This window comes from Schistocerca serialis, chromosome 2, assembly GCF_023864345.2.
Source record: "Schistocerca serialis cubense isolate TAMUIC-IGC-003099 chromosome 2, iqSchSeri2.2, whole genome shotgun sequence".
Taxonomy (NCBI): domain Eukaryota; kingdom Metazoa; phylum Arthropoda; class Insecta; order Orthoptera; family Acrididae; genus Schistocerca; species Schistocerca serialis.
In genome coordinates this window covers 608,341,621-609,495,053 of record NC_064639.1, presented here as the reverse complement: position 1 = coordinate 609,495,053, position 1,153,433 = coordinate 608,341,621, and the positions used below count along the sequence as shown (strand labels likewise).

Genomic DNA, 1,153,433 nt, shown 5'->3' with positions numbered 1-1,153,433 from the left:
AATGCAGCTACTCACAGAGGTGCGGTGTGGACTGTAATTATCGTGCGTAACCGATTTCCGCTGAAAAAAAAAGTTCCAATTGTGGACGACAGGTGCAAATCTGGAGCCGTGAATGCAAGAAAAACGTACAAAAATGTTTGCTTATGTAATATATAAGGAAGGGGACATGAGAAGGAAGGTCAAGCAAGTGACAAAGGCTTAATGTTGATTTTATTATTAACCTTTATGACTGGCCAAATAATAGCCTGGATATCATACCGTCAAACAGCGTACAGCGCCAGATTTTCACTTTGAGGCCAAAACTGGATTTAATTTTTTTTTCGGCCACCGTTGCAAATAACCATCCTCATGGTGCTTTTGCTAACAAACACCCTTATGAATCCTGCTTGCAAAAGTGGCCGAAACGTCACAGAATTTTATTCATTTACAATACGGTCACGTACCCAGGAAAATTTTATGGACTGTGTGCAATATGTAATTTTGAAGTTAGCATCCAAGAAAATGTAGAAAAAACTGTGCATGCATTAGCCCCTCGATTAACACACTTCCTGACACTACCATGATAGATCAAAAGTAATTTGGTTATATTCGTAACACACACTGCTGGTGCCAAAAGCTTGAAACTGGTGGCAAATTGTAGCCGCATCTGATTTGACAAAAGAGCGCTGAAACGTGTCATTCCACGCCACACGGCAAGAAAGCGCCGCGAGGCACGGGAATAATTACACGGGCGAGAGCCGGCCGAGACGCGATCAAGTCCCCGAGCTAGAGGCGTCACAGCGGTAGGTAACACCACGACAGTGGCAGCTACTCGGCATGACAAATAACTCAAGCAGTGGGATATTGGAGTTCAATCTAGTCAGCAGTCAGATAAAACGCCGTCAGAACACGCCGTGAAGGCCCAACTGTACTGCGCAGCCGCCGTCAGATAGAAAGGTCGAATATTTTTCGATTTTAGATTACAGGCTCGTTATTGGTGTAAACACTCAATACACTGCCGGCCGGAGTGGCCGTGCGGTTCTAGGCACTACAGTCTGGAGCCGAGCGACCGCTACGGTCGCAGGTTCGAATCCTGCCTCGGGCATGGATGTGTGTGATGTCCTTAGGTTAGTTAGGTTTAATTAGTTCTAAGTTCTAGGCGACTGATGACCTCAGAAGTTAAGTCGCATAGTGCTCGGAGACATTTGAACTCAATACACTGAGGTGCCGAAAGTCGTTGGACAGCGATATGTGCATATAAACATGGCGGTAGTATCGTGTACAGAAGGTGTAAAACGGCTATATTAGCGGCGCTGCCATTTGTACTCTATACACGTGAAAAAATTTCCGACGTGGTTATAACCGCCCGACGGGAATTAACAGACTTCCAAAGCGGAATGATAGTTGGAGCTAGACGCTTGGTACATTCCATTTCGCAAATCATTTGGGAATTCCAATACCAAGTTTCAGACATTACGTCTCACCACGGACAACGCAATAGCCAACGACCCTCAATTAACGACCGAGAGCAGCGGCGTTTGCGTAAAGTTGTCAGTACTAGCGGGCAAGCAACACTGCTTACTATAACCACAGAAATCAATGTGAGATGTACGAGTAACATACCTGTCAGGGCAGTGCGGCGAAACTTGGTGTTAACGGGCTATGGCAGCAGACAACCGACACGACTGCCTTTACTAACAGCACTCCATCGCCTGCAAGCCTCTCCCGGGCTCATTACGTGTCGGTTGGACCCTAGATGACCTGCTCAGATGAGTCCCGATTTCAGTTAATAGGTTCGAGTATGGCGCAGACCCAACGAAGCCATGGACCGAAGTTGTCAACAAGGCACTGTGCAAGCTGCTGGCGGCTCCGTAATGGTGTAGGCTGTGTTATATGGATGATTGATTGTAAATCTTTATGTTAGGATACCTGGAGACCATTTGCAGCCATTCATGGACTTAATGTCTCCAAACGACGCTGCAATTTTTATGTATGACAATTCGCCATGTCACTGGGCCACAATCCGCCCGACATGAATCCGACCGAGCATTTATGGGACATAATCGAGAGATCAGTTCGCGCAATATGCTGCACCTCCCATTCTTGCACCAGTGCCTGTCGAAGCTCCTGAAGTGTCCTAGGGGTTTGAAGACATGCAGCGATACGTAGACCGAGAGCATCCCAGACCTGCTCGATGGGGTTTAGGTCTGGAGAACAGGCAGGCCACTCCATTCGACTGACATCTTCTGTTTCAAGGTTCTCCTCCAAGATGGCATCTCGGTGAGGCCGTGCGTTATCATCCATCAGGAGGAAGGTGGGACCCACTGCACCCCTGAAAACTCGGACATACTGGTGAAAAATGACGTCCCGGTACATCTGACCTGTTACAGTTCCTCTGTCGAAGACATGCAGGAGTGTACGTGCACCAATCATAATCCTACCCACGCCATCAAACCACAACCTTCATACAGGCCCTTTCCAAGTACATTAAGCGTTTGGTATCTGGTTCCTGGTTCACACCAGATGAAAACCCGGCGAGAATCACTGTTCGGACTATACCTGGACTCGTCCGTGAACATTACCTGGGACCACTGTTCCAATGACCATTTACTGTGTTCTTGATGCCAGGCTTTAAGGGCTCTCCTGTGACCAGGGGTGAGTGAGGTCTCCAGGCGAATAAACCATGTCCGTAGACTGTGTGTCTGGAGACAACTGTTCCAGTGGCTGCGGTAAGATCCCGAGCAAGGCTACCTGCAGTACTCCGTGGCCGTCTGCGGGCAATGATGGTGAGATATCGGTCTTCTTGTGGTATTGTACACTGTGGACATCCCGTACTGTATCGCTTGGACAAGTTTCCTGTATCCTGGATTCGTTGCCATAATCTTGAGATCACACTTAATGGGACACGGAGGGCCCGTGCTACGACCTGCTGTGTTTGAAAGGCCTCCAGCCGCCCTAGTATTCTACCCCTCATAACGTCATCAATATGTATTCTGTGAGCAATTTTCAACAAACAGTCACCATTAGCACGTCTGAAAACGTCTGCACACTTACTCGCTGCACCGTACTCCGACATGCAGCAACACACCTGTGCGTTTGTGGACTGCTGCCAGCACCACCGTGCGACGACCGCAGGTCAAATGCATCGCATGGTCTTACACCGAGGTGATTTAAACCCGCAAACCGCCCCCCAGAGCTTTGTTTCACCATGTATCAGCATTATCCTTAATTTATGAGAATGAGTGTAGCTGGAGCCACATCCGGAAGATTGTTAAATATGCTGAAGTCAACTTGCTCTGGGTGTTTCCGTTTAAAGAACTGGCAGAAGTAACTTCTGCGGAAGTTCGCTTCTAGTGGACACACGCCATAATGTTGAGATCGTTTATCATTCAGAATTAATATTTCACTGCAGATTAAAACATCATACTCGACCAGGAATGGAACTTCCAACATCGTCTTTAGAAACAAAACCCTTACCGATTAATATACCTTCTAATTTTTTTCCACATGTTTTGTGATGGATTCCACAAATAACAAGCAACGGGAGGGTTCCCTACATACGACTCACGACCAGCCCTCACAGGTTTACTCCTGTCAGTGCCAAACTCACAGTGGATTTTGAACGGTAGGTGGGAGATACTGGCAGGGCGAAGACAGTGAGTACGGGTCGTGAGTCGTGTGTGGATAGCAATGGCTGCGACAGTCAAAGACAGACACACACACACACACACACACACACACACACACACACACACACACTCACTTTTAAATCACTTGCACTGTCATTTGGCCCGTTGCTCTCAATTCTCATTCCGCAATATCACCCAGACTCCATCATGTAGTACATAAAGTAATTGTCCTAACGGTAAGTGGTGGCGAGTCAAATGTCTCATGACTCTGCCTGTCTGAATTCAGCAAATGGCTAGTGCACCCTTGTTAGCGTGCGGTTCTGGTCTTTCTACAGAGCGCAGCGCATGGACTATTTTCTCGTAGCGGAGTAAATTGTGGGACATAAATTTTACTGCAGTTTAAGAGTGAAATACGCCGCCCGCCGTCACACGCTCGGGAGTGGCGCCGTATTTCAGTATTTGGCGCGCGACGGGTCTTTACTCAGATCTACTGACTAATTGTAGCGGATGTGGAGCTCGCCACAAGTTATGATCCGCACTATTTATCGCAGCTCCCACTCCAGGATCGCGAGCTTTGCTCCAGTGGGTCGGGCGTGGCCTGTGAAACCCCGCAGCAGTGACGTGTCACGAGAAAGTTATTCCTTCAACATTGTAAGAACACCTTTAACTAAGATGAATAGAGCATAATTAAAATTCAGATACCGGCAGCATAATGCAGCCAGCCGTTTCTTAAGCACCTTCGTTCACGTAATATTATTAACTTCTTCGACATTTATACGTAGAAACAAATTCATTCCGTTTTAGAAAGAAGGATCAAACCGTGGACAAACACATCACCTGATAAAAAAATGCAAGATATGTATTCCAATATAGATCAACTAGGCCAACTGTTTTCATTCTCCGGATTAAGGCTCAGATTGCGTTTAGGTAAGTACACGCGTGTTTACCACACATCGTATGTAATGCACGACAAGACGAAAGCACTTAACAACAGACGAAATTCTCATGCTGGAAACAAATCTCACGAAGGCTGCTTTGTTTAAAGAACCACATATATATTCAGAAATGGTACGTATGGCAATAGAAATAATATGAACATAATATGAACAGGCATCATTCAAATGCACGTGAGTGGGAACGGTTATCAGACGAAATAAAATCGAAACAGACTCAAACGTCTACAAGTTCCCTTCTCCGAAGTCACAGAATATGCTGAGTTCAACTCTCTCTTGTCATACTGGCACACAGTTAGCATGATACCTTTGACCATCACAACGGCCAGAATTTGCGCGTGAAACGAAAGCTCTTTACCAGAAACGAAAAACCCTTTTCGTGTTGCTGAACTAACTGAACATGGTGTACAGCTATAAAAACAATCATGACTATAAATAAAAATTATAAAAATCTCAGGTTACAGGTTTTAATTGAGTCATTCTTTCACTGTAGGAATGTATGAGTACATAACAAAGTTTGGTCGCCGTTTTTAATGTTATGCTATACTCACTGACTGGTTTGGTGTGGCAACGGCGTTGATGAGATTGGAACCTCTGGCTGCTTGGAAATTGGAATATGAAGAACAAGTTTCTATCATCAGGCTCTTTATACTGTGAAGAATATATCATACATCATTTCGGTTTTCCAGATCTAAGTAAAACTAATAACCCACTATGCGACATTTAAAAATATCAAACAGGAAATAAGATTTAATTCGCACATAAAATAAAATGTGAATTAAAATCATTTGTCACATTTTGCGTAAGCACCTGAATTCTGTTTGGGTTTGAGACCCGTAGTTTGAGACCGTGCCAGGATATACCATTACCGCCTGTAGACGAGGTTATCGTGTGCTAATTGGTGGCAGCAATAGCTGTCACCAGGTAGTTCTTTATGGTGACAGGTTTCCGTGAACGTAGTGCCATGAAGGTATTGTTGATGGACCATGGGCCGGCCGGAGTGGCCGTGCGGTTCTAGGCGCTACAGTCTGGAACCGAGCGACCGCTACGGTCGCAGGTTCGAATCCTGCCTCGGGCATGGATGTGTGTGATGTCCTTAGGTTAGTTAGGTTTAAGTAGTTCTAAGTTCTAGGCAACTGATGACCTCAGAAGTTAAGTCGCATAGTGCTCAGAGCCATTTGAACCATTTGATGGACCATGTAACAGCCACCTGCCGTGAGAGCATAGGCCATACGCTTCCATTGTTGCTATTTACGTCAAAACATTTAACTTCGAGACATCCTCGAATAATTCTCTAAAGAAACTGTGTATCCGAGTAGTAAGTTTCCATAAGAGAATGGCGAACAGAACGTTACAACCAAGTCTATAACATACGTGGCTTTCCTTCGTTTAAACGGACGTACAGCAGTCATCTCCTTTGTGCCTATCTCACGCAGAGATTGTGGTAAGGTGCCGCTGCAGCAGGAGACGTCTATACCAAAACTGCAGGAATACAACATTCGCAGTTGCCTTACTGCGTCAATCAGTGAAATTCCAGTTAAAATAATATGTTGCACTCCTCAGAGCAAGAGCTTATCTCCTTATTTCTCTTGGTTACAAAAACTTTTAAAACTTCCGCTTTGCTAACAGTACCCCATTTTCCTCCCTGGACTTTCCCCTGATTCGCTGATAATCACTATGCTTTCACCTGCCAGTAAAAGCAAGCATCGTCATCTGTATTCTGACAATCAGTATGAACTGTGCGATGTGGTATCGCACTCGCTTTCGCTTTTCTAGATAAAGAAATTGGGTGCCTTACAGGTTTGCTGTTCATTCACTCCAAACTTCCTTTAGTACAGACGTTACATAAGAAAGTTTACTGCAAGAGATACTGCGTTCGCACAACGATTAAAATATGTAAAACATATTATTTACGCTGTTGGTTCCAATAAGTATGTAGAGACAAAAGAATGGTTCAGATGGCTCTAAGCACTATGGGACTTAACACCTGAGGTCATCAGTCCCCTAGACTTAGTACTACCTAAGCCTAACTAACCTAAGGACATCACACACATCCATGCCCGAGGCAGGATTCGAACCTGCGACCGTAGCAGCAGCGCGGTTCCGGGCTGAAGCCACAGCGGCCAGCATGTAGAGATAAAAGATGAGCCTAATGCAGGAGGAGCTGTAAAATCGAATCAGTCTAGTCAAACGGTTGAAGACGATTAAATAAACTATTACGAACCCTAGTTCCAAGACTTTACATAACAGGCATCATCACATAGTACGTTCAAATAAAAGGGATGTCGTGACATCAGTCCTAGGCAATATTGATCCATCTTTATAGAATTTAGCGATCTAGATTTTCTAATTTGTTGCTTGGACACAAGTCAGTCAGATCAAATAATCTTAACCATAACTTAAGAAATTTCTTTAAATAAAACTATTAAGTATTGTCGCCTAAATTCATTAACAGCTTTAAAAACAACTCTTATGTGCATTCTAACAGTCTTCTCAAAGATCATATTACGTCAGATGGCAGTTAAAGAAGAATGAAATAAAACAGAAATCTCTGCAACAGATCTTTAGTAAATCAAGAAACATATCAGAACAAATACTCATGAAAATGATGTATATTATCGTTTTATTAGAATATACAGCTTTTAAATTCAAATCTTATATTTAGAAAAATTTTTAGTATTACTAAATGGTTATAAATGTCAGAGTACCTTAAACTGTGTGTAACATACTGGATAATGAGAAACTGCCTGAGAAGCTTGCCATGGTGTTGCAGTGTAGGTTGCGTTGAACAATAGTTAGGGACAAAATTCGATAAGTTGCGCCGTTTCTGAATTAATTAGCACTGAAATTATCCACTCCAGCCCTTGCGCACGCAGACGCAAGCGGCTGACCAGATACAATTAGTGACAGTTCCCATAGCGAAGATGGTAGCGCATGAGACTGTTCCGCGTTGGGCTCGGGTTCGATTCTTACTACCGTCCCGTTTCCCACGTTTATACCGTTCTCTTGTTCGGTTTTAGGAAACTAGAACACGTTTGGCAACATCGTCTCTGGCGGGCCGCTTGAATTCGCGCGCAACGGTCTGACTGGCTAACTTCAGTGCTAATTAACTCGGAAACGGCACAACGCAAAGTACTTTTTTCTCAATAATTATTTCTCAGTACAGCCTACCAATCAACACCCTTACAAGATGTCAGACAGCTTTCAACCACCCTGAATAACATTAGTATTTGCTTTTTTTCATTACTACATGCTGAGAAAATAATTGCTACAAATCTCGTACGAGAAAACACAGTATATGCAAAACGAACCTGTAGATAATCTCCCCATTACTACTCAATACGGGAAAGTGGCATAAGTTGCCCACTTCAGATATCTGGGAGAGCGAATCCAACCATCAGGACTGAACTCAATAGGCAATAAAGATAGAATCTCCAGATTACAAAAAGCATATAAGCTCACTTGGAATCATTACAATAAGAAATCTATTTCTGTCAATGCGGAACCGAGACATCACAACACAGTAGTCCTACCAGAAGCACTTTATGCTGCACAAACTACAGTGATTCATGGTCATACGAAGATCAGAGAGATAGAAAAAGCAGGAGAGAAAAATTCTGAGGAAAATATATGGAGCAGCGTTTCGGGAAGGAATTTGGATGAAGAGGCCAACTAGAGAGATTTAGAAAGACATAGAAACAATAACAGACACCATTAGAAAGAGTAGGATGAAATTTTATGGATATATCAGCAGAATGAATAAAATCAGGTTCACAAGGCAAATCTTTGAGATAGTAAACAAGAGCAAAAGCAAGACAAAGTGGATCACTGAAACAGAAGAAGACATTAAAGAACTGGGGATCACACAAGACAACATAAACAATAGAGAACCGTTTAGAAACATCATACAGAAACACACACTTCAACAAGAACACACGAAGAACATAACGGGAAAATGATGGTTGGAAGAACGCAAGAGAGAACACAGTGAACGTATGAAGAGAATTTGGGAAGAACGAAGAAAGAAGAAGAAGTCATGACTACTCAAGTTCAATCGCTCTCTTAAAAGGGAATAATCGAAAATAGGTTTTACTGTGGGGAATTGAGCACTCCTTCAGGTTTACTAATGAAAAGCGAGAGCTTTCTCTTGTCAAATGTTTGAAAATAACGGAAACAAGACTTGTATTACGTAGTGGGGTTAAGTTACACAGTGGGGTTTTGTCCGAATTTTCGCAGCCAAACGAAGAATGGGGAATGGACAAAATGGGGTATCAAATTCAACATAATGATGTCTAGTTACGCAAAAATGTTTAATTGCTTGAAAATAGTAAAGATAATGAAGAGAAACTTCATTACTGATTAGAGTCAAAACATGTATTTCACGAACAGATGCTACAGCTATGCAAACGAAGTGTTCAAAAGTTCATCTCAAATCCTAGCTAGAATCCGCATAAAATGTTACAGAGGTATGATATGTAGCTGACAAAATGGTTTCCTTCGGATCAGGCACTAAATCAGAACACTTTGAGAACAGATACGCTAGACAGTAGATGAGGTGTAAATACATCGCCGTTTTCTGAACAAAACTTGTAGTTAAAAAAGTGAATGAGATGCCAAATGTTTTGTGAAATGATTTGCCTAAAAGTAAAAAATAAAATTGATTGGGGAAACCATTCAGGCACCTTTCAGTTATGCTCAAAATCATGTACAGCAAATCAGGTTGGTCAAGTGTTTCCGTAATCTATTTTATTTCTTACTTTTAGAGGAATCATTACACAAAATATTTGATCAATATTTTTTAATTTTTTTCTCACTCTGTAGTACGAATGTGATATATTCAATTTTTTCGATATTTAAAATCAATGAAAATTCGTTGCCATGGTGCTCTACATCTCGTCGACAACCGGAAGGAAACTGTTTCCGGAGTTTGGTTGCAATCGTGATGAACATGAACGAAATTAATTTAATGGGATATTTCACTACATAGTAGCTTTACGTTAGTCTACAAATCAAAGACAAATAACCAAATTAAGTTTAAAGACCAAATAAGCAGAACATAAAGTTTTACAAAAACTACAAGTGTCAACAATTACAAAATTACTTCCTGGAGATAAAGCAAAAAATTAGAGGTGTGTACCTTCGTTACGTTAATTTATTAAACGCAAGTTGATGAATAGTGCTCCAAATCTTAAGAGAGAAAATTACTAATTTTGAACTGTTGCTTCCTCATACTGTATATCTTTTACTTATCGGTTACATCGAATTTCATTGACCAGATCAACACACTGAACAATGGGAAAAAGTTTACTTTAACAGTTTGTATTATAACTTAATTGAAAAACCTTCGCAGTTAACTTCAATTAACTGATCATGACTAGAGCAATGAATAATGAGCGCTCATTCCACAGCCTGTTGATGACTAAGGTGTGTATTTAAGTATTTGTTGCAGGCTACCTGCCGAGTATCTATAGGAGAATTTCATGTTGCTGAAGTACTTTCTGCTAGCAGAAGTTAAGACTAATTTGAATTGACATGTTAACAACAGAACACGTCGCTGTATTGCTGTTTTACGATACAAATATATGCTTAGAAACATTTTGAAAATAAAACGTTTACAAAGAATGGGTGTCACCACGTTATTTATTTCGAGTCAGATTTTGGACGTGCTGGCTATCCCTCATCACGTTTGACTGATTACTGAAATAATGATTTGCGTGAACCGAAGAAAAATAATAGCACTAACGATATCTGTGCCCGTATGAGACAACTATTGTCAGTTCATTCTAATCAGATTACCAATTTTTAGTTTTATCTCATTAATGACTTTTGTAGAATAAAGTTAAGAAAGCGACATTACTTTTATATCTAGCTTAAAGAGAAATGCTGTTTTATTTAGGTAAATATCGAGGATTTTAATGAAAGAGTTTTTCTTTGCAAATGGTGTTGACGATTTCTAGTTCTCGGTGAGTGTAAACGCAAACATTTTTTTCGCGTTGACTGGACGACAGGGCAGTCTTTTCCAGTAAATACTCCGTAGCGTATTTCTTTCTGGGGTTTTTCAGTCACTTATTTTGCAGTTAATAAGGCTAACTAACATCTATTGGTGCCAACCGGTTTTTGCAGTCCCTATATCTAGGTACAGTCGTCCACACTTTGTACAGAACATCATAGTAGCGTAGGTATTACCGTGGGACGGTTATGACAGACATCAGTCAGTACATGGAGCTCACCCGGGGAATGATCCGCCCGTCTGTGGTGTCCATCAATGGATGACGAGCGCCTGAATAGCGGCGTACGCACCCTTTGACTGTGCGAGGGTATGTATCAGTCTGCCGTAACTACAGATGTCTCGCCACGACGATAGGAGGCCCAAATCTATTCACTACAGTACATTCAAACTGTAAAGCAGCGGCTGTCATTAATTTACTTGCATGATTAATGTACAGTTTTGATCTCCCATCGACAACTGATAAGCTGTAATTCAGTTATACTTTCTAATCCTTAAAAGGAAAATGATTTAGGAGTAAACTTGACTATAATCTAAACGTTAAATATGTAAACGAAACGGGGTCAGCAACAGGCTATTTCGTAGAGGTTCTTAGTAATTACAATTTGACTAGAAAAAATGAAATTGAGTCGCCTGCTTAGCGAAGTGGTGACGTGTTTGCCTAACATGCAGCGGGCCCGAGTTCGATTCCGGACCGAGTTGGAGATTTTCTCCGCACGTGGGCTTGGTTTGTGTTGTCCTCGTCACCGAAGCGCAATTCGCCAAATGTGACGTCACCTAAAAGAAGACTTGCAACCCGGCGGCCGAACTTCCTCGGATGTGGCCTCCCGGCCATCAATGCCACACGACCAATTCATTTCATTCTTGTGATATTTTGCCTTCACACGTTTGAAAACATATTTATCAACTAGCTGAAGTAAATAAACAGTTAATAATTAAGACAGTCTTTATAAATAAAAAGCTATATCCCAGCTGACTGACTGACTCACTGTCCCATCATCGCCCAGCCCAAATCGCTAAGAATAGAAAGCAGAGATTTGGAGAGGGTGTTGATCTTATACTGTAGGTGTTGTTTAAGAAAAGATTTTTCGAAATTCCACTCCTAAAGGGATGAAACGGGGATGAAAGATTTTTTGAAAGTACGTCGCTATTAAGGCAATTTTGCAGATAGACCCACGAAAATTGGTATTCGGTTTCTCGGTCTGAAATAAAGAAATACGTGTTTCAGCATTTTTGTAAATTTATCCTTATGGGAGTCAAATAGTCGATAAACTTTTTTATTGGAAATAAATCACTATGAAAGGACTACTAAAATGTTTTTAAAGCACTATCTGTGAAAACTGGTATTTGACTCCTCAGTTACAAATTTAAAAAAATCGTAGTTCATTGTTTGAGAAAATTCAATCCCTAAGGGGGTAAAAAAGGGGACGAAACATTGTATGAAAATATTTCATTATAAACACAGTTTTAAAGCTAAATCTGTGAAAATTTAAATTTGGCTTCTCGGTTTGAATTACGAAATACGTGATTCAACCTTCTAAAAAATTCGACCTGTTTGGGGGTGAAATAGGACACGAAACTTTTATGGAAATAGTTCATTATGCAGCATTTTTAAAGCTAAATTCTGAAAAATTTGTATTTGTATTTGTCTTCTCTGTCGGAAATTTTAAAAACAATACACATTTCATTCTTTTCTAAATGCAACCTATAAGAGGGTGAAATATTTTACGAAAATATTCCATTGTGAAAGCAAGATAAATCTTTGAAAATTGGTGTTTGAATTCTCCGTTGGAAATGAAAAAAAAAGTGCTTCACTGTTCTTGAAAATTCAATCCCTAAGGGGTGGAATAGGGAATGAAAATTGTTAAGAAAATATTTCGTTTCCGGTATATTAAGAACTTTTTAAAGCTAAATCAATGAAAACTGGAACTTTACTTCTCGGTTAGATATAAAAAAATATGTGTTACAGAGCAAAGTTGTTAAGGAAATATCACAAAAAGAACGCAAAATCTCGGATTCCAGCTACCAGAATCGCTTTTCGGTCATAAGTCCATTCAGAAAATACCATGTTTCTATGGCCTAAATTAGCTTGAAAAGTTTAGAAAATGCTGCATCTGTGAATATAAAAATTCCGTTGAAGAAAAAGGAAAAAAATGTGTGCAGACCATACGCGAACGAGGCAGCGGGCACTAAGCTAGTATCGCATAAATCGACAGCAAACTTCTGGAATCTGACAGACACCATGATACCAGTTACATTACAAAATCGTACGGTACCAGTTAAGGGTTAGATTAAGCATTGCCTCGTCGAAACTACACCGCCGCCGAAGTGGCATGAAGTGTGTACTACATATTTGGATATGGCAATTGATTTGACATTTGAGTGAAGCAGTACAAACTAATTCGGCGTCTACATCATGTATGCAAGGAAATACAACGCAACAGTTTTCTCATTGAAAAACTGCATTTGAATGTGGCCGGCCCCAGATCGAATCCACGCGGTGGATTAACGACCAGGGTTTTGTGTTCCGGGCAGTCTGCATGTGGTTTTTAGGCGGTTTCGCGCGTCCCATTAGGTGAATGTGAGACTGGTTCCCTTCTTCCGCCTCAAATTCACGCTACGAACACATTTAGAACACTTTCTCAAACTTGCCCACAGAGTTTGTTCTATATACAAGACAGATTGGGTACACTGCTTCTGTCCTGAGGGCCAAATAGGAGGGTGATGAAGCGTCTTGCAGAGGTACAGGTGCCCGCTCTGTAGTACTTTTACCTAAATGATTCCGACTGAACAGAGATGTGATGTTCTTGGTGATCTGAAAAAATTCCTCAGAGTTGATTTATTCCAAGTGCGTGTCATTCGTACAGGCGATGCCGTATTATTTTTATCTCCCTATGGTCGGTTTTAAATGGTTAAAATAAAGTGATACATGTGGCAAAGTTCAAGAATCAGTCAATTCAAAATAAGTCTTCCTGTTTTCTAAAGTTATTTTGTTTGATGGAGACTCTGCCACTGGACATGGCAAAAGATCTTTCTTCTTTTGTGCTGTATGGCTCTTTCTAGTTCAGACAAACACTTCTGAGTTACGTCAGTACGATGCGTTTTCTACGCCACTCGCGAACATAATTGGTCAATGACTCATAGAAATTCAGACATAACCGTCCAGAAATAGATGATCAATAATTTTGCAACAAATATAAAGAGTCGTCTCAGAAAATGTGTAAAAAAATTTCTGCTCCAGAAAACTCTTGCTTTGTATTGCTCCACCTTGGGACAGGACAATTAAATCACTTACCGTATCGTGTACCGAAAAATGTAGTCATTGTCTTTACTTTTGAAGTATTAATGACGCACAAAAATTATTTTCAGGTCGCAGTTTTTTACTGAACTCACAACTAACCGTAAAATTTCACGTTTGTAAATACTATATGAGTGGCTCTCAACAGATCTTAAAATTATTAATTACGTATCATGAAACCCTGTTTTTCTCACCTCTGTCATATAGTGCGATCAAAAATTACATGATCTGTGTTACCAACTCTGGTGTGAGTGATTGCAGAACTTTGCAGCGGGTCTTCACGCAGGTATCAGTGGCTTTGGGCACATATACAAGCCAACAGAACGGGGAATCCCATTTACAGAATCCGGTAATCTAGTCTCGTGAAGCAGCAGTGTGTAAAAACATATACATAGCGAAGCCGCAGTGTGTAAAAACGTATATATACATTTTCACTCAACTCTACAAACACAGTTCATGAATCAACAGTTTCGTACATACTAACTTACATTCAGTCAGCTTGCTTGTTCACACTCTACAGATGCATACTTGTATTACACAAATAGTTTTGTGTGTCACAGTCTCATGGCGTTACTAATTTCAAATAATCCGCAGTTTGCTCTATTTAATGGTACTACTTCTTGTTATTTAACCTGCACTTAATTGGTGTGAGCGGCTCGACCCCATATTCACCGCTTATTATTCGGGATGTAACACATTCCATCTAGTCGGAAACTGCCGTCAGTGCCGTTGTGTCCAGTCCTTACGTTGGTTTCACTACATTTACTGGCTGAGACCACTCGTACCATGGAGTTCAGCGATTAGTATCCGTTAGATCTGCTTTTGCGGCCATTGGTTCATTCTTATTCCTTGAGTGATTCATTTCATTACAAAATTTATAAAATCAATCACCACTTCAGTATGTTTAAATTAAATATCCTCATTTTCCTCTTACATCCAAATTCCCAGAATTCATCACTCTAACGGTAGGTCAATGAAGTCAGCTTTGAAACACCCTTCACCTGCTTTGGTTAATCAGTCACGTTATGTCTTCTCCAGAAGCCTAATAAATTTGATACAATCTTTCCCAGGTGTTTGCGAGACAAGGAACGCTTTTAAGAGGAGGGAGACAGAGAGCTTTCTATCTCTGCATCTGAAAATCCGGTGCAGCACCATCCATTCTGCTTATATCTACGTAGTGTCAATGTCCGACATATTCCCAACGCGTGCAGACAGTGACAAATCAGCCGGCCCTGCATGCCAGGGAGACATTAGATGGTTTGTTGATAATGGCCATACAGAATACCGATAGTACCAGTCTTGCGAATTTTGATTGACGTTAACATTTATTTTCCAACGGTACTTCCGGATGCACTCACCTAACATAGGACACATTGACAAAGCTAATCCGATTCAACGAAAAGAGACCTTATTGAGTCGAATTTCTTGAGAAAGTTTAGGTGCATGATGGTCACTTTCTTCTTTTTCTGAAAACTGTTGAATTATACATGCATGTCAAAAGGTATCGAAATGGAGCAATTCCTATATCTTTAATCATACCTTATGGGTACTCCGTACTCTCAGAAGATAAACTACTTGAATGGCTGAGTTCTGTGAACTTAATTAGCTGAATTTTATTTCGGCATAAGTTCTCGGCATTCGACACGCCAAAACGTTTTGTATATGTCGGCTAAATGTTTTTAGCGGGTATTGTAACGCAATTTCTGGATCTTCCTATTATTTCTTTATAGTATTGACTTGGGGTGGGGCCAAATTTTGTAAATAAAACATTATCTGTAAGAGGCTAATAATTGTGCTGTCGGCCGATTTAGACGTTTATGTCATTTTCAAGCACATTTTCGAGCAGACGTGGGTAAAGATCACATGATGCATCATATTAGACAAGGCACGTAATTCAAATGACAATGTTTATTCACATGTGCTTGAAAATGACGAACGTCGTAATCGGCCGACCGCAAAATTATTAAGAATATTACAGCCTATTACGGGCCATGTTTTTATTTACAAAAAAAATGTTGTTTCTTTAAGGACAACCCATGTAGTATAAATTCACTTTATAGGGAACCTGGTAAAATCCTATAGCAGAACTGTCATTTTGTTGTTTGCATTAACTAACGTGCTCTCACATACGAACGGATAGTATCAAAATACTCTATAGGACCGGGCTGTTGTTGGTAGAGTGTAATTTAAATTTTTTGATTTTATTTTTAAAAAAACGTAGACAGGTTTTACACTGTGACTGGTAAATCAAATGTTCAAATGTGTGTGAATTCCTAAGGGACCAAACTCCTGAGGTCATCGGTCCCTAGACTTACACACTACTTAAACTAACGTATGCTAAGAACAACACACACACTCATGCCCGAGGGAGGACTCGAACCTCCTGCGGGAGGGACGTGACTGGTAACTACGAAAACGTAAGTCTCTGGTAATATCATGTTACTAATATCATGCCCTTAGTCTGTATGAATAAGCAAACATTTACTTCGCATTTAGCTTTCATAATTTTTCTCCGCATATAAACGATTTCTTCAGTGAATGAACAATCAAGTAGGATGCTCGTGGACAAAACCCCAGCAGCAGGACCGCAAAAGTGAAGTGGAGATAATCTGAAGAATGACGTGGAGTAAGGAGTCCAAAAATTTTCTGATTATAGTTTTATTTTACTATATTATTGTAAGATTTATTGTTTTCTGCCGGTCTTGGGAGCACACATTGCGGACATAAACATGTTAATTTGAATATTTTTGCAGTGCTACATCACTGCTGATGGTTGAAGTGCCCCACTATCCTAGTTAGAACTGACTGTGAAAAAGAAAACAGACCGCACATCTTCACTGCAGAGTGCAGCATAATATTCAGTTTTAACAGAAAAACAGTGGTTCTTCTTTAAAACAATACATAGTCTACGTACATCTGAATGTTTATTAGAGTCTCGTGTAAAAGTTTGAAGTCAAAGTATCAAGAACTTGGCTATTATATATTATATACACATACATATATTAAAATATATAGCCATTGTCCGTCCAAACGTTTACTAGCGCAATGAGTAAAAATTTGAAGTTAACCAATCAAGACCTTTTCGAGATAATCGGTAATAACGTTTCCCTATTACGGGTTATGTTATACAAAATGTTTCTCCAGAGAGTAGTCAGGCGCATTTTCTCTGGTGTTTCGGCAGATATTAGCAATTGACTTTTAGCAGTGTGTAGCTGAAGTCAGCCCAAACAAATACTGCGCACCACACCTCCCGTGTGACGCCCAGCGTCGATGGAAACCGTCGGTTTGTCCCCCGTCACAAACTTAATAATTTATAAAGTACAGTATTACGTGACCTTTCGGTAGTGCGGTCCCAAATTAGCCTAGGGCATTATTCGTTTTATGGATATGTATTCACAGGAACAGTAAAAAAGGAAGAATAATCACTTCTCCAGCAGAGACAGAGCAGCGCTTCTGCACGGCAGTAGCGGTCAACGTGGGTCAGGTCGGTACTGTCTCTGCTGGAGAAGTGATTATTCTTCCTTTTTTACTGTTCCTGTGAATACGTATCCATAAAACGAATAATGCCCTAGGCTAATTTTGGACCGCACTACCGAAGGGTCACGTAATACTGCACTTTACAAATGATTAAGTTTGTGACGGGGGACAAACCGACGCTTTCCATCGACGCTGAGCGTCACACGGAAGACGTGATGAGCAATATTTGTTTGCGATGACTCCGGCTGCACGATGCAAAAAAGAAATTGCAAATGTCAGCCGAATACGATCAACGACCCATAGAAGAGACACCCGGTATATGTTTGAAAAAACATGTATCTCACGTTCATCCTAATGCTATTAGTGTAACATACAAATGTTTTAAGTAAATCTGTCAGAAGGTGTTCGAAATTTTTGGTAACAACATTACCGCTTATCTGTTATATAAAAGATATAGCCTATGTTCATTAGAGTATCGTGTAAAAATGTGAAGTTAATCGGTCACGATCTCTTCGAGATTTTTGGCAACAACGTTAAACAATGACTTGTCTTTATATATAGTATTATAGAAATATAGATTAAACTATGAATCAGCCATAATTTTATAAATATTTATTATCTCGTGCATAAAAAAGCGGCTTGACTAACATTTAGATGAATGAAACTTAAAAAAGAACGAAATGTACTAGTAATGCCGTTGTCTACTTCCAGTGTGGAGCTGTGTCTAACACAAGAAAATAGTACAAACTTTCCAACGACATGGTTTGTGGTTTCTCCGGTAGCGTCTCTCGATCATTTTTATGTTGGTAATAACAGTTTCGCCCTCTCCGACACGAGGGAAAATTGCTCCGCTCTTATTTTTATTTTTGTGCTGTCAATTGCAGACGGTGAGGAGTTTTTTTAATTCGAAAATGCGACCATTTTACAGTGTCTGCGTTCGTAGGATGTTACAGTCGAGCGAAGAGAGGAAAAGTTTCAGTGAAAGGCAGTTACGGGTATGAAGTGGACTCACGAGAAAGTTGGTCCTAAATTATGCAAGGGCTTATCACTTTTTCCTGAAGCTCCTATTTTCGTATGGCACAGGCAGCTATTATTTTTTTCATCATTTATAAAGTAATAGATTACTGCAAGAGGCAGAGAGATAACCGTGAGAAAACCGTAAAACGGAAGAAAATCCATCTTGCATGAAAATGTGTGTTTTCGCCAGTTTTGCTCCCCCAAAATTTTAGCCAGTTTTCTTCAGACGCGTTGATATTGCACGCCACGTTTTTATGAAAGGAACATACAGAGTAAGGCAGCTAGGATAGTTCACCCCAAATACAGAACTACTGCCGGCCAGGGTGGCCGAGCGGTTCTAGGCGCCACAGTCTGGAACCGCGCGACCGCTACGGTCGCAGGTTCGAATCCTGCCTCGGGAATGGAAGTGTGTGATGTCCTTAGGTTAGTTAGGTTTAAGTAGTTTTAAGTTCTAGGGGACTGATGACCTTAGATGTTAAGTCTCATAGTGATCAGAGCCATTTGAACCATTTGAACAGAACTACTATAAATGATACTTCCGTTTTCAAAGCTTCATATTTTCCAAAGTATTACATGTCGAGATATGACTGATGCATGAATTGCACCGTAAACTCAGAAAGTTTATATTTTGCACTCTGCAGATGTTTTATAAGTGCTCCTCTGGTCATAAGACACGTGCTCAATCGGTAGTCCAGTTCGTTCCATTCCTTATGCAGCAACGCCCTGACAATGGCGGTACTAGAACACGGTCCTTAATGTACCCCAAAAGACAAGGTTCAAGACGTTAGGCCATGATACGTAGGGGGACCAAGGGAATATGACCACATCATCTTCATCACTACGTCCAATCCAGCGATGTGGAAGTTGCTCGTTTAGCTAAAGACAAACATCGATACTCTAATTAGGGGGTGGCCTGTCTAGTTGAAAATGAAAATTTCGGAGTCAGTTGTCAGTTGTGGTAACACGAGGTGTATACGGCCCGGGACATCCGGGAGATCCGGGAAAAACCCGGGAATTTTTTCGTCCGGGACAAATCCGGGAAAAACCTGGGAATTTTTTAGGATTCCTGGACTTTTCATTGTTTTTGATTTTAGTTAAAGTTTTGTAGGTTTGACGTGTAAGATTAGATACGCTGAAAAAGAACTTTAGTCCACTACTGCTCAATAATACTGCGTAAATCAGAGAATAACACCAAAATAAAAGTTTAGTTGCATAGAAAATGGGTAATTTACACAATGCACAGACCAGAGTGCCGACACCGAAAAGTGTAAAAGGCTTTAGGTCGAAGATTATGCAGTAAGTCCGTAACAACTAACGTGCATTCGATGTGCGTGACGTCACAATTGTTTACATTTCTAACAGATCACCAGAAAATATTACGAATAGTGGATTGAGATGCGTTACTTTCAAATTAAATTTCCACGCAACATGATTTATGTTACGTGTGAGAAGGTGCAGTGAATTTCTTAAATCACAGGGCGTTATAACTCTCATTCAAAACGTAACACTTTGAGGATCAGCCATCTGAAAAATGTCCGTCCCAGAAGATAAGTCATTTATCCCACTATTTAAAATTTTACCGGCACATTTGTATTTGATTTGACTTAACGTGTAACACACGCTAAAAAAAGACCGAGCTTCAAGTTAGTTTTCATATTTAATGTTGTTCTTTCATAGATAAAAAATTATGCAATCGATGGCAAAAAGTGTAATTGACCTTCAAAAAAATGTGCATAATGTGTTACTGAGCAATGTCACAAATCTTTTCATGCCAGAAAACTTTGACTTCTCTACGCGACTGAATCATTTTGGCACGATTTTTATTGCCAAATTAGAGCCTGATAGTAGGCCTACGGACTTCCTATCATTGTAGGACTAATGACAGTGGATGCCAATAGACGATGCATTTCTCGTTCGTACATACACTTCTACTTACGAGTTAACCGGTGTAGAAACGCACTTTGCTGAGTTGAGCGAGCTCGGCCTATCTTCGTAACGTACGCGCCGCGGCCTGTCTTTCTCGCAGGCCTCGTGCTCTGAATAACTGCCATCATTCGCTAGCGAGATCACGTGACATGAGCTATGACTGGCTGACAAAAGTACATCGCTCAACGTAATCTCTATTTTACAGTGTCGGAAGCTACCGTGCTGTAATTTGTGGAATTTGTGTATATACTTTCGCAATACGAAAATAAACTCTGTGCATATTGTCTCGCATCAAACAACTTTCCAAACGCATTGTTTTTCCTGGGTTTCGTTTCCTGAAGTGCTGGGACGTCCTCCGCCGGTGTAAGACCTTTCCGATTCAAAGGATTGATAGGTTTTACAGCTCCGAGGAAAAGTATACTGTTACTTAACACGGATGTATTTTCACCCGCTTTATACTTAATTTCATCCGGGAGAAATTGTGTTTTTAGCCGTGAAATCCGGGAAAAATCCGGGACTTTTTTTTCTTGTCCACGTAGACACCCTGTAACAACTGCGACATACTAAGGTATGAGGTATCCGTCACAGTTTTCTCCGAGAAGAAAACCGGTCCGTACAGTTTCGCCTGCGAAATTTCGGAGAATCTCGTTCATGCGCCACTATCTGTGGAAGATTTTTAGTGTCCCACACTATCACCTTATGGCGGCCAACCTTACCAGATAAGTGGAAGGTAGCTTCGTCGCTGAATACCAGTTTGGCAGCGAAATGTTCACCTTCGTGTGCTTCCTGCTTTGTGATGCAAAATTAATGGCGCCGGCAATAATCTTTGGGTTTTAATAATTGCATGAGCTGCAGATGGTACCGTTTGAAATGTAATTTTCCACATATTTTGCTGTAGTACTCCGATTTCGTGGTTTCACCCTCTCCACAGTTGCATCTGGCAAACTCGGTCACCCAACCAGTGTTTACTAGGCGATTCTTTTCCACAGCTCTTGCTGAATACAAGCTGCACTGTTGTAACATATAAACATCTAGTGTATTCCAACAAACACAAACTATTTTATTCTTTGTCTCTATTTTGTCAATGCACTGACTCGTAACGCCAACTGGTGGGCACAATGCACACGCGGTGAGTTTACGGTACTGTTCATGCGTCAGTAATATTTGTACCTCTAATATTTTAGAAAATATAGCACTCTGAAAACGAATGACGCTTTTATAGTAACCATGTATATCAATAACGAGTAAATGTATCAAAATGCTGTACTTGCTAAGTCAGAGCGGACATTGCGATGAGTCTTCAGATACTCGTAAATCATTTTTAACGTTTATTAATGTTGAATTGCGACAGCTTCTTCGATGCTTTTCTTAATTATTTAATGGATTTGTATTTCTTACATATCATTGGAAAAAGCCTTCCAAGGCGACTTCAGCGATGTAACATGTTTGTAACTTGATCAAATAGTAACATGACAACCGCGCTGCAAATCAACGCCCCCACTACCCACCTCCGCCTGCCCTACTGTACTAAATGTCCACACAAATGTATACACAACAGTCGAAAAAGTAAAGATAGTCTGTCATGGTGGGTGTTGCCAAATTGTTAGAGAATCTGTAATAAATTACCCTGTTCGTACAGTATGTCACGATCTGTCGTTTCAAACATTACATTTGTGATGAATAAAATATGGCAGTGAAAATAACGGTTTCAGGACGGGTGAGTTAGACGCTCGGTCGGTTATGTGTAGATGCTGTTTTCATACATAAGTGACAAACAGAAAAAAGTATTGAAAGAGGGTGAACAGTGTATGTATTCGCAGACGCAAAAAAAGCGTGCAGGACACAGTACCATTTAACAAGTTATGGGTGAACATGAGGGATAATGATTTCTTAATACCCTCCATTAATTCATTTAGAGCTCCGTATTGTGAATTCATGAGAGCAGTGACGCTGGATGACATATTAGAGGATTAACAAATTAGCGATAGGGCTCGACAGAGTTGTCCAGTGACGCCTCTCTTCTTTTTTAATTTATTTGTATGAAGTATTGAAGACGTGGAGAAAATGAAGCCCGATTGGAATGACAGTGGGATATAATAACTTCCACTCTGTGTTATGAGCTATTGACCAGGTGATAACTGCCTAAGAAAGTGACAACCCTAGTGATACATTGAGGAAGCTGAGGACTATAACAAGTGGGTTTCAAATGTAATACGAAGAAAAGTGAATACGTGATAGTGGGTGGCTACGAGAATGATTTAGATGCCAGGAATTTTCGTATTAAATGTTGTTCTTTTAAATTCCTACGTGTAACTATACAAGCAAATGGAAGGTGTGAAGATTTTAAAAATAAGACTGGGCTGCGGAAACGTGTTAATCGACAATTTAGTCAATCCTTTGTAGTAGTAAGATCACAAATAAAATAACAGTAGAAATCTTACAATAAGGTGACAAAAGTCATGGGATAGGGATATGCACATTTACATATGGCAGTAATATCGCGAACACCAGGTGTAGAAGGGCAGTGCACTGTCGAAGCCGTCATTTTTACTCAAGTGATTCATGTGAAAAAATTTCCAATGTGGTTATGGCCGCACAACAGGAATTAAGAGACTTTGAACGCGGAATGGTACTTGGAGCTAGACGCATGGGACATTCCACTTGGGAAATCGTTAGGGAATTCAAAATTCCGAGAACCACTGTATCGGGAGCAGGCCCAGAATATCAAGTTTCAGGCTTTACGTCTCACCACGGACAACGGCCGACTGCCTTCACTTAACGACCTAGAGTAGAAGCGTTTGAGTAGAGTTTTCAGTGCTAACAGTTAAGCAACACTGTGTGAAATACACGCAGAAAATGCGGGACATGCGACAAACGTATCCCTTAGAACAGTGCGGCGAAATTTGGCCTTAATGGGCTATGGCAGCAGACGACTGACGCGATGCCTTTGCTAACAGCACTACATCGCCTGCAGCGCCTCTCCTGAGTTGGTGATCATATCGGTTGGGTCCTAGACGTGACTTCGTCAGGTGAGTCCCAATTTCAGGTGGTAATAGCTGATGGTGGGGTTCGAGTACGTCGCAGGCCCCACGACGCAAGTTCTCAACAAGGCACTGTGCAAGCTGGTGGTCTCTCCATAATGGTGTGTGGGCTGTGTGCAGCTGGAATGGAACCGATAATTGACTGGAAATGGTTCTGTTCGGTTACTTGGAGACCGTTTGCAGCCCGTCGTGGTTCTTTTGTTCCCAAACCACGATGAAACCTTTGTGGACGACAATGCACCCTGTCACTGGGTCATAATTGTTCACGATTAGTTTGAAGAACATGCTGGATAATTCGAGCGAAAGATTTGGCCTGCCATAACGCCCGACACGAATGCTATCGAACATTTATGGGACATAATCGAGAGATCAGTTCGTGCAAAACATACTGCACCGTAAACACTTTCGCAATTATGGACGGTTTTATAGTCAGCATGGCTCAGTATTTCTGCAATGGGCTTCCAACGACTTGTTGAGTCCATTCCACGTCGAGTTGCTGTATTGCGCTGGGCAGAAGGGTCTTGTTTGGAGAAAGACGTCAACCCATCTGCAGCATCTCGGACAGTCAGCATGGAGATCGTTGTTGTGAGTTCCCTTAGGACGTCAGAAAGAAGCGCGGAGACAGCGGTGCGACTAATGACAACATTGGACACAGGAGAAGCACCACGTCTTCATCTCAGACGATCCTCTGTGTACAACATCGCGATGACCGTGTCCGTGTGTAGAGGCTCCACAGGGAACGAAAGCTGCCAGATTGCAGTCTTCAATGTTAAATGGGCGCAACGCCTAGAGTAATGATATGGGGTCTCACCTGGTAGTCAAGAAGATCACCTACCTTTCGGATAGCCGCTAATGTGGACAGAAAACGCTACATTTCTAACCCTTTAGGGCTTGTGGTTGTACCGATCTTCGATGTCTGCACGTGTGACGTGAGCCCGGCCGCTGGCAGCACGGAGCTTCATGACAGCGAGTCAGTCATAAATATGAGGTGTGTGAGGGAAGTAATGAAACTGACGACACTGTGAGCGATGCAGCAACTTTGGGCTGTTCTGCGTGTACAGACCAATGTGTCCGTCCCTTTCAGATGTCCAGTCCGAGTTTCAGCTCCGAAGAGCCATCACGTAATGTTTGAGAGCGCCGTCAGAGAAGTTGTGTTTTTGTTGTTTGTTACGAAAATGAAACAGTGTAGTTTAGAGCAACATTATGCCCTCATGTTTTGTGTTAAACTTGGAGAATCCACGAGCGTAACCTGTGAAAAGTCGAAGCAGGCTTATGGCAACAATTATTAAAGAGCACAAGGTTTTCGCCGGCAAAAATCATTTTTGGAAAGCCGAGAACACGTTGAACACGAATCTCGCTCAGGGAGACCTTCAGCTTCGAAAATCAACGAAAACGTCGAAAGTGTTGATGCTCTTGTGAGATCAGACCGGTATTTAACAATACGGATAATGGGTGACCTGTTAAGCTTAAACAATTTCACAGTACATAAAATTTTGGCCGAAGTTTTGCACATGCGAAAGGTTTGCGCCGAAATGGTGCCAAAAAAACCTCACAACGGAGCGGAAAAACAATCGAAGAATCGTGTGCTTCGATCTTCTTGAGAGGTCTGCCAAAGACAACCAATTGTTCAGCCCTGTGATGACGGGTGATGAATCCTGGATTTCTGCTTACGATTCTGAGACAAAGCGGCAAAGTGAGGCGTGGCACCCTGGGACTTCTCCTCCACCGAAAAAAGCTCTAATGAACAAATTAAAGACCAAAACAATGCTGATTTGCTTTTCTGACAGGGGTATCGTGCATAAAGAATTTGTTCCTCCAGGACAAATTGTCATCCAAGAGTTTTACGAACATGTCCTTGAAAAGCTGAGAAAATGTTGAATCGAGCAGGCCGGACATTGCAGACAAGTGGATACTGCATTATAACAACGTCCCACATCACGCGCCCACTTCCATCACGGAATTTTTGACCTAAAATGGCATTCCCGTCGCTCCAAAGCCCCCCCCCCCCCCCCCCCTGTTTAACTGATCCGAGATCTAGTGCCCCTTTCCTTTTCCTGAAATTGAAAAATGTCTTAAAAGGACGTCATTTTGGGACTCTTAAAAACATTGAAAAGTATTTGAGTGACATGTGTAAGACCCTACCAGTTGAAGCCTTTCAGCGCTGGTACCAAGGATGGGAACGACTGCCGACCGGTGTGGCCGTGCGGTTCTAGGCACTACAGTCTGCAACCGCGTGACCGCTACGGTCGTAGGTTCAAATCCTGCCTCGGGCATGGATGTGTGTGATGTCCTTAGATTAGTTAGGTTTAAGTAGTTCTAAGTTCTAGGGGACTGATGACCACAGATGTTAAGTCCCATAGTGCTCAGAGCCATTTGAACCATTTGGGAACAACTCAGCCAGTGTGCATCTGCCAAAGGAAATTACTTTGAAGGGAACAATATTGTTGTTTGAAAAAATAAAAAAAATAATCTCACTATTTTTCTCACACACCTCGAAGTACGCTGCATGAGTTCTTACAAAGCTCCGCTTGGTGTTGATATATACCGACTTGGTTGCGGACTTTTGATTTTCTGGTTACTGCTATTGGCATTCCTTCTGTGTTCATCGCACAATGAATTTGGCTTTGCCTATGGATCACGCGATCTTACCGGTGCGGACGTAAAAATCTGTGTTACGTTGATCCGAAGGGTTTGCGTTACGCTACATGCAAATAATTTTGTCTCGCGCGAGAAGGAATTTGTACTTTGCATAACAGTATTTGCGCAAATATTATGGTGATCAACTCGTACGTGCGACAGCAGATCTCTACAAAGAGTCTGTTACAACACTGGCTGAACTGCGTTGCTCGTGCGAGACGACCCATCAACCACATGTCAGTAATGGCGACATCGATATTCAGATAACACGCCTTTGCGGTATGTTAAATGAATATCATGAACAAATCCATGAAATCCTTGTATCCCCTCACTTCCGAGACTGCCTGACTGCGATGGTAGCAGCAATCTGTCAGTTCGGCAGCCTGTGTTCAGTGGAACGTGTGCAGACCGGCAGCGGCTTTGGTGTACATCGGACAGAGAGAAGTGTAAGTCACAATCGTGCGGGCCGCGCACGACCGACCGCCAGCGCCTCGCCTCCCCCCCCCCTCCCCTCCCCCCCCCCCTCCACGGCCACTCCACCCTCGTTAGGGGAGGGTATTTATTTTGCGGCGAAAATGCACAGCCGGAGAGGCGTGTCGCCGACAGTGAATGTTTGATGTCCGCAATAAATACTTGATGACGCCAATATCGAGCGGAATGCGGCGGCGCGTAAAGCGCAGCCAGGAAGTGCGTGTAATTGCGTGCGGAAGTCTGCGGGCTTGGCCGTTGCCCAGCGGTGGTCGGAGCTGCGATGCGATCCCCAGCCCGCCGCCGTCCGAATAAGGGACGGCCCGCAGGCCACCGTCCGCAGCCCTCTGATTCGAACGCGTCTGTGCGGCTTCTGCCGCCTCTGCCCACGTCACAGCAAGTCGGGGATGGGGGTGGGGGTGGGGGTCTGTTTCCGCTGCTTGCAGTTTCAGCGATATAGCTATCAAGATTCTTTCCACATTGGCAAATATCGGACGACAGTTCCACATTTTCGACAGAATAAAAGAAAGTGGAAGCAGTACAATCATTCAGGCTTAAAAATGCCGTATACACTGCTCTAAAAAGTTTTGCACCACGTGAACACCAGCGAGTATGTGTGGGTTTAGGTTAAAGGGGAGTCAAGAATGAAGAACGAGCTTTACAAAACTAAAATAAGTTACCGTGAAATAAATTAAAACAATGACCAAAATAAAGAGAGTCGTTTCGAAAGAGCACATCTTCGCACTACTGCAAAAATCTGATTGATGCTTGGTAATGTTCGGTAAAAAGTTGCTCCACACAGTGCATTGTTACCTTTTTGGAGCCTCGTTGGCAAGCTGCAGACAAGGTGGTCGAAATGTAGCTACTTATTTTTCGATAACGGCCCTCCTGAGTTAATCACCCTCTGGTTGTACTATGACGCTCTGAAAGTTTCAACTCGTGCCAAGCCTACATAGTCGAGGTCATGTCAATATGTACCGACGGCCATTCCATTTGATGGATTCTTGCCCTCTGTAGGATGGCATTAGGCGTTTATCAGATGAGTGCCGTGTGCTCATGGACTTTCGTCTTCAAACAGCGAACCCCTTGCAGAAATCCTGGCAGTAGGAGTCATCTGGTGAACGTACATTATGACAGTCAGGTACATAATTGACCCACCTGCCAGCCGCAGTGGGCGAGAGGTTCTAGTCGCTTCAGTCCGGAACCGCGCGAATGCTACGGTCGAAGGTTCGAATCCTGCCTCGGGCATGGATGTGTGTGGTGTCCTTAGGTTACTTAGGTTTAAGTAGTTCTAAGTTCTAGGGTACTGATGACCTCAGATGTTAAATCCCATAGCGCTCAGAGCCATTTGAACCATTTTGAACTGACCCACATCTCTACCGAGTCCGTGAAACTGCAAGCCTGAGGCGTGCCTCCACTCTCTCCTACGACAGTCATCAGGCATCACACAAACGTGTCAATGAAGAGAACCTAGTGTCACTGAGTCTGATTCCATTGCAGATTTCCCCTAAAGGAGATTCCAGAACCACTGATTCAGGTTCCAATCCATATGTTCCCTCAAAAACAACTAATGCCACTGAGCTTGGTTCCTTTCCAGATTTCCTTCAAAGAGAACTCAACGCCATTGATTCAGGTTCCATTCCAGACGTTCCTTGAGGGAAAAAAGCCCAACGCCACTGGCCCTGGTGCCATTCCAGATGTCCCTTCAAACAGAACCCAACGCCACTGACCGAGGTTCCATTCCAGACGTTCCCTCAAAGAGAACCCAACACCAGAGAGTCATGTTCCATTCCAGATGTTCGCTCACCCTCTTGTAAAGCACGACCTAATACTGGGGGTTGGGATTGGTGCTATCTTTGTAATGTAAGCCTAAACGCAAAACTGACTCTTGACTACTTGAAAATAGCCCTCCCAACTGGATCTAAAAAGGTACAGCACAGCTTTGCTGCAATCTCCTCGGGATACTTACGAGCAGTAATTTGTAGGCAGCGGTCATCAACTGGTGTTACTGACAGGGACAGACCTCTCCGATACAGATCTTCAGTATTCCGTGTCTTATAATAACGGTTAAATGTAGGAGTTGCTTCAGTGTGGTGCACACCTATTACGTGAGCAGCTCGCTGTGCTGACAAATCTCCTTGCTGTGGAATGACCCTTCGAAGCACGCTGATCCACTAAACGGGGCCCGAACTGCACTGAGAGTGCAGGTTTAGCTCCTTTACGGCTTTCCTGTGCGTAGCGTTTGCTTGTGCCCAAAAGAGTATTTAGAAAGATCTATGTCATAGAGGAAGCTACGCAAACCATGAGGGTGAGTATATCACACACTTACTTGTGTAAACTTGTGTCACTTACTTGTGACACCTGTGCGACACAGCTTTGTCTGATGATGATACCTGGTATGGAAATCGAGAGTAATTTAAGGTCATGAGTGTGATGCATTTTTTTGCTCCTCAGGTCTCGTCACCAAGATGATGCCCCCACGTTATTGACGAAAATTTTTAGTTTCCGGAAATCTAAATGAGAAGACCAAAGATTGAAAAGTTACAATAACGATAGAAAAGTAACAATACTGTTCATTAACACCATATATGTTGAAGCTGCTGTTGAATTTATTCTTTATTGTGGACCAATGTCAGTCTAAGACCATTATCCAGCACAGATTTTTTAACAGCAACATTACACACTTACATAACAAGACAATGATAAAAATATAATATTTATAAATAATGTTGCGTCATGCATGTACCCCTGCATGAGTAGGCCTTTTTTAGATATTATATTTTTGATACTGTGTTTTTTATATACAGTGCATCACAAAAATATTCGACCACCCTCATTCTTCTTGAAATGTGAAGTTCTCTTCGAACATTTGAAGGCCCGCGAGAAGCAATTGCTGGTCCATTCTGTAATGTGAACATTGTCTGACAATGTATCAAAAGCAGGTCGCTGTATAATATAATTAACTACGTGCAATGTATATTTGCATTATAAGCCACCACAACATGCAGTCATTTTATTATTCTAGCACACGTCGTATAGGCGGCGGTGGTGCTAGCTGTAAACCGAGCGGGCTCATTCTGTACTGCGTTTCCGTGTTGTTAACACGCATGGTGCACACAGTACGATGGGGCGGAAAAGAGAAAATACATTTGAAAAGAGACAATTTGTTATTTTCCATTACGCTAAAGAACATTCCGAAAGACAAATTGCCGCATTATTACAAATAAGTAAGAGTACTGTAGGTGACATTATGCGAAGATTCAAAAGATAAGATTGAATTGAAGATAAACTAAAAACACGGCGACCAAAGAAGCTGAGTAGAAGAGAGGAAACCGGAGTAATACGAAAAACTGAAACAAGCCCAAGATTGTCGACAACCAAAATTGCTGCCGCGATGCTGCGGGAATATGAGAAGGACGTGCACCCTGAAACAGTCCGACGATTTATCAGACGAGAGGGGTATAATGGTCGAGTAGCAGGAAGAAGCGTATGATAAATGAGAGGAATAGAAAGAAACCACTGGACTTTGCGAAGCAGCACGTAAATAAAAGTGTCGATTGGTGGGACGAAGTAATTTTTGTCGATGAATGTCAAGCACAGATGTTCTCCTCAATCAGAAGACCTATGACTTGGAGAAAACCACGTGAAGAATTTCAGTCGAAGTATCTGCAACCCACTGCTAAATATTGTGGTGGATGTGTCATGATTTGGAGTTCCATGTCGTCATATGGGGTAGATGAATTAGCATTCATTGAAGGTACAATGGACAAGCATAAGTATCTGAACATCCTAAAAGGGAATTTACCGCAATCTTCGGGCTTTCGAGATCGTTGAGATTGTAACAAGACAATGATCCGAAGCATAAAGCGGATATCGTGAGACTATGGACGCTGTGTAATTGCACTAAGGTTTTGGATACCCCTCCTCAGAGTCCAGACTTGAACCCAATAGAGAATCTTTGGAGTGAACTGAAGCGAGAAGGTCGACAAACTCCAGTGACATCAGAAAAAGCTTTAAAGCAACGAATACTGAAAGAATGGCAACAAATAAGTCCTGATTATACGCGAAAGCTCGTTCACAGCGTGCCTAAGCGTTTGAACAAATGATTATGCAAAAAGGACTGCATACAAGGTATTAAAATGTACAAGTTTGTGATTGTTATACTTGCCACCCGAAAACTTTTGTGGCTATACTATCACAGTCATAAACAAACGAAACTCTGTTAACAAAACTCTGTGTTAACAAAACTCTGTGCTTCATATCATTTCCATAATGTAGAAAACCTCATTTGCTCTGCTGGTTAACAGTCGGAAACGTATAAATCATATATTAATAAAAGCTACACCCCTGAAACAAATTTTAATTTAGAATGAAGATCATCAACATCATAGTCATGCAGGTTTGCAAAGGATACCCGACAGCAAAATGGGCAATAATGGAATTCGCCGTATATACCCAGAGACTTCAGAAAGTAAGTTGCATATGCGCGACAAGAATGGCGGTTTGTCAGGAGAGAGTACGTGGTGCCGGTTTGCTGCAGAAACTCTACGGATAACAGCTGCATCACAGTATGGGAATGAAATGGCACAGGAACTGGAAACGTACTCCAAAGGTGGAGTAGATGACATACTACGATTCTTGCGGGCAGAACGTCTAAATTACGCACAAAATTCACCATGAAATTCTGGTGCTGTGTGGACAAATGCAACATCGCATCCAGCCGTCTGAAATCGTACCAACAGTTTGACCAAGGACGCACAGACGTGGAAAGGAAGGCCATCGACATCGATAGCAGACGGCAACGTCCAGGCAATCGGCAAGCTGACTAAAAGTTTGGAGGGAAAGATATTTTCCAAATAGGAGGACGTTCACACAAACGTTCTCGAATGGCTCCATATGAGTGTTTATACTCTTGCTTGTCAATTACTTTTTTTACTAATATGTCTCTTTTTCGGAACGAGACTATACAGCCATCTCAAGAAAGGAAACGTTATATTGCAATCTGTTTTGACAATTCATGGCAGACGTTATTTTAAGTCGTTCCCTGATACAATGTTACATGGGATGAACAAAGGACTGATTCGGCATCAGAATATGCTAATACAAGTAAACAAAACGAAAATGAAACACAGGAGACACCGTAGTAGTATACTACAAAAACCCTACTGGTAGCACGATGAAAAACGATAAATCGCCCTTGGTTCACATTTGGAATGATAAATTAGAATACTTCCAATTAAGGGGACCACACCCTGCCTGTCTAACCCATGTTAATTTAGGCAAGTATTTGACCCATTTCTGAAAAAATTATTTAATTCAGGGATGTTAATAGAGTCAACTGTACTAGAATCTACTTTATCTATTATGTAGTTTTTAAGAAATACTTTTTTAAATTTATTAACAAAAAATATTAAGTTTTTTCTGCAGAAAATATTTTTTTGTGAACTTCCTAATGGGGGAATATAATGAATGTAGACCCAGAGGTGGTTTTTATGTTATGCAGAGTCTCTGAAAATTTCATTCATTTATCTATGATAGTTTCTGATATAATGGGGCATGTGTAATGAAAATTTTAATTTGCGGGAAATTGACTTTAAAGAAAAAATTTTGAAATTTTTTACTTACAGTTAATTTAAACTGTCCTGCTGCATATCATGTCCCTTCTTTGGCCTCTAGCAGGTCTTCCAGCTTCTTTGTCACCTTCTACATCTACATCAACATCCATACTCCGCAAGCGACCTGACGGTGTGTGGCGGAGGATACCTTGAGTACCTCTATCGGTTCTCCCTTCTATTCCAGTCTCGTATTGTTCGTAGAAAGAAGGATTGTCGGTATGCCTCTGTGTGGGCTCTAATCTCCCTGTTTTTATACTCATGATCTCTTCGAGAGATATACGTAGGAGGGAGCAATATACTGCTTGACTCCTCGGTGAAGGTATCTTCTCGAAACTCCAACAAAAGCCCGTACCGAGCTACTGAGCGTCTTTCCTGGATGTTTGTCTTTCTTTCTTGGACATATTAGATGCAAATCTGTCTGCATCGGCTATCCTTATTTTATCGCAATGTTGCAGCCCAGTGATCATATTTTCACCAGGGTTAATTCCCAGATTTTTCAGTACCCAGCACTTTCCAATATTACCACAATTGAATGTAATAACAGCATCATGAACCCCTAGTTTCATTGTATGCATGCCTACAAATACAGTTTTAGGAAGGCGGTTCCAAATTATGCTGTTGAAACATTCATTTGGTTTCTGTGTCTGCACGTGCAGACATTTCCTTAGAAGGTCAGGATGAGCAAAGTCTCTGAAAATAGGTTTAATTGCTGTAATAACAACAGCAGGAAGAGAATGCTGGTAAGAATAAGATTCTCCAGTTGCCTGGGCCCTATTCTATTTGCACCACAATTTTCACCTGATGGACACAGTCCATAACATAGCTTATCATCAGTAGAGAACTTATGGAAGAATATGGCCCAAACGTCTCTCTTCATTGATCCAGATTTTCTTTATTTCTCCTAATTGCCTGCCCATGATATACCTGCAAGTTTTCTATTTCAGTTTTAGTTAACCGACCCTGTCCGGTCAACAATTTACCATCTTCTAATTTTTTTCCTCTCATATCAACAGTTAGTTTTCTCAGCCTCGTTCCCAAACGTTTTTGAACATGGCCTACACATTATATTTTGCTAATAATGGTATCTGCATATGGCTTAGAGTTCACCACTTTGTTGTATGCCTTACTGTCACCATCGTCCAAATATTTGGTGCACCGTGCGCCTCTTGTTTCAACGGAGCGATGAAATATTTGTTGTACTCCATGTACTTCCATACCACCTCTTGTTCCTCTAAAATTAGCCACACAGTTATGTTCTTTATGTTCATTGACTTTACAACGTTTGCAATATTTATGCATTATCTCCACATCTAACACTTTACCGGTGTCTACACTAGTGGCAGTCACTACTCCATTCAAGAAGTATGTGCTCTTTTCTGCCAACTTCCATCAAGTGCAACTGCAATATCCGAACATCCATCATTTTCTTCAATTGCTACCCTAGCATCCAGTTTCATTCTTTCCTCACTGATCACACATACAGCTTTCTCTAATATTGCAATCAGTTTTTCAAATTTATTTCGTGGTTGATGTAAGTTCATCGCTGAACAAAATGTTCTCCCTGCAGTCATGCCCTTTCCAATGGATCGTAAGGCACAAACTAATCTAGTATTGATTTCATAAGGGCCACTTGCATCTGGTTTTGAAGAACTCATAAATGAATTCACAGCTGAGCATTTAGTGCAAATTAAGTCCAAAGCAACTCTAGGCCTTTTCTCCCACTGGCACTCTCAAAAGTTTTCACACTCTGTGACTCACTACACTGTCTACATTGTACAAATTCAGAAATTACATCTCATAGTGTTCTCATATTTATAATAATGTTAACGCACCCCTTGTCACTTACAGTAAATTGGTTGTAACTCTCTTGAAATGGTGAGAGCTTTTTTGATGATGCACTTGTTGAAGAATTACAATTAGAAACATCGTTACCAGACGACATAACCTCTTGGACAGAAAGCTTTCTAGACTTGTTCCCTCTAAATTGCCATTTCTTGAAAATGAATTTACGTTTCGTCATCTTCAATAAACACAACAAATCACACGTAAACAAGCACTGCAAACGTACGTATAACAACTACTTGCAATCACACTTGAACAAAATTAACCGCATGTTTGAAAGCAGAAACAAAAGAATACCGACCGTTGCATTCTAAGGATAGCCAACACACTCGGGAGTAAAACAAAAACCCTAACGTGCAATGTAGGGGATATAAAGATGTAGAATATGTGCAAGAAAGTTGGTGACAGAAATGTGGGCGTGGAACATAAATAAACACACGTGGTAGGAAAATGCTCTTTAAATGCTCGAAAAAAAATTTTCAGCAAAATCCTTTTCAGAGTACTTAAATAAAACCTTAATCTATCAAAATATGATGAACACCGATTTTTTTTTCGACCTGAACCACGGTGTGGTCCCCTTAAGTCTACACAAATGACTGTCTACATAAATTAACAGTAAAATGTTCTTTGTGTCTCCTGTGAGAATTGTTTCAAAAGCTGGTGATGGAGAATTCAGGATTTATGCGCGTCTGTAAATAGCATCTAGACACGGCAGGAGAACAGTTTGCAAGAGCCAGAGTTGTGTATTAGCGCCACACATATAGATACATCAGTACTCAGAACATACATATAGGAGGTACGTTAAGAGACTGAGCGTTCCATATTTTACAGAGTAGCACTTGGGGACATGGTCAGTTAACAGAACTTTCAGTCTTGCCCTGGCATTCTAAGTACCAAGAGCATTGGATCAGCAGAGCATGGAGCTATAACTTGATATTGGCACTGCTGACGAATTCGTACAGTAGCTTACATGTTACTATATCGTTGGGTGCTAACGAGATTTGGAGGCTGCATGGGAACAGATAACCAAAAGCCCGAATATTACTTAGGAGGATGTTTATGTGAGACGTGTTCCGAAAACATTGTAGTTGGTTTGGATCTTCCAGCTCTCTGCAAACACATAGAGGTGTGGCGCTTACGTTGAGTCGATAGAGGTGTTTGGTGAATTTCCAGTAATTAGATTTAAGCCATGCCGTAACTGTCGTGACACTCCTTGATATTTATGCTTTAATATACCATGGCGCTCTTGGAATCGTGGGATAAACTAGTGCGTAGTGATTGCCTTTGAAACCAGGCGTCCGCGACCATTCCTCTTGCCAGTTCGAGGGCAACCGCTTTCTGAGCATGATTATCATATTTTTCAGAGGGAGTTTATCATATTTAATAGCTCCATGCAGAAATACATGCTTTACTAGGACATCTACTTGCTCATTTCCAGGTATTCCAAAGTGGACTTCCATCCATACCATCAAGATGTTGCAGCAGTTCCTCTGCACCCGAAACACAAGAAGACAATTGGTGTAACTGTGATAATGGTGCAACTATTTTCATGGTTCCTAATCAGTTTTAGGGCTGACACACTATTAGTGATGATGGCTATTGTGTCTCCTGTAGTCCTTTGTGTGGAGTAATAGGGCTTTCAAAACGGCAATTAACTCGTCTGTCATAATAGTGCAATGTGGACCCAGCTTGTACAGGCGTTTTTGTTTGGCTCGGGGTACCCAATAAGCGCTACCCAGCGCCTTCACCGGACTTAGACCCATCTGTATACTCACGCATCGTGATAGTGCGACAGGAACACCATTGATGTTGCGTTAGCTGGGTCCTGGGTTTGAAACTTTAAACTGATCCTAGTATCAATCTGCAGGGTCAACGTTTCACATAGCCTGTTGTACTGCGATAGCAAAAGGACTTTTCCACATCTGGTGCATACATGCCTCCATCTCCACACATTCAACGGTCTAGGGTGGAAGTTTTATTTATTCATTATCTGCCGCACATACAATAGGATGTTAATTACTGGATTATTTCGTCGAGAGACTCATATTCGTCTAAGCAGAACAACAGGTTGAATTTGCTGCGGAGGAATATTCGTCGCAGATTTAACAATGGTTCACTCGTTTCAACCATTAATGCTTTGGGTGGGATTTCCACGAACGCCCCAGTAACTATACACAAGATTTTCTATTGCATAGTCTTGAGTCTTAGGAACATGCTGTCTGACGCTGATCCGTTGCACTGGTATTCAGAATCGGAGTATATCCTTGGTAGGGACCGGTGTAAAGACATCACTGGGCCTTGATCACAGCGCAACGATACTCCAGTCACAGCTGTGATGAGATTGCAAGCTTTCAACCATCCGGTAATGATATGCCGGACATGAGGACCCCATCTTAGTTTATCATCGATAATCATCAAGGGATATTCTGTTGTTTTCACGACTGGTAAAATATGCTGGCCCAATTGTATTGGAAAGAACTTTAGCGCTTAGTTCCACTGCACTTAGATGAATGTGCAGTTACGATACCGGACCTCACCGTACCTGAGAAAAGCACGACCACAGCGCAAATTTGTTTACGAAGCGAAACAAATGAAGAAGCACAATCTGATTGTCTGTCTGCATCTCACTCGTGATTGGCCGTTTTCGTTTCCCGTGATTCATAGCACCGTTGCCAACACCCATACATCACATAAAAGCTGCCGGCAGGGTAAGGTCACTTTTACCCATTCAAGTAATAAGTGATACGTTGAGTGTTGCGGCTGGGAAGTTGCTCCGACGTCGACAGCGAAACGGTAATATAAACATGGACCAGTAAATTAGACGGCGGCAGCAGTGAAACAATTGGAGCTTGCTGCCTGTGCAAAGTCAGGAACTCCAGTGTAAGGGGCCGCGCGTATGCAGATGAGCCGATTTGCAATCGCGGTGCCGGAAAGGATAGCCTGCAACAGGAATCTCGGCGAGTTCCGGCGCCAACGCCGCGCGATTGCGAAAGTTGGCGGCACGCGGTTCGGCACAGACAATTGCCTCAGCTCTACAGACTGGCTGAATAATTCATACGCGGGGGGCCCGTTTACGCCGGCACCGAGACTAATAATCGAGTACGGCAGCCTAGTCGTCTGTAGCGGGCGACTTAAAATTTATGTACAGCTTCCGATGGAGCGGCGTCTGTTCCTCGTGAGTAGCGACGCGTAATTGTACCCTGGCAGAACGCACCCGTGGCGAACAGTAGTAGTCACCAGAGAAGCAAATTAGGTGCTGGTAGGCTCTGCTACATTTTTTGGGTAGTCCTCTCTGTGATCATTTAGCATGTGAAATTGTGTTATTCAAGAGGTTTAACGGTGTGCATCCTGTAAACAGAGAGGATATTGCCGATAAGTGGACTACTTGAATTTATTCTAAAAACTGAAAGTGCCTTTTATTTGGGTCGGTGTTATTAGTAACCTGGCTTGTTCCTGATACAGCCCACCAGGAGATCCCCACCAGGAGATCCCCTCCTGTGCCAACATCTCATCTGAGAGTGGCACTAAGATCGACGTCCTCAGTTATGTTGTGAATATAATCTCATCTGTGTCTTCCCCTTCAGTTTTTGCCCTCTATAGCTCCCCTAATAGAGTGGCTACCAACCATTCTGAGCGCATTACCACAGGTGCAGTCAGATGTTTACTATTAACCGTCCCCCCCCCCCCCCCCCAACAGTCAACAACATGAGCACCTAAATAAACATTAGAATGAAAAAGAATTTGCTTTCAACTCTTTGATTAAATGAAAGATAAATAATACTTAGTTTAAACCACGATATAGTGAGTCTTTAAGATAAGTGGTATTACCTTCTCCTAGCAACCTTTATATATACATAGACTGACGAAGCGCTTCTAGTGCATGAGTGCTACTTATGACTCCGCCTCAAGGAGAGCTAACTACCCACGTTGAGGGTAGACACTTGTTACAAAACACGCTTCCACTGCACCACTCCTCTCGCTAGCAACATTTTCTTCACCGACAGCCGGGACTCCCACTTACACTGAATCCAATTAAAACCTGTGCACTATGCTTAGGCCCACTGTTTCAAATTTCTTCATTGGTGGACTTCTTACTTCTGAACTGGCGGGAACTGGAACACTTCAGGCTGCCAATGCTTAGTGTGTGAGCACTTCTAATAATAATAATTTGTAGGCCGTACAGCTAGCCGGCCGGTGTGGCCGTGCGGTTCTAGGCGCTTCAGTCTGGAACCGCGTGACCGCTACCGTCGCAGGTTCTAATCCTGCCTCAGGCATGGATGTGTGTGATGTCCTTAGGTTAGTTAGGTTTAATTAGTTCTAAGTTCTAGGCGACTGATGACCTCAGAAGTTAAGTCGCATAGTGCTCAGAGCCATTTAGCCGTACAGCTGCATAATAACTATTACATGGTTGCTATTGTGGTGCGCTGCACATTAGGTCTTCTATTATTGACAGATGAAGAATGAGAAATTTCTGATCTCTTGCGGGAATTACCTAAAACTTGGATAAGGCATTTTCAGGAGATGATTAGGCGTATGCGATGTATGTCTCGCAGTTGTACTACCACTACTGTGTGGTACAAAGTATGTGTGTAGTGGACACACCATGTGGGAAATATCTTGTTCATACATCCATATCAAATGCTGTAACCACCACATTGAGTCGTGCATTAAAGCTAGTGTTTGAAAAACCTAATTACTGGTAACTTATATAATAAGTAGTTAGTTAGTTAGTTATTACAATCTTATGAAATAGTGATAATGCTTATTATGTTTTAAAAAAAATTAATTTCAGGACCGAATCACAACTGAATCCCTTTGTTACAATGCTTCAGAAAATTAGATTTTATCCTTCAGGAGGTAATTACCCTTAAATTGAGAACCGCTGCTCCAATACCTTTGAAGTTATTCCTTAACGTCTCGTTAGTTAAAAAAATAAACACGACAAATAAAGTAAATTTTGGAAAAGGTAAACAAATTTTACTATGTTCTTAAGGAAAAAAAATAGACGATACGAAAGATTTACATAGTAAAAGAGGTCCATTTACCCGGTTGTTTCAAGTGGAAGGGCTTTGGTAAACTTTTGGACCCTATCTCACCTAAATTAGTATATTCTGTTCTATTACGGTTACTACTATATGTATGTCATGAGATCAGCTTTACGTGGTTTGTCTATCATATATGACAGTATATGTGTTACTACCAATACCTTCTCTATTTGACTAATGGTGGCCTCGAGCCTCGTCTCCCCGAAAGGCACTTCCTATCTATGTTGGGCGTTAGTGTTTGTGTAGTTGAGGTTTATTATACTGCATGCGTATTTTTATGTAAAGTAATATAATGTTTGCATGTTTTACTTTTGCATCTTATATAGTTTACGTATTACACTTCCACACGGTTGAAAACATTGTTAGCCTGCCAGTGTCGCCGAGCGGTTCTAGGCGTTTCAGTCTGGAACCGCGCGACCGCTACGGCCGCAGGTTCGAATCCTGCCTCGGGCATGGATGTGTGTGATGTCCTTAGGTTAGCTAGGTTTAAGTAGTTCTAAGTTCTAGGGGACTGATGACCTCAGATGTTAAGTCCCATAGTGCTCAGAGCCATTTGAGCCAAAACATTGATCCAAAGAAAAAAAGAATTACTTGTTTTGCTTTGTACGAACAAGAAAATTGGCTGTTTTGTTGCATATTACTAAGTTATTTCTAAATTCCATTTATATATTATATTACCTGCAATGTTGTTGCAGTCGTGTGATCTGCTGTTATGGCGTATGCGTATCTGTGTCTTGTTATACTGGTGTGTTGATGTCATCATCAGTGTCTGTACATTCATCTGTTTGCATATTAGTGATTGATCAGTGATTGATCTGTGTTGTCTCAGGATCGTCCTGTAGCATAGGGTTTGTTTCTGGTCGGATCATATATACGGTCGTTGATGTTCAAAGTTTTTATGTAGCGCTCTTGATATTTCATCACTGATGTGGTTAAGAAAGCTCCGTTTGTCTGCGCCCATTAAAGCTTTCCGTGTGTTTTCGATGTCTGTCAGTCATCTGTCTTACGTGTGAATGAGTGTGTGCGTGTGTGCGTGTGTGTGTGTGTGTGTGTGTGTGTGTGTGTGTGTGTGTGTGCGTGCGTGTCGTGGAGACACAAGAGTACATTTGTACTAAAGCGCAGTTGTCAGAGCAAGCTATCTTGGGTTTCGACAAGCTCCTCAAGCTTCCCGGGAGCCGTTCAGCCTGCTGCAGCTAACAGCAGGTTGCGCTGTCAATCCACTGTGGCTACGGAATTGCCAAGTGTATGCGTAGATAGGTTCACTCCAGCTCAGTTGTCGTATCGGTCGGAGCAGCAAAATTAACAAACTAAACTTAAAGTAGATTGAGTGCAAATTAAGAATTGGGGAGTTTACACCACTCACGAAACAGAAGGCAAGTTGTAGTGTGTTAATGTAGCAGCTTCAAAAAATTAGTATCTGTCTTACAATGCAACTGTTGTAAATAGTGAAAAAAAAAAAGGACAAGCCTTAGTGGCTAACACGTTTGTGGAAATGTGTGCTAAGAACTTGAGGTAATTTAGCAGTATGTAGGCTTTCTAAATCTAGGGCAAACACTGACTGAAGCAGGAAAAATGTGACTCAGTGGATATAAAAAAAAAGACATTCTAGTTCTATGCAACTTAGTGCTAAGAAAGCTTTGTATAAAGGAAAAACTGCTTCTTTCAGACCTGTACTTTTCAGATTAACATAACAGGAAAAATTAAGTTCTTGATTGCTAAAACGCCTTTGGGAAATTGAGAATTAACTATTTTGGCCACTTAGAATGAACTCAGCGAACTCGCGTCCTGGAAAAATAATTAAAATTGGTCTAAGTAGGGTGATATTTGACTGAAACACGCTGAAGTTACAAAAACTATACTTGCTTAGTTTAACTGACGTTGCAATATAATAGATATCTTCAGGTTCTTAGATGCAAAAGATCTCGACTTTCAGAAACGGTTCTCATTACTAAAGAAAACATGTGTTAGAAGCGACAATATGATGGTTCAAATGGCTCTGAGCACTATGGGACTTAACAGCGGAGGTCATCAGTCCCCTAGAACTTAGAACTACTTAAACCTAACTAACCTAAGGACATCACACGCATCCATGCCCGAGGCAGGATTCGAACCTGCGACTGTAGCGGTCGCGCGGTTCCAGACTGAAACGCCTAGAACCGCTCGGCCACTCTGGCTGGCGACATGATGATGGTTCGCAGTGAGAATAGCCAGTACTAATCGAAAGAGGGTGAAGTCGCGAATAAATAAATAAGCCCGAAATACGCCGAAATAGAAAAAAAAGGACAAATGAAATCGACCATTTTCCGGCCTGCAATCACCCAAAGTGAATATTTATTTAATCGAGCGCTGTCTTGTGATATTCAGATATTTCCGAACTCTACGCAGTCAGTACAGCGACAGCGTACATGATAAACCGCTACGCAGCTTAGCGCAGCGGGAAGACGGGCAGGCAAACTAGACTCATATAGCCTGCTTGGACTGAGCACTGGCTTGGATGGGAGTGGAACACATGCGGCAGGTTGTCTGCCTGGCTGACAGGCGAGCATGGGCAGGTTAAAAGCGGACACCTCTGGTCCGCACCGCGCTCTTCCGGCTCTCGTCGGCTTTATAGACCTTGGAGGCATTACTTCCGTATCAAGTAGCTCCTCAGTTGGCATTACGATGCTGCGTGAACCCTGTTCCAGTCCTCACACCAAGGAAAACCTGTCGGAAATACCGGGAATCTAACCCGGGTCCCCTGTATAGCAGTCAGACGCACTGACCACTGAGCTATGTAGGCGTATCTAATGTAAAATAGGTACCTGATTATTGGAAATTGAAACCAGCAGCTGTATCGTAATTCAAACACCGTTTATTCGAAATACGCCATCAGTTTCGACGCGAAAAAGCGTCATTTTTAGACCATCAGTATAATCTGCCGTCAACGTACGAACCACAGTGACAAATCGCAACTGTTGTTTGACCATCGGTGGGCTTGATACTGGAAATTACGGAATCCAGTTGATTTGGCGCTCACTGCACTCAACTTTGTTGGTTGTACATGCTGGCGTAACATGCTAAGTAAGTCGTAGCGTTTCCATTTGAACACTCCATCGCTGTTTGTCATTGTGGTTCGTACGTTGTCGGCAGATTACGCTTGGAGCCTGAATGTGACCCTTTTTCGCGTTGGAACTGGTAGCATGTTTGAATTATAATATAGCTATTAGCTTCAATTTTCATTATACAAGTACTTCATGTCTGGCAGCTGACCCACTGTCCTCGATGGATTACCAGAGGCTTAATGTAAAAAAGGCAGTCAAAATTAAAGACAACCTTATGTGATATGTAAACGTCAGGTTTCTGTCGTTCCCCACGAATAGTTGGCCTTAGCAGTACATAGGAGACGTGTATAGATGTGAGTTTACAACGGGGTAATTAAGGCTGTCCTACTGCAGTCATCATAGCTGTAGCGGAATTACGGTTTCCGCTGGTAATTTTCTTGCCCGATAGATCATTTAACTTCCATGAAACTTTGCAGTTTACAGGAACACAACGTGGGCGTTACGAAACTCTGAAAATAACGAACGTACACAAGACAGAAGCGACACTACGGCCTTTGGCACTGCCCTAAGGCGAACCGCTTTAAAGCCTCCTTTACACAGAAGCAAACACAATCGAACGAGTAACAAGAGAAAGAGAGTTTACTCGTGTGGTTCACATTCATTTGTGCTCGCCCGTGCTCCTCTGATAGTTTAGCGAACCATCAAGGGAAGTTCACATCCTCTACGTTTTGGCGCCAGCAGCACAGAAAACTTTCGTCCGCTATATTGCCTGACTATATTGTCTGCTTTTGTTGCTTTTAACATGAAATAACAAGGATGGTGTTACGCATACAGTGCCACTAAAGCAGAGTTACTAAACACAGATTTCCGAAATTTCTCCACAAAGAAGGAGATGGAGTAAATATCCAGAATTCCAATCAAAAATAACTGCTAACATGGGTAATTTAGAAGTAGATATCCTCGGTGTAGCGAAGCAGCTTAAATCACTTAATAAAGGCTAAGCCTCCGATACGGAATGTACACTAGTCAGGTTCCTTTCAGAGAAAGCCGGCCAGAGTGGCCGTGCGGTTCTGGGCGCTACAGTCTGGAACCGAGCGACCGCTACGGTCGCAGGTTCGGATCCTGCCTCGGGCATGGATGTGTGTGATGTACTTAGGTTAGTTAGGTTTAATTAGTCCTAAGTTCTAGGCGACTGTTGACCTTAGACGTTAAGTCGCATAGTGCTCAGAGCCATTTGAACCTTTCAGAGAATATTGATACAATACCACCATATATATCAATCACATACAACCATTCGCTCGTCGGAAGATTCGTACCTAAAGTCTGGAAAGTTGCGCAAGTCATACCAGTACCCAAGAAAGCAAATATGAGTAATCTGCGGAATAAAAGACCCGTATCGCTAACGTCCATTTGCTGTAGGATTTTGGAACATATACTGTGTTCGAACATCATGGGTTACCTCAAAGAAAACGATTTATTGACAAACAACCGACATGGGTTCGGTAAATATCGTCCTCGCGAAACTCAAATATTTCTATTCTCCAGAAGTAATGAGTGCTATCGACGGGGGATGTCAAACTGAGTCCATATTTCAATATATCCAGAAGACTTTTCTCAGTGTTCGTCTCAAGCGACTTCTAATTAAATTGCTTGCCTATAGAGTACCGTCTCAGTTGTGCGACTGGATTCGTGATTTCCTGTCAGAAGTAATATCTGGCGTTCCCCATCGAGATATTATAGTCTCTCTACTGTTCCTGATAAACACGTACGATTCAGTAGACAATCTGAGCACCCCTCTTACACTGTTAAATGGGGATGCTATAATTTACGACTGCTACGGTCGCAGGTTCGAATCCTGCCTCGGGCATGGATGTGTGTGATGTCCTTAGATTAGTTAGGTTTAAGTAGTTCTAAGTTCTAGGGGACTGATGACCACAGATGTTAAGTCCCATAGTGCTCAGAGCCATTTTTTTAACCTATCATTTCTGAGAACGCATGCTGTTAAAGCGTGATTACCTGTAAATACCACATTAATGCAGTAAATGCTCAAAATGATGTCCGTCAACCTCTATGCATTTGGCAATACGTGTAACGACGTTCCTCTCAACAGCGAGTAGTTCACCTTCCGTAACGTTCGCACATGCATTGACAATGCGCTGACGCACGTTATACCTGTCACATCCCGAATGCAAAATATACTTCTGCTGTCTTGGTATTCAGAGCTGTCTGTAGCAGCTATAATAAATACACTGACGAAAAAAATATCGCAACACAAAAAATAAATAATATTGAATAATGAAATTTTGGGAACACCTTTGTCTTGGTAACATATTTAAGTGATAAATATTGCAAGTAAGCGCTAGATAAGCCATTGCATATGTGAAATACTGGTGCATTAATAACCGGTGTAGCCGCCAGAATGTTGAATGTAAACATGCAAACGTGCATGCATTGCGTATTACAGGTGCCGCCAAATGTCAGTTTGTGGTATGATGCTCCATACCTGTGGCATTTGGTTAGTCAATACAGGGATCGTTAATGCTGTTTGTGGATGATGCTGGAGTTGTCGTCCAGTGATGTCCCATATGTGCTCGATTGGAGATAGATCTGGTGATCAAGCAAGACAAATCAACAAGTCGACACTCAGTAGAGCATATTCTGTTACAACTGCGGTATGTGGGCGAGCGTTATCTTGTTGGAAAACACCCCCAGGAATGCAGTTGATGAACGGCGACACAACAGGTCGAATCACCACACTGACATACTAATTTACAGTCAGGGTGCGTGAGATACTCACGAGAGTGTTTCCACTGTCATACGAAGTCACACTCCAGACCATAATTCCAGGTGTAAGTCCAGGATCCAGTGAGTCTAGCATGCAGACAGTTTGGATGCAGTCCCTCAACTCGTCTCCTTTTATCCAACACACGACCATCACTGGCTCCGATCCAGAACCATCTTTCATCAGAAAACACAACAGACCTCCAATGAGCTCACGCTTGATACCACTGAAGTTACAAATTGCAGAGGTTTGGGGGCAGCGGAATGCACGCTACAAGGTATTGGTTCGAAGCTGTGCTTGAAGTAAGCGATTTATAACAGTTCGTTGTGTCACTGTGGTGCCAACTGCTGCTAAAATTGCTGCCGGAGATGCAGTACGATGCGCCAGAGCCATACGGCGAAGACGATGGTCTCGCATCTCGGTAGTGTCACGTAGCCGTCCGGAGCCCGGTCTACTTGCGACCGTACATTCATGTGACCACTGCTGCCAGTAATCATGTACAGTGTCGATATTCCTGCCAAGTACTTCCGCAATATCGCAGAAGGAACATCCAGCTTCTCGTAGCCTCATTACAAGACCTCATTCAAACTCACTGAACTGTTAATAATGACATCTCTGTCGCCTTCAAGGCATTCTTGGGTAAATACACTACTGGCCATTAAAATTGCTACACCAAGAAGAAATGCAGATGATAAACGGGTATTCATTGGACAAATACACTCCTGGAAATGGAAAAAAGAACACATTGACACCGGTGTGTCAGACCCACCATACTTGCTCCGGACACTGCGAGAGGGCTGTACAAGCAATGATCACACGCACAGCACAGCGGACACACCAGGAACCGCGGTGTTGGCCGTCGAATGGCGCTAGCTGCGCAGCATTTGTGCACCGCCGCCGTCAGTGTCAGCCAGTTTGCCGTGGCATACGGAGCTCCATCGCAGTCTTTAACACTGGTAGCATGCCGCGACAGCGTGGACGTGAGCCGTATGTGCAGTTGACGGACTTTGAGCGAGGGCGTATAGTGGGCATGCGGGAGGCCGGGTGGACGTACCGCCGAATTGCTCAACACGTGGGGCGTGAGGTCTCCACAGTACATCGATGTTGTCGCCAGTGGTCGGCGGAAGGTGCACGTGCCCGTCGACCTGGGACCGGACCGCAGCGACGCACGGATGCACGCCAAGACCTTAGGATCCTACGCAGTGCCGTAGGGGACCGCACCGCCACTTCCCAGCAAATTAGGGACACTGTTGCTCCTGGGGTATCGGCGAGGACCATTCGCAACCGTCTCCATGAAGATGGGCTACGGTCCCGCAGACCGTTAGGCCGTCTTCCGCTCACGCCCCAACATCATGCAGCCCGCCTCCAGTGGTGTCGCGACAGGCGTGAATGGAGGGACGAATGGAGACATGTCGTCTTCAGCGATGAGAGTCGCTTCTGCCTTGGTGCCAATGATGGTCGTATGCGTATTTGGCGCCGTGCAGGTGAGCGCCACAATCAGGACTGCATACGACCGAGGCACACAGGGCCAACACCCGGCATCATGGTGTGGGGAGCGATCTCCTACACTGGCCGTACACCACTGGTGATCGTCGAGGGGACACTGAATAGTGCACGGTACATCCAAACCGTCATCGAACCCATCGTTCTACCATTCCTAGACCGGCAAGGGAACTTGCTGTTCCAACAGGACAATGCACGTCCGCATGTATCCCGTACCACCCAACGTGCTCTAGAAGGTGTAAGTCAACTACCCTGGCCAGCAAGATCTCCGGATCTGTCCCCCATTGAGCATGTTTGGGACTGGATGAAGCGTCGTCTCACGCGGTCTGCACGTCCAGCACGAACGCTGGTCCAACTGAGGCGCCAGGTGGAAATGGCATGGCAAGCCGTTCCACAGGACTACATCCAGCATCTCTACGATCGTCTCCATGAGAGAATAGCAGCCTGCATTGCTGCGAAAGGTGGATATACACTGTACTAGTGCCGACATTGTGCATGCTCTGTTGCCTGTGTCTATATGCCTGTGGTTCTGTCAGTGTGATCATGTGATGTATCTGACCCCAGGAATGTGTCAATAAAGTTTCCCCTTCCTGGGACAATGAATTCACGGTGTTCTTATTTCAATTTCCAGGAGTGTATATTATACCAGAACTGACATGTGATTACATTTTCACGCAATTTGGGTGCATAGATCCTCAGAAATCAGTACCCAGCACCACCACCTCTGGCCGTAATAACGGATTTGATACGCCTGGCCATTGAGTCAAACGGAGCTTGGATGACGTGTACAGGTTCAGCTGCCCATGCAGCTTCAACACGATACCACAGTTCATCAAGAGTAGTGACTGGCGTATGTGACGAGCCAGTTGCTCCGCCACCATTGACCAGACGTTTTCAGTTGGTGAGAGATCTGGAGAATGTGCTGGCCAGGGCAGCAGTCGAACATTTTCTGTATCCAGAAAGGCCCGTACAGGACCTGCAGCATGCGGTCGTGCATTACCCTGCTGAAATGTAGGGTTTCGCAGGGATCGGATGAAGGATAGAGCCGCGGGTCGTAACACATCTGAAATGTAACGTCCACTGTTCAAAGTGCCGTCAATGCGAACAAGAGGTGACCGAGACGTGTAACCAATGGCACTCCATACCATCACGCCGGGTCATACGCTAGTATGGTGATGAAGAATGCACGCTTCCAATGTGCGTTCACCGCGATGTCGCCAAACACGGATGCGACCATCATTATGCTGTAAACAGAACCTGGATTCCTCCGAAAAAATGACGTTTTGCCATTCGTGCACCCAGGTTCATCGTTGAGTTCATCATCGCAGGCGCTCCTGTCTGTGATGCAGCGTCAATGGTAACCGCAGTCATAGTCTCCGAGCTGATAGCCCATGCTTCTGCAAACGTTGTCGAACTCTTCGTGTAGATGGTTGCTGTCTTGCAAACGTCCCCATCTGTTGACTGAGGGATCAAGACGTGGCTGCACGATCCGTTACAGCCATGCGGATAAGATGCTTGTCACCTCGACTGCTAGTGATACGAGGCCGTTGGGATCCAGCACGGCGTTCCGTATTATCCTCCTGAACCCACCGATTCCATATTCTGCTAACAGTCATTGGATCTCGACCAACGCGAGCAGTAATGTCGCGATACGAGAAACCGCAATCGCGATAGGCTACAATCCGGTCTTTATCAAAATCAGAAACGTGATGGTACGCATTTCTCCTCCTTACACGAGGCATCACAACAACGTTTCACCAGGCAACGGCGGTCAACTGTTGTTTGTGTATGAGAAATAGGCTAGAAACTTTCTTCATGTCAGCACGTTGTAGGTGTCACCACCGGCGCCAATCTTGTGTGAATGCTCTGAAAAGGTAATCATTTGCATATCTCAGCTTCTTCTTCCTGTCGGTTAAATTTCGCGTCTGTAGCACGTCATCTTCGTGGTGTAGCAATTTTAATGGCCAGTAGTGTAACATTCACGGCCGTTATTGTGTGTCTTAAACAAACCTGATTTGGATCCTCATAGCGACTCTGCCAGCGCCACTCTTATGCAACTGATCCGAAATTGGAATAGCCATCATCTTTCAGATGTAGAAGCACGCCTGACAACTTCCGTTCATATCGCACAACTCCTTTTTGGTGTTGCGATTTTTATTTTCGACTGTGTAGCATACTTACGTGTAAAAAGAAGAAAGGAAAGAATTCAAAGACGACATCACAACTTCAGCGAGATATTTGTGGATGAAAGTAAGCAAGAAGCAACAGTTTTGCTCAGGGCACTGACCTACAAACATTTTATAGATTTATTTGTTTTACTGTGTCCATGCTCTTTGCCTAATGACGTCCTTGATGTTTGATCATTAAGCACGTGCAAGGAACAACACCTACGCATGGCGTACTGCCGCGACAGGAAACGCCACTCCAGGTGCCATGCAGGGCCGTGGAATGGACGGTCGATGTGGCGTTATTAACGGCGCAGTAGGGCGGCGGCGCCAGTTCAGTGCCACTGTCCCCCACCACCGGCTGGCTCGGCTCACTCCAGAAGCTTGGTGTTTTCATATGACGTAGTCACCGGCAGTGGCAGCCACAGTTCCAGGGACCAGTGTCACGTCTGATGAGATGCTAAAATTCACCCAGGCCTCCACGTTCCTGATGCCACTCCGATGCTATCAAGCTTCTGACTCATTTGTGGCTTTGTATTACAACCTTTTCATACAACCATAAAAGTTACTCGAAGCGGTAATTAGCTTACTTTGCTCATTTTCATCCCATTCATTATGTAATATGTTATCGTATTTTGAGGCAACTCCGTACATTACCAAAAGTATATTTATATCTCTGAAAACTGTAATCAGAACGATATTCGATATTAGTACGTTAATTTCGTTCAGGCTGCTATTTGCAACGAAAGAGGATCGCTCCTAATTAATCTACCTATCAGTAATGACCGTATTGATGTAAAATTCTAAAGAAAAAAAAGATGTGATCTCTTGAATAAAGGAAGAACGTGGCAAATCACAAAGAAAAATGAAGAAACCTGGTTCTTCATCGATGAAGCGACACAAAATTTGTAGTAGGTCATTTTGCAATAACTAAGAAAATTGTAAAAGTCGACTGCTCCCACCGAGCGAGGTGGCGCAGTGGTTAGACACTGGACTCGCATTCGGGAGGACGACGGTTCAATCCCGCGTCCGGCCATCCTGATTTAGGTTTTCCGTGATTTCCCTAAATCGCTCCAGGCAAATGCCGGGATGGTTCCTTTCAAAGGGCACGGCCGACTTCCTTCCCTGTCCTTCCCTAATCCGATGAGACCGATGACCTCGCTGTCTGGTCTCCTTCCCCAACACAACCAACCAACCGACTGCTCCCATAGTTTACAGAATATAATTTTCACTTGTTCCAGAACGATAATTAACATTCAGCAACACAAGGAGGCAACTTCTACAATTTCTCTGGAATACTGCAACATGACAAGCTTCTATATGTAAACAAACTTCATGCAGTATGCTACTACAAAAGCTAAATTCCCGCTGTATAAAATTTCTAGCAACGAAAATCCACCTACTTTGTTCTGATGGATGGGAGCTAAGTAGCTCAATGCTGAACATTTTTTGTCATGCCTATTTTACTAGCAGCTCGAATTAAATTTCGGATTATCCAGTCCATAATATCGTCAAACTTATAAAACAAGAGTAACTTTCACAAATGCTGATAATACTGACTTATAAACAGAGCATAATGGGTAAAAGTGAATATATTATTACATATTTACTAAATCAGGCGCAAGACATTTAAAGCCCGGTTAAAGTACAATGGTAAATTATGACACTCACAGCGGTAGAAATTAAATTGACTATACAACACTACTTGTAACGTTCATGGTATAGTTATCCAAAGATGTTTACATTTACAGATAACGAAATTACCTAGGTTTTTCCAGTTCTTTGAAGAAGTGGTGTAGATAAACAATCAAAATATAATCGCCTCCGTATTATTCTAACAGAAATATTTTTAAAAACATTAAATTTTAATCGATATGTAAGATATGAGTTGTCTATACACATGCACATAAAAGAGGCGATTAAAACGTAAATTTCGTCTTCAGTAGGTGCAGATTATCTTTGGGTACGGTATACCATGGACAAATACTGTTTTACAGCCAGTTTAATCTTTGGTGCTCTCAATTTCATTATTTACTACTGTACTTACAACGTAAGTTTAAGTACTATAGTACAGTCAGTTTCATCTTTTGTGCTGTCAGCATACAGGAAACAGAATTTGTAACTTCAGTGGAAGTTTTCCATATTATCTCAATTTGTTTTTTTTTCACAGTGTATATTCTGATGAAGCTCTTGTTTATTTCAGAAGTCAACTGGTAAATAAAAACTGCTGATTGAGACATGTGGCTGTTTTCAAAAACTTAGTCTCAACAGTCATTCCCCCTGCAGACAATGCCTCCTCTTGCTATTATTTTTATATACGGTATTATTTTATTTATTATTAATTTTTATTTATTTATTGCCAAATTATAGACCTGTTACCTGATGTTTAAAACAGGTCGTACATCTTACAATTTTCGTTTTTCATCTTTTTACAGTTTTCTTTCCTTTTGTTTTATCTACAAAATTTACAAAGAATGATTCAAAATAACGATAATTTGAGGTTGAAATATAAACAAAATTTTGTTGCTTTTAAGAAGAATATAAAAAGAAGATAGGATAGATGAGAGATTTGTTAGTACCATCACCGAGTGTGACTGACGGTGAATACCTCGGAATGGTTTCATCGAGCCGTTGACTGCCAGTCACACACACACACACACACACACACACACACACACACACACACACACACACACACACACACAAATGGTTATTAGTAGAGAAATGTTTATTATCCTATTTGTTACTAATCCTATGTATTAACTACATTAGGTGCGCATCCATGTACAGCATTTGGTGTTTTCTTGGCTAGATTGCCAGCAATTTGCTTATTTACTGTCACATCTCAGCTTCCTCCTCCTGTTCCTCCTCATTGTCACTATTTCCGCTGTCACTGTGGGTGTCGCTGTCCATTCTCTGGAGATTTCTGTTACGCTGCACATAGGCATGTCTGTGACGTCGTGTCCGCATATACTCTTCATGTGTTGTTTTTGAAATACTGTTTGTCAGTGCGTTTAATTGTGCACATTGTTCTTCGTCTCTTATTGCTGTGTATATATCTATGTTTGTATCTGTGTAATCTAAGTGTAGTGTATGTCTATTGTTCGCGTATTGCCCGCAGAAAAAGACAGTGTGTTCTGGGGAACCTTCTTCCCCGCATGTGCATGTAGGTGTCTGCCTCAGACTCACGCGGTTTAAGTGCGTGGGATAAGGTCCGTGCCCGGTTAAGAAATGTACCATACCGCGGCTGGGATCGATATGTCTCATTCTCAACCGCTCCCTTATGTCAGGGAGGAAGTTGTGCAGTCTACGTCCCTTATCACTTACATCCCACTCACCTTGCCATGTATCCAAACGCCAACTTTTAAGTTGACGTATCGTCTCTAAGGGCACACCGGTTATTGTGTGTACCTTATCTAGTCTCCCCACCTTTAACCAGTACCTTGCAGCTCTGTATTTGATCGTGATATCTATGGGGCATATTCCGAGAACCACACACAGTGCATCTGCTGAGGTGGTACCGAAGGCTCCAGATAGCCTAAGTAGGACACTTCTCTGCCCTCGTCTGACGGATGCTTTGTTGGTGACCACGTTCAGTCTATGTGCCCACGTGCTAGCTGCAAAGCTGAGTACTGATTCGAAGAGCGCACAGTGGTATGTACGTATGACTGGTAGAGGTAGTCTGTACTGTTTTGAATTTAGCCTCACCAGTTTGTGGAGTATTTTTTCTGCTTTGTCTGTTGTTAGCCTTATGTGTTCGTGGAAATTCAAAATTTATATACGGTACCGAAATACGTTCACACGTCACGGTGTTGGTTGTTTTTTCCCTGCGTCAAACAGTCCTCCCACAAAAGCGTGGCCGGCCGGCGTGACCGAGCGGTTCTAGGCGCTACGGTTAGGAACCTCGCGACCGCTACGTTCGCAGGTTCGAATCCTGCCTCGGGCATGGATGTGTGTGATGTCCTTAGGTTAGTTAGGTTTAAGTAGTTCTAAGTTCTAGGGGACTTATGACCTCAGAAGTTGAGTCCCATAGTGCTCAGAGCCATTTGAACAAAAGCGTCACATAATTTACTACCCGATATTATCCGTACAGTCGTAACTGCACCACTAAGTGAACCCGTTTTGCGTCCACCTGTCCACACTTCAACATCTGACATGCTGCCCAGGGAAAAATAAGCATTATTGACTTCCCTTGCCACATTATGTACATAGAGTTAGTACCTAAACTAAAAACACACGACTTGTAGTAGCTATAATTTTTAGTCAAATGGCTCTGAGCACTATGGGACTTAACATCTGAGGTCATCAGTCCCCTAGAACTTAGAACTACTTAAACCTAACTAACCTAAGCCCGAGTCAGGATTCGAACCTGCGACCGTAGCGGTCTCGCGGTTCCAGACTGACGCGCCTAGAACCGCTCGACCACACCGGCCGGCCTATAATTATTAGTCTGCAAATGAATTAGCTACTGATGTAATGTCATTCAGTACACTGTCCTCCGTCACCAACAGAAATATCTGCGATTATACAATTACATCCTGTATAATAAGGCAAAGCAAAAAATGAAATGAAATATAATGTTTTACTGCAGGAGGCCAAAAGTGCGATGCATGCAAGTAGAAACGAGTTTAACACAGACAGGTATCACTGACATTAATATTTTAATATAGACACATTACACACTGGATTCAGTTTTAGAGCAGTCTTTGCAGTTACTAGAAGAATTTTTGAAACGATTTTCTTCATGTGTTACATGAAGTAGATAACTAATGACAAACTACGCGAGTGAATTAAGCAAATCGAAGATGGTCGTATCATACAAGTCACTTCACACAGCATTGTCGAGAGCGAAGAGTTCCCTAACACTTATAATGTTCGGCGAAAGGAATTTAGCTGTGAGAAACGTGACTCGTTAAGATACACTGGCGGCCATCATACTCCAGCAAGTGTGATCCTCTTGAAAGTGATACTTAGTATTAAGATGCGGTAAAAATGCGTACAGTCTCCTTGCGATTGAAGATTTGATGGTCGAGGAAATAGAAAAAATGGAATCAGTACCAAGGCGCACTAGAAAGACAGGCCTTGACGTGTACGTCACGGCATTTGACACTGCAGGTCTTACCAGTACCAGCAGCCGTCCCCGGCGGGCAGAGAGTAACTATTCCAGTCGAGATTAATACTTCTTGAGTGCGTGTTTAAAGACTTTCAACTTCTCTATAGCACACGAAAAAAGACATTTAGTGGGTACTTTTCCAATAAATACTGATTTCCCGTCCGCCCAGCATGGAGCCGAGTGCTCCCGAAGTGAAGTGGCGCACAAGCCTGCTAATGTGACGTCACAAGCTCGCTGCAGGGTCCGTATATCTCGTTGGCCCCGACCTGTACTGAATGGCCTAGTGTTTAACAACTTCACTGGATGAAGTAAGCACTTACAAACACCATTAGAACGTTGTAGTTTTTGTGTATGGTACACACTTCTGAGTATGCGCTCAATATTGAAATCATTTCACGCTCTTTATTGCCGCTGCTTTCATATTCCGCCAGAATATAGTAGTTCGTGAGAAAATGCACATCGACATATTGGAATTTTAGCATGGCAGTCCACGTTGTGCCGTTAAAACACGTGCGTCTGCACCATTCCAATGTCGCAGCCTTTATAATATTCCGGGAAAACTAATACAGGACGAGTAACATTTAAATGAACTTTGCATGTTTACACTCCGCGAATTTCCTTCTCTGTCTTTGTTAACGAGCACTCACCTCAACTGCCACGAAGGCACAGCATAATCGGTGTCGAACCGAAGTCTTAATTTCAGAACATATCTCGATAGTTTCTGCGAACGTTAACAAATTTCAAAATATTGTTTCTCTATTAGATAAATTTAAAATACTGAACACCGTCCTCCTTAAAATAACATAGCTGCTTCAGTATCATAATATTATCAGCTGGCGTAAAATTTGGTTGCATTTGAACGAGGCAGGATGCGTAGCGCACCACGTTATACAGTGCCCCAAAGTAACCACCTATTCTGTGGCAGCACCTTGTCCTATGACGTCAGACTAATTGATGGTTGGGATCTATGTCTTGGCAGGACGACAAGAACGGAGAGGAGGGAGCAGTTAGTTGATGGACGTATATTATTTCGTAAAATAATGTCACCGAATGAAATCAAATCGTCGACACAGCTCCGTCAGCATGGTCTCCGGTTAGACGTGGCGGCACGTAGTGTAACTTCGTTGCACTGCTGACAGCAGTTTGATGTTTTGTCAACGCCGGCTTGTCGTGCTGTCCGATGCTTAAGTGACGCCCGTGCTCTGCTTAGCATGCATTAATAGGTCCCCTTGTCCCACCGACGCACACTAACATGTACCGGATTCTGACATAGACTCGTGACGTTTACCGATATCCGATATACTCCCTCGCAAACCCATCCGTATCTTTGATTTCTTACTTGCGTGGTATCCTGTCATCGAAGAACTATGAACAGCCGATTACTTCGTAATTGTTCATTCTGAGACGTGGTGCGCTTGTATCCACCAGTTCTGGTGAATTTCATGTCCCAAATGTACTGTCTGACCTCATGTAGACTTACAAGACTAGGAAAGGCAGACATCAGTCATTTTTCCATAATCTGGATCTTTAGTTATTCGTTGATGTGAAGATGGAATTTGCGATGTTTATCTTCCACGCCAGAAAGCATTATCTACACAGCGGAGCCATCATTTCGTACATAATGCTGAATAACGAAGTTTCGATTGTTCTAATGTTTCCAGTAAACTTTATTTAGAAACTAGTCTGCTATACACAAAAAGTAGATGAAGAGAGGCATTCGAATTCTTAAGTGACGACCAAGTGGATTAGAAGTCCTTTAGTAATGTGAAGAACCACATCCACAAAGATGACGGCTGCAAAACGTCGTTTAATCAACTCTACGAGGCAGCCCTCTCATCTACTGTATCCTTAATGAGCTCAACAGGGCTGGAGTCGGGAAATCTTGAAAGAAGCGAAGGTAGTCTCACGTGGAAGCGCTTTGACAGCTGGGAAGTCGTAAGGAGGTCTACTGTCTTACTGGAAGAATATGTTTAGTCGGATGCTTAAGGAGAAGAAATATGGTGTGACGGCAACTAATTATATCACACGTCCGAAATGGATGTTAGCAACGGTGGTTGGGACATTTAGTATGAAGGATATTATTGGTCACTTAGTGTCACTCGGCTAGTTGTCCTGTCCCGATATATTCGTCAGTCCAACCATTCTTTTCCGTCTTTGAAAACCTCATACTGGCTTTTGTGCCGTGTAATACTGTCACGCTAAGTGATAAACTCATTTATAACCCAATGTTGTAGGCGGTATGAATTTTCACCTATAATTACTGTAAGACGGAGAATTCACTAGTCATTTCCTTTGACATGCCCCTAAATTAATTGTAAAATTCGAGACTTTCTACATTTTTCATGCCAACCACGCATTGCCGACGAAGGCAGTTGTTCTTTATACCGTTAGCTATGCCAGATTGGAGGCATACATGGTGGACTCCTGACACTGCTAGGCATAAAACTCTTTGGAAAGACGACACGCCAATAGTCTGCTAGATGCAATCAACTACACCGAAGTCCCACGTCTTGCTCATCAACAGCGTTCAGTATCATGCATGATAGCATCAGGTGCTACGTCAAAGTATTTTATTCTTCTAGACAATAACAACAGCGCAGCTATCTCATATTAGTTTACCCAGTAAGATACTAGTGACCTTATCTGATTTCTTAAGCGCGCTTTCGCACTAGAACCCGATATTGGTGATGGAAAAAAATAGTTATAGCCAATGTTTAGCCGACAGGGAAGAAGAAGTAGCGGTGAGTTACGCATCTGACATGTCGAAGACGATAGCCTTCGAATAGGCCATACACGTCAAAGTCACAATAAAAGTAAACATCAATAAATTTGTATGCAATATATTTGCTCTACATAATATATAATCACGTATCTTACGAAGTAATAACCTCAAATTTCTTATTGGATGTTCTCACACAAGCAAGCATTGCGAAGATGCTGTCTTCTGGTCATCACGTCTCGCAGTATGGATACCACACAAATATCATAAAGGTGGCACATACAGCTTGTAGAAAGAAATCTCACACAGTTCACGTGGGGGCGTTGATGGCTTCGGAATCACAGGCACAAATTCTGTCATCGAGCACCTGCCAAGTGAGAAGTACAGGCATGCTGAATTATGTCCTAGTCACCCACTGTATTGTTAAGCAAAGTTGTTTGTCTGTTGTGCAAACGAAGGGTTAGCTATTCCACAAAATACTGTGATAGAGTTGTCCAGCAACCATTTAAGTTCCGAAAAGAAAAGAAAAAGTGCAGAAACTTGTTGACTGAAAAATGCGTAGAAAAAATTCTTTTTAAGAGAGATTTGTTTTTTTCCAGTAATAGGGATATGATGGGAATAAAAGAATCCTCTCATCTTTCCTGGACGGTTGTTCCCCTTCATTGTGTATTCTCTGCCATTCGTTTCCTGTACCAGCTGATAAAATTCCCGCGCGTCCTGACACAACATTAATAACTTTACCAGTCATTTGTTGACTCCGAGTACTCCACTTGCCTTGAGAACCATGGGCTGCTGCTGCGCCTCTATTCCCACGTTCCACCTCTGTCACAGACCCGTGCCCGCACGTCTCTGCGTATCGGTATCAGAGAGACTTGCCATAGTGTCCCGAGAGTTTTATCATCTGTGTCTGAGGAGCAAGTGCGGCAGTGTTGGCTGTTGCAGTCTCTCTGTCTGGAGTAGGTCTGTGAACGACGAAGAGAGCGTGTCTACTCGCGTGCTTTGGGTAGCAACCAGCTTGTTTACTGGAGTTGTGGCCGCGAACGAGAGCGGCGAGAACAGCGCTCAGTCGTGTCCGCAGAGTGCAGGCTGTTCGTTTGTCTGACACTTCTCGGTAGCGTGCACGCAGCACGGCTCCCGGAATTGAATACAGGCTGTCCGCCTGTCATTACTTTGGTGCCGTCCACCAAATACGTTGCCCAGGTGGACGCTGTGGACTCGGCGGTAATGGATGTAAGCTGTCAGCTTCCCACTTTCTCGATGTTGTGTGTGGGGTAAGGCGCCCGGTCACAAGCTAAACCAGGCACGGCCCTGTTGACGTGATGTTAAAGTGACGGCATCAGATTAACGTAGTGTTGGCTGCAGCTACAAGAGGCCAATGATGTGTGTGAGCGGTGGTTTCTACTCGCCCGCTGCCTTACTTGTGGCGCTGTGTTTTTTACTGTCTTTGACGTCATGTTTGTCTAGTTACTATCGTCTGCTGCTCCTGAGCTCTTGCTCAACCATGTACCTCAGTGCATGTGGGCTCTGGTACAAGCGGGTGGTCTGTTTTCGAATGTAAAACGTCCTTCTTACTTGCCCCTTTTAACTGAATTGAGTGTTTAGCTTGGCATGTCGTTTGTCCATCGGTTGCCTACCCATGTGTGTGACATGCTGAAAAGGACAGTCATGTTTATGAAGCTTCCCGCTATTCCAATAGTGTTAAATACTTATTGGGCTGTTAGGGCTGACGTCGTCTGTTAGGTGGTTCCAAATATGTGAAGCTACTAATTCAGATTGCTACCGTTCAGTTTTTAAGGTTTAGTGCACCAGGGCTATGTGAAAATTTCGATGTGTGTCAAGCTACTTGTGTACATGTAATGTATGTTCTTTTGGCAGAGCTTTGTGATCGATATATATTTTTAATGGCCGGCCGTGTGGCCGAGCGGTTCTAGGCGCTTCAGTCTGGAACCGCGCGACCGCTACGGTCGCAGGTTCGAATCCTGCCTCGGGCATGGATGTGTGTGATGTCCTTAGGTTTGTTAGGTTTAAGTAGTTCTAAGTTCTAGGGGACTGATGACCTCAGATGTTTCAAAAAATGGTTCAAATGGCTCTGAGCACTATGGGACTTAACAGCTGAGGTCATCAGTCCCCTAGAACTTAGAACTACTTAAACGTAACTAACCTAACGAAATCACACACATCCATGCCCGAGGGAGGATTCGAACCTGCGACCGTAGCGGTCGCGCGGCTCCAGACTGTAGCGCCTGGAACCGCTCGGCCACTCCGGCCGGCTGACCTCAGATGTTAAGTCCCATAGTGCTCAGAGCCATTTGTACCATTTTTTTAAATAATTTCTTGTCTGCCTGTAAACCTGTCACCCTTTAATTCTGTAAAGTTTAGTGCGCCAGTTGCGCTGAGGTTAATCTAACTGATGTACATGAGTTATGTATGCTTTTATTCTGTAGTTTCGTTTAAATATTTATTTTAAAGAATTTAGTGATTCCTTGAAAATGCCTTTCACGAATTTTAAGCAGGAAGCATCATCATTGGTTGTAGTAACTGTACATTTAAATATTTATCATGACAGTCTTTGTTTTTATATTGATCATTCGTATTCAGTTTTTTCATAATCTTTGGTGAATCATTGTGAGTTAATAGCATGCATGTCTGAGTTTTCCTGTGTATTGAATATAGTGTGCATTAACAGGGAAGTCACACATATTTTGCTACCAGTTGTAAGGGCACATATTCATCTTATTACGGTTAAATGTCATTAAGTGTATTTCGGCTTAAAGCTGTACTGTTAACATTTCTTGTCTTGCGCCGAAATGTTAGTAAGTGTACTTTGAGATCAAACTGCTGTGATCAGCTAGATAAAGTTATTCTTATAATTATGTGTGGTGTTTAAATTTGGCCTTTTATTATAAACGATGAACTGAAATTTGTCTAGTAAAACCACCAGTACCATCCACTCCACCACTGCCACTCTTCCTGGAGTTTCAGTTGCATCTTCACAAGCTCTATATCAATTCCCTTTTCATCATATCTACTTTTTCATCTCAAAGTAAGACTTGCACCCACCCTCCTCAATTATTTCTTGGATATATTTCAATCTCTGTCTACGCCTACGGTTTTTATCCTCTACAGCTTCCTTGGGTACCATGAAAGTTGTTTCTTATCAAATGATCCATCATCTTGCCCCTTGTTCCTGTCATTTTTCTGCAGAGACCGTTGTCATATGTAATTTTAATAGCCTAAACGCAACCTGTCTGTGTGATTTATGACACTGGCTAAATTATGTGTGCTTTCTATATCACAGTGAGACATCGTTGTGTTTGGTACGGTAATGATTCTTGTATGAATGATATAGATTTCTGGTCCACCTGGTGTGCTACTTTTTTCCAGTGACGATGGTTGTCGGTACCAAAACTGATAAATAATAATGTTGATTGTGTGCAACTGAGAGGTATAAAAATGATTTTCTTCAAATGTTTGACTGCTGTAGCAAGTTACCTATACAAAATAATAATTTCTTTTACCAGTCCACTTAATTTTCAGCGTTCGTCAGAAACACGTCGATTCTCATGTGTTCCGCTTCTCCTGCAGACCCTGATTCACTTTCATCGAATACACTGCTCCAGACGCACATTTTCACAAATTTGTTCCTCAAATTAAGGTCGATTTTTGAAACTAGTAGACTTCTTTTGGCCATGCGTTCCCTCTTTTTTTTGCGATAGTCTGCACCTTTTAGCTTCGTCTGTCATGCTTTATCTACTTCGTGGTTCCCAATTTCGATGTTAAGTTTATCGCTAATCTTTCCGCTACCCCTCATTACCTTCGTCTTTCTTCGGTTTACTCTCAGTCCATAATACTCATTCTGTTCATTCTGTTCAGTATCACCTGTAGATTTTACTGTTCACAGCTGAGGATAGCAATATCATCAACGAATCTTATCAATGACATCGTTTCACCCTGAATTCTAATGTTACTCTTGAACCTTGAACCATTTTGACGGGACGTTAAACACTAATCTCTTCCTTGAACCTTTCCATCATTTTCGACAATTCTTCGTCGTTGAAAAGGTCGAACAGTAGCTTCCCTGTCTTTCTACGTCTACATACATACTCGACAAGCTACCGTATGGTGCATGGCAGAGGGTACCTTGTACCACTAACAGTCCTTTCCTATTGACTGCCTATATGAATCCGTACGAATCCTAATTTTTTTTATCTTCGTGGATCGTGCACAACATGTACATTGGCCACAGTGGAATCGTTCTGCAGCCAGTTTAAAATGCTGGTTGTCTAAATTCTCTCAATAGTGTTTCGCGAAACTAGCGTCGTCTCCCTCCAGGCATTCCCATTTGATTTCACGAAGCATCTACATAATTTTAAAAAGAGCATAAACAGTCTCGACCGCAAAAAAACATGTATTCTTTTATAACCGGTTTCGGTCAGTTTTTGACCGTTTTCAGATCTTGTACCATAACGGTAGGCGGTGGTGCCGAATAGAGGATCTGTCATAGCTCCACAAATGTCATCTGCTAAAAAAACATTCTCAAAAATTACATCTCCATAATACTTGTGTAATGCATATAACTTTGCAATGCGGGCAGCCACAGCGTTAAACTTCATATTAAATGGAACTAAAATGAACCGCAAGACAGCTGTCTTGATGGAAATATGTTTCTGGTTGTCTACGGAACCCTGATTGTACCGGGGCGTGCACCACTTAGTCGGGAGCAAATCGACGGTCACGAATGTCTTCCTTCAGTGCTCCAGAAATATGGAAATCGCATGACGAGAATTCGGGACTTAATGGAGGACGTGTATGGGCTTCCCAGAAAAACTTTCGCAGTGTAATCGAAACAACCGTGGCAACATATTGGCGCCCCTTATGCTGCAACATATGAGAGCTGTTCAATAAAGAATGCTCATATTTTTTATGAACATAATTTCTCACGCTAACATTTAATCTTACGCTATTCTCGTAGCTTAATGTGCAACACACACGCCTTAGTAGTTTCATTGTTGGGACTCCCGGTTCCCGTCTGTGAGAGGCAGTCAAGATCAAAGACGTTCAGTATCACCTACCGCTGCACTGGAGGTAACACAAAAGGAATAACATGCGGCTTTGAAATTCTGCTTCCGCCTCAACAAATCTTCAGCTGAGGCCTATACATTGTTACAGGAGGCCTATGGAGAGTCTGTTATTCCCTACAGCACAGTACGAAGGTGGTTTAAAATGTTTAAAGAGGGGAGACAATCAATTTCAAAAGAAGGTGGACCCGGTGCTCCAGTTACTGCTCTTACGGTATAAAACGTCAACACTGCTGCTGTCATTGTGAGAGAGGATCAAGGAATTACGTTAAAATCACTTTCTGAAATACTGAACATTTCATTGGATGCTACCCACACGTTGGTGACAGAAAAATTACACATGACACGTGTTTGTGCGCGATAGATTCCAAGCCTGCTGATTCCCAAACAAAAGGACATTCGCGTGCAGGTCTGCATGCAGTTAAAGTTGATGTTAGGGGAAGATCCCGAGTTCATTTCAAATGTAATCTCTGCTGATGAAACTTGCCTACATCAATTTGATACTGAGAGCAAACAGCAAAGCTCATTGTGGATATCGCTTTCATCACATACCTCCAAGAAAGCAAAAGTTGTTGCTTCTGCTGGGAAAATTATGGTCATCTCATTCTTTGATATCCATGGAATGATTTATCAGCGTGTTGTACCTGAACACACACACACACATACACACACACACACACACACACACACACACACACACACACATATCAGTAACTGGACAGTACTACAGGAATTTCCTGAAAACATTGCAAGTCTTTATCAGGCGCAAAAGACTACATTTCTGTGAAGCAGGCTGGATGTTGCACTACGATAATGCGCGGCCGCTTATTGCCAATGTTGTTGCTGAATATCTTGCAAAAATCAACGTGAGTGCATCCCTCACCCTCCCTATAGTCCGGATTTAGCCCCATGTGACTTTTTTCAGTTCCCTAACAAGAAGAAACGCCTTCGTGGGAGACATTATCAATCCTCAGAAGCAGTGGTGGAGGCTGCAGAGACGATTTTGAAAGACCTCTCAAAAATTGGTTTCCAGCATGTATTTGAAGACTGGTAGAAACGCTGGGGACCATCAAAATTATGAGGATGAGTAACGGTATGTTATCAAAAAAAATTATGATCATTCTATATTGAACAGCCCTCGTACTAATGCCATCCGTTAAAATTCCAGGGCGTCTGGACGTGATGGCGCGCTTCAATCTTTGCGAATTGCCCATGTAGCGCTGTGCGTTAATTTTGACGGCGAGTTCCAGAAAGTCAATGAACAACAGGCTCTTGCAATCAAAGAAAAAGGTCATCATGACATTCGTGGAGCTGGCATGCCTGTTTTGTAGACTATGCTGCAGAAGTTTCGTTGAGAAGCCCTTATATGTGCTCCATATTGCCCTGATTTCTCCCCTTCGATTTCTGTTTTCTTGGAACCACGAAGAAAGACATTCGTGGCTGTTGATTTGGTTCGCACAAGGAGGTGCTCGCCTGAGTACAATCATGGTTCCGTATACTACCGAGAACATTTTTCCAAGAAGACACTGACCGTTTTGTCTCACACTGGGATAAATGTATTAACAGTTATGGCGATTATAGTGAGGAAGTGAATAGTGGACCTTAGGGAAAAGAAGAGAATGTAAGCGTTTGGGATGTGGTGCTATAGGAGGATGTTGAAAATTAGGTGAACTGATAAGGAAATTTTGGAAATTTGTGGTAAGATCCAAAACGCTGAGGTCATCAGTCCCTAAGCTTACACACTACTGAATCTAACTTAAACTAACTTACGATAAGGACAAAACACACACACACACACACACACACACACACACACACACACACACACACACACACACACACACACCTATGCCCGAGGGAGGACCCGAACTTCCTACGGGGGTAGCCGCGCGAACCGTGACAGGACGCCAAGACCGCGCGGTGAACTGATGAGAAATGAGGGGTTCTCTGCAGACTCGGCGAAAATAGAAATACACTGACGGAAGAAAACCCAACACCAAGAAGGAGTTACGTTACGCAAACGAAAGTTCGTAGGCACGTTTCTATGTCTGAAAGATTGTGGTTATTCAAATTTCGCGAAAGTCGCACAAGAGTGGCGCTAGTAGCGCGACTATGTGGATGCAAATCAATTTTGCTTTAAATATACGCTGTAACGGTCGTGACCGATAGTTACCTTTGAGATTTGACGTGGTCAGTTGATGTTAGTCAAGACACAATTATCACCGTCTCATTGAGTTCGGACAAGGTCGTGTAATAGGACTACAAGAAGCTGGATGTTCCTTGTTCAATGTTGTAAAAGACTTGGCAGGAATGTAGCCACCGTACATGATAGCTAGCAACAGTGATCACGAGAATGTACCGTCGTAAACAGACCGGGCTCCGGATGGCCACATAACACTACCAGAGGGAAGACCATCATGTTCGGCGTATGGCTCTGGCGCATCTTACTGCATTTCCAGCAGCAATTTTAGCAGCAGTTGGCACCACAGCGACAACGAACTGTTATAAATCGCTTACTTCGAAGACAGTTCCGAGCCAGAGGCGCTGTAGCGTGCATTCCACTGCCCCCAAACCAGCGTCCTTCATTGTGTGAAGCGAGAGCTCATGGAGGGCGAGTTGGACATCCGTTGTGTTTTCTGATGAAAGATGGTTCTGCCTCAGTGCCAGTGATGGCCATGTGTTGGTTAGGAGAAGGCCAGTTGAGGCCCTGCAACCAACCTGTGCTAGAAACACTGACCTACACTTGGAGTTGTGGTCTCGGGTGCGGTTTTTTATAACAGTAGGTGCACTGCAGTGGTTATCCCGCGCATGCTGACTGCAAATTGGTACGTTACTCTGACGATTCGACCTGTTGTGCTGCGATTCACGAACAGCATTCCAAGGGTGGTTTTCCAACAGGATAACGTTCGTCCACATACCGCTTGTGCAACCCGTCCTGCTCTACAGAGTGTCGACATGTTGCCTTGGCCTACTCGATCATCAGATCTGTCACCAGTCGAGTTCATATGGGACACCACCGTACGACAACTCTAGCATCACCCATAAACAGCTTAACTGTCCCTGCATTGACCGACTAAGTGCAACAGGCATGGAACTCCAGCCCACAGATTGACGTCCGGCATCTGTACAACTAATGCGTGCATGCATTCAACATTCTTGTGGTTATACCGGTTATTAATGTACCAGTATTTCACATTTTCACTATCTCGAGCTTATAATAACCTGTGATCTTGCAACGTTAATCACTTGAATATGTTACGTAGCCAAATGTATTCCCGTAATTTCATTACATTAATTACTTTTCCTCGTCAGTGTATATAAAGACATCGGTGAGTAACTTTCATGGTACTAACGGGAGTTGTAGAGGGTAAAAGCTGTTAGGGAATACAGAGACTGTAATATACGCAGCAAATAATTTAGGAAGTCGGGTGCAAGTATCAGTCTGAGATGAAAAGGTTGGCACAGGAGAGGAATTCGTGGCGGATCCCATAAAACCAGCCGCAGGTCTGATGACTAAAAAAGATGACGGTGGTTTGCTGAGATTAGGAGCCGCCTGGCCGCCTGGAATGGACGCGAAGCAGGTAGTTAGAGGGGCGGCGTGTGTTGTAAGGGCGACAGGGAGAGGACAGGACATGGCGTGGAAGGCTCGCTACGCCACGGAATACGAGACCACGCCACGCCCCACGGCTATCGACCAGAGCGACACAGCGTAGCCAACAATCAGTAACCAGTAACCAGCAGCCAGCAGGCCGCGTCACGCGGAGTTGGGTCACACGCTGCCACGCGTGGCTGCACGCTCGCGCTCGACGTTCACTCGTTACATTACCACCTGCTACAGATGACGTCTGCGGCAGGTAGATCATCACTCCTTCAGCGATGTACACTCCCGAAAGTACTCCGGGTGGCCTGCCATTGGCGTAGCGGCCTGGTACGTAGATACAGGTTGCGGTGGCAAAGGCGGCTCACCAAAGCGAACGAGCCATTTCGCTTGTACCACATGAGACCCCTGTAATCTGTTACTTGACTCAGTCTAGGGAGAAAGAGAGTCCACCAACTGCTTCAGGTACATCATATCCAGCTGAGACCACTCACTGATGCGTGGATGTTGGTCGCTACGTTTCACCTACTGTCCCAAATTGCCCGAGACATTTTCTGTAGCATTAAAATCAGACATTTTTGTGACATTAAAATCATGTAATTTAGCTGTTGAAGTGCCATCTTTCGTATTATTTGTTTGCGTTTCCCGTTCATGTGTATCATAAGGTCTCAAACAAAAGAATGTGTTTCAGAGGCGGCAGAGGCGATAGAAAAGGGGTAGTGCAATTATTGTCATTTTCAACTCATATTGTTGTAAATACAAATTACTAAATTCTTTCAAAAGAGTGAATTTCATTGGCTTTACTAGCTTAATTTTAATTTCAGGTCAAAATGGTCATTGTTACTTGACAACGCGCTTTGTAACCGATGTTCTTGTTCGCAGTTAATGTTCGTACAAACGGGATTATTTTGTAAAACGTTAATCACAATTCGACTTAATATGCAGATTAGACTTCCCAATAATTCAATAACTAACGACAGGTCGCTTATGGCGCTCGATCGTTGCATTATCAAGCAAAGTCACTTCTAACTTAATTTAAACGAACAGAAATTACTTGCATTGTACTCGTACACGGTGTTTAACAATTCTTGGCTCTGAGTACTATGGGTCTTAACATCTGAGGTCATCAGTCCCCTAGAACTTAGAACTACTTATACCTAACTAACCTAAGGACATCACACACATTCATGCCCGAGGCAGGATTCGAACCTGCGACCGTAGTGGTCGCGCGGTTCCAAACTGTAGCGCCTAGAACCGCTCGGCCACCCCGGCCGGCTACAATTCTTGTTACGCACTTCTAGAGGTTGCAGAGAGGACTTCAAATTTTACATAGTAACCCATGTGAACTTGAGCTCTAAAAGGCATACCTTAAGACATGTAAGTACTTTATACTTATATGGATTTGGATATGACCTGCAGCCGTGTAGAACGAAGTTAGTATTACATTAATACCTTGAGCCGCTATTGATATATATCAATGGGGACAGGTGAAAATGTGTGCCCCGACCGGACGTACTGCTTACATGTCAGATGCTCTATCTATCTGAGCCACCGAGAGCACAGAGGATAGCGCGACTGCAGGGATTATCTCGCGCACACCTCCCGCGAGCACTAGCAACACACACATTACTCGGGTAAGACGATCTGACCGAGTCCCGTAAGAGTTTGGGCAATGAGTGCTGTTGGTAATTTTCTGTTTGAGCTCTAATTCATCGGATTTCATTACGGTGTTCATTTCGATGATGTATGTGGAAGGAACTAATATGTTTCCCGACTCTTTTGCGAATGTACGCTCTTGGAATTTCAACAGTAAGCCTAATGATACGCGACACCACTCTTGTAGCGACTGCCATTGGAGTTTGTTTAGCGCCTCCGTAACCGTCTCGAACATACTAAACAATCCCGTAACGAGACATGGCACTCTCTGTTTGATCTCTTTCTCTTCCAACAGTGCACCATAGAAAGAGCCCTAGGATAACGAGCAATACTCTGGTATCTGTCGAAGAAATCTTTTGTAAGTCATTGGATTTCCTTAAGATTCTTCGAATAAATCTCAGAGAGACGTGTGAGTTTCCTACTTAGTTTTATGTGGTCATTCCACTTTAGGTTACTCCATATGGCGACTGCTAGGTACTTTACTCTACTTTCTGTTTCCAGTTGAACTACTCGGATCTATCCGCCTGCTTATACACAGTGATTTATATTTGTGTTCAGCATCAACCGCCGGTGTCTGCATCTATCAGAGATCACCCACCAGTCTTTCCGCATTTCTCTGCAGTCTTCTGGCGAGGAAGATGTAACTTGTAAGTAGAATTGTATATACAGGGTGTTTCAAAAATGACCGGTATATTTGAAACGGCAATAAAAACTAAACGAGCAGCGATAGAAATACACCGTTTGTTGCAATATGCTTGGGACAACAGTACATTTTCAGGCAGACAAACTTTCGAAATTACAGTAGTTACAATTGTCAACAACAGATGGCGCTGCGGTCTGGGAAACTCTACAGTACGATATTTTCCACATATCCACCATGCGTAGCAATAATATGGCGTAGTCTCTGAATGAAATTACCCGAAACCTTTAACAACGTGTCTGGCGGAATGGCTTCACATGCAGATGAGATGTACTGCTTCAGCTGTTCAATTGTTTCTGGATTCTGGCGGTACACCTGGTCTTTCAAGTGTCCCCACAGAAAGAAGTCACAGGGGTTCATGTATGGCGAATAGGGAGGCCAATCCACGCCGCCTCCTGTATGTTTCGGATAGCCCAAAGCAATCACACGATCATCGAAATATTCATTCAGGAAATTAAAGACGTCGGCCGTGCGATGTGGCCGGGCACAATCTTGCATAAACCACGAGGTGTTCGCAGTGTCGTCTAAGGCAGTTTGTACCGCCACAAATTCACGAAGAATGTCCAGATAACGTGATGCAGTAATCGTTTCGGATCTGAAAAATGGGCCAATGATTCCTTTGGAAGAAATGGCGGCCCAGACCAGTACTTTTTCAGGATGCAGGGACGAATTGACTGCAACATGGGGCTTTTCGGTTCCCCATATGCGCCAGTTCTGTTTATTGACGAAGCTGTCCAATTAAAAATAAGCTTCGTCAGTAAACCAAATGCTGCCCACATGCATATCGCCGTCATCAATCCTGTGCACTATATCGTTAGCGAATGTCTCTCGTGCAACAATGGTAGCGGCGCTGAGGGGTTGCCGCGTTTGAATTTTGTATGGATAGAGGTGTAAACTCTGGCGCATGAGACGATACGTGGACGTTGGCGTCATTTGGACCGCAGCTGCAACACGGCGAACGGAAACCCGAGGCCGCTGTTGGATCACCTGCTGCACTAGCTGTGCGTTGCCCTCTGTGGTTGCCGTACGCGGTCGCCCTACCTTTCCGGCACGTTCATCCGTCACATTCCCAGTCCGTTGAAATTTTTCAGACAGATCCTTTATTGTATCGCTTTTCGGTCCTTTGGTTACATTAAACCTCCGTTGAAAGCTTCGTCTTGTTGCAACAACACTGTGTTCTAGGCGGTGGAATTCCAACACCAGAAATATCCTTTGTTCTAAGGAATAGACCATGTTGTCTACAGCACACTTGCGCGTTGTGAACAGCACACGCTTACAGCAGAAAGACAACGTACAGAATGGCGCACCCACAGACTGCGTTGTCTTCTATATCTTTCACATCACTTGCAGCGCCATCTGTTGTTGAATATTGTAACTACTGTAATTTCGAAAGTTTGTCCGCCTGAAAATGTACTGTTGTCCCAAGCATATTGCAACAAACGGTGTATTTCTATCGCTGCTCGTTTAGTTTTTATTGCCGTTTCAAATATACCGGTCATTTTTGAAACACCCTGTAATTGCTTAGGCATAGAATTGTATGATTAGTCGTGGGATTCTTTAGTCAGCCTAAGATACTCAAAGAATTACTGCAGTGGAATTCGCTACAATAAGTACGCATGCATCGTAAAGAGCTTTACATACGAAATTACAGAAGCCCACGTTCCATAGTGAGTTAAGAAACACATTGTTTTTTCCAATACATTTGTCGATTAAAGCTCATGAAGCTAAAATTAAACAACGGTCTCATACAGAACAATGCGAACTTCCTGTCCGTATCTTCTGTGGATGAGAGTGATAAACGATGTATCCTCCGTCACACCCATAAGGCGGCCTGCAGAGTGTACAGGTAGCTGTTGTATTACCAGGAACACGCATCGTTTAGTCGGACTGAAAGAATACACTGGGAACGTCTGAGTCCACACTGAAGACCATAACGCTAAGGCGTAGAGCTGACAGCTAGTAGGCGCTGTTGCTGTAACAGTCGCGCGAATGTAAGACGTCTACCAAACGGACTCGTCCTTTTCCCTCTCGGTCTTCTGGATGAGAGAAGTGGGGCGTGTTAAAAACGGGACCGGCAGCGCTCAGGTGGCGAGTTTCGGCAGCAGCGCGGCCCGCCATCCTCAGGACGGAAACAATATGCGGGCTGTTGCGGGCGCCGCGTAATTACGGCGACCACTTCCGCGGAATTAACCTCTCCGCCGGCAGCTGCCGGAATTAGCCGCGGGCGCCGCCGTTTTCCGCTGCCGGCTGTGGGCCGCTGGAAGCCTCTCTCCGCGGCCAGACGCAGCTCCCTCGCTCATCCGCTGCCCGTTTGCACTGAACGTCGCCGCCGGCGGGAAGCGCCGCCTCTCAAATTAACATCAGACCAGCTCTCCGCCGCTCTGCCGTTGCTCCCTTTAATACAAAGTCAAGAGCGAATGCCCGACGTCGCTGTTCGCACGAGGTACGTCCGAAATTCGGCGAACAGATCGATATACACTGAAGAGCCAAAGAAACTGGTACAACCAGCCAAATATCGTGTAGGGACGCATGCAGAAGTGCCGCAACACTGCGTGGCATGAATTCGATTAATGTCTGAAGTAGTGCTGGAGGGAACTGACACCAGGAATCATTCAGGGCTCTCTATAAATCCGTAAGAGTACGACGGGGAGAAGATTCTTCTGAACCGCACGTTGCAAGGCATCCCAGATATGCTCAATAATGTTCACGTCTGGAGAGTTTGGTGGCCATAGGCAGTGTTTAAACTCAGAAGAGTGTTCCTGGAGCCACTCTGCAGTAATTCAGGACGTGTCGGGTGTCGCATTGTCCTGCAGGAATTGCCCAAGTCCGTCGAATGCAGAATGGACATGAATGCTCTGGAAACGGAGATCAGACAGTAGGCTCACGTACGTGTCACCTGTCAAAGTCGTATCAGGGATCCCATATCACTCGAACTATACACATCCCACACCATTACAGATTCTCCACGAGCTTGAAAAATCCCCTGCTGACATGCAGGGTCCGTGGATATGACATTGTCTCCATACCCGTACACGTCCATCCGCTCGATACAATTTGAAACGAAACTCGTCCGACCAGGCAACATGTTTCCAGTCATCAATAGTCCAATATCAGTGTTGACGGGGCCAGGCGAGGCATTAAGCTTTGTGTCGTGCAATCATCAAGGGTACACGCGTGGGTCTTCGAATCCGAAAACCCATATCGATGATGTCTCGTTGAATCGTTCGCATACTGACACTGATGGCCCAGGACTAAAATCTGCAGCAATTTGCGGAAAGGTTGCATTTCTGTCAGGTTGAACGACTCTCTTTAGTCGTTGTTGGTTCCGTTCTTGCAGGATCTTTTCGTGGCCGCAACAGTGTCGGAGATTTGATGTTTTACCGGATTCCTGATACTCTCGCTACACTCGTGATAGGGTCGTACGGGAAAATACCCACTTCACTTCACCGATTTGATACGTATTGCCGGCCGCTGTGACCGAGCGGTTCTAGGCGCTTCCGTTTGGAACCGCCCGACCGCTGCGGTCGCAGGTTCGAATCCTGCCTCGGGAATGGATGTGTATGTGATGTCCTTACGTTAGTTAGGTTTAAGTAGTTCTAAGTTCTAGGGGACTGATTACCTCAGATGTTAAATCCCATAGTGTTCAGAGCCATTTGAACCATTTTTGATACATATTGACAGCGTGTGTAGGGCACTGCTAGGATTTCAAAATTTATAAACAGGAAGGCACAACTCGCAATCGTTTTCGAGCCGACCGAAATTGAAAATTTTAGACGCGGCTATACTCAGAGTGTTTCAAAATTAATATACGGGTTTTAAGGCTTTGTAGCATTTATTACATTCAGCTTACAATCATAAATAGTACATGAAATGAAAGAGCAACTCAAACAGTTTTGTTTGCACACATTTGCGCAAAGGGAAGAGTATGGAATAGTCAAGAGTGACTGAAGAATGTGTTGAACGAGTGAGAGTCTATCACGCGTAGCCCCAAGAAACCGGTTCGGAAGGCTAGTCATCAATTAGCAATTCCAGTGACGTTTGTGTGGAAACTTTTAACGAGACGCTTACAACTACGTCCTTATCGTTTTCAGTTCTTACAAATTCTGAAGCCTGCAGACTATAGTTCATGTGCCAACTTTGCAAACGAACTGTTGCCGCATAATGATGAATATTTTCTGGGTCGTGTTGTCTTCGGCGATGAACCGACACTTCGCATAAGTGGAGCTGAGCAAACGCACCCAATGGGCGCAACTGGGGATCAGAAAATCCCAACGAGGTGGTACAGTTGCAACGAGACCCCCTGAAATTGATTTTTTTTTTTTTTTTGTGCGTTATCACGGCGGAAAGTTTATGGGTCTTTCTTTGCTTTCATTTCCTAGATATCTGGACTCAAATTTATCGTAAACTACCGATATGTGTAGTTCTTTTGGGAAAATTAGTGTTTATATTTTGCACCAAATGAGAAATTTGTGTTGAAGAACGTGTTTCGCTCAAGTGCGATCCAGTCCCCAAACATATTAATATGGAAACACAGGAATAACTGGAAGTACAATTACTGCTGCTCGATTGTGCTGTAATTTCTGAATTCTGGGAAGTATCTGTAAACCGGTTCAACGTGAGCACGTGTTATATTGTATGCAGCATAACTGAAGCATAGGTTACCAACGCACTGAAGCTTGATTATTTTGCAAGCTACATATTTAAGTTAATTCTACAAAAGTCACACAGTGGTGAATAAAAGAATTTTTGGTTGCCGTTCGCTCTTGAACTTCATTTTTCCTATTTCTGAATATTGGATGTACTTGAAATTAATTATAATAGGACAAATTGAGTCAAAAGCCGATTTTATCAACGGTCGTTCACTTTACACAGTTCATGATATACTGAGGTTCGAGTAGTTATTTGCAAACGATACGAATAGAATTATCTCGAGAAAAGGGGCTAACTACTGGTTGAAATTATTCTTAATTTACGCCTAGTAAATTAGGTACCGGTAACCAAACAAATGCTCTCCGTCTTCAGACCACAAGTGGCCCATTGGGACCATCCGACCGCCGTGTCATCCTCAGATGATGCGGATAGTAGGGGCGTGTGGTCAGCACACCGCTCTCCCGGTCGTTACGATGGTTTTCTGTGACCGGAGCCGCTACTATTCGGTCGAGTAGCTCCTCAATTGGCATCACGAGGCTGAGTGCACCCCGAACCAAACAAATATTGATTAAATATTACTGAGTAAGTTGGACGGTGAAATTTCTGTTAGTTGCTTTTGTCATTTATCCATAACCTTCTACAAAAATGTTAGTACCTAGTGTCATATTTTGGACAAAAATATGGAAACACCACGAGTAGTGCATGCTTGAACGCAACTGCAGATGCTAACCAAGCCTGCATTCTGCGCTGTTGTATTTGACCACCAACGACACGTTTGTAATGTCCTCAACTCTCTGCAGGTGTCAGCAATGGTCGCCAGAAAAGTGTTCTATGTAGTTTTGAGTCGGAGCTCAGTGCATTCGAACGTGGACAAATCGTTGGTGCTCGTGTGGTAGCTGCTTCCGTAACCAAGGTAGCCGAACTGTTTGGTGTTTCAGGACGCACCATATCGAAGATTTATACTGCATACAGGGAAAGCGGCAAAACATGAACCACTAAGTCACAACACGGGCGACAGTGTTTGTTCAGTGATCGCGCCGGACCGTCATTGAAGAGGTTTGTGACGAAATATACGGGGACCACAGCTGTAAAAGTCACTGCAGAACTGAATATCGCACTCGCGAACTCTGTTAACACCAAAGAAACACGAAGGAAGCTCCAGAAGCAGGGAATTTCAGTGCGAACTGAAGTTCCCAAATCACTAATCAGTGATGCAAATGTCAGTAGCTTTTGGCGTTGAAGCCGTGAAGGACTCTGGAGCAATGGAAGAATCTAATTTCGTCGGATCAGTCTTGCTTCACACAGTTTCCAATTCCTGGAGGAGTATACATCCCTGGAGTGAAACATGAAGGCGATTAGCTGTTGATTTGGGCAGCTACATCCAGGTATTCCATGGGTCCCGTGGTTATTCTGCAAGGCTGCATTAATGCCAAGGATTATGTGACCATTTGGATGATTACATCCATCTGATGGTACAATGTTTGTTCCCCAATGGTAGTGTTGTGTTTCAAAACGACAGGGCACCTGTTCACACAGATCGCATCGTCCAGCATTGGCTTTGTGAGTACCAGGATGAACTGTCGCACCTCCTCTGGGTACCACAGTCGACAGATGTCAATGTTAATGAACCTTTGTGGTCTTCTTTGAGAGAAGGGTACGTGATCGCTATCCATCTCTATCATCATTATCTGAATTCGCCACCATTTTGCAGGAAGAATGGTATAAGATTGTCTTGAAAACCATACAAAACCTGTATTGAAATATTCCGACGCGACTGGTAGCCGCTTTATACGGCAACGATTTTACTTCACCGTATTTTTTGTCCATCCTCTGCAAACTTACCTTAAGGACTTCTTAAGTAATAGAACCCAGTACGTTGTCCTCGATGGTGAGTGTTCATCGGAGGTGAGGGTATCATCTGGAGTGCCCCACGGAAGTGTGGTAGGTCCGCTGTTGTTTTCTATCTACATAAATGATCTTTTGGACGGGGTGGATAACAATGTGGGACTGTTTGCTGATGATGCTGTGGTGTACGGGAAGGTGTCGTCGTTGAGTGACTGTAGGAAGATACAAGATGACTTGCACAGGATTTGTGATTGGTGTAAAGAATGGCAGCTAACTCTAACTATAGATAAATGTAAATTGATGCAGATGAATAGAAAAAAGAATCCCGTAATGTTTGAATACTTCATTAGTAGTGTAGCGCTTGACACAGTCACATCGATTAAATATTTGGGCGTAACATTGCAGAGCGATATGAAGTGGGACAAGCATCTAATGGCAGTTGTGGGGAAGGCAGATAGTCGTCTTCGGTTCATTGGTAGAATTTTGCGAAGATGTGATTCATCTGTAAAGGAGACCGCTTATAAAACACTAATACGACCTATTCTTGAGTACTGCTCGAGCGTTTGGCATCCCTATCACGTCGGATTGAGGGAGGACATAGAAGCAATTCAGAGGCGGGCTGCTAGATTTGTTACTGGTAGGTTTGATCATCACGCGAGTGTTACGGAAATGCTTCAGGAACTCAGGTGGGAGTCTCTAAAGGAAAGGAGGCGTTCTTTTCGTGAATCGCTACTGGGGAAATTTAGAGAACCAGCATTTGAGGCTGACTGCAGTACAGTTTTACTGCCGCCAACTTACATTTCGCGGAAAGACCACAAAGATAAGATAAGAGAGATTAGGGCTCGTACAGAGGCATATAGACAGTCATTTTTCCCTCGTTCTGTTTGGGAGTGGAACAGGGAAAGAAGATGCTAGTTGTGGTACGAGGTACCCTCCGCCACGCACCGTATGGTGGATTGCGGAGTATGTATGTAGATGTAGATAAGGAATTTCGTCGTCCCATCATATCCATCCTCAATTTTTGGTCTCTCTTTCTCTCCGCCCCTCTCTACATCTCCTTTCCTCTCTCCTCTTGTCCATTACATTCTCCGTCAACTTCCATGCTGTAGCGCAGGGCTTCACAACATACGTGCTCGCGGAGCAAGCTGTGAGCAGCAAGGCGCGAGCACGGAGCAACGCGAGCACGCTACCCCCACTACCGGACCAGAGCGGAGAGTGTGGTGAGTCACGTGGGGCACTAAACAGCTGCCGCCAGTCAATGTAAATCCGCGGCCACCTGCAGGGATACCACTCACGAGTTATTACTGCCACAAATGAAACAAATAAAGGAGATTGTACACGTGCCACATAATTTTATTAGCTTAGTGTATGCCTCTACATTCGTATTAATTTGTGAACTGTTACACAATAAAAAGTGATACTGAAGTGTGGGATTCTCGGTTATCTTGTACTTTTTGCCCTTTACAACTGCGTCTATGTTTGGAGTAATTGTTCTTGTGCATTGTAAGCGCAGCGTGCAGTTTAAATTTGGATCAGACAATGCGTTTCTCAGGCGCGTCTTGTTACATTTCATTGCAGAGAACAGTTGTTCACAAACATACGTGGAACCGAACATTGATATTATTGTAGCCGCCAGTTTGTGCAAATGAGGAAATCTATCCTGAGGGAAGTGTCTGTACAATTCCAAAATGTTTTTCTAGTTCTGAAATTTGTCTCTGTATTCTCTGTCACACTGCAGGTCAATAATTTCTAGTTGCAGCTCAGGACGAATCTCTTCAATATTCGCTGAATATGGAGAGGAGAACAGATCAAAATCACTGTCTAGTGCTGTTAGATCTTGAAAGCGTTGATCAAATTCTTCCTTAAGGGCAACTAAACCATGTGAATAACGTTCACAGTCTTTGTGAACATCTTGCATGGACGATAATTTAGGAAAATGAGCTAGATTTCCTGTTTCCAGCATACTCACCCAAAGTGTCAATTTCATTTTAAAAGCTCGTGTTCGGTCTATGAAATGAATAATTAGCAGATCTTTAGCTTCTAGTGAAATGTTCAAAGCATTCAGATGGCTAGTTAAATCTGCTAAGAACGCGAGATCACATTTCCATGAAGGCTCTTTCAGTTCAGGAACACACATGTTATTTATTTCCATGAACATATTTATCTCATCTAATAGGCAAAAAAATCGATTTAATAATTCGCCACAACTAAGCCAACGGACCTCGCTGTAATAAGGCAGGCTACCATACTGGCTTTCTACATCCTCAAGAAAGCTTTTAAATTGTCTGTGTTCTAGCCCATGCTTCCTTATATAATTGGTTGTACGAACAACAACACTCATCACATTTTCTAGAGTGATATTCTTTGCACATAAGTTTTCCTGGTGGATCACACAGTGAACACCCCTTATTTCATTCGGCACGGTCAGTTTTTGCATTTTCTCCTTCAACAGCGCAACGAAACCTGATTTTTTCCCTGCCATCGCTGGTGCACCGTCTGTAGACACTGAAACTAAAGAATTCCACGACAATCCTATATTTTCAACACTTTCTTCAACACGACGTAAAATATCACCTCGGGTTGTAGTGTGCTTCATGGCTACTACATCGAGGAGCTCCTCCCTCACCTGAAGATCTCTATTAACATCTCTAATAAATATGGCAAGCAGCGCTGTTCCAGTGATATCAACACTTTCGTCCAGAGCTAGAGAATACGCCATAAAATCTTTACAGATATTTGCAAGCTGGCTCTGGACGTCGTCTGCCATGTCCTGTACGCGACGCATAATGGCCATGTTAGATAATGGCACGATTCGAAACTGTTCAACTTGAGATGGACACAAATGTTCCGCTGCAACTACCAAACATTCTTTTATTAAATCGCCATCAGTGAAGGGGCGCAGGGATTTTGCTAAAAGCAAAGTAATTTTGTAACTCACTCTGAGAGCTGCCTCAGTTGATTTTTCTTCGTCGTCCAGATCTTCTTCGGATGCTTCCTTTTAAGTTTAATAACTTCCTGTGCACGATCTGGTCCATCATATTTTCCACTTCCGTAGTCTTCCGCGTGGTACGACATATAATGTCGCTGCAAATTAAATTTCCTAAAAGAATTCAGTGTTTTGTGACATACTAAAATTTTCAACACCATCTTTTTCTGTAAACAGATACATTTCCTCCCAATGGGGGTTGAACTGCGAAAGCATGGTTGGGGTTAGACAACGGCGACTTGACATGATTCTTAACCAGCGAAGTGACTGTTAGAGCTGATCTTAGTACTTTAAACGTTACATAGTCGGCGCGAATTCAGTAGACACGCTGCGGCCCTATTCAAACGTGCGCGCGCATTTCCCCTCCCTCCCCTCCCTCCCTACTCCGAGACCTTGCACCTGCTCACGAGCACTCGCCTGAGCAGACGCGAGTACTCGCGCTCAAAACCGGCCAGTTGTTAAGCCCTGCTGTGTAGCGTGTGACAATGTTCGTGTAACTGCAGAGTCGAAATAACAAGGGCTCTTTAACTTCCAGTCGACACCAAGGTTTATCGGGACTCCTTTGGAGCTGCAAAGCACGCCGAATGCAGGATATGTATGTCGTTTGTCGTCTTGCTCTAAATCTCCTGGAGACTGCTTCAAGAGAAGCGCACAAATTTTACTTTAAGAGCATTTATTTCACTACAGTTCCATGGCATTTGGCACCCACAAAACAGAAAATGTCTTAGTACTTTAAGGGACACAAGACGTTCGTCACTTGAAACTATTATAAATACGGGGCGTTTGTAGCACTGTCGCCTGCTCAATAAAATTTATCTTCATAACAGTTTTTTTCTGTGGTTTAGGGACCTACGTATGCACGTTACCTCTTTGTGGTGAGAGGGAGTTTTCGTCTTTTTCTCGCGGCTGCACTATGACAGCTAGTGCTCTCAAGCTTTTAGAAAACAGTTACGCTCTGACGTAATAATAGCGAAGAAAATAAACGATAAGTGTTTCATATCGACAAAGCCAATCAGCTGGCACAGATTCACATTTTTCATTCAATTTTTAACTGAAAAGAATTCGCTTCGCTTGATCTTTTTTCATTTGTTTTCCGAATTGTAAAAAGTGCAGTGAATCCTCTAATTTTTTTAGCATATAACTTATTCAAAGCATGTTTTTATAAATTATATTTGGTAGTTTGCTTTGTGGTGCAAAGACGAATAAATTTTATGGTTGTCCAACATGCAACCACGCTACGAGCGAGAAACACGGTTCTTTTTATTTCTTTCAGCAACATAGGAATGTTTGCCCTTCTGGTTTATTGGTAGCCGTATTATAATCTTACTGGGAACTGGAGCCTTTTAAAGCTGAATGGTGAGTCAGTTAAAATGAATGAAATACGTATTATGAAGAGTGATTGCATTTTTATTTTCTGATTAATATTTCGGCTTCTGTGGTATCGTTTAGATGCTTTATCGCAAGGATATATCGGGAACATTGATCGAATTTAGGAATTCGGTCGGGAATTTTATCCTTTTATCTTGATTCATCATTGTGCCAGTGCATTTAAATATTTCTTCCTATCCTGGAATCATATTCTGTATTCGCTGATTTATTTATTGAACAACGTGATTTCTTGTTGCTAAAATTGTGCGCAGTAGTTCCCTCATTACGTGGATATATTTCTTAGCTGACTTTTTCCCCTGTCTTTACTACGTTGCACCACTAATCGGTTAAGATGATTTTATCGAACTGCGAGTCACTGCGAATACGCCCAAAACAACTTGAACATATCCTACTTAACTGGAAAACATCCGTTACCACCCGAGAATATTCGCAAAAACTCGAGAGCGTTATCACGACTGCAGAAAAAAAGGTTGGTGAAGTCAGAAGGATTTTTTGTAGTCATCTATAGGTTTTCGACACGCTCTAATGAAATAAGCGCTCAATATTTTTGAGTGATGTTGCTTCATAGGATATTTCAACACTAGAGTGCAATTTATTTGCCCTCTTGAAAGCTCTTATGAGACAGATGCAAGCAGCTTCCCACATATTCTCAATTACGAACGTCGTTCAGTAAGTAATGCAATATTTTCTCCCTTGACAGTTTCGGTTGAAAAATTGCGGAATTTGTTGTTGGATATGACGGAATATTCCCACGTCTGCCCCTATAGTTCAAATGGCTCCGAGCACTATGGGACTTAACAGCTGTGGTCATCAATCCTGCCCCTATAGTTTCATACTGAAGTTCCGATAGGTGACGGCGCTATACGTAGTCCTCAAAATGGCGTCTGCAACAGAGGTGCGTTCAAGCAGTGAGCTGTCAATGATTTTCGTTTGGCGGAAAACCATAGCATCACAGATATACACCTCGAGATTACTGGGCGCGTGTGTTGTCCTCATAATTTCATCATCATTCATGAAAGTGGCGAGTTTGGACTGAGCAAAAGTTGGGAATTTGTACGGGCGCTGATAACCGCGCAGTTGAGCGCCCCACAAACCAAACATCATCATCATCCCAGATATCCACAGGCGCTTGAAAAATGACTACAGAAACCTGGCGGTGAACAAAAGCACGATGAGTCGTCGGGCGAAGCGTCTGTCATCATCGCAACAAGGTAATGCAACAAGTTCGATCTCTCGCGTGCCGACCAGCAGCACACAGCTGTGACTCCTGCAATTTTGGAATTGAAGAAAAGACTACAGCGTGTTCGTAGCCACAAAGATACAAAATAATTTATTCTCCATGACAACGCTCGGTGTCACACAAGTCTGCACCCGGAAGGAGCTCACAAAACTTCAATGGACTGTTCTTCCTCATCCAACCTACAGCCCAGATCTCGCACCTTCTGACTTGCTTCTGTTTGGCTTAGTAACGGATATACTGCGCAGGATGCGGTACGTGGATGATGGGGAGGTTATTGATGTAGCAAGACATTTGCTTCGACGTCGACCAGTAGAGTGGTACCGTGCGAGCATACAGGCCCTCCCAGTAAGGTGGCGTAAGACCGTCGCATTGACCGGTGATTATGTTAAAAAATAGGGTTTTGTAGCCAAAAGAACAGGGAATAATATGGTATATTGGAATTGTGAATAAAATTGACCTGCTTTCAGGGAAAAAGGTGTTGCGTTACTAATTGAACGCCGCTGGTACTATCAGGTCAAATAAAACTATACACCCTGGAATAAGTAGGGTGCCCTGTGTTTTACCAACGAGTCTGAATGACTATTATCTGCCCGTAGTAAGGGGTTGGGTTGTTTTGGGGAAGGAGACCAGACAGCGAAGTCATCGGTCTCATCGGATTAGGAAAGGAAGTCGGCCGTGCCCTTTCGAAGGAACCATTCCGGCATTTGCCTGGAGAGATTTAGGGAAATCACAGAAAACCTAAATCAGGATGGCCGGACACGGGATTGAACCGTTGTCCTCCCGAATGAGAGTCCAGTGTGCTAGCCACTGCGCCACCTCACTCGGCCCATAGTAAGGCACTACGTTGTTGAATCTCGTAACTGAAGTGTGAAATCTGGTCTACCATGTCGAGATCACCAACGTATGGCAGGGCTGTGGCTGTGGTAGCGGAACTAGCAGATTCTAACACTGGTGGTGACAGTAGAGGCGTTAAAGCGCAGCTTACATGGCTACACTCATGTCTCCCGGAACTCAACTCTAATTCTGTTTATAGCGTTTTATGGATTGGGGACAGGCGACACTCTTCATTACGCACTGCCTACTTCTGTCCGTATGGGATCATCCGTGAGCATTAGGCTATGTGACACCTCATACTTTCACTTTTCCCTGCTTTTGATTATATACTAAAATACAACAATAAAAACTCATTATTTACTCGCACGACCTATGGATTTACTTATATTTTTTGGAATTCATAGCAACGTGTCACAAAGTTCGGTATCGAAGTATTGTCTAGGCATTGTCTTTAACGTTGTGAATGAGAGGTAGGGCTGTTGGTTCCTTCATGTCCGAGAATTTCCCTTGTTAAAGTAAGCGCCATCCGATCAACCCACATCTCCCTACATTTGGGATAATTCGGGAGACATCTGCACCGAAGTGACTAAGGTAATGGGATACCTCGTAATATCGCGTAGGTGCGGCGTGGTGCGGCAATTCAACGTGGCATAGAGTCAACAAGCCGTTGGAAGGCCCTGCAGAAATACCGAGCCATGCAGCTTCAATAGCCGGCCATAACTGCGGAAGAGTTGCCAGTGCAGGGTTTTGTGCATGAACTTATCTCTCAATTATGTCCAATAAGTGTTCGATGGGCTTCATGTCGAGCCATCTGGGTGTCCAGATATTCGCTCGAGTTATCCACAATGTTCTTCAAACTAACCGCGAACAATTGGGGCCCGGCGACATTGCGCACTGTCGCCCACAAAACTTCCATCGTGGTTTCGGAACATGAAGTCCAGGAGTGGATGCAAATGGTCTCCAAGTTGCCGAACATAACCATTTCCAGCCAATGGTCGGTTCCATTCCATCTTCGGACAACCCACACACCATTATGGAGACACCACAAGCTTGCACAGTGCCTTGTTGATAACTTGAGTCCACGGCTTCGTGGGGTCTGCGACGTGGTCGAACCCCAACATCAGCTATTATCAACTGTAATCGAGACTCACCTGACGAGGCCGCGATTTTCCAGTCATCTGGGATCCAACCAACATGGTCAAGAGCCCTGGGAGAGGCGCTGCAGGCGATGTAGTGCTGTTAGCAAAGGCATCGCGTCGGTCGTCTGCTGCCATAGCCCATTAAAAGCCAAATTTCGCCGCACTGTCCTAACGGATACGTTCTTCGTACGACTCACATTGATTACTGCGGTTACTTCGCGCAGTGTTGCTTGTATGTTAGCACTGACAACTCTACGCAAACCTTTCCCGAAATGGAATATCCCATACGTCTAGCTCCAACTACAATTCCACGTTCGTAATCTTAGTTCCCGTCGTGCGTCCACAACAACATAGGAAACCTTTTCACATGAGTCATCTGAGTACAAATGACAACTCCACTAATGCACAGCCCTTTTATATAGTGAGTACGCAATACTACCGTCATCTGTATATGTGCATATCGCTAACCCACGACTTTTATCACCTCAGTGTATACTGTGGCAGTCCAAATCGGAATAGCCAAAGTCATCGATGCACTGTCATGGCGAATGACATGGGGCTCGACACTAGTCACCGTAGTGCTAGGGCAGGGCGCCCACACAACAAGTCATCTGTGTGGCTGTGCAGAAGGGCGACGGGACGTGGTTGCTGCCATCATGCCGTGCGCTCCTCTGCGACCTGACGCCGCGGTCTCTGCGTCGGACGTCACATTAATGATGGCGCACGGCCTCGTGGGCTCTTACGCCTTTATGAATACTGCATGGTTCTTCGATCGCATGACGTCAATCGTATTCCAGACAGACTGAGCTGATGCTGCACAGTACTCTGTACGGTAATTTCTTCACACTCGCCTCGAATGCCCACAGTGGGCGCAATACTCGCGTACAACTCATTCTTGGGCACCTTTCTTCGTGTGCTTTGTCTCTCTGTGTACTTAAGTGTCTTCAGTTTCTGTAGTCATTACTCTCCCATACGGAGCATGAGATGGAAAGCAAAGAAAAAATACCGACGGCTTTGCTTCTGATTTTGATGTAATTCCGCGTATAAAAAGCAATATAGAGACGGAACATCATTTGCGTGTTCATACGTGTATTGAGCAAGCAGTAAAGGAAACAAAAGAAAAATTCGGAGTAGGAATTAAAATCCATGAAGAAGAAATAAAGCTTTGAGGTTCACCAATGATATTGTAATTCTCTCAGAGAGAGCAAAGGACTTGGAAGAGCAATTGAACGGAATGGACAGTGTCTTGAAAGGAGGGTATAAGATGAACATCAACAAAAGCAAAACGAGGATAATGGAATGTAGTCGAGTTAACTCGGGTGATGCTGAGGGGATTAGATTAGGAAATGAGACGCCTAAAGTAGTAAATGAGTTTTGCTATTTGGGGAGCACAATAACTGATGATGGTCGAAGTAGAGAGGATATAAAATGTAGACTGGCAATGGCAAAGAAAGCGTTTCTGAAGAAGAGAAATTTGTTAACATCGAGTATAGATTTAAGTGTCAGGAAGTCGTTTCTGAAAGTATTTGTATGGGGTGTAGCCATGTATGGAGGTGAAACATGGACTATAACTAGTTTGGACAAGAAGAGAATAGAAGCTTTCGAAATGTGGTGCTACAGAAGAATGCTGAAGATTAGATGGGTAGATCACATAACTAATGAGGAAGTATTGAATAGAATTGGGGAGAAGAGGAGTTTGTGGCACAACTTGACTAGAAGAAGGGATCGGTTGGGAGGACATGTTCTGAGGCATCAAGAGATCACCAATTTAGTATTGGAGGGCAGCGTGTAGGGTAAAAATCGTAGAAGGAGACCAAGAGATGAATACAGTAAGCAGATTCAGAAGGATATAGGCTGCAGTACGTACTGGGAGATGAAGCAACTTGCACAGGATAGAGTAGCACGGAGAGCTGCATCAAACCAGTCTCAGGTATGAAGACCACAACAACAACACGTATATGTAAATCTTATCTTTCAAATAATTGTTGTGGCAGTCAAACGTCTATTCCATAAGCTCTCATAATTCTTCAAAAATGTTCATTTTCCACGTAGTCCTGTCGGCACTGTGTAATTGTTGTCGCTGTTATTTGTACTCGTAAATCGGTGCTTTCTCAGATTGTTCTTTCGTTAGATGTAAATGTCTTGTGATTAGGGCATCCCGTCGGGTAGACCATTCGCCGGGTGCAAGTCTTTCGATTTGACGCCACTTCGGCGACTTGCGCGTCGATGGGGATGAAATGATGATGATAAGGACAACACCCAGTCCCTGAGCGGAGAAAATCTCCGACCCAGCCGGGAAACGAACCCGGGCTCTTAGTATTGACATTCTGTCGCGGTGACCACTCGGCTACCGGGGGCGGACTTTCGTTGGATGAAATGTAGAAAATGAAATGGGACGTACTCTGCATTACACAGACAACGTTATAGATAGGGCAACCACATATCTTGGTAATCACCTTAGGTATTTATAAACCACCTGAGCTATATTTAGTCCTTTATTGTTAGATCATTACCAGTTTCATGGCACTAAAACCCACATTGTCGGATGAACATCTGTGTAGCAATAAATCCAGAAAAACAGCCCTGAGGCAACCAGCATAACTTACTGGCATTACCAACGAAAATATATGTCAAGTGTCAGTGCTATAGTTACGGATTGTTTTCCAAATATTCCTTGTTCTCGTTCACCACTCATGAGTCGCACAAAAGATAGCCGATCATTCGGTTAAACCCGCGCATCAAAAATGGTTCAAATGCCTCTGAGCACTATGGGACTTAACATCTGAGGTCATCAGTTCCCTATAACTTAGAACTACTTAAACCTAACTAACCAAAGCACATCACACACATCCATGCCCGAGGCAGGATTCGAACCTGCGACCGTAGCAGTCACGCGGTTCCGGACTGACGCGCCTAGAACCGCACGGCCACCGCGGCCGACTAAACCTGCGCATCATCAGCCCATACGGGAGCCGTCTACAGTATAGTTGTTTACTTTTTTTTGCCGTCAGTAAGACACGGCACGCGGCCGTGCCACCTGCTCGCGATTGCGTATAGGCCGGAGAAGCGGTAAGTGTGGTTTTCAGGCTCTGCTTTTCCATCAGTAGGTGTGTATTTGACGGGTTTGGTCCAGGTGGAACATATCTCCATTTTTTTTACAATCACTTCTTGGTTTTTCATGCTGGCTGCAGATCAGGTCCTAATAGTTTTTCATTTGTTTTCACCTTACCAATGAATCACTATGCTTAGAGTATAATTTGTTTAGGATCCATCCACCATACTGGATCGGAATCTAGCTGCTTTATTGAGTGACATGGTGGTGTTTTGTTCTGACGGACAACTAATGTTGGGTACAAAGTTCCGAGCTTTCTAGGTCTAATGTTTTAGTTATGCGAGTACAAATATTTTGATTTCCTGATGTAAAAGTTTTTAACGTTTTTTTAAGATTTAAAAATCTTAACATAATTTTAGAAAATTATCATATCAATGGATTTTAGTGCCATGAAAGCTGTAGCTATAAAAGAATAAAGGACTAAATACAGCTGAAGGTGTTTATTAAAACCCACGATCTTTCATAAGCCTCTGGCTTACTTTTTTATAGGATATTTTCATTTCCTTGTAATCAAATTATGACTTTAATTACTGTCTCCATCTAGATGTTATCTTTATACTAAACAGACATTTTTTGTATTCAGTGTCAATGGTCATCAAACATTCTTGCTCAGGAGCCAATGCTGATAATGTGGAGCGATACCTTAGGCTGCCTATATACCAATCGCATTAGTAACTGGCAACGTACGTAAATTAGTATGAGACCACAATGGGCAGGCTATAGTAAACGTGCGGTAAATTGGCCACTCGCCCTCGAGTACTGATCGTTGAAAGTCTTCACCAAAGGCGATTTTCGTTGCAACGGGATCTTCTCACGAAATTTCAGTCACCAGTTTTCTTCTCCGGTTACGAAAACATTCTATTGGCACCCACCTACATAGGGAGAAATGATCATCACGATAAAATAAGAAAAATCAGGGCTCGTACAGAAAAATTTAAGTGCTCGTTTTTCACCTTTGTTGTCCGGCAGTATATATTAATGCTAAATATTTACATTTTCCCTTTGGCGTATTTTGTCTTCGGTGCTTGCCTTTGAGCCGCTTACCCGAGGTGGTTTTTAGCTCTTGTTCAGTGACCTATAATATTTTTATCCAACGAGGAACTCATCAAACTATGGTATTTTAAGTGTAACGATCTACATTATAATGTGAAGCTGTGGCACATGACATTAATAAACGCATGCTCGATGGAAAAAACAAATTCATTCTGACAAAAAGGAGTTGTGGAGAAGGATGGAGGAAAATAGAAATAAATATTCGGGTGGTGCGTAAGTTCGTAGCATCTTTGCATAAATTTAATAAACGCAACAGATACTCATAACAGAGACTGTAGTCATCGCTAATACAGGGGGGGGGGGGGGGGGGGATAAAAGTGGCCCGTACGAGCGGATACGACTGGACGTGAATTCGTGGCAACCTTAACGGAGGAAAAGACCTACAGTTACCTCCAACAGGATAGAGCAACTGCCCATACGGCCGGCTGAACCTTGAAGCACATTTATGTAATCTTCACACCTGAGAGAGTTGTTAACAGAGGTGAGGCTGGTCGCGGCCCTAGCTGACCTACCAGGTCACCTGATCTGTCAGTGTGCGATTGCTTTGTATGGGGAGCCCTAAAGTCTAAGGTGTATCGCAACAACTGACATAGTCTTCAAGAACTGCAGTAAAACATTTCGGATGAGACCGCAGCAATTACAGCAGATCCGCCTTCAGCATCTTGCTGAGAAGGACCTAAAAGTGCCAAAAGATGAATGGTGGTCACTTTCAACATCTGCTACAGCTGGGTTATTGTTGTATTTCTCTTTCTCTGCTGTGTTTCTTTGTAGCCGGCCGAAGTGGCCGTGCGGTTAAGGGCGCTGCAGTCTGGAACCGCAAGACCGCTACGGTCGCAGGTTCGAATCCTGCCTCGGGCATGGATGTTTGTGATGTCCTTAGGTTAGTTAGGTTTAACTAGTTCTAAGTTCTAGGGGACTAATGACCTCAGCAGTTGAGTCCCATAGTGCTCAGAGCCATTTTTGAACCTACGGACATCACACACATCAAAGCCCGAGGTAGGATTCGAACCTGCGACAGTAGCTGTAACGCGGTTCCAGAGTGTAGCGCCTAGAACCGCTTTTTTTATCTCATTTTGTTCGTTATGGTTCGTTGCAATTGTTCATGGCGGACGTCCCCTGACGCCCATTGAAGTTCGTTATTGATCCATTTACTCAGTTTTTTTTTTTATTACAGAGGGCAGCTAACCCTCTGACCGAACACGCTGAGCTACCGTGCCGGCGTAGGTTTCCAACACGGGGTAACCTTATGATTATACGACTGTACACATCACGTGATTTGGAGGCGAATAACTCGTTGAGTCATGTTCGGAACGCATTTTCATCCGAAAAGGAAGTTCCTTGAAAGTTATTCAACAGAGAGCGGAAAACGTGAAAACCTGAGGGCGCAAGATCAGGTGAACAAAATGGGTGCGGAATGTCTTCCCAACCCAACTCCTGTATACTGTTTTTTTATCAGTCTAGTGGTATGCGAGCGGCCGTTATCGTGGAGTAGAATCACTTCACGCAGTCTTTGTGCTCGTTGTTCTTGGACAGCGAATGCAAAACGTTCCAGTTGCTGACAATTAATGTCAGCAGTGACGGTTACACTTCGTGGAAGCAATTCGTAGCTCACCACACCGTCGCTGTTCCACCAGGTGCACAACTTATCTTTTGTGGATGCCCGCAGGTCTTTGTATGGGGAGTTGCTGCTTTGTTTGGGCTCAACCATTCTCTTCTTTTTCTTATATTAACGTAAGGACACCATTTCTCATCACAGTAACTATACAGGATAGGAATGGTCGGCGTCGTTCAAGAGGCAAATGACAACGAGCAAGCAGAGAAGCACATATTGTCATCTGCAATGTTTTTTTATTATTTTGCCTTAGAGCAAGGGGTACCCATACTTTCCATTTTTTGAACCTTCCCCATTGCATGAAAATGTCGAACGATGGTGGAATATCACAGTTTATCACATTTGACAGTTCTCGAGTACACTAACGTGGATTAGTGTGGATTAATGCATTTAAACCGGAAGATCTTCCTGAATGTGGAGTGTCACCAATGTCAAAACGATCCTCCTCAAAAGGAGAAAACTACTTTCTTGCCGTGCTCTCTCCAGTGGCATTATTCCGATACACGGCGCATATGTTTCTGGCTGCCTCCGCTGCTGTACTCCCTCTATTGAATTCAAACAGAAGAATATGTCGAAAATGTTCCCATTTCTGCAATTGGCACTCCATTTTCTAATTACAACAGCTCCATTCTATCTCCAGTTACAAAATGAAAATATGTAAACTCAAAGTGCAACAGTGAACTGCAAATAAATGACTACAGTAGATAAATAAACCCACAGCAACCTGAATACCAACATGCAAAACGAAAACGCTACGAAATTATGCAACAACCTAATACTCATCTGACTTATTCCTTAGTTGGTATGAAACAAAAAAAGTGTGTAACAAGAAAAAGAAAAATAGAAAACATACCCCGAGACAGTATGCAACTGATGTTAAGGTCAGAAGTTCGAAGGAGGACAAGTTGAACTTTAGCAACATGTAACATGATAACATATCATACGTTCTGCAAATGCTGGCGTATAAATTTGCGACCTCGTACAGATCCTCGTGAAGTAATCTATTGCTGCGTTGTTGCTTCTGTGTCTGCTGGATGGGATATGAGGGACAGTCTGGACTGTAGGATGCTGATCCCATCCCATCCCATCCCCGGTAGACAGAGTTTTGAAATATCAGCCACCGCAAGAAGTGCGAAATGTCACTGCGGGCAACGAGTGTCATCTGTTCCTGATCCAATAACCAGAGACGGCGCTAAGGAGCGATCCCCTGCCTTTTCCTTCGGCTCGGCTCTCTCTTTCGGCGGCGTAACGTCATATTCGCATCCCGCTATCGCGTAAATTGATATTGGGGGTGAGGCTGGTGGAGGCCGGACGTGGGGGTAGCGGTTTGCTGTCGGCTGTGGCGACCTACATGCGCGGGCGCGGGCGCGGGCGCGCGCCGGCGTGCCACGGCGCAGCGATCGATAGTCGCGCGACGGCGACACGCCTGGTGCGGGCGGCCGCCGCCAGGGGCGCTGCTGGCGCGCTCGCGACCACGTGCTCGCGACCCACGACCAAGCGTCCGGGGTTTACAAATCGTCATGTATGTCAGATTTGGAGGGAGTGTACGATGACATCAGTTGCGTCTGAAAAACTACAAGACCGTACTGAATCGAGTGAAACTCTCCTGAGTTTTCAAGACTACGAGGCGTGGTTATAAAATAACGGGACTATTGCCGTGAAACTTTTTATTTCGAAAACATACATATTTAGTTATTGTTACCCGCAATGTACTTCCGTCCTCTACCCCTACAACGCTCCATGAGAATTTTTCATTGATGGAAGTCTTCTTCTGTGTGCTCCTTGATGAAGCATGCCGCTTTTCCTTTCACTGTTGTAACGGACTGAAATGTTGTTCCTTTTAATGCAGATTTGACCTTGGGGAATGGATAAGTCACATGGTGCTAGGTTAGGCGAATAAGCTAGCTAACACTGGAAAGCTGTACTTCGCTGGAAAATTCTTAACAGACAGTGCGGTATGAGCCAGCGCGTTGTCTCGATGAAGAAACCATGACACGTTCTTCCACAATTCGGGTCGTTTTTTTTTTATTTTCTGACAGAACTGGGCAATATCCTGAAGGTTGTAATGGTGATAAATAGTTTGACCTTCAGGAACCAAGTGAAGATACTCAGTTCCAAGGATATCAAAAAAATGTTGTTCGTCACTCTGAATCTTCGTTTCCTCATTCGAGCTTTTTTCGCTCTCGGTGAAATTGGACTCTTCCAGTGCATGGACTGGCGCTTAATTTCTGGATCATAAGTGAAAAGCCGAGATTCGGCACATGCTATCACTCTTTCGAAAAAAAATTATGATCATTTTCAGTGGTATTCAAAGTGTCAGTACAAACTTTTTCACAAGCTTCTTGTTGTTCGATATTGAGAATTTTCGGCACCACTTTCGCACATACGTTTCTGACGTTAAATTGGTTGCGTATGTGTCTTAAGCATTATTTGTCAATTCTTAAAGTTTCAGATATCGATCAAATACTCAACCGACGGTCATATTGAATGAGATATTTTAATCCGATATTTTCATCCGTTTTTGATGTTGAAGGGCTTACCGGGCGAAAGTCATCTTCATCATCTTCTTGGCCATCTTGGAGACGCTTGAACCACTCGAAAATTCGTATGCATGATAAAGTCTTCGCCATACACTTAATGACAGATAGGTTTCAGCAGCAGTTTTCGCAAGTTTTATAGGACACTCCACGACGATTCATTGTTCTATTACAACACTTATTTCTCCGGCAAAGCAAATAAGCAGCTCTTACGCAAACGAAGGCCACGGCCACACTGATCTGTGTACGGGCACCAGGATGCCAAAGCACTGAGAAGGCTTTACGCCCTCACAGCTATTGGTCGTTCATCTTAAGCACATGCTAACTCACTCTTGATAGCACCCTACTCGTTATTTTATAGCTACACATCGCACAACAGCTGATGTCCTGTCCGTGAATCTTGGAGCATTCGCTGCTGGTATAACTAAAATATAAGCCTCCTTCGTACTAGCTAAAGGCGTGAAAACAAACAGCTTTCAGGCAGCCTAAAACTCTAGAAGATAAATGAACTGCAACTTGATTGGGACAAACTTTAAAAAGCTAAAATAGTTTAGGGAATATTTCCTAATATCAGGAAAACACTACATTTAAAATACTTTACCTTAACTCAAGAAATGATGTGTCTTATTAGCGGTCGTAGTCCCTACCTGTAATACTTGTTCAAAATTGGCAAACGAGACTCAGAAATTTTCGACTGTGCACAGGTCAGGACTTTGCGGCGCATAGAATTAGTCCGTTCAGTTAACGCAGATATTAGGGGTCAAGTTTCTTTCTGCAGAGATGTATAAACTCCTAAAAGATACAGTACTACATTAATCAGTGAACATAACTGTAGACTGTGTTTCAAAGATGAGCTCTGTAACTTCCGTGCTTGACCTCCTTCCAAAGATCTATGTTAGTTTCTATTTAAATGTTACGAATACGTAATCGATTGTTTTGTACAGTGTTGTGAGTAGAATGTAATAAAGGAACGCAGACATCGGTGACCCGCACGGACTTAACGAAGACTCGAGCAGCGCCAAGACTCTCGACAAGTGGATAATACCGAGAACATAAGGTATAGACAGCGTGGTCACATAGGTTAGGATGTATGACAAACGACTGACAAGACACGAAGTCTTTCTGAGACAGCCATGGAACCTTCACCGTGCGTAGAATATAAAGAAAATAGTAATACACAGATGAGGGTTTGGATTATTTTCCTTTTGTGTCGGTGATGTGTTTATATCAGTTTCATTTAGTTTACTCGTTGTGCTAAGTTAACCATTCAGTTCTGCTAAAAATAACTTTATGGTTGTAATCTCGACAATAATGTCTTAATATACAGGATGATTCAAAAAGAAAGAACAGATTTCAGTTGTTCATTACAGACTAACCATAAAAGATAGAAACACGTTGCGCGTGCCACTGGGTAGAGGAAGGTTCTAAGTTTTGACACAGCTGCACTGTTATCAGTTAGTAGCAACATGGAGATTTCACCATAAGAGAAGCCATTTTGAGTGCTGCAGTTTGCGCGAAGTCAATTCATTATACCGCTGTCGATTCCGCAAGAAGCGGCCTCTGCACAATTACATTTATGACTAGCATACAAAATTCCTGGAAGTTGGTTGCATATGCACAGGGAAGAGTACCGATCGGCAACGTATGTCTCATGAAAATGTCGAGCGAATCCGAGATGCGTTCACACGGAGCCCTCGGAAGTCCACAAGACGACCAGGCAAGGAATTTTAACGTCAAGAAACTACGATTTGGCGTGTTCTGAAACGATGACTACATATGAAAACTTACAAGTTGCAGTTACTGCACCAACTGCGTCCGGCGACCTACGAATTTTGCGTTTCAGTTCTCCAGGATATGGCAGATGACAATTTTTTCGAACGACTTATCTTTTCCGACGAATCGACATTTCATCGATCCAGTTAAGTAAACCGCCATGATCTAACAATTTTGGGGTAACAAAATCCTGGCGTCGTCGTTAAACGAGAAAGAGACTCCGAAATTGAATGTGTTTTATGCCATTTCTGTTCAATAAGTTTATGGACCTTTCTTTTATGCGGAGGAAACTGTGTCAGGAATGTCATACTGACATTCTGCAAAACTGGTTGTTTCCTCAACTGCAAGAATATTCCTGTTGAGGCCAATACTGCCAAAATTACAGCATTAAAAAAGTCTGTGTCTGAGTACGAGAAAGTTGGAAGTAAAACTATCTGCCGCAACAGACGAGCTAGAACAGTACCAAAGGACAAATGGTCTACTACTGTTTGGCGTAGCAGAAAATAAGGAAGAAGACACAGACAAGCTGCTTATACAGGTTGCACGTGAAAAATTACGGTTGAAGTGAGTAAGGCAGGCATTGACAGAAGCCATAGGGTGGGACATAACTACCAGGTGCTACCAAACCTCGTCCAATAATAAATTTGTCTCATACCGGAAAGGGGCAGAGATCTTTACCCAGAAGAAGAGATTAGCAAGAACAGGGCTTACAATAAGAAAATATCTGGCACGCGAACGGCAAAAGATTTTAAACAGTGCCATATCCCATTTCGGTCTTCAGAATGTGTGGACTCTGGATGACAGAGTAATCATCAAGATAGCAGCTGATAAGAAGACAGTCACAAACATGACAGAACTGAATAGTATTCAAATGGTTCAAATGGCTCTGAGCACTATGGGACTCAACTGCTGAGGTCATTAGTCCCCTAGAACTTAGAACTAGTTAAACCTAACTAACCTAAGGACATCACAAACATCCATGCCCGAGGCAGGATTCGAACCTGCGACCGTAGCGGTCTTGCGGTTCCAGACTGCAGCGCCTTTAACCGCACGGCCACTTTGGCCGGCTTCTGAATAGTATTAAGTGAAGCTACTCGAGCCAGAAGTGCAAACATAACACCATTTGCAAATTGTAACATTCGCTACACTCAGATATACTGTCTTGTAATTGTATTAACTTTTTAATTATCCTCATATTTGTACCTTCAACTAATTGTTTTGTAATTGCATTAACTTTGTATTATTTTTTGTACCTGTACTTCTAACGTTTACTTAATTTTAGTTATTGCTAATACTATTTTTGTTTGCTCAGTTTATTCTCTTCCCTTCTGTAATAGTACCAATGCAATTATTAATCTCTCCTTTAGTTCAATAATCACCCATCTCTTCCGTTTAAATTGTTCATAACAAAAATCACTATCAGTGTCACTTTAGAAAATTTCAGTTTAATTGTTGCTTCCTACGATAATCTATTAGTTATTAAGCTTACTTCTCTCTGCTGGCAGCATCGGCCTTTTAAATCACTCCTCTTTTTTCTTTCCATCCTAAGCTGTTTCAGATACAATAATTACTTTCATCTTTTACGACAGAGGATACACAGTGACATACAGTCGTCACTGTTTTGGTCATATTCTCCTTGCACCGAATACTGCTACACCTTTTTCTATACCGCTGCAAGCTCAGGAAATCTCTTGCGATCGCCTTTCTTTCTGCACTCGCTGAGTCGCAAACAGGGCGCGCAAAATCTCGGACACCCCTGTGGGATGTCACTTGGCGGAAGCACCGGCCAGTGCCCCTCGCGGCAGGTAGTGCCTAACAAAGGGACAAACCAGTCTGCCACCCTACTCCAGGCTGCTCAGCAGAACGCATCAGAGCTTTTAGCAGCGCACTGCAACATCCAGTCTTTATCTGCACATTACGAAGAACTTTGCCTCCTCTTCAACCAAATAAAGTAGCACGTAACACTTTTATCCGAATCGTGGTTAAAACCACACATATCCTCTGCATCTATTCATTTCCCAGGGTACACATTTCTTAGGGCAGACAGATCAAAAAAGCGAGGTGGCGGGGTCGGCGCGTATATACGAACAGATCTCAAAGCGAAAGTCTTATGTACGTCAAACCCTGCTGAAGAAAAAGAGGCTGAATTCAAGTTCACTGAAATAAATATACAAAGTTGGAAGTGCTTGACTGGTGTCGTGTACAAGCCGCCAAAAATAAGCTGAGTGAGTTCCTATCAGTCGGAATTACATTCACTTCAGTGTCAACACGTACATGACATCGTAACGGGAGACATGAACACAGACCTGCTAAGAGACACTCCTTCCGCAATAAAACTAAGAAGATTGTTTAATTTTAATAGCATGAACATTCTTCCATTACAGCCTACACACCATATGGCGCACAGTCATACTCTTGTAATCGCCACGAAAAAGACTGACAAAGTAAGAGATGTTGGTCAAACCTCGGCCCCAGGCCTCTCAGCACATGATGTAATATTGCTGACCTAATCTCTGCAGTCCCCAAAGATCAAATCGCATTACATAACCTGTAGGAGTATGAAACGTATTGGTCGTGACGCTCTAACAGCCGATTGCTCAGAAATCTCATGGCATCAAATAATCAGAGAACCTATAATCGATGGCAAAATTAATGAACTTGGTGATAAACTCACTGCCCTCTATGACAAACACGCACCTGTGCGCACAATCCGTGTAAGAAAATCTCCTGCTCCATGGCTGACAGCTGAATTACGTCAAATGATGAATAACAGGGATTCTGCCCACTGTCGTTTCAAGGCAGATCCGAAGCCCGAGCGTTTAGAAGAATATAGAAAGTTACGGAACAGATTTTAACAATGCATTCGCAATGCCAAAATCAGGCACGCCCGCTCCTTTGTACGCAGCGATCTGACGCCCACGACTCTGTGGAAGGAACTCCGTAAATTGAGGGTCGGAAAGCCAAAATCGGAAAGTGCTTTTCATGTCTCAGCTAACGAATTAAATGAATTCTTCTCTGTACCTCTGAATACCCATACGGCTGATAATTACCTTCCACAAGAATACCCTAACTGGATAACTAACCACGATACCTCCTATCTAAAACACGTAACAAAAAATACGGCAAGAAAAGCAATAATGAGAATCTTTTCTGATGCGTGAGGCAATGACAGTATCAGTAAACCACGATTAAGAATGTTGACGATATCTTAGTACCTGCCTTAACTAATTTTCCCACACTGCATGAAAAGAAGCATAATTCGACCCATTCCTAAGATCGAAAAGATTACCGACCAAATAGCATACTGCCTGCTGTTTCCAAAGCACTTGAATATATTGTTCATGATCAAATCACTGAACACCTGCATGAATTCAACCTATATGACAAATTTCAATCCGGTTACCGTAAACACCACAGCACAAACACTGCTCTAATTAAAGTAACTGATGACCTGAAATATGCCATAGACAGCCGAAAGGCAACAATATTGACGATACTAGACTTCAGCAAAGCTTTTGACACTGTTAACTTTGACATATTACTCAGAAAAATGCGACAGCTTCATTTCTCAGATAGTGCATTGGGATGGTTGGAAAGCTACTTAAAAGACAGACAACAATGTGTTGTCTGTGTAAATAAAAAATCTTCCTGGAAACATGTCTCCTCAGGAGTGTCACAAGGATCAGTCTTAGGACCACTTTTGTTTTCTTTATGTGTCAATGATATTTCGTCGGTTCTGTCCTCCTCTAAATATCATTCCTATGCCGCCGACCTCCAGTTGTACCTAAGCGCCAGACCTGAAGATATAAACACTACAATCAGTCAGATGAATGATGATCCGTCATCATTGGTGACATGGGCGAAAAACCTGGGGCTTAAACTAAATGCAAGAAAGACAAAAGTAATCTTAATAGCCCATCAGAAATTAATGTTCAGATTTCCGCAACGGGTGCCTCCTATTCTGCTCGACGGTTTTCCAGTACCATGCCAGAAAAGAGTTAAGAACTTGGGTGTAACTTTGGATGAGCATCTCAACTGGGCATAGAATACAGTCGCAGTGTCCCGGAAGACGTCCGCTGGTCTCCAGGCTCTCAAAAAGTTTCGGAGCGTATTTCCACAGGACGTGAAACGCCAGCTCGTGCAAGCACTATTGTGATGTAATTCAACAAGGCATGAGTAGTGAAAACAAAAGACGGTTAGAACTAACCACTAATGCCTGTGTGCGTTACACCCGCAACATTCGCCGATATTATCATGTTAGTGCTTCATATTCCCAGCTAGGTGTGGCTGCGGCATGACAAATTGCGTGACTACCACACTCGGTCTATTTCACCGGTTCCCCGTCGCGCGAGCACCACAGTACCTTGCGTTAGAGATTAAACACCTCTCATGCCATCATAATCGAGACACGAGGTCACTGTTATTTGGTATCCTAACTGTGCCTACTCAGAAAACAAAAACTTTTGCAAACTCCTTCTCAGTTGCCGCTGTCCGCCTCTGGAATAAACTGCCCCTTATCTTGCGCAAAATGCAATCCCCTGTTGCCTTTAAGAAGAAGTCGAAGCACTTCCAACTATCATCCTCATAAGGTTCTCCACAAAATTAGTGTACAAGACCAATCCTCCCCTCTGTCAAACAGGAAAGCTAGTGTCTCCTATCTTGCTCCTTTATCTCCTTCCTCTTCATCTATCTCAATTAGCTATGCAATCTTCTTTTCCTTTATATTTCCTTAATTATGTTTCATCCTGTCCGTACTCTCCTCCCTTCACCATCAGTCTCCCTCATACCCCCTGCTGCTAGCACTCCTACCTAAAATCAGTCTCTATCATAATGTCTAATTATAGCAGTAGTTATCACCTACGAAAATAAACTGTATATGTATGTATTTTTCCAAGTGTGCCATTGTAATTGTTTATTTCACTTTTTGTACTAGATGTAGTTTAACATGCCTACTAAAACATTTGAAAGCAAAATAAGTAGAATGCCTGGTTAGATGTAAGAGAGGGTCTGGTGGCCCTAATCTTGCCATCTTAATTAAATCAGTAAATGAATAAATAAAATAAAAATAAATATGCCAGTGATTTCATTTTTATGTGTGACGGCGTCGCATGTCACTTTCATCTTGAGGTGCGGCGTTATCTTAACAACACCATTCCACAACGTTCGATTGGAAGAGGCGGACAACAAGATCTTGTTTATTGCTTTTTGACTTCCCAGATCACCAGATCTCACGCCTTGCTATTCTTTTTCTGTGAGAATATGTAAAAGACAGTATTTGTCCCACCTTTGGCAGCTACTCTTCAAGAGCTGAGAAATCGAATTGTCGATTCAATAAACAGGGACTTGTTGATTCGTATGCGGAAAAAAAATGGACTACCGTTTCGATGTTTTTCGAGTAACGCATGGTGCTCATGTTGAGTGTATGGTATAGTGTCAGTGCGAATATAAAACTTTGAAACTTCCAATATCCAGTGACATGCGCATTGCGTTTCTTTGTTTCATAGTCTCTCTGGAAGAAACAACTGAAATTTGTTGTTTCATTTTGAATCATCATGTATTGCCACGTGTGTCAGACGATGTGCAATAGAAATACAGGACACTAGGTCTTGGGGAAATGAAACATTAAATAAAATAAAAATCGCCGTTTTATGCACAGACTAGTGAACATGGAACCTCAGTTTTCCCCTGATGACCCACTCACATCGAAGGCCACCTGTTGAAATTCTAACGAACGTCACGTCTTCAAAGAAGCTCTAACACAAATTATGAGAAAAGAAAGGTTAATAGATTTAATGTCACGTCGACGTCGAACTTTTTATAGAGGGAGATCCAGCCTGGACAGAACAATGACAGGGCAGAAATTTCTCTATGTCCTTTTCAAAGGAAACACCCTCTCATTCGCCTTAATAAATGTAAGGGCCATGTTACTCTGTTTGATAACAATTACTTGAGAAACTGGATGATAATTTTCTGTAAGGTAACTGAATAAATGCTGAACACAAACTAGTACATAACAATTCCCTATTTATTGTGTGACTGTTGTGGAGACGCTTGATGGGATGGAATAAAGCACATTATTTTTCTGCCTAGTGATGTTCGAAGTCCACTTTCTGACTGCGCTCAGACCTCTTCCTAACTGTCCAACTATCAAATCTTTACACTAGGATTGAAAAACTAGTGTCTACAAAAAAGTTGTAACCCTCTTCTCGGTAATATTTCATCTTTTTTGAAAACGACTCTATCCACATTTATGACGACGAAGTTCTTTAAATTGTATGTAACTGTTTAAAAGTTTTAATAACACCGAAGTTGCCTCGCAAGAATAGTCTGTCATAGCTCGCAAACGTCACAGCTTCCGTAATGCGGAAAAATAGTCTGGAAAGGTCACGCGAAAATTGCTCCGCTTGTCAAGCGGTATTTAAAATGGTCGGGAAAGCGCGAAACATTCAATATTAAGTTTAAACTCTACTGCTACGCCGGCCGCGATAGCCGAGCGGTTCTAGGCACTTCAGTCCGGAACCGCGCGACTGCTACGGTCGCAGGTTTGAATCCTGCCTCGGGCATGGATGTGCGTTATGTCCTTAGGTCAGTTAGATTTAAGTAGTTCTAAGTTCTAGGTGACTGATGATCTCGGATGTTAAGTCCCACAGTGCTCAGAGCCATTTGAACAATTTTTCTACTGCTACAACACTATTCAGAAATGAAAGTTGCGTAGTCTTCACGACGACACTCCACCACATGCGAGGCAGAACGAGCAGCGGTGTCGACCAATGGAAATGGCTCCTCCTCTTGCTGTCCACGAGGGCAGACTTCGTAGTCAGGGCAGTCAGCCTAGGAACCTGTTGCTCCTGACAGTCCGCCCCGGTAGCTACGCGGTCAACGTGGCGGGCTGCTAATTGGAAGGGGCGCGGGTTCAGTTCCGTGGCGTACCAGATATTTTCTAAGCTCGTGCACTGGATTTCGTGTTGGTTCTTGTCGCTATAGACGACATTCTACTGATGAGAAGACAGTATGGGCACTTCCCGAAAGCCAATGAATTAAAAAAAATTCTGTCTCTGATTATTAAACTTATTATTGCCCTTCCATATGAGATTATGTATTGACGTAATAATTTTCACATTAAAAGCGATCTTTTGCTGGGTGAAATAAAAAGTGTCACCTCATCCTACGAAATAAAATGGAGAACAAGATTTTAAAGACATGACACGAACACCTGCTTGCTCTTCAAATACGGACTGCGGTTAAAATATCGTTGATACAATAGAAATTGGCTTTTAGATTCTACCAGAAATTAAAATTTCAAAAGTAAAAATCGAGAGGTAGATAGTTTGCAAAGATCTAACAAATATTGCACAGAAATAGATTATACCAAAATCATCCATTAATTATTGAAAACAGAGAAACATCAATCTAAATAAAACATATTTTGTGTTAAATTAAACTCTTCTGCCAAATTTAGACTTAATATTATTATTTCCGGCTGTTCGTAAAATCTAATGAAAAATTTTTAAAAACTGCAAAATTAGTTACTTCATCTTCCTGAAATTTTTCCAAATGCTACCTGTTAGGATTTATCGCAACGTAATTACAAGTAACAATTAAAGCAATTAATGTAGCTGTCGAATAACTGCGGAATGAACATCACGTCATCCGTCTGCGCTCGACGCGAACAGTGTGAGATGGGGAATATTCTCTTGTAGTCAAAGCCATACTGCGGCGCGGATCTAATACAAAGAGCTTTAATAACACGAGAGAGTGAGGCAGCGAAAGCTGTGTTTGTGTTCCCACTCTGTTTTCGAAAAGTATCCTTTATCCAAAGATTCATAAATTTAATTCACCTTGTGTCATAGTACTATGAAAGACCTTTCCTGGCGAAAAAAATTCATAACTTTAATGACTGTAACTCTATGGTTTTTATAAATAAGCTTATCGTTTGTGCGAGACAGAACTTTGATTCATGAAGGTAAGGCAATAGCAACCCACCCGTTCTGTTGTAGCGCATACGGTACAGCTGGTATTGTTTGAAATGCGCCGTTAGTGCTTGACTGACTATTTAATTCCACTCCCTGCCCTACATTAAGACATTTCAAACATTTTATTTACGCGAAATAAAGTAAAATAATCTCGCGACCCTAGTTTGATAGCAATAGCAGTGGGGTCCTAGAACCCACCTCCTTCCGTATGCAAGTGTTGGTGTCTTAACCATTTAACCAATTTTCTCGATCATAATACACAGCGTCTTTCTAAATTCTCCTTAAACGTTTAAAGTGCGCATTGAAAGGAAGCTGCTATATTGAACTAAACCATTTTTATGTTGGAGGAACACGTGAATTGCGCTAGCCCTAGTCAGGTGAGACGATGGAATTACAGGGTGTAATGTTGTTGCTTTAATTTTCTATTAAAGCGGTGCTGATAGACAATAAAAGCGGTTTAAAAGCTGTGAGCTGTCTGGGGAAGTTAACCTTGCATTACTGAGCAACTGTTTCACCAGGTATCCAGTCTAGCCTACCAAATTCCCAACCAGACTAACATTAATTATAATCTTTTAATCGTCATTCGACAACCGGTGATTTATATATATATATATATATATATATATATATATATATATATATATATATATATAAGAGCATTTAAATGAAAAGAAATAAATCAGTTTATATTTGGAAATTTATTTTAACATTGATCATTGAAATTTCAGCATATTAAACTTGAGTCATAACTAAGCTGGTGCCTTATTTAGGACTGTAAAAATGTGAGTTTGTAATCTTACGGAACACATCAAATAGGGAGCCAAGATTGGGAGACTACATACAACACTGCATTCATAAAATAACACACAAAGAACGTTGAAAATAGCAAACGTGCCACAGCAATTAAAAAAAACATGAAAATAACATCAGTATTATAAAGCTGAACATTACAATGCACAATCAGCAAAAGCAAAAAAAAAAAAAAAAAAGATAGGAGAAAAAAAACATGTTTTACAAAGTGGTTATCACAAAAAATTCTATATCTTATAAAACTAATAATTTGTAGAATTAAAATAAGTATGTGGCACTAATTTAATCACTCTACTATATTTCAGTTAGTTAGCAAACAATGAGCACTGTGTCATTATACAGAAACTACAATAATTATGTGATTGTTACCCTTATGGGGTTTTCACTATAAATATGCCCCATGCAAAGGCTAATCGATCACAGTACAATGAGAATGAATAGCTATCTGACTGATAAACGAAGCAATGCCACAGGAATGAATTTACGAAACAAAATATCACAAATCTAATACATCACACAAGAACAAACATTGATCAATAAAACAGCTCTGAAAGTACAATTGTCAACATCTAAAAAAACACCAATAAACAAAACACCTGCAAAATACAAGAGTCAAAGTCTAAAAAAAACAATAATAGAACACCTGCAAAATACAAGAGTCAGTCTAATAAACGCCAATAAATCGAACCCCTGCAAAACACACGAGTCAAAGTTTCTGTGACAGAAACACACGTATATGCATTGAACTAAGAACCGGATAATCACTGTTGCTGACACACTCAGTAGTTCCACTGTTCCGAGGCACAATACAAGGGGGGGCGGGGGGTTCGTCGCTGCAGCTGTCAGTAGGGATTTTTGTCCATGTGTTGCGTGCAATCCCGCCGTCTCTGCCCTCTCATGAAGTTTCTCTTGGTGGCCTGTGTGATGTACATCTCGATTTGGTTCCATGTTTGTGTTGTCAAATTCGTGCGGTATCCTCGTTTGACACGCCAGGTTGATATTCCTGGGCAAGGATGACACTTAATGGCTCTTCTTTGTGCCACCCTTAGCAACCAGAGAACATCGAACTATGATTTACTGTCGCTTGACAGTGGGCATCCGTCAGGAAATGTTGATAGGCGTCGTTGACGTCTGCAAGTTTCTCTGGACAGTATGTGTCAAAAGGCTCCACGCCCCTTGTGTTTTGTTAAATTCTTGAGTTATCCTCAATTCGCTCGCCGGTTTGATATTCCTGGGCAAGGATGACACTTAGTGGCTCTTCTTTGTGCCACCCTTAGCAACCAGAGAACATCGAACTATGATTTACTGTCGCTTGACAGTGGGCATCCGCCAGGAAATGTTGATAGTCGTCGTTGACGCCTGCAAGTTTCTCTGGACAGTACCTGTCAAAAGGTTCCACGACCCTTTATCCCCTGTCTTCTGTCGTTTCACCGCGGCCGTCTCGTCACGGTCGCGTGCGTGTGGTGCGTTGCCAACAGATGGATTTCCGCGCGGTGGACCGCTCGGCCATCTCAGGTCATCGCCTCCACGAAGGATCGCACTGGTGCGGCCGGCCATTAGCTCCGGGTTCAAGGGAAAGTGTTTTGCGCGTACCCTTCTTTTGTGGTCGACCGCGCTCCCGAAGTGACCCGGTTGACAGTGTGTCCTGCTGGGAAACCCGCCTGTTAACACCTAGTCCTCCTCCTCGCTGCTCCCGCTGTCTCGTAAGAGTTTAGCCGGTTCGCTTTCACGTTCTCAACTGCATTCACGGAAATTGTTCATCATAGTTATGTGATTACAAAATGTCATACATAATACCACTTAGTACTGTCTTTCACAATTTTTAAGAATAAAAGTGAGACTTAATTTCTTTTAATAAAAAAGTTAGATGAATCGACAATATAAAAATAAAAGTTAAATGACTGGACAATATAAAAATAAAAGTGAAATGACTTGACAGTATAAAAATAAAAATTAAATGAACTGACAATATTATACCTAAATCCACATCACTAATGTGGTTCACTTGCGTTTAAAAAAATGAAATGCTACTTATTAGTTCACTAAAATGAATAGGATTATGCCTTGTGGAAGTATAGGTCAGGACAGCATAGGGTTCCCATGTTATTTACACACACACACGCATGCACACCTGTTGTCTATACTACAAACTAACTACCCATAAACATGTATTACTCAAAAATGTTACTTCAATCCACTACTAGTTAATCCAACAAGCTACTTCAATGCTACTTCAACACAGTGTTTATACCACTACAACATTGCTCTAATTCGTCCTCTTACTGACGCTCACGGCATATGTCTTGTCACATGATAAATATGGAGAAACTTTCCTTAAACATACACAGTAAAAAGAACAATGGTTATTTACACGCCAAAACATTTATACCAGTTGACACACCTGATAAGATACTCGCAATTATACATTTATCATATATGTTTATACATAAACACAGTAAGACAATTTCATCTAAAATTACTTTATTACAAGAATTAATCACGCAGATGATTCTGAGAAGAGTAAGAATTTTTTTATTATACAGGTTATACTACATTGTCTTACTAATTTCGTTCCTTCTTTCAAGTTACCTTTCGCTTCCAAATCAGTTATTTCGCCTTTGGTTGTCATTCTGGATTCATTTCTCATGAATGGCAAAATTTTGGTCACCTCTATTCTGTAAAACAGTTTCATCTTAACATATTGAACTTACAACAGACACAAAAGATCCGAATCCTCCTGTAGTTTAAATGACAAATGTTTTGCTTCATCCTTATTACCTTAAACCAAGCTTTCCTTCGGTCCCATAATCAAAATTATTTAATCTTCCTCTACCTTCAAGAGGGAAATTTCCTCAGTACAAATCAATAGGTTGCAGTGCATCCCGCACCAGCGAAAACAGTAAGCTGTAATGCTCACAGCATCAGCAAAACACATAAACGTCGCTTTTCTAGGACAAGTATTAACGCGGAATAATTTTTCAGTCTTTGGCTCAACATCAACCAAGACTACAGAAAGGATCCATATTTCTGTTCCATTCTCCATTTGCTGAAAAACTGCTCGTATTTGACTACCACAATAATATTTCAGGGCCACGTAAATTACACAAACCACAATTCTTCTTTCACCTTGAAGGGAATCAATATACTGGCGAAATTCACATGCAGGCGGACAGAAAGGCTTGTCGAAACTCCCGAGTGGAGTTGCAGTGACGCGCTGCCGACCTCATGCGAATCGCCGGTTCGCCTTCCAAATAGCCACACATACATTCTATCTTATGTGAACTTGCCCAGTCAGGGGGAAGACAGAGCTCAAATTGCTCGAGCCATGCTTGTGGATGTATTCCTTTTTGCGAATTTCGAAATATCTCAAACTTTCTCACCATAAGGAAATGTTTGAAATCAAATCTCCGCATTTCTTCCCGGCGAGGTCCTTGAATGTTTCTATTTTTCTCATGTCTGCCCCTCAAAATACATTCTTCCCTGTCGTCAAAATCTCCCTCGTGGCTGGAGTCCCTCTCTGCACTGTTCGTACAGCTATTTTTAGTGCTATTGGCGAGTTCGGAATCACACCCAATGCGGCTTTCCAGATGCGCCACGCATCCTTGTAATTCGCCTGTTACAGCTTTGTGCCGCCTGTTCACTTCTAACTGTCCCTTCTGAAATCTAAGAGGCGAACGCACTTCCTCGGTCTCTGCGGCCGCTACCGGTGTAGTATTGTTCTCGCTTTCCGTCATCTTCATCGTGCCTACGACGTCCGCTAATGCCGCAATCTTATCATGTATTTGTCTGTTGTCCTCCGCCCCAGTCTGCTTCAATTGTTCTACTTGCTGTTCGAGTGCGTGAATCGCTTGACCGTTGTCCGCTACTGTGTTGCTAACGGACGTGGGACAATGCGTTTCCGCCTCTTGGACCCTCGAGAGTACCTGCTGGTGTTCTCTTTGGCATTCTTCTCTCAGCGCTTGGAAATTCCTAAGTAGCTGTTCTTCCCTCTCTTTAGATTCCGCATCGCGACTCCGCTTGCCCTGTTCTAAGGCTTGCAGATGGTCATTGATTTGTTCAAATGTACGGCCTAATTCTTTCATAATATCACCTTTTATTTCACTTGCCAGATTGTTTATTCTTTGTGAGATATCATCGGACACTCTCTGCATCGACTTGTCGACTTTATTTGTCTGCTGGATTAGTTTTTCGTCTATTTGTTGGCCTAGCTCGCAGATCGATTTTTCAGATTTCTGCGTCATTTGTTCGCCCAGCTCTTGGATCGATTTTACAGATTTCTCTGCGTTTTTTTGTTTTGTTGCAATAAGGCTTTCATGAGTTCTGCCAAATCAATTTGGTTAGTTGGAGGCAAATTAATTTCTGGCTCTGATGTGAGCCCGTTCGTCATGTTTTGCATTTCATCTGAAGTACTCCCCAATGCATTTTCGGAACCGTCCGACGCGTTAATATTCGAAATCAAATTACCCCCTTGGTCCATCTTGCTTAAGTTGTTGGACCGACTACTTTTAGCTTGGTTACATGTCTGCATTAGTTCAATTTATACCCGGTACGCAACACACTAATCAGAATAAACGCATCCCCCAAAAATTACGACAGTCACACGAAAGGTACCCAACCTAGTACGCACTTTTTCACACGCAAAACAAATTTATATCTTTGATCGAAGTCAGTGCAATTTACAAGCGAGAAAAAAAACACATACATATAAAACAAACAAATATAGAAAACAAAACAAGACAAACAACACAACACTGCTCAACAACGCCGTGAATCTTTCGGAAGTCTACTCAGAAACAACGCAGAAGTTGTTTGAGAGCTGTAGGGAAAAAAAATTAAGATTATACAACGCTCGCAATCTAACGTTTCAGAGATTCCAGAGTCTAGCGGAATCAGAACAGGGTCGCCATGTGTAATGTCGTTGCTTTAATTTTCTATGAAAGCGGTGCTGATAGACAATAAAAGCGGTTTAAAAGCTGTGAGCTGTCTGGGGAAGTTAACCTTGCATTACTGAGCAACTGTTTCACCAGGTATCCAGTCTAGCCTACCAAATTCCCAAACTTGAGTCATAACTAAGCTGATGCCTTATTTAGGACTGTAAAAATGTGAGTTTGTAATCTTACGGAACACATCAAATAGGGAGCCAAGATTGGGAGACTACATACAACACTGCATTCATAAAATAACACACAAAGAACGTTGAAACATATGCAAGAGGAAATTAACCACAACCAACCGATTCAATTTTCACCCAAAGAAGTTACGTTCGTAGCGCAATCCTGTCCGTCATGTAATTACCACACACTGGTATACTAAATTCATACTAACTCTCTGTGAAATCTTCCCGAAAAGAATAGCTGAGGGTTACTTTGATGCTTTCACCACATGCTTCACGTGGTCAACTTGGTTTACACAAAGAGTGTAACTGCACAATAATTTTGATAACTAAAATAAATTACATCGAAACGCAATTTACTAAAGAAAAACCTCGAACTGCTTACTATCGTCTTACTGTTAACCTGATGGGTCAAACAGTTGTATAAGCACGTGGTACTGGTCTCATAAAGTACACCCCACGTGGGTTGAAAATAAAGAAATGTTGCTATATTAAAAAAATATTGTCAAGACGAGACGTTATAATCACACGAGCATTCGCATTTAAGATTGATGATCTTAGTTAGAGTTACTGATCAACACGTGGTTCCACTTTACTCACAAAGTAGTGACAAAGCAACTACCGGAAGATATTCTGAACTTCACACGCAAATTGCACTGTGTTGCAATTTAAGATAACATTAGATATTTTAGAGCTAAACCTGAAATAAAGGTGATTAAATTTTCAGTTAGGCTGAACTTAAGAAATCCATTGTCCTACCGACTTAGCAGACACGCGCTTAGCCGGAGATCTTACCACTTCAGACGCTCGCCGCGGACAGACTGATCTGGTCCTTTCCTGAGGGGTGCCTCACAAATACAAACGGAAGTGACCAGAGAGGCAGCTTCCTATACCAACATGACAAGGGACAGACAGGACCATACTAAGGATAGAAACCTCTTTGCTTTTAGAAAGTGTAGCTACCTGTTCCGACGTTGGTCCTACTGTTCTGTAGCAGACAGGCTTGTCTGCTACCATCCAGCAGGCAACTAGAAATACATTTGCTCATTCATCCTCTCACACAGAAGGGAAGGGGGATGACAGTATCTTATCATATACAGCATACAAAAGAAAGCGGATGTAGGTTCCGTATGAGACTGTGTGACATGAATTACATATAAACTGTGTTTTAAAGTGTAGTAGTGTGACAGATAGTTCTTGTTTATGTGTAAATGTAACACGTTCCACTACTCAGTCTCCTCCCAGATATTCAGAAACGCCACAGTAAATTTAGAAGAGGAATTTATGCCGTAAATGACAACAGATTTAAGAAATTAACATGAAAGGAATCCAACAGAGACCTTTCAAGGGTGATCAAAAAGTCAGTATAAAGTTGAAAACTTAATAAACCACGGAATAGTGTAGATAGAGAGGTAAAAATTGACAAACATGCTTGGAATGACATGGGGTTTAATTAGAACAAAAAAAAAACAAAGTTCACAAAATGTCCGACAGATGGCGCTGGACAGCGAAACTGCTACCGTGACAGGTGAGAGGTACGCCGATGTTACAGAATGGCATCATTCCCAGCATGGCTGATAAACACCTGCTGGAATGTACGATGTTTATGCAGGATGGCGCTCCACCCCATATTGCTAGACGCGTGAAAGATCTCTTGCGCGCATCGTTTGGTGTCGATCGTGTGCTCAGCCGCCACTTTCGTCATGCTTGGCCTCCCATGTCCCCAGACCTCAGTCCGTGCTATTATTGGCTTTGGGGTTACCTGAAGTCGCAAGTGTATCGTGATCGACCGACATCTCTAGGGATGCTGAAAGACAGCATCCGACGTCAATGCCTCACCATAACTCCGGACATGCTTTACAGTGCTGTTCACAACATTATTCCTCGACTACAGCTATTGTTGAGGAATGATTGTGGACATATTGAGCATTTCCTGCAAAGAACATCATCTTTGCTTTGTCTTACTTTGTTATGCTAATTATTGCTATTCTGATCAGATAAAGCGCCATCTGTCGGACATTTTTTGAACGTTTGTATTTTTTTGGTTCTAATAAAAGCCCATGTTATTCCAAACATGTGTGTCAACTTGAGCCTCTCTATCTACATTATTCCGTGATTTAATCAGTTTTCAAATTTATACTGACTTTTTGATCACCCGTTATATACACTTGTAACGAACCAACTAGTGTAGCAACAACGTTCAAAGTTAACGCAGGAACGGAACTTACAGCATTCACCGGTCACACTACACACTCATGTCTCTTTCTCCACGCTGTGCAACTGCAAAAGCGATAAACCACATTAGGTCGCTGGGTATTACGTGAGTCGCTGCAGAACAGTTCAGTGTAGGGGGTACAGTTCGTCAACATCGTCTCTTAGCTGCATGCCTTTCTGATACACCGGCTGGTGAACACATACAACAATTTGTGGCGATATACAAAAGTATCCGGACGCGTTCTAGGGAGCATTAATATGGGGTGTGTCCACCCTTCGCTTTTATAACGCCTTGAACTCTGCTTGGTACACTTTTAATGAGGTGCCTGAATGTTTGTGGAGAAATGCCGGCCCGTTGTTCCTCAAGATCCAAAACAAGACAAGGAAAAAATGATTCAAATGGCTCTGAGCCCTATGGGACTTAACATCTGAGGTCATCAGTCCCCTAGAACTCAGAACTACTTAAACCTAACCAACCTAAGGACATCACACACATCCATGCCCGAGGCAGGATTCGAACCTGCGACCGTATCGGTCTCGCGGTTCCAGACTGTAGTGCCTAGAACCGCTCGGCCACTCTGGTCGGCAAAGTCAAGGAAGAGATGGACGCTGCGGGCTTGAGCGAACTTGACGTTCTAACTCACACCAAAAGTATTCCATTGGGTTCAGGTCGGGACTATGGGCTGGGCTGTCCATATCAGGAATGCTATTGTCCACAAATCATTGTCTCACAGTTGCTGTTCTATGACCCGGTGAAATGTAACGCTGATACAATCAATCATCGCCTGAGAAGTGTTCCTCGACCGTACGCTTTACAGAATGCTGTAAAATGTGTTCATATTCTTCCACATTTAGCGTTTTGTTGAGCGCAATAAGGTCACCGTACCCTAACCAGAGCAGAACTGAATGTTGAACTCCAGAATCCAGCGAGCACCAAAACAACACGAAGGGGGCGCCATAAGTAGGGAACTGCAGGGCGAGCTGGAATTCCAAAACAACTCATCATTGATCCAAATTCCCGTAACAGGAAAACGTGCTGCCGAAGCCATAAAACCTAGACGGCAACACCATCTCCTCCGCACTTCACCGTTGGCACCACACATTATGGCAGACAACGTTCTCCAAATATTCGTCAAACCCAAACACTTCCATAGTATTCCCACAGGATATAACGACATCCCACTTCACAATCACATCACCAGCACTTCAGTCTTGATTATGACAGGTCCTTCTTTTATTGTGAACATGAACTATATACACGGAGGGAATAAAAACATGAAAACGCAAAAAAAGTGTCTAAATTCCTAAGAGACCAAACTGCTGAGGTCATCGGTCCCTAGGCCGCGCGTGATTAGCCGAGTCATGGACTGTGCGGCTGGTCCCGGCGGAGGTTCGAGTCCTCCCTCGGGCATGGATGTGTGTGTTTGCCCTAGGATAATTTAGGTTAAATAGTGTGTAAGCTTAGGGACTGATGACCTTCGCAGTTAAGTCCCTTAAGATTTCACACACATCTGAACATTTTTGAATATCGGTCCCTAGACTTACACACCAGTTAAAGTAATTCGAACTAACTTTTGCTAAGAGCAATAAGCACACCCATGCCCGAGGGAGGACTCGAACCTCCTGCGGGAGGGGCCACGTAATCCGTGACATGGCGCCTCCAACCGCGCGACCACTCCTCGCGGCGGAAAAAACATTACCATTACATTTATAAGGCGTAGGAAAACCGTTGCCATACGAAACAGCTTCCAGCCGTCTGGGAATGCGTTAATACGGATCCTGAGTCGTTTTCAAGAGAACGTTATACTATTCTCCTTCCAAAATAGTGGCAAATTCAGCTAACGACGTTGGAGATGCATAACAATCACACAATCTTTTTTTAAGAAATAGATCATAAAGGCTCAATAACGACGAGTTCTGGTCACTGTGCTGGCCAGTGAAGCCGGCCGCTGTGGCCGAGCGGTTCTATGCGCTTCAGTCCGGAACCGCGCTGCTTCTACGGTCGCAGGTTCGAATCCTGCCTTGGGCATGGATGTGTGTGATGTCCTTAGGTTATTTGAGTTTAAGTAGTTCTAAGTCTAGGGGACCGATAACCTTGGTTGTTAAGTCCCATAGTGCTCAGAGCCATTTGAATTGGCCAGTGAAGGCGCGACAATTCACCGTCATGCTCGGAATACGAGTGCTGGACGATGCGAGCTATGAGAACAAGGGCCGTGTCGTCTTGGAACACAGCATCACCGTTTGGGGAACAAACACTGTCCCATGGGATGGATATGATCAACGAAAATGTTGGCAATACCCTTGGCAGCAGTGCGAACTCGCAGAGTAGCCATGGGGCCCAGGGAATACCACGGTATGGCTTTCCAAATCATCACCAGCCCCGCCGTGTTTCATTCCTGCGGCGTACACGGAGGCCAGAAGTTGGAAACAGCGTGGAACGATACTCATCCGACCAAAACACTTTCTTCCATTGCTCTATAGCCCAGGCTTATGCCTTCGGCACCGCGTCTTACGGGCATTTTCGTCACTCATCAGTGGTTTCAGAATTGCAGCTCGCCCTGCAATTCCCTACTTATGCAGCTCCTTTCGTGTCGTTTTAGTGGTGACAGTGTTCCCGAGTGCGACCTGCAGTGACTTTTGCCGTTCTCCTCCTGTCATTTTACATCACTATCCTCTTCAGTGACCGTCTATAAAGATCACTCAACATACATATTCGTCCACTTTATGACTTAGCGGATGATGGTTTCCCACTTTCCCTGTATGCGTTATAAATCTACGACACTTTGCCTCCTGAAACACCAAACATTTTGGCACCCTTGATTACTGACGCACCCGCTATGCGAGCACCAATAATTTACTAACGTTCGAATTCACTCACTGTCGACATAATGCACTCACGACTAGACAGAATACTGTTCTGACGATGACAGACACTTGAAACGTACTGAAGAGATTGCACAGGAGCCGTTCGTGGTCAGTTGCGACAGCGCAACCTACAGGTTTGGCTAGCAACTGCGTTCATCTCGCAGCTCGCCTTTCTCGCGGTGCTTCCGTATTTTTGTCCAACGTGTGTATGTAATTCACTTTTACTTAGGTATTTGATCACTGGTCATAGATGGAAACGACCACTGACCCGAAGAGTGTGTTACTTGCTCTTCATTAGTCCTCCTTGCTGATTCCTTTAATAGGGGGCGAGCAAATAGGAGGTGATTCACTTCAGCAAGTGCTTCCGTTCTGTACTCGCCACATGGCGCCTTGGAAAGACCGTGGCGGTACAAATGGCTTGGAAAATTTCCATGGTTTAGCCTCACCCTAGCAAATAACTGAGGATTTAAGCTGCAAGTGCTGCTCTGAGATAAAGATGATGTTGGCGCAGGAGAGGAATTCGAGGCAGGCAGCATCAAGTCAGTCAGACTGATGACAAAAAAGAAAGTCTCACCCTTAGTAAACTGGAAACGCTTATTCTGCTTGTAATGGTTCTTTATTTACGTGACCATTACGGCACTGCAACCTCAGTTCTCGATACCAGTAATATCGTACTATTTTTGTGCGAAGTAACAGACATATTTTTGTGACAATATTCACATTTGGTTTTATTAATGAATAGGTACTAAGATGTATCGATATATTACAGTGATATGATTCTTGTGTGTATGCATTTCTGTGAGACTGTCATAACCTTTGACTTACTTGTAACCGTTTTGGCGCGAGTGCGCACAGAGCAGTCTTTGTTGCACTTTGCAGAAGTTAAGTTGTTATTTCGCTTTCTAAAAGAACAGTCAAGTCTTGTGTTTGGTTAAAGTGGAAATTAAATATATGAAGATTGATACAAAACTGTTTTCTTGACGATGTGACAGTTAAGAAGAAGTATATGTGAATTTACAAGAAGTTTAATAAAAATGTGGATCGTGAACACCAAGTCAAAAATTATTTCTACCATACCATTGTTCTTATCTGCGATTGTTTGATCATTAAGAATTTCCTGAAAAACGCATTTGTTAGCTCTTCAAATATTGCTAAAATACAAATCTGCACCTTCTAGCAGTCAAAGTGGAATCACCCTAGAATCAACGAGATGAGCCATAACAACTTCGACAAAATCTACGCGGGAATCCATTCAAGATAAGTGCCAAAATTAATGACGTTTTTACAGTTACTTCATTAATCCATTCTGACGATACCATCGACAGTCAATAACTTTGTTGTTGCCCGATAAAGCGAACATATGCTGCGTGAACAACATTATTAATCTGATTTCTAACCTACTTTGCAAGTGGTAGTACTGTTAGGTGCTATAGTTGGTTTTGTTGACCGAAGGTTCCGATTGGATGTTGTCCTCAACTGCTGTATAGAGACTGCCTTTGATTGACTTGGTCAGTTCTGGTCATCTTTGCAAAGGAAATTAACGGCATATTTGACAATGTTATAACATTCCGCTTGTGCTAATTCCACATTTATTATATCCCAGTCGTTATTGCTACCTTTGTAAGTTGAATCGACTTTTTTCATTGTACCTGACTCCGGAATATGCTTTCACCCAACTCATTTCTATGAGGTTCGCTGTTCTGTTGCAGTGAAAGCACTGTTCTGTTGTATTGATGGTATAATTATTCAAAGATGCTCTCCACTTTCTTGTTATCACTGAACTGAAAACACAAAATCAGTGCCTCGCGGTATTAGCCGAGCGGTCTGCCGGCACGGTAGCTCAGCGTGTTCGATGAAAGGGTTTAGCTACCCTCAGTAATAAAAAAACTGGGTGAACGGATTAATGAACACATGAACGAGTGTCATCGGACGTCCGCCACGAACAAATTCAACGAACAGTATAGAACAAAATGAGATTAAAAAAAAAAGGCGATCTAAGGCGCGGCAGATTGGACTGTGCGGCTGGTCCTGGCGGAGGTTCGAGTCCTCCCTCGGGCATGGGTGTGTGTGTCTGTCCTTAGGATACTTTAGGTTAAGGAGTGTGTAAGCTTAGGGACTGATGACCTTAGCAGTTAAGTCCCATAAGATTTCACACACATTTGAACATTTTTGAACAAAATCAGTGAGTATCAGAATTTTGTTTGCAACTATGTACATAGTTGTTCTAGCGAAAATGCTGCACAGAAATGCAAATTATTTCATAATTAACATTAAACAACTTCAGCTGTGAGGCCTAAACATATCCATCAGTACAATGTATTGTGTTATCAGTGCTCGAGTCCGCTGCTAAATAAACAGAGTACTACGTGGGTTTCGTGTGTACACAAATGGTACCAATTTATTCATACGGGGCGTTCACTCTGGCGTCAACCCTCCCTCCCTCATCTGCAGGCAAGCGCGCACCTCCCCTGTACCTTGCCGGCGCCCCACACGGCCGCCGCCATATAGCCGGTACGCGGGACGCTGCTGCTGTCGCGTCGCATCGCAAGGCGGCGCTGCTGTCGGTCAGTCGTAAACCCTGGAACTCATTAGGGTCAGCGCCGCTCTCCGCATAGCAAACGGCCGGCGCTAAATTTGATAGTTATGCAGACTAACCTGCTGCCGGACGAAAATGGTAATCAGGCTTTTTCATTCCACTCAACTGACACGTCCTCGCAGCCTCGTAACTTGTCGGCGGGGGGCGTCCGGAATCTCTAACACTCATCTCGCATGATTTATTCATACACGGCGGCGGTCGCGGTAGCTGGTCGGGGCCGCCGTCGCTTGCTGTCTCGGCGAAAGGGCGTTTCTCCGACGTCATTACACGACATGTTCAGCGTCCGGTAAGTACTGTCGTGATGTGTCTTAGCGTTGTGCTGTTAATGGGTGAGAAAGGTGGTCTACCTGACTACGATATTACGGCACTTCGCCTCGCGTGGCCGTTATCGGAAACACGCGGCGACATCACAGTAAACAATTACAGTGGTGACTGACGAAAACGCCTGGCAATGAGAAAGATTTCAGGACCGTTGAGCATTTACTATCGAATATTTCAGCTTGTCCTCGTGAAGCATCGCGATAAAAATTCACGGTAAGCCTACCGAAGCACCCTCACTCTCAAGTGCAATAACATTGTGGTCGACTAATAATCCTTTCCAATAGCACCAAGCCTAAGGTGAAACTCCAATAGAAGTTGGTGGGCATTAACATGAGGGCGCGTCCATCCTTCGCCTTTTTAACTCCTTGAACTCTGCTGGGTACATCATTAATGAGGTGTCTGAATGTCTGTTGAAGAATGGCCACCGGCCACTGTGGCCGAGCGGTTCTAGGCGCTTTAGTCTGGAACCGCGCGACCGCTACGGTCGCAGGTTTGAATCCTGCGTCGGGCATGGATGTGTGTGATGTCCTTAGGTTAGTTACTTTTTAGTAGTTCTAAGCTCTAGGGAATTGATGACCTCAGATGTCAAGTCCCATAGTGGTTCAAATGGCTCTGAGCACTATGGGACTTAACTTCTGAGGTCATCAGTCCCCTAGAACTTAGAACTACTTAAACCTAACTAACCTAAGGAGCGCCCAGAACCGCTCTGCCGTCCCATAGTGCTCAGAGCCATTTTGAAGAATGGCCGCCCACTCTTACATGAACTCAGACAACGTGTTGATGTTAGATGCTGCGGTCTGAAGCGATGTTGGTGTTCTGAGGCATCCTGCAAATGTTGAACAGGATTCAGGTCGCTACTCCGGACAAGGCAGCACATTTCAGGGATGTTACTGTCGACAGACCATTGCCTGACCAATACTGCTTTATGACAGGGTACATTGTCATTCTGATAAATCATCGTCTCAGAACTGTTCCTCTACTGTACGCAATAAACAATGCTTCAAAATGCGTCCACATCATTCCCCATTTAGGGATTTCTTAAGCGAAATAAAATGACCAAGAAGTAAGCATGAAAAAACCTCCACACTGTAACACGACCCTCTCCGTACTTAACCGTTCACCTGAAGGCGGGTAACGTTCTCCAGGCGTTCGCCAAACGAAGGCCTTCCATTGGATTCCCACGGGGTGTAGTGCGATTTGTCACTCCAAATCACTCGTTTCCAGCCATCTACTGTACGCTGGCGCCGCTCCAGTTGCCTCACTCTTTACGCCACCTCAAGCGTCGCTTAGCAGTGACTGCAGAAATTCGTGGACTGCGGGAACCTGCTCGACCACTGTACCCCATCCCCTGTACGAGGGTAATCCCTAAAGTTAGGTCTTCTATTTTTTTATGAGTACATAGACCTATTTCTACAACGGTTTACATCAGTTTACAGCTCGAACACTTAGCTGTTTTTCGACATAATCACCATTTCTGTCGATGCATTTTTGTAGACGCTGTGGTAGTTTTTGTATGCCCAACCATGCTGTTCAGAAAGTTGTGAACCTCTTCTTTCACCTAGACGTCGGAGATGAATCGCTTTCCGGCCAAATGTTCTTTTAACCTACGGAACAGGTGATAGTTACTGGCCACCAAGTCAGGACTACAGGGTGGGTGGGTAATTGTGTTCCACTGAAACTGTTGCAGGAGATCAACGGTTTGCCGAGCGATGTGTGGGCGAACGTTGTTATGGAGAATGTGTACGCCCTTGCTCAACGTTCTTCTTCTTCGGTTCTGAATTGCCCATTTGAGTTTTTTCAGAGTCTCACAGTACCTGTCAATGTTAATTGTGGTCCCAGTGGGCATAAAGTTGACCAGCAATACCCCTTTCCGATCCCAAAAACGGTTGTCATGACTTTACAAGCAGACTGTGTTTGTTTGAATTTCCGCGGCTTTGGCGAAGAAGGATGCCGCCACTGGCGTGATGGTTGCTTGGTCTCAGGTGTAAAGTGGTATGCCCAGGTTTCGTCACCCGAGACAGTTGAGTCCAGAAAGTTGTCCTGTTCGGCTGCACGGCGGTGAAGAAATGCGCGGGAGCACCAACTCGTTGCCGCATGTGGCCCTCAGTCAGCATGTGTGCCACCCATCTAGCGCACACCTTCCGGTAGTTCAATGTTTCCTTTAAAGTTCTGTGAGCGGTGCTTCGGGAAATCTCAGGAACCAAACTGCAGAGATCATCCAGGGTGATCCGCCGATCTTCATGTATGCTTTGCGCAACCTGCAACACTGTCTCCTCAGGAATTGAAGGTATCCCGTGCCTTTGTTCGACGTGAATTTCGGTCCGACCAGCTGCAACCTCTCTACACCATTTACGAACTTTTTTGACATCCATGCACGATTCACCACACACTTCCGTCAATTGGCGACCCTTTGCATTCAAAAACCGAATAACTACGCGCAATTCGCACTTGGCGGTAACATCAAACGGGCGCTCCATTCTCAACGGCTGCCATGCCAAGACTGAGCGCCTCAGCGCGGCGTGCGCATGTTTACACACAGCGCATGAGCACTCTTGTGACCAACTGCCACACATACTTGTGAAAAAATGGGAGACCTTACTTTTGGGATTACCCTCGTAATTACCTACGCCCATTCATAGTGCCAGCTGCAACCTCTCTACACCATTTACGAACATTTTTGACATCCATGCACGATTCACCACACACTTCCGTCAATTGGCGATGGATTTCAATCGGCGCAGTACCCTTTGCATTCAAAAACCGAATAACTACGCGCAATTCGCACTTGGCGGTAACATCAAACGGACTACTGGTAGCACTTTGGGACTGATGAGTGACTACTTGTGTTGATTTTACGTGATCTTTGGCAACCCCCTTCCACAATGCACTACGGTCCCTGCTCCTCAGTCCATGGCCTTGGTTTAGCTGTGGTTGTGCCTTCGTGTTCCCACTTGACAGTCGCGCCATCAACAGTCGACTTGTTGAGCTGTAGAAGCTTTGAAATGTCTCTGATGTGTTCGTTACTCAAGTCACATCCAATGACTAGTCGACGTTCGAAGTTACTGAGCTCTACTGAGCGATCCTTTCTATTGTTACTGCTTCTCTATTAAGAACACGATATTCCCTATCTCCTATTATACTGACAGGTCAGCCACTCGTGACATCTAGTGGTCAATTCTGCATTGCACAGGAGTGTCCGGATACTTTTGATCAGACAGTGTAGATATTTCACAAGCCATTATACAGCACATGGCACGGGGTACGTTGCCACATCGCTACTAATTGCCTTTCATGGTCTACTCATAAATGGAGCGAGCGAAAAATGACAGTCTATACTAGCCCTTATCTCTGTTAATCAGTGTTTACGCTCGTTACTCGACATAATAGTTGTAGGCAGCGTGGTGGTCTGTCACAAAGGTCGCTACTCTGCATCAGCATCTGCATCCATAAGCCGCAAGCTACCTGACGGTGTGTGGCGGGGGGTACCTTGAGTACCTCTATCGGTTCTCCCTTCTATTCCAGTCTCGTATTGTTCGTGGAAAGAAAGATTGTCGGTATGCCACTGTGTTGGCTCTAATCTCTCTGATTTTATCCTCATGGTCTGTTCGCCAGATATACGTAGGAGGGAGCAATATACATCTTGACTCCTCGGTGAAAGTATGTTCTCGAAACTTCAACAAAAGCCCGTACCGAGCTACTTGAGCGTCTCTCTTGCAGAGTCTTCCACTGGAGTTTATCTATCATCTCCGCAACGCTTTCGCGATTACTAAATGATACTGTAACGAAGCGCGCTGCTCTCCGTTGGATCTCCTCTATCTCTTCTATCAACCCTATCTGGTACGGATACCACACCGGTGAGCAGTATTCAAGCAGTGGACGAACAAGTGTACTGTAACCTACTTCCTTTGATTTCGGACTGCATTTCCTTAGGATTCTTCCAGTTAATCTCAGTCTTGCATCTGCTTTACCAACGATTAATTTTATACGGTCATTCCATTTTAAATCGCTCCTAATGCCTACTCCCAGATAATTTATGGAATTAACGGCTTCCAGTTGCTGACCTGCTATATTGTAGCTAAATGATAAGGGATATTTATTTCTATGTATTCGTAGCACATTACAGTTTTCTACATTGAAATTCAGTTGTCATTCCCTGCATCATGCCTCAATTCGTTGCAGATCCTCCTGCATTTCTGTTTTTCCCCCGTGGCGTTTAGCGAAACGATTGGCTTCTTCCCTCTAAGTATTCCCAATTAAGCTCATGAGGAATTTCCGTAACTGTTGCGTAAGTAGTACTCAGGAATGGGTCACACAAATGTTCTGTACGATATCTGCTTAACGGTTGCGCTCCAATTGCTTCTACCAACAAACTGCGTCTCGTGATCAGCAACTTCACGTATATTACTGAGACCTCTGATTGTGTAGGTGCACTCTCACAGAAGATATGATATTGAGCCTTGCATTTTAGTTCCAATTATATGTACGTGCATCTGTACGTATTCTGATACTACAGATTTTCTAGGCTCGGAATATATATTGAATACAAATGACATATTTCTTTGATAAGGCTTTGAGAATCAAATGCGTGTAATAAAAACATGGAATATTTAGTACTAACGTCAGCTCTACTTTTCTCTATTGTTCCTGAACATATGGTGATTTCTATCCTTGTCAGTATTCTCTAAGTTCTTGAATTTGTAATTTTAATTTCAACATTGATTCTGTTAACAATTATATTTACATATTTGTTTCCGTTCATGTTATAAAATCACGATACAGATAACTGCATAGGTTTGTTCGCGGAAAGTGTCCTCCCATATGCATATTACTCAGTTGTGTTAGTGCACGACGACATAGAGCTAGCCATTGCTAAAAATCTATGTGCAGATGTAACGACGTTTATTTCGACGTACGGAAACTTATCTCCTGTAGGCCCATGCACACTTTGTATTCCACCGCCTCTTCATCCGTCGATGAGCATACACTTCTATCCGATGACTATATTGTGACATGATGTATACGTGGAAAACATGAGAGTAACGCTATAATCTGGATGTCACTTTTTAATTTTTTTTTAGTATCTCCTAATTTTAACTAAAATGGAAGAACACCAGATAAAAATATTTGAATATAGTAAAACCTCTGGTCCGCATTATGATAAGGAATCACAAAGTTGGAAGAGAAGACGCAATAGAGAAATTGACGAGCTATCGCAACACGCAACAATAATGGGCATATTAAATTTCGGAAGACTTCAATAGGCGGGCCATCTGATGAGAATGAAGGATGATTCCGATCACTCAAAATTTATGTAAGGAATTTGCACTCTTTCCCCGCTAACCAGTTATTATTTGGGAATTTTATGATACTATCAGTCTCACACGATCTTAGTCAGCTGCATAGCCGATCAGAGAGGGTGTAACATTAAAAGGGGGCCCATCATATTCCACCGTAACAAATAGGCAATGCTTAACATGTTAATTAGCAATTACAAAGGCTGAGGTGCATTACTTTTCTATCGCGGAAGTAGAATAGATTAAGAAGGAAAGGTGAAAGAAACAGCTATTAACGTTCAGAAATATAAACCCTCAGACAAAATAATTTCACAGCATATGTTTTTGGAGCACAATTCTTTAGGGTGCGAAGTATAAACACTGAGAGGACAGAAAATGATGAGAAGTATTTGAAATGAGGTGTAGCATGAGTCTGCTGGAGATGATGATGATGATGATGATGATGATGATGATGATGATGATGATGATGTTGGTTTGTGCGGCCCTCAACATAGTGGTTATCAGCGCCCATAGAAGTTCCAAATCTTTCCATTTCCAGTCTCTGCACTTCCCGAATGATGATGAGGACAACACAAACCCCAGTCCCTTGGCTTCGAAAATCACCGACCAGATTGAGAATCGGAACCGAGACCCCAAGATCTGGAGGCAGCAATGCTAGCCACTAGACCACTAACTGTGGACTGCTGGAGATGAGGTGGACTGGCTGGATAAGAAATGAACGAATCGATGGGGAAAATACCACATGAAGAACATGTAGTGGCACTTCTGCCACCAAATGTATCAGGATGACTAAATGTAGCGGGAGGAGGTAGAAGGCACCATATTAAGACTCGTCTGAGCTTAAGTGATTTATTGTTTCCAACTACAGTGCCCCCGTTCCTCTGGATCTGTGTCACTGGGTCCTGAAATGCTCAGTTCGCCACTTCACTGTCTGCAAAACGGCTTGGCGCGGAATAGCTGCCCCAACGACCTGTGCATGCACTGTGTGTGTCAGCCTTGTAAGCCAGCGTAGTTGCGGCTTCATCAGATTGCTGGCAGTTGACTCAGTGGTCCCTGCCGACTCTGTGCCGCTCAGTGTGAGCTGCAGGCGGTCATCTGCATGCTTTTTGCCAGCGTGGCTGAGATCGCAGCAACAACAAGCACCCGTGATCCTGCATCCGAATCTGCAGTCCTCGCCCCGGGATGCCAGGACACCTGCCCACAGTAAAGAGCCGTGGAGTGGCCCGTCGCTGGCTGGTTACGGGCCTCGCGTCGGCCTCAGAGGATCGAACCAGCAACCCGCCATGGACTGGAGCGCTGGCGCCCCATCTGCTGCTGCGTGTAGCTGGTGGTGTGACACGCCCCGCCATCCAGGAGAGCTGCCACACTTGAATGAATCTCATTAGAAAACGGCACCTATTTATACTCGGCTGTGCACCCCTCCTTTACAAAACGCGCCACTTCGCGTCACGTACTCATAACACTTAAGTTGGCCAGTGGGCCCCTTCTGCCTGTGACTTGCGACATCTGAAACCACTACGTATACTCTCTCAGCAATATGACGGCCCTGTGGACTCTATTATACTTCGCAACTATTGGTATGCGTAACTTACTGCAATCCGGCCTGCACCTGGCTGTAACTTGTGCTCAGAATATTCCACAAAACTAACTTTCCCTATCCTAAACGGTGGTGTCGCTACAAACATAATAAATCTAAGAGCGATATTTGCTGGGCACATATTACGACATGCATTGTTGTTGCGTACTATACATGAAGAGATGGTGAAGGGAATGAATCACAGGGGCAGGCCTTATATGGCTATGCAAGGCAGAACGTTGATAGTGTGGGACACAGCAGTTACACTTGAAACTTACCTCAGAGTTGTTGACAGAGATAACGACCGTCACACGAAATACTAAAAGCCATATAGGTAAAGACGTAGATTTGACGTTCCTAGAGATTCTAAGTACTACTGATGTACTCACGCCCCGACTTGGTTTGCGATTAGAATGATCATAGAACAAGCGCTTCTTCACAGGCAAAACGAAGCGCTGCCCCATAAGAACAAAGGGTAATGGTATGCCTCATTTTATGTCAATGACACAGTGGGTAGTATTAGTTGTTTCCTCATAGGTTTTGTAGATTATGCGCTTATCTATATAAAAGTTTTATCTAATATAATTTTACAAATATCGCGTCAGAGTATCAGCCTAGTACACTTAATGTAACATTGTTCGTCACAAAACGCGAGGATGTAGTAGCCTTGCATAATACGATAGTTGAATGGCATCTGGTACTGGTAATGGCTTAAAATAACTGGGAATAACAAAGCATTTGTGGAGGTTCGAAATGTAACTGCGAAATATAGGTACTAAATTACAGACTACTCTACATTCATGGCATACAGGGAGACGGTAGTTCATCTACAAAAGCGGATACTTGTAACGCGATTATACGGTCTATTACGGACAACTTTTTCAGTGCCTCGGATTTGAAGGAGATTGAAGTGAGAAGTGGCACTGAACTTATAATAAAGGACGCTAGCGTTAAAGGTCAGAGCTTTGCTTAACTGGCGGTAGTCTGTGGTAACACTGCTGCAGAAACCGATCTGATTGACATTTGGGTAACGGTACCAAATAAAATGGAAAATTCCACGAACCTCTTTTCGGGGAGGTTCTATCAGTATTCGTATTCTAGCGATGTAGTTCCACTAGAGACGGTGATTGAATAGAGCTCCCACTGAAGAAGTCATTCGTCCCACGCTCCATCTGTGAATATAAAGAACCGACTGCCGCTCAGTTAACAATGGTTTACAAAGTACAGAAAGAGATGGAGAGAAAGGGCTTTGTATCGATAGACGGGTCGAATAAAAAACGTCAGTTGATTCCTCATAAAACGTGTCTGAACAATTGATATAAGGAAACCATGTTCCCAGACGGCTAGTTGTTGTACTTCTATATTGCTCACAGAAAGTTCCTTTAGTATGTTCTTTTGTGTTTGTCATAAGAGGTGGCACAAACCGCCAATGAGTGCATATGCTTTCCATATTGTCAACAGACTTCGGGTTCAATATGGTCAGTCTTATGTCTGACATACTTATTGCCGGTCACCAGACTACTCAGACTGACGCTGATGGATTTACCTCTCACGTATTGGAAAGAGCACGGTTTACGATGTTCTCCTATGTGCCTGGTTACCTCGACTTTAGCAACTGCTGACTGGCGTCAGTCATTTGCATTCTTTAGTCGACATTTAGAATAATTATTGTAGTGAACGATTACTATTCGATCAATAACTGAGAAACCAGTAGAAGCTTTATTCTAGCATAGTTTCTTAACCCAAGTAATTTATTGCTATCTGTACCAAGCGCGTTTGTAACAACTTTCTTATAAGCAAATATTTTGCCTGCCATGACTGTGTAATTTGTTTAAAATATACTTTAGTCTCATTCCTTTTCCACTTTTATTAGAAACTACCTTCAATTCAAGGATACTGACACTAGTAAACAGCATTTACAAGCATGTACAAGAAAAGCAGAATTTCAAACTCACTTAACTTTAGTAGACATTTACACTTATGAACAGTTGCCTCTCCCCAGATGCCACAAACTAGTACCCTGCCAATCTTCTTGCGACAGACCTCTCCTTTCCATGCCTTTGGCTGTAGTTCCCCTCCACGTTGCCATCTGCCTCCCTCGGCTCCTTCACCATGGCGGAGACCAGTTGAGCAAACACCGAGGCCATCGTTGTTCTTCCATTCGTCGGATACGTCCACACCATCTGAGTGCTCCAGCTTGAATCTTATATGTGACTGTTTCCACCGCACACATTTCCATTCTTACGTAATCATTCCACAGTATATCCAAGCGGGTCGCTTTCGTGCTAAACAGTAACCCGTCCATTTCGACTACCGCAATCGCCCACCTCTGTCTCTCGTTCAATAACCAACTCTCTGAAACATACGTCAGACAGCAGCAGGTATAAAAAAAAATAAAAAAAAAACACTCCGTCTTCAGGAAACTAGTAGCGTACCAGGACCATCCGACCGCCGTGTCATCCTCAGTGGAGGATGCGGATAGGAGGGGCGTGGGGTCAGCACACCGCTCTCCCGGTCGTTATGATTGTATTCTTGACCGAAGTCGCTACTATTCGGTCGAATAGCTCAATTGGCATCACGAGGCTGAGTGCACCCCGAAAAATGGCAACGGCGCATGGCGGCCTGGATGGTCACCCATCCAAGTGCCGACCACGCCTGACAGCGCTTAACTGCGGTGATCTCACGGGAACCGGTGTATCCAGCACTACTTTTTTGTTCGTCTAGATAAGTGCCGACTCGAAAAGATACCATTTAATTATCTAATAGCTACTTCGCTTGACTTATCTCGTCTGGTTTGTTCACGTCACACTGTCCATTTTATCGATTAGTGAACCCAGATACTTTAACACTTCATCAGCTTACCTTCCATTAGGAACGTGAGTGCACTCAACGACTGTTTTACGACATTCCAATCACAGCAAGAGTGTTGAAAGAACTCTGAAGGAAGCCCGAACAACAGGAGACTGATATACTAAAACATGCGTTGATACTACGAAATGGTGCATCGAAATCTAGATTTGCCTAATAAAACCTGCAAGAAAAGGACGACTGACTGCTGTGCTCCATCATTTGAAAACTTTAACAATTCCACATTTCTTACCCTGCCGAATCCAAAATCCAAATCGTCACCTTGCCTACTTCCAACAACAAGATATTCTGTTTTTTTTTTCATATTGACTGTTACTCCCCATTGTTAATAAGTACCCATTAACTTTCTCATTTGATACTTGGTATCATCTTTATTCAGAGCCATAAGTACTTGACCATCGGCAAACAGTAATGAACGTAAACTTTGATGCTATACTGTCAGACACAAACGTATGCATTATCTATTCCAGTAATCAAGAGCAACTTCCAAATACATTGTAAACAAGGTTGTTGACACAGAATATCCTTGTCTCAATCCTTCATTTATTTTAAAGTTTTTCCATATCTTACAACCAGCCTTCACCTTTCACAACCACCTCCGGTGGTACATCCGTTTCACGAACTTTGTTAATGTACCATAGACTCCTGCATTTTCCAGTGCTATCCATAATAATTTCATAACAGATCCTTCATAACAGTAACTATATACTGAGAATCTGCAGGAAATTATAACCTGTTCATAAATCATCTAAAACCTCTATTGGGCCTATTTAACAGTTAAAAAATAAATTGTGGGTCCTGCTAATTGAATATAAATTTTCTTAGAGGCTTTTCCGGGAAACATGTATCACAGTCAGGAACATCGCCATTCAGTCTCATTCCTAGAGTAAACTTTCCAACTAAAGTAGCTAAATGCTCTAAACCAGCCGTCGATAGTACCTGAAAGACAAATCAAAGGATAAAATCATGTTACAAAACCAGTAAGCAATAGCCTATCAGAACATGACAGGCAGCTTCTTGTTCTAGGAGTAACTACTAAGTAAGTTTAAAAGTCAAGAGTATTAGATCACCTACCAAAAATTGAGTATTTTAGGAAAATTGTTCTAAGATATGAACTCGGAAGATATCTGCAATGTTCTTGACATGAATTAAATGCACAACACATTCGTTAATGATGTCATTACCGCATTTGAACAGAATTTTCCTCCAAAGGGAAATCAGATCAAATAGCAATCTACAAAAAAAGTATGGATGATGCAACAAATAAAGGTATCTTGTTGGACAAAACAGGAAACTATCTTAAGCTGGGAACAGCACTAATATTGACGATTTAGCTCATTATGAGTAATACTTCTGAATGTTAATGAAAATAATTCAGTCATCTCAGCAATTGCTCTATGAGAAGCAGATAGCAACATCAGGCAACAAAATAAAAACAAAATGCAACAGCGTGAAAGAGGAGACTGGTATAACTAGCAAGGAACAGGAGCAGATAGTTTTAAGAGTAGTTGATACGTTGCTAATAGACGGGTCTAGTGCGGGAACCCTTTTTAACAAGTGCTTTACATCTGTTACTGATAGCCTCGGACTGTCAGTGTCAGTAAATAGTGCCCTAGAATACCTGAAACTAAACATTAAAAATAACTTCAGTTACGTGACTACGGCGCTCACTTCACCAAAAGAAATTACGTCTACAATACAGTCTTTGAAATCAAAGCTTACAAGAGGTTATGAAGAACTTGTCGAGAAAGTTAATTAGGAGAGTACTTGTGAGTTTAGTAAAACCTTAATATATGCAACCAGCCTTTTCACTGCAACATGGCTTGGTTGGCTGAAATATGCTGAAATTAAACCTCTGTTCAAGAAAGGGGATGAATAACTGCCATCAAACTACAGACCAGTTTCTTTCTTGCCAGCATTCTCTAAAATTTTATGAAATGTCATGTACAGGTGGCTCTTTAACCATCTCACCACGAATAACATAATGTCCAAAATACAGTTTGGATTTCGGACAGGGCCCAATACTGAGAAGGCTATTTATACAAATAGTCAGAATGCACTTAGTTCATTGCTTAATAAATTACAAGCCGCTAGTATTCCCTGTGATTTATCAAAGGCGTTTGACTGTGTGAAGTACATCCTTTTAAGCAAGTTTGAATACCGTGATGACACTGGCAGTGCTGCAAGATGGTTCAAATCATATCTTGCAAATAGTAAACATTGAATTAAGCTTCCAGTGCTCATCAGTTTGTGAAGTAATTACCTATGATGATGTGCCAGAAGCGTCCACCGCAGGGCCACTGCTTTTTCCTGGGCACGTTAATGATTCTCATCAGTTACGTTGGCAGGAGCAGAGTGTGTTTTCTTTGCAGGTGATACAGATAATGCAATAAATAGCAAGTCGAGCATGATTCTGACAAGGGCTACTAATAAAGTTTTCATGGCCATTAATAAATCTTTTACAGGCAACTGACTGTGATTAAACTTTGAAAAGCGCCACGCAGTTCAGAATATGGTAAGAGTTTTCCACCCAGCATCTGCATAAAGTATGAAGAAGCGCAAATAGAGCAGCTGGATGGTGTTAAATTCCTGGGATTATAGCTTGATAATAAATTCAGTTGAGAGGAGCATACCACAGAACTGCTGAAACATCCAAACAGAGCCTTATTTGCAATGCTAATATAAGATACACTTGACGTAAAAATTAAAAAAATATCTGCTATACTTTGCTTGCTTTTATTCCATAAGATCCTATAGCACCATATTTTATGGTAACTATTAAAATCAAACAAATGTTTTCAGAGTCCAGAAGCGTGTAATACACATTATTCGTGACGTGAACTCAAAACTATCATATAGGAGCCTGTCTACAGCTTCTCAGTGTATTTATTTCTTGATTTCTTTTTCCAGCAAATAGTTCAGTTCACAAAATCAGTACTATTAAAAAGAACAATCTACACAAAGACTTCAAGTCATTGATTTTAGACTAAAGAGGGGTCCAGATTCATAAACACACATTTTCTATAACTTTCCAACAATCAAAAAATGTTTAGTTATAAATAAAGCTCAGTTTAAGAAGAGCCCGAAAGACTTACTTGTGTCCAACTCCGTCCTTTCCGCTGACGAGTATCTAAGCAGAACCAGTAGATGAACTGGATGTATTATTACTATCATTATTACCATATTTCTTATTAATATCACATAATGTAAGAAGGATCTCCTGTGATCCGCATACACGAGGATCTCCTCAATAAGGATACACGGAACGAAAAGTTCATATAATCTAGGCTAATTGTTGGGACTGTTACCGAAGTTTAACATTTAACCATGCAACTTATCCATTGGCTGCACACACCGTTACCTAATGTTTCGTACTGTTTATGTGCCTGTTATATCTATCAGATACTGTACGTTCCATATCATTAACTACCCTAATCTGTTCCTGTTCACTTTGTGGGACCACTGCTACGCTGTCAGCAAACCAAACTGTACCGATTTTCTGCTCATCACATCCAACTTCTAGAACTAGATACCTCTTCACTTTCCTCCTTGCTTTTCCAGTATGCAAATCAAATATCAGTGGTGAAACAGAGCAGCACTGCATTACGCCCTTCTTGAGTTTTTGCTTTTTGTACCATTCCGAGCGTGCTGACTACTAAAGTCGCCTCACTTGCAGAGAACGGATTACTTTTCTAGCCCTGTAGTTGGTACCGTACAGTCTCAACATGGAAAAACATTTAATCTACACTGCTAATCTACACTGCCCAGATCTATGTTATTTCCTAAATCTGCCCTACAGTATTAGCTGTAGAGCTTAAATTTCTGAGGTTAATTTTCAGTTTCATTCGCATAAATACACACATTAGGAAACAGAACATACTGTATGTGTGGTGTGGAGCATGCAGTAACTTAACCTCCTCGGAGATGACTTGGGCAGCAAGTAGTTCAGGCAGTGGCCGCCAGAGGGTTATCGGTCGCCGCCCGCCTGCCACCCACCCCGCAGTCAAACAATATTGCCGATATGGATGGCGCGCGCAGGATTTCAGCAATTCGATATACAGCAGGGACTCTGCATACCATTATGAGGCGTCTCTCCCCTGTGCACTCACCCCCCCCCCCCCCCCAATCGTCTCTCATTGCTTCATTGCTTTACTGCACGTCGTCGTACATCTAATACCCTAATCATGCCTTACCACAGCCTACTTTATATGCGGTCTTTGTCGAGGATATCATTCCGAATGCCGACCACTTTAGTAACTGTAGAATAGCATAGCTCATAGCCAGAAGATAGTTCACGGCCCACCCATTTGTTTAACAGTTTCTGACTTCAGATACTTGCCTTAAATATGCAAACAGCGTTTTACAGATCCTCGTGCGCAAATTTTGTCATCACAAAGTGAAATACCCAACGTCGTTTATTAATTATTCTATGTATTACAATCTCTATATTCTCCTGATGTTTTCGTCTTTTAGGGCTGCCTCTAGTACTACGGAAGCTTTCTCTGATCTCTTAAGATATTTCTTATCACTCTGTCCTACCACACATTCCTTTCATCGTAGATTCTTCGAAAAGCACCATTTCTTATCACTCTACTTAATCTGCTGCTTAATCCTGTAACGCCCATCTCAAATGCTTCTTCTCTTCTATTCTCGTTGTCACACGATCCACAATTCGCTTCCAAATAATATTCTACACCAGACGTAAATAACCAGATATTTCTTCATAAGATTATGGCATATGCTTCATATTAACAGATAGATAAATAGATATCTTTTGGCGAAGAATGCTCTCATTTCCTATACTAATCTGTTTTATCTCCTTTTTGCTCCGTTTGTCACGTATTATTGTGCTTCCAAGATAGAATAACTTTTTCACGTCTTCTACTACATGGTCCTGAATTCTGACTTTACTTTTGTCCTTAATCTCATTTCTGCTGCTTCTTAGGATAACAATGTTAATAGCGAATCTTTTCATTCATATCTTTTCACACTCAGTTTCAATCCCACTTACGGAACCATTTTTTCTGCTTTATTTACAATGATCCTTTATAAAATAGTTACAATTTCTGCACAATGTTTATTATGTGGAGTCATACTTATAACCTCAGTCATTAGCAAATACAGACATCATAACTCCTCCAACTGACATTATTAATCAACATAATGTCACGAACTCAAAAGTGTACTAAAGTACTGAGATAAATTTCCTGACAAATTAACATATGGAAGAATAGGAGGAATGATGTAAGGAAAAAAAAAAAAAGCCCTGACCACTGAAGATGCTTTAGAATAAAACGAAACGAGTTTCGTATTAATAAGACTTTCATTACATTTGCAATAAGCGGTATTTAACCTATGCAACTTGTACAGTACTTTGCCGTTACTGTTTTACCATGTTGTAACCAGTTAATAAGTAGGATTGCACCTTAACGCCAAAAGTTGAATGTAAACAACTTGTCTACTGATCTCATTGGTTTGACATTCTTTGGAAGTGGAGATCATTGAGTCTCCATTTTTAGGACTGGTTTTGGTCTCTGGATCATAAGTGTATATCAACAATGGTGATGAAATGATCCAAAAATCTTGCAGAATCACGGTGAAACTGGACCAACACGGACCGTGGAGCAACCAGTCGTTCATGCTTTTGGTTTGCATTGAGACATTTGGGAACTTATTTGGCTGAGAGCTTTCTCATGTCCAAAATCTCACGAATAATGGGACCCATACGTTCTCGGGTTAGTAGTTATCCTCCGAACAACAGGATCGTAGAATAAACGGCATCCGCGGTTTCCGGAACTGTGACTGGAGCTGGTGTTCCAGGACGTTCTTCATTTTCAAAGTTGAAATGCCCTGTTTAAAACGCAGCGACACAGTTCTTGATAATGGAGTTGGAATGGCAGTTATCGCCCAGTGCACTAGACGTATCATCCATTTGTTTAGGCACACTCCCCTGAATATATATAATCAGGCACGATTCTCCTTCTCTATCTTCTGGCGTCATGTTCACTTCAAATATACACAGAAAAATAAAAACCAACGCACTGCTACATAATTACTATCACATGAAATGTAAAGAACAACGTTTAATGCCAAAACAACGGAACTAATCTACACCAGTTCTAACTAGGAAAATTCAAGGCTTCACCTGCATCCCCTCGTATGTTCCAGAGGTAACAGTGAACAAAATTGTTTCTTCACTAAGGCAGACAGGTTTTTGCCTTTAGATATTTACGTCATTCAGCGTCTCAATTTGATTGAAGTTTCATACCCAGCTAATTACTTTCCAGATGATACAGAACTATGTAGCGGAGTCAGACGCATTAGCCGGCCAGTGTGGCCGATCGGTTCTAGGCGCTTCAGTCTGGAATCTCGCAACCGCTACGGTCGGAGGTTCGAACACTACCTTGGGCATGGATGTGTGTAATGTCCTTAGGTTAGTTACGTTTAAGTAGTTCTAAGTTCTAGGGGACTGATGACCTCAGATGTGAAGTCCCAAAGTGTTCAGAGCCATTTGAACCCTTTTTTTCCAGACGCATTAGAAAATATGTAGCAAAGTGCAGATCTTTTAAAATCCTACGGCTAGGTCTTCAATTTTCCATGATATTGCAGATGATCTTGGCGTATTTACATTAGTATCACAGTAATCGAAGTTCCTGACTTTTTGTTAATTTCTGAAACATTGTTACATACAAAACAATATTGGCAAATAGGAAGTTTGTTACTGAGCTTCAGCGAACAAAATTTTCCAGTAAGCAAAAGACAGAACATTGAGCTACTGTATATTGCTATTTGCCAGTTCGATATGCATTAACTTGTTTCGCAAGCAAGCGTTCGTACGTCCTCTTCTCATGACGGCTGGACAGTGGTGCGCGGCTGAGTTACCTCTTCAGTATTTGATAAAGTTCCACACATGTTATGTCGTTGATGCCCACCTCGGAGGCTCTTTCAAGCGCCATAGAAAAAATTATAAGGGTCCAGTAAATAACAGAGGTTATAAGTCGGCAACTATAAACGAAACTTACCCATAAGTTAGCCTTTCACTGCGCTGCTTTGCAGATGAGTTTCAACTCACTTTTCATCATTATCCCTGAAGTTTTTAACATTGTAGAATACCTTTCTGATGGGCAGTGATGCTTCGTGTAAGTATTTGAAGTGAATCTGCTACTAGAATGCTGTAATAGCTCATGACGCAACAATGTTTGTTGCTCTGCGTAGCATTGTCAGTCAGACACACGTTGCTCTGTTTTTTGTGATTGTTGGTCGTTGTACGAAATAACACGAGGTCATAAAACATTTGTAGTACTTATATATCCTTTGAAGTGTATACTGTTCAGTTCGTATCCCTGCTAATAAATACGTCAATACTGCATCAGTCAATTTTGTTTGCATATGTGCCTTACTGCGTCGTAATGCTCCTACCCACACTCGAACGTTAACAAATGAGTATTTCCTTTGTTGCGTTTTCTTCTAGTTTCTCGTGACTGTTCGAGTGTTTTTATGGATTCATTCTCGCATTTTGAAAATGGACGACGTAAAGTAATGGCTTATAAAGAATTTATGAGCCTAAAATACTTGTCTGACAGCGAAGTGGCTAGATTTTGACGATTCCGATGAAGATCCTTACTATAACTGTAAATGATCTGGAATCTGCAGATGATGATAGCGAGCCTCAGGCCATTAGAGGGACCACACATAAATCAAATAATTTTTTGGAGGATGATAATGGTGAACTTGTTGCTGAAGTTCCAGTACTACTAGCTTCTGAAAAACCCACAAACATACAGGAAAAAAACGAATAATTTCGAAAAGACAAAGTTTATCATCTGTAAATGACGTTATTAGATTCAAAAGAAATACCGCACTGCCCAAACTATGATACACCTGTCTACGCCGTGTCAGTTTGTTAAATTTCTTATTGACAAATTAAAGGCATAAACAGTAGATGAAACTAATCTTTACAGCCCTCAGGAAAATCTAAACAAAACATTTAATTGCAATATTCAAGACACGCATAAATTTATAGCCATATGCGTTATTTGCTCTCTGGCTCTTCCTACTGCAATTCGGGATCTCTGGAATGATGATACTGGTGATGAACAAGTAAAACAGACGAAATAGACAATTTCTCAGAGATACTTTGAGGGTATGATGGGCAGTTTGAATTTCAATGACAGTATGAAGCGACCAGATCATGAAAGTCAAGATTATGACAAATTGTACAGAATTAGGCCTACAATCGATTACTTGAATAAAAAATGCCGTTTAGTTGCAGTAAGTGAGCGTTTGTCTATTGATCAACAAATTTTTGCATCCAAAACAGGGCACCACATAAAGATTTATATGAAAGACAAACCACATAAAATGTTGGGGGTATATGCTTTTCGTTTTGGTGGAGAAATGGTATTTGCACGCAACATTGAAATCTACAGCGGGCTAGATAATGATCCAAAATTCAGATTAGATAATGACACAGATATTGGAGCATCTGGAAACGTTGTGACTCGCCTCGTAAGGGCAATTCCAAGGGACCAGAACTGCAAGATCTATTTTCACAGATATTATACCTCAGTAGATCTAATTGGTACCTATTCTAGCTAATGATTTATTGTGTAGAAACGATGTAAAGGAGTAGAATCCAAAACGGTAAATTTCAATTTGAAAAGGAGCTGAAAAAAGTTCGTGGGTTACCAGAAGAATACATTACTACCGTTAAGAAAGTGGTCCTTTCCTCCATTTTGTACAAAAACAATAGTTTTGGCGGTTTACTGTCTACCCCTGTCGGCGAGATGCCAAAATCTGAACAGAAAAGATTTGCCAGAACGAAGAGAGAACATTGAACGGTACCATGTTCTGCTCTTGTTTCTGTTTACAACTCGCAATTGGGAAATGCAGATTTGTTAGCTAGCAAATCTGACACATGGCATGTCAAGATTAGACCCAAACGATGGTAAGTACGTTTGTTTTTCCATCTAGCTGATATAATTGTAATGAATTCGTGGATTCTCTGCTAAAGGGCACTCGCCGAAGAAAGATCAGTTTAGAATTCAGCTTGCTCAAACTGTCTGCCAGATTGGTCCTGGCGCATGCCACCTAGCACAGATCCAACACAGATCAATAGGCTTAAATAAAGGGATCATCTTTATCTTCAAAGTATATAACATTAGATCCCTTTAATCACTAGCCCGCGTGGAATGAGAACAAGGTGCTAACGCCGTAACTGCACCATCTATACCTTTGTCATATGTGAGAAGTGCAAAGTAAACTTATGTTAAATAAAGAATAAAACTACTTTCTAGAATTTATTAGTATCTAAAGATACGTGCGAGGCATCCATTTTCGAAAGCACCATTAAATCTATCGTAACCTGTTACTTTGTTTTTATAACTATGTTTTTATACTTAACAAATGATGTAAATTTCACGCGATTTTCATCATGTATGAGTGGATATGATAACCTTCACGCAGTTATGCATAAACGTGAGGTGAAAACAAATATATCCTTTCCAGAAGTAAGAATGTATTTCGTTTTTTCCTGGCATGCTTGAACGTTTTAAAATACAAAAAAAAGTTGGTGTTCTGAAAAAGTTGGGAATGAAGGGCTAGGGGATTCGTCACATTGTCCGCTATAGCTTAGCGTAAACCGCACCACCTTATATTTACTCATTGTAAACATATTTATAGTGGCCTGTCCCAGCTGTCTCATCTTGCACACATACTTGTAGACTGACATACGGCTGCACTGCATCTCCACAGCTTCTCCCTTAATCTTTACCCGATTTCCTTGAACTAAGGTTTTTGTAACACCACAGTGTTTTTATACAGAAGGTAATTCGCTCGATACCGTAGTTCTCCATTACTACCCTCTACTTACTTTTAATAATGCGGAGAAAGATACAAAGACTGTTTGCAGTTGATTTTTAATTCCTTCTTTCAATACTAGATGTAATTAGAATTGTTTCTCGTATTACGAATTCGTACTTGAAGATAAGTTACTCTTGTTCTAGTATCTCTTCAATTCTTGCTTTGTGTACTGTTTAAATCAACGATTTCAGCAGTGTAGGGATAACGCATTTTTTCACTGCAACTTGCGAATGAGTTTCTCTGTAGATATAGAACAAGAGAATCAGATGATACTGTTGGTGATGTTTTATGAAGAGAAAAAATTTCACAATAGTGTTTCTTATTCGCTGAAAGAGAGACTGTTAATTAATTCTCATTATTTGCAAAGTGGCGTTTCAGAGTATTTCCGGAGATTCACGGTAGTAGTGGTCGTAGCAGTATTGCCAGTCAGCAACTGGGAGGAACGTCCAACACGCTAGGCGAGCCCAAAGCGGCTGCTAAGGAACGCAGGGAAGCTTGCTTTATTGCCTGCTGTGCCCATCGTACTCTGACACTGCGTATTAAATTTACTGGCGTAATGTGTATTCAGCCAGTACTGCGTCCACAGTATTGAGTTACTGGCTGCTGACGAGGCAAAGTTGTAGGCAAGCTCCGCACAGTCTGTAATCGAATATTGTTTTGAACTTAGCTTGTTCTGCTTTCTCAGTTGACAATAATACTACACTTGTAAGTTCAGAGTATCTATGTGTGCAAATGAATAAATATAGATTACACGTGACGTGTTCTCTCTCTCTCTCTCTCTCTCTCACACACACACACACACACACACACACACACACACACACACACACACACACACACACACACACACACACACACACACAATCATATATCTATAGAAAAATTTTGCTAGATGTCTTTCGCTCGCGCGCACGCTCTTATATACAGGGTGATTCAAAAAGAATACCACAACTTTAGGAATTTAAAACTCTGCAACGACAAAATGCAGAGCTAAGCACTATCTGTCGGCGAATTAAGGGAGCTATAAAGTTTCATTTACTTGTACATTTGTTCGCTTGAGGCGTTGTTGACTAGGCGTCAACGTCAGTTGATGCTAAGATGGCGACCGCTCAACAGAAAGCTTTTTGTGTTATTTAGTACGGCAGAAGTGAATCGACGACAGTTGTTCAGCGTGCATTTCGAACGAAGTATGGTGTTAAACCTCCTGATAGGTGGTGTATTAAACGTTGGTATAAACAGTTTACAGAGAATGGGTGTTTGTGCAAAGGGAAAAGTTCTGGACGGCCGAGAACGAGTGATGAAAATGTAGCACGCATCCAGCAAGCATTTGTTCGCAGCCCAGGAAAATCGATTCGCAGAGCTAGCAGAGAGCTGCAAATTCCACAATCAACTGTATGGAGAGTCCTACGAAAAAGGTTAGTTATGAAACCTGAACGTCAACTACCCGAGGCGATGGATCGGCCGCCAGGCAGCCCGTGACAGAGCACTTCATCACTGTCCTCCAAGAAGCCCTGATCTTACCCCCTGCGATTTTTTCTTATGGGGGTATGTTAAGGATATGGTGTTTCGGCCACCTCTCCCAGCCACCATTGATGATTGGAAACGAGAAATAACAGCAGATATCCAAACTGTCACGCCTGATATGCTACAGAGAGTGTGGAACGAGTTGGAGTATCGGATTGATATTGCTCGAGTGTCTGGAGGGGGCCATATTGAACATCTCTGAACTTGTTTTTGAGTGAAAAAAAACCTTTTTAAATACTCTTTGTAATGATGTATAACAGAAGGTTATATTATGTTTCTTTCATTAAATACACATTTTTAAAGTTGTGGTATTCTTTTTGAATCACCCTGTATCTAGAACTAGCAAAATTTTTCTCGATGGCGGAAATTGTGGGGGGCTTCTACAATGATGGCGTCCTATGATAAGAAAAACCTGACTACGGAAACCTCTCTTATATGCACAGTTTCCTGTACAGTGAGTTTGGTCTACTTGCAAAATTTGCGACCTCATCGAGTCACCATTAAATATGTCGAGTAATCTTGTTATCAATTGCTTTGTTGGATATCGCAATGTGATAATCTCTTCTACACAATCGCATACGATGTGACGCAGAGGACAATGATAATACAGTTGTGCAGAAATATTTTCCTAATAGGGTATCTTCATTCTACTTTCTTACAGCTTGTGTTACGTGTGCCATGTATCATTGGGAACTTCGTCGTATAAAAAACGGTTAACGATTGACTGTTGCTTCCAGATTAAGGCTGTTTATTCAGTTTTGAGAATATACACAGTTGAACCCGGATAAGGTCCCTCCTCAAAGTAAGTGGCTCCAGCACAATGTATACGATTATTGATTCTGAAAGAAACGAAGATTACCATCTATCGTATATATGACCAACTGACTACCGGGAGCTAATCCTACATTCTAGGATATAATCATTTTAGTTTGGTCAACGATAAACAAAGTTTCTGCCGTTTCTGTTACTCACTGCTTATTACCCAAGACGTAGATGCTTACAAAAATGAATTTTTAGAATGATTGCTTAAGCTCCTGAATATACACAAGCAGTTGCAGCGTGTTGAGAACTTCATCTCCAAACGTCACACAACACCTTGCTAAATTAAATTCTAAAAACCTGTCGCACTCTACGGCCAAAGAGCACAATGCAAGAACGCGATTTAACATTCTGTTTACTGCGACGCCGTAAGAGACGGAACGAAACGTCAAAGTGGACAAGAATGGAAAATTTTAAAAGCAGGCTTTTTTTTTTCAATGTATCTAATGTGACGTTTACTTAAGCAATCTAAAACACAGTAAATTTACTGTGAACTGGAAGAAGTCAGTCTCCGTAAGGAGACAGTGTCTTTGTAACGAGATTCAGTCCAAATGTGTCTCAAGACAGGAATCAACTGACATCTTTCTAAGTTTTCCTATCCATACGTTTGATCGATTTGCTTGTTACCGTCCTGTACATTTCCTTTAGTTGTGTGCATTCATTCTACAGCCTTAATGTCTACAATTTGTCCTGAACTCCTTAGAATACCAAGGTTACGGGTCGACCGCTCCTATCCAGTCACGCTGACCGGTCTGGTGTGGCAATAGGTCACAGCAAATTCAAAGCTGAAGTTTTAATTTCGCGATTAAAAAGTCGTTCATGCAGGAGGATATTACAGACGTACGGTCGTTTGACCACCACTAAGACTCCTATATTGAGGACATAGTAATAGGCATCCCTGACGAAGAGAAGCAAGTGAGAGAGTTTGAAAGTAATAGTTCGCCAGGTAAATTTTATGTAAATTGATGCAGATTACGCTATTTCATTTTATTCATTCCTACTTTATGTATTTCTGTTTTATTTAGATCACTTTATTAATCATAGCTTGTACTTGCATCTTGAGCTATTCAAGCGTCTATACAGTTAGATAAAACTATCAGAAGTGCTTATTCGAGCGTAGAACATAAGATAATCGAATTTACTTTTCATGCCCCTGGCATGAAGGTGTATTGCGTAGTAAAATACGGAGACTGGCCTTTTACCCGCGACTTTGCCGGCGTTCGAGTGCGGCACTTATATTACACACACCACCTGCTACTTTCTCTCTATATATACTGTATCCCCTTCCCCTATCTGTCTGTCCGTGTCTTCCTACCCCATAGCTCTGTCCATCACGGGATCGTTTAGTCAGCGCGAGGGCGTTACAGTGGTGCTCAGCAAAATCCACTGCCAAACAAGACAAGCGTTGTTGACCACGGAGAGGTTTAGCATTGGAATTCCGAGAGATTACTTTCTGGGAAGAACTGGACAAGATATTACTTCCTCCTGCATAAATCTCGCTAAATGAGCACGCCGAGAAAACTGGAGAAATTAGAGCTAATACGGAGACTTACCAACAATCATTCTTCCCACCCTGCATATACAAGTGGAGCAGGGACAGAAGTACCCTCTGCCACACACCAGTATGTGGCTTGCGGAGTATGATGTAAATGTAGATCTCCTCTTGCCCCCCTCTTTCTCTCTGTCGATCACCCGATTTCCCCTCACTATATCCGTCGCCTCCTCTCATCTCTTTCTCTTCATCTCCTTCTCTCCCCTCTCTTTATGCATCTCCTCCTCCCCATGTGCCTGCCTATGTCCTCCTCCTCCCTCTCTCTCCATCTAATAGTTCCCCCTCTGTCCATCTCCTCCTCGCCCCTCTTCCCTTTCTACCTGCCCATTACCTCTCTCAGACTTCCACCTGCCATACACGACTACCGCTCTTCCTTCCTCTCTGTCCATATCCTACCCTTCTCTCTCTGACAATCTCCTCTGCCGTCATTGTGACCATCACCTACTCCCCTCTCTCTGTACATCTCCTCCTCCCCTTTCTGTCCATTCCCTCCTCCCTCCATCCCTCAGATCTTTTTCTGCTCTACCTTCCTCTCTCTTTGACCATCTCCTCCTCCCCCTCCCTATGACCATCTGCTCCTACCCCCTCTCTTTGTCTCTCTCTTCTTTCCAGTCTCATTCCATCTCATACTCTTCCTATCTGTTTCTCTATCTCCTGCTCCCACTTCCTAACTGCCCATCTCATTCTTCCACCTCTCTCATCTCCTCCTCCCACACTCTGTGTCCCTCTTCTCTTCCTGTTATCCACCCATTTACTACTCTCATCTCTATTTGTCCACCTCCTCCTCTCCCCTTTCTCTATCTTATCCTGCATCCTCACTCTATTCAACTCTTCCTTCCCCTCTCTCTGTTCTGCCATGCTCATTCTCACGTACCCCTGGAATGCATTCTGATACCACCCTACAACGTGCCAGTCATGCAGAGCAGCCTACGTGTGAGGCATTATCAAACTTACTTTCACCTGCACCACCATTCATTTGGGAAGTATGTGGTACTTACCCTACAGCACTTCTTTGCAGACAGTAAGTAGTTCGTTTACCAAATTTGTCTGAAATCGATCCCTAATTTTAGGAGGAAATGTGGAATATGCTTACACACATACATACATACATCCATTTTTAAACATATAGATTGATCTAATCGATCTTAGCAAGTCTAACGGACTTTTTTACGATGCTACTACGTCAGCTGAGTTACGTCCCTGCGAGGATGTGGGTATAACGCAGTTATTTCGTATATTAATTTCTGCTGCATCTCTTGTAATATATCTGAGGCATCAGAAAGAGTAGGAGATGCGGCCAAATGCGCCTCACGCGTCGCCGGCCCGACCGCCCTGAGGTCAAGTCAAGTGCGGGCAGATTAAAAATTACCGGCGCGGCCGGCGTCAGTTATTAACGGCAGCAGCAGCAGAGCAGGCGGGCAGTGTCCGCGCCAGCCCTGCCGTGGCGGCTAATAAATTACACGGGGGCTCTCCGCTCGATGCGCGCCGCTCGCTCATCAATTTCTCTGGGAGGGCAGCCGCGCCGCCCAGCCCAGCCGTGTATCGTCCGCAGACACTTAGCGGCCGGCCGCCGCGCGCTCGCGAGGGCAACCCTCTCACCGGCGGGGTCACCGGGCGGTGCAGTGCAGGCGTCGACGCAGCGGACTGGCAGTCGTCGGCATCGGGCGTCAAATGCTCGACCACGCAGCCACTTTCGGGTTTCCTGTGGATTTTGTAAACCACTTTAGCCGAATGTCGGAATTGTTGTGGTGCAAAGCCCATCGCCAGTCCCCTGGTACATGCTAGGCCACACCGATACTGCGCTTTGTCTTTAATGATCTCCTCGCCTACGGTTCGATAACCTTTCTTGATTCTTCGCGAGAGAAACAATCTCTTTCAGAGCAGATACTAAGCTCATCGGAGAACCACCCCCTTGAAAGGGCAAACTCGTCGTTTTGGAGTGCTGCTGATGGTGTGGAACTGATATCAGGCAGACATATGATGAATCTCTTATTTTACCCAGTTGTAGCAATAAATGTGTTACACTAATACACGTTCTGATGAAAGATTTCATCATCAAAAGGTGTTCTGCATTGCGAGAGCAAATGACTTACGTTTACTTGTGACAGAGTGGTACTGAGCTTGGTTGGAGAAGATTTCTTGACAATGTTTCTTGGCCGGCCGGTGTGGCCGAGCGGCTCTAGGCGCTTCAGTATGGAACCGTGCGACCGCTACCATCGCAGGTTCGAATCCTCATCGGGCATGGATATGTGCGATGTCCTTAGGTTTAAGTAGTTCTAAGTCTAGGGGATTGATGACCTCATATGTTGAGTCCCATAGTGCTCAGAGCCATTTGAACCATTTGCCATTGTTTTTTATTCCATTGCAAGGTGTGCAACATCGTCCGTTGGACTTAATCTACGAATTTAAATAAGGAATGTTGCCTTTCATTGTAGTGAAGAGAAAACAGTAACTTTTCGCGTCACAGCTCCAACAAAAATTAAACAGAGTTTTATGGCAGGCTTTTTATAGCCTGAGCATTGGGGTCCGTAGCTATTACGTTGATTACAGAGTTACTGTCTCAGCGGTAAGCTGACGTGGCTCATGATAGTGAAGTAAGTGGTCTGTGTATGTGTGTGTGTGTGTGTGTGTGTGTGTGTGTGTGTGTGTGTGTGTGTGTGTGTGTGTGTGTGTGTGTGCCATAGGTTGCATAGAATAGGCGCAGGGATGGCTTGAGGACGTGTCAGAATGGCAGAAAGGAGCTATCGTATTCGGACGTGCCTTTTACCATTATGTGAATGAAGTTGCCTAATTTTTTGGGTGTTATAGAGTACACTCTAAAGTGTATAGAAGAAATTATGTTCCATGTAACAAGGCGAAAGAACAGCGCTCGTGAAAAACGTCCCAACTGACTGTGAACGGAGACGATTGTGAACGTCTTACGGTTATTTTAAAACTATGCAAGGCGTTGATTGGAACGGCGGCCTAATCAAATGTTTAATCTACAGTGTGTGAAGAGTGCTGTTCAGAAGGGAGATGGTTCTGTGATGTTTTTCTGAATGCTTCCCGATCTATTGTTTCCGTGAACATAAACCGGGGTGTTTATTTCCGTATTCTCAGTCACCAGCTGTTGCCATTTCTTATACATTTTCATGAGGAATATGCTACCGAGACTCCCGTCGTTCAAGGTGACAACAGCACAGAGGTGCAGGCAAACGTCCTCGTTTCACGTATACTCCGGCTCACTATCACACCCCAACTGGTCCGGTAGGTCACCCGATCTTAATCCTATAGAAAATATCTGAGTACTTTGGAAATAGCAGGTGCAATGCTGCAAACAGCTCCCTGCTAGTTTGGTAACTTTGTTCTGACCATAAATACATTGCTTCAGGTGGTTATGAGGAAACTTGTGGGCTGTCTTCCTCACCGAACTGAGACCGTTATCAAGGCCGGAGATGGTGATATATAGTATTTGGTTTATGTTTCTTGAGGTGATCAGTTCGTTGTCCAGTGCGAGTATTTAGGGGCTACCACACGCGAAAGAAAACTGAGGTCCGTACAGGACACAAGATGAAATTGAACATAAGTAAAAACTAAATGTATCAGCCAAAGGAAGGACGTCTCGTAAGAGGCAGGCGTTTCTCAATGCTGTACATCGCGGTGGACAACTGGCGGCACGCAGGCCGGATCCGGGTCGCGACTGGTTTCAATCCGTGGCGCGGAAGAAATTCGTTGGAGAGCGATCTAGTTAAGGACACCTCAGACTTGCAATACTATTAACCATACGTCAACAGTATGACCATCTGAGAGCTGGTATTGCCATATCGTCAGTACTAGAAATACTGACCAACAGTATTGATATCGACTTAAATGTTCTCAGTATTATGAATACACATTCAGCGTGTGAGGGCAAGTATTATCGGACTGAAGATTCTTCATTCTGTTATTCGCATTTTTTCAGGTTTTGCTTCTGTATAATACAGCCGATATACGTCAAGTTTAAGCGACAGAGACTTTTAAACTTTTCAAAGTGAAGAAAGACATGATGGCTTAATTTATTTTACGTTATAGAAACAACGCATGCCTATGCTATCAGTCATCAAAAATATTTTTGGGCAAATATTTAAAAATGCTTGCTAATAGTGTTTGCGGATATTAACACGCTAGTGTGACCTGCCAGCGGCCAAAAATCGACATTGCTTGTCCACTGGGCCTGCCGCTTATCTCATTGCCGTATTTTGTTTTTATATTATTTTTCGCCTTAACATTAATAAATAGTTCTTGAATGTTGTGGATGTATTGGAACACTGAAGCTATTAAAATTGACGATATTTGATAATGAATTAGCAACAACCAATTTCATTTAAAGGCGTATATTTTTTCCGTGATGACATGTCAAGATGCCTGGCATCTCTTTTTCAGATGTTTATATTTATTTTGCGAAACGTGAACATTGTTCCTTTATTAACGACACTGCAGAATTTTACAGCGGAAGTTTCTGAAACATCTTTTGCAAGATATCTTAAATAAAGGAACAAAGTTTACTACGCGAAAATAATTGGAAACATCTGAAGATGGGGTGAACATAAAATGAATGCACTTTCAAAGACGAGTGTTCTGAGATGCAGTTTGTTGGGTTAACTTATCGGAAATGGGATCCATTGGTACCGTTACAGTTTTACTCGCTAGGGGCGCCGCCGTCGTGGACGAGGCGGCCTGCGAGCTTATGTACGTGAATCAGGCCCAAAGGTCGCCACAAAGTTGCCCATCCCTGCTCTACGCGGTCTGCTAAGATGGGTTCGGGTTGTTTTGGGGGAGGAGACCAGACAGCGAGGTCATCGGTCTCATCGGATTAGGGAAGGACGGGGAAGGAAGTCGGCCGTGCCCTTTCAAAGGAATCATCCCGGCATTTGCCTCGAGCGATTTAGGGAAATCACGGAAACCTAAATCAGAATGGCCGGACGCGGGATTTAACCATCGTCCTCCCGAATGCGAGTTCAGTGTGCTAGTCACTGCGGTCTGCTAGGAAACTGATCCTGAATGCCAATTACGTCATCCCAGTAACACTAAGCGGCACGCAGAATGGTTGGAAGAATGGAAGACGATGGATAGCTGTCCATAATGTGAAAGAGGCTGTGTCGATGTGAGCAGAAGTAAAACGAAAATATTTTTTTGTTCCATTTACAGATTAGATTCATTTGAGATCATATGGACTCATCTCAGAACAGAATATTGTAGGATTATTGACAGTGGATCGGAGGGTTTAATGTGGAGCTGATATCTAAACTAAAAGGTGGAAGTGCTATGAAACATGTTGTGAACTACGTCATGAAATTTAGCAGTCATCGGCCTATATTTAGAAAAACAAATTCGAAAGAATCACTTAAATCGCTGAGATAGTCGAGCTCTACAACAATCCTGTAATAAGTGCGAGTAATAGCTTTCGCAGCCAATGCTCAGGCTGTAAAACATCTGTTTACTTTTTGTTGGCTTTGTCCCTCGTGAAGTCTTCACTGCCATGAAAGGTAGCGATTCCTGCCTTATATAAGTTTGATAAGTACAACTGACGATGTTGAACGCCTTCAGCCCATGAATTACACATCTGAAATTCTTTTTGCAATTTAGAGACCTCGGTAATCAGAATTCAGTGATGGATTTACTCTTAATAAACACAATTAGAAAATCTTCAAACGAGCTCATTAGCACTGTCTCACAAGTAAATGTAAATAATTTTCTCTCGTATTGCACGATTTCTTCTGGTTAACAAATTTTTCATGAGAGTGGCTATTAGTATAATTATTCATTGCTCCGACTGGGTAAAATAAGAGATTACACTTTTGCTTTCATAATTTTATGACGATTACATTACCAGAGTTGACTTTCTTAGAAGAATTGGCGGTAGATGATGTCTTGTTCGTGCTTTATCACTGAAAGGTTTGACTGGAGAGTATTTCTTACTCACAAATTAACAGTCCCTCCCAAAGTGGCAATACTGTAAAGGGACTAGTCGAAAACAGTTGTAGTGCTGTAAGCTTTGTAATAGTAGCACAAGGCTTCGAGATGTGTCACTAACGGTATTGGGGAAGTAGAGAGTTTATCATCGCCAATTGCCATGGGCATAACTAAAAGTTCACCGGCACCGTCTGGCCTCCTTCAGGTTTTCTCTTTGCTGTTCAACATTCTGCAAACTGAAAAACCTCGCTCGTATAAATTAAACACTTCTTTTCCTTTGTTCAAGTTTGACAGCGAACAATGCATTGCTCCAAAACTTCCTTTGAAAGCGCAGTAAATTACTAGCGAACCAAGTAATGCATCTGAGAGAAGTGAACATCAAAGGTTGCTACAGAACAGAGTTACACAGCTTGAAAGGATTCCCAGAGGCACTCACATTCTTCACACGTGAAATTGGGACCAGCGAATTAAACTCCAAGCGAAATCGACTGTCCCTCATTGCGCAAACACTAAACTTCAGATTGGATGTGTTTGACGGAATGACTCCGCTAAAATGAACCCCATGCAAAAACAGTGCAGAATTTTGTGAGCGCATGTCCTCCACAAACAGTAGAATACAGTCGCAGTAATTTTACTTCATAAAAGCGTATTTTACTTTTTAAGGAAAGGAAGAAATATAGGGACGTTAATACGTTTATGTCTCTAATTGAATGCCTCGTCGATGAATGCACAGACAGGTGTCTACGTCTTTTGCGCAACACTCAGTGCTGACGCAAAGCGTCGGTTAGTTTCCCAGTTTTTTATGCGGAATTTTACGTGCCCTGTCGATAGAGGAGTCTCAAATAAATTTGTTGCTATATCTGTTTTATCGGTAATCGTTAATAGGAACGGTGAAAGACGAATAATTCCCAGTAGTCCAGCAGCTTCAGCACTGCCCCGGGCTCGCGCTGACCGATACCGCCATGCAGAAGAGCTACTCAGTCGCTGCCAGAGTACTGGCTATCCTTCGTGTTCTACTGCCCTTGTTAATATAGGGTATTTCAAAAAGAATGACCTGATTTGGAAACGTCATACATATTCATGATAACGTATTACAAACATGAGAGTAATTACAAAGTACTCACAATGTCTTAAAGTTTTAGCTGTTATATTACAAATGCTCTGTGTGTCCACCAGTAACAGCACGAACACCGTCTAGACGGTAGCTAAATTTTTCGTAAACTTTAGACAAAGTATCTACTTCTACAGAAGTTGGGCGGCTGTTATTCTCTCTTCACTTCTTCTGTCTCACAAAAAAATTGGTCAAATGGCTCTGAGCACTATGGGACTTAATATTTGAGGTCATCAGTCCCCTAAAACTTAGAACTACTTAAACCTAACTAACCTAAGGACATCACACACATCCATGTCCGAGCCAGGATTCGAATCTGCGACCGTAGCGGTCGCGCGGTTCCAGACTGTAGCGCCTAGAACCTCACGTCACCCCGGCCGGCCCCAGTGTTGTCATTCAACAGATATAGTTTAATTTTAGTTTTAGTTATGTCATGTTCCGTAGATCATTTTCCCGATTATTTTATCGATATGATGCGGAACAAGTCAAATTACAAGATATATATACACACACACATGAATAGTGCTAATATTAATATTACTGAAATTTTCAGTTCTACACATGCAACTACATTTAGAGGTAAAATATACATTTTTTGCCATTACTGAAAGAGAAATTCGTCCATGGGGTAGAAGGAGTTGCCCAAAAGAAATGATTTTAAGCTAGGTTTAAAACTTGATCTGCTACCTGCCAGACACTTTATGTTGTTGGGCAAATGATCAAAGATTTTTGTTGCTGAATAATGTACTCCTTTTTGAACAACTGACAGCTTCAATAACGGATAGAAAAGGTCATTTTCCCTCTAGTGTTGTACGTATGAACAATGGTTGGAGTTTGATATGTGGCACAGGGACAGATACACAGGCGACACGGCAAAGTGTTTTCCACCACTCTCTCTCTCTCTCTCTCTCTCTCTCTCTCTCTCTCTCTCTCTCCACAGAATGCAGAATGAAGCCTTCTTATTTGCACACTATTATAACGACGTTACCAAGTTGGTCCGAAATTCAGAGACTTGTAGACAACCTGCTGAAAGAAAAACACTGTGTCAACAAAGGTGTTTGGACACCAATCATTGGACATTAATGTGGGATGTGCCCACCCCTCGCCTTTATGACGGCTTGTACTCTGCTGGGAACACTTTCAGTGAGGTTTCTGGGGAGCCGAAACCAGAGAAGGTAGTGATACTGCACGCTAAGGTTTGGAACTATGTTTTATGAGTAGGGGAAGGGAGTCATGACTCCCATCATAGCCGTCCTCCCCCTCCCCCTATCTCCTTGATCCCCACTTGAAGTATGTCGAACGTCGTTAGCCACTGTATTGTTCATTATAGGTGCCATAAAGTAGACACTGCAAGTATCACATTAAGAAGTGACAGTGACAGTGACAGTATTCCGAGCACATACATACGGGAGAGCCAGAAACAGAAACAGTGTCCCAATGCGGCGCTCACCCCAGTGTTGTCAAAATGGCTCTGAGCACTATGGGACTTAACTTCTGAGGTCATCAGCCCCCTAAAACTTAGAACTACTTAAACCTAACTAACCTAATGACATCACACACATCCATGCCCGAGGCAGGATTCGAACCTGCGACCGTAGCGATCGCGCGGTTCCAGACTGAAGCGCCTAGAACCGCTCGGCCACACCGGCCGGCTGTGTCACAAGGTCAAGGGGAGATGAACAATATTTGCTTCATATATCCTCTAAAGAAAATATCGCACAGGGTCATAACTGGCGATCTTGGACGCCAAGAAAGCAGGCCATTGTCTAGGGGTCCCGCGCGCCCAGTCCAGCGTTGAGGTACCGTAGTGTGTCATTGAGAAACTGACGTACATTATTACGTCAGTGTGGAGCTCCACCGTGTTGGCAAATGAAGTCATAGGAGTCCTCCTGAAGTTATGGAGAAAGCCAGTTCTGGAGATTTTGAAGAGAGCTCATTCCAGTCACTGGGTTTCTTCAAAAACGAAGGGACCGTGTACTTTTTCATGAGAAATGACACAAAAAACCACTTTAGGCAAGTCTCTTTCGTGGTCAGTAAAGTCATGAGGGTTATGGAGTCCCCATATACGCACGTTATGTCACCGCCATAATTTGTGTAGAAGCAGATACAGATATAGAAGATCATGACGAATTTAGCTATCGTCTAGAAGTTATTCGTGCTGCTGCTGGTGAACATAGAGCATTTGTAACAGCATAGCTAAAACTATAAGGTTTTGTGAATATTTTTCAATCTTTCCCCCGTTTATAGTATGTTTTTATCAATAACTATGGAGTTTTGAAATCAGCCCATTCTTTTTGAAACATCTTGCACATACTGATAAAACAAACAATTTGAGTAATTTGGAACCGCTCTATCGACTGAGCACGTAAAATTCTGCTTTAAAAATTCCGTTGTTCGTAACGGAAAACAAACCGACGCTTTCCGTTGACAATGGGTATCGCATGAAAGGCTTTAGGAGCAATATTCTTTTGGGCCGACTTCAGCAACAAACTGCAGAAACAAAACTGAAAATACCTGCTGAAACACCAGAGGAACAGCGCCTAACGACTCTTGCGAGAGACAGCCTGCACAAGTAACAGGATGGAGGAAGACATACCTTCCAAATCAGTCAAGAAGCTTAACTGAAAGTGGAGAATAAAAATGAAACGTCTGTCTTCAAGGGATGTAAGCTGAAAGCTCGTGTGATGTGAGTTGAGGATGACATAGGCGATATTCAAAAAACTAAAATACCGCATCCAATGGTCATGTTACGCGTACCTGAGCAAATAAATAAGCACGATTTGCATTGCATCTACAATGAGCATTTAATAAATTGTGATAATCGCCTTGATGTCCTACGCGCGACGAGTGGTGCGTACACAAATTCTTGCATAACAGAAAAAAAACTTTGACGGGTCCTAAACACCTTACAACAAACTATGATGCTCCATCTCTAATTGTTTGCAGGTTGTGATTTTTTTAATGATATCGGGATTTTATGGACACCCTGTATCACAGATCGGAAGCCTTTAACTCTCCACAGGTTGCACTGTCAAAACTGGAGTATCTAGTGTGTCGCACATGTTTCCAACATACAAATACTGAATTGAGAGTAAGCTGAAAATCAACTACTTCTTGTTGCTAGCAACATAGTTAGTAAATAAAATATGAAATTTACTGAAAGAGATTAAAGTGAAAAAAGGTAAGGCAACACAAAGTGGTGGAGACAAAATTCCATAGTAGAAGGATTTGTCATGGCATAATTCTGAAAATATTTCTCCTATATGGTATTATCTCACCACTATGCAGCCAAGAATCTGCGTGAAAACACAGAAGGAAATCAGTACAAATCCAAAACTGTTTGAAAATATGTGAACACCGTTCCATCTGACAAAAGCGAGTTGTGAGGTATTTAACATAACGCTCTGTCATTACATGAGACACAAAATTCGTTGCAAATTGAATGTATGCAAATGGCAACACCACCATCCGTAAAATATAGGCTTTTAATGGGTCCTACGCGTGGAACAGGGTGTGCGCCGAACATAGGGCCGGGTTAGCTTTTGTAGCTGTGTCGCCGTGCAGGCCACGAGTGAAACTGATGTTCTGTGACCCACATGACTGCCTCTTTAACGTCAGTGATGTCGTAGGAACCATCAACTCCCCTCTCTGACTAGTTCTTCAAAAGAAATATTATTTGATCGAAAATAGCCTAAAATCGGTAACACTTTTGTTCCGGTTATCGCGACGAAAACGATAATTAAGCAAGCTTCACACCGGCCGTGGGCCGTGGTTTGCCTACCACTGTGGTATATTTTTGTCATTAGAGGAACATCCACTTATTTACAAATCGTCATGAGATATCGTCTGCCTTGCGTTGTAAAGCGGTTTGGCGAACATGTTCGTGGGAGTATAGTAGAGCTTTGTTCTCAGATGACTCTTCGCGTTGGTTGACGCCTTATACCGGTCTGCTCTGCCACCCGCCAAACAATAAAGTCTTGCGTTTTGCATCTTTGCTATGTGTAAGGGGACGAATAGGATCCAGCCTAGCTGCAGCGTTTGCCCAGCGGCTGTTTTCATAGTTAGTTGTTTGCTTTACTTGCGGTGGTAGGTGTGGGATCCTGTCCACTCGTCTAGTACAGAGTGCCTAGGAAGCTGTTTTCTGGGATAGCTAGACAACATTCAAACAAATCTTATTAATGGAGTTTATTACCGTAAATTAAATTGACAATACTTAAGTTTGCCTTTATGCAAAGAGGTGTCGCAAGCAATTGGCGTCATGCAAATAATCAATGTTTTTCGATGTATACAATTTCCATGCAAGCAGTTAATACTTATCACAAGTCATTGCTAAATCGTTTGGATCGCGGCTTGTTGTGGTACTCGTCTTCTAGTGCAGCTCTTGTAGTGCGACAAGGCTAGCTGGAGCGGCGCTTTTATTCTCTTCGTATAGATGCCGCTCCTGTCGTGGTGTCGTCCTAGTCAGCGTTCTATTGGCTGACGTCGTCTCACAGCCTTCTTTTTCTGTATCGTTCCAGGCCGACGTGCCGGCGCTTGATGTTACACCGGAACAGTGGACTCGGGAACTGTGCTCTCTTCAACATCTGACGTCAGTGACAGAGATCTGTTGTGGTTATTGGCAAGAAGAGAGAAGGGGAGGTATAGAGTGCACCTTCAAAAACAGAGCATCCACACTAGAGATGTTTTCAACTTTTCTATTAACAGTAAAAAAGTATCCAGATCACTTTTTCAGGTAGCTGCGAATGTCACAACCAGCTACCAGTATTTTAAGTATGGTTGAATTAGAAACAGTATACAGACGTAGTTTCGTTACAACATTGTTAATGCAATTTATGTGGAAGCTCAATTCGTGCCCCCTTTGCGGTATCATTTCTTCAGTTCCCATCTACTTAATGCACTACAACTGTCAAATGTAGATTTTGGTCCTCACATTTTAGCGAATAAAAATGATAACTTAGGTGAAGCAAAGTTACTAATTTAAAAAAAAAATCTCACCTAATATTATTCAGTGTGAAGCAATTTTGACGGTGTATATGCTTTCCGTGCAAAAACGACCGAAATAATTTGCTGCTCTCATTCCTGAATTTATTTCGGACGGTAAGAAGAGACACTAACGTCTACGTGTAGTGATAGAGAAACCAAGTAACGGGAAGCAATCCACTCAACAGCGGCAGGGATAGTGAGACCTTGGAATAGTAAATCACAGCTCAAGTTTCGGGACGCCCCGCAATGTTCGCTGCACCAAACAGAAACCACTTTGATATCCTCGCCTGGCGCGGATCGCTACGAGCGGCGACGCTGTAAGCTTAATGCACTGGTAAGATTCAGTGTGCTTGTTTCATCTCGCTGGGCCAGTGTAGAAATTACGGATAGTGAGCCTAAATATAGCCTAAGGTGGTATTATCGCTTTTCTGCGATCCATACACCGTCATCTGAACAATAAAAAAGTATGAGGTCGTCCATAGATGTATAAAAAAGCCATTAAATTTCGATTACACGATAAAACACACAGATTTAAAGGATGCCAATACAGCTAAATACCTAACGATAACAATTACGAACAACTGGTGTTAGAACTATCACACAGAAAACGTTGTGCAGAAGACGAACTGAAGACTGGCTACGTTTGTCCATCCTCTTCTGGAGCGTTGCTGCGCGTTATGGAATATGTACCATGTAGGATTTACAGAGAACGTCAAATAAGTTCATAGAAGGGCAGCTAGTTTTGTATTATCGCGGAAAATGGGCCAGAGTGTCACGGATATGATAGGAGAATTTAGGTGGCAATTTCTACAACAAACAAATTTTTCGAAGTGACGAGATCTTTTCACGAAATGTCGATCACCATCTGCTTCCGCTGAATGCGAAAATATTTTATTGAGTTCCAGTTACATAGGGAAAAATGCCCATCGCAGAAAAAAGAGAAATCAGAGCTCCTACGAAAAGGTTTAGATATTCATTTTGCCCAGGTATTATTCGAGAGTGGAAAGGTAGAGAAACAGTTTGAAAGGGGTTGTATAATCCCTCTGCGAAGTACTTACGTGTGAATTGCAGATTAGAGGCGTAGATACCGTGTTGCTGTATATACATTACATCGGATGTGACGCATGCGAGTCGCCACAAGATGGAAGACTAGTCATACTCCGGCGGCCATCTCCCACTGCCACTGCCACTAACTGAAATGTAAACAGTCGAAAGAGTAGTTGAAGAAATGCTGAATACTCAGCAGCTTCTTCCCACAAAGGAGGTACTGTTGCTCGATAGATCAAAAACTTGGATATGAATTAGTTGACGTTGCCTTAAGTTGGCTGCAGACACATCTACTTATTTATTTACGTTGACCCTTCATACCTTGTAGATTGGCACTAAAAAATTCACCCACAGTGAAATAAAAACTCTTGTTTTTTCGCATCTGTCCCCTTTAGATCATTCACACTTCTACGTTTACTGCGCAAAAGGAACCTCATCATTCGGACTGATGCACACCTGTGAGAAAGAAACCTTAAGCGAAAGCTGTCAGTTTTCAACTGATATTTAAAACTGCTGGTCGTCTGAAATTTTTATTTTTATTTCGTGAACGTCATTATTACTGAAAACCTGTGACATCCGTGCCGAAAGTTAACGACAGCCAGAATTAATTATGGCTCACACTGAAATGGCCAATTAAAAAAAATCTCATCGGACGCGCTCCCAATTTTTGTACGGTGGAAGCAGAACAGGTCTCTTGACATGATAACGAACTCTTTCTGTTGAAGCGTAAAAAACGATGAATGGTTTTAATTTAGAAAAAGCTTCACTGTAATGTCTGTAAAGAACTGTATTAGATGTTACTTTATCGTGAGGTAGGTTCGTTTCAAACTTGCGCCTCCAGCCTGCTCCGACGGCATTCGATCAACTGCTGATTCCTGTGAATGAAATAGATTTAAAATTTTAGAAAATGTAATTTTCTTACTAGAGAAGTGTTATTTGCGCTTGTCGCAATAAATACATATATAGACAATTATTTTCTGCAATTTAAATTCCCATCTTCAGATCATCTACATACATCAACGACTGTGCGACTCAATGTAATGTACTGTCATCTAAACATATACAGAATTCGGAGCAACTCGTTGAAGAAGACGCAACATTGTAACGTCATATATCATATAATAAAACTATACTTTTAATGTACACTCACAGATGTTTCTGATAAAATACATTTCGGTCACAGGGTATTGATTGCTTGGTCTATATGTGTTAACAGCTGACGGTACACTGCCTGGCAATAGCTAGAGGCTGTTTGACCATAGCCTGGCAATAACGATACATGTATTTATTACGGTATGGGCAAATACACTACTGGCCATTAAAATTGCTACACCATCAAGATATGAAGATGATAAATGGGTATTCATTGGACAAATATATTATACTAGTATTGACATGTGATTACATTTTCACGCAATTTGGGTGCGTAGATCATGAGAAATCAGTACCCAGAACAACCACCTCTGGCCGTAATAATGGCCTTGATACGCCTGGGAATTGAGTCAATCAGAGCTTGGATGGCGTGCACATGTACAGCTGCCCATGCAGCTTCAACACGATACCACAGTTCATCAACAGTAGTGACTGGCGTATTGTGACGAGCCAGTTGCTCGGACACCATTGACCAGACATTTTCAATTGGTGAGAGATCTGGAGAATGTGCTGGCCAGGGCAGCAGTCGAACATTTTATGTATTCAGAAAGGCCCGTACAGGACCTGCAACATGCGGTCGTGCATTATCCTGCTGAAATGTAGGTTTTCACAGGAACCGAATGAAGAGTAGAGCCATGGGTCGCAACACATCTGATATGTAACGTCCAGTGTTCAAAGTGCCGTCAATGCGAACAAGAGGTGACCGATACGTGTAACCAAAGGCACCCCATACCATCACGCCGGGTGATACGCCAGTATGGCGATGACGAATACACGCTTCCAATGTACATTCACCGCGATGTCGCCAAACACGGATGCGACCATCATGATGCTGTAAACAGAACCTGGATTCGTCCGAAAAAATTACGTTTTGCCATTCGTGCAAACAGGGTCCTCGTTGAGTACACCATCGCAGGTGCTCCTGTCTGTGATGCAGCGTCAAAGGTAACCGCAGCCATGGTCTCCGAGCTGATAGTCCATGCTGCTGCAAATGTCGTCGAACTGTTCGTGCAGGTGGTTGTTGTCTTGCAAACGCCCCCATCTGTTGACTCAGGGATCGAGACGTGGCTGCACGATCCGTTACAGCCATGCGGATAAGATGCCTGTAATCTCGACTGCTAGTGATACAAGGTCGTTGTGATCCAGCACGGCATTTCGTATTACCCTCCTGAACCCACTGATTCCATATTCTGCTAACAGTCATTGGATCTCGACCAACGCGAGAAGCAATGTCGCGATACGATAAACCGCAATCGCGATAGGCTACAATCCGACCTTTATCAAAGTCGGAAACGTGATGGTACGCATTTCTCCTCCTTACACGAGGCATCACAACAACGTTTCACCAGGCAACGCCGGTCAACTGCTGTTTGTGTATGAGAAATCGGTTGGAAACTTTCCTCATGTCAGCACGTTGTAGGTGTCGCCACCGGTGCCAACCTTGTGTGAATGCCCTGGAAAGCTAATCATTTACATATCACAGCATCTTCTTCCTGTCGGTTAAATTTCGCGTCTGTAGTACGTCATCTTCGTGGTGTAGCAATTTTAATGGCCAGTAGTGTAAAACTTCTCTAGTAAGGAGGTTATATTTCTGAAATTCAGAGGTCGCTTTTCTGCTGTCAATGTCAGGTAACCTTAAGACCTGACATTCTATACACACTGTCCTTCATATGCTTGCGACGTTATAAGCTAAACGAAAAAGGAAGTGAAATGAGTTTGACTGCGAATCTCCTCCAAACTAATCTTATTATCTGTCGTTTGTGTTAATCATGACATTCGAGCACAATTTCTCATCCTCAGATTGCTGTAATCATGTTTCTGCGTGTCGTCAGCGATATATTGGAAGCCTCTATCAAACAGTCTGATTGTCTTCTTGTAATCACTGTAATGTGTATGAAACATCAGTCTCTTGTATCCAGAGATTCGGCTGTCGACATGTGCGATCGGTTTCCAGTGGTTCCAGCACGAGCGGCGAGCAAATCACCGCGACGCTACAAGCAACGAACGCGCGCTCCAGCGCCGCGTATAATAACGTGGTGCCAGGCAGCTTTTTCCGACTTAGAATAAAGTCGCCAGCACGCCTACGGCGGACCGCTTGCGTGTTATTCTAGTTCAATGCACAAACCCTACGATCTGGATTTTACTTCGACGACGATCACCTGACGTACTAACATTGCTTGGTTTACTATGTCGGCAGGATTTTTTCTTACAGTTCATAATCGACTACACCTACGCTTCATTTTGAGTATTGTACTTACATTCTGTGTAACCAGTGTGCTGTACTTAATAAACGATAATGTACTACTACTAAACACCAACTGGTAATTTGTTCAAACATTCAAGATTTGTAGTTATCGGAAAGAGTAAGACACATGTTAACCTTGATATTAATTCTTAAGATCCCATCAGACTAAATACACTGGCAAAGAACTTTTCTGAACAGAGATGTTTTCATAATTTTGATTACTGTAATCTTCAGCATGCTGATATCATACAATCTTTTTGATACTCCATTTTAGGGGAAAATGTATTGCTGGAAGAGATCATCCCTCATTGGACTAAAGTGGTTTAGAAACAATATGAATCAGTCTACTGACTAATACAAGGTTAACAATACAGCCTCTGCGCTATATCTGGCGTTTCTCTGGCTTTTCAGCACACCAGGTGGTGGTCCACTGTTTCTAGACCGTAATAACCTCGATCATGAGATCGCACATGTCATGTCTGTACTCCAGTTTTCACTAGGCAGGTAGAGTAGAAAACTTGCCTAATTTACCCAGCTTTCTGTTGCATACTCGGCGATTACCTGCGTGTGTGGGCCTCTGGTGACACCCACTGTGAGAACAATCCTTGGCAAATATTAAATATTGGAAAAATTGTTTTAAAAAACTTCGCCAGTCGTTATATGCAAGATGTAACAAGATTGTTGTTGTTACACGTTTGCATCGCATTAATATGCTCTGTAGGAACAAAAAGCCTTAGCTTTTCATGATTGTGACTTTGTCACAGGCTCACTGAATACAGTGGAAGTGCGAGGAACAGACGTTATACTGAGCAGGCCCAACACTAATGGCAACCACATAACAGCAATTTTGCGACTCTTCATCAGTCAAAAATTTCGTACTGTGGTATGTCAATGTACAACTAAAATTACTGGAGAACAAACGCGGCAGAGAACGGAGCAGTAGTAAGGGCTTGTTTGAGTGTGAAAAGTAAAGTGGACATTACTGTTGCCAACGGCAAGCACAGTGAATGAATGGAACGTGCTTGTTTCTGCATACGACATAGAGTGCGTACCGTCGACATCCGCACAGTTGATAGTAAAGAGCGACTGGAGAAAACTGGTCGCTAGTACCAAAATAGTTGAAAAAATCGATGAAGAAACTTCAAAAATTCATGCAGGAGTTTTGGATGGCCCTCTGCAATCCGATAGATAGAGTGCAACCATTCCTTCCAGAAACTCAATATGTCTTTGAAGTTCAGAGTTCGATCATTGATAATGATACCGAACTTACATGCCAAATTTGAACAGTTTTGTTTGGTTCTTTCGCGTGATTTTATTTTTATGACGTTGCCTTTTGTATCTGTAGATTACTTGTCTCAGCGTCATCTAAGCCGCTTCGCGGATTTTTAAACGTTAATAATAATCACCCTATATATATGTGATAGAAGTATCCAGAAAGGCTGTCGTATTGAGGATTTACGAGACAGCATGCTCCGTAACATATTATGGACTGTCGATGGTTTTATGATCACACTGTAAACTCAGTTGGCTGTTAAACGAGCACAACTAACGCCATCCACTCCCCGTTTTAGCTATGTCTGTGGCTCGTAGGCACCACACAGCTGAGAACGGGTGGCGCAGCTTCCCAGCTGGAGGGCAGCCGCTGCACGAGGCGTCTGCTTTAAAGCAGAGTCCATCAGGCATCAGGCAGGAGGCAGGAGGATGCGGCGCGGGCGCCGTCATTAGTGGCTCACTAATGGTCTCGTCGCTGCCGAACTTCTCGCGCCGCCATTTTTGCACGAAGAATGGCCGCAGATGCACGAGGACCGCGAAAATAACTCCGGCAAGCCAACAAGATGGCTGCTTTTCTGCGCGCATAAAATTCCCCCCCGCAACCTGAATAGCCCACCAGCGTCTTCTAAACGAATTAGAAACTCGTATTTATTCAAATGACGTATCTTTGCGTGAAATCTCCACCGCTTCGAGCCGCTACATGCCTGAAGATTTCCCTCAGTATAGCATCTCTGAGGGAATGAAGTCGAGCTCATGCATTTCTTTCACGTACTGGAAAATGGAAAGTTGAACTCGGTTGTGCTGATTGATTTGTCCGTTTGCATGCAATTACCGAAGACTAGGAAAAGACACTTCAGCTGATCAACAGTGTCACTTTCCTGGAAGTCCTCGCCAATCAGCAACGCTATTTTCCGTATCCGTTTTTTAATTTTTAATTATGATTTCCAAAAACTTAGTTTCCGTAATAGCTACTGTTTTTTTTCTTTTCTTTTTTGGCCCTACCCGTTTCTCGTCCCGTCCCTACACACTGAAGTACCCGCAGCCCAATAATAAGGGCAGCATCGTGCAGTAAATACACTGTCGGAAAAAATTAATACACCATTTTAGATGTTTCCAGTTCACTGAAGATGCGTTGTTGCAACAGTGCATATGGAGTAAATGAAATCATTTCATTTACAAATCAACAGTGCAAATGGTTCCTTGGTACCAGGTATCGACACATGATGGAAAACCATATTAGGACATGGTCTAGCCTCCACGGGCAGAATTGCAGGCGAAGACTCTGGCACGCAGTTGACGATATAGATGATGAATAATGTCCTTGAATACGTTGTGTCATGCCCACTCGACCTGTTCACGTAGCTCTGCAAGAGTTGTTGGCTGACAAGTCGCACGAGTCACTCCTCGACCCGTCATACCCCACACATGCTCGATTGGGCCATGGAAGTTGTTGCACGTTTTTCAGGTCACGTTGAGTTTCACAGGCGGGTATTATCCTTACTGTTGCAAGAAAGGTAAAAGAACGGGTCTAACAACATTCTGCAGATACCGAGCGCTGGTTAGCTTCCTCTCCAGTGAGAGTCGTAGCTTACACCCGAGACCATAAAGCATGGGAAGGGGCCAATGTGACTTGGACGAATGCACTTTACGAGACAACGCCCACCAAAGCTACGTCGTACACGCAAACGTCCATCACTTGCTTCCAGGCAGAATTCTCTTTTATCGCTGAAGACCACGGTGCGCCGTCATATACAACCGTTCGCTCGACGAAAGACCCGTACCCAAAGACTGGAAAGTTGCACAGGTCACACCAACATTCAAGAAAGGTAGTAGGAGTAATCCACTAAATTACAGGCCCATATAGTTAACGTCGATATGCAGCAGGATTTTGGAACGTATATTGTGTTTGAACATCATGAATTACCTCGAAGAAAACAGTCTACTGACACACAGCCAACATGGGTTTAGAAAATATTTTTCCTGTGAAACACAACTAGCTCTTTATTCACATGAAGTGTTGAGTGCTATTGACAAGGGATTTCAGATCGATTCCGTATTTCTGGATTTCCGGAAGGCTTTTGACACTACCACACAAGCGGCTCGCAGTGAAATTGCGTGCTTATGGAATATCGTCTCAGTTATGTGACAGGATTTGCGATTTCCTGCCAGAGAGGTCACAGTTCGTAGTAACTGACGGAAAGTCATCGAGTAAAACAGAAGTGATTTCTGGCGTTCTCCAAGGTAGTGCTATAGTCACTTTGCTGTTCCTTATCTATATAAACGATTTGGGAGACAATCTGAGCAGCCGTCTTCGGTTGTTTGCAGATGACGCTGTCGTTTATCGACTAATAAAGTCTTCAGAGAATCAAAAGAAACTGCAAAACGATTTAGAAAAGATATCTGAATGGTGCGAAAAGTGGCAATTGACCCTAAATAACGAAAAGTGTGAGGTGATCCACATGCGTGTTAAAAGGAACTCGTTAAACTTCGGCTACACGATAAATCAGTCTGATCTAAACGCCGTAAATTCAACTAAACACCTAGGTATTACAATTACGAACAACTTAAATTGAGAGGAACACACAGAAAAAGGTGTGGGGAAGGCTAACCAAAAACTGTGATTTATTGGCAGGAAACTTAGAAAATGTAACAGACCTACTAAGGAGACTGCCTACACTATGCTTGTCCGTCCTCTTTTAGAATACTGCTGCGTGATGTGGGATCCTTATCAGATAGGACTGACGAGGTACATTGAAAAAGTTCAGCAGCACGTTTTGTATTATCGCGAAATATGGGAGAGAGATACAGGATTTGGGCTGGACATCATTAAAAGAAAGGCGTTTTTCATTGCGACGGAATCTTCTTACGAAATTCCAATCACTAACTTTCTCCTCCGAATGGAAAATATTTTGTTGACACCGACATACATAGGGAGGAACGATCACCACGATAAAATAAGGGAAATCAGAGCTCGTACGGAAATATATAGGTGTTCATTCTTTCCGCGCGCTATACGGGATTGGAATAATAGGGAATTGTGAAGGTGGTTCGATGAACCGTCTGCCAGGCACTTAAATGTGATTTGCAGAGTATCCATGCAGATGTAGGTTTTCCTACTGATTCTCTGACGGCACCAGTCGACTCTTGCACGTCGATGCTGTGGAGTGAATGCTAATAGCCGGTTCGCAACAGTTTTTGTTGACAAGTCTCGGCTCACAAGTCCTCTTAACTGTGCTTTGGTAGCTGTACAATCCGCCACTGCCGCTCTTAATATGACGATCCTGGCGGGCGCCTGCGCTGTGTGGACGTCAAGAACCGCGTCTATGGGCGCGAGAATATTCACGTGACCACTGATGCCACAACTGACACAGCGCGTCCAACGTGTGTGGCAGTTCTCCGAAAGGACCATTCGGCCACTCGAATAGCCACAATTTGACCCTTGGCAAACTCCATCACTTGGTTGTAGGGCGCACGAGTGCGTCTCCGTGGCGGGGTTTCCTGCTTGCTTCACACGTTTGCTGCATACCGAGTCTTCTCGCTGTGAGCGTTCCACGTTGATTGGTAGACACATATGGAGGCCTGGTAGCTATGCCGCTACGCTATCTGTTGGCGGACGACATTGAAATCATTGTCAGTACATCTACTATCCTCCAGGTGGCGTATTCAGTTATGGATCATAATCGACGTTGTCTTTCCGGCGTACTAATTTGTACTAATTTTTTTCCGGCAGTGTAGTTTCCTGCATTTGAAGAGGAACAACTTTGCAACAATTCATGCTGAACTGGCGGAAGTCTACGGCAACAACGCACAAGCTTATGAAACGGCGATTAGGCACCACAGAAACTTCCATTCCGGTGAAAGACGTCTCATTAACGAAGAACTAAGTGATATACCGTCCGCCTGTGAAGTACCGGTTGTCGCTAGAGAAGCAGGCACCCTGGTTCTTGAAGACCGCCGTATCAAAATAGAGACGATGCTGTAAAAAATGAAAACTCAGTCATGGACCGATTTTCAACATCTTGCACGCCATTCTGAACATGACAAAGGAGATCGCCCGATGGAGTCTACGACTGGTCACTCGCACTCGCAAACCCCGTCTAACTGTGTCAACAGCAGGAATGTGTCAGTTCTATCAGGGCGATCGAAATTTTGTAACCATCTAATCACCATAGACGAGTTCTGGGTGAATCGTAATGACCCCGAGATAAAGGAGCAAGGCAATCTGTGAAACTACATTGATTCGTAACAGTCAGAAAGCAGAAAACGAACAATTATCGAATATGGTGATCCTGAGTGTTTTTAGGAATGATCATGCTGTGTGGTACGGCACACTGTTAGAGAGAAGGATTATTATTCAAGAAGTTCGACCCCGGTAGCTGAGTGGTCAGTGTGACAGGATGTCAATCCTAAGGGCCCGGGTTCGATTCCCGGCTGGGTCGGAGATTTTCTCCGCTCGGGGACTGGGTGTTGTGTTGTTCTAATCATCATCATTTCATCCCCATCGACGCGTGGGTCGCCGAAGTGGCGTCAAATCGAAAGGCCTGCACCAGGCGAACGGTCTACCCGACGGGAGGCCCTAGCAACACGACATTTCATTTATTCAAGAAATACATAGTACAATGAAAATTACTTATCTTCAGTAGTTTGTAGAACTGCAGCTGCGGCTATGAACAAAATCTCGAAACATGGAATACCATGAACTAGTACACCATATTCTCAGGGACTAAGCCTGATGGGCCCTCCTCAGAGAATCAATGCAAACAGAACTGGCTGAGGGCCGATTATGAAAGTGCGTCTGCCTAGGTTGAAATCCAGCTAAGAAGTGAACGAGGCACACTCCAGTTCCGTCGAGCTGCACAGCCCGCTAGAGTGCGCTGTGCTCGGCAGACGACGGGCTGCCAACCTTGTGTTGGCACGGCGTTGTAGTAGTATCTGTGGCAATGATACTACAGGATGCTCTGTTGGACAGATGGCCTTTTGGTCCGTATAGCCCAGCAACAATCGCCAGAAGGGTCCAGGTCGGAGGATGAAGCTCTATGGTCTGTGAAATGATATCGTGGCATTCCCTGAGTGATATCGTCATTCTGTATGTCACAGTGGATCAACACAAGTATGCACCTATCCTTATGCATGTCCATCCCTATGTGTAGTTTGCTTTTTCTCCGCACGATGACATCTAACAGCTGGACAGTGCAAAGTATCACAAAGCTCGTAGTGTACGTGCGTGTTTCGAAGAGCACCAGGATGAGTTCGCCGTGCTCCCACATTTCGCCAAGCCCAGCGTATTTAAACTCATGCAAGAATCAGTGGGATCACCTCGGTCGAGATCTTCGCGCCGTGGAACCTCAAACGTGAAACCTAGCACAGCTAGCCACTGATTCGGAGTCACTTTCCACAACCTCACTGACTCTCTTTATACAGGTTCGCGATATAAAAGGTGGTTATTCAGGCTTTTGACAGGTGGTCACATAAACGTCACTAGACAGACCGTGTAGGTTATGGGTATTGTCCCATCTAGCATGAGAAGGTGACAAAAGAGTTTTTGAGTCCTATACGTAAAAAAACCAGAAAGAAGAGGACTTATGTTTGAGACTGCAGGTGACTCATTAGCCATAAATAACCAAAATTTTGGTAAGACTTAAAACACAAAAGCAAACTTTTTTTAAAGAAAAGATATTGCCTAAAACAGGCAACGAAAACCTAAATTCGTAATGGAAGTGTACAGACGACGACGATTGTTACCTCCGGTGAAAGCATACAGAATTGCTAAGATAGTGCCACAATTGTAATCTTGAAACATAGATATACCGACACAAATTGTGGTACTCGTGAACATGCGCACGCTACATAAGACTGGCAGGCAGAAAGCTTTCGACGCAGTGAATGGAAGTTCACATGTTTGGAAGTGCAATAAATAAGAATAAAGTAAAACATATAGTAGTAAGTAAAGGCATTGAAAATGAAAAATAGTTCTAAAATGGGTGATGGAAATGCGACAGATACATTTTAGGTATTTTATTCCTTCCTTGATTGCTCTCTTTTACTTCCATCTATTTTACTTCCGACACCTATTTTGGATCTATTTTCATTTTCACTGCCTTTATTTACAACTGTATGTTTTTCTATATTCTTCTGTATTGTTATTCCAAACACGTAAATGCCGCCTAACGGTACTTCTGTCTGCTGCTTTCTGCCTGCCAGACTTACGCATATGTTGTTATGTACTTACGACTACTACGATTTGTGCTGAAATATGCATGTTCCGAAATTATAATTTGCTTCATAGTTCCGCCAAAGGTAAGAATCGACGTCGTCTTTGCGTATCCGCTACAAATTTGGCTTTTCTTGCCAGTTCTGTGCAACATTCTTTTTAATTTTAATTTTTTTTTTTTACTTTTTCATTCTAGGTGCATACCAAAACTTTGGCTATTTATGGCTAAAGCGCTAACCGCATTTCCCAAACTTATATCTCCCTTCTTTCTGTTTCTTTTTTATGTAGTCTCTAAAAATATCACCTTCTCATCCTAGCCAGGACCATGACCCTTACCTATTTCTACTTATTTTTTCCCATGTATAAATTCTAAAGATGCCTCAAAACAGAGAAACGCGTGAATAGAACTACTGCTGCCTTTTGCAACCTAGACTGCTTTTATCACGGAAAATACATCACTAAGGTTGCTGCACCATAGCCATGAAGTGGTAGGATTTATAGGTATAATTTTGCTGTACGACAACAACTCAAATTATCCTCGACACACCCGCACCAAATACTTCACATGGCGCCGAATGGTCGCATCCGCTGCTTAGCATGCATTTCCGGACTGACGATGAGATGATTTTTCGAGCTGAAATATTTCCTGAGTAGCCTAAAAGCATCATTGTACGACCGACGTGTCCGCCAAGTCACCCGTCATTAGTACCCCTCGTACGCATAAAATTCAGGAGGTGGCATCTCATGGAATACATTTCTAGTTTTACCATTGATCTTTTGGATGATGTCCGAAAGAACAGCCACCAAACATTCATATAATCGGCAATGGATCCACCACATTCAGTGCGCATGCGCAATTACGTCCGACTTCCTGCGGGAACCTCTAAGTAGCGAGCATGGAAGACATGCATAGGGACCGCGGATAGGTGGCGTTCGGTGGAAATGTGGGTCGGACGCGAGGCGTGCCGAGATAGTCCACGCAGTTGTGATAAACGCTGTGTCCTGGGTGGCGTAGTGGCTGACGCAGCTGCCTAGTAAGCAAGAGACCCCGGGTTCGAATCCTGGTCCTGCACACTTTTTCACTCCTCACCGCTGATCTCGCACAATGTCGTGATGCAGGTGATATCAATAATCTCTTCCTTTTTCTTTCCTTTTTCCCTCTCCTCCTTCAATTTATATATGTTTCACATTCCGGGTGGTGTCTGTTCTTTCGGACTCATATACTAAACCTATTACCGAAAACTAGACCTAAATCCCTACTAGTGCCTGAGAGTTTTGGCCGATGGTGGATGCACTGTGACTTAGTAGTGGTGAAAAAATATTTCTGTGTGATATAATTAGAATTTAAATACTTGCGAATTTTTGCTCGTAAAAGCTGGAAGAATCAGCACTGATCAACGGCATGAGGATGAGAAGACAATGGAAACTACTGCATTAAAGACACTCGATGTGTATCCACCGAACATGTTGCCAGTAAGTGAGGAAGTATCACGGTGATCTCTCAATTGGCAAAAAATTCCGGACTGGTCCCCCATGTGGATCTCCGGAACGGTATAGCCAAGGACGAGGTAAACATGAAAAAAAAGTTGAGTGACCGCCGAAAGGTTAACATTCTACGAGACAAAGTGCAAAATGTCTCTAGTCTCAATGTGGGAAGAAAGCTATAAAATCTGAAAAGGGAAATGCAAAGGCTTTATCCGGACATAGTGGAGATCAGTGAAATAATATGGAATGAAAATAAGGATTCCTGGTCAGACGAATATACGGTAATATCAACATTAACACAAAATGATATAAGGATAGATTCAGCATAAAGAAAAGTCAGGACAGCCTTCGGGGACGTTAAGATCACTTAAACATTAAAAGTGCAGAAGTAATTCCGCTGTTAATCGTAGAGGAGAGAGTCGGTAGGTGGATAGAATACATTGAAGGGGTCTACGAGGGGGAGAAAGCATCTTCCGTCATGATAGAAGAAGAAATGGAAGTCAATTTGAAAAACTGAGGGGATCCAGTATTAAACCAGAGTTTGACAAAGCTTTGAAAGACACATGATTAAATAATTTAGAAATCACATATAACATTCCTTCAGAATTTCTAAAATCTTTGGGGGAAACGGCAACCAAACGACTATCTGTTGGAGTGTAGAATCGGTGAAACTGGAGGCATACCACCGGACCTTTGGAAAAAATATCAACCACATCACTTAGAAGGTAGCAATGGCCGATATGGGTGAGAATTATTGCGTAATCAGCTCAACACACCATGCATTCGAGTTGCTGGCAAAAATATTATACTGAAGAATGGATGAAAAATTGAGGATCTGTTAGATGACGATTAGTTTGGTTTCGGGAAAGGTCACAGCACCAGAGAGGCTGTTCTGGCATTGTGCTTCATAATGGAAGCAAAGGAAAAATAAAGGCACGTTCATAGGATTCATCAATCTAGAAAAAGCTGTCGACAATACAAATTGTACAAAATGTTTGAAATTTTCAAAAAAGTAAGTGTGAGCTGTTGGAAAATACAAGTCAGGTTCAGGAGTGGAACTAAAATCCATGGTGCAGGAATATCAACGATAAGACTATATCATGATATCTTCAATGAAGGCGAAGAAGAATTACAAGAATGAAATGGAAGACCAACTGAGCATATAACATGCCTTGAGAGTGAACCAAAGAAAGACGAGAGTAATGTGGAGTAGCAGAAATGAGATTAATGATAAACTTCACCAAATTTGGGCGGAAGTACTTGAAACGAAGGAATTCTTCCACCGTGAAAACAAAATCGTATGACAGAAGGAAGGAGGTCATAAAAAGCACACTAGCCCTTGAGAAAAAAGCATTGCTGATCAATAGAAATCTACTGGTATCAAATTTCGTTTTTAACTTGAGGAACACGTTTCTGAGAATATGTGTCTGGAGCTTTGTATGGAAGAGAATCGTGTGGGAAAACCGTAAAAGAAGCGAATCAAAGGGTTCGATATGTTGTGGGATAGAAGGATGTTCAAAAATTAGGTGGTCTGATAAGACAAGAAATGAAAACGTGCTCGGCAGAGATGGCGATAAGAGGAACATCTTGAAAACAATGACAAGGAGTAGGGACGAGATGACAGGACATGTGTTAAGACATCGAGAAATAATAGAAAGAGCTGTACAGGGTAAAAACTTAAAGGAAAGACAGAGATTGGAATATTTCCAACAAAAACTTGAGAATGATGAGTGTGAGTGCTGTTCTGAGATGGAAGATGGCACAGGAGAAATCGTGTTGGTCCGGATCAAACCAGTCAGAGGGTTCATGGCCCATAAAAATGCGAGAATCGTCGTTTGGCTACATCCGTAACACTGCCAGTTTTGCTCCATTTCGTCGCACAAGTAACGAGTTCATTGTAGTGCAGTTCAAAAAGTGAAACGTGTAATTAACATCGTTCGAGTCAGAGCTGTCCCTTCACTGTTCCTTCTGCCCCAAAGACATGTATTTGACCTTTCTGCATTCGCTTTAGAGTTTTGTCAATCAAACAACTCATTCCCTTCCAGATTTGTTTTCAGAAGAGTACCCCGACTTCAAAATTCGATAATTGCAAACCAATCTCCACCGACTGTTTGTTCACAGAAATAAAGTACTAGGAAATGAAACGTTAGAGTTTTTTTGCAGGTCATACCAGCGTATAAAGAACTGTGAGTATATGCCGCAGCTAACAAACCTTTCTAAATCCGTCGCCAGTACAAGCGACTCGGGGAATGAAGGGCGGAAACGAATTTGTGCAGAACGTTTGGCGCAATTAATGGTATTTACCTGACAGGCGCCGGCAATTCATTTATAGGATCAAAGCCTGGCCCCGCCCAGCACTGCGTAGGATTAATCTCCCTTTCGGAAGTAATACATCTGCATCACAACTACAGGCACTGCCGGGTTTTAAAACCCCCTTTCCCGCGTCTATACTACAGGGCACGGCAGTTTATATGGCTGGGGAGGCTTTCCATTCTGCAAGTGCTACGAAACGTTCTTCCCATGTTGTACACCGGTAGCTCGAAAGAACTACTAGTTCACATAGACTCGCAAAAGTATCATATTCTGCATATTTTGAGGCACTGTCTGTAAGTGATTACGGCTGAAGGCGGTTATAGAAAGTGAGAACTGATGCTCGCGATTCATAGTAAAAGGAGGTTCAGTTGATGATTACTTATATGACTCTAACGTCACGTATTTCACTATGAGGTTATCAGTCGCAATGTAGAAGTTACACAACAATCGTGATTGTGAATGAATGAATTAAAAAAAGTGGTATAGTAGTTCGCGTCTCTACCCCTGCATCGCGGGGTCATGGGTTCGATTCCCAGTTGGGTCGAAGATTTCTTTGCTCAGGGACGAGGTGTCTGTGTTATCCTAATTACTTCATCTCATCTTCAACAACGCGCGTCATATAAAAAACCTTGCACAAGGCGGCCCAACAATCGTGTCCTCCAGACCAATAGTGCTATACGATAATCTAATTTCAGTGAAACACCGTATTTGCTTTCAGGTAAAGTATGTTTCCTTTCTGGATCTGCTTACAAGTACTTTTTATACTTCTGTACTGTCTCAGTACTGTACAGTAATGTCGTCTCGCACAGAAATATTAAAAGTTTTAAAAGTTATGTTGTTTCGCACTATCAAAGCAGATTTCTTACTTTTAAGGTTCCATATCTCAGTGGTAAAAACGGACCCACTTGTAAGACCACTTTGTTGTCCTCCCGCCTGTCTGTCGACTGTTAAAAAATCCCTTTTCTTAGGAACATAGGCGTAACAATCTGAAATTTGTCACATGCTAAGGTCTACAGTCCCTTGGCGACGTAATATAAAGGGCGTTCGAAAAGAAACGAGACAGAGGCATATTTACAGTAACCAGTTCCTGTATGTTAAAAGTACTGACCCTGGCTGCTGAGACACGTGTCCCACTGTGACACATGGCGGTGAATGGCTGTGTCATAAAATTCCACGGCCTGTGATGTTAACCAGTTCCGCACGTACAGCTGGTCGTCGTCGTCCACTCGCGTGCAGGAAAGGTTATGCTGACGTTCTTCTTTGACCAAGATGGCCCCTTCTCATTCACTTCCTGCACCACGGGACAACAGTGAATGCCCAGCGTTACTCGCAAACCTTGATCACCCTTCGCCAAGCGATCAAATCAAAACGACCAGGTAATCTCACTCTCTGCTCCACGACAATGCAAAGCCTCATACGGCCAACACAGTCGCGGCACTCCTGCAGAAATTCAAATGCGAGGTTCTCGGCCACCCTAAATACACTCAGGAACTCTCTCTTCCTAATTACGCCATTTTCGGTCCCCTTAAAAAGGGTCTGAGAGGCAAACGATTCATCTCGGACGACGACGTCCAGCTGTACGTGCGGAACTGGTTCTCATCGCAGCCCTGGAAATTTTATGAGACAGCCATTCACCGCCTAGTCTCACAGTGGGACAAGTATCTCAACAGCCAGGGTCAATACTTCTAGCATACAGGCACTGGTTTCCGTAATTATGCCTCCGGATCGTTTCTTTTTGAACGCCATCTGTAAATGTAAGCTTCCAAGTCAGTGTAGTCAAAAGATGCTGCCATTTAAGTCATATTTTGAATCTCATAAAAACAGAGGGTTGACCTATAATCATGAAATCTGGCAAGAAACAAGATTTAAAGAGTACACTTAAAGGAAAAAATCCGATAATTGTTAATTTGTAATTATATCACAACGAAAAAAAATCTGTGACATTTGTTATTTGTATGTCTGTCCATCCTTCCGTCTGTTAAGAGCTTTTTTTCTCCTTACTTTTTAAGGTAGGATATGAGGAGTTAATAGAAAAGTTTTTATTTCATATACATTTCTACTAACTAGGATAATATTTCATACTGATATCAGTGGCAGATCGTAACAAAACATTCGCAATTATCTGGTAAACGGATTGTTTTCTTTTATCTCTGCTATCTATACACTCGCCCCCTACGGTTTTCGCTGCTAACTATCTGCATCTGCACTCTGGAAGCTACTTTTTCGTGTATGGCGAAGAGTACTTCGTGTACCACGGTTACTTCTCCAGTTCTTGTTCAAGTCGCGAATGGTTCACAGGGAGAATGAGTGTTAGTAAGCCGATATGCAACCCCAAATCTCTCTAAGTTTACCTTCTTGGTCTGATCGCGACATGTGCGTAGGGTTATTAAACTAAGCTGTGAGGAAATGCGTTACTCTTCTTTGGATCTTCTTTATTTCCTCTAGCTGTCATTTTTGGTATGGGCCTCAGACTGACAAGCAATATTCAGTACACCCTGTATATCCACACAACTTCCTATCTCTACGTTATCATACAGAGCGAGAACAATGACATGGAAACACTAAAAACACAATACATTACCGCCGGCCGGGGTGGCCGAGCGGTTCTAGGCGCTACAGTCTGGAACCGCGTGACCGCTACGGTCGCAGGTTCGAATCCTGCCTCGGGCATGGATGTGAGTGATGTCCTTAGGTTAGTTAGGTTTAAGTAGTTCTAAGTTCTAGGGGACTGATGACCTTAGAAGTTAAGTCCCATAGTGCTCAGAGCCATTTGACATTTTTGAACAATACATTACCATGCCTAGTGAGTCATAGCAATCCCGTTTGCATTCAAATGGTTCAAATGGCTCTGAGCACTATGGGACTCAACATCTTAGGTCATAAGTCCCCTAGAACTTAGAACTACTTAAACCTAACTAACCTAAGGACATCACACACACCCATGCCCGAGGCAGGATTCGAACCTGCGACCGTAGCAGTCCTGCGGTTCCGGACTGCAGCGCCAGAACCGCTAGACCACTGCGGCCGGCGTCCGTTGGCATTAAAAATAACTTCCAGTAATCTCAGAATGGATAAATACAGGTGTTGTATGGTTTTGAAGAATATCCTATACCATTCTTCTTCCAAAATAGCGGCAAGTTCAAGTAACGAGGATAGAGGTGGATAGCGATCACCCACCTTTCTCTCTATATTAGACCACAAACACTCAATATGGTTGAGAGCCGGTGTGGCCGGGGAAGATGCGAAAATTCATCCTCGTGTTCACAAAGCCAGTCCTGGACGATGCGAGCTATGTGAACGGCTGCCTTGTCGTCTCGTAACACAGAATCACCATTGGCGAGCAAACACTGACCCATGTGATGGACATGATCCGCCAAAATGGTCACATTACGTTTGTCAGTAATGCGACCTTGCAGAAAAACCACGGAAAACATGATACGCCACGATATGGCTGTCCACATTATCACAGAACCCCCGCCAAGTTTCGCTGTTGGTAGTAAACGGTCAGCATTGTACGCTTGAGACATCGCACGCCACAGATACTTGGCCAAAAGTTGGAAACAGTGTGAAACAAGAATCATTCGAGCAAACGACATTCTTCCATTTCTCCATAATCCCGATTTTACGGCTTTAGGGCCACGTTTTCTTGTTTTGGGATTGCTTCATTGATAAGTGGCTTTGGAATTGCCCCTCGCTGTGTGGTCCCCTGCTCATGGAGGTTCTTTTGTGTAGTTGTGGCGCTAAGAAGGTTCACGAGTGCAACATTCAGTTCTGCAGTGACTTTTGTAGCTGTTGTCCTTTCTTTTTCGTCTGGCACTTGCAACGTATTGAGTAAATTGTGCAAATGCCGTTCGTGGTCAGATACAACAGCGGAATCTGTAGGCGTGGCTAGCATCTGCATTATATTCAAGCATTCATTTCTCACGGTGTTTTCATATTTTTGTCCAACCCTTGTACATATTCTGCAGGGTACCATACGGTGAATGGTGGAGGGCACCTTGTACCACTACTAAACATTTCTTTTCCTGTTACACCCGCAAATGCAGCGAGGGAAAAATGACTATGTATACATGTCCGCACAAGCCCTAATTTTTCGTATCTCGTCTTCACGGTCCTTATACGAAGTGTACATTGACGGCACTGAAATCGTTCTGCAGTCAGCCCCAAGTGCAAGTTCTCTAACTTTTCTCAGCAATGGTTCGCGAAAATGTTTCCCTCCAGCTATATCCATTTCGGTTCATGAAGCATCTGCGTAATACTCGCAAATTGATCGAGCCGACCTGCAACAAATTTAACAGCATCTCTGAATTGTTTCGCTGTTTTCCTTTAATCTGACCTAGCGGAGATTTTTAACAAATAAAAATATAAAAAAATAAATAATAATAATAATAATAATAATAATTGTTGTTTGGATAAGTAATTGAGACATTAAAGTTTGTTTCGCCTTTAAGATTGGAATTGAATTTCTTAATGTTTCATAAAATCTTATGTAGCATTGTTCATTGAGGTCACACAATAAAGTAAATGCAATTTACGCCGTGAATTTATCGAGCTTCGCTCGTCCGAAGATGAACGGAACGTAGCCTGGGCTCATTATATATTTTTTGTAGACAAAGTCTGATATCTGACCTCAGGTTCAATAATGAACGGCCGGTTCTAGGCGCTACAGTCCGGAACCGCGTGGCTGCTGCGGTCGCAGGTTCGAATCCTGCCTCGGGCATGGGTGTGTGTGATGTCCTTAGGTTAGTTACATTTAAGTAGTTCTAAGTTCTAGGGGACTTATGACCTAAGATGTCGAGTCCCATAGTGCTCAGAGCCATTTGAACCATTTTTTTAAGTAGTTCTAAGTTCTAGGGGACTGATGACCACAGCAGTTAAGTCCCATAGTGCTCAGAGCCATCTGAACCATTTTTTTGATGAGCGAACCACAGTCGTCCCTCGCACAAAGACACCTGCGGGAAGAAAATGCGAGCGGGCCCTGCGGCGCCAGTACCGGAGGCCGTCTGGTCGGACGTGTGGGCTGGGCTGGCGGTCGCAGGGCCTGTTGCGAGGGCGGCGCGACGCAGCAGGTGCTCGCTGGTGCTTGTTGCGTGGCGGCCCTCTGGGGAAATGTGCGCCTGCGCGGCGCCAGATGGACGTCCTGCCTGCCGGCCGGCCGGCCGTCCAGAGGCCGCTCAGAGTTTCAGCACCGCCACACCTGCTCGGCCGCTCGCTTACTCGCGCTTATGTCTCCCGCAAAGGCTGCAAAATACGGTCGCACGCTTCCGAATAGACAACGAATTTAGATGACAATCCAGACGCATTGCTGGGCGAAAAATTCTGCAACACTGGCACTGGGGCGTAAAACGTACGCCACACACCGCAAATTGTTATGCAAATAAATATACAGTGTTTCTGGCCAGTAGAAACATGTTGCTCGCAAGAGAACATGTTCTTCGTAACTACCCTTGTTAGCTACTCTCATATTGTATGTGTCATGCATCACTATAGAATTGGATGCCCACGTCGTCGCTACTGGTTTGATCAGAATGCCATTTTACGAAATTTTTTATTGTCGTGATCACCAGTCCGAAGACTGGCTTGACGTAGGTCTCCAAGGTACTCTATTCTGTGAGACTCTCTTCATTTCTCCATAACTACTGCAAGCGACTTCGTTTTGATTCTGCTTACTGTAGTCAAGCCTTGATCTCCCTCTACAATTTTCAATCCCTCCCCCTGTTCTCTCAATTACCAGACTAATTATTCCTTTACGCCTCGTGACGTGTCCTATCAACCGACCCTTTTCTTTACTCAAATTTCTCCATAAATTCCCCCCTCCCCCCCCCCCCCCACCCTCCCCTGCTCTAGTCACCATCTTACTACTTATCCGCTCCACCCACATTCAGCGTTCTCTTAAGCACCACATCTCAAAATCCGCTATCCTTATTGTGTGAACTATTTATGATCCACGTTACACTTCCGTCAAGGCTACACTCCAGACAGACACTTTCAGAAAACACTTCGCTTACATTTCAATTTATACTCGATGTTAGGTCCATAAATCGGGCAGGTGGGTTTAAAAGTTAAAAAGGAAAATGGATATGCTGGAGGCAGAGATAGAGGGAATTAATGAAGCGGTGTGGCAGAAAGAACAAGCTTTCTGCTCAAGTCAGCATAGCGTTATCAGCATAAGCTCGAATGGGGCTAATGAAAGAGTAGCCTAATAATGACTAAGAAAACAGCAGTATGAGTAAGCTGCCGTGAACAACTTAGTGAAGGGATTAGAGTAGCCAAGACAGGCTTTGAGCCAATACTAACCACAGCAGTACAAGTTTATACGACAGCTAACTCTGACGACATTGAAAGGATGTATGATGAGATAAAGAAAATTATTCAGATAGATAAGGGAGACGAAAATTTAATTGCGATCGGTAACTGGAATTTGGTAGTACGAAGGGGAAGAGAAAGCAGAATAGTAGAAGGAAATGGGTTGGGAGGAAAGGAATGAAAAACGAAGCGGTTTGATGGAATTCTGCACAGGGCAAAGTTTAATCATCGATAACATTTGGTTTAAGAAACATAAAAGAAGGTTCCATAAGTCATGAAAGAAAGTTTCATAAGTCTTGGGTAAATTGGAAGGTTTAGGATTGATTATACGATAGTAAGACAGAAATTTTCTAAACCAGATATTAAACTTGAAGACATTTCAGGGTAGATATGGATGTAGATATTGATTGGTTATGAAATCCAGATCAGAACTGAAGGAAATGTAAAATGGTCGTCAATTTAGGAGACAGGATCTGGAGAAATTGAAAGAACAAGAGGTTAATGAGAGCTTCAGAGGCAGCTTTAGGCAACGATTAACTGCAACAGGGGAAAGGATTACACTAAAAATCAAATCAGTGAATCTGAGAGATGAATTTGGGAAAGCAGCAGATGGTCTCATAGTTAAGAAGATAAGGCCTAGTAGGAAACCCTGGATTTCACGGGAGATATTGCATTTAATTGACGAAAGGAAAAAATGTAAAAATACCGAAAATGAAGAAAGCGAAAGGCAATGTAGATGTCTAAAAATGAGAGTGACTCATAGTACGAAATAGCGAAGTAGGAATATGTAGAAGACAAAAGCAAGAATATAAAAGCGTGTAAATCTAGGGGAAATATAAGACGCCGCCTGTAGAAAAATTGAAGAAAGGAGAGGCATCTCTATGAATATCAAGAGATAAGATGACAGGCCAGTATTAAGTTAGGAAGCGAAGGCTGAAAGATGGAAAGAGTGTCTATAAAAGGGAAGCAAACTGGAGGACAATGGTATAGAAAGAGGAAGTAAGTGAATATGAGATGGGAGATACAATGCTGCGAAAGGAATGTCTCAGAGCACTGAAACTCATAAGTGGAAACAAGGCCTTTGCAATAGATGACATTACGGAGATCCTTGGGGAAGCGAACCAGAACAAAATAACCCCACCTTGTGTGAAAGATATACGAAGGTGAAGTACTCTCAGACTTCATTAAGAATGCAATAATTTCGAGAAAGGCAGATGCTGATAGGTGGGAATACTACACTCCTGGAAATTGAAATAAGAACACCGTGAATTCATTGTCCCAGGAAGGGGAAACTTTATTGACACATTCCTGGGGTCAGATACATCACATGATCACACTGACAGAACCACAGGCACATAGACACAGGCAACAGAGCATGCACAATGTCGGCACTAGTACAGTGTATATCCACCTTTCGCAGCAATGCAGGCTGCTATTCTCCCATGGAGACGATCGTAGAGATGCTGGATGTAGTCCTGTGGAACGGCTTGCCATGCCATTTCCACCTGGCACCTCAGTTGGACCAGCGTTCGTGCTGGACGTGCAGACCGCGTGAGACAACGCTTCATCCAGTCCCAAACATGCTCAATGGGGGACAGATCCGGAGATCTTGCTGGCCAGGGTAGTTGACTTACACCTTCTAGAGCACGTTGGGTGGCACGGGATACATGCGGACGTGCATTGTCCTGTTGGAACAGCAAGTTCCCTTGCCGGTCTAGGAATGGTAGAACGATGGGTTCGATGACGGTTTGGATGTACCGTGCACTATTCAGTGTCCCCTCGACGATCACCAGTGGTGTACGGCCAGTGTAGGAGATCGCTCCCCACACCATGATGCCGGGTGTTGGCCCTGTGTGCCTCGGTCGTATGCAGTCCTGATTGTGGCGCTCACCTGCACGGCGCCAAACACGCATACGACCATCATTGGCACCAAGGCAGAAGCGACTCTCATCGCTGAAGACGACACGTCTCCATTCGTCCCTCCATTCACACCTGTCGCGACACCACTGGAGGCGGGCTGCACGATGTTGGGGCGTGAGCGGAAGACGGCCTAACGGTGTGCGGGACCGTAGCCCAGCTTCATGGAGACGGTTGCGAATGGTCCTCGCCGATACCCCAGGAGCAACAGTGTCCCTAATTTGCTGGGAAGTGGCGGTGCGGTCCCCTACGGCACTGCGTAGGATCCTACGGTCTTGGCGTGCATCCGTGCGTCGCTGCGGTCCGGTCCCAGGTCGACGGGCACGTGCACCTTCCGCCGACCACTGGCGACAACATCGATGTACTGTGGAGACCTCACGCCCCACGTGTTGAGCAATTCGGCGGTACGTCCACCCGGCCTCCCGCATGCCCACTATACGCCCTCGCTCAAAGTCCGTCAACTGCGCATACGGTTCACGTCCACGCTGTCGCGGCATGCTACCAGTGTTAAAGACTGCGATGGAGCTCCGTATGCCACGGCAAACTGGCTGACACTGACGGCGGCGGTGCACAAATGCTGCGCAGCTAGCGCCATTCGACGGCCAACACCGCGGTTCCTGGTGTGTCCGCTGTGCCGTGCGTGTGATCATTGCTTGTACAGCCCTCTCGCAGTGTCCGGAGCAAGTATGGTGGGTCTGACACACCGGTGTCAATGTGTTCTTTTTTCCATTTCCAGGAGTGTATATAACCATCAGCTTAATAAGTCATGTTTGAAAAATATTGACACGAATCATTTACAGAAGAATGAAAAAACCAGTAGAAACAGATCGCGGGGAAGATCAGTTTGGAGTCCAGAGAAATAGAGATACACGCAAGACAGCATTGATCCTGTCTTATACTAGAGGACAGGTTGAAGAAAGGCATATCAGCATTTGTACACTTTTAGGTTTGGATAAAGCTTATGACAGTGATGATTGGACTACAGCCTTTGAAATTTTAAATGTGATTTAAAATTTGGACGGAAAGAAGACTGCAGTTATGAGAGTCTAAGGACGTAAAGGGAAGGCCGCAGTTGATAAAGTATTGAGACAGAGTTGTAGCGTATCCCTGACGTTGTTCAGTCTGTATGAGCTATGAAGGAAACCAAGGAGAAACATGGAAAGGGGATTATAGTTCGGCAAGGATAAATAAAAACATCGAGGATCTCCGATAACATTGGAATCCTGTCAGAGACAGCAAAGGATTTGGAAGAGCAGTTGAGCGGAATGAATGAGATCACAAGATGAATGTCAACAGAAGTGAAAAAAAGGCTGATGGATTATAGCCGAATGAAATCAGGCGATATTGAGGGAAATAGATTAGGAGATGCGACGCTAAAAGCAGTAAATGAGTTCTGCTACTTGAGCAGCCAAATAGTTGATGATGGCCGAAGGCGAGAAGATATAAAATGCAAACCGGCACTGGTAAGAAAAGCACTTCTGGAAAAAGAGGGGTTTTTAACACCTAATATACGAGTAAATTTAAATGTTAGAAAGTCTATTCTGAAGTATTTCTCTGGAGAGTAGCCTTATGGCAGTGCAACGTGGACGATACGTAATTCAGTCTAAAACAGAATAGATGCTTTTGGAATGTGATGCTACAGAACAGCAGCCGTCAAACTTTTTTGCTCAGGAGACAATACTGACATTTTGGGAGTGCCCCTCGGAGCACATATGTACCAAACTTTTATTAATTGGTAACTTAAATAAATTAGTATGTTATGAGCTGCCAATAGATTATCTATACTATGGGCGCGATTAGTACTGAAGTCGTTGTCATTGGGTGCACTTCGTGTCGACTGTTCTTTGTTTCAGATTAATGCCAAACTCAGCGAGTTAACAGCTGTGACACAATAATTGTGTGGTGAAGTGTTGTTAGTTGTATCATGTGTGCGAATGAATTTGATTAGTAGTAGTATTTGTGCTAAGGATTAGACAAAAGTATGGAATCATCAAAAACAGAGCACATTGTCATGCTTTTAATACGGTTTTCACGGGAATCGTATAACATTCTTACTGCAAAATAGTGGCAAAGTCAGGTAACGACGATGGAGGTGAGTAGCGATCGTGCATCCTTCTCTGCAAAGTGAACCACAAAGGCTCAATAATACAACGATCTGGCCACTGTGGTGGCCAGCGGAGAAGCGACAATTCATCGAGCTCGCAAAAATAGTCCTAGGCGATTCGAGCTGCGTGAGTAGGGATTCTCGCGCCTTGGAACACAGCATCGCCATTAGGGAATAAATTTTGTGCAATGGGGTGAACCTAATCAGCCGAAATGGTCACATAATCGCTGACAGTAATGCGACGTTCCAGTGTAACCAAGAGGCCCATGGACTACGACAATCTCGCTGCCCAAGCTATCACCGAATCCCCGCCATGATTCATTCTTCGGACGTAAATTTGACCATATTTTGAAAACCGTGTGAACGAAGAATCATCCGATCAAATTACATTCTCCCAATGCTCCATAGTCCAGGTTTTATGGCTTTAGCACAACCTTTTCTTCATACGGGCGTTTGCATTACTGATGACTGGTCTTGAAATTTCAGCTCGCCTGTTCTTACCGAGCGCCCTTCGTGTTTTTTTGGTGCGAGAACGACATTCAGTTTTCCAGTGACATTTGTAGTTTTCGGCTCTATATTTTTCGTCGCAATCCTCCTCTATAACGATCACTCAACATATACTTTCGCCCGCGTTGTTATTTAGCGGATGGTGTTTTTCTGCTTTCTACACAAAATTTATACTGAAGTGCATGGCAGAAGGCGCTTCCCATTGTATCACTTATTATAGAACGGAAACTCTGAGCATATGGAGACCAGAACAAGATTACTTAAATGCCTCTTTGCCCGGTGTAATAAATCTAATCTTTCCTCTGCGGACCGTATGTGATACTTCTAAATCTACATATATACTCCGCTAGCCACCAAGGGGTGTGTGGCGGAGGGCACTATTCGCGCCAAAGTCATATTCCCACCCCTGTTCCAATCGCTGATCGCGCGGGGGAAAAACGACTGTCTGAACGCCTCAGTACGAGCTCCAATTTTCCTTATCTTTGAATGGTGACCATTGAGCGATTTGAAAGTTGGTGGTAATAATATATGCTCTACATCCTCAGCGAATATTGGATTTTGGAATTTAGTGAGCAGCCCCTTCCGTTTAGCGCGTCGTCTATGTGCAAGTGTGTCCCACTTCAAACTTTCTATGAGATTTGTAACGCTCTCGCGGTAGCTAAATGTACCGGTCACGAATCTTGCGGCTCTTCTTTGGACCTTCTCAATCTCTTAAATCAGACCCAACTGGTAAAGGTCCCATACAGACGAACAATACAGTACGAACTAAAGTATTGTAAGCAATTTCCTTTGTTGAAGGACTGCTTCGCTTCAGGATTCTACCAATAAACCACAACCTCGAGTTCGCCTTACCCGTTACTTCTTCAGTCTGATCGTTCCATTTGAGATCATTTCGAATAGTCACACCCATACACTTGACGGGTGTTACCGCTTCCAAAAACAGGGCATTTATTTTGCACTCGCACATTAATGGGGATTTTCACTTTGTTATACGCTGTAGGTAATACGTATTGATATTGAGAGATAACTGCCAGTCATTACACCATGCATTTATTTTCTGCAAATACTCATTGATTTGTTCACAACTTTCACGTGATACTACTTTCCTGTAGACTACAGCATCATCGGTAAACAGTCTAATGCCGCTGCCAATACCATCAACCAGATCGTTTATGTAAATCGTAAAATGCAGCGGACCTATTACGCTGCCCTGAGGATCACCTGATGTGACTCTTGTTTCTGTTGAAGTCTCCCCTTTCAGAACGACATACTGCTCCCTGTTTGTTACAAAACTTTGTATGCAACCGCATATATCATCGCATAGACCGTAAGCGCGCACTTTTTGAAGCAAGCGACAGTGCGGAACTGAGTCGAACGCCTTTCGAAAGTCGAGGAACATGGCATCAACCTGGGAGCAGCTATCTAGAGCCTGTTGTATATCATGCACAAAGAGGACCAGCTGTGTCTCGCATGATCGCTGTTTCCTAAAACAGTGCTGGTTTACCGGCCGCCCTGGCCGAGCGGTTCTAGGCTCTTCAGTTTGGAACCGCGCGACCGCTACGGTCGTATGTTCAAGTCCTGCTTTGGGCATGGATGTGTGTGATGTCCTTAGGTTAGTTAGGTTTAAGTAGTTCTAAGTTCTAGGGGTCTGATGACCTCAGATGTTAAGTCCCATAGTGCTCAGAGCCATTTTAACCATTTGATGAACCGTGCTGGTTTCTACAGATGACCTTCTCAGGGTCTAGAAAGGTCATTATGCCTGGACAAAAAATATGTGCCATGATTCTACAACAAACCTATGTCAGTGAAATTGGCCAGTAATTATATGCACCCGATTTTCTACCCTTTTTATAGATTGCTATGACCTGGGCTTCTTTCCAGTCCCGTGGAACTTTCCGCTGTTCCAGTGATCTCTGATAGATGATGGATAAGAACGGTGCTGTATTTGTAGCATAGTCAACATAAAATCTTACGGAGACACCGTCTGGGCCAGATGCCTTCCTGGCGTCTAAGGATCTTAGCTGTTTTACAATGCCAGATACACTAAACACTATGTCAGCCATCCTTGCGTTTGTTCGATAACTGAAAGGGGGAATGGTGCTGTAGTCCTATACCGTAAACGAGTTTTTGAAAGCTATGTTTAGAATTTCGGCCTTCTGTTTATCATCATCCGTTACATTACCCGTACTGTCAGCAAGAGAAGGTATTGAATTATTAGTGGCGTTCATAGATTTTACATGCGACCAAAAATTTTTGGGCTTATTTTTAGAATCTGCAGATAAAATATTGCTTTCAAATTCGTTAAAAGAATCCCTCATTGAGCTTTTTACGGCTGCTTTCATTTCGCTACTTATGGGTTTGTAGTATATTTCTTGATTCCTCATTTAATATTGCTTCATGAGAATTTAGAAGTGACCTTACCATACATATGGCGTGGCCTTATCGACGTTTAAATCCAGAATTATCATACTAAAGTTTTAGTGATGAAGGCATGTGGTATATCATTACAAAGCGGATGTCAAGCCAAGCGTCAGCGGAAGGGCAGTATTACCTCCAAGTCGTGTGACGCTTGAAATGTGTCTACGACAACTACAGATTTCTCCAGGAAGCAGCGTAATGAATTATTATGTCAAGTATCACGACGACAAACAAAGTAACAAATAATAATGTTTTTAAAATCAGCAGAAAGGATCATTTGCAGGATATCGTATTGTTCTCATGTACACATAAAAACACCCACACATTATATGGTGTGTATCGTAATTAACGGCGTAAACGTATATAGTTGAAAATACATGACACTAGAAACAGAAAAGTCCCAGTAAATACGAGCTCTAAACTGCATAGCTTAAGAGTTTCGAGCACTTCATCTTCGACACTGCGAAGCAAATCGCTTCTACTGAAAGCTGTCTGCTTCCCATATTGTGAGAGATTGTAATATGGACAAGAACAAGAAAAAATGTTCAGTAAAGGCGGACTCTAAAGGGCATACCTCAAGAGCTGTGAGCATTTCTTCATCTTCGCTACTGTGAAACGGATTTCTTCTAGTGGACAAGTGCTCATAGCTGTGAAAGTATGCACTTAACCTAGATTGACTGTAACATGTGCTACGCAACGACATCACCCATTTTTTATTCCTCCAGTTGTGTGTGCAGTTCTAAAATGTAGTAAGTCATCAAATCATTGTAACCTAGATTGGGAGATTTCCAACAATACAACCTCCAGCTTATTATAGCGGCGTTAACGTGGAAACAGTATGTGAGGAAAATTCAGAAGCTACAACAAGCAAGCCGTTTGCAATGTTGCAATTGACGAGCAACAATTACAATAATAATTAGTCGCCATTTTGTCATCGACCACCACGACTGTTAGGAAGCTCAGACATCGCCTGTACGGTAGCTGCTTCTTCAGGAAAATTGTAGGGGCCGCGCTCAGACGAGTCTTCTAGCAGCACTAGGTTTATATAGGATTATGTGTAACCATACTGAACGTCCTTTATTGGCGATCCTGTTTTCTACTCTTCTGTCACATGTTGCGATACCCTTATTGTCTCCATATTCCGTACCTGGAAATCAGACAAACGCTTTCTCTGACATTTAACGTAATGGTGGTTAAAATGCCTTGCACAAGACTCCGAAAATCATCTTCCCATATCCATCGTCAAAAAGTTCGCTTCTTTTTGTGTAAGTACACCAAGCTGTCGCTACTTTTTCGATGTTAAAGTCCGAATTATAGCTATGAGGGCAGAGTGAGTGGTAATGTTGAGCTCGAGAGGTGTGCGTACAACGTTCCGCAAGTGACCAATTTTTGTTAAACAACACAAAAACTCATGCATTAAACTGAATATCTAATCATGAGGTGAGTCACAAAATTAAAATTGTACAGTGAGTGTATACAACAAGACCCAAAATGTACAAACATTTAAAACTATTCAAAATAGCCTCCTTTAGGAATTTCATAATAAACATTTATAACGACCCCCAAAATGTACAATTATTTAAACAAGACAATTAGCATTACGCAGGAAGTTGCACAACCCTTTTGAAATTTACTAAATTATCTCTAGGCAAGAACCAAACAAGACGAAATAATGTGACGTTCATACTCCTTTGAACTAGTAACAGAACGCAACACTCTCACACAGTTTAAATATCTGGTTAACAGTTCACAGACAATGTCAGATGGCAACAAGTTAGCACTCCCTCTTCAGGCCATCTGGACCATCCGACCGCCGTGTCATCCTCAGCTGAGGATGCGGATAGGAGGGGCGAGTGGTCAGCATGCCGCTCTCCCGGTCGTTATGATGGTTTTCTTTGACCGGAGCCGCTACTATTAGGTCGAGTGGCTCCTCAATTAGCATCACGAGGCCTAGTGCACCCCGAAAAATGGCAACAGTGCATGGCGGCTCGGATGGTCACCCATCCAAGTGCCGGCCACGCCCGCTTAGCTTCGGTGATCTGACGGGAACCGGTGTAGCCACTGCGGCAAAGATAGGTTGACTTATTATTGAACTATATGAAATGAAATTGTCGAAACTTCTGAACGGTTTGCTTTAGGACGTTCAAACTGCACGGATGGCCACGGGGCATGATGGGAATTACTACGTTCATGCATGGTTTGGATTAGCGTCAATAAGCAAAATTGACATATTTGGGGGACTGAGAACGCTCATTTCGCGATTGAAAACTCTCTTCATCCTCAATGGGTGAATATGTGTTGTGCAATGTCCTGTTACGGAATGATCGATTCGATATTCCTTGATGGCACAGTGACTGCCGAACGGTACGTGAAGGTTTTGGAAGATTATTCCGTCCTTTCTTCCCCATTATCCGAAGTTACCCTGATTTCGACAAGATGTGGTTCATGCAAGACGGAGCGCGACCGGATCGATCCAGAAGAGTGTTTGATGTCCTGGAAGAACACTTTGGGGACCGAATCCTCGCTCTGGGGTACATATAGATCGCTGTCCACCGAATCTGACTTCTTTTTGCGGGGCTATATTAAAGACAGGTGTACACAAAACCCACAATACCATTGCTGAGCTGAAAACAGCCATTCAGGAGGTCATTGACGGCATCGATGTTCCGACACTTCAGCGGGTCATACAGAATTTCGCTATTCGCCCGCGCCACATCATCGTCAATGATGGCAGGCATATCGAACACGTCATAACCTAAATCCGGATATCTGATGTGACGTTTACACGTTGAATAAACTGTGCATACGCCGTAGTTTGTAACTAATTTAGTTTTTTTTCATATAGTTCAATAATTGTCACCCTTTAGATGTGACAGAACCTCAGTTTAAATAAAGGAGCAAGGAAAATCTACAGAAATCGAAGTGAATCTTAGAAGTAACTGATATTGTTGAATGTTCTTGAATCAATGCACAGTGACGGCCATCCAACAGGCCGCACAAGGTAACATGAATCTCCTTAATGACAACTAAAGATAAATAGCCACAGTGTGTGGTGTAGACCTTCAACTTGTATAATTAGCCGCGCGGTTTAAGGCGCCATGCACGGATTGCCCGGCCCCTCCCGCCCGAGGTTCGAGTCCTTCCTCGGGCATGGGTGTGTCTTTGTTTTCCTTAGCATGAGTTAGTTTAAGTAGTATGCAAGTCTAGGGACCGATGACCTCATCAGTTTGGTCCGTTAGGAATTCACACACACATTGTGCAATTAAAAAGTAGTGTCAGCAAACCAGCGCTGATCACCCTGCACTACCTTCCAGCAAGCTAAATATTGCATATAGATAAGAGAGTCCGTTAATGATTCCCACCTTGCGTCAGGTCGGCATATCCCGGGGCCAACGATATATACGGGTCCTGCAACGAACGAGGCCCTCGAGAAAGACAGGCCGCAGCGAGTACGCCGCGAAGGTAGTCCTGAACTCGCTCGCTCGTTCAGCTCAGCCTACAAAATGCGTTTCTAAACCTGTTAACTCGCAGTTGGGCGTGTACTTAGTAAAGAGAATTGCATTTTCCGCTGGAATCTGCTGTTATGAAGTCTTGCTGATTAACAGTACTACAGCAAAATTTAATTTAACATCAATACTCGATATAAATGGTATAACGGCTTGTTTATAGCATTTAGTCTCTTCTGCTTAACAGTACTCATTACATGCGGGAAGTGGTGCCGTATGCAACTGATAATCATTTCAGTATGATTTTATTTTATTGTACGCTAGTACAGCCGTAACAAATTGTAAGTAGGCCCATGGATGCCCCATCATTATAGGACTAATAACAGTAAGATTCCACAATAGCGGATTCCAATAGAAGATTCAGTTTTCTTTTGTACGGACACGCCCAGTTACGAGTTAACAAATGTAGAAACGTAGTTTGTCTGCTGATTTGAACGAGCGAGCGAGCGGGTGCAGAACTACCTTAGTGACGTTCGCGCCGCGGCCTGTCTTTCTCGTAGGCCTGGGGCAGTGACGTCATACCAGTCGGCCTGTCCTCCACGCTTCGTGAACGCACGGCTCCGTGCGGGACCCACGGGAAATCAATACCTAATTGAAAAGATACCCACTAAAAGTCTTAAATTTCTCGAGTGCTGTCGAGAGTTTACATACATTTAAACAATCAGTCAAGAATTATGAAACTCGTCTGTAACAGTTAAACGCTCCCCACCGGAGACGGCTACTGGGGCTCTTAAGGCCTGCAGTGTTACGTGCTGTGAGGTACACACCAAGGCCTGTCTTCCTCGTGGGCCTCGGGCACACCCAGCAGCACGTGCCCATGCAGTAAAAGTTGTCTCTGTGGTGTTCGCTTGTTGGCAGCCACACGGGAACTAAAGCCACACCGGAAGGCAGCAGCGCCGAAGCGGCCTAGGAGCGCCCTCAAGTGGTCATGTCCTCTGGCAGCACGCACTGACCGCAACAGGGCGGTTGGGCGGACATTGAATCGTGGCAATAACCTCGGAAAAAATAAACTTTGATAATTAAACTTTGATCGTGAAACTTGGTGATTGCGTTCGTCCCCCTCTTCATATTAATTCTTCATTGGGACACTTTTTTTCACGACGGCGGCGACTTTGCTTTTAGAAGTCTTCATATTAGCTGTTCAGGAAACGTAACATATGAAAAATCACCTCATTGCCACTGTGGAAGTACCTCCCACGCAATTCGAGAGAAGACGCAGGTACCACTGTTGCCGTGTTAGGAGGTTACGGTGGGAAGGGCAAAATTTGATTGGTCAAAGAAACAGTATGTGTATAGTTACACATGTAGATTGAGATGGGAGCAAAAACAGTCACCCATAAAATGCTTCTGAGAGGATTTGCTACATACAAATGTACTTTTTTAGCGCCACGCACTATTGCCCCCCCCTCCCCCCCCCCAAAAAAAAATTCACCACCCAGCATCTCCTGGTCTGATGATGGTCGGGCCGTCGAATTTTCCGTCAGTGCTGAATCCTCATGCTTCCACTGCTTGCTTTTCTTCTTTATCTCGGGGTCGTACTGATACTCCTAGCACTCGTCCATCGTGATTAGGCGGCTAAAGAAGACAGCTGGATTGGCCTGAGACAGCTGCAACACTTCCGCTGCTGCCTCAGTTGGGCAGACATTTTTAGAATTTGTGAGCAGTCGCTGAACGCAGCTGGCGGTGACCTTCGACATGACGGATTTTCACTTTTTCCACTATCGTCTACGCTGTGATTCGCTGGTCTGCGAGCACCAGAGCCTCGACTTCTCATGTGATTTCCGGTTCTTCACAAAGGGATTGTCTGCTACTTCGTTGTTCGTTTGACCACAGTGGAAGCGTTCCACCACCTAATCAGTATTGGACCCTCCCGCTTGCGTTGTTCAGTATGGCGCGGACGTAAAAATTGCGCTTTGCTACCGGTCAGTTTGTTACCACAACCAGATTTTCTGCCTTCACGTTCGTTAGCTTCTTCAATTCACAACCACATATGACACACGGTGTCATATCAAGGTGTTTTTTTTATGCACTCATCCACCAGTTCAGCACAGATCGTTGTTCCGTTGTTCCCCTCCGTAGTAAACGAATTGCTGTTCTATGTAATGCGGCTACGTGGCTCAGTGGTAAAGTGCCATACTAAAAATCCAAAGGTCTCGGGCTTGAACAGCTGTTAATTTTAGGATTTTTAACTGTCATGTATCACTTCTTTCACCTCTGGCAATGTTTGTAGATGTGAAAAATGCCAGCTACGCCGTGGTATGAATCCACATTAGACTGTAGTTTCCCGTATAACTGGTTGTGTGAGTCAGTTCAAAGGTCGGAGCAGACAACGACATACCAACACCAAAAGGATTGTGCCTAGTAAAGCACTATGGCGTTCAAAGCAATTTTCGGATTTATGGTTATCTGACATGATGGGTAGGTGCAGGAGGCGAATCATAAATTTGTTCTGTGGTCTTGTTATAAAAATATTTTATTTATTTGCCAAGATCGCTATTTTAATCCATCAGGTGATTACTAGTTTCAGCAATATAAATTGCCGAATGCAGATCAACAAAACAAGGAAAATATGCCAAGGTTACAGGCTTAACAGAATACAAAAGCACAATAGAGCATTCATAAAAACTGAATGACAATTTACGTGCCTGTAAAACCTAGCTGGCCTAGCTAGGCGCTTCAGTCCGGAACCGTGCAACTGCTACGGTCGCAGGTTCGAATCCTGCCTCGGGCATCGATGTGTGTGATGTTAGGTTAGTTAGGTTAAAGTAGTTCTAAGTCTAGGGGACTAATGACCTCAGATATTAAGTCCCATAGTGCTTAGAGCCATTTGAACCATTTGTAAAACTTAAATTAGAAAGTTGCATCAGACAACGATTTACACCACTCTGTGACAAGAAGAAATTACAGTATGCTGTAAGATAACAACTCTCATCAAATATTTTTCATATCGGCGGATATAATCCAAGACTATAATAATGAACACAGCTTCTAAAATTAAATAAAAACGTACCACGAGAAATTAGAGGCATTACAATAACACTTCAGATGTGCAACGATACTGTATGTACAACTTGGAATTTGTGTGACATAAACACAACAGATACAAGCCGCATAATGTCGTTCATGGTTTAATGCGAAGGTGGATTCGACGGAGTAACTGACTAGTTCTGGAGTACAACGGAAATACGAAATACTGAGAGGTCCCACCAGATGACGGTCTGCAATGCATGACGTCGATTAGAAATAACTTAATAGGATCCCACGTTTGCATAACATTAAAATTAACGAAGATCATTTAACAAAATATAAATCTTCGTATTGATGGCTGCTTTGCTTTACATCACTTTATGCAAGGGCAACGCCATTTTGTTTGGTTCCCCTAGAGGCATCCAACAGTATTATGTACCAGGACTGCAGACATGTAGCTGCAAAGAAACAAACACATTGAGATGGCAAGCATTGCCAGTACGGAGGGCTCGAATTACAGATGACGATTTATCGCTTCGAAAAAATAACAATGTGTAGTTAATTTTTTCACACTACGCTATTGTTAAGAGGCAGTTATCGATATTGTAAGCACCACTTATAATAGTAATAATGTAGTAGGAACAATATCCAGCATAACTTTATTAAATCTCTACCCACGCAAAAAGGCTCCCTTGTAATGTCTCAGTAGCTCGTGAATTTACTATTTCTTTCTTTGACAACCCTGCACACAAGTGGTGCTTAGAAGCTCCTGGTACCTGCTGTGCATTCTGGGTTATCATTCCAATGAGAATCGCAATAAAACGAAGAAGAAGGAGGAGGAGGAAATTTTAGAAATGTGGGTAGCTGGAGAAAGGCTTTATAAAAATAACTAGGGAGCATTTCCTTTGACTGGAGGGAGGCGCAGCTCCGTCGCGTTCCTTAATTAAAAGGCACCTGCATTCCCCTGCAGCCGCAGTCTTCTTTGCAGCCCCGCCGGTTTACGGCTGCTGACCCACTTTGTGCGAACGCAGCTCTGCCGTTGCCTCAATGAGGACACACGGGTTCCACAGAACTTATTAAAAGAAGTCGAGAACGTAACGCTTTCGATTAAATCCCTAGCAGCTCATATTCTGTCTTGAGAGCTTAAACCGACCTTACTCTCAATCCCTCATGTCCCCAAAGTCTCGATTGCCCATGAAAGGAGCGCATGTTGGAGTTTAATAACCCGTCTACGATGAGATCTTTAGAAATAGCAGACCGTCAGATTGGACAATAGTGCGAAAGGAACGATACCACCAATTAGCTTAACTATTTTATGGAAGCTGCAGGAAACTTTGATCTTAGTGACCGTAGTGGATGAACCGCCGCTCTTGTGTCACTGAACCATTTCGCTTGGAATACGCGCATAGTCTTTTAAACCTACCAATCACAGTCATGAGGTATACAATATGAAATCGGAAGCCAGTTTACATAATGCGGTGGTTAACTTAGGTGGACCTTAATCAGAATGTGACTCGGAACCAATCATTCATTGGTTAAAGGCCATTTGGGGGGAGGGGGACAACTACGGCGTTAGTCGCAATTCAGCCGCACGGAGAACGACGTTTGCATGACTAATATTTTCTGGTGAAAGAGGTATGTGTTGTGCATCGACCTTGGTGAAACTGAATATAGGTTTAGCCTATGTGTATTGTGTATTGAACCGGGGACGTAGAAACGACGGAGAGGCTTCGTTACGCCGTAGCCCTCAGTGGTTCACAACCCTACAACAGGCCACAGCAGTCCACCCACCCCACCGCCGCCCCACACCGAACGCAGGGTTATTGTGCGCTTCGGCCCCCAGTGGCCCTCCCCCGGAAACGTCTCATACCAGACGAGTCTAACCCCAAATTTTTGCGTGGTAGATTAATTACGATGTACGCGTACGTGGGGACACTGTTTGCGCAGCGATCGCCGACATAGTGTAACTGAGGGGGAATAAGGGGAACAAGCCCGCATTCGGCGAGGCAGATGGAAAACCGCCTTAAAAACCATCCACAGGCTGGCCGGCCCACCGGACCTCGACACTAATCCGACAGGTGGATTCGAGCCGGGGGCAGGCACGCTTTTCCGCTCAGGAAGCAGCGCATTAGACCGCGCGGCTAGCCGGGTGGGCTTAGCCTACGTACTCAAGTAGAAGAAACTAGGAAATGCCAGAAACAACAGAACCTGTCCACGCTTATGTCTGAAACGAAGCCTACACGATGCCATAGTAGTTATGGAAGCGGCTCCGAAATGTGCAGTTAAGAACCTACATACATCTGGCGTTCAAATGTAGCCTCGTAAAGTAATGCTCACCTTTTTTTTATAGCAATATTTGTAGTTTTGGCGACGTCAGCTGTATAGTAAATTCACCTGCTTCAAAAGCTAAACCTAATAGAGAAATAAGTGTGAAATTCTACGAAACTGTGTTCTTTTTAGATTTTTTGGATCGCTGATTAGGGATCAGATGCGAGAACTACCAAATTCAAACGCCAGATCCAATTTGGCGGATCAACTCGTAAGAACTCGTAAGAATCTAGGGATCTGGTCTGCTCTACCGAACTGGCCATGAGGTCTTTCGGCCACTAATTTGATTCCTAGGACGAGATTGGCCAGTGTTACTGTGTTTGTCTCTTGGACGCAATAAATCGCATTTGTGTGTACAACAAAGGTCATGTGGTGGTTCCGTTTTAAACGTTGATAAAACTTCTACGTTTGCAGAAACGATTGTAATCCTTGGCTTTTTTAAGAGTCCTTCACGATTGCTGAAGAATATCTTGCTCTTCTTATATGAGATGCTTTGATTAAATTTTCGTGCTATAACGAGTACACCATTTATTTTTCCTTTTTTGTACCTTACCTGCATCATTTGTTAAATTCTCCTTCCTATATTTTGTGCCTCGCCTTGGATAAAAAAAAGACCACTTGCGACAGCCGCGTTTACGTTATTAAAAAAGGGAACAACTAAAAATACTGCGCAACTTCAGTTGTTAGCTTCCTCACTTACTTGCGTACCAACGTGTATTTAACGATTCATTAATGTTTATAGAAGCCATTAACTGAGGACTATGAAAGTGCTGTTCAACTTCTGTATTTCGTGAGCTATTACTTAAAACTATCTTCAGTTAGCTCGCCCGGTTAGCTGTGCGGTCTAACACACAGTTTTCCGGATTGGGAAGGAGCGCCTGGTCCCCAACATGAATCCACCCGGCGGACTTGTGTCGAGGTCTGATGAGCTGGCCAGCTGTGGATGGTTTTTAGGCGGTTTTCCATCTGCCTCGGCGAATACGGGCTGGATCCCCCTATTCCGCCTCAGCTACACCATGTCGCGCTTGCTGCGCAAACACGTTCTCCACGTACGCCTGCACCACCATTACTCTACCACACAAACAAAGGGGTTATACTCGTCTGGTGTGAGACGTTCCCTGGCAGGGGGAGGGGGAGGGGGGGGGGGTCCACACCGGGGTCCGAACCGCACAATAACCCTGAAAGAGTGGTTCGGTGTGGGACGGCGGTAGGGTGAAGCTGACTGCAGTAGTCGTCATGGGTTTGTGGACCACTGCAGCTGCAGCGTGGATGAAGCCTCTCCGTCGTTTCTAGGCCCCCGTTTAACATACGATACAATACAATCTTCAGTTAAATAATATTCACTTCGTATTTGGAACTGCACATACGGAATCAGACGATCATTAATTGTTTGCCTACTATTGGCTGTAGTCACGCACTTTGAAAGTGACTGATTTACATCATGTCAATCCGATTCTGCTACAGTTACAAATTTAGTTGAAAGTATTAAAACATTTCACAAAAATTGTTTCTTTCAAAACGATCAGCGTTTTCGTTGCCCTGTAGCATTAATTTATTCCAACATGAAGAGCCTGACTCCTGGCACCCAGGCTACATCTCGTTTATTCTGAGGCAGACCCGCCTCCCATGTCGATCCGAATGTGCACATACTGTAGTTTCTTCAGTTCTTTGTAGATCGTCAGCCAGGCCACGAAAGCTGCACATCGACCTATTAAAACTGTACATGAGCCGTGCACAGCTCGTGTTCAGGCTATTTATTGTGTCTCATCTTCAATTACGGTACTGCCGCCTCGTTTTCTTATTCCATTTACTGGCGTCACTGACTTCCTGCCTTACTTGCCCGTGAGAGGCAACAGCAGTGCATACCGATAAGTGCACTGTCCTACCACCTCTGGAGCGACCGATAGTATTTCCGGGTCGTCGTGTGTCTGACTAATCAGTTCGGGACGGACCAGCAGTGCAGTCAGGACGCAGCAGCAGTGAAGTCGGGGACGGAGCGCAGATGAGGCGCCGACAGCCAGTGCTCGCCGACAGCTGGCGGCACACATGAAATGTCCGATGGAGCGAGATTGGAGTGGGACGACAGTTGGTCGGTCGTTCGGTTTGTCGTCTCATCGCCCGACGTATATTTGGGTGCTTTCACCGTTTCCAGGCCTGGGCAGTTGGTCGGTTGGCGTGGAGCAGCAAGGAAATCTCAGCGGTGCATAGTTAGGCCGGGCCCGCTGGCGGCCTCTATGCGGTGTTGGGGTGTGTTGTGCTGTTCCCATTCCTACGAGGTTCGTGACTCACCGATCCTGGACATGAAAGTTGAGTTTTGACTTAATCTTCCAGCAAGTCACGATTTTTCACATTGGTTCTTTTGGAGTTCGTTGTCGGCTGTTGGGATATTTCCGCGAGCAATAACTTGTGTTTTCAAGTTGGCAAATTTTAGCCACCCACCGGTGGAGTTTAACAAAAAATGGTTCAAATGGCTCTGAGCACTATGGGACTTAACATCTATGGTCATCAGTCCCCTAGAACTTAGAACTACTTAAACCTAACTAACCTAAGGACATCACACACGTCCATGCCCGAGGCAGGATTCGAACCTGCGACCGTAGCAGTCGCGCGGCTCCGGACTGAGCGCCTAGAACCGCTAGACCACCGCGGCCGGCGGAGTTTAACAGTACTTGATTATTTTAATTGAAGTGCACCAGCGGAATCTTCTACCTTGTAGCCATTAACATTCGGGTTACCTGCCCTGGCCGTTCTCATAAATTCAGGCAGTGTATTTTCCTCATCGTGTTGTCGCTGTCCAGCACGGTGTGTAGTTTGACAGCTCAATGTACAATTGGTTGTGGACGCCAATACCTTCTACGTTGTTCCACTGAATTCCCTGTTGTGGGCTGGTCAGGTGAAGCGGAGGTTATCTTATCGGTGGGTCTGTTGACTGTCTGTCGGTTGGGTTGTCATCGGATCGACAATGGTTGGGCCGACTGCCTGTCTCACCTAAGCGAGCGTCAGTGTTCGAATTCCAGGCCGACCCTCGGAATTTCTGAGCACCCTTGGGTGTACTGCCTTTTCTTGTTTGTTCGTGTTGTTTGTACTTTTATGGCTTATAGCCGATTTTTAGATTAGGGTTGTTTTGTCCTTATGGCGTCAGATGATTGGGGCTTTCAGCCTAATCTAAGAACTGTTTTCTGTAAAGCCTTTAGCATTTTTAAAATTAATATTATTGAGTTAAGTGTTGGGCCTTCAGCCGATTTTGAATTTAATCAGCCTAATTTAAGAACTGTTTTACATAAAGCCTTTGGCACTTTTAAAATTAATGTTATTGAGTTAAGTGTTGGGCCTTCAGTCGATTTTGAATTTTAGTTATTTGCTCTTAAAGTGTCAAATTCTTTGGGCCTTCAGCCTCATTAAGAAACTGTTTTAAGATAAGACTTTGACTTTTAAATTGCTGATTTCGGTTGAGCTTTAAGTTAATGGCTTTCAGCCGTTTTCTAAATGAAAGTTGTCTTGCCCTTAGGGCATGAGATTGTACGGTGCATTAAGCCGCTAATTAAGTTCCAAAACTAAAGCCGTGTTTCTGTTTAAAAAAAAATTCTTGGCTCTTGTAATGTCTGATCAAATAAAAGGTTGTATGCTCGAGTGGTAAATGACAGCCTCTTGTTTTGACCCCTTTCCACAACTTAAACTACCTGTCCTGCCCTGCGCGTTTAGCAGGGCGACTCAATACATTTTTTAAACATATTAAAATACAAGAAAGCAAGTTATAACATTGCTCAATTAAAGATTTGGGCCATCACACACTCTGCGTCTACCTTCCATTGTTAGTTTCGATTTCAGATAGAGAGTAGACATCTTCCTCGGTCCAGTCTTGTGGATATCACTATTCACAAGATTATGTTCCCTCGTCGGTAGCCGAATTCTGTCCTCCCAGTGCGGCCGATGGGCAACGGATGCGAATAAACCGTAGTCGCTGAATGCGTTGGCGCCGTGCGCCTTCAGCGAGTGAAACTGCGAGGTCGCAGGCGCACTAATTAATTTTGTAATACGCTCGCTTACGAATTGTGGCCAGTGAGAGGACTTGCTGAGCCGGAAGCCATTATCCCGGGTGATTAGTCTGTGTGCCCAGCGGCGCTGCCCTGATCGTTTTATGATGGAATCCCACAAACTGGAGAACAGACCTACGGCTTAAACTTGCTAGTCAGAGTTGACACGAACGATGGAAGTACGTTAGTCGGGGGTATTACAAAATGTAGACCTCACAACGTTTCCTACGACTCGTAACAACTTAAAAAGCTATGCTGCAGGTTAGATAACTCATACGTCGTAGGGAATATTGTGAGCTGTCACGTCTTATACATTTCAGTGCAATACGACAATTTTTGTTCTTGCTCCCTGTTTACAGCTTATATCGTAACTGAATCCGTGACTCTATACTGCCAGTGACACGCAACTATCTACTACGTAATTTTATCAAAAGAATCTAACATAAATTTTTGCTTTTCTTGCTATGTTTACTGATATTGATGGAAACAGAAATCTGAGTTTAACTACTCGAATTTAAAATTGTAAAAAAAAAATCTTCGATTGATACTAATATCCGTTACCCCTAGATCAGAATTTATTCACGTTCTACAAATTCTGATTAGAGAACGATGTGAAATAAGCTGAATAAATGTATATTATGGAATCTACTGTCAATTCATAAGTGAGATGAAACAACATAGAAAATTATTGTTCAGGGACACATCATATCAGTGCCTTTCTGTGTTCATTAACACCGTGAATATATATTTATATACCTGCAGAAACAAGGCTTTTTGTGTTCGAAAGATATTATAACCATAAATAAATTCCCAAACATAAATTTAAAAAAGGTTCTCACTCTATTTCCGTATACGTATCTCTTACAAACACAGAAACTTGTGTGATAGTGTGTCCCTTCAGTACTCTGAACCAAACATAAGACCTGCCTTGAAATGATGTCTGTCACTTTTATAGGAAATAAAATTTGCTAGACGCTTAAAGACTAGCGTATGTCAAAAAGTATCTGTTCGTTTTTCTAATTTATTACAACAAAAGTACAACATTTACAACGCCATCATTTTTCAACATAATCACTCTGCTATTCAGTGCATCGTTATCGATTTTTATTTACTTATTTTTGTAATTTATTTTCTTATGCTGTTCCGCACCTCATTAGGTAAAAACGGATATCTTACAAGATCGCTTTCAGGACCGAGTGGTCGTATAAAGTTGAAACTGTTATCACATATTAAGGTCGATGGTCCCATGGCGGTGCAAAAATTGAACCTCGTAAGTCAAAGCAATATAAAGATACGGCCATTCCTGATTCCCGGGATGGATGACCTATCTATACTGAAGAGCCAAAGAAACTGGTACGCCTGACTACGCTTAGGGCTTCCGCGAACACCCAAAAGTGCCGCAACACGACGTGGCATGGACTCGACTAATGTCGGAAGTAGTGATGGAAACAACTGACATCCTGAATCCATAACAGCACGAGGGGGTGGAGATCTCTGCTGAACAGCATGTTGCAATGCATTCCAGATATGCTCAGTAATGTTCATGTCTGGGAAGTTTGGTGGCCAGCGGAAGCATTAAAACTCAGAAGAGTGTTCCTGCAGCCACTCTGCAGCAATCTGGGCGTGTGGGGTGTCGCATTGTCCTGTTGGAATTGCCCAAGTTCGTCGGGATGCAGGTAATCAGACAGAATGCTTAAGTACGTGTCACGTGTCAGAGTGCTATCTAGGCGTATGAGGGGTCCCATATTACTCCAACTGCACACACGCCCCACACCATTACAGAGCCCCCACTAGCTTGAGCAGTCCCCTGCTGACATGCAGGGTCCGTGGATTCGTGAGGTTGTCTCCATTCCATTACACGTCCATCCGCTCGATATAATTTGAAACGAGACTCTTCCGAGCAGGCAACATGTTTCCAATCATCAACAGTCCAATATCGGTGTTGGCGGGCCCAGGCTCCGAAAGTCCCTATCGATGATGTTTCGTTGATTTTTTCGCACGCTGACGCTTGTTGATGGCCCAGCACTGAATCTGCAGCAATTTGCGGAATGGTTTCACTTCTGTCACGTCTAACGATTCTCTTCAGTCGTAACTGATCCTGTTCTTGCAGGATGTTTTTCCGACCTCAGTGATTCCTGATACTCACGGTAGACTCGTGAAATGGTCGTACGGGAAAATCCCCACTTCGTCGCTATCTCGGAGAGGCCGCGTCCCATCGCTCGTGCACCGACTATAACACCACGTTCAAACTCACTTAAATCTTGATAACCTGCCATTGTAACAGCAGTAACCGATCTAACAACTGCACCAGACACTTGTTGTCTTATCCAGGATGAGTCAGGAGGGAAGGTACGTGTTTTGACGGATGATAGCATTACTGATTCTGAGCAAAAAATTTGACTTGGACATGTGCCCTATTCCGTATGGTTTCCGAGATAGAGCTCTTTTAACGTAAATCTCTATTTCTTTTCTGAATTATTCATTGTCAATGTTTAGAACATACCACATTAATATAGAGGAAGTTGAGACGTTCATTTTGATACAGGACGCTTGGGATCCATCAAGTCGTAAAACTACCTCAAACTGGCCTACAAGAAGTACTTAAGCAACAGCGCACGTGCGTCGCGCAAGAATTTCAATATTCCCGCGATCTCTCCGCGCAAACTGTTAGTACTAGTCAAAAAATAAATAGGACTTTTTTTGAAGCAAATTTAATTTAGTTTAATTGTGCACTGAGACACGTTTTCGTTGGAGTGTGCGGTTTTCGAGTTAGTATAGAAAAACGTACAAAAGTGATATTAAACGTGTTCAATCTCGGAAACCATTCGCAATAGGGTATACGTCCATATGAAGGTTTTTGTTCAGAATCACTAATACTATCGCGTCTCAGAGCATGCACCTTTCCTCCTGATTCACCCTGTATAGGCGTTGCCGATCGCAACGCCGTATTCTGCCTGTTTACGTATCTCTGTATTTGAATATCCATACCTATGCCAGTTTCTTTGACGCTTCAGTGTATGTACATAATTAAGTTTGTACTAAATCCTCGGTGCCCGAATCCTACTCGCAATTATCGGGACTTTGTCTTGAGCAGCAGCGCTTCTTTCAGCTCTTCATTGAAAGTGAACCGACGACCTGGTAAACCATCTCTGAGTGGACCAAACAATGGAATTCCGCAGGAGCACTATCAGGGCTGTACGAAGGATGCTCCGGAAGCATGAACACACATTCTGAAGAGCTAGAACACTGTGGGTAGCAATACGTGAAAGTGCGTTATCAGGCAGAAAGGGAACGCCGTTTGGCAATAGATCTCGGCGTTTGTTTACAGTTGACTGATAACCGTTCCTAGGTAATGTTCCAGAATTGGCCTTACTGTGTCTCTAGAAACTGTGAGCATTACTTTTCCTGCATAGCAAACTCTTGAGTTTCTTTTTACCTCAAGACCCGCGGTATCTCCACGCCAACGCTCTGGCGTTAGTTCCCTTGTCCAAACTGATGAACCCATGTTTCGTCTCCAGAGACGATTTGTTTCAAGACCTCTTCATCTTCATTAGCATGACAGACGAGTAACTACTGACGGACCCTCACACGATTGGACTCATACTCTTCACTTATTTGTCTTATAGTACATACTTCATGAGAAATAAGTCCATTAAGGGTGAGTCATATATAGAACTACGATTACTGTGCATTTGGTTTTGTCATTTCATCAACACTCACGTGTGGGGTATTCAAAATCAAAGCACAGACTTGTTCAGTATAGCTGACCGATTACCTAAGTCGGCGGACCCATTTTGTTCCTGATTGACGAGTAATGTCAACAAGAAATAAAACAGAAACAAAAAATCTCACTGTTTCAGAATTTTCATGGTCCAAAACTGTAATAAACATTTTTCATCTCTTTTACACACCTGTAAAGTGCACATCATCTGGCGCAATTCTCGGGACATGCGCTTGTATGCGGAACAACACAGGAGAGGGTGTAACGGCTTTTCTACGTAATTTTCTACAATAGCTCTTTATTAGATTACTAGCTGTCAAACGCTTCACAGTATGAACGCTGCGTACATTTTGTTTTTACGCTCTCCTAATTATAGTATAAGTACGTACATGTAGCGTATACTATCTACACTGTTTTAACATGTACCGCAGCTAGTGATTATGAATTGACAACAGTTTAGGCACATTAAAACTGGCACAGCGTTTATTAGATGAGTGTAATATACCACTTTACGTGTTGTTTCTCCGGTCATGAAATTAACGCGCTACGTTACTTTCGGTAACGTTTAAGTCCCCGTACAATTAATAAAGCACAAATTTACATGGTTACATTAATGTATTCACTTTACACAACTTGAATATTACTGCATTTCTGTGTGAGATAACTGTGGCCTATAAATTCTACTTCATTCAAAAAGAAAGGCTGTCGCAACGCGAATATTTTGAACACACTGCCGTTTAACGCAGACTTCACTGGTTTCGTAACTGCTTAAATGCAATGAATTTTCCACTGCACTTTACTCGGTTTATTTACAGTCCGACGCAGACATTCTGGGGCACACCCTAGAACACTTACCTTTACGCATTCCACTTGAAAACTGGAAATTTAAAATCTACACTGCCCTTAAAAAAGTACTTCGTGTTGTCTGAAACGCCCGTGTTATTTATATTAGAGTAAGCAATAAGATCATCACACATGTACTACGATATGAGTACAGCTATTCATTACACAGAACGAAATACTTTTTCTCTTAAGTGTTTGCAAGTATATGGAACAAAATACAAGAGAAAGCTTTGTAGAAAGCTTTAATAAAGTTATACTGATTCAGTTATGGTTGCATTAGCTAGTTACATACTGCTAATTAAATTTTACACCTGTGAAGCAGCAAATACTGACTCTGGCTGCAACTGTCGTGACAAATAAACGAAACATCTCAACTGATTTCACATCAGTTAAGTAAAACATTAATAGTACCATGGAATTTATTCCCTGATGTCTTAACAGATGTCCTTAACAGGTCCCTTTTTCTTGTCAGTTTTTCCACATTTTCCTTTCCTCTCAGATTCTACGGAGAAACTCTTCATTACTTAGGATACCAGTCCACAAATTTTCAAGTTCGTCTCTAGCACCACATCTCAAATCCTTCGACTATCTTCTCTTCCTGTTTTCCCACACTACATGTTTCACTCCCATACAATGCTGTGCTCCAAACGCACATTATCACAAATTCTTTCCTCAAATTAAGGCCTATGTTTGATACTAGTAGACTTCTTTCGGCCAGGAATGCCCTTTTTGGCAGTGCTAGTCTACTTGCTCCGTCCGCCATCGGTTCTTTTACTGCCAAAGTAGCAGAATTCCATAACTTCATCTACTTCGTGATCGTCAATCCTATGTTAAGTTTCTCGCTTTTCTCGTTCCTGGTACTTGTCATTAGTTTCGTCTTTCTTCGATTCACTCTCAGTCCATATTCTATACTCAGTAGAATGTTCATTCCATTCAACATATCTTGTAATTCTTGTTCACGTCCACTGAAGACAGCAATGTCATGAGCAAATCTTGTCATTTTATAATGAATTTTAATTCCTTTCTTGAACCTTTATTTTATTTCCATTATTCCTTCTTCGACGTATAGACTGAAGGCGCAAGATTACACCCATGTCCTACACCCTTTTTAATCCGAGCGCTTCGATCTTGATCTTCCACTCTTATTATTCCCTCTTGGCTTTGTACATGTTGTACATCTCTCTCTCTCTCTCTCTCTCTCTCTCTCTCTCTCTCTCTCTCTAGCTTGCCCCTATTTGCCCCAGAATTTCGAACATCTTGCACTATTTTTCATTGTCAAACGCTTCTTCCAGATCGACAAATACTATGAACGTCTCTTTATTTTTCTTTAGCCGTACTTCAGTTATCAACCGTAACGTCAGAAATGCCTCTCTGGTGCCTTTAACTTTCTAAAGCCAAATTTATGATCTAACAGATCCCCAATTTTCTTTTCCGTTCATCTGTATATTATTCTTGTCAGTAACTTGGATGGATGACCTGTTAAGCTGATTGTGCGATAATTCTCGCACTTGTCGGTTCTTGCAGTCTTTAGGTTGACATTTTTTCAAAAGTAGGATGGTATTCCGCCAGACTCATACATTCGGTATAAAAGCCGAAATGGGACGAGGAGAAACACACAAAACTTTTTAGCAATGGGAGCGGTTATTCGTCATTTCAATACACAGATGTGGAGCAGCACGTTTGGAACTTAGACAAAGCGATAACTCATTGGAGTGGTGGTCTTGCTTTGCAGGCGCGCCGTGGTGCCGGCGGGCAGCCTGCAGGGGTCACCGCAGCCGCCGCCGCCGCAGCAGCAGCAGCCGCAGCCCTCGGGGGCGGCCCAGCCGCCGCCCCCCGCTGCTGCCGCCGCCGCTGCCGCCTCCGCCGCCCCCAACACGCCGCTCGCCGCCGCGCCCGTCGCCTCCTCCATCAGTACGCCGCAGCCTCCGGGTGAGTACTGCTGGCCGCAATGAGTTCCACCTCGTTATACGGCCACAGACGCACCCCGGCTCCAGATGCGGCCGACGTCTCGACCAGCGCGCGCTTCCACTGATTGCTCGCGCCCCCCGATCTTTCTACGCCCCTGAAAACGACCAGCCTATGGCCTTTCCGTATCCGAGTTCCGCAACTAGGCTTACATCTACTTCTACACAGAGTGAGACGTTTAAAAATGTTTTTGGAAACATACGGAAAACTACAATCGTCTCGTACGGGAACATCCAATGCCACCAAACTCGAACCCCCTATCTCACCCCCAGAGGGCAGGACAGAGTGAACTTTGAAATCATTAAAAGGAACACCAATTTTTTTAATTGTGGATTCCGATCCTCTGGGAAAAATACGTAACTTCCGTATTTAAGAAGTTCTTCCAATCCATATGTATGTGGCATACAGCAAACCAGTGCTTAACAGTATTAGTTAAAAACAGTGTTGGTTGCAATTTTATTTTTTTATTTTTCAACTACGCGTTTCGCCTTATTTAGGCATCTTCAGATTATCTTTTCTAGATGGACGCGACAGGTACCTAGATCTGCATAACGCGTACCCGTTCCCGGTCACAGGAGCGAGTAACAGAGTAAGATGGGGGCTCAGGTAGTAAGCATAATGCACCAAAGCGTCACTGTGGTGCATTATGCTTACTACCTGAGCCCCCATCTTACTCTGTTACTCGCTCCTGTGAACGGGAATGCGTTATGCAGATCTTGGTGCCTCTCGCGTCCATCTAGAAAAGATAATCTGAAGATGCCTAAATAAGGCGAAACGCGTCGTTGAAAAATAAAAAAATAAAATTGCAACCAATACTGTTTTTAACTAATTCCGTATTTAATATTGCTCTCGTTGCCTGGTAGATGGCTCTGTAATCGACAAAAATAAAAATGGGTTAAAATCGTTGAAAAATGATAATATCTCAAGAAATATACACCATTTTAGGACCGAGGAGCTGAGAAACACAGTTATTCTAAAATCATGAATGACAAACCGATTTTTATAGGAAAAAAACCTTTATTTTCTAGAACATAATACGTTCCCCTGTCCACATTGTTAGAATAACTTCTTCCACAGATGTCGCTGAAATGGAATGCTGTTGGAACAGTTTCTTGGCTTTTTATTAATTAACTAAAAATTACTTTTAGATTTACGGTCACAGTCGCGCTCCAACAGTGGAACTACTTTCTTGAAGCTGTAAGTGTTACTCCTAAAGCGAGAGTCTGGCGACGGACTGCAACGCATGATCGCAGTCCATGCTTCATAGACGGTAATTTGGAATCGTAAAAAGACGTATAGTAGAAAATAGTAACCATCTCGAACATTTGTTTATCATTTTTGAGTGGTTTTTGACCCCTTTTGATCTTTGTCGATTACAGTGTCATCTGTCACGCTACGAAAACAATGTTAAACACAAAAATTTCGTAGGAGTCTATTTTTTCCCGGAGAATCCGAATCCTCAATAAACAATGGAGGGCTGGGGGGGGGGGGGGGGGGGGGTGCCTCCGCGGATGAGGTCGCTATTGCACTCTTGTGCGGTGACGCTTGACCCGGTGGTAAGCCTGGTGATGGAAAAAACTTTCACTACCAGTATTTGGCTGGCAAGGGAAGGAGAGGTGGCAGCGGTAAGTTCCCGATCACTTCGCGCCAATGTCCTAGTTTAAATACCAAACCTCTCCGCAGTGTCTCATGACGTGAGGGCTTGCGTCACTGTTGATGGAGATCCATCCGTCGAATGGGAACATAAAGCTTGGCGACCCTCTTGTTCCTATTCGCAAGGAGTACGCTATGTGCCGGCACTAGATTTCATCCTCTGCCTTCTCTTATCGTCACCATCTTACAACAAAAACATTGCACTACACTCCACCCTCATCCCCCCCCCCCCCCCACACACACACACTCACATACATACAATACATACATGTAGTATTACAAATATTGTAATGGAGCATGTTGTAAATAAATGAACAAAAAAGCAACAGTGGAAGTTCCTACTAATATTTCAAAGTTGACCGCCCTCCCTCATCCTGGAGGAGAAGCAGAGCGATCGAGTTTGGTGTCACTGGACGTCCCTCTTCGAGACAATTTTTATTAAAAAACATTTTTGAAATCAGATTTATAGTTTTCCAGATACTTTCGAAAACAGTTTTAAATGTCTCACGTAGTACACATGTCTACTTTGCATTTCACACGTAAGTGTTTGACAGAGGGTTCATATAACCACTGCACCATCGTTACTCGACCGTTCTACCCTCAAACAGCGCGTGGGAAATAACAAAATATTTTGGCATTCGAAGGACAAAGTTGATTATAGAAAAAGACAGTGAAAAAATCTCGCCGTAACGAAAAATGCTTTTATTTTAATGACTGACAGCCTAACTCCCGTATCATATTCATGACACTTATTTCGCGATAATAGTAAACGAGCTGGCCTTATTTAAAATTTTTTCGGTGTCCTCATTCAATACTATGTGGTAAGGATTCCATATCGCATAGCAGTACTCCGCTAGAGGACGGACAAGCGTAGTGTAGCCACTCTCTTCAGTATATTTTTTGAAGCTTCTAAGTACTCTGATAAAAAAAGGAAAGTATTTCGTTCGCCTTTCGGGCAACGTTTTCTTGATGATAGTTCCAATTTAGGATGTTCATAATTTTAATCCCTAGGTATTCTGTTGAATCAATAGCCTCTGAACTCTTATAACCAAAACGAAGTGGATTTTTAGTGTTGTCTGGACTATCCGTTGAATATTAAGTTATCTGACGACATCCTAGGAAGCTCAAGGTCGGTTCATGACAAACTATTAAATAAATATTGTTGTGGAACGTTAATAATGTGTATTAAAGTTTTTATTATGTCTATGTTCCTCCAAGCACCGACGGAATATTCCATAAATATTATGAAATGGATTTTATTACTAACCACGTGGAGGATCTCATATTTTCAATTGTTTATGGTCAACTGCAACTTTTCGCACCATACAGACATCTTCTCTCAATTATTTTGAAATTGTTTTGATCTTCTCATGACGTTATTGGACGGTAAATGACAGCACCACGTGCAACTAATCTGCGAGGTTTGCTCAGTTAGTCTCCTAATCGTTTATACAGATAACGAAAAGCGTAAGGTGTATAAAAATTCCTCGAGGAACCCAGGATATTACTTCTGTTTCTCTAGATGGCTTTCAGTCAGTTGTAATGAACTATGGCCTTTTGACAGGAAATCACCAATTCAGTCGCACAACTGAGAAGGTCCTCTATAAGCACACAATTGGACTATCAGCTGCGTGGGAGCAACGGTGTCAAAGGTCTTCTGGAAATCTAGAAACAGGAAATCAGTTTGAGTTCCCCTATCGACAGTACTCATTACTTCATATGAGTAAAGAGCCAGTTAAAATCGTTGTCAATGTAATGGGCCTATGGTCCAAATGGCTCTGAGCACTATGGGACATCTGAGGTCATCAGTCCCCTAGACTTAGAACTACTTAAACCTAACTAACCTAGGGACATCACACACATCCATGCCCGAGGCAGGATTCGAACCTGCGACCGTAGCAGCAGCGCGATTCCGGATTGAAGCGCCTAGAACTGCTCGGCCACAGAGCCCTGCTTATGGGCCTATAATTCATCGTATAACTTCTATTTCTTTCCTGTGTAATGATGTAACCGGTGCAGTTTTCAAGTTTTAAGTGGCGGACCTCTTATCGAGGGAGCCGTTGTATATAGTTGTTAAAAATAGAATTTTCCATTGGTGTACTACGAAACTATTTTGTTATACAAATGAAAGGCTGTTTTACACTTAGCTATGTTTATTGTTTTGATTAATATGCTGTCAGTTTCGAAGTAAATCTGGCTTCATAGTCGGACACATTAGAAATCTGATGAGGTGATATACCACGCTGAAGTCCCTGAATATGAAGCCATAATTGATCCGAGATCGACAGAAAATGAATTAAAATAGATGAGTGGAAGCTAGATTTGTTAACTTTAAGTAGTTCTGACTATGAGAACACTTCCAAACTGGATAAAAGGAAAGAAAGTTACAGTGAAGGATATTTCGAGATAGAATAGCGTCACGCGAGACCAGCAAAGACGTTTATGGAGGCCGTTCAACAGCGGTTTCTTTCGGATTTTATTTCTCGTTCAGCTACAGGCAAAGCATGATACACTTACAAACATCAACATAAAAATTTAAATTAACATTAACAATGATTTACAATAAAATTTTCAGGGTTTCCAGCCACAAAAGTGCTTGGTCACTTATCACATGTATGTCCATCAGATTTCCTCCCTTAAGTCCGTGTACGTCGCACTCAACTATATGCTGCATGGTTGGACTCTCTCCGCACTCACAATTGGGGTCCTGGGAGAAACCCCACTTTTCCAGCAAATATCCGCACCGACCAACACCTGTCCGCAGACGATTTAGGGTTACCCACACTCTACGTTGGAGTTGGAAGCCTGGAACTCGTTGAGATGGGTCCTCAATAAGGAAACTGTTATTCACTTTGCTTTCCTGCCATTGCTGTTTCCACAGGTTATCGATATCAATCTGTTGTTTGAGTTCTTTCCAGAAGGGATTTCTTGACATCAATCTGTCAGGGGAAGGAGGTAGGTCCCTGAACTTTTCTTTGTACCTCTGGATAGCTCTTTCACGTCTAATCGAGGGTGGTTCGATATTGGCAAGGACGGGCAGCCAAGGTTTCGGGGTGGGTCTTACTGTTCCTGTTATGAGCCTCATTGTCTCGTTAAGTTGCACATCAATATATCTGACATGCCTACTGCGGGCCCAGACGGGTGCGCAATATTCCGCTACACTATACAGAAGTGCCAGTGCTGATGTGCGTAGAGTTTCAGTGGAACATCCTCGGGTTGTTCCTGCCAGTTTCATTATGATGTTGTTTCTTGTTTTCATTTTTTGGGCGACTTCGTACAGGTGGCTCTTATATGTGAGAGTGCGATCTAACTTAACACCCAGATATTTTGGCGTTCTATCGTTTTTCAACAATTTACCTTTTATTTGCACTTTTAGCTCACGATTTGCATCTTTGTTACACAAGTGCATTATTGATGCCACGGATTTAGTCGGATTTACTTTGAGGTGCCAGTTGTCATAATATTGTTGTAGTCGTTCCAGATCCCTGTTTAAAATTTCTTCCAGTTCTTCGAAAGTGTTGGCGTGAGCCGCGATAGCGATGTCATCTGCATACATAAAAGAACGAGATTCCAGGTTTGGGATGTCCGCTATGTATAAATTGAAAAGGCATGGAGCCAGCACAGACCCTTGGGGGAGACCATTTTGCAGTGTCCTGTAGCTGCTTGTTTTCCCATTCAGAGATACCTGAATCTCCTGTTTATCAACATATTTCTGACTAGATCTATGATCTTCTTGCATTTCACGACTTTTGACAGTTTATACAGTATCCCTTTTGTCCATACGGTGTCGTATGCTGAGGTGAGATCTAATAATACCATGCCCGTTTTCTTTTTGTTTTGGAAACCTCTTTCAATGAAAGTGGTTAGGGCGAGAACTTGGTCGCAACAATCTCTTCCTTTTCGAAAACCGCCTTGCTCTGGGGGAAGAGCAGCTTCTATTTTACTTTCTATTCTGCCTAGGATAACTCGTTCAAACAGCTTGTAAGTGGTGCACAATAAAGATATCGGTCTATAATCTTTAGCATTCTCTCCTGTTTTCCCTGGTTTCTGGATGGCTATGACTTGTGCGTTTTTCCATTGCTTTGGTAACCGGCTGGTATCTATGATATTAGAGAAAAGAGAAGACAGCCATGCTCTTCCCTTTGGCCCGAGGTTCTTCAAGAATTCTGGAAGAAGGCCGTCACAGCCAGCTGCTTTATCAGGTGACATTTTCTTTAGTGCTATATTTATCTCTTCTTGTGTTACCCAGTTCGCTAAACCTGCTTCCTCCTCGCTTGCATCTAGCTCTTCGTTCATCAGTTGGTGCAGTTCTTTTTTCTTCGAGGCGGAGGCATGGATTCTGGATGTTTGTAGTATAGAAGAGCATATCTTGTTAGGGGTCATTTTATTATTGATGTTCCGTCCCTTGAATTGTGCTCCGCCAAGTTTCCTCAGTAGACTCCAGCTCTTCTGTGAGGAGTGCGTAAAGTCCATTTGTTCCATCCGCTTTTGCCATCTCTGTTTGCGTTCCTCGTCCATAGCTCTTATGAGCTGTTCTCCTAGTTCTGGATTCTCTGTTTTGTTATATTCATCGAGTAGTTGTTCGCACTCCTTTGTCCAGCATGGGATGTATTCTTTCCGCGCTCCTCTTGGTATTGAGTTATGTGCCGCTTTAATAATTAACTTCGTAAATCTGTCGTAATTTTCTGGAATTGGGGGAATTCTGTTTACATTATTTTTAATGGTATCTTTAAACTTAACCCAGTTAGCCTTCCTGAGGTTCCAGCGGGCTATAGGGGGGCTCTTTATTACTGGTATTTGGATCCCAAGGTCTATAATAACTGGTCTGTGTTGGCTCCGAGGAATACGGCTCAGTACAGTTCTCTTGGACGGAAGTGCTATTCCAGTTTCTCCAGATGAGACAAAACAAAGATCGGGCGTTGATGTTGTGCCCCACGCTCCTGAACAGAAGGTGGGGGTATCTTTTGCATCGTATATTAATGTATAATTATTTATATCTGCCCAGTCTGCCAGCATGAGTCCTTCTTTGTCGCAAGACTGATAGCCCCATCTGGGGTGGTGGGAGTTAAAATCGCCAATTATGACTGCAGAGTGTTGTGGGTTAGGTAAAACAGGTTGTTCCCATTTTTCTGAAGGTGGCTTGTACACGTTATACACAGTCATATCGTTTAGTTTGATTCCCACGGCAAATTCGTGGTGCATAGTTTCCTCAATATTATCAACCAGTTCTTTCTTGATCAGTGTTGCAATACCGTGTTTATTATGGGCTTTATAGCCCACAATTTCATAGCCTGGTATTAGAAGTCTCGAGATATTTTCTTCTGATAGATGTGTTTCCTGCAAGGTCAGCACATCAATTTTTTCTTCTGTTAGTAGCTTTGTGAGGATGTCTCCTTTTGTCCTCGTGTATCCTTCTATGTTAACTTGGCATATACGTATTCGTCCACGCACTTGGCTCCGGGGGGGAAACTGAGGCATTTGTCTCGCTCTCTTGCGTAACTTCGCCTGTGAGGGCCGGGAGGTATTACTACGTCCGGCCGCCGTTTGGTGGTGACATTTGCTTCTCGTGTCGCAGCTCGTTCTGAGCATTTCGATTTTCTTCTCGCAATGCGATCGTTGCGCGGCACGATACTGGGGGGGGGTAGGCCACGTCGAGGCTGTCACCATCTACTCTTCGGAGCAAGAGTAAGATGCGCGCAGCTGAATTTTATGTTCTAATACATATAAGTTCGCGTGAATATCACTTCACTAGAAAACAAAATTTGTATATCTCTGCTACAATTCGTATACTAACAACATGCACATAAGCGGACATTCTTTGAGTGTAGCTTTCTTACTTCAGATCAAGCCAACATTGGCATGTACACGTGGTTGCAGTGAAACATTATATCTTTACAATTACCACCCACTAATAGCTGTTCTAGTCCGTCACCGTAGCTGAGTGGATAGAAAGGCTGGTTGACATGCGAGGAACACGGGTTCGATTCCAGCTACTCCTAGGTAATTTCCCCCGGGGGGAGGACTGGTACAGGGCACACTCACCCCCGAGAGAAAAACTAAGGAGCAACTCGATCTATTAGAAGCACTTCTAAGGTCAAGAAATCCGATAGCGGCCGGGAGAGCGATGTGCTCGCCACATGTCCCTCCTTAACACTTCCGATGATGCCATTGGCCGAGGATGACACGACAGTCGGTCGGGCCCGACTGGCACATCAAGGGCCAGAACGCTGAACTTCACTTTTGTTAATAATCACTCTGTATGTCGTCAACTTACATGCGAGTATATTCGTAGAATGTGCTGAAAATACATTCTTGTTCCTAATAAATATTAAAAGATAGTCGTAGGTTACGGAATGTTATTTATTGGTTTCTTGTTTCTGTTCGTCAGATAATGTACTGGTATGATCTTTCAAAGACTTCCGGACGGGTGTCTAATGATATTTCAGACTCCCGTGAAATGGTGACGAGTTTCCATATGTGAAACATCCATTGCACAAACTAATTATACGAGGGCTATCCACAAAGTACATTACGTTTTGGAATTAATAATAAATAAAGTATTGGAAATTTTTTTATTATATACAGATGAAAGCCACACTTAAATACTACTTTTCTACATAGTTGCCATTTAAATTAAGGCACTTATCGTAGCGATGGACGAGCTTGGAAATTCCTTCGTCGTTAAATTCGGCCGCCTGCGCCTTCAACCACGTGGTTACCTCTTTTGGGACCGAAAAGGTGTGATTTTTGTGGATTTCCTGGAAAGAGGCACTACAATAAACTCTCAAAGGTATTGCCAAACTCTGCACAACCTCAGAAGAGCAATACAAAACAAGCGCAGGGGAAAGTTGGGCTCAAAGATCTTGCTGATTCACGACAACGCCCGGGTCCACACGGCAAATGCCACTCGTGAAGTTCTCGAATCTTTTAAGTGGGAGTTGTTTCCTCATCCGCCGTACAGTCCCGACCTGGCACCGAGCGACTTCCACTTATTCCCAGCAATGAAGAAGTGGTTGGCTATGCAACGTTTTGATGACGACGCACAGCTTCAAGAAGAGGTAACCACGTGGTTGAAGGCGCAGGCGGCCGAATTTTACGACGAAGGAATTTCCAAGCTCGTCCATCGCTACGATAAGTGCCTAATTTAAATGGCAACTATGTAGAAAAGTAGTATTTAAGTGTGGCTTTCATCTGTATATAATTAAAAAATTTTCCAATACTTGATTTATTTTTAATTTCAAAAGGTAATGTACTTTGTGGATAGTCCTCGTATCAGGTAGACAAAAAAAGGCTAGCTTTAGAAAAATCGACCATTCGGGTATACTAAAGATGTTACGGTTATTCAAATACTTGTTTTGAAAACAGTTTATTCTCCACCACTGTCACACAATTTTGAAGCCAAATTACCGATTTCGGCAGTCACCATATGACTGGAGCAGGAGTTCGCTCTAGCCGTTTGATGTTGACAGTGTGGTTCTCTCAATGGTTTGACGTAAGTACTGGGTCCGTCTCATGATCTGAAGAGGCCGGTGACGAGTGAGTCTGGTAATTTGTTATTCAAATTGTGTGACTGTGGCGAAAAAAAAAAGAAGCGCCTGGGGTCAAGCTACACGTACAGGTCACGGATTTGTTACTCCATGGGCAAACTACGAGGATAAGTCAATTATTATCCGCAATTTAGTTATATTTTTGTTTATTTTGGTAGTACTGTCGTTTAACGTTGACGACGCATGATTTGTTTATTTGTTGTTATATCTTTGCAATTTTCAAGCTGCTAAGTTAGTTTCGTTATCGCTGCGGCGCTGTTAATCATGGCTGCTCCACTGTCTATTTGCAACAAAGAAGAGCAACGTTCAATGATCCGTTTTTTGTGGTCGGAAGGCGTATTAGGGGTCGAAATTCATCGAAGACTTTCGCTACAGTACGGGAACAGTGTTTTGTCACAACGGAATGTCTACGAATGGATTGAAAAATTCCGAAATGGTCGCACATGTGTTACGCACGATGAAGGAGGCGGACGACCGTTTACAGCCACAAATGAGGAAACCATTGAGCGTTCACGTGAAATGATTCGCTTGGACAGAATATTAACTATTGACGAAGTGGCACATCGTCTGCAAATTATTCACGATTCTGCCTACGAAATCATTCACAACAGACTTGGGTTTCATAAAGTTCGTGCAAGATGGGTCCCAAAACAACTCACACAGTTGCATAAACAAACGTGCTTGGACATTTGCAAAAACATTTGGATCGCTATGGTAACGAAGGGGACAACGTCTTAGACAGGATCATTACTGGTGACGAAAGATGGATCCATCATTACGAGCCGGAGAGTAAACGGTAGAGTATGGAGTGGAAACATCCAAATTCGCCGTGCAAGAAAAAGTTAAAGATCCAACAGTCGGCAGGAAAACTGATGCTTACTGTTTTTTTTGGGACGCACATGGTCCAGTATTGGAACATTATGGGGAAAGGGGCACAAAAATAAACAGTGTACGTTTCAGTGAGGTGCTTACTGCCAGACTAAAGCCTGCAATTCGAAGCAAGCGCCGAGGATTTCTGTCAAAAGGTGTTGTGTTGTTGCACTACAGTGCCCGTCCGCAAACCGCTGCCCACACTGCTGAAACGTTCCAGAAACTCAAATATAATGTACTGGATCATCCTCCATAATAGTCCCGATCTTGCCCCTTCTGACTATCACTTGTTTGGTCCACTCAAACAGGCAATAAGGGGCCGTCGATTTGCTCCGGACGAAGCAGTGCAAGAAGCGGTGCATTCCTGGCTCGCAGCTCAACCGAGAACCTTCTTTTATGAGGGCATCAGGAAGCTTGTACAACGATGGACCAAGTGCTTTGAAACGCAAGGAGACTATGTCGAAAAATGATGTTCTTGTAAATTTCCTATTTGATTACAATAAAATTTTATAACTACTTGGCGGATAATAATTGGCTTACCCTGGTACATGTTTTTTTTCTTATTTTCTGGGACACATTCTGAACAAAGATTTTGAGCCCAGTAAATTCCTTGTACATGTTACTTAAACGTGCTAGCAGAACCTGCCAATAACTGACTTTTGCTAAATATTTTGTGTGTCGTGTGCTGCGGTATAAAATTTCTCAGCCTTATATTACGGGGTAAAATTTTGGTAAAAAGCTTTTTTGAAGGCAAAACTATGGGTAATGCGTGCTCCTCTATCCATGTTAGTTTTGAAAGAATACTGTCCTCAGTTCGCGCGTGGGAGGGGAGTGAATCAACTGTTCTGTTCCATATGGACATGAAGCGAGGGGTAAATGATAGCCTGCACCATTCTGCAGGCGCCCTAATTTCTCTTTTCCTGATGAGAACTATGCGAAATGTACGATGGAGGCTGTAAAACTGTTTCATAGTCTGCATCAAGTACCTGTTTTCTAAATTTACGCAAAAGGGTTTCACAATAGCAATTTTTCTTCCAAACATTTTCTTTTCAGTTCTCTGAACATAAGTGTTTCGCTTTCCTATGTGCTGCATCGATCCTAGTAGCTCGCTTAGCATGTTGTCAGTCCAGTTCGGTAGGTACTTCAAACACTGAAATAATACCCAAGAACTGATCGCCCAAGAATTCTGTACGCTTGGCCTATGGAAAACAGCTGCCCATTCTCGGTATCTTCTCACGAATTCTGCTTCTATCAGACTTCCCATGCTGCATTCTCATGTTTAGCTTTGAAGTGTTACCCCTAGAACTTTAAGCCCTCAAGTGTCAAAATGGTCTCGCCAACATAACAGTGAAATACCTATCAATATGCACTCTTTGAGAAAATTAAACAGTAAAACTGCCCAATATGTTACTTATTTCCAAGTCCATAATGACATATGAGACGGTAAATATTCGTACTAATGAATCAGGAGTATAAAACCATGCATGAAAGTTTCACTGATAGGTCTGAAAAATCTGCAGAAAATTGTAAGTATCAATTTATAATAGTAAACATATGTCCTCAGGAGCAAGACATATCCCAAAGAACTGTGCTTCATAATCAGTTTTAGACCTTGTATGTAATTTCACGTTTGCAGCAACTTCAGCACCAGAAAGTAGAGAGGATGTCTGTCTGAACTTGCTTAATTTGCAGAGTAATAATTACAGCTATTACGAGTGCTTTAAGTTGGTTAGTACCTTCAAGTTCATTAAATGCTTCTTCAAGCACTGCCAAACACTCTACGCTAGATGCCGAACCTATGCCAGACGTTTCACATACGGGGCCACTCGACACTGTATTACACAGAGTGCCATCAGTCGCTATAGTAGTGTTTCAAACGGTAGAAGTAGTAGCTACATCATCTGCATCAGAGTGTCTTCCAAACTCTGAATATTCCGCGTGCTTTTCTGTAGTCTCTACTCAACAGTCCATTACAAAATCAACCAGAACTACTACTGCCACAGACCTATGCTACCTCCCTCACGTCATTTTTATACATCTAAATGAAATATTCGCGAATGTTAGTATCATCCCTCTAACCGTAAAAACCACTCAATAATTAGTACATAACATGACTTATATTTGCGTATGTGCATAAACTGTTTTTGTCATGTTGTATATTTTCAATAATCGTCCTACGTTTGCACTGTCAGCGGAAATCTCATCGGCGACTATTTTCGAGCTAATTTGTGAAACAATATTATCTGCAATGTTCATTCCTCAGTTGAAGCAGTATCTCACGCCATAAAATCACTAAAATTGGATGTAAGAAGGAACTGAATTCACGACAATCTATTTGCTTCTGTGTACGGTGCTGAAGATAACTAGCTGTAAATAGGCTTACACACCATTCGCGAATGGATTTTATATTTTATAACGAGGGAAATATTACTGTGAATTACAAATACCGTCGTTTATATTACAAGATGTCAGGACAGTACACCACTATGCAACAGGTGCTAACTAAACAAGAAACTAGCTCTGAAAACGAGTGCGTCAAACACAATTGACAAATGGTCGCTGAAACCTCAATCCTATCAACTTCGAAACATACACTGGAATCAAAAATTAAAGCAACAAACCTCTATTTCCCCATCCTGTGTCTAATTCACAGACTGTCAACTGATGTCCATAAGACCGCGTTCTGCACGGGAGATGGCATTCCGGTCAACGGACAACCACGCCAACAATGACATGAGGGTACCTATCTAACAGGGTAGTGTTTGCAGGAAGTCCCAACGACCACAGTCTCTGTGTGCACAGTCACAGACGGTGCAGTATGGCACAGAGAAGATGCCTGCTAGACACTCTGCAGTGGAAGGCAATAGGAAGAATGTAAGTAGAACAATCGCAAACTGATGTAACCCGATGGCTTAATGTGCATCGTTCTGTTGTTTCTCGGATGCTGCGACAGTTTATAGAGACCGAAACTGTATCTTGAAGACCAGATTCAAATGGCTCTGAGCACTATGGGACTCAACTGCTGAGGTCATTAGTCCCCTAGAACTCAGAACTAGTTAAACCTAACTAACCTAAGGACATCACAAACATCCATGCCCGAGGCAAGATTCGAACCTGCGACCGTAGCGGTCTTGCGGTTCCAGACTGCAGCGCCTTTAACCGCACGGCCACTTCGGCCGGCTTGAAGACCAGGACAGGGCCGAAAAACTGTGACATCAGAAAGAGAGGACCGTTATTTGCCTTAAAGGGCACGATGGTATCGCCTAATTACTGCACGGCAACTGGCATCTGACCTCGAAGTATCCCCTGGATATGTTGTATCGAGGCAAAAGGTGTACGGAAGGCTTCAGCAGAGGGCCTTTACTGTCTCACACCTGCTGTATGTCTTCACAGACGGGAACGTCTAGAGTGGAATCGTCAACATGCCACCGCGACAGTCGAACAGAGGGCCAATGTTCTTTTCACAGATGAGTCACTATTTGGTCTGAAAAGTGATTCGCGACGGATTCTCATCTGGAGAGCACGTGGAACACGATTTCGGGGCCCAAACATTGTGGAAGGAGAGCGATGTAGAGAAGGATCCCTAATGGTGTGGGCAGGAATTTTGTTGACCACTCTAACACCACTTTACGAAATTGTACGGGACAATCGGCGAAACTTAACTGCTGTCAGGTATCTTGACGAGATGTTTGGACCTCTTGACGGTAGTTGCGAGCTGTCGTGGGCTCAGACTTCGTCGATCTCATAGAGCAAGGGTGGTTGATGTTTTCTTGGAAACGGAAGATATTGGACGCCGGACGTGGCCTGGTCGCTCTGCCGATTTGAATCCCATAGAGCATGCCTGGGATGCACTAGGGAGGGGTTGCATCACGTCAGCATCCACCAACCACTCTGCAAGAGTTGCGAGTAGCTCAGCTGGGCCTTGTTGCCTCAACATGAGATTGACGACATCATTCACAGCCTGCCACGTCTTTGTCAGGCCTATATTGCTGCCAGACATGGTCACACACCATACTAAGCACATTAACCAATTATGGAAATGTGTGTATGTAAACCCGTTAAGTTGGAAAAAACGAAGAATATTTTTGTCTACCTTCATGCTTGTTGCAGTTGTTTACGTTCTGTATTCTTTACATTATTCCTACTTTACTATCACCTGTTTATAGTATTTTGTGGCAAAATAAATGCAATCTTGAAAACTTCCGTTTGTTGCTTCAATTTTTGACATCAGTGTACAAACGGCATTCATACTTATGACAGAAACTATAGTGAATATATTAACACCAGTAAAATCGATTGTTTATAGTAAATAAAATAATAAACAACATTTAAGACCAGTGATGTATGTAGAAGCCAGCGGCCTTACTGCGTGGTAACACCGGTTCCCTTCAGATCACCGAAGTTACACGCTGTCGGGTTGGGATAGCACTTGGATGGGTGACAATCCGGTCTGCCGAGCGCTGTTGGCAAACGGGGTGCTACTTGATTGAGAAGTAGCGGCTCCAGTTCTCGTAAACTGACATATGGCCGGGAGTGCGGTTTGCTGACCACATGCCCCTCCATAACCACATCTAGTGACGCCTGTGGCCTAAGGCTGTCACGGCGTGCGGTCGGTACCGTTCGGCCTTCCGAGGTCTGTTCGGACAGAGTTTAGTTTAGTTTAGATGTATGTACAAGGTCTAACGAATACAAGTGCAGATTTTTAAGTGGTACCTAAATATGTCTTTTCCTGTGTCGAACAGTCTTCGGACAAACATGCCAAGTCATTAACTACCTGATTTTTTCTGCGTGGTCGTGACTGCGCCGTCAAGTGCATTATGCCTGTCAGTAAAGATTAACCGTTATTCGCCCACGCATCCACATTTCAATACCTCATCTGCTGCCTAGAGGAAACTAAGAGTGAATGGCTTGCTCTTGGCACATGTACTTGGAGGTACTAACCAACGTAAAGCACTCTTAATAGCTATAATTATTACTCTGCAAATGAAGTAAGTTCAGACAGACATTCTCTGCACTTCTATCAAATCCAGTAATCAGAATCGAGTACGGTAATCAGAGTTAAATAAAGTGATGAGAAACATGTGTCCCACATATCGCGAGTCATGACTAGGATCAGATAGCGTTGGCTTATTAAAGGCAGAAGGCAAGCTAGACGACTTGCAACATTTCACAGTGGGAGCCAACGTGTAACATCTACATGAAGCCAGCACCAGGGAAGCTATGGGCAGAGCAGCAGGAGAGACTTTTTGTGGGACGCTGGGCCACGCATGCCACGCCAGTTGGTCTTGGTTATGTGCCTGCAGGACGAGCTATGTGAGTCGCCAGCGACAGCGGACCGATGTAGCAGGAGGATTGGGTGACGCCTGTCGTCGACTGTGGGAGCTGCAGCAGAGAAGAGTATCAAGATGGTCAGCTAGAAGGCAGCGCAGCTAGCAGTTCGCGAACAGAGCAGATGGCTGGACATGGTGATGCAGGAAGTCTTGGAGCAAGGCAGCGGGGTAGCAGGGTGGACCTGCAGTCGGGACTGGCGGTGGCTCGCCATCAACATGAGGTGTCGTTCCGGTCTGGAGCCGCGGACGGTGCTTGATTTCGTGGATCCAAGAAACGCGTCATGGTCAGGAGTTTAGTGTTGTTAGCAGCAGTGTGTTTCTGGATAGAACAGTTAAAATAAATTGTGCTCGTTGTTATGAGTGTAGTCTTTTAGATCAGACGAGTGTGTCTGGGTTGGCCAAATGAAGTTACCAAATTCTGGTACCGTGCGCCGCGGAATTTGAATCCCCGCCAGACGTCATGGACGTCGAAGACCCCTAGAGGTCTCTGTACCATCGCGCCATAAGCTGTGGCAGCGCGCCTCCTGGCCCACTTTTAGTGTGAGGACGCCACAGTGAAACACGTGGTTCCAGCGGCCAATAGCGGCGCCCCCGATAGCCTACTTAAGCGCCTGCCTCTGGCTCGGCCAGTCCCCCCTTACCCTCCATCTCTACACCCTTCATCTCCTTTCCCAAGGTGGCTTCGATCAACTCCCCCTCCCGGATAATGCCCTCTCTCCCTCCATTTATCCCTCCTAACAACTCTGATCCTCACCCCCCCCCTCCTTTCCTCCATCCTTTCCCTGGGCCTCTTCCCCCCTTCCATCCTGTGTTTCTCCCTGCCTAACCTCTCCCTACCTCCCTTCTCCCCCCCCCCAAGTCCTTTTGTATTCCCCTCCTCTGCCTTCCCCACTCCCTGTCGCGTCTGCCCAGCACCCCCCACCCCTCTTATGGGTTCTCATCCTCCATTGGCTCCTTTCCCCCTCCCCCCATTCACTTTTCCTCACCTTCCCCCTTTTTTTATCTTCCCCTCATCTGTCTAGTTTCCCCCCACGTGCTCTAGGCTGTGGTATGTCATATTTTAGCGCAGTGTTCCAGTGAATGTTCAGTGTTGTTTCATCTTTTCCTGTGCTGCGAACAGAAACCATGATGTCGCTGGGTGTGAATTTTATGTCCTTTGCGAACAGAAACCAGACTGTCGCCGTGTTTTTTTAATTGTCTATTATTTTACCTGTCAGCTTCGTATGTATTTTTATTAGCATCATCATCCCTTTGTTCTATGTTTTAAGTTCCACGATTTTTTCGCCATGTTACCCTTTAAGTCTTCGATTTTATCGCCTGTTATTTTATTATATATTATCTTCACCTTTTTAAAACAAAGTCTGTAGGCTGAAGAGCGGCATACTAAGCTGCTGCTACCAACCCGCCCCCTTCGGGGGGAATCGAAATTCAATAAAGAAAGAAAAAAAAAAAGCTCGGCCAGTCAGTCTAATCTCGCGTACGTCTGTGGCACATCGCCTTGCGTTAATCAGCTTACTTACTTTCTTGTTCTGTGTACGAGTGGACGTGGTTTTTAGGTTTCCTTGTGACTCCGTTGTTCGATCGTGCTGTTGTTCGTTCTGTCCTTCGCTGGTCGTGTCCATCCTCTCCCGTTGTGTTGTTGCTCGCGGGCTTCTCCGCGGGTCCCGCCGCGCTTTCCGTCATTTCAACTCCGCGACTGTCCCGGTCGCAGTTACAACACAAATAACAACAGTTTTCCACTACGGCGAGGCCGTTGTAGGATCTAGTGTAGCGATGTCAGAAAATTTTGTTTTATTGTTGTTGTGTTCAGTATAATTTTAATCTCTCCTTGTTGCTGTCCTTGTTCTCACTTATCGTGCCCAGTAGAGGGTAACTTCGACCGGTTTATTCTATTGCTGATTTTCGCTCATTTATTAATTATTTGTTTAGTGTTAGGTAGGGTGACAGCTTTTGATAGGATATATTTTAGGCGTTTTTATTCTGGGATAAGACATTATTTTGTGTCTTCTTGTTCTCCCATTACTCTTGCTTTATTACTTTTGGTTTAATATTTCTTGACACCTTTATTCCAATACTGGTGAAATCAAAAAGGGAAAATTACTGTATCATGTGTTCTATCATGTTGGAAAGTAAGGTGTGCTTTTTGGTAAATTAGTCGCTGAATACTTTTGTTACCTTGCGTCTGCACTCGGAGCTGTTGAAATTCAGTAATCAATAAACAAACCTGGTGGCAGAACATCCGAAACTGAGCATTATAGCAGAGGTTGAAAATACCGCTTCAGTTGAAAATTACTTTATTTTCACACGACCGGTTTCGGAATGTTATAAGCCCATCCTCAGATATCATACTGGAAATAGCAAAAGACGGGAGATAATTTTCACACGCCGCAACACACACAACAAAAACAAATTTTTTAAAAACTTTTAAAAAGCATTTCGAAAGCGCCGGCCGGGGTAGGTGTTACGAAACCTATGTCAATGCGCAAGTAGCACCAGACAGTACTACGAACGACTGCCTGGGAAGGGAATATATTTTGCTATTTCCAGTACGACACCTGAGGATGGGCTTATAACAGTCCGAAACCGGTCGTGTGAAAATAAAGTAATTTACAAATGAAGCGGTATTTTCAACCTCTGAGTAATCAATACATTGTAATGTTGTTAAGAATTTACACAGAAACAACCCCTCCCCACACCACATTCCTCTCCCACCATTTCCTGCGCAACAACAGAATGCACGATGGTCGCGGGATCTAACCTCTATGCTCGGCCAGTTGCTAGTTTTAACGAATTGTGAGCTTTCTTTTGGCAGGGATCCTCAAAGATACAGACATTTGTAATATTTTTCGATGATGTGTAAAGGCAAGCGGGAGTTTGATGTCGGTTATTGAAGCCTTCTTGCTTGAAAATTTCATCAACAAATGAAGTTGCAGTATTAGTTTACAAAGTAGCTGGGGGTTCTTTAGCCGCCACTAAGGTTTTACCAGCCTCAGGGACTGCGCTTTACGTCGAGCGCTATCCTAGAGCGGTAGCAGAGAGCTCTGTTACGCCGCACTTTCAGCTGATGTTCCCTGTACCGAGCCAGAGCAGGCAGCTCTGCGCTGTTGTGAGCCGGGCCCGGCAGCAATTAGGATCAAGTTGCAGTTCGTTGCATGCAGCCGCTGTGTCTGAGGCAACTAATGAGACGGCGCGCTCGCTATGCTTTACTCAAACTGTGTTTCTAATTGGACAGTTGCGTGCAGTACAGCAACAGCAATACGCCATGTATGGAATCGATGTAATAATTTCAACTGCACTTTCGTTGTGTCTTGGTTCTTATTACTTACAAAAACATTTCCGTTCAAAAATGAAGGAAAACTAAATACGCTTTTGAATAGAACCGAGGATTTATCAGGCACAGAACTTCAGATAATGATGATGCAATCCAAATACGAAAGAGCCGATCAGTAAAAGTAACGAAGAACAGCAATTTTATGAACATGAAAACCGATCAAGAAGACGTGTAAGACTGGAAGAAAACAAGTCGACTACTTAACCCTAGGACACTAAAGGGGGAAGGGGGGAGGGAATTTTACATTGTTAGTAAACCATCGTAGAGTTTACTACTCCACAAGTCATAATTTATAAATTATGCATCAGTTAATTGCCATTATTAGATCTCCAAGGGTATATTACATACCAAATTAAACACCAAATGTCCTGTTTTATACCCCAATGTAATGGCAAATTTTTCGGGAGTTTAGTAATCTAGGGTTAAGAAGGAATATTGGTCATAACGGCCGAAGTAAGAAAAACTTTGGAGTGTAATTGGCGCACAATTGAAGGAAAACTAGAAACTGGAGAAGATGGAAGCGTCTAAGATGTAGTGCTTCAATGACTGCTAAAAAAATACGCTTACAAAAATGTAAAGAATGAAGATATGTTGCAAAGAACATGCGAGGAAAGAAGTCACTGAAAAATCTTAGGAGTATACGTGACACTCTAGTTAACTTCGCGCCTGAACGAGCAACAGAAATGATTTCCATTAACTGATGATGATCGAAGTTAGAGAAGATATAAAATGTAGACTGGCAATGGCAAGGAAAGCGTTTCTGAAGAAGACATATTCGTTAACATCGAGTATAGATTTAAGTGTCAGGAAGTCGTTTCTGTAAGTATTTGTATGGAGTGTGGCCATGTATGGAAGTGAAATGTTGAAGATAAATAGTTTGGACAAGAAGAGAATAGAAGCTGAAGATTAGATGGGTAGATCACATAACTAATGAGTAGGTACTGAATAGAATTAGGGAGAAGAGAAATTTGTGGCAAAACTTGACTAGAAGTAGTAATCGGTTGGTAGGACATTTTCTGAGGCATCAAGGGATCACCAATTTAGTACTGGAGGGCAACGTGGAAGGTAAAATTCGTAGACAGAGACCAAGAGATGAATACACTAAGCAGATTCAGAAGGATGTTGGTTGCAGTAGGTACTGGGAGATGATGAAGCTTGCACAGGACAGAGTAGCATGAAGAGCTGCATCAAACCAGTCTCTAGACTGAAGACCACCACCACGACAACAACAAGACAAGGAATAGCATATGTATAATTTGTTACAGAGGATCTTGGAGGTAGTGAACAAAAAGATCTGAAAAGATTACCACAAAATAACAATGGCTGTAGGACAGTATCAAGCAGTTGGAAGACTGTTGATTCAAAAACAATCATCATTTGATCTAGTCGTTTCCTCGTATATAGCTCTTCCGGGCAAATACAGCAGTTAGGGTAATAATGAACGTTACCTATGGCTTTTGTCAGTTCTTAACAACTGGAACATATTCTTCACTTAGTGCCTTATATAAAATTACTGCGTTTACAAAACAATCCACGGGTGAACTGTCGGCTGCTTTTGTCTAAAAGGTACAATATTTCAGCCATTGCCCCTGTCGATATCATCAGGATCGATCGCCGTAATGTAGTGCACTTTAGACAATAACAACAATCAGTCTTCTCGTCGATTATTTTACTATAAAATACGGCGGGAAAAATTGCAGAATCACTATGTTAGCCTCTCAAATATGTCGGTCTCCACTTTTCAACTTTGCCTTCACTCATTTGGTTCCATTTCAGTAAGTCACTGCATATACGCTCGTATGCTACATTTTGAAACCAGACGAATTGTAGCAAGAGAGCTGTCATAGCTTCCCCTGCCTCTTGTTCTTGCAATTACAAAGTCGCTTATTCATATACCAGTTGGTTATACAGATAATTAAACTGACGGTATTCTGAGTCCTGCAGTGCAGGCTTTATACACCGCAGGGCGTTGAAACATCGTAGGTATGTTGATTAATCGGCGCACTCGAGAAGTATGCTGAAAAAAAATAGTTAAAGTGACGTACGCTTCCAGTCGACGAATTATTGTTGCGTCATCGGTATGATTAAAGTGTACATGGAAAATTATTAACTTCATTTCATAATGATTCTTCAGTTTCGTATGTTTATTCAATTTGATTTTGAGTAGTATTGTTACAATAACACTGAACGTATTTGTGCTTGACGCTGCCATGGTATGTACTCATGTTACTTATTATTTTTTGCGCAGAATAACGTGCGAACAAGATTTCAAAACACATTGGGCATACGTGTCCCCTTCCCCTTTCTCTTCCCACACCTTCAACATCCCGCTAACAAGAGGACTCTTGGATGTCACTCTATTGTACAGTACTGGGCGCTCGGAAATTATGCGGCTGCAGTGGGGCAGGACGAGTGACGAACAACTAGTGCGCGCAAAAGTTTAACAGTTGTACTTTAAAAAGGTCATAGCTGCGTACTTTCAAAATTATGTCCCAAATTTTCGCACAGTTCGTTTCCTGGGGCTTGATATCTCGCAAGAGTGCCTTTTCCTCATTGAGATATGAGGTCAAGTTGGTGATGTTTCCTTGTCAGTGGTACACGTGCGAGGCCTGGACGGGTCGCTAGTTACTGTACTGTAATATCGACTACCTTATACGAATTTATTTTTAATATCTTCTCTCTCTTTCTGCCTTTCGCAATCCCTCTGCAAATCCTACGATGGATATTAATTTTATTTACGACATTGTTCTGACCTTAAGTCCAACCTTAGGTACCGTAAAGTAGTACTTGCTGCATTGTTGTTAGTGACTTATAATTGGTCGTACTGAATTATTTCCTAAAAGATAAAAAAAATGATAATTTCGTGTGGCTGCATGACCGGGTGCAAATCTTTCTATTGGACCCACTTCGGTGACTTGCTTGTCGCTAACCTACCCCAGTTATCCAACCGGGAAAAGGGGACCTGCAGTTTAACGTGGAATCCGAACAACATTTCGTTTGTGGCGACTTATCGCTTCGTTGAGAAGTGAAGGCCAGGTTAAAATGCAGACTGAAAAATCCAAGGTCCCACAGGGGTTCAAGCCCGCGACCTCTTGGTTTCCAGTCAAGAGCAATGCTTTTTATGCGCATGTACTGACAATCAATAATATTGAAATGAAAAAAATTCTTCCTTTATCAGGAAGTAATTAAATTCCTTTTATAAAGATAAATGGTGAATCAAATTTACTCTTGGCTTAATAAAATGTGTTTCTTCACACTTGACAAGAGAAGAAACCTTCGTTGTGGACATTATGGAGGGAAGAATTAACTATACCTACAGGAAAAAAGAAATTTTTCTTGTAATTAAATAAAACCAATCTTCTGTTGCTGAAAATTCATCTTCCAAATGATTGAAAGACAATCTCTCTTTTCTTTTTGAGGAAATTTGTATTTATCCATGTACTTATTTTTCCTTTGTTGCCGATTTCTATTGCAATTCATACACCAGTAACACTTACATGAAACAGCTATAACAGCGTATGAGACTCTTCTCTAGTTTCTGCTTTCACATAGTGTCGATTTTCTATTAACTGGCGTAGTGGAGAGAACTTGCAAGGATTTCCTGATTGTGATATGAAGCATATTGTCAAATGTTTTCGAATGATTGTCATCCCGCGCAATCCAAAAATATTCCCCCTCTTCAATGTGAGACGAATATTCGGAGAATGTATAACCTCGTACCTCAGTAATGGAGGTGGCTGTATGTTTCATCATCCATAGTGTTGGAATTTGTTTAGTAATGTTTGCACGCGGTCAGGCCTCATTACTTTACGAACGTTCAGATAGCATGCGTTCGTCCTACCAGTGATTGCTAGTTTGTTGCTTAGAAAATTCTATATGTTCTGCACTGCTCCGCAAACAAACTTGTGTGCGAGCGAGTCAACGTTTCCGCATTTGTGGCAGGCAGAATTCTCCCACCAACTCCTCCCACTTCAGAACCGCCTTCTGCATCTGCTCGTCGGTTGAAAATTTAATTCCTCTCGTGTGCCTTCAGGGAGATGATAATCTGAAGTTTTACGTCAGGGGCATACGGGGGTAGCTCAAAACATCCCAAATAAGTGAATCAAAGGGCAACGGGGGTTAAGGCTGTGTGAAGAGGGGCATTGTCGTGCAAGAAGCACACCCCTCTTCTCGGCATTCTCCACTTTTTGTTTTGAATGCTCTTTTTGAGTTTTTTTTAGGGTTTCTGAATATCGTTTTATTGTGGATGGTCTCCTCCTGAGGCGAAAATTCGACCAAAATACTGATGCCACAATTTTTTTTGCCCGAAATTGTTGTTTTTAATTTTTTTGTAGATGGAGAATTGGTGTGACGGCACTGTAACGATCGTCTTTTTGTCTCAGACACGTGATGGGCTGCCTACGTTTCATCTCCAGTCACAACAGCGCCCAGAAAATCCTCGTCTTCCAATTCAAGTCGCTCAAGAAACTCGTGAGTGATATTGACCCGATTTTTCTTGTGCTGCTAAGTCATCTGGTTTGGGCCCATCTTGTGCACCGTTTCCGTGAGTGTTTCGTATAAGAGAGCTCCGGAGAGTTGTGAAAATATCGTAGAAATTCCACCCACTGTCAATCGGCGGTCTTCACCAAAAGTTTCCTCGATTTCTTGAACCAGCTCATCAGTCATAATGAAAGACCATCCACTCCTCTATTCGTCACGAACATTTGTTGCGCCTCCACTTAACTCCCTACTCCACATAAACACACTCGTTCTGTTCGTTACACCTTCGCCGTAAACCGTTTTGATTCGCGAAAAAATTTCGGCAAGTGTTATTCCTTCCGCGAGTAGAAAGCTGATCACAGCACAAGGCGTGCCCCTGCCGGGCTTTCACACCGACATCTTTCACGCAACAGAACACTACAGAGTGTGTTTACGTACTACCGTGTTCCTGCAAATGCTCGCCGTCGTTAGGGAGATCCCATTGTACCACTGAGTGTCGCCAAAACTCAACAGAAAGAAAGAACACATCCCGTTATGGTCACAGTACTCTTAATTTCTGAGAACATGCCTCGTATTCACAAATTTACCCCAGTATGTCGCAGACTGCTATCAAAAGGCTCAAAAAAACCTCCGTATACAGCTTTGGCTAAAACGTTCTCAAGCTATTGCGTCTTGGCGTCTTCTCGGATTTTTCAGAACAGTGAGTGTGCACCTGTTCCAAATTGAACTTTCACCACGTCTCACAGAATTTCTTTAACAAAAGTCATTTATGGCGTGCATGTGTAAACGACGATCTGTGACAACGATGGATTGATGAGAAGGACGAGTGAGGGATAACTATGACAATTTACGAAATTTTGTAGCCACAAATTTCGCACAAACGTCGGCGAATTTTGTCTTGCTGTCACTAATAAGCCACGTATCGAGATTCAGAGCGAAATGACGGACGCTCTAACGGTGACATTGAAATTGATTACAACCTGTGGTTTACCGCTACACAGTCGCGGAGTATTAGCCGTTAGCCAGTGCAACGACATTTCCGGCCGTGACACCGCCGGGTATGGGGGATTTTCTGTCAGTGCGATATGCCTGTCAGAGCCATGGCTCATTACTCACTTGTGAACCGTAACATCAAATTTACGTTCGTGCTTCAGTAGGGCAAAGTGCTTATCTTCGCATCACAAACATTCTCATGGCGCCTCTCATAAAATCATGTTTACGATTTACGCGTCAGAAAATCTTACAGCATTTTCATTTTCTCCTGTTATCAACGGCCGGCCGCGGTGACCGTGCGGTTCTAGGCACTTCAGTCCGGAACCGCGGGACTGTTACGGTCGCAGGTTCGAATCCTGCCTCGGGCATGGATGTATGTGATGTCCTTAGGTTAGTTCGGTTTAAGTAGTTCTAAGTTCTAGGGGACTGATGACCTAAGATGTTAAGTCCCATAGTGCTCAGAGCCATTTGAACCATTTTTTTGTTATCAACGTTTTTCACAAACACAGTGAGGATGTTTTATGTACCTACAATCTATTTTAGTTTGTGTTTACGGCCGTCGCATATTCTAACTAAAGAAAGAGAGTTTGTGAAGCATCCGTTGCGTTTGAATGGAGCCTGGAATTCTTTATTCGGGCAGAGTTACAGTCGCTCCGGAGCTTCACTCACGCGGGTAATTGCAAGGATATTTTTCCAGACACAGCAGGTCGATAGAACAGGGTCAATCACATCTTGCTATCCTCTCTATTTCCGTGATGCAGCAGCTCTACTCTGTCTCAGAGTTCTTTCTCTCTCTCTCTCTCTCTCTCTCTCTCTCTCTCTCTCTCTCTCTCACTCTCTCTGCATTATATATACACAGTCCGTTTCCACATTAATATGACCACTAAGGAAAATTATGAAGATAATGGATTATTCTTTAAATAATATTTTACTGATTTTTTTTTTTTGTTTCAAACATGCCAGGGCTAAGACAAACACATGTGTCAGAATAAAACTAATCACGCAACGAAAGGATTTACCCCACCTTTATGGTTAGTTAAATATGCCCTTTGAATCAAATTTATTTTATTTGTGACTTGGCCTTTAACGACTTCTTTTTTACCAATTTCCAAAAGTTACCTTTCGAATTCAGACCAGGAGAACTGCCTGATCAGTCCACTAGAAGTACGTTTTTACTCTTCAGCATTTTTTTACAGACTTTGCTGTGTGACAATGTGCACTATCTTCCATGAATATTGCTTTTTCTTGTTTGTCAACCAATCTCGCAGTTATAATTCCGGTGTACTGCTACTATCTCACTGTTCGTTGAATGACGTAAGAGTTTTTCCAATTCTTTACCACTAAGTACGGACCATGACATGACTGAGGTTGGATGCCAGGTAGTCTTTACGACCAGTCATCACTGTACTTTTCTGAAGGCTTTCTTCTAGTTGACTGTGTAGTGTTCACCAAAATCTGAATAGTTCTTTCGTCACTGAAGCACACCCGTACAATAAATTTTTATCATGTAAAATGAAAATGGAATACTTTTTATAAGACGATGAGGAAATATTAAACAAGAAACACTCTGATTTCCAGTCCTCCACTGCGAAGAGCCTGTACTTCGTAGCCCAGTTCATCAAGATGGTGTTCAGTCTGGGATTACGAACAGATCTGCCACTTTCGTAGCCCAAGTCAGTCAGTCTTCTACGAACTGTTCTGATAGGTATGGAAGCCCCTCCAGCTCCAAGATTCTTTCTGATTGTGATATTTGTTGCCGCCCTGTCTTCCAATTCTATGCGGAACAGCCAGTTGAAAACGAGGCAGATGGAAAAAAAGTAAGTAAACTGTTTGTTTTTACGAAAGTAATCGCCATAACTGATTATACATTTATCTCACTGTGAGACAAAACGGTCGATGCCTTCGAAGAAAAATGTTTGCGTTTGCCTGAGGAATCATGACTGTACCCAGGCGTGCAACTCATCTTCTGAAGCAAATCGACGAACACCAATGTCTTTCTTCAAGGCCCTAAAAATGCGAAGTTGCATGAGATAAGATCAAGACTGTATGAAGGATTTGTAATGGGTTCCCGACAATCTTGGCAACATGTGGGCGGGCGTTGGGCATTTTGTTGCCATGTTTTTTCGACTACGCTGCAGAAGTTTCATTGGCAAGCCCGTACGCATCCTCCAACAGTCCCGATCTCAAGCGATTTCCATATTTTTGGAGCCCTGAAGGAAGACATTCGTGCTCGTCGATCTGCTTCGGACGATGAGGTGCACTCCTGAGTACAATCACCGTTTCCTAGGCAACAGCAAACATTTGTCTGTGGAGACATCGACCGTCTTGTCTTACAGGGGATAAATGTATCAACTGTTTTGGCGATTACTTTGAAATAAGAAACAGTTTCCTTACTTTTTTCCCATCTGTCTCGTTTTCATATGATAGCCACTCGTACATCTCTTTAAAATAGCGCATCGCGCGAGGAGATAGCTGCTTCTTCTATTACACGCACCCTTTCGCTTGGTTTTCAAGGATTCACTGCTACGCAACTTGTTATTAATATTAGCCACTGAAATTTCAAAATTCCACTTTTTTTTGCTATTTCTCATCGTGAGAGATTGGTTTCAGTCATGAGTCCCTTTTTTCTCTTGGTGGAAGGTCTTTAGTTGATCGCATGTCTGAAAATATTCAGAAATTAGGTTAGGTTTCCTAAATTATTAATTTGCCAAGAATATCAGTAGTCCTTCTCAAAACAATTATTTAGAACCAATTTACTATTTAACTTTCAAACAGTGTAGGCGGAAATAGGAAACTGGCCTTACGCCTTTTCATCTAGAAACATGAATGACATGAAAATTTCAACAATGGCAAAAACAACCAATTGCTTTAATGAAACTTCCCTCTCTAAGAATAAAGTTGTATTGTATTGTATGTTAATCGGGAACCTAGAAACGACGGAGAGGCTATTGTGCGGTTCGGCCCCCGGTTGACCCCCCACCCCTAGGGAACTTCCCACACCAGACGAGTGTAACTCCTCTGTTTGCGTAGTATCGTGTTCGCTTACGTGGAGAACTTGTTTAGGGCAGCAATCGCCGACATAGTGTAGCTAAGGCGGAATAAGGGGAACCAGCCCGCATTCGCCGAGACAGATGGAAGACCGCCTAAAAACCATCCACAGACTGGCCTGCTCACTGGACTTCGACACAAGTCTGCCGGCCGGATTCGTGCCGAGGACCAGGCGCTCCTTTCCACTCCGGATAGCCGTGCGTTAGACCGCTCGGCTAACCGGGCTGGCAAGAATGAAGTTAGAATGAGATTTTCACTCTGCAGCGGAGTGTGCGCTGATATGAAACTTCCTGGGAGATTAAAAGTGTGTGCCGGGCCGAGACTCGAACTCGGGACCTTGCCTTTCACAGCCAAGTGCTCTACCAACTGAGCTATCCGAGCACGACTCACGACCCGTCTTCACAGCTTCAATTCTGCCAGTACCTCGTCCCCTACCTTCCAAAGGTAGGTCCCGAGTTCGAGTCTCGGTCCGGCACACAGTTTTAATCCGCCAGGAAGTTTCAAGAATGAAGTTAGTCAAAAAAATCCTCCTCTCTCCCTAAAAACTTTTTCCTATTGAACTTGCGTAATTTTATATCATTTTATAACTTTTTTAAATGTACAAATTAATTTGGTCAGGTATTATATATACGCCGTGTATCCCTTCTAAGAGTATTCAGACGTCTTTTCTCTGATGTTCCGGCAGATATTTGCAATTTCGTTTTTGCGATGTGTAGCTGGAGTCACCCCAAACAAATAGGGCTCATCACTTCTATCACGCGACACCCAGTGTCGATGGAAAGCGTCGGTTTGATTCCCGTTACGAATAAAATTATTTTTAAGCGGAATTGTACGTGCCCGTTCGTTAGAGTGGTCCCAAATTAGTCTGACATTCATTGTATCGGTATCTATGAACAGAGACCGTAAAACATGAAGAATTCTCAGTACTCCAACGGCGATAGCATTGCCATGGTCCGTTTTGACTGCTACCGCAGCAGCGCTGCTCGATCGCTGCTGGAGTACCTGTTATATTTCGTGTTTTACTGTCCCTTTTGATACATATCGATAAAACGAATATCGCGCTATACTAATTTGAGACCGCTCTATCGAATGGGTACATAAATTTCCGCTTTAAAACTCATTTTGTTCACAAGTGGAAACAACCGACGCTTTCCCTCGACATTGGGCGTCACTTGAAAGACGTGATGAGCAGTAAGTGTTTCGTCTGGCATCAGCAGCACCTCGCAAAAACTAAACTGCAAGTATCTGCCGAAATATCAGTAAAACTGCGACCTGAAGACTCTTAGGAGGGACAACCTAGATATACATTATTTATTAGGTGCGAGTTCACGCAAAACTATTAGATTTCAGTCTTTGGACTTACCAGGCAGCTCTTATATTTTTCTCATAGGATTATTTTTTTTCTTCAGTGCTCTTTGTCCCTGATCTGATGGTGACTTTATTCTTCGACAGTACTTCCCATTTGCTAATTTTTTTATCTGTATGAGTTTCTGTTAAAAATGTGTTATAGACTTATATGGGCCTTTCTTGGTCCTTTTTGAGTTTTTCTACGTAGTACGTCGCAGTTTTGTGAGTGAGGTTTGTTGTTGGGAGTCTGTGCATGTGTCCACAAAATTTCTGTCGTCCAGGAGAACACCGATTCCGATCAGAAATTGTTCTGACACACCACCTGTGAATTTTTCTCTGCAGGGTGTGTTGGCAACTGTTTGGTTGACGCAGTTAAGGATTTTCGGGTCAAGTCCCTGTTTTTCGAGGATGATAAAAAAAGGACTGGTGATCAACAGAATCATAGGCCTCCTTGAAGTCCACGAAGGAACGAGCGGGCTTTTCCTGAGCGCTTTGTGTTTTAATATTGTTTTTAATTTGAATATTTGTGCTGTACAACTTCGATCAGTGTGGAAACTGGCTTAGTATTCGGCAATTTCGTGATCAGGTTGCTTTGGAGGAGGTGTGCTGACAGAATTTTGTATGTAACTTGCAGAAAGGAGATTACTCGATAGTTATTTAAATCCGTTTTTACGTCATTTTTGTGCAGTGAGTGAATTAAAGCATATTTCCAATACTCTGGAAGTTTTTCTATTGCCAATTTTCCATTATGATTTTTGTGAATTCTTTGAGAGAATTCGGTCCAAGATTCTGCCGTAGTTGTGTGATGGTACAATGTTCTCTTGAAGCTATGCTATTTTTGAGTTTGAAAATATGCCCGTGTATCTCTTCTGGTGGTGATTGTAGGGATTCGGTGCTGGTGCAAGTCACGATTTGCTTAGGGTATGTTGATGGGTGCCAACGGCCTTGCCGCAGTGGTAACACCGGTTCCCGTCAGATCACCGAAGTTAAACGCTGTCTGGCTGGGCTAGTACTTGGATGGGTAACCATCCAGTCTGCCGAGCGCTGTTGGCAAGCGGGTTGTACTCAGCCCTTGTGAGGCAAACTGAGGAACTACTTGATTGAGAAGTAGCGGCTCCGGTCTCGGAAAGTGACATACAGCTGGGAGAGCGGTGTGCTGCCCACATGTCCCTCCATATTCGCATCCTGTGACGTCTGTGGGCTGAGGATGACACGGCGGCCGGTCGGTACCGTTGGCCCTTCATGGCCTGTTCTGGAGGAGTTTAGTTTTAGTTTTTAGTTTTGAGGAGTTGATAAAAATATCTTGCCAGTTCCCGACAGTCTTTCTGATTGGCCCAAGGCGAGTTTTTCGTCTGATTTTCTGAGACATCAGTGTTAAGGTGTATAGCCTTGGAATATTTGTGCAAAAATCGTATAGGAATTTCGCGTGTCACAGAAGCGCGAATTTTTCTTCGGTGGAGTCCAGTCGTTCACCCATACATTTCCTCTTGGTTTGCCTAATGTTTGTCACTTGTTTTCTGATTTCAGAGAAGGTATGTTTATTTTCTCGTGTTTTCTTACCGTTATACTTACAGAAATCTTCGTTACGTCTTTCTAGAGCTTTTTTACATTACTTCTGAACCCCATCAGTAGCGTCTGGAGTTCATTTTCATTCTTCGGCCTTTTTTGTGATACTTGTAAATGCAACGCACTGTTATGTGCATTTCTGTCAGTACTTCGTACCTATTTTAAAGGTTTTCTGTTATGTTTCATTAGCGTGTTGTGGATTTCCATTTTAGTGCCCAAGGAATCAGTCGTTACACGTTCATTACTTTTGAATACATTATGGGAGAGGCAGTGATCAATGTCTTACAAATATTTACTATTAAAAACAGTCTTGATCACGATTTATTTATCAAGGTGACCGGTTTCGACCACTACTGTGGTCTTCAGACCATTGAGTAGGAACCTCTTTCTGTTGGAGAATCACTGTTACATGTTCAGTTGGCTCATACCGACCTCTCACGAAACTAACAGCATATCCCTAGATTCGTTTCATTTCTGTTGTTACACCTATTTGATAAGAACTCCAAACGCTGGAACTACTGGTCGCTCCAGCATTTTCTGTGACAGTTTTTTATAGACGCACTATACTTTCCCAGAATCTTTTCAACAGTACAAAGTCTTCATTTACATTGCTTGATACTGATATTACCTGTTCACAAAGTTTCATATCATGTCTTAGTATCACATGATTAATGAGCAAAACAAATCTCAGACGCAATTAGGCATTGAATTAAATTCATTTGCCTCAAGTGAAAATTGTACTGGACTGGGAGTCGAACCCAGATTTCCCGCTCTACTCGAGTGGTCGCTTAATCACTTCACCTATCCGGACACGTATCCCTCACAACCCAAATTCTCACATTGTCGCACACTACACATCCAGTGTTCTGTCCAACGTGCCTTGACGGTAATGATAAATGGGTCCACACTATGTTCAAAATCTTGCCGAATCAGGAAGTTGCGAGCGATCAGGGTAATGGCCGGTGGACGCTACATGTTTAGTGCACGACAAGCAGAGAATTAAGGTTGGAAGGGAAGTGTGTCCAGATAGCCGAAGTGATTAAGGTGATCACTCACGTAAAGCGGGAAAGCCGGTTTCGAGTCCCGGTCCGCCACAAATTTCGACATTTCGCCACCTAATTTATTTCACTGCCCAATTGAGGTCCGTACTTCTCCAAAACTCACATACAAATACATGGTCACTGTATCAAAAAATAGTGTCCGTTCTGTCGAACATGTCCGACAGAACGGACACTACACATATAATAATTCTTAATATTACTTATTAAACAATGTGATGTGATCAAGGTGATCACACGAACTATCATCGCTTTTGGAGCCTTTATTGGATTTTTATGACAAATTTCAGGAGAAATGTATCAATCTGAACGTAATATAGCTGAAAAGCTTTACAAAACTGGAAACTTACAGATCATAAATATTTTTATAAATATGTTATGAAAACACATCATGTTTGTGGCCTATGGTACAGGAAAATTTCCTAAGAAAAGACATGTGAGTCAACATTGTTTCCCTTAAAACATGTTAACGGACCATTTCAATTATACAAGGGCTATTCGGAAAGTAAGGTCCAATCGGGCGCGAAATGGAAAACACTATGAAAATCAAACGAAGCTTTGCACAGGCGTTATGGGCTGTGTCTCTGGTATGCCTGTCGATCGCATCAAGAGGCTCTTTTCAATTGTGAGCGCACTGTGAGCGAGTAAAGATGCCTAGAAGAACAGTGTCTCCCGCCAAGTATGAGGGCCCGCTGTGAGGTTTCGCCTCAAGGTGAGCAGCCCACATAACACAACTGCCACGCACTTCTTTGTGGAAATTCTCAGCCGCACTGTGCAGGGGTAATGAAGACGCTCGTGCAGTCATTTCGATGGGAAGTTTTCGATCACACACAAAACAGCCCTAATTCTAAGGTGCTATCATCTCTGTTCACACGAAACGCTGGACATGAAGACAACACTCGGGAACAGACAACGCGCTATAGACCAGTGTAGAGAATTATCAGAAAGCACAGGTGGATGCCTTCTATGACGAGGGAGTCGGGAAGTTTGTATAACGCTGCGACAAATGTCTAAGTCGGAGCGGCGACTATGTAGAGAAATAGCTGTAAGCTGTAGCTAATTCTGGCAACTAAAACATTTTTATTTTATTTTTGTACTGGTTTCTGTATCGTCAGTGATCAGACCTTACTTTCCGAACAGCCCTCGTATGTTACTATCTAAAAGGTAAACTGCACTGTTATATAAGCTTGTAACAGGAAACGAAGAGCACCCTGCATGCTGTCCAACAGGCGCTGATAAAAAAATATTCTACCGCGTTTTTAGTTACCAACGCCGTATCATGACTAGACCATTATGGGCCCCAAGAGAAATCATCAACTTAATGTACACAACACAGTGGGAATCAGTATCATGGGCGAATGCGGGATAAAAAGAAAAACTGCATTTGCAGCAGTAACGTGTAAAACTTCCTGGCAGATTAAAACTGCGTGCCGGACCGAGACTCGAACTCAGGACCTTTGCCTTTCTCGGACAAGTGCTCTACCAACTGAGCTACCCAAGCACGACTCACGCCCCGTCCTCACAGTGGCAGAGTACTTGCCCGCGAAAGGCAAAGGTGCCGAGTTCGAGTCTCGGTCCGGCAGAAGGTCATTACTCACGAGCGCACATTAATCTAAAGATCTTCAATAGTCCAAACAACAAAATAAACTGGATTCGTTTGTTATGGTATGTCGAGTGGCGATTTTCGCCTCTTTTTTTAGGTGAAGGAAGGCTTCGTGTGTACCAGGAGCCCAATGAGGCATTTAACCCGCTTTGTTGGGCTGGTGTATTTGGGGCAAGAGGTGGTTCTGTGATGTTTTTTGGTGTATTTCGTACCTTGTTTTGGGTCCGTTCATTCAGATTACCACGAACTTCAACATGGCTGTATATTTCAACATCCCTGATGGCAAAGTGTAGCTTTTTCTTTCATATCTTCATGATGAGTATGCCGAGTATGCTGTGGAGACCCCCATCTTCCAAGACGCCAATAGCCACTTTCACAGTGCTACACGCCTACATTCTTAATTTGACTAAAACTCGTGCACCCTTAACACCTCGACTGTGGCTCTTCGGAACAGAAGGTGAAATATAGCAATCAACGTTCTGGATACTTGGTAGCTCTACGGGATCTGATCATCACTCGGTGGTTTCAGCTGTATACATTGAGGTAACAGAAGTCATGGGATACTTCCTGATATCCTGTCAGAGGCGGCCATTGTGGCCGAGCGGTTCTAGGTGCTTCAGTACGGAACCGCGTTGCCGCCACGGTCGCAGGTTCGAATCCTGCACTGGGCATGGATGTGTGTGATGTCCTTAGATCAGTTAGGTTTAAGTAGTTCTAAGTCTATGGGACTGATGACCTCAGATGTTAAGTCCCACAGCGCTCAGAGCCATTTGAACCCTTTTGAACCATATCCTGTGAGACCTCGTTTGCCCAGAATACTGCAGCAACTCGACTTGGCGTGGACTCAAGTCGTTGGAAGTGCACTGCAGAAATATTAAGCCATGCTGCCTCCATAGCCGCCCATAATTGCGAAAGAGTTGCCGGTACAGGATATTGTGCACGAACTGACTTCTCGATTATGTCCCACAAATGTTAGATGAGATTCATGTTGGGCGATATGGGTGGCCGAATCATTCGCTCGAACTGTCCAGAATGTTCTTTATACAAGTTGCAAAAAATTGCGGCCTGGCGACTTGGGAACATGACGTCCACGAATGGCTGCAAATGGTTTCCAAGCAGCCAAACGTAAGTATTTCCGGTCAATGATCGTTTCAGTGGGAGTAGAGGACCAATTCCATGTCATTTGAACACAGTCCACACAATTATGGAGCCACCAGCAGGTTGCGCAGTGGCTTGTTGACAGCTTGGGTCCATGGCTTCGTGGGAACAGCGCCACAGTCGAACCCTACCATCTGCTCTTACCAACAGAAATCAGGTTTCATCTGACTAGGCTACGGTTTTCCAGTCGGCTAGGGTGCAATCGATATGGTCACCGGCCCAACAGAGGCGCCGAAGGTGATGCTGTGCTGTTACCAAACGTACTCGCGTCGGTAGTCTGCTGTCATAGACCATTAACGACAGATTTCGTCGCACATTCTACCGGATATGTTCGCTGTACATTTATTTCACGTAATATTGCTTGTCTGTTAGCTCTGGAAACCCTACGCAAATGCAGCTGCTCTAGGTCCTTAAGCGAAGGCCGTCGGCCACTGCATTGTCCATAATGAGAGGTAATGTCTGAAATTTAATATTCTTGGCACACTCTTGACATTGAGGATCTCAAAATATAGAATTCCCTAACGATTTATCACATGGAATATCCTAAGCGTCTACCTCCAACTACCATTTTCGCGTTCAAAGCCAGTTAATTCCCATCGTGCCGCCATGAACACGTCGGAAATCTTTCGACATAGGGAACATCAAATTAAACACCTTTCAGGTGTATAATTTCGAAACTTACTACGCCATCTTCAGGCCCCCTGACCGACTTATAGGAAGATTCCAGACTCAGTTCAGGTCAAAACAGGGGCCACATTCAAAGACTGGTATCTGTAGATTTCTGCTTGATAAAGCGATCACTTCAACCATCATCTACCGACTATTTTCACATGAGTCGTCTGACGAGGGGAATCTCCATACTGTAAATCACTGATTTTGATGCGCTTCAAATATGTTGTAGAGGCACTTACGCTGAGTACCTGGCTATCCTGTATTTTAGCGTCGGGCCTTGGTTTTTGAGAAAATCGATTTTGAAGTTCTTTGCGCGCTTTCTATATCCGTAACATTACATATATTCCGAGCAAATCAGCATAGCGCTCCGCAAAAGTTGACGGTTACCGCGCTGGAGATACCGTGTTCGAATTCTGCTCGCGTTGTATTTTCTTTTCAATATCGACCGAATTTTTCAATTTTATTTCAAAGAATATCAACAAACAGTCTAAGGTGTGCGAAATTATAAAGATATATTAAGTTATTAATTTTTTCAAATATTCATTCCGTTTGTGGTTCGCATCATATTCTCCCAATTCATCTTCTTCGTTGAAATCTATCAGTTCATCATCAATAATGGTCTGTCTTTCGGCCAAGAAATCCTGTATTGCGATACATATCCATCGGCAATTGCAACGGAATTGGCAGAGATCACTCTAGGCGGTATATTCGTTACGAGATTCAAATCGCGGAGTAGATTTTCGGCGTATTTAATGGCATTTGTGATTTAGACTTTTGATTCTTGGTTCAACTCCTCTACTTGTGGATGTTCTTCTGGCTGCACTACTGCAGAAACACATGGTTCTTCCATTTCACAGAATTTTCTAACACACGGAACTAGAGACCCTTGCGAGCAACTGACGCTGTAGTTAGGTGAGAAAGTAAAGGAATGCAACTCGCATCCTCATTGGCTGCAACTACGAGCTGGGGTTCCCGTCACAGCTGAGGCCCGTCTCACACGGAGCAAAATTCGCTGTAAGTTTCCTTGCTGGCTCGCGCAACGGCTACCTTGCGGGCTCCGTCGTCTGCTAGCGGGCTACCTTGCTGCTAACCTTGTAAGATTTCCAGGGTAGGTCAAGTGCTATTTTTCTTGTAAGGTTCCCTGCGTGCTACCTGCGTTGGCCAATCATGAGACGTTTCGTTTGTGACGTCAAACGCGGAAAGCTTGGGCGGGATGCCTTTGTTGATAGTCGCTTTTCTGCTGTTGTGAGGTGCGGTAGCAAGTTCGTATAATTATTAAATAATGGCACCGCAGTGGTCCAAGAAAGTTATTGAAGCATTGATATGTACTTATAGGGAAGAACAGTGTCTGTACGTCGTGAAAAGCGCAAACTATTATAATAAACACTTGCGTCCAGAAGCACTCGAAGGAGTTGCAAGTGCCGTGTGTCTTGTTCGACCATATACGACGAGCAAGGAGTGATATAGCAAAATGCACAATTTACGTACTTAATTCTTCTGAATCAGAGGCGAAACTATACAAAGCAGTTCTTCAAATACCAATACATCCATTCGTATAAAATTTGCAAAGGATGTACGATACTCTATCCTCTAAAATAAAGTCGTATATAACAGTGATTATTGGTATATTTTTATAGAGTGGAACAGTAATGAAATGGCGATACTTTTCAAACAAAAGTAGGTGTTATGCGAACTAACCTCAAGTCTTTATGAAGCATGGAGAGCATACCTTTTCCAGCGTTTCTCCTCTTAATCAAGTTTTTCGTCCATTCTTTCCTTTTTCTTCTCTCATTAGCATCCATTTCTGCATCGTTTAGCACCAAAACAGCTAATAACGCCGGTTTGCTCTGAACATCTGTACCTGAAACAGCCATCTTCGTTCGATACAACATGCAGCCGATCACAACACAACTAGCTGCCGATCTTGCACCGTGGGAGAGTTTAGGCATGGAAGATTGCTGGCTCCTTTCCCAGCAAGCCGGCCGGCATGCACTCCATCTCGCAAACTTGCGGCGAACCTTGCTGCGTGTGAGACGGGCTTATCGGTATTCACGGGAGAGGGGATGATAACGGGCGGAGATCGATTTCAGGTAATACAAGAAGCGACCGTTGTACGAACATTTGGAACTCCAACTGCGAACCACAAACGGAATGAATAAATGGCACTGAGCACTATGGGACTTAACTTCTGAGGTCATCAGTCCCCTAGAACTTAGAACTACTTAAACCTAACTAACCTAAGGACATCACACACATCCATGCCCGAGGCAGGATTCGAACCTGCGACCGTAGCGGTCGCGCGGTTCCAGACTGTAGCGCCTAGAACCGCTCGGCCACTCCGGCCGGCACGGAATGAATATTTGAACAAATTTATAACTCAATATATCTTTACAATTTCGCACATCTTACATTGTTTGTTGATATTCTTTGAAATAAAATTGAAAAATTCTGTCGATTTAAAAAAAAAGTATACGAGCAGGATTCGAACACGGTACCTCCAGCGCGGAAGCCGTAAAGCTTTACCGCTGCGCTACGCATACTTGCTCGTTGTGCATGTAATGTTACAGTTATACAAAGCGCGCAATGAACTTCAAAATCAATTTTCTCAAAAACTAAGGCCCGTCGCTAAAAAAAACCCGGATAGCCAGGTAAGAGCCTCTACAACATATTTGACTCGTATCAAAATCCGTGATTTACAGTATGGAGGTTCCCCTTGTGAGTACAAATGACAGCTCCATCAATGCACTGCGCTTTTGTACCTTGTGTACGCGATACAAACGCCAACTGTAAATGTGGATATCGCTATATGAACAAACTTGTGGACTCTCGTCATCCACGCATTGAGGGCACTGCGAGGACTTGAGGCGATATTACATTGTAGTGATGTGTGCCGGGATGACAATATTTTATTTCGTATGCTTACCATCCTGTCACTTATTATGTCGATATATATCGGCACAAACTGGAATCTTTGAAGTATCGCGTTCTCTGCACCAAGCGGGCACGAGACACGGGGGCGACAGAAGTTCGCGATCCGCGACGCCGTGGGTGGAGGGGCGACCGCGACGGCGTGCCTGCTGCAAATGGGGCCACTAGGCGGCAGTTAGCGGCCGGCCGACCTGGTCACGCGCCGCCACAACTTCGCCCACTACTGCAGCTTGGCGACACCGAGCGTGAGGGAGGGCGCGCCGCCAACGCAGCTGTCCCACGTCTGCATTGCTAAGCGACTGTTCCGGAACCAGGTACCGGTTGCCTACCTAACGGCTACCAGAGGCAACAAAAGTTTCATTTTCAATACTTCGCGTAATTATAGTCCGAATTTCAGAATTTAAATTGCTGCCATAGTCTTCTCATTGAAAGGTACAGTCTTACGTTAAAACTGATGACACAATAAGACAAGTATCACAGGTAGAAACTGTGTGTTCGTCTCGAGGTAGCGTAACAGACTTCCCACAAATACGCGGACTTCATTCATATACTATTTAAAAATGAGAACACTTACAAGGGAACCTCCCCATCGCACCCCCCTCAGATTTAGTTATAAGTTGGCACAATGGATAGGCCTTGAAAAACTGAACACAGATCAATCGAGAAAACAGGAAGAAGTTGTGTGGAACTATGAAAAAAATTAATGAAATATACAAACTGAATAGTCCATGGGCAAGATAGGCAACATCAAGGATAATGTGAGCTCTGGAGCGCCGTGGTCCCGTGGTTAGCGTGAATAGCTGCTCAACTAGAGGTAGTAGGTTCAAGTCTTCCCTCGACTGAAAATTTTACTTTCTTTATTTTCGCAAAGTTATGATCTGTCCGTTCGCTCATTGACGTCTCTGTTCACTGTAATAAGTTTAGTGTCTGTGTTTTGCGACCGCACCGCAAAACCGTGCGATTAGTAGACGAAAGGACGTGCCTCTCCAAGGCGAACCGAAAACATTTGATCGCGAGGTCAACCGATTCCTCCACAGGAAAACACGTCTGATATATTCTATACGACAATGGTGACGGCATGTGCGTCACATGCCAGGAATATGTTGTCGGCCCACCTAAATTGTACACTTAGCGAATGGGTAAAATGATTCTTCTACCTTGCCCGATTTAGGTTTTCTTGTGGATGTGATAATCACTCCCAAAAAAGTGATGAAAACATAAGAGTTTGTCACATAAATTGAAAATAAAAAAATAAAATTTTCACTCGAGGGAAGACTTGAACCTACGACCGCTCGTTCCGTAGCTGCTCTCGCTAACCACGAGACCACGGCGGTCCGTGAGTCCCATTGTCCTTGATGTTGCTTATCTTCACATGGACTACTCAGTTTGTATATTTTACTAATTTTTTTCATAGTTCCACACAACTTCTTCCTGTTTTCTCGATTGAACTGTGTTCAGCTTTTCAAGGCCTATCCACTGTGCCAACTTATAACTAAATCTGAGGGGGGTGCGATGGGGAGGTTCAAAAAAATGGTTCAAATGGCTCTGAGCACTATGGGACTTAACTTCTGTGGTCATCAGTCCCCTAGAACTTAGAACTACTTAAACCTAACTAACCTAAGGACATCACACACATCCATGCCCGAGGCAGGACTCGAACCTGCGACCGTAGCAGTCCCGCGATGGGGAGGTTCCCTTGTTAGTAGCCACCCCCGTTAGCTGAGTGCTCAGCGCGGTGGAATGCCACGCAAAGGGGCCCGGATTCCATTCCCGGTTGGGGCAGAAGATTCTCTCCGCTCAAGGAGTGGGTGTTGTGTTGTTCTCATCATCATTTCATCGCCATCTCCGACTCGCAAGTCGCTCAATGTGGCGTCGAATGCAATAAGTACACTACTGGCCATTAAAATTGCTACACCAAGAAGAAATGCAGATGATAAACGGGTATTCATTGGACAAATATATTATACTAGAACTGACGTGTGATTACATTTTCACGCAATTTGGCTGCATAGATCCTGAGAAATCAGAACCCAGAACAACCAACTCTGGCCGTAATAACGGCTTGGATGGGGTGTACAGGTACAGCTGCCCATGCAGCTTCAACATGATACCACAGTTCATCAAGAGTAGTGAGAGTAGTGACTGGCGTGTTGTGACGAGCCAGTTGCTCGTCCATTGACCAGAAGTTTTCAATTGGTGAGAGATCTGGAGAATGTGCTGGCCAGGGCAGCAGTGGAACATTTTCTGTATCCAGAAAGGCCCGTTCAGGACCTGCAACATGCGGTCGTGCATTATCCTGCTGAAATGTAGGGTTTGTATTTTAACTACATAAAATATTTTTTCTTCCAAAATTTGAGTGATTATCTGCATTTTTGTAACGATATTCTGTATATCAAGACTGTTTCATATTAGCCTCCAAATGAAACTTCTTTAAATTTATGAGAAAAAGTAGCACCACAGCTGTGTCTTGAAAATCGCTTTTTTGTCTCACACGACTAGTTTAGCCGGCCGCGGTGATCTAGCGGTTCTGGCGTTGCAGTCCGGAACCACGGGACTGCTACGGTCGCAGGTTCGAATCCTGCCTCGGGCATGGGTGTGTGTGATGTCCTTAGGTTAGTTAGGTTTAAGTAGTTCTAAGTTCTAGGGGACTTATGACCTAAGATGTTTAGTCCCATAGTGCTCAGAGCCATTTGAACCATTCGACTAGTTTCAGTGTCATGTTATCGCCATCCTCAGGCTCCACCATGCCTAAACAGTATTAGATTTCCTTGCCGCATTTATTGCGGAGTGCTTGTTACTAGTACATGTGGGGTAGCTATTCTGAGGAAGTGAAATGGCTCTGAACATTATGGGACTTAACATCTGAGGTCATCAGTCCCCTAGAACTTAGAACTACTTAAACCTAACTAACCTAAGGACATCGCACACATCCATGCCCGAGGCAGGATTCGAACCTGCGACCGTAGCGACAGCGCAGTTCCGGACTGCAGCGCCTAGAACCGCTCGGCCACACTGGTCGGCCCTGAGGAAGTCCCTCGTCCATACAATAGGATGAACATCCATAAATAATTTTTAATTTTTTTTTGTGGTAAGTTTCTTAAATTTTATGAAAAGAAATACAAACACGTATTGTCAGATAGTTGGGTTGTATGAGAAAGTGCGTTTTAGAGCTAGAAATAAGTTTGAAAAAATGTGCGTGAAATCTTATGGGACTTAACTGCTAAGGCCATCAGTCCCTAAGTTTACACTCTCCTTAACCTAAATTATCCTAAGGACAAACACACACACCCATGCCCGAGGGAGGACTCGAACCTCCGCCAGGACCAGCCGCACAGTCCATGACTGCAGCGCCTAGACCACTCGGCTAGTCCCGCGCGGCTAAATAAGTTTAGATTGGAGATAAAAACTAAAAGGTAAATGGTATTCCATTGTAGTGCAACTTCGTCTATATGTAGATGTAGAAAGTAGGTGCTTTTCCGGATAAAGTTACCATCCGTTGGAAAACCCCGAGCACACACGAATTCCCTTCGAATTGTCTGTGGACCGGTCCGCTACTTGACTGCTGTGAGTCGATGAATCCCCGGGGACTGCACGTCAAGCGAACTTGGCCCGGAAGGAAAGGGCGAGTAACCGTGAGAGTTTGCAGCCTCGCCGGCGTCGCACGGCACGCGCATTATTTACGCGCTGTTTGCCGAGTCGATACACCGTCTTTCAAAGGGCATCCTTAAACTTGCCGGCGCGCGCCCTTTGTTCTATTTTTATTGTGTGTAAACCGTGTTTAACGTCTGCTGCACCCGCCGCTACACAGCGCGACTCCGCGTTCTGCGCGGAAATTAATGTCCCGGGACACAACTCTCAGACTCCGACGGCTTTATGGCGCTTACAAAAATTTTAGGGCCGAACTCGTAATTCGTAACACTGCAACGTTAATTTTCGCGTAATGCTTTGCAAAACGGCGCTACAGATCCACTGAAGAAGGTTGTATAAATGGATGCCAAGACCATACTTGCCGGCGCCCGTTTGAGAAGTCACACTCGGGACTGTGCCTCGTAATATTCGCAGAACCTATTGTCTCTCGGAAAATCTAGTATTCATCTTACATAATATATACAGTTACGGAGAATTTAACAGAGTGGTGATGTATTTTATGCTACACCACAAAACGTGGTTGCTACATTTAGTATTTTAAAAAGTCGTACTCGATTCAGTGTCATTGCAAGCTGCTGTACGTAAATCCTCACTAGGAGCAAATTGTTGTGTATGGGACAGTCGCTAGAGGCAGAAGATATACGGGGGGGGGGGGGGGGTGGGGGGGGGGGGGGGGGGGGGCTCTTCAGACGTACTTGCTTTGTAACTTTTAGTAATGCAATAGGATGCGACGCCCTAATGTGAGGTGCTACTAATAATTCCCTTTGGTGGGAAGTCGGAGCCCTGAAACGGACTACGAAATGAAATATAATGATCGTGGGCCATTGATGGTCGAGAATCCCCACCTGGGAAGTACTGCTGCCGAGTTTCAATTCTTTTCAGTTAAGGCCACACAATGGGGTCGTACGTGTCGATGGCGATGAAATGATGATGAGGACAACACAACACCCAGCGAAAAAAATCTCCGACCCGGTCGGAAATCGAACCTGCTGCATTGCAGTCAGAACCGTTGATCGCTCAGCTAAGGATTAGGACTGAAACGACTGTGATATTTGGTTTAAGGGAAAACGCAATTACACATTCTTTTTATTACCAAAATTAGATTTCGCATTGGTGCAGAATAAAAAAAGACCTACTCTACTACATACTCCGCACCAAGTTTCATACGTTCGGGAATCGTCTGTTTTTATAGAGGATATTTAAAAAATTGTGCCGCGCGGAATTAGCCGAGCGGTCTCAGGCGCTCCAGTCATGGATTGTGCGGCTGGTCCCGGCGGAGGTTCGAGTCCTCCCTCGGGCATGAGTATGTGTGTTTGTCCTTAGGATAATTTAGGTTAAGTAGTGTGTAAGCTTAGGGACTGATGACCTTAGCAGTTAAGTCCCATAAATTTTCACATACATTTGAACATTTTCTTTCGCTTTGTCGTAGCTTTACTGGAGGTGGTTCGGGTCCAAAAGAGAAAAAAAGCTTTCATTCATATCATAAGACAAGTGCTTTGCCTGCAAAGAATTTAAAGTACCCAGAATCGGAGAAGGGTCAAAACGAAACTTCACTAGTTGAGGGGGTGTGTGATATTATTTCAGTAATAATAAAATCAAGTCGGCCTTATAAATATTACGTTGCACCCCGTCGGCCTCGATACAAGCCCTGAATCGATTGGGAACGGTGTCATAAAGTCGTTGTATCCTCTCCTGAGGCAACCTGGCCCACAACCCTTCGAAATGATCCTTGACATCCAGGACAAGGCACTGCAGTGGAATTGCCGTGATCTGGTCCACACATGCTTCTATCGGTGACACTATGGAGATCCAGCTGAACATGGGAGGATCATAACATAACGCAAACAGTTCATAGAGACCCGTGACATGTGTGGACGAGCATTGTCCTCTTGAAATATGGCACCTCGATACTGTCAACATTAGATGTAATTACAATGGCGTTGATATAAGTCAACGGGGACAGTTGAAAATGTGTGCTCCGTCCGGGACTCGAACCCGGGATCTCCTGCTTACATGGCAGACGCTCTATCCATCTGAGCCACCGAGGACGCAGAGGATAGTGCGACTGCAGGGACTTATCTCTGGCACGCCTCCCGTGAGACCCACATTCGCAACTTATCGTCCCACACTATATTCATAGTGCCCCTGCCCATCACATTACTCGCGGCTTTATCGCCGATTCCCGTAAGAGTTCGGGCACTATTTGTGCATCCGCACAGAAGAAGATACATAACATTAGATGTGACACATGAAGCCATATTAGATGGCTCCCCACACCATGAACCATGAAGACAGCAGTGTGTTACTGCTGTGCCTCTCCAGTACACTGAAAGAATGGAACCTCGGACGCATGTGATCACAAGCAAGATGAGCAAAGCGAACTGCGTCCCTATCGGGTTAGAACCACACACATAAAAACAAATCAAGCGGGATGTATTCCAACATCATAGAGAGTTCGTACGTCGGAAACACTGGGTTCAGCGCTGTGGCTCCGAAGAAGATACGGACCTGTCGACAAATCATTGACTGTTCTCGCCCACAGATTCACCAGAAATCTGTGGTGATGGCTCTTCAAAACTGTAACATGCGGATTATTCTACAACGTGTTTACCTTCGCAGCTATCGACGCAGTTGTTTCCGGGGCAGGACTTATCTCAAAGCGAAACATTTGCCATTCTCATTTCTATTACCCACACGCGAACTCTATGTACACCGACTTATATGTATCGATTTACGTAGTCTGCATAAACTGCTACCTGTCTCGTTTGCAACTGATGTACAGGGTGCTCATTTTAGCTAAAGACATTGAAATATCTTGAAAACTACATATCAGATCAAAGAAAAGTTATAATTTAAATTTGTTTGTTTCGGCGGGGGACGTACAATGATACCACGCTCGCCCCCCCCCCCCCCCCCGCACCATATGCGTGGGTGGGGGGGCAATTTTGAAATCTTCAATAGGAACCCCCGTTTTTTATTGCAGATTACGACTCTATCGCAAAATCTACGTAAGTTTTGTCTGAAGCATTTTCTTCGTTTCGTCACATACGACGCTGTGATCGGAGGAATATAAATGGGCACATAATCTTAATGCTGCTCAATGGCCCTTGAATATCCAGTGGCGCATGGGATCCGACCGCTATGCTGCGAGAGTAGGATAGGCGAACGCTACTCTACGTTTCTAATTATCGTAAGTATTCAAACATAGTACCGCCAATTCCAATACATTTAGCAATCCACCTTTCAAATGACCGTACACAGGACAGAAGTATATCTGCGGGAATGTCAGCATAGGCGTTTCTGATGCGGTGGACCATGTCTTCACGGCCTGTTGGCACTTGCTGGCAGCCTTATCTTATAGATATCCCCACAGAAAGAAACCCAGCGACATCAAATCCGGCGACATAGCGGGCCAGTTAATAGAGCCACCTCTGCCGATCCACCAACGGTTCTAAACACCGTCTAATGCCTCCCGTGCTTCAGTTGTGTAACTCGCTGGGAAACCGTCATTCCAATCACATACGTTGTCAAACATCCAGGGCAACATACTGCAATAATATCGGTAGTTCCTGTTCCAAAAAAGTTTGATATTTTCGTCCCTTCAACGTGCCGACAATTAAATACGGACGAATCAGTTTGTTCCCCATGATGCTACCTCATACGGCCAAGGACGTGGATGGTCAACTTGCCGTAACCAGTGGAGATTGTCTACACCACAGTAATGCATGTTATGCCGGTTAACGCTAACACTGTTCGTGAATGTCGACTCATCGGAAAAGAGCACCTCGACAAAGAACCTGGGTGTCATTTGCATTTGTTGACATGCCCATTCACAAACACTACCCGATTATGGAAATCGGCGCCGTGAAGTTCTTGATGCAGTGAAACGTGATATGGATAACATTTATGACGATGCAGTATTGTGACAATACTGCTTGTGGGCATACTGGAATCGGGGTGTAATTGTCGGGCGCTTACCTGTGAGTTGCGGTGCACTGCCGCAAGTACAGGTACTTTATTAGCTTCTCCTGTAACACGTTTGCTTAGTTTCCGTGTTCCGATCTGTACGCTGCCATCAGACACAAAGGCTTTCACAACCTTGTAAAAGAACGAACGAGAGTGAGACTTTTCTGGAAAACGCTCAGCATACATGGCAACAACCAGCTCTACATGCCTCCTACATTCTCCGTAAATCAGAATCATTTCAATTTTTTTCTTCTGCGTTTGCAACATTCATCGTCCACTTGCACGTCTGTCCTCCAAATAATAGGTAGGTGCGCAGGCAATAAACACTGCGGAAGTATTGTAATCTTTAGAGCCGCTATCTGTTCTACGTCTGCATGATACGTGAGCTCCGGTCGCAGTGTAGTGGCTGTTATGACACGTCGTAGTTCGCTATACGGCCACGGTGGCGCATCAAGTAGTCCCTTTTTCGAAATGTCGGAGGAATTCGACGTTGCGAATTCGGTTTCCAGTTGGAAGTTATGAAGTATTGGCATGACCTACCCTCGCTGCATAGAGGTGGCGTCCCACTTGCCAATGGATATTCGAGGGCCATTGAGCAGCATGTCGTAAATTACGATTGTGTATCCATTTCTGTTCTCCAGATTACAGCACCATCTGTGGCGAAACGAAGAAAATGCTGCAGACAAAACGTACGTAGATTTTGCCGTAGAATCGTAATCTGCAATAAAAGAGGGGGCTTACTTTGAAGATTTCAAAGCAGCCCTCCGCCAATCACGCACAGGATGGGGTGGGGGAGGGGTGGGGGCGGGGGTCTCATGGACAAGCAGACTGGAATTACAACTTTTTTGGTCCGACGTGTTGTTGTTCTTGTTGTTGTTGTCTTCAGTCCTGAGACTGGTTTGATGCAGCTCTCCATGCTACTCTATCCTGTGCAAGCTTCTTCATCTCCCAGTACTTACTGCAACCTACATCCTTCTGAATTTGCTTAGTGTATTCGTCTCTCGGTCTCCCTCTACGATTTTTACCCTCCACGCTGCCCTCCAATGCTAAATTTGTGATCCCCTCATGCCTCAGAACATTTCCTACCAACCGGTCCCTTCTTCTTGTCAAGATGTGCCACAAACCCCTCTTCTCCCCAATTCTATTCAATACCTCCTAATTAGTTATGTGATCTACCCATCTAATCTTCAGCATTCTTCTGTAGCACCACATTTCGAATGCTTCTATTCTCTTCTTGTCCAAACTATTTATCGTCCATGTTTCACTTCCATGCATGGCTACACTCCATACAAATACTTTCAGAAACGACTTCCTGACACTTAAATCTGTACTCTATGTTAACAAATTTCTCTTCTTCAGAAACACTTTCCTTGCCATTGCTAGTCTACATTTTATATCCTCTCTACTTCGACCATCATCAGTTAGTTTGCTCCCCAAATAGCAAAACTCCTTTACTACTTTAAGTGTCTCATTTCCTAATCTAATTCCCTCAGCATCACCCGACTTAATTCGACTACATTCCATTATCCTCGTTTTGCTTCTGTTGATGTTCATCTTATATCTTCCTTTCAAGACACTGTCCATTCCATTCAACTGCTCTTCCAAGTCCTTTGCTGTCCCTGACAGAATTACAATGTCATCGGCGAACCTCAACATTTTTATTTCTTCTCCATAGATTTTAATCCGACGTGTAGCTTTCAAGAAATTTCAATGTCTTCAGTTAAAATAAACAGCCTGTATAATATTTTCAAAAGTAACTAGTGGCTGCTCTTTAAAAACACCTAATTAAGGCTAAAATCAGAACGCAGATTATGTAATCTTTTTTTAATGTTGGATCCATTACTTTAAAAATCAGTATTTTGGATCCAGAATGTGCGAACCTCCTTTCCTTTATATTGTAATGGAGCTTCGTACTCAATACATCTGCATTAACTGCGGTCAAATATCCATCACGTCTCGCCTGCTGCCTGGCGTTGCTGACTGCTGTACGTCACACGGTTATGCAGAAATTGTGTGTGTTACATCTGCAGTTCCATGCCTGTTAGTCTGGTCTCAGCGTTCTAGTACAACAGTATGGTGCATTTTCCGATAAAACATCATTATTTCCAACATTTACATATTTGTGGTTTTTCGTTGCAAATTGGATACGTAATTAAAGCGAGCATGCCTCGGCCGTAACCCAAAAAGTATGAGCTGCAATATTCATGCGCGCCGTCGAAAGTTAAATAAATACCTGAGGCTTAACTATCTCTCTTAATTTTATGCAGATCATATGCATAGCCCTAACGACACTACGGGGGAATGCTTTCCGTCGGGTAGATCATATCTGCAACCTGCTGGAATTGAAATTTCTCACTGTAAGTTAAGTTTTACTTTTAGTCACTCAGATTATGCAATTAATAAATTCACTTTAATGTGTTTCGTACATGAAGTTTGCGTCTAGGTGAAAATTACACCCACTGCAACAGCAAGCACTCCAACAGACACATGTTTTTAAAGCAACCAACACTGCGGAAAGTAGTCAAAGACGAATTCTCATTTCTTCATATTCAGAAACCTTTACCCACAAGCTAAATGGAACATGACTAATTTTGAAAGACTAACAGGACGAACTATGTGTCGTCTACTTACTGCTACTTTATTTTGCGAGTACTCCTTATTTATGTGGAATTCTTTACATAATTACTTGATAATGTTGAAGAAGTATCGACTTGAGATTTTATTGGGCTGTCAGATGCAGAGAAAACATCTTCTTGGTTCCATAGCAAAGCCAATAGCAACAGCAAAGCGTTAAGCTTGTATATCCTAGCATATTTACAAGAAGGGTCAATAGATTCTCTCAGCTCTTCTTCCCTCCCTTGCCCGCTTCCTTCAGTTCTGTTAGAATTTAAGCTGTAACACGCTTTTCCCCATCTCGATCAGTTCGCTGTAATTATTGCCAGTACATAGACGGTGTTTTCAGAGAATTCACTTTACTTGCCCAGTAGAGTTATAAGCTTTTTATGCTAATACAAATAGTGACTTGGTTGCTATGACATACAGTAGACTTTTAACACACAATATGAAAAGCACACTGCCGGCCGGTGTGGCCGTGCGGTTCTAGGCACTTCAGTCTGGAACCGCGTGACCGCTACGGTCGCAGGTTCGAATCCTGCCTCGGGCATGGATGTGTGTGATGTCCTTAGGTTAGTTAGGTTTAAGTAGTTCTAAGTTCTAGGGGACTGATGACCACAGATGTTAAGTCCAATAGTGCTCAGAACCATTTGAACCATTTTTTTTAAAAGCACACTTAAGTCGTTTTCAGGGAAAGAGCGTTCATGTTCGTAAGGAGTATTCAGAATACCTAGTAATCTCAAATACTTCTAATCTAATTTAATGGGCTGAAAGTGGTTCTCTGCCAATAATTTGGTAGATGTGATCAAATACATTCTTAGGCAGGAAATATGAAGAGACCCTTGTCACGCCAATACGATGTTCATTACTTTTCGCTTACGAAACAAATGCCGAGATGATGCCATCAGTATCCATATCTATTGTGAACTGCTCATTTGGCTATAGATAGATACATGGTTTCGAACTGCAGACTTCGCTTTAATTGTAAAAGCAGAATCAATTTACAAAATGTCTCTGAGAACTATGCGACTTAACTTCTGAGGTCATCATTCGTATAGAACTTAGAACTAATTGAACCTAACTAACCTAAGGACATCACACACATCCATGCCCGAGGCAGGATTCGAACCTGCGACCGTAGCGGTCGCTCGGCTCCAGACTGTAGCGTCTAGAACCGCACGGCCACTCCGGCCGGCAATCACTTTACAGACATCTTTATTTATATATTTCTCCTTTCGATGTAATCCTCGCAGTCATTCTCACTTACACACACGAATGTATAGATAGTCACAAAATTGTAACATATTCAGAAGGCAACCAAAGTGCAGTTACTGAAACCACAACATCATTCTAAAGTTATTACTCATCTCCCAATTCATTCTGAAGTCAAATACAGGAATGGTGCAAGGAGACATTTTTTGAAAATAACTAAGTCTGTGAAGCGATGGGCGGTTGATAAAAGTGAATTTAATCGAAGTACACCGCTGGTGACGGAAGGAAATTCTTAAAAAAGACTCAGTATCATTGGACAATACATCTGACGCTGAGTATAGCATTCCTTGTTGAGCTCCATCATTCATAAGTTGTAAGGGGCAAAACATTACACCACTTGACAAAAGACAGTTTATTGCAATCAACGAGAAAAGTATCGACCCATGCACAAATTAGTAAGGATTTCTAGTGACACTAGAGACCCACCCCGGCTTTGCACGAGTAGCAGTAAGAATGTATGGCCGGACATCTTGTCCCATATAGCGGTTATTTTGTTTACGGATCACTGAGTTGAGCTATGATTAAAATTCAGAGAAAAACTTTATGTAACTGAATATTATCGTTTTCATATAACGTAAAACAGCTTAAGCAGCACACGCCAGAGGAGTTCTGAGGATGCCTGAATGGTTCAAATGGCTCTGAGCACTATGGGACTCAACTGCTGAGGTCATTAGTCCCCTAGAACTTAGAACTAGTTAAACCTAACTAACCTAAGGACATCACAAACATCCATGCCCGAGGCAGGATTCGAACCTGCGACCGTAGCGGTCTTGCGGTTCAAGACTGCAGCGCCTTTAACCGCACGGCCACTTCGGCCGGCGATGCCTGAATGATACGTGTTGCATGTTTACCTGGTGTCTGGAGTGACATCCGCTGGCAGTGGAGGGGTTGCCCAATTGCAGCACCAGTTTAGCGTTAGCTGTGGCCAGTTGCCGACTACCTCATTCCAGCGCCAGTCAGAAAGTGGCTACGTTCTCTCTGTGACGTTTTCCCGCATTTCCCAATGTAACAGCAGTACGAAGCTATCTCTGCCCACAACATTCGCACGCCTCACAACACTGATACAGAGCAGCCTCTACTACGAAACCATATAAAATTTGTAAGAAGCACCGTCCACCATGTAGCATTGGCATAAAGCACCCTTCACCACGCAACACTGGTGCGACGCATCGTTTCTTATACAACTTCTGTAGGCTGCAAGGCAAGAATAGTATGAAGCATGTCTCTGCCACACAAGACAAGTAAGATGCAATGTCTCCCACACAACATCAGTACAAAGCACTTTCTACCACTCAACATTGGTATGGAGCACCCTCTGTCATGTAACTTTGACACGAAGCACACTCTGTCAAGTATCATTGTATTGGTACAGAGCACCCTCTGCCACGTAACAGTGGTACGCAGCACCCTCTGCCATGTAACTTCGGTACAGAGAACCATCTGCTCGTAACATTGGTATCGGCCAACCACTGCCATATAACTTCAGTACAGACCAGTCTGTGTTGTGTAACATTGATATGGATTAGTCACTGCCCAGTAACATTGGTATGGAGCACCCTCTGCCCTGTAACATCGATATAAAGCACCCTCTGCTACACAACATCGTTATAAAGCACCCTCTGGCACATTAAAACGGCACAAAGCACCCTCTACCGTGAAATATCGGTAAAATGCACCCCCTACCACACAACATTGGTAAGGAGCATTCTCTGCCATGTAATATTGGTACAGAGCTCCTCCTGCTACGTAACATTGGTATGAAGCAAACCTCTGCCACGTAACGTTAGTACAGAGCACCCTCTGCCACACAACTTTGCTACACGGCACCCCTCTGCCACACAACATAGGAAGGAAGTACACTCTGCAACGCAGTATCTGTATGGAGCATCCTCTGCCGTGTAACATCGCTACCCGAGCACCGTCTGCCATGGAACATTGGTACCGAACACCTCTGCAGTGTAAGATTAGTACAGAGCACCGTTTGACACGTAAAGCTGGTATGGAGCACCATCAGTCATATTACAGTGGTACTGAGCGCCCTCTGCCACGCAATAGTGCGCTGCCTTTCGTGAACGGAAGTATGCCCACACAGGAGGCTGGGAAGGCCGCGCGAGCCACTGCTATTCCGAGGAGTTGTGCCGTTTACCGCTAGATGGCAATAGCACCGTTTTCACAGTGGCGGGCGACTGTATTATTAGTTCAGCCATTTGCACGAAATCCGTATCTTCCTTGTAAGGTAGTCTAGCTACTGGTGAAAACCTTATCAAAGTCCCTTGAGTCCGAATACATATACAGAAATCACAATGGGCAACTTTAATTTGCAGTATGTATGGATAGATATTTAGATATAGATACAAGAAAATATAGGCAAATACCTAAATATCTCTAAGAATGATACTAGAAACCACATGAAAAACACATATAAACGCTACACAGCGTGATACTGAGCAATCTTAAGCCTATGCTATAAGCCCTATGTTATGACAGAAAATGCGAGTTGAATCAGTGCAATGCCGTTGTTTGCCATCACTTTTTTGTAGTACTGTATCGGTATTAGAATGTAAAATTGTTCCAATGACTTAAATATTCTTAATTTGCACAGTGGGTCACGTAAATATCTCGGAATTAATTAGTTGCAAAAGAAAGGAAGTGTATATCAGTACTGCTACCGTTATTTTCATTATAATACACTCCTGGAAATTGAAATAAGAACACCGTGAATTCATTGTCCCAGGAAGGGGAAACTTTATTGACACATTCCTGGGGTCAGATACATCACATGATCACACTGACAGAACCACAGGCACATAGACACAGGCAACAGAGCATGCACAATGTCGGCACTAGTACAGTGTATATCCACCTTTCGCAGCAATGCAGGCTGCTATTCTCCCATGGAGACGATCGTAGAGATACTGGATGTAGTCCTGTGGAACGGCTTGCCATGCCATTTCCACCTGGCGCCTCAGTTGGACCAGCGTTCGTGCTGGAAGTGCAGACCGCGTGAGACGACGCTTCATCCAGTCCCAAACATGCTCAATGGGGGACAGATCCGGAGATCTTGCTGGCCAGGGTAGTTGACTTACACCTTCTAGAGCACGTTGGGTGGCACGGGATACATGCGGACGTGCATTGTCCTGTTGGAACAGCAAGTTCCCTTGCCGGTCTAGGAATGGTAGAACGATGGGTTCGATGACGGTTTGGATGTACCGTGCACTATTCAGTGTCCCCTCGACGATCACCAGTGGTGTACGGCCAGTGTAGGAGATCGCTCCCCACACCATGATGCCGGGTGTTGGCCCTGTGTGCCTCGGTCGTATGCAGTCCTGATTGTGGCGCTCACCTGCACGGCGCCAAACACGCATACGACCATCATTGGCACCAAGGCAGAAGCGACTCTCATCGCTGAAGACGACACGTCTCCATTCGTCCCTCCATTCACGCCTGTCGCGACACCACTGGAGGCGGGCTGCACGATGTTGGGGCGTGAGCGGAAGACGGCCTAACGGTGTGCGGGACCGTAGCCCAGCTTCATGGAGACGGTTGCGAATGGTCCTCGCCGATACCCCAGCAGCAACAGTGTCCCTAATTTGCTGGGAAGTGGCGGTGCGGTCCCCTACGGCACTGCGTAGGATCCTACGGTCTTGGCGTGCATCCGTGCGTCGCTGCGGTCCGGTCCCAGGTCGACGGGCACGTGCACCTTCTGCCGACCACTGGCGACAACGTCGATGTACTGTGGAGACCTCACGCCCCACGTGTTCAGCAATTCGGCGGTACGTCCACCCGGCCTCCCGCATGCCCACTAAACGCCCTCGCTCAAAGTCCGTCAACTTCACATACGGTTCACGTTCACGCTGTCGCGGCATGCTACCAGTGTTAAAGACTGCGATGGAGCTCCGTATGCCACGGCAAACTGGCTGACACTGACGGCGGCGGTGCACAAATGCTGCGCAGCTAGCGCCATTCGACGGCCAACACCGCGGTTCCTGGTGTGTCCACTGTGCCGTACGTGTGATCATTGCTTGTACAGCCCTCTCGCAGTGTCCGGAGCAAGTATGGTGGGTCTGACACACCGGTGTCAATGTGTTCTTTTTTTCCATTTCCAGGAGTGTATATTGTTCTTTTTAACAGAACGAATAATTCGTCAAAGCTTCAAGAGATATAACAACTAAAAGTTTTGGATACACTCTGATAAAAGCGTCCGATTTCCTGCAGCACAATACTCTACAGAGCACCCTTTAACTTCCTAATAAAAATATTCCGTTTAATGTATTGCCAGCTTTTGTAGAAAATGCAAGACTCATATTAAACATTCCTCGCAAGAAACGACTGGAGTTATGGTAAAACAAATTTTATCTGTTTTGTAAAATATTTGTTTCCCTGGTTGCGTTAGAAAATAAATACAGGATGGGTATTAAATTATCGTTCGTCTGTTTACATTTCCTCGTAATCACTCTATTATATCTTCTTAACTGCAAAATTAAATACATTTGAAGCAGTCGCCAGAATCCTGATTTGAGATCTGGATGTTCCGTTCTTTGAAATGATTTCATCTCGTTTTTTAGTGTAATGCAACAGTGTGGACAAGGTAACAGTTCACTTATTTCTAGATTGAATATAGAATACTATCAGATGTAGGATTTTACATACTCTTGTGATAAATTTAGCTAATATATTTTTGGACTTATATGTTATTTACATGAGGACCCTCGGTTCTGAGGCAGCCTATTGGATGCCAGTTGGTGGAAGAAACTCTTATTACCAATATTTGGCCAATGAGCGGAGGTGAGGTAATGGCGAGTAGTTCCCGATCACCAGACGGTTATCAGTTGTCTTGATCTAAATTCCAACTCTCCGTAGCGTGTCGTCCAGTGAAGGCATTCAGCACTGTTGATGATGGCGATTTGTCCTTCGGATAGTGACATTGAAGGTCAGAGGCTCATTTCACGACATTCAAGAGGAAGTGATCATAACTGCATTTAACTTTTTCTCTCTTCTCTTTTTGTCGTCAACAGCAGCATCACGTCACTACACGCGCTAATTACACTCATTTTCATCAAAATAGTTACCTGGAAGACGCATGACAGGTAAGTTACCAAAACGTCCAGTATGCGAGCCTATAGTTCAAATGGCTCTGAGCACTATGGGACTTAACTTCTAAGGTCATCAGTCCCCTAGAACTTAGAACTACTTAAACCTAACTAACCTAAGGACATCACAAACATCCATGCCCGAGGCAGGATTCGAACCTGCGACCGTAGCGGCCACGCGGTTCCAGACTGTAGCGCCTTTAACCGCTTGGCCACACCGGCCGGCGCCTATAGTTCAACGTGATACTAAATAATAAATTTCAGCAATTGTGACTATAGAAAGTCTTTTTCAGTGATATATCCACTTTTGGCCGGGAAACTGGAAATGAGAATATTTCCTTGCGGTGTGTTTTATGATTTCAGAATAGTTTTACTTGACAATCTATACCCTGAGCATTCGCAATTGGCTATAGTCTGCAATTCGCCTTTTGTTGATCAATGAGACTCGCTTTTATCGTGGAGATGTTAATTCCTCTGGGTGCTCACAAAGACCCGCTAAAAAACAAAACTTACGCTGCCACTATTGTGATTGGTGTGGCTGTCTAAGTGTACGCAACATCTTCATGGCAGGAATGTTTGTAGTTAATAGATATCATATCATCTAGCCATGAAAATAGGAATCCATATTCTTTAGAGTTCTCTTGGCAAAAATTGTTAATGTCTGTGATCCGAAACGTCAAAACAGCTAACTTTGTAATTAGTGTGGAAATTTCGGTGTCTCAGTTTGACCCAAGGGCTAAGCAGCAATCAAGGTCCTATACTTTCCAAAACAGTGCCAGTTCACCGTCGGTAAAGAAACTCAGGCTTCTGAATAAAATAAGTGGACTATATTTAACGCGAACGAACACATCTGCGCAATCCTAACTGAAAACTTTATTCGATGACAGCAGCATGCATGCTCGTAACATAAGACATGAAATTTGTTAATTAACTGCTTCCTAGGAAATTTGATATCAAAAATCAATGGTTCAGCATTGACGATGTGGGTGGGATCTTAAGATGTAACGAGTTCAGTTCCAATAAACAGTATTGGCACCATAAAACTTTCTCAAAAAATATTTCGTACACCAAAGATAGGCAACCCACTTTTTGTAGTCTACCCTGGGTACAGGTGATTAAGGTGGGTGACGTGTCTTCAGATGCATGAAATATTTTCTGAAACATCTTTGTAGATGACCCAAATCTCCATAGAATCCACGCGTAGGGTTTATGTCACGTGGTCTGGTACACCGACCTGCCTGACCGATGTTTTTAACACTTTTCCAATTGGTATTTGCAAATTCGGGTCTAGTTCCCCGATCCCTCCGCCTCCCCAAAAAACAAAAATAAAAAAAGCAACTCACTACGAGATAAAATATAAATTCACGCAGAATCATAGAAATTTCCAAATCATTTTCAATCTGTTTAGCACTGTCATAGGAGACAGATTGCAGAACACTATCACCTTGCACACTATTACATTCGATATATCTAAAACGCCGCTGGTCTTCGATACAACTGACCATATAACGCGGTACAGCGGTCTCACTGAAAGTCAAAAAATGGTTCAAATGGCTCTGAGCACTATGGGACTTAACATCTATGGTCATCAGTCCCCTAGAACTTAGAACTACTTAAACCTAACTAACCTACGGACATCACACAACACCCAGCCATCACGAGGCAGAGAAAATCCCTGACCCCGCCGGGAATCGAACCCGGGAACCCGGGCGTGGGAAGCGAGAACGCTACCGCACGACCACGAGCTGCGGGCCGAAAGTCATTCTGCTTCACCTTTGTATAGCCAATTACACGACAGTACGTCGCATTGTATGCTGCATTATTAGCTACTGTCACAATCCCAAATGATCATTGTTAGCAAGTCGGAAACATTCTGTATTTTGTAACATAGCCGTTTCCATTTTTTTTTAACTAGGTGCATTTAGTAGCCAGCAATAGTGCATAGTAATTCCTTTACCTGTCAATGAGAGTTTAAACAGTCGAAACGATGTATGGTTCCATACCCAATATAGACATTCCTAATAAAATGAAAACAGCTCGATTTATCGTAGCAAGGTTCTGATACATCGATTTACATTCTTTTACTTACACGCTGTGATGATCATACGGTACAAGTTAAAACTACGTCTCAAGTCGGCCCTGAAACCTAGATACCAGCTGTTCGCAAACAGTGCGCTACTGGCAATGGTTGCGCTCAAAGGGGCATTCTGTTAGGACATCGACAGTCGCATCTTCTTATCCTTGATAATGCAGCAACTGTTGTTTTTCTAATTTCGGACGATGTACGGAACTTTGTTTAACGACATACGAGGGCTACTTAAATGTGCTTACAATGAAATAAACACCCTTAGCTGCTTACAGGCATTGACATACGTCAACTGGGACAGATGAAAATGTGTGCCCCGATCGGGACTCGAACCCGGGATCTCCTGCTTAAATGGCAGACTCTCTATCCATCTGAGCCACCGAGGACACAGAGGATAGCGCGACTGCAGGGATTTATCCCTGGCACGCCTCCCGCGAAACCCACATTCTCAACGTATTGTCCCGCACTACATTCGTAGTGCCCCCACCCATTATACTCATTAGTAGCCCGTAAGAGTTCGGGCACTGTTTGTGCATTCGCACAGAAGAAGATGGTCAAGTGGCCGGTGAGCCTCAATTATATATATATATATACACTGAGATGGTATCTGTTCTTTCGGACATGTCCGAAAAGAACAGATACCATCTTAGTGTATATATTATATGTGTTTGTTACGAGTTGTACTAAAATTTCTAGATCTACAGCTACATCTATACTTAGCGAACCACTGTGAAGTGCAAGGCAGTGGGTACGTCCCACTTACTAGGTATTAGGTCTTTTTTCCATTTCATTCACGCATGGAACGCTGGAAAATGATTGTGTAAACGCTTCTGTGCGGGCTGTAATTAATCTAACCTTCAGAATGAAATTTTCACTCTGCAGCAGAGTGTGCGCTGATATGAGACTTCCTGGCAGATTAAAACTGTGTGCCAGACCGAGACTCGAACTCGGGACCTTCGCCTTTTGCGGGCAAGTGCTCTACGGATTGAGTTCCCTATGCACGAGTCAGGACCCGTCCTCACACCTTTAATTCCACCAGTACCTCGTCTCCTGCTAAAGCTGTGGGGACGGGTGGTGAGTCGTGCCTGGGTAGCTCAGTCGGTAAAGCACTTGACCGCGAAAGGCAAAGGTCCCGAGTTCGAGTCTCGGTTCGGCAAACAGTTTTAATCTGCCAGGAAGTAATCTAATCTTATCCTCACGATCCCTGTAGGAGTGATATGTAGGGGATTGTAGTATATTCCTAGAGTCATCATTTAAGGCCGGTTCCTGAAACTTTCTCGGTAGAGTTTCCGTCTATCTTCAAAAGTCTGCCAGTGCAGTTTTTTTCAACATCTCTGTCATAGTCTCCCTCGGGTCAAACGAGCCTGTGATCATCCGTGTCGCCTTTCTCTGTGTACGTTCTAAATCCCCTGCTAGTCCTACTTGGTATGGGTCCCACACACTTGAGCAGTATTCTAGGACAGGTCGCACGAGCGATTTGTAAGCAATCTCCTTTGTAGGCTGACTGCATTTCCCTAGTATTCTACCGATAAATCGAAGTGTGCTAGATGCTTTACTCACGACTGAGCTTTGTGATCTTCCGACTTCACGCCCCTACTAAGTGTTACACCCAAGTATTCATAAGAGTTTACAGATTCCAGCTGTGACTCACTAATATTATATTCATAGGATACTATTTTTTCATTTTTTGAAATGCACACTTTTATATTTTTGAACATTTAAAAGCAAGCTGCCACTCATTCTACCACTTCGAAATCTTATCACGGTCTAACTGAATATCTGTTCAACTTCGTTCAGAACGTACTTCGTTGCAGATAATTGCACCATCTGCGAAAAGTCTCACGTTACCATTAAGGTAGTGCGCAAGATCATAAATATGCAACATGAATAGCAAGGGACGCAACATACTTCCCTGCTGTGTACCCGAAGTTATTTCTACATCTGTCTATGACACTCTATCGAAGATAAGACGCTGCGTCTTCCCTACCAAGGACTCCGCAGTCTAGTCATACATTTCGTCTGACACCTCATATGATTTATTTATTTATTGTTCCGTGCGACCACATTAAGGAGAAGTCTCCATGGTCATGGAACGAGTCAATACATGAAATTATAACACGATTGTAGAAACAGATAAAATGAAATATAAGAAACATATTCAGCTGACACGTCGTTAATTTAAATAAAGAAAATCAAGAATGTAGCACTGGAATTTGCTTAATTTCTTAGCTCTTCCAGGAGCTCCTCGACAGAATAGAAGGAGTGAGGCATGAGGAAACTCTTCAGTTTAGACTTAAAAGCGTTTGGGCAACTGCTAAGATATTTGAGTTCTTGTGGTAGCTTATTGAAAATGGATGCAGCAGAATACTGCACTCCTTTCTGCACAAGAGTCAAGGAAGTGCATTCCACATGCAGATTTAATTTCTGCCTAGTATTAACTGAGTGAAAGCTGCTAACTCTTGAGAATAAGCTAATATTGCTAACAACAAACGACATTAAAGAAAATATATACTGTGAGGGCAATGTCAAAATTCCCAGGCTATTGAATAGGGGTCGACAAGAGGTTTTCGAACTTACACCACACATAGCTCGAACAGCCCGTTTTTTAGCCAAAAATACCCTTTTTGAATCAGAAGAATTACCCCAAAAAATAATACCATATGACATAAGCGTATGAAAATAGGCGAACTAGACTACTTTTCGTGTTGAAATGTCACATATTTCAGATACTGTTCTAATGGTAAATAAAGCGGCATTTAGTTTCTGAACAAGATCCTGAACATGGGCTTTCCACAACAGCTTACTATCTATCCGAATGCCTAGGAACTTGAACTGTTCCGTCTCGCTTATAACATGTCCATTCTGTCTGATTAAAATATCAGTTCTTGTTGAATTGTGAGTTAGAAACTGTAAAAACTGAGTCTTACTGTGATTTAGCATCAAATTATTTTCCACAAGCCACGAACTTATTTCATGAACTATATTATTTGATAATGTTTCAATATTACACACAAGATCCTTCACTACCAAGCTGGTGTCATCAGCAAACTAATATTTTTGAATCACCTGTAATACTAGAAGGCATATCATTTATATAAATAAGAAACAGCAGTGGCCCCAACACCGATCCTTGGGGAACGCCCCATTTAACAGTGCCCCATTGGGACTGAACATCATTACCACTCTCAATATTGCGGAGAATTACCTTCTGCTTTCTGTTCTTAAAGTAAGAGGCGAACCAGTTGTAAGCTACTCCCCTTACTCCATAATGTTCCAACTTCTGCAGTAATATTTTGTGGTCAACACAGTCAAAAGCCTTCGTTAAATCAAAGAAAACACCTAACGTTCGCAACCTTTTATTTAATCTGTCCAAAACCTCACAGAGAAAAGAGACTATAGCATTTTCAGTTGTTAAGCCATTTCTAAAACCAAACTGTACATTTGACAGCAAATTATGTGAATTTAAATGCTGCAGTAACCTAGTATATACAACCCTCTCGATAACTTTAGCAAACACCGATGGCATAGAAATAGGTCTATAATTATCAACATTATCCCTGTCTCCCTTTTTATAAAGTGGCTTCACTACCGAGTACTTTAATCGGTCAGGAAACCGACCACTCCTAAAGGAAAAGTTACAGATATGGCTGAGAACTGGGCTAACATACATAGAACAATACTTCAGTATTCTGCTAGATACCCCGTCATATCCATGAGAGTTCTTGGTCTTTAGTGATTTAATTATTAACTCAATCTCCCTCTTGTCAGTATCATGGAGGAGCATTTCAGGTAACAGCCTCTGAACACTTTTTTCTAAGAGCGCTATGTGATTCCCTGTTGGGACTAGGTTTCTATTTAGTTCACCTGCTATATTCAGAAAGTGATTATTAAATACTGTACATATATGCGACTTATCAGTAACACGGACATTCCCACTACGCACTGATTCTATATTCTCGACCTGTCTCTGCAGACCAGCCACTTCCTTTACGACTGACCATATGGTTTTAATTTTATCCTGAGACTTAGCTATTCTATCTGCATACCACATACTTTTTGCCTTCCTAATAACTTTTTTAAGCACCTTACAATACTGTTTGTAATGGACTACTGCATTTAGATTGTGACTGTTTCTAACGTTTTGATATAATTGCCACTTTGTTCTACAAGATATTCTTATACCTTTAGTCAGCCACCCAGGCTGCCTGTTTGTGCTAGTACCCTGTTTTGAACGTTCTAACGGAAAGCAACTTTCAAAGAGCACGAGAAAAGTCTTGAGGAAAGCATTATATTTATCGTCTACTGTATCAGCACTATAAACATCTTGCCACTCTTGTTCCTTGATAAGGTTTACAAAAGTCTCTACAGCAACTGGATCAGCTTTCCTAAAAAGTTGGTAACTATATTTAACATGTGTTGCAGCACAAAAATCTTTTAGACTTAAAATTTGTGCATCATGATCTGAAAGGCCATTCACCATTTTGCTAACAGAATGCCCTTCTAGTAATGACGAATGAACAAAAATATTGTCTATGGTTGTTCTACTGTTCCCTTGCACTCTCGTTGGAAAGAATACGGTTTGCGTAAGATTATATGAATTAAGGTGGTCTACCAGCATCCTTTTCCTTGCACAATCACTTATAAAATTTATATTGAAGTCACCATATATAACTAACTTTTTGTATTTCCTATAAAGTGAACCAAGAACCTCCTCTAGCTTTAGCAAAAATGTTGTGAAATCGGAGTCTGGGGATCTATAAATAACAACAGTAAGAAGTTTAGCTCCACTAAATTTAACCACACCTGCACAACATTCAAACACCTTTTCAGTGCAGTACTTTGAAACATCAATTGACTCAAATGGGATACCGTTTTTCACATACATGACTACTCCCCACACCGCAAAGAGCTCCTAGAAAAGCTGCCAGCCAACCTGTATCCTGGTAAAGGAAGCCTCTGAATTATCTCCTTATTTAAGAAGTGTTCAGATATACCAATAATTTCAGAGTCAACATCTATAAGCAGTTCACTAACTTTATCTATAATGCCTTGTATGTTTTGATGAAATATACTAATTCCCTCATTAATCGGATACCTAAGCTTTGTCGAAAGTGGTTTCTTTGTTAGAGAGACTTCCCTTAAGCAGGAATACCTGTCAGCTGACTTCAATCTAAAAAAGGTACAGCTCTAACACCCACAACTACCGGAATTTTCCCATGAGTGATCCCACCACCCCCACCTATGCTGTCACCTATAAGCTTTGCCAACCTCCCCTTTCCATACCTGTTGAGGTGCAGGCCATGTCTAGTGAAACCCGTCCTGCTGATAGACTCCACCGACACCACTGAAATGTGACTCATGCCTTCTGTCATCAGCGCACCCCCAAGTCTCATGTTATTACGCCTGACGGCTGTATTAAGATGAGGCCGATCGTGACGCTGAAACAGTTCCACGAAATGCACATTCGTGTTGCCAGTCTGAGTGGCTATCTTTTCCAGGTCACCATCTATGTCATACTCCCCATCCCTATCAATACTATTACCAGCCCCACCCACAATCACTACCTGATCCTCTTTTGTAAAATCCCTACATAACCCCCCCCCCCCTATGTTAAAAGTCACCTGAGCCAATCCTGCATTAGGCTTCACAATGCTGGTGACCTGGTACTCAGTCCCCAAAACTTCCTACAACTGCTGGCCTACACCTCTACCATGAGAACTACCTAACAGCAGAACCTTCTTCTTTCTCTTAGACTTTGCAACTGTCCTAGCCACCGTAACTGCTGAGGTCTGCTGCATACTTCCTACATCTACAGCTACTAGAAATTCCTCTCCACTAGACTCTGACAGCTGGTCATATCTATTACAAACACCAATAGTAAAACTATCTGAAAATCTCCTCCTAGCAGATCTCTTGCCAACAGCCAGCTCCCATTCCCCAACCCCCGTCTCCCTCCTCATCCTATCTAGCTCCTCCTGTGCTTTTTTCAGCTTCACCTTAAGGGCACAGATCTTACGCTCCTGCTCCTCTATCAACTTACTCTTGCTACATAACCTGCAGTTCCAGGAGAGGATCTCACCAGAATGCCCACTGGCTTCCCCACTGCATTCCCCCCAGTGAAAATACTTCGAACAAGTCTCACACCGCAATCCACTACTCACGAACCTACGGCAAAGCCCACACTTCTCACTCATGGTAAAATTTTACAGTTATTGAAACAAGAAAACAACTTTATCTAAAACTTCCTGGCAGATTAAAACTGTGTGCCCGACCGAGACTCGAACTCGGGACCTTTGCCTTTCGCGGGCAAGTGCTCTACCAACTGAGCTACCGAAGCACGACTCACGCCCGGTACTCACAGCTTTACTTCTGCCAGTATCTCGCCTCCTACCTTCCAAACTTTACAGAAGCTCTCCTGCGAACCTTGCAGAACTAGCACTCCTGAAAGAAAGGATATAGCGGAGACATGGCTTAGCCACAGCCTGGGGGATGTTTCCAGAATGAGATTTTCACTCTGCAGCGGAGTGTGCGCTGATATGAAACTTCCTGGCAGATTAAGTTTGGAAGGTAGGAGACGAGGTACTGGCAGAAGTAAAGCTGTGAGTACCGGGCGTGAGTCGTGCTTCGGTAGCTCAGTTGGTAGAGCACTTGCCCGCGAAAGGCAAAGGTCCCGAGTTCGAGTCTCGGTCGGGCACACAGTTTTAATCTGCCAGGAAGTTTCATATCAGCGCACACTCCGCTGCAGAGTGAAAATCTCATTCTGGGAACTTTATCTAAGTTCCTCTACTACAATAAGATGATGTTAAAAACTGACTACAATAATCACAAACTTGCTCTACAAGGAAAGTAACTACTATTATTGACAGTATTAATCAACAACAAATGAGAATATAACAAAATACTAACACAGAAAGAAAATCAAACGTCTAATGACAGTAACGAACTGAAAGCAGTTAGCAAAAATTTCTTCTGAAGTTATTTCACCGGAAAACACCAAGAACACCTGTTGAAGACTACTAAAGTTCCTAAATAAACTACTATACAGAAACAATTAATTAGTACTTAGCTTTCGATTCGCCGCTACAGCTGCAACTGGTCAGCGCGGAATGTAAACACGTGTAAGAGGTTACGTTGCTCGATACGAAACACAAATATCAGGTCACAACACAAGGAAGGCAGAGGTGAATGAAGAAACCACTAATAAGTCACTTATATATTAAATATTATCACAAAAACCGTTAAAATATATATCTGCAACCTAAAAATAGATGAAAACTTAGAGAGCGATCTCACACGCCGTCACGCGCTTATGACGTCACACCAAATCGTACTTTTGATAATAGGCGTAGGTGTGGTATTGTGTCAAATGCTTTTCATAAATAGAGAAATACTGCTTCTGCCTGACTGCCATTATCAGTGGCTTTCAGAATGTTATAAGAGAAAATCGCGAGCTGGGTTTCACTGATCTTTATTTTCGAAATCCGTGCTGCTTGGTGTGGAGATGGTCCTTCTCTTCGAGACACCTCATTATGTTTGAGCTGAGAATCTATCATAAGATTCGACAACAAATGCATGTCAAGGACACTGGGCGGTAGTTTTGTGGATTACTTCTGCTACCCTTCCTATAAGCAAATGTGACCTGTGCTTTGTTCCAAATACTGGGCACAGTTTTTTTGTTCGAAGGATCTGCAACAGATTATAGTTAACACAGGCTAACTCAGCTGTGAACTGAGTATAGGAATGGACAGCTATTCCATCGGTCCCTGCGGCTTTGTTCAAATTAAAATATTTCGGTTGTTAAGCATTTCTGCTTTTGCTTTGCTGCTCTCAACTTCAGTTGTAGTCGCGTCCATGAGTGACTGGATTCTAACATTGGTGCCACAAACAGCCTTTACATATAATCAGAATTATTTGGATTCTGTGAAACACCATTTGACAATACTCTATGGTACTCATTGAAGGGAAGGCTTCAGATATTGCTCTCCTGACTGCCAAACGCATTTAATTCTATAGTCCTATGCTTTGTTTTATACCTATTACGTAACAGTCTGTTTCTTTAAAATATTGTGAAAGTACGCGAAGTAAACAACACTTCGCGTCTCAACGTCAGAGGCGCTGGTGATAATTGTTATAGTCAAGATAGCAGCAATCAGCTTCTGCGAATCTTGAACATAATACTTCCAAGAAAGTCTTCCGCCTACTGTCAGTCCAAAGATTTTGAAGTGGTCGACTTCATTAACTTTTTGACCACCTTGGTACCGCAAAATTCCATTTTTACGAGAAGGTGTGTACATTGCGTATTGTTCCAATTTATTGTTCCAGTTAAGTGTTAATCTCTTCTCTGAAAGCCACATACTGGTGGTTGTGTTGGCAGAAGAGGCAACACCGTGTTACTAGTTGAGGCCGAAATGCACGCGTTTTAGCTCACGCAGGCTGGCGTGAGGAGGGAAGAACTATACTGACGTGAGGTCTGGAACATGACAAGGTGTTAGAATTCAGAAAGCGGACATAATTAGTTTGGAACTTAACTTTAATCCATTAATGAGGAACGTCGCTCTTGACGGTACATGATTCACAATATTATCTGTTCAGAACTATAGTAAGTGAATATGGCGCCTTGCTAGGTCGTAGCAAATGACGTAGCTGAAGGCTACGCTAAACTGTCGTTTCTGCAAATGAGAGCGTATGTAGACAGTGAACCATCGCTAGCAAAGTCGGCTGTACAACTGGGGCGAGTGCTAGGGAGTCTCTCTAGACTAGACCTGCCGTGTGGCGGCGCTCGGTCTGCTATCACTGATAGTGGCAACACGCGGGTCCGACGTATACTAACGGACCGCGGCCGATTCAAAGGCTACCACCTAGCAAGTGTGGTGTCTGGCGGTGACACCACACTGGTATTACTGACTACCCTGTCAGCTACATGATTTACATTCCACGTCTTACATAATAATACAGTGAAGTGACAAAAGTCATGAGATAGTGACAAACACATATGCAGATGGTGCTAGTACTGCCTACACAAAGTACAACAGGGCAGTGCATTGGCAGTGCTGTCATTTGTGCTCAGGTGATTCGTGTCAAAAGGTTTCCGACGTGATTATGGCCGCACAACAGGAATTAACTGACTCTGAACGCAGAATGGTAGTTGGAGCTAGATGCATGGGACATTCCATTTCGTAAACCGTTAGGGAATTCAATACTCCGCGATCCAGTGTCAAGAATGTGCCGAGAAAACCAAATTTCAGGCATTTCCTTTCGCCACAGACATCGCAGTGGCCGACGAACTTTGCTTAACGTCCGAGAACAAAGGCGTTTGTGTAGAGTTGTCATTGTTAACAGACAAGGACTACTGAGTGAAATAACCGCATAAATCAATGTGGCACATACGGCGAACGTATCCGTTAGGACAGTGCGGGGAAATTTGGCGTTAATGGGAATGGTAGCAGACGCGAGTGCCGTTGCTAACAGCACATCGCCTGCAGCTCCTCTCCTGGGCTCATGCTCAACTCGAATGGACCTAGAAAACCGTGGCCTAGTCAGATGAGTCCCAATTTCAGTTCGTAAGGGCTGATGCTAGGGTTCGAGTGTGGTGCAGACCCCACGAAGCCATGGGCCCAAGCTGTCAACGAGGCACTGTGCAAGCTGATGGTGGCTCCATTATGGTGTGAGCTGCGTTTACATAGAATGGACAGTGTCCTCTGGTCCAAATGAACTGATCGCTGATTGTAAATGGTTATGTTCTGCTACTTGTAGACCATCTGCAGCCATTGATGGATTTCATACTTCCAACAAAGACTGAATTTTTTATGGATGACAATGCGCCGTATTAGGGATTGCGACTGGTTTGAAGAACATTCTGGACAATTCGAGCGAATGATTTGGCCATCTATATCGCACGACGTGAATCCCAGCGAAAGTTTATGGTACATAATCGAGAGGTCAGTTCGTGCACAGAATCATGCACCGGCAACACTTTCGCAATTATGAAAGACTATAGAGGCAGCGTAGCTCAGTATTTATGCAGGGTAAGGAGAATTCCAACTGCTTTTTGAGTTCATGCCACGTCGAGTTGCTGCGCTGTGCCGCGCAAAAGGAGGTCCGACACGTTATTTTGTGGTATCCCATGGCTTTTCTCACCTGAGTGTACCAACAGAAAAATGTTTGAGTCATCTGCATTATTCGTTAACTTTCTCTCTCCTTCAGTTAAATTTAACATTTCACTATAGACAGTAAAATGGCGTCAGTGTACTACTGGTATACACAGAAAAATGGCGTAAATGTACGACTAGAAATTAGAAAATGGTCTATTGATACACATTCAACATGGGTTTATAAAACATCGTTCCTGTGAAACACAACTAGCTCTTTACTCACATGAAGTGTTGAGTGCTATTGACAAGGGATTTCCGTAAGGCTTTTGACACTGTACCACACAAGCGGCTCGTAGTGAAATTGCTTGCTTATGGAGTATCGTCTCAGTTATGTGACTGGATTTGTGATTTCCTGTCAGAGAGGTCACAGTTTGTAGTAATTGACGGAAAGTGATCCAGTAAAACTGAAGTGATTTCTGGCGTTCCCCATGGTAGTGTTATTGGCTCTTTCCTGTTCTTTATCTATATAAACGATTTGGAAGACAATCTGAGCAGCCGTCTTCGGTTGTTTGCAGATGACTCTGTCGTTTATCGACTAATGAAGTCATCAGAAGATCAAAACAAACTGCAAAACGATATTGAAGAAATATCGGAATGGTGCGAAAAGCGGCAGTTGACCATAAATAATGAAAAGTGTGATGTCATCCACACGAGTCCTGAAAGGAACTCGTTAAACTTCGGTTACACGATAAATCAGTCTAATCTAAAAGCCGTAAATTCAATTAAATATCTAGTTACTACAATTACGAACAACTTAAATTGAAAGGAACACATAGAAAATGTTGTGGGGAAGGCTAGCCAAAGACTGCGTTTTATTCACAAAATGGTTCAAATGCCTCTGAGCACTATTGGACTCAACTTCTGAGGTCATCAGTCCCCTAGAACTTAGAACTACTTTAACCTCACTAACCTAAGGACATCACACACATCCATGCCCGAGGCAGGATTCGAACCTGCGACCGTAGCGGTCGCGCGGTTCCAGACTGTGGCGCCTAGAACCACTCGGCCACCACGGCCGCCTGCGTTTTATTGGCAGGACACTTAGAAAATGTAACAGACCTACTAAGGAGACTGCCGACACCACGCTCGCCCATCCTCTTTTAGAATAGTGCTGCGCTGTGTGAGATCCTTACCAGATAGGACTGACGGAGTACATTGAAAAAGTTCAAAGAACGGCAGCACGTTTTGTATTATCGCGAAATATGAGAGAGAATGTCACGGAAATGGTACAGGATTTGGGCTGGACATCATTAATAGAAAGGCGTTTTTCGTTGCGATGGAATCTTCTTACGAAATTCCAATTACCAACTTTCTCCTCCGAATGCGAAAATATTTTGTTGACACCGACCTACATAGGGAGGAACGATCACCACGATAAAATAAGGGAAATCAGAGCTCGCACGGAAAGGTATGGGTATTTATTCTTTCCGCGCGTCAACGAGATTGGAATAATAGCGTATTGTGAAGGTGGTTCGATGAACCCTCTGCCAGGCACTTAAATGTGATTTGCAGAGCGTCCATGTAGATGTAGATGTAGATGACTAGCTACGGAAGTAACTTTTTCAATATCTTTTACACAATGAATAAAGAATCACTTTGTGTTCATTATATCGCTGCCATTCCACTGTATTGCAATTCAGCAGCTGCTTTACCGGCAATGCGTGGGTGGCGCAGCACGCACCTACGGTGGTTACGTTGGTCAGACCTGCGCCATTTGGCTGGAGCGGAACAGTCGGAGTTCCGTGTGAGCGATCGGGTAAACACGACACATGTCACGCGGACCGCTGTGCATTAACTCGCCGCAGCGAATCGAAACAGCGCTTTGTACACGTTACGGCTAACTAAGCATTTATGCTAATCATCGCGCACAATGAGCTGAGGTGACATTTGATCGATACATTTAGGACGCATTCAGAAACGCTCCCACATATATTGTTGACACTAAATCGACGCGTGACAGCTTTCTGCCTGCCTTCCCCCCCCCCCCCCCCCCTTCCTCTCCGCAGCCGTAAATCATTTTTGTGACTTTATCGTCCTGCGTCGCTATCTCCAATCTGTCAAGCGCGAAATGACATTCGTGCTTCACCTACCGGATTAAACGTGCCAAAAACGAAAGAAAAAAAAATTGCTGCGAGTGCAAGCTACCTGCAGTAGAGCCTTGATTTTTTTCTCTTCATTTACAAAAGCATAAAACACTCTTCAAATTTCCGCAACAAATGTATCATGCGAAAATATTCATTTATATCTTTCCATGGAATTTCAACATCAACAGATTGTTTCTGGGTGACATATCGTTTCTAGAACTCACGCCATGAGATTAACGCATTTTTCTCCGAACAGTTCATATTAGTATGCATAAGACTGTGGTCTACGTCTTTTTTTTTTTTTTTTTTTTTGGTAGACTCTAAATGTGGCCGAGTAAGTAAATATTATCTCTATCTCTCTCTTTGTCTCCCTTCCCCCCCCCCCCCCCTCTCTCTCTCTCTCTCTCTGATCTGCCAAGCCAATATCTGATGCCCTCTGTAATTACCAAGCCAGCTGCCTTTCTCTCTTTTCCAAGTTTGTGAAATGCTGAAGTTGCACAATAATGCGTTTAACACGCTGGTGACATTTGTCTGTTCACTACATGCGTGTACACTAATGGGTAGAAAAATCATAGCAGCGCGGAGAAATCATCGAAAAGTCGTCCTTGTATTGTTTTGCAGATGACTTTTTTTTCTTTTAGTTGCGGGGAATCGACTTGAAAATGAATCAGTACTCATGGAATTCACGTGGATCAAGGTGAAATAAGACGTTAGTTCTTCTTACCACTAATCAGGCAGCAGCAACGACCTGTTGGAATCTTTTTATTATTGTCACATCTGTGTACAGCACGTTTTCCGTGTTATATAATACACACGTGTTTATATAGAGAATAATTCAGCTGCCCCTACCGAAGTCGTTTTATGGAACCCGCAACGTTACATCTGGCCTTCGAACACCACACGCGTGGTTTTCATATTCTCTCACAAACTGTTAGTCTTTAGAAAAAAAAATTAATGCGTTTAAATTTTGCACTGGGATACGTTTTCGTAGTTCCAGAGTTATTAAAAAGAAGAAAAAACGTGACCTTGAAGCGCACCTCCACTCCAACATTCAGCCCCCCCCCCCCCCGACCCCCAACCGGTCATGACTTCTATTATGTTGTTCATGGCACGTTCTTCTTCCATGGTACAAAAATATGCGACTGCACGTATTATTTCCCACATTCGACCTTTCTTGGTCTTCATTGACTCGCCTTGTTACGCCACCGGCTTAGTCAAGCACTTAAAAATTGTAAAATCTACGTTTTTGTACACTTCTAACAATTTTGTGAATTTCGACAACATGACGTAAACAATTAGATCATTATATTCGTCAGGCCTCCTGAATACGAAACTACTGTGTTTGTTGGGGTTAAAACTGGATCGAATTTTCAACGTAATTAGTTTTAGCGTAACGTTTAGCAAAGTCGTTTTTCTTTCATTAGCCTCACTGGAACGTTTAAATTAATAATGTTAACGAAATAGTTGACTATGCTGCTGGCGTAATAGCACCATCAACAGAGTCCAGAAAAGGTGGAATTCCTGGAATAGTTCCTGCAGTCGGAAACTTTTGTAGAATGGTAGGAGGGAGTGCCATTAACAACATACTAGAAATCCTGACCGGTGAGGGATAAGTGTAGAGTCCTAGGTGCGTTTGAAGATCACCTTTGCACGTTTTTCTTGGATAATTCGAGAACTACTGCCTCTGACGGAAAATTATACGAGTTCAGAATTTAACAACATTAAATTTCCTACAAAAAAGTCCTGTTTATTTTTTATGTAAGACTAATAGTTTGCAAGCAGCAAGCGAGAGAATATGAAAATCTCGCCTGTGTTTTTTAAGCCCGGATATAACATTGCGGGTTGCATAAAAGAACATCGGTAGGAGCATCTGAGTCACCCTGTACACACAAATTAGGATATGCAGGCTTTTAACAAAGTGTCACGTATTGCTATGGATATAGCATTGGTGAAAGCTAGAAGAAACGTTGCTATAATGATATGTCCAGGAACCAACATATATTGAGGTATGGGCCAGGCTGCCCTTTCACTGTCATCTGTCTGTAACGCACAAAACGCGGAACTAATCGTACATGTTGCTCCAACGCATCCTGACATATCCTTCAGACCTTCTTCGCAGTAAATCACCCACTCTTTCAAATACACCTGTCCGCATTTGGATAGCGTCGCATACCTTGGTCACATGCTTCTGTAATGTCTGCTCATTGTCGACGTATTGGCCGCATACCACTGCCTTTAGATGTCCCCATAGCCAGAAATCCAACGATTTCAGCTTCAGTAAACGAGGAGGCCATGGCACCGGACCTCCTAGACCAATCCAACGCCTATGAAACGTTGCGCACAATCCGTACAAAATGACAACATGGAATGGCGCCCCAGCGTTCATAAATCACAGTCGTCGTCTTTTTGCAAGAGTAACTGTCTCCTATAGCGCTGGTAACTCATCGCGCGGAAATCAGTGATACACAGCATCTGTTAACCTGCTTGGTGAGTTGTGTGATCTTGTGAGTCTGTGCATGTGCAGCACAAAGTCAGCTGAGTGACGTAGCAGATGTCTGTACTGCTATGACTTGTGTCACCGCCACCCCCCGTATCTTGCAAATTACCATTCAGACATGCGCAGTGAACAATAAGACGACCTCTACTGCGAATCCTACAAATCACTAGTCACGTCTAAAACAGCTCATGTCTCAAGAGGTGCTGGTTTCCGGACATACAGTTACAGCAACTTTCTCTCTAGTTTTGACCAATACTACTTTCAGCAGGAGTATGTGATACTCTTTTGAAACACCTTGTATGTACAAATTAGTAATTTCGTTTTCGTCCACAACCAAGGCGTTAGTTGGCGTTGATGAAGATGTTTGGTTTGCAGGGCGCTCAACTGCGCGGTCATTAGTGCCCGTACAAAGTCCCAATTTTTTCACAGTCCTATTTTTATATAACCTAATCTAGCCACTGTCACGAATGATGATGATGATGATGATGATGATGATGATGATGACAAAGAGAACACCCAGTCCCCGTGCTTAGTTGCCGATGTCGACACTGCCCCCAAGCTTGTTCTCACTGTTCTGTATTATAGCTTGCACAATATGTTAATACTCATTTTTGGAGTATTCCCAAAACATATGCAGTTGTAGTCAAGCAGAGAAAGCATTAACAACCTGTACAGGAGCAGACATCTATGGTTCAACTCCTCACCATGTGATGGATCAAAATGGTTCAAATGACTCTGAGCACTATGGGACTTAACTGCTGTGGTCATCAGTCCCCTAGAACTTAGAACTACTTAAACCTAACTAACCTAAGGACATCACAAACATCCATGCCCGAGGCAGGATTCGAACCTGCGACCGTAGCGCTCACGCGGTTCCAGACCGTAGCGCCTAGAACCGCACGGCCACTCCGGCCGGCTGTGATGGATCGAGGGATATTTAGCGCTCGGTTACTTTTTAATGTGACACGTTCGATACCAATTCAGTCGGATGTCAATATTGATAATGCCAGTAATTGGAAGGTTTATTAGCAAATGCGGGCTGGTTAATTCGTATAGTAATTGTTGTAAAATTCTTCGGCTGCACCACACTTCAAATGATGCTTCCCGGGATTTCCAATGGCCCACGTTTCACTTTCGTAGAATGCTGCGCTTAAGACGTAAACTTCTCCAAATTTTCCTCATTTTAATATCAAGATCTGATACCAACAGAGTTCTTTTATTGAAGAAAGCTTTCTTCCTTTGTGCAGTAGACTTCTGTTTTCTTCCTTACTTCGGCCTTCCTCTGTAATTTTACTTCCTAGATAGGTGAACTCTGTGACTGTAACCCTTACTGTATCATTTAGAGTATCGATGGTAAGCTAGCCGGTATTCTCCTCTCTACTACGCTTCATATTTTAAGTATGCTATCCATTCCTATCAATAAGTCATCCTTAGATCCAGTCGTCGACTGCGAAGCTTAGCACTGAAATCTGATACCTTGCAAATATGTTCCTCTGCCGCAATATTCTGTCACTTCCTTCATTGCTTCTTCGATGTAAAATTAGTAGCTACAGTGGTAAGCTGCAACAATACCTTACACTCTTATTAAAATGTCTTCATAATCCGTCATAGCGGATGGTAGAACGCAGCTGCGTATAGTATTAACAAAAAATAACGTAGTCTCAGGGTGCAGTTATGGTGTTACAAGTTTTATTGCATAACCGGTTTAGAGACTTCACGTGTCATCCTCGGATGTACATTTGTACACACCTAATAACATCTTCTTAACATGGTCTTTTTTGATTCGCCACTCTCCCTGTCCTGATGTTCTCTTATAGAACAAGTAAATTATTAGCTTATCTGTCGTCTCCCTGAAACACTCTGCATGCATGAAATCAAAACTTTTGTCAGAATAACTGCGTCAGTAAAATAACCCTGTACTGTCAAGATTGTTTCTGCGTCGTATAGTTAAGTACACGATTTATAGCAAACCTGAATTAACTTTCAGACATACAGAGTAAGTCATTTCATTCGACAACACGTCAGCTGAGCTGAAAGGCGTGATCTATAAATGGATTGAGGAAATCACACTTTTATTGAGGTTAATGTGCTATGTACTACAGTACCGCTGAAAATCCTTTTCCTAATATAAAATAAAGCGCTACAGTTTTTCATTAAGGCTACTGTTATCCCTGCTAAATTTCTCTCTCTCTCTCTGTCTCGGTAGAACAGGAAATGAGATTAGTGAGTTCAGTCCGGATACTGGAAAGCTCTCCATGCACATCCGTTACCTGAGGTAATTTCGCAACTAAAAGCAGAATGGCGCCCAGGGAGAGCAATTTTAATTCGGATCCGCCTGCGTTTCGCAGTCGTCACAGAGAGAGTAGCATCGCATCGCGTCTGCTTTCGGTAGTCAGCAGATTCATTCGCTCATTAGCTGCTTCCAACAAGTTTAGGGAGTGACTTTTCGGTGGGAACACCTGGAATTCCAACTTCCCTCCCGCGAGAATGCTCCATAATCCTAAAAGTTTTGTCAGTGGTCCTCTTACTTCATGGAGTCTCTTATTTGTGACGAACTTTTTATGAAGCATTTCATTAAGCACCATAAACAAGAGTCGTTATTTTTAGGTTTGTTGCTCAATGATGGTGTCTGCCTTTTGCAGTTCCTCAGATAATCATGTTCTCCGTTATTCCTGTGTGTACCGGAATCAGTCAACCCACTCCACTCGCAGACTTTACGCTGGAGAAGTGATTGTCGGTATTCCTACGTTTACACTTTCCTTTCGCTACGTTTCCTGCTGTGTCCATTAAGCAATATGTTCATAGTGAGTCACGGAAATATGGACAAATTTAAATTTTCCTCCATATTATTCTATCGCCAGAGATCATTTTTGGCGCTCTGCAGTGCCAACCGTTTTTAGTATACTGCCGTAATATCAACATGGACAAGATGTTCAAACAATATGCACAATATGATAAGAGGGCATTTACGAAGGGCTCTCAGCAACAGATATAATTCGCATCTTTAAATGAAGCATTTGCTTGGGAAAGGTATTAAGTCAGTACAAATCATTTTTCAGATTTTTTTATCGAAAAGGTAGTAAGGCATGTCGCCAGTGGCGTAGCAGAATGTTAGAGATGTGAACGGTTGCATTCTTACAAACTACGCAAGATGGCACTTGTAGTAATGTCACGTGAGCTGGCATGGATATGGGAGTAAGTCAACAAAGCACCGACTTACCTGCTTTTACTCTGTGACCATTGCTGTATTGCTGATTCGGTAGTAACGGTGCTAAGAGCTGTTAGTACGACATTACATCTCCTAAACGTGTTCCATAAAATTTGATAAGTTTTATTTTCCGTCTGCAATGAAATTTGCTTGATCACATTCAGTGGTAACACCTAGTTTTGTGTTTTATTATAACCTAACCGATTTGTAAACTTCCTCTGTGGAGGCTACTTATAAATACGAATATAACTGCCGTAGTTTCTAAGAGAATAACGTACAGAAGCTGCACTCAGAGCATTCGTACATACCTTGTGACCGAGATTTTGGTCATAATAGAAGAGAAAGACGGTTTCACAACCAATGACTCCTGACGGAATAGCTGATATGATTAAAGGAGTAAAGAAATTACAACTGTTCCATGTGGTAAAGATGATGGAGGAAAATTTCTGTGATTGTGCCTTGATATGTGATACATCATTGTACACAGCACCAGTGAGTATCAATTCTGCTTCTTGTATTACAGCTGTGAGGGATAAGCTGCCACCATAGAGAAAAAATGGGCTCAATGAAATGGAACAGTGGAGGGAGCACAACATTTTTCAACCGGGTAAATCTGTCAAGAACATCGCTGCAGTTCGTTCTCTACCACCCGTTGGACTAAGGCCTATCAGAAGTAATGCTAAAAAACAAAGACCTCCTGGCGATGTTAGACTACATTGACATCAAATATCATGCATTTTACCGCAGTCTTTGTACACCATAATTATATTTCTTATAGAGATATGACAGCTTGCTGTAAATATAATTGTAAAGTTAATTTAGAGTTCCTTTAACCATTTTATAAATATAACTACGCATTTCGTGGTCTCAAAATCATTTTTGCTTCTCCAGTCAAATTTTCTTTTCATGTCACTCCCTTCACCATGTCAATGCCTCAAATAAACGAGATCCACAGCTTACCATGTTGCGAAGTAATATTCGGCTTCAGAATCGTCAGACGAGGATTCCAGTACACCGACGATAAAGTATCACTCGAAAGACCGCATCGTGACGGCATCTGAATTCGTCGAACGAGCTCAGGCAGTCATTCAGATAATTGGCGAAGATTATCTGCGTAAGCGAACCAACAACGAATGAGTAGAATTACCGAGGAGGATTTTCCTTACGAACCCGATACATTGAAAGTAATACTAGTAGGATTAAGGAAGTTGGTCGCTGAAGTTTGCTGCTATGTCCATTAAAAAGCGATGGCACTAGGTGAACCAAATACCTTTCTGGCGAAGATTTCTACAGTAGTCGCCAAAACAAATTCATAACTGCTGTCTCCAATACGACCCAAACGACTTCCCCCTTGTTGCAGGAATGAAATTTCCCGCCCGTCTGCAGGTGCAGGTGTATAGTGTTATATCCAGCAAGGATCATACCATGCCCCCAGGTAAAAAAAAAAGGGTCTCAAATTCGCGTATTTCGAGTGTTATGAAGCTTTGGATTGAAACAGTTGCTCAGGGAACTCCATATGGTTTTCAGCAAGACGATGCACCGACTTACGTGGGACATTTGGCACAAATCTAGGTGTCAGGCAATTTTGATATGTTTTGGTCCACCGAATCTTAATCCTCCAACAGTCCTGATATAAATCCTATGGATTACAACGTATGGGACATAGCTGACAGGCTCTCCAACAAATCTCGACATCCCGATGTGACATTATTAAGGACCATCATTGAGACAGCTTTCTCCGACATTACATGGTGTATGCGTGCATTCCAGACCGAGATTGGAGACCATTATTCAAATTAAAGGGGGACACAACGTTTGATTTTGGTCCACGGAGGTCGCCCATGTACCATCTAAAAGGTTTTTTTTTTTTGTAATATTCGGGGGAAAAATTATATTCAAAAATTATTAAGTTTGTCAGAATTTTGATAATGCACTCTATATGATAGGCAAATTAAACGTTTCTTGATTCTTAGTAGAACGAGGGCTCTCCGCGATGTGCAACGCCTCTGTTGTAGTGTAACTTACGGGAGTTTGCTTAGCATTTCTGCATGTCTCGATTGTCCACAAACCGAGCTCAGGATAATCGCACAGCTCTTCCTTAAATATTTTCTGTATTTTCCTTTAACTTCTTTATAATCTATCAGGCTCAAGAACAATAATAAATAATTAGTTGGACAGACTAACTGGAGAGGTAGATTTCCTGAAGAGCGTTCAGTTAAACTGCAGCAATACACCTAAACTTCCTCGTGACAGGTTTTACATGGCCATTCCATATTTAGTTGGCAGACATTTCTAGATAGTTGATAACTGTGGTAAATACTGATGATTGATCACTGGTCAAGTGATACTGAGTCTTTTCGTCATTATATTAAATTTATTAATGGTGACCGTCAATTACCGATCTAAAAAAGTAGTCATCGTTTGCAAATGTACCTCTGTATCATGGTAATTCTCTGCCTTTCCCTCCCCCTTCCGACCCTCCCCTTGCATACAACTTATAACTACGTCATTTCCGGACAGCTGCAGAGAGATAAAAAAGTTATCTTCCTGGTCTTTCATGTTTATCTCGTACAGTGTCTTTCCAGTCTTCTTGGAGGTACGCTGGGCGCTAAGACCAACGTATTGCGTCTACTCTGCTAGGAAGCCTGTCACTCGGATACCTGATCCAACATTCTGTAACTACATTCGGAACTGTCTCGATAGCTTTTAACAAGTCGAAAAACATACCATCAAGTTGCGCTCAGTTGTGTGCAGCCTTCTCGATCTCGAGAACGAGCAGGGCAAGCTCAGTTTCACGCGATTGGTGCTTGTTCATGCTTATAGGTTCGTAGTAATAAACTGAACATCACACTAAAAACAGCTGAAGTCAGCCTGCGTTCGCAGCCACGGACTCTCAAACGCGTGAGCAGCAGGAGACCGAGGAGTAATAACCAAGAAGTCCATATGCCAGATGATCTACAGCAATCAGGTTATCCTAAGTGTAGCTCAGACAACATAGCGGTGCATACACATGAAGAGACGCTTTTCACAGCTATACAGGTCACGGAGTCTTTGGACGTGACGTCTCCCTTTGTAGCACTGGCTATAACGATGTGCAGAGTATATTTATTTAATTTATTTATTAGGTTCTGTCGGATCATGGAAGCCAAGCTATTTTGTCATGGAACGAATCATAACGAAGTTTACACAATGCTGATTAAAAATTTTGCAAACGAAAGAAGTTAAAGAATTTTAAAAAAAACGCCAATAATTGTAAGAGAGTACATGAATGAATAACAGATAACCGGGAAAAGTTCTCAACCACTGCAAAGAACTCCTGTATAGAATAGAAGCAGTATACCTCATGGCAACTTAGATTTGAAGACTTAGGGATAACCACTCATTTCTTTAAGTTCTGCTTGAAGCCTGTGGAAAGTGCAACCCTCTGAACAGCTCCCATTTTTCCGTACAATGCGTAAAGAAAAATGAGCAAACCATTTTCCATCTAGATATAGTGATGGCGTCGTCATTTCATCGGAACTCATCATTGTCTCAATTACACTTATATGTCAAGGAGACAATACGGTGGTTTAACTTTACTTTGTATTTGCTATGTATCCAGAGAAACAAGAACTACTACGATCAATAAGCACAGGGGTCTCTAACAAGGAAGTTTGGTATCACGTTGAGGCAAGGAAAGAGAGGAAAGGTTACCTCACTTAAAAAAACGTGTTAGAAAGAGATGAAGTAACTTATGGAATGACAATCGGAAGTACACAATACCAAATAAGAAGTGTGACAGAGAAGAGAAAGAGGCAAATGACTCAGTGCCTCGTATATGTGCAGGTCTGACCAAACATTTGACAAGTAGAGGCACAAACAGACATACAGCAGATTAGGAAAGTCAGAGTGAGTATTGGCTTGCTGACATTGGCATCTACAAACATCGCTGTTACTTAGTTTTCTCGCATACTGTTTTATTTTAAAAACGGGGAAAACTGCTGTAATAATAGTTGACGGTGCTCTGAAATAGCGATTCATACGAGTCAGAGAATTGATAATTTTTTTTTATATCGTAGGCTATATAATGATACTATTGTAGCGAACTGTTAAAGTGTTCGTTCTTCGTTCAAAGGCTCACAATGAACTATGTGGCCTGCTGTCAAACCTGACGGTACTTCTAACATGTCCACCGCAGATCCTTTTCGCAGTCGATGTCCTGTATGATTGTCACTGAACTAGTGTTCCCTCTGTCTAAGATTTTAGTATCAATTCGATGTTAAACCCTCTCCTCAAGACAAATGGTTATTGGTTACGCACTAAGAAATCATCGGAAAAGAAGGAATCATCGGACCTCAACACCAGGTATACTACACACCTCGAAACACTTGGATTGTCCTCTAAATATCTACACTATGCTGGGCGAGGTGGCGCGCTAGTTAGTACACTGGACTCACATTCGGTGGGACAACGATTCAAATCCCCCCCCCCCCCAGGCAAACCAGATTTAGGTTTTCCGTGTTTTCCCTAAATCGCTACAGGTAAATGCCAGGGCGGCTGTGCTGAAAAGCACACAGCCGATTTCTTTCCCATTTCTTTCCTAATTCGAGCTTATGCTCCAACTCTAATGGCCGCCCTTTCGGCTGAACGTTAGTCCCTGATCGTCCTCCTTCCTTCCTCTTTTTAAATAATGTTGAACTAAATACTTTGAGGCTAGGCTGTGAAGAATTTGGTATAAGCGATCCATGGCCGCCGGTGGACTGCCATCGCGTGAGGTGTTATTACGATTTATTGTTTTTTATCCCAACTGTCTTTTGTTTCTGCGAGAATACCTTCACAACAGTAAAACCAGCCTGTAATAAGCGATCTTTTTAAAAAGGAAGGATACAGTTTCGCATAGGCGCTCTTGTACGCTGAAGTACTGTCTTGTGATTGTTATCACTGCGGGAAGAAGTCATTAAGCAGAATTGTGCCGCTCTTCCATTGCATTCAATGATTCAAATACGAAGTTCATATCGGCCAACTCTTCATCAGGAAATCCATTCATAATGCTTTGCACCTGTTAACGTAAAACTAACACACCCAGAGAAATAAACCCGAGAAAGAATCCTGCAATGCTGAATGCAGTCTCGAGGAGTTAGATCAAGTGGAGTAAAATAGTTTCCAAACTACACACTAAGAGCGTGCCGTCGACATTTGTACCATTGTGCAGAAATTTTAAATACGACACGGATACAAAAATAAACTGGGGAAAGAAATCAAAAGAAATGCAATATTCTGAAATGAACCACCGGGGACCGCGGATTCCTTATAGCAAAATATTTAGATAATATCCCTTAACTGTCTCCGAAATTTTGTGGGTCAAGTTCGACTTTATTACATATACACTTGCGGATCAGAATTTACCATACTATTGTTACTCAGTCTCGCAATCTGTCTTCCTCTACTTTTTTTAGCCTCTGCAGTTCCCTCTAGTACCATGGAAGTAATTCCTTTATGTCTTAACGTATGTTCTTCTATTTTGTTCCTTCTTCTTGTCAGTGTTTTCCACATACTCCTTTCCCTCTGATTCTCCGGAGAATCTCCATATTCCCTACCTTATCAGTCCACCTAATTTTCAACATTCTTCCATAGCACCACATCTCAAACGCTTCGATTCTCTTCTTTTCCGGTTTTCCCACAGTCCGTGTTATAGACCGAACAGATCATTTACATACATTTTTTATGGATTATATTCTTGAGGAAAATTATGAACTGAGCGATAGACAACTTCCTGGCGGTTTAAACCTGTGTGGCGGACCGAGATTCATTCGAGACCTTAGAGCTCGAGTTCGGGTCTCGATCCGATACATAGTTTTAGCCTGCCAGGAAGTTTCTTGTCAGCGTACACTCCGCTGCAGAGTAAAAATTTCATTCCGACGCTGTATAACTTTGTAAATGTCCTTCAGATCTTCGTGTGAAAATCACCCTTTATGTTAGGAGGAAAATTATCAGTTAAAAGGATTTCTCTTAACTGCTAATTCTCCTGCTTCCTTCAAAATTTACAAGGGACCACTAGCTGAAACAGTAAGAAACGCTTGTAATGAATCAGTGTATGGTTTGTACGTGGTTTCTACTCCGTTCACAGCACGGCGCTTTCAGGCACTGTCCCATTCCTGTACGACATTACATTCAGCGCCATACAGACAAAACATCGCCTAACAATCTCGGAAATTTTGTCTCTAGAGGCTTGGTTCACCCTGCATGTCCGAGACTACGCCATCTGTCAGTAATTCGTCTAACGCCCACGCTATGAATTTCTGTATTTACCAGGATTGTGTGTCTCAAATCCAGCAGATAATTACAAATGTTTCAAATTGCGCAATAGTCGTTGTATCAGTCGGTAATTCGTTGGTTAGATTTGGTTTCGTAACCGTCTCTGAATTTTCATGGTGTCTCGCAGACTGCTCCTACGGGTATGTACTTGATGTGAAACAAGCTGGCGTAAAAATTCCGATGGAAGTGCACCTTACTGCCAGTTATAATGCGCTAATACATCGCATACGTATGTTTTCCACACGAGAGCAAGGCGCATTTTACGAAAGGCACCCGAAAACTGCAGAACAAATGCATCTTTTCTACTGGAAAGTAAACGGAAAGAAGAAACACGTCTGGGACGGCACGGGCATGCGCGTTCGTCATTCCTTCGCTGCCTGCGATTTTCCTTGACGCTTCCGTAAATTTACGCTCGCTGCGATATACGAACAGGCCATACGCGGAGTTATTGACGCGTCATGAATTATAGCGCCAAACAGGCCATAATTCTTTTACTGGTTAAAATGGGGGATAGAAACATAAACACAAGAGGGTTTTGTATGCGACGCGAAAGGGCAGCGGGGTCGTAAATTCGGCGTCTATCTGACGCCGGCGCCGCTTTTACTTTTAGCCATTCTAAACGCGTTAAAATAAAGTGATATACTGCCTAGTTCTGTCGGCGACTTCCCAGAACTGCAGTAGATCTGCGCGACCGATGGCCAACTTTTTCATTTTGCTTCTATCACAAATTTAAAAGGCAGTTTCAATGAAATAGCATGACTCTATCGTTAACTTTTATCCCCCTCGAATAAAATTCCTCGGTGGGAACAGTGTATGTTATACGTATTCTTCCGTGCCACACTTCGCGTCGTTTAGAAGTGCTGTATAAGAGACAACTCAAGACTGTTGATACAACATTACCTCAGCACACCTGAAGCACTATAGACAATGTGGTCAAGTGGTGTGGCCTTCAGTCGGAAGACTGGTTTGATGCTGTTGTCTATGGTAATCTATCCTGTGCAAGCCTCTTCATTTGCTAGTAGCTACTGCAGCCCACATCCATAGGAAGTTGCCTACTATATGCAAGCCTTGGTCGCCTTCTACGATTTTTATCCTCCACATTGGCTCCCACGGCCAACCTAACAGTTCTTTGATGCCCCGAGATGTTTTCTATCTACCGATGCTTACTTTTACTCAATTTGTGCCACAAATTTATTTTTCCCCCTTTCGCTTCAGTACGTCCTGGCTAATTATTCGAAGTACCCACCCCTCTTAAGCATTCTTCTGTTGCACCGCATTTCAAAAGCTTTTCTTTTCTTGTCTGGATTGTCTATCGTCCACGTTCCACTTCCGTACAAACCTGACTCCACACAAATATGTTCACAAATGTCTTCCTAACACTTAGATTCACATTCTGCCTTAAGAAATTTCTCTTTTAAGAAGTGCTTTTCTTGCTTTTTGTCGTTTTACATTTTATGTCTCCTCTACTTCGGCCATCTTCAGTTACTTTACGGCGCAAATACCAATACTCATCTACTATTTTTAGTATTTCATTTCCAAAATTAATTTCCTTAACATCGCCTGATTTTATTTGACTACATTCCGTTTTCCTTATTATACTTGTATTAATATTCATGTTACAATCTCTTTTCAAGACGTTTGCCATTCCGTTCATGTGCTCTTCTAAGTCCGTCGCCGTCTCTGATACAATAACAATGCAACCGGCAACTTCAAACATTTTGAAAGTGACACTTTGTATGTAGATCATCCACAGTCGAAATATCCCGTCTTGAATGTAAAGGGCCTCTGCGATTGTTAACAATCTTTATTCAAAAACACGACTAGTTTCGCGAACTATATTTGCATTATTATCTGTTTATCTGTATACAAATGTATACCACAAATTATCAGAATTTTGGCAATCGCAGGTAATGTAAAATAAAAGTGATTAGGTTTTGTCTACTTACGGTTAATCCATAGAAGCGAACTGTTTAAAAGCCGGAGAAAGCGCATTCCCCAACATTCTCATCAAGGTATTTAAAATTTCTAACTCGCAAATGTGTAAATGTCCATAAACAGAAAAAGGGGGCTAAGGCCATCCTAAAACCTAAAAAAAATGGCTCGTTAAAAACTTGAAAAACGGGAGCGTAGTGGATATTAAATTCATAATTTATAAAGATGTTCTGCAAAAGAACCGCGTTTGAAACGATGAAGGAGAAACAACTGTTAGAATAATGTCACATTTTACCACCAATATAGACAGACTAGGGATTATTAATCTGAAATCCACTACGTTCCTACTTTTCAAATTTTTACCAGGTCCATTTTTAGGTTTAGGGATGGCCTTAGTTCCCTTTTTTCTGTTTATGGACGATCGCATATTTGCGTATAGTTTGCGAAACCAGTCGTGTTTGAATAAAGATTTTTGACACTCCCAGCTGTCCTTCATATTCAACAATCAAAGATTATATTTGTTTTCTTCTAACTTTAATCCCTTTCCAAATGTCTCCACGGTTTCCCCCATTGTCTGCTCAATATACAGACTGAAAAACATCGAGAAGAGGTTACAATCCTGTCTGGCACCATTCTCAACAAGGTCATCCCTTTCATGTACTTAGACTTTTATCATTACTGTTTGATCTCTGTACTATTTTTAGATATTGCCCCCTGTATTTTATCCCTACAACATTCAGAATTTGAAAGAGTGCAATCGAATCAACTTTACCAAAGGCTTGGCGACAAGTGACGCACATTTAAATTGAGAACACTCGCACGTTTGTCAGTTGGTACTTGAGTATTTACAAACTACTTCATCATTTATACATTTATTTTGCAGTATTAGCAATTTTGCAAAACCAGTATCTTGAAAATCAGCTATTTGGCATTCGCAGTTGTAGAAAGATCTGCTCTGCACGTCTCCAAGCGTTACAGTTTTACCTCATTGCACCTGGATGAATTATAAAGCCATGTACGCACCACGTCATCCATTTTGTCATCGACTATCTTTTCTTATCTTTTGGAAACAAACGAAGAATCTCATTGTTACATCTGCCACCCATTTTTTTAATACATGTTCCACCAACCTTTATTTCAATTTTAATATCTAGAGTGTGCAAAAACGTCGGGGACGGCAAATTGGTCACTTTTCAATAAGGTATCCCTACCTGACATTACGATATCCAGCGTCGAAGTTCGATAACGGTAGTGTTAATATGTCTTTGGTAGCCTGATTAGATATTCAACCTGCAACCATCACCATATCCGAATCATTCTCTAACTTTGACACCAGACAGCGCCCAATTGTCTCCGGACGTAAGATTTTTGTTGAAAAATTATGACTTTTTCTTTATGTTCAATATTCTAAGTGTTGCACGTGGGCAGACCGTGCGTCCACTTTACTCCAATGGCTGAGGGGTTGCATGACGGACTAGGGTACCAAACGCAGGTGAAGTGATCTCTAAGAAGGGCTCCGTATGCAGACCATTCAGAGAGATTTCAACACGGTTTAAGGGTCTTAGAGAATACTATGAAACCAGACATCTGTTATCGCTGCCTTGTATCTCTCAGCAATGATCACAGTATTGGTTCTCCGACGTTTCGCTCCTTTTCATGAGGGTTACCTTTCGTTAGGAGCACAATCAAGTATTTTTCGTGGACGCTCCGCAGTTCATTTAAGCGCAGATACCATCATTCCACTTTGGAACTCCATACGTAACAATACAAACTGACTATTGTTGTAGGCATGAGTCTGGTCGCCTGATGATGCGATGTTCCTGTACAGCATGCCATTTAGCTTTCATGGAACGTCAGTAGCAAACGTTCACGATACATTTACAACACAGACATTTGTAGATCAGTAACATTATTGTTTTATGAATGTTACCATCTGTTGGCGCGAAAGCCGATATCATTCCTTTTTGCAACTCATATAAATTACTTTCTGTAGGTATGGCTGCAGTGAGCACCATTCCCATACACAGGTGGTCAGATTTCTTGCATGCTTATCTCTCCAAAGCACATCACACGATGTGATGGTCCCAACACTGACGCGTTTCGTAGGATATACTACAGTAGCAATTGCTAGCGGATGTGTGTTCCTTCGTTGCACAGCTTTCACTAGGTTACAGTCAGGCCGTAGCGAAATGTTGTAGCTAATTGTGTATCATTGTATGAAAAAACATGAGGAGAAACTTCACAGTTCTCAAGAGTTTTTAGACTACCTCGATTCAGTTACACTTTAGATAAAGCAAAAAACTGGAAACAAAATCAGTTACTGCATTTAAAGAGGATTAGTTCCACCCAGAATGATTTTCATTGTTAATCGTAAACTTTATGTAGAGATAAAGGAGACAGTTGTGAATCAAGAACAAAAGAGAGACATCAACAGCACGAAGAGAACGAACAGAATTTATACTGTCCTAAATCTCAGACACGGCAACAAGAAACGACTTCTCCAGTCACCACTGTGAGGAAAACACACGCATATCTACAAATATGTAGCGAGTGAAAGAAAGAGAACAGAAAATCAAAAACTGAAGGAATCAACTGCTGCTGTACGCGCTGTACTCTTCGAACCTTGAATTTCTTTCGATTTCTTCTCTATCTGTTTGGACTTTTGTCAAGAAATAAGTTTGATACCTTTCATGTTTGCTGTACAAGAGTCGAGCCACACGACCTAGGGCTGAATAAAATTCTCTCAAGTTTACAACTGCGTCCAGCAGTTTAAAGTCCACGAGAAGATATACGGCCTGACACCAGGCGAGAAAAACTCGACTGAAAGTTCGTAGAGCTTAAACCACCTGACGCAGCTGGAAGAAAGTTTCGTTCCCCCATTACTCTCTGACCTGACTCGCATTCACTACACCGTCTTCTCGTTTGGAGCTTTTACCGGAGACATATTTGTGACCGGTGTGCACGATACGAAATATAAATAAAAAGGTGAGATCTAAAGGAAAAATCGAAAAGAAATGAAGGAAGTTGCATCGCCGTACATGACTAGACAAAATATATTTAATGTGAAAGGAACATGAATTATCTATTTCAGAATATGTGCTTTGAACTAGACTATCTTATATCTAGGAATTTACAGGATAATTGATACGAAAATGGTATGTTAACATGACAGTTTGAACTAAACGATATCAGTGTGTCATCCTTCTGGTCCTCGGTACATCTTGTAGGGTGAAGTCACCACTTGCTTCCATTACTTGCCATCCACCCCGTTTAGGCAGCCTAGAAGTCACATTATGTCTCCAGTTTTTGAGGTTGTTCTTCGTTTTTCCAACATGTGAATGTACTCTTTTAGACTTCTTCCATGTCGCCTGTGGCTTCAACGATACAGGCACCTGTACCACACATGTCCCCACATGGAGGAGTTGTCCGTGGTGAGAGCAGACTAACGCACGGTTCCAGAAGAGTTTAGCCAACATGGCCTCCGTATTCTTTTACGGTGAACGGCTAAAAACAAGGGAAACTATAGCCGTTATATTTCTAGAGCACAAGCAGCTCAACTGAATGCTTGAATGATGATGATAGGCTCGTGGATATAATGTTTCAGAAGTAAAATAATCCCCAACTCCAATCTCTGGGGGGAGACTAGACAGGAGGATCTTGTCATCAGAAAAAACAGATTTGGCTATCTACGGGTCGGTGCTTTAAATGTTAGATCCATTAATCACTTAGGTAGATTAGAGAAGTGCTTAGACTGACTTAGATAAAGTGGGAAATTAATAAAATTCGGTGGCGGGAAGACGAGGATTTTTGTTCAGACGACTAAAAAGTTGTCAACACTAAATCACATAGCGGTAATGTAGTAGAAGGTATAATAACGTACTGGAAAATTGGAATGCGAGTAAACTACTATGAAAAGCATAGTGAGTGGATCATACAAAGCCACAAACCATCAGAGTGGTGCAAATAAAGATATCGAATACCCTGTCGTCGTCGTCGTCGCCGTCGTCCTTGTGTTTGTAGTTTTTGTGGTCTTTAGTCCGAAGGCTAGTTTGATGCAACTCTCTGAGCTTGTCGAAGAGGTGCACTACTTTTCATTCTGTTCATCTACTGCAATCTACATCCACCTGAACTTGGTTCTGTAGTGAAGCCTTAGTCTCCATCTGCAACCCCCTAGTTTCCGTCATTACTTAACTGACGATGCCTTTATGCCTCAGTATGTTTCTTGTCAACGGATCTCTTCGTTTAGTCAGGTTCTTCCATAAATTTATTTTCTCCCCTATTAGATTCAGTACCTCCTCATGAGTTGACGATAGGATCGGTATTGCCTCTCATGATCCTTCATTTCTCCGAATCCCAAGCTGATCTTCCCGGAGATCGGATCTACTAGTCTTCCCTTTGCTTTTTAAATTATCTGAGTCAGTATTTTGCATTCATGACTCACTAAATTGATGGTTCTGCAGTATTCTCACCGGTCAGCAGCTACTTCTTTGGAATTGAAATTATTAAAGTCTGAGAATATTTATCCTTTCTTGCACACGAGACATAACAACTTTGTCGTTGCATGTCCTCCAAAAGATCTGAATAACTCCGATGTCGTTTACTCCGGCTCCCTTGTTTCGACGTAGGTCTTTCAGGGCTCTGTCAAATTTTTCTCGCAGTATCATATCTCCCGTTTCACGTTCATTTACTTCCTCTTTCCTCTCAATAATATCGTTAGGCTCTTCTTATATATATCTTCCAGTTTTTTAGCCTTCGCCGGCCGCGGTGGCCAAGCGGTTCTAGGCGCTTCAGTTCGGAACCGCGCCACTGCTACGGTCGCAGGTTCGAATCCTGCCTCGGGCATGGATGTGTGTGATGTCCTTAGGTTAGTTAGGTTTAAGTAGTTCTAAGTTCTAGGGGACTGATGACCTCAGTTGTTAAGTCCCATAGTGCTCAGAGCCAGTTGAACCATTTTAGCCTTCCCTTCTTCCCTTACAAGTAGTCACTGTCCCGCATACCTGGTGCATTCAAATTTTTTGAACAAATGTGTATGTTCTAAGAGTATTTCCACAAAGTGTAAAATACACGAAGACAAATTGTAATTTTTACGAAAGATGCACGTCTTCTTATTCCTGATAACATATAAGTTCTTAATTACTGATCTGTTATAAACAATCATCAATCAAGGATTTTTAATTTAAAAGCCGTACAAATTTATTTTTTCGCCAATATATATTTTACACTTCACAGAAATGATCGTAAAAGGCACGCTTCTTTAAGACTTTGAATCTGTCGGGAATCGAACCCAGGGCTCCTCAAAGACTAGACGAGCACTCTATCACAGAGCCTCGCTGTTTATCGAGTAAACGAGCTAACTTTAGCTTATCGAAGATGGTATGAAAACTTCAAAGTCGATTTTCTCTGTAATTTATGAGAGCTGGGTCGAACTGCTTTGTTGAGTTATGAACTTTACGTAGCATAATATAAAAATACAGAAATCCTATTGCTGTGGGGTCTCCTTGTTAGTACTGGCTTGTCCTCTGAGTACTTAATATTTAAACAGGTGATTTTCTGTTCTTTAATTCCCCTGTAGATTCTCTCATAGGATTGGTCGATTTAGAAAAGTGTTTGACGGCATCAAATGGTGCAAGATGTTTGACAGTCTCCGGAAAACTGGTATAAATTGTAGTGGTAGTACAGCGTGTCGTGCCCCACGTGAAAAAAATGTGTAGTGCTGCAAATCAACATGACATTAGGCAAAACAAATCATTTCCGAACTGTGGATTACCTCGAAAAACATTCTCCCGAAAACTAGTACTACAGTGTGTGTCATGTCTCACAACAAAAAATGTGTAGTACTGCAAATCAACATGACATTAGGCAAAGCATATCATTTCCGAACTGTGGGTTACCTCGAAAATGTCCAAGTGAAAGACACTTCCTGATGTGAACAAAAATGAACATAAAATACCGGCACTGACGATTCTTTTACACCAATAAAACGAAACACTTAAGGTCATATAAATACGCATTTCCTAGAGGTGGACAGACAGGTTTCCATAGTCCAATAACACTTCAGATTGGCTCCACGCCATCTATATAACTGAAAGAAACGTGAAACGCCATGGTGTTCAGTCAGAGAAAAGGTAACACAGATCGAATCGTAGAAATACGAAAAATTAATCAGAACAGTAATTTTATATATTTTGCATAATAATTCTAAGTGAATACTACTTCATACTGGAGTAAAAAGTGGGTTCTGACACAAGCTCATACATACAGGAATCAGTTATGTTAGAAAAATTGCAAAGCTGAATCAGTCTGTACTGGTATTACGGTACATAACTGCTGTACCATTCATTATTATTACTTTGCAAAGTGATATTTAAACACAACCTATTAGATATTTTTGCAGACTGAATTAGATAAAACGTGGTAAAATGTCGCTTGCATTGCATACTCATTAAATGTGCCACCAGGACGACTTTCAATAACGCAGATTTGCAGTTAGAATCAAAAGACCCCTAGGAATAAGCAGACACCTTTAGACAATGCACTTTGTAGAAATTCACCTTTTCTGTTAATATCGTTGAACGACGCCATGTAACCCCAAAACATATTACCACTTGTAAATTCTGATACCAGGAATACCTAAGTCACTAACCAGTTGAAGGTTAGTTGTAAAACAATAGTGCTTTCCTAGCCGTGGGCGAATAGTAAGTGCGCCCTTCCTTGTCTCGCTACGCGGAGCGGACTAACCTATGTACTCATGGAGGAACCTATAGCTCAACCTTAAACGCGAACAGCAGTATGACACGACGTATATTTAAAAATGCGGAAATTTTCGCAGGGGTCAAATGATGTATGAAATCCTCAGGCCAATCTGGAATCAAAACCGAAACCTTTGGATGCTCAGTCTGACAACTACACAGCCACAAAGCTGTAGTTATCACAAGTATGTATTTATTACAGTCTTATAACTTTTGTGCATGATTGCTGAAGTTGATGTCTTAATGAATTTTACTGAACCTCGACAAAAATCCCAGTTCAAATAAAATTCTAAACTTTTACATACGAATGATGCGGATGCAAGGATCGGTTATATAACGATTTGTGGATAGTCGAGAGCTCACATGATACGAGCTGTAGCTGTAACTGCACGTTGCTGTCACATGTGCTGTCAGGGAGGAACATAACTATCGGGACAGTTAATTTCTTCGTTGCTCAACACCGCCGATCTCTTCCCGTACATTTCTGTGAGACCCACAAGCGGCTCCTGCGATACACATCAAATTACTGATTTTCCTCTTTTCATTATATTTTGGGACTAACCAGTTCTTCTGAAAATTGCCGTGGAATTACTGAATCTACATCTTGCACATCTGTACTGGCCTTTCTTTACATCGTTGTTCCGTCTTTACATTGCGCGTGTTAATTTTTTCCCTCAACTCCGAGGGCGCCTATCAAAATCAGTTATTGTTTCTCATAACGTTATCATATAAAGAACAGTTAGAAATTAATTATGTTGGGTTCTGCAGATTTTGAAGTTTTGCTCTGAAAATCTAAAGTGTTCTCATTTATGTCTCATTATTTAAAACAACTGTTTTCTAATTGTTGACAACTTTTGTGTGAATATCCCCACTAATTGTTTATTTCAGGCGTTCCCATTCACGTTTCAATCTCTAATATGTAACTATTTAGTGAAATTTTACGGTTTCAGGAAAGTCTTTAAAGTTCAGCAGCGAACTTTTTCATATGCTGAATAGTGTTTGTTATTTATTTATAAACTTGTTCAAAACGTCTGATGCTTGCGTTTAAGATCTGTTTCAGTCTATTTTTTTAAAAAATCAGAAAAAAGAATTAGAATCAACTTACATAAAACTTTGTGTGTCGTTTGCTGTGACCACTGTAAGGGGAATCAACATGGATCTTTTGAAGGTAGTTGGCTCTGTTCGTCCTTAAGACCCAGGACGCAGCCACTGAAGTCCGGATCGATCGATCGGAGTTTACTAGATAATTCCTGGTAACTCTTTCTTACAGGGCACATGAGGTCAGAAATCACAGAAGGGAAGGCGTGCCGGTATGCACATTGTGACGAAGTTTCACAACCTACATAGCTGCATGAAAACAAAGATGGAGCGTACTCCTGAAATTCATATAACATGGTACACACACAAAATCCTAACAATATGGTTCCTTATAAACAAACGTAACAGCGTAAAGATTATCATTATTCAGCAAGAGCTTGGTTATCTAACGAACACAACATGGACGGGTAACGCCTCACGCACGAAGATAATGTTTATTTACGTAATGTTTTTATTTGCTTATAAATTTGTTCCAAGCGTCTGAGACTTGTGGTTAAGATACCTAAAATTATCACATGTTTCATTCGTAGAGTCCCCGAAAGCAAAGTTGACCATTTTTCAGTAATGACTGAATCGTCAAACCCGACTTGTGCGTCGCACCAAAGAGAATCATGGAAGTTAACTGGGCACACAGTGAGTGAAGTGAATCATGGCTGATCAAAGAAGTTGTTCGGTTCCACCTGAATCTAAATAAAACGGTAGCAGAAATATCACTCGTGAGAATCTCGCACTGCTAGTAGCGAATGAGGTCGATCGTTCTAGAGAACTCAAAAGTGAACTAACTCCCATCCAAAATCACAACTCAAGTATGTACAGAAACAGCACGTCACACTTAACGTGGCCATGGAATGCCGACCGCTCTGCTGCCCCGTCTCGTCTACACACCGGTAACCTCTGTTTCAAGTCTGTATTGCTTCCCGTCTACGTACAGAGATAGAACAAACTTGGAGGGGGCGGACTGACTGATCACCAAGATGAATTTGGCAGTGCTAGCAGGCGACTCCTCTAGTCATAAAACAGGAAGAGCAATGCTTGGGTCCTCCACATCAAAATTTTCCACACGATTCAACGTCCAAAGTTGCAACCCGTTGTCCTTAGCACATGGGTCCACAGAAACCAGTCGCCGGCACGGGACGGCTTCGTAGATTACATTCCACCATCTTCCCAGGCTGCTAATACAAGGTTAAACCAAGAACTCCCACCTGAAGTCACCCAGTCGCATGCGCTGTAGTTACATTCGCATTTATCCAATCCAGCCGTCATCTATGTTTAGGACAGGAGGTTATAGGCACACAGCGTGCTAAATATAAAATGAAAATAAAACACACTCAATTTTGGTTACCAGCGTTATTTTCCTTCCTGAAATGTAAAAAAAAATGAGAAAATGCTGACAGGGAGCAGAGGCATTGTCGGCTTGATCAAACCAAGAAATTATGAGGCCACAAAATTAAAAGGGGCGTTCGAGAAGTTTCCGTTCGAAGGCCACACAGCACAGAATCGTCATGCCAGTCAGACAAAATCACTGTGGGCACTGAGGCAATCATGCCACTGACGCACTAGGTTGAAAATGCCCGTTTGGTAAAACACTGTGTCCTGCTGCGTGAAGAAGCGCGTAACTGCCTGCTCCACATACTCTTCCTACAGAAAACGTCGACCCTGCAAGGCCTTTTATAAAGGACTGAAGACGTGATAACGGCACTGTCAGGATTACGAGGACTATGTGGCAGGTGCTCCAGTGTCTGCCACTTGAGTTGGCGTAGCTTCTGCGTTACGACATTTGTAATATGGGGATGTGCGTTATCATGACTCAGCAGTACCACTTTTCGCACGGAATTTGGCACACAGTTGCACAACGGTGGTTTTCGATAGGCATGCTGCCCCATGCACATTCTTCATTCTCCTATGGATTTTGAGCATCCAAGAAAAGAATGTCAAAATTTTGGTCCTTTTGGGCTCATTTTGTAATAAAGTCGCCATAGTTTACGTTTCCACATTAGTGCACGTGTGTCAGAAAGGATCAAATGCAACAGTAGTCCCTTGCCTACATGTCGGTCGTTATATACCAGCATCTAAGTCGCGCTACGTTCCACATAGACTGCAGCAACGCCCTCAAATAGAAACGTTTTGATTGTCCCTTTCCTCCTGGCCCACCTTGCATTATAATATATTTTGAAATAAGTATTAATTATATCGCTAGCAATTATGAAAACCCTACATATTTTATTCATACTTTCATGCTCTCACAGTACTCGCCAGGTCCATCAACATAACTGAGATGTTCTTTCCATAATTCGTATTACTGCTTGTAAAATGCATGTCTAACTCCACATTTTGCCTACAGTCAAGCTACGAATTGAATCAGCTGCGCACTTCTGTTTGTAACAAGCTGTATTTTTCCACTTTTCACCACAACAGTGAAGCAGAGAGAGAGGACGGAAGGAAGCAAGCAACCGATCTTCGCCGCAGCCATAAATGTGTAGTTTAAAGTGGGCACCGGGGCCGAAGTTGCGTCCACCCATGTTGTTTCCCCAGTTCTGGTCTGGCCTTATTAAAACGACACGGGGTAACGTATCGGACGGCTAGCAAATGTTCATGCGAAGACGTGATGGCTACAATCTTCTATGGGAACTGAAACGAAATGTGTCTCGGCTGGTTTGGAACGTGCCTAGAAAAGCGGTTAGCTTCTACCCCTGTTGTCCCCGCCGTATTACCGTCATTGGAATAAGGCTTGGAGCTTTTCCAAAACTGGGTTGGTTGGTTGGTTCTTTGGGGGAAGAGACCAAACAGCGAGGTTATCGGTCTCATAGGATTAGGGAAGGATGGTGAAGGAATTCGGCCGTGCCCTTTCAAAGGAACCATCCCGGCATTTGCCTGGAGTGATTTAGGGAAATCACGGAAAACCTAAATCAGGATGGCCGGACGCGGGATTGAACCGTCGCCCTTCCGAGTGCGAGTCCAGTGTGCTAAACACTGCGCCACCTCGCTCGGTCTCCAAAACTGGGGAGAAGTTAAAAGTTTGGTAGAGAGACACCAAGAACGACGGTCTTGCTGCAGCCTCGTACGCCACGCCCGTGAAGATGGGCGTCGAGCGCTGTTAACTGCCGTACATGGCCGGCACACACGCATGCACGAGTACTAGAAGTTATTTGGTACCATTTGGTCAGCAATGCTTTTGCGTCGTATAATTCAGGAGAAGCAGTATTTGTTAACTTTCCTGAGTTTGTTGTTGCGGTAACTGATGACTGCAGTTAGTTGTTTGATTTGCAAGATGCACATTGCGACTTTGAACGGTCTTTGCTCTTCGAAGTTCACTTTTCAACAGCACTTTCTGATACGCTTTTTGCTTGATCATTGGCAATACTCATTACGCGATCCCAAAATTGATACCAAGAATGGAGTTAAACATAGTTGTTTCTTGAACTCTGCATTCATTCTCATATTATTGAAGGTTTTCCCACTTGAATGTAGATCAAGAGAAATAAGTAGCATATCTTATACACTGAAGAGCCAAATAAACTGGTACACATGCCTAATATCGGGTAGGGTCCCGCGAGCACACAGAAATGCCGCAACACGACGTAGCATGGACTCGATTAGTGTTTCAAGTACTGCTGGAGGGAACTGACACCGTGAATCCTGCAGGGCTGTCCATAAATGCGTAAGAGTACGAGGGGGTGGAGATTTCTTCTGAATAGCATGTTGCAAGGCAACCCAGATATGCTCATCTCTGGGCAGTTTGGTGACTAGCGGCACTCAGAAGATTGTTCCTGGATCCACTCTGTATCAATTCTGGACGTGTGGGGTGTGGCATTGTCCTGCTGGAATTGCCCAAGTCTGTCGGATTCCACAATTGATGTGAATGGATGCAGGTGATCAGACAGGATGCTTACGTGCGTGTCACCTACCAGAGTCATATCTTGACGTGTCAGGAGTTCCATATCACTCCAACTGCACACGCCTCACACCAGTACAGTGCCTCCACCAGCTTCAACAGTCTCCTGCTGACATGAATAGTCCATGGATTCATGAGGTTGTTTCCATACCCGTACACATCCAGCCGCTCGATTCAATTGCAAACGTCACTCGTCCAACCAGCAACATGTTTCCAGTCATCAAAAATCCAACGTTGGTGTTGATGGGCCCACGCGAGGCGTAAAGCTTTGTGTCGTGCAGTCATCAAGGGTACAAGAGTGGGCCTTCGGCTCCGAAAGCCCAAACCGATGATGTTTCGTTGAATGATTCGCACGCTGACAATTGTTGATAGCCGAGCATTGAAATTTGCGGCAATTTTTGGAAGGGTTGTGTGGTGGTTGACCGGTGTATTTTATGCATGACTATTAACGTTTGAAGATGGGCTACCTCCGTTAAATTCAGATTTAATAAGACGTTATCCATTGCGTACTTGTTCCATGGAGGCTCACTCTGCTTTCGATCAGAGGGACTTTAATTTTTGCACCTCAGGAGTATAGACTACTACAACCACAACCACCACCTCACACTGGTACAATGTATGTCGAAACTCACCCCTACCTTTCGTGTATGGCTATGTAACGGTACGAGCACAACTTCGCCGATAACTTGTTGAAGCTGTTGTAAACAGTTGAGCATTCTCGTTTTGTAAATGGGCTTCTCTGACGACCCGCAGTGCAGCTAGCGGAGCCTTCCGACCTCTGACTGTGAGTGTGGCGCGGTGTTGCAGGCTGTGACCCGCAGCCGGCGCCGCGCCGGTCCGCGACGCCCGCCTCCTCGTGCGCCTCCACCTCCGCCTCCGCGCCCGCCTCCAGCGCCGCCTCGGCCCCTGGGCCCGCCCCCAGCTGCGGCGGCGCGCCCGCGGCCACGCCGGCGGCCACCATGACCGTGTCCTCTGCCTGCGGGTCTGGCGCCTCGGCCACCGGCGAACCGCCTGCCGCCTCCGCCGCCGTCGCCGCCGCCGCCGCCGGCCGCCTCGAGCCGCCGCTTTCGCGCACCGAAATCGTCAAGCAGTGAGTACTCTCTTCTGGCAGTTGCAGCTGAGGCTCTCCCAGACTACACCAACCCCACACCGACCGTAAGCCACTCGGGTTCAATATTACACAGATGGCTTACTATAATGTACTGTAGCACACTATACTATACTGTAGTATACAGAGAAGTTGCAGCATTAGAAAAAATTGGAGCGAAATGCAGGAAGATCTGCAGCGGATAGGCACTTGGTGCAGGGAGTGGCAACTGACTCTTAACATAGACAAATGTAATGTATTGCGAATACAAAGAAAGAAAGATCCTTTATTGTATGACTATATGATAGCGGAACAAACACTGGTAGCAGTTACTTCTGTAAAATATCTGGGAGTATGCGTACGGAACGATGTGAAGTGGAATGATCATATAAAATTAATTGTTGGTAAGGCGGGTGCCAGGTTGAGATTCATTGGGAGAGTCCTTAGAAAATGTAGTCCATCAACAAAGGAGTTGGCTTACAAAACACTCGTTCGACCTATACTTGAGTATCGCTCATCAGTGTAGTATCCGTACCAGGTCGGGTTGACGGAGGAGATAGAAAAGATCCAAAGAAGAGCGGCGCTTTTCGTCACAGGGTTATTTGGTAAGCGTGATAGCGTTACGGAGATGTTTAACAAACTCAAGTGGCAGACTCTGCAAGAGAGGCGCTCTGCATCGCGGTGTAGCTTGCTGTCCAGGTTTCGAGAGGGTGCGTTTCTGGATGAGGTATCGAATATATTGCTTCCGCCTACTTATACCTCTCGAGGAGATCACGAATGTAAAATTAGAGAGATTCGAGCGCGCACGGAGGCTTTCCGGCAGTCGTTCTTCCCGCGAACCATTCGCGACTGGAACAGGAAAAGGATAATGACAGTGGCACGTAAAGTGTCCTCCGCCATACACCGTTGGGTGGCTTTCGAAGTATAAATGTATATGTAGATGTACTTTGTTGATAATTATTTTAGGACTCAATCTCCGGTAGGCGCACAAGGAGGCTCGGAACGAAATTACCACATGTTGCACGGGACAAGCGTGTAGTCTTTCGTTTCATTCAACTCGCTAAAAGTAGCAAACTATTCATTGTGCAAATATGGAACTGACGTCAGCGTGTTCTGCAAGTCTAGCCCTATCTTTTCATTGTAGCTTTATTTAGAACAGCAAATTTTTAAGATGATTCACAAAAGGTTTACCAGATGCTTTTCCTGCCGACGTCAGTGAAATTTCGATAAGTGAGAAACTTACTTGTATTATTGGAAATAGGTGTGCACAGTATGTGAATGATTTCCAAAGAATAAATCATATTTTCATCCGGTCCAAACCGGAATCCTGTCGGATATTTCTAACACGAGATATCTTGAGATAAATGTGATACATAGCTCTGTACTCGCGCGCCAAGAGCATAGCGTTCGCGTTGGACTTTGTACGGGAAACAGACTACTAGATTTGTAATTAATCTGTTATTATATTTTATGATCTGCATCGTGGATATATCATCTCTCTCTGACGACAGTGTATGGCCAAAGAAACGTTCATTGTGAGAGTTCAGGTTGTGCAGAACCACAAACAACGTGGTACTGCCTTGAAAAATACCTGCTCCCTTAAAGGTGATCATATGTCAAGTATCAAACGTTGTTTCCTGCGATATAAAACAGAAACATGAGATATCGCAACGTAATGAATTTTAATGGTGACACAAAAGTCCGTTAACATTTGAAAATGCACTGATCCAGTGAAGAACGTACATAGAGAGGTAAAACTTGACACGCATGCCTGAAATGACTTGAGGTTTTCTTGAAACCGAAAACAAGTGCAAAAACCGGCCAACAGATGGCACTGGACATCAATACGTCAGTGACGCCGCATGAGAACACTCACTACTGCAGAATCTGTGCAACCGAAAATCCTGGAACTTCGTGGAAATCCCGTTCCATTACGAGACAGTCACGATGTTGTGTGGATTTACCACATCAGTCGTGATCGGATCCGTCGTCTTCGAGGAAATGCGATGTGCTACTTTACAAACTGTCTGCGTGACGGCTGCGAGGTATGCATCATTCCCAAGCTGGTTGATAAACACTTGCTGGAAGGTACGACTTCTATGCAGGATAGCTCTCGATCCCATAATGCTACACCTTTTAAAGATTTCTTGCGCATATTGTTTGTTGAGGTTCGCGTATTGAGCAGCTACTTACGTCAAGCTTGGCCTCTCAAGTCCGCTGACCGCATCCCTGTGATTATTGATTGTGGGGTTACCTGAAATCACAAGTTTACCGTGATCTTCCGACCCCATTAGAGATGTTACAAGACAACATCGGATGTCATAGCTCCTGATATGCCGTGCAGTGCTGTCCGCAACATTGTCCCTCGATTATAGGTATTGTTGATGAATGACGGTCGACATGCTGAACATTTGTTATAAAGAACATCGCCTTTGTTAAAAATCAATTGTTATGCTAGTTATTGCTTATATGAATCGCCGTCTGTTGGTCATCTTGTTCACTTTTTTGTTTAAATAAAACCCCATATCATTTTATCTATGTCTGTCAATTTTTAGCTCTCTACCTACGTTGTACCGTGAAGCATTGAATTTTCAAATGTTAACGGACACTTGGGTCCTTCGTATTTCGATAATCCATTTATGTACACAATGTTTTTCACAAGGGTTCCCACATTCAATGAAGCTCTAGGTCCCTATTCATTCTCGTACGTTTCCTTGTCAGTTTTCTCAACAATGTTCTCCTGTATATTCAAATCTGCATCGGTTCTGTCGCTTGCCTTTTTAACGGAAATAAGTGACCTTCCATTGCCTTTTTTGTGCTATTTTTCTCAAGTTAGACACGTGACGCGTGAGTTTCCTCTCGACCGACCTTTTACATCAATCCCCAACCAAGAGAACGACGCCGAACGTTTGTACTCATAACATTTGACAGATCTACATCTACATCCACATCCATACTCCGCAAGCCACCTGACGGTGTGTGGCGGAGGGTACTTTGAGTACCTCTATCGGTTCTCCCTTCTATTCCAGTCTCGTATTGTTCGTGGAAAGAAGGATTGTCGGTATGCCTCTGTGTGGGCTCTAATCTCTCCGATTTTATCCTCATGGTCTCTTCGCGAGATGTACGTAGGAGGGAGCAATATACTGCTTGACTCCTCGGCGAAACTTCAACAAAAGCCCGTACCGAGCTACTGAGCGTCTCTCCTGCAGAGTCTTCCACTGGAGTTATACAACGAACAACAGTAAATCAAAAAAGTGGTAACTACCGCAACCGTAAGAGATGAAAAACAAATTACAGCGCGGACAGAACGATCGCACTGGATATCTGGGTAAATGAATACAAAGCCTAATGCAAACGGGAAATATAGTGGTAACGGTGGAGCTTTCGGAACCGCGTCTGGTTAACAAGTCTCGTGGAATTGGCTGAGAGCGTGCCGCGCCACCCACGAGAGCAGTGCCCCACTACTTCCTACATTGCTGTGAATCCTAAAGTAATTCCAAACAGAGTATATGTGCTTTGAGACAAGGGAATATGGTCAGAAACAATCAGTTTCTACAACAATGCTATGCACTAGAAATTTCTTTCACTCTTTATCGCAATCCCGTTAGCACATTCACTATCTGCTTATAACGTCAAAGGTGTGACGCAGAATTCACGAATTGACGATAACCTGTGCGCGGTCAGGCTACACCATGATCATGGCCTACACGTCAGAATCGTCAAGGTTTATGGCTAGACATTCACCTGTAACACAGATGCAAACGTTGCTGCCTTATCACGCCAAAGAACTCCCTATCCACGGAAAGGACCTAGAGGGTGATGAGAAGAACGAAACATAAACTCTGGCAGCAAAACACGGAAGCACAGTTAAGTGCCAAATTGAACGTAGTTTAATAAGTAATCAATTCTTTTTCAATGCTGCTGTCTTAGCGATCACGCTGACGACAATAAGACAGTAATATCTAATTAAGTCGAGAAGAAACATCCACAGGGCAGGTTTCAGACCCATTAGTTTACTAGAGTGACCAAAATCTTTTGTTTTCTTACGAATGGTATAGCGACCAGCAAGTCAGCGTGTGGAAGAGACGCAGCAAGCTGCACCCCTAGCATTCATTAGTATCACAGACATTCCAGCATCAGAAACTATAACTACTTATTAAATGAACTTAGACTTAGTGAAAGGTTGTGACCTGCAAATATAATTGCTTCTCTTCTCCAGCCAAGAACTTTTCTACCATCCCATCCACAGTTTGACAATAGCACTGTGTCAGTGTATTGATAAAGTTTTACTTTGTGGACACCGCATTGTAACCAGAGGACTGCGTATCATTTTCGCTCCGTAACATAATAATTTGTTCGTGCTATATCGTCTTCTATTTTACGTCATTAGTCTCTTGTCTGGTTTAAAGCTGTGCGCCTCCGTTTCCTATCCCGTCCTAACTTTTTTGCTAATATTTTCATCTCTACATAACCACCATTTGCAACGTCCTCTGTAATCTCATTCGAATATTCTAGCCTTTTCCCCTTCTAAAGTTTCTTCATGCGCCAGTATTCCTGAATTGCGTACCACAAATCCCACCAAACCTAAATCTTACATAGATTTGCGTCTTCACCTATTCGTTACACAACTTATTCAGTTCTGCTTTATATGACTACTTAATTTTTAACATCTTCGATAGCACTTCACTTCCAATAATACGAATGATAATTGACATGATGTGTTGTAACGATCTATTTCTAGTTCATCCCAGTCGGGTCCCATTACGTTCAGATCGGTACTTTGGACAGGCCTGTCCACTTTAGGAATGCTTTTGTCCTCAAATCGTTGCCACACAAATGCTGGTTTATGATAAGGTGGACTGTCATGCTGATACAAGGATAGTTCCCGAACTGATTCTCTACTGTAAGTAGCACAAACACTGTAAAATGTGTTCATATCCTTCCGTATTTAGCGTTATTTAAGCACATTAAGGGGACCACACCCTGCCTATCTAACCCATGTTAATTTAGGCAAGTATTTGACCCATTTATGAAAAAATGATTTGTTGCACGACCTTAATATTTTTACTGTATGTTACATGATGATAATAGAGTCAACCGCACTAAAATCTACTTTATCCATTTTATAGTTTTTAAGAAATACCTTTTTAAAATTATTAACAAAAATATTAAGTTTTTTCTGGCTGTTTATGTTATACAGAGACTCTGAAAATTTCATTCATTTATGTATGATAGTTTCTGATATAATGGGTCATATGTATTGAAAATTTTAGTTTCTGAGAAATTGACTTTAAAGAAAAAACTTCTGAAATTTGTTACTTACAGTTACTTAAAACTGTCCTGCTGCATATGCATATAGTGCAAATTAAATGCAAAGCAACTCTAGGCCTTTTCTCCCACTGGCACTCTCACAAGTTTTCACACTCTGTGACTCACCACACTGTCTACATTGTACAAATTTAGAAATTACATCTGATAATATCTCAAATTTATAGTAATGTTACTGCACCCCTTGTCACTTACAGTAAATTCGCTGTAACTCTCTTGAAATGGTGAGAGCTTCTTTGATGATCCACTTGTTCAAGAATTACAATTAAAAACATCGTTGCCAGGCAACATAACCTCTTGTACAGAAAGCTTTCTAAGCTTGTTTCCTCTAAATTGTCGTTTCTTGAAAATGCCGTTACGTTTCGTCACCTTCAATAAACACAAAAAACACACGTAAACAAGCACTGTAAAAGTAAGTGTAACAACTACTCGCAATCACACTTGGACAAAACTAACCGCGTGTTTGAAAACGTGTTGTTTACAAACAGCAGAAACAAGAGAATACCGAACGTTGCATTCCAAGGATAGCCAAGACACTTAGGAGTAAAAAAAAAATCGCTAACGTGCAATCTAAAATATATGCAGAAAAGTGGGTGAAGAAAAGTGGGTGTGGCACATAAACACACGTAGTAGGAAAATGCTCTTTAAATGCTCGAAAAAAATGTTTTTCAGCAAAATCCATTTCAGAGTACTTAAATAAAACCATAATCTATCGAAATATCAAGAAAATCGGAAATCGATTTTTTTCGACCTTAACCACGATGTGTTCCCCTTAAGAGGATTACACCCTAACCACGAAAAACACCCCACTACCGTGACACCACCTCCTCCATACTTCACTTTTGGCACTGCACACGATGACAGGTAACGTTCTCCATGCACTCGACAAACACAAACCCTTCCGTCGGGTTGCCACAGTGTATAGCGTAATACATCACTCTATCCACTGTCCACAGTGTCACTCTCTTCACCACCTCAAGCGTCGCTTAGCGTTCACTGCAGAAATATGTGACTTGTGAGGTGCCGCTCGACCATTTAAGTTCCCTGCGCAAAGTTATTGCGCTAGCTGGATCGCCGGTAGCATTTTGCAACATATGAGTTGCTCCTTTCGCTGTCTTCGTGCACTTTTTTAACACCACCCTCCGCAATGTTTGACGGTCCCTGTTCGTCAGTGGATGAGGTCTTCCACGTCTCGGTTTAGCTGGGATTATTCCTACGCGTTTCCACTTCTCAATCACATCACCGATAATCGACTTGAGAAGCCTCAGAAGAGTAACACCTGGTGGTCAGTTTCGCATGACGTAGTCGTGTCCAGATACTTTTGATCATGTGGTGTCTGTGATGAAATATGTCGTTGCATAAATAAGACTTGGCATCACAGTTTATACAGGAAATTCTTGTCGGTTAAGCAATGAGGACGCGATCGCCACGTGCCCGACGCCCTCGAACTGATCTGAAAGCCAGCAGACGCCTGGGCCCCGGCCGCAGTCGCGTGCTCGCAGACTTCTCGCCGCATGTAAATTCTCCCGGGCGGCCCAGCGCGACAGCTCTAGATTAAAATTTGCGTGGCAGGTTTCCACATGCATAATGCATCTAGCGGGCACCGTTCGCCGCAGAATGTCCTCCACCGCCGCCGGGCCATCTCGCAGACCGAGTCGCCTATCGCAAAAGCGTGCCCTTCCGGACCCAGCTATCTGGCTCCCCACTGACGAGATATTTTACAAAGCGCTTCTGCTGGAGTCGAAATTTTAATCTATTTTTCAACTGTCCCCCTTACATGAGAATGAACAAATAAATGAATCACAGATTTCCTGTTCCATTAAAATGCATCAAGTTCGTCGCTCTACTTTAACCTTAAGAAGAAAAAGACCAATATCTGACAAAGACATCACTTATTGCGTACAAGTATATAACGCACATCTGCAAAGCATAGACCTGATATTCAACTGAAATACACTCCTGGAAATGGAAAAAAGAACACATTGACACCGGTGTGTCAGACCCACCATACTTGCTCCGGACACTGCGAGAGGGCTGTACAAGCAATGATCACACGCACGGCACAGCGGACACACCAGGAACTGCGGTGTTGGCCGTCGAATGGCGCTAGCTGCGCAGCATTTGTGCACCGCCGCCGTCAGTGTCAGCCAGTTTGCCGTGGCATACGGAGCTCCATCGCAGTCTTTAACACTGGTAGCATGCCGCGACAGCGTGGACGTGAATCGTATGTGCAGTTGGACTTTGAGCGAGGGCGTATAGTGGGCATGCGGGAGGCCGGGTGGACGTACCGCCGAATTGCTCAACACGTGGGGCGTGAGGTCTCCACAGTACATCGATGTTGTCGCCAGTGGTCGGCGGAAGGTGCACGTGCCCGTCGACCTGGGACCGGACCGCAGCGACGCACGGATGCACGCCAAGACCGTAGGATCCTACGCAGTGCCGTAGGGGACCGCACTGCCACTTCCCAGCAAATTAGGGACACTGTTGCTCCTGGGGTATCGGCGAGGACCATTCGCAACCGTCTCCATGAAGCTGGGCTACGGTCCCGCACACCGTTAGGCCGTCTTCCGCTCACGCCCCAACATCGTGCAGCCCGCCTCCAGTGGCGTCGCGACAGGCGTGAATGGAGGGACGAATGGAGACGTGTCGTCTTCAGCGATGAGAGTCGCTTCTGCCTTGGTGCCAATGATGGTCGAATGCGTGTTTGGCGCCGTGCAGGTGAGCGCCACAATCAGGACTGCATACGACCGAGGCACACAGGGCCAACACCCGGCATCATGGTGTGGGGAGCGATCTCCTACACTGGCCGTACACCACTGGTGATCGTCGAGGGGACACTGAATAGTGCACGGTACATCCAAACCGTCATCGAACCCATCGTTCTACCATTCCTAGACCGGCAAGGGAACTTGCTGTTCCAACAGGACAATGCACGTCCGCATGTATCCCGTGCCACCCAACGTGCTCTAGAAGGTGTAAGTCAACTACCCTGGCCAGCAAGATCTCCGGATCTGTCCCCCATTGAGCATGTTTGGGACTGGATGAAGCGTCGTCTCACGCGGTCTGCACGTCCAGCACGAACGCTGGTCCAACTGAGGCGCCAGGTGGAAATGGCATGGCAAGCCGTTCCACAGGACTACATCCAGCATCTCTACGATCGTCTCCATGGGAGAATAGCAGCCTGCATTGCTGCGAAAGGTGGATATGCACTGTACTAGTGCCGACATTGTGCATGCTCTGTTGCCTGTGTCTATGTGCCTGTGGTTCTGTCAGTGTGATCATGTGATGTATCTGACCCCAGGAATGTGTCAATAAAGTTTCCCCTTCCTGGGACAATGAATTCACGGTGTTCTTATTTCAATTTCCAGGAGTGTATAATTAACTCCACTACGAAAATTAATTTATGTTAAAAATGAAGTAATTCCTCCAGCTGTATTTAAGGTGTCGATTTTATTTTGGCAACTAGTTTCAAGGTTGTTCAGGCCCATACACTTGTTGACGTCAACTGCGTGCGGCTGATACTAGAAGTCAGTGGTGAGATGTCGACGTGCTCCGTGTGGAAGGTGGTTAGTAACATATTTGTTTGTTTGTTTTCACTCAGCTTCAGGTCGACGTCATTATGGAAGATTTTCCAAGATGGCTCGCGCTATCCTAACTCCGTGGCACTGTATTGGTGCCACAGAGCCGACATACTCAGGGTGCCTTGATGTCGGACGTAATGCTCCACCCTTGTTAAGGACTTTCACAGTCGATATCTCAATCTGTTCTCTGAGGAGCGGGATGTCAAGTTCACGGTGGAGGTCCTGGAACCGGGCCCAAGAGGTGCACGGAGCATGGTCCGAGAGCACCGATTCTGGATTACCTGGAGGATGCGTGGGGATGAGGGGCAGACTGTGCCCCATGTCTACCAGCAGTAAAGAAGTGCCGGGAGGATTGTTGCAGAATAAAGGTGGCGCTTGGTCCTGGCCCCCAGTTCCGTGCTGGCCAATACCAGGTAGATCTGGTGGAGAAGGCGTAGCAGCTTGATTCGCTTCCCTCGTACATGTGTGTCAAAAAGGCGTTTCTTGTCTAGGATAATAGCAAGATATTTAACTCTTTGCGTCCAGTTGAGTGTTCGATTGTGCAGAACCAGGTAGGTAATCATGGAGATCGGGGCGTCGTCGTTACTAACCACCTTGTGCACTGAGTTTAACACAGTCTTACGCCGCCCATTGTTCAGTTAATGTCAGCTGTCGCTGGAGACAGCAGTGACTCGTCGGCTACTCGTCAAAAAAGGCTTATTATCAGGAAATTGGGCAAGCACCACTCGCGGCAGAACTGGAGGGTTGTTAACATAGATGACAAAGATAATTAGTGACAAAACCCATCCCTGTGGAGTGCCTTCCGGCAGGTGTTTGAAACTGGAACGTTGCTCTTGTATATTCTTGTCCTGAAGAAAGCAGATGATCGACTTGGTACAGTATTCAGGAAGGACGTGAAGGTCATACAGTTTGGTGAACAGTTCGTCGCGCCAGACTCGATCGTGCGCCTTCTCTATATCCAAATAAATGGCGGCGGTGTGATTAGACACATTTATGTTATAGGCGATATATTCTGAGACCTACGTTTACATCCACATCTACACTCCTGGAAATGGAAAAAAGAACACACTGACACCGGTGTGTCAGACCCACCATACTTGCTCCGGACACTGCGAGAGGGCTGTACAAGCAATGATCACACGCACGGCACAGCGGACACACCAGGAACCGCGGTGTTGGCCGTCGAATGGCGCTAGCTGCGCAGCATTTGTGCACCGCCGCCGTCAGTGTCAGCCAGTTTGCCGTGGCATACGGAGCTCCATCGCAGTCTTTAACACTGGTAGCATGCCGCGACAGCGTGGACGTGAACCGTATGTGCAGTTGACGGACTTTGAGCGAGGGCGTATAGTGGGCACGCGGGAGGCCGGGTGGACGTACCGCCGAATTGCTCAACACGTGGGGCGTGAGGTCTCCACAGTACATCGATGTTGTCGCCAGTGGTCGGCGGAAGGTGCACGTGCCCGTCGACCTGGGACCGGACCGCAGCGACGCACGGATGCACGCCAAGACCGTAGGATCCTACACAGTGCCGTAGGGGACCGCACCGCCACTTCCCAGCAAATTAGGGACACTGTTGCTCCTGGGGTATCGGCGAGGACCATTCGCAACCGTCTCCATGAAGCTGGGCTACGGTCCCGCACACCGTTAGGCCGTCTTCCGCTCACGCCCCAACATCGTGCAGCCCGCCTCCAGTGGTGTCGCGACAGGCGTGAATGGAGGGACGAATGGAGACGTGTCGTCTTCAGCGATGAGAGTCGCTTCTGCCTTGGTGCCAATGATGGTCGTATGCGTGTTTGGCGCCGTGCAGGTGAGCGCCACAATCAGGACTGCATACGACCGAGGCACACAGGGAGAGCGATCTGCTACACTGGCCGTACACCACTGGTGATCGTCGAGGGGACACTGAATAGTGCACGGTACATCCAAACCGTCATCGAACCCATCGTTCTACCATTCCTAGACCGGCAAGGGAACTTGCTGTTCCAACAGGACAATGCACGTCCGCATGTATCCCGTGCCACCCAACGTGCTCTAGAAGGTGTAAGTCAACTACCCTGGCCAGCAAGATCTCCGGATCTGTCCCCCATTGAGCATGTTTGGGACTGGATGAAGCGTCGTCTCACGCGGTCTGCACGTCCAGCACGAACGCTGGTCCAACTGAGGCGCCAGGTGGAAATGGCATGGCAAGCCGTTCCACAGGACTACATCCAGCATCTCTACGATCGTCTCCATGGGAGAATAGCAGCCTGCATTGCTGCGAAAGGTGGATATACACTGTACTAGTGCCGACATTGTGCATGCTCTGTTGCCTGTGTCTATGTGCCTGTGGTTCTGTCAGTGTGATCATGTGATGTATCTGACCCCAGGAATGTGTCAATAAAGTTTCCCCTTCTTGGGACAATGAATTCACGGTGTTCTTATTTCAATTTGCAGGAGTGTATATACGTATTCCGCAATCCACCGTACGATTTGTGACAGAGGGTACCCTTTACCACAACTAACCGTTCCATTTCCTGTTCCACTCGCAGATAGAGGGAGGAAAAAACAGCTGCCTATATGGCGCCGTATAAGCCCTAATTTCTCGATTCTTATCTTCGTGGCCCCTAAGCGAAATGTACGTTGGCGGCAGTAGAACAGTTATGCAGTAATTGTGAAATGCCGGTTCTCTAAACTTTCTCAGTAGTGTTCTTCTCTCCAGGGATTCCTATTTCAGCTACCGAAGCATATGCGTAACTCTTGCATGCTGATCGGACCTACCGGTAAGAAATCTAGCAGCTCGCCTCTGCATTGCTTCGATGTCTTCTTTCAATCCGACCTGGCGGAGATCCCAGGCACTCGAGCAGTACTCAGGAATGGGTCGTTCTCGTGGTCTACGTGCCGTTTCCTTTATAGATTAGCTACACTTTCCCAAAATGATCCCAATAAACCGAAGTAGACCATTCGCCTTCTCTACCACAATCGTTGCATGCTCGTTCCATTTCATATCGCTTCGCAACGTTATGCCCAAATATTTAAACGACTTGACCGCATCAAGCAGGACACTACTAATGCTGTAACCGAACATGAAGGGTTTGTTTTTCCAACTTATTCGCATTAACTTACATCTTTCTACATTTAGAGCCAGCTGCAATTCATCGCGCGAACTAGAAATTTTAAATCGTTGAAATGGCTCTGAGCATTATGGGACTTAACTTCTGAGCTCATCAGTTCCCTACAACTTAGAACAACTTACACCTAACGAACCTAACTGTAGCGCCTAGAACCGCTCGGCCACTCAGGCCGGCTAGAAATTTTATCTAGGTCATCTTGTATCAACCTACTTATCTTGGACGCCGTCTTGTACACGAAAGCATCATTAGCGAATAGCCGCAGATTACCGCCCACTCTATCTGCCAGATGATTTATGTATATAGAAAATAGCAACGGTCCTATCACGCTTCACTGGGGCACTCCTGTTGTTACTCCTGTCTCCGATGAACACTCGCCGTTGAGGACAACATACTAGGTTTTATTACTTAAGAAGTCTTCGACCCAGTCACATAACTGCGAGCCCATTCCACATGCACATACAGGGTGTTTCAAAAATGACCAGTATATTTGAAACGGCAATAAAAACTAAACGAGCAGCGATAGAAATACACCGTTTGTTGCAATATGCTTGGGACAACAGTACATTTTCAGGCAGACAAACTTTCGAAATTACAGTACTTACAATTTTCAACAACAGATGGCGACCGATCACAACCGAAACCACATTCTACTGTTAGCGAACTGCGGCCAGCATCTCCTGCGTGCGCACACATCAGCCACACATCCTACCGATCCTAGCAAGACAAATTGAAGAGTAAGCAGTTGAAGCTGGCAGAAACCTGAGTAAGCAATTGTTACCCTTCTGACACGTAACCAAGGCATGCTGATATCTCTCTGAACTATGTAGCTGGCTGTTCGGAAAAAATGACAACTGACCTGCAGACTGCCTGAATTTACACCTACAGATAGCAAAAAAAAAGCGAGACTAAATTTCCTAAATATCAAAAAGCACAAGCAATTAAACAAATATATACTATTAAGAAAACACAGAAAGAGGTAAATACATAACTTGATGCCCCGAAGATATGCCCACAGGCGACAGCTGGTACCGAACTGAACGGCTATCTACGCTGATTACAGCCGTCACTAGTCTCAAAACAAACAACTGAGCAACTACTGCACTCACGACTCATTGAACATACACTTACAAAACGCGAGATTAAACTCTGAGAATCTCAGGCTGGAGGTCTACTGAATATTTTCTATTCGCAAGGGTCGTGAAATCAAGTAAATAAAGCGGCACTAGCTCCTTCCGCGGCGGAAAACTACACTAGAAAGTCAACTCACTCAAGACAAAAAATCGAAAAACACTCAAATCCTTGCAACAAAAATATACAGCACTACTAAAAAACACTAAATAATCAGCTACTGTTCACTTCTGCACAGAAGCAAGCTAGAATAACACTAAAGTAAACGATGTAAACAAACTGTTTACAACCGATAATCTGCTGCTGCTGCTGCTGATCTCCGCTCTGCTCTTAAGCGAGAGATCTGTAGAAGTTGTAATTCAGCAGGAAGGCCGGCCGAGGTGGCCGAGCGATTCTAGGCGCTACAGTCTGGAACCGCGCGAGCGCTATGGTCGCAGGTTCGAATCCTGCCTCGGGAATGGATGTGTGTGATGTCCTTAGGTTAGTTAGGTTTAAGTAATTCTAAGTTCTAGGGGACTAATGACCTCAAAAGTTAAGTCCCATAGTGCTCAGAGCCTTGTCACATCGTGGTCGAGGATTATAGGTCTTATCCTGTAGAGTAGCAACCGTTCAGGAATTTTGTACATTGTCACCAAGAGATAACTGAATGGCTGACTTAGATCTTTTCCAGGCTTCGGATTAGGCACTACCTCAGCAGTCTTCCAGGGTTGTAGGAAGCACCCCAACGACATGGAATTGTTATAGATTCGTGTGAGCAAAGCAGGTACCTTCCGGGGGATGTGCTTAAGTTGCTCATGAATGACGTCATCTGGCACTGGAGCAGGGTGAACACCAAGGCTGCGAATTATTCGTCGGATTTCCGCCCAAGTTGTGAAGAGTGGTTCTGCTTGCTGGACAGTCTACCTGATGATTTGTGCTCCCTTCCTTATCCCATCTGCGTCACCATCACCCTGTGGGGTGTTGACATTGGTCTGAGCTTCGTAAGTCGAAGCGAGGCGAGTGGGTCTTACACATGTCCTTTGGGACTCTGGAGTGGTGGGTTCAGGATTTGAGCAGAAAGATGACTTTTTGTCCTCCCACAACTCTGTTCGATGTACTAAGACACGTAGGTGAAGTTCGCGTGAGATGCGTGTCATCTCCGTCCTATCTTCTGGGTTATGATAGCAATTCTAGCGCCGCCTGGCTCTATTCTTGCGAGTTTTCGAATCTTGTATGGATCGGGAGAGGTACTCTTGGTAGCGCATGAAGTACATGGTGGTGAGTGATGCCTGTTCGTATGCTCTTCGAATTTGCCCAGTTAGTGTGTCAATGGCTTCATCAATATGGACTGCAGACGAAACGTCTGCACTGGGTCGGGCATTCTTTTGCAGCCGCCGCTCAAACTGGTCCCAACTTGTGGACGTTCGTGATGAATGTCGCATCGTGTGCAAAGCCTCCATGATCACAATGAAGACGGGTTGGTCGTTGGAGGTCAAGTCATTGATCGTCTGCAGGTGCAAATCCAGCCTCAGATTCATCAGCATAGCCACGTCCAAAACATCTGGTCTGTGATGAGGATTCGACGGTATATATGTTCAATACTCAGACACGAACGTGATAGCATCTTTCTTCAAAAGCGTAGAGTTTCTCATCCCTCGGGTTGTTGTTGTTGTAGGAGGATACAAGATGATTTGGACAGGATTTGTGATTGGTGTAAAGAATGGCAGCTAACTCTAAATATAGATAAATGTAAATTAATGCAGATGAATAGGAAAAAGAATCGCGTAATGTTTGAATACTCCATTAGCATTGTAGCGCTTGACACAGTCACGTCGATTAAATATTTGTGCGTAACATTGCAGAGCGATATGAATTGGGACAAGCATGTAATGGCAGTTGTGGGGAAGGCGTATAGTCGTCTTCGGTTCATTGGTAGAATTTTGGGAAGATGTGGTTCATCTGTAAAGGAGACCGCTTATAAAACACTAATACGACCTATTCTTGAGTACTGCTCGAGCGTTTGGGATCCCTATCAGGTCGGATTGAGGGAGGACATAGAAGCAGTTCAGAGGCGGGCTGCTATATATGTTACTGGTAGGTTTGATCATCACGCGAGTGTTACGGAAATGCTTCAGGAACTCGGGTGGGAGTCTCTAGGGGAAAGGAGGCGTTCTTTTCGTGGATCGCTACTGAGGAAATTTAGAGAAACAACATTAGAGGCTGACAGCAGTACAATTTTACTGCCGCCAACTTATATTTCACGGAAATACCACAAAGATAAGATAAGAGAGATTAGGGCTCGTTCAGAGGCACATAGGCAGTCATTTTTCCCTCGTTCTGTTTGGGAGTGGAACTGGGAGAGAAGATGCTAGTTTTGGTACGAGGTACCCTCCGCCAAGCACCGTACGGTGGATTGTGGAGTATGTATGTAGACGTAGATGTAGAAGCATCGAGAGTGCGTCGAATACTAAGGAACGCCTAGCGTAGCTAAGAAACGTCAGCGAACGTCTCCAACAGAAGTTGTTCCACGTGACGTGATCTATCACCCCTAGGCGTCTGCTGTAAAACCTTTGAAACACCCTGTATAAATAGGAGACTACAACACCTACAAGGAACACGACGGCTTTATAAGGAAATGAAATGGGAACAGCTACGAGTTGAGAGTTATATGGTGATGTGGTGGCAAACAGTGGAAAGAGAGGAAGAGCGAAGCAGGTAGCAGGTAACAGGTAGGGACGAGGGGTTTTCTGCACGAGTGACCGATGCGCAGGGCGCCTCCATTTAACGGCGTCGCACGCGCTTCATAATGAAATAACGCGCATTAATAACTGCGGTGGAGAATGCGCTAGGCTACGTGCTCGGCTCACTAATTAAAAGAGCCCGCCATGCAAATGGCCGGACGGCGCAGCCGCCGTAATCACGGCCATAATTAAAGCGCCACCTAGCAACGTAGCCGCCGCCGCCGCCGTCCCAGAAATTACACGCGGACAAGCAACTCGGCGTCGGCTAATACCGTGTTATGAGGCCGGAGCGACACCCGCTGCCTACCGCCGGCGCTGGATGCCCGCCGCCCGCAGCTTCGGCAGCCGGGACAACTACCGCGATTTACACGCTCGGCAGAGCGTGGTCGTCGCGTGGCACAGTCGACTGGGAGGTGGCGCTACCGCCATGTGGCAGCGGTCAGCTCTTGGTTGTCGCTGCGCTGCTGGCGGAGATGTTACTGGACACAACTACGGCGTGTTCCAAGCTGGCTCTGTGTCACGAAAGAGGCGCCAACCGGAAGGGAGCAAGGAAGATTAGAGAGAACCTAATAATCAAGTCCGTTTAGTGTCTACATCCATATTTGCGCTCCGCAAGCCACACAGAGTATGGCAGTGGGTATCTCTTCCATCACCAATTTTTTTTCTCCCTTCTCTGTTCCATTCATTAATGGTGTCTCCCAAAACCAACTGTCTACAACCTCCCGTATGAATAATTTCGGTGAATTTCTTGGTAGTGGTCATTTCTCGAGATGTATTTGATAGCAAATAATATAAGCGAGCTGTCAAACAGGAACGAGAAAAAAGTAAGTAAACTTCTCATTATTTCAAACACAATTGCAATAACAGTTAATACATTTATACCACTGTAGACAAGGCATTGCCTTAATGAGAAAATCCTTGCGATCGCCTACGGATCCACGATCCCAGGTGTTCACCTCTTAGTGCGAAGCAAACAACGATCACGAATCTACTTTTTCGGGGCTCCAGAAATATGTACACTACTGGCCATTAAAATTGCTGCACCACGAAGATGACGTGCTTCAGACCCGAAATATAACCGACAGGAAGAAGATGCTGTGACATGCAAATGATTAGCTTTTCAGAGCATTCACACAAGGTTGGCGCCGGTGGCGACACCTACAACGTGCTGACATGAGGAAAGTTTCCGACCGATTTCTCATACACAAACAGCAGTTGACCGACGTTGCCTGGTGAAACGTTGTTGTGATGCCTCGTGTAAGGAAGAGAAATGCGTACCATCACGTTTCCGACTTTGATAAAAGTCGGATTGTAGCCTATCGCGATTACGGCTTATCGTACCGCGATATTGCTGTTCGGGTTGCTCGAGATCCAATGACTGTTAGCAGAATATGGAATCGATGGGTGCAGGAGGGTAATACGGAACGCGCGCTCGTATCAGTAGCAGTCGAGATGACAGGCATCTTATCCGCATGAACGTAATGGATCGTGCAGTCACGTCCGATCCCTGAGTCAACAGATGAGGACGTTTGCAAGACAACAACCATCTGCACGAACAGTTCGACGAAGTTTGCAGCAGCATGGACTATCAGCTCGGAGACCATGGCTGCAGTTACCCTTGACGCTGCATCACAGACAGGAGGGCCTGCGATACTCTACTCAACGACCAACCTGGCTGCACGAATGGTAAAACGTCATTTTTCCGGATGAATCCAGGTTCTGTTTACAGCATCATGATGGTCGCATCCGTCTTTGGCGACATCGCGGTGAACGCACATTGGAAGCGTGTATTCGTCATCGCCATACTGGTGTATCACCCGGCGTGATGGTATGGGGTGCCATTGGTTACACGTCTCTGTCACCTCTTGTTCGCATTGACGGCACTTTGAACAGTGGACGTTACATTTCAGATGTGTTACGACCCGTGGCTCTACCCATCATTCGATCCCTGCAAAACCCTACATTTCAGCAGGATAATGCACCACCGCATGTTGCAGGTCCTGTACGGGCCTTTCTGGATACAGAAAATGTTCGACTGCTGCTTTTCCAGCACATTCTCCAGATCTCTCCCCAACCGAAAATTGCTTGTCAATGGTGTCCGAGCAACTGGCTCGTCACAATACGGCAGTCACTACTCTTGATGAACTGTGGTATCGTGTTGAAGCTGCATGGGCAGGTGTACCTGTATACGCTATCCCAGGCGTATCAAGGCCGTTATTACGGCCAGAGGTGGTTGTTCTGGGTACTGATTTCTCAGGATCTATGCACCCAAGTTGCGTGAAAATGTAATCACATGTCAGTTCTAGTATAATATATTTGTCCACGGAATACCCGTTTATCATCTGCATTTCTTCTTTGTGTACCTATTTTAATGGCCAGTAGTGTAAATCGTGTGGTGTGAGATCGGGATCGTATGAAGGAAAGCATAAGGGCTTCCCAGCGAAACTTCTGCAGCGTAGTTTAAACAATCTTGCAACATGCAAAGCGCGCATTATCCCGCAACAGAATGCTGTCCGCCTACATTTCTGATCGGCGATTGGACTTGATAAACTGCTCCAGTTTTTGCAAAGTCTTTACATACCACTGGGCGCTAGTTATGGCACCGTGTTCCAGTCCGTGAGCAGCGAATCCTGGCAGTCAAAGAAAAAGGTCATTATGACTTTCCCGGAGCTGGCATGCAGGGCTTAGGATCCATGCATTCTTCATCGTGATACCGGTCAAGGTGCTGCAGTGATATCGACGTCCCGTCCTGGTTCTCCGTCTGGCTGTGAGCAGCCCACTGCGTACAGATTTTCCAGAACTTCAGCTGCTCTGTCATGATTCATAATGGCGTGAGCGGTACCGTGGCTGACACCCAACATGAGGCGAATGTCTTCGACCGCCCGCTGTCGGTCTTTTCTGACGGCAGCATCCACTGCAGAAATGACACGATGAGCCTCCCCTGGCCGACTGGTGTCTTTCAATGACACCCGACCGTCTCGAAATAGTTATTCCACGCAATCACACGTCCAAGTGACAACCTGCGTTCGTCATACACAGGAGATATTCCGCCACCAATTTCACTTCCCGACAGGCCTTCCGCAGTCAGAAATCGCACTACACCTCGCTGCTCCTCTTTCTGGTCTTTATACAGACTCATGACTCGCTTACCTCCCGTCGAGCACATCTATCAGACAAACACCATGGCGGCCAGCGTTCGCGCTATTCCTTCCTGATAACCAACAGAGGGCACTTCCGTACAGACATGTAGCTGTCAGTCAGCGGTCCTGTTAGAGTATGCGATGCACAAGTGAGGAGATCGGAGCGTGCGCTCGGCCGAGGCAGCCGTCTGGTGGTGTTTGTAACTCCAGCGGTCCCATCGACCACCCCGGCTACCATTGCCATAAAGGATGGAAATTCGGCGACGCTACTAAGGCTGCAGACACGTCAACTTCGGGAATGGGGCGAACGGACAACTGTGTAAAACCTCCGGTATGAATCATTTCTGCTAATTTCTTGGTAGTGGTCATTTCTCGAGATGTATCTGAGAGCAAATAATGTGAGTGGGCTGTCAAATAGGAACGAGAAAAAAGTACATAAACTTTTCATTATTGCAAAAATACTCTACTGGCCATTAAAATTGCTACACCACGAAGATGACGTGCTACAGCCGCGAAATTTAACCGACAGGAAGAAGATGCTGTGATATGCAAATGATTAGCTTTTCAGAGCAGTTACACAAGGTTGGCGCCGATGGCGACACCTACAACGTGCTGACATGAGGAAAGTTTCCAACCGATTCCTCATACACAAACAGCAGTTGACCGGCGTTGCCTGATGAAACGTTTTGATGCCTCGTGTAAGGAGGAGAAATGCGTGCCATCACGTTTCCGACTTTGATAAAAGTCGGATTGTAGCCTATTGCGGTTGCGCTTTATCGTATCGCGACATCGCTGCTCGCGTTGGTCAAGATCCAATGAGTGTTAGCAGAGGAATCGTTGGGTTCAGGAGGGTTATACGGAACGCCGTGCTGAATCCCAACGGCCTCGTATCACTAGCAGTCGAGATGACAGGCATCTTATCCGCATGGCTCTAACTGATAGTGCAGCCACGTCTCGATACCTGAGTCAACAGGTGGGGACGTTTGCAAGACAACAACCACCTGCACGAACAGTTCGACGACGTTCGCAGCAGCATGGACTGTCAGCTCGAAGACCATGGCTGCGGTTACCCTTGACGCTGCATCACAGACATGAGCGCCTGCGGTGGTGTACTCAACGACGAACCTGGGTGCACGAATGGCAAAACGTCATTTTTTCGGATGAATTCAGGTTCTGTTTACAGCATCATGATGGTCGCATCCGTGCTTGGCGACATCGCGGTGAACGCACATTGGAAGCGTGTATTCGTCATCGCCATACTGGCGAATCACCCAGCGTGATGGTATGGGGTGCCATTGGTTACACGTCTCGGTCAGCTCTTGTTCGCACTGACGGCACTTTGAACAGTGGACGATACATTTCAGATGTGTTACGACCCGTGGCTCTACCCTTCATTCTATCCCTGCAAAACCCTACATTTCAGCAGGATAAATCACGACCGCATGTTGCAGGTCCTGTACGGGCCTTTCTGGATACAGAAAGTGTTCGACTGCTGCCCTGGCCAGCACATTCTCCAAATCTTTCACCAATTGAAAACGTCTGGTCCATGGTGGCCGAGCAACTGGCTCGTCACAATACGCCCGTCACTACTCTTGATGAACTGTGGTATCGTGTTGAAGCTACATGGGAAGGTGTACCTGTACACGCCATCCAAGCTCTGTTTGACTCAATGCTCAGGCGTATCAAGGCCGTTATTACGGCCAGAGGTGGTTGTTCTGGAGGGTCTGGGCCCCGGCTGCGGCCGGTAAGCCCGTTTCGTCCACATCAATGATCGAGGTCTGGAACCCGCCAAAGCTCCACGGGAAGAACGTTCACACTAGGAACACACACCCCACCACCTATCAGCGTTCTACCGGCTGAAGACCACAGAAGACAGTGAATAACAAATGACGATCGAAGAAACGAGACCAACTGGTGCGTGATATGGCCACCAGACGCGATGAATGCCTGGCACCGAGTCTGATTGGGAACTTCGCTATCCATCGGGGAACGAAGGGTTTCAATTTGTCCGAAACAAACGCTCCGGACGTAAGAGGAAGAATTGTCAAGACATTGCTGGTGCCACTATGCGACAAATTCCACCACCAACCTCCAACCGATTCACCCCCTTGCAAGTGGAGGGCGCATAACTGGAAGTGACGCCTCAACCAAGAACGGAAGACACACAACCATCTTCCGCCTCTGGCGCAAGACACCCGCCTAAATTTCCACCGACAAAAATGCCTCCAATAACCATACAGTACACGGACACATATGTTTCTCTAAACACCAAACTGAAGAGACATGCGGCTGAACAAATCAAGGCCAACTATAAAGGGTATCGATCAAGTTCCACTTCGAAACGACAGCGGGACAACGGACAGCATTCCAGTTCTTCCAAAACGCACAAATTCCGTTCTATACACACCAACATTCAAGTGAGAATATGCTCAAGGTCATCATTAAGTGTATCCCAGCCGAAATTCCGGCGAAGCAAGTTGAGACTCAGTTACGTGCTATTGGTTTTACGCAGTATAAGACGAGCGATACTAATACGAATACATTAATAGCTCAGTCATTCAACTGTGTGTCACTCCCTGCTGCCCCAACGAGTGACTCGATTTACAAGATACTTCATATCATGGACACAAAAGTGTAGGTGGAAACTTGCAAATCTAAGGAGGGTTCTCCACAGTTCAAACGCTGAAAGCGCTATTTCCATACTGCAGATTACTAGTACTGTTCACTTCCTGCCAGATGCGTCAGATGTTGACGCCGCCCCCCCGCCCCCCCCCCCCACCCCCCGCGCGATTCTGAACTGCACGGAATCTCCAGCTCAAAAACCATCTTGTGGAAACTACGGCGAAGACCACCCAGCCACGTGGAGATGTTGCAGTACGTTTCAGCAAGTTCTGCGCGCCTACATAGCACAAGTCCTAGCCGCAAGTTTACGAGAACAGCAAGTGGCGAAGGCAACACCACCACCGGCTCTAAACAGTACAAAGGGCTTCCCAGGGCTTCTGAACCGGCAGGTTCCATCGACCTCCTCGACGAGACAGTCGGTATGGCAACGAAGACGATGACCACCAACGACAGCTCCACAAGAACAGTCCTCCTCCGACTACACAGAAATTCTGTACACTTTCTCAAGCATTTATGACTTTCTTACTAAGTTACAACAATGAAACATCATTGACATAATTAAGACTACTTCGAAGAATTTTTAACGAAGAACAAACCATCAGCTCCAAATTGACGGCCCTCTTCGACGGTGCTATGGCACTATTTGCACCTAGCTATGGCCCATAGACCCACCATGTTAAGGATCCTCTCACTCTGTATATTTAATGTCACTTGAGTTTTGAATAAAAAGATTGAATTGGAAGAATTCACTTTTTCGTCATCGTGTGGACGTTCCTCAGCCTCAACAGGCAATTTGTTGAAGAGGAAATTGTATTGTATTGCATTATATGGAACTGGGGAGCCAGAAACGACGGAGGGGGTTCGTCCCTGCCGTAGCCCTCAGTGGTTCACAACCCCACAACAGGCTGCAGCAGTCCACTCACCCCACCGCCGCCCCACACGGTACCCAGGGTTATTATGTGGTTCGGTCCCCAGTGGACCCACCCGTAACGTCTCACACCAGACGAGTGTAACCCTAAACGTTTGCAGGGTAGAGTAATTACGGTGTACGCGTACGTGGAGACAGTATTTGCGCAAAAATCACCGACATAGTGTAAATGAGGCGGAATAAGGGTAACCAGCCCGCATTCGCGGAGGCAGATGGAAAACCGCCTTAAAAACCATCCACAGACTGGCCGGCACACCAGACCTCGACACTAATCCGCCAGGCGTATTCGTGCTGAGGACCGGCACGCCTTCCCGTCCGGAAAGTAGTGCGTTAGACCGCACGGCTCACCGGGCGGACCTTCTACAATATTACTTTAAAAGTCTTCAGGCCACTCAAATATCTGGGAACCTATTCCATATGCTTGTACCTTCGTTAACATCATGTAGCCGGGTACGTGTCAATCGTTTTCTGGAAATCTAGAAATATGGAATTTACGTATTGCCTTTCATCCGTACTTCGCAGTACATTATTTAAGAAAAGCTGGGTTTCGCACGAGTGATGTTTTCTAAAAGCATGCTGATTTATGGACATAAGCTCCTCGGTCTCAAGAAAACTTACTGTATTCGAACTGGGAATACATTCAACGATTCTACAGAAAACTGATGTTAGGGATATGGGTCTGTAATTCTGCGGAGTCGTTCTTTTACTCTTCTTACATGCAGGAGTCACCTGAGCTTTTTTTTCCAATCGCTTGGGACTTTGCGCTGGGCGAGAGATACGCAATAAATGTAAGCTAAATAAGGGGTCAATGCCGTAGAATACTGTTTGTAAAACCGAATTTGGATTCCCTACGACAGGCACAGCACTGCAGCCAGCTGTCTGTCGGTATGATGTTCCCAGTTATTCGACCCCTCTCACAGTCCGAAAGACGTATGTTAGCTTCACGTGCACGTTCTCTGGACATGCGATATCCAACTGAAAAGTTACAGTAACTTTAGACACATCCATTACGCATACGTACTCACGTCATTCTTCATCTGTAGAAATGACTTTTTCTGTACTGGAAATACTGATAATTAGCTCACATAAGTATGAAATTTTAATCAAGATATATTCCAAAAGCATGGAAATACTAGGGCACTCTTTGGTAGTAATCTGTCACTGTATTCGGTAAACACACACATTTTCCACTGAGGCGGTCGATTTTGATGTAATTACTGACAACATTAAGGCACAGATAAAGGTCGGGAAACAGACGCGCACTAATACGCCGAGATAAACAGTGCCTTCGCAATGCGTGCTGCTTCCTTTTCGGGAACAAAGTACAGCGAATTTACGACCCCTGAAACTGAGACCATGAATCTTCTTGTGACACTTTAATCGATTTCATGTGACTGTGAGCCTGTGGTTCAGCTACCTAACGAGTCTAACTGGGTGTTCTTTTTAAGAACTTTTGCCACAAAGGTGCATTTCTGTCGAGTTCAATTCATTATCTGAGATTTTTTAGGACGTAACTCATGACTTCAGTCTGTAATTGAAAAGTGACGCAACCTTATTTTTGTTGTTTTGAAAGTTATACATGCCACAGACTTCGTTATAAGCTGTTTTATTTTATATTAATTGATGTATTTAGAAAACGACGTAAATCTCTGTAAAAACAGCGTGAGGAAATGGTAATTATTCTCAAGGTGACGCATCTCCTAGTTGTTTTTATTCCCAAGCAGTAGTATTTCCAAAAGGCCAATAGGAAAGCTATCTTTTGGCGTGTGACTATCCAGCAGTACGGGCCGCTGCGTTTCGTTGAGGTTAGGTTATTTCGTGTTATTTCTTCAAACATGTCGGAATTTCTCGATAATGTTCAACAAGTATCGTGTCGGCAGGCAACATGAACCACCGGAGTGGCAAAAAAATAAAGACAACGTGCGGAGATTTCCGAGTGACGGTCGCAAAGAGATTTCGCGTAAATATAATGCTGGGTGCTACAAAGTGCTACCTTACAAATTTCTGATAATTAAAAGTTCCATTCGTTGTTTTATGGGTTGAAATTTGAGGTAGATCAAGATCATTTCATTTCTAATGCCATAATCGTCAAGACATGTAAAAGGCGTAGAGGATAAGACCAAGAACGACGAAAGTTTTCCATGGAGTATTTTATCTGTACTGGTGAGCCGGCCGCGGTGGCATAGCGGTTCTAGGCGCTTCAGTTCGGAACCGCGTGACTGCTATGGTCGCAGGTTCGAATCTTGCCTCGGGCATGGATGTGTGTGATATCCTTAGGTTAGTTAGGTTTAAGTAGTTCTAAGTCTAGGTGACTGATGACCTCAGATGTTAAGTCCCATAGTGCTCGGAGCCATTTGAACCATTTTTTTGTACCGGTGAAAAAGTGAAAATGTGTTGTTCTGTACTCAATGGAACCCCTGATACGTCTAGATACGACTCTGACAGGTGACAGGTATGTAAGCATCCTGTCTGATCACCTGCATACATTCATGTTCATCGTGCATTCCGTCAGACTTGGTAAATTCCAGTGGGACAATGTGACACCCCACACGTCCAGAATTGCTCCAGAATGGCCCCAGAAACACTTTGCAGCTTTTAGTTTCCTCGTTATCAACATCGGCCTCACGGAACATTCTCGACATTGTTGTAATTCATATCTCCTATGGAAGATACTTCATATGTGGAGTCTGAAAATATAACAAAATAACGAAACAATAACACAAAATTAGCTTTTTTTTACATATAGAACTTCGTTCGTACTGTTGAGGTTAATTTATACGCAATATACACCGAAGCACCAAACAGACTGGTGTAGACATGCGTATTCAAATACAGCGATATCTAAACAGGCAGAATACAGCGTTGCTGTCGGTGTCTCCTGTATAAAACAAGTGTCTGGCGTAGTCATTAGATCGGTTACTGATGCTACAATGGCAGGCTTCAAGATTAAAGTGAGTTGGAACGTGGTTTTACGGACGACGCTCGCGCGATGGGATACAATATCTCCGAGGTAGCGACGAAGTGTTGATTTTCCCATGCGACCATTTCACGAGTGTCCCGTGATATCAGGAATCCGCAAAAACATCAAATCTCTGACATCGCTGCGGCCAGAAAAAGATCCTGCAAGAACGGGACCAACGACGAGTGAAGAGAATCGTTCAGTGTGACAGAAGTGCATCCCTTCCGCAAATTGCTCCAGGTTTAAGTGGTGAGCCATCAACAAATGTTAGCGTGAGAAACATCATCGGTATGGGCTTTCGGAACCGAAGGCCCACTCGTGTACCCCACTCGTGTACCATTGATGACTGCACGGCTCAAAGCTTTACGCCTCGCCTGGGCCCGTCAACACCTACACTGGACTGTCGATGACAGGAAACATGCTGCCTGCTCGAACGAGTCTCGTTTCAAATTGTGTCGAGCAGATGGACGTCTACGGGTTTTGTAGAAATAATCCACATATTCGTCAAATTAACTTATTTTGTGATGGCTGTAGCGCCCAAAATAAGAACTACGTTTTGTTATCGGTTCTTAGAAAGCTTTCAGGCTTGTATCATGTTACCTTACAGATTTCTTATCCATTTCGTGGACACAGGTATTTGCCAGTTGATATGGTATTTGGAAAAGCGGAGAAGAAAGGCCGAACTGCTTCTTTTTCCTAAGGATTACAACATTATTTTTAATATTGGTGGTAATGTTCATATTCTTGGCAACGACTGGCAAATTTTAGATTGGAAAAATGCAGTCGACTTGTGTATTAAATCAAAATTAGATTTCAAAATAACTGAAATGAAGGTCATAAGTGCTACCTCAAAAGCCATCACTTTTCCACTGTATTATTCCGGCCTACTTGCTGGGTGGGAACATGGACCTTTAAATGTGACAGTAAATGGCCCTGTCTTGTTCCTAAGCTAGCTAGACGCAAAGCGTCTTCTTGAAAAGCTTCCAGTACACGATGGCCACCCTGCAATGATATTTTAGTCCAAAGTGTTACAATGTAATAGGAAATTGTGGAAATTTTTGGTGAGGACTATGGGAATAAACTGCTGAGGTCACCGGTCCCTAGGCTTACGCACTACTTAATCCAAATTAAACTAACTTACGCTAAGGACAACACACACACCCAATGCCCGAGGGAGAACTCGAACGTCCGACGGGTTGAGCTGCACGAACCGCGACAAGACGCCCCAGACCGCCCTGCTACCCCGCGCGGCACAATGTAATAATGAATAATGTTATTTCCATATTGTTGTTCCATGCATTAATAAAGTGATAGTAATAAAGGCTATTGTCAGGAATGGGATTAAATGTTAGTCTGGTATTTCAATACTTTTTTGTTTCGCTATACCAGTATTCGCTAAAATATGTATGTATTAAAATGTTCGTTCTTACCCAGCATCTTACTATGCTGACATTCAGAGAGTTATTTACTTTCTTTTAATCAAGACCTTTGTTCCAAAGTGACTTAACTCCAGGCTAGTTGTGTATTTTCTCGGAATGTTTACAGCCTGGAATTTTTTATTTTTGCACGTTTATTTACAATTAAACAGTGGAGCTACATACAAAATATTATATAGTTCCAATCACTCTTATGGTCGCTATTATACTTTGCCGTTTCTCCAAATTTCGAATTTCATGGAGATACGTCACTCTGGAAATACACTCTTGCATTATTGATGACGAAACCTATTAGAGGGTGGTAGCGAATGTAAAATGTGCAAAAAAGCCTGTAATCAGTTTATTCACGGTGAAAGGGACCGCAATTTAATAGTGAACATAATGGCTTTTAAAAGCCGACTGCGATCGGTTTCATATTTAATGGTAGACATTAGTGCACCGGTCGCTGTCATATCATAGCATTAGCCCGAAATTTCATTACGAAAGCATCACTCTCAATGTTCTCTTCTTTTGTCTGGTTAAGTAAAATCGCTAAAAAGTAATTGTTTACTGGTGGGACGATGCTGTAAGACGTACGTTTCTGCAAACAGTTGCAAATCAACAAGCGTTTATTTGGTACACGTACATTATGTCCACTTCGCCTGTGGCAGTTGCACGTGTTAAACAAATGCTTCTCTAAAATGTCGTTTAGTACTATTGGCAGGGCTTCTCATGGTGTAGACTGACCCGCCTAATTGGATAGGTTTTTTCCCGTCTGACATATGGCTCCTTCTCAATGTGTGAAAAAATGTGCCGTAAATATGAGGAGTGTTCAGTAAATAATGCCACACATGTTTTTTTTCTGAAAGCAGGATGGTTTTATCTGGGATTCCAATACACCATATTATTTCCCACTCTATTTTTCAGCATAATCTCCATTCAGTGCGACCATCTTACGCCACCTTATTGGGAGGGCCTGTACGCCCGCATGGTACCACTCTATAGGTCGACGTCGGAGCCAACGTCTTCCTGCATCAATAACTTCCCCATCTTCCACGTACTGCTTCCCGCGGAGAACATCCTTCATAGCGTCAGACAGATGGAAGTCGGAAGGTGCGAGATCCGAGCTCTAGGGTGGATGAGGAAGTACAGTCCAATAAGGTTGTGTAAGCTCCTCCCGTGTGTGTACACTTGTTTGTGGCTTTGTGTTGTCATGGGGAACGAGTAGATCGTGTACATTTTTGTGGCAACGAACAGGCTGAAGTTGTTTCTTCTGTTTCCGTTGCACCATGAGGGAGGACGTCAAACAGAAAACCCCTTTAAGAGTCCCAGAAGACCGTCGCCATGATTTTACCGGCTGAAGGTACGGCTTTGTGTTTTTTCTTCGGAGGAGAGGTGGTCTGGCTTCGCACCGTGGTTTGTCGTTTTGTTTCCGGTTCGAAGTGATGAATCCATGTTTCAGCACCTGTGACGATGTTCGACAAAAAATTGTCACGATTAGCTTCGTAGCATGCAAGCAATTCCTCACAGATGGTCCATCTTGTTCTTTATGGTCTTCTGTTAGGCGGTGAGGAACAGAGCGGGCACACACCTTTGAAGTCCAGTTGTGCACCGACGCATTTGATTGTGATCACCTCGAATAAGTCTGCCAGCAAGTTTCAACATTGCAGCAGTCACAGCGGTATACAGGCGGCCAGCACAAGGGAGCTCGGACAAGTTTGCGCGACCTTGTTGTTATGATAACAGGCGTCTCGCCCAACGGCTCGCCGTGCTTTTGTTCATCGACAGGTCTCCGTGGACATTCTGCAAGCATCCTTGAATATCTGCGATGCTGTGGTTTTCCGCCAAAAGAAACTTACGACAGCTCTGTGCTTGGAATTCACCTCTGTTACAGACGCCATTATGAAGGCTACATGTAGAGCCGCCACCTATTGGAACTTCATGAACCTACAGGGGCTGAAGCGGGAATGTTCCACGATGTACCACAACAACTTCAGCATTTTTTCAACGAAAATTGGGCGAGAAAAACGTGCGTTTCATTACTTATTGAACTCCGCTCGCATATTAATTGCCTGTAACCTTTACATTGCCAGTGAGTGTTGTATTGTGTTGCTGAGGTCTATTAGGTAATACAGGAAGCAGATAAAATGCGATGAAGGCAGACAGTCTAATGTCATGGAGAGGTTGCAGATTACACCCAGGGCGTTGGTTTACTGTCTGATAATCACCACAGAACACCTCCAACTCCCTTTCCTTTCCCGGTTTAGCGCCGGTGGTGAACACTGATCCTTCTTCTGTCAACACTCTCTTTCGTGTCGTGCTCCGATGTAACAGAAATGCGGCTACGGAGGTGGGCCTGTTTTCATTGATATGGTCATTACTTCACAGACGTTATCGATGCATCTATGACATACTTAAAACAACTGTGGCAATAAACAGCAACGTTTCATCTTTGGCAAGATTTAGAATATCTATTTTACCTGAACACTATCTGATGAGAAGTATCTGGACACTCCTATGTAGCCGGCCGGAGTGGCCGAGCGGTTCTAGGCGCTACAGTCTGGAACCGCGCGACCGCTACGGTCGCAGGTTCCAATCCTGCCTCGGGCATGGATGTGTGTGATGTCCTTAGGTTAGTTAGGTTTAAGTAGTTCTAAGTTCTAGGGCACTGATGACCTCAGAAGTTAAGTCCCATAGTGCTGAGAGCCATTTGAACCATTTTTGAATTCCTATGTAATGAAGTATTGCCCACTAGATACCAAGAGAAGCAGACCCGTCAGTATAAAAGGAGGCGACGATACCAGAAGGATGAGTCGTTCAGGAGAAATCAGTGGTCGAGAAGCTTCTCACAAGCGACACATTTCTGCAGTCAACGCTAAGCGTAGCTAAAAATGTGCGCCACCGGCCAGTGGATGAGTGAAAACAATCAATTTGATGTGATGAACCGCGCTATACCCTATGGCAATCCGGTGGAAGGGTTTGGGCTTAGCGAATGCATGTAGAACGTTGCCTGCTATCATGTGTAATACCAACAGTGAAGTTATGAGTAGGTGCTGTTACAGTATTGGGGTATTCTCGTGGTTGGGTCTCCTTAATCCCCTTAATAAAACGCTAAATTTGGAAGGACATGAACATATTTTACACCACTGTATACTGCTTACAATAGAGGAATGGTTTGCAGACGATTACTACATCAGCATGACAATGCACTCTGTTATAAAGCAGCATCTGTGAGACAATGGTCTGTGGACAATAACATTCCTGAAGTGGACTGACCTCCTCAGAGTCCCCACCTGAACCCAATTAAACTCCTTTGGTGTGAATTAGAATGTCGACTTCATTCCAGATCCCGGCGCCCAATGTCATTACCTTTTCTAGTTTCGGCTCTTGAGGATAAGCAGGCTACCATTGCTTCACAGACGTTCAGAGACCTCACTAAAGGTGTCCCCAGCAGAGTCCAAGCCGTCATGAAAGCGAAAGTTGGACACACCCCAAATAAACGTCCACTAATAGATGTCCAGATTGATCCAATAGTACAAAGTGAATGCAGCTCCCTGTTGTCCCGCCACTGAATACAGCGTTAAAATTGTGTTGTTTATGTACAATTTTGTTAAACAGAACCTCAACAGAGTTTTCATCTGAAAGGAGTGAATGTCCTATCTCTTTGTGCACTTTCCACGTGTTAGTAAGACAATATCGTGCTTATTTATTGCTGCATCATGATTGTTTCCCTTCAGTATTCTGAGTCATGGCACGGTACTCCTATGTTTGAATTGTAGCCTTACGACGGCGGTACATTGTCGATCGTCAGATATTATCAAGCAGTCTTATTTTCAGCCCCAGTGGCAAATTTCATCAAGAGATAGTCACTCGTATTCTGGCTACCGATCCACCTGCGTACGTTGTCTTCACTCTGAAGTAGAACATGATGTTGCTGGTCCACTTCAAAAGTTGGCCAGCAGCGATATGACGTTCTACGGATGATTAGTGAAGTAGACATCCCAAGAAGGAACAGGAGTCAAAACGCGACTGGCTGTCTCATAATGATGTGAACATAGAAACCAGTCATATGTGTAAAAGTTATGAATTTGGACTAGAAACGAAATTATACTATTTGCACTGCTCGTAAGTATCTTAAAAGAGTCTTCTTGCAAAACTGTCAAGATATATTGTTGAATGGATGTTACTACCGGTTCCAATCATATGTCCATCTTCAGGTTCACAAAATTATATACAAAAACCTATATGGCAACGTTCGTACTACGGCGTAAAATAAAATAAATACTATTACGCGTCACTAACGTCACTAGGAAAACGTGTTGTACACATTGCACCCGAACTCTAAGAACGTGTGACAGAAGTCATGGGATAGTGATATGCACGTATGCAGATGGTGGTAGCATAGCGTACACATGGTATAAAAGGCTAGTGCATTGGTAGAGTTTCGTTTGTACTCAGGTGATTCATGCGAAAAGGTTTCCGATGTGATAATGGCCGCGCTACACGCACGGGACATTCCATTTCGAAAATCGTTAGCGAATTCAGTATTCCGATATCTACAGTGTCAAGAGCGTGTCGAGAATACCACATTTCAGACATTTCCTCCCGTCACGGATAATTAAGTGGACGACGGTCTCCATTTGACAGTTGTGTAGAGCTGTCAGCGCTAACGAACAAGCAACACTGCGCGAAGTAACCGCAGAAATCAATGTGGGACGAACGACGAACGTATCCGTTAGGACAGCGCAGCGAAACTTGGCGTTAATGGACTACGGCAGCAGACAACCGACGCGAGTGCCTTTGCTAACAGCTCGACATCGCTTTCAGCACCTCTCTTGGCCTGTGACCATATCGGTTGGATCCCCAGACGACTTGAAATCCATGGCCTGGGCAGATGACTTCCGATTACAGTTGGTAAGAGCTGATGGTAGGGTTCGAGGGCCGCAAGCCCACGAAGCCATGGACCCAAGTTGTCTACAACGCACTGTGAAAGCTGATGGTGGCTCCTTAATGGTGTGGGCTGTGTTTACATGGAATGGTTCAAATTCAAATGGCTCTAACCACCATGGGACTTAACATCTGAGTTCATCAGTCCCCTAGACTTAGAACTACTTAAACCTAACTAACCTAAGGCCATAACACACATCCATGCCCGAGGCAGGATTCGAACCTGCGACCGTAGCAGCAGCGAGCAGCGTGGATCCGGACAGGAGCGCCTAGAACCGCTCGGCCACAGCGGCCGGCTACATGGTATGGACTGGGTCCTCTGGTTCAACTGAACAGATACCTGACTGGAAATAGCTATGTTCGGCCACTTGGAGTCCTTTTGCAGCCATTCGTTGACTTCATGTTCCCAAACATGTGACCATGCCAGGATTGGTCGTGATTTGTTTTAAGAACATCCTCGACAATTCCGGCGAATGATTTTGGCCACCAAGATCATCGAACATTTATGGGACATAATCGAGAGGTTAGTTCGTGCTCAAGATCCTGCACTGGCAATAGTTTCGTAATTATGGACGGCTATAGAGGCAGCATGGTTAAGCATTTCTGCAGGGAACTTCCAACGACTTGTTGATTCCATGCGCCGGCCGGGGTGGCCGAGCGATTCTAGGCGCTTCAGTCTTGAACCACGCGACCGCTACGGTCGCAGGTTCGAATCCTGCCTCGGGCATGGATGTGTGTGACGTCCTTAGGTTAGTTAGGTTTAAGTAGTTGTAAGTTCTAGGGGAGTGATGACCTCAGATGTTAAGTCCCATAGTGCTCAGAGCCATGCCCCATCGAGCAGCTGCACTAGAAAGGGCAAAACGAGGTTCGATACGATATTAGAAGGGATCCCTTGACTTCTGTCACCTCAGTGTATATGATCTGAAGCATTCAGAATGTTCCAAAAAGTGGTTTTAGATCCAAATTGTTTCAACTTTTTTGAAGGTGATTTGCCGTCTAGACCGCCTTGTGATCTATACCATATCTATTGAGTCGTCGTACCCAACCCTAAATAATTTAGGGTTGCTGGTGACACCCGTGCTTAAAGGCGACATCTGACGCCTGTTGCTCTGCAGCTGAGCTAGCTCCAGCAACAGCCAGCAAAGAGCTTCTTGCTAAGAGCGGCGACTTCGGTGCCGGCAGGTTCATCAAGCGCGAGACGGCGGTGTTCTTCGGCGTGGAGCAGAGCGTGGAGGAGGAGCAGCGGCTGCGCTGGTTGGAGCGCCGCAAGCGGCTGGCGGCGCGCAAGTGGGGGCAGCTGCGGCCCGAGTTCGCCGCCGCCGCTGCTTACAGCTCAAGTGCCTATGCATCGCAACAGGTGAGTGCATCCCATTCGCACCTTACTTCCTCCGGCAGAGTGCTCGCAACGCTTCTCTTAGGCCTCCTGCACAGCACTTCAGGGTTCTCACAAATAACGCCACTCTGTATGGCAACAGATGATTAAATATGTATTCTTAACTAACATTTTATGCTGCTTTCATAACTGTCCTCAGTTTTCTTTTTATGTGTACAGTTTTCTTCGTAGTGGAATAAATTTTTCGTGAGTCAACAGTCTTCTTACTGGTTTGATGCGGCCCGCCACGAATTCCTCTTCATCTCAGAGCAGCCGTTGCATCCTACGAGCTCAGTTATTTTCTTTGGATGTACTCCAATTTCTGTCTTCCTCCCAAGTTTTTACCCTCTACAGTTCCCTTTAGTACCATGGAGTTTGTCGTGTACTACTTCATACGCAACGGAAAGGAGAGGTGGGCTATAGAGTGGTGCGCGACCTGTCATTGTGGGGAAGCTGAACAGGAGCAGAAATGATGATCGAACACGTGAATATAGTAAGAAGAAGTTTTACTTAACTTCTAGCTTTCTCCAAGCGTTGAGAAGAAAAGAACAAACAGCAATGAAGTCCAGCTGTTACAAGAAGCAAACTGAAGAGCGTCGTGCAAAGTGAGGCTCCCTGCTATTAATGCAGGAGCGAACTGTCGAAGTCTGACTAAGGCTGAAGACTGTCTGCAACTGAAAACACCTACTCAGCTTACAAAAAAATCTACTACATTCAGAAAATCGTAACAGAAAAGAAACAGCTCAAATGATCAGACCAACCCGGCAGACCACAAACATAATATGGAATATATATACATATGACCAGGCCCCATTCACCACTACTATCTCCTAACTAGTCCCCTATACATCTCTGCTGAACGTATGAGATCTTCACTGATTTGGGGCTGATGACCATCGATGTTAAGTCCCATAGTGCTCAGAGCCAGCCATCTTCACTGATTTGCACCAGTTCACATGTACCTACCCACCCATCCTCCCCCCTACCCACACAAAACACACACACACACACACACACACACACACACAGATATATATATATATATATATATATATATATATATATATATATATATATATATATATATATATCCACAGGTTGGCAAACGCCCACAGCGTACATGTAAAACAAATGAACAACCATAAACACTAACACTTTGCCGAGTGCGAACACATTATATATATATATATATCCACAGGTTGGCAAACGCCCACAGCGTACATGTAAAACAAATGAACAAAAATAAACACTAACACTTTGCCGAGTGCGAACACATAATGTAACTGCAGTTGTATTTCCAAAAGTGAGGTGAAGTGCAAATAACGCCAAGGCAGCGTAAGAGAAAGTGCAAAGAGACAAATAACTGCCAAGTGTATATGTACAGCAGAGTTTGTTTCGACATCAATCGCCACTAAAATAGAATTAGAAAAGCAGTGGTTTGCAGAATATGTGAACAGGTGGCAGACACACGATAAGTAAACTGCATGCCAACTTCACAAAGAAATACTGTTTTTAATCTTTAACAACGAAACTATACAAACATACAGATATATGTAATTCATATTTCCAGAATGACCACAGAAGATGCTTTGCAAATAAATGCGAAACACGTCTGATATAAAATTCTCTTTAACTGACTGCACGAAACTTAAGACGGAGAAACCAATAATAACTGAAGTACGTGAGTTATTAAATGGCTTTAAATGTGCACCTACGAATAAGCCCACATATTGGATCTATCAAACCTCCTGCAAAATAACATGGGACCGACGCAGAAATGCATTCTCGTCGGGGTGTTGGAGCGCTTGCATACAGTTGTTCCAAACGGATGGTCACCTAAGTTGACTGTCACCTGCCGACCTGCACACTTCGAGCGTTCTCGCTGCTATCTCGTTACTACATAGTATTTGTTACACAATATGGCACCGCAGCCTGCCGCACTATAGGTGCAGGAAAGTACAGTCGGTGGCAATTCGCGAGTCCTCTCGCCTTATAGTTATGCTTTAGTGTCACTTACACAGCATAACATACAAGCAGACGAAGTCCTACCAACATATTATCTGGAGGCATGAAGTCGAAATTCAACCATCCGAGCACTGAAAGGCTGCCCTAGATAATGTGAGAGACAATATTGCCACTGATTAATTTATCTCTTACATTTATTTGTCGGGTTCCATAAACTAACAAAAAGTTAGTTTAGTGCGAACTGTACTAACACTAATGAATTACATCTCTTCATAATAATGTTACGAAAAAAGTCTCTTTTGATGAAACAAAGTATCCCAAATTGTTACACCTGAGCAGGATAAATCGAAAGGGTCTGTATTACGGGAAGTCCACAGTCTTTCTTAAGTACCATTACAGGATGGGCTACTACAAAAAATGCAAATTTAGCAGTAGAGGTAGCTACTTAACGAAATTCAGCTAATAAATCATTCTGTGCGACAAATAAGTTAAATCCGTTGACAGAATCAGAAAAAGCAGGTATTAACAAGTGTGCAATTCATGAACTTTTTCACCTTTAAATCTATAGGGTACAAAATCAAGGTGGCGACTAAACTTATGGGGGAGAAGTTGTCTTACAATTTCTATACTGACTGTCAACCTGCTGCTAGTGGCTCCTTCACAGAAGAAGTAAAAATCTTGTCTGTAGTGAGATTAGAACAGAAAACTAACATGTCTTCTCTTTGAAGGGTGAACACATTACCGCTAAGCTAGCATACAACTTCGTCAAACAGTGCTCCCTTTTTGTTCTAATGATGCATAAGACAGCGGATTCGCAAGGTTAATGGCGAAGTAAGCTGCAGTTTCTGCTGGAACGAGCTTCCAGGATTGGAATGAGCTTCCTGGACTCAAAACCATAAATTTGTTACCGCTGTGTCATCCCTTAAGTGAGAATAACTCAGTTTATTTAAGTTGAATGACAAAAAATATCCAGTGAATTTAGCAAGATAATTCTGAACCAGACCAGGAAGTAACTCAAGGGTTATATAGTTGCCAAACGTGTTCTACAGTGATACCAGTTCTCCATTAGACTAGCGACGAGTAGAATACGTTTGCTCAGACGATGTGAATCTTGAGGTGGCTGCCACTGGGGAAGTTGCCCGTTGAAGACGCGGTGTCGTCTGCAGCCACTGCACTGACTGGGAGCAGGGGAAATTACTTGGGTGGCTCTCCTCTTTCAGTAGCTGTCGTGCCTATTTTGTTTTCCTGCCTTAAACAAACTGCAAACCCAAAAACTCAGTCACCGGAAGCGATTAGTTTTTTTAGCATCACCAGACCCTACTAACCTTATGAGTAAATAACATTCTTTTTAATATTATATGCTTGAAAACAGTTTCCCTTATGTATGCTTTCATTGGCACCGTCTTTAGCGCATGATATCACAAATGAAACGACAATATAATGCTGATTTCCACAGGTGAAGCCGGCCTTAGTGGCCGTGCGGTTCTAGGCGCTATAGTCTGGAACCGAGCGACCGCTACGGTCGCAGGTTCGAATCCTGCCTCGGGCATGGATGTGTGTGATGTCCTTAGGTTAGTTAGGTTTAATTAGTTCTCAGTTCTAGGCGACTGATGACCTCAGAAGTTAAGTCGCATAGTGCTCAGAGCCATTTGAACCATTTGAACACGTGAACATCCACAAAGAAATTTCATAAGCTGCAAATAACGTAGTTTCTAATCATAAAAGCAAACTGTGCAAGGAAACCTTTCGCCATGAGAGAAAAATGTGACTCAAAATCCACGAAGAAAATTTAACCAGTGACTGACTGCAGTGAAAGTTCGATTCCTGCGTCTGATATCATGAAGGCAGAACCAGTTGTGATGAGAACGCGAAACAAGGAATAAAAACCGGCGACAGTAATGTCTCGAATATATTGTTCTTAACCAAATTGTCATTAATTCTATAAAAACCAAATGGACGAAAAGTATTGTTTACTCTTAATGATTACAATATAACTGCTAGCAATGTTTTCTCAATAAAAGCAAAAGGCGCTTGATGAATGACCTTTTCAATTTTCAAGCAACTTAAGACAGAGAGGAAGCAAAGTAACAAGAAGAGTTTACCCTAGCAGAGTGTGGGACGTAATTTCTACGCACGGCCGCGTAATAGCCGTATTTTTCTTGCAGTTTATTTCCCGGTTGCTTCACACTAACTACACCTCTTATGTTAAATATTACTAAAATTGCAGCAGCATCTGGCTCAGTAGATGACGCTAATTATAATTTCATTTCCTCTTGGTGAATACTCGAAAGGCTTAATAACGCTATTAAGTGGAGTGTCTGTCACCCGATATTACTGTAATCGCAGTCGCGTCTCGAAGCGGCATGTGGTCTCACTAGGTGACGCAATTATACCATTATCCAAAAAATTTGTAGTCGAGCCCAGATCTACTGCATTCGTGTTCTTACTAACGAAATAGTTCAAATAAAGTTAACCAGTCCTGACTCAACCAGCGAGGCGACGATGAACAAATCATCAGTTCTGTACCAACGTCATCTCTGTAGCAGTCGGATCACCTTCACAAAGGTTCCAAATTCGTATTAGTCAGCCGGAAAATGCACCGCATCCAGTCTCCAAATAACGCCCAACTAGCACCTGATGGTTTCATTGGAGTGCTAACCAAGTGAACCCTTCATAGTGCACTGTCTGACATAGTTGAAACTTCGCTCGATGAAAGAAGGGTGAAAATAAAGGAATACTATTTTGTCTTAGGTGCCAATACTCGACAACTTCCGAGAGAACTACAACGTTTTCTAGCAACTTCAGCAATTAGCGTGTGAGACATTAAACGAAACGAGTCGGTAGCGAGTGGCTAAGAGCACAGTTTCTAAATTTTGCATTCCGTGGTCTAATCGACCTGAACATGCAAGCGAGGATTTGGGTGAGTGGAAGGTACAAGGCCTCCAAAAAAACTAATTTAAAACAAATATGGCTAAACTTTATTTCAAATTTTATTTTAAGAACTTCACAAGTATTACAAAAATAATTGAACCTTTAATCATATACTCAAACTGAGGTAGCTTGACTCAGCTATCTCGAAATCGAAAAGCATAGGAGGAAAGACGTTAATTTAAAATCTTGCATAATATTAGTTTTAACAATTTTCCCGGGTTCGATTCCTGGCGGGGTCAGAGATTTTCTCTGCCTCGTGATGACTGGGTGTTGTGTGACGTCCTTAGGTTAGTTAGGTTTAAGTATTTCTACGTTCTAGGGGACTGATGACCATAGATGTTAAGTCCTATAGTGCTCAGAGCCATTTGAACCAATTTTTTTAACAGTTTTATCATAGCAGTTTCGAAGCCTCTTCAGTGTTCGCCTCCGTTCAAGGACAGAACTTTTAGGTAATAGAACTAAACTAGAGAAACGATTACGCTGTAAAAGAGTCATAAGATACAACATATTAAAGCAAACGGACATGTATGGAAAGAACCCTGACACTAAACTGATCGGCTGAAACAGTAATTACCCTAGCATAAAAGTAATTTTACATAAGGTAGTTCCTCTAATCAGAATGTGACTGACGATCAAAAAAATTGTTCAAATGGCTCTAAGCACTCTGGAACTTAACATCTGAGGTCATCAGTCCCCTAGACTTAGAACTACTAAAACCTAACTAACCTAAGGACATCACACACATCCATGCCCGCGGCAGGATTCGAACCTACGACCGTAGACTGACGATCAGAAAAATAGCTTAAACATTAGGGTATTCAAACCACTCTAGTTCAGTAGCAGGAAAATTAAAAGCATTTACAATCAAACCAATAAACTAACCGGTATCCGAGCTCACCGATCTGTTTGATGAAGAACAACAATAAACGTAAAAGCTAGTAACTCTACAATAGTTTTGTAACAGAAATGTTAAAAACATTTACAATAAATTAGTAAAACTGATAGCCGATCACAAGAAACTGTTTTATAAAACACAAGTACCGTAAATCTGGTGACTGGACAGCTGTAATCCCTTCTAACGACTTGCAAATAAAACTCCTTATAATATGACTGATCGTTTAAAACGAAAACAGCACAACCTTTTAAAAAATTTGAAACGAATGTATCTAGCGTAATCTGGCTCGGCTAAGTCATTAACCCTTAAATACACTGCCGGCCGCGGTGGTCTCGCGGTTCTAGGCGCGCAGTCCGGAACCGTGCGACTGCTACGGTCGCAGGTTCGAATCCTGCCTCGGGCATGGATGTGTGTGATGTCCTTAGGTTAGTTAGGTTTAAGTAGTTCTAAGTTCTAGGGGACTGATAACCACAGCAGTTGAGTCCCATAGTGCTCAGAGCCATTTGAACCTTAAATACACTATTACATGGCAATAGATCGAACAAATGCGCTGCTCAACCATTTGAGTATAGCAGAGTGACTTCTCAAACAGGCTTAGATTAGCTCGTAAAACCTGTGGCCATCTTCAACGGCCAATATGCTGCAGATTGTAAATGGTGTCAAATCGCTGCACACACGATCTGGTTCGCCCTGCGACGACCGGAACTTCATTCGCTCCAATAGACCACATTGGTATCTCCTAAGGCTGTCCGCCCCCGGTACCTGAGTGGCCAGCGCGACAGAATGTCAATCCTACGGGCCCGGGTTCGACTCCCGGCTGGGTCGGAGATTTTTCTCCGCTCAGGGACTGGGTGTCGTGTTGTCCTAATCATTATCATTTCATCCCCATCGACGCGCAAGTGGTCGAAGTGGCGTCAAATCGAACGACTTGCACCTGGCGAACTGTCTGCCAGACGGGAGGCCCTAGCCACACGACAGTTACATTTATCTCACGAGGTATCTAATAATGGCGGAGATACGGACATATACAGTAGTTACAAACGATTAGCCATCTGGAGATAGTAGTCAGCAGAACTTTTCTTCGCATCTGACATATTTGGGGCAACTCCAATCAAAATCCTCACCACTCAACTTTTAGACATGTGATGTCACTATGGCACCACTAAACACACATTCACCCATATAATAGCTGTCCTAAGTGACTGGGGCATAGGCATCTGTCTCACTGGCCTCCAAGACTGCAAGATACCCCCTTACGTCGATGAGAAGGGAACATAATAGCTTCAATAGCGCCACTGCCACGCCATCTATTGGACGCTGCAATGCAGGTTGGCCGGCGATAATGTAGAGATGATCACAATCGATCAATCGCACTCGCGCAAGTGTGAAATATCAATGGCATCAATCCTTTTTTGACAACAAGAAATGCCTTGGGATTCTTGACGAAAGAAATAAGCAGCTGAAATCCCGTTAAAATAGATTTTATCACCACAACTCTCACCTACAGTAACGTCCTACACACCTAATGAACAGCAATTCAAAATGAAAATATTAAATTCAAGTATTTCACTTTTAGCTCTTTCTTTATTTCAAAGAATGAATGTATTTTCCAGGATGACATACGTCATAAAAATATTCAAAGCATAAAAATTCAAAGTACCACGAGCGACGTGTGAATACATATATGCCAGTCACATTTCTTAGCGTGGATATCATTAGGAAAAGCATCCTCATTAACGATATTAAATACCTCGCGGTCTGGCGATAGTTTCGCCATTAAACCAAGCATATCAAACATCTCCTCGAAAGGTGCAGCCTGCAGTTGATTACGGAATGAAGACTGTATTTTATTAATCCTATCGCTGCTAATTGTGATTTCAGTTTACTGTCCGATGAGAATAGGGCACTTTTGTAACAGGTGAATGTAATTCTACAGATGTAAGTTAAAGGATATGTCAAAGGATATGTCGTAGGATTGACAGAATGGCATATACTTTGGCGGAATTATTTTTAATGAACACGTCGAAATTCCAGTTACATCGAACACCAGGCCATCGCATCAGGTGGGATAGCTTTGCTTCTCCCATGAGTCAATAATAAATATTATTATAATAGATTATTATAATAAATGTCTCAAAGTTGGCGTACCTGTCTGACGACGACCTGGTTTTCGTTAACTCTGAAATTATTAATTAATGAAATTTGTACTTTCCTCACGAATACTAACTCAAGTTAAAGCCGAATTTGAGCAATATGTCTTGAGATTTTTTTGACCGACGATCGCCCTTTTTCACTTTCCCAGGTTATTAACATGTCTCTCTCTCTCTCTTTCTCTCTCTCTCTCTTTCACTCACACTTGTTCCTATTCCTGACTACCACACACTTACAGCGATCGTGCTCTCTTCCCCGTACCACTAATGCAGTCGAGACGGTAAGTCAGAGAATTCACATCATTTTCAAACGTGGTGCAACTACCAATTTTGTAACACGGCTACTTTTAGATATCCTTTGACAGTTCTATTGGGGAAGAAAAGTGGACCGGAACACACGTCTTAAAAAAAAGTACAATAGACGTTTCTCGTGGCTCCCACGGTCCATTTCAGTGACAATGCAGTGTTTCTCGAATTCCTCTTTAATAATTTCCTTAGTGTCTCTTTTACTGTCGATGTTTTATTTATTTACAATACATGGTGGGCAAAATATAAACGGATCCAGGCTGTCGTGGAATTTAGCCTTGTTAACGAACGTCATAGAAGATGCTGTAAAAAGTCAAACTTGCCCTAGTCCGCAGCTCGTGGTCTAGCGATGCCGGCACGGTAGCTCCGCGTGTTTGGGGTCAGAGGTCAGCTACCTCTGTAATAAAAAAAAACTGAGTGAACGGTTCAACGAACAACCTGAACCGGTGTCATGGTACATCCGCTCCGAGCAAATACAACGAACAATAGAGAACAAAATGACATCAACAAAGAACAAAAATTTTAAAAAAAAAGTGGCTAGCGTTGCTGCCTCTAGATCACATTCGTGACAGTGGCTAGATTGGACTGTGTAAAAATTGGGACTTGTGCGGGCGCTGATGACCGCGCAATTGAGCGCTCCATAAGTCAAACATCACCCTCGCCATCGATGCGGCGTTGTGCTAGATTTACGGGACTACTGCGTAGCAACTCTGCCTGAGGGATAGAAGCAATAGACTTTTCAATGTAGTTTTGGTACAGTACATAAATGACGTAAAACTTGAGGGATTATGGGTTGTATTGGTAGCACTGGTTGGGCAAGAAACGTAAATGAATATGTAAGAGATAAAGTGGGAGCTAATGAAACTGCACATCATTCAGTGTTAGTTCATTGTGGATTTTATATCCTTACAGAATATAAATTGCATTTTATAAGGAATAACAATTAGTTGACCCCGTAACTTCTGCGCTTTTATGTAACCAAAGCATTTACTTTGATGCAAGTGCCAGTTAATGTACAAACATAAAAACTATGTATATAATTATTGTTATTTTTTGCTCAACAGAACATTCTTCATCATGATCAAAGACAAGATTTTTCTGTTATTACTGATAAATGCGAACGTTGTTTATGAATAACAGAAACATGCTTTATATAAGTTCGCTGAAGTATTGAAGCGATGTTTGTTATATTTTTGTTCTGCACTTCTTTTTTACCTTTTTATTGAGGAAATTGCGTTTTCTAGCACTGTACGACAAATTTGTATTGTTTTCTTCATAATTACAACAACATTGTTTCACGTTACAAAAAAATGGTTGAAATGGCTCTGAGCACTATGGGGCTTAGCTTCTGAGGTCATCAGTCCCCTAGAACTTAAAACTAGTTAAACCTAACTAACCTAAGGACATCACACACATCCATGCCCGAGGCAGGATTCGAACCCTTGACCGTAGCTGTCGCGCGGTTCCAGACTGCAGCGCCTAAACCGCTCGGCCACTCACGTTACAAATCGGACAACTATTGAATAAAACCTGAATTAAACACTGACAGTTTCAATTTTGTTCAGTTTTTAGCAGAATCTGATATGACACTGCTCACATACGTAAAGAAAGCAATAGCTGTGTGGTAACTCTCGATAGGTATGCAACACACCTAATGTACAGGTAACATGGGTACGACGTAAATTAACAAAAGCTACTAGTAAAACTACCGTAGTCTACGTTTACTTACGATAATTTTCAATGGTCTACAGTAGTTTTACAATTCTACATCTCACTCTTTAAGTTGCCCCACAGATAACAATCACAGAGAAAGAGATTATTTCTTATACTACTGTAATATAACTTCTGTTACAAAATATTATCGCACAGGCAAACAACTTGTACGGTAGTGTGACAGAGGGTTTCTGACTTTCAAATATGTGTGAGAGTGTTGACAGCGATTGACTTAGAAACAAGGAAAACTTCTCGGAAACCTCGGTCGACGTCCGGGGATTGAGGCTATTTTCAATTTGATTCAGGGGTAACATCCACTGTCAGAGACAGAAATTCGAAATGTGTGTGTCCGTGTGTGAGTTGTCGTGTGCGTGTGCACCTCTGTGTGTAACGATGTTCTTTTCAGACAAATATCCGGTAATTTCCAAGAAACGGTGCACATCGAAATCGCGGCCTCATTGGGAATGATGTATATCGAACGCTCGGGAACACGGATACTGTTTTTTTTTGTGACAACTGAACGTCGCTAGAGCAAAACGTCGCGCGAGAGTAAATGTTTTAGTTTTTATATTTTCACAACTTACGACTATCTGTTAAGTCTTTCTGCTGTGAGACACTCCCAAATTTCCTAAGAGATGTGCCAAAAGTCTATGCTGGGCACTGGGAAAAAGGAATGGTGTTTACACCAGACACAATATTGTGCACGACGGCGATCTGCTTGATGAGTGAAATAAGTGATATTATTCAGTTCCTTGACAAGTTCCTGTGAGTGAAAAAAGTGCTGTTACTCTCTCTCTTTTTTAATGACTTTCTGTTTTCAATGTGTTCTTCTTTTGTAATCTCTATTGTTACAATCTCGAGAGTAGAGCGTTCGATACGTATCGACCGTAGAGAAGCCGTGATTTCGATGTACACCGTTTCTCAGAAATTACCAAATATCCCAGTAGGCTGGGAGTGGAGCAAAGATGTTCTTGATCAGAACTATAAGAAGAGTGGCACAAACAGCCGCAAGTTTGCTCGACCCATGAGAGAGCGTCACATTTGTGCTGAGCAACCTGAAGTGGCAGACGCTTCAGCACGGACGCAAACCACGCCGTGTTAGCCTACTTGCAAAACTCCAAGATGCTGGTTTAAATGATTAGTCTCGGAATATATTACAACACTCTCCGTGTCAGTCCATTAGGGATTTGAAGATAAGTTTAGACTAATTTAACAGATCGCAGAGGCCTTTAAGCAATCATTTTTCCTGTGTTCCATACGCAAATGAAAGCGTTAATAAGTGGTACAGTTGGAAGTACTCTCTTCCTTGGACTTCGCAATGGTTTCCAGAGTATGGACGTACAGCACATGTAGATTTGGCAGAGGATTTCACTTCCGGCATTCGCCTGATAACCAGGATAACCTCCAAAAAATTTGGTCAAAACCGGGAACTAGTTTAATTTTTTCTGAGACAATGATGTCCATCGTCCCAAACATAAATTAAAATGTTGTGTATGTTTGTCTATCTATGTACGAGCATTGTGTATTTGCGTGTATCAGTGTATTTGGATTAGCAGTGCTGGTGAAATTGTTAGTGTTTATGTGCTTGTAATATGTGTTATCGTTGTTCCACATAAATATGCACACAATCATAGCTGTGGAAATTGCGATTACATTGGATGAAATAGTGGCTGAATACGTCAGTTAGTTTAAATTGTCTCCATATGATTTTCTACAGCAGATAAGTCTCATAATTCACGTTAATATTAAGTTGGTGCATAAGTTCGTAGAGCTTTTCTTTTGCGTGTTAGTGTTGCGGATGCTGTGGGTATATTGATCGATTGTCATTTTTTATTTGGAGTTCACTGTTGTTATTTGAATTTTAATATTGTCATTTTGTCATTTGGAGGTAGTGAGTGGAGCTGTGGACGCCAGAAAATCGAGTGCCAAGTGGAGAAATGAGAACATTTCCGACGTATTGTTCTGTCTGAGTTAAGCGGAGGCAGCCACAAACATTTGCAACGTGTATGAAGATAATGCCATTGGACAGAAAATGGATTTTTCGTTTTAAGGAGGATCGTTTTGACATTAGTGATTCTCTCCGTTCAGGAAGACTTCGGGATTTGATAAAGATCGTTAAACGCATTAATTCACAATGATCCAGGTCACTGTACTCGAGAACTGGCAAACGCGATGAGCTGTGATTGTTACACCATCGTGCAACGTTTGCACGCAATGGTAAAGGTTCAAAAATCGGGTGTTTGTGTGCAGCATACTCTAAGCCTAATCAAAAATAAGCGGGTGGTCATATGCATCTGATGGAACAGTGACGGTGACGGTGTAGTGTACTGCGAATTGCTTCCCCAGGGTGTGACCGTCGCTGCTAACATTTACTGTCGCCAACTGAGATGTCTTGCAGACGCAGTCCAAGAACAACGACCAGGATGTCTGAGTGAAGTGATGCTACTCCAAGATCACGTCCACCCACATTCCTTTAGACTGACAAAAAACACTATACAGTAGTTAGGTTGGGAAATCATCCCGCACACACCTTGTTGACGTAATCTTGAGCCCTCAGTTTTCATTTTTTCTGCTCTCTGTCGAACAGCCTTCAAGGAACTTCCTTTCCGGAGGAAGATGCGACCGAACATGGCTCGACGAATTCTTCGTCTCAAAACAACATGCCGCGGAATCGAAAAGTGACCACTCCGTTGGTAGGTTGTTCTAAATAGCAAAGGAGAATTTGTTATTGATGACTATTGTCTCCGTTATGTGTATGTGTTGTGTTGTGTTTATTAAACTTACGAAAAAACTCTACAAAATCATGCATCTACCCAATAGCTATTGCAAACTTTCACTAAGTTTTTGGATCATTACTAACTGTTTTGCACTTCTATGCTTGTGTTCGTTATTTTGATGTTTTATTTAGGCAATGACAAGATACACAATCTTGCCTCTTTAGTTGAACGCCTTCCCCCGTGCCGCACTATTTGCTCATAATCTTTGACCGTAGAAGCGTTGTCCCAGTAGGTGAAAAATACCAGCTGCTATTTCATTGTATGTGCTGTCCACAAACCCGCGTCCAACAATTAATTCCGGTGTTCTGAAAAATGAAATAAACTATCTGACAGAATCACAGTTCTGGATGTGTGCAGGAACTTTGTTGTATACAACAGAGAGACTCACGTACTGAACATTCCGCTACGTGCACAGATACTGAAATTTTATAACTTTTATCTGCACATTTATTTCACAAAAAAGTAGAAATTACAAAACCAAGCCCTTACAATAGTTCTTCACTAACTGATACTCACGGCACTTTCTCTCGTAGCCGAAAATAATTACGTTTCATTTGTTTTATACGAAGCTGCACGAAACTAGCATTTGTAACGCAGCACTGAATTCCACGACGCGCTATATCGTACTTCTCGTATCGCTTAAACCTACACATCTTCCAGTCTGATGTGTTATGCTATTATGAATTCTACTAAAATACGCACGACACCAGTAAGTCCACTGTTTTCTTTTAACATACGTTCTCTCTCAAGGACCTCTTTGACTTCAAGTGTCTCTCTTCCAGATTGTTCTCTGATATTAGATGTAATAAATTAATTTCCTTGAGTGTGGACCATTAATGTATTGATGGGGAAATTTTACAGTTTGCGCAAAATAGAAACTTACAAATATAATGCATGTAAGTACTCGCACATAGCACCATCACGAATTCCGGAGATAGAGGTAGGGATGACGAAAGCCAGGAGAATGTTGGTAATGTGCCAGAGAGAGTAATTCACTTTTGGACAGGAGGAACACAGCTGAGATATTAAAAAAGCTTTAGTCTACTTCTGAATGAAAAGTGGTTTTGGATCGGACATAGATCACTACGTAGCTTCTCACGCAGACGTATGGCAGAAATAGAGAAAGATTTAGAGTTCTACTCTGGTACAGCCAAAAAGATGGACGCATCAGATCGTGTTTTGCAGTTGTGAAATAAAGATAGATGTTTGATATGCGATGTGAGATGCTACAGAGCCCAGTGATTCCGAAACCAATGACTAACAAAAAACATGTGGAAATCATAGCTTGCCTGGCCAGCTCCACTATTTGGTTTTCCGCTCTGATCTCTGTGGACTACGTAAGAAGCATTAATTTACAACTGTAACTGAAGGTAGATAGTGCCTTCCAGCATACCCCTTCCCCTGGTGACATCGGATTGGAATTGCAGGTAGATGTGCACTCACAGCTAAAACGTAGACGTTTCCTGTTAGATGGCATATCTGATGAAATACCGAAACAGGAATCAGAAAATTCACTCCTTACGATAGCGGTAGGATATATATTTATGTATGCAGAAGTTGATAAAATAATAAGCCAACTGTGATTATTTTCTGAAAGTTTCTTCTCTATGTAAGTCATAGCCAGTTTCGGATACTTAAGCTTATATTCAGACATCTGTTTCACATTGCTAATGTATAATGGTCAGTGACTGAAGCACTCAACAGAATTTTTCAATTGTTGTTTCTCTATCAATTTCATTTAATATCGTGTGCTCCTTACGTTGCTTCTGCGGAAACGGCAGAGACGTTTTTCGGGATAATGTAGTAGCTGCAGCGGTTTTTTCTGTTTGTGAGCTTGAAAAACACATAGACGCAGATGTTTTGCTGATAGTTTGTCACCAGGTTATCAAATGGTTCAAATGGCTCTGAGCATTATGGGACTTAACATCTGTGGTCATCAGTCCCCTAGAACGTATAACTACTTAAATCTAACCAACCTAAGGACATCACACACATCCATGCCCGAGGCAGGATTCGAACCTGCGTCCGGAGCGGTCACGCGGTTCCAGACTGAAGCGCCTAGAACCGCACGGCCACACCAGCCGGCAGCATGTTATCCAGGTTGTCTTCCGTCTATAAATCTCCTCCTGGTTTCATTTTGCTAACACAGTCCTAGAATTTCCTATAGTTGTTTCCAATGTCACTTTGCCAGGAAGAAATAAAATGTTTGTTGAAAGTACCATTAATTACCATAACGTATCTTTCATTGAGCATTCATTGCGTTATTCATTGCTTCAAGCCCACAGGTACGGAAAAACACGCACTTAGCTGGCTGATATGTAACGCGACTTTCGTAAGTAACGAGCATCGAACTGTTTACAGTGTGCGAACCACAGTGCCTCAGTAAATATTATCTTTCGTTCTCGCATCGAAAGTGTTAACTACAGAGAACGTTTGCGGCAAAGTCGTTAACAATCTTAGAGACGTTTCTCTGAAAGTATGTTTTGTTTATATCATTTGATATTTGTTCTCTGTGCTTCTCTCATGTCACGTCATTTTTCAATCCGTGGGTTATCAAAAACTACGGAGTGTGTTGTCTGACAGAACGTACTAATCTTCTATACTCTGACTCAGTACTGCAATTTGAAACAATTCACACTCGCGCACACTGTGTCCAGTGTGTCACAAAATATGATTCTTGTATTTACAAGAATCACACAAAAAACAGAAAATATTTTAAACTGAAGTTATGGTTTATCTTTAAATTAAAAGCAGTAGGGATATGACTGTTCCTAATCTAAGTATCGCTGTTTATAGGATAGTTATTCCCTTAACCCATTTTGCTGATAGGCTCATAAGGAGATGCGATGTCCAGAAGAAGACTTAACGGTGTGGTGGAGAATAAATAGCGGCTTTCGTGCAGGCGCCCCGGAGTCCAGTTACGAAATGTAAGGGAGCGCCGTTTATTTGCCCAGATGATGGCTATCTCGCACCCACGAGGCGGAAAGCTGCTGTAACTCTTTGAGATCCTACAATTTTAGGCTTTCAGCAGGGCGTACGGGAGAATAGGTGAGAATTCTGCTCAGGTTTTACGGCGCACAAAGTAGCCATTACAGGCATAATTCCCCAGTTAGCACTGCACGCTAAGGTAACACCGACCAATGCATGCAAAAGCCACGTTGAATACCACTCCGTTCGAAGAAGCAAACTTATCTCATAGAGACTTGGATTTCTCATCTTCTCGGAACTTTGAAAATTTTTTACATCAACAGACTGAACAGCGTGACACTCGGGAGAAATAAAATATAAGGGCATTTTTGTTACTTGAATCGTTCGATGATAGGAAAGCCAGACTTTTTCTTACCAGCTGTCATTGAGGTTACTGGAGGTTAAATACGAACTCTGGCTGGTCGAGAGTGTCCGGCTAAGTACGAAATCCAGTGTTTATTGCACGAGACAGCTGAAAACCTAACGCGGAAAGGGTACACAGAAGTTTGCTCTGACGAGGTTCTCGTCCAGGCCGTGAACACACAAGGGATATCCACCGGACGCTAGTAACGGTGCCTAATGGTGTCATGCGGATGCAGAGAGCTTTCCCTACGCTTCTTCAGAATAAGATTCTATTGCTCCGGAAGGACCTTTGAAAAATATTTGACTTGTGTTCTTAAGAGCGCTGTTAAATGTAAACTGTCACGCTCTTCTGTCAAATGGTCCGACGTGGGGCCGGTTGACGCTGGTATTTACAGGCCATCCTGGCCTAATGAAGTGCAGGCTAAGCATTAGGCTCTTATTCCTGCTAATCCTCGTAGGTTGGTTTGCTTGTAGCAGTTCTTGATGAATAGGTACCTGTTGAAATGAAATAAATAACACGTATTATTTGCTGCCAGCCCTTTGGCTGGCGAATGGTTGTTATGGTGATGGTGGTGGTGGTGGTGATGATTGAGTGATGTGACAGATGTCATGACAGGGTGATTTAGCACCCGACCTATATCCTCCGAAAGTATGACAGTAACTGAAAAGTTTGTGGGACAAATGTTGCATGGGACAACGGGGGCCATAATATGACGTTGATTTTTTGTTGCTACGTGGGGTCGCGTCTGAGATATGAAGGTCAACTTTTTTTTTTTTAATGAGATAGTGTAGTTTGGTACTTATTTTCTGATAGCGGCCATCGAGACTAATCCAATGATGTGTAACAGTAAGGTCCTTGAAGGCCAACGAAGGTCAAAAAGGTGGCATGAACGTCCACTTACAAAAGGAGTTCAAAGTGATGATCATTGCTATCAGTGCAGTGCTGCAATCTTCTTATCATGGCTCGAATGGCTCTGAGCACTATGGGACTTAACACCTGAGGTCATCAGTCCCCTAGAACATAGAATTACTTAAACCTAACTAACCTAAGGACATCACACACATCCATGCCCGAGGCAGGATTCGAACCTGTGACCGTAGCGGTCGCACGGTTCCAGACTGAAGCGCCTAGAACCACTCGGCCACACCGGCCGGCTTCTTGTCATGGATTGAGTGGTATTCCTTATCACTTCGGCACTTATCGAAGCACATGCTCTGACAATTCTCTCGCGCGTATCTCCAGGTGTTGTTGGAACGTTTTTGTAAACAATGTCTTTTACGAATCCCCACAAGAAAAATCCAGAGACGCCAAGTCTGGCGAACGAGCCGGCCACGACACATCTCCTCCGCTTCCAATCCAACGATTTAGGAATTGTCTCTGCAACTCATTTCTAGCCATCAGCCATGGCTACAATACCGTTGGTTCTTAGGACAAGGAATCATCGTAAAGTAAATGAATCAGACTCTGTGTCCGTATGGGTTCAAGGTGCACTGAATTGTGCTAAGATTAAAGTTGCCTTCCAGCATACCCCTGTCAGGGGTGAAAAGATAGGGGTAATGAAGAAAGGAAGGTCGTGGTTGATCGTGAGGCGTGAACGGGTAAGGACTGAGTGAATGGGGATCGGTACCATCCTGGAGAAACGTGGCGATCATCTTCAGCGTCGTCGCCCCACACTCCCCTGCGGAGAGTCATAATGCTACGCTTAAAACAATGGACTCGCATGTGGAAATAAAAGCCATACCGCTTCAACTTGAGCTTCCTTTTTAATGACTCCCACGCCGATTGTACTTCAATATTTCAGCCACAAAAACCACAAGTCTGAGTTCTCGTGCGTTCTCACATATTTAAGACTTCAGTCCGAAAAATATAGTTCGGGGGAGTAATAGTGTTTGCGGTGTCTTTCTGTCAATGTAGCAATTTTTCTCACGTACCCGATGACGTGGGGAATAATTTTATTTACACATGGTCTTACTAAAGGAACAGCTCCACAATCCAGATTAAACGTTGTCAAGGGTTAAAAGCTTAGATCAGAAAATCAGAAAGGATGATGAACTAAAATGATGCATTGGTGTTTTACTGCCGTTTTAGCTTCCAATTCCAGCGTGAACAAATAAAACCGGCCCGGAAAGTATTTATAAGACTGATGTGTAACCGATCTTTGGCAATCAACAGGTGAACTGCCCCTCACGCAAAATACTGAAAATCGTGATTTGGATGCACCAGTCGGTTGCTGTCGTATGTCTGCGCATGCGCATCTCTCGCACGCTCTGTCCCGAGTACTTCGCTGTCTCATAACGTATGAGTGAGCGAGATGAGCAGACGTGTTTAGTGATCAGGCGAATGAACACAAATTGGCGCCTACGATAAGACAATGATTCTTCATTTCGAATGATATGCGAAGCACAGTTCGTGGACAAAGTGTGCGAAACTATTTACCCTCAGTTTAAGACCGAAAGTGTTTTGGTAAAATCTCCAGCAAAGTGTGCAGTGAGAAATGTAATGTTGAAATGGCGCCAGACGGGTTCAGTGGCGACTAAAAATCGGAAGTCTTCGAGAAGAGTTAGAACACCAGAAAAAATTGCCCGAGCAAAGGAAAGCGTGGAAGAAAGTCTGACGAAAGTGGGAATTAAGAATTCGTCGTGGCGAATCGTTATCAAAAAAGACGTGCGTGTGTATCCTTACAAATTTATTGTTGTGCATGAATGAAAGCGTCCAGACGAATCTCCGCCTTTGAATTTTCCCGCTGGTTTCCGACTGAAGTAGAATCCGAATATTTCGATCCTCAGTTTTCCATTTCTTCAGATGAGGTCTGGTTCAGCATGTCAGAGCATCTGAACTCACCGAACATGCGCCATTACGCGTTAGAAAATCTCCATCAGTACTGTCAAGAGCCGTAGCATAATCTCATGGTTGGTGTTTGGTGAACAATGTCTGGTGTCCGCATCGTAACACTGTTCTTTCACCAAACTGTTAATGCTAATCGGTATGTCCAGAAATTGCTTAACTCATATGTGGATCAACAAGATGAACAAAAGTATGGGTATTTTCAGCAAGTCGGAGCAGCAGCAAAAACAGCTTTGACAGCCTTGTCACGGGTGCATGAGGTGGTCAGTGAGGAGGGGGCAATCGACAGAGGCAGTGCAGTCTGCTGGCAACCTGGATTGCAAAAAAAATGGTTCAAATGGCTCTAAGCACTGTGGGTCATCAGTCCCCTAGACTTAAAACTACTTAAACTGAACTAAGCTAAGGACAACACACACATCCATGCCCGAGGCAGGATTCGAGCCTGCGACCGTGGCAGCAGCGCGGTTCCGGATTGCAGCGCCTAGAACCGCTCGTCCACAGCATCCGGCACCTGGATTGCCTGTGATTTTTATCTGTGGGGGAAAAATTGAAGGCACAGGTGTACTCAAATGATCCTCACATATTGGAAGAGCAACAGCAAAACACTGAAAGCTCTATTACTACTGTCCCTCATGCAGAGCTGCTATACGTTCTCACTATTTGATAAATCGAGCACAGAGCCGCATCGATATAAAACGGTGACCGTTTCCAGCATCTACTGTGATATTCATTAACAAAGGTCAATCACAAATCAGTCTTATTGTAAAAAATTTTACGGAACAGTTTTATTTTGCCTATTCTGTGTAATTAGAATCACTTCAGTTTTGGAGACATTATTTCGTTGTCTGGCGCTTTATACAGAAGTTCAGGAAATAATCCAGCAGGAGAAGTTGTTATACAAACGGCAGCGAGCGGGTTGGGAAGTAGTTTTGAGCTGAACCCGGTGAAAATTACAAAAAAAAACCAGTCAAATAATAATATTTTAACAATTTTTCAGATCCAATGTGCCACACGGATACAGTTAGAAAACATAGAATAAAAAGAAACGAAAAAACTCAGTCTTTAATAACTGTAGTCCTCAGTCATTAAAAAATACGATCATTACATTTGCTATAAACTCGTTAAGAAATATTGGCAGTTAAATACATTTACTTTAGAATTTGAATGACTAATGAGGTTTGTTCCAGAATAGCTTTAAATTTATGTTACTTGTATTCTTCAGAGTATTTCAAACGGTTCAAATGGCTCTGAGCACTATGGGACTTAACATCTATGGTCATCAGTCCCCTAGAACTTAGAACTACTTAAACCTAACTAACCTAAGGACGTCACACAACACCCAGTCATCACGAGGCAGAGAAAATCCCTGACCCCGCCGGGAATCGAACCCGGGAACCCGGGCGCGTGAAGCGAGAACGCTACCGCACGACCACGAGCTGAGGAATTCAAAGTAGTACAACAAATGTTTCCATACTACAGGTAGCCTCGAAAATTTCTTAATAAAAAGACTCTATATTTTGGATGAAGTCCCTTTCGACATAGCAAATATACAGTCTTGAAGACTTTCACCAAGACAATAAACATAGACTGAAAGCCTTCCAAAACAACCTTAAGACTAGAGAACAGAACAGGCAATAAAAAAAACAAATCTCAAAAAATTATTCCAGTAACTGAAATTAATACACAACTACAATTCTCATTGAAAGAAAGCTACAGTTTTGGTCTGTCGGAAAACAGCAAAGGCTCAAATTATTAATGTAACAACTGTTTTAAAATTCGCTATACTTCGGTGAACCGTCTTTTGGACAGAAGAACTTCTAATCACGGTCCACCGGCCAAGTTGGTACACAAACACACATGACATTAAATAATTATAGCTTACTCAGAACCATTGAAGATGCACCCGTATATGCTAAGGCAGCTTTACTGATACACAAGACAATATCTGTGATCAGTTGGCCAATGTGAGACTTGGAGCAGTTCTGAAATTATTTGACAAGTAGAACTTTAAATTTGTGATCTGGCCAGAAGTTTTTATACAACAAACAGTTCTAGTGACTTGGTAGTTTTATTAGTATGCACAAATATTATCATTATTATATTTTTACACTAACGTAAGCTTATTAAATTTCCTTAAATATGACATAGAGGCTTATCTCACTAGGGGTAAGATAGATACTGCCTAGAGGAAAATAAAAGATACATTTGGAGAAAAGAGAACCACTTGCTTGAATATCAAGAGCTCAGATGGAAACCCAGTTCTAAGCAAAGAAGGGAAAGCAGAAAAGTGGAAGGAGTATATAGAGAGTCTATACAAGGGCGAGGTACTTGAGGACAATATTATGGAAATGGAAGAGGATGTAGATGAAAATGATATGGGAGATTCGATATTGCGTGAAGAGTTTGACAAAGCACTGAAAGACCTGAGTCGAAACAAGGCTCCGGGAGTAGACAACATTCCATTAGAACTACTGACAGCCTTGGGAGAGCCAGCCCTGACAAAACTCTACCATCTGGTGAGAAAGATGTATGAGACAGGCGAAATACTCTCAGACTTCAATCCCAAAGAAAGCATGTGTTGACAGATGGGAAAATTACCGAACTATCAGTTTAATAAGTCGCAGCTGCAAAATACTAAGGCGAAATCTCTACAGACGAATGGAAAAGCTGATAGAAGCCGACCACGGGGAAGATCAGTTTGGATTCCGTAGAAATATTGGAACACATGAGGCAATACTGACCTTACGACTCATCTTAGAAGCTGGATTAAGAAAAGGCAAACCTACGTTTCTAGCATTTGTAGACTTAGAGAAAGCTTTTGACAATGTTGACTGGAATACTCTCTTCCAAATTCTGAAGGTGGAAGGGGTAAAATACAGGGAGCGAAAGGCTATTTACCATTTGTACAGAAACCAGATGGCAGTTATTAGAGTCGAGGGACATGAAAGGGAAGCAGTGGTTGGGAAGGGAGTGAGACAGAGTTGTAGCCTCTCCCCAATGTTATTCAATCTGTATATTGAGGAAGCAGTAAAGGAAACAAAAGAAAAATTCGGAGTAGGATTAAAATCCATGGAGAAGAAATAAGAACTTTGAGGTTCGCCGATGACTGTAATTCTGTCACAGACAGCAAAGGACGTGGAAGAGCAGCTGAACGGAATGGACATTGTCTTGAAAGGAGGATATAAGATGAACATCAACAAAAGCAAAACGAGGATAATGGAATGTAGTCGAATTAAGTCGGGTGATGCTGAGGGAATTAGATTAGGAAATGAGGCACTTAAAGTAGTAAAGGAGATTTGCTATTTGTGGAGTAAAATAACTGATGATGATCGAAGTAGAGAGGATATAAGATGTAGACTGGCAATGGCAAGGAAAGCGTTTCTGAAGAAGAGAAATTTGTTAACATCGAGTATAGATTTAAGTGTCAGGAAGTCATTTCTGAAAGTATTTGTATGGGGTGTAACCATGTATGTAACTGAAACATGGACGATAAATAGTTTGGACAAGAAGAGAATAGAAGCTTTCGAAGTGTGGTGCTACAGAAGAATGCTGAAGATTAGATGGGTAGATCACATAACTAATGAGGAGGTATTGAATAGAATTGGGGAGAAGAGGAGCTTGTGGCACAACTTGACTAGAAGAATGGATCTGTTGGTAAGACATGTTCTGAAACATCGAGGGATCACCAATTTAGTATTGGAGGGCAGCGTGGAGAGTAAAAACCGTAGAGGGAGACCAGGAGATGAATACAGTAAGCAGATTAAGAAGGATGTAGGTTGCAGTAAGTACGGGGAGATGAAGAAGCTTGCACAGGATAGAGTAGCATGGAAAACTGCATCAAACCAGTCTCTGGACTGAAGACCACAACAACAAGAATAACAAATATGGCATACGACTGCAGTGCCAAGACCCACGAAAAAACATACAACAATTTTACCATACCTTCTAAGCATGGGTCAGTTGTGTTCTAATAAGAGCCATATTTGTTGAACTTAGTACATTAGGCTAATTTGTCGCCAACGACTCAGTAGATTCCATTACACGACATATAACACAATTACAAAACCAGCTGGATCTGAAACGCAGACTCTTATAGTAATTTGCACAGCATACGACAAATAATTTTAAAAAAAGACAATTCTTTCAACAAAGGAGAGGCGAGCCAAAATACAAATAAGCTAACCGCCCTTGCAGGGCTGCAAATGAATACCGGCGAGACTGATTACTCTTGCAGGTATTTCACCAATAATAATATTAATAATAATAATAATAATAAACCATATAATATCGGTGTTTATCGCCAGTACAGAACGTGGGTGGAATGAGACAAAACGGGTGTCCAGCACTTATCTCCTAACGGACATAGGCCACAATACTTAAAGCCCACACAAGCAGAATAGCGCAGTTGAACCAAGAAATTGCTCACCATTACAGTGCTTTACTCTTCAGTGAAGTCATTCCAGTATCGAGTTTCTTATGAAGCTCTGCCTAGCACCATTTTACAGAACAGAGAGCACAGGACAGGTCTGGCGGCTGACAACACACACTGCCCCTTCCGTCAAGGCCACAGGCCCCTCTTCCGATATCAACAAGCCACGGAAAGCCAAGGTCCCCAAACCGCAGTAGTGCTTCCGCGTCCAGGCGTCTGAGCCCTATCTATAACACTCCGTCTAAAGGCCACAAGTAGCCCATCGGGACCAGCCGACCGCCGTGTCATCCTCAGATGAGGATGGGGATAGGAGGGCCATGTGGTCAGCACACCGGTCTCCCGGTCTTACGATGGTTTTCATTGACCGGAGCCGCTACTATTCAGTCAAGTAGCTCCTCAGTTGGCATCACGAGGCTGAATGCACCCCGAAAAATGGCAACAGCGCATGGCCTCCCGGATGGGCACCCATCCAAGTGCCGGCCACGCCCGACAGCGCTTAACTTCGGGATTCTGACGGGAACCGGTGTATCCACTGCGGCAAGGCCGTTGCCCATTCAGCCCTATCTATGCCATACCTTAAATACCCGTTCCTCAGCGGGCACCGCTCGCTAGGAACGCGGAATTACGTTCCGACAGAAACGGCCAATGAAGACGGATCGATACAAGAGAACAAGTGACAACGATTACTGGTGCACGGCACATTATCTTACTTTTGTACCAAGACAGCTGGGTGTATTCTAAGTGGCTCCTGAAATGTAAAGACAAAACTTTAACTCTCTCGTCAAATTTCAAACAATGTAAGTCTAGCGATTGCAAATCGGTTGTTAGACCTGAGTTAGCTCACAAAATAGGAAGCTTTCCCGTCATCTGTGCAGCCGTTCTGGGCGAATTAGAAACAGTGTGCCACTTTTCTGAGTCGAAGGCTGCAGAGATGTAATTGGCAACATGATGAATTTCGGTAGTACACAGTATTAGTAGGCAATGTACCGGAAGATGCAACGTACTCGTGTGATACAGCTTTAGCAACACCTGACAGGCTTTGAAAGTGGCGTCATTGTGGGTCTCCATTCTGTAGGTTGATGGAATTGCGCAATAACCAGATCTGTGAGTTATTCGAATGTGACAGTGGTCCGATGTTGGACTCCATGGGAACGTGAGGGCAGGCATTCTCGTCGTCAAGGTTCTGGTCGACCATATGTGACCACCACAAAGGGGGATCGTTGTACTATGTACCAAGCAAATCGTAGATAATCTGTTTACATCTGTGGTTCCCATCCCAGATCAAGCAACATTCTGTGTCATCCGACACCATTGGTCGGAGGCTATAAGCAGCTGCACTAGGGAACTACCGTTCCATACGTAGGCCGACGTCAGCACAACACAAATAGCTGCGTCTGGAGTTGTCCTGTGACCGGCAAGCTTGGAGTGCCGTTGAATGGCATCGCATCGGGTTCAGCGATGAATCTCGGTTCAACACTACCCCGACTGAGCATGGCAGTGACCGGGGGAGAGGTCTAATCCTTCCCATGTTTTGGAAAGGCAAAGCGATGTTTCTCCTGGCCTCGTGAAATGATAAGCCATCAGCTATGACTTTAGCTTATGGCTGGTAGTGATCAAGGGAGCTCTAGCGGCACAGTGCTACGTCACTGACATCCTCGGTCCTCCTGTGTTACCCCTCATGCGACAGTATCTTGGAGCCAGTGTTCAGCAGGACAATGCTCGTCCATTCCTGTCTCTATAAACTGTCTGCGCTATACAGGGTGTTTCACTAAATGTGTTTGCCTCTGTAAGTTACGAAGTAATAGGCGACGGTATTATTTATTGCGGCAGGTCACCATAAGAAACGTTACACTGTCTGCGGAGCTATGAACATAGTTTATTGTGTTATTATCCAAAGAGTTACAGCAAAAAGATATAATTTTTTAAAATGGAACAAAGTTGTTTATACCATGCAATGGAATAAGTAACACCACCTGTGTATACATCAATTTAAATTGCATCCCTATCAGTTTTAGTTTGGGATCTACAACCCTTCAAAGTTTGAGAGGCAGATACCACACGCTGTATATAAGACAGGTCTGTGTGTTGGGTGATAGACGTTCTGGCGGTGGGTGGTATCTGCCCCTGACACTTTGAAGGGTTGTAGCTCCCAAACTAAAACTGATAGGAATGTGACCTAGTAGATAGTGTCGGAAGTTCCATGCGGCTTTTCGCGGATGATGCTGTAGTATACAGAGAAGTTGCAGCATTAGAAAATTGTAGCGAAATGCAGGAAGATCTGCAGCGGATAGGCACTTGGTGCAGGGAGTGGCAACTGTCCCTTAACATAGACAAATGTAATGTATTGCGAATACATAGAAAGAAGGATCCTTTATTGTATGATTATATGATAGCGGAACAAACACTGGTAGCAGTTACTTCTGTAAAATATCTGGGAGTATGCGTGCGGAGCGATTTGAAGTGGAATGATCATATAAAATTAATTGTTGGTAAGGAGGGTATCAGGTTGAGGTTCATTGGGAGCGTGCTTGGAAAATGTGGTCCATCAACAAAGGAGGTGGCTTACAAAACACTCGTTCGACCTATACTTGAGTATTGCTCATCAGTGTGGGATTCGTACCAGATCGGTTTGACGGAGGAGATAGAGAAGATCCAAAGAAGAGCGGCGCGTTTCGTCACATGGTTATTTGGTAGCCGTGATAGCGTTACGGAGATGTTTAACAAACTCAAGTGGCAGACTCTGCAAGAGAGGCGCTCTGCATCGCGGTGTAGATTGCTCGCCAGGTTTCGAGAGGGTGCGTTTCTGGATGAGGTATCGAATATATTGCTTCCCCCTACTTATACCTTCCGAGGAGATCACGAATGTAAAATCAGAGAGATTAGAGCGCGCACGGAGGCTTTCAGACAGTCGTTCTTCCCGCGAACCATACGCGACTGGAACAGGAAAGGGAGGTAATGACAGTGGCACGTAAAGTGCCCTCCGCCACACACCGTTGGGTGGCTTGCGGAGTATAAATGTAGATGTAGATGAAGTTGATTTAAACGAGATATTCAAATGTTTCTCCATTTCCTGAATGCTCAATGCAATGCGCCTTCTAAAGGATCTGCGAACGAGATGTAACATCGTCGGTGCCACGTAGCAACATGCGTCCTCGATGTGTCGTGTACCATACGTCACACATATGTGAGACTTACACCAGCGACTGCAACAACGGCTCGTAAGCTGACAGGAGCGTCGTGGTGACTTCTGCTAGAACAAACATCTCCGTCTCCTTACTTCTTGCAGTTCTTCGTCTGTTTCTGCGGCGCATTACCAAGTTACCTGTTTCCCAAAGTCGTTGTTCGGCACGTAAGAACGTAATAGCTACCAGAGCTCTTCGCCTACGATATCTCACGGCGTACGCTATGGCTGCTTCAGTGGCATCGTGTCGGCACTCGCCGAGCATCAGCAACATGTCAACGTACTCGTTGATCGTGTATGCCATCTTCATCCGATGTAATTGTGATATATTGAGCCCCGTTTGTCTGTGTGGCTCGAACTGTCTGGTATACGGCCGTGTGCGGCGACAGTCGGCAGTCTAACAGCGCATGGGGGAAGCTTCTCGCTCCGTGACACCGGCGACGTTACAACTCGGCCGCGCCACATTTAGAAGGCGCATTGCGTTATGCGCAGCGTGCGTGGTATCTGCCCCTGACGCTTTGAAGGGTTGTAGCTCCCAAACTAAAACTGATAGGAATGTGATTTAAACTGATGTATACACAGCTGGTGTTACTGATTCTAGTGCATGATAGAAAAACTATTGTTCCATTCAAAAAATTGTATCTTTTTGCTGTAACTCTTTGGATAATAACACAATAAACTGTGATCATAGCTCCGCAGACAGTGTAACGTTTCTTATGGTGACCTACTGCAATAAATATTTCCGTCGCCTATTACTTCGTAACTTACAGAGGCAAACACATTTAGTGAAACACCTTGTATAGAGAAATTCCTGTGGCCACCAACACGCGCGGAGCTATCATCGCTAAAACGTGTTGGACCAAATCGTATTTCAGCTCCGTTCCATTGGCAGTATTCAGGATGTCAAGTTACAACAGTTGTGGGCCGTATTGCCTCACGAGAGAATACAAAGGTTTCTATGACCCTCCGAACCGAATCAGTGAAGACATCCATGCCACAGAGGTTGCAGCGTCTTACTGATAAGTGGGCTCATACTGCCAAGTTCGGTTTAAATTTGACTCAGTTTTGCAATCACTGCAATAAAATCACACATCATCTCAACCCGTAAAGTCTTATTTCGTTTCTTCCTCCCCTTGTGGATGCTTCACTTTTTTTGTCAGGCACAGCGCACTGAGCAATTTTTACATTAAATTTTCTTAACACCATCTTCAGCAAAAGTAAACTTTATTGTGTTTCTTTTCTTTACACGGACTTGTATCAATAATTATATGCACATGGGCATCGAAAGATGACAGTACAGTCAAAAGGGAAAAATCTGATTTGTGGTTTTAACAACACAATCATTAAAATCACTGAATTATTTGGCGAATAAGGGTAAATAAGACTATTATTTTACATTTCATATGCCCGAAAATTCTCTAGCCGAGAGTGTTCTTCTCAAAGTAATAGTTTCGTCAATCTGGTAAAGTCAGTACAGTAAGGGCTGTAAGGCTTTCTTTTTACTTCAAAAACTTTTTTTGTATGCTGGGTACATTACGTGGCGTTCGTTAATGTTTTACCTTGTGAATTTAATGTCAAGGTATTCGTGCATCTCTGCACTATAGAATAATATGAGCTTCATAATAGATCCTTTCAGCTGACGTGCAAGCACACATCCGCTTATTTCTGAAAGTTCGTATAATTCTACTTCTTTGGTTGAGACCGAGTATTGATAGCAAACGTTAAGACGCCTCATTCAAGTTCTAATAATTTCCACATACTTCTTCTTGTTACTTTTCCTTTCCCGGAAAAAATAGTTGAATCTATGTTCGAAACACTTTCGCAGGTCTTAAATTTTAACGTGTGGCTTTTCTAAGAGTTTTCTAACGAAAACTTTGTTCGGCCATTCGCAGTGTCAACGATATAATTGTACCTAAAATCCACCGTAACGTTTCTATAGGAACTGTTCGTTTCGGATTTCTATGGTCTCTGTAAGGCACAGAGCCCAAATTTCTACTGGGAATGAAACTGATAGGGCAGAAAAGTTAAAAAACGCTCCATTCAGAACCTCTAGGAAAGTTGTATAAGTAAACCGCTTGTACAAAGTTTTTCGAAAGAAACAATTGTCAACTCCCGTAACTCGTATGTAGTTCCTCGGAACAGATTCTGAGCTTTCTCATGTACATGCAGATCTACAATAGTTGCAGAACCAGTCCTGCTTTCTCTGACTGCATAGACAAATCTTCACTGCTATTAATTATTGTAGGTTTGGTGTTGTGTACCGTATAGTTGTGTCTTACTAAAACGTAACACAATTGTTTGGCAGAACCCACGTAACAGATGATTATACCTTGAAATTAAGCGAAAAGATTTTGACAGAATTAAAATCTTACTGCGGCTTCAATTGGGCCATACATATTATATCATTCGAATAACACAATTACTTTCTACGGTGTCATTGTTTTCTTCCCCTCGCAGTCATTCATTCATAAACGGCTAGAGCCCTGAACAACGTCCATGACAACTAAAGCATCCGTTCACCCAATAACAGTATCATGTTTGTATGCAGTCCACGTCAGATATACTGTGAGATTCTGCAGCAATTCCTCTGTGCTTCCGCTGCAACCAAATCGAAGCTTCCATTAGAGTCATTTGCATCCATATGACTGGATCCCTTTCCATCAGATTCTCTCAGCATCGGATTATATATTCAGCTTAGTCTTTACGAGTGGATGACAGATTTGTCAATCTCCCAATTGTAGACTATACGTAAATCACGCATATTGCTTGTTCCACGAAGCAGTTGCATGAAGTGAAGCTGTTTGGTGTAGCAGCAGGTTAGTAGCACTGTCTGCATCAGATCAGGGTGTCCACGTGTTTGAACATACTTTCTCTTTACTTAGTTCACCGCACATTATTACACAATACTACTTTATTTAGCAGAGATTGGCAAAGTTTTACAGAAGCTCGAAATTTAGCACGAATTTCAATGTGAGATGTCTTTAACAATTTCCAGAATGAGACTCTCTCTCGAAATTTGGCAGAAGACCCAGAGAGAGTTTGGTCATATGCAAGGTACACTAATGACAAGACGCAATCATAATACATTCACTGCGCTACAACAATGGTTATGTTATTGATGAGAGTGCCACTGAAGTTGAGTTACTAAATACGGTTTTCAGAAATTCGTTTACAAAAGAAGACGCAATAAATATTCCAGAATTCGAATCAAGAACAATTGCCAACATGAGTAACTTAGAAGTAGATATCTTCGGAGTAGAGAAGTAACTTAAGAGTTAATAAAGGCAAGGCCCGCGGTCCAGACTGAATACCAGTCAGAATACTTTCAGAGTATGATGACACAATAGCTCCACATTTAGCAATGATGTCCGACCTCTCGCTAGTAGAAAGATTCGTACCCAGTGATTGGAAAGTTGCACAAGTCACACCAACACCCAAGAAAGGAAACAGGAGTGATCTTCTGAATTACAGGCCTATATCACTAATGTCCATTTGCAGTAGGGTTTTGCAACATGAACTATGCTCTAACATTATGAATTATCGCGAAGAAAACGATTTATTTCAAATATCCAACGCGGGTTTAGGAAACATCCTTATCAAACACAACTAGTTCATTTTTCTCAAGATGTAGTTTATTTATTTAATCCAGTCGTCTGGGATCCAACCGGCATGGTCACCAGAGCAGGAGATGCGCTGCAGGCCACGCCGTACTGTTGGCATACGCACTCGTGCCGGTCGTCTGCTGCCATAGCCAGATTTCGCCTCACTGTCCGAACGGATACCTTCGTCGTCCCCGCATTCATTTCTACGGTTATTTCACGCGTTGTTACTTATTTCTTAGCACTGACAACTCTGCACATACGTCGCTGCTCTCGGTCGCTAAGCGAAGGCCCTTGGCCACTGCGTTGTCCGTGGTGAGTGGTAATGTCTGAAATGTGGCACTCTCGGCACACGCTTGACACTGTGGATCACCGAATATTGAATTCCATAACGATTTCCGGAGTAGAATGTCCCGCGCCGCTAGCTACAATACCGCCTTCAAACTCAGTTAATTCCCGTCGCGTGGCCATTATTAAGTCGGAAACCCTTTCGTATAAAGTATCTGTGTACAAGTGACAGCTCAGCCAGTGCACAGCCCTTCATATCTGGTGTACGCGGTACTACCGCCATCTTTATTTGTGCATGTCGCTATCCCATGATTTTTGTCACCTCAGTGTATATTATTCGATATACTGCTTCACGTCTTAGATACAAATTAAAAATGCATTGTCGATATAGCGAAAGGTGTCAGTTTTGAAGACAAATTTTTTGGTGTTTCCCGTGAAACAATTTGCTAAACCTGGTGGTAGTAAAAGACTAGTAGTCGTTTCGGTAGCCATATCGTAATAACTATATTCCTCTATACAAAAAAAAATAAGCGGTCCTCAACGTCTGCTGCGACACACTTTTAATTTTAGAAGTGTCGTGGTCATGTAGCAGGCTCAGTGCGTCTTCTACTGACTGGTTCGTAAAAAAAGAGGTAGTTTCATAACATCGCCCACTGAATTCACTCTCATTTAAATACACTACTGTGCATTATAATTGCTACACCACGAAGATCACGTGCTACAGACGCGAAATTTAACAGACAGGAGTAAGATGCTGTGATATGCAGAAACAGCAGTTGACCGGCGTTGCCTGGTGAACCGTTCTTGTGATGCCTCGTGTAAGGAGGAGAGATGCGTACCATCACGTTTCCGACTTTGATAAAGGTCGGATTGTAGCCTATCGCGATTGCAGTTTATCGTATCGCGACAATGTTGCTCGCGTTGGTCGAGATCCAATGACCGTTAGCAGAATATGGAATCGGTGGGTTCAGGAGCGTAATACGGAACGCTGTTCTCAATCCCAACGGCCTCGTATCACTAGCAGTCGAGATGACAGGCATCTTATCCGCATGGCTGTAACGGATCGTGCAGCCACGTCTCGATCCCTGAGTCAACAGATGAGGAAGTTTGCAAGACAACAACCATCTGCACGAACAGTTCGACGGCCTTTGCAGCAGCATGTACTATCAGCTCAGAGATCATGGCTGCTGTTACCCTTGACGCAGCATCACAGACAGGAGCGCCTGCGATGGTGTACTCAACGACGAACCTGGGTGCACGAATGGCTAAACGTCACTTTCTTGGATGAATCCAGGTTCTGTTTACAGCATCATGATGGTCGCATCCGTCTTTGGCGACATCGAGGTGAACGCACATTGGAAGCGTGTATTCGTCATCGCCATACTGGCGTATCACTCGGCGTGATGGTATGGGGTGCCATTGGTTACACGTCTCGGTCACCTGTTGTTCGCATTCACGGAACTTTGAAGAGTGGTCGTTATATTTCAGATGTGTTACGACCCGTGGCTCTACCCTTCATTCGATTCCTGCGAAACCCTACATTTCAGCAGGATAATGCACGATCGCATGTTGTTTCTGGATACAGAAAATGTTCGACTGCTGCCCTGGCCAGCACATTCTCCAGATCTCTCACCAATTGAAAACGTCTGGTCAATGGTGGTCGAGTAACTGGCTCGTCACAATACGCCAGTCACTACTCTTGATGAACTGTGGTACCGTGTTGAAGCTGCATGGGCAGCTGTACCTGTACACGCCATCCAAGCTCTGGTTGACTCAATGCCTAGGCGTATCAAGGCCGTTATTACGGCCAGAGCTGGTTGCTCTAGGTACTGATTTCTCAGGATCTATGCACCCAAATTGCGTGAAAATGTAATCACATGTCAATTCTAGTATAATATATTTGTCTAATGAATACCCGTTTATCATCAGCGTTTCTTCCTGGTGTAGCAGTTTTAATGGCCAGTAGTGTATATTCCGCTATACAAGAAATAAGCGCTCCTCAACGTCTATTGGGACACTCTTTTGGTTTTAGAAGTGCCGTGGTCATGTAACAGGCTCAGTGCGTCTTCTACGGACTGGTTCGTAAAAAAAAAAAAAAAAGAGTAATTTTGATAACATCGCCCGCTGAATTTACTCTCATTTGAGTAGGAATATTGAAAAAGATAAAAATGTTACTCAGCACAATCATTTAGTATTTCTATGGTTTTCTCACTACTCTAAAATGTTCTGTTCCAACCAAACAATTTCAGAAACGCACCGCACTTGCCCACCAATGTCTGATACGGTTAAAAAAACTTTTCGCGTCTTCGGCAAGCTGTTTCTTATGTACATCTTTCTCCGTTAGTTTTGTATAATTCTGCTTTGTAGAAATATCTTGCGTTTTTCTGGTACATCTGCGTCAATTCTGATATAGGACGCAGATGAGAATTTAACGAACTAAACTCATACTAAATTTGGTCATATGCACAAGGAACCGTACCACGGCTGTAGACTTCTATACCATGACACTAAATAGACGTCGTGTCGTCAAAAAGTATGTTGTGGGCACACCATTAACCGCTTCCCCAACCAATTTTTTCCCCGAGAAGCTCCTCAATTATCTTGACAAGATTGAAGGCTTCCCGCTTTTGCCCCCCCTCCAAGGCAAAACCTTCGGAAGCAACAGGAGTCGACACAGCTTCTTCCAGTGCCAGACAGACACGGTAAACAATTTATCTTCGAGAATAGACATAAGAGAAATTGCGAAATGTTAATTAAGTGAAGAAAATATTGTATCTATCATCAGGTATTCCTTGATTACAAATTCGCCCAGTCTTATACATTACCTAAACTCATATTTATGACAACAATGGCATCTTCGTACAATACTGACTCTGCATAGTTGGAAATAGAGCTGCATCACATATATGAAGTGTGCGACAAATGCAATGAGACTGACAACATGACCGGCGATTTGACAACGCTGTGTTGTTCTGCACGTATATACCGGTGTGTTCACGCCTTCCGGATGTTCATTCCGCTCCCTACAGCCATCACGTGAAATCTGAGAACGCCATGAGTGAAGACATATGTTTGTTATGTATTACGAAAATGGAATAGCGGAATTCAGAGCAACATTATGCCATCAAGTGTTGTGCTAGACTTGGGGAATCCAAGAGTGTGTCCTTGGAAAGGTTGAAGCAGGTGTGGCACAAATCGGTTTTGGAAGTCCAAGAACACGATGAAGATGAACCTCGTTCAGGGAGACCATAGCCCGATGAAAACGCCGAACGTGTGCTTGCTCTTGTGAAATTGTTCCTCCAGCAAACTGTCAACCAAGTGTTTTACAAAGATGCCCAAAGGCTAAGGAAGAGGGTAAATCGAGTGAGACCGGACAATGTAGACAAGTGGATGCTGCAATCATAACAACGTCCCATGTCACATGGCCACTTCCATCACGGAATTTTTGACCTCTACGACGGTAATGGGCACTACATATTGAACTTTGAATACCTCGAGCCCCAAGTGCTATGGCACCAAAGTATATACACTTGTTACACCCAGCTTTATTAAGTGGCCCAGAGATGTGGCTGGTCTCAATGTTTAGCTACGTTTTTCGTCACAGGGTGCCATCTCACACCTGTCGTAAACTCAATATTTAAGCTGTAATAAAATATATTAAAACAATGCACGTTGATTTATAATTTGAACAAGTGGTCTATTTTTGTTCAATATATTCACTAAACATTTGAAATACAGTCTGAGAGGCTCTTCCGTAAGGGCGGCCGTTAATGACTGATGCTACAACACTTCACTATAAAATTCACATGTCGCAATCACGGCACTCGACAGTCTGTTCACAATTCACAAAATACAGTCTTGTTTGCTGTCCTAAACCACTATACTGCGATCCACTTAATCGATTGCGAACGCCGCTACATACATACTTGTCCCCGATAGTGGCTACCAACCCACTACTTCCCCCAGATGCGCACTACGTCCAGCTCTTAGCGTCACTCAAAACCAACTGTCCTCAAAGATGGCCGCCCTACGTACCCTCGAAACGACTACCTAACTCAAAACAATGTTTGACAAAAAGAAATACGAGTATTATAAAACCAAACACAAAAACACATATGATGCATTGAAAAACATGGAAAATTTCCAGGTAATAACAATTTAAGGTCCAATTTGCTGTATCTGTCACCGTTTTTTCACAAATAATGTTCATCTACCAGTTTAAACTTTAGAACGCTGCCGTTAGTTTTGTCTCTTTAAGTTTATTTACAGTTTCTCTCAGTCGAATCCCATATTCCGACCACTCATTACAATTGGTGCAGATTCTGCTAAATCGGCTGTGACTGCTCGATGCGCCGGCCGCAGTGGCCGCGCAGTTCTGGCGCTGCAGTCTGGAACCGCGAGACCGCTACGGTCGCAGGTTCGAATCCTGCCTCGGGCATGGATGTGTGTGATGTCCTTAGGTTAGTTAGGTTTAACTAGTTCTAAGTTCTAGGGGACTTATGACCACAGCAGTTGAGTCCCATAGTGCTCAGAGCCATTTGAACCATTTGAACTGCTCGATGCAACTCTACTAGCCGCATCCATAGACACTGTTTACATTAATCGGCCAAAGCATTGCCGAGATATATATTTAAGACATCAATAACTTTCAAACTATTATATATTTTTGTGGCGCGTCTAGATAATTTAGTTTTACATATTTTTCTGTCCATGAGTGCCAACTCGCACCTCTGCGCCTCTCTTAGTTTTGTTTTTTTCCAAAGCCGCGTAAACGCTAGCCGCTATCCACGGCCCCGTAGCAACCGCCAGCCACGTACTCTGCAGCGGGAAACTGCCGCTCTTATCTACCGCCACAACTTGTATGCTCACACCTTCCTGTTGTTCCACAGCCCCCTATTCACCTGATCAGAATCCTTGTCAATTTTTTCTTTTCCCGAAATTGATAAATGTCTTAAAAAAAGTCGTTTTGGGACTCTGGAGATCATTTAAAAGGATGTGAATGACGTGTTAAAGACCCTACGAGTTGAAGCACTTCAGCGCCGCTTTCAAGTCTGAGAACAAAGACTCCACCGATGTATAGCTACTGAAGGGAACCACTTTGAAGGGGACGATATTGTCGCCGGCGAACGTGAAAGAGACTTACCGAAACTGAATGTGTCTTTTGCTGTTTCTGCTCACAAAGTTTCAGGATATTTCTTTTTTGTGGAGGAAACTGTGACAAGAATATCATATCTGAGCCGGCCGGAGTGGCCAAGCGGTTCTAGGCGCTACAGTCTGGAACCGCGCGACAGCTACGGTCGCAGGTTCGATTCCTGCCTCGGGCATGGTTGTGTGTGATGTCCTTAGGTTAGTTACGTTTAAGTAGTTCTAAGTTCTAGGGGACTAATGACCTCAGATGTTAAGTCCCATAGTGCTCAGAGCCATTTGAACCATTTGGTTCTCATGTTGAGTCTATAGTGCAGTGTGTGGGAGAACATGAAACTTTGAATCTTTCTCTTTCCAGTGAAATGCACAGTGTGTTTCTGTCTTTCATATCTTGTAATAAACATATGAAATCTCTTCTTTCTTTTTGGGTCACCCTGTATATCATATTTCGTTAGAGTAATGTGTTCTGTCATGCTACTATGATTGCCCTTCATGGACAAAATGAATCTTCAAACTTACACAAGATCACGACAAACAAAAGGGGCAGAAGATTAAAACGTTTTTACAGCTTGGCGCATTCCTTGCCGCCGAGCATTCTGTGGGAGTGCTAGTAAAGGAGGTTGCAATATCGTCTTTCACCCGTTCTGCATTTCAAAGAGCGCAATGCCTCTCGCTTGTTAATCACTATTCAGAACGCTGCCTTATCATCTGCACCGGCTTCATTAAATTTAAGCACCAATTTCTCAGCGCCAATGGTTTGCATATTCATGCAACTCGGCAAATGGAAATCATATTCGAAACAATCATAGCGTGGCTAAACATGAAACGTTGTAAATACTTCTTTAAAAGTGACCGTATGCCCCATAATTTCCTAAGTAATTCTGTTTAATACAGAGATACGAAATTGCAGTTTCTGTTCTCTCAGTAAAATATGCCACTTTTCCGACAATGAAAGCAGCATCTCCTTGTTTATTACATACTTTATCTACAATCATATGATTATTCAGTCTTGTTTCGCATACCATAAACTGGCGACTGGTACCCATGATGGCTCCTTCCAAAGTCATTTCTGACATGTTAGTGTGATCCCTCTGTTGCTGAACACCACCATACACACCAACTTCCGGTCAGAAGTCAGGGGAATGATAAAGCAGTGCTGTTCGTTATTGTATTACCGGTACATCGCCATCAACATACCCGTCCCTGATTAAAGATTGCGCAAGACTGCCTATTCCGACGTCTGCCGTTTTCGGGACCAGTCTATACCTCTTCGGTAGCTAGGCTGATACTTCATAATGGCTACCGACGTCCTTGCGTTTAATATGAGGAAACTCCAACTGTCTGTATTCATTAAAATATTTACTTAATGGTGATACATGCAGCGGCGCGTTTCGTTACAGGGTTATTTGGAAACCGTGATAGCGTTACGGAGATGTTTAATAAACTCAAGTGGCAGACTCTGCAAGAGAGGCGCTCTGCATCGCGGTGTAGATTGCTCGCCAGGTTTCGAGAGGGTGCGTTTCTGGATGAGGTATCGAATATATTGCTTCCCCCTACTTATACCTCCCGAGGAGATCACGAATGTAAAATTAGAGAGATTAGAGCGCGCACGGAGGCTTTCAGACAGTCGTTCTTCCCGCGAACCATACGCGACTGGAACAGGAAAGGGAGGTAATGACAGTGGCACGTAAAGTGCCCTCCGCCACACACCGTTGGGTGGCTTGCGGAGTATAAATGTAGATGTAGATGTACTTTCCTATATGATCCGCCTCATGACTATATGTGAGCTCTCTCTAATTTTTTATCGTCTTTCCCTCAGATATCGTATTACTTTAGTATAACACGTATAATACTTGATGTCAGAACTGTCTGCCTCTCTGACGGTTGTAAAACGTGGATGATCTGGAGGAAAGATGAAGGCAATTCACAGACAGCTCAAGTGCAGTTAAAACGGCAACCATCCGCTGTTAATAATGCTATTTATTCATGCAAATTGTACTATTATTAATAAATATCATGATTATTAATGGTTGCCTCTTGTTTTATTTCTTCTCCTTCGCAATGTTCGATCACTTAAAATCAGTATTAGAGAGGACGGACAGAAGACTTAGATTTGTTGAAAGCATATTGCATCTCCAAAGGAAATAGCAATTAAGACGCTCTTGTGACTAATTCTGGACTAGTGTATCAGCTTTAAAAGTCCTTGTCAAAATGGCACAACAACAGGCGACGAACGCATTCGGAAACGAGCTGCTAGAATAGTAATTGGTGCTAATTACTCATTCTGTTAACACCCAAGAAACTGTTATCGCTTTCTTCTAAAGTCAGTTCCTGTTCATTAGTGTTCAGTGGTACCGTATACTTGCAAACATCTAGTGTGCATACAATGCAAGGGTAAAGGCAATATCTTTGTTGCAGTGCGACGCAGTTTTACCTCAGGTCCTCTTGCACCTTGTTTTAATGGTGCTGCGTCTCCATGATAATATGACCACTGCCTTTTCACCTTCAATTTCTCTAAGACATTCTTTAGTATACTCACACAGCTCTCAAGCTTTCTTCTAGTGACTTCAGAACCATTTAGAATTCAACCGGTTTCTTCCTCAGTTTCTAGACAGGGTCGGCGCCAGTAACTAAGCATCTTACATATATTTACATTTGGGCACAGCATTCTATGAGCTTCTGCAAAATACTGCATAAGGTGTTCCACTTTCATGTAACTACTTTTGAAATCACCTTTCCATCAATTCCTCACGTTCTCTTCAAGTAACAGAGCCGTACAGTCCGAGAAATGTTTGCTGGCTCTTATGTCTAGGCTCTTCTGTTGTTATTTTTGGGATTTTGAGTGAGACGACATATTAACGCTGGAGAACAGCAGTATGGGGAATGTGACAAGGTCTGCCATTCTCCAGCAGCGCTGACACCATACATCTGCATGTTTCGCAGTCTGCAAATCACTGTGGAGTGCATGACAGTGTGCATTTCAAATCGAACCGCTTGTTAGTGTTTCGTCCCATTCCATTTGGGTATGGAGCGCGAAAGAATATCTACTTGATGGCCTCTGCAAGTGCTATAATCAGTTTAATCTTGTGTACAATATGTAAATGATACATACGCGACTGTAGATTCTTCGATTAATACTGGTAGTTGAAACATTCTAAGCATGCTATCTTGTGATAATTGGTGTCTGTCTTCAAACAATTGCCATTTCAAATTTTTAAGAATTTCCGCGATGTCATAACGTGACACAAACCGACCTACTGCCATTTTCTGTACACATTCGGCATCCCATTTAGTATGGGTCACATACACTTTCATGCCAGATCATCACTTGCAATCTACGTCCTCAATGATTTGTTCTATGTATTCTACTATATTCCCCTACAGTTTTTACCCTCTACGGCTGTCTTTAGTATCATGCTTCAATTGGCTCTGAGCACTATGGGGCTTAACATCTGAGGTCATCAGTCCCCTAGAACTTAGAACTACTTGAAGCTAGCTGGCCGAAGTGGCCGAGCGGTCCTAGGCGCTTCAGTCTGGAACCACGCGACCGCAACGGTCGCAGGTTCGAATCCTGCCTCGGGCATGGATGTGTGTGATGTCCTTACGTTAGTTAGGTTTAAGTAGTTCTAAGGTCTAGGAGACTCATGACCTCAAATGTTAAGTCCCATAGTGCTCAGAGCCATTTGAACCAAGCCATTTAAAGCTAACTAACCTAAGGACATCACACACATCCATGGCCGAAGCAGGATTCGAACCTGCGACCGTAGCAGTCGCACGGTTCCGAACTGAAGCGCCTAGAATCGCTCGGCCACCGGGGCCGGCTAGCTGTCTTTAGTATCATGGAAGTTATTCTCTGATGTCTTCATATATGTCCTATCATCCTGTTCCTTCTTATTATCAATTTTTTTCCATACCTTCCTTTTCTCGCCCATTCTGCGGAGAACCTCCTCATTCCTTACCTTATCAGTTCATCTAATAGTTCACCATTCTTCTTTAGCACCACATCTCAAATGGTTCGATACTTTTCTATTTTCCCACAATCTATGATTCAATACCTTATGATGCTGTTCTCCAAACGTACGTCCTCAGAAATTTCTTTCTCAAATGAAGGCCTATGTTTGATACTAATAGACTTCTTTCGCCAGGAATGTCCCTTTTGTCTGTGCTAATTTCCTTTTTATGTCCTCCTTGCTTCGTCTGTCATGGGTTATTTTGCATTCATGGTAGTAAAATTCTTATCTTTGTCTACTTCGTGGTCATTAGATACGATGTTAAGTTTAACTCATTGTCATTTCTGCTACTTCTCATTCTTTCGTCTATCTTCGATTTTCTTTCAGTGCATATTCTGAACTCAGACGGTTCATTCGACAAGATCCTATAATTCTTCTTCGCCTTCACTGCGGATAATAATGTCGTCAGCGAATCTTATCAATGATACCCTTTCACCCTGAATTTTTAAAAAATGGTTCAAATGGCTCTGAGCACTATGGGACTCAACTGCTGAGGTCATTAGTCCCCTAGAACTTAGAACTAGTTAAACCTAACTAACCTAAGGACATCACAAACATCCATGCCCGAGGCAGGATTCGAACCTGCGACCGTAGAGGTCTTGCGGTTCCAGACTGCAGCGCCTTTAACCCTGAATTTTAATCCGACTCTTGAACCTTTCTTTTATTTCCGTCATTGCTTCTTCGAAGTATAGACTGAACACTAGGAGCAAAAGACTACATCCCTGTCTTACACCATTTTTAATCCGAGCACTTCGTTCTTGGTCTTCCATTCTTATTAATCCCTCTTCGTTCTTGTACACATCGTATATTACCCGTCTTTCCCTAAAGATTTTTCTCATGTTTCACAGCATATCGAACATCTTTCAGCATTTTACATAGTGTTATGCTTTTCCCAGGTCAACAAATCCTATGAACGTGTCTTAAATTTTCTTCAGTCTTGCGTCCATTATCCAGAACGACGTCAGGACCGCCTCTTTGCTGCCTTTACCTTTCTTAAAGCCAGACTGATCGTTATCTGGCAGTTTCTTTTGTATATTGCTCTCGTCAGCAACTTGGATGCTTGAGCTGTTAAGCTGATTCTGTGGTAGTTCTCGCACTTATCAGCTCTTGCCATCTTCGGAATTGTGAGGATGTTGTTTTCCCGTAAGTCTGAAGGTACGACACCAGCCTCACAGATTCTAAACACGAACTTGAACAGCCGTTTGGTTACCGGTACCTCTTTCCCTAATGAATTTAGAAATTATGATGGAATGGTATCTGTCCCTTCAGCCTCATTTGATCTTAAATCTTCCAAAGCTCTTTTTAAATTCGAACTCTAATACTCGATCCCCCTGTCTCTTCCGTACCGATTCCAGCTCCATCTGTCACGACACCACACAATTCCTTCCCCTTGTAAAGTGTACTCTCTCCAACTGTCCGCTCTCTTCTCTGCGTTTAACAAAAAATGGTTCAAATGGCTCTGAGCACTATGGGACTTAACTTCTGAGGTCATCAGTCCCCTAGAACTTAGAACTACCTAAACCTGACTAACCTAAGGACATAACACACATCCATGCCCGACGCAGGATTCGAACCTGCGACCGTAGCGGTCGCGCGATTCCTGACTGTAGTGCCTAGAACCGCTCGGCCACCCCGGACGGCTGCGTTTAACAGCGGAATTCCCATTGCACTCTTAATTTTGACGCCCTTGCTTTTAATTTCACCGAAAGCTGTTTTGACTTTTCTGTATGCTGAGTTTCTCCTTCCAGCCAACAAATCTTTTTCTATTTATTCGCATTTTTCTGCAGCCAATTTCCCTTGTATTCCCTACACTTCCTATTTATTTCATGTGTAAGTTACTTATATTGCTATATATTCGTGTCTTTCTCTGAACGTTTTGGTTTTTCCGTCCTTCTTCTATCAATATACACTCCTGGAAATTGAAATAAGAACACCGTGAATTCATTGTCCCAGGAAGGGGAAACTTTATTGACACATTCCTGGGGTCAGATACATCACATGATCACACTGACAGAACCACAGGCACATAGACACAGGCAACAGAGCATGCACAATGTCGGCACTAGTACAGTGTATATCCACCTTTCGCAGCAATGCAGGCTACTATTCTCCCATGGAGACGATCGTAGAGATGCTGGATGTAGTCCTGTGGAACGGCTTGCATGCCATTTCCACCTGGCGCCTCAGTTGGACCAGCGTTCGTGCTGGACGTGCAGACCGCGTGAGACGACGCTTCATCCAGTCCCAAACATGCTCAGTGGGGACAGATCCGGAGATCTTGCTGGCCAGGGTAGTTGACTTACACCTTCTAGAGCGCGTTCGGTGGCACGGGATACATGCGGACGTGCATTGTCCTGTTGGAACAGCACGTTCCCTTGCCGGTCTAGGAATGGTAGAACGATGGGTTCGATGACGGTTTGGATGTACCGTGTACTATTCAGTGTCCCCTCGACGATCACCAGTGGTGTACGGCCAGTGTAGGAGATCGCTCCCCACACCATGATGCTGGGTGTTGGCCCTGTGTGCCTCGGTTGTATGCAGTCCTGATTGTGGTGCTCACCTGCACGGCGCCAAACACGCATACGACCATCATTGGCACCAAGGCAGAAGCGACTCTCATCGCTGAAGACGACACGTCTCCATTCGTCCCTCCATTCACGCCTGTCGCGACACCACTGGAGGCGGGCTGCACGATGTTGGGGCGTGAGCGGAAGACGACCTAACGGTGTGCGGGACCGTAGCCCAGCTTCATGGAGACGGTTGCGAATGGTCCTCGCCGATACCCCAGGAGCAACAGTGTCCCTAATTTGCTGGGAAGTGGCGGTGCGGTCACCTACGGCACTGCGTAGGATCCTACGGTCTTGGCGTGCATCCGTGTGTCGCTGCGGTCCGGTCCCAGGTCGACGGGCACGTGCGCCTTCCGCCGACCACTGGCGACAACATCGATGTACTGTGGAGACCTCACGCATGCCCACTATACGCCCTCGCTCAAAGTCCGTCAACTGCACATACGGTTCACGTCCACGCTGTCGCGGCATGCTACCAGTGTTAAAGACTGCGATGGAGCTCCGTATGCCACGGCAAACTGGCTGACACTGACGGCGGCGGTGCACAAATGCTGCGCAGCTAGCGCCATTCGACGGCCAACACCGCGGTTCCTGGTGTGTCCTCTGTGCCGTGCGTGTGATCATTGCTTGTACAGCCCTCTCGCAGTGTCCGGAGCAAGTATGGTGGGTCTGACACACCGGTGTCAATGTGTTCTTTTTTCCATTTCCAGGAGTGTATATACAAGGAGCGTTCAGTAAGTAATGCAACATACTTTTTCTGAAAGCACGTTTGTTTGATACGGAAATCCAATACACCATACTGTGTTCCACTCTTTCGGCTGAAAAGCTCTATTTTTCTCCGTTCAATACGACGGCCTTACGCCACCTTACTTGGAAGGCCTGTATGCTCGTACGGTACCACTCTATTGGTCCACGTCGCAGCCAATGTCTTGCGACATCAATAATTTCCTCATCATCCACGTATTGCTTCCCGGGAAGTGAACCCCTTTATTGGGCCAAACAGATGGAAGTCGCAAGGTGTGAGATCCGTGCTGCAGGGTGGAAGACAGAAAACAGTCCAGTGAAGTTTTATGAGCTCGTCTAAGGTGCGTAAACTTATGTGAGGCCTTGCGTTGTCATGGAAAAGGAGAAGTTTCGATAAACACGCTGAAGTCGTTTCTTCAATATCCTGAGGGTAGCACACCTGTGTAGGGCCGGCCGGCACGCGGGAGATAGAACAGGATTGCGCGACCTTGTTGCGGTGATGGCAGACGCTTCGCCCAACGACTCACCATGTTTTTGTTCAGTGCCAAACTCCGCTGACATTCTGCAAGCGCCTGTCAATATTTGCGGTGCTCTAGTTTTCCGACAAAAGAAATTCAATGACAGCTCTGTGCTTGGAACGCAACCTCAGTTACACAGGCTACGCTATTTTCAAGGTTCAAATGGTTCAAATGGCTCTGAGCACTATGGGACTTTACACCTGAGGTCATCAGTCCCCTAGACTTAGAACTACTTAAACCTAACTAACGTTAGGACATCACACACGTCCATGCCCGAGGCAGGATTCGAACCTGCGACCGTAGCAGCAGTGCAGTTCCGGACTGAAGCGCCTAGAACCGCTCGGCCATATTTTCAAGGTTGCGTAAAGTGCCACCACCTGTCGGAACTTCATGAAGCTGTAGGGGATGAAGTGCGAATATCCCACGATGTCCCACAACAAATTCTGCATTTTTTCAACCGAAACTGGCCGAGAAAAAAAAATGTGTTGCTTTACTTATTGAACGCTCCTCGAACAGAGCAGTCTTCGTTCTCGTCATACACTGTGGTTGTGGTAACTACTAACATATTGCTAATGATAACAGACTGTTTACAATGTTAAAGAGATTTTGAAGCTACAGCTCTAAAATTACAATTAAATGGCCAGTATAATAGCATTTCGGATCTTTTTCTTATTTGCTTGTAAGTAATACACAACATATAAGCCAAATAGTATTCTTTCATCATGAGACTACACAAACCGAAATACAAAGACCCTTGCAGTACACATTTCCGTCGTTAAAAAGCGAGTAAGATGACCGTACTCATAAAGTCGAGCCGTTTCGAAGAACGGAGGGACTCTACAAACATGAAACGGAGAGCAGCAGGCGGAAAAGTTAGGCCTCGTCGAGCCGGAAAGCGAGCAAGGTAAATATTGCGTCGAGCAGTCGTTGGTTTGCGTTCCCAATTGAGAGCCGCGAGCCTGCGATGCCCTGACGCCAGGCACGCGCCTATTAATTCCCCGGCTCGGCGTTCAATATTACATTCAAGCGCGCACGTGCGTTCCGCGAGGGATAAACGTGTTATTCGAGCACCATTGAATACACGACTACACAATTAGCAGAGGGCGCCGTGCGCGCCCATACGTTACACTGTCCCATCCACACTCTTACCGCACTCTCCATCCCAGGCAGTCAAAGCCCCCACCACCGGCCAACAGCAGGGGCGCTCAAGAGAGAGAGAGAGAGAGAGAGAGAGAGAGAGAGAGAGAGTGAGAGAGAGTGATAGCAGCGGGAACAGCAACCAGCCCCCGCCTCGTTGGCATTCAGTTTTTCTCGTTTGGCATTCACTGGTGAATTATTCAGCCAATCTCAGAGTACATTAATGTAACTTCCCAGGCTCCTGTTGTTCTAGCACTCGCTCTCACGTTCGCTTTTTCTCTTCTTTTCCCTTACACACACAGAGAAAGAGTGAGGACAAGTTTTTAACGTACATTCATATCTGAAGAGCAACTGCAATTTTCAGTTTATTTCCTCTTCGAATGCTGAACGTGAAGCCAAACGTACAAAGTATGTGTAAATAGTTTTGTTAGTCTTGTCATAAAACGTTGAAAACGAAAGATGCCTTTACTCTCCATCGCACTGTCAGTAAAATCCCGTGGTTGTGATACACTTGGTGGCAGTGTACATAAAGTTGTTGAAAACAGCTTCATTTTGTAATTGTAGCATATCTGGAAGTTGGTTGGAATCTATTTTGGTAGTTGTGCGTTGCGGCAGTAGGAGTTCTGTATACTACTATACCTCACCCTCCCCCCATGATCTACTCTAAGAAATCCATGCATATTATAGAAATCTGTGTGTGTGTGTGTGTGTGTGTGTGTGTGTGTGAGAGAGAGAGAGAGAGAGAGAGAGAGAGAGGTGTTCCACATCTCCTCCTAAACCACTGGCTTCCAAACTTGCTATACACATCCCTTTCTGTCTGGCAACATTCGATGTCGGAATAAGAAGTATCTGCTTATCACAGCTCAGGAGATATGACGTCATAAAGAATGAGATACGTGGAAAACTGCAGCACCGTGTACGATGTTCAAATTTATTGCTTCTGTGCTATACCCTCTATTCGCAATAAATTTTGCAGATAGAACCCACATGTGAAGATAAATGCACCTACAAAATTATATGAAAAATGGTTCAAATGGCTCTGAGCACTATGAGACTTAACATCTGAGGTCATCAGTCCCCTAGAAGTTAGAACTACTTAAACTTAACTAGCCTAAGGACATCACACACATCCATACCCGAGGCAGGATTCGAACCTGCGACCGCAGCGGTCGCGCGGTTCCAGACTGTAGCGCCTAGAACCGCTCGGCCACTCCGGCCGGTCAAAATTACATCACTGTACCTCATATAGTTCACGAGATACGACGTCATAAACACTTTGATGCCTGAAAAATGCCATATCATGCGTGAAGTTTTAATATATGTATTCTTTACTGCTAAGACATTCCTCCAATTTAAGGAAGTTTCTGACGCCTGACAGCGTTTTTGACAGTTTCCACCAGCGATGCGCAAACGGCTGCAGGCGAAAACGATCATCATCATCTATAGACCTATGAAGGGTCGTTGCCACAGAGACTTCTACAAAATCGCGTTGTAGAGACGCGAAGCAGCCGTGCCCAGCGTACAGAAACTGTCGGTGATATCACGCTGGAAAAATAGCTCATTCCTTTGTTTCAGTTCGTAGCAGAAAATTGAAAAAATGAGTAACCGGGCAATGTCGGACTTGTCAGCTATTAAATAAATAAATAAACCTCGATCAAAGATTCAAATGAAATCTCCAACAATGTTCATCTCTGTTCGCTTCTGCTTGGCAGGGGAAACTCCGACAAAATCAATGGCATCCTCAAATCTTCGTGTATGCTGTCATTAATAGCGGCCTTCCTACTTCCAGTGCCTCTTATATCATCTTCAGAGGCAGTCGCCGATTTTGTATCAGCTTCTGCCTCCATTGCTCGGTGTTGTCGGTCGATATCCCTGTTGACAGTCGACTCGAATAAGGCGAATCGTCAACAGGGTCCTTTCCGTCCCAACACAATATCTGTACACTTACACCAATATCCCAAACAACTCTGTTGCCTTTCTCGCAATTAGATTTTTGCATACGATCCACTCACATTAAAGTGACCACGCCTTTGTTCGATGTCAACGTTCAATAACGCAGACGGCATGTGGCAGCACTAGTGGTGGAGGGTATATAAAGTGTGTCGGGGGAGGGGGGGGGGACGTGGGAAACAATGCAGTCGTTGTCGTAATGCGATTGATCTGACGTCCAGAAGGACTTGATCATTGGCTTTCAGGCCAAGAGTGGAAGCATTTCCGATGTGACTAAGTTTGTAAACTGTTCGCGTGCCGCCGTTGTTAAGTTATACCATACATGGCAAACTGGTGTTATACAAAACCAGCACGGAGGCAACTGTGGTACACCACGGGCTATGGATGACAGGGTGAACGGCAGCTGTGGGGATATGTACGGGCGAATAAATGTGCGCCTGTTTAGCAACCGACCGCCCAGACGAACCAAGGGACTACCGACAGTATCTCCTCCACGACCGTTGAGCGAAAGTTCCCGCGTATGGGTCTCCACAGCATGCGCCTTGTTCATGCACCCATGCTGACTGCTGTTTATTGGAGGCGAAGGTTGGAATTTGCACACTAGTGCCTCAAGCAGACGTCCACTCAGTGGCCACAGCTGTCCTACTGGCCGGTGTGACCGTGCGGTTCTGGGCGCTTCAGTCCGGAACGGCGCTGCTGCTACAGTCGCAGGTTCGAATCCTCCCTCGGGCATGGATGCGTGTGATGTCCTTAGGTTAGTTAGGTTTAAGAAGTTCTAAGTATAGGGGACTGATGACCTCAGATGTTAAGTCCCATAGTACTTAGAGCCATTTAGAGCCACAGGTGGCCTATTCATAAGAATTATGTCGTATGCTCCATCAGACAGATGGCCTTTGGCGTGTACAGCGTTAAACGTCAGAAAGCGAACAAGGAGAGAGTGTTATGTTCTGGGTAATGTTTCCATGGCATTCCCTGGATAATCTCGTCATTCTGGAAGGCACAGTGGACCAACACAAGTATCCATCTATCCTTGGGACCATTTCCAACCCCACAAGCAATTTGTTTTTCTCGGCGCGATGGCATCTACCAGCTGGACAATACAACTTGTCACACAGCTTGCAGTGAACTTGCTTTGTTCGAGGAGCACCAGAATGAATTTACCGAAGGCTCCTGGCCACCAAGTTCCCCCAATTTAAACCCAATGGAGACTCCGTGATCGGGCTGTTCGCGCCTCAACTGAGAAACGTAAGACAACTGACCACGGCACTGTAGTCTGCATGGATCCACATCACTGTCGCTATCTTCCTTAAAAAATGGTTCAAATGGCTCTGAGCACTATGGGACTTAACATCTGTGGTCATCAGTCCCCTAGAACTTAGAACTACTTAAACCTAACTAACCTAAGGACATCACACACATCCATGCCTGAGGCAGGATTCGACCTGCGACCGTAGAGGTGGCGCGGTTCCGGACTGAGCGCCTAGAACCGCTAGACCACCGCGGCCGGCTATCTTCCTTAACCTCGTTGACTCTCCTCCTGCACGTTTTATAGCGATCTGCACTGCTAATGGTGGTTATTCAGACTGAAACGTCCCCTTTGAACAATTTATACACGACTGTGCTTAACCTGATACACAATATTTTTAGCGCAACGCAATCTGACTATCAAAGATCCCTGCAAAAGAATGTCCCTGAGTAACATTAAACTATACCTTTCAGAAATCACTTACCTCACAAAAATCTTCATTACTCGAACTACTGCAATACCGTGAGCGCCACTACTGCCAGCTAAATAAAAGATTCAAACTACGGAAGGCACTAACTACTGATAGGGATAGTTAGCAAATGAAAGATATTAATAGAGAACAAACAATGTATTTACCTTAATATCATCATATATCTAGCAGTTCATGACAAATTACAAAACTCCGCCATCTCTCTCCCCACATCCACCACTGCTGGCGGCTCACCTCCAACTGCGCAACGCTACGCGCTGTTCACATCCAGCTGCCGCTGCCCAACACTACAATGGCAGACAACAATGCAAACTACCCACAGACTGCACACAGCACAGCCAGTGATTTTTCATATAGAGGTGGCGTTACCAATAAAAAAACCTAAACAGCCTACTTACATAGCCCCCATGCTCCCCACAAAAAATTTTACAAATTGTTTTGGGCAGTGGCCAATAATGATTTGATAAAATTTTTCATAATTACAATAACAAAGATACCAAATGCACACACTTATTGATACAATGTTGGTCAAAAGCTAAAATTTTCTCACAGTCCATAAAGACAGTCCTGATCATTCATCACAGTAACATTGCAGTGTTTTTCTCAAAGTCTGAGCAGTAAAAGAAAATGCATGCGGAAGTAGTGGATTTCCATGCAGTCTTGAAGAAGTAGTGTTGACCTTCCAACGGAAAGACAGTGCTGACTCTCGACAGCCGGCCGAAGTGGCCGCGCGGTTCTGGCGCTGCAGTCTGGAACCGCGAGACTGCTACGGTCGCAGGTTCGAATCCTGCCTCGGGCATGGATGTGTGTGATGTCCTTAGGTTAGTTAGGTTTAACTAGTTCTAAGTTCTAGGGGACTAATGACCTCAGCAGTTGAGTCCCATAGTGCTCAGAGTCATTTGAACCATTTGACTCTCGACATGCAGGCAGGTAATGCGCCACAACAGAGCAAACCCACAGCAGAGTCAGTCGAAGTTTTGAAGAATATTGGTAGGTCATCACAGAGCAGACCCACTGTAGTCCTGGTAGAGATTGCGGTATTGCTGGGCCACCAGAGGCGCAGACCCACTGCAGTCCTTGTAGAAATAATGGTACTGGTGAGGCAGATGGTCACATTAAGGTGATTAGACAGTATATAATGTTCCCTTTGCACTATGAAACGCGTCTTCACACCCTCTACGTTCGACTTAAGATTTGGGGAACGACTTTTCATTTCCCCACCCAGGCTCATTACCGAATACAAGATTGCTTAATAAAGGAAGTTAAGGTGAAGAATAAGCTACTGTGTTCTAGGCTGAAAAATATGAGTAGAAAGTTTCCAAGTAATTAATGCTATCCGCTTATAAATCGAACTTACGGTTTACTTCTATACAATTCTGAAGTTATTAGGGTAGCAGTTTCCAAGGAAGTGCGAGGTAATCAGGTTTGCCATTGTTATAGAAGGCGAGAAGAGAAACGGCGCGGACTCTGTGTTGCCATTGGGAGAAGCTAAAGTGGCTTCTAGAACCTTCTAGAAATGTGGGGTACAGATAAACGTCCGGCGAAACCGATAAGTAAGACGCAATTTGAGTGGAGCCACACCACTTGGTCTCAAAGGAATGGACTCGTTCCTGTCCCTGAAGTAGGAGAGAGAAAAACAGCGTATCAGTAAAGATTCTTCTTGGATAATAAACGCACACGGTATCCCGCCTAACTCTGGCACCTCATACATTTCCGAAACGAAACACAGTGTGAAAAATGCAATTGGCAAGGACGTAATTATGTCATAGGTTCACACAATGGGCAGGAATCCGCCATCCATAAATGTAAACTAATATTATTTTCAACACAAAGTTACTTTTTTTAACGGCACGCGTACATTTTTCTATGGAAATGAAAACTAGAGCTACAATTAGTGACGGCAGTCTTATTTTCACCGTTATAAACATCATACTTTCTGCAATGTGTATACTTTATAGGATGGCAACAGCGGCATAGTTTCTGCCATAATGCGCAGAGCGAGGCTGGATTACGGCGTTACAGCATTGCGGCAGAAACTGTGGCAGTGTTTCCATTATTTAAAGTCTAAGTATTCCGGAAGGTATAAGAGTTAGAATAGTGAAGCCAAGTGTGTCATCATTAATTGTATATCTAGTTTTCATTTCAATAGAAAAAACATACATGTGTTTTAAGCCGCGTCAATTTGAATAAAATCCTCGAGCTTTCGATGACCATCTCCGCCATCGCCGTCAGGAGTTCACTGACTGCCAGCCCCGCTACGGTTTCTGACATCATCAGCAGCCAATGAGACAGACCCAATGTGGCGCGCGCGCGTAAGTCGACCCGGGCAGCTAGCAGAGCTATTGCCCGTGGCAGCACTGGTGACGTCAGGTGGCGCCAGGGGCAGGCGCCACGTTTGAAACTGCCGATCCCGCGTCGCGCATCTGTCTTTGCTTTCTTTCGATGTCCAACGCCCGCCTCCATGCCCTACTGAGTGTGTACCCCTGGTCTCTGTTGAAATTTTTGTTGTTTAAACGAATATCGGCCGCTTCCTTTATAACGGAGTCACAATATGTAGATGCATGAGCCAACAGTTTTTTATTTTCGAACGGTATTTTATTTTCGGTTTCTAGGCAATGCTCCCCTATGGCCAACTTGTCAAGCTCCCTTTGTTTTATATGGCGCTTGTGCTCAGTTCAACTCTCCGCAACCGTGCGAAGTTAGGACGTCTGCTGCAGAAACATGGGCTAAGACCAGTGTTCCGGCCCGCCCCCAAGATACGAGGTATGTTGCGCCCTGTTAAAGACGACATCGCTCTTCGAGCGTCCGGCGTGCATGGTGTACCCTGCGAATGTGGCAGCATGCATATCGAATTCGTTTTATTCATGTATGTCGTCGCGAAGACTCCGAAAATACATGTGTTTTTTTTTTTAAATCCGTAACTTTGTGTTGAAAGTGACGATTGTTTACATTTACGGAGTGTGCATTCCCGCCCATTGTGTGAGCTCCTGAGATAGGTGCACACTTGGTCAATTGTATTTTTCAGATTTTGCTTCATTTCGGAGGTATGTGAGTGGGAAAGTTAAGTGGGAGACCCTGTATAAAATTCGTGTAATAGCTGATCACAGTGGGTATAAACGTTTGTTACAGTTGGCGCTAGCAAAATTAGTTTAACTGCATGTGCTCTGGAAATTGATACATCTCATCCACAGGCAGAGAAAAGTTCACAAACAAAGCAATACATTGTCTCAACTGAATTATGACGAGGGCTGGCCGAGCGCAGATCATGTCGCTGGTGGCGATCGAATCTCAGGGGAGCAATAGGCTGAATTAATAGTTCGTTTCAAGTGCAATATGTCAGATAGTGTAGGAAGTGACTTTGATATGTGAACAAAATATTTATTTCAGTAGTGATATAATTGCAGACATAGACGTTGATTGCTCAAATGATCAAAGCTTATACCACTCCACTGCGTCATTCCTATCCACTGTAGTGATAAGTAGGGCTGGGCTAAATGTCCTCCTTTACATATTCTCATTGTTGTTTAGATAATCCCGAGTGATCTTGTGGTTGTTACTGAGTGGGTAAATGTGATAGGATTGGAGAATACTTTGGTGATCGTTACCAGGCAGTATTTTAATATCCTTGCTCTTAGTGCATTAAGTCCCAGATGGCAAAATGTTTTGCGGAGTCGTGATTGAATTTGTGTGAATAACGCTCGTCTGGATCTTTCATCTTCCACAGGTGTCGTAAGTTCATACAGAGTATGATGGGGAAGAGATTATTTTGAATTAATGGCTCCCGTGAAAACTCCCTGAATTCTGGTGTAATGCATGTATTGCTTTCATTATGAATATAACGCATATGTGTACCATCTTAATTCGAGGACACAGGGCCTGAGCAATATAGTCTGCTTTTACCAGACGAGTTTGATATTCATTTGCTGGTCAATGATTTCATGCAAAGTCTCTGCAACGAAAATGGAGGAAAAATAAATGATGACACGAACACCCAAGTCGCGACTACGTGACGAGTACTGCAACGTACAAAAGTACTATTTGAAGCTGGTGTAAATGTTTAGATGTGACCCGATGTTACTCTGTACTTCCCAGATGAAGACATAATAATTTCTACATAAAAGTTTAGATAGTCCAACGCCTGTTTCAAAAAGTGACGAAGGAGAAATCGTTATCCTCGACTGAGGTTATTCCAAATTGTGGTGGAATGCGCTGGCTCTCAACTGCCTTCTTCACTGTAAAATGAAAAAAAATACGCCATGCAGTCGCCAGATTTGCTTTTAATTGTATTTAGATTTCAGTGCAATATAGCTTCATTTTCAATGTAGCTAAAAATGAGAGAAATGAATAGTGTAAGTTATTCCGTCCAAACAGAAGAAAGTTAAACAATTATGTAAATCCAGAGGCTAACACGTTTGAACAATTTCAATAATTCATTTCATTCAGTTATTTGGAGCTATGTAAGTGGTCTACTAACGCTCTGTAAGAGAATTGTCCCACTGGTAATAAAAAGCTGTAACATGTGCCCTGTCTTTTTTTTGTATGGCGATGAGTTGTTTGTTTCGCCAGTACTAGCGTCTTACAGGCGAAGGAATACCGTCCACAATTCGTAGAGCTACTGTATGTTATTTACCTGTATTCAGCTGGTCTGCTGTGCCTTCAACAAATAATCATGTATCTTGCCATTATATGTCAATGCATTTCTATAAGAAGTATCTAAATTACCTAAAGAATTAATAATAAGACGAATTGGAAATAAAAATAAAAGTAATCATTAGGCACAAATATTTTATTTTACGAAGTTTAGCAATAGGTAAAGAACAGAGAAGGTGTCAACACTGCTCTGTCTACAGGAACTACAATGACATTCTTCTTGAATTGTTTGGGAATTCTAAGGAAACCCTAATCAGAATGGTAGGACTAGGTACGGAAGTCTCCATCGTTTTTACGTGATCAACTCCTTTCCTGTTTCTAGCATCATTACAGAAAGCGAGGAAATCGAAGTGGTTTGAAGGCAGAAAAGCGTTCAGGAAGCATTTAAAGGCCTACAGTGTTTTGGCTAACTAGTTGTACAAGTCTGTTCAAAATGCGTTATTAAGTGCAGTACAAGTCTTGAACGACTGGAATTCATTTCTCCGACCCATGTTTACTGCTGCTCCGTATGTGCAAGTTCAAATTGTCAGTCACACATCATTTAAGCTGGTAAAAATGGCATGAAATACTGCCGCAGAATTTGTTAAGCACGTAATTACGGTGCCTCCAAGCAGGCGAGATACGTGAGAAGTGGTGGATTGTTGTAGCGCAACACCTTCAAAATACGCTGCGCATAAACAAAAAAGAGAAAAAAAGAAGTATCACTTTTTCGAAACGACGTAATGGTCACACACTGCGACGCATAAGTTTGAAATTTCACTCAAAGGTGTCTACATCCATCCTCTCCAATGGTGAAAATCGTGACGTCCTTCGACACACCTTAGGTGCGGTTGCCTGCCCCCAGGCCGTAGAAAAGCCACGAGGTAACGCATAGCTACACTATGCGATCAAAAGTGTCCGGACACCCTCAAAAACATACATTTTTCATGTTAGGTGCATTGTGCTGCCACCTACTGCCAGGTACTCCATATCAGCGATCTCAGTAGTCATTAGACATCGTGAGAGAGCAGAATGGGGCACTCCGCAGAACTCAAGAACTTCGAACGTAGTCAGGTGGTTGGGTGTCACTTGTGTCATAGATCTGTACGCGAGATCTCCACTTTCCTAAACATCCCTAGGTACACTTTTTGCGATATGATAGTGAAGTGGAAACGTGAAGGGTCATGTACAGCACAAAAGCGTACAGGCCGACCTCGTCTGTTAACTGACAGAGACCGCCGACAATTAAAGAGGGTCTAATGTGTAATACGCAGACATCTATCCAGACCATCACACAGTAATCCCAAACTACATCAGGATCCACTGAAAGTACTATGATAGTTAGGCGGGAGGTGAGAAAAATTGGATTTCATGAGTTGCTGCTCATAAGCTACACATCACGCTGGGAAATGCCAAACGACGCCTCGCTTGGTGTAAGGAACGTAAACATAGGACGATTGAACAGTGGAGAAACGTTGTGCGGAGTGACGAATCACTGTACACAATATGGCGATCTAAGCATCTTCTTGCTTCCCCCTGTGGAAAAGCAATTCGGGGATGGTGATTTCGTCTTTCAACACGATCGACCACCTGTTCATAATGCATGGTCTATGGCGGAGTGGTTACACGACAATAACATCCGTGTAATGGACTGGCCTGCACAGAGTCCTGACCTGAATCCTATAGAACACGTTTGGGATGTTTTAGAACGCCGAATTTGTGCCAGGCCTCGCCGACCGACATCAATACCTCTCCTCAGTGCAGCACTCGCTGAAGAATGGGCTGCCATTCCCCAAGAAACCTTCCAGCATCTGATTGTACGTATGCCTGCGAGAGTGGAAGCTGTCATCAAGGCTAAGGGTGGGCCAACACCATACTGAATTCCAGCATTACCGATGGAGGTCGAAACGAACTTGTAAGTCATTTTCAGCCAGGTGTCCGGATACTTTTGATCAAATATGTACAGTATTTAACAATCATTTTCTGAGCATTGCTGGTGAGTTAAATAAAAATTTATTTTCTACAGGGAATCATATAACTTTCTTGGCAAATGCCTTTACTAGACTGATGTTTGAAATACTCCTCTGTGATACAGACAAAAGGGAGATTTAGTCAATAACTAAATCACTGAAGACTAAGAACTCTCATGGATATGATGGAGTCCCTAACAGAATATTGCACTTTCTTGACTTTTGTGCAGAAAGGAGTGCACTATTCTGCTGCATCCATTTTCAATAAGCTACCACAAGAACTCAAAAATCTTAGCAGTAGCCCAAACACTTTTAAGTTTAAACTGAAGAGTTTCCTCATGGCTCACTCCTTCTGTTCTGTCGAGGAGCTCCTGGAAGAGCTGAAAAATTAAGCAAATTCCAGTGTTACATTGTTGATTTTCTTTACTCAGGAATTGTCGCCTGAATACGTTTCTTATACTTCATTTTATCTGTTTCTACTATCGCGTTATAATTTCATGTATTGACTCGTTCCATGACCATGGAGACTTCTCCTTAATTTGGTCCCACGGAACAATAAATAAATAAATAATAAATAAAGTACTGTGCTGCAGATGTTAGCCCTGTATTTAGCCATATTTGTAATTTTTCCTTTAGTAATGGTCATTTCCTGAACGATTAAAGTACTCAGTAGTAACAGCCGCTTAATAAAAACGGAGAAAGGAATAATGTAGACAATTTTAGACCTGTTTCTATGCCATCAGTGTTTGCTGTAGTTATTGAAAAAGCTGTATGTGTAAGGATAATTGATCATTTTATATCGCACGATTTGCTATCAAATCTACAGTTCGGCTTTAGAAGTCGTTTAACAACTGAAAATGCTATATTCTGTTTTCTTTGTGAGGTACTGGATGGGTTAAACAAAAGGTTTTGAACGCTAAGCGTATTTTTTTATTTAACTAAGGCGTTTGATTGTGATGATCACAAAATATTGCTTCAGAAGTTGGAGCATTACTGACTACGGGGAGTAGCCCACAATTGGTTCACGTCTTACTTTAGCAACAGACAGTAAAAGGTCATTATGCACAATGTTGCGAATGGCTGTGATGTGGGGTCTGAGTGGAGTACGGTCAAGTGGGGGGTGCCCCAGCGTAAGAGTGGGTGTGATGATGATGATGATGATGGGTAGAACTGTGGTGAAATTTGATGCCAATGTGACATTATTAACCCGCCTTTAAACTCACATGAATTTCTGAGCTGTGACCATCTTTTCGCAAATGTCGACACCTTGCTGTTTGAAGGGTCGCCGAGCCCGAGGGTGACATCGCAGAACGCCACATGCAACACCCTTGCACAGGAAGGATTTGGTCATCTTCGAGCGAAATTTCAAACTTACTCGTCGCAGCGGGAGACAATTACGGTTCTAAGGCGCTGCAGTCATGAACTGTGCGGTTGATCCCGGCGGAGGTTCGAGTCCTCCCTCGGGCATGGGTGTGTGCGTTTGTCCTTAGGATAATTTAGCTTAAGTAGTGTGTAAGCTTAGGGACTGATGACCTTAGCAGTTAAGTCCCATAATATTTCACACACATTGGAATATTTTTGAACAATGACGGTGTTTCGAATTAGTCATCCGGTTTTTCTCTGCGCAGTGTAGTGAGACTTGTATTTCAGTGTAAAACGTTCATGTACCCGTTGACGATTGCTGCGTTGTGGCGTGTATTGCTTGCCGTCCTCACGAAGCGGAGCTCGTCAAGGAACACAATGCTACGACACTTTTGTAGCCGTTGGCAACATCCCATGGACAAAGCTTGATGTGCCACACAATGTTTGGGGGGGGGGGGCGAGGGGTTAGATAAACAAAGCAGAGGGCTTTTGTAAGTGGCAGGCAAACTCCCGTGAACGTGCAGGCTGTTGTGGACGCACACCAGTGTAGCCCGCCAGGCGAGGCTTACAGGACCGCTTTGTAAGGTGCAGCAGCATCCATGGGTGCACCACGAATGATGTAACGACGTATTCCTGGCATGCAACATAGCTGTAGCTACGCTTCCACACAAAGTGGCTACGTGGCTCCTATGCAGCCTGTTCGAAGAGGCGAACACAATGCTTTGTGGATTCCAGCAATCTTTATTAACATGTTCACGTGCATATAACTACTGGTAAACAACGTGGGCGCGAAGCCCTGACATACTGCTAGCTGATGAGCATTTTAGCACCACTCTCCCCATGTACGCTCATATTATATACTATGCTCAACTAAACACCGTCTTCAGTATTTTGGCCGGCCGGTGTGGCCGTGCGGTTCTAGACGCTTCAGTCTGAAACCGCGTGTCCGCTACGGTCGCAGGTTCGAATCCTGCCTCGGATGTGTGTGATGTCCTTAGGTTAGGTTTAATTAGTTCTAAGTTCTAGGCGACTGATGACCTCAGAAGATAAGTCGCATAGTGCTCAGAGCCATTTTTTTTTCTTCAGTATTTGGGTGGTACATTTGAGCATTTGTGCAATTTGTGGGTAGCTATTGTTACAGTGGATATTTCCCTGTGCTTGTAGATATATACATTATCTATCTTCCTGCTTATGTTTTAATGACTGAGTACTTGATTGTATAGCATCTGACGTGCGACACTCTGTAACGATATTTTATTATCTGACGTTGACTGCTAGCAGAATCGAAACCGGCCATATCATTAAATAAAGACGCGATGCAAACAAACATTTCGATCAGATACCTTTGAGATGTCAGGGTGATATGAAACCCCCCATCCAGTATTTTTTTTTTTTTCTTTTTGAGTCATCAGTCTACTGACTGGTTTGATGCGGCCCGCCACTAGTTCCTCTCCCGTGCGAAGCTCTTCAACTAAGAGTAACAGTTGCAACCTATGACCTCAATTATTTGCTGGATACATTCCAGTCTCTGTCTTCCTCTACAGTTTTTCCCCTCTACAGCTCCCTCTAGTACCATAGAAATCATTCCCTGATGTATTAATAGATGCCCTACCATCCTGTCCATTCTCCTTGTCAGTTGTTTTCCACATATTCCTTTCCTCTCCGATTCTGTGCAGAACCTGCTCATTCCTTATCTTATAAATCCACCTAATTTTCAACATTCGATGTAGCACAACATCTCAAATGCTTCGATTATCTTCTGTTGTGGTATTCCCACAGTCCATGTTTCACTACCATACCGTGCTATGCTCCAACAATTAGTGCCTGTAAACATTGCAGCATTAATTCAAATAAGTCTTGGATATTACATCTACTTGATTACTCAGCAGTTCGCATTTATGTTTGACAGTGAGATCGTAGAATCACTTCGGGACTATTCCCTGTCCGTTACACTCTCAAGTAGCACAGGGGGAAAATGAGCATTTCAATCTCTCCGAGCGAGCTCTGATTTCTCTTATTTTATTAGATGTTACGTTCTTCCTATATAGGTGTGCGCCAACAAGAATTTTCTCGCTTTCAGAGGAGGAAGCTGAGGACTAAAATTTAGTGGAAAGATATCGCCGCAATGAAAAACTCCTTTGTTTTAATGATTGCCGCTCGAACTCGCATATTATATCCGTGACATTCTCTCCCTTCTTTCGCGATACTATAAAACGAGCTGCCCTTCTTTGAACTTTTTCACTGTCCTCTGTCAAACCTATCTGGTAAGGATTCCATGCCCTACAGCAATACTTCAGCACAGGATGGACGTGCGTAGTGCAAGCAGTCTCGTTTGTGGATTTGTGTTCTGCCAGTTAAACGCAGCCTTTGGTTCGGCTTCCCCACAACATTGTCTATGAAATCGTTTCAATTTAAGCTGTTCCTAATTGTTATTGATAGGTATTTAGTTGAATCGACAGCCTTTAAATTTGTGAGATTTTTCGCGTAATCGAAATTTAACGTGTTTCTTTTAGTACTCATATGGATGACCTCACACTGTGCATTATTTAGAACATTTGCCACTTTTCGTACCATAAAAGTATCTTGTCTAAATCATTTGCAACTGCTGATGTTCTGCTGTCTTTACTAGACGGTAAACTACAGCATCATCTGCAAACATCCTACGAGAGCTGCTCAGAATGTATCTTAAATCGCTCATATAGATTAAGAACAGCAGAGAGCCTATAAAAAGTACTTGGGAAACCCTAGATATTATCTCTATTTTCCTAAGATGACTTCCTGTCATTTACGTCGTCTGACCATTGGAGGACTTGTTACTGGAAGTTACGAAATCCAGTTGATTTTGGCCCCGCTTCACTCGACTTTATTGGTAGCACATACCGGTGTAACATGCTTAATAAGTTGTACTGTTTCATTTGAAGGCTCTGTTGCTGTTTATCGTTACGAGTAGTAAGTTGAGGGCAGTTTACGTTTGGGGCCTGAACATGGCGCTTTTTCGCTTCGAACTGGCAGCATGTTTTGAATAAACAACGTTTAAATTGCATAGAGTTTTTGGTTTTATGATACATCCCTTAAAAAAATTATCACATAACAGTGCTGGTAAACCTCTGATTTTCAAACAGCTGAGTAAAACTGAACGTACTCAGACATTTCTCTCTGTACTTATTCTGATCAACAGTAAACTGACACACAATATTTTTTTAGCGCAACGGAATCTGACTTTCAATAATCCCTACAAAAGAATGGCCCTGACTAACAATAACCTATACCTTACATGAATCACTTACCTCACAAAAATCTTTGTTACTCGATCTACTGCAATACAGCGAGCGTGAATACTGCCAGCTAAATAAAGGATTCTAACTACTGAAGGCACTAACTACTGATAGGCGTAGTTGGCAAATGAAAGATTTTGATAGAGAACAATCAATGTATTTACCTTAATAGTGTTCAAAAGTCATTATATACCAGTTCATGACATCCAGTCTTACAAATTTACTCTTTCTGATGGACACACGTCCAGATCGTCCGCTCTCAAAATTCTGGCATCTCCATTCCCACATCCACCACTGCTGTCTCTCTCCCCACATCCACCACTGCTGGCGGTTCACCTACAACTGCACAACGCTACGTGCTGTTCACATCCAACTGCCCAACACTGCAATAGCAAATATTCCAACAATGCAAATCAGCCACAGACTGCACACAGCACAGTCAGTGATTTTCATACAGAGTGCTACGTGGTGCTAAACAGCCTACTTACACTTTCCATTATTCAAGCACTTCACGTCCGGCTGCTGTTCCGCTGTCCTCGATGGATTATTAGAGACAATGTGATCTTCCCGCAGATCGGCTTCTATCGGCCGCACCATTATTTTACGAATAATTCGTGTTAGAATTTTACGACCAAGAATTACTAATCGGACGATATAGTAACGTTTATATGTGTCAGCAAATGCGTTCTCTGGTACTGGGAAATACGTACAAGGTGGGACAGTTTTGTCATGCTAGACCCTCCCAAGGACCTCAATAATTATGAGGGAATGTCGTTTCTACACATGCGCTCTTCCGACATAGTAACTGATTCAAAATTTTTGGTAACTTTTTGGCAAACCGCGATCTTGTAAGCCGTATACAATCACTGCAAAAACAATCCAGATCGCGATGGTTGTTTCGTTGAAATGACCGGTTTCGACTTAGTCTTAGGCTATCTTCAAACAGCGCCATCAGCTGAAGCTGACGATATCTAGAATAATCAGTAGACCTCAATCAGTTCCAGCGGCTGAGGGTTACTGATTGTTCCAGACATCGTCAACTTCAATTATTCAAAAACAGTCTTAATCGCATTTATTATTATTATACCGCCAACCGGTTTCAACCCGACGTAGGGGTTATCTCCTGGGCGTTTACACCATTGGTCGACTGCTGGTGGTGTCACTCCTGTCTACATAACGGCAGCAAACTATGTCCACATACTAATCGCTGCTACATCTCCACAACCATGTTGTCCAAAAATCGTCAACTTCAGCTGATGGTACTGTTCTGAATGTGGTGTCACCGTCAGACACTCCACTTGCTAGGTGGTAGCCTTGAAATCGGCCTCGGTCCGTTAGTATACGTCGGACCCGCGTGTCGCCACTGTCAGTGATTGCAGACCGAGCGCCGCCACACGGCAGGTCTAGAGAGAGACTTTCTAGCACTCGCCCCAGTTGTACAGCCGACTTTGCTAGCGATGGTTCACTGACAAATTACGCTCTAATTTGCCGAGACGATAGTTAGCGTAGCCTTCAGCTACGTCATTTGCTACGACCTAACAAGGCGCCATTATCATTTGCTGTTTATCTTGTGATGCATGTACCGTCAGACCGATGTTCACCAATTATGGATTAAAGTTAAGTATTTCAGAAGCTACGTACCTTTTTTGGCTAGTCTCTATTCCTTTAACTGTTCCAGACCTCACGCCAGCCTGCGTGAGCTTAAAAGCGTGCCTTTCGGCTTCCTCAGAGCGGCTTGGTTGTCTTGCCAAGTCACAACACTGAAGATGGTCTAGGGGTAGGCCGAAATCGGTCGTTTTAATAAAATAGCCATCGCAATCCAGACTGTTTTTTCACTGACTGATGATACTTTCAGATGTTTCCGAAACATCAGGAAGCAAATTTGTTTTTACCTTCTCGGAGCGTTTGCTCTGTCTCAGAGAGGAGACGGAATTTGAATACCTTATTCCGCCCGGTGCTCGGGAAGGCTTGCAGAATGCTGTTATGCCGATGCGGTGAAGGCTGTGCGGAGGTGAGGTGAGGTGAGCCGGGCCGGCGCGGCAGCCGCTCTCGAGACGCGCCGAGGGCGAAATCCGCCGCGGGCAGAGGGCGCGGGCCGCAGCGCGCCGGAGAGGTTTGCATTCCACTCGAGCGCGCCCTGCCCTGCCCTGCCCTGCCCTGCTGTGCGCGGCTCAGCCGGTCCGCGCGCCCCACGGCGCTGCCTCAGGAGGCCCCAGGCTGGCTGCCACACACACACACACACACACACACACACACACAGGCCAGCTGCAGCCAGCCAAGTGGCGGCGCTGGCGGCCGGGAGCGAAAGCGAACTGATAACCTGCGCAAAGAAACGTACCAAATGCCAGGCCGTGTTGCCAAGTAATGGTCCCGAATTGTTTATGTGAAAACTCAAAGCTTTTCTATATAAAACAAGCGTTGAGTGTCTCCCGGCGTATTTGATAATCAAAATATCCACGGGTGTCCTGCCTGTCTACAGTGTCCAACGGGCACAATATTTCGGCGATCATACATGTCGCCATCATCAGGTGGACTGACGGACTGAGCTCCTGTGAACGTGCCGGCACGGAGATCCGTACGCTATGGCTGCTCAGAGGGCGCCGCCGCGACCGATCCCAGTTACATCATATGGCTTACTGTTCTGTACTGTAATGAAAGTCTTGTCGTCTCCATCACCTATCTAATTCACATATCTGACACTTCTCTCCTTCTGCGAACGCTGGAAAATGTTAACTGCTCCTTCTACCCCCATTCCTCCACTTTTGCCATCATAATTTTTTATACACTGCTACTTATGAAGCAATCTGTTCTTCTTGTTCACTGTACAACCTTAGCAGTACCCTACTGAGGACTTCAAAATCCAAAATTTTTCCAGTGTCAGTACTTGTTGCAGATGTAGAACTAAACCCAAGCTTTTGCCAGAATCCATACACAGCAATACTGATGTCTGTGTCACCCTCATTTTGTTCAACAGCTTCTGATGTAGCAGCAACCATTGACTCTTCAGTCACAGCATTTAAAGAGCCTCCAATTGCTGTTACATATTTCGTATACCTAGAAGGTGGTTTTGGCAAATTCAACACAGTGTAGAGAAAATTACCAGCCCTTGCACCTTTACGAATGCATCTAAGGCCAAAGAACAGACCGACATTAGTTTCATACATTTCATCTGAACACTTTGATGAAGTACGATATGCTTTTTCGTTTTTGCACTTCTGACATTTAATACTTAATTTAAACACAACACCTATTCTAGCTCCAATATCCTCACAAAGCTTAACTTCACCACCACAGAGACAGCAAGAGACAGTTCCAGAATGAGCTTGTGCGAGTATTTACAGATCAATAATGACGTTGTCATAGTATCATTACTTTTACCACTGTCCCTCGTTTCTAAAGTTACTTTCCTTTTCGATGCACCAGGGGGCATGGTCACTTCAGAAACATTATCGTGGTTTCCTTCAGTGCTAGCACATGTGTTTTCAAGTACTTCAGAATAAAATGCAGGTCTCATATATCTGTTACCAGCAAATTTGCGTTTCTTGAAGTTACTTTTACACTTAGTCATTTTATTTACGTATAAAAAGCAATAGAAGTTAGCTTACTACAAAAATAGCCGATAATCACACTACTTTTAACGGAAATTGGTATCAGAAACAAAGGACTGCTTTGCTTATTCGTAATAACAACTTCTGAGGCGTAGCAGTAGGCACAAAACAAAGCAATTCACAGCTTCTAGACTGTGTAGTTCCCAAGATGTGACTGCTCAACTGTGGCAGTATATACGTAGCCGCGAAATTTTACAGTCGCACGTCAACATTCAAAATAGTATTTGAAGGTCTCACAATTGTTTGATTTTAATGTATTATACACCAAAATGTTCAGGAAAGTCCAAAGTACATTATGGAGTAGAAAACAGAAAATCTTAAATTTCAACGAATTTCACGTACAGTGTCCCCTTAAATGTAACAATTTACGAAAGAAACTGGTGGCAGAATTCAAAAGAATAATCACTGCAATAAGTAAAGCAGCAACTGCCCGCCAGTTTCATCATTATAACTTCCAGAAAGCAACTGGTGGCAGAATTTAAAGAATTAATCAATGCAATAAGCAAAACAGCAACTGCCACCAGATCTGTTACCACTAATCGAGAATAAATGGCAGCAGATTTAATAAAATGCTCCAATGAATTTAAAAACACTGTCAATCTGAGAACCATAAAAACTGGCGTAGATATAATTCAGTACAGCACAGACTACTAAATTTAAATTTATATCTTATTCAGAGCGGGAAGTCCACAAAAATACCGGAGCAAATATGTTCACTAGCACCGGGTCAGCAAGCCCACTTTTTTAATAGTGAAAAACAAACAGTTCACATAAATGAGAAAAAGTACCACCACAGCTGTATGTTGAGAACGTCTTTGCTGTCTCACACGACAAGTTTCAGCGGCACATTACCGCCATCTTCACGCCCCACCACTGCCAAAAGTGTGTTAGAATTCCTTGTCGCATTTATTGTGGAGTCCTTGAAACTAGTACTTGTGGGATAGCTTTCCTCAGGAGTCTCTCCTCGACACCGTGTTGTCTCCAATGCAATATGGTGTAGAGGAAAGACTCCTGAGGATAGCTGGCCCATGTGTACTAGTAACAAGGACTCCACAATAAGTGCGCCAAGGAATTCTAACACTCTTTCGGCAGTGATGTGGCCTGAGGATAGCGGTAATGTGCCGTCGAAACTAGTTGCATGTGCGAATTCTCGAGATACAGCTGTGGTGGTACTTATTCTCGTGTATATCATCAGCTGAAATCCATGGTCCATGCAGTAGAACGGACATCCATAAACAGTCCCCACTTTCAACAGGACAATACGAAATTCCGTCTGTAAGATGGGAGTGTCAGGTAGTAACGGAATCAAAGCCAAAACAGAAATTTGACTAAACGGCTGGCCAGCCTAAGTAGCGTAGCTTATGAATAACGTAAAGTTTTTAGTAGCAAGTGATCCACCTTTCCAGTACAGGCGTTACTAGATATATGCTGGCCCTAGTTCTGGGGTCCGTGAATACACAAAATTTTGTAGTTGTGGTCCTCAGTCCGAAGACTGGTTTGATGCAGCTCTCCATGCTACCCTATCCTGTCCGAGCCTCTTCCTTTCCAAATAACTACTCCAACCTACATCTTTCTGAATCTGCTTACTGTATTCATCTCTTGGTCTCCCTCTATGATTTTTACCTCCCACACTTCCCTCCTGTGCTAAATTGGTGACTCCTTGATGTCTCAGAATGTGTCCAATTAACCGATCCCTTCTTTTGGTCAAGTTGTGCCTCAAATTTCTTGACTCCCCAATTCTGTTCAGTACTTCCTCATTAGTTACGTGATCGTCCCATCTAATCTTCAGCGTTCTTCGGCAGCACCATTCTCTTTTTCTCTAAACTGTTTAACGTCCATGTTACTTCCATGCATGGCTACACTCCAGACAAATACCTTCAGAAAAGTCTTCCTAATACTTAAATGTATATTAAAATTAACTAATTTCTCTTCTTTAGAAATGCTTTTCTTGCCATTGACAGCCTAAATTTTATATCTTTTCTAATTCGCCCATGAATTATTTTGCTGCCCAAATAACAAAACTCATCTATTACTTAGAGACCCTCGTTTCCTAGTCTGATTCCCTCAGTATCACTTGATTTCATCCAATGACATTCTATTATTCTTGTCTTGCTTTTGTCGATGTTCATCTTATATCTCCCTTTCAAGACACAGTCCATTCCGTTCAACTGCTCTTCAAAGTCCTTTGCTGTCTCTGACAGAATTACTACGTCATCGACAAATTTCAAAGTTTTCATTTCTTCTGCCTGACCTTTAATTCCTACTCGAAATTTTTTTGTGGTTTCTTTTAGTGCTTGATCAGTATTCAGATTGAATAGCATCGGGGATAGGCTAAAACTCGGTTTCACTCCCTTCTAAACAGCTTCCCTTTCATGCCCCCTCGACTCATAACTGTCGTCTAGTTCCTGTACCAGTTGAAAAACCTTTCGCTCTCTGTATTTTACCTCTGCTACCTGCAGAATTTCAAAGACAGTGTTCCAGTGGTTTTCAGAAGCTTTCTCTAAGTCTACAAATGCTATAAATCTAGATTTATCTTTCCTTAACCTATCTTCTAAGGTAAGTCGTAGAGTCAGTACTGCCTCGCATGTTCCTACATTTCTCTGCAATCCAAACTGATGTTCCCAAGGTCGGCTTCTACCAGTCTTTCCATTCTTCTCTAATGAATTCGTGTTATTATTGTGCAACCATTACTTATCAAACGGATTGTTCAGTAATTTTCACATCTGTCAGAAAATTCTTTGTTTAGAATTGGAATTACTATATTCTTCTTAAAGTCTGAGGATTTTTCGCCTGTCTCATACATCTTGCACATCAGATGGAAGAGTTGTGTCATGGCTGGCTCTCCCACGGCTATCAGTAGTTCAGATGGAATATCGTCTACCCCCGGGGCCTTGTTTCGTCTTATATATTTCAGAACCCTGTCAAATTCTTATCAAAATGAATAGACATAATTACAAGGTCCCCTTCCTGTAACACATGAGAAATAGATGAACAATCAAAATAGATGTACAACTATAAATATACAGAACAGACCACCTTGAGATAAGGCACCATCCGTCCATAGGAGGTACAGTGAAGAGCAGTAAATAATGCTCTAACTACAACTTCACAGTGGTGATTTACATTACATGCGGCTTTGCCATTTTCAAAAGGACCCATGCTTATCACGACGCAATTTTGCCTAGAGGCTCCACGGATGCCGTAAGATTAATAATAAATAACTGGTAGGAAATCAGTTGAAACGTCCCCTTAGAAAAATTCATGAATTACTGTGCTGATAAGCCTCTTACGTCATTTGATTTTCAAACAGCTGAGCAAAACTGAACTTACTCAGACATTTCTCTCTTTACTTATTCTGATCAATACTAAACTGACACACAATATTTTTAGCGGAACGCAATCTGACTTTCAATAATCCCTATAAATGAGTGGCCCTGACTAACAATAACCTATACCTTTCATGAATCACTTACCTCACAAAAATCTTCGTTACTCGAACTACTGCAATACAGCGAGCGCGAATACTGCCAGCTAAATAAAGGATTCTAACTACTGAAGGCACTAACTACTGATAGGTGTAGTTGGCAAATGAAAGATTTTGATAGAGAACAATCAATGTATTTACCTTAATAGTGTTCAAAAGTCATTATATATCAGTTCATGACATCCAGTCTTACAAATTTACCCTATCTGATGGACACACGTCCAGATCGTCCGCTCTCAAAATTCTGCCATCTCCATTCCCACATCTACCACCGCCGGCGGCTCACCTTCAACTGCGCAACCCTATGCGCTGTTCACATCCAACTGCCCAACACTACAATAGCAAATATTCCAACAATGCAAACCAGCCACAGACTTCACACAGCACAGTCAGTGATTTTCATATAGAACGCTACGTGGCGTTACCAACATAAAAACCTAAACAGCCTACTTACACAATTAATTTCCAACATGACTTAACTAGTTCACTGATTCTGCTGTGCTTCTGACAAGTTTTTGTTTAACCAAAAGGGAGAGCACACGAAATGGCAGATCACAGAACGTCATAACAGTCGTAAAACAAAATGCTAACGGTATTTTCTGAGGATCGATGTGGGAATCAACAGTAACCCCAGACTTCTAGAAAGCTTCCGCCGTACAGCTATCGTTCAAGAACCAACAGGCCGTAATCCACAGGCCCCCCTGACGATCAATGATCGTAACTGTGTGACATGTAGCAAACCCACCACAGTTCACACATGATTGCTTCTGATATTAAAAATTCTCAGCAGAAGCTAAGGTTCAACCATCACGTTGGAACGAGTTTCCCACCAGACGACATTCACTATTCAAACAGCCCCAACCTGCACATCGGAACAAAGCGGACTAGTGTCTGAAGCTAGCTGCTGCTCAAGCCTACCACCGGCCCCGAACGCACACTTCTCGCTCGCGAGTGTTTGCCCATAACTGACTGAGGCCGCTGACTTTTGTATGGCTGTGACGAGGCGCTACCAACCTATTGGTTGGACTCTTCATTTACTGATGGTCGAAGTGTACCTTCATCTTTTTTGCAGCCTTCATACTGGCACTGCGCTTTGTGTCTTTTCGCCCTTATAGTGTGTAGATGAAAGCTGAGGTGGATGATTACTGTGGGACTTAGAGAATCGCCCGAAGCACCCAGGCCTGGCGCCAACGCTCAGGAGCTACTGATCCAACACATTCTAGGTGACGTAACGTTGGTCGTAGGGATTCTATTTTGCCCATAAGCTTGCATGTGTATTGGATGATGGTCTTCTGGATGGTTGGTTGACTAAGCACTTCATGTAGGTCACGAGTCTTGCCCATCTGGGCGCTCCAAGAATGAGTCGAAGACATCGATTTTGCAAAGTCTGGATTGTTTTCAAATTAGAGGTGCTGGTTGTCCCCTAAGTGGAACAACCATATCAGACGGCTGGGAGGACTGTTGTTCTGTAAAGGAGAAGTGTCGTATTGATGTTAATCTGCGAGCTGGCCTGTAGGGGTGTAGTTGGCGGATGAGTTGTAAAATCTTGATCCTCTTATCCAGTACATGCAGTTTGAAAAGCAACTTACTGTCGACTGTGACCCCAAGGTACTTTAACTGATTGATCCATGGGACTTCCTGATGGTGAAGAATCAGCCTATCTCTCAAATGTAAGCGGCGATGGGTAAACATCACCGCTGTCGCCTTGTCTGCGTTTGAGGCCCAATCTTTTACCATCGTGAGCTGATGCTGTAGGCGAGCGATGACCGCGTTGACCCTCCGCCTACTGGTCAGCAAGGCAGTGTCGTCCGCGAATTGGGCGAGCAGCAACTGACGCAATAGCTGAATATCAATGACACAGATGTAAAGAGTAGAGACAACACAGAACCTCGAGGAATGCCATCTGTGAGGAATCTCGGGATAGAGCGCTGTCCCTCGATCTTCACTGGTATACGCTAATTGTGCAAAAAGCTGTCGATGAGCTTGACGTCGTAATCCCGGAGCAGTCGCAAATTCACCAGTTTGACTAGTAATTTGTCCCGCCAGACTCGATCGTACGCCTATTCAACATCCAAAAACAAAAAAAAGTTGGATACATTAAAGTTGTATGCAATAAATTCGGAGACCCAAATGAGTTCTAATTCTGCGGACAATGAAGGCTGAAAGGCAACTGGACGTATAATATCGTTGTCGAGGGTGGGCTGCCGAATTCTTTCGAGGATCTTGGAGAGGGCCGAAAGTAAATTTGTTGGACGGTAGTTTTCAGGCTTGTTAAGTCCTTCCCTTGCTTTGGTATTGGGACCACATGCGAAATCTTCCATGCAGATAGGATAAGTCCTTACAGCGTCCAGTTGTTATAAATGTGCGTTAAGAGCACAGTTGGGTCCTCGGAAGATGTTTAAGTTGTTGAATGGTAATTCCATCTGGGCCTGGGACTGAGTGGTGGGCAATGATTTGTCGTACTTCTGACGGGGCAGTAGGCCGCTGACCAGAGTGGCTGTCAAACCGAAGAACATGCGACCTCCTTTCTGGCTGCCGATCCGCCGCACATTCCGCTGCCACAACCAGCGGTACTGCCATCCTGAGGCACTAATCTATAGAGTGCAAAAAGAGAAGAGACCCTGCACGACACAGATATGAAGAATAAAGTTGTGTATACGTGTGGTTGATTGATGAAAGGAGGAAGTACAAACATGTTCCGGGAAAATCAGGAATACAGAAATACAAGTCGCTGAGGAATGAAATAAATAGGAAGTGCAGGGAAGCTAAGACGAAATGGCTGCAGGAAAAATGTGAAGACATCGAAAAAGATATGATTGTCGGAAGGACAGACTCAGCATACAGGAAAGACAAAACAACCTTTGGTGACATTAAAAGCAACGGTGGTAACATTAAGAGTGCAACGGGAATTCCACTGTTAAATGCAGAGGAGAGAGCAGATAGGTGGAAAGAATACATTGAAAGCCTCTATGAGGATGAAGATTTGTCTGATGTGATAGAAGAAGAAACAGGAGTCGATTTAGAAGAGATAGGGGATCGAGTATTAGAATCGGAATTTAAAAGAGCTTTGGCCGGCCGAAGTGGCCGTGCGGTTAAAGGCGCTGCAGTCTGGAACCGCAAGACCGCTACGGTCGCTGGTTCGAATCCTGCCTCGGGCATGGATGTTTGTGATGTCCTTAGGTTAGTTAGGTTTAACTAGTTCTAAGTTCTAGGGGACTAATGACCTCAGCAGTTGAGTCCCATAGTGCTCAGAGCCATTTTTTTAAAAGAGCTTTGGAGGACTTACGGTCAAGTGAGGCAGAAGGGATAGATAACATTCCATCAGAATTTCTAAAATCATTGGGGGAAGTGGCAACAAAACGACTATTCAAGTTGGTGTGTAGAATATATGAGTCTGGCGATATACCATCTGACTTCCGGAAAAGCATCATCCACACAATTCCGAAGACGGCAAGAGCTGACAAGTGCGAGAATTATCGCACAATCAGCTTAACAGCTCATGCATCGAAGTTGCTTACAAGAATAATATACAGAAGAATGGAAAAGAAAATTGAGAATGCGCTAGGTGACGATCAGTTTGGCTCTAGGAAAAGTAAAGGGACGAGAGAGGCAATTCTGACGCTACGGCTAATAATGGAAGCAAGGCTAAAGAAAAATCAAGACACTTTCATAGAATCTGTCGACCTGGAAAAAGCGTTCGACAATATAAAATGGTGCAAGCTGTTCGAGATTCTGAAAAAAGTAGGGGTAAGCTATAGGGAGAGACGGGTCATATACAATATGTACAACAACCAAGAGGGAATAATAAAAGTGGACGATCAAGAACGAAGTGCTCGTATTAAGAAGGGTGTAAGACAAGGCTGTAGCCTTTCGCCTCTACTCTTCAATCTGTACATCGAGGAAGCAATGATGGAAATAAAAGAAAGGTTCAGGAGTGGAATTAAAATACAAGGTGAAAGGATATCAATGATACGATTCGCTGATGACATTGCTATCCTGAGTGAAAGTGAAGAAGAATTAAATGATCTGCTGAACGGAATGAACAGTCTAATGAGTATACAGTATGGTTTGAGAGTAAATCGGAGAAGTAGTAGAAATGAGAAAAGCGAGAAACTTAACATCAGGATTGATGGTCACGAAGTCAATGAAGTTAAAGAATTCTGCTACCTAGGCAGTAAAATAACCAATGACGGACGGAGCAAGGAGGACATCAAAAGCAGACTCGCTATGGAAAAAAAGGCATTTCTGGCCAAGAGAAGTCTACTAACATCAAATATCGGCCTTAATTTGAGGAAGAAATTTCTGAGGATGTACGTCTGGAGTAGAGCATTGTATGGTAATGAAACATGGACTGTGGGAAAACCGGAACAGAAGAGAATCGAAGCATTTGAGATGTGGTGCTATAGACGAATGTTGAAAATTAGGTGGACTGATAAGATAAGGAATGAGGAGGTTCTACGCAGAATCGGAGAGGAAAGGAATATGTGGAAAACACTGATAAGGAGAAGGGACAGGATGATAGGACATCTGCTAAGACATGAGGGAATGACTTCCATGGTACTAGAGGGAGCTGTAGAGGGCTAAAACTGTAGAGGAAGACAGAGATTGGAATACGTCAAGCAAATAATTGAGGACGTAGGTTGCAAGTGCTACTCTGAGATGAAGAGATTAGCACAGGAGAGGAATTCGTGGCGGTCCGCATCAAACCAGTCAGTAGACTGATGAAAAAAAAAAAAAAAAAAAAAAAATACGTGTGGTGTCTGCTCTTTCCCTATGTATTTATTAAGACGAGAAGACCAGTGATCTCTTCAGTGTGGACGCACACAAGGCTCGAACTCCTACGCGAATCCTCATCAGCGAAGTGTCGCTAGTAATGAAGATAGGGGCACTACATTAGTAGTATGTGGATAAGTTGAAAATTTGGGTCTGACTAGAGGTGTGCTGGGGTAGTCGGTGCAGTTGCGATGACCACTGTGTCCAGCTGGCTTAGTGGTCAGTCGTCTTTGGCAGTGGTTAGGCGAGCACGCGTTGTTTGCGTCTCGCCTGTTGTACTGCTGGCAAGCGAGCGCGCGTTTCCTTCCTTCTGCTTAGGGAACGTCATCGACCATCATGGCGTTTTCTTACCGCCAAGCCACATTTAAGTTAACTTCTCCGTTCATGCACGACTGAAGGCGTATGAAGTAGAACGGTTCATATGCAGACGAAATGCGGCTGCCACCACAAGATGTTTTTAGAATTCATTTTTCAATCCTCAGTACCACGCACATAAGGCTGGCGAATGACGAGCTCTGCGCCGACGTTGTGCGGCGCCGTGCTAATGATCTAAAGTTGTGATAATCTGAGGGACATACAGGAAATGTGGTGAGTGATCTCTCTGTTTTTGACCTCCGAACGTGAAGCGTTTTCCGTTTGAGGTACCGTCGGACGTTGTGGTAGCCGCCTTTAACCTTACGGCAAAGTCGTCAGTCACGTTGTAGAACCGTGGAAGACGTTCGAAACCTGCCGTGTCTACATCTACATTTATACTCCGCAAGCCACCCAACGGTGTGTGGAGGAGGGCACTTTACATGCCACTGTCATTACCTCCCTTTCCTGTTCCAGTCGCATATGGTTCGCGGGAAGAACGACTGCCGGAAAGCCTCCGTGCGAGCTCGAATCTCTCTAATTTTACATTCGTGTCCTTAATAATGTCCGTCAGATAAAAATTGAAGTACGAAAACACGTGCCTTCCTACTTGTTTATTGCCAGCTGCAGGGCTGTCGTCATTTACGATGGCCAACCGCGCATTCGTTCAGGATGTGGCCAGGAAGACCATGTCCGTTCTGAATGTCTCCGACGTAGACTGTTTCAGACGCTGCTCGAAGACGTCGCTCGTCCTGTGGCGCCGCTTTGTTGCCCCTATCTTACGCGTCCGCGACGGGACTCCCTGCTGCGCCCACTCTGAACGTGCGTCGATTCCTTTCGCCGATACGACGTACATTTTGCCTATCTGTCCTACACTATGGCCGGAAACAATACAAACGAACTATAATAGTCAACAGGCGCAAGCTGTCTGTCCCGTCCCCATGGGCCGGCCGTAGTGGCCGTGCGGTTCTAGGCGCTACAGTCTGGAGCCGAGCGATTGCTACGGTCGCAGGTTCGAATCCTACCTCGGGCATGGATGTGTGTGATGTCCTTAGGTTAGTTAGGTTTAAGAAGTTCTAGGGGACTGATGACCTCCGCTGTTAAGTCCCAAAGTGCTCAGAGCCATTTGAACCGTCCCCATGGTTGTTGATCATGGAGCTGCACCGACCTCCGATTTTCTGCTGTCTGGCCACAAGTCAGATGTCAGCCACCCAACATCCAATACGTAACAGCATGTTAGGAGCAATGATCGCCGAGGAAACGGAAGAGACGCTGTACCCCATCTGATGACTGCCTCCATGGGATGTGTGCACAGGGTGACGATCCTGCTACTTATAATGCGCTGTCCTCTGAGGCCCTGGCAGCTGAAGAAGCGATGTCTTTCCCCGCCTCCATCTCCAGTGAACTTCCACCTCCGGACACCGACCTCTCCCCGCCTGCATCTGATGCGGTTGTCTCCCATTCTGTGTCTGACGCTGCCTGTGGGCGCACCTCTGATAGTGTTCCACTAAACCGGTGCAGTGAGACGTCTGAGCGGACGACTTCGATGCTGAGGTCAGACGTTCTGGAGGTTTACAAAGCGATGGACATCCCTCCCCCTTCCCCCCCCCCCCCCCTGTTGGTGAGGTCGGCTTCCTCCCTGTCACACTGCACTGATGTGTCCTTCCATGGCGACCTAACAGGGAGATCCCTGTACTGCCCTCGTGTTTGAATCGCTCGTCCTCCTAGGGATGGCAGCTTTCCAGACATCGCATGGCCATGGTCAATGCCAACACCATTTTCGTACACCACAAACTGGCTTTACTCCATGATATGCTGTATGTTGCCGATGTTGGCGTTGTCCTGATTAAGGAGGTGCACGTTGCAACTGTCTGTGCTCAAAAATGGTTCAAATGCCTCTGAGCACTATGGGACTCAACTGCTGAGGTCATAAGTCCCCTAGAACTTAGAACTACACTCCTGGAAATGGAAAAAAGAACACATTGACACCGGTGTGTCAGACCCACCATACTTGCTCCGGACACTGCGAGAGGGCTGTACAAGCAATGATCACACGCACGGCACAGCGGACACACCAGGAACCGCGGTGTTGGCCGTCGAATGGCGCTAGCTGCGCAGCATTTGTGCACCGCTGCCGTCAGTGTCAGCCAGTTTGCCGTGGCATACGGAGCTCCATCGCAGTCTTTAACACTGGTAGCATGCCGCGACAGCGTGGACGTGAACCGTATGTGCAGTTGACGGACTTTGAGCGAGGGCGTATAGTGGGCATGCGGGAGGCCGGGTGGACGTACCGCCGAATTGCTCAACACGTGGGGCGTGAGGTCTCCACAGTACATCGATGTTGTCGCCAGTGGTCGGCGGAAGGTGCACGTGCCCGTCGACCTGGGATCGGACCGCAGCGACGCACGGATGCACGCCAACACCGTAGGATCCTACGCAGTGCCTTAGGGGACCGCACCGCCACTTCCCAGCAAATTAGGGACACTGTTGCTCCTGGGGTATCGGCGAGGACCATTCGCAACCGTCTCCATGAAGCTGGGCTACGGTCCCGCACACCGTTAGGCCGTCTTCCGCTCACGCCCCAACATCGTGCAGCCCGCCTCCAGTGGTGTCGCGACAGGCGTGAATGGAGGGACGAATGGAGACGTGTCGTCTTCAGCGATGAGTGTCTCTTCTGCCTTGGTGCCAGTGATGGTCGTATGCGTGTTTGGCGCCGTGCAGGTGAGCGCCACAATCAGGACTGCATACGACCGAGGCACACAGGGCCAACACCCGGCATCATGGTGTGGGGAGCGATCTCCTACACTGGCCGTACACCACTGGTGATCGTCGAGGGGACACTGAATAGTGCACGGTACATCCAAACCGTCATCGAACCCATCGTTCTACCATTCCTAGACCGGCTAGGGAACTTGCTGTTCCAACAGGACAATGCACGTCCGCATGTATCCCGTGCCACCCAACGTGCTCTAGAAGGTGTAAGTCAACTACCCTGGCCAGCAAGATCTCCGGATCTGTCCCCCATTGAGCATGTTTGTGACTGGATGAAGCGTCGTCTCACGCGGTCTGCACGTCCAGCACGAACGCTGGTCCAACTGAGGCCCCAGGTGGAAATGGCATGGCAAGCCGTTCCACAGGACTACATCCAGCATCTCTACGATCGTCTCCATGGGAGAATAGCAGCCTGCATTGCTGCGAAAGGTGGATATACACTGTACTAGTGCCGACATTGTGCATGCTCTGTTGCCTGTGTCTATGTGCCTGTGGTTCTGTCAGTGTGATCATGTGATGTATCTGACCCCAGGAATGTGTCAATAAAGTTTCCCCTTCCTGGGACAATGAATTCACGGTGTTCTTATTTCAATTTCCAGGAGTGTACTTAAACGTAATTAACCTAAGGACATCACACACATCCATGCCTGAGGCAGGATTCGAATCTGCGACCGTAGTGGTCGCACGGTTCCATACTGTAGCGCCTAGAACCGCTCGGCCACTCCGGCCGGCCTTTCTGTGCTCCACATGGATTTACTGCACATGTCTCCCATGCTTCCCTTACTAGTAGGGATGTGGCGATCCTCCGTGATAGTATCCTCGCGAATGCAGTTGTCTATCTCCCTGGTGACAAAAGCATAGCTCTCACGTTTAGTGGCGTTAGGATCGTGAACGTCTACGTGCCATGTGGTTGGGACCGCCGCCGAGAAAGTTCCACCTTCTTCTCCGAGACAGTCGCGCCCCTTTCGTCGGCAGTAGGGTTTATTGATCATGGGAGGACATTTCAACTGCACCCAGGCAGCCAAAGACCAACTACCACGTCTCTCTCCGTGCTCGGCGCTAGCGACAATTCTCCAGCACCTCATCCTTGTGGATTCTTGGGAGCAAGTTCATGGTGATCGTCTGGGGTTTACGCATTTCACTAGCCGTTCTTCCAGCCGCCTCGATAGTGTTGAAAGGGTACAGTACCCCCGACATTGAAAATAGGTACAACATACTTCATTATTCTTGTCAGAACAACATATTTTTTCTAATAATAACTCAATTTCAATTAATACAGCGAAGCCAGATACCAGTGTGGGAAAGAATGACAATTTATTTATTTAATTGATCACATGTGCACTCCCACAAAATAAATCCCTACATCCAGTTTGGTGAGATCTGTGAAATGAATGAATGTATGGTCGTCTGCTAACCGCAGATAGTGAATTTGAATATATGATCATCTTTGAGACGATCCTTTGGCCACCTTTGGTGGAACCAAAGAGATGAAACTTACCGGAGCTTTGAGCGCCTGAAATGTGGCTGACCAATACGGTAGCATGGTCTTCCCCCACTTCGGCAGAGGTGCGAGAGGACCTGAAAATCGGCCATGTTTCAGCACTCTGCCGCTGGATCTAGTGTTGGTAAGACCTGTCTTAGGCGTGCTCCATAAGGACAAATGAATGGAGACATGGTATGCATGTGAAATACTTAAGAGTAGTTTAGAATAATAATTTCTCTCCTTCAGGAACTTTTGTGGGGAGAATTAAATGTCAGGCAGGTAATATTAATGGGATCGTAGTAATCTTCGGAAGTGACCAACGGTCACAATGAAACCACATGTAGCAATAGGTTGAAATACTTCCGAGTGCTTAAGTTAAGCTGAATTACTAGCGTGTGTACTATAAGTTGGAAATATTTAAGAAATGGCGTGTGCAGGACTTGAAATTAGAGACGAGTACTTCCACGTGGTGAGTACTGTGTGAGTCTCAATCTGTGTATGAGACAAAGGATAAAGAGAAGTACTCGTCCATGGTATCAGTTGAGGACTCGCGTGTGTGATGAATATGTTCTTAATATTACTTTGCGTGTTGTGTTTCCGTGTGACGTTTGATTCAAACTATAATACTCTGAGAGAGAAGCAAGGTGAGTCAGCCGTCTATCCAGCAACGCCACTTGGCTTGCATTGCACAGGAAGACGTGCATATAACGTCCAGAGTTCGTAGTAGGAAAGAAAAGTTACGAAGTGGAGCAGTGTCGTGTGGAACTGGGATGAATACTAATTGAAGTGGGAAAGCTGAAAGTGATGTGATTATAATGTTGTGACTATTCCTTATGTCGTATTCCATGTTGCAGTGTGGTGTATGTCATGTAATTTAAGTATGTGTGGTTTGCATGGGAGAGTAGCAAGGTAGTTTCAGAGGTAGTGGGTTATGCATGTTCCTTTTGTACCGCTCGGTCTGGAGGAAAGCTTCGTGATGATGGTTGTGAGAGTCGAAGTGTGAGATATAGAAAAAGATCCACCATCCTATCCAGAAAGTGCACTGTAGCATTAAATAATTACGAGACCATAAGATAGAGAATCACCAATGTAAAGCCATGCCCACTGGGGGGGAATTTCTCATGTGTTATTGTTGTAGGTTATAGAATTTGTGTGTTTAGGTTATAGAATTTATCGGAATAAATAAGATAGTGAAAAGAAAAAGATTGGTGGCCTTTTCCTTCGAATTGTATGTTGTCATGATATCCAGAATTTATAATGTGTGCGCCATTCATATTCAGTGTGATGGCCACGTGTTGATAAAAGCCGTTAAATAAGAAAGAAAACGTGGTATTGCCAGTGCGTAGTGAACAGTCAGTGTTGCGTAAATTACTAATAGTCAGATGTGCGTTTCCGTTGCGTAATATCCAAGCAGGAGGATAACTTTTATCTTCATTGTGAGTACTAGAGTTCATGTTACTTGATAAATAAAAAATGAACCCACTCGCTTGGCAGACCACTCGTCTTGCAGGCCTGACTGCTTGATGCCACAGTATGAGCAAGGCATGTGGGTGCCTCTCAGTGTTTACATCTCCCACCATAATGTCAATGGGGTGCAGGCTGCTGGAGTCTGGCCCGTTGCATTCTCTCACCATGACACATATCTGTGTGCCATCAATCTCTACCGCCAAAGGGTGTGGCACGGCCGTGGACCATGGAAACAGCACGATCCACGTTACTTCACCCGACTGCTGGCAGCTCATCAAGACCACGTGGACAGCTTGTCGTCGACGCCGTGATGCATATCAGTCTGCCCAGTCGCGGTGGGTGCTCTGTGCAAAGCCTGCTTTCCACAAGTCCTTTATTGGATATGGAAGCGAGATCTCGGCGTGGTGACGACGAACTCAGGAATTCTATGCCGTGTTCCCCAGAGCGCCAGGCGCTCCTTACCTTGACACTGTTGTCCAGTCTGCACAGTACCTTACTGCCAATGGGAAGCAAGTATGCCGAGCACGCCTTCATGGGATTCACCTTGCAGACACTTCATGTGTGTCGCCTATGATATTCTGGACACGAACGAGCATCGCCTAGCGTGAAGAACGGCAAGAGGTGTTTGGTTCTTGGTACGACAGTTGCTGGCCCTAATTAGCCGTTCTACTCCTCATCAGGTACCTACTCAACTGGTCCTCTTTCCGGACGCGGGATGTTTCAGGTTAACGAAGACGAACTCTATGAAGTAGACACACAGCTCATTTCTTGTTTGCTGATGGCGAGAAAAATACCCTTGATTTTTGGCACTTCCTTAATGAACGCCGTTGTGCAGTTGTCCGCAATCCCAAATGCAGGCAATATTTCTCCAGTTTCCTTTGTAGTGTCTTCCTTAAAACACCCCAGAGCTGGGGTGTTCCTGCCATGAGGAGTTGATCCCCGTCTCTTCCACATTTAAAACCGGTATATTCTCTGGTCATCGGAATGTTCTTCTCCGTAAATCTACATAATGTTAATTTAGAGAAAGAAAAATACATAAATAAACCAATCATGTTGATTGTATTGTATCTCTATTCCACGTTGCCTACGCTTTCCTCGGTTCCTGGGGGTGGGAACGGGACACGGTGGCCAGGCCTCGGATTGCGACCCTGCCCACTTTGCCCCCACGCCTCTCTTTGGACGCCAGAAAGATTCCTTTAAAAAAAGTAACGTATTTGTTTCTGAAAAAAAAGGTGGTCAGAGCATATACCTGGTAAGCGGGAGACTCGGGTACGAATCACGGTCCGGCACAAATTTTGAACTTTTCCCATTGATTTAAATCAATGCCACAAGCGACACGTAATGTTCTGCCAAGAGCGCACTAATGCCTTGAAGTTGACGGCAGGATATTCGAGCATTTATTGGGAACTAAGGTGAATGTGTCTGTAATTCCTTAGTGTCTTAATAAAGTTGTAGAAAGCTAATAACGTCTATTTTATTTAAAAAGCTTTATGAGCCTTCCCATAAAACATTCAGAAATATCACTTTTCGGCACGTCTTCGTAGTTTTATCTCGAAACATGGGTGCAACGGTTGATGTGTACAGTGCGCAGAAATAACTTGTACCTTACCTATGCAGACGGCTCGGCTCCGTAGGGCAGCGGACTGCAGTAGTCGTGGGGAATCGGTTCTGAACGCCCAGCGCCCGGTGGAGGAGGTGCAGTTCAACAGCTGAAGCCTAAGCACAAACCTGTATGAGTTCAATAGTCTCTCACTAGAATACTGAAAAAAAGAAGTAGTCGCATAAACAAAGGATCAACCAAAGCAAAGTAACTCTGACGTTGCCCTATCAGAAAGAAATCCCATAAACCCAAAAAGTGATAAAAAGTGTAGCGTAGCTGACAACATCGCTTTGCACGATACTCATGTAAAATAAAGAACATGTGTCACGTGGAAATTATGTGCCAGTCCACAGACATGTTCGGCAACATTAGCTAAAATTTTTCTTCTCCTTCTCAGAGTCATACCGAAGTAGTGAAGCCCTGGGAAGTACTTGTTACCCCTGTTTACTGGGATTCAGTCGCCCAACGCTCAGTATGGCAATGATTTCTTTGCAGGCGCCATGTTATTTTCCGCGATGTCTAAACAGGTGCCTTAGCAATGACATTAGTAATATAAGTCAACTACTATTGTTCTTGAAGTTCTCGGCCTAAAGGGTTGTCTCACTTACGAAGAGACGGATGGCGTGTCGATGGGAAGCTAGTTAAGCGTGGATGTAGCAAAGCAAAATTCTAAGAACAAGCACTACAAACTGACCCAAAAACCGAACATCTGGTTCTGGACGTGGGTGACACCTTTGTGTTGCGAATACATGGCAGAGTCGATCTAGGTTGAAACAATATAGCATCTCAAGGACAAGCAAGTAGCACATAAAAAGCAGAATAACACAGGGAAAGGGAGTATTACTCCCTAAAACAAGTCTACTCCTACCAAACATAGGCCTTAGCTAGAGCAACAAATTTCTCATACTGTTAGTGTCGATAACAGCATCCTGTTGTTGTTGTTGTTGTTGTTGTTGTCTTCGGTCTGGAGAATGGTATGATGCAGCTCTTCATGCTACTCTATCCACAGCATCCTACTCAAGGGAAAAAGGAAGAAAATCGAAGTATTTGAGGCATTATGTCATGGAATAATGCTGTCAGTTAAGTAGACTGATAGAAAAAATCGCCGAGGAATGTAATGTGTAGGAAATGCTAATTATACGAAGGGAGAATGTGCTAAGGCATCACAGAATAATCTCCATGATATTTAACGAGTTGTAAAAGGCGAATATTGTAGAAAAGAACAGAGTTCGGCATATATCCAACAAATAATTCAAGATATTGGTGTGTTACTCTGAGATGAAGATGTCGGTACAACAGAGGAAATCGTAATGGACCACATCGAACCAATTAGAAGACTTATAGCCTAAAACACCGGACAAGTGCGAGTTGGACTCGACTTTGAGGGCTCTATACAAACTTAATTATGTACGAGGTGTGATCAAAAGGTGCGATGAATAATTTTAAAAGAAGTAAGATAATCAGCTTACATGGAATATGATTTGATTTCCTTCAAAGCACTATCACTGTTTAGCAGTGTACTTACCATCAATTTCAACGTTGAATCCATGACTGTAAGCGTTCCCGGAAGGCTTCTTTTGGAGGCGCATTCAGCTGCTACGTCATGACCCTCTCAGTGTCAGGAATGGTGTCAAAGCGTTTTCCTTTAAGCCAGGATTTAACTTTTTGGAAGAGCCTGAAGTCACAAAGCTATAAACCTGATGACTAAGGCGGATATGGGTAGACAGAAACACTTTTTTTGGCCCATAACCCGCGAATCAAAAGCGAGCTGTGGCACGGTGCACTGTCGTGATGGAGAAGGAAGCCACTGGTCCATTTTCTGGTCTCTGTTGTTCGTACATCGTTTCGCAAAAGTTGCAGTATGCCCTTGTAAAACTCAGTTTTTACAGTTGTTCCGCTTAGAACGCACTATTATCATTCTATGCCTTCAGTATCGAAAAAATTACAATGAGCATGACTTGAATATTCGATTTTGACAGACGTGCTTTTTTAGGGCGAGGAGATTCATCGGTTTTCCTTTGGGAACTCCCGAGTTTTCATCTCAGGGTATCATCCATAGATCCAAGTTTCATCTCCAGTTACAATTTTGACATGGCGTCCGGAATTGAATGAAGATCCTTCAACTCCGTGCACACTGACACGCGATATTCCTTCTGTTCATCACTCAAAAATCTCCAAATAAATTTTATATTCACTCGTCTCATTTGCAAATTATTCTTGAAATGCCAGAATGAGATTTTCACTCTGCAGCGGAGTGTGCGCTGATATAAACTCTCCTGGCAGATTAAAACTGTGTGCCAGACCGAGACTCCAACTTGGGCCCTTTGCCTTTGGCGGGCAAGTGCTCTACCAATGAGCAACCCAAGCACGACTCTCGCCTCGTCCTCACAGCTTTACTTCCGCGAGTACCTCGTCTCCTACTTTCCAAACTACACAGAAGCTCTTCTGCGAATCTAGCATAACTAGCACTCCTGGAAGAAAGGATATTGCGGAGACATGGCTTAAGCCAGAGCCTGGGGGATGTTTCCAGAACGAGATTTTCACTCTGCAGCGGATTGTGCGCTGATATGAAACTTTCCTGGCAGATTAAAACTGCGTGCCGGACCAAGAGCTTCTGTGAAGTTTGGAAAGTAGGAGACGAGGTACTGGCGGAACTAAATCTATGAGGACGGGGCGTGAGTTGTGCTTGGGTAGCTCAGTGGTAGAGCACTTGCCCGCAAAAAGTAAAGGTTCCGAGTTCGAGTCTCGGTCCGGCAAACAGTTTTAATCTGTCATGGAAGTTTTTATTCTTGAAATGCTTTGCACAGACCCGTACGAGATGCCAAGTTCTGCGCCACCATATGTGTCACTATAACAACCATACGCTACAGGAGTCGAAATGTCACTGAATGGCAAACACATTTACCAAAGTCGAAACATCTTGTCCTGGTTGAGTTCACTCGCCTGTTGAAATTACGCCCTTTGAGGTTAGAGGGACCCCCCCTTGGGCGAAACGATAAAATACCTGACGGCTTACCAGAGAGGACATTATCATCGTTGATAAAGAACGTCCGTCCTCAGAGACCAAAAACAGGAAAAGTTAACGTAATATTGGTAAACTGCAGGAGTATCCAGGGCAAGGTTCCTGAATTAGTATCTCTTATTGAAGGAAATAGTGCGCATATAATATTAGGAACGGAAAGTTGGTTAAAACCGGAAGTGAACAGTAACGAAATCCTAGACACAGAATGGAATATATACCGCAAGGATAGGATAAACGCCAATGGTGGAGGAGTATTTATAGCAGTAAAGAATTCAATAATATCCAGTGAAGTTATTAGCGAATGCGAATGTGAAATAATCTGGGTTAAGTTAAGTATCAAAGGTGGGTCAGATATGATAGTCGGATGCTTCTATAGACCACCTGCATCAGCAACCGTAGTAGTTGAGCGCCTCAGAGAGAACCTGCAGAACGTCGTGAAGAAGTTTCGTGATCATACTATTGTAATAGGGGGAGACTTCAATCTACCAGGTATAGAATGGGATAGTCACACAATCAGAACTGGAGCCAGGGACAGAGACTCTTGTGACATTATCCTGACTGCCTTGTCCGAGAATTACTTCGAGCAGATAGAGAACCAACTCGTGAAGCTAACGTTTTAGACCTCATAGCAACAAATAGACCGGAACTTTTCGACTCCGTGAATGTAGAAGAGGGTATCAGTGATCATAAGTCAGTGGTTGCATCAATGACTACAAGTGTAATAAGAAATGCCAAGAAAGGAAGGAAAATATATTTGCTTAACAAGAGTGATAGGGCACAAATCGCAGAATATCTGAGTGACCACCATCAAACGTTCATTTCTGAGGAAGAGGATGTGGAACAAAAATGGAAAAAATTCAGAAACATCGTCCAGTACGCCTTAGATAAGTTCGTACCGACTAAGGTCCAAAACGAGGGGAAAGATCCACCGTGGTATAACAATAATGTACGAAAGGTACTACGGAAACAAAGAAAGCTTCATCATAGGTTTAAGAGTAGTCGAATCATAGCTGATAAGGAAAAGCTGAACGAAGTGAAAAAGAGCGTAAAGAGAGCAATGAGAGAAGCATTCAACGAATTCGAACATAAAACATTGGCAAACAATCTAAACAAGAACCCTAAAAAGTTTTGGTCATATGTAAAATCGGTAAGCGGATCTAAATCCCCTATTCAGTCACTCGTTGACCACGATGGCACCGAAACAGAGGACGACCGAAGAAAGGCAGAAATACTGAATTCAGTGTTCCGAAACTGTTTCACTGCGGAAAATCGTAACACGGTCCCTGACTTCAGCCGTCGCACGGACGCCAAAATGGAAAATATTGAAATAAACGATATCGGAATTGAAAAACAACTGCTATCACTTAGTAGCGGAAAAGCATCCGGACCAGACGAGATACCCTTAAGATTCTACAGTGATTATGCTAAAGAACTTGCCCCCTTTCTATCAGCAATTTATCGTAGATCGCTGGAAGAACGTAAAGTACCTAGCGACTGGAAGAAAGCGCAGGTCGTTCCCATTTTCAAGAAGGGTCATAAATCAGATGCGAATAATTATAGGCCTATTTCGCTTACGTCAATCTGTTGTAGAATAATGGAACATGTTTTGTGTTCTCGTATTATGACGTTCTTAGATAATACAAATCTCCTTCATCATAACCAACATGGATTCCGCAAACAGAGATCATGTGAAACTCAGCTCGCCCTATTTGCCCAAGAAATTCACAGTGCCGTAGACACTGGCGAGCAGATTGATGCCGTATTCCTGGACTTCAGGAAGGCATTTGATACGGTTCCGCACTTACGTTTAGTGAAAAAAATACGAGCTTACGGAATATCGGACCAGGTTTGTGATTGGATTCAGGATTTCCTAGAAGAAAGAACACAACATGTCATTCTTAACGGTTCAAAATCTGCAGATGTAGAGGTAATTTCGGGAGTACCGCAGGTAAGCGTGATAGGACCTTTATTGTTTACAATAAACATAAATGACTTAGTTGACAACATCGGTAGCTCCGTGAGGCTATTTGCAGATGACACGGTTGTCTACAAGAAAGTAGCAACATCAGAAGACTCGTACGTACTCCAGGAGGACCTGCAGAGGATTAATGCATGGTGCGACAGCTGGCAGCTTTCCCTAAACGTAGATAAATGTAATATAATGCGCATACATAGGGGCAGAAATCCATTCCAGTACGATTATGCCATAGGTGGTAAATCATTGGAAGCGGTAACGACCGTAAAATACTTAGGAGTTACTATCCGGAGCGATCTGAAGTGGAATGATCACATAAAACAAATAGTGGGAAAAGCAGGCGCCAGGTTGAGATTCATAGGAAGAATTCTAAGAAAATGTGACTCATCGACGAAAGAAGTAGCTTACAAAACGCTTGTTCGTCCGATTCTTGAGTATTGCTCATCAGTATGGGACCCTTACCAGGTTGGATTAATAGAAGAGATAGACATGATCCAGCGAAAAGCAGCGCGATTCGTCATGGGGACATTTAGTCAGCGCGAGAGCGTTACGGAGATGCTGAACAAGCTCCAGTGGCGGACACTTCAAGAAAGGCGTTACGCAATACGGAGAGGTTTATTATCGAAATTACGAGAGAGCACATTCCGGGAAGAGATGGGCAACATATTACTACCGCCCACATATATCTCGCGTAATGATCACAACGAAAAGATCCGAGAAATTAGAGCAAATACGGAGACTTACAAGCAGTCGTTCTTCCCACGCACAATTCGTGAATGGAACAGGGAAGGGGGGATCAGATAGTGGTACAATAAGTACCCTCCGCCACACACCGTAAGGTGGCTCGCGGAGTATAGATGTAGATGTAGATGTAGATGAGATCGAAGACGCCTGCTGCCCCTTCTTCTACAATTGTCCTCTTCCTAGCTGGGTGAGCTTGTTCTAACACTGGCATTTCTGGTCACACAAGGAGCCTGCTGTTGGGCCTATCTATGTGCTACGTCTCTGCAGTTGACGTCACTTACTGCTTGCACATTGCACACATCATCTGTGTTGAACCGAACTAACACAAGTTTACTATTCAGTACTGTAGAAGCCTTGGAAGAATTAACACAGACAGTGATAATCCCAGAGAAACAAAGTCTTCATAGACTAAAGAGAAGGTGGGTTGCAGACGCGGAGAATTGTGCATAGCTGCTCTAAATGTCTTATCCGAAAATTACCTTGAACAGATAACAGAGAACTGACTCGTGAGGAAAACATCTTACAGCTTCTGGTTACAAACAGGACGAATCCTGTTGACTCAGTTGCTGTGGAGCAAGGAATCAGTGATTGTAAGGCCGTTATAGTGTTATTGACTACGGATGTCAGTAGGAATGTAAAGAAAGGTAGGAAGATATTTCTCCAAAGCAAGTGCTTCAAGATTTCAGATTATCTGAGCATTCATCATCCAACACTCATCTTTGAGATTGAATATGTTGAGTATAAATGGACAAAATTCATGAGTATTGTACAATGGCCTTAGACAGGCATGGGCCTATCAAAATTGAGAGAGATGATAGCGACCAGCCGTGTTTCAGAAACAAAGAGAACTTTACTCTAGATATAAATGTTCGCAAAGCTTCGTAGATAAACAAAAACCGAACGAAGGCAAAATTAGCACAAGGAAATCCATCCGTAAAGCGTTCAACAAATTTAGAAGCAAAAATCTACTGGTCTCACAGAACATCGGTAAAGGTATTAGTCTCATATTAAATTTGTTTTCAGAATGTACCAGGAGGAATGGTCAATATTCAGAGATGTAACAGGAACGGTCATTTGAAGCAAAAAACTTCATATGGACATATTCTGTATTCCGAATAGTTTCCGAGATTGTACATTGTTGTTCATTCTCTATGTTATTCCAGCACAATGTCAGTTTGACACATGTACCTCAGTTAGTACACATTATAACACGCGTTTTACAAAGTTTCAATTGAAAAATTCGTATTTGTAACACATTCACGTAAGTGCCCAATAAATGCTCGAATATCCTGCCGTCAGCTTCAATGCATTAGTGAGCTCTTGGCAGAACATTACGTGTCGCTTGTCTGAGTGCCTCTGTGCGTTCCCAAATGAAGGCAGCAGCGTCCATGAGGCGACCAAGTAGTTCATCTCACGTATTTACCTTTCTTTTGTACATCGCAGACTTCATCCAACCCATAACCAAAAATCTAATGGCGTAAGATATGACGATTTTCGTGGCGAGTTAATTGTACTACTGCAACCAATCCAGCGATCTGGGTAAGTGCGGTTGAAGTTTTCTCTCGCAGATCTGATGAAATGTGGACGGTATCCGTCGTACTGGAAGTACATTGCAGTCAGTGTGGCCAGAGGAACGTCCTCAAGGTGTTCAACAAACGCATTTTTCAAAACAAAAAAGTGTAAGAAATTCTGTCCTGTCATTGGCTCATCTAAAATGTCTTGGACCAATCAACACATTACCGATCATGCCACACCAAACACTGGTCGGAAAACGAACTTGGAAATTGTTTTTCACTGTAGTGTGTGGATTTTCTGCTATCATCGACGATTATCACGTGTTTAGTTGATTGTCGCTAATGTGGAGATTTTGGACACGGTTTAATGTCCGCCATATACGTGTTTGTGGGAGCCTGGTACGCTCAGGAAGTCGCCATGTGCTGACAGTGAGATTACGCTGCACCATTTTTAATGTGTTGCTGTTTCCTCACAGGTAGTTGAACTATAGGTTCCGAAGGAAAACAGTAACTTGGAAGAATACCTACTTCTTGTAGTGTGCTGAAAACTCTTGCAAACACTCTACGATCAGGAATTGGACGGTCGGAAAGCGTCTATCGTAATCTTCGACAGCAGCAAGAGTACTGCCATCGAAATAGCCGTAAATATACACCATGTCTGCGTATTCTTCGTTAGTGTAGATATGTGGAACTTTAGCCAAAGCTTGTACCAACACAGTCAAGCGATGCTGCTCTTTGCTTCAGTCCGTCGCACTACTACACACACAACACGCCACGGACAAGTGCGCGTCAAGAGGCTAGTTTAATACACACCCCGAACAAAGTGGCTGAAAGCAACGAGGTTTGATGGGTTATAATAAAACGTCCAAACAGCTTGGGTGTGTAAGACACATACGTATGCGCCTCTAACCCAAAAACAAATGAACATTAAATATATCGTATCTCGGAAATCATTTGGGAGGTCATATACCATATGACGTTTTTTTTTTCTTTTTTCGTTTTTTTGCTTCAAATGGGCGTTCCTGTCCTTTCCCTGAATATTGACTGTTCCCTTTGAGACACCCTATAAAGATGAAAACCATTTACCTGGACACTCGGTGAACATGACGGCATCGAAATGAAGGAAGAAATACTAATTTCTTTCTCACAAAATTGTTTTACAGAGGAAGATCATACTGCGGTTCGTTCTTTCAATTGAACTGACGTCCACAGCTATAGCCTATTACCGCTGACGTCAGTCTGTCGTAGAATTATGGAACAAGTTTTATGTTCGCGTATTGTGACCTTACTGGAGACCGAATATCTCCTCTGCAGGAATAAATATATATTCCGCATACAACGATCGTCTGATACGCAGCTCGCTGCGTTCGTCCAAGAGACACTGAAGACAGTAGATACCGGCGTCCATGTTGATACTGTGTTCCTTGACTTTCGGCAGGCGTTTGACAAAGTTGCTCACTGCGCCTTGCGCCTAATGAACAAAATGTACAGAACATCACTGCTACTTTTTGACTGTACTGAAGAGTTACTACAGAACAGGAGACAAAATGTCAGTCTTGATGTTCATACATAAAAGTATCTTTGGACGTAATCCTTGCGAGTGGTATAGAACCATTACTGTTTACAAGATACATAAATGATCTAGTCAATACTCGCGGATGACGCTGTTGTATACAGAGAAGTTGCAACGCTAGAAAATTGTAACGAAACGCAGGAAGACTGCAGAGGATCGACGCTGATGCAGAGATTGGTAGTTAACATTCGACACAAACGAAAGTAACGTACTGCGCACAAACAAGCGAATAGGCCCGTTGTTGTATGATTTACTGCCAAACATGTAATGGAAGCACTGACATTCATGAAATATGTCGGAGTGTGCGTACAGATGGATTTAAGGTGCTACGACAAGCTAAAGTTCATCGTAGGAAAGGCTGATGCCAGACCGAAACTCATTGGAAGAATTCTCGTTCTACCGACACTTCTGTATTATTCGTCAGTATGGGATCAGTACTAGATAGGACTGATAGAGAAGCTCCAAAGAAGAGCAGCGCGTTTCGTTCAGGTTCGTATAGCCAGCGCGAAATCGTTACAGAGATCTTACCCAGCTGCAGTGGCCGCAGGGAGAGGGGTTCTCGGCCGTTTTATTCATGCATGTGTCAACGTTGCACCCGCTGCCCAACCTCTCCCCCCTGTGATCACAACAAAGGAGGGCGTGAATCAGGAGTGCTGCTTTGGATCAGGTTCAAATTTTAATGAATGATTTTCAACGGTCGCTACTGGTTCCAACCTGTACAACGAGAGCAAAAATTGCGGTCACACTGCACTGCAAAACGATGCAGTCACTTTCAGTAGTGATGTAGCGTTCAAAAAATGATTCAAATGGCTCTGAGCATTATGGGACTTAACATCTGAGGTCATCAGTCCCCTAGAACTTAGAACTACTTAGACCTAACTAACCTAAGGACATCACACACATCCATACCCGAGGCAGGATTCGAACCTGCGACCGTAGCAGTCGCGTCGATGTAGCGTCACAGTGTCCCCAGAGAATTGATTGAAACGTCCGGGGGTGTTAGCAGTATCAAGGGTTGTCGAGAACGTCTTGCTGTTGCTCATCGCAATTCGAACTGTCGTTTTCGGCTGCGAAATGTGTGGGAGTCAACTCCAAAGAAAGGGGTGATTTCAATGACGCCCTTTATGTCACCCGTTGGGGCCTTTTCGTGTCGCGTATGAGCGAGGATATATCAGAAATATTATCCTCGGCCACGCATAAGAAACCCGCATGATTCCAACACCGGGCGTCGCGGTTCTGACCTCCATCGCAGAGGCGTTAAAAGAAGTGGTGAATTATGGGTAAGAGGGAGTGTGACGACCTACTCATCGTGTGACAGGTCCGTTGCGGCACGGGGCAGACTTGAGGTGAAATTTGGTGCCAATGTGACATCACATAACATTCTGAGCTCTGGCATTTTTTTTTTTCTTTTTTTTTTTATCATATGTGTCGAGGCCTTGGCCTTGTTGTTTGAAGCGTCGCAGAGACCGAGGGTGGTGACGTGGCGCGCCACGCTTTTGCACCATTACAGAGGATGATTCTAGGCACCTTTGAGAGAAATTTCAAACTTATGCCTCGGAATGGGAGACTATTACGAGGTTTCGAAAAAGTTAGCCCTTAATTGTGTTGAGCATAGTAGATTTTCGCATTGGGAACATCCACTGAGGCGAGCGAATAGTTACGAGCTCCACATCATTGCCTCCGGGTGATACTAAAATCTACCTTTTCTTTGACTCGAATCATTCCGTTGGCCGTTACAGTTTTCTCACACTTCGCTGTACGTGCAGCGCACTTCTGTGTGACACATCCGGGAAGCACAGAACAGAGCAGCACCGCTGCGCTGCGAGGCGGCCGCCGCTGCTCGCTGTAGCGAGCGCGCCCTGCCGGGCGCCGGCCAGGCGGCGCACAAAGGGCCGCTTCTTGTCCCACTCCCGGTGCGGCCCAGGGCTGTGTCAACAGGGCGCCATTAGCCGCGCCCTGCAAACACCCCACACCCGAGCCGCCCACGGACCCAGCAACAACACGCGCGCACACAGACTCGCAGCTGGACACCGCCTTCCGGGCGCTGACGACGCAGCCGGAAACGTCGTCGTCATCCTCTGAACCGTCCACAAGAGGCGCCTTCATCTGAAAGACGTCAAAGCGGCTGTGAAGGAGCTATCTCGTCGCTTTTGAACGGCACAGGAAATAATCGCGTATAGTCGCAACCACATTGTTATCCGTCAGCGGGAAGAAGTGATGCAGTGGTCCTTGCTTTCCTGCGCCAGCTTCGTGGCATTCTCCGAGTCGTACATCTCCTGTCAGACGTGTATCATCGGCTTCGAGATGGCGCTCTGTATGTCAGGCGACCCGCCTGATGCGCCCATATCACACAAACTCATCCCCGCGAGCCAGCGACCAGTGTCTCGCCCAGAATAAGCGACATCAGTAAGAGAGTGCTGATGAGTGTCTGTTCATGAATGAGACATAACTTAGCCTGGACAGTCACAATATTATGAAAAGGTTAGATTGCTACTCATCATATAGCGGATATGCTGAGTCGCAGACAGGCACAACAAAAAGACTGTCAAACAAGTATACTTTTGGCCAAAAGGCCTTCTCCCGGGTTAGACCTCATACAGACACACACTCACGCAAACACAACTCACATTCACATGACCACTGTCTCTGGCTGCCTCAACAGAGTGTCAAACGAGTATGCTTTCGGCCAAAACGCCTTCTTACGAATTAGACCACATACAAACTCATATTCACGCAAACCCGTCACACTCTCATGACCTCTGTCTCCCTGCTGTAAGGTGGCTATAATTTCGCACCTTACAAGCACTCATCCACATACTTTGCCATGATCTACAACCACATTAGGTATTATTTGATAGGTAGTACATCGTTTATATGAATATTGAAAGGAGACTGACATTGTCACGTACGACTTGTAAGTAATTGTTAGCGCTTATTACATGAAAGGTGACGGAGTGTCTTTATTACCATACTAGTAGAGGTTGGAACGACAGTGGAAATGAAACAGCAGGTGGAACTCAAGCCCTGGGTAGAAGGCCCCCACAGGTGTGTTGGTCCTGCTTAAACACAGGAAATAGCAAGACAGACATCGTAGCACCTAAGCGCTGGAGCACAATAGAGTCGCCACCGGCTGGTCTTGTAGCCGGACGGGAAGGATTATGCTTTGGAAACTACGAAAATCTTGGATGCAGCTGAGAGGAACGAGGAAGCGTCACCTCGAAAACCACGCAGGCTGGGTTATTTCCATGGATTTTTACCCAGAAGCGTACCATTGTACGAGTATAGATTTTTCCTGGCAAACTTTCCGTGCTGGACGACAAAAGACTAAAATATTGTTGGTCAGCGTTTGGAAGAATCTGTAGAGAGGGAGAATATTCCTTCGTTTCGGGAATATCATTCGTTTTCGGAATTACGATGGTGGGTAGCCAAGCATTGGTCGGAAGCCAGCGCTGGAGAAACATGGTCTTACATTGTGAGCGCCTGTGTGTGACAGTCACTTGATATCAGCTTTGCTGATACAGACGGACTTGCTGTCTTTGCTCTGAGGAGAGTTTATAGTTAGAACAGTTAGGCACTGTACTGTTGCGAACCTATACGATTCTGGACTTCACCTCCGGTTTGGAAATCGTCGTTGAGTACGCTGCGTTCAGTAATTGAGAGCACTTCCTCTGCCTATACTTACGTTGAGACGTTGTCTGAACTCCGTCCTTGTGGTTGGAAGTTCGCGTTTCTCGTCTGTAAAACAAAGAGGGGAGAAGACAATATTTAGACTATATTAGTCAGAGGACCGCCTTCTGCCGTCCGAGTAAAGGAGATCGCTTATAAAACACTAATACGACCTATTCTTGAGTACTGCTTGAGCGTTTGGGATCCCTATCAGGCCGGATTGAGGGAGGACATAAAAGCGGAAAGGCGGACTGTTAGATTTGTTACTGGTAGGTTTGATCATCACGCGAGTGTTACGGAAATCCTTCAGGAACTCGGGTGGGAGTCTCTAGAGGAAAGGAGGCGTTCTTTTCGTGAATCGCTAGTGTGGAAATTTAGAGAACCAGCATTTGAGGCTGACTGCAGTAAAATTTTACTGCCGCCAACTCATATTTCGCGGAAAGACCACAAAGATAAGATAAGAGAGATTAGGGCTCGTACAGAGGCATATAGTCAGTCATTTTTCCCTCGTTCTGTTTGGGAGTGGAACAGGGAGAGAAGATGCTAGTTGTGGTACGAAGTACCCTCCGCCACGCACCGTATAGTGGACTGCGGAGTATGTATATAGACGTAGATGTAGAGTATTTGAAAGAGGTTTTTTGTGGCTGGCGTTCTTCCATCGAGGCAGACGTGTACGAGGACCAGCACGCCGACGCACCAGATGCAGTACATACGGTGATATCGCAAATTGTTTCGGCTTACTAGGGCTATAAAAGCTATAAACAGCTGTGATCACGTTTGTTTATTTCCACTGAGGTTCCACACCACCGTAGATCACCTTTGAAAGCATTGTCTTCTAGTGTTTGGTACGTAGATGATGTCAGGCATTTCGCGTTATTGATATTAGACGGCACAGTCATAATAAGGGGCAGAGTTGGGCAATTGATTAGTAATCTTACTTAAGAAATGTAATCTTTGTAATATAACGGTTTTTTTTAATCTACAATAAATATGCAAGCAGGGACAACGTTTATCATTTAGTAGGCCTTCATCATTCATTTATGTTTAGATTGTAATTTATAGAATTAAGAGATCCTAAGATCTGCTTCAGGCGGTAGTCAGACAGGGCTAAATCTTCATTTTAGCGTTTTTATTCTCCGTTGCGCATATTCAATGTGCACCCGCCTCGAGTAGCATCTTGGACAGCCAGATACAGTGGTCATGTGTGTGTGTGAGTTGCATTTGCGTGTGTGTGTGTGTGTGTGTGTGTGTGTGTGTGTATGTGTGTGTGTGTGTGTGTGTGTGTGTGTGTAGTCTGATTCGGAAGAATGCCTTTTGGCTGAAACTTACGTGTCTGACAGTTTTTTTGGTGAGCCTATCTGCGACTCAGCATCTCCGCTTTATGGTGAGTAGCAATCTAGCCTTTTCGCAATATTGTAATTATTCCATCCTGGACTTTCCATTGTTTGATTTAGACTGGATAGTGAGTTTCTCGTTTTCAACTCGAGCGCCTTCAGAAATGCTACAAACCTGTCAGTGTAGAGGAAAAGTCTCACCACTGTTCTCGTCCGGTGCGACATTATGTTATATAGGAACATGAATACCTCCACATCCATCTCTTACAAGTTCTTACCGCAACTTACCTCACTATGAAATATTGTCCTAGTTAACAGAAATTCATTTGATATATATGTGGTATATGCTCTTTCGTACGCGTCCGAAAGAAGAGGCACCACATTTATAATTAAGGCGAACGGCCAACGATCTCTTCAGTGCGGAGCACAAGAAGCTGGAACTGTTACGGGAATCGGCGAATTGCCGCAAGTAATGAGGATAATGGGCAAGGGAAACTACATTAGTATTGTGTGGATAAGTTGCAAATTTGTATCTGACGGCAGGTGTGCTAGGGGTGTCCGTGCAGTTGCGATGACCACTGTGTCTGGATGGCGTAGCGGCCAGAACATCCACCAAATAAGCAAGCGACCCGTGTTCGAATCCTTGTTCGGCAAATATTTTCAGCTTTCCCCACTAATTTAAATCTATGCCCACTCGCAGCGAATGTCTACAATTCCTTTGTATCTTGATTCATTTGAATTGAAAACTTTTCGAGTCCCATCAAATAGGGCGCAAACTTCACCGAAGGCCGTACTGAATAAGAAATATCACGGTCCTCTCCCCGCCCTCTCCCCCCTCTTAAAAGCACGTTTCAGTAGAAGTGTATATATTTGTTGGTACAATTTCAAATTTTCATAGCGAACTTTAGGAGAATAAAATAGCATGAAACTAAGACTCTCAAAAATGGTAAGGAATTCTATAACGAAAGTCACACTTAACACCGGACACTTTTCAGTTTCTTGTGTGAGGGCCTACCTTTCAGATGGGTTTACGACTTCCCCGGTACTATTCTAGCCAGGTAAAGTTGCACATACCCAGTTTGACCGTGCATGCCGTCAACAACAAATTTGACACATAACACCGCAGGCAGAACCGACAAAAACCTCAGAAAACTGATTTAGGGAAGAGAGAAGTGGGAAGACCTTCCACTGTGAGAAAGACTGACTTCCCCAGAGTATGCGGAAACGATTGAGAAACCGAATTTTTCTACTTACACGCTTACATGGCACTAAGACTGGAAACTCAGGTCTACAGAGTATATGTAAGTGAAATACTGACAATGTTCAGCGCACACGTTGGTTTATTACTGTGTAAATTAAGACTTAGTCAAAGTTTGAGAGTTTGTTACTGTCACGTCCCGGCACAGGTTCACTACACCAGCTGGACTCGATGTGACCTGCGTGGCGCAATCAGGACGTTAACAACGAAGTTGGTCTAGTTTGATGTTTCCTTTTGCCACCTTTATAGCGGAGATGATGGGGAGTAAATCTCCTTGGTTGTATAGTATCAGATTATAGAAGGTTGGTAAATCTCGTGGAGCTGGCAGAAGTGGTTTGCTGAAATAGCAAGTTATTACGCTTTCGTTAATTAGTTCAATGTTTTAACAAACACGTTTGTTTTCTCAGCTGTCGGACCAAAAACCCTTATCAAAAAGTCGGATGCTCTTAATAATTACGAGAAAAGATCTCCGTCACAGACGAGAGTTTGCACCGTCACTCGGTCTGCTGACTACTGGCCACTTGGCCTAACATATCGGGCTGAAATAATTATTACGAAGAGAGGGAGATACTGAAGGAGCCTAAAAAAGAGAACGAATATTAGTCATAAAATTTTAGGTCCACATTATATCGACGAAAGAACATACAGATCTTGGGCATATCAAGAAATGGAAATTTACACCAACTGCCATGAATAAACGCAGCTTAAAATTCAATTTGCATGTTAAAAGAATAGAACCAACCAGATCAGCTACAAAGGTTTTGAAATTCAACGAAGCTAGCAGCTAAAATTTAAACAAAAAAGAGGGTTGGTGCAGTAAAAGAAGGCCTGAAAGAAGCAGGATTAGCACAGCTTGATGTAATAGACATAAAATTTAAGGCGGAAAATTCAAGGCTAGACAGTTGGACTGGCAGGAAACACCAACAAGACCGGAACAGCTTGGTCTGACAAGTGGGAAAGAGCCCATTGTAAGCAAATTAAAGTAATATCGACACAAAGAGAACCTAAAACAAGACTCTGAAAATTCCTATTGTTGTACATTACGTTTTCCAGCAGCGCTCAAACTTTAATAACAATAACAAAAAATTCTACCCATTTTGTTGTTACTATTATTGGAATCGTAGAAGTCTGTGGCATGTTAAAACTGTGGATGATAACAAGTAAAATGTTTGGCCAGAAAGTGAGCAGTAAGAAGTTGTTATCCCCCACCCCCTCACACCCCCCGCAGCCGAACCCTAGATCCTTTCCTGTCTGTATATATGGGCTAATTAGAACTCCACACTAGCTCTATAAACATCATCACATCATCTACCGTATTTTGTGTACATCCAGTAAAACATAAAGATGTTTACAACGTATAAAGTCAGTGGCAGCCCATAACCAGAATTTCGCAGTTATCTCGCAAATGGCTCGTTTGATGAATCTATGTTTACTGTAAGGTTCCTGCTTCTACTTCCGTATACATTCATCAGTGTCAGTTTCTTCTATTAATAATGACACTTCTGCAAAATGTAGTTCTGCAGTACCAAAATACGCCCACAGGCACAACGGTGGGCTCTTTGATTTGCTTCGGGAGGAGATTAGAGCGGAACTATAACATATAAAATATTACTTCACTTTGTGACATATAGATATGAAGGTTTACTTAACTTTGTATAATCGATTTCAACAGGAATGTTCTGAATGTTTACAACTTTTTCTGAATATTACGTAAAGTATGACTTGATACAGATAATTCTACAAACCTCTTCACTTGAGGAAAAACTAACATACTGTCCACATTAAGTTCTGCCTAAGACATTTAATACACTAGGGGCCATACTGTCGTCTTGATGGTTGACTAAAAACGGGGGCGAGCGTTCCTCTGGTCAGCTGGAAGTAGACGAGCCGTTGTGTTGGCGTGGAGAAGCTCAACGAGGTGTAGCTACGCCGGCGTTGCTCATTCGTCGGTGCGGCATGCAGCGACTGTACTCTTCTGTGGTTTCGTTGCGAGGTGCCAATTTTGCATTGGCAGCCGCCCTTCGGACGACACCACAGCAGTGAAAAAAATGGAACCAAACGAAAATCAATGACTCGATGGGAATGTTCGGAGTGAGCGCCTGCAGCATATGCAGTAAGCCGGTCGGTGGCGTCTGCCCAACTCCGTACTGCTTTTTACTATAGCATAACGCAGGTAGAGTGCGCACCACGTAACTTAGCCCATAAGTGCACAGATGGCGTGGAACGGCAAGGGACAACGGTGGTGGTGGAGACTCCGTGACAGCTGAAACTACTCACAAAAGTGTATCTCGCACAACTTGTAACCTACAGCTAGCGAGTCTACAAACGATCGTATTAACGTGATATTTCAGTACGATACACAATTCAACAAATATAGACGTTCAGAGTCAATAGTTTCCCTATAGAGTACCGAAAAAGAAGTTGTTGAATAAACAAGGATCAGCTAAAGCAAAACAAGATCAATTTTTCGTTTCCACAAAGAGACCCCCTGAAAAAAAAATAAGGAGAAAAAAGTGTAACGTAGAAAACGTCACTTACCGCGATTCTGACAATGCAAAATAAGGAGCGTGTTCATTGTCCATAGATCTTCTTACAGTTATATTGGATGTGTCATGGCAATATAATAAAAACAGATATATATATATATATATATATATATATATATATATATATATATATAGCTGTGTGTGTGTGTGTGTGTGTGTGTGTGTGTGTGTGTGTGTGTGTGTGTGTGTAAGAATGCAGTATCAAGATAGGTCAGGCACACGGCTTCGTGAGGATACATTAGCCCTGGATGAAGGAGCTATCCTGACATTTGCCCGACATAATTTAGGTAAACCACCGAAAATCTCAATGAGGATATCCGGAGAGAGCAAACTCCATCCCCTCGAATATGACATCAGTGTCTTAACAACTTCACAACCTCATTACATTGTTCTCTATTGTACAATATTCTTTGATATAAACACAGCTTTACTCTTCATCGCTGCACATATAGAGGACAGACACCCTCTGTTGACTCTGGAACCGTGAACTGGCTACATTGCCCCCTGCACAAACTCCAGTCTGTTCAGAAAACTAAAATTATGTGTCAGTGCACTGACATCTTTTTCAGCAATATTAACTTAAATATAAATTTTCTTCTCCTTTTTCAGCGTCTTTCCAAAGTAGTGTAGCCAGAGGAAGTACTTCCACGAGGGCGTGCCGAAATTAATGCCTTCCTTTCTCTTTCATTCACCGTACAATTACGAAGGACGGCTGAAAATTAATATCTCCGATTTTTTATCTGAAAACTCTTAATGCTTTTTAAATAAAGCAAACGTTATTAACATTCTACATCTTTATTATTCATGTCTACACTTTTGCAGCCCTCTGCCCCTAGAGGGCTCCGAGCTGTAGCGTGTCATGTGTGTGTGTGTGTGTGTGCAACGTAACTATGTCGGTGCGGTAGGAACAGAGTGTTATAATCGAGTTCCGAATTTGAAGAGTTCGTCCACACGTGGAGCAACCTCTCCTTCTTCAAGGCAATACCAGACCATACACGAGCACTGCGACATTTGTATCAATCCGATGCCTTAGGCTCATTGCCATCGATCACCCTCCATACAGTCCTTACTTCGCCCCATCTCATTTTCATCTGTTTGCAAAACTTAAAGAACACCATCGAGGACTTCGCTTTCACGGTGATGAAACCGTCCAAGCAGAGGTGAGTTGTGACTCTGACAATAAGGTCAGACATTTTAAAGTGATGTCATCAACAAAGCGGTCTCTCGTTCGGAGAAATGTGTTCGTCGTCAGGGTGACTGAGTTGAGGAATAAATATGTAGACATGAAAAATAAAGATGTAGAATGTTAATAACTTTTGTGTTATTTAAAAAACTTTAAGAGTGTTTACATAGAACATTTGAAGACTTTACTTTTCAGCACGCTATGGCAGCTCTGTTTCACACTCCTTCTTTATTCTCGTTATTGACGATTGGAATAGCTAGCGGTTCTTGCAGCCCCGTCAGTCACAGTTTTTAATGAGATACACTCCTGGAAATTGAAATAAGAACACCGTGAATTCATTGTCCCAGGAAGGGGAAACTTTATTGACACATTCCTGGGGTCAGATACATCACATGATCACACTGACAGAACCACAGGCACATAGACATAGGCAACAGAGCATGCACAATGTCGGCACTAGTACAGTGTATATCCACCTTTCGCAGCAATGCAGGCTGCTATTCTCCCATGGAGACGATTGTAGAGATGCTGGATGTAGTCCTGTGGAACGGCTTGCCATGCCATTTCCACCTGGCGCTTCAGTTGGACCAGCGTTCGTGCTGGACGTGCAGACCGCGTGAGACGACGCTTCATCCAGTCCCAAACATACTCAATGGGGGACAGATCCGGAGATCTTGCTGGCCAGGGTAGTTGACTTACACCTTCTAGAGCACGTTGGGTGGCACGGGATACATGCGGACGTGCATTGTCCTGTTGGAACAGCAAGTTCCCTTGCCGGTCTAGGAATGGTAGAACGATGGGTTCGATGACGGTTTGGATGTACCGTGCACTATTCAGTGTCCCCTCGACGATCACCAGTGGTGTACGGCCAGTGTAGATGATCGCTCCCCACACCATGATGCAGGGTGTAGGCCCTGTGTGCCTCGGTCGTATGCAGCCCTGATTGTGGCGCTCACCTGCACGGCGCCAAACACGCATACGACCATCATTGGCACCAGGGCAGAAGCGACTCTCATCGCTGAAGACGACACGTCTCCATTCGTCCCTCCATTCACGCCTGTCGTGACACCACTGGAGGCGGTCTGCACGATGTTGGGGCGTGAGCGGAAGACGGCCTAACGGTGTGCGGGACCGTAGCCAAGCTTCATGGAGACGGTTGCGAATGGTCCTCGCCGATACCCCAGGAGCAACAGTGTCCCTAATTTGCTGGGAAGTGGCGGTGCGGTCCCCTACGGCACTGCGTAGGATCCTACGGTCTTGGCGTGCATCCGTGCGTCGCTGCGGTCCGGTCCCAGGTCGACGGGCACGTGCACCTTCCGCCGACCACTGGCGACAACATCGATGTACTGTGGAGACCTCACGCCCCACGTGTTGAGCAATTCGGTGGTACGTCCACCCGGCCTTCCGCATGCCCACTATACGCCCTCGCTCAAAGTCCGTCAACTGCACATACGGTTCACGTCCACGCTGTCGCGGCATGCTACCAGTGTTAAAGACTGCGATGGAGCTCCGTATGCCACGGCAAACTGGCTGACACTGACGGCGGCGGTGCACAAATGCTGCGCAGCTAGCGCCATTCGACGGCCAACACCGCGGTTCCTGGTGTGTCCGCTGTGCCGTGCGTGTGATCATTGCTTGTACAGCCCTCTCGCAGTGTCCGGAGCAAGTATGGTGGGTCTGACACACCGGTGTCAATGTGTTCTTTTTTCCATTTCCAGGAGTGTATTTGCCTCCTCGTTTGCCTGTTACGAAAAAATTTAATGGCACAGCATATACTCAAACGTACTCGATTATAAAGAACTTACTTGGCATCTGTGGTACGCGAAAAGTGCGGTGCTGTGTTGTATACTGCATAGATAGCAACGAGAACGTTCCCAGTGCTCAGCTGTGCAGGCGACATCTAAGCTGGCCGCTCTTCAGAACGCAGAGATGAAATCGCCCATCGCTCGGCAGTATACGTTAACGGCAGAATTACACTACTTCTGTTTATGGCCAGAGACTATTAAACATTACTGGTGTACTACTCGTATCTTTGAGTAGATGCAATAGACACCGCTGATTTTGACTTACACTGCTATTCTGTATTATGACTTGTAGTATGCCGTTTCGTGGCGACGGATCATTGGAGAAGATTTATCACAAACACATCTCTCTTGTCATTCAATGTCAGTTAATGACGCATCAACGATTTAAATCTTCGAGAGAAAGAATGAGAATCGAGGCAACAGCAGAAAATATCGCAACACAGGACTAGCGCAATGGACAAGGTGGTGGATTGCGCAGTGAAGAGATGTAGGTTCGTGTCCTGCTCGATGGTAATACTTTTTTTCCATCTTAGCGGTATTAACGCACTCTAGGACTTTCTTGTGCATGTAATACTAGTACGTTCCTCAGTATTCGATGCTATTTATATTTCCGTATGATTACAAAACGAAGGATGAAATAAATATGTGTCTGTTTATTTCCAAATATGTGATGTTTTCCAAGTGTGTGGCTAAGCGGGAACCTAAGAGGACAGCTTAAATTGCTGCGAGTGAATAGAGGATCAATAACATTTACATACTTCCTTGTCGCTAATATTTCGCTCTTTATTTTCGGATATGTAGCGATTTCCGAAAGTGTGGTTGGGCAGGAATCCAAGCGAACAGCATTGCTGCAGGTGAAATAAGCAGCAATAAATTTCATCTTGTTCCATGTCACAAATGTTTCGCTGTTTACAAAGAAGTATATACTCTGATAAGCCAAAACATTATGACCACCTGCTTGATAGCTTGTCTGTTCGTCTCTGGAACGAAATGCATCACTGATTCTGTGTATGAGGGATCCGACAGTTTCTTGGTAGGTTTGTGGAGCTATAAAGGGGCCGCTGATTTGCGTTCGCGGTGATGGCGCCCGATAGGGACCCCGCATGAGTTTCATAGAATTTACATTAGGCGAATTTGGTCGCCGAGAGTTCACTACAATGCTCATCAAACCACTGTAGCACGGTTCTGGCTCCGAGACTCAGACAATTACAACACTGAAAGCTGGCATGGCTGTTGCGATAAAGCATGAAGGGATGCATGTGGTTCGCAGCTGTCAGCATGTCTTCAATTACTGCCACAGGTCCCATGCAAGAGTAGGAAAATATCTCTCACAACATAATGCTGCTCTCACCAGCCTGCGTCCGTGGCGCTCTGCACGATTCGAGCCTTCGTTCACCTCGATGACGGCTATTGTGGAGACGACTATCGACCTAGTGTAGCAAAAATGTGATTCACCCGAGGAGCCGACACGTTTCCATTGATCAGCGGTCGATTGACGATGGTTCTGTGCGTACTGCAATCGTAATTGACGATATCGTTGGGTCAGCATGAGAACACGTAGGAGTGGTCTGGTGGTTTGCTGCGGAGCTCCATGTTGAACAATGTACGATGGATTGTGTACTCCGAAATGCTTGTGCATGCACCAGCGTTGTGCTCTTTCGGCAGAGATCCCACAAATCACCACCTGTCCCACTTTACATAGCAGACAAGCCTCCGAACCTGACGTTCTTGAAGGGTCGTGGATGTCCAATCATTCAGCGCCTAGGGGCATTTGACTGTCCTGCCTCTTCCTGTAGATGCTCACGACGGTAGCACATGAACATTCGACCAGTTTCGCCGTTTTCGAGATACTCGTTCATGGGATCTGCATAATAATAATCTCCCCTTTGTCAGAGTCACTTTTCTCAATGGATTTCCCACTTTGCAGCCCGTACCTCCGATATGGTGATCCCCCGTCCGTGTCTGCTTCGCTTACATACTTTTGATATCGTGTCACGTGCCTGCAACGCCCCAACGTCGCGGCGGGCAGTAGTCATAGTGTTTTGGCTTATCAGTGCAATCAGTATCGATGGCTGCTTGTTTATTTCCTAGTGTATGCAAAGATCATGAAGAGACAGGTACTTCACATGTTACAACCAGTGGCACTTCCGGCTAGCATATTTTTGCTGCTAACGTCATGTGCGTTTGGCAAGAGAATGCGCTTGTCCGCCTGTGCGGGCGCTGCAGCAGTGGTGAGTGGTGTGTTGCCTATGTCCGCAGGGGTCGGCGCCCGGTGCGCCAGACGTGCTGCCCGCCGGCCGGCCGGACGGAGGCGTAGTGCCGCGCTGGGCCGAGCCGCCGGGACGCCGGAAACAGTCGGTCGCCACCATGACCTACAGCGGACTCGCCTACGTCATCTCGGTGAGTACACCGGCGCAGCTCTAGGCAGCGCCCGCCGAGGAGCTGCTTTCGCTACCGATACCTTTTCCATTCGTTTATTTGACAGTCCTGATACTGATAATAACAATGTCTGCATGCACATACTTTGTTATCACCCGCCAGGGTAGCTGAGCGCGCTAACACGCTGCTTCCTGGACTCAGGGAGGCGCGCCGGCCCCGGATCGAATCCGCCCGGCGGATTAACGACGAGGTCCGGCGTGCCGGCCAGCCTGTATGTGGTTTTTAGGTGGTTCTCCAAATCCCGCTAGGTGAATACCGGGCTGGTCCCTACGTTCCGCCTCAGTTACAAGCGTCGCAGACATTTGAAACACGTCCGCACTATTTCACGATTTACACTAGACGCAGACAGTTGGGGTACACTGATTCCATCCTTGGGGATACGGGGTGGCGGCAGGAAGGGCATCCGGCCATCCCTAACACTAACACTACCAAACCCGTTGTAACCACGCCGACCCTACGATCGCTGCGGGACTATGGCGTAAGCGAAAGAAAGAAAGAAAGCAGATACTTTCTTATCTAAGAAACAGAAAGTAGAAAGCTACCATAGGCTATTCGAGTAATACAAAGAGAGAAAACACATAATTTGGGTGCGGATAAATTACAGTGGGTTTGCACAGACTTCGGTTATGAACCCACTATCGTTCTTGCTTTATGTTAATGATCTATCATTTAATTTGATCCATGCGCAGAATTAGTCATGTTTGGAGATGATACGAACATTGTCCTGAAGACGAGCAACGAAACATCAGCCGAGAAAAGAGTAAGTAATGTTTTTGAAAAAAGATACTTGGCTGGTTTTCCACAAATGGACTAGCTTTAACCTTCGAAAAAACACAGCTCATACAGCTTTAGGCCAGCCGCGGTTGTCGTGCTGTTCTAGGCTCTCCAGTCCGGAGCCGCGCTGCTGTTACGGTCGCAGGTTCGAATCCTGCCTCGGGCATGGATGTGTGTGATGTCCTTAGGTTAGTTAGGTTTAATTAGTTCTAAGTTCTAGGGGACTGATGACCACAGCAGTTGAGTCCCATAGTGCTCAGAGCCATTTGAACCATTTCATACAGCTTTACGTTGTCAAAAATATGCAGCCCCCACTAACCAAGTGTACCAATAAGTAGAACTAATTCTTAGGTGTGCATATTGATGCACACTTAAACTAGAGAACCTATATTGTAGACCTGTTAACATGCTTAGGTTCGGCTACTTTTGCTACAAAAAGAAGTGTCAACTTTGAGGGCATAAAACTCAGCAAGTTAACGTATTCAGCTCATTGTCATCCGCTGATGTCTTATGAGATAATAATCTGCAGTGTGAGACCTTAACTTTTCCTGGCGAATTGAATGTTCAAATAACTTACGGGTTTGCTGCCGGGTGACGTCGTCGAGCACCGCCGATATTTCGACAGGAGCACACCCTGCCATTCTCAAGGCACAACTGCAAGGAGGAAGCAATTTGCAAGGAAATTTAATACCTCGGCTCACAGAGGAGAAACAAGGAAGATACCAAACACAGAACAAGTAACCGCAGAGTCAATATACAACCAAAGATAACCAGCATCATAAATATCGATAGTGACTTTTAATCAACAAGTGGGTAGCACTAATTCTGTCCCTCTGTTTTTTGATGAAGGACAGTCCAGAAGGAAGACTGATGGGACATTCTGTTTATAGGAAGCCTACTCACACTGACATGTATCTGCGAGCTGATAGTTGTCACTATCCAGCTCAGCGTGAAGGAGCATTTCTTACCTTGGTTCACAGGGCCCACGTTGTCTCAGACCCTGAAACTTTGACAGCTGAGCTAGCACATCTCGAAGTCACCTCTCGTCGGAATGGTTATAGTGAGAGGCAGATCAAGGGTGCGTTGCAATATCAGCCTTCTGTGCAGCGGGTGCGTGACGATAGCAACGAAGTGGCACCTAAGTCTACGGCCTTTTTGCCTTACGCAGGAAGTATTTCCAACAGGATTGGCCGTATTTTGCGGAAATATGATGTGAAATGTGTTTTTAGACCACCTTCTAAAATTAAGGCCCTTTTGGCGTCCGTAAAAGATGATCTTGGTTTGCGTATGCCTGGTGTTTATCGTTTTCCTTACAGTTGTGGCATGTCATATATTCGTCAGACAATCAGGACTGTGGAAGATCGGTGTATTGAACATAAGCGTCACACACGCTTACAACAGCCGACCAAATCCGCTATTGCAGAACATTGCCTTGTCACCGGTCATCCTATGGAATACAACAACGCGGAGATTTTGGCTTGCACGTCCAGCTATTGGGATAGTGTTATTAAGGAAGCTGTTGTAATCAAGCTATCAAGCAACTTTATAAACAGAGATGGTGGATTTTGTTTAAATGCTACTTGGAATCCGGCTCTGTCTCTCATAAAAGAACAGAGCGATAGAATTAGTGCTACCTCACTTGTTGATTAATAGTCACTATCGATATTTCTAATGTTGGTTATCTTTGGTTGTGTGTTGACTCTGCGGTTACTTGTTCTGTGTTTGGTATCTTCCTTGTTCCTCCTCTGTGAACTGAGGTAATAAATTCCCTTGCACACTGCATCCTCCTTGAAGTTGTGCCTTGAGAATGGCACGGTGTGCTCCTGTCGAAATATCGGTGGTAGTCGACGACGTCACCCGGCAACAAACCCGTAAGTTATTTGAATAATCTGCAGTAATTACTCACTTAGTCAAAAAGTATATATTCCACAAAAGAAAGTCAGTAGAATTATGTGTGCAATCCACACATGCACGCATCTCTTTAAGTAGCCGGGAATATTAACCAAATCCGTAAGTCCATTTATTCACTTATGAAATTTGTTATCAATAATTCATCTGAGTTTGATAGTAAAACGTAAACACCACTGGCCAATCAGGCCTTCGGCTTCTTACAACAGCCGCGTTCAAGACAGTATGAAGAGCGATCAATGATCGTGAGACATGTGATCAGCATGTTGTCGATCCTTCCAGCCCTTATTAGCCAGAAGATGAATCCTGAAAATAGCGCTGGTGTTTACTCGACAAGCTCCTCATTTGGTCTCTCAATGCCTGAATGTATCCTGTATTAGACCTCCTACCTCAGAAAAAAAATCCGAAGAGATTCTAGGAATATATGAGAGGCAGTCAAATGAAAAGCGAACACCCGCCACAACGATACCATGGAATGGTTCCATTAGGATAATTCCGTCCGACATTTCTGGTCCTTTTGATTTTATGGCACATTGCAGTTTCTGCAAAGTGTCTTCATAGCACCTCGTATTGATTGTGGTTCTACGCTCGAGGAATTCGATAGGCATAGGAGGCATCAAATAATCGAAAATAACAGAAATAAACTTTTTTTTTAATGTGTTAGTAAATTTAGAAGGTTTATAGGCAGACACTGGAACACCAAGAACAGAAGAAAGGAAAAAACAACAAGGGCCGAAGATGAAGCAGTACTGAATAATATGAAGAAACCAAGAAAGAACATTAATTGAAGTTGTTACATGATTCTAGCAAGTCAACGCGAAGATTTAAAAAATCTGCATACTATAACTAAGGCATTTCCGATAACAACACAAGATCAGGTTATCGTGACGATAAAGTGCCGGAAGAAGCAGGCAATAGATCAAAGCTGTAGGAAGTGTGGAGATCAGAGTAGACGATATAGTATATTGCTTCTGAGAGTAAAATCTGCCCACACGGAATATTTGTAAAGAAATGGGGAGGTCAACGGGATAATCCAACAAAGTTGGAACAGATCTATCAGTTAAAGAAATACTACATATATGTTCCTCTCATTTTTGTAGAGAAGAAAAAATGCAAAACGTACTGGAATCACAGTATAATAATCGACAAAACAATCCATTGTAATGACCTTGTATAACAGTGATCAATAAGGCTGAGCAAGTCAAGTTCCTCATACACATCGCTGTACCTAACACACGCAAGTTTCACACCTGCGATAAGAAGACGACCCGACCAAATCAGGAACTTGCAGATGAGAGAAATTCCGTGCGGAAACGGAATATTATACATATCATCTCTGCGGTAATATCGGACACTGGCATCGCCCGGCGTTGGGTTTCTTAGCGAACGTAGTTAACTCTGTGATAACTTGTTATTTAAATCGTTATAATCATATCTTTACCAAATAAAACTATGCGAGCCAATAAAGCATTGCAAGCACAGTTTCTCGCGAAGATTGAAGACAAAACAGATAGACAAAAGACCTGGCCTTTGCTGACCAACGGAACTCTGAAGAAGGAAACTGAAGGACTGCTTTTTACTGCATAGGAACAAGCCATCAGAACTAACGCCATGGGGCGTTCCGTGAGTTTGGTATAGGTGAGAACCACTGGCGTTGAGATGCGAGTACATAGGTGAGATGCAGCAGCCAGGGCCAAGGAACTTTTGGGACCACAAGCCAGAAAAATTTGTCGGAAATGATCATGAAAAATTACTGTTGAACTTTTGACTTCAAAATGATCGAATACTAGGACACAGTAGTCTACGCCAGGTGTCACAAATGTGGAGAAATAGGAAGTGTATATCATCGATAGTGTCAGCCCACGTGGCAGCAGAACTGACGAGAAGCAAACTGAAAAATTTGTGGGATGCGTGAACTTGAAAATCGAACTACAGGACTATGGTGTAAACCACTGAAAGTGCTCCCGGAAGTTCTCAGCACACTGGGAATGGTGCAAAGAGAACCACTTGAGAACCACTGGCGTTGATATAATATGCTTAGCTACTTTACTGAGACCTATACCAATTCTCCGTCGACATAACACGGAGTCCGAGACGCTTGGGAAGTGCCCGCCTAATGATACAATACGAAATTTAGCGTAGTGAACTCATTTTCTGTGTTTACTGTTATGATAATAATAACAGCTGTAACAATAACGCAGAAATCAAGACTTCCTAAAGACAGAGAGAGGCGTCACGAAAGATCTAAGAATTCTCCGCGCTCAGGGTGTTTTCACATGAAAACCCTGTTCTATGAAGCAATATTACAGCGGACTGAAACTTAAAACGTGCGCAGCAGTAAACGTACCTTCTACGCTTAGGATAGGTGCAGACTGTTAAATCGCTGGCTACATCCTCAATATATACTCATGTAGCGAAGTGTTTAATAGAGTTCGCGATCCTGCAACTCATCCCAACGGTACCTAGATTATAAGTGCTGTTAACGTGTGGTGACAGAATAATACGCAAATTTCGAAGGCCTGAAAAACGTGTCTGTGCAGAAATGCTTATTCTCACACTACGAAATTTTTCAGAAGAAAATTTGCAAAACTTTCACTGCTTTTAAAACCTAATTTTTAACTTTATTACCGCCCAAATATCTTCTTTGTGCGTCACCTGTTGCAGAAGTTTAACAACTGATCTTAAAAGCCTGCAGTAATGCGACCACTTATTAGCTCAAAGGCGCATAATTTCATAATTTCACTTTTAATAGTGCAGCGGCAGTTTTCGTCATCGTTTGAATTAAACTTTCTCAGCTAAGCTCAGGACGTGGTTTAGCTGCCACTTCCAGCAATACTTATGCACTAAATTCTTTAAATGTGTTACCTACACCGCGTTTCAGTCAACGATCAATATTTAGAACAAAGAATGCATTTCCTGAACTGTAAAGTCCAACATAGTCAACTGTAATCAAATCACAATCACTCTACACATCAGACACTTGTTCTGCAACAAAAAAACGTTAAATCATCAACTAGAAATGAAAGCTGAAATTCTATTCATGGGCCACGTAAAAACTATGGATCCACATAGCCTAATACATCATATTCACGCGTTCTTGAAGAATATGATTGCTAGGCGCAACTGGCACAAATAAACAGAAAAGACCTTTCGAATTAAGATCGTCAAATTTACATGACTGCGATTCAATCAGCGAAGTCACAAGTACATGGGGTTTTAAGGAAGAAGAGGAGAAGAACCAATCAACAGATGAAATAATTGTTGATTTTGCGTTGTCCCAAGCGTCCCATTATTGGAAAAGGGAGTGGTATACTGGAACGTACCTTCATTGTATTCGGTAGTAATAATAGCTATAGCCGCGAAACGTAGCTGACACTGAAGTATAACTTTCATGGCGATAACTGATACTGCAAAATTATTGTATATCCAATATTTATCTCACAATTGTACTCTCCCTCTTCGCTGCTTCATGCTGATAAATTCATAGTCCCAAGCGTAAAAAAATAATTTATAGGAACACCAACAGATTCCCGTAAATAGGCCTCTAGAGTGACATTAAAAATGATCTACTACTGGGATATTTATTATTTATCACTTAGTTAACTGGCTTATTTTATAAAATATTTACCTATTGTGCAACTGAGTAGCGTAAAATGTTGTAAGCAATAACAGCAACCATGTCCTATTATAAGTATTGCAGTTTTTCCCTTGTGATTAGCCCTACTAAAAGTGTTTTAAATTTTTGTAATTGCACTCTGGTTGCACCAATACATTCAATTGAAGTAACAGGTTGCCTTCCCACTGAAGGCATCAATCTATCTTTTCCACATACCAATGATTAATTTAGAACACAAAATTCAGTGTTGTTAACGAAAACATTCTAAAGTACTTAAACCAAAATGACATCTAGCGCACACACACACACACACACACACACACACACACACACACACACACACAAACTCTGCTACACGTAGTTCGGTGGAGTGCGTTCAAACTCTTGACGTGGTAATTAAAAATGTTCGTTGGGCACTGATCGCAGCGTTGCTCAGTGTTGAACTCTGAGACAAAAAAAAAAATAAAATAAAATAAAAAATAAAAAATGTGGGCGGAAATCGATAGATGTCATGTACATGTACAGACAAACAAATGTTTACAATTTCAGAAAAATTAGATGATCTATTCAAGAGAGAGAGCTTCACACATTGAACACGTCAATAACGCCTTGGTCCACTTCACACATTGAACACGTCAATAACGCCTTGGTCCACCTCTGGCCCTTATGCAAGCAGCTATTCGGCTTCGCATTAATTGATAGAGTTCTTGGATGTCCTCCAGGGGAATACTTGTATCGTGCGAAATTTTGTCAAATTGGCCCGTTAGATCGTCAAAATTTCGAGTTCGTTGGAGGGCCCTGCCCATAATGCTCCAAATGTTCTCAATTGGGGAGAGATCCGGGGACTCTGCTGGCCAAGGCAGGGTAGGCAAGCACGGAGACAGGCAGTGGACATAATACATTACTGAAACGTAAGCTCAGGATGACTTGTCATGAAGGACAACAAAACGAGGCGTAGATCATCGTCGATGTACTGTTGTGCTGTAAGGCTGCCCCAGATGACAACCAAAGGCGTGCTGTTATGAACATAAATGACACCCTAGACCATCCATCAATCCTGGTTTCCGCGCCGTATGGGGATAGTCAGGTTGGTATTCCCCCGCTGTCCACTGCGTCTCCAGGCACGCCATCGTTGGTCATCGGGGATCACATTCAGTTCGAAGCGGAACTCATCACTAAAGGCAATTCTAGTCCAGTCAACGAGTTTCCACGACGAAGACGTGTGCGGAGACGACCGTGACGGCAGCAGGGTAATAACCTGACTGTCGCACGCTATACGATCCGACAACCAGCGGTGATGGTCTGGTGTGCCATTTCGTTTCATAGCAGGGTCCTATGACGATCTGATGCCCCAGTTGGACATAATTTGGCACAATCTCCCTCAGGAGGACGTCCAACAACACTGTCAACAACCTCAAGCCCGAATAACTGCCTGCATGAGGGCCAGAGATGGACCAACGCGTTATTGACTTGATCAGTTTCTCAAACACTCTCTCTCTCTCTTCAATAAATCATCCAATTTTTCTGAAATTGAAATTATTTGTTTGTCTGTACATGTACATCGAATCTATCTACACTCCTGGAAATGGAAAAAAGAACACATTGACACCGGTGTGTCAGACCCACCATACTTGCTCCGGACACTACGAGAGGGCTGTACAAGCAATGATCACACGCACGGCACAGCGGACACACCAGGAACCGCGGTGTTGGCCGTCGAATGGCGCTAGCTGCGCAGCATTTGTGCACCGCCGCCGTCAGTGTCAGCTAGTTTGCCGTGGCATACAGAGCTCCATCGCAGTCTTTAACACTGGTAGCATGCCGCGACAGCGTGGACGTGAACCGTATGTGCAGTTGACGGACTTTGAGCGAGGGCGTATAGTGGGCATGCGGGAGGCCGGGTGGACGTACCGCCGAATTACTCAACACCTGGGGCGTGAGGTCTCCACAGTACATCGATGTTGTCGCCAGTGGTCGGCGGAAGGTGCACGTGCCCGTCGACCTGGGACCGGACCGCAGCGACGCACGGATGCACGCCAAGACCGTAGGATCCTACGCAGCGCCGTAGGGGACCGCACCGCCACTTCCCAGCAAATTAGGGACACTGTTGCTCCTGGGGTATCGGCGAGGACCATTCGCAACCGTCTCCATGAAGCTTGGCCACGGTCCCGCACACCGTTAGGCCGTCTTCCGCTCACGCCCCAACATCGTGCAGCCCGCCTCCAGTGGTGTCGCGACAGGCGTGAATGGAGGGACGAATGGAGACGTGTCGTCTTCAGCGATGAGAGTCGCTTCTGTCTTGGTGCCAATGATGGTCGTATGCGTGTTTGGCGCCGTGCAGGTGAGCGCCACAATCAGGACTGCATTCGACCGAGGCACACAGGGCCAACACCCGGCATCATGGTGTGGGGAGCGATCTCCTACACTGGCCGTACACCACTGGTGATCGTCGAGGGGACACTGCATACTGCACGGTACATCCAAACCGTCATCGAACCCATCGTTCTACCATTCCTAGACCGGCAAGGGAACTTGCTATTCCAACAGGACAATGCACGTCCGCATGTATCCCGTGCCACCCAACGTGCTCTAGAAGGTGTAAGTCAACTACCCTGGCCAGCAAGATCTCCGGATCTGTCCCCCATTGAGCATGTTTGGGACTGGATGAAGCGTCATCTCACGCGGTCTGCACGTCCAGCACGAACGCTGGTCCAACTGAGGCGCCAGGTGGAAATGGCATGGCAAGCCGTTCCACAGGACTACATCCAGCATCTCTACGATCGTCTCCATTGGAGAATAGCAGCCTGCATTGCTGCGAAAGGTGGATATACACTGTACTAGTGCCGACATTGTGCATGCTCTGTTGCCTGTGTCTATGTGCCTGTGGTTCTGTCAGTGTGATCATGTGATGTATCTGACCCCAGGAATGTGTCAATAAAGTTTCCCCTTCCTGGGACAATGAATTCACGGTGTTCTGATTTCAATTTCCAGGAGTGTATTTCCGTCCCATTCGGATAATTGCTTCTTGGCGCATCGTTTTTTACAGAGTATGAACGAACGCTAACTGGCTTCCTTCAGTTCAGGCAACTTCTTTTGTTATGGTAGCTTGTGACGTCATTCTTATGTAGTCAAGCAAACCGTACTTAAGAATTACGTTAGTTTGCGTGGCTGTCTGGCTTTCTGTTGGGCCGAGCTGGCCGAGGTAGCAGCGAGTTATGCGTTCCGTGAGCTACACCATAACGGGATGCGAGTACATAAGTGAGATGCAGCAGCTGAAGGGCTGGCAATTGCCTGGAAGGATCCTGCTGACCCAACTGGCGATGAGCCCGTGGCCAAGATGTCTCTTTCCACTGATGAAGTATTATTTGCAAATACTGCGCAGAAAAATACTAAAACTTAATCCAATGGCCCAACACAGTACACTAGTGTGCAAAAGTTAAGGATATAGCTGCATGAAACTTGGACCATGCATAGAAAAAACTGCTACAGTATTGTACAGAAGGTAAATGAAATACACAAAAGACGAACAGTAATGAAACTTGTATTCAGTGACAATAATTACACTTAAGTCTCCGCCGTTTTTGACGGTCCACTTGACATTACGAAAGACGGCATACGATTCTCAGTCGACTGTGTGATCACCACTGACAGCACTGCATGCTAGCAACAAGGTTGGTAACGAGATCTTGTGGTGGGGCTTTCCATTCCTCCACTTGCACAGTTGACAACTGCTGGAGGGTCGCTGGTGAATGTTGAGGTACTGAAATACGTCTCCAAACCGCATTCTACAAGTGCGCTACGGGATTTAAGCCGGGGCAAAGGACAGGCCAGTCCATTCACCGAATATCCTCTCGTTGCATGAGCTTCCCCTTCTGCGCTGTTCGGCAATTTTCCAGGTGTGTTCGCACCTCTCGACACATGGCGGTACAGTTCGTACCTCTCTACACATGACGGTACGTCCATAATCGCTATTCAGACTGAATCTTCTTTCATCAGAGAAGAGGATACGACTCTACTCCTCTTGGTCCAGTCCCTATCCTCATGGCACCAATGCAAACGGGGCCGCCGAAGTTCTAGGGGACTGATGACCTCAGAAGTTAAGTCCCATAGTGCTCAGAACCATTTGAACCAATTTGAGATCATTGTCTCTACAGCTTGCAAATACATAATGCATATTGAAACAAATTATTACTTACGAACTTTAAAATGATGCTGAAGGACCATTTTGAGCAATAAATGAACCAAAATAGTATCTGTGCACCCTCACTGATTTCTACTTGACTTTACATGCAAATCATGTTTATAATAAACTGATTAAATATTTTAGTCCTTTTATCGTCGGGCCAAACAGATTCAAACACGAAACCCACTCGAAAAATGGAAAAATATAAATTAAACAGAATGGGTTTAATATGTACATCAAAAGATTGCATTTTATAAGTTGATTACAAATTTGTTCAACGTACAGTATTTCTCAGATTATTTACCTATTATATCGAACTTTTGATTAATTAATGTTAATTATTAACATTAATTAAAACACCATCTTTTACATGGAATAAGTTACCTGTACTGAAGTATTTTGTTCTCCTACTTCGATTGATGTACGTTACTTTTTAAAGAAAGAATAAAAAATACGTTGAAGAGTGCTCTCGAAGCAGATTTTGTAGCATTGGTTTATGAAAGCTATTTCCCAGAAAAACTGTTATATCGCTATGAGTAGAGTTATTTGTGGCATTCAGTAAATGTTACTAATGTTGGGGATAAGTTCTAAAAAAAAAAAAAAACCGAAGGCTAAAACTTGAACGACAAGTTGAGAGCTGCTAAAGTAAGTAAAAACGTTGATTTGCGGGTAATTTGAAGCAGTTTTACGTAGTAGTTGAAAATGGCCTTTATGTTACATTTGATCCAACTTTCATTATGTGAAAATTTCGGTTATGTTGATTACAGTGTGTTCCGTCTGAAACAGTCGATTGCAAACTGACAAAAAGAGTGGATTACTCAACATAGTATCAGAACGTGCTACAAGCTTCAAGCTAGTTGTCTCTAGATAGTCTTTACGTATCACCAGAACAACTCAGCAAAGCGAGAAGCCAGGCGAAGAAACCCACGCAGAAATCATTCCAGGGAGCAGTGAGTACGAAGAGATGGAAAAGTGCGAAGAGATGCCACTGTTAGGACAGCTTAGTAATTCGATAACAATAAAGCTTTTCCGGAAATGTGACCGCTTCTTGTTGTTTTGCACACTAACGGTTCTACCACTGTTGCAAGAGGCCAAAACATCGGTCTACAGAATAATATGACGATGCCAGCTACTTTGAAGATAACAATACTTCGCGCATTTCCATTAACAGTTAACAGCGACGGAAGCTTCCGACCACCAGTGGTATTCATAGAACATTGTTCCTTAGCATCAGCTAGAGCTAAAAGTACTTCACTATTTAACTCTTTTATTCCAAGTTTCAACTTCCGTATCAGTGATCGATACTACATTTACTACAGGGCACGGAAACGAGACAGATCAACCAAATAAAAGATTGCCACGGGCGGTTCGAGGACATGTTTCCCCATAAGCGACACATCATTTGCCGACCATCAGCCCTCCCCCACCACCATCAAATTAAGTTCTTGAGTCGTCTTTCCTTGGATTATGCAAATATACCAAAATTTAGCGAGCGATGGAGAGGTTTGTTACCTCTTTTTGAGTCAATCGACTCGAGTGCCGTTGCCAGCAGCGGTTGAGCATCTAGGGCTCGAACAGCGCGACTGAGATGGTCCCACAGATTCTCGATTGGGTCAAAACCGGGGAGTTTGGTGATCAGGGGAGTAAAGTAAACTCTTGCTGATACTCTTCTAACGACGAAAGTACACTGCGAGCTGTGTGATGCGTTGCATTGTCGTGCCGAGGAAAAACAAACTGCGTGTAGGGATGGACATGGTCCCCAAGAATAGATGCACACTTCCGTTGATCCATTGCGCCTTCCACAATGACGAGATCACTCAGACAATGCCACTAAAATATTCCCCACATTAAAACGCTCCCTCCCCCGGCCTGCAGCCTTTGCCCTTACACTTTTCACGCTGTACACACCAACGGCTATCTGTCCAATGGAGCATTAAACGTGATTCATCTCAAAAGGCCACCTGTCGCCACTGAGTGGACATCCAGTTGCGGTGCAGGCATGCAGATTCCAGCCTTCATCCCTGATGAACAGCAGTCAGCATAAGTATATGAACCGGGCGCCGGCTGCGTAGGCCCATACGTAACAACGTTCGCCGAACGGTCGTTTAGGAGACACTGTTGGCAAATCCTTTGTTCATCTGAACGATCAGTTGCTCAACAGTTGAACGTCTATCAGCCCGTACACACCTCCGCAGCCGTCGTTCACCCCTATCATCTACGATCCGTGGTACACCACCATTGCCTCGGGTCAGTTTTGGTTAGCACCATTTTGCCATGCACGGTATACTTTAACCACAGCAGTACACGAACTGTTTACAGTCTAAGCCGTTTTGGAAATACTTCCACCCTTAGCGCGGAAGCCAGTGATCATACCCTTTTGGATGTCAGATAAATCGCTCCGTTTCCGAATTATGACGACGACTGCACTGTGTACCGAGTCTCCCTTACACGCTGTATATGCTCTCCACTGCTAGTACTGCCACCTGCCATCTGTAAGTCATTATTGCACGTTGCTGTCGAAAATCGATAGTGGTCGCATTAATGTGAGTGAACAGTATATTATCGCATATTTTCGCCCACCTCAGCTTTCGCTGCTAATTATGATAAAACATATTTACGAATTTTGCGCTCCTACCAGCTCGGCACCTTGTTTCGCTTGGACCTACAGGCTAGGTCGGACGGACCACGGTGTGGCGGTGCGGAATGTGGTCTCGAACCACGACGGCTAGGTCGCATCGCTTAAATGAGATTTCAGCCGCTTCTACAGTATAACAACTGACGCAGCAACAGCAGTCGCTGCAGCAAACGTTAACGCCTGCGCAGCTCGCCTTACCCAGCTACACTCACTCTTCGCCCTACTGGTACCTTCGCAGCTAAACGCCATACTGGCTTCGTTGTATTTCGCTCATTTTATATTACATTTTGTAGTATTCGATTTCAACGCAAGGGCATTTTGAAAATTTGTCACATACAGGTAACCCAACGTATGATTTCATATAATTAAAGATCAGCTAATAACGCGTCGCCAGTAAAAGTCTTCCGGAGATGCTATGCAAAGGAACCAAAATGGTTCAAATGGCTCTAAACACTATGGGACTCAACATCTGAGGTCGTCAGTCCCCTAGACTTAGAACTACTTAAACCTAACTAAACTAAGGACATCACACACATCCATGCCCGAGGCAGGATTCGAACCTGCGACCGTAGCATGGTTCCGGCCTGAAGCGCCTAGAACCGCTCGGCCCCAGCGGCCGGCTTTCAAAGGAACCATTCCGGCATTTATCTGGAGCGATTTTAGGGAAATCACAGAAAACCTAAATCAGGATGGCCGGACGCGGGATTGAACCGTCGTCCTGCCGAATGCAAATCCAGTGTGCTAGCCACTGCGCCGCCTCGCTCGGTAGAAGTTTCTGTTTGAGGGCATTGCTGCAGCGTTTATCTAACACATGCTACTCCGATGCAGGTATTTAAGCACCAACATGTAGACAAGGGCTGGCCGGGTTGACCGAGCGGTTCTAGGCGCTACAGTCTGGAACCGCGCGACCGCTACGGTCGCAGGTTCGAATCCTGCCTCGGGCATGGATGTGTGTGATGTCCTTAGGTTAGTTAGGTTTAAGTAGTTCTAAGTTCTAGGGGACTGATAACCTTAGAAGTTAAGTCCCATAGTGCTCAGAGCCCTTTTTTATAGACAAGGGATTAGTGTGGTGCTCTCGTCTTTCCGACGTACGTGAGGAAAATGTGGAAATGTGAACTACAGTGAAGTTATTACCAAATGCATCCAAACAGTATCAACGTACTGTTAATCATTTCTTGCCTGCCGAAGGACAAAAAACAATAGATGTCCATTAGAGAATGAAGAATGTATATGTGGCAGCTTGTCTGTTAGAAACCACAGTTTCGGAATGGTGCTACGAGGGGTGCTGCTGTTTCATGTCTCCATATCGATAATGTCGTAACGCAAAAGTTACGCCACCTCAAGTGAGACACACTGGAGCTCATGCCCTGTAGTCCTGATCTCTTCCCATGCGGTTATCACTCCTTTAGTCACGTAAAAAAAGTCTTGAAGGGTAGGCCTTCGAACTGGGACTTCCTGATCGTCCCTTGTATATGTAAGAGCACGCTCTGTTAGGAATGAGTTTCTTCGATTTTGTGTCTTCTGATTAGAAAACGAAGGATGAAACTGCTGTGAGTGAAACGACTGGGAATAAAACTTGTATTCTTGTTTGTCGCAAATATTTGACCATTTTTCCGGAATAATTCGCGATTTCCAAGGGCGTGGCTAGGCAGGAACGTACAAGGACAACTTAAATTGCTGTGTATGAAAATTTAGCTGTGATTTCTGCGATTTCATAGGGTCGACTTGCCCATGGACGAAGTTAGTGTTAGTGCCGTGCTCGGCTTACTCGAAATAAGCCGTACTACCAAGCCGTACCACAGGGCCACGTTCTGCTGATCAAACCTTTATCGCCTCCACCACATGCAACAATTTCGCCGGCCGATGTGGCCGAGCGGTTCTAGGCGCTTCAGTCTGGAACCGCGTGACCGCTACGGTCGCAGGTTCGAATCCTGCCTCGGGCATGGATGTGTGTGACGTCCTTAGGTTAGTTAGGTTTAAGTAGTTCTAAGTCTAGGGGACTGGTGGCCTCAGAAGTTAAGTACCATAGTGCTCAGAGCCATTTGAACCATTTTTGCAACAATTTCTCTTCAGGTGCATGCGTCAATACAGTGTCAGACGTCAAAGAAAAAAATGATCAACAAACATAGGCACAGAGGCAAGTGACACACTGATATTTACCAACATTTTCTGCAACTGCTCCTCCTCCCAGTATAGGACACCGGATGCTAGTTTGTAAGAAGAGGCCGGAAAATGAGTTTGAATGGTAATGAAACAGGCGGCTTTGCACGTGCGCCGGTGGGTAGCGGCAGTGTGAATGTTTCAGCAGGCGGGAGTAGCGGCGCCCGGTTTGTTTGGCCGCGCGGCGCTGGCGGCGAACAATTCAGCCGCGCGATGTGGGCGGAAGTCCTGAATAATCCACCGGCGCCGTCGCCCGGCTGGGGCTGCTCGCCTCCTGCAAGCAGCAGGAGGGGGAGGGGGTTGGGGTAGGGGGGAGGGGGGGTTGAAGTCTCGTGAGGCCCTGCAGGGACACGAATCAACCGCTCCCGCCGTGAGGCTCCCACCAGCAAAGAGTGGCGCCACCAGCTAGCGGCAAGTTCCATGCAGAAACACAACAGCTGTTCTAGAAACACGTTCACACTAGCGTTTGGCATCCGTGTGGTGGGCATTACATCCAGTGAAAATGCCTCCTGTCGTTTTGCTCCGCAAACGCCGTTTAATTATTATTTATTTGTTTTATTAATTTATCAGGTACTGTGGAACTATGCAAGCCAAAGCCACTTAGTCATGGAACGACACAAGTACATAGTTACAGAATGTTGGTTAGAAAATTTTGAGACAAAATGAATAAATCGTTAATGAAACAAAAAAATGGCCCTATTTGAATAAATAACACGTTTTCAACTACTGCGAGAAAATCCTGTATAGAAAAGGAGTAGTATGCCACAAGTAAACTTTCAAACTTTGATGTCAATAGTAGTTTGTTCCCCAATATTTTCCGTTAGTGCTGGAATTCTACTGAAAATGAAACCTGTAAAGCAACGTACACCTTTCTGCACAGTGCTTAGGAAAGTATTATCCGAGCGCACACCGTTTTTCTGTCTAGCATTCACTGAATTAAAGTTGCAGTTTCTTCTAAATGGGTCAAAACTGTCAGCAAAAACTCTCTTGATGGAATATACGCACAGGAACGGCAGGCTTAGATTTCCGAGACACTTGACGAAGAGCCTAGGTGAAATTTGCGAACTGTCACTGCAGGTCGGCCTGACCGCCCTTTTCTGGGCTAAGAATATTCTCAGTGAGTGCAGAGTTACCCCAAAATATAACACTACACGAGATAATGGAGTGAAAGTCGCAAAGTAAACAAGTCTTCGTGTTTCATGTAACAGAAAATGAAGACCATTCCCATAGCGAAGATAGCAGCATCCGGTTCCGTACACGATCTTCAACGTGATACATCCATGAAATTTGACCATCTTAAGAGAACAAAATGTGGCTTTTACAATACTTGCGTGTCAGAAACTGTAAGAAATGTGTGTCGCTGCAGTTACGCGTTAATTTATTCTCTCAAAGTCACGTGTTGATGTTACTGTCTACTGCCTTTGTACTACATTCCGCGATTTTCACAATAGCGCTTGTGCATCTACAAAACAAATGAATTCTGAGTCATCTGTCATGATTAGTACCAGATCACTCATATATCAAAAACTTTACTGACCTCTTTCAGTTTCAAATCTCTTCCCTGTTTGTTGACACCCGAAGGCAGCCTTCTACTTCCTACTTTGCAGATACGAAGTGAACCATCCTTGAGATTTTTCCCTAAACCCATAATGTTCCAACTTGTGTAAAAGAACTGCGAAGTCCACACAGTCAAATGCTTATCAACTTATCAGTAGTCAAGTGCCATCAATTCCACACGATCATTTCATTTCATTTCACTTCAGCATAATTATTATTACAGCCAGTGTTATTTCCCCATGAATTGTTGCAGGATTTACAGCTAGTGTAAATGAAAATGCAATCTAACATTGAGAAATTAGCGAACACTCTCTCGTAACAACCTGACCGCAACTTGTGTGTGTGTGTGTGTGTGTGTGTGTGTGTGTGTTTGTGTGGGTGAATTGCCAAGGAACCAGACTGCAGAGGTTTTCGGTCCATAGATTTACACACTACTTAAACTAACTTACGCTAAGGACAACACACACGTCCATTCCCGAGGAAGGACTCGAACATCCGGCGGGAGGGGCCGCGCTACCAGTGCAGGGCGCCTCTAACCGCACGGCCTCTCCGCGCGGTGAGGTTCCGTCAACAAAGACATGTATTGTTGGTGAACGAACATAAACGTAACGAAGTTCAGGAATGCTCTTTGCCTACCTCGGCGGTGACGATATGGCTAACTGTATTAATTCAGTTTTTGCTAATAACACATTTTCATTGGATTTATTTTATTTTTATCTGATAGTCCAAACGTCCACTTTTTATTGTGAACCTGTGTTTGTAGAGTTACAACAAATCCCATGAAATTCTACATTTTATCTGTTACAATGACAGTGCTGCATGTTCCCTCATCTTCTGGTATATTAGTGCCTGTTTCTTACTTACGTGTACCACGCAACAGGTATCCGTTTAGGAATGTTCAGCAAGATCGCAACTACCTGCAAATACTATTAAGGCGTCGCACTTCCAGCAATCTTAACACTGGAACCCGTACTAAAAATGATGCGTTTTGGAGAGGTCTTTAACTCGGAGCACTGCATATTTTTGTAACGTGCGAGTATAAAGACGAAAACCACAAAATACGGCACTGTCGTATCCTAACAGAAGATGGAGGGAAGACAGGGGGATTTGAGGTCAGTCTGCACAAATTACCAGTGAAGGCAAGCTGACAACTTGGATCAGCGCCAAACACTGTCACAGACCACCTAAAAGAGGCGTGGATTTTGGGACTCGACAGGATGCTCGCAGCAGGACACTCATGGAATTAACACTATTTATCAGCGATCACACTAACTGCTACACTGAAGGCTAATTCTAAATATTAGAAAAAGTAAAGCAGGCAACTGGTAGCACAACAGAAGTCAGCGTCTGAACCCACGGGGGCGTGTGCTAGCAGACGTAGTGAACACTAGCAGCACGTAAAGTACAAGCCAGAGAGCAACACTCCAAGTGAGAAAAACAGACATGTCCGAGCTTACCGAGGCTGGCCACGGGCGACTTGGAGACAGCGCCCCAACGATCTAACTAGGAACCCCCTCTGATGACAACTACATAGGCTTTTAAAGAATCGTGGCGGTGCACTATTTCTCCTTTCCTTTAGTTGACCCTCCAGTCCACCGACACTTAACAAGCTGCGGCCAATCTCACGAGTCGCTCTGCACCTCCAGGGCTCCCATGACCAACCACTTTCTTAGATTCTTCCCCTTCTCCTACTCGATAGGTAAGGACATTTCTGGAAACTACCAAACTCCAAGTTTGGTAACAACAGCGCTCAGCTGAAAGCTAAAAATCACTGCCACTTCTATTGTGGCCAGGAACAACAGTGTTTTACGTCATTTCGTGAATGGGGACTGCTGTGGCAGCACTCTGACCTGTGTAAACTCGCTGACGATGCAGTTCACAGGAGCAAGTATCAAGCTTGCTGCCTCTGCTAAAAAGTGCCTTTTCGTGGCCATCTGCTACTGTGACGCTAGACGGTGGATGGAGTTACCAACCAATTCTCTGAAATGAAAATTCTCACCTGAGACAGATGCACAGAGCGTCTGCAGTTTGCAAGGCTCTAGTGATACTGTTAGCTCCGGTAACATAAACGCTACCACTTTTGTCTACTCTGCATTGTGTCTCTGATTTCCTATGTTGGAGTGCCCTTGACGGCTCCGAACAGCCTTAAGCGTAACAACGTACAAGTCATTACGTCGTCAATATATGACAGCATGTTAGCTTCGGAACACTGAAAGCAAGGTGGCAGCTGCTCGAGTTGCTTCTGTCAGCCAACCACAGCACAGAACACATCATCTTGCGCAGCCAATCACAGCACAGCATCAGAGCACGGGACACGTGATTTAGTCGGCCAATCGCAATATCACTTTTTCGTCGCGCGAATGCACAAACACTACGAAAGCAAGAACGCAGCACACATGGTTAAAGTCTCAAATTAATATACGAACAGTATAATAACAATCAAAGCTATGCCTCCTCACATAATCTTGGTTGTCACAAATATTTGCTTGATTTTTGTCGAATATACCGTGAACTCCGAGGGTGTGTTGAGGTTGGGGTCTAATGGCACAGTTTAAATTGCTGTGAGTCATCGACTGTGTATTAAACGAAGTATAACTATTGATAGTTCCTGTCTATAATAATATATCATTGAAAATTATATCTGTACATAACGTCGTGGAACAATGAAAGAAACAAAGACTGTGCTGTGACCATATTGTTTACTGTACAAAATGGAATGCAGTTGATGTTTGCTTTATACAAAATGAATAAGGCAATCTTATGGTCATGGATGGTGGCGCACGATGTCTCACCACACAACATGGATTGCGTGAAATGCCACGCCCAGGCAACATTCATGTCGAATGAGGAAAAATTCCGTTGCTGGCGCAAACGGGAAGTGCAGAGGGGTATTTGCGTAGTCAGTGTACAACGAGCATTCATGCGGAGTGCGTAAGACGGTACCTGATTCGGTAACTCACAAACGACGGTCAGAAAAATATGACATCTGTGCCGTATGGATGTCCACGTGTTATCCAAAGACGCAGAGACTTACCACAATTATCGCCTTGTCTAAGCGTACGGTGTCTAGTCTTCCTTCTGTCAATTAGCATGTATCGAGTGAACGATTAACAGTTCACAAGAGTTAGGGGGAGGAAAGAGAAAAGTCTTCCCTGTGCCAGTAGAAGCACGGACTATTCACGGGTCCCGGGTTCGATTCCCGTCCGAATTGGGGATTTTCTCTGACCAGGGACTGGGTGTTTGTGTTGTCCTCATCATTTAATCATAATCATCATCATCATCATCATCATCTTCATCATTCGTGACAGTGGCTAGACTCGATTGTGTAAAAATTGGGACTTTGTACGGGCGCTGATGACCGTACAGTTCAGCGCCCCACAAACCAAACATCATCATCATCAGGGACTATTCAGATCTTAATGAGATTAATCATGGCAAAGATCCTCCATGCGACGGGATCGTGAGCTGACTGCTGGAAATCATACGACACCCCAGTTACTGAAGGTTCTCAGCATCTATGAGTGAACCATAGTGGGAACTCAGTGGCTACAACAGATCGTTCCCTTCACACAGAAAACGCAAAGCCAATATGTCGAGACATCAGAGGCACCACCCCACGATATGGCAAAAACACTAAGCATTTTATGGGTTACAGACCGGCAAATTTACAGGCCAATATTCTTAATGTCGATTTTCTGCAGAATTCTTGGGCATTTTCTGAGTTCGAAAATAATAAATTCCCTTAAGACAGGAAAGCTTCCATTTACAAATCAGTACCGCTTTAGAATGTGAAGCTCAACTAACCTTTTTTTCGCGCGATGTCATGTGAATCATCGAAGAGGGGAAAAGACTGATTCCATATTCCTAGATATCCGCAGACCGTTCGGTACAGTGCCCCCTTGCAGACTGTTAACGAAGGTCCGAGCGCACGGAAGACACTCCCAGATATGCCAGTGGCTCCAAGATTCTTGAGAACTCAATACATTGTCGTGAGTGTCACGTGTATACGAGACAATGGTATCGTCATCAGTTACACAGGGAAGTGCGACAAGACCTCTCTAGCCCTCTAAACACATAAATGATATGGCAGATAGGGTGAGAAGCAATCTAGGACTACTTATGCCACTTTAGCGTACAGGAAAGTGTTGTCGTTGAGCGATTGTACGAGGATACAGTCTGAATTAGACGGAATATCTATTAGGTAGTAAAGGAGTTTTGCTATTTGGGGAGCAAAATAACTGATGATGGTCGAAGTAGAGAAGATATAAAATGTAGACTGTCAATGGCAAGGAAAGCGTTTCTGAAGAAGAGAAATTTGTTAACATCGAGTATAGATTTAAGTGTCAGGAAGTCGTTTCTGAAAGTATTTGTATGGAGTGTAGCCATGTATGGAGGTGAAACATGGACTATAACTAGTTTGGACAAGAAGAGAATAGAAGCTTTCGAAATGTGGTGCTACAGAAGAATGCTGAAGATTAGATGGGTAGATCACATAACTAATGATGAAGTATTGAATAGAATTGGGGAGAAGAGGACTTTGCGGCACAACTTGACAAAAAGAAGGGGCCGGTTAGTAGGACATGTTCTGAGGCATCAAGGGATCACAAATTTAGCATTGGAGGGCAGCGTGGAGGGTAAAAATCGTAGAGGGAGACCAAGAGATGAATACACTAAGCAGATTCAGAAGGATGTAGGTTACAGTAAGTACTGGGAGATGAAGAAGCTTGCACAGGGTAGGGTAGCATGGAGAGGTGCATCAAACCAGTCTCAGGACTGAAGACCGTAACAACAACAACATCTATTAGGTGTGATAAATGTCAGCGTGCTCTAAATGTAGAAAAACAATCGTGTAGTGTTCGAATACAGTATTGGTGGCATGCTATTCGACTCCGTCACATCGGTTAAGTGTCTAGGCGTAAGGCTGTAGAGCGATATGAGATGGAACAAGTAATCACGTAGATGTAGACGTAGATGTAGTGACTTCTGTTGGTAGTACCACAAAGAAGGAATATTTTTATTAACGTTTTTAATGCACTATGTGTTCTAATAATAAAAATAACTGTGAAACACGGACTAGAATATCTTCTTGGGTAAGGGTCATCGTATCAATGGGTACTAATAAATAAATAAAATATTGCAGTCATGATTCTCTCCAGTTCTCGAGGTTTCGTTGGTCCCGCGATCTAGTGACGTCTTATGGTATTATCTCCGAGACGGGTCATGCCACCTTAATTCACTCTCGCGATAAGAATTACAGTCACTATATTACATTCTATTTCGTTTTTTTGGTATTTAATTCTTGATTGTTTCATATGAATGTTGCCGTCTTGTTTTCATACTGATTAAAATCTGGTAACAGTTTTACATGTTACCCTAATATGTGAACCTACTTGGTAATTCATTACAGTCTCTCAGAAACAAATAAAAAATTATACTGGGTTAAGTCAAGTAATTTTCCTCACCTACCTTGGCCTCACCATTGACCGTCATCTCACCTAGATCCCTCATCTCCGCTCTATCCAATCCAAAGCCCACAGCCGCCTCAGACTCCTCAAACTCCTCTCTGGCTGGACATGGGGGTTGAACCCCTCTACCATCCTCCACAACTACAAATCCTTAATCCATCCCATCCTCTGTTATGCCAGTCCTGCTTGGATATCCACCCCCCCCCCCCCCCAAATTCTATAAGTCCCTCCAGATCCTCGAGCACCATGCGCTCCATTTCGCCTTCCGTATACACCTCCTATCCACCACAGGGATCCTCTATGACCTGATTCCTTTCCCCCATCTGCTCCTATTCCTCGAACGTATCCATATACTCTACACGTCCCACCCCCTTGATCCCCCTTATCCCCTGGTTGCTCCTCTCCTCTCCAGCCCCCCGCTCTCTGCCACACCTTCACTGTTGTGTCCCCCCTACCTTCCATCTCTACACACTTCATCTCCTTTCCCAAGGTGGCTTCCGTCAACTGCCCCTCCCAGATGATGCCCTTTCTACCTCCATTTATCCCTCTTATCAACTCTGATCCTCACCTCCCCCTCCTTTCCTCTGTCCTTTTCCCAGGCTCCCTCTTCCCCCCCTTCCATCCTGTTTTTTCCCCGCCTACCCTCTTTCTGCCTCCCTTCTCTCCTCCCCCCCCCCCCCCCGAGTTTATTCCATTCCCCTCCTCTGCCTTTCCCCACTCCCTCTCGCGCCTGCCCAGCCCCCCCCCCCTTATGCGTCCTCGTACTCCGTCGGCTCCTTGCCCCTCTCCCCCCTCTTCGTTTTTCTTCTCCTTCCCCCTTTTCTTTCCCATTGTCTGTCCAGGTTTCCCCCATCTGCCCTCGGCTGTTGTGTGTCATATTTGTGCCAACTTTTTAGTGCAGTGTTCAAGTGAGTGCTCAGTGTTGTGCGTCTTTTCCAAAGTGTTACGAACGGAAATCATACTGTCGCTGGGTGTGATTTTTATATCGATTGCGAACAGAAACCAGACTGTCACCGTGTTTTTTAATTGTTTGTCTATTATTTTACCTGTCTGCTTCCTGTGTATTTTTTTAGCATCGCCAATCCTTTATTTTATGTTTTAAGTTCCACAATTTTCCGCCATTTCACTATTTAAGTCACTGATTTTATCGCCCACTTCTATTATTTATTATCTTCATTTTTTGAACAAAAATTCTGTAGAGAACTCAGTTAAGGAAAAAAAAGTACTTTTCGTTGGAGGACATTTACATAAAAATCAGAGTAATGTAAATATATCCATAGATACCGATACTGTATGAGAAGCCGTAAATTTGTTACAGGAAAGAGTTTGTGCAGTGTTGGATTTAATGCTATTTCCTCCAGGATTTCACGAAATTATCAAATTTTAAGCAGAGTCATAGCTTATTATAATAGGTAGTTCGTAGATTCTTGCTTGTCTCTTACACTCGTGCCATGCGAGTCAAATGTCACGGACTGTTCGAACAAGCTCAATGCTCTATGGAACGCTGAGGGGTATCGAGAAATCTCGAGGCCATTCAAAGACGAGTACTATTTGCCCGGCCCTAGCCTGCAAGCTGTCAAGGAAATTCTTTCGCTGACTCTACGATAGTTGAAACTTTCTGGCAAATTAAAACTGTGTGCCGGACCGAGACTCCAACTCGGGACCTTTGCTTTTCACGGGCAAAGGTCCCGAGTTCGAGTCTCGGTCTGGCACACAGTTTTGATCTGCAAGGAAGTTTCATACCAGCGCACACTCCGCTGCAGAGTGAAAATCTCATTCTGGAAACATCCCCCAGGCTGTGGCTAAGCCATGTCTCCGCAATATCCTTTCTTTCAGGAGTGCTAGTTCTGCAAGGTTCGCAGGAGAGTTTCTGTAAAGTTCTGGCAGAAGTAAAGCTGTGAGGACTGGGCGTGAGTCGTGCTTGGGTAGCTCAGTTGGTAGATCACTTGCCCGCGAAAGGCAAAGGTCCCGAGTTCGAGTCTCAGTCCGGCACACAGTTTTAATCTGCCAGGAAGTTTCATATCAGCGCACACTCCGCTGCAGAGTGAAAATCTCTTTCTCTGCCATAGTTGTTATCCTCCACCAAGTCTTTCATAGCGATCTGTTTATCAGAGAAACTAAAGCCCTCCACGTTCCTACCAATAATTCGAAGTAAAGGTTCAAGCTGTATGATCATTCGACTTTATATCACCAGCTATTGTTCCTCTTGATTAGTTTACAGATATTAATGCTTCCAGTTGTGATTCGTTGGTCGCATAATGAAATGTTACTACGATCTTACATGTCAAGCAGAACACAAATTTATGCTTCCTTACGTTCACAACAGTAGGTTGCTATTTTTCCACATCATATTTTGCTGACGCCTCCCAAATATTCCCGCGCGGAAAGTACGACATGACGTTTCACTGACATTATATTTTGGACACTATTTAGTTGCAAAAGAAAAAAATTAATTTTCACCTTTAGTCACTTGCGTTTCTTCCTATCCTTTCCACATTTAAAATGCTAACCGTTTATCTGTCAGATCAAAAATAGATATTTACAAAGGTGTATTACACTAATAGATTTTCAAATGGTTCAAATGGCTCTGAGAACTATGGGACTTAACATCTGAGGTCATCAGTCCCCTAGAATTTAGAACTACATAAACCTAACTAATCTAAGGACATCACACACATCCAAGCCCGAGGCAGGATTCGAACCTGCGACAGTAGCAGTCGCGCGGTTCCGGACTGCAGCGCCTAGAAGCGCTCGGCCACCATGGCCGATTTTCGTGACAGTGTGAATTACTCAAATGCCATCCTTACAACACTTTACATTTCTCTTTACAGCATGTCTGTCATGTGACCTATAAAGTGTTTGTCATTATTGAATGAATATGGTGACTCAGATACTATGAATCGGACCAAGGCAAACTATATCCACAACAGCAATTTAGGTGCAACATGTCGTGTAATTACCCAGCGATTTTAAGTAGCGGTCTTACACTGCTGCCTGAGATCGAAAAATTTGCACGGAATTCCTATACTTACAAAAAAAATACAAGTGCATTACCCTGCTTGCCACGTTTGCTTACTATTTTGCTACTTCCCCTTGCTATTCAATTGTTGCCTACACGGTGTGCAGTAAACACCTGCCGCCAACCTAAGCCGCTGTACTAGTAGCAGGCGCACGTACAAGTACTCGTGTAGCTGTTGGGCAGCTGTGACTAGCAAATAGGCCACGCACATTAATCTTGCGACGTAACACGTCTGCTTCCAGCAAGTTTGATAGCCCGTGGACGCAACTTTCACGAGTTGGGCATAAATTCCGCTAGGATCGTAAGTTCGAGGAAAGTGGTGGGATTAGTAGCAAGTGACGTAGGCGGCAGTTTCTTGCCCAGAATTTCCATCGTGACTGCATCGCAAACAAGGATCTGGCAATACGGCTGGGTAGCAATACTTGCTTGCTGCCGCACGGCTTTACTCCTTACTTCACTCCTTGCAGGAGATCGTAAGATTTAATTCTTTTCTTTGTCGTAAACGATTTTTGTTCTGCCTCGGATTGAAACCTTAATCAGCTGGATCTCTTGTATGTTAAACTGGAAACTTAATTTCATTGGTACTAATGTCTCACAGCTTTCAACAAGAATCTTAAAATCGCACGTTCTGCGATTTGCCGAAATTTTCCAGCGAGCAAATTTTCAAATTTTCATTTCACCCGGAAATAACGCCACAGTTCTTTTTTTTTTTTACAACTTTATGGCGAGAGCACTTTGAGACGATGTGCACTGCTAGGATTTAAAATAGTAACAGCAGTAATTTTACTCGTTGTGCTTATACGGTTAGTGGAAGAAAACATGATTAAATTTGTGCGGGATTTGGGGGCTTAGGATGAGCGAACCTTAATACTCAAAGGTACCTTCTCTGACATCAACTCTTGTTCTAATCCGGCAGGGTATCGAGTCGAACTAAGCTCGGATGACAGATGAGAGTACATCACTCCATGTTGCTCAGAGCCAGCGAGATATACGGGCCGGCCGGTGCGGCCGTGCGGTTAAAGGCGCTTCAGTCTGGAACCGCGTGACCGCTACGGTCGCAGGTTCGAATCCTGCCTCGGGCATGGATGTGTGTGATGTCCTTAGGTTAGTTAGTTCTAAGTTCTAGGCGACTGATGACCTCAGAAGTTAAGTCGCATAGTGCTCAGAGCCATTTTTTTGAGATATACGGACCCCAGTGCGTAGGTCGCAGCACGTGACATTACAGATCTTACCAGATGCAGGGACTGCTTTCTAAAGCCGGCCGGGGTTGTTCAAATGGTTCAAATGGCTCTGAGCACTATGGGACTTAACATCTGAGGTCATCAGTCCCCTACAACATAGAACTACTTAAACCTAACTAACCTAAGGACATCACACACATATGTGCCCGAGGCAGGATTCGAACCTGCGACTGTAGCGGTAGCGCGGTTCCAGACTGTAACGCCTAGAACCACTCGGCCACCCCGGCCCGCCGGCCGCAGTGGCCGAGCGCTTCTAGGCGCTTCAGTTCGGAACCGCACGACTACTACGGTCGCAGGTTCGAATCCTGCCTCGGGCATGGATGTGTGTGATGTCCTTAGGTTAGTTAGGTTTAAGTAGTTCTAAGTTCCAGGGGACTGATGACCTCAGAAGTTAAGCCCCATAGTGCTCAGAGCCATTTGAACCAAAGCCTCCTAAAGTGAGCGAGATATTATATGAGACTACTTCAGGACTTCGTAACTGCGTGTTTAAATAGACTCATTCTCCCAGTAACATATGACAGAGTTTAGGAGTTTATTGGGCTCCTATCCATAGACAAACTGATTTCCCACCTGGCCCCGGACGTAGCCAAGCGTTCGCGATGTATGTCACGCAAGGCAACTAGTGTGACGTCCCAAGTTCGTTGCGGAGTCCGTATTTCTCGTGGACCTCGATGTTGCTTCAAGTCTATGCCAGAGTTCATCAATCGTGGTGGCGGCGTGCTTGTCTCCCGGCAGTCCATAAAAAAATGTTTTCACTGGGTGAAGATATGGAAAATGTGCTATCCATGGCAACAGTTGAATACCCTCTATAAGTACGTAGTCAGGACAGCACTGACAACGTGCAGTCTTGCGTTATCTTGTTGAAAGCCGTATGGCGATGAGAAATGCAATCGGGTAGCGTTCGTTCTCATCGGTGTGTGCACACAGGGATACGTCTACCGCTACGTCGTACGCAGAGCGGGAATATATCTGAAAGCTAACGTGTTACCACCCTTGTGTCCAGTGTCGTCATTGTGTGCGCTATTGTCGCACTGCCGCGTCACCGCTTCAAGGGAAGCCGTGACACAGGTCGTCATATTGATAATCGTTAGCGCTCCAGACTTCGTCGTACAGTACGCTTAGATACCTGTCATGCTCCAAACAAGCCCATTTCGTGACTCAAGGCACGTATCGTAGCTGTACGATCTTGCACGGCCTACCGAACAATACGTCTGTCCTCTCGGCCGCTAGTCGCGTGGGACCGTTCAGGTCCTGCATGACACTGAACATAAATATTCTGTCGCTGTCGAATTCTGACAAGTGCTGGTAAACGTTTCCTATTATTTCAAGAGCCACAGCACGATGTTTTCACAAACAAACAACATCCAAATTCACATTTCTTAATGATAAACCTGCGCAGCAATCTTTCCTTACATGCGCAATGTACATGTTGTTACTTCTACCTACTTTGTGCAGCTGTGCTGAAATGACAGTTATTTGTATTGTTCCTTCCTCTCTCAAGGTGGAAACTAGTTGTAGGGAAGCTACTATACAGAAAATGATAACAAAAACTTAAAGCGCTAACACTAATGTTCGATTTTCGAGTCGGGAGAATTAGTACGAAGAAAAAAAAAATCACGTAATGTATTTTTTCCTTTATATGCCTAAATGTTTAGAATTCTATAAGTATCGTTACTTAAATGAAGTGTGGAAATGTCAAACGTTCTAAGTAGCATAGCACACATTTGTCAGGAGATTCAAAAAACTAAGGTATTTCTTTTTGTACATAGGCCCTACCTTATTTGTATAAAAAAAAATTAGAAGGTATTCCGATACCATACAATTATCCCTCTTACCTCATCACTGCCAAAAAATAGCGCGAAACATTAGAAAATGTTAATTTATTAAGATCGTTCTAGGTGTCATACCAGTGAACGTAACTGGTTCTGTCAATAAGAAAGTTATTGTTTAAAGTGCCGTTAATACTGGGGCACAATGTTTTTTATGATAATAGAAGTACGGAGATAGAGCAGTAACGTTTGAACTTGTGGAACTGTAGTGAACAAAAACCGTTTCTCATGCCTTTTAAATTCACAAGAAAGTAAAGAAAAAATCTTTCATTATTACCTTCTGTTTCTCGCACAACTTCATTCTTAAGATCAGATACACAAAGTTTACTGTAGAGCTCCCTGTATTGTTGAGAAAGAAATGGCTTTTCATAAATTTTTTCCAGACCGACATTCTCCTTACATTACATAGAAATTTTATTGAGACAAACAAAACTTTACATGCACTCTGCTGACGCATTGCGCTTGGAACTACAGAATGAAGTATGTATTGCTTGGCTCTAAGATGATGATGGTATTTGGGGCGCTCAGCTGCTCGGTTATCATTAATGATGATGAAATGATGAGAACAACACAAACACCCAGTCATCTGAGGCATTTGAAAATCCCAAACCCCGCTGGGAATCGAACCCGTGATCCCGTGCTTGGGAAACGAGAACGCGACCGCGAGACCACGAACTGCGGACTTGGCACTAAGACAAAGGGACTTTCTGCATAATTTGGCATTTGGGACATGTAGTAGAGTTCCGAAAAGACAATGACACTGAAAACACGTTTTTGTGAAAAATGGCACACAGAAGTTTTCACATGTCCTCTCTTCAAATATACGCGCACTAAAAGTTATTGTTAAGCATATGTCGGAGAATTAACTGCTAAAGGCAGTTACATTCTCGCATAAAAGGTTATGGATGGAATTTGGACTGAATTCCAAGAACCGATAGTTGCTTTTGAATGTTGCTCTTCCTTATCTATTTTTCCTCCTCCAGTTTCGATTAGGAAGTGGGGTGCGACGGAGTACAGTTGAAATGCACAAGTCGCAATAACAACTGTTTATTAAAGATTTGAGAAACAGAACTAAATACAGTTTAGACGAATGTCCACATTACTTTGTTACAAACAGAAAAGTCAGTGCTTGAAGTTGCGTGGAATGTACCTACAACGACATAGTCCGTGATTCGTAGCAGGCGCAGAGTAGAAAGGTGCCACGGATGAACAACGACAGTATTAAGCTGGCGAGATGTGCCCTCGAAGACAACTTTTACTTCCGGGACGTGGGGCGTCGGCAGCCAATGAGAGTGCGTCTCATATCTGAAGTTTAGTGACGTTCTAAGCTTTTCTGGGGTACTGGCTAACATCAAACCTCGTTCAAGAGTAATAGTCTGAGAAAACTTGGATACCACTTCTACGTTGCTTGCAAGGTCAAGGTCCCGGGTTCGAATACCTATCCAGTAGACAGTCTTAAACTGCCAGGAAGTTTCAGAATACTGCACACTCCGCTGAAGATAAATTCATTCTTGAAGCAATTGATTTGGCTATTGCTGAGACACTGCTCCACTGCGGAAAATCGTAACACGGTCCCTGACTTCAGCCGTCGCACGGACGCCAAAATGGAAAATATTGAAATAAACGATATCGGAATTGAAAAACAACTGCTATCACTTAGTAGCGGAAAAGCATCCGGACCAGACGAGATACCCTTAAGATTCTACAGTGATTATGCTAAAGAACTTGCCCCCTTTCTATCAGCAATTTATCGTAGATCGCTGGAAGAACGTAAAGTACCTAGCGACTGGAAGAAAGCGCAGGTCGTTCCCATTTTCAAGAAGGGTCATAAATCAGATGCGAATAATTATAGGCCTATTTCGCTTACGTCAATCTGTTGTAGAATAATGGAACATGTTTTGTGTTCTCGTATTATGACGTTCTTAGATAATACAAATCTCCTTCATCATAACCAACATGGATTCCGCAAACAGAGATCATGTGAAACTCAGCTCGCCCTATTTGCCCAAGAAATTCACAGTGCCGTAGACACTGGCGAGCAGATTGATGCCGTATTCCTGGACTTCAGGAAGGCATTTGATACGGTTCCGCACTTACGTTTAGTGAAAAAAATACGAGCTTACGGAATATCGGACCAGGTTTGTGATTGGATTCAGGATTTCCTAGAAGAAAGAACACAACATGTCATTCTTAACGGTTCAAAATCTGCAGATGTAGAGGTAATTTCGGGAGTACCGCAGGGAAGCGTGATAGGACCTTTATTGTTTACAATATACATAAATGACTTAGTTGACAACATCGGTAGCTCCGTGAGGCTATTTGCAGATGACACGGTTGTCTACAAGAAAGTAGCAACATCAGAAGACTCGTACGTACTCCAGGAGGACCTGCAGAGGATTAATGCATGGTGCGACAGCTGGCAGCTTTCCCTAAACGTAGATAAATGTAATATAATGCGCATACATAGGGGCAGAAATCCATTCCAGTACGATTATGCCATAGGTGGTAAATCATTGGAAGCGGTAACGACCGTAAAATACTTAGGAGTTACTATCCGGAGCGATCTGAAGTGGAATGATCACATAAAACAAATAGTGGGAAAAGCAGGCGCCAGGTTGAGATTCATAGGAAGAATTCTAAGAAAATGTGACTCATCGACGAAAGAAGTAGCTTACAAAACGCTTGTTCGTCCGATTCTTGAGTATTGCTCATCAGTATGGGACCCTTACCATGTTGGATTAACAAAAGATATAGACATGATCCAGCGAAAAGCAGCGCGATTCGTCATGGGGACATTTAGTCAGCGCGAGAGCGTTACGGAGATGCTGAACAAGCTCCAGTGGCGGACACTTCAAGAAAGGCGTTACGCAATACGGAGAGGTTTATTATCGAAATTACGAGAGAGCACATTCCGGGAAGAGATGGGCAACATATTACTACCGCCCACATATATCTCGCGTAATGATCACAACGAAAAGATCCGAGAAATTAGAGCAAATACGGAGACTTACAAGCAGTCGTTCTTTCCACGCACAATTCGTGAATGGAACAGGGAAGGGGGGATCAGATAGTGGTACAATAAGTACCCTCCGCCACACACCGTAAGGTGGCTCGCGGAGTATAGATGTAGATGTAGATATTTTTTCTTCCAGCGGCGCATGCCCGGTAAGGTATGCTTGAGAGCTTGTGAGACGTCTGGAAAGTATGACAGAAGTACTGGCGGAATAGAAGCTGTGAAGACGGTTCGTGAGTCGGTACTGATTAATTTCTTGCGAATACATGGAATCACGCCCTTACCAAGACCTGACTTTCAACTAAACTTGTAAAACTGGAACAGTCCAGTAGTTCAAGAAAGAAGTACTTCCTCTTCGGGACCGAAATCATTTCTTCGTGTCGAATTATTTGTTTATACTGGGAACTATGGAAGTGCCACGTACATTTTAAGGCGTTGCAAGCAATTGACCAAACAGTTCACTCAAAAAATAGACCTAAGATCCTTAAAAAACATTCTACTGAAGACTGAAGTGCAAGTACTTAACAGTTTACACAATTTATGAAGTAGGATTATTGCTGTTACTCTGATGTGATTTATTTAAGAAAACACAACAGGGAGCATCGCCCATGCATGGCAAGGTTGCAGGTACGAATCCCAATCCGGCACAATGTTTTAATTCGTCAGAAAGTTTCGAAATGGCAGCAGAGTGGAAGATTCGGAGTGGAGACTTTCCTATGTATCTGCATGTTCAGTAAATATGATTATTATTGGTACTTTATGCCCTTTTTTAATGAGTCGGAACTCGCATATTGAGTCATATAATCAAACTCATGTGCGCTGCATGCTATTCCGCCTCCCAGCTTTTAAGCTGTGTATATAACGATCTCTGTGTTCAATTTTAATCTTCTTTTCAGTCCTACGTAACATCTGAACAAACAGTTAACTCTCCGCTATGGTTTTTACCGAACTCATACTATCATGGCGTCATTGTAACATTTCTAAATGTTCGAGAAACAATTATTATGAAGTTTTAATTTAGTTTCTCTATTATAACATGTTGTAACCTTCCCGTATAAATAAAAAAAATAATGATGTGTAACCTTCCTGAACAGAAAATAAAAATAAAAATAATTAAATTTGGATAATTAAATTCTGATGTATGAAAACTGATAAATCTTAACTCATGAAAAACTGGTAAATTTTGACGTAAGCAGCGCTACGCCCAGGCTCTGTGAAATCAGTCTGAATCTGTGTGTGAGAAATAAACCGAAAAATTCTTACCTCGTGATGGTGTCGCCGGATAACGCTGTTATATATCTGCTGGTAAATGGCGCAGCTTAGTGCAATGCTGGCCTATGTACTAATACTGGATAACATTTGTCTGGGATCTGAATTACTAGAAAAACTGACTTTATTTAATGACACAGATGCACAGCTGGTCGTCTGATTTCTAAAAAGCACTTGACTATGATCTGACAAAAATTCTGGAATATTTTAATTTAGATAAATGACTGGATCTGGGCTGGCAATGACTTAAGGGGAAATTATATTTTTATAGTTGACTGGTAAAAACAACTATATTCTGAAAATTTTTTTTGCGGTATTGATAAATATCTACAATCCATTACACGGGAAAATTGAATATATTAGAAATCTGGGTTAACTGGTGCTGACGAATCACAAAAGAAGAGATTGAAATAAATTCATATTAACATCTCAGACAAGTGACTTAACTGCGCGCATGCCAATAAAAATAATAAAATTTACCTTACAATAAATGGTTGACTTAATTACATTGTTTTTCTGAGATTAACAATTATTCATTTGTTCATCAGCATTTCATTCCATGGTATCATTTAGCTCTGCGGCTGATCACAATTATTATTCAGTTCCGTATAATAAAATTTTACAATTTGTTCTGCACTGTGACTTTAACAACCACTAACTGTAAACTCCGCTGTACCAGCGACAGACTACATCTACACTGTAGCAGCGAGCGACTGCAACTGCGGCAGAGACTGCTCTGACCTGCGACTCTATTGCAGCTCTCTTTTAACAGGGACAAGGATATTTTATGTCTCAGGCAGCCCCTGTGAATTGTCGTCCTGAATTGTCGTTCTAGCAAGTGAGTAATACATGTTGTTGTTGTTGTTGTTGTGGACTTCAGTCCTGAGACTGGTTTGATGCAGCTCTCCATGCTACTCTATCCTGTGCAAGCTTTTTCATCTCCCAGTACCTACTGCAACCTACATCCTTCTGAATCTGCTTAGTGTATTCATCTCTTGGTCTCCCTCTACGATTTTTACCCTCCACGCTGCCCTCCAATACTAAATTGGTGATCCCTTGATGCCTCAGAACATGTCCTACCAACCAATCCCTTCTTCTGGTCAAGTTGTGCCACAAACTTCTCTTCTCCCCAATCCTATTCAATACTTCCTCATTAGTTATGTGATCTACCCATCTAATCTTCAGCATTCTTCTGTAGCACCACATTTCGAAAGCTTCTATTCTCTTCTTGTCCAAACTATTTATCGTCCATGTTTCTCTTCCATACATGGCTACACTCCATACGAATACTTTCAGAAATGACTTCCTGACACTTAAATCAATACTGGATGTTAACAAATTTCTCTTCTTCAGAAACGCTTTCCTTGCCATAGCCAGCCTACATTTTATATCCTCTCTACTTCGACCAACATCAGTTATTTTGCTCCCCAAATAGCAAAACTCCTTTACTACTTTAAGTGTCTCACTTCCTAATCTAATTCCCTCAGCATCACCCGACTTAATTAGACTACATTCCATTATCCGCGTTTTGCTTTTGTTGATGTTCATTTTATATCCTCCTTTCAAGACACTGTCCATTCCATTCAACTGCTCTTCCAAGTCCTTTGCTGTCTCTGACAGAATTACAATGTCATCGGCGAACCTCAAAGTTTTTATTTCTTCTCCATGAATTTTAATACCTACTCCTAATTTTTCTTTTGTTTCCTTTACTGCTTGCTCAATATACAGATTGAACAACATCGGGGAGAGGCTACAACCCTGTCTTACTCCCTTCCCAACCACTGCTTCCCTTTCATGTCCCTCGACTCTTATAACTGCCATCTGGTTTCTGTACAAATTGTAAATAGCCTTTCGCTCCCTGTATTTTACCCCTGCCACCTTTAGAATTTGAAAGAGAGTATTCCAGTCAACATTGTCAAAAGCTTTCTCTAAGTCTACAAATGCTAGAAACGTAGGTTTGCCTTTCCTTAATCTTTCTTCTAAGATAAGTCGTAAGGTCAGTATTGCCTCACGTGTTCCAGTGTTTCTACGGAATCCAAACTGATCTTCCCCGAGGTTGGCTTCTACTAGTTTTTCCATTCGTCTGTAAAGAATTCGTGTTAGTATTTTGCAGTTGTGACTTATTAAGCTGATAGTTCGGTAATTTTCACATCTGTCAACACCTGCTTTCTTTGGGATTGGAATTATTATATTCTTCTTGAAGTCTGAGGGTATTTCGCCTGTTTCATACATCTTGCTCACCAGATGGTAGAGTTTTGTCATGACTGGCTCTCCCACGGCCGTCAGTAGTTCCAATGGAATATTGTCTACTCCGGGGGCCTTGTTTCGACTCAGGTGTTTCAGTGCTCTGTCAAACTCTTCACGCAGTATCATATCTCCCATTTCATCTTCATCTACATCCCCTTCCATTTCCATAATATTGTCCTCAAGTACATCGCCCTTGTATAGACCCTCTATATATTCCTTCCATCTTTCTGCTTTCCCTTCTTTGCTTAGAACTGGGTTTCCATCTGAGCTCTTGATATTCATGCAAGTCGTTCTCTTATCTCCAAAGGTCTCTTTAATTTTCCTGTAGGCGGTATCTATCTTACCCCTAGTGAGATAGGCCTCTACATCCTTACATTTGTCCTCTAGCCATCCCTGCTTAGCCATTTTGCACTTCCTGTCGATCTCATTTTTGAGACGTTTGTATTCCTTTTTGCCTGTTTCACTTACTGCATTTTTATATTTTCTCCTTTCATCAATTAAATTCAGTATTTCTCCTGTTACCCAAGGATTTCTACTAGTCCTCGTCTTTTTACCTACTTGATCCTCTGCTGCCTTCACTACTTCATCCCTCAAAGCTACCCATTCTTCTTCTACTGTATTTATATCCCCCATTCCTGTCAATTGCTCCCTTATGCTCTCCCTGAATCTCTGTACAACCTCTGGTTCTTTTAGTTTATCCAGGTCCCATCTCCTTAAATTCCCACCTTTTTGCAGTTTCTTCAGTTTTAATCTACAGGTCATAACCAATAGATTGTGGTCAGAGTCCACATCTGCCCCTGGAAATGTCTTACAATTTAAAACCTGGTTCCTAAATCTCTGTCTTACCATTATATAATCTATCTGATACCTTTTAGTATCTCCAGGGTTCTTCCATGTATACAACCTTCTTTCATGATTCTTAAACCAAGTGTTAGTTATGATTATGTTGTGCTCTGTGCAAAATTCTACAAGGCGGCTTCCTCTTTCATTTCTGTCCCCCAATCCATATTCACCTACTATGTTTCCTTCTCTCCCTTTTCCTACACTCGAATTCCAGTCACCCATGACTATTAAATTTTCGTCTCCCTTCACAATCTGAATAATTTCTTTTATTTCATCATATATTTCTTCAATTTCTTCGTCATCTGCAGAGCTAGTTGGCATATAAACTTGTACTACTGTAGTAGGTGTGGGCTTCGTATCTATCTTGGCCACAATAATGCGTTCACTATGCTGTTTGTAGTAGCTTACCCGCATTCCTATTTTCCTATTCATTATTAAACCTACTGCTGCATTACCCCTATTTGATTTTGTGTTTATAACCCTGTAGTCACCTGATCAGAAGTCTTGTTCCTCCTGCCACCGAACTTCACTAATTCCCACCATATCTAACTTCAACCTATCCATTTCCCTTTTTAAATTTTCTAACCTACCTGCCCGATTAAGGGATCTGACATTCCACGCTCCGATCCGTAGAACGCCAGTTTTCTTTCTCCTGATAACGACATCCTCTTGAGTAGTCCCCGCCCGGAGATCCGAATGGGGGACTATTTTACCTCCGGAATATTTTACCCAAGAGGACGCCATCATCATGTAATCATACAGTAAAGCTGCATGCCCTCGGGAAAAATTACGGCTGTAGTTTCCCCTTGCTTTCAGCCGTTCGCAGTACCAGCACAGCAAGGCCGTTTTGGTTATTGTTACAAGGCCAGATCAGTCAATCATCCAGACTGTTGCCCTTGCAACTACTGAAAAGGCTGCTGCCCCTCTTCAGGAACCACACGTTTGTCTGGCCTCTCAACAGATACCCCTCCGTTGTGGTTGCACCTACGGTACGGCTATCTGTATCGCTGAGGCACGCAAGCCTCATACATAGTGATTACATTTGCTCCAGCCGGGTGGTGAATCCCTTACAACGTCACATAAATTACCGAATATCTTAATTTTCAGTTCCACTGTGCAGTTAAAAATATTATTATTAATTTTAAAATAATACACTCCTGGAAATGGAAAAAAGAACACATTGACACCGGTGTGTCAGACCCACCATACTTGCTCCGGACACTGCGAGAGGGCTGTACAAGCAATGATCACACGCACGGCACAGCGGACACACCAGGAACCGCGGTGTTGGCCGTCGAATGGCGCTAGCTGCGCAGCATTTGTGCACCGCCGCCGTCAGTGTCAGCCAGTTTGCCGTGGCATACGGAGCTCCATCGCAGTCTTTAACACTGGTAGCATGCCGCGACAGCGTGGACGTGAACCGTATGTGCAGTTGACGGACTTTGAGCGAGGGCGTATAGTGGGCATGCGGGAGGCCGGGTGGACGTACCGCCGAATTGCTCAACACGTGGGGCGTGGGGTCTCCACAGAACATCGATGTTGTCGCCAGTGGTCGGCGGAAGGTGCACGTGCCCGTCGACCTGGGACCGGACCGCAGCGACGCACGGATGCACGCCAAGACCGTAGGATCCTACGCAGTGCCGTAGGGGACCGCACCGCCACTTCCCAGCAAATTAGGGACACTGTTGCTCCTGGGGTATCGGCGAGGACCATTCGCAACCGTCTCCATGAAGCTGGGCTACGGTCCCGCACACCGTTAGGCTGTCTTCCGCTCACGCCCCAACATCGTGCAGCCCGCCTCCAGTGGTGTCGCGACAGGCGTGAATGGAGGGACGAATGGAGACGTGTCGTCTTCAGCGATGAGAGTCGCTTCTGCCTTGGTGCCAATGATGGTCGTATGCGTGTTTGGCGCCGTGCAGGTGAGCGCCACAATCAGGACTGCATACGACCGAGGCACACAGGGCCAACACCCGGCATCATGGTGTGGGGAGCGATCTCCTACACTGGCCGTACACCACTGGTGATCGTCGAGGGGACACTGAATAGTGCACGGTACATCCAAACCGTCATCGAACCCATCGTTCTACCATTCCTAGACCGGCAAGGGAACTTGCTGTTCCAACAGGACAATGCACGTCCGCATGTATCCCGTGCCACCCAACGTGCTCTAGAAGGTGTAAGTCAACTACCCTGGCCAGCAAGATCTCCGGATCTGTCCCCCATTGAGCATGTTTCGGACTGGATGAAGCGTCGTTTCACGCGGTCTGCACGTCCAGCACGAACGCTGGTCCAACTGAGGCGCCAGGTGGAAATGGCATGGCAAGCCGTTCCACAGGACTACATCCAGCATCTCTACGATCGTCTCCATGGGAGAATAGCAGCCTGCATTGCTGCGAAAGGTGGATATACACTGTACTAGTGCCGACATTGTGCATGCTCTGTTGCCTGTGTCTATGTGCCTGTGGTTCTGTCAGTGTGATCATGTGATGTATCTGACCCCAGGAATGTGTCAATAAAGTTTCCCCTTCCTGGGACAATGAATTCACGGTGTTCTTATTTCAATTTCCAGGAGTGTATAAATGTAGGCCAGATTGCCGTCTATTTATGCAGCTTCATATATGTGATGCTTCATGCATTATTTTGTGCCGTTCAGAAGTACTGCTCTTAAAGACCAGAGCATGACAACAAAAAGTCATTTCTCTACGCAAACACCAGGTCTGATCGTTCAGCAGGACCACCGCTAAATTCCTGGTCATTTCTCTCCAGCTAAGCAAGCGAACGATCTCTACATCTGAACCTTTGTTTCCCATAAACGTTTTGTGTCTCAGAATTGGTTCAGAGGCGTTACTGTTTTTCCGAACACTCGTGTATTAGGAAGGTACTGTGAGGCCAACTGGGGAAAATGCGAGGTCATCCACATGGGTACTAAAAGAAATCCGATAAATTTTGGGTATACGGTAAATCCCACAAATGTAAGGGCTGTCAATTCGACTAAATACTTAGGAATTACAATTAAGAGCAACTTAAATTGGAAAGACCACATAGATAATATTGTGGGGAAGGAGAAACAAAGACTGCACTTTGTTGGCAGAACACTTAGAAGATGCGACAAACCCACTAAAGAGACAGCCTACATTACAATTGTCCGTCCTCTGCTAGAATATTGCTGCGCGATATGAGATCCTTACCAGGTAGGCTTGACGGAGGTCATAGAAAAACTGCGAAGAAGGGCAGCTCGTTTCGTGTTATCGCGCAATAGGGGTGAGAGTGCCACTTATATGATACGCGAGTTGGGGTGGCGGTCACTGAAACAAAGGCGGTTTTCTTTGCGGCGAAATCTATTTACGAAATTTCAATCACCAACTTTCTCTTCCGAATGCGAAAATATTTTGTTGACACTCACCTACGTAGGGAGAAATGATCATCATAATAAAATAAGAGAAATCAGAGCTCGAACTGAAAGATTTAGGTGTTCCTTTTTCCCACGCGCCATTCGACAGTGAAATGGTAGAGAAGTAGTGTGAAAATGGTTCGATGAACCCTCTGCCAGGACTTAAGTGTGAATCGCAGAGTAACGATGTAGATGTAGATGTAGACTCGTAACTGTACACTGCATTCGGTACAAGCGTCATTTCACGTCCGAAGGGCAAGAGGCCGGTTCGAGTGGTGGTGCTGCATGCAACCAAGCAGCAGCTTCCGCAATCCACCCCCCAGTGACAACGTGAAGGTAGTGCGCCGCGGTTTCCGCTACGTCTCACGAAACAAAGGCAGCATCTGCACAGTCGGTCCTACTCTCAGCTCGTAGCGAGTAACACAGCCTGCACCACGCACATTGTGTGAGCCGGCGGGTATCAGTTGGCGAAACCTACCCACTGTCGAGTGTAGGTCCCCATAAATTTCAGAAAAATTGGATGATTTATTCAAGAGAAAGAGCTTCATAAATTGAGCTCGTCAGTAACCGTCTACCTCTGGTCGTTATGCAAGTAGTTATTCGGCTTGGCATTGAGAGAGAGAGAGAGTTGTTGGATAACCTCCTGAGGGATATCGTTCTAAATTCTGTCCAATTGGCGCTTTAGATAGTCAAAATCCCAATGTGGTTGGAGGATCCTGGCCAAAATACTCCTAACGTTCTCAATTGGGGAGAAAACCGGCGACCATGCTGGCCAACGTAGGGTTCGGCAAGCGCGACGACGAGCAGTGGAGACCCCGCCGTGTGCGGGAGGGCTCGCCATGAGGGGCGACTAAACGGGGCACAGAATATCGTCGATGTACCGCTGTGCTGTAAGAGTGCCGCAGATGACAAGGAGAGGGGTCCTGCTGTGAAATGATGTGGCACTTCAGACAACCACTTCTGGCTGTCGTGCCGTATAACGGCAATCAGCTTGGTCTCCCACCGCTGCCTCCGGCGTCTCCAGACATGCCTTCGCTGGTCATCGGCGCCTGGAATCTCACTGACTGGAGTATAACTGCCTTCTATGATGACCCCCGTTTCGAACTGGGCTCCGATGGGAAATTATGGTGATTACTTAATATAGTTCCGGTTTCGGCTCTGATCTGGTCTGTCAAAGTAGATACGAACATTCACAGATGTGTTCAATCTTATTTTGTCGCTTCCTCATTCAGCTCTCACCGAGCTGCAGAAGGGAGTCGACATAACACCAAGGGGCACGTATTCGGTCGCCGATGCCCAAGACATAAACATGGCTGCTGTACACGTGCCTGTCATCTGTCACCAATTCCCACGGGGACCCGCTCACTCATTCATGTACAACAGAATCATAACAATTTTTATGGCTGCCCGGGAGAGGCAACCATAATTTGGATATGGAGTAGGACGTGACCAGGTCGTGACTAAAATCTGGTGGCAGGAAAACGATTAGTGAAAAATAAGCGCCAGCTAGTATAAAACAGTTACTTAGCTTTATTGACAGCGAAGAATGTACCGTAGATACAGTTCCAATTAGTGTCCAAAGAATATTCCTGATTCGTGGCCTAAGTCGTTATACAATACTGAATCACACAGCGAGCTAGCTAACCAGACAACGAACGACAGCACTGACGACTGCAACGAGCTGTCTGCAAGACTCCCTGACTCGGGGCCAGCGCTCCTGTTATATCGTGTAGCCAGAGGGCGCTGTAAGCCCCAGCTCAGCAATGGCGCGACGTCTTCGGTCGGCGGCAACGCCATGCGCCGCCGGCGGTCGCGACGGGAAACTGTGGCAAGCGAGGCGACGGCAGGGCGCGCGCGCTATTCGGTTGGGTCCGCGGACACAACGATAATTTAACATTTGTCTGTGGAAAAAGAAAACCCATGACGACTTGATAATTCTGCGTTCAGTTTTTACACAACGTACTAACTGTAGTACACTCGGAAGAATACAGGTACCGTATGTTGTAGGTATGTACATCTATAATCAATCAAAAACACATCAGCAGAAAAACCAAAATACCATTTTCTGCACTATAAAAAATGGAAAAAAGTTGACATTTCAATGTCGCTAAATGTTCTCTCCAGATTGGGAACTTTCGCAACGTCTATCATTGCAGTACACTACCACATGCAGTCACACAGCTACGACTTCTGCGTTCCGGTTAGCATGCAGCACAATAATGTGACAAATTAAGAGAGACGAGGATTACCTCGCTGCAATCCTAGGCTGCTAACAGTTGATTTTATCGGTCAATTTGAGGTTTGTTCGAGGAGGTTTCTCACATTCATCTAGTCATATAATGGTCCTGGGCTACACTTTGGGCGACAGACGCAAAAAAGTATCTTTCGAAACACATTTTCTTCGACTTTACTATTGCCAGTAATGCAATAAATCAGTTAACTTAAAGTATCTGATTTTCTGTAAACAAATATTTCCAGATAACAACAAAGTTGAATAAGCTTTTTTTAAAATTTTATTCCCTGTTTTTTTTATTTTGAGGGATATTAAGGATATCCAGCTCATTTTTTCAAATATTCTGACTTTTTGTCCTCCTCCATATTTTTTGCAATTGATTACCCTGAGTTTAAACGTATGAGAATGTGCAAGGGCTGTTCGAAAAGGAAGGCCCAATAGGTCGCTTAATGGTAACGACAGTAAAAATCCGATGAAGCTTTGCACAAATGTTGTGGGCAGAGTCTGTAGTACACCAGTCGATCGCGTCACTTCGCTCTTTTCAGTTATGAGCACATCAAGATGCCTAGATCAATAGTGCCTCCCGCCAAGTATGGGTGCACACTGCGAGGTTTCACCTGATTCCTTGCAACCCCACATAAGGTACCTGTCATACATTTCCTTCTTCATGACAACTATCGGCCCCACATTGCAGGGGCAACGAGGACGCCCCTGCAGCGTTTTCCGCGGGAATTGTTTGGTCACCCGCCATACAGCCTGGATTTGGCTCCCACTGACGCTCCACGAACCGCTGTCAGTGATGACAACATTTTGGCACAGACAACGAACTGCAGACCAGCGTAGAGAAGTGGCGGAAAGCGGAGGTAGCTACCATCTTTGACGAGGGCGTTGGCAAATTGGTACAGCGCTACGACAGATGTCTTAAGTCGGAACGGAGTCTATTTAGAGAAATAGCTGGAAGGTGTAGCAAACTGTTGCAAATAATAGCAAACTGTTGCAAATAAAAAAGCTTTGGTTTTCACTGTGGTTTCCATTTCGCGACCTTACTTTCCGCATAGTCCTCGTAATTTCATATCGTTGAATCAAAGAGGTGGCATCCGTTTTCGCATTAACAACATAAAAGACGTACTTTGCCTATACTATTGCAATATGCTTACTGCTTGAGTACAAAAGTAATCTACCATTAAAATACCAAGTAGATAACTACCAAATTATTGAGAGACAGTAAATTTTGCGTTATTCTTGTCAAATTTAGTTGGCGGAAGCCTACAGTGAGGTACACTACGTATATGACATAGTAAATGGTAGGATTACTGGTAGTATTGGTAGCACTGGTAGGGAGAGGAACATAAATGAATGTGTAAGAGTGTCTGGGAGCTAACGACATTTTATTTTGTTTGTTTGGTTGTTTGCTTTGTACATAATTAGAACCACACATCGTACAGTCTTAGTCCATTGTGCATTTTACTATATACTTACTAAACATAAAATGTCTTTTATAAGTAATAAAAATTAGTTGAGCGCATAACTTCTGCGCATTTATGTATCCAAAGCTATTACTTTTGGTACAAGTACAGTTTACATACACAGATGTAAAAAAATCTGTGTAATAATTGTTGTTATTGTGTACTGAATAGAACGTTCATCATCATGATGAAAGAGAAGAGTTTCCCATTATTATTGATAAGTGCGAAAATTGTTTATGAATATCAGAAACATGTTCTATCTAAGATCGACGAAGTATTGGAGCGATGTTTGATTGGATTTTGTTTCGCAGTTCTTTATTTTATCCTTTACGAGGAAATTACGTCGCCTAGCGTCGCCAATGTGATGAATCTGTATTTTTTTTTAATTTTTACAACATTCTTTGTTTCACGTTATAAATCAACAATTTTCGAACAAAACCTGAACTAAACATTGACAATTTTAGTTTTACTATAGATACAGTTTATTTTTAAGTAACGGACAGGAGGATAATTATGTAGAACAAAAATGATTCGAGGATTACGCAGCCCTTTACATACCCGCATTCAGTTTCTCGACCAGTGGTCGTCAAATTTTTTTGATGGAGACGGGGTTGGTATGGGGTGGTGGGAATTGGAGAAAAATTCAGTTTTCACCAAACCATCGTTATGGACAGAAGCATACCACGTTCAAATTTTGAAATTACAAGTTATAAGATGTCATTCCAAATATTTTGAAGTTAAAAAAATAACGTATTGGAACTACATACGTTTTTCTGAAGAACCAATTTTTAGTACCTATGGGGGTACTGTGGTCTGTGCCATCGCAACAGGATCCCATGTTTTTTGTTCTGATTTCCGGCCACATTTTCTAGTCATTTTCACACCCTAGTGTCTGAAGCAATGCCAAGCGGCTGCTGCAGACCGTTTTCAATCGGACTTTTGTATTGGGCCAAATAGAACAGATACGGTTGAAAAAAGATAATTAATTCAAAATTTTTAAAAGGGATACAATGCTGGACATAAAAGTATATTAACCGGACGCCATGTGGGCGTTAGTGCTCCACAGGAGAAACTATCAAAATGAAATAAATAACAAGCAGCTACATTTGTAGGCTTTTGGACTTTGTTGAAACACTGATACTGTAGAAAACTACTACTCTCTATGAGTGTGAGGTAATAAGGATAATATAAAAGACTTACCTTATACCAGACGCATCAAAATCAAAACATTTACTAAAAAACTGACAGAACAAACTTCCGCCATCAGTCTTAATGACAACAATGGCCCTGTGTATTAGGATTATTGCGACCAGTTCTCGACAGGCAGTAACACTGTTAGAGACATAAAACATGCAATGGCCACTTTTCCAAACCTGGCCACTAGACCACACTTTCCCCTACCGATATTTCTATTACTTGGTAACCTACATAATCATAATTTAGTATTTATATAAATTGATAACGGTAACTGCAAATAACAGACACGACCACAAAAGTTTACTAAAACTTTTTAATGTAATGTATCTTTTATTCATTACATTGTATTATAATACACTTGACTTGATTTCGTACTGCTTGGACAAACACGTACCATATTTGAAGACGGCCATCTCTATACTGCGCATTGACGAATCAACGCTACTTCCGTCTGACCTTTTACATCACAGTAGCTGGCCGGTGCTGGTTGCGCACGAATGTGGGTTGTCAGCTCTGGAAGACAAACAACAAAATATTCCCCCTCTCACTTCTACTAACCCCGCAGTGGCCCCGCTATATACCGCTCTACCACTGTCGCAAACAATGAACTTAGCTCAATGCCGAATTCACCAACTTCAGTTAAAATTAAGCACATCTTAAAATATTACTACCCCTGTAAGTACTTTTTGTTCGTTACTGAGCAAGAAATTATTAACGTTAGTTCAAGTTTCTGGATTCAGATGTTAGCTACTGAAAGCATATTACTATAATATACGGCTGAGTAGCCCGGGCCGTAGTAACACTTGTTTCGGGCCGTATGCGGCCCTGGGGCCGCAGTTTGACGACCATTGTTCTAGACTTTTCACCGCTTCCGGTTTCTAGGGAAACCTAAGAGTACACCGATAGCATACGCAAACAAAGCGATCGAAAGGAGGTAACGCCCGGTAGGTATACAACATACCTAACATATAGGTAATGCGGTTGCGATCTTAACTTGCCAAATTTACACTACTCGCCATTAAAATTGCTACACCAAGAAGAAATGCAGATGATAAACGGGTATACATTGGACAAATATATTATTTTAGAACTGACATGTGATTGCATTTTCACGCAATTTGGGTGCATAGATTCTGAGAAATCAGTACCCAGAACAACTACCTCTGGCCGTAATAACGGCCTTGATACGCCTGGGCATTGAGTCAACCAGAGCTTGGATGGCGTGTACAGGTACAGCTGCCCATGCAGCTTCGACACGATTCCACAGTTCATCAAGAGTAGTGACTGGCGTATTGTGACGAGCCAGTTGCTCGGCCACCATTGACCAGACGTTTTCAATTGGTGAGAGATCTGGAGAATGTGCTGGCCAGGGCAGCAGTCGAACATTTTCTGTATCCAGAAAGGCCCGTACAGGACTTGCAACATGTGGTCATGCATTATACTGCTGATATGTAGGGTTTCGCAGGGATCGAATGAAGAGTAGAGCCACAGGTCGTAACACATCTGAAATGTAACGTCCACTGTTCAAAGTGCCGTCAATGCGAACAAGAGGTGGCCGAGACGTGTAACCAATGGGACCCCATACCACCACGCCGGGTGATACGCCAGTATGGCGATGATGAATACACGCTTCCAATGGGCGTTCACCGCGATGTCGCGAAACACGGATGCGACCATCATGATGCTGTAAACAGAACCTGGATTCATCCGAAAAAAAATGACGTTTTGCCATTCGTGCACCCAGGTTCGTCGTTGAGTACGCCATCGCAGGCGCTCCTGTCTGTGATGCAGCGTCAAGGGTAACCACAGCCATGGTCTCCGAGCTGATAGTCCATGCTGCTGCAAATGTCGTCGAACTGTTCCTGCAGATGGTTGTTGTCTTGCAAACGTCCCCATCAGTTGACTCAGGGATCGAGACGTGACTGCACGATCCGTTACAGCCATGTGGATAAGATGCCTGTCATGCGAGGCCGTTGGGATCCAGCACGGCGTTAAGTATTACCCTACTGAACCCACCGATTCCATATTCTGCTAACAGTCATTGGATCTCGACCAACGCGAGCAGCAATGTCGCGACACGATAAATCGCAATTGCGATAAGCTACAATCCGACCTTTATCAATGTCGGAAACGTGATGGTACGCATTTCTCCTCCTTACACGAGGCGTCACAACAACGTTTCACCAGGCAACGCCGGTCAACTGCTGTTTGTGTATGAGAAATCGGTTGGAAACGTTCCTCATGTCAGCACGTTGTAGGTGTCGCCACCGGCGCCAACCTTGTGTGTATGCTCTGAAAGCTAATCATTTGCACATCACAGCATCTTCTTCTTGTCGGTTAAAATTCGCGTCTGTAGCAAGTCATCTTCGTGGTGTAGCAATTTTAATGGCCAGTAGTGTACTAGGAAAACTACCGTAGTCTACGCCTGCTTATGATAGTCTATGGTAGCCTACGGTGGTTTTACAACCCTAGGTAACAGCTTTCCTGGAGCTTCAGTGTCTGGAGCCGTTTATTCGGGTGTTAAGAGACGCCTTTACTCCCGGCTGTCTTTCGACTCCCCCGGCTGGTGTGTTGCAGACGTTGACGAAGCACCGGCGGCGGCCGCCGTCGCGCAGCCGGCAGCACATGCGGAGTTACTCGCTGCCCGCCGTCGCTAACGCAGTCGTCGACACCCGCTCGCCGCCCCTGTTCGCCGACGAGGTAAGTACCTGGCCGCACAGCATCGCACAGCCCCGCCCACAAGCAAGGTGCTTCCGGGTGACGTAACGTTAGCGACAGCCCCGGACGGTGCACAAGTCCCGCCCAATCACCCCCCTCCACACCAATCCATATCCTAAGCTCCGCCCATGGTTTGCCGCATGTTCCAACATCAAAGTTGTTCGTATCACAGATATGCCAGTCATAATAAGGGAGAAAATCAGTAGTTAGTACGAAATACAGTTTTTCCGGAACCATTGTGAAAAGAATTAGAAATATGTTCATTGAATATGCGAGTTGAAAAATCATCAATAAGAAAGAAAAATGAAAATGGTATCCACACTGTCTTTTTTATTTCATGAGCTTTCATCTGCACTATATCAAAAAATCTGATATTTGTTAACTGCAATGAGCGCAAATTTCCGTCACCTCGCGTAGTATAGGAAATTCTGTTGGGAAATATTAACTGGTAGTAACGCCAAGGATGCTGTCCATTATCTCGATTGTCTAAAGTCAATGTTGTGCATAAACAAGGCAAAATCGATGTCTTGGTTTGTTTCTGATTACCTCATTAAGACTAAAGAATATAAGAGTGGGATAATGTAGAAATGCGTAATGCAAGCAGTCAGATATTAATACAGTGACATTCTTCATTAATATTTGCCTGTGTAACGGGTGAATTTTTACTTGTGAACTCTTATGATTGCTTGCTTATAGCAGACACGAGATTTCTTTGCGTTCTTCTTCAGTGTTTGAGAGCTTTAGAGCTGCCTATTGTTAAACATATGTACATAATTTCGTCAGTGTCATGTTATCGTAATTTAATGTCTGTTAGATATCAGTTTTGACAGCAGTTGGCCACAACAGTCAAGATTAGGTACCTTGTGTATGATAACTTTATTGAGAGTGCATATCTATGGTTCATTTTGACGGTATTACACAAACTGCTAAGAAGTACTAACAGCACAACACCGATAGTATGAACAACCGCGGTAAAACAAAAAAAAACACGAAAGAAAGCACGACAGCGACGAGGACAACCAAAGACCATATTGATGCGCTCTTGGTTGGTGTGGCGGACAAAAAACGACGATCAAAAACACGACAGCGACGAGTACTACCAAAGATCATGTTGATGCGCTCTTGGTTGTTGTGGTGGGGGGTAGGTGTGGAGGGGGGTAAATGGGCGGGGCTTGTGCGAATGTTCGCGGCTGTCGCTAACGTTTCCTTTCCAGGTGCAGCTATACGATTTACATCCAACTAGTCCTGATGAACTACGACATGCGCAGAACATTGCTTGCAAGGAGGCACAAATTAGTACAATACTGTATCGCATGAATATCAAAGACAGTCAGCAGATTTGAAAAGAATATACACTGAGGTAACGAAAATCATGGGACAGCGATATGCACATATAGAGATGGCGGTTTATCGCTTACACACTACTCAGGTGATTCATGTGAAAAGGCCGCACGACAGGAATTAACAGAATTTGAACGCGGAATGGTAGTTGGAGCTAGACGCATGGAACATTCTACAGAGGGGTCCAAAAAAATTTATCCACTGTTTAAAAAATCCGTAACTGGCAAACTAATTGATGGAGTTGTCTCATCTTTGGTAGTGTAATAGTTTGTAGTTCCGGCAATCGCCACACAACCGTTGTATTGCGTTGTTTTGTTTTGTCAGATGACAGTCGCCAGATAGTCAGTGTTTTGTTCTTAGTTGCACCTATAGTTCAATTCTTTTATCTTGGCGGTTCGCGCATGCCCGCCCAGACGCAGGAGATTGCTGCGTTGCCAGTTGTACGCGCCAAGAGAAGCAGCGCCATAGTATAGTTCGCAAACTTACGTTTAGGGGGCGGGGGGGGGGGGGGGGGGGAGGGGGGAGCGCGCAGTTTATGAAGTAAAGCCACCACGGCCGCATTAACCCTTTCGCTGCTACAGAGACGTGCTCCCCACATTCCGCGATGTGCGCGATTTTGTCATGATTGCACTGCTCGCCTGTGCAGACACATGGTGTTTTACTGCTTTGACACACTTTATCATTCGATTTCACAAAAACTATTTCGCCCAAAAATTTGATTTTTACACATCTTCTTGACTGATACCTTCCCCCCATAAATGACTTAATTTTGTTTCGATGATCAACGCAGTTATAGATGTAGTAAACCATTGCACGAAATTTTGAAGATTCTGCAGAGGTAAAAGTCCATAGCGTATGGTCGATTTTAGTTGCCACTAGAAATTTCAAAAAATTACATTCAAACGAATAAAATTCATGAAGTAAGACACTTCGATATTGTTTTTAAATAAAGAAAATATTAAGCATCGAACAAGGTTTGAACTCAGAACCTTTCGCTTAGCAGCCATACACTGTAACCATCACGCTAACGCAGCTCGTCCTTCAATATATCTACCGAAGGACTTTAAATATCACTCAAAATACCGACAAACACTGTTGGTATAATTATGAATTACTCACGTTTCGTCGAAGTACAATAGGAAATAAACAATTAAACCAATTACCGCTGTTCTTTATTGCGAAAAAACGGTTAGTGAGAATGATACAAACACCTTTCCTTGCTATCGCCTGAATTAGGAGTCTTATTGCTTGTTTGGTTTAATTAATTAATAGAATATGAAGCAATTGGTATAAATAAAGCTTTTTCCAAACTTTCTATAAAAGAAAGTCTGCTATCAAGACATTGCTTTTGTTCAATTACTTTATGACTGAACGTTACTAAAACTGAAGACATTCGTCCGTTCTCTGCACTGCAGTCGAGCTCTGGCAACGTTGTTCTCTGTTCATTGGCTGACTGTGTTTTGTGACGTCAGATGTGCAGAACAAACCTAAACTCGGCCGCCGTCATAAATGACGCGCACTTTAGTTACTCGAGTAAACATGGCTGGCGCAAGGCTTACATTCGATGAAAGGAAGTCAATGGTACAGTAAATCGCCACAATTGCATCTACTGGGCCGCCGAAAATCCGAACGTCCATGTAGACAAAGCCGTGAATTTGCCAGGAGTAAATGTGTGGTGTGGGTTGTCTTACCGGGGCTTGATTGGGCCATTCTTCTTTGACGGCACTGTTACCAGTGAGGTGTACCTTCAGAAGCTTCAGACATCCATTTTACCTGCCATCCGAGACTTGTATGGAGACGGAAGACTTTACTTTCAACAAGATGGTGCCCCAGCCCACTACCAAAATCGTGTTAGGGCGTATCTCGACGAAAATCTACCAGGAAGATGGATAGGCCATAGAGGTGCTATGGAGTATCCACCACGTTCCCCAGACCTAACTCCTCTGGACTTTTACCTGTGGGGAACACTGAAGGACGTCGTTTATCGACAAAAGCGACACACATTGTATGAATGTCGAGAATCCATCGTACATTCATGTACAAATATCCAACCGAACACGTTGCAATCAGTAGTTCGTGCTGCAGTTCGGCGGCATCGTTTGTGCGTGGATGTTAATGGTGACCATTTCGAACACCTACAGTGATATCTTTAAATTGGACTTTAAGCTACACTTTCACCAAAAATGAGACAACTCCGTCAATTAGTTTGCAAATTATGGACTTTTAAACAGTGGATACGTTTTTTTGGACCCCTCTGTATTTCGGGAATCGTTAGGGAATTCAATATTCACAGGACAGCAGTGCCAAGAGTGTGACGAGAATACCAAACTTCAGACATTACCTCTCACCAAGGACAACGCAGCGACCGACGGCCGTCACTTAACGAGCGAGAGCAGCAGCTTTGGCATAGAGTTGTCAGTGCTAACAAACAAGCAACACTTAGTGAAATAATCACTGAAATTCATACAGGATGTACGACGAACTTATCCGTTGTGACAGTGCTGCCAAATTTGCGGTAACGGGCAGTGGCACCAGACGACGGATACAAGTGCCTTTGCCAATAGCACATTGCCTGCAGAGCCTCTCCTGTGACTATGTCGATTCAACCCCAGACGACTGAAAACCAGTGGCCTGGTCAGATGAGTCCCAATATCATTTGGTAGGAGCTTACGGTCGGGTTCAAGTGTGACGCAAATCGAAGTCATGGATCCAAGTTGTCAACAAGCTCTGTGCAAGCTGGTGGTGGCTCCATAATGGTGTGGGCTGTGTTTACATGTTGTGGACTCGATCCTCTGGTCCAACTGAACCGATACGTGACTGCAAATGGTCTTGTTCGGCTACTTGGAGACCATTTGCAGCCGTTCATGGATTTCATGTTCCCAAACAGCAATGGAATTTTTATGGATGACAATGAACCATGTCGCCGGGCCACAATTGTAGAACGTTCTGGATAACACAAGCGAATGGTCTGGACACCCAGTTCGCTCGACATGAATCCCGTCCAACATTACGGGGCATAATTGACAGGTCAGTTCGTGCACAATATCGTGCACCGGCAACACTTTCGCAATTATGGACGGCTATCGAGGCAGCATGCCTCAGTATTTCTGCAGGGAATTTCCAGCGACTTGTCGAGTCCATGACACGTCTAGCTGCTCCACTACGCGGTGCAAAAGAAGATACGGCACGACATTAGGAGCTGTCACACGTCTTGTGTCAAATCAGTGTGCTAGTCTCCTAAAATTGAACATAAGCGAAAAATGAAAGCACATTTTCTGTGCATGATGGCAGAGCTAAGCGAAACGTGTTTACTAGACCTAAAAGATAAAGCTGACAGCAACCGAAGGTTTTCTTGAACATCACAGTTCTGTGATAGAACGGTCCGGTTGGACCTGTGAACTGATTTTATTTCCATCAGTCTTCTGACCGGTCTGATGTCTACCACTAATTCCTCTCCTGCGCCAACCTTATCATCAGTCTTGCACTTTCACCCGACGTCCTCAGTTAACTGTTTGATACATTCCTCTGTCTTCTCCTACTGTTTTTACCGTCTACAACTCTCTCTACTACCATGGAAGTTATTCCCCGATACCTTAATACATGTTCTATCATACAGTCCGTTCTTACTGGAGATGTTTTCTACCTGTTTCTCTCCTCGCCATTTCTGCGGAGAACCCTCTTACTTCTTATCCTATCAGTCAACCTAATTTTTAACATCGATCTACTGCACCAAGTCTTAAATGCTTCTGTTCTCTTCTCTCGCAGTTTCCTCATAGTTCATGATTCATTTCCAACCAATGCTGTACTCCAAAACTACATTCTCAGAAATTGTTTCCTCAAATTAAGACCAGTTTGAAGTCAGTAGACTTCTTTTGGCCAGAAACGTCTTCTTTAACTGTACTAGTCTGTTTTTATGTCCTCCTAGCTCCCTCCGTCATGTCTCATTGCGTTTCCAAGGCAGTAGAATCTCTTGGCCTCGTCTGCCTCCAAAACTCTTGCAGCCACTTACAGTAATACCTACAATTTCATATGGACTCCAAACCTCGGTGCAGCCCAGCGCATTTTTCACATTAACAAACATTACCCCGGAACTGAAAGAAGTGATAAGTGACAGATAAAAATTCTAAAGGTCCCCGTACACGATCAAACTTGTTTGCGAAATTTGCTCTTTTCCATCCACGGACTTGTCAAAAGCCCCATGCACGTACAAGCAAAGTTTGTCAATTTAAACTCACTTCTGAAGCAGACGCTGTTCGACTAGCGAAGTGCTTTGACACTAGTAGGAATGGCTACCAATACAGGCAAAGCATTTCTTGCATTGCCTTTAGCGCTGTTCATAAAAAAGAAAAAGTAAAAAAGACGAGGGTGATCCATGATTGAAATTGGCAGAGAAATATACCCATGAAAATCTGCTAAAGGAAATAATGTATCAGATGATTATATTAAGTTTCTGCAAACGCACAGTAAAACTTTTAGTAACTCGTTGCAGTTATTTCGCTCTCACATTGACAAAGAAGTCACAAGTATAAGAAACATTTGTTCTCTTCTACTTGGTCTTCTTATGACAGTCCATTAAAATATCACAACGCGGGAAATAAACAACATCCACGAAAGCACCAGAGAGTTTCGTTTATTTTATTTTATTTTATTTTATTGCACACCCGCTTGTACTTTGTGTGTAGAATACTTATTTCCTTCTTCAACTCTTCCTGGGAAAGACGCAACACCTCTACCATTTTGGTAATCTCCAGCGCTGTTATGTTTTTACCATTTATCGTAGTTAACTTACGACAGAGCGTGATAAATTGTTTTAAAACTGTTTTACGCAAAACGTGGCAAAACATCAACACAAACAACGTCCACCATATTGTCAAGTCTGCTGTTGATCAAAATTTCTCTCAAACGCGTCACCACGTTCTATGTTTGACAAAAACGTCAAACAGTGCCGTACACAGTCTAATATTTGACAAATCTAGCGAAGGTTGACAAATTCTTTCGTCGGGTTGCGAGGCCTTAGATTTCATCGGGATTTTTGTTTCACGATGGGTGAGGAACTCTACCCCAGACCTTTGCGTCCGTAATCCAGCATTCACCTACCGAGCCACCTGTAGAGTCGTGGACGGTGCTGGTTTCAGCCTACCCATCCCGTGTCTCGCGCCCTGCGCTGGACGACATACGGGCCAGCCCGCCCGTGTCCGCTCCAGGCATTTTAGGGCGGTCAGAAACGCTTGAGCGAAATGACATACTTTGTGCTGCCATCTAGACTTAACATTAATTTGTAAATACATTGTATACATGAAGGGGTTGGACAAAAATACGGGAACATCGCAATAAATGCAGACGCTAGCCATGCCTGCACGTTGCGCTGCTTTACTTGAGAACGAACCTGTGCAATGTCTCTAACACGTTGCAAGCGTCAGTCATGGTCGGAACAGTGTTCTGTGTGGTTGTGAGTGCGTTATGTCGGATCTAAGTGAATTAGAATGTGGGCGAATTGTTGGTGCTCATATGGTGGGTACATCTGTAACCAAGGTAGCCTAAGTGCTTGGTGATCCAAGAGGCCCCGTATCGCATGTTGTTGTTGTGGTCTTCAGTCCTGAGACTGGTTTGATGCAGCTCTCCATGCTACTCTATCCTGTGCAAGCACACCGTATCGCATACAAAGTGGAAAAACATCATCCGCCGAGTCACGACACAGACGAAGGTATGTATTGGGTGGTTGTGACAGACGGTCGTTGAAGAGGATTGTGGCGAGAAATAAGAGGACGACAGCTGCAAAGGTCACTGCAGAACTGAATGGAGCACTCGCGAACCCTGTAAGTACCATAACAACACGACACGAAACTCAAGAAGCTGAACATTACGTCTGAGATGGAGTTCCACAGCCACCCGTGAGTGATGCAAATGCCCGTAACAGGAAAACGCGGTGCCGAAGCCATAAATCCTGGACTGAGGAGCAATGGAAGAAAGTCATTTGGTCGGATGAGTCTTGTTTCACACTGTTTCCAACGTCTAGCCGCGTTTACGTTCCAAGAACGAAACATGCTGGAGGGTGGTGATTTGGGCAGCCATATCACAGTACACATTAACTCTTTACAGACGAATGGAAAAACTGGTAGAAGCCGACCTCGGGGAAGATCAATTTGGATTCCGTAGAAATGTTGGAAAACGTGACGCAATACTGACCCTACGACTTATCTTAGAAAGTAGGTTAAGGAAAGGCAAACCTACATTTCTATCATTTGTAGACTTAGAGAAAGCTTTTGACAATGTTGACTGGAATACTCTCTTTCAAATTTTCAAGGTGGCAGAGGTAAAATACAAGGAGCGAAAGGCTATTTACAATTTGTACAGAAACCAGATGGCAGTTACAAGAGTCGAGACACATGAAAGGGAAGCAGTGGTTGGGAAGGGAGTGAGACAGGGTTGTAGCCTCTCCCCGATGTTATTCAATCTGTATATTGAGCAAGCAGTAAAGGAAACAAAAGAAAAATTCGGAGTAGGAATTAAAATCTATGGAGAAGAAATAAAAACTTTGAGGTTCGCCAATGACATTGTAATTCTGTCAGAGACTACAAAGGACCTAGAAGAGCAGCTGAACGGAATGGACAGTGTCTTGAAAGAAGGATATAAGATGAACATCAACAAAAGCAAAACGAGAATAATGGGATGTAGTCGAATTAAATTGGGTGATGCTGAGGGTATCAGATTAGGAAATGAGACGCTTAAAGTAGTAAATGAGTTTTGCTATTTGGGGAGGAAAATAGCTGATGATGGTCAAAGGAGTGAGGATATAAAATGTAGACTGGCAATGACAAGGAAAGCGTTTCTGAAGAAGAGAAATTTGTTAACATCGAGTATGGATTTAAGTTTCAGGAAGTCGTTTCTGAAAGTATTTGTATGGAGCGTGGCCATGTGTGGAAGTAAAACGTGGACGATAAATAATTTGGACAAGGAGAGAGTAGAAGCTGTTGAAATGTGGTGCTGTAGAAGAATGCTGAAGATTAGATCGATAGATCACATAACTAATGAGGAGGTATTGAATAGAATTGGGGAGAAGAGAAATTTGTGGCACAACTTGACTAGAAGAAGGGATCGCTTGGTAGGACATATTCTGAGGCATCAAGGGATCACCAATTTAGTACTGAAGGGCAACGCGGAGGGTAAAAATCGTAGAGGGAGACCAAGAGATTAATACAGTAAGCAGATTCAGAAGGATGTAGGTTGCAGTAGGTACTGGGAGATGAAGAAGCTTGTACAGGATAGAGTAGCATGGAGAGCTGCATCAAACCAGTCTCTGGACTGAAACCACAACAACAACAACAACAACTACTTAGTACAGATTTAAGTGTCAGGAAGTCTTTTCTGGAAGTATTTGTGTATGTATGGAGTGTAACCATGTATGGAAGTGAAACATGGACATTAAATAGTTAAGACAAGAAGAGAATATAAGATTTCGAAATGTGGCAGCGCAGAAGAATGCTGAAGATTAGATTGGTAGATCTCTCACCTAATGAGGAGGTAAATGATAACTAACTGAAAACCTCAGCTACCGACAGGTGTTGTTGATATACCTCGATGTGGACAGCTGAAAATGTATGCCCCGACCGGGACTCGAACCCGGGACCTCCTGCTTACATGGCAGACGCTCTATCCATCTGAGCCACCGAGGACGCTTCCCGTGAGACTCACATTCCCAATTGTCCACAATTCTACATATGTATTGTACCTTATAGACGGGAAGCGTGCAACGGATAAGTCCCTGCAGTCGCGCTATTCGTCTACGTCCTCGGTGGCTCAGATGGATAGAGCGTCTGCCATGTAAGCAGGAGGTCCCGGGTTCGAGTCCCGGTCGGGGCACACATTTTCAGCTGTCCACATCGAGGTATTTCAACAACACCTGTCGGCAGCTGAGGTTTTCAGTTAGTTATCATTTATTCCAGGGAAAAGCTGCACGGTCATCAACAGTAACTGTTGTTTCGATAACAAGTTACTGTCTTCGGATAAAATGAGGAGGTACTGAATAGAATTGAGGAGAAGAGGAATTTATGGTACAACTTCACTAGAAGAAGGGATCAACTTGGTAGGACACGTTCTGGGACATCAGTGGATCATTAAGTTAGTATTGGAAGGAAGCGCGGAGGGTAAAAATCGTAGAGGGACACCAAGGCATGAATACACTAAACAGATTGAGAAGGATGTAGGTTGCAGTAGTACTCGGAGTTGAAAAAGCTTGCACAGGACAGAGTAGCATGGAGAGCTGTATCAAACCACTCTCTGGGCTGAAGGCCACAACATCGTACTATTCCATTGCCCCCATGGTTTTTCTGCAAGGTCGCATTACCGCCAAGGATCATGTAACTATTTTGGCTGAATAGGTCAGTCCCAGGGTACGATGTTTATTCCGCAATGGTTATCGTGTTCCAAGACGACAGCGCTCCTGTTCACACAGTTCGCATTGCCCAAGATTGGCTTTGTAAGCACGAGGATGAATGTCGCATCTTCCCTGGCCACTACACTCACCAGATCTCAATATTATTGAACCTTTCTGTTGTACTTTGGAGAGAAGACTGCGTGATCGCTATCCACCTCCATCATAATTACCTGTAATTTCCACCATTCGGCAGAAAGAATTGTATGAGATTCCCTTGAAAACCTTACGAAGCCTGTAATTATCCATTCTGAGAAGAGTGGAAGCTGTTTTAAATCTTAACGGTTTTCCTACACCGTATTAGGCATGGTAATGTGTTGTGTTTTTGATGTTTCTAATTTTTTATCCACCCTCTGTAATACCATACAATACAAATAACAATAATAATAGTGCCGTAGAGCGTGGCGATGTTGGTGGAAAATGTGGTCAACGCATCACTCTGTGGCCGAGCGGAGGTTCGATTTGGGTTGTTTGGGGGAAGAGACCAAACAGTGAGATCATCAGTCACATCGGATTAGGGAAGGATGGGGAAGGAAGTCGGCCGTGCCCTTTAAAAGGAACCACCCCAGCATTTGCCTGGAGCGATGTAGGGAAATCACGGAAAACCTAAATCAGGATGTCCGGACGCGGCATTGAACCGTCGTCCTCCCAAATGCGAGTCCAGTGTGCTACCACTTAGCCACCTCGCTCGGTCCGCAGGTTCGAATCCTGCCTCGGACATGGATGTGTGTGATGTCCTTAAGTTAGTTAGGTAAGTAGTTCTAAGTTCTAGGGGACTGATAACCTCAGAAGTTAAGTCCCATAGTGCTCAGAGCCATTTGAACCATTTGAACATCACTCTGACGACCGTCAACTTCTATTCTGAGAACCAGAGCCCTTCTTGAAGCAACCTCTCAGTTGTCACCAATCTGGGTGGGCCCTATTCTATGCCAGAGTCGCGAATCTAGGTCTGTTGAGTGACTGTCAGACCTTCTGGCAATTCAACTGCGAGACATTAATATGGATTGTGTCAGACATACACCTTCACGTCGCCAACAGTACTGTTTGTCTTAGAATCAGTGCATTCTTTTTGACCACTTCATTTTGTTCAGGGATCGTTTGTAGCGACAGTCAACACGTGAGAAGTGGGAGAAACTTTGCTCAGGAGAGCTGGTCCTAAGAATTAGAACTGACCAACTGATCTTTTCGTAAGCAAATGAACTTGGGTTGGTTGCTGAAATAATGGGCCAAGAATACTGCCTTTCTAACACTACCCGTGAATTCTCTGTATGTTACCCTTAAGGCCGCATGGATAAGAAACTGTTACACTCTGGATATGGAGGAGGATATTGGTGTTTAACGTCCCGTCGACAATGAGGTCATTAGAGACGGAGCACAAGCTCGGATTAGGGAAGGATGGGGAAGGAAGTCGGCCGTGCCCTTTCAAAGGAACCATCCCGGCATTTGCCTGGAGTGATCTAGGGAAATCACAGAAAACCTAAATCAGGATGGCCGGCCGCGGGATTGAACCGTCGTCCTCCCGAGTCCAGTGTGCTAACCTCTGCGCCACCTCGCTCGGTGTTACACTCTGGAAAGATCTGAACATGATTTTATGTAGAGTGATGACGACATTAGTGTATCATCTACCATTTGACAACCATTGCTGGATAACAATCTCATCTATATTTGCATTTGCCGGCTGCGGTGGTCTAGTGGTTCTAGGCGCGCAGTCCGGAACCGCGGGACTGCTACGGTCGCAGGTTCGAATCCTGCCTCGGGCATGGATGTGTGTGATGTCCTTAGGTTAGTTAGGTTTAAGTAGGTCTAAGTTCTAGGGGACTGATGACCACAGAAGTTAAGTCCCATAGTGCTCAGAGCCATTTGAACCATTCTTTTATATTTGCATTTAATGATGAGATGACCAACATGTTATTAAAATCGGAACAACAAACTTTTCACGAAGACGAATTTCCACCCGTCAGCAGTGCGAGCTACTTGTAGCTTACCGTTACAATTCTGTTGTATCATAGCTTGCTGCCACTCTTTAGCCACAAGTAACGCATGGTGCATGCCTTAAACATTCCTAAAATGTATGTTTCAACAACTACGTTTTGAACAAGACATTGGGGCTAAACCTTAGTGCAAGAACGAGTAAGTCTGTTGGTCCTGGCAAGTTTAATTCAGTCGTAATGCATAAAGTTGTGTGTACGTAAAGGTTGTTTTCTAAAGGCTGACGTCCAATGCGATGTTCCGTCATTTTGGGTGATTGGCGTTTATATTGAAGTAAAACTTCTTGGCACACTGAAAATGGGCTCCATTTCAGAACTAACTCTAAAATTTTCTGTTCCAGAGGACAATGACCTTCCACGTGTTAAACTGAACTCACAAGCCGCAAATGCATGCTTTGGCAGTAAATAACTATTACACTTTTGCGAAAAATAAACTTGTCACATCTCGACAGCGTAGTAACACAATACACAATCGCTTTTCTTCCTGACGGCAACCCATTTTCAGTCAGGCACTTTTTCTTGTTTGTTTTCGGAGTGGGATACACAAGGAGATAAGAGTAGGTCCAGCCAGATCCACAGTGTTGCAAGTACTGGTGGGATGAGGCAGGGTCGTTTGTTACGCCGCGCTCTTACTCTGTCTGATCTACAGTAGCCGGACACCTATTAGTGAACATTAATATGGGGTGTGTCCACGCTACACCTTTACGACGGCCTGAACTCTGCTGGGGACACTTTCAGCGAGGTCTGAATGTCTGTGGAGGAATGGTAGCCCCTCAAGAGCCGAAACAAGAGAAGGTAGTGACGTTGGAATCTGAGGTCTGCAGACGTCGATGTTCCAGCGCTTCCCAGAGGTGTTCCATTGGGTTCAGGTCGGGACTCTGGGCAGGGCAGGCCAGTCCATTTCAAGAATGTTATTACACAGCTCATTCCCTCGTAGATGCTGCTTTATGACAGCGTGCATCGACATGCTGTTACAATAATCATCTCCGAACTGTTTCTCTACTACAGCAGTACACAATATCTTCCACATTTAGCATTATATTTAAGGTGTAATAAGGAGACCACACCCTCCATACCATACCACCAGCTCCTCCGTACTTCACTTTTGGCACTATAGCTGGTGGCAGGAATTTGCCAAGCAGGGATTTGCCCCCCATCTCTTCCAATGGATTGTGACAGGGTGTCGCTGATTCATCAGTCCAAACCATCCGTTTTATTCATCCACAGTCCAGACGCGTCATTCCCTAATCCAACTCAAGCGTCGCTTATCACTGGCTACAGAATCGCGTGGCTTATGAGGAGCGCTTGAGAATCGTACCCTAATTCTTTTAACTCCCTACACACAGTCATTGTGCTAGCTGGGCTGTTGGTACTAACTGATTTCATGTGATTTTTTTTTTTTACCCCTAACCTCCGTAATGCTCGACTGTCCCTCTCCGTCACACATGGCGTCTGCCCAGTCTCAGTCTAACTGTGGTTGTTCCTTCTCCTTTCCATGGTTGTGGGTTGTTTGGGCTTACTGTCACCCAAATGGCAATGTGGAGAACGTTGGGGACAGTTCCAACATTCGTCTTACAACCAAGGAAAACCTCCTAAAACTGTGGTCAGGACTGCTGGTGTTTTCACTTTATTTTACCACGCGTTATCGCAGTCTCGACACGTCGGCGCTGACTGCCACCGCTTTGCACCGCCAGTGTTAACAACGGTTACTCTCAAATAGTGGCTAGATGGCATCTTAAAAAGGCGTTATTGTAGCAAAAAAGGCTGGATGTAATTGACGTCTCTAAAACTGCTCAAATTTAATTGCAGAATTTAAGATATAATAAATATCGCAAGATAAATATAGTCTGATATTGAAATCTTGCAGAATGAAAATGATTTTGACAGGATTTGGTTTTGTGTAGTTCTTCACTTTTTAAAAAGCTCGCTGATTTTATTGACGCTAGTTTTTTTCTCTTTCGCTATCAGAAACGGTAGAAGCACACTGATGTTACAGCACTACCCAATAATGAAATAAATACGTTGCCGTGTGGCTAGGGCCTCCGTCGGGTAGACCATAAATCCGTTCAATAAATGTAACTGCGCATTATCTGTGGGGCTCTGTGGAGTTTTATCCGCAAAAACCATCCTCGCTACCCCACTGAGTTATACATGGTGGCCAAAAACAGCCTGGAAACCTTGTAAGGGTGTTGCAGGGAGGACTGTGCTGAGGAATAATTGTTAAGAAAAAAATTAGATACGTCGCACCGTTTCCGAGTCAACTAGAATTGAAGTTAGCCATACGGCAATTGCGAGAAAATGCAAGCGGTCCGCCACGTGCAGTTAGTGTCAGTTGTTCTCATACTGTAGACTGTAGACGATAGCACACGACACTGCACAGCCTTTGGCTCGAGTTCGATCCTTACTACCGTCCCATGTCCAATTTTTGTATCGCTCTCTTGTTCGGTTTTAGGAAACCAAACAAAAATAACGTTAGCGACACCTCTCTGGCGGGATGCTCGAATTTGGTCGCGTAAACTGCCTTGTTGGCTAACTTCAATGCTAATTAATTCGGAAACGGCGCAACGTATCGAATTTTCTTCTTAACAGTTGCTTCTCAGCAAAACCTGCCCTGCAAAACCCTTACGAGGTTTTCAGACTGTTCCCGAGCATCCCGTATAATATAAAATTGTAATCGTAACTGCAATGCTGTACATCAACATGATGCAACAAAGGTAGCCGATATTTAAGTATGAAATAGGTACTATACAGAAATTCTTTACGTAAAGTATGTAAATACTCACCAAAGTTTCTGTGTATGAAAAATAATAGTATTCGGGCATGTACTCCAAGAAGTCGATTGTACCAGTAGAACTAGAAGGTTCAGGGATGAATGCTGGACCTGTAGCGTAAGCCTCCTTTGTACTGACTTTTTTTGCAGCACCTCTTCTGGAAGTTTGTAGATTCACAGCACCTTTTGTTCCTTTGCAAATCTTATTACTAAAGTAGGGCCTACCACAAAAAAACTGAGAGATCCCTCACTAGCGGCCGCCGTATTGACGTTCCAAGCCGCAGAAGAAGCTAGGGAGCGAGGTGTTGAGAGCGACTGTAAGGCACTGATGTGTTTTTCCTACCACCACGCTGAGTCTTGTCATACCTTTTAGCTCTGAATATCACACTTGCACCATGCTTTTGAAGTATCCGAAGGAACTTCCAAAATCCAATCTTTGAATTCATTGTCCGAAAGCCACTGTTTTCGAAACTGTAGTTGGTACTGAGGTCCCATGTTACTGATTAAAACTTTGCTAGTTTCTAAATGTCTCCAAACAGAGGAAAAGACGCCACTACCGGCACATTCAATTATTATACTATGTTCACAAAATGTATCCACTGAAGTAAGGAGCATTCTTGCTTCTGGGTTCGCGTATACACACATGCATTCACAACGTAGCTATAAAGTATATGGTATAGGTGGGCAATGCGGCTGAAGGAAGAAATTCGTGTGAGGGAGAGCAAGATCTTTGCAATAACTGATAGCTCTCAAATGTTATTAGTATACGACAATGACACGGAAATTACGGACTACTCATGAAATGTGCCGATTTCAACAACTGCAGCTGGGTGCCATTCAAACTGGTACGTTACCTCATGAACATTAACGTAACGCTATAATTTTGTCTTCATTCTCCTGAAGGTCTGATGTTGCATTACGTCACGAGGCGCTCAGCGAGCTTAAGTAAGTAAAACTTGCTCAAATCGGCACGTATAGGCCTATAATTCGGAAATCTGCCAAAACCGTACAAGTATTTCGGTCCCGACGCATTCAGTGCACTTTTATATGCTGATTTTTTTTGTATAAAGCGGAACGTCCCTAACGCGGAAACGGAAAGCAAATCTTAGAACATGCTTTGTAAATCATTGTATAATGCGGAAAAGAGCCTGTACAGTACTACTGTATTACAGTTCATTAGTTATTCACAACTCTATATGGACGTTATTTTTAACGCCTCTGTTAGGCGGCGCACAACCAAGAAAAGAAGTCCAGCGCAGCGCGGCGCTGCTGGTGTGGACAACGAGTAAGTTACGCTCACTTGTCAGTGTCGGTACAGTACATCAAACGAAACATTTCGTTCGTCAGCGCTCTATTTGCCGACTTTCTCTTTTTCCTCATTATTGACGCACGCCGGCGCATACAGGAACATTGTTGCGCTTCTACCAACACACTGATGCAATGCGCGCATTGAAAGAGGTGAGTATTGTTCCGTTAACAATGGTTTTACCCGGTAAGGTCATTATTTTCTGCCAGTTTCAGTTTACGAGTAGCACTTTAATAATACTGATTATGTCAGGGCTTGAATGGAGTTCGTGAACCTCTTCATTGTGCAGTTTTAGCCACTCTCCGCTAATGTCATCCCTTTTTGCTCCGAAAATTTTCCTCAAAATTTTGTTTTCATATACTCGAAACGGCTTTTCATTTTGCACAATGAGAAGTCAAGTCTCACACCCATACAGCATAACTGGTAGAATAATAGTTTTGTATATTCTAATCTTTAAATTCCTAGACAATATCCGTGATGAAAGTAATCTATTCAGTGAGAAGTAGCACGCATTTCCCGCCCGTAATTTCGTCTTCACTTCGGATTCAATCTCATTTCTCGAAGTGATGTCCACGCCTACATACTTAAATGTGTTCACATTTTCAAACTGCATGTCACCAACTCTTAACATTTCCTGATCTACTGCTGTTGGCATTCTAGTAGTAACCAGGTATTTAGTTTTGTCTTCACTAGTCCTTAGACCTACATCTTCGCTAGCCTTGATTAACGTATTCGCATTTGCTGTTACAGATTCTTTCCTATCGTTAATGATGTTTAGATCATCTGCATACCCTAATATCTTAATATTTCCATTTAACTCCACACCCTCTGAATTATCTGCTGCCATTCGTACAATATATTCTAGGACTAAATTAAAAAGTAGCGGATACAGGGCATCTCCTTGCTCGAGTTCGTTCTTTAATACAAAGTCTTCTGACTCCAATTTCCCCACGCGTATTCTGCCTTTTGTGTTTTTCAAACTCGCTTCTGTAAGTCTAACATACTTCTTTGGTATTCCATCTATACAATTTTTATTGCAATACTGAATCATATGCTTTTGTAAAATCTATGAAAAGATTATGAACTGGTTTATTGTATTCCAATTTCTTTTCCAAAATTTGACGCAGGGTGAATATTTGGTCTATAGTTGATCTGTTCCTCCGAAAGCCAGCTTGGTAACCCCCACAATTTCATGTGCATATGGTGTAAGTCTGCTTAGCAGAATATTCGAGAGAATTTTGGAACATACTGGTAATAGCGATATCCCTCTATAATTACTACATTTTGTCGCCCTTCTTAAAAATTGGGATCAGAATCGACTCCTACCACTCTTCAGGTATCACCTCTGAGTTCCATACTTTAGTTATCACTTTGTGAACTACTCCCACCAATTTCTGTCCCCCATTTTTAACTAATTCTGCAGTTATGCAGTCTGATCCTGGTGCTTTATGGTTTTTCAATTTGTTGATTGCATCTATTATTTTCTTTAAAGTTGCCTCAGGTATCTGGGGTTCTGCTGTACGTATTTTGTATGCCTGCTCATTTCCTGCTTCCTGGTGTACATTTAGTAGATGCTCAAAATACGCCCTCTGTTTACTTAATATAGCACTGGGGTCTGTCAGTATTCCTCTGGCATCCCCTCGAAATGCATTTGTCCTAGCCTTGAACCCCTTCCTATACCCATTTAAGTCTAGGTAAGGTTCCCTAATGTTTTTTGGTTTACTGTTTGTTTCCATTTTTTAAATTTGAGTGTTCAAATAATCCCTTTTCTTTGCCTGTAGCCTATGACCAACTTCCCTTCTCATGTTCAAGAACTCCTCTCGTTTTCTGTCTCCCATTCTATCCCAATCAAATTGCACTTTTCTCCTTTCGTCTACCAATTTCTTGCATTCCTCATCAAACTACGGTTTCCTCCTGTTCTTCTTAATTGTACCTATTGTGACCTTTGATGCCTCTTTGATATTACTCCTCACAGTGATCCACTGTTCATTTACATCCTCGTCTTGATCTTCGTGTGTCCTGAGAGCATCAAACCTATTTGAAATTTCTATCATGTACCTTCTTCTAAAGTTTTCATCATTTAGCTTGTCAGTGTCGAACCTAACAAGTTCTGCATTATGACACCTTGATGTTGCTGTTGGTGAACTTTGGCAACTACAAGAAAATGATCAGAATCACAGTCTGCTCCCCTGAAAGTCCTAACATTTTCTATACTAGTGTGCCATCTCCGATCTACAAGAACATGATCAATTTGGTTTCGGGTGTGTCCATCCGGAGAGGCCCAAGTTGCTTTATGAATGTCCTTCCTTTTGAAATATGTGCTCTCAACAATCATGTCTTTTGAAACAGCAAAATTAACCACCCTTGTACCATTATCATTCAAAATGTTATGCAAACTTTCTTTCCCAATTGTAGGCTGGAATGCTTCCTCCTTCCCTATCTTTGCATTAAAATCACCTATGATTAATTTTGTATCGTATGAGGAGAACTCATCCCACAGTTGACCTAGTTCATCATAAAAGCTGTCTTTAACAACCTCTTTAGTGTACTCAGTTGGTGCGTGTATATTAATTCTACTAGTCTATTTCACCTGCGGGACAACACTATAACTGATAGTCGGTCACTAATGAACCTTATATCTCTGATTGTGTGAAGCCCTTTTCTCTGTACTGTGAAACCTGTTCCAAAACTGTGAGCTTCCGCACCTCTATAGAAAAATGTATAGTTACCCCTCCTTACGCTACCCTCCCCCTGCCATCGAGTTTCTTGAATAGCTGTAATGTCTACATCTATCTATCTAATTCGTCTAATAATGTCTGGAATGTTCCTGGTCTGTTTAAACTTTCAACATTTCATGTTCCCAACCTGGAAACAAACAAACACAAACATAAACATGAAATTATATATATAAATTTTTAGCAAATGTAATATTAGCCTATTTGATAAAATTAAAGCACCATTAATAGTGACCACTTTCCTGTTTTTGACTCATTATTCAGTGATGCTCACTGCCTGAAATAAAAACTGCTTTTATGTAATATATTCCTCATTTCTTAAGGAAGACATGTTTAAACACTTGCTGTAATTTTTTTGCAGGTGTTCTTTGATAAGCCTCAACCAGCAGGAAGTACAGTATCTCAACCACCAAATGCACCTGACTATGCAGATGCTGGCATAGTCAGCTCATCAGAACCTCTAGGAGAGGGTGGCTTTGTTTCAAGCAGTAGGGACCAACTGGATCATCGTCAGCCACATCTTCATGAGCATTACACAACGAGAGAAAGGTGAGTTTCTACATGGTACACAGTCACAACCAATTTGTTATCATGTTAATTCTCAAATTTGTAATATCCAATTAACTGTTAATTTGTCAGTATGCATTAAGGCTGTTATTTTAATCAGTACCAAGCTTCTGTCAAAAACAGAAATAAATTTTTATTAGTTACTAAAGGATATGGACTACACACTGATATAACTTGAATGGTAAGGCTTTCCTACAATGTGTTGGTGCAAGATTTGTGTTCAAATGTTACTATTTCAGTATCTCTTAACATAAAAATATGTCGTAATAATAGTAATAACAACAACAATAATAATACTTTTGTGGCCTCTGTGTGAAGTAGAAACTGTACAAAATAACTGTTGCCTGAATGAAGTTGTGAATTGGTGTCTGTAGAATATTTCAGTGGAAAACCAGTCTTTGGTTTTAAGATGCTACTTAGTGGGATCACTAACAGTTGGTCATAAATACTACTGTCCAAGCAAATTTTGTTAATGAAAACTGAAATACACAGTATTGTTAAATTATGTAGGGTATCGTACCCTTGGAAAAAAGCTGTGCAGTGAAGTGCTTGCTTGTAATCATAAAGATAAAAAATAATGGCCTCCATAGTAGGCACTGCATACAGAAATAATTAAGACCACAAGGATAAAAATATGTAAAAAGATTTAATGGTTAATAATGACAGAAAATACTGTAGCAAGTAATTAGAAAACTGGGTAACTGACAAAAGTACATTGTCAACAGTAGTAACAAGATTTTTGTATAGTAATTACATTATTGTACAATACAGAGACAGGTGACTACATCTAAGACTCGGTGTTTTGACTGCAACATAGTAACCAATATCTAAATCAGGTAAAAGTTAAAATTTAAAATAGAATACACAACTTTTGTGTATTAACCGTGATGGGGTTCATTCTCATACAATGAAAAATCCAGGTTGGAATAATGACAGTATTACAAAAGGGATAGATTGCTACTTCATGATACAGCAGAGATATTGACTCACAGACAGGCACAACAGGAAGACTACTAAATGCATACACTTTTGTCCAGAAGGCCTTCTTCTGGAATAGACAACATACACAGACACGTTCCATGCAAACACAGCTCGCACACACATGAGCACTGTCCTTGGTTGTCTGGGTCAGTCTGACACAGGCAGCCTGAGACAGTGGTCATGTTGTGTCAGCAGCATTTGCATGAATGTGTCTGTGTATGATGTCTATTTCAGAAGAAAGCCTTCTGACAAAAAGCTTATATGTTTAGCAATCTTTTTGCTGTGCCTGTTCGCAATTCAACATCTCCACTGGGGATTCATTCACATTCTCTGAGTTGTTAATTTTGTTGCTTTTTAATTGAGGATTATAGCAAATAGTTTGCTTGGAGGTGAGCACTGAAGTGGTGACTAGTATAGCCTACTACAGTTGTTACATTCTTTTTCTTCACTTTACAAAAATATGAGATCTATATAGTCAACATTTCATACAAATTGAATTTGTTACTTGTGAGAAATTGTTATTTTCAGGTTCAATGATGTTTTAAGGATCGTGATGTAGCACTTTTACGTGATTATTCCCTTATAAACCTTCCAAATTGTCAATACAAATTTTGCCATGTCTGCTAACAACATTCATTAACAGGATATTAAAATTTTCTGTCTCAGTTTTTCACAGACTCTAATATTTGCAGGGCACCAAGTTGGAGGCGTACACCTGAAAGACTGGAGTGCATAACTGAATCAGGCCCTGAAGTGGGTTGTTCAAGAATCTGGAGCAGAGTCTTGGATCGGGTATTCGATAATTCTGACAGGCGGCAATATGGCATGAGTGTCCTGGGAAGACTTTTTGGGTTTGTTTCATAATTTTTTTAACTTGGACATTATATTAAATTGAAATGAACTTACTGAGTACTAAACCTAACAATCACTTCAAGATGAAGCTTGATTATTGCCAATTTCTTTACACTTACTACCAATATATCAGTAGGGATGTTTTTCTTTTAAGCAGTTACTCAACTGTAATCTTTGACTCACTGTGCTCTATACTCATGTAATGTAGATATAGAAATGTAAATGTTAAAACATTTTGAAGGATTCAGAGGTGTTAATACTACCACTTTACCTGTATAAACCAGCATTAAATAATTCTGGTTGCTTTCAGATTTAGGTGAGTTGTATATTGTATCTTTGATATTTGCAAATCTTATATTACTTAGCAACAAGATCATTAGAAATGAGTTGCAAATCACTTGGCAACTGATAGAGAAAGGGATCATCCATAGTTTCACTGATGGAAAATGATTGACGTTTGCCTCAGATAACTTATTATAATACAGTAGGAGACATAAATCTGTTGGACTGCATAGACATACAACTTGGCCCCTCTTAAACATGAGTCTAGTTACTGAACAATCCACAGTTGTACTACTGGTTCATAGTGTCCAGGGGGGACAAAATTTCAGCAATCAGACATGTCACCATCACCAGGTGTGCTGACATACTGATCTCCAGGGGGTGCATAACCAACTTATATCCCCCACTGTGAGCTATTCTCTATGTGATCTGTGCCCAAGGGCAAGCATTGTAACAGGTGCAAGGGTGATTGTGACAGTGTTTGTGACCGGTGATGTGTGGCATAGTGTCCCAGTTACTGTACCATGGGTGTAGTTTCTCCATCCACCCCAATCGATTAGTCGCCCTAGCCACTGTGCATGCTGGCACCTACACAATTGCTTCCACAGCCACATCAATGCCGCCCTTGGGCGTGGACTGCATAAAAAGTGGTTCGCAGTGGGACAGTTATAAGTCAGCCATGTGTGCTCAGGGGTAGAGTATGTCAGCACAGCTGATGACAGCAACATGTCCAACTGTTGAAATATTGTGCCCCTTGGACATTATGAACTGGCAGTACAGCCATGGATTGTTTGAACAACAAATACACTGGGTAGACAGAAGAATCACGTGAGTTTAGTATCTCATAACCTGAAGAATACAGACCCGCCAGATTAGCCGAGAGCACTAATGCGCTGCTTCCTGGACTCGGGTAGGCGCGCCGGATCCACCTGCCAGATTAACGACAAGGGCCAGTGTGCCGGCCAGCCTGGATGTGGTTTTTAGGTGGTTTTCCACATCCCCCTAGGTGAATACCGAGCTGGTCCCCACATCCCGCCTCAGGTACACGACTGACAAACATTTGACATACATCTACACTTTTCCATGATTTACACTAGATGCAGATGGGGTACTCTGATTCCGTCCCGGGGTGTAGGGGGTGGCGGCAGGAAGGGCATTTGGCCACCCCTTCAAATTAACATGCCAAATCTGATTTAACCACGCCAGCTCCGCGCACAATATGGGACAAAGGCGCAAGCAATAGAATAGAATAAATCCTGAAGAAGATAAATTCAGATTTTGGTCCAGCAGTCCTGATTAAATTTAACTGATTTTCATTAACATCAGTACTGAACGTTGGCATAGTTTCTGTGGTTGGATCTGGACTATTCTGTTTTGCCTATTTATCAGTTTTAATTGGTAACTTTTTCTTTGATTTTCACTCTGCCAACATAGAAAAAAGTAAAAATTAGACAGAAACAATATACATTTTATTATAAATAATTAATATAAAATATAACAATGCAAAATCCAGCATTATATTATATTATGAGAAGGATAGATTGCTACCCACCATATAGAGGAGATACTGAGTCACAGACAGACACATGTGAGCATTCAGCCAAAAGGCCTTCTTCTGAAGTAGCCAACACATCAACATGCATGCAAGCACAACTCACAGACCCATGACCACAGTCTTCGGCCACTGGGGCCAGACTGCAAGCAACTGTGCTTGATGGGAGAAACAGTCTGGGTGGTGGGGGTGAGGAGAAGGGAAATAGTAAAGTGCTGCCTTTGAGTGCATTCAGGGACATGGTGGGATCAGGATAGGGCAGCTAAGTGCAGTCAGAGGTTTAGAAGGAGGGGAGGGGGATTGGAAAAGGAGAGATGTTGAGGAAGGAAGAGAATACTGTGGGTGCATTGGTGGAACAGAAAGCTATGCAGTGTTGGAATGGGAGCAGGGAAAGGGATAGGTGGGTGAAGGACAGGGACTAACAAAGATTGAGGCTAGAGGGGTTACAGGTATGTAGATATATTGCAGGGAGAGTTCCCATCTACACAGTTCAGAAAAGCTGGTGTTGGTAGGAAGGATCCAAATGGTACAGGCTGTGAAGCAGCTACTGAAGTGAAGAATGTTATGTTGGGCAGTATGGTTGGCAACTGGGTTGTCCAGCTGTCTCTTAGCCACAGTTTATTGGTGGCTATACATGTGGACAGATAGCTTGTTGCTTGTTGTATCAACATAGAATGCAGCTCAGTGATTGCAGCACATGACAGCTTTCACAGGTAGCCCTGCCTTTGATTGGCTAGGTGATGCTTGTGACCGGACTGGAGGAGGTAGTGGTGGGAGGATGTGTGGGACAGAGCTTGCATCTAAGTTTGTTACAGGGATATGAGCCATGAGACAAGGGTTTGGGAACATGAGTAGAGTAAGGATGGAAAAGGATATTCGTAGATTCAGTGGGTGGTTGAGTACCAATGTGAGAGGCATGGGAAGGATAGGCACAATGACAGGTAGTCGAAACCCTGGCTGAGAATGTGATTCAGTTGCTTCAGTCATGGGTGTTTCTGAGACGAAAGGGGGTGCTCCATTGTGGCCAGATGATGAGAATGTCAGAGGTGGTAGGTGACTGGAGAGACAAGCCATGGGAAATTTGTTTCTGCACAAGGTTAGAAGAGGAAATCAGCCAGCTTCTTTGAAGTGCACATATGGAAGCTCTCCTTTTGATGTATCCATCATTTCCATGACCCCCTGGCCTCAACCTTTGCCATTCCATGTCCTTCTCCCACCTATCCACTTCCCTGCTCACACTGCAGCACTGCACAGCCTTCTATTCCACCAACACACCCACCAGTCTCTCTCTCTCTCTCTCTCTCTCTGTCTGTCTTCCGCCTTTTCCCCTCTCCTTTGCTTCTCTCCTTTGCTCTCCCCTGCTTCCCCCCTCCCTCAAACCTCCCGACTGCACCTAGCAGCTCTACCATGTCCGCACTACATCCCTACATGCTCCCACAAGCAACACTACTCCCTCCCCCACCCCTACCTTGCTGTCCCTTCTTGTCTCTGCCCCACCCTCCTCTTTACCCCCACACAAGGGCACCCATGTGATGGTCTGTGGTGGTGGGGGGCTAGAACTGGAGGTATGGAATACTTTTAGAAGATTAATGGCAACCTGTGAAGAGCCATAAAAAATGTTCCAGTTCGGACCCTGTTAAAAACCTGCATAATACCAATTTTCTAATCATTTTATTGAAAGAAAAACATCATAAGGTTTTTATTTTTTTCTGTTCCCTGAGAACCAGAGGGGCCGCAGTCCATCCTTCCCCTGAGTATGGGCTCCCTTGCCCCCATGATTGAGACTGACTCTCCCCCATTAGGTGCAGTTGCTCACAGTCTGGCTTCAGTGGCCAGAGACGGTGATAACGTGTGTGAGTTTTGCTTGCATGAATGTGTGTGTGTGTGTTTTCTATGTTAGAAGAAGGCCTTTTGGCTGAAAGTTCACATATAACAGTCTTTTTGTTGTGCCTTTGCTCATTTAGTTGTGCTTTTACATGACTCAACATATCCTCTATATTGTGAGTAGCAGTCTATCCTTTTCATAATATTGTCGTTAATGTAAAACTATGAGACAGGAATTCTGGCTAGTAAAAGGTTCAGGAGGTGATAGATTTTTTACCACTCTCTATTGATTTAGCCTCTTGAAGCTAAGTATTGGCCATCAGTTTCATAACTTTTATATTTTTCTCAAGTGAATTTTCTTTTTGACATTGATATAAGATATTTGAGACAGTGTGATGTCTGTGAAAACAAAAATAGTTTTGTAGCAGTAATGTTTTAAAACCAAATGATTCTTAGCTGTTTTAAATGCACTTCCATATAAAATACCTGTAATATATCTTCTAAAAGAATATACCAAGTCTTAATCAGTAAAACTACTTCATTTATTCCTCTTTCTCCCAAGCCTGTGCAGCTGTATTAACTCCTATGTTTCCCCTGTCACATGATGCTAAACACATTGCATTTTCAAAGAAGATTCTTGTAATATGTTTCACTTGGATTTAGGTGGCATCGTATACTGGTATGAAACTGGTTTGTGCAGTTTAAATGGAAACAATATTTTCTTGGCACTGTTAAGTGGAGGATGAGTTCCTGTAACGTTTTCATGTGAAATTTACAAGAAAAACTGCAGCTAATCTGAAAGTCAAAAAGAAAAAATACTATAAATTACAATTTAAATAATACACGAGAGCAATTCAAAGGCCTGACTGACAATTTTAGTGAAATTGTGATGCTAAAAGAGGATGAGGAGGAGGCAAAGGATGAGGAGGGGAAGAAGAAAAAGAATAATAATAAGAAGAAGAAAGGATAGGGTTTAACATGTCATCAATACTAGAATCATTTGTCCTACACTTATAAAAAATAGGACGTGGCATTTCGTAGGACCTCTGCCGTCATACTTCCAATGTTTTTCTTGGAAATTGCTTTTAGGATTTAAATTGTTACCTACAATGTTCATCTAGAAGTTAAAAGAAATTAATGTTACCAATTCTATCCTGACACTCCTATTGGTTGGGCTAGTTGTTGGGGATTGTTAACTTCCTGGTAGACCAAAACCAGTTTCCTCCAAGCACCAGAGAGTCAGGACATGTCCCAACATGAACCTTTGTTGATGGTTCAGTTCAAGCCACAATGCAGCATCTACTTGAACAGCAGGACACAATCAGTTCTGTGTGAAACACAGAAAATCAGCTGCCAAAATGTTTTCACTGACTCAAAAGGTACTTGAGAATGAATGCCTGTCAAATTGACAGTTGTTTCTTTTGGACCAGACATTTTCATAAGGCTGGGATGAGGCTGATGACAAAACTCACTCTGGATGCTCTTCAACATGAAAAGCTGAAGACAGTGTGACTCGTGTGTGAACTTCTGAATACAGATTGTAGAATGAGTGTTCATCTGATAGGTCAGACTGTGGATATACCCAAAATCTTTGTTCACAATATTGCAACCAAATAATTGCAGAAAATATGTGCAAAACTGGTTCCAAAAATTTTGACTGATTTCTGCTTGTTTGTGAAGAACTCCTAGTATTGTGTAGAAATGAGACTACTTTTTGGTAATTTTTTAATATGAGATGAAACATGGGTTATTGAATGCAATACTAAGACAAAGAGACAGAGCTCCCATTGGCATATGATACAGTCGCCATGCCCCAAGAAGGCACACATGAGAAGATCCAAAGTGAAGGCAGTGTCCCTTGTCTTTTTTTGTTGTTAGTAGTATAGCCTGGCATGAGTTCATACCTGCCAGACAGACTGCAAACGCTGTCATTTAAGTGGAAATGCTCAATAAACTGAAAATAGTGTTGTGCACCTCAGACCATACATCACCAGTTCCTGAAAGGCCCTCGAAGACAATGTGCTCAGCCACGTCACCTTCTTGGTGAGGGATTAACTGGTCTAAAACAATAAAGCAATGCTGCCCCTGTCCCAACTATGCTCTAGCAGTTCCCTCTCCCTCCCCCACCTCCACCTCTCCCCCAGCTCGAGACATTCACAAATGGGTCATGTTTTGAGGCCGTAGACAATGGGAAAGTTGTTACCAGTGCCCTGAAGGACACTCCAAGCCCGGCCTCCCAGGGTATCAACACTACTTAGAAATCTTACTGGCAAACATGTATTGATGCAGGAGGGTGCTACTTTTAAGAATTTTGATGCATTGTACCAGTTTTTTTTTTACCTTGTACACCCCTGTCTTTATTTAAAGCATGAGCTATGTGTTAGTTGTGTTTGGTACAGCTGTTTTGTAATTACATGTCATGTCCACAGATCCTATCCAACAATTAGTAAAAATTTAAATATAACTAGAAGGATATGTCAAGAGTTTATGGTGGACAGTATAAGAAGACTGTATAATTTTGAAAATTCACTAAGTCAGAATAATAGTTACAGTAGTCACATAAATACAGTACTTGAGAATGTTCACCTAAAATATTTTTGTCATAAAAGCTCACTGCATGCCACCAGTCAGATATTCCTTCAACCTATAGTGCTAACCTGACTGAACAAAAATCAGATGGAAAGGTAACATAGAAATATGACAGTCTGGAAGGTTTACATTAATTAGGTGTTCTTCAGAGATTTTCTTTTTTTTGTGGATAGTGAAATTCATATTAAATTAAAAGAATGAAGGCCATTGGTGCTAAAAATAGTATTTGAGGATCATGTTTATATTCATATGGTGCTCTGTGTACTGTAAAGCAAGTTTCTTTGTGAATTCTGCTGAAAAATATATGTCATGCTCCATTGTTTGTAGTTCAGTAGGTTCTTATTTGGGGAAAATCCTTTAAGGGGAGCCAGAACGATCCATCTCCTCCATGTTAATTTTAGCAACTAGAAGGAACATTTTTTCTAAAACCATTAAACATATTGCTCTGAAATTTGGACTACATGTTCAGTGAAATTTCTCTACAAACTTATAATGTCATGTTAAGAAATATTTATTGGTTTTTGTTTTACAATTTTTTTAAACAGATGCTTATTTTTTTCTCTAAAATTTTGCACATTTTCTTCTATAACTCTTGAATTATAAAATATTTTTTTACAATTTGTTATAAAAAGGAAGGAAAAGAAGTAAACAATGTTGTGTATAAATTTTATTGATATACTGTTAGCAGTTTTTGAGAAAATATTCCTCAAAGATGAAAATTTTATAAAGTTACAGGAAATGGCTTCCAAAGTTTTTTAATACATTCCTACCCCATATGATGGATTATCAGCATCCTCTTCTCTTTCCAGTGTTAGTTTCCATTTCACTGGTCTTTTCGTCCCTTTTGCTGCATGTTGTAGGCTTTTCTACCTTCTTCCTGCACCTCTTAGTCTTTCTTCATCAATTAGTCGCATTGTGGAAATGGTGTTGTGTCCTGGTTGGAAACCTAAATGTTTCTGCACATCACATTTGATAATGTTTCCTTCATTGTATGTTGCCACTGCATCATACACTCCAAAATGCAATGTTTTTATCTGTATAAACACTCTCTTGGGAATCCTAATCCAAATTAAATTATTTACACTTTCATTGGGATTTTGTGTTTTCCCATGTATACACTTTTCCAATAAACTTGGCTGTGATAAATCTCTGAATATGGGCTTAATTACATCAATTACAGCATTTGGCAAACTGTTTTTATGGGCATTTTCTTTTCGTGATTGGTACTTAAACCATGAGTCATCACCTGTGGGGCACAGTGCATGTTGTGGGTACTCGTTTGTAGATGCAGAATGAAAAAATTATGCCCATACTGCTCTCCTCATATGCTTCTCATATTTTGCCAAATTGCACACCCATAATACCTCTGCAATCTATTAATTGCTTCGTCTGTCACTCTTCCTCTTCCTCCAAGGGTCTTACCATCACTAAGCTTATGCGATCCTAATGTCTGCTTTAGTTTGCACAAGCAAGCCCCCATGCGCTTCTGCACATGTCCAACGCACTCCTGTTTTTTAATGTGAATTTCATTGCCATAAGGTTTGAGTTCCTCTACAGCTTTATGTCCCTTAGAATCACCATCTCCAAGATAGATAGTGTATCGTACATTATACCACTCCTGTGTTCTGGAAAAAATTGCTTTCACTCCCTCTACTTCCATCGCTACACTCGTGCCATGAAAATTTGCTTCACAACTTTTACTAAGTTCATCCTTGGTATTTCCCTTACATCTACAATGTTTTGAGAGAAGAGCAACATCAGTTACTTTGCAACTGTCTCCACTGGTAGCTGTCACAACTCCATTTAGAGATTTATGACCTCTACATTGCCATGATCCATCTAAAGCAGCAGTTAAATCTCTACAATTCCCATTATCTGTCACAGCCTATTCAATTGCTTTCTTCATTGTTGCTTGGGCAATATCTTCAGCAGAAGGTCCCACCAATTCATTATAAAATCCGAACTTGGTTGGTGATTTTGGCAAGTTCATAATTCCATATAACATTATCCCAGCAGCACTGCCCTTGCCAATGCAATGCAAGCCATACATTAGCCTAACATTTATATCATACACCTTCTTTCCACTATTACCACTATGAGGAATACTGTTAGAATTAGAAAACAAAACTTCTACAACACATTTGTTACACTTCAATAACATTTTACATGCCAAACCAATGTGTGAAGTTATTTTCAGTTCCAGTCCTGTTTCTTTGCAAACTTGGCATAATACATTATGTTTCAAAATATTAGAGAGCAAGGAAATGTTAATTATTTCATTCACATCATTACTGTCACTTTCATAGTTTTCAAATTTTTCTTTGCTGTCACATTTTCTTGTTGGAAGAAGTTCTATCATATTCATTTGGAGTAGTCGGTGAAGCAGTCTGAGCAGTATCTCCCTTCAAAGCAACAAAAGATTTCTTCTTCCAATCATTGTGCCTTTTCTTAAACACTTGATTGCTGAAGCAGGGCATATTGATATCCACAAACCAAATATGTAAAACAGGTACAAGCAAAACAACACAAAGCAGACTCCACAAGTCAACACATACGGTATAGTGCTTATGTTTACCAATATGAACAGTCACTTGTCACAGAGGTAAAGCCATGCAATACTGGAAAACAAAACACTGTCTAATTCCGCAAAGATACCCTGCTTGCAGCCGGTGAGCTGCGCCGTCAGAGGTGACACACCCAGTCGCTACAACCGTTTACGCGGCGCATCAACTTTGCAGCGATAAAAACACACATTTGGAATTCGGTTAGAAGGGTGAAACTTGATTTGTTTTATTCAGAAAACTTCTAATAATTTTATGATGAAAAACAAACAAAACAAAAAACGTTAATTTTGTCATTTTCATCGTTCCGGCTTGCCTTAATAATAAGCTCTCATCATTTAAGTAAGGGAATGTTACCAGTGTGCTACTTTTGAAAAACTGATCCCCAGGACAACAAAAAACAATAGCAAAAAAGAAAATTTTGTGAAAAAAAAATAGATAGAAAAATGCCATTGGATTATTTAAAAGATTCATATCAAGAAATTCTCCATACTATACTCATCCAGTTCAGAAAATTAGTGCCAAAATTATCATCATTTCTCTTAGCTTATTTATTGCAAGCTATAGAAAGCTTATCAAATAAATACACAGTCAGTTAATTTGGAGGGCTTCATACTTTCAGCAAATTTTTCCTCATAAAATAAATAAATAAATATATATTAAAAAATAAAACCACAACTGAAAGACCTTCATTTTGAGAACAAATAACTTGCCCAATACAGAACATGAAAGAAGACACTCGTAATTACTTTTAAAAATGAAGGTTTCCTAGTTAAGTGCAACGAGTTACCTTTTATTATTCTGGTTGCAGTTATTTCTGGAAACCTTTATTCACTACAGTCGTAGTGTTGCACATCTATGATGGATAAAATTCTTACTTTTAAAAATGTTTTCCATGATCTGAATTAGTAATTGTGTGTATTGATTTTCCAGTTTTCATTTTGTTATTTAAAGTCTAATTTTATAAGCAAACTTCAAATTACTGATACTTAGAAAACACACAGTTTTCTCCTTTTTACTATACTAATATTTAGCAGTCATCATCCAGTTTTTATTAACATTACTAGATCTTTTCTTCTATCGTAGATGTACCAAACTAATTTTAGGCTTATAAACACATATCTTTGTTTCAGACAATCCATGAGACAAGCGTATTCTAAAAGAATAGACTTCAAGGAACACCTGGATGACACAGAGGACCACCGTCCCTTTTTTACATACTGGGTAACAACAGTTCAGGTTCTCATTCTCATCATATCAATAGCCTGCTATGGACTGGGACCTGTTGGTATAGATCTGAATCACAGGTCAGGCCAGGTATGGTTGCAAAATCAAGTTTAAATCTGTATGCATTCAACATCCTAGATTCAAAATCTAAATTAGTTACTGCTGATTTGGAATTAAGTACTATAATTTCATCATAAATTTGTCAACAGTGGTAATTACTGTCTCTGGTAAATTAAAGAAAGACAGTAGAAATGTAGTCAGACATTGTTAAAATTTACTGCCATGCCTTCAAGACCACCATGAAACAAGTGCACCTTTGAAAAGCTATTTATGGTTCAGATACATATGTTAGGTTTGAGGGAGAGGTCTGGAAACAGAACTTCATAATTTGGCCCAAGCCTTCTCAAAGAGAAAAGCATACACAGTTAATTAATAGTGCATCCATCAATAGAAACACTGGTATGTGGTATGAAATAACAATAAGAAAAGGATGAAGTGTTACCACATAGAGGCAGCATTGCGTGGTAGACATGTTCATTGGAAAATGATTTCTAGATATTATCAGCTATTTTTATAAGTGCTTTATCGGACACAAACAAAACAAACCACACACAGTTTCACTGGTGCATAACTCTCACACACAGCCACTGTCATCTCTGGCCACTAAGGCCCAACTACAACTGAAGCCTTTGATGGGATAAATAGTACAGAAGAGCTGTGAATTGGAGAGGAACAGGGATACAGGGGTAGGGGTTGGGGAAGATTCAAGTGTTGGTGGGGGGGGGGGGGGGGAGGGGAGGGGGACAAAGGACAAAGGGATTAGGAGAGAAGTAGAGAAGGGGAAAAGACTATGCAGATGCACTGGCCACATAGAAATCCATTGTAAAGTAGAAGTGGGAGAAGGGAGGGGAATAGGCAGTTGGAGGACAGGGAGTAGTGAAGGTTGAGGCAAGGGGGTTTGGGTAATGAAGGATATATTGCAGTGATAATTCCCACCTGCATTATCCAGAAAAACTCGTGTTGGTAGGAAGAATCCAAATGGCACAGGCTGAGAAGCAGTCTTAAGGTCAAGGATATCATGTTGGATGGCAGGCTCAACAACTAGATGGTCCAGGTGTCTCTTACCACAGTTTGGCATTATCATGGACAGACAGCTTGTTGGTGGTCATGCCCAGGTAGAATGCAGCACAATGATTATTGCTAAGTTGGTAGGTCACATGGCTACTTTCAAATATGGCCCTGCCTTTGATGCAGTAGGAGATGGCTGTGACAGGACTGGAGTAGGTAGTAGTGGGAGGATGTATGGGACTGGTCTTGCACTTAGGCCTGCTGCTGGACTGTGAGCCATGGGGCAAGGGGGTGGGAGCAGAGATTAAATAGGGACAGACAAGGATATGCATAGGTTGGGGTTCACGGATTCTTTCCACCAATAGCATAACTACATAGGTGAGAACTCTTCCTCCGATACATATTTTTTTCCTGTTCTCCACTGGCCTACCCCTTCCCTACTCTTGCTCCAGCCTTACATATGCCTTCTATCCTGCAAGCACATCTGCATAGTGCTTTCCCCTTCTCTGCTTCTCTCCTCTCCCCTTTGCTCCTCCCCCCACCCCCACCATCCAAATTTAGCCTCACAATGCTGCACCTAGCAGCCTTTCTTGCCCCCACAATGTTCCTGCATGCTTCCACAGCTAGCACAGCATCTTCACCCACCCCTTCCCTTGTAGCCCTCCCCCTCACATCTCACAACTCTTCTGTACTCCCACTACCAAGAATGTAGGGTACCAAGCAGTTGGAAAAAGACACAAGTCATTCCCATTTTCAAGAAAGGTCAGTAAAACAATGCACATAATTATGGGCCTTTATCAATGATTTCGATCTGTTGAATTTTGGAACATATTCTGTGCTTATACATTGTGCCATTTCTGAAGAATAAAAAAACTGCTCTACAAAACCAACTTGGGTTCTGTAAACAGGGATCTTGCAAAAACAGCTCACTCTGTTTCTCCATAAAATTCAGAGAACTATACACAGAGGCACTTAAGTTCACACCTTGTTCCTTGACATCTGGAAAGCATTTAATATATTTCTGTACTTTTGTTTAGAGAACAAAATACGAGCTTACAGTGCACCAGGCCAGATTTGTAACTTGATTCGGAGCTTTCTAAGAGATAGGACTCAGTACGTTATTCTTAATGGGATGAAATTATGGAGGTAGAAGTAGTTTCTACATTACATCAAGAGGGCTGTTTACAATATATGTAAATGATCTACCCTTTTCTTCCAGTGATCATCCAGCTGCAGTTGTCCACAGACTTCTTTTAATACTTTCCACCACTTTTTCACTTTTTGCATCGTGTGAGATTTGATAATGTCATTTTCGTTACCTTGTATGCAAGTGCATGTGTTCAAGTTAATCCGGACTTTCTTTACAGTTTTATCCGCAGTTCTTATTTTAGTCATTTTATGATATTTCTCTACACTCATCTCATTACTTTTTATTATGAGCTTTAAAGCTCTTGCTATCATCCATCTTTATCATCATCATCATCATCATCATCATTATCACCATCACCAGTCTATGTTGGCAGCTGTGTCAAACCACTCAGAGGTATAAGGGTGTGGGAATGCAGGAGATATCCTACAACAGTAATCTCACTGACAATACGAACATTATATACAAAACCTTTTCCCAGTATTATCCTCCTTGACTCTGTACTTAGCCTTAACAATATGCTACTCATCTTTGTCATCCTACTTCTCCCATACTTCACATTACGCACTATCCTAATGACCTATTGTGCCTCATCACCATATTGTGAGAAATAATTACACAAGTTCGTAAAGACGAACGTAGCACGCACTATTTACTAAAGGAAGAATTCATTATAAAGACACATTTCTTATAATAATGTCCAGAGAACAATCGCTTGACCCTAAACTTCACCTCTCATGCCTGAGAGATCTGTTCAGTGTATTGTGTTTCATGTGCTCTGTGGTACCACTGATATATTTAGTTAAACTCAGGTGCTTTACCAGCTACAACCTATGTCCCTTAAACAATTGTTTCAATAATATGAAAAGGAAAGTTGCTACTCACCATGTAGTGGAGATGCTGAGTCACAGATAGACATGACAAAAATGACTGTCACAAATAAAGCTTTCAGCCAGTAAGGCCTTCATCAAAACTAGATGACAGACACCCCCCTCCACACACACACACACACACACACACACACACACACACACAGGCTAGTGCAACTCACCTCCCCCCTCCCCTCCCACCCCCCCCCCCTCCGGACACACACACACACACACACACACACACACACACACACACACACAGAGGCTAGTGCAACTCACACACACGACTGCAGTCTCAGGCAACTGAAATCACACGGCAGAGTGAGTGAGTGAGTGAGTGAGTGTGTATGTGTGTGTGTGTGTGTGTGTGAGTAGCAACTTTCCTTTTCATAATATTCTTACATTCCATCCTGGATTTTCCATTTTTTGGTTAAACAATTATATGTAATTCATAATACTTGCTTTGTTGTAATTTCCTAATACTTGATACATTCTCCGATTATTCCATACACTGTTTCAGGAAGCTATATTAGGTAGATTTTCTGCTATTATACCCACTGATCTCCACCTTGCATGTTTTTTGAGCCTTTTTGCCATATGATGGAAAAACATGTAACGTATGTTACTACTGTGGCATTGATCTACACTCCTGGAAATGGAAAAAAGAACACATTGACACCGGTGTGTCAGACCCACCATACTTGCTCCGGACACTGCGAGAGGGCTGTACAAGCAATGATCACACGCACGGCACAGCGGACACACCAGGAACCGCGGTGTTGGCCGTCGAATGGCGCTAGCTGCGCAGCATTTGTGCACCGCCGCCGTCAGTGTCAGCCAGTTTGCCGTGGCATACGGAGCTCCATCGCAGTCTTTAACACTGGTAGCATGCCGCGACAGCGTGGACGTGAACCGTATGTGCAGTTGACGGACTTTGAGCGAGGGCGTATAGTGGGCATGCGGGAGGCCGGGTGGACGTACCGCCGAATTGCTCAACACGTGGGGCGTGAGATCTCCACAGTACATCGATGTTGTCGCCAGTGGTCGACGGAAGGTGCACGTGCCCGTCGACCTGGGACCGGACCGCAGCGACGCACGGATGCACGCCAAGACCGTAGGATCGTACGCAGTGCTGTAGGGGACCGCACCGCCACTTCCCAGCAAATTAGGGACACTGTTGCTCCTGGGGTATCGGCGAGGACCATTTGCAACCGTCTCCATGACGGTGGGCTACGGTCCCGCACACCGTTAGGCCGTCTTCCGCTCACGCCCCAACATCGTGCAGCCCGCTTCCAGTGGTGTCGCGACAGGCGTGAATGGAGGGACGAATGGAGACGTGTCGTCTTCAGTGATGAGAGTCGCTTCTGCCTTGGTGCCAATGATGGTCGTATGCGTGTTTGGCGCCGTGCAGGTGAGCGCCACAATCAGGACTGCATACGGCCGAGGCACACAGGGCCAACACCTGGCATCATGGTGTGGGGAGCGATCTCCTACACTGGCCATACACCACTGGTGATCGTCGAGGGGACACTGAATAGTGCACAGTACATCCAAACCGTCATCGAACCCATCGTTCTGCCATTCCTAGACCGGCAAGGGAACGTGCTGTTCCAACAGGACAATGCACGTCCGCATGTATCCCGTGCCACCCAACGTGCTCTAGAAGGTGTAAGTCAACTACCCTGGCCAGCAAGATCTCCGGATCTGTCCCCCATTGAGCATGTTTGGGACTGGATGAAGCGTCGTCTCACGCGGTCTGCACGTCCAGCACGAACGCTGGTCCAACTGAGGCGCCAGGTGGAAATGGCATGGCAAGCCGTTCCACAGGACTACATCCAGCATCTCTACGATCGTCTCCATGGGAGAATAGCAGCCTGCATTGCTGCGAAAGGTGGATATACACTGTACTAGTGCCGAAATTGTGCATGCTCTGTTGCCTGTGTCTATGTGCCTGTGGTTCTGTCAGTGTGATCATGTGATGTATCTGACCCCAGGAATGTGTCAATAAAGTTTCCCCTTCCTGGGGCAATGAATTCACGGTGTTCTTATTTCAATTTCCAGGAGTGTATTTTTACTTTGTTAATGGTGTACCAGTGTCTATATAACAACTTACTAGAGAATATAATAAGCAGAAAACTATGGTTCAGAAGTTGAAAAGAAGGAAAAAACTCCACAGGCAACTCAAACACTCTGTGAACATAAAACTCTGTATCTGCGTGCATAGATTCCTGGAAGACTTAAACCCATTATTCGTATAACAACATATTTACAACAAACTCTGTCTTCAGCTACCTGCCATCTATTTTTGCCTAAATTTCCCTGGTACCCATGGGCTGCAGCATCTTAACCAAACATTCTCCCTACACTGCCTAGCGTAATGCCCTCTTTTACAGCCTACCCAGCATATCACATTGTGTGATTCAGTGCACAGGAACACAGACATTTTTGGTATCTGAAGGGATCATTTTCGTATAATCATAACTATTTTGTCATAATGTCATAACTATTTTGTCATAATACTATATCTATCATAAATGAAGTGATTTTTGTTTGAGCTGTTAAAACTTCTACTTCTGTATCTTATTTGTTTCAGGTACTGGTAACAAGTCTGTCTCTTCAACAAGTGGATTACCAGGAACCAGCTAACTTCTGGATAGGGCCAAGAGCAGTAAGTTACAAAAGGATGGTAGAGCTAAGTCAGTTTCAGAATATGTTGCCTAAAATATTCAGGATATTGTTAACTCATTATAAAAATATAGGCACTAATGGCAAATGAAATTTGGTAAAGTTGTTAATGTTCATAGCCCACACTGTTTATTTGCTTGCATTGGTGCAATTTTGAATCACTGATATGCCACAACTTTGCTATGAAATCCAGAGTTCCTGCTGCTGTGTCATGTAGAATGCAACTAAACAAATTGCAAGTACAGTACTTTACTTCACTAAATGAATATGTGCTTAGCCACACTACTACTATTTCAAAATAATAATTAATTACTGTTTGAATAACTTCAATGAAACAAATCTAGGGAATTTAGGAGTGTAATATTGGCACCGAGCCCATTTTTCAAAGATATGGCTCACAAAGCTTTCTTATGACCATGGTTTCTTTTTTTTTTACAGTTTTGTATTTTTAAGATGGCTTAATTCATTACTTCCTATAAATATTTGTAAATTAGAGGTAATCACATATTTCCTGTATAATGTTAAATACATGAGCTGACAATATGTTGAGCAATATTGGCATATGTTCTGAAACCAAATTAATTCAGGACTCGTAGTAAAATGAATATATAATGACCACTTACATTTCATGAAGATGACATGCAGCGAAAGTATCTGAGACAAATAATTCATTATACACATGATCTTGTCCATAATCCACCTATGAACACAGTGCAGTTATGTTAGTTGAAATGTAGTTACCACAGCTGCAGTTTAATATTTACAGATGGGCTAATCTGGTATCTTATAAAATTAAACAGAAATGTATATCAAAACAAAACATGCATTTATGTTCAATAACTTCATTAGTAGTGGAAACTAAATATTGATAAGACCAAATAATTTAACAAAACAGAGAACCCTTTCAACAAATATAACTGAAAGCAGTGGCTGTGTTGTGGGATTAAATGAGTCAACAAAGTTGAGGCAGCAAGATACCTTACCTGAGCTCCCCATTCACTGTGATGTGGAATTTCATTTAGCAAGAACTGAGATAAATAAAAGTTTTGTTGCGAAGAAGAGATCAATAAATCTGCTGAGTAATTATGTTGGTTTTATAAAATGTTATCACATCTGTAGGTATGTGAAAGTCAACAGAATTGTGCATTATTTATAACAAATCATGAGATTCATTAAATCTTAGAGGTCAAATTGTATGTGCATTATCACAATAAAGTCATGACTCTAGTATTCTATAGGGTAGAAAAGTCTTTCATGAAAACTAAATATAAAATTTACAAAACTGAAACATGATGAGCGAAAGAAATGTAAGCAACTGAAGGAAACCCATAATGTATAGGGGGCATTCAAACGAAACACGGTCACTAGCGTAAAGTAACAGTAATGATTTTATTAACTCAAAAATGGAGTTATACATAGTACACATACTCAAAAATAGTAGCCAAACCTGTTGGCACATTCAGTCTTTTGTGACACCAACTGGTCGATTCCATCCTTGGAGAAGCTAGTAGGCTGCTGTCAGATCCAGGCCTGGACCCACCACACACTTCGTTGTCCTTTGTGAATTAATATCCACGAGTAGCTTGTTTTAGAGGTCCAAACACCAATGGATATTGTCCGCAGTGATCCTGCAGTTGTCCAAGACTAAAGCATTCACTTCTGCAACCATTTCCAGTGTGATGACATGATGAGTCTGTCCAGGACGAGCATCATCCTCCAGTGACTCGCGCCCCACAAGGAATCGTTTGCTCCATTCCACAAAACTGGAATGACTCATACTGTACTCGCCATACACAGCCTTCATATGTTGACACATTTCACAGTCTCCAACTTCCTCTGCGGCCAAAACTCGAATCACTCCTCATTGTTCCTACTTACTCACCTGCTTGTTCGGTAGTGGACGATAACTTGTGTGACCACGTTCTCTTCGGCGTGAAACCACACTGGCACTACGCAACATTAAATGGTGTGCACACATCAGTCTCTCTGCCAATACTTGGCGCCACCATACATGCAGTTATGTGGTGCCACTTTACGTGTAAGGCAAAGGCAAACACTCTGACCAGGCTTCATTTGAATGAACATCATAATAAGAGAAACAAAATAAATGTTCTAATTCTATTACTATCCACTCCATTATGTTTCTATTTCAAGCCATCAATGACTTACATTCCTTCTTTTCTCTTTTCTGTGAATGTTCCTTTCAGTGGTTCCCTCTTCAGTTCACGAAGAAGGAAACTTCTATAGTGAAAAATCAAAGTTCATTATCATGCAAATACTCCAGGAGTAAAAGAGATCACTCACAAAAAGCAGAAGCTGTGAGTTATCAACAGGTGAGGTGTGGGTTGTGTCATGTGGGGTGGATAGAGGGAATAGGCAGGAATAGAGGTTCAGGGTGTGAAGCTACCAGCTCAGAGAAAGGCAGCCAGGTTGCACTCCAACACCTATCCATCACATGCCTGGCCCATGCACCTGCCACCCCTCCCTCTTGCATTCCCAGCCAGTAATCTGGCTGCCTTTGTCTTAGCCTCTAGCTACCCACCACCAGCCCCTCTTCATGCCTCCTGGTTCTCTCTCCCTATACCGTGTGTGTGTGTGTGTGTGTGTGTGTGTGTGTGTGTGTGTGTGTGTGTGTGTAATTTTCCTGTAACTCAAGAAAGGATTTATTCGAGAAGCTAGCAAGTTTTCTCTCTTTTTTTGTGTAACTCAATTCTTCTGCTTTTCGGTGAGTGGTCCCCTTTACTCCTAAAGTATTTACCGATACATGCTACCAGAGCTTTCCTACTATAATTAAAAGGTTCATTATAAGATTTTTATATCATATTCACACTCTAGTTGGAATGTAAAGTCTTCATACATTTTTCCTGCACTTTTTTCAGAAAGTGTGAATAAAAATGTAAACAAGTAGAGATCTTTGGTTTTCTAAAAATAGAACTATGAACTATAAAGTAGAATACTCAGGACCCTGAACAAAGAAAGATCAACATATCAACATTATAGTGCACCACAAGGATCATATTCATTGAGTAACTGGTGTGTGGAAAAATGTAGATATGTAAATTATATTTAAAGCTGTGCAGCAGAATGACTTAAGCATTGTAAAATATTGCAATATAAAGAATTAATGCATGTTGTATTAAACCCAGAAGAGGTATTCTGAGACCATGTGATGCTACTCTTCAATGTGTGAGTGCCCTGTGTACTCTTTGAAATCTTTTCCATGCCTTATGAATCAACAGCGAGGCTTTTAATACACAGGAACACAAGTAATACCCTAGCACTTTCTCATCATATACTCCCCTGCAAATGTTTCAGGCTGCAAAATAGTCTAAAATTTTCTGCACTACTTAAAAAAATACTTCATGCCTCCACTCATAATGTCACACTCAAAGAAATTGTCATTCAGTTATATTCTGCTTTACATTTGTTACAGTTTCAAATGGAATTAAGTTGTACAAAATGTCACATTATTTTATTCTCATGTACCTAAAAAACTAACATTGAGATTTAAACTCAGTTATTTTTAAAACTTGATCAGTCTAACAAAATGGTTCAAATGACTCTGAGCACTATGGGACTTAACTTCTGAGGTCATCAGTCCCCTAGAACTTAGAACTGCTTAAACCTAACTAACCTAAGGACATCACACACATCCATGCTCGAGGCAGGATTCATACTTGCGACCGTAGCGGTTGCGCGGTTCCAGACTGTAGCACCTAGAACCGCTCGGCCACTCTGACAGGCTTCAGTCTAACAACTTTACTTCTTGATGTGTTGATGCTTATCATAAGATCTTCAGTTGGCGGTTTTTCAATGGTGTTTCTGATATTTTACTAGTGTGAGTTGCCTGTATTATCAAAGATTTGCACTCCATTGCTGCTTTCAGACTAAGAAGTGGGTGAATCTTTGATAATGCTAGTCATTTATACTGCTGAAACACCAGAAAAACCACTAAATGACTATCAATCAAAGATCGTGTGATGAACTGCGACAGGTAACATGTCGAGAAGTGGCAACAGAAAGCTCAACAAGTTTATAACATAATTCTCTTCTGCAAACTCTTTGATGGAAATCATTGTATACCCTTCTCCTCTACATCCATGAATAAATGTGCCTGCAGCCAGATGCTCCTTGACATCTGGATGATGTTATTCAGATATTGCTTGTCTGTGGAAAAGAAGATATCCACAACGATTCTAAGACAGAAAGGCACTTCATAAAAAAGGATTACTATCGGCAGCACAGTTCCTATCATTGTGATGAATATTTCATTCACAAAATAATACCACTCATCGTTATTTAAATGCTTTAACACACATGAACAAAATTATCGTTTACGAGATTCTCACTCCTCTGTAAATGAAGTAATCAACAGAAAGTTCTTTTATTCCTTTGTAAATGTCACTGTATTACCCAACAGACATTTTATAAACTCTGGCAAGTTCTTGAATGCATGTTTACTCTTGACACCTTTTTGTAACAAAGGAACACTTTGTAGAAAATGCATCCTGTTATTATAAGCAGTAAAATAGCCGTCAGACCCTCATCTCTTTAGATAGATTTATACAATATGTTCTAGGCCTAGCACCATAAATGATTCCTATAATTCCCTTCTGTGTTTTGAAATGTTATCTCTATAAGTCAAATTTCCCTAAAAATAATTTTCTGTAAATGATTAGTGAAGGGACTCATTCATTTTTTAATCACTTATAGCAACCTACTACAATTGTGTCTCCATTACATCCATGGTTTGCTGTTAACAGTTTACTCATTCATTGTGTTCTATGAATCCCATTACAAAAGAGAACTTGTGGGGATAAGGATGAATCAAAGTATGCTTTAAAAATCAGAGGCGACTGATGGAAACTAGTTTTGAACAACACGAAACTTCAGCTTCTCCTAATGTATCGAATGTTCAAATAACTTACAGGACTGCAGCCAGATAACATCCCCAACAACCGGTTGCCAAGGATTTATCTACTGCATTCTAATAAGTTAGTTGAATAATTTTAAACACTGAATTCATAATAAACTATCATTAACCTCTTACTGTCTATTATTTATGATTAGACAGACTAAATTTAACATAGGAATGGTGTGACTTTGGAAAAAAATAAGATTTTCAACATCCTTAGTTATACTAATTAGCTATTATTCATATCCTACTGCTACCTTAACATCTATATGACCATATTAAAGTTGTGTCCTGCTTGCAGCTCCACAACCAGACACTATCTTCTTAGTGGATTTCATTGTTTAAATAAATTGTAGTTAGTTTGTTATAGATTGCAATAGTTTACGGTCTGCAGGAAGCACTGAACTAAACTTTCTGTACATGGTCGTATCAAAATTTTACAACAGTCCATTTGCTTCAACCACCTGTCAATATTTTCAAATATTTCAGTAACAGCAAGAGGTCTAAGGAACTAAATTTTATTTTAATACCTGTATTACCTACTATAATGGCAACATTTGCATCTCACTACATTGTAAGTGAATGATCATTAATGTATGTTAGGAACAACAAGGAGCTTGTTGCTGAATAGAATTTACCCCAAGACTTATTTATAAATATAATTTTGGATTGGTATTTTGTAAGTATGTTAAAATTTTACAGGCCGATTTAATCCATCTTGGAGCAAAATTCGCACCTTGCATGAGGAAAGATGCCAAGATTATCAAGGAAATTGAGAAGGGGAGGGAAAAGGAGAGAGAAACAGCCTGTTGCATTCGGAATGATGATTCTGGTTGTGTTCAGTCATCACAAGCAGACTGTTCAGTAAGTTCTCAAGAACAATGTACAGTTAAAACAATAAATCATTTTGTTGTCTGCATTTGCCCAAAGAAAAATGTATAATGCTTGAATGTGGAGTTATCTAAGATTTATTTACCTAAAATAGTCAAAATGATTCATTCACCCAGAATGTATGCTTTTGGAGACAAATGAAATCTGAAAAGTTTTCAAGGAACTCCTTTAAGATCTCCAGACAAGAAGAAACAAAGTGAAATATTACCTAAAAATAAGTTCAATAATGATTTAACTCTCAAACACATTTAATAATGCATGCAAAATAAACCATATTTCCAAGCTTGACTATGTGCCTTTTATGAGTGAAAGCTTGAAAACTCCATCTGATGGCCCTGTTGGACCATTCAGTACAGACTGGCTGCCAAAGGCATCATTTGGATGTGGTGTGGAGGGGGCTCGTGGGGTCAGCACACTGCTCTCCTGGCCATTGCTGACTTTCCAAAGCTGAGGGCCGCTACTTCTCACTCAAGCAGCTCTTCAGTTGGTGTTCTGAAGCTGAGTGCACCTCATTCCAGGCCTTCTTACCAAGGCAAAATCCCTGGCAGTACAGGAGCTGAACTTGGATCCTCCACACAGCAGTCAACCACACTACCACTTAGCTACAAAGATGGACTTTTATGACCGGCACATCAAAATCTCCACCGAGTTCATACATGGGCAGTGCAGGCACATATTTTTTAGAATACAGTTATATATTTTATTTTATTAATATTCTTTTCTAGTTTAAATCATTTGTAATTTTCTCTTGCATATGGAGCATAGGGCTCACTTGTGTACAGTATTTAAAAGAATAATGTCTGTTGATTAATGCTGTCTGCATGAAAACATGGATATTTACCTGCCAACACAGCTCCAGACAGATTTATTTATTCCCCAAGCAATTTACCTTCTTGTCTATCATTTTATAGCTTAATGTGAAAATATGAGGAAAAAATGCACCTCCACAGAGGGTAGACAATTTGTAAGAAGTAACATAAAAGATCATGGGAACATCAGATAAGTAGAGATGCATACTGCAGTGCAAATTAACAAAAACTGTGTCTGTGTGTGCACATGCTGTTAATACAATATGTGACAATGTTGTCCAAGTACACAGCCACAACAATTGGCCTCTGAGTTGCAGGTATGAATGTTCATGAATGTGTAAAGGGCACTAGGATACTCTGCTGACAGGGTTGTACAATTTCAGAAATGGTTTGTGGTGCTGCTGTCTTGTCCACTATTGCTATTGACCAACAGCATCTCATTATGTCGAATGGAAGTAAGATCCAGTGTGTGTTTAGTTCATTATTGTGTATAATGATCTCTCTCTCTCTCTCTCTCTCTCTCTCTCTCTCTCTGATGACTCAGAAAACAGATGAGTGTGGGTTGGTTATACATTATCATTTGTTTATGAAAACTCCAGACCACAATTCGTGCGTGAAGAATTATGTCCTAATAAATGCTACACCTTTAAGAGTTCCACATTCCACATTGTAAGAGTTTCTTTTTGCATATACCAATCTATATTATTGGGAACAACCATCAAATGACCTTGTTAGTGTGAAATTAGGATGTTATAAGATTAGTTCTCAGCATACAGATGGACTTGGTCAATAAAATATTGTGGGATTCATGAATGAAAATTGTAAATGCTTACTGGTTTTCTCAGATATAACATTTTCTCAGCACCATGTGAAGTACATGATTTACACTTCTGATTCAGTGGATATCAAAGCCCTGTCATCCTTAGATACAAGAAGCCTTGATTGAATCCTCTGCTAACAGTTTCAGAACTACCATAACAAACTGTGAAATCAAATGATCATTTCCAAGCTAGAAATGAATTTGCTGATTTATAGCAGCAATTGCATGATGATAATTTCCAACTGTGAATTTTGTCCTCAGCCAGTCTCCTCTGTATCATCTAGCAAAGAGTTGAGTATTTTGAAAACAGTACCATTGCCTGGACACAACACCTTGATATATACTGAATTCACTTGCCACGTCCAGTTAGGCCCACCAGTTTTCTTTTCATTCATTGAGTTGGCCACAGTTATCACCACTCTAATGCTCTTTGTAATTTATTTCCAGATGTCTGCACTGGATATCCTTAACATAACCAACATTACACTGCTTCCTGTCTCAGACAAAAGTACAGTGCCAGTTTTCTCACACCCCATGTTCTAAAAATTTGATTACATGGAACTGAAGCTATTCCTTAGAGGGCACTGCCACTGTCCATTGTTGCTGCACCTGTACGTCTGACTCAAATATGAAATGGAACCCATTTTCTTTTTTTTCACAAGTAACTGTATGTCTAACACCACATACAGTTTTAGGCCCTGATTCCCAGAAAAATACACTGTCCATTCCGCTGCAGTCCACATATTCTAAACTTTGGGTGGTATGTAACAATACACCACAATAGCTCCCAAGTTTCGTTTTTATTTTGAAAGAGCTGATCACATCATATTTACAACAAAAATTTATAATATAATTGTCAATTCTTACTACTGAACACCCAACCTATGCAAAACAACAACATACAGTTTCCTCTTTCTCAACAAGTGTAACATGCATCATATCAAATGTGCAAAATGCACTCTGTTTGAGAGCATTGGGTAGTAGGTATGAAGGCATCTGCATCACAAGTCTTTTGTCTCATAATACTGTACATTTGTCAAACTCAGAAAACATTGGGTGGAAAATGAGTGGGCAGTGACGAACAACTGCAAGCAATTATCACATAACAACTCCTTCACCAAGGACAAAATTTTTGCCATGAGCAAACTGGAATCACTGTGAAACATTCAGAGATGTGTTTGGAGAGATTGTGACACTATGCTAATAGTAGTATGGTTTAATTTCACCATATTGAAACCCATGGCCAAATTTGATTTATTTCCCGGAGATACTCAGTAACATGATCCTATTCTTTTTAGATAGCATGCAATGAACTTAATTAGTTCCAATTTTCACTGAATAATTTCATCACACTTAGTCAAACTGTGACTTGTAAGTACTAGTAAATACCAGAAGAAACCATTTTTCATTGTCCTGATTTTTTACTGCTAAATGTTGCCAATTACGTGATGATCATTTGTTGTTGATAGTATTGTGTTGGGCATCTAAGTCACAGTTCACCAGTAACCATATCACTAGTGTTCACATATTCAGATAACAGATTCAGCAAACTGAATAAAAATTTAATGAAGAAAATACTTTATCCTGTGTTGTTGATACAAGTGGATTAGTTATCTTTTCTAATACTAAGATGTGGCAACAAAACAGCTGATTCACCTTGGTGCTTTGTAAGAATGAAAGCCATGAGGAAGAACAGCCGATGATGCTGATAACTTGTCCATGATGCTGATAACTTGTCTTTGCAGTGAGTTTTATAACACAGAGCCATTAATCATTAGTATCAGAGTCAAAAACATTGCACACACATGTAATTATCTATAAGAGAACTTCTGTTATGGTGTATGTTCCACTTATTAAAACACCTACTGGGTTGTCTTTGTATTAAGATTGGATCAGTATTGTTGAATGTTAGTGAGGGACGTGTTGCCGTAAGCAAATTGGAGTCCCTGTGAAACATCAGAGGTGCATTTGCAGAGATTGTGACATTTGTAGCAGAACCTGCAGTTTAAGATGAACTCCAAGCCATGGTGCAACTTTGATTTTTTCCACTAATAAATCATTGCTAGAAATGATAAGTGACAGAAAAAAATCCTATGATTGACTGAAGATTGAATGTTGGCTGTTTGGTTTGTAATCTGCCATTTAACCAGTGAACCACCAAGCCACATTTTCAGATTCTTACTAGTATAAAACTGAGTGTCATATCTAAAGCAAGTCTCATAATAAAACATTCACACTTTTATTGTACTGGGCAACAGGGTAGAAAATTGTATATTCAATTTCAGCAAAAAATGTTCAAATGTTCAAATGTGTGTGAAATCTTATGGGACTTAACTGCTAAGGTCATCAGTCCCTAAGCTTACACACTGCTTAACCTAAATTATCCTAGGGACAAACACACACACCCGTGCCCGAGTGAGGACTCAAACCTCCGCCGGGACCAGCCGCACAGTCCATGGCTGCAGCACCTTAAACCGCTCGGCTAATCCTGCGTGGCCAATTTCAGCAATCAGATGTATGTTGTATGTAAAGTTGCTATATGTGTAAGAGAGAAAGTGTTGAATTTACATGTAGCAGTTCCAGATCTCTTATAATTGATCGCTATATTCGGTCCTTTGCCAGTTTAAAATATAATTGTACCTCCCAGGTTGTGAATTACTGAAATATCAGTGAAGAATGAGCACTTTACTTCCCACAAAAGTATTACATACAGAAAGAGATAAGTGAGTGAATGGTAAATAAACTGGTATCTTTTGTCAGGATTGTAGGAGTATTATGAGTTCTTAGTGTTTTAGTGTGATGGAGGTGTGGTGGCAGTGATACATTCTGCAGAAATATTTAAGTAATTATGCACTTCAGATACTTTCAAGAACTCACCACACAAAACCATAATTTATAACTGTATAGTTATACCATTTTAAGGGCCTTCAGTATACATTATAAAATCTCAACTAAACTGCATGTGAATTACTTCCTCATGCAATGTTAGTGGATATTGCATTTTATTATCCATGACTAACAAATAAAATACTTGAGACCCATTTACTAAATGTTATAAATGTGCACAGTTCATCAGTGCTTTCCAATACAGTTGGCCATCTGAATTCCTGAGAATTATGTGAGTAATAGTACGGTAATAATGTCTAGCACATGTTACTTAGCTTTAGTAGCGAGTTTCACATTTCAGAGAGAGTTGAAAGAACTTATTGCTGTAAACAATAAGAAAGGGCTCTTAAGTTTTCTTATTCAAGTTACTTAAACAATTAACATACAAACCTCCTGCAAAAACAGTTACAGTAATTTTAAGTGATGGTCTTTTTGTATCTCAGTCATGTATAATTATAAGAAAGTCAATTAATTCAATTAAAATTACTTAAAAGCTAATATCATCTCAGTTTAATAGTCTGTGGTTGTTTGTTGTACTTAAACTCATGATACAAAATCTTACAATGTTGTTACATTCATTCCAGTTAAATCTCGTAATTCCACTTATTTTGTTTACTTAATTTCAATGGAGAACATTTAAACTAAGAAGTAAATTTGAAATAATATATTAATATAAATTTGATTTTATGCTAAGGATTGTGATGATACTTTCTTCTGTGATTGTTTGTTCATGGTTTTGTTACTTCTTCAAATCTAATAAGGTACACTATTTTTCTTTTTCCAACCAACTGGTGCGGGGACTGAGACCTACGGTAAGTTAAGAAGCCATTAATTGGTCATCGATCTGTCATGTGCATGAGCTGTATGTATGCTTTTCACTTGTATATCACACTTACTGCTTTAGAAAATTTAGTGCAAGTAGTTTTGATTGTTAATTTTTTATGTATGTAATTTAATACTGTCCATGTAACACACAAAATGATGAGAGAAAAGACGATTTGGCAATATTTTGTTTCATCCCTCCTGAACTACACACACTACAGTGATCACAGCTCTGTAACCAAGTTCATTCATGCCCGCCAGTGGATAGATTCTTTAAACCAGAGGTAACAAGTTTAGATTTATGTACTAAATGGAACAAGTTTTTTGAATAATGTCAAACACAAACATTATCCATTGTCAGAAAGACTTGTACTTCATTGAAACCAAAAAAGCAATTCTTTTGTATTTACTTTTGATATATTATTTCTTAATTAATGCTTCTAATGCCAACCATCTTACTGTCAAATGCATTATTCTCTACTATCAGTCACTTGATATGGTTGCTGCTAAAATATGCACTGCACTGTTGTAACTCATTAATTCATTGAAAAGATCTAAGTGAAAAGGGTATGTTTACTGATTGCCATTATCAAAATGTTTTATATCAACATCATGTTTTGTAGTTGTTGTTTTATATAATTTTAAACAATGGGTTTGATGACACAGAAAGTGCCTTGTAACTAGGAAGAAAGTGAGACTTTAAATAAAGCTATAGTCACAAAAAGTTACAAGTGTAAAGTGGCTATAGAAGCAAAATGGCAGAGGTAAAATATATAGAAGTGTGGGTAGTAATAAAATATTTGTTGGAAAGAAGGAACATGCCATCTGTGAAATAGCAGTACATGTTATTTGCCAATGATGTAATTTGCATGGGAAGAAATTTATGATGTGAAAAACAAGTCGTATTGATCTTGTAAAAGTATATCCTTTTAAATTTAATTTATGAACTTCACAGCCCATGCTATATGCTTTTTTTTTTTTTTTTTAATGTTCAACCATTTATTTACCCGTCAGATTAACAACAACTTTGCAAAATGCCACTCTATAATATATAAGCATTTATAGTGCGAGGAACACTAATGCACACACAACAATACATTCAAAGTATTTTCTATTGCATGATGTTAATATAGTTAATTCACTGATCTTAATACATAAACAAGTAAGAATTCACAATTCCCTTTTTATGCATGAAGTTTGCTTCTTTTTTTTATTGTTCTTCCTTTTTCTTTGGAACAAGAAATAAACTGCTATTCACTCCTCCGTTTGAAAAGGTTAACTTCAGCTTCCTTAATAAACTCCTGCTGTGGTGTTGACTTGCATCACAATGATTTTAAACTTTCTTGTTTACATACCCTATCTGAATTCTGTTGGTGTACTCCTTTTGTAAAAAGTGATAGGGCTAGTATAACAAACTCCTTAGAATGGATCACATTTTTAGAAGTATAATTATCTCTCAGTGCTGATACATTACAGATTGCTTGAACAGTGATAAACTTGAAGCTCACACCAAATAAATTGAATAAATATATTCAGCACATATTTATCTGATGACGTGTTCTGCATTTGGGCTGCAAAATGTATCTGTGCTAAGAGCTTGTGGGTTCTCTTGCTATAGCGACTGACCACACACAGAAAACTCCAACCTATTACAATCAGGCACTTTTATAAGGTTTGTTTAATTACACAAAACACAAGAAAAATACTACAGAAAATCACAACATGCACATCGTAACCCAAGTCCACAAAACTGAACCAAAGAACAAAGAGTCCCCAAAGACCATTTACTCCTCCACACTTCGTAGGTGGCAGTTACTGGCGGTCGATGGTTGCCACAGAGTCCCCCCCCCCCATCCCCCCTCCTCCCCTTCCCGGGAGTGTGGAGCACTGGGGGAAGGATGTGGGTGTCTTACTGTGTAGTGGTGTTGTGGGATGCTTGCTGGTTGATAGAGGCGTGTGCGAAGAGTCCATGCTGTCGGTGCTGGGTGGACTAGCGCTGGTGTAGTCTGCCATCCAGTGGGGGGAGAGGGGGGGGGGCGACAGACTGGTCGACCTGCATGCGTGAACTGGACTGGCATGGAAGATGTCGGTGTTACAATACAGGCGGAGAGAGGGATGCAAATCTTGAGCATCCCATCGGTGCTGAACGTTGCAGCTATGCCAGCCATATCCACCCCTTTCTGGATGGGGACTGTGCGCAGGATGGTGATATGTGACGTCGGAGTAGACTCGTGCAAAGTGCCTCCTATGCGGAGGGTGAAGATGGATCCCTCGTGGAGCTGCAAGGAAAGCTCGTCACGTGGGCACTTAGAGGTGTTGATTGAGATACAAATTTTGTTGACAGTGGACATAGGGGCACTATGGGGGGTGGTGGGGAAAAATAATGTAGTTCAGTAGAAACATAGGAACACACTGTGGGGGCACTGGGTGCAATGGGGTAATGTCACATGCAACATGTGGTTGGGCCTGAGGTTGTGGATTGTCACACACAGTGCCTAAGTGAAACGAGGGTAGAGTATCATCACACGCAACAATTGAGCTGCCCACAGGTGTAGGCTCAGTGCACATATGATCATGGAAGGGCGCAGGGGAGTGGGCAGTCTTTGTGAGATCAGAGTCATCACCTGATGGAGGAACACTCAACTCGAGAGGGTGTGGTACAGATCCCTCAATCATCCAGGCTGGTTTCATGTGTTGTAGGGAAACTGTCTACTGACGGCCACTGACAAGAAAGTCCATAGTATTGTCCGTGTGAGCTACTACTCGATGTGGGCCAGATTGAGGTGGCTGTAAAGTCAGTTTGACTGTGTCATCCCATAACATAACGAACTCGCAAGAGTCCAGTGTTGAATGCAGAAAGACCCAAGGACGGGTGTGTGCTTGCGGAGGGGGCATGCGGATTGCAGCCATGTGTGTCCGGACATGCTCAGCTGGAGCGGGGAGGTCGTACAGGTCGACGAGTGCTTCATCATTGACAAACTCTGCTGGGAGAGCTAGGGTCTCGCATACAGGAGCTACACAAGTGAAGCCTGGAGATTTGTCTGTTCCTAACATAACCCAGGGAAGGGCATCGGACCACTCACCGCCGTGGCACGTGAGGGCCGCTTTCAGAGTCCTGTGCCACTGCTTGACCAGTCCATTGCTCTGTGGCTCATAAACCATTTTGTGGAATCTATCCACCCCACAGAGTACACAGAGTTTGTTAAACAGCAGAGATTCAAACTGCCTTCCCTGGTCGGTGGTGATGGATGTAGGACAGCCGAATCGAGCTATCCAGGAGGATACGAATGCACATGCTACAGAACCTGCTGTGATGTCCTGCAGGGGTATTGCCTCTACCCAATGTGTAATGCAGTCGATGACAGACAGGATATACTTGAAACCATCAGACATGGGTAACTGTCCGACGAGGTCCAGATGCACATGTCAGAAGCAGACTTTCGGAATGTTGAATTAACCTAGACAGGGTTGTGTGTGCCTGCCAACTTTGCTGCACTGGCACTGTAAACAAGCATGAGCCCAAATACGACAATCCTCTTCACACCCAGCCACACAAAGTGTTCTTTATGTAACAAAGCGCGTAGTAGCCTTAGCACCAGGATGTAAAGGGTTATGTAATGTAATGAATACTTGGTGACACAGTGCAGGAGGAACAATAGGCTGGGCAGTGACCCTGGATGTAACACACCACAGTGGCCTGACTGAGCGCAGTAGGTTGCAGGAGACGATCTGGAGAGGAGTATCTGAGTCCTGTCGGAGGTTGTGCAATTTGATGTCGTTGTCCTGTAAGCTGGCCAATTCGTCAAAATTAATGGGGAATGAAATGGCAGTGATACATTATAGGTAGTTGGCCACCACATTTTCTGAACCTTGGATGTAACAGATGTCTGTTGTGTGTTGGCAAATTAAGTCCATCTGCCAAAACCTACCTGGGGGATGGTCAACAGCGGGGTTACGGATAGCCTCTGAGAGGGTTCAATGCTCTGTGAAAATTGTTATGTTCCTTCCTTTGATGTCTGTGCAGAAATATTTTACAGCTTCATAAACTGCAAGCAAGTCTCTGTCAAATGCTGACCATTTACATTGAGTCGTAGATAGTTTTTTTTTGTGTGTGGGGGGGGGGGGGGGGGGCACGTAGTGGTAGTGTCATGTCACTGACACACCATTGGAGGACTGCAGTGATTGCAAAATCACTTGTATCTGCTGTAATAGAGATGCAGTCATCTGGCAAAGGGTAGGCGATAGTGACACCATGTGCTAACGCTGACTTAAGGTCTTCGAAAGCTCTCACCATGTTGTCAGACCACTGTACTCGGTGATTGCCCGAGGTTTGTTTCCCAGCCAATGCATCAGTCAAAGGGGCTTAAATTGCTGCCACCATCAGCAGGTTACAATGGTAGAAATTTATAGTTCCTAAAGCCCGGTGTAATTCATGGAATGACACTGGGAGAGATAGATCGCAATTGCAGTCAACCCGCTCCTGAAGGGGCATATACCTTCTGAGGAGATGGTGTACCCCAAGAAAGTGACAGCGGTGCAGCAGAGTTATGACATGTCATTATTGATCTCGACTCCATTACATGTCAATAAGACCTGTATCATGGCCAGGTGGAGTTCATGTTCTCTGTCAGAGGAGGAAAAAATGGGTATGTCGTCGAGGTGTGCGTAACAATATGTGCATTTAAACAGAAGTTAGTCTATAAAAAGTTGGGGCACATTTTTGAGACTCTAAGGCATGTAACAAAATTCATAGAGGCTGAAAGGTGTGATTGGCGCTGTCTTTGGTTGTGATTGGTGCTGTCTTTGGTATGTCACTCTGTTCCATGGGTATCTGTAAATATGCATTGCAGCAGTCCAAGACACTGAAGATACATGCTCCGCTAAGTACTTGCACGAAGTCTTGTATATGCAGTATTGGATAATTGTCTAATACGGTCCGTGCGTTGAGGCAGCGATAGTCACCACAGAATTGCACTGTGCTATCCTTTTTGGGAACTAAATGTATGGGTGAAGACCAGTTACTATCCGATGGACTAACATTACCTGCTCGCAGAAGTTCCTCCACTGTGGCCTTAGCAAGGCGTGGTTTATGTGGCAGTAGTCAGCGTGCTTTATGACGCACTGGTGGCCCATCTGTTGTGACAATTTTGAGCGTCATAGCGTTCAGCTGGGCTTACGAACTCACTTGGAGACCCTCGTGAGCGAGAATCAGTAGCATGTGAGAGTCACTAAACTAATGGGCCGGGGAAGCTGACCATGTCAGCAGTGACAAGTTTAAGGAGGTGCGTCTCCAGTGTCGGGGGGCAGCTGCGTGAAAGTCCCATGCATTGTGTCACCGGTGTCAGAGGATGGCGACATTGACAGGCATTGTACGAGGCATCGTTCCTCGGCAAGGGCTTGCGTAGCCAATGATACGGCACAGTTCAGTTCAGCGTTGCGAGTGCAGAGATCCTCGACTGCAGAGCATTTGGACTGAAGCTGGGTGATGGAAATTGTGAGGCTGTTCACCAGTGAAGAGCACTCAGTGAGAGCCATGTCTAGGGTGACCAGATGCAATTGTTTAAAAAGGAGGACAAACAGATTCAAAAAGGAGGGCAAAGGAAGAAAAAAGAGGACACATCAAATGGGTCAACTGCAGATGAGGATACCACCCGTCAGCTTTGGACAAGTCACATGACTGCTGGGAATTTCTGGTAAAACTAGTAGTTTGTTACTGATGGTCAGTTGGTGGTTAACTGAGCAATATAAAATAAAATTAAAAACATTGAAACATTGATTGTGGTGACAGTGTGGCATCAATTGTTTTGTTATGTCAATAACACAGAATTGTTTACAAAGCGAAAAATGTAAGACCATTCACCTCCCTTCATTCATCGCACCGCTACCAACAGCTACAACTCAAGCAGCAGCTGATGAGATGTAAACTGCAGTTTAACCTTGTGAATACAAGTGAACTGAATGACTATAAAACAATGAAATAAAACCATGACAGTTAATCTGCCGAGTAATTTCTTATCTTTATTGGCCACTGAGACGTACGTTCCAGCTCCACGTATCTTACATTCCGCTTCAAATTCATTTCTCCCTTTCTTGAAAGCCGGATATTTGCAGGAAATGACATCAGAAAATGTACACTTTTGTTTAGGCATAGCCAAATATTTTACGTAACTCACTCGGTCAAAAATTACACTCACAAATCACTCGTGCACTACAGGAAGCCAAGACAATACAAAGCAAAAATATGAAATGAAAATTTTAAATAATCGATATTTGCATTCACTTTTAGGTCGATCAACGATAACATCGATGATCCTGGTGCCACCTACTAACACCACCTTCGTGCATGTTTATCACAAAGGCTGTGCCAGTAGTTAAAGTATTTAAGAAAAGAATGATGAATGGGATGAATTGTAAGTTTAACTGTATTACGCTCAACTTTGCGAAAAAGCCGGACACGGTAAAAATCTGCCCGGACCCTGGAGCAAGAGCTAAAAAGGAGGACATGTCGAGATTAATCCAGATGTCTGGTCACCCTAGCCATGTCAACATCATCAGGAAACTGAGGAGGAGGGGGGCCAAGGAGGCGACTGAACATGAGATGAATGGACAAGGCGTGGTGCAATATTGTGGCCAATTGGAGGTCTGGAGACAGTCCAAAATGAAAAAGGATGTGTATGCCTAATATTGGGTCTTCTACATCAGCCATGTAGAAGGACCAAGTGAACTGTTTGCTAGGTATGAGTTCAATAGGTAACTCAACCAAACCATTGACACAAAGTGGCGATTTATTTGCTGCTCGAAGAAACAGTTTGGCTGGTATCGTGTCCTTTACGGTAAATGTGGGAGGAATGACACTCGCGTCTGCTCTGGTATTGATGAGAAAATACCGGCTCAAACCTAAATCCAAGATGTAGAGACATACTCGTGAGCCATGGCACCTACTGTGGCCTGCGTGTGGCATTTGGGAATGCGCATGCTGGGCAGCAGTTGCAAGTCGCATCCCTGTAGGTGGAGTGGAACTAGCATATGTGTGAGTCAACTGTACTCACCCTGCCAGCCGAAGCGTCAGGCGAGGGGAAGGTAGGGCGGGCAGACGCTAGCCCATTTGGGGTGGGGAGAGGCTGGTGCCGGCCTGCTCACGATTCCCGGTCTCAGCCACTAGATGGCTGCTGTTCCATGTGCTGTCCGCAATACCCATGCGCCCAGCCTCTACCACCCAACAGTGAAAGTATATTCACAGGATTATCAACCTCAGAGGTATTAGGCACTGTGCTGCGCGAGAGGTGGCGGTGCCGAATAATGGCATATGCCTGGTCTGCCAGCCGTAGTTATCCTCGAGTGACGCTACGGTACGTGGAAGCAAATGTAATTGTAGTTCTTGCGGCAGCTTCACCAACCACAATGCGCAGAGCACTAAGTTTGGCAAAATCTCGATACTGACCAGCGCACGCAAGTGTTGCCACAGCTGTGAGGGGTTCTGTTGCCTAAAGTCTCGTCATAACCAATGTTGTGAATCGTATCGGCTGGTGGACGAGAAAGGAGTTCGATGAGTAATGCACGGGCAGAGGCATATTTGTTGCACTAAAGTGGGTCCAGCAACAAGTCACTGATGAGATCAGGGTGGTCATGCAGGTGGTTCACTAAACACACAAAACGAGTGCTGTCATCTGCATTATCGTGTATGTCCAACATGTTTTCCACCAAAGTAAACCATGTCTTTGGATTGTCCTGTTGTAATGGTGGCAGCTTCAGAAGATGACTGGGGACCAGTGCTTGGAGGGGTGTAGTACAGGCACGAATCGTACAGGGATTCTGCATGGTGTTCACCGATGCGAACTGTGCCTCAGTGGCGGGCAATGTGTTGCATTGAACATCCATTAGATGTGCAGGCAAGACTTGATATCCAGTCCTTGTAGGCAGGAAATCTATACCTGCCACACGACGAGCACAGTGCGGCAATGCGGAAGGATCAACGTTGGATGCAAACAAAATCTAGAGTAGAGGCGCAAAATCGCGATTGAGCACCAAGTGACAGGGCGGAACCACAGCAGGTGTGCCACCCGAGGTGTGTGTGGAGCAGCAGGATGGGTAGCCGTATACATGGCCCGGTGCAATTGACGAGAGTGTCCCTTCGACCGGCACGGAGGGGGACACATTAAACGGCGGACCACTCTGAGGAGGGGGCAGTCATGCCTGTGGAGCCCAAAACTGGACAGCTGCATGGTCCATGAGCATTCTGCTGAGCATAGAATCTACATCTACATCTACATCCATACTCCGCAAGCCACCTGACGGTGTGTGGTGGAGGGTACCTTGAGTACCTCTGTCAGTTCTCCATACTATTCCAGTCTCGTATTGTTCGTGGAAAGAAGGATTGTCGGTATGCCTCTGTGTGGGCTCTAATCTCTCTGATTTTATCCTCATGGTCTCTTTGCGAGATATACATAGGAGGGAGCAATATACTGCTTGACTCCTCTGTGAAGGTATGTTCTCGAAACTTCAACAAAGCCCGTACTGAGCTACTGAGCGTCTCTCCTGCAGTCTTCCACTGGAGTTTATCTATCATCTCCGTAACGCATTCGCGATTACTAAATGATCCTGTAACGAAGCACGCTGCTCTCCGTTGGATCTTCTCTATCTCTTCTATCAACCCTATCTGGCACAGATCCCACACTCCTGAGCAGTATCCAAGCAGTGGGCGAACAAGCGTACTGTAACCTACTTCCTTTGTTTTCGGATTGCATTTCCTTAGGATTTTTCCAATGAATCTCAGTCTGGCATCTGCTTTACCGACAATCAACTTTATATGATCATTACATTTTAAATCACTCCTAATGCGTACTCCCAGATAATTTATGGAATTAACTACTTCCAGTTGCTGACCTATATTGTAGCTAAATGATATGGGATCTTTCTTTCTATGTATCCGCAGCACATTACACTTGTCTACATTGAGATTCAATTGCCATTCCCTGCACCATATGTCAATTCGCTGCAGATGCCGTAGAAGGTGTCTACACTGATGTGTACAGTGCCCGTTGTGGTATGCCGGTGGAGGTTAGGGTCGTCTGGCTGGTCGAAGCAAACACCAGAGATACAAACATTCCCACTGTATTAGTAGCATGTGGGGTAAAGCACAGGACTTCACAGTCGATTGTCCATTCTGCGGTCGTGGTGTCCTGCACTGCCGGAAAAATGGGAGGTTGTGACATTTTCTATTGGTGTGAAACCGGTGATACACAGCGAATGAATGCAACGTATTTTCGCGACTTGGGGTCACCAATTTGGGTTTTCTGGCTATAGCGACTGACCACGCACAGAAAACTCCAACCTATTATGATCAGGCACTTTTATTAAGGCTCGTGTAATTACAGAAAAAACAAGAAAAACACTTCCGAAAATCACGACACACACATCGTAACCCAAGTCCACAAGACCAACCCAAAGAACAACAAGTCCCCAAAGACTGTTTACTCCGCTCGTCGTAGGTGGCAGCTACTGGCGGTTGATGGTCGCCACAAGTGGATGGGGAAGTCTTAAGATGCCATTCCAGATGATTTATATTCAAAATCTAAGGAGTGACTGGAATGAAACCTGACATTCAGGACCTTATGATTGGTAATCAATGATTCTAACCATAGACCATGGTAACCTTTGCAGAGATCGTAAGATATGGAATGAGACATACTTGACTGTAAAACGTTCATCCAGGAGGAAACAAATAGAAAATTGACTTCGAAAGTACTGAATGGAACTGAAAATTAAATTCACTGTATTTTATTAAGCAGTAAATAAATTGTACTGCATTTGATCATCCTAAACCATTTTTTGTACAAGATGTGATGGTCTCTAGAATTTTAAGGACTCAAGATTAGAAAGATGCAGAGTTAGAAGAAATGAAACTTGTTAGATTATAAATCAGAAAGGTAGATGTGTTTATTTAAAATTAGGGAGATTTAGCAAATCACACAAATTTAGCAGCTTTGAAAATGAAGCTTATAGGCCTACATACATAGACTGAAAGCAATATTCATTGACAGCTGCTGAAGCAAGCAGAAAAATAAATTTCTATTGGAAATCAAACAATCCAGCTATTATGTAGGGTATGAGAATTCTGCAAAAACCATTAAGAAAACACAACAAAAATTCATAACTGAACAAAACCATTAGGAATTGTCTTTGAGAGTATGATAAGATATTATAATGAAAATTTTATAAAAGACACATCTGAAGACAGTAAGTGTGTGAATAAGACAATACAGATACTTATTGCTAGATGATAATTACATTTCATTAGTTGTGATGGCAAGTGGCTGCATAACTAATTAGCAACAAAAACCACTATACAAGTATTCAAAAATTTCTGTAAGTATTTATTAAGTTTAAGAGATGACTTAGCAACACAGTTAGTAATGAAAATAACATTCTGGAAGGAATATCAGGTGGGATGTGTAATCTAATTGTGGTATGAGGAAAGGAAAGATGCCTGAAGATAATCATGTTTCAGTAGAAATGATTAAAGCTGGAGAAATAACAAGGAACTTGAAGAATGATTGTAGTATATCTGCAAAGTAAAGCAGCCCTACAAATCTTGAACAACGCTGTAATGGTCCTGCTTCACTAAAAAGGATACAGAAAATCCATAAAAAACTATAGATCTATCAAATTCCTTTTCATTATATGCAAGCTACTCAGTAAAACAGTTACTAACTGTATGCAAAATCATTTGATTATTAACAATTCACAGGAACACACTGACTTTAAAAGTAGGTATAAATTTGCACAATGGACCACTTGCAAGTCATCAGTGAAATTGTGTCGGCTGAGACAATGATGACAACCACTCAAAATATATCCATAATGAGTCAAGATATCAAGGTGTGATTTCTTTTAAGTCATTGCTGACAATGAGGGGAATTTTCTGACACATTCTTGTTATTTTTAGTGTTTATAGCTGCAAAATTATAACACCATTTTTATTGGAATTATACTTTTTTATGGCATAGGAAAGAGCCTTTGAAGAGGACTGTGGTGAGTGTGAAACTTGATCAAATAGAAACAATATAACAGAGCTTCACATCACTGTCGCATCACCAAGAGAAAATGCCCCACAAATGTCTAGCCTGCTGTATCAAACGTAAGCAAATGTATAACTCATTTACACTTTATGACTTTTTTTATTATGTCTGGCATATCAAGTGCTCAATGTTGAAATTGAGCAGTGACACATGCCTTAATGATTACAAATGGCCAATACTGCACATTCAGTTTCATTGGAATTGTTGCATGTGACGTCTGCCAGCTATGCAAAACTCCGTGCCCGACCGAGACTCGAACTCGGGACCTTTGCCTTTCGCGGGCAAGTGCTCTACCAACTGAGCTACCGAAGCACGACTCACGCCCGGTACTCACAGCTTTACTTCTGCCAGTACCTCGTCTCCTACCTTCCAAACTTTACAGAAGCTCTTCTGCGAACCTTGCAGAACTAGCACTCCTGAAAGAAAGGATACTGCAGAGACATGGCTTAGCCACAGCCTGGGGGATGTTTCCAGAATGAGATTTTCACTCTGCAGCGGAGTGTGCGCTGATGTGAAACTTCCTGGCAGATTAAAACTGTGTGCCCGACCGAGACTCGAACTCGGGACCTTTGCCTTTCGCGGGCAAGTGCTCTACCAACTGAGCTACCGAAGCACGACTCACGCCCGGTACTCACAGCTTTACTTCTGCCAGTACCTCGTCTCCTACCTTCCAAACTTTACAGAAGCTCTTCTGCGAACCTTGCAGAACTAGCACTCCTGAAAGAAAGGATACTGCGGAGACATGGCTTAGCCACAGCCTGGGGGATGTTTCCAGAATGAGATTTTCACTCTGCAGCGGAGTGTGCGCTGATGTGAAACTTCCTGGCAGATTAAAACTGTGTGCCCGACCGAGACTCGAACTCGGGACCTTTGCCTTTCGCGGGCAAGTGCTCTACCAACTGAGCTACCGAAGCACGACTCACGCCCGGTACTCACAGCTTTACTTCTGCCAGTACCTCGTCTCCTACCTTCCAAACTTTACAGAAGCTCTTCTGCGAACCTTGCAATACTAGCACTCCTGAAAGAAAGGATACTGCGGAGACATGGCTTAGCCACAGCCTGGGGGATGTTTCCAGAATGAGATTTTCACTCTGCAGCGGAGTGTGCGCTGATGTGAAACTTCCTGGCAGATTAAAACTGTGTGCCCGACCGAGACTCGAACTCGGGACCTTTGCCTTTCGCGGGCAAGTGCTCTACCAACTGAGCTACCGAAGCACGACTCACGCCCGGTACTCACAGCTTTACTTCTGCCAGTACCTCGTCTCCTACCTTCCAAACTTTACAGAAGCTCTTCTGCGAACCTTGCAGAACTAGCACTCCTGAAAGAAAGGATACTGCGGAGACATGGCTTAGCCACAGCCTGGGGGATGTTTCCAGAATGAGATTTTCACTCTGCAGCGGAGTGTGCGCTGATGTGGAAATTCCTGGCAGATTAAAACTGTGTGCCCGACCGAGACTCGAACTCGGGACCTTTGCCTTTCGCGGGCAAAATGGTGTTTTGCATAACTGGCAGACCTCACATCCTAGAATTTTAACTAAAAACACAGCCAACACAAGGAGCTGCAGATCAAACTGATGAAATTTCATTGGAACTTAAAGCAGTACAGCCCCATGTTATATGTAATTTCATATCTTGAGGAGTTATGTAGGAGTCTTGGTTTCATTTTTCACACTATTAGAAAAAGCCATTTTGCTTTTCCTGCATAACTAATCATTCATTTTTTTAACTTTTCTGGTAAGTTCTAAAATTATGTATGCAACATTAGTGGGACATCCTTCACATTGATATATGGGCTGTGTCATGTCCAATAACTGTGGCAGCATATAATTGGGAACTGTAGATATATGTGGCCATTTAGAGTCCTATCAGTAAAACAGGAACAAATTATGTGACTACTGAAAAGCCCATACCACACACTGACAGACCAGGGTTGTTGTTTATCCTCGGCCAGAATCGATATTTAGCTGACCAGTAGCGCATATTGTGAAGATTGATTTACCATGGTCTGTTAACAATACTCCATCCATATATAAAGTCTTGCATCTATTCACTGTTTGTAGACTACATATAGAGAACAGTAACCACTTTTGAAACTCTGGCATGAAGCTGTTGATGCAGCAAAATGTGGAAAGGATGAAATGTGTTTGGATTCTTATACTCTCAGAATACTCTTTAGGCTGGTCCCACGTGCATATTCAAATTGCCTCGTAGTGACATGTGGCTCATGTTTTATCGCTCCTGAACATTAGTTACATTTTTCTCGTCACTTGCTGTTCTTTTCATTCAAATATTTTGTTCTTCACACTTCCGGTTTCTTCAAATTTTGTTGTCATGATAGTAAATACAGATTATTTATTTATTTAGCATCCTTATTATAAAATAGTGATATTGGACTTGTCATGAGCACTGGATGTGATGAGGATACCATCCATCACATGACACTGCTGCTCCAACAGTTTGGAGACATTTGTCATAACTGAAAGTTACACCTGCATTTTTGACTGCCATATAAATTGTTAACTGCTGAATACCTGCACAAACAGGTTGTTTAACCACTACAACTGTATAGCACAGACTGATGGGCTTCAAGTACACAGATAAATTGAGTTATTTGTTTGCTTCTGTTTGGTACAGCAGAGCAGACATTGTGGCATTCTTTCTCTTGGAGGTAGGACAGTTGTTTGTGGTGCTGTTGTCTTGTTACTATTTGATCAGGCTCCACATTTGTTATGAAGCTGAAGTTGTCTTCAAAGGCTCTTTCCATGCCACAGCAAATTGTCTTTACTTCCTTTAAAGAAAATCAGTGACATTATTCACCAACTATAAAATTACTCGCATATGTGAGAAATTGCACCACATAGCCAGCTGTAACTTATCAAAAGTTATACCGCAATATATTTATTTGTTCTGTATATATTTTTGTAATGGTCTTTCTTAGCTGCCTCCCCCTGCAGTATGGAGCAATGAGTATGAATTACTACTTTGTCAGGGGTTCATAGATTTTTGTGAAAGCTATGGATTCTGCTTCAAAAAAATCTATACCAACAGTCCTTGAGAACCAAGCTATGATCTGTATTATATTAATGCCCTTAAGAGTATACATGTGAATGCTACAGCTTGTGATACAGTTCATCAGGATAATAAGATTTGCAGAATTTAAAAAAAAGTCGAGTGTGGGGATTAAATATCACCAAAACCATTATTACCTGATCTAGAGGAAGTTTTAACATCTTTAAACTGGGAAAAGAAGAAGGAATGCATGTTAATAGAATATATTTGAACCACCTTTGTTTTGCTAATGACAATGTATAGTTGTCCTTCAGTGTAGATAAACTTTAAAGAAAGACAGAAGAACTTGATAGAGCAAGTTTGACATTAAGCCTGAAAATAAATTATAGCAAGGCTACAGTCATGTACACACTGCAAAGAGAATAGTATGAAGTAACAATGACATCACAGAGCCAGTTGAAGGGTTTTTGTATTTGGGGTGGTCGAAGACAACAACTGAATGGACTAGAAAAGAAATTAAGAGAAAAGTTACCTGACTTGCTTTTGGTAAACTAAACAGAATTTCAAAACTAAGCTTCCAATCTGCCAGACAAGGAAAGTTCATAGTATATTTTACCAGTATTCACTTATGGGAGTGAAACATGGACTATTAATGTGAAAACCATTCAAAGCTTTAGGGCTTCTTCAATTTAATATTGAGAGATTCACAGTGATAATTACCAAGAGACAAAATAAAACAAAAATGAACCATAGAACAAAATTAAGTTTCATCTTCTTCTTCCTGAAACATTTCTGCTTATGCAAGTCGCTTACAGCACGTCTTTGAAGCTTCTCTTTTCCCCCACATTCTGTCATCCTGCATTTCCTCCCACTGAAGTCCTCTGTAGTTCACATCATCCTTCACCTTGTCTGTCAGTCTTGTTTATGGTCCTCCAACTGGACTTTGTCCAGATTCTGTCCACTACTAAGCTCTTTTTGGAGTCTTTCTTGTCAAATCATTTAAGTGTATTTCTCTCAATACAAAAGTTAGGGGATTGATCTGAAGGGTATTTCATTATGTTTAATTCCTTATCGTGTCCCTTCTCATCTTACCCAGGATCCTTTATAGAAAGTGAATCTCTGTTGTTTGTATTTTGCTCAGATGTTCGTTTATGCGAGTCCAACATTCTGATCCATAGGTCAAAATTGTCAGATAATATAAGTTGTGTATCATAATCTTTGCTTTTGCAGGTATTTTTCAATATCTAATTAATAAAATTTTGAAGAAATGTCCATCTTCTCTGAAGTTACATGCTTTCATAATTTTTCCATCACAACTTCTATCCTTCTTTTTTTTTTTTAATTTTTCCTGTTGATTTTCATCGCCTCATTTTTTGCTGGTATAGTTTCTTCAATTACTCTCCGTGCCAGATATTTATTTGTTCTTCCAATTTCTGCTCATTTTCTTCCCAAATCATCTCATTATCTGCATATGCGACAATTTTCATATCATCTGCTGTTGACCCTTGGCTAATTTTGTGTATGATGATGTCAGTGAATATATTACAGAGCACTTGTGTGAGCACACTTCCTTGTTGAGCCCCTCTGTCATTTCTAAACAATTCTGATTTTTTACCATCTTTTATAGCACAATTGAGGCATTTATTGTAAGAGTTTCTGACTCTGAGTTGCATTCCTTTTGACAACTACAGTCTCTTCAGACCTTTCCATGTCTCTTCCATTCTAACAGAGTGAAACATCTTTTTTATATCTATGAATGCAACTACAATGTCTCATGAATTCCCATTTCTTTCCTCCAGCCTGTCTGGCTGTAAATACGACATCTAGAGTTGATCTTCTGGGTCAAAACCTTTGTTGTTCTTCTCTTTATTGTGGTTCTATGTTGTAGGTATATACCTGCAACAAATTGCTTGTTCTTGGCGCCACCTATTATCACTTCAATTAACTGAGCAGCTGGCGTGCTAGTTGATTTACATTTTAAGAGTTCATTTTGATTTTCAGATATTAGGTTGTGCATCTGGAGAAAGTGTATAATTCTGCTGTATCTGATTTTTTCAACTATTTTGGAAAGGACAGGAAGTATTGAGTTTGATTTGTAGTTTTTAATTTGGTGTTTGTCTCCTTTTTTAAAGATCAGTGTTACCGGACCTATTTTTAGTCTGTCTGGGAAAGTCCCTTATTCTATTATATTATTTACTGCTACAGACAGAGGTACAGAGACATTTTGTCTGCACACTTTTAATACATTAATATTGAGACCATCATGCCATGCAGAAATGGAAGATTTTAGAGAGCTAATGATGTTAATTATTTCTTTGCAGTTTGTGTGGGCTAGATGTATCCCATGCTCAGATGGATTGCCTTTAAAATTATACAGCAGGTTATTATGTTTGTCACTGATAGCTTCCCCTGCTGAAGAAAAATATTCATTGAATATATTAGCAATTTCAAGTTGATCTTTTACTACCATCGTATTGTGGTCAATATCAAAGTCCATACAGCATTTCTCTGTGCCTGTTCTAAAACTGTTCATCACTCCCCGGACACCAGTAGTAACACTGTGTGAAGCCTGAAGCTTGTTTGCAATGTAGTTGCTCCTGTTCTGTATTAATAAATCTTTATAGCATTCTTGACACATTTTGAAGGCCTCCTGTAGCTGGAGATTTTGTCTATTATTCAACATTGCCTTGTGGAATAATTTCAATTTTTCTCATGCTTCAATGACATCATTATTTATCCAGATACTTTTGTTTATATTTTTATTTTGATTAACTTTTGTGGCTCTCTCCCTCCCCCCCCCCCCTCTCCCTCCCCCTCCCCCTCTCTCTCCCGATCCAAACAGGCTTCAAAAGGCCCAATGGTACCAACCAGCCACTGTGTCATCCTCAGATATTTGGTATCACTGAATGTGGATATGGAGGAGCATGTGATCAGAACAGTGGTCTCCCAACTGTTGCAAGTTCTTGTGACTGGAGCTGCTGCTTCTCAGTCAAGTAGTTCCTTGAGTGGCCTCATAAGGGGATACTGCATGCCAACAGTGCTTGGCAGACCTGGACGGTTACCCATCCAAGTGTTAGCCAAGCATGAAAGCACGTAACTTTGGTGATCTGACAGAAACCAGTTTTACCACTGCAGCAAGGCCATTTGGATGACATCAAGAATATTTCCTTCTGTCACTATCTAAACTTTACCTATTCTGTCACCTACATTTTCTGCATTACCGTAAGTATTTTGTTTGCCAACTATTTAGCAACTATTATTGCAACATGCTTTCTTCTTTTGTTTGTTCCTGACTACCACATTGTATTTCCTTTTCCCTGCACCTTACTACCGTTCCCTTTCTTATCACACTTTGTCCTATTCCTCTCTCTTATTACTTGGTGATTTACTAAATTCTTGCTTCCTTTTCTAGGGATACAACATAAGTACCAATTTTTATATATTTCTTTGGACAAATCTGTCTTTAATTGGGATCACGTTGACCATAATACCTGGCAGATCTGCTCAAATTTTTTGTCACTTTCAGTATTGGTTTCGATCTGAAGCTCATTTGATAGCTGAAAGCAAAGAGGTTGTCCACTACTGACTTGTTAGCCCTATCATGTCTTCACTAGAGCCTTGTTGGCCATCATTTTTCAGGATTCCCGTATGACCTTCACAGCTACCCTAATGTTCTTGGGGTGCACACAGTGACCATTGTACTCTGCCCCCACAAGCATTCCTCTAGTTCATACTGTTACCAGTCTTTCATGACATGGACAAGGGGTTGGACTTGTTGGTGACAGAACAAAATTACGTAAAAGGTGTAATTGTGACTATAATGAAAAAGAATTGGTGTGCACATGTAGTCAGTCAAATGTATGTTAGATGGATCAGGTAAGGTTCAAAAATACTTAAGTTACAGCTTAATAAATTATTACAAGTGACATCATTCAGGAGCAACATGGACTTTGATGTACTGTCATGTCTAGCATGTCTGGAGGAGGACTTATCCAGGAATGGATGTCAAATGACTATTGAGAGATGATGTTCAGCATTTGTTGATTATCCTTCTTGATGCAAACACAACTCAACTGAGGTTTTTAGTGCAGTAAATAATACATAATTACTTAGATTTCCTAACTGCATAGATTTTCTCCGTTTTTCATTGCATATGTTTTTTTCCAGTCCAGCATCTTTACCGTGCTGTATTATATGTCAGCGAATCTTATTTTTTGCATGTTTAAATTATTATTGTAGTTAGGTAGGCAACAGCATCAGAATTTAGTAGTAGTAGTAGTAGTAGTAGTAGTAGTAGCTTTATTCATCTGTAGATCTCTTTTTACAAGGACATAGGACATGTAGATGGAAAGAAACTTCATTGTACCAACCTATCTCGAAAACAAAGCACTGTAAGAAAAGAATGGCATATAAATACAGTATATTAAACAACCACAAGAAAGAAAAAATGTATGTTTTATTTCAAAGACATAATACTGGTGTTCAGCCATATCTTAATGTGAAAATGAAAGTTCGTAATCAGTCTCTTAATGTGCATAATGTCACTTTAGTATCATTGTATTTTTATCATTTTTCCCTATACCTTAATTTAATAATAATTTGAATTAGTTCATATTTGCTAATGAATCAGATTTGGTTTAGCATACAGAATTTTAATATGGGATTTAAGCAAGATCAAAACAATATAAATGATATTATTACTAGTAGCGTTAGCACACTTCTAAAAGTAATTCCAAAGCTAGGCTTTTGTTAATGTTGACATCCCTGTCTGCCAATAGACCACATCCACATGGAAGAAGTGGTCTGCTGGAGATGCTGGCCCAGGAGGAAGAATTTCTGGATCCGTTTGTGGGTTAGATCCAAAGTAAGTGTTACTTTCTACTATATAATTAAAAAAACTACGATTAATGTTACAATTTTCATTTGACCATATGATTCACCAACTGCTAATATCTAAAAATTTGAAATCAATCTCCAAATAAGAAATATGTAACTCATAACAGTACCAGTAATCACAGAACCAGCTCAAAATGAAATATTAGTTATTACATTCCAAAAATTATACTCATTGGAGACTTGGACAGATCAGTGTGCCTAATGCAATATGGGAAAGGGTTAGAAACAAACAGTAAAGGCAGCAATTATTGTGAAATTTGCAAGATTATATTGGATATTAGGATATAATCATTGTCAAGTAATTGAAAAATTCCATCTGGCTCCAGCTGCCAGAGACTGTGGTCATGTGGGGGTGGGGGGACAGGGGATGGGGGGGGGGGGGCATGCTCATTTTGTCTATTTGCAACAAAGGTCTTGTTGGCTGGAGGCTCACTTTCTGACAATCTTTTTGTTGTGCCTATCTGTGACTCGCCATCTTTGCTATATGGTCAGTAGCAACTATCTTTCTCAAAATATTATTAAAATACACTACAGGTGCTCAAAACAATAAACAGGTTCACAAATGTGCCAGATGCCAAGGTGGTGAGCATAATTTCTTAGAAAGTACACTACATCAGTTATACTCTGACACTGTGTAACATCAACATGTAAATCCCACAGTTTATGATGATGCATCACTTGCAAGATTCTGACACTGATCACTCAACTATCTAAATCCATTAGCACCATTCTGGAAAGAACTAAAGATCCAATATAATCATCAACTAAAATAATACTATTTCCTCCATTTTTTTTGGCCCATCATTTGACTTCCTTCCCTTTTTCTATTTTTCAGAATCCAGCAACATTCTAATTTTTTAAATCTCGAATTATAAATAATTTTACATATTTTTTTACAATATTTTACAATGTCTACAATCTTAATCTCACAATAAACACTTTTTCGTTCAGTAAAACTTCTCCTTGTTGGTCAGTTACTTTTCTAATTGTAAGAATAGTGAAGTGCTTAGTATACACTTATCCCTAATACAGCCTCATGTAGCATAGAAACTCTCTCCTCCTGCCCCCAGTCCTATCCCTGCCTGTACCAATGTACGTCTTCTTTGATGCAAACAAACACTTATCTATGTAATTACCCTTAATTTAACATCGACGCTTCCATTTCTTTTTTTGTTTTTTTTTGTTTTTTCACTTTCAACTTTCGTTTATCACATCAGAGATTTTTAATATTTAGTGTAACTACCCTTCCTGTCAGGCACTTCATTATGTCACATTGAGAATCAGCCTGTTATAACTCAACAAAACCTTGTTTTAAACATATGCAACCTCTTCCACACTGATTTAGATACAGGCACAGATTCAAGAAAGAAGAGGGTGGGAATCATGGGAGTCAACTTACAGGCTCTGTTTCACACAAGGTTTTTTTTAACCCGCGTGCCACTTAACTGTTAATATTCTAGCGATGTAACCACTCACAGGCTGACTGTGTCTGCTGTCAACAGCAAACCCGATGTGGTTCATGAGCCCACAGTAGAACCACCAACCCACAGGAGGCTGAGAAAGAAAAGACATAAGGGGGAAGACCCTAAACTAAAAAAGAAAATAAGAAGAAAAAGACTGTCTTCCCAAATGCAAAAAGAAACTACTAAAAGAAACAACATTCCCATCTTTTTCCACTCATGTAGCCATAGTTATGGAATGGTGTTCACATTCATAGTTCCTAATGAAAACACTGTAATTGTGAATATTCACTTTGATTTTATATCACGTAAATTAAGAAGTTATCAAGACTGTAAGAGTTTGTTGCCATTATAGTTTTTAAGCTGATTGCATGGAACAGGTACTCCTCAACTTCCTGGGCTATACTTTTTTGATTTTCAATTTTTTGGGTGCTATTCTAAGGCAATATACAATTCATACACATTTGTGGCACATTAAAAGTAGGAATCACAGCAAGTTATATTAGGGGAGGGGGGGTCAGAGACAGTAACAAACCGTATAAAATTCCTTCAAGTATTTTGCTCAAAATTCTGATCAAATCAGAGAGCCCAGAGTTTTTGCAATTCTCTCATAATTATCCTCTTTCCCATTTACATGGGTATTACCAAATCTAGCTTCTTTTTGAAGAGATACTTTAAGGCAAAGATGTATATCTTAAGTAAGCTACTATGCTGCATAATATATTTTATTTGTTTCCTTTCCATACATGTGTTGCCATTACTGATATGTAGTTTGTGTTAATAACACAGATGACATTCTCATCCAGCTACTTCTTAGATTCTGCCACCTGTTTTTTATGATATGAGGGAACTGTTCTTTTCTTTCATTCTGCTTAGGATCACTTACGTTCTCTGTACTCCTGATTCACATTCATATCGCAACACTTTTCGTGAACCACTTGCTCATATTAAAGGTGACTGTCACAAATGTTAAAATAACTAAGAGTGGATCCCTTACATACCAGGAACTCCACCTTTACTTACTAGTGCAGTTTTGGCATGATGATTTCTTCACAAATTTCTGTGCTTTTGCTAATCTTACCAGCTGCATTAGATCGATCAGTCTGTTAATAACATTTTTATCCCTTAGTCCACTACCTGTCCTGTATACACAGTCTTGTGCCCTTTCACCCTATTATTAATGCTAAAACAAACTCTTCAAATCTAATTTTAAATGTCAATGAAAATCTGATGACATGTGAATGATACATGTATAAACGTATGAACTATGGTTCATGTACGAATATGAAAATCCCATTCTCCCTCTGTCTACTCCACATATACCTCCATGGAAAGGTTTTCCTATCTCAGATACCTACTTTCAGTCGAGACTTAACACTCATTCAAAATCAAGTTCTTTTACCACAGTTAGTGTAATTTATTTATTTATTTATTTACATGTCAAGTTCCATAGGACTAAACTCAGGAGGTCATGGAATGTGTCAGTACATGAAATTACAACATAAAAGTAATAACAGATAAAAATAAATGTTTATGAACCCAAAAAAGTCAATAAGTTTAAGTAAACGCATTCAACGATATAACAATAATCAGCTTAATTTTTCAAGGAACTCCTCAACAGACTGGAAGGAGTGACCCGTGAGGAAACTCTTCAGTTTTGATTTGAAAGCGCGTGGATTACTGCTAAGATTTTCGAATTCGAATGGTAGCTTATTGAAAATAGGTGCATCAGTATGCTGCACACTTTTCTGCACAAGAGTTAAGGAAGTCCGATCCAAATGCAGGTTTGATTTCTGCCGAGTATTAACTGAGGGAAAGCTGCTTGTTCTTGGGAATAACCTAATACTGTTAACAAGAAATGACATTAAGGAATATATATATATATATATATATATATATATATATATATATATATATATATATATATATATAAAATGGAAGGAAACATGTCTGCTTGTGTCTGTATGTGTGGATGGATATGTGCGTGTGTGCGAGTGTATACCTGTCCTTTTTTCCCCCTAAGGTAAGTCTTTCCGCTCCCGGGATTGGAATGACTCCTTACCCTCTCCCTTAAAACCCACTTCCTTTCGTCTTCCCCTCTCCTTCCCTCTTTCCTGATGAGGCAACAGTTTGTTGCGAAAGCTTAATTTTGTGTGTATGTTTGTGTTTGTTTGTGTGTCTATCGACCTGCCAGCGCTTTTGTTCGGTAAGTCACCTCTATATATATATATATATATATATATATATATATATATATATATATATATATATATAGGGGCCAGTGTCAAAATACCCAGACACATGAACAGGGGTTGACAAGAGGTTCGTGAATTTACACCACATATTGCCTGAACTGTCCATTTCTGAGACAAAAATATCCTTTTATAATGGGAAGAGTTATCCCAAAATATAATACCATATGACATAAGCGAATGAAAATAAGCAAAGTAGACTAATTTTTGTTTCGAATGATGACTCACTTCAGAGATATTCAGATTTCATATATTTTCTAGTTAAAGTCTTTCAGTTTATCAGAAAACGCTTCATGTGGATAAAACATACTTTTTAATTTGCCATGTCAAATTCAGATAAAATCTCAAGCTTGCATTGACAGCCTCTATAAATGTTCTTATAGGTCAAGTATGACTGTTATAAAACTAAAATGCACTTAGTAATGCAAGAGAGTGGGTGCTTGACAGAAAAAGGTTGCAGAGGAATACATGTATATGAAAAAAACAAAAAGGAGACGGAGCTACGTTTTTTCTCTAAGTCAGTGGTTGGCAACCTCTTAGTAGGAAAGAGCCATACTGTGGCAAAATGATATAAAGGGGGCTGCATTTGTTACTAATAATTTTGTGTATGTATGACTACACCTATGGTATTAAAAATTCATAAATACAGATATTTACTTTTACATTTCAATCGTCATCTTTTATTGATAAATGGGGAAAAAAACAGATAACTTAGTTGAGAACTTCAAAATAATAATACATGTGCATCAAATAAACATTTAATATGATTTTTGAGGCTTTATTTGATTGACTATTTGTGGAATGTTTGCTTTCATGTCTGTCAGAAGTTCACAGAATGGCATTCAAGTGCTCATCTGTGATATGATAACATTATTTATTTTTTCATAATTGAGAATTTGAAAAGTTTGATCACATAAATAAGTGCTGCAAAAAATTGTAATTAATTGGCGAGCAAACCTTTTTATTTCTTCAAAATTAGATGACAAACTGCCATAAAATTTAACAACCTCATTGATCTCATATAAAGAGTCATTAGACTGAAGCTCAGTCACATTCATTTGTAAATTACTCAGTACCACAAGAATAATGGTTTGCAAAAATATTCAGTTTACCAGGAACCTTCTAGAAGTTACAATCTCCCATTGAAATGATTCTGTAGCTGCATTAAAATGAATTTCATATTATCGCTTTTGCCAATGAAAGTTTATTCCAACTTTCTTGATAGCTTTTTTACAATTTTGGAGTCCGCCCTCGGTAGCTGAGTGGTCAGCGTGACAGACTGTCAATCCTAAGGGCCCAGGTTCGATTCCTGCCTGGGTCGGAGATTTTCTCTGCTCAGGGACTGGGTGTTGTGTTGTCCTAATCATCATCATTTCATCCCCATCGACGCGCTGGTCGCCGAAGTGGCGTCAAATCGAAAGACCTGCACCAGGCGAACGGTCTACCCGACGGGAGGCCGTAGCCACACGACATTTCATTTTACAATTTTGGAAATAATGTAGCTTTCTCTCTTCATTTTTTTTGTAAAATGCTTGTTTTTCCTTTGAAATGCCTTCACACATGTGTGAGTATCAGGTATTACTTTTTTTTTTCTTGAAGCCCCATATTCGACACATTCATCTCATTAATTGTAAAAAATCCAAGATCTCTTAACTGTTGAAGATCTGTAAGTTCTGAAACACAATTGCCTTTTTCTATCATAATTGTTTTATTTCTTTTCTTAGGTCAAAATATCTTTTCATTACTGCACCTGCATTTAAGTATCTCACTTCAGAATAATATAGGACATCTCACTGACCTCCTTCCATATCTGACAGAAACTGTTGAAGTTGGCAAAGTATCAATCTATTTTTTCAGACAAAGTTTACTGTGGATATTACGATATCCATTACTTCTTTCCATGTGCAAGAACTTGGCAGCATAACACTTCTTGAAGGACAGTAGGGGAGAAAAATAATGAGATATCACAATTGATCTCTGCAAGTTTGGTTTTAATTCTACTCACCAGATTCTTGTTCCAGTCATGTTTGTGCCTCCATCAGTTGCAAACCTTAGCAATTTTAGCCATGGTAATTACATTGTGTGTTTTAAGTGGTGAAATAAATCTTCCCTTGTAGTCACACCTTTGAGACTCCTCGAAAACACTGAAGTTGTGGTTAGTTTCGTCAACAAATATTAGTAGCTGCCCAGTATCTGAAACTTCATCACTTTCTTCGATAGCTAAAGAGAACCATTCAGATAATAGCACCTTTTCCTGAAGTTTGGTCATTGCTGTTATTCAGATTTCAACTTTGATGTGAAATTAAAATAATTCTGAATAATAAGACCTTTATTTATAAAACAGTCTCTGGCTGCAAGGAGAAGGCATGCAGCCTGTGGATAGCCGACAGCTGCTATAAGCCATAACTTAAAACTAACCGTAACAATCATCTGAAGATGGTGTGGTGTACAAAGTAATCTCACAGTGTTATATTGAATACCCTTAACGTCGTTGTAATGGACTGATTGAATGTGTAGGTATAAACACTGGTGAGGGCACATCCCAACGTGTCTTCTGAAATACTTAAATGGGATCACATATTTATGGGAACGGCATCCTACAACCTCCTGTTGACACCATTGGCAGCTCTGTCCCCATTTTGTAGATGATGGTACTTGGCACTACAGACTTTAGATGTAAATGTTATACTGTAACGTAAATGGTATTACTACAGTACTGTGACCAAATTCATTGCATTTAAGTCTACTTACAGGAAAACTTCCTTGGCTGGGTGTGTGGATAAAACAGAACTCAAAGCTTAAAGTGAACCAAATTCAGAACTTAAGACAAGTGATTATGATTCTTCTAGGTTCAGCTGATCTATCCCCTTGTGAAATTCATGAAATCCTACATGTTTTTCTTGGCAGCAATTTTTGCTTGCTGCTGAACTGGTCAGGACATCCAATTACTTCACTTTTAATATCCAGTTATGAGATGATGACTCATCCATGCAGATGAGAGAAGTAATATGTGATGATACTTGTTTTTTGAAGAGGGGAGCGAGTACATTAACTATAGTCTTTCTGTGATCACTTGTAGCCCATTTCTGAATTATACCATTGCTCCAAATTTCTCTTCTGTCTTATGCTGTCTTGGCAAGAATAACAAAGCACATTCATGAGTATATTTGAATACATTATAATCCAGCTGAAATTATACCATTCCATTTATATCAGAGTAAAATAGATGGTTATATTTACATTAAAGTGTATTACATGCAACTTGTTTAACCAGCACCCATAAATTGTTCAAGAAACATTGTTGTATAATAATGCTGCTGTTGGTATGGAAACTGTAGCAGGTACCAGACTAGAAGTAATAGCTTTATTGATCATTGTAATATTTGGTGAAGACACCCTGGTGGTGTGTCCTATGTAAATAGGAAGGCTCCACTGAAAAATTATGTAGATTTAAGAAAAAATTTGTGCAAAATTGATGTATGTAATGTATGTCTTGTATTAGACTGATGGTGTTCAATGCTTTGCCACTCTATGCAAAAGATTATAAAAATTTTCCACTGTAGAAAATATTTATATAATTTTGTGAACAGAGCAGTTTTACCATACTCTTAAACTAAATGTAGATGTATGTTATTATTTAATACACTAGCTTATCAAAATTATTCAGACACATATTGATGGACATTGATGTGGAGTGTGCCCATCCTTCCACTTTTATGATGGCTTCAGTTCCATTGGGAACACTTTCAGTTAGGTGTCTGAATGTCTGTTGAGAAATGGTAGGCCACTCACCTCCAAGAGCTGAAACTAGAGAAGGATGCTGGGGTCTAGAGTGGAGTCGACATTGTAACTCACCCCAAAGGTGTTCCATTGAGTTCAGGTTGGAACTCTGAGCAGGCCAGTCTATTTCAGGAATGTTTTTGTCCACAGACCATTATCTCATTTGTGCTGCTTTATGATATGGTGCACTGTATTTTTTATACTAAAAATCATTTCTCTGAACCTTTTCTGTACTGCACACAGTACATAGTGCTACAAAAATTCTCGTATGCTTCTTCATTTAGCAGTGTTCAAATGCAGTAAGTGGAACATATCATTACTTTGAAAACACACTCCCCTATTGCAAAACAATCTCCTCCATACTTCGCTGTTGCTTCTACACATTATGACAAGTAAGGTCCTCTTTTATTCACCAAATCCAAACTCTCCCACTGGATAGCTGCAGGGTATAGTGTGATTCATCATTCGAAAACACATGCTTCCAGTCAGCCACTGTCCAATGGTTTCACTCTTTATACCACTTGATGTATTGCTTAGAATTTACTACAGAAATGTGTGGCTTACGAGGAGCTTGACCAGTGTATCATATTCTTTTTAACAACCTATGCACAGTCATTGTACTAAATGAACTGTTGATAGCGCTTTGGAACTAACAAATGATTTCATGTGATTTTTCTACATCACCCTCTGCAGCACTCAATGGTTCCTGTCTGTCAGTACGTGAAGTGTGCCATGTCTTGGTTTAGCTGTGGTTCTTCCTTAGCATTTGCACTTCACCATCACATCACCAAAAGTCAACTATGATAGCTTTAGAAGGTCAAAATATCACTAATGGAGTTGATACTGAGGTGGCATGTAGTGATTAGTCCATATTCAAAATCACTGAGGTCTCCTGACCACACATTCTGCTGTTACTGCTTCTCTATTGATAACAAAAACTCTCTGTCTCCTTTTATACTGGCAGGTCTCTCTCTCTCATGAAATCTGGTGGTCAATTTTACACTGTGTAGTGCTTTCAGAATGTTTTCATCGGTGTATTCTAAGCACACATCTTCTGTGTCATAGAAGTAAAAGTGTGACACAAAAATAGCTGTATGAGCATTATAATTCACGTAAGGTTCATAGTGGAAGCCTCAAAATGAGAGCATTTGAATTCACACTGAAAAATATTAACTGAAAATAAAATATTGAAGGTGATCTAACCACTGCTCTGTAAAGAGATCACATAGATTATAGTAAGTTGGGGAATGTGTCAGGTACTTACATCTCTGGTTGTGGAGAGAGATGCAAAGGTGAATGTTAAGGATGGTTTGTAGTTCCAGAAATTTTAAGTGACAACAATGTCAATGCAGCCATTGTTTGCTCATCGTTAGCCTGTTTCTACAGAGAAAAAATATTTAAACTGGTTTTTCCTTTGTCTCTATCATGGGTAGCACATAATGTTGCACATTTGTTTGAGACTAATTAATATTAGACATATAATTTCTGCAGGTGTAATGTTGTTTTATTTAAATTACTTGCATTTCCAGATTTTGTGAAGCTCCAGCATCCATTGCACCATATGAGTGGCCTGATGACATCACCAAGTGGCCCATCTGCCGGAAAACCAATTCCTTTCCACAACGGTTTCGGTACAAAGACAAAATGGCAGAGCATATGGTTTGTGAAGTTATAGGTCACCCATGCTGTATTGGTATTCATGGGACATGCCGAATAACAACAAAGGAATACTGTGATTTTGTTCGTGGTTATTTCCATGAAGAGGCCTCTCTTTGCTCTCAGGTGAAGAAATGCAATAGTTATTTTTCACTCGTGCACTTCAGTATTTTCTGCTAAATTACTATCATTGTTAAAGCTATTTTTTTGATTTGATGCTACATATTTAAAGTCACAAAAATTGTTATTACGTTTGTACACAATATATATTGTATGTGAAAACTCTCCATCACATTTTTGTGTTCTGTTTAGGCACACTTCACTACAGTGTACATTCTGGCCAGTAAAAAAAAAAAAAAAAATAAAAAAAATCTGCAGGTCTGTTGGGAACTGATCACAGCATTGAGCATTCTTATTTGCTTACATTGTGTTTTCATCACCTTTTCTTAGCTTAGTTAATTTTTTATGTCTATATGCCACAGTGGTGAGCAAATGAATTATATACAGGACGCATGTGTTCCACTTGTCAGTAAATGGAAAAATTCAGCATAGATCATGGCTTATATTCTCAGATCTTGCGCAGTCTATACGTAGGTCATACACAGTATGCTCTGGACACAAGTTTTCACTTTATTTGATATAGCCCAATCGTTACATTTTGACACAGGATTCATTCCACTTAAAAAGTCATCCAGATTCTGGACTTTCAATTAGTTACTATGCCAGTGACCATTGTGAGTACCTCATTTTACGTAATACACAACAGGTTTAGGAAACAAGGTGTGGATTGCAAGGATCACTGTCAACCAACTCTGTATGTAATTGCCAATAGGCAGGTCACAGTGCCGGAAATCACTAGCAAGTTTAGTGCTAAACAAAGAAAACATAATGGGAAATTGTGTGATCAAGTAAGATCCCTTCACAATGGAGTGCAGATGCCACTGTCTACATTTGTGAATGCCAATGCGCAGGGTGCCTCACAATGAATACTCAAACTATGAGAATAAAGTCACTGGGCAGATGGTAAATCACAGCACATGTTGCTAAATGTCAGTGACAGGATAGAGGTGAATTAGAAAAGTCATGAAGGAATGGAGTCAGCAAGATACATTTGGATCTGGTAGTATCCACATCTGTGGAATGTTCTTGTGAAATGAAATAGATTGTTATCATAAAATCCATTGTTCATCAAAGGTAGGTATACTGGCAGCATATGAGGGCTCCTTTGGTCCATTTGGAGGCTTGTGTTTACAATTGGACAATGAACTACCCCATCCTTCCTGATTTGTGCTGAAGCAGTGAAACATTCCTTACACCATCACTGGATAGGGTGTTGCTTTGTTGGCTTTGCGCAAAATCTCACTCACACTTGTGGCCATAATTGACACACTCTTAGTGACATGTTGCATATGAGACAAATTATGCAATTATGTCATGTCGTAACCAAAATTTACTCTGAATATGAAGGCAGGGTCATCAGTGAAGTACAACACTGAGCCTTAGAGGCACAATTATTGTGAACACCAGTGTGCAAGTGGAACAGAACTCCTGTGCAAAGACTGCTGATATTTGTACTAACACTGAATATTTCAGAATATGCAAACATAAGAAACATGAGATATTTTGAGAACTTTACAGAACTGATAAATATTAAATAACAAATAGTTGCTGGTGGTTGGGTTTGAACCACCAAACTGCAGTATGCCAGCCAGCAACACCAACTGCTAAGCGACATTCCTTGCAGCACAGTTCACACTAGTATTTCTTTGAAGACTTACGAGGAAGCATTTATTAATTGACCCGGATCATTTTTCTTCACTACTAAACTATTAAAATATGCCTAAATGAGGATTTCCTGTGTTATTTGACCCATGAGACTGGACAGAAATTGTCACTACTCTAAAACCTATGATTAATAACTCATAATTATCCAACTACATCCACAAAGTCAAGAAAAAGTGCACTGCTGAGAGTCAGTACATCACATTTCAGGTTTCCAGGGAAATACAAGTAATTTTTTGCCTTTGATTATATGTTGGTGAAGTCCACCACTTGTATTAAACATCACATCCAGCTAGCTAATGGTTCTATGCTCTGCTACATGTCCTGTTTCTGCAGAGTACACGCAGGCTCACTAAACCATGACACTCACTAAGAAAACTGGAAAAGCACTATTCAGAATTCTATGGTAATGCATAGACACACACTTTTGAATTTTTATTTGGCTTTCCATGTTGAAAAAGTGTCTTGTGGATCACAAAGGATCACAGCAACTCTGTCTTCAGAAATTTTATGTGAAGAAAAGCTCTTACCCTGAAGGCCCATGACCTACCTCCTAAATCCATGAGGCCAACTTCTCAATTTTGTGAGCTCCAGTCAGCTGCACAAAATTGTTTTCATTATTTCAGCCAGGCAGCCTCAGGACCAGAATGGAAGAATGTCCATCACTCACTTTGTGCTCCCACCAATAGCACTCTACAGAGTGCTGCTGCCTATAGGGATTTCTCGCAAATTAATTTACAAAAGTTGATGGGACATAATTGTCCACATTACAGAATCTCTAGTCCTTGAGCTAGCCTAGTAGCTCTGACTGCAATCCAAGTAGATGTTATGCAGGAAGACTGACCCATAATCTGACCTGTGAAACCAGTCATGTGATTTACAAGCTAAGCTGCAGCCATTGTGATGCATTCTAAGTAGGCATGGCAACCAACAAGCTGTCTGTCCACATGAATGGCCACTGACAAACTGTGCCTCAAAAACAAGTGGACCACCCTGTTTCTGAACAAGCTGCCAAACATGATATCCCTCATCTCAATGACTGCTTCGCAGTCTGTGCCATATGAATCCTTCCCACCAACACCAGCTTTTCTGAATTCTGCAGTTGGGAACTTTCCCTGCAATACATCCTACGTTCCCGTAACCCTCCTGGTCTCAACTTTTGTTAGTCACTGTCCTCACCCATCCAGCCCCCTCCCTGTTCCCATTCCAGCACTACACAGCCATCATTTCTCCTCCACATCCAGTCTTTTAATTTCTTTTCATTTCTCTCCTTTCCGCTACTTCCTCCCCTCCCCTCCCCACCTTCTCTCCTGCCATCCATCTAAACTGCAGCACTTCACTGTCCACCACCCCCAACACACTGTCCCTCCCCCTCCCCATCCCAGCCTCCTCCTTACCCCCACCAGTCACCACTCCCATCATGCACTGGTGCTGCTGCTCGCAGTGTGGTTTCAGTTATCTGAGACTACAGACGTGTGTGCAAGTTGCGTGCGTGTGTGTGTGTGTGTGTGTGTGTGTGTGTGTGTGTGTGTGTGTGTGTGTGTGCGTGCGTGCGTGCGTGCGTGCACATGTGTGTATGTATGTCTATTGCTGACAAAGGCCTTAATGGCCAAAAGCTATAATTGTGTGAATCTTTTTGTTGAGCCTACCAGCACCTCCGCTGTGTGGTGAGTGGAAACTTTCCTTCTCTCATATTGTTACATTCCATCCTGGATTTTCCATTGTTTGACCCATAATCTCCATAATAGACAAGGCCTCCAAACATCAGTTGCTGAAAAGCAGCTCAGGCACCTCAGTGCCCCAATGCACATCCAGGAATGATACAGAGAGTGAATAAAAACATGGAAACAGCAAAAATGCAACACATTACAATGCTTAATATGGTGTAGGCAACTCGTTGGCATTCAAAACAGCTTTAATTCATCTCAGAATAGATAAATACAGGTTTCTGTATGGTTCTCAGGGACTCTATTCTATTCTTCCTGCAGCATAGTGTCAAGTTTAGGTAACACTGATGGATGTGGATAGTGATCATGCACCCTTCTCTCCAAAGTAGGCCACAAAGGCTCAGTAATAGTGAGATCTGGTGACTGTGGTGGCCAGGGGAAATGCAAAAATCTATCTTTGTGCTGACAAAACCAATCCTGGATCATGCAAGCTGTGTGAGCACTGCTATCATTTTGGAACACAGCAGTGCGTGACAAACATTGTGCCAAGGGATGAGCCTGACCACAGAATGCAACAGAATAAACATGGCCCCATGGAGTACCATGATATGGCTGCCCAAATCATCACCAAACCCGCACCATGTTTCACTCATGGACATAAAATTGGGTGAAAATAGGAAAGAGCATGAAAAAAGATTCATCTAATTGAATTAGTTTTTCCATTGCTCCGTAGTTCAGATTTTCTGGCTGCAGCACCATGTCAGCTGCAGAAAATTTGTGTCACTGGTGTGGTTTGGCAATTCCAGCTCTCCCAGCAGTTTTGTGCTTATGGAGCTCCCTTTGGTACTGACAAGTTTCACAAGTGTGACATTCAGTTCTACAGTGACTTTTGCGAATGTTGTCCTCTTATTTTTCATCACAATCATCTTCATCTCTGATGATCACTCAACACACACTTTTGTCCATGTTGTAACTTAGCAGATGATGTTTCTCTGGTTTGCCTGTATGCGGTATACATTTTCAATACAGTGGCACCCACCATACAAGCATTAACAATATGTCCATGTTAGAATTCACTTAACTCTGACATAATACACTCACAGTTACACAGAATACTGTTCTGATCATGATTGACATTTACAACATATTGAGGACACTGCATAGGTGCCATTCATGATCAAATACAGGAGCACAACCTGCAAGCTTGGCTGGCATCTGCTTTTATGTAGAACCACACGTTTCTTGTAGTGTTTCCATATTTCCAGTACAGTAACCTTCCTAGTACAGGGTGTTAATGTGATAAATTTTAATGAACTGTAGTTGCTGAATTTTCTGTGCAGTGACAGGATTTGTGTGTGTGTGTGTGTGTGTGTGTGTGTGTGTGTGTGTAAATCTCTCGATTGTAACTGTTGTTTAAGTGATTATTGCAGAAAACCTTTGACTGAAAATATACGAGGACGGACAAGCATATAAAGGGTTACACTCACAACTTTGGTAAAAACAAGTGATTTGTAAACAATCTGCTGATTGCACTTTCCTAGTATTCTACCAATAAACCAAGTCTACCACCTGCTTTATCCATGACAGAAACTATGTGATCATTCTATTTCATATCCCTACAAAGTGCTGCACCCAGGTATTTGTATGAATTGACCAAATCCAACAGTGACTCGTTGATATTATAGCCATATGATTCTGCATTTTTTCATTTTGTGAAGGTGCACAGTTTTATATTTCTGGACATTTAAAGCATGTTGCCAATCTTTGTACCACTTTGAATTCTTATCAAGATAAGACTGGATATTTATGTAACTTCTTTCAGATAGTACCTCTTTATACACTGAAGAGCCAAAGAAACTGCAACACTTGCCTAATATTGTGTAGGGCCCCTGTGAGCATGCAGAAGTGCTGCAACATGACATGGCATGGACTCGACTAATGTCTGAAGTAGTGCTAGAGGGAACTGACAGCATGAATCCTGCAGGGCTGTCCGTAAATCCGTAAGAGTATGAAAGGGTGGAGATCTGTTCTGAACAGAACATTGCAAGGCATCCCAGATATGCTCAACGATGTTCATGACTGGGGAGTTTGGTGGCCAGCAGAAATGTTTAAACTCAGAAGAGTATTCCTGGAGCCACTCGTAGCAATTCTGGACATGTGGGGCATCTCATTGTCCTGCTGGAATTGCCCAAGACTGTCAGAATGCACAATGGACATGAATGGATGCAGGTGATCAGACAGGATGCTTACATATGTGTCACCTGTCAGAGTCGTATCTAGACATATCAGGGGCTCCATATCACTCCAACTACAAATGCTGCAAACCATTACAGAGCCTCCACCAACTTGAACAGTCCCCTGCTGACATGCAGGCGCCATGGATTCATGAGGTTGCCTCCTTACCCATATATGACCATCCGCTTGATACAATTTGAAATGAGACTCGTCCGACCAGGCAACACGTTTCCAGTCATGAACAGCCCATTGTCAGTGTTGGCAGGCCCAGGCAAGGCGTAAAGCTTTGTGTCATGCAGTCATCAAGGGTACATGAGTGGGCCTTCTGCTCTGAAAGCCGATATCGATGATGTTTCACTGAATGGTTCACACACTGACACTTGTTGATGGCCCAGCATTGAAAGCTGCAGCAATTTGCAGAAGGATTGCACTTCTGTCATGTTGAATGATTACCTTCATTTGGCATTGATCCCAATCTTGCAGGATCTTTTTCTGGCCACAGAGATGTCAGAGATTTAATGTTTTACAAGATTCCTGATATTCATGGTACACTCTTGAACATGGTCGTACGGAAAAATCCCCACTTCATCACTACCTCAGAGATGCTGTGTCACATCGCTCATGCGCCAATGCTGAAACTCACGTAAATCTTGATAACCTGCCACTGTAGCAGCAGTAACAGCTGTAACAACTGCGCCAGACACTTATTGCCTTATATAGGCATTGCCGACTGCAGCCCCGTATTCTTCCTGTTTTCATATATGTGTATTTGAATATGTCTAAAAACAAAAATGGTGTGACTTACCGAACGAAAGCGCTGGCAGGTCAATAGACACACAAACAAACACAAACATACACACAAAATTCAAACTTTTGCAACAAACGGTTGCTTCGTCTGGAAAGAGGGAAGGAGAGGGAAAGACGAAAGGAAGTGGGTTTTAAGGGAGAGGGTAAGGAGTCATTCCAATCCCGGGAGCGGAAAGGCTTACCTTAGGGGGAAAAAAGGATGGGTATACACTCGCACACACATACATATCCATCCACACACATACAGACACAAGCAGACATATTTAAAGACCTTTAAATATGTCTGCTTGTGTCTGTATTTGTGTGGATGGATATGTGTGTGTGTGCGAGTGTATACCCGTCCTTTTTTCGCCCTAAGGTAAGTCTTTCCACTCCCGGGATTGGAATGACTCCTTACCGTCTCCCTTAAAACCCACTTCCTTTCGTCTTTCCCTCTCCTTCCCTCTTTCCAGACGAAGCAACCGTTTGTTGCGAAAGCTAAATTTTGTGTGTATGTTTGTGTTTGTTTGTGTGTCTATTGACCTGCCAGCGCTTTCGTTCGGTAAGTCACATCATCTTTGTTTTTAGGTATATTTTTACCACGTGGAATGTTTCCCTCTATTATATTGATATTATTAATTTGAACCCAACAATTATGTTTGTTATTGTCACTGTTGCATTTCGAAATCTTTTCTGTCGTCTTATTTTCTCTTCCTGTTTTTGCCAGTAGTTTCACTTTGTATTCACCTTCTCCTTTTTACCGTAATCTGCTATACAATTTTATCCCGCCTATGTATACTCAATAATACGCAACCCACTTCCAAACCAAAACCAAAAAATTTTTTTTGCCACTTTCAACACTACCGCCGCTATAAAATCCACCATTCCTAGTTCACAAACAGTTCCTTTCACCTTTTAAACAACCATTTCGGCTAGTTATAATAACTTTCGCTTTATTTCCATTTCCGTTTTTCCCACATCACTGATAATTTTTAGCCGCTTCCCCCAGGTTTTAACGTCATTATTTCTTCGTCAGACAATTGTTAGCCTCATTTTCATAATCTGCCACCACAAAACCACTCCTTTTAATATATTACACGCAGTTTTTTTGAAATTTTTCCGAATTTCTCCGTCCTTTAACGTGTTTTGGCGGCAACATAGCCCAGCTGTAACCAACACCTTTTCGCCTTTTTTCACACCAGATCTCCAGTTACTTTCCAGTTCACCTTTATCTCTCCCCATATATTTTTATTTTCATTTTCATTTCAGCCTCATGTTACACTTTCCACCTTCTAATACCATGTCACACTCACAACACCCCCACAACGACTCCATTAAGTTTTATTTACATTCCCTCCGCAAACATGCCTTCGCCCTAGCCAGATTACGCTCCCATATTCTATTTTCTCAGGCTTGTCTGACATTTGGCATTACCCCCAAAGGCCTCACACTTAAAGTTCCCATCTCTGGCTGCAACCCTTCTTTCCATCAGTCCCTATACCAGTTCCAAACTGAACAATCCATTGCCCTCACCCACCTAATCCTTCACCTACACATCAACTCAGCCAATGAACACACCCGTCAACTCCTATCCTTAATAAAAGTCCTTAATCTTTCCTCTCCCACATCCACACCGGCTGTTCAGAGCATCCTCCTACAGGCCAACCGTAAATTAGAACAGCATGCCACCCTCCACCTCAAAAAACTATCCAATCTCCTGGTTTCCCACCTCCGGAAAGGCAACTCACTCACCCTTCACAACCTTTCCAGAAAACCTCAACCTCCTCTCATTGCACACAAACCCAGTCTCTCCCATCTACTCAATCTCCCACTTCCAGCTCCACTCCCTCCAAAACCTCAAAATTCCAATCAACACAATCTGGAACCACAACACCCTAATTCAGTAGTTAACCTTTCCTCCAAACCTCTCTCCCAATCCGAAACCTCTGTCCTATCCAAACGCCTTACCTTCAGCCCCACTCCCAGATTCAACCAAACAGCCCTCATCAAAGATTTACTGTCCTACACTCGTACTCTCTGCTGGAAATATCTCTTTGCCACGAAGAAAAATGATCCTAATCCTACTCCTAATGATCCAACTCCCCAAGACTCCATCCAAATTGAACCCTGCCTGGAACAGTTCCGTCCTCCGTTGCAGCGGGACCCACCTCCTCTTCCTCAAAATCACCCTCTCCAAACCTTCCAGGAATTTCTGGCTTCCAGCCTTGCATCTCAATCCTTCTTAAAAAACCTTAATCCTACTCCCAACATCACCACTGCTGAAGCCCAGGCTATCCGTGATCTGAAGGCTGACCGATCCATCGTCATTCTTCCGGCGGACAAGGGTTCCACGACCGTGGTACTTGGTCGTCGGGAGTATGTGGCTGAGGGACTGCGTCAGCTTTCAGACAACACCACATACAAAGTTTGCCAAGGTAACCCCATTCCCGATGTCCAGGTGGGGCTTCAAGGAATCCTCAGAACCTTAGGCCCCCTGCAAAACCTTTCACCTGACTCCATCAACCTCCTGACCCCACCGACACCCCGCACCCCTACCTTCTACCTTCTTCCTAAAATCCACAAACCCAATCATCCCGGCCGTCCCATTGTAGCTGGTTACCTAGCCCCTACAGAACATATCTCTGCCTACGTAGATCAACACCTTCAACCCATTACATGCAGTCTCCCATCCTTCATCAAGGACACCAACCACTTCCTTGAACGCCTGGAATCCTTACCCAATTTGTTACCCCCGGAAACCATCCTTGTAACCATTGATGCCACTTCCTTATACACAAATATTCCGCACGTCCAGGGCCTCGCTGCGATGGAGCATTTCCTTTCACGCCGATCACCTGCCACCCTACCTAAAACCTCTTTCCTCATCACCTTAGCCAGCTTCATCCTGACCCACAACTTCTTCACTTTTGAAGGCCAGACATACCAACAATTAAAGGGAACAGCCATGGGTACCAGGATGGCCCCCTCGTACGCCAACCTATTCATGGGTCGCTTAGAGGAAGCCTTCTTGGTTACCCAGGCCTGCCAACCCAAAGTTTGGTACAGATTTATTGATGACATCTTCATGATCTGGACTCACAGTGAAGAAGAACTCCAGAATTTCCTCTCCAACCTCAACTCCTTTGGTTCCATCAGATTCACCTGGCCCTACTCCAAATCCCATGCCACTTTCCTTGACGTTGACCTCCACCTGTCCAATGGCCAGCTTCACACGTCCGTCCACATCAAACCCACCAACAAGCAACAGTATTTCCATTATGACAGCTGCCACCCTTTCCACATCAAACGGTCCGTTCCCTACAGCCTAGGTCTTCATGGCAAACGAATCTGCTCCAGTCCGGAATCCCTGAACCATTACACCAACAACCTGACAACAGCTTTCGCATCCCGCAACTACCCTCCCGACCTGGTACAGAAGCAAATAACCAGAGCCACTTCCTCATCCCCTCAAACCCAGAATCCCCCACAGAAGAACCACAAAAGTGCCCCACTTGTGACAGGATACTTTCCGGGACTGGACCAGACTCTGAATGTGGCTCTCCAGCAGGGATACGACTTCCTCAAATCCTGCCCTGAAATGAGATCCATCCTTCATGAAATCCTCCCCACTGCACCAAGAGTGTCTTTCCGCCGTCCACCTAACCTTCGTAACCTGTTGGTTCATCCCTATGAAATCCCCAAACCACCTTCCCTACCCTCTGGCTCCTATCCTTGTAACCGCCCCTGGTGTAAAACCTGTCCCATGCACCCTCCCACCACCACCTACTCCAGTCCTGTAACCCGGAAGTTGTACACGATCAAAGGTAGAGCCACATGTGAAAGCACCCACGTGATTTACCAACTGACCTGCCTACACTGTGGTGCATTCTATGTGGGAATGACCAGCAACAAACTGTCCATTCGCATGAATGGACACAGGCAGACAGTGTTTGTTGGTAATGAGGATCACCCTGTGGCTAAACATGCCTTGGTGCACGGCCAGCACATCTTGGCACAGTGTTACACCGTCTGGGTTATCTGGATACTTCCCACCAACACCAACCTATCAGAACTCCGGAAATGGGAACTTGCTCTTCAGTATATCCTCTCTTCTCGTTACCCACCAGGCCTCAATCTCCGCTAATTTCAAGTTGCCGCCACTCATACCTCACCTGTCATTCAACATCATCTTTGCCTCTGCACTGGTCTTTAAATATGTCTGCTTGTGTCTGTATATGTGTGGATGGATATGTGTGTGTGTGCGAGTGTATACCCGTCCTTTTTTCCCCCTAAGGTAAGTCTTTCCGCTCCCGGGATTGGAATGACTCCTTACCGTCTCCCTTAAAACCCACTTCCTTTCGTCTTTCCCTCTCCTTCCCTCTTTCCAGACGAAGCAACCGTTTGTTGCAAAAGCTAAATTTTGTGTGTATGTTTGTGTTTGTTTGTGTGTCTATCGACCTGCCAGCGCTTTCGTTCGGTAAGTCACATCATCTTTGTTTTTTGATATATTTTTCCCACGTGGAATGTTTTCCTCTATTATATTGTATTTGAATATGCACGCATATACCAGTTTATTTGGCACTTCAGTGTAGATAACTGCATCATCTGCAAAAAGTCTGATGTTATTATTAAAATTGTTTGCAGGGTCTTTTATATACAACATGAATGGCAAACACACATAGCACTCAGAGCCATTTGAATGGCAAACACACTTCCCTGGAGCCCACCTGAAGTTACTTGTACATCTGACAATGACTCTCCATCCAAGCTAACATGCTGCATCCTTCCTACCAAAAAGTCCTCAGTTCAGGCACAAGTTTCACTTGATATTTACAAGCTTCACTTGTTACTCCATATGATCATACTTTTGACAATAATCGTAGTTGTGGTACTGAGTCATATGCTTTTCGGAAATCCAAAAGCACTTCATCTACCTGACTACCTCAATCCAAAGATTTCAGTATGTCAATGGCGAAAACTGCAAGTTGGTTTCACATGATCGATATTTTCGGGTTCCATGCTGTTTGACATTGAGAAGGTCATTCTGTTCAAGATACCTCATTATGTTTCAGCTCAGAATATGTTCTAAGATTCTGCAACAAATGAATGTCAAGGATATTGGGCAGTAGTTTTGTGGATCACTTCTACTCCTCTTCTTGTAGATAGGTGTGATCTGTACTTTTTTGTGAAGAACTGGGCAAGATTTTTTGTCTCAGGGATCTATAATAGATTATAGCTAGAAGAGGATCTAACTCAGCCGCAAATTCAGTATAGGATCTAACAGGGGTTCCATCGGGCCTTGGACTTTGTTCATTCATAACAATTTCAGCTGTTTCTCAACACGGCTGATACTAACACTTCCTTCATTCATGTTTTCAGTGGTACAAGGACTCAATTGAGGCAGTGTTCCTTGGTCTTCCTTTCTAAAGGACATTTAAATACAGAGTTAAGCATTTCTGATATTGCTTTGCTACTCTCAGTTTCAATTCCTGTTTCATTTGCTAGGGCCTGGAAACCAACTTTGGTGCCACTAACAGCCTCTACATATGACCAGAATTTATTTGGGTTTGTGAAATATCATCTAACAGTATTCTACTACGGTAGTCATCGAAGGCATCATGCACTGCTTTCTTGACAGCCAAGTGTGTTTCATTCAGCATTTGTCTGCCAATGGCCATACCCTTTGTTTTATACCTATTATTCAGTAATCTCCGTTTCTTTAGAGGTGACTGTGTATCATGGAGGTTTCCTCCCATTATGAACTGTTCTACTAGGTACATATCTATCCAGTGCATGGTCAACTATTCTTTAAAACTTGAACCATTTTTCCTCTACATGCTCCTGCCCTGAGCTGAAAGTATCGAGTTCTTCATTGATGTATGACACTACTGGTTTTTTTTATCTAATTTACTGAACATCTTTGTGCTTGTATTAATTGTCCCTTGTACTTTGTTAATCACTGTTGTCACAATTGTGTCATTGTCGCTGAGACCGGTTTCAATGTGGACATCCTCAAAGAAGTCAGATCTATTTGTTGTCATAAGACCCAATATACTTCCGTAATGAGTGGGCTTCCGAATTATGATTACAGTATGATTGGGGAACTTACATGCAATTGAGCTGTGGTTTTCTTTAAAGTTTTTGGTTACATAATGAGATAAGTCTGCTGGGATCCAATTACCATTTGATGCCCACCCGTTATTCGATCTCGTCCACACACTCTCACATGCAGCTTCAGTTTCTACCTTGAGTTTCTTGTCTACTGCAACAAATACACCACCTCTGTTTACCTATTCTTTTGACATACACTTAAATTTTTCCCAAAAATCTCACTGCTATCAATTTCAGTTTCCAACCAGCTTTCTGCACCTAGTATTATGTGAGCTTCACTGATTTTTATAAGTGCTTCAAACTGGCACCTTGTGAATACTTTGGCATTTTATCATTAGGATTTTAATACTCTTACCTGTGGGAGGCATTTATTTGGTTCTTACTCTGATACTTCTGGGTTTGTTGCAGCTGAAGTTAAGAAATAGAAATAAATTGTTTATGGCCATATCTGGAGAATAATGTGATTGGAGGAACTATTTTAAGGCCAAATTATCCTCTTTTTGCCATAGCAATGGTCAGTGTATAAGCAGAGACAATCTTCTGGTACAATATCACTTTTTGTGCATTGACATACAAGGGTTGTTCAAAAAGTAGGGTGACTTTCCAAATTGTACAGACAACGTACATTCGATTATCAATCCTTTTTTTAATTTTTTTATGTTGGTACAAATGTCCTGAACATATACTCACAGTTTCATGTGTAGAGCATACTTAGTTTGTTTATGACAGATAGAAAGTTAGATGTGATTTTGTGTGCTCAGCAATTTTTGATTATTATAAAAAATAGAGCAAAGAATTTGCATCAGATTTTGTGTGAAAAATGGAATCAACTGCTCTAAAACACTTGAAATGTTGACTGTGGCATACGATGAGTCTGCTCTAAGTAAAAAGCAATGTTTACAAGTGGTACAAGCTCTTCCAAGAAGGTCGAGAAAATGGCAATTACAAACCTCACTCTGGACACACTATCACATCAACAACAGATGATAACATCAAATCTGTGAAGAAAATTGTTTTGGAAGATTGTTGACTTACTGTAAGGGAAGTTGCTGAGGATGTTGGCACATCGGTCGGCTGGTGTCATACAATTTTTTTAGATGTTTTGGGCATGAGATGTGTGTCAGCGAAGTTTGTTCCAAAACTTCTCAATATTGATCAGAAGAATCGTCGCATGAGCATCACTCAGGAGCTCTTGAATGGCATCCGTGATGGTCCTGATTTTCTCAAAAGCATTGTAACTGATGACAAAACATGGGTTTATGGTTATGATGTCAAAATGAAAGCCGAGTCATCCCAATGGAAGCATCCCGGAGAGCCAAGACTGAAAAACACATGTCAAAGTTTTGCTCAGTGTTTTTACCAATTACTGTGGCGTAGCGCATCATGAATTTTTGCCTCAAGGTTGTACAGTCAATAAGGAGTATTACCTTGACATTATCCATGGTTTGCGAGAAGCAATACGCAAAAAACGTCCAGAATTGTGGAAAAACAATTCATGGCTTTCGCATCACGACAATGCACCTACTCATTCATCATTGCTTGTGAGAGATATTTTGGCGAAAAACAACACAACAATCATGCCTCAGCCACTATATTCACGGGATTTGGCCCCCTATGACTTTTTCCTGTTCCCAAAACTGAAGAGACCTATGAAAGGACAAAGATTTTCAGTGACTGAGGAAGTAAAAACTGCATCACTGGGAGTACTCAAGGCTGTACCAAAAAGGGCTTATGAGTAGTGCTTTGAGGACTGGAAGAAGTGTTGGCACATGTGTATTGTATCTGAGGGGGATTATTTTGTAAGGGATCACATGAATATTGATGAACAAATAAATATTTTTTCACAAAAATATAGCCACCTTTCTTATTGAACACACCCCTTAGGTCTTCTTCAACTTAGTATGCAAACGACCTAATACTCCAAAACTTTAGTGTACCTTGTGAGTGCCACAAACAGCCTCCATCACTTTTCCAGCTTTCAAAATTATTTTCAGTATATTTTGTGCATTTTTAATTTCACAAGCTCTCTATCTTGAATGCAGTTTTGTCTCTGACATGTAATGATGAATCCTTATTTTATGTAGTCACATAACACAAAACCGGAAGCTCTTTTGATTGTGGCATGCTTTAGTTTTCTAAATTTAATTTTCTAATTTCCGTCCACTATTTTCAAAAGCCACTAATGATACCATTATATGCTTAGCTCCTTTTCATGATGAAAATCATTCAGAATATGAGATAAGCATTTGTGTGAAGATACCTACCATCTCCACAGTCCTCTATCAAAATACCAAGAATGTTATCAGCCATTTCATTAGTAGAAACTACAGTTAAGCATTTGGAACATTCCATATGTGCAATGCTCATATGATTATGTTAACATTTGTTTGTCCAGCAATAAATGGTGTTGACTGCTAATACAGAATCCTCATGAACTTATGTCATCTCAGTTCATATCTGGACCCCAGACTACATTTCAACTATAAATGTTTTATCAGACAGTGGAAAGTCCAAGATGGTATAACAACAATATTATCAAAAGGGTAAATTGCTAATCACAACAACCATGTACGTGTGAATTCTGCTTGCGTGAATGTGTGTGTTTGTCTGCTTTCTATTTCCAAAAAAGACTTTTCGGTCGAAAACTTAAATGTTTAGTGGTCTTTTCATTGTGTCTGTCTGCCACTCAACATCTCCTCAAAACGTTTCATCACATACATGAAATACATGATACAACATGCTATTCATCTTCAACTATTCCTGTTAAACATGTCAACAAAATTGTATAGCATTTTCATTAGTAGTCATGCCACTTAACAGAAATTCCTATTTTGTTCATGGAAATTGACCACACTTGTCAATCTACCGACACGCCTTTAAACTTAAGTGATATGTGACATATAGGCTCATTTAAAAGGCTGAGATTAGTTCTTGCCTGACAAAATTTGTTTCTTCTATAGAATTGTTTAATTAACAGCACACACACACTTTGGAGACTTCTATCAAGTGTAGAAGCCAGTAGCGGAAGAAATGTTGAAGATGATCAAAGGTTCAGTAGAGCAAGTAATCTATTATAGCAACAGAGGATAATAATAATCATGATTTAATCATCAGGGAAAAGTGAAAGAATTGGCTAAGCTACATCTGGACTGTGGAACTATTTGATAGAAGACAGTGAAGAAAAGTAGTATTGGAAATTAAATAAAATTAATTGAAAATTTAAAAAGTACAAAGAAGCAAATAAGAATAGACAGCAGGACAAACAGTAGATCAGAAGAACAGATTTTGGTTGATTCTGACAACATAATCTTTCCCCTCCTGTTATCATTTGCTTTTGTATGGCCTTAAAAGTGCTGCACTGATTCTCTAGTATGTGCACTAGCCCTTACCCCATTGGCACCTTTGCTTCCATTGCCCATCCTTCCCTGAAGAATGTGAAACCTCTGTTGTCTTCCTCTATGACATCCTTTCTGTCTTTCTATTTTCTTCAACATATAGTAGTGTTAAAGTTGTGGCTTCATATGAGTGCAAACTACTTAAATATTTTAGTATGCAATTCCACAATTCCGTTTTTCATTTTGTGGGTATTTCTGCTCTCATATTTATTGTAAGTTTTGGACATCACACATTTAAGTGTCATAAAAATGAATTTAGAATCATTTCATACAATTGGCAGTTAGTGGTAATATCAAATCAAATCACTGAAACTAAGAGGACACACAAAAAACATTGCATGGTTAGTTCTATTCATTTCTTCATCCAAAAACATTAATGTTACAGAAAAGACAGCTTTCGAGTCTTGAAACTCGTACGTTTGAATAATTATGTGTAAATATTGCACAGAATAAAATACTTAATACACATAGCTATTATTGTTTACTCTCAGCTTAATAATCTGTATGTGCATACACATCTATACTCCGCAAACCACTGTGAAATGCATGGTAGAGGGAACGTCCCACTATACCTGTTATTAGTGCTTTTTCCTGGTCCATTCATGTATGGAATACAGGATGAATGATTGCTTAAATGCCTCTGCGCATGCTGTAATTAATATAATCTTGTCCTCATGAAACCTGTGGGAGTTATATATAGGGAGTTGTAGGTATAATCATAGTCATAATTCAAAACCAGTTCTCAAAAATTTATTAGTAGACTTTCCTTCAAGAGACTGCCAATTCAGTTCTGTTTCAAAATTTCGTCAACTCTTAGCCACAGGTCAAACAAACCCTTTACCACTCATGCCTCTGTTTTCCATATACATTCAATATCCTCTGCCAGTCCTATTTCATGTGTATGCCACACACATCAGCAGTATTATAGGATCAGTGATTTGTAAGCAATCTCCTTTGTAGAATGATTTCCCTAGTATTCTACTTATAAACTGAAGTCTGCTATCTGCTTTGCCCATGACTGAGCTTGTGCTTGTTCTATTTCATTTTCCTACAAAGCGTTACAATCCGGTATTTGTATGTGTTTACTAACTGCAGCTGTGTCTCACTGATATTATTTCCATAGGATATTATGGTGTTTTCATTTTTTTTCCCCCCCATTTTGTGAAGTGCACAATTTTACATTTCTGAACATTTAGAGCAAGTTTCCAATCTCTGCATCACTTTGAAATCTTATCAAGCTCCACCTAAATATTTATGCAGCTTCATTCAAACTGTACTTTGTTGTAGATAATTGCATCATCTGTGAAAACCATAAGCACGAACAGCAAGGGACCCAACACACTTTCCTGGAATACACCCGAAGGTATTTCAACATCTGTCGATGACTGTATCCAAGATACCATGCTGCATCCTTACTGCCATGAAATCCTCAATCTAATCACAAAGTTTGCCTTATGTCTCATACACTCATACTTTTGATAACAAGTGTAGGTATGACACAGAGTTAAATCCATTTCAAATACTGCGTCTACCTGACTGCCTTCATCCATGGTTCTCAGGATGTCATGTGAAAAAAACTCCAAGATGGGTTTCACTTTATCAATGTTTTTGAAAATCATGCTGGTTGGCATGGAGAAGGTCATTCTGTTTGACATACCTCATTATGTTTGAGCTAAGAATATGTTCTAAGATACTACAACAAATGTCAAGGATAATGGATGGTAGTTTTATGGCTCACTTCCGCTACCCTTCTTGTAGGCAGGTGTAATCCATGTTTTTTCCAGCTACTGGGCATGGTCTTTTGTTTGAGGGATGTGTGATGGGTTATACATTGGTGTCCAAAATTAAAGCAACAAACAGAAATTTTGCAAGGTTGTGTTTATTTTGCCACGAAATAGTGTAAACAGGTGATAGTAAAGTAGAAACAATGTAAAGAATACAGATCATAAACAACTGCAATATGCATAACAGTAGACAAAAATGTTCATTTTTTCTAACTTAATGGATTTGCACACACATTCCGACAGCTGTTTAATGTGCTCAGTAAAGGGTGTGACCACCTCTGGCAACAATTCAGGTCTGTGTCAATGATGGGGCATGCTGTGAATGAATGATATCATCAATCTCATGTTGAGGCAATAACACCAATTCTTCCCGGACAGCTGCTTGTAAGTCTTGGAGAGTGCTTGGTGGATGCTGAAGTAATGCAGCCCATCTTCTTAGTGCACCCCAGACATGCGCTGTGTGATTCAAATTGGAAGAGCAAGCAGGCCATGCCATTCGTGCAATATATTCTGTTCCCAAGAAAATGTCAACCACTCTTGCTCTATGAGGGCGATCATTATCATCCATCAATGGAAAGTCTGGGCCCACAGCACCTCACAACATCCACATATGAGGTCCCAAGATCTCATCATGATACCTGATAGCAGTTAAACCTTGCCGATTCATTCATACATTTTCATGAAGAGGTGTTCATGTGATCAATATAATCCCTGTCCACAATGTTAAGGATCCTCCTTGATATCAGTCTCTTTCCATAATGCTTGGGTTCAAAATCATGTTCCATATTCCCTCCAGATGTGAATGCCCCGAGAATCACTCTCCAGCCCAAATCAAGACTCATCTGTGAAAAGAACTTTGGCTCACTGTTCGACTGCCAAGGTGGCATGTTGTCCTGTAAAGATGCATCAGAGGTACACACACAACAGGTCTCCAACTATAAAGGCACTCTTCTGGAGCCTTCTGGACAACATTTGTCTTAATACTGCATGTCCAGTGTATGCTGCAATGTCAGATGCCAGTTGCTGTCCAGTTCTAATGTGGTACGATCATGCCCTTACATCCAAATCACAGTGATGTCACACTTGGTCGGACCTGACTTAGTCTTTGGAGTACTGTTTTGATCTCTATAAATTGTGACATCCGAGAAACAACAGAATGATTCACATTAAGCTATCAGGCCTCATCAGTTTGCGATGTCCTGCTTCCATTCTTCTTATGGCTCTTCACCACAGAGAGTCTGGTAGGCATCTTCTTTGATCATATTGCACCATCAGTGACTGTATACAGAGTGATTGTGGATGTGAGGCTATCCAACAAACACTACCCCATTTGAAAGATGCCCTGACATCATCATTGATGTGGTTGTCCATTGAACAGAATGCCATTTTCCATGCTGAAGTTCATGGTACAGACATCTGTTGACAATTTGTATGATTGTACGGTGAATTAGACACAAGATGAGCAAATGGCAGTTTGTTACTTTAATTTTGGACGCCAGTGTATTTAACAGTGGGATTCACTCAGCTGCAAGTCAGGAGCTGAATCTGATAGGGATCCCACCAGGTCCTGTGGGTTCGTTGAATTTTGATGTTTTCAGCTGTTTATCAATGCTCTGGGGCTTTCCTGTGTGAAGGAACACAAGAGTTAAGCTTTCTGCTTTTGCTTTGCTACTATGAGTTTCAATTCCTTTCTTGTCCATGAGTGACTGGACATTAATATTATTGCCACTTACGGCTTTTGGATATAACCAGAATTTCTTTGGGCTTTGTGAAAGATCATTCAACAATATTTTGCAACAGCAGTGATATAGATTTCATGTGTTGCTCTCTTGACTGCCAAATGTGTTTCATTCAGCATCTCTCTATCTATAGTCCTATACTTTGTTTTATACCTATTACACACAAAGAGTTTCACTTTGTCTTTAAATATGTCTGCTTGTGTCTGTATATGCGTGGATGGATATGTGTGTGTGTGCGAGTGTATACCCGTCCTTTTTTCCCCCTAAGGTAAGTCTTTCCGCTCCCGGGATTGGAATGGCTCCTTACCCTCTCCCTTAAAACCCACTTCCTTTCGTCTTTCCCTCTCCTTCCCCCTTTCCTGACGAAGCAACCATTTGTTGCGAAAGCTAGAATTTTGAATATATATATATATATATATATATATATATATAATTAATATAATGGAAGGAAACATTCCACGTGGGAAAAATTATATATAAAAACAAAGATGAGGTGACTTACCGAACAAAAGCGCTGGCAGGTCGATAGACACACAAACAAACACAAACATACACACAAAATTCAAGCTTTCGCAACAAACTGTTGCCTCATCAGGAAAGAGGGAAGGAGAGGGGAAGACGAAAGGAAGTGGGTTTTAAGGGAGAGGGTAAGGAGTCATTCCAATCCCGGGAGCGGAAAGACTTACCTTAGGGGGAAAAAAGGACAGGTATACACTCGCACACACGCACATATCCATCCACACATACAGACACAAGCAGACATATTTAAAGACAAAGAGTTTGGGCAGAGATGTCAGTCGAGGCAGAAGTGTAGAGGCAAAGAAGTTGTTGAAAGACAGGTGAGGTATGAGTGGCGGCAACTTGAAATTAGCGGAGATTGAGGCCTGGCGGATGACGAGAAGAGAGGATATACTGAAGGGAAAGTTCCCATCTCCGGAGTTCGGATAGGTTGGTGTTGGTGGGAAGTATCCAGATAACCCGGACGGTGTAACACTGTGCCAAGATGTGCTGGCTGTGCACCAAGGCATGTTTAGCCACAGGGTGATCATCATTACCAACAAACACTGTCTGCCTGTGTCCATTCATGCGAATGGACAGTTTGTTGCTGGTCATTCCCACATAGAATGCATCACAGTGTAGGCAGGTCAGTTGGTAAATCACGTGGGTGCTTTCACACGTGGCTCTGCCTCTGATCGTGTACACCTTCCGGGTTACAGGACTGGAGTAGGTGGTGGTGGGAGGGTGCATGGGACAGGTTTTGCATCGGGGGCGGTTACAAGGATAGGAGCCAGAGGGTAGGGAAGGTGGTTTGGGGATTTCATAGGGATGAACTAACAGGTTACGAAGGTTAGGTGGACGGCGGAAAGACACTCTTGGCGGAGTGGGGAGGATTTCATGAAGGATGGATCTCATTTCAGGGCAGGATTTGAGGAAGTCGTATCCCTGCTGGAGAGCCACATTCAGAGTCTGGTCCAGTCCTGGAAAGTATCCTGTCACAAGTGGGGCACTTTTGTGGTTCTTCTGTGGGGGATTCTGGGTTTGAGGGGACGAGGAAGTGGCTCTGGTTATTTGCTTCTGTACCAGGTCGGGAGGGTAGTTGCGGGATGCGAAAGCTGTTTTCAGGTTGTTGGTGTAATGATTCAGGGATTCCGGACTGGAGCAGATTCGTTTGCCACGAAGATCCAGGCTGTAGGGAAGGGACCGTTTGATGTGGAATGGGTGGCAGCTGTCATAATGGAGGTACTGTTGCTTGTTGGTGGGTTTGATGTGGACGGACGTGTGAAGTTGGCCATTGGACAGGTGGAGGTCAACGTCAAGGAAAGTGGCATGGGATTTGGAGTAGGACCAGGTGAAACTGATGGAACCAAAGGAGTTGAGGTTGGAGAGGAAATTCTGGAGTTCTTCTTCACTGTGAGTCCAGATCATGAAGATGTCATCAATAAATCTGTACCAAACTTTGGGTTGGCAGACTTGGGTAACCAAGAAGGCTTCCTCTAAGCGACCCATGAATAGGTTGGCGTACGAGGGGGCCATCCTGGTGCCCATGGCTGTTCCCTTTAATTGTTGGTATGTCTGGCCCTCAAAAGTGAAGAAGTTGTGGGTCAGGATGAAGCTGGCTAAGGTGATGAGGAAAGAGGTTTTAGGTAGGGTGGCATATATCCTTTGCCATGGAAAAATATGTAACATGAAATCATAGATGTGATTATGATACAAATATCAATAGTAGTGTTATTCTTCTCTTATGAGTCAGAAATATCATCACTTTAAATAACACATACCACCCATAAACTTTTGGATTTCCACACTTAATTAAATTAATTGGAAAGTCTGAAAACCACAGAAAATTTACTAACCCCTCCAATACTCATGAAATTCGCTCTATTCCTCTCCTTGAGTGCACAGATTGAGGAATAGAATGAAATTCAACTAATGACATGAATAAAAAATATTTGACATTTGACGGTAGTTCTATCTAGTTTTTTGAGGTCAACAGTTGATTGTTCTTGTTCAGTTTAGAAGAGAGTGAAAGACAACGAAATTAGTGGATCTACACAGTGTACAAGAAACACATGTTATCATTTTTGACTTAGTTACTTAACAGAATTTATTCTGTTAGCATTTTGACATTTCAATATAAATCAAAATAATTTCTGAGTTGTTTAGTTAATACAAGAGAATGTATTGCAAAGGAGAACTATGTTCATTTCCTTCTTGTAACAATTTTAATAATTGTGAAAGGGTGTGCATTAAAATGTGGGGCAATCTTTTTTTCAATATATCTTAAATTGCTTGCAAATTTAACCATAAAAAGCAACAATAAATTTCATGTCTGTCCTCAGGTTTCCTGCCTTGACAATGTTTGTGGAATGATTCCTTTCTATGCACCAGAAGTTCCAGATCAGTTCTACAGGCTGTGGACTTCCCTTTTCCTACATGCAGGGTAATTCTCAACTCCTGTCTGAATAATAATGCATCTCATCATTTTTAATTTAAAATTTCTTTCAGGATTTGTTGTGATGGAGTTATTTGAAGATATATGTAATGTAGTTTTTCATGACCATTTGTTTAAAAACATAATAAATTGCAATTATGTTTTGCCAGTGCATCAAAAATATTAGTCAGACTGATAGAGTTTAAAGACCTCTAGGCATATGACAACCGTTTAGAAAGTTTTTCTCTGTCTGTACATGGTCACATCACTTAAGAAATAACTGAATATATTTTGATGACAATTTGCTTTGCTTATTTGAAGTTGATGTGCAAGGATTCACATAGCTATTACTTCGACGAACATAATCAGTTTTTGAAAATGTAATTGGATAGATAAGAAATCTACTCAACAAGTGGTGGCAGGAGAAAACATATGTGAAGGTTAAAGAAATGTGCAAACTTTCAGAGCCAGTGGCTCCTTATTCTGGCAGAAGGGTTGAAGGATAAGGAAGATGGGTGAAAGAAAACAAGTGACAAGGTTTAAGAAATGGGAAGAGTTTGGAAAAGTTGCCCAGAACCCTGGGTCAGGGGAGACTTACCATTTGGCAAGTTGTTATATATGTATTAAATATCAAAATGAATAGCTTGCTGAAAGCTGTGTATGAAAGACATATGCTTATATGCTTTCATTTCCAGGAATTTAACATTTTGGTTTGGGTTATGATGCTAGAAGGTTTTGATTAAAATTTTAATTTCATCTCATTTTTAACAACACCTTCTGTGAAAAGATCATGTCTTCTTTCAAACACCAAACTTTCCAGTGGTGTAGTGGAGTTTCAATTTCAACAGTTATAGAAGGTCACTGAAGTTTGGAACTAGCCGAAACAGCATTCTAAAAATAGCAGTGGAACAGACTGCAATATTTGATTATAAATATCACTGTTACTAAAAACCATTTGGAAAGAAATTGTTTTACTTTGAAACTAAGAAAGTAAGAAACAAGGACAGTATATTGCTTGTTGACAAATAAATGGGGACAGCAATCACTTTGTTTTCTGGCATTATTACTTATCAATCCAAGTGGAAGTATCACTGTGAATCAGGCTGAATAGTGACTGCAGGTGGTTACATTTTAAGAAATAAGTAGGATGATAGGGTAGCATAGTGCCTTTTTGAGTTGTGAGAAAGCTGAGAGGTCTGAAGAGCTGATTCCATATGGCTGCTAAATTTATATAAAGAAAAATAATTATCTACCCCACCGTGTTTTTTGTAGCAGTTTCAGCCAGATGTTGTCTGTAGCGGCACAAGAAATCACTTTTGATTAGTTAAAAGTTAGATTAAAAGCATGCATTAAAAATTAAATTTTAAAAATTTAGCTGGAAGCTTGTAGACCAAGCAAGAGACAAATTAGATGCAAAAGGGTTCTCTTATTTGACATTAAAATTTGATGAGGTCATGAACCCAGCATGAGGAGGGAAATTAGCATGCATGATAATTTTATAAAAAAGTTTAGGACTCAAACATCTTGATTTTTTTTGACAAACAGGGACCTGTAACTAATAACAAATCATAACAACTCATCAATTACTAAAAGAGTTATATTAATGCAGGGGAATGACAAATCTGCAGCCATTAACACAAGTATATCAGCAAATGTCAGTGAGAGGGCTGTAATGTGCAGCTTAATTAAATGGACTATCATACAAAATGGTTGCCAGTCAAATTTCACAATGTTTAAACAATACAAGGTTCCCACTTCACAATATAAATTTCAGAGTCAGCATGCTAATTTATTTTCTGAGAAGTCTAAGTGCAACAAAACTGTGTAGTGGAATGAAATACAAGCAGAAGTGCTGACTAAATGAAATGCGGATGGACACATTTTAATCCCAAATATTATGTCCACATTCCATTTATCATAATAAATTTGTAGCTATGATCAGTCTTCCCATGAATATTGATAAAGTGCAAGAACAGGAACTAACTCACACAATTCTTCACCTCAATGGCAGCTACTCCTTACATGGCTAGCATTGTGTCATCAATGTGAACAATCTGTTTGGACCCATCCATGGTCGTATTTTCTTCTGCATTGATTACAAACATATTTTGTAATTGCTTGAAAGGTTCTCAGGTGTTGCATCAGATGATGTTGAGAAACCTGAACAATATTTGTATGAGACAGCTGCTCTTGATCTTCAGATGGATGTGACTCCAAGAAATATTGTGCAGTTTCCACAACACCTTCTGAAACAAACACTGCCATAGAATCTTTGAAGCAGTTATTAGATTGGGAAAGCCTCAAGCAAGTTGTGTTAGATAGTAAAATCCATTACAGATTATGGAACTTCTATGTGAAGACTTCACTGTTGAAACTACACTGCAGGCCATCCAAATTGTAACACTTAGAAGGACCAGAGACATCACAGTTAAATTGATTTAGGACATAACAAATTGTACAAAGATCTCATGATTTAAAATACAGCCTCATGTGAAGTGGGGAAGATGATGAAATCACTATTCACTGTTGCCACCATAGCTGGCTGCTACGCACCTCAGCATTGAATCAAAGAGGCTCTGGATGTGTTTGTGGGGTATAACAGTTCATGCTGCTTCCATACATTGCCAAAGCTGATCTGCTGTAGCAGCTGGTTGTGTAACCCGAGCCAGTCATTGCACAGTCATCAACCAGACATTTTCAATAGGCAAGAGAGTGGGAGAACAGGGAAGCCGAAGCAGAAATACAATCTGGAGGGTGATGAGGTCTTGAACATTACGTACCACGTATGGTTGCACGTTATCCTGCTGCAGTTTGGCTGTTGGAAAGCTCCAAGGGCATGGAAGAACAACAGTCTCCAACATTTCAGAGTTGTAACATTATTAGTGTACCAGCAGTGCATAGTAGGAGGGTGGAGAAGTGGAATCCAATACCACCCCAAACTATAATATCAGGCGCAGTACCAGTACAGCAGTGCATAAGGTAGCAGTTCAACAGTCTCCCACTGCTATGTCTCTAGCCTCTAATCTGACCATTGCGGTGCAGCAGGCAGAATCAAGATTCATTGGTAAAAATTATTTTGTTCCATTTTATTGTCCATGTCCATCATTCATCACACCACTACCAGTGCAAACACTTTTGGCATTAACTCAGTAGTAGATACAGCAATGGGCACCTCACAGATAGTCCACTTCTGCTGCAAACAGTGTCAAATGATATCCACGGACATTGCTTGTTCTGCAACAAACTGAATTTGTTGTGATATGTTTTGTGATATTGCAGAGTGATCATCACTGCCATGTACACAATATGACTGTCATCAGGTGTAGTGGTGCAACAAGGTGAGTGCAGTCAGCCCTGTCGATCCGTCGTTGCCTCCTGCATCCAGCGATTACAGATCTGCATCACAGTTGCTTGGTTCTATCCAATACATCACCCATTTCTCTGAAGGATAATCCACCATCCCTATAGGCAACTATTTTTCCTAGGTTGAACTCTGGAATACACTTGAAAGACTATCATTGTCTCGTACGAGGCCTATTGAAGCTGCTTATGTAAAACAACTACACAAAGGAACAATTCCAGTACATCCGTATGAACATCTGTTCCTCCATTATATAGCACTTGCAGCTGGGACTACTGGCAACTGTGATATGCACCTACACTGAAATGCTAATCGTGCATCTCTCATCACCGCAAATGCATGTTGCAAATGTTACCTGATTTGGATGCTTCCTTCATTGTGTTACATTTTTGGTGACCAGCAGTGTACTTCAGTAATCAAACCAGTTTGCAGATTATTTCTTTTATATTTGTTGTATCTGGCAGCACATCAGAGTGTGTAACTACCTCAATTATTTAATCAAGGTAAATGCTCAGTATCTTCAAGTTGTTGATGCTAGTTATAACAGGCAAGTAACAATTGCTGATGCTGAAACTTCATTGGTCTTCTCAGGGAGACATCCAAAAATTGCACATGTGAAATGAAGTTACTTCTAGACAGATGTCAGTAGCATTTCAAAAGTCCAATCCCAGGAATGAAACACAGCCTTCTGCTCTTGCTCTGGGTTTATGTACTTATTTAAAGGTTTATCCAAACTCTTTGGAACCAAGTTAAGTGAAGCTATTTGATCATGGAACAACCCGTACATTAATAAACAAAGAATTAATGAATTAATAAAAGATGTGAAAAAGAGCAAATGAATAAATAACACATTACAGAGAAAAGTCCTAACTACTGCAAGAAACTCTTATTTAGAATAGATGAAGTGTGCTATAAGGGCACTTTCCAATTTGGATTTCAATACTTAGGGTTTGTCACTCAGTGTTTTCAGTTCTTCTGGAACCCATTGAAAATGAAACCTGTTGAGTAGTGAACACCTTTCTGTGTGAGGCTTAAGGAAATGCGATCCAAGTGCACATAATTTTTCCATTTTCATGGAATGAACATTGCAGTTTTTTCTGAATGAGTCAATACTGTCAAAAACAAATCTCTCAGTAGAATCTATGTATAAATGGCCTACAGCAAGCTCATGAACTGACACCACAGATCAGTCTGATCAGCTGTTTCTGGGATAAGGATATTCTTGGTGAATGCACAGAGTTACCCCAAACACCATATGAGATAATACAGTGAAAGTAAACATAATAGACAAGCCTTTGTTTCTCAATGTCAGTGACAGCAGACATCATTCTTCTAGTGAAGATATGAGTAGTCACATTCTGCAGAAAATGGCGAATATGATATTTCCAAGAAAGTAGTCCATCTGCCCACTAAGAATTTAAAATGGTTGACTTCGCCATTTGTTTGTTTATCTGTGGACAATAAAATATCACTTGTGCAAGAGTTCTGTTTCAGAAGCTGTGTTCTCTGTATTTTGTTGCAGTTAAGCGTTAATCTGTTCTCTGAAAGCCATATGTTCATTCATTGACTACCCTATTAAGTAAATTATTTAATTTTTTTATAATCCATTCCACATCTTTCACAATAACATTTGTGTCATTCACAAAGAGAACAATTTCTGTATCATATATTGTGTTAGTGTCAAGAAAAGCGATGGACCTGGAATAGAGTCCTGTGGCAGTCACCCACTTTACATGGCTCCAGTCAGATTCAAACCTCTTTCCTGTTTGTGGACACTGGAGGCTGACCTTCTGCTTCCTACTTTCCAGATATGAAATAACCATTGCTGAGCTTTATCCCAGTCCCATGATGTTCCAATTTGTGCAAAGGTATTGAATACTCCACACAATAAAAGAATAAATAGTGTTTCCTGTAGATACACCGATCCTAACGTCAAACTGATTGTGTAACAGCAAATTATATAACTGAGATGTGCCTCTCCTTTTCATAGCTTTCTTAAAAACTTTCAGAAATACTAGTGTCAAAGAAATTGGTTGTTATTTGTCTATGTTATCTGTCCCACCCTTTTCTGAAGTGATTTCAGTAATGAGTATTTCAATCTACCAACAAACTGGCCACACCTGGAAGACACGTTGCCCAGGTGACTAAGTGCAGAATTAATGTATGTCACACTGATCTTAATAATTATGCTTTAAATTTCATCATACACATTTAGGTTCATACCTTAATTGCAAAACTGGAACCTTTATAGGATTGCTTTACTGACTGTCTCTCTCTCTCTCTCTTTCTCTCTCTCTCTCTCTCTCTCTCTTTCTTTCTCTCTCTCTCACACACTCTCTCTTTCTATCTTTCCAACTTTTAAGAACTCTTTTTCTCAGGAACAGGTAAATGTTTCAAGTTCAGACATATTTTACATATTAAGAATTGTGGTCACTTGGTAATGTAAAAATTTTAAGCTTCAAAGACATTACAATCAAAAGATATGGTCATTTACACTATGTGATCAAAAGTATCTGGACACCCCCAAAAACATATGCTTTTCATATTAGGTGCATTGTGCTGCTACCTTCTTCCAGGTACTCCGTATCAGCGACCTCATTAGTCATTAGACAACGTCAGAGAGCAGAATAGGGTGCTCCGTGGAACTCACAGACTTTGAACATGATCAGGTGATTGGGTGTCACTTGTGTCATACATCTGTATGTGAGATTTCCACACTCCTAAACATACCTAGGTCCACTGTTTCCAATGTGATAGGGAAGTGGAAAAGTGAAGGGACACGTTCAGCACCGAAGCATACAGGCCAAACTATTCTGTTGGCTGACAGAGACCACCAATTGTATAATAGGCAGACTTCTATCCAGACCATTACACAGTATTTCCAAACTGTATCAGGATCCACTGCAAGTACTATGACAGTTAGGTGGGAGTTGAGAGAACTTGGATTTCATGGTCAAGCGGCTGCTCATAAGCCACACATCATGCCGCTAAATGCCAAACGACGCGCCGCTTGGCATAAGGAGCGTGAACATTGTACGACTGTACAGTGGAAAAATGTTGTGTGGTGTGACGAATCATGGTACACAATATGGCGATCCGATGGCAGGCTGTGGATATGGTGAATGCCTGGTGAACGTCATCTGCCAGATGTGTGGTGCCAACAATAAAAGTCGGATATGGTGGTGTTATGGTGTGGTCGTGTTTTTCATGGGACTTGCACCCCCTGTTGTTTTGCGTGGCAGTATCACAGCATAGACCTACACTGATGTTTTAAGCAACCTTCTTGCTTCCCATTGTTGAAGAGCAATTCAAGGATGGCAGTCGAATCTTTCAACACAATCGAGCACATGTTCATAATGCATAAACACAACAATAACATCCCTGTAATGGACTGGCCTGCACAGAGTCCTGACCTGTATCCTACAGAACACCTTTGGGATGTTTTGGAACACCAACTTTATGCCAGCCTCACCAACTGACATCGATACCTCCTCTCAGTGCAGCACTCCATGAAGAATTGAGTGCCATTCCCCAAGAAACCTTCCAGCAGCTGATTGAACATATGCCTGCAAGAGTGGAAGCTGTCATCAAGGCTAAGGGTGCGTGAAAACCATATTGAATTCCAGCATTACTGATGGAGCACGCCATGAACTTCAGAGTCATTTTCAGCCAGGTGTCCGGATGCTTTTGATCACTTAGTGTATGTAATGTATTTTGATACTCAAAAACTCACTCATCAAAACCTAATTCCTGTTGAGTTAGAATCATGAAATTTGAGGAAAAGGAAAATTTCACACTAAAAGTAAAGGAAAAATCTGAAATTTGTTGAGTTGTAATTATATCACATGAGAGAACATATTTTTGTCATTTTTTTATCTGTCTGTTTCTTTGTGTGTCCATCTGTTAAGACCCTTTTTCTTTGGAGTAGGTTGATGCACCAAGTTAAAATTTATATCACATACTAAGCTCTATAGGCCCTTGGTGGTGTAAAAGTTTTAAGCTTCCAAGTCATTGCACCCAAAAGATATGACCATTTAGGCTACATATTTTGATACAAACTCACTCATTAAAACCTATAAGACTAGATGACCTGGAATCTTGAAAGTCAGCAAGAAGCAAGATTTCACAGTACAAATAAAATAAATACCTTCAACTTGTTAAATTGTAACTATATCACATAAAACATATCTTTTTCCTTCTGAACATACATTGCATTCATCATCCGTCAAAAGCGTAACAGACGAACGTTACTGCATGCAAACACAAAACGTAAGTTGTAGTCATGTTTAAGTGAGTAAACAGAAAACGTTTTAATAAATCATCCTTCTCTAGATATGTAAACTCAAGTCCCCTGCTCGCTTCTTTTTGTGAACTGAAGAGTCAAAGCAACTGGTACACCTGCCTGATATCATGTAGGGCCCCCGCAAGCATGCAGAAGTGCCACAACATGACGTGACATGGACTCAACTAATGTCTGAAGTAGTGCTGGAAGGAATTGACACCATGAATCCAGCAGGGCTATCCATAAATCTGTAAGAGCACAAGGGGGTGGAGATCTCTTCTGAACAGCACATTACAAGGCATCCCAGATGACCATAATAATGTTCATGTCTGGGGACTTTGGTGGCTAGCAGAAGTGCTTGAACTCTGAGTGTTCCTGGAGCAATTCTGGATGTGTGGGGTATCGCACTGCCCTGCTAGAATTGCCCCAAGTCCATCAGGATGCACAATGGGTATGAATGGATGTAGATGAGCCCCGATGCTTATGTATGTGTCACCTGTCAGAGTCACACCTAGATGTATCAGGGGTCCGATATCACTCGAACTGCACATGACCCATGCCATAACAAAGCCACCACCAGCTTGAAAAGTCCCTTGCTGACATGCAGTGTCCATGGATTCACAAGGTTCTGTCCTTAGTCGTACACGTCCATGTGCTCTGTACAATTTGAAATGAAACTTGTTAGACCAGGCAACATGTATCCAGTCATCTACAGTCCAATGTCAGTGTTGATGGATCCAGCCAAGGCGTAAAGCTTCATGTCGTGCAGTCATCGAGGGTACACGAGTGGGCCTTTGGCTCTGAAAGCCCATATCAATGGTATTTCATTGAATGGTTAGCTGATACTTGTTGATGGCCCAACATTGAAATCTGCAGCAATTTGCAGAATCGTTGCACTTCTGTCACGTTAAATGATTCTCTTCAGTTGTCATTAGACCCGTTCTTGCAGGACCTTTTTCCAGCTGCAGCGATGTTGGAGTTTTGATGTTTTACTGGATTCCTGATATTCACAGTACACTCTTAAACTGGATGTACAGGAAAATCCCCTCTTCGTCGCTACCTCAGAGATGCTGTGTCCCATCATCAAAAACATGTTCTGAGGTTGTACAACAAATGGATGTCAAGGATATTGTGTGGTAGTTTTCTGGATCATTTCTATTACCCTTCTCACAGATGGATGTGACGTATACCTTCTTCAAACTATTGGGCAAGGTTTTTGTTTGAGGGCTCTGTGGTATATTATAATTAAAACAGGGGCTGACTTAGCTGCAAATTCAGTACAGAATGGATCGGGAATTCCACCAGATCCTGGAGCCTTATTCAGTTTTAGTGATTTCAGCTGTTTCTCAATACAATTGTCATTAATGTCTGTTTCAATTATATTTCCAGTGGTACTGAATTAAATTGTGGCAGTAGTCCTAGGTTTTTCTTTGTATAGGGGCATTTGGAAGTGGAGTTAAGCATTTCTGCTTTTACTTTGACACATTTTGTTTCGGTTCCTGTCTCATCGCTGAGTTACTGGACTTAATTTTGGTGCCATTAACAGGCTTCACATACAACCAGGCTTTCTCAGGGTATTGAGAAAGATCTTTTGACAATATTCTGCTATGGTAGTCACTGAAAGCTTCAAGCATTGCTCTCTTGGCACTCTGTGCTGCCATTGCTGGTCAGTGATAGCTTTTGGGAGCACTTCCCACAGCTAGTACATACTGGTTGTGCCAACAGACAGCTAGTGGCAGGCATGTTGCCTGAGGTGTTGTCTTGTTGGAGGAGACTCATGTCACCCAAGGAGTGGAGAGTCCATACAGGCTTTAGTTTGTTGAAAAACGCTCTTGTTATCTTGCCATTTAAGCCTAAATCAGAAGTGTGCCTATACCATTGTGTCACCCAAAATGGGCCATTATAGGGTGGTTGCAGTGCTATCTGTACAGTATCATCTCAAATAAGTACTTAGTCTCAGTCAAACAATGGAAAATCCAAGATGGAATATTGACAGTATTACAAAAAGGATAGATTGCTACTCACCATATAGCAGAGATGCTGAGTCACAGACAAGTACAACAAAAAGACTACTAAACACACCAGCTTTTGGCCAGAAGGCCATCTTCCGAAGTAGGCAACACACACACAGACACACACACACGCACACACACACACACACACACACACACACACACACACACACACACACACACACATATTCACTCAAACACAAATCACACAGCATGACCACTGTCTCTGGTTGCTAAGGCCAGACTCAGACACTCGTGTTTGTGCGAGCTGCATTTACCACGAATGTGTGTGTGTGTGTGTGTGTGTGTGTGTGTGTGTGTGTGTGTGTGTGTGTGTGTGTGTGTGTGTTGCTGCCTGTTTTAGAAGAAGGCCTTCTGGCCAAAAGCTCATGCGTTCTTTGGTCTTTTTGTTGTTTCTGTCTGTGACTCAAAATTTCTTGTACATGGTGAGTAGCAATCTATCCTTATCGTAATATTGTCATAGTCACAGTCAGTGAGTCCTTAGAGCATCTGTACTGTATGTGCAACTGGAGAAGGTTCACTTGTGTTCTGTATATGTCTTTTGGCCCTCCGTACCATCTTCAGTATGTCAGTTGAACCAAGGGACGAGTATAGGCAGCACAAACTCCACCAGCAATGTAACTCTCCTCATATAGAATCTCTGCAAGTGATGCTTTTAAATCATCCTGTGCCATGTGGATTCCAGGAAAAACCCATGGGAGTATCTCCATTCATTCACCCCCATGCCACATGAGTGCAGTTTTCATCATTCCAGCAGGCTGTTGCTTTGGTGATGACAAGCTGTGAAATGATGATGAGTTATTCTGCAAAAGTTGCATAATGATTTAAAAAGTGAAGACTCAAATTGGTGGCCCTGATTTACTGTAGTAGTGCCAGGGCAGCCAAATATGGCAATCTGGTTTGACGCATTATGTGTCCATAGCACTTCAATCTTCTTTCTTTGATCACTGCCACACTGTCCATCGACTTGTGCAGCTCCTGCAATTCACAGTTCTTTCTTTTTTCTCCATTCATCTTCATCCTTCACTGGCCCAAAAATATGTCTGAGGATGGCATTCTCAAATCTCAGGAGTTTTCCTTCCATCTTTTGGGTGATGGTGCAGGTCTCTGCTCCGTATAAGACCACAGGTTGTATTATTGTCTTGTTGACTGGTCAGTGAGGCTATTGATAAAAGCCGGGACTTTAACAGCTTTCCCGGAGCAAACCTTGATCAGTTTCCTGCTTGTATTCATGCGGTAATTTCCTGGTCTATCTTGTTCCTTTCATTGAGTACAGCCGGAAGATATTTAAAGTCTTTTACCTTTCAAAGACTTTGTCCTCCACCTTCAGGGGGCTGGCATCATTTTCTCTGAAACTACAATGTATTTTGTCTTATCCATATTCAACTTCAGGCCTGCTCTCATTGCCTCTTCCATTTGAACTTAACACCCAGCCAAACAAAATGTTCAGTAATGATCTGAGTCATTGGCCATATGCCTGGATGGCTCAGATTATATACTGTGCTGAAAATCATGTGCCCCATCAATGAAGGTATAATATGACAAAAACATTGTTGCAACATGTTACAGAGGACAGCTGCATCAATTCCCTGGATCAGTCTGAGTTCAGTCTTGAGGTACTGTACCAATTGTCTGATAATGTTCCTGTTCTTCTGCAGCTTTGCTGAGTTCAGGAGTGAGGGAGATGGTGCTGACTTGTGACAGGTAATCTGCGACAATGTTATCTGTCCCATGGAAGTGTTGGACATTTGTAGAATACGTGCAATTGAACCAAGGTGGTGAAATTGTCTCAGTTTGATCATTGATGAACTGTATAAAGATTTATGTGATGGCCCTCAATATCCTCATAAAAATGGTATACAGGTTCTAAACTATGGTCAGTTCATGGTTCAAAGATGGACATTTTGTTTGTGAGGCTGTAAGCTTTCTGGAGAAAAATTGTAGAGGTTGTGTATTACCTGCTGCTGCCTGCTGGAGGAAGGCACTTATGGCTGTGTCGCTTGCATCCATTTTAATTGTAAGCTGCACATCTGGTACCAGGTTTGCCAGAGAAACTGCGTCTCTCAGGCACTCCTTTGCATGAGCAAATGCTGTTTGCATTGCCATTGTTCATAGTAGTTTACACTTGTCTTGTATGTGAGGGCCCATGAGGACATGTGATGCTTGAACTTGTGCAGCATGTAGGAAATATTTATAAAAATTAAGTATTCTCAAGAATTGTTGAAGGTCATGATATGGGCGAGGAGGCAGCAGCTGTCGAACCAGTTGAATGCAGTCCACGTTGAATGTATGTCTGAGAAACATGACCCTGTTTGTACGTAATTGTGACTTGTCTTCATTTAAGATCACACCTGCGTCACAGAGCCCATTAAGACTGTGTTTGAGGCGAACTTCATGGCTCTGATGGTAATGGCAAAAAATTAGAATGTTGTCTAAATAAGCTTAGCAGCAGTCTAGTTTAAACAATCCCCCATCGATGAACCACTGCTAGGTCCACACTGCATTTTTGAGGGCATACTGCATCCCCAGATACTCGAAGAAGCCGAATGACATAATGTTGGCCATTTTACCAATATCATCTAAATGCATATGAATCTGGTAGTACGCCTCTGCACAATCAAATATGGAAAGAACAGTTGCCCCCGCAAGCGTATGGGTAAAGCACTGTACATCTTCTGGTATCCGGTCGTGAAAGCCTTCATACTATGATCAAAGCACTGTATGTTTGGTACATGGTAACTGTCATAAATTATGCATCAGTTAAGTGTTCTGTAGTCTCCACATAATCACATAGAACCATCGTTCTTAGCTACTAATTTCATGAGAGATGCTCACGCACTATCTGATGGCTGTATGATGCCCACATGCAACATATCATTTACAGCCATCTCACCTTCCAAGCAGGAGGATTGGAATGAGATGGCATGCTTTGTGCTAGACAGGGGCCCCATTGTCCTTTTTATGTAGTGCATCATACCATTTTTAACCAGGCAGTGATAAAGTAGAACTTGAGGCAGATCACTGATGGTGTCAGGGAGTTTTAGGGAAGACACAATAGGTACCCTGAGGTGTGCTTTACTATGAGAGAGTTGTTTATGTAGCAGCTCATACAGCATGGCTATCTTTGTATGTGCTGAAAGGGCATGGCTACATCATTTGTGGCTACCACAGCACGTGTTTGTTGTCATTGGAATAGATCAGGCTGCACGGTATCCTTTGCATACTGTGAAGGGGTGTTGTTGCCTGTCGGGGACATCGCTGTGATATTCACAGCCACTGCTATGTGTGTTAGGTGTCATAGCTTTTGCATTTGTGTAGTAGTGGGGTTAAGCTGTCAGTTTTTATGCTGGCAGCCCCGAGCAGGTGTGAATATTGTCTCACGACTGGTGGCAGATTTGAGGCAAAGAGCGCAGGACGAACAGTTGGGTCATGTGGTTGTATAGAGTGGCCCAATGGAGGTCAAGCGAGAGACAGAACTATCTGCTACATTGGTGACATAGAACATCCAAGGATAATGTAACATGGTCATGAGTTATACAGTACGTTCTGCTTTGCCATGCACATGGATGCTGATCTCATTTGTCGCACCGAGTTGTAAACCCAGAGCCTCATAGCAAGGTTTAGGTATGTGTCATGATACTGTACATGTTTCCAAGCCTGTGTTGATCAGGGAATATGTACTAGTGGATGCATTCCAGATGTACACATGCCCTCCAGTGTGTGTGATCGTTGTGGATGAGAGTTGGCTTGTCAGTTATGGCCAGCTTGGTGCAGCTATATCAGTCTGTGCTTGAAGTTTGGGTGCAAGCAGTTGAGAGCAGTATGGCTGATATGTACATCGTACCTGCAGTGAGGAGGCAGCAGGTTAGCAGAATCAGCTGGCCTGGTGGGGCCATGAAGTGGGCACTCCAGGTGCCAGTGCTCGGGCCAGGGGGTTGCGATGTCAGCTTCCCTCATTGTCAGATAACATTGCTTCACTCTATGTGCTGGCCAGTCAGATGGGAAGAGGGATAGGCTCACCTGTGCTGATTCACTACCTATATTGCGTGACTGTAAAGTATCTGTCTGCCGGAGCCAATTTCCTGTCCAGCATATCTTTTTGTGTGTGATCATTATCATCTGCATTTGCTAAGGGGGCTTCACAATCCATAGTGTCCAGAGGGCAAGGTCAGGCATCAGGATGGATCCACTAATGACCATAAGGCAGTGCCACAGTTGAGAGGGTGTGCCGTCCAGTAAATGTTCCTGGTAAATCACTTGCCGCACCCATTGCTCCGGTGAGCGAGAAATACATTGCAAGAGTGGTGCCTTCGATGTGTTGAATTTATTACTGGTAGGAAGGGTGAGTATTAGGTCAATGATTAACTCTGTGTGCTCAGCGAGATGGCATATTAGCATCACAAATTGAAAGTTATCATCGGCAATTCCTAACGTCACAAATATGCACTCTGTCATTGCAAATCATAATGTCACTTTGTCAGGCCTGACTAGAGGGATTTTAGGTTATGTTACTAATCATCATTGTGCAGTGTAGTCCACTGGTTGCTGCCCTGTGAGGGCTGGATAATAAGGCACTACCATGGCTTTTGCCTGTAGACATTACATAGTTTTTCAATGAAACATGGCATTACCTTTGCCCTAGGTTGTGTTGCGGAATGGTCACATGAAAAGTTTGTTATCACAGAGCATAAGAGATGCAGTAGGGGTGTACATTACTGTAGATTTAGGATTGGCAGTTGGAATATTATTTGTCCTTTGCAAACACTAAATTTGTAGTTTCACAGCACATGTCGTCGGTGTTGCACAATTGTTATTAGTACGGAGTGGTCTTACCAGAAGTCTGTATATGTGATGGAGTAGGTGCTGAAGATATGGAAGGTGTAAAATCATTCCATACACTTATAGCTTGTGATGGATGACTAAAAGTCTTTGTATTATGTTCAGAGCTCCAGTTACCTGTTGAAAGTATCCATTGTTGCATCACAGTCACTGTATTCTGCACAGTAATGTCAGCACCCACATCCTATTCTAATTTGCAATTTGCATACTGTTTGTTGTTCTGAGTACTGTGGATACTGAGCAGGATTAATATGTGATACAATTGGAATCATCGAACCTTGTAAAACACTTGGTGGGCACCAAGTTATGTCTGCTGGTCCCTCCATGGTGTAGACATGCATAGACAAAGAATCTCAATACATGTAATTTATTTTACACAGCATTATACACAAACATCTTGCTACTGCAGTCTCTTGGCCTGAACTAACTATTTTGGGTGCAAACACTTCACTCTGTGCTGTCATCACTGGTCAGTGACAATCTTCGGGGCACTGTCTTCACAGCCTTATGCTTTGTTTTGCATCTATTATCAGGGTGTATACAACCCAGGAAATCTGGGAAAAGCCTGGGAATTTTTTCATCCGGGGAAAGCCAAGAAAAACCTGGGACTTTTTCAGAATTCTGGGAATTTTTCATTGTTTTTTCAGTTAAATTTTTGTAATTTTGACTGGTAAGAATTGATTCTGTAGCAAAGAATGTTACTGTATCCTGCTACTGGAGAATAATACTGCAACAATAAAATATAAATTAGAGGAAAAAAATAAAACTTTAGCTGGAAAGGAATTTCACCATTTACAACAACAAAAGACTGTGCATGCACAAATGTCTGCAAGCAGCATAAATATGTCAAAAAGGCCGTAGGCCGAAGACTATGTAATACTTCATAACAATAATCAGCTTTCTATAAGTGCGATGTCACAATTGTTTACATAGGTTTGCCAGGGGGCTTAAGTGCAAAGCGGAGTTGACTTGCGTATGAGCAGTATGAGGCCTAGGAGAAAGGCAGGCCATGGTGCGTACATCACGAAGGTAGGCCTGTGCTCACTCGCTCGCTCAACTCATCAGACAAAATGCGTTTCTACACCTGTTAACTCATGACAAGGTGTGTACGTACAAATGAGAATTGCTTCTTCTACTGGAATCCGTTATTATGGAGTCTTACTGTTATTAGTCCTACAATGATCGGAAGTCTACAGGTCTACTTATAATTTGTTGCAGCTTTACTAGGTTACAGTAAAATTAGAATCATGCCAAAATGATTATCAGTTGCTTAAGGCACCACTTCTTGTATGAAATGAGGACTGTTAAGTGGAAGAGCTGGGCGAGCAAGTTGTGAGGTAACGGGCGAGTTGTGGCGCTCTGAATTCCAAGTTCGGAGTTGGTGTGGCCACGCTGGGGCCTCTCGGCGGTTCACAGCTCATCAGCAGCCGTGTGGTGCCAAACATTAGCCGGGGTCCAGGCAGGGAATTTCTTGGTGATTTTGTGTTGATGAAAGAGACTTGTATGCGGAGAGTGCCAAAGAGGGCGGACTTTGTGAAACCATCATGGGAGACATTTCACAGTTCATATAGAAATTAATAGTAGCCAGATGAATCATGATACCTCGAAAAGAAAAATCTACCTTACCATTATTTGCATGATGATTCTGATGGTGTAATCAGATTTTCAATATCTCTATTAATTTAAAGTTTAGTATCTGACAGTAAATTATACAAGTAACACCCAGCAACGAATGTCCAAAATCTAAATAGTTCATCCGATTTCATCGATCAAAGTGTCTTTAGAATGCTATTAGTGAAACCTAAGTTAGTATGAATTACAGGCATGTAACTTGAATAGTACATGAGTTATTGGAGGTCAAAGTGGCTGATTACTATCGATCGCATCAGTCCATAAGTACTCCACAGTTGCACGAGAAAATGGTAGCAGCATGCTTATAAATATATTTATTCATCTATGTCTTCGTTTGTATCTTATATATACTATTCATGAAGAAATTGGTCAAATATTTACTGTGTTTTAGAAAGCACAGAGACATTAGGCCACTGGCCTACCTTTCGTTGCTATTTCTTTGATATATGTTTATTTAATTGGTTTATGTATTTAATAATGTGTGTTAGAGTATGTTTATGGTCCAGCCGTAGAAATATTTGTTTAATTTCAAGCTATTTAAATGTAAATCCAGTATTTAGAATGTGTTTCAAAATGTTTGTGAGTGTGCGTTGGCTTGGAGACATGGCAGGAGCACTATCGCCAGTCACAGTGCTCATTACTAAGGGAAGCAACTACCAAAGCGAATGGAGGGGCAGTTGTGAACAGTGTGGCATGATGGACGGTCACACAGGATGTGAGGGAGATGCGATGGGGACACACAGTCGTGGGAGAGACTTGGAGAGTGTGGAGCGGTTTGCATGTGGTCACAGGAGATAGAATTATTTTGGAGTGCTGACTTGTGTTCTTGTGTGATTTCTGTGGCTTCTGCAGTGAAGACATAGTATGCGTTTAGAAGTGAATATTTTGTGAGCTATGTTGTTGTTCATAACTAATTACAAAAAGTAGGAATCTATTGTTTCCCTGTTATTAAACTTATATTTTGTTTAATTGCTGGACCATCGACACCAGTAAGTGTTTTGCAGAAATATACCACATTCTCAAAAGTACTTCTACTATCATACTTACCATTTAAAGTCGTTAAAAATAGTTCCTGCACATTTTATTTAATTGCAGTATTTTAGTTATAAGTTTCTATGTTACATTCGCATTGCCGAGTTATAGGAACCATCGACCATTCAATTCATATGTATATTCATATTGTATACTGTAGACTCAGCAGTACTTGAGTTGTAATGTGGCAACTATGTATCCCAGCCCCTAGACAATGAAACCAGTCAAAACTTTTAATATTTCAACTCTGAGTCTGTGGATGCATATTTGAGGGCCACCACACCTCATCATTTCATTATATTTTTGAAAGCCCGCAGAGTTCAGGCCTACCTTCGTGACGTACGTGCCACAGCCTGTCTTTCTCGTGGGCCTTGGAGCTGTTCCTTCTCCCCCTTCCTGCTACTTGAAATGTGGCTGTTGGCTGTATCGGCAGCAGCAGCAAGCAGCCAGATTATAATGAGAAAAATTTTTCTCGTGCACCCTAGCTGCCAGATTTGCGCGCGTGCAGAGTTGTCTGAGTTGTGGGGAGGGGGTTAGTCTCCACCTGATCCCTGTTTGCGCTAAGTGACTTCACTGTTTCCTCTTCCTTTATAGCTCCTACGTTAAATGAAAACAAAACAGATTTCTGCGGCTGCGAGCTATCAACTGAATTATAATACATTCACATAATTATGGAGGGCAAAAATATATTATTAGTTTCAGTTTTCTGATTTTATTTTATTTCCAAGTTATTAGCAGTCAAGCATTAATCAGCTTGCAGAACAATGAAGCTATTTTTGTCAGTTTGCCAAAGAAATGTGGGTTTATTAATCTTTCCCCTGAGGCAATCAATTTATTTGAAATGAAGTGTTTCGTTCCACGGTATCGACTAGTTCCAACTGTTCGCTGAATTTCAAGTGCATGTTTTCATCTTCTGCCATGTATGGCATTATGCCATAATACAGAACCAATATGAGATAGTACAGTACTGGTACTCCAAGAAATTACATCCCAAAAACCGCACTGAAAAGCTTAATTTCAGATGGGACCTACTTAATTGTGAATTTGGAAAAAACCAATGTGTACTTCAACAAAATTCCAATGCTTGTGGCGTATCCTCTGATGTCCCTTTTCTTTTAAGGTGTAATGTAAGCTCTCTTAATGCTTTATACATACAAGCATGCAGACTTCCTACACCACTGCAGCTGCGCACATGCAATAATACTTGTTTTCTGGTGTTCTCTGGCAACTGCCAAGTCAAACCTATTTCTAACAGTCTCGAGATAGTATTGCGAATGGTGATTCAAAAAGCATTATTTTCAAAGTAAATTTCTTTTTACGAAGATGAATTATGTTACGTGTGATAAAGTGGGATGAATTTCTTAAATCACAGAGCATTTAATAACTGAACATTTTGAGAACCAGCCACTTACAAGAATTTTGAGCCCAGAAGACCAAACATTTATGTCATTATTTTAAATTTACTGGCACATTTGTGTTATGTATCTTAAAGTATAACACACGCAAAAAAAGTTCAATATTACATGTGAAAGCTTAGCTACTCTTATAGCTTATTAATCTTTGAAACCAATATTACATGTGAAAGCTTAGCTTTTCTTGTATCTATACTATTTATATTATTGTAAACCATTAACTTTTCCTCTTTGTGTATTCACACTACATAACAGTGATCTTGCTATTGGCTGACTATAAGACAGGTCCTATGCTCTGAATATCTGCTGTCACCGGCTGGCGAGATCACATGGCATGAGATATGATTGGCTTACAAAAGGACATCACAATCTCTATTTCATTGCTCTGGAAACTAACGTGCTGTGTTTGATGCAATTTGAATTTATACTTTCATAATACAAAAATATGCAGTGTATATGTTGCTGCACATCAAAAGTCTTTCCAAAACTTCTCTCTCTCTTCTTTTCCCTCAAAAGCCTTTTCAAAACTTCTCTCCCCTGTTTTTTCTTTTTTTCTGAGAAGTTCTATGCCAGTGTATAAAATGTTAACCACTCAAAGGATTGATAAGTTTTACAGTTCCAAAGGAAAAATCTATGGGAAACCTACTGTCACTTAGCACGGAAAAAGTGAATTTTCACCTGGGAGAAAGTATAGTTCTTAAACAGCATGTTGTTGTTGTTGTTGTTATGGTCTTCAGCCCTGAGACTGATTTGATGCAGATCTCCATGCTACTCTATCCTGTGCATGTTTCTTCATCTCCCAGTACCTACTGCAACCTACATCCTTCTGAATCTGTTTAGTGTATTAATCTCTTGGTCTCCCTCTATGATTTTGACCCTCCACGCTGCCCTCCAATACTAAATTGGTGATCCCTTGATGCCTCAGAACATGTCCTACCAACCAATCCCTTCTTCTAGTCAAGTTGTGCCACAAACTTCTCTTCTCCCCAATCCTATTCAATACCTCCTCATTAGTTATGTGATCTACCCATCTAATCTTCAGCATTCTTCTGTAGCACCACATTTCGAAAACTTCTATTCTGTTCTTGTCCAAACTAGTTATCGTCCATGTTTCACTTCCATACATGGCTACGCTCCATACAAATACTTTCAGAAACGACTTCCTGACACTTAAATCTATACTCTATGTTAACAAATTTCTCTTCTTCAGAAACGCTTTCCTTGCCATTGCCAGTCTACATTTTATATCCTCTCTACTTCGACCATCATCAGTTATTTTGCTCCCCAAATAGCAAAACTCCTTTACTGCTTTAAGTGTCTCATATCCTAATCTAATTCCCTCAGCATCACCCGACTTAATTCAACTACATTCCATTATCCTCGTTTTGCTTTTGTTGATGTTCATCTTATATCCTCCCTTCAAGACACCATCCATTCTGTTCAACTGCTCTTCCAAGTCCTTTGCTGTCTTTAAACAGCATATCCGGGAAAAATCTGGGAATTTGTTTCCTTGTCCGCATGAACACCCTGATTATGTTGGGTTTGGGTTGTTTGGGGGAGGAGACCAGACAGTGAGGTCATCAGTCTCTTCGGATTAGGGGAGGATGTGGAAGGAAGTTGGCCGTGCCCTTTCAAAGGAACCATCCCGGCATTTGCCTGGAGTGATTTAGGGAAATCATGAAAAACCTAAATCAGGATGGCTGGACATGGGATCGAACTGTCATTCTCCCGAATGCCAGTGCAGTGTGCTAGCCACTGTGCCATCTCACTCGGTCGCACCTATAATGTCTCTTTCTTAGAAGTTTCTGTAAAATGACTGTATACATTGGATGGTCCCTTCCGTCTTGAACTGTTCTACTGGGTACATATATCCTGTGCATCGTCAGCTATATTGTTTCAAACTTGAGCCATAATTCCTCTACATCCTCCAGTGGTGTGCAAAAAATTTCAAGTTCTTCATTGAGGTATGACAGCACTGTTCCTTTACCTAGTTTATTCAACATATTAATCTTTCTACTTGTTTTAGTTGCCCTTTTTTACCATGACAATCACTGTTTCTACAACTAGTCCATGGTCACTGATACAAGTTTTGATGTGGGTGTCCTTAGCAGTCATATCTGTCTATTGCCATTAGATCTGTTTAGCAGTCAGATCTGTTTATTGCCGTTAGAGCTAAAATATTCCCATAATTGGTGGTGTTCTGAACCATCTATCCTAGGTAGTTTTCAGGGAAGGCATTTTGAAATGTTTCACAGGATGACTTGTCAAGCACACGAATAAAAATCTGTAATTATTCCAATTGATTGTTGGATGGTTAAAGTCTCATACAGTGAAGAAAATTTAAAAGCCAAGATTGTATTCAATATATTTATTTGTAATGACCAGTTTCAACAGTTAAATCTGTCATCTTCTTACCTTTAAAAATCATATTGTTATTTGTTCTGTTCCATTATGACTGCATCACATGTGCCATACCGCCATAATTCAACAAGTTTTTTGAAGATCAGAAGATATCAGTCTTATCTGTTGAAATTGATCGTCATGAATAAATAGTACTGGACGTGATCTTAGCTTTTCTTCAAAGCAATTACAGATCACTCCTTCTTATCTTTAATTATGAAGAATTTGAATCTCCTCTCATAATTACAGTATGGTTGGGGTACTTATGTGCTAGTGAACTAAAGTTTTCTCTAAAGTTTTCGTGTATATTGGGAGGTGAGTATGGTGGTCGATAGAAGGTTCCAGTTATAATTTTATGCCCACCCCTGATACTAAGCATTGTCCCAATAATTTGGCATACAGTGTCAATTTCTGTCTTGGTACATTTGTGTTTCTTGTGTATTGAGACACCACACTGATTTACCATTAACCTATCCTGTTGATATACAGTTAAATTTCCCCCAAAAATTTCACTGCTGTCAAGTTCAAGTTTTTACCAGCTTTCTATACCTAGTATCATGTGACCTTCATTTCTTTTTGGGATGCTTCAAACTCAGGTGCTGACTTTTGAATGCTTCAACAGATAACAATTAGTATTTTAATACTGGGTGTATCAAAAATAATCATCCGATTTGCCATGTCTATATTTCTGAAACTAATAAACATATACAATGAATTTTGTTTTTTGATGAACGGAAAACGCAAAAAGCTTTTTCTTCATACCTTTTCATAAGTGTTCAATAGCCCCCCCTGAGGTGCATGGTATATGTCAATGCTGTATTCAAACTGTTCCCACACTGCAGCAAGCATGTTCTGAGTTCCAGCTTCTACAGCTGCTGTTATGCAATATCTCAGCTCATTCATTGTTGCTGGTACTGGAGGCACATGAACAGTCTCTTATAAACCCCCCACAAGATATAATCACATACAGTCACATCCGGTGACCTTGGAGGCCAGTAATGTAAGGCTGAATCATTTGGTCTAGGGTGACCAATCCATCGTTCAGTAATCCTTTGATTTAAAAATTCCTGCTTCCAGATGCCATTGTGGCAGTGCCCCATCCTGTTGACAAAAGAAGTCATTCAAATCAGTCTCAAATTGTGGGAAAGAAAGTTCTCAACCATATCGAGATATGTGCTTCCTTTAGCAGTGTTATTGGCAAAGAAAAATGAACCATAGATCTTTCACCATGAAACTACATGAAACACATTAAATTTTGGAGAGTTCCCCTCATGTTGTACAACTTCGTGTGGTTGTTCTGTACCCCATTTTCTCACATTATGATTGTTTACCTTTCCATTTAAATGGAATATTGACTCGTCACTAAACTTCACATAGAGCTTGCAGTAGCTGAATTTTATATGGTTTCATGCATAAATGTGGAAGCAACACACGCCAGATGGACATTGGGGGCATGTTGAGCTGTCAAGCTCCATGATGAACAGATTTCTGCGGACTCCTTGTGAAACTATGGCAGATGAGTTTGACGTCTGTGTCAGACACTCGGGGATGGCCTGGTGATTTGCCTTTACACAAACAACCTGTTTCTCAGAATTGTTCATGCAATCGTCTAATGCTCTGTGCTGTAGAGGATCCACACCATACCTAGTATAAAAGTCATGCTTAACAGTTGTTACTGACTTGCACTCCACAAAATGTAGAACACAAAATTCTTTCTGTTGTCCCAACACAATTTTTACTAGAACTGAAGTGGGTGCACACTGCTGCTACCTAGCAGGAACTGTGCAAAACTTGAGAGTTTGCTCTTTCCGACAGTATGTTGTTCATGCACATATCTCAAGTAACATAATAATTACGATTTTTTTAAATCGGGTGATTCTTATTGATGTACCTTGTATTATTATTTCTTTGATGTGCAGTGCACACCTCCCATTTAGGGGGTCTTCTGTATCTCAGCCCTGTACCACAAGCCTAGGAAATCACAGTCCAGCTTGGCACAGAACCTTCTCAGTCTCTGGTTTGCACCTTCCACTTCACTCAAAATCAAGTGCCATGATGTGTTCTGGGTACTGCAGATTGTGAGCTTCATTGAAACTCTGTGAGCAAGGCTGGTATTGTCAACCTTCTGTCATTCAGTGGAATGATCTGAGTATGATATCGAGTCCAGACAACAGGCATTGTTAACCCCAACATGTGCCACGGTCTGCAGTTTGTTAAACTCTGTTCCTTCAGTGGTTGTTGGGGTAGCCTCTTCAACATATTGAGTGAGGCATCCAGGCATACACACTTAGTGCACATGGTGTTCCTTCCCATTTCTTGCTGCCTCTTCCCTAAGGGGTACCATTATTTGCCATGTGTTCAAACTGTTGATGGTTAGTGGATCGTTATGCTTTTCTGCTTGCCTCCCTTGACATAGGACTAATCACACATTGACATACCATTCACAGTCAAGTGGATGAGTAGTGATAGATTCTGTATTCCTGCAGAAGAATCAGTATCTGCAGGAGATTATAGTACTTGAAGTATTGTTGCTATCTCTGGTAAATGACTCTTGGGTGCCCTTCTAACACACCCATTTACAACAACTCCTATTTGCTTGAGTAGCAGTGTCCATTATTATGTATGTTACTTTTAGCAAATGTTACATTAATAATAAATGAATCTGCATGTCCAACAGTTTCATAACCATGACTTAAATTTATACTATTTTCTTGAATATGGAGTAACATTTTTAGCATTCTCAAAATGTTCAAAAACTAATTCATTTATTCCTGCACTACATTAATTTTGATTGTTTTTTCTCTTGTTACATTATAGTGACAGGTATTTCTTTCTCTTTCTGTACAGAGTACTACACCTTGCAATAACCCTTGTGATTCAGTATTTTCTGATGAGAGATTTGGAGAAACTCACAGGTCCCCTACGAATAGCTATCATATACTTGGGTTCAGGCATGGCTGGAAACCTGGCAAGTGCCATTTTTGTACCCTACCGAGCAGAGGTAAGTTCAGTATAGTGTAAAAATTAGTAATTACGTTTGTTTGTGTGACCATCTTCCACAGCAGCTGTTAACATCTATTATTATAGGTTATTTGTCTTCAGCTGACAGCAATGTAATTAAAAAGAATTACACCAGATGCATTTCACTTTTATTTATAAAGCATCTTCTGTGGGATTCTGTAAATTGGATACATACGTTTGTAGATTTATTCTTTGATTCTTTTAGGTTAAAAATAGCGTTTTCTTTATGAAGTTAATCTGTAAGCTACTTGCGGTGTTTCTTTACACAGTCTGCACCTTCCCCTCCTGTTAGCAGTGGCTGATGTCGACAGGCTTCATTTCACATTTGCAGATTTTGCATGATTTCGTGCACTACAGTATTTATAATTGACTTTCTTAACTGTTTTTGATTCATCACTGCTGAAGTGTTTAGGCCTATTTGTTTGTTTTTGTTCATGTTGTGAGTGTTGCCAACCTATGAAATGATTTTGTGTGTGTGTGTGTGTGTGTGTGTGTGTGTGTGTGTGTGAGGGAGAGAGAGAGAGAGATTAAGTGAAAATGTCTTGTATGAGGATAGAGATGTGAGAGTTGTTGGGTAAGATTAGATTAGATTATATTAGATTTACTATCATTCCAATTGATCCGTAGTGAGGAGGTCTTCCAGGATGTAGAACATGTCATAAAAACAACAATACATGACAAATATTTACAACTCAAACAAATAAGCTAATGTCCCATTCCACAGGTCCCAAGTGGCATGGTCATCATTTTTTAATGTACGCTATATGAAACAATCATTTTGCAAATACTAATGCACTGAATTTAAAATAAAAAAGTTTCTTTTTAATTTATTTATAAGGTAGTAAATGTGTAATACAACTAATAAATACTTATTTACAATGAACACATTACTGCACTGAACTGGTGCAGAAGTTAGATTGTACTTAGACACACACACACACACACACACACACACACACACACACACACTCTTATTTACAATGAACGTATTACTGCACTGAAATTGTGCAGAAGTTATATTGTATATATATAGAAATCAGTTGATTCTACTAAGAAATTCATCAACGGAGTAGAAGGAGTTGGCCACCAATAAATCCTTTAGGCACCAATAAATCCTTTAGGATAAATGGATAAAAGGTGCCTGTGGTTATATTTGTACTTTAAATGTTATATTAAGTGGTCAATCAGTTTAAGAGTGTGTGGTTAACCAAGTTGATCTGATCTTTTATGAGTTGTTTCTTATCTGTTATGGTTTTTTAGATGTGGTAGTTTTCTTGTAATGTGAGGTGGTGTTTTTTGTTGTTGTTTATCCTTATGATTTCCATATTTGTGTCTCTGGTTGTAATTTTATGTTGGTATTGGTGTAAGTGTTCTGCAAAAGTTGAATGATTTGTCCTATACTTCCATGCTCTTACATGTTCTTTGTATCTGGTGTCAAATGTCCTGCTGGTTTGGCCTATCTATCTTCCATCACATGTATTGCATTTCAGTTGGTATATTCCTGATTTCTGATACAGACCAGTTTTTCCTATTGTTTTTGCAAAGTATTTCTGAAACAATGAATACAAAGAGAACTTAGTAACAAAGTTGAACAATAAAATCTAGAAATAGAAAAGAACAAACACCCAACTGTCACCAACACAAGCACAAAATCACACACAAGGAAATACACAAATACAATAACAGAAACAGCACAATGTGTGAAAGAAACAGATGGTAAAAGATGGTACACAATGACTTACAACCACAAATACACACACAGAATATCCAATACTTCCAAAAAACAAGGCATTTACCACTACCTCCCAAATCTATCCCATAATCACTGTCCAGGCCATCCCTCTCATCCTTGCCCCCCCCCCCCCCTCTACCCCATCCCCATTCTTGGGAGGGGGGGGGGGGGGGGGAACCACCCAACACCTCTCATGTCTCTATCTACATATAAGACACTTTCACTAACTCCCTCCCCCCTCCCTCTCTCTCTCTCTCTCTCTCTCTCTCTCTCTCTCTCACACACACACACACACACACACACACACACACACAAAATAATTTCATAGGTTGGCAACACTCACAACATGAACGTAAACAAACGAATAGGAATAAACACTGCAGCAGTGATGAATCAAAAACGGTTAAGAAAGTCAATTATAAATAGTGCAGCACAGGAAATAAGGCAAAATACCAAAAACTGTAGATGTGAAATGAAGCCTGTTGACATCAGCCACTGCTAACAAGAGGGGAAGGTGCAGACTATGTAAGGAAACACCGTAAGTAGCTTACAGACTAACTTCATAAAGAAAGCACTGTTTTTAACCAAGAAGAATCAAAAAATAAATGTACAAATGTATGTATCCAATTTACAGAATGCCACAGAAGATGCTTTAGAAATAAAAGCAAAATGCTTCTGGTGTAATTCTATTTAATTACATTGCAGTTAGCTCAAGACAGATAACCTATAATAACACATAGTAATTTAGTGCTTATTAGTGTTAACAGTTTACCAATGCAGCAGTCAAAAGTAAAGGTGGCACTTACATTCCCAGAAGTATTTGAATTCAAAGATAAAACAGAAACACACTACACATTTTATTTCCAGAACAATAACCCTACCCAGTAACATAAGTAATGTAAAGTTACACACTGTATATATCTTTGAATCTGATGCATCACATGGAAGAGTGAATGCAGTGTTATTGGAAGGAGCATAACATGGACTAATTTCTCAAGAGCTAATGACACAGAAGTGTTTGCACATGCATATGAAACATTTTATAGTACAGTGTTTAATAGAAAAATTATGTTTCTTTCACTTTTTATGTTAAACTGTTGATAAAACATCAAACGCTGTTTTTAAACAAAATGTTTATATAAATCCCACAAAAGTATGACAGCACTGGAAGAATATGTCAAAACCTTCAAAGCACTCCCAACTCCACTCTGTAGTGAATTAAGAAAGTTTCTGTGATGACAACTGACAACCTTCGGAGATTAATAATGCACACTGTATGCATCTTCCTAACAACACTGAATAAATACTGATACTGATATTTCCACAGTCTTCCACACACACACCTGTAACTTTGCACAGTAGGACCTGAGGATTCATCAACAGCTGCTACTTCTTTCAGAAGTCAGTCTAAAAACACAAGTGTTAGAAAGCTTTGCTTGCAGTCATGTATTCTGCCTCCATTGAAGAAAGAGCTTTAATTTACATTTACTCTTAATTGGTCATCCATGAAACTTGAGTAGAATGCCACTTGTTGATCATTTGTGCCTCTGTCTCCACCATGATCATCATCACTAGAAACTTCAATATTGCAGTAGTCATCCTTCTCAATCTTACTGCCATCTGCAGGGCCTAATAATTGATTTAAGATACCTGTGTACTATATTTGTTTGAGCAATGGAAAATGTGTCTGTATTGGTGAATCTTTAACTCTTGATGTGACATTAACTAAGTATGACAAATCTGGTCTTGCACCTTGTGTTAAATACATCAAACTTCCAACTGCTGTCTTCCTCAGTAGTTTAGTATTATTAAAAGAAGATTATGCACCTTGTTTCCATCCTGGCTCAATGAATAAAGATAATGGTTTTGCACTCTAACATTCTCTTCACATATTCGTACTGATTAATTTGAATACAGTTGTCGAATTTGTTGATTTACAAGTCCATAATGTAATGCATCTTTTCTACAGTGATCTGAAAATGTTTACTCTGCTACTCAATAAATTAGTTATTGCATCAATAGAGCCCATAGCCAGTCCATTGTCAACATAGAACATCAGTACCAAGTTTTCACCATAAAACATATATGGATCTGAACAGTTAGGTCATAAATTACTTTCAGCATTTTGAGGCTTGCTTTAAACCCTACAAGCTCTTCAGTAATTTATATACATGTTGTGTACCATCGGCAAAGCCTCTGGTTGGTCCATGTAGATTTCATCTTCAAAGTACCATTGAGAAATGCTGTCCTTAGATACACCAATCATGTTGAATCACAACATTCAACAGGGCTCTCATTGGCTCAAATCTTGCTACAGGGTTAAATGTGTAAACATAATGTACTCCAGAATGTTGGGTATAACATGTTGCCACCAAATGAGCCTTATATCAAACCATTTCATTATTTGAATTTAATTTTGTAGGGAAAAAAAAAACCATCAATTTTCAGTCATCTCATTTGCTTCGGTTTTGTCAACTAGTTTCCATGTTTTATTCTTCTTCAGAGCATGATGTCTTCCTCCATTGCTTTCTTCCATTCTTCAGAATAGCCTGACTGCACTACTGCTTTATAATTTCTTGACATTTCACAAAGTAGCATCATTCTTGATTGATGGGTTGAATCTTTGCGGTAACATGATGGTTTCTTCAAGTTTCACTGTACATGTAAATTGTGGATTCCTGTGTCTTTATTTATTGCTTCCAAGTTGGTCTCAGCTTGTCCCTCAGTGTTGTACAAAGAACTACTAACCATTTCTTCACTTACAGTTACATCATGGGTCATACAATATCATTAACCATCCCCTTCACAATCAACATTTTCACATTCAGTTTCTGCAACATCTTCCCTTTCATCTATATCTGAATTATCAGTAACCCTTGCAGTCTCCTGTGTAAAGGTTTCTTAATTGTTTCCAGTTCAATTGTATCTCTCTGCAGACACGCAAATACATTTTTATTTTATTTTATTTTATTTTATTTTTTTCCTCTTTCCAGGAAAGTAAACATGGTACCTCCATGTAGCACCCCATACCAAACATCACCAAATTATCGAAATGACCTTCTTTCTTAAGAAATATGCCAATTGGAGTTTTATTTTCATTTTTGTGGGACCAGTTCAACTCGGAATGTACATTGCAGCCGAAACTGTCTCACCCTTCAATGCTTTTAGTAGTTATTCAGCAGAGCTGAGCAGAGCCAAGAATATGCCATTTTGCGAACTATTCTATTTTTCCTCTCAGCAACTCCGTTCTGCTGAGGAAGTATATGCCACAGTAATTGAATGTTTCAGTCAAACTGATTCAGCAGACTTGTGTACATCTTTATTATGAAACAACTTACCATTGTTTGTATGTAATACTTTCACAGAAACTTCAGATTGAGACTTAATCATTTTAATAAACAGTAATGACTTTCCTTTAATTTCATCTCTATCTTCTCAAAAGATACATTACCCTGAAACTGGAAAAATCATCCATAAAAACAACAAAACATGAGTGAATCATTTTCTTCCATCCATCCACAAATTTCTGCATAAACTCCTCATTTAGTGTGCACTCTCTCACCATTCGCCAGCTGATGATGTTTACCACAGGTGCACTCCTCACAAGAGCTGACATCAGTTGTCTCTATATCAGAATCCTTAAAAAGTGGTGCACATAGAATTTATTTTAATGATCCATTTTTTCATGCCATGTCTGTAAAGTATCATCAGTTTTAGCAATAACATAAGACTTTTCTTGATGAACTACTTCCACAGCCAAACAATAAAGCTCATTTTGCCACTGGATTTGAAAAATACCCACAATTTGCCATCATTTTCAATTATTTGATTTATTTATTTCTGTGGAGCTTTCTTAACATAAAACAAGTTACAAGACCACTTGGGCAAAACCAAAGTCTTCAAAATATTGCTCTGTTAATTGAAAACATGTAAATCCATTTGACCTGCACCAAATACCTCAATTTTTAAATCATTTTAGGATTTCAAGTGGTTCTTATATAGTGTACTAGTCACACTGATTTGTTATGTGAAGTGTTTCACCACTGTCAATGTACCACTCATCACAGTCCAGTTTGTTTGAATCTACAGAAAAATTGTCATTCTCACCATTAAAACTTCCTTTTCAATTTTTGAAGCTTCTGTCTGGTTATGACTTCTTGAACTTCCCACTGATGTTACCCTAGTTGATAACATAATATAGTCCTTTCTTTTGTCTATGCTAGTAGTTTCACTTTATGATGGCCCTTTTTCACAAATTCAAAAAATCAAAACTACTTAAAAGTTTTGATGGTGACCTATTTTGCACATGAACATCATTTTCTATCTTCATCCCATTTATAATAATAAATTTTTGATATAATAGCTTTAGATGAAGTTTGACTGCACCTAACCTTCATTTTCAGTGTAGTTTCTGTAGCAACACTTTCATCATCATGAGCTGTTATTCTCAGTTCATTATGTAAACACTATTTTTGTAACTTATTCCATGTTTCCTCTTCAGGACATAAATTGTGCCATGTATTATGCAGACAGTTTAATGTGGCAGCCTTAGGTGAGTGTGTTCTGACCTATAGATGTGTAAGATACTGATAGAGGTCAGGCCAGAAGTACAACATTCACGGCACTGCCAACCTCAGCAAACTATTGCACTGTAGCCATTATCAAATGCTTTGTGTACTCCACTTTGCTCTGTGCTGTGTGTTGCTCACTTTCTTTCCTTATTTTGAAATGAGTGAAGAGACCATTCCTGTTATGCCATGGGCTTTGATTACAAACACTGCAACACAAGAAGGGATTGGCAGTAACTGTGACCATTACGTCACTTCTGTTGTCACAGGATCACAGAACATGGAAGTAAGCTCCCAGCCCTGCAAGGGGGAGGTGGGGCTGGTTGGCTAGTTCCCCACAAAGATGATGTAACTTACCAAACCAAAAGCGTTGGTATGTTGATAGACACACAAACAAACACGCGCGCGCACACACACACACACACACACACACACACACACACACACACACACACACACAAAATTCAAGCTTTCGCAACACACGGTTGCTTCATCAGGAAAGAGGGAAGGAGAGGGAAAGACGAAAGGATGTGGGTTTTAAGGGAGAGGGTAAGGAGTCATTCCAATCCCGAGAGTGGAAAGACTTACCTTAGGGGGAAAAAAGAACAGGTGTACACTCGCGCGCGCGCCCGCACACACACACACACACACACACACACACACACACACACACATATCCATCCACACATATATAGACACAAACAGATCTGTTGGAGCACTGCTGCATGTCTGCTTGTGTCTATATATGTGCAGATGGATATGTGTGTGTGTGCGAGTGTATACCTGTTCTTTTTTCCCCTAAGGTAAGTCTTTCTGCTCCCGGGATTGGAATGACTCCTTACCCTCTCCCTTAAAATCCACATCCTGTCGTCTTTCCCTCTCCTTCCCTCTTTCCTGATGAAGCAATCATGTGTTGCGAAAGCTTGAATTTTGTGTCTGTGTTTGTGTTTGTTTGTGTGTTTATCAACATACCAACACTTTCGTTTGGTAAGTTACATCATCTTTGTTTTTAGACATATTTTTCCCACGTGGAATGTTTCCCTCTATTATATTATGGCAGTAATAATGGCACATATTTAGTCCCATTATTACTTATCTCTTATTGTAAGTAGTAGTCCATAATATGCATTTGGCTTATATTCTCAAGCGTGCTCTGTGATCTGGGAGCTGAGCTTGGGATCTGTTGCAGCACTGCTGCTGTGCTTATGAGCTGGACTGAGGCATGCCAACTGCCGTGTTGCACGTGCTCTCCAGACTGAGTTCAGGCTGCTTGATGTCAGTGTGCTGTGCGCAATACAGTGGTGCTTGGGCTCACAGTCAGAAAAATTTGGGAGGCTCTACAAATTGTGTTTATATTTGTATATAAGCCACAAGGTTCGCACTACCTATTATAAGTGTTATTTGACAGATATCAGTGGCATTTGTGTTGTGTGGAGAAGAAGGCCGATGATGAGAAGTTAAATGCCTTGATACATAAATGTCAAATGGCGAAAGCAGTGTCAAAAGATGTGTGACTGCTGACTGTGGTTCTGCAAGAACATGGTCTGTCAATTTTAGTGCAGATGGGGGTAAACTTACATTTACAGTGATAGGAGTAAATTTGCACTTACAGAGACACCAGGTGTAAAAATACATTTTTCAGATACTGGGAATCCACTTGGTATTTTCGCATTATTTTATGTTGACAATGATGACCAATGAGACCAACAAAATATGTGCTGAACCATTTGTAAGTTCCCATGCAGACACACACAAACAATGATTGCATGTGCACAAATGGGTACCAACAAACAATGAAGAATTTTATTCTTTGTTCACAATGTTATTCCTACACGGTATTGTTCAGAAACCTGAATGTATTACTCAAGGAAAGAAATTCTTGAAACACAGATTTTACAAAAAGTAGTGTACCATATTATGCATGAACTCCTTCAATAAAATACTTCATTCGACTCTCAAAATGAATCACAATTAATTTGTTTATTTTCAAAATCACACTGCTGCTGAAAAAACTTTTAGTTGTTGGCAACTGATAATCACAACAATCACTTGACTGGAGCAAAGTGTGGCAGAACTGGTCAGATTATGTTGCCCCACAAGAAAGTGCTGCAAAACACAGGAATAATTACACGGGTGAGAACAGACAGCTGTGTGCGCAAATGCCTGCACAGCAGTGCAACAGCACAGGTAATAGTATGACGATGGCCACTACTTGGCAGAACATCCTGTCAGGAGGTTAATGTGTTTTGAGCTATATACTACTCTCGGTTCACTCACTGCATATAGTGCTGGTAACTGGAGCTGGTGTTACGAATTTCATTTTCATTGTTGTGCCCAGTTCTAGAAGTAGTAAGTTTCAGCTTGGATGAATGGAAGACAAATTATTTAAAACTGAGATGACTAAACTAACAGTTGTCATATATATAATAAAAAAATTATTTTCAGTGAATTAAAAGGAGCTTCTTTCTGCTTTGTTTTCAGGTCGGTCCTGCTGGTGCACAATTTGGACTTCTTGCGTGCCTCATTGTAGAGGTGCTTAATGTGTGGCAGATGTTACGCCATCCAGATCACGCTCTTTTGAAGCTGCTTTGTATCACATTGTTACTTTTTGTTTTTGGCCTGCTTCCTTGGGTCGACAACTATGCACACTTGTTTGGGTTCATATTCGGCTTTCTCTTGTCATATGCATTGCTACCATTTGTTTCATTTGGGGAGTATGATCGTCATAAGAAAGTAGCCCTCATCTGGGTCTGCCTGCTTTCAGCAGCCTTCTTGTTTGCAGCTCTTATTGTGCTGTTTTATATTGTCCCTGTTTATGACTGTGAAGTATGTACTTATTTCAACTGCCTCCCAATCACTCGGGACTTCTGCTCCAGCCAGAACATCAACTTCAAACGTGAAGAACCTGTGGTATGACAAATGTGGCAACGGTTGGGAGGAACCGTTATTTTCATCAGGCTCCTGTCAGCTGGGTTACAAATGCTTTCTTGTGGGAAGTACACTGATTTCCAAACAAATGTGGACAGTTGGAAACGAGACTACAAAAACAGTCAGATGAGCTCCTGTACTGATGCTTTTATGCCATCTGAGACTGACTGCCACATGAATACTGTTTTACTTGGACTAAAATCCTACAAAATGATAACTGCAGTTTTCCTTCCAACTATGTTTCACAAGAATTACAGCCTGTTTTTTCAAAAGTGTATGTTATGAGTGCTGATCTTTGCCTTTGAGTGATTGTTTTATACTACCATCATTGCCGGATTTATAATGTGCCAGATGTTTAACTCTGAAGCTTTAATGCTTTCTGAAAATACTGTTCATTACATATAATAGAAGTGTTTAGTGTGGAACTCAAAATACATGAAGACAATATACTAATAAAAAACTGTAACGACAGACTTCTGCATCTGTGGCTTAAAAAACTGATAAGATGCACTTGTTCTCTGTTATGAAGTCTGTCAGTGTTAATAGGAACATGTCAGAGAAATAAAACTTCACATTGTGTTTCTAATACCAGTGGGGGTAAGAGTGGTACAAACTGTTTTTAGGAAAGAGAATGTGCCAACTTTCAAACTGAAATGATGTAAGAGATAACCTGTGAGATTTGTTAAGTGAAGAAAACTTTTGTAAACTGTAATAATTGTTTCAGCTGCTTTATATTTATGATTATCTTTCTATCAACACTATTTTATTTAAACCTAGGGATGAGACAGAGATAAATGTACAGAACATAATACTGGTGAAACATGTGTCAAAACTTTGCATTCCACTGTGAGAATTCTTGTTTTATTACCCATATTTATCCAGTATATAGCCATTTTACTCATTAAGTGTACGTTGAACATATTCATTTTAATAGAATGCCTCATCCCTGGGAAGACGAGTTATTTTTTATATTTTTGGGGCATTAATCAAAAATATTTTTTTTGTGATTTTTCATTTACAAATTAATGCCACATCATAAATTAAATTATATTTGTTATTTTTGTGAGTTAATGATAATATTTGCTCTGAAATCTCTACAAGCAGGATATAATTAAAATCTCTTTTTGTTTGAGTCTCAAAAGTCATCACTCTCACCAGTATCCACCCCATAGTGAACGATTTCACACGTTAAGGCTCTAGGATGTGACAGAAGGCAGGACTGTGGAATGACTCCTTTTATATGTAACGAAAAAATCGCAAAAATGATTGCAACATTGTTTTACAATGTCTTCAGTCTTTTATAAAAAAATCTACAAAAGTGATATAAAAAATAAAGCTACACACAAGTGTCTGTATAGAAACTGAAAATATATAGAAAGACTCATCATGTACAGTTTGTGATATTTTTTCCATCATATATAAATAAATATAAATATATATATATATTATAAACAAATCATCCAAAATGCTTTTTTGAGCATGTGATAAACAATTTTTTAATCACTCCATCACACTGCAAGACTTCATGTTGAAATGAAATGGTATGATATGAAAGTGATGTAAGTTGGTCATTGGCATGTTGAGGAATCTGTGTATGAGTCAGCTCAGCATTATACAGCATGGGGTATGTGTCTTCCGTTAGTATGTAAAAAATCTTTTTGAATGGCTTTTTTTATAATAATGGAAGATGAATGTGTGCTTTTACTCACAAATTCCATTAATTACTCATCACATATTCTATTTACCCATCATTCTCAGTTTTGTTTGATGAGACTGAAGTGTGCACTTGCCTTCTGTACTAATGGCAACAAAAGTAAGAGTAATAATAATAACAATAATAATTATAATTATGATAATTGCAACAATAGTAATAATGTTTATTTAGTTTAAAACTTGTTGAAGAAAACTCTGTGCTGTTTTTTTGGGACTTCCTCGCAAGCTTCCAAATAAGAACATGCCTGATGCTCTCCTTAAAAATTTATTTGTCAGCCTTAAAGTTTAAAGTTTCTTTTCCCTAGGGAAACATGTTTTGAAACATTAATTCATATATGTAATGTCATTACATCTTAAAATCATTTATATCTTTTAATTAATGTTTCCTTTTGTTACATGTTTGAAAATTGTATACATACATAAAACATTGCAATGGAACTGGAAAAACCTTCATACTAAAATGTGTTTTCATATTGAGCTGTATGTTTCGATATGCAATATTTGAGCCTGCAGTTTGAAGCTTAGTTGGTATTTCTACATCTACATTTTCATTGTGTAATGTTCAGTTTCACATTACCAACAATCCTATTTCTAATCAATACCCATAGAACATGATTTATGTGATTATCGCATGTCTCGAACCAGTCTTAGGACTAGAGACCACAACAGTTATTGAACTGTTTTCATTTTTTATTATTTATTTATTTATTTTTTAATGAGACATTGTTTTATCATATGTCCTCAAGATCTCAGTTTCAGGAATTTAAGTTTCCATGCACAATCTGTTTAAATTTATTTATAGAGGCTTAATATTTTAAGGCCAAATGACCTTTCACTAGTCTGTGCCCATGTACTAAATGCATATTTGTGGATGGTCTGTTGTATAGTAAAAATTTATGCTTGATCTGAATTTTAAGTGATCATCAGTACCATACATTAACCTCTGAATATGGATTTTGTCATACTACAGGGCAATTATACATTATTGTGCCGGTGTTGCTCAAACAATGAAATACTTTCAGGTTTAATGGAGCATTTTCTTCCCATCAGAATTTAGTATTTTCTTTCATTGAAATGGCTGCATCTCTTGAAAGTAATTGAGATGGTGAATGCCTGCTTGTCTTCTCTCATTCTTATTCTTAATATCTGATGAATGATCACAGTGTTAGGAAGAATCCAAACATACTTACGTAAGTAATGAAGGTTTTCCCAAAGCCACAATTCTGTACAAAGGTAATGATGTATACTAAAGGATGACATTCAGCTGTTGATTATCTGTGGATCTTATATATTCTCTGTATTTGTGTCAGAAATATTATTATTATTGTTATATTAATTAATTTTCTGAAGCTTTTTTGAAACTGATAGCAAACAACATACAAATCTCTTGACCTTAAGCCTTGTGTTGTGAAAATTTCACACATGCCCCTTGCTGTAGATCAATGAAATTAACAGTACTCCTCAAGAAATCTCAGGGGATGTCTGCATAGTAAAATTCATTTACAAAATTATCCATGATGTTATACAACTTACGGATGGTGTTCAGATTTTATTTGTATACAGGCATGCAAAGTTACCCTGGAAGAGTTCAGTCTGATGTTATTTTGCCATTTAAGACAGTAAGTTTTGTTTCTACTTCAAAGTTAATTTTTCATTCAGGTCAGATTTTAATTTGGATTTGACATTGCTAAATATATAACACTCCTGAGATTTCCCATATGTATTGAAACAGTAAGAACATTTAAATAGTATTCTAATCTTAAAATATGTAATGTGTTTGTGCAACATACTTATCAGATGATATTTCTGTACAATAACATTTACATGTGACCAAATATATTTTGAAACTGAAGTAACCTTGAAATATGTTTCCATAATTATTAACATGAACACCTGGAAATGGCTGTACTTCCTGAAACTATGAAGTGCAGGTTTTCAATTTCCAAAACCAAATGCTTTTAGCTTTTTCTTTTTAATAATGTGGTTCATCATGTGAAAAAAATAACTTAATTTTAATTTGTCTCATATTCCACGTATGTATGGGAATATGTCACATTAATTCATTAATTTATTGGGATTGAGTAGAATCAGAGCTGGTCACTGAAAGTATGTTTAGAAATATGAGCATGTTCCAGGTCATCATTAAGACTGATGAGAATATTTGGCAATTCTGCAGTTAAACAACAAAATGTAATATGCTTTATGTTCTCCATTATTGTTCATAATATGAAATGAACATGAGAAGAACTTTTATTATACTGGAAGTTTATGTGTAATTGTGATTTTTTCCCTCCCCAACCTAGATTTTTATATGAGAAGATAAACAGATGGGGTAATTTTTGTGTAAGAATAAAGTAAATCATTAATATAGCAAACTGGATTGTGTATTTCTGTCCAGATTTTACATTATTAGTCAGGTGCTATGCAGACATACATAATGTCACCTCACACTATTAATTATCATAATTTTTTAGCTCTGTGTGCAGGAGTCTTGCACTGGTGAGACAGTTACATTTATACTTTGTTTCCTCATTTCTTCCTCTCACATGGGCCACTCTGACATTCTCATTGTAGTCACATTTATGAATCCTAACACAATTTGTGCTCTGCAACCCCCATTTTTCTGTGCACACACTTCATATTTACATGGACCAGTCACATTAATGCGACTATCATCTCTTTCAACATCAACATGCGATAATAACTCAGACAGCAGCACTAACAGAGGAAGGTATGTTAATTGTGTTAGGGGGATGCAGAAAACAATACAGTCTTTATCGTAATATGAAAACAGAGTGCTTTATCAGACACTCAGAGGCCAGGATCATTTGCTTTCAGGCCAAGACTGGAAGCATTTCCAAAATGGCTAAGTCTGTCACATGCTGTCATGATTAAAGTATACCGCATATGGCAAAATGCTGCTATCCAAATCCTGCACCAAGGCAACTGTGGTGCATCATTGGCTGTAGATGACAGGCATGAATGATGGCTGTGGAGATGTGTATGGGCAAATAGACATGCAAAATGTCTGAGCAATCAACCACCCAGATGAATGAAGGGGTTCCCAACAGTGTCTCCTCAATGACTGTTCAGTGAACATTGCTGTGTATGGGCCTCTGGAGCAGGCAGCACCCATGCTGACTGCTATCTATCAGTGACAAAGGTTTGAATTTGCACACCAGTATCACAACAGGATGTCCACTGACTGGTGATAGGTGGCCTTTTCAGATAATCATGTTTTATGCTCGATCGCACCAATGACCATTGGTGTGTACAGACGTGCAACAATCGTTGGAAGGGTCCATACTGGAGGAGGTAGTGTTATGACCTTGGGTATGTTTTCATGACATTCCCTGGGTGATCTCATCATTCTGAAAGGCACAATGCATTGGCATAAGTATACATCTATCCTTGGTACCATTTTCACCCCTGCATACAGTTTATTTTTTCCTCAGCACAGTGGCATCTACCAGCAGGACAGTGCAAGGTGTTACACAGCTCACAGTGTATGTGGGTGGTTCAAAGACCACCAGGGTGAGTTTACCATATTCGACTGGCTACCAGATTCCCTGAATTTATACCCAATCAAGAATCTATGGGGCCACTTCAATTGGCACGTCCATGCCATGTATCCTCAACAAGAAATCTAGCGCAGATGACTGTGACACTAGAATCATACTGGCTTCAAATCCCTGTTGAAAACTTCCAGAACCTCACTGTCTCTTCCTGCACATCCCCATTGCAAAAGGTGCTTCTGGCAAGTGGTCACATTAATGTATAACAAATTTTCAACATTATCACTCAGAATATTCACTGTTACAAATATCATGCATTGCACTTTATTTAAGTGCCATTTTTATGCTTTATCTTCTGCAGACATGACATGATTTTATTCAATACTTCTATAATTTCAGTGAATTTTTGGCTTTCCCTCAGTTTTGCCTTTTAATGGCTGTCACTGTAGTATTTGCTTGAAACAATAGACATAAATGAAAGTACGTTAATTTGAAGAGTTCATTGCTAGGTAATTTTCATGCTGAAATCCCACTACATGACCAATTCATTTTCAGATTTGTAAACATTTTATGAACAGTTTAATTTCAGATAATAATTAGAAAGTATTTAATTTAAGAGAATAGTTTTTCTCATAACTTATTAACAGTGAATGGTCATCCACCTTTCTAATTTATTTTACAACTAGTCATCACATTTTATTACTGCTTTCCCACCAGTTGCCTTCTCATCTAAACTAATGTTACCTACATCACACACTTGTTGTACAGTATTATCTCTCTGTGTTCTGCAAAGTCCAAGTAATATTAAACTTCTTTTGACTTTTAAGGACCTGAGTCTTAAAACAGTTCAGCTGGAATATTACTTTGAACTAGATATTGTTTTACAGTTACAATTCTTTAGCAAAATCATCCATCACAATCCACTGACTCCATACCCAACACATCCTTAGCCACTGACATATTTTCTATACAGTTTTCTTTTGTTGGGCCTAATTACCTTAGCTGTTATTACAGGGCCTTACTCACAAAGGTGGCAGCACTGAGTGAGTAGCAGCTAATTACTGGAATGTGAAACTAATAAATTCAAACTTAATACTCTCTGTGTTCACTTTTCATTTGAGGAAGTGGTTATCTATAAAATAACTCTGCAATTACAGGATATATACCATATTCAAACACAAGAAGGTCTGCTGACAAATTTAGTTGCCTTCGGGCAGACTAGTGCAAGTTAATAAAATTTTTTGAAGTAAAATGGAAAGTTTATTGTGTTGATGGCTGTGAGATCACAAAGAGTAGATTCAGCCACATGATTGGAAAAGTTGCTTTTCATCAGTCAGGGTATATACCCTCTGGGAGAACTGCGAAGTCCAGGAAAATCCCGAGAGTTTTTTCAGCTAAGAGAAAACTGGGAAAAATCCAGGAAATTTTTAGAATTCTGGGAATTTTTCATTGTTTTAGTTTTCAGTTAAATTTTTGTAGTTTGGACTGGTAAGAACTGATATTCTAACAAAGAATTTTACTTTAGCCCGCTACTGTAAAATAATACTCCATTAATAAAACACAAACAAGGAAAAAAATACAGCTTAAGATACAAAGGAAATGTGCCATTTACAGCAACAAAACACAGTGCACACACAAACGTCTGCCAACAGCAAAATGTGTTAAAGGCTATACAATACTTTATAACAACAAACTGCTTCCAATGGGCATAACATCACAACAGTTTATATTAGGTTTGTTTGAGCAATTGCCAGCGGTCTTATGCGCATATGCGATTGAGTCACCTATAGCAGTACCTTCTCCCGCTTCTGGCTACTTGAAGCATGGCTGTTAGCTGTATCAGCAGTATCAACAAGCAGCCAGATGCTACCCGGAAAATTTTTTCTGGCGGGCCCATGCTGCCTGATTTGCGCATGCACAGAGCAGTCTGGGTTGTAGTGGGTTGAGGTGTAGTCTCCATGTGAACTGTGTTTATGTTTAGTGATTTTGCTGTCTCCTCTTGGTTTACAGTTCTCATGTCAAATGGTTATTAGTTTCACTTTTCTGATTTTATTTTATTTCGAGGTCTTAGGCATCGTGCATTAATTGGCTTGCAGAAAAATGAATTTATTTTTGTTGATTTGCTAAAAAAAATTTGAGTTTAATTACTCTTTCCCACAGAGGCAGTCAATTTATTTGAAACACTATTGCTAGTGTCAACTGTTCACAGAATTTCAAGTGCACATTGTTATCATCTGGGAAATAAAGAACTAAACATGAGATAATACAAAACTGGTACTCCAATAAAATTTGCATCCTGAAAACTACACTGAAAAGTTTAATATCAGGTTGAGGCCTACTTCTTCATGAATCTGGAAATATGAATGTGTCCTTTAAGTTGAACTAAGCCTTTTAGTAGGGTTTACGAAATTCCGATGCTCTTGGAGTATCTTCTGATGCCCTGTTTCATTTAAGACATAATGTAAGATATCTTAATGCTATATACATATGAAAATACAGGCTACCTATGTCATCATAGCTGCGAAGGCACAGTAATGGCGTTTCCTGGCTCTGACAACAGCTGAAATGAATTGTAAAAGGTCACGGGAAAATATTGCCATTGGTTGTTTGAAAAGCATTACTTTCTAAGTGTATTTCATTTTACACAATATGAGTTATGTTAAGTGAGTGAACAAGTTTTGAATTTCTTAAGTAACAGAACATTTGACTTTCATTTAAACTTAACAGTTTTATGGCCAGTCACTTAGAAGAATTTCGAGCCCAGAAAACCAGACATTTACATCATTACTTAAAATTTTACTGGCTCATTTGTGTGATGTATCGAAGTGCAACACATGCAAAAAATTGTGAAATCTCAGCTTTTCTTGTAGCTACACTACATACATTAATTTAAACCATTAACTTTTCCTATTTTGTGTTCGTGCTACTTAACAGTGATGTTGCTATAGGCTGACCCCATCACATGTCCTATGCTCTGAATCACTACGTTTCCATTTGACGCATCTCCTGAAAGATGAAAATTGAATTTTGGAAACTGATTTTTGCTGTCGTGTTTACATGTTAAGGTCTGAAGCGGATTCGCTAGCCCAGTTAACTACAGTGCCTGGAAATAGCTGATATAGTTTATGATTTAGTCAGCACAATTGCTACTTCTCTTCAATTAGACAAGGTGTAAACAGCTTCAGTCTAATATTTCTACTTATCCTTCGCTGCACAAAAAGCCGCTCCATCAACATCAGCTGAAATTTTTAAAAAACAAGACGAAACCTGACAGCCGAAGCACATTTCAATATCGCTGCATTTACATGGGAGCGGAAACCAATTGGAACTGGAAAACTGGCAACCAGAAGTAGTATTTGGAGATCGGTTTACAAAATCCACTTTTGGGAGCCCCATGTAAATGCGTTAAATATCTGCTATCCAATAGCACATCACAATATCGATTTCAATGCTTTGGAAACTAACGTTCCATGTTTGGTGGAATTTGACTATGTACTTTCATAACATGAAAATATGCACCGTGCATGTTGCTCCAAGTCAAAGATCTTTTGAAAACACTTTTTTTTTTTCTTTTTTTCCCTAGGGTTCATTTCCTAAAGTGGTGGGAGGTTCTACGCTGGTTTATAAAACCTTAACCATTCAAAGGACTGATAAGTTTTATGAATCTGAGGGAAATTTTACTGTCAAATAACACGGAAAAAGTGTATTTCCACCTGTGAAACAGTGTATTTTTTAATTGGGAAATCCAGGAATTATTTTCTTTGTCTGTGTATACACCCTGTCAGTGCACAATGGCATGTTTCATTCATGAAATGTAAATGTTGTGCTATAGTGTGCTTTTTGAGTGTAGGTAACTGTAATGGTGTTTAGAGTGTTGTCATATTTGTCTTGTATAATGAGAGATGGGCGACGATAAAACCAAATGTTGATACATAGCCCACTCCTCTCAAATAGTACCAAGGGGCCATGAAGCTTAATGTCCATCTCTGGATCATGAACAGATTACCACCAAAAGTGTTGCATGCCTGACTCTGTGAGGAGATGTTTGTGCTTTGACTCAGTTAATTTGCACTATGTTTAGTGATCAGGAACAGTATGACACACCTTAGCCAAATATTGGCGGTGAAAATTTCTTCTACTACCAATATTTGAAGTCTCTACTTTTGAGTCAAGCACCCAAAAACAATTGCGCATTAGTGACTTTGGCCACAAGGACAGATTTCTTTAAAGGTCACCACTGAACATAAAGGCATTGATGCCCCTAATAAACATTATTGTGACTAATGAAGCTTATTCTGTTGTAGAATGGCAGAAGATTCTGAAAATAATTCAGAAACCTTACTTCCTTAAATTACTATTATAAGCATAGGAACAGCCACTGCATGAGAAAAAAGAGAGCACCCGGAAGAGATGATTGGCTGTCAATGTAACTTTGTATATATACACACCATTGGTGGATACCTAAATGATTGGAGTAGCAGTTCCTTGTGACAGGTAGAACAGCCATCAGAGTTCATTAGTGTTGCTTGTGTTCAGTGTCATTAACAATCCTGGTAGGTATGCAGGGTGATTTTTTCCACTGTGTAGAATCCCCGGGGACTGATTGATGAGAGGTTATGGAACAAAAAAGGTCTGATGAACTTATGTCCAGAAATGCATGGTTTACATGCTAGAGACCATTGATTCAATCATACTGTGTTACAGAGACTGCAGTCTAATTTGTGATGAACCATGCAACCACAGTTACAGTATGTGCTGAAAATAGTTTCCATGTGCTTCAGTACATGTGTGCTCACACTGTAGCCCCTTCTGTTTCACACGTTCACATCAGCCATGATGCATCTGAACAGTGTCAAATGCAGCACAAATATGCTGCTCCAGTGTCTTCACATCTCGAATGGACTCTGCATACATGATACTTCTGAGATGGCCCCATAACCAGAAACCACACTGGTTGGGATCCCGTGAATGAGCAGGCCATACAACTAGACCCCCTCAACTGATCCATCAACCAGGGAAGACATGATTGCTATGCATTCGTATGTTAAAAGTGAAGTGGGCTGGACAATGGCACTTCATCCAACAGGGGAGGCAACATCACCTGCAACAAGTGCCGATAGTTCTGGTCTGTTAGGTGATGTGGAAGGAAGACTGGTCCCAAAATACAATCACCAATTATCCTGGCCCCCACATGCTGGCTGCACTGATGCTGATGATTCACTATCACCATACCATGGAGGTTCCGCATATTATCTCACAGATAACTATTATGAAAGTTGAAGATACCACTCTGCATCAAGGTGACCTCATCTGTGAATAGGATAGATGATACAAATTCCAGAACCATGGTTGCCTGGTGAAGAAACCAGTGACAAAACTACTTGCAGTGTGGAAAGTCTGTCGCTAGTACGCCTTGAACACGCTGTAAGTGATAGGGTAGTGACAGTTGTCATGGAGAATATTCCACATGGCCATCTGACTTACCCTGTACAGGCAGACCAACTGTCTGGTACTGACACAGCGGTTGCCTTCCACAGTGTTAATCACATTTTCCTTCAAGTCTTGTGTCTGAATATTTCGGGTATTACCTTTATGATTTCCTGCTTTGTGAAATGACCCTGTCTCAGACAAATGGCAAAACACTGTTGCAAATATTGAATGCTGTGGTTATTGCCAGCGGGAATAGTTTTCCTCATACAAACCTGCTGCCCCTTGCCCATTGCCTTTTGCCTTTCTCCAAGTAAACACCATCTCGGCAAGCTCTTGATTCGAATACTTAACCACTGTGTACATCAATGTATCACATCCCCTACAAGGTATGCCAGCAAGAGAAGTGAATTGGACACAACATTACCTATTATTATAGCAGGAGACAGTGTTAGGGCATGACATATGAGTGATAGTACAACCCTCTAGGAGGAAACCATGCATACTGTAACTGTGGCTACACGGTACAGTGCATATCAGACAGCATTCTCCGTAACAAAGTATGAATAAATGGTCTGTAGCATGGAAATCATGCACTTGTGGACATAAGTTCCTTATAAAGTTTTGGTTCCATGTCCTCTCATTGATCAGTCCCTAGAGTTTGTGAACAGTGGAAAAAAATCACCCTGTATAAGTGGTGCGAAGAGTTGAGTGTTGAGTGATCGCTGTGGAGAACATGGAAACCACATAGTACTCATGTAAGACAGCATGTGACAGAGTTTGACAGGGGCCTCATTGTAGGTCTTCATTTGCTCGGCTGCTAAAATAGTGAAATATTCAGATTTGTGGGACATTCAAATGTGACTGTTGCCTGATGATGGACTGCATGGGATCATGAAGGCAAACATGCTCATCATCTAGGTTCTGGTTAACCACATCTGACCATTACAGGGAAGGTTTGCCATAATGTGCACCATGCTCATCATAACCTCTTTGCATCTGCACATGCCATCAGAGAACAACTAATGGACTCTCCACAATGTTGTGTGTTATCCCATACCATTTGGTCAGAGACTAGCAGTAGCTGGACTAGGGAATTATCATCACATACATAGGATGCCATTATCATCACAAAACAAATGGCTGTGTATGTAGTGGTGCCATGGCCAGGAAGCATGGATCACTGATGAATGGCATCACATTGCGTTCAGTGGTGAATCACTATTCTATACTGCCCTGGATGACCATCACCAGCGAGCATGGCAGAGACCTGTGGAGAAGTCCCATTCTCCCACTGTTCTGGAGAGGAACAGGGGTGTTACTTCTGGTGTCATGGTGTTGGGAGTAGTTGAGTATGAGTTCAGGTCAGAACTGTTGATTGAAGGAACTCTTATAGCACAATAGTGCCTCATAGACATCCTGTGTCCTCATGTGTTACCTCTCATGCAACAGTATCGTGGTGCTGTATCTCATCAGAACAATGATTGTCCACACATGTGTGATGTTGAGAAAACTGACGTGACCAGTAAGATTCCCGGATATGTCAGTGATAGAAGATATGTGGGACCAGGTTGGACATCAACTCGATACCAGTGACAGTATCCAAGGATCAGTTACAGCAGTTGTGGGCCACCTTGTCTCCGGAGAGATTACAAAGGTTTTACGACATTCTCCATACCTGAGTCGGTATGTGCATTCAGACCAGAGGGGGTACAATGTCATACTGATAAGTAGGCTCATACTGCCATGTTCTTTGTAAATTTGACTTGATTTTCTAAGTATTGAAACAACATCAAGTAGACTAACATCATAATCCATGAAGTTTCATTTTGTTTCCTCCTCCCCTTTTGGGTGCGTCACTTTTTTTGTCAGGTAATGTATGTCCAGCAATGGTCCATCTACAGGTTACAAGTAAAACAAAATCTGTCTGAATATCAATGAAATTTATTGGCAGGGTGAACAATGGCACAGACACAAATGCAATAAAACTTCAGATTAATGCTTATCACTTGTAGCACAATGAACTGGAATTTGTAAGAAGAAACGAAGTGGAGTCCACAAACAACATGAAGACTGTAGTGTGGCAAATGAACTTCTTTTTAGGGTCACAACTGGTGATCTCTGGTTTCAGCTGAACTATGTATGTCAGATGTGCTTGCCAGCTGGTGACCACTGCAAATGTTCATCCTTTGAGATAACCAAATGTATGGGCCCAAACCTTATTTCCTTTGTGCTGTTCTGATGGTGATGAGACTGTTGTCTTGGTGTCCTGAGGTGATGGCATAAACAGCTGTAGGGGAGTGTATGGTTGTCACCCATGGAATATCTTGGCAGGGCTGCAACCACATGCTGTACTTGTGCAACCATATGCTGAATTTGTTCCATAAGTACATTGGATGATGGTTACAAGGGTGTTCTTGTAGCTAATATGATCACTGCAGGAGCAGAATCTAGAAAAAATTGGGGCCTCTGTTGAGTACGACATGTGAGGTAAGCTTTGTAATGCCATGCTCCTTTTTTTTCAGGACTTGAACAGTGACTTCTGGGGTGATGGATCTCATGCTAACTGTGTATAGATAGTTTGATAATGCTCCTAATATAATCAGTCACATTGTACTTAAGAAGGGACTAGTAAATTATAGATCTATTCTGTCACAGAGTAGCCAAAATGCAGAGATGATCGGTTTAGTTTTTGGTGCTCTGAGTACAAGCTTGAACTTGTTTCTGAATATCTGTATTTACCTCTGTTCAATAGACAGGTCTCACTGCCAGATTTTTGGTGCCAGTCATTCTTCAGTAATTTTGGTGTAACTTAGATAAAACCCATGGTATTTATGCTCTGAGAATAGCTACATACAGCTCGCCTCTCTCAGTTGTACATAGAATGATGCTGACAACCCCCACAGATCCTGCCATGAGGAAAGTATGGTTTGTAGTAGGACTTCAGTCAAAGCTGGTAATCTAATTGGCCATCTTTACCTTGGCCATTGTGCCAGCTCCAGTATTATTGTACCCAGTGCTGTAGAAGAAGCCACTTTGGATGCTGTGACTGGGGATTTTTGTATTGTCTTATCCTGCTGAAAACTCATTTCTGCTTTTGTGCTGAGCAGTGGGTTAGCATCCATTGAGACCCAGCATAGCACACTAACATTTGTGTCTGCTGGTCTGCTTGTAATGTATCTTGTAGCTGTAGTTGCAGAGCAATGTGACCTATAATTAAAAGCACTGAGCTGCCTGTTCTTGAGATCAGAAAGTGGCTAACAGTAGAATCCAATCTGCAGTTAGATGAAATTGTATATCATAATGATATCTGTGAACTTGGTCATATCACATATGACAGTCAACTGTTTAAATTGTGAGTAGTTTTGTAGTTTTAGTGATTCTGATACATAATGAATTAGCTGTTCATATAAGGAAACCCTGTAGCCATAATGGGAATTGTCAACAGCTAAAGTCAGTCAGATACCAGACGAAAATATCACTATGTATGAAACTGTTTGAAACTTATTTTGCAATTGGCTGTACACTTTTTCATGTACTGAAACTTCCTGGCAGATTAGAACCGTGTGCCAGACTGGGAATCAAAGCTCAGATCTTTTCCCTTTCACAGGCAAGTGCACCACCAACTGAGCTATCCAACCACAGCTCACAACCCACCTTCACAGCTTTACTTTTGCCAGTATTCATCTCCTACCTTCCAAACTTAACAGAAGATCTCCCGCATAGCTTACAGGACTAGCACTCCTGGAAGAAAGAATACTGCAGAGGCACAGCTTAGCCAGTCCTGGGGGATGGTTTCCAGAATGAGTTTTCAGTATGCAGCGCATTGTGTACTGATTTGAAACTTCCGGGCAGATTAAAACTGTATGCTGGACCGTGACTTGAACCTGTGACCTTTGTTTTTCGTGGGCAAGCACTGTACCAGCTGAGCTATCGAAGCACAACTCATGACCTGGGTCACGAGTCATGCTAGGATAGCTCAATCTGTAAAGGCCTTACCTGCAAAATGTAAAGATCACAAGCTTGAGACCCAGTGTGGTACAGAGTTTTAATGCCAGGAAGTTTCAAATCAGCGAACATTTCACTGCAGAGTGAAAATTCACTCTTTCTCAAGTAATGTTGTCCATTTGGTTCACACCTTTCTTTTGCTGTTGGTTCAGAGGGTGTGAAATGAGGTTAGATATTGAATAAATTTTATGTAATAACTGATTTTCTCCACGAACATCTGCAATTCTTCTAAGCTTTTAGATAGTCTCAATTTCTCTGTGGCAGCTAACTGCTGTTCCATGTGTCTTGTACCTTTTTACTCAGTTTGTGGCACATTATTCTATTTCAGCTTCAAAGAATTTGCTTTTGCTATTATTGCAATGCAGTATTGCCACTTTTTACATATGTAATTATGTTTCCAAGTTTATTAGAAAAAGGATAGATTGCTACTCACTGTAAAAATGACCTGTTGAGCTTGCAACAGGCGCAATGAAAAGACGGTTATAAATTATAGATTTCGGCCAAAGGCTTCTTTAGCAAAGGAAACACACACACATTCACACAAGGAATCATGCCTCAAGCACACGTAACCACTACTACCAGCAACTCTGACCGGCTTTGGCCTGAAGAATGGTTTGGCCAAAAGCTATAACGTGTAACAGTCTTTTTCATTGTGCCTATGTGCAACTCGATAGGTCTTCTTTATGGTGAGTAGCAATCATCCTTTTCCTGATACTGTTGATATTCCAACTTGGAGTTTCCATTGCTTGTTTTCAAGTGTGCTTGATGTTATTGTTGTGTAGCACCTATCACCACAGTATTATCTAGATGATTACCACATGAGGGAATGCCTCACATCAGTTCCTCTAAGTAATGATGAATTTATACTGGAAAGCAAGCAATCCTGAGCAGTAAGTATTTGTAGCAATAGAGGTCAAATGGGGCATTAGTCACTGCTATTTCATTTGATTCTTCATACAACAGAACCTGCAAGAAAGCACCCATGAGGTGTCACTAGATAGTTTGTCTGCCAGTTCTTTCAAGTACAGATGCTGATTACTTGTTGATTGTTCGTCAGTTTAAATTCACTATAGAGACCAAAGAAACATGTTAATGGTTCATTATAAAATACTGTTCTATAGTATTTTTTAAAAATATCCTTGATTTATAAAAACTCGTTGAAATTAATTTTGTTGCTGAATAGTTCATATCCTCTGAATAAATCATTCTTAAATGAAACTGTGTTGGTCAAAATTAATAATTATGACAGGTTATGGGCCCAGACGAAATCAAAATGAACAAAACACAATTTTAGAAGAAGGTTGACGCAATCCAGTGTGTACCCATAGAAGAAATTTCTCTCTGAAACAACTCGTATATTAATGGGAACCTTCCATAAGATTGTTACTACCAATGGTGACTATAAATTGAATATTGATAGACTACAAATACCTGACGATAAGGCAAAACCGAAATGGCACATCCCTATGGTGCTTTGTTTATATGAACTTGAAGTAAATGCGAAGAAAAATTTGGTACACTTGATTCTGCTGAAAGTCAAAGAAAGTGGTATCAAGGAATCAACAGACTTCCAGAAAGCTCAAGCATTTGGATTTTATGACTGAGATAATCTGGAGAACAGAAGTCAATGAAGCAAAGTGGTGAATTGTTGATGCTAACAAAAGCTGATGCTGACGATCATAAAGATCCAAACTGTTTCTCCAAATATTGCAGCTAAATGAGAAGGAAAAAGGAATGGAAGCAATTAATAAAGAAATGTAATCACTGAAGGAAACAATATGTGAATATTAGTTGATGTACTATAAATGACAACATATTACATAACTGCTGTTCTCTATACCAGAAAGTTGCAGCTGATGGAAAAGCTTGCTTCAGAGCCTGACTGGTGGTTTGTTCAAGAAGCTTGAAGATACGTTTAGTCCTATGGCGCATTACTTCAAACTTTGTTAGTAATAGCTGCTTCAAATAAGATGCTGGTAAAACAATTTGATGTGGAGATTGCCTATTTGAGAAGATGATGTATATAGAACAACAACAAAATTTCAGAGATTATGCTGATCGAGTATGTTTTGAAATGGAGTCTTTGTGGACTCAGGTGCCATGCAGCTGGAACATGCATTTTATGGAAGTCATGACGTAAACAGTGCCACAGATCCTTGTCTGCTTTATTGCAAACACAATAAAATAAATTTCATGAATCAACCTATATTAATGATGGCCTAATTATTGGCAGTGACAAGAAAAAAGCCACAGCCCTTCTGCACACAAGGCAGAAACTACAGTTCTTCTGAACACTTTGCAACATGGATTTGATATAATTACAGGTACTCTTGACAGTCTCCTCAGAAGGAAAATAAGACAAAATGGAGATGGAGCATTTCTGATAACCCAGAAAAATACACAAAACAAATATCGGAAAAATTTTGAATAGCAAGATCCAATATGTTTCCCATTATATGTGAAGAGAAAGATAAAATGAAGCAGTTTTATCCTCCATCTCCTGTCTTGAGGCAACTGGGTACCTTATGTACACTAATTTGTAATTTATTTGTGTGAAACATGTAATTACATGCATAGCAATTGGTAGTACAATACGACAGTATACGATCTAATTTTACTATATAATAGGAACTTAAGAATGTAGTCCAAATTATTTGACATAATAATCCTTTAGATTTTAGTTTCTACAGTAGGCTATAGAAGCACTCCTCAATGAGCCACGATTTTAGATGTTTTTTGAATGTCTCTCCAGTTATTACCTTCAGTTCATTTGATAGTGTTTGGTATTTTGCTCCATTAATATATGGACTGTTTGCAGTTTTTTTCAGTCTTCTGTGTATCATACGGTAATTTTGTACTTGTCTAATATTGTGATCATGAATTTCTGCATTACAACAGGTATATTTCTTATCTTCTACAGTTAATACTATTGTTTCAAACATATACATTGAATAGATAGTCAGAATTTTAAATTCTATAAACAATTCCTAACATGATGTTTGAGCATCTTTTTTGCGTAATATTCTCAAAGCTCTTTTCTGGAGTTTAAATACTTGGTCTACATGACTTTTGGAAGCCCCGCCCCCCAGTGCAAGACCATATGCTAGAAATGGATGTATTAAACCAAAATACATCATCCTCATTGTTTGGGTATTGACATATGGAGCTATTCTTCTTAAAACATACAGGCTATATGATAGCCTTGCACATACATTGTCAATTTGTTGTGTCCATAGTAGTTTGATATCTATCCAAATACCTAGGAATTTACACTCGCTGCAGATTTTCCCTACTGGCCATTAAAATTGCTACACCAAGAAGAAATTCAGATGATAAACGGGTATTCATTGGACAAATATATTATACTACAACTAACATGTGATTACATTTTCATGCAATTTGGGTGCACAGATCCTGAAAAATCAGTACCCAGAACAACCACCTCTGGCCGTAATAACGGCCTTGATACGCCTGGGCATTGAGTCAAACAGAGCTTGGATGGCGTGTACAGGTACAGCTGCCCATGCAGCTTCAATACGATACCACAGTTCATCAATAGTAGTGACTGGCGTATTGTGACGAGCCAGTTGCTCGGCCACCATTGACCAGATGTTTCCAGTTGGTGAGAGATCTGGAGAATGTGCTGGCCAGGGCAGCAGTCGAACATTTTCTGTATCCAGAAAGGCCCGTACAGGCTCTGCAACATGCAGTCATGCATTATCCTGCTGAAATGTAGTGTTTCGCAGGGATCAAATGAAGGTTAGAGCCACGAATCGTAACACATCTGAAATGTAACGTTAACTGTTCAAAGTGCCGTCAATGCGAACAAGAGGTGACAGAGATCTGTAACCAGTGGCACCCCATACCATCACGCCAGGTGATACACCAGTATGACGATGACGAATACATGCTTCCAATGTGTGTTCACCACAATGTCGCCAAACACGGATACAACCATCATGAAGCTGTAAACAGAACCTGGATTCATCCAGAAAAATGACGTTTTGCCATTTGTGCACCCAGGTTCGTCATTGAGTACACCATCACAGGCACTCCTGTCTGTGATGCAGCGTCAAGGATAACCACAGCCATGGTCTCTGAGCTGATAGTCCATGCTGCTGCAAACATTGTCGAAATGTTCATGCAGATGATTGTTGTCTTGCAAACATCCCCATCTATTGAATCAGGGATCGAGATGTGGCTGCATGATCCATTACAGGCATGTGGACAAGATGCCTGTCATCTCAACTGCTAGTGATACGAGGCCGTTGGGATCCAGCACAGCATTCTGTATTACCCTCCTTAACCCACTGATTCCATATTTTGCTAACAGTCATTGGATCTCGACCAACACGAGCAGCTATGTCACGATACGATAAGCTGCAATCACAATTGGCTACAATCCGACCTTTACCAAAGTCGGAAACATGGTGGTATGCATTTCTCCTCCTTACACGAGGCACCACAACAATGTTTCACGAGGCAATGCCCATCAACTGCTGTTTGTGTATGAGAAATGGGTTGGAAACTTTCCTCATGTCAGCACATTGTAGGTGTCGCCACCGGCGCCAAACATGTGTGAATACTCTGGAAAGCTAATCATTTGCATATCACAGCATCTTCTTCCTGTCGGTTAAATTTTGCATCTGTAGCACGTCAACTTTGTGGTGTAGCAATTTAAATGGCCAGTAGTGTATCTTTCAATAGTAATTTGTGTGGGGAAAAATCATGTGCCAGTCAGTTGCAGAAGGTAGGGGATATGCGTGCAACTGAAGCAGAAATTATTTCAGCGAGTGGATCTCTGACTAAAGGTATTAATTTAAATGCCAAGACACTCCGGCAGTCCACAACTACTATTTTTAAATGACATACATTACACTTGTAGCTGACATTTGCTGGGAGTGTTCGCACCTATGGAATCTGATGGCTACTGTATCCTATTATTTTTTATGTTGGATGTGACAAGACTGGAGAACCCCAACCACTAGCTGGTGCGAAGGTTAATTAGCATGGCTGATGTGCCTGTGTCAGTTTGGAATGGGATTAATTATGCTGCAGTGAAACATTATAAAAACTACTGCACTATATTAAGAAAAGTTATTAGAAAGTCCAGAAGTATGTGGATTATGTCTGAGATTAGTACAACTGATAATAAAATTAAAACAATTTGGAATATTGTTAAAAGGGAAACAGGGCACTCAAGAGTGCAGAAAGACTATTTCTATCAAACACAATGAAAAGGTTGTCAACAAGAAGCCAGAAGTAGAAAACATTTTTAATAATCATTTTTTAAAGTGTTGTAGAAAAAATACGATCAAAGCTATTCATTAAAAAATGCAAGGCAGTATATGGAAGAGGCAGTACCTACCCAATTTGATAAAACTGAAATTCAACCCAACTCTTCTACTGAAATAGGAAAATAATAAATTCCCTCAAAATTAAAAGCTCACATGGAATTGATGGCATTTCCAACAGAGTATTAAAATCTTGTTCTCAACAAATAAGTAGGATTCTCAGCCACATATATAATAGCTCACTGAAACAGGGCATTTGTATAGATAGACTGAAATACCCTATTGTTAAACCATTGCATAGCTTTATCTAAAATTTGTAAAAATAAAGTACTAACAAAATGTCAATTTGGTTTTCAGAAACGCTTTTCAGCAGAAAATGCTATATATGCTTTCACAGATCAGATTTTAAATGAATTGAATAACAGAACATCACCCATTGGGATATTTTGTTATCTCTCAAAGGCTTTTGATTGTGTGAATCATGAAATTCTCCTAGATTAAGCTTAAGCGTTATGTTATGAGTGGAAGAGTGCACAAATGGTTTAATTCATACTTAACGGGAAGAATACAGAAGGTTGAAATTAACAGTACAGATAGTCTGCAAAAATCAGCAGAATCCTCTAACTGGAGAGGTATCAAAAATGGTGTCCCACAGGGTTCAGTCTTGGGACCCTTATTGTTCTTAATATATATTAATGACTTGTCACTCTATATTAATGAAGCTGCAAAGCTAATTCTTTTTGCTGATGATACAAGTATAGTAATCACACCCAACAAGCAAGAATCATCTGAGGAAATTGTAAATAATGTCTTTCAGAAAATTATTAAGTGGTTCTCTACAAATGGACTATCACTAAATTTTGAGAAAACACAGTTTATACAATTCTGTACAGTAAATGGCATAACACCACTGATAAATATAGACTATGAACAGAAGTCTGTTGCTAAGGCAGAATATTCAGAATTTATGGGTGTGTGCATTGATGAGAAATTGAATTGGAAGAAACACACCGATGATCTGCTGAAAAGTTTAGGTGCAGCTACATATACTACTAGGGTTATTGCAAATTTTGGTGATAAACATATCAGTAAATTAGCCTACTATGCCTATTTTCACCGAGCGAGGTGGCGCAGTGGTTAGCACACTGGACTCGCATTTGGGAGGACGATGGTTCAATCCCGTCTCCGGCCATCCTGATTTAGGTTTTCCGTGATTTCCCTAAATCGCTTCAGGCAAATGCCGGGATGGTTCCTTTGAAAGGGCCCGGCCGATTTCCTTCCCCATCCTTCCATCACCCGAGCTTGCGCTCCGTCTCTAATGACCTCGTTGTCGACGGGACGTTAAACACTAATCACCTCCTATTTTCATTTACTGATTTCATATGGCATCATATATTGGGGCAATTTGACATTATGAGGGAAAGTATTCATTGCACAAAAGTGTGTAATCAGAATAATAGCTGGAGCCCACCCAAGATAACCTTGCAGACATTTATTTACGGAACTCGGGATATTCACAGTACCTTCACAATAAATATATTCACTTATGAAATTTGTCATTAATAACCTATCCCAGTTCAAAAATAACAGCAAAGTGCATAGCTACAACACCAGAAGAAAGGATGATCTTCACTATTCTGAATTAAATATCACTTAGGCACAGAAAGGGGTGAATTATGCTGCCACAAAAATCTTTGGTCATTTGCCACATAGTATTAAAAGTCTGACAGATAGCCAACCAACATTTGAAAGCAAATGAAAAGAATACTCAATAGATGAATTATTACATATGAAGTAGTAACTGCAAAAATAAATAAGCAAAAATAAAAAAATAAAAAGAACAAAGAAATAATTAATTAATTATTTTGTGTAAAGAGAACTTATGTTAAACTGACACATTCCACATCATTACGAAATGTCGTATTCATGATCTGTATGTATGTGTGAATGCCACGTTGAAGTCTATAAACCTATGTTGTGCTGAACTGGATAGTTTTGATTGCTGAAGTTGAGTGCTGTCTATTTCTGTGCTTTCTATCCATAGCTCTGATGATCTGTGGCAGCAGTGACAGTGCTGGCAGATGGAGGCAACATGTCAGGGTATTCAACTTTTTGAACAAATCTGTTGTTGATAGAGGAAACTGTATTATTTATGTAACTTAGAGTAAATTTTAAGCGATGGCAGAGGTCAAATCCTCATACTGAGTTATTAGATGAGTTAGATGATGATGTCAGAGGGAAAGCATGAAATTAGTATTGAAGTTTGATCAGTGCCACTTCCATTGTTCTCTGCATGTAGCTGCTTGCTGCATTAGAGACTTCAAACAATTGGGCTACACACAGCATTTCTTTTGGTTCAGAATCTGGAAGCATTAGCACTTCTAGGTTGGTAAATTGTCTCAAGGCAATATAAAATAATTTCTTTAGCTCTCAGCTGCACTATGTGGTTAAATCTCCACGACTGTTTGGACAAGTGCTCCTCAGTCATTGTCAAGTGGAAAGTGCCATGTGATTGCTGCTTCTGCCCTTATATAGCTGTACTACCATCTTTCTTTATTCAGGGTGCTGTTATGTATTTTTATTTTTATCTCTTATTTTATTATGCTATTCCAGACTCATTAATGTATTTGGTGTCCATTTGGCAGTGAATTTTCTGCTACTGCTGATTTTTCAGGAATATACGTTAGTGCACAAGCCTCTATTCAACATAAGACTCTCCACAGCCACACAGTATCTTGGTATATATCCTGGGCATTTTCAATCCTACATCATCATCATAGACATTGAGTTGTCAAATGCTTACTGGAGGCCTGAAGAGTGATTCAGTTTCATACCTGTTGAGGAGCCATTAATCTTTCACATAATTGAGCCACAGAATGGCAAAAATGCAAGCTTCTTCATGTTTTCCTGTGGCCTTCTTCTTATGTACCTTTGGTGAAATGACTTGTAACATCTGTCAGTTGTTGTAGTCATTTTCCTTTGTGGTTTTGCTTGGGCCTATTTGTCTGATGAGAACCAAATCATGACTTCCATGGTAAGACAACCTTCATATCATTTTTGAAACACATGATTTTCACACATAAATTTTCATTTGTGCATGAGGCTCTGCAGGTCCGTAATCCAAGCAGTAGGGGGAGTTGATTTTGTAAACTTCTGTTAGCAGATAGAGCCATTGGATCTGCACAATTAAGGGCTTTGCCAAGATTGAGAAATGCACCAATGATTTTTCTTGCTTTTCTCTGCTAGGAATTCATTTGCGAGGTCTTGTACTGCTTTCTCTGGGGAGGATCATTTATGAAAGCCAAACTGAGAGGCAATTAAGAAGTTCTGCTTACATAAACGAGTCATTATTCTACCACAAGCCACTTTCAAAATGTTGGGAAGAAAAGGAATGTGACTATAGTTAGAGGTGGTTTGCTTAACTCCAGTTTTATAGATGGGTTTTACTAATACATATTTAAATCCATCAGGAGATATGACCATGGTCATTCAATGATCACAAAGATAGCTTAGCAATAGTCCTACAAAGCTGACATGAGATATTAACATTCTGCTGTAAATATCATGATGGCCAGCAGAATTACTACTAGTGACCAGATGAATTTTGTATTCATCTTAGAAGCTATATTTTTGAAACTAATGTGTGTTGTTGATTCGTGTAGTCTCTGTGTAAGTAAATCTAAAGCATCTGTATTTGGTTGTTTATTAGTGAGTGCAGTGTGTGCTGTTACTGTGAGGAAGTAATCATTGAACTTAGTAGCTAATGATTTGAGTGTATCACAATTTTGGGGCTCAGTCTAATTTTGATCACTGTTTTCATTTGAATAAAAGGTTCTCTGGTTTCCAGCTGTATTAAGTGATTAAAATTACACAAGCTCTCAGTCAAGCACTTCTTGGCCATTGTCAAGTGATATGACTGCCAGTGGGCTTCTGATATGCCACTTATACAGGGTGGTCCATTGATCGTGACCGGGCCAAGTATCTCACAAAATAAGTGTCAAACGAAAAAACTACAAAGAACAAAACTTGTCTAGCTTGAAGGGGGAAACCAGATGGCACTATGGTTGGCCTGCTAGATGGCGCTGCCATAGGTCAAACGGATGTCAACTCAAACGGATATCAACTGCATTTTTTAAAATAGGAACCCCCATTTTTTATTACATATTCGTGTAGTATGTAAAGAAAATCTTTGTGATAGATGGTGCTGTAATAGTCACAAACATATTTTAGATGAACAGTGGTAACAGGTATGTTTTTTAAATTAAAATACAGAATGTAGGTACGTTTGAACATTTTATTTCTGTTGTTCCAATGTGATGCATGAACCTTTGTGAACTTATCATTTCTGAGAATGCATGCTGTTACAGCATGATTACCTGTAAATACCACATTAATGCAATAAATGCTCAAAATGATGTCCGTCAACCTCAATGCACTTGGCAATACATGTAACAACATTCCTCTCAACAAGAGTAGTTCGCCTTCCGTAATGTAAGCACATGCATTGACAATGCGCTGACGCATGTTGTCAGGCATTGTCAGTGGATCACGATAGCAAATATCCTTCAACTTTCCCCACAGAAAGAAATCTGGGGATGTCAGATCCGGTGAACATGTGGGCCATGGTATGGTGATTCGATGACCAACCCACCTGTCATGAAATATGCTATTCAATACCGCTTCAACCGCACACGAGCTGTGTGCCGGACATCCATCATCTTGGAAGTACATTGCCATTCTGCCATGCAGTGAAACATCTTCTAGTAACATCGGTAGAACATTATGTAGGAAATTGGCATACATTGCACTATTTAGATTGCCATCGATAAAATGGGGGCCAATTATCCTTCCTCCCATAATGCCGCACCATACATTAACCCGCCAAGGTTGCTGATGTTCCACTTGTTGCAGCCATCTTGGATTTTCCATTGCCCAGTAGTGCATATTATGCCGATTTACGTTACCGCTGTTGGTGAATGATGCTTCATCGCTAAATAGAATGCATGCAAAAAATCTGTCATCGTTCCATAATTTCTCTTATGCCCTGTGGCAGAACAGTACACTATGTTCAAAGTCATCGCCACACAATTCCTAGTGCATAGAAATATGGTATGGTTGCCATCGATTTTGATGTAGCATTCTCAACACCGACGGTTTTGAGATTCCCAATTCTCGCACAATTTGTTTGCTACTGATGTGTGGATTAGCTACAACAGCAGCTAAAACACCTACTTGGGCATCATCATTTGTTGCAGGTCATGTTTGACATTTCATATGTGGCTGAACACTTCCTGTTTCCTTAAATAAAGTAACTATCCAGTGAACGGTCTGGACACTTGGATGATATCGTCCAGGATACTGAGCGGCATACATAGCACACGCCCGTTGGGCATTTTGACCATAATAGCCATACATCAACCTGATATCGACCTTTTTCGCAATTGGTAAATGGTCCATTTTAACATGGGCAATGTATCATGAAGCAAATACTGTCCGCACTGGCGGAATGTTATGTGATACCACATACTTATACGTTTGTGACCATTACAGCGCCATCTATCACAAAGAGAAAAAAGTGGTCCAACTGAAACACTCATATTTCTTTATGTACTACATGTATATGTAATAAAAAATGGGAATTCCTATTTAAAAAAACACAGTTGATATCCATTTGACCTATGGCAGTGCCATCTAGCAAGCCAACCATAGCGCCATCTGGTTTCCCCCTTCAAGCTAGACAAGTTTCGTTCTTTGTAGTTTTTTCATTTGATGCTTATTTTGTGAGATATTTGGCCTGGTCACTATCAATGGACCACCCTGTATACATTAGCTGCCAACTATGACATCACTGGTGCCCACAGCATACCATATATGAGCATACCTTGATTCAGCATTCAATGGGCCTGCTTCAGCTACACAATCACTGGATCCCATGCCCTGATGAGCTGCAGGTCACTGTCTCTATTTAGGGTGTTGTTGGTGATTTTTATTTCAATGGCTTCTTTAATTACACATTCCTAGAAGCCTTTAGGGTGAGACACAATAGAGCTTTTTCTAAAGCATGCTCAGGTAAAGCAGATTTCTCAGGATAGCTTAGGTGATAAATTCTCTATTGATCCTTCCTGTGTTGTTCCACAGTGCATACTGTTTGCTCGATGTAATACTGGTGACTCCTGGTGTTCTGAGACCTGCTGCATCTTTAACTGGTCTCTGTAATTGATAGATTTTTGTCAGAGACTTGAAGATCAATTTGGTCTTGTGTCTTTTTAATCGGTGGGTTATCTCTCCCAACACTAAAACCACAAAATGGCAAAAAAGCAAGTGTCTTTTACAGCTCTTCATTGGTGATCATATTGTGATTCTTGCTTAAAATCACTTCATTTGTTAGATGAACATTATAGCTGTTGTTCCTGAAGACCTTGCATAGGTGGCTCAGCTCATGGGGCATGTTATCAGCATCTGATATGATTCTTGCATGACATACCAATGCATACAGTGTGCTTCTGAGCCCGGTGATGATGGCTGACGGCATGCAAGTACAGACTGGTGTGGCACAAGCCAGTATTACGATCAGCTGGACCCTACTGCAATGAGGAGCCCATTAGTTCTAGATGTTGCCAACCTCATCATGGAGGACTCTAAGGATATTGCCTCAGAGACAGTGCTGTTAAAACCTAATTGTTTCTTTTAATAAGCTGATGATTTTTGTTGTTTGGCCCCATGGGCATGAGAAACTTGACAAGTTTTTGGAATACCTCGGTGGTATTAACAGCAATATCCAGTTCACTATGAAGACTGAAAAAGACACTGTGTTGCCCTTCCATGTTGTCCACATCCACTGCAAATGAAATGGATGCCTTGGCCACAGCGTTTAAAAGAAACCTACCCACATTGATCTGTACTTGTGTACCATCAGCCACCATCACTTGGCACAAAAGTGCACTGTGTTATAAACATTGGTGCATCATGAAATATTGATGTCAGATGCTGGTAACCTGACCAATGAGCTGTCACGTGCACGAGGTCTTTATGAACAACAGCTATAATGTTCATCAAATAAATGACATGATTTCTTGTAAGAATCATATTAAGACCACCAGCGAGGAGCAGGAAAATGAACTTGCTCTTTTACTGTTCTGTGGCTTCATGTTGGGCAAGATAAGCCACCTGCTAAAAAGACACAAGATCAAATAAATCTTCAGGCCTCTGACAAAAATCTGTCAGTTACTGAAACCAGTTAAAGATGCTGCAGGTCTCCAAATGCCGGTCTGCAAGATACCTTGTAAGTGTGGCCAGTATTACATCTGACAAACAGTACACACTATGGAACAACACAAGGAGGAGCATGAGAGGTTTTATCACCTATGCTACCCCAAGAAATCTGCTTTAGCTTAGTGTGATTTAGAAAATGGTCACTGTATAAAATTTGAAGAAACCCATGTTGTGGCTTGCACTAAATGCTTCTGGGATTGTGTAATTAAAGAAGCATCAAAATAAAAATCACTGATAACATCTAAATAGAGACAGTGGCCTGCAACTCAGCACAGCTTGGGATCCAGCGATCATGTGGTTAAAGTAGACACATTGAATGATGAGTCAATGAATGCCCATATATGGCGAACCACAAGCACCAGTGATATCACAACTGGCAGCCATTGTATGTAAGGGATGTACCAGAGACTCACTGGCAGTAATATCAGTTGACAATGGCCAAGGAGTGCTTGACTGAAAAGTTATCTAATTTTAATCACTTAACACGGTTGGAAACCAAAGAATGTTTTATTTAATGTTACTTCTTTGAGAATCTGCATTCTTACTCTGTTTTCACTTGTTTCCTTTTAATGCCGTTACACATAGTCTTTGCTGTAATCTTGGGTGTTTTATTTTTTGAGCACAGTGGATATGCTTTATTTAAAATATATATACTGTTAGATTTTACAATGAAGGTGGGAATGTTGTTTCAACAGTTGACAATGGCATACATACTGAATTAGGTCGAGAGTTCTTTTCCTAGCGGAAGATACTTTAATCCCAGGAATTATCCATCCCTTATCATTGTTGATGTTCAGTTTTATCCTTGTCTGGTTTAGGGGGAAACAAGATTCATAGTGCTGTTGGAATATGATGAAAACAGAACTATGTTTTCCACATTGCCTGTTTTACAAATTTCTCTTAGTGTTCTTCCTGTAATTTCTCTCTATGCACTATGAATTTCTCACTGTTTATATTTCTTTGATACAATACCTTTTTTCTATATTCTGTACCTAATGAATTCATGCATGTTATTGTTAAAATGGCTATTACACTAGATAAACCATTGACTACTGGTTTTACATCTACATTATTGATGGTTGTTGGATATGCTTTGTGAAACTTAAAATATTTCCTTTCTTGATGTGTAAGCTGTCTGTACTACACCTCACATATTTCCTTACTGATTATACGTTAGCATGAGGGGTATTTTTTTAAAAATGAGGTCCATTTTAATACGAACAAAAATACTGTAAATATGATTAAAATGTATTTTTGTCCATGTTCTACATACTTTTTTGTACTTTCTACGTGGTTTCCATTGTTGTTCAAACATTTGTCATACCACACAAGGAGTTGTTGAATTCCAGTGTCAAAGAAATCTGCAACCTGTGATGAAACTCAATTCATGGCTGCAGTTTTCACTTCAGTTTCATCATTGAACCACTGATCACCAAGGAACTTTATGTACCGAAACAAGTGAAAATCACTAGGTGCAAGGTTTGGACCATGAGAGGTGGATGATCCATTTGTTCCCACCCAAAAGGGGTGATTCAATCCGTGTCTGTGCAGTAACGTGTGATCTCGACATGTCATGAAGCAAGATCACACCAAAATACAGTGGGCCATGCCACTTGTCTTGCATGGCATACAGGCATTTTCTCAGGGTCACATAATATGCATCAGAATTAAATATTGTCTCTCATACCACAAAATTTACTAACAAAATCCCTTTCCTGTCACAAAAGACAGACGCTATGATTTTTTGTGCTGAAGCTGTCTGTTTCACTTTTACTCTGGTTGGCGATGCTGTGTGATGAGATTCTGTTGACTGTTGCTTGAACTCAGGAATCATGAGAAGCACCTAAATCTTATCTGATATGATGATGTGGTCCAAAATTTAATATCCTTTCTGATTATATAGAGTCAAAAATGATAAAGCACACCCCAATCTGTTTCCTTTGCCATCTTCTTTTTTCTTCTTTATTATGGCCTTATCCCGTGTTGTCATGGGGTCAGCATGTTATTCTGGATTTGACAATGTTAGTGGTAGAGGGTGGCTTGATGTCCTTGCCGTCATCACCCTTTATGTCCCCACTTCCCTCCCCCTCCCTGGTACAGAATCTGTGCACCCCACCTGTCTGTGTCTAGTGTTATCCCAAGTGAAAGTGTGAGACAATATTTGAAGCATTTGTAAATATTGTAACTGAGGTGGGCTGTGGGTAACAACCTGGTATTTGTTTTGTTACACTACTGGCCATTAAAATTGCTACACCATGAAGTTGATGTGCTACAGATGCGAAATTTAACCAACAGGAAGAAGATGCTGTGATATGCAAATGATTAGCTTTTCAGAGCATTCACACAATGTTGGCGCCGGTGGCGACACCTACAACATGCTGACATGAGGAAAGTTTCCAACCCATTTCTCATACACAAACAGCAGTTGACCAGCGTTGCCTGGTGAAATGTTGTTGTGATGCCTCGTTTAAGGAGGAGAAATGCGTACCATCACATTTCCGACTTTGATAAAGGTCAGATTGTAGCCTATCGTGATTGCGTTTTATCGAATCACGACATTGCTGCTTGCATTGGTTGAGATCCGATGACTGTTAGCAGAATATGGAATTGGTGGGTTCAGGAGGGTAATACGGAATGCCGTGCTGGATCCCAACGGTCTCGTATCACTAGCAGTCGAGATGACAGGCATCTTATCCACATGGCTATAACGGATCATGCAGCCACATCTCAATCCCTGATTCAACAGATGGGGATGTTTGCAAGACAACAACCATCTGCACAAACAGATCGACGATGTTTGCAGCAGCATGGACTATCAGCTCGGAGACCATGGCTGCGGTTACCCTTGATGCTGCATCACAGACAGGAGCGCCTGTGATGGTGTACTCAATGACGAACCTGGGTGCACGAATGGCAAAACATCATTTTTTCAGATGAATCCAGGTTCTGTTTACAGCATCATGATGGTCGCATCCATGTTTGGCAACATCATAGTGAATGCACATTGGAAGCATGTGTTCGTCATCACCATACTGGGGTATCACCCGGCATGATGGTATGGGGTGCCATTGGTTACAGGTCTCTGTCATCTCTTGTTCGCATTGACGGCACTTTGAACAGTGGGCGTTACATTTCATATGTGTTACAACTCGTGGCTCTAACCTTCATTTGATCCCTGCGAAACCCTACATTTCAGCAGGATAATGCACGACTTCATGTTGTAGGTTCTGTATGGGCCTTTCTGGATACAGAAAATGTTCGACTGCTGCCCTGGCCAGCACATTCTCCAGATCTCTCACCAATTGAAAATGTCTGGTCAATGGTGGCCGAGCAACTGGCTTGTCACAATATGCCAGTCACTACTCTTGATGAACTGTGGAATTGTGTTGAAGCTGCATGGGTAGCTCTATCTGTACAGGCCATCCAAGCTCTGTTTGACTCAATGCCAGGCATATCAAGGTTGTTATTACAGTCAGGGGAGGTTGTTCTGGGTACTGATTTCTCAGGATCTATGAACACAAATTGCGTGAAAATGTAATCACATGCCAGTTCTAATATAATATATTTGTCCAATGAATACCCGTTTATCATCTGCATTTCTTCTTGGTGTAGCAATTTTAATGGCCAGTAGTGTAGATATGAGAAACCACCTAAAAACCACATCCACGCTGGCACACGAGCCTTCATCATTAATCCAGCAGGCCGGGTCAATCTGGAGCTGGTGTGCCCCCATGAAACCTGGAAATAATGTACTGTTGCATGTGGCTATTCAGGCAGGTCAATCTGTTTCTTTTGTGATCATCAGAGAGCAGTTTTGTAACACACTGAGAACATAATTTTTAATAATTCAGTTTCTTAAAAACCTTGGTGTACAAAACTGATCCTGAAAGTTGTGGAAATTCAGCTGATAATTTTGAAATCAAGAATCAGTGGCCCTCTCACATTTTGTTGTTCACATCGCAAATCAAATCTTCAAAAATGAAGAGATGATCAGCCAGTGGCTGGCTCATCACGCACATTAACCTGCCCATTCTTGAACATTTTCATCCACTTTAAATTTTTACTGTCACTCATTGCATTATCACCATAAGCTTCATAAATCTGATGGTGAATTTCTGATGCTGCCAAGTTGCTTGCACTCAAGAACTGAATTACAGACCACATCTCACAGTTGGCAGCTGACTCAATTTCCTTAAATGTTATAAAGTTCTACAGCCCAGTGCACAGGCATAAACTATAGCTGCAAAGGCAACTAAACTTATGGAGAGCATGCACACAATGGTGGTCACTTATCATTGTCACTCTCATTCACAAATAGACCTCACTTAAAAAATATCCCTCATACAATATTAGCTTGAATCTATCAAGAGAAATCAATTTCAGTAATTTCCATCATTTTTCTGAGATGTACACTACTTCAGCTGACATTCCATCTATCCTTTCACTTTCCTGTAAGTATATGAGAAATTGATACTTTTATTTAATGTTTTTGTTGTGGTATTCAGTCTTGAGACTGGTTTGCTGCAGCTCTCCATGCTACTCTATCCTGTGCAAGCTTCTTTATCTCCCAGTACCTACTGCAGCCTACATCCTTCTGAATCTACTTAGTCTATTCATCTCTTGGTCTCCCTCTACGATTTTTACCCTCCACGCTGCCCTCCAATACTAAATTGTGATCCCTTGATGTTTCAGAACATGTCCTACCAACTGATCCCTTCTTCTAGTCAAGTTGTGCCACAAACTCCTCTTCTCCCCAGTTCTATTCAATACCTCCTCATTAGTTATGTGATCTACCCATCAAATCTTCAGATTTCTTCTGTAGCACCACATTTCAAAAGCTTCTATTCTCTTTTTGTCTAAACTATTTATTGTCCACAATTCACTTCCATACATGGCTACACTCCATACAAATACTTTCAGAAATGACTTCCTGACATTTAAATCTATACTGGATGTTAACAAATTTCTCTTCTTCAGAAACGCTTTCCTTGCCATTGCCAGTCTACATTTTATTTCCTCTTTACTTCGACCATCATCACTTATTTTGCTCCCCAAATATCAAAACTCCTTTACTACTTTAAGTGTCTCATTTCCTAATCTAATTCCCTCAGCATCATCCGACTTAATTTGACTACATTCCATTATCGTCATTTTGCTTTTGTTGATGTTCATCTTATATCCTCCTTTCGAGACATTGTCCATGTTCATCTGCTCTTCCAAGTCCTTTGCTGTCTCTGACAGAATTACAATGTTATCGGCGAACCTAAAAGTTTTTATTTCTTCTCCATGGATTTTAATACCTACTCCGAATTTTTCTTTTGTTTCCTTTATTGCTTGCTCAATATAAAGATTGAATAACATCAGGGATAGGCTACAACCCTGTCTCACTCCCTTCCCAACAACTGCTTCCCTTTCATACCCCTCGACTCTTATAACTGCCATCTGGTTTCTGTACAAATTGTAAATAGCCTTTCGCTCCCTGTATTTTACCCCTGCCACCTTCAGAATTTGAAAGAGAGTATTCCAATCAACATTGTCAAAAGCTTTCCCTAAGTCTACAAATGCTAGATATGTAGGTTTGTCTTTCCTTAATCTTTCTTCTAAGATAAGTCGTAGGGTCAGTATTGTCTCACGTGTTCCAATATTTCTACGGAATCCAAACTGATCTTCCCCAAGGTCGGCTTCTACTAGTTTTTCCATTTGTCTCTAAAGAATTCGCGCTAGTATTTTGCAGCTGTGACTTATTAAACTGGTAGTTCGGTAATTTTCACATCTGTCAACACCTGCTTTCTTTGGGAATGGAATTATTATATTCTTCTTGAAGTCTGAGGGTATTTCGCCTGTCTCATAAATCTTGCTCGGCAGATGGTAGAGTTTTGTCAGGACTGGCTCTCCCAAGGCTGTCAGTAGTTCTAATGGAATGTTGTCTACTCCCGGGGCCTTGTTTCGACTCAGGTCCTTCAGTGCTCTGTCAAACTCTTCACCCAGTATCATGTCTCCCATTTCATCTTTGTCTACATCCTCTTCCATTTCCATAATATTGTCCTCAAGTACATCGCCCTTGTATAGACCCTCTATATAATCCTTCCACCTTTCTGCTTTCCCTTCTTTGCTTAGAACTGGGTTTCCATCAAAGCTCTTGATATTCATGCAAGTGGTTCTCCTTTCTCCAAAGGTGTCTTTAATTTTCCTGTAGGCAGTATCTATCTTACCCCTAGTGAGATAAGCCTCTACATCCTTACATTTGTCCTCTAGCCATCCCTGCTTAGCCATTTTGCACTTCCTGTCGATATCATTTTTGAGACGTTTGTATTCCTTTTTGTCTGCTTCTTTTACTGCATTTTTATATTTTCTCCTTTCATCAATTAAATTCAATATTTCTTCTGTTACCCGAGACTTTCTATCAGCCCTCATCTTTTTACCTATTTGATCCTCTGCTGCCTTCACTATTTAATCCCTCAAAGCTACCCATTCTTCTTCTACTGTATTTCTTTCCCCCATTCTTGTCAATTGTTCCCTTATACTCTCACTGAAACTCTTTACAACCTCTGGTTCTTTCAGTTTATCCAGGTCCCATCTCCTTAAATTCCCACCTTTTTGCAGTTTCTTCAATTTTAATCTACAGTTCATAACCAATAGATTGTGGTCAGAGTCCACATCTGCCCCTGGAAATGTCTTACAATTTAAAACCTGGTTCCTAAATCTCTGTCTTACCATCATATAATCTATCTGATACCTTTTAGTGTCTCCTGGGTTCTTTCATGTATACAACCTTCTTTCATGATTCTTGAACCAAGTGTTAGCTATGATTAAGTTTTCTTTTATCTCATCATACATTTCATCAAATTCTTCATCATCTGCAGAGCTAGTTGGCATATAAACTTGTACTACTGTAGTAGGCATGGACTTCGTGTCTATCTTGGCCACAATAATGTGTTCACTATACTGTTTGCAGTAGCTTACCCATACTCCTATTTTTTTTATTAATTATTAAACCTACTCCTGCATTACCCCTATTTGATTTTGTATTTATAACCCTGTATTCACCTGACCAAAAGTCTTGTTCCTCCTGCCACCCAACTTCACTAATTCCCACAATATGTAACTTTAACCTATCCATTTTGCTTTTTAAATTTTCTAACCTACCTGCCCGATTAAGGGATCTGACATTCCACGCTCCGACCCGTAGGATGCCAGTTTTCTTTCTCCTGATAATGACGTCCTCTTGAGTAGTCCCTGCGCAGATATTCGAATGGGGGACTATTTTACCTCCGATATATTTTACCCAAGAGGATGCCACCATCATTTAGTCATACAGTAAAGCTGCATGCCCTCCCAAAAAATTACGGCTGTAGTTTCCCTTTGCTTTCAGCCGTTCACAGTACCAGAACAGCAAGGTCATTTTGGTTAGTGTTACAAGGCCAAATCAGGCAATCATCCAGACTGTTGCCCCTGCAACTACTGAAAAGACTGCTGCCCCTCTTCAGGAACCACACGTTTGTCTGGCCTCTCAACAGATACTCCTCCGTTGTGGTTGCACCTACGGTACGGCTATCTGTATCGTTGAGGCACGCAAGCCTCCCCACCAACGGCTAGGTCCATGGTTCATGGGGGGGGGTTTATTAATGAGGCTTCTGATATTTAGATGAAAGACACTAAAAGCCTTTTCTGATTTTTTGGATGAAAGATACTCAATGCTGTTTCCTTAATATGCATGGCTTGGTTCAAGTTACTGTAACTTGTTTTGTTAGAAGCTGTTTTAAACTGTAACTATATTTGCTCTGCAGCTCTGTCTTTCAGAGGAATTTATCATAATAAAAACCTACGAAAGTCATTGGAAATCACTGGGATAGGACAGACACTGCTTGGGTCAGACTCAATGCTTCTGCCATTAGCATAGAAACATTCCATTTTGAAGTTATTCCTGGTGGGCATTATTTTCGCCTGCTACATGATACACTTCTCATAGATACTATTCATCAATCCTTATGTTCATTCTATAAATCTTCAATGGCTGCTTTTTCAGAGATACTCTCTACAGTTTCACCAAGGTACTTAAACTACTTGAACCTTTCAAGCTATCCTACCTTTCAAGCAATTTTGCTCCACATCTGTTGTTTGCCAATTTTTGTATTTTGTTTTTTGCAATTGTGATTGAGAATGGTGTTCAGCTGTCGATCCTTTTGAAGAGGTTGATTTGTATGGTTACTTCTTTCTGATGTCTGATAGTACTGCAAAATCATTAGTGAAAGACAGGTAGCTGACTCTAATTTCTCCTGACTTTCTTCCTATGCTGACTTGTGTTTTCTCCAGCTCACCAATTTCAGGTTCCAAATTCTCACATCCTTTCCTAAGGTGTAGTTGAATAAGAGTAGTGACAGGTAGTTTTAATGTCTCACTCTTGTCTTAACTTAAACAGAATTGTCCCATGAACTTCATTCTGCAGACTGTATGTTTTAGGATCTTTGTGACTACATTTGCTAGTTTGCTTTATGAACCTGCTAAAGTTCTCCATCCATTAAATGAATGCCTTTTGAAAGTTTAATAAAGATACCACAACACAGAAGTAACCTTTTGCAAATCCTCATTGGTGTTAATTTGCATGTTTGTCCAGGATATCCCCTACTCTATTTAGAAGTATCCTTGAGGGAATTTCATAAGTAATTGAAAGGAAGGACACAACTCTGTATTTGTCAATGTCTTGCTCATGCCCTTTCTTGTGGATCATTGCTGTTTTCCATTCTTTTGGGATTTTCTTTGTTTCTCAGACTTTGTCAATGAATAGATTTGTCTAGAATTTCTGGCTCTGTCCATTCTACATATTTGTTGTTAAGGCCTTTCCAGTGGCATTGATGTTTTTGGGAGGTTCTAATGGTACACCTCTGTATGATTTCTTATGTTGACAGTGTTTTGTGACCGTCTGAGACTGGGATTTTTAATCAAGAAGCTATAAGTGGTCAATTCAAAGGATTTTGAAAGCACCTAGCAAGAATCTCACAGTTTTTGTCATTGTTAAGTCCAATTCTTTCTTGCTTGTTTCCAAAACTCATACTTGGGCTTGATAATTTTTTAAGTTTGTTTTTAAAGTATGATAGAACTCTTTGAAATATAATTAATGAAGTCAATTTGGAAGCTTTCTAACTGTACTATTCCTAATACTCCTTTATGCTTACACAATATTCTGAATGTTTCTTTCTTGTGACACCTAAACTGTTCTAGTAGTTTCATTTTTACAGAGGATTTCCATCTTTCCCATTTCTTTGACCTCATTCTGAGTTCTCCCTCACATTCTTCATTTTACTATTATTACTTGATATTATTTTACAAGATCCTTGGCCAAAGAGTCTAAAATCACAGGTGAATCACTGAGCATTGCAATTGGTTTAAAAGTACTGTTTCCTGGTATTCAGTTACCAAAAAGTTCTGACATTCTCTTCCATGACCACTTCACAGAAATAAGACCCTCTTCTGTTCTTCTTAAAACTTCTCATCACTGACTTAATATGCACCATAAGCCTTATACTATCAAACTGCTTCTAAACTTCAGAACTCTTTTATCCCCTGCCTCCAAAGCATTGGCAATTATTGGAGCTATCTAGACTGTGGTGCACCTTGGATTTTTTCACTGATTTGGAATGCTTGACTGTAATTCAGTCTTCTGATCTATACCACAAATTACTACTGATAACAATTATGTTATAGTACTGCAGAATCTGCTCAAATTTTCGAGACAAGCTGCTCTTTTTCCAATAGGCTTATTATGTGGTAGCAACAATCACTGCATCTCCAAAAGTGACTAGCATTATTCTATATTTAGGATGTATTACAACATTCCACATGAAAACAACACTAACATTCATCACATTAATTTCCATTCCTGATGATTCACCAGAATTTTGCACATTTGTTCTTTTTGATAGTATTGTTGTGCTGAAGTTATTTGACTAAAGATCCTTGTTCAATGAAAGACAATTAAGGAATTTCTTAATCCAGTTTCTTGGTGAAATAATGTGTAAATGAAAACTGTTTACAGAAAACTGCATAACACAGTTTAAAAGCAGATTTTGACCTTAAATACTTTATGCAGTTAAATTTACTTATGATACAAAATTGACCACCTCTGTAGCCAAATGATTGTGGTTGTTGTCTTCAATGTGGAAGTTCCTGGGTTAGATTCCTGGTATCTCATCAGATTTTTCCGAGGTAGGTAGGCCTGGAAAGGGATCCTCTCAGCCTCATCAAGCCAAATGAGGAGCTACTTGAATTAAGAAGCAGTGGCATCATCAGGATTCATCTACTGGCAATAAGGCTGTAAGGATTGGTGACATGCTTATCACACATCTCACAATCATAGTTCACTCTTCATACTGCAATGTAGGCACCATTTGGCAATTCAGAACAGACCTGAGGCCTAATCTATGAATGGTGTTTGCATTGTTGATAAATGAAAATTATTTCATGAAAGACTGCAAGTACTTCATAAAATGAAAGAGAGTTAAATTTGTGCATGAAATGTTTCATCCACATGATTTGTAAAAATAATTTATTTGATATAAAGAGTTGGTAAATAAAGATTATATGGCATATGAAAACGTTCACTGCTACAGAAACGCCGGCCAGTGTGGCCGTGCGGTTCTAGGCGCTTCAGTCTGGAGCCGCGTGACCGCTACGGTCGCAGGTTCGAATCCTGCCTTGGGCCTGGATGTGTGTGATGTCCTTAGGTTAGTTAGGTTTAAGTAGTTCTAAGTTCTAGGGGACTGATGACCACAGATGTTAAGTCCCATAGTGCTCAGAGCCATTTTGCTACAGAAACAGATTATTTCAGTTCGTATTTATTATACAACAGAGGTGTCATAACAAAATGTCACAATGAAAATAATCAGTTACTGATAATATAATGAAAATGGATAGATAAAAAGATCTACTCACCAAGCGGCAGCAGGGAAACACACACACACAAAACAGGATTTGACTTTTACAAGCTTTTGGAGCCAGTGGCTTCTCCTTTTGGCTAAAGAATAGAAGGGGAAGGAAGAGGGGTGAAGGAAAAGGACTGGAGAGGTTTAGGCAAAGGGGTACAGTTTATAAAAGTCGCTCAGAACCCCGGATCAGGGGAGACTTACTGGATGGGATGAGAAGGAAAAGTCTTCCTTTATCTGGTTAACCCAAATGTCTGTTTCCTGACGCCTCCTTTTACACCCTATTATGTATACTGCATGACAGCAATGACTTACATACACTCCTGGAAATTGAAATAAGAACACCGTGAATTCATTGTCCCAGGAAGGGGAAACTTTATTGACACATTCCTGGGGTCAGATACATCACATGATCACACTGACAGAACCACAGGCACATAGACACAGGCAACAGAGCATGCACAATGTCGGCACTAGTACAGTGTATATCCACCTTTCGCAGCAATGCAGGCTGCTATTCTCCCATGGAGACGATCGTAGAGATGCTGGATGTAGTCCTGTGGAATGGCTTGCCATGCCATTTCCACCTGGCGCCTCAGTTGGACCAGCGTTCGTGCTGGACGTGCAGACCGCGTGAGACGACGCTTCATCCAGTCCCAAACATGCTCAATGGGGGACAGATCCGGAGATCTTGCTGGCCAGGGTAGTTGACTTACACCTTCTAGAGCACGTTGGGTGGCACGGGATACATGCGGACGTGCATTGTCCTGTTGGAACAGCAAGTTCCCTTGCCGGTCTAGGAATGGTAGAACGATGGGTTCGATGACGGTTTGGATGTACCGTGCACTATTCAGTGTCCCCTCGACGATCACCAGTGGTGTACGGCCAGTGTAGGAGATCGCTCCCCACACCATGATGCCGGGTGTTGGCCCTGTGTGCCTCGGTCGTATGCAGTCCTGATTGTGGCGCTCACCTGCACGGCGCCAAACACGCATACGACCATCATTGGCACCAAGGCAGAAGCGACTCTCATCGCTGAAGACGACACGTCTCCATTCGTCCCTCCATTCACGCCTGTCGCGACACCACTGGAGGCGGGCTGCACGATGTTGGGGCGTGAGCGGAAGACGGCCTAACGGTGTGCGGGACAGTAGCCCAGCTTCATGGAGACGGTTGCGAATGGTCCTCGCCGATACCCCAGGAGCAACAGTGTCCCTAATTTGCTGGGAAGTGGCGGTGCGGTCCCCTACGGCACTGCGTAGGATCCTACGGTCTTGGCGTGCATCCGTGCGTCGCTGCAGTCCGGTCCCAGGTCGACGGGCACGTGCACCTTCCGCCGACCACTGGCGACACCATCGATGTACTGTGGAGACCTCACGCCCCACGTGTTGAGCAATTCGGCGGTACGTCCACCCGGCCTCCCGCATGCCCACTATACGCCCTCGCTCAAAGTCCATCAACTGCACATACGGTTCACGTCCACGCTGTCGCGGCATGCTACCAGTGTTAAAGACTGCGATGGAGCTTCGTATGCCACGGCAAACTGGCTGACACTGACGGCGGCGGTGCACAAATGCTGCGCAGCTAGCACCATTCGACGGCCAACACCGCGGTTCCTGGTGTGTCCGCTGTGCCGTGCGTGTGATCATTGCTTGTACAGCCCTCTCGCAGTGTCCGGAGCAAGTATGGTGGGTCTGACACACCGGTGTCAATGTGTTCTTTTTTCCATTTCCAGGAGTGTATATTTAATCATTTAATAGTAAGACTTCTCTCATGTTATTCTTCCTATGTCATTATAACCAGTTCTCTATGTGATCTTCACCTTCCTATAAGTACTGGTTGTTAGTGAATGTCCATCAGGAATCTATTCACTGCAGCTAAATTACAGAGTTTATCTTTCTTTATTATCAAAATGGTCACATTCCGTCCACATCAAAAACCATACAAAAGTAGAGTTTGCAAACAACAGTTTCAGCTACAATGGCAAAAAATTAACTCTCCAGACTACTGCTTTTTTTGCTCAAATGTTAGCACATCATACTTAACTACACTTAGGGAATAGTTTCCTTTCCTGTCCATTTCCGCCTGTTTACATGACATGTCTAACATGTCTTTTCACACCAAACAGTTACTTGAAATTTGTATTATCATATCTGTTTCTTTCATCTGTGAGAGAACTATGTATAGTCTCTCTGTAATAGGAAATTGGTCATCCCACCTTCCTTTTACCACTAACTTAACACTAGGATAGGACAGTGAAAAATATGTTTGAGGCGACAGGATAGAAAGAGTAAAAGAAACCTCTCCAAGGAAAATGAAATGTGAAATACTGAAACATGCACCACTTGGGCACCCAAAAGCTGTCAACCCACCAAATATGCCAAGATTTAGGATTTTATTGGGAATATGAATATTTTCACAATATCAGTATTACATAAACCTTTCTCTTAATCTGTTCCGAGATCTGCAAGAAACAAAGTTTCAGAATGTGGAATATCCAATTTTTATATGATCCACAGTATCTTGCGAAAAATTTTCTAGTACCTTTCTTTATAGCTGAACTACGATAGTGGAATGTAATCACTATAGTCCTTAGGTTACACAACACTCATGTATTATGCTTACAGATTTAGTTATCAACTTTAATTCATATAACCTAACAGTTGACTCTTGACTACTGAAGGTGCTTCTCACTTAGTTCAACCTGTGGTTCACAGCCTCTCCTTTACCTTTAACTAACCATTCAATAAATAGGTAAAAAGGCCACAGAGTCTCAAGCAAGTAATAAAAATAAATAGACACATAAAATCTCAACTTCCAGTTTCAAAATGAACTCTAGGACTTTCTTCAGTTCAATAACTGCTTAACTTTAGGTTCAGATTATTTTGCTGAATCAGGTATTCTGTTACACTCTAGACTGTTTGATGTGGCACTGGTTTAGGAGAGGCACACCATTTCTGTAACGTTCTTTATGTGCCCTCAACACAATACACTGTAGCCTCCTCCATGGTCAGAAGAATAGATACTTCTTACATCTTTGACTTCTACCATTTGATTAAACAATGCAATTTTAATAAGCAAATACATTTCATCCACATGACATAGTATGCCTGACATTCCACATAGTACACCACTAAACAACTTTCTTCCAACATATGACAGTAATTCACCCTAATAGCTTCCACAAAGTTTGTTCAAAATATAATGCTTTTTTCAAATATTCATTAATGCCCCTGTTCCCATTTTCATAAATTGTAAAACAACTATATTTTTAGTATCTCCACTTGTAACCTTACTTCCTTGATACACAATGGATTCTAACTCAAATCTTTATCTGCAAACTCATTACTGATTACATATTTTTCAAATAAGATTTACAGTTATTGTCAACTCTAGTAAGCTCACTTGGGCACCAAAATTATCTCTTAAAGGCTCATTCTAATTCTTCCCATAACTTTCGAAATTATTTGAGGTTTCCTTCAGTTTTGCCCAAAGAATCGGGGGCAGTGCTGGTAGACTCAACTTTCTTTCATGCTTTTTGTTCAGCTAGCTCCTGCAGACACTTTACTCCACCAAATTCTCTCTGTTTTTTTCAACAGCTCTACTCAGCCCCACATATCTAAGATCTGATTATGTATACTTTCAGATTCATAGGTTAAAGATTCTTCTGTTTGTTGCAGCTTATCTTTTACATCTTTAAACTGCTCTTAAGCTTATTTCCTGACTGAGTCACACAGTTTTTTTATCTCAGCCTGTTACTCATTAGGTAACCTAAATAAGGTCTCTTCTATAGTAGAAATTTTATCTACTTTTGTAGCTACCACGTCCCCTTGTCTTTTTAATTCTTCCTCTTGTGTTTTTAATTTGGCAACACTTGCTGTTGAGTTTCAGTACTTTTTGATAATGCTTCCCCTTGGGTTTTAATATTATTAGACGCCTCTTCTTTGGTTTCTTTAAGACTGTTAGACAACTCTACTTTTAGTGCATCAATAAGAGTCCCTAACTCATCCATTTACCAAGCACAAATTGGCATACAACTTTAACAACAACAGATATAACCTCATTTGTATTTAAACAATGTTACTAAATTCCTACTTGATTACTTAAAGCCACTGAAATGTGTCTGTTCAGTTATTCACAACTTAAATTATGCAGAATTCTCCTGCATCATCAATGAAATTCTTCTTTCCTCATGTGCTAAAGGTCATTTCAGAACGCAAATTTCTTTTCCTGTCAACCTTTTTGCTGTGGTCAACTAGTATTCTTTTCTCAGCTCTTGGTATCAATTAACACATCTTTGGCCTTAATCAAATTAAACTTATTTGTTCTTAACTATCAGAATTAATTTAGGCAACACCACTGCCTGTGCTCTCTTATATCTCCTCAGTTGTTGAGTTGGGTTGCTCAGGGGAATTGTCATATCTTTTTCCAAACGAAACTATATTGTTCAAGAGACCTCTTCAGTTCTCAAATATCTGTGATGTATGTAAGTAGATGGAAGCAACAGATGAAAATTTGTACGACAGCTGGGATTTGAACCTGGGTCTCCTGTTTATTAGGCAGATGCACTAACCACTATGCCTCCTCTGGCACAGTAGCTTTGCACAACTGCATGGGCTACTGTAACTTGCCTCCTTTCTCAGTCCAAATTCTGAGGCATGAACTGGAATATAGATTGCCCACTTAGCAGGAGACATGGGTTTGATTCCCAGCCTTGAGACATGAATGGGAATATGGATTGAGGAGGGACACATTTTAGGGTAGTCTGTGCAGTTGTACAAAGCCATTGTGCCAGGGTGGCATAATGGTTAGGACATCTGCCTATTATACAGGAGACCCTGGTTCGAATCCTAGCTCTGGTACAAATTTTCATTTGTCACTTCAGTCTGCATGTATGTATCTTCTTCCATTATTTGCTTCAAAATTCTTGAAATTTCTTGTTACTATAAATAAAGTTCTCTCATCTCAGCATCTCTAATTTCCATCCTGCACTAGGGCATCAAAATGGAGTTTTACAAGTTGGATTTTAGTTATGTTGTGTTCCACTCGACACACAATCTGTCAAGTCACTTTTAGGTATGTCAGCTTTTGCCTTAATTATGTCTTGCAGTCACAATTCTTGAATTATTTTCTGTAGTGGACTTACGATTCCAGTGGCCTTGCCACAGTGATAACACTAGTTCCTGTCAGATCATCAACATTCATCACTGTTAGGCTGGGCTAGCACTTGGATGGGTGACCATTTAGTCTACTGAACACTGTTGGCAAGCAGGGTGCACTCAGCCCTTGTGAGGCAAACTGAGGAGCTACTTGATTGAGAAGTAGCAGCTCCAGTCTTGTAAACTAACATTCAGCTGGAAGAGCGGTGTGATGACCACATGCCTCTCCAAATCCGCATCCAGTGATGCCTGTGGGCTGAGGGTGACACGGCAGTCGGTCTGTACCGTCGGGCCTTCCAAGGCCTGTTCAGGCAGAGTTTAGTTTTAGTTTTAGTGGACTTGCTATGCAGTACCACTAGACTGTGACTTTACCTTCTGCATTGGGGCAGTTGCTGAAAGACAGCTCCCGTATATTCAAGCTACTAAATGACATAAACAATTTGGCCATAACTCTTCTGTATGTTACACATGATTTTTGTGTTTACAGCTTCCACCACAGTTGCATGTGAAAAGATCCCTCTTAACTAGTAGCTCCAAATAGATCATAACCGGTGCTCTTTGATTGATTCGATATTTCAGAACCAAATGAGAGAATGACAGTTCTTATTTATGATCTTATATGGTTCTGGCGTTCACACTGTCACCCACACGCTTTGCTGCCTGGCTTCCAAGGAACCACCAAGCCTCCACAGCAGGTGAAGATGCACACTTGCCATTGTGCCTTGTCAACGATCTGAGCTGCTGTCTTTTACATCCATCCGAACATATGGCAAAGCAGAGCACGTGCAGTGGGATGTTCCACACTTAAGAACATTTGCAGTTAACATGAATATATTTTTGTCAGCCTAAATGGTAAAAGTGAAACATGTTATTACTTAGATTCGACATTTTACACCACAAGGTTCATGAGTCAGCACTAAAGAAGACACAAAAGCAAGATAACCCTGCTATAAATAATACAAACATGAGACTTTAATACTGTTATTTGGTCAGATGTTCAAAGATTACACTTATTTCTTTCCTCAACACATCAAATTTATTTTAGTTAATTATTTGTAAGTTCTGCAAATCATAATTATGACCTCTCACTATGAAGCAGACTGAGTCAGTTTTACAGTTATATTATTATATCATAGTCCATTTTCACAGTTAAAAATCTGGAAACATGCTTACCACTTACATGATAGCTTAAGTTAGGGCATTTTTTCCACATGCATGCAGTGATTTACAGTCAGGTGTTCTACCTATATCTCCTTATCTTATGAATGTTGCAGTTATTTTCAAACTGACTGACTGTTGACAACAAACTTCATAATGGAGTAAGTGTAATGTGAGACTGTTGTCAGTATGCTCAAATGTTTAAGGTGCCATCTACATGGGATTCTAGAGTGGCAGCCACATATTTTCATTACAAGCTTGTGTGCAACTATCACTTTTTTCCTCAGTGATGAGTCATCTCAGAATATGACAGTAATGAATGCAAGTAAGTCAAATTTTGGACATTTTCATCTTCAAATGTATATTCTCCACAAGGATAAAGTTGCAGACCTTAGACTATAAGAAACACTGTAACATTTCAGTTCAGGTTCTTATTAACATAAACACAAAAGAATTTTGAATATTCAGTTTCATTTATTGATCTACCCTCATGGATTATTACTGTATTCACTGACAATACATTTGCAGAGAACCAGTTATTAATTTTCAATAAAATCTTATAACATTAGGCTTGATTATAATGCTTATAGGCTCGACAATAATGGCTGTCAGCAAAGAAAGATATTTCTACTTCTACACTTATAGTGATTGTTACTCATTCTGAAGATGCTGTTTCATTGCTCACTCACCCTAAAACCAATTATCAGCACTATATCTGAAACTATAACATTTTAGCTACTCTGGAAGAGTTTTGTGAACTCTAGAGTCATATCATTTTGACAAATCATGGAAAATACTAGTTGGAAATATTTTGTTATTTAAATTTTGCACCATCTGATTCATGAGTTGGAAAAAATAGCATGTGCTGTTGAGAGACCTTTTTTAAACTCAAATTTAGACGGACAATGTGTCTTATTTACACAATTTTTACCACTACCTTCAAGAAGTAGATAAATAGTGAGACTGGCTGGCTATTATTAATATCTGACTTACTGCCTTTGTTGGAAAGGCATATTTCAGTTTGTCCGGAAATATCCCCAGTGATAGTGATATATCGTAAGTGAGAGAGAATATATTGTATATATGTTGTAAATTGCAGGAGAATTTTTAGTTTTGAGGGAGTTAATCACTTTCTTTTAATTTCTTTGGGATAGTACAAAGTAATTATGATTTACATGTAAGTATGTGGCATTCTTCTTGCAAGTATTCTATTGCTTTATCCCTTGAAGTCTCCATAGCTATCTTCTGAGCTACTTTAAAGAAGCAATTATTAAACAAATTGGCTAGCTAACTGTTACTATTTATTATTTCATTGTTTTTTAATAACAGCTTAACTGATTTCCCAGTTTCTCTTTTAATTACTCGTCGTATAGTTTTATCAAAAGAAAATGTTGTGCATTATGGGCAGCACTAATTTCAGTTTCTTTGCTATTGACCATGTTCAACTTTTCTAATCATTACCAAGCGACATTGAGATAACCTCTATGTCACACATAACAACAGATGTACATAGACAATTTGACCCATCAGCCTACATATGGAACCACATATAAACATTAACATGATCTATATCACATAGTAATAGAATGTTTATCATTAATGTGGAAGAACTGTATACAATATAACATACATACATATTTTTAACACAACTACTGAAAATCCAGATAGTTACATGTAAGAACATCATCTCATTTTCTTGAAATGTCCACACACAGACTGCATGCTCTGTTAGAAAGTAGAAGTTATTCATCAATTTCTCATTTCCTTTTCAGTACTATATAGTTGTTTGAGATCTGAACAAGATAATCTATTGATCTAACTAGTAAAAGTTTATTTACATAAATTTTTTTGAGTTGCTAAAAGGGGTCACTGAAGAAAAAAGAAGGTACTGATGTTCAAGCTAAAAGGGATCACTGAAGAAAAAAAAGAATGTACAGATGTTCAAGTACATTGCTGTTCAAATATTTTCATTACCTCAAGGATAGCAGAACAAGAGTGGAAACACCCTGTAATCTCAAAATATGACTACTGATGTATATGCAAGCATGTACTAGCACTTCTGTCTTTGTATGGCATAGATTTTGTAATAATATATTGCAGAGTTCATGCGTGTATAAATTAAATAAAGTATAGAATATGTCCTTGTAGGCAATCTGTGTCAGAAACTGAAAAGAAAAGTGCTGAATAGAATACAGAAACCAATTATTATCTCATAGGTGTCAAAAATAACCAACACTTCATACTGACAGCACATATGTTAAACACACACTTTTAATGTACATGCATAATTGATGTGCTTGTCTCAGCAGAGTACTATTTATACATACATAGAATTTATCCTGACTCAGGTTTTCTGTGGTTTTTTGACATAGTATGGTGAATTCTCCCCATATGTTGTGTTTTTTCTGCACCCATGATTGGCTAGATACTTTTGCTAACTTTTATCTTACTTTCAATACATTTATCTGTTAAAATACGGTAACAGATACATGAAAATCTCAAGTTCTTGCTTGGGCCAGATTTCACTTCAGTTTGTTATTGAAATTCTAATGATGTAATTAATTTTCATTACAGAACTCAAATTTAGAAAACACAATTAATTGTTGCTAACACCACAGTTCACTACATGTGAAAACTCTATGAGCTAATCATTATATTTAAGAAAAGAGGCTTATGTTGTCCAGAACTAAAAGTATTTATCTTCCACAATAATTAACTTTTAAATTCTTAAGCATCCCTATTTTCCATCACAGATTTTGTCATTAACATTGTTAGATTTTGAATTTCATCTACATACTTTTGTTATATTAGATTTATTAGATTTTTTGTACAATATGATATAATTTAACATTATTTAGTCTAATTTGCAATATGGTGCTCATACGTATGAAGAAGGGGAATTATGTTGCATAAGGATAATAGTGACCATGTATTTTTTTTTAATTTCTCACCTGTTACATTTTCTATAAGCCAAAATCACATTAGTTCTTGTAGTTCACCTACAATGGTAAAATCCAAAATAGCCATTTTTAAATCACAATGTAGTTCACAAAATAACAGTTTATCTTTATGCCTATCTATAAATAGTCAGGTGTCATCCAGAATTGGAAGTTTGTGATTTGAAAACAGAATAAGATTTATGTTGCGCATGCTTCCAGTGTTGGCTCATGCCGCAATCATGCACAGTTTGTATGCAGAAATACATGCACCAACAACTGCAAGACTCATTAATATTAAATTTTAACAACCTCAGAGTGATTTCTGCAGCCTAAATTAAGGATATTTTTAAACAAATAGTGCTTAAGATAAGTGTGGAAAGTCATTGTCATCTGAGTGAGGTGTTGTTGGACATGTTTATGCTCATTAGAGATTGATTAACTGAATTACTACGGTGTATGGTACTATAATAAATTACAACAGGACAGTGATTTTATTAAATCTGAACTGAATTTTTGGTGCCACGGTAAAACAGTTAACTGTCCCATTGAACTTTGGCTACACTAATAATTTTTTGTAATGTAAAAATTAATAATTAATAACAGAATTTTAAAAGGAATACAATTTGTGCATTAATGTCATCTAAAATATGGTGTTGTGTACATATCTGAGAAAACACCATCCCTCACACATTTAAACTACCAGCTGTGAGGTGATGAAGTTTGGAATTACTGAGGATGAGACTACCAGAAGCAGGTTAGTTCTACAACAGTTTCCCTAAGTCATTTCCGGCAATGGTTTCCCTAAATCATTTCAGGCAATGCTGGAATTCTTCCAAATACATCTGCAAGTACAAAAATACTTGTCTATATGAATTATTTTATTGTTCTTAAGCTATTCTCCCATGACATGCCCGACATGCTTGTAAATCTTATCCATAGATGAATAAAGTGGCTGCTACTACTATTACTATTACTACTACTACTACTACTGCTTAGTGATGAAAACATTTACGTCAAATAGTAATACACAGAATTTATAAGAATAACTATAAGAATGTAATCCACAGAAAAGACTTTGGGTGCAGCATTATCTCCTTGTTGCCAGCTGTAGGAACCTGAGAAATATCTATGGAGTCTCTCCATCTCTGCCAGAGAGACTTGTTCTCTCTCAAAGGCTTCATTTAACATTTGAGTATCTACAATGATCCTGACAAACTGCTGCTCTTCTTCACTACATATCTTTTTCTCTCCTGACACACACCTACCCTTGAGCCAATTCTGGTTTGATACAGAATGCCTATTTACACTCTTTTAAATATCAGTCGACTCATTTTGAAAACTTATGATTATCTCTTCCTTAATATGCATTCCCCAATTGCTAGCAAATCCTACAAGTTTAAACATCAAACCATGTAACACTGGAGATTTCCATTTATTTGTTAGTTATCAAAATAATCATGGGATATGAATATAATAGAGGGAAACATTCCACGGCCTCACTGCGATGGAGCACTTCCTTTCATGCCGATCACCTGCCACCCTACCTAAAACCTCTTTCCTCATTACCTTAGCCAGCTTCATCCTGACCCACAACTTCTTCACTTTTGAAGGCCAGACATACCAACAATTAAAGGGAACAGCCATGGGTACCAGGATGGCCCCCTCGTACGCCAACCTATTCATGGGTCGCTTAGAGGAAGCCTTCTTGGTTACCCAGGCCTGCAAACCGAAAGTTTGGTACAGATTTATTGATGACATCTTCATGATCTGGACTCACAGTGAAGAAGAACTCCAGAATTTCCTCTCCAACCTCAACTCCTTTGGTTCCATCAGATTCACCTGGTCCTATTCCAAATCCCATGCCACTTTCCTTGACATTGACCTCCATCTGTCCAATGGCCAGCTTCACACGTCCGTCCACATCAAACCCACCAACAAGCAACAGTACCTCCATTATGACAGGTGCCACCCATTCCACATCAAACGGTCCCTTCCCTACAACCTAGGTCTTCGTGGCAAACGAATCTGCTCCAGTCCGGAATCCCTGAACCATTACACCAACAACCTGAAAACAGCTTTCGAATCCCTCAACTACCCTCCCGACCTGGTACAGAAGCAAATAACCAGAGCCACTTCCTCATCCCCTCAAACCCAGAACCTCCCACAGAAGAACTACAAAAGTGCCCCACTTGTGACAGGATACTTTCCAGGACTGGATCAGACTCTGAATGTGGTTCTCCAGCAGGGATACGACTTCCTCAAATCCTGCCCTGAAATGAGATCCATCCTTCATGAAATCCTCCCCACTCCACCAAGAGTGTCTTTCCACCATCCACCTAACCTTCGTAACCTGTTAGTTCATCCCTATGAAATCCCCAAACCACCTTCCCTACCCTCTGGCTCCTACCCTTGTAACCGCCCCCGGTGTAAAACCTGTCCCATGCACCCTCCCACCACCACCTACTCCAGTCCCGTAACCCGGAAGGTGTACACGATCAAAGGCAGAGCCACGTGTGAAAGCACCCATGTGATTTACCAGCTGACCTGCCTGCACTGTGAAGCTTTCTATGTGGGAATGACCAGCAACAAACTGTCCATTCGCATGAATGGACACAGGCAGACAGTGTTTGTTGGTAATGAGGATCACCCTGTGGCTAAACATGCCTTGGTGCACGGCCAGCACATCTTGGTACAGTGTTACACCATCCGGGTTATCTGGATACTTCCCACTAACACCAACCTGTCAGAACTCCGGAGATGGGAACTTGCCCTTCAGTATATCCTCTCTTCTCGTTATCCGCCAGGCCTCAACCTCCGCTAATTTCAAGTTGCCGCCGCTCATACCTCACCTGTCTTTCAACAACATCTTTGCCACTGTACTTCTGCCTCGACTGACATCTCTGCCCAAACTCTTTGCCTTTACAAATGTCTGCTTGTGTCTGTGTATGTGCGGATGCATATGTGCGTGTGTGCGAGTGTATACCTGTCCTTTTTGCCCCCTAAGTTAAGTCTTTCTGCTCCCGGGATTGGAATGACTCCTTACCCTCTCCTTTAAAACCCACATCCTTTCGTCTTTCCCTGTCCTTTCCTCTTTCCTGATGAAGCAACCGTTTGTTGTGAAAGCTAGAATTTTGTGTGTATGATTCTGTTTGTTTGTGTGTCTATCAACCTGCCAGCACTTTCGTATGGTAAGTCACATCATCTTTGTTCTTAGATATAATCATGGGATATGATATTCAACTTGCTCCATGAATCTAAAATCAGTCCCACTTTTTCTCCTGTTATTCTCCTAGCATTACCAGCTTGACTGTAGTACTACTTTCCTGTAATAACAACTTTCTTAGCAACTGTATGCTCCATTATCTCATCACAGCATGAGAAACCATCAACAAAGAAGTAGCCAGAAAAGAAGATTCACATACAACTTGTAAAAAAGCCATGCAGAAATATTTTACCCAAAACAAGAGATGAATTTTAAAACAGAACAATTAATATATGTTACAAGTCAAACTTTGATCCTGAACATTTACAGGACAAAGAATGTTAAGTTAGCATTTATTATTACTATTGCTCTGAAAAGTCATTTCATAAGTCACTTTCATGCTACAGGAAGAAAGTACCATATGTCATTAATGCATATTCTGAGATTAAGGTAATGGTAATTGGCCTTACAAGATTTTAAATGAACATATGTATTTTTATTTTTTACTGTCCATGTTGTATTTTAAACAATTTACAAAATCTTATATAATGAGATATAAATAATAAATATAAAATAACATAATTTGTGCAAGGGTATATAATCATTTAAAAATTTCTTGGAAATGTGACAGTTCTCAAGAAATCAGACTTTTTACATTTAACAATGCAATTTATATGTTTGCTTGCAACTATGCACAGCACCGAAAATGAGGTGAATCCGATCACGTTGTGTCAATCTGATCATTTACTAGTTTTTCCACATTTGGATAACTGAACATAGCATTTTAACAATTGCATTGCAGCTGACAATTCTAATGAACTCTTGACTAATCTATCAACAAGAATGGTGTGTTGGAGTGCCCGCAACCAGCAAATCGCATTGTCAGTAGGTGCCTGATTCTTGCACTACACTTGTGTAGTCAACACAACAGTATGAAAACTTCTGCTGGTGTCTGTTACTTCCAAAGCGTAATTGGTAAGTTGCAATATTATTGCTTGCATATGGACATTTTAAGGGATACAGTTTTTTTCTTTTTTTGTTCATTGCTAATACTGCTTAGTCACTATGCAGGCCTGATTACAAAATTAGCATTTTTGTAGGGTGAATCCAATCATGTAAGTATACCAAAAGGTTCTAGTACTAACACGGAAATCTAACAACAAACCATTTTAATGCAGTGAAAGCTGTCAAATCAAGAAAATTAAGCATCCGGAAATCCTCAGAGCAATACACAGTTCCGTACACCACATTAAATGACAAACTCCATGAAAGGTACAAATACAAAATAGGTGACCAACCAGTGTTAACCAATAGTGAGGAAGGAACCCTGGTTGAAAGTTTATTGTGTTGTGCAAAACAGGCGCTTCCTTCAAGGAATAATGATGTTAGGGACACTGTACAGGCACATCTCAATTGAGCAGGGGGGATTGAAAAAAGATTTCATGACAATCGACCTGGGCACGAGTGGGTAAAATCTTTTCTGAAAAGAAATAAAGAACTAACAGTTAGAGTAAGTGAGACTGTGAAGAGGGCAAAGGCAGCAGTTAGCTGAGAAATAATGACTGATTATTTTAAAAACCTTGAAGTGACCTTGAGTGGTGTCCCTCTCTCCAACATCATAAACTATGATGAGACAAACTTTTGTGATAATCCTGGACAAGTAAAAGTAATAGTGAAGTGAGGCACAAGACATCCTGAAAGGATAATCGATAGTGCTAGCAGCAGCTGCCAGTGGCTCAGTCCTCCCATCATACACAGATTATAGGGCAAAACACCTCTACAATACTTGGACTGAAGGATGCCTAACTAGTGCGGGTTATAATAGGAATCAAAGTGGTTGGTTTGACCTAAAAGTATTTGAATCATGATTTGTTGAAATTGTCTGGTCTTATACCCAGCAATTAGAGGGACCTAAAGTTATTATAGGTGACAATCTCTTGAGTCATCTGTCATATAACGTGATTAAATTGTGCCAGGAACAGGACATTAAATTTGTGCTTCTACCACCTAATTCTACTCATTTATGTCAGCCACTTGATGTGTCCTTTTTTAGACCTTTAAAACTTGCTTGGAGGAATGTGCCAGATGATTGGAAAAGGAAGAATAGAGGAGCAGTGCCAAAATCTGAATTTCCAAAGTTGCTGAAAAAAACCTTTCAAAATATAGCTATCACATCAAAAAAAAAAAAAAAAAATGTAATATCTGGGTTCAGAAAAGCAGGAATTTTTCCTTTCCGCCCTGGTAAAGTCATTTCATGGATTCCAGAAGCAACCAGTGACAATGCACATGGCACCAGCTCATCAGAAGTTTCTTGGGCAGCAGTCTTCAAAATGCAGATGAAACAGGTTCACTCTGATGAAACAAAAGGAAAGTGGCACCAAGCAAAGTGCTTAGCATTAACTCCAGGAAAAGGAATTGTTATCAGCGGCTTCAACGAAAATGATAGTGACGGGGCTGCAAGCAGGGAGTCCCTATCTGGAACACCCAATAGTGATCTAGAACAGTACGAGTCAAATGAAAATGAAGAAACAGACAAGGAGAAGGATAAAAATTGGCATAAATTTAAAGAAAATGATTTCACAATAGTAAAATTTCGTACAAAGAAAGGTTCAGGTTTTTTACTGGTAAAACTGAAAACATCTCTAGTGGCACATATGAAATGACATTTCTAAGAAAGAAAGTTCTTGATGGTAATGTTTATTTTGGATTTCCAGAAACAGACAATGCAACTGAAGTAGAAAGAGCCCAAAATATTGAAAAACGTTCCAGAACAAGGTGAGCTAATTTTATTTTTGAAGGGACACCTGATTATGACATTGAGTAAATACTTTTCACATTGATTATGATATACAGTAACTAAAAATTAATATCTGTATGTCTAATTTCATGAATACAAGTGTTATTATAGCAAAAATCTCAAATTTAATGTGCTTGTAAAAATTTGTTTTAGTCTAGAAATTGTAAAATTTTGCTGCAAATACAGCATGATATATTTTTCAAAAATCAAAGTAATGATCAGATTCACTCTAACAGAAGTCTGATCCTGTTCTTGCATACAAAATACAATGGCGATCAAATTCGCCACAACTGAGGGGGTGAAACTGATCAACAACTAATTTAAAATAATAACTGTAATTATGAACTAAAAATAACAAAATAAATGAACATATCATTATCAAGATTGCAAAATTAATATACAGAATTTTTATTCCGATATCACAACAGTAAATGGACGAAATTTTTTTAAAAACTGCCGTTTTTGATCAGATTCACCTCATTTTATGGTAGTTAAGATGATTTTAACTAAAAGTTATAATATCATATGTGCAAGTTTGACTTTATGTAAAACATTGTTACTTGTCATTAAGAAAAAATGGAACTTCTACATTCTTTTTTTCATGCACAGTCCAATCAGGAACCTTCAAGTACATCAAGAATGAAAATTATATCTGACCATATATAATTCTGGGCAATAAAATTAAAGATTTTGAGAATACACAAACCTCTGATGATGATATGTAGACTATACAAACACCTGATGAGGATGTGTTATAGCTGACAAGATTTAATTCCAAGAATATGGCAGTTCCAAAATGAATTTTTTGTTTGCAGCAGAATATGCACCGATCAGAAATTTCCTGGCAGTTTAAAGCAGTGTGCTGAACCAAAGCATGATCCCAGAACCTTTGCCTTTTGTCAGCAACTGCTCTATCTTGGTAGCTCATTCAGTAGAGGAACTGCCTATGTCAGGCAGAGGTTCAAGGTTTGTGTCCCATTCTGCCACCCACTTTTAATATGCCAGGAAGTTTCCTTCTGGTAGATATTTATCTTTCTGTCTACTTTGTTTGAATGATTTTTTAAAGTGTCATTTTTTTCAGTTGTGCTGATACAGCATGAAACCACTACGTATCATGAAGAGACTACGACAAAATATATATATCAGCCCAGATACATCTCTGAGCAAATATTTTATGGTGATGAAATTAAAATTAGTCATACGTAAAGGTAACAGAACTTATTATGGTAGAGACAAATACCTAAGCACGAAGAAAATACATCACCAGAAACTGTCTTGATGGAATTTATGATACACACACGCGCACAAACACACACACACACACACACACACACACACACACACACACAAAATCAATAAAGTGGCTTTCTCATGCCTAAAAAATTACAAAATTTCTAGTACAGAATACCTGTGAAATGAATATAACATGCAATGATCCAGGTGGCTCAGACACTCTTGTTAATGCAAAAACTTTACTTCTATATAGTTTACCAATGTCATTTCTCATGTTCTCGTACACATGGGGGCACACTACTGTGACCTTTGTATTTCACAGAACTAGTATTTTTAACCACAAAAGTTTCAGCAGACACTACATGTTTTTATTTTCACTCACTGTCAGATGTGTACAATTAATTGTTGTGCCGTTTTGCTTCCTAGTGTTTCATCTTCAGAGGATATAAATTAATCATCCATTGATGAAATTTTCTCAGATTATCTGCAGAGTTGTGTTGTTGCAACCCAAGAAAATTACATCAAAGAAATTTGCCAAGAAATCCTACTTTCTCATACAATCGTCCACTGATTGACAGCCATCACAAATCTGCTAGGCCATGCAGTCATTTATCCACAGGCATTTGTTGCAATGGTAGAAGTTCAACCTGAACATGGACGTCAGTGTAAGTACATCTCTTATTGAAGTGTGATTTGGACATCACCAACTCAGTTGATGGGGAGGAATGACACATTGCATCTGTGTGACAGTTCTTAGAAGTGAGGTGTAGATGCTGTTGGCTGCATACAGGAAACAGAAAAATATTAATATGACTAGCCGACAATTTAATAATTTTATTCTTTTTGTACTAGTTTGAACTGTTAAGGTGATATCAGGAAAACAATGAAGAGATACATTATTTCCATAATTTGAGGTAAAAAAATGTATGAAATACAATGGTGAGCTAAACATTACACATATATTTTTTTAAAGTATGCATGTTTTACATTTTGCCTACTGAAAAGTATTTATATAGTATTTACATAGTAAATTACTCTGGCATTTATACAACCCAATTAAATGAAATCAGTAGTGACAGGAAGAGGATGTGAAGACAATTTTGTGTTTTGAGCTGCAAATTTAACACAAGTTTATTGTTGTTGTTGTTGTTGTTGTGGTCTTCAGTCCAGAGACTGGTCTGATGCAGCTCTCCATGCTACTCTATCCTGTGCAAGCTTATTCATCTCCCAGTACCTACTGCAATCTACATCCTTCTGAATCTTTTTAGTGTATTCATCTCTTGGTCTCCCTCTACGATTTTTACCCTCCACACTGCCCTCCAATACTAAATTGGTGATCCCTTGATGCCTCAGAATATGCCCTACCAACTGATCCCTTCTTCTAGTCAAGTTGTGCCACAAACTTCTCTTCTCTCCAATTCTATTCAATACCTCCTCATTAGTTATGTGATCTACCCATCTAATCTTCAGCATTCTTCTGTAGCACCCCATTTCAAAAGCTTCTATTCTCTTCTTGTCCAAACTATTTATCGTCCATATTTCACTTCCATACATGGCTACACTCCATACGAATACTTTCAGAAATGACTTCCTGACACTTAAATCTATACTCGATGTTAACAAATTTCTCTTCTTCAGAAACGCTTTCCTTGCCATTGCCACTCTACATTTTATATCCTCTCTACTTTGACCATCATCAGTTATTTTGCTCCCCAGATAGCAAAACTCATTTACTACTTTAAGCGTCCCATTTCCTAATATAATTCCCGCAACATCACCCGATTTAATTTGACTACATTCCATTATCCTCGTTTTGCTTTTGTTGATGTTCATCTTATATCCTCCTTTCAAGACACTGTCCATTCTGTTCAGCTGCTCTTCCAAGTCCTTTGCTGTCTCTGACAGAATTACATCATTGGTGAACCTCAAAGTTTTTATTTCTTCTACATGGATTTTAATTCCTACTCTGAATTTTTGTTTTTCCTTTACTGCTTGCTCAATATACAGATTGAATAACATCGGGGAGAGGCTACAACCCTGTCTCACTCCCTTCCCAACCACTGCTACGCTTTCATGCCCCTCGACTCTTATAACTGCCATCTGGTTTCTATACAAATTGTAAATAACCTTTTGCTCCCTGTATTTTACCCCTGCCAGCTTCAGAATTTGAAAGAGAGTATTCCAGTCAACATTGTCAAAAGCTTTCTCTAAGTCTACAAATGCTAGAAATGTAGGTTTGCCTTTCCTTAATCTATTAATCTATTTTCTAAGATAAGTCATAGGGTCAGTATTTCCTCACGTGTTCCAACATTTCTCCGGAATCCAAATTGATCTTCCCTGAGGTCAGCTTCTACCAGTTTTTCCGTTCGTTTGTAAAGAATTCGTGACAGTATTTTGCAGCTGTGGCTTATTATACTGATAGTTCAGTAATTTTCACACCTGTCACCACCTGCTTTCTTTGGGATTGGCATTATTATATTTTTCTTGAAGTCTGAGGGTATTTCGCCTGTCTCATACATCTTGCTCACTAGATGGTAGAGTTTTCTTAGGCCTGGCTCTCCCAAGGCTGTCAGTAGTTCTAGTGGAATGTTGTCTACTCCTGGGGCCCTGTTTCAACTTAGGTCTTTCAGTGCTCTGTCAAACTCTTCTTGCAGTATCGTATCTCCTATTTCATCTTCATCTACATTCTCTTCAATTTTGATAATATTGTCCTCAAGAACATTGCCCTTGTATAGACCCTCTATATACTTCTTCCACCTTTCCCTTTCTGCTTTCCCTTCTTTGGTTAGAACTGGGTTTTCATCCAAGCTCTTGATATTCATGCAAATGGTTCTCTTTTCACCAAAGGTCTCTTTAATTTTCCTGTAGGCGGTATCTATCTTACCCCTAGTGATATGCACCTCTACATCCTTACATTTGTCCTCTAGTCATCCCTGCTTAGCCATTTTGCACTTCCTGTCGATCTCATTTTTGAGACGTTTGTATTCCTTTTTGCCTGCTTCATTTACTGCATTTTTACATTTTCTCCTTTCATCAATTAAGTTCAATATCTCTTCTGTTACCCAAGGATTTCTATCAGCCCTCGTCTTTTTACATATTTGATCCTCCGCTACCTTCACTATTTCAGCTCTCAAAGCTACCCATTCTTCTTCTACTGTACTTTTTCCCCCCATTCTTGTCAATCGTTCACTAATGCTGTCACTGTAGCTCTCTAGAGCTTTTGGTTCTTTCAGTTTATCCAGGTCCCGTCTCCTCAAATTTCCACCTTTTTGCAGTTTCTTCAGTTTTAATCTACAGTTCATAACCAATAGATTGTGGTCAGAGTCCACATCTGCCCCTGGAAATGTCTTACAATTTAAAACCTTGTTCCTGGATCTCTGTCTTACCATTATATAATCTATCTGAGACCTTCCAGTACCTCCAGGCTTCTTCCACGTATACAACCTTCTTTTATAATTCTTGAACCAAGTGTTAGCTATGATTAAGTTATGCTGTGTGCAAAATTCTATCAGGTGGCTTCCTCTTTCATTCCTTACTCCCATTCCACATTCACCTACTACATTTCCTTCTCTTCCTTTTCCTACTATCGAGTTCCAGTCACCCATGACTATTAAATTTTCATCTCCCTTCACTATCTGAATAATTTCTTTTATCTCATCATGTTGTTGTTGTTGTGGTCTTCAGTCCTGAGACTGGTTTGATGCAGCTCTCCATGCTATTCTATCCTGTACAAGCTGCTTCATCTCCCAGTACCTACTGCAACCTACATCCTTCTGAATCTGCTTAGTGTATTCATCTCTTGGTCTCCCTCTACGATTTTGACCCTCCACGCTGCCCTCCAATACTAAATTGGTGATCCCTTGATGCCTCAGAACATGTCCTACCAACCGATCCCTTCTTCTGGTCAAGTTGTGCCACAAATTTCTCTTCTCCCCAATCCTATTCAATACTTCTTCATTAGTTATGTGATCTACCCATCTAATCTTCAGCATTCTTCTGTAGCACCACATTTCGAAAGCTTCTATTCTCTTCTTGTCCAAACTATTTATCGTCCATGTTTCACTTCCATACATGGCTACACTCCATACGAATACTTTCAGAAATGACTTCCTGACACTTAAATCAATACTGGATGTTAACAAATTTCTCTTCTTCAGAAACGCTTTCCTTGCCATTGCCAGCCACATTTTATATCCTCTCTACTTCGACCATCATCAGTTATTTTGCTCCCCAAATAGCAAACCTCCTTTACTACTTTAAGTGTCTCATTTCCTAATCTAATTCCCTCAGCATCACCTGACTTAATTCGACTACATTCCATTATCCTTGTTTTGCTTTTGTTGATGTTCATCTTATATCCTCCTTTCAAGACACTGTCCATTCCATTCAACTGCTCCTCCAAGTCCTTTGCTGTCTCTGACAGAATTACAATGTCATCGGCGAACCTCAAAGTTTTTATTTCTTCTCCATGAATTTTAATACCTACTCCGAAATTTTCTTTTGTTTCCTTTACTGCTTGCTCAATATACAGATTGAACAACATCGGGGAGAGGCTACAACCCTGTCTTACTCCCTTCCCAACCACTGCTTCCCTTTCATGTCCCTCGACTTTTATAACTGCCATCTGGTTTCTGTACAAATTGTAAATAGCCTTTCGCTCCCTGTATTTTACCCCTGCCACCTTTAGAATTTGAAAGAGAGTATTCCAGTCAACATTGTCAAAAGCCTTCTCTAAGTCTACAAATGCTAGAAATGTAGGTTTGCCTTTACTTAATCTTTCTTCTAAGATAAATCGTAAGGTCAGTATTGCCTCACGTGTTCCAATATTTCTATGGAATCCAAACTGATCTCCCCTGAGGTTGGCTTCTACTAGTTTTTACATTCGTTTTTAAAGAATTCGTGTTAGTATTTTGCAGCTGTGACTTATTAAACTGATAGTTCGGAAATTTTCACATCTGTCAACACCTGCTTTCTTTGGGATTGGAATTATTATATTCTTCTTAAAGTCTGAGGGTATTTCGCCTGTTTCATACATCTTGCTCACCAGATGGTAGAGTTTTGTCAGGACTGGCTCTCCCAAGGCCGTCAGTAGTTCCAATGGAATGTTGTCTACTCTGGGGGCCTTGTTTCGACTCAGGTCTTTCAGTGCTCTGTCAAACTCTTCACGCAGTATCATATCTCCCATTTCATCTTCAGCTACATCCTCTTCCATTTCCATAATATTGTCCTCAAGTACATCGCCCTTGTATAGACCCTCTATATACTCCTTCCAACTTTCTGCTTTCCCTTCTTTGCTTAGAACTGGGTTTCCATCTGAGCTCTTGATATTCATACAAGTCGTTCTCTTATCTCCAAAGGTGTCTTTAATTTTCCTGTAGGCAGTATCTATCTTACCCCTAGTGAGATAGGCCTCTACATTCTTACATTTGTCCTCTAGCCATCCCTGCTTAGCCATTTTGCACTTCCTGTCGATCTCATTTTTGAGACGTTTCTATTCCTTTTTGCCTGCTTCATTTACTGCATTTTTATATTTTCTCCTTTCATCAATTAAAATCAATATTTCTTCTGTTACCCAAGGATTTCTACTAGCCCTCGTCTTTTTACCTATTTGATCCTCTGCTGCCATCGCTACTTCATCCCTCAAAGCCACCCATTCTTCTTCTACTGTATTTCTTTCCCCCATTCCTGTCAATTGTTCCCTTATACTCTCCCTGAAACTCTGTACAACCTCTGGTTCTTTCAGTTTATCCAGGTCCCATCTCCTTAAATTCCCACCTTTTTGCAGTTTCTTCAGTTTTAATCTACAGTTCCTAACCAATAGATTGTGGTCAGAGTCCACATCTGCCCCTGGAAATGTCTTACAATTTAAAACCTGGTTCCTAAATCTCTGTCTTGCCATTATATAATATTTATGATACCTTTTAGTATCTCCAGGATTCTTCCATGTATACAACCTTTGTTTATGATTCTTAAACTAAGTGTTAGCTATGATTAAGTTGTGCTCTGTGCAAAATTCTACCAGATGGCTTCCTCTTTCATTTCTTAGCCCCAGTCCATATTCACCTACTATGTTTCCTTCTCTCCCTTTTCCTACTGTCGAATTCCAGTACCCATGACTATTAAATTTTCGCCTCCCTTCACTACCTGAATAATTTCTTTTATCTCATCATACATTTCTTTTATTTCTTCGTCATCTGCAGAGCTAGTTGGCATATAAACTTGTACTAGTGTAGTGGGCATGGGCTTCGTGTCTATCTTCGCCACTATAATACGTTCACTATGCTGTTTGTAGTAGCTTACCCACATTCCTATTTTCCTATTCATTATTAAACCTACTCCTGCATTACCCCTATTTGATTTTGTATTTATAACCCTGTAGTCACCTGACCAGAAGTCTTGTTCCTCCTGCCACTGAACTTCACTAATTCCCACTATATCTAACTTCAACCTATCCATTTCCCTTTTTAAATTTTCTAACCTACCTGCCCGATTAAGGAATCTGACATTCCACGCTCTGATCCATAGAATGCCAGTTTTCTTTCTCCTGATAACGACATCCTCTTGAGTAGTCCCCACCCGGAGATCCGAATGGGGGACTATTTTACCTCCGGAATATTTTACCCAAGAGGACGCCATCATCATTTAATCATACAGTAAAGCTGCATGCCCTCGGGAAAAATTACGGCTGTAGTTTCCCCTTGCTTTCAGCCGTTCGCAGTACCAGCACAGCAAGGCCGTTTTGGTTATTGTTACAAGGCCAGATCAGTCAATCATCCAGACTGTTGCCCTTGCAACTACTGAAAAGGCTGCTGCCCCTCTTCAGGAACCACATGTTTGTCTGGCCTCTCAACAGATACCCCTCCATTGTGGTTGCACCTACGGTACGGCTATCTGTATCGCTGAGGCACGCAAGCCTCCCCACCAACGGCAAGGTCCATGGTTCATGGGGGTATCTCTTCATACATTTCATCAATCTCTTCGTCATACTGCAGAGCTAGTTGGCATATAACCTTGTACTACTGTGGTATGCATGGGCTTCATATCTATCTTGGCCACAATAATGTGTTCACTATGCTGTTTGTAGTAGCTTACTTGCATTCCTATTTTCCTATTAATTATTAAACCTACTCGTGCATTGCCCCTATTTGGTTTTGTATTTATAACCCTGTATTCACCTGACCGGAAGTCTTATTCCTCCTGCCACCGAACTTCACTAATTCCCACTATATCTAACTTTAACCTACCCATTTCCCTTTTGAATTTTTCTAACCTACCTGCCCGATTAAGGGATCTGACATTCCATGCTCCGATCTGTAGAACGCCTGTTTTCTTTCTCCTGATAACAACGTCCTCCTGAGTAGTCCCCACCCGGAGATCTGAATGGGGGACTGTTTCACCTCTGGAATATTTTACCCAAGAGGACACCATCATCATTTAACCATACTGTAAAGCTGCATGCCCTCGGAAAAAATTATGGCTGTAGTTTCTCCTTGCTTTCAGCCATTCGCAGTTCCAGCACAGCAAGGCCGTTTTGGTTAGTGTTACAAGGCCAGATCAGTCAATCATCCAGACTGTTGCCCCTGCAACTACTGAAAAGGCTGCTGCCCCTCTTCAGGAACCACACATTTGTCTGGCCTCTCAACAGATACCCCTCCATTGTGGTTGCACCTACGGTACGGCTATCTGTATCACTGAGGCACGCAAGCCTCCCCAGCAACGGCAAGGTCCATGCTTCATGCTGGGGGGTTATTGATATTCTAAAATGAAGTGTGACAGCCCCCCCCCCCCCCATGAACCACAGACCTTGCCAGGAAGCTAGTGCACCTCAGTGATACAGATAGCCATACCATAGGTGCAACCACAATGATGGGGTGTCTATTGAGAGGCCAGACAAATGTGTGGTTCCTGAAGAAAGGCAGCCACCTTTTCAGTAATTGCAGGGGCAACAGTCTGGATGATTGAGTGATCTGGCTTTGTAACATAAACTAGATGGCCTTTCTGTGCTGATACTACGAATGGCTGAAAGCAAGGGGAGACTACAGAGTGTAATTTTTCCCAATGGCCTACAGCTCCACTGTATGGTTAAATGATGATGGCATCTTCTTGGGTTAAATATTGCAGAGGTAAAATAGTCCCACATTTGGATCACCTGGTGGTAACTACTCAGGAGGATGTCGCTACCAGGAGAAACAAAACTGGCGTTCTACGGATTGGGGCATGGAATGTCTGATCCCTTACTCTGGCAGGTAGGTTAGAAAATTTAAAAAGGGAAATGAATAGGTTAAAGTTAGATACAGTGGGAGTTAGGGAAGTTTGGTGGCAGGAGGAACAGAACTTCTAGTCAGGAAAATACAGGGCTGTAAACGCGAAATGAAATAGGGGTAATGCAGGCATATGTTAAATAACGAATAAAAAAATGAATATTATGAAAAGATAGTTGCTACTCACCATAAAGTGGAGGCACTGAATAGCAGATAGGTACAAGAAAAAGACTGTCAGAAAGTGAGCTTTAGGCTAACAAGGCCATTATCAAAAATAGACAAAACACACACACACACACACACACACAAATGCAACTCACACGAACATGAACACAGTCTCTGGCTGCTGAAGCCAGACTGTGAGCAGTAGCGCATGATGGGGGGGCAACCGGGTGGTGGATGTAAGGAGGTGGCTGGGGTGGGGAGGGGGAGGGTTAGCAGAGTAGGAGTGGGGGTGGTGAAGTTCTACTTGTGGGAGCATACAGGGAGGAGGTGGAGAGAGGATAGTGCAGCTAGGTGCAGTTGGGAGGTTAGACAGAGGCCAATGGGGAGGGGTAACAGACAAGGAGAAAAGTGAAAAGACAGGGTGTGTTGGTGGAATAGAGGACTGTGTTGTCCTGGAATGGCAACAGGGAAGGAGGTAGATGGGTAAAGACGATGACTAACAAAGGCTGTGGGTAGAACAGTTACAGGAATTTACGATATACTGCAGGGAGGGGTCTCACGTTTGCAATTCAGAAAAACTGGTTTTTGTCGGAAGGATCCAGATGGCACAGGTTTTAAAGTAGTCGCTGAAATGAAGAAAGTTGTGCTGGATGGCATGCTCAGCAGCAGGTCGGTCCAGCTGTTTCTTGGCCACAGTTTGTCAGTGGCCATTCATGCGGACAGACAGCTTGTTGTTTGTCACGCCCATGTAGAATGCAGCAAAGTGGTTGCAGCTTAGCTGGTACATAACTTGACTGGTTCCACAGGTAGCTCTGCCTTTGAAAGGGTAGGTGATTCTCCAGTTCAGTCAAATGAGCATAGAAAATCTGTGGTATGAGCTTTACCACCTCTTAAACACCTAAAATTGGAAAACTCTATCCCACAGTCCAATAAGCTACCAAAGAAATTTTCTGGTTTGCAGTATTAATACACTTCATTCTTACAGTCACCACATAGTTACTTGTTTCAAAGTTGCACAATGTTATTTTCAAATGGTGTTTATCAAAAAGTTATCATATAACTATGAGGACCATGTCTCTTTTTCATCATACTCATCAACTCTCTGTACACAACAATCCGATCATTTTACCAGTCACTCAGTTCCTCAATGACAGAAATCCTCTCCTTGGTCATGGAGTATTTTGAGAACCACTGTGTGAACATTTGTGGAAAATCTCTTTTGTGCCAGTTCTTCTTTTATCTTGCTGAAAAGAAGCAAATTGCATGGTGCAAGATGTAGTCTTCTCAGTCAGCATCACCTATGTTTGTGAGGTGTGCGTCAAATTGTTGGGACCATTTCACTAAGGCTGGATGTGACACTGCATTTGGTTCACATATCTTGAGAATTTCATGGTGAATCTATGTGCAATTTAGATTTTTATATACTTCAATTTAGAAGAATGATTCTCCTCAAGAGTGCTTTAAATTAATTAGTGATGTGACACTATGGGCAAGTTTAGATTCCTATTTGAAAAGTAAGGGGTTCAAATTGTTATCTGACTATTATGTTAAGTTTTATATGGTTTCCCCAGATTGTATTTGAGAAAGTCTGGGCAATCTTCTCACCAGTGCCACAGTTCCCTTCCCTAAACCCTGTCTCGGAGCAAATTAACTGTTTCTGTGACAGTATCAAAATAATCAAAACAACAAAGAAAAACTATGCAGTAATCAAACAATGTTATAGTGTATTATCCAATTAAAGTTATAGAAGTTTTAAAATTTGATAATCTTTTGATGAGTTCAAAGAGAAAATGGATTTCACACGGAAAGGAATTTACAAAGATTAGTCAGAATAACTTGTTAATGTCCAAAATCTAGGAAGGCAGCTTGCACTGCCATGTCTCCTTAACTCGGTGCTGTAATACACTTTTCATTGTACTCTCATAAATTCTAGTTCTTTGCATTTTTCCCTCATAAGATGAAGGGTTATTAGATCCCAAAAGGGCAGTGAGCAATATAACTGTTGTATGCTTTCATCAGATTGCTGCTACCAGATAAGCTGATGTGTTGTCTACCTTTTCTTTTGTAATAATTTCAGTTTGGGTTACTATTTTCTTTGTAGATACTCTAATAAAAAATATGCACTTAACATTATCAATGCCTTTGCTGAAATTCTACATAATTAATTTTCCACAGAACCTTCATCTCACTGAACTTGCTGTGCTCAACCAATTTTACAGATACTCTGACGACCTGCAGTGTGGTGTACCCATAGTATATGATTTATGTTCATTTATTTTAAATATTGAAGAAATTCTCTCACACACCTGTTCAACTTGCACAGAATAATTCAAAATCTGTTACCAACCGACACATCACTATCTGTACTTATGAGCCTGTTACAGGAGGAGATGTACTTGGCTTCATGTCATCTCATGGGTTTACTGCCCAAAGGAATGTATCGATGTCAGTCCACAGTGAAATGGACATTGATGGATCTCTGGGGTCAGACAATGGCATACATGTATTTGTGCTTGAACAAGGTTCAACATCCAAGATAATGGTCACAGCTATCACTACAAAGGACCTAATAAGTAACTCTTTGACAAAACATCATTTGCTGTGTTACACATTTTATAATCCTGTGTAAGTTCAATTTTCTTCATCGTCTCACTTGTGTGGAAAGCAGATGGTAGAATTTGATTCATTGGAAGGATACTCAGAAAATACAATCAGATTACAAAGGAGACTGCGACCCGAGCAAGAATGCTGTTTAACAAGGTGTACTTTTACCAAATAGGACTACCAGAGCATGTGGAATGTATACAATTAATGGCAGCAAAAATGGTCTGAGCCACGGACCTACTATGCTGCCATAGTAGGAGGAGAGGTGATACTCCTACGTGGCGCGTCCCAGGTGGCGGATAGGGAAGTCCTCACCGGTTTACTGGCGGACTTGAGTGAAATAAAATAGCTCTCGCAGACCAAACACACCCTCTGCGGTTAACAACCAGAGTTGTAAATCGGAGCTTGCTCCAACTAAGGTTGACAACCTTCAACAGTCAAAAATGGAAAGGTCTTTTAGGAAAAAAATTCCACCGTCTTGCTCAAAAAGGCAGGAAAAGGCTACATCGGATTCGGTGGGTAGTCAACTAGAAGACAGCAACGAATCAGAGCATTTGCAACCATCCAAATGCACACTAAAACACAAAAAGAAGATTAAACATGAGCAAATAAATTATATAGCAACACACAACATAAACTCACTACTTCAGACCGGAAAACTCAAGGAGCTCACAGATGAACTAAATAAACAAAAAATTTTAATAACAGGGATCCAAGAAATGAGAAACACCACAGAGGACCCATTCGAATCACAAGGATACAGAATTTATAATGGGAAACCAGGACCGAGGGCAATGAAACAATGTCCCCAGTTTGGAACAGGGCTTTTAGCAAACATAAAAATAATAGATTCAGTAACGGATTTCCAAGCAGTACCACCAAGAATTGCAACTCTTTCTGTGAATAGAGTAAATAAAAAGAATGTAAAAATCTTATTGGGAGATTTCAATGCTCAGTTGGGAAAAGAAAGGAAATTTAAAGATATAATTGGAAAATGGAGTCCACATAAATTTACAAACATAAACGGTCAAAGACTTGTAGAACTCTGCAGAGAACACAACCTTATATCTAAATCAACATACTTTAAGAGGAAGCCAAGTAAACTTAAAACATGGAAACATCCAGACTGGAGGAAGGGTGAGTGGCTGCTAGACCATGTCTGTATGGACAAAAATTTTCATAAGGACATCCACAATGTTAAAGTACTGAGAGGAGTAGACACAGGCTCAGACCATTATATGGTTAAAATTAAAATCAAATTCACACCGTTAAAGAAGAGGACCGGAAAAACTAATAAAATAAAAAGGAGGTTTGACCCACATCAGCTAATTAAAAATAATAAGTACCAACAAATAACACAAACCATCAAATTAACAGATGATCTAGAACAACTAGTGCCTAATCTTAAAAAAGAAGCAGAGAATCTAGCTCCCTTGAACCCACGAAGGACTTTGGCCGGCCGAAGTGGCCGTGCGGTTAAAGGCGCTGCAGTCTGGAACCGCAAGACCGCTACGGTCGCAGGTTCGAATCCTGCCTCGGGCCTGGGTGTTTGTGATGTCCTTAGGTTAGTTAGGTTTAACTAGTTCTAAGTTCTAGGGGACTAATGACCTCAGCAGTTGAGTCCCATAGTGCTCAGAGCCATTTGAACCCACGAAGGAAACATGCATGGTGGACATCAGAATGTGACAAATTCCATGAAGATAGACACCAAGCATGGTTAAAGTTTCAAACACATAAAACTGAAGAAAATGCCATCAACCTAAAAAATGAAAGAAAAAAATTCACTCAAAATATTAGAAGAATCAAGAGAGAATTTCATAAAGATATTACAAAGTCTATAGAAGGCAATTATCATAAAACCAACTCCAGGAACTACTACAAAATCTTTGGGAAACAACTACAACAATATGAGGCCCCTACACTAATACTGAAAGATGATGATGGAAGAATGACACACAGTAACAAGGAAAATGCAGAAATCATGGCAAAAGCATTTTACAAACTTCTGAATTGCGAGGAACCCAAAGAACCCTTACAAATCAACACAAATACCCCAATAAAAACCAAACCTAACAAACTAGACCCTCCAACTTTCCAAGAAGTAGAAGAAATTCTTAAAGAACAAAAAAATTATAAGGCATGTGGAGAAGATCAGGTTTTTGTTGAAATGTGGAAATATGCAAGTGACACAGTCAACAAAAATTTGGGTAACAGAACAATTTCCCGAACATTGGACCACAGCTATCATCCACCCACTACACAAAAAGGGAGATAAGAGCAACCCAGACAACTACAGAGGAATCTCTCTCCTAGATTGCACATATAAAATTCTATCCAAGATCCTATATGAAAGAATCAAGGAGCAATTAGAACAGGAGTTAGGGGAATATCAGGGAGGTTTCAGACCATGGACAAGCTGTGCAGACCAGATAATTAGTTTAAAATTGATTATGGCATACTACAAGAAACGGAACAAACCTCTGGCAATAACATTTGTAGATTTTAAGAAGGCATATGACTGTCTCCACAGACCTTCAGTATTAAAAATTTTAAGAAATCTAGGACTCCATCCAAAACTAATTAAAATAATACAACTCACTCTACCCACACCAAATCAAAAGTGAAGTTTAGAGGAGAAATTTCGGAACCACTCCTCATAAAAACAGGCTTAAGACAAGGTGACTGCCTATCACCATTACTTTCCAACTGTGCACTGGAATACACAATGAGAGAATGGTACAAGGACAATCCAAAGAGGATAAGAATTGGAAGTGCAAAAGATGATATTAGCTTAAACTGCTTGGGATTCGCTGATGATCTTGCTCTCCTAGCCAACACCGTTTAAGAAGCCAGGCAACAAGTGAAATAACTACAAGAAATAGCAGAGAAAGTAGGCCTTAGAATATCATTTGAAAAAACGGAGATTATGCTAACTGATCCACCACTTGCAAACAAAATTACAATAGGAGAACAGGAAATCAAAATTGTTGATAAATTTAAATATTTAGGCAAAATAATAACATACAATCTAAATGAGAAGCCATCAATGCAAAATAGAATAAAAAAACTGAACTATGCAAATTACATTACCAGAACTACATACAACAAAAAAAGCCTATCTATAGATGCAAAATTAAAACACTATAAAACAGTTACACAACCAGAAATAACGTATGCAGCTGAAACTATCTTCAAAACAACCAATACAGCAGAAATTGACAGAATACTAAAAATAGAAAGAAGAATAATTAGGACATGTATAAATAAACAGTATAAAATAAATGGACATTTGAGAATAGCATCAAATGAAACAGTATATAAGAAAATAGAACCAGTCATGAGCACAATCAGGAAGAAACACATCTCATTCTTTGGACATCTGATGAGAACTCCAGAAAACAGAATTAGTAAAAAAATAATACAAAAATTGTGGAATAGCAAGAGCGACATTAAATGGATCACAGAAATTAAGGAAGATATAAAAGAACTTCAAATTACAGTAGATGACCTAAAAAACAAGACAGAGAAAACCAGAATACTGCAAGACCCGCAAACCAGACTACAAATGAAAATCAATAAAAGGAGTACAGGAAGAGTTGTCTCGGATGAAGAAAGAAAGAAAATATCTGAAAGAATGAAGAAATATTGGGCAGACAGAAGAGCAAAACACTTTTCATATAAGAATAGCCTCTAATAATTATATTACCTAAATATATTAAGTTATTGTCGAACCAAATTGCACCCATGTGTAACAACTTGTTTAGAACTTTGTATTTTTGACTACAGTGGTCCAATGAAGGCCATAAAATAAATAATAATAATAATAATAAATGGTCTGAGATTTTTTTGACATATGGGACAAGAATATGGAGTTGCTGAAAAATCTGAGCTGGCAGATATTTAAAGACACGCATCCACTACCCCACCAAAGCCTACTTAAAAAGTTTCAAGAACAATCATTAAGTGAGGAATATGCCACAATACTCTGTGTATTGATACTGTAAGGCCCACCAAGACAATATTTCGATAAATACAGCATGAATAGACACTTAAGCTATAATTCTTCCTGTGTGCCATTAGCAAATCGAATGGGAAGAGCCCTAGTAAGTTTAACATTTGGACATATCTGGTAGGTGTAGACCTCATGCCTTACTCGCATGCATCACTGTAGTAACACTATGCCACAAATGGGTGGAATTTCAAATAAATCTCTTCAATGAAGGCTGTTTATTTCCCTGAACAATTGAAACTAAGCCATAAGATAGCCTATGGCACTGACATGGAAACATGATCTTCCATGTCACACATGCAGTCTTTTGACAATTCTAGTCTTTTACATTTAATATGGTGTTTATGATCACAATATGTTGCAATTTTCTAAAAAAAATGATGCATTACCATAAAAAAATCCATGCTGCTAAAAACATTTTTGTTGCAGTCTCCGGCTCCACTACAAAACTCACTGTATGGCCAACAGTCCAAACCACAACAACTGTCATCAAACCATCAATGTGGACGGGTCTACACTCACTGTAAATGATGCCTCTAATCATATACTGACTGCACAATGAACACCAAATCAGTGTTTTGCTCTCTTACTTTCCTTGAATAATTTTTTCATTTGAACTTCCATAATTCATCCTTATTTCTTATGACATTTTAAATTTTAATGAGATTATCGTTTTTAGCAGAATATGCTACTACTTCATAAGTAAGAGAACTGTCATTCTGCATTGGTGATAATTAAACAGTACAGCTGTCGAGCAATGTTAATCTATTAGCTTTAAAAGTGCTAACAAAGTGTTCTCTATACTACAAATTACCATTCACTGGCAGAAAAGAAATGTTCTCCGTCCTCTTCACTGGTAGCGTTACAATTTTCTTGTTGTTTCTTTTTGTATTTGTCATTTCCAATTGAATGACCAGCATCAATCATAAATGGATGGCCATGGAGATTATAATCATGTTGATGTTCAGAGGCTGTAATGAAAGATTTTCATTATACAATATGTTAAGAACAGTTACAGTAAGACTTCTATCTGAATGAGACCACAACTGATTATAAAAGAAATTATAAGAGTAACTGTCTTAATTAATGGTGCACAGGAACCAGGCCATATGTGGGAACAAATTCCCAGTGTTTCATCAGTATTCAGCTTGTAACAATGGGTACTATACCAAAGAACTAGAGAGTTTCATTTAATTTTATTACTAATAGTTTAAATATTCCATGAGTGTCAAAGAGGCATACACTGTAGTATACCAATGAAAATAATAAATTTTTGAAAATATAATCTGACAGATTAAAAAAAATCTAGTCACCAAGTGGCAGTAGGAGGAATAACATATTAAGATTAAAGAAACGTATAGGTTTTGGAGCGATTGGCTCCTTCTTCTAGGAGAATGGTTAAGGGGGAAGAAAGAAGGATGAAGGAAAATGACTGGCAAGGTTTAGGAAATGGGGAGATTTCAGAAAAGTCACCCAGAACCCCAAGTAAGGGGACACTTAACTGGACAGGATGACAAGGAAACACCGATTGTTGGTGACACATCAAATGAGATTTGAAAACCTGAGAGCTTGAAGGCGGAAGGTAGAATAATAGACAGGACAGATATTACTTACAAAAAATCATGCAAGAGTTAATAAGAGCAGAAATCTTAGTGTATATGCAGCAGATGAAAGGGGGGGTGGGGGGGAGGAAGGATATAGACAGTCCAGAAAATGAAAGATATAGAAAACTAAAAGGGAATGAAGACAGGAATAGTTACTGAGAAGAAACACTGAGACCAAGAAAATTAGAGAAAATAATTAACATTAATTAATGCCAAATGGTTGATGAGAACCAAGGACATGTTGAAACACCAGTTCTCACCTGTGGAGTTCTGAGAAAAAGGTTTCTAGGAAAAGAAACAAGCTGGCATGTGTGGTGAAAAAGGCACTGAGCTCATGATTGTCATGTTGTAGGGCATGCTCTGCAATAGTATTGTGTACTGCCAGAATACGCCCCTTGTCTGTGCCTATTCATCCTAACTGGTAACTTGGTTGTAGTCATATCAATATAGGAAGCTGAACAGGATGTACATAACAGCTGGTACAAGATATGTGTAATTTCACATGTGGCTCTCCCTTTGAGGGTATATGTTTTGCCAGTTATAGGGCTGGTACAGGCAGTGGTAATAAGGTGCATAGGTCAGATCTTACAGTGGGTATGTTCACAGAGGTAGGAGGCAAAGGGTAGGAAAGTGGGTTCAGAAGGGGCACAGGGTCTGACCAGGATACTGCTGAGGTTGGGGGAGGGGGCTGGGTGACTAAAAGCTATTCTAGGTACAGTGGGCAAAATGTAAGACTGAATGGACCTCTTTCCAGAACATGTTTTTAGGAAGTCAGAGACTTGTCAAAGTAGCTGATTAATACATGCAAGACCAGGATAATACTGAGTAACAAGAAATGTACCCTCAAGTTGTTTTTTGGAGGGATCAGGATTGGATGTGATGGCCAGGGAAATCTGCTTTTGAGCTATGATGGTGAGGTAATTAGATCCAGTGAAGGCTGAGGTGAAAATGGTGGTTTATTGCTGTGAAGAAGCCACACCTGAACATTTGTCTCAACTGCCAAGGCTGTACAGGAGGAATTCTCTGACATGGAAAGGATGGAAATTGTCAAAATGTAAATACCACTGATTGTTAGCCAGTTTAATGTGAATGGAAGTATGTAACTGATCCTCAGGGAGGATGAGGTCAATGTCAAGGATAGTGGCATGGGAAATTTAACTGTGAGAATGTATTAAAAGGTCCCAAGCAATTTTTAATAGATCTCCTTCACCATGACTGCATATCGGAAAGATGTCATCAGTGTCTCTAAACCAAACCCAGGCCTGAAGGCTTAGAAATAGACATCTTGGTTCCCATTGCCATGTCCCTGATCTGTTTGTATGTCTGCTGCTCAGAAGTGAAGTAGTTGTTGGTAAGTATAAAGTTAATTAAAGTGAACAGGAAGGACATCATACATTTTTAATAAGGTGGGCACTGGTTGAGGTTAAGTTCCGTAGCAGACAGACCATGTACTTGGGGGATTTGATACAGAGAGAGATGGCATCAATGGTGATAAGCTAGGTGTTTGTTGGGATTGGAACAGGCACAGATTTCAGATGATCTAGGAAATAGTTGGTGTGTTTAATAAGGGAGAGGAGTCTTTGTACTGTAGGTTGCAGGTGTTGATCATTTAAGGCAGAAATACATTTGGTGGGTGCTTTGAAGCCAGCAACTATGGGACGGCCAGTGTGATTGGGATCGTGAATCTTAGAAAGAAGATAGAAGGGGGGAGTGCATCATTTGGGTTGGATCATACGTTCTGTGGATTGAGGTGTTAGTCCTTGTGAGGGGCCGGTGGCTATAAGGAGGGCCTGTAAGTCAGTTTGCATCACATGAATGGGATCCTGATGGCAGATACTGTATGTAGAGGTGTCAGACAGCTGGCAGAGACCCTCGTTTACATACTCCTGTCCCTCAAATACCACAGCAGTAGGTCCCTTGTTTGCTAGGAGGATAATGATGCAGTCATCAATTTTTAGGGAACAAACAGCCTGGAGTTTTGCAGAGGACAGTTTAGGGTAATGTTGTAGGGACCCGAGAAAGGATTGTGAAGCAATGTTGAATTTTAGGAAGACTTATGAGGAGGGATTTTGAGATGGTGGTGGTGGATCAAGATGGGATCATGGTCAGGACTGTTCAAGGCAGGGTTCAATGTCAGGTCTGCTGTTGCAAAGGTTTTGGAACTGAGTTGCAGAGTGATATTTCTAGCCCACATTACACCTGAAGGAAAGTAGTTCCTTCACCAAAGCAGCATAGTTAAATGCAGGTTTAGTGCTGCAAGAATGAACCTTCAATAATACAGATAATTCAGGAGGGAAGAGCCTTAGATGAGAGGTTGAGAATACTGCACTATTGTGAATGGTTCTTGTGATCATGAGTTATCAGGCAGTGGTGACGGCTGGGGCATGTTAAGAAGACTGGGCAAGCTCGGTTTGTGGGAGAGGAGTGGTGGTTGATAGTGTGACTGTTTAGGGAGCTGGGAGGGACAGGTAGGGAAACACAACTGTTGAGACAGTTTAGGACAATGCAGAATAGCGTTTTGAGATAAAGTCTGGTCTGTTGTTACGGTTTGCAGTTAGCTTGGCAAATGATACCATCCAAGGACACATGGTGAACAGTTAGAGTCGAAATTGGCAGATGAAGCATGTAGGTCACCATTTACCTGGGTAAGTACAAGAGACTGCTGTATTTTAAACTGTAAACAGTGACTTTCAGTGCTAAGCTTTGGTAGGTAACTCCCAGGGATAAGCAAGTTTCAAGAAACAGAATGTGGGATCTCAGTTTTTATAGTACGTAAGCACAGAATGTGGGAGCTCACATATGCACACTATAAAGTGCAGAAGCATGTCTTTGGTTCTTGCCACACTCCTGGCCTTAATTTATATTAATTATCTTTTTTAATTTTCTTGGTCTCAGCATTTCTTCTTAGTAACTATTCCTTTCTTCATTTTCTTTTATTTTTCTATATCTATATCTTTTATTTTCCGACCTGTCTGTATTCCCCCTTCAAGCCCACATCTACCACATAGAACGCACTAAGCTTTCCGCTCTTGTTAACTCTTGTGCAATGTTTTGTCAGTAATCTCTGCCATACTTACAATTCTATCTTCCACGTTCAGGCTCTCAGGTTTTTAAATCTCATCTGGTGCACCCTGCAAAAATGAGTCTTTCTTTTTCATACTGCCCAGCAAGTCATCTTGACATGGGGCTCTTGTTGACTTTTATAAACTCTCCCCATTTCCTTAGTCTCACCAGTCCATTTCCTTCATCCCACTTCCTTCCCCTTTATTCCTTCTGCCAGAAGAAAGAGCCACTGGTTACAAAAGCTAGCACATTTGTTTAACCTTTATATATGTTTCCTCCTGCTGCCACTTGGTGAGTATATTTTTGTGTGTGTGTTCAGATATATTAGACAATGTGGTACATCACACAGTAATGGTCGCCTTGACAACATGGTCACAGATATTGCCAAGAGATGTGGAGTCACGTTGTCTTAATACACAAAAGGAAGAATTCATAAGGTGAAATGTTAGCATACTAGAGAGGAACTGGGTATAACTTTGTTTTGCTTAGTTACAAAATTACTAAAAACTTCTTCTGAAATTTGTCACATAATAATTACAGGTAGAAAAAAAGGGTAGGTACACATGGGTTGCGAGGGGGATGAGGAAGGAGGGAGGAGGAGGGTGATTACATGTGGGTGGTGAGGGAAAGGGAGGAGGAGGAGGAGGAGGAGGAGGAGAAGGAGGAGGGGAAGAGGAGGAGGAGGAGGAGGAGAAATTATGGTGTTCACTTAAGCAAAATGTCTGAGAAAATTGCTGCTACTTCATGATAACTCACGTCCCCATATCACAAATGTTGTAATGCAGAAGTTATGCCAACTCACTTGGGAGTCACTCAAGCACCTGCCCTACAGTACTGATTTCTCTCCATGCAATTACCAGACCGTCAGTCACTTAAAAAAGCTTTTTGAAGGATTGACAATTTCTGTTGGATGAGGATGTGCAGTGGGCAGTTACAGACTTCTTCACACAGTAGGACATGGTGTTTTACCTAATGAGTATCTTCAACCTAGTCCACTGATGAGAAGATTGCCTCAATATTCATGGCAATTTTGCCTGATTGGCATACCAATTGTGGACTGTACAGGCTTTGAATGGAAATATTTTGATCATTTTACAGAACATAACAGGATTCCTATTGCTAGAAAAATATGTGCAAGAAACAAATAATTTTTGATCAATACTTTCTGTTTTATAAATCTTTTTCATTGTCTTATAGTAAGTTACCTCCAAATCAATGATACCATTTGAGTCATTTAAAAAAATCAGTAATTGAGGTTAACCTGCACTGAATTGACTCCATGTGCTTCTATTATGCGAGTCTTCAAGACTTTAATAATTACAATGAAGGTGCTCACTCAAAGACTGAAACTGATTTACTGTAATAAATGATTTCAAACTCTTACAACTGACGCTGCCATTTTTCCTGTTTACAATATTATCGATAATTTTGCACTATGATTTTCAATCTTGACTAAGCACTTTACTGTGCAAAATAATCAAAGGATGGCAATTAACAACTCCAGATGTCCTTGCTTGGCACTATTTGACAGGGTATCAATACTGAAGGTTCCAGAAAGTTACTATCACTGACATACTTCTCATGAGAGATTTTGATACTGCATTGTTATTTAAAATTCATCATTTATTTTGCCATGTAACTAAAAGAACAAAATAAATGACAAATTTGAAAGTTTCAAGAAAGAATGAGTCATTAGTTAAGCCCACAGAACCTTATTAATTGTCTCTTTAATTGTAATGGTATAGTAATAATGAATATGAAATAGTTAAAGAATATGAATTCTGAAAAACATTTAACACACTGTTCCACTATTTTTTCAAAATATCCAAACATCTGTTAGTGGACATTAATATGGATGTGTTCATCCTTTGCTTTTATGACAGCTTGAACTTAGCTGGGGACACTTTCAATGAGGTTTCTGAATGTCTGTGGAGAAATGGCAGCCCATTCTTGCTCAAGAGCTGAAAGCAGAGAAGGCAGTGATGGACACTGGAGTCTGGAGTGAAGTCAACATTCTAAATAATAATAATGATAATAGCTTTATTCAACATCAAATGGTACACTGCACATGTACAAAGAAACCGTAATGATTAAAGTTATTTGTACAATACACAAGACAAATTCTTCTGAATATGTCATTAATTTACAACAAAATTACAATAAGATGTTTACAGATTTTTATTCAGATAATTTCACAAAGCACTTGTTGTTCTTCATATAAGTATGCTACTCTTCTAATGTGTAGAAAGGGTGTTTTACTAAAAATTTCTTAAGCTGATGTTTCAGTTTAATTGTAGGAAGAGTCATGATGGCACTAGGCAGTGCATTAGCTAATTTTATACCTGCGTACTGAGACCCCTTTTCGTAAAGTGCTGTTCTGTGGCTGCCAATGTAAAATCTTTCTTTATTTCTAGTATTGTACTGGTGGAAATCTGAAGAAGTGTTTGGATGCAGTCTTTTCACAAGCAATATGGCTTTTAGATTGTACGTGTTTTTAACGGTTAACACCTCTGTTTTTGGAAACAAGTTGCAACAAGATTCCCTATATTTTGCTCCACAGATTGTTCTCACACCCCTTTTTTGAAGAATGAGTAGCTTACCTAGATTAGCTTTGGTTGTTGCCCCCAAATTTCAATACCGTAGTTCAAGTGAGAGGAGAAAATAGCATGGTATGCAGTCTTTAGGACTACAGTGTCTCTACAGAACTTGTTAGTAATACTGATTGCAAATATATTTTTTGACAACTTAGTTGATAGGGAGTCAATATGTGTGTCCCACTTCAGGTTGCTTTGGATTGTTATGCCAAGGAATTTTACAATAGACTCTATCTTTCTCAATTCGTTGCCAATGTATAAATTAATTTCATTATTCAAACTGCTTTTGTTAAACTCGATCAAACATGTTTTACTGGTGCTTACATTTAAGTGGCTTTCATTAAAAAACTGAACAATTTCTTTTGTCACATTATTACACTCGGCCTCTAGTTCATTACATGATTCCTTTTTACACACAATGGACTTGTCATTGGCATACAGAACAATTTTGGAATTTATAGTACAATATTTAATATCATTTCCATAGATCAAGAACAGAAGGGGGCCCAACACCGAGCCCTAGGACACGCCATATTTTATGCAAGTGATCTCTGATTTGTAGACACCATTTTCCGTTTAAGTAGAACAAACTGTTTTCTATTGCTCATATAGCCCTTTATTAGGTCATAAGCAACGCCTCTAATGCCCATGTTCCATAGCTTGTCTAATAGGATGTCAATATTCACACAATCAAAGGCTTTTTCCAGGTCTAGGTATACACTTGCCACGTGTTCCTTGCTTTCGGTACCCCCTAACACCTCTTCAATTAATTGAGCAGCTGCAGTGCTAGTTGATTTACCTTTTAGGAATCCATTTTGATTTTCAAACATCAAGTATTGTTTGTTAAGAAAGTTTATAATCCTGTTGTATATAACTTTCTCAACTATTTTGGAAAAGACAGGCAGGATTGAGACTGGTCTGTAGTTTTCTATTTTATTGTTGTCACTTTTCTTAAAAATGGGTGTTACCTGTGCTATTTTTAGTCTGTCTGAAAAGGTGCCTGATTCTAATATATTGTTGACTGCTACAGACAGAGGTACGGAGACATTTTGGCTACAGGCTTTTAAAACATTAATATTTAGGCCATCATGCCCAGCTGAATTAGAGGGTTTTAGAAAGCTAATTATGCCCATTATTTCTGCACAGTTTGTGGGGGCTAGATATATACTATGGTCACATGTGTCTACCTTTAAAACTGTAGTGCATGTTTTTATGTTTGTCATTTATGGCTTCCCCTACGGAAGAAAAATATTCATTAAAAATATTTACAATTTCCAGTTGGTCTTTTATGAGCATGCCACTGTGGTTAATAGTAAAGTCCATACAGGATTTGTCATTGCAGGTTCTAAAACTGTTTATGGCTGCCCAGATGCCAGCAGTTAACGTTGTGCGAGTTTTGAAGCTTATTTGCAACATAGTTGCTCTTGGTCTGTGTGAGTAAGTCCTTATAGTGTGATTGATATATTTTGAAGGCTTCCTTTAGCTCAGTAATCTCTCTATTATTCAGCATTGCACTGTGGAGTAGTTTTAATTTTTCCCTCGCTTCAGTGACATTACTATTTGCCCAAATATTTTTGTTTATATTTTTTGTTTCTTTTTCGGAATTACAACTGGGCGTGTGGTATCAAAGCAGTAATAGAAGTCAGCAGCAAAGCTATCACATGAAAAGCTATTATTTTCAAACCATTTTATTTGTGCTAGCATACAGTTTAGTCTATTTATGTTGTCATGATACATTATTCTTTTTGTTACAAACTGTTGCTTTGTGGTGACAGTGGGGGCCTCATGGAGCTCCAATTTAAGCTGTACTGCATGGTGATCTAAGATGGCTAGTTTTAAAACTGATGCGCTGTGGGATAGGTGGCTCATGTTTGTTATTATGTTGTCAAGACATGTTTTACTATTGCCAATTTCTCTAGTGGGTTACCGAATTAGTGGGGTCAGGTTAAATTCATCACACAGGAGATGTAACTTTTTGGTGCTGACATCATTTGTTAATAAATCTATATTTATATCCCCTGTAACTATAATATTTACATGACCATTTGGCCCAGAAAATGTTGTGTCTATATATACAAGCAAGTTAGAAAGATTTACAAAAAAGGTATTTGTATTTGCTGCAGGTGGCCTGTAAACACTGATAACTGTTATGTTATCTCTTCCCCATTTTAGATTTATTGCAGAAAATTCTGAGACTACTTCCAAGCAGAAGGCACTCACATCAATAACGTTAAAATTACTTTCATTTACAGTGAAAATTGATACACCTCCCCCGAGTCTTGTCTTTTCTACTGAAGGCTGTGCAGAATTTCATACAGATTGGTTGACTAATGCTAATCAGAGATTCATTGTACCAATGTTCAGTTACAACTAATATATCAGGTTTGTCAATCCATGAAAATACATCTAGATCATTACGCTTATTTTTAAGACTACCAAGATTCTGGTGTATGATTTTAAAACTGAGTTTTACCTGCTGGACCTCGAGGATAATTTTGCACTAGCAATGAGGCCAGCAGGCTTTACAAGTTTCCCTGGCTTGCCAGCAGTGGCTGGTGTTGTGGCAGATTTTGTTGAGGTGGGTTGTACCACCCCATGGCAATGGACTTCTTTTCATCACTTTGTGAACAATGTCACCTGACTTCCTCAATAATGTTGCTACTAACAATCTTTTTGCTTCTTTTGTTCATGTGCAGACCATGAGATGTGTACAGCTCCATTTCTAGATAGCTGACATCTGCTAAAGACACATTCTGTAATTTACTACATAGAGCTTTAATCCTATCATTTGTTTTATGAGCTTCCCGGTTCACAATATACTGTTTCATAAGATCATACCTCTGTGGAATGTTGACATCAATTGTTTTGGTGTCATTTAACTTTCATATGTCTAATTGCATCATTTGCTTGATTTCTTGCTACATCATATGAACCTCCCATAATAATGACACAGTCATTGGATGAGAACGAGTCACAATCCTACATGCACAGCTTCACTACAGCAGAAAGAGGGGCTCCAGGCTGGATGTGGCCTACCACTGCAAAGTTGTCTTGCATATTTGCGATGTTTTGCGCTATTTCACGTCCATGGCTGTCTCCATATAATAGAATCTGGCCCTGCTTGTGTTTGTGATTGTCATTGTTTCTTCTGTTTTTCTCTAGGGATGATTTCTTGCATGTACTTTCACAGATTCCATTTGCTTGGACGGTTTGCTTACGTTCAATTTCACATTTTGCACACGAGTTTGGGACTTGGTGTTTTCTGAACTTATCACTGACATTTTTTTGCTGCTTGAAGGATTACTTCTAGTTTGCATGGACTAAACATGTTCTTGTTCTACTATTTCATCGAGAATTTGAAACCTGTTTTGAGTAATGATGGCAGGAAAGCTTTCCTTGGTTTTCAGTTTAGGTCTACAGTAGTTCATCAGGCACTGTTGTTCAAATTCACACACCTTCTTATTTAAGAAAGTAACTTCAGCCTTTAGGCTCTGGATTTCACTAACCATATCGCCGACTAGTACAGATAATTCACACCTACAGTCACAAATTTTTGCTTTATGATAGTTATCTGAGTTCTTAATGCAGCACTGACTACAGTTCCAGCATGTTATAAATTCATTATTTTCTTTCACAGATGAGTCCACTTTTGCAAATCGAAAATGATAGGAGTTCTTGTATTCCTTGCATGTGATTCCAGTTTTTAGTACTTTTCCACATTTTTTACACTTTTCCCCATCAAAACATGAGTTTTTACGTAAGCTAAGAACTTTACCATTACTATTTGCCGCCATCTTCAATCATCCCAATGGTATTCAGTTCAGCTCAGGTCAGGACTCTGGGTAGACCAACCCACTTTAGGAGTGTTACTGTCCACAAACCATTGCCTCAGAGATGCTGCTTAATGATAGGGTGCATTGTCATCCTTCAACAAACAACAATAGTGTCTGAACTTCTCCAATACTGTACACAGAATTTAATATTGTAAAATGTATTCATATCTTCCCAAATTTAGCATTTTCTTAAGCACAATAAGGACACCATACCCTAACCACGAAAAATATCCCCATACTGTAAAATCCTCTACACCATGCTTCACTGTTGGCACTATATATGATAGTAGATAAAATTCCCTAGGCATTTTCCAAACTCAAGCTCCTCCAACAGATTTACATAAATGTGTGACTTATAAGAGGCTACTCAACCTCTGTATCCCATTCTTTTTAACTCCCTACACACAGTCACTGTGCTAACTGGACTGCTGGTAGCACTTTGGAACTGACGAGAGTTTCCTTCCACTGATTTCATGTGATTTCTTACAACCAGCCTTTTCAGTGCTTGGTGATCAGTGTCCTCCAGTACAGAAGATTTGCCAGTCATAGTTCATCTACGTTTCTTCCTCTGCATTTCCACTTCACACTCACATCACCAACAGTCAGCATGGCAGGGTTGAAATGTCCCTGGCGTTTTTGTTACTCAGGTGAGATCCAATGACTAATCCATGTTTGGGGTCACTGAGCTCTCCTGACTGTCACTTCTACTGACAACAAAATATTCTTGTGTTTTTTATACTGGTGGGTCCATATCTCATAACCTCTAGTGATCAGTTCCATATTACACAGGGGTGTCCTGATACTTTTGATCAAATAGTGTGTATAGAAATTTGTAAGGTCAATAAAGGGTTGACAAAGCATGTTTTAGAAACTATAATCATTAAACAGCCACTAAAAATGGAAGAGATGTGCTTTAACTATCAGACAGTAACATATATTTTTAAATTTTTAAATGAATTATTTGTCTGACTGACTTTACCTGTAACAGATGAGTATGTGTGGTGCTGTTCAGTTGTAAGCGACAGCCTACATGACCTCTTCAAAGTCTTCAATCCTTTTAGAGTTGGTTCTAGGAAAGGTGTAGTTGATATTGTGTAAAGAATAGGATTGATAGCTGCGTTTAGTGGTAGAACAAATACAGCTATCCATGCGTAAACCTGTGTGCAGAAAATTGAGGTGATTTATTACTTTTCCTTCACACTGTTACATACTTCAAACAATGGAAGCTCCAGGCTGAAATATCAACAATATAAGGAAAAGGATAGTTTGCTATTCACCATAAACTTGACACAACAAGTGGCAGCCATGTGCAACAAAAAGACTGTTACACTCTTCATGACTAAAACCTTCTTGAGAAAAAAACATGTACACATCCACACACTTCATGCACACATGGTCAGCCTCCTCAGCAGCTCAGATGAAGGCTTTGGCTGAAAGCTAAATGTGTAACAGTCTTTTCACTGTGCCTGTATGCAACTCAACATGTCATCTTTATGGAAAATAGCAATCTATCCTTTTCTTTATATTGTAGTTACACAACTCTGTTTTATATTCCTCATACAAGATGTGTTAGAGAAGTGTATCTATATCTTAAGCTGACCTTATGTCCTTCAGGCCACCTTATGGAATGTGGCTCTGGTGAGACACCAAGTGTTCTCCCACTGTGGTATCTCAAAAAAGTGATCTATAAAAACAAGCTACTTGATTGTTTAACATAACTTCAGCATTTGTCTTTACTCAAGTTATTTTGTATTCAGAAAAAAACTCTACTATAACTTGATATGACGTGCATTTATTACAGAAATGAATACATTGACACATCTAACATTCAGTCTATCCTTCTGTTATGCATTTTTATTTAAATTTAAGATTTTGTTGCTATTCACTTCTGATTTGGACCACCTCTCTGTTTCTAGTACTATCTAAGAATTATTAGCACAATTTAACTAATATATTAAAATTATTTCTTCATTAAGCGTAAGGACAAATGTTCATCTGTTGCTGAATATTAAAGAATTTACTTTCAAGTAAGATGGTACTGACTTTTATTGTTAAGCTAGCAAAACTATTCAGTGTATTGTTTCTATTGCAGTTGTCTACTTCATTGCCATCTATTTCTATGATTTACAATGCAAGAGAGCAACAGTTTACATAAAAACTTCCAGAAACTTTGAAGTAACACAGTTCATACTTTTACAAGGATAAAATCAATGAGAATGGCCAGCTATCTGTTTGTAAAATGCACAAAATTACAAATATGTGACTGAATCTTAAGAGAATGCTGGGCAGAGTGGAACTGATTGAACCTGCATCACAGCTTTATGTAGAAGAAGATTATTGGTCTGCATTAACAGAACATATCATAACAAAACAGCTATTAGAGTGTATTCAAATGTGAAGCGAAACAATTGTTCTTTGTGATGCCATTGCTCCGATAGCCTAAATGTTAAGGCAAATGCTCATGATAAGCAGGAAATCTGCATTTGAGTCCCAGTCTGGCACAAATTTTCAACTAGCACAATCTATACATTCATTCCAATTATATTTGTGTCATAGATGGCACATGTTTGATGAGGTACTGTTCTAATATCAGAGTAAACACTGTTTCCCTTTACTATTAACCACTTAAGAGAACACAAAGCTATTGCTTTCTTGAACCTTGTTTGTAAAATGATATACAGATAAAATTGGAAAACTGGCAATTTCTAGGCATATCATTTATTTGATCAAATCTACTAAATGTTTATTTCATAATTATTGTGCAAACACTTGCTGCTCTCTTCTCACAAAAAGCACTACTCAGTTACTTATTAAACACAGTACACAGCAAAATGAAAAATTGCCATGGGGTTCAAACACATACACTGTCCAGAGGTGCTTTCTAAATACAGAAATTTATGACAGGCTACCTTTTCATAATCAGGGATGGGAAGATGAAGCATATCATCTAATGCACACTGAGAATTTCTCTAACATTAAATTCTTGATACAGCTGATTAGCAGCACTGAAACAGTGTTTGTGCTATGTGTCACTAGTTTTCAATGTCACAGTCACAGTCATATGGCATTTGTGTGATTGATGGAGAATTAAACATTTTTTTAAAGTATCTATGATCAGTTTCACTCATCAATAAGCCTATTTTCAAGTGATTCTCCTCTGCCAATATATGCATGGTCAAATAATTTCTAGCTGTGTACTGCTACCCTCCTCTTCTGGTGTTTCTTCATCTCTCATTCTTGCTAACACTTGAGTCATCCTCATTCAGTTATGTGTGTGGAGAATACTATTTCAGTAGCTAAGCTATGGAGTTAAGTTTCTTAATTTTGTGCGTATCCAGTGCTTAACACTTTCTGAACACAGTGAATGGGTTGTATTTGTTCATTTTATTATTTAAAGTATGTGAATTTGTCACACAGTGATACCTAAAGAACTTACAAAATTGAGGAAAAAAGATTGCGGGAATACATGAACAAGGCAGCAAAGAACCGTACAATCTTTTCTCAATTTTTTAATTTTTCTGGAACCTTGTTGTATCGCCTTTTTATTTCTCAAAAGTAAATCAACAGCTTTTCTGACACTTTTTCAGATCAGTAGATTTATAAGATGCACTTTTAAAATAATATTGCACTGCTTTTCAACATACTTCATATTTATACATTAAGAGCAAATGATGGGTTATTTTGCAAAAACTAAAGAGTTTAGCAAAATGTGTAACACCGTTTTATTTTATTGTTCCCAGACTTGACAGTCAAGTAAAAAAATAGAGACTCAATGCTTTTACTCTGCTCCACTGTCATGAATGATAAAAGATTCAATTTAATGAATCCACTAACATCATATACATTATGTTCCACATAAGAAAGTGGAACACATAAAGAAATAAAATTAATCAATCGTAAACTACATGTGCACTTAACACGTAAAATAATCATAAATGTTGATATACTTATTCTATAAATAATACATGTAGCTTACATTTGATATCACTGTGGTACATTAAAAAAGTAATTAGATATATGACCATTCTTTCACAAAACCAGCTGATTTTGTATCTAACTGACATAATGCTTTCTAATCAATTAGTGAAATTAATGTCACTTTGAGAAACCTCATTCAAGGAACCATTGCAACAGTCAACTGAAATGTGTTATGCAAAACTAAATCTTTATAGCCACAACCAAATGTATATATCATTCCCCATAATACAAGTCCAATGTTTTCATTATCACCTGATACAAACATCTCAAAAATGAGATTGACAGTAAGTGCAAAATGGCTAAGCAGGGATGGTTAGAGGACAAATGTAAGGATGTAGAAGCATATATCACTAGGGGTAAGACAGATACTGCCTGCAGAAAAATTAAAAAGACCTTTGGAGAAAAGAGAACCACATATCAATATCAAGAGCTCAAAAGGAAAACCAGTCATAAGCAAAGAAGGGAAAGCACAAAGATGGAAGGAGTATACACAGAGTCTGTACAAGGGAGATGTACTTTAGGGCAGTAATATGGAAATGGAAGAGGACGTAGCTGAAGGTGGAATGAGAGATATGATACTATTTGAAGAATTTGACAGAGCACTAAAAGACCTAATTCAAAACAAGACCCCATGAATAGACAACATTCCATTAGAGCTACTGATAGCCTTGGGAGAGCCAACCCTGACAAAACTCTTCCATCTGGTGAGTCAGATGTATGAGACGGGTGAAATATCCTCAGACTTCAAGAAGAATATAATAATCCCAACCCCATAGAAAGCAGGTGCTGACAGGTGTGAAAATTACCAAACTAACAGTTTAATAAGTCATGGTTGCAAAAGAATAACACAAATTCTTTGCAGGCTAATTGAAAAACTGGTAGAAGCTGACTTCGGGGAAGATCAATTCAGATTCTGTAGAAAAGTTGGAACACACAACACAATACTGACCCAATGATTTATCTTAGAAGATAGGTTAAGGAAATACAAACCTACATTTCTAGCATTTGTAGACTTAGAGAAAGCTTTTGAGGTGGTAGGGGTAAAATACAGGGAGTGAAAGGCTATTTACAACAAGTTATAAGAGTCAAGGGCACGAAAAGGAAGCTGTGATTGAGGAGGAAGTGATGTTATTCAGTCTGTACATTGAGCAAGCAGTAAAGGAAACAGAAAAATTTGGAGTAGGAATTAAAATCATGGAAAAGAAATAAAAACTTTGTGAAGTTTGCCAACAATAGTGTAATTCTGTCAGAGACAGCAAAGGATCTGGAAGAGCAGCTGAACGGAATGGACAGTGTCTTGAAAGGAGGATATAAGATGAACATCAACAAATGCAAAATGAGGATAATGGAAAGTAATCAAATTAAATCAAGTGATGCTCAGGGAATTAGATTACAAAATGAGATACTTAAAGTGGTAGATGAGTTTTCCTATCTGGGAAGCAAAATAACTGACAATGGTTGAGGTAGAGAGGATATAAAATGTAGACTGCTGTGGCAAGGAAAGTGTTTCTGAAGAAGAGAAATTTATTAGCATCAAGTATAGGTTTAACTGTCAGGAAGTCCTTTCTGAAAGTATTTATGTGGAGTGTCGCTATGTATGGAAGTGAAACATGGCCAATAAATAGTTTAGACAAGAAAAGAATAGAAGCTTTGAAAATGTGGTGCTACAGAAGTATGCTGAAGATTAGATGGACAGATCATGTAACTAATGAGGAGGTACTGAGTAGAATTGGGGAGAAGAGGAATTTATGACACAACTTGACTAGAAGAAGGGATCGGTTGCAGGACCCATTCTGAGGCATCAAGGCATCACCCATTTAGTACTGGAGGGAAGCACAGAGGGTAAAAATTGAAGAGGGAGACCAAGAAATCAACACATTAAGCAGATTCAGAAGCACGTAGGTTGTAGTAGTTACTCAGAAACGAAGAGGCTTGCACAGGATAGAGTAACATGGAGAGCTGCATCAAACCAATCTCTGGACTGAAGACCACAACAACAACAACAACAACAACAACACCTGATGCAGTCACTTGAGTAAGGATAGCAAGTGAAGCAATTATTTTGGAAGCAGGGCCACCGCTAACTTTTTTCTGCCCTTGCATTCCTTTGTGAAGAAGCAACAAAACAGTATTATTATTATTATTATTATTATAGTATCAGCTCATTGTATATTTAAAGTACACATTTTGTAATGGCATTAAGTTTTCCATGGGCAGCATAAACCCATAAAATGTGGACGTACTCAGTATGGTATTAAAATTAGATAATACAGAAGAAAAAAGTCTCATTAAAATGTGCTAGTTCTGATTTTTGGCCCAAAAGAAATCAGTCCTGCTAAAAAAATACAGACTAAGCATTTTCTAGCAAATGAAAGGGAAGAACTCAACAGAAAATTTTTACCAACAATAGCTGAAAGACCTACTATATATTAGAAAAGAACATTTTGTGTACCTGTGGAGGGACTGTCATTCCTGCCAAAGACAGTATCCCCAAGCATATGATAGGCATCCAGCAAGCTGCATCTGCAGCAACAATAAGAGTCATTCGGCGGGCAATCACTGCTGACTCAGCAGTTTTCTGATTCATTTGTGCTGCTTGTTGAGTTGTCCTCGCTATCACAAACATTGACGTATACCCGACAGCAATAACAGAGAATGATGCCAGATTCAAGACTGTAAGAAATATTGTACTTTTGGTCAATATAAATCACAGATGTCTGAAAATGGAAATGTAACTCACAGTTGCAAAGAGACACATTTAAATAAATCAAGTTACACAAAACACATTCACTACATATAAACCTTCTAAAAAGAGGATGATTCAAAATGAAGCTGCATCTGGATAAATATAAGAAAAAAAGGGCTACTTATCATGCACCAGTAACCTGAGAGATACATATTGAGCACAACTGATACACTGTCAAAGATTAGCAAATTCCTTGTTTGTGATGACTTTGGTACACATAATGAAGTAGTTGTCAAACCACCTTTTTTCTATTACACAATATGGTTAACAATTGAAAACTTAAGGCCACTTGTGAAATGTTAACAATGAGTGAGAATTCTCTCAAACGAGGTGGGGCTAACCACTTGAATTTGCATAGGCTTGATAGCAACAGCAGTCAGTCAAGCTGGATATGGTGTGTCACGTGTTGCATCATTCAGGCCACATACAAGACATAGTAAATGCTCTTGTTTAAAGTGTGATATAACACAAAAATTAATAGCAAATCTGAGCACATCCTTCATTTTTCACAGTTACATCACTAGCTATGTTGACAAAAAAATTTTATTATGCCATATTCATCATTTCCTAACTGATGTTTAATCACAAAATTGCCTAGTTGCACAATGATCCTAATGAGGAATAGATTAACCATCTTACATCATGCAATCCCATTATGAGGCCTGCTCTTATTCTCTAATATTACACACAAATTGGAGTAGTTTCTCTTATCCTTAAAATCTCCAAAGCATCTTCCTCAGAGTCATGTATCTCCTCAAGCCTTTCATTGTCAGATGCCACCATGGTTGGGTAAAATTTGTTCCATGCTTCCTGTGGCTGCTGTCTAAATCTTGACACTGTGAAGAGCTATAGTATTACAATGAAAGTCCCTTATGATAGGACTCCTTTTAAATAGCAGTTACCATAGAATCACGGCTTCAGTCTTACATACTGGCATAATGAATAAAAACCTTGTTATGATGAAAGCGTACAATGTCTACATTAGTAACAAACAAACCTTGTCACCGAAGATAACACGCATTACAATAATAAGGTGCTGGGCAATTGCTTCACCACAGATACAGTTTGGATTGTACCATCCCCTGCTTCAGTACCAGTAGATTAGAAGTTTAGAGGCGTTAATGTGTTTTAAGCAGATGCTCCATGCTTGTCAACCACTAGACTTCAAATTTGTGTACACTCTGTAAACAAAATGTACTTCACTAACTTTTGTTTGTTTATTGTTCAATATTTTTTCTTTTTAGTCAATCAGTTTTTATTTTCTCTATTTTTCTTGTCTTTATCACCATGTCCCTTCCATGTTCACTCAGTGGCGTTTTCAGGAAAGAAATAGTTTTAAAAAAGAGATTAACCTATCCAAGGTTAACCTGATTGAGCCTGTAGTATTGGAAATTTAGTTTGCTTGTGAAGCCAGCAGCTTACAGAATCACTGTTTGATTGATTCTTGAGTGTTACTCATAAGTCTGGAACCATTACCAGCTAGTATTAATAAAAGAAATAGGGAAGATCCAGAATGGCAGCATCATCTGCCAGAGAATTGTTTGGCAAGTGTGAGAATGTCACAGAAATGCTCACCCAACTCCAATGGCCAACACTGCAAGAGGTGAGATGTGGATCAGGTGTGGTTTCCTGTTAATATTCTGGGGACATACTTTTGAGGAAAGTAAAACAGCATATACTAGCTTCTGAATATATATCATGAGATGACTATGACAGTAAAATTAAAGAAATTTGAATTAATAGGACTTACTGACTGGTTCTATTTGAGGACATTTACTGATGGAATAAAAATAAAGGAAATAATAACTGCGCAACTTACAATGAGGTGACAAATGTCGTAGGATACCTCCTAATATCATGTTGGACCTCTTTTAGTATAGTATAGTGCAGCAATGTGATGTGGCCTGGACTCAACAAGTTGCCAGAAGTCCCCTGCAGAAATATGAGCCATGCTGCCTCTATAGCCATCAGTAATTGCGAAAATGTTGCCAGTGCACAGTTTTGTACATGAACCAACCTCTTGATTATGCCCCATAAATGTTTGATAGTATTCATGTCGGGCAGTTTGGGTGGCCAAAACATTTGCCTGAACTGTCTAGAACAATTGTGGTACAGTGATGCAGCATATTGTCATCCATAAAAATTCTCTCATTATATAGGAACATGAAGTACATGAATGGCTGGAAATGGTCTCCAAGTAGCCAAACATAAACATTTCCACTCAATGATTGCTTCAGTTTGACCGGAGGATCCAGTCCATCCCATGCAAACACAACCCATGCCATTATGGATCCAGTGCCAGCTTGCACAGTGCCTTCCTGACAACTTGGGTGCACAGCTTCATGTTGTCTGCACCACACTTGAACCCTACCATCTGCTCTTACAAAATAAAATCAGGATTCATCTAACCAGGCCATGGTTTTCCAGTTGTCTAGAGTCCAACTGAGATGGTCATGAGCCCAGGAGAGCTGCTGCAGGTGATGTCATGCTATTAGCAAAGGCTCTCGTGTCAGTTGTCTGCTGCCATAGTCCGAAATGCCAGATTTTACTGAAATGACCTAACAGATACATTTGTTGTATGTCCCAATTGATTTCTGCAGTTATTTCTTGCAGTGCTGCTTGTCTGTTAGCACTGACAATGCCACTGCTCTCTCACATTGTTGATCGCGAGAGGTAGTGCCTGGAATATGGTATTCTCATCACACTCTTGACACTGTGCTTCTCGGAATATTGAGTATCCTAATGACTTCCAGAGTGGAATGCCTCATGTGTCTGCTCCAACTACCACTGTGCATTCAAAGTCTTTTAATTCCTGTCATGTGGCCATAATCATGTCAGAAACATTTTCACATGAATCACCTGAGTACAGATGACTCCTCCATCAATTCACTGCCCATTTATACCTCATGTGCATGATACTAATGCCATCTATATGTGTGCATATTGCTACCCCATGGTTTTTGTCATCTCAGTGTATAACTTCCACCAGTAACTTAGGGCAACTCAAAGAGTACAGGTGTAGGTATACTTGTACATGTTTAAGTTAATGTGCCACTTAGCTGATCATAATTCATAAAGGTTATGGCAATTTTCACCTCTATGGTGTCTTAAAAATCTGTAATTAATGACCAAAGAATAATAGAATACCTGATTATCTCACACAAAGAAACTGGGATTGAAACTAATGTGAGGCAAAAATTTCTCTAAGATTAATATTTCATTACCATTAGGCAACAAACTGCATAAAATTAGTGGCAATCAACATTTACTTTCGCATTTTGCCATTTCCAGCATCCTTCCATCTTCTGATACTACTGGGCGATGGACACAACCTCACGCAGAATTTACCAGTTATTATTTGAGTGATATGGACCTTGTTTTAAAAAAAAAAACACCACGAAGGAATTATCTGAATGGGATGGAATTCAGTAGATGTGATGTACAAGTACAGACAAACAAATGATTACAATTTAAAAAAAAAAAAAAAAAAAAAAAAAATGTACAATTTATTCAAGAGAGAGGCCTCCACCACCCTCCAATTTGAGCAAGTCAATAATGGATTTCTCCACCTCTGGCTCTTATGCAAGCAGTTATTCAGCTTGGCATTGATTGACAGAGTTGTTAGATGTCCTTCTGAGGGATGTAATGCCAAATTCTGTTTATTTGGCATGTTAGATCCTCAAAATCCTGAGCTGGCTGGAGGGTCCAGCCATAATGCTCCAAAAATTCTTAATTTGGAAAAGATCTGGTAATCTTACTGGCCAAGGTAGGACTGGCAAACATAAAGACAAACAGTAGAAACTGTCACTGTGTTACGGCAGCCATTATCTTGCTGAAATGTAGACCCAGGATGGCTTGGCATGGAGGGCAAAAAAATGGGACATAGAGTATAGTCATTGTACTGCTGTGCTGCAAGGGCACCATGGATAACAACAGAAGGGCTGCTGTTATGTAATGAAATGGCACTCCAGACCATTACTCCCAGCTGTTGGGCCATATGGTGAGTGACATTCAGAGTGGTGTCTCACTGCTGTCTGTAGAGTCTTCAGATACACCTTTGATTGTCATCTGGGCTCAATTTGAAGCAGGACTCATCACTGAAGACGGTTCTACTCCACTCAATGAGATTTCAGGCTGAGTATGCCCAACACCACTGTAACCAAACTTGTTGGTTTACAGAGGTCAATTGCGGTCAACACAAGGGGCACCAAGAACTTAACCCCCTTTCTGTGAGCCACCTATGAATGGTCCTTGTGATCACTGAAGCACCAGTTACATGTTGGATCAATGATAATAATGAATCTGGAGTTCTGAGTCCCTGTATGATGACTGCTTGTTCTGCTCTGAGTGCCTCTCTGATGGTTGCTTGGTCCTCATGTTCAGTCATCTCTCTAGGTCAACAGCATCCATCTTGCTGCCCCATTCAGTCATGGCTCACACATCCTGCCAACATCGTTGAATAGTGGCATCACTCTTATTCAAATGTTCAGCAACATGCCGATTACTCCAATTGGCTTCTTTGAGCCCAGCTGGACATCCTACCTCAAACGCCGACATCTGCATACATTGTTCACCTGTCTACAAGGCACAGTTACTGCCCAACCATGTAGATTAAATGAAATTAGCAAAGACTTTGTGCCCCAGTATCAACATGTTCCCTGTATACTACCCTTGCCAGGTGCATAGTGGAATTACACTGCAGCACCACAGCTTCACCCATCAGCAACCAAAGTTTGCAATTTTGTGTTTTCCATCATGGAGTAAAATAAATCAGTCACCATCTCACAGCCACAGAGAAAACTCCTAAACCCCACAATTTGAAGGAGTTGCAAATGTTTATGGACAACATAAAGTACTATGCAAGATTGTACCAAATCTTCTGCATGTTTCTTATTCTTTTAAGCACAGCTAAAGAAAGGGATAGGGTTTCAGAGAGCATTACAGTGTGACATTGCTTTCTCATTGCTACAGAACTGACTCAAATTGGTATGCTGTTTAGTGATGTACATGCTTCCCAAACAACAGATGCTGGAAATTGATGTGTCAGTGTGCAGTGTGGGTGTGGTTTTATCATACAAAAAAATATGATGGACACAACAGCATCTGCTAAGGAAATTATTCACAGATTGAGAAAGGAGCTATGGAAACTATTTATGCCATTTATATATATGTGTTTTCTTATATAGCAATGAATTTCAACTTATCATAAGCCATAATACCTTACTGGTTCTTGCCATAATACAGAGTCAAAGTCACACAAAATGGATTAAAAGACAGAGATAATATTCTAAATAAAGACCAAAGTCTCCTTACATACTTACAGAGGAACACAAACACTGAATATTCCCATCCATTATATTTCTGTGGTGTTATGTGAAGTGCAAGGCAAACTCCAGATCTTCCATAAAAATTCCTGTGCAGAATGAGAAACAACTGTAAAATGCGTAATAGTTTAATGTTATTAATATCAAAGATGGTTTGGAGACCAAACAATTACAATATGATATCATTTCATTAGCTTAACCATTGATATGATTACAAGTATTGATAATTGACACACCAACCTTCTTACAATGGATAAAACGAAAAAGAACACAAAACACTTTTCATGACATTGTTTAGCCAACACTATTTCTTGGCCTTATCTGCCGTCACGGTCATTTAATAGTTTCTGAAGAATTTTATCACATTACTATTAAGAGTGAACCCCTTAACAGACAGTAATATGTGGACATACAATATAGGTGTTTACACCCGGTATTTATGAGCTTTGTGAATTTCATTTTATGGACATCAGGCTCTGGTCCAAGGCATATTTTCATGACGATGTTCATCTCCTAATGCTAGAGATCTCTTCAGAGGCTATGAAGATTCAAACAGTAATTTCAAACTTGAACAAGGTCAGCAAGCTGAGCTGTTTGTACATATCCACACAGCAGTTAAATTGTGACATCATCAGACCACTGCCTGATATCACATAGTCACACTGGCGTTGGTTATGGAGCTTTATGTGGGGAAGAGTTGGTGCTGTTTGCTTCATTTCCTAATACAGACCACAACTTGTCTCATTTCAGTTGTTCTTCTTTTCAATTAATTTTGTATTAGTGAATTTGAATTTCTATGGCCTCTCTGTACAATCTAACATAATAATGCTTGGATCGAAATGAAACCATAGAATCAGATTATGCATGGAACCATCAAATTTGTTACGCTATGCCTACAGTACTGGTATTTTTCACAATTTGCACTTGTAATACTGTGTTTTTTTAGGAGCAGCATTGAAAAGTGTGTGTGTTCCAACTTAAATTAATTCACTGACAGTAAGTCCCATTAATGATATCATATTTAGTGAACTCTGTTTCGTTAACATAATTCTAGAATCAAAATCTGGTAATTAAATACATTAGTTTTGTACTCATTAGATACAAAATGTGATATTAAATAAAAAATGACTTAATGAAAGAATGACTGACAAATTTGGAAATAAAATAATTTTACATAAAAGACACTCACTTAAAATAGCTGACGTGTATAAAAGGTAGACCTGATAAAAATGCAGCACCCAACCATCCTCCTGCTATCAATATTCGGGTTTTTGTCATTTTCATTGTCCTCACGTGAAACGGAAATAGTATCACCAAGAATCTATCCAAAGCAATAACTGTAAGGACAAGAAGAAATAGTGTCAACTACACTGAAAAGTTCTATAAGTAAATTCTCTGTGAAGTGTCTTTGCTCTTAGGAAGATATTATGTTAATCATAGTCAATTATCATCAATAAAATGTAACAAAAAAGCATTATTTTTTTTACATTCAGACATATTCTTAGTAACAACAGTATGTAACATAGTTCAAAAATGTTTACAAGTTGGAGACAATAATTTGATAACTGAAGTGGTGAAGTAAAATATCGTACAGTATGATTTCAAATAATATCCCTTCCCTCGTAACAAAAATTAAATGGAGATACTGATTACAAGTTGTAATTTCTGCACAATTCTGAGAGATAGAAGAGATGAGTACACAATGTCTGTATTCATTAGAAACTAATGTTAGTACTTACTATTTACAAAATGAAAAGAAGATTGAACAAATGAAATATTTCAAAAACAGAGAGAAAGAAGACTGATGGAGAAAGAGTTTCTGTCAAAATACTTACATTTGGAGCTGAAATCACCTTTAAAGAACACATTTATAGAAAAAAGGGTTACATTTTTTTAAAAAGGAAACTGTAAATCTACAATCAGGAGATCATAAGCACAACACTGGGAGTCCTGAGTTCAGACACAATGCACCTGAAAAGCACAGATTCAAAATTTGCCTGTTATTTCAGTTAACCAATTTTTGTGCCCTAAATGTAATCAATTACCTTCAGTGCAGAAAGATTAATTAAAAACTGGATGCAAAAAAAGTCATTTATTAACAAGAAATGTAACAAAGTAGAAAAGACCAAAAATTTTAAACCACTACCAAAGTTTCAGTTTTCAAGATATAATTTTATTAAACAGTAAAATTAGAAAAAAATAATTTTTAAGGTCTTTTTATGCTGCTAGTATTACAGCCACTCACTCACAATTAGCAGAAGAAATGCATTGACGTAAGGTTAATAGATCAAATTTGCATGGAATATGCAGATTGCGTTATGACTTTTTTTTTTTTACATTAGTTTGATATCCTTCTGCGACCCATTTCTATGGCATACTCTAAGCATCACAAATTTGATCTTTTGTTGAATTATTAAAAATGATTATCTCTGGTTTATTTTGCTTGCAAAAAAAAGAAAGAAAAGAAAAGAAAGTCAGCTGTGTCTGTCAGGCCTGTTGTACCAAATGGATCATTAATTTAAGTTTCAGCTACAAGATATATTATGAAAAACAGTTACATGACATAAATAAGTTAAATATATAAATTAAATAGTTATACAGAGAAAAATATCAACCATTTCAAGAAACCAACCAGTGAGTGTGTACACTGAGAATTCACTAGAGAAGGTGCTAAAAAATCCTGCAGTATGACACAATCCACTACTTCTCCAGTCACGATCATGAACTGAATAAACTCCACGGTAGTAAGTATCAGCACTTCCAATTATGAGAAGGTAAACTCCCATGAATAAATCTCCTATAGCAAGATTGGTGATAAGGAACGAATGAACCTGAAAATACCAAAGCAGTTGCCATGAGAAAAGTTTTCCTTGGTACCCAGGAATAAAGGTAACACAAAAGGATGTGTTGTATGTAAATAATATATCCAAAAAATAATATACTTGTTTATTTAATTACAGGTTTAATAATTTTTTAGGACCAAAAAGGCTGAGAATGGAGAAGGTGAGATGATATGCTACTGTAACAGTACTTTCTACTCTTTCATAATGTTTCTAAAATTAACATCAGATTTGTTGACATTTGCACAGTCACTGATATCTGTCAAATATTTAAAGTAGAAACACAACTTTAGTATCTCATTTATGAACTAATTAAACCATTATTTCGACTTATGAAAGTAACAAAGCTACAATATTTCTTAGAGATAAGTGATATAATTGAGACACATAGTACATAACCTTAAATACCTAAAGAAATGTCAAAGAAATGTCAATATAGAGCCCCCAGCACCCACTTTCATTATTCACTGCAGAAAATGCTACCATCATCTAAAAATTTTGTTACTGAAAAGCAGTAGTTATGCACATGTATGGAGTGCAGTCTGTTTTTAGAAATACTGAACTGGAGCTTTCAAAGAGGAAGGAAGCAATTTCAATCTGTGAGAGGAAACAAATAATTTCTTTGTGGATGGAATGGTTCCAGCTGAAAATTGTTACCTGCAAATAAGTCTGCATTGCTATAAATAAAGATAAACAACCCATAAAACATGAAATATCTCTCTAATTAGCATGAACCTTCAGGCTTTGTGTTACACATATTCCTTGGTATATCTTTCCACCTCTTGAATACTTCACCTCTGCAGTAGCTGAACTTCCTGTCACCAAACTATTTATAAGGACTGTAAATTTTTATTACTGTGGCAGCCTTTTGCTGCACACAGGTCTTAGCAGTCCTGTACATTTATGGCTGACTAAGAGGACCAATTGGATGAAAATCAGTGTGGGTTTAGGCCTCTTAGAGGCTGTCAGGACCAGATCTTCAGCTTACGGCAAATAATGGAGAAGTGTTATGAGTGGAACAGGGAATTGTATCTATGTTTTATAGATCTAGAAAAGGCATATGACCGGGTTCCTAGGAGGAAGTTATTGTCTGTTCTACAAAATTATGGAATAGGAGGCAAACTTTTGCAAGCAATTAAAGGTCTTTACATGGATAGTCAGGCAGCAGTTAGAGTTGACGGTAAATTGAGTTCATGGTTCAGAATAGTTTCAGGGGTAAGACAAGGCTGCAACCTGTCTCCACTGTTGTTCATATTACTTATGGATCATATGTTGAAAACAATAGACTGGCTGGGTGAGATTAAGATATGTGAACACAAAATAAGCAGTCTCGCATATGCGGACGACTTAGTTGTGATGGCAGATTCGATTGAAAGTTTTCAAAGTAATATCTCAGAGCTAGATCAGAAATGTAAGGACTATGGTATGAAGATTAGCATCTCCAAAACGAAAGTAATGTCAGTGGGAAAGAGATATAAACGGATTGAGTGCCAAATAGGAGGAACAAAGTTAGAACAGGTGGACGGTTTCAAGTACTTAGGATGCATATTCTCACAGGATGGCAACAGTGTAAGAACTGGAAGCGAGGTGTAGCAAAGCTAATGCAGTGAGTGCTCAGCTATGATCTACTCTCTTCTGCAAGAAGGAAGTCAGTACCAAGACTAAGTTATCTGTGCACCGTTCAATCTTTCGACCAACTTTGTTGTATGGGAGCGAAAGCTGGGCGGATTCAGGTTACCTTATCAACAAGGTTGAGGTTACGGATATGAAAGTAGCTAGGATCATTGCAGGTACTAGTTGATGGGAACAATGGCAGGAGGGTGTCTACAATGAGGAAATCAAAGAAAAACTGGGAATGAACTCTATAGATGTAGCAGTCAGGGCGAACAGGCTTGGATGGTGGGGTCATGTTACACGCATGGGAGAAGCAAGGTTACCCAAGAGACTCATGGGTTCAGCAGTAGAGGGTAGGAGGAGTCAGGGCAGGCCAAGGAGAAGGTACCTGGATTCGGTTAAGAATGATTTTGAAGTAATAGGCTTAACATCAGAAGAGGCACCAATGTTAGCACTGAATAGGGGATCATGGAGGAATTTTATAAGGGGGACTATGCTCCAGACTGAACGCTGAAAGGCATAATCAGTCTTAAATGATGATGATGATGATGATGATGATGATGATGATGATAAGAACATCTGCTAAGGCAGCAGCTTTCTGTCTTCATGTGATCACTTCCACCTCAAGCTGCTGATTCCATCATGTGATTCGATACTAGCTGATTACCATCACTGCTACCAGTGCAGGACAATAGTTTGGTTGACAGCGAGGCTTCCACCAACCTAATTTCATTCTGTCCTGGTCTCCTCCTCACAGCATCAACATCAACTCTGGCCTCGCACCCATGCTAAGGACATACTCTGTGATAACACACTCTGTACCAAGACATTTGTCATAAAATTTAACACTCACCTGCATTTTCTCCACACCTACCACAAAGTCCACAGTGTTTCACTCCACGAGACATACCGATTGGTAAGTGTTAGTGCTCTCATGGGCACTGCCTGACTTCCAAGCTCTGCCTATCACTTTGGAAAGACGGCGTCCAGTGAAAGCATGCTTTGTGCGAGAAAAACGTTAAGAATAAGGAATTCAGTGTTTTGTGTGGACTGTGGTGTGGAAAATCATTTCACATGGAATGTGTGGGGCTCACCAACAATGAAGTTCAAATTCTAAAGTGCTCAAAAGGTCGCTTAAAATACGTTTGTGACAACTGTGAAGTGAGATTAGCTGACGAAATCTCAGAAGACATTAATACAGCAAAACATGAACAAATCTTGTACTCTACACAGCAATGCAGTGTTGATCTAGTTGCATCACTGAGTAAGCTTATGCAAATTGTGAAAAAACTTACCAGTGGTAACAAACAAATAAAAGAAAAACTAGACACTGTTATTGCCACAAACTTTAAGTTAGAAATATTGGTACCATGAAGTGAAGAAGCATCTTAATCATCGAGAAACATAGCAAGACAGTGTGCAGAGGATGTAGAAAACAAAAGGGCCATGTATTATAGCTGGAAATAAAGAGGTAAACATCGCTAATCTGAGGCAAAGTTCAAATAAAGGTCTGGAGTGTGTCAGAGAAGCAGCACCTACCACCATCACCAATCAAAACAGCAGCAAAAAGCATGCAGATTCATCAAGTGGTAATTTTCAAATGAGAAATAACGTTGAAGACCCAAACATTGCTAGACTGGCATCTAGTACAAATGTAAACAATTAGTGTGTCAGTGAAACTCAACCTCACATTCAAAACAAAACAAATACAGATGTAAACAATCTGATGGATGCAAACTCTTCAGAAGGCATCGATACAGACTGGCAAGGAGTGAAAAACAAGCAAAGAGGCAGAAGAAATTCGACTATAGTGAAACAAGAAAATGAACTGGCCAAAACCACTGAAGACACAGAAAAAGAAAACAAAACATCTTACAAAATGGAGAATCTGGTGAACAGTGTCTGAGGCTCACTATACAAACGTTTGTGAATGCCAGTATTAAAAACAGAAATAAAGCCATAATAGGTATCGGCAGTGAAAAAGGAATGCTGTACGGTGATAAAAAACCCTGGTTGCACCTAAGCAAACTAAGATGTGGCACCACAGCTGAAACTATAACTAACTTCTTACAGAACACTTTCCCAAATCACAACAATTTTACAGTTGAAAAACTGGAAACAAATGGAATAAATTATAGCTTCAAAATTGGTGTTGATTTCGACCTAAAAGATAGAATAATGGACAACAGTATATGGCTGAAGAACATTGTGATAAAACATTTTTTATTCCAGAGGATGCCCAATGCACTAGTGCAATAAACTCCCAAGACCAAGAACATTCCAGTGAAAAAGGAAACGATATCATTGAAGAAAATGCTGTCTTAATTATAGTGAGTGTAAAAGTGCAGTGCCTCAGAACTAAACTTGATACATTATTACTTTTTGTTGATGAAGAGAGACCTGATGTATCATGTATATGTGAACACTGGCTAGCCCAACCAGAAACTGAATACTACAGAAACATTGAATATTTAGAAATGGTGAACGTGTGGTGTAGAGAAACTACTATCCATGGTGGTATGGCTGTGTACGTAAATAGTAAACTAAGTGCCAATAAAATTGACTTAAGTAAATTTTGTGTAGATCTAGACCTAGAAATTGCTGCTTTGGGACTGTCAGATGCCAACTTAATTGTTGTTTCTGTGTACCGTTCCCCAGATGGAAATTTTGAAAATTTCCTCAACCAGTTGGAAAGTTGTCTGTGTCATCTAGTGCACTTAGGGACAAAAATTGCTTTATGTGGAGACTTCAACATTCATATTGTAGAAGGTAATGATAAAGAAAGAGCTTTCATGAACTTAGTAAGGAGCTATGGGCTATTCGTAGGAAACTCTCTACCACCAAGAGGAACTATTTGTCTTGACACAATTGTGACAAACCTAAATAGTTGGGACTACAAAGTAAGTATGGTGGACCCTATACCAGCAGATCACCATGCAGTAATCATGAAGTTATGGACAAACTCAGTAAGTACACAACAAAATGCCAGCTGGCATTCAAATTATGTATTCAGAAATAGAGTTATTACAAAGAAAAGCTTAGATGATTTCAAAACTACAGTGTATTCTATAGATTGGCACCAAATAATTGATGAAGTGACACCAAATCTGCATTCAATCACAAAAGTGAAATTTGATGGACATTTTCCATCAAAACCCAAGAGATACTCTAATGTTAAATCAAAATGTATACAAAAAAACTAACAAAGTAAAGAGGTGGTATACTCCTAGAGTAGCCAAAATAAAATGTATTGTCCAAATACTAAATGATGAGGTCAAAGCTGCTAAAGATATAGATATTAAGGATAGACTGTACTCTAGTTATTTACAGGCCCAAAAGATCTACAGAAAGGAAGTAGAAAAACCAAAGAAAGAAAGCAATGCCAGATTTATTGAAGAAGCTCATAATCCTTGTTCTAATTCTTGTAGTCCAGATGTGTTTAATGACAATTTTATAAAAATAATGGAAAACACAGTAGATGAAATTCCTGACTTTAGAATAGATCCTGCAGCTGCTGTGAAATTTGAGAATAAATGCAGCATGGTAATGTGGAAGAGAGTGTATCCAAAAGAAGTCATAAGAATTGTAAAAAGTTACAAATCTTCAGGGAGCCCTGATATTTATGGCATGCCTTGTACTATGTTAAAAACTATAATCAGTGAAATTGCACAGCCATTAAAAGTAGTAATAAATAAAAGCTTCCGTGCAGGGGAATTCAGACTTCCTGAAAGTAGCACGCACAGTGCCTGTTTACAAAAAAGGCAGTCCACATGAAGTGTCAAGCTACAGGTCCATATCTATAATACCAGTACTAGCGAAGGTGATGGAGTCGATAATGAAAGAACAACTATTAAGTTACTTTGAAGGAAATAGTCTCTTTTATGATGCACAACATGGCTTTTGGAAGGGCAGGTCAACAACAGCTGTACTTGACTTAGTTACAAATGTAAGTCAGGGTTTTGAAGACAAAGAGTCTATAGCACTAGTACTCTGTGACCTTAGTAAGGCATTTGACTGCATCCTGCATAAGGCCCTGCTCAGGAAGCTAAAAACATATGGTATAAGGGGGATCCACCCTGCTAACTCTTGAATCCTACCTGAGAAACAGACAACAGACTGTCTCCGTGCAAGGAGGTGATTCAGATGAGAAGAAGCTACAGCATGATGTGCCACAGGTATTGGTAATAGGGCCCCTGCGGTTCCTTATCTTCGTAAATGACATAGACTCCAATTGGCACACCTTGCAGTTTGCGGATGATACAACCTTGTTCTCAAAAGGAGAGAATGTTGTACAAGCAGTCCAACAAGCAGAAGCCTTGTTCAATGAAGCCAAGACCTGGTTTACCATGAACAAAATGAAAATTGATGAAGACAAAACTCAGAGGATGATATGCAACCTCAGAAATACTGGAGCACTGGGTAACGCAGCAGATGTTAAACTTCTGGGCTCTCTCATTGATACCAAATTAACCCGGCAACAGTACACCAAACATGTCCTCTTGAGGAAACTGAAAAGTATAGCACCAGAACAGTACCTGATAACTGTGTACTATGCAAGGTTCCACAGCCACATCAGTTATGGGCTGTTGTTTTGGGGCCATTCTGCAGGCTGCAAGAATGTGCTTTTACTGCAAAAGAAAGCAATGACGATCATTACTTCAAGCAAAAAGACAGACCACTGTAAACCAATTTTCACCAGGTTAGGAATTCTGACTGTTTACAGCCATTATATACTGAACAGCCTTTTCCACACAAAGAGAAACCATGATATCTACAGAAAGAGAAATGAAGTTCACAAATACAGCACTCACAACAAAGACAGTACTGACATGCCAAGGTGTCAATTAGCAAAGACACAAACCAGCTTCCCAATGGTGGCCCTAAAATTGTTTAATGCTCTACCTGATGACATTCAGTCTTTACCATGGGAGCAGTTTAAAACTACTATTTTGTGTAAGCTAAAAGAGCAACCCTTCTACAATATTGAAGAATTCTTTTCTAGTAATAGCATAGTGCTTACTTGAGCTACAGCTCAGTCCCATGACTCCAACAGCAACCATTATATTTTATTTCATTATATACTTGTATCTATTTTATTGTTGTGATACTATTGAAATCTAATTTATGACTTAAATATGTCTTGCAGTATTAAATTACTATCATAGTAGAGTTGTATTCATGTATTTTAATAATGTTGTATCTTGACGCTGTCTGTCCAACTGTGGCTGGTGAATGACATAGAACTGGTAATAACGGTAATAATAAAGTACATCCGTGTGATAACCGAGTATTTTTCATTCGGATCTTTCCTTACCCATTTCTCCAATGAGGGACTATTAATTCCACACTTCACATTAGAAAAATCTGTGTTGTGCTGGTGGATACTCTGGACAATGAAGAGTCTTTATTTGTTGTTCATTATTCCTATCGTACCTCCCTCCTTTCACTTAGCACCATCACATCTGCAAGTGACTTACCCCAATAAATATCAATTCTAAGACCATTTCGTTTGTAGCTATTTAGTCATTATAATGAATGTGTTGCGTCCTTAACCACGTGTGGGAACTAATATTTGTGTGATAGCTATTAGGCCCTATTTTCCACTTAATTTTGTAAGTTAGGTAAGGAAACATTTCCACAGTGGTGACCCTACAGCGACGTGGCCACCAGCAGGCTAGCTCCATACTGAAGTCTGCACAGGTCACTGCATATGCTGCTGCCATTCCTCCTGGTCTCAAGGTGCTGACATCTGCCCCAGCTTGCCTCAACCACTCCATCCACTTGTGCTGTCTCTCACCCTGCCACTAATGATGTCAGCAGCTGCTCACCTCCCCAGTGGCCCACAGCACAGTGCACAGTAAATGAGAGTATATGTCATTCTTGCACACCTCAGCATTCACATGGCAATGTTGCAGGTGACTGTGAACCACCTCAGCTCCAAATGCCACTGCCCAGGCAGTGCCAGTCATTGACACAATAATGACTACCACTGCTGCAGCTCCAGCCACTTTGCCAAAGCCTGTCACCACAGCTACCCTCTGCTGATACCAATAGTGCTTCGGTCCATATGCTGCAAACCATGTGCTTGACACCCAAATGCTAATAGCCACTGTGATCAGGTACACCCTGCTGCTTGCTCTAACACACCATTCCTGACCTTTACTGGCTCCAAGATGTCTATCTTCCTGCAGTGGCTTGAACAGGACTCTGGCACTGCCTCAGGCATCCTCTTGATGGCAGTAAGTAACTCCACAAACCCATAATCTATGGCATACATCATCTTGCCCTTGACTTTGGCTTACAATGGGACCTCCCTTGGCCCTTCACTGTCGCTGACATCACTGACCCCATTATCAGAGTGGACTTCATTCGACACTACCACCTGCTTTCTGATGTCGTCAGCTGGTGCCTCACTGACGACAGTACTGGGAGACCAATGAAGTACACCATTTGTTCCACAGTTTTCTTTGATGTGAAGCAGGTGGCATGTCCTAGCCCATATGTTCAACTCCTGGCACAATTTCCTTCTCTCACACACTTGTGCAGTGTGCCTTGAGAGGTCTGACATTCAGCTCTCAACTACATTGACACCACCCCCCGACCACCCATCACTGCAGTGCTGATATGGCACTTACACTGGCCAGACTCAAGACTGCTAATGCTGAGTCTGATGAGCTGCTTGCTGCTGGCATGCTGGATCTTTGAAGAGCCTGTGAGCACCTACCCTTCATCTTTCCATGAAAAACGATTGGTCTTGGCACCCATCCAATGATTACCAGAAGCTAAACGTTCATACCACCCATGACCAATACCCGGTGGCCCTACTACGAAATTACGAGTACAACAAAATGCTGGCTGGGGCTACAATCTTCAGCATGATCGACTACACCAAGATTTTCACACAGATTCTCATCACACCAATGGACATCCAGATAACCACCATCATCATGATGCTCTAAGGAGCACCTTTATAATTTTTGGCCTCCATAATGTTGCCTAAATGTGGCATCATTTCCTGGATGGCGCTTTGCTGCCCTACACAACACCAAAACAAAGGAGAAGATCAAAGACAGCTTCTCTGCAGCCAAGTGTAACTTGACGGATGCTACCCTGCTTGTCCACCACTATGCTACTGTGCTGCTTGACATCTGAAGCCATTCAGATGGCCATCAGCACTCTCCCAGAGTTGCATGTCAGTAACACCTGGCAGCCACTTGTTTTCTTCTCCAGCAAGCTCTCTGCCACTCAGTGGTAATGGAGCACAAAAAACAGATAATACTCAACATCTACGATGCAATCAAATATTTTTGGCTGGCTGTCAGTGGAGGCCCGTCACTTAATGGTCCTCACTGACCACAAGTGTATCGTGTTTCACCTTTTGAAAGACAATGACAGTGCTCCCCACAGCAAATCTACCAGCTGTCATTCATTTCTGAATTTACTACTGATATACACTCCTGGAAATTGAAATAAGAACACCGTGAATTCATTGTCCCAGGAAGGGGAAACTTTATTGACACATTCCTGGGGTCAGATACATCACATGATCACACTGACAGAACCACAGGCACATAGACACAGGCAACAGAGCATGCACAATGTCGGCACTAGTACAGTGTATATCCACCTTTCGCAGCAACGCAGGCTGCTATTCTCCCATGGAGACGATCGTAGAGATGCTGGATGTAGTCCTGTGGAACGGCTTGCCATGCCATTTCCACCTGGCGCCTCAGTTGGACCAGCGTTCGTGCTGGACGTGCAGACCGCGTGAGACGACGCTTCATCCAGTCCCAAACATGCTCAATGGGGGACAGATCCGGAGATCTTGCTGGCCAGGGTAGTTGACTTACACCTTCTAGAGCACGTTGGGTGGCACGGGATACATGCGGACGTGCATTGTCCTGTTGGAACAGCAAGTTCCCTTGCCGGTCTGGGAATGGTAGAACGATGGGTTTGATGACGGTTTGGATGTACCGTGAACTATTCAGTGTCCCCTCGACGATCACCAGTGGTGTACGGCCAGTGTAGGAGATCGCTCCCCACACCATGATGCCGGGTGTTGGCCCTGTGTGCCTCGGTCGTATGCAGTCCTGATTGTGGCGCTCACCTGCACGGCGCCAAACACGCATACGACCATCATTGGCACCGAGGCAGAAGCGACTCTCATCGCTGAAGACGACACGTCTCCATTCATCCCTCCATTCACGCCTGTCGCGACACCACTGGAGGCGGGCTGCACGATGTTGGGGCGTGAGCGGAAGACGGTCTAACGGTGTGCGGGACCGTAGCCCAGCTTCATGGAGACGGTTGCGAATGGTCCTCGCCGATACCCCAGGAGCAACAGTGTCCCTAATTTGCTGGGAAGTGGCGGTGAGGTCCCCTACGACACTGCGTAGGATCCTACGGTCTTGGCGTGCATCCGTGCGTCGCTGCGGTCCGGTCCCAGGTCGACGGGCACGTGCACCTTCCGCCGACCACTGGCGACAACATCGATGTACTGTGGAGACCTCACGCCCCACGTGTTGAGCAATTCGGCAGTACGTCCACCCGGCCTCCCGCATGCCCACTATACGCCCTCGCTCAAAGTCCGTCAACTGCACATACGGTTCACGTCCATGCTGTCGCGGTATGCTACCAGTGTTAAAGACAGCGATGGAGCTCCGTATGGCACGACAAACTGGCTGACACTGACGGCGGCGGTGCACAAATGCTGCGCAGCTAGCGCCATTTGACGGCCAACACCGCGGTTCCTGGTGTGTCCGCTGTGCCCTGCGTGTGATCATTGCTTGTACAGCCCTCTCGCAGTGTCCGGAGCAAGTATGGGGGGTCTGACACACCGGTGTCAATGTGTTCTTTTTTCCATTTCCAGGAGTGTACATCATGGTGCCAGAATTGACAATATCATTGCTGTCTACTTTAGCTATACATGCACCATCACATTGTCCCTGGATTACAAGGCACTTAGCACTGTTCATGAGCACAATGTACATTGACTTCCAGCTCAGACAGCGATATCTGGTGTGAGATATCTACCAGATCACCACGCCCATCATGTCTACTGCGTTCCACAAGGCCACATTCAACTGGTACACAACCTAGCACACCCCAGCGTGCAAGCATCCACCACTCTCATGACTAGACATTTCATTTCATGTGGCCAGATATTAAGAGGGATTGCAGTTCCTGGGTTTACACCTATCTCACCTGTCAGCACACCAAGATCGCCCACCATGTACGCACACCCACCACTGCCTTCCCAGACATCAGGCATCACTTTGTTCACATTCATGTGGACATCATCAGCCCTCTACCTTTCTGACAGCTGCTGCTACAACCTCACCATGGTGGACAGATCCATCAGCTGGTCTGAGGCAATGCTACTGCTTGAATTCACCAATTTACAACTGTCCTTTTTTGTGCATTGACAGACCTCTGTGGGACTGATCTGCACCAGACATTAAGCTAGCAACCAGCCACCAACAGCATGGTGGGACAGGTCCACTATACCTTAAAGGCCACCCTTGCCTGCCACAACAGCAAGTGGACCGCTGCCCTATCGTTGGGATTTCTGTGTGTGTGTTGGGGCTTATGGGCGCTCAACATCGAGGTCATCAGTGCCCTGGGATTTCTGGGCCTCTGGCCATAGCTGATGTTATCCCAAGTTTGTTGCCAGCTAGCAGGACTGCATGAGTTGCATCTGTTCCACTGTTCCCCAGCGCCACAGCAAATGCAGGGCATTAATTCACAGTGGTCTTGCATCATGCGCTCACATTATGCCGCCAGTCGATAGTCACCAGCACCCGCATCACCTGCACTACTCCAGGTTCCACCAGGTCCTGGTCCTAAATAAGAACCTATGATGTTTACCTGCATCTTTACAACACCCTTACAAGCATTTCAATTGATAGGGTGAATTTCCACATACATACTGTATGATCTCACACTCTTCAGCAGGGTTTCATTGAAACCATGCAAATGTACACCACTGCTAATACCAGCATCTCTGCCACCAACACCATCACTGACAGCATACTAAGCACCCCTACAATTGAGGCCATGGGTCACTGGCCTAATACACTATGGATGAGAATACTGCAGTAAAGCAACCATGGTATGCCGGCACTGCTCCCAACCCACTGGTCACTGACAGCACCCCAAGCACCCAGAATGCTATACCCCTGCCCCTCTACTTATACTGTAGCCTATGCCCAATGCAGAGATTTTGCCGCTGCTGCTACCATCTTCCAGTTACGCCCTTGATGCCACATTGCAGCCCACACTACTTTCACAGCAGTGTTATTACATTCGTTCACAGTGCTGTGCCCTGGATCTGCTGTCACCTGTTCTCAGCCCAGCCACACTGGTGATTGACACTCACAACACCCAGCACATGCATTTTGAATTCCCTCAGTCTGCAGGTAACTTTACCTCAAGGATGGCAACCTCACTATCCCTGCTACACCAAACCTACTAAATACAAAAATACCTCCAATTCAACAGCTTCCACCTGTTTCACATCCCCAAGTCCCTTACATACAGCTAGACACCCATGGCCATTGCATCTGTAGCAACATGCACTTCCTCTCTGCATAAGCCAATGATCTCATTGAGGCCTTCACAGAACGAAATTACTCGCCAACACTTGTCCAAAAATAGATCTCCGTGCCTTTGCCCCTCCCCCAGTTATCTACCAACCCCATACACTCAGTCTGGTCTTGAAGGAGTGACCTCTTGTAAGTAGAAGCACCCCTGACTCTCATTCTCCACCAGGTTTTCAATTATTCTCATCATGGCCTTAAATGAGAAATATCTACCCCACCCCTCCCACAGTGGTATTCTGCTGCCCACCCAACCTCTGCAGTACACTTTGCTAGTCCCTGTCCTCCACCTACCTATTCCCTTCCCAGCTCTCACTCCAATGCTACAAATCTCTTAGCCCACCAATGCACTTGTCTCTTCTCTACTTCCCTCTTATTTCCTCTCTCCTTTTCACCATCCCCCTTCCTCCCCTCCCAACTTCCTGTGGCACTGCCTCCTGATGATGCACCTAACAGTTCTGTTCTGTCACCACAACATCCCTGCATCCTCCACCCCTGCCTCATGGTTCATATCCCTACATCAGATGTAGATGCAAAACTGGTCCCATACATCCTCTCAGCACCCAGTACTGCAGACCTGTTACAAGCACCTCCTACATGATGAAAGGCAAGGCCACCTGTGAAAGCAGCCATTTTATCTATGAGCTTAGCTGAAACCACTGTGCTGCATAAGAACTATTAGATTGTATGATTGCATGAATGCTCACACTGCCAAACTCTGTCCAAGCGACGGCTGGGCCATCCAGCTGCTGAGCATGGTATCCTCCATTATATTTGTTATTTCAATTACTGCTTCACAGCCTGTGCCATTTGGTTTCTTCCCATCAACACCAGCTTTTATGAAATGAGCAAGTGGGAATTCTTCCTGCAACATATCCTTCAGTCCTATAGCCTCTTGGCTTCAACTTCACTAGTCCCCTTCTCTACTCTCATTCCAGTACTACACACAACTTCTATCTCACCAGCACACCCTCTTCTCTATTTCCCTCTTGTCTCCTCACCCCTTTGCACAAATCCCCTTCTTCACCCCTCCCCTCAATGAAGCACCAAATAGCTCTATTCTCCCCAACCACATCCTTGCAGGCTCCACTATCACCTGAGCTAGATTGTACTCATCTCATACACAGTCAAAATCAGGACTTAGTGCCTGGAGACAACAGTGATGATGATGATGATGATGTTGATGATTGGTTTGTAGGGTCCTCAACTGTGTGGTCATCAGCTCTCGTACAAAGCCCCCAATATTTTCACAGTGCAATTTCTTTCAAAGTCCGACCTAGCCACTGTCACGAATGATGAGGATGATGATACAATGATGAGGACAACACAAACACCCATCCCCGGGCAGAGAAAATCCCCAACCCAGCTGGAAGGAGACAATAGTGGCCATGCATGCATATGTTGTTTTCTACAGCTTATGAAGGACTTAGTCTGAAAGCTGAATATTTCTAGCATTACATTTTATAGTGCCTGCCTGTGACTCATGAATAGCAATCTAATCTTTCTATTGTTAGTTTGACAATTAGTTTGAAGTAGTGATGTTTCTGATTCAAAGTATCTGTCACTTTACCAAAGGCCCACATGTGCATCACAAAAATATACCAAAAATGTGACAGATCAGAAGTGCTCTTGAAAGGTTTCCTACGGTCTCTGATGATCATCATCATTCAAGCATACAAAAAGTTTCATTTTCTTACACCAGCTCATGTGCCTTCTACCCACAGTACAAGATGTATTCAAAAAGTAAGGGCCATTTAGCCACAAAAAGCTATTTCTAACAGTTTTAGTTTTCTACAAACCTACTTGACTTCTCCACATAACTGTCATTCAGTTCTCAGAACTTCTCATAATGTTTTACTAATTTCTTCATCCCCTCAGTCTAGAAGTTCTCAGCCTGGGAAGTGAACCAGCTGACAATGGAAGTCTTGAGTTTCTTGACATCTTCAGACCTTTCTCTGCCAGATCATAATTTCAAGCACAAGAAAAGGTAATAATAGCCAACTATGTAAAGTTTTGAGACTGTAACATAGACAGTTGGAAAGTTTCTAACGGAAATACTTAATGTTAACATTGGTATGGATAGCAGTCTGTGGACATACATTGTTATGGTGGAGGACTTCACCAGGTGACAGTTTCCCATGCTATTGATTCAGGACAGCATTTCTCAGAGTGGTGAAAATTTTTCAGTACACATAATATGGAAATACTGACCCACATTCAATGAAATCAATCAACACAATATAATTTTCATCCCAGAAAATAGTAGCTTTGGTATTTCAGCTTGAGTCAGGGAGCTGCTTGCACTTCTTTTATTTTCAGCAAAGCTATATTTTTATAGGATATCTATGTCTTATAACACACAACAATGTGGGAAAACAAATCATATCCATCTTGTTGATAATGATCCGAAACTGCTAATGTTTGACAAATTTCACTCTTTGTTTCTGTCAGCAAACCGTTTTGGTAATGACTTTACATGTAGTTTGCTGTATCTTATATTTTCTGTGAATGTCATGTAAATAATGGTGCATTCAACAATGAGGAAATTCATCAGTCAGAGCACCAATCATCAGTCAGAATAGTTTTTGGTCCATTTGTTGCATTATTTCATCAGTCTGGATACCCCACTACCACTCCGCTCTTGATCATTCATATTTGTACACCCACCTTTAAAGTCTCTACACTATTTTTTAGCCTTTCCTTCACCCATTAGTGTCAGCCCATGAACTAAGCATAACTTCTAATAAATTTGAGCAGCTGTAAATTGTTTTAAACAAAAAAATCAAGTAACTGATGGGAGCAACAATTTTCAAAGCCATTGTTGTTTGCTCTAACCCAATCAGATGACAACTGTGAAATAATAATGTCTTCTGTGGCTTCATAGGAATATATTGTTCTGTATTTGTGCAACTTTGCTCTGAGTTGCACAAATCATTTATATATAGGGTGACCTAGAAAATATTTACAAGACTAATGTGGAATTGTTAACGAACACTGTCATAGAAAATGCTGGGATCCATGATTTCTATACAACAATTCATTGCTGCCACACATTTGTGCATGTGGATATCCCCCACACTCTGTCCCAAGTATTTTGCTGTTTCATTACATCTGAGTGAGTGAGAGGAGTAGAGGTGTTTAGTGACCAGTTCAATGCAATACAAAATGGTGCTCACAATAAAACAGACAGTGTTCATTGTCAAATGTTATGCAAAGCAATTAATTGAAAATGTGTGTGGACCTCTCTTCACAGGAATTTAAGACTGTAATTGTTGTGGCAAAACCTCCAGCAAAGTTTACAATGCAAAACTTAGTAGCAAAATGGCACAAAACAGGCTCTGTAGTGAATAAAATCTGTAACTATCCAAAGAGAGTTCAAACATGAGAAAACATTGCTCAAGTCAAGAAGCTTAGAACAAAGTCCAATGAAATCTAAATGTCATTTGTCTGTGGGAATTAAGATATCATTGTGCCAAAACATTCACAAAAAGGGCCTGCATCTGTATTCTTACAAATTTACTGTTGTGCATGTGTTAAAGCATCCAGATAAACTTTCATGTGATGTGTTCTGCTGGTGGTTTTTGAAAGAAGTGGAATCAGAACTTTTCGATCCTCAGTTTTGCACTTCTTCAAATGAGGCTTGATTCATCCCGTCAGGGTATGTGAACTCACAGAACATCTGCCATCATGCATCGCAAAAACCCCATCAATACTTCGAAGATCTGTTGCATCATCTCTAGACTGGTGTTCAAAGTGCACTGTCTGGTGTCTGCAGTGTAAAACAGCTCTTTCTTTCACTATACTATAATCAGAAATTACATAATCCATAATTATTTGGATCATTTCACAGAAGAGGAACAACTGTAAGGATATTTTCAGCAAGGCAGAGCAACAGCACACATAGGCAGTGCAATCTCCTTGCCACCTCAATTCTCTGATCTCTCTCCCCTAGATTGTTACCTGTGGGGCAAATTGATGGATCAGGCGTAATCAAATAATCGTCACACATTTGAAGAGCTACAACAGAATGTTGGAAACACTATTGCTGGTATCCCTCAGGCAAAGCTGCTACATGTGTCTCACAGCTTGATAAATCAAACACAGCACTGCATTGACATTAGTGGTGACCATTTTCACCACCTTTTGTGAAGTTCAACAGCAAGGGTCAATCCCATGTCAGTCTTTTGTAAATATTTTGTGGGCCAGTTTTATTTTGCTCACTCTGAATACTTTTGAGAAACTTCGTGGCAGGAATGAGATCACTTTTTTTTTGAAACAATACTTCTACAAATATTTATGAAATTCTATTCCCTTTGGAATGTTCATTCAAGAAAATAAATACATGTGTGAGAAGGAACAACAGTGGTGTCCTACTGTAACTCCTGTATTGTAGTGAAACAGCAGTGACCTAGACCACATTCTATAAGATCTGGCGTATCATTACAACTCCACGCTGTAACCCAAAAACGTTCTTTCAGCTCTGCAACTTCTTCCAGTAAGGCTATTATGATGGTGTGAATATAGTTCTTTCTGATTCTCTTCCTTAATTAAGCAGATGAATTACCACAGCAAACCACCTTCCTGTTTTTCTCCGTGAATCATCACAGCAACCCACATTCATATTTTTCTCTGTTTTTAATATGATGTATTCTACTGCCATGCCTCAATGGAGTTCTGATTGATTCACATCTTTGATATATTTTGATGTAAGCATTGTAAAGTACAGACAGTGGTAAACATCAGTGTGACTCTAAAAACTAAAACTTTCCATGTATGCCCCCAAAAAATGTATTGAATAATGATACACACCTTATTAGGATGCCTGAAACACTTTCTCCACACAATGACCAACGTGTTTCCTAAAGTTGCCACGATCCCAAGGATCCATACACAGACACGAAGCACCAAATTAGACATAAGATCTTCACATGAAGAAAACTCATCAGGTGGTGGCATGCAGACACTGACATGTCGTGCCAAGCAGCAGAATCTATATTCATCAGTTGTTCTGAAAATTATTTGTGCTATTTTGACAACAAATAAAAGCATTTTGCAGTTAAATAAAAAAATCATTCACATAACATACACCTGAGATAAGAAACACAATCATTCACTAATTCCCTCGTCATGTTCCATATGTCCCATTAAGCAAAAGGACCATCATGGCTAAGATTAGTATGTACCATAGCTTTAAACTCAAACCCTATGGGTATTTATATAAAACAGCAACATATTTTATTCTAAGAGGCTAAATGAAGGGTAAATTGTTTGCTGCCTCCTAAATTCTTAATAAACATTTTTGTACTTCAGTAGGGGTATGAGTAAGTCTCAGACAATAAATCAAAATAACTGGCACAGCTCTTGGTTGGACTCTGGATTTTTTCTGACAGTTACTGTGACTATCAGTTCTAGTGTTGCTTTGCTTATGTGAACAAACAAATTTCACGTGCTCTGTGTTAAGATATAAGTACTTCTGTAACTTGCAGTGCGAGACAGTTCTCAGGTCAGAGAATGAGAGCTGGTCTGATTTGATTTGATTTTTATTTGCTCCTATTGATTACACAGTGTAAACTAATATATTAGTATACAGGACAAGTCAAGTGAAATACAACAGTAATTACAGAATATTGTGTGTGTGTGTGTGTGTGGGGGGGGGGGGGGGGGGGGGGGGGGGTGGAAACAGCTTTGCTCACAACTGGCATTGTATAAAAATGCTCTGCAGAATTTTCATCAAGCAAACATTGTGTTACGTCTGTCATACATGGTTTTATCAAATTCTCAGTAATACTGTGCACTTCACCCACTTTTGCAATGTCTCTGGCTTTTTCATTCACACCCTGGGTCACACATGTCATAGTTTTTTAAATTCTTAATAATTGTTTTTTCTTATGTTTAAACAAATTCTTCATTCTCATTTTTGCAACTGGGGTGTATGATTCCTAAATGTCAGTGCATCTTAGTGGGTACCATGGAACTTTTTGGAAGTAGCTTGCAACATAAAGTACAGAGATGTGAGCCATTAGAATCAACAAATGTGAGATTGATGTAGGACTCATCATACTTCCTTTTTTTCATCTTGACAGTTTCCTTAATGTTGCATTTGACATGGACTAAATTACTGTCAAAAAGTACAGTATTTACTTGGTACCTAAAAACTACAGTATTTACTCTGTACCTTTCACTGTTCCTTAGCGTAAAAAAGGTCTCTTTGAGTGTTAACTGTTACTAGTATGTGTTGCTATGATTCAAAAAATCATTTTTCTCTTTTTTGTAACAGGCAATACAACATTTTTGATCACTTCTCTCATATTTGACATAAAGGAACTGAGTGTAATTCTTTTGAATAGTCTTGTTTTATGAACATTTTTCCATGACCATTCAAATAAAGGACTATGTACATGCCATGAAATCTTCAGCCAACACTGATGATATCCAGAACATTAATGTCTACAAATAGTTTGCACGTACACACATAAAAAAAAAAAGTTTTGCATCACCCCGGTTCTCAGAACTTCTGAAGAAAGACATTGACTGTTGATATTGTATCACAGACACAGTCCCTTTGACTGTTCAGAGATGTCACTAAACCCACTCAAAGATGTAAACAACCACGCATGAGTCGTGCCTATTAGATGGAGAGGATCCAACAGCTGATCAGTTCCAGGCATCCCACCATGAAGGAGGTACACCGCTCATGTTGTCTGTAGGTCAACCATGCCTAGACAGTCAATACCGCAGTTTGATTGTGTCTGCATTGTTACTTTGTGCCAGTAAGGGCTCTCAACAAGGGAACTGTAGAGGTGTCTTCGAGTGAACCAAAGTGATGTTGTTTGGACATGGAGAAGATACAAAGAGACAGGAACTGTCGATGACTTGCCTTGTCCCCATCATGAATGACTTCTTTCAGGATAACGACATTGCTCGACTAGAGTGGACGCATGTTCTCCAGACATGAACCCTATCGCACATGCCTGGAGTAGTTTGAAAAGGGCTGTTTATGGATGACGGAACCCACCAACCTCTCTGAGGGATCTACGCTAAATCGCCCTGGAGGAATGGGACAATCTGGACCAACAGTGGCTTGATGAACTTGTGGATAGTATGCCACAATGAATACAGGCATGCATCAATACAAGAGGACGTGCCACTGGTTATTAGAGGTACTGATGTGTACAGCAGTCTGGGCTGCCACCTCTGAAGGTCTCACTATGTGGTGGTACAATATGCAAAGCATAGTTTTCATGAGCAATAAAAAGGGCGGAATGATGTTTATGTTAATATCTATTTCAATTTTCTGTACAGGTTCTGGAAATCTTGGAACCAAGGTGATGCACAACATTTTTTGGTGTGTGTATTTGATAGCTGTCTGTTAGCAGCACTGATCGCTTTGTTCACATGCAACCATAGTGTACACTGTACTGGTGCAGAATGGTTACACATACACTGAAGAGCTAAAGAAACTGGTACATCTGCCCAATATCATGTAGGGCTCCTGTGAGCACACACAAGTGCCACAAAATGAAGTGGCATGGACTTGACTAATGTCTGAAGTAGTGCTGGAGGGTACTGATACCACAAATCCTGCAGGGTTGTCCATAAATCCATAAGAGTATGAGGGGGTGGAGAACTCAATAACATTCATGTTTGGTGGCCAGCAGAAGTGTTTAAACTCAGAAGAGTGTTCCTGGAGCAAAACTGTAGCAATTCTGGGCATTGGGGTGTCGTATTGTCCTGCTGGAATTGCCCAAGTCCGCCGGAATGCACAATAGACATGAATGGGTGTAGGTGATCAGACAGGATGCTTACATACATGTCACCTGTCAGAGTTGTATCTAGGTGTATCAGGGTTCCCATATCACTCCAACTGCACATTCCCCACACTATTAGAGCGTCTCCACCAGCTTGAGCAGTCCCCTGCTGATGTGCAGGGTCCATGGATTCATGAAGTTGTCTCCATACCGATACATGACCATCCCCTTGATACAATTTGAAACAAGACTCATCTGGCCAGGCAACATGTTTCCAGTCATCAACAGTCCAATGCTGGTGTTGCCAGGTCCAGGAGAGGTGTAAAGCTTTGTGATATGCAGTCATCAAGGGTACATGAGTGGGCCTTCTTTGGATCTGTCAATCCATATTGTTGATGTTTCGTTGAATGGTTCATATGGTGACACTTGTTGATGGCACCGCATTTAAATCTGCAGCAATTTGCTGAAGGGTTGCACTTCAGTTACACTGAATGGTTCTCTTCAGTCATCATTGGTCGTGTTCTTGCAAGATCGTTTTTCAGCCATTGCAATGTCGGAGATATGTTTTATCAGATTCCTGATATTCATGATACACTCATGAAATGGTTGCATTGGAAAATTCCCACTTCATCACTACTGTACCTCAGAGGTGCTGTGTCCTATCGCTTGTGCGCTGACAACAACACCACATTCAAACTCACTTAAGTTTTGATAATGTGCCATTGTAGCAACAATAACAAATCTAACCAGGCATTTGCTTGATATAGTCATTGCTGATCATGGTGCCATATTCTGTCTGTTTACACATTTCTGCATTTGAATACACATGCCTAAACCAATTTCTTAGGCACTTCAGTGTATTTACATTTAATTGTGCCACATTACCCAAGCACATCTTTACAACTGATGCTTCATTTTAGTACACATCATTTGAGCCTTCAAATACTTCAATGTAATCCAAAATAATGTGCTGGTTTGTGTAATACTGACATAGTCAACCCTGCAACACTCAGTCACTGTATTCTGTGACAGCACAGTAATAGGAAGTGGGGCACATTGGGCTGTAACACATTACATTACATTAACACTTGTTCCATATATCATGAATATGACATTTCATAATGATGTGGAACTTGTCAGCTTAACATAAGTTTTCAGTACGCAACATAATTTTTTTTCAGCTATTGAGTAGAAGGAGTTGTCATTCATAAATTCTTTTAATTTGTTTTTAAATGTTGGTTGGCTATCTTCAGACTTTTAATGCTATTTGGCAAATGACCAAAGATTTTTGTGGCAACATAATTCACTCCTTTCAGTGCCAGGTTCATATTTAACCCAGAATATTAAAGATCATCCTTTCTTCTAGTGTAGTAGCTATGCACTTCACTATTACCTGAATGTACCTATTGCAAATGTACTGTGAATATCCTGAATTCATTAGATAAATGTCTGCTAGGTGATCTTGGGTGGGCTGCAGTTATTATTCTGATTACACTTCTTTGGAATAAACACTTTTTCTCTCAAAGATGAATTATCCCAAAATATGATGCCATCATAGGTTATTTCACTGACATGTTTATTACCAAAATTTGCTATAATCATAACAGCATAAGTTCCTGACCCTAATCATTTCAGCAGATCATAAATGTGTTTCCTCCTGTTAAATTTCTCACCAATGCACACCTTCAGAAATTTGGAATATTCTGTCTTAGCAATGTAGTTCTGCTTAAAGTCTATGTTTTCAATGGTATTATTCCATTTGCTGTGTTTTCTCAAACTTCAGTGAGAGACCATTTATGGAGAACAACTTAATAATTTTCTGAAAGGCATTGTTTACAATTTCCTCAGCTAATTCTTGTTTGTTGGGTGTGAGTACTATTCTTGTACCATCAGCAAAAAGAACTAGCTTTGCACCTTCATGAATACAGAGTGGAAAGTCATTAATATATATGAAGAACAATAAGGGACCCAAGACTGAACCATGTGGGACACCATTTTTAATACCTCCTCAGTTAGAGGACTCTGCTGATTTTTGGAAACTATCTATGCTGTTAACTTCAACCTTCTGCATTCTTCCAGTTAAATATGAATTAAACCATTTGTGCACTGAACCACTCACTCCACAATCTTATCTAGAAGAATTTTATGATTCACACAGTCAAAAGCTTTTGAAAAATCACAAAATACCTGAATTAGTAATGTTTAATTATTCAGAACCACATTATGTGAGCACATTCTGTTCTGCACACTGCAGACAGAGTTTCATGCCTTGCTAAATCAGAGGTTGTCATTTCTTTGAAATATGTTCCAATTCACAAAGTGGTTTATGGTTTGAACAGAATTTTCCAAAATTTTTGAGAATGTGGTGTATTCTAGAATAGTGTCTCACCTCAGCAAGAAACCAAATAAAAAGTAAAATAACTGCATACCTTCACATTTCCTGCCAAAAAGAAAGTGTAAAAAAGCTTTTATCTGAATTTTGTTCGCATTATCTCGACATTGCTGTAAATCTGTGGAAAGGATATTCAATAATGAGTACTGTCAACAATACCACAGTGTTAGCATATTAACTTGAAACAGCACTACTGAGGCTCTTCCTCAGTAAATACTAGAATCACATTCAGAATTCAGTGCAACAGTTATAAGAACTCAAGTCCTGATACATGACTAAATCCCTAGTTCTAAAAGTGAAAATTTCAAGCCAGTTTACTGACACAACTTGGTCCTACCTTAATCTATTTCTTAATCATTAAGAACTACAGCAAGCAGATACATGGGATTAAGGAGGTGGCCATTTTGGCTACTGTGTCACAGAATATTTATTCCCTCATGACGTTTGTTGTAAATAATACACTGCAGTTCAAAAAATGTACATAATTATAATACCAGAGGGAGAAATAACATTCATTATGCCACAATGAGTTTTTCTTTAGCACAGAAACGGGTGCACTATGCTGTAACCAAAATTTTTGATCACTTAAGCAATGATATAAAATGTCTTACAGACAGCAAAGTAAAATTAAAAAAAAAAAACTGAAAAAGTTTCTCCTTGGCAACATCTTCTGTTCCACAGAATAATTTCTGCTATTGTAATATGTGAAAGGAATTACTAATTCACTTCTCTACGTCTTTTAATGTATATCAAAAAAACACTTCCAAATTATCAGCATATAGCAATATTTACAAAACAGTTTGTGATATGAATATAAAATGACTCATTCCACATCTTTACAATTTATCACACAAATGATCCATGGAACATGAAAATTACTGTCTATAATATGAGGAATATTGGTACAAAAATGAAATGGCATATAATTATTACTGTTATTGTTATAATCATCCTTGTAATACAGTTAGTGTAATAAACATAGGTCAATGTTATAGTGATGATACAGAAAAAAATAAAGTAATAAAATAAAGGTATCTACGACGGTAGCCCCAAAAGTAAGGTCTCCAATTTTTTATTAGTACACAGACCTGTTTATTTCTACAATGGTTTACATCAGTTTACAGCTTGAACATTTAGCTATTTTTTGACATAATCACCATTTCTGTTGATGCATTTTTGTAGAAGCTGTAGCAATTTTTGTATGCCCATGTCATACCAGCTTGCCACCATGCTGTTCAGAAAGTTATGAACCTCTTCTTTCACCTTGTCATCACAGATGAATCGCTGGGACCACAATTAATGGTGACAGGTACTGTGAGATTCTGAAAAAACGGGCAATTCAGAACCGGAGAAGAGGAATGTTGAACAAGGGCATACACATTCTCCATAACAACGCTTGCCCACACATCGCTCAGCAAACCGTTGTTCTCTTGCAACAGTTTCAATGGAACATAATCACCCACCCACCCTATAGTCCTGACTTGGCGCCCAGTGACTATCACCTGTTTCCTAGGTTAAAAGAACATTTGGCCGGAAAATAATTCAGCTCTGACATCGAGGTGAAAGAAGGCATGGCAGTGAGCTGGTATGACATGGGCATACAAAAACTGCCACAGCGTCTACAAAAATGCATCGACAGAAATGGTGATTATGTCGAAAAATAGCTAAATGTTCAAGCTGTAAACTGATATAAACCATTGTAGAAATAAACAGGTCTATGTACTTATAAAAATAGGAGACCTTACTTTTGGGATTACCCTCATATGAACACTAAGACAAGGTTAGCAAATGGTGATTCAGATCTTTAAAACTGGGGTTTCATGGCACCCACTTTCACTTTGTATCCAATGAAATTATCATTGCATAGTATAATAAATACACTGGCCACATCACACACAACAATGAAATGGAATGGTCAGCCTCTTTATGGTACTGCATCCTGAAAGATTCAATGTGCATTGTGACATGTGGCGCCAATAAAGTAAATACACTTATTTCTGTCTCAGCAAGGCAAGTAGTTTTGAATTTTTCTTTTCAAAAAAGCAACACTTATAGGGAATAAGGGAGCAGTAAGCACAACAATGACAGCTAATGAGTAGGATATAGGTTACATAGAGCCAATCTTCCTCTGGATCTGATGCCTACTCTTACCCTTATTTAAAGAAGACAACAATCACTGTTGCTGAAATACCATGGAGAGTATTTGACTTCACATGAATATCCTACAAGGATAGGTACCAACTCCAGAGTGAAAATTTAAGGAGGATTCTTATTTACTGTATGTAATTTATCTGATATATCTATAGACTAAGTATTTTCTAGCTACATACAGTACGTTGTATCAATATACATTGTTGGCTATTAAAACTGCGAAACCCCAAAGGAAATAAAACAATTAAATTTCATTTATTATGTGTATATATATATATATATATATATATATATATATATATATATATATATATATATATATATATATAAAAAACAAAGATGAGGTGACTTACCGAACGAAAGTGCTGGCAGGTCGATAGACACACAAGTCCAACATAGCCCAGCTGTAACCAACACCTTTTCGCCTTTTTTCATTCCAGATCTCCAGTTACTTTCCGGTTCACCTGTATCTCTCCCCATATATTTTTATTTTCATTTTCATTTCACCTCATGTTACACTTTCCACCTTCTAATACCATGTCACCCTCACAACACCCCCACAACGACCCCATTAAACCAACCCAAGTCCAACATAGCCCAGCTGTAACCAACACCTTTTCGCCTTTTTTCATTCCAGATCTCCAGTTTCTTTCCGGTTCACCTTTATCTCTCCCCATATATTTTTATTTTCATTTTCATTTCACCTCATGTTACACTTTCCACCTTCTAATACCATGTCACCCTCACAACACCCCCACAACGACCCCATTAAAGTGTTTGTGTGTCTATCGACCTGCCAGCGCTTTCGTTCGGTAAGTCACCTCATCTTTGTTTTTATATATAATTTTTCCCACGTGGAATGTTTCCTTCTATTATATATATATATATATATATATATATATATATATATATATATATATATATATATATATATATATATATATATAGAGGGAAACATTCCACACGGGAAAAATATATTTAAAAACAAAGATGATGTGACTTACCATACGAAAGCGCTGGCAGGTCGATAGAAACACAAACAGACACATACATACACACAAAATTCAAGCTATCGCAACAAACTGTTGCCTCATCAGGAAAGAGGGAAGGAGAAGGAAAGACGAAAGGATGTGGGTTTTAAGGGAGAGGGTAAGGAGTCATTCCAATCCCGGGAGCGGAAAGACTTACCTTAGGGGGAAAAAAGGATGCGTATACACTCGACACACACACATATCCATCCACACATATACAGACACGAGCAGACATATTTAAAGACCGGTCTTTAAATTGGTGAATGGAACTTTGTGAGAAGATTCCATCACAATGAAAAATTTCTTTCTTTTAATGATGTCCAGCCCAAATCCTGTATCATTTTTGTGACACTCTCTCCCATATTACGTGATAATACAAAACGTGCCGCCTTTCTTTGAACCTTTTCGGTGTACTCCATTAGTCCTATCTGGTAAGGATCCCACATTGCACAGCAGTATTCTAAAAGAGGACGGGCAAGCATATTGTAGGCAGTCTCCTTAATAGGTCTGTTACATTTTCTAAGTGTCCTGCCAATAAAACACAGTCTTTGGTTTTCCTTCCCCCACAGCATTTTGTATGCGTTCCTTCCAATTTAAGTTGTTCGTCACTGTAATACCTAGGTATTTAGTTGAATTTACGGCTTTTAGATTAGACCGATTTATCGTGTAACCGAAGTTTAGCGACTTCCTTTTACCACTCATGTGGATGGCCTCACACTTTTCGTTATTTAGGGTCAACTGCCACTTTTCGCAAAATTTGGATATCTTTTCTAAATCATTTTGCAGTTTGTTTTGATTTTCTGATGACTTTATTAGTCTATAAATGACAGCGTCATCTGAAAACAACTGAAGATGGCTGCTCTGATTGTCTTCCAAATCATTTATATAGACAAGGAACAGCAAAGGGCCTATAACACTACCTTGGGGAATGCCAGAAATAATTTCTGTTTTACTCCATGACTTTCCGTCAATTACTACAAACTGTGACATTTCTGACAGGAAATCACAAATCCAGTCACATAACTGAGACGATATTGCATAAGCATGCAATTTCACTACAAGCTGCTTGTGTGGTACAGTGTCATAAGCCTTCCGGAAATCCAGAAATACAGAATCGATCTGAAATCCCTTGTCAATAGCACTCAACACTTCATGTGAATAAAGAGCTACTTGTGTTTCACATGAACGATGTTCTTTACACCCATTTTGACTGTGTGTCAATAGACAGTTTTCTTCGAGGTAATTCGTAATTTTTGAACACAATATATGTTCCAAAATCCTGCTGCATATCAGCATTGATGATATGGGCCTGTAATTTAGTGGATTACTCCTACTACCTTTCTTGAATATTGGTGTGACCTGTGCAACTTTCCAGTCTTAGGGTACGGGTCTTTCATCAAGCGAATGGTTGTATATGATTGTTGAGTATGGAGCTAATGCATCAGCATACTCTGAAAGGAACCTAATTGGTGTACAGTCTGTACCAGAAGACTTCCTTTTATTAAGTGATTTAAGTTGCTTCACTACTCTGAGGATATTTACTTCTACATTACTCATGTTGACAGCTGTTCTTGATTCGAATTCTGGAATATTTACTTTGTCTTCTTTTGTAAAGGCGTTTCGGAAGGCTGTGTTTAGTAACTCTGCTTTGGCAGCACTGTCTTCGATAGTACCTCCATAGCTATAGCGCAGAGAAAGCATTGATTGTTTCTTGCCACTAACATACTTCACATATGACCAGAAACTCTTTGGATATTCTGGCAGGTTTTGAGACAAAGTTTCGTTGTGGAAACTGTTATAAGCATCTCGCATTGAAGTCCATGCTAAATTTTGAGCTTCTATAAAACATCACCAATCTTGGGGATTTTGTGTCTGTTTAAATTTGGCGTGTTTGTTTCGTTGTTTCTGCAAGTGTTCTAACCCATTTTGTGTACCAAGGAGGATCAGCTCCGTCATTTGTTAATTTATTTGGTATAAATCTCTCAATTGCTGCCCATTCTATTTCTTTGAATTTAAGCCACATGTGGTCTACACTTACATTATTAATTTGGAATGAGTGGAGATTGTCTCTCAGGAAGGCATCAAGTGAATTTTTATCTGCTTTCTCGAATAGGTATATTTTTCACTTACTTTTTGAGGATTTGGGGGTTACAATATTCAATCTCGGTACGACAACCCTGTGTTCACTAATCCTGAATCAGTTTTGATGCTCTTTATTAACTCAGGATTATTTGTTGCTAAGAGGTCAAGTGTGTTTTCACAAGTGTTTACTATTCGCATTGGCTCATGAACTAACTGCTTGAAGTAATTTTCAGAGAATGCATTTAGCACAATTTTGGATGATATTTTATGCATACCTCTGGAATTAAACATGTATTTTTGCCAACATATTGAAGGTAAATTAAAGTCACCACCAACTATCACTGTATGAGTTGGGTACGTGTTTGAAATCAAACTCAAGTTTTCTTTGAACCTTTCAGCAACTGTATCATCTGAATTGGGAGGTCGGTAAAAGGATCCAATTATTATTTTATTCCAGTTGCCAACAATGACCTCTGCCCATTCTAACTCACAGGAAGTATCTACTTCAATTTCATGGCAAGTTAAACTACTTCTGACAGCAACAAACATGCCACCGCCAACCGTGTTTAACCTATCCTTTTGGAACACCATTAGGCTCTTCGCAAAATTTTTGGCTGAGCTTATATCCAGCTTTCAGTGCCTATAACGATTTGAATATCAGTGCTTTCTATTAGTGCTTGGAGATTTGGTACTTTCCCAATGCAGCTACGACAATTTACAGCTGTTACACAAATAGTTCCTGTATCTAGGTTCTTCCTGTGTTCAGGCTGCACCCTCTGTGACTTAAGCCCTTCTTGTGTTTTCACGAGACCCTATAACCTAAAAAACCACCCAGTCCACGCCACACAGATCCTGCTACCCATGTAGCTGCCTCCTGCGTATAGTGGACATCTGACCTATTCAGCGGAACCCAAAACCCAACCACCCTTTGGTGCAAGTCAAGGAATCTGCAGCCTACACAGTCGCAGAACAGTATGAGCCTCTGATTCAGACCCTCCACTCGGCTCTGTACCAGAGGTCCACAATCGGTCCTGTCAACTATGCTGCAAATGGTCAGCTTTACTTTCATCTTGCAAGCAAGGCTGGCAGCCTTTACCACATCTGTTAGCCACTCGAAACCATAGAGAATCTCTTCTGATCTATCATTGGTACCAACATGAGAAACCACCTGCAGTTGCTTGCACCCTGTGCTCTTCATGACATCCGGGTGGACCCTTTCCACATCTGGAATTACTCCACGCGGTATGCACACAGATTGCACATTGGTTTTCTTACCCTTCTTGTCAGCCAAGTCCCTAAGGGGCTCCATAACGTGCCTAACATTGGAGCTCCCAACTACCAATAACTCCACCCGCTGCGATTGCCCAGATCTTGCAGGCTGAGTGGTTTCCTCTGAGACAGGACAGACGACAGTATCTGGCTCAGCGACAGTGTCAGCCACCGACAGCACCTGGGCCTTGTTGTCAGACAGACTGGGAAGGCCTTACATGCGGCCACCTTGAAAGTCTTTTGTTGCCTGCTTTGCCCCAGGGTGACCTCGCACTCAACCACAGGTGAGGGGTTGGCCTCAGTACGAGCAGTAACTGGGTTGGCCACTGGTGAGCACCGATTGGAGGACTCTGATGTGCTGGACGTCTGTTGGATCCCCATGGCCAGCCCACAACAGTGGTGCCCAACCATTGCAGCCTCAAGCTGTGTAACCAAAGCCATCGCAGCCTGAAGCTGAGAGCGAAGTGTCACCAACTCGGCTTGCATCCACAGACAACAATCGCAGTCCCTGTCCATACTAAAGACCATGGAAAACTAAACTATGCAGATAAACAGACTATTGGTACATGCTACGCAACTCTATTGTAGACCCTGATGAAAATGCATGAACTGTGTCTAGTAATATGCAGATATTCAAAAACCTAACTACCGAAGCACTCAGGTGAAACTAAATAGTTTAGCCCTGATTAGCAACTTATAATATGTCACAAAATTTGTTTACTTTCTGCCGCAAACAAAAATGTGAGAACTGTGGCTATTAGATACTAAATTTACATACAGACACTCAAGAAACTAAACTATTAAAGCACACAGATGATATAATAAAATTCTCTCCTGGTTAGGAACTTGTAAATGTCACCAAAGCGGTTACTTCCCTGTTGCTGCATCTGTCTCGGTCGGCTATTACTACTGCCAATACAAGAGACATCTGAAGAACGTGCTGGCCAGGGCAACAGCTGAACATCCTCTGAGTGAGGTAGATCAGGACAGCATGGGCAACACACGAACTGCTACATCCACAGCCATATCTATACTCCACAGGCCACATTACAGAACATGGCGGAGGTGGGGGGGCAGCGGCGGGGGGGGGGGGGGGGGGGGGGTGTACCTTGGGAAACACTATCTGTTTCCTACTATTCTGTTTCATTCATGAATAGTATGTGGGAAGAATGACTGCTGGTAAAGCTCCATATGATATCTAACATCACTTATTTTATCATTGTAATCATCTGTTAAGTGTATGTGGGAGGATGTGTACATTGCCTGACGCATCTTGGAACATACTCCCTTGAAATTTCAACAGTAAACCTCTCCATAGCTCACAATGCCTTGCCTGACACTTCTTGGAACATACTCTCTTCATCCTTCAACAGTAAACCTCTCCATGGCTCACAATGCCTCTCCTGTAACATCTGTTACTGGAGTTTGTTGAACATCTCTGTAATGCTCACACACCCAGTAAATGACCTAGTGATGAAACATACTGCTCTTCATTGGATCTTTGCTCTCTCTCTCTCTCTCTCTCTCTCTCTCTCTCTCTCTCTCTCTCTCACTCTCTATGTGTGTGTGTGTGTGTGTGTGTGTGTGTGTGTGTGTGTGTGTGTGTGTCATCTATTAATCCTGTTTGGTAAGGGACCTAGCTGTTCAATAATAATTCAGAATTTGTTGAATGTGTGTTTTGTAAACAAATTCTTTCACTTACATTTCCTTGAGATTCTTCCAATGAATCTCAGACTGGCCTCTGCTTTTCTACTACTTTTTTCTATATGGTCATTCCACTTTAGCTTCATCCAGATGGTTAAACTTAGATATTTTGCAATAGTTACCGTGTCCAGTAACATGTTGCCAATAGTGTGATTGCACAGTAGTGAGTCTCTTTGCCCATTTATATACATTACATTGCATTTTCTTACATTTGGGGTCAATTTCCAGACACTGCACCAATCGCCAAGCCTCTGCAGAATTTCCTGAATTTCATTACTGTCTTTTGGCATTGCAAACTTCCTATAGAACAGCATCATCATCCACAAATAGCCTCACAGAGCCACTTATATTACCCACCAGATCACTTTTATAAATTGTAAGTAGCAGCAGCCTGTTTCACTCCCCTGGAGACTCCAGAAATTACTTTAATGTTTGTCATTTTGTTCTGTTAAGAACAATGTGATCTATCTGCAAGAAAATCCTGTATCCAATCACAGGTTTGGTCAGATACTCAGGAGGCTCATATTTCTTTCACTAAATGAAATTAGGGAACTGTATCAACTGCCTTCCAGAAGTCAACAAACATTACACTAACCTGAGTGCCTTTGTCCACAGCAATCTGGATCTATGAAGGAACACAGTTCAGTTTTCAAAATCTCTGTTTGGGAATTCAAGTTCATTTTAGAGGGGAGATTTCATTATCAGAAAAGTCCTAATACATAAGCATAAAACACATTTCATAATTCTACAACACACTGACATCAGTGATCTAGGCCTACAATTATCTACACCTGTCCAATGACAAATGGGAACACCTGTGCTTTTCTCCAATTGCTAGGCACCCTTCACTATACCAGTGTCCAACAATAAACTGCTGCTAGAAAGTGAGCAAGTTATTTCCTATAATTCCTGCACAACCTTGCAGGGTCCAGGTGAGCAGTTTTAATTCTCTCAAGTATTATGAGCTTCAGCACTGAAACAATTTTTGAAGACTTGATTCAGTGTTGCATCTTACTCTCTGTCATTTGTTTTAGTGCTGATATGATCAGTGAGTGATTTCATTTGGATTCTTAGTTAGATCATTTCTAAAACTTTTGCTTTGAAATTCAATGTATTCTCCACACATCACTCTCCTGACACTCATTTTACTTTCATTCAAATATTGTTTGCCTCCTAGACTTTAACTGTTCTTAAACAAGAGCTGAAATGCTCTTTGCTTTTGCAGCAACTTTCTAATCATTATCATGTTGAAATATAATGTCATGGAACCAAGCCACCAACCATACCACAAGAGAAATGTAATGCCTGCTGTCCAAATTACTGTCTGTCTGAAGAGGGGATAATGCTGTGTACCCAACAGCACCTCATATCATCACATCAGGTGTTGGACCGGTGTGATGATGACAAATGCATTTCGGCAGCATTCAATCTTCTCAAAACCTTCACACAAGGATACGTTCAGTGTGATGCTGTACACAGAACTGGAACTTGTGTGAAAAGCAGACCTGTTGACACTCTAGTGTCCAGTGTTGTTGCTTGGTGCTCTTACATTGACACACTTCTCTCTACTGCCACATCAAGGAAAACTGCAACAATGGTCGCTGTACTGAGAGTCTGTGGGCCTCCAGACATTACTGTACTGTCCTAGTAGATACTTGTCTTGCTGCAAAAAGCCCATTTCCTTACTCAGAATACATAACATGGCTGCATGATCCTGTACATAAGAGTAAACAATATGTCTGCCCTCTTGCGTGCTTGTCACATAAGGCCACTAAGATCCTGTACAGCATTGATTATGGCCCTCCTGAACCCACCATTTCCATACTTTCACAACAATAGTCAGATTCTGTGCAAAGTGAGTAGCAATGTCATGGAACAATAAACTGTAGTCTTGATAGATCACAATAGTGCTAGTGTCAAATTACAACACGTACTGATAAAAGTTTCTCCTTCTTACACGAAGCACAATGCAATCTTCTCACAAACAAGCAACATCCAAATGCGACCTCCAAATGAGAAATTCACTGTGTAATCTTTCCTTATACAGTGCAAATCAGCTGCCCCAACCTATATGTATTATGCAACTCACAACGCCTTCAAAAACAACAAGGGAGACTTTTATATTCTCTCACTTGCAATGCATGAACTAATAGCCCTAGAGAAAAATGAAAAGGACCTTTTTGTAATAAATTTAACGTAGTTAAATTTTATACTGGGATATGTTTTCATTGGAGGCCACAGTTTTTGAGTTATTCAAGAAATATCAATTTGAAGATCACTTTTGCACATTTTCCTTGATTAATTGGAAAAACTGTGGTCTCTAGTGAAGATGTATCACAGTACTCAATATAACTATATTAAATTTCCTTCAAAAAGGTCCTGTTCATTTTTTTTTTTTGTAAGACTAATAGTTTGCACATAGTGAGTGAGAGGATATGAAAATCCTACACATGGTATTTGTTGCTGTTGCAGGTTGCATAAAACCCATAGGTAGGGACAGTTTGAATCAACACATACACAGAATATAGATGACATTACTCTTATCTATTTTGTGTGGTTGTGCTGGAATCCTCATTGTTTGTTTATGCATGTATGTAACACGCTTGGTGCCAGTTTGATGTTTATTCCGTGCTGTCTTCATGGTACAGCAATTTTAATGGTCAACAGTCTTTAATTTTAATATTAATAGCAATACTTACAATCTCTTCAGGGACCTTACACTCTTGAAGACAGTACCGCCAACAGTTCTAATGCTGTTACCACTCAGATCCCTGTTGAGCATTAAACAGTTGATTGTTAAGATTAATGAGTTAGGATTTGCTGATTGTTTTTAAATGATTTTCAAATATTGTTTTTAAATGATTTTCAAATGTATCATTCTAGAATTTACATCCAGAAAGTGGTACACAAATATAAAACTAAAAATTATAATCATGTTGCTGAGAACTACCTACTGACTTATTCTTGAAACAAAATAAGCTGAGCAGGGTCTACTGCAACATATACTGAGCAATTGAACTAGGGACATCTAGGCAGTAGTGTGTAGCACTCCCTTGTACCCTAACAAAATTGATAACCCATCAGAGCACTGACTCCCTAGGACACAAAAGCCAGCAGGAAGCCATCCTAATCCTTACCACTTAAGCAACACTCACAACTCATAGAGATTGTTTGGAACTGGATCCAGCTGACATATTCCTGACATGTGCAACAAAACTGAGGTCAGATTATTTGGGTAGGGAAGGAAAGGGCGAGTGTCAAGGGGGGAGGGAACTCCCTTGTCCCCCATGGTGTGATCCTTAAATCATTCTGACCCACTGAGTGTTGGGGAAATACAAAATCTTTCTGAAGGCCCATCTCAAGAAATAGACACACATGATTAGATGATATTTTTCTGGCTCATTCTTAAGAGAGATGATGATAGACCAAATAAGAGGCCACATTTATTCCCATGTAAGAATCCTCAATGTCAAAATACCTCCATCACTTGTCTAGACAGTACACTACTGATCATTCAAATGCATTGCATCATGCAGTTTTCAAAGTACTCATGTTCTGCAATTGGCATGTAAGAAGGTGTATTGTGACTCATCAGTGTAGGAAATTATTTTTAATGCTTAGAGTACCCGAAGGTCATTTTCATGATGTATCTCTGTGCTCCATGGTGAGAGAGTTAATATGTAAATCGGTGGGTTCCCTACTACATACCAAGGAGGTGATTCTGGATGGCATAAATACTCATTGATTCTTGTTGTTCAGTATTGACTCTGAGAGTGATTTACTGTATCATGTCCCATCTGTCCACCATCATGGTCAGAAATATTTAACAATGATTCCCACCATCAACACATTTTTGTCCATGGTAGTTGGCTCTGACGGCAGCGGTGTTACTTGAAGCAACATACTCACTATACACTGTCGAGATGGCGAAAACTGAAAGCTGCAGTGCTCTCATTACCATGGAGACAGGAGTATCTCAAGCATTTCTACTCACAATCTTGCCATGATCATACTAGCTAATATGATGTGTTTGTCCCATTCCCCATTAAACTGTCATGCTGACAATCGCTACAAGGTTTGATGATATCCCAGTTATGCGATATGCTGATTTATTCTGTTTGCCATGGTGGCAAGAGTGCTTTCTTCCATCATAGCCATTGTCTCTAATTACACTGTTTGTAGTTAATGTTGAAGTTTTCCTGAATAATGAATAGCTCATGAGATTTCAGGGTTGATGTCAGATGATACTAACTTGTGTAATTGTGTTATTGCACACTTACTCTCTGATTACTTGTGTGTGTGTGTGTGTGTGTGTGTGTGTGTGTGTGTGTGTGTGTGTGTGTGTGTGTGTGTGAACAGTTGAAAAGTAGTCAAATTGATAAAAGGAACTGGTACTGTACATGACATTAGGCAGTAATATAGTATTTACAAACAAATTTAAAAAGAAATGACTGAATCTCATGCTTTATCAGTTGAAAGTTACCTAGTCTTCTCTCAACATACTTCCATAGGTTCTTTGATAAGCAAATCCCAAAATGATCTGGTCACAGAAAACATTTTTGTGCCAGAATAATCCTCAGAATTTCCAATGGAGATACAGTGTTTGGAATGGAACTATAACCTGATGATGTAACCGTAATTTACCATTAGGGAACAATGAAATAAAGTCTCACACTCTGAAATTGTTCTGATTGGTAGTCTCACTGCTCAATGAATGACCCAACATTGCTGATTTAAGTCGGATATTTGTTCACTAAAGTATTTTTCAGCAATGATCAGGTCACTAACAGTCCTCTTCATATTATTAATCATTTCTTAGTAAGAATATGATTATTAAAAGAGTTTTTGAACATTCAAGTACTACACCAAGTAAGGTACCATCCCTAGTAGATTTAAATAGCAGCAATTCCTCCAAAATAGACTCCTGTCCTGAAGATGAATGAATGCTGAGAGCAGGCTTAAAAGGAAGCCACAAGAGATATTTACACATAGATGTTTTCAGGGCTAAATGTGAACTTTTACGCCATCAAATCTTCATACTAAAGTGCAGACGTTGATACCAAGATGCTTATCAAGTGACTGCTAGTCACAAACTTTTTGTCTGACACACTCTCACAACACCTGCTGCTTGGTGATCATATGAACTAAAAGAGATGTTAACTGGGTGGGGGCTAGATACCAGTTGATGACCCATTGTTTGGTGGGAGTCTATAAAGCAGGTGAAAGAATAATGTGAGTTGGAGTTTTAATTTGTAATAACTTTTTCATTAATTTTCAGAAAATGTAAACCACTTATCAGAGAGAGTAGGATTAGGGCTATCCAATGAGCTAGGTCTTCTGTGAATAAACTTTTATTAGCTCATAGCATTGTGTATAATCACTAGATATTGGAACAACTCCAATTGCAGATCTCTCATAAAGGACAATGTTTTATGGAAAACTGAAACTAGCTATGCCATGGAAATTAGTAGCACTTAAATTTGTAATCTTAAGCTTTCCTGGTGAATCAACTGTTTGTAATGTTTTGGATGTCCATCCATGTGCAATTGTCTTCATAACACAATATTTCGACAGTGTGTCTTGCCATCATCTTTGGGTAACGCCTGTAGAAAGAGCATCTTCACTACATCCTGCATCCTTTAACCCATGACATCTACCCAATCATTACCCATTCACACAAAGCAATGGGTGGAGTGGTGAGGGATGGCATTTCTCAATACTGGGTGCAAACCTTAGTCTCTTGATTCTTCTGTAGTCCCTGTCGGGCACAAAGGTGAATCTCAGTGAGCACTGTGATTTTAATTGACTGAGCACTGGGTCCCAAAATTTGCTTAGGTTGTAGCCACTGTCTCTGTAGATCAGCCCATTGGCCACTCAAATTTCAATAGTCTCCTTTAGAACACAGTTGTAAAACAATGAGGTGTCTTAACACTTCCATTTCTTCATACTGCATTGAGGCCCCTGTAGACATGCAATGTGTTTTATAACTGCAGATTTTGTCAGTTCTTTAATTCAATATGTATTCTGTGTTCCTTGCAACTTTTTTGATTGTCCACACTGCCTGCCCAATATAAGCCTTACACAAAGGCATAGAATATAGTAAACAGCCAGTTTATGGAACCCCAAATTGCCTTTCACCATAGCTAATAATGCAACTTTTCACTGGGAACGGAAAACGCATTTAATGTTATGTCATGCCAGGATTCTGCCAATTATATTCCATACTTTGCCAGCATATGGCTGATATGGCACTGTCTTATCCTCCTCATCATGTTCTATTTGCTTGGCCTTCGCTTTCTGCCTGGAGACACATTGGATTTGCCTCCCACCATATCTGTTCTTCTTGAATATGTCCTTAAGGTGGCTGAGATCCCTTGGAACACTTTCTTCAGCTGATACTGCATGAGACCTGTGTACCAGTGTACATAGTACACCCCCACATTATGAAGGATGATGGCAGCTGGCAGCATGCTTTGCTGTGTCCCATAGTGCCTTTGTTTTGTGCTTGACTAAGATGTCCAAAAAGAGGATTTTGCCATTTTCCTCCACCTCCATGGCGAATTTGATAGTGGGGTGCCTAGAGTTCAGATGTCTGTACCTGTATGTGGAAAACTTGTTTATGGAGGATTTTGAAGAGAAAGCTCTGGAAACAGCTGCGTTGAAGCCCATATGCTTTTTCACGCATGTTGGTGACACATTTGTTGTGTGGCCACATGGGAGAGAAAAACTTTAGAAGTTCCTCCAGCATCTGAACTCTCAGCACTCCAGTATCAAATTCGCAATGGAGGTGGAAGAGACTGGAAAAATACCGTTTTTGGACATATTGGTCAAGTAAAAAATGGATGGCGTAATGGGACAGTGTGTACAGTAAAGCCACCCGCACCGATCTGTATCAGCATGCTGCCAACTGACATCATCCTTCATAATGTGAGGGTGTACTATGTACACAGTTACACAGGGCTCAAGCAATATTGGATGAAGAAAGTTACCAAGATACCTCAACCACCTTAAAGGCATATTCAAGAAGAACAGATACAGTGGGAGACAAATCCAGTGTGTCTTCAGGCAGAAAGTAAAGGCTCAAAGAATAGAACATGATGAGGAGCATAAGACAATGTCATATCTGCCATATGCTGACAATGGAATGAATAAAATTGACAGATTTCTGGTTTGACATAACACTGAATGTGTTTTCCATCCTCTCTGGAAACACAAGCACTATTACCTATGATGGAAGGTGACTTTGGGCTCTGTAAATCGTGTGTTTCCTGTAATCCATGTAAATAGGTAAGAAATATATTGGGTACACTGTGTGGACAGTGAGAGAAAGGTGCAAGGAACATAAAAGACACAATGAACTTATGCAAGCAACAAAAACTTGTGGTTGCAGAGCACTGCACGGCTACAGGGAGCATAAAGAAACGGAAGTGTTAAGAGAGACTTCATTGTTTTGGGACTGTGTTCTGAAGAAGGCTATTTAAATCTGAATGACCGATGAGCTGATCTACACAGACAGTGGCTACACCCCAAGCAAAGCTTGGGACCCATTACTCAGCCAACTAAAATTACAGTGTCAACCGAGAGTCAGTTCTACATCCAATGGGGGCTACAGAAGCACTGAGAGACCATGATTCATACCTAGTCTTCGATGGTGCTGTCTCCCAAACACTCCACCCTATGCATCATGTGAGCAGGTAGTTGGGGAAGGTGCAGGGGGAGAACAAAGTATAAAGGAGGTAGAATGTACTGAAGACACTCATTCTACAAGTACCACCTGAAGATGATGGCAAGGTATGCTGTTGAAATATCATGTTATGAAGACAATTGCAGCCAGCTGGACGCTCAAGAACAGTACAAACAGTGTCCAAATAATCTAGTGACCCATGAATTTCAAGAAAACACTGCCTAGGTAGAAATTTTGACATTTTTAGTAAATGGTGTACACCTGCTACCATTCTAATTATTGAAAGGAAAAAAAGAAACAGTTATGTTAAGAAGTAGAATGGTAGCAAATGGCGTAATTCCATTTCGCTGCATTTCATGCTCAGTTAAGGCTGCCTTTCTAGGTTGCAATAGTAAAACTGTTGGTTTTGTTTCACACTCCTTTCATGTACACTCCTGGAAATTGAAATAAGAACACTGTGAATTCATTGTCCCAGGAAGGGGAAACTTTATTGACACATTCCTGGGGTCAGATACATCACATGATCACACTGACAGAACCACAGGCACATAGACACAGGCAACAGAGCATGCACAATGTCGGCACTAGTACAGTGTATATCCACCTTTCGCAGCAATGCAGGCTGCTATTCTCCCATGGAGACGATCGTAGAGATGCTGGATGTAGTCCTGTGGAATGGCTTGCCATGCCATTTCCACCTGGCGCCTCAGTTGGACCAGCGTTCGTCCTGGACGTGCAGACCGCATGAGACGACGCTTCATCCAGTCCCACACATGCTCAATGGGGGACAGATCCGGAGATCTTGCTGGCCAGGGTAGTTGACTTACACCTTCTAGAGCACGTTGGGTGGCACGGGATACATGCGGACGTGCATTGTCCTGTTGGAACAGCAAGTTCCCTTGCCGGTCTAGGAATGGTAGAACGATGGGTTCGATGGCGGTTTGGATGTACCGTGCACTATTCAGTGTCCCCTCGACGATCACCAGTGGTGTATGGCCAGTGTAGGAGATCGCTACCCACACCATGATGCCAAGTGTTGGCCCTGTGTGCCTCGGTCGTATGCAGTCCTGATTGTGGCGCTCACCTGCATGGCGCCAAACACGCATACGACCATCATTGGCACCATGGCAGAAGCGACTCTCATCGCTGACGACGACACATCTCCATTCGTCCCTCCATTCACCCCTGTCGCGACACCACTGGAGGCGGGCTGCACGATGTTGGGGCGTGAGCGGAAGACGGCCTAACGGTGGGGGGGGCCGTAGCCCAGCTTCATGGAGACGGTTGCGAATGGTCCTCGCCAATACCCCAGGAGCAACAGTGTCCCTAATTTGCTGGGAAGTGGCGGTGTGGTCCCCTACGGCACTGCGTAGGATCCTACGGTCTTGGCGTGCATCCGTGCGTCGCTGAGGTCCGGTCCCAGGTCGACGGGCACGTGCACCTTCCGCCGACCACTGGCGACAACATCGATGTACTGTGGAGACCTCACGCCCCACGTGTTGAGCAATTCGGCGGTACGTCCACCCGGCCTCCCGCATGCCCACTATACGCCCTCGCTCAAAGTCCGTCAACTGCACATACGGTTCACGTCCACGCTGTCGCGGCATGCTACCAGTGTTAAAGACTGCGATGGAGCTCCGTATGCCACGGCAAACTGGCTGACACTGACAGCGGCGGTGCACAAATGCTGCGCAGCTAGCGCCATTCGACGGCCAACACCGCGGTTCCTGGTGTGTCCGCTGTGCCGTGCGTGTGATCATTGCTTGTACAGCCCTCTCGCAGTGTCCGGATCAAGTATGGTGGGTCTGACACACCGGTGTCAATGTGTTCTTTTTTCCATTTCCAGGAGTGTATTATGTATGTGGTGTGGCCCTTGTAATCTTTGTCACATTGACATAACATGCTTCACTGTTTTGAATTTATAGCTGATGAGAGATCACAAATTCATATGAAGGATTCCAATGAAGAGTGAGTCAATATCAATGCTTACTAATCAGTTCAAACCATTCAGTCAGAGAGAATTCAATCTATTGCAAAATTGGAAGAAATGCATATACAGTGTCTGAATTTGCCCACAAAAGGTCATTTATTTAGATTGTTCATGAAGATAAAATAAAATACCCAGTGATAAGCAGGTGTGCAGTCCAACAGGGGGTCACATGCAATAACACCACATTTGCTGGTACAACTCAGATGCAGCTGTAGGGAACCCATATGGATTTCAGTGGTGTTTGGCCTCAAGGTGGCGTTACAGGAAAGGGTAGCTAATGTGAGTGTCATGTCAGGACGGCTTCTTAGATACCCAACAGCCAAAATGGGTTCAGTAGGTTGTTGTCAAGCACAACATCAGAGTAACATGACAATACTAAATAGGTAGTAGACTCTGATGGATAGAGCCTGCAAGTAGTCAAACACCAAGATGATGATTAAAAAATTAATTAGCAAAAGCTTTTGGGGTTACGGTCATGCCAGGTTGGATACAGGCACATCTCTAGTGCTACTCCAAGTTGGCAGTGGCAACAGCAGAGGCGGCAGAGATGGTGGTGATATAGGCATCACAGCAGAAGTTTACACAACTAGCATGACCTGGAGTGGAAGTGGTGGCTGCTGCAGGTCTAGTGTCATTAGGTGGACTTGCCTATCTCCTCAATAGCTTGCTGAGCATTGTTTTATTTGGCACCACTGAGTTACCGTTTTGCATACCCTCACACAGTGCCACAGTCACTTGGCCAGCAATGATGCAATGCTCATGCTGGGCTGTGTATTATTACATTAATGTAGTTACTGAGCCATCCCTGAGCCAAGTGGGTGCTGAGGATCTATTTCATCCCTCCCTGCTTCAGAAAATGGGTACACTGATTTGGGGCAGTTTACCTTTATTTACATTCATTTGCTTACAGCCTATATAAAAAGGAAAACAAATAAAAAAAGCAATTCTGAAACGGTCTCTTTATAATTTTATCATTAGGTGGCACTGCATGGTATTTCATTACCTCTAGATGGCGCAACACAAACAATATTGTTCCACTTACAGTGAGCTAAAACTGTCACAGTCAGTGTCAGCACTAGTTGATTAGTAAAAGGATGGTGGGACTTAGTTGTGAAATGTTCTCCATTTGTAGCAGGAATGGCAACACTAGAGACAGTTGCTAGAGATGAGGTACCCAGAACAATACCCCAGTGCAAATAGTTGTGATATTGCTGTACATGCTGCCATAAGTGCTCCAAATGGAAGCAGTTTTGTTAAGCCATAAGCCGATGGTCCAGGCATGCAAGAAGAGGCTCTTCAGGTAAGGCAAATTAAAATCAATCAATACCTTGTACATAATTATTATGGCCTTAATGTACACAGCTGGATATGTGAAGTTCAAGGCAGAATTCACTCCCTCTGCTACTTAGTACTTTTCACCAATTGTCACCCAGCTATTTGTGTGAGAGCTGCCAGGTGTGGCTACAATGTCGGAGAGCCTCTATAAGTGGCAGCACATGCTACACATGGCATTCACAGTTAGCTAAGCAAGTTTCACAATGGTAGAGTGTGCTCCCCAATGACCTTGGAAAACAATACAATGTCATACATCATCCAGTCACATTAATGTGACCAGTGCATGTCTTCGATGTCAATGTGCAATAACCATTCACAGATGTGTGATGGGGGAGGGGGGGGGGGGAAATAGTGTTGCTGTTGTTGCAATGCAGAAATGGAATGGTTCATCTGAAAACCAAAAGGGCATGATCATTGACAACAGTGTCAATGGTGAAAGCATTTCTGCAATGATTAACTTTGTAAACTGTTCACATGCTGCAGTTGTTAAAATATACCATGCTTAGCAAAATGGTGCTATCCAAAACTGACACCAAGGCAACTGTGGTGCACCATGGACCATAGATGACAGCAATTAACAACAGCTGTGGAGATGTGTGCAGGTGAACAAACATGAAGCTTTAGAGCAACTAACTGCCAAGGGGCTACCAACAGTATCTCCTCAATGACCATTCAGCAAACGTTTATGCACATGGGCCTCAGCAGCAGGTGCCTGTTCATGCACCCATGCTGACTGCTGCTTGTCAGTGACGAAGACTGGAATTTGCATGCCAGTACCAAAACTGGAAGTCCACCGAGTGCCAAAGGTGCTTTTTTTTGTTTTCTGATGAATCATGTTTTATGGTCAACTGAGCAGATGACTGTTGGTGAGTATAGCATGAAACATTTGAAAGCAAACACCTTGCAACAATCATCAGAAGGATCCAGGCCAGAGGGCATTCTCTGGGTGATCTTATCATTTAGGAAGGCACAATAGATCAACGCAAGTATGAATCTATCCTTGGGGACCATGTCCAACCCTACTTGTAGTTTGTTTTTCTTGGCATGATAGTATCTACCAGCAGCAACATGTCACACAGCTTGCAGTGCATGTGCATGGTACAAAGAGCACCAGGATGAGTTTAACATACTCCCTTGGCCACCAAACTCCCTGCATTTAAACCCAGTCAAGAGTCTGTGAGACCACCTACCAGCAGCAACATGTCACACAGCTTGCAGTGCATGTGCATGGTACAAAGAGCACCAGGATGAGTTTAACATACTCCCTTGGCCACCAAACTCCCTGCATTTAAACCCAGTCAAGAGTCTGTGAGACCACCTTGATCAGGCTGTTCATGCCATGGATCCTCAACTGAGAAACCTAATGTAGCTGGCTATGGCACTAGAGTCATCATGGCTCCACATGCCTCTTCGTACCTTCCAAAACTGACTGTATCCTTGTCTGTCTTGCAGTTGTCCATACTGCAAAACATGGTTATTCAGGCTTTTGACAGGTGGTCACATTAATGTGACTGGTCAATGTATAAGTACACCTTACATTGCCTTGGTTGTAGGAGTCTTAGAACCCCATCCTGGAAGTGCTAAAACGTCTCTGGCACATTTTTTAAAAAAAATTCCAGTGGCATTGAGCTGTATTGGTAATGTCCTCTTGGCACATCAATGTGATTTTGAGTCTAACCTCTTGTGATAATTTAACTGACGGTACTTACTTCACAAGTGTATCATTGTAAAATAATTCCATTATCCCAAGGTGAGCAAAGTTTTCATAATATTTGAGATAGGGTAAGTATCCATTACAAGTTGTTAATTAAGTGCCAGTAGTTGCATAAAATCAATTCATTTTGCTTCCACCTGTGATTTTTTTTTTTTTTTGATAAAATAATGACAGGAGTTCTCAAAGGAAAGTACTCTCTTTTATGATACAAGTGTTGCACTGTTCATGCCTGGAGATGGCACACAGTCCAATATGGATTTTTATATTTTGATGACTTATTTACAAGAGCAATAAGGTCTTGCATTATTGGAGTGATTGGAAACGGTCTGGGAGGGTTAATCAAGTCTGCATACTCCTCTAATAATTATACCATTTCTTCTCTATCATTGTCCAGGATATAGGATACTTTTTCCACAGTCCAAGTGATTTGGCAGATTGCTCTGGCTGAGGATTCCACAAATCCATTCCTCTGTCTTTATTTTTTTTTCTCCAGCAATCTCCAGGTTTACTGTGAGCACAATCACATGATAATTCCACCTCTGCTGTATAAAGTTTATCTAGGCCTATAGGTACCACAAAGCTCCCATCTCTTTCCCATACATACAATATGATCTAGCACACAAAGCAGTGCACCTCATCCAGTGCCTCATTTTCTGCTGAACTTATCAACTGGCAAATCTTTTAACACTTTCATATGAATTAGCTTTCCTATATTTTGTGGTATGGTATCACCTGAATTAGCCCTAAGGGACCATGCCAGCTGTCTAGTTGGCCTCACCTGGCTAAGGATTTGCCTGTAGCAGTTTGGTATTTGCAACAATGGCACCCAGCTGGAATGATGTCCCATCTAGCTCCATTACATGATTCTCTAAATCAATTTTTCAATGATCTGCTGCAAAGAAACCAATCCTGAAAACTATGTCACAGGTACTGTCAACCTGGGGAAACACTTTCATCCTAGCCTGGAAGTCATCTTTCCCACTTGGAAACTAACCCATGCTAAACTTAGATAATTTTCTCAATCCCCTTCTAATCCTCCTAATCTGGAACATTAAGGGTTGATGTTCTCTATTCTACATACCCCCTGCTAATTATTTGACACTGTCTCCAAGCGGATTTACATTTTTCCCCCCTATTATGCCAGTGACACAATAATCCACCATTGGTGTTAGCCATAGGTTTCTCATGTGTACATTTACAATGTGCAGTGATTATCATGCTCCTTCAGTGGTAGCTTCATTAAAAGATCTTGATGAAGTAAGAGAAAAAACAAAATATAGAGCAGTTTTCAGAGGAACTGGATTCAATAATATAAATTATGTTACAGAGAAATACTGGAGAATGAATCACAGATAAAACTTCAAGTTACCAATCTTTCCTGCAGTTATAGAGACTATTTCCTTTTTCATTATATATATTTATTATCTAAGAGCAGCTAAATTTGTACTCACAGTGTCTCCAGCTTGGGCATTCCGATCAGTGTTCCATCTGTTAGATAAGCTATACAGTTGTATGACATGTCACTGAAAAAAATTGAGAACGTATTTCAATTTTATCAAAAAATGTATAGTTACATAAAATACTAATTAATATCTTAATTCAGAACTTTTTCCAAAATTTAAAAGCAAGCTTTTGTAGTCTAGTTATACAGTCAAACCTTGATATAATGAATTTCATGAGACCATGAAAATTAAATTGTTGTGGCAGGGTTATTGTTATAATGAGATTTTGTTATTGTGACTCGGAGCAAGGAGCCATGTTTTCGTGGCTGAGAAGTACATTGCTGTAGTACTTTTCTGATGAAAAATAACAGTAAAAGTCAAATAATGAAACACATTCTGTTCACTTCATTTATTAATACTGTACCTGTAGAATATCTTACTTTTGTGTACAGAAAAATTCAGTTATTTTCCTCTGTTTCTTTTTCTTAAAGATTATCTTGTGAATATTGTCTTTATCTCCTCTAATGCACTCAGTTGCTGCACTTAAGCACTGGGGATTGAAGTGCTACTTGCTGAATGGTTTCCAACTGACCTTTAGCTCCATCAGAGGAGGGGGATTCACACTTATCACATCACTGTCATCAACCTTTAACTCCTTGATGATTGATTCGTCTGTATAAGCTTCAAACACCAGTACCTCATTGTCCACTGAAAAGTATTCAACTACTGAAGCATCTAGGGGTTTACCAGTAAATGCTGAATACATATCCAGATCACTTTGAATATCATCCTGGGTTATTTCATCCACACAACATTCTCACCAACATCTTCACTTTTGGAAATTCTTGCATTTTTCCAGCAGTTCACAATCACATTCACCTGTATATTGTTCCAGGAACTAGCAATCATGTCACAAGACTGCTCCACATTAAAACTGTAGGGACTGCTCACCTTTCTTTCAATATCTGCGATTACGTGTTGAACTAAACGTGAATGGTATTTTGTCTTAAAGTTCTTAATTATCCCCATATATAATGGCTGAAGAATCAAAGTACAGCTCAGGTTGAAGTAGCACAGTTCTTCAACACTGGCATGTTGTTATGGCACTACAATTATCAACTAGCAATCCAATTTTCTTATTCTTCATTGACATCTCTTTATCAAGCAAAAGCAGCTACTCACTAAAAAGAGTAGACATCATCCATGCTTTTCTATTTGCCTTGTAATTGATTGCAATAAAAGAAATCACATTTACAGTACAACTGTAGCAAAATCACCAAGCAACTTAGTGAAATCTAAGGCTTTTTGACATATCAATGGCCATTAAATGGTTAATTTTGTGCATGCATCTCATTAAACCACTGCAGTGTAGCACTGTCCGCATTGTCAGTTGCAGCCATCTTCATTCTTTTTCTTGAGTGATTAAATTTGCAACCTACAAAACTTTCTTTAATTTCTTTTTGTTTTTTAAGGAATGTAGCTAACATTGATTGTGCAAGTCCGTACTTCCTCACCACGTCTACTTGTTTCATTCCATTATAAATGTCTTTGAAAACTTCCATTTTTGTCTCCAACTTTATTTGTTTCTGACTTCCAGCCATTGTCCAAATCTTAGCGGAATCCAAAGCATTTACATCAACTACAAACATTCACAGACTGCAAAAATCACAGAGATAAGCTGCATATGAGCCCAACAAAACACTTCTGTCTGCTACTGAAGCTCAACAATGGAAAAACTAAACACTAATCCAAAAAAAGGAGCTCTTTGATGTTTGATGCTCCGCACAGCTCACCTGCGGTTGTACACCATTCCCTTTACCACTAGAATAAATACAGTACTGTAGTATGTAGCGAAGCTTCTGGATATAAAGCGCTGAAAGTCTAGTAGCTAAATAAACAACACCTACTGCTATAGCAAGCTGCAGAGAAGTACGAAATAGTAAATTCCACGAAATTTTGTCTTCATTATAAGAGGGTGTTTACTTCTTCATCATAATGAGGGGTAATTATCATAGTACACATAGGAAATCAGCAGGGGCCATATAAAATTATTGCTGCACCCGAGTTTGTTGTTGTATCGGTAATCGTTATATGGAGGTTTGACTGTACTACTCAAGTTTACACTGCAAGCAAGTCATTCTACAGTATACACATGACTACGGAAGTGTAACTGTACTTGAATTTTAATACAGTTTTTACTGTTTCCTCTTGGTTTTTAAATATTCCATCTTCTCCATATCTCCCTATAGCATACAACTATTTTCCAGAGGATTTCAAGCGTCTTTCAATACTCTGCATTGTCAAGAACTTATTGCAGTCAACAGATCCTGTGACAGTATCTTGACTGCTCCTGCTGGCCGTTGTGGCTGAGCAGTTCTAGGCACTTCAGTCCAGAACCGGGTGACTGCTACGGTTGAAGGTTCGAATCCTGCCTCAGGCATGAATGTGTGTGATGTCCTTAGGTTTGTTAGGTTTAAGTAGTTCTAAGTTATAGAGGACTGATGATCTCAGATGTTAAGTCCTATAGTGCTCAGAGCCCTTTGAACCATTTTGACTGTTCCTAAAGCAGTCTGACCATTAATTACGAGATATTCCTTTCTTTTCAATTCTTTTATATATTATTCCGGCCAGTAACTTTTATGCACAGGCTATCAAGCAGATCAAGCTATAAGTCTCGCATCAATCTGCACTTATCTCCATGATTATTTGGATGATATTTGTCCAAAAGTCTGATGGCATGTCCCCAATTTCATTGAAAATACACTCTAAGCTGTATCTGGTTATCACGTCTTCCTGTGATTTTAGAAGTTCTGCAGGAGTATTATCTAGCTCTCTCCTGTCTCTACAAGTCTCCCAAAATTGTATCTGACACTAATACTGGATCCCTTATGCCCCCAAATTTACACACATTTCATCTTCTGTCACATTACTGGAAGGTTGTTACCCTATAGAGGCACTCAGTGTATTCTTTCCAATTATCCGCTCGCTCATCTGCATTTAACACTGGAATGACTTTTCATTTTAAATTATCTGAAAGTTATTTTTACTTTTCTATGTATTCAATTTGTCCTTCTGGAAACATTTCTTTTTCATTTATTTACTTTTTTCTGCTCACCCTATTATTCAATTTCTAAGTGGCTTATACTGCTGCATTCATTTATTTTCCTGAAAATTTTGCATTTCTTTTTTTATCAATAAATTGACATACTTCTTTGCTATACACAATTACATTTAAGTTACCTTTGTTGTAACTACATTTTTTTGTTCAATGTCTGTGATTATGCTTTTTCCAGATGTTCATTCCTCCATACCTAAACTAACTACTATGGTATTCCATACTGCAGTATCCACGGGCACTCAGAGTAATAATAGAATCTGATAAAACAATGTTATACCACTAGTTAAAGTTTCAGAGGAAAGTGGTTATGAAAGAAGTCAACTTGAAACTTCCAAATCAGATCATGTATAATTTTATATAACTTCCTGCATATTATACAGTATCATATTTCAAAACATATTTTTAATGTGATTCTTCAGGATGTGCAAAACCATTTTAAGCCAAATATTACAGAGCAATTTAACAATATTATGAAAACTTCAGGATATGTTGAGTTGCAGGCAGGCACAACAAAAGGACTGATACACATTTCAGCTTTTGACCAAAAGGCCTTCTTCTGAAGTAGAAAACACACACACAAGCACAGCTTACACTCACATGACCACAGTCTCTGGCCACTGTGTGTGTGTGTGTGTGTGTGTGTGTGTGTGTGTGTGTGTGTGTGTTTGTGTGTGTTTTCTACTTTAGAAGAAGCTAAAGTGTATACTCCCCTTTTTGTTGTGCCTGTCTGCAACTCAACATGTGATCTATATGGTGAGTAGCAATCTATCCTTTGTAATTATTCCATCCTGCAGTTTCCATTGTTTGATACTTACATAACCTTATACATCGCAGCAATAAAAGAGAGGGCACTGTAAGCAGTTCATATAATACTGTAAACTGTTTTTCACCTTCCACATACTCACAGTGTCACTAAGTTACGTAGCCCAATGAAAGCACCGTGGGAAATGTTGCTTATCCTTTGGCGTTTAAGATCACTGCAGAAAGGGACAATAATAATCATCATCATCTGGAAGTTTCCGCTGATTTAACGATTATTACAAGATACAAACATTGTTGAAATTATATTATGAATGGGTAGACAAAGTCTTATCAAATTAAATATGTAAGCTTTATAAAGAGTCAAACAAGTAAATGCCAAATTAATACAAAAACATTTCACAACTCCTAACCTAAGCTTTTAGTTTCAAATGGTAAAATGTCTTACAAGAAAAACCCAATGTGAAAATACAATAAAATGTACATAGTAAAAGAATATTATACTTATCAGCAGACATAATCACTAACAAATATGGCACACACATTCATTTACATAATTCATCACAAGAGATAAAATCTATTTATTGCTAATCAGAATTGTCACCTCATGTCCCTTGTCAAGAAAGTCATGACAGGACTAATTGGGAACGAAATCTAAAAGTATGTTGGAGGCTGTAACTGCTGTCATTTGTGATTGAATGAGTTACCTGTCCTTACTTTACTGTACAGTAGTTACATTTTCAAAGTACAAGCCATTGTATCACGAACAGTTATATTTTTGTCTCTGGTGACTCTTGTTTTATGGTCATTGGCTGTTGCCCAAGATGTACTTCTTTGCCTAAAATTTCACATATTCTAATATTGGAAACACCATTTGAGGCTATAATGATTCAGACAGCTAAAATCTCAAAGAAGGAGCAGGAGGAGTAGGAGGAGGAGATTAGTGTTTAATGTCACATCGACAACAAGGTCATTAGAGATAGAGCACAAGCTTGGATTAGGCAAGCATGGGGAAGGAAATTGGCCATGCCCTTTCAAAGGAAACATCCTGACTTTTGCCTGAAGTGATTTATGGAAATCAAGGGACCCTAAATCAGGATGGCCGGACGCTGGTTTGAACCACTGGCCTCCCGAATGTGGGTACAGTGTGCTAACCACTGCACCTCAAATACGCTCAGTGAACCAAACTGTTTATATGTATACATGCAACAGTCAACACTTGCTATTACCAAACTGCCACTTAATATTGCAAAGTTGGGCTGACATATATTTCTGAGCTCTTAGTTGGGAAGAGTTGGCACCCTTTGCTTTATTTAGCACCAAGAGCTGCAATTTGTCTAATTTTAATCCTTCTTTTCTACTGAAGTTGTTTTTGTGCTTTAGGATTTCTGGTACCTTTCTGTACATCTGAGTGTAGTAATAATTTGATCTTGATAAAACCATAGTATTCGAGAAAATGAATTTGATGGTTCCCTGGTCCCAGTGTATGAGATGCTACTGTCTATTTATCTGTGTTTCTCAAGCGATGATTGCTCTTGTGTTCCTTAAAGCTTTTCGTTGTAGTTCCTATGTACACCAGACCACATGTTCAAGGGATTTGTTTAATATTTGTGCTGTGGCAAGCATTGGTTGGAAGTCCTTCACAGTGTTTAAATGTTCAAGTGCCTTTCTCTGAGTACTCTGCTGATGCGATCCATAAGTGTTCTTATGAATCAGAGGAAAACTTTACCTATAGTTGCTTCTTATTGAACTAGAAGCTCAGATATTTTAAAGTGTGGTGCTCTATTTACCTCTTCATCAGAGTAGTCATTTATTCTGAAAGAAGTTCTTTAATGACTGAGTTTGTCCTCAAAGTACTATGGTTCACAGATTCTCTTAGCCTAGTTGACCAATGTTTCGGTCACTACTCTTTTTTCCATTTTATGAGTAATTACACTTTGAGCCAGTAACTTTTTTTCTTTTTTCTTATATTTACAACCTACCTGCACACTTTGATACCATAATGAATTCATCAAATTTAAACAGCTAAGTAATAGTTTATACCGAAATACATTAATCAAAAGTAGAATATTTGATAAGAAGAAAGTTACAGTGATACACAAATTCTGTACAAAAATGAAAAACTGAATACTGTATGTTAGATATACCAGCTTCATGCTTCTGTTAGATATATGGAACTGTATTTTATCTTTGTAGCCTTAATTTCATACAAAAACAGTTTACAAACAAAACATGGGTTACAGAACTCTCTCTGGAGAGCCATTTAAGCCTCATATACACATATAGAATACTGTAAAATATTCGACTATTGCAATTTGATATTAATTACTATCTGACTTATACAGCAGTTAATAAGGAAGTTTTGGTTAGAAGCCAAATAGAAACCTCAAGACTACATCGAACTGGACTTGCATTCGGGAGGACGACGGTTCAATCCCGCGTCTGGCCAAGCTGATTTAGGTTTTCCGTGATTTCCCTAAATCGCTACAGGCAAATGCCGGGATGGTTCCTTTGTAAGGGCATGGCCAACTTCCTTCCCCATCCTCCCCTAATCCGATGAGACCGATGACCTCGCTGTCTGGTCTCCTTCCCCAAACAACCCAACCCCAACTACATCGAATTCAAGTATACTTAATATCCAGACTGAAACTGGTAGGAATTTTTTCTGTTAACACTGAAGCCACTAATTAGCTAACTTCTTTAATGACTCCCAATGTGCACTAGAATTTATACTTGCCTCCTATTCTATTTGCATTATATGCATTATTTCATCAAAGTTTGCAGTATAATAGGTCATCAATGCAAAATACTTGCAACATCGTTTATAATTAAAGAGAAATTATGCAGTTCTTCATAAAAAATGTAAACATATATTGATTTTTGGCCCTAGTATTAATTTTGAACTATGTGGCTACTATTAAATGAAAAAATATTTGATTTTAACTCCAATTTATATTAGGAAAATAGCACAAATTATATTTTACTTGTCAATTAACCAAATGAAATTTACCTTGTTAATTTCCATTATTATCTTGTTTCACACTTCTAAATTATTTATTTCAGAAACTACCTATATATACTCATCAGGAAATAATATACTTAAATTATACTGTCCACAGTTTATCTCTGTGTGTTAATTTTGGATTACAGGTTTGGAAATTTGTGTCTTAAACAATACTACGGATTGTTACTAAAACTACAAATAGAAGTGCAACAGCACTGTCATTACACAGATTGTAGCCAGTTTCCCTAGCCAGTTTTCAGAGAGTCAAGGTGTAGTCAGTTTTTAACACCAATTGCACCACCTATACAATAACAAAAGAAATCACTGTAACTTCTGAACTTTCATTGACGGTTTCTACAGTGTGGCAAGATGGCTACACTTTCTTACAGCAACATAGCATGAACAACAGGACATCAGCAACAAAGCAGGTATGAAGATCTAAAAGTTGAATTAAATTCTACCATTGAGTTTACATGACCCAAGAGCTTTGCTAACATTTTCATTCTTATTAGTTTCAGTCAAAATTTTTGGTAAAAGCACATCATGTGTGGTACCTGGTGGAGGAACCATTTTTATCATTCTTTTTTGGAGAGACCACTCAATGAGATTTCGAAGTGAATGTTACTATTTAGTAGTTTGAAATAGGTATATTTACTAACATTCCCAGCAGTAATGTTACATATGGCAGTGGATTAAATTCATTCATCTCTTAATTAAGTGCACACACATCCTCCTCCTGTCCTCTCTCTATCAGAATGAATATTTCTGTTGTTCAGGGTTTTCATTGTACACATATCTGTTACTGGACTATATAGCAATATAACAGTTACACATATCTGTTATTGGACTATATAGCAATATGACAGTTGAAGTCTAACCTTCCGAACAAATAATAGGTGTATTCCTAAAAGGTGGTACCTCTACAGAAAGAGATTTCATAATGTGTCAAAATATATCTGCAGTAAGTTACCTCATTCAGCATCAGTTTATCATTTTGTAATATTTTTGAACATACGTTAACTAAAAAAATGTACTAACTTGCTCTTATTTCCTGTAAGCACATTATTGTTATTGAATGTTTGAGACTTCTTCATTGTTGGGCTAATAGTTTCAACATTCTTGTAAAACATTTAGGTAGCAGATGTGACAAAATTTTTCTCTACTGAAACACAAGGTCTCGTCCAGTATAAATACGACCAGGATAGCTACTCTTTATTGGAAGAAATCTTGATTATTATAGCCACTGAAATTAAAATCATCATTCCTGACTCATTAAATATACAGTAGTATATTATAGCAGTAATGAAATAAAAACTTACAGTGCTTTCAGTGAAGAGAGACCATAAAAGCCCATTGGCTCTAAGCTCTGGATGTTGTTACCATGTAGATGACTAGAAAAAAAGAGAAAAATGACTATTTACTCTCTTTAAATTGAAAATTAGATGTCTACAGTTAAAAAGTTCAATCAGTTAAAACATTGTTGGGATGCTACAAATCCAACTGCAGATGGATACTACAAGCAACTTGTTAAAAAGTATACAACTCATGTACATGCTCTCTCTCTCTCTCTCTCTCTCTCTCTCTCTCTCTCTCACACACACACACACACACACACACACACACACACACACACACACACACACACACACACACACAGAGAGAGAGAGAGAGAGAGAGAGAGAGAGAGAGAGAGAGAGAGAGAGAGTGAGGTGGGGGGGGGGAAATCTTTTAACTTACTCCGTTTCCTGTGTTCTACCAATGAATCAATCAACATTATAAATTCATCAAACATTAAATGTTCTGTCATAACTGCTGCTGCAACAAAGATAATTTGTAAACTATATTACATTTGTAACAAAATGATTGCTAAACTTTTCAACTAGTTGAAACTTCCTGGCAGATTAAAACTGTGTGCCGGACCGAGACTCAAACTCGGGACCTTTGCCTTTCGCAGGCAAGTGCTCTACCGACTGAGCTACCCAAGCACGACTCATGCCCCATCCTCACAGCTTTAATTCCGCCAGTACCTGGTCTCCTACCATCCAAACTAGTTGTTCATAAATCCATACTCATCAATAAAAATAAAATTTCATGGGTTTATTACTGAGATGGATAGTAATCACACCATTCAGGATAACTCTACAAATATTAATTAAAGTTATTTTATTCATGTTGGATCTTGTGAACTACACAACCATAGAATGACAGTTGGTGAATACGGCTGGCTGTGTCATTCATCAACTATTGATGAAAGAATTATATTGAGTCTTGGAGTTTCTGACACTGAATTAATGTAACATCTCACAAGAGTCACTTCAGATCCAGCAATAAAGTTGTTTGCATTCAACATGTAATTCATCAGAATGAATTCATTTGTTCGCGAAAAAACAAGGACTGAAAACTGTCATGAACTTAAAAAAGAATATGTTTGTTAACACTATGTCATGTGACAGCAACTACTCAGCAATGCACCCAAGACCGACAGGTTGCCAGGGTACCCGTCTAACAGCAGCATCACAACATGGACCAGTGTACATTGATGTAAATGAACACATCAACCGACATACAAATACCAGCATGTTTGTGAGCTAGCTTAAGGATGGATCCACAGAAACTCACTGTGTCAGAATTGTCTTCTGCAGTGTCTTTTTTTGCTATACATGGCACTACAGTCAAGGGTTACTCTGATCATGTCTCTGCTGGTACAAGGAGTGAGCAATTATTTGCCTGGGATGCGCATAAGTGAACCCCCCAGCACCAGAGGGGCCAGTGCTGACTGAAGCTCAGGTCCCAGATGAGCATCACAGAAGCACCACTACGAGGAGCTGAGCCATCAACACAGAAGCCATTGTTCTCTTACAACTACTGGCACATTGCACTCAGTATTCAGAGGCAGAATACAGCTCAAATTGACTTAGGATTTGAGTGAACATTCAGTAGTTACAGTCAATGATTTATGTTCTGCAGGTCTTTGAATATCAGTATTAATTATTCATACTTTTTGAATTGGTTGACCAGTGACTTTCTCATTTCCTTGAGGAATTTGTTCAGGAACAATTTACTTTGTGAATCATTCAGACTTGCCAGGACATTTGTCCCCAGGTAACAGTCATTATATATTTATCATTATATATTCACTGAATGTTCATTGTTGCAATAAAATTTCTGATTGTACATTAATGCCTGTGATTCTTAATTAACTTGCTTGGTTCCAATTTGGTTACCACATTCAGTGGCAATGTGGATGTTGGACCTTTGAGTTTGCATACATTTCTAGTGTAGTTACCTTGTATAAAGAAGCTTTCACAAGTTTCTTGGGTTTTGGGTGTATAATTTACATATGCAATTCTACTAATTGTATGTTTTCAGTTTCCAATATGGCTTTTCCCAATAGAATGTGTCTACTCAAGTACTTTTACTATTACAAAATATGCAACAGACCTAGAAACTGCTTTTGGATATTTTAGCCTGCAACAACATGGCACCAGAAATAGTTTCCAATCATCTCTTCAGGACTGATGCCATGATCTGGCCAATGCTGCCACCGTTTCCCAGCTTTGACAAGAAATTCCAACCATGGATGAACTACAATGAGTGGTCAGAAAAACATTTTGTGGCCTGTGTCATAACAAGTGACACCCATCAAATGCTTTTTTACTAGCATGTTCAGGAGCAGAAATGTACAGACTGCTCCAACCACTTAATCCAATGGTGGAGTCCAGTGAACTGACATACGCACAACTTAAGGACAAGCTGGAAGACTATTTTGATTCTCAAATTCATGCAGCAGCAGCATGCCACAAACTTTTTAGTTGCCCTAAAAACATGCCCAAAGCTGTCATGAGTGGATCACAAAGTTGCAGGGATTGTCACAATATTGCATATTTCAGTGCCAAAATGCTGTCAGCAATCATGTGCAGAATACTCAGTGTGTGGTATGACCTTGGTCCATTCACCAGGTGGGGGTCTTTGAAGTGACTTACCAAAATTAAATGACACCTCTGTGGGTGGCTGTTTGCTGCTCATTTTGGCATTTGAACAATAAGACATAGTCAGTGGCCCTATAGGATCTGCTGCAGGTCTTTATGACTCAGCAACCTTACAAGGTTGACACTGGAAACAGTCCCACGCCTCCTGGGCACATTGGGTCTCTGAGCCCCCAGAAAGTTATTCTCCTGTTCAAATTGTTTTGTAACATATAAATGTCAACAGTGTTCTTTCCAGAAGGTTAAGTGTTCACATTGTCGGAAGTTGGGTCAGAAAGCCAAGGTCTGCAATACTGTCTGCACGATGAATGTGCATAGTATGCACCTCACAGACAAGGATACAGAAGGTGAGTCGGCTTGTCAGGGACAGGTTTTGACATACTTCTCACGCATGCAGTCTTACATTGTTCTACCTGCACCTTGACCTTGGAGATGTCTGTTACGGGCACCGAAGTACAATTTGCAGATGGAACTAGGTCTGCGGCCTCTCTAGCTATTTTGTAAAGTAGAGTTACATAAATGGTGCCATTGCCATATGACAATCTGAATGCACTATGTCAATACAGTTGAGCCTCCAGCATCATTCTATGCATGGTCGTGTTTACATTTTGTGCATAAGGCCTCGTTCTGTGCTACCATGCCTGTCATCACCTCCATGATGTAACCTGATGATGCACTATCTCAGCAAAATTTATTGTTATTGAATTAATAAAGAACATATGCAACCTAAGACTGTTTTTTAAATAGCAGCAATAATAAGGTTGCTGTACCACCATGCTAAGATGGAATGGAATAATTTTTAAAACCTTTATTGGTAATGTTGATATTATCAAACATAGGTGATATAAAACAAAACAAAAAATCTACTTGCTTACATTTCAAACTTAGCAATACACACGATCATATTTCAGGGCTACTCATCAAACCAAGCAAAAATTTTCTGTCAGCCTCCACCAGTTTCGAATGCTGATGGTATTGTAAGTCTCTTAGAGACAGCTAAAGAGATGGAAGAGCAGTTAGCTGGAGTGATAGTGTCTTGAAAAGAGTATAATATGAACATAAATAAAAGTAAAACTAGGATAATGGAACACAGTGAAAGTAAATCAGGTGATGCTGAGGGGATTAGATTAGGAAATGAAACACTAAAAGTGAGTTTTACCATTTGGGCAGCAAAATAGCTGATAAATAGCTGAAGCACTAAGGTATAAAATGCAGACTGGCAACAGCAAGAAAAATTTATAAGAAAAAGAGGAATTTGTGAACATCTAATATCAAATTTAAGTGTTAGGAACTCTTTTCTGGAGATATTTGTCTGGAGTGTAGCCTTGTGTGGAAGTGAAACATGGACAATAAGCAATTCGTGCAAGAAGAAAATATAAACTTTTGAAATGAAACCCTACAGAAGAATGCTTAAGATTAGATGGATAGATAGAATAACAAATGAGAAGGTACTGAATCAAACTGGGGAAAAAAGAAACTTATGGCACCAACTGACTAAAAGAAAGGATTGTTTGTAGGACACATTCTGGAGAATCAAGGAATTGTTAATTTGGTAATGACATTAAGTGTAACTGACAAAAATTGTAGAGGGAAACCAACACTTGAATACAGTAAACAGATTCAACTGGATGTAGGTTGCAATAGTTATGCAGATATGAAAAGAGGTTCCCCCCTCTCCTTGAGACAGCACTGTTTCCATAGATTAAATTCATGACACAGTTATTACACACACACACACACACACACACACACACACACACACACACACACACACGTGCGCCACGCTATAAGCTATTATCCTATAAGCGCGCGCACGCGGACTGGTAAGGAGAAACATCTTTAATCTACATTTGAAAACATTTCCACTATCTGTCAGATATCAAAGAGTTTTATAACTGCATATTTCACCACTTTCTGTACCAAAGTTAGATTCATTAAAGAATAATGCATATAATGTTTCCTTCTAGTGTAGTATTTGTGAATATCTTTATTACAGTCAAACTCGGATGGATTGTTGATCATATATTTCATAAGTGAATAAATGCACTGTGAGGCTGTGGTTAACATTACCAGTTGCTTACAGAGATGGCCACAGGTTTCCATGTGTGATCCCTACACATAATTCTAATTACTTTTCTTGAAGTGAATATTTTTTGCCTCAATGACATGTTATCCCAGAATATTATCCTATAAGCTATTATCCTATAAGCCATCACCACATGAAAACATCCACAAAAAAAAAATGTTAACTTAATGACCTCTATATCCCTGACGTTGCCAGCTATTCATGTGGCAAAAGTAGCTTAGCTGAACCTAAACGTTTTAGCAGGTGTACTGTATGGCTTATTCACTTTACATTTTCATCATTATGCAGACTGAAGAACTTGGAATTTTCTACATTGCATATAATTTCTATTTGGTGCATTAGGTTAATAGGAGGTAGGTTATTTTTGACTGTACAAAATTATATGAACTGTGTTTTTTCAAAATTTAAAGTAAAACCATTCAGTAATTTTCACACAAACATCATTTACTATTTTCTCTGTTGATGATTCTTTGCTGAGCTTCACAACAATATTTGTATTATCTGCAAACAGTGCAGTTGTGCATCAATGATCGAATCTTGGGAGATTCCTATAGTAATTTCTCTGAATGAAGATGGTGTGGTATCCCTTTTTGTATTACTTGAACCATTTAGGGTGACATCACATACTGTTTCTTAAACAAGAACAAAGTACATGCAAAACTACACATTCTATAAAATTCAACACTGTGAACCTATTACAAGTTCTGAATTGCAATAGTCTGTCTTTCTGAATTTACATGAGAAATAACTGGCTAGAAACCATCCATTTATGTCCACAGAAATGTCATTAACACCTCTTTCTAAATGTATTTCATTTATTATTTATAGCATTGTTAGTATCACCTGCAAAACAAATGAACATAGCATCCAGTAATGTTACTGACAGAAGGTCATTAATATACACAAGAAAAGTCTGGGCCCTAAGGTGTAATCTACATCTACATCTACATTTATACTCCACAAGCCACCAATTGGTGAGTGGCGGAGGGCACTTTACATGCCACTGTCATTACCTCCCTTTCCTGTTCCAGTCACGTATGGTTTGCTGGAAGAATGACTGCCGGAAAGCTTCCATGCCTGTTCGAATCTCTCTAATTTTACATTTGTGATCTCCTCACGAGGTATAAGTAGGGGGAAGCAATATATTCAAGACCTCATCCAGAAACACACCCTCTCGAAACCTGGACAGCAAGCTACACCGCGATGCAGAGCACCTCTCTTGCAGAGTCTCCCACTTGAGTTTGCTAAACATCTCTGTAATGCTATCACACTTACCAAATAACCCTGTGACAAAATGCACCGATCTTATTTGGATCTTCTCTATCTCCTCTGTCAAACCGACCTGGTACGGATACCATGCTGATGAGCAATACTCAAGTATAGGATGAACGAGTGTTTTGTAAGCCACCTCCTTTGTTGATGGACTACATTTTCTAAGGACTCTCCCAATGAATCTTAACCTGGCACCCTACCTACCAAGAATTAATTTTATATGATCATTCCACTTCAAATCATTCCATACGCATACTCCCAGATATTTTACAGAAGTAACTGCTACCAGTGTTTGTTCTGCTATCATATAATCATACAATAAAGGATCCTTCTTTGTATGTATTCGCAATACATTACATTTGTCTATGTTAAGGTCAGTTGCCACTCCCTGCACCAAGTGCCTATCTTCATGCGTTTTGCTGCAATTTTCTAATGCTGCAACTTCACTGTATACTACAGCATCATCCGCGAAAAGCCGCATGGAACTTCCGACATTATCTACTAGGTCATTTATACATATTGTGAAAAGCAATGGTCCCATAACACTCCCCTGTGGCACGTCAGAGGTTACTTTAACGCCTGTAGACGTCTCTCCATTGAGAACAACATGCTGTGTTCTGTTTGCTAAAAACTCTTCAATCCAGCCACACAGCTGATCTGATATTCCATAGGCTCTTACTTTGTTTATCAGGCGACAGTGCGGAACTGTATCGAATGCCTTCCGGAAGTCAAGGAAAATGGCAACTACCTGGGAGCCTGTATCTAATATTTTCTGGGCCTCATGAACAAATAAAGCGAGTTGGGTCTCACATGATCACTGTTTCCGGAATCCATGTTGATTCCTACAGAGCAGATTCTGGGTTTCCAGAAATGACATGATACGAGAGCAAAAAACATTTTCTTAAATTCTACAACATATTGATGTCAGAGATAAAGGCCTATAGTTTTGGGCATCTGCTCGACGACCCTTCTTGAAATGACAGCTGTTTAGAAGGGGGGCAAGTTCTTTCGTGTACTCAGTGTAGAATCAAATTGGTATCCCATCAGGTCCAGTGGTCTTTCCTCTGCTAAGTGATTTCAATTGCTTTTCTATTCATTGGACAGTTATTTTGATGTCAGCCATTTTTTTGTTTGTGCGAGGATTTAGAGAAGGAACTGCAGTGCGGTCTTCCTTTGTGAAACAGCTTTGGAAAAAGGTGTTTAGTATTTCAACTTTACGTGTGTCATCCTCTGTTTCAATGCCATTATCATCCCAGAGTGCCTGGATATGCTGTTTTGATCCGCTTACTGATTTAACGTAAGACCAGAACTTCCTAGGACTTTCTGCCAAGTCAGTACATAGACTTTTACTTTCGAATTCACTGAATGCTTCATGCATAGCTCTCCTTACGCTAACTTTGACATCGTTTAGCTACTGTTTGTCTGAGAGGTTTTGGGTGCATTTAAATTTGCAGTGAAGCTCTCTTTGCTTTTGCAGTAGTTTTATAACTTTGTTGTTGAACCATGGTGAATTTTTCCTGTCCCTCACAGTTTTACTCAGCACGTACCTGTCTAAAACACATTTTACAATTGCCATGAACTTTTTCCATGAACACTCAACATTGTCAGTGTCGGAACAGAAATTTTCATTTTGATCTGTTAGGTAGTATGAAATCTGCCTCCTATTACTCTTGCTAAACAAACCTTGCTAAACCTTCCTCTCTTTTTTATATTCCTATTTACTTCCATATTCAGGGATGCTGCAATGGCCCTATGATCACCGATTCCCTGTTCTGCACTTAAAGAGTCGAAAAGTTTGAGTCTGTTTGTTATCAGTAGGTCCAAGATGTTATCTCCACGAGTCAGTTCTCTGTTTAATTGCTCAAGGAAATTTTCGGATAGTGCATTCAGTATAATGTCACTTGATGCTCTGTCCCTACCACCCGTCCTAAACATCTGAGTATCCCAGTTTATATCTGGTACATTGAAATCTCCACCTAAGACTATAACATGCTGAGGAAATTTGTGTGAAATGCATTCCAGTTGTTCTGACACTAATGCTGCTGAGTCGGGAGGTCGTTAAAAGGAGCTAATTACTAACCTAGCTTGGTTGTTGAGTATAACCTCCACCGATAATAATTCACAGGAACTATCCAATTCTATTTCACTACAGGATAAACTACTACTGACAGTGACAAACACACCACCATCAGTTGCATGCAATCTATTCTTTCTAAACACCGTCTGTGCCTTTGTAAAAATTTCGGCAGAATTTATCTCTGGCTTCAGCCAGCTTTCCATACCTGTAACAATTTCAGCTTCGGTGCTTTCTATCAGCGCTTGAAGTTCTGGTACTTTACCAATGCAGCTTCGGCAGTTTACAATTACAATACCGATTGCTGACTATGCCCTGCATCCTTTGAGGCTGTTGCCCTTTCTGTACTTGTACTGTATCTAATGGGAAACTACATGTAAAAAGTTCTTATTTGGATGACAACTGTTAGGACAATGCAGGGTTATTTCCCATAGAAGCCCTTCCTTTCCCATTAGAGATAAACATGACCTGAGCCATTTAGGACAATATTCTGTGAGACCATAATATTCTAATTTACTTAAAAGAATAGTGTGGTTCATCCAAGATCAGTTTAAACAGCTGGGGATCAGTAATGCTCATCAAGAACACCATCAGCAATTGTCTCATGAACAGCAGCATTCATCATATGGATTAAGAGCCAATCCATATTTTCTACAAGGGAATAAAACTGTATGACAAATTGCCCAAGGAGAATAAAGAAACAACTAAAATTCAAATATTTAAAATTAGCATATCATCATCTGAGCTTCACATGGGTAGCCCTAAGTATCTGGGGCTCTGTGTGGCATATATACCCAAATCTTTTCATGAATCAGTCTAGCTATTAGTGAAAACCATATCAAAATGCCTACAGCATAGTTCATGAGATTTACCTTCATACACAGACAGCAAAATGCTGAGAGAACTTGCAATACTCTCATAAATTACTTGAGGCATACCTCTCAAATAATTCATATCATAAGGTCAAGGATTATTTAGATAACACACTAAAAATGTCATTATTTAGAAACAAATAACAATCATTCTGCAATCAACTGTCATGGTTTAATGACTCTTACTGAAAAATATTATGTCCAGGATCTGTGATAGAAAATCGTAAACTCTTTCCATTTTCTTGAGGTCAACATCTCATTCATTATGGTGAGATGCTGACTCAGCTTGATACAATGGTGGAAGTATCATAAAGTCCTGGAGCCAGCTGAAAGAGTGTTACCCAGTGATGTGATACAAAGGAATATATTAAGGTAATATTGCTGTATGCATGAAATGGTTAAACTTTATTTTAAAAACTGTTTCCTTTTTTAGTTAAGATGACATGTCTGATATCATTTTGAAAATGATCTATTCATGACTGGACAGCTAACAGTGGATTAAGAATGAAGTGCAAAACCCAAAACCGCAATAGTAGAAGTAAAAATAATCTTCATGAGACTGCATCCTTGTATAAGACACACACACACACACACACACACACACACACACACACAGAGAGAGAGAGAGAGAGAGAGAGAGAGAGAGAGAGAGAGAGAGATCAAAAGAGAGAGAGAGAGAGAGAGAGAGAGAGAGAGAGAGCGTTTGAGTTTTTAGATAAAAGCAGTAACTGAGCAGTGTAATCAGAAGAGTGAATTTTCGAAAAGTAGCATAAGTACCTTTCTCATAATTGTCAGTATGAGTGTGTTATCACTATTTGTAACTCATTATCAATATACTGTACAGAAGTTGTTTGCAATGAGTTTGGCAGTTTCTGCCAACTGATGAATAATCTGGGCTGTTCTACATCACTGATGGCTCTTCTTCAACATTAGATTCATGGACCACAATGTGTGAATGGAGAAATCAATAAATGAATCAAAGAGATTACTTGGCACACTACAACTACATAACTGTTTTAACCACATATACTAGGAGTAGATAACAATGTATGTCATACATGCAACTGTAAATTTGTAGGCCTCTGAGATTGCCCACCCAGTGCCTGCAGATAGCTTTTATGTTAGATTACAAAATACACTCAAACCAACTTTCACCCACTTTTGTATTTCTGTCAGTAGTAATATTTTGTAACTGCTCACCAGTTCAACAGCAATGGTGGTTTATAAAGTAAGGAAGTAACTACATGAAATTTATAAAGCTCAATTATAACAAGTTAAAGAATATAATAATAATTACTTACCAAATACTTTATGTCAAAATTTTATGAAAACCTTATGAAAATGTTTTTAAAATCCCCACTGCCTACTATGAAAGCTGGAACACCTACCAGTGAGTGGTAAGAACCAGATTGACTACCACAGCCCTAAACTATAAACAAATATGTAAAATATAGATGGACATTATTTTTATATTATTTATTTTGGTTATTTTCCTGGAATTAAGTGTCCATTAAGATTAAATGCAATCGACATCTACATCTGTATTCCACAAGCCTCTGAATAGAATGTGCCAGATTGTACACAGTGTCCCTTCCAGTTCCATTTCTTGTTTAATTGTAATCTACTATGTGGGTCCAATCTTTCTAATAGTACTGTCACAGTCATTATGTGAGGTATAAGTTTTAGCATGTAATATGTTTTTTGATTCATTTTGGAACGTGGACTCTCAGGAATTTGTGATTAAGATTCTCCTGTCTTGCATTGTCTCCCACAGCAATTTGTTGAACATTTTCATGAAACTCTAATGCGATTAAACACACCTGTTCTTAGAGTCTTTTCTGCCTCTTCTGTTACTCCAACTTAGTAACAGTCCCAGGCTGATGAACAATATGCAAGAACTGGCTAAATGAGGGTTTTGTAACCAATATCTTTCAAGTGTGAATCACAAGGGTTGCCCAGAAAGCAATGCACCACATTTTTTTTTCTTCAACAATTCTTTATTGAACATAACGAGAATTACACACATGAAAGAATGGTGTTTTATCAACACATTGTTTTTCCACATAATCTCCATCCCATTCTATGGCTTTCCTCCAGTGTGAAACAAGGGTGTCTATGCTATGTCGGTACCAATCCTTGACCTGGTGGCAGAGCATCATCCTCAAAATGGCTTCCACAAATGGCATACTTTAATGGCCCAAACAAGTGGAAGTCCATGGAGGCTAGGTCAGGGCTGTAGGGTGGATGGGGTAACGCTGTGAAACCATATTTTGCAATGTATTCAGCAGACCTTAGACTTGTGTTGGGCCAAGCATTATCAAGTTGCAGCAAAACATCTCATGGGTTCCTGTGGAGCCAAAGTCACCAGAAGCGCATATTGAGTTTTGTCAATGTGTTGACATACGCTCCTGAATTAATGGTACCAAGTCTTGGCATCATATCAATTGGAATCACACCTTCACAGTCCCTGAACACGGGATCATGACTTTACTGGTGGAAGCAGTTGCTTTGAATTTTTTCTTCTGTGGGGAGTGGAAATGGCACCATTCCATCAACTTTTGTATTGCTTCAGGCTCAAAATGGTGAACCCAGGTTTCATACCTGTCACAATCCACTTTAAGAAGGCCTCTCCCACAACTTCTAAACGTTGCAACAAATCAATATATATATATATATATATATATATATATATATATATATATATATATAGGGAAACATTCCACGTGGGAAAAATTTATCAAAAAACAAAGATGATGTGACTTACCAAACGAAAGCGCTGGCAGGTCGAAAGACACAAAAACAAACACAAACATATACACAAAATTCAAGCTTTCACAACAAACTGTTGCCTCATCAGGAAAGAGGGAAGGAGAGGGAAAGACGAAAGGATGTGGGTTTTAAGGGAGAGGGTAAGGAGTCATTCCAATCCCGGGAGCGGAAAGACTTACCTTAGGGGGAAAAAAGGACAGGTATACACTTGCACACACACACATATCCATCCACACATATACAGACACAAGCAGACATATTTAAAGACAAAGAGTTTGGGCAATATCTACTTGTGTCTGTATTATGTGTGGATGGATATGTGTGTGCGTGCGAGTGTATACCCGTCCGTTTTTCCCCCTAAGGTAAGTCTTTCCACTCCCGGGATTGGAATGACTCCTTACCCTCTCCCTTAAAACCCACATCCTTTCGTCTTTCCCTCTCCTTCCCTCTTTCCTGATGAGACAACAGTTTGTTGCGAAAGCTTGAATTTTGTGTGTATGTTTGTGTTTGTGTGTGTGTCTATCGACCTGCCAGCACTTTCGTTCGGTAAGTCACATCATCTTTGTTTTTTTATATATATATATATATATATATATATATATATATATATATATATAATAGAGGGAAACATTCCACGTAGGAAAAATATATCTAAAAACAAAGATGATGTGACTTACCAAATGAAAATGCTGGCAGGTCGACAGACACACAAACAAACACAAACATACACACAAAATTCAAGCTTTCGCAACAAACTGTTGCCTCATCAGGAAAGATGGAAGGAGAGGGAAAGACAAAAGGATGTGAGTTTTAAGGGAGAGGGTAAGGAGTCATTCCAATCCCGGGAGCGGAAATATATATAATATATATAATATATATATATAAAAACACAGATGATGTGACTTACCGAACGAAAATGCTGGCAGGTCGATAGACACACAAACTAAAATATAAGGAAGTGGCATTGATGGCTACAAGGATGGTTTCCGGGGGTAACAGACTGGGTAGGGATTCAAGGCGTTTGAGAAAGTGGTTGGTGTCTTTGATGAAGGATGGGAGACTGCATGTAATAGGTTGAAGGTGTTGATCTACGTAGGCAGAGATACGTTCTGTGGGGGCTTGGTAGCCAGCTACAACGGGACGGCCGGGATGATTGGGTTTGTGAATTTTAGGAAGAAGGTAGAAGGTAGGGGTGCGGGGTGTTGGTGGGGTCAGGAGATTGATGGAGTCAGGTGAAAGGTTTTGTAGGCGGCCTAAGGTTCTGAGGATTCCTTGAAGCTCCGCCTGAACATCAGGAATGGGATTACCTTAGCAAACTTTGTATGTAGTGTTGTCTGAAAGCTGACGCAGTCCCTCAGCCACATACTCCCGACGATCAAGTACCACGGTTGTGGAACACTTGTCCGCCGGAAGAATGACGATGGATCGGTCAGCCTTCAGATCACGGATAGCCTGGGCTTCAGCAGTGGTGATGTTGGGAGTAGGATTAAGGTTTTTTAAGAAGGATTGAGAGGCAAGGCTGGAAGTCAGAAATTCCTGGAAAGTTTGGAGAGGGTGATTTTGAGGAAGAGGAGGTGGGTCCCACTGTGATGGAGGACGGAACTGTTCCAGGCAGGGTTCAATTTGGATAGTGTCTTGGGGAGTTGGACCATTAGGAGTAGGATTAGGGTCATTTTTCTTTGTGGCAAAGTGATATTTCCAGCAGAGAGTATGGGTGTAGGACAGTAAATCTTTGACAAGGGCTGTTTGGTTGAATCTGGGAGTGGGGCTGAAGGTGAGGCCTTTGGATAGGACAGAGGTTTCAGACTGGGAGAGAGGTTTGGAGGAAAGGTTAACTACTGAATTAGGGTGTTGTGGTTCCAGATTGTGTTGATTGGAATTTTAAGGTTTTGGGGGGAGTGGAGATGGAAGTGGGAGATTGAGTAGAAGGGAGAGACTGGGTCTGTGTGCAATGAGAGGAGGTTGAGGTTTGCTGGAAAGGTTGTGAAGGGTGAGTGAATTGCCTTTCCGGAGGTGGGAAACCAGGAAATTGGATAGTTTTTTGAGGTGGAGGGTGGCATGCTGTTCTAATTTGCGATTGGCCTGTAGGAGGATGCTCTGAACAGCCAGTGTGGATGTGGGAGAGGAAAGATTGAGGACTTTTATTAAGGATAGGAGTTGACGGGTGTGTTCATTGGCTGAGTTGATGTGTAGGTGAAGGATTAGGTGGGTGAGGGCAATGGATTGTTCAGTTTGGAACTGGTATAGGGACTGATGGAAAGAAGGATTACAGCCAGAGATGGGAACTTTAAGTGTGAGGCCTTTGGGGGTAATGCCAAATGTCAGACAAGCCTGAGAAAATAATATATGGGAGTGTAATCTGGCTAGGGCGAAGGCATGTTTGCGGAGGGAATGTAAATAAAACTTAATGGGGTCGTTGTGGGGATGTTGTGAGGGTGACACGATATTAGAAGGTGGAAAGTGTAACATGTGGCTGAAATGAAAATGAAAATAAAAATATATGGCGAGAGATAAGGTGAACTAGAAAGCAACTGGAGATCTGGTGTGAAAAAAGGCGAAAAGGTGTTGGTTATAGCTGGGCTATGTTGATCCTGTGGTGAACTTGGGATGGTAGACAACGATGTGCACAAAGGTTATGTGGTTGTGTTGCCGCCAAAACACGTTAAAGGGTGGAGCAATTCAGGAAAATTACAAAAAAAACTGCGTGTAAATGTATTAAAAGGGGTGGTTTTGTGGTGGCAGATTGTGAAAATGAGGCTAACAATTGTCTGATGAAGAAATAATGACGTTAAAACCTGTGGGAAGCGGCTAGAAAAGATCAGTGATGTGGGAAAAATGGAAATGGAAAAAAAGCGAAAGTTATTGAAACTAGCCGAAATGGCTGTTTAATAGCTGAAAGGAACTGTTTGTGAACTGGAAACGGTGGATTTTGTAGCAGCAGTATTGTTGAGAGCGGAAAAAAAATTTTTTGGTTATGGTTTGGAAGTGGGTTACGTATTATTGAGTATATATAGGCGGGATAAAATTGTATGGTAGATTCGGTAAAGAGGAGAAGGTGAAGACAAAGTGAAACTACTTGCAAAAACAGAAAGAGAAGATAAGATGACAGGAAAGATTTCAAAATGCAACAGTGACAATAACAAACGTAATTGTTGGGTTCAAATTAATGATATGAATATAATAGAGGGAAACATTCCACGTGGGAAAAATATATCTAAAAACACAGATGATGTGACTTTTTATATATATAAAAATTTTTTTTGACACCGTGGGACTCATCTTGCACAGACTTTTGAATATTCAGGAGTGTGGATAATTGCATCCACACTTCCTCGGCTGATTGACAGATGCAGCAGCAACCGGCGAGTCATAATGCATCTGCTGTTCTCATGCATACATGGAACTCATGAATGACAACATCAGCTCACTGCAACATGTCAGGTGTGACAGCTGTGGATGGTCTCCCTGACCACTGCAAATTGTGGAGCTCCACCAAACTGCCTTCTGATGACCTCACCCTCTGTGCCCAACAACTAACGGTACTTCTGTCAACAGAAGATGCTCCACAGAGTTTGCACAAGCGTTTATGAATTTTCCACCCAGTTTTTTTCTCTGCAGTGAGAAATTCAATAATGGCATGTTGCTTGTAACGTACATCAACTACAGACGCCATTTTCAAACTGTCCTGTGGCTACGCTATTGTTGCATCTGCTGTCCTCATGAATGACAACATCAGCTCACTGCAACATGTCAGGTGTGACAGCTGTGGATGGTCTCCCTGACCACTGCAAATTGTGGAGCTCCACCAAACTGCCTTCTGATGACCTCACCCTCTGTGCCCAACAACTAACGGTACTTCTGTCAACAGAAGATGCTCCACAGAGTTTGCACAAGCGTTTATGAATTTTCCACCCAGTTTTTTTCTCTGCAGTGAGAAATTCAATAATGGCATGTTGCTTGTAACGTACATCAACTACAGACGCCATTTTCAAACTGTCCTGTGGCTACGCTATTGTTGGAAGTGATGGAGTGATGCTCACTCAGGAGACTCCAAATAATACAGATATATTGTTTTGCATTTATAGCATTGTTTTCAGCTGAAAAATAAATTTGGTGCATTATTTTCTGGACAACTCTCATACAATTCTCTAGACCAGGAGTTCCAGAACATTCCCTCTGACAGAATACTTTTAGAATTCTGCTACTTTGATGGAACTCCTTGCTTATTTTGAAGATTAATAAAATTAATAACATATTAAAAAATGAGCAAATATTTTTATTCAGTGATTACTCCAAATTTATTACAACTAATAACACACAAATCACGATGACATTTTTAAAAAGTAAGAAAAATTGTTGAAATAATTACATGCTGTTAACAGTTTTAGTGGTTCATGGTGTGGGTTCCTGTAGTCATGTCCTAGTTCATGAACCACGGGCAACGTATGAGTGGCCAAGTAAGTGGTCCCGACAGTCGGGATACCAGTTACTTTGGAATAAGGCTGGGCATCTTGGACATATTCTGAGTCGTGGTCACCTTTGTGCTCATACGGCAAAGACTACCAAATCCACCGGTTAGTTCCTCAACCATTAGGGGTAAAATTCAATGGGACTCGGGGCAAGTAAGGCTAGCAACCTGCTTCCCTGGTACTTTAAATGTAGAGCAAAATGCATCGGACCTTTGGAGGTGATGGAGTCCCACCTCTAACTGACAAACCAGGGACTCCTAAGATACGACTTGGCAAACAAATGGTAATGAGATGGGGAGCTATTAATATCAATGGGGGCTACTCTGGGAAGAAGGTAGGGCTGGCAGAGGCTGCAAGTAAGATGGGGCTGGACGTCTTAGCTGTTAGTGACATTCGGGTAAGGGGTGAGAAAGAAGAGGAAGTGGGAGAATACAAGGTCTACCTGTCAGGAGTCAAAGCAGGAATAGCACAATGGGGTGTAGGGCTTTACATCAGGAAAGAAATGGAACCCAGCGTAGTTGCAATAAGGTATGTAAACAAACGACTGATGTGGATAGATTTGACAGAGTCTAGCAAGAAAATTAGGATTGTGTCAGTATATTTGCATTTTGAAGGGACAGATCAAGATAAGATGGATAGTTTTTATGAGGCACTCAGTGAAGTAGTTGTTAGAGTAAAGGACAAGGACAATGTTCTGCTCATGGGTGATTTTAATGCCAGGATTGGAAATCGAACAGAAGGCTATGAAAAGGTTATGGGTAAATTTGGAGAGGATATGGAGGCCAACAGGAACGGGAAACAACTCTTGGATTTATGTGCCAGTATGGGCTTAGTAATCACAAACTCCTTTTTTAAACATAAGAACATTCACCGGTATACTTGGGAAGGCAGGGGAACCAGATCTGTCATTGGCTATATAATAACAGATCAGGAATTCAGGAAGGCTGCGAGGGACACATGTGTATTCAGGGGATTCTTTGATGACACTGATCATTATTTAATCTGCAGTGAAATTGGGATTGTGAGGGCAAAAGTGCAGGAGGTCAGGTCCATATGTAGGAGGATAAGCGTGGAGAAACTTCAGGATAAGGAAATCAGGCACAAGTACATAACAGTGATCTTAGAAAGGTACCAGTTAGTTGAATGTAGTCAATTACAGTCATTGGAAAAGGAATGGACAAGGTACAGGGACACAGTACTAGAAGTGGCTAAAGAATGTCTTGGAACAGTAGTGTGTAAAGGTAGGATGAAGCAAACAACTTGGTGGAATGACACAGTCAAGTCAGCCTGTAAAAGGAAAAATAAGGTGTATCAAAAATGGCTACATACTAGAACTCAGGTAGACAGGGAAAGTTATGTTGAAGAAAGAAACAAAGCCAAACAGATAATTGCAGCATCCAAGAAGAAATCTTGGGAGGACTTTGGAAACAGGTTGGAGACTTTGGGTCAAGCTGCTGGAAAACCATTCTGGAGTGTAATTAGCAGTCTTCGAAAGGGAGGTAAGAAGGAAATGACAAGTATTTTGGACAGATCAGAAAAACTGCTGGTGAATCCTGTGGATTCCTTGGGCAGATGGAGGGAATATTTTGAAGAGTTGCTCACTGTAGGTGAAAATACGATCAGTAATGTTTCAGATTTCGAGGTACAATGGGATAGGAATGATGATGGAAATAGGATCACATTTGAGGAAGTGGAGAAAATGGTCAATAGATTGCAGTGCAATAAAGCAGCTGGGGTGGATGAAATTAAGTCAGAACTCATCAAATACAGTGGAATGTCAGGTCTTAAATGGCTACACAGAATAATTGAAATGGCCTGGGAGTCGGGACAGGTTCCATCAGACTGGACCAATCTTCTCAGGTATTGTTGAAAGGAAAGTGCAAGTATTAGTTGAGGACCAATTGGATGAAAATCAGTGTGGATTTAGGCCTCAGAGGTTGTCAGGGACAGATCTTTAGCTTACGGCAAATAATGGAGAAGTGTTATGAGTGGAACAGGGAATTGTATCTATGCTTTATAGAAGGCATATGACCGGGTTCCTAGGAGGAAGTTATTGTCTGTTCTACGAGATTATGGAATAGGAGGCAAACTTTTGCAAGCAATTAAAGGTCTTTACATGGATAGTCAGGCAGCAGTTAGAGTTGATGGTAAATTGAGTTCATGGTTCAGAGTAGTTTCAGGGGTAAGACAAGGCTGCAACCTGTCTCCACTGTTGTTCATATTATTTATGGATCATATGTTGAAAACAATAGACTGGCTGGGTGAGATTAAGATATGTGAACACAAAATAAGCAGTCTCGCATATGCGGACAACTTAGTTGTGATGGCAGATTCGATTGAAAGTTTGCAAAGTAATATCTCAGAGCTAGATCAGAAATGTAAGGACTATGGTATGAAGATTAGCATCTCCAAAACGAAAGTAATGTCAGTGGGAAAGAGATATAAACGGATTGAGTGCCCAATAGGAGGAACAAAGTTAGAACAGGTGGACGGTTTCAAGTACTTAGGATGCATATTCTCACAGGATGGCAACATAGTGAAAGAACTGGAAGCGAGGTGTAGCAAAGCTAATGCAGTGAGCGCTCAGCTATGATCTACTCTCTTCTGCAAGAAGGAAGTCAGTACCAAGACTAAGTTATCTGTGCACCGTTCAATCTTTCGACCAACTTTGTTGTATGGGAGCGAAAGCTGGGTGGATTCAGGTTACCATATCAACAAGGTTGTGGTTATGGATATGAAAGTAGCTAGAATCATTGCAGGTACTAGTAGATGGGAACAATGGCAGGAGGGTGTTCACAATGAGGAAATCAAAGAAAAACTGGGAATGAACTCTATGGATGTAGCAGTCAGGGCGAACAGGCTTAGATGGTGGGGTCAAGTTACACGCATGGGAGAAGCAAGGTCACCCAAGAGACTCATGGGTTCAGCAGTAGAGGGTAGGAGTCAAGGCAGACCAAGGAGAAGGTACCTGGATTTGGTTAAGAATGATTTTGAAGTAATAGGCTTAACATCAGAAGAGGCACCAATGTTAACACTGAATAGGGGATCATGGAGGAATTTTATAAGGGGGACTATGCTCCAGACTGAACACTGAAAGGCATAATCAGTCTTAAATGATGATGATGATGATGATGATGATGATGAATAGTTTTATGCGGAGCACTTATTCACTTCCTGTGGAACACAGTTTGGGAAACCCTGCTCTAGATTTCATCAAGTAAATCTGAGTGTGAGATCTAAAGAGAATGCATAAATTTATGTGACACAATTGTTTAATAACTCAATGTCTGGAGCTGTCTACAGGAAGAAAACATTTTTACAAAAATGTGAAATGCATGAAGATGGCAGATGGCCACTGTGTAATGTAAAGAGTGTCAACATAGCCACACATAACCAACTGTCATGTGACACATAAATAGGTAAAATGATCGAGATAATGTTTAGCTGAACCATCAATCTGTTACTAGCATATAATATCTAGAGCAGCCAACTGAAGCAATTTAAGGTGGAATAATCACACAATCACTTTATCAGGAAGGCATATTTTTATGAAGAATCCTATGGATTAGATAAGATCAGATGTATTTTTCATTCCAATTGATCCACACTGAGGGGATCCTCTGGGACATGAAACATGTCAAAAAACAAGAATACATAATAAATATTTACAAAATAAGAACCTTCCACAAATCCGAAATGAAATTGCTCTTTTGAATGTGAAATCAGGCAAGAAAACAAAATCTTTAACATATTCACATTTAAAAGGATATAAAACTTGTCACCAAATATTAAATGTTCAATATATATAGGTGCATATGATAATTCTTAGGCTATTGTAGCCATGCATCATCAAATAAAACAAATAAAAAACGTTTTACAGCACTTATTTGCAATAATTGCATTACTCAGAAATTTTGTACAGAAGTCAGATCATACACAATATTCACATTATGTGATGTTCTCAATAACATACACACATCAATTGGTTCTGCTAAGAAATTCATCAAGGGATTAGGAGATGTCGGCCATCAATAAATCCTTTAGACTCCTCCCAAACTAAACTTTATTATTAGTTAAACTTTCTATGGCTGCTGACATGTCATCAAAAATGTGTGTCCGAAATAGTTGTCACCTTTCTGAACCAAAGAAAGTAACTTTAAATCTTTGTCAAAGTTATTCTTATTTCTAGTATTGATTCCATGAACTGTGGTGGGGAAAAAATAGTGGCAAATTTCATTGAGGAATAAATATATTGGGAAGCAGCAGTTAGTATGTGGCAAAGCAAGCTCTGATCTCTTTATTTCCTCTCTTGTTTTGTCATGTACCTCCTTAAATTCATTTTTTCATTTCTGGCTAATTACCATTAACATACATTAGTACAATATGCATTTTCATAAAAGAGAAAGTCTGGCCCTCAGTCTTGATTCCAAACTCCGCTGGGCATTTCATGTACAATCCATCATTGTAATTTGCCCTCTCACCCATGTGCAATGGGTAGAGCATCAAAGTATTCTACTGACAACGTACTGAGATATTATTCAATCTGAAATGGACTATGGTTATATACTGTATCACAATGTGCCTAAGATTATCTCACCAAATCAGATACTCTTCAGTACAGAAATACTCTTTTAGTGGAGGCAGGAGAGATGCTTTTAAGTATTAGACATCAGGTTCTGTTAGATAAATTTTTCATCCAAGGCAAGACCTCCATGAATAGTACTGCCTATAAAAGTAGAGACTGAATTTACCAATTACAGAGTGCTCCCAACAGAGGAGATAAAATTCCAGCCGTCTGTAACACTTCTGACTCTTGGGCTTATACATTCTATGCAATGTTATTCAGGTTTACCTTTATTTGAATATGATCTTTACACACTCAGCTTCCAGATTCCCATCTGTTATTATAATATGACAAGCTTGATGTGTGTTAATGTAAATTTCAGATTTAATTGTCTCACTGAAGCTCAGTAGCCTGGTTATATCTGTATAAATACTTATGGATTCAGCATTGCATAACAGGAGTATACTGGATGTGCTTTTCTATGCTCTCAGATCCAAGTCATCAGAGCATACAAATTGCTTAAAAGTGCTTCAATTTTTATGGTGGAGACTGCGGCAGTTTTAGACACAAGCAAGTTTGTATGTTCAATGTCCTTCTTAAAGATATCAATCATGTCCAACTCCCACAGAGCTCTTAAATATATTCAATACCAAAGACTGAATACAATAACAAACTGTTATATTTAGATGTGGTACTGGAATATGTTTGCTGTAAATGGAGAAGGCAGACAAACAGTCTGCTGTGGATGCATTCCCATACAGGCATCCACCATAATAAGGAAGTTGATGTTGTAGAGAAGTAAGCTACATCTATAATTACCATATAATTACTTATGTGAGGTCAAAGAGTCATGGGAAACAACAATAGCAAGTGATGTAGATATTTGCCCCAACATAAAAATGATGGATATTGCGCAGCATTACAATCTCAGATTCAAGGACATGTTCTCCTGCAGGTGAGTGTAATTCTAAGTCACAAGTTGATGTAAACCACATCTTGTTTTCATGTTCCAAATCTTACAACGAACGGAATTTTTGAAAATTTGATGAGTATGGGTTACCCTTAAGAGTATAGGGAAAAACAACAGATTTTAATAATATTCATATTTTCATTTACATGTATCAGTTATTATTAAATTGAAGAAATAGTGTGAACTGATAATACAAAAAGTCTATGTGATTCTTCAGTTTCTCCCGGCGTATTTCTTGCTCGAACAGTCAACGGGTGTAGAACTGGTCCATAGAGTCCATGATGTCGCCATCATCCTGATGAGGCATTAGTGATAGCTAACCAACTTTTTCACTTACACATATAAGATTTTCATTCTTCAGTGTCCCACAGATCCTATATGGAGTGTGATAATAAGATAAGACTAATTACAGCTTTACAGAAGCATTTATGCAGGCTTCCTTCTTGCAATCCATACACAATTGGAACAAAATGAAACCATAATATAAATCATGCTAAGTACCCCTTGCTGTGCACTTCACAGTGATTTGCAGAATGTGTATGTGGATGTTGATTTAAATAATTTAGGAGTAAAGAAGCACACACAAAAGAGAGAGGAAATTTGCTAACTTTAGATACAATCCATTCTCCATGTGCATGTGCGCGTGCATGTGCACACAAACACACAAGAAACCACACACACACACACACACACACACACACACACACACACACACACAGGCCTGAGCCTCTACATAGTGCCAGCTGGATGCACAGCGCTGCAATGTTAGTTCAGCAAATGAACTGTGTGGTCATTCTGGTGAAAAGCTATTTCATACTGACACAAAGAGCTGCGCAATGACTGTAGCAGAGTTGGTGTATGACACAGCTGCCTTCACAGGTGGCCCTGCCTCTGATGGGGCAGGATAAGCCTGTGACCAGGTTGGATTAGGGAGTGCTGGATGAGTAGATTGTGCAGGTTTCGCACCTGGGTATTCCACAGGGGTACGACCCCAGTAGCAAGGGTTTGAGAATTCGACTGGCATAGGAATGGACTGAGATGTTATGCAGTTTGGGTGGGTGATGGAATACCACTTTATGATGTGTGAGAAGAATCTTGGGTAGGATGTCCCTCATTGGAGGGCTTGATAATGTATAATCAAAAATCACGGCAAAGAATGCCGTTAAACTGTTCTAGTCCAAGATGATATTGAGTGATGACAATTTTTGGCACTGCCAAACTGTTTTCAGAAACAAAATTGATGATGCAGTGACACAACATGCAGCTGGGCACAACATGCTCAGTTTCAATGGCTGCTTCACAACCCGAGCCATCTGGATCTGTCCCTTCACCACCAGCTTTCCTGAACAGTGTATATGGGGGTTATCCTTGTAACACATTCTTTGCTTCCTCCTGACCTGTCTCCATTAACACATTGTCCGCACATCCTTCAACAGTTTGCCCTTCCACTGTCATATAATCCACTCCCAATTAACATCTCCATGTCAACTTCAACATGCACTGCTCACCACTGGCTCTAGCACCTGTGCATTACATGCCTAGCCCTTACACCTGCCATCCTTCACACCCACATTCCCAGCCAGCAAATCGGCTGCCCATTCCATGCAACCTCCAATCCCTATCCTTGCAGTCTCTCTCTCTAGCCATCCCACCCAACAGAACACCCACCTTACCAAGTCCACCTGTCGAAATGCAATCTTGGCAATTTGCATCCACCCAGCACTATGTAGGGCCACAGGCATATGTGTGCACGTGCACATGTTTTGTGTATTTGTACTCTAGCTGGACAGAGGATTAATTCCAAAAGCTAACAAGTTTTATTTCTCTTTAGTCTGTGCCTGTCAATGACTAAATGCTTCTGCTATTTGGCCAGTGGTCTCCATTACTCCTAAATTATTTGTATTCTACCAGAACTCTCATAATGTATGGATGTAGATTTGCTTTTATAGCACAGAAATGGTCCTTTTCCAGACAACAGTTCCTACTCAAAATGGTATTTGCACTTTCCACAACAAAATGTCCTCAATACTTGCATCTATATCTGTACTCTGCAAACCACCATACCACCATGAAGTTCATGGCAGAGGCTAGGTCCCATTTTACCAGTTATTAGGGTTTCTTCCTGTTCTGTTTACCTACGGGGCATGGGAAGGATGATTGTCTGAATGCCTCTGTGCATGCTGTGATTAATCTAATCTTATCCTCACAATCTCTATGTGAGCAATACATAGGGGGTTGTAGTATATTCCTAGAGTAATTATTTAAAGCCGGTTCTTGAAACTTTGTTATTACACCTTCTAGGTATGGTTTATGTCTATTTTCAAGAGTCTTACAGTGCAGTTCCTTCATTATCTCTTTGACACACTCCCATGGATTAAACAAACCTGAGACCATTCATGCTGCCCATCTCTGTATATGTTCAATATCCCCTGTTAGTCCTATCTGGTACAGATCCCACACACATGAGCAATATTCTCGAATCAGTCACACGAGTGATTTCCAAGCAATCTCCTTTGTAGAGTGACTCCACTTCCCTAATATTCTACCAAAACACTAAAGTCTTCCACTAGCTTTACCCACAACTGAACCTACATCATCATTCCATTCCATATCCCTACAAAATGTTACCCCAAGTATCTGTATGAGTTGGTCGATTCCAACAGTGACTCATCAATATTATTTTCATAGGACACTATGTTTTTTTCATTTCCTGAAATCCAAAATTTTATATTTCTGAACATTTAGAGCACGTTGCCAATCCCTGCACCACGCTGAAATCTTATCAAAATCTGACTGAATATTTATGCAGATTCTTTCGGATAGTACTTCATTACAGATGATTGCATCATCTGAAAAAAAGCAAGATTTTACTATTAATACTGTCTGTAAGGCCATTAATATAAAGATGAACAGCAAAGGTCCCAACACACTTCCCTGGGGCACACTCGAAGTTACTTGTACATATGACCATGACTCTCCATCCAGGATAACATGCTGTGTCCTCCCTACCAAAAATTCCTCAATCCAGTCACAAATAGCTCTTGATATCCTCTGCGATCATACTCTTGACAGTAAGTATAGGTACAGTACTGAAATCAGGAAATGCTGCATCTATCTGCTTGCCTTGATCCAAAGCTTTCAGTATGTCATGTGAAAAAGTGCAAGTTTGGTTTCACATGATCAATATTTTCGAAATCCATGCTGGTTGGCATTGAGGAGGTTATTCTGTTCAAGATAATTTCTTATGTTTGAACTCAGTATATATTCTAAGATTCTACATCAAATCGATGTCAAGGATACTGGACGGTAGTTTTGTGGATCACTTCAAGTACCTTTCTTGTAGACGGGAGTGACATGTGCCTTTTTCCATGAACTGGGCATTGTTTTTTGTTTGAGGGATCCATGATGGATTATAGTTATAAGAGGGGCTAAATCAGCCAAAAATTCAATATAGGGTCTGATAGGGGCTCCATCCGTCCCTCGAGCTTCGTTCAGTTTTAATGATTTCAACTGTTTCTCAACACCACTGACACTAATACTTATTTCATTCATCTTTTTAGTGGTATGAGGACTAAATTAAAGCAATTCTTCTGGATTTTCCTTTGTAAAGGAACATTTGAAATGGAGTTAAGCATTTCAGCTTTCGATTTGCTACCCTCAATTTTAGTCCCTGTCTCATTCACTAGGGACTGGACACTAACTTTGGTCCCATTACCAACCTTTACATAAGACAAGAATTTCTTTGAGTTCTGTGAAAGTCACTTGACAATATTCTGCTATGATAGTCACTGAAGGCATCATGCGTTGCTCTCTTGACAGCCAAACAGGTTTCATTCAGCATTTCTGTCTATAGCCTATGCTTTGTTTTACACCTGTTATGAAGTTATCTCTGTTTCTTTATAAGTTTATCTCTGTTTCTTTATAAGTTTCTGCACATACTTACACAGTATTTCATAATATTGTGTCAGTATTAAACATTTTAAAATGCCCAATAAAACAAACAGTCAAAGAAGCAGCAACAAGAATGTTAATGAAAAAGTAACCATTACACATAATGAGAAAATTCTCTGTGGGAACAGCTTTGTGAAGTGGCTTCTATTAAGTGTAGCTTTTATGATTCTAGAAAAGGAATATTAGAAGATTTCTAAAACTGTATTTACAAGCTTCTGAATTGTATATGTGGAGGGAAATAAAATGATTTGCAAAGAAAAAGTAAGAACTGAGAAGATGTAAAAAACGTTAAAGTGGACACGTAAATACCAAGAGCTGTCAACAGCGGGGAATAAAATTGGTTGTGGTACTGAGAGGGAATGGAATACAAGATGTAGGACACAGTAAAAGTAATAGTAAGCAGACAAGATCATAAGAACCTTATCAACCAGAAGAGTCAGCATTGAGAAGAGATCGGAGTCATATGTAGGTAATGGAGTTAATTAAAGTAAGTCTCTAAACAACTTAGAGTACAACATGATGATGCAACCTCTTAGAACTCTAGTGGAATTGTGTTAGAAACATCACACTAGAAATGAAATAGTCAAACATTGAGAATGACGTCAACCAAAATACTTAAGTTTTTCATTGAAAGACAATCAGAAGGAAAATAAAAAACTGAATAAGTAGTCAGAACAAGGGAAGTGTAGAAATATTTATCCAAGAAAAATCTTATAAGGGAAATGGATAGAGATACAAGATAATACTGTCAGTTTCATCATACAGACCTATGTCTACTCTTGGGGAGGCTATATGACGGCAATGAGAATTTCTTTCTTTACTAACCTTTGTGATTATAGTGAATTTTGTGAACATTTCCTGGCCTCTTAAGTTGATATAAAACAGCTTATTTAAGTTAATTAGTGGGCATATCAGTGAGACTTTTTCTGTATCAGTTCATGGTGATCACATTTGCACTAAACACTAAAACTGGCTTAAATCTCATCTGAAGCAGTAGCTTATAAATACTTCTGGAATTTCAGTTTAGGTGTCCTATTTACACCTACAATGTGACTGTTTTGTTTTATTCATGCAGTACGGTTTAAAGAAAATTAAGTAAAAAAACTGAATAGCAACAAAAGTACATGAGTTACTTTTAATCATTAGTCTGATGGTTTCAACCCCATAGTTCATTAATTAAATAGAATGACTTCAGCACTAGTGTTAAAATTATATCTGTGTTATTTGTCTGTATAGAATATCTTATGAAACAAGCCGAGAAAGCAGTCCCCTTATCAATGGAGTTCCATGATTAATTTATTTGGTCTAAATCATACCTGTTTTATCTATGTAGCCTGTCATCTACTGTAACCCAGATTTTGTAGAAATCACTTTCAGGTTTACCTCGTTCAGTCCTGCAATTAAATAAAGTCTAGCTTTAATGTTTCTGAAATTTCTTTTTGTAGGAATTACAGGGTGTGGGGCGGGAACTTCCTTATTTGAAATGCACGCCACACAGCAGCCGTTACTCATTTTTGTGTGAGGTTGAGCACATTCAAAAGGGTGGGATCTAATTTTTGTTTTTAAGGTTAGTTTAGTAACAATCATGCAGTGGATGAGAGAGGAGTGCACGTTTGCCATGGCAATGTACTTTTCCAATGACCACTGAAAATTGCTTGTTATGTTGGTGGATATGTTTATGGATACTGGGATTGTGCAGAAAACAAAACCAGGACCTTCAAGGCGTACCAGGACGCTATAAAACATCAAGAAAGTAAGGCTGGTGATTTCGAATTCCCCCATGTGATCCGCACACAAACATGCAGCTACTCTTGCAATTTCTGATTGCAAAGTGAGATAATATTTCATGAAGACTTAACATTTCATCCATACAAAATGGCAATGGTGCACACAATCTCTGTTATTTTGTTTCATGAAAAAATGCATGTGAACTCTTGATCAAAGACCTGCCTCATGATGTCCTTGTGTTCTCTAGCAACAATGCTCTTTCATATGTCTGGATGCGTGAATAAAGAAAACGTGATACTAGAGAGGCATCAACCCCCAAGAACTTCATGAGCAGCCCCTGCTTACAGAGTAGGTGAGTGGTATGCATTATCCAAAATTCAAATTATTGGCCCATTGTGTTGGAAAGAGGGTGACAGGGCAGTTATGGTCACTTCTGATTGTGTCATGTGATTGAGGAGTTTTGCCTTCCCAAATTTGAAGAAATGGATGTGAGGGATATCTGATTCCAACAAGATGGCATCACAGCTCACATACCATGAATGTCAGTGACTCTCGTGCATGAACACTTTCCCAACCATCTCATCTCTTTGCGGGCTGATGTACATTGGCCAGCACATTCACCCCAAGAACTTCATGAGCAGCCCCTGCTTACAGAGTAGGTGAGTGGTATGCGTTATCCAAAATTCAAATTATTGGCCCAGATTCAGTCCCTCCTACTTTATCTTTTGGGACACTCTTAAACCATTGGTGTATAACAATGTCCACAGACCCTGAGTAAGCTGTAGAACAATATTTATGTAGCTGTTGCCAGCATAGACAGAAGCATGCTGAACAAAGTGGACCGAAACTTCTGAATCTGACTCTCCAAATGTGCTGAGCAGAATGGAGGCCACCTTCAATATGTTATTTTCAAAACATAATGAAATAAAACTTGAAAAGTACCTCTGTGTAAAAAAACAGAGAATTAAATTGATATCTCCAATACTTTCAGTTATATGATTTTTCAAAATAAGGAAGTTCCTCTACCACATCCTGTGTTTTACTTTAATGTGATATATCTTCTGGATCTTAAAATTAAAAAGGATACAAAGATAAAACAGAAAAGTGTGAAGAAAATAAAGTAATTAAAAGTTATGCAATATAATCACTTATATTCAGTACAATCTATATATGACTATTCTGCAGTGGTTACTGAGAAGTCAGTGACCATTCAGAGAGAACCAGTATTTTTTCTTCATTTTAGGAACATCAGAAATGGGTCAGTCTTGTTGGCAGTGGTACTTTCTTAGGATTTTTTTTTTAACCAGGTCAAAATGTGCACATAATGACCAATAAATCTTCCATTGAAAGAATCACACCATTTGAAAACAGGTAATTTAATGTATATCATGAATTTTAGTTGAATAAAAACAAAACTAAAGATTTTGTGGCACTTGTCTCCCTTCATAAATGATTCTAGCGCCACTGAACCACTCAAGCACCAACAGTCAACTTTTTAGAAAGTAAAGAAACTGTTAATACTTTGATTATTAAGGTTTGTAATTAAAAACTAACTTTTGCAACTGCTCAGTAGTGACTGAGGAAACAAACCACAGCATCATGTGATGAAACTTTAAGAGTGTAAAACAAGATCATCATATTTTTCAAGAACACACATGCACATCTGCAATTAGCTGTAATAAAGATTACTAACAATTAAAAATATTAAATCATGATTGTAAAATGAGAAACCATTGCTGCTTTATCACAATGACTAAACAGTCACAAGACTTCATTGCATTCTGAAATATTAAGTTTCTGAAACCACAGTATAGTTACATGTAGACTATATGTCCTTCTTGCTGAAGGAGATGGTCATCTCCTGAAGGCTTTAAAATTCCTCATAGGTAATCCATCTAACAATTTCTAAAATGTGAGAGAGTTCTCTGCATGAAATTCCAATGTATTTCTCATAGAGCACACAGTCAACCCACAGGGTTATTTCTGCTCACAACTGCCAAATACACAGCCCAGGTGCATGGGCGAAGATGTGCACAAATGCAACTCCCTCATCCCCCACCCCCAACTCTTCCTTCCTCTCTTCCTATTTCACACAAATGCTGCTCTAAATTATGTTGGGACAGGGGGTGGTAGAAAGGAATAAGTATGGTAAGGTGAGGAAGAGGCGCAAGGGAAGAGAAAAATAGGGATACATCCTAGAAGTGGAGAGGTTTGTACCAGAAGTAGAATTACACCAAAGAAAAATAGTTCGTTTCAGTATTCACAGCTTACTGCTCCTTATGTCAAGCCACTGCTCCTTTTATTTACACTAGGTCTTCTGCTTCAGCGGCAGAGTCACTGGATATTATGCACCTGAAGACAGTGTGCCTGCTTCCAAGGCTGCTGCATCTGCCTCTTTGTTTCAATATTCTCCAATAGGCCATCATGCCCTGGTAACTATTAGAATATCACTTACTTCCCTAGATGTTGCTGTCCAAGGATAGTGTCCTGAATGGACTGGACTTGTTGCCCTGCTGCATACATCCACTGGATGGCTGAAAATGAGCTTAGGTAATCGGAACAGATGTGGAATTTTATAACTCGAAGTTAACACATCTCCTTTAGTGCCCACATGACAATTTGCATGCATGGGTCATAAACTATAAAGTGTGTGGTAATCAGATCTTAATGAGAAAAATAGGGCAAACCACACAGTAGTTCACATAATTCTGCAGTCTGGACACAGAAGCATATAGTTGCAGTGCTTGCTCACTATGTCTTTTAATGATGTGAAAACATTATTGGGATTACATTGCTTCTTGTTATGTACTAACTTTAAAGTCACTATTAGCTTCTTCTGCGACCAGGATCATAGCCCAACCCAGAACTAGAGAATAATCTGTAGTTGATCCACACCAAATGGCACAAAATATGTTCTCACACAGATACCGAATGGCTTCGTTGCTCATAAATGGTCTGCAAATACATGAGTGCTCATTACATCTGGTAAAAAACTGCTCCACGATTACACATGCAGAAAAAACGTTTATAAATCAATCATTTACATATCCTGAAAGCTGCCCTGGCCCCTTAAAAGTGAATATAAAGCTATTGGTGCTGTTCATAAAACCCTAAATGCTGTGTAAAACAAAGCATTTAATTCAAAACTACAAAATTATAACACTCTTGGAAGCCCATATCAAACAATTAAAGCGCAACAAACACCACTGAAGTAACCAAAGAGTTTCTGTAACACCATGTGCAAGTGACAACTTTCAAAGATTATTTGAAAATACTGATACCTTTAAACTTTCTGGCAATGTTTATATATTTTGAAAAATCACTAAGCATGTCAAAACCTTCTGTCCAGTCACTTATCAATCAGTCTGTTGTGGCAACAGAAGATACCAAAACAAACTTTTAAGTTTTAAATTTCACATCTAAAATATCATTCATACAGGATGATCACGCAGGCATACCATTGTTTGACCATTGCACAGACTCTAGAATGGAGGACATAGAAATAGGCATCCTTGGCATTGAGAAGTGCTGAAATAGTTTAAAACAAATCATTAACCAGGTCTGGACAGAATCTCAGTTCGGTTTTAATGAGGCTGCCCTATGGCATTGCCACCTTACTTAGCTTGCATTTCCTGTGAATCTCTCACCCTACAATAAGTCCCAAGTGAATAGGAAAAAGTGCAGTTATATGAGGAGCGTTAAAGAACAGACATGCAAAATTACAGACCCATATATCCTCGACATCAGTATGCTGCAGAATTTTCAAATGTATTATAAGCTGGAATACAATAAATTTCCTTGAAACAGGAAACCTTCCACCTATATCTTGATGTGGATTTAGAAATCATTGCTCATGCAAAACTCAGTTTGTCCTTTTGTCACATGATATCCTGTGAACCATGGATGAAGGGCAACAGGCAATTTCATTATCCCTAGATTTCTGGAATGCATTTGATGTGGTGCACCATTGACGCTATTAAAAAAGGTCTGAGCTTACAGAACAGTTTCTGACTTCTTAAGTACTAAGACTCAGTATGAGTGAGCATTGTCCAGAGACATGGATATCATCAGGACTGCCCCAGGGAAGTGTGGTAGGACTGCTCTTGTTCTCTATATGCATAAATGATCTGCGACTGTTTGCTGATGATATTGTAGTACGAGGGAAAGTATCATTATTGTGTGATTATAGAAGGATTCAGGATGACTTAGACAGAATTTTTATTTGCTATCATCAATGTAGCTTGCTCTAAATGTAGAAATGTGCAATTTAATTCAGATGAGTAGGAAAAGCAATTGTGTAATGTTCGAATATAGTGCTAATGGTGCATTGCTCAATACAGTCACACTGATTAAATATCTAGGCATAATGCTGTAAAATGATGTGAAATGGGACTCAATCACATTAATTAAATATCTGTGCATAACACTGCAAAGTGATATGAAATGGAACAAGCATGTAAGGATGACAGCAGCAAAGATATACAACACGCACAATATTGCAGTGCCTGTGTTATTCTGATTATGATGCAAAGTTCCTTTGGACATGTATGCATGTTCAAAGGTCAGGCATTGTGGTGACTGCAGTTGATATGAAACACATTAAATGAATTCACAATTGCAAATAAGAACAACCATCAGCTGCAGGATGGAATGATGACAATGAAACTTTGTGCCAGACCGTGACTCAAACTCAGATTTCCCGCTTGTCGCGAGCGGTCGCCTTTCATTTGGCTACACGTGCATGACCCATGGCCAGACCCAAACTTTCATATGTCATTAAACACATGTCTACAACCTACACTAGTACATCCATTATGTATATTCCCATACAGGTCAGATGTTGTGCATGAAAGTCGCTTGCCCGGTATCGGCAGATAAATACGATATTGCAGTGCCTTTGTTATTCCGATTATCATGCAAACTGTATGATGCATACTGTATGATGCAAACTTTATGATGCAGTTCCTCCAAAGGAACTTTGCATTGTAATCAGAACAACACAGGCACTACAATATCATATTTATCTGCTGATACTGGGCAAGCAACTTTCAAGTACAGCATCTGACCTGTACAGGAATATACATAATGGATGTATGAGTGTAGGTCATAGAAACATTGTTGGCAACATATGGAAGTTTGGGTCTGGCCATGAGTTGTGCATCGATAGCCAAATGGTAAGGCAACTGCTCGCGGTACGCAGGAACTCCGGGTTCGAGTCCCATTCATTTAATGCAAAGGTTAGAGTCAACTTCAGTTTATAGAGAAAGTGTTATGAAAGTGTACTTATCAACAATGGAAACAGCATATAGAACACTTGTGCAACTTGTTCTTGAATAATGCTTGAGTGTATGGCAGTGCTGGCCAGTAATCATGTTCTACAAGAGACTGTAAATATTACACTGAAATTATCCTATTTGTCTTTGAATGAGAGCCAGAAATCACACTAAAATCACACCTTTTCTCTTCAAATGATTGCTGCTATGCAAATAAAATGGATGAAACCATGTTTTGCAGCGCTATCTCTTCAATAACCAGAAACCAGAGTTGAGTGCTGAAATGATGATCAGCCGTGCTATGATCAGCTCAGAGAAGAGATGTCAACTGCACGTGCTCTGATTTGACATTATCTCTTCCAGCACTATGAGTAATTCATTGCCCACAGCACCAGGCCAGTATTTTTATTTGAAATTGTGTGTAGCATATTGTGCAAGCATAGAATATGAGTGGCAATGTTAAACCATTAATTATGAACCTTAAATACAGTGAAACAATTTAATTTATGTACATAAAACTAATGTATTCTATTTAGTTTGATTACTACCTTGTAAGTCAAAAGCCTGTAGATGGTGGTAAAAAAAAGCCTGCATATGAGGAAATTTAATACAAAAATGTTTCTTGTAGATTATCTGCTAAAGAGCCTGATTTCCAGCAAATCTTTGGAGGAGAAAGTGAGGTTCAAAGAGTTAGATAGACCTACTAGAAGGGCGTATCTAGTAATAGGAGAGTATGGAGCATGGCTCACTGATTGTGAGCAGAAGCAGGTACATGACCCGTTCAACTTTCTAGAATATTTCACCTGATTGGGCCTTAGGAGAAGGTAAGATGCTCTCTGAAGATTTATGTGTAGAGTATGAGGGATTTTTGAGCAGCAGTTCTCTTAACAGCATGATAGCCACGTGGTCAAGCACACTGTCTGGCAGTTCATTGGCTTTGGTTTGATTCCCACTGCTACCATTTTTTTCCTCTTCATTTTATTTTATTTCTTGCAATGCTAAATGATTAGTTATAAAATTTAAATATATTCAAACAGTTCACTTTACATACATAAACTTAATATATTCAGTTTAGCTACATTTACTACCCTTGTAAGTCAAAAGGCTATAGACCACCACACTAACACACACTGGTGTTTGGGATCCCTAACAGGTCAGACAAATGGAAATATCAAAGCAATTCAGAGGCATGTTCCCAGATCTGTTACCGATGGATTCAACCAACACGCAAATGTTACGGATATTCTTTGCGAACTTAAATTGAAAGCCCTGGAGGGAAGATGACACTCTTTCCATGAAACAATATTGAGAAAATTTAGTGAACAAGCATTTGCTGCTAGCTGCAGAGTGATTCTTTTGCTGCCAACATACATTCCATGTAAGGACCATGAAGACAAGATATGAGAAATTAAGGCTTCTATGGAGGCATATAGACAGTCATTGTACCTTCACTCCATTTGCGAGTGGAACATGAAAGGAAATAGGAGCAGCATTTTCTATCTTCATTCATTTTATAATGAGATGTTTTTGATATATATGCTTCAGGTGAGGTTTGATTGTACCTTTTTTGCTGTTTGTTAACCTTCATTTTTGACTACATTGGTGTAGCAACAGTTTCATCACCATGGCTTGTTGATCTCAGCTTATAATTTAAATACCATATTTGCATCTTATTCCACATTTTCTCTTCAGCAGGTAAATTGTGCCAAGTAATATAAATATAATCAAACTCTTTGGGTAAAGTTTGCAAAAATCTTGCACAAAGGTTACCATCATAGATAAGCTCATCTAACAAAGAATGTTGAGTTTGTATTTCATCAAATTTGGCTAGATGGCCTTGTATAGTAGTGGATGCTTCCCATACAATGTCATGGAATTTGTGCCTAAGCAGATCAATGTTTTCAGCTGAGTGAACATCATAAATTTTACACTGTTTATCTCAAATCTCTTGCATTCCCCAACACAATGTAAAGGCTTGGTTTCAACAGATAGAACTGGGTGTTTCCTTGCCTTTGCATTGGGCTTTGTCCATTTACCAAATTGCTTTCACAATTTTGTGCTCTTTCTTCTGGATTAATCAGATAACCATTTATGACATCAAAGATTTTTTCATGTTTTAAATTAGTTCTCATTATAATTCCCTAGCTTTCGCAGTTTTTTTCTTTTGCCAATGAGTTTTTGAATTTTTTGTCTTTTGTCAGCTATTCATCTTTTGCACTGCTTTTGCACATGCAAATTGTCATGTGGGCACTAAAGGAGATGTGTTAACTTCCAGTTATCATCAAAATTAGCTACAATTGTCACACTTCATGAAAACCTGGCCAACCTTACTCTACTGCCCCATTAATAAAACACCAAATGCCATTTAAAACAAAACATTTATTTAAAAATCACAAAAGTATGACTATCTCGAAAGAATACATGTGACAACTAAAACACAACAAACAACACCAAACTAACAACATAGTTCTGTAATGACAAGTGACTATCTCTCTCTCCTACTGTTTGAACAAAACTTACAGAACTTCTCGAGCATTACACCTGAAGTAGTAATGTGAGAGGAAAGAATCAGAAGCCCCACTGATTGAACTGCCTGAGAATATTATTCCTTCAAGGGATACCTTAAGTCTTCTCAATTATGAAAAACATATCAATGAGTTGTTGATTGCTTCCAGAAAAGCCAAATTGTCAGTGGCAGACTATCTCTGGAGACTGAAAGGATTGAGAGCTGTCTGGATCCAAGAACAAAGACAAGACATTAACTAGTAATTGAATCCCAGGTATTTCTCATGCAGCTCATCAGAGCAACACTATAATAAACACTCAGGCATGTATAGTCGTTAAGTGGCTTCAGGAGGGGTATTAGTATTGCATCTCTCCATGAGTGATAGAAGTCTTCTGTCTCCCAAACAGCTGTCCCAGTCAGGTGCCACAACATTGGATAATGGATTTTATCACGATTAACTGTTAGTCATGAGCTGCAGGCAATAGTGATCCCACTTCTCACTCGAAGAAGGGGAGTTGTAAATTTCCTTGTTATTAGAATATAATATGGTGGTGAAAAGAAGGATAATATATTGTTGTTGTTATTGTTGTTGTTGTTGGTGGTGGTGGTGTTTGTGTTTTTCACTACTGAGATGTATTCTGCTGTCATCTTCCGTATTTTATTTCTAGCTGTTGTAAGTATTACCATTTCTTATTACATCAATGACTTGGAACCTAGTACCTCTCTCTTTGCCGATGTTGATGTGGACTATATGAGACAATTTACAGAATACTGCAGGTCACATCACAGTGTCTTCTTCCATCATCATAAGCATTTTTATGTTTGTAAGTCTCAACAGATCAACCATTGCAGCAGGCAGTGGTACAGCCCCAGAGCCTAGTTATCCCATCTTCCACATGGGCATTTACAGCAACAACTTGCAAGTTTATGTTGAGGGAAAGAAGCAAGGAGTGTTATCTGTCATCAGATTTCTTCAAAACCATTACAGTCACAAGTGTTTATGACCTTTGTGTGATTTGTTTTAGTCTCTCAGTATTTAAATTTTTTATGTTAATTTTTTTAGGGTAAAGGGCAAATTTGACAATGCTGGTATTGATAGCTTTTTCACCAAAAGAGACATTCTAACATCTCTCACTTGCTGCTGTCTGTATACTGCCAATAATGTTTTATGTTCTGTCTGGAAGGAATGACAGATTTAGAGACAAACATTGTTTTACAGCTGACATAGTAACAACAGACATTTATTCCAGCACTGCCAACCCAATTTCATGGTGAGGCTTCAAATTTTTGAACTGGAATAATAAATGGCTAAGCCAGTGAGGTGACAAATGCCTGTAACTACAACACTTTGCACAGCCTTTTAGCTTCAGGATACGATTTTTTTCTTATTACCATGAGTTCCCATGCTTAGCATTCTTAAAAAGATGCAAGACATTCTCTATTGTACGGTAACTTTCAGAGCAGCTGAAGCACAATGTAGTGCTATGACAAAAGGCATAATGTGCTGTGACTTTGAAGTCACCATTCACCTTCATATATCAAAGTGTGCAACAGTCTGCTTGGCCATTGTGCCCCTTTTGAACTTACTTCCTTGCCTTATGAAACTTACCGCTGTGACTACCATCACTTGTCATATGCACCCTGCTGCTTTTACCTGCATAATATCTGTTACTGGCAACACATGCACCATTAAAGAAAGAACTGCAGATGCAGGAGGTAGGTGATGAGGTATTGATGGAAGTAAAGCTGTGAGGAAGGGTCATGATTTGTGCTTGGTTAGCTCAGACCACTTGCCCTTGAAAGGCGAAGTTCCCGAGTTCGACTCTCAGTCTGGAACACAGTTTTAATCTGCTACAAAATTTCAGAATGAATGAATATTGTTAGAAAGTATATGATGGCAGCACTCAGTAACTCATTGCAGAGTACTTTTTGATTCATGAGAGTCATGTCATGACATTCATGCCTTTTTTAACATGTGTGTCAACTGGATTGCCTGTTATCAATTCAAAGAACTTTATAGACAGGAACTTGCTCTACACAGAATGTGTTTGGTTATTGCCACCCACCTGCTCTCAACTGAACCATTCTTTTCAGTTTTCTTCACTCAATTTTCTTATCTTTTTAGTTTGTTTATGATGTATTTCCACTTGTCTCTGATTTGCTTACTACCTACTTGACCACATCTAATGCTTCTGGTTTCCATAAATCATCCAAAATCAACATTCCATTTGTTCCTTCTCTTCGGTCTCATCTTGGATCTCATTATTTGAAGTCATTACAACACATGGAATTAGGTGATTTTTCCATTTTTCTTAAGCCTTACCAAGTTTTTTTCTTATCAGAAGGCGGCCATGGTTTCAAAAGATATAAATCTTATGTTGTTTACAAACTTCCATCTGTTGCCACTTCACAAACAGATTTTTCTCTGCTGGTACCATATTAGGAAAAGACCAAGGACATAATTTTATGAGTGTGATGATTGCTACAGTAATGAAATAGTATTGTATCCTCACTGTAACCTAAACTGGAATGATCACATGGATAATGTTGTGGGTGAGGCAAACTAAAGACTGTGTTTTATTGGTAGAACACTTAGGAGATGCAACATGTCTACTAAAGCGATTGCCTACAGTAAGCTTGTGCAGAATGGGGTCCTTACCAGATAGGATTGACATAGGACATCAAAAAAGTTCACAGTAGGGCAGCTTGTTTTGTATTAACATGAAGTAGGGTGTTTCGGATTTGATATGCAAACTGGAATGGCAAATCAATAAAACAATGACATTTTTGTTGCTGCAGGATCTTTTCATGAAATCTCCGACATTATCCTAGGAATGTGAAAATATTTTGTTGACAGCTATTTACACAGGAAGAAATGGTCATTGTAAAACAAGAGAAGTCAGATCTATCATGGAAAGATTTAAGTGTTCACACTGTTAGAAACTGGAATGGCAGGGAAATAGTGTGAGAGAAGTTTGATGAACTCTCTGCCAGACACTTATGTATGAATTGCAAAGTAGACATGGAGAAGTAGATGCAGATGTAGATGGTACATACTCTGTTAAGAAATTGTGTGATTCTCTGTGGAAACAGTAGTTTAGAAAAACAATCACTTACACTAAAAAATGTGAAGAAAGGAATAAAAATGATGTTGCTGATAAGTGTTGGTGCAGAAACCATTTTAAATAATTTAAAATCATGATTGTCACAGGTATAGATTTACTTCTTCAAATGCGTTAAAGTATTAAAAGCCACAATGAATTCTCTTGAAAATTACAGTATTTTGTCGACATATGCAGATAACATCTTCAGGGAGGCTTTTATGTATAACCAATGCAGGTCACAGTTTGCAATAATCAGACATGAAAGACATAAGTCACCACCGCCCTCTAACGACAATGTCAAAAAAATTTTAATATGTTAACAGTCCAAGCAAGATAGTTTACATTTTACAGTATGTTTTATCGCATCACAAGGGAGATTTTCCACATTAAACAGCCAAGATTCTAATAATGAAGCAAGAGACTGGAATGATTTTCACAAAGAAACAGGAATAAAGTTTTATATCAGAAATAATACCTTAGAATATTTTTGCCATAATCATTATCACCATCTACATGAAGAGTTGGGCCTTTTGGTCTATTTCATCTCCTCCAAATTGGTCAATCCATCTCTTCATTGGTCTTCCTGAAAATCTTTTGCCTCTTTGTTTATATTTTTATGGTTTTAGTGATTCTTGCATCTGGCATTTAGTTTGTGTGTTCTTAAACTGACATTGTTTTATTATGACAATTATGTTGTGTGTATTCAGTTCAGCTTGAATGTTATCATTTCTCTTTTTATCCTTTAAAGTATATCCTACAATGTTATTAAGAAAGTTCATTTCACATGTTTGCATTCTCTTTTCATATCTCTTCTGAAGGATCCAGTTTTCACATCCACAGAGCAGTGCAGGTATAGGCATAACTTTATAGAACCTCAGCAGAGTATTTCTGTGAACTTTCTTTCCAAATATTTAGCATACAGTTCCAAAGAGGTAGCTGAATAGGGCTAATTTACTTTGTTTTTCATTACTTCCCCAATCCTGAAATTTTTAAATGTATTAACTTGCTGTTTAAATGCATTAACTTGATGTATGATCTGCTTATCGATTTCAGTGTAATTAGTATGGGCTGTTGCCTTAAAAATGCGATTGTTTTTGTCTTTTTAATGAATGTGTTCAGACTGTATTTTCTGGCTATTTTACTCAAGTTAAAAACAGCTTCTCGTAAGTCATTTTCTTTTAAACCAACAATTATTTGGTTGTCAGCAAAACACCTTGTACTAACATTCATATTACTAACTTTAAAATGTGCCCCACCACTTAGCTATACCTTGGCTACAGGCTGGTATCCTGTAATGGGGTAATCATAATACCGGATGATCAAAAAGTCAGTATAAATTAGAAAACTCAGTAAATCATGGAATAATGTAGATAGAGAGGTACAAATTGACACACATGCTTGGAATGACATGGGGTTTTATTAAAACCAAAAAAATACAAATGTTCAAAAAATGTCTGACAGATGGCGCTTCATCTGATCAGAATAGCAATAATATCAGAATAGCATAACAAAGTAAGACAAAGCAAAGCTGATGTTCTTTACAGGAAATGTTCAATATGTCCACCATCATTCATCAACAATAGCTGTAGTCGAGGAACAATGTTGTGAACAGCAGTGTAAAGCATGTCTGCAGTTATGGTGAGGCATTGGCGTCGGATGTTGTCTTTCAGCATCCCTAGAGATGTCAGTCTATCACGATACACTTGCAACTTCAGGTAACCCCAAAGCCAATAATCACACGGACTGAGGTCTGGGGACCTGTGAGGCCAAGCATGATGAAAGTGGCGGCTGAGCACACGATCATCACCAAACCACGCGAGCAAGAGATCTTTCACGCGTCTAGCAATATGGGGTGGAGCGCCATCCTGCATAAACATCATACATTCCAGCAGGTGTTTATCAGCCAGGCTGGGGATGATGTGATTCTGTAACATATAGGCGTACCTCTCACCTGTCACGGTAGCAGTTTTACTGTCCAGTGCCATCTGTCGGACATTTTGTGAACTTTGTTTTTTTTTGTTCTAATAAAACCCCATGTCATTCCAAGCACGTGTGTCAATTTTTACCTCTCTATCTACATTATTCCGTGGTTTATTTAGTTTTCAAATTTATACTGACTTTTTGATCACCCTGTATTACGCAGAATCTCAATAAAAAGGCAAGCTGGAGAGATCTAAGAGCATTGTCCAAAGAAATAAAGATTGTGGAAAAATTCACTTCAAATTACATTTATCTATTAGGGACATGACTGTGGAATACAAATTTACTTATTAATATAATCACAAAAAACAGTTACTTTAGTTTTGTTGTTATTTATCGCTAATACATAATTATTTTGACCAAGAAACAGTCACCTTCAGATACCCACAACATTCAGTTTTCACATGTTTGTTGAGAGGGTTCGTATTAAAGATGGTAACACAACACTGAGCATCCTGAATCTTTATCAAACAATTTACAGATATAATTATTAAATGTGCTCATATGTAACACCAGACACTTCAAGCCCTGGCAGGATCATGTATCACAGGTAGCATTGCAGGAGATCCTAATGTTATGTACGAGTTTATGTTAAGTCAGTATTGCAGCTTGTGTGAAAGAATATTGAGAGTAATGGACTGGGGGAACTCACACAATGGCTTTAGTAGGCCATGGGGCACACACTCTTAGACCATGGGACACACCACACTACTTTTCTGTTCACAGCCTGTAACACAATGTTGAACTAAATAACAACATGTTTCTTAGAAACTCAACTGCTTCCATTGTTTTTTGTTTTGGGAAAATAAATTGCAGATTGTAAATTGTTAGTTTGAGTGAAAATAACTTACGAGAGGCTGTTGTTAATGTAAGTAAAATAGACAGAGAATATGATCTGAACACATCCACTAAAAAGACAAAAACAATGGTGTTTAGGACATATTCAGACATTTTGCCACTCAAGTAGTTGTAAGCTGTGGATATTTTAAAATACACAGCAAAGTTTATGTCCATGTTTTCTAATTCTGTTCAGATTTTGGCCCATTTGATTGGAGAGAACAAGTGAACTGTTCATTTTGTGGTTGCAGCTCTTTTCTTGCCTGCATTCACTTCCTAATATGTAATAAGGAGATGTGGTTCTGCCCTGACTAAACACAATATTCCTTGTTTAAGGGTAGCTCTGAAACATGTTTGGGTATTAAAACAAGAAAAATTGTGTTTGCTCAAGGCAGAAAAACATTTTTTTTATTGCATTTGTGAACTGCTGTTGTAGTTTCTTGTTTCTGTTTTCAACTTTAGTTTGAGTTCATATATTTGTTAGGATTAACATCAGAGTTTCTTTCTCACTAATTTTATATTCTGTGTAGGTGAAGAAAAATTCATATTTGCAATGACAAACACACATTCTTGAGGTAGCAGCCATGAAGAAATCATGGACAAAGTCGCTAAGAGTAACTGTGTACAAAAAATCTTAATTGTTGTAATAGACTTAATAAAGCTTCTGATCAGATTAATTACTGTGTAATAATGAATTGTCTGAATATTTTAGATAGGGTAATAACTATATTCAGTGTTAGCAATAATAAAAAAACACTCATATTTTATTAATAAAATAAAATCTGAAAACAACCTTTCATGGCTGGCCTGTACTTACCTTCAGCAGGCGAAGTTCCAGTAGGCCTACTGCTTTTACACATTGAAAAGTGGAAAAACTATTCCCTGCTCTCACAACTATTATTTTCCTCCTTAGGAACAAAAGATCAGATAGGCTGTGGAAGATAAGAAAGGAGTGTCAGGTCACTTAGACCCCAGCATAAGAGAAACCAACTTACTGTGAGGGCATCTTTCCTCACTGAGGAAGGAAATAATGGTTTCAAGAGTAAGGAAAATGATTTTCATTTTTATTTTTGCCTGTCAGCAGTACTTCCATTTTGACTCATGGATGTAAGTACTACCCAGCCATTCTGTCTTTTCATAATTTTATTGTTTTGACAACTGAATTTTCCTTTGTATACAAATTAGCTTCTATTTCAGACATGCACAATTTATTTTTACATTTATTAATAGACCTCAGACGTATAGACTTTTTTTTTAGATCTGAAGGTAGTGTAGGGACCCTTTATTGGCCTATCTGTTCAAAAACTAATTTTACTTTTTGGAAAGGGGTCCCAGCAAAGTTTTGTCTTGGTTCTGAAGTCTGATGAATTATTGTGCTAATACCAGCAAAGAGCAAAATTATACATTCTGAGTTCCATGCCATTCATTTTGTAAGCAACAGAAGTCATAAATATAAAAAGGATAGTGTATGACTGAATAAAAATAAGCTTGTTCATTTTGCAAGCAACATAAATCCTAAAAATAAAAAAGGATAATGTATCGCTGAATTAAAAAAGCTCAGACACACATATCCAATCTAACTAAAAGACATTCTACAGGATGGCTAGAGCTGCATATTATAGAAAAGCAAAATGTATACCTATAACTACAAGTTCACTCACCAATAATTTAAGAAACAAATTTAAAATAAATTTTCTAAATGCAAATATCCTAGCAAGAACTGTGTTAGGTATAGATGTACTATTTATTATTCCGAATTAATTTGCGACAGCTGTCAATTGTCATTAATGTCTGCTCATCCAGTCATGCAAGTAAATATTTAAGAAATAAATTGCACATTAAGCTACCACACAGGATACATATCTGATAAAAGGGATAAAAAAATTGCTGGTGATGCCGCTGTATTAGAGTGATACAACAGATGGACAGCATATTTCGTTTCTCTATATCTAACATAGTAGGAAGCTTTGGACTGTAAGAACATACTAAAATAAGAAACAACATAATTTACAGGTACTTAAATGGTATCGCTTGGACCACTTCAAATGGTTGTTCATGATAAAAAGATACCCTATGTAACATGAGACTTACAAATTTCAAGAGGAATTCACTCAATACAGTTGTTGTTAAATATGAGTAGTTAAGAAGGTGCACTTCAGTAATGAAATGAATCAGAAGGCTTGTGTTGCTTTCATTGTGGACTATTGAAATTGTGGCAAACACTGCTGAAAATGGGTAATTCTCAACCACCAAAGCAGTTTTAAGATATCTGTGCATGTGCCAGTGCAATAATCTGTCTACAAAGAAAATAAAGACTTAAGGATATGAAAAAACTTTAGTCACTATATCTATTTTGCCTCTGCAGAAACGAAACTCAGAGATAAACAGCAAATCATCACTACCAGAGATTCAGAAATATTCAGCTGAGAATGAGGCAGGCCACATGGTCAATTCAGTGTCAGGTAGTTGCCCAAATGCAAGCCATTCACCTCAGATTTTTGGATTATGCTATCAATGTGGAATCTAGCTGACTCATAAGCAGCAGCCAAAGGATTAGCACGTTCCTATAGGTGAAAAGAAATAGATAATGGACTTGAGAAAGACCAAATTGATCTAAAACTAAAATTGATTATGTTTTATGAAAGATAAGGAAACTTCACAGTATGTGACAATCCTTAAAAGCTTTAGAATTCAAAGCAATAAAAGAATAGTAAAGTTCACAGTAATAATCTACAGAAGATAGACAGAAACAAGCTTGTCAGGCAGGAAATCAAGAATATACGTTATGGGGACTTATTTAAGAACAGGGAGATATAATGGACCAAATTATGAAACAATTTCAGTCAATTAGGAAGAGAAGATTGTACTTACAAAAAGGGCAGGCATTTAGGCACTAGGAGAATGATGAAGATTTCATGGGTAGATTGGATAACTAATGAAAAGTACTCAATCAAATTGGGGGAAAAACAAATTTATGGCACAAGTTAACCTAAAGAAGCTATCTGTTGACAGAATACTTTTCCTTAGGCATCTAGGAATCTTCAGTTTGGTGGTGGGTGGACGGAAGAGTGTGTGTATGAGTTTGAGGGGTGGGGGAGATGGGGGGTGACGGGAATGCAGAGGGAGACTAAAGCTTGACAACAATAAGCAAGTTCAAATGGACATAGCTAGCAGAAGTTATGCAGAGATGAAAAGGCTTGCACAAGATAACTAGTGTGCAAATCTGAGTCAAAACAGTCTTCACTTAATCCACTGTCACTTAATCCTTCTTTCATGTTTCAGTCGCAAATAGTTCGCAGGAAGAAAAATTGCCAGTAAGCCTTCATGTGGGCTCGAATCTCTTAATGGTCTTCTTGTGAGATGTATGTAAGAGGAAGCAATGAATTTGTTGACTCTTCTAGGAATGTACACTCTCAGAACCTTAACAATAATCCATACCATGATGGACGACACCCCACTGCAGTGTCTGCCACTGGAGTTAGTTTTTATCTCTGTGACACTTGCATGCTTACTAAATGGCCCTGTAATTAAATACAGTGCTCTTCTTTGGATATTCTCTATTTCCTCTGTCGGCCCTATCTGTTAAGGATCCAATACTGATAAGCAGTATTCAAGTATTGGTCAAATGAGTGTTTCGTAAGCTACTTCCGTTGTTGATGGACTACATTTCCTGAGGATTCTTCCAATGAATCTCAGCCCATCATCTGTCTTACTCATGACAAATTTTATATGGTTATTTAATTTCAAATCAAACCATATGCATACTCCTAGGTATTTTCTGAAAGCAAATATTTCCAGTGATTGTTCTACAATTGTGTAATCATACAATAAATGGTTTTTCTACCTACATATTCACAATATGTTATATTTTTTATGCTTAGAGTCAATTGCCACTCCCTGCACCAAGCGTTGATACTATGCAGGTCTTCCTGCATTTCACTACAATTTTCTAGCATCACATCCTCTTTTCATACAACAGCATCATCCATTAAAAGCTTCATGGAACCTTTTAAGTAATCTACTAGTAGGTTATTTATATATATGTTGTGAAAAATAATGGACCTGTTAAACTCGCCTGTGGCATGCCTGAAGTTAGTTTTATGTGTGAAGACTCCTCTCCATTCAGACCATCATGCTGCGCTTCGTTTGCTAGAAACTCTTCAAGGTACAAGTGGTTTGCTATGCTTGTCTGTATCAAATGCCTTCCAGAAGTTGAGGAACACAGCATATACCTGGGCACCCTTATATACTGCTCTCTGGGTCTCGCTTCACATGGTCGTTGTTTTTGGAACTCATGTTGGATCCAAAAGAGGAGATTTTCAGCCTTTACAAATGTCATACCATGCAAGCATAAAACATGTTCCAAAATTCTACAAGGTGTACAACTTTGCTTCCACCGTCTGCCAATAGGTGGCGACAACGGTAAGTAGCGGTCGAAAGAAACAGATCGTAGACATCATGCAGTTTAGCTTGGACCTTGGTCAACATAAATTCATTCAAACATTAGTTGATTTGTGTCTGCATCATAAAGTTGTTCTTGATTGAAAATGTCAGTTTATGAGCCTAATTCTCATCATTTGTGGGAGGTGTTACTGTTTTGTTTCAGTACGAAGAAAACAGCATCAGAGTTTCATCAAATGCTCTCAAGTACATATTGTAAGGACGCTTTTAGTGACAGAATGTGTCGTGAGTGGTTTCAATGCTTCAAGAACGGTGATTTTAATGTCTTAGACTGGCATAGTGGTGGAAGAGAGAATCTTTTCGAAGATGCAGAATTGGAGACATTGCTGAGTGAAGACTAGCATCAAACTCAAGACGAATTGGCACAATTAGTGGGAGTGACACAGCAAGCCATTTCAAAATGTCTCAAGGCTATGGGCATGATCAGAAAGAAGGAACTTGGGTACTGTGTGAGCTGAAACCAAGAGACGTTGAACGGTGTTTGTGTGTTTGTGAACAGTTGCTTCAGAGGCAAAAACAGATGAACCGGTGATGAAAAATGGGTTCATTACAATAATCCTAAATGCAAAAAATGAAGGGGATATCCTGGCCATGCTTCCACGTCGACAGCAAAACCGAATATTCATGGCTCCAAGATCATGCTCTGCATTTGGTGGGACCAGCTCGACGTCAAGTACTATGAGATGTTAAAACCGAGTGAAACAATCACAAGTGCCCATTATTGAATGCAATTAATGTGTTTGAGGAGAGCATTAAAAGACAAATGGCCACAATACAGTGAGAGGCACAATAAAGTGATTTTGCAGTATGACAACGCTCAACCCCACATTACAAAAGACTTCAAAACGTACTGGGAAACGTTAAAATGGGAAGTCCTACCCCACTCACTGTATTCTCCAGACATTGATCCCTCTGACCACCACCTGTTTAGATCAGTGGCGCATGGCCTGGCTGACCAACACTTCTGATTCATGAAGAAGTCACAAATTGGATTGATTCGTGGATTGCTTCAAAAGATGAACAATTTTTACAACGTGGAATTTATAGACTGCCTGAAAGATGGGAGAAAGTAGTGGCCAGTGATGGAAAATACTTTTAATGATACATGTACAACCAATTTGTTTCATTAAAGCCTCAAATATTGGGAATAAAACGGCGAAAGCAAAGTTTTACACCTTGTATGACTGAAGGACGTCAGGGATATAGGGCTATAGTTTTGCGCACCTGTTCGACAGCCATTTTTTGGGTATCATCAATGCCTTTTCCCAACCATATGGAACACTTCACTCGTGCAAAGACCTTTGGTACACTGCTGCTAGATGAGACACAAGTTCTTTGGCATATTCTGTATAGGATCATATTGCTATCCCACCAGTGGCCTTCCCTTTGTTGAAGCCATTTTGTCATTAGTGTGATGACTTAAAAGAGGTACAACAGTGTGATGTTCTTCTGTGAAACAGTTTTGGGGAAAGGATGTTTGGTATTTTGGCCTTCTCTGTATCATCCTCCATTTCACTGCTGTTAATGTCACAGACTGCCTGGACAGATGGCTTTTATCTGTTTACTGATTCACATAAGACCAAAATTTCTATGGATTTTCTGTCAACTCATCAAACAGAAATTTTACTTATGAATTCATTGCGTGCTTCATGCATGGCTCCCTTACAATAATTTTGGCTTCTTTTAATTTTTGTTTGTGTGCAAGGCTTTTGCTATGTTTAAATTTGCAGTGATTTGCAGTAACACCCTCTTTGCTTTCATAACAATTTTCTAACATGGTTGTCAAACCTGAAACCACAGTGGGTCTTTTCCATCCTTCACAACTTTCCTCAGCATGTACATGTCTAAAGCATATTGCACAATGCTCTTGAACTTTCTCCATTGTCGAAACTTTTGTACTGACCACTCCAGTAATCTGAAATCTGCTTCTTGTCACTCTTGTTAAGCAGAAAGATCTTCCTGCTTTTCTTCATATTCCTATTTACAGCTATGTTCAGTGATGCTGTATTGGCCTTGTGATCACTGAGTCCCTGTTATATTCTAAGAGTCAAAAAAATTGGGCCTGTTTGTCACTAGCAGGTGTGAGATGTGACAACCACAAGAACAACAAACTTCAGCAGACTGCAAAAGATGTTATAGCAGTGAAGAAGAAAAAGAAAAGGAAATCTCAGGTTGAATAAGACAGCTATTAAAGAAAATGAAATTTTCTAGCATAACAGATTATATTAAACAAAACTGTCTGGAAATACTTTTGAGAGGATGTGAGGAGGTGCAATGAAAATTTGGTAAGGGAAAAGATGGAAAGCAACAAGAATATAATGAAAACAAAATAAAAATGTTGACAATAATATGGAAAGGACAGATTGCTACTCACCATATAGAGAAGGTGCTGAGTCAGAGACAGGCACAAAAAAGGCCCTAGCATTTGGTAACACTGCTCATGGGTGTGTGAGTTGATACGTGGATAGAATTGTAAGCTTTTCTGGAGTCTGGAATGCTTGTAACTTATTGTTTGTGTCTAGTTTTGTAGACAGTCAGAACTTATTTTAAAATGACTATCTCATTTGGAAAGCTTCTTCAGGGTCTAAATCCTCCTTGGTAGTCTCCCATTTCCTCTTCAGGTTGATCTTTATAGTGATTGTATAGAATTCATGACAAGACTTTATATTTGCAGTCCTAGAGGGAAATCCATACGTAGTAATTCAGATTTCTTTTTTCTCCTTATTGTGCAACAGATATATTATACCTGTGGCCCAGTGTTCTGGTAGTTCTTCCTTGTTCCAGATTTTCATCATGTGTTAGTTTTGCTGCATGCTACCAGAATTCCATAAATGTTAACAAAACTAAAAAGTATCAAAATAAGTGAATTCTGAAGAGATCATGACACAGAAGCATGCACTTGTTAATATTGAGTACTGTAATACTTCTAATTGTTACAGTATTCAAGTTCGCACTGGGTAAAAAAGAAATTTTCATGAAAAATGTTAATGGCCAGTCAGACAGAAAAAGGGCATTATTAATTTGTGGTGATTTTAATGTAAGTTTCTTGACAGAGTTAACAGGAAAAGCAATCCACAGGTGCTATTGAGCACGTATAATTTAGTATCGGCCATAAATTTCCCTATCTGACTGCTCATGATAGTAGTACACTTACAGGTAATGTATTCACACAACATGCAGAAGTTAAAGAAACACATGCCATAAATGAACTGTCAGATTATGATGAGCAGTTAGCCACAATACATAAGTTGGCCCCATGTACAATTTAGAAACACTCAAAGAAAACAACAATGATGATTAATGACAAACCAACACGAAGTTTTTTAAAAAACTTAAGAAATCTTAATTTAGGTAAGTTTTACAATGATTGTAATGTTAGCTCTGAATTAAACATATTTCGTAATGAGTCTGTATCCATGTTTGAAAGCAGTTTGCCTTAAAAGATCATTAAATATAACACTGGGAAGGCATTAAGGAAATCTTGAGTAACTACAGGTATCAGAGTATTTCATAATGAAAAACAAACATCTAAAAATAGTTTAATAAAACAAAATACAATGTACTTCTGATTATTCATGTGCAGATTATCTGGTTTTTGAATTATTCATGCATAAAAGAAGAAGAAAAAGAAAAAGAAGATGAAGAAGAGGAAGAGCACACATGCATCACACACACAAGGACCAGCTGCCAATGCTGCCATTACAGCTAATCCAGTAGACATTATCCTGAATACATGTTTGAAAATATCTTGATTATTTGTGTTTTTCTATTATTCATGCATCTTCTTCCCCACATTAAACTGCATAACCAGGCATATACTATACTTTCATTTTATTAACAATAATTTAATAGGTCAAGAAAATTACTCATAAAACAGAAGTATCAATTTTTTGTCTGAAATCAATGGATCAACAATAAATAAAATCTGTATGGAATACTTTTAAGAGATACAGGAAAAGAAGCATACAGGATGACATTATTTCTGTTAAAAAGAATGGGAGTATTATAAAAGACTGTTCATATGGACTATATAATTTTAACAAATGTTTAAAAAAAGTGAAAATAATACAAGAAGAATGCAAAACAATATGCCAAAGAACTTATGCAGAAAACATTTAGTGAAATAAAAATTAATCTCATCTCCCTGTCTGAAATAAGGAAGACTCTCAGAAGTAAAAATTCATATGGGGGTGGTTAATATCTCTACAAATATCCTAACGATTTGTAGCCCTGTAATTAGTCACTTATGTAATGCACCATTACCTCACGGTATTTTCCCAGACAGATTAAAATATGCTAATATTAGTCCTTTCTATAAGAAGGATGACTCCACTTATTCCAATAACTATTACACAATGTCACTCCTTAATTCATTTCCTAAATTTTTTAGGGAGGCAATGTACTCCAGAGTCATTACCCATCTGTGTAGTAATGGAACAGCTAGCCAATAACAGTTTGATGTTCAAAAGGACCATTCTAGTGAACTAGTGAAACAGCTATTTACTAGATACATAACAGATTTTTTAAATGTTAAAATATCACCATTTGGTATCTTCTGTGACTTATTAAATGCATTTGACTGCACCAATCATAATATTCTGTTAGGTATGTACTTAGTTGAGTACATGCCTGGTTTAATTCTTATTAATAAACCGACTGCAGAAAGCTACACTAGGCTGGTTGAGTGATACAAAGAGGGATATCACACCATCTGCATAGGGCTGGTTCAAATGGCTCTGAGCACTATGGGACTTAACGTCTGAGGTCATCAGTTTTTGCATAGGGAGATAATTCAATGAGAGTCCAACAGGGTTCAGTCACTGACCCACTACTGTGCTGGTATTGTGTTAATGATTTACCACTGTATCAATCAGGAAGGTAGAATTAGTCCTGTTGTGAAATCACACATAAAAGCATCAACAGAGAAAATACTGGAATACGTATTTTTTAAAAGTTATTTACTGCTATTGCACAAATAAGCCTCTATACCATAGAGGAATTCTTGAATAAAAATAAGTAGTGATTTTTACATAAAAATCTGTAAATGGCAAGGATGTAGCCACATAAATGTTTTCATATGTTTTTAAATGTGTCTTCTATGTCTTTTCAGTTGTAAATTCCACACCACAAAGTTTATCATGAATGTGATATTTAAAAAATGTAACTCATTGTCCAATTTGAATGATAATTCAACCTACATTCCTAGAACTAATCAGCATCACCATGTTATGTATAAAAACAGTCATCCACACATTTCTACAGCTGCAAAACAAATTCTGCATCATATGGCTAAGAATTCTAAGCAAAGGAATATCTCATTTCTCCAACTTCTTTCACACACAACTTTTATGGGACTTAGTCAGAAGGATGTAACACCATTACCTCAAGAAAATGTTTCTTTGCAACTGACAACAATACAGGTCTACTTTCGGTGCACTTCTCAGAAAATAAAAAAAAAAAATATTCACAACTGAGAAATAGAAGAATGTGATTTAAGTTTCTAAATATTTGTTTAGAAAAGACAAAGCAATCTGGTAACAAAGCTGAGAGAAAGAGAATAACTTTATGACATAGCAACACAAACTGTTTACAAATGACTCAATTATCTATGAGACAGCAGAACAACTGAAAATAATAATTTTTCTTTCTGTAAGAAAATGAATTTTATTATTATTATTATTATTATTATTATTATTATTATTACAACTGAAACTGAACACCCAAAGAACTGAAATAAAATGTTCTTTTGTGATAGGTATGAATATATCATGTATACACTTGCATATGATACTTTAAAACATGTCATAAGTGGCAGGTTTTCCAGATCCACAACATTTCTACCATAAATGGTTCAGTATCAAAGTTTTAATGAAGTTATAAATAAATATTGAGTTTAAGACAAAGTCTGAAATGGAAAATTTCACGGCATTATTTTTAATATATAATTACTTGCAGCAGTTGAGACGTGTTGAAGACGGATGCTGCGGGTCTGAGTGTGTGTTAGTATTTTCTCGTTATCATGGACAGGCATATACCTGGACACAACAACCTAGTCCACCTCTATGCCACAGCCACTGCAAGTCCCTAGCTGCATGGGCACATCCTTGTGGCAGACATAACTGCAAGGCTTGTATGGTTCACCCACCCAGCACATCCTATTCCAGTCATGCCAAACGCCTATCCATTCCCATCAGAGGCAGAGCTATCTGTGAAAGCACCAGTGTCACATACTAGCTCTGTTGCAATTTCTGTACAGCAATTTATTTGGGAATGACTACCAATCAACTGAACACCCAAGGGAATGGCCACTGCCAAACTATAGCTAATAGTAGATGTAAGGTTGCTCACAAGACATTAACCTTTTCGTAGTCTTACATTCTCTTGTGAGGTATGTCTTCTAGCTGTTGAAGAATCTAGCAAACATGATTCATATAATGTACACCACACCATATTAACTAATTTTTGATCTCTTCATCTTTCTTTATAATCAATGTTACATGTCTGATGATCATCTCTGTCACTGGCAATAGTTTAAACATTCTAACTAGGAAGACAAGTTATATCCAATAGGCACTATATAACGATGTTCTCTGGTGGCAGACTAAAACACAAATTTAAACTCTTTGGTAGGAAATATACACTCCTGGAAATGGAAAGAAGAACACATTGACACCGGTGTGTCAGACCCACCATACTTGCTCTGGACACTGCGACAGGGCTGTACAAGCAATGATCACACGCACGGCACAGCGGACACACCAGGAACCGCGGTGTTGGCCGTCGAATGGCGCTAGCTGCGCAGCATTTGTGCACCGCCGCCGTCAGTGTCAGCCAGTTTGCCGTGGCATACGGAGCTCCATCGCAGTCTTTAACACTGGTAGCATGCCGCGACAGCGTGGACGTGAACCGTATGTGCAGTTGACGGACTTTGAGCGAGGGCGTATAGTGGGCATGCGGGAGGCCGGGTGGACGTACCGCCGAATTGCTCAACACGTGGGGCGTGAGGTCTCCACAGTACATCGATGTTGTCGCCAGTGGTCGGCGGAAGGTGCACGTGCCCGTCGACCTGGGATCGGACCGCAGCGACTCACGGATGCACGCCAAGACCGTAGGATCCTACGCAGTGCCGTAGGGGACCGCACCACCACTTCCCAGCAAATTAGGGACACTGTTGCTCCTGGGGTATCGGCGAGGACCATTCGCAACCGTCTCCATGAAGCTGGGCTACGGTCCCGCACACCGTTAGGCCGTCTTCCGCTCACGCCCCAACATCGTGCAGCCCGCCTCCAGTGGTGTCGTGACAGGCATGAATGGAGGGACGAATGGAGACGTGTCGTCTTCAGCGATGAGAGTCGCTTCTGCCTTGGTGCCAATGATGGTCGTATGCGTGTTTGGCGTCATGCAGGTGAGCGCCACAAACAGAACTGCATACGACCGAGGCACACAGGGCCAACACTCGGCATCATGGTGTGGGGAGCAATCTCCTACACTGGCCGTACACCACTGGTGATCGTCGAGGGGACACTGAATAGTGCACGGTACATCCAAACCGTCATCGAACCCATCGTTCTACCATTCCTAGACCGGCAAGGGAACTTGCTGTTCCAACAGGACAATGCACGTCCGCATGTATCCCGTGCCACCCAACATGCTCTAGAGGGTGTAAGTCAACTACCCTGGCCAGCAAGATCTCTGGATCTGTCCCCCATTGAGCATGTTTGGGACTGGATGAAGCGTCGTCTCACGCGGTCTGCATGTCCAGCACGAACTCTGGTCCAACTGAGGCGCCAGGTGGAAATGGCATGGCAAGCCATTCCACAGGACTACATCCAGCATCTCTACGATCGTCTCCATGGGAGAATAGCAGCCTGCATTGCTGCGAAAGGTGGATATACACTGTACTAGTGCCGACATTGTGCATGTTCTGTTGCCTGTGTCTATGTGCCTGTGGTTCTGTCAGTGTGATCATGTGATGTATCTGACCCCAGGAATGTGTCAATAAAGTTTCCCCTTCCTGGGACAATGAATTCACGGTGTTCTTATTTCAATTTCCAGGAGTGTACATTCTGATGGTTAAATACAGACTAATTCACAGAGACAGTTCTCACATAGTAACTGTAAAATTTGGATGCTCACTATGGATTAACTGAAAATTACATCATGTGACATACATCATGAACTAGTTCAGTAGTAGATATGGACTACATGATGTTAACAAAATGATAACTGCTGACTCACAAAATGTTGTTCATTTCCGATACATAACCACAGATTCATTGTGGTGCTGTGGACCACACCTATTTATACACATGTATAATATCAGAAGGCATAAAATGTTGAAATACTGATGTATTACATTTTGAATATTAACATAAAAATCAAGAAAATTAAAAGACACAAAAATATAACAGGCAAATGAGTAAGTCTGTATAATTATAAGCTGTATAACTAGAAAGTAGCAAAATTATAGGTACTGTCTTGTGAGGATGATTTCTATGTACACAGGGATTCCCTAAGCCCAACAAAAAGGTTTGGAAATTTTCCAAACTAAATAATTTTGAAGTAGACAGTTTTTCAAATCAGAAAAATCTTGGCTACAAAACTATGGTACCAAATTTAGGATATAATAAGAACTTAAGTTTGGAATTTTCCAAAACATGAAAAGTTTGTACATGAATAATTTTTTAAACATGAAGTTTTTGGAAAATCATGACTATTTATTTAGAGAAACTGTTCCCATAAGAACCACATGGATCACAGGTATTATTCTTAATAGTCTGAAACCCATCCTGCGAATAAGATATTTCAATGAATAATAAATTGTCTATTTTGTGTAACTGTTATATATGCAATATTAACAAAACAGGATCAAATAAAGAAAAAAATATATTGATATTGGGAGTGGTACAAAAACAAATGGACTAAGCCCACCCTGCTCATTTACACATAGCTGACTACCCAATGGTGGAACATGCTACTGAGCAAGTGCTTAATTTCAGTGGATTCTTTACAACCCCTAACATCTGGATCCTTCACCCCCCACCCTTTCAGAACTACGTAGTTGGGAATTATCTTTGCTACACTTCATTCATTCCCATAATTCTCTTGGACTTAGTTTCTGCTAACCTCTTGCAGCCACACCCTCTTTCCCAATTTCCCCTCCATCTGTTCCAATGCTCTCTTCAGATTTACTCCCTTGTATCACTGTCATCATGCACTGCACAAACTCACTGGTTCCAGTGCATGTACCTTTGTGTACCAAAATGGCTCTGAGCACTATGGGACTTAACATCTGAGGTCATCAGTCCCCTAGAACTTAGAATTACTTAAACCTAACTAACCTAAGAATATCACACACATCCGTGCCCGAGGCAGGATTCAAACCTGCGACCATAGTGGTCGCGCGGTTCCAGACTGAAGCTGGCCTTTGTATAAAATTCCTAACCAATGCATCTGCTGCATCTATGTCATCTGCTGTCATCAATTCAATATAAGAACTAAGAAATTTATTGTGAGTCACCTTAAAGTTTCACTGTTAATACTTAAGAATGAACAAAACTGTATGACTTTATAGCAGGTCACAGAAAGTTATGATTTTTTATGGTTGGTTGGTTAGTTTGTTTAGAGAGAGAGGGACCACAATACAGGGTCATTTTTCCACATTCAAACAGTTTGTAGATTAAAACCATTTCCCAAAAGAGTCTGGGAGTGTAAAAAGGGCAGAAAACTAACTGGGAACCACACTGAAAGAGAAAATGAAAGAAGCAAGACAAAAGGACAAAAAGTGCACTAAAAGGAAAGAAAAAACAGTAAAAGGTAATAAAATAATTCTGCAGATGGTCTGTGCTTTCTGATCGCATGAATAAAAAAAGGAATGAGCCAGCAACTCTGCAACATGTAAAAATCTCCAGTCTAAAAAAAAAGGCTAAAGAAACACAGGTAGGGAAAAGGTGAACATCAAGGCAAACAAACAGCAAAGAATGAGTGTGGAAAAGTTACAATGGAGGGATGGTGAAAGCCTGGGAGAGAAGGCCAGATGCTCACCCTTAGATTGTGCGATAAATCCTCCCCCCCCCCCCCCCCCTCCTCATCAATAAAATGTGAAACTACATCAGCCACTGAGGCAGTGTGGTGGGAAGGTTAAAAGTCCACCTCAGGGTGGCTAAAATTGGGCAGTCCAACAACATGTGGACCACAGTCAAGTGGGAACCACAGTGACACAGGTGGGCCCTCACGACCGAGGAGGTGACCATGAGTCAGCCAAGTATGGCCAATTTAGAGCCGGCAAAGGAAAATGGAGTCCTCGCGAGTGGCTCACATGGATGACCTCCACACATTTGTTGTTTCCTTGATAACACATAGTTTACTTGGCATACCGAGAGTGCACCATTCAGTATCCCAGACCCCAAAACTTTATGGCGTAAGACTACTCAGAGATCATTCTCTGGTGTGCTGATCTCCAGAGTCGGTTTACTAGTAAGCAGCCAGTCACAAAGTTCATTCCCAGGGATTCTAATATGTCCTGAAATCCAAATGAAGGCCACTGAACGTCCATGGTTTTTGAGGGCAGAAACAGACTCCTGGATAGTCATTACGAAAGGATGGTGTGGGAAGCAGTGGTCAAGACCTTGTAGGCTGCTTAAGTAGTCAGTACAGATGAGGAAGGGCTCACCTGTGCAGGAGCACACATGCTCAAGAGCACGATATATGGCTACAAAGTCTGCAGTGAAAACACTGCAGCCATCTGGCAAGGAGCACTGTTCAGTATGTCCAGCTTGGACATAAGTGAAGGCAACATGACCATTGACCATTAAGCCATCAGAGTAGACTATTTATGAGCTCTGGAACACGTCAAGAATAGAGAAAAATTGGTGGTGGAGGGTCTCATGGGGAACTGAGTCTTTTGGAGCATGCTGTAAGTCCAGAAGAAGTTGTGGCCGAGGCATTGACCATGGAGGTGTATATGAGTGGACCCAGAGGAAAGGTAGAAGAGGGAGGGACTCAAGTTCATTGAGAATGGACTGGACAAGGACTGCAACGAGAATCCCCGGTCTGGGTCACCACTGTGGGAGATGGATTACTGTGTTAGGGAAAAGGAGAAAGTAATTCAGATACTGAGATGAACTACAAATGTGGGCAGTATAATTTGCAAGCAGTTGTTGTTTTATCTGCAATGAAGGAACCAAGCTTCCACGAGGAGGCTGTTCACTGGCCTCATTCAGAAATCCCCATTGGAAGTCAAACTATGCAGTAGTGTAAAATGTTCAGTACCCACAATGCTGAGAGTGATGCTGGATCACATGCCAGGCTTCCACAGTCAAGATGGGACTGTACTAGGGCTTTGTACAGCTGCAACAGCGTAAGGCAATCTGCAGTCCAGTCAGTGTGACTCAGGCATCAGAGAATGTTAAGATGTCATCAGCGTTTTTCCTTAAGCTGATGAATATGGGGAACCCAAGTTAAGCTGGCATCAAAGACAAGTCGTAAAAAGTAATAAGTCTCCACTACATTAAGCAGTCGACCATCAAGGTAAAGTTCTGGGTGCGGGTGGACAGTATGATGATGACAGAAACGCACAATGCAAGTCTTTGCGGCTGAAAACTGAAAGTCATGGGTGAGGGCCCATGACTGCGCCTTTCATGTGGCCCTCTGCAGTCAACGTTCAGTCACTCCAATAGAAGAGGAGCAGAAGGAAATACAAAAATTGTCAGTTTATAAGAAGGCTGCTGCTGTGAGACCATTACTGGCCACTAAAAAGAGTGGGACACTCAGTACAGAGTCCTGTGGTACTTCATTCTCTTGAATATAGGGTAAACTGTGTGAAGCACCGACTTGAACTCTGAAAGTGTGAAGCGACAAAATGTTCCATATGAATACCAGGGGTGGGCCCCAAAGACCCCACTCATGCAGAGTAGTGAGGATGTGGTGTTGCCAAGTGGTATAGCAGGCTTTTGTCAGGTCAAAAAAGATGGCAATACGGTGTTGACAGCAGGAGAAAGCCATTCATATAGCAAATTCCAGGTATACCAAGTTGTCAGTGGTGGAGTGACCTCAGTGAAAATCACCCTGGGATGGAGCCAAAAGGCCCTGAGACTCAAGGAGCCAACACAACTGCTGGCTCACCAAATGTTTGAGTAGCTTCCACAGAACATTTTTGAAGCTGATAGGACAATAGCTATCCACATCTAGTGGGTTCTTACTTGCACTGGAACAATGATACTTTCTTGCCAATGCAATGGGAATTCCCCATCGGTCCAGATCCGGTTGAATATGGCAAGGAGGTGTCACTGGTAATATGCTGACATATGTTTAATTATTTGGTGATGGATACAGTCTGGCCCAGGAGACATGTCAGGACAATCAGCAAAGGCACTGAGAAATTCCCACTCACTGAATTGAGCATTATGTGGCTCACATTGGGGGGAAGCAAAAGTTAGATGTTGTCGTTCCAAGCACTGTTTTGAGAGAGAGAAAAGGCGGGGTCATAATGCTCAGATGCAGATGTGCAAGCATAAAGCTCAGCAAGACACTATGCGATTATATCTTCGCTGGTATATAAAGCTCCATTTGTGTAAATTCCATGTATATCATCATCTGATGAGCTGATGGACCCAGGCACACAGCCGTTTGAAGGCAATGAGGTTCTCCAGTGGCGTGTATCACTTATGACATTGGAAGACCCGCCGACAGTCTCTAATGGATTTCCGGTGACCACTAAGACACTGTGTTCCACTGGGGGATTGCCGATTCAGCTGTGGCAAATATGGTAGTAGTGATGGTCTGGATCACCTCATCGATGTTGCCATGCAATGGAGATTCTGTGGTGGTGGCGGAGGTGAAAGTCTCTCTGTCAGCCTTGTTAAGAGCCCATCTGGACAAGTGTCCAGGTGAGTGATCCTGGGGGAGGGAAAGGAAGAGCGGAAAGAGGTCACTACCACAAAAGTCATCGTGAGCTCTCCAGTGGATAGATGGTAAAAGGTCAGGACTGCAAACCGATAGATCAATGGCCGAGTATGTGCCATGTGCCACACTAAAATGAGTGGGGGCACCTGTATTTAGGAGGGAGAGGTGAAGTTGTGTTAGCAGATCTTTGACATCTTTACCATGGCCAGTCAATTTGGTTCCATCCAACAAAGGGTTATAGGCATTAAAATCACCCAGAAGTAGAAAACGTGGGGTGAGTTGGGAAATTAATGGAGCCAATACATGGTATGGCCCTTCACCATCTGGAGAAAGGCAGATGTTGCAGATGGTAATTTCCTGTGTTGTTCTCTCCGTGATAACCATAGCTTCTAAAGGTTTTTGAAGGGGGCACAGGTTCGCTACATACAGAGGTAAGGACATAAATACAGACTCCACTTGACATCTTGTTACAGTCATTATAGTTTTTGTAGTACCCCCGATAGCCTCAAAGTGCGGGGGTCCGCACTGCGGGAAACCAGGTTTCCTGAAGGGCAACACAAAAAGCAGGTGTAATGCTTAATAGTTGCCATAACTCACCCAGATGGGAGAAAAAAACTACCGCAATTCCACTGGAGTATGATGCTCTCTCTCATCTGGGAAGGCATGAAGGGACTAAGGAGGCAGTTTACGTCTCAGAGTCACCTGCTGCCATCAGTTGGGCGCTGGTGTCCAGTACCATTGAGTCTGAGGCGTCAAGGAGCTCTGTGTCCTCATCCTCAGAAGTGAAACTGTTAGGGAGCGGTGGTGTGGGGACCACTGGAGTCTCTCATTTCTTAACAGACTTCTTCTTTGTCTGTTTGCCTTATCATTGCTCCTTAAGGGCTTGCTGGGAGGGCTTCTCTGAAGTAGCTTCAGGTAGAGAGGAAGGACAGCAGCTAGTGGCTCCTTCAGCTACTGGCTGGTGTCCACTTTACCATGGGCGGGAGACTGTGGAAGGTAGAGTCCCAAGGGATCCCTTCCACGCAAGATGAGCTGGAGGAGGCTGGTGCTTCTCCAGTTGGGGGGAGGAGACCAATGTCTCCAGCATTTAGGGGGCCAGTGCTCCCAAAATAGTAGCTCTGGGAGCAAGGAAGGTGTGCCGCCAAACACCTGGAGGGGGGATGTAAATGGGCAGCCCTGAGGGCCTAGTGGAGGAGGCTTAGATGAGGAGCATACCATCATCAATAAATGCAACATCATCGTAGCAGTATTGTAAGATGATATTAATTGAACAGGGTTCAACCTTTCATATTTCAATTTAGCCTCTCAGTAAACCAGCCTGTCCAAGGTCTTTTATTCCATAATTTTCTCCTCCTTTTGAAGTACCATTCAGTCTGGTGAGCAGTGGGAGTGGTGCTCTCCGCAGTTGATACAGGTAGGAGAAGGGGTACATGGAGTATTCGGATGCAGTGGGCATCCACAATCTCAACATGTGGTGCTAAAATTGCACTGGAAGGACATGTTCCAGAATTACCAGCATTTAAAATCACAGCATAGGGGGAGACACATATCAATTTACATCACATCGCTATACCATCACTTTGACCTTTTCAGGTAACGAATCAGCCTCAGGGGCCAAGATGACGGCATCAGTAGCAACCCTGTCATCCTGAGGCCCCCTATAGATGTCCTGGACGAAGTGGACACCCCATCATTCTAAATTGGAGTGTAGATTGTCACTGGACTTCGACAGGAGGTCACGATAAAAAATAATTCCTTGGACCATGTTGCAGCCTTTATGGGAAGTGACCAATCGAAATATCACCCATCCTGTCACAGGCAAATAATGGCCATGACTGGGCAGGGATGCCGTCTGAATCAGGACTGACCTATTGCACATTTTGGACAGTCCTGTGCTTCCTCAAACTTATCCTCCATGTGTTCAACAAAAAAAGAGGAGGCTTTGAAGCCAGAAAGGAGCCCCCCATCAGTTTTGCCACACATTAAATAACAAGGCAAATATGGCTCTCTTCTTTGTATAGGCCTGCATTCCTGCCATGGTGTAGTGAGGGATGGAAATGATTTGGGGTCATATTTTTCAGCATTAAATTCTACTTTTCCTTTCTTAGAGACTGCTGGGATCATTCGGTCCCCAGCAAAAGATAACTTGGTCTGCTTCGCTGTAGGCCATCCGCCCTGATTTCACACAGTTTAATCAGTGGCTCTCCCCACAGGCACCACCCAGCCACAGCAAAGGCCACCTGGCATGATGACCATTGCTGTGAGTCCTGATGCCCCAAGATGATGGACATCTGTTCCATGACATATGTGGGGAGGTTGCAGCTAAGGCATCAGCAGTGTGATCCCTGTGTAGCCAGGGGGCTACGATCAAGAGGGTACATGACAACCCCTCCATGATGGACTGAGTACCTTGCTGGATACTGGGTGAGTCGAAATCAAGTATTGTCATGGGGGCAAAAGAGGACAGTGAACAATCAATAGAGATTATGCACCTTGTAAGGTGTCCTCACTCAAATAGCTGGAATATTGGTGGAGTTGCAGTGCTGTGACAATAACAGGTGCAGAACATCATAGTGCCATGTAAGGCATTCTTCCCCAAGTGACCCGCACTTCAGAAAAATTCGGACACTGTGGATGTCAAAGCCTAAAAGGGGACCATAATATATTAGGCCAAAAAGTGGGAGACTTCTTTTAGCCACCTCTTATGACAGGCAGGAATAACTCGAGCCTATTCTAACCCTCAGACCTGCAGGGAAGTTTCTCATGGTATTTATACAACATACAAAAGTATAACTGAATACATATTTATCAAGCTACAGGAAACTGAGAAAAAATACAACTATCAGTATGTATTTCAGTAATAATCTACATAACTGCAACTCATTCAGCTTATTATTTTACTAGAAGGGCTGTGAAGTTTCCAATCATGCAAAATCGTCAGGATAAAGCTGAGAACAATTTGTTTGAATGTGATGATATTTTATGAGTTGTCTGAAATTATTTGTAATGAGTTTTCTCTGTCCTGTCTAGCAGTGCAGTATTTCAACAATTTTTGTATTCTTGAAGAGACAGAAATTTCAGCACATGGAGAATGGAGAAAACAGTTAAAAACATGCTGACTTATAATGAATGCAAAGAGAATATGTAGGCTGGTTCATTTGCTGTGTTCACAGTACTGGATGATAGTTTCTGAGTTATGTAAATTTGTTTCAGTGGGATGTCCCACTTTGAACACAGGAGAATAAGGTATATCCTTTGAATAATATGAAGAAATTCTACACAAGGTCCACAAATACAACTCTAGATGTACATATAACACATCTAATTGTGAGAAACCTGAGTTTATCAGTTCAATGGAGAAAATAATTATCAGGTGATATTGCGGACTTTCCCAGCGAATGTCTTCCAATGAAATTCAATTGGTCTTCAAGTGTCACAAAGAAAATGGTGATAAAAAATCTTCTTGAAATGGGTCATGCAGTTGTATTTCTTGAGGAACAAGAAACTGTTGCTTCTTATTAGTACACAATTACATCTCTACAAAGCTTATTTAAGAAGTTTTACCAGCAGAAATCAATGACAATCACAAGTCTACAAAATTTCATAAGAAGTTTTACAAGCAGCAACCAACAACAGAAATGCAGATGATCAGCCTACATCACAGTAATGTATCCCTAATGCTAACCTCATTGTGTAGATCCTGGAGTCAACAGAAAACAAAACTTATGATCTGGCCTGATGTGATTATACCCCGTTGCTTACAATGAAAAAGTTTATGCATGGAAGAAGATTTGGCAGTTCAGAAGAAGATGTTGAACTAGTTACAGTAGTCAACAGTAGAATGGAAAAACTATTTAAAAAATTTGTTTAGTTGAATTCAAAAGGGGAATAAATTTTCATCATGAGTACTGTGAGAAAACATAGTGATAAAATTAGTTACATGTCCTTTAGTTTTTTGCACATCTCGAAATTTTCATACAGCCTCTCAAGTAAAACAAAAATCCTGACAATGAGGCTATAAATCTCTAGATTTCTGATTTTGCAACCAGGTTACCTGTAGGGAGAGAAAGAGAGGGCAGGGGATATTTTTTTTTTTTTTTATTTATTTATTTTTTTTGGGGGGGGGGGCACCGGGGGGGGGGGGGGGGGAGGGGGGCAGGTTGGAGCGGTCTACTTGCACAGTAAAAAGAGCAGTAGCAATAGCAGTGGCTGGTCTCTGCACTGTAACGTGATTCTAAATTTTTGTGTGTGAATCAGTAGTGAGAGGTGAGTTGGGAAGGAGGAGGAGTGCCCTTTGGTATTTTTTGTTATTATTTCCACTGTAAAATTTCCATTATATAGTACAAGAATAAATGAATATATATATAACTGAACTTACAGTGTTCCAAGTTTAGGTAATCCAAAGAATGTACCATTGCTAATTACAGATAACTTGTTATTCTGTAAATTGAGGATGTGCAGTCGCCACTGATTACGAAACATCATTGGAGGTAGCCATGAAATACTGTTGTTTGTCAGATCCCTGTGAAATTATCAATGTATGTAACAACTGGTAATAAGTAATTGTATACTTTGAATAAAAGGAAGTTAAACATAATTACAGTAAAATTTTTCATGAAATTGTTATGAGATGTACAACAGAGCACAACATAAGATAATTAGAGCAGTGGCATTAGGGTATAGCATAATTCTAATTTAGGGAAGGTAGGAACAATATACACAAACAAATGCTAATGTCTTCTTTTAAGCAGATGTATCTGAAGTGTTCACAGACAAGAAAAAAAAAACATAAAAATTTTAAAGCATATAAAGAACTAGGACATAATTTTTATTTGAAGAAATTTTATGTAAATTGTCATAATTTTTCAATCTTACAAATAAGTGATAATTTAGTAAGCACTGGTACAGGACTCTTCATATCAGTTCACAATCCTTCATAAACATGAACTTATATTATTAACAGAAGACAACAAGCACTGATTTCTGTGACTGAAGCTAGAATACACAATAATAAAAGACACCAGCAAAATGAAAAAAATAGCAGAAATATAAACAAAAGAAATGAAGAACTATGAAGTAAATTAATATCTTCAATTGCCACTATTGTATTTTAGATTTAAAATGTTCAACTTCAGTGGTTCAATTTTATGTATTTTAATGGTGTAAAATTATCATTCAGATCATTTTGTTTCTCTGGCCTTCTAACCATGACACAATAGATCTTGTTAGGTTTAAGTTTAGACTGAATTGTAAATGTAATTAGTTTTTGCATAATGTGTTCCAAAATACTTTCCTTTCATTGTTCTCACAGGAAAGTTTAAATTAAAGTTTAATTTACTTATGTTAGTGAATGTTGGTGGCACACTAGGGCAAGAACATGTTAAAAATCTTATGCAGCACACATGTGCTGTAGATTAGGTGACTTTTATAGGGTTATTTAAGGCTGGCTCTTTACAGCTTGACAGACCACAAGTGTTTCTACCAAATTGTTCATCTTGACTTACCCTACACCATAGTGGTATATTGTAAACAGTTATTGCATATACCTTTTATTTCAAAACCTTTAAGTGGAAATGCCTTTGATGAGAAACAGGAATGTATTACAGACTTTTTCCCACAACTTGTATCACATGCTGCATGATTCTTATAGCTCAATTTAACTATTTGGTTTGCTTACAAACTAATTTAACACAAATACTTCAAATACTTGCCAGTGTAACGTTATTTATTCCTTAGTATGACTACTTCTGTGTTGACTTTTATGTTCTTATGAAGCTTCTTTTTTCCAGTTATGTATTACAGAACAGAAAATTTAATGAATTGATCATCATCTGGTTTTGCTGAGTAACTTGCAAATGAAAGCATAACTACTAATACTACATAGTTCGTTTCATAAGAAGGCAATGAACAATATATCATTTTAAAAATTATAGTGATGTCACTTCCCTTCAGATTCAGATAAAAATTCATGACTAATCATTGAATTCTTGTGTGATATCAGTTATTAGCTATATGTATTCTCAGAAAGACATAAGAAATTTTGCTAGGACATCACCATTTGAAATAGACATTACAAAATATTTAAGCTAACCATAAGGGTGGATCAAATGTAAACAAGCCTTCTGCAATAAAATTCTTATTATTCATAATTAATTTAGATCTACTGTTTTGTTATTTTTCTAACTGAACCACTCCTGCTACAGGACAATCAAACTTTAATGCAATTTTCAAAGAAAATATCAGTACCTACCTGAGGTACTATTGGACCTCCCTGGTACCCATGAAGCACTCTCCTGCAACAGTTTCCTTAAGCAGCCCTAACATGTGCAAATAACAATGTGACAAGATGGGCTATAGGCTGGATGTTCAGGAGCAATCCGATGCATATCCACTATTTTTTTCCCCACTAGAACCCTCTTGCTGCTCCTCTGACAATCCTTACAGACATACTTCAGTTCACCTACTCTTACACCTATGCCCACATCTGTACTCTGCAAACCACTGTGAGGTGCAAGGCAGAGGGTATGTAGCATTGCACCAGTTATTTGGTTTCTTCTCGTTCCATTCACATAGGCAGCGTTAGAAGAAGGACTGTTTCAGTGCCTCTGTGCATGCAGCAATTATTCTCATCTTATCCTGATGACCCCTATGTGAAAAATATGTAGGGGATTTTAGTATATTCCTAGAGTCATCATTTAAAGCTGGTTCTTTAAACTTTGTTAGTAGGCTTTCTCAGGATAGTTTACGTCTACCTTCAGGAGTATTCCCGTTCAGTTCCTTCAGTATCTCTGTGACACAATCCCGCAGATCAAACAAAACTGCGGCCATTCACGTTGACCTTCTCCATATACATTCAATCCCCTGTTAGTTCTATTTGGTCTACCATCTGCTTCAGCCATGACTGAACCTATGTGATCATTCCATTTCATATCCCTACAAAGTGCTACACCCAGGTATTTGTATAAGTTGGTCAATTCCAGCATTGACTTGCTGATGTCATAGTCATACGATACCATGTTTTTTTAATTTTGTGGAGTGCAAAATTTTACATTTCTGAACAATTAAAGCAAGCTGTAAATCTTTGCACCACTTTGAAATCATATCAATATCTGACTCAATATTTATGTTGCTTCTTTCAGACATTACTTCACTATAGATAACTGCATCATCTGCAGGAAGTCTGAGATTACTATTAATATTGTCTGCAATGTCATTAATATCAACATGAACTGCAAGGGTCCCAATACATTTCATTGGGGCACATGTGAAATTACTTCTACATCTGGCAATGACTCTCCATCCGAGATAACATGCTACACCCACCCTAGCAAGAAACCCTCAATACAATCACAAATTTCACTTGATACCCCATAAGACTGTACTCTTTACAATAGGCATAGGTGTGGTTCTGAGTCAAATGATTTTTGGAAATCAAGAAATACTGCATCTGCCTGGTTGGCTTGTCCCAAAGCTTTCAGAATGTCATGTGATAAAAATATGAGATGGGTTTCACATGATCGATTTTTTCTAAATCCATGGCAGTTGGCATTGAGGAGGTCATTCTGTTCAACATACTTCATTATGTTTGAGCTCAGTATATGTTCTAAGATTCTACGACAAATCAATGTCAAGAAAATTGGACGTTAGTTTTGTGGATCACTTCTACTGCCCATCTCGTAGGCAGGTGTCATCTGTGCCTTTTACCAAGAACTGGAAACAGTTTTTTGTTTGAGGGATCTATGATAGATTATAGTTAGAAGATGAGCTAACTGACATTTAGTATAGAATTTCACAAGGATTCCACTGGGCCCTGGAGATTTGTTCAGTTTTAATGATTTCAGTTGTTTCTCAACACCACCGACACTAATACCTATGTCATTCATCTTTTTAGTGGTATGTTTATTAAATTGGGGCAATTATCCTCAGTTTTCCCTTGTAAAGGAACATTGTAAATGAATTTAACCATTTCATTTTTTGCTTTTCTACCCCCAATTTCAGCTCCTATCTCATTCATTAGGGACTGGACACTAACTTTGGTGCCACTAACAGCCTCTACATTCAACCAAAATTTCTTTGGATTTTGTGAAATACCATTTGACAATTTTCTGCTATGGTAGTAACTGAAGGCAGCACACATTGCACTCTTGACAGTTAAACATGTTTCATTTGGCATCTCTCTATGTATAGTCCTATGCTTTATTTTACACCTATTATGCAGTGGTCTCTGTTTCTCTACAAGTTGCTTTACACCACAGAGGTTCCCTCCCATTATGAACTGTTCTACTGGTTACATACCTATGCATACAGTACTACTCTTTTTAAACTTTAGCCATAGTTCCTGTACATGTTCCTGCCCTGAGCTTAAAGATTGAGGTTCCTCACTGAGGTATGACACTACTGATTTTTTATCTAGTTTACTGAACATACATATCTTCCTGTTTGCTTTAGTTGTCCTTTGCACTTGGTAATCATTGTTGCCACACTCACATCATTGTCGCTTGTTTGATGTGGACGTCCTTAAAGAGTTCAAGTTTATTTGTTGCTGTTAGATCGAACATATTTCCATCATGAGTGGCATTCCCATCTATCTGATCTAGGTAGTTTTCAGAGAAGGCATTTAGTAATGTTTCACAGGATGCCTTAACATGCCCACCACTAACAAAACTGTAATTTTTCCAGTTAATTGTTGCTGATCATTACTGATTTGGGAACTTGTGTACAACCAAACTAAGGTTTTCTCGAAAGCTTTAGGTTACATCAGGAGATGAGTCAGGTGGGCGATAGAAGGATCCAATTATCATTTTATGCCAACCCTGATACTGAGTCTTGTTCAAACAGTCTTGTATGCAGCTTCAATTTCTATCATTGGATTTGAGTTTCTTGTCTACTGCAACCAATACACCACCTCAATTTCCCAGTTGCCTATCCTTTTGATATACACTTAAATTTACTCCAAAAATCACTGCTATCAATTTCAGGTTTCAACCAGCTTTCTGTACCTAGTATTACAAGAACTTCACAGCTTTTCAGAAGCGCTTCCAACTCTGGCTTTGAATGCTTCAGTAGTTTACCATTGGGATTTCAATACACTCACCTATGGAAGGCATTTTTTTTTAATCTTACACTGATACCTCTAGATTTCCTACAGCTAACCAGTTTCAATCAGCAAAATTTTCTGCTCTTTCTTCAGCAAGTTTGTAACACAATGAGCTGACACTTTCTGGAATCCCAACTCACCATGAATGACTGTCTGAATGTGTTCATACCTGATTTGAAGTGTCTGGGAGATTCTAAATACAGTTAGCTGCCTCTCACTTTAGGCAGGATCACAAAGAACCTTGGTGTTCTGTGCTTTGGCACTGATGTAGGGATGGTGTAAATTGGTCATGTTTTTAACATGCTATCATTCTTTCTTGAGCTCTTAAGATTAACCCTTCACAAAAGGCTCTTTCTATGAGGTATTAGAGTAACCAGTGAGTGTTTTTAGCAGCATTAATATTCTTGTTCATGAGAAACTTCGTTATGACGCATTGCGTAACAGCAGAATGTGCTCTCTCTCATTCATTGCAGCAGCTACTGAACACAGAGAAAATAAGGCATTCAGAAGTCAGTGTTCCTATCGAGATACACATTCTCTTATGATTGTAAAAGTGCAAATATGTCACACCTCCAGTAGACTTTCAAATTAAAAAGGGCTTGTTTTATTTGATTCATCCTTGTATGTGAAACTAAAGGTTTTAAATATTCAAAATATGACTTCTTATATCACAAGAAATGACCATCTGGTGTATAATATAATATTTTTAAGGTTTGGACAGATGAATACTACTTACAAGTATAACAGCCGGTCTAGTTTTGAGAAGGTATCAACATTGAGTGAGTAGTTCAGCAAGTTATTGGCCATGTAGCTGAAAGAAAAGACACCTATATTGTGTGAAGAGAACACAGCATGTCATGCAGATAAAGTAAAGTTATATGTAATAATAATGGGATGGGCATGTTGATTAAAAGGTCTCTTCAAGTGGCAAAAGAAGGAGAAGAATTGAAGGAAATGAGAGTAGTAGGGATTAATTGCAAAAGTGTCAACAGAGTCACCTTGGAATTAGTGACTCTCCTTCTTTTTCTTTATGTTGTGCCTTTGTCCTGCATTGGTATAGGGTCAACATGTTTGATAATGGATCAGACATGGTTAATTTAAGGGGTTGATTGATTACTTTCCTGTCACCCAATTATAGAGGCTTCTAAAGAACACAAGAGTGTAACTTATTTCCTATTACACAATTTACTCTTGTCCTGGATCTCATCAGCCAAATTTTCTGCCAGTGTTGCAATTTTCTTAAAGTAATATATTAAAATGAGGTTTGCTATATTCACTACTCTTCCTGTATGGGCTAGAGCAGCTTTCAGTTTATTGCTCAATATCCCCAACAAATGTGTTTTCTTACAATACTGTTTCTTATGACACCTACCCCACTCCCATAACTAATGGCAAAATTGCAGTGTACATACTCCATTACAACCTACTCCAATCCTTTTGCTCAGTTCTTCCATCTCTGCTCTGAGAGAACCGCATCACATAGCACCTGACTTGGACTTGGAGCCACTGTTCAGAATTGTCTCATCCTGATTTAACGTAAATCCATTACATCATCTTCAGTATACTCATAAGATTTTTTCTAATAGGGTGTCCAAAATAAAACTACAATCAATATTTTGATGAGGTTCATGAAAGTTTGATCACTGCTTATAATGGAACAGAGCTCTTCATAAAAGTAAAATGAGGACAAAATCCAATGTTAACATTATCAGTTGAAAAGAGAAAATGCTGAGACAGGATTCCAATATTTACTACATGTAAAAATTAATAATGCAGCTATCTTTAAGAAAACAATCTATTCACAAAAGTGTCCTATCACTATGCTTTTCTGGATGTGTAACTGGTTTGATTATTTATTGTAAATTCAAACTTTGTAGAAACAGATACTGTTACTGCAGGTAAACAATTCATCTGATTTAACAAGAATCCATTCAATAATTGAACATGGCCCATTCAAAAGGGAAGGAAAACATATCCCACTTTTATTTATTATTTGTTACATTTTAGCTGATTTATTTATTTTATTCATAGCACTAATACATGATCAGTAGGATGACAATATTATGGAGAGGATAAATGTCGAGCCACAGATAGGCACAACAAAAAGACTGCTGTTGTTGTTGTTGTTTGTTGTTGTCGTCTTCAGTCCTGAGACTGGTTTGATGCAGCTCCCCATGCTACTCTATCCTGTGCAAGCTTTTTCATCTCCCAGTACCTACTGCAACCTACATCCTTCTGAATCTGCTTAGTGTATTCATCTCTTGGTCTCCCTCTACGATTTTGACCCTCCACGCTGCCCTCCAATACTAAATTGGTGATACCTTGATGCCTCAGAACATGTCCTACCAACCGATCCCTTCTTCTGGTCAAGTTGTGCCACAAACTTCTCTTCTCCCCAATCCTATTCAATACTTCCTCATTAGTTATGTGATCTACCCATCTAATCTTCAGCATTCTTCTGTAGCACCACATTTTGAAAGCTTCTATTCTCTTCTTGTCCAAACTATTTATCGTCCATGTTTCACTTCCATACATGGCTACACTCCATACGAATACTTTCAGAAACGACTTCCTGACACTTAAATCTATACTCGATGTTAACAAATTTCTCTTCTTCAGAAACGCTTTCCTTGCCATTGCCAGCCTACAGTTTACATCCTCTCTACTTCGACCATCATCAGTTATTTTGCTCCCCAAATAGCAAAACTCCTTTACTACTTTAAGTGCCTCATTTCCTAATCTAATTCCCTCAGCATCACCCAACTTAATTAGACTACATTCCATTATCCTTGTTTTGCTTTTGTTGATGTTCATCTTATATCCTCCTTTCAAGACACTGTCCATTCCATTCAACTGCTCTTCCAAGTCCTTTGCTGTCTCTGACAGAATTACAATGTCATCGGCGAACCTCAAAGTTTTTATTTCTTCTCCATGAATTTTAATACCTACCCCGAATTTTTCTTTTGTTTCCTTTACTGTTTGCTCAATATACAGATTGAACAACATCGGGGAGAGGCTACAACCCTGTCTTACTCCCTTCCCAACCACTGCTTCCCTTTCACGTCCCTCGACTCTTATAACTGCCATCTGGTTTCTGTACAAATTGTAAATAGCCTTTCGCTCCCTGTATTTTACCCCTGCCACCTTCAGAATTTGAAAGAGAGTATTCCAGTCAACATTGTCAAAAGCTTTCTCCAAGTCTACAAATGCTAGAAACGTAGGTTTGCCTTTCCTTAATCTTTCTTCTAAGATAAGTCGTAAGGTCAGTATTGACTCACGTGTTCCAGTGTTTCTACGGAATCCAAACTGATCTTCCCCGAGGTTGGCTTCTACTAGTTTCTCCATTCGTCTGTAAAGAATTCGTGTTAGTATTTTGCAGCTGTGACTTATTAAGCTGATAGTTCGGTAATTTTCACATCTGTCAACACCTGCTTTCTTTGGGATTGGAATTATTATATTCTTCTTGAAGTCAGGGTATTTCGCCTGTTTCATACATCTTGCTTACCAGATGGTAGAGTTTTGTCAGGACTGGCTCTCCCACGGCCGTCAGTAGTTCCAATGGAATATTGTCTACTCCGGGGGCCTTGTTTCGACTCAGGTCTTTCAGTGCTCTGTCAAACTCTTCACGCAGTATCATATCTCCCATTTCATCTTCATCTACATCCTCTTCCATTTCCATAATATTGTCCTCAAGTACATCGCCCTTGTATAGACCCTCTATATACTCCCTCCACCTTTCTGCTTTCCCTTCTTTGCTTAGAACTGGGTTTCCATCTGAGCTCTTGATATTCATACCAGTCGTTCTCTTATCTCCAAAGGTCTCTTTAATTTTCCTGTAGGCGGTATCTATCTTACCCCTAGTGAGATAGGCCTCTACATCCTTACATTTGTCCTCTAGCCATCCCTGCTTAGCCATTTTGCACTTCCTGTCGATCTCATTTTTGAGACGTTTGTATTCCTTTTTGCCTGTTTCACTTACTGCATTTTTATATTTTCTCCTTTCATCAATTAAATTCAATATTTCTAAAAAACAAAGATGAGGTGACTTACCGAACAAAAGCGCTGGCAGGTTTTTTTTTTTTTTTTTTTTTTTTTTTTAAAAGTCAGACAAGCCTGAGAAAATAAAATATGCGAGCGTAATCTGGCTAGGGCGAAGGCATGTTTGCGGAGGGAATGTAAATAAAACTTAATGGGGTCATTGTGGGGGTGTTGTGAGGGTGACATGGTGTTAGAAGGTGGAAAGTGTAACATGAGGTGAAATGAAAATGAAAATAAAAATATATATGGGGAGAGATAAAGGTGAACCGGAAAGAAACTGGAGATCTGGAATGAAAAAAGGCGAAAAGGTGTTGGTTACAGCTGGGCTATGTTGGACTTGGGTTGGTAGACAACGATGTGCATAAAGGTTAGGTGGTTGTGTTGCCGCCAAAACACGTTAAAGGACGGAGAAATTCGGGAAAATTTCGAAAAAACTGCGTGTAGTATATTAAAAGGAGTGGTATTGTGGTGGCAGATTATGAAAATGAGGCTAACAATTGTCTGACGAAGAAATAATGGCGTTAAAACCTGTGGGAAGCGGCTAAAAATGATCGGTGATGTGGGAAAAACGGAAATGGAAATAAAGCGAAAGTTATTAGAACTGGCCGAAATGATTGTTTAAAAGGTGAAAGGAGCTGTTTGTGAACAAGAAACGGTGGATATTATAGCGGCGGTAGTGCTGAAAGCGGCAAAAAAATTTTTTGGTTATAGTTTGGAAGTGGGTTACGTATTGTTGAGTATATATATAGGCGGGATAAAATAGTATAGCAGATTACGGTAAAAAGGAGAAGGTGAATGCAAAGTGAAACTACTGGCAAAAACAGAAAGAGGAAAATAAGACGACAGAAAAGATTTCGAAATGGAACAGTGACAATAACAAACGTAATTGTTGGATTCAAATTAATGATATCAATATAATGGAAGGAAACATTCCACGTGGGAAAAAATATATATAAAAAACAAAGATGAGGTGACTTGTTCGGTAAGTCACCTCATCTTTGTTTTTTATATATATTTTTTCCCACGTGGAATGTTTCCTTCCATTAAATTCAATATTTCTTCTGTTACCCAAGGATTTCTACTAGCCCTCGTCTTTTTACCTACTTGATCCTCTGCTGCCTTCACTGCTTCATCCCTCAAAGCTACCCATTCTTCTTCTACTGTATTTATTTCCCCCATTCCTGTCAATTGCTCCCTTATGCTCTCCCTGAATCTCTGTACAACCTCTGGTTCTTTCAGTTTATCCAGGTCCCATCTCCTTAAATTCCCACCTTTTTGCAGTTTCTTCAGTTTTAATCTACAGTTCATAACCAATAGATTGTGGTCAGAGTCCACATCTGCCCCTGGAAATGTCTTACAATTTAAAACCTGGTTCCTAAATCTCTGTCTTACCATTATATAATCTATCTGATACCTTTTAGTATCTCCAGGGTTCTTCCATGTATACAACCTTCTTTCATGATTCTTAAACCAAGTGTTAGTTATGATTATGTTGTGCTCTGTGCAAAATTCTACCAGGCGGCTTCCTCTTTCATTTCTGTCCCCCAATCCATATTCACCTACTATGTTTCCTTCTCTCCCTTTTCCTACACTCGAATTCCAGTCACCCATGACTATTAAATTTTCGTCTCCCTTCACAATCTGAATAATTTCTTTTATTTCATCATACATTTCTTCAATTTCTTCGTCATCTGCAGAGCTAGTTGGCATATAAACTTGTACTACTGTAGTAGGTGTGGGCTTCGTATCTATCTTGGCCACAATAATGCATTCACTATGCTGTTTGTAGTAGCTTACCCGCATTCCTATTTTCCTATTCATTATTAAACCTACTCCTGCATTCCCCCTATTTGATTTTGTGTTTATAACCCTGTAGTCACCTGACCAGAAGTCTTGTTCCTCCTGCCACCGAACTTCACTAATTCCCACTATATCTAACTTCAACCTATCCATTTCCCTTTTTAAATTTTCTAACCTACCTGCCCGATTAAGGGATCTGACATTCCATGCTCCGATCCGTAGAACGCCAGTTTTCTTTCTCCTGATAACGACATCCTCTTGAGTAGTCCCCGCCCGGAGATCCGAATGGGGGACTATTTTACCTCCGGAATATTTTACCCAAGAGGACGCCATCATCATGTAATCATACAGTAAAGCTGCATGCCCTCGGGAAAAATTATGGCTGTAGTTTCCCCTTGCTTTCAGCCGTTCGCAGTACCAGCACAGCAAGGCCGTTTTGGTTATTGTTACAAGGCCAGATCAGTCAATCATCCAGACTGTTGCCCTTGCAACTACTGAAAAGGCTGCTGCCCCTCTTCAGGAACCACACGTTTGTCTGGCCTCTCAACAGATACCCCTCCGTTGTGGTTGCACCTACGGTACGGCTATCTGTATCGCTGAGGCACGCAAGCCTCCCCACCAACGGCAAGGTCCATGGTTCATGGGGGGGAAAAGACTGCTAAACAAGTAAAATCTAGGGTGGAATAATGACAATATTATGGAATGGATAAATGCTAGGCCACAGATAGGCACAACAAAAAGACAGCTAAACAAGTAAGCTTACTTGTTTAGCAGTCTTTTTGTTATGCCTGCCTGTGACTCAGTATCTCCACTAGATGATGAGTTACAATCTATCCTATTCATAGTATTGCCAAGATAATATATCAATTATTTACGCCTCTTCATACAAATGAAAATATTCAAGTATCTCATTTATAAGGTTTTATCTAATTACATAACTGTCTCTCCCCCTGAACTCAACCCCCATTTTACATAACAGTACTACCCCCTCCCCCAAAAAAAGTAATAAAAAATAATAAAAAAATTAATCACCATAACCTCTCTTCAAACATCCTTCCAAGCAGTTTGATTTCACTGTCTCTAAGAATAATGACGATCTTGGTTGTGACTGACACATTTTTTATAGCTTCTACTAAGGCTTCTGTTTTGCCACTACTTCTAGTCCTGCTAACATACAAAAAATCTTAACAGCTTTTCTGTGTTCTCATATTAAAATAAAATAAAAAACCTTTCTGGAGTTTTATGTAAAAACTATAGTAAGATTTATTCATCTGACATATTAAAATCTGTAGCAAATTAGAACCAGACCCAAGATCTGTGCAGTTTGAGGACAGTTTTTACAGTGATATTCGAGAATGACTCATAGTGTACCTTTTAGTTTCAATCTACTATTAATTTGTTCTTTGGATGTAGTTTCAGTTCTGTGTACTGCGTAACTAGCAATTATGAAAGAAAGAACAGACTTGAGAATAGCTATGTCAGTGATTGACATAAGTTTTTTTGGAGAGAAACTTTAACTCCCTGCTGATAAGTTCACATCCAATGCAATGAATCTGTGTGCCAGATCAAGTCTGGAACTTGATTCCTCATTTCACTAATTTAAGCTATCACTTTTCTGGAATTTATTACTATTGTGTGTGTGTGTGTGTGTGTGTGTGTGTGTGTGTGTGTGTGTGTGTGTGTGTGTGTATTTATATTTCATCCTGGATTTTAGCACTAGTTTTCAAAGAAATATAGAAGTCCAGAGCCAACAAATTTTTGATTCATCACTAGCACGACACTGTATGATACATGCCAACTTTGAATCACAAGGATTCACATTTCACAACCCACACTGCTTCCCAAAAAGTCCTTATTCCTTCAGTAACATCTTTTTCTAATCTGTTTACAAACACATCTGTCAAGTTATTTCATTTGTTGCTGGCAAGTTCCACTAGACACATATGCAGAAGCTGCAGTTAGTAGACTGTTCTGAAGTATGCAATTCAACAAATGTTAAATCAAAATTTAATGTGTTTATTAATCAAATAACAAGTCCTTTTGAGGAAGTGTTTCCAGAGAAAAGAGTCATAGAAAACCAGTTTAACAGTACATTTAAGGCATGGGTTACCCAGTGCATTAAAGTTTCATGTAAAAGAAAAAGAGAATTGTATGTGTCAGCCAGATTGTCTAACAATACTGAAAGAATGAGGCAATATAAAGTGTACTCTAAGATACTAAGGATAGTGATACAGAAATCAAAAAACATGTACATCAAAGAGAAAACTGATAAATCTGGAAACAAAATGAAAACCATATGGAAATATGTGAAAAGTGAGACTGGAAAAAGATCAGCTGCCAAAGAAATAACTAGTTTAAGAAACAGGGGCATACAGTGGATGGTCCTGAAATAGTGGCTAATATTTACAACAATCATTTCTTAAAAGTCTCAAATCAAATAGGATACCTGGGTTCCGTAAAGAAAGTTACAGAATTCGTGCATAACACCTTAACTAACAAAAAAGATGACATGCGTGTCCAGAAAAAGGCAATGGAAGATATAGAAATAGTAATTCTGTCTTTAAAAAGAAAAAAACTCTGCTGGAGTTGATCACATTTCCAGAAAATTATTAAAATATTGTTGTAGAGAAATAAGTACAGTCCTTAGCCATATTTGTAATATGCCAATGGAGGAAGGCGTATTCCCTGACAGGCTGAAATATGGACTTACATGACCAATTTATAGAAAGTGAGAAAAGACTGAAGCTACAAATTCATTTCAGTTCATTACTATCAATTTTTCTAAGGTACTAGAAAAATTGATGCACAGCTGAATGGTTGTGCATCTTAGTAAATACAGCACCCTCAGCAATAGCCAGTTTGGCTTTCAAAAATTGGTATCAACTGAGGATGCAATACATGCTTTTGTTGACAATGTTTTAAAATCCATAAATAATAATATTCTGACAGTTTGAATGTTTTGTGAGCTGTCAAAAGCTTTTGACAGTGTAAGTTGCCATATTCTCTTGAATATAGCCGACACCCTAGGAAAGAGTGGAATAGTAGGCAAATGGCTTGAATCCTATCTCTGTGACAGAAAGCAGAAAATAATCATGGAAAGACTGCATGGTGGCCAGGTGTCTTCAGACTGGGGCTCCATTGCCACTGGAGTACCTCAAGGCTCAGTATTGGACCCACTTCTTTTTCTAATATTTATAAATGATCTGCCACTATGCACAGAAAATGGGAAAATCACCATGTTCGCTTATGACACTACCATAGCAGTTAATAATACATTGGGGAATGTGTCAAATGAGATAGTAAATAAGGCTTTTGCAGATATGACAAAATGGTTTGAAACTAATGGTCTTTCCATCAATCTAAAAAAGACAAATTATGTTCATTTTCCCTCTAATACAAATGTTACCAATGAAATGAATCCAAAAATTGGTGCATGAGATTCTAAAAGTTGAGTCCTCCAAATTCTTGGGTCTGCATATAGACAGCAAACTTAAATGGCACTACCATATTCAAGATCTGTGCAAAATGTTAATCTCAGCAACATTTGCCTTGAGAATCATATCAGACAGTAGGGAGATGACCACAATAAAAACAGCATCCTTTGGCTATTTCTATCAACTTATGGCCTACAGAGTAATATTCTGGGGAAATCAACCGATAGCAAGAAAAATGTTCCATGCACAGAAGCAAGCCATAAGAATTATGTGTGGAGGGCATTCTAGGCACTCATGCAGAAATCTGTTTAGAGAGCTTCAAATCTTTACAACAACTGCTCAATATATTTTCTCCTGATGTGTTTTATTTCAAAAAACAGCAATTTATTTAAAATCAATAGTCTGTAGCATAATTATAACACCAGAAGAAAATGTGATATTCATTATGATCTAAAAACAAAGAACATGGTGAAGATTTTTGATGCCCTTTCAGCAATAATTAAGGAAGTGGTTGGAAACATACCCAAGTCTAAAGAAAAGCTGAGGCAGTTCCTTCTAGATGGATCTTATTATAGTGCAGACGAAATTCTAAGCCAAAATGCATAATACCTTCTGAGTATCCTTAAATCTATTTTTGTGGCCTTTATGGCCCAATCATCATTCTTTGTCTATCCACAGTGTAATTTAAAACTGAAATGTATGTATACCTGTAAGTATAACTGCATGTTCATTCAGAAGTCAAGTATGATAACTCACATGTAAGAGTATATGATGACAAGTATGTGATACGAACAATGTACTTGTACACTAAGCAATAATTTGTAAAAATTTGACTCATTCCGTATCCAGAGATATATTCTCATATGGATCTGCAGAACTCAAAACAAATAAATAAAGTTATTTCTTTTATGGAGGAGTACTTCTTTCAAAGTAATAAAGAGCAGAGTGTACATCTTTACAATTTTTAAAAGTACAGGTGAAAAAGTTTCATTTTTTCTGATGTCACATAAACATCTCCAGGATCTATAAATGTGGACATTATTGATATCAACAAGTAGAATGTTTTTTTTGGTTTACAATCCATTCACTTAATCTAGTCAACAGACTCTAGACTAAATAAAATTGTAATTGACGTACAACATACTCACAAGCGATTTATTTGAATTTCAATTCCGTCTGGGAGAGTCTTCAGGCCAAGAGTACTGCAGTTAATTTTTGTGTCCAGACAGAAGCAGCGACTGTCACCACAGCATTCAAATGCTAAGTGAAGAAAATAGTAAATCTCAGTGAACAGTCTCAATTATTTATTATTGGTAACAGTATCTGTGTTCAGGAATTTGTTCATCCTTCTACATTGCAAATTATTGTTTACAGGATTAGTGTTCACATGCAGTGGCAACTCGTAATTAAAATACTTTTCACCAACTACCCTGAATGCCACACAAAAGTAATGCAAACATTACAATGAGACAATCACGACTTTTATTCATTCTATGTATAAAATATGCTGAGAAATGAAATGTAATTTCATCAAGAATTATCATCTTATGGGAAGCATATTTAGGCTGAAGGCTTGAGGAGAACAACAACAGAGTATGTGATACTTGTCATTAACCTTCTATTATCAACAAAACCATGTTTTACAACATAAGACAACCCACGGCAGTAAACTATGTGCTACAATCACACATCAAACAGTTCAGTCATACAAGAGACAAAAATGGTCACCTGTCAGACTGGCTACTCTAGCATATGAGCATGGTAGCATGAGCATTGGTAAGTTTTATTGAAATTAAATTTGAATCATTCAAGTCCACAAAAATTAGAAAATGGTCTGTTAATCATCAATTTAAGTGACAAAGAATGTCAAATGACAGAAATTATGACAGACAGTTTTTAAAATCAAACTCTTCAATAATGTTTGAAACAAAGGTGTAAATGTAACTAAGATAATGGCATTTCATGAAGGAGGGAAAAAAGTACCCGGTTTGAAACAAAATTGTAATTGAAGATCATACCTAGGGAGCTACATTACTTTTAACAAAGATAAGGATGTAGATATTAAAGTACAGAGGTGTTATGAATAGGTGTAAGTACAACACGACTAGTAGACTGAACACAGCATTATTCCATGGAAGCACTAACAACTTGGACACAACATTTAATTAACATTCAGCAGGAACAAATTATGTACACAAATAACTGTAGTAACACACATAAAGAATTGAAGCCAAGCTTAGCTCAGCTAGCATTAAATGGAATGGGGCCTGTGGTGGGCTCGGTGCTGTGCCACACGCTCAGCATTTCGAAAGTAAGTGCACGCGTCCCTGCATTCCTCCTCTTTCAGGGAGACATCCATGCTGTTCTCTGGGCTTTGGCTAACGTGGCATCCCACAAAGGGAGCATACGGTCTGAAGTGCTTTGGGTGCAGATACATTCTGCGCCCACCTTCCCGTGTCAAACCATATGGCAACACCAACAACATCAGGGCTGTTTCAATGTCAACCTCGGGCATAGGCTCTGGTGATGGTGTTCACGGTGCTGATGACACTGGTATCAGTGATTGCTCAGGAATGGGAGACAGAATCCCTGATTATGGCACTGAAAGGAACAGAGGAACTGCTGGTTCAGCCACCAAGGATGAATGCCCTGATGCAGCAGCAGGTGTTGTGACACCCAATCTGGATGGGCTTGGAGGTAATGTTGTGAAATTGAGGGGCATACAGCCATCCATGCAAAAGCAAAGCTGATCACAGTGCCTCAAACAGAGGCCATCCTCTGTGCAGATGTCACAGAGAGGCCGCTGCCAGCATCTGGCAATGATAGCTGGAATCCATTTGGGGCAACAACAAAAACTGTGCTGCACAGGTTGATGTCTGGGTGAAGGACACAGGGATTGTAACAGTGTCCTTGGCTGTTGCCCATGGTGTAGCTCTGCCTCACTCTTCTCACCAAACGGCGTGAAATGGTATGATGAGAGAAACCGATCCAAGGCCGTGTCAGATAAAGAGTTGGCAATGTACCTTTTCATATGAGTTATGAACATTTGCACATGGTGTTCACAGTGCCATCACAGCAAGGCCATGTTGGCTGACATTACAAAGCCAGATCAGTCAGTCACCCATTCTGTTGCCCCTGCAACTACTAAAAATGCTGCTGTGCCTCTTCTGGAAACATGTTTGTCTGGCCTCTTCACAGATATCTTTCTGTAATGGTTGCAGCTATGATACAGCTATAAGTATCACTGAGGCATGCAAGTCACCCCACCACAGCAAGGTCTCTGGTTCATGAAGGGGATTATTATTATTATTATCACTGCATCAGATAACTTAACAAGTGACTCTCAACTTGGCAAAGGAAAGATGACAGTGTGCTATAAGAAATAGGTGGCTGAACTTCCTCCTCAATGACTCCCAGCTAACCAGACTATATGACTTCATTATTATCATCATCCACTTATCATTTACATCCATGGACAGCCATAAATAAGGGCTTATCACTGAGGTTTTTTTCATACTGACTGATAATATCAACACGAACAAAAGTAAAACAAGGATAATGGAATGTAGCCAAATTAAATCAGGTAATACTGAGGAAAGCAGAGTAGCAAATGAGACACTAAACTCAGTGGACATGTTTTGTTATTTGGGCAGCAAAAAACCTGATGATGGATGAAATAGAGAGTATATAAACTGCCATCTGGCAAATGCAAGAAAAGAATTTGTGAAAAGGATATATTTGCTAAAAATGAATATAGATTTAAGTGTAAAGAAACATTTGTCTGGTGTGTAGTTTTGTATGAAAGTGACACATATGAGAGATGAACTGTTCACACAAGAAGAGAAGTTTTCAAAATGTAGTGTTACATAAGAATGCTGAAGATTAGATGGACAGATCAAACTAATGAAGAGGTACTAACATGAACCAATGAGAAAAGCCATTTGTGGCACAGTTTCACTAAAAAGATTGATAGGACACATCTTGAAGCACAAAGAAATGATCAGTTTCAAACAGTCTTAAGACTGAATGCTGTAACAACAACACCCGGCAAACTTTATAAAAGTATAGAAGCTATACTTTTTGTTATAAATGGCTACTCACGGCAGTGATCTTCATCCACCCAAGTATCTTTGCAATCAATGTTCCTATTGCACACTAAAGAATTGTTCAGGCAAGGACCATTTCTACATTTGAAAGTCCCATCAGGGCACGTCCAGTTATCTGTGAACAGATAATGTCATACAAAATCACTATCTACCACCATCTACAAGGCAAAGTCAGCAAAAGACTCTTCCTAGTGTAAGAGCATTAGCAAAAGAATACTTTGGTAACACAGATTTATTTCCATATACCGTGGCTATTAATTTCGCGATTGATTAAAACATTGTGTATTTTGCAATTTTAAGTTAAAAAAAATTAGCTAGTGGTGCTAAATTGCTTCTGTCATCCAGGAGTTGATGTCATTTGCCTTACTGGCTTCATTCATTTCATGCCTAATAATTCTGCTTTCATTGCTCTTGAAATTTTGAATTTTTTGTGAGTAGTGAGGTTTTTGCCTTGTTTATGGCACACAGAAGTGTTTAGTAATAACACTTGATTAGAACTAATTCTCTGTATTAAATACAGCTCCCTCTTTCTGGCATGAAAACTTTGATCCCTGGTATTAACTATTCTTTTCTCGGTTTACTCTGTAATTAGCCCTGATTTGTTGGGAAGGGAAACTAGGTTCATAATGCTGTACAAGAATTTTGGGGAAATAATTAATCTCTCATCTATTGTGTGTACGTAGTAAACTACCTCCAATTATTTATTCTGTAGATTCTTTCTGAATACTGTAACAATCAGCATTTGCAATTCTATGATTTCTTTTTATTAAATCTGATTGATGGAGATGATTTTTTTGTAGACATCTAAGGAATTAGGTTTCCAATAGGCTGCAAAAAATCACAGATTGTCACATACTTCATTCACAGCAGTTAACATGTGGTATTCATATGATTTGACTGACTTTAATTTTGACTCCCTAATCTCAAACCTTTTTTTGTTTTTAAATCTATGGTTTTACATTTAATTAAGTTCTATGCATAACTCAACTTTCGTAGTTTTCAGTTGATCTGTGACATAATCTTATCAGTACTGTATAGAATGTTATTTACAAATGCCTCGTGACTACTCCACCACACACAATAATCTACACTGAGGTGACAAAGGCCATGGGATACTTTCTAACATGTCAGACCTCCTTTTTTTCTGGCATAGTGCAGCAATTCAATGTGACATGGCCTCACCAAATCATTGGAAGTCCCCTGCAGACATACTGAGCCATGCTGCCTCTATAGCCATACATAACTGCAAAAGTGTTGCCAGTGCAGGATTTTGTGCTTGAACTGGCCTCTCGAATATGTCCCATAAATGTTCGATGTGATTCACGTCAGGCAATCAGGGTGGCCAAATCATTCACTCAAACTGTCTAGAGCGTTCTTCAAACCAGTTGTGAACAATCGTGGCTTTGTGACATTGCGCATCGTCATCCATAAGAATTACAGCTTACAACGCTGTTTCGGAACATGAAGTCCATGAATGGCTGAAAATGGTCTCCAAGTAGCTGAACATAACCATTTCTAGTAAATGATTGGTTTGATTGGACCAGAGGACCCAGTCCATTCCACATAAACACAGCCCACTCCATTATGGAGCCACCAACAGTTTGCACAGGACCTTGTTGACATCATAGAGTCTGCATCACACTCGAACCCTACCATCAGCTCTTACCAACTGAAATCATGACTTACCTGACCAGACCATGGTCTTACAGTTACCTAGGTTCCAACTGATATGGTCACAAGCCCAGAATATCTGCTGCAGGCAATGTAGTGCCGTTAGCGAAGGCACTTGCATCGGTCGTCATTTGCCATTGCCTGTCAATGGCAAATTTCACTGCACCGTCCTAACAGATACAGTTATCATACACCTCACATTGATTTCTGTAGTTATTTTCATTCAGTGTTGCTTGTCTGTTAACAATGACAACTCTACACAAATGCTGTTGCGCTTGGTCGTAAAGTGAAGGCCATTGGTGATCGTGTTGTCTGTAGTGAGAGGTAATGCCTGAAATTTGGTGTTTTTGGCACACTCATCACACTGTGGACCTCATGAAATGTAACAGTCTAATTAAAATTAATTCAAGTACGTAAATTTTAGCCATGAACAGTAATTTCTAACATAGAGTTGTATGAAAAATATGTACTTGTGAAAACATTATGAAGGAAATGATTACAGAATCTTAATTACACTAATGTGTAGAAGTCTGTTAACTGGTAGGAACATTTTATATGATATGAATCTCCTGAAATTAGAAAATATAACCATTAAACATCTAAGCGTTTATACACTCTACAATTAGTTTACAGACTAGAATTCACTCATGTGTTTAATATATAAAAATATAGATAATCTTTAAAATGTGACATTTGTTTTAGGCTAAGAGTTTTAATTGTTAAGTAATCGAAAAATTATTCTGAACAATGCCTAGGATTGTTCGGGATTGTTTAGTCAGTACTTTGTGTGATTTTGGACAGAAAGCATGTAGCTTATAGTGATAATTTATTGTAAGTATGTTACAACTTATTTCAGATTTGTCAAGATGCCTTTATTTTGAAACTGAAACATTATACTTCATTAAATCTTATTTTTACAAGTAAAAACTTACAGTGACTGTTCCAGGATTTTTGCTGTGACAGATTGCCAGATACAAAGAGTAAAATTAACCCCTAAGAATGTTATACTCAGAATACTGAATCTCCATGATTCCTGAAATGGATTGTCCCATGCGTCCAGCTGCAACTACCATTCTGTATTGAAAGGCTGTTAGTTCCCATTTTGCGGCCATAATTACATCGGAAACCTTTTCACATGAATCATCTGAGTACTAATGAATCTTGGCCAATGCACTGCCCTTTAATACCTTCTGTACATGATGCTACTGCCATCTGTATATGTATGTACTGCTATCCCATGACTTTTGTCATCTCAGTGTATAAGAAGTGAGGTTTCAGTGTTCATGTTTTTAATAGAGGCACCAAGGGAAGCAGTTGTTTCACAAACTAAAGTGACAAATTTTCATAGTGCCAAGCAAGATTTTTCTTTATTTTATGACAGGATGTTAACAGATCAAGTACTTTTTGAAAGTTGAGGTACACAATTTCTCAATACTTTACTTTTAAAATTTTCATGTAAGAACACTGTTGATTCTTTCATAGTGGAGAATACCTCAATTGACTCATGATATCTTCAACATTTTTTCAAAGTGTGACTTCCATACTTAGAAAATTTCCATATGGAGGTTCAGGAGTAATTGAATTTGGCACAAACTGCACTTCATGGACTTAGGAGTTTCCCGCAGTGTGGGCTGTTGTATATAGATTGAATTATTGTCTGGCCAGTTGAAGCTACTTCAAATGTACAGATATTTCATTGCCTCATTTGTGGCATTAGTAAAGCTGAACTTAGTTGAAATTTTGACCTAGTCGAACATTAACTTGTAAACTAACCATTAAATTGTGACCTATCAAGCTGAGTTTGGGTACAATGTTGATGTGCTTCCACACTATTAAACTTGCAAGTACTAGTTGCTGTGCCCACAATTAAGCACTCACCATTTGTATTTAGTGTATTGTTTTGTGATGACTGAATGAACAGTGAAACCGAACAGTAATTTGCAATGTGTCACATAATGTTTATTCAGTCATGATCCACATTTCATTAATTTTAAAACTAAGGAGTCACAGATAATTAATTTGATGAACACACTGTGGTGGTATGTGATCAGACACTGACAGACAGAAAGCACAATTAATCACAGTGGCCATAATTTGTTCCAGGGATCTCTCAGTAAGTTCCAAAAAAGTTCATTCTACTACAGGGTGTAATATCAACATGTTCCTAAACATCTGTGTAAAATAAAATACGCCAGTTACAAGAAACTTATGGTGGATGAATGGACAATGCACCAGCTTACAGCAATCCTGATGATGTTGATTTGTATGTTACCAATGAGTATTATGGTTTAGCTTCTTTGACCATTGGGAAAATTCCTAATTTCTTTAGTGTGATAGCGCCAATGTGGAAAGAAGGTGTGCTTTGAACTATGTTCTTAAAATTACTTCTTTAAATTCTACTGTTCATGAGTTAAATTTATCGTAGATGAAACTTAATGGCACAATTTCCATTTAATTCCTCATTTTATTTTTCCTCTTTGTAACTATCACCTGCATAATTAGAAATAATTTTTTTTCAGTTAGTAGAAGCCAAATTGTTTCTACAATTTCACATAAAGATAACAACATGAAGATTAGAATGAATATCACAGTGCTCTACTAGAGAAGGTCCAATTGGCTGCCCTCCAACAATAGAAATGACTCACCAGCCAAACACAGGAAACCTACAGTTTGACAAAGACTTTGAACAATGGCGTGCCTTGGCATTTTTCACATTAAAAATTATTGGCAGAAGTGAAAGAAGTGATGTTGTTGTTGTTGTTGTTGTGGTCTTCAGTCCTGAGACTGGTTTGATGCATTTCTCCATGCGAAAGAAGTGATAAGTAATACAAATAATTGAAGGACTGACTGGGGATAGAACACGTTTTCGGATTTGTAGTTTTTCACTTACCCTCATTTTTTCTTTTTTTCTTCTTCTGAAAATAAACTTTATTACCAAAAACCTATGACATTTCAATCCATGAAGATCTACAGTTCTTGTTTCACATACATATATAATACGTAGCACATCAATAAAAATTATAAAATCCATATATTACATGACAGTTTCCAAGTATTCACATCACAGTATTGGTTTGAATGCTAACTAAATGACCAGGGTCTCGTTCCATCTCTATTTGAGTTTAAGACTGGGATTCTTTTCAGTCAATAGCAATACTGATGACATTGTTTTTGTTTTTCTTCCATACTGAATTGTCATTTGGCTGGTCAAGACGTTGAATGGCCTTGACTGATATCAGAATCCACCTGATCTTGAATTGCTTCCCGTGTCTGCATTGCAGATGTATTTTCCTCTAGAAGTAATCTGCACCTGTTTTCCTTTTGTTTCCAGCTTGTTTGATGTCACTCAGTCTTTTGTGGTGCTTATTTTTGGTTTGGGACAAATACTCTTCCATTTCTGCAGAAGTGCTGTTTTCCTAGTTTTCCCCTTCAGTTCTGCTTGTTTTGTTTTGGCAACTTGCTGTGGCATGTGCAGTGACAAATTGGCCTCTGACTGTCATGACTTAAGAGCTGCCTGCACATTGATCTATGTGATGTCCTGAATTGCTGCCTCAACTGCTTCTACTGTAGCTTTTGAAGCATTCATTTCAGGCAGCATTTTAGGGTTCTCTTTTTGTATGATCTGGTCTGAATCAGGTACATCTTTGTCTGCATTGCTTCTATCACATTTGCGCCTCTTGTTTTTTAGCAGTCGTACATTAGGTATTGGGTGTGGCTTTTCTGCTTCCAGTTTTGAGGTTAATGGAAGAAAACCTGCAATTTGTAGTTTTGGGTCATGTTGTAAAAACACACAAGAGCTTGATCCTTCCTTATCTATCACTTGGTTCTCCATCAGGAGTTCTGTTAATTATTTAAAACAAAAATTTGTCTTGGGCAGTTTGTTTTCTGATGGCCACTCTCATTTCAGATAAAACTTGATCCTGTCAGTTCACTGTAAGTAATATGCACCTGGTATTCACAGATGATTACATGAGAGAGAATATTCTGCATGATGTGCATTTTAACCAAACTGATATCACTAAAACACTGCAATTTATGTTGGCTAGGCCAAACATTTGTCATGGATTACTTTCATTTCTCCAAAACGTGGTTAAAACTTCTTTGAAATTACAGTTCTCAACCTCTGGGTGGATGTTAAGCACTGTACATTTTTGTACTCTATGGCAGGGTTTGAAATTGTGACAGCACTCAATGACATGATGAAAGAGCCACCAAATATTATCAAAAAACATTTTCTGTTGTTGATCATTTAAGAGACTGCCATTGCTCATCACCTACACATCTGTATGTGCATATCTATTGCATCCCTCTGGAAATAAATGCTGATTCATGATGTGAGTCCAGTTTCATACTGGGTGGCTAGCACTGGCTATGAAAGCACTTGTCAGAAATGTGCAGCTTCTAAGTGCTGAAGCAAATCAGGATAATAGGCACTATAAACATTGTGAAGTCTTACATTATCCAAGGTCCGAGTGTGAATGGATATGTAAACTCTCACTGTAATGGAACAATATCTAGTTTTTATGACAGAAGACTGATTGTTCTAGACAACACTAAAGTTTATATTTCAGTTTCTCACAAAAGTTGAGAACAATATTTGTATAATCTGGGCCAGATATAGGAGTATTTATCACTTCTAGAAATGCAGAAATTTAGATGAGTTTTAGGTCACTAATTACCACAGTTAAATAGATGAGATCCATCAGCACATGCAGCATGATCAATACCAGACTTGAAACACCGTACGTCAGCAGGTACACATTGACCATTGTTGCAGCGAAATTCATTAGATTGGCAAGCATGCTGTACAGATTCTGTGAACAGAGTGACATGTTTATATTGTTATTTTTCGATCCACCAAAAAATTTCAACAATGTGCAGCAATGTTGCACCATCACATCACACAACTGGTAATGTAGACACTGGGATAAGTGCACCATTCTAATCTGAAGAAATGGAAGCCTTTGTAATTTACAGGGTCTATTCAGAAAGTAAATTCTGATTGGTCACAAAATGGAAACCACTACAAAAATTCGATGAAGCTTTGCACATATTTGTTGGACAGGTCTCTAGTATGCCCGTCAATTGTGCCACGTTGCTCTTTTCAATTCTGAGCAAATGATGAGCACATAAAGATGTCTAGAAAATAGTGTCTTCTGTAAAGTATGAGGCACTGGTGAGAGATTTTGCCTGATGTCATGCAGCCCACATAACATAACTGTCATACATTTCCTTCTTCGGGACACTTCTTGGCCACACTCTGTACGGGCAATGAAGGTGCTCCTGTAGTGTTTTCGATGGGAAGTCTTTGATCACCCACAACACAGCCCATAATTGGCTCCCACTGAGTTTCATCTCTGCTCACATGAACTGCGGGCTATGAAAACAAAGGTTTGGTGCAGGCAACAAGATGTAGATCAGCATAGAAAATTGGTGAAAAGCACAGGCGGCTGCATACTATGACAAAGGTATTGGAAAGTTGGTATAACGCTACGACACATGTCTAAGTCAGAGTGATGACTATGTAGAGAAGTGACTGGAAAGTGTAGCTAATTGTTCTGGATAAAACATTTTTGATTTTAATAGTGGTCTCCATTTTGCAACTGATTGGAACTTATTTTCCAAATAGCCCTCGTAATAGTATACTTATTATTTAAACTATTGATTTTAACTTGCTTTTCGAGAATTGCATTAAGCAGTAAATTGGCTGCAACTGAACATAAAGATAACGTTCTTTGCACAATGCCTGATAGTCCATAGAGACTGTACAGTTTTTTTGCAAGTAAGCACATTATTAAAGAATATTATCCCATCAGAAAAAATTTGAAACTACATCACTACTTCTACAAAATATGAATCCTGGGGACTTCATTTTTAGGTGATCTGCTCGTTAATTATATCTTAATTTCCATTACATCAACATGCTTTGATATGATATCACTATGTTTCCTTAATTTCCTGTATCAAAATTACAGCCAAGGGCTCTTGAAAACTACCAACATTTAACAGAAATTGTGTGAATTAATTTTTGGTGATCACAATCAGTATTATGTTTACTGAATTATTTAATTGTCTTCCAATACAGATACTTTTTGAATTTTAATAAGGGTACTCTTCTAAAATAATTATTATAGGGAGGCAGTAGATACAAGGAAGCAGGTACCAAACACAAGGACAGAATATGCTATGGAATTTATACACAGGTGATATGGCTACAGTGAAATGTAGTGACCATTAGCAGCAAGTAAAGATTAAACAGAGAGCAAGTGAAGGCCTGCTATCTCTAATATGTATGTACAGGAAACACTGGATGAAGCATTAGAATTGAAGAATTGTCAGAGCTGTTGGAGACAATTATGAAGAGAAGAGATATCTGGATGGAGTATATTCTGAGACATGAAAGTCTCAATCTTCATCACACTGGAAAGTTTGGTAGAGAGTACAAATATAGGAAGCAGATCTGGAAGAGTTTACTTCACACAGGTAATTCACGACTTCATCTGTGCAACATGCATGGATGGACAAAAATGGCCAACAATCATATTACTTGGAAAGTTGCTGTAAATGAATCCTAGGATTGTGAATTTAAAGACGACCTACTATGGACTCAGTGTCCTTGGTAGATTTCTTGTTAAAGGACCAAAGAGTAGTCACATAGTTTTAATTATCCTCTAGGAAAAATAAACATTTGCCCCCTGTTATATGTCTGCACTCTTGAAGCACATTGACATGTCCACACCATAGGACCATAGCACACAACTAAAGGAGCCAAAACAAAATGATGCAGCCCATTAATAAAGTTGAACATGATGCGGTAATTAGTTTTTGTTTTTGAAAGGAGCAAAAGTGCAAAAATCAATGCTAAGTTGGTGAACTACCATATGATACAGTGATTAGGTGGTGCAGATATTTCCAGCATGGCCAGACAAGTCTGACTGATGTAGAATGAAGTGGAAGCCCACATCAAACTGAAGAACTGGAAACTGTAAGAGAAATAGAGGCCTTGGTGCTCAAAGACTAGCTCGTAACAACTGATGCAACAGTGAAAAATGTGAAAATCAGTCTACACCTTACATGACAAAAGCTTCTCACACACATTCAAACAGCTCTCACAAACGAGGCAGCAAACAGAAAAGTTACAGTTGTTTCAGGAGAATCCAGATGACTTCTTTAGCCACTTGATCATCATGGACAAATGCTATATGTACCACTACAACTACAAGAAAAGAAGAACAAATCAACCAGTGGAAAAGCCTGGATTCACCATTGCCAAAAAACGAAAAGACCCAAATATCACTGGGCAAGGTTCAATGACAGTTAGTCTCCTACCTTGCACTACACATTTACTTAGATTATTGGTACAGATATTGCTGAAATGAAACTGGTTATCAATTTAGTATGAAGACTTAAATAAGAAATAACATTATACTATGTAGCTCTATCAATTTTCACTTCAGCATCACAGGGAAATGCTAGAAAGATTAAATAATGAAGTACCAGGGGGTTATAATTAAACTTTCCATATTTAACACATTATAACTTGGAAACAAATTACAGTACAAGTAACAAAATTGGTAGCATAAATGTCCAGAATATTGGGTGCATGATTTCCATGCAATACAGTGCCACCGTTCTGTACCAACTATGGCTACCAGGTGGCATGATCTGTCATCATGACTCATAGTCTCACACACCTAACCAGTCAGAGTGCACTCTTTGATGTATCAACACGAGCTTGGACAAAAGAAGCAGGGCAGTATTGGTGAAGGTCTGTTATCAAAATAACGGTGAGGCTGCAGCAGTGCTTTGAGAATATTGCCAGCTGAAAGGATTATGTAAAAGTCTTCTTTCACCACTTGTTGTGCACAGCATGATGAAGAAGTATCAATCAACTGGAGAACTGAGTGTCGCTCTGGGAAGAGGCCGATGACCGGTTCCCCCACAGGTAGTTGATGAAATTTATGTTCCTATGGCACACAATGCTGCACGCAATTCTTGATCATCAGACAGTGCGTGTGCTGTGTCATGACAGTTGAACATACCATGGTCCATTATCAAATGGTATCCATACAAGATCCATATCGTACAGCAGCTTGCACCACAGGATGCACAACGATAGATGATCATATGGCCAAACGGCGTTCATTTTTCTCTGACATGTAAGGTGAAGACACAGAATTGCTGAGTGTGGGGATCTTCAATGCCAGTCACTGTCCATGAAGTTCCTCTGTATGGTGAATATGTTACCATATGGTGTGGCTTTATGGATGTTTTTTGAAGAAGTTGGCACTAAGGGACCAAAGATGTACAGTGTGACTGACCAGTGTTACTGCGATATGCTTTGCCAGCAGGTCATACATGCCCTACAGGAGAGAGATGCACTGAACTCAACAGTTTTAATGCAAGATGGAGGTCCCATCACACATCACATGTGGTGTTCAGCTGCTTCTCTGAAATACATCTGTAAACGATCAAATTATCAGCCGATCGTTTCCAAATGTTTGGCTGGCACAATCACCTGATCTCACTCACTGTGATTTCTGGTTTCCTGAAGGACAAGGATTACCAGGGGAACATTCATACATATGCTGATCTGAAGTGCAGCATATCAAGATAGGTAGCCAGCATACATATGGACATGCTTCATTCTGATGTGCAGAATGCAATCCTGAGCTTTCAGACTCTTCTGGACACTGATGGGCAGCATATTGCGCACCTTTTGTAGCAGTAATAATACCAGTATGTTTGATATGATGTACCATAGCAGCACATTAAAAGTGTTTCAGTTGAACTGATTCTGTATTAGTTCTCTTCCCATGTCTTTCCGACATTAATGCCACCATGTTTGGTGCTCATGCCATAATTAGTTTCCATGTTATAACATGTTAAATAGTGAAAGTTTAATTACAACCACCCAGTATACTAGCAGCTTCTCCCTTAAATTACTGTAACTTATCACATATAGTGATAGTATACATGACTACACATGACTTCCCCTTTCCTCTGATGCAAATATTGAAAAGTTCGACATCAGAATGTATTTCTCATGTCATAGCTAATTATTTTGGTGGCTACTGTTACTACCTTGTCCACCTAAATTCAATTATTTATCTATCTGTTTCAGTCACCATGACAGTCACCATGAAAAGGTCACACCATCAAACAGATACAACCAACACTTTTGTATTTAATTCATTAATATGAGTCTGTAGCCATAAAACATGACTGCTGCTAACTTTTGTTTAAAACTTATATTCAATGTACTCTTCCAGATCACACTTACATATTTACATTGTGCTTCATAAATTTAACATGAAAATAATATACGAGGGCTATTCAGAAAGTAGGGAATGTTTTGGCATTAAAAAAAACTAAGTATAAGAAATACATTTTATTATATACATCTGAAAGAGCAACTGACATACTGCTTTTCTACATAGTCACCAAATACATTGAAGCAGTTATCATAGTGGTGGACAAGCTTTGAAAGACTTTCGTCATAAAATTCTGCTGCCTGAGTCTTCAGCCAATGAGTCACGCCCGCCTAGAGCGCCGTGTCATCATCAAAGCGCTGTGTTGCAAGCCAGTTCTTCATCTTGGGAAACAAGTGGAAGTCGCTTGGTGCAAGATCGGGGCTGTAGGACAGATGAGGGAAAATTTCCCATTTGAATGAATTAAGGAGTTCTTTAGATCGGTTTGCCATGTGAGGTCAGGCATTGTTGTGCAAAAACAAAGTTTTGGATGTCAGCTTTCCTCAGCATTTGTTTTGAACTGGTCTTCTAAGGCTGTGCAAAGTTTGACAGTACTGGGCAGAATTTATAGTTGCTCCACGTTCAAGAAAATCAATAAGAAGCATACCTTGCCTATCCCAAAACACTGTCACCATTAACTTCCTTGCTGACGAGGTTTGCAAACATTTTGTGGGTTTTGGGGGGGACCTTGTGTGCCCCCACTTCATGGAATGTAACTTTGTCTCGCAGTTGACATGTTTCAGCCAAGTCTCATCACCAGTTATGATTCAATCCAGTAATGAATCACCATGTTTGTGGTAGGCCACCAGAAATGTCAACGTTGGCCCCATTCGCTGTTCTTTATGGTGCTCTGTAAGCATTTTGGGCACCCATCCATGCAAAAAATTTGTGTTAGTCTAGCTTTTGAGTGACAATTTCAAACAACAAAGACTGTGAAACTTGCAGAAAAGAAAGTGAAAGCTCCGTTAATGTGAAGCGATGGTTTTCAGAATCATTTCATCAACTTTAGCAACAAGATTGTCAGTCACAATGCTCGGGTGTCCACTCTTCTCTTCATCATGGATGTTGGTTCAGCCTTTTTTTAACTGAATGCACATTTTTGGAAGGAACATTCACTCATTACATTGTTTCCGTACACTTCGCACAGTTCATGATAAATTTCTATAGGTTATAGGTTTTTTGCCAGCAAAAACCATGTCACAAACCGCACCTCACAACTGGTGGGATTTTCGATTGCAGCGCATATTTCAAATTTGAATATCGAAAAAACCAGACACATAGAGATGTTCCCACTGTCATAGATGGATGCCGACTGAGCTGCCAAGCACGCACATACCAAAATATACGCAATCGAAGCGCACCTAGCGGTGTCAGACGGATATGTTCCCTACTTTCTGAATAGCCCTTGTATTTGCAAATCAAACTTGTTTCTTGCCCCTTCATACAGACTGACATATCAATTAATTAACAGAAGGCCACAGTATCAAACAGCTAAGACAAACACTTTTGTATTTGATTCATTAATATGAATCTGATGCCACAAAACATGACTGCTCTTAACTTTTATTTAAAACTTATACTCAATGTACTCTTTCAGTTGACACTTACATATTTGCATTGAGTTTCATAAATTTAACCTACCACATTCCTCTTCGTCACTGCCATCAAAGCAGTCTTTACTGTAATCACACCACCAAGCTGCAGGGATGCACTGACCATTGTATCTACATTTCCGATATCCTTGAGAACACTTCTGATTTGCTGTAAACAGAGTTATTACAGACTGACAGAAGGGAAATTACAAGAACTGTTTAATATATAAATATTCCTATACAGTAATAATTTTATTTGCTAATGCACATCAGTAAACTTTACATTCATGGCCATAGACAGTGTGAGACAGGTAAGGGCACAACAACACCACATCCTCCTCCACCTGAAAATCATATATTTGCAAACCAGACTTGTATCTTGCCCCATCACACAGACTGACATTTCAATTCAGTATCAGTTTGAAGAATGCTAGAACTGTAAAGGATACTGACCAGAATGATTTGTCATGATATTTCCAAACTATTCCCTGTTTGGCACTATTGTGCTTACAACTGACAACTGGAGATATATCTATGAGGGCATTTCAAAAAGTAAAGATACAATGGCTCGCAGTCCTTAAATAGAACATTTATTTAGAAAACGTCAGTTACATCTTATTAACTGGAGTATTTGTTATTTTTCGACATAATCACCACCCTCATTATCCAAACATTTGTTAAGTCAGTGCACAAGCTTTTGTATCCCACAGTCATAAAAGTTTGCCACCTGTTGTTGGATACATTTCAACTTCATCTTTGATCTTTTCATCATCATGGAATGATTTTCCACCAAGATGTGGCTTCAGGTAACAGAAGACATGGAAGTCAGTGGGTGCAAGGTCTGGGCTGTATGGTGGATGGTCCAATACATCCCATTTGAATTGTTTGAGTAGTGCTTTGGTTACGAGCACTGTGTGAGGCCAAGCATTGTCATGAAGCAAGCGGACTTCACTTGTCAGCCTTCTCCTGCATATGTTTTGAATTGCCCTTCAAAGACGTTTCAAAGTCTGGCAATATGCAGCAGCATTAAGTGTCATTCCAGGAGGCATAAATTCCAACATAAGAATGCCTTGTCTGTCCCAAAAAACAGGAGTCAGGAATTTCTTTGCTGAAATCGACGTTTTGCATTTCTTGGCTTTTGGTGAATTTGAATGGCACCATTGCATTAATTGTTGCTTGGATTCAGGTGTATGGTGATAAACCCACGTCCCGTCACCTGTCACAATGTGATCAAGGAACTCATCACCTGCTTCAGCATAGCATGTGAGGAAGGTGAGTGCAAAGACCATCCTTTTCTTTTTGTGTTCTTCCGTTAACAGTTTTGGAACCCAGCGTGCACACAATTTCCTGTACCCTAACTTGACAGTCACAACGTCAATATCATAAAGAGTTGTCATTGACACGTCCGGCATGATCTGAAGCAATTCTTTCAATGTGAGATGTCTATTAGCACAAATTGCTTCTTCCATTCTCCGAAGAAGGGCATCAGGGATCACAGATGGCCGACCTGTTCTTTGTTTGTCATGAACATCGGTCCTACCTTCAGAGAAATGACGGCACCATTTCGTTACATTTTGTCGATTCATAATGTTCCCATAAACAGAAACAATTTCTTTGTGAATATCTGCTGGTTGCTGACCTTCTGCATGCAGAAAACATATGACGGAGTGCACTTCACATTTGGCAGGATTCTGAATCGGCGCAGCCATTTTAAACACGATCTACTCCAACCAGAAGCAACGTTCAACTGCCGAACGACCGCAAGGAGAAAACTAATGATTCAAGGTTAACACCAGTGTTGCCAACTTGCTCGCCAAAACTCTTCTGTTCCTTTGGCGTACGGTGTATCTTTACTTTCTGAAATACCCTCGTAGATGCTAAAAGCTCCCAGTAGCTTTGCACCATCAATTCATAATGTTTTTTCTCATATTACCAACTAATGTGAAGAACTTCTAAAATCTCCAACTACACCTACATCCACACTCTTCAAATCATTATGAAATGCTTGGTAGAGGGTATTTCTCATTGCACAATTTATCAGGATTTTTTCTTATTAAGTTCATGCATGGACAGTGAGAAGAATGATTGCTTAAGATGCCTCTATGTGCGCTGTAAATAATCTAATCTTGTCTTCACAATCTCTATAGGAGTGACCTGTGGTGGGTTGTAATGTATTCCTACATTAATCAGTTAAAGTTGGTTCTTGAATCTTCGTAAGTACACTTTTGTGGAATAGCTTTCAGCAGCTAGCTTTTTCCAAAATTTCAGTGAATCAAACAAACCTGTGACCATTTGCACTGCCCATCATTGTACATGTTTAGTATCATCTGTTAGTGCTATTTGGTTTGAGTTAAACACATTTGAACACTATTCTAGCATGGGTTGCATGAATGTTTTGTAAACAGTCTCCTTTGCAGTTTACAGTGTAGATATTAATATAGAAAGGATTCCCACATGACTGAACATTATCATAATTGCCTGGAAGCAAAAAATACATACAAACATCATACAAAGTATATTTCCTCAGTTAAGAACATTGTAGATAGATAGTATCTGTTATAATGTGGCACCATTAGTATGCTAGGTGATTAACAACAAGTTTTTAATTTTTTTGTGGCAAATTGTTCTTTGCTCCCACCACCATGTCCCCTCCCACAAAATAAATACAAGTTCCAGGCTTCCCCATTTCCAGTTCAGATTCTGGGTAAAGTCTTGTCTACTTTATTTCATACGAGAATAGCTAGAACTACTCATCATGAACAATGGGGCCTTACATGAAAGCTGAACAGACTATTCTGTGACAATATTATGGGCTCAACCCATACTCTTTTCTCAGAATGCTGAATCACTTTGAAAACACTATCGTTTAAGTCAATATTATATCATGTCACGATTAAATGGTCTACCTAATCAAATCTGTAAGGTGAATGAAGCAACTATTTCCACCCCAGTTCCATAATCTTGGCCTTACTTTTATGGCTGATTGGGGTGAGTACTGTTGCTGGTAGAAAACCTGTTGAGAATGTAGCAGGATGCAGGTTTCAGATGGCTGACTTTCGCTGTTACCAGGCCTTAAAATACAATTAGGCATTATTTTTCTGGCATTTGTCAAACAAGTTCAGTGAGTACTGCTTAGTATTTCAGAGTACAGCATAATTTCCTGTTGTTGTTGTTGTTGTTGTGGTCTTCATTCCAGAGACTGATTTGATGCACCTCTCCACGCTACCCTATCCTGTGCAAGCTTCATCGTCTCGAAGTGTGGTTGGTATGTTTGTGGGGTTGAAGGGACCAGACTACAAAGGCCATTGGTCCCTTTTTCCATGACATTGAAACACCTACAAGGAATAAAAACAAGCAACGGAGATGACAAGGGACGACACAGAACAAGAAAGACATAGATGAAGACCAGAAAAGAGGAAAACACACAGAGCATTACAGTGGTTGGCCGACCATGGAAACAAAAAAAAGGAAAGCCAACCACCAAGAGACGTACAAAAACCCCAATCTAAAACCGTAGGCCAAAGGCCAGACTCAACACAAAAAGGAGACAAACCCTCAGATTGAACAATAAAAGCCCTCTGCATGAATAAAACTCAAAACTAAGCCTGCCATTGCAGCGTCATCCATTAAAAGTGCAGGGAGCTTATCAGGCAGCACAAATGTCTGCTTGAGTGCAGTTAAAAGTGTACAGGCTAACAAGATGTGGACCACTGTCAAAGCTGATCCACAGCGACATAGAGGTGGGTTCTCATGGAGCAATAAATGACCATGCGTCAGCCAGGTGTGACCAATGCATACCTGGCAGAGAACAACTGAGTCCTTGCGAGAGGCTTGCAAGGAGGAGCACCACACACCTGTAGTCTCCTTGATGACCCGAAGTTCGTTGGGGAAAGGCAGGACGCACCATTCATCATCCCATGTACCTAGAACTTTTTGTCTGACTGGAGATCACCTTCCGGAAGGCCAATCTCCAGGGTCGGTGCATTGATAGCCTATTTGGCCAGCATGTTAACATGTTCATTAGCTGGGATGCCGACATGATTCGGGGTCAACACAAAAACCACAGAGCAGCTGCAACAGGCAACAGTATGGATGGACTCCTGGATAGCCATCACCAGACAAGAGCAAGGAAAACACTGGCCGATAGCTCGTAAACCGGTCAGCGAGTCACTACAGGTAACGAAGGACTCCCCTGAGCAGGAGTGTGAGAGATGCCAACAAGCTCTGAAGTGAAAACACTGGAGCCATCCAGCAATGAGTGTTATTCAGATTGTTCCCCAAAAGTAAAAGCATAATGAACTTGACCAGCAACCACCGAACCGTCGGTATAGACTACAGCAGGACCAGGAAACATGGCAAGGATGGAAACAAGTCGTTGGCGGACTGCCTCAGGAGAGACTGAGTCTTTACAGCCTTGTGCCAAATCCAGCTGAAGGCATGGGTGGGGCATACACCGTGGGGGTAGACATATAAGGGCCCATGAAAGAGGTGGAAGAGGGAAAAACTCAAACCCAGAGAGAAGAGACCGAACACGAACCGCAATCGGACACCCTGAGTGGGGCCGCCATTTGGGAAGATAGACAACTGAGTTGGGGAACAGGAGACGGTAATTTGGATGCATGGGCAAGCTACAAACATGTGCTGCATAAGTGGCCAGTAGTTGTTGGCGCGCCGGATCCGCAATGGAGAGACACCAGCCTCCACAAGTATGCTGTTAACAGGGCTTGTCCGAAAAGCTTCAGTTGCAAGTTGGATTCCACAGTGAAGTATGGGGCCAAGCAACCACCATGTGGAAAGTGATGCTGAACCATAAGCCAGGCTCCCATAATTGAGATGGGACTGAATCAACATCTGATACAGTCATAGAAGGGTAGACCATTTGGCACCCCAGCTGGTGCGACTTAAGCAATGAAGAGTGTTAAGATGCCGCCAGCAGGTTTGTTTAAGCTGCCGAATATGAGGGAGCCAAGTCAACCAGGTATCAAAAAGCAGTCCCAAAAACCGATGCATTTCCACCACAGCAAGAGGTTCACCATCAGAATAAAGCCATGGCAGCCAAAAACTAGAAGCTGCGTGTCACTGCCCAAGACTGCACCTTGCGGATAGTGCCCTAGAGCCACCATTCAGCAACTTCCAAGTCCAGTGCTGTAGTACAGGCAAAAGTCATCAGCATACAAACAATCTGATACGGATGTTCCCACAGCTGCAGCTAGCCCATTGATAGCAACTAAAAAGAGGCAGACACTCGGGACAGAGCCTTGTGGGACTCGATGCTCCTGGACTTGGGAGGAACTATGGGGGGGACCAACTTGCATGTGGAAGGAATGAAGCGACAGAAAATTTTGAATAAAAATTGGGAGCGGGCCCCTAAGACCCCATCCTTGAAGTGTGGTGAGGATGTGATGTCGCCACGTTGTATCGTACGCCTTCTGCATGTCAAAGAAGATGGCAACCAGATGCTGACAGTGGGCAAATGCCATATGGATGGCAGACTCCAGGCAAACCAGATTATTGGTGGCAGTGCGGCTGTTATGGAACCCACCCTGAGACAGAGCCAGAAGGGCCCGAGACTCAAGCAGTCATCTCAACCTCTGGCTCATCATGCATTCGAGTAACTTGCACAGGATGTTGGTGAGGCTAATGGGGTGGTAGTTGTCCACCTCCAGTAGGGGTCTTGCCAGGTTTCAACACTGGTATGATGAGGCTTTCCTGCCATTGTGAGGGGAACTCACCCTCAACCCAGATACAGTTGAAAAGATCGAGACGGCATCACTGACTTCACCGAGAGGTGTTTGAGCCTCTGATAGTGGATGCAATCCGGCATGGGATCTGTATCAGGGCAAGCGGCTAGGGTACTTTGGAATTCCCAGTCACTGAATGGAGCATTGTATGGTTTGGGGTGGCGCATATGGAATGAAAGGCTCCAACATTCCAACCTCTCTTTCAGGGAGTGGAAGGCCAGTGGGTAATTTGTGAAAGCAAAACTCTGAGCTTAATACTCTGCTAAGAGTTCTGCAATCGTGTCTGCTTCAGTGCCGACTGCTCCATTCAGTAAAAGTCCAGGGATGCTGATGGGGGTCTGATATCCATAGAGTCACCTAATCTTGGTCCAAACCTGTGATGGAGAGGTACGGATGCCAATGGTGGAGACATACCTTTCCCAGCACTCCTGCTTCCATCTGTGAATAAGTCATTGGGCTTGGACATGGAGCCCCTTAAAGCTAATGAGGTGTTCCAGTGATGGGTGCCACTTATGACGTTGGAGGGTCTGCCTGCGATCTCCGATGACCACCAAGGCAGTCCTCCACTGAGGGGACCCGGAAGAACGGGGAATTACAGATTCCGCTGCTGAAATGATGCTGGTGGTTATCGTGTGAACTACTACATCAATGACATCATGAGAAAGAGGCTCAATAGTGCCAATGGATGAGAACGAGTTCCAGTCAGCCTTATTCAAAGCCCATCTGGGGAGACACCCGGAAGAGTGACACTGTGACTGTGACAGGAAGATCGGAAAGTGGTCACTACTGCACAAGTCATCATGCACACTCCATTGGACAGAGGGTAGAAGGCCAGCGCTGCACACCGAAAGGTCGATGGCTGAGTACTTGCCATGCACCACACTGAAATGTGTGGAGGCAACATTACTTAAGAGAGAAAGGTCAAGCTCTGCCAACACTTGTTCAACGATAGTGCCTCGGCCTGTTGCCCCCAATCCACCCCACGAAGGGTTATGGGCGTTAAAGTCGCCCAGTAACAGAAAATGTGGCGGCAGTTGGGCTATCAGCGCAACCAATACATGCTGTGGGACATTACCATCCGCTGGAAGATAGATACTGCAGACAGTAACAGCCTGAGGTGTCCACACCCAAACAGCAACAGCTTCTAAAGGTGTGTGAAGAGGTACACATTCGCTGCAAAGAGAGTTAAGGATGCAGACGCAGACTCCACCAGATATCCTTGCATAAGCTGCCTGATTTTTATAATAACCCCGATAGCCATGGAGAGCAGGGGTTCGCATAGCTGGAAACCAAGTTTCCTGGAGAGTAATGCAGAAGAAAGGGTGAAGGCCGATAAGTTGTCCTAGCTCAGCAAGGTGGTGGAAAAAACTGCCGCAATTACACTGGAGGATAATATGATCATGAGGCTGGGAAGGCAATGAACATTCAATGAGGCGGTTTACGCCTCAGGGTCACCTGCTGCCACTGACTGATTTCCTGAGGAGTCGATATCCACTGTGTCAGAGGGTCCGGCGAGATCCAGGTCCTAAGCGGACACCAGAATCTCCACCTCATCTCAGATGGAAAGCTGGTAGGTAGCGGTGGGGTGGGTGCCATTGCAAGTTCCTTGATGATAGGAGTCTTCTTCTTGGACTTTTCTCGCTGCTCCTTCAGTTTCTCTGGCTGGGAGGGCTTCACTGAGTCAGTCACTGGAACTAAGGAGGATCATGAAGTCCTATGACCAGCTGCTTTTGGGCACTTCAGCCACTGGTGGGAGTCATCTTTCCCACTGGTGGTAACCTGGGAAGGGAGGGACCCAAGGGACCCCTTCTGAGCGAGAGGAGCTAAAGAAACTTCCTGGCAGATTAAAACTGTGTGACCGACCGAGACTCGAACTCGGGACCTTTGCCTTTCGCGGGCAAGTGCTCTACCAACTGAGCTACCGAAGCACGACTCACGCCCGGTACTCACAGCTTTACTTCTGCCAGTACCTCGTCTCCTACCTTCCAAACTTCTGCAAGGTTCGCAGGAGAGCTTCTGTAAAGTTTGGAAGGTAGGAGATGAGGTACTGGCAGAAGTAAAGCTGTGAGTACCGGGCGTGAGTCGTGCTTCAGTAGCTCAGTTGGCAGAGCACTTGCCCGCGAAAGGCAAAGGTCCCGAGTTCGAGTCTCGGTCGGGCACACAGTTTTAATCTGCCAGGAAGTTTCATATCAGCGCACACTCCGCTGCAGAGTGAAAATCTCATTCTGGAGCTAAAGAAGGTGGGCGCTTCTCCGGCTTAGAAGTGGGGACAGATGGACAGATGTCCCTGATGGTTGGGAGGGGGGGGGGGGGGGTGCTCCCCCAAAGTAGGTGCTGCAGGAGCAGCAGGGTGGGAATTGCTCCCCACCATCAAGGGGGCAGGTGTAGTCTTCCAGCTCTGAGAGGTGACAGGCAGGTGGAGCTGACAGGGATAGAACAGTTGTAGCAGCGACATAAGAGGACGTCATATGAACAGGATGAAGGCGTTCAAACTTCTGCTTAGCCTCAGTGTAGGTCAGTTTGTCCAGCGTCTTATATTCCATGATTTTCCTCTCTTCCTGTAAAATCCTGCAGTCTGGCAAGCAAAGTGAATGATGCTCACCGCAACTGAAACAGATGGGAGGCGGGTAACATGGAGTATTGGGATGCGATGGGCGTCTGCAATCTTGACATGTAAGGCTGGAAGTATAGTGGGAAGACATATGACCAAACTTCCAGCACTTAAAGCACTGCTTTGGGGGAGGGATATAGGGCTTGACGTCACAGCAGTAGACCATCACCTTGACCTTCTCAGGCAATGTATCACCCATGAAGGCCAAGATGAAGGCACTGCTGGCAACCTGATGATCCCTCAGACCCCGACGAATGTGCTGGATGAAATGAACACCTCGCCACTCTAAACTGGTGTGCAGCTCGTCATCAGACTGCAAAAGAAGGTCCCTATGGAATATAATACCCTGGACCACATTTAAGCTCTTAAGGGGCGTGATGGTAACAGAAACAGCCCCCAATCTGTCACAAGCAAGTAATGCGCTGACTGGGAAGAGGAGGCTGTTTTTATCATAACTGACCCAGAGCACAATTTGGACAAGCCCTCCACCTCCCCAAACTTGTCCTCTAAATGTTCTACAAAGAACTGAGGCTTCATTGTCATGAAAGACTCCCCATCAGCTCTCGTACAGCCTAGGTACAGGGGCGAATATGCTTCACTGCCATCCTTATCCATTTGTGCCTCCCATGGTGTGGTCAGGGAGAGGAACGATTTGGGGTCATACTTCTGCACATTGAATTGAGCCCTCAAACACTTAGAGACTGCTGGTGGATGGCCACCAGCAAGAGAAGATGTGCAACACTTCATTGCGTGTCATCTGCCCTGATGCCAACCACTCTGACCAAGGGCCCTCCCCATGGGTGCTACCCAGCCGCAGCAAGGGCCACCAGACAGAATAGCCATTGCTGGGAGTACTGATGCCCCAGGGAGATAGGCATCTACTTCTTGGCGTACATGGGGGGGTTAACAGTGCAGGCATCAGCAGAGCAATCCCTGTGGTGGCAGGGGGCTACAATCAACAGGGTACATGGCGGCCCTACCACAACGGACTGGCTACCATGCTGGATACCAGGTGCAAAAGAAGTCCATGGTTGTTGTCAGCGCAGAAAGCGACATTGCTTAGTGAATGGTGGAAACTGCACCCTGGAATGTATCCTTGCCCAAGATATGGAGAATGAGAGGAATGGAAATGCGACGACAAGAAAGGGGGCTAAAGATCTCAATGCACTATGGACATGATGCACCATGTAAGGCGTCCTCCCCAAGTGGCTCGCTCTTCAGGAAAATTTGGAAATATGAAGGTCAAACCCTACAGGGGACCATCACATAAATGCCGATACGTGTGAGACTTTTTAGTCGCCTCTTACGACAGGCACCAGTGGTCTAGGGGTAGCGTCTTTGATTCATAATCAAAACGTCTCCGGTCCCGGGTTCGATCCCCGCCACTGCCTAAATTTTGATAAATAACCAGCATTGGCGGCCGAAGACTTCCGGCATAAGAAGTAAGCCTCATTCTGCCAACGGCCTTGTCGAAGAGGGCGGAGGAGCAGATAGAGGTTCACAGCACTCTCTTGTCCTAGGGGTGGGAAATTGCCCCTAAAGGCGGAAGAATCAGCAATGATCAACGACATGAGGATGCAGAAGGCAATGGAAACCACTGCATTAAAGACACGTAACGTGTATCCACAGGACATGTGGCCTGTATTTGAAGAAGTGTCATGATGATCTCTCCATTGGCAAAAGATTCCGGAATAGCCCCCATTCGGATCTCCGGGAGGGGACTGCCAAGGGGGAGGTTACCATGAGAAAAAGATTGAATAATCAGCGAAAGGATAACGTTCTATGAGTCGGGGCGTGGAATGTCAGAAGCTTGAACGTGGTAGGGAAACTAGAAAATCTGAAAAGGGAAATGCAAAGGCTCAATCTAGATATAGTAGGGGTCAGTGAAGTGAAGTGGAAGGAAGACAAGGATTTCTGGTCAGATGAGTATCGGGTAATATCAACAGCAGCAGAAAATGGTATAACAGGTGTAGGATTCATTATGAATAGGAAGGTAGGGCACAGGGTGTGTTACTGTGAACAGTTCAGTGACCGGGTTGTTCTAATCAGAATTGACAGCAGACCAACACCGACAACGATAGTTCAGGTATACATGCCGACATCGCAAGCTGAAGATGAACAGATAGAGAAAGTGTATGAGGATATTGAAAGGGTAATGCAGTATGTAAAGGGGGACGAAAATATAATAGTCATGGGCGACTGGAATGCAGTTGTAGGGGATGGAATAGAAGAAAAGGTTACAGGAGAATATGGGCTTGGGACGAGGAATGAAAGAGGAGAAAGACTAATTGAGTTCTGTAACAAGTTTCAGCTAGCAATAACGAATACCCTGTTCAAGAATCACAAGAGGAGGAGGTATACTTGGAAAAGGCCGGGAGATATGGGAAGATTTCAATTAGATTACATCATGGTCAGACAGAGATTCCGAAATCAGATACTGGATTGTAAGGCGTACCCAGGAGCAGATATAGACTCAGATCACTATATAGTAGTGATGAAGAGTAGGCTGAAGTTCAAGACATTAGTCAGGAAGAATCAATATGCAAAGAAGTGGAATACAGAAGTACTAAGGAATGACGAGATACGTTTGAAGTTCTCTAACGCTATAGATACAGCAATAAGGAATAGTGCAGTAGGCAGTACAGTTGAAGAGGAATGGACATCTCTAAAAAGTGCCATCACAGAAGTTGGGAAGGAAAACATATGTACAAAGAAGGTAGCTGCGAAGAAACCATGGGTAACAGAAGAAATACTTCAGTTGATTGATGAAAGGAGGAAGCACAAACATGTTTCGGGAAAATCAGGAATACAGAAAAACAAGTCGCTGAGGAATGAAATAAATAGGAAGTGCAGGGAAGCTAAGATGAAATGGCTGCAGGAAAAATGTGAAGACATCAAAAAAGATATGATTGTCGGAAGGACAGACTCAGCATACAGAAAAGTCAAAACAACTTTGGTGACATTAAAAGCAACGGTGGTAACATTAAGAGTGCAACGGGAATTCCACTGTTAAATGCAGAGGAGAGAGCAGATAGGTGGAAAGAATACATTGAAAGCCTCTATGAGGGTGAAGATTTGTCTGATGTGATAGAAGAAGAAACAGGAGTCGATTTAGAAGAGGTAGGGGAGCCAGTATTAGAATCGGAATTTAAAAGAGCTTTGGAGGACTTACGGTCAAATAAGGCAGAAGGGATAGATAACATTCCATCAGAATTTCTAAAATCATTGGGGGAAGTGGCAACAAAATGACTATTCACGTTGGTGTGTAGAATATATGAGTCTGGTGACATACCATCTAACTTTCGGAAAAGCATCATCCACACAATTCCGAAGACGGCAAGAGCTGACAAGTGCGAGAATTATCGCACAATCAGCTTAACAGCTCATGCATCGAAGCTGCTGACAAGAATAATATACAGAAGAATGGAAAAGAAAATTGAGAATGTGCTAGGTGACGATCAGTTTGGCTTTAGGAAAAGTAAAGGGACGAGAGAGGCAATTCTGATGTTACAGCTAATAATGGAAGCAAGGCTAAAGAAAAATCAAGACACTTTCATAGGATTTGTCGACCTGAAAAAAGTGTTCAACAATATAAAATGGTGCAAGCTGTTCGAGATTCTGAAAAAAGTAGGGGTAAGCTATAGGGAGAGACGGGTCATATACAATATGTACAACAACCAAGAGGGAATAATAAGAGTGGACAATCAAGAACGAAGTGCTCATATTAAGAAGGGTGTAAGACAAGGCTGTAGCCTTTCGCCCCTACTCTTCAATCTGTACATCGAGGAAGCAACGATGGAAATAAAAGAAAGGTTCAGGAGTGGAATTAAAATACAAGGTGAAAGGATATCAATGATACAATTCACTGATGACATTGCTGTCCTGAGTGAAAGTGAAGAAGAATTAAATGATCTGCTGAATGGAATGAACAGTCTAATGAGTACAGAGTATGGTTTGAGAGTAAATCGGAGAAAGACGAAGGTAACGAGAAGTAGTAGAAATGAGAACAACGAGAAACTTAACATCAGGATTGATGGTCACGAAGTCAATGTAGTTAAGGAAGTCTGCTAACTAGGCAGTAAAATAGCCAATGACGGCCGGAGCAAGGAGGACATCAAAAGCAGACTCGCTATGGCAAAAAAGGCATTTCTGGCCAAGAGAAGTCTACTAATATCAAATACCGGCCTTAATTTGAGGAAGAAATTTCTGAGGATGTACGTCTGGAGTACAGCATTGTATGGTAGTGAAACATGGACTGTGGGAAAATCAGAACAGAAGAGAATCGAAGCATTTGAGATGTGGTGCTATAGACGAATGTTGAAAATTAGGTGGACTGATAAGGTAAGGAATGAGGAGGTTTTACGCAGAATCAGAGAGGAAAGGAATATGTGGAAAACACTGATAAGGAGAAGGGACAGGATGATAGGACATCTGCTAAGACATGAGGGAATGACTTCCATGGTACTAAAGGGAGCTGTAGAGGGCAAAAACTGTAGAGGAAGACAGAGATTGGAATACATGAAGCAAATAATTGAGGACGTAGGTCGCAAGTGCTACTCTGAGATGAAGAGGTTAGCACAGGAAAGGAATTCGTGGCGAGGCGCATCAAACCAGTCAATAGACTGATTGGGGGGGGGGGGGAAGTCAAGTTGTGCCACAAATTCCTCTTCTCCCCAATTCTATTCAGTATCTCCTCATTAGTTACATGATCTATCCATCTAATCTTCAGCATTCTTCTGTAACACCACATCTTGAAAGCTTTTATTCTCTTCTTGCCTAAAATATTTATCGTCCATGTTTCACTTCCATACATGGCTACGCTCCATACAAATACATTCAGAAACGACTTTCTGACACTTAAATCGATACTTGATATTAGCAAATTTCTCTTCTTCAGAAACGCTTTCCTTACCATTGCCAGTCTACATTTTATATCCTCTCTACTTTGACCATCATCAATCATTTTACTCCCCAAATATCAAAACTCATCTACTACTTTATGTGTCTCATTTCCTATTCAAATTCCCTCAGCTTCCAGGTCCTCTGCGGTTTCTGACAGAATTACAATGACATCGGCAAACTTCAAAGTTTTAATTTCTTCTCCATGGACTTTAATTCCTACTCCAAAATTTTCTTTTGTTTCCTTTACTGCTTGCTCAATATACAGATTGAATAACTTCGGGGATAGGCTACAAACCTGTCTCATTCCCTTCCCAACCACTGCTTCCCTTTCATGCCCCTCAACTTTTATAATTGCTGTCTGGTATCTGTACAAATTGTAAATAGCCTTTCACTCTCTGTATTTGATCCCTGCCACCTTCGGAATTTGAATGAGAGTATTCCAGTCAACATTGTCAAAAGCTTTCTCTAAGTCTACAAATGCTAGAAATGTAGGTTTGCCTTTCCTTAATCTATTTTCTAAGATGTGTCATAGGGTCAGTATTGCATCATGTGTTCCAACATTTCTATGTAATTACCTACTGCTCTGAAAATATTGTCACAGAAGAAGCTGAGTAGCACAGTGGCATAGTGGTCTGCCGGCATGGTAGCTCAGCATGTTCGGTCAGAGGGTTAGCTGCGCTCTGTAATAAAAAAAAACCTGAGTGAGTGGATCAATAACAAACTTCAATGGGCATCAGGGGACGTCCACCACGAACAATTGGAACGAACTATAACAAACAAAATGAGATTAAAAAAAAAAAAAAAATAAAAAAAAATAAAAAAAAAAAAAAATAGTGGTTATGATAGTAAACTGTTGCATCGAGGGTCGTGGGTTCAAAACTCATCTGGGCTGTAAAATTTTAATTTCTATATTCGGTTTGAGTACATTCTAGAAGTATCCACAAGTGTCAAGAATCATTATACTGGAATGTTCTGTAACTGTATATATACTGTATGTATTCGGGCCGGAGGCAGTTTGCTCCATGCTCTTATATGTGCAAGTGCTGAATAAACCTTCATTGAGTGAAGTTAGTGCTTGTCATTCATCTAGTTACACCTTCTACGTGACATTATACTGGTGGAGGCATCAGGTCCTGGAACTTGTGATAAGGCACATTATCAACAACACAGTGACTCCCATCAGGCCATGACAGAGCTGCCGTTTACGTGGCGAGAAACCCAAGTTTGAGCCATATTCAACAGATCACAATCTACTGGAGACACAAGAAGAAGAGGACGTTACGATGACAGCAACTGTGTGCCACCACATGAGATATCCTTCCAGGTTCTCTGGTTATGATGGTCAAGATCTAAAAAAGTGGCTGAAGGTATATGAGCATACAGCCAAATTTAACAAATGGGATGACACCGTGTGTTTACCTAACGTATTTTTGTACTTGGAGGGCACTGCCAAGCAATGGTATGAGAAGTTCACAAGCTGGGAAGTATTCCAGGTGGAACTGCGCAAGTACTTCGGCGACACACAATGACAGAAGTGTGAGGCTGAAGATAAATTAAAGTGCAGGGCACAGCGTCCAGGAAAAATGACAGCATCCTACATTCAAGATGTCTTGGAGCAGTGTAAAATAGTAGATCCTAGAATGAAGGAGGAAGATAAGGTTGTACATCTCATGAAGGGTGTTGCTGAGGACATGTATCAAGCCCTACTCCTGAAGGAGGTTTCTACAGCAGTTGACCTCATAAAATGGTGCCAATATATCGAGACAATGCATCAAAAAAAAATTTACATGCAAGAAGTTTGAACGGCTTCCAAATGTTGTATCAATGTCTGTGATGGAGGAAGAAACTGATTTCACAAGTGTTGTTCATCAGATAGTGAGACAGGAAGTTCTGAAGGCACTTGGATTGCATGGTGAGCAAAGAACCGAGACGCTTCAAGAGGTCATAAGGGAGGAAGTGGAACAGACATTGAATCCAATCTCTCGTCCTTCATTTCCCTTTAAAATGGTTAAAAAGTCGAGACTCAGGCGAAGTTGTGTTCCTACAATGCCGCATGAGGAATCTGTTTGGGCACCAAGGAAGACTAGCATCTGGAGGACCCAGGATAACCAACCAGTATATTTCCACTGCAGACGACCGGGACATGTGGTGCACTATTGTCGAGAAAGGTGGTGGATCTTAGCCTACACCAACTCCGGGATTACGAAGATGAACAAGAAGATGTGGGTGCAGGACGATGTAGGTCACCATCGCTGCAAGCTAGCCGCTGGAGAGGATGCTCCCCAACACGCCAATCCAGGTCTGCATCACCGTTTAGAAGCCCCAGCTGATCACCCAGCTGCTGCAACCTGGAAAACTAATGGGTGTGACCTCCCTTGGAGGTGAGGCCGCCGAAGAGAAAAATCCTCCACCGTCAATCACTACAAAAATGATGTCGATATCCTCATGGATGACTCTGGAGCATCATATTCAGTCATTTTGGAGAAGTGCTATCGCCAGTTGCAGAAAACCGTATTCGTCGACAGCAAAACATCTCTGCTGAAGGTGGCTAATGGGAAATATGTAAAGCCTACAGGAAGATGTACCATTCATGTGGGTATAAGCGGCCATACACAGCCCTTAGAAATCAGTGTCTTACAAGAGTGTAGTGGGTATAAGTGGCCATACACAGCTCTTAGAAATCATTGTTTCACAAGAGTGTAGTCATGACGTCATTCTTGGATGGGACTTTTTGAAGGCTTCTCAGGCAATTATAGATTGTGATCACTCGAAGATTATGCTAGATGAGATGAGATACTGTGGACAGGAAGATGCTCATCTGAGTGTGTGGAGACTATGTGTGCTGGATAAAGTGATCATTCCTGCAGTCAGCACTAGGAAGGTAACTGTCACATGTCATGCTATGCATCAACCCATAGATCTTATAGTGGAATGTAAGAGAAGCATACCACTGAAGAATAACTTGGTCATCCCAGGCTCTGTCATCTCATTTAAGAACAGATTTGGTGAATTGTGGATAGTTAACTGTCGCCGAGAACCGCAGATTCTTCCAAGATGCATGTGTGTAGTAAATGCTGAGCCATTCATTGAAGAACAGCTGAGCATCATAAAAACCTCCCATCCCGAGTCTGTGGGCGAAACTAGTGCTACAACTATGGGACAAGATCTTCTAGATTGACTATCACTGGATCTCACTAAGGAATAACAGACGAAGGTACTTGCCATTCTTCAAGAGTTCTCTGAATGCTTCAATCCACAGGTGAAGAGCAAATTAGACAAATCGACAGTGAAGCAACGGATTGGTACTGGAGACCACCAACCAATAAGCCAGAGAGCATACCGTATGTCAGCAACGGAATGTAGGATAATTCGCGACGAGGTAAAGAAAATGATGAAGAATGACATCATTCAGCCTTCGCAGAGCCCATGGTCATCACCAGTGGTTCTCATCAGGAAGAAGGATGGCAGTTGGCGCTTTTGTGTTGATTACAGGAAGCTTAATAAGATAACTAAAAAGGACGTTTACCCTCTTCCACAAATTGACGATACACTAGATTGTCTGAAGGGGGCTAAGTTTTTTTTCAACCAGGGACATGTACTCGGGATCCTGGCAAATCGAAGTAGATGAGGCTGATCGTGAGAACATTCATAACCCCTGAGGGCCTATATAATTTTAAGGTTATGCCATTTGGTTTGTATAATACACCAGCAACGTTTGAATGGATGATGGATAATCTTCTAAGTCACCTGAAGTGGACGATGTGTCTTTGTTATTTAAATGACATTGTAGTGTTCTCAGAGACATTTGATGAACATATAAAAAGACTGAGGGCCGTTCTTAAGTGTCTCCAACTAGGCGGACTGAAATTTAATTCACGGAAGTGTCTCTTTGGAGCAAAAGAAATCAAAATACTTGGACACCTTGTGTCAATCGAAGATGTGCGGCCAGACACAGAAAAGGTGAGATCTATAATGGAATTTTCTATTCCTAAAAGTCTTAGAGATGTGAAAAGCTTCCTCGGATTATGTTCCTATTACCATCGTTTTATAAAAGACTTTTGCACCAAAGTTAGGCCACTCCAAGAGCTGTTAAAAGCTGATGCTAAATGTATCTGGGGTGGTGCTCAACAAGATTATTTCGATGTGCTGCGAAAAGCTCTGACAACTGACCCTGTACTTAGTCTGTGTGATGAGAGAGCACCTACAGAACTACACACAGATGCCAGTGGGTATGGAATCGGTGCTGTTCTGGTGCAAATTTCGGATGGAAAAGAAAAGGTTATAGCGCATGCTTCTAGGACACTTACAAAATCTGAGAGAAACTACTCAGCTACAGAAAGAGAATGTCTTGTTGTGATCTGGGCCATGTGCAAATTTCGACAGTATCTCTATGGAAGGCCATTCACAGTTGTTACAGACCATCATTCACTCTGTTGATTGAAAGGTCTTAAGGATCCAACAGGATGACTCACAAGGTGGGCACTAAGTCTTCAAGAGTATGACGTTACCATAGTGTAGAAAAGTGGAAGAAAACACCAAGATGCCTACTGACTCCCAAGACACCCTGTGCAAGACTATCAAGACTTTGATGAGGATAGTGACTGTCTTGCTGCACTCCAGGATCTCTCTGCTGAGCAGAAGAAGGACACCAAGATATCTAAAATTATGCTTGCCTTAAATCAATCAGAAGGTGTGAAAGAACAATTTAAGGTAGTTAATGGATTACTTTGCAAGAAAAACTTTGATCCGTTTGGAAAGAGGTGGCTACCAGTGATTCCTAAACACATGCGCTTAGATGTTCTACAGAAATTCCATAACACATCTGAGGCTGGACATTTAGGATTTATTAAGACATACAATAGAATCCACAAGAGATTAGAAAGGCAGTTCCTCAGAAACCACCTGGCCGACTCATACCAATTCCACCAGCGGAAATGCCTTTCCAGTGTGCTGTGATTGACCTCCTCAGACAATTTCCAATGTCTGCTAGTGGCAATAGATGGATTATTGTTTGCACTGATTATCTGACATTCTATGCCATTACAAAAGCCATGAAAACAGCCGAAGCATCCAAGATAGCCAAATTCATCGTGGAAGACATTGTATTAAAACACGGTGCCCCAAGGTCATTACTTACGGACCGAGGGAAAGTTTTTCAATCGAATCTTGTGACAGAGATAAACCATCGGTGCAACATTACTCATCACATGATGACTGCCTACCATCCGCAAACTAATGGGCTTACTGAATGCCTTAATAAGACCTTGGTCAACATGCTATCAATGTCCATCAATGTTGAGCAGAGCAACTGGGATGAAGTGCCACCTTTCGTGACATTTGCCTACAACAACAACAAACAAGACACCACAGGATTTACACCCTTTTTCCTGGTGCATGCGCGTGAGGCAACTACGACGATGGACACTGTTGCCCGTTACATTCTGATGATGTGGATGACGACTACATTGGCCAGTTGTTAACCAGAGTTGAGGAAGCTAGGCAGTTAGCTCGACTCCGCACACTGCAGGCTCAAGAAAACGATCGCCAAAGGTACGACGAGAGCTACCGCCCTGTTGTCTACCAGCCTGGTGACCTTGTTTGGATCTTCACTCCTGTTCGGAAGGTTGGTCTCTCTGAGAAACTCCTCAGGCGCTACTTTGGACCTTATAAGGTTAAAAGACAGTTGTCTGATGTTATTTATGAGGTTGAAGATTTCGACCCCGACACAAGATGACAAAAGGTCAGAGATACAGTCCACGTTCTTCGAATGAAGCCCTATAAGAATCGTGCAACCCAGGATAAAGTCGACACTCCAGCGACATGCAACAAGCGGATAGGTGATGAAGAGTATAGTGGCAAAATAAGTTCTAAGATCACCGCCAAGGCGAGCACCAGTCATCGTGAGTCAGAGGATGCAGGACCAATGACTCGTTCCCGGACTCGGACAATGTAATACCGAGATGCTGTTCTATTAAGGAGGGAGCAATGTCACGGAAGAAGCTGAGTAGCATAGTGGTGTAGTGGTTATGATACTGAAGTTTTGCGAGGGGGTTTGTGAGTTCAAAACTCATCTGGATTGTGACATTTTAATTTATATATTGGTTTCAAGTACATTCTAGAAGTATCCACAAATGTCAAGAATCATTGTTCTGCAACTGTATATTACTGTATGTGTTTGAGCCGGAGGCAGTTTGTTCCATGCTCTTGTATGTGCAAGTGCTGAATAACCCTTCGTTAAGTGAAGTTAGTGTTCATCAGTCATCTAGTTACACCTTCTTCTATGTGACATTATGCTTTCAAGTTTGGGGGGAGGGGGGGGGGTTATTGTTGTGCCTAGCAGGGAACTGATAGCCTAAAAAAATATTTATACCATAAACCAACATGAGTACATATGTAGTTTATAAGAAGAAATGAATTTGTATCAGTATTTATAACATCTGCTTCTTATTAAGTAGGAGTGCAATTACTGAAGTGTTACTAACTGTACTATAAAGCCTTTTCTTTTTTTTTTCAAAACAGTTACTATAACAAAAGGTTACATAAGAAATGGGCACCAACACGATCATAAATGCTCATCATTGTCTTAGTTTTAGACAATAATTAGCAATTTATATCAATCAAAAACTATTTGGTATCACATTCCATGTAGAATATCATATGAATAGCAAAAGATGTTGAAGAAAGAAGAAGTCACCTCCAACCACAATTACATATAACTTGGTTAAATAAAGAAACATACCCTTTCCTTCTATGATAATCATTTTATCTTATATACATGCAACATTTCTTGCTGAAAAATTGGTGGAGTGAGGTTCCTTAAAACTAATTCCAGATCCCAATTAGGTAAAAGAGAGTTCCATAAACATGGTCTTGCATGTCATCAGGGCTGTCACATATCTGCCAAGCAAGACAAAACCTATAGGTTTGTCACTAATATTGGTCACTTTCAATTATTTTAGCATTCCATCTATTTTCCATCCCCACAGCTACCGTTAGAGGAGAAATGTCTACAGAACTGCCACCAACAGACTAACAATCATGAAAATCAAGGATTAAACGCTAATAACATTAAATTTTAAAATACTTCTACTACCTTTCCAACTCCACCTCATTCCAAGGGGCGTTAGGGGTGTCTTAACTGCCACATTATCTTTTTTATGATATATAGTGATATGTGGACTGATAAGGTAAGGAATGAGAAGGTTCTGCACAGAATCAGTGAAGAAAGGAATATAGGGAAAACACTGACAAGAAAAAGGGATAAGATGACGGGACATGTTTTAAGGCATCAGGCAGTAACCTCCATGGTACCAGAGGGAGTTGAGGAGAGTACAAACAGTAGGGGAAGAGAGAGATTGGAATATATACAGCAAATAATTGTGGATATAGGGTATGAGATCTACAACACTGCTCCCCCCTCCAGGGTTGCTAGAAGTGTTTTAGCTCACAGAAGACTTCATTTTCTTCTGGATAGTTAAGTCATTTTTGCACCACATATAGTTGCAATTTCTATAAAGTTTCTAGCAACCACACCCCCACCATAATGGTGATAGGGCTGTATTTCCTCATAGCACTATTATCCAAATGGGAGGTCATATGAAAGAATGTTTGGTGGAAATTAATCCAGGTACTTAGGTTATACTGTCAAACCCGGTTTACACTAGAGCAAATGGAAGTGAACACAAGTAAATGAACAGTTTATCAGCGTTCACTACCATCCACTTGCATCTGTGAACAAATGTACACACAGATGGAATGGAAGAGGACATGAGATAATTAGTTCAGGCTATGAAACTGCCATTATTGTTTTTGGTGTTAATAATCAGCAGACATTTGCAACACTATTTAGTTACAGCAACAGTGGAAAACTTTGATATTCAGAGAGGATTGATTTCCATCAGAAGGACACTGTCTTTGATTAAGTAAGCAAAATGGCTTAGGATGTAAAGAATTTAAGTGTCTGTATGTAAGTGTGGAATGTGTTCAGGTACTGCACTTAATGCTGCATTGCATCTCCAGGTTTTCTTAGCATTATTCCAAAACTTTGCACATATACTGGTTGATGTTTTTCACTGGCTTCTCATCAAAACTGAGATGAGCAGAATACTAATTACTGACAACCAATGTAACCTGAATAAAGGGTACCATTTACACTCTAGTTATAAGCAAACATTAGACATTTACCTTACCCAGTAGTGATTGTTTCACATTTCAATAGCTGCTATATCTTAGGTAGTTCCCAATGTCTTCAGTGACATATGTGAATCACTTCAATGAATACACTACATGATCACAAATATGTGGACACCTACTAATGAATGTTAACAAGGGGGAGGGGGGGTGGGAAGTGTTCCCCCTTCACCTTTATGACAGCCTGAACTCTGCCGGGGACACTTTCAATGGCGCCTCTGAATGGCTGTGGAGGAATGGCAGCCTATTATTCCTCAAGAGCCAAAAACAGAGAAGATAGTCGTGCTGGTTACTGGTGTCTGGAGTGATATTAATGTTCTAACTCACTCTAAAGGTGTTCTATTGGGACCTTGAACAGGCCAGTCCATTTCAGGGATATTAATGTCCATGAACAATTGCCTCATGGATGCTGCTGTATGGTAGGCAATATGTCATGCTGATACAGACAATCATCATCTCTGAACTGTTCTTCTACTGTACATTCATTTCCTTCCACATTTATCATTTTCTTAGGTGCAATAAGAGAGCCATGCTCTAAGAAGAAGGGAAAAAAAACCTACACTGTAACACAACCTCCTTCATACTTCACTGCTGGCACTACAAATGCTTATCATATGTCACTGGGGCAAGGAAGGGTACTTAGCAATTAGAAAAAAGTGTGGGTCATTCCCATTTTCAAGAAGGCTCATAGGACAGATGCAAATAATTACAAGCCTATATTGCTGATATGGATCTGTTGTACAATTATGTAACATGTGCTATGTTCATGTACTATGAAGTTTCAGAGAAGAAAAATTTCTATAAAAATCAACATGGATTCTGAAATTGGACATCTTGCAAAACTCAGCATGCTCTGATCCTCCACAAGATCCGCAGTGTTTACAGATCAGCACTGAGGTTGGTGCCGTGTTTCTAAACTTCAGGAAGGCATCTGACACCAAGCCAACCTGCTGTATAGTGAAGAAAAAAAAAAGTGCATGCGTACCTAGTACTGAACCAGATTTTTGACCGGATTCAAGACTATACCACAGAGAGAACTCAATATGTTGTTTTTAAAGAAACAGAATCAACAAATGTAATGGAAATTTCAGGAGTATGTCAAGGAAGTGTGACTGATCATTACTGTTTACAGTATATATAAATGGCCTAGTACAAAATGTTGGATGCTCCAAAAGGCTATTCACAGATGATGTGGTTGTCTACAAGAAGGTACACTACGTCACCAAAAGTATCTGGACACCTGACTGAAAATGGTGAACCAGTTTGTGGCACCCTCCATGAACAATATGACCTCACCATAATGCCACCACCTCCGAATTTTACTGTTGGCACCACACACGCTGGCAGATGCCGTTCACCGTGCATTCACCATACCCACATCCTGCCATTGGTTCGCCACATTGTGTACTGTGATTTGTCACTCCACACAACATTTTTCCACTGTTCAATCGTCCAATGTTTACGCTCCTTACACCAAGCGAGGCGTCGATAGCATTTACCGGTATGATGCGTGGCTTATGAGCAACTATTGGATCATAAAATCCAAGTTTTCTCACCTCCCTCATAACTGTCATGGTACTTGCAGTGGATCCTGATGCAGTTTGGAATTCCTGTGTGATGGTCTGGATGGATGTCTGCCTATTACACATTAAAACCCTCTTCAACTGTTGGCGGCCTCTGTCAGTCAACAGATGAGGTTGGCCTGTACGATTTTGTTCTGTATGTGTACCTTCACATTTCCACTTCACTATCACATCGGAAACAGTGGACCTATGGATGTTTAGGAGTGTGGAAATCTCGCGTACAGACATATGACACAAGTGACATGCAATCATCTGAGCAGTCCGTGAGTTCCATAGAGGACCCCATTCTGCTCTCTCATGATGTCTACTGATATGGAGTACCTGGCAGTAGGTGGCAGTACAATGCACCTAATATGAAAAGTATGTTTTTGGGAGTGTCCGGATACTTTTGATCACAGAGTGTAGCAAAGGCAGAAGACTGTACTGATTTGCAAAAGGACCTGCAGAGGGTTGATGAATTGTGCAGAGACTGACAGTTGATCTTGAATGTAAATAAATGTAACATACTGTGAATACATAATAGGAGAAGAAATCCATTACTGTTCAACTACACCATTGATGACAAATTACTGTAAAGAGTATCTATCATAAAATATTTAGGGATAACCATCTGCAGTAACCTTATGTGGAATGACCATGTAAAACAAATAGTAGGAAACACAGATGCCAGACAGATTCATAGGACGAGCCTTAAGGTAATGTAACACATCAATGAAAGAAGCGGTTTACAAAAAACTTCTTCGAGTGATTCTTGAGAACTGCTCATCACTCAAGGACTCTTAACATATAGAGATAGACAAGATCCAATGGTGAGCAGTGTGTTTCATCAAGGGGTCATTCAGTCAGTGTGGAAGGGTTACAGAGATGCTCAACAAATTCCAGTGGTAGACACTACAACAGAGGCATTGTGCGTCAGAGAGGGGTTTACTACTGGTATTCTGAGACAGGATGTCCCAGGGAGAGTAGGACAACAGATTACTTCCTCCCACACACATCTCATGAAATGACCAGGAGAAAATTCCAGAAATTAGGGGTAATACAGAAGTTTACTGATGATAATTCCTCTCACATGCTATTCGTGGTTGGAAGAGGGAAGGGGGGATCAAATAGTGGCACCAAAAGTATCCTCCACCACACCCGATCAGGAGGATTGCTTAGCACTGATGTTGATAATGGTAGGCAATGTTCTTCAGGCATTCATCCAATCTACATCCTTCCATCAGATAGTCACAGTGTGCAGTGTGATGCATCACTCAATCTCACTTGTTTCCAGTCATCCACTCTCCAGTGGTGTTGCCTTTACACTACCTCTAGTGTTGCTTAGTACTGACTGCAGAAATGTATAGCTTACAAAGAGCTGCTCAACCACTGTACTCTATGCTTTTTTTACTTCCAGCACACAGTCATTGTGCCAGCTGGACTGCTGGTTTCACTTTGTAACTATGATTTCAAGTGTTTATTTACAACCATCTTACAATATTCTCTACTGACCATGTCTGTCAGTACATGAGGTGTGCCTAGTCTCAGTTTAACTCTGGTTTTCCTTCACAATCACATCAACAGTTGACTTCAGCAGCTTGAGAATGGTTGAATGTCTCTAATGTATCTGTTACTCAGGTAACATCCAATGACTATTCTGTGTTTGAACTCACTGAGTTCTCCTGACTGATCCAGTCTGCTGTTACTGTACCTCTAATGACACCACAGTACTCCATCTATACTGGTGGATCCACCTCTCGGGACATCTAGTGATCAATTTCGCATTACATGGGAATGTCCAAATATTTTTGATCAGATAGTGTACATTAAAGTATGTACAAGGAAATAAATGTTAATAAAATATGATTGTTGAATGAGAAATATACATGCAACCTGTTAGATATGATACTTGAAACTATCTGCTATATGCCATACCAGTTAAACCTTTTTCATTTACCACCAAAAATCTTTCACATAACAGTGATTCATAAGCCATATAATAACAGCTGCCATAAATGAAAGCAATGAGAATGATCAAGTCTTTCATATATTTTTAATTTTAATCAGTGTACCTGATTATTAATTCTCATGATCCTAGTTGGACCTTTGTGAGTGCTTTAATGATTTTCTACTACTCACATATCTTTTCCTTTGGCATTTGTGCTGTGGACCTCTTGGATCCCTGAAGCACCTATGATCTGTAGTCTTCTATTAGCAACATTTCATTCACATCAGATCATTCCATTGCTCATACAACACATGTAAACAACTAAAGTAGTGAAGTTAGCAGACGAAAACTTTTTGTACTGCTAGCACCGAAGTGGAGAGGATGCAAACTTTGTTTGATGGTGTGCTAGAAGACAGGCAACCGGCAGAACATGAGCAAACGCTAATGAATCTGAACTGAACACAAAAGTATACAGGCTGACCTGTCAGCATACATTACTCCTTTGGAATGTAATGAGCTAGGCAGATCAGTAACATAAACAATGAACAAATATGGCCCCAGCACTGGTCCCTATTTATGAAGAATATACAATTCTGTTAATGTAATTTATCTATCAGCGTTGTTCTTTTCAACGGTTATTTGTTCTACAGTTAGTTAATTTATCTTCCTTTAATTAATTATTTCTAATTTTAATATGGCATATGCCTACTTCTGTTTCTGTGCAATGTACAAAAAATAATAATGGAAAGTCTGACAGATTCCGCCTGCATAACAATGGTAATATTATACCACAAAAGTTAGTAATATTATGTAATATGTAGCAAATCTGTAATTTTACTCACTGCAGTTCATTTCATCAGTCTTATCCCAACAATCAAAACTCAGATCACAGACCTGTTCCAATGGAATACATTGCCCATTAGCACAAGTGAATTCTTTTACTGAGCAACTCTTTTTTTCTGAAACAAAAAAGAAAAAGTAACTTTACCTTACTGATTACATACAAACTCATTAAGCTCTAGACTCAAAATAGGTTATTAATATTGATTTTGATGCTGTAACAATGAATTTCTCACATGATATAATGAATTAAAGGGAAACACAACAGGGATGTTTACTATAAACTTCACACAATATTATGAAAAGGAAAGTTGCCACTCACCGTATAGCAGAGATGCTGAGTCACAGATAGATGCAACAAAAAGACTGTCACAAAAAATTTATGACAGTATTTTTGTTGTGCCTATCTGCGACTCAGCATCGCCGCTATATGGTGAGTGGAAAACTTTACTTTTCATAATATTGTTACATTCCATCCTGGATTCTCCATTGTTTGATAAATTTCACACAATGTAGCACCTGTATAGTGCTGACCAAATACCCATTTGTTTGATGCTATGTAGTATGATTACCATAACCAGTATTAGAACATGGAACTGTTGTACAGAATGATCAGTGATGAGACCAGGTTACAAATATTGGTTTACCCCTTCGTAAACAGACAAATGTTACCACAAGAATACTTATCTTATGAAGGAATCATTGCAGCAATAATTCTTGGAGCATGATCATCATTATGCATGTCTAATTCTTCTTAACGCAACACCATAATGGTTTTCATCTTCAAATATCATAGAAAAACAGCACTGTCTGGGTGTGTGCCAAGATGAATGGCATACATGACTGACGACGGTATTTGGTCTAAAAGGTATTTCAAATTAGCAGTACTGGTACTTCCGGGAAATCTTCCAAGCTGAAACAAACCTGAGCAAGTGTTAAGTTTCCACTCTGTAAGACAACTGAAACTGCTCAACATAGAAAGTGCCAGTGGACCTGCAGGTATACCAATTCAGTTCCATATGGAGTATGCAAAATAACTTATCCCTCTACTAGAAGCAGTGTACCATAGGTCTCTGAAGGTATGCAGCATTCCTAATGATTGGAAAAAAGTGCAGGACATCCTCCTATCCAACAAGAATCTTTGAATGGACACACAGAACTGTAGGCCTATATTTCTAATGTTGGCATATTGCGGAATTTTGAAATATGCTTTATGCTCATGTGTTATTACATTTTTGGAGACCAAAAATCTCAACTGTAGGAATCGACATAGGTTCCAAAAACAATGATTGTGTGAAACCTAGCTTGCTCTGTTTGTTAATGAGACCTAGAAAGCAGGAGAGACAAGCACCCTGATAGATATTATGTTCCTTGACTTCTGGAAGGTATTCTATATGGTAGAAAACTGAACACAGCATCTCATTCTCAATGGAGAGAAGTCCTCAGATGTAAAATTAACTTCAGGTATACCCTTAGTGAGTGTTAGAGGACAATTACTGTTTGCAGTGTATACAGGGTGCCCTAGGACAAATGGTCAGTATTCATTGACATGACAGGAATGATGATTTGAATCAAAAAGGTCCCCTAAACATGGGCTCTAAATGCATACCTTTGCTAAGAGCACTTGTTCATCTTTGTCACTGTGAAATACATCTCTTCTACTGAACAAGTGCTCATAGGTCTTAAGGGGTACGCAATTTAGAGCCAATGATTAGCAGTCTTTTTCTTGTTTTGGTCCATACTATCTCCTCCCAAAATTTGGAAACTATGAGCTTGCAGTAAAAGAGATTTGGTTCACAGTATTGAATATCAATAAGTGCTTACGGCTCTTGTGGTACGCATTTTAGAGCGCATTTTTACTGGACCTTTTTGCTTCAACTCATCATTCCCATCATATCTTTGAATACTGAACGTTCGTCCTAGGTCACCCTGTATAAACAACCTAGAAGATAGTGTCAGAAGTTCCATGTGGGTTTTTGCAGATGATGCTGTTACATACAGAGAAACTGCAATGCTGGAGGACTGTAGTGAAATACCGGAAGACCTGCAGAGGATAAATACTGGTGCAAGTACTGGCAATTGGCCCATGATATAAAAAAAATGTAATGTGTATATGGATAGAAAGACCCATTACTGTGTGATTACATGATTGCAGAACAATCACTGGAAGTAGTTTCTTCCATAAAATATCTTCCATAAAATATATCTTCCATAAAATATCTTTCATAAAATATCAAGAACCATGGACCTTGCCGTTGGTGGGGAGGCTTGTGTGCCTCAGCGATACAGATTGCCGCACCGTAGGTGCAACCACAACGGAGGGGTATCTGTTGAGAGGCCAGACAAACATGTGGTTCCTGAAGAGAGGCAGCAGCCTTTTCATTAGTTGCAGGGGCAACAGTCTGGATGATTGACTGATCTGGCCTTGTAACACTAACCAAAACAGCCTTGCTGTGCTGGTACTGCGAACGGCTGAAAGCAAGGGGAAACTACGGCCGTAATTTTTCCCGAGGGCATGCAGCTTTACTGTATTATTAAATGATGATAGCATCCTCTTGGGTAAAATATTCCGGAGGTAAAATAGTCCCCCATTCGGATCTCCGGGTGGGGACTACTCAGGAGTACGTCATTATCAGGAGAAAGAAAACTGGCGTTCTACGGATCAGAGCGTGGAATGTCAGATCCCTTAATAAGGCAGGTAGGGTAGAAAATTTAAAAAGGGAAATGGATAGGTTAAAGTTATATATAGTGGGAATTAGTGAAGTTTGGTGGCAGGAGGAACAAGACTTCTGGTCAGGTGAATACAGGGTTATAAATACAAATTCAAATAGGGGTAATGCAGGAGTCGGTTTAATAATGAATAAAAAAATAGGAGTGCGAGTAAGCTACTACAAACAGCATAGTGAACGCATTATTGTGGCCAAGACAGATACGAAGCCCACGCCTACTACAGTAGTACAAGTTTATATGCCAACTAGCTCTGCAGATGACAAAGAAATTGAAGAAATGTATGATGAAATAAAAGAAATTATTCAGATAGTGAAGGGAGACAAAAATTTAATAGTCATGGGTGACTGGAACTCAGTAGTAGAAAAAGGGAGGGAAGGAAACGTAGTAGGTGAATATGGATTGGGGCTAAGAAATGAAAGAGTAAGCCACCTGATAGAATTTTGCACAGAGCACAACTTAATCATAGCTAACGCTTGGTTCAAGAATCGTAAAAGAAGGTTGTATACATGGAAGAAGCCTGGAGATACTGACAGGTTTCAGATAGATTACATAATGGTAAGACAGAGATTTAGGAACCAGGTTTTAAATTGTAAGACATTTCCAGGGGCAGATGTGGACTCTGATCACAATCTATTGGTTATGAACAGTAGATTAAAACTGAAGAAACCGCAAAAAGGTGGGACTATAAGGAGATGGGACCTGGATAAACTGAAAGAACCAGAGGTTGTACAGAGTTTCAGGGAGAGCATAAGGGAACAATTGACAGGAATGGGGGAAAGAAATACAGTAGAAGAAGAATGGGTAGCTTTGAGAGATGAAGTAGTCAAGGCAGCAGAGGACCTAGTAGGTAAAAAGATGAGGGCTAGTAGAAATCCTTGGGTAACAGAAGAAATACTGAATTTAATTGATGAAAGGAGAAAATATAAAAATGCAGTAAATGAAGCAGGCAAAAGGGAATACAAAAGTCTCAAAAACGAGATCAACAAGAAGTGCAGAATGGCTAAGCAGGGATGGCTAGAGGACAAATGTAAGGATATAGAGGGTTATCTCACTTGGGGTAAGATAGATACTGCCTACAGGAAAATTAAAGAGACCTTTGGAGAAAAGAGAACCACTTGTATGAATATCAAGAGCTCAGATGGAAACCCAGTTCTAAGTAAAGAAGGGAAAGCATAAAGGTGGAGGGAGTATATAGAGGGCCAATACAAAGGCAATGTACTTGAGGACAATATTATGGAAATAGAAGAGGATGCAGATGAAGATGAAATGGGAGATACGATACTGCGTGAAGAGTTTGACAGAGCACTGAAAGACTTGAGTCGAAACAAGGCCCCAGGAGCAGACAACATTCCATTAGAACTACTGACGGCCTTGGGAGAGCCAGTCCTGACAAAACTCTACCATCTGGTGAGCAAGATGTATGAGACAGGCGAAATACCCTCAGACTTCAAGAAGAATATAATGATTCTGATCCCAAAGAAAGCAGGTGCTGACAGATGTGAAAATTACCGAACAATCAGTTTAATAAGTCACGGATGCAAAATACTAATGCGTATTCTTTACAAGAGAATGGAAAAACTGGTAGAAGCTGACCTTGGGGAAGATCAGTTTGGATTCCGGAGAAATGTTGGAACACGTGAGGCAATACTGATCCTACGACTTATCTTAGAAGCTAGATTAAGGAAAGGCAAACCTACGTTTCTAGCATTTGTAGACTTAGAGAAAGCTTTTGACAATGTTGACTGGAATACTCTCTTTCAAATTCTGAAGGTGGCACGGGTAAAATACAGGGAGCGAAAGGCTATTTACAATTTGTACAGAAGCCAGATGGCAGTTATAAGAGTCGAGGGGTATGAAAGGGAAGCAGTAGTTGGGAAGGGAGTGAGACAGAGTTGTAACCTATCCCAGATGTTATTCAATCTGTATATTGAGCAAGCAGTGAAGGAAACAAAAGAAAATTCAGAGTAGGTATTAAAATCCATGGAGAAGAAATAAAAACTTTGAGGTTCGCCGATTACATTGTAATTCTGTCAGAGACAGCAAAGGACTTGGAAGAGCAGTTGAACGGAATGGACAGTGTCATGAAAGGAGGGTATAAGATGAACATCAACAAAAGCAAAACGAGGATAATGGAATGTAGTCAAATTCAGTCAGGTGATGCTGAGGGAATTAGATTAGGAAATGAGACACTTAAAGTAGTAAAGGAGTTTTGCTATTTGGGGAGCAAAATAACTGATGATGGTCGAAGTAGAGAGGATATCAAATGTAGACTGGCAATGGGAAGGAAAGCGTTTCTGAAGAAGAGAAATTTGTTAACATCGAGTATTGATTTAAGTGTCAGGAAGTTGTTTCTGAAAGTATTTGTATGGAGTGTAGCCATGTATGGAAGTGAAACATGGACGATAACTAGTTTGGACAAGAAGAGAATAGAAGCTTTCGATATGTGGTGCTACAGAAGAATGCTGAAGATTAGATGGGTAGATCATATAACTAATGAGAAGGTATTGAATAGGATTGGGGAGAAGAGAAGTTTGTGGCAAAGCTTAACTAGAAGAAGGGATCGGTTGGTAGGACATATTCTGAGGCATCAAGGGGTCACCAGTTTAGTGTTGGAGGGCAGTGTGGAGGGTAAAAATCGTAGAGGGAGACCAAGAGATGAATACACTAAACAGATTCAGAAGGATGTAGGTTGCAGTAAGTACTGGGATATGAAGAAGCTTGCACAGGACTGAGTAGCATGGAGAGCTGCACCAAACCAGTCTCAGGACTGAAGACCACAACAACAACATGTGTACTGAGCAATCTGAAGTGGAATGACCATACAAAATTAATCACAAGTAAGGCAGATGCCAGACAGATTCATTGGAAGATCTTGAGGAAATATAATCCACCAATAGTGGCTGTCACTTATAAAACACTTGTTCAACAAATACTTGTATATTGGTCATCAGTCTGGGATCTGCACAACATAGGATTAATAGAAGGAATAGAGAATATCTACAGAAGAGCAGCATGTTTCACTACAGGTTCATTTGGTAAATGCGAGCATCACAGATATGCTCAGCCAATTCCAGCAGCAGATGCTGCTGGAGAGGCGATCTGCATCATGGTATGGCGTTAAAGTTCCAAGAGCATACATTCCTGGAACAATCAACCAATGTATAATCTTAAAAAGGACCCTGAAGATGAAATTAGAGTTTTGAGTCCACCTCAGAAGTTTACCAGCAATCATTCTTTCCAAAAACCATTCACAAACTCGAACAGGAAAAGGGGGAAGTGACAATGGTACACAAAGTACCTTTCCCCAAACACCATGAGGTAGCTTGAGGAATATAGATGTAGACATAGATACAAATCAAAGTAGTCCACTAACTACGTCACTGGTCACAAGAATTATAGTGTCTTATGTGAATTTTGTGTCTATTTGGACTTAACAAAGACACACTTGAAAACAAACCATGGGATGACAAGCTTCAGATGCCAGTAATATGCACAAATGTGGATTATGCAGCTGAAAAAATGGGTGACAAGAGTAGATTCTACGCAATGGTTAGCAGCATGTTTTTAGCAGGAGAATAAGATGTCTTACTTGCTAGAAACCTCAACACCAGGACTCATACTTCGCTGTTGCACAGCACACAGTTGAGAGAGAAGCTCTATTGCCCAGAATCTTGTAACTTCTTTCAGCAACAACTTAAGTAAACTGGATCATCCTCATAAAGTGTCTTCTTCAATAGATATACTTCCAGAGGCCCACAAAACATGTTTTACCATATGATTTCCAAAATCATATTTATGGTACACATACTACTGACTGACACCCTGTATGCTCCATGTAAATAGATATCTTCATATAACAGGGCATACAACGTCCCCAGTTTGTGGATAAGGCATACTCCAGATATGATCCAGTCAGTAAGATTGAGTCTCCTGTAATCCTAACAAACAATTTATTGTTATGTTTTCTAAGGGAGCTGAAACTTAATTCCTCAAATAACCAAGAAAGGTATCCAGCTTAAATCACAGAGAAAATGTACGGGACTAAGTGAAAAACTCAAGAGATGTCACTTGCCACATGAATGCCCAAGGGTGGCAAACATAATCTGCAACTATCTGGTGGCATCATTTCTGGTGTTGTTTCCCTAAATCAATTACAAAAAAATGCCAGGACGTTTCCTTTGAAATGGACATGGCTAATTAGCCCTTCCACGTCCTGATCTGACCACATACTATGTCTCTAATAACTTAATCCTTGACAATATTCTACCTTCTTACTTCAAAGCAGTTTAGTACTCACTGCTGATACTAATATACAGTCCAAACAAGATTTTTTGGGTAGTTTGCCAGCCCTCAGTTAGGCCAAGGATTATTTGTTGCACTTAATATTATTTTACCTCTGGCTTGCATTGTGTGCATGAAAAAACCAGTTTTCATTGTTGTTAAAATCCTGCATCATTCTGTTAGCCCTCACCCCTATAATTGTTGGGGTGAGACATTTCTCAGACTGGAGGAAGTCAAGGGCATACCAGTTTCAATACAACCATATCAACACTATGACTGACTGATGAAAAGTTTTTAGGTTTCCAGCCAGGTGGCAGTGTTGAAATACAATTAATTCCAAAGAGTGCCACACTCATCATCCTCTGATGAGAGCTCTTCATCAACAATATACACAGGAGAGTACATTCACACAAACACTGTGATGTTCGAGCCAACCTATACACTGACAAACTTTAATAACTCTTAACTCCACTCAAATATGTACAGACAATGTGAGGAACAAATTGTATACATTCTGCAGCCTACTTCAATAAACATATTTTTAAAATTAATGAATACTTGATCCAGTTGTTAACATCTTCTTTACTTTAGACCAAAACCAGTTTCAGCTTTTATATCAAAACCATTTTCTAGTGAACCTTAAAATTGTGCTGTTGCTGTTGTTGGGGTCTGAGATGATGTAACCCAGCTGCAACCTTGCCTTGTCTCTGAATATCTTCCAATTATACCTCCTACTCTTGTGGTTCTTTAACACAGTATCTGCCATTACCAACTTAATTAGTCTTCCTCCTCTCTCATTCTTACTGCTAAGCCCATATTCTGCTGTAGTTCTTTCTTCTATTTCTTCCCCTAGAACCATATTTCAATCCTCCATGAATATTAGATTTTAATCTCACTTTAATACAGAATTACCGTTTCAGTATTTTCATATACTTTCTGTATCTCTTCATCTGCTGTTTGTGACATTGGCTTTGGTTTACTGTCAAATCTGATGAGAACAACCCTATCACTGAACTGTTTATAGTAGTTCATTTTCAGTCCTACATTCCTTCTCATAACAAATCCGATGCCCCGCATACAATTTTCTGCTGCAGTTAGTATCACTCCATATTTGTGTGATCAGAAATTCTTATCTTCTTTCCTTTTTACTTCACTGAACCACACTGCATCTAAACTGAGCCTCTGCATTTCCATTTTCAGATTTTCTAGCTTTCCTACTACTTTCAAACTTCTGACATTCCACACACTGACTCATTGTCATTGTTACTCTATTCTTTCCTCATGGTCACCTCCCCATTGGCAACCCCCTCCTGGCAGTCTGAGTGGGAGACTAATCCAGAATCTTTTGCCAATGGAGAGATCATAATGACAATTTTTTCAATTACATGCAACATGTCCTGTGGACATACAATTTGTGTCTAACTCAGTGGTTTCCATTTCCTTCTGCATCCTCATGCCACTGATCATTGCTGATCCTTTTGACTTTTTGAGGGAAGATTCCCACCCCAAGGGCAGGAGAAAGTCCTCAACCTCTGTCACTTCTCCACCCTCTTTAACAAGTCTGTGGTCAGAATGAGGGTGACTTCTTATACTGGAAGTCTTCAGCAGCCATTGCTGATGATTTTTATTCAAAACTTTAGCAGTGGCTGGGTTTGAGCTCAGGAACCAGGATATTTTGGTTAGCAGTCAAAAACGCTGTCACTAGACCAAGTCCATCAACCGAGTTCATCAATGAAAGTGGTTACACTCATTGTAGCGACAACATTTTATCAGATGTTAGTGGTTCTAACATATAAAGACGTAATTGCTAAGGACCATTTACAATAATAAGTCATGCCAGTTATTTTTCAAACCAATTATATAGTGATTTTTCCATTGTTATCAAAATAAATTCTTTTTTTTTTAATTTGGGCATTTTGTTTGACCAGCTAACAGTGAAAATAATTTTTAGTGCCCACGATACATAGAAATCACCAACATTTACAGTCAAACACACTTTATTCACGCAAGATCAAATGAAAAATAGCATAGCATTAGCAAACAACAAAACTCACACCATTTTTCCAAAGCCCACTAATTCCTGAAGATTGAGCACTCCTCGCTGTAGCATCATTGGCAGTTGATGATCACTACAGAGCTCCTCCATGGGACTGCAGAGTACTAGAGAGAGGAAATAGATGTTGTCAAACGCAGGAGTGTTGTAGGCAGCTCGACAAGTATCGGTTGATCATGCAAGGTCGCATGGCCACCCTTGCCATGCCTAGTCCAAATGGAAGGCATGGATAGACCGTTTCTCATGGAGTTCAGGAGGTCCACACAGGGTGGCCCAGAGAACGTATAGTTCACCATCCAATAAGGAGAACAGACGTGTTGACTTGCACATATGAACTGGACTGACACTGGAGATGGCGGTGACGGAAGAGTGGTAAACAGGGGGACGTGTATCTTAAGCATCCGGCTGATGCCAAGTGTCATTGTTATTCTAACCACATCCACCCCATGTGGAATGGAGAATATGCACAGGATGGTTACATCTGATCTATACTTCTACACTTATATTATTAATTTGGAATGATTGCTGATCATCTCTCAGGAAGTCGAGGTACGTGATTGAAATCAAACTCAAGTTTTCTTTGAACCTTTCAGCAACTGTATCATCTGAATTGGAAGGTCGGTAAAAGGATCCAATTATTATTTTATTCCGGTTGCCAACAATGACCTCTGCCCATACTAACTCACAAGAAGTATCTGCTTCAATTTTGCGATAAGTTAAACTACTTCTAAAAGCAACAAACATGCCTCTGGCAACCGAGTTTAGCCTATCCTATCTGAAAACAGTTAGGTTCTTCGCAAAAATTTCGGCTGAGCTTATATCCGGATTTAGCCAGCTTTCAGTGCCTATAATGATTTGGGCATCAGTGCTTCCTATTAGCGCTTGGACCTCTGCTACAGCTACGACAATTTACAACTTTTATACCAGTGGTTCCTGTATCTACGTTTTTCCTGAGTTCGGTCTGCGCCCTTTGTGACCGAGGCCCTTCTTTTGTTTTCCCGAGACCCTCTACCCTAAAAAACCGCCCAGTCCACGCCACACAGCACCCATGTAGCCGCCTCCTGCATGTAGTGGGCACCTGACTTATTCAGCGGAACCTGAAACCCAACCACCCTTCGGTGCAAGTCGAGGAATTTGCAGCCTACACGGTCGCAGAACCGTCTGAGCCTCTTATTCAGACCGTCCACTCGGCTCTGTACCAGAGGTCCACAGTCGGTCCTGTCCATTATGCTGCAAATGGTCAGCTCTGCTTTCATCTTTCAAGCAAGACTGGCAGCTTCTGTTAGCCGCTCAAAGCCAAAGAGACTCTCTTCAGATCCAAAGTGACACACATCATTGGTACCGACGTGTGCAACCACCTGCAATTGGCTCCACCCTGTGCTCTTCATGGCATCTGGGAGGACCCTTTCCACATCTGGAATGACTCCACCTGGTATGCACACGGAGTGCGCATTGTTTTTCTTTCCCTTCTTGTCAGCCAAGTCCCTAAGGGGCCCCATAACATGTGAAGTGTTCCTCACACATAGGATGAAGAATGATCCATCTTGGAGCTATAAGGAGAGCTCGTCGGGTGGGCCCAGAAGTGTTGATATAAAAGCAAACCTCATCGATGGTAGTCTTAGGTGGCGCGCTAGAAGAAAGGGGGGGGGGGGGGAATATTGTAGCTCAGGAGAAACACTAACACACACTGCAAAATGAGCAGGTGACAGCACTTATGATAATATAATGTCATATGTAATGTGTGGTTGAAACTGAGACAGCATATCATCACAAGCAGAGTCTGAGTGAGGCAAGGGAAGCATATCATCATAAGCAACCTCTAAATTACTGACGAACATAGGCTCAACACACACAAGATCTGGTTGGTGTACAGGCAGAGGGGTGGTGTGTATGTATGTGTTCAGGGCCATTGTGCAACATTGGAGAACTCGACTCGAGAAGTTGTGGGATGGACTCCTCAGTTGTCCAAGCCAGTTTAATCCACTGAAGTGAAACTGTCTGACACCAGCTGTTGATGAGGATGTCCACAATATTATCAATGTGGGCCACAATAAGGTGGCTGTAGTACTAGTTGGACTGTGTCATCTCATAACATAAGAATTCTACCAACTCAAAAATCTAGTCGCAAGGCCCATGTAATCAGTGCAGTGTATTCAAAGCCTGCTGCAGGCATTAGCAAAACTGGCAAGAAAACAGTTTCTTCAGTGCTATGCCAGTCCAAAAAACTTCCCATTCATTTGCATCTTAGTGGGAAACGTGTGAAATTTCAGTTGGACATGGATGTCTCTGTTACACTGATGAATCGTAGCACATATGAATTGTTAGGCTCCCCATGCCTGTCTAAAACTAACACGCACCTGATGGCTTATGATGGACAAGACATTTCCGTTCTCGGAAAATGTACTTTGCCTGCCATCTATCACTCGCTTACACGAACTGTGACTTTCACTGTGCTACAACCACGTGATTGTGAGAACATATTTGGCCTTGATTCGTTTGATTTGTCCGGCTTTCAAATTCAGGACATTGTGTTGTCAGTGACTGCATTCAATGCCAAAGGCAGTGTAGCTAGCTCGCTGAAACAATTCCTTGAACTCTTTTCTGAAGGTTTAGGCAAGGCTAACAATTTTGTTGAACATATTACTATGAAAGACAATGCTCACCCAAAACTTGGCCAAGCCAGAATTGTTCTCACTGCGTTATGGGGCAATGCGGCAGCTGAATATAAAGAATTTCAAGATAGCGAAGCTATTGTGCCCCTACAGGTTAGTCAATAGGCAAGTACTTATATGTCAGATAGCAGAAAAGATGGCCACCTCAACACTAAAGAAGTGTGTTCTGGATCGTCAGTGTACAAATGTATTACGTCTTAAATGAGGTTCACAGTTATTCTAAATTGAAATAAAAGTACAATGTCCCAACAATCGTTATTAAATTACTCTAAAGTGTTTATGTGCAAAAACTGTTAATACCTTACAATGGACCAATTTTTACTCTAAATGTTTCGTAATGTTGCAATTAATTACTGTTTTACCATTTATTGCAGTACTATACATGTTAGCAGCGGAGGGTTGAAGTGTTGTGGACGTGATATGTTTTTTTAAGCTGATGATCTAAACATCAGGAAATACATAGCTTTGCCGAGCTGTAAATGATCAATCAAGTACACTAACCACAACATACTAATTTCTTGGGAACAGTTTCGATGGTAAAAATACTGGTAGTCGTTCAGTACACATTCTGATGTCAGACACGTGTAGAAACTCGTGGAGTGAACTGTATCAGTATTGTGATTTGAGAAAACCCATAAAACACAACTTCCAGTATTGGAAGTGAATAAATAACCTATAATAGCCTTCCTACCTGTAACTAGATCGAGAATATAGGAAGCCATGTGTCGGAGGTGTATGTTTCTAGAAAAGAGAAAGAACTTCTGGAGAAGTCTCCGAAGAGTGTAAGGCTGACTGCTCTGTCTTCACTTGCCAGAGGTAGACATCTTCCTCCCACAAAGTCCGTATTACTTAGAAATGCATTCAGCTAACTATTTGTGACAAATTGTTTACTATTTAAATCATTAGTGGCTGACTCCCACCATTTTGTGGAACCCCTGAAAAATATGAATGGTCGTTGTTTCCGGCCTTAACCTACTGAAGTACATGCAACTAGCCCGACTTCGAGTCTGAATGTCCGTACCTGGCAAAAGCGTTCCCTTGTTGTTATATAAAAATACACTAAACTCACCAAGCTTCCTTACGCAGGCTACGCTTCCTTACAGCACTATGAAATAGCACATTAACATACTCTTGGATGTATTTCGTGATGCAGACGACAAAGTTGCTGGAAAGCGATCGTGCAATTGCCCGCAGTGCATACTACACTGTACCGTTCGTGGCGTTATGTGAAACCAAACAATGCTGCGTTTAGCTACTGTTGATTAAGTTAGAAGCGACAGGGAATTTCATTGTACTACAGCTGGGATACGCCTCGTAGCCAATTTTACAACGCAGTACTTGGGGAGGGGAGGGGAGGGGAGAACGAATCACAAACGAATGAAGTCTGCGCTCCATAACCGAGTGCCTGGTGACACTGTTTCTAGAGAGAAGATTGTGACTGCTTTAGTATTGTCTCACTGCGATCTGTCACATAATATTTGGCCATACACGAGGGGATTTCCGCGTCTGGCCACAGATATTTGAATACCGTGCGTTAGTGGAGATACGACATTCAGAACTTTACCCGCAATTCTGGGAACTGCCGATCCGGCCTCTAAGGATGCGTTCACATTGACACCGTCGCTGAGGTCGCACGGTAACATCGGCCATTGTGCGTCTGATCTCCTCCGTCAGTTTTTGGCAGGATCAAGAGAGTTAGGTTAGGCTAGAATCTATTCTATGTATGAAGCAAGTTAGATTTTAATCTCTTAGAGTGGGGTGGATACCATGTCGCATCTGTGCTTGGATAGAAGTGCTGCTTAGCGGTTTCTTTTATTAAAAAAGGAACGCCGAATGCATGTGGATGACCTCTCATGTCTTGTAAAGTACGTGGTGAGTACTGTACACAGGGGAGAAAAGTTCTGTTACGTACTCGAGATAATTCGTGGTGACCTTGAAAAGCAAGTTATAAACACTATATTTCGTTGTATTTATTTAAAGTTGTGAAGACGTACGTCAATTAACCTTCAATGACTGTCATTTAGACACGAGCGAAAGACAAGCATAAAGTGTATCATAAGATAAAATTAAAGCACTTCAAAGTGGAAATACTTCATATTAGCAGAATCGCTACCCTACTGGCATAAGACGTCAGTAAGCAGAAGTAATAATTTGTGGACAACTAATAACAACCCACCACAAAAAAAATCCAGTACATTGGCTATAAGCATATAAGATACGCCACCATTTTACTTGAATAAATTAATTTTTGAGGTTATAATTATGCCTAAAACGTCCAATAAAAGTTTTACATATTTGTGGTTTCGAATAAACCTGCGATTTTAGTCCATAAATTCCGAACTATATCCCGATTATGATATTTTCGTCCTAAGGTTGCCACAAATTCATTCTCTTTTGGACTAAACTTATCAGTTTCTCACGCTCCATATTTCTTGGGCGAGAACGTTGGTCGATTTGACCGAAGAAAACAAACTGATCTGAATTTCAACAAGTGTCGTCCGGAGTCTACACGTTCGATCGATAAGATCGGCTGTAGTGTGACCGCGCACGTTGTAGCATAGTGATTTGAAAAGATCGGCCGTCTCCGGCCGATATCGGTCGGTGGCAGAATCCTCCGATATCGGAGCTGCTGTGATCGCAGTCTTAGCAGGTAAACCAAGCCCCTCAGTTTTCGGCGAGACGGTGGTTGACGCGCTACTGTGGCAGAACGGCGCGCTCATGTCGGCTGCCCCGCTATCTTGCTCAGACGATTTTAGGGAAACTAATCGGCAAACAAATGGTTTTGAAGTCAGTTATAGATGTCAGCTTCATGATGAAGTGCCTACCACTTCGCTAATGGGCACAGTTATTGTGATGTTTCGTCTGTAAGTAACACATTGCCTACAATTCCAAAAGTTTGCAATGAAAAATGAGAGTCGCCATGAATTTGCGATTGGTGCATATTAGCTGCGTATGAAATTTAGCTAACATATTAATTTTTACTGTAGTCTTGGCAGAAGGTCTGTCTGTATCTATCACTGAACGCGAGAAAATCGTTGTTATGTATCAGACCCATTCGCGACTTCGGGCGCCAGCGATAAATCTAGAATGAAATATTCATAATACTCCCCATATCTCAGAAACGGTTTGAGATACCGATACGAGATTTTGGCAACTGATAGCACACAGAGATAAGAGTATTTTGCCATGTGGTAGACAAGCGGAACTTTTTTATTTACCATGATATGCAACGAAACGCAGATTTTTGCGGTAGAATTACGTAATTTTTAAAAGAAACCATAGCTGGTGAAATGAGGATTAGTGTGTCTTTTCAACAAGGTAAATGAAGAAATCATGCATTTGTATTTATACTGAGAATGTGCTGTTTCATAAGCTTTTGACTTGATTTGTCCTTAATTCCTTGGTTAACTGTTTCAGGATTCTGTCGCATATGCAGCCTCAATAAGATGTCAGCGAGGTGACTGTAAACTTCACTTTGTTCTGAAAAGAAGCAAATGTAGGTGATACACAAAACGCGCTACTAATGACAGTGTGACTTTCAGGTTACATTAAGTTTTAGTTCCTACAAGTACAGTAAAAATGACTACATTGGTAAATCTACACAACTGTACCATGAAACACCTTGTTTGTGAAAACTGACAGATGAATGATCAGCAAACATGAACGTAAAATATATGGCACACAAAGTGATGGTTGAAACATTTCTAATCAGTATTCCAACTGTGGACCAAAGTGTTATAAAAACTAACAGTACTGCACCGAGGAAGTACCTCAAAAACATGCAAGCAAACACCATTTCCTGATATGAGTGAAAATCGGACATAGTATAAGTAACACCAATAGTTTTTGAAACGAAATGTCTTTAGATACGGAAAGCAAGCCATACTGTAAAAGATGTTTCATTACGGACCACTGATAATGCTTGATTTCAATAAAACGAAACGCATTTGGTGAGAAAACTACACATTTTCTTATAGCTGCAAAGATAGATAAAATAACTTCAATAATTTTTTAAATAGTCTTAGAAATGTGTACGTTTCTTTACAGTTGCATAAAAAGTATGTGTGTGTGAGGGGGGGGGGGGGGCGGAGAGGGGATGAGTTGTATAAAGCAACAGTATAGTGAGCACCAATAAATATTTCTTGTACTATGTTCATAATTGTGGGCAATTACCCAGAACTGTATTATGTCCCTTACTTTACAGGTATTACGAATTAATATACTTTGCAAAAGTTCAAATATGCAGCACCTGCCACAATTTTCTTCCTTTCTCTCGAAGATATAAATTACTTTTAAAGTGCGAAAATGTACTGCAATAAATAAAATGCCTATGAAAGGTCGCACTGTACAATTCGCTTGCGGTGAGACCCAGTGACAACTAAAATCCGTCGCCCATGGCCTCTGGCCCGTCGTGCATGATCGGCTGTCTTGGGTCCGCAGATAAATCACGAAAACCCTGCTATTTGCTCCCACATACGAACGTGCTCGGTCTGTGGGGAGATCGGAGAGCTAGATCCGAAGGGCGGGGAAACGAACGGTCTCAGATCGACGGGTCATATCCGTCGGAGATACAGACATCTGCGAGATATCTGCGGCACTGACCCGCGATTCTGGCCCGTCGCGGAAATCCGTTAGTGTATGGAATCCGAATGCTGCGACTGGCTAAACGAGAGGTTTTGTGGAATCACGGTAAATCACTTCTATACATGTATTATAATTCTGTAATGCATAAACACTCTGTACTCCAGATTCCAGGGGGGGGCGGGGGGAGGATGGGGGCAAATGCCCCGTCTTGTCACCCCTCCCAGACGCCTATGATCCTACCCCTGGGGACCTCTCCTAGTAAGAGAAACAGTACCATAATTTTCTAATATAAATAACGGTGCTTTTACAGACATACACACACCCACACACAAACAAAACGACAATTTTAGAGTAATTCAGAGTGGGATGCAGTTCGAAGTATTATCGACCTGAAAAATTCGAAATGAAATTTATCTCTTTTTGCTGAGAGTTTCTAATGACTTCCCGGGAGTATCTTCGCACTAATTCCGAATTCTTCTCAAGTAGCTTTGCTTACCTCATTGTACGTCTCACTGTCAAGGAGAGATGGTGGAGCAAAACTTAATTTTTGTCTCTGCTCGCAGCATTCAGCGACATTATTAAATAGTTCTCTAGCTCCACTTGAAAAGTACTATATCTTGTCCTTCTCCGAGGAATTAATGGAAAGAGTAGAAACCGTTACGTCACTCATCAAGAGATGTATTACTTTATGACACAACACAACACGGTACAACGATCACTTCCCAAAGGCTACATGTGCACCGTTCTGTATTAGATCGCTGAGGTTGGCAGCAGCCGGATACGAAACACGTTCTGGCAGCCTTCTGCCGATTCTGAACTAGGAGCTCTCAAATGGTTCAAATGGCTCTGAGCACTATGGGACTTAACTGCTGTGGTCATCAGTCCCCTAGAACCTAGAACTACTTAAACCTAACTAACCTAAGGACATCACACACATCCATGCCCGAGGCAGGATTCGAACCTGCGACCGTAGCGGTCGCGCGGTTCCAGACTGTAGCGCCTAGAACCGCTCGGCCACCCCGACCGGCTAGGAGCTCTCGTTCATCTCCTTGTGAACGGACGATACTGACTCCGCATGTTCTCGCTGCCGTCTCGGTGCTACACGAGGTTACCCTGTATGCCGTAAAAGTGCGATACGACGAAAAGTTTTGGATACTAAGGTTCCCCAGCCGGCGCAAGTTGTTAGGTAGCTCACTGGTAAGGATATCGATCACAGTATCCTTACACTATATAGGAGAACTAATATCATTACTGTAATAGAAAATGGAAACAATGTTTGTATGATCTCACATCAGAAACAGTAGTGGCAAATTTAAGAAGCTATCAAGCCTAAGTCTTTTTCAGAAAGACAAGTTTTTGGAACCGTGATATACATTTAGAATGATGCTATTATTGGAATGAAATGTCATGCGGGTAGGGCCTCCCGTCGGGTAGATCGGTCACCTGGTGCAAGTCATTTTAGTTGACGCAAATTCGGCGACTTGTATGACAGTCACTGAGCGGAGAAAATCTCTGACCCAGCCGGCAATCGAACCCGGGCACTTAGCATGGCATTCCGACCCGCTGACCACTCACTCAGCTATCTTTTTTTTATTTTTTTTAAGAGGTCACAAACGTTGAACTATATAAGGAATCAGGTAACACGGTGTGATTGTTGGTGAAATAATTCAAAAACTGAATTATGTTTCTTTTTGACAAAGAAAATAAAAATCTCTGGTGTTCTTAAATAAATGACGGCCTTCTGCATAAAATAAAAAAAATATTTCTTGAAAATGTAAATGAGTATACTCTTTCGATATCAGGTTTTTGTTTTCAGATCATGTATCATACTAATTTATTTATTTATTTATTTTTATATATTTGTTGAAATCACAAAGGACGTCCTCCAGGCGAAAAACAATTAAGTATAATTACCGTCAATAAACAAAATAAAAAGGGAATCGTAGAATTTAAAGAAAACTCCCTCCTGGCAGAACAGACAAAATGTCATCCGCGTCCCGCCAACTTGTGGGTAGACGCACACTGAATCCCAAGGCAGTCAGGCATGTTCCAGGCACGTCTTCACGAAGAATATTGCATTTGCCGATATATTGGATCGAGTCCTGGTATTACACAATCTCACTGAAATCACCTTCTCATACCTGGGTCACCTCAGCTGCAGAGGGGAACGAAGAAGGCACTACCCAAAAAGTTGGCATAGTACTGACGGTATCGCGGATGGTGCACGAGAAAAGTAAAGCGATCTTGCAGGAACGTCCAAAAATCAAGAACACGCTTATCACCCTCATGAAACAAATAAGAGATCGAGAGGCCTTTTATCCAGATCACAGCATTGGTCTTCGTACGTGGGAAGCATGTCTCATGTGGGAACAGAAGAGATTTCGGTGTAATGGCATGGGGAGCCGTACGTAGAAGAAAGGCAAGCATCATCTGAATCAGCTGCCACACCTCTGCAGAAGATCCACACATCAGTAGATGTTCATCCGTATCAGGCGTGTGACAACGAGGACACAGCGGCGAATCTGTCATTTTTATGGCATGTAGACGAAGTTGTGTCATGTATTTTCCATTAAAGACCAGATACCAGGTCGCACGAGTGCTCGTGTCGAGGAGGATTGGTACACAGAACGACAAACCACGGGCCATGAGATCGTAGGATGTCGACTTTAAACACCATTCCTAGTATGATTTCTCATCATTAGGCGGTAAACATCACGTGCGGTAGCCTTTCTGGTACTAGACAAGTCGGCATGGACATAACTGTATTCGATGAAAAAGGCCCTGACATGTGAGAGCGAGGAAGAAATTTTGGCTACTGCAACAGGTGCCACTCGAGAGGGAGGGGTCAGTTCGTCAATCAGGCTTTCCGATAATCCGGTTCGGCGGCGGGTCCACGACTTACCCATCGTACTTACATAAAGGGCAGCTGCTCTCGCTTGGACATGGACAAGGGCGAGGCCGCCATCTCGAGAAGGGAGTGCCAGCGTGCCGTAGCGGACTTTGAGGATAAGAACCGCGCTTACAAAGTAGCCGCATGCCGCCTGAAGCCTATGTGCCATTGCCTTTGGCATCGGTAAAATCTGTGCTAAATGGGGCAGTCGCGAGACTAGATGAGTGGTAACAAAATCCACCCTTTGTATCATGTCCAATACTCTCAGGAGGTTGCCACGACCGTTCGCGCGGATAGCTTGAACCAGGCGTTTATACTTAAATGAGATCGTGCGCTATATATCATGCGTGAAGGTGATCCCGAAACATTTGAGCTTATCCACTAATGGCAATGGAGCCACACTCTCTGCTGGAAGACCTCTACCGAAGGACACAGCACTAGATTTCGTCAGGTTCACACGGCTGCCCGCAGCAGTACCGTACTAGTTGATCCATGCCAGTGCCTCTCGCTCTTCATCCTCCGATAGAGCCAAGAACACCACGTCATCTGCATAGGCGCGTCAGATGAAAGCATTCCCCCTCATTGTTATCCCTGTGAGCTGGCTCCTCAAACCGTGTAACAGTGGCTCAAGGGCGATGGCGAAAAGCAGCATCGACAGCGGACGTCCTTGACGGAACGACCGCTTGACTTTAATAGGGCCCGCCACACGGCCATTGACAAGCACTCGCGACGTGGCACCTCAACCTTGGAGGAGCCTCAAGACGATGTGTATAAACCGGTGGGGAAAGGCCATCCGTCTAGTTCGCTTCCTAGGAAGGCGTCACTCACTCTATCAAAGGCGTGGTCAAGGTCCACTGTCACTAAGGCACCGCGACGGCGGCAGGTCGTGGGGCAGGGCTATGACGTCACGGTAGTCGCTGAGTGCCGTCTGAATGTTACTGACACCACCAAAGCACGTTTGATCCAGAGAGATGACTTGAGGAATGACGCGCCGAAGGCGAGCGGCAAGAATCCGGGTAAAAATCTTGAAATCACAATTTAACATGGTCAGCAGTCGATACTGCCCAACTCCCCGACCTCCCGATGGCTTGGGGACCGGGATAAGAAAGCCTTCTACGAATTCGGGTGGGAGGGGAAGGTCAGGGTTCATCAGTTCTTCATACATCGCAGTCCAGCGTTAGCCCGTGATGTCGTGGAATGTGCGGTAAAACTCCAGCGGGAACCCATCTGGACCTGGGGCTTTATTCGCTGCAGCCTTATGAAGAGCATCGGCGACGTCATCAGACGTTAAGTGTCGCTGTGAGAATCTCCGCAGCGGCCTCATCCAGGGTACCCGTCAAGGAACAGAGGATATCAGTCGTTACCGCTATGTTCTGGTCCTCTGCTGCATAGAACTGGTTGTAGTGATTCACAAAGGCTTTTACGGTGTCATTCTGGGACGTCAATCGACGACCATCTGGCATGTCGAGGGCGTTGACCAGCTTTCTCCGACACCGCTGCTTCTCTCGAATAATATGATGCATGGACGGGGGCTCTCGTAGTACACAATCGTGACATCTTGCGCGTGCTATTGTGCCTTCAAGGCGGTGACGCATAAGAGAAATTATCTTCACCTTAATACGTTGAATTTCAACCTGTCGTTGAGCAGAGAGGGCATGGTTTGAGAGTTCCCGGAGAATTGTGAAATAGTATTCCATGGTATGTCGTTGCCTCAGCATTTTGTCGCGACCGTAAGTCATCATCGAACTACGCAAAGCAGGCTTGGTGCAGCCAAGTCACCACCGGAGTGTTGAAGGATACACTGGAAGGTGTCTCACACAGTTGTTCCACGTCGTTTCTATGACCTACTTGCATTCGGGATCATTGAGATGTGTGACATTCAGCTTCCACAGGCCTCGACCGTGCCACGCCTTCTACCTCTGGGGCGATACAGTGCAAATGTAGACCATATGGCCGGAAAAGACGGTAGGCCATAACTCAGCGTCGAGCGTGGCACTTACGATTCATTGGGAAACATAGACACGGTGAAGACGATTTGCTGAATGGCTGGTGACGTACGTATATCCAGGCCGATCACCATGCACGCGTTGCCAAGTATTGGTGAGGTTCAGTTCATGCAAGAGCAGCTTGAGTTCCTGGTATGTGGTGCAATGGGGGTGTTGGTCCTTCTGGGATAACACACAATTGAAGTCACCGCCAAGTATAATATGGTCGTAGTGGTCTACAAACAAAGGAGCGACCTGTTCTGAATAGAAGCGACCGTTCCTGTCGCTTGGCCGTGCCCGACGGAGCGTAAACATTGATGACTCGGACACCGTGGAAAGTCACAGCAAAAACCCTGGCCGATGGTAGGTAAATCACGTCGTCTACCTCAATGCCTTACTTTAAAAGAATAGCTGTCCCACTGCCTTCGTCAGCACACGGCGTGAGGTAGGACACATAGCCATAGATATTAGGAAACGTAGCCAAGCGAACTTCCTGCAAAAGGGCAACATCGAAGTCCGACGCCCTCAACATTTTACAGAGCAATTGTAGTTTGGCAGGAGTGCCAATAGTGTTGACATTGATGGACCCAATCCTGTAAGCTTGCCGTGGAATTGGGACTACTGGGACGCCCATGGCGGCACGAAGAGCAGCAGCGAACAGCAATGTTGTCCCAGTAGGCTGCACATCCTCATCCAGCAACCCTGTCGATTAGCAGTCGTGGGTTGGAGCAGCAGCATTCACTGCTGTCCCAACAGAGGGTGTTTCGTCGTCTACATCGTCAGACCACGCAAAGGTGCGTGGATGGTGTGCGTCCGGTGCGTCCTGTGGAGTCCGATGGCGGCGTCACGTCGGCGGTGGAAGAGTGGTGCTGGCTCAGCTGCTGTTCAACGTCCATAGGGACTGCGTCTGGTGCATGCAAAGATGGTTGTACCTCTGACGGGGTGCAGACTGGTGCTTCCACCACGGAATCGTCCATCGGGGCAACAACCTGAGAATTGTGATCCTCATCGTCTAGAGACTGCGTCCTGCAGGTGTTAGACGGGGCGATCCGCCGTTTCCGACGTCTCTTCGGCGACCGTTGCTTGCGCCGTGATCTTCAGTGTCCGAAGACGCCTGGGGATCCGGATGGTCGGGCACAAAAGCATCGGTAGTCACAACCATGGAGTCAAGGGCCGTCCCCTGTCCCAGAGATTGCTCACCAATGCACACGTCGGGAGGAGGAGGCAAAGGCGCCGGTCCTTCCGCAACAGCCTGAGGCATTACCGGAGACGACGATGTCGCAGTAGTAGGAGCCAGTGGTGATCGCGGCCGGGGGTCGTTATGCAGAACTTCGGCAAACGTCAGTGGTAGCGTCGTCGGAGCTGTCGTGGCCAGCAGGTCCCCAAGCGGTAACTGTGTGATTCTGCGTTGCAGACAGCAGGAACGGAGGTGTCCTTCTTTGCCTCATTCCGAGCGTGTCTTCGGCTGGTCATCATAAATAATAATTGCAAGGCAGCCACCGGCAGAGTCAGATGCAAAGCTAATCTTCAGTGTCGATTTTCTGTGGGCATTAGCCATTCTCTGTCGAAGGAAACACAGCGCGCTAAGACGGTAGAATTACGTGAACAACACCGCGAGGAGCTGCGCGGCGACGTCGTAAACAAGCGTGCCGAAAAGTGACTCGCTATCGAGGTGGACGATGCTGTTACTAAATGACAGAACAGTAATTTCAGGAGATATAAGATAATGGCTGGTGATTGTTGTTTTATTTGGGTGGGGGGGGGGGGGGGGGGAATCGGAATTGATTCATCATAATTCGCACTTTGTTTTCGATGTAGTTAACGAGACACGTAATTGAAGTAAAATAATTACGCGGCGTGTACATAAGCCTAAGGTTTTAGTGTAAATATCTTTTTAAATTTGTGTATGCACCCATCAACTTCTTTTACCGAAAATGTCTTTAAGTTTAATTCATTAATTGATAACGTTTTAAGTTGGCCACTGTTGTTTCTGATGGATGCCCAAACATCTTTGATATGAATGAATTCATCTCTCCGTTGGTGGAGGTATGTACTGTCTATGCAACCAGATGAAGGCAGTTTGTTTATTGCCATACGCGTTTCGCTTCCTTTATTTGGGAAGCACCATTAGTGGCCTGAAATACATGTTTCCTTTTATAAATACAATAAACGCATTATGTGGTAGATATAATATGCTGCTATATTACATTTTGTCGTGTTTTCTCTTGTTTTTTGGGTTGGAAGTAACTTTCGTAGCACAAGTTCCGTACTATGAATGTATCGTTCGGTGGAAATCATAACACCGAAAGACACATTCACAGTACGGAACTTATGCTACAAAAGTTGCTTCTAACCTAAAAAACAATCAAAAACACGACAAAATGTAATATAGCAGAATATTATATCTACCACATAATACGTTTATTGTATGTATAAAAGGAAACATGTATTTCAGGCCACTGATGGTGCTTCCCAAATAAAGGAAGCGAAACGCGTATGGCAATAAGCAAACTGCCTTCATTTGGTTGTATAGACGGTACATACGTCCACGAATTTAGAGCAACTAAGGGAACGGCAGAAAACAGGAAAGAAATGACGGGAATCCATCTCTCTACCTTCCTTAGCCTCCTGTTAAGTTACTAATCATAATTCACCTGTAGAGGTGGTACTAGCATGATCTTACCCGTCACTGTGGGCAACAACGTTGTTGAAATGTTGGGGCAGCATACACGTATCCTTCTCCGTCTTCCGCGCTTTCGTCGGTGTATTCATCGTCAATCATTTTCGGATTTTTTTTAGGAGCTACTGGTACCGGTGATTAATGCACAATTCTTTCTTATTGTTGAGGTGATTTTATTCTTGTGAGACGAAACTAATAATATGTTGTTGTTCTCTCCAAGACATAGAATCAGCAAAAAAAGGGAGACATGATACTTCTGACGAGCCTCTCAGTAGGGTAACACACGTGGAACAGCGTAGTTGAAAGCCCATTTCCACTCGCAGGCGCCAACTTTACACCCAAAACGAAGTTCGTAGGACTCCTTCACGATAGGATCAAGTTTTCAGCTAAGAATTAGCCCTCCGCAGATGTGCAAAAAAGCAGTTGTGCTACTTACACAGGTACAACAGCCAGTATTACGATCAGACAGACGGCGTAGCAATGGGTAGCCCACTGGCTCCAGCTGTTGCGAACCTCTTCATGGAGAATTCTGAGGATATTGCCATAGATACTGCGCCATTAAAGCCGAAGTGTTTCTTTCGATACGTTGACGACACGTTCATCATTTGGCCACACGGACGCAAGAAACTCGACGAATTTTTTGGAACATCTCAATGGCATCAACAGTAATATCCAGTTCACCACGGAGGTGGAAAATGATAATGCATTGCTGGCCGTGCGGTTAAAGGCGCTGCAGTCTGGAACCGCAAGACCGCTACGGTCGCAGGTTCGAATCCTGCCTCGGGCATGGATGTTTGTGATGTCCTTAGGTTAGTTAGGTTTAACTAGTTCTAAGTTCTAGGGGACTAATGACCTCAGCAGTTGAGTCCCATAGTGCTCAGAGCCATTTGAACCATTTTTTTTGATAATGCATTGCACTTCCTCGACGTGCTTGTCCATCGTAAACGAAATAGGTGCCTTGGCCACAGCGTCTACAGAAAACCCACCCACACAGACCTGTATCTGCATGCCACCAGCCATCATCATCCAGCACATAAGCGCACAGTATTACAAACGTTGGTGCATCATCAGACGACGATAACCTGCCCCATGAATTGAGCCACCTACGCAAGGTTTTCAGGAATAACGGCTACAGCGCCCATCAAGCGAAAGAAGTGATTTCTGGGAAATATCAGAATAAGACCACCGACGAAGAGCAGGAAAAGAAACTTGCTTTGCTGCCATTCTGTGGCTCTGTGTCGGGCAAGATAAGCCGCCTGTTGAAAAGACACAAGATCAAATCAATCTTCAGGCCTCCACCGAAAATCCGTCAATTACTGAGACCAGTTAAAGACGCAGTAGGCCTCAGAACACCTGGAGTCTACGAAATACCTTGTGAGTGTGACCAGAAGTACATCGGACAAACAGTGCGCACTGTGGAACAACGCACAAAAGAACATGAGAGGTACTATCGCCTACGCTACCCAGAGAAACCTGCGTTAGCTGAGCATGCGTTAGAAAACGGTCACCACATAAAATTTGACGATACCTCTGTCGTGGCTCGCACTCACGGCTTCTGGGGAAGTTTAATAAAGGAAGCTATTGAAATAAAAATTACCGCAAACACCCTGAATAGAGACGGTGGCTTGGAGCTCAGCGCTGCGTGGGATCCAGCGATCGCGCGGTTGAAGAGGATACATCGAACACCGGCTCAAAACATGTCCATATATGGCAATGTCACGGGCACCAGTGACGTCACAGCCGGCAGCTAGCGCATATAAGGGCGCACCAACAGCCCACTGGCAGTCATACCACTTGACAATGGCCAAGGAGTGCTTCGCCGAAAGCTCGTGTAGTTTTAAGCAATTGACGCGGTTGGAAACCCGAGAACATTTTATTCAGTGTTATCGCCGCGAGACTCTTCATTCATACATTTGAGCATGGCTAATCAGAATGTTACTAAATGTCTATGATTTTCTGTAGATTGATTTCCGAACTAAGGATTATGTATGAGAATTCATAGTAAATAATACGACCCCTTCTCAAAAGCACCGTCACAATAACAAAAATATCGATTTTCAAGGATATCAAAACATGTCACGAGAAAACAGCAACTGATTTTAGTTTGTACACGGGATCCACAAATGTACTAAAAAACGCATTTGCGTTCTTTGCGACAAAAATACTGCTGGCGCTTGTAATGGATTCAGTCTATGACTGAGACAGTAATGCAGAGCGTGCTGCAGGGATCAATGTTGGGATCATTTCTTTTTCTCGTGTGCTGGTGTCACCTCTCTCTTGTTTTACGGTGACAATGCGGAGTATATAACACATTTTTCAACATGCTGGACATCAGAGCGACTAAATATTTTAATATCCAAGTTCTTAAAGTGCGTACCACCAAATCACAGTTACTGGATTTCAAAGTAAGCAACGCATGCCACAGACGTGTAGGAAATATTTAAAATATTTATGGAATTTCGTGTAGAGACAATGAAGACTGTAAATTGGTTGGTTTGTACTTGGATGGCAGTCTTCAAAGGGGAAACCATGTTACTTTTTATCCAGGAAAATAAACAGTGCATTATACTTGCTTATCCAGCTGTCTAAAACTTCGTGTAATAAAACAGTGAAGACAGTATACTATGAGGCGATTTTCCCGTTTATAAGTAGGGGCGTGCCACTGATCTGTACTTGAACTGGTGCTACAAAAGCGAATTCTTACGCTGAAACATCTTAAGGGATACAGGGAGACTTGTAGTGACGTCTCTATCAAAAATAAAATATCTCATTGTATACTCGCTGTGTGCATTTACCAATATACATCATTTATTGTAAGCCATCAGGATAACACATCCAAACGCTGTGATGTGCATAACCACAACACAAGAACTAAGCACAGTTATTATAGAGAAAGAGCCAAATTATAAGTATCAGAGCACAGTCCATATATCAGTGGCTCAATGTGCTGCTACAAATTACCGGAACCCTATGAGAATACATACTGTGGATCTATTTAAAACAAAATTCAAATCTTTTCTTATAAACGAATGTCTGTATTGAATGAAGGAATTCGAAGCTCTATCATTATGTACTTTTTTGCAGATGAGTAAGTTATGTATTTGACCTTTGTACAGAAATATATGTACAACAAATTTGTAAACAATATGACGTTCGCAAAAATCATCATGTTATGACCACACGCAAAGAGAAATGTAAATAATAAATAAATAAATGAAGGAGCCTGGTCTTTGTGATGCAATGTACGGTTATGATTGGCTGCAGAAGAAATTGTGTCAGTGTGGGGAATACAGCAGGTACCTTCTTTGTGCAAACTTCAGGGTTATGCTACAGTTATCTGCCAAAATACTGTCGACGTTGAAGAAAGTGTTGTTTGTTCTGAGACAATTATACCAGCTGTCATGTAGAGAAAATTTTAAGATTCTGCACATAAACTGCTAGTTGCTGCACTTTGGACAGTTAAAAAAAAGAAAGTGATTCAGTTTATTTGAGATCTATACCTGCTTGCTGAGAGTTAAGACACTGGTTATACTTACGACAGAACTGTTCATCTTCTCCATTCAGACAGTCTCGTTTGAAATCACACACTAGGGACAGAGGTATAGCACGCCCCTCAGAACAATTGAACAGATCTTCTGTGGAGACCAATTTAAACGAATCTGCAAACATTTAAACGCGTTTTTCAAAATTACATTTGTAACACAATACACTCTATTTTTCAAGCAACGTAAAAGTAATGTAAGCTTGTGCATGCTGGACATTAAAACTGAAACGCCGGGAAGAATACCAAATAGCGAAATTTCAGTTTATCTGCGTTCACAATATAGGAGGAAGGTTGAGTGATTAAACCCTGAAAGTGGTCTAGGGTGTACAGCAAGAGAAATATAATAAACAAAGCTGCCACTTCTGGCAGCAGCCGATCTAGGTGCCGCGTCAGACTGAGGGTGATTGACGGATATGAGTAGGCCCTACTTCATTCCATGCTGCTCCATCTCTATGCTAGAGTTCATCAGTCGTAGCAGCTGGCGTGCCAATTTGTCAGCAACATACGATCACTAGATATTTTGAATGGGTGAAAGATATGAAGAACTTGTTGGTCATGGCAACATCCGAACACCCTCTGTATCGAGGTAGGTCAAGATAGCACAGACAACATGCGGGATTGTGTTATCTTGTTAGAAGACAAAGTCACATTGACATTACAGATGGGCACAGTCACCAACCTTAACACGACAGAAATGTAACTCCTGCTGTCGAAATTATCGGCTATGATACTGGCGACGTTCGTTCCTCTTGGAACCTCCGCGCATCGACAGGGGAATTCGGGGCAGAACGGGATAGCGGGACACAACGGAGTTATGCTGTTTTCTAGACTGGAGAGTTCTGCAATGTATTGTAGTGGTATGTAACTGTCTCTGGAAAGAAGGGAAGGTGCCACAGCGGTTGTGACTTAGGCTGGCGTGCGACTTTTAAGTGAACAGTTGTCCTAAATGTGTTCAGTTATGTTTTTTGTAAGTTTTGGCGAATTTAAACGAAAGACAAGTCATTAATTCTTACTTGTACGCCCTTAAATACACTGTTCTTAAAGTGCATGCCATTCGCTGTACGTCAGTTACATAAGACGTTTAAATCCGTCAGTTAATGTGCCCCATAAAAGTTGGTAACCTGAAATGTGCTCTTGGAGAGGAATGATATGGGGCAAAATGGGATAGTGTTCCGTTTGTCCTTTCGTTTTGATCAAAGTAGATACTGAACTACAAATTTCTTTTTCATCTTGCTTGTCCAGATGGTATAAACTTACATTAGAGAGACTGATAGGCAGTAGTAAGATACTAAATCAATGGAAATGTCAGTTTCAGTCGTCTTACGTTCTGAAATGCGTGTATTAAAAGCGTCTAAGGAGTTTAATATACTCAAATAAAAGCTGGAAAAATTCTTTGATGAAGCTAAGAACAATCGTAACTACAATGTTCATAATACAGATGGGAAATTTAAAAATGTGTTCACTACAGAGCAAAATGCATACTTGAAGTCAACGGAGAGTAGACCTTTTGGTCCAACGATGAAATATCTCGGGCTCGGATTATTAGCCTATCAGCTACCAGAAAGAAAAGGCTTGCCGCACAGGTTTGGCAAGCAAACTTGTCTAGCTGGGTGGGATCTATTTCTAGGCGTCCTATGTTCCCTATTCGGAAGACAGAAAATACATTTGGTGCACGAGCAATGCGACTCAATACAGCAACAGTAACTTGGTATTACACATTAAATAAAATTGTACATTCTTCAAAATGTCATTAAAATATTTTATTATTCTTAACGATTGTTTTGAAGATTCGATATTCCTTACTATAAATTATTCGTCAGACAACTTTATGTCTTAGTTTTAAGGTGATGATCCTGATAATTTCGACGTTTATGCAAATTTCATAAAAACGGTCCTTACCCTACTCTGCCCCGTGGGTGGGGCAGAACGGGAAATATGTAAGTATGTCTTTGAAAAAATGTAAAAAATACATGACGTATAAGTTTTAAGTGATTTTCAGGTAAGATAAATTAGCTTATTCTACAAGGTGATTTTTTACACATTTAAGAACTGTTTTCTTGCATTCCTTTATTTTAAATAAATTTTTAAAATTTAGTATCCTGTTCCGCCCCGAGCTTCCCTACGTCCATTGTGATGCTGTATCTATAACTAGAGAACTCGTCTGAAAGACTTTGTGGTGCCACTCTCGTGTCCAGCGCTGTCGTCGGGCATTCCAATGGTAGTCGTTTCCTCTGCCTTGCGTCAAGAGAAGCCACGAAAATGGTCACCTTGCTGACAGTCTGTTGTGCTCCATATATCGTCACACTGTCCGTATGGATACTCGTCTTCATGCAGACAAGCCCATTTACTGACTCAAGATATGTGGTGTTAATGTGCAACTCTGCACAGCTGAGCAAACAATATATCTGTCCTCTCGGGCGCTAGTCACGTGTAGCCGTTGAGATCCTGTCTGGCACTACGGCTTTTCTGAACTCATCGATTCCATATCTGCCTAACAGTTGTCGGATTCTGACAAAACTCAGAAGTAATATCGTGGAACAACAAACCACGATCTCCATGGGCCACGACCCTGATGCTGTTGAATTTCGACAGGTCCTGGTAGATGTTTCTTTTTTACATAAGGGATACATTCACAACAGACCGACATTTCAGTGTAGTTTCTGGAAGAGCGACCCGCTTCATGCTAATCTGACATTTGTTGCATGTCAGCTCCATGGTGTTGCAATTGTAATACCCAGCTGTTTATCTATATTTCATTCCCTTTTGTTACTACAAAAAGAAAAAATTAGGTGCAACAAGCATAGATTTCTAAAGACCAATATTAATCAGGTCAGTCCCTCTTTTAAATATACTGTGAATCACGACCTTACTGATCTAGGCGTGGCAGCTCGTGTTAGTTCCACAGTTATTGACGAAATTGTTGAGGGATTTCACGCTGGGTGACTTTGGGTAGCCTTGCTACTAATCAGTATCCATCATTTGTTGTGTTTTTCTTAAACGGATACTGAATTGATAGTGAGTTTGGTTGGACAGGATATGAGTTCTCCTGCACCTCGCTAGCTATGCTCTTATGAATACGCTGACGTAAATTTGGTACTATAAGTTATGATATCGACAGTTGGCAGCGTCACAAAGAGCACCTTCCCTGCACTGCGCTGGGTATGCTCTTCTTGTAAACATGCAGACAAATATTTGGCAACAAAAGTTATGATATCGGCAGCAGGCAGCGTCCTAGAGTGCATTAAGAGAGACGATCAAAGTTTCAGAAAAGTGAGCTCAGAATACCTGGTGATTAATCTTTTACTTGTCCACTATTAGTGGGAATTTCCGGAAGCGGAGGAAAAATTGCGCCCGGCACACCGACTGCCGTGAGGAGATGCGCAGTACGGAGAGAGCCTGTCCCTCTTCCTTCACACAGTCTGCCACACACCACATTTTGCGTTCGCTATTATGGACAGATAGTTTCTTCTTCTGAGAACACTCTTTATTATGTTCAGAAACGAACCAAACTCTCGTTCATCGTTCATTCTAGTACAAACAATCCAAGCACGGAGCAGCGAAATGAAACAAGGCAATTGATAGCAAACACTAATGCTATTGCACACAATATTGTTTGATTGCCAAGGCTGACAGTGCTCGGACACAAACACCACATAGTCTTTAATTTCTAACGATTTAGAATTACAGGCACATCCAGAAAGAGTAGTTTGGCGCACTATACGCGTGGTTTTTCTTTACTATTGGTAGAGAATTAGTGCAGGAGATGGAGATAGTACTCCTCATTCTGCTCGAGGAGTATCACGCAGACTGGCTCGTTGCTCATGAACTTGCAATGTAACGAAAAGCAGGAATGGAAGACAGTCCATTCACTGAGTTTAAAGCAAATAAATAGAGCGGTCGAACGCAGTTGAATAAGATATTGCCTTCTAAATTGATAGATCCATTTGATGATAAAGTCTGGTACAAAATAATATAATATTGTTTTACAAAAATATGATATTTATTGTTTTTACGATGATGCAGAAACTTTCGTCGAAGGCTTCGGACTTACTCTGGATGAGAACATGGAGCGAAGAGGCTAAATATTTATACGAAAAAATATTTATTTAGTGTTTTTCCCGTCGCCCTGCTTGACGAACCTTGGCGGATATTGCAAGAAAACTAGCTTTTATTATCTATACAAGGAATATCACTTTTAAGAACACGTTATTGAGATTACACAAAGTCATGGCCAAGCAGACAGCAACGGGACTGGAAAGTTGACTAACAACAGATTATGGAGGAGGAGAAGGAGATTAGTGTTTAAAGTCCAGTCGACAACGGGATCATTAGAGACGGAGCACAAGCTCGGATTAGGGAAGGATGGGGAAGGAAATCGGCAATGCCTTTTCAAAGGAACCATCCCGGCATTTTCCTGAAGCGATTTAGGGAAATCACGGGAAACCTAAGTCAGGATGACCGGACGCGGGTCTGAACCATCGTCTTCCCGAATAGATTATGACCGCTGACGATGAGTCATCGTGTCATAGAGTACTTCCTCAAGATCTACTAACTGTGGAAGAGCTCCTATGGATCAGATAACAAAGTGATTGACGCGACAGTCACTGTTGCAACACCCAGAGCGTAGTCAAGTCATACCTTCAATTCCTTTCGTCGTTTTCATATCGCTCTGCTTAGCCTGCTACCTCAAACGGCAGTTTACACAGTTTAGTTGCAGAGCAGGGTTCTTGCTGGTAAAGTAACAATAGTGATTTGTTTTTGTTTATTGCACTGTTCTTCCGTGCAGCGCGTTTATTTTACGCACCAAAATGTCCTAAAAATAGTTGCAAAAGTGCGCAGAAGAGTTCCAGGATTTACCGCCGTGGTTGCAAATCTAATACCTGAAAGTTACCGGGCAGCGTGTGACCTATCTACCGCAGAACCTAAGCGCTCAGCTATTGCTGTCGCATCCATATTGTGTGTGCTCTGACAGATGTGTAACGACATCATCATCCCCTTCCCTCGCTTGACTACCAATCACTTTGTTACGAGTATTTTTATCGACGATACATCCCTGCAATCGAGCGAGGAGGCGCAGTTGTGAGACCATGGATTCGTATTTGGGATGGAGGTGGCGCAAATCCCCGTCCGACCATTTAGATTTAAGTTTTCCGTGGTTGTCCTACATCGCTTAAGGTGAATGCCGGAATGGTTGCACCAAAAGGACACGGCCGATTTCCTTCCCCAGTCCAAGCGTTTTCTCCGTCCGCAATGACTTCGTTATCGATGGGGCGTTAAATGTTAATCTTATTTTTTATTAGATTTTTAGTTGAAATGCAATTATCTCTGTGCATCATCAATGCTGAACTGTTTTTGACATTCAGAAAGCCTTTCGGATGTTCATATGAGTTGTATATACTATTTTCTTCGACAATATGTCGACGACAGACAGTCTTCTTCAGATGCTGCAAGCTGTATTTAAAGTCCAGGCAGCGAGTATAGCCTGTTCACAAAGAGATGAAAGAGAGTTTTCTAGGTCTGGACTGGCAGAACGCCCGCTCTTGTTTTGTGTCCGGCCCATGATCGCCTCAACAATGTAATACGGAACTTTGCTTATGTACCCATATTATGCCGTGTTTTTGGTGTCACGAGTTAACACATTCAGATGACAAAAGTCATGGGATAGCTATAAGCACATATACAGATGGCGGTAGTATCGCTCACACAAGGGATAAAAGGGCTGTGCATTGCCGGAGCTGTTATTCGTACTCAGGTCTCCGACGTGATTATAGCCGCACGACGGTAATTAACAGACTTTGAACGTGGAGTGGAAGTTCGAGATAGATACATGGGACATTCTGTTTCGGTAATAATTAAGGAATTCAGTATTCCGAGATCCACAATGTCAAGGGTGTGCTGAGAATACCAAATTTCGGACATTACCTCTCACCACGGACAACGCGCAGCGGCGTTTGCGTCGAGTTGTGGGACATACGACGAACGTATCCGTTAGGACAATGGAGTGAAATCTGTTGTTAATGAGCTATGGCAGTAGATGACTGACGCGAGCACATTCGCTAACAACACGACATCGTCTGCAGCACTTCCCATGGACTTGTGACCGTATCTGTTGAACTCCAGACGACTAGGAAAACCGTGACCTGGTCAGAGCAGTCTCTTTTTCACTTGGTAAGAGCGATGGTAGGGTTCGAGTGTGGTGCAGACCCCACGAAGCCAAAGACACAAGTTGTCAACAAGACACTGCGTATGCTGGTGGTGGCTCCATAATGGTGTGGGCTGTGTTTACATGTAATGGACTGGGTCCTCTCGTCCAACTGAACCGATCATTGACTGGGAATGCTTATGTTCCGCTAGTTGGAGACCATTTGCAATCGTTCATGGACTTCAGGTTCCCAAACAACGATGTCATGTTACTGGGCGACGATTGTTCGCGACTAATTTGAAGGACACGCTGGACAATTCGAGCGGATGATTTGGTCTTCCATATCGTCCGACATGAATCCCACCGAATATTTATGGGACATAATCTAGAGGTCAGTTCATGCGCAAAATACTCCACTGGCAACTCTTCCGCAGTTATAGATGGCTATAGAGGCAGCATGGATCAGTATTTCTGCGGGGGACTTCCAGCGACTTTTTGAATCAATGATGTTATATAGCTAGAGAAAGCCGAAATGCACGCTATAAGCTCACGCAGGATGGCGTGAGGTCTGAAACAGGATACGTAATGAATGCTATAAAGAAAAGTACGTAGCTTCTGGAATACTTAACTTTAATCCATCATTTGTATACATCGTTCTTGATGAGACATGCTTCATACGATAACCATCAATTGCTATGGCGCCTTGCTAGGTCGTAGCCATTAACTTAGCTGAAGGCTATTCTAACTATCTTCTCTGCAAATCTGCAAATAAGCGAGGCTTCGTCAGTGTTGCATCGCTAGCTAAGTCGTCCGTACAACTGGGGCGAGTGCTAGTAAGTCTCTCGAGACCTGCCGTGTGGTGGCGCTCGGTCTGCGATCACTGACAGTGGCGACAAGCGGGTCCGACATGTACTAATGGACCGCGGCCGATTTAAAGCTACCACCTAGCAAGTGTGGTGTCTGGCGGTGACACCACAAATGATACATTGAACTGCTACACTACGCCGGGCAAAAGGAGGTCCGACACGATATTAGGAAGTGCCTCATGACTTTTGTCACCTCAGTGTACATCTGTTGATGAGTGCGTAGCTGTTACTATTCTTTCCACTGCTCGGAGAAGGGAAAGGAGTAGTACTTTACAGAGTGGGGCTAAACAACTAACCGGTTATGTCGCTGAATTTTTCGAGCACAAGAGCAAAAATAATTTTGTTTGTGTGTGTAATGGCACCCTTATTTATTGTTGGAATGCCTGGTATTGTTTCCCTTACAAAGGGAGGTCCCAACGGGTGGTGTCGACTAAAAACTCGTGTATGGGGTTGTGTGTGTTAAGGTTCCAGGGATTACATCACACCCTGCATTCATTGTCCCTGGTTAGCTTTCTTTTACAGGTAATCAATAAAAAAGATCCTTTAGATGACTGAAGTTGCAATAACAAAATCTGTTTCTGAAGCCCTGCTTTAGCGTAGTTGTGTAGTTAACTGGCTGATATAGTGAAGGTATACTAAGGCGTCACAGAAACTGGTATAGGCAAGCGTACTCAAATACAGAGGTACACAAACAGGCAGAATACGTGGCTGTGGTCGGCAACGCCTACACAAGACAACATGCGTCTGGCGCAGTTATCAGATCGGTTACTGCTGCAACAATGGCAGCTTATCAGGACTTAAGTGAGTTTGAACGTCGTGTAGGGTAGGCGCAAATTGAGACGCGTATAGCACGTGTGACGTGACACGACACTACAGCGCGACACGCACGTGCCGCACGAGTCGCGCGGGTGCAGTGCATATTGCGACGCGCACACCATACTTCGCACGCGCCGTCTGGCGACGCTCTAAGCTGACAGAACTGAAGAGAGCGCAACCTGTTATCTTCCTCAAACGATTTTACAGAAACTGTTCACTGAAAATATTTGATTTTTGCCTTACTTATAGCGTTATATGTCAGCTTCGTGGTGAAGTGCCCATGATCTCTCTAATGACCATTCTTATTGTGATGAACACATTTTAGTAAGACACTACGCAAAACTCAAAAAGTTTGCAACGAAAATTTGGGGTAGCTATGATTTTGCGTTTGGTACGTATTACACCATATGTTGCTGCGTACGAAATTTAGAATTTTTGTTTAGACTTGGGAGGAGGTCTCTATCGGCCTCCGATCTTGAGTAAATGGATTCCATGTAGCGCGCTCACTTCCGATCTCACGACCGCGAAAATGAAATACTCGCAACATCTCTCGTATCTCCTAAACCGCTCGAGACATCGAAACGAAAGTTTGGTGAATGATAGCACACAAGGAGGAGAGTGTTTTTTCCAATTCTTAAACATACGGAACTTTCTTATCTGTGGCGGTATATCAGTACTTACAGTTCCCTTTTTATTTATATCACGCCAGTGACTGTAATTTTTAAGAGTTATCGCCAGCTAGCGAATCAAGAGCTTTCTAGTATGAAAATAAACACGAAATTTCTTCTTTTATGTTACTGCAAACCGACACTGTGAGGTATTTCGTAAGCTATTGAGCTCTGTGATTGCCAATTACTTGTTTAATGAGGCACTCCGTTTCGAAATTCTGTCTCAATAGCTGCTGTGAGATGAGTTTGGCGAAAATCACACAAAAACAGATTGCCAATTCTGTTGGAAATTTTGGTGGAATCCCCGTAACCCATCACATTTTTAACACTGAGAGACTGAAAGGAAACTTACCAAAGGATTTTATTCCTTCTCTTGATCTGAGCAGTATTAAAATAATGACGAGCGTTCCTTCAGGCGGAATGATAGGCAAATGCCAGATACTGGTTACTCAGCGACGGCTTGCCAAACTGACAATGTGTGATGGCGAATAAAATAGTTGTTATTGAGAAAAATTAACAATTGATCAGTCGCACAACACAATGGTCAGCGTATTGTCAGCAGCGGAGGATAATGCGCGCGACAGGAATGCACAAGCTAGCCATGTGTGCCTTGTGAGTTGCAGTTCGAAAAACATTGTCATGAAAGTAGATCTACCTTTGTCAGCAATACATTCAAACAAATTAAATATATCTAATCATAACATTCTTTTAGGATGTTCCTGCTTTCGTAATAATACCGACCATTTTCTTCATTTGTGAAGCCTGTTGTATAATTAGTTTATTAACGCTGATAATGTGCATGCGACAACTGAAATGTTTTTCTGTTCACGGCGAACCAATTAAAATATTGTTATTTGTGACTGCTTTTCGACTGTTTCTAGCTGGCAGCGCAAATGTGATGTTCACATACATGTAGTACAGTGTGTCGTATTACATTATTACATCCATATCAGAGTAATCACAATGGGACTTCTATACTTCAGATCTTGGACGCTTTTTACCAGGAGCACAAAGGGATCACACATGTGGAGATTATCCCTTTCTAAATTTTTGTACCAGATCGTACAGATACGCCAGCATACTAGGCAGCGAGAAGATGACCTTGTTTTACTTTCCTGGCTTGCTTCTTAATCACATGATCTTTTAATATCCCTTGCTTCCTTATTCACTATCCTCTGTCCTTTCTTGCGGTCTGAAAACATAGCGGAGGCATATGATACAATTCCAGCGGCCAACGGCTCATCAGTTACTGGAGTACGCATTTTTCTTGACAGAAGAAAAACATAACAAAACAAAACTATACAGCCGGCCGGAGTGGCCGTGCGGTTCTAGGCGCTACAGTCTGGAACCTGGCGACCGCTACGGTCGCAGGTTCGAATCCTGCCTCGGGCATGGAGGTGTGTGATGTCCTTAGGTTAGTTAGGTTTAATTAGTTCTAAGTTCTAGGCAACTGATGACCTTCGAAGTTTAGTCGCATAGTGCTCAGAGCCATTTGAACAAAACTATACAGATATAAATAACAGAAAAGTATAACGTACTAACGAAGAAAGGCGGAGCGTTTAAATGGCAAAAATCGAAACACTACCTAAAGGCAATAAAATTTAGTACACAGTGAGGCAAAATTTATCGTATGGGCAATACCACCACTGCTCATATGCGCCGTTCCGATGTGAGCATATGGCCGGGCTACTTTTCCGCTCCCTGCCTCAAATATCCCACGGTGCTAGCGAGGCACGCGTGACGCGCGGCGCGAGAAACTGTGCCTCAACCACAACGCCGTGCGACCTGGCGCAGGCGTGTGTCGCGTCCCAGTCGCGTCCCAGTCGCGTCGGAATTTGGCCGGCCCCATTTGAACCTGTGATGTTACAAAAACGCGCGCTACGCTGCGTCGCGCCACACGCGCTATACGCGTCTCAATTTGCGCCTAGCCTACAGTCGGCGCACGAGCGATGGGACACAGCATCTCCGAGGTAGCCATGAAGTGGGGGTTTTCCCGTACGGCCATTTCTAGAGTTTACCGTGAGTATCAGGAATCCGGTAAAACATCAAATCTCCAACATCGCTAGTCCGCAGCTCGTGGTCGTACGGTAGCGTTCTCGCTTCCCACGCCCGGGTTCCCGGGTTCGATTCCCGGCGGGGTCAGGGATTTTCTCTGCCTCGTGATGACTGGGTGTTGTGTGATGTCCTTAGGTTAGTTAGGTTTAAGTAGTTCTAACAAGGGAACCTCCCCATCGCACCCCCCTCAGATTTAGTTATAAGTTGGCACAGTGGATAGACCTTGAAAAACTGGACACAGATCAATCGAGAAAACAGGAAGAAGTTGTGTGGAACTACGAAAAAAATAAGCAAAATATACGAACTGAGTAGTCCATGCGCAACATAAGCAACATTAAGGATATTGTGAGCTCAGGAGCGCCGTGGTCCCGTGGTTAGCGTGAGCAGCTCTTGAGGAAGAGGTCCTTGGTTCGAGTCTTCTATCGGGTGAAAATTTTACTTTCTTTATTCTCGCAAATTTATGATCCGTCCGTTCGTTCATTGACGTCTCTGTTCACTGTAATAAGTTTAGTGTCTGTGTTTTGCCACCGCACCGCAAAACCGTGTGATTAGTAGACGAAATGACGTGCCTCTCCAGTGGGCACCGAAAACATTTGCTCGCAAGGTCATACGTCAACCGATTCCTCCACAGGACAACACGTCTGATATATTCTATACGACACTGGTGACGGCATGTGCGTCACCTGACAGGAATATGTTGTCGACCCATCTAACTTGTACACTTGGCGAATGGGTAAAAAGATTATTCTACCTTGCCGATTTAGGTTTTCTTGTGGATGTGATAATCACTCCCAAAAAAGTGATGAAAACATAGGAGTTTGCACATGAACTGCAACAAATGACTGCAGCAGTTTCACAGTCGCACAGTTTTCCCTGTGCTCTGTCAAAACATATGTTTCTAACGTTTTCAAATTTTACCGTGTGTAGACCGTCAAATCCTGCATGTGTCCAAGCAAATCGGAACATGTCCTGGAATTTTGGAGAGCGAAGTTGATTATGTTTGAATGCCTTAACTTTGATGATAGTCTGAAAATAAAAAATTTTTCACTCGAGGGAGGCTTGAACCAAAGACCTTTCGTTTCGCAGTTGCTCACGCTAACCACCGGACCACGGCGCTTCAGGGCTTGCAGTCTCCTTGATGCTGCTTATGTTGCACATGGACTACTCAGTTTGTATATCTTGCTTATTTTTTTCATAGTTCCACACAACTTCTTCCTGTTTTCTCGATTGATCTGTGTTCAGTTTTTCAAGGCCTATCCACTGTGCCAACTTGTAATTAAATCTGAGGGGGGTGCGATGGGGAGGTTCCCTTGTAAGTTCTAGGGGACTGATGACCATAGATGTGAAGTCCCATAGTGCTCAGAGCCATTTGAACCATTTTTTTTCCAACGTCGCTGCTGCCAAAAAAAAATCCTGCACGAATGGAACCAATGACGACTGAAGAGAATCGTTCAATGTGACAGAAGTGCAACTCTTCAGCAAATCGCTGCAGATTTCAATTCTGGGGCTTCAGCAAGTGTCAGCGTGCGAATCAATCAGGGAAAGATCATCGATATGGGCTTTCGGAGCCGAAGGCCTTGATGATTGCGCGACACATAGCTTAACGCCTCGCCTGGGCCCGTTAACAGCTACGTTGGAGTGTTGATAACTGGAAACATGTTGCCTGGTCGGACGAGTCTCGCTTCAAATTGTTTCGAGCGGATGGACGTGTGCGGGTATGGAGACATCCTCATGAATTCATAGACCATGTCAGCAGGGGACCGTTCAAGCTGGTGTAGGCTCTGTAATGGTGTGGGACGTGTGCAGTTGGAGTGATATGGGACCCCTAATACGTCTAGATACAACTCTGACAGGTGACATGTACGTAAGCACTCTGTCTGACCACCTGCATCCATTCGTAGCCATTGTGCATTCCGATGGACTTCGGCAATTCCAGCACGACAATGCGACACCCCACATGTCCAGAATTGCTACAGAGTGGCTACAGGAACACACTGAGTTTAAACACGTCCGCTGACCACCAAACTCCCCAGACTTGAACATTGTTGGACATTATCTACTTCAGACATTAGTGGAGTCCATGCCACGTCGTGCCTACACGATGTGAACAGTTTTTTTGGCTCTTCAGTGTATTATATACGAGTCCCCATCACATACGAGTCATTTTTACATTTTTATAGAAATTATCATAATTATTTTTAAGCATGCTTATAATTCAGTGTTACATACGTCAAAAATGTTCAAAACTTTTTTCATTCTTTTTACTGCCGCACTGTAAGTTTTTGCTACTGGCTGTTTTTAATTTCGAATTGGCTAAGAGAACTGATATGGAATTAGTTGCAACAAGACCCTTCTTGAAACATGAAACTATCATTTTTAATTTCATGAATTACGGAAGCTTTTGTTACGCCCCTCTCTTAGTTTCGTAGACACGCAAAACGTAGCAGCTGACACAGGTATGGCGGCCAGTTGATGGCACTGTCAATGCCCCTTGGATCATAAAGTAATATGTGAGCCCAAGTGTGCACTGCACGACGTAAGCTCTGCTTGGCTCGTCCCCCGCACCGCCCCCCCCCCCCCCCCCCCCGCCACCCCACCGGAATTAGTAGATCTCGTTGTGAACAGACTCTACACATAACAACACAGCTCGTAGCAACCGAAGAAGACGACTGGGTCTGTCCTCACTACGTTCTGTATAAAAATCGATTCAACAACTCGTTTGAACACTCAGATGCACACCATTAGTCAATTATACAAGAATAACATGAGGAATCGTCAGAAATGTTGTCATCCTATCTCATTGAGATATACTGGTTTTTAGAATTATACAATATATCTCTGGCTTAGTCGAGTGCCAGGAATTCAGATATAATGGTTTTTAGAATTATACAATAATCTATTGCTTAGTCGAATGCCAGGTTGAGTTATTTCTCACTTTATTGATGAATGGATTCGCCTTCAGATTTCTGTTTACTTCTTGAATTCCATTCTACTTTAAATAAATATTATCTTCAGGTTAAGTATGGAACTAAACTTTAAATGATCCTAACAGCTGATGCGAGAAAAGTGTATGTTAACTTACCACACCCAAATTCATCGGAGATATATCTTCCATTATGACAGTCATTATAGCCGTCACATATAAAGTCTGATGAGATACATCGTTCCTCTCGATGCTTCTTGTTGGATGGCAGAACACACGACAATGTTTCACCTGGTGTGCAGACACTGACTCCTGCAATAAACAGATAAGTATTCTTATCAGAGGATAATACAGACATATGATACATAGGTGTTGCTGTTGCTTTGGAATAAAAGTTACATATAAGAGAAAAGGTGAAATGTGTTTAAAAATGTAAAACATGCAGGCTCAGCTTGGAGCCGAAATCATTTTGATATCTGCAAGTCAACAAAAAAGAGAAAAAAGAACGGCAGCGGATCATGAGATAAGTACTATGTCATAGCGTTTTGCCATTATTGTGAACCCTATTAATCATTATCAAAATGTAATTAACGTTGTGTACGCGTTAGTGTGGGTCGGTGGCTGAATGGATAGGTGTCAGGCTGAAAAACAAATGGTAAATTAAGTTGTTCCTAAGGTTTTTTTCTGACGCACCTCATTTCTTTAATCCCTGGCAATGATTTGTTAATCTGAAAAATGCCAAGCTGTACCAAGGATTGAAGTCCATTTGTAACTGATCGTCTCCCTGTAATAAGGTGGGTAAGTCAGTAAAAAAGTTGAAGAAAGGCAACTTTTGCGCTACAAACAGCTGCGATATTTTGAATAACTAAATGCTTTAATATCAGCAGAAAAGGAGCCATTCGATGTTTTTTACGTTGTTGGCGTCTTCAAAACGAAGTGCAATCAATGTCCACACATTTTCACGCAGTTAACGTAAAAACGAAATTGTAGATTTTTGCGTCCTTTGGCTTTTTCTGTGATCCTACGAATGAGTAAATGGAGCGGACTCGTTTTCAGCAAGTCCACGGTACTCACCGTACTCCTTGAGATATCTGCCGGCGCAGTCCACCTCGTCTGCACACGGTTGCCCGCTGGAAGCCGGCACGCAATCGCAGTATGAGTCGCAGACATTGGCGCGCCTGATACAGCGGCCGTTTGGACAGAGATATTCGCCCTGTCCTCTGCACTCGGTGCCTGCGAGAGAGACAATTTGAACGAAACGTTGTCAAGGACGGACGGCGGCGAACTTTGTACCGCTCGTAAAAAAAAGGAATTTTAAATTTATTTTGAATTACATAATAATTTAGAATCCAGTCACCTCAGCTTTTTGTATAATAGTTGTACTTTTAGTACACTATCGTACACGTTTTATTTTCATCATCCCCTACGTATCATCTCATTCCCCTGCATCACATTCGAATATCCGTTCAAACACTATACAAAATTACCTCCGAACCGATGCCTACTGGGAATCTACAGATAGCCATCCAGGAAGACCCGCACTAACATTCCAATACCTTGATATGTGCCACACGACTCCTTCCCGCAGTAGACTTTCTTAGGCGCCAATCTATCTATGTTCCTAAAACTCCTATTCATCCTAACCGACCAATCCTTCATCCAAAAGCCTACTGCTCCTTCGATAATCCTGTCGACTGCACCGCTCCTTTCTACCTACTCGTGACCAATATACTCTCATACGCCACCGACACATTACATACATACATCAGGTACTTACTAACCGCTAAAAAACTACAGGGCTGGCGCGAAACATGCACCAGACTTAGCTCTACATTATCCATTTACAACTCCAATTAATGGAAAACACTCCAGCGTATCACTGGCAGTACTTCCATACCTCACTACCAACTTCTCCGTAACAGCAACCCGCTTCCTGACAACCTGAACAAACCAACCATTTTTTGCAACATATCTCGTCGGTATCTTCACAATTTCCAACCTCACTCTTCGACTACTCCGTATTTCCTATCGTCCGTGAATGTACAGATGTTTGTTGCCTGTTTTTCGGACACAAATGCATGCGCCTTCACGGCAGTTAATGATAACGCTTGCGACCCTTCAAAACGAGTTACTTTTCCGAGCTGTGAAAAACCTCCAAACTGCTTCTGCTCCTTACATAAACACACCCGCTGGTGATACTTTCTTGTACCGCCCCATTAGTTTCATCTTAGTGTTTAGTAGGACCTTTGAATATATCGTCTCGCAATAAATCCATAACCAGCTGTTAAAACCAATATGACTATTGTCCAAACTCGTTTACTTCTTCTTTGTCCTATCCCATCAGCTTAACAGTAAAAAAATTACTTTTGTATATCTTGATCTTGAAACAGCCTACGACTCTTAAGTATATTCACTCCCAGTTAATTACGTCTCCCTTACTATGTACTCCCTATACAACCGATCAATTTCTGTCTCAAGCAAGAACACTAACGCTCGCATCTTCGATCCCTCTGAAAACGTGGCCCAAGACCATGTCCTCCCTCGACACATACATCGTTTACACTGTTGGCGTGCCCAAGCTCAAGCCACCTGTTCACCTCCTCCAGTCTGCTGATGACACCGCTTTCCTCTCCCTTTGAAATATCAAGCAGTTCTCTTTCTGATGCAGCCTGTTGTTCTTTTAAATCGATTCCTCCATAACTTAGCAATAATGAGATAACGAACCAATCGCAGCTTCCGCGTCCGTCAGTTTTACGTAACTATTTATGTCCAAACTATTTAATTAACTAACACACTAAAATACCTTGTTGTAAGGCTCGGCTGGTAACGAACACGGGAATCCAACCTACTAATCACTTATCAAAAAATTCACAAAAGACTTAAGTTGTCGAAACCATAACTGGCCATGCTTGGGGATTGAACACCTCTACTATCATCCACTCGAACAAAATGTTGAGCCAACCTATCCTCTCCATCAGTCTTACCACTCCCACAAATCATTTAATATCACGCACTCTTCCTTGCCTTCCGCGTAAGTTCAATTTTTCTCATTTGTACCTTTACCGTGGTCGTCCATACTGATCACTTACATCCTTTACTATTTGCAAACTCTACACCAACAACGTCATTATCACCGATCTATATTTCCAGTCGCGAGGTGCTCTTGCGCTTGTACGGACACATTTCCTCCAATACTACACCTATATACACTCCACACCATCTCCCTACGAAACAACAACCGATTCGTTTTCCCATCCAACGAAATCCACCCCGATATTTATCAGTCCTTCCAGCTCTAGATCTTCCCTCCCTACACTAAATTGTATCGTGGCTCACTCTCTTCTCCCTCTTTCCAGTTTTCTTTACTCTTCATACCATGCGTCTTTTGTCATGATCTCCAACGGAACTGGCAACTCACAATACACACATCCATTACTTACCTGCATTCAAGAAGTGAACTGAAGACACAATTAGCTCATCACGAGGAAAGGGAGAAAAGGGGTCATCATACTAAGAAGAAGGTAAAAGTTTCACCACAAGATTTATGTTCCTTCCTACAGAGAAAATTTTCGTTTCCCAAGAGAGTCATGAAACATGGTACATAATTTTACAGTGAACAAACGACTATAATTTAGTGCATCTGCCGACTACCATTTCTGAAAACGGAAAACTTGGCCTTTTTTTCGAATCGTTCATTCCTCTAGCACCGTTCACTTAATATGGGAAGCAATACGATCAACGTGGTCCAAGATATCCTTGGGTACCTACGAACAGCTGAATGAGTCACTCCCAGCTTCGCTCGCTGCTGCAGGTGCTTCAAATATCGGTTTTTCTGGGTGGCGGTGGAAGGTAGGCTTACTGATAGGCGTCACCAGTGTAAGTGAGGAGACACAATATCTCAATTATCTTTTCAAAGCTATTCCTGCAAAATTTGAATTTTTCTTGAGTCATAGATGATTTTTAACGTTTTTATCATAAATATAGTGGATACACCGGTTCTCGTCAGATCATCGAGGTTCAGCGCTGTCGGGCGTGGCCGGCTCTTGGATGGGTGACCATCCGGGCAGCCATGCCATGTTGCAATTTTTCTGGGTGCAGACTCGTGATGCCAATTGAGGAGTTACTCGACCGAACAGTAGTGGCTCCGGTCAAAGAAACCATCACAACGACTGGGAGAGCGGTGTGCTGACCACACGCCCCTCCTATCTGCATCCTGAGTGAGGATGATACGGCGGTCGGATGGTCCCGATGGGCCACTTATGGCCTGAAGACGGAGCGCCTGCCTGCCTTATCATAAATATATTGTGTACAGGTAATTTATATCTCTTTAACGGTATCGTCATACAATCGTTAAAGGCTGCCGTACTTAATGACTCAGTCTTGAAAATCATGCAAGCTAAACACGTTTACCGTATTATTCTATTTCTTCAGGACAGTCGGTTTCCTTCGATTTTGTTAAGTTTCAAATGCAACTTAACTTAGACCTTAATCGTTCAAAATTCAAACAGTTCTTTATGACAGTGAAATTGTACAGTAATTATTGAGATATACAATACATTAATTAATGCATTATTTAACGACATTGGCGTAAGACATTACATAAAACTATCAGTCATATATGGCATCTCCATTCTACAAATGATTTACTTCCAAAATCTCAGCTCACCGCACGACGAATAAATAAATGGTTACGGGAATGCAGCCGGAGGACGTCGTTGACAACCGACAATATTTTGACGGGAGCACATCTTGCCAATTTCAAGGCATAACTGCAGCAAGTACGCACTGTGCAAGGGAATTTAAAACCTCGGATTTTAAAGAAACTCCGAAAAGATAACACACATAGTGTAAATACTACCGCTATCGCAAACCAAAGCTGACCGACGTCAGAATTTATCGATAGTGAAATTACTAAATAATAAACGGGCGAGGTACCATTAACTCTGTACCTCTATTTTTTGACAAGGGAGAAAGCAGGATTCCATGCAGAATTTAACAAAAAATCACCATCTCTATTTATAAGGATACTAGATGGTGGCCGAAAAACACATTTCACATCATATTTACATGAAATATGACAAATCCTGTGGGAAATGCTCCTGCGTAAGGCAAAGAGGCCGCAGACTTTGGTGTCACCTCGATATTATCATCATTCCTGGTGCACATTTAGCCGATTATGCAGATCACGCCTCATCTGTCTCTCACCATAACCCTTTCGACGAAAGATGACTTTAAGATGGACCAACTCAGCTGACGGACTCCCAGCATCCGAGATGACATGGGCTATGTGAATCGTGTTACGAAGTACCGCTTCACAGTGATCTGGATGGTGACAACTGTCAGCCTCAGATAAAGTCAGTGTGAGTAAGCTTCCTATAAACGTCAACGTACCATCAGCCTTCCTCCTGATCAAAACGTCAAGGAAGGGAAACAGCCAGACGTCCATCGTGAAACAAATATTCAGGTGGGCTGAATAGAAGTGCTCTGAGAAGTCATTCAAATTCTAACTTACATGAGGCCAAGCAACAGAAGTATCATATATATATCTGAAAAACACGCAGGTTTCAAAGCCACCGACTCCAGGTCACGTCCCTCTAAGGTTCCATAACAAGTTGGCAATAATAGGTGATAACTGGCTTCTCATCGCAACTCATCTGCCTGCTTGTAATACTGCTCATTACATAAAAAGTAACTGGAAGTCAACACATATCGAAATAGGTTCGTTAATTCAGCACCAAACCTAACTGCAATCAACCGCAACGAAACAGGCAGAGGAACACGAATGAAGAGAGAGCCCGCATCAAAATTTACCAGAACATCAGTCATTCAAACGCATTCCCTCTAATCGACGTAAGAAATCTGTGGAGTTCTTAATATTGTGCTCACATCGACCTACTATAGGGCTCAACAGAGTAGTAAGGTACTTTGTTAGAAGATATGTCGGAGCACAAATGCTACTTACAATCGGACGAAAAGGAACCCCTCCCTTGTGGGCCTATAAACTCGAGGGAACAGCACAAAATACGAATTAGAGTCTTGATATCTCCTGGGATAAGGAATTTTTCTTCAGGAGACCGTTGGTCTTTCTCTCAACACCTTTTGTGAGGTCAGCACAGTTCCTGCGATACACTGAATCAGACAGGAAACACTGCATCTTTTGAACGTAACCATGCTTGTCTAAGACAATGGTAACATTGGCCTTGTCCGCAGGTAAAATAACAATATCCGGATCAGCTCTACGTGAACGTAAATCAGCTCTCTCTAAAGTTTACAGTTCGCCACCTGTCCTGTTTTACCAGTCTGCCCAGCCTACGACGTCCGACATCTGTAATGTGGGGTGCCCAACTCCACAACGTCTGGAAGTGGTCTCACCTTGGTTTCGCAACGTGTTGAAGACACTCACCACATCACTCCTCGAACACCCGATGCGTGCAGTTTCCGAAATGCTCGTCCGAGCCTCCGGGCCATCACACTATGCCGTCGGTCAAACTCAGATGGATCGCGCGCCTTCCCCATTTTACACACGGACAGCACGCTCACTGGTACTACATGTACCGTGTTACTGTCTGGCTAGCTGTTTGGACGTGCTTGTATCGTTAGTAGGTCGGTGGTCATAATGTTGTGGGTAACCAGTGTAGTACTAAACTCGGAGCCACGGAAACGTTCGAAGTTCGCCAAATGCCGGGAAGTTATAGAATGGAATTCCCAAGCAGACTGCGACCTTTTAACAATCCCGACGTCAACAAAGGACTCCAGACGGCACAGAACGGAAGACTGCTTCACGGCAGGCCAAAAACAGATTCTTTCAAAATGAGTAATATAGTAAATATAGTAAACACCTATATCATGTGAGGAATCTATTACGTGCTCATCGCGTGTCGACCTTCCTAGGAAGACTCGGGTCGTCTTGGATGGTCGTCTAGCAACAGCCTACGGATACTCACAGTTGAGTTCGTCGGCGTGGTTGTCGTGGCAGTTATAGCGTCCCCAGTGCCATATTACGAAAAGACTTTAAATTATTTATAAAGAAGACATTCATAATTTGTAAGAGATTTTTTTTTCATGTAGCCGTAAAATAATAATTTCTCTGTCCAAGTTTCAAATGCAAAGAAATAATTTATGACAAAATGATCTAAAGAGGTGACAAGATACACTCTTTTGTTAATTTTTTAGTCGTCTTCACTTCTTCAGTTGTCTTGATGATGTACAGACGGACATCTTGCGAGTGCTGGCAAATGTAAGCATATTTGTATGAGTTAAGAATATAATATACTGATTTAATATTATTGTGCACTTTTAATTTGTAAGAGGTGATCCCGATTTCATGTCCGCCTTCCTTGAATTAACCTGCATTCAAGTAATTTACAGCTCAACAATCGCAGCGGCCGATGCAGCCAACGACGCCATTACGTGGCGATATTAACTTATGAAAATTTAACGGAAGCTGAAAACTCGCCCGCTATTAGCATAATATCAATTTTTCTCCACAGTCGCACGAAGTTGCAGAAATACTTAGCTTTAAGATTCTTATTTTCAGTACCATAGCCGAGACCCAGAGCCAGGACTCTGACCACAATACAATGGTTAACGGAGGTAAGAAAAATACTCTCGCGCGTGTGTGGGCCGCAATTGTAATTAATAACTAAAGATCTTTTGCTTTAAAGTGAACTGACTAGCCGAGGAAATTAATATGAAAAGTTTATTACGTTGTTCAACTTAAATATCATTTTTATTAAGGCCCACCACGTAAGTCGGCAACAATCAAAAAATAATAATAACAATAATAATATATATACTAAATTACCACGGCCGACGGACGCGAGAACAGATTCTTTCAAAATGAGTAATATAGTAAATATAGTAAACACCTATATCATGTGTTCTATTACGTGCTCATCGCGTGTCGACCTTCCTAGGAAGACTCGGGTCGTCTTGGATGGTCGTCTAGCAACAGCCTACGGATACTCACAGTTGAGTTCGTCGGCGTGGTTGTCGTGGCAGTGTGGCCAACCATCACACCAGAAGAACTTGTGGACTCGCGTTCCATCGCCGCAAATGCTGAACTCGGCTGCAGCAAAGCGAGACATACCATTTACAGTAGAGAAACATTTACGTTCACTGAAAAAAATCTAATAGATAAACACAAAAGACTGTAATGGAACGAAAAACACAGTGCATAGTTAACAGATATTTACGCAATTTCAGACTCACTAATACTAAACTCTGGCAGAAGGAGGTGTTCCACATGTGCTTGAAACTTTTTAAGAAAGAAGCCAATTCATAGTAGACCCTACCACTGCTTCACTGAATTACGAGTATCTAAAGTACTGAGTTCATTTAAAATTTATTAAGCTGTAAGATTTACTTAAATGGAAGAGCTAAGTTTTGATATTAGGTTTAGAATTAAACTAGATGTTTAACGGAAACACTTATTTAAGAAATTATTTAAGGAAATTCAGTATGTAATTGTGATGAACTGACTTGGACGAACAGTTTAGGAGCGAGCACTGCGAAGCGAACTACATTCAGTGAACATCTGTAGTCGGGTACCTCGCAAATTTCCAGTCCTCACGGTGGACGCAAAACTGCACATCTTCAGTGTGTCAAACAACATAGGAAATGGACGTTAACTGACTGGGAGTATGTAGTGTGACCCGACATTCGCAGTTCTACCTCGTTCCAAATGATGCAAAGGCCTCTAACGCGCCGACGGCCAAATAAGGCGTTTTTCCACCACTGTGCAGCGTGTGGTTCAGGCTGAGGTCCTTCTGTGATATTTCTGGCGGTGCTTTTCCTGTCATGACTTCGGGTCACCAATTCAAGTTACAGTCAACATGAACCAGACTGTTTATTTCAATATTCTGGGTGCTCAAGTGTTGAAATCAAATTTATCAACGTTATTTAGAATGCTTTGAGCACTGCAACTGTATTTTAAATTTATGAAACAATTTACTGCTTCACTTACTTTTTTTACTTAATTTAATTAGCACGACGCGTTTCAGCAGCATGCTGCCATCATCACGTTCATCAGTTACGATTATATTGTATTAGCCCTTAGATGGAGAAAATGGTTCCTTAAAGAGTGCACGAGTATGCAAACATTCTTTGCCTAGACGACGTGGCTGAGCAGTGGAAAATAATACTGCCAGCAGGTATTCAAATCGAACAACCTAAACTGTTATTACATTTCTCTTTACCAATGAACAGAATGTTACTGCCTCTCCTGAATAACATAAGCAAATGATGTATCTGTCACCCCCCAAGAGTCAAACCAACTTACAGGCTTCAATACGAAGCAAATAATAAAATGAAAAGTGTGCTTATACGTCAGTTGTCCGGAAGAAATATCAATCTTTAATTACATCGGTTGTAATATCACATGTGAATATAACCAAAACATCAAAGAATATAAACTAGTATTTCACTGGTAAAAAAAAATATGGAATGAGTGGCTGGAAGACCCCGAAGAGCAGGTTCAGCTGAAAAGGTTTTCCCTGTTCTTCGCGCCTGAAGGCACCATTCCTTCACGAAATATGAGAGCCGTGTATGTAAGAGTCTCTGTTAAGTGCAAGTGAGCGCAATGGGTGTGTGCACGATGCAGTGACACGTTCGTGTTGGAGGTGATAAAAGAAGGGGGAGTGTGATACACGGTGCCGGCACGCAGAAGAGAAACAAGGGAGCTGCCGAGCTTAACGTCCCGATCCAATGGACGGATTGCCATCAACATTACCGCATGCCCTCACTTCATATGGCACTGCCGATAGGTTTGGAGCTGAATCCAAAACATCGACACAGAGAACTGGCGGTCAGGGACTCCATGCCACGACTCAAGCTTGTCCACTCTGCCGTGAAGGCAAAGGAGAAATACACTGGTTCCCCTCATACCATAGAGGTTAAGCACCTTCTGGCGCTGCCAGTACTTGAATAGGTGACTGTCCGGGTACGCCGCTTGCTTTTGACAACGGTGCTTAACCCCTGTGATACGAGGGGAACCGATGCATCCATCATGGCGCGGTCGCAAAATTCTCACTGATGTGTGACAAAACTAGAATGCACTGATGAAAACTTCAGGTGAAACTGTGTAGGACAATGGCAGTTCCATTTCTTATGCATCTTAGGAAAGACCAATATCCTTAACATCGGTTTGTTGCAGGATTCTCGAACGTATTCTCAGTTCGAATATAATGAATTTCCTTGAGACAGAGAAGTTGCTGTCCATGCATCAGCACGGCTTTAGAAAGCACCGCTCCTACGAAACGCAACTCGCCCTTTTTTCACATGATATCTTGCGAACCATGGATGAAGGGTATCAGACGGATACCACAGTCCTTGACTTCCGGAAAGCATTTGACTCGGTGCCCCACTGCAGCCTCCTAACTAAGGTACGAGCATATGGAATTGGTTCCCAAGTATGTGAGTGGATCGAAGACTTCTTAAGTAATAGAACCCAGTACGTTGTCCTCGATGGTGAGTGTTCATCGGAGGTGAAGGTATCATCTGGAGTGCCCCAGGGAAGTGTTGTAGGTCCGCTGTTGTTTTCTATCTACATAAATGATCTTTTGGATAGGGTGGATAGCAATGTGCGGCTGTTTACTGATGATGTTGTGGTGTATGGGAAGGTGTCGACGATGACTGTCTGTAGGAGGATACAAGATAACTTGGACAGGATTTGTGATTGGTGTGAAGAATGGCAGCTAACTCCAAATATAGATAAATGTTAATTAATACAGATGGATAGGAAAAAGAATCCTGTAATGTTTGAATACTCCATTAGTAGTGTAGCGCTTGACACAGTCACGTCGATTGAATATTTGGGCGTAACATTGCAGAGCGATATGAAGTGGGACAAGTATGTAATGGCAGTTGTGGGGAAGGCGGATAGTCGTCTTCGGTTCATTGGTAGAATTTTGGAAAGATGTGGTTCATCTGTAAAGGAGACCGCTTATAAAACACTAATACGACCTATTTTCGAGTACTGCTGTAGCGTTTGGGATCTCTATCGGGTCGGATTGAGGGAGGACATAGAAGAAGATAAGAGAGATTAGGGCTCGTACAGAGGCATATAGGCAGTCATTTTTCCCTCGTTCTGTTTGGGAGTGGAACAGGGAGAGAAGATGCTAGTTGTGGTACGAGGTACCCTCCTCCATGCACCATATGGTGGATTGCGGAGTATGTATATAGATGTAGATGTAGTTAGGATCTCAAGAACCAACGACAGGAAAGAAATCAAAGCAATGGAAGTGTAGTCTCCGAGAGGACTCCAAAGTTGTAGTGCAATTGGTCACGCCCGCAATGAAAACATACAAAGAAATTGAGAGTCTCTTCAGTAATTGGAAAAAATCAAAGAATACGAGAAGACTGCCTTCGAATGAGCAATGGATGGCTACCAAAACTAATTATTGCGTTCCGACCTACATATGGTCAAATATGTTGGAGAAGAGCAACGGAGAGGTGTCGTGGAACGAAGAGGCATGCAAGCCTAATCGTAGAAGGAAATGACCATTAAGAGCGTGTGGAGGATTTGCGTGTGTCGACCCTTTGGCACGTAAGGTAGAGCAAGGTCTAGTGTTGCACAGTATGTAGGTCCAGCGCTACTGCCTCCAGCGATTCGGAGTGTTCGTCACCCGCACCTGGTGTGCAGTGCACCTCGTCGCTGGCGTCCTTGCAGTCGACGACGCCGTCGCACACGAAGCCAGGACGGATGCACTCTCCGTTGTCACACCGGAACTCCGACTTCCAGCAAGATCGATGCGCTGCAACAGAAATAACACGTTTTACTAAATGTTGCATCATAAAATTGTCGGTTGGTTTGTTTGATTTCGGGGGAGGGGACCAAACAGCGAGGTCATCGGTCCCATCGAATTAGGGAAGGATGAGGAAGAAAGTCGGCCGTGCCCTTCCAAAGGGACCATTCCGACATTTGCTGAAGCGATTTACGGAAATCGCGGAAAACATAAATCAGAATGGCCGGACACGGGTTTGAACCGTCGTCCTCCCGAAAGCTGGTCTAGTGTTTTAACCACTGCGCCACCTCGCTCGATGTAAAAAGTTTTATGTTACCTCTTACAAGATGGCGCCTTCGTGCATGTGTCCTCTAAATTACACTTCTACATCACAGATGTTTCCTTACTGATACTGCATTTTAAAACTGTTTGATTTGATAAGTCTCGTAAAAAAGCAAGAAAAATGTTTGTTGGTATACAACTCGCATTACTTCTAGACATCGTCTCCTCTGAAGGATATATACTTAGTCGAGCGATCCTCTTTCTGTTTCATTCCATCGGAAAAGTAGATTCTGTCAAACTCTGAAAAATATTCGTTGACTGCAACTATCACTTCCTCATTTGATGAAAATTTCACCCCACCAAGCCAAAGTCACTTTGGGCTAAGTCTGGTGTATATGGGGGATGAGAAGCCAATTCAACACCCAGTTAATACACTCTCACCATTTTATCTAGATTTATGCGGGATGGTGGATTATCCTGATGAAAGAGCACATTTTTCAAAGCCGACATTGGTCTTTTTTCACCCAACGCAAGTATTTAACGACCCAACAGCGAAGCACAGTTGAGTACAATTATGGTTCTGACTTTTTTCAAGTAATTCATGAGGATTATTTCTTGGGACCCCCCCCCCCTCCCTCCGAAAGAAAAACAGTGGCCGTCACCTTATCAACTGACAAAATTATCTTTGCCTTCTTCGGTTCATTTTCACCAGTCTGTCGATTGTTTTGACTCTGGTGTGTAATGATGTCTCCAGGTTTCAACAACAGACGCAACTCAGCGCTAAAGGTCTTGCGGTTTGCGATTAAACATTGTGCTGAAATGTTGTGCCGGATGTGCTTTTAGTCGACCGTGAGCAATCGCGGGAACCACGTCGCACATAGCTTCTTTATAGCCAATTCTCAACGTCGCGCGGAGTGGTCGCGCGGTTCGAGGCGCCATGTCACTGACTGCGCGGCCCCTCCCACCGGAGGTTCGAGTCCTCCCACGGGCATGGATGCGTGTGTTGTTCTTAGCATGATTTAATTTAAGTGAAACAATCCTGTTGGCAGAACATCAGCATCTGAGCATTACAGCAGACGCTGAAAATACCGCTTCAGTTCAAATGGTTCAAATGGCTCTGAGCACTATGGGACTTAACTTCTGAGGTCATCAGTCCCCTAGAACTTAGAACTACTTAAACCTAACTAACCTAAGGACATCACACACATCCATGCCCGAGGCAGGATTCGAACCTGCGACCGTAGCGGTCGCGCGGTTCCAGACTGTAGCGCCTAGAACCGCTCGGCCACTCCGGCCGGCGCCGCTTCAGTTGTAAATTACTTTATTTTCACACGACCGGTTACGGACTGTTATAAGCCTAACCTCAGGTGTCGTACTGGAAATAGCAAAAGACGGGAGATAATTTTCAAACGCCGCAACACACATAATAAAAAAAAAAAATTCTGAAAAGTTGTGAAAACTACGGACGACTGCCTGGGTAGGGAATATATACAAAAGATATCACGACACTTACGCTGTGCTGTGGACCCCGAGCGCCGCGTGTACCAGTGTCGTGATATCATTTGTATATATTCCCTACCCAGGCAGTGGTCTGTGTTACTGTCTGGTGCCACTTGCGCATTAGTATAGGTTTCATAGCACCTAGCCCGACCGGCGGTTTCCAAATGTTTTAAAAGTTTTTGAAACTTTTTAGAAAAAAATTGTTTTGTGTTTTTTATGTGTATTGCGGCGTGTGAAAATTATCTCCCGTCTTTTGCTATTCCCAGTACGACACCTGAGGATGGGTTTATAACAGTCCGAAACCGGTCGTGTGAAAATAAAGTAATTTACAACTGAAGCGGTATTTTCAACCTCTGCTAGTTTAAGTTAGTTTAAGTAGTGTGTAAGTCTAGGGACCGATGACCTCAGCAGTTTGGTCCCTTAGAAACTCACACGCATTCGAACATTTTTTTGAACAATTCTCCATGCAGGATGTTATGCAGTCGCTCAGTTGAGATGCCTAAAGTCACAGTAATCTCACGAATTTGTATTCGGCCGTCTTGCATTACCATATCATGGATTTTGTTAATGGTTTCCGTTGTGGTGACCTCAGCTGTACAGACGAAGTGGACTTGGTCTTCAGTGCCTGTCCGACAAAGTTTAAAGTTGTGGCTGCATAAACTTTCCCGGAGTAATAATTAGTTGCATTCATGTCAGGTCTCCAGCTGGACACAATATTTCGGCGGTACACCTGGCCGCCATCTTCAAGTCAGTATGCCGTCGTACTATCTCGCCGGAAGTGAAATCAAACACGCTGCGGCGGCTCCTTTACACACCAACCGTGGGTCCACCGCGCATGCGCGAACATAACTGCCTTCTAGCGACAGGCACAACAGCGCACCGGTGGTGAAAGCTCGCGGAAGCGATAAATCGATATCAAACACTATCGACAGTTTTTGATGACCGAAACACGGACCGTTGTTTCTTAATGTCAAACAGAACAGGTTTCCAACTTTTACTTAAACTTCCGTTTTTATGTCTTGGTCTACAGGAGCCATGACGGGACATAGCGATTACCGTAACGTGGTGGTAAGATGTCACAGCGAGCGAGGAGGCGCAGTGGCTAGCACACTGGACTCGCATTCGGGAGGACGAAAGTTCAATCCCACGTCCGGCCATCCTAATTTAGGTTTTCCGTGATTTCCCTAAATCATGCCGGGATGGTTCCTTTGAAAGGGCACGGCCGACTTCCTTCCCGGTACTTCCCTAATCCGATGAGACCGATGACCTTGCTGTCTGGTCTTTTCGCCCAAACAACCCAACCCCAACCCCTCAGATGTCAAGTCCCATGCTAGTGCATTTTTAAGCGCTTGTGCTAATACATTACTGAGAGAGTTTTTGTTTAAATTTTTAAGAAAGCACACCTAAGATCAATCCTTGACCTTTCCACACACGAGACTATGTAAGACACTGAACAAAGTATCTGGACTAATGAAATGAGTGATAATCTCTCTCACTTAGAACTTTTTTTTTTTTTTTTTTTTTTTTTTTTTTTTTTTTTGTAATGCTATTTTCGATTCCTTCGGCCGGCCGGAGTGGCTGAGCGGTTCTAGGCGCTACAGTTTGGAGCCGCGCGACCGCTACAGTCGCAGGTTCGAATCCTGCCTCGGGCATGGGTGTTTGTGATGTCCTTAGGTTAGTTAGGTTTACGTAGTTCTAAGTTCTAGGGGACTGATGACGTCAGAAGTTAAGTCCCATAGCGCTCAGAGCCATTTGAACCATTTTTTTCCATTCCTTCACTTTGTTCAGTTCATCCACATATTTCTTAGAATGTATTTGTGTACTATGTTTCAATGCAACTCTGTAAAGTTTTCATGCGCTCTTCTACATACTGTATAACTCATTCAGATGAGTCAATCTGCTCATTCTCTCTGTTTAGTCATCTCGTGGTTAATGTCAAGGAGTGGGTGGCTTCTAAGGCAAAGAGCAAAATAATTATCTGCACGCATAGTGTTTAATAACTTACTTTCTTGTTGTACCAACTGTTATCCCGGTATAAATTATTCTCATTACTTTGAATAAAGTTTATAGATGCTTGAAAATTGCATAATGCTAAAATTTCAATCGTAAAGTAAAATTCTAACAGCTGAAAGCAAGCTATTATCATTTTAAAAAGTTTAATAACTTCTTTTACTTAACTTGAATAATAAGAAGCTCAGAGCACAATACAAAGCGAATCCTTGAGACAGATTGGTTCGATATCCGCAATAACAACGTAGGCTGAATGTCAACGCTTCGACTAAACTCTTTTTTTTTTTTTTGTCATCAATCTTCAGACTGGTTTGATGCGGCCCGCCACGAATTCCTCTCCCGTGCCAACCTCTTCACCTCCGAGTAGCACTTGAAACCTACGTCCTCAGTTATTTGCTGAATATATTCCAATCTCTATTTTCCTCTACAGTTTTTACCCTCTACAGTTCCCTTTGGTACCATTGATGTTATTCAGTGATGTCTTGACAGCTGTATAACCATCCTGACACCTCTTTTTGTCAGTGTTTTCCATATATTCCTGTTCTTCTCCGGGGAACCATTTTATCTTTACCTTATCAGTTCACTTACTTCTCAACATTCTCATGTAGCACAACGTGTCAAAATGCTTCGATTCTCCTCTTTTCCGATTTTTCCACGGTCCATGTTTTATTACCGTACAATGCTGTGCTACAAAGGTACATTCTCAGAAATGGGTAATTTTGCTGACTAAGCAGCAGAATTCCTTAACTTGCATCTCTTTCGTGATCACCAATTTATATGTGAATTTTCTCGCTGTTCTCATTTCCGCAACTTCACGTTACTTTCGTCTTTCTTCAGTTCATTCTCAGTCCATATTCTGTGCTGATTAGTCTGTTCGTCGCATTCAGCAAACACTGTAATTCTTCTTCACTTTCACTGAGAATAGCAAAGTCATCAGAGATTCTTATCATTTATAGCCTTTCACCTCGAATTTTAATTCCACTCTTGAAACTTTATTTCCATCATCGCTTCTTCGATGTATAGATTGAAAAGTATTGACGAAAGGCCACATCCCTCTCGTACACCCTTTTTAATCTGAGCATTTCGTTTTTGTTCCCTCTTGGCTCTTGTACATATTGTGCGTTACCCGTTTTTCCCTATACCTTACCCCTATTTCTCTCATAATTTCGAACATCTTGCATCGTTTGACATTGTCGAACGCTTTTTCTAGGTCGACAAATCCTACGAACTTGTCTTGATTTTTCTTTAGCCTTGCCTCTATTATAAACCGCAACGTCAGAACTGCCTCTCTGGCGCCTTTACCTTTCCTAAAGCCAAAGTGATCGTCATCTAACACATCCTCAATTTTCTTTTCCATTCTTCTGCATATTATTCTTGTCAGCAACTTGGATGCATAGAGTTAAGTTATATGTGCGATAATTCTTGCACTTGTCGTCCTTTGCAATGTCGGGAATTGTGTGGATGATGTTTTTCCGAAAGTCAAATCGTGTATCGCCAGACTCATACGTTGTACACACCAACAGGAATAGTCGTCCTGTTTTAGAAATTATGATGGAATGTTGTCCATCCCTTCTGCCTTGAACTATCGTAAGTCTTCCAAAGCATTTTAAAATTCTATTCCAAAACTGTATCCCCTACCTCTTCTGTATCGACTCCCGGTTCGTCTTGTATCACGTCAGCAGACAAGTCTTCCTCCTCATATATACCTTCAATGTACTCTTTGCACCTCCCCGCACTCTCCTCGACATATAACGGTGGAATTCCCATTGCATTCTTAATGTTATCAACCTTGTTTTTAATGTCACCGAAGGTTGTTCTGACTTTAGTATATGCTGAGTCAGTCCTTATGAAAATCATTTCTTTTTCCTCGCCGATTCTTCGGAGAACCTCTCGTTCCTTACCTTATCAGTCCACCTAATTTTAAACACTCTTCTATAGCATGACGTCTGAAAGGCTTCGATTCTGCTCTGTTACGGTTTTCCCACAGTTCATATCTAACTGCCATACAATGCTGTGCACCAAACGTACAATCTCCGAAATTTCTTCCTCACATTAAGACATATGTTTGATACTAGCAAGGCTTCTCTCGGAGCGGAATGCTCTTTTTGCCAGTGCTGGTCTGATTTTTATGTCCTCCTTTCTCCATCCGTCATGGGTTATTTTGCTGCCTAGGTATTAGAGTTCCTTAATTTCATCTACTTCGTGATCCCCATTCTCACTGTTATCTTCTTCTTCTCATTACTGTCGTCTTTCTTAGATTTACTCTCAATCGATATTCTGTACTCATTAAACTGTTCACTCCATTCAACAGATCCTGTAGTTCTTCATCACTTTTCTGAGGATAGCTATGCCATCAGCGAATCATTGATATCTATTCACCCTGAATTTTAACCCTACTCTCGAATCTTTCTTTTATTTCTCTAACTGTTTCTCCAATATATAGTTTGAACATTACGAGGGAAAGGCTACACCCCTGCCTTACACCCTTTATCATGCGAGCACTTCGTTGTTGATCTTACAGCCTTATTCTTCCCTCTTGGTTCTTGCACGTATTGTGTGTTCCTCGTCTTTCCCTGTAGCGCATACTTATTTTTCTCAGAATTTCGAAAATCTAACAACGTTTTACATTGTCAAATGCCTTTTCAAGGTCGACAATTCAAATCAACGTGTCTAAATTTTTACTCTCTCTGTCTCTTCATCTTCAGCTTGCGACGTCGGCCTGTTTACCCGAACATGTTGTCGGTGTTGGTTTGCCGTCGCTTCTAATGAGAACAACCCTATCACTGAACTGTTCACAGTAACTTACTCTCTGCTCTACATTCCTATTCAAAACTAATCCTATTGCCGTTATACCATTTTCTGCTGTTGCTGATATTACCCTATACTCGTCTGACCAGAGATCCTTATCGTCTTTCCACTTCGCTTCACTGACTCCTCACTATACCTAGTTTGAGTCTCTGCATTTCCCTTTTAAGATTTTCTAGCTTCCCTACCATGTTCAAGCTTCTGAAGTTCCACACCCCGACTTGGAGAATGTCACCTTTCGTTGGTTATTCAATATTTTTCTCATGGCAACCTGGTCACCTCTCCCTTGGGAATCCCCTTCCGGAGATCCGAGTGGGGGACTAGTCCGGAATCTGAAGAGATCATCGTGACACTAATTCAATTACAGGCCACATGCCCTGTGGGTACTATTATGTGTCTAAAGAGATTGTCTTCTGCATCCTCGTGCATTGATCATTGCTGATTTTCCGACTTTTTGGAGCAGTTTCCCACCCCAAGGGCAAGAGAGTGCCCTGAACCTCTGTCCGCACCTCCGCCCTCTTTGACAATGCCGCTGGCAGAAGGGCAGTGACTTCTTCCGCCGAAAGTAATCGGCCGCCATTACTGGTCATTTTTATTCTAAATTTAAGCAGTGAGGAAGATCAGACCCGTGACTGAGGACGTTTTGATTACTAATCATAGAGGCTATTCCTAGACCAGACTTGAATGGAAGTTCAGATACGCGAGGGGAGTCTGCATGTCTCTAAGCTTGCTCGCGGGCAGACGCAACGATTATAGGCTACGCGCCATGCAGACGTATTACACGCATCCTTGTAAGCACAAACCATCTGACCAACACCAGCAGTTTGCTTTGCCGGTGAGAACTTCCACCTAGGACTGGGCCCCATCGTGACAGTCAACAGCCACGTGGGCTGGAACAGCCTAAATAACGTGTGTGGGAAAGGGTCCATGGTGCACCAGCAGCATTTTCCACTATTTATTTTCCACTCGCAGACGAATTACTGGAGTACTGATTGTCAGTACCATCTGCATGTGATATTAGCGTCGTGGTTACAACGCGAGATATTCAGGTCTTCTATAAGTGATTCATTCGTTATCAGAGCTCTATATTTTCCAAACTATTACATGTATAAATGTGAGTGAGGCATGAACAGAACCGATAAACTCACAAAGTTTTCATTTTGCGCTCTACAAATGTACTGTGAGTGCCATTTTCGTCACACGACTAAGTTGTAGTCAAGTACGTCCCATACTTTGTGTAGCAACATCTGTCAATTGACCGTAGCAGCACTGACGCGTTCTCTGGGCTGTTCCATTGTTCTTGGCAGTTGATAAAACGACAACTGCAATATATCAAGGTAAGAGATACTCGTCACAATATTCTCACAGAAGAAAAACAGACAATATGCTATGTGATAAAAGTATCCGGACACCCTCCATCAGTAATGCTGGAATTCAGTGTGGTGTTGGCCCACCGTTAGCCTTGATGACAGCTTCCACGCTCGCTGGTATACGTCCAATCAGATGCTGGTAGGTTTCTTGGGGAATGGCAGCCCATTCTTCGCGGAGTGCTGCACTGAGGAGAGGTATCGATGCTGGTCGGTGAGGCCTGGCACTAAGTCGGCATTCCAAAACATACGAAAGGTGTTCTATAGGGTTCAGATCAGGACACTACGCAGGCCAGTCTATTACAGGGATGTTATTGTCGTCGCAGTAAATGAAGAAAGCAAAAAGGAATACAAACGTCTCAAAAATGAGATCGACAGGAAGTGCAAAATGGCTAATCAGGGATGGTTAGAGGACAAATGTAACAATGTAGAGGCTTATCTCACTAGGGGTAAAATAGATACTGACTACAGGAAAATTAAGGAGACCTTTGGAGAAAAGAGAGCTACTTGTATGAATATCAAGAGCTCAGATGGAAACCCAGTTCTAAGCAAAGAAGGGAAAGCAGAAAGGTGGAAGGAGTATATAGAGTGTCTATACAAGGGTGATGTACTTGAGGACAATATTATGGAAATGGAAGAGGATGTAGATGAAGATGAAATGGGAGATACGATACTGCGTGAAGAGTTTGACAGAGGACTAAAAGACCTGAGTCGAAACAAGGTCCCGGGAGTAGACAACATTCCATTGGAACTACTGACGGCCTTGGGTGAGCCAGTCCTGACAAAACTCTACCATTTGGTGAGCAAGATGTATGAGACAGGCGAAATACCCTCAGACTTCAAGAAGAATATAATGATTCCAATCCCAAAGAAAGCAGGTGTTGAGAGATGTGAAAATTACCGAACTATCAGTTTAATAAGTCACAGCTGCAAAATACTAACACGAATTCTTTACAAACGAATGGAAAAACTGGTAGAAGCCGACCTCGGGGAAGATGAGTTTGGATTCCGGAGAAATGTAGGAACACGCGAAGGGACACTAACCCTACGACTTACCTTAGAAGGTAGGTTAAGGAAAGGAAAACCTACGTTTATACAACTGTAGACTTAGAGAAAGCTTTTGACAATGTTGACTGGAATACTCTCTTTCAAATTCTAAAGGTGGCAGCGGTAAAATACAGGGAGCGTAAGGCTATTTACAATTTTTACAGAAACCAGATGGCAGTTATAAGAGTCGAGGCGCATGAAAGGGAAGCAGCAGTTGGGAAGGGAGTGAGACAGGGTTGTAGCTTCTCCCCGATGTTATTCAATCTGTATATTGAGCAAGCAGTAAAGGAAACAAAAGAAAAATTCGGAGTAGGTATTAAAATCCATGGAGAAGAAATAAAAACTTTGAGGTTCGCCGATGACATTGTAATTCTGTCAGAGACAGCAAAGGACTTGGAAGAGCAGTTGAACGGAATGGACAGTGTCTTGAAAGGAGGATATAAGATGAACATCAACAAAAGCAAAATTAGGATAATGGAATGTTGTCGAATTAAGTCGGGTGATGCTGAGGGAATTAGATTAGGAAATGAGCACTTAAAGTAGTAAAGAAGTTTTGCTATTTGGGGAGCAAAATAACTGATGATGGTCGAAGTAGAGATGATACAAAATGTATACTGGCAATGGCAAGGAAAGCGTTTCTGAAGAAGAGAAACTTGTTAACATCGAGTATAAATTTAAGTGTCTGGAAGTCGTTTCTGAAAGTATTTGTATGGAGTGTAGCCATCCACGTATGGAAGTGAAACATGGACGATAAATAGTTTGGACAAGAAGAGAATAGAAGCTTTCGAAATGTGGTGCTACAGAAGAATGCTGAAGATTAGATGGATAGATCACATAACTAGTGAGGAGGTATTGAATAGAATTGGGGAGAAGAGGAGTTTGTGGCACAAATTGACTAGAAGAAGGGACCGGTTGGTGGGAGATGTTCTGAGGCATCAAGGGATCACAAATTTAGCATTGGAGGGCAGCGTTGAGGGTAAAAATCGTAGAGGGAGACCAAGAGATGAATACACTAAGCAGATACAGAAGGATGTAGGTTGCAGTAAGTACTGGGAGATGAAGGAGCTTGCACAGGATAGAGTAGCATGGAGAGCTGCATCAAACCAGTCTCAGGACTGAAGACCACAACAACAACAACAACATTGTCGTGTAACTACTGCGCCACAGGCCGTGCATTTTGAAAAGGTGCTCGATCGTGTTGAAAGATGCAATCGCCGTCCTCCAATTGCTCTTCAACAGTGGGAAGCAAGTAGGTGCTTAAAACATCAATGTAGGCCTGTGCTGTGATAGTGCCAAACAAAACAACAAGGGGTGCAAGCCTCCTTCATGAAAAACACGACCACACCATAACAGAACAGCCTTCGAATTTTATTGTTGGCACTACACGCGCTGGCAGATGACGTGCACCGGGCATTCAGCATACCCACTCCCTGCCATCGGATCGCCACTTTGTGAACCGTGATTTTTCACTGCACATAACGTTTTTCCACTGTTCAATCGTCCAATGTTTACGCTCCTTACACCAAGCGAGACGTCGTTTAGCATTTACCGGTGTGATATGTGGCTTATGAGCACCTACTAGACCATGAAATCCAGGTTTTCTCACCTCCCGCCTTACTGTCACGGTACTTGCAATGGATCCTGATACAGTTTGGAATTCCTGTGTGTTGGTCTGGATAGATGTCTGCCTATTACACATCACGACGCTCTTAAAATGTCAGTGGTCTGTGTAAGCCAACAGACGAGATCGGCCTGTACACTTTTGTGCTGTACGTGTCCCTTCAGGTTTCCACTTCACTATCACATCGGAAAAAGTGGACCTATGGGTGTTTAGATATGTGGAAATCTCGCGTACAGACATATGACACAAGTGACACCCAGTCGTCTGACCACGTTCGAAGTCCGTGAGTTCCGCGGAGCGCCCCATTCTGCTCTCTCTCGATGTCTAATGAGTACTGAGGTCGCTGATATAGAGTACCTGGCAGCAGGTGGCAGCACAATGCACTTATTATGAAAAACGTAGGTTTTATGGGGTGTCCGGATGCTCTTGATCACTTAGTGTAATTTCGTCTGTGACACTGCACAGGAAACATTAACCTTTGGTGAATCTCGTTTATGAGAATCTGAGGCGATTTACCTCTTCACATAAATGGAAGGTTGCTTCGTCACTGAATATTAGCCGGAGGCGAAATGCTCGTCCTCAGGTGCTACCTGCACGTTGATGAAAATTTAAGGCGTCGTTAACAATCTTCTATTTTTAATTCTTGTGGTAGCTGCAAACGGTACGGATTGAAATGTAACCGCCATCGTAAAATCTTTCGTACAGATTGCGGCGGTATTCCAAGTTTGTGACTTGCGCGTACTGTTGATTTTTTTGGTCAGTGTACAAAACTGACCATCACCTTCTCCATTGTTGCATCTGGCACACATTGTCGACCGGTATTTTTTTTGTTTACAGAGACAACCAGTGTTCCTAAATTGTCGATATAAACGCACATTGCTCTGTTTATATAAATGTTCTTTTTCCCTAATTCCGTCTGGGTGTACGTTCCACTGTTTTTATAGATAAACATCTCGCATATTCAGACACACAAAGCCTCTGTTATCGCTTAGTCGCCATTTTGTCAAGGCACTGCACTCTTAACGCGAACGGGTCGGCACAATGTAAACTTGGTGAGTTTACAGTTCTATTCACACATTAATCGTATTTGTATATGTAATACTTTGGAAAATATAGAATTGTGAAAGTGAATGTATCATTTCTAGTAGTCCTGTATATTGGAGAAAGTAGAATGTCTCTTTACTTGTTTTTGGATGTGCGCTGGCGATATTCTCTGCCTAAGGCTCTCCAAGACGAAAAACATCTGCTTTCAAATGTTTGCTACTACAGTTCGCTGAGAATTTCTGTGACACTGTCGCGCCGACTAAACAGACCCACGATAAAAGCGGATATTATTCTTGTTAACCTTTTCTATTTCTTCCGTTAATCCCACTTCGTCTCACACCAACGGACAGCACTCACAAATTGGTTCATGTGTTCTATAAGCAACTTCTTTTGTGCGTTAAGTACACGTCCTTAGCGTACTACCAATGTATCTGAATCTGGCATCTGTCTTCCCTTGGCTAGATTTATTTAATCAGTCCGCCTAAAATCAGTACGGACAGGAACGCAGAGATAGCGGAGGATTGAGATTGATTCCAGTGATTGATTGCTACAAAATACAAGTCTTGAAAAAGAATTAGAAATGGTGTTATCTTTGGGAGCCAATGAAAGTGCGCAGCTAACATAATAATAGTTTACTGTACGTGCCAGACATTGTGAATGCAGAAGTGAGGTCGCTACTAGATAAGCAGAAAGCTGACAAAAACTTTGTTCTGACAGAGGCTGGCCGATGAGGCTGGACAGGTTGCTGTAAAAAGGTTAGGGAACACGATCTTCAGCATACTCGATCTGACAGTAAGCTGTCATGAAATAAAGTGGCCAGGAGAATCTTGGCTATAAAAGCTTTTCTGTATTATGACAACATTCAGTTTGTATATATGATTTAATAAAGGATTTGGAAAATGTGCTTGGCAAGCAAACACAGAGTTTATGTGGATGACGTCCTAATATCGACAGAAACACGAGAAGAACATCTTGATCTCCGTAGCGTAGCGGTAGCGTTACCGCCTACCACGCTGGGGGCCCGGGTTCAATTCCCGGCAGGGGACAGGGTGTTGTGTGTCCTTCATCATTGACTCGCAAGTTGCCGAAGTGGCGTCAACTAAGAAGGACTTGCAATACGGCAGCCGAACTCCCCCGAGTGGAGCCTACCGGCCAACGATAACATACGATCTTTTCATTTCATGGTATAAAGAAAGAAATACTAAAAAGATTCGAAAATCCAGGAATGGTGCTTAATTTAATGAACTCTGAATTCGGAAGTAAGGAAACGAAATTCATGTGTCACATAATAACAGTTGGAGGATAAAACACGGGACATACAAACTGGAAACTATAAGTGAATTTCATATAACAAGATGATGCAAACGGTTGTGTGGCTCTCCTGAACTTTGCCTTTTTTGCCAGAGCTTCGTAGGATGAAGAAGTATGAGAAACCAGAGTACTCCATGGATGTTGAAGAAAAACGGCATATGGCGTTGGACCAAAGAACGTGAAGGAATGTTCCTGCAACGAAACGAGAAAATAAATCGTCTTGCAATATTAGCACAACTTGATCTCTCTTAGGACTTTTGTATGGGATGTGACCGTTTTGAGTATGGGCTTAGTCAACAACTCTACCTATTTGGAAGAATGTTACATTTTATGAAGATACCACTATCAATCCTTAATATTTTATTCAATGATTCCAGAGACCATTTCAAGTCCCAGACATCTATGATGCATATATGCAGATTGAAGTGACGAATGAAAATTTTGTACTAAGGCTAGGAATCGAACCCAGGTCTGCTGCTCTCTAGGTAGATGCGACCAATGGGATGAGACGTGAATGGTAATTTGGATTGAGGAGGGAGGCTCCCTAGGGCAGCCCACACCGTTGTGCAAAGCCACTGTGCCAGGGTGGCTTACTGGTTAGCACATCTGCCTTGTGAGCGGGAGAACCAGGTTCAAACTCTGACCACGGGACACATTTCCGTTCTTCACTTCAGTCTGCATATATCGATCATGATTTTTTTCGCAATTTTACAATAATATTTGTTTGAAAAGTGTACAGGGAAACTTTGGAAAAATTCATATACTATTTCTTTGCATCTTTCATTCTCAACTCATGACAGCAGTGTGGATTGTTGCGGGACTTCATACTTTGCAACCAAATATTCTTATAGGCTGGCAGTGGGGCAGAGGGAATCCCTGTTGGAAATCTTGGGATGTTAAATCCAATTTTGGTATTGCCTGACAACCAAGGGGAACTTCCCAAAATACTTGATGAGATTGGGGGACTGGAACTAGTTTAATTTTCCTTTCATTTTTTTCCCTTTTACTATATGTTAATGTCTACACTGATGGAAAAAATTGCTACACCAAGAAGGAGTTGTTAGGTGTGTTTCTACAGCTGACATTAAAATTTCACGCCAGTTGCATGAAAGTGGCGCTAGTAGTGCCACTATGAGGATGCAAACAGGATTTGTTTCAGACGCTGTAACACTTGTGAGCTTTAGTTACATTTGGGATTGGACTCGGCAAGTTGATGTTAGTCAAGAATGCCTTTAAGGCAACAAAGACGCCATTCAACACCACACTGCGTTGGAACGGGGTCATGCAATAGGGCTATGAAACCTGGATGTCTCTTCTGCGATACTACAGAAAGGCTTGGCAGGAATGTAGCCACTATACATGATTGCTGGTATCGGTGGTGACGGGAATATGCGGTCTCAAAGAAGACCCGGCTCCGAACGGCCACGTGGCACTACCGAGAGGGAAGACCATTGTGTTCGGCGTATGGCCCTCGCGCTTCGTACTGCTTCTGCAGCAACAATTAGAGCAGCAGTTGGCACGTCAGTGACACAATGGACTGTGTACAAATCGGTTACTTCAAGAACAATTCCGAGACAGATGTCCGGTAACGCGCATTTCACTGGCCCCAAACCACCACCATTTGCGACTTCAGTGGTGTGAAGTGGGAGCTCATTGAAGGCCAGGGTGGAGGCCTGTTGTGTTTTCTGATGAAAGCTGGTTGTGTCTCAGTGTCAGTGATGGCCGTGTGTTGGTTAGAGGGAGGCCAGTTGAGGGCCATCAACCAACCTGTCTGGATATACACACTAGACCAATACTTGGAATTATCGTCTGGGGTACAACTTCGTATGACAGCAGAACACTCTTGTGGTTATCCCAAGCAGTCTGACTGCAAATTTATACGTCAGTCTGGCGATTCCACCTGTTGTGCTGCCCCCTTGAACAAAAGCGCCCCTCTATAGGCAGACCAAGTGCAATAGACATGGAACTCCTCCCGACAAATTGACATCCGGCACCTGTACATCACAATGCATGTTTTCATGCTTGCATTCGAAGTTCTGGCGGTTACACCGGATATTAATGTACAAGCATTTCATAATTAGAACGGCTTATCTGGCGCTTACATTAATCCGTGATCTTGCAACGTCAATCACTTAAATATATTACCCACACAAATGCGTTCCCGAAATTCAATTACTCTACATAAATTACCTTTTGGTGTTGAGATTATTTTCCGTCAGTGTATTTACATACATTTGCAATGTTTGTACGTGTTGCTCCTTTCTTAAGATGCTTATGTCAAATTCTTGTTGTTTTTTTATAATAATGGTGTTGCTGAAATAAGCTTATCATGTAAAATCTATCATCAAGCCAATTGGCTTTGACCAGTCAGGAAACAGTGTGTCGATTTTCATTGGTGGAATGTTTAGACTGGTAAAAAACTTGAAATCAGTCAGATAAGTATTGACTAGAGATTTTTTACGTCTCAGAAATCGGCATACTGTAGTATCCCAAAGCCAATGTGTGAACTTGCTAACCTTTTTTGGTAAACAGCAGTAATAGTTTCAGTTCAAGTGTGTGTAATATTCAGTGGCTTGTGGAGACAGTCTATATTTTCATATATTTCAAGACTGCGCACAAAACATTTTATGATCATTCCAGTCGTGATGTACCACGTTTCCTTCTCCCTTTTTCACAGTTTTTCTTCATATTTTGCTATAATTTGAAAGATCATATTTTTGAGTCTGTATAAAGTCTTGATCCGTTTGATCTACGATTACGGGAGCATCATGTATGGCAACACGCCAATATCTGCCTCACTGAAACTGGATGTTCTCGGTTACGTGCTAATCCGCCTAACCCTTTGGGCCATGAAATAATCACCCACCAGCGGATTGTTAATGAAAGCTTCCAAAATGCCACTAAACAAGTCATATACATTTGGCTTGAGTCGTTCACTGATATCGAATTGTAACTCCGTAGGGGTAGTGCCAAACATTTCCATCTAACATCAACGTCTCATACTGATTTCAAACCTATGTCCAAGAAAGCTGCTTTCCATGACTGGAACTGTGAATGACGTGTACCTCAGAAACGTAAGGTCTGGTTCCTCGCGACCATACAACTGAACATCTGTCCTCTAGCGTTGTTGGACTGCGTAAAGCTAAGTAAACGTCCTACAACTTCTATCGTTTGTAGGAACCTGGGACGGGGATGTTAACCCGCAAATTTACATCGAATAAAGATTCTAGTCTCTGAAAGCTGTGGTCGGGATGAACTGACGAGGCAGATCTCAGTCATGTATTGTTGGCATACACGAAGTACAAGGAAGCACAGGACGTACTGTACAGGAAACCGTTGCAAGGGGTGCTCTCCTATCTACTAATGTCACTTCTGTACAGATGCGATTTAAATAAGTACAATTTGATAGCAGAATATTTCAGATTCAAATAATCTTATGGAGAGAGTGTAGTTATTGGAATAAAGTATTGTACCTTCCTGATGGTATTTTCGTTCCGTCATTACAACCACAACAAATGGGTGTTTTTCTCACCAGACGCGTTTCGCTTTGTTGAGGTAAAGCATCGTCAGCGCTCTGTAGTCAAATATATTTACAATTTGATTTGTTTTTAAGATAGAAAAACAGTTCTTTAGCGATTTTATTACGGTAATTCCTGCTTGGTTTCTCGCCTACATCAGGAAATGCCGTCTGCTAACACGTTTTTGATTTCTTTCTTTATTAGACACTGATATGAAGAAAGAAACGAAAGAAGTGCTGTAGGCAAGAAACCAAGCAGAAATTAGCGTAAGTGAAAACCAACAAATTGCTAACGAACTATTTTTAGATTTTAGAAATAAATCAAATTATAAACATATTTAATTACAGGCCACTGATGATGCTTTACCTCAATAAAACGAAACGCATCTGGTGAGAGAAACATTCATTACTTGTAATAACAGAACGAAAATATCCTCAGGAATTATAAAGCAACTATGGACAATATAGCCCCACAAATGAAGAATTTATTGTACATTTGTTTACTTTTAAAATTAAGGTCTTATATTTGTATATTAAGACCCAAATTGTCGTTGAAAAGGGAGTCCATATGAAACAGGACTAAGAACATATTTGTGTGTGATGTACTCATGACTAGTACAATGCTGAACTAATTCTGTCAGCTTACTTTAACTTTTTTTATATTAAGCCTGTCTAGTTATCACTATTACTGGCTACATAGTCGATGACACCTAAAACCAAAATAAATTTAGAAATCATTATTTAAATAAAAAACTTTTTAATATAACACGTTTCCAAAGTTGACTAAAAAGTATAAAATAATTGCTCATAGTCCCATACAGATATCTCACCCCAAACAGGTAGTCATGAGCATTTGTGATTGTGAATTTTTAATAACTATGACAACAGTTGTAAAATTTAAAACGAAAAACATGAGGGTATACAACATATAAATAATATGCATGAATGTGTCACCTAAGTAACTAACAGTTTCATTACACTGCAAATGATATGAATCGTGCGTGTTTATCTCAACGACAGCTATCCCTACACTCCTTACTACTATCTGTTGCGTGTGCCCCACGGTTTTAGTTTTAAATTTTACGAGTATTGTCATAGCTATTAAACATTTATTTATGAAAATAGAATGTACAGTCACCAACAAACTTTACATATTCACATACTCCTTTGCCTTTAACCCAAATGAATACAGACTCATTTACAGATATTTTTCTCTTATTACGAGTATACAAAGACAATGCTGAAGGGGACATGTAAGCAGATTTACCAAAGTCTTTACTAGCAAGTTCTGCCATATGGTAGGTAGGATAGGCAATAATGTCTCTATCAACAAAACTTTCGATCAGTTTGCACAAAACGCTAGGGCTCGTCCGCGATTTGAACCCGGGACCTCCTGCACCCTAAGCAGGAATCATACCCCTAGACCAACTAGCCCTGTCACACGGCGAATGCCAATTATTCCACTCCCTCGATGTCTTCCAGGGTGCTCTGGAAGTCTCGTGTAGGCTGGCGGGATGGGGGCGCGGTCCAGGTACATTAGGAACTCCCGTACCACCACGTACTATGGCTACAGTGAGCCAACCATTACCATGAGAGAATGTATCATTAATGCCAATACTAAAATGAAGCCTACAACCAGAGAGAACACAAGGTCCGTCGACAAGTGCAGTAGCAGCAACACTCTTAACAGGTATGCGGTTCTTCTTGTCGCCTGCTGTTTTCAGGACTATCTGTATGGGAATAAGTATCTGTATGGAGTAAGAAGGAATAACTTTAACTTTTTAATGAGTTTTTAAAACGTGTCATATTAAAACGTTTTTTATTTAAATAGCAGTTTTCAGGTTTTTAATCTTGTGTGTGTGAAATTTTTTAATCGATTTGAAACATGTTCATGAGATTACTACACAGACATGTTGTGAATTTCAGTTTCAGTTTCATTTCAGTTTTTCTTCACCTGGGTAAACCAATATATTACTTCCTCCAATGTACAGTACGGGAAAAGATCGTGAAAGCAAAAATTAGAGAGAGTCGGGCTCATGTGGAGGATTACCAGCAATAGTCGTTACTGCGAAACGTTCGGGAAAGAAACAAGAAAAGAGGGAAATAGCAGTGGTACAGAAAGTACCCTCGACCACACACCGGACAAGGAAGTGACTTAATATTGCAATATCATCCAGTTATGAGCTGCGTTGAAAGTTTCAGGCATGTAGCTCATTAGAAAGTTAGTTTGCAGTCATTTCCAAAATTTATACTGAACACCCAGGCAGACAGAAAAACGAAAGTACTCTCCGCCATACAACAGACAAGAAAGCTAGTTAAGACCGCATTGTCATCGAGTTCTGAGCTATGTTGAAAATTTCAGGTCTGTAGCTCATCGGGAAGTTAATGAAAATTAATTGCAAAATTTGTACCGAAGAGACAAACAGGCGGCCTAATAAAAACATGGTATACAAAGTATCCTTCACCACACACCAGACAATGAAGCGACTTTATGTGGCCTTGTCCTCCAGTTCCGATCTATGTTGAAAGTTTTAGGTCTGTAGCTCATCGAGAAATTAGTTTAAAAGCAATTACAAAATCTGCACCGAATAGACAAACAGACAAGAAAGCTTTGAATGTTGGGCTCCATAAGGTTCCCTTTCTGTGCAGCGACCGTGGAATGTAAAATTATACAGAATGTAGCAACCAGTCGCGGAAACACATTTTATTTATCTTGTTGCAAATCGATTTCGACTGAAATCAGTCATCATCGGGGCATTTTTCTAACCGATACATGACATAAGTAGAAGTACTGTTCTTGGCAGATTTCTATCATGACAAGAAAGTGGCCTAATAAAAACGTGGTAAACGAAATCTCCTCCATCTACAGACAAGAATCGGCTGATATTGCAATGTCGTCCAATTCTGAGCTATGTTGAATGTTTCAGGTTTCTAACTCATCGAGAAGTTAGTTTAAAATCTGTTGCAAAACCTGTTCCAAGCAGACAAGTAAGTGGCCTCATAAAAACGTAGTAAACAAAGCACCCTCCGCCACCCACCAGACAAGGATGCGAGTTAATATTGTATTGCCATCCAGACCTGAGCTATGTTGAAAGTTTTAGATCTCTAGCTCATCGGGAAGTTAGTTTAAAATCAATTACGAAATTTGTACCAGACAGACAAAAAGAAAAAGAGAGAACACCAGACAGGAAAGCGAGTTAATATTACATTGTTATCCGGTTCTGAGCTGTGTTCAAAGGTTTAGGTCTCTAGCTCATTGAGAAGTTAGTTTAAATGTACTGCGAATTTTATACCGGATAGACAAACAGATAAGAAAGCGAAATAATAAAAAAGGGTAAAAGAAAGACTGAATTGCAACAAGATTTGTAAATATGTTGGTGTTTGCACGTCAACCTAAATTTCCTTCAGTGCGCTCCATGAACGATGCACCTGTGCCCTTGCACCCCATTCATGGGCAGTGTGACATCATAATGGCAAAAGACAGGGACAGAGAATCGTTGTGGATGGGGCACATTGAAAGAATGGAACTCAGTCTCGAGATAGACGAGTTGTGCTTTAATGTAGAGCATGACGAGAGCGTGGAATGAGAAGTAACTCTCATTCGTATGCCAAATATTTTATTATTGATGAACTATTGACGTGGACATAAATAATTAAAAACGAATTACGTGTCTTCTGAAACGATTCTCTAGCTCCTAGCAGTTATAATCAATTGTTCTTTCTTATAAAGGTGCCAATGATGAACTTTTCGTTTTTGACGATGACTATGTTTTCATATTGCTCAGTTATCTGGAGAACGTTCTATTGCACGGTGAGCGGATCACGGCAATACCGTGCTAAGAGTGCTACTCGGCCTTCAGTCGTATTGAAGGAATCCTATTACGACTACACCAGAGCTGCTTAGTGTTCCTCATCTGGAATTGGAGGATGCCCCTATGGAGCTCATCAGTAGTTTATATAATTTCTCGCACGAAGAGTTCAAATGGTTCAAATGGCTCTAAGCACTATGGGACTTAACATCTGAGGTCATCAGTCCCCTAGACTTAGAACTACTTAAACCTAACTAACCTAAGGGCATCAAACACATATATGCCCGAGGCAGGATTCGAACCTGCGACCGTAGCAGCAGCGCGGTTCCGGATTGAAGGGCCTAGAACCGCTCGGCCACAGCGGCCAGCATACGAAGAGTCGTGGTAATGTTAGCCAATTGTTGTGATTGCATTACTTGTTCGGGTATAATGTCTGTGGGCCACACCCCTTTTTCTAAGCTAACGCTCAGATGAAAAAATTGCCCCTTTGTGTCTGAAGTTATAAAGACAAGTTTATATCGATACATTGCAATACATCATAGCTTTTCTGAAAATATATTCATGAATGTGTGGTGTCAGAAAGAATTTTTGCTTATTTTACTTATTGCGTCGTCTGATTCTCTGTTTTGGCTAGCGTATGTGTTGCCATCTGAAGACTGTCTTATGCCTAAAACCGACTATAGTAACTAATGAAAGCCATTTGGCGCAGGAATAAGAGTTGCTGTTGTTTTCACTGTGTAAACACTCACTCTGTTCGTCAAGACACGACTGGGGTGTAAGGTAACAAAACATTGTGCTACTGAGGAAACGTAAAACGTCTTTCCATAACAGATATTACAACTGTCTATAATATTTTTTGTGTCTCGGTGCCCGAAGAGAAATAAGGATTTGTTTGGTAAACGCAAAATTTCGAAAATATTTTATGTTAATATCTTTCATAGCGTTTGAAAGCATAGTTTTCCTCAGTAAAAAGTATTATACAAATAAAGAGATTGGATCGAGCTTAAAGTTTTCTCATATTTTACAGCACTCATTTTATCGTCAATACAGAATTTTTGTATGAATTAATGTCTTGTAAGTAAGATGAAACTTTTTTATTCAGTACTTTGTAGGTGACTCAGATAGCGGCCATTCTAAAAAGAAAAATAATAAAAGCTATATGAGCGTAAAGAGAACTCTGCAACTTGCAAAACCCAATTTCATTTCTTTAAAGCGTTTAACGCGTTTCACCTTTCCCAGGCTATAAAATATCGTTATGAGTAATCAATTCGTTTGAATACGGCAACTTCCTTTTTATCCAGTGAACCGACGAGCGGCAAACAGAGAGAGAAACCGTTTCCACGCTTCCCGAGTACCTCGGGGAGGCTGGGTGAGAATTTTAAGTGCTACTAATTTCACCGAGGATGATGCCGAGACGGCTGTCTGTTTCTGCATCAGATAGTCGGCTTAAGAGAAAGAGAAAAGGCAGAAAACAGATGTTTCAATCGAAGTTTGAAATGAAAGATTGCATCTCTTTAATTACTTGTGTGAGTTGGGCAACAAATGTCTCCGAAATATGGAAGGATAAACTTTCTTATTTTTTCACACATTGCGTTACTTACTGGTTACTGCAACTTACTTCAAAATTGTTGGAAACGTCTGTAGAGTGAAGCTTGGTGAATCATAAAATGTCCTAAGTGAGAAAGTAGCTTGTGAATTTGAAAGCAATAGGTAGTCAAACATAAAAGAGAGCGAAGGACCCTTATAGTCGTTGACGATTCCCAAGGGGAATGAATTACTGTGTAATACTGTCGGTGATAGAAATTGCTTGCAGAAATTCATGATATGTAAAATTACTCCCAGTAACCTTTAATTCAATAACAGAAGTGAAGGGAAATGTTTGAAGCCCAAGCGGATTCCCCCTATATGTGTTTCAGAAGTCGGTTCTGAAAAAGATGCAGTATTTTGTGTCTGCCGAACAAGAGTGGTGAGAGGTGCGATGCAGTTTTTCATACAGCTTAATCAGAACGGTGAAATGCTGGCAAAAGTCCACAGGCTCTTCGAGGTTGGCTTTCACAGCCTGGATTTACTTAGTTGTGCGCTATTTTTCCTTGAGCTTATGTCTTGTTCCTTGGATTCTATTACTCCAAACATCTATAAAGCAATGACAGTGCGTTCTGACGAGGAACAGTACATTTCTTTGAATGGTCGAATAGATATAGCTTCATCGCCTCGGAATTTCAGAAGTGCTTCATAGCTGATTTCTCAGGCTGATTCATTCATATCGATGCTGTTCGAGTAGTCAAATATAAGAAGATAGCAGTCGTTAATGACTCTGATGAAATTGTGCATAACCATTAAGTAATGACATGAAAGGTATCAGGAGTATGTCCTACAATACTGATGCTCTGCTATGAAAGATCAGTTGTTAATTAATAGACAAACCTAATATACAACTCGTAAAAATTTCACTACCCAGCAACAATAAAGGTACTATACATAAGTATTACGTATTCACAACTGTTCATAAGCACCTAACGAACATACGTGTCCCATAATTCAAATATGACCTACAATGACAGCCGCTGTTGATGAGATGGATTAAATAGGGTCATATTAGGTTGCAATCTATTTGTTTAAAGAACACACTGACTCACAGAATAAAGAGAAACAAAAGTGCTGATTTTAATTCATACGTTATTCAATCAAATTTTCTTTCACTTCCGAGTTGCTCAATAACTCGATCAAAAAGTTATACAGAACGACAGTAAGAACTGTTCGAGACAAGAGGACCCAGAGGGAAAATTCAGTGATCGAAGATGTGATGTCTTTGAAGAAACTCTAAAGAACTCGAAGTACTCGCGATGCAGAGTACACTGAAAATGAAATTTGTCACTCAGCTTCCAATTGTTGCACACATGCACTATCATTCTTTCATAAAACAGAATTATCAACCTTTTTAACAATGTGGAACAGAAAGTCGTGTAACAATTAATAATGGCGTTCAACAAAAATCGATGAAACGCTGTCCTTGTAGAACACGAGGAATGTTGCCACTCACACCCGTTCAAAAGTGGTCGTTTGTACGGAATAATTCTCAGTCGGTTAATTTTATGAGTTGATGAGTAAGTAAGTCAATTAAGATAACACTGAATCACTGAAATGTTATCTTTCTGTCTAGCATCTGGTCAAATTCAAAATAATACTTTCATATTAACAAATAATAAAATATTAAAAACCTAAATAGTGAAATCAGATGGCTCTGCGGACACCAACCAAAAAAATATGACGGGTTGCACAAGTAATGATAGGAACACAATTTAGAAACAATTTAACATTTATTAATATTTGAGAACCTTTCTCTTGGAGAACAGCGGTTGTTTTATTACTTTAAATTTATTCATGAATTAAATCACGTGATAACTTCGATTACAAACAATAACGATAACTAAAGTAATGCGTGATACTCTTTGTATAAAACAGTAACTGCATCAGGTATGTGTATCTTAACACGTGTGAACAACCTCGGTTTGGTGAAAGGAAGGAATCGACATATCTACACGCACGTGCACATTCATCCTAACAATGCACAAAGGAAAGAACATAAGGATAAATTTATATACCTGAGAAACATTAGCTTTACTATTCCACCGTGTGCTCGGTAACTCGCGTAGAAATTCTCCATCTAAGAGGTTTGAAGAATGCGCAAATATTTAGGATGAAAGCAAATTTTCATACGATTCGAAATGGAAATGAGCATATGGCACTGTTGGCCGGGAGGCCCCATCCGGGGAAGTTCCACCACCAAGTGCAAGTCCTATTTCAGTCAACGCCACATTGGGCGACTTGCGTGCCGGTATGAGGATGAAATGATGAGGACAACACAACACCCAGTCCACGAGCGGAGAAAATATACAACCCGGCCGGGAATCTAACCCGGGCCCGCTTGCATGGAAGGCAAGCACGTTAGCTTCCAGCCCTGCTAAGCAGGCGGACACACAGTTCGAAATTCAAGTTGAACAACGAGCTTGAATGAATAATAAAGCTGAGCTGAAGACGGCGGAAAGGCACGTGGCCTAATGCAGATAACTATCACTAACTGACGAAAGTCATTCGAATGATTATAAAAAGAAGTCATAGAAAGAGAAGGTGAGAGTTACGGAGCAGAAGGCTCCAATGTACCACATGAGAACTGATACCAATTCACACACTGCGAGAAACCAGAATCTCGTGAAATGAATTTAAAGTCGAAACATGGAAAAAGAATTTTAACGCGACAAACGGAAAACACAAAATGCATTCAAACAGAAAAGAGATTCACACAACCTGAAACGAGACATAGGCAGGACAAAGTACTCACACATTGTCAAGTGGTGATAGGACAAAGAATCGCGTTAAAAAACTGAAATATAAGGAAGATCGCACACCACAAATGAAACAGACACTCCGGTATAATTTACCATGATTAAACTTCTGACGATCATATTGTCATCTTTAACTCAATCAAGCTCTTGCACATTCCAGCTACCTAACTTACATTACTAAAGATGACCAGGACAAACACCCTGACCTTCCAAAGATCCAGTGAACTGTCGTTCTACGATAACGAACGGAGGTACACAGGTGGTAGCGAAATGGGCAGAGACAGTACGTTCCGGCCGTCTGTACCAACCTATACAACAGCTGCTGACCAGTGTCCCCTAATGTCTCTTTGGTGCAGCAGAACACTGCTTAAGCTCTACATAAAAGTTAGCTAAACTGCAACTACAGTTCAAAGAACTCGTGCCTACGAACCAAAGTATATGGAAGCATCACATACAAACACTCACATTCTTTCTAGCTGACGAGATAAGGAAGAGGAACAGCAACACAAAAAGAATCATATGATTTTAAAAAATCGTAGCTATAATTATATGTGATATGAACGTGAACAACGTACTGTCGGAAAGAGCAAACTCTTGTGTTTTACATGGTTCCCACTAGGTAGCAGCAATATGCACCGCTTCAGTTCAAGTAAAAATGGTGTCGGAACAACAGAAAGCGTTATGTGTTCTTTGTTTTGCGGCATGCGGGTCAGTAATAGCTCTTCAGCGTGACTTTCGCACCAGGTATGGTGTGGAGCCTCCTACAGCACAGAGCATTAGACGATGGCATGAACAATTCCGAGAAACAGTTTGTTTGTGTAAAGGCAAATCGCCGGGCCGTCCTCGAGTGTCTGACACAGACGTCTAACGCATCCGCCATGGTTTCACAAGGAGTCCACAGAAATCCGTTCGCCGTGCAGCTCGACATCTCAGCATGCCCCAGATGTCCGTCTGGCGTGTGTTGCGCCGACGTTTATATGTAAAACCATGCAAAATTCAGCTGCAGCAAGCGCTTCGTGAAGGTAGATAGATGTAGATGTCGTGTGACGAGGGCCTCCCGTCGGGTAGACCGTTCGCCAGATGCAAGTCTTTCGATTTGACGCCACTTCGGCAACTTGCGCGTCGATGGGGATGAAATGGTGATTACGACAACACAACACTCAGTCCCTGAGCGGAGAAAATCTCTGACCCAGCCGGGAATCGAACCTGGGCCCTTAAGATTGACATTCTGTCACACTGACCACTCAGATACTGGGGTGCGGACTTCGTGAAGGTGACAAACAACAACGTGTGGAGTTCTGTAATTTCGTTCTTGGCGGTTAGTGTTTAATGCTGAGGCAACATTCCATTTAAATGGAAAGGTAAACCGTCATGTGAGAATATGGGGTACGGAACAACCACATGAAGTTGTACAACATGAGGGGGACTCTCTAAATCTTAATGTGTCTTGTGCAGTTTCACGGGAAAACGTGTATGGTCCATTTTTCTTTGCCGAGAACACTGTTACAGGAAGCACATATCTCGATATACTTGAGAACTTTGTTTTCCCTCAGGTCGAGACTGATTCGAACGTCTTCATTTACCAACAGGATGGAGTACCGCCACCTTGGCGTCTGGAAGTGCGGAAATTTTTCAATCAAAGGATAACTGAGCGATAGGTCGGTCGCACTGAACCAAATGATTCACCCTACATTACTGGCCTGCAGGGTCACCGGACCTGACTGTATGTGATTATTTCTTGTGGGGGTTTATATAAGACTCTGTTTATGTGCCTCTGTTATCAATGAATGAACTGAGACATCGCATAACAGCAGCTGTGAAAGATGTAACTAAAGATGCTCTCGCTGCAGTGTGGAAGCAATTTGAAAACCACAGTGACATATGCTGTGCATCTCAGTGGGGTCATATTAAACCACCTATGAAAAGGTGCGAAAAAAACTTTTTTTAGTTTCCCGTTCATCAAAAAACAAACTTAACTGTATATGGTTACTAGTTTCAGTAATATAGACGTGCCAAATCGACTGATTCTTTTTTATACACCCTGTATAACATGGGGAACAAAAATGTAGCAAGGGTACGAAATAAACACGGTTATAGAACACGCTTAATCTTAATGTGTCCATAGATGTGTGAATCGTAAAATATTAGTTTAGGAAATACGATATCTGAATATTGAAGTGCCACTATTGCTATCTAACGAAACACTCTACTGTTCATCCTTCTCTATAGGATCGGAAGTATAGATATACCGTCAAACAGAGGTGCTACGAGATATAGAAGGGCTGGCGGCAGCTTAATAGAGCCAACGGAACGGTTCACGTTGAGACTTTTCACATGTGCGTCACTATGTCACAGAGACAACGGGCAAAGTGAGGAATGGAAGCATGAGTACTCACAACCGCTGAAAACGGCGAAGTTCCAACCATCATTGGGCAAGGTGATGCTGAGTGGTTTTTGAGACTGCCATGGTGTCGTACAAACAAACGACGCTGGTAAGGAGCAAATAGTCACAGGAGCGTAGTGCCGAAATCTCCTGACGAGGTTGTGGGAGGTTGGTAAGATGACTTTTCGCGGGAAGCTGTCAAAGGGAATGTTTTTGTCCACGTCAACGCCCGATCTCACTCTGCACACGACAGAGTCTCACATGCTACTTCTTTGGCCTATCTCATTTTGCCTCGTCACAGCATTCTCTTGACATGAACCCATTGCCTTCTTCTTCTTCTTCTTCTTCTTCTTCTTCTTCTCTTGGAAGAAAAATCATTGCGTGGCAAGCATTTGCATAATGATGGCGAGGTGATTTTCGAGTTGGACCCTCTTGTGAACAGCCAATCTTCTATAACCAAAGACTCCGCCAAGGAGGTGAAAATTTTATCATAAGGTAGGGAGAGACATGGAATCAGCTGTCAGAGTAATAATTAAAATAAAAACGCAATTGTACCATTCTCCCAATGCGTTCCATTTCGAATAGGACAGTCCTCGTGGACACATTTCGAGAAATTTTTAAGACAAATATTGATTATTTTGTCCTGTATCATCACCTCCGTGATGTCAGGCAATCAGTCAGTTGGATAAAAATATGAAATAGATGCCAGCCAAGACTGCCGGTTGTGCTGTTGTATTTAACCACGAACGGCACCTCTGCAATATCCTCAATACACGGAAAGGATCAGTTGTGGCTAGAACAGCGTTCTGTGCAGTTGTGAATGCGTTGGGTCGGAAATAAGTGAAGTCGAAAATCTCAAGAGGGTGATGATTTGAGCAGCCATATCGCACTATTACATGGCTCCTATGGGTGCCATGTAAGGTCGCATTACTGTAAAAGATTAAGTGACCATGGTGGCTGATCAGGTCCATCCCATGCTATACTTCTTTGTTCCCCAATGGGGATGCTATATTGTAGCTAAATGATAAGGTATCTTTCTTTCTATGTATCCGCAGCACATTACACTTGTCTACATTGAGATTGAATTGCCATTCCCTGCACTATGCGTCAATTTGCTGCAGATCCTCCTGCATTTCAGTATAATTTTCCATTGTTACATCCTCTCGATATACCACAGCATCATTCGCAAAAGCCTCAGTGAACTTCCGATGTTATCCACAAGGTAATTTATGTATATTGCGAATAGGAACGGTCCTACGACACTCCCCTGCGGCACACCTGAAGTCACTCTTTCTTCAGAAGACTTTTCTCTATTGAGAATGACATGCTGCGTTCTGTACATATGGAACGAGTTCCCCCCCCCCCCCCCCCCCCCCCCCCTTACGCCGAAGGAGATTCGTTTTTCAACCGACATTCCTCTTGAAATAATCTCAGAAAATAATATTGTATCGCCTTAAAGCTATGCGAAAATGAATAACCCAGCAAATGAGGAATCAGCTAATAATCAGCTACTGTAGCAAATTATAAATGTAATGGAATATACCAGAATTATGAAAAAATCAGCTTAGTTGATTCGTGTATTGTAAGTTTTCTTCATCAATTTTGCAAGGATATGTAGACCTGATGCGCAATAATAGCATTTTGTTAACCAGAAACATGATATTCTCATATGCACACAAACCTATGAAGCTAAGGCTACCGTTTCTGTTAGGGGTGTTGCAATTGAAATACGCTCTAAGAAAAAAGAAGCACAACGAAGGAATTATCCGAACGAGACGGAAAGAGGTAGAAGTGATGTAAATATAGAGGCAAAGAAACGATAACAATTTTTTTAAAAATGGATGATTTCTCCAAGAGAAAGAGCTTCACAAACTGAGCAAGTCAATAACGCTCTTATACAAGCAGCTATTCGGCTTGGCATTGATGGATAAAGATGCTGGATGTCCTCCTGAGGTACGTCGCACAATATTCTGTCCAATTTGAGCCTTAGATCGTCAAAATTCCGAGAATGTTGGAGGGTCCTGCCCATAACGCTCCATGTGTTCTCAGTTGGTGAGGGATCCGACGACCTAGCGGCACAAAGTGGTGTTTGGGAAGCACAAAGACTAGCCTTACAAACTGTCGTCGTGTGTGTTATCTTGCTGAAATGTAAGCCCAGGACGGCTTGCCATGAAGGGCAACAAAACAGGACGTAGAATATCGTCGACGTACAGCTGTGCTTTGTGGGTGCCACGAATAACAATCAAAAGAGTCTTGTTATGAAATGAAAGGGCACCCTAGAACATCTCTACTGGTTGTTGGTCCACATGGCAGACTACAGTCAGGTGCGTATCCCAACACTGTCTGTTGCATCCACACATGTCTATGGCCAGGAATCTAATTTACTGGAGCAGAATAGTCTTCAGCTATTAATCCCTCTTCGAACTAAACCCAATGACCAACTAAGACGTGTCTGGAGACGCCCCAGACAGCAATGGGATACCGGCCTGACTGACACTGGCCATATGGCCTGATAACCAGAAGAGATGGTATAGGGAGCCATCTCACTTCATACCAGGATCCTTTCGGTTATCAGTGGCATCTTTACAGTACAACGGTACGTGGCCGATATTCCATGCTCCGTTTTATTGCTCTTCATGGCAAGCCATCGTGGGCTTATATTTCAGCAAGATAATGCCCACCTGCACACGTGAGAGTTGCTGCTGCTTGTCTTCGTCTTTGCCAAATCCTACCTTGGCCAGGAACGTCGCAGGGTCTCAATCCATTTGAGAATGTTTTGAGCATTATGGGCAGGGCCCTCCAAACATCTCAAGATTTTGGCGATCTAACGGGCCAGATGGACAAAATTTGCTATGGTATCCCTCAGGAGTACATCCAAGAACTCTGTCTATCAATGAAATTCCAAATAACTGCTTGCCTAAATGCCAGAGGTGGGTCAACATGTTATTGACTTGTTCAATTTGTGAGGCTCTTTCTCTGGAATAAATCATTCAGTTTTTCTGAAACTGTAATCATTTGTTTATTTGTGTATGTAAATCATATCTACCGGTTTCCATCCCATGAAGATAATTCCATCGTGGTACGAACTTTTCTTTTTGTCTTAGAGTGTAGATCAAAGTTTCCGTTTAATTTGGGAATTACGTTTCATGTTCTTGAAGCTTTGATTATTCATTAATGTACCTCCGCCACACGCCACTGACCATTGCCTCAATTATAATGATCTCAGTGAACATGAGATACAAAGGCAACTGAACAGAATCATTTATATAATTCTTTAGCATCCATTTTCAATAGACCTAAATACGAGCGAAACAACTAAGAGATAAACTTCAAACTTTACACTTCCTGGTAAAAAGATTTCCTCGAGGCACACTTCTTACTGTCGGACAGAAGTTGCTCCAAGAGATTTAGAACCGACCGTTGGAATACGCATTATATGATCAATAGTATCCGCACACCTGGCTGAAAAAGACTTACAAGTTCGTGGCGCCCTCCATCGGTATTTCTGGAATTCAATATGGTGTTGCCCACCCTTAGCCTTGATGACAGCTTCCACTCTCGCAGGAATACGTTCAGTCAGGTGCTGGAAGGTTTCTTGGGGAATGGCAGCCCTTTCTTCACAGATTGCTGTGCTGAGGAGAGGTATCGATGTCGGTTGGTGAGGTCTGGCACAAAGTCGGCGTTCCAAAACATCCCAAAGGTGTTCTATAGGATTCAATAAGAACTTCGTGCAGGACAGTCCATTACAGGGATGTTATTTTCGTGTAACCACTCCGCCACAGACCGTGCATTATCAACAGGTGCCCGATCGTGTTGAAAGATGCAGTCGCCATCCCCGAATTGCTCTGAGTGAGAAGCACGTAGGTGCTTAAAACATCAGTGTAGGCATATTCTGTGATAGTGCCACGCAAAACAACAAGGGGTTCAAGCCCTCTCCATGAAAAACACGACCACCCATAACACCACCGCCTCCGAATTTTACTGTTGGCACTACACACGCTGGCAGATGACGTTCACCGGGCATTCGTCATACCCACACCCTGCCATCGGATCGCCACATTGTGTACCGTGATTCGTCACTCCGCACAACGTTTTTCCACTGTTCAAACGTCCAATGTTTACGCTCCTTACACCAAGTGAGGTGTCGTTTGGTCTTTACTGGCGTGATGTGTGGCTTATGAGCGGCCGCTCGACCATGAAATTCAAGTTTTCTCACCTCCCGCCTAACTGTCGTAATTTTGGAAGTTTGTGGTAACGGCTTATGGGACCAAGCTGCTGAGGTCATCGGTCCCTAGACTTACACACAACTTAATCTAGCCTAAACTAACTTACGCTAAGGACAACACACACACCTATGCCCCAGGGATTACTCGAACCTCCGATGGCGGTGAGCCGCGCGGACCGTGACAACGCGCCTAGACCGCGAGGCAACCCCGCGCGGCGTATATGGCGTAGTACTTGCAGTGGATCCTGATGCAGTTTGGAATTCCTGTCTGATGGTCTGGATAGATGTCGGCCTGTTACACATTACGACCCTCTTCAACTATCGGCGGCCTGTACGCTTTTGTGCTGTACGTGCCCCTTCTCGTTTCCACTTCACTATCAGATCGGAAACAGTGGAGCTAGGGATGGAGTGTGGTACAGACGTATGGCACAAGTGACACCCAGCCACCTGACCACATTCGAAGTGGAGGAGGAGGAGATTAGTGTTTAACGTCCCGTCGACAGCGAGGTCATTAGAGACGGAGCACAAGCTCGGATTACGGAAGGATGGGGAAGGAAAGCGGCCGTGCCCTTTCTAAGGAACCATCCCGGCATTTGCCTGAAGCGATTTAGGGAAATCACGGAAAACCTAAATCAGGATGGCCGGACGCGGGATTGAACCGTCGTCCTCCCGAATGCGAGTCCAGTGTGCTAACCACTGCGCCACCTCGCTCGGTCACATTCGAAGTCCGTGAGATCCGCGGAGCGCTCCATTCTGCTCTCTCACGATGTTTAATGACTACTGAAGCCGCTGACATGGAGTACCTGGCAGTAGGTGGCAGCACAATGCACCTAACATGAAAAACGTATGTTTTTGCAGGTGTCCGGATACTTTTGATCACTGAAACACGTATGTTGTGTGGCGGCGATGGCGAGGCATTGCAGAGTCTCTGATCAGAGAGCCATTTATCGTGGCTAGTCTGCGCTTGACCGCGCGAGAGTTGCGAGCGGTACTCTGTCAGTAGTAGTCGTGCAGTACAGTTGCGAGCAGTAGTCAGTAGCAGTAGGGCAGAGCAGTATGTAGGTAGTAGCAGCCCAGTGCAGTTATGTGTGTGGAGTCGGCGGGCGTCGACATGGCACTCTGGTCAAGATTCAGGATGAGGTATATTATTCTTAAATGCGCTCAGCTAATAATGTAAATTAACTGTAACTAATTTGTGCAATAATCGCCCCAATAATAATTTTGGTTTTCAAAGCAATATTTTTAACAAAAGAACTATTTAATTGAACGAACGATTTCCTTCCATTTCCTTTAAAGAAAAGTTTCAGTTAAATTTCAAAAAAAAAAAAAAATTATTACTTGCGATGCAGTTCCTCCAAGCCGTGGCCAACAATAAGAGCAGAAATTTGACATGCAGTTTCAATGAGGTAACAAATTAATTATGATTTTTTTGCACAGGGCCAAAGACCGATATTTCGGTTTAATTGAGTTATCATTATCACTGAGATTTTATTATCACTGAATTGACTTACATTTTGTGGGGAGGTTACACTTGGCGACATCCAGTCAAGGATCGAATTTCGTTGAGAGTCTTTTGAAAAACAGTCAGATATCTGCTCTTATTTGCTTAGATATAATTAGAATTTGGCGCAACGCTTTTACTAATCTTGTGACTTTCTTTCTACAGGTCAACGGCAATTCGTTGCTCTGTTGTATTTTTGTTTGTTGCTTTTTGCATCTGTGCTTATTTCTTTTGTGAACAATTGTGACTATTGTAAAAATGCCGCGAAAGACTGTGAATAGTGTATCGCGAGGTGTTTTGAATGAAATTACCGACTTAAACAGCGTGACCGATAGTAATTGTGACACGCAGTGTAATGATGACAATCCAGCGTTCACTCACAATCAGTGCGTTCCAACCATTAATAATGATGTAGACCTTAATGAAGAACAAACGAACTCGATTGTGTCTTGTGTTGATTTGACGACAATTGATGACGCGGGGCGCACTATTGTAATGAGCGCTGCCCAGCTTAACACAACCGGTTTACTAAATTCACGTGACGAATAGACAAATTTGTCCAATGAAAATGGACAGTGTTCTGAAAGTACGACGGATCCATTTAATTCAGAGATAATGACCGACAGTGTACATTCGACTGACAAACCCTTTTGTAAATCTCAAAATAACCAAATGGTTACAGAAAGCGAAACAATTCCAGATCCACCATTAAACAGCACAGAGAATAGAAATGCTGACTTTGAGTCGAATCCAATTATGGCATTGTTGCTACAAATGACTAAGCAGTTTAATGAAAGATTTGATAACAATTCCAAACAACAGAGTGAACAGGCCAAACACTTAAATGAAAAACTTGACAATAATGATGAAAATCTCAAACAACTTAGTGAACAGGTCAGACAACAGAACAAAAAACAAGACAAGTTAAATGAAAAATTAGACAACAGATCCAGACAGCTTAGTGAACAAATTAGAGCCGTCGCCGCGCAGTGCCATGACACTAAGGAACAGTTGCGCGTGGAAATTGAGGCTTGTTCAAAAAAAAAGTGGCGAAGAAATTAGGTCTGTTGCTCAGGAATTAAGGGAAATGCAAACAGCCGCAACAGAAACACTTAGAGACGAAATTAACGGAGTCGCTAAACAATGCTCTGAAAAAGCTACACAATTACGCGACGAGTTTAAAGCAATGACAGCAGAACTTTCGCGCACAATGGATGAAAAGATCGACGCGAAATTCGACCAACAGAACACTCAGATTGACGAACGCTTTAATCACCATATACAAAACAGTGATACGCGTTTCCGTAAATTTATTCAGGATCAAAACAAAGTCAAACGTCAAGTCATGGAAACAATCACTGCTCAGAGACAAGAAGACAAACGTAAAATGTTTGCGAAGGCAAAAACGTATGTAGACAGTAATATTGCTACAGTGTCCGACGAAATTAATACCATCAAACAGTCGAACACAGAATTACGTGACGAAATTTCTGACCTTAAATCGAAAACAGACACATACACAACAGATTTTCAAACAGTGACCGACAGACTCGAACAATTAGAACTAACACAGGATTCCGATGTCGTCAAAGCTGACGTTAAAAAACTGAACGAAACTACACGTAAGTTGCAAAAACAGATTAATGCGTCTGATTCTAAAACCGATGATCAGGTTAAAATACTGACTGAAAAATGTGATGAATTGGCCAGTCGTATTGATGTTATCGAAAATACTAATGACAATAAATCAGACGATACTGCACCGGTTTCATTTAACCAAACACCTGAATTTCAAAATTTACAGCAGACAATTAATGAGATCGATTCATCTAATAACACGTTGCGTAGAAAACTGTCAAGTTTACAGCAAGAAGTAACAGAGATGAAAAGTATTTCAGTTAATAACACATCACAGCAGACGCCACTTTGCGAACATTTGTCAGACTTGCGCAACGCGTTTAATGTGAGCAATTTACAGAGACTACACGACTTAAAATCTGAAAAGCTACGCAATTTGAAATCCGAAATGACACAGACGAACAGATCCTCACACAAACCTGAACGTATTCTCAAATTTAGTGACGAGAACGTTGATTACGAGCAGTTTTTATCCGTAATAAAATCTAAGGAATTTAATAATGACAGAGCACAGATACACGATTTGCACTGTATAAGACAATTTATTTTTGTACTTTCACAGCTATTACCTGTAATGGAGAAACTAGCTTTGAACCTGAGGCGACAATTTGCTATTGTATTTTCATCAGCATTACCTATTATGCAGAAACTGGAATTAGCAAGAATACAGCGATTTACTTTTGGAATTTTACCGCTATTGCTTGCAACGCAAAAGCTAAAATTTATTTGCAGTGCGTAAAAGACCTCAGGGGATTCATTACGCTTTAATGAATATGTGCCGTAGCGTGCATAGGGCCCCGAGCTGTAGTAGTGCTGTTTCATCTTTAGTTTTCTGCACTGCTTCCTTCTCTTCTACTATCCTTTATATCTATCAAAACTGCTCTTTAACTATTGCTCTATCTAGAACTAAGAATATGTAATGAAAACCCGATATGACAAATCTTTTACCGAATGTGACAATTTTCAGTAGGCACTCCCGTAATGACAACTACCGCCGTAATTTTAATTACAGATAAAAATCGTAATCATCAGTATGTGTAAAATTAATAGCAAACGCATTTTTTGGTAACAATAGACGTTTTTCACTACAATAGCATGAAAGTCAGCCGCTTAGCATACCTAACCAACAATGCAGTCTACAAGGTCAACCAAACTTTAATGTTTCGCCGCGTGCACGTATAGCCCCAGATCCAACAAATAGTAACGCACGGCAGCAAGGAAACAACTACGTACAGAGAAGACAGTATTTCAATTCCTATCGCAATACACCGTATAGGAATGACTATTACGACAGACGTAAAAATAATGAGCACAATTATCAGCGTACATTTAATAACAGTCTATCTTATCAGCAGCAAGAACATTAGCAACAACAAATAATCATGAATGAACCAGGCAATATGTGTCATCTATAGCGTAACACGTCAGTAAGAAATAATAGAGCAGTTCAAATAGTCGAAATGCCACAGCATCCTCCCGTAAATAATAGCACGTACGACAGAATTTGACCAGACACAGTACAGGTTGCATATTCCAGTAACGTAAGCAATAATTTAGACACGCAGAATTTTGTTCACGAAAATGTTATTAATTTTGACGCCATCCGACACACGTTTGCATTAAAGACAGAATCACGACGTACGTAGACGACATTCTCATTGCAAAAGCTAACTGGTCTGAACACAATCTGATTTTAGAACAACTGTTGCAAACTTTTCGTGCACAAGGACTTACAGTTAATCTTAGTAAATCGCACTTTGGCAAAACTTCTATAAAATTTCTTGGACACGTAATTTCAGCAGAAGGCATTGCGCCTGATCCGGAAAAACTTCAAGCTCTACGTGACATTACTATTCCTACGACGAAGAAGCAATTACGCAGTTTTTTGGGCTTAATTAACTTTTTTCGTAAATTTATTCATCACTCTGCTTTAGACACACCCAGATTCTGCCTATTAACAGGTAAAAACACTATTTGGTCATGGGATAAGCAAGCACATTCTGAATTTGTGAACCTGAAACATGCTTTGTTGAATGCTCCACTTTTATCGCACCCAGATCTTACTAGAAATTTTTCCATTGCCACCGACAGTTCCAATACCGCTTTAGGCGTACACATTTTCCAGGAAATTGAAGAAGAAGGCTCAACAGTAATTAAAAACATCGTATTTGCAAGTCGCATTTTGTCACCTGCTGAACGAAATTATTCCGTTACACAACTGGAAACATTATGTGTTGTTCACGAGATTTAGGCACTTTCTTTATGGCAGACATACCACCGTTTACACAGACCACAGAGCGATACAATTTTTACTTTCGGCTAAATTCACTCACGACAGATTAAGCAGATGGAAACTTTATTTACAGGAATTTAATTTTACAATAGTTCACATTCCCGGCACACAAAATGTTATAGCAGACGCACTGTCGCGTTCTCTGAGCAACAATCAGCAAGACGTAGCAACCAACTTCTGCAAAGCAAATTTCAGTGTCATGTACATTCAACAAGTTGCATTTGAAAATTTTATTTCGTCGTCATTACAGAACATAGCACAAGAACAAAATAAAGACAACGTGTGGAAAGAAATTAAACACCTTTGGCAAGATAGGAATAATGTTACGATTAGAAACCATTACACTGTACGCAATGACATTCTGTTTCGCCGCTCTCATCCTGACAGCAACAACTGGTTATTATGCATTCCTGACGAACTGGTTAACAAATTAATCTGGTACACTCATTTAAGTTACGCACATTACGGACCCAGAAAATGTTTTCTTATACTGAGACAGAACTGTTATTTTACCAACATGGAGAAACGTGAACGACGAGTTTTAGCGTCTTGTTAAATTTGCCAGAAAGCTAAGTCAGACACCACTTCACATATTCCTCCATTATATCCCATTATACCTGTTAAATTAAGACACATGGCCGCAGTAGACATTTTTGGTCCGATTCCGAGAATTAACAGAGGTTTTTGCTACATATTTGTCGCTGTTGAGCTCACTTCAAAATTTGTTACCTTCACTCCGTTACGCAAAGCTACTGCTAAAACTGTTTCGAAAGCATTTGTAAAACATTTTCTATTTCATGTAGGGCATGTGATGAAAGTAATTTCTGACAATGGATTACAATTTCGTTCTGCTACATGGACACGTATGTTACGAGCTAGAAACATTTCTCCGATTTATATATCCAAGTACCATGCTTCTTCGAACCCCTGTGAAAGATTAATGAAAGAAATTGGTAAGCTGTGTAGAATATACTGCCACAAAAGACATATTGATTGGGACACACACATATTCTCATTCCAAGATGTAATTAATTCCATTCCAAATGAATCCACTATGCTATCTCCGTCTGTTATACTGAAAAACGTTGAACCACCAAACAAAATTAAAGAATTAGTAAACTTCCCTACCTGTCGTCGACTAAGACACCACGAAATAATTGACATTGCGCTGAACAACATCAAACGTGCCGCAGAGCGCCGGAGAAGACAGCAAAAACAGGTTTGTAGACGCCGAGACTTTCACATTGGACAGAAGATATTAGTACGTACACACTATTTATCCAACAAAATAAAAGGTAGGTGCAGTAAATTTGAACTTCAATACGCTGGTCCATATCGGATTCGCAGCATCCCTCACCCCAATGTTGTACACGTCGAAACTTTGAGAACCAGAAAATCGAAAGGCAACCACCATTGGTCAAATATTAAACCCTTTATTGAATGAAGACACTTTATGATTCAACACACTAAGATGCCATTTACTAATTTTTTTATGACCACTTATGCAATTATATTCACATGACTAATTATTGATGATTATCGTATTTTTCTTGGCAAGTGCCCGGCAAGGTAAGGTTAGCAGGTCGCTTTTCTTGTCGTTACACATCAGACCGTGCATATTTTTCCAGATGAACTTACGTATTTTATGAATAATTATGCAATTCTATGTAATGACGTATTAATTTTATCAAATTCTCTCTCCATTAAAGTCTTTAAATTCTCGCCTCTATTAACTACACTACATACAAGCTGAACACAACGAACGTCACATTTTGTCTTTTTATGTATGATTGTATTCCAGTTTTGTTTGTATGCACTGTGATATAGTTAAGATATAACACACACCAGTTGACTTTGACATTTTTGTTGCCCTATGACATCTCAAGATCGTGACTGTTTTACGTTTTTTGCTGCTGCATTGTATTATTCTGTGTACATTTTTGCATCTGAACACTGTCAATGTCTTTGACATATTACGTTTTCTGTCATGTTATGCTGTATGGTTAATTATGTTACCATAAACCAGTCATTATTTAATGAGTAGATGATTTAAATGTAAGACATTAATCTCTGTTCATCAATTTCAGAAAGAAAAGATGCGTGTAAGAAATAAATTCAACAGAAATGGGAATTTCACCTACGGAATAAACGAAAGAAGATGCAATAACTTTATGAGGAAGAGTAAATGGATCAGGATTAACAAGCATTAACAAGAATATACTATACTCATCGTAGAATAGCAGTCTTAACTAATTTTTCTTTCAGAATACAAGGTGATTGATGCAGGCTGTCAGACAGAACTACACATCTTAGTTTTAGTGATGAAATATGCTAGAGATAAGGAATAGTTGTGTAATGAGTAATGAAGTGATTTTTTGCAGATGATAATGAATGCTGATGAATAATGATGAAGAATATGCTGCTATGAATAATGAAGTTTTTCTTTACAGGTGATGATGATAATGGAGTTTTTGATGATATGGATAATGAAGTTTTCTTTGCAGATGAGGATAATGTTGAAGTTATATTTAGGCTATGTAGTTATTTAAGTATTTGTTGCAGTTCGTTTTGACAGCAAGTGTTATATTGCACAGTATAATGACTGAAGGTTTTCGAAAGGACAGCTATGGAACACATTTTTATACACATTTCACTACCTGTTAATTCGAAGTTCACTACTTTTCAGCATAAAATGCATTTCTCTTTTCAGCTTAATAATCCAGTTTTATATATTTTTTGCAGGAGAAATTATTTATGAGATTAATGTGCTATAAGCAGTTGTTCATTAAATCTATGAATGTGGTTACATATACTCTACTTGTTTCATAATCTTGCCACAGCTGACTTATGATGAATGACGTTACACATTTTTCATTTATACCAATAACCCAGAAGCAAATTCTTCTCTCTTGCTTTCCCCTATAATTACCCTAAGCAATGCATTGCTAACAAAAAAAATGTATTACCAGTCCCAAATAATGTTACTAGTTTAAGAGAATTCTGAATAATACTGATCAGCTCTGAATAGTATGTCACTTCAGTAATGACTTCTTAATGATACAAAAAAAAAAAAAATAATGCTTTGTAACGGGCAAATAACTGCCACTGTTTATTGTAATGAGACTACTTATAATGCCCATGATTATTAATGCTATGACTGTAATTAACTGATTTTTAATCATGACTTCTTAATGGTGTGGATCACCAGTTTCAAATAATGCTACTCATTTAAGAAAGTTCTGAATAATACTGAATGATGAACAATGTTTTATACTATTCAATACTTACTGGCCACTGAGTGCCAATAAGTATTCTAATTAAATGAATTATGACCTTTCATGTTTTGGTAACTGGCCAATGAGTGCCAATAATTAATGTCACTAAATGAATTACGTTAATAATTATGCCATTAATTAGCTCCTGTTTTCAATTATGACTTTTCATGTTCACTGGCCACTGAGTGCCAATAATTAATGTCACTAAATAAATTACGTTAATAATTATGCCATTAATTAGCTCCTGTTTTCAATTATGACTTTTCATGTTCTATAACTGGCCACTGAGTGCCGATAATTAATGTCACTAAATGAATTATGTTATTAATTATGCCATTAATTAGCTCTTGTTTTCAATGTTGACTTTTCATGTTTTGATAAATGGCCAATGAGTGCCAATAATTTGTATCACTCAATGTATTATGTTAATGCTAGGCCAATAATTGACTCTCCTTTTCAATTAAGACTTCTGATGAACATTATTCTGTCATACTAAATATGCTTTGTAACTGGCCAAGGACTGCCACTGTTTATTGTAATACGATTACCCATGATGCCAATAATTTAATTTTATGAACATTATTCTGTAATACTACATACTTGGTACTGAAATGTTCAATAACTGGGCTATGAATGCTGCAAACTACTACTGTAATTCTCAATGAAGCCTATTATGTGACTTAATGTCCTTCACCTTATGAGCTAACTACCCTGAATTACTGCAATATCCATTTGTCCTGTCCATCCTCATGATCATGGAGCACTATATTTGGTTTTTGCACTAATTCTACGTTGGTGTGCCTTGTAAGAGCGTGGTGTTGACACGACATGCTGTCCACCACCGTGAGCAATGAAGACGTTATTATAGTCCCACTGTTTGGTGTACCCGATGTACTGCTAAAATGATAACAGGAAATATTACTACGACAGTTCAGTGTCTTGGCTACGCTGATAAATTCTGATGGGAAAAGAACTTCAAATTGTGTCACTTGGTGTTGTACTTCTATGGAAAGATATAGACTTTCAGAACAGCTGTGTGCAATCTAAAGTGCTACAACCATGATGCAATCCTTCCCTTTCCTATCCTAATAGTGAAAATCATTTTTTGCTAACAGCATTTATGTTCATGGGCTATACATTTTTTTCGATTGGCTGAACTCCAGTGCGAGTACACTTATGTCACTTGTCGACATGTTTTTTTTGCCATTATGTTTATTTGTTGTGAAAATGCTAAAGACATTTTTTCGATTTGTTCTGTAGTACAGTATATGTGCACTCTTGTCTTTTATATTGTATATACATTTTTTATTTTGATGATATGTTCTGAACTACAGTGCATGTGCACTTATGTTATGTGTTAATAGGTTTTCTACTGAACTTCAGAGCCTGTGCACTTTTCTCATTTTTCAATATGATTTGTACTCATTCTGTATGTTCAATACTTCAGTGTGTATGCACTTATGTCATTTGTTACTCATTGTATATACATTTCGTCATTTGCTGATATGTTCTGAACTGCAGTGAATGTGCACTCATATCACTTGTCAACATGATTTTTTGCCATTCTATTTATTTGTTCTGAAAATGCTAAAGAATTTTTTCAGTGCATGTGCACTTTGTTATCTGTCAAATAGTTTGTATATACAGTTTTCTGATCTGCGAATATGTTTTGTACTCACATTTTGTCTTTGTTTGGAATGTTTTGTACTCGGTGCATGTGCACAACATTTAATTCATGTATCTAAATATTCTGTAAATTGTAGAAGTTGATTAATTAAAGAAAAATTTTGCCGCGCTTGGCAAGTCCAAATGACTCACCATCGCTGCCAAATTTTTGCCCCCCCCAGTGGAGGGTTATGAAACACGTATGTTGTGTGGCGGCGATGGCGAGGCATTGCAGAGTCTCTGACCAGAGAGCCATTTATCGTTGCTAGTCTGCGCTTGACCGCGCGAGAGTTGCGAGCGGTACTCTGTCAGTAGTAGTCGTGCAGTACAGTTGCGAGCAGTAGTCAGTAGCAGTAGGGCAGAGCAGTATGTCGGTAGTAGCAGCCCAGAGCAGTTATGTGTGTGGAGTCGGCGGGCGTCGACATGGCACTCTGGTCAAGATTCAGGATGAGGTATATTATTCTTAAATGCGCTCAGCTAATAATGTAAATTAACTGTAACTAATTTGTGCAATAATCGCCCCAATAATAATTTTGGTTTTCAAAGCAATATTTTTAACAAAAGAACTATTTAATTGAACGAACGATTTCCTTCCATTTCCTTTAAAGAAAAGTTTCAGTTAAATTTCAAAAAAAAAAAAAAAATTATTACTTGTGATGCAGTTCCTCCAAGCCGTGGCCAACAATAAGAGCAGAAATTTGACATGCAGTTTCAATGAGGTAACAAATTAATTATGATTTTTTTGCACAGGGCCAAAGACCAATATTTCGGTTTAATTGAGTTATCATTATCACTGAGATTTTATCATCACTGAATTGACTTACATTTTGTGGGGAGGTTACATCACATTGTGTACTATTCGTATGTATATTCTACACGAATTACCTACAGAGAAGTCGAAAGATTATTAGAAAAGTACCTTGGAGAAATCAGTTTGCGTTTGGAGAAATTTAGGAAACAAGACTTCATAAAGGAAAACCTACATTTAAAGAATTTCTAGATTTATAGAAAACTTATGATAATGATAAATGGAATGCTTCGAACATCCGATGGCAGCAAGGATCAAATATAGAAAGCAAAAAGTTATCAACAATATCATACAAGCAGTAAGGAAAAGCAAGGTGGAATGTGAGAAGAGAATTATAGTTTTGGGAGAAGAAATACATGCTTTGAGGTCGTCAGCATCATTGTAGTTCTACATGAGATGACAACTGTTTTAGAAGAGCAACGGAGTAGATTAATAGTATGAAGAAATTGAAACTTTTTCTTTATTCAATCATGAAAAACGATTGCTGTACCAGTCAGCCTATCATGGAGTGGAATAACCCTTAGAACTGATAGTGTCTTGGAAAGAAGTTTCACATACAAAATTAAAACGAGTGTAATGGAACACAGTCGAATTAAATCTGGTAATACTGAGGACGTTAGACTATAAAATTAGACACCAAATGTAGAAGGTGAGTTTTACTATTTAAAATGCTAAACAACTGACAGTGTCTGAAATATAAAACATATAAAACGCAAATTAGCAATAGCAAGAAATGCTTTTGTGAAAAAGACAAATTTATTAACATCTAACATAAATTTAACTGCTGGAATGTCTTTTCTGAAATTATTTGTCTGGAGTATAGTCGTGTATAGAAGTGAAATGTGGACTAAAACAGAACACAGGCTTTCGAAATCTGGTGATAGATAACAGTACTGATGATGGGTAGATCGAATAACTAATGAAGAGGTTCTCAATCAGACTGGGGAAAAATAATGGCACAACTTGACTAAAAGATCAGGTCAGTTTATAGGACTCATTCTGAGGCAGTTCGGTAATGTGGAAGTGGGGATTGAAGGGAGGGCTGAGAGTAAATATTTTAGAGGTGGACCAGGGTTTGACTGCAGTAAACAGGACCAAATGTATGCCAGTTGTAGTTCATATGGAGAGGTGAAGAGGTTAGAGTAGCATGTAGAACTGCATCAAACCAGTCTTAAGACTGAATGCTGTAAGTATAACAACACTTACATTGTATGACAAATCCCTCACTTTTAGCCAATATTTGTTACTGGGTTTATACAGGCATTATTCTTTTCAGAAACAAGTAGCATTGGCTCAGACGGTCTTATGTTACTTGGGAAAATAAATTAAATTACTATAACCATCTAAATAATATGAGGGCGTTCCAGAAAGACTAGGTGAAATGAGATGACAGAAGATGGAGCATCATCTCAGAAAATCTCGTTGAAGAAACAGTGTTCCAAAAGCTTGATAACATGTGGCTAAGGAAATATTTTCATTCAAAAAATGTTTTAGGAGAGAACTGAGTGATTAAGAGGCATGATTGTAAGCAATCTGCTGGTCTAACATACGTTATAAATATAACACAGAGTGTATGTCCAGGATCTCCTCCCAAGCACCTGGATCGATTAAAAGAAAATTTGGCACAGAAACAGCGGGACTCATGTGTATCAGCACTGTGGGGTTTATAACCTCTTACCTTCCAAAGGGCCTGAGATATGCACAGAAATGTGTTTTTTATCTTCTGCTATATAGGCTGCCCTACACAACAGGGATGTTTTGTGGGAATAGTACTGGCCTGCCTGATCGATATGCTTTGCAGGAAAGACTAAATGTTGGAGGCAAGAAATCATTTACCACCCCTGAAGAGTAAGCTGCTCTGAATGGCAGGTGTACTGTGGCTGTAGTACTGGTCTGTTGTATCAACGTTCTTTGCAGGCTCTTGGGGAAGGCTGAAATGGATAGAAGAGAGGATGGACAGAGTGGGGAGGAGGGGCAGGAGGGGATGGATAAGTAGAGTGTTGCAGGATTGGGTGGACAGGGGGGAAATACAGAGAGAGGTAGGAAGGAGAGGAGGGGCACAGAGGGGTGAGGGGGAGATGAACAGAGAGACAGGGAGGAGGAGAGGACCAAAGAGAGGAGAGAGGAGGAGATGGGTAGAGACGGAAGTGAGAAGTAGATAGCCAGGCAGGGGTGAGGAGTAGATGGACAGAAAAAGAGGGAGTAGGTTATGGATAGGGAGAGGGAGGAGGAGGAGGTGGTCAGATAGAGGGAGACATGGAGGTCGGCAGAGGGGAGAGGAGGAGAAAACCGACAAAGGGGGAGGAAAGTATGAGTGAAATGAATGTGATGATCACACATGGGGCAAAACTACAGGGGAAAGGCCAGTTAACTGACAAAGGCTACTGAAAGCTGAACTGTACTGTATGAAGTAATTATCAGACAGGTTGTCAGCTATTGCACAGGTCTTCCATTGTATCTCAGGTACAACTATCAATAACGAACTATAAGTGGCATAGTCCCAAATGTCATGTATTTACCGGTTACAATGACGAGAAGTGAGTCAGTGGGAAAAGTGTATTTCCATTGCTGATCACTATACATAGAGCAGCAACTATTTGGGTGTATGTGAAAGTGGCTGATGCCTGGCGAACGTTACTTGCCTGAGAATGGTTTGATGAGAATGATAACAGGTGATGGGAAAGTGTGAGGATTATTTTCTCCATGGTTTGCGCTTGGTCCATTATATTTGTTACCTGGCAAAGTAAATGTAGAGTTTTAAGATAACATACTTCCAATAATACGGCAACAGTTTGAAACTGAACTTGGTGCAGTCCTGCGCATCTCCAACGCTCTAAGCAAATCAAATGAAATACTCAACTCAGGCTGGAGTACTCAACGCCATCGAAAATCTTTGGGATGAACTGAAACGTTAATTTCTATGCCAGCATTTGAACTGATAAAAAAATTAAGAAAAGTCTAACAACGCTTATTCATCGTAGTTAAGGAAAACTGTAAAACGTACTCCACTTTCAGCTTACCAGAATTTAGGCCATACCAACAGCAAAGAAGGTTGCTATACACAGTTAGTTATGTTGCTTAGAACCTTTGGAAAGGGTTGTAATGAATATTCGTAAGCTTGTAATCAGATTTTGAAAATTTGTGGTAATCTCCTATGGGACCAAACTGCTGAGGTCATCGGTCCCTAGACTTACACACTTCTTAAGCTAACCTAAACTAACTTACGCTAAGGACAACACCCACACCCATGTCCGAGGGAGGACTCGAACCTCCGCTGGGGGAGCCGCGCGAACCGTGACAAGGCGCCCCAGACCGTGTGGCTACCCTGCGCGGCAGTCAGATTTTGAATCAGAGCAACAGTCGGTCACACTCTTCACTTTGACTTGCATTCTAGCACAGTTTGATACAAGCAGAGAGGATTTTAATTATATCTGTAGCGGTGTTCCACCTATATATTACGTCCCATACAGGTTGTCCCAGGAGAAATGGTCAATATTCAGTGATATGACAAGAACAATGATTCGGAGCAAAGACGTCTAGAATCATGGGCTCTAAAATGCGTAGCTTAAGAGCTATGATCAATTCTTCATCTTCGATACTGTGAAACAAATCTCTTCTACTGCAGGCTCTATTCTTTCCATATTTTGAGACTTGATGGTATGGACAAAGAAATATCCAGTAAACATGAGCTATAAAGTGCATACCGTACCTTAAGAGCTATGACCTCGTATTCATCTTCGCTACTGTGAAACACATCTCTTCTACTGAGCAAGTACTCATAGTTCTTAAGGTGTGCATTTTAAAGCCTATGTTTACTAGACAATTTTTTCTTGTTTTAGTCCTTACTACCTGTTTCCAAAATATGAAAAGCAAAGAGCTTGCCGTAGAAGAGATTTTTTTCACAGGCATCTAGGACGAAGAACTGATCATAGTTCTTAAGGTACTCAGCTTAGAGTCCATGTTTACTAGACTTTTGTGTTCGAATAATCGTTCCTGCCATATCCCTGAATACTGACCATTCCTCCTGGGACACCCCGTGTAATAGCCCTGGCCATGTACTGAAAGAAGGTACAAGTGTCTCACTCAGAGACTCTGCCTGCTTATGGCTGGGTGGCTCGTTTGCCAGATAAGCTCCACAGCAACAATGTAGGCAGCAGATTTATCATGCACAGCGCCCTTCACATTCTCTCAACTCCTATGACGTACTGTTATATGAAGCATGATTTTTTATTACCATGTATTTACTCTTGTGGAACAATAAATTAGTCGCACACCTAAATTACGTAGTTTCTTGGTTGCTGAGCAATCTCACAAATCAAAGTAGAGCCCGGCATCATTTCATATACTAAACGACAGTGGGAAATGACAGCATAGCACCTTATTCTCTTGTTATGAGACACGAATGACACTTATATCTTAATGCTGTTGTGTTTTGTTATGCATCCGTTTTCCCAAAACTGTCCCGTAACGAATATAAAATCAGAATATAAGCACCCATTAGATAGGAATAATTACTCAACACTGAGAAAGGTAATGCATATCAGTACCAGTCATTGTTAGTAGTTAATTAATGCAATTTATATCTTTATTCGAAACGGCATGCTTTAAATAAGTAAGAGGACTTTGAAAGCACTTAAGTATGAGGTGGCAGTAGTCAGGAGAGCAGAGGAGTCACGTAGGCAGACAGAAGGACTACACTCGGAGTGTTCAGAAGGATGTGCTGGGAGGTGTGCGATTCAATGCCTTGCAATTCACTGGACTGTCATTTGTAAATCCTTGACTGGGAGTCGGACGCGTCCCATGCAGCACAGATGTATTAATGTCTAATGTTATTATATTGAAGCAGAAAGCAACATGAAAGGCAAACAGGAACGTAAAACGACTCCATAGCTCTAGGAGAAATTGTATTTAACAGAAACAGATACATGCAGGAATGGTACAACACAGAAACGAATGTAACACACCATGTATCCTCATGAGGTGACAGCTGCATTGTTGTAATCTGACTCACAAATACTAAAATGTAGACTTTCACGGCCGGAAATATCATGTCCATTATAATTATCCGGGCTGTTATGCCGTGGTCGGTTGATGAATTCTGTGTCGATTCCCAACGTTTCGTCTCCGACTACGGGAGACATTTTCAAGGGGGTCCGTAGCTCGATGGAAGGTCCAACACACCCACTGGCTCGTTACTGACTGCCGCTAAATTCCGTGTCCGCGCGTTCCCACGCCGCGGCGTGACGTCACGTTTTTTGAAAACGTCAGTGCAATTGGCCGCTGTCGGTCGCCGTCGATCGCCGTTGCCATCACCCAGTAGTGGACGGGTGGTACACATCTTCTTTAACACCGGCATTCATATACCGTTTAATTTCACGCCCTCCTCCTTTCGGTTGAAATTATTTGGGTGTTTAGCGATTTCGATTGCCTCCCTGTAGAGCCTTTCGTAATATCCGCTTGTGGCCGCTAGTACTTGCGCCTCCTCGAAACGAATATTGTGGTTCCCTGGCTGGAAAGCATGGTCCGCAACAGCTCATCGTTCCGTTTCTTCTCTTCTACAATTTCCCTTGTGCTCTTCCAAACGTTTAGAAACCGTTCTTTTAGTGGTACCCACATAAACATCACCACAGCTGCATGGGATCCTATACACTCCAGCTTTTTCCAATGGTTTGCGAGCGTCCTTGGCAGGCTTAAGGTATTCCTGTATCTTCCTGGTGGGCTTGTAAATTACGGTAATATTCCGCTTCGTCAAGATCCTCCCTATTCTTTCCGTTACATTTTTAACAAACGGCAGGAAAACCTTAGATTTTGCAGTAGCCTGTACGTCAGTATGATTTCTGCGTGGCTGCCTCAACGCACGTTTTATTTCGGCGGACGAATATCCGTTCTTCATTAGTGCATTGTGGAGATGTTCCATCTCAGCGTCGAGCAACTCAGGTTCACAAATGTTTCTAGCCCTGTCCGCAAACGTCTTGATAACACCCCGCTTCTGTTGTGGGTGGTGGTTCGAATCCCGGTGCAAATAACGGTCCGTGTGCGTGGGTTTGCGGTATACAGAGTGGCCCAAAGTACCATTTTCGTTTCTAAAAACAAGCACATCGAGGAAATGTAATTTGCCGTCTACCTCCTCCTCCATTGTAAACTGAATTCTCGTGTTTATACTGTTCAGATGTTCGTGGAACCGGCTTAATTCCTCCCTATCATGTCTCCACAGCACAAACGTGTCATCCACTTATCGGAACCATACATTAGGTTTTTTGCTGGCAGTACCTAAGGCCTGTTCTTCGAATTTCTCCATAAAGAAGTTTGCAATTACGGGACTTAGTGGGCTTCCCATAGTCACGCCATCCGTCTCCCGCAGTCGCAGACGAAACGTTGGGAATCGACACAGAATTCATCAACCGACCGCGGCGTAACAGCCCGGATAATTATAATGGACATGACTCACAAATGTTATCATGTACATTGTTGTAATTTATATGAGCATTATCAGAAGACAGACAGTTCTTCAACCGCATCAACGTTACATTGTACTGTTCACTTTTGAGATGATCTCAGATAGAAAAACCAGAGCTCGGTTGCTCTTGGAGGGCATACTCTATACCCTCTCTGTGTGCTGATCATCATTCTCAGCTCAGAGTCGTGACTCGATGTTACCACATCAAACTATAGTTAGTGGCTGTTCGCCCAGGTGTTGGTCAATTTCTTCATAATAATGACGGTCTTTTTTCTCCAAGATATAAACATTTCGAGACTGGGAGCTAACATGCACAGCACATTCATCTATCATCATAACCTTACGCGAGCCACTAATATTGGAAAAGCTACAAGGAACTGTTCGCACGACTCATGTTGCGTACTCGTATCATCATCACTTAATTAATTGATCCTGTCGATTAGAAATGACCGGTAACTTACTTTCTTCATCCAGCGATGTGTGCAGGTTCTGGGAATGGTGATCTCCGCAGACCGCTTTCTTGTCGATTTTCCTGGTGAACGGAGCAAATGATGCATCTAAACGTTCAATGACTTCGGTTTCGTTGTCTTATTTCTTGGGTCCACTGCGTGGTGTGTCTGTCACAGACCAAGTTGTAAAGGCCTTTGTTTCCAGTTTCCGAAGATTAATCTCCGTTGCGACTTCTTTCTTTAAGAAATTAAATTTGTTTCCTAATTTCATGATTTGTCTCACCCGTTTGTTCCTTTCCATGCACCCATGCGCTAAGAAGGAGACGTTCTTCTGTTGTGAACTTGCTTGCATCCGCCATCATATCACAAATGTTTACTACAGTATTACCTCGGTAGCAAAACAACACGCGATCACACCATGTATCCTCATGAAGTGACGGCTGCACTGTTGTAATCTGACTCACAATAGTTATCGTCTACATAATTGTAATTTATATGGGCATTACCAGAAGGCAGACAAACTACATAAGGGAACGTTATTTACAACCTAAAATACACTTCCAGATTCATGCAAACGCGAAAATATATGTCAAGTTCCTTGAGTACTTTTCGGTCGTGACTTTTCGCCAATCCTGTAAAGTAATACTGGAAGATACGGTCGCATCAAGTTTTCAAGTTTTCTTGGAGTGTTGTGTGGCCCAATGAGCCCATCACATGGAGCCCCTAGCCACATAGTCAATAAGAAACGCCCATGGTGTGATTACTCACGAACAGCATATGCGTTTACGTCAAATTTGGGCCCAGTTAGATGGGGTTTCATCGGAAAGCTTTCATTTCAAATACATTTGTAGAAAGTACGGCTACAATTTGTAACGGATTCAGTGGCAGCTTGTAATCACACTTTTGAAATCATCAAACAAACGGCTAATTTGCGGACCTATGTTTACTGGAACGGTTTTTCTTCTGTTGTGTATTTCACCCATGTGAGAGATCTGAATCTTCTGTCCAGAGAAATCTCGTTCCTTTGTTGAGAACTGTAGCTTTGGATAGCAGTAAATGGTTTTCTTCAGCTACACCTACATCTATATCTACATCTACACAGATATTCCGCAAGCCACCGTACGGTGCATGGAGGAGGAAAAAACGACTATCTATATGCCAGAATGAGATTTTCACTCTGCAGCGGAGTGTGCGCTGATATGAAACTTCCTGGCAGATTAAAACTGTGTGCCCCACCGAGACTCGAACTCGGGACCTTTGCCTTTCGCGGGCAAGTGCTCTACCATCTGAGCTACCGAAGCACGACTCACGTCCGGTACTCAGAGCTATATGGCTGCATATGAGCCCTAATTTCTCGTATGTTATCTTTGCGGTCCTTACTCGTAGAGTATGTTGGCGGCAGCACGGTCGTTCGGAATTCAGCTTCAAATGCCAATTGTCTAATTTTTTTCAATAGTGTTCCTCGAAAAGAACGTCGCCTTTCCACCAGGGATTCCCATTTGAGTTGCAGAAGCATCTCAGTAACACTTACATGTTGTTCGAACCTACTGGTAACAAATCTAGCAGCCCACCTCTGAACTGCCTCGATGTCCTCCCTCAATCCCACCTGGTACGGATGCCAAACACTCAGCAATACTCAAGAATAGGTTGCACCAGTGTCCTACATGCGATCTCAGTATATTCAACCAAAAAAATTAAAGTAAAACCTGTCCGCAGCTCGTGGTCGTGCGGTAGCGTTCTCGCTTCCCGCGCCCGGGTTCCCGGGTTCGATTCCCGGCGGGGTCAGGGATTTTCTCTGACTCGTGATGACTGGGTGTTGTGTGATGTCCTTAGGTTAGTTAGGTTTAAGTAGTTCTAAGTTCTAGGGGACTGATGACCATAGATGTTAAGGCCCATAGTGCTCACAAGGGAGCCTCCCCATCGCACCCCCCTCAGATTTAGTTATAACTTGGCACAGTGGATAGGCCTTGATAAACCGAACACAGATCAATTGAGAAAACAGGAAGAAGTTGTGTGGAACTGTGAAAAGATAAGCAAAATATACAAACTGAGTAGTCCATGGGTCACATATGCAACATCACGGAGTTCGTGGGTTCAGGAGCGCCGTGGTCTCGTGGTAGCGTGAGCAGCTGCAGATGAAGAGGTCAGAGGTCCTTGGCTCAAGTCTTCCCACAAGTGAAAATTTTACTTTCTTTATTTTTGCATAGTTATTATCTGTTCGTTCGTTCATTGACGTCTCTGTTCACTGTAATAAGTTTAGTGTCTGTGTTTTGCCACCGCATCGCAAAACCGTGCGATTAGTAGACGAAAGGACGTGCCTCTCCAATGGGAACGGAAAACATTTGATCGCAAGGTCATAGGTCAACCGATTCCTCCACAGGAAAACACATCTGATATATTCTATACGACACTGGTGACGGCATGTGCGTCACATGAGAGGAATATGTTGCCGACAGACCTAACTTGTACACTTGGCGAATGGGTAGAAAGACTCTTCTACCTTGCCCGATTTAGGTTTTCTTGTGGATGTGATAATTACTCCCAAAAAAGTGATGAAAACATAAGAGTTTGTCACATAAACTGAAAATAAAAAATTAAAATTTTCACTCGATTGAAGATTTGATTTAGGTTTTCTTGTGGATGTGATAATTACTCCCAAAAAAGTGACGAAAACATAAGAGTTTGTCACATAAACTGGAAATAAAAAATTAAAATTTTCATTCGATTGAAGATTTGAACCAAGGACCTTTCGTTCCGCAGCTGCTCACGTTACCACGAGACCACGTAGCTCCCGCTGTCCTAGTGTCCTTGATGTTACCTATGTTCCCATGAACTACTCGGTTTGTATATTTTGCTTATTTTTTCTCAGTTCCACACAACTTCTTCCTGTTTTCTCAATTGATCTGTGTTCAGTTTTTCAAGGCCTATCCACTGTGCCAACTTATAACTAAATCTGAGGGGGGTGCGATGGGGAGGTTCCCTTGTCAGAGCCATTTGAACCATTTTGAAAGTAAAACCGCCTGCACCATATTCAATATTAATCTCTGAAACTAATTCAGACTCACCTTCAGCAAAATCAGAAGGAGTTCGGTTCATTTCAGCTAAGCAAGAGACAAAACAACCTAAAACTAAAGGACATGTGAACCACACTTTTCTAAAATTTTCCCGATAAACCGAAGTCGACCAATGGTCTTCTTTACCACAGTTCTCATATGCTTGTTCCACCTCACACCGCTTTGCAACGTTACGCCCAGATATTTAAACGACTTCAATGTGTCAAACAGGACACTACTAATACCGTATCCGAACATTACACGTTTGTTCCTCCTGCCATCCTACCATCCGCTTTCCACATTTAGAGCCAGCTGCCATTCATAACACCAACTGGAAATTTTGTTGAAGTCGTTTTGTATCTTCATACAGTCACTCACCTTCGACACCATAGCGTCCACCACAGCATCTTCAGCAAACAGCAGCGCAGGATTAGCCGAGCGGTCTAGGCGCTGCAGTCATGGACTGTGCGGCTGATCCTGGCGGAGGTTCGAGTCCTCCCTCGGGCATGGGTGTGTGTGTTTGTCCTTAGGATAATTTAGGTTAAGTAGTGGTTAAGCTTAGGGACTGATGACCTTAGCAGTTAAGTCCCATAAGATTTCACACACATTTGAACATTTTTTTCAGCAAACAACCGCAGATTGCTACCGATCCTGTCCATCAAATCATTTATGTATATAGAGAGCAACAGGGGTCCTAGCACACTTCCCTGAGACACTCCTGACGATAACCTCGTCTCTGATGAACACTAGTCTTCGAGGACAACATACTGAGTTCTAGTACTTAAGAAGTCTTCGAGCCACTCACATATCAGTTACCTTATTCCATGTGCTCGTACGTAGGTACATAGTCATAGCGAACTGAGAGAGAATGGGAGAGATAGGTTGGTTAACATAATTGTTCGTCACTGGTTTATTTATCAATGAGAAAAATGGTACGGTAAATGAGAGGAGGAGGAGCGATGTTTGAATCAACGTTTTTGCGATTTAATTGAATCATTTCCCGCGAAAGCCGGGCTTCCTTCAACAACAAAAATATCGATTTCCTTCCTACGCTTGTCCTAATCAAGCCTCTGCTTCTATGCCCTTGATGGGATTTTAAGTCCAGCCCTCCTTGTTACTGATATTATTCTATTTCAAGCAGCTATTAACAAGTTAGTGATCTTGGAAGTTACCAAAATCAGTTTGATTAAACATGTCGTTCAAAATAAAGCTGTAATTTGTAGCTAATTTTCCTCTAACTATACATAGCCATACGTGCACTATGAGATCAAAAGTATCCGGACAACCGCAAGAACATACGTTTCTCATATTAGGTGCAATGTGCTGCCACCTACTGCCAGGTACTCCATAGCAGCGACCTCAGTAGTCATTAGACATCGTGAGAGAGCAGAATGGGGCGCTCCGCGGAACTCATGGACTTCAAACGTGGTTAGGTGATTGGGAGTCACTTGTGTCATATGTCTGTACGCGAGTTTCCACACTCCTAAACATCCCTAGCGCCATTGTTTCCGAAGTGATAGTGAAGTGGAAACGAGAAGGGACACGTACAGCACAAAAGTGTACACGCCAATCTCATCTATTGACTGACAGAGACCGCCGATAGTTGAAGAGGGTCGTAATGTGTAATAGGCAGACATCTATCCAGACCATCACACAGGACTTACAAACTACATTAGGATCCAATGCAAGTACTACGACAGTTAGGCGGGAGGTGAGAAAACTTGGATTTCATGGTCGAGCGGCTGCTCATAAGCCACACACCACGCCGGTAAATACCAAACGACGCCTCGCTTGGTGTAAGAAGAGTAAACATTGGACGATTGAACAGTGGAAAAACGGTGTGTGGAGTGACGAATCACGGTACACAATGTGGCGATTCGATGGCTGGGAGTGGGCATGGCGAATGCCCGGTGAATGACATCTGCCAGAGTGTGTAGTGCCAACAGTAAAATTCGGAGGCGGTGGTGTTAACGTTGTGACGTGTTCTTCATGGAGGGGCTTGAACCCCTTGTTGTTTTGAGTGGCACTATCACAGCACAGGCCTAAAAAATGGTTCAAATGGCTCTGAGCACTAAGTGACTTAACATCTATGGCCATCAGTCCCCTAGAACTTAGAACTACTTAAACCTAACTAACCTAAGGACATCACACAACACCCAGCCATCACGAGGCAGAGAAAATCCCTGACCCCGCCGGGAATCGAATCCGGGAACCCGGGCGTGGTAAGCGAGAACGCTACCGCACGACCACGAGATGCGGGCAGCACAGGCCTACATTGATGTTTCAAGCACCTACGTCCTTCCCACTATTGAAGAGCAATTCGGGGATGGCGATAGTATCTTTCAACACGATCGAGCACCTGTTTATAATGCACGGCCTGTGGAGCAGTGGTTACATGAAAATAACATCCCTGTAATGGACTGGCCTGCACAGAGTCCTGACCTGAATCCTATAGAACACCTTTGGGGTGTTTCGGAACGCCGACTTCGTGCTAGGCCTCACCAACCGACATCGATACCTCTCCTCAGCGCAACACTCCGTGAAGAAAGGGCTGCCATTCCCCAAGAAACCTTCCGGCACCTGACTGAACGTATGCCTGCGAGAGTGAAAGCTGTCATCAAGGCTAAGGGTGGGCCAACACCATATTGAATTCCAGTATTACCGATGGAGGGCGCCACAAACTTGTAAGTCATTTTCAGCCAGCTGTCGGGGTACTTTTGATCACATAGTGTATCTTCTTAATGAATTATTGTGGAAATAAATCTCTCAAAAATCGAGTAACGCATTAAACATGCATAAAAAACACTTATTCTTATTTTCAAAAGCAACATGTTTGGCTTTAGGTGATTGGAAATGCGTCGTTTATTCTGTAATGTTATTCATACAATGCAAGAGAACCGTACTGCAAAGAGTTCTTTCTGTAAGCTATAGTGACAATTAGCCGGGCTATGATGAAAATGTTCTTAGTAGCGTACCCCTTCATTGTTTCCCTGACACTTCATTCAGAAATGACTAACCCAAGTCATCAATGAATTGCCATATTTCTTCTAATCAGAAGTCTGTGAGATCATACATTGTGCCGTTATAGTTTCCGTTTTCAAATTTACTGTAGTTAACGCGCTGTGTTGTTGCCTGAACTCAGGTAAATTGTAAGGCCACTCTGGATTGCGGAGTTGTTTAGGCGCTAGACTTGCCTTCGAAAGGAGCGGTCCAGAAATTCACTTTAGACCAGTCACATTTACGTTTACTGAGGTTACCCTAGAAAAAAGTAACTGAGGTAACGGGTCCTTTGGAAACGGTGGGTTTCCTTTCCTATCTTTTCAAATCCAAGTTGGTGACCTCCATGTTCCAACACGTCGTTAATAGTACTTTAGACTTTAAAATTCCTTCCTTTTAAAAATTGGTTGGTTAAACTGCAGGATTCGAAATTTCTCCGTTGGTGGCTGTAGCTTGGAAATTTGTGTAAGATCTTATGTGACCAAACTGCTGAGGTCATCGGTGTCTAAGCTTACACACTACTTAATCTAACTTAAACTAACTTACGCTAAGGACAACACAACAGGCCATGCCCGAGAGAGGACTCGAACCTCCGGCGGGGGGAGCCGCGCGAATCGTGACAGTACGCTTGAGACCACGCTGCTACCCCGCGCAGCGGTTGTAGCTTGCGATACCACATAGCAGACAAAAAATTGAGAAGAGCATCTAAGAGAATTGAAACGTTCTTTGTGGTGGGTACTCACAGCAGCTTTGTTCGTCCGACCCGTCACCGCAGTCGTCTTCGAAGTTGCAGACGGCGTCCTCAGGCACGCAGAAGTGGTTGGCGCACTTGAAGTGCGTCACTGGGCAGACGAATGACTCTGAAACACAAAACGATAAGATGACGGGGCCGAAGAATTGCTTATGCCTTCCCCCCCCCCACCCCCCCCCCCAATATACACACTTCTTTTGTGTAATAGTTCGCTGTGCATTACTGAAGAAGTATACTATCATTCACGAAACATTTGCTTCCGCTATTTGTATTGAGGGTGTAAACAGATCTATTATTCATTTTGTAAAAATACGTATAATAAATTGTGACTATTTAAAAAGGCTTAAATGCTGACAGAAAGCACATACATACTAATTGGGAGCCACTCACCTCTTCCTGTAGTTTAAGGTGAAAGGGGTCTGCTGGGGTACACATACATGAGGCACCCGAATGCTGTAATGATACTAATATAAACTAAAATGAAACTATTATATCAGTGATGTACGTCTCTTATTGGCTCCATGAAGCGGTTCGCTGACTGTGCACGAACGCAGTGCCAAAGATAGTACTTCTGATATGAAATTGTAATGTTGTAGTGAGAGCTGCTTGGTGCACAGGAGTGGGTATCTGTCTGAGAGCGAAAGAGGATGGAGTAGGTAGTTTTTGTGCTGTGTACTGTAAAGCCACCAAGTGTTAGATTATAATGTAGGAATTACGAGTAGATGTATTATTGGAAATATAAATGTGGAATCAGAAGTCTTTTCGCAAGTAAGGCGGAGTATTTAAATTCTTATGACTTTCGTTTGCCATCGCGTTAGCGTAAATGAGTCGGCTGATAACTGGTAACACTGAGTTCTGTGTTGAGTAACCCCAGAATGTACGTAAACAGATTTGACGTTTAGGCTAGTTAGATATTTCCCTTTTGTAATGATTCTAAGGTTTGTTAACGCAGGTATACGTACTTTATGATTTTTCTTTATGCTTTTTTTAGTGAGATTGGATAATACTTGCTGTATAAATCTCATGGTTTGTGACTCAGTAAAAAGTATGAATTTTTTCTGAGTAATTTAATTTCAGTTGACAGATGTTTTGAAAAGCCAAACTTAACTTCGACTACAGCTTCACTATTAAAAAAGCCAATAATTCATCCAAATCACTACCGCCTCCCTGTCCAGGTCATATGTTTTTCAAAAACATTGAATTTTTCTTAAATGTTTTCATTTATCAGCCAAAAGAATTTCATGTATATTTCAAAGTACTACGGCCAGAATTGCACACCGCTGAGCTTGTAGCTAGCACATTTTATTCTTCTTCAACAGAGACCAGAATATATCGCGATCCACCGTTGCTGCTGTAGAAGTAACACAATTTTATTTGTTTGATATGTGCACAGGAACCAACATTATCAGTTTTTAACAGGGCCAGAGGATTCAGTACCTAAGGGGCTGAACGTAATTTGCAGTGACTCTTTCTTCATTGGTATTGGGAGTTGTATTGCCCAATCAGTTCGTATAAAGTTATTGCTAGCAATAACACAGAGTAAGCACACCACTTGCAGTTACAACACGCCACACGATAACTCCAGTTTCGTATGAATTCCCAGTTCAGGCAGTAGTTCTATGTTTTCCAAAAGCAATTTTTTTAAAGAACGTTACAAACTTTGTCTTCTATGTCGTTACGTCTCTGATGGAACCTTATGTGATATTTCATCTTACGCAAGCGCGTGCCCACACACAGACACACACACACAGACACACACACACACACACACACACACACACACACAATTACACATGTCCATATAGACGCACGCACTTCCCTTCTCCGGAAAATCGTGTTTCCAATAACATTTAATTTCACGGCCATTAATGCCTTTAGCAACGTGCACCAATATTATTCTGGACTGTGACGGATTTCGTGGTTAAACGGTCGCAGTGTCTCATCTAAAATTCATCACGGGAACGCGGGATTGAGTTCTGATATCCAGACGGCCAGGAAAGATGTGCCCTTTACAATGGAGTTTGTAATTACGGTCAGATGCACTTAATTTCAGCTACACGATTCAGTGCAACCGCCTCAGTTATGGATATTTCACTCAATCGTGACATTCTATATTGCAAAGTTTTACGGAGTGCTGATACTGCGAACTACATTTCCGTTTGCAAAATGGTAATTTTAAGACTGTGTTTTGACGATTTTCTTATGGATTGTCCTCTGTGTTTTTTTCGTACGGTTTGTATTCCGATCTAAAATATACTTTAATGTGAAAATAGCAATACACTTCTCTGGTAGTTATCCCTTTTCACACGTCGAAATTATGTTTCAATTAGCTGCACATTCCGCTGTTCCATTGGTAGTCATAGAGAACTGTTTAGTGTCTGACCGTAAAACAAACACCGTCCGAACAGGCCATGAAGGCCCAGCGGTACCGATCGGTCGCCGTGTCATCCTTAGGCTTTAGGCTTCACTGGATACGGATACGGAGGAGCATGAGGTCAGCTCACCGCTCTCCCCTAAGTGACCGGTGCCAACACTTGTTAGTCAAGTAGCTCCTCAACTGACCTCACAAGGCCTGAGTGAAACCCCGCTTGCCAAGAGCACTGAGGAGACTCGGGCGGTGACCCATCCAAGTGCTAGCCAATCTAACAACGCTTAACTTAGCGATCTGACGGGAACCTGTGTTACCACTGTGGCAAGGACGTTGTCTCTGATTATTTATACTGTTTTGAATTTCGCTGATAAAGTGATAGGCCTGAACACTCCACACGAGAAAAAATAGTTACTGGAGAGTCTATACTTGTGCTGATCTAAGATAATGTTATGAGAGGCCATCATCCTTGGACTTAGCACTTCTATACAGTTTAAATATGACACTTAATGTTCATCTAATCCAAGTAAAGTCTTTTGAAGTATTTGTCCCCGGCATCTTTGTTATTTGCTTTGCTCTTCATATGGCTGAACACTGTTATAAAAGTGTTATTATGAGGCTGCTTTTTGGCGTCTTATAAAATAAATTAACTGCAATCTTCCCGTCACTATCTTAAATTTTCCTGGAAATAAGGAAAAGTAGTTTGTAATCAGCTCGAACCTTTAATGTTTTCCTGTATAAAACTAAATCTGACAAAGCTAGAAATAACAAGTAAACCCTCAAACCGAAACAATTTCTAAGATTCTGATTCGGTTCAGTAGCTGTTGACCGTCTCTTGCTTCTATAAAGTGCCACTCAATTACAGAATTTGGTGTGGAATGTAGCAGAGAAACCCAGTTAGAGAATTTGGTGTGCAAAGGAAAGTGCATCTGATGCCTCCCGAACGCGCATCACACATCTGTGGGGCCGGCAAATTTATCACCCCCATTGCTTTCCCGCATTGTCGACTGCTCCCAATCTGTGCGTCATTTTTATCCCGTATACGTAACGCCTAGAGTTTATTATCCCGCAATTTGCGTGGTTGCTTGGAGCTGCTCACATCGCTTTCACGTGAAGCTAAACTTCGACTGGAGACGTTTCTTGTTCTTTTCCTTTGTCGGTTATTTTGTTTTGAAGTATTATGATTCCTAAAGTAGCACAAAAAGTGGAAAAATGAGAATTCAAAAAATTTTTCTGGATATGTTTTTCTTAAAAACGACAAGACTATTTTTCAGTATTTAAAAATCGTAGTGGAGACTCTTAACATTTCGTTGGTCGTACTGTGGACACAAACGTTAAATTGTTATCAGTTACAAAGACAATAGTCCAAACAGAGGCAACTCGCTCTAACTTCAGACAGACGATTGCAACGACTAGCCTTCCTGTACCTCACGTTTTCCACTCCTCGTAAACGTTTTAATTTACTAGTCCCCTGTTCGCGTTTACTGCCGCTCTTAAAACAACACGCGGAGAAATAAAAAGCTTTATGTTTTAAACCGGAGGGCTGCGGCAACAGCATCGTCCACATTCCTTGCATAGAAAGGCTAAACAATGGTTGGTCTCCACTATCTGCTATTTGCGCCGTTTATTCTGACACCATGCAACATGCTGCTCGCTAAGAAAGACCCCTCTCCCACCTAAACACGTAAAACTGTAAAATCAACAAAGCTGTTACAAATTTTGGACGTTTTATGGAGAATACATTGTCGTCGTCATCTAACATAAACAAGTGTTCTTACGACGATTTTAAACATTGAAACTCAAATTTTAATCTTTCTATTCCATACAGCATTCAGTGAAAACCGTATAAACTGTTGTTTTTGGAACACGTGATAGCTTTATTGACGAGTTATAGCTCATACCAAGTGGAATATGCTGTAAATCCGAAAGTGATTGAAGAAATACAAGCATGCATTTGTTATCAAGAAGAGATTGCATCAGTAGACAAAAGGTAAGTGAAGAGACAGTCGAAAAAGAGCATGAGAGTTCGCTATGGTGCTTCCTGAAATCAATACGGAAAGTCAGTCCACTATTGCAGTTACTACTATTGAGAAAGAGGACAGGTGTACAAATGTTGTTGCACGGAAAGTCCAACGAACTGTAGCTGGAGCTGCCTTGTTATACGAGTACTGTTATGAAGCACTCGCTTTGAGAAAACATTGCCATTGTTGAACCATATGAGGGTTTTCTTGCAACGAAGCATTACGCGTGAGGTAGAGAGCTTTCATTAATCCGAAAACTCAATATAATGGATATCTATGAGCTTCGATAAACCCACACTCTCACCGAGATCAGCGAAAAAGGAAACATGTTTTGTGCCGGTTGTGAAATATATGTCTTGTCCAGTTTCCTTTGCCGAGGGAAGTTCCGCAGGTTAGTTTTCCAGTACGGATGGGAGCCACATGATTAGCATGCGATCGTCTGGGGATATTGAAGGCGTCTCAAGTTAATGCAACGGTCGCACATCGCTTGCAGATACTTTCTTACATTCTAAAGACGGCTATCCCAAACATTGGATGTCCTAATGCATGACATCTTTCAACGTTATATTGTTGTGAATAAAGTTTACACCCCTCCCATTTTCAGCGCTGTTACTATAATTAAACCGGCTATTTACCACATTGCTGCAGACCGCCACACGAGACCTCAATGAAATCAGGATATATTAAAAAGAATCATCCGATTACAAAAATCATAACTATTTTGTTATTTGAGATATGTGCGTGAACAACGTACTGTTGGAAAGAGTAAACTCTCTAGTTTTCCATGGTTACCGCTAGGTAGCAGCAGTGGGGGCCCACATCAGTTCTTTTAAAAATAGTGTCGAGACAACACTAAGCGTTTTGTGTTCTACGTTTTGCGCCATCCGGCTCAGTAATAACTGTTCAGCGTGACTTTCGTTACCACCCAGCTAAGCAGGCGGACGTAAGGTTGGGAAGTCAAGTCGAACAACGAGCTTGAATGAATAATAAAGATGAGCTGAAGGCGGCGGAGAGGCACGTGGCCTAATGTAGATAACTATCACTAACTGACGAAAGTTGTTCGAATAAAGTAAAATTGTATACTCACGGAATGTTACAAAAAGAAGTCACAGAAAGAGAAAGTGAGATTTACGAAGCTGAAGGCTCCAGTGCACCACATGAAAACTGGTACCAATTCATAAACTGCGAGAAACCAGAATCTAGTGAAACGAATTTAGAATCGAAACATGGAAAAAGAATTCTAACGCGACAAACGGAAAACACAAAACCCATTCAAACAGAAAAGAGATTCACACAACGTGAAACGAGACATAGGCAGGACAAAGTGCTCTCGCATTGTCAGGTGGTGATAGGACAAGGAATCGCGTCAAATAACAGAAATATAAGCATGATCGCACACCCTAAATGAAACAGACACTCGGGTATATTTTACCATGATTACACCTCTGAGGATCATATTGTCATCTCTAAATCAAGCCCTTACACATTCCAGCTACCTAGCTTACATTAATAAAGATGACCAGAACAGACGCCCTGACCTTCCAAAGATACAGCGAACATTGTCGTTCCACGATAACGACAGAGGTACGCAGGTGGTAGCGGAAATGGGCAGAGACAGTACGTTCCGGCTATCTGTATCAACCTATACAACAGCTGCTGACCAGTGTCCCCTAATGTGTCTTTGGTGCAGCAGAACACTGCTTAAGCTCTACATAAAAGTTAGCTAAACTGCAACTACAGTTCAAAGAACTCGTGCCTACGGACCAAAGTATATGGAAGCATCACATACAAACACTCACATTCTTTCTAGCTGACGAGATAGGGAAGAGGAACAGCAACACAAAAAGAATCATATGATTTTAAAAAATCGTAGCTATAATTATATGTGATATGAACGTGAACAACGTACTGTCGGAAAGAGCAAACTCTTGTGTTTTACATGGTTCCCACTAGGTAGCACCAATATGCACCGCTTCAGTTCAAGTAAAAATGGTGTCGGAACAACAGAAAGCGTTTTGTGTTCTTTGTTTTGCGGCATGCGGGTCAGTAATAGCTCTTCAGCGTGACTTTAGTACCAGGTATGGTGTGGAGTCTCCTACAGCTCAGAGCATTAGACGATGGCATGAACAATTCCGAGAAACCGGTTGTTTGTGTAAAGGCAAATCGCCGCGCCGTCCCCGAGTGTCTGACACAGATGTCGAAAGCATCCGTCATACTTTGAGAAGGAGTCCGCAGAAATCCGTTCGCCGTGCAGGTCGATAGCTGATCATGCCTCCGATGTCCCTCTGGCGTGTGTTGCGACAACGTTTACACACGAAACCATAAAAAAATTCTGCTACTGCAATCGCTTGGTGAAGGTGACAAACAACAATGTGCGGAGTTCTGTAATTTCGTTCTTGGCTAGATGGAGGATGACCGATTTCTTCGACGCTTAGTGTTTAGTGAGCAGGAAACATTCCATTTAAATGGAAAGGTGAACCGTCATAATGTCAGAATATGGGGTATGGAACAACCTCATGAAGTTGTACAACATGTCTTGTGTAGTTTCACGGGAGAAAGTGTATTGTCCATTTTTCTTTGACGAGAACACTGTTACTGGAAGCACATACCTCGATATGTTTGAGAACCTTCTTTTCCCACAGTTGGAGATTGATTCGAACGACTTCATTTACAAACTGAACGGGGCATCGCCACACTAACATCTGGAAGTGTGGAAATTTTTAAATCAAAGGATAACTGAACGATGGCTCGGTCTCACTGGACCAAATGATTCAGCCTTACGTTACTGGCCTTTAAGATCAGCGGACCTGACTGTATGTGACTATTTCTTGTGGGGTTCATAAAAGACTCTGTTTATGTGCCTCTGTTACCAGCGACAATGAATGAACTGAGACATCGCATAACTGCAGCTGTGGAAGCTGTAACTCAAGACATGCTCGCTGCAGTGTGGGAACAATTTGAATACTGCACTGACATATGCCGTGCATCTCAAGGGGTGCATACTGAGTACCTATGAAAAGGTATGAAAGAAAAAAACTTTTTGAGTTTCCAGCTCATCAAAACACAAAATTCATTGTATATGTTTATTATAGTTCAATTCTTTTATCTTGGCGGCTCGCGCATGCCCGCCTAGACGCGGGAGATTGCTGCGTTGCCAGTTGCATACGATGCACGCGCCAATAGAAGCAGCGCCATAGTATAGCATAGTTCGCAAGCTTATGTTTAGGGGGGAGCGCGCAGTTCGTGAAGTAAAGCCACCACGGCCGCATTAACCCTTTCCCTGCATTCCGCGCTGTGAGCGATTTTGTCACTGCACTGCTCGCCTGTGCAGACACATTGTGTTCCGACTGCTTTGACACTCTTTATCATTCGATTCCACAGAAACTATTTGGCGCAAAAATTAGATTTTTACCTATCTTTTTGACTGATACCTTCCCCCCATAAATGACTTAATTTTGTTTCGATGTTCAACGCAGTTATTACGAAGCAGTAAATATAGTAAACCATTGCACGAAATTTTGAAGAGTTTGCAGAGGTAAAAGTCCATAGAGTATACTTTCCGGATGGTCGATTTTAGTTGCCACAATGTTGAGAATGAAATGTGGACAAGATACCTATATATTTAATTTAATTTAAGTACCACATAAGTGTCGTATGTAATATTGAGAAATATTCCACCTTTCGCGACTGTAACAAAAGTTTTACTTACACTGGGCACGTTTGGCTTTATTTTGAAGCACTTCAATCAATCAAAAGGAAGTAGACAAAATACATTAAACAGAACTGTGGACTTACAAAAACATTAGGACTTGAATGTACCGTCTGTCAGTGAAGTGCTCAGAGCTATGTCAAATATAATTTTGTGTGTGGCACATACAAACAGCATTTATTTGCTAAAACACTGATGAGCCAACACAAACGTTGAATACTGTGCTACCGCAGCACAAAACTACGAAAGGTGACTTGGCAATGGAGGACACAAAATACATGATGCTTCAAAAGAGAGAAACGTGTCTGGTCTAAATAAGTCGCTTATTACAGTTGCAGAAGAGGGATATATTTCAATACCATTGGTAAAACTGCGACTGTGGAACAAAAACAAGAAATAGAACATGAATACCATTGTGTATGTGCCATACCTTTCACCGATGGAAGTGGTTTAAAATAAAGAAAAACGCGCCGTGTGTAAATAAAACTTTTATTACAGTAGCGAAAGACGGAATATTTCTCAATATTACATACGACACCTATGTGGTACTTAAATTAAATGAGATATTGTTATACAGTAAATATTATATGAAATTTAGGTATCTTGTCCACATTTCATTCTCAACATTGTGGCAACTAAAATCGACCATACGGAAAGTATACGCTATGGACTTTTACCTCTGCAAACTCTTCAAAATTTCGTGCAATGGTTTACTACATTTAATGCTGCACATCAAAACAAAATTAAGTCATTTATGGGGGGAAGGTATCAGTCAAGAAGACGTGTAAAAATCAAATTTTTTGGCCAAATAGTTTTTGGAAATCGAATGGTAAGTGTGTCAAAGCAGTGGGAACACCATGTGTCTGCACAGGCGAGAAGTGCAGTGATGACAAAATCGCGCACAGCGCGGAATGCGGGGAGCACGTGTCTGCAGCAGCGAAAAAGTTAATGAAGAGGCAAAGCACTAGAAATTTCATTCAAACGAATAAAATTCGTGAAGTAAGCCACTCCAATATTGTTTTTAAGTAAAGAAAATATCAAACACTGCACAAGGTTTGAACTCATAATCTTTCACTTGGCAGCCCAACACCTTAACCATTCCGCTATCTCACCTCATTGGACAGTGTATCTCCATAAGGACTATAACACCTCACGCAACTACTTATAAACACTGTTGGTATGACTATGAATTACTCACGCTTCGTCGAAGTACGATAGGAAATAAACAATTACCGCTGTTGTTTATTGCGAAAAAGCAGTTCGTGAGATTGAAACAAACACCTTTCCTTGCTATAGCCTGAATTAGGAGTCTTATTGCTTGTTTGGTTTAATTAATAGAATATGAAGCAATTGGTATAAAGAATGCTTTTTCCAAACGTTCTATAAAAGAAAGTCTGCTATCAAGACATTGCTTTTGTTCTATTACTTTATTTATGACTGAACGTTTCTAAAACTGAAGACACTCGTCCGTGCTCTGCACTGCAGTCGAGATCTGGCAACGTCGTTCTCTGTTCATTGGCTGACTGTGTTTTGTGACGTCAGATGCGCAGAACGAACCTAAACTCGGCCGCCAAGATATATGACGCGCACTTTAGTTTTAGAAATATAGACATGCCAAATCGGTTTATTCTTTTTGATACCCCCTGCATTAGGATGAGAATGGAGCTGTCACCTGGACGCCTGCCATAACAAGAAGAGTGGAAGATCAAGAACGAAGTCCTCGTCCTCGTATTGGAAATGGTGTAAGATGGGGATGTAGTTTTTCGCCTCAATTGTTCAATCTATACATCGAAGAGTCAATGAGGAAAATAAAAGAATGGTTCAGGAGTCTCCATCTCCCAGCGAACTTTATTTCACATGTATCTGGTTAATGTTTGAATTGAGATATACAGAAACTGAACTTTATTAAGATCATTTCATTTTCCATATGACATGTAAATTTACGCTACGCAATAGGGCGGACCGAGCAATGTTACAGCATTGATTTTGGACGGTTAGCTTTACGCTCTCTGGGTAACGAACGGGAGTTGTTCCTTGGAGTGAAAATGGTATACGAAAGACATTACGCAGGGGAATTCTTTTTGAGCTTCGGTACGAGACGTGCTAAAAAGTAAATGCGCTAACGAGACTGTCATGTGTACTGCATTGTATTGTTCGCCGCCATTGTACAAGAAATTGTAACTTAATGAAATACGTCTAATGTGGGGACGTCTGCGATAGTAGTTGAAAAGGAAATTATCAGGGATTGTGAACTGTTAAAAAACAAAATATACGTATTTATAACGCTCAAGGCACGTCTAACAAAATTTTCTTATACTTCCTTGACTACATATTTCAAATATAATGAATTTTGTAAACGTAAGTTACAGAGATGTGTAAAGGAAGACGGGTTAGTAGAATTCTGCTTCACGGTGCTTGCAATTTCATGTGTTTTTCTAATTAAAGTAATTGCATGTCGCGGAACAACATAACCAAAAACCATTCACCCTCCACGCAGAGCTCCGTACTGGCACAGATGCGCGGAGTCCTCGTTTCCCTGTCAAGTCGCAAAGAAAAAATCCGAAGATAAGTGTTTCGCTAGCAAAAAGTCTTAACGCAATGATTTCAGCCTTTATGCACTGTAGATAGTCAAAGCTGGTGAAAACAAGATTCTGAAGGTAATAGTATACAGTTAAATCTGGAATTTACAGAAACAAATTTAATGAGCTTTCATAATACAGGAGTGATGAGAATTTCTTGTCGCTCACTTAAGAAAAGACAACAAACTTATTGAAGAACTATTAACTGAGCACTATTGTTTGATTCAGAGTATTTTAGTTTCAGTCAGTTCAATACAATTATTTTCTGAAGTCAAGTATTTTCGAAATACGATTTCCACTACGTACAATCGAGGTTAGCAAATCTGCTTCTGATCTTATCAAATTATTCGTACTTACAATACAGCCTTGTTACTGCAACTGCTGCCTTGTACGTACAGATAGAACTAAAAGTCTTAGTAGTTTTGAGAATATGGCTACAGTTTGGGTCTAACGACTCCAATGCCTCAACTTTAACCGTCCCATCGAGAGACTGTCTGGCGAGCACATTTGTGATAGTGACTAGCCATGATTTGCACGAAAGCTAATCTCGCGAAAGGTCTTGCAGGTCTGTAGCCCTTAACATGTACGACTGATCACACGTTTCGCTTATTGCTTAAGTTTGAGACTTGTGGCCATAGACAGTTCCTCAAACGGAAGATTACTAGGTTCGATTAACAGCTGCACCTTGCTAAGTATGTGGTTTAACAGACTGCTTGAAGACAATAGCAAGGAACTTTGACATTCGATCCGAAATGTTACTTTCCTTGCAATGGAGAAGGAAATGGCACAGATGTACGACTATGTCCCAAGGTTCATTTTCATTCTTATAACTGATAAACGGTACAGACTGATGTACTGGGGGTTGTCTTGTCTCTGAGCAGTAGCTGTAGCGGTTCGCTGTGATCCTGCTGTAGCTGTTGTTTCAGGTGGTGGTGTTGTCAGGTTAACTGCTTCTTCCACAAGTCCATGAATTGTTTAGCTAACATTTCGATGTATGTACGAGTATTACACACTGAGGAAGGTCATCGTCATTAACTTGGCAGTTCAGTAGAATATAGACTTTAAAGATCGAATTCACAAATGTGACCAGAGGAGATGGGAACACGTAAATACTCACTTTGCAGAGCGTCCGCACGTTTCAACGCTGCATTCGCCACAGATGTGTGCGGCCAGCCGGCACGCGGCAGGCGGCGGAGCTTTGCTTGACCCTGTTGCGATGATGTCAAGCGCCTCGCCCAACGATTCACCGTGCTTTTGTTCACTGCCAGGTCTCTGTAGACATTCTGCTGGCGCCTATTGATATTTGCGATGCTCTGGTTTTCGGCCAAAAGAGACTAAATGATAGCTCTCTGCTTGGAATGCACCTCCGTTACAGACCCTATTTTGAAGGTTACATATAGCGTTGCGACCTATTGGAAGTTCATGAAACTATAGGGGCTGAAGCGGAAATATTCTACTATGCTCCACAAGAAATACCGCGTTTTTTCGTCCGAAACTCTCCGAGAAAAATGCGTTGCATTACTTATTGAACATCCCTCGTATCTGGTCTTTTTCCTTCAGATCGCTGCATACGCGTAGTTCTAGATATGTTATGGAAGGAACTGCTTCCTGTGAATGTTCTGAAATCGTGTACTCTTACAATAACGGGTCTTTCTGTCGACGTATCAGCTATACGTTACATACGTTTATGTTGAGGGTCAATTGCCACGCCCTGCACCAAGCGTCGGTCCTCTGCAGGTCTTCCTGCTTTTCGCTACAGTTTTCTTACATTGTGACCACTATGTATAAAATAGCATCATCCGCGAAAAGTCTCATGGACCTTCCGACATTATCTGCTAGCACATTTAAATATACTGCGAAAAGTATTGGTTCTATAGCACTCTCTTGGGGGACGCCAGAAGTTAATTTTACTCCTGAAGACTTCTTATCATTGAGAATGACATGCTGTGTTGTGTCTGCCAGAAACTCTTCAGTCTAGTCACAGAGTGTAACGTCTCGTACGCTCGTATTTTGTTCGCTAGGCGGGAGTGCGGCTCTGAATCGGACGCCTTCCGGAAGTCAAGAAACGCAGTATTTACATATGCACGTATATCTACTGCTTTCGTCTCGTGGACGAGCTCGGTTTCACTGTGTGGTAAGAGTATCAGACTGTTGAGCTATTACAACTAATGGTTGAATGATAGCTTTATAAGCTACCTCCTTCGTGGATTGACTAGACTTGCTGAGTGTTCTTCCAATGAACCTGTCTGGTATGTACTTTTTCTACAAATAGTTTGATATGGTAGTGCCACTTTACGTCATCTCATAAGCATAGCCCATAGATATTGTATGTTTCTAGTGATTGTCAGCCGTCCGGGGTGGCCGAGCGGTTCTAGGCGCTACAGTCTGGAACCGCGGGACCGCTACGGTCGCAGGTTCGAATCCTGCCTCGGGCATGGATGTGTGTGATGTTAGTTAGGTTTAAGTAGTTCTAAGTTCTAGGGGACTGATGACCTCAGCAGTTAAGTCCCATAGTGCTCAGAGCCATTTGCACCAAGTGATTGTCAAATTGTGAAATAATGGATATTTCTTCCTGTTCATGCACAATACTTTACATTCCAATATTTTGAGAGTCAGCTACCAATCCATGCACCAATCGCCGATTATCTTCAGGTATTCCAGCATTTCGCTATTATTTTCTAGCACTTCTTTGTACATAGCAGCATCATCTGCGGATAGCATCATGGAGCGTCGAACGTTATTCACTAAATAATTTATATAAATTTTACCCTGGGGTAAGCCCAAAATTATTTTTACGTCTGATGCTTTTAATCCGTTAAGAATCACTTATCGTGCTAGGAACTCTTCAGTCCAATCACAAAACTGGTCTGATATTCCGTAGCTTGGTAGGTTATCCATTAGGCTACAGTACGTCATTGTATCGAATGCCTTTTGGAAGTCAAGGAAGACGGGATCAACTCATCTGCTGCTTTGTTGGTCTCGTGGATGGGGGAAACGTGCTAGATGTTATTGGTCGTTGTTTGCGGGAACCATGTTGATTCCTACAGTGGAGATATATGCCATATAGGCATATAGTTGTCTGCGTCTGTTTGACAACGCTTTTTGAAAGCAGGAACGACCTACATGTGTGTTTTAACAGTCACTTGGAACGCTTGGTTCGTTCAGCGACCTACGGTAGACTGATGTTAGAAGAGTAGCCAGTTTTGGCATATTTTCCGTGTAGAATCGTTTAGGGATGGAGTGAAGTCCACAGAAAACTCGTCTGGGAAGAAGGGACTATTTAAGCACACTTCTGCGAAGATGTTCTACAATAGTTCAACTGGTGCTTGAATGTGGTCGATGTGAAAAGCATTTATGAAAAAAGCAGCGCAACAAAGGAAGAAAACATATGGTAAGAAATTTATGAGGCATTGCAAACAGGGTACAAATAGCAGTTTATTAATTAACGACAGCAAATGGATGGGCTTGTCAGCGTTCCCATTTACATCTTGTTGGACTTGCATGTAAAGAGTTGTAGAAGTGCGTTCATTCTTGTCTACAGTTTTACACCAGTGGTAAACATTGCGTAATGGACCACTATGTTTTATCGATCTTTATGTGTGCCACATTATCATCTTTCAGTGATAGCAAATGGGGCTCCAACTGTGACGTCAGCACGTGATGGCAGATACTGGTAGTGACAACCCGTAAAGCTTCATCTTGTTGGCATAGTGGGAGATGGCTCACAGAGAGGTGCAATTTTCTGCTCTCACAATGTATCTGTATCTATTGCTGGCAGACTCCTGGCACAGGATAAGATGTTCATAAATGAGATGCAGTTGAAAAAAAAATCGTGGTTACAATAGTTATTTTATTGAGTTACAGAATGTGTTTTAAGTTCACAATATACGCTTGGTGGCCGTAGGTTGAGTTGATGTAAATGATTAACTAATCATCAGAGAGGAAATTTATATTTCTCTCGAGATTAATAAGTAAACAGTTTAACTGCTCGTAGTTCTTTGTAGAGCTTCCTCAACTATTGCCCGTATGTTCACAAGTAACGGCATTAATTCTTGTGCCTTACATACAAAATTAACGGTAAATAAATAATGAAATAAGTTCGTATCGTAAGCAAACGCTGCTGGGACATTTTAATACTGACACCCAGTTGTTTCACTCGTTAACAGTGTGAAAACTGTTTTCTACTAAAACAAGACGGTGAAGAATCAGAGTCCCTCAGAATCAGATTCAATCCGCAAGAACAAGATGTAAGAATATAAAAACATTAAATAAGCGTGTACAGGACTATGCATCAGAAAGTAAAGATATTCTTTAGTTTACCGTACCAAAAATATGCAACAAATACCCAAAGGTTTCATGAACAAAATATTAGAGTATCACACATAATTACGTGATGCATAACACATGCACACTGAATGAAAGAGTTTTTCCCATTCCGTATGGAATTAGAGAGCGTTCTCGGATGTCTTTCAGTGGTATTATACGAGAGCATGCTGTGAAGCAATGGCTCAAAATTTTTTGTGAAAGCTCTCAAAGATTTTTTTAAAAACAAACGTTATTACCATCTTTATTGTTCGCAACATAGTCACTTTTCTCCCAATGAGCAATCACTTTGTTGATATCGTCACTGTGGAATGTTTGACTTTGTTGACAGCACTGCAACGTCACCTCTATTTGCATTGCTTCATCACTACCAAAGTGAATTTCTCGAAGGTATTTTTCCAGTTTCGTAAATGGATGAAAACCGGATGGGGCCAAGCGAGAACTGTACGGAGACCGAATCGGTGACAGTAAACCAAAGGCGTCGGATTGTCACAGAGGTAGCAGCACTCGTCTATTGTCTAGCGTTGTCATGCTGAAGGGGAAGACGAAGTCCTCGAATTCGAAGCTCGATTACAACTCGCTGTTTCTCAAGCACCGACGAAATCACATTATACACCGCCATGTTGCAAGATACAATTCGGAGCCCTATAGCGGGAGAGAGCTGCAAATATCTAGACATGAAGATTAAAGATGTAGAATGTTAGTAACATTTGTTTTATTTAGAAAGCTGTATTATTTTTCACATGAAAAATTCGGAGCATTGCTTTTCAGCACGCCCTTGTACCTTTTATTAGCATTAGGAAGGGTATTCAGAATCTGTGGTTTCGCCAGAATTTTACCACTAACATTGGCCAAGGCAGTGAAATGTTGATGACTGACTCTTGGGACAAATTATCTACGGTCTTGTCAATTCATTTTATTTCCTTTAACATATCTGTCATTTTGAAAACGTTCTATACAACATATGCGGTCACCGCTGCAGATTACTGCGATGTACACATTATTTTTTTTCTTCTCCAAATGGAGACCTCGTCAGTTAACAGAATCAGTCATAATTACATTCATTATACTTATTACGAGTAGAAATCAGCCACAGAGACGTTCCAACAGTACGTAAGCGATGTTAAACATATTTTTGTTAATATTGAGGGGAATTACAAATTTAATGGACTTTAATTGTTCGTAGAAATAGTGCATCAAAGCACCGTCATCACCAACAATAAGCAACATTCATGAAATCAAAATCTTTCGTTTGACTGTGGGTTTTGTGATAATTATTATTATACTTACAGGTGATTCTTTGTTGACGAAATCACGAGACCAGACGAGCTTTCGTCTGATTTGGTTATCTTCTTCGTGTCGAGCAGCCATAAAGCCAAGATAAGAGTCACGTAAGTAATAATTTCTTCACGCAAGATTAAAATGTATCGAAATTAAAGTCGTGCAGATACACGTCTTAGTTTTGGAAAGAATAATCGTATATTATTTTATCCATTATGATTAGAGAACACCGCATCCGGTTTTGGAAATTGCACTATAGGAAATACTGCAGCCAGCCACACGTTTTTTAATGATCTGGTTGTACGGTACAATAAAAAATTTCTAAAAAAAATTATGGCTGGTTGCAGTATTTCCTACAGTCAATAGTCGTGTAATTACTTTGCTAATTACGGCGTGTAATTATTAGCTTCATATAAAGTGTACTGCCTTCAGTGCGGCCGTGCAGATGATTTTGTATCCTGGTTTCCGGCACAAAGCGTCGCAACCGACTGGAGGCTAAAAAAAATAGTAGCCATCGTAGTTACTAAGCCTACTTGTATATCTGCGTATTAATCGTATTTATATTCTCATTCACTAACTCCTACTACGTATGACTTCTGGCTATCTGATTACGCATTTAGTAAAGTTTTCTTCATTTGCAAAACATTAATACTTCTACCCTCACTGCAGTGTAGCATGACGTGACAACTATCCGATCCTACATAGTGTCAAGAAGTTTTTGGCGGAAATAAGGCACCTTCAGTAAAAATATCGTCTTTCAGGATAGCAGTTAATATTTCAGAATCGGAACTGAAATCTGATACAACGCAGCATCTTTGAAGAAATATTCAAATGCGGCAACAGATATAGCACAGCAAAGTCCATTTATCCAAAACACGATAATAAAAAACAAGACAATGTCAGCTGATAATTTCTGATATCTGTAAAGGCTATGTGCTTAAGCGAATCACTATAATATCACTGAAACAACTATTCAAATGTAACCGTCGTATGTTAAATTGTGCTGAGTTACCACCTGACTCTTTATTTTTTTGTTGCCCATTTCATTGGTACTGTTCGACAAATTTCTTCGTATTTGTGTTGTATTGGTCAGTGCAACGTAACTCTGTCTACGGATTCTGCGGGCCCTCCCGCCGGAGATTCGAGTCCCCCCTCGGGCATAGGTGTGTGTGTTGTTCTTAGCATAAGTTAGTTTAAGTTAGTTTAAGTAGTATGCAAGTCTAGGGACCGATGACGTCAGGAGTTTGGCCCCTTAGGAACTCATACACACACACACACACACACACACACACACACACACAAACACACACACACACACACACACACACACACACACACACACACAACTCTGTCTGCATTTGCATTCTGTTCTATAGTACTGAGTGTTTACCAAGCCTGTTAGTTGCATGAGCTGCATGACGATTTGTTAACAAGTACTGACAAACAGTTTTCCTTGAGACAGAAGTTCTTCATATCCCTATTTCTTCGTTGTTTTAGCATATATTCAATTCGTACTCCATCTACTAATTTAATTTTTATCGTTTACTTATTTATTAGAAAATTTTAACGCTTCGAAAGAAGGAAACTTAGAATATGTCCTTTCGGTACCTAACCCCATTGAATAAGGATGGGGGTAAAGAATGAATCATGACAATGCTAAAGAAGCCATGCCAACTTTGACCTCAAGCGGATTGAGAAAATTCGTATCTGATTGACCGGACACAGATTTGAAATAAATTCATAATTTTAACAGCTGCATGATATGACTCGGTTTAAACTCTTCCAGTATATTCATTCCATTCATGTGTGGCAACTGTCACTTTCCCAGATTTTTCTCTGAAACTGTTAGATAATATATTTGAGAATATTTTTTGCTCATTCCCCTGATGATTGTAGTCGATCTCTGACGCTACGTAACAAATACCTCTAGCGAATGACCCCTTTTTTTTGCTTCTCTTTTAGATACGGTGAAGGGCTTCCACAGTTGAGAGCCTGCAAGCTGGCTAACAAGAGATGGCTACCATAAAAATGATCAGAGTCCAAAACTGGGTCCCAGCTCAGATAGAGTGGCATTCAGTTCCCCCACACCGGCACTCCAAGTGGTGGAGACGATAGCTGTTGCACAGAGGAAAAAACAATACTGAAACTTCCTAGCAGATTAAAACTGGGTTCCCGACCGAGACTCGAACTCTGGACCTTTGCCTTTCGCGGGCAAGTGCTCTACCAACTGAGCTACCGAAGCACGACTCACGCCCGGCACTCACAGCTTTACTTCTGCCAGTACCTCGTCTCCTACCTTCCAAACTTTACAGAAGCTCTCCTGCGAACCTTGCAGAACTAGCACTCCTGAAAGAAAGGATATTGCGGAGACATGGCTTAGCCACAGCCTGGGGGACGTTTCCAGAATGAGATTTTCACTCTGCAACGGAGTGTGCGCTGATATGAAACTTCCTGGCAGATTAAAACTGTGTGCCTGACCGAGACTCGAACTCAGGACCTTTACCTTTCGCGGGCAAGTGCTCTACCAACTGAGCTACTGAAGCACGACTCACGCCCGGCACTCACAGCTTTACTTCTGGCAGTACCTCGTCTCCTACCTTCCAAACTTTACAGAAGCTCTCCTGCGAACCTTGCAGAACTAGCACTCCTGAAAGAAAGGATATTGCGGAGACATGGCTTAGCCACAGCCTGGGGGATGTATCCAGAAGGCAAAGGTCCCGAGTTCGAGTCTCGGTCGGGCACACAGTTTTAATCTGCCAGGAAGTTTCATATCAGCGCACTCTCCGCTGCAGAGTGAAAATCTCATTCTGGAAACATTCCCCAGGCTGTGGCTAAGCCATGTCTCCGCAATATCCTTTCTTTCAGGAGTGCTAGCTCTGCAAGGTTCGCAGGAGAGCTTCTGTAAAGTTTGGAAGGTAAGAGACGAGGTACTGTCAGAAGTACAGCTGTGAGTGCCGGGCGTGAGTCGTGCTTCGGTAGCTCAGTTGGTAGAGCACTTGCCCGCGAAAGGCAAAGGTCCCGAGTTCGAGTCTCGGTCGGGCACCCAGTTTTAATCTGCTAGGAAGTTTCATATCAGCGCACACTCCGCTGCAGAGTGAAAATCTCATTCTAAAAACAGTACTGTTTAACGAAGTCTTTTAGGAAGATAAAGAATCTAGCCAGATGTCACTCTCCCGAGGCTAGCATGTGAAAATGTATTACCTCAGGAGCGAAGCCACAAAATAACATTAGGTTTCAATTTCAGAATCCTAAACGCACTTTCTCGTCTGTGCCTGTGTGGCGATCTCATAGATCTGTTTCAATATTTTAGCATGGAGTGGGAGACACCTTCTGTCTGCCTTCCCCCTCCCCCTCCCTAAATCTGCAAGAGTAGTATATTGTTTAACATCTTTCAGTTTTACTGGACGGAACTCTCAGTGTCTACCACGATTCGTGTGTGAGCTTCCGCCTCTGAAAAACGCAGCAAAGTTTCAGAGGGTCCAGAAAGAGTACACTTGCTACTAGGAGATAGAGGAGTAAAGATACAGACTACTAGAAGGTGGTGGTATAAAGACTTGTTGCTGGGTGACTGATAAGGCAAGCTTGCAGTTGTCCAGAAGGACGTTTTTGCTTGAGTACTGAGTGCAGAGAAAGAGCTGGAGTCAGTCTCCGGAAGCTACTGCCGGCCGGAGTGGCCGTGCGGTTCTAGGCGCTACAGTCTGGAACCGAGCGACCGCAACGGTCGCGGGTTCGAATCCTGCCTCGGGCATGGTTGTCTGTGATGTCCTTAGGTTAGTTAGGTTTAATTAGTTCTACGTTCTAGGCGACTGATGACCTCAGATTTTGAGTCGCATAGTGCTCAGAACCAGACAGCCCGGAAGCTACTGCCACTGCCTTCAGATTTACATTACGAGTTTGGTAAAATGGATCATTATTTTGATCTCTGATTTACTAGGGACATGATATTAGTTTACTTCTTTCAGGAGCCAGTTATTCCATTTTAATGCTTTACAGCCAGCTAGTTTACTTTCAATATGCAATTTGGCGATCTGACTGGTGGTCGAACATATTTCTCCGTGTCCTTATCGTAGATTTTTTTTTCTTTTGCACTACGGGACTTAAAATCTGAGGTCATCAGTCTCCTAGACTTAGAACTACCGAAACCTAACTAACCTAAGGACACCACACACATTCATGCCCGAGGCAGGATTCGAACCTGCGACCGTAGCAGCAACGCGGTTCCGGACTGAAGCGCCTAGAACCGCTTGGCCACAGCTCCCGTAGTTTTCTAACCATTCTTATAGTCACTGGTCATTTTATTCGCATAACTTTGCATTTGGTGTGTACACTATGTGTGTGTGTTGTTTAGGGGAGGAGACCAGGCAGCGAGGTCATCGGTCTCATCGGATTAGGGAAGGATGGAGAAGGATGTCGACCATGCGCTTTCAAGGGATGTCGGCCATGCCCTTTCAAGGGAACCTTCCCGGCATTTGCCTGGAGCGATTTAGGGAAATCACGGAAAACCTAAATCAGGATGGCCGGTGGCGGGATTGAACCGTCGTCCTCCCGAATGCGAGTCCAGTGTGGTAACCACTGCGCCACTTCGCTCGGTTTGGTGTGTACACCGACCTCTGCCAAGGTAAGAGTTCACCATTAGAACCCCTTGTCGGTGTGTTCAACCTTCAATCGTTTATTTCAGTGGATAACTGATGCATCTTGCTTTTCGATAATAAACCTGGTTAGTATAGTGACCACTTGTTTCTCTTACAGATGAGATGATCCCTTCTCTCATTAATATATCGATTTGCATGGTATGGTACCCATATTGTCATTCTTTATTGAGCAACACCTATTAATCAATAGTCAGTAAGACATTTCCACTGCACAAAATTTTCATTCCCTGTAATTAATTTGCATGGTCATATGGAGTGCTTCCCTTCCCTTTACGCCACCGGAGATCAGACTCTAGCATCATAGAAGTATGAAAAAAGCGCAACCGATATCTCACGCGAAGAAGAGTTTCAAAAAATTATTTCAGAAGATATATCATTGTTTGAGATAGTTCGATTTCTTTTATTGAATCATCTTCCTATATACAGTTCGCACCATGTGTGTTTTGTTTCGGTTCAGTTTAGTGTATTTGGTCCATTGTTATTCTCACTGCTATCACTAGGCTGTAATCTCGTCCAGCTAGAGTTACGCCATAAGGTAAGTAATGATTAACTCGAAAGTACATACAATTTCTAGGACCTTGTCGAAGTGCAGCTAAGCGCCACGTTGCCTATTGGTTCCGGAGATTTCGGAAAAAAATTTCGCCCTTGCCGGCTGCCAGTGTGGAAAATACGGCTAGCAGGACGCCGAGGCCCTCTGATACAATCCGCCACTCTGTATGCGAGCCTGGTAGTCGCCCCCACATTACACCCACACATCCACGTACTCACGTAGCCCTTCCTTGGTGAAGTCTGATCGCGCCAGCATCTCGAGTGTAAATTACTGTATGATACGTAACTGCAAATACGTTTCATATCCATGACTTAAGTTTACGGTTTAGAAAAGTTTATCAGTCTATATTTTTCACCGCTCTCAATACTGGACACTGAATCACGTCACATTACATATGGTGTAGCGCTATTGATTCGTCTTTGGAGACTGCTGAATTTCCTGTCCCAGCAGATGACACTGAATTAAAAGCCCTGTCACGAGGTTACATCTACCTCTGCAACAGACGTTTTCAGAATTTTAAACTGGTGCTCTCCCTCCTCTATCTGTTTCTGTCCAGCTCCTTCTGTATTCTTATATTCTTGTCATTTTCTTGTCACAGAAGTCCGCGGGGCGTCCAACGTTGTCACGCTGTCTGTGTGGAAACGTGCCATTCTGTAAACAAGCCCAGTTTCTCACTAAAGGTACGTAAAAGGTACGTAACATGACTGTACGATTCTGAATGGCAGATCGAGCAGTGTCTGTGTCCCCTCGGGCGATAGTCGCGTGGCGCCGTTGAGTTCTCGCACAGCATTGAATGCAGCCCTCCTGAACCCATCTATTCCGTATCCACACATCGGCCTTGGTATTCCGGTCAACACAAACAGAAAAGTTGTGGGACAATAAGCCATAATCTCGACAGGGCACGATCCTGCCATATTCGAATTCCAATATGTGCCACTATACTGAATGCAGATGTCGTTAATACTGTCTACCACACGCAGTTGCGCTGCAGTGCTAAACATATATAAAGATAAAATGATAAGGTACATCCCACGCCAATCTGACGTATATTGCACGCCACCTTCATGGTGCTGCAATTTTAATGGCCAGAAGTGTATTATACGTATTCTTCCCATTCTATATCGTTGAACTCTAGTGACTGAGGCAGAATTTTAATGGCCAGCAGTGTATTACACGTATTCTTCCCATTCTATATCGTTGAACTCTAGTGACTGAGGCAGAAAAGTTTCCAAGACAATCAAGCTATGCCCGAATTTCCTAGAAAAATGGTTACAAATAATTTGTTCTCCGACGATTTTTGCTAGATACACTGACGTCAATCCGATGTATGAAGTATAAGATGCTTATCGACGGAGACTGCAGGTCGTTTCTGAGCAGCGTCCCAGTGACGATGCTATGGAAAAAATAGCTCTTACACTTGAACCCCCAAAAATATGAAGGTATGCTTCCTGTGATTTATTGATAGCTCAAGTGTTGGAACGGTTGTATCCAAATGGAGATTAAGCACCATTCGTTAAATACATAAGACAGTTTATTTAAAACTGCATAACAAGATTGAGATGCTGTCTTCGGAATATTTAAAACAATTTTAGTACTGATAACAATTTAACCATCCCCTTAGAAAAATTATAAATTACTGTGCTGGCAAACTTCTACGTTATTTGATACAGAAACAGCTGAGTAAAACTGAACGTACTCAGACATTTGTCTCTTTTCTTATACTGATCATCAATAAACTGACACACAATATTTTTAGCGCAACGCAATCTGACTTTCAATAATCACTACAAAAGAATGGCCCTGACTAACAATAACCTATACCTTTCATGAATCACTCACCTCACAAAAATCTTCGTTACTCGAACTACTGCAATACAGCGAGCGCCAATACTGCCAGCTAAATAAAAGATTCTAACTACTGATAGGCATAGTTAGCAAATGAAATATTTTGATAGAGAACAAACAATGTATTTGCCTTAATGATGTTAAAAAGTCATCATATATATATATATATATATATATATATATATATATATATATATATATATATATATATATATATCAGTTCATGACATCCAGTCTTGAAAATTTCCTTTTTCTGACAGACACACGCCCATATCGTCTGCTCTCAAAACTCTTGCATCTCTGTCCCCACATCCACCACTGCCGGCGGCTCACCTCCAACTGTGCAACACTACGCGTTGTTCACATCCAACTGCCCAACACTACAATAGTGGATATTCCAACAATGCCAACCAGCCACAGACTGCACACAGCACAGTGATTTTTATACAGAGCTCTACGTGGCTTTACCAACATAAAAACCTAAACATCCTACTTACACAATATTTTGACGAATACAGAACAAGAGCCTTCAGGCTTCCTTAGAACTTTGAAATAACTATTGACCATTTATTCTGAAGCGCTAATGGCAAACCAATGCCCAAAGTGAATGTAATTTAACGAGGCTTATTAAGCAGTTTTTAGATTTTATAAGAAAGATAATTAACTTTACTAATCAGACACCCAAACGGGAAAGATTAAGTGTTCCAATAGCTGTACCACAGTTAAGATAAACTTTTACCAACAAGAAAAGTTACGGAATAACAGTGCTAACATAAACATTAGAATTAGTGCAAACCGCCTTAGTCGCCCGAGTGGAAGTATACTATCACGTCTGCCAGCCGACCCGCCACGCTAACCTTGACACATAAAATACTCTCTTAGAAGCACACATAACAATTAAACACCAATTGAAGTCTCCGGCCGGAACGTCGGATGTGAGCTCAGCTTAGGTTAGATGGATAAAACAAAACCTTCAGGTGAGCGAGCTAAGAACGCAATGAATAATTAGTGTTAAGATGTTATATGCCTTTCTCTCCCCCGTAATACTAAAGGACTGACGAGGAGCTCCAGAAAAAGGGCAGGTTAGACTAATGACAACATTTAACACGGGAGAAGAGTATCAGAAAGTGCCAGCAAATTTAAGTAGGTTCGCTCACGCTGCTTTTGAAATAGAAGAATCACACCCCAGATCGAATGCGTTACTATTCTACCGACGATTTTGCTCTTTAATCTTCCCGCGAAAGGCGGGCAAGTTACAGAACAGAGCTGTCCTAAGGAAGTAGGCCCGTTGTGTTTCACAGTTGACGATGCACAGATGCTACAGTAAAATCAGTATCCAAAGCACTAATATCTTATACAGAAAACAATCAGGTAGGCTCGGGAATTATGATCTGTCATGCATAGGACATCTCAGAGTGGTCACAAATACCGCTGATCAGGAAACACTTATAATACGAAAAATGGTTCAAATGGCTCTAAGCACTACGGGACTTAACATCTAAGGTCATCATTCCCCTAGACTTAGAACTACTTAAACCTGACTAACCTAAGGACATCACACATATCCATGCCCGAGGCAGGATTCGAACCTGCGACCGCAGCAGCACCGCGGTTCCGGACTAAAGCGCTTAGAACCGCTCGGTCAAAGCGGACGGCACTTATAACAGAGGAAGGCTGAGGAGAACTGCTTTATAAAACTTACTCAAATATCGACTGCCGACAGTACAACTATTGAAGGGGCAACCATTACTGCGGAGTCATGAATTAGGCGTCGAATTAATCTCCATCGACCACCACTTAAATGCAGCACAAAACGGAACCGTAGTTCGAATAATTTCACTCAAAGTATGTCCTCACCGGATTGTTAGTCGGTGTTGAAGACAGCTCATCTGGGTGGCGGCGGCAGGAAGGTGAGTGGACGTAATTCCAACAGGTCACACCTCCAACAGCCGATTCTGCTCCAGACAGACGAGACCCTTCGAATCGCTCTGCTTCGTTCTAACCAGACGACCCAATCAGCGTTTCACTCTCCACGCCCCGCGTCTTGTGTGACCACAACATCCTCTAATCGGGCCCAGGAGACCTTGGAGCCAAAAGGCCACGGGCTGACACCGCACCGCTTCAATCCGCAACCGCCACTCAGGTCCCTGCGCCTCGCTTTGCGCCGTGCTGTCAAATCCCGCATTTTCCAGCATATGCGCGACATTTTGCTGACCGGTTTCGTGCACCAGAATCTTTGCCTCAAAGACTTGCTATGATTTATCGGTAGGGCGTGGCAGGGTTCACATCTGTTAAATGGCAACTCTCTTGCAGAAGATACAAGCAAGGGAAGGTATGAGTCGTTTTCCAGGGCACCATTTTTTCAGGTTAATTGTGTAAATAGTGGAAAACGTAAATGAAGGAGGTCCAACGTGATTTGAAAGCCGCTGCTTTGTAATGCATATGCAATAAAGCCGTAGCACCCACTCGCTAGGCCATGGCATGAGGGACTTTTATCTGTCTATCAGTACCTTGTAACAGTTTCGTGCTGTTATAACTCGAAAGCTGAAGCGAAAGGGATTTTGTGTTCGTGGTCAGTGACAGTTGGCGCCCTCTCCGAAATGCGGAGATAATCATTGAGAGGCGTGTTACATATCTACGTAGTCGCTGCAGTTTTGGTTAGAGAACGGTCGCCATTCCGCTGATAGCATGCAACCGCGTCAGCTCGCTTTTTGGAAGTGTCGCCGTCGGTTCGACGGCTACAAATTATTCAGCGCCGCTGCAACAGCTTTGCTTCCATGTCGAAATTAGCGGCAAGAGCGTAATGACGCTTCCGCCGAAGCGACGATACACTGATATTAGGGATCTGACCTCCGCTAAACCTCCCATCCATTCCCCCGCCTCACACACATAAACACACGAGTGGCAACTGCCCATACGATGGGATAAACGCCGCTTCCAGAAGAGTACTAAAACATAATTAACAGCATTAAGCACTCATGCGCAGTACAACGTCAAATAACTGTTTTATATAGGCAAATAACGTATTACATGTCTGATTGAATCACAATCAATTTCACGGATTCGCGGTTAATATTACCTTCATTAATTCCGCGCGTTAAGCTATATTACTAGAACAACAAATACGGGAAATCCAAGTGGCATTCTGCGCAGGTCATAACGTCACAGTCTGTCAGAAGCATTTATCCAGTAGAGCCACATTTTTATGGCCGTCTCCTCAGATGTAACGTCTGTAGGGCCGCATTCGTGTCTCACATTTGAGCGGTGTGCAAGTAGATGCACAATGCGACGGAAAAACTGTCTCTGCGATTTCCCTTCCTCCCATTATGCAAAGAGTAAGCAAGTTCTTCTTTGTCAAAGTTCGACGATTATTCGCTTCCGGGGCTAGGGGGGAGGGGTGGATCAGATTTTGAAAGACGAAGTTCGTGAACTGATGGACTGACGGCGTCCTTCTGAAATGAAACGGTGAAAGGAATAAACTAACGGCACGATTTGGAATAAACACAATGGAAAAAGTGAAGTATCACTGGCCGCTGATATCCGAGTTGAGCGTAGACAACGAATGTGGGTCAAGCCCAGTAACACACAGGATGTTACAAGAGGAATGGTAAATGGTAAATGGCTTGGAACGTGGTTGTACAGAGTAATCCTAATTAAACATTTTATGTGACGTGTGTTCAGTTTTTGTTGGTTACAGAGATACAGCACTTAGAATGTAACCCAAACACTCTCAGAAGTTATTAAGCAAAGGCAGACGAAGTTGAAAACTGATTTTCTTATAGCCCACGTCAGACGTCAATGTACTTTCGAATTCAGTTGACAGTAGTATGTGCGGCTAATTTCAAGTTTACAAGGAACACGAACAACCATCAGCTCTATAAGGGAATGACGACAACGAAAATGTGTGCCGGACTGCGTCTCGGACCCAGATTTCGCGCTTTATGCGCGCGGTTGCCTTAAACGCTCTTTTTCTTTTTCCAAAGGAACCTTCCTGGCGCCCAAGGGGACGGGTGGCGGCAATGTGGGCAGGGGTCACAACCCGAGAACTGACCACAACGTCCCATGCCCTTCCTTCCCCGCCCCCAGGAACCAAGGGAAGCGCAGGAAACGTGGAGTAAAGGACGAGAACATCAATATTGTATTAATTTGTGTATTTATTTTTACTTTTTAAAAATTATCATTAATTTCACCGAGAATAGTAGGAAACCGACGTGGCGAGAAGGAGGGAGCGGGGAGTCGCCAGATTCCATGAAACTACAGACGCACAGCTTTTCGGAGAAGAACATTCCGATGACCAAAGAATAACCGATTCTAAGCATGGAAAAGGCGTGGCTTAACTCCTCATTGCAATAACATCTCAACTGTGGGGTGGGTTAAGAAAGACACTACACACGCAATTGGAGAAAAATTGTCTGTATTTGCGATTGTGAATAACTGCGCAATGGCGTTCATTATGGGAGTTCCAAAAAACAAGGACATTTTTCTCTCCTTCAGGAAACAAAATGCGTGTCCACAAATCCACTTGACGGATCTCGTCTTCCTTTGTGGAAGTATCCCGAGTCCGGAAAGAGGAGCAGGAGAGAAGGAGTTCGTACGGGTAATTAAGGTTAGCGTCTGTCGCGCCAAGGACCGGACCCCTACCGCTGACCCGCACATCAAGCGATGCTCGTCCGTGTCCAGAATTTAACAGCTTTTATATAGTTAACATAATTTAAAAAGGAGGTGTAATGAATGTAGATGACGTTGGTAGCACTGCTGAAAAACATTTGCTGGCAAAAAAAAGATCGATTCTATTTTTGTGTTAACAGATGGTGTTTGGTTCACCGTCAACCTAACCTCACCTTCCCGTTTCCTGTACATGTGCTAAGTACAATGTGTAATCGTGGTTGTAAAAACTCTGCTTACAGTTTTTGTTATATTTGTTGTGAATTTGTGATAAAAACACGAAAGAAACATTACAGACTTTATGAAAAAGGTTTATCTATCATACTCTGGATCTAAACTTGGTGATCAATATAAATCTTGGGCCCCGCATAACATACGTTATGTGTGTGTTGAAGATCTGAGAAAATGGTCCAAAACGGAGAAAAAGCCTTTAGATTTGCTGTTTCTATGATATGGAGGGAGCCAAGAGACTATTCCGATGATTGCTACTTTTTCAGTGTTGATATTACTGGTCATAATTCGAAAAACAAGAAGGTAATAAGCTTTCCTTACCTTCAGTCCACCATCCGACCAGCGTACATTTGCCTGTTCCCGAACCACCAGATGATTTAAATTCTATTCCAACAGAAGTATTTTCTGATGTACAATGTGATAGATGAACCAGGTGATGATGAATTCCATTGTAATACAGAAAGTCTAGAGCCAAAATTGTTTACTCACACCGATCTTAACGATTTGGTTACGGATCTGGGCTTAACGAAAGAAAAATCTGAATAGCTTGGCTCTAGATGTTTCTTGTGTGAATGGGGCAGTAGGGCTAGGGATCAACACTGCTGCAGAAAGAACTGACCTGTGAGGGAGTCTTTAAACATGGTGAGAAGGATATTCTACGCAAAAACCTTGTAAATCCAAAAAACATACTCCTACGACCTCTGACATTAGAAAATTGATGTTTGATGTTAACTTTGAATCCACAATGACCTTAAATGAGAAAGAAGAATGGGTATCATTCAAGTAAGTCGTTACAAAGTTTTTAGGACATGAAAAAGACCCAGAATATGTTTCTATTATAGCTACAATATTAAAGAAGTTTAAAACTTTAGGATGTTCCATGAGCCTGGAAGTTCACTTTTTGAACAGTCACTTTGATTACTTCCCGGACAATATGGGAGATGTTAGTGAGGAGCAAGGAGAGCCTTTTCACCAGGACATTAAAGTGATGGAAAAACGCTACCAAGACCGCTGGAACACCAACATGATGGGGTACTACTGTTGGTCACTTTGCCGACAAGTTCAGTAAGCGACTCATCGTAGAAAAAGCTACACAAGAAGCTTCAAAGAAAAAAGAGAAAGAAAGTACAAACCAATTCCAGCTGACAAGTGAAACCTCTATTAACACATATCATTGTATACTTACTGTAAATAAGTTAGCTTACTGTAAATACAAACTATGCTTATGTTGTAACAAAAGCGTTTCGTTAATTTCCCCGTTCAAGTTATAGCAAACGATTTTAATATTATATACTAAAAAGCATATTGCTCGAAAACTATGGCTGATACAAAAAGGACTAAGGCTATATTTGGATTCAGCTCACAAAAATCTATAAAGATCAGCTTTCAAAGTAAAACAAGTTCGTTGGCCTGTGTAATGAGTCAACTATAAAATTCTAGTCGTCTCCATTAATCTCTTCGATGGTGGTGAACCCGCTATATAGCACAAGTATAGACGTCATTCACATTTAATGTCCACCATATTCTTGTATGTTTAACATGTAGAAATTCCACGTTTGCTTGATGAAAATCACCGTTCTACCGAGTAAAAAATGCCTTCCGCTTCATCGACACACTATTCATTTTCAGGGGATGGGATATGGCAGCTGATCACGGCACCAATCTCGTACATTTTAGTAAAATACGAGTAACTTCTCTTGAATGAAGTACTCTATGGTTAGGATATGGTTTAGCATATTCTCTACAAGCGGCACTAGCATATACATTACCAAATCGGTACACAAGTGGCATATCGGCATACTTAGCATTTGTAAGTGTTTGCGTTGTGGTTAAAAGATACAGCAGAATTGGTTCACAAGCCAAGGCCACAGTTGATAAATTCTGTTCCAGTACTCAGCCACAACTTTACAACTTGATCCTAAAATATAAATACCATAATAGATAAATGAACCTATAGCGAGTGGAGTACCAACTAGTTGTACAAAATAAAGTTTTATGGCAGCTTTTAGGTGGTATATGTAAAAAGAGGCTTGAATTTCCCATAAAATAGCGCAAATGGACTGCTTGGTGACCGACTGCCTTCACCGAAGAGCAACATTTTAGAGTTCATTTTGTACTGTGTGATGTTGATAAGTTCGGCGAGATATGTCAAAAGACAAACTACCTGCAGTCATTTCTGTAACAAAATAATGGTGGTAGCACGTTACTTTAAAATGAAGGCAATCATTGTCGTAATTCTGAATGTTGAATAAAAAATCTTCCGCCCCATGCCGTTAAAGTCCTTTATTCTGAGATCACAACCGGTTTGGCATCCTTAAACTGCATCGTCAGGTGATATTATGTATTAAATCATTGTAGTACATGGGAAAAACAGTTAAAACCAAGGGCCAGCGTTCATCGTCAAAGCAATAAAAATAAATAACTCGCAGTAAAGGGGTGATCCAAGTTCAAATGATTGGGTCCGAAAAGCAAGGCCAGTTTAGCTCAGTTTGGTGCCGTGAAACCTCCCTGAGCGGACTACGGACAGGGTTACTTTTCGGGTCCAATCTTTTTGACTTGGCCCACCGCTTTGCCGCGAGTTACTTATTTAAATTTATACGAGTTGAGTCCGTTCCGTCGCACATGTGCGACAGAACAGACACTACTCGTACATGTGCACATTTCTGCATAGTGTGACATGTCCGACTGAACAGCACCTAAAAATTGCACCGCACATATTGCGGAAATGGCAAGTACTATTGATGTGCGGTTTTCACAGAATGGATTACTAGTCAGAGACTCGTATTGTTAGCCAATAATGAGACTGTATACTGCTTAGAAAGAGTATTTTTTGTGCAAACGCACACTTTTTAAAATGAAACAGTTCCTATTGACGTTAACAAATTAAAAGTAGGGTAAATTAGGGTGGTGGCATACACTAAAGAACAACAAGAGTGCATACACTAGTTATGTGGCTCGTGGTCAGTAATGGGACATTTTACCACCATTGGCTACGTTCAAAATTATCACTGGCAGCGTCAATACACAGTTCTAGACTGGTATGGAACGACTGCTGCATTAGTGCTAGCATTTCAGCGGAGACGTCCGAGCAGGCTGCAGTAATACGTCGTTGCATATCATAGTGTGTAGCTGGTATGTTCTTGTAGACAGCGTGAGTCGTGCGTGGCTAGTGTTCCCGCCATCATGTATTTTACACCCTGTTTTCAATGTACTTCCACCTCGCTACGTTAATTTAAATTAATACTGTCACTGAGTTGCTGTTTTGCCTGACCATGAGCGGCGCTAGCAGCGCGTATCGATATGTCCCCTCTCGTAGTATCTTTGATCGACTGCTATTACTTCCAGGTCATTGTGTGTCGTAAGCGAGTTCGGGTCGCGAGTTCGGGCTGCTGGTCAGTTGGAACGAGTTTGGAGCGCAGTCCGGACCTGCAAGTCGGAATGGGGCACTAGTGCAGTCGGGTTGGAGCTGTGAGGTCTGCGTCGACGTGGCTCGCCTGACCATTGCCGCCACGCATCACTTGAGCCGGGCCGCGGTCTTGGTGGATCGTCGGTCGGTCGTCCTAACGGACGTCGCGTTTTGGCTCGCCTATCGTTCATGTGTCGGCTGTGTGTGTGTGCGCATCGACTCCCAATCTGTCTTCATGCGGGCTTAGTTACTGTTGGGTATCGTTCAGGTCTTCGTGCAAGTGTTTGTCAGGTTGTGTGTGTAGTTGGCGTTAGTTCCACTGACGACTATTTTGGATGTTATCGACATACTGAGGGCAGTCGGTCGGTTGCTGCAGACCAGGGAAGTTATCTCCGCGCGGTGCAGTCAGCTGGGTCCGCTGGCGGTCCCTGCACAGTGTCGGAGCGTGTGTGGAGCTGTCCGATCGCTACGAGCTTCGTGGTTCACCGACCCAAGACGTCAAAGTTGAGTAGTGGTTTCAACTACCTAAGCCACGTACATTCACCTTGTATGGTTTGTTTCGGTGGTTCGCTGTTGGGGAGGTTTTCCTATGAGCAACACCGAATGTTTCTATTGCTGAAATTTAGCCGCCATGCGGTGCAATTAACTGTATTGGTTGATTACAATTCGAGCGCACCAGCGGAATTTTCTGCCTTTTGGCCGTTAGTGTTCTGGTTACCTGCCCTGGCCACTAACGTAATTTCAGGCAACGTCCTGTTCTCAACTGTTGTAGCTGTCCAACATGGTGTGTAATTTTGACAGCTAATACATATTTCATTGTGGATAATCACGTTCGTAACCTCTGGTGTTTGAGTTCTCATGCACGTATCGGTGGCAAGCAAGTCGTTGTGTCGGTCGGGTCGGTTCGTGGCTGTCCTCTGGGTGGGTTCCGATGGATCAAGTGTAGCTGGGCTCACCACCTGTCTCACCTAAGTGAGCGAGGGCAGACAGACCTCCCTGGAGGCTCCTGAGTGCCATTTTCTGTATTGTTCTTCTCACCGGTGTTTAATTCTCTGTTAATAAATTATCATAGCCAATGATTTAAAAATTCATGTTGTTACTGGACTTTATGTATTTTGAAAAATCAGTTGTGGGCCTTAAGCCGCTTAAAACCTTGTTCTTGAAATTACCCTTTAAGTAAAAACATTGCGGCCTTCTGCCTTAAAAGATTATGGTAATCTATTTTAAAGTTTTCACATTTAATTGTGGCCCTCAGCAGCTTGTATACCACCTTGCATATGTTTGTTCTGTCTACTTTTGCCTTGAGGCTTTTCAGCCTAGCTGTGATACCACATATATGTTAATTGTTTTATTTGCTATTTTAACTGTATTTTTATTTTGTTGACTTTTAAGATTTCTTGTTTGAAGGCCCTCAATCCGGAAATAATTGCATTTTTGAAACTCGTAGTTCTAAAGGTTCGGCCATGTGCGGTTTTGGTTTAAAGGTGTTATTAAATTACAATTTTGAGTGAACCTGACCGACACCTTATTTAGCCCTTTCCACAATCCTAATCACCTGTTCTGCCGTGCGGGTTTAGCGGGCGTCTCACAGCGTCATTCAGCCTTGCCCATAGAAAAAAGTCTACAGGCGTCAAACGCAAGGAACGTGCCGGCCAAGATACAGGTCCTCTGCATCCAGTCTGAAGATTTGAAAACGAAGATATACTGTAGTAGTTCGTGTGCTTTCGGCTCGACAGCCATTACATTGGTACCATAAGTTCCTCCTAGTTTGCAGAGAAAAGTATTCTAAAATCGGTGGAAGATGCGTTGTTAGGAGGCTACGGCACGAGTGCGCATTCTGTGTTTCGTCTATGAAAAACGTGCCTGTGAGCTGCTGGTTCTCTATCCCGCATCACACATTGGCTCTCCACGGACGCTGCCGTTCCACCTGACGGAGTCAAAGGGTATTGTCAACAGACAAATAATGGATGTTTCGGCGGTTTACCTGACCGTGACTGGTAAATGTGCCTTCGTAATTAAACAAGATACATGATACATCAGGAGTATCTTGCCCTAAGGCCCACGTACAGAAGTTGATTCTCATAACCGTTTCCATGCAGCTCTTGATGGAGAGAGATGTGATAGGGATGGAACCTATGGCGATGGAGAATGCGTAGGACATTTGCCTGACTCATGCCATTTCCTCGTACGATTACGCGGGAGCAAACATGCGGATCAACTGCATCAGCAGCAAGGACATTAATTTTCCACTCTTCTATCGTCACTTGTTTCCTTCTGTTACGTTGTCTATGTGTTACATTACCACTTTCATATAACCGCTTGAAGCGGTTGACAAGTAACTGCCGAGATGGTTGACTTCTATTGCGATATCCTGCCGCAAACACCGTACAAGAACGAACTGCGCTCATCCTAGACTCTCCACACATCAAGGGCATGTGAGCCTTTCTTGCATTGGTAAATCCCATCGTCCAGTCACGACCTTCTGCTTGAACTCTCACACACTAACTAACTAGCATGTCACAGTGCACTCAAGAAACACACAAGAACGCTCTAAGCAAACATAACAACATCGTACCTAGCAACTACGCAGGTTGAATAGCGCGAATATGTGTCGGTGTAGAAACTTTTCAAAATATGACATCCCCTAAACGGCTCGCACTAGAATCCTGCAACAAACACCACTGACATTCCAATTTACCTTACGTCTAGTTTGTTAATGTCAATAGGCATTGTTCCATTTAAAAAAAGTGTACCTTTGCACACAAAAAATGCACTTTACAATCTGTGTAGTGTCTAACAGTATGAGCCCCAGACTACCAGTCCATTCGGTGAAAACAGCACATCAATGGCACTTTCCATTTCAGCAACATCTGCGGTGCAAGTTTTATATAATTCACCCTGTATACATTTCTGTGATAGCGTGATGGCACCATGACATTTACTTCGGTGCTGATGCTCTAATATCGACCGAACTCCTACGGCAATCAATAATTTGCGAGTGGGATGTAGAGACGGGTAAACCGACCGGTTAAAACGGGTACCGGTATTTTATTTCTGAATAACCGTTTTCTCGGTATTTGTTTGGACTCCGGTATATCAGGTGTTTCTTATTTTTTTCTAATAACCGAGTAAAAAACCGAAATATCAATTATCCATAAGAGAAGTGGTTAATCTTATCGCTTATAAATAAACCTTTTTGAAAAAGGAGTAATTTTTATTCGTCAGATTTGCATTGCTTTGAAGTATAGGGTTATTATACACTGAACCGCCAAAGAAACTGGTATAGGCATGCGTATTCAAATACAGAGATATGTGAAGAGGGAGAATATGGCGGTGCAGTCGGCAATGCCTATATACGGCAGCAAGATTGTGGCGCAATAGTTATAAAGGTTACAGCTGCTAAAATGACAGGTTATCAAATTTAAGTGAGTTTGAACGTGGCGTTATGGTCGGCGCACGAGAGATGGGGCACAGCATCTCCAAGGTAGCGATGAAGTGGTGATCTTCCCGTTTTCATTTCACGAGTGTACAGTGGAATCAGGTAAAACATCAAATCTCCGACATCGCTGCGACCGGAAAAAGATCCTGCAACAACGGAACCAACGACGACTGAAGACAATCGTTCAACGTGACAGAAGTGCAACCCTTCCGCAAATTGCTGCAGATTTCAGTGCTGGGCCATCAGCAAGTGTCAGTGTGCAAACCATTCAACGAAACATCATCGATATGGGCTTTCTGATCCGAAGGCCCACTCGTGTACCCTCGATGACTGCACGACACAAAGCTTTACACCTCGCCTTGGCCCGTCAACACCGACATTGGACTGCTGATGACCGATGATGTTCAAGCTCGTGGAGGCTCTGTAATGGCGTGCAGCGTGTGCAGTTGGAGCGATATGGGACGCCTGATACGTCTAAATACGACTCTGACAGGTGACACGTACGTAAACATCCCATCTGATCACCTGCATCCATTCATGTCCATTGTGGATTCCGACTGACTGGGGGAACTCCTGCAGGACAATGCGATACCCCGCACATCCAGAATTTCTACAGAGTGGCTCCAGGAACATTCTTCTTAGTTTACACATTTGTGCCAGCCACCAAACTTCCCGGACATGAACATTATTGAGCATATCTGGGATGCGTTGCAACGTGCTGTTCAGAAGAGATCTCCACCCAGTCGCACCCTTAGATTTATGGACAGCCCTAATATCGTGTAGGGTCCCCGCGAGCACGCTGGAGTGGCGTAACACGACGTGGCGTGGACTCGACTAATGTCTGAAGTTCCAGTACTGCTGGTATTTCAGAAACGGGTTATTCTGAGCGGTTTTGATACTCATGTTAAACTGCAGCGGAGAAAACCGATATAAAACGGTTTGTTTCAGCAATAGCCCCGACCCCTCGTAGGGTTAACGGACAAGGGACGCTGGACTGCAGTGTGCCATTAGTTGGAAATTTGCGACGGTCAGGGACCACGTCGGGGTTAAGAAAGGAGGTTATTGTTGAAACATCTGTTTTCGGTTATACCGGAATTTTCCACTCCAGTTTAACTTTGTTGTTAAAATCGCACAAAATAACTGGTTTCTGAAACAACTGATTCCTGTTCTTTTTCCCTATTATTTCTTGTAATAAAAGTAGCAGTCGAACAAAGGTTAAAAATTTTCACTCTCTCAGTTTGAAGGTACGTATGATCAAATTATTAAACTAAACAGACAAACAGAAGAAAACTTAGTCCGTCCACCGTTCGAGGCATTTCTTGAAAAGGGGTGAGTGATTGAATAATACAAAAAAATCACGAGTTTTCTCCTATTGACTAAAATTCTTTTTGAAACTCTGCTCAAAAATTATGTTGTAATCGGGGACCATACGACTTCTTGGAAATCATGAATAGTCAGTGCTAAAGGGTGAAAAGTGAGATTGATGAACGCTATTATTAGTATTAATTTATCCGTTTTCCAGGTCTGCAAGCATACGGCATATTATATAGTCACAGGAAGCAGATCATCTACTTTCCATTTTCACTGCATACTATGAATGAATTATTGTTAAGTTTTTAATTTATTTCAGTTACTTTTTTCCTTCCTCTTTCATAATTTCCTAGAAATGTCGGACAAATTTTTAATCTTTTAAAGCAAATGAGGCATTGTGCTTAACTGCTACGTCATTTCGTAAAAATATGTCGAGACTGGAGTTGGTGCCATTCTGCAATACAACGGATGTCTGGCGACGACAGCGAGAAACTGCCGTATAGACCAGGTGTGGGAAAATCTTACACATCGCACGTACACGCGTATTTTAAGCCACGGCACACGGTCATTTTTGTCTCAGCAGTGCTGTAACTATTATTAAGCGATGCGTTTGCTGCTCGTTTATGACGGCATTGATATTAAATTAGCACTGATCACTTTTCCCGTTTTCTATAATAACTCAGTACTTCAAGCCAATGCAGATTTTACGAATCTGCATTGTTTTGTTAAAAAAAGGTTTATTAGAAAAAATAAAAAACCTGTTATAATTGATACCAAACAAATACCGAAAAATACCGATTACTCAGAGCTAAAATACGGGTATTGGTTTTAACTGGTCTATTTTCCCATCCCTGGTCTGGAAGCCGAAGCGGTTAAATTAACGGCATATGAGAAACGGTAAATTCGGGTTCGAGTCCCAGTCCGGCACAAAATTTTCAAATTACGTCAAGACATTTCCACAACGCCCTGTGCGGCTGGAACTCACTAGTTTTCCACCCACTCTTTCCTCCCATTCCTCTATTTTATACATAAAGAGTTACCTACTTCTATTGCTTTGGTGATGGACGATATCACTTCGCTGTAACTGGTTTTCCTGAATATTACAATGATTCAAAAGATAATATAACCCGTGATGACTGGGTGTTGTGTGATGTCCTTAGGTTAGTTAGGTTTAAGTAGTTCTAAGTTCTAGGGGACTGATGACCATAGATGTTAAGTCCCATAGTGCTCAGAGCCATTTGAACAATTTGATAATATAACCTGATGATGCAGTTTGGAAATGGGAAACTTGTCTTGCCCTTTAAGGACTTCAACAGCTTGAGCGGAAGACTTCTTATCCAGCAGCGGTGGCAGCATTATGTTCACGATGATTTTTCCATCTCATTCTGCTGCATCGCACGGAGGACGCTGTCGACCGTCACACTTGGTAGTATTTCCATTTTAATTGGGAGTACAATTACTACAAAATGCACGTCTAGGCAGATGGCAGCCCTCGACCACTCATGGAGGTGAGGCATCAGGATCACTTCAGTAACAGTATATTGGTAGGAACTATCGGTGACAGACTCATAAGGCCATACACTTTACAAAACAGATTAACAGGTACTGTGTATCACCGATTTCTGCGGGATGACACGAGCACTATTGGAGAACGTTACTCTAGGAGAAAGGCAACGACTGTGATTCGTGCCCGACGGGGGACACCACAATTTTCTACGGATCGTGCAGCAGTACCTCTCCGTATCATTTCATGGGCAATGAGTTGGTCTCAATGGTCTTACAACATGGTATCTCGACCATCGAATCTTAATGTGATGGATTTCTGGGTATGGGGACATTTAAAGGCTTTTTTATGCGCTCATTGACAGTGTCCTTACGTAACAGAACCGTGTGACCAATACAAGTACCATAATCGGAATTGAGCCAGGTGAATTGAAAGATTGCGTAATTCACCGAGGAAAAGGGCTGAATGGTGTGCCAGGATGCTTGGTAACCACGTGCAGCACACTGCCTGTACTTAACAGAGAGATGGGAGTAAGAGGACAGATTGGCCCAGTATCTCAACAGATACTTGTTTCAGGTCGTATTATTATATGAACTTTTCTTTTAGTCATAACCAATACTGCCTATTGTGTGAATATGTGACACTTCTCTTAAAACAATCTGTATATGTACGAACTGTCTAACTGTAACGAGCAGTCAAGCGAAAACGAGACTATATAACGAAAATAGCACGGACGTTGGTAACGCAGGTAGGTGGTTTATAGAGGTGCCCTCTATTGGGAAGCAGGAAGGAACATTGCGAACGTTCATAACTGTGCCATCCGTCTCTTGGATGTGCTCGAGGTGAGGTCCGTAAATTGTGTGTGCGTCCGACTTCACATGGGGGTCGGTAAAGAAAAACAGCCAGGTGTAGTGCAGTTTTTGACTGTGGAAGAAGTGAAATTCATATCCGAATGTCTCCTGTGTATATTTGCCTGGCATAAACGATTTCGAGGAGGTCTGCTGTCATTGAAGGAACCAGGATAGGTTCATCGTGTCATTGCTGCGCTGTATGATGCCGTCAAAAATGAACGACAGCGGGCGGTGTAAGACATTCGGCTCATGTTGCGCGTCAGTTACGGTACAGCTCAAGTCATCATGACAAAGCATCTGAAGCTCCGTAAAATATATGCGCAAAGGGCTCCCCACAACCTGACGGAGGAGCACAAGTTGAACAGAGTGTCAACATCTCCGCAGCACCAGGAACGGTATCACGATGAAGAATATCGTATCCTGTCCTGTATTGTCGCGGGCGATGAAACACGGTGTTAACATTACGAGAGTGAGAGTCAGAAACGAAGGCACATGGACTCACCCGTACCCAAAAAAATTCAAAGCCATGTACGCCAGCTCCGGCAAAGTCATGACGACCCTTTCCTGTGGCAATAAGCGTCCGCTGCTCACTGACTTTTTGTCACACGGTACCACAATTAAAGCACAGTAATACGTGGACACTTCGCAAAAATTGAAGCACGCCAGTAAGTCCGGACACGAAGGAATGCTGACGGACGCCATCATTCTGTGCTGGGTAGTGACCGCTCATACATTTCAAACGTTTTTTCGACTACGCTGCGGAACTTTCACCGTGAAGCCCTTACAAAAGAACCATAATCCCGATCTCTCCCCTTGCGATTTCCATATACTTCGAGCCCTGAAGAAAGACGTTGATGGCCATCGATTTACTTCGGACGAAGAGCTGCGCACCTGCGTACAATTACCTTTCGGTAGGCAACCCCAAACATCTTTCCACGAAGGCATTGACTATTTTGTCTCGCAGTGGGATAAATTTATTAGCAGTTATCGTGATTACATTTGAAATAATGAACAGTTTACTTTTTTCTCTATCTGTCTAGTTTTCATCTCACTGCCCTTTATATGCTACGTTGGTAAAGCAAGCTTTTCGTAGTTTGCTTGGTATGTTACCGCGTGTATCTGAATTTTTGCTTTCGAGATAATTATTTTCCCTATTTACTGGGAAAGAGTTAGAGTCACAGACCAGCGGAAAAATGCTCCTATAGGAATACAGAAAGGTGAGTATGCCCCTGTTTAAAACACAGATTGAAAAGTGGGGTGCAAGCTGCCTCATACTAGCTGTCTCAGCATCTTTAAAAATTTTACTAAATTTTTGCTTTGCGAACATAAAGGCGCTCTTTTTTACATGTGACTCACCTCTCACATGCACAAGCTATCCTAACTGTAACTCCATCACAACCACCAGTTCATCGATGTAAGTTGCTCATACCCATCCTCTCCCACATGCCCATACTCACTCACTCATTCAGCCCAATTCATTATCTCTTTGTGTCTCTCGAAATGCCACTGCCTCCTGTCTCACAGCCACAGTCTCTTTCGTTCTCTTCTACTACTACTCTCTCCTCTCATTTTCACTGCCTCCCTCTCGTTTTCTCTTAACTTCTATTATCTCATTCCTTCCTTCCTATTGCTGCTGTCTCTTCTCACTTTCACTAACTCTCTCTTGCTCGCTGTCGTTGTCTCTCATTGTCACTGGTTCTTGCCCACTTCGACGTTCTTCTTCTCTTTATACCTCTCATACTGCCAATATCTCAATCAGTCTTTTCCTAACCCTATTCTGTCACTGTCAACTATGATCCACTGCCAGTGTGTTCCCCATTTTCTCTCACACTGCCACTGTGTCCTTTTTTCTGTTCCACAACCACTGTCTATTATCTTCCAGTAGTGGTGGTGGTGGTTGTTGGGATGTTTAAGGGGGACTAAACAGCTAAGGTCATCAGTCCCCAATATCTTCCAGTATTTATTACTTTTACCTCTCATTCCAACTGCCACTGTCTGCTCCTCTCTCAGCACAAAAAAGTGCGAATACATTCGCATGCCCAAAAGTTTTGGGAAAATTTTTTGAGGTGGTGAGGAAGGTAGAATGAGACAGCTGGTACTCTACTTTTCGGTCAGTGTTTGAAACAGAAGCATGTCCGCCTTTTTGTGCTCAAGTAAGAGCATTTTTCAGCTGGTTCCCTTCTTTCCCTTGCTACAGCAATGCATGTGACTCATGCGAAAAGAACTTTATGTGTCATTAGAATTTTGGCAGTTACGTGAAATTGAAATAACTCAAAACAAATTTTACACCTCAGATTGGATTTTACGTGAACAAAAATTTTGCATGTTCTTCAGTACTAGAACAGGATTTTAAGTGCGTATTTTACATGTATAATTAGTGCAACATTCAGCTTCTGTATCTTGGGAGCGGATAAAGATAACAGGAAAATTTTCAAGGTTAACGACAGTATTACGAAAAGAATAGATTGCTATTCGCCATATACGAGGGTTATTCGGAAAGTAAGGAACGATCGGTCGCGAAATGGAAAATACAGTGAAAATCTGATGAAGCTTTGCACTGATGCGTTGGGCACTGTGTCTAGTACGCTCGTCGATCACATCATGTCGATCTTTTCAGTTCTGAGCTCACAGTGAGAACGTAAAGATGACTAGAAATTAGTGTCTCCCGCCAAGTATGAAGGCCTGGTGAAAGATTTCGCCTGAAGCTATGCAATCCACATAACATAACTGGCATACGGTTCGTTCTACACAACAATTCTCGGCCGCACTCTGCAGGGGCAATGAAGATGCTTCTGCAGCGTTTTCGATGGGTAGTTTTGATCACCCACAATACAGCCTGTAATTGGCTTCCCTGAGGTTCATCTCTGCTCAAATGAACCACTGGCTTCGAAGACAATATTTTGACACAGACAACGAGGTGCAGTCCAGAGTAGAAAATTGTCGAAGAGCACTGTCTTTTATAACGAGGGAATTGAAAAGTTGGTACAACGCTACGACAGATGTCTAAGTCTGAGCGGCGACTGTGTAGAGAAGTATCTGGAAGGTGTACCTAACCGTTGCAAATGAAACAGTTTTGATTTTCAGTGTGGTTTTGCCTTTCGCGACCTATCGTTCCTTACTTCCCCAATAGCCCTCGTAGCTGAGTGGTAGACACGAACAACAAGAAGATTGCTATACATTTAAGCGAAAAGGCCTTCTTCTAAAGTAGAAGATACACGCACGTTCATGCAAGCACAACTCACACACACACGTGACCACTGTCTTTGGCCAGTAAGGTCCGCCTTCAGAGGCCAGAGACAGTGATCACGTGTGTGTGAGTTGTGCTTGCATGAATGTGTGTGTGTGTTTTCTACTTCTGATTTCTGAAAACGGGAAGATGACACTTCTAGACAAATGCCTTGAAATACAACGTTAAAATCTGACCAATCTGCCGAAGTTAATTATTCAGATATGCGCCACTGACTGCGAAACTGCCCATAGACTAAATGATGCCTCCATAAGCCCCTAAAAGCGCGCAGTAGGCCATATCTAATTGAGAAATGGACAAATCAATTTGTGTGTAATAATCGTTAACCGTGTACTATAGGACAGTTACAGTAAGACGATCCTTCTGTTGGTTATTTAGATACTGCCTAACCCAACGGCTATTCAGAAGACTTGTCCTACCTATCTGTAACCAACAGAACACGAGGTATGAGCTCCGGAACCACCCCATTTTTATTTGTGGTGTTTTGGAACATATTGGTAACGCATGCTGTCACATGCGTGCCCATGACTGAATACTTGTAGTCCTTCGTTTTCAAATATATGCTGTTATTTTAAGTTGAGTTAAGTACAGAATCTGACTGTTAATGGGTTCTGTTACATCATCATTCTTATGGGCCGTTTTGTCTTTATGTTTAACTAGTAGATCAAACTATTCGAAGACCTCGCAGTGCTCTTGCTAAATGTTGGAATGGTGTTTTCATTCCCTTTATTTGATCACAGACACTAGTTCCAACTTTCGTATAGTTTAAGAGCATAGTGCAAAACAAAAACTTTGGCAATTATACAAAGAATTAACACTATACTGCAAGTCTTTGTTTAAGGACCAAGTCCGTCATAGTATTATGAGAAATCTAACTAGAGACAAACATCAAACACAGTTAGTGTTCGCAGCATGGATCGTCAAGAGAATGGTAACCAGCGGATATGCGGTAAGCTTGCAGGGATGAGTTGCTATCGGTGTGCAGACACCTTTTTCTGGAATGAGATTTTCACGCTACAACGGAGTGTGCGCTGATATGAAACTTCCTGGCAGATTAAAACTGTGTGCCGGGCCGAGACACGAAATGGGGACCTTGGCCTTTCGCAGGCAAGTGCTCTACCACCTGAGGTACCCAAGCACGACTCACGCCCCGTCCTCACAGTTTAAGTAGGAGAGTGGCAAGTAGGAGACGAGGTACTGGCGGAAGTAAAGGTGTGGGGACGGGGCGTGAGTCGTGCTTGGGTAGCTCAGTTGGCAGAGCACTTGCCCGCGAAAGGCAAAGGTCCCGAGTTCGAGTCTCGGTCCTGCACACAGTTTTAATCTGCCAGGAAGTTTCAGTTTTATTCTGCTCCGGAGACCACGGGATCAATCCCCACGACATGACGCGGTGAAGGAGCGTGTGTCTCCAGCCCATTCCTGTGTAATCGCTGCTTGCTACTGCGAGTATGTGGTGCGGCTGGTTGTGTGAGGGGTTACATAGTCATTTTCCTAGTCGCTTGTTGCAGCATGAAGCACAGTCCACGTGGTTTTGATTTTATTTTAGAATTATTAATTTAAAAGAAATTACATGTAAGTTATCTGATGTTGTACACTCTGGAATGTGTGGCTCAGTGACTTGGTAACTCAGTAGGGAATGACAGACTATAAATCGAAAAGCCCGAGGTTCGCTACCCAATCGGTTCTAGGTCATTTCTGTCTCTTAGCCTTTCTTTTACCTCTGGCAGTGATTTGTTAATGTGATATATTATGAGTTGGACTAGGGTTTGGACTTCATGTTAAACTGTATGGTCCCGCTACACCTGGCTGGGTAGATGATTAACAAGGGCAGAGATATGCTGCGGCATGTCACTTCAATAGAAGCATACCTAGTTAAGCAATGAGGGATTCAGACCAACTTTGAAGTTGATTACAGAGTTCCTTTTCTACTTTCTACAATATGAAAGTAATGACAAATATGGGCTTAACCTGACCATTTTGTGTAGTTCCCTCTTCCTGCTCTACACTAGCTGTGGCTTTGAAGATTAAGCCGAATGTAGGGAATATGCTCATCCGTTTTTGCACTTCGAAATGTGTTCTCAACAATAAAACAGGAGGGCACTGTGTCACATGTTCTGATGTTTTTGCGAGTGCCACTACTTACCGCAGCCGTCCTCATCTTCGCCGTTCGGGCAATCGACGTCGCGGTCGCAGCGCTGCACGAGGTCGATGCACGAATTACTGCACCGGAACTCATTGGGCAGGCATCCTGAAACATTAAAACTTTTATTGACGTTTTAAAAAAAATTGTTTGAATATAGCTTCTGTTAGCAACGAAGGGTACAAAAGGATGATACGAGAAAGTCAGCCAACTAATTGCAGATGTAAAGGTTAATTGACAACTGTTGACCAAGGTTTCAACAACTGAAAAACAGTCTTCTTCAGAAGTACATGGATCTACTGAGGAATTATTTAGTTCATAGTTCATTTTAATGTGAAGAATTTCATGCATAGCCTTGTTCCAATGAGAATGTTTTTTAATGGATTTTATTTGGTTATCTTGATGGTCACATATACCATGTTATTTGACATGAGCTTCTTTGCTCTGAAATCTGTTGTTGCCTATATGTGATTTTATGCGTAAGTAACTTTCGTTCATTATATTTTTATTCAGTGGTTTTGTACTCCTTTACACATCAAGAATTCTTTTAAGTATGATGAAGAAAAATTTACTCAATAAATCCCTGTATTTATGAAGAAGACAATCTACAGTTGTCGAAACCGTAGTCAAGGGATGTTAATAAACCTTTATACTTGCAACTGGTTGGCTGTTTTTCTCAAATCATTCAATTGTAATTGAGTCAGTACTAAACGTAGGTTGTGGAGCAGGCTACCAGAGAAGGAACCTGACCGTTATTGGCCAGAGCTCCACAAAAAGGGGCGTGCTAATATAGGACAATGGGAATTGAGCGCGGATTGTCGATCGTATTCAAAGCGGTGTACATCACAATGGAACCATATTCATACATTTAAAGTAGCGTTTCAAAGTTACTGACCTAGTTATCAAAACAGTTTCGAAATATTGACGATCAGCTGTAGGTCGCTGATACTCTGCAAGACTTTGACAACGACACGAGGGGTGATAGTGTGTGGCCAACAAAATAGATCAGTAGACTTACAGATACACTGACACGAAATTGTGGCGATGTAGCTGAACCAATATTCTAGACAAAATAATAACAAAGAGATGTTCCAATGACGTACAAAGAACACTCTTCCGACAGAATAGCCAAATGGCTTCGAGCAATTTTAATCTGGATTTCAATATTGGGTGTTTGAGAAAAATTGTGTTATGTGTCTCGTAAGAAGGAGAAACTAACGATGGAATTCGTCAAGCGCAGGAGCGGAGCCTGTCGAGACTGCAGTACATCGTTCTGCTATGCTGCTGCTGTCGTTGGTCGGTATCACATGACTGTCATGAGATTATGGAATCGCTGGGTGCCGCACGGGATGAGCCGAGCGGTCTAGGGCGCTGCAGTCATGGACTGTGCGGCTGGTCCCGGCGGGGGGTTCAAGTCCTCCTTCGGGTATGAGTGTGTGTGTGTGTGTGTTTGTCCTTAGGATAATTTAGGTTGAGTAGTGTGTAAGCTTAGAGACTGATGACCTTAGCAGTTAAGTCCCATAAGATTTCTCGCACATTTGAATCGATGGGTTCAGGAGAGCCACACTCAGCTCCATGCAGACCTCAAAGTCCCCAGCCTACCAACACCTGAGAGGACAGACATACTGTCACTCGGCCGTTCAGGATAGTACAGCCACGTGACCACGTTGGGTGAGGAAATGATCTTGCTTGCAGCAAGGCGAGTATCCAGACGGACAGTAACACGGTGTATGGAGCATCACGGACAGTCATCACGGTGACCGTTGCAGGGGTTTCACGTGAGTCGGCTGCAGAGAGGTGCGCGCCGACGGTGGTGCGCCCAACGGCAGCAGTGGACAGATGCGTGGTAGCACGTCTCCTGCTGAGAAGAGCACAGCTTCTTGGAGCATCACGATGGACGTATATGTATGTGGAGGCTTCGAGGAGAACGAGTTCCATTTGTCACACCAGCGTAGTACCTGCCCTGACGGTATGAGGTCCATTGGGTACTCAACGCGATCATCTCTTATCACGCACTACCGATAACTTGGACAGCAGTCGTTACGTTTCTGACGTGTCAGACCCTGTGACTCGTCCCTGTCTTAGACCCACTCCTAACAACAAGATAACGCAAGACCGATTGCTGTCGGTGATGTCCTTCCTTAGCTCGCTTCAGAGGTTGTCTTGACCAGCTCTTACTAAAGACCCCTCACCCATTGGGAACATGTGGTCGCGGATTGCCAAGAGGCTGGTACGCCACCTGTCGCCAGTCACTGTGACTGGTGAAGTATGGCATTGAATTGAAGAAGCGTGTAATGAAGCACCCGTATCTGTTATCCAAAGCTCAGATCGATTTCAGCCCAACTGACTTAGAGCCATTGTTGCTGCCAAAGATAGCACCACTACGTACTAAATTTCGCACCTTGTACACCCTGAAACCTCCAAAAATTTTAATCGCGAATTGTTTCTAAGACAACATCGCAGTTTCTAGCATCATTGGGGGAAGCGGCAACAAAACAACTATTCACGTTGGTGTGTAGAATGTGTGAGACTGGCGATATACCATCAGACTTTCGGAAAAACATAATCCACATATAATTCCGAAGGCTGCAAGACACGAGAAATGTGAAAATTATCGCACAATCAGTTTTAACAGCTCATGCATCCAAGACGCTGATATGAATAGTATACAGGAGAACAGAAAGAAAAAAATTACGCTTCTTAGATGACGATCAGTTTCACTTTATGAAAGATAAAGGCACCAGAGACACACATCTGACGTTGCGACTGAAGAAAAATCAAGACACGTTCATAGGTTTCGTCGACCTGGAAAAAGCTTTCGACAATGTAAAATGGAGAAAGATGTTCGAAATTCTAAGAAAATTTGGGTAAGCTACAGGGAAAGAGCCAAAAGGGAACATTAATAGTGGAAGCCCAAGAACGATTTGCTCTGATTGAAAAGCGTGAAAGACAAGGACGTTAGCTTTCGCCCTTACTGTTCAATCTATACGTCGAAGAAACAACGGTGGAAATAAAAGCAAGATTCAAGAGCGAAATTAAAATACTAGGTGAAAGGATATCAATGATGACATACGCAGATGGTTTTGCTATCCTCAGTGAAAGTAATTAAGACTTACAGGATCTGTTGAGTGAAATGGACAGTCTAATGAGTACAGAGTATGGATTGAGAGTAAATCGAAGAAACGTGAACGTAATGAGAAGTAGCAGAAAAGATAACAGCGCAAAACTAAACATCATAATTGGTGATCACAAAGGAGATGAAGTTAAGGAATTCTGCTACCTAGACAGCAAAATAATCCATGGCGGACGGAGGGAGAAGGCAGATTAGCACAGGCAAAAAGGGCATTTCTAGCCAACGGAAGTCTACTGATATCAAATATAGGTCTTAATTTGAGGAAGAAATTTCCGAGAATGTGCGTTTGGAGCACAGCATGGAATGGCAGTGAAACATGGAGTTCGGAAAAACCAGAACAGAAGACAATTGAAGTGCTTGAGATGTGGTGCTACAGAAGAATGTTGAAAATTAGGTGGAGTGATAAGGCAAGGAATTAAGAGGTTCTTCATGGAATCGGCGAGGAAAGGAATGTATGGAAAACATTGACAAGAAGAAGGGACAGGATGGTAGGAATTCTGTTAAAATATCGGGCAGTAACTTCCATGGTACTAGAAGGAGCTGTAGTTGGTAAAAACTATAGAGGAAGACAGAGATTGAAATCCAACAAATAACTGAGGACATAGGTTGCAAATGCTACTCTGAGATGAAAAGCGCTTGGCGCAGGAGAGGAATTCATGGCGGGCCACATCAAATCAGTCAGGAGACTGATGATTCACAAAAAGGGGAAAAAAGAATTATTTCTGTAAGGGGCGATCGAAAGTTTTCTGTTTGAGGGCTTTGCTGCAGTGTACATAAATTCAACGTAGCACGAGTCCTATACGGGTGTATAAGAAGGTAAGCAAGAGATCAGTGTGCCATTCACGTCTTTTCGACGTTCATGCGATAAATGCGGAAACGTGAACTATGGCGACGTTATTACTAAATGCGTCCAAAGAAGATCAACATGTCGTTATTTCTTTGTTGGCTGCCGAAGGACAAACACCGGGTAGACATTCATCGGCGGGTGAAGAATGTGTACAGGACAGCATGTCTGTCGGAAGCCACCGTTAAATGGTGTGCCAAGGTGCGCAGTAAGTTCATGGTAACGCGAGTAGGAATATCGCAAATGTTGTAATACAGACGTTACGCCAACTCAAGTGGAACACACGCCCTATAGTCCTGAGCTCTACCCATGCGATTATCGAACCTTCGGTTTCTTAAAAAGAAGACCTTAAAAGATGGACAGTTCGGGTCGGACGAGAATGCGCAGCAGGCAATTTAGGACTTCTTCAACCAACAGGACACGGTGTTTTACTAAGCGGCCATCTTCAGCCCGATGCGTCGGTACGTTGACTGTCTAAATGCTTAGGGCAATTTTGCCTGTTTGGCATACCGATTCTGGACTGTTCTGCCTTCCAACGGAAGCGTTTTCGTCGTCCCTTATATTATACTGTATACACAGAACAAGTACAATTTATTTACTATCCTTGCTGACGTAATAATTTTAATGGCCAGCAGTGTATGCAGATGAACAGGAAAAAGAATCCCGTGTTGTTTGAATACTCCATTAGTAGTGTAGCGCTTGACACAGTCACGCTGATTAAATATTTGGGCGTAACATCGCAGAGCGATATGAAGTGGAACAAGCATGTAATGGCAGTTGTGGGGAAGGCGGATAGTCGTCTTCAGTTCATTGGTAGAATTTTGGGAAGATGTGGTTCATCCGTAAAGGAGACCGCTTATAAAACACTAATAAGACCTATTCTTGAGTACTGCTCGAGCGTTTGGGATCCCTATCAGGACGTATTCAGGAAGAACATAGAAGCAACTCAGAGGCGGGCTGCTAGATTTGTTACTGGTAGGTTTGATCATGACGCGAGTGTTACGGAAATGCTTCAGGAGCTCGCGTGGGAGTCTCTGGAGGAAAGGAGGCCACTGAGGAAATTTATAAAACCAGCATTTGAGGCTGACTGCAGTACAATTTTACTGCCGCCAACTTATATTTCGTGGAAAGACCACAAAGTTAAGATAAGAGAGATTAGGGCTCGTACAGAGGCATATAGGCAGTCATTTTTCCCTCGTTCTGTTTGGGAGCGCAACAGGGAGAGAAGATACTAGTTCTGGTAGGAGGTACCCTTCGCCACGCGCCGTATGATGGATTGCGGAGTATGTATGTAGATGTAGATGTATTTAACGTGTCGTTCATTGTGGAAAAGTGTGCTTTTGTTAGACGGCGGTGCTAACATAACAATCCTATCCTTATTGCACTGCCAGGTCTCTATCACCTAACATAAGTCTAAAAAATGTTCGCCATGCGACAAATGCTTAAGATAGCCTGTGGCAGTGTGGGAGAGCAGAGGACGCGACGTGATAAGAGTGCACGGCTCGGCGTCTAACGAGCAGCCGGCGACGGCGTCGTCCCGTGTAATGGGCGGCCCGCCCCCTCCCTACTCTCGCGTCGCGGCCGTATCGCGCGCGCGCTTTATGGTCCGTAGCGCCGGTCGCCGCCTGCCCATCACTCTGCCCTCCACTCCGCACTGCGCCAGGCCCCTATGCTGCAGTCTGTCCCCCAGCACGGCAAGGTAAGCCTACACACAGCGGGGCACCGATTTAGGTCATCTTTCGCACGGTTGGATGTAACAGATGCTGCTCTAGTATCATGCGCTTCTCAAGCGTTTCAGAGAAATCGAGCATCCAACTTTTACGAGGCTGTCGAATATCGTACGGGAGCGCTACTGGTCTAGCACCGGCATTAGCGTAGCCGCGTAAAAGCGTCCGACTACAATCAGCCCCTGGTGCTTCTGAATCTCGTCATTTTCCTTCCTTCTCATACCTTTCACCAAAAAATTGTATCACCTCAGCGAATCATGTTTCTTCTGAAATAAATGGTAATATTACTAATGATATTGATACTGATGACAATGATGAGGACCATCATCATCATCATCATCACCAACATCATCATCGTGTCAGCCCTGGTAACCGAATGGTCAGCCTTCCTAAGGGGACAGGGTTCGATTCCCGGCTGTGTCGGGGATTTTCTCCGCTCAGGGGTCGGGTGTTGTCTTCATCATCATTTCATCCCCATCCGGCACGCAGGTCGTCCAATGTGGCGTCGAATGTAATAAGACCTGCACCAAGGCGACCGGACCTGCCCCTTAAGGAGCCTCCCGGCCAATGACACCAAACGCTCATTTCCATCATCAGCTTAATCATTATAATTGACGTATATTCATATCAAGGTATAACCGAAATACACTATCGGATCAAAATATACCGACACGTATCGACGGACGTTAATGGACATTAATATGGGCTGCGTGGAACCTTCGCCTTAATGAAGGCTTGAACACTGCTACGAATCCTTTGAATGAGGTTTATGAATGTCTGTGGAGGAATGGCAGTTCGTTCTTCCTCAAGAGCCCAAACCTGAGACGGTAGTGATGTTGGACGCTAGTGTTTGCAGCGAAATCGACTTTCTAACTCATCCCAAAAATGATACATTCAGTTCAGATTGGGACTCTGCTCAGGTCAATCCGTTTTAGGAATGTTATTGTCCACAAATGATGCTGATAATTGTGTGGAAGTCATTAGTACAGAATCACATGAGAGGGAATCGTCATCAATTGCTCAAAAAATCACTACTTATTGGTTAGTATACCAAAGGTGCATTGCCAGATCTCGATCAAAACTCTTTTTGTCACAGTCAGGTTTCGTCGTGGATAAGGTTCTAAAATATCCGTCTGGCGACACTTAAAAGCTTTTCCTCTCACCAACAGAGACAGTATGCTTTGTCCCCATATCCCTGCAGCTGTTGGCAATCTGGAATCTTTATGTCTTTGCTCTGCTTCTTTTTCTCAATATTCGAATTTTTCAATCCACTCTAGTTGCGAGTGTCAGGACTCCCTCCTTACAGGAGCGAAACAGCGATTTTATTCACACCTGCACCAGACAAAATTTATGCATAAAAATATTTAAAGCAAACGAACTCGAAACTATTAGCAGTAGGTTTCTTCAGTAGTATTACACTCGAGCGTCAAACAAACTGGTATAGGCATGCGTATTCAAATAAAGAGGAACTGCTGCTACAATGGCAGATTATCAAGATTTAAGTGAGTTTGAACTTGGTGTTATAGTCGACGCACGAGCGATGGGTCACAGCATCTCCGAGGTAGCGACGAAGTGGGGACTTCCCCGTACGACCATTTCACGAGTGTACCGTGAATATCAGGAATCCGGCAAAACAACAAATCTCAAACATCGCTGCGGCGGGAAAAAGATTCTGCAACAACGGAACCAACGACGACTGAAGCGAATCGTTCAACGTGACAGAAGCGCAACCCTTCCGCAAATTGCTGCAGATTTCAATGCTGGGCCATCAACAAGTGTCAACGTGTGAATCATTCAACGAAACATCATCGATATGGGCTTTGTGATCCGAAGGTCCACTCGTGTACCCTTGATGGCTACACATCACAAAACTTTACGCCTCGCCTGGGCCCGTCAACACCGAAATTGGATTGTTGATGACTGGAAACATGTTGCCTGGTCAAATTGTATCGAGCAGATGGAAATTTACGGGTATGGAGACAACCTCATGAATCCATGGAGCCTGCATGCCAGCAGGGAACTGTTCAAGCTGGTGGAGGCTCTGTAATGGTGTGGGGCGTGTGCAGTTGGAGTGATATGAGACTCCTGATACTCTAGATACGATTGTGACAGGTGAAAAGTATGTACGCATCCTGTCTGATCACTTGCATCCGTTCATGTCCATTGTGCATACGACGGACTTGGGCGATTCCAGCAGGACAATGCGACACCCATATGTCCAGAAATGCTACAGAGTGACTCCAGGCACACTCTTCTGAGTTTAAACACTTCCGCTGGCCATCAAACTTTCCAGACATGAACATTATTGAGCATATCTGGGATGGCTTGCAACGCGCTCTTTAGAAGAGATCTCCACCGCGTCGTACTCTTACGGATTTATGGACAGCCCTGCAGGATTCATGGAGTCAGATCCCTCTAGCACTACTTCAGACATTAGCCCGGTCCATGCCACGCGATGTTGCGGCACTTGTGCTTGATCGCGGGGTCCCTGTGTGTTATTAGGCTGGTGTACCAGTTTCTTTTGCTTTTCAGTGAATAACGGAACTTCATGCTGATGAAATCCTTGTTGTGTTGTTGATAATCTTATCGTTATATTGCCCAACTGACATTCTAGGTGTGAAATCTTATGGGACTTAACAGCTAAGGTCATTGGTCCTGAAACTTACACACTACTTAACCTAAATTATCCTAAGGACAAACACACACACCCATGCTCGAGGGAGGACTCGAACCTCCGTCGGCACCAGCCGCACAGTCCATGACTAACTAACGTTCTAACTGTAATGCAGAAAATATTGTAGAAAGAAGACCCCCAAAGATTATAGTTATAATAATACTTCAACTTATCGTCTAAGGAAACAAATTTGGAGAACAGTTTGCTAAATATGTGGCGCTAAAAATAGGTAAAATTACAACAACGCGTAAAAAGTAAACGAAGTACGTAAGTTTGAACAGCTCCCTGGTTTTAGTATCACAGAAGGAGCGTTTTCACTCAATATTCAGTCTGCAGCTCGTGGTCTAGTGGCTAGCGTTGCTGCCTCTGGATCACAGGGTCCCAGATTCGATTCCCGGCCGGGTTTGGGATTTTTTCTGCCCGGGGACTGGGTGTTTGTGTTGTCCTCGACGTTTCATCATCACTATCCTCATCATCATTTGTGACAGTGACTGGAATGGACTGTGAATAAAAAATGGACTGTGTAAAAATTGGGACATGGTACGGGCGCTGATTACCGCGCAGTTGAGCGCCCCACAAACCAAACAGCAACAGCACTCAATAAGCAACACAACCATTAGCGATGGAGACACCCACCACTCAGAACCTGAATCTGAAGCTACTTAGGCTGAAACAGAAAGTCCTCTCAGTGGAATTGATGCACATATTAATCAAAGTATTCGTTCCTGAAGATCTCAAAATTGAGGAAAGTTGAGAATGATATAGACGATAACAGAAATCCTGCCATCATGCTAGTCTGATGAAGACAAAATTCAATGATGACACAAACTCGTATTTAAATTTCAAATCTAATAATAAATAAAGAGTCACGTAAGTCGCGCAATATAAAACGCAGTGCGTGTGTTTGTAATTATGCTGTTTATTTACGTTCGCACAAAGCACTGCGTGACGTTTACCATCCCGCCAGACAGTGGCGCGTGTTAGCACCCGGCTTTCCGGGATCCGGGAAGGCGCGCCGCCTGAGGTAGGCGGTATCTTCTACGATTCGCAAACATTTCCAACAGGTCCTCACGCTTTCACGTGGGATAGCACTAGACGCAGACTATTGGCGTATACAAATTTCCCCCCCGAAGGGGGCGGGGGGAGAGCGGAGGGAAGATGGTGAATGGTTCAAATGGCTCTGAGCAGTATGGGACTTAACAAGAGAGGTCATCAGTCCCCTAGACTTAGAACTACTTAAACCTAAGGACATCTCACACACATCCATGCCTGAGGCAGGATTCGAACCTGAGGCCGTAGCAGCAGTGCGGTTCCAGACTGAAGCGCCTAGAACCGCTCGGCGACAACGGCCGGGGGAGGATGGTGACAGGAGGGGCATCTGGCCTCCCTATAACACTAAAATTGTCAGATCCTGACTGAATTGCCGAGCCCATAAAGCCACGCTCTGCGGCCAGAAAAAAGGAGACTGCGTTTCGTTTACGACGGACTATGATACACCTCAGAGCGGGACTGTCATCTGGCGTCGTCGTTAAGCATCTAGGTCTTGTGGGCCTAGCTGTTAGAGAGAAGTACGGCACAAAACTTAATTCTATTAAGGTATTATGTAGTTTCAGGGAAAAATTTAAAAAAAAGAATGTCGAGACCCAGGCCACATGAAGCACTATTCTCTGTTTGAGATAACTCTGATACGTTCATGGGAATTACGTCCCTCTTGGAACACTTCCTGCGCAGAAAATTCATTGTCTCTGTATTTTTGTAACATCTGGAATTCGCGAAAAAAATAGTAATTGCTCAGTCTACATTACCATCATTTGCTTAGCTACATAGCCTTTTAAAATTAATTAAAGTGATATGATCTTGTCCTTCAATCCTCTCCACTACCCTAACAGTGACCTAATCACACATTTCATATTACGACGGATGTGTTGTTTCTCGAGCTCCGATCGTTCGCGAAATGGAAACCACAGTGAAGCTTAAAAACGTTTTATTTACAATATTTAGCTACACATTCCAGCTAATTCTGTACATAGTCGTCCCTCCGACTTAGACATCTGTCGCAGCGTTTTACCAGCTTTCCAATACTCTCGTCATAAATGGAAGTCACCTGTACTTTCCGGCAATTCTCTGCAGTGGTCTGAAACTCGTTCTCTGTGCGAATATGCTATCCTCATAGCAGCGGTTCATGCGAGCAAAGACATGAAAATCAGAGGAAGCCATATACGGGCTTTATGGTAAGTGATCAAACACTATCCATCGAAAACGCTGCAGGAGCGTCTTTGTTGCCACTGGATAGAGTTCCTGCTAACACTGCCGCACTTTGCTGTCACGCATGACAGCTATGTTATGTGGGATGTGTAAAATCAGGCGGAAACCCTTAGCCAATGACAGCAAGCACTTTACACCTGGCGGGGACTCTATTGCTCTAGGCATCTTTATTTGCTCGCTGTTCGCTCATAACTGAAAAGTGCGACGCGTCGCAGTCCATGGGCAGGTTAAAGGCACTGCGCAACACATCTGCACAAAACTTCATTGGATTTTCACTGTGTTTCAGTTTGACGTCCTATCTGAAATTGAAAAAAAAAAAAAAATGTTTCTCTGTTTGTAGTATAGTACACTGACTGCTGTTAGTTTGCGTCGGTCCACAATTCGCTTTGATTTACACACACACAAACACACACACACACAGACACACACACTACTACTACTACTACTACTACTACTACTACTACAGCTGCCTGTTAAGCGACATGGAGAAGAACTCTTTTTTTACACTTTTGCGTGTCGAATGCAATCCTGAGTTGCAAGAGCTATGCAGGAGGAAAACTAGTATCGTTTCTTAGAATGGTTTCTTCGGCTTCAATGTGGACACAAAGAATAGGTCAGCTCAGCATTAACTGCATATACATATTACAAATTTAACAGCAATATATATCAACTATTTGCGAGTTAGGTATACATGCGAATATCCAGAACGAATGCACTAGCCAATAGGGCTATATTCAGACAAATTTTTATTCATTTTCGTATTCATTTCATCAGATTCGCTATTTAGAATCCAAATGAGATGTTTGTGTCGTAACGATCTCTCTCTATATTCATTAGTTACAGATAGGGAATATGTACCAGAATGTAAAGTTATTATTGAACAGTCGGTTCTGTCTCCAGCAAGAAGGTAGTCATTATCTGGCGTTTTCCTGCAAATTTCACAGTCAGAAGATTTTCACACGGAAGTGGGGCGTTACACCAAGGCTATGTACACCAACGTGTGTTGGCAGACATATGGAGAAGTATGCAACTAGAAGGCTCAAGTTTATTGTTGCTAGAATTGCTATCATTTACTCCACTGATCAAACTTCTTTTATTGTTGTATGACTCAACAGTTGCTAAACGTAAGAAGTCGAAACTATTGGTACAAAAAGGTACCTGAAAATCATAAGTATAATAGTTTTATAATGACACAGGGTGGTTCAAAAGTCACCTCGCTACGTAACCTAATTGAATAGACAACGAACAATTGGAATTATGAAATAACTGAACACTTTTTTGAAGCTACAGGATTGTTTACAACGTTATTTCTCGAATTTTCAATATTTGTTGATAAATTTCGTCAGAAGACGAAATGCATAATGCAGTGGGAGTCCATTATGTTGAAAGTCAAGTGAGTTCAAGTCGTCGTAGGTTATTAACTGAAAAAAATGTAACAGAACACTCTGGTGTTTCTGTCCATAATTATCACAATCAAATATGATTACCTTAATGTTTTCAATGTGTTACGATGGGTAGTGGCCTTCTGCCCATACCGTATTAAAATAATAACCAGACAAAAAATCTGAAGGACACATCTCGTACACACAAAGCGTTAAAAAACATGTACATGCCTGGCAATCTGATAGAAAAAGAGAAAGCACGTGTAGTGTGACGACCGCCTTTCCATTGTGGGGCGTACACGGTGAACATGGCCACTCAGGAAACCCCTGCCTGAAACAGAAGCACTCTGTAACACTTTTGAGTCTCTCGCCTCCAGTCAGCCCTTTAACAGAGGTTTAATATATTTTCTTATTTCATTTGAAATGATAACAATCGCTGTAATTGTGCTGCACACTTTTTATGAAATTACAAGAAATGTGAAAACATGTTTCAAGTACTTGTCTTTCTGTTACATTATTACTCTTCCAGACATCAATAGTCTGCAAGTGAAATCAAATGTTATCAAAAACCAGTTATATTAAAAACTATTTGAAGTTGACAACTAACACAAATATCCAGTTACAAGGCAGAGCAAACTGCTAAGATATTAAAGAAACTCATTTCGTCTGACGGGGGTTATCGCCCAGGTACAACACATACAAAATTCCCTCCTATTCTTCACTTCCTGGTACTGCACCGTACCTGTGTTGAAATACTATGCTTCATGTCAAAAATTATTTCCCGACGGCTATTTTTTCTAAATTTTAGTGAGCCTTTTTGCTGCTATTACTATTAAAATCATATGCGGGTATTAGAAAGGGGCATTCATAGAGTGTGCTTAATGCAAGTGTCCTATATTTTCCATTATTTTATAATGGATACCACCCAAATGCTGCCGGCTTTCCAATGATTAGGGAGAACTGGAAGTGTGATAAATTTTAATATGTCCATGAGAGTCGAAAAATAAATGTTTATCACAAATCCTTATCACACCTCGATTACAACTCGCCGCGAATATATCACTATTATTATTATTATTGTTGTTGTTGTTCCTATCTAGTTGGTTGTAGTAACAGAAGTACTTGGTGGAAGATTACAAAAACAAGAAAATGAAGAGACAAAGAAGCACTACAGCCTGATTTCTAAGCTGCCGCTTTAGCCGGATGTGATAATATCGCTGTCCCTCTCGAATAGTGTTCAAGTATCTCAGTTCCTAGAAATCAGTTGAAAAGTATATTGTAGCAGAGCAGCATGTACTACAGTCGTGTGACAGATGAGTAAACTCGAAAAGCAGTTGGGAGTCTAATTCTCACGCTCTAGAAGCACGCACTCCCAGGGTGTCACTGTTTTCTAACAGCGGCAAGGAGCGACGTAGAAGAAAGGAATTAAAGTAAGTGAGCCGTTCACGTGCTCATATGAGTTCTTTTGATTGTGAAACCTATTTCGTTTCTTTCCTTAGCTACGACTGCTATGGCGTCACTTGAGGTGGTGCCTTAGCGGCGTCTAGAGCGGGGTTTCAGTGCCCGCGCAGCTCGCACTAAAAATGTCATGTGACTAGGGCCTCCCGTCGGGTAGACCGTTCGCCGTGTGCAAATCTTTCGATTTGACGCCACTTCGGCGACTTGCGCGTCGATGGGGATGAAATGATGATTAGGACGTCGCAACACCCAGTCCCTCAGTCGAGAAAATCTCCGACCCAGTCGGGGATCGAACCCGGGCCCTTACAATTGACATTCTATCGCGCTGACCACTCACCTACCGGGGGCGGACAGAGATCTGTCTGCTGCCTCTTAGACGTGGACGTTCGTCCGCCGGATTTGCATCGCACGCGTTTACGTTGTAGAGTGTGCATGTGTCTACTGGAGAGTCGGAGCCTCACCTACTTTGTGGGGAACCGAGCCAAGGTTTGGGTTCGACTAGGCATGTTTTCTGCTGCCTTCGATGATGGACGTGGCCACGAACACCCTCCTTTATTCTCCTGAGCCAGAGGGAATAGAGCAAGGTCCAGTTTCACCCGTTTGCTTTGACTCATGACGCCGTATTTCGAGTGAAGGGGATAGTTTACACGAATTATTAAAACAATCACAGATAACATTTAATAAGAGGCCGATTTCATTCTTCAAGATAGCGACCATAAAACAGACCATTACGTTCGAAAACAAGCATATAAAACACGCAAGATATTTCAACTAACTGATAAAATGAAATTAACAGGTGGGGGGAGGGGAGAGGGGAGGGGGGCGTTTGAGCGGGGACAAACTAAAAATTAAGATAAAATCATTCGAAACCAACAAAAAAATCGAAAAATCACACACACGAAGTCCTCTAGGATAACATAAATATACAGCAAACACAAAATGGAAATGGAATAATTCACTTGATCCATATACCTCAAACGAAGACAGCGACACTAGACACACCCCCACAAAACATCGACATAACCGAGAAATATTAGACAGTCATCCGTTCATAATAAACCTAAGAAGTATACAAGGAAACCACGCAAGTGGATTCACAGTGTGGCTGGACCTACAGTGTAGGTAGATTGTGTCTCGTAACGCTGCCTTAGTTTGAACTATTATAAACAGCCGATTCACATTAATGTGACCATCTAATAAAATCCCGAGTAACCAATTTTTGGAGTGCGAAGCCATGTGAGACGTGCAGGAAGAGGGTCAGTGAGGTTCTGGAAGTACCGACAGCGATGTGGAGCTAAGTCGACTCCAGTTTGCGGTCAGCTGCGCAATGTTTCTGGGTTGAGGATGCATGGCACGAACAGCCGGATCGAGGTGGTCCCACAGATCTCCTAGTGGGCTGAAATCCGGGGACTTTGGTGGCCAGGGGAGTACGATAAACTTCTCCTGGTGCTATTCTAACGGCGCACGTGCACTGAGAGCTGTGTGGTACGTTGGAATTTTTTTATGGTAGATACCATTGAGCCGAGGGATGACAAACTTCATGTACGGGTGGACATGGTCCCGAGGATAGATGCATACTGGTGTTGATCCATTGTGCCTCCCAGAATCAGGAGATCACCCAGATCCCCAGATCATAGCACTCCCTCCTCCGGCCTGGACCCTTCCGGCGGCTGTTGCAGGGTGTTCAGTCGTTTCATGTCGTCCTTGCCAATAGCTGTCTGTCCGGTTGAGCATAAAGCGTAATTCAGCTGAAAAGGTCACCATTTGCTATTCTGTATTGGCGTGTAAATTCTGCCAGCAGTCACCATGGGTGTGTGATCCAGGGCCTGCTGCGGAGGACCATACGCAGCAACGTTCGCTAAACGGTCATTGAGGAGACACTGTTTGTGGGACCTTGGTTTATCTGTACGGTCAGTTGCTCAACACTTGCATGTCTGTTCACTCGTACACAGCTCTGTAACCATCTTTCACCCCTATATACGGTCTGTGGTGCACTGCTGTTGCCTCAAAGCCGGTTTTGGATAGCTCCATGTTGCCATGCACTGTTTACTTTCACCCCGGCGGCAGATGAACAGTTTACAGACTTAGCCGTTTCGGAAATGCTTCCACCCTTGGCCCGAAAGCCACTGATCATGCCCTTTTGCACGTCAGATAAATCGCTCCGTTTCCGCGATACAAGGACTGCACTGTTTTCTGTGTCGCTTGACACGGTTTATGTACCCTCCACTGCTAGTGCTCCCACCTTCCGCCTGTGAAGTTTATTGCACGCTGACGCCGAACATGGGCAGTAGTCACATTAACGTGAATGGACTGTGTATAATATCTGAAACTAAGAGTGCGATTCCAGACTTCCCCCCCCCCCCCTCCCCCTCAATTCCACCACACACAAAAGAACCACATAATGAAAAAATTACACACATCAACTCATTCAGAATAAATGGAAAGAAAATTAAAAAAAAAATTCAAGTCGAATTGTAGAGTATGCTGGACCTATACATCTCAGAGGAAGGCTGAGATACAAGACACCTCAAGAAACCGCAATTTCTCTAAAGTAAATCAGACAACAAATGGAAAAAAGCCAGGTGGAATCGCAGCGTACACTAGACCGATATAGCTTAAATGAAGACAGCGATACCAGACTCACTCCCAAAAGACTACTTAATCGAAAATAAAGTACGAATTTTACAGAGTAAATCGAAAAAATGTACACACAAAATGGGTATCACACTACAAACGAAAATTAACAAGTCAAAAACCGAAAACAAACAAATAACCAATAAATACTTAGGAAACGATTCCCTGCAGCTGGACTATTACTACAAACCACACCACAAAAATAAAAATCTTAAACAAGTGTAAGCCACCAGCAGTAACAACATCACTCCTACAAAAACAATCGATTTCATATATGTAACATCTTAACGACGACACATACTAAAAAACAGTCATTATTTGTAAAATTCAAAATTAGACATGACATTAATGCTCTTTTCACTCACGACCATTTGACCTATGCTCTTAGGTTCCTGGATAGCCTCACCCTCAACGAACAGACAAATAATTGTAAGAAACAATTATAATCACTAATCGTGTCACTCGCAACAATTAAACTTCTCTTAAGTTGCTGCCTAAATTTTCCCTCGGAAATCTTACCAAATGCAGAAATAAACAGCAAAATATTTGTGAGGAACAAATAAAAATATAATAGCTACTAATTTATCTATCGACAGTTTAATCTGAGCTCTCAGATTCCAGCCAAACCATGCCCTCGTACATATATCTGATATGCCTGGAATAAACAGCATAGTTTACAAACATCGTAGATTACACTAGTTACTAAGATAACCACAGGTAACATTTAACAACAGGCCGCTTACATCATTCGCAACGTAAGCTCATGACGTCTCACAGGACGTTATGGGGTAAAGTGGTCTGATGGAATCGGACCGTGCGCTTGACCAAGGCCCAACACAGAGACAACGGTGAGCAAATTGCAATTAAATGTCACCCGCGGTTCGTGAAACCCCTGTGCTTTGCTCCTGAATTCCGTTTCATGTTCGTGCCCTAAGCTGATTTAGTTTTGCACTGCTAACTCTTGCTTGGCCGAGGCCTTTAACGTTGACCATCGTTTCGGTAGTAAATACGGGCCCGAGTTAAACATTTGCTGGAGTTCAAGAGAGCTAACATTTTATCGTCTTCTGTTTGCAGAATCTCTGATATTTTTCTGCACTACGGGAGCGTGTGTTTTCTAGCCTTAAGTATTTTAAATTTTTCCGTTGCGTGTTAACTTTGATATTTACCTGCACTAATGATGCTTGTATTATCAGGCTTTAAGTTTTTCTTAGTATCTGCCATTGCTTGTTAAGGTTAAAAAGGTTCATGTCTAAGCTGTAATATGTGTCGTTATGCAAATTCTGTTTTGTTAATCAGAAGTACTTATGGGTCAAACGGACTGAGTTGCCTGTCCTGATTTCCTCTGTTCTGTTTGAGGCTCCTGTGTTACCATTTATGTAAGGTAAATACAATATATTTTTCTGTGTGTTTATTTTTGAATCTGTACTGAACTGAGGAACTGTACGGGGCGTCGGCCAAAATCGAGCTAGTTACGATGTTTTGCCTAATTCATAAGCTTCGGCTCCTTTACTTGCGATGAATTCTGTTGCTCTTGTAATTGCTTACGCCTGATGATTTGTCAATACACATTTCGGTAATTTTAGAAGTCACATGTCATTTTATTTTGAACCCTTTCGCGTATAATTAATGTCGTGAAATAGTTGTTCAATTATGTGCCTCTAGAGCGATTTTCAAAAGGCTATGAAATGTAAAGAAATCCTTTGGATTTGATTTAAAAAAGAATTCTGTCCTATTATAGAAACTGCTTTTTTAAAACTTTGCTAACTTGCTTGCGGCAGTTCACTCAACGTAATGATTCGTAATTATTGTCTTTAATTTGGTCTCTGTGGCGAGTAAGTATTGCTTGTATTTGTAATTTAAAGTTTGTCCTCTATGGCAAATAAATAAATATGCTTGAAGATTATTTTCTTTCTGCTCGTCACCTCACCATTTCCAGATCCTAGCTCCCTTCCATTTTCCATTTCAGTAAGGTCGTCTCGTGAACTTTGAGGTTATTGACTGACTACCTGCTGAGTCAGCGGAGAGTGAGTCAAGGCGGCTGCAGTGGTCTATACAAGGGACCACCCAGGCATTCGCAATACACAGAATACTTGACGGTGACTGCACGGCATTATGATTATCGCTCCTTCCGTAACGACTCCAAACAGTGAGCACCATCGCACGGTGTGTGAAACAGAAGGTTGGTTGGTTGATTTGGGGGGTGGGACCAAACTGCGAGCTCATCGGTCCCATCGGATTGGGGAAGGGTGGAGAAGGAAACCGGCCATGCCCTTGCAAAAGAACCATCCCGGCATTTGCCGAAGCGATTTAGGGAAATCACGGGAAACCTGTATCAGGTGGTCGGACGCGGGTTTGAACGGTCCTCCTCCCGAATATGACTCCAGTGTGCTGACCACTGTGCCACCTTCCTCGGTTAAATGGAAGGCCATTTGAAATTTTAAAGCTTTGCAGAAAATGGCTCTGAGCACTGCTGAGGTCATCAACCCCCTAGAACTTCGAACTACTTAAACCTAACTAACCTAAGGACATCACGCACAACGATGCCCGAGGCAGGATTCGAACCTGCGGCAGTAGCGGTTGCGCGGTTCCAGACTGTAGCGCCTAGAACCGCTCGGCCACTCCGACCGGCCTTTGCAGAAGAGTCAGAAGTAATTTTTTGATGGGTGATTCGGTCGCGTTTTGGTTATGGCTTAGATAGAAATAGAGGATAATAATAACAGAACAATCACTGCTTCCATCTACCAACGGTAAATTTATTTCTGGAGATCACTGTTGTCAATATACTTATACTAAACTGAAGGTATTGTACCATAAATTAGTGATATTACGCTCGTAAACAAGGTGCAATATGCAGATGAATTCTTGTTACCCTTAGCAGAACAAATGTTTTGTTGCTCACGCGGGACGAGTTAAACACGCCTGAGTAAGTGATGGCAGACGTTGGAATCTGGAAGAGTATACCATTTTTACTAAGTCTGTCGAGTTCACGTAAGGCTGGCATCTAACGGTGGAACAAATAAATCAATTTCACGTGCCGTGACAGGTGTTTACATGGTAACGATAATACAAACGAAAGTTTACGAAAACCTCATGGAGCTAATTGAAAAGGATCGTAAGTAGATTCGGCGAAAATACGATAAAAGTATTCAGAGATAAAGATGCAAGCTGACGTAAATGTTCAGAGATAGAGATAGAGAGAGAGAGAGAGAGAGAGAGAGAGAGAGTAGATAATATTCAGAAAAAGCACCAACTAGCTGATACAGGGAGGAAAGAAATTTTAAACTTATTCCATTTGTGACTTCCACATATTGTTGAAAAGTTTTGTATCTGTTATTACAGACCATGTGGGTCGTGTAACCACCAATGCAAGAAATATGAGGGAATAATGCATAGGATAATGGCAGATTTTTGTGAAGCTATATAAATTTGATGAAGTATAAAAACAATGTTGTAGTTGGTAACAATTCGTAGTTAAATGTCATAAATGTAGTGTATTTAGCTGTATGAAAGTATCAGACGAATGAGGTTCATAAGACGAAGATAGCAGGAGACTATGGCAAAGAATTATTGCACGTAATGAGAAGTGCAAGTTTTCAAAACGGTCAATGTGAACTGATGAACAGTTGAAGTGACAGAATAGTGAAAAAGGACGTTGTGTGTACAAAAACACAGTTTTGTACTCGGAAATTAGCAAAACGACTGATTATTCATTTTTCTTTTGGGTATAGCCTAGATAAAAAAGCATGCCATTGTAAGTTTTGGGTGTCAGAATCTAGATGGCCGCTTGAGAGATTTCAGTATTATAACTTGCAAATAAGTTCTTAACGAATGTCAGGTAGACTGTGAAGCACTGTGGACAGGTTGATATGACAGTTTTGTGAAGCGATAGCAACAAAGCGATGGATGGTCTCAATGCAAAACTTCACTGGTATTCATACAGTAAAACCGGAATTTTACCCACAAGCAAGGGCGTAGCAGTCTCAGTTTGCTTTGTAGGCCAGAGACCGAGAGCTCCCAAAGGACATAATACATTGCCAGGCCCTTTTTGGAACTGAGCAAACTCTTTTGCTGAATATACTTATTACGTTACAGAAGCGTAGAAGAAATGTGGATTAGCTAGTCGTGTTTAATTACTCCTAGGATTGCTGGTACTAATCGCCGTTATATCGCACTTGATGAGTCGTTCAGCAATTTGTAACCCGTTAACGTACGTAAACCAACTCAGTCTACGATCCCAAATATTTATTTTATTCAATGACCGGCTTCAGTCATCGTTATAATATGTCTCCTTAAGATTTTATTTGACTGTTCTATTAACTTGAAGGAGGCAGAGTAATTTGATGAAGATCAAAATGATCGAACGCGGTTGTTGAAAAAACAAATATTTGCGATATGTACACTGCGCAATAAAATTAGAGCATCGCTTTTTCGAAACCACGTAATTGACTCCCACTGAGACGCGTAAGTTTGAAATTTGTCTCGAAGGTGCCTACAACCTTCTTCTGTGATGGTGCTAAAGCGTGGCGCCCTGCGACATCTCCCTCTGGCTTGGCGGCGCTTCAAACAGCACGGTGTGGACATTTGCGAAGAAAAGCTCACAGCTCAGAAGTTCATGTGAACAGTAAGGTGTTTTAATGACTTGACAGTAGCATCAAATTTTACCACAGTTGTGCCCTACGGCACCGTGGACATGTCACCCTATCGGAAGGTCGTCACAATCCCTCTTATCCCCATTTCACCACATATTTTGACTTCTCTGAGATGGAGTCAGGCAGTTTCCTTACGGCTGCCGAGGAGAACATTACATACGCACCGCCGCTCAGAATCGGCACGGAAAGGTCACAGGGCGTGGCATAAACACCATCAATGAAACTACCCCTGTGACGTTGATGCACTCACATTTCGCTATCGAAAGCGACAATTCGCAGTATGATGAACAACTGGAAGTCGTTCTGCTTAACCTGCGACACCGTTGGCACCCTAGGGCGTTTCACATCCGCCTCTAGGGACACTGTGAGGCTGCATCCTACTGAACGTGATCGCACCCCTTTGAAGTGCAGAATAACTGCCACTTTTGCTCTACTGTACTCGTCTGAATCACTATAGACCGTTCAAAAACATTCGACGAAATTTGAACGTGACCCGAAGTACGAAGAGTACTTAAGCTTTTTTAAACCTCTTGTTTACTGCCCTCTGTGGCATAATCATGTGGGGGTGCAACATTGATATACGAGTACGTATGAGTGAAACTGCAAAGGGTCCCTCTAAGCCCCCCCCTCCTCCCAAATCCCGTAACAGTCTCGGTAGGACCCACGAACCTTTGTTGACCACGTTACAAATATACATTCAGAAATTTCGACACCAGAGCATCCCGGCGGCTACTCCAGCGCCTGAGAGTTAGGCAACTCTTTCTACAGCCCTTGTGTTAGGTTTGCCTAACTTCAGGCGATAGAGCTGCCGCCAGGCTCAATTGGTGTCAACGTTTCTGACAGGTACATTTGTAACATGCTCAACAAAGGTGCGTGGGTTGTATCGGGGATGTTCTTGAACTGCGGGGGTGTGTTCAGAGGGATCCTTTGCCGTTTTATGCACGCACATGTTAATGTTCTAACCACATGTGATCACGCCACAGGAGAGCGGAAAACAGGAGGGTTGAAAAAGCGTAAGCACCCTTGCTGCTTCGGATTACGTCCGGATTTCGTCGAATAGTTTTGAAGTGTCCCTAATGGTTCCATCCTATACACGAGAGCAAGAACTACAGCCGAGCTGCGCCGCAAAGGGGTGCGATCACATTCAATGGGGATGCATTCCCGCAATTTCCTTGGAGACGGGTTGAAACCCAGAGGGTGACAGTAGCGCCAAACGTTGTGAAGAACGTCTTCCTGTTGTCGTTTTCGATCGCGAAACTCAACGTCACAGGGAAAGGGGTGGTTTGATAGACAGCCTTTACGCCACCCCCTGCGACATTTTTGTCGTTTTTTAATCGCGAAATGTAAGTGAATCAACGTCTCAGGGAAAGAGGTGGTTTCATAGACGGCCTTTACGCCACCCGCTGCGACATTTTTCTGCCGATTATGAGTGGCGGTCTGTCTGAAATGTTCTCCTCGGCCACCCGTAAGGAAACTGCTTGAGTTCAATGTTGTGCGTCGCGTTTCTCACCACCATCACAGAGGCGTCAAACGATGTGGTGAAATGTGTGTAAGACGGGCTGTGACGGCCTTCCGATTGGGTGAAATTCCACAGTGCCGTTGGGCAGAATTTTGGTGAAATTTTGTGCTATTGTGACATCATTAACCCGCCTTAAGCGCACATGACCTTCTGAGCTGTGAACGTGTTTTACATGTATCGACACTCGCTGTTTGGAGGGTCGCCGACCCTGAGGGTGACGTCACAGGGCGCCATGCTTTTACACCATGACAGGGGAAGGTTTCAGGCATCTTTGAGCTAAATTTCAGATTAAAGTGTAGCAATGGGTCGGAATTGCGGGGTTTGGAAAAAGTGGTCCTTTAATTCTGTTGTGCATTGTATATATCCTCAGCTACACTGTTCGGCATTATTCTCTACGGATCAGCTATCTTCTCTTCACGAAAATGGGGAAGATTATGATGACTGAACCAACGAGTTACAGACATATTCCTAGTAGTATGGAACACCCCATCTCGCCCTGATAGTGGCGTCGATATATCGTCGATGCGACTCTAGGAGGGCCAGCCGGGGTGGACGAGCTGTTCTAGGCGCTGCAGTCTGGAACCGCGCAACCGCTACGGCCGCAGGTTCGAATCCTGCCTCGGGCACGAATGTGTGTGATGTCCTTAGGTTAGTTAGGTTTAAGTAGTTCTAAGTTATAGGGGACTGATGGTCTCAGAAGTTAAGTCCCATAGTGCTCAGAGCCATTTGAACCATTTTCGACTCTAGGAGAGCCTTCCAGATTCGTGGCCACTCGTCTATCACTCTTAACTCACTAACCTTGGTCGTAGCTGAATACAAAGAGTGCTGATCTCGTTCGACGGCTTGCAAGACGTGCTCAGTGCGTCTGGAGTGAGATAGGACGACTATGACACTATCTCTCTCTGTGGAGTGTTTGTCTAATTTGGGAAGGTTGGGTGATACAGCATCATGTTGAAGGTGCCAGTTAGATGTAGTGGTAAAACTGGCTTCTTCAAGTTAATAGACGAATGCACATCATATGACAACGAGATTGTGCGCCGCTTGCCAATGAGAGACGATGGCGATAGGTCCAAGGGCAATTTTCACTCCACATAAATGCCCCATATACACTCCTGGAAATTGAAATAAGAACACCGTGAATTCATTGTCCTAGGAAGGGGAAACTTTATTGACACATTCCTGGGGTCAGATACATCACATGATCACACTGACAGAACCACAGGCACATAGACACAGGCAACAGAGCATGCACAATGTCGGCACTAGTACAGTGTATATCCACCTTTCGCAGCAATGCAGGCTGCTATTCTCCCATGGAGACGATCGTAGAGATGCTGGATGTAGTCCTGTGGAACAGCTTGCCATGCCATTTCCACCTGGCGCCTCAGTTGGACCAGCGTTCGTGCTGGACGTGCAGACCGCGTGAGACGACGCTTCATCCAGTCCCGAACATCCTCAATGGGGGACAGATTCGGAGATCTTGCTGGCCAAGGTACTTGACTTACACCTTGTAGAGCACGTTGGGTGGCACGGGATACATGCGGACGTGCATTGTCCTGTTGGAACAGCAAGTTCCCTTGCCGGTCTAGGAATGGTAGAACGATGGGTTCGATGACGGTTTGGATGTACCGTGCACTATTCAGTGTCCCCTCGACGATCACTAGTGGTGTACGGCCAGTGTAGGAGATCGCTCCCCACACCATGATGCCGGGTGTTGGCCCTGTGTGCCTCGGTCGTATGCAGTCCTGATTGTGGCACTCACCTGCACGGCGCCAAACACGCATACGACCATCATTGGCACCAAGGCAGAAGCGACTCTCATCGCTGAAGACGACACGTCTCCATTCGTCCCTCCATTCACGCCTGTTGCGACACCACTGGAGGCGGGCTGCACGATGTTGGGGCGTGAGCGGAAGACGGCCTAACGGTGTGCGGGACCGTAGCCCAGCTTCATGGAGACGGTTGCGAATGGTCCTCGCCGATACCCCAGGAGCAACAGTGTCCCTAATTTGCTGGGAAGTGGCGGTGCGGTCCCCTACGGCACTGCGTAGGCTCCTACAGTCTTGGCGTGCATCCGTGCGTCACTGCGGTCCGGTCCCAGGTCGATGGGCACGTGCACCTTCCGCTGACCACTGGCGACAACATCGATGTACTGTGGAGACCTCACGCCCCACGTGTTGAGCAATTCGGCGGTACGTCCACCCGGCCTCCCGCATGCCCACTATACGCCCTCGCTCAAAGTCCGTCAACTGCACATACGGTTCACGTCCACGCTGTCGCGGCATGCTACCAGTGTTAAAAGACTGCGATGGAGCTCCGTATGCCACGGCAAACTGGCTGACACTGACGGCGGCGGTGCACAAATGTTGCGCAGCTAGCGCCATTCGACGGCCAACACCGCGGTTCCTGGTGTGTCCGCTGTGCCGTGCATGTGATCATTGCTTGTACAGCCCTCTCGCAGTGTCCGGAGCAAGTATGGTGGGTCTGACACACCGGTGTCAATGTGTTCTTTTTTCCATTTCCAGGAGTGTAGAATAGTTCTATACCATCTGTCTGAAAGGTGCCTTGTCAATTGACGAGACTCATTGACTCACGTGGTTTATGAAGCACTCGTACCATTCAAATGGTATGTGGTGGACAGAGGTAGTGAGTGCTCAGAATAACTTGACCCATACTTGCACAGACGGTGCGGTAGTGGTCAGGGCTCCGTTGTGAACGAGATATGGAGGGGGCATTGACAGCCTAAGCCGTCCCACAAACGCGTATCTCGCGTAACTTGTACGCTGCAGTTAGCGACTGTTCAAACAATCGTATTAAAACGTAACTGTCAGTACGACCAATGAAATGACCGTGTGGCATTGACTGGGAGTCCCTTCCTCGGGAAGTGCGTCCGCTGAGGAGCAAGTCTTTTCAGTTAATGTCACATTGGGCGATTGCCTGTCGGTGATGAAGAAATGATGATGAGGGCAACACAACACCCAGTCCTCGAACAGAGAATTTCTCCGACCCAGCCGGGAATCGAACCTGGGCCTACTGCATGGTAGTCAGATGCCATGACCGCTCAGCTAAGAGGACAGACAGTACGCCCAATAATACGGCACTATTTTAAGAGATATTCAAACGAATGTGGTTAGAATTTTACCTTCTCGTGATACATCCAGCTTCTTTCCTAAAATTTTAGGGAGATGTCCTTAATGTGTTAATGGGGTGACTCACTAATGAGTTATGTAAGTGGTCAGCCAGATACATTTGCCACGATGCTATTTTAGCGCTTCTCTCGTATTTCTTTTTTTACTTTCAGTTCTAGGTCCTTTAAGGAATTTTACAGACTGACTCACACTGCATTTTGCATGTGGTCAGCCAGTCACATTTACCTGAGCTGTTATTTTAGCTGTTCTGTCGTTTTCTTTATGTTTTAATTCCAAGTAGATCAAATGATCAAAATGACTCTGAGCACTATGGGACTTAACATCTGAGGTCATCACTCCCCTAGAACTACTTAAACCTAACTAACCGAAGGACATCACACACATCCATGCCCGAGGTAGGATTCGAACCTGCGACCGTAGCGGTCGCCCGGTTCCCGACTTAAGCGCCTAGAACCGCCGGCCACACCGGCCGGCCCAAGTAGATCACCTTTCACAGTTTCTCTGTTCTCTTCCGAAATATGTTATGGTGTGATTGTGTGGGTCAGTGCGATTAAGGTGGGAGTGAATGAACGAATTGATATGTTGTTCATTTACTCCTCATGATGTTCAAATGTTCAAATGTGTGAGAAATCTTATGGGACTTAACTGCTAAGGTCGTCAGTCCCTAAGCTTACACATTACGAGGTGCATTCAAGTTCCAAGGCCTCCGATTTTTTTTCTAATTAACTACTCACCCGAAATCGATGACACTGGCGTTACTTCTCGACGTAATCGCCCTGCAGACGTACACATTTTTCACAACGCTGACACCACGATTCCATGGCAGCGGCGAAGGCTTCTTTAGGAGTCTGTTTTGACCATTGGAAAATCGCTGAGGCAATAGCAGCACAGCTGGTGAATGTGCGGCCACGGAGAGTGTCTTTCATTGTTGGAAAAAGCCAAAAGTCACTAGGAGCGAGGTGAGTAGGGAGCATGAAGAATCACTTCAAAGTTGTTGTCACGAAGAAACTGTTGCGTAACGTTATCTCGATGTGCGGGTGCGTTGTCTTGGTGAAACACCACACGCGCAGCCCTTCCCGGACGTTTTTTTTTGCAGTGCAGGAAGGAATTTGTTCTTCAAAACATTTTCGTAGGATGCACCTGTTACCGTAGTGCCCTTTGGAACGCAATGGGTAAGGATTACGCCCTCGCTGTCCAAGAACATGGACACCATCATTTTTTCAGCACTGGCGGTTACCCGAAATTTTTTTGGTGGCGGTGAATCTGTGTGCTTCCATTGAGCTGACTGGCGCTTTGTTTCTGGATTGAAAAATGGCATCCACGTCTCATCCATTGTCACAACCGACGGAAAGGAAGTCCCATTCATGCTGTCGTTGCGCATCAACATTGCTTGGCAACATGCCACACGGGCAGTCATGTGGTCGTCCGTCAGCATTCGTGGCACCCACCTGGATGACACTTTTCGCATTTTCAGGTCGTCATGCAGGATTGTGTGCACAGAACCCACAGAAATGCCAACTCTGGAGGCGATCTGTTCCACAGTCATTCGGCGATCCCCCAAAACAATTCTCTCCACTTTCTCGATCACGTCGTCAGATCGGCTTGTGCGAGCCCGAGGTTCTTTCGGTTTGTTGTCACACGATGTTCTGCCTTCATTAAACTGTCGCACCCACGAACGCACTTTCGACACATCCATAACTCCATCACCACATGTCTCCTTCAACTGTCGATGAATTTCAATTGGTTTCACACTACGAAAATTCAGAAAACGAATGATTGCACGCTGTTCAAGTAAGGAAAACGTCGCCATTTTAAGTATTTAAAACAGTTCTCATTCTCGCTGCTGGCGGTAAAATTCCATCTGCCGTACGGTGCTGCCATCCCTGGGACTTATTGACAATGAACGCGGCCTCATTTTAAAACAATGCGCATGTTTCTATCTCTTTCTAGTTCGGAGGAAAAAAATCGTAGGCCTTAGAACTTGAATGCACCTCGTACTTAACCTAAATTATCCTATGGACAAACACACACACCCATGCCCGAGGGAGGACTCGAATCTCCGCCGCACAGCCCATGACTGCAGCGCCTTAGACCGCTCAGCTAATCCCGCGCGGGTCCTCATGATGTGACAATATTTTTAGTCTTTTTATCCACGTTCCTCTCATGAACTGAGCTTAAATTTCCCGCGAAGTCTGTGTACACCTGGTGTGTTTTCCATCAATACTATAACATTACTGTTCAAAACAAGAAGTTAATGTTTTAAGCTGGTAATATTAAACTCGTCGTTATTGATCTAGTGTCTGTAGTGCCTCTGTATCTCTGTGAAGGACAATATCCGAAACGGTGTCGACTTCTCCCACAGCATATGTAGTTTCTTACACGTAGATAAGTTACTCTCGTGGTGGAGAGGCAGCTGCGGACTCCGACGATTATGCGTAAAATTCTTGAAATGGAAGAGAAAGAAAACTTCTATAGGATCTTCTCGAATTGGAACACTGTCATTCGCATTTGGTCATTCAGCAATTTTCTGCGAGTGAAATGAGTTCCTTTTATCAGAGTTAACTTTCTCTGTGCTTTTGACCGTATTATTGAAGCAGGTTCTACAGCAAACATCGTCGACCATGTGTTCGAAGTCCTATACAGGTTTGTAGTACACAATAGTTGATCACAGAATCCTGTGATCAAAATTAAATACGCGCAGTTACCTTTGAAATGCAACAGACTGTATTATGACCATTACTAGACTCCACATTAACATTACATGTCGCTTGTGAATCTCAAAAAACACAGATTCAACAATATGGCGGCTAACAGTGACTGTTTCATTGCATACACTTCCTACACGTCCTCTCGTTATTCTGTCTCGTAACGAAGTCGCGTCACATTCCGCCGATTTTCTTACTTTTGTTCTCGAGCCAAAGAGCTATAGCAATACGCCGGCGGTCCACTAGGAATGCACTTACAAGCCACAAGCATCGCTCTTAATCGACTTCCTCTGAAATATTTGCATTGGCGACGGAGGACAACAGCAAGCCGAACTGAGGATGCAACCATCTCGGAGGGCCACATATGAAGAAGCTAGGCTACCAGAAGCACCTCAACTTGGGCAGCAGCCCTTGCAGTAATTACAGAGGCAAAAGCATAGCCATTGCTCAGGGACAGGCATCCCTGTTGCATAGTCATTGGAATTATTTTTTGAAAATATGTTTCTGCAATGTAACCATATATGGAAGTGAAATGTGGGCTATAATGTAGAGAGAAACAATAACAATAGTATGGCGTTGTTGACTTATAGAGAATGGCACCTTTTTAAATGTGGCATTAGAAAATAATGTTAGAGATTGTGTGGTTAAATCAGGGACTTGCACAAGGTTGAGGAGATAAGAGGTTTATTACACAACTTTATTAAAATACGAAATGGGCTAATATGACACATCATCAAGCGTCAATGGACTGTAAATTTGGTAATTGTGGGAAACGCGAAAATTCGGTAATTGTGGGAAAATTGTGTGTGTGTGTGTGTGTGTGTGTGTGTGTGTGTGTGTGTGTGTGTACGTACGTGTTGGGGGGGGGGGGCGAATGGGGGATTGCACAAGACGAGTAAACCTTGGCTACTGTAACAGCTGGAAATACACTCCTGGAAATGGAAAAAAGAACACATTGACACCGGTGTGTCAGACCCACCATACTTGCTCCGGACACTGCGAGAGGGCTGTACAAGCAATGATCACACGCACGGCACAGCGGACACACCAGGAACCGCGGTGTTGGCCGTCGAATGGCGCTAGCTGCGCAGCATTTGTGCACCGCCGCCGTCAGTGTCAGCCAGTTTGCCGTGGCATACGGAGCTCCATCGCAGTCTTTAACACTGGTAGCATGCCGCGACAGCGTGGACGTGAACCGTATGTGCAGTTGACGGACTTTGAGCGAGGGCGTATAGTGGGCATGCGGGACGCCGGGTGGACGTACCGCCGAATTGCTCAACACGTGGGGCGTGAGGTCTCCACAGTACATCGATGTTGTCGCCAGTGGTCGGCGGAAGGTGCACGTGCCCGTCGACCTGGGACCGGACCGCAGCGACGCACGGATCCACACCAAGACCGTAGGATCCTACGCAGTGCCGTAGGGGACCGCACCGCCACTTCCCAGTAAATTAGGGACACTGTTGCTCCTGGGGTATCGGCGAGGACCATTCGCAACCGTCTCCATGAAGCTGGGCTACGGTCCCGCACACCGTTAGGCCGTCTCTTCCGCTCACGCCCCAACATCGTGCAGCCCGCCTCCAGTGGTGTCGCGACAGGCGTGAATGGAGGGACGAATGGAGACGTGTCGTCTTCAGCGATGAGAGTCGCTTCTGCCTTGGTGCCAATGATGGTCGTATGCGTGTTTGGCGCCGTGCAGGTGAGCGCCACAATCAGGACTGCATACGACCGAGGCACGCAGGGCCAACACCCGGCATCATGGTGTGGGGAGCGATCTCCTACACTGGCCGTACACCACTGGTGATCGTCGAGGGGACACTGAATAGTGCACGGTACATCCAAACCGTCATCGAACCCATCGTTCTACCATTCCTAGACCGGCAAGGGAACTTGCTGTTCCAACAGGACAATGCACGTCCGCATGTATCCCGTGCCACCCAACGTGCTCTAGAAGGTGTAAGTCAACTACCCTGGCCAGCAAGATCTCCGAATCTGTCCCCCATTGAGCATGTTTGGGACTGGATGAAGCGTCGTCTCACGCGGTCTGCACGTCCAGCACGAACGCTGGTCCAACTGAGGCGCCAGGTGGAAATGGCATGGCAAGCCGTTCCACAGGACTACATCCAGCATCTCTACGATCGTCTCCATGGGAGAATAGCAGCCTGCATTGCTGCAAAAGGTGGATATACACTGTACTAGTGCCGACATTGTACATGCTCTGTTGCCTGTGTCTATGTGCCTGTGGTTCTGTCAGTGTGATCATGTGATGTATCTGACCCCAGGAATGTGTCAATAAAGTTTCCCCTTCCTGGGACAATGAATTCACGGTGTTCTTATTTCAATTTCCAGGAGTGTAGATGTGGGTTGCAGTAGCTGTACACAGAGTTAGGAAAAATTTTAGTGGGAACTGCATCAAATCGGTCTATGAACTGGAGACTACAACATATACTGCGAAGAAGATTTATATTCGCTATTCGTAGTTCCCATCTCCACTACGAAGGTTAATCGTTTCATACTATTTTTGCTTTACGTAAATCGGAACTACAGCCACTCATGTCGAAACAATAACAGCCTTATAAAACGGAGGAATAGACGATGTTTCCTTTATCTCCAGCATTCTACATCCACCTGTGTATAGTGAGGGATCATCATCAAAGCATTTTACTCGGTGCACATAGATATCTGCCAGTGCTGAGAGCAGTCTCGGAATATTTACACACTGACGGAAAAACGTCGCGGCGCCTACAAATGATACAATCCAATGAAATTTCGCGAATATATTGGTCTGGGTAACGTACTTGAGTAACATTGCAAGATCACAGGTTAATGTAAGCGCGAGATAAGCTATTGCCAATGTGAATTGCTTGTACATTAATAACCGGTGTAACCGCCAGAATGTTGAATTCAGGCATGCAGAAGAGGCAGCATTGCGTTATATAAGTGCCGAATGTCAGTTTGTGGAGTGGAGTTCCATGCCTGTCGCACTTGGTCGCTCAGTTCAGGGACGATTAACGCTGCTGTGAATGACACTGGAGTTGTCGTCCGATGATGTTCGGTACATGCTTCACTGGAGACAGATTTGGTGATCGAGTAGGCCAAGGCAACATGTCAACACTCTGTAGAGATTGTTGTGTTACAACAGCGGAAACACCCTCCTGAATGTTGTTAATGAATGGCAGAACAGCAGGACACATCACATGACTGACGCACAAATTTGCGGTCGGGGTGTGTAGGATAATCACGAGAGTGCTCCTGCTGTCACACGAAAACACACCTCAGACCATAATTCCAGGTATGGATCCAGTGTGTCTAGCACTCAGGCAGGTAGATAGCAGGCCCTCAACTGGCCTCATTCTAACCAGCACACGGCCATCAGGGGTACCTAGGCAGAACCAGGTTTCATCAGAAAACACAACAGATCTCCACCCTGCCCTCCAATGAGCTCTCACGTGACACCATTGAAGCGGCAACTGGCAGTGGTTTGGGTCGTCGGAATGCACGCTACAGGGCGTCTAGTTCGGAGGTGTCCTTGAAGTGACCAGTTTGTAACAGTTCTTTATGTCACTGTGGTGCCAAGTGCGGCTCATATTGCTGCTGCAGATGTAGTACGATGAACCAGAATCATACGCCGAACACGGTGGTGTGGTCTTCCCTCTCGGTAGTGCCACGTGGCTTCCCGGATTCCCGGTCGTCTTGCGACCGTGCAGTCTTGTGACCACCGATGCCAGCAGTCGAGCAATGGTGTACAGTGGCTACATTCCTGCCATGTTTCTGCAGTATCGCGGAAGGAACAGCCAACTTCTCGTAATCATATTACGAGATGTTGATTATGGCGTCTCTGTCGCCTTAAAGGCATTCCTGACTAAAAACAACTCGCCACTTCCAATCTCAAAGGATAGAAAATGTAGAGAACATTGCCTGACATTGTATAAGGAAACCACACAATACCTGAAGTGAGGAGGAAAGTTGAACAAGGATTTTTATTAAAATTATCGTAATTCACACCTCTCCCATATTTTAGCAAAACGTTTCACTGGAAATACTGATATCATGATACTGTACTCTCCTTTTCGGAATGTGTTGATGCTGTTAAAAACCACTTATCATTACAATAACAAAATGTATAGCATAATTCCTCCATTTCCTCTCAAAGCAAAATTGTTACAATTACTAAGCGTACATCAAAGCTAAATCCTTATTTCAGTACTATGACTATTTTAAAAGCTCATTTATTGTCAGTGTGGTTTTGAGAAGGATCTGTAATCTACACTATGTGATCAAAAGTATCCGGACACTTGGCTGAAAATGGCTTACAAGTTCGTGGCGCCCTCCATAGCTAATGCTGGAATTCAATATGGTGTTGGCCTACCCTTAGTCTTGATGACAGCTTCCACTCTCTCAGGCATACGTTCAATCAGGTGCTGGAAGGTTTCTTGGGGAATGGCAGCTCATTCTTCATGGACTGCTACATTAAGGAGAGGTATCGATGTCGGTCGATGAGGCCTGGCACCAAGCTGGCGTTCCAAAACATCCCAAAGGTGTTCTATAGGATTCAGGTCAGGACTCTGTGCAGGTCAGCCCATTACAGAGATGTTATCGTCGTGCAACCACTCCACCACTGGCCGTGCGTTATGAACAGGTGCTCGATCGTGTTGAAAGATGCAATCGCTATCCCAAAATTGCTCTTCAACAGTGGGAAGCAAGAAGGTGCTTAAAACATCAATGTAGGCCTGTGCTGTGATAGTGCTACGCAAAAAAAGGGGCGTAACCCCCTCCTTGAAAAACACGACAATACCATAACACCACCGCCTCCGAATTTTACTGTTGGCCCTACACACGCTAGCAGATGACGTTCACCGGGCATTCGCCATACCCACATCCTGCCATCGGATCGCCACATTGTGTATCGTGATTCGTCACTCCACGCAACGTTTTTCCACTGTTCAATCGTCCAATGTTTACGCTTCTTACACCAAGCGAGGCGTCGTTTGGCATTTACCGGTGTGATGTGTGGCTTATCAGCAGCCGCTCGACCATGAAATGCAATTTTTGTCGCCTTCCTCCTGTCATAGTACTTGTAGTGGATCCTGATTCAGTTTGGAACTCCTGTGTGATAGTCTGGATAGATGTCTGCCTATTACACATTCCGACCCTCTTCCACTGTCGGTGATGTCTGTCAGCCAACGTACGAGGTCGGCCTATACGCTTTTGCGTTGTACGTGTCCCTTCACGTTTCCATTTCACTATCACATCGGAAACAGTGAACCTAGGGATGTTTAGGAGTGTGGAAATCTCGCGTGCAGACGTATGACACACGTGACACCCGGTCACCTGACCACGTTCGATGTCCTTGAGTTCCGCGGAGCGCCCCATTCTGCTCTCTCACGATGTGTAGTGTCTACTGAGGTCGCTGATACGGAGTACCTGGCAGTAGGTGGCAGCACAATGCACCTAATATGAAGTATGTTTTTGGAGGTGTCCGGATACTTTTGATCACATAGTGTAGGTTCAACAAATTTCGGAGAGCGCTTTCCGGCAACAAAGCGACTACAAAACTAGTACAGCACTTCCACAGACTTTGTGAAATAGAATGTTCTTTGTATGCACGCGGGTGGTGAAACCGAGCAAATCCTGTCAAGCGTTAAAGCGTCTACGCTGTTTGTAGTGAATGCTGTACGCTCTGCGACACAAAGCGATCGTTCCCACCGCCGGACGCTGCTCCACAGCGTCCTGCAGTGCATAGTGCATGTTGGTTCCCTTTACTACCTCTTTTGTTGTCGCCTCGGTAGCTGCGGCATCGGAGCGGCAATTGCTAACCAAGGGGGCCCAGGTTTGATTCCCAGACGGGTCAGAGATGTTTCCTCTCCGGGACTGGGTGTTGCGTCGTCCTTAAGTTCGTACCGTCGTACCTGACAAAAAGATCGTCTCCAATACACTGTCGTATCGTCTCTCCATTGAGATGGGTGAATAAGCATCAACCGAAAGCCAATAAGTTAAAAGAAGCTCTTTTGTTTCATCTTATTCACCACCAAAGCTATTCCTTTTCTTGAAAATATTTTACTAATCGTTGAGACAAATTAGAATCCTGTAAAAAACATACGTCATCTCAAAGAATCCTTCCGACAAACTTTGACAACATGCCAAAAGACTGTAATACTTGCCCATTTAAATATTTTTATGTACGTATAAGGTTTAAGTTTTCTTCAAGATACGAAGGTCACTCTTTATTTGAGCAAGAATTGTCGTACATAATCTTGATGAAATGACAAATGATAAAAATGAAGCTGTTAATGTACATTTCTTTAAAGAATCTGCTTTACTCGCAAAATGGTTATTTCTAAAGACTAATTGTGAACTAAGAATAAAGGACAAATGGGTGAAAAGTAAGCACATTGGACTGAAAGTTACTAATCTCCAGGAGAGATGACGCTACCACCGTGTAGCACCACAACGTCTAGCTTTGGTAATGAACTCACTTCGGCGAGCAAGAAAATCTACAAGTTTTTTTCAGTAACTATTTTGTATTACGTCAATCGCAGCTGTTGAAAGGAATGATGTTAGGAAGAACTCTGCTGACAGGTGTTAAAATTGCTGTTTATTAAAACACAACCGGTTTCGAGTCGTAAAGCTTCATCATCAGGTGCAACAACGATAAAAGATCAAGTCTGTCGTTCGTGCGCGCCGCTTCTGCCTTGCCAGCTGTCACACTGATGCAGGCAAATTTTAAAGAACGGTACACGTCTTCTTTACCTTTCGCTCCCCATGGTATTGATGATATTCTCTGAATAGTAAATTTTGACTAGGAACTATCGGTATGGCTATGGTATTTTAACGTTGTTGCACCTGATGATGCGGCTTTAAGCCGCGAAACCGGTTGTGTTTCAATAAACAACTATTTTACCAACCATTAGCGGCGTTCTTCCTAACATCAAGTTGTTTTCAGCTTTGCTTTATCCAGCAGAAGCGTCATTGATTATTAGTTATTAGGTTCCTCAGAGCTAATACAGTGCGGGGATGTTGATTGCTGTGTGTCACCGGCTGTTCCAGATAGTCCCAAAATTTCCTGTGGGATTGAGATCGGGTGATTTAGCGGTGCATAAGAGGTGCAGTCTTGAGTAGACAGTAAACAAGCAAAGTACGCGTGCAGCATGTGAACGCAACTGTTCTTATTTTGTCAGTGTCTTGGGAATATGAGGACGTAAAAGACAGCGCAGCATCTGGTCACCGACAGCAATGAAATAAATATCCTGGTTAATGTTTACGGTAACTTAAGTCAGCGGGCCTAGCTCATGGTACGGAAATCACCTCAAAAAAGAACTCACAGAACCGCCTCCGGCCTGAAATACATTGCAGATTAAACACGTCATTTGACCGTTGGTGCTTTCGACGCTTTACTTCCGTCATTCGCAAGCAGAGGAAATCCTAGTTTCTGTGTTATTTGAGCGACTGAAGACGTGCAGCTTCACGTGAGCAATTGTCTTTCGCGAGATACCCAACACCAAATGTTGATTGCATGCAACGTCCTTTCCACTGTTCGCTCGGAAATCGGTTTAGTTGAACCTTCACTCGGTGGCAGCAGTAATTCCTATCGGATTTGGAACCGAGTGTCTTTGCGCAAGGCGATATACCTTCGGTTCGTGTTGGTTAGGAACTTGTGTGACCACTATCCTTATTCCGTGTTACTTGGCTATGAGTGATACACAAATCATTGCAGACGTTTCACTTACATTATGCATAAGGACCGCGAAGGTAAATGAAATTAGGGCTGGTACGGAGGCATACAGACAGTAGGTTTCCCCGCGCTCTATTTGCGAATGGAACAGGAAAGGAAATGGCTAGTACTGCTACAAAGTAGCCTCCACCATGCTCCATACGGTGACTAGCCGAGTACGTATATTGATGTCGATGTTTATCAGAGATGCTGCGTTGCTACATCAATAAACCAAGTAATAGTCGGCCACAATATTATTGCACCTCGGAGTACGGGCGCTTTGTTCAACTTGTTGTGAGTAATATTTCACGAGGACATGCTGAAACACTTGATAGTATATGCGCAACTATCTTTCAATCATTCATAGTGTGTGATGCATTTTCCTTAGTCACCACTTGTTTATTGTAAAGTCTATGCGTGTTTCCCATAGTAGGCACGGGAGGTAATGGGCAATAATATCATGGTCTGTAGTAGCTTCATACACGCTATCCTCAAAGCATGATAGCTCCTTTTCGCCATTCTGTCACTTCTTCTCGTGACGGCGCTGATCCTGTGTACAACCTACTGACATATACACACCACTTCACTGCCACGACTTACGTGGAGCATCACACCACTGTCTGATAACAGTTCTTCACCATCTACAACTCTCCATAGCGACCAGTGTGTACCTTCAAGGAGTAGGGGTGCCAAATGTGTTAATATTTATATTTGGAGCTGGTCGTTTACGTTTTTGTGTCCAACAACAGGCCCTATATGACAGCTCTTCCTCGTAAAGCCGCTTGCTGCCGCCTTACTAGATACGAGTTAGCTATTGTTAAATTTTAACAAAATTGTCAACATAGTGGCAAATATGTATTGAGCTCTTAGCTTGATTTGATAAATATGTAGCACACATGGTGCAGACACATTAATTTGACCAACGTCTATCTTCGATGTCAACGTGCAATAACCACTCACAAACGGAAGGTGACAGCAGCAGCAATGGACGGTCTTCAGGCCACAAGTGGCCTACCGGGACCATCCGGCCGCCGTGTCACCCTCAAAGGAGGATGCGGATAGGAGGGGCATGGGGTCAGCACACCGCTCTCCCGGTCGTTATGATGGTATTCTTGACCGGAGCAGCTACTATTCGCTCGAAAGCTCCTCAGTTGGCATCACGAGGCTGAGTGCACCCCGAAAAATGGCAACAGCGCATGGCGGCTGGATGGTCACTCATCCAAGTGCCGGACACGCCTGACAGCGCTTAACTTCGGTGATCTCACGCGAACCGGTGTATCCACTGCGGCAAGGCCGTTACCTTTGAGTAATTTATCCGCCGTCCAAAAGGGAATGATCATCGGCTTTCGGGCCAAGGGTGGACGTATTTCCAAAACGACTATGTCTGTAAACTGTTCGTGTGTCTTCATGGTTAAAGTGTACTGCAATATGACGCTGTCCAAAACCGGCACCGAGACAGCTGCGGTGCACCACGGGCCATAGAGCAAGGGATGACCGACGGCTGCGGAGATGTGTACGGGTGAATAGATGTGCAACTGTTGAGTAACTGACCGCTCAGATGAACCAAGGGGCTACCATCAGTGCCACCTCAACGCCAGTTCAGGGAACGTCGTAGCAGACGCCGCCTGGTCCATGCACTATGCCCACTGATGTTTATCGGAGGCGAAGGCTGAATTCGCACACCAATACCGCAACAGAACGTCCAGTGAGTGGTGACAGGTGGCCTTTTCAGATAAATATCGTTTTCTGCTCCATCGGGCAGGTGGTCGTTGTCATGTAATGCCCTGTAACAATCGTCGAAAGGGACCAAACCGGAGGAGGGAGCGTTATGATCTGTGGAATGTTTTCAGGACATTCTGTGGGTGATCTCGTGATTCTGGAAGGTACAATGGACCAACAAAAGTATGCATTTGTCCTTGGGGGCCATATCGATCCCAGCTTGCAGTCTGTTTTTCCTCGGCACTATGGCATCTACCAGCAGGACAATGCAATGTGTCACACAGCTCGCAATGTACGCGTGTAATTCGAAGAGCACCAGGATGAGTTTACAGTACTCCTCTGGCCGCTTGAACTCCCCGGATTTAAAGCTAATCGAGAATCTCTGGGCCGGCTGCGGTGGTCTAGCGGTTCTAGGCGCTAAGTCCGGAACCGCGCGACTGCTACGGTCGCAGGTTCGAATCCTGCCTCGGGCATGGATGTGTGTGATGTCCTTAGGTTAGTTAGGTTTAAGTAGTTCTAAGTTCTAGGGGACTGATGACCACAGATGTTAAGTCCCGTAGTGCTCAGAGCCATTTGAGAATCTCTGGAACCACCTCTATCACGCTGTTCGCACCAAGGATTCCCAATTCGAGAACCCAGTGCATCCAGCCACGGCACTGGATCTGGCATGGCTCCGCCTCCCTGTCGGTACGCTTCAGAAGCTCAGTCACTCTCTTCCTGCACTTTTCACAGCTATTCATGTTGCAAAAGATGGTTTTTCAGGCTTCTGACACATGGTAACATTAATGTGAGCAGCCATAGTACATCCAGCGTCTAATGCTAGCAGTATATACCCTTATCTAGTACGATATATTGCAAAAAAAAAAGTGTGTGAAATCTTATGGGGCTTAACTGCTAACGTCATCAGTCCCTAAGCTTACACACTACTTAACCTAAATTATCATAAGGACAAACACACACACCTATGCCCGAAGGAGGAGTCGAACCTCCGCCGGGATCAGCCGCACAGTCCATGACTGCAGCGACTAAGACCGCTCGGCTAATCCCGCGCGGCACGATATATTGCAGCGTGGATAGTTCGTGACTTCGGAGAGATATTCAGATACCGATAGTATTATCAGTGTAGACTTTTATCAAGCAGACCTACTTGGGAAAAGTAAATTACGTGGCTGGAATAAGACATTAGCAGTCCCCAATAGCTGAGAACGAAAAAGTTCCCTGTGTTTGTTTTTCGTTTATAACAAGAGGAAGGAACATGAACACAATGACGCTTAGCTCTTACAATGGCATTAACAGACTTTAAAAAAGTAATTCAGAAGTTCCATGGAAGTTAATATTTAGACTGAAAAGTTGCAAATACTTCATACTCATGTTCTCAACGTAGAACACCAATGAAATAATGTTTCTTTCTTCAACTTTTCTTCTTTGGTATAGAAATAGTTACTCTTCGCAAATGGAGGAGACATTGTGAGACTGGTTTTAAAGCCACGATAACGTGTGGTAAAGTAAGCAGCGTTATCAGAAGTAAGCTTTCGAGGTGTCCGAAATGAAAAGTTTACCGACAGAGTTCATAACAGATTTGACTTCTGACAGAGAGACATGCAATTCCAATACGAAAACCATTAAGGAACTGAGGTGTGCTCAGTGGACAGTAGTAATATGTAGGGTAGGAATAGTTATAAGAGATTATATTGGGGATGGAGTAGAACACTTAATTATTAATAGAATGAAAATTAGGTACCGATAGTTGGGACATGCAGCCAAATGAGTGGACGGTAGATGGATCAAGGAAGTTCCTTGCTGGGTTCCAAGAAATAAGTAAAAAACATCGACATGGTGATCCAAGCGAGTGTGGACAGATAACATTAGGAAACATGGATGCCTGTACCAAATTGTAATGCATTTGGTAGTGTAGAGATCGTCTTTATTCAGCAGTGTATTACAAATGACTGTTTATAGATTTGATATAATTAAATTTTCCCTGCATCTACAATAATGATAGAAGCTAAAGAAACGAATTAAAATTTGTGTTACGATGGGAGAGCAGGACTTCAGTCCAGGTCTCTTTGCTTACCAGTCCGGTATGCTAGCCGCCCTTACACCATCACAGCATGTAGCTTACAGCGCTCCACGAACTGCCCTAAACCAATGCCTCCATAACACAAATGGTTGTTGTTTTTTAATTGTGCTGATACCGATGATGATGATGATGATGATGATGATGCATATAACATAAAATACAACATATGGGACCCTAAAGAAATCTACTGCACTATTTATGAAATCAGACTCATTCTCTCGCCTGAGGTCACACTAGACGTCAGCAGAACCTGACAGAGAAAGACATCATGCAGAAGAGCAATTACTATAAGTGCCTGCCTACATAGAAACTAGCGCGGAACTTCCAGGGAATTTCCAGCTATCTTGATTCTGGTAGGAAAGGGACAGTTTCAGAGCTGGTGAAGGATCTGCAGAACCATAGTTTCCTAAACGAGCTTGACAGCTCCGCGGACGGTAGTTCTGTTTCAAGTTACGGCACTTAATTGAGTTTGTGTTCTCTGCTGTGCTTGCTACCTCTAGCGAAGCTGGGTGTAACACATGAAGTGTTAACTACAAAGTTATTGTCTTATCTCGAGTTCCAAATCAGTAGTGTGTTTCCGTTGATACTGTTCAGAAGCGAGCTATTTGGAGACGTAGGTACAGAGTCGAAAAAGTCAGTTTGAATCCTAAAGACGTCCAAAATTAACGGAACTGGGAGGTGGTGGAGTATATATTATTGTAACTTGTCAAATTTAAGGCTTGTGAGTAGCAAGAAAGGCAGAGGAAGGAGGAAGAAGGAGTGGAGTGTGAAACTGACACAATGGAACCAGTCTGCATTCAGAGAACCAACATTTTTGCTTTCCGTATTTAACTTCCGATAAGCAGAGCCAATAAAGTGAAAGATCTGAAGAAAATGTCTGAAGTTAGCCGCCAGTTGGCCGTGATCACTAATTGGGAAAAGGTGACGAAATGGTACAAAAATATAGATTAATCGAAGCCGAAACTTTTTAATGGTTATGTTGACTGTGTACATATGTTAGACAGAAAGAGAATATCTGACTATGTTGTTCAGGCACTCTGTCGTGATTTTAATGCAATCATAAGAACTGAATAAATTATCAACTGCCAAAATCGCTAAAATTATTTATATCATTTAGATGTCCGGTTTCGGCAATTCTCTGTTGCCATCTCTGGATCTATATTTCCTTCATTACATAACCTCCTCAGTCAGTACAGTAAATGGTAATGTACAGTCTATGTCGATCATGGTATCATGAGCTACTCTAGAAGTCGACACGCCAGTTTTAAAATAACAGATATGTGCACACATACACTCCTGGAAATTGAAATAAGAACACCGTGAATTCATTGTCCCAGGAAGGGGAAACTTTATTGACACATTCCTGGGGTCAGATACATCACATGATCACACTGACAGAACCACAGGCACATAGACACAGGCAACAGAGCATGCACAATGTCGGCACTAGTACAGTGTATATCCACCTTTCGCAGCAATGCAGGCTGCTATTCTCCCATGGAGACGATCGTAGAGATGCTGGATGTAGTCCTGTGGAACGGCTTGCCATGCCATTACCACCTGGCGCCTCAGTTGGACCAGCGTTCGTGCTGGACGTGCAGACCGCGTGAGACGACGCTTCATCCAGTCCCAAACATGCTCAATGGGGGACAGATCCGGAGATCTTGCTGGCCAGGGTAGTTGACTTACACCTTCTAGAGCACGTTGGGTGGCACGGGATACATGCGGACGTGCATTGTCCTGTTGGAACAGCAAGTTCCCTTGCCGGTCTAGGAATGGTAGAACGATGGGTTCTATGACGGTTTGGATGTACCGTGCACTATTCAGTGTCCCCTCGACGATCACCAGTGGTGTACGGCCAGTGTAGGAGATCGCTCCCCACACCATGATGCCGGGTGTTGGCCCTGCGTGCCTCGGTCGTATGCAGTCCTGATTGTGGCGCTCACCTGCACGGCGCCAAACACGCATACGACCATCATTGGCACCAAGGCAGAAGCGACTCTCATCGCTGAAGACGACACGTCTCCATTCGTCCCTCCATTCACGCCTGTCGCGACACCACTGGAGGCGGGCTGCACGATGTTGGGGCGTGAGCGGAAGAGACGGCCTAACGGTGTGCGGGACCGCAGCCCAGCTTCATGGAGACGGTTGCGAATGGTCCTCGCCGATACCCCAGGAGCAACAGTGTCCCTAATTTACTGGGAAGTGGCGGTGCGGTCCCCTACGGCACTGCGTAGGATCCTACGGTCTTGGTGTGCATCCGTGCGTCGCTGCGGTCCGGTCCCAGGTCGACGGGCACGTGCACCTTCCGCCGACCACTGGCGACAACATCGATGTACTGTGGAGACCTCACGCCCCACGTGTTGAGCAATTCGGCGGTACGTCCACCCGGCCTCCCGCATGCCCACTATACGCCCTCGCTCAAAGTCCGTCAACTGCACATACGGTTCACGTCCACGCTGTCGCGGCATGCTACCAGTGTTAAAGACTGCGATGGAGCTCCGTATGCCACGGCAAACTGGCTGACACTGACGGCGGCGGTGCACAAATGCTGCGCAGCTAGTGCCATTCGACGGCCAACACCGCGGTTCCTGGTGTGTCCGCTGTGCCGTGCGTGTGATCATTGCTTGTACAGCCCTCTCGCAGTGTCCGGAGCAAGTATGGTGGGTCTGACACACCGGTGTCAATGTGTTCTTTTTTCCATTTCCAGGAGTGTATTATTATACCATAAAGTGGTAATGAATGTCAGCACTTGTAATCGGCGCAATAATATGTGGGTACATAGCTGTTATTTTAAAACTGACATGCAAACTTCTAGAGTACTTACGATACCAACATGGACACACTTTGTTTAGCGCCACTTACTGTACTGATGGGGGAGATTATGTAACGATGGCAATAGAGAATTGATGAAACCGGTCATCTATGTTAGTAAATGATGTTAGCGTTCTTGGCAGCGGAGAATTTATTCAGCGATCATAATACTACAGATCGCCCCCATGCTGATGATGTCAGAATTGTTTAATGCAATATATCTGTAAGAAACTTGTAAAATATCAATTCGTGGTGCAATTATTAAAATAATAGAATAAACCCAAAAATCATGACTAACTCTTTCAGTATTTTGGCTGAAAACCTTCCAGCCATTTTCAAGGCGAATTGGAGACTGACTTCTTAGTGTCAAACCATTCGGTAATATTTATCCACTTGAGACGTCTACACACTTAGAAGGCAGTTGCCGATTCGCCTTGACAACGGCTGGAACATTTTCAGCCAAAGTATCGGAAGACGATGTAAGTAGACCAAGATGCAAGCCCGAAAAATATTAGCAGTTTCTATCGCCTGGGAAAACTTCAAGAATCGGATCACTTCATGGTCTTGTACCGGAAATGTATGGCCGTTCTCTCCAATGAAACTTGCAAGATGCAGGCAAACTATGGCTGTAGCAGGCTGTGTTTGGCCACTGCACACAACGAAAACACCGTCGTAGTGAGAACAACATCTCAGGTATATAACAGGTTATATTTGTTGCTTGTGGGCTGCCTAACCACGGAAAAGTTATGGGACAATTAAGGGATCTTGAACTCTAACTTCTTATCTGCTCTTTATGGTGCACACAGTTCTCATAAAATTGTCAGACAGCAAAATTATCTAGATGACGCTAACTTTTTGGGTGGGTGGGGGTCTAACAAACTATATACAACACTTCATGGAGGCACCTCTGCAAAATTTGATCTGACAGCTCGCAAATTCAAAGTTAACGAGACAAAAGAGGCCATAAATTATAATCAAAGAGGAAACACAAGTTGCGTGGTATATCTTGTGAATTATAAGCTGCTCGGGATATGGACAGTGCCACCAAAACTGCGACACGTACATGTCCCCAAAAATCGGCTAGCGTGCGCAAAGCGGCACCAGAGGGTGGCCGGCAGACAAGTAGCCCAGAAACTTCCTTCACAACCCCCAATAGCTCAATTTTGATAAAATAACTACACGACTTAATGCTGTTGCTAATGTGACGAAGCAAAATATCGCTTATAATAAGGAAAAACGGATAATGCTGCAGAAACTTCCCACTCTAGTCGTGCAAAACTCTCCATAACAAACATGAGGTTCGTAATGTCTTACAGCAGTGTCCCACCAATTGGTCAACTCTTCGCACCAAGCATGGTGGCGGGGTGACTCATTCCACTGGATACACAAACATGTGGAGTGAAAGCGACCAGTCGCGCCGGTAGTCGCGCGGTCTAGGGCACGGCACCTTGTCACGATCCGTGCGGCTCCCCCAGTCGGAGGCTCGAGTCCTCCCTCGGACATGGGTGTGTGTACGTTGTCCATAGCGTAAGTTAGTTTAAGTTAGAGTAAGTAGTGTGTAGGCTTACGGACCGATGACCTTAGCAGTTTGGTCCCATAAGACCTTACAGAAATTTCCAAATTTTTTGAAAGCGACCAGCTTTCTCACCGCACTCGAACGGTGCCACATCATCCCATCCTTTGGTATCAGTACAGAAAAGGCAAGAAACGTCATGCTCAGTTATTCCCTTCGGAAAGTACTGGCAGCTTGGCTCTCTCTGTCCTCAACAAGAGCAGGCGCCGGCTCTTAGCGACAAAAGTACAGAGCGAGCCAGAGCCCCATGTCTGGGAAACTGCTCATCTGCCCGGGGCGCCAACCCCTCCTAACGAGACTTTCTGCCTACAAACAGGAACTAGAGACTACCCTGGGAGCGCCCCTTCCCAGCGAGAAAAATGCAAATCGTTCCTCCCAAACAAACATACCCAACGATCTTAATAAAGTAACCACAAACTGGTGGCGGAAAAATGAAACAATATGACTTAGCGATATCTGACAGTCATTTCACAATATTTCGAATATTTTGTGAACACACTACAGAAGTAGTATTTGGAAAATTTCAGGAAGGAAGAAGTGATTTTTATGAAAGAAGCAAAAGAAGGCCGTTTGCATTACTGTCGAAATTGTCCACTGAATTGTACAAATAATTACAAACTATCACGAATAGTGTGTGCTCTAAATGCAGATGAGAGCAACTCATAAATTAAAGTCATTTGATGCGTTACTGACGTAACTGGTACTTCAGGAAATGGAACGATTTTCTCGAATGTATTGAGCACAATGATGAAAGTGGGATAGTTCACTGTTGATCTGAAAATAACCACGCTTAATAAATTGAGTGCTCAATAAATTGAGTGGTGCCATAATTGGACAGATTTTGTTTGCTGTTTTAATTATCGATGATAGAAAACAAAATCCGTCCGATTATGAGACTACGAGACGCATCCATACATACACATACACCTATGGGGTGACTCACCAAAAAATCGTCAGGAGTCTCAGCAGATAACTGCAATTTCATTTTTGCACTGTGTAGCCGGTGTCAGCCCAGACAAATAGCACTCATCACGTTTTTCATGCAGCGCCCAGTAACAATGCAAAGCATCGGTTTGTTTCCTGTTACAAACAAAATTATTTTTAAAGCGGCATTTTACGTGCCCATTCGATAGATCGGTCCCAGATTAGTGCGTTATTTGTTTTATGGAGGTGTATTAACAGGGACTGTAAAACCAGAAAAATAACCAGTAATCCAGCAGCTACAGCGAAGCCGTGGTTGCTACAGCGCTACTGCGTCGCTACTATATTGCTATTTATTCTTAGTGTTTTACTGTCCCTGTTAATACATATCGGTAAAATGAATATCAGACTAGATTAATCTTGCAGAGCTCTATCGAATGAGCACGTAAAATTCCAATTTAAACATAATTTTGCTTATAATTGGAAACAAACAGACGCTTTCTGTTGACAGTAGGCGTCACATGAAATATGTATGATTCCAGCTTCACAGTGGAAAAAAAAAAGAAATGGAAAACATGTACTCTCAGAAGAGACATGCGATACACACACACACACACACACACACACACACACATATATATATATATATATATATATATATATATATATATATATGTGGATCAGATTCTGAATGTGGCTCTCCAGCAGGGATACGACTTCCTCAAATCCTGCCCTGAAATGAGATCCATCCTTCATGAAATCCTCCCCACTCCACCAAGAGTGTCTTTCCGCCGTCCACCTAACCTTCGTAACCTCTTAGTTCATCCCTATGAAATTCCCAAACCACCTTCCCTACCCTCTGGTTCCTACCCTTGTAACCGCCCCCGGTGTAAAACCTGTCCCATGCACCCTCCCACCACCACCTACTCCAGTCCTGTAACCCGGAAGGTGTACACGATCAAAGGCAGAGCCACGTGTGAAAGCACCCAAGTGATCTACCAACTGACCTGCCTACACTGTGACGCATTCTATGTGGGAATGACCAGCAACAAACTGTCCATTTGCATGAATGGACACAGGCAGACAGTGTTTGTTGGTAATGAGGATCACCCTGTGGCTAAACATGTCTTGGCGCACGGCCAGCACATCTTGGCACAGTGTTACACCGTCCGGGTTATCTGGATACTTCCCACTAACACCAACCTATCCGAGCTCCGGAGATGGGAACTTGCTCTTCAATATATCCTCTCTTCCCGTTATCCACCAGGCCTCAATCTCCGCTAATTTCAAGTTGCCGCCACTCATACCTCACCTGTCATTCAACAACATCTTTGCCTCTGCACTTCTGCCTCGACTTACATCTCTGCCCAAACTCTTTGTCTTTAAATATGTCTGCTTGTGTCTGTATATGTGTGGATGGATATGTGTGTGTGTGCGAGTGTATACCCGTCCTTTTTTCCCCCTAAGGTAAGTCTTTCCGCTCCCGGGATTGGAATGACTCCTTACCCTCTCCCTTAAAACCCACATCCTTTCGTCTTTCCCTCTCCTTCCCTCTTTCCTGATGAGGCAACAGTTTGTTGCGAAAGCTTGGATTTTGTGTGTAAGTTTGTGTGTCTGTCGACCTGCCAGCACTTTCATTTGGTAAGTCGCATCATCTATTTTTTAGATATATTTTTCCTACGTGGAATGTTTCCCTCTATATATATATATATATATATATATATATATATATAGTGAGACGTGGACGATTAACAGTAACAGAAGAATACTGAAGCTTGGATGGGTAGATCCAGTAAGCATGTTAAGACAGATGTAGGTTGCATATCGAGGCACTTGCACAGGATAGAGTAGCTTGGGGAGCTGCATCAAACCAGTCTTCGGACTGAAGACCCCCACAACAATTCATTAATGACTTCTCTCTAACTTTAGTAGGGAAATCCAAAGCTTATTTGTCTTCAGGTGATACAACCATGTTCCGTACAAATTCATGTAAAGTGCTGAATAAAACTGCAAATCATGTTCTAACGGTATATAGCAATTCATTGCAGCTAATCGGATGATTGTTCATTTTAATGCATCCTGTTTCTTATGTTAAATTTTGTTGACATTGGGCCGTGCGGTTCTAGGCGCTTCAGTCCGGAACCGCCTGACCGCTACGGTCGCAGGTTCGAATCCTGCCTCGGGCATGGGTGTATGTGATGTCCTTAGGTTAGTTAGGTTTAAGTAGTTCTAAGTTCTAAAGAACTGATGACCTCAGATGTTAAGTCCCATAGTGCTCAGAGCCATTTTCTGTTCACATTATATTTGTGGTACTATTAGTGGAATAGGAGACATCTTATTCCTGGGACTGAAGGTAGATGACAAAACTCTGGTGGAAACCGTTAGACCTCCTGCTAAAACCAAATGCGGCTGCCTTTACTATTAGATCACTGTCCACAATCAGAACCTACGATATAGTGGAATGTGTTTCTTTGTATATTTCGATGTATTCATATGCTTTAGTACGATGTTTTAGTACAGTACAATTCCGCTCAAAACAAAGCACACATTTGCTTCAAAAGTGAGTCATCGGAAATAATTGCACAGTTGGCTCCTGAACTTTCTGTTGTTATTGTTTTGTTGTTGCTATTATAGATTTAAGTCTGAGGCTCCCCATGTGAATCTATGCAGCGCAAGTCTCTTCATCTCGTGCTTGAACTTCGTGGATTCCTCTACATAAAAGGCTGAGGGACTCTTAACGTTTATGTCTCTATATGTGCACAGGATTAAGAAGTTTTTAGTTGACTTCACCAACTTGTTTTAAAAGGCACTTCATAATCCATTCAGCAAACAAAACAGAGAAGAAATATCTGTATTTATGTATTTTGTTAGTAAATGTAGTGTTAAAATGCGTGTCCAGCAATAAATATTTTCGATATGCTTTCAGAAGTGTTGCAGACTGTTAATTAAGAAACTGCAGGTTTTCATGCTCGAATTAAAAGGTTAAAGAGTTCAGTTTTACAAAATATTTCGACGTGAAACATACTAGGTGGATGCTTAATAGACAGTCTGTTTTCACATAAACAGTGACATGAACATTTCACCACATATTTGATAACTCTATCCCTTTTGTACATCATAAAACCGCACAGAGCGAAGTCCATACTCGGATAACCGACTGCTTCTACTCTCAGCGTCGACTAATCTATATGATAATCGCTATTTACAAAAAAAAAAAAAAAAAAACAAAAAAAAAACAAAAAAAAAAAAACACACCACGATATGGTGCAGCTGTTGAATTATTTCAATATCCAAAGCAGCTACATCATACAAATTTACCTTCACTTTTATGAGAAGTTGCACTGTGTTAAGTAACATGCAGTTTGCAAGGTCGCAACTCTGTGATTACGATATTGTGCTGTGTGCACACGTTTTGATATCGATAGTTCCCGCACATTATTAGCCTACAAGGCCGCAATAGCTTGTCGCCTGCAGAGGGCAGGACTGTAGGCCAGCATTTAAGCGCTGTCGCGGGCAGAAGGCGCTCTCGAAGTGAAGGGCTGCTGAGCGGTGTGTTTGACAGCGCCTGGAGTAAACGCCGTGATGTGGCCGACAGTATCCTTGGCTTACAGCTAAAAGCTGCGTTTTTGGTCGCTGCGGTTTCGGTGGGATTGAGTGTCGGTTGGGGACTTGGCGACTGTGAGAGATGCACAGAATCCGACTTGTTCTCAACATTTGAATTTGCAATAAGCTGTGTCCACTGTGGTGTCGGGTTGGGTACCTGTCTGCCATTTTAAAGAAACTGGTGGAGGGCCATGTGATGAACAGCAACCGTTAGTTCCTGATTCTTAACAAACTCGTCATAACACCTACTTGATGGAAGCCCTTGTCGAGCAGTTCTCAATTTACCCTTCGATCTGCAAGAAATTATGGTGAAGCGTCCAATTACCGTGTGTGTGTGACCATGTTGTGTTTTGCGCGATGGCTGTTCTAACTCGTCATCCTGGTTTCCCATCTCGACATGTAAGCATCTTCATTCATGAATACATTAAATTATCTCACCCAGGTTATGTTTTTGTGAATGTGTGTGGCTAAACTTGTGGTGCTCGAGATGTTTGACTAAGTCTGACCGCACCTGTAATTAAAATGGCTTGTTTATTTTTGAATAAAGTGCTTCATGCGCAACGTTCACATTTTTCAAGCGTATTTACAGTGTTTATTTGTGTTGTTAATGCAAATCGTTAATTAGTTGGAGGCTTGATGTATATGTTATTTATGTTGTGGGTCCGGCTAAAGAGGCCTGGGTACGATAAATGCCTTTACTGAGAGTGTATCTCTGGTGCCTATGGCCACCCACACTTAAGTGAAGAAAGGGAAATAGCTTGCCTCTGCAACTCCCACTTATACTTTGAATTTAATGTTGCCAGGTTATTCTGCTTGCTTGGAACCAGTGGCCTTCCTTCTAATTATCTGCAAACAGTCGCGTGATAGTGCATGGCTTATGTTAATGATTTCCTAGCTGTTTTCGCTATGTGTTTTAGACTTGCAATGTGGAATAGGCAGTTTAATTTTGTAGACTTGTGATTTGAATAGATCTCTGTGTCAAGCGTTTATCTACTTTTTTAACTTAACTTAACTTAACGTTCTCAAAAAGTAGCTTTTTAATTTCACTCAGTCATTTCTGAAAGTTATATAATATCTGCCAACAGATGTGTTGTTGGAAATTAATTTCATTAATTAGGGAGCCGGCTGCTGTGGCCGAGCGGTTCTAGGCGCTTCAGTCCGGAACTGCGCTGCTGCTACGGTCGCAGGCTCGAATCCTGCCTCGGGCATGGATGTGTGTGATGTCCTTAGGTTAGTTAGGTTTAATTAGTTCTGACCTCAGATGTTAAGTCCCACAGCGCTTAGAGCCATTTCATTAATTCCGGGTATAGCTGCTCAGATTGTCTTACATCATTTTCAGTGTTTTAATAAATTTGTTTGTATTTTTAATGAATACGGTAGTAAATTTGTATCCCAGTATCCTTCCACTGAACGTCAGCTCCCTACCACGTTGCAGATATGCTGCTGTAAAGTTCACGATTTGTTGACAAATACTCTTAAGTACTTTTTGCCACAGGTCATGTTTAATTTATAAATAGTTGCATTACATCTGGACCGCATTACAATCGGATGTGCTCTGACTGAAAGTATTAAAATTTGCAGATCTTAGCAACAATACTAACTCGGCTGCAGCCAAAAGGTTGCACCACAAGAATATCAATAACTAATAATATGTTACCGTTGGTTGAGAATAAAACTGATAACTGACTGCATATTTTTTCTGCAATAAAAACATTCTATCATGTATACTGACTTAAGTGAAAATTTGTGTCAGGGACAGAAACTTTGACATTTTCATTGAAACACGTCTATAGTCGCAATGGCTGGCTCACTCCTTTTTAAATACCGCATACATGCGACACAGATATATTTAAACTTGAATTTGGAACACCAAAATACGAAAGGATAAAATTGAGATTTGTGAGTTTAGAAAACAATACGCAGCGCCTTTATTGTTTCTTTTGTCACACAGCAAGCTAAAATGGAGTCCATTTATTGTTTAGCTACTTTTAACTGGTAACTAGCATAGCTTATTAAAACTTCACACAACCTGCGAAGCGCGTCCGCCACTTTCCTACTTTCCTCTTACCGTACAAAACAACAAATCTTGTTCCATCTCCACACTATTTACTATCTTCAGCTATAGTATCACCGCGACTCAATGAACGCATTTACTTAGTTGAGATTAATTGTCGCAAATATTGAAGGGACGATTTTACATCATCCATTTGCGATTGTTTATTCTAGTTCTTCATAGTTATGCTTCATTCTGGATTCGAAACCTCCTCTTCCAATAACAACTAATGGGCACCTTTACCTATCTCGGGGTTATTATCAGAGGTTATCGTAATGAGTACGTTCCTGTATGGTCTGGGGTCAGTAAGAAATTGAATGAGGACTCCTTCTCAACTGGAGCGTAACAAATAGCAGAAAACTGCTGCATAGTCTTGACGCCATGTGCCACCAGAGATGGCTGAACACTGTTGAAAACCTTGACTTCAAACAATGAAGCAGAAAAGCCTGGTCACGGTCACCCGCGTCTAGAGGAGGTGGAAATCGAATTAGAAGCGACAATAACCTCATAAAACCGGGTACTTTCTATTTGCAGACCTCACGCTATACAAGTGACGTGAGAACTGAGAACCATAATGGCAGAATGTTCACATCATAGCGGATATCCTCTACCATTCACTCCTGAAGACATTTCAACCGTTTTACAAAAAATTAAATTGTGTAAGTCTCCAGGTATTGGCAGTATACATCCAGAATTCCTCCTGCACTGTGGTAAACGGTAAGACACGACTAGCCCAGTATTTCTCCAACATTCTGCAGACAGGTTCCATTTTAGTTATGAAACTTTGCATCTTAAAACCAGGTAAACCCAACAGTAAACCTCGAAGTTATCATCCTATCGCCCCTTCTGAGTATGGTGTACAGATTGCTTGAGAGATCGCTGTGTAGCAGAACACAGTTCAAGATACTTGGAACGACTCCTGTTGAACAGACTCGATTTCGACCAAACCGTAACTTCGTGGATCAAATACTTTCATTGGTATAGAAGCTAGTCTCCAGAAACAACTGAAGAATTCTGCTGTATTTATTGATCTGTCTGCAGCTGATGATATCATCAGCTTCGTGCAATACTCTGCAGAAGAATAGCAATACCCTGCAGAAGAATATGCTGACTGACAGACCATTTCAGGTAATTGCAGGAAATATCACAAGTGACCAAAAGACCTTCTTCAGCAACGGCCTACATCAAAGATCAGTCCTAGCTACACTAATTTTTAGCTTGTATACAGCTGCCAGCCATTCAGTCGAGAATGTTCGGTTATGCTGATGACTGAGGGATCGCAACACAGCACAAACAAATAGAGGTCATCGAAGATGTATTAAAAATAGGTTTGGTTATGCTGATGACTGGGTGATAGCAATACAGCAAAAACAAATTGAGGTCACCGAAGGTATGTTAACAATAGACCTAAGTAAAATGGTTCAGTGCTTCAACTGAATCTTAACAAAACTGAATCTGCTTGCTTACATCTTAGTAATACTCTAGCCAACCGAGAACTAGACATATTTTTCGAGGGTAAACACCTTGCCCATAAAAAATATTCACGGAACTTTGGAGTTATATTTGACAGAAGGCTGTCGTTTAAACAGTTTCTAACAAAGACTGCAGCTAAATTGAGGGCAAGAAATAATACTCTGCAAACATTATGTGGTACAACATGGGGTACAGCAGTTTCGACCTTACAATCGATCACCTTCCATACTGAGTACTGCAGCCCTGTCTGGATAACAGCAACCACACGAGGTTGGTTGATACACTACTGTATCAAACAAAGCGGATTGTTGCTGGTACAATTAAGTCCGCTCTAGTATTCTGGCTACCTGCCCTGAGCCGTATCCACCACCTAACCTGCGAGGAAAGTATAATCTTCTTCTGTAATATAAGAGAATCTGCAACAACCAGCAGCTGCCAATTCATGAGGTCTACCTGCTGTCCAAATCAACAGACTCCGCTCCAGACATCCCATACAATAGCTAGCAACCTGGCGGACCATAACTTCAGTCTACGAATCCTGGCGGCAAAAATGGTGTAACAACAACACTAGAGCTCTCTCCATGCCAATAACAAACCATGGGAACTCGACCTGTTCTGGACACTTAACAGGATCTGGACCAACCATGGGAGATGTGGTGATCTACTCTGCCGATGGGGAAAGACTACCACAGCAGAGAGCAGCTGTGGCTGTTTCCAAGACAGACTCAGAAACATTGTCGAAGAGTGCCCATATAATTAATACTATGGAAACACCTCAGATTTACTGGACATTACAGCAGTTGTAATAAATTATATAAATAATAAGCCTGTAAATTTGTGACTTTGGTGCACACTGTATTATATTGTATTTGTATTCCTAAAGTGGTCTGTAACTGCCGTTTGATTAATAATAATGTTGTAAGGTACATCCGAGACGTCGCGTAAGCCAATTAAACTGTGTACATAGTCTCTTAGATTCGACTAGTGGAATACGATACTCAAGGGTACAGGGAAGCTGCTCTGGATGAATGTAGGAGCTGATATGCCAATTAACATTTTATATGTAGTAGAGCCCTTGCCAGAAAACGAGGAACTGTATCAAGAAAAGTGTTTCATATGACGTAGTTTATCCTTTGTGCTGCAAATTGGCAGAAGCCAAGTGGTGCCCAACAGTGTACACAAGTTGGGTTCGGAAGAGGAGATGCTGTCAAGATTTCGCTCACTGACAACTTAGAAATGTTACAGGAGTATGAGTTGAACAGGGATTTCAGTGTAAAATACTGGAAGGTGGGACAGTTTGTCAATTTAAATGCGCTAAGTGGACAGGTGTCCCATCTGAAAGGACGTGATCGAGTGGAATACACGGAATTATTTAAGCATCCTGGACTTCTGCTAGCTGTGCCACTAGAGCAGTACATAATTACCACTGAGGAAGAGCTTCCTGTATATAAAAAAAGCCGTATCGAGTCCCATACCATCTAAAAGCAATGATGGAGAAGTTTACTGATCCACAACTATAGAATAGAATAGAGGAAGCGTGCACCAGTCTCTGGGCAACACCTGCAGTTATTACTTCAAAAAAGTTCTCACATGGTGAGGGAGCTTGTTGTGGATTCTGCTGCAATTATACATTTTTAAGTCAACAGACAGTCATAGATGCTTACCCAATGCCTAACATTCCGGAAGTCCCTGACAATCTGGGCAATGGTGTTATTTTACTAACATGGATTTACAAAGCAGGCACCAGCTATTAGAGACAGCACCGGAGGATTGATCCAAAACGGCATTTTCGGTTTCATTTGGTGACTATTAGTATCATTGGATGCCGTTCGGTTTGAAAAATGCACCAGTGACTTTCCAACGCATGGTAGATGGGATGCTATGACGGGGTGCTATTGGATCTGAAACCGAAACAATACATGTTCAACCTAGACAATATCACTGTATTCTCCAAGGACATCCAGGAGCACGTAGTGTGTCGGTGAGACGGGTTATGTGTGGCATGAGTGACTAGTAATGTGGAAAAGTGTCACTTCATATTACAGGAGGTGCGCTATTTAGGCCATGCGCTTGGCCGGGACGGTGTATGAACTGACCCACAACTTGTACAAGCTGTAGAGAATTTCCCAATGTCAAGCACAGTAAAGGAATAGTCGTTTCTTAGGACAGCTAATGTCAATAGAAAATATTGAAAGGTGGCTACACTGAGTCACAGCGCCAGAGATTGCGCCAAAGAGTATTATTCAGCCGTCCACACTGGCAGTGCTTGATCAGAAGTTGCCGTGGTCTGTAGTAGTTCTGAGGTTGCCGTGAGCAGTGCTTGTTGAGAGGATGTCGATGGCAGTACTAGTTGAGTGCATGTCGTGTGCAGTTGTTCTACTGGGAAAGATAGCAGATGCTGTTCGAATGGGGATGTTGTAACGACCACAGTGTATTTTTCGTCAATATATATGAAGGTAACAAATTTTTTTTTTATTTCAAATTTCCTAAATAACAATGCCTCTTGGTCACAGGTTCAGTCAACAAAACATCTGGCTTGTGTTCATGTATTAGACTGTAATTCTGGTTTCTATGTGCAATGATAGTATTTCTGGTTTTTTAATTACTTCACAGTTAATGTGTTTAAAATATCTTGTCGTATTGAGGAAGAACCGTGCCAGATGTGTATGTTGAATCACACTTCCACACACAGAACACTTACACTTGTACTTTGTTTTTTCGTAGCTTTTATAGTTGCTGGGGACTTAATTAATCAATTGTGTTAACGGAAATTTCCTTTCATTCCTTGTTGTTATTCTATGCAGTCAGATTGCGTACTAATACTGCTCAGGGCCAACCGGTTACGAGACTTCGTAACCGGACATACAGCTACTAAAATTATTTTTATTGTATTTAATTAAGCTCCCACGCAATATATTCCAAAATTTGTGGATGTAACGAGACCCCTCATGTCTATGTTAAAGAAGGGAGAAAGGTTTCACTGGACTCCAGATTGTGAAGCAGCACTTGAACGATTATAAGATTTATTGACCAATGGTCCAGGGTTCGCTTTTCTTATTAAAAACAATTTATATTGTAATGTGACTCAAGCAAACATGCTCTAGGCTATGTTTTGAGTCAAGAGGTAGACGGGAAAGAATACATAATAGCCTATGCTTCTAAATAGATCACGCAGAGAAGAACTGTGGATGTATGAAGATAGTATCTGTTCTTTCTGACATGTCCGAAAGAACAGATACCATTGGTGATCTTGCAGCTCTCGAAGAATGAAATTACAATGAAATCCATATTTATCAGCGCCTGCAAGCAGACAATGGTCTGGATTTTATTGTAATTTCAGAGAAGAACTATTCACATACTAAAAGGAAATGCTCGCACTGTTATTATCCATATGGGCTACATTTTAAGGTCCTAAGACAATGTGCAGTACTGAAACGGCTTCAAAAGAATCACCCAACGTTTTTACCCACTGGGCCTTACAAATAAACGAATTAGATTTTGAGTTTGTGCATCATCCAGGGAAATCTCATGTTAATGTAGGCAAACTAAGTCGTAAAATACGTGCCAAAGAAGGTGTTGGGATAAGTATGGAGGAGTGGCACAGAGCCCAAACCGGTGATCTAGACTGTCAGCAGTTTGCGATGTAGTTGCAGTTCAACTCTGATGATGGACAATTGTACAAGCAAACAATGTGCTGCCGTTACATAGTTGTGGTAGCTCGTTTGCAGAACGAAGTACTGCGGGAAGCTCATGATTTAATTAGGCTGAGTATATTGGGCAACATACTGTCATGTCGAGTGCCACATTGTGAAAAATTATTGGTGACAGAGAAGGAAGCAAGATGTAGACGGCTACATAAAGTATTGCATGCCTTGCCCTAAAAGAACCAAACTGAGTCATTGTCAAATCCTATTAAAATGGCTGCCTGAGATGGATAGACCACTCCAAATGACTGGTGTGGATATTCTTGGTCCCTCTGCACAAACACCAGCAGGGATCGATATGAATGAACTATAACTGATCATATCCCGTGTTTCTTGACCATAATCGTCACACCCAGCCAAGAGGCAGAAACAATGGCACAGACTATGATTAATCAACAGTTACTGAAATTCAGAATGTCAGAGGCTGAAATAACAGACGCAAGCATTAACTTTATGTCCAAGTTGCAGAAGTAACTACACTCCTGGAAATGGAAAAAAGAACACATTGACACCGGTGTGTCACACCCACCATACTTGCTCCGGACACTGCGAGAGGGCTGTACAAGCAATGATCACACGCACGGCACAGCGGACACACCAGGAACCGCGGTGTTGGCCGTCGAATGGCGCTAGCTGCGCAGCATTTGTGCACCGCCGCCGTCAGTGTCAGCCAGTTTGCCGTGGCATACGGAGCTCCATCGCAGTCTTTAACACTGGTAGCATGCCGCGACAGCGTGGACGTGAACCGTATGTGCAGTTGACGGACTTTGAGCGAGGGCGTATAGTGGGCATGCGGGAGGCCGGGTGGACGTACCGCCGAATTGCTCAACACGTGGGGCGTGAGGTCTCCACAGTACATCGATGTTGTCGCCAGTGGTCGGCGGAAGGTGCACGTGCACGTCGACCTGGGACCGGACCGCAGCGACGCACGGATGCACGCCAAGACCGTAGGATCCTACGCAGTGCCGTAGGGGACCGCACCGCCACTTCCCAGCAAATTAGGGACACTGTTGCTCCTGGGGTATCGGCGAGGACCATTCGCAACCGTCTCCATGAAGCTGGGCTACGGTCCCGCACACCGTTAGGCCGTCTTCCGCTCACGCCCCAACATCGTGCAGTCCGCCTCCAGTGGTGTCGCGACAGGCGTGAATGGAGTGACGAATGGAGACGTGTCGTCTTCAGCGATGAGAGTCACTTCTGCCTTGGTGCCAATGATGGTCGTATGCGTGTTTGGCGCCGTGCAGGTGAGCGCCACAATCAGGACTGCATACGACCGAGGCACACAGGGCCAACACCCGGCATCATGGTGTGGGGAGCGATCTCCTACACTGGCCGTACACCACTGGTGATCGTCGAGGGGACACTGAATAGTGCACGGTACATCCAAACCGTCATCAAACCCATCGTTCTACCATTCCTAGACCGGCAAGGGAACTTGCTGTTCCAACAGGATAATGCACGTCCGCATGTATCCCGTGCCACCCAACGTGCTCTAGAAGGTGTAAGTCAACTACCCTGGCCAGCAAGATCTCCGGATCTGTCCCCCATTGAGCATGTTTGGGACTGGATGAAGCGTCGTCTCACGCGGTCTGCACGTCCAGCACGAACGCTGGTCCAACTGAGGCGCCAGGTGGAAATGGCATGGCAAGCCGTTCCACAGGACTACATCCAGCATCTCTACTATCGTCTCCATGGGAGAATAGCAGCCTGCATTGCTGCGAAAGGTGGATATACACTGTACTAGTGCCGACATTGTGCATGCTTTGTTGCCTGTGTCTATGCGCCTGTGGTTCTGTCAGTGTGATCATGTGATGTATCTGACCCCAGGAATGTGTCAATAAAGTTTCCCCTTCCTGGGACAATGAATTCAAGGTGTTCTTATTTCAATTTCCAGGAGTGTATGTTAACTAGGAACTTCCGATCTAGTGCAATACACCTGTAAAAATGGCGGGTCTGAAAGGATACACTGAGTATTAGGAAAAATTCGAAGTTGTTATGCAAATAACAGCAGCAGTGATTTGAATGCTCCACTACCATATGTAGTAGCAGCAGCACGTAACTCGCATATCCACAAAAATACTGGCTATTCACCATATGAGAGTTTTTTTTGGCCAAAACATGCTTTTCCCTTTTGAATTATGCAAACCTACCCCAGGAGAAGATCCTCTCCGAGTCATGAAAGTACACTTCCACGGAAGTCGTTACAAATGAAGTAGAATTCCTTCGAAAGATAGGGTAACAATGGCTGCTCTCAGTACCAAAATTGGTAGTCGTCATCGCACCTACTACGACGGGCATTTCAGCGGCGCATAGCGGATAGAGCCTCAGGGGCAACGGTTGTTAACAGACGTGACATTTCAATGCCTTCTTTCCAGCAACCCGCCACCAACAGCAGAACCACAACCTTAAACATCAACTACTCGCTAATCTGCCTGTCATACCTATGCGAGTGCGACGACGGAAAACCTCGCCTACTTAAATGACACGCTGTACTGCTCACTTCCCTGGACCAGGTGACAGCCACATGATGTGGTCGCGTGACGATGGAAATCCTGTTCGACCACATGAAGAACTATCGGACCGAACACTACTACCGGGTGATCGCCACTGGAACTTCCACATCATCCGTCTGCTTACTATCATCCTAATCTTATCTTCGTTTAACATGAAAGTGCACAGCAGTCGTGTCAGCACTAGTGAAGAAGTGACTCAAGCTCAGTGAATGAAGTACAGTTGTGAAAAAGGAAAACAAGGGGGTCGTGTAATTTCTGTACTTGAACATTGCAAGAATGGCATAGTGTACATAAGGTAGTACACAAGGGAAGAAGGACATGCAGAGGCGAAAGTTATGCAAGAAGTGTTTACTCCAAATGTGTGCAACCGAATGTAAAATGTAGAAACAGCGATGGATATATCAGTGTCTCTGTTGCAGCTAGACTCTTAAACAGCAATCCGGTTGGCCTGATTTATCTAGAGAAGGTGGAAGTGTAATGGCTTGAAGCCCCACCAGGTTATATGAAGGTGGTATCTCTACAGATACAATTGGTGATTTTGCGGCTCTCGAAGAATGAAATTATAATGAAATCCAGACCTTTAGCTTCTTACGGGCTTTGATATATATGGATTGGACATGTCCGAAAGAACAGATACCATCTGCCTATAGATAAGGCTTACCGGCCAATGATCTTCTTCAGTGCGGATGGATTCACATTGCTCGAAATCTTACGGGAATCGGTAGATTGACTGCCACGAGTAAAGACTATAGTGGGCAGGGGCACTACAAATGTAGTGTGTGGACAGTAAGTTGGAAGTGTGGGTGTCACAGGGAGCGCGCCAGAGATAAGTCCCTGCAGGCGCACTATCGCCCCATCGGAGCACAAATTTTTGAACTCCCCGTTGACATTTATCAACGTCTGTAAGCAGCTAAAGGTCTGGATTTCATTATAATTCCACCAGGTTATGGTCTCCATCAGCAACTGCAGACGATGGCCTGTCGCTACAGCAGCCCTTTGCTGTTGGGAACCGGCCGCGGTGGCCGAGCGGTTCTAGGCGCTTCAGTCCGGAACTGTGCGACTGCTACGGTCGCAGGTTCGAATCCTGCCTCGGGCATGGATGTATGTGATGTGCTTAGGTTAGTTATATTTAAGTAGTTCTAATTTCTAGGGGACTGACGATCTCAGATGTTAAGTCCCATAGTGCTCAGAGCCTTTTTTTTTCTGTTGGGGTACTTCCATAACGAACTCCGGAATCCGTTCGAGACGTTTCCAAGCACGAAAGAAACTTGACCCTTTGCACATAGTCGGCACCAGACAAGGTATTTAAACCAATCAGGACCAGACCGTCATCGACGCTACAGCTGGATGACGTAATGACTCCCAGCCTGTACCAGTTGACGCCATACTTTCTGAAGTATAGAAAGGTGTTGACGTCTGAGACAAATTTAAGTGTTAGAAGAACTTTGTGAAGGTAACAGCCTCGGAGGTAGCCTTGTATGGAGGTGAAACGAGAGCGTGGTGCTACAGAAAAACGCTGAATACTCAGTGGATAAACCGGACAACTACTGAGGAGATACAATGTCAAATCGAGGAGAAGAGAACTGTGTGGCACAATTCGACAAAGAGAAGGGATATGTTGCTGGGACAGACGTTCTGGCACTGATACATTAGGAAAAAGCCAACTTGCTAGTTGAAGGAATTGTGGTTCAAATGGCTCTGAGCACTATGGGACTTAACATCTATGGTCATCAGTCCCCTAGAACTTAGAACTACTTAAACCTAGCTAACCTCAAGGACAGCCCACAACACCCAGTCATCACGAGGCAGAGAAAATCCCTAACCCCGCCGGGAATCGAACCCGAGAACCCGGGCGTGGGAAGCGAGAACGCTACCGCACGACCACGAGCTGCGGACAAGGAATTGTGGATGGGTAAAAATTGCAGAGTGGGAACAAAGGCATGAGTATAGTACGGGGGTTGAAATGGATGTACGTTGCAGCAGTTGTCTTCGGATGTGGTCGGTTGCGAACACTCGGATGGAGTGCCCAACGTAAAGTCCCGAGCGACTGGAAAAAAGCGCAGGTGACGCCTGTATATAAGAAGCGTAGAAGGACGGATCCTCAAAATTACAGACCAATATCCTTAACATCGGTTTGTTGCAGGATTCTCGAACATATTCTCAGTTCGAATATAATGAATTTCCTTGAGACAGAGAAGTTGCTGTCCACGCACCAGCACGGCTTTAGGAAGCATCGCTCCTGCGAAACGCAACTCGCCCTTTTTGCACATGATATCTTGTGAACCATGGATGAAGGGTATCAGACGGATGCCATATTCCTTGACTTCCGGAAAGTGTTTCACTCGGTGCCCCACTGCAGACTCCTAACTAAGGTACGAGTATATGGGATTGGTTCCCAAGTATGTGAGTGGCTCGAAGTAACAGAGCCCAGTACGTTGTCCTCGATAGTGAGTGTTCATCGGAGGTGAGGGTATCATCTGGAGTGCCCCAGAGAAGTGTGGTAGCTCCGCTGTTGTTTTCTATCTACATAAATGATCTTTTGGATAGGGTGGATAGCAATGTGCGGTTGTTTGCTGATGATGCAGTGGTGTAGGGGAAGGTGTCGTTGTTGAGTGACTGTAGGAGGATACAAGATGACTTGGACAGGATTTGTGATTGGTGCAAAGAATAGCAGCTAACTCTAAATATAGATAAATGTAAATTAATGCAGATGAATAGGAAAAATAATCCCGTAATGTTTGAATACTCCATTAGTAGTGTAGCTCTAGACACAGTCACGTCGATTAAATATTTGGGCGTAACATTGCAGAGCGATATGAAGTGGGACAAGCATGTAATGGCAGTTGTGGGGAAGACGGATAGTCGTCTTCGGTTCATTGGTAGAATTTTGGGAAGATGTGGTTATAAAACACTAATACGACCTATTCTTGAGTACTGCTCGAGCGTTTGGGATCCCTATCAGGTCGGATTGAGGGAGGACATAGAAGCAATTCAGAGGTGGGCTGCTAGGTTTGTTACTGGTAGGTTTGATCATCATGCGAGTGTTACGGAAATGCTTCAGGAACTCGGGTGGGAGTCTCTAGAGGAAAGGAGGCGTTCTTTTCGTGCATCGCTACTGAGGAAATTTAGAGAACCAGCATTTGAGGCTGACTGCAGCACAGTTTACTGCCGCCAACTTATACTTCGCGGAAAGACGACAAAGATAAGATAAGAGAGAATAGGACTCGTACAGAGGCATATAGGCAGTCATTTTTCCCTCGTTCTGTTTGGGAGTGGAACAGGGAGAGAAGATGATAGTTGTGGTACGAGGTACCCTCCGCCACGCACCGTATGGTGGACTGCGGAGTATGTACGTAGATGTAGATGTAGATGTAGAGGTATTCGAAAGAGAGCCAAGTACTGTACTGAATTTTACGCTCGCTTGCCGAAAGAATATCGTACAGTAATTCGCAAGTAAGGAATGACGTCGAAGATTGAAGTATTCATAAACATATTCAAGTCCCGTGGCATGATTTCGTTATTATAATACCCTTAGAAAAAGCGTGTAATAAACGAATAGTGGCATCTGAATCCATTCTGCGTAAGGAACTTCACCCAACCGATCATTAAATAATACTAATGACGAAATAATTTGTCATTGTCAGTGACAGGAGTAATTATTGACGAAGTGAGCAATGAGGAGGAGTCTCACAGCTCGGTAGATTATCGCGGAGAGGTGCATTAGATCTAGCTAAAGACCACAATAACTCCACTTGTGAACTGAAAACGAAGATATGTGGCTAGTAAACCGTCACGCTCGGCGTTGTGCCTGCGCTTGAAGATTTTATTGTATTATACAAAGTCACAAAACACCCCCCCCCCCCTTAAAGTGCATTTACGTAAAAAAAGGAAGCGCGCGAGCACACGCGGCCTGCAGCTGGCGTGGCGACGAGGCCAGAGGCGAGCTGAAACCCGACTTGCTGTTTTGCGAGTGATCAATCTCGGTTGCCGTGAATAATTGCCGTGCGTCACTCTCGCCGGGAAGAGCGCCGCAGAGCAAATGTGTGCTGGCGGAGACACAGCGGGCCGTGCCGAATGAACCCCGACGTGTGCACAGCTTTCACCGGCGGAAATTGGACGTACGCATCGCTGGAAATTTCCTGCCGCTGCATACTGGACGTGCGGTACGTGTGGAATGATTGATTCTAGGGAAGCATGCGTCAGCATCGAGATGTTTGTAGGAATACCGGGCAACATATGAATTCTTATTATTGCTCTTCAGATAAAAGCAGTATGATAAAATGAAATAAATTTTGATATCGGCCGCAGTTGGGAACTGAAATGAATTCAACAGAGACAAGTGAATATTTGTGCCGGATCGGGACTCGAACCCGGATTTCCCACATTACGCGAGCGGCCGCGTTAACAATTTCGGCTATCCGAGCACCCTTTACGTCCGAACCAAATTCGCATTTTGTAGCACACTATTTATGTAGTGTTCCCTGTCCACCATACTCATTGCTCGCTGCATCACACCGCAAGAGTTCAGGAGAGACAGTGCATCCGCACTGCAGTGACCACATACGTCAGTACGCATGTGAGTAGCGTCTATTCTTCTGGACTTCTAGTTCACCCATTTCGTCTACAACAGAAATTCACTCTCGTCGAAGTCTTTATCTCATGTGTGACAATCGAAAAGACTACAACTAACGGAACGCAAACGCTGGTCGACTCTTAAGAGTGGCACATTTGTTGATAAACAGAGATTATTACTTCTACGTTTCGGCTGAGTGCCGATATTCGCTACTGGTAACAGAATGCAAACACATCTGTCAGTTTCTGATTTTACTGTGACAAGAGACATTGGCAGTGCGGTAGTAAACAATAATTCATATGATTGCTGATCTTGCATTCAGAATCTTTCGCTCAAGTTCTGATTTTATGTTTCGTGAGGTATCTGCTCACTCTGCTCAGTACACAGCTCCAACTTAATAATGCCAGTTTGCACCCTCCTCCCCCCCCCCCCTTCCAGACCTTCTTCCCCAGCAGCCACTGTTACTAGCAAGTTAAAATGCGGAACCAGTCAGGTATCTGAAAATGAGAAAACGTTAAAACAACAAACAGACCCAGCAGTCTGTAACAAAGTAGTTGTATTTTCTGACGTATGCCTTTAATGCAGAGCAGTCCCTCCCACCACCTTCCTCTCCCCTACTTTCCATTGTGCAGCGGGTGTAGATAGGAAGGTGTGGGCTAGAATCTCCCTGCCGAAAGTGAGTGGAGGTGAAGGCGAAGTAGGTAGCCAGCTTGTTGCTGAAATCCTTTGCGTTGATTGACTGTTCCGTCGGTTCTTGGTAGAATATTTTATACATTATGAATGAAAGCATACACAACACTTGTGTAATATTCTACAATATTCTAGAACATTACACCAGTGTTGTGTGTGTTTTCCTTCATAATCTAAAACCCCTACTTAACCGTCATAAACGTACTCTGCCTGCAGCATGCAGGCAGCAGACAACGGGCGATAACACTCGGAGCCGAGTATTTTGGAACGGACGCTCCAGTGCAGGCGTTTCTCGAGGACCGCAGATTTCAGCTTTCGCCACCACTTCGTTGTGGGGGGCGGCGCTGGATGCTATGAACCCGGTCTGTGGGGACGCGTCCGGGAGATGTCAGTGGTGGATTGCCCATCTGCATTTTACATCCCCTCCATTGCGGTAAAAGTCAGTTGTTGTAACATAGCAAAACTCATCTACTATTTTTAGTGTCTCTTTTCCTAATCTAATCCCCTTGGCATCATCTGATTTAATTCGACTAGATTCCATTATTCTTGTTTTATTTCTTGCACGGATATTCACACAGGGGAGAGGCTACAACCATTTCGCATCTTTGAGTCGTATAACTGCACTCTCCTTTCCGTACAATTTGTAGATTTTTAGCTCCCTGTATTTTATCTTCTTTTAGTCAACATTGTCGACGGCTGTCTGTAGAACTACCAATACTATTAACGTGTGTATGCCTTTGCTCAGTCTGTCTTGTATGATAAATCGTAGGGTCAGTATTGCCTCGTGGGCTCTTTCATTTCTCTGGAACCCAAACTAATCCTCCTCGAATTTGGCTTCTACTAGTTTTTCAACTCTTCTGTAAATAATCCAAGTCAGTGTTTTGCAACCATGTGTTATCAAATTCTTGGTTCGTAAACGTTCACAATGTCAGCATTTTCTTTTCTTTTTTTCTTTTTGGAATAGGATTTATTATACACTTCTTGATGTCTGCATACAAGACAGAATACTTTTATCATGCCTAGTCCTCCCAACGATTTCAAAAATTCTCCAGAGTCCTTGTATCCATTCCTTCTTGTTTGTTTCCCTTGTACAGACACTCTAAATATTTCTTCAGCACTTCAGGCTTCCCTTCTTTGCGTATCACCTGAGCTCGTAATATTCATACAGGTACTTCTCTTTTCTCAAATGGTCTCTCTAATTTTTTATAGTCTACAGTTATCTTTCGAATTGTGATGCATGCTTCTACAGCTTTGCATTTTTCCTCCAGCTTAAGCATTTTGCCCATCCGACTAGTGTTTCAGAATAGCGTGTATTTTGTTTTGCCTGCTTCCTTTGCTGCCTTTTTTCATATATCGTCTCTTCGGCATCTAAATTTAATATCACTTTTATCGATGCATTTCTACTGGTTGGTCCTCTGATGCTTTCACAATTTCAGCTCTCAATGCTAGGCATCTGTCTTCTTTTGTATTCCTTTCTCCTCTTTTAGTCTGCCATTGACTAATAATACTTCTCAAACTAGCAACAACGTCTGGTTCTTTCAACCTATCCAGATCCCCATCTCCTTAATTTGCTCGGTAACAGCCTTCAAGAATGAAACCGTAGTACACTGGCAGATAAATCTCAAAGAGAAATCTTCGTGAAAGTAGGAAACAGTTACAGGTACAGTAAGATCCTCACATATACACACGCCATACGCACGCAAATGTAAACTCTATTTCAACCAATCAGAGCTCTGGAAAGTGATAGTTGAGAACGACAATAACCAAAACTACGTTGACATTGTTCTTACAGATACCTAAAAATCCGTACCTACGTTCCTCCATAGGTGATGAACAACATACAGTACTCAAGGCATAGAGAATACAACAGAAAATTTATTACTAGTGTAAATATTGGCACTGTATAGAAAGCTATAATTAAATACCTTTCTTTGCTTATCAGCTAACAAATAAATCGGCTTCCAATTCTTAAAATTGTCACAGACGCTATTGATCCAAAGTATAAGAAAATGTAAGTTTTCATTAACAGGTTTCAACGCATTTTGAAGCAACTGACATTGCCTTACTACAGCAGAAGCGGGTAAAAAGAAATAGCTTTTCTTTGTTACGCACACAAAATATAAAAAAAGTTTTAAATAATGCACTTAACAATAAAAGGAATGGAGGAGATACTAACGAAACTCATTTTCGAAGGCAGTTCTTTCTTTGTATATAATGGAGTTGTACGCAGAAATCGACAACTAAAAACTGAACCGCTGCTTCTTCTCCTCTCCGTAATCTTCTGAAAGGTGCGGCTTTCGAGTAGGATTACTTCAAGCTCATAACGTATCGTCTTCCTTATAACCGCGCGGAAACCGAATTTTGCAACGCGCCCATGTTTGCCAGAATATATGAGAGACTCGGATCCCTTCCTCACCGCCTTGCCTTGAAATATTTCTTCTGTTACGCGGTTGCACGCTTTCATTCCGGCAATCTCTAGCGACACAGGCGCCCCATTCCCGGAACTGAAACATTTATACTTAATTTTCTACTCATGCGCCGTGCGCGCGGTGGTCTTACAAGTTTATATACGCTGGACTGAAACCGCAAAAAATTCAGCATACGCGTTGTTCCATTGCGTGCATATTTAGTTCCTTCGCGTAAGGTATTGGAGAAGTTGTGTACATTTTCACTATGTTACCATCGTAACTTTTGAAATATTGTGTGATGGCAGTTAACGCACACAGTATCAGACATGAACTTCTACCCCAAGACTTTCGACGTTGTAGAACCCGACACTTTAACTCGGACGCGAGTGTACATCTTAGACTAAGGAATCATCAGAAGTTCCCTGCAGAAATGTGGTGTCACCGCTCTCGTTCCCTGTGTGCAAGGTGGTCATAATTAACGTGTAACTACCCACGGAGGTCCAGTGTGGACTGTATTTATCGTATGGCAGCCATACTTGGTAGATATGCTAATGACAATGGGGAAAAATACTTCCAATTTTTGCCACCAAGTACAGATCTGGCGCTCTGAATGCAAGGAAGGCGTCATATATTGCCCATTGCATAAAATGTAATTTACAAGGTAAAACATGTTTGTTGCAACATAAGTTACCAATGCTCAGTTAGACAGTTCTTAACCAATTTCATTACCTCACAAACTATGGCAGCATAGCCATATAATTTCCAATACTTTAAGATTGTTTATTTTAACTATTGTGTATAATATTGTCCGTTGCCTAAAGTTTAATTTATAAAGTTAAAAAACATGTTTGGTGCACAACATAAATGAAGAGTGCTCAGTTTAAAAGTTACTCAGTCAATGACCTCACAAGCTTTAACATGATAGTCATTTAACTTGTAACATGGTGTAGTTTAATTACTTATTCTGTTTAATATCGTACACTGTGTAAAGTTTAATTTCAGCTTTAAGAAAGAAGTATACTCAATGCAAGTGGATTGCATCTTTACTTATAATGTTTGATTACCTGAGAACTAGCGCTCCTTTCAGACGCTAGTCAGGTGTTTCCTGAAGATGGCCTAATAAACCTACAACTAGTTTGAAACGAACAAAATTCAGTAGAACAAAAACAGTGTTCCTATTATTCAACTTTAAATGTGGAATTGTTCTACTGAAAAGTAGCCGAAGAATCCATAAATAAGATGTATGAAAATGTTTCCACATTTAGTGAATTAGGAACGCGACGGAGGCGGAAAAGGTAAAACAAGTGAGAAAGGAATAATGTTGATTTTTATTATTAACAGTCGCTTCCACAATTTGCTCAGTGTGAACATCAGAGACGTCGACAAAATGCGGCATCCACAAATCGACAGTTGCTAGCAGAAGTTCCGGTGGAATCTGAGCTATGTGTTCGTGTGTGCCGACCTTCAAATGAGGAGAGACCAAATGTGTCCCTGGTAAACACCTTCTTTTAGATGTGCCCAGAGCCAAAAGTCTGTTTCATTTAAATCAGGGTCTTGTTGTAGCCCACGGACTTGGAAAATATCTGGCGATAAAACGTTCGTGGAAGGCTGCACTAAGCACCCCGAATTCGGCAGTTTTGTACATTCACAACACATTTAAAGTACCCATAATTCGGCACCCTCACTGCACCCTCTAGTGTAAACTGAGCCTCGTAACATTATGGAATATTGCGAAGCGATGTATCATCAACTTTGATCCGTGCGAAAAACCGAAGAGTAAATTCAGAACGTTGATGCGAATCGTGAGGTTTCAATTGTTGTACCGTCTCCGTCTTGTACGGGAGTTAGTTTGAAATAGACCCAAAACTTTCCACACTATTGAACATGGGCTGCACAGTTCTCGTGACACTGTACGAGCGCTAGCACTACACGGCACACTTGCTGCATCATCACTTAGAGCAACAGCAACCGCCCAACATCTTTCACCGGGGTAGGACGCCATTCGCTTCCAGGTGCTATACCAAGCTCACCCGTGTTTTCGAATTTCATTAACATCTTCTTTAAACCATTCAATCACATCGGGCCTCTCTTCAGATATTTCAGTCGCCAAAATGTCCGAAAACCAGATACCATATTCATATAGTGAAGGCTAACCGTCCATTGACCTTCTTCTGTGCGGATGCACGCGCATTGCCCGAACTCTTACGGGACTCGGTCAGATTGTCTGCCGCGAGTAATGAGTTTAATGGGCAGGGGAACTACGAATGTAGTGTGTGGACATTAAGTTGGGAGCGTGCAGGGGTTAAGTCCCTGGAGTGGCACTATCCTCTGTGCCCTCGGTGGCTCAGCCGGCACGGTAGCTCAGCGTGTTCGGTCAGAGGGTTTAGCTACCCTCTGTAATAAAAAAAAACTGAGAGAACGGATCAACGAACAACCTGAACGAGTCTCAGCAGACGTCCGCCTCGAACAAATGCAACGGACAATATAGAACAAAATAAGACCAACGAAAAAAAAACGAACATAAAGTTGAACTCAATACGTATCCAGGAAAATGCAGTAACGGACTATGGATCTTTTATGCCGGCACGGTAGCTCAGCGTGTTCGGGCAGAGGGGTGCGTGCTCTCTGTAATAAAAAAAAAACTGTCAAGGAATCAACGATCAACTTGAACGGATGTCATGTGACGTCCGCCCAGACCAAACGCAAACGAACTACATCGAACAAAAAAAAAAAAAAAAAAAAAAAAAAAAGAAAAAAATGGATGAGTAGAGCGTCTGCCATGTAGGCAGAGATCCCGGGTTCGAGTCCTGGTCGGGGCACACATTTTCCTCTGTCCCCGTCGAAATATATCAACGCCTGTCAGCAGCTTAGGATCTTGATTTAATTATCGCTTCATACGACACCGTAAGTTATTGGAACAACGTGCACAGTATTAACTGTGCTCTCTTTTGGGAGATGTACCCCTCTTCTGTAACAGGGTCGAATCAGTACATCTAAAAACTAAACTCCGCCTGAACAGGCCATGGAGGCCCAACGGTACCGAACAGCTGCCGCGTCATCCTCAGCCCACAGGCGTCACGGGATGCGAATACAGAGGGGGTGGATGTAGTCAGCACACAGCTCTCTCGCCCATATGTCAGTTTACAAGACAGGAGTTGCTACTTCTCAGTCAAGTAGCTCCTCAGTTTGGCTCCCAAGGGATGAGTGCACGCCGCTTGCAACAGCACTCGGCAGACGAATAGTCGTCCATCCAAGTATTAGCCCAGCCCGACAGCGCTTAACTTCGGTGATCTGACAGGAACCGGTGTTATTGCTGCATCAAGTATTCAGGACATCCCCACATGAAATTTATCACTAGCGCCGAGAAGGCGTTACTGTGAAGCCCAGCTGCATTGTAAACGTAAAAGGAACTCTTAATCGACTAAAAGTTGCAGTATTCTCCACATATATTAGGTCTACAACTTTACTTCTGCCGTTTTTTTTTCTCGAATTTTGAGGCTTTATTGTGAAAAACGTATTTTAAAAAGTACGGTTCAAAGTTGTGGCCATCGCAGGTCGCTACTTTCTCCATCTTTCCGGAAGCATACGAATCTCACGGTGAAAGAACTGGGCGTCATTCAGGAAGATCCACGAATCGATCCAGTTCTGCAGTCGTTCATATGACCAGAAGTGCTGACCGGCCTGGCCGTCAGCCACTGACCGAAAAAGATGGTAGTAAGAGGGAGCAATGTGTGGAGAACACGACGGGTGGGTCTTCCCATTTCGACGTCTCCACGTATGCTTTGATGGGTTTTGCGACATGAGGTCGAGCACTGTCACGATACAAAATCACCTTTTCGTATCTATCTCTGTATTGCGTCCGTTTATCTATCAGTGCTCGGCTCTAACTCATAAACTGCTTTCGATAATCGTGATAGTCTCCGTCAGTTTCAATAGCTTCGAAAACCTTCTCTCTTCCACTGCCATACCGCTCTTAGGTACCATATCACCGTTCTTGAAGCGTTGAAACCATTCTCTGACGCTCTTTCACTAATAGGTGCCCCATCATCGGGATTATCCAACATTTTAGGAGCCTCAGCCGCAGATTTCTTCATGTTAAAGGAGAAAATTAAACCTTCCCGCAAATGACGAGAAATGGATTCGTGTAAGATGGCACGTTCAATCCGCACCACTACTTGCCGCTACTGCTATCTGTTACAAAACAGCGGAAAAGCCTAATACATCAACATGTAGGCTGGTACCTTCCAAGGAACCGTGAACGGGGTGATAAAGACGAATGTCGAAACACTTTATGCATTGGCTGCCACAATGACAAGAATTACTGTAACTCAAATTTTACTTTTTGAATGTATCAGACTTATTCGAAGTGTAGAGCATATGTGGCTGCATTAATAAAAATGAAAAGATAGTCGCAAACTTGTGGAATGTACAAAATGAATGGATAAGATTGGTGTGGGATTACGAGGTACATATTATGAATATCCCGAGCACCAAGACTACTACAGTTTCATTAGTGAGTGATGCCGACAATTATTTCCACGAGCTGTTGTCAGCGGAAATGGGTTTGGGGAAGAGGACTGCGACAGATGCCATGTTGAGGGCATCTCAAACTTACATTACAGAATGCAATTCAAAGGAGGAAGCTGGCCATTGCACGATCTGAATCATTTGCTTTTAAGGATAATTGCCCACGAGAAAAGTAGTCCTGCAGAGTAAAACTCATAAGCATGCATTTCTATGAACGTGCGAGATCGCAGATCCAGTGGGAAAGAAATGCAGGTAAGTTCTCTATCTACACGTGTTTCACAATTAATACAAATATAGCCCAACGGTAAATAATAATCAGCAATCTATCTTGGCTGAGCGTTTCAGAGATCGAACCTGTGGTGAGAAGCTGTTGTCAACGTCTACGGACAATTGGAGACAACGTTTAACCACTTCACATTTGGCATTTGACATGCCTATAACGTGTTAATGACACTACCGTAGTTATACTAATACGTCATTCATCCAAGAAGGAAGGAACTTTAGTGTTTAACGTCCAGTAGATGATGAGTCATTAAAGACGAAGCACATGCTGTGATTAGCGAACTAAGGGGAGGGAAATCGGCTGTGTAATTTCAAGGAACTAACCTCCGATTTTGCCGTACATGATTTGGAGATACCACGGGGAACTTGCACATGAATGACGGATGAGGATATGGTCCTTATCTTCCCAAGTGCAGTATCTTCACGGCTGCACTATGTCTCTCGGTTTAATTGATCTAACTGAACTTTCGTAGCTGCCTTGATTCTGTCTCAGTGAACCAGTTGATGTAGTTGTCCATTGTATACAGAGAGCCATCATATTGTGTCCATTATTGGTATGTAGTTGTCTATTGTACACAGAAACATCACATTGTTGACTCACACGGCAGTTTTTCGCAATATTACAGGTACTGCGAGAGATTCAGTTTTTGAGTCAATTACTTTATGTTATTTAAGACTGTTCCTATTGTTTGTGATTTTCCGTAATTTACAAAAACTACTGCATTTAAGACGGATCGCATGTGTGACAGGTATCTGCCTTACATACCGCTGCAGTTTAGGATTCATCCAGGCTTGATCACGACGCAGACAGTGTGTAGCAGGTGTTCCTAGACTCGACTGCAAAGTCAGCTTTTTTGACCGAGCGGTTCTAGGCGCTTCAGTCCGGAATCGCGCGACTGCTGTGGTCGCAGATTTGAATCCTGCCTCGGGCATGCATGTGTGTGATGTCCTTAGTTAGGTTTAAGTAGTTCTAAGTTCTAAGGGATCTCAGATGTTAAGTCCCATAGTGCTCAGAGCCAATTGATCCATTTTTTTTGCAAAGTCAGTTCTTCACAAATCGTGAAAATACTTTCGCTTGTGGTTTTCAGGATGTAGCAATGTATACTTTCCGCTACATTTCACTCTCTCTCTCTCGTGAGACCGACAAAATTGAGGCACTCTGTGCTGCCCCGTTTTCACGCGCTTCTTGCTGTTCTCTGAAATTCATACACTTCAGCAATGCTTCAGTAAATTCTGTTTATTTTTTTTCAAAACAACTTCTTTAGACACAACCGTATCAGCACCTGTGCGTATTGGCGAGGCCATTGCTGAAAATGAGCTTGTGACAAATACGAGCGAAACTATGATTAATACACGCCATTCGCTGCCCCTTGGGCTACAAAACGTGTCCAAGCTTAACTGAGGTATTCCATCCGTATTAAATTGACTCCATTAGAGGGTGATTAAATTTATCTGATTTAATTAAATGTATCCATCTGAACAATTCAATAACACAAACTTAACCTCGCGTGATGAAGTTATCTGTACGGGAAATTTTGGGGTAGTTCATGCCAACGAAGAAGCAAGTTAAAGATTATATTCTCGATAAGTGGTAGAAAATCTGGTAAACAGCGTGGAACAGGACAATGATTACATTTCCCTACCGAGGACAGAGCCCGCATGGATACGAGCCTTACCTGAAATAACTAATTAAAATAGAAAAAAATCTACTCCTCATGCTATGAGCTCGTACGATTCTGGAAGCATATGTTTCTGTAAATTCATGATAGAGATAGAATTCAACAATAAATGGAGGCAACTATTTGCCTCCTCTGGAAGGACTAGAAACTACGCTAGACGAAACCGAATGTACAAAAATTCTAAACTTCATTGCCAGTGACAATAGTTTAGAATTTATTTTCTCTTTTTTCTTTAACCATTTTCATTAATATTAATGTTCCGTGTACACTATCTAATCAAGTTCCATGTACACTATCTGATCAAAAGTATCCGGACGCATATCAATGAACATTAATATTGGGTGTGTCCAGCATTCGCCTCTGTGACGGTTCGAACTCGGCTGGGGATACATTCGATGAGATGTCTGCTTGTCGTATTCATTTAGGGACCCGGGGCAGGCCAGTCCACTTCAAGAACGATATTGTCCACAAACCGTGCTTCACAGATGCTGCTTTATGACAGGGTGCATTGTTATGCTAATGGGAACGATCACTGTCTCCGAACTGTTCCTCCACCGTACACAATACAGCGTGCTGTAAAAAGTACCGTATCCTTCCGCATTTGGAGTTTTCTTGGGCGCAATAAGGGGACCAACGGAAACTTCGAAAAACACCCCCCATACCGTGACACCACCTCTCTCCGTACTTCGCTGTTGGCACTACAAATGATGACAACATTCTCTAGGCATTCGCCAAACCCAAACCCTTCCATCGGAATCCCTCCAAATCACTCGCCTCTACTCGTTCACTGTCCAGTGGCGTCGCCCTTTACACCACCTCATGCCGGCCGCTGTGGCCGAGCGGTTCTACGCCCTTCAGTCTGGAACCGCGCGACTGCTATGATCGCAGGTTCGAATCCTGCCTCGGGCATGGATATCTGTGATGTCCTTAGGTTAGTTAGGTTTAAGTAGTTCTAAGTTCTAGAGGAATGAGGCGTTTGAACCATTTTCTTACGTCCTCGAGCGTCGCTTAACATTGGCTACAGAAATGTGTGGCTTTGAGTTACTGCTCTACCATTGCACCCCATTCGTTATACACTGAAGAGCCAAAGAAACTGGTACACCTGCTTAATATCGCGTAGGGCCACAGCGAGCACGCAGAAGAGCCGCAACACTGCGTGGCATGGACTCGACTAAGATCTAAAGAAATGCTGGAGGCAACTGGCACCGTGAATCCTGCAGGGCTGCCCATAAATCCGTAAGAGTGCGAGAGGGTGGAGATCTCTTCTGAATAGCACGTTGCAAGGCATCCCAGATATGCTCAATAATGCTCATGTCTGGGGAGTTTGATGGCCAGTGGAAGTGTTTAAACTCAGAAGAGTGTTCCTGGAGACACTCTGTAGCAGTTCTGGACGTGTGGGATGTCGCAATGTCCTGCTGGAATTGTCCAAGTCCGTCGGAATGCACAATGGACACGAATGGATCCAGGTGATTAGATAGGATGTTTACGTACGTGTCACCTGTCAGATTCGTATCTAGACGTATCAGGGGTCCCATATCACTTCAACTGCAGACGCCCCACACCATTACAAAGCCTCCAGCAGCTTGGACAATCCCGTGCTGACCTACAGGGTCCATGGCTTCATGAGACTCGTGCGACCAGGCAACATGTTTCCAGTCATCGAGAATCAAATGTCACTGTTGACGACCCCAAGCGAGGCGTAAAGCAGTGTTCTTCTATTTCGTGATGGCCGTATGACATAACAAACCAAGGTGCAAGCTGACATATTTATTCTGTGCGTTTTACAGTGTTTTTATTACAATCGTATTTCATAATTTATTAATTTCCTTAATTATTTAGTTATCATTTGTTATCCTCGACTATTATTCGTAGTGAAATATTTGTAGAAGAAAGCCATTCGGCGATCTCTTTCTAAACCGCTACGGTATGTCGATCATTTGCATTTTGCGACTGTCTGACTACAGACGAATAAAGCACAATTTTTGTGCTATGAACGTTTCGCTTCTTTTCAAGGCATCTTCAGTGACACATTTGGTGGATGTTGCTCTACATGTCGTGCTTTAGTTCCTCTGTTATCGGTGTTGTTCTTCTTATAACAGCCACCTGAAATTTTGTTTTTAGACTTCACAGCACTAGGAACCGACGACTTGTTTTGATATTTTGTTACAAGGAATAAAGGCGTATGCCACAAAAAATTGTATTTCGTTCTGTTGTAATTCGACGGTATGAAAATAAAAATTGTGAACATGTCGTAATATTCTACGTAAGTGAGGACGACAGGATCACAAAAGTTGAAAATGTTCTCAAGCGAGTTTTGCCATGCCTCATTTTTGGGGACGACTTACCACGCGTGAACAGTTTTATAGTTCTATCCGTCGTTGCTCCACAGCGCCCACTTTTTGTTCGACGTAGCAGTAGCCACACTCAAATGTAGATCAAAATAACTTTTTCTTCAGCCATATTTACTGATGCAAACTTTATTATAGAAATCCTGATGCACATGGGCACACACTTCAGTCTTGTTCACTTCCGCAGCCAACGAACAGTATTGAGGGTAATCACTGACTTCTGTGTGCTAACTTGCCTCGGTTCCTAACATGCAACCTGTATTCATAATGGTTTTCAGTATTGTTTCTTCTCGGTAATGCATATCGATTCTTCTTCCAGAAGTTTGTGGTAAGTTCCAGTGGGGCCAAACTGCTGAGGTCATTAGTCCCAACGCTTACACACTACTTAATATAACTTAAACTAACTTACGATAAGGAAAAGACACACGCCTATGCCCGCGGGAGGACTCGAACTCCGACGAGGGGAGACGCGCGAACCGTGGCAAGGCGCCTTACACCACGCGGCTACCCTGGGCGGCCACCACATGGGAAGATAGAAGGAAAGATTTTTGGAACTTAATGCCCCGTTGACATTGAGGTTATTACAGACGCAGCTGGTGAACCGTACAGCTTATCCATGCCTATTCGTACACGGAGAAACTGAGATGTTGCTTAGCAAATTCGGTTACTAGGACAGCAGGTCTTTCCACGCGTTGATTTGTGTCCGAACTTTCCCTTTGGGAAGGCGGTTATCACTGAAACAACCGGTTTTTTATAATATCGGTGCTTTTCTACTCTTGATTAACCGGTCTGCTAAAATCGCTCATCATCATCATCATCAGTGTTCTGCCTAAAGGCAGGTTTTCACTCGGTAGTTCTCCAGGCTGTCCGGTCTTCTGCCATCCTCTTCAGGTATGCATAATTTCCTCTTTCCTTTATGTCGCCTATCACCTTGTATCTCCTTCTTCCCACAAACCAATCCTTCCAAAGCATCTACTAGCAAGCAAAATCGCTCAAAAGAACCATTTTCTGAAATATTCGATTTTCGGTAGTGTTTTTTTTTTTTTTTTGCTTATAATATCCTGTAAAAAGGTAGAATCGGAACAAAGATCGAAGAATTTTGACTCTTCAGCTACAGTAAACATAGAATCAAAATATTAAATTAAATAGGCAAATAAAAGAAAACTTTCAATAAAATTTTTCTGGGTTTGTGACAGGATTGTCAGTAAAAAAACTACCTACGTTTCGGTCACTGTTGCAAGTGACTTCTTCAGGGTTTGTTCAGTAAACAACAACACTCTTAAGAAAGGCGGTAGTTTTACATATTGACAATGCGGTCACAACCCCAGAAAACATTTATTGACTGTGACAATGGCCGCAGAAGCCTACGTTTATAAAAGAAAACTTTGTCCATCCACCATTTGCTGCTTTTCTCGAAAAGTGCTAAGTGGCTGACTACCACAAAAAATTACCTGTATTGCCCTACTGAATCCAACTTTTTGAAACTCTGCTCAAAAGGTATGTAACCTGGGGATAATACCAGAACATTACCAATAGTCATTGCTCTATTTTCGTGTTAATTTGTCCTTTTTCAAAGACTACCAGCAGATGAAGGCGCATTGTGTAGACACAGGCAGCAGGTCAGTTGCTTTCTAGCTTTATTGTAAACTATGAATGAATGTTATCTCTTATGTTTTCTCCTTATATTATGTCACACGTTTGTTGTGACCCTCCCGCTTTTAATCTCTTAAAGCAAATGGAGGAGTGTATTTCAGTGATTCTGCACTTCGTAAAATACCTCGCGACTAGTAAGGAAGGGGGCCATTCTGTGATGCAACCAGTGTCCGAGGACGGCAGTGAGGAACCACCAGATGGGTCACGTATTGCACAATGCCTGCAAGTACATGCACATATAATAGGCTAGGCCACATGGTATCACGTACATTATTGTCTCTCCAACGCTCTACGAATTATTGTGCCACGTATCTGTTGTTTTTTTTCTGTCGGAATTGTTATTAAAATAGCACTGAGCTCTTGTCCCATGTTCTACAATAACTCAATATTTCAAAACAATGCAAATTTTGGGAATGAAAATTACCTGTTCATATAAAAAGGTTCATTAAAAAACGGAAAATTTTAGCACTGCTGTTACTAGTTGAGACATCGCTTTTATTACCTGGTTATTAGTAAAAAATAAAAACATCTGACACAACAGAGACCAAACAAATACCGCAAAATACCAGTTATTCCGAACTGATATACCGGTATCGGTTGTAAACGGTCGGTTTTTCTCACCCCTACTTCCGGTGCCGCTAACGCTTTTTTGTATGATGGATTTAGCAGATGCGAAAATATTATCAAATACCTTTTGTATGTCTACATTCGCTCCACAGCACTTCTGTTACTAGTTGAGACATCGCTTTTATTACCTGGTTATTAGTAAAAAATAAAACCATCTGACACAACAAAGACCAAACAAATACCGCAAAATACCAGTTATTCCGAACTGATATACCGGTATCGGTTGTAAACGGTCGGTTTTTCTCACCCCTACTTCCGGTGCCGCTAACGCTTTTTTGTATGATGGATTTAGCAGATGCGAAAATATTATCAAATACTTTTTGTATGTGTACATTCGTTCCACAGTCGCTAGCTGGATTACGTTTATGTACTTTAGTTCAGAATTCCATCTTTGCGACTGAAAAGAAAGCTTTTATTTGTCTGGTCGGTCATAGATTTTCTAAAAAACCAGCCCGAAATTTGCTTTACTTGATTGAGGGAAACCACGGAAAAATATTTGTTTAGTGGCACGAGTTTTCGAACCTCGTTTCTCCCAGATGTGTGAACACAGATACCTCCTCTCAATGAACCGCATGAGATTCATGACACAAACAGCAGAGCAACTGGTTCACCGTGTTTACTCGTTACGTGGTGGAGCTTGCACGTGTGCCAGCGATGTCCAAAAATGGTTCAAATGGCTCTAAATACTTTGGTACTTAACATCTGAGGTCATCAGTCCCCTAGACTTAGAACTACTTAAACCTAACCAACCTAGGGACATCACACACATCCATGCCCGAGGCAGGATTCGAACGTGCGACCGTAGCAGCAGCACAGTTCCGGACTGAAGCGCCTAGAACCGCTCGGCCCAAGCGGCCTGGCCAGTGATGTTCTTGCACTCTCCCTGTGCATATGGTTTTCTTGAGGGTCTTCATTTGTCACCGTAGATGCTACACTTCCAGACTTCCGTTTTTATGCAGAGGATTAGTCTAGTGGCCAATTCCTACGAGACTGGTGAGCCGAACAGAGGCCGGAAGAATTGCAATTGGAAGCTGAAGGTAGTTTTCGTTACTCTGCGACCGCATGCACAGTGTTAGTGAGATTATTAGATGAAAACGCGAGACGATCTGGAGAATAGTTTCAAAACTCGTCGAATGAATGACATTAAAAAAATCTGCAGAATTCCATTAAAGTCTCAGCTCATTCTTGGGAACTGATTTCTGTTAACACCTAGAGGAAATATAATGCTGATCGACCTTTGAAGGAATAACGATTGGCACGTCTACGACACCAATAAAAGTGAGTGTAAAAGTAAACGCAAAACGACTTGCACGTAATTTAGGGACTGTCATCTGCTATCCCCATTATGTGGAACTGCATGAAACAGCAACGGTTGTGAGCTGTGAGAGAATATGCGGCTCGCTCGATACCTAACCGCCACAGAAGTGTAATATAGCATTGCGAATCCACTACGGAGACGCCGTGTCATATCAAAGGCTGGCGACTGGCCGTTAACTGTGGTGCTGAGTACCAATGCGATGAGGAAAGGGGGAGGGGGGTGGGAGGCAGCGGAGTAGTATTTAGTTACCACGCTAGAGGAACGCCGAGCACAACATACGACGGGAATGCATCGAATTCCGGTCTGCCTATCCCCCATCCCCTGGACAATCCAAAGTTCCTCAGGCTGCTCTACAGTTGATTCGTTGCCAACCGTTTGTTATGTAAACTTTAGTATTACGAACGAAAAGACCAACAACACTAGTGTAACATTCTACAATATTTGTTATTTTACAAATTGGTTTTTGGCTGTTAAGGTTACTCGTGTACAAGGATAAACGTGTGTGGCTGCGAAATTTTTGGGATGCGGCGTAACGCCTAAAACGGGCTTGTAAAATAATTAATATCGTAGAATATTACACCTGTGTCTTGTGTTTTTTCATTCATACCAGTTATCAGCGAAACAATAAATTAACGCGGAATGTATTACTCTGTCTTTAACCTTAGTAGGTAGACAAGAGAGAAAATACATAAAAAATTTATAAATATTATATAATGTATACATGCCATCGGAACTTGGCCCTTTTCCAATGACATGGAAGCTACAAATAAATAATTTTAACATTCGGTGATCTCGACAGTGTCTTTTAAAAAGTAATGTGTGACTATGAACTCTGCCCAAGAAATAATTAAAAATACTTAGGCTGAAACATTAGAAAATTAATGGTATAAGAAACGATCCTTCTTTTAGTTACCAAACTAAAGAAAAATTACTCCCACAGTTACGTGAATACGACAAGCTTATAGTTATAGTGCGCTAAAATCACATTTCCCTTATCCTATGCAGCCCTCGAGTTTTTCTTTGAGACAGGATACTGAATGTACTCATTCCACTGATTCTTTAGAGTCCATAGTGCAGACTTTCTGCAGCTAAGGCTATCCTCTACAGATACATCGTACCGAGATGATTGTTTCTGTACTGTCGGACACTTAGACTTGTTCTTTCATGAAACAGTTTTAATTTCTGGTATACTTATCAATCTCACAAGTAGTTCAGTCCTCTTCATTTATTGGTGTCCTTGCCTTCTACTTGAAATGGTGTTCTTCTTCCTGAATACGTGAGCTAACACAGCAGTAAGTTCTGGAACCCTGGTGTGAAGATTTTCTTTGTGGGTAACATTACGAAATATGTCAGATTGCAAAGTGTTATTTTCCATACCGACTTGGAACGTTTGTCATAGGACTGTTTATGGGGAGGCGTTCTCAGGATCAGAGCATCTGCATTTACATCTTCATACGCTGCCTGACAATAAAAGTGAAGCATCCAGAAGTCGCGGTCGGATGTCGGGTAACATCGTCGGCTGGTATGACGACGACATGGGGAGAAGTTCTATTCCGTAAATATTTTGGAGATGCACAGTGGTGCTACTCTGGGAGTATGGTGGGTAACCATCGGGTGAAACTTCAGGTAACAGCTGACAGTGATTGAGGGAATTCTGAAGGCAAAACAGTACGTCGCGGACATACTGCGTCCCCATGTGTTGCTCCTCATGCGACAATGTTATGGTGGTATTTTTCAACAGGATAATGCGTGCCCACACATGGCACCTGTCATCATGAAACGTCGCCAACAAGATCACCATATCTATAGCCGATAGAGCACGGGTGAGTGCAGCTCGGACGTCGACTCTGTCCCAATGCCGGTATGCGGGATATCAACAACCAACTACAACAGTTGTGAGTCAGCTTGCCTCAGGAGAAGATACAATCCCTTTATGACATTTACGAAATAGTACTACTTGTGTTATTAAGAAGTACGATTAAATGATTACATCGTACTTCTTAATAACTCAGGCACTGGCACTTCATATTTATTCTCCAATACCAGGCCCTCAACTATCTGTATACACTACTAGCCATTAAAATTGCTACACCACGAAGATGACGTGCTACAGACGCGAAATTTAACCGACAGGAAGGAGATGCTGTGATATGGAAATGATTAGCTTTTCAGAGCATTCACACAAGGTTGGCGCCGATGGCGACACCTACAACGTGCTGACATGAGGAAGGTTTCCGGCCGATTTCTCATACACAAACAGCAGTAGACCGAAGTTGCCTGGTGAAACGTTGTTGTGATGCCTCGTCTAAGAAGAAGAAATGCGTACCATCACGTTTCCGACTTTGATAAAGGTCGAATTGTAGCCTATCGCGATTGCGGTTTATTGTATCGCGACATTGCTGCTCGCGTTGGTCGAGATCCAATGACTGTTAGCAGAATGTGGAATCGGTGGGTTCAGGTGGGTAATACGGAACCCCGAGCTGGATACCAACGGCCAACGTATCACTAGCAGTCGAGATGACAGGCATCTTATCCGCATGGTTGTAACGGATCGTGCAGCCACGTCTCGATCCCTGAGTCAACAGATGGGGACGTTTGCAAGACAACAGCCATCTGCACGAACAGTTCGACGACGTTTGCAGCAGCATGGACTATCAAATCGGCGACCATGGCTGCGGTTACTCTTGACGCTGCATCACAGACAGGAGCGCCTGCGATGGTATACTCAACGACGAACCTGGGTGCACGAATGGCAAAACGTCATTTCTTCGGATGAATCCAGGTTCTGTTTACAGCATCATAATGGTCGCATTCGTGTTTGGCGACATCGCGGTGAACACACATTGGAAGCGTGTATTCGTCATCGCCATACTGGCGTATCACCCGGCGTGATGGTACGCGGTGCCAATGGTTACACGTCTCGGTCTTCTCTTGTTCGAATTGACGGCAATTTGAACAGTGGACGTTACATTTCAGATGTGTTACGACCCGTGACTCTACCCTTCAAAAAAAAAAAAAAAATGGCTCTGAGCACTATGGGACTTAACATCTCAGGTCATCAGTCCCCTAGAACGTAGAACTACTTAAACCTAACTAACCTAAGGAGATCACAAACATACATTCCCGAGGCAGGATTCGAACCTGCGACCGTATCACTCGCACGCTTCCAGACTGTAGCGGCTAGAACCGCTTGGCCACTCCGGCCGGCCCTCTACCCTTCATTCGATCCCTGCGAAATCCTACATTTCAGGAGGATAATGCACGACCGCATGTTGCAGGTCCTGTACGGGCCTTTCTGGATACAGAAAATGTTCGACTGCTGCCCTGACCAGCACATTCTCCAGATCTCTCACCAATTGAAAACGTCTGGTCAATGGTGGCCGAGCAACTGGCTGTTCTGGGTACTGATTTCTCAGGATCTATGCACCCAAATTGCGTGAAAATGTAATCACATGTCATTTCTAGTATAATATATTTGTCCAATGAAAACCGTTTATCATCTGCATTTCTTCTTGGTGTAGCAATTTTAAGGGCCAGTAGTGTATGTATGTATGTTTGTATTTGTGTGTGTGTGTGTGTGTGTGTGTGTGTGTGTGTGTGTGTGTGTGCGTGCTTCCTGGACAGGAATACGAGGTGTGGCTAGAAAAAACCGGACTAGTACTGGTGAAACAATAAAACGAATGCAATAAGGCTGAAAGTCGCGTGGCCTGTGAATTGACTCTCGCTCAGCCTACTGCTCGAGTTTCATCTGCCTCCTGCACTCAGTCTGCCCGTGGCGTCTGTTTTAAGTAGTTGACGTTTTGTCTGTGCGTCGGAAAATGTTGAGTGTACAGAAAGAACAGCGTGTTAACATCAAATTTTGTTTCAAACTAAGAAAATCTGCAAGTGAAACGTTTGTAATGTTACAACAAGTGTACAGCAATGATTGTTTATCGCGAACACAAGTGTTTGAGTGGTTTAAACGATTTAAAGATGGCCGCGAAGACACCAGTGATGACACTCGCACTGGCACACCATTGTCAGCAAAAGCTGATGCAAACATTGAAAAAATCGGTAAACTTGTTCGACAAGATCGCCGTTTAACAATCAGAGCAGTGTCTGAGTTAACAGGAGTTGACAAGGAAAGTGTTAGGCAGATTCTTCATGAAAGTTTCAACATGAACAAAGTGTGTTCAAAAATGGTTCCAAAGTGTCTCACAATTGAACAGAAGGAACGCCGAAGAATGATTTGTTCTGACATCCTGGAAAACATTGAAAGTGATCCCACCTTCTTAGAAAATCGATGCATTGGAAAACTCCTGGTTCTCCACGACAAAAAAAAGCACGAATGTCAAAATCGAAATTCAAGGCAATGATGATCGTTTTTTTGACATCAAAGGGATTGTGCACATTGATTGGGTACCAGAGGGACAAACAGTGAATCAGCATTACTACATTAGCGTCCTGCCTACCCTACGTGAGCGAGTACGGAGATAACGGAACGATTTGTGGAGAAAAAAGTCATGGATCCTTCACCAAGACAATGCCCCAGCTCACAGTGCGTTGTCAGTGAAGACGTTTTTGGCAAAACACAACATTCCCATCTTAGATCATCCACCCTACTCACCTGATTTGGCCCCCTGTGACTTTTTTCTTTTCCCTAAAGTCAAGTCAGCTTTGAAAGGAACTAGATTTAAGACTGTTGAAGCAGTGAAAGAAAAAGCGACGGAAGTAATGTATGGACTTACCGAAAATGATCTGCATCATTGCTATGAACAGTGGAAAATTCGTATGGAGCGGTGTAGAGACCGAGGAGGAGAGTACATTGAAGGAGATAACATGAAATTGTAAATAATTGTAAATAAATGTTTTTTCCAGCATCAGTCCGGTTTTTTTCTAGCCGCACCTCGTATACGTAAAGTGTGAGTGCAGGTTGTGACACGTAGACGACAACATTTGGAAGTTTGTGGGGCTGGCTGCGATTCGTGCTCGAATGGCCGAAGCGGTTAACTCAACCAGTCGCGTGAAGCGGGAAACCTGGGGCTAGAGTCCCGGTCCAACAGAAATTTTCATCGTCGTCATTCCAATATACAGCCGAAGGTGGTTCATATTCGCAACTGCAAATGCAATTACCATATTCATGACAATTCCCGGTCGAATCAGTGCATGCATCCAGACCATAGGGGCTGCAGCGTCGTATTTGGTAAGTGGACCCTTTCTACAGAGTTCTTTGTAGGTTTCATTCGATTTTGTAACCACTGAAATATCATCGCATATTCTCTCAAGCCGACAAGTTTCATATCGTTACCTCCTCCGCTTCTGAGTGCCTCCATTTTTTGTCACTCAATGTATTCAGATTATTTCGTGCGAGATGTAAAAGAAGGACGGCACATAATATCACAATTTTTTCGTGACTGAAAAATCTTAAATTTCATTACGTCAGCGCTTACCGTGGTACGTAATGGACTGTGTACTATAATCTGTCGGCATCACATCTATGACGTTAAAGGTAGAGAATTACGTGGAATTATTTTCAGCTTTACCTGAGGCAATTTAGAGAAACTGCGGAAAACCTCAATCAAGATGAGGTCTCAACTCTTATCCTCTCTGTTGTGAAACCAGTGCGCAAACTACTACGCCACCCTCCGCCACCCCCACCCCCTAGTTATGATGGCATTATGTTTAAAACATAATCAGGCACTCTATGCAGAACTCATTCGTTTAACATTCAACTCAGATTGCTATCGCATAAGAGTAAATACCTATCACACTACCAGTGACAGTCATTCCCTTATATGTTAATTCATTACGACTGGATGTAAAAACAGTGAATAATCTAGGAAAGCTGCATTACCAAATTTTTAACTGATAGCATGCTCTTTTGGTTCTTCGGCTCTAGTATGATGTCATAAAAGACAATAAGTCACTTTGTAACATTTATGTAGATTTTAAATTATTGATATCACAATATCTGAATCACGGAACTTCTCTGACTTGAAGTCAGAAGTGACCTGAAGTTGTCTCTTACTTCCAAGTTCTTTGTAAATTTGACTCGACTTTATAATCACTGAAATAACATCACACACCTTCTCAGGTCGTGAAGTTTCATATCATTTCTGGGCGCTTCACTTCTTGTTTTCAGGCAGTGTATATTTTTAAGCAAGCCGTCTAGAGGGCGGGGCGGGAGATACTTCGTCCAAATATTAGAAATTTTCTGTACTTTCCATTCGCATAGTGAACGAGAGAAAAGTGGTTGCTTCTGTGCGCACCCTTATCTCTCTTCTTCTCATAACCCCTATGCGCAAGAGACGATCGCGACAGCAGAATTTTTGCACAGTCTTCCTCAAGTGGCGGTACTTTAAACTTACCAAACAGAGTTTCACGAGAACCACGACGTCTTCCTCTAAACTTGTCACTTCAGTACCCGAGGACTTCTGCTAGACTTTCGTACAGGTTAAAAAAATGTTCAAATGTGTGTGAAGTGTGAAATCTTATGGGACTTAACTGTTAAGGTCATCAGTCCCTAAGCTTACACACTACTTAACCTAAATTATCCTAAGGACAAACACACACACCCATGTCAGAGGGAGGACTCGAACCTCCGCCGGGACCAGCCTCACAGTCCATGACTGCAGCGCCGTAGACCGCTCGGCTAATCCCGCGCGGCCGTACAGGTTATACTGGCTTGTTATCCCAACAGCGCTAGCCTGTGACAGAAAGTACTTTTACCCCCGGTGTGTTCAGATAGTTTTTCTTTCATGGCAAGGAAATCCTTTCTGACCATTATTTTACCGAATTTCGTTAGAAGTTGTTTCCGTCGGGCGGCTGCACTGAACGAAGGTTCGTAATTAGTTGTTAAGGGCATTAAACAATGAAAACGCCCGCAGGTGAGAAACAAGTTCAGCACTTTACATCTGCTTTTCCGGTTTACTAAGAAGCCAAAATGTTTAATAAATCTCATGAGCAGATCTGAACTAGCATATTTTGGGAGTCGATCGTACATCCACATCGAAAAATGAAAGTACGTTGGGCGCGATATGGAAGCGGAGTTTTAACGGCAGCTGCGAGTTTCTTACAAGGACTTTTGTCATTTTAATGCAGACGCAACTGATTTTACCTGATCGAGATTTACTTCAAAAATAACAGTCGTCAGTTGTAATTTCCATAGTCGAGTGTATGGTGATTTAGCCTCAGCTGTTGTTATTGCTTGGCGGCGGTTTTGTGTTAGATCAGGGAACCAATAGTTACTGCAGTGAGGTGACAACAGTCATGGAATACATTCTAATATTGCGATGGACCTCCTTTTGCCCGGCGTAATGCAGCAACTCGACTTGGCATAAGATTCAACAAGTCGTTGGAAGTCCCCTGCAGAAATATTGAGCTTGCTGCGTCTCTAGCCGTTCAAAATTGCGAAAGTATTGCCTGTGCAGGATTTTGTACCCGAACCAGCATCTCGGTTATGTCGCATCAATGTGGGATGGGATTCATGTAGGGCGATGTGAGTGGTCAAATCATTCACTCGAATTGGCAGAACGTTCTACAAACCATTCGCGAAGAATTGTGGCCTGCCCACATGGCACATTGTCATCCATAGAAATTCCATCGTTGTTTGGGAATATGAAGTCCATGAATAGCTGTTAATGGTCTCCAAGTAGTCGAACATAGCCATTCCCAGTCAATGATCGGTTCAGTTGGACCAGCGCGTTACTGCCAAATCTCGCAGCACTGTCCCAACGGATACGTTCATAGTACGTCCCACATTGATTTCTGTGGTTATTTACAGTGCTGCTTATCTGTTAGCACCGACAACTATACGCAAACGCTCCTTCTCTCGGTCGTTTAGGCTGCCGGCCACTGCGTTATCCATGGTGAGGGTAATGCCTGAAATTTGGTATTCTAGGCACACTCTTGACAGTGTGGACATTGGAATATTGAATTCCCTAAGGATTTCCAAAATGGAAAGTCCCTTGCGTCTACCTCTAGCTACCATTCCGCTTTCAAAGTCTGTTAACTCCCGCACACCTTTTTCATACGAATCACCTAAGTACAAAAGACAGCTCCGCTAATGCTCTGCACTTAAATACTTTGTGTACGCGAAACCACCGCCATCTGTATATGCGCATATAGCTATTCCATGATTTTGGTTCCTTAGGGTATCGAAGAAACTGCAGCAAAAAGGTGGGAATTTAAGGAGATGGGACCTGCATAAACTGAAAGAACCAGAGGTTGTACAGAGTTTCAGGGAGAGCATAAGGGAACAATTGACAGGAATGGGGGAAAGAAATACAGTAGAAGAAGAATGGGTAGCTTTGAGGGATGAAATAGTGAAGGCAGCAGAGGATCAAATAGGTAAAAAGATGAGGGCTAGTAGAAATCCTTCGGTAACAGAAGAAATATTGAATTTAATTGATGAAAGGAAAAAAAAATAAAAATGCAGTAAATGAAGCAGGCAAAAAGGAATACAAACGTCTCAAAAATGAGATCGACAGGAAGTGCAAAATGGCTAAGCAGGGATGGCTAGAGGACAAATGTAAGGATGTAGAGGCTTATCTCACTAGGGGTAAGATAGATACTGCCTACAGGAAAATTAAAGAGATCTTTGGAGAAAAGAGAACCACTTGCATGAATATCAAGAGCTTTGATGGAAATCCAGTTCTAAGCAAAGAAGGGAAAGCAGAAAGGTGGAAGGAGTATATAGAGGGTCTATACAGGGGCGATGTTCTTGAGGACAATATTATGGAAATGGAAGAGGATGTAGATGAAGCTGAAATGGGAGATATGATACTGCGTAAAGAGTTTGACAGATCACTGAAAGACCTGAGTCGAAACAAGCCCCCGGAGTAGACAATATTCCATTAGAACTACTGACAGCCTTGGGAGAGCCAGTCCTGACAAAACTCTACCATCTGGTGAGCAAGATGTATGAGACAGGCGAAATACTCTCAGACTTCAAGAAGAATATAATAATTCGAATCCCAAAGAAAGCAAGTTTTGACAGATGTGAAAATTACCGAACTATCAGTTTAATAAGTCACAGCTGCAAAATACTAACGCGAATTCTTTACAAACGAATGGAAAAACTGATAGAATCCGACCTCGGGGAAGATCAGCTTGGATTCCGTAGAAAAGTTGGAACACGTGAGGCAATACTGACCCTACGACTTATCTTAGAAGAAAGATTAAGGAAAGGCAAACCTACGTTTCTAGCATTTGTAGACTTAGAAAAAGCTTTTGATAATGTTGATTGGAATACTCTCTTTCAAATACTGAAGGTGGCAGGGGTAAAATACAGGGAGCGAAAGGCTATTTACTACTTGTACAGAAGCCAGATGGCAGTTATAAGAGTCGAGGCACATGAAAGGGAAGCAGTGGTTGAGAAGGGAGTGAGACAGGGTTGTAGCCTATCGCCGATGTTATTCAATCTGTATATTGAGCAAGCAATAAAGGAAACAAAAGAAAAGTTCGGAGTAGGTATTAAAATCCATGGAGAAGAAATAAAACCTTTGAGGTTCGCCGATGACATTGTAATTCTGTCAGAGACAGCAAAGGACTTGGAAGAGCAGTTGAACGGAATGGACAGTGTCTTGAAAGGAGGATATAAGATGAAGATCAACAAAAGTAAAACGAGGAGAATGGAATGTAGTAGAATTAAGTCGGGTGATGCTGAGGGAATTAGATTAGGATATGAGACACTTAAAGTAGTAAAGGAGTTTAGCTATTTGGGGAGCAAAATAACTGACGATGGCCGAAGTAGTGAGGATATAAAATGTAGACTGGCAATGCCAAGGAAAGTGTTTCTGAAGAAGAAAAATTTGTTGACATGGAGTATAGATTTAAATGTCAGGAAGTCGTTTCTGAAAGTATTTGTATGGAGTGTAGCCATGTATGGAAGTGAAACGTGGACGATAAATAGTTTAGACATGAAGAGAATAGAAGCTTTCGAAATGTGGTGCTGCAGAAGAATGCTGAAGATTAGATGGGTAGATCACATGAGGAGATATTGAATAGAATTAGGGAGAAGAGGAGCTTGAGGCACAACTTGACTAGAAGAAGGGATCGGTTGGTAGGACATGTTCTGAGACATCGAGGGATCACCAGTTTAGTATTGGAGGGCAGCGTGGAGGGTAAAAATTGTAGAGGGAGACCAAGAGATGAATACACTAAACAAATTCAGAAGGATGTAGGCTGCAGTAGGTACTGGGAGATGAAGAAGCTTGCGCAGGATAGGGTAGCATGGACAGCTGCATCAAACCAGTCTCAGGACTGAAGACCACAACAAGAACCACAGGGTATCGAAACTATTGAATGACGAAAATGAGTTTGAACGGTTATACAAGAGGAAATAAACGATATGAATTTTTGTATGAAGGGTGACATTTTATGTATTGTGGTTTGGTATCGTCCTCTGACTTTGTAACTTTGAACTCTCATCCCAGGGTCTTTTTGTTTGTTGAGACTATCGAATACGTTCCAAGGAGTTGGTCGGACATCGAACGGAACTATTTTATCGGTGTATGTTGCTAGGCTAGTAGTTGGATCTCGCAATTTATGTGGATGCCATTAATTGGTAAAAATGAGTGGGCGACCCTTCACAATAGCTCTTTCAGTAATGTAGCACACTTGACGGCTGATGTGGTTTCACTGATTTCAGCAGTGATGGAATACACCGCGTAGTGAGGTCGTGTCCACCGCCAAGGCAGGGCACGCGCCTGTTTCCGCGACTGTGCAGAGCTATCAAAGTGGCCGAAATGATTATTACAGTATCTGCAGCTACAACTTCTTTATTCATAGCGAGAAGAGTTTAGCAACTACCCAATTAATTCAGCAATTTTTTCAGCGGCTTTCTACTGTCCTGCCAGTAAAAATTAAAACGTCGGGAAAGACGACTCGATTTTCATCCGATGACTGCATATAGAATAGCAGATGTACTGTTAATGCTTTCAGCGTCGTTCGCCCACAGATAGCATAGTGACGTAACTGCCAGAGTGCCCTTTGCATCTACCCTTTAAAGGGGAATGCTCATAGCCAGAATGCTCAGTGTGGTATAAACGTATGAAGAAAGCAGCCAACCGTGCGACAGAGACGCACTCGTACTGTGCTTTCTACAGGCAACTGAACGAGTTTGAAAGGGGTCAAATTGTGAACCTCCGAGTGGCGGGACGGTCCATTCGGAAAAACATCATACAAGTTGGTCGTGCTGCGTCAGTTGTGCAACGAGGCTGGTATCAGTGGTCACAAGAACATTCTTACATCCTCAGCCGAGACTCTGGACGTCCACGCAACACAGGCACCCGCCAGGGTCATCGTATTGTAAGGAAGCAGTGATAAATCGCAGAGCTAACACAGCTCAAATAGGAGGGCTTGTGAATCCGGACGTGTCGACACGAAGTGTTGCAGCAGACCTGTTATTAGCAGTGAGACTACGGGCACGCATACTCACAGCCCATAATGATAATGAGCGTATGGCATTGGTGGCCGGGGGACCCCTCGAGGGGCGGTTCAGCCGCCGCTCCACAAGTTCTATAACACCACTACGGCGACTTGCGGGTGATTGAGGATGAAATGATGATGAAAGACACACAACACCCAGTCATCTAGAGGCAGAGAAAATCCCCGGCACCGCCGGGAACCGAACCCGGGACCCCATGCGAAGGAAGCGAGAACGCTACCGCAAGACCACGAGTCGCTAACCAGTGCCCATCATCCACTCACGGCACAACATCGACGTTCACGGCTAGGATGGTGCCGTCAGAAGACAATTTCGTAGATGGAAAGGCGTGCTGTGGTCTTCAGGGATGAAAGCAGGTTCTGCCTGCACTTAAGTGGTGGTCGTTTGTGCATACGACGTAGACCTGGTGATCGCTGCATCGTAGAGAATAATCGTCGAAGATACATTGGCCCCCGAATCTTGTGGTGCAGGGTGCGATAAGCTACAACTCTCTTTCACCTTTTGTGTTTCTGGAGGGCACGCTAACCAGTGCTCCGTGTATTTGGAATGTTATTAGACCCGTTCTTTTCCCGTTCTTGAAACAGGAAGGTGATTTGTTGTTCCAACACGATAATGCTCGCCCACACACTGCCCTTGAAACTCAGTATGCTCTGTAAGACATGCAGCAACTTCCCTGACGAGCACCATCTCCGGACTTGTCTCCAATCGAACACATGTGGGATATAATGGGACAAGAAGTGACTCGTGCGACTCTTACAGAACTACGTGAACAAGGCGAGCAAGTGTGGCATAAAGAATCCTAGGATAGTATTCGCCATGTGTACTATGAAATGGACTCCTGAGTCAGCGTCTGTATTGCAGCCCAGGGCGGCTGCACCACGTATTAATACTGCTGTTTCGGCTTCGGTCGATACCTGATACCTCACAATCGTTTGTGCTATTGATTCGTAAATGTAATCATTTCATGTGCACTGGTGCAAAAAATAAATTTTGAGTGAATTGGAAACTTCTAAAAGGGTGGACTATTTTGTTTCCAGCAGCGTATGAGTCGAAGCGTTTCGAATTTGGGATATCTCTCACTATGTTGAATTCATATGATGATGTGAACCTATTTTGAATATTTTTAGCCTGGTTATTCCTTGGATTATTTTGTGGAGTATAGCAGTGAAACGGGATCAAGAGTAAATATTTAAGAAGCTCATAATAGGCATCTTTGGTAATGTATGTAAGATACACAATCACACATATTGCAGACGTCTAACAGTATGAACAAGTAACCATGTTCGTTGTAACGGAAAATTTACAGCGATTGCTTTTTGATAGTCATCAGTTCGCTTATTTCAATTTACGAAAACGATTACATGAAAGAAATACCTGCTTAGTGTAACTTGGCAATCAACACCTCTTTCAACGTAACAGACTTCCTGCTGATTTTATAAGATTCACTTGCAGCCTTTTAAAGATGAATAAGATTATTAATGAAACTTCCTGGCAGATTAAAACTGTGTGCCGGACCGAGACTAGAACTCGGGACCTTTGCCTTTCCGAGTTCGAGTCTCGGTCCGGCACACAGTTTTAGTCTGCCAGGAAGTTTCATATCAGCGCACACTCCGCCGTAGAGTGAAAATTTCATTCTAGAAACAACCCCCAGGCTGTGGCTAAGCCATGTCTCCGCAATATCCTTTCTTTCAGGAGTGCTAGTTCTGCAAGGTCGAAGGAGAGCTTCTGTAAAGTTTGGAAAGTAGGAGACGAGGTACTGGCGGAATTAAAGCTGTGAGGTCGGGGCGTGAGTCGTGCTTGGGTAGCTCAGTCGGTAGAGCACTTGCCCGCGAAAGGCAAAGGTCCCGAGTTCGAGTCTCGGTCCGGCACACAGTTTTAATCTGCCAGGAAGTTTCATATCAACGCACACTCCGCTGTGCAGTGAAAATTTCATTCAGGATTATTAATGCAGCTAACATACTTACTGAAGATTCTGATACCTATTTCTCTTTGTTAACGTATGTCACAGCTCGACCCACATGCTTCAAGATTCTCCTTTACAACGGTACCTACTGTTCGTGATTAATAAATACGGAAGATGAAAGCAAACATGTAACTAGTATAAAGTGCACATATGCTTAATTCACAGTGCTATCATCTCGAAATGGCGATGGGCTCCGTTACTTTCGAGATTAGGATACACCTCATCTTCGGAAAGTGAGACCGTTTTTTGCTTAACTCAGGAGGAAAACACAGGGACGCCTGCACGCAACAAGAGTATCAAAGACCGTCTGAAAGTGTAAGCTCAGCTTACAAAAGCTCAGATTCAAGAAACAGACGGAAGAAGATCAAAGGAAAGCAGAGGAGAAACTTCATCCAATATTTACGTGCTGTTCTCGGAACTTTGTTTACCATTCGACAACATTCTTTAGGTGCGACCTCGCAGCAAGCTCCGTTAAGACAGAGAGTTTCTACGATGTTATCATGTGACGTATCATTATTTGATATACTAGCTCGACAGGACGTGACTGGTGTGTGCAGGTGTTTGCGCATGCTTACCCGCGCACGTGGCAGCGCTGTGTGTGTGTGTGTGTGTGTGTGTGTGTGTGTGTGTCTACTTGTATACCCAGACTCTGGAACCTGCAACGAGATTTTAAGTGAGCGCAACTCACTCACTTGTAAGGCCTCTTTAGTTAATAAATCTCAGAATTGAAATCGCGACAGTAAATTGTTGTTTTTAATATCCAATTGAGGACTTATTAAGAGAGTATTTGCATTTTTACGCTCCTGTATCCCAAGTCAAAATTCAAATGTTTAATAGCATGAGGAAGAGAGTTCTAAATATTTCAAATGCAACAAACACTAAGAAATTAATCACGAAAAATGATAGTAGATCGTGTGCACAGATAAATTTTGGTGATATTAAAAAGAATTAAAAAAATAACAAATATGTGTCTGAACGTGTGTTCACATCTTCTGATAAACCAACGGACCAATTTCAGCAAAACTTTGTACACATATCTTGAAAGAATCACTGTGGGAGAAAGAACCACCCACAAAGCGAAGGAGTGGGGGAGAAAAAAAATGTGTAGCCCAAGACGCACGAACGTCCAGATTTTATTCATCCAATATTTGAGAATAAGAGCACGTAGTCACTTGTATCAAAATGTACACGTAATTTCAAACCTTTATGAAACTTTTTCTCGCTAATAAGCGTCACAAAATGATGAGAGGAAAAAAGTTTATCACTTACTACATTTTTGCTGTTCATGGAATAAAATTGTCACATCATGCATGACGTTTTAATTTATTACTCCCTCACTACTAACCGTATGAGTTACACATTTTGCAGAGAGTATTCGTATATACCACTGAATGTACTCTCAAATATAAATCAACGAACGACATATAGTTAAGAAGATATGACGTCGGAAACATTAAAAAGCTCCTCCTAAACCTATTCGGGTAGAGCTGATAATGCTGAGAAAAATAGATGCACACACACACACACACACACACACACATACACACACTCTCATATTTTTGTCTGACATACACTCACCCATAAATAAAAATAGTTCAATTACCCATTCCGAGCTAGGTTTTTATGATGCCATTTTTGATTATAAGTGAAACACCAGAGCTGGTAGTCCCCTCATCCCCAAGTTGGATATTCTTCTGCCCCACTGCCATTTGAGATCTGACTGAAAAGAATGTTCTAGAAAGGGAAACGTCTCGAACAGGCAGTTCTATTTTTTCGGATAGAAAATGAATGCAGTGAAGAAAGAAGTTCAAAAAGATACACTTAAACACATATTGAGCAAGTTTTCTACTCTATCCCACACACTGATACACATACATCCACTACGTCTTCATTTTTTCCCCCCAGTTCATATTGTCCCAGAATGAAATACAACATTAAAAAGTAGTCCCGTCCACCTGTCCCGACAATGGTTCACTGGGGGATGACTGAAAACAATCAAAGAGTTCTACAACAACGCTCCTGCGTCTGAGATGTGAATGAGATCCGAACTCTATAAAGACCCGATTTCTAAAATAGAACCAAACTTATTTATTGACAAGCAGAGACTAACTTAAAAAAAATCGTCAGTTCATGATATTTACCTTCGTAAAATTCCTTGCAGATGAAATCTGCGATATATCAGGGAGAGAGCTACAAGGGGAGGCTACAGCCGTAATTTTTTTCCGCAGGCATCCACCTCTGCTGTAAGCTGAAATGATGATGGCATTGTTTTGGGTAAAATATTCCGGAGGTAAAATAGTCCCTCATTCGGATCTCCGGGTGCGGACTACTAAGGATGTCGTCATCAGGAGAAACAAAACTGGCACTCTACGGATCGGAGCGTGGAATGTTAAATCCCTTAATCGTGCAGATACGTTAGAAAATTTAAAAGTGAACTGGATCTACTGAAGTTAGATACAGCGCGAATTAGTGAAATTCGGTCTAGTCATGTGAATACGGGGCTATGAAATACAAAATCAAATAGGGGTAATGCAGGAGTAGGTTTAATAATGAATTAGAAAGGAGGAATGTAGGTAAGATACTATGAAAAGAAGAATGGAAAAACTGGTAGAAGTCGACGTCGTGGAAGATCTGTTTGGATTCTGAAGAAATGTAGGAACACGCAATTATGACCCTAAGACTTGTCATAGAGTAGCATTTGAAGACTTAGAGAAGGCTTTTGACAATGTTGACAGGAATACTCTTTTTGAAATTCTGACGATAGCATGGGTATGATACAGGGAGCGAAAGACTATTTACAACTTGTACAGAAACGAGGAAGCAGTAATAAGAGTCGACGAACATGAAAAGGAAAGAGTGGTTGAGAAGGGAGTGAGACAGGGTTGTAGCGTATGGCCGATGTTATTGAATCTGTACGCTCAACAAGCAGTAAATGAAACGAAAGAAAAATTTGGAATAGGAATTAAGGTTCAGGGGATATAAATAAAAATTTTGAAGTTTGGCGATGACATTGTAATTCTGTCAGAGACAGCAAAGGACTTGAAAGAGCAGTTGAAAGGACTGGACATTGTCTTGAAAGAAGGATACAAGATGAACATCAACAAATGCAGAACCGGGATAATGGAATGTCGTCGAATTAAATCAGGTGATGCTAACGGAAACGATACACTTAAAGTAGTTGATAAGTTTGGCTATTTGGGCAGCAAAATAACTGATGATGGCTGAAGTAGAGACTATATCAAATATGGATTGGCAATGGAAGGAAAGCATTTCTGAAGAAGAGAAATTTGTTAACATCGAATATCGATTTAAGTGTTAGGAAGTATTTTTTGAATGTGTTTGTCTTGCATGTAGCAATGTATGGAAGTGAAACATGATCAATAAACAGCTTAGACAAAAGGGAATACAAGTTTCCAAAATTCTGTACTACAGAAAAAGGTTGAAGAGTAGATGGGTAGATCACCTAACTAATGAGGAGATACTGAATAGAACTGAGGAGACAAGGAATCTGTGGCACAACTTGACCAAAAGAAGGGATCCGTTGATAGGGCAAATCCTGAGGCATCAAGGGATCACCAACTTAATAGTGAAGGGAAGTGTGGGGGGTAAAAATTAAAGAGGGAGACCAAGAGATGAATACAGTAAGCAGATTCTGAAGGATGTATGTTGCAGTAGTTACTCGGAGATGACGAGGCTCTCACAGGATAGAGTAGCATGGTGAGCTGCATCAAATTAGTATTCGAACTGAAGACCACAACAACAACAAAACAACAACAACGGAGTTCTGTGATGAGCACATCCGAAATAAAAATCTTTTACCCATGTGCGACACCAGATGGATTGAAAGACACGAACCATTAATAAAATTTAAGAATATTTATATTTCAATGTTGTACACTCTGGAAGTGCTGCAATAGAGCCGGAATCAGTACACATCGACTAAGACCAGGCAGTTTCTTCCTGCGTTCCAGAACAATGAATGACCTTCGGTACTTAAAGTGATGTTATCATCAATTTTCCTAAGAGCAAAGCATTTCAAAAAGTCGACTGTGATCTCTCACAGGTAAGCAAAAACGTGCATCATGTTTGAGACGTCTTGAGTGACATAGTGAGAATGCAGATTGCAGATTCAAAGGCCAATTCTCTGAACCAAAAGTGATAGCAGAAGCAGACAGAATCGAACTACTACTCTGTCGTATTATTTCACAACAGAGATACATATCAAATGTGGGATTACCACGTGATCGCACTACTCCAAAAGACTATTTCAGAAGAAATATATACGGTTCATTATTAGACGACATAACAGTGCAACTTATTGAAAGTTTCGTGAATCATAAGTCACCGATTTCTGAACTTCAATTTTTGCCAAAACAATACACCGAGGAACATCTTGCTGACATAGAGTCCATCGTTCGAAATTTCCGTAGATTCCATACTGATAAAAGTGGATTAACGTCAGAAATGTAATTGCGCAATGAAAATTGAATAAAATATCGAAGGATAATCTACCTGATTGTGCTCTTTCAACCTTAGGTCATTGCATTGAAAGTTTTTTTGTCTAATGTAAACTGTACTCTTAAAGTTTGGGTACCATTCCAGTAACCACAGAAACAACCGAGAGAACATTCTCAAGATTAAGAAGACTGAAGAACAATTTGTGGAATTGCACTGGAAATGACAGACTGTCTGCCCTAGCATTGTTTTCTGTTCATAGGAGCCTCAGCATTTGATACATCCTGATAAATTAGTTGAAAAATATGCTCAATTTGTTCCTAGGAGAGTTTCCATGTCATGTCATGCAATTTTATGTCTACTGAAATATATGTGCACATTTAGAAACGCTTATATTACAACACTTTAGAACTTAGAATATATAATTAAGGATTTATTATCAGATCCTCCCTCCCACAAATAAAATCCCGGCTGCGGTCTTAGTAAGAATACGAGTGTCGTACTAATGTCTTAAAAACAGCCGGGCGGAGTGGCCCAGCGGTTGTAGGCGCTACAGGTTCGAATCCTGCCTCGGGCATGAATGTGTGTGATGTCCTTAGGTTAGTTAGGTTTAAGTAGTTCTAAGTTCTAGGGGACTCAGAAGTTAAGTCTCATAGTGCTCAGAGCCATTTGAACCATTTGAACTATCTTAAAAACAAAACACTGGAATTGGGACGCGAAACATACCACTAAAAGTTATTAATAAACTTCAGATCTTACGTTAAGAGTATCCGGGCATGTGTTTTACATAAAGAAATCTCGAAACTTATTTTTATAGTTCATAACTACTCAGCAGAGAATGCACATTTCCATCTGGCTATTATTCTTTAGAGGCAAGCACATTTATTCACCCAGTCAACATGACAACTTAAGGAGAGACGGGGTCTCAAATATACCGTCGTGTTTCTCAGTGTCTGTGTAAAGTAATAGGAGATCTGTATCAGCTTTATAATTATTGACTGTTGGCAATATAATGTGCGTCTATGAACAGTTGTATCGTGTTGTTTTAAATTATGACAGAAAATGGGAAAAACTACAGCTGGCCTATGTATCCATATTACAAAAGGGACAATACGTCGGGTTCTGGTGCACATGAAATGTATTCGCAACTGCAAATATTGATAACCGTCAATTGCAGAACAAAATGAAGAGAAAGAAGATTAGTGCCAGGGCCGCGACTGAACCCTGATGTCCCGCTTATCGCGAGCGATCTCCTTACGTTAGGCTATCACGGCCATATCCATACTTACGTATGTCGTCACCATGCTTCTACAACCGTTACATCCGTTATGTATATTCCCCCGCAGGGGAGATATTTTAATTTAAAGTCGTTTGCCCGGTATCAGTGGGTAAATACGGTACTGCAGTGACAGTGTTGTTCAGTACTAATTAATGTCGTGTGACTAGGGCCTCCCGTCGGGTAGACCGTTCGCCGAGTCCAAGTCTTCCGATTTGTCGACTTGCGCGTCGATTGGGATGAAATGAGGATGGTTAGGACAACACAACACCCAGTCCCTGAACAGAGAAAATCTCCGACCCAGCCGGGAATCGAACCCGGGCCCTTACGATTGACGTTCTGTCGCGCTGACCACTCAGCTACCGGGGGCGGACAGTGTTGTTCAGTAGTACGACGCTTTGTTCATTCGGAGATGCAAACACGCGTGACCGAAGGAACACTGCATCGAACTTCTGAACAACACAGCCACTGCAATACCATGTCGTATCGTGCTGCCGCTCAGGCCCACTGCGGGAAAAATATGGCATCTTATTTCGTGTTGTCACTGGGTATTTGTGCAAGGAAATCCTTCTGAAGTAGGCACTGGAACCTGTTAATGATAAGCTGAGTGCCATAAATCAGTCGTAATTACAAAATTACATTTAATTTAGTGATTTCTGATGTATTCACTTGTTGAAAAATGATACTCACAAGAGAAACAACGAAAGAACAGTACAACAGATAAACAAACGTTTTTGCAGTAGATTGCAAGAAAATGTCTTTTTTTCAAGGTAAACACGAACTTTTAGTTATACATCCAGACGCGTTTCTCCTCATTTACAAGGCATCCACAGTGAGTGTTCTGGAATGATACATGACTTGCAGTTTCCACGTATTGATTGTTAGATATAAAACAGTTCACGTAAATACTATCTTACGGTAAAATAAAAAAAAATCTACAGTACAATGTCAAATTCGTTGCTTGAAGATCACACAATTGTCCCCAGTCTGGAAAACCGGTTGGAAGTAGGACTTTTTCTTGTAGTCACTGTAATTATAGTTTTATACATAGGGCAAAACAGCATGATCTTCAAGTTATGAATCAGACGTTTTCCTTTTCATTTATTATAAAATATTTACGGGAACTGCTTTAAATCTAAAAACCAATGTGTGAAAACGAAGAACACCCATTGAGATAACTTGCTAAAAAGGCGAAACACGTATAAAAAATGAATTCATGTGCAGCATGCAAAAAGGCGTTCTCTTGCTAAAAGTACTGCGCAAAAATGCCCACCACATGAAACTTGCTTTTGACTAAATAGTGACATCACTTAAACATGAAATAAAATCAGTAAGAATAAACATGTATCGCAGTCAAGGGAGATTTGTAGTCAGCTGAAGGAGAACAAAAGTTACATTCTATAACGTAGTAGTAGTGGCGACCTTGCTGTTTTGGTCTGTGTGTTGGACAACACCAAATGAACAGGCCAAACAGCCTCAGAGCGCAGCCATGTGATTGTTCAGAAGATTCACACTCATGAATGGGAAAAAATATGCAAATGAGGACAAAAGATATTTTCATCTGAACACGGAAACAGTAGTAAGATATGGAAACAAATGGAAGAAACAGTGTACCAAAGGTACTGCTGAACTACTAATCAAAATAATGCAAAAAGAAATCTGAATAACCAAAACGAAGAGGTAACTGAACGAACGATTTCAGAACATGCAGAAAATTGTTTAATTCTTTCTTGGATATAACGATTATAGGGCACTTTTTCTCTAGGACAGCCAATGGATTAGGTACTGCCCGTAGTCTTGCTGCACGAGTATCACAGGCACAGAGGGAACATGAGATACAAACTAGAACATCTACAGTCGGGAGTGTCGGTTATAAAATAATTGTATGGATATCGGCATTGTCTTTACGCATTGATATTTCTTTTTGTATAATAATTCTTCTTTTTTTACCGCTTGTTCATAGTTTTGTCACTGCGCGTCGGATACAAATGGCAGTTGTCCGGGGCACTAATACTATAGCCTCGCAAAATATGCACATGTATTCGGATTCAGCAGTCACAACATGTTGCGTACCTCTCAATTCACCTCCCCCCCCCCCCCCCCTTTCCTGTCTGCGATCGTGCGTCCGTAAACGTGTGGATGAGATACATGACTGTATGTTATACTGTCTGAGTGAGTGATTTAGACCTTCTGAATCTTATTACCATGAGTAAAATAAATAATGGCAGTAAAAACAAGTCGCTCGACCTAGACTGCTTCCTTCGTAAAGACAGAGTGTATTTTTTAAACAATAAAGTACGGAAACAAACAGTTACTTAACTACTGCAGTTCATTATTCCTGTTACCTGATTTCTGCTTACAGCGCCATCATGATGCGACAGCTATCGTCGTCAAAGCAGTTAGTATTCAGGTGAACAAGTGTAAAAAATATATATTGTAGTATAAATGTGTTCTTCAAAGAATGTAGAGTAAGCGTTATCATTAGTAATGGAGGCAAGATGACATCAAAAAGTGTCAAACCTAAGCACTGAATTAATGTTGCTCAATGAACATATGACAAAAATCAGGCTATAATTTGACTTTAATTTGTACTTACGGACTTACCAGCCGTTATTTATAAATGATGACATCCCTCAAAGAAGATTGTGTATCACAATTTCATAATTTTTTTTAAGCAAAAATAATTGTTGTTTTTCTTTGACACTTTATTTATACATTTTATTACGTATTATCAATTTATACAGTATGTATTATAGAACAACAACATGTATTTGGCATACTTTACAATATTTAGAATGTTACCTCAATTTTCATGTCTTTCATGTCAGTGCGTTGGATATCCTGCAAACGTACATTGTGAAATAACGTTGTATATAAAAACATGATTTTCTCTTACAGTGGCAAAAATAATGGGAAGTATTAACAGAATATATTATCTGACATACTGAATAATTCAATGTATTTATTTAACTACCCTACAAACTAAAGGAAACTATTTCTATACAGGTCGAGAAATAATAACAAAGGAAGAGTGAACGAAGAAAAAAGAAATTGAACTGTTCACTCAGAAGGTACGTTCGCGGAAAATTCCCAGTATTGGATATCATGGTATTTACACATATCCAAATAGCAACTTATTTTCTCTACTGATAGAGGAAGAAGCTCCTTATACAACGAAGGAATTTAGGATTGACGAAGGACATCAAGAAAGTTCATTAAGGCGAGATCTTTTCACGGAATTTCCTTCTCCATCGTTCTCCTCTGAGTGCGAAAGTAGTTTATTGGCACCCGTCTGCACAGGGAGAAATGATCATTGTAATAAAATAAGAGAAATCAGAGGCTGTGCGGAAAGCCTTAAGTAAGCGTTTTTCCCGGTCAATGTTAGAGAGCGGAACGGTACAGAAACAATGTGAAAGTGGTTCGATGAATCCTCTGCCAGGCACTTAAGTGTGAATTTCTGAGTAATGATGCAGACTTAGATGTGAGAAAGCTTATAACAGATGTAGAGATTTTAAATTAAATTTGACTTACTCTTTTGATTTTAGCAAAGAATGACGTACCCAAGGGTGAGTGATATTATGAATAAGACGCAGAAAAACTGATTTTGATCATCTGCAGCGATATTCAACCATGCAACTGGCAGTTTTCAAGTCTGGGGCACACTTTCTAATTCCTTCAACAAAATTAAGAGCAACGTAGTCATTCTGGCTCATTTCCTTTATAATGAAAGATGTACTTAATCAAGCTTCAGATGGCACATAGGGTAAGGAGCTCAAGTCGTACGCCTTAAGGGAGATTTACTGTATTTCTTAGGGTAATTTAACTAACACAGTTTGTTTTGCACACACTGAATCTTTATTTCTTAAGCTATCAACCAGCTCCCCCTCAAATACAAGAATCTTTCCGAAAAATGAGTTTTCAACTTTTTTTCAAATACGTACCTTCGGTACCATTAAGGAGCCAGGTTTCCTAATTCGTACACCTTATAGCCTAAGTCGTGTTTAGGACACTAAGTCTGAGCCTACATAATAAATCCATGAAATAATTTAACGAAACTTCACAGTCAGAGATTACAAATTATGAACGTAACGTTAATTTCATAGTTTCACGTAACGGAATTGCACATGGGAATCGAAATATAATTTCTTAACTAATTAAAGTGCTTAAATTGCCTTATACATCCATAGAACCTGATCTGGAGTCTGCATTACCCAGGAGTTCTGCAATGTTAACTTATTTTGTGGCACTTCAAGGATTTGAACGTATCTACGAAGATGTCGCTTCATTGTAGCTGCTTTTTAGTGTTTATAAGAACGATTAGCTGAAGACGGTGAGTCCTATGAGCAGGAAATGATTGCATGATTATACTAGCAATTCTTGGTGTGCTTGCTATGTTCATCCCGCAAAAGCAGAATACTGTATGTTTCTGGTTCCTTTTTTTCCTACTTTCCATTTTAGAAAATGTTCTTGCCATTGGACAATATGATGTTATCCATCCATTTGTCGAGCTTCCGAATGCTGTGTCTGGGAAACTCGTTTTTAAAGACATCAGTAATTCTCCTGCGCTTAAATATTAACATCGGAGGTATGAACTCGCTCGCTACATCCACCGCACATACACATGTCGTCATAAGACCCTTCCCTCCGCTTGTCATTGCGCCCACTTGATGTTTGACTTTTTGGGCAATTACTTTAGACGCTTTGTGAACTATAGATAATGCGGTTTCATTCACATTACATATTTCATCAGCAGTAAACTCATGTTGATCTAGTATTTCCTCATATTTATCAGTAACAAGCTCTTTACTAAAACCCATACCCCGTGCCATCGCATTCACAAGGATAAAGTGGGACGATCTTTCATAAACCTGTAACGCCATTGTTTACTGGCTATATTTTGTTCTTTATTTAAATGATGCGGTAAATGAAATTTTTCAGCAAGTTGGTAGGCAAGTTCCCCTAATTGAGTAATAGTTAGTTCGAAGAAATTAAACTCTAAGTTAATTTTATGCTGTCCTAATTCATCTTCCTCTCTGCTTTCTACATCTGCATCTACATCTACATCCATACTCCGCAAGCCACCTGACGGTGTGTGGCGGAGGGTACCTTGAGTATCTCTATCGGTTCTCCCTTCTATTCCAGTCTCGTATTGTTCGTGGAAAGAAGGATTGTCGGTATGCCTCTGTGTGGGCTCTAATCTCTCTGATTTTATCCTCATGGTCTCTTCGCGAGATATACGTAGGAGGGAGCAATGTACTGCTTGACTCTTCGGTGAAGGTATGTTCTCGAAACTTTGACAAAAGCCCGTACCGAGCTACTGAGCGTCTCTCCTGCAGAGTCTTCCACTGGAGTTTATCTATCATCTCCATAACGCTTTCGCGATTACTAAATGATCCTGTAAAGAAGCGCGCTGCTCTCCGTTGGATCTTCTCTATATCTTCTATCAACCCTATCTGGTACGGATCCCACACTGCTGAGCAGTATTCAAGCAGTGGGCGAACAAGCGTACTGTAACCTACTTCCTTTGTTTTCGGATTGCATTTCCTTAGGATTCTTCCAATGAATCTCAGTCTGGCATCTGCTTTACCGACGATCAACATTATATGATCATTCCATTTTAAATCACTCCTAATGCGTAATCCCAGATAATTTATGGTATTAAGTGCTTCCGGTTGCTGACCTGCTATTTTGTAGCTAAATGATAAAGGATCTATCTTTCTGTGTATTCGCAGCACATTACACTTGTCTACATTGAGATTCAATTGCCATTCCCTGCACCATGCGTCAATTCGCTGCAGACCCTCTGCATTTCAGTACAATTTTCCATTGTTACAACCTTTCGTATCATTAGGTCTTCCAAATTTTGGTGTTTTATTTAAACCCTTCAAATGACGACGCAGTGTAGGTTCTAGTATAACTTCTACACTGTGTGATCAAAAGTATCCGGACACATGGCTGAAAATGACTTACAAGTTCGCCGGCCGTAGTGGCCGAGCGGTTCTAGGCGCGACAGTCTGGAATTGCGCGACCGCAACGGTCGCAGGTTCGAATCCTGCCTCGGGCATGGATGTGTGTTATGTCCTTAGGTTAGTAAGAATTAAGTAGTTCTCAGTTCTAGGGGACTGATGACCTCAGAAGTTAAGTCCCATAGTGCTCAGAGCCATTTGAACCATTTTGAACTTACAAGTTCGTGGCGCCATCCATCGGTAATTCTGGAACTCAATATGGTGTTGGCCTACCCTTAGCCTTGATGACAGCTTGCGCCCTCGCAGGCATACTTTCAATCATATGCTGTATGGTTTCACGGGGAATGGCAGCCCTTTCTTCACAGAGTGCTGCACTGAGGCCTCGTACTAAGTCGGAGTTCCAAAGCATCGCAATGGTGTTACGTAGGCTTCAGGTCAGGACTCTATGCAGGCCAGTCCATTACAAGGATGTTATTGTCGTGTAACCACCCCGCCGCAGGTCGTCCATTATGAACACGTGCTCGATCGTGTTGAAAGATGCAGTCGCCATCCCCGAATTGCTGTTCAACAGTGGGAAGCAAGAAGGTGCTTAAATCATCAGTGTAGGCCTGTGCTGTGATAGTGGCACGTTAAACAACAAGGGGTGAAAGCCCCCTCTATGAAAAAAACGACCACACCATAACACCACCTTCTCCGAATTTTACTGTTGGCACTACACACGCTGGCAGATGACGTTCACTGGGCATTCGCCATAGCAACACCCTGCCATCGGATCGCCACATTGTGTACTGTGATTCGTCACTCCACACAACGTTTTTCCGCTGTTCAATCGTCCAATGTTTACGCTCCTTACACCAAGAGAGGCGTCGTTTGGCATTTACTAGCGTCATGCGTAGCTTATGAGCAGCCGCTTGACCATGAAATCCAATTATTCTCACCTCGCACCTAACTGTCATAGTACTTGCAGTGGATCCTGATGCAGTTTGGAATTCCTGTGTGATGATCTACATAGATGTCTGCCTATTACACGTTATGACCCTCTTCAACTGTCGGCGGTCTTTGTCAGTCAACGAACGAGGTCGGACTGTACGTTTTTGTGCTGTACGTGTCCCTTCACGATTCCACGTCAGTATCACATCGGAAACACTGGACCTAGGGATGTTTAGGAGTGTGGAAATCTCGCGTACATACGTATGACACAAGTGACACCAAATCACCTGACCACGTTCGAAGACCGTGAGTTCCGCGGAGCGCCCCATTCTGCTCTCTCACGATGTCTAATTGGTACTGAGGTCGTTGATATGGAGTATCTGGCACTGCAGTGGGTGGCAGCAGAATGCACCTAATATGAAAAACGTATGTTTTTGGGGGTGTAGGGATACTTTTGACCACGTAGTCTACGTGCTTCGTTATATCCAATTTCACTATTCTGATGTTTCAATAAAGCTTCGTCCATATCATCCTGCTATTGTACGCTCTCTTCGTCATATTGATCAACTGAAACAAACTATTTTTAGTTGGTATGTGATTTCCATAAACGATTAAGTAGTACGGGTACGATTAACGATTTCTGTACAGATACGACTTAGACAATGCGACCTCTCCCATTTCAAGCCAGAATTACAGTCATAACCCCAAAGGTTTCTACCGTTTGATTATGCTTAAACGAGTGACAGAGTACCTAGGTAATAGACATGATACAAAATAATTACTTTACCACAATACTGCTCTCTGAAACTGCTTACAAATGAGCGAGAGAACATAATAAAAACAGTCAAGCAAACTTACTTGTTAATTATTTTCCTACCACGACTGCCAACAGTCTGCTCACTTGTTTTTGCTTTCTAGCACGATTGTTTATTTCAGTTTTACAGCACTTGATGTCGCATTTTATAAACGTGGGATCAGATATTACAGGAGTACGACTTAGGCTGTGGTACGACTAACGTAACTTTAAAATGGCTCTGAGCGCTATGGGACTTAACATTTGAGGTCATTAGTCCCCTAGAACTTAGAACTACTTAAACCTAATTAACCTAAGGACATCACACACGTCCATGCCCCAGGCAGGATTCGAACCTGCCACCATAGCGGTAGCGCGGTTCCAGACTGAAGCGCCTAGAACCGCTCGGCCACACCGACCGGCTAACGTAACTTTACCCTACATCCATTCATAGGTAATCATGGTATCCATTACTCTTCTTTTTTACGATTTATTCAAAAGTACTTTTCCAGGGGAGAAAGGTATTTCCCGAAACAATGAACTTCTGTTATAGTGTTATAAAATAACCTCTCAAGATATAGTTGCACAAAAGGATCATTATACGGTTGTTATTTTGCTCAGGAAAACAACATTATTCTGGTGTATAATTTTTACATTATAATAATGTAGAACGTTCTTTCACGCACCACGTTTAATGCAATTTTTTCAGGCACATCCTTACCAGCTGCAGCTGGAGCTTTTCCTTCTCCATTCCTTGACATTTCGCGTCCAATATGATCGATTTATTTTCCTTTCTATGCTTTTATTTAATGACGCGATATCCTATGGAGTGAAACTTACATCAGCCAGATCTGGCGTTTACATTGATACATAGTGTTCTTCCATGATTGTCAACTTTACAGCTACAAATAACCGAACTTGTAAAAAGAAAAAAAGACATACATCGTTATGGTAGCGTGTCTCATGTGGAGTAGCACTACAGTCCAGTGACAACTCAGTATTGCCAAAAATGTGATACACAATCTTCTTTGAGGGAGGACGATAACTGCAAAAGAATTACACATTTGTAACGACAGTGGAATACTCATAAATTTAGTGTACATATACAAGAGACATGGACGAGCAGGGGACAATATGGGAACAACCGTCGCTTCTCTCCTATTCTTCAGGTAATCCACTCAGTAAAGTCGATCACTTAAGATGGTCTGTCACATACTAGGAGTTCACGTTATTTCGTAAGTTAATCTACATGTGTACTACATTTCCGGACACTCTTCTGTTTCAATATATGCATACATTTTTCCATGACTGTAGTTCTCTATATTTGTTACTTGTAACTTTACCGATTTTCTTGAAGTAGAAATTTGTATTTAGCTGTAACATAGCTTACTACCTATAACTTTATTTGTCTCATCTGCACATGTTTCGTTCGGCTCTTATTTTCTAAGTGTTCTCTTATTGTCTGTTTTAGTAACAAAATATAGCTTTTACCTTGTGAGTTTTCCAACGGACTTTTCGATTCTGGTAACTACCTTCCAGAACTTTCCATTACCAGGGTATGGTCAATGGCAACAATATTCTGCTATTGGTCTCTGATGACGACTTATAAGAAAAAAAGGTGGTTAACATAAACAATGAAGACGACAGAATATCCACTCTTTGTCTTTCGTTGTTAGACTTGAAGTTGTTTTGACGATTAGTAACGGATGGAGCATCTAATATAATGAAACATAAAGAACAGAAAGCTTGGATTTTGCGAGTTAGTGATACAGCAGGATATGAAAAAACGTTACACTTTCCAGCCTTTGTTCTCCGCTCCGAAAGATGTCGTCCTCTAGTTCGCAGAGGGTTTAGCAACGTAAAACTGCGACCTTGGCGTCTGTGACATAGCTTGCGTCGACTTTGCCGGTTCAAATTGCAGCAGTTTCGTCTTTCGTTTGATGCTAGGGCGGAGAAAAGAGGTTAGCGATACTGCTGGCTGGCTAAGTGCTGACTCACGTCAAGAGGCAGGCGCGAAAATACCTCAAACAAGCCTCACTCGTCGATCGAACTCGCTGCAGCCGAGTGAATGTCTCAGCTGAAAAAGTGGCGGGCGGATGGGCGTCTCAAGATACGGGAAGTGCTAGTAAATAAACGGAGCGGTACACGTTTACACCGCTGCGTCAGATGGGGGTGGCTTTTTGAGTGGCGGGGCCCCGGCTGCGGCATCTCCAAACACTGGCGCCACTGTTTATTTGCGAAAAGCTACCACATACCTAACCCACTCCATTTCTGTCGATAGTGTGTTATCTAAAGATTCGCGCTACTTTGCTTATTTTCACTCGTCTTCTGAATTCTCGATAGCCACAAAAAGCATGGCGGTCCAGATACTGAGCTAGCTCTGCTGTTTGCTTTTCTTCCAGAGTCGCCGTGGAGCGGCTCTTGCCAAGTAGGTGCGAGAAGACGGACTCTCTCGGGCGTCCTACCTAGCCTCCGGTATCCGATGTCGTCGTTCGTAAATAGAGAGCTTTCACCAAGGTCCTGTTTTTTTTCTTTCTTTGCAATACGTATTCGTGCGGCAAACGGCCTATTGTCCTGACCTGCCCTCGTCTGAAAGACCATATAATGCTTCATTATTAAATAAAAAGTGCGTAAAGGGTATGCACAATCAGTTTTTCATTACAGTTTATATTAATGTAATGCATTTACTTTAGTGATCTACAACTTATTTCGTGAAAGAGTCTTTTTCGGCATAATCTAAGGACTGGTTTCTAGTTAAACTAGAAATAGTTATAACAGTGCAACATGCAAGTGGCTGTCACGAGGATATAAGCAGTTTTTGTTTTCAGTAAATATGAGCTTTAAAACATAAACTTAAACACACACTTACAAAAATGACGCACCATGAAGCAGTTATCCGTAATGCACCGAAATCGATAGATGTGATGAACTGTAGTACAAACAAATGATTACATTTTCAGAACAAAATTGGATGATTCATTCAAGAGCAAGAGTCTCACGAATTGCGCGAGCCAATAACGGGTTCGTCAACCTCTGGCCCTGATCTAAGCAGTTATTCGGCTTGCACTGATTGACAAAGTTGTTGGATGTCCTCCAGACGATAACGTGCCCTGCCAATAATGCTCCAAACGTTCTCGTCTTGGGAGAGATCCGACGACCTTTCCGATCAAGGTATGGTTTGACAGACACGAAGAGAAGCAGCAGAAAGGCTCGCCCCGTGCGGTTGTAATTTATCTTGCTGAAATGTAGGCCTGGGATGGCTTGTTATGGGAGGCAATGGAACGGTGCGTAGAATGTCGTCGATGTACCGTTGTGTTGTAAGTGTGCCGCGGATGACAACCAAAGGTGTCCTGCTGTGAAAAGAAATGTCACCCCAGATCTTCACTTCTGGTTGTCGAGCCGTATGGCGAGCGACAGTCAGATTGATATCCCACCGATATCTGGGCGTCTCCAGGCACGTCTACGGCCTGGAATCTCATTAACAGGAGTAGAATTCTCTTCACCCATGAGTCTTACTTCGAACTGAGGCCTCATGATGAGCGAAGAAAGAATTTGGTACGATATCCCTCAGGAGGACATCCGAATACTCTACCATTCAATGCCAGGTGGAATAACTGCTTACTTACAAGGACCAGAGATGGGCCAGGCCGTTATTGACAAGCTCAACTTGTGAAGCTCTTTCTCTTGAATAAATAATCAAATCAAATGGTTCAAATGGCTCGGAGCACTATGCAACTTAACTGCTGAGGTCATCAGTCACCTAGAACTTAGAACTAATTAAACCTAACTAACCTAAGGACATCACAAACATCCATGCCTGAGGCAGGATTCGAACCTGCGACCGCAGCGGACGCTCGGTTCCAGACTGTAGTGCCTAGAACCATTCGGTCACCCCAATAAATAATCCAATTCGCCTGAAGTTGTAATCATTTGTTTGCCTGTACATGTAAATAACATCTACCGATTTCCCTCCCATTCCTCTAATTCCCTCGTGGTGTGTGTTTCTTTTCCCTTTTGCCTTAGAGTGTATGTTGTTTACCATTTGCCACCTATCAAAACATATCTAATACATCCTCAGATGACTTGTACGATAACACTCCGTTAAATACAATTCGTAGTCGTTTCAATGATATCATAACTTCTACAACGCTTCCAGTTTGTACAAAACTTTCGATTGAACTCCATTGCAGATGTCTGCATATTACTTTGTAAGGTGGCGTGGTCTCCTGACCTTCATTTCTTACATATTCCGTCCTCACAATCGTATTCTGCACATCAAGACGCTTCATTCGAACCCAAACTCGATAAGGTAGAGTCAATTTTGTAAGAATTCATGTTAGTGATATGCAAATCTAATAAGTAAATCGCAAGTGCGCACTGAGGTTAAAAATGTCGAGGCTCGCATACATAACATGACGACCACAGGAAATTTCGTTCTAAAGAGGAAACCAGCCTGCTGGGAAGACTGTCACTTCACAGGGCTGGGTCAACAACAAACCTACTTAGGCCGAAGCGACCGCCCAGAGAGAAGACATCTTTCGCCAGAGCAAAGGGATAATGACCCCCATGTTCGACTTAAAAGCATATTCCGCTACATTGTGTGGGAGCACCCAGAAGACGCATTTTTTCATGGACTGACTGCATAGTCACGGAGTTCTCACAGGAGGATGGTATACGCCTAACGGAGTTGCTACAGATTTCTGCATTGGTCGACTTAAACGAAACGTCATTCTCCCGTTTAAAAGAGCAACGCTGATTGGCGGAATATTTCTGACTCAAGCAGCCAGAGGAGTGAGAGAAGACAGCGAATGATATACTCTTGCAACTTTTCCAGAAGAAGGAGCCGTTCCATTGCCGCTCTTGGAGGGGGAACACGTAACGAGAGCGAGTGCGCTGATACATGTAGGCAAAGAGCGAGGAACAAAGTCTCTCCTCAGTACTTCACTGGGAGAGCACCTCTGCCGTTAGCTAATCGAAGTGACACTCTAGATTGAGTCACTCGTGATTAAGCATTGTTCACTGTGTTGGCCGCCACACTTATTGTGCGTTGTGAACACGGACAGAGTACTAGTTAAACGCCTGCGAGCGAATACTGAGTGGCATCACGGTGGATTGGTTATCTGACCGGTGTAAGATGCCAATAGTTAGACTAGGGGCGGATAGGAGTCCTTGACCTCATCAAGGCGTAGAGAGAGTTTGATTGGTGAAGGTCATTCCAGATAGAAAGAGATAGATGTGTTATTTGTCAGCAGCGAGCGACGCAGGTAGCAGTCGTCAAAGTTCAAAGTACTGTGCGCTACAGTGTATGCGAACCCCATACATCCTCCTTAACAGTACACTCCACTACATTTGTCATACGACAGCCTTGACCGTACCTAGAAAAGTTATTCAAGTTGTGTAGGCGCGGCTCTCAGCCATTCTGCCGAGTAAATAACATTCTTAAAGAAAAGGGAGAGAAGAACCTTTCCATACATTGTAAAACAATAGCATTCCTATCCATATGAGGCAATCTACTGTTCCGAAAAGAACCCAGAAATTTATTAGTATTTTATAAGAAAAAGGTTCACTTGATTTCTCAGAATTTTTTGTAATAAATGATATTTTACGTTCGTTTAATGTTTTTCTTACACTAATTAGCATACTTACCGTACCCAACTATCCCTCTAGTTACGTAAGAATATAGAATATTTTTGTGTCTTTTCCTTACAGCAGACGACTCCAGACGATTTTTGTTGCTGAATGTTTTTCAAGCAGTTCTTGTTGGTACATTAGGAGCGTCTGTCTGACTTCTGTAGTAGTGTGAGGTGGAAATTGTTTTTTGCAGGAACCAAAGGGTAGTTGTTGGATCAATCCATTGTGCAACTTGACAAAATAAAACCCACACATTCACAACTTATGCTACTTGTTTATTGATATTGATGGTCAGTTGGCTTCTTTAACTTTCACAGTTTTTTGCAAGAGAAAGGGAGAAGGTGATTAACTAGAATCAAACTCAGTACGTCATCTCTAGCCTATGATGCTAACCAACAGACTACAAAGGCAGTAAAAATATAGAAAGTCATGCTACGTTGTTTTGTATCATACCCCGACAGGTAAACTAGTTTTCTTAAATGGGATGTTTTTCACTGTTCATCGTCATCGACTTTGTTATACCGACAAATGCAAGCCTTGTGGCTGTATCATCTGTTCGGAGTGCACAGAGTACAGTTGTGTTTGTGCTATAGGTGACGAAGTTGGCGGAAACCAGAGACGCTGTCAGAGCATTGCCTACACCATATTCAACAGATGGTGCACTACCTGTGTCCATAAGACATTATAGAACAGCAATTTAGTCAAAGAATGTGGAACGTAATCCGTTATTGACGTGAACATGTTTTTAAGCTTCTTATTTCCATCGCTGTTCCTATGCTTGCAGAGAATAATGATTAACCTTCTTGCAAAAGAGCAGTTTGAATTTGTTTCTACACTACCATAACTCTCCACGTCAGTACGCATTTATTAATTTATTCTGAAAATAGGAATATAAAAGATGAGTGAACTCAAATCTGAAAGCACTAAGTTTATCAGCAACATTTACATTGCAATTACGTCTATTGCATCTTGCCTTCATTTACATTTTCGTTTTTCTGCTATGGTTTGTCCATTTTAGCCATAGGTCTATGCTAAGAACAAAAAATCACTTACAGAACAGGGATTCCCAAAACATCTGCTGTATAGGAAATGAGGGCTACCTCTTAACACTGATAAAAAGATGGAAAACAAAGAAAACACGAGGGTTGACTGAAGAGTAATGCCTCCACCTTTGTAACTCTTCAACAGTTGGCAGTATTGGTATGCGGCAGGTACTGGCTTGTTCCGTAGCCTCTTCCCTACAGCTCTAGTTGGCGCGAAGCCTTGGCATTGAACAGTTGTGTTGTTACAGTGCAAAGTATGGAAAGTATGGAACCCTGCGCAGACGGTCGGTCAGTGTGATTTAAGCAATGTGCAGCCATTGAATTCTTGACAGCAGGAGGTGTCATCCCAAAGGAGTTTCATCAGAAAATGAAAGCAGTTTATGGTGATTGTGTTGATGTGAGTACTGTGCGTCGTTGGGCGAGTAAATTTAAAGATACTAAGGCGGGAACATCTGACCTGCGTGACAATCAAGAAGTTGTACGTCCTGACACAGCAACCACCGAGTTTCACAAGCAAAATGGTGACAGATTGATTTAGGACGATCGTCGTATCACTCAGAGAGAAATTGCAAGCACAATCGCCATTTCACAAGAACTGTGGGTCACATTATTGCTTTGCTTGGGTATACGAAGATCTGTGCACGATGGGTAACCCGGATGCTGACTCCTGAAACGAATGCGCACCATCGTACGGCATCCTCCATACAGTCCAGATTTGGCACCGTCTGACTTCCATATGTTCCCGATAATGCAGGGACATCATTACGCTTCTGATGAAGACGTTGAGAGAACTGTTAGACTGTGGTTGTGTCGACTTCTTCCGTGACGGCTTCAGAAAACTTGTTCATCTTTGGCAGAAATGTGTCCAATTGGCTGGCGATTATGTGGAAAAGTGAATATTGGTAATTAAAGATCGAATTCTAAGGATTATTTCTGCGTTTGGTTTATTAAAATATTCCCATCCAAACCCAGTTAACGAAGGTGGAGGAATTACTTTTCTTTCAGCCCTCGTACAAATGAAACACAATGGCTTATATTACACTAGTTGTAGTGGACCTGCTCTGAGTCACGCTATATGAGTTGTTAGCTGTTTCTTTTGTATGCTATCGTTGGTTTTGGTGATATGTGTGCAGCAGGAAGTTACATATTTTAGTTCATTAACGGAAAAAACAGGTGAATATTACTTGTGTCTCCTGTTTTGGAGCCATCTTTATTAATAGTGAATCTTGTGGCCGTCTGTCTTTCATTGCTAGTAAAATACTGTAGAGAGCTTTTATGTGGTCCTGCAGCTGTCTCTGAGGAGGGGCAGTCTAAATGAGGTCTCAGATCACTCTTCGACAAAGCAAAGAATTATACTGATTGCACGGAAGACGAATGGTCGACTTCGGGTTATTTTGAGAATGACTGAGAAGAATCTGCCTTCCCTAGAATCAACAACGAGAAACTGCTTCCGGCACGTAGAGTGTCATTCTTCCTTGCGTAGAACATTCAGCCAAAATAAGGTAGGTATAAGCTGCAGAGAACTTTGAGACATTTTTCTATAAGAGAAGACTTATAAGTTGTGTCAGAATTAATATTTATGGTTACAGTTTAGCATTGCTTTAACCCATGTTAGTGGTCCTCTTCATGGATTCCCTTATGCTATGAAACCATGATTATTATCTAATACACCACTTACAGATGACAGATAGCGTTGCTTTTCACTCATAGGTCAACATTTTTGTAAAAGAAGGTGAATATTTTCAAGACATTTACACCAGAGTCATATTACTTATACACTTTAATTAAGAGCTAATAGATAGTAGGCGAGTTTTCAAAATTTATGGCATATAAAAAGGTGTAGTCTCGTCGCTTATGAGGGGATGACAGATCGATCAACAGTTGTTCGATAGCTTTTCATAAATTCTAATCTACGAGAATCACACTGAAACCAACGAGCAATAATTTTCAATTTTTTTTTCTTTATTTATTAGACAAACCAAGTGCATCTTCTCAGTCGACATTTCTTTGCACACATTTTGCCCATTGTTCTATAAGTTTTAGAATACCCTCACCACAGAACTTCGTTCCAGATTCCCAAAGACACTGAAGAGTGCTTGTCGGACGTATTCCATAGTCCCGCAGCGTTGGCCTCGCGTCTGTTCCTTAACAGAACCGAATAGACGGTTTGTCGGAGGGTGCCAAGTCGCGAGTGTTGGGAGTATGTGGACGAGTTTGCCACCCAGCACATTTTCCCTCTTTAACAAGGAATTCCTTGACAGCTCTCTGTCAAAACGAAACATTGCGGTCGGCCAGTTTGGAAGTACTGTCTTTGATCACGTGATACATGCTAATGATGTCAGAATATGGTAACACGTGGTGTAAGGTCTGTAGATTACAATCCTGCAATGTTTCTGTTACACTGTTGGAATTGACATTTTAACAATGGGTAGCTCACGACTTTCAGTACGATCACCACTTTCAGTATTACCCTCGTAGTGAATTACTACACACACTAATGAGACATCATAGGTAAGATTTCAAAGTGAGAAGATGTGTAAACTACAGTGAAACTAAACCACTAACAATCTAATAAAAAAAGAACTCTATTCTGCATGTAGGTATACCAGTATGCAGTTCTGTTTCTTTGACATCTCAATAATCGTTCACTTTGTTCACATGCTCAAGGTACGATGCCGCTTTCCTTCTTTCCTCGCTGCGCACTTTTATAGGCTAACAAAGTACACATAGGTAGACTTTTTGCAAACATGGACATTAAAAATGTTGTGCATACGAATTGAAAACTGAAAATATCACTAACAAGAAGAGGTACCAGTAAGCAAACAGGCATTAGTTTCGGAGTTCCAGCTTCATTTGCTATCGATACAAATATAGTACAAGGGGAATACAATTCCTTACGAAAGCATCCTTTTCACATCACATCCCTCTCTTCTTCGTTATTCGAAATGCATTAAAATAAACAAGTTACATCAACGAGACCAAATACGTCGCATTGCTACATCAAATTCGTAATTGCCTCTCTGATACTATGTTATTCAAGCAAGCACTGTAATTTTTACGAGTAGTATTTAAAATAGCCGTTGCATGCACACGACAGAAATAATCAGCAAGAAAATGGCTCTGAGCACTATGGGACTTAACTTCTGAGGTCATCTGTCCCCTAGAACTTAGAACTACTTAAAACTAACTAACATAAGGACATCACGCACATCCATGCCCGAGGCGGGATTCGAACCTGCGACCGCAGCGGTCGCGCGGCTCCAGACTGTAGCGCCTAGAACCGCTCGGCCACTCCGGCCGGCTAATCAGCAAGGCGCAATCGCGAACGGTAGTCTGCTAATGTTTTGGGCTACTTGGCTTCAAAACGACCAACAGCGTAAGTCTGTAATGCCACCTCCTTTCTTTTATTATCTCCGTAGTCTATAGTGTTTTTTACCTCCACGATTTCAACCCCCGTGAAAGAAGTGCTCAGCCATAACTTTTTTTACTTGTTTACCACAGGAAGCCAGCAATAAAAATATCACTGGAATAAAATAATGCAGATGACACCTTCAATGAACCCAATTCTCACGATAATTGTTTAAATTCAATTGAAATAATAATTAATAAAATAATAACTAATCGAATACTACCTTTGAGGGGGGAGATGCATGAGATGTTACAGGACCCCGACAGTGGCAGCAATATATCGGTAAGATACTCGTATCATTGCTGGCGCTGTCTTATGTTTCACTCCTCTCTTCCACCACTTTATATTTTACTTTTCGATTACGATTGAACCACTTTTTTCTGTATAACTTTAAAAACAAGATTAAATAAAACAGTTTCATCATTTTTTCTGAGTCTGTCTTATTTTTCTAGCTTTTTTTGAGTTAGATCTAACATGGTTATACTCATATACTTTTGTCACGGTTTATAACATTTCATACACAGAGCACACACTCCAGATACCATAGAATGAAAAACCAGCTAACATTTAAATAAGTTATTATGACAAATAAAAATAGGAAAAAAGGCTGTTTTAGCAGCTAACATTTTGTTCTTTTTCCATTAAAATTTTTTTCTTTGCATTAATTTCTTTCCTGGTGCACCCGGTGCATATCGTCAGTCAAGTGAACCCGTCTGAGAAGAAGGAGCAAGAGCAAGAAGCGCAAGGGATCTTACAAGATCTGGAAGTAAGGATGTTCCCTGGAATCATTTGATTGGCCTATACGCTAGTGAGGTGAGCCGGCACTCACCGCAGCGCGGCACGCCCTCGTCCTCGCCGCCGGCGCAGTCCGGGACGCCGTTGCACAGAGCACTCTCCGCCACGCACCAGCCGTCTCCGCAGCTCACCTCCCGCCCGCCAGGCTCAATCTGCGTGTTGTTGCACAGCCAGCGCGACGTTTCCACGGCAGCAGTAGACTCTGCAACACAGGCGGACGGCTACCTAAGGAACTCTGCCACTTGTGTTCCTGCAACACACTCCCTCTGCATAACGCTTCTCACATTTCTCTATGTTCAGAAATAAAAATAAAAAATGTGAACTCCACAAAACAAAAATATAGTTCTCTATGAGTTACAGGGAATCAAGAAACTCATACATATTCCTGAGTGTACCTCTTCGTGGTGATATGAAACGGAATGATCACATGGGCATGATATTGGAAAAATGCAGTTAGTCGACACAGGAGTCTGTTGGCATATCACTTGTGCACCCATCTTAGAATAATGCCCAGTCTTCTGGAACTCACACCAATTAGATCTGACGGGAGATATTGAGGCTATGTATTGACTCGTGTGAGGGCGACGCTTATATGCTGAAAGACACGAGCTAGCAGTGGCGAGAATGTAAAAGTCAACAACCACGCGAAGGCCAACTTACAGTATTTCAAGAACCAGTACGTGAAAGAACTTGCCCTCGTTCCAACAGCCGTGTACCGCAAATCTCTAGAGGAACGGAAGGTTCCAAATGATTGGAAAAGAGCACAGGTAGTTCCAGTTTTCAAGAAGTGTCGTCGAGCAGATGCGCAGAACTATAGGCCTATATCTCTGACATCGATCTATTGTAGAACTTTAGAACATGTTTTTTGCTTGCGTATCATGTCATTTCTGGAACCCCAGAATCTACTCTGTAGGAATCAACATGGATTCCGGAAAAAGCGATCGTGTGAGACCCAACTCGCTTTATTTGATCATGAAACCCGGAAAATATTAGATCCAGGCTCCCAGGTAGATGCCATTTTCCTTGGCTTCCGGAAGGCGTTCGATACAGTTCCGCACTGTCTACGGAATATCACACCAGCTGTGTGGCAGAATTGAAGAGTTTTTAGCAAACAGAACACAGCATGTTGTTCTCAATGGAGAGACGTCTACAGACGTTAAAGTAACCTCTGGCGTGCCACAGGGGAGTGTTACGGACCATTGCTTTTCACAATATATATAAATGACCTAGTAGATAATGTCGGAAGTTCCATGCGGCTTTTCGCGGATGATACTGTAGTATAAAGAGAAGTTGCAGCATTAGAAAATTGTAGCGAAATGCAGGAAGATCTGCAGCGGATAGGCACTTGGTGCAGGGAATGGAAACTGACCATTAACATAGACAAATGTAATGTATTCCCAATATATAGAAAGAAGGATCCTTTATTATATGATTATATGATAGCGGAACAAACACTGGTAGCAGTTACTTCTGTAAAATATCTGGGAGTATGTGTACGGAACGATTTGAAGTGGAATGATCAAACATGTAAAATTAATTATTGGTAAGGCGTGTGCCAGGTTGAGATTCGTTGGGAGTGTCCTTAGAAAATGTAGTCCATCAACAAAGGAGGTGGCTTACAAAACACTCGTTCGACCAATACTTGAGTATTGCTCAACAGTGTGGGATCCGTACCAGGTCGGGTTGACAGAGGAAATAGAGAAGATCCAAAGAAGAGCGGCGCGTTTCGTCACAGGGTTATCTGGCAAGCGTGATAGCGTTAAGTAGATGTTTAGCAAACTCAAGTGGCAGACTTTGAGAGAGAGGCGCTCTGCATCGCGGTGTATCTTGCTGTCCAGGTTTCGAGAGGGTGCGTTTCTGTCTGGATGAGGTATCGAATATATTGCTTCCCCCTACTTATACCTCCCGAGGAGATCACGAATGCAAAATTAGAGAGAGGCTTTGCGGCAGTCGTTCTTCCCGCGAACCATACGCGACTGGAACGAGAAAGGGAGGTAATGCAGTGGCACGTAAAGTGCCCTCCGCTACACACCGATGGGTGGCTCGTGGAGTATAAATGTAGATGTAGTATTAAGCGAGGAATCTAGAAGCGAGTTACAGTCCGCTAAGTTTCGCTCCCATCCATACTGTGAACAAAGAATTGGTTACAGAGTGCACAGAACTACAGTGATGTGGCGAAAGTCTCGGGATAGCGCTATGCACTTATACAGGTAGCGGCAGTACCGCGCACATAAGGTATAAAAGGGCAGGGCGTTGGTGGACGTGTAATTTGTTCTCAGGTGATTCATGTGTAAAGGCTTGCGACGTGATTATGACCGAACGACGGGAATTTACAGTCTTTGAATCTGGAATGGTAGTTAGACCTAGACGCATGGGACATTCCATTTCGGAAATCGTTAAAAAGCACTCCGTCTTCAGGCCACGAGTGGCTTACCGGGACCATCCAACCGCCGTGTCATCCTCAGAGGAGGATGTGATTACGAGGGGCGTGGGGTCAGCACACCGCTCTCCCAGTCGCTATGATGGTATTCTTGACCGAAGCCGCTACTATTCAGTCGAGTAGCTCCTCAATTGGCATCACGGGGCTGAGTGCACCCCGAAAAATGGCAACAGCGCATGGCGGCTGGATGGTCACCCATCCAAGTGCCGCCACGCCCAACAGCGCTTAACTTCGGTGATCTCACGGGAACCGGTGTATCCACTGTGGCACGGCCGTTGCCCGGAAATCGTTAGGGAATTCAATATTCCGAGATCCACAGTGCCACGAGTGTGCCGAGCCACCATGGACAACGCAGTGCCCGACGGCCTTCACTTGACGACCGAGAACAGCAAAATATCTGTAGAGATGTCAGTGCTAACAGAGAAGCAATGCTGTGTGAAGTAACTGCAGAAATCAATGTGGGGCGTACGACAAACGTATCTCGCTAGGAGAAATTTGGCGTTAGTAGGCTGTGGCAGCAGACGACCGACGCGAGTGCCTTTGCTAACAGCACGACATCGCCTGTAGCGCCTCTCCTGCACTCGAGACCTTATTTCTTGAATCTTAGACGACTGGAAAACAGTAGCCTGGTCAGATGAGACCCGATATCAGTTGGTACGAGCTGATGGCAGGATTCGAGGGAGGGGCAGACCCTACGAAACCACGGACCCACGTTGACAACAAGGCACTGTGCAACTTGATACTGACTGCATAATGGTGTGTAGCCAACTGAGCCGATCATTGACTGGAAGTGGTTATGTACGGCTACTGCGAGACCATTTTCAGCCATTTTAGGACCTCATTACCTGATATGAATCCAATCGAACATGTGCGGCACATAATCGAGAGGTCAGTTCGTGCACAAAATCCCGCAACAGCAACACTTTCGCAATTATGGACGGGTATAGACGCAGCATGGCTCAATATTTCTGCAGGGGACTTACAACGACTTGTTGAGTCCAAGTCATGTCGCGCTGCTGTATTATGCTGGGCAAAAGTTAGGAGATATTCCATGACTTTTGTATTTAAGCAGCTATGAACGCATTTTATAGTATCGTGTACTGCGTGCAGTATTGGAACAGTTTGGAGTCGATGATTGTATCGGTATCACACTGTATCCTGTCATAAAGCAGCATCTTAGAGGCACTGATTTGTGGATATTAACGCTCTTGAAATGGATTAGCCTGCCAAAAGGCCCGACTTGAGGCCAATGGAACACCATTGGGATGAATTACCTTTTCATAACTGGGATTCACAGTCATGTAAAATTTTTTGAAAGACATCATGTTTCTGCCAGCGATTGTTAAACTTTTTATTTCCACTATGAAATTTCGGCCTTAGGTCATTATGAAGTGCAGATGTTTTGGCTTTAAGACTTGTCAACTTTATAAACGCTGACACATTTATATGTCGTTCTCATTTGCTGTTGTATGCGTACGATATATGGACATGTGTGCTCGCACTACATAGTAGCGTTACGAATGTATATAACAGGAAATAACAACAACATATAAATGTTTAACATTCGCTGGCGTAAACATGATGTCTTTCAAAACATCTTTGGGATGAGTCAGAACGTTGACTTCGCTCCAGAGAGCAGCGGCTAACGTCACTACCTTCTCTTGTTTTTAATCCTGTGGAAAAATAGGCTGCAGTTCTACGACAGGCACTCAGAAATCTCAATTAAAGAGTCCCCAGTGAAGCTGAAGTCTTCATAAAGGCGAAGGATCGGCACAACTTGTATTAATGTCCACTAACAGCTATCCGGATAGTTTCAATCAGTTATTATTGCATGTCTGCTGTTGCGTCTCATTTACGATTCAAGAAGATTGGCAGAGCATGAGGTATTTGATTTGACACTGCTTTCCTGGAGTTGATAATATACTATTGGCTGCACTGAAATTATTGCAGAGTATAGGAAATAATTATTTGATATGGCGTTCGACAGATATGTGGTATGAGATTTACTATGAGATACACAGATCAACATTTTCATATGTCTATAAAAGACATAATAAAAAATGAAAGAGCGAGAACTATCAAAATACCAGGGTAAGTCTGATATCTAACTGTTTGAAAATCTTTGTTTAGAAAAAGTAAACATGCCAAAGAATATTTGCTGCCGGAAGGTGAAAGAAATAAGGTTTAGAGTCTCGCTGATGGCGAGACCTTGAGCACTAGAACATCATACATTTTTTTTTTGGATAGGGTCCGTCTTTAGTAAAACACAGTTTCGTTTTTTAGCCCAAACATGTTTCATTGCAGTTGCAGCATCTTCAGTGGGCTTCTATTTTATTTCTCTTAAAGATAAAGTATGTTCTTTACTGTTTGTATACATGTAAATATTAGTTTTTAAATCGTAATTACAGGTATTTGAAAGAAAACCACATAAAATTATGAATTCATACCTTTTTACTACATGGTATGGTTTTCCTGATGTATTAGGTTTCTACAGTGAATGTTTTGTTTCCCAGTTTGTCATCAGCAACTTGCATTGTTATATAGTCAGCCTGAATGCAGAACTACTACTTGTTTTAATTTCAAGTTTGTCATTTTCAACCAGTTACACCTAACTTTAAGGTGTAAGTGGTTGAAAATGGCAAACTTGTTTTAATTTCAAGTTCGTCATTTTCAACCACCTACACCTTACTTTAAGGTGTAAGTGGTTGAAAATGACAAACTCGAAATTAAAACAAGCAATAGTTCTGCATTCAGGCTGACTAGATAACAATGCAAGTCACACATCAGGCAAGAAACGACTTTACTGGTCATACAATGCGTTTCAGAATTTACTCATCATCAAATATCAAGGAGCTAATGCTACACCTGGATATGACGAATGGTAACGTTGTTTCAAATACAACTTGATAGGCCTGCAGCAATCGCTCCTGGATATCTGATGATGGATAAATTCCGAAACGCGTCATATGAACAATAAAGTCATCCTGTAGGGAAGCAGCCTACTCACGCCTTATAAAATTCACATCAGTCTTTCCATTGTGCGCCAGTCTAGTCCGCTGTAACTAGCTCTGACGTCATAAATGTTGCGCAGTACTTTAAAAATCAAGTAAATAACCTGAAACGTTTCTAGCATGTCAGGAGTAATACTAAATCCATACGTGTTGAATATCAGTTCAATAACTTTAACCATTTTCGAAATTTGGACGTTTTTCTGTAAAAATTATTGGCGCAACAGAAAAGAGCTAGAAACTTAAAAATTTATATTTAGATTCCTTTTTCATAATAATTTAGTAGAAACAGTATTCTAGATCTCACAAATTAAAATTTTAGTTGAAATTCATGATTATTCTGGTTTTTGTCTTAGAAATTAAAGAAGCAAGATAGATTAAGTAGGCGAATAAATAAGGCTAGGATATTTAAATTTAACTAGAAGGGAAATCCGCTATAATCATAAAGATGTGAGAAGTTTCAACAGAATAACTATAAAACTATAGCGATAGCGTATCTCTTAAGGGCAAGTCCAGAGCTCGTCTACTGCGTGTAGTGTAATTAAATTAATTCTCTCGCACAAAATATTTAACTTAGCCACGTCAGACTTTTATTATGATTACTTACCTGTGACTTTCAGAATGTAGTGAACATTTTAGAGAGAATCGTTTTTGATTATGAATCCCAGACAATCTCCTAATTCCCCAGAGCTATAAGCTGTAGCTATAAATGTATTTCTCAGATGAAGTGGGCACTAGGAATTCTAATTACAGGCTTCACGTTTTGCTAATCACTTTCTGGTTGCCATTATTGTAGTTAGAGAGCCAGTGTTGAGAACGGCAAACAACAGCAATAAATAAATAATAGGAACATTTCTATAACAGTTATATTCCACCCGCCGCCCCACAATCCCTTGTCTGATATTTGAATTTTACCATTGTGACCTAATCAGCTTGAATGCAGAACTACTCATTTTTATAATAATGGTCGCCTGCCTCATGCATGATTTTAAAACTTACTAGAAATTCTGTCTATATACACCGACGAAAAAAAACACAGTACCAAAAATTAAGTAAAATAGAGTAATAAAATTTCAGGAATACACTTGTCTAGGTGACATATTTAAGTGACTAACACTGCAAGATCGCAGGATAACGCAAGGGTAATGTAAGTCCCTACAAATGTGAGATGCTGACACATTAATGACAGGTGTAACCCACAGAGTGTTGAATACAAGCATGCAAACGTGATGCCGGATGTCAGTTTATGGGACCGAGTTCCCTGTCTGTTGGTCTTGGTCGGTCAGTACAGGGAAGGTAAACGCTGTCTGTGGATGACTTGGGAGTTGTCGTCCGATGACGCCCCATATGTGGTCGATTGAGGACAGACCTGGTGATCGATGCAGGCCAAGGGGACATGTCGACACTCCGTAGAGCATGTTGGGCTACAGCAGCGGTACGTAGGAGAGCGTTAGCTGTTGGAAAACACCCCACGGGGGGCTGTTAATGAATGGCAGTACAACATATCGAACCAGCAGACTGATCCAAATATTGCAATCAGAGTGCTTGGGATAACCATGAGAGTACTCCTGCTGGCATAAGAAATGACACTCCAGACCATAGAGTAGGTCAAGTGAGTAGTCAGCAGACAGGTTGGTTGCAGGCCATCTCTGGCATCGATGCAGAACCAGGTTTCATCAGAAAACACAACAGACATCCACCCTGCCCTCCAATGAGCTTTCGCTTGACCCCACTGAAGTCGCAAATGGTCGTGGTTTGGGTTCAGTGGTATGCACGACACAGGGCGTCTGGCTCGGAGCTTCTCTTGGCGCACCCGAGTTGTAGCAGTTCGTTGTGTCACTGTGATGCCAGCTGCTGCTCAGATAGCTGCTGCAGAAGTAGTACGATGCGCCAGAGCCATTTGCCAAACACAATGGTCTAACCTCTTGGCAGTGCGACGTGGCAGTCCGAAGATCGGTCTTTTTGCGACCGTACATTCTCGTGATCACCCCTGAGAGCAGTCATGTACAGTGGCTGCATTAATGTCACGTCTTCCTACACTATCGGAGAAGAAACAACCTCGTTCAAACTCAGTATGGTGTTGATAATGACATCTTTGTCGTCTTAAAAGCGTTCTTGACTAACATCAACTCACCACGTCCAGTCTCAAAGGTAACCATCGCTCACGACTGTTACAGCGTGTGTTTAAAGCAAACCTGATTTGCATTCTCATAGTGGTGCTATTAGCGGAACTCTTACGGTACTGGCGCGAAATCTGAATATACATCATCTTTCAGACTTAGTAACTCGGCTTCTAACTTTCGTTTACGTCCCACAACTCCTTCTTGGCGTTACGAATTTTTTTTCGTGAGCGTGTATACTGTAGGGGACCCCTCGTTGTGCGAGTCCTACTCGAGTCTGGCAATTTTTTTATATAATTTCTAAGCCGTAGCGACTTATCGGGCTATATCGACTTTGGTAGTCGCCTCTCATCTTTGACCGCAGGGCTTTAAATCGTGGATGGCTCCCTCTGGGGGCACGGTGGCGAACCGAGTTTGTGGTTGTCTTTGGTCGTGGCATTATCGGCTGAGGAGCTGAATCAAAAAAAGTTTTCGGGCGGCGTCCGGTCAGTCGGTGTGATTTATTTTGGGCATCTTCGTGGAGCGTGGAGATGGTTATGAAGGAGGTATCGGGCTCTCAGAGGAGTGCTCACCATGACGGAGGGGCGTTTTCCTCCCGTGTTCGATTCGTGGCTATTCTCACCTCCATAGTGGTAGACTGCAATGGCTTACCTGCGGTTATGTGAGCGAGTTGACATTACGGTCTGTTAAATTTTGTTTCTGTGAGACTCTAAAGCTGTGTACTAGAACTTTTGCTGTGATATAACGTGTGCATTAATTTTGTTTATCTTATTGGGTTATTTTACTGGCCTGTAATTAATGTCAATTGTTCTTGAAAGGAGGGGGCCACTGTCTCAGATTGCTGTTTAAAGAAACTTCAAAGTGTAATTCTAGTACATGCCTGAGGCACGAGTCACAAATCAGTCGTAAATTCTAGCCTATGTCCAATTATTTAGTGGAATCAGTTTTCATATTTGCATTGGCTTCTGTTTGCCATGTCGGCACTAATTATGTAATCCAACCGATGTGGCCTTATTCGTTAATGCATGTTTAATGGGCGATTAATCACGGTACACTGTTTCTCTTAAATATCAGCCTTAAACTAAAATTATTCTATGTTGTCTTCTATGTGCTTATTGCAGTACAGTCGTTCATTTAGTAACAAATCTGTATCAGCATGTACTGTATACCGGTGTCTCAAGGCTTGTCCGCAAAGTTCACTTGATTAAGAGGTGCTGAGCCTATTGTAGAAGGTTTTCTACGCCTCCAGCAAATACATTGTGAGATAAAAATTCAGTATTTTAGTTGTATTTTCGTTTTTTTTTTTTTTTTTTTAAATTAAAAGTTTCTTTGTTGTTTGCGGTCCCTGCTGAGACCGTTAATTGATATTTTCTATCCAAGGGAGACCATTCTCGATCTCTTGTAGTGCCCGGCGTTAGGATATACATTTGGAAGCGGGTCATTTGGTAGTGTCTGTATAGCAGTCCATATCTCAAGATAATTATTCCGTACTGTAGGAACGTGTCAATGGCATTTATCTAAGGTGATCATCGTAGACAGGGTTCGTATATAGGCGGCCCACTGAACCTGAGGCTGTCGGCCAAGCTGGTTCCACCAGCGTGCTGTCCTGGCGCTTATGCACGGCTGCGGTGTCTGCTCTCTTGCCGGTACACACCCGCATCGTTCTGCGTTGGCCGAGGCGAAGCGCTAGCTACAGTTCTGCTCGTCTATGTCGTGATTCGGATGTATCGGTTTCCTAGGCACTCCATGAGGGTCAGCCTTCACGACTTACTGAGGCCTCTGAAGATTAACCTGTTTAAGTGGGTCCTCAGCCATTCTTGTTGCCGCTCTATCACGACTAAGTTCATTTTTGGTAATTAATATTTCTTTGAAAGTATATATGGGGATTTTCTCTAAGGTATGGGAATTTAACTTAATTCTTTGCTGATTTAAAACTGCAATGTATGTTATTATCTATTTAAATAAAACCGAAAGTTTCTATCTTGACGGCTTTGTGGCTCTGGCTCTAAGCACTATGGGACTTAACATCTGAGGTCATCAGTCCCCTAGACTTACAACTACTTAAACCTAACGTAACCTAAGGACATCACACACATCCATGCCCGAGGCAGGATTCGAACCTGCGAGTGTAGCAGCAGCGCGGTTCCGGACTGAAGCACCTACAACCGCTCGGCCACAGCGGCCGGCGACGGCTTTGTGAAAGAACGGTTCATATCCGTTGTTATTTGAAAGTATGTTTTGAAATTTGCGCTGTGCATTATTGGGTGCTGTGTGTTCATGTTTTCAGCATTTACATATTGGTAATCCATCAGTTCTAAGTTATTTAACCTCTTAAAATTCTTAACCATTTGTATTATACGTGCTTATAAAGTTTTTTAAAAGTAATTTGTTACTTGGGGTTATTGCTCTGTTGGTTACCTTGTTTTTCTTACCTTGTATTAAATTTTACCAAGAAGTTTATGTAATCTGAAACGAAGACTGGTTCGTAAATTGTATGTATTAAACCGGTGAATGAGGCATTTAATGCCTTTTAGGCCCAGTCTTCTCGTAAAATCTTGTGGCCACTTGAGAGAGGCCGTAATTTCCCATTTCAATTTCTGGAGTTACCCATGTCTGATAATGAGCCTGTGGTGTTAATAGACTTAAATAGAAACTATTTTTTGCACCATTGTGCGTTCAGTTTCTAGACAGTACATCAAATGACTTAAAGACTTGCAAAATCTGATTATGCGTTTTAGTACCGTATCCTATGACACGCTAGTAA

General features: G+C 41.9%; 2 protein-coding genes, 2 non-coding genes and 3 pseudogenes across 4 annotated transcripts; 3 read left to right on the top strand and 4 right to left on the bottom strand.

Moving 5' to 3' along the window:
• Positions 1-226,744: 226,744 nt before the first annotated feature.
• Positions 226,745-226,862, top strand: LOC126458837 (5S ribosomal RNA; annotated as a pseudogene).
• A 98,781-nt stretch (positions 226,863-325,643) lies between these two features.
• LOC126457652 (inactive rhomboid protein 1) lies at positions 325,644-610,211 on the top strand. Its single transcript, XM_050094140.1, has 14 exons — positions 325,644-325,696; positions 427,581-427,721; positions 474,384-474,506; positions 493,457-493,644; positions 495,336-495,494; positions 505,437-505,620; positions 511,208-511,282; positions 516,917-517,080; positions 522,414-522,432; positions 541,309-541,394; positions 550,448-550,700; positions 572,914-573,014; positions 596,844-596,997; positions 605,799-610,211. The coding sequence occupies exons 2-14, from the start codon at positions 427,689-427,691 to the stop codon at positions 606,231-606,233; spliced, it is 1,974 nt and encodes a 657-aa protein (XP_049950097.1). The 5' UTR covers positions 325,644-325,696; positions 427,581-427,688; the 3' UTR covers positions 606,234-610,211.
• Positions 349,486-349,603, bottom strand: LOC126459404 (5S ribosomal RNA; annotated as a pseudogene).
• On the bottom strand, positions 483,465-483,538 carry Trnat-ugu (transfer RNA threonine (anticodon UGU)). Its single transcript has one exon. It is a non-coding gene; the product is annotated as a tRNA-Thr (tRNA).
• Trnat-ugu (transfer RNA threonine (anticodon UGU)) lies at positions 483,652-483,725 on the top strand. The gene has a single exon. It is a non-coding gene; the product is annotated as a tRNA-Thr (tRNA).
• A 51,241-nt stretch (positions 610,212-661,452) lies between the features above and the next one.
• LOC126456274 (G-protein coupled receptor GRL101-like) lies at positions 661,453-1,152,329 on the bottom strand. Its single transcript, XM_050092026.1, has 28 exons — positions 1,152,236-1,152,329; positions 1,143,136-1,143,303; positions 1,027,011-1,027,115; positions 982,881-982,997; positions 926,645-926,767; positions 922,984-923,082; positions 916,089-916,247; positions 915,174-915,326; positions 901,537-901,659; positions 874,128-874,244; positions 848,381-848,500; positions 842,168-842,302; positions 835,813-835,932; positions 832,860-832,971; positions 823,176-823,250; positions 817,721-817,864; positions 754,857-754,928; positions 750,680-750,751; positions 746,666-746,737; positions 735,191-735,262; positions 718,924-719,122; positions 701,695-701,893; positions 700,252-700,399; positions 699,060-699,151; positions 693,445-693,665; positions 687,994-688,171; positions 676,735-676,891; positions 661,453-661,661 (listed from the first exon to the last, which is right to left on the bottom strand). The coding sequence occupies exons 1-28, from the start codon at positions 1,152,327-1,152,329 to the stop codon at positions 661,487-661,489; spliced, it is 3,621 nt and encodes a 1,206-aa protein (XP_049947983.1). The 3' UTR covers positions 661,453-661,486.
• On the bottom strand, positions 1,145,706-1,145,821 carry LOC126458936 (5S ribosomal RNA; annotated as a pseudogene).
• Positions 1,152,330-1,153,433: the final 1,104 nt, after the last annotated feature.

Excerpts from the sequence above, each read along its gene's own strand:
- LOC126457652 (XM_050094140.1), top strand. The coding sequence starts at position 427,689 with ATGACCTACAGCGGACTCGCCTACGTCATCTCG. Across the intron at positions 495,495-505,436 it reads GTCCTGGGAAGACTTTTTGG|ACAATCCATGAGACAAGCGT; the intron begins GTTTGTTTCATA and ends TCTTTGTTTCAG. Across the intron at positions 541,395-550,447 it reads GTTTGTGGGTTAGATCCAAA|ATTTTGTGAAGCTCCAGCAT; the intron begins GTAAGTGTTACT and ends TTGCATTTCCAG.
- LOC126456274 (XM_050092026.1), bottom strand. The coding sequence starts at position 1,152,329 with ATGCGGGTGTGTACCGGCAAGAGAGCAGACACCGCAGCCGTGCATAAG. Across the intron at positions 1,143,304-1,152,235 it reads AGCTTGGCCGACAGCCTCAG|AGTCTACTGCTGCCGTGGAA; the intron begins GTTCAGTGGGCC and ends CCTGTGTTGCAG. Across the intron at positions 842,303-848,380 it reads CAGTGACGAAGAGGAATGTG|AATCTGTACAGCATGCTTGC; the intron begins GTAGGTTAAATT and ends CTCTGTTCACAG.